The sequence below is a fragment of the Macaca fascicularis genome, chromosome 3 (genome assembly GCF_037993035.2).
Source record: "Macaca fascicularis isolate 582-1 chromosome 3, T2T-MFA8v1.1".
Lineage (NCBI taxonomy): Eukaryota > Metazoa > Chordata > Mammalia > Primates > Cercopithecidae > Macaca > Macaca fascicularis.
In genome coordinates this window covers 161577936-162601286 of record NC_088377.1, presented here as the reverse complement: position 1 = coordinate 162601286, position 1023351 = coordinate 161577936, and the positions used below count along the sequence as shown (strand labels likewise).

At 35.9% G+C, this 1023351-nt stretch overlaps 3 protein-coding genes, 1 long non-coding RNA gene and 2 other non-coding genes across 16 annotated transcripts; 3 read left to right on the top strand and 3 right to left on the bottom strand.

The window, feature by feature from the left end:
- Positions 1-6428: 6428 nt before the first annotated feature.
- ING3 (inhibitor of growth family member 3) lies at positions 6429-36437 on the bottom strand. 4 transcript variants are annotated; one of them, XM_005550612.5, is made up of 12 exons: positions 36292-36437; positions 35981-36052; positions 33810-33910; positions 31536-31601; positions 18970-19066; positions 17115-17186; positions 15710-15829; positions 15267-15424; positions 14163-14356; positions 12795-12987; positions 10415-10453; positions 6429-8932 (listed from the first exon to the last, which is right to left on the bottom strand). In XM_005550612.5, exons 1-12 carry the CDS (start codon positions 36317-36319, stop codon positions 8816-8818), a joined length of 1257 nt encoding a protein of 418 aa, XP_005550669.1. In that variant the 5' UTR covers positions 36320-36437; the 3' UTR covers positions 6429-8815. The 4 variants fall into 4 exon arrangements, 3 of the variants coding, with proteins under 3 accessions (XP_005550669.1, XP_005550670.1, XP_005550671.1); XR_012432818.1 differs by lacking the exon at positions 18970-19066; XM_005550613.4 differs by lacking the exons at positions 6429-8932; positions 10415-10453; positions 12795-12987; ... (3 more) ...; positions 17115-17186; positions 18970-19066 and adding an exon at positions 30183-30991.
- Positions 36438-128495: 92058 nt separating this feature from the next.
- On the top strand, positions 128496-234551 carry TSPAN12 (tetraspanin 12). Of its 8 annotated transcripts, none has more exons than XR_010585819.2 (10): positions 128496-128766; positions 129738-129873; positions 146742-146824; positions 147951-148086; positions 171258-171332; positions 176489-176596; positions 180370-180513; positions 202860-202980; positions 220537-220637; positions 232081-232431. XR_010585819.2 is itself a non-coding variant. In XM_065542504.2 (10 exons), the coding sequence occupies exons 2-9, from the start codon at positions 129808-129810 to the stop codon at positions 220627-220629; spliced, it is 846 nt and encodes a 281-aa protein (XP_065398576.1). In that variant the 5' UTR covers positions 128496-128766; positions 129738-129807; the 3' UTR covers positions 220630-220637; positions 232081-234379. The 8 variants fall into 8 exon arrangements, 7 of the variants coding, with proteins under 7 accessions (XP_065398576.1, XP_065398578.1, XP_065398577.1 ...); XM_065542504.2 differs by having other exon boundaries at positions 220517-220637; positions 232081-234379; XM_065542506.2 differs by lacking the exon at positions 220537-220637 and having other exon boundaries at positions 232081-234551.
- KCND2 (potassium voltage-gated channel subfamily D member 2) lies at positions 233756-717550 on the bottom strand. The gene is made up of 6 exons (XM_005550606.5): positions 715789-717550; positions 251268-251430; positions 242600-242695; positions 241604-241696; positions 238069-238316; positions 233756-236411 (listed from the first exon to the last, which is right to left on the bottom strand). Exons 1-6 carry the CDS (start codon positions 716901-716903, stop codon positions 236234-236236), a joined length of 1893 nt encoding a protein of 630 aa, XP_005550663.1. The 5' UTR covers positions 716904-717550; the 3' UTR covers positions 233756-236233.
- Positions 310592-310698, bottom strand: LOC123572599 (U6 spliceosomal RNA). Its single transcript, XR_006697164.1, has one exon. It is a non-coding gene; the product is annotated as a U6 spliceosomal RNA (small nuclear RNA).
- Positions 717551-728644: 11094 nt separating the features above from the next.
- Positions 728645-730382, top strand: LOC141409921 (uncharacterized). Its single transcript, XR_012432817.1, has 3 exons — positions 728645-728771; positions 729505-729594; positions 730281-730382. It is a non-coding gene; the product is annotated as an uncharacterized lncRNA (long non-coding RNA).
- Positions 730383-984620: 254238 nt separating this feature from the next.
- Positions 984621-984784, top strand: LOC123572705 (U1 spliceosomal RNA). The gene has a single exon (XR_006697246.2). It is a non-coding gene; the product is annotated as a U1 spliceosomal RNA (small nuclear RNA).
- Positions 984785-1023351: the final 38567 nt, after the last annotated feature.

Sequence of the window (1023351 nt, the reverse complement as noted above, 5' to 3'; positions counted from 1 at the left end):
AAGATTTCCCTCTTCGTTTTCAGTGGTCCTAAAACCACCCTAGGCTGTGAAGGGTGATAGCAGGCTATGGCAAAGGTCCAGGAATTGTGTCAAAGGGTGATAGGAAGAATGTGCAGGACTCCCCTCGTGCACAGCATTTGTCCAATTTACACATGAAAGTAAAATGCCACAGTGAAAATTCTTCATTTTGCTACTATTCCTTCCTTAGTTTTTGTTTGTCAATCTCTTTGTAAGTTTCTAGATGAGCAAAGAGTCCAGATAGACCAAATCCTCCAAACTAAATGCTTTGGATGTTAGATGGTACATCAGACCTGTGCTTCTGAGCATATAAACCACCCAGAGCTCCCCTAGGCTAACGCTCGGTGCTGCCTGTTCTAAATGGGACAGACACACTTTCAGTTCTCCACAGTTTTCAACTGCTCACTTTATTTTTCACAACTGACTCTTTTTCATAGAAATTTTGAATTTGCTTGCGCCAGTACCAGAATGATTTTCATTACATTTGTGCTGTATTTTAGTTACTACTGTACTTATAATCCTTTGCCATATAAACTGCTTATGATGGAAGATTTTACTCACCTCCATCCTCTGGGAGCATCCAGCACCCTTGGCAAGTGATTGTTTAAAAAATTTATATTTATAGAATTCTACACATCATAAATTCAAATATTTTCCATTATTATTTCAATTTTTCCACAAGGTTTCACATGATGGTAACACTTAACTAAGTAGAGGCAATTGTGTCCCCCCAAACAGGAGACATTTGGGGGGGTAATTCTAGAGATGTTTTTGGTTGTCACAACTGGCAGGGGGTGGTAAGGCAGAGGCAGAGTTGCTACCGACTCCTAGTGTACAGAGGCCAGGAGTGCTGCGAAATGCACCCTCCAATGTACAGTACAGCCCCCACAACAAAGAATCATTCGGCACAAAATGTTGAAAGTGCTGACGCTGGGCAGCAAAAGAAATAGTCAACAAACAGACAACCTGGAAGTGGGAGAAAGTATTTGCAAACTATGATCCAACAAAGAGCTAAGATCCAGAATCTACAAGGAACTCAAACAACTCAACGAGAAAACACAAATAACCCCATTAAAACGTGGGGAAAGAGCATGAACGCTTTTCAAAAGAAGACATACAAGTGGCCAAAAAAAACATATGAAAACATCGACATCACTAACCAGAGAAATGCAAATTAAAACCACAGTGAGATACCATCTTACAGCAGTCAGAATGGCAAAAAGTCAAAAAACAAAAGATGGCCGAACATGGTGATTCATGCCTGTAATCCCAGCACTTTGGGAGGCCGAGGCAGTTAAGCCCAGGAGTTTCAGATCAGCCTGGCCAACATGGCGAAACTGCATCTCTATTAAAAATACAGAAATTAGCTGGGAATGGTGGTGCATGCCTGTAATACCAGCTACTCAGGTGGCTGAGGCACGAGAATTGCTTAAACCCAGGAGGCGAAGGTTGTAGTGAGCTGAGATCCACTACAGCCTGAGCATCAGAGGGAGATTCTAAGACAAAACAACAACAAAACAAAAAATAGAAAAACAAAAGATGTTGGTGAAGATGCAGACAGAACAGGGAAAACTATACACTGCTGGTGGGAAAGTAAATTAATACAACCTCCATGAAAAACCCTATGGATATTTCTCAAGGAACTAAAAACAGAACTACCATTGGATCCAGCAATCCCATACTGGGTATCCCAAAGGAAAAGGCATCATTATATCAATCTAACAGTCATACCACCCTGAACACACCTGATCTCATCTGATCTCAGAAAGTTAAACAGGGTCAGGCCATCAGGCCTGATTGATTGGACAGGAGACACAATTAGTCAAAAAGATACCTGTACTCATATGTTTATTGCAACACTAGTCACAATAGCAAAGATATGGAATCAATCTAAATGTCCATCAACTGTGGATCGGATTTAAAAAATGTAATACACACACACACACACACACACACACACACACACACACCCACACCATAGGAGTACTATTCAGCCATAAAAAAAGAATGAAATAAATGTCTTTTGTACATTTATTTCATTCTGAAATATGAATGGAACTGGAGGGCATTTTCCTAAGTGAAATAAGACATCAAATACCACATGTTCTCTACTTGTAAGTAGGAGCTAAACAATGGCTACACCATGGACAGACAGACAGAGTGGAATAACAGATATTGGAGAGTCCAAAAGGAGGGTGGCGTGGAGGAGTACTGAGGGTTGAAAAATTACCTTTTGGGTACAATGTTCACTATTTGTGCAACAGATACACTAAAAGCCCAGACTTCACCACTATGAAATAGAGTCATGTAACAAAACTGCATGTGTACCACCAAAACCTATAAAAATAAGAATTTATTTAAAGTGCTAAGGTGAAGAAACTCAAAATTAACTGAACAAATAGTTGTTGCACATTTTTTTACATATGGCTGCCTGAAATTTGTCTGTTACTTAAGTTACAATAGTAACTTATGGCAATGACATGATTAACTTCCTTAGAATTTTAGCCATTTCCCGAATGTGTAATTATACTGCTTCCCCAAACAAATGTAACTTTGGGCATATAATTTCCTTTAAGCCTCTCAAATTTGTCTTTGAAGTTTGTATCCTCTAAAAGATTATATATACAGATATAGAAATATATCTGTATATATGTATACACACATTCTAAAAGAGAGACAGGTAGAATGACTTCAATTAGTGAGCACACATGTAAAATGAGGGCGGGTGGGAGGGGTGAGGTAAACATTTCATTGGGTAAATATTTAACGCAATGAATTATACTATTTTTTTTCATTACTTTCTTCAGGACATAAATTTATACCTTGGTATGGAACCAGAATTTCTGTTTGAATCAGTTCAATAATATATAAAACATTTAACTTTCATTTGTTGTATGACAGCTCAAACAACGTTCTCCATGAAGAATCTCATGTGTCTTCTCTGTAAACCTGCAAAACAAGATTCTTTGGAAACTGTATACATTTTTTTAAATGTCTCAAAATAACCACATAATTTAGCTTGTTTTCTTTTCCCTTTTCCTGCTTTCTTTTTTCAATGTAATCACAATTCAAACAGTCATTTCCATTTTCAGAAAATAAAAAGTATTTTAAAACTTTTATGTAAGTGTCATTTGATTATCTGAAAATTGATGTGTGTGATGTGGATGGGAGAGAGGAAGGTTTTGTCTCATCACTTCAATGAATGCTGGCATTCATGTAGCTAATCTGGCTGGGTAAGAAGGAAACATTCTTTAACTGAGTATAGCCCTTTGGTCACATTCCACCACATAAGTCAAAAGGTTACTTCTATATCTAATCTAAACCATATGATCTCTAACAATATATAACCTTTTTTTTTTCTTTTTTTCAACAGATCACTCTTTTAAAAACATTTATGCACCGTGACCACTGGTAAAGTGAAAATGTGTTTTGGCACATTTGGGAAACCCACAAAAATTATCTTTACAGCCAGTTCCTCAAAGCATTCAAGAAAAAAAATGAATGACCATATTAAGATAAATACACAAATACTTCAAGGATATAATCGTAAACTTTGATAAACTCTAATGGGATATATACCAGAGAGGTCATATCCCATTAGAATTAGATTTTACTAATACCTCATATTTACCTGAGCATAAATATAAGGCAATCCATTAGAATGATTTTACTAATATTATAATTAGTTTTATTAAGACCAAATAGTTTAAATATTAAAACTAGTTATAATATTAGTGAAATCATTCTAATGGATTGCCTCATATTTATGCTCGACTCAAATGTATGGGGCATTACATTTGACTTACACAGCTTTTTAAAGTAACCTGACACCTGTTACAATTGTTCTTATTTTAACGTATCAGAATGGAGGGTTCCCGTACTGGAGCAGATTTAACAATGCAACCAGTATTCTCAGCAAACTATCGCAAGGATGAAAAACCAAACACCGCATGTTCTCACTCATAGGTGGGAACTGAACGAGGACACTTGGACATAGGAAAGGGAACGACACACACCGGGGCCTGTTGTGGGGTGGGGATAGAGGGGAGGGATAGCATTAGGAGATATACCTGATGTAAATGACGAGTTAATGGGTGCAGCACACGATCATGGCACACGTATACCTATGCAACAAACCTGCACGTTGTACACATGTACCCTAGAACTTAAAGTATATATATAAAAAAGAATAAAGCAACAAAAACTCAAAAAAATAATTAACATATGACCACTAATTTTTCCTACAACTGATATGAAACCTGTAAATGTTTTCAATTAGTCCGTCCTCAAAGACTAGCAGCATACTAGTATATACCTTCCTCAGGAGAGCTATTCGTATTAATTAACGTAGGCAGGTAGAGGTGGAGAAAGTGAATAAACCACACATCAACAGACACACACAGCCACACTCTCACATCCCACACTGGCAATAAGTGCCATCAAATCTTCAACTTTTAATAAGCAGCAGAAAGATAAATGATTATAATGTTTTCCTCTGTAATTTCCTTTAACAGTGAAGAAAGTTAAAAGTGGTACCTGATTAACTAAAAACTGAATTATACGGCTCTGGAGAGTTTATTAAGAAATTATTAAATTGCTTTCAAATGAATATTTTAATAACGCATAGGCATCTAACAATCTATTAGTTAAAACACAGACTTAGAAGGTGTAAGTGACTTACTGCTTGAAACAGAAACAGCTGGCTAGGCACAGTGGCTCACACCTGTAACCCCAGCACTTTGAGAGGCCAAGGCGGGCAGATCACAAGGTCAGGAGTTCAAGACCAGCCTGGCCAGCATGGTGAAACCTTGTCTCTACTAAAAATACAAAAATTAGCTGGGCATGGTGGCACACGCCTGTAATCCCAGACACTCAGGAGACTGAGGCAGGAGAATTGTTTGACCCTGGGAGGCGGAGGTTGCAGTGAGCCAGGATCATGCCACTGCACTCCAGCCTGGGCAACAGAGCGAGACTCCACCTCAAAAACCAACCAACCAACAAACAACAACAATAAAAAGCCAAAAAACAGCTAGTTAAGGCCAGGAGTTCAAGACTAGCCTGGGCACACACACTTAAGGCCAGGAGTTCAAGACTAGCCTGGGCAACTGAGAACCCGTCTCTACAAAAAATATAAAAATTAGCCAGGCATTGGTGGTGCAAACCTGTCCTCGCAGCTACTTGGGAGGCTGAGGCAGGAGGATCGCTTGAGCCCAGGAGGCAGAGGCAGCAGTGAGCTATAATTGTGTCACTGTGCTCCAACCTTGGTGACAGAGTGAGACCCTCATTCAAAAAACCCAGAAATCTGAAGTTAGTTCATCTTTAAATCACTTTAAACTTTATTTCTCTGTAGCAGAATCAGATCATGAATATTAAGATCCTGGATCAGAAACTATAAACCGGTTGAGCAGTTTTGATTTTATTATCTAAATAATAAAAATAAGGAAATCTAAAAATCTTGACTAGCAATTTTAATTTGTCTTTCAAAAATCAAGGGAAAGATCCACCTAAATTTAACATTTTCCAAGTTACAGACTAATTAATTTTAAGTCATCCCTACTTTACAATCTTAATAAGGGAACATACTTAAATCAGTGATTTCATTGAACTGTTAAAATAATCATAACTATAGTTAAACAACAATACATAAATGTTACCCTAGACTCCTATGACAAACAACTCCGGCTCTTCATGAATAGACTCTTGCTGTCTTTTGGCTTCTTTCCCTGACACTGCCTACCTGCCTCATGGCCACTCTTTCCAGACTGCCTTAAGTTCCAGAATGCATGTGGCCTTGAAGAGTCTCTTCTGCCTTGAACGCCATCTCTACTACATCTGTCTTTAGGACTCAGTTCAAATGCTAGCTGCTTTGTTAAGTCTTCTTGATTACTTCAGTAATCAATTTCCCTGCCTCCCAGTGTTCTCCCAGTGCTTTGTATATCCATTATAGCATTTATCAAGATATCACATTTAACATGTCTGCCCCCACCAACTCCCCCCACACACATATAATACCTTCGTATGTATATTCTCAGCATCTAGGTGCTTAATATTTGTAAAGTTAAATAATATTGTTGAGGGTCTTTTTTTCTCTTAAAACCCATCTGCTAAAAACTAAATGTATTTTTATCTGTGCGAGCTGAGGGGGAAACCACTGCAATGTCTACTCATTAAAGAGTATCTTACCCCTTTATAACCCAAGTTTGTTAGACATTTATTTGCACAAGATTAAAATAATTAATTAGGTCAATAAGACCATTTCTAAAGTCTAAGGACAAAGGGCACTAACATTGCACAAACTTAAAATGGTTAAAAACCTAAAACGTGGAATTTGCTTTAAAGGAGAAGAGAGCAAAAAAATATAAACTGCCCTAGAAAAGAATGATTGTATGCTGATCAAACACTCAGCCTCATTTTGGCATTTAATTAAGCCATTTATTGCTTCAAATGTGTCACCACGAACATTTTGATATACACTCCACAGCAGTAAGGCCTCAGTTTTCACCACCTATGAACTCTGAACCCACATTTGGATATTTTGTCCCACCAACTGTTACATGAGTTTTGTACAACAGAGAATTTGAATGTTTACTTTATAATACCAGAAATACTTACTTTGCTGCTTGGTGTAAATGTCACAAAGAATATTAATAGTTGGCCACATTTTTGGGGGGGCGATGAGGTAGTTCCATGTTTGGGCCCATTATATATGATTCAGATATTAACAGGTTCTACCCATGACTAAATACCTGCACCAAATTTTGGTTTCTTTCTTTATGTATGCTTCATAAAATATTCAGTGTTTAAGTTTAAAACTTGTCAAAGTGTTTTCTAAGTGATTTGGTAAGGAGTGGAATTCACACACTGAAAGGGGATGTAGCAGCTGGAAAACAGGATGTTCCTGATTCAGACAAAGAACTTTCTTTTCAAATAAGGCTGTGCATAAGGCTTTTTCTTTTGACCAATTCTATAAAATGAATGAGGTTGGAACAGTCACAATATAGAGAGGATGTAAATGATACATGTGAGTATTTCCAGGCAATATACGTTGATAAACGAATTGAATACTACATTATTTATCACTTCTTAAAGGGTTATAAAATCTCAAAATATTGAGTATCATGAAATGGTGATAATCACGATATTATGAAATCATGAGTACCCACAAATGAACCTAACTTGTTTAGGGGGCTGGCAGAGTTGTATAATCAGACTGTGGCAGCTCAGAATCATGGGATCTCAAAGGTGGAAGAGACCTTTGAAATCCCCTATCTACCTCACACCCTTTGGGTAGCACTGCATAGATTTTACACTGTTATCTGAATAAGTTCTAAGAAGCTCGTAAGTGGTTTAATTAAAGCAGAAATCTGATGGACCCCGTACGTTTCAATATAAAAGATATATGATGTATTAAGTATCTTAAAAGTTAAGGATTTTTCTATAGACCAGACTCGATATTATACTTTAAATAAAACCTCCACTATGCAAATTTATAATTTAAATAGCACCTATAGAATAAGACCTATTCTGTAGCCAGCATCACCCTGGTGCAATAAGGCCCAGAGCAACACAAAATTTGAATTAACTGTTGTATCAGTAAGTGGCAGAATCGAAAATAGCTGAATTTGAAGCTCCCAACCAGGGGGGGTCTCTTCACTCTATTTGGATACATTGCCTCTAGTCAAAACACCCATAACCAGTATTTTCATTTTAACTGCTGTACTTACACTTCTTTCATGTCTTTTAGACTGAAGGAAAAGCCATAAGATGTGCTAAAAAAGAAATACATTGGCATTTCAAATTTACATTAAAAATATCTTTCCTGTATTCTCATATCACAAATTCTAAACATTATTAAAGACATCACAGATTACACAGTATTCTGTGTCCTGGGCCTCTGATTCTTTTTAGATTATGAAAGTTGAGAGTTAATTGGAATTCAGAAATTTTCATTATTAAGTATGTAAAGTATAAATACAAGTAATTTTTTAAAAACTTTATTTTAACACCTAATACAATTGCAATTTTAAGGATTACTTGCACAAAAAAATAAACACATTTGGTATAAAAATGTATCACTTTAACGCCCTTGCCCCTTCAGTCCCCCGCCCCCTCCCTCATGAACTGCACTCTATCTGGATGCAGAAACATAGAAAGACTAATGGCACAAATTACTTTTCACCTACAGGAGTTTCTGTTTATGTACCCAGGTACTCTAGAGGATACCAGCCCACTTTATCACATGAACCATTTCCTTCAGCCTGCTGAATTAGTTTCACAAAGAAACAAAGCTTATTATAAAGGCATTTTAAAAACCATTATCTTAAATTCTTTTTAGAAGCACTGACTTATTTTTTTGTTTTTTTTTGCAACCATTTATATACAGTGTTACATAACAGCTCTGGAGTACAGTACATGCAGCAGAATATACCTGTTGAATATAAAATATTTTCCTTAAAATCTTCATCATTGGAATTCCTTGAAGTCTAAATCATAGAATGCCCATTACTTTGAGAAAATGGTTGAGGAGTACAAATGTCTGCATATGTTGGCCACTGAAATAATCCAAGGCTAACTGGAATAATATTCATAGCACACCAGGAGTGCATAAATAATTTACTTACATTATTAAAATACAACCCATAAAATTCAAGTTCAAGATCTTATAGGATTGTCTATGTAAATCCTTTAAGTGGTTGCCTGGAAATGCATTGTTTCCTCTTTCTCTTCTCTTCTTTTTAAAGTCCTATATAAAATGTTCAGCTGAAGTTTATTTCTTCCTCAAACAAAAGAACCACCTTTATTTGTGTCTGCTGCCTCTTCTCTTCATTGCAGCAGTGCACTGTGGACAGTACCATTTGCCTTTTGGTGCCTCTGTCAATCCAACGCAGCCATAATGGAACCATTCTATAGGGCACTAGAGGCAAAATTGCAAAAAAACAAGTTATCAGTACTTCTGAAGGCAAGAGAGTATATTAAAATATGCTCAGGAGACTGAATAATCTATTTAATTTAACAATAATTGGATGTGTAACATCAGAATTTTTAGATCTAGATTATTTAGACATCATTTAGACTAAACGACAAGCTTCAGGAATAAGGAAATGAAGGCACAAAAAATTACGCATCTTCAAGAATCCTGAGGTCCATGTAATCTATTCCCATCATCCTAATGAATGAAAATTCACTAATTTTCAACTTTAAAGGGCAAAAAGAAGTGAGATGAGTCTTCTATGTAGAAGGTAAATATATCTTAAGATTTTATGTAATAGCCTTATTTGCTGTCTCATAAAGCAGAATAAGCTGATTGTAATTAAAGACATTAATTTATGTCTTACTCCCTGGATTTTCTACCTGGGTGTTTCTATTCCTAGAAATGTAGAGAAAAAGTATTCCTCTCTGAAACATATTAAGCAGAAAACTCTTTCAAGGAAAGTCTTAGCACTCTAAAGAGCACAACTGGGAATAAGAAGAATCAGAGAAGCATGATGCTGGTACTCACAGAAATCTCATTCATCATTTTCACTAACTGTGCCAGAAGAGTTTACAGTGATATTCTTGAAATGGTTGGGCAATACTGTTTTTGCAATAACCACAAACAGCCTACAAGGGATTCTACATAGGGAAATAGAAGGAGGGTCTGTCCCCATCTACGTGAGCATGTTGCTGTGACCCTATCAGGTCTAGGAAAAGTACACATTTTAATGCACCTAGCCAACCCCCTCAATCTTCAGATTGTTTTACAAATTTAAAACTCTTGTTAATCTTAGGATCCTGTCACTACTAAATAAGGAGGGAGTCAAAATTACTAGACAACAATATTCTCAGTATTGAATAAAAATACATATCTCTAACTAAAATTAAGTCTCCTAAAAACCAGGAATTCCTTCCTTTCAAATTTCCTTTACTTTTTAGATCAGAGGTGGCTCTTATCAGCTGACACCTGCACAGTACAGTAAAAAATATACTCATGAGAGGAAGATAATCTCACATTAGACCCTCAATTATCCCACCCTTCACTTTAGCATGGTGCAGCCTGAAAGAATGAATTGTTTTAAAATTCCATTTCTTCAATGTGATAAATGAACCGGATTCTAGTAAACACAGTATTTTTTAGCAAAGGGAAAGGAGGATATTTATAATTTTCATACAACATAACACTTCTGAGACAAACCATCTGCACAGAAAACCATAAAATTAGCTTTAAAAATTAAAATAGGGAACACATTAAGGGACATTACCCTATTTTGAAGAGGAATATTCTAGCATTAGCATAACATAATTAATATACCTGCAAACCTGTTTTCTTAGACCAAGCCATACAGCAAATAAGACAAATATTCAAGTAATGACAACCTGTGATTTTTTTCATTCCTAAATAGAAAAATTTAATACTTACATCTTGGTTATCACATCCCACCATCTCACCATAAGATACCTAGTTAAAAAAAAATTGAAATATCTTTATTATGACTATGTAACAAACACCTAAATCCCAATTAACTGTTTATGATACTGCTGGAAAATAGAGGGAAATACACTGAATATACAATCACACTGAGAATCAAGGTATAATTAGTTTTTTCCTGAAATACTCATGGGGCAATACTCATGGCAGCATGGGGCAAGGGTGGGAAGAAATGCACAAGAATTATCTGCCCTTCAGAAGTCTGGAAGAACTTGCCATATAAATCACCCGGATGAAGGAGTCATCTTTCTGGGTAGTTCTTATTGTAAAAATTTTCAGTTTCTTTCTTGATTATTTACTTACTGAAAGTTTTTACTTCTTGGGTCACATTAGGTTATCTGTATTTTTGCAATTAATAGCCCACTTCCTTGAAACTTCTAAACTTCTCTATTTTATGTCCTTTCTCATTTTGCTTTTGCTGTTCATCACCAGCACTTTAGGGTGTAACTTGCTAATTGTTGAGTTCACTGAAGTTCTCAGTGGACTGAATAATTTTTCAGACAGGATTAACTAGATGGCATACCTTCTGATTCTCTGCATGAGTGACAATATATTTACATGGTCCTATGCATAGAAATAACTTCTTTGAATATCAAGTTTTTTGGGGGCTCTTAATCTTTCCCTAAAAGCTCTACAGAAATATTTCATCACCTTCTAGTTTTTCAGTGTTACAGAGGAAAACTCTAGGTTCAGTCTGATTTTGTTCTTTTGCAAGTAATCTACTTTTGTTGTGAGAATACAGGATATGCTTTCCTTAACCATTTGTGCTGAAAAATGTTTATCAGGTGATAGTAGAACAGCTAACAAATTGTTAAAATTTTTAAAAATCGGAATGGTAACTCACACTGTTAGACAAAATAATCTGCTGATAGGCTAAGACTTAAATGTGAAGAAACTGAAGCATGCAAAGAACTAGACAAAATCACATAAAAACTAGGAGAAAATATTATACAAGACAAATTTTTATGGAAAGAAGAGCCAAAGAGAAAGCCCTTCTAAGTATATAATCCATGGCTTGCTTCATAAAAAAAAAGATTAACAGTCATAACTACAAAAAATCAAAATTTTAGAATTATTAAAAATAACTAAATCAAGCAAATATTTAAAGTACATAATAAAAACAATAGAAAAATCAGCCAATACTATTAGATGTCAATTCATAATGTGAAAAACAAAAATGGTCAAAAGATGTCCAACTTTAATATTAGTGTATTTAAAACAACTGTGACATAAAACTATCAAATTGGTGCTTAGGTTTTAAAAGAAAATAATATCCAGTTGTTGGACAGCATTTAGTAAACAGGTATGTTCATTAGTTTTTGGTAATAAATTTCTAGAAAATATATTTTGGTAGTCTGTCAAACATTTATGCCTAATTTTATTGCTAAAAGATTATCCAGAAAATCAGATGTACAAAATGGATTCCATTTAAAAAATGCCTATCGTAATATTATCCCTAATTTCAAACAAATTAAAACCACTAAAATAATCTATAGCTAGGAATTGGTTAAAAAAACTATAGTGGATGGTATAAGAGATAACTATGTGAAGATTACAAATATGATTTTAAAGAAAAATTTCTCTAAATACCTGATCTAGAGAAAAAAGCCAGCATCAAGAAGGTATACACTGTGGTTCCTACTGACAAACTTACATACACACACGTGTGTGCATTATCTGCATATATATGTGTTATGAAATGCATGCTTACGTCTCAAAATTCATATGTTGAAGCCCTAACCCCCAACGTGACTGCAATTGGACACAGGGCCTATGAGGAGGTGGTAAAGGTTAAACGAAGTCATAGAGTGGGGTCCTACTCTGAAAAGGCTGGTGCCCTTACAAGAAGAGACACCACAGTATTCTTTTTCTCCCTCATTATCATGTAAGGACCCAGTGAGAAGGCAGCAGTCTGCATCTAGGAAGAGAGCCCTCCTCCAGAACTGAGTCAGTGGACACCTTGATCTTGGACTTCCCAGCCTTCATACCTGTGAGAAAATAATTTTCTGTTGTTTAAGCTACCCAGTCTGTTCAATTTTATTAAGGCAGCCAATGTGCACGTGAGGTATATGGTAGTGGTACATCAAAAATGTTTAGTTACAGGTTGTATCTGAGGGTTAGGATTATGGGTAACATTTTTCTTTATACTCAGTATTTACAGCAAATGTCACTTTTGTAAGAAGGGAGAGAAAAGTATACAAACAAAGCAGGGGTATTTTAGTGAGTTTTTAAAAATGCTTAAAAATGAAATAGTTCTCTTTCTTCCAGTTTATTCAGATTATACTTTTATAGACATATACCAGACTTTTACCTGATTACAGATGCAGTATCGAGGTTCATTCGGGTCGTAAGTCCAATCAACCTGACTGTTTGAATCAGATTCTGGCACTACAGTTGTTTGTTGAGAGATTTCTTGTACAACAGTTGATGATGAAGAACACGATGATAAAGAAGAAGAGGAGGAGGAAGATGATGACTGTTGGCTTGAAGACTTGTTGTTGTTTCTGAAAAAAATAGTATAAGTTTTATTTGCTCACCATCCAGAAGTTACCAGAGAATAACTCCTTAATAAATAGTATAAAATGAAATGACATCAAATGTATAAATTAAAGTCTAAGCTAAAGTAATCTGGATTTACCAATGACTTAAATTATAGGTAGTACTGTGAAGAATTAACATAAATTTTGGCTACTTTACAGAGACATTATATGTATTTTTAAGTAAACTGAATACTCTTCATCAAAAGCTAAAGCACATATACACAAAACCATGTGATAAAAGTGGTTATAACCATCAATTGATGGGTGAATACCTACCACGAGTATGGCAGGGAACCAGGACTGAAAATTCACAAGTAATTTATTGCTAAGCCATATGCTATTTTAATTCTACAAGTATAGAACTTTATCATAAGAAATTATATTAAACTTGCACCATTAAGATGAATTAATTTTTAAGATGTTTGACATTTCTGTCGTGGTTATTTCATATTGATCATTCTTTTAGGGATTAATTCACAAAAAATATAACATATTTAAAAATACAGAAAATATAACTACTAGGTAACTAATTATTTTGGCCTAGCATTTGAACTTTCATTATGTGTAAACATCCAGGATATTCAGTTACCTGGGATTGACAGTGATAAATGCTATTAAGTTTTCATATTCAAAGCTTATAAAATGATCCCAAGTCTCATATACAAAATCTAGGGATATTTTCATACCATTCATTTTTGGGGCCCAAGACTAAGAATTAAGATGCTTTGCTTACTCTTCATCAAAATGAACAATCTTGTTTAAAAAAAAAAAAAAATCACCAGGATATAATTTGCTTTGCATTAATTTACCTTGACATACATGGCAAAATAAAGGGTAATAAATGAAAAGTAGTTCCATAAAATGATTTATCTTAATGAATAAAAGAAGATAAATGGAAGTCATCTATTAACAGACTCAATTTAAGACTCTAGAAAACTTAAAAACAACTCTAATACTTTTTAAAGACTTGACCCCTTCAAAGTATGGCACTATAAAATGAAAACTCCATGTCTCCCCACCTCTGCAAGGTTCATTTTAAGCCGTTATATTCTGCCTTTAACACGGAGAGGCTTGGCTGTGGTATCAAGCAGACCAAGCGCCCAGTAAAGGGGTAGGGCTACTGTACCAATAAAACTTACTTGCTCTTTCGACCACTCCGTGAGTCCGCTGCTGATGAACTGGCATTCTGTGTTAATGTTGTCATAAGTGCCGAAGATGATGAATAGCCAACTGTTTCCCTGGCCATTGAAAATTCTTTTCCCAGCTGAAAGTCATTATTCTTAAATGCTTCATAACTGGCTTTTAAACTTGATGTTCTTCGTCCCTCCTTCATCTTAAATAGACATTCATTGACAGCATCAATATATGTAAATATGTAGATTTTCTTTTTCAAGTGTTACAAATTATAGTTTTATTTTGGTTTATCAAATATTAATTTATATTGTTTAAACTATTATTTTCATCGCTGGCCTTTAAGTGTTTTTTTTTTTTTGAGGTGGAGTTTCAATCTGTCACTTAGGGTGGAGTCTAGTGGTATGATTTTGGCTCACTGCAACCTCCACCTCTCAGGTTCAAGCAATTCTCCTGCATAGCCTCCCAAGTAGCTGGGATTACAGGCACCCACTATCCACCCAGCTAATTTTTTTGTATTTTTAGTAGAGATGGGGTTTTACCATGTTGACCAGGCTAGTTTTGAACTCCTGACCTCAAGTGATCCACCTGCCTCGGCCTCCCAAAGAGCTGGGATTACAAGTGTGAGTCACTGAGCCCGGCCTAACCTTTTTTACGAAAAGATTTAAAATAAGATTTTACAGTTAGAATATAAACTATGTGATGGGCGACTTCTTAATTTGGAATACAGACAAACTATACAGAAGTGAACAAACTCAAGATGACCTAAGTCCAAGGCTACATAGGAAGCCGTGGAACTGGCAGAAGGAACAAAGAACTATGCTAGCACGTGCTGTGGACAGCAGTCAAGAACACGGGCAACATGAGCAGTTATTGTGAGAAGGGTCTGCATATAATCTGCATGATAAACCTATTTTTTAGTTTTCATTATCAATCAGGTAATTCCTCTGTATTATTTCATTAAATAAAATTTCAGATACCATGAACCCATGACTTAAAAATGAAACTATACAATGTTAGAAAACTATTTGTTCACATCCAGTTATTTCTATTAGGTTTCCAATGATTCCGACAAAATGTAACATTTTGTCTCTAAACCCTTTACTTTTTACCTGAGCTGTTGCCTGAACTGCTTGAGCAGCTGCCATGGTAATTGCCCCTGCACCAGTTCCTGTAGATAACGAGCCAATGTTATAGGATCCCAGAGGTTGGGAGGAATTCACATTGTAGGCATTGTTAGAAGAGGCTGTGGAATTATTATTTCGACAACCTGTGTAGATGTAAAAAAGAAATAAAAATAGTTGCAGAGAACATAATGTCAGTGAATCTAAATTACATTATTTCCCAACACAGACATAAAATTATTAAAATTTGTCATGTCACTTGTACATTAAGTCAACTGAATAATGTATCTGGTTTTCCTTTTTCTTCTTTCTCAATATGTATACTTTAACCAGGTAGAGAAACTGTACGATTCATTAATCCTGAAAGATTTTATTTCCCCTTATTCCAACACAAACAAACAAAGCAATCGTATTTAAGAAAATTAACTTACCTAGTGTATTTTCCTTAGAGGCATCTGACGTAAGGGTGGATAGAAGAGCTTCAGATTTAAACTTCTTTTCAGGAATATGATCTGTTGTCGTATGGTGAGAAGTTGGATTATATTTCCTTTCTAAATATAAATAAAGAATTCACGTGTTTTTAAATTTTAGAGAACTATGGACAAGGCATAATACTTATATCCAGCTATAATGTGAAACAGTATGATCTGGGTTCCTCATAAAATACAGAACATGATGCTTCCTCAGAAGCCAGGACAAGTAGAACTCTGTGTCACATGTTTATTAAGAGTAGACTTCTCCACCATTTAAAAAACTTCAGTAGCGAAGTACTAAAAATAACTCAAGATACACCATGGGCTCACATACAATGTGAGGGAAACTTTGTTTTCAAAACATCATCTACCACTTAGAATAGTGTTCAGTCAACTATCTTTTCCCACCAAATTGATGTGTCAAAAGAAGCACTGATACAGTCATTTTTTGACTGTATCAACTAGCCAGCAGTCATCTGACTAACAATTCATCCACTCACTGACTTACCAACCATTCAGACTTAATTATATGCCAAACATTAGGTTAAGCACTGGAGAAGCAAGGATAAAAAAGACAAAGGGCCTATTACAAAATAGTTTATTGTTTGGCTCAGTTGAAAAGTTCCCTAAGGAGAATTCTCAGTTGAAAAGTTCCCTAAGGAGAATCAGGTATGTGTATGAAGGGAATATATGTTATTACAATATACGCTTAGCTCCCTAAGGAGAATCAGGTATGTGTATGAAGGGAATATATGTTATTAGAATATATGCTTAGCTCCCTAAGGAGAATCAGGTATGAGTATGAAGGGAATACATGTTATTAGAATATATGCTTAGCTCCCTAAGGAGAATCAGGTATGTGTATGAAGGGAATATATGTTATTAGAATATATGCTTAGCTCCCTAAGGAGAATTAGATATGTGTATGAAGGGAATATATGCTATTAGAATATATGCTTAGCTCCCTAAGGAGAATCAGGTATGAGTATGAAGGGAATACATATTATTAAAATATATGCTTAGCTCCCTAAGAAGAATCAGGTATGCGTATGAAGGGAATATATGTTATTAGAATATATGCTTAGCTCCCTAAGGAGAATCAGGTATGTATATGAAGGGAATATATGCTATTAGTACTATACATTCTCCCTCTACACATTTAAGAGAAAACAGAATACTCATTTCCGAATCACCTATGCTCTCCTCAAGGAAAAAGATAAGTCTGCCAGTACTTGCAATAAAAAAAAAAAAAGAAGGGATTTACTTCTCAATTGGTTGTATAGAGTTAAAAAAAGAGAACATACAGATGATATAATAAGGTTTTCATTGTTTTTAAAACTTAGCTGCACTACACCAAACTTACTTTCCACTGGAGTATGTGAATGAGCATGGTGATTGTTCACCGGCTGTGAAGGAGTGTCTAATTCCAAAGATCCTAAAAGAAGAGAGGCACAGAGATACACCACCATTAAATGTCACCGCAGAACTTCACATGTCACTCAACTACAGGCAATGAGTTCCCTTACCCAGCAGAGGACTAGCAAGTTCTGATGCATATGCCTGTATTATTTTAGCCAGACATGTTAGAGGATCACCACTGTCCATCCCACACTGAGTATATCCTCTCTCTAAACAATAAGTTATCCCTTTCCCAATATTTACCTTAAGTACAATATGGCTCAAGGAATACTCGTGTCTAATTAGGGAATTCACCACAGTGGGTGGCATATAAATGAATGAATGGACATTGTAATCTCATTACTGGTAAGAGTCAATCTAGTTTTACTGACTTGAAGATGTTTTAATGGGAGATTCTAAAGTTCTATGTGATGGGGGACATTACTATATGAAAAAAATTATTTGATCATTAAAATGACATTATAGTAATAAAGACTTCCTAAAAGAAGTTAGGGATTTGTTTGCAAAAAGTGAGGAATAGAATTTGTAACACCAAGCTTTAAAACACCTCTAAATAAATTTTTCTGGGTTTATTTTTGATCCCTTGAGATGAAATTATGGCAGGGCACAGGGTGGAGCAGTTTTTATAACTTGATCCAATTTTGTTTCATATGTCTGTGTCCTTAGAGAGGATGCTTTAGTAACCTTCCTGCAGTACTGAATAGGCATGAATTATCATTACTCACAGCTATCATCAGCATTTTTTAAAAATCAAAGCAGCTACAGAATTTTTAATTTTGTCTCAAAATACTTATTATCTTTATATAGGGTTCCTCCAGAAGAAAAGTATCACAAATAAATAGATGATTATCTAAAGTGATGCATCTACTTTTGAACACAAAAATGCAACTATAGACACCAAGACAGATCTGTGATTGGCTTCCCTAGCTGACTTCTAGTGACTATATAGAGAGATACATAGATTGGCACTGTAAAGAAACCTTTCATCTGTGTGTAGAAACAGGTATATATTCTTGCTGTTGAAATGCATCAAGAAAAAATATGTTTGAAAGTTTTAATTAAATTCTAGTAGAAATTAGCCATAATACTAACTTGGTTCAATTAACATCCAGTGAGTGCCTACTCTATACCAAGTACCACACTAACTGCTTTTATGTATATTACCTATTTAGGTTGGAGGAAATGCTAAATTAGTCAAGGAAACAGTGCTCACGCTTCCATTTTTGGGAAGACACACCAAAGAAGTGACAGGGGTAAGTTATAGCAGGAGATCAAATAGAGCCTTGCAAAGAAATATTAAAATGGTTTCTTGCTGATAAGGGAAAGAGGGAAACACTTCTTTAAGAAAAAGAGGTAGTGTTATGAAACCAATGGAATCTTTCTCAGTATATGCAGTTAAGGAAAAGCCATAAAACAATTCTTAAGAAACTAACAACCTTCCTCAAAGCTTAAGTGTATAAAGAGGCAGAGTAAAGTCAACATACTTAATGCAAGATGGTTAATTTGTGTCCCGATGGTTACGTTTCTTTAAATTTGTTCTTACCACTCAACTTACTAATATATGTGAATATAAAATTATTTAATATGTTATTTCATAAAGAGTGAGTGGATGATATCCTGTATTATCTCTCTCAGTATCCATGACCCAAACATTTCCAACTGCTAGGGTCCAAGCTATCTGACCTGGATGCCACCATCCACTGAAGGGCAGGTTTCAAAAGCCTCTGTGAGACAAGGTCTTCTCAGTGATTTGCACATGTACTGTCCAATATTGATGGAAAACTGTAAATTTTACTTACGCCTCTCTAATATTTCTGTAATTCCAGCATTATCAGCTTCCAGCTCCATTTTAAACTTAGCCAGTTCCTGATCCAGCTTTCTCAAGTGTCGATCTACCTGTTTCAAAGAAGATCAAAGATAACCACCAAAATTTGGGACACTGTTAAAGTGTCAGTTTAATGAGGAAACCTAAATCTTTGTTTCTTTTAGTCAATCTGCTTAGTATCCTTGAGCAAGTCAATTAACCTATGCCTCAGAGGTTTTTAATCTATAAAATGAGGGTGCTAGGCTAAATAATCTCCGAAGTCTCCTTTAATAAATTTTAAGTTCTAAGACCCAGACTCTCAACTTGTTAGGAAATGTTCTATACTCCATTTTCAGAAGTAAGGACGTGAAAATTAAAGCAAAACTGATTAGGGATTAGAGAATGGGAGGAGGGGATGGTGGAGGCTGGTCACTTTTCATAATACGCCCTGTGATTACTTAGAGCCTAATCTCCTCCTACTTATAAGGCCATCATCCACACTGTCACTGTCACACGATAAAAGCTATTATTTAGAATGATGAAAGATCCTCAGTCTACAAAGAAGTTCCTATATTCTATACATTTATTTCTCTAAGGCATGAGAGTGAATCATAATGCTTGTAAACACTTATGTGAAGAGGTGAAACAAAAGGGGTTGTTAGTCAGAAAACTCCATTCCTCAAAGGGCCTGGTTAAAATTATTTTATTTAAAATACAATTTCCCTAGTTAATGTGGCAAAATTTTATTTTGTCACTGAGAGATCTTTTGACTAGCTTCAGAAAATTGTATGACGCCTCAAGCTAACAAAAAAGTCTTAATGTATTTTTTAAGCTTAATATTAAAGTTTTTAATACTTTTTCAAACTACTTTGAAGTGAAACAAAAAAACACACAAATTCTTTGAAAAATATTCATGTCACATTATTGACAACATCCTTTTCCAAGTCTAGTTTCCCATTGGATTACTGCTAGAATTAGAAATAACTTTCTTACAGATATCAAAATGTGCTATGATACTGCATCAGGGCAACATTGTAAGTAAGGTTTAGAATTAAACCATGTATAACTAACATGAGGAAGAAGGAGAGAAAGGTAGCAAAACACAATGTGCATGGGTTAGATGCCTACGAAGAGCAGGTAATGTGCTTGGCGCATCAGATGACCTATCTTTTCTAACCCTCAAGCTGATCTTTTGAGGTTATTACTGTCTCTACTTTATAGGTGAAGAAATTAAGGCTCAGAGGGGTTACTTAAGTAATATGGCCAAAGTCATACAGCTAATGCATTACAGAAACCAAATTTAACTTTATTTGTAATGAACTGTGCTTTGCCATTTACCTGACATTGACCTCTGAACTTTCTGCATGCAGAAAACAACTGTTTTTATTTTTTGAAAAACATTCTTCAGAATAATATAACTTAAGTATAAAAACTAGTAATACTGTCCTATTATTTGTATTTTATATATTAACAACAATCATTAGGGTGTTGGTTTGTGATTTTTCAATAATTGAAAGCCAGTTTTCCTTCTACCTTTACACACACATTACTTTTCAGAGTTCTAGAATATTTAAAAACCTGTATCATCACATATTATGGATCCTTGCTCCTATTCAAAGAATCTGCAGGTAATTGAGCATCCTTTAATGGAACCTCCCTTCCAATAATAGTGCGAACACAGACGTCTGTTATTTGAGCATACCTCTTTCATTGTCAAAATTTAATCTCAAGGGAAATCAGAAAAAATATTCATATTTAGGTTCCAAGACCGCTAATGCAATGAAAACACTCCACTGCTTTTTGTACCTACAATTATACTAATAATAAATATTGAGCTATTATGTGCTTGGTGCTGGATTAAATGAAGGATATATGAAGAATGGAAGAGAATTGTTGCCTTTATAGGAATTAGAATTTAGCTGACAAATCAAGATTTACATATGATTTTTAATATAATAAGGGATAAAAATATAGTCTAGATGTCACAAATAAGCAACAGTTCAAAAAGAGTCAAAAGTTGTACATAAAAAAATAACACTGGTAGACACAAAGGAGGTATGAATTAGTTAGACAGTAAAGATGGATTGTACTCAAATAGAGGGAAAAAAGGAATCACAATAAAAAATGTATCGAGACAGAAAGACAGACAATATGCTTAGAGAAAAACAAAGTATGATGTAGCGTGTAATATGTATATAAAGCACAGTGAGCAAGAATGTTAGGTTGAGGGGGTAGGGTTAGGGTGACATAAAGACTTTTCTTTTTCATACCATATACATTACTCTAACTCACTTCACCTCTGCATTTAAGGATTGTTTCATTTTATTAAATATATTGATAAAGTTCATTACATATGAAAATGTGAAAAATAATGACGAGACTTTCAATACTAGATAGCTCAGAAAAGGCACTAGAACTTAAAGGGTTAATAACTCTAAAAACCAACTTCATAGTTAAAATAAACAAAGACAGAAAAGCCTTAACCACTGGTGGTAGGCAGCTTTAAAAGACGGCTTCCAGTCATTCTCACTTCCTCATATGTAAAAGAGATTATGAACTGATTTTTATTATAAACAATTATTAGGCAATGAGAATTATTTTTCTATTTATCACTGCTGTACTAAATCAAATTAGAAGTTGGAAAGTACCACTGACCACAAGAATTAACTTAAGCTATAAAGCACTAGGATATTTAAACAATATTAAACAGCAATAATAAGAGCTGCGAACTTGCCTCAAATCCATCATGTGCATTCCCTCAACCTACATGATTCTGAACGGTTAAAGCACCTCTTACAGCTGATCACCATGTTGTCCCCATAGGCATCAAGCAAAGCAAGGACCTAAGTTACCTCACCCTTCCACAAACATCTGCTTTCATAACACTGATTTACTATAGTAAAGAGGGTACTGATCCAGTTGAGAGATTTTTCCATTAGCCACAGATTCCTAAGACAGGGCTAACCACAGAGTCTAATTATTCATTTTTTTCCCAGTTAATGTCAACAAGTGCTATAAACAAAGTTTCCCTGCCCTATAACCCCAAATCATATCTACAACCCCAAATCATAACAGCTTTAAGTTTAAACTCCTATAATTTTTCTAGCCTCTTTAAAGACAAAGGATATTCTAGCAACATTACTTGTTAACATACTCATGATCACAGCAAATTTAAGTCATACTTGGCCCCTCTGCACAAAAAAAAACAACAAATCCTTCATCCTATATTTGCATAGAGCTGTAATCTGTGACTCTTTCTTTTTTGATTCTCTGGTTTTCCAATATTCAAATTTTAAAGTGTATCACGAATGGACCCAAACACAACTAAATACAGCTTTTTTAAAGTCTCTACATGATCTACTGCTTCCAATACAATCAATTTATAAAATTTAGATTTCTAGCTTGCCCTTTCGAAATAGGCAATCAAGTCTGTTCCATTCTAAGTTGAAATTGACAGCAGTAAGTTAAATTTCTATCCATGAAAGGGTCTGGTAATAGCGAGTAAGAGGGTAAATTGGGGAAGAAAAAGAAACCATGATGGCAAAGTATTTCTCAGATGATAGGTCATGAAAATGATTCTTTATATCTCTAAATTACATTTAAACTAGATGAAAATGTGACCTATCGTTATGCTGAAACAAATACTTGAGAGGCTTTAGCATACAACTTTGTCTAATCATCTTCCTGAAAGACAATAAAGACAGGACAGAAATCAAAAGGTCAAACTCACATATTTCCTTAATTAGAGTATCAGATGAAAACTCTCAAATTTATAGGTAAAATGTGCATCTGAAATATAATCATCTCAGGAACAGGCCAGGATATAAAAAAAGAAGCAAGTTCAAGGGTATTGAGCACTGCAAGAGACTGCTAAAATCATTCAAGCATCAACTAAAAGCTCAAATTTTATCAGGGTGTGTATAAATCAACTTTATTAGGTATTGCAATCTAATACATCCTTATGACAGTGACATCTGGCTGAGAAACACAAATAAGTGTTTAACGACTATTTATGAGTATCAGGTTTCTGGAAGAAAATTATTTTAACAGGATAGATTTTGTGTGTGTTAGTCAAATTTCACTAAAATGGCTACTAAAATAAACTGTCAGTTTTACCGGACCCCTAAAACAAATTTCTTCATTTGTTGATAATACGTAGTTTGGTTTATTCCTTAATAAATGAGGTGACCAGTGCAGTGATGGTCATAGAAAAAAAAAAAAGTTTACTACTGGTTTAAAAGTAAATAAAATATTTCAATGAAAAAGATACAATGCAATGCAGTGCCATATAAAACACTGAGGGACAAAATCAAACACAATTACATACTATGGTGACGTACCATAAATTCTGTAAAAGTAATACATGCTTGTCTAAAATTCCTATAATATAATGTTTAAGCAAAGGCATACATACACAAAATCTCCTTTAAGGTCTATACTCCATGCCTCTGTTTAAAGTCCTTCACTGGCTTCCCACTGCTTTAGACTAAGAATCACTCTCCTCCTAGATTGGCTCGCAAGGCCCCCATACCTTAGTTCCTGCCTGCTTCCTTTCACGCTGCTCCTTTCCCATTACAGACTACAGACCAACCACCCCGGCCTCTCTCTTGGTTCAACATGCCAAGTCTTTTCCACTCCAGACTTTGCACTTGGTATATCACGTGCCTGAAACATTATTCCCTTAGCTTTTCCAACAGGTGGTTCTTTCTCATTTTCCAAGTACCACCTCAAATGTCATTTCCTTAGACTACATTCTTAACAGCCTTCACCAGTTATTCACTTTTCTCTCCCTTTCTCCCCCTTCCTCTCTCCTTTCCACAATGTTTATTTCCTCCTGTGTACTTATCAAAATCTAAAATAGTCTTTATTTAATAGTTTGCCAGGCCGGGCGCAGTGGCTCACACCTGTAATCCCAGCACTTTGGGAAGCTGAGGTGGGCAGATCGCCTGAGGTCAGGAGTTCGAGACAGCCTGGCCAACATGGTGAAATGTCATCTCTACTAAAAACACAAAAATTAGCTGGGTGTGGTGGTGCATGCCTGTAATCCCAGCTACTGGCTGTGGCATGAGAATCACTTGAACCCGGGGGGTGGAGGTTGCGGTGAGCTGAGATCGCGCCATTGCACTCCAGCCTGGGCAAAAAGAGTGAAACTCTGTCTCAAAAAACAAACAAACAAACAAAAAACATTTTGCCTCAGCATTGTCTGTGTCATTATTGCCCACCTGCTACCTGTGACTGCTCATAGCTGGAGCTCTATAAACACTTGCTGAATGAATGAAAGTCATACTCTTCCACGTCATACTCTCCCACTATATAAAGTTGTACAAATACAAGTATATCACTGTTTTTTGGGTAAAATATCTCAGAACAGAATTTACTGTAGTTTTACATTTACATTATGTCCCATCCACTCCCCTCTAAAGCAGACTAGTAGTCTCAGTTCTCAGATGTTATATTTTATAGGAATGCCATTTCTATTATTTATCAACTTACATTTGGATGTTTACTATTGTTATTTCAGGGAGAATAACTAATTTGACAGGGTAACTCCATTTAGTGACCTCCCAATTGAACAAGTCAGTAATTCCCTTATATCTGACTCTAATTACATGTAAGGGTAATAATGTAAATTTCTTTCCCTCAGGCATAAAGTGCCCAAATATTACAAGACGCTGTGTTGATATGTGCTACACAAAGCACAAGTTTTCCAGGAAGGTACATAATTGTTTTTGACATTTTGGTAATTACGTATTCATAAGTGATGTTAGTATTTTACTTATATTTGTAGTATCAAATTAGTAAGTTCTCCTCTTAAACATATTTCATCTAAAAATTTACTTAGTATGCAGGTATTGTAAAAATCGTGAAGGCATGAAAGAGATGACTAAGGTTTGGAAGACACTGGATTAGATTACCTTGGAAACCTTTGTCTTTCTCTTCATTGTTCACTTAATCTACTATGTCAGGCTCTCAGGGTACAGAATGACCAAAAACCTCACCTACCCTCAGACCCCTTGGTCAGGAGAGCTAATATTTTTTATTTTATTAAAAAAAAAAAAAATGGCCGGGTGCAGTGGCTCACGCCTGTAATCTCAGCGCTTTGGGAGGCCGAGGTGGGTGAATCACCTGAGGTCAGGAGTTTGAGACCAGCCTGACCAACATGGTGAAACCCTGTCTCTACTAAATATACAAAAATTAGCTAGGGGTGGTGGTGTACGCCTGTAATCCTAGCTCCTCAGGAGAATGAGGGAAGAGAATTGCTTGAACCCGAGAGGCGGAGGTTATAGTGAGCTGAGATTGCGCCGTTGGACTCCAGCCTGGGCGCAAGCCAAAACTCCATCTCAAAAAAAAAAAAAATGATTTTTTTAGGGAATATGTTAACTGGAGGCCCAATATTTTCATTACTTTGAATAGTAAAATTTACTTCACTGTTTAATAAATCTGTTTTTTCATTAAAGGGGGGCTCTTTTAAAACAAACAAATTAAAACTAGGAAGGAAAAAGTATTATAAAGTTGAAGATATTTTTAGTTAAAATGCTCAAAACATAAATATTACTTATTACTATAAGTTTTTATTGCAAAAAATATTCCCTTTACTGAATGCTCATCTGCAAATCCTGTTTTACAAGAACTTTCAAAATGAACTCATGGATCAGAAAAGGAAATCGATCCAAATTGAAGACAGTAACAAAATTATGAGAGCAATTTAGTAAGAGGGAAACCAAAAAGATTGGAGCAAAGAAAAGGATCATAAGATTGGGTGTTTTGTCTCTCAAAGTGATGCTATAAAGGAAACTAATTTCACCTGAATTATATATTACTTCTTGAAGTCATGCCTTGAAAAGAAGTAGCTATTGTATACTGCAGTCTGTCCTCGTCTGTCCATCAAAACCGAACCAATCTCAGCATACTCTAGTACCCTGGAGAAACTGCTTCCCAACGAAAATACATCTCCACCAACAATAGCAGCATTAAACTCTCTCACCAAGACTCCTAACTTGGGGGTCATGTTAGTGCTTTTTCTTCTCTATTAACATATTCAGGTGATTTTTGCTCAACAAATATTTACTGAAGAACAGCTATGTTAGGTTCTGAAGACACTAAAATAAAAATACACAGTTCCTGACATTTATACTAGGGAAGACAAACACAAAAGCAAAGGTAAATGTATAATTACAATGTTATTTGATCAATAATAACATCACTTCAGTAAGACTGATTTGGAGGCTGATATGTCTGAGGACAGGGTAGAGCACAAACTGCTAATTAGCTGCATAGTTTCTATTCTCCCCTTCTTTCTGATAGAACTTCACCTATCTGGGGTAATCATGTAGCTAGAGGGAGCCAATAAGATGGCAGTAAGTAAGATTTTCAGGAAGACTCCTTCAAAGAGCTGACTAAACTACAGAATGTACCCTTCTGAGTAATCCCCTACTGTAAGTCTTCTTCCTGTCCAGAATGGATGGTGGAACAGATTAGAAGCAGCCTGGGACAGTGATTGCGTTGGGGTGGCCATACAAACCCTGGTGTGCCTCCTCCAACAGGTATTTTATATGAGGGAAAAATAAATGCATTTGTAAATACCACTCTTACATGCCTTTCCTGTCATAAGCTGTCAAATATCTTCTCCTAGATATAAATGATATGAATATCAAGGTTATCAAGACTATGTTAATAAAGAGGCATGTGTAGGATTATGAAGGATAGGGAAAAGGTTACCAAGCAAACAGGAAAAAGAAACTCATCCCAGTCAGGAAGAGTCATGCAGACACAGTATATTCACCACGGTCGGGCACATGGATGGTGGTGAGGGACAGAGGACAACAAAGAGATGCAGTTAGAGATCTGGCAGAAACCAAATCAAGAACTTTCTACATGGCATGATCAAACAAGTCAGTAGCAAAATGCTTAAGAATTTCAGGCTGGGTGCAGTGGCCCACACCTGTGATCCCAGCACTGTGGGAGGCCAAAGCCTCCCACTTGAGCCCAGGAGTTCAAGACCAACCCTGAGGGCAACATAGGAAGCCCTCATCTCTACAAAAAATACAAAAATTAGCCAGGCATAGCGGCAAGTGTCTGTAGTACGAGCACCTGGGAGGCTTGAGCCTGGGAGGCGGAGGTTGCAGTGACCTGAGATTGTGCCACTGCACTCCAGCCTGGCTAACAGAGCAAGGCTCTGCCTTGAAAAAAAAAACAAAAAAAGAAAAAAAAATTAACAAGGAGACAGCACGCTTAAATGTGTATTTTAGGAAAACAGTGATAAATCAAAGGCAGAAAAACCATTTAGAAAAGCTATTATAGTTGGGTGAGAGACGAAGAGTACTTGAGGGGACAGACACTAGAAAATGACATAAGATAATTTTCTAGGGTGAAAGACAATGTTCCATATCTTGATTGGGGTACTGGTCTGTCAAAATGTCAATTGTACACTTAGGACATGTACATATATTATCTATAATTACATTTCTTTTTTAAGTACTTGAACTACAGCAATGGTGAAGAAAGGACAATTAGAGGTATTTATAAAGTAAAATGAACAACACATGGTGATTAACTAAATGTGAGGAAGTTAGTGACAAGGAGTATAGGGTGACTTTCAGTGCCCTAATCTGAATGACTACAAGGTCAGTGCCCCATCTGAGATTTAGAAACAAAAAGTTGGTGGTGGGACAGGAAAGGGTAGTTAGAGAAGAAAAAGGAGATGCTTTGAGTTTTAAATTTCAAAACACTGAGTTCTAGGGTCTGGGAATATTCAGATAAGATTAAAAGACTCAAAAGAAACAGCTTGGGCTTGGATTAATTAAGGAATAATTAATGTATAATTGTTAACACTAACAGAACACATGGAATGGTAATAGAGGAGTGTTTCTCAACTTGGGTGGTGTGCAAAGGTTGGGGATAAAACTGGCATTTGAAAGAACAGGTCTTTAGTGTGTGGAATTTGGTCTTCCTGGCCCTCTTGGCAGGTAGAAGAGGGGAAGAGAATCACCTTCATGTAAGAACCACTTGAAGAGTAAGAAACCACGTAGGTCAAGGATAGAACCCTGAGGAACACCATCATTATAGGCTGAATCCAAGAAGGAGACTAAGGAAGGACACAAAGGTGGGAGCATCCAGAGCAGGCAGTCACATGGTAATACATGATCAAGAATGGCAAGACAAAGTGAATAGCAATAAGCATTAAATTTACCAATACTGTCAGCTAAAAAGAATTGAAGCTGTCTGATGAATTTAGCAATAAAGAATTTACGAAATGAAATTAGAGGGTTGGTAAATAGAACCCCAATTGCCATAAATTTTGGAATAAATCAAAGGTAAGGGAGTGTCCAAGAGTCTGAATGCGAAACTACAGACTACACTGGCTAAAGCAGAGTCATGGTCACGACAGGATTTATATTAGATTGTCTGGGTTCTTTTTAAATATGAGGAAGACCTGAGCATGTTAAAATGCTGTGGTATAGAAGCCAATAGAAAGAAAAGAGGCTAAAGATTAAAAAGAGAAGGCATAAGTGATGAAGCAAAAATGCTGCAAGTAAAAACATGCCCTAAGGCAGCAGCAATGTGGAAGGTACCTATAAGAAAAGAGATCAAGAGTTCAACCAGTCTCTTGACTGAACAGGAAAGGGCTGATAAAATAGGAAGAAATGAAATGTAGATGCAAGAAGTATCAGAGGTAGGGCAGTTCCAAGTGATGATCAGGTTCAGTCTGTGGCAACTGAAGTGGATTAGTATTTACAAAAGCCAAAGAAGTAGATGGCTAGGTAGTATAAGATGATTTCAACAGAGAACTGTGAACCAGATGCCAGTTTTTCAATCTGAGACTCACCTAGAAGCCATTAAATTATAGTGATAAAAGGTAGAGGGCAACTGAGATGATTATCCCTAAGTCTGAAAGAGAAGGGATTTTTTATATTTAGGATATAATGCTCACCTGAAATAGGATTAAAGTATTTAAAAAGAAAGGCAGGGAGGGAGAAAGGGAAAAAGAAAAAATAAATAAAAAGGAAGAGGGTCGAGCAAAGGTGGGTGCAGAAAAGAGGGGTGGGGGAAGAAGAAGAAGACAAAAAGAAGCCTCAGAGATACTAGGGGACTGAGAGGCAGCAGCTTCAGCTTGGCAGAGTTGAAAGGGAAGCAGTGGCTTCAGGAAACTAGAAAATTCCAGTTCAGGAAATGAGTTGGACTGAGTTCTCAAAGAAGGAGCAAATCCTACTATCTGCCAAACTAATAGCATTATATGTATTTTAATGCAAAGCCTCCAGTAAGGTATAAATTAATATTGCTTTTTTACAGCAGGAAACTAAGGTTCAAGATTAAGTAACTTTTCCAAAGTCATGGTGTCAGTCAAATGGCTGAGCTAGGGTTTGATCTCACGTCTGCATGGATCCATTATGGACACGTGCTTTCGGTTACATTTCTTATGTTTTATTAAATTTACTACCTCGCCTTTGTAATTTCACTCTCTAGCCTTGGTAATCTATCCCTTCTCAATTAATTTCTGAGTTTGTACTTTCCTTCTGTTTATGTCATTATCTCTGAGTGAAATGCTTTCCCCTCAATACCTAATTCAGCACCCCGACTTTCTAAACAAACTCTGTTCAAAACTCTTCCTATATCCTCTAAGAAATCAATAAGTAACTCTGCATGACTTACTTCAATGTTTTTTAGCAGACACCCCTTAATATTCAACTGTGTTAATGTTTATTACATGTTTCTGTATAGGTTCTCCATTTTAGTTTGCAGGTATGTCTGCCCCACTACAGTAGTTTACAGACACCTTGAGGACAAAAGCCATTTCTAGTATTTACTTTTTTTTTGAGATGGAGTCTTGCTCTGTCGCCCAGGCTGGAGTGCAGTGGCACAATCTCGGCTCACTGCAAGCTCCGCCTCCTGGGTTCACGCCATTCTCCTGCCTCAGCCTCCCGAGTAGCTGGGACTACAGGCGCCCGCCACCACGCCCAGCTAATTTTTTTGTATTTTTAGTAGAGACAGGGTTTCACCATGTTTGCCAGGATGGTCACCATCTCCTGACCTCGTGATCCGCCCACCTAGGCCTCCCAAAGTGCTGGGATTACAGGTGTGAGCCACCGCACCCAGCCTAGTATTATTTGCTTCTTATTCCTCCATTATACCCAGGTACAACTCCCTTTTTTCAGGCACAGAGTGGATGAACAGTGTGGTTTATAAGTAAGAGATGAATACACACACACACATATTTAAAAAGCATATATTTATATTTTTTCTAAATACACAAAATATCTTTAGTAAAGGTCTAACAAGCAGTAAAACAACAAAAGAATAAACAAAACAAAGAATAGAACCAAAGAGCTATATGAATTAAAAGGCAGGCAGTCTCTAAATAAGGACTGATACATACAGTCATTAAATATGAGGAAGAATGTTACTAAACAAATCAGTCTAGATTCAAATGTTAATGACTTTTTCTAAGTTTATAGACATAATTAAAGACTGAAACAATTAAGAACTTTTTTTGTTTTTATTCTACAGTAAATCAAGCTACAGCCTATTCTACCTATCTTTAAGCAGTGTCTTTTATGAAATTTTTTTCAGAATAACTGTATGAACAAAAGAGCCCAGGTTATTAGTGCCATTAAAATGTGTGTACTGCATAAAAACAAATAAACATTTTCCATGGCTCTACATGACACATGTTTTCAAGGTTGGTACAAGCATTTACAATTCACACCATATGTGGTGTTCACCTTTTATCTTGTGTCTTGCTCACCAGTGACATTTTATTTACCCGTACTTGTTCAGTAATAAATCTGTACCCAGGAAAGACAACATACGTATGAAATCTATACACTGAAGTTAGCCAAAAGTGAGCTTGTTTTCTGCTTTAATTTACTTTAATGCAAAAACAGAAATGACTATTTCTTAAAGTATGTATTTTAGGAGAAGATGTTTCAAATGAAAAAGAACACCATAATTGCATCAATATGAGAAATAGTGAATATTCTATCTATCTTCTTGGTGTTTTCAATCTTTTAGAAGTGCTGCTGCAAAAAAAGAATCTTGTTTAAAGTTTGTCATCTTGTATTGCGTAAACAACTGACACAGCTGTTACATACTATCTATTAACATCACTCACATAAACACTGATTCAAATGATTCTTCTTCATTTCAACCAGACTACCAACAACTCTCGTCAAGGCAGTCTTCTCAGGTGTATTTTACCACAGAAACAATCTCAAAATGATGTGTGAGGTAAGTAAACACACTACCTTAAGAAGACAAGGATTAGGAAAATAAAGTTAAACATTAATTCTTGTTTAAAAAATATCTAACATCAGAAACCACCTTACCGCAGTGTAGACTTGCTAAAATGTACAGTTCTTACCACATTCACTAACACTGTGGACTCTGACTTTTCCACAAAGAAACCATAAAATAATGGACACTGAAATGTCAAATTGGATGTGATCAAGAAAGCAATACTTGAGTTTTAGTTGCTTCTTCCTACTACACTTAAGCCAATACAATTTAAGACATAATCTATTATCCAAGTACTTATGACACAGTATGCACATTACTTTTACTTACCAAGTCATATATCTGGTTTGCCAACTGAACCTTCTCATCTGCATCTTCCAAAGCTTTATAGTAGTCCTGAATGAAAACATTTTCATTTCAAAAATAAATTAATTCTTTAAAAATATTCATATGCAGGACATACAACTGCATTTTCATTATCATACCTTGTTATCACAGTCATCCTACCTTAGTAATAAAAAACCTGTTAGAGGCCAGGAATGGTGGCTCACGCCTGTAATCCCAACACTTTGGGAGGCCAAGGAGGACGGATGACTTGAGGTCAGGAGTTCAAGACCAGCCTGGCCAACATGGCAAAACCCCATCACTACTAAAAATACAAAAATTAGCCGGGCATGGTGGTGGGCGCCTGTAATCCCAGCTACTCGGGAGGCTGAGGCACAAGAATTGCTTGAACCCAGGAGCCAGAGGTTGCAGTGAGCTAAGATTGGGCCACTGCACTCTGGCCTGGACAACAGAGCGAGACTCTGTCTCAAAAAAACGAAAAACAAAACAAAACAAAAACCTGTTAGAAATAGGGTGGGATGGAAAAGGGTTAGAAATTATGCACAATGGCCAAGAGTAAAAGGGAGATGTTCAGAATTTCTAGAAAGGATATAATTAAAAGCAAATGCCATCGTAAGTCTAGAAAAAGTTATATGAGTTAACGAACAGTATTTAAAATAAAAAGTTAACTAAAATTTATCTAACTTGTAGAGTACATTTGCATTCCATTAAAAAAAATTTGTTAAAGTTCAGCTATTGAAAGGATTCTGATCTGCATTTCCCTATTTTCCAGTTGTTCTATAACTCCCACTTTAAAATAGGTATATATTCATACAACTCAATCTATATTTTAGATTTTGCCTCAACTTATTAAATTATTTTTTTTAAAAAAGAGGGGGAAAGAAGATGATACTATGAATTTCCATGGGGTACTAGACTTCTCAGGGTATACTCAAGGTGCACTCCACCAAAAATTTATTAGGTTAAAGAGATGATTAGTGACTTTGGGATGTGGCTATATCATGTCTATACTCACAAATACATGTCCCTCCAGGTTTCTTCCAAGCTAGGACCACTTCTGTTATAGAGTATCATTTTTTTTTCCCCTAACAGAAATAATCTTCCCTCCATGTGGTAGAATAAATAACAACATTACTACTCAATTTGTAGTTTCCAAATTTCTTTCTTAATTGATCCCCTTTTTTGGGGTTTTTTTTTTTTTTTGAGACAGAGTCTTACTCTGTCACACTGTTGCCCAGGCTGTAGCGCAGTGGCACGATCTAGGCTCACTGCAACCTCCACCTCCCGGGTTCAAGTGATTCTCCTGCCTCCATTTCTCAAGTAGCTGGGATCACAGGCGCCCACTACCACGTCTGGCTAAGTTTTGTATTTTTAGTAGAGACAGGGTTTCACCAGGTTGGCTAAGCTGGTCTCGAACTCCTGACCTCAGGTTATCCACCCGCCTCAGCTTCCCAAAGTGCTAGGATTATGGGTGTGAGGCACCAGGTCCGGCCTCTTAGTTGATCCTTGAACAATTCTATGAACACTGGGTTTCGGAAGGCATTATTAGTCAGAAATATCAAGATTTAATGTCACACAGCTAAATAGCAGAGTCATGACCAAACTCAAGTCTTTTCAGTTGTTCTTCAAATGTATCCATCCCGGAATGAACTGGATCATATTTGTAAAGCAAACTTTGAGATGTGAGTGTATACTCACTCAGTTCTGGAAGAGAGCTATAACCACTATAAAACTAACAAAACCTCAAAGAATTCTATGTTTCCAGACCAATTCACGTGCAAATTTGGAGTTTTTAACTAAAAGGCTTTCTTAAGTTCCTTCTAACTTTTAAGATTTTGTTCTTCTGTGGGTCCACTAATTCAAGTACCTAGCAATATATAAAATATTCTTCAAGGTCTGCTGATGTTTATTTACGCTAGTTTGTGGACAAAACTGGAATACAGTACTCCATCTCTGGAAATGACTCAACATTAATCATACACAACTAGAATAAAACAAATAGAAAAAAAATGTAACTTTTAAATGGTCTGTCACTTTCTAATAGTCACTAATTATTGAAACAATATTTTTAATTACCAAAATGCTTTAATGACTAAAAATCGCTATCTGAAGCTCTAAACCACACTAAATTATTTACATTCTAAAGAGTCATTGATAATATTCCCTTATTTTGATATCCAGATCACTATTTAATTTTGAAATATCTTTTTCAGAGGGTCCCAATATTTCTTGATAAATTATCCAAAGTGTCGCACATACTTTTTTGATGGATGCCATTTGTTCTTCTCTCCATTCAGGTTTATTTTTCTTTGCGTTCATAAAGAATTCACTGACTCTTTGTTCTAGTTGATCCATTGCATCTATGACATAATAAAAAAATCATATTAAATGACCAAATTCATATACTAAATATACATGGTTTGATTTAGGGAGGGAAAAAAATCTGACAATATATACTCTTTCACTTTGCCAGTAACTTAAATATGTTATGCTTTGATTATGTAAATATATAAAGCCTCAATTACCTTCCTTTAAAAAGTTACAATTTTCCTTATTGACAGATTATTTTTGTTTTTGTTATTTCAAAATTTTTTCCAATAGCCAAAGTAGAGTCAACAAAGTAGATCGGCTCTATCCTATAATTTTTGAGCAATACAGCCTTGGGGTCAAAAGCTATAGGTGTTAATCAGACAAATGTACCAAAACACAATGAAAACACCATTAGATAATCCTCACATTTCTTTCAACAAGAAAAAGTGATAAAAAGATTTGGTATAAGGCATTAAACATCTCATCATGTCATATCCCAACTGAAAGTAGTAGGTGCAATCATTTAAACATTAATTCTAGATAAATTTTCCCCAAATTAAGTGCTAAGACTAATCATCTCATTGGATGTCTGCTTAAAAAAAAGGAAAAATTAATAAAAAGGATTCTGTTGTTACGTAAGTTGAGAAAAATCTTTTCATAGCATACTTCTTTTGGAGATTTTCAGTCCACAATAGCCTTTTAAAGACTCTGTGAAGTACTATGGTTAATTTTCAGTATCTTCCTTTGTTTAAATAAGCATTTCTGAATTTATTTGGCACACTGTTCTGTTAATCCATAATATCTATTAACTTCAGAAAATTCGTTACTGTAAAGAAATGCACGTTTAAAAACCCTGTAATATGTATACTGTAAGCCCAAATTATGAGAATTTAAAATTTTAAACAAAATATAAAAATAAATTTAAAATAAGTTACCCTTTATTTAATGCCTACTTTGTATCAGATACTATAAATTCTAATCCATCTGTAATATTTTAAATCCTTAGATGATTCTCTTTTTACAGACAATGAAAGCCCCACACAAGTGGTAATACAGTCAGAGTCAATGAGTAAATTAGTAAAGCCCTAAAACAAACTCAGATCTATCTGACATCCATGTCTATGCTCAGTCCTGCAGAAAATACTTCAGCAAATCTTTAGCATTTCGACTACACTAAAATTAAAATGAATTTGTGAGATAGCTGGAGAACCACACACACAATTCATACTTCATACCACAATCCACTGAACAGAAGGTGGCTTCCATGCCACCACTTTTTATTATGTGCCACCTGAAACTTACTGGAAACATATACGCATAAACAAAGGGTATAGAAGTGGGTGTGTGGTCACGGGCAGAGAAGACAGGGGCAGTGAAAAGGACAGGTTCTTAGCTGCAGCAAGTGGTCCCTAAGCCACCTATTTATAGTCCTTGCTCTACGAAAGAGTAAAGTTAATTTGGGGAAAAAGTCACAGAGACTACCAAGCTATCACTGAAAGAAAAATAAATGTTCACTAACTGCTAAAATTTTTAGTACAGCACATATGAAACTTTACAGTGAAATCTAATTTCTGTCACTCATTTTAACCAAGAAAATGACGATTCTGTTACAATTTAAAATGTATCTTATAATGTGTAACTAAGTTTTCAAAATTTGACATTCGCCAGGGTCTCTAAAGAGCTATATATAACCTGTGCTTCTATGCTCTCCACTCTTGAAAAACTGAATAGGATGAACTTTAAAATAAGTATAAATGCTGAAATCTAAGTTCGATACGAAAAGGCTCAAGACAACATCTCAACATTTATTATGCTGACGTGCATTGAAACATAGATAACTATCTCAATGACGGTAGAGAAATATTTTTTGCACAATCCTACATTCTAGAAAGGAATACACCTGTCCCAATGCCGCCTCCTCTTGCAAAAGCCAGAAAAAAGTAGCATGGGAGGGAAAGAAAAGGCGAGATTCAGGGCTGCCAGTTCTTTTTGACAACTCCTTATGCACTAGCGGAGTGAGCCAGAGGACAGTGAAAGAGCATTAGGCGCTAGCAGTGATGAAAAGCAAGTCTGGCACTGAACGCGCGCAGCCAACATGAAGAGCAGACGCGCCGACTTACTCTGCACCTGCAGGTCCATCTCGCGCATTTCCGTGAAGCGGTCCCGCAGATCCATAGGAAGCTGCTCAATCACTGTCAAAGGGAGAGTCCGTCAGAGGGGCGGGGCCAACGGCGAAATACGCGCTTACGTCACTGCGCGCGTGCGTCAGGGGGGTCGAGGGGGCCGGCAGCCCACAACGAGGCTGCCAGTTACCGTGAGAGAGAAACATCCCCCGCCGCCCCCTCCCTCCCGCCATCTCGCTGCCCGTCCACTCGCGCTCTTGCCCTCCCGCAGGTCCCACCGGCGGCCGCCGCCAGCGCCGCGCACTCACTTTCCAGATAGTCTTCTAGGTACAACATCGCGGCCCTTAGAGCTGAGGGAACAAGGGGGTCCAGGGGTTTATTTGTGTCACTCGCTGTCGCCGGAGTTTTGTCCCTTCCAATATGGCGCCTCCGCTAGCAGCACCCGCTCGACTCCGGCAAAAAAAAAAAAAAGAGAAAAAAAAAAAAACCACTTTGGCGCCTGACGGCGCTTGCCTCACTGCCGCCCGGAACTGCTATTGGTTGGTTAAAGGAATGACGTAAGCCGGCCGGTGTTCGCCCCCGTGCCTTTGTGGGAAATGTAGTTTTCTTCCTGCTGAGCAAGGGTTGGCGCGCTGGCGGCTCCCCTCGTAGAAACTACCAATACCAGGCGCCATTGCAAACAGTGCGTAACAGAATCCGAAATGCGGTGCCTCTGTTTATTTGTTGATTTTTGCACAGAGAATGGCGGGAGTTGTGTGCGCCTGCATAACACAACTAGGAACAACTTTTCACCTGTTCTTTGCTGTGATTCCATGCCCCGGCGTTTGTGAGTCATGGGTTTCAAGAAGTGCCAGGCAAATAGCAAAGGTTCTAAACGCTAGGATAATCAGCAAAGTTCGGGGAATTTGGGTTACTTAAACCAGAACTCTCTGCTGGAATTTATCCTCATTATTCACTCCTAAAATATAAGAGAGACACCTGGTTGGCTTACGTGTAATTTTGAAATGGTTTATACTGAGACTGTGGAGTGAATATGCATTTCCCAGATTAAAAGATGCACAAATAGTGTCAATAGCCACTTACATATTGTAGTTTGCAGTCCGTCTAATCGTCATTCTAATGTAATTGATCTATACATACAATGTGCACCCACAAATAATAGTAATAATCATCATCATCATAGTGAGCAGCCATGAATTACGGATGGAGCCTTCATCTCGAATAGGCTGTAATAGCAGTAACTTTATGTTGAGTAAATAGTCCATATTCGAGGTTGGTTGTCTTGGGCGTTCTTTTTCTACTTTTCGACGTCTCCCAGCGAAGGTTTTCCTGTGATATAGTTAGTACGTCCCTACTCAGTTTCTTTTTACATTGTTTTTATTAAAAACTCTTGCATTCAATAAATACTAGGTGTTGTTTTCCTCTCTTCTTAGCTCTTCGATTTTCTGGGGAAATTGTCATTAGTTGATAATTTATTTTTCATTTTCTGTTTTTCAGATTGCAGTTGAAACTGTGTGTGTGTGTTCCCTGCTTTCCTTCTCCATTACATACTCTTACTCAAGGTTTTCACTCATCTTAAGCAGGAAACTTCCCTGTCGTGAATGATGAATCATGATGAATCTCAGCGGAACCTTACTTCGATCTGAATAAGAATTAGAATTTTTTAGTTTCTAGTTAATTTTTTCATTACTTGCATCTAAAATCAAGTACTTTCAATCTTTTTCTCCCTTCTTTTCCTCCTTTCTTCCTTTCCTCTTTCCCATCCTTCCTCCTTCTGGTTGCTTTTAAGATCTCTTTGACGTCTTTTTGCAGTTTTGCAGTGATCTAAGTCTAAATTCCTTCCTTATTCCCTTTTCTTTCCTTAAATTTTTAAAATTATGCTTAGGATTTGAGGGGATTCCCGAATTTCAGGATTGGTGTCTTGCAACAATTCTAGAAAATTTTCAACGATTGTCTTTTCAGTATTGCTTATTTCTCATTTTTTCCGTTAAGACTTACTCTCTTTATTCTCTTATTTATCTTAATCTTTCTTTTATATGTTTTATTTTAGAATTTTCAGAATTTTTCAGGTTTAGAAGTTCTATTTGGTTCTCTTTTCAAGCCATTTTCTAATTTATACAAATTATTTAGTCTGTATCTTGTTTCCGTTAAACCTAATATTGAAAAATGTGTGGGCCTTTTTGCGCTATTGCTTCAGAAATGGGCACTTTTGCTTATGGTGCCTATTTCCTGTTGGATTGTGATTTTGGACTCTGAATTCCTGTTTCTGGGATTACAAGCATAAGGATTCTTTGAGGCTGGAGTTGAAATTGAGTTTTCCTGGAGAGCGTTAGAATTTGCTTGTCAATTTGTTTGGAGACATCATAAACCCTAGGACCAGATTAAATTGTCCACTTGAGGTTTATTGTATTGCACAGATAGATTGAATTTGGGCCTCTATCCCAAATGAATTGTTACAGATTCTCAGAGGAGAATTTTTTCTTTCTTTCTTTGCTGGGCTCCAAGGCCAAGACACGTTTCATTACTGGCCTATTTTGTGCATGAGGCTTATAAGTCATTTACCCTTACATGGAGCGTATAGTCCATTGGGGTCCCAGATTTTTGTCTGCTATAAGACTCTTCCTTTTGAACTGATACTTGGGTTTATCTTCTGACCCTGGCATGCTGCACAGCTATTAAAGCAAGAGCTCTAGGTGTCCAGAACTTGACAGATAGTATCTGAACAAAAGCCTACTTTGGCTTGCATTTATTTCTCAGGATATTTTCATTTTCCTTCTTTTTCCCCTTTTATATTACCTCTGAAAATTCCTTAATTTCCTACTAGTTCATCAGTGTATTTTTTAAAATCTAGCACTTTTAGTTGTTTTCGCCAGGTGGCTCTTTCAGAGTAGCTAAAATGGTATGCTATCATAAATAGAAGTCCATCATTTCAGTGTAAACTGAGCTTCCTCAGGGAGTGTTCCATATTAAGGGAAATGAGATAATAAATGGTTCCCAATTCAGTCAGTATAAATATACACTCCACAGAAACCAAAAATAAAACTTACATATTGTATATTTTAGTTAATAAATGTAACTCTTATTGTTGGAACATGTATCAGCTGAGCTGCAGAAATTATGTTTGCAAAGGCTTGTGATAACTTCTTACATCATTAGGTCATACAGTAGATACCATTTTCCAGTGGCTGCCTACTTAAAACCAATACTGCTTTTCTAGGGAGTGCTCCTCATATGGATTGACCATATCTGTATCAAAACTCATTAATTTATCAGGGATTGACCAAAGCTGGACCTATCAGATGCATGTTCTTGTGATTTGAAATTGGGAATGAAAAGACACAGAGACTGGCAAACTTACAAGTACAAGACAGTAAATACATGGCCCACAAACTCCTGCTGGTGAGAGCCCCCAGAGAAGATCTAGTTTTTTCCTTGCCTTTCCCCCCTTTCTTTTTCAGTTTCTCTAACACTAGTTGTATAACCTTGAGAAAGTAATTTTAACACTCTGTCCCTTTGTTTCCTGATCTGTTAATGGGAAAATAGAAACAGTAGCAGAATCATAGGAGTGTGGATTGAAGTATTATCTATGCAAAACACTTATATTAATGCCATGTAAATGTTATGTATGATTCAATAAACATCAACTATTACCATCATTAATATCATATGTGTCCTCCTAAGTTACTCATATTCCTTTTCGCTGCTCTTAGCTCTACCTTGTGCCCCTGCTTCTCTTGAGGCTAGACACCACCAGAACTTAGGATTATCTCACCTACCAGTGTGATTCTGCCACTGTCATACTAAATATAAGGGAGAAATGAAGCAAGGAAGGCTGTGCAAGACTACGGCAGTTGGCCAGGTGCGGTGGCTCACGCCTGTAATCTCGGCACTTTGGGAGGCCAAGGAGGTGTGGATCACAAGGTCAGATCGAGACCATCCTGCTAACATGGTGAAACCCCGTCTCTACTAAAAGTACAAAAAATTAGCCAGGCGTGGTGACGGGTGCCTATAGTCCCAGCTACTCAGGAGGCAGAGGCAGGAGAATGGCGTGAACCAGGGAGGCGTAGCTTGCAGTGAGCAGAGATCGCGCCACTGCACTGTAGCCTGGGCAACAGAGCCAGACTGTCTAAAACAAAACAAAACAAAATAAAAAACACTGCAGTTAAGGCTACTAGGTAAATAAAAATAGATGGAATTAAAATTTAGGGAAAGGATTCAAAAGTAGATATAGAATATGACTGTTTTGAGTCTAAGACAAGGGGAAATTTAAGTCCCTAACATAGCATGTTTCTCGAGGAACCCTTGCTTGAAGTCTTAAGGTTCTAACACTTTCCTATCTTACAAAGAAAACTACCATCTTGAAACCTATTAAAACTTTGAAGTGAAAATTTTTAAACTTTACACCAAGCAGTGCATCATCCCTGTGATGTGGGAAGAAAGCAGAGTAAAATGCTATCATGACATAAGCCTACTTTTACATCTTCGAAACTCATCGAGTCACTCACTGGGTTGGTTATAAGCAGCATCAATAGGATGGTATTCTTCCCTTTAAACACCTGTGGAAGTTTTCAGCCTTTCCCCACTCCCCTAATACCTACTAAAGAAACCTCTTTATGCACGTTCTAATTTCCTGGACTGGTTGCTGGGCGTTGGTAATGGAGAATCTGGAGTAAACGAGGAGAGAGAGGAAGAAGGCAAGTGTCTAATGGGAGGATAGTTAAGGAGATTTTGCCAAGGGGACTGCTCTCTATGCATTCAGTGGATGGTAGAGGGATAATACTGAGATAGATGGTGGGTTACTGGATACAAAGCCATCAAAAAACCATTCCCTCAAAACAAATAGAAATTCTGGAAAAAAATGTAAGGATAACACTTAGAGAATGAAATCTCCAGGTACCAGAAATAAGAGTAAACTCAAAGTTGGTGTAGAGAATAAGAGTTTAAGCTGAAAGAACTTGAGAGTTTTTGGGCTTTACTTGTTGGTTTCTGACTGTGTAAAGATATCACAAGCCTCAGGTACTGTGCTTGCAGGGAGCTAACGCTAACCATCTTGTAATAAACCAGTAATCAGGAAGGGTTACTCCTATGAAGTTGCCTGGGGAAACAATAATAAAGCTTTCTATCCATCCACCTGAGATCATGGGTGAAAAGGCAATCCAGAGGAATTTAGACCTCAAACTTGTACCATGCATGGGTGTGGAACCCAAATTCAGACTGCACGCAAGCTACAGAGACCCTTTAAACAAAACAGTAAAAATTGGTCTGGCCTGGCAAAAGATGAGGGACCCCCCAGAGAGGCAAATACAATAATATATAATAATATCCTTTAAGGATGTTCCTCATCTTAGGACACAGAGAGGAGCAATTGTGGATGGTGAGCTCGCATTGAAACATTGCAAAACCCTGAAAGAAAAGAAGATGTGAAGAAATTATTGCAGATAGAATAAAAAGGAATTCTACAAATGTGAGTACTGGGAGTCACGACTGATGAAATTAAACCAGGAAGTAGAACAAACAAGAAATAAAAAAACAAAAAACAAACATGTAACCATTGGAGAATCAATTTGAAATTTCTAATACCTGATTCGTAGGAGTTCCAGAAGGAGAGGATAGGAAAAAAAAGTGGAGGCACACATGAGTACATATGCTAGGATGACATTTAGATGAAGTTTCTGAGTAGATAAAAGTAATCTATGATGATAGAAATAGGAGAGTGACCACCTCTAGGAAAAGTAGATGATTAACTCATCCTTGATCCTTGGCTGACAGGGATTGTTTCTTATGCACTGCTCTGTTACAAGCTTGCAGAAGACACTAAGTTCATATTTGTTGCATGAATAAGAAAAGTAGTATTGGGTGGTTGTGGGCTTTTTAATCATATCTGAGTTTGACTCCTGTCTCTGTTATTTACTCATATCACCTGAGCCAAGTTACTCAGAGTCCCTACATTGTTTTTTCATTCATGAAATGAGAGTAAGAAAGAACACTTGCATTGTAGGATTGTGACAAGTCTCAAAGGAGACAGTGTTTAAGAGTACCTAGCACAGTGTCCAGCACATAAATGTAATCAGGAAAAACATTATTTGTAGAATTGACAGTACAGAGATAAATGATCTAGTAAGTGCCATGCCAAGGGCACTACAGTGGAAGCAGTCACCCCAGAGAAGGCAAATAAAGGGATGTATTGTCGTTAGAGGATTTAAAAACAATAATAAAACTGACTTTTACAGCCTGCTTTTTATTACCACCATGAGCCAGCAATTCTAAACAATGTCAGTGATGAAATATTTCTCCTGGAAAAAATATTCTGATAGTCTAAGGTCTAAACATTAGCTTCAGTTTTGGTGAAATTTTAATAACTGAGACATTATGTAAATAGTTGATTGGACATAAAAGACAAGATACAACTTGAGTTCTTTCAGTTATATATGATCACTCGGAGTTTTTATTTGTATTTTTAAATTTAAAACAGTGAAACTGAACTGCTAGGTGTAGTAACTTTGTGTTTGTTTACTAAATGCAAATTTTAGTTTAAATGTGAAACACATTACTGAATTGAATATTTTGAAAATGGAAATGTATTGTTTTAAGATTGTTATTCTTCTTGTTTTTTATTTAATGGCTATAACATTTTAATGTAGTGACTCATTAGTGTAACAGGCCATTGTTTCTTTCCAAAAAAAGGCTTAAATCTAATTTTAAAGATAATCATTACTTTTTTCTTCAATGCTATTAATTATTAATTGTTCACCACAAGCGTGATTATATGATAAAGTCTGAGAAAAAGAAAATTTGCCTTTTCTGAATTTATTTTGTTCATTATCATTATTCATGTAATTTCATGATTATTTCTGAAAAATAATATTCTTGTATAGAGAAGGAGCATGTTAAAATTAACTGCTTCAGGTGCCAGATATGCTAGGTAAGTATATTTAAATACTTCTCACAGGAAACAGGTGTAAATGTATTTATACACAATGCCATAATTGTCTTTAACTGTTTCCCTGGGTTTGATTTTGAAAGACTTAGACTCTCTAGCATTCATTTTTGTGAGACTGGTAATGTAAATATAAATTACCAACCATCTTCTCTTTGTAACACAATATGAGAATATTTCAGTGACTATAAGGACTTTTTACACTGCTGGAAATGCTCCAAAGATTTTCCTTGTCTGCTCTCTAGTATCACACAGGTACTCTATGATACTGACAAGAAGTGGTGTTTCGAAAATTTTAGCTTTTTTCATATTTTTTATTTTTTACCTTGTCTTCAATGAATCCAAATCAGTAGAGTCTTAGGAATATTTATTTTGCTAGTAGGGTAAAAAGTATTTTTGTAAAGTAGGTTAGGGTATTCTTGCCATTGAGGAAATAAAGTGTAGAAGTATGATAATACAGTGCTTTTTTACACTCTGTCCATGAATATCTTATGAGACTTACCACATCGTGGTCTAGAGCCTGCCTTTCCGACTCATTTGGAATTTTTCAAGGGCAGAAACCATGTTTTATTCATCTGTTGATCCACAGATCTGGCAGGTAATATGAGTTCAATAAAGATGTGATAAATTATTGAATGAACGAATGCATGAGTATTAAGCAGAAGTTCATAAGATTCCAAGTTCAGAATAGAGAGGGCAACATAAAGTTGTCATGATTGTTAACCATTAAGCTCTTTGAAGAAAATGGGATTCCAATTGTCATTCAAGTAGCTGGACTGGAATGCTGAGAAGAATATTCTAAATAGAATTCTTTGAAGAATTCTCAAATACAGAAGTAGGTCAACCCCCTTCATAGCGATTTTTAATTAGGCTAACCTAAAAGGAGAGGCAGAGGGAAATTGAAAGTAATATGGTAATTCTTGAAGCTCTATATTTTTAAAAACTCTTTGAAGTTGTAAATATTAATATAGCATAATAAATAAGACATCTAGGGAATTTGAGAAATAGTATTACTACAGTTTATTTCAGTAAATATTTACTGAACAACACATACTAATAATGCACAACATGACCAAGACACAGTCCCTGTTCTTGCAAAACATATAACTTTTTAAGAGAAATAGATGATTCAGGAAATGATTTAAACATAATGTACTAGATGCTATGATGTGGTGAAATTTTGAGGAAGGGACTAGATTCATCAAGAGGAAGTTACATAAATTTTATTGAGTTATGGTAGAGTTTTTTTAATGGATAATCATATTGATTCAGCAAAAGGAAAAAGTGATAGCAATATAAAGATTCAATACATAAAATATCTACAGGTCAGACTTTGTAGTCATTAAATACCATGTTTTTGATTACTAACTATATATTAATGTGCAGTATGCACAGGGATGCTAATCAGAATATTTACACTGGTACAACCCTAACCAGTTGTTAAAATGTGGAAATGCTTCTAAATAGCAGCTCCTCTGAGCCACTGCAGTGTCTCATATCACCCTGTCTGCCCTGACCCTTCCTATGAGACTTTTTGGGCCTCTTATTACGTAGCTCCCATAGAGTTAAAACATGCACCACAGAACTTTGCATCAATGAGGCCAGCCTCTGCTATGTGATTTGGTAATTATTTTGGATATCATTCCTGGATACGTTATGAAGCAAAACATGGGTCACAACACTGTGTGGAATATGATAGTACTTTTGAAAAAAAAAGTATGTGGATACATGGATACATACAGACATATTTATACTTTAGACTTCAGTTTACATTTTGAAAGTTAACAATAGATATTTCTGAATGATGGAATTTCAGGTGATTGTATTTTAGCTACTTCTATATTTTTCAAACTTTAAAATTATTTTATAATCAGAAATATATTGTGCGCACACACGCACGAAATGAAAGCAATGAGATTGACAACCTATGTGGTGTTTTGTGTCTCGAAATTTTTTTAAGTTCTAAAAACGTTGGTCCAATATTTTTGCAACTATTCTCAAAACTATTTTATTCTCAAAAGACTTTCATGCTGGGTTAATATTGCTGTCAGGGTCCAGATGGTGTCCAAGTGTCAAAATACGAAGCCAGGTCATTAAGCAAATGAAGCATTTAGGATTCTGAGTCCCATTACCGACCTTGGGTCAGATGCATAAAGGTCAGGGATCTGGGGGAAGCAGATACACAAATAGGAAATGAGGTTAAAAACATGTGGAGGAAAGAATTACTTGCCAAGACAAATCCTGGAACATGGGACAACATTCAGAATGCTAGGTTAAGGTCATCTGAGGTAGCAGAAACAGCATAATTCAGGTTTTGGAATTAAGTAAATGTAGAGAGAGGAGTCTGTTTTGGATGCCAAGTGAAGTCCTGTTTCTTGCACATACTCACTCACCCTGGGATGATTGTGTGCTGATGGCAGGAGAAGATGATACTAAGAGGGATAGCATCATCAGTGTTTTGGTATCCATTGAGTAGCTTAGTCATCTAGTTCAACGTGTGAGGGTGTGTTTTTAGAACTAAATTGACGGAGTAAACAAGTAATTCTGTATGCCATCCAGATATATAGCTTATAAGTGGATCCATGGGAACAGGTAGCATTGTTCGAAGCTTAGGGCTTTGATTTGTAAATAAACCGAATTACAGATAGAACTGCTAACCTGTAGCTCAATGGTTCTCAACCAGGAGTGATTTTGCCCTTCAGTGGATATTTGGCAATTTCTGAAGATATTTTAGTTGTCATGACTTGGGGAAGTACTACTGGCATCTTGTAAGTAGAGGCCAGAGACGCTGCCAAAATGTCTTACAATACACAGTGCAGCCATCTGCAACAAATAATTATCGGGACCCAGAATGTCAGTAATGATGAGATTAAGAAACTCTGCTGCAGATAGATACTATAGCTGAAGAATACTCAACATTCTTGGGTTAGTGTTCCGTGCCTTTCAGTCACATTGTCATTTCCTTAATCAATGTTGGTTTGAGAAAATTGTACAGTAGAGGGCAGTGATAAACAAATTTTTGTGTTACATTATCATTTGTCCTCCATAGATTTTTTCTTTTTCTACTTCTCTAATTCCTAAAACAAAAATAATAGTAGATGCAAAACAATAAAGCAAAAGAAAATAATTTTGTATGTTTTAGGAAAAAACACATTTTATGCAAAGATGTATTGAAGATTTTAAAATACAAGTTCCACAGATATAGGAACCATGACATTTTTACCTTCTTAATGTATATCCTGAGTACTGATATCTCCAATGTTTTACCTTTTTTTGGGGGGGAAAAAACGAATTGTATATAAATATTGAGAAAATAAAATATATCACCTAATACTAATGTATAGTTGATCACAGTTTTATTGGTAGCCTGTTCTAGTATTTTATAATCTTTATTTTTGTACTGCTTGACCCAATACTCTTTACTATAAGCATATGTTCTTTTGTAGTTGATTTCATGAAATTCAGAGGCATTTAGTCTCCTTATGTTAGTACTCTATGTGCTTAAAGAACTTTTAAAGTGCATACTTAGTCTGTTTTCCAACTTAAAAACTCATCAGAAAAAACAAAAAGTTAGAGGTAGTTTGATAGACCATTTTAAAAAATGCAGTACTATTACCCTGACTCTGTTTTTAAAAAATATTATATTTATAGTAACAAATATCGTGGTAAAATGAAAGACCAGTAATCTGAAATACTTATATTCTAAGTGGTCATTTAGTTGTCCCCCCAATTTTATTATAAAATTAAGAATTGACACATGATAGATATTTTTTCAGAGTAGTACATGAATGTAGTAACAAAGTAATAGCGTAAAAGAGGTTGTGGTAAAAGGCAACAGACTCCTGCCCTATTCGTCCTCATCTCCCTTCCGTTCCCTGGAGGTAATTACTATTTCTGTTTTACATTCTTCTGACGGTGGCCTGCAGAAGTCAAAATTATGTGTTTATAAAGGTCTTAATTTGTTAATTTTAGATGAGATACATTGCTTCTTCTATACAAAATATGACAATATACAACACACTTCCTCCTTGCTTGCATGGTCTGAAATATAACTTTAATGATTTGATATTTTATTGGTTACAATTTTAATGTTAATTATGTGTGTATAATCCTACTCCTAACTCTAACACAACCCTAACTGCATCATTTTGAGACAGGCTCTCTTGACTCTTCCTCAGAAGATAAAGTTATTAGAACGCCTAACTTTTTTCCTATCTTTATCTCCTCCCCTTCAATTTTCTACCTCCTTTTGCTATCCTTTTACATTGTCATGTTTGTTAATATGTTCTGCTCTGTAATAAGATTACCCCGGAGTCTTTATTGGGATGTCTGTAGGATAACTCTAAAACGTTAGAAATAAGTAACATTTATATCGCTATGATGGTATAATTTTTTTAATACTAAGGCAAAGAACCTTTTCTTCTGGGGGTTTAATATTACAACTGTGGGGCAATTGAAGAAAAATGTTTTGAGCACCATTTTATGACACTCCATCACATGCTCAAAATCATGCCACTTTTTACCTTGTTTTATATTGGGACCATTAATTATTACTCATTTTCCCTGTTTTTGTAGTGTATAATTTCTCTGTTTTTCTTATATTACATCCTCAGTTACCTTGTAATTCTCAATCATGCCATCTACTCCGTTGTCTCAAAGAAAAAAAAAGTAAATAAATAATTGGTGTTGAATTTTGTCAAATGCTTTATCTAAATTTCATGATATTGCATATGATTTTTCTCCTTTATTCTGATTAGGTGGTACATTTTACTGATTGATTTTTGATGACTAAGCCAACTTTGTGTTTCTGGGGGTAAACCCCACTTGGTTATACTATAGTAATACTTTTTATATATTAATGGATTTGAGTTGCCAATATTTTGAGGATTTTTTGTGTCTATGCTCATGAGGATTATTGATTATTGGCTTGTAGTTTTCTAGTCTTTGCCTTGTCTGATTTAGGTATCAGTTATGTTGTCCTCAAGTGTGAAGGCTGTGAAGAATTCCAGATCAGGTGTTTGCTTTTAACATTGTGCTGAATAAATTAAAAAATAACAGTGGAAAACTAAACTGTTTTCTCAATGCATTCCCAAAATTTTTGTCTGACTGTGACAAAAAAATAATAATGTGTTGCAACCAGTAAACTTCAAACTAGATCCTATGGGTTGTAGGATTGTAGCATCAGAAAAATTCACAGCCCTACCATATCTCTTATGTGAACACAATGCTTTTTTTTTTTTTTCCATGAAAGTTCAGGGCATGAAGAACAGAAATGTGGTCCTATGAGAGGTTTCAGAAGACTCAGAGACCCCAAATCTTCAAATATTTCTGAGCTTACACTGCCATAAATAAAAACACCTGTTGGGTTTTTTTTGTTTTTTTGTTTTTTGTTTTTTTTTATAGAGAAGGCCAAATACAAAGTCAAACTTAAGACGAAAAGGTTAATGCAACCACATATACAAGATTTGCTAACTTGTATCAGCAAAAAAAAAACAAAAAAAACGGGAGAATGAAATTGTAAATGCATTGTGAAGATGCTCAACTAAGACAGGAGAAACAATTTCAGGTTAGGCTGAATTTTTCCATGTTGGGGCATATGCCAGTGAATCTGATTCTCGTAGGCTTAAGCAGTTGGAAGCAGTTCTGTTTGACTAGTTGACTAAATAAGTATTTAACGGTGGCCTACATTTAATGGATTGAGGTGCCAAAAATTTCTTGAAGAGATGAATGCAAGACTTAGGGAGATAGGAAGCTTGGAATGAATTTATAAAATGCTCTTCTTTCACCCTCCTCCTAATCATATCTGCTGAGTATGTCTGAAGACTTTCCCTTTATCAAGACACTGGGAAATGTATTTTGAGCACAACATCAGTAACTTTAAAAAATGTTCTGGGGGAACATTCTTTGTAGGCTAAGGAAGCTGGTAGAAGATGCTGCAGTTCATATGAACTCTTTGATTGCAGCAGGCATGCTAGGATCCAAGATAGCATGGACGAAATAGCCACATTTAACTACCGGGGCAAGTGGGCTTAGTCCTCTTAATATCTCTGTGGCCTGAGTGTTAATCTGAATGATCTGACCTTCAATAAAGCTCAGTGATGCATGGCTGAATGTTAATCAGGTTCATATAAATTAGTAGATGGACAACACACGAAGGTTGTCTTTATTCTCTCTAACCAAAAACTCGAGGTCTGGAGAACAAGATCTTAATTGGAACCACCATATTAGATTCTGAGACCTGAATTAGTTTACACATCTAGATTCCCTTTAATGATGGGGAGATTGATGCACTTGAAAAGGGACCTTGCATCATTGTAAGGCCATCCATTATTTTTTTTTCTAGCCTTCTCCAAAGATACAATTTGCGCTTAGGTGAAATATACCTACCTTTTCTGAGACTATTGGATACTGCCCTTAACTAATTGTTGCTTCCTGAGTACAGAGAATTCTACAGTTCACAGATGAATGTAGGTACTTTTGGGATTCGTGTGAGTGATGTAGTTTTCAAGGAACTCTGCCTCATAGTACACCTACTACCCCTCTGAACTCAGTCTTTGATAATTCATCGGTTCCTTAATGTAATGTTAAAATAGATATTAACGTACTGCACAATTGGGAGAATCTCTGCTTTGGAACAATACTAGGAAAGGGCCAGTGGAAATCACTTTATCCTTCTAGCACTATCCAATTCTCAAGTGATAACACATTTCAGGAATACCGGAGAGAACAATGCTACCATTAAACCTTGAAGATTATCTGCCTAGTCCACACTGGACAAATTTACCATAATCTCTCTGTATGATTGTAGCAGTGTGCTAAACTGGTCTCCCTGCCTCCCTCTTCCCCTTCCTCTTTACTGTCCATTCTCTACATGACTAGCACATAGTTATCCTCCTAAAAGGTACGTCAAATGACCTTTCACCTCTCCTCACAACCCTCCAGTGGTTTACCGTTTAAGTCACAACAAAAGCCACAGTCCTTACAATGGCCCACAAGGCCCCAAATGACCTGACTTCCTGTGATCTCTCTGTTGTCATTTTCTTCTACTCCACCTCATTCACTGCACTATAGCCATGACAACCTCCTTACTTTTCCTTGAACACACCAGGCAGGTGTCTACCTAAGGACCTTTCTGTCAGCTGTTTCCTCCAGATATGTCTCACAACTTGCTTTCTCCCCTATGACTCTATGGATATCAGTCAAATTACGTCCTTCTAAGTAAGATTTTCTCTAGCGACCCTATTTAAAACTTCAACACCCCCCGCCCCAACCCTTCGCTCAACCGAGTACTCCTCCTCTCTTTTCTTTATTACATCACTTAATGATGAGGATACATTCTGAGAAATGAATTGTTAGGCAGTTTTGTCATTGTGCGAACATCAGAATGTACTTACGCAAACATAGTTGATATAGCCTACTACACACTCAGGCTATTCAGCCGATTGCTTCTGCAGCGTGTTACTGTACTGCATACTATAGGAAACTGTAGCACAAATCACTAAGCAATAGGAATTTTTAGCTCCATTGTAACTGTGGGACTACCGTCGCATATGTGGTCTGTCATTGACCAAAATGCCATTATGTGGTCCAAGATTGTGTATATATATATGTGTGTGTGTATATATATAATTTATTTGTAAGATAATAAGATTATATATTGTAAATATATGCATATATTTTATATATCGATAAATATACATAAGATCGATCTTATTTATATATAACTATCTCATACAACATATAAGATATATACATATATATCTTATTGATTTGTATTTTTGTCTTTTGTGCACTAGAATGTGAACTCCATCAGGGCAGAGATTTTTATTTTATTAACTGTTGTACATAATTACTGAGAAGTGTATCTGGCATATATTAATAGCTCCATAATTACTTATTATGGAATAATGAGAAGCTTAGTGGTTCTTAGTTGTTCTGATATTTGTTACGTTGCCATTGAGCCTAAGGCATCTTTGCAAGAATGAAAGCAGACTTTCAAAGTTAAATTGTATGGTGATGCAAATTACTACTGTTGTTTCGGATGTGGTCTATCGGAGCAAGTCAGCCCATATTCTGGGACCTGGTATGCAACTATTTATCTGTGAAATGTTATTTTTTTCTATATCCCAATAAGCCAGAACATTGAAAGAAGGTGTCTTTCATCTAGAAGGGACAGCAGTGCACCTTTACTGTCTTGCTTCCACTCCATGCCATAGTTTAATCCCTCAGGACCTTGATCATTTCAGCATTTTACTGGACATTATGCTGGCTCATTATATGGTAAAATAATGCTTCCAGGACTGGATATCAAGAACTTACAGATGTGAGTCTTTGTATATCAGGCAACTTCGATGACTTCTATCAGAGCTTCTGGCATCTGTTTATTTTTCCAAACTGCCTGAGATTTAACTGACATCATTTAGCCACAATCAGAGGGATGCCTTGCACTCTTATCACACAATTGGTTTCTTCCCGTTTGTCTATATCATGCAGTTCTGACCTCCAGCCTGTGCTTTATGCTACCTACCTCCTGCTTCTGCTCCATGATCACATCTATGCATGCACACCCTGCTGAAAAATTACACACTGTAAGGAAAATTTTTGACCACTGGAGAGTGGCAACCAATGAATTTCTCTACCTCCCAACCCACCCAGTGATTATCCAGAAATGTGCTCTAGATATACACTTCTTGAGGACAAGCAGTAGTACTAAACAGTGGCCAGGTCAAAACGTCATCCTCTTATATTATCTGTGCCTTCTTCCCTCACACGCTTTTATTCTTTCACCTATACTCTCCTGGATTTTATTCCCAAATAGTATAATTTCAAATAAGCCATAGGCTCTGCCATGGACTACCCCATCATGATTCCCGATACTTTCTTCTGCGGTAAACTCAGATAAAAGGTGCATCATTGGACTAGCCATGAGAACTGAACAGAATGGAAGCAATGCTAATTGTAAGAATTGCAGAGTGGGGCTGCTCTGCCTATGGGGTAGCCATTCTTTTGTTTCTTTACTTCTCTAGTAAATTTGCTTTCACTTAAAAAAAAAAAAAAGAATAGTAGAGTGGGATGACAAGATAAGGAACTAAGCATACCAATTCATGGTTATGCTTTAATGATTTGACTAAATGATCTGGGACTTGGGAAAAGCAACATTGGAAGGTTGGTAATGAGGACTTTGGGGGAAATGACATGTATTAGACCCAATGTATGAGAATATTTGTGTCTCCTATGAATGTTTACAAAAATACCTCCACAGAAAAATAGGCTTTCTTTAACCAGGTGAGCAAGATGCCCAACTCTGTGGATGTTGTCAGTTACTTTTCCTATTCAACCCTGAGGCTTGCTCAGTGGACACGTGGCAAGGGCAGAGGTTTTGCTTGAGCTCAACAAGAACTTTTCCTCATCCAGATTGACTTGGTAGCGTGACTACTATGTACCAGAATTAATAGCAACAGCAACCAGTTATGCCCAGCTTGTGAATATGTTGGACATCTTCCACGTTAGAAGGAGCAATTATATTTTCTTTAGTGGGATAAACCCAGTTTTGATTCACTTTCCCTTCTACCATCTATGGATTGACTAAATATCTAATGGCAGTCATTGTATCTGACTCAATAATTCATTTCACAGTGAAATAAATAAAGCAATGAGGTAATATTTATAGGATTCACAAGTCTTACCTTATAATAATCTCAAAGGAGTCTACTCTATGAATTGGTAGAATTTTCAAACTTAGATTTAGTGCCACTTGAGAGACACCTTATATAGTTGGTGTATTATCTTATAGAATGCACTATATATTTATATCTATATATTTGGAACTAGGAACAACTATATAGAACTGCTTCTCTAGTACCCAGAATATATTGAGTCCTAGAATGTAAGAATTCAAATGGGAGTTATCTGCTCCCCAAATATTTGATTTCCAATGCTGTGATTTTGCTGGTTTAGATGTAGCAATTTATAAGACCCGAATTGCCTCCTTTTTTGTTACAGAGTGAACTTGCTTTCATTATATGAGGAATAGCGGCATTATGTTGCATTATGTTAAGTTGTTTTTGTTGATGCAGTTTTCAGAAGTTTCAGTTTGGTAAAGGTATGTGTTAGTGCTGGGAAGCTAATCCAGTCGGCTGTGGTATTTGTCGTATTTTTGAGCTGTTATGAAATACAGTCTCTAGGTTTGGGGAGTTCTTTATCTTACATGAACAAAAGCCAGGTAGATTATTGCTCTCCCAGATTTCTTTAAAGCATGCCTTAACTCTTTCAGGTTACAATAACAAAACACCACAGAGGAGTAATTTATAAACAACAGACATTTGTTTCTTACAGTTCTGGAGACTAGAAATTCCAAGACCAAAGCACCAGCAAATCCTCATAGGGTACAAAGGACAAACCAGATCCTTTAGTCCTCTTTTTAAAGGCAATAATCCCATCATAAGGACTTCACCCTCATGACCTAATCACCTCTTAAAGACCCCACCTCTTAATGCTATTGCACTGGGGATTTGATTTTAGTATATGAGTTTGTGAGTGGCGTGGGGCACAAACATTGAGACTGTGGCACACAGCATGTGACCTCAGCTTGGCCAATCAGATGGACTCACAGGAGACTGAATCAGAAAGTGATGGGGAAGCTGGCATCATGAGAAATTCATTTTAAGAAGGGCAGCATTCACATCCAGTGCGGAGCTGATGGTACAAGTTGCAATTTCCATATTTAGCAGTGATGACTGTTCAGTGCTGTGTTTTTTTAATGTTGTTTTTGGCTGTGGAGCTTGTAAGCCTAGTTTATGAGTCCTGCTGGAGGGTTAATGAGCTTCCTGATGTCTTCTGATAAAATGTATAACCTGCCTGAATTGATTAAACATAGAATCTATTGGTTTTAACCAAAAAACTTTATTGAAAACAATTTCTTTTTCATGTTATTTGATGATTATTTCTTCAAATTCTTGAGTTCAATAAATATTTCATTTATTTTTATTCATTCTTATGTAATTATGTACGTTTCATTGTCATTAGTATATATTCCAAGTATTCTAAAATTTTGGTTTTGACATTCTTTCACTCTATAATTGCTTAACTAAAATTTTGAATTTCTAGATAGTTGTGAAGATTTTTCTGTATACTTTTTGAATTCTAATTTTATTGCCTGTGATCAGGTAATGTGTTCTGTGTTGTTTCTATAATTTAAGTTTATTCAATTTTGTGGCTTAACATATGGTCAGTTTTCCTAAAAGCTTAAAGTAATTTTTGGAAAGTTATTTTATATATTTTTTGAGGATACTGTGTTCATTGTCTACCTTAAAGTCCTTGTTGTTACTTGGAGCCTTTACATCCTAACTTATTTTTATCTCTATTTAACCTATCAAGCTCTGAGCTAGGTATTATTGTTTTTCTGTATCTATTTTTACTTTCTGCAGCTTAGCCATTTTGAATTTTGAAGCTGTTATTGGATGCATAAAGATCTGTGAGAGAGATCTTTGTGGCTTGCATTGTTTATCATTTTAAAGGATTCACTTTTTTCTTTATAATGCCTTTTGCTTTGATTTCATAACTGCCTGATACTAATTTTACAAACTCAACATTTTTCGTGATTAGTATTCTTTTGCTCTTTACCCTTGAGTCCTTTTATTTTAAATATGTCTCTTGTATATGATTGTATATTGTATATTGTATCTGTATATTATATATTGTAACTTATTTTTCAAGGTCAGTATTTTTTGCCCTTTACCTTCAATCTCCCTAGAGATCATTTTATTTTAAATATGTCTCTTGTATCTGATCGTATATTGTATATTATATCTGTATATTGTAACTGATTTTATAGCCAATCTAATAGATTAATGTATTAGATTTCACTCATGATATGACAATTACATTGAGATTTAGTTCTAACTTCGTGCCGTTTTCTGTTTTTGATGTTTCATTTATTTTCTATAATTTGCCAAGAAATAAATATTTAGAGAACAATTTAAAGAAGCATAAATTATTTAAGGATTTTTTTCTCCCTTGTCGTCAGTTGCGGCAATTACTGTTTAACATAAACTATGTCTTTCCCTTCTAAATTAAGGACAGCACTTGCCATGAAACTTTCTTAGTGTCAGATCCCCACAGTCATGTACAGTCTCCGTAGATCCTAACTCCAACTTTTGTTTCAGCATTTTGGACACTTTTTGTTAATCATTATATATATCAAATATAATACATCATTTTCTCTTGTGAGGTTCCCAACTCATTTCTCTGCATAGGAGAAACTGATTTCTTTCTCATTCCCATTTACAGTGCTTTCTACTTTAAAGCCAAGTAGTATAATCTGGTAGAAAAAGAGTTAATGGCAACCTATATGTCTTCACAACTTTTAGAGCTATCTTCCCCGCCCCACTTTTGTTTAAGTCCTTTGTTCAAATGGAAAGTTCTTGGTTCATCTCCCTCTCATTCCTTTAAAACTTAGAGCTTTAAAGTCAATGTTTATTGAATTATTTAAGAAAATCTTTCAACCCCCATTAAAAACTGACCACTTACATAAACTTACGTCTAATAAAACTTACCTCCTAGTTTCCCTTTCTATTCTACATTGCAAACATTCACTCATGTTCAATTTGGCTTTTAGGGTGGTGATTAGTATCATTCATATTAGTAGCTATTACATTCCTTTTTCAAAAGTAACCAGTGTTACTCATTTTTACTGTAAACTTTTAGAGATAGCTATGTCAATAAATGAAATTTGATGATAAATATTGAATACTATGGCCCTTTACCACAAACATGTGGTATTTTACTTTGAACTATGTGTGCATTCTCAACTGAAGAAGTATTATGGATGGCAACACATATTTCAAGATCAGAATCTTTAATTTATTTGATTCATCAACAGGAAAATGGAATTTCCGTATGTCTTCAAACTTGACTGTTAGCCCAAATGTAAACAAATACACACCTTCTTCTCTTTCAGCTAATTTTTTCTGCAGCTGAATTAGTCATAATTTCCTTGTTTTTTTTGTTTTTTTTTTTGCAGTCTGCAAATACATCATCAGCAATTAACCATTTACTTTCTATTTTTTCAAAATTTGTTTAAATGAGTTTACACATTATTTACTGTTAGCACAAAATAAAGCTTTAAAACTGATTAACCTTTAAGTTAAAAATATCAATTTTTAACAGAACATTTTATTAGTGTATATAGTAAAAAAATACAAGTTTTAAAGGCCCATCTTTGCATTGTCTTTTATAAATTAAAATATAATGTAATTTTGAAAGGGTGCTTTTGGATCATTCAAATATTAAAATATCTCTGAAGACTGATTCCTATCAAAAGTTTTTAGTTAAATATAGTTTATTGCTTTTAATGCTGTGAAAATATTAGAGATACATTTTGACTTTATCTTAAAACTTTATATATTACCATGTCTTCAAAATATACTCTGCTTTGTTTTTAACACTTCTGTTGGAGCAGTTGTTAACAGCACATGCTTAGGAGTTGGAAAACATGAGAGTAAATGCTTTATCCATAACTCACTGGCTGTATTTAACTGCTCCTTGCCTCAGTTTCCTCACTTCGAAGTGGGGATAGTAACAGTTCCTACTTCATAGGGTTGTCGTAAAGATTAAAAGAGTAGATATATGTAAAGTTCGTAGAAGAGGGCCTGACTTTTGGAAGCATTGTAATGAAGAGTGGTTAAAGTCATGGGCACTGGGGTTGGGTCTGGGTGCCAGTGCCAGTTCTACCACATATATTCATTTGGGAACTGAAGAGTAATTTATTGGGTCTCTTCTGTAGGCTCCTGTCTTCTGCATCTGGTGAGGATGATAACACATATTATGTGTGGTAGAGTACATAAGATGAAAGACTTACTATCTGCCACATGGTAAGCACTCAATTAATGGTTCCCAGATATTTACAATGTATTTTAGAGAGCCTTTTAAACAGTTTTTATGGCAACTAAAGAGTAAGGTTTAATGCTAAGGTGAGGAGAGGCAAGAAGATAACAAAAAGCAAAGTAGTTTACAGTCAATGGCACTTGTAGGGCAATAAAGGAATATAGCTTCCTTAAATATCAGTCTGTGGGGTAGACAGCAATAAAAATCACTTTGATTTGAATTAACACAGCACTGTTCACTTTTTTCTTACTTTAAAGCCTGTTTGGTCTTAATGTCCTCATTTATCCACAGAATAATTCCATCATGATTTTGATACCCAGGGCTGGGTTCTTGCAGGGTTGGCAAGTGTTTGTGTGGGAAGGCCCTCCTTCCAAAAGTAGCTTCACCAAAACAAGCCACCATTCAGTGCGTCGTTCCTGATAAAAATGCCTGTTTTTTGGGAGTTGTCAGAAATCGGTATATTTTGTGAATTGTTTTATTATCTCTTAACACTTAAATGAGGAGTAGGGCATAAAAGTTTTAACTAGGAACAGAATGAAGAGTATCTCAAAAACTCAGTTGATTTTCTGGGCCCTGAGAAACTCAGATAGTAACAATGATTGAAAAGTGTTAGATGTACTTTTCTTTATATTTAAAACCCAAAATTAATTACTGTTTTTGTAAATACTTATATTTTGAAAACACAGTAGGAATAAAAATAATTGATCACAGTTTGAAAATTATTGTACAATTTTGCAATTTATGGGTCAAGAAATCATAACTTTAAAAGAATTCCTGTTTCATGATGGCTAAAAATAAACTTTTGGGAAAAAAAGACACCCAAATTCAGGACTAGAGGTCAGTACAAAGAGGAACATGACTCACATAAATTACATTAAAGTTCTTTTCAAAAAAATGAGAGGAATGGCTTCTATTCAAATTTATAATATGTATATTAGGAAGGATCTTTCAGTTACGACTAATTCAGAACCTTAGATTTCTTCTCTACAAACTGGAGCACTTGTCTTTTAAGTGTATTCTCAGTCTTCTTCTAGTACCTTGGTCAAAGCACAGCAGTTTCCATAGCATGTATTTAGGCATTTCTTTCTTAAGTTCTTTCTGCTAATTTAACACTGACCCTGTGCCACAGATGTGAGTTGCCATCATAGTAATACTTATGCTCTGAACATTGAATGTTTCTGACCTACTGTTATTGCTCTGGCCTCCTCTACTATTTTAATAATGATTTTAATGTGCTGTATGTATCTATTATTGTACAATATGTTAAACCTCAATAATTAATTTCAAGCTTAATAGCACTGTGCTAGTCAGTGTAATCTTTTTCATAGTCAATTAGAGTTTTATATAATCCCCTTCTATTGGATAAAATATGTGTAGGAATAAGAAAAAAATATTAACTTTATTGAAATGTATATTGTCTGGTTAACCACAATAATGGAACTTTTAATTTTTAGGTCCTGTGCTTCTACACAAATTTTCTTCAAAATTATCATTTATTGGGGTTGTAGATTGTGGCTCTTTAATCCAGATTTACTCTATAGAACAAGCCTTATGTGGAGGGTATTATTATTTGCTTTTGTAGAAAGTTAAGTTTTTTGATACTCTTATTGATTCAAGAATGAGTTTTCCTTGATAAGAAGCAATTTACCTAACAATGAAATGATTAATAACATATAGCTTTATGAGCCAAGGTATTTATACAAGAATGTGGAAAAGTGTTAATTTTATAACTGATTTGATCAAAGGGTGTCATGATTGACAGAATTCTTTAAGGACAGGTATTTATACAAAGAATATGGTACTATCTTTAGAACAAAACATAATTTTTTTGTTTTTTAAATTCTCTAAAACAAAAACAATGATAGATTATGTAAATGAACTATGTTGGTTTTGGATTTGCAATATCAATAAGTAGATATTAAATTTTAAAACCTTACTAAACAGTAATGAATTACCAAAATTAGTTCTAAATGTATATTTTAGTATAACTGTACAATAGCTAGTATAAATTAATTGATTCTTATAATTAATTTTATTTGCTAAAATTCCTATTAAAATCTTTGAATACACAATAAAGTACAGCAAAAAATTCTTTTTAAGGAATAGCTTCCTGCTTTAAAGTTGGAATCCTTAGAAGATATTATTAAACTATGTATCAGTGACTCAGTTAAATTCACAGGAGATAGCATTTCCCATTAAAAATTCCTGAAACAGCTCATTGGGCAATCTATATAAGTTTATTTCTGGCAATTGCTAGTAAACTTTTCTGGAAGTTCATAGAATTAAATATTGAAAATGCAATCCCTGATTGTATTTTGGATATAAATCACACACCTACCAAGTTTGACTAAGAAACTAAGGTGTAGTGAGGAGTCACGTTGAGCTTGTGTATATCTCTCTTGTTCTTGCATTCTTGTAATTGACAAAATCCAGCTGTAAAATGTGAGTCTGTCATTTTATTTTCCATGATGACTCAGTGAAGACTTGCGAGGATCATCAGATCCTCAGAACAGCAGAGGGGACATTAGGCTGTAGACCAGGTATGAAAGGTAAAATCCCCTACTGTCTTAGTTTAATTTCTTTCTCCTAACTTCCTCATTGCTGTCCAGGGTTGTGGAAGCTGTTTTCATCCTAGATCTGTGTTTTATTCAAAGATTTGCTTTAGGAAAAGGTTATAAACTGATTCTGTGTGTCTAGTCTTTGGGAGACTGGCTTATCCCTACTTTGAAGTTTTTCTAACATGAAACGATTCTTCCATTTTCTGTGGACACCAACCGAGTGTCTTTTACAATTCAGTCCTATTCTGATGCTACGTAGAGTTAGTGTCAGCCTCCACAGGTTTAAAGGCTCAGTCCCACAAAATTGCCCTTACTTCAGATGCCAGTTGCAAGTCCTGGGTCCCCAGACTACCTGCACTTTTGCTCAACTTGGTGACAACTTGAAGGGTTCCCACATCCCTCCCCAAGATTTGATAATTCACTAGAACTCCTCAGAGAATTCAGAAAAACACTACCTATGTTTACCATCTTATTACAGTGAAGGCAACTCAGGAGCAGCCAAATGGAAGAGATGCATAGGGCAAGAAATGAGGGTTAAGTGGGGTATGGAGTTTCCATGCCCTCCTGACACCTTGATATGTTCACCAACCTGGAAACTCTCCACACCCAATTATTTAAGTTCTTTTGTTTGTTTGTTTTGTTTTTTTTGTTTGTTTTCAATGCAGGTTTCATTTTGTAGGCATTACTGATTAAAGCTTTAGCCACTGATGACTGAACTCAATCTCCAACCTCTCTTCCCTCCCAGAGGGTTGGAGGAGAGTTCAGAAAGTTCTAACTCTAACCACCTTGTTGGTTTTTCTGGTGATCAGCCCCCATCATGAAGCAGTCTAGGGACTGCTAAGTCACCTAATTAACATAACTCAGATGGAGTTAAAAGGTGCTTGTCATAAATAACAAAAGGTCTTCCTCCCACTCAAGAAATTCCAAGAGTTTTAGGAGCTCTGTGCCCGCAATCAGAGACAAACCAAATATATTTTTTATTATACCATACCTACCCCTCTCAGATCTTATTAGATTCCATAAAAAGTTTATGATGTCCTTATGAACCAGTTTAAATAAGCTCCCATTGGCCAAATTTTTGAGAGATAAATGACAAGCAAAAACTTTTAAGTATAATGTCAACTATTAATAAATGTTGAAGGAATGATGGTGTTTGAAAAAAATCACTTGGGAGCAATCATATTAATAATCAGTTCAGACAGGAATCATTAGCTGATTCTAGAACAAGTGGGTAAAAATGTGATGAGGAACAGGATATTTATGTAGTATCAAAGTATCTCCTCCAAAATATTTATTAAATACAAGGGAAACATAGCAGTTTTACAAGTACTTGTCTGGTACTGAAACCCAAGTGATTAACATCAACAGAAATAAGGCAAACCAATATCATGTGCCCCTAATATGACCCAACATTACTACTGTAGCATTCTACAGAAATGTAGTATTCTGTAACAATCTATAGAAAAATGTATAACCTGAATCTAATCATAGGGGAATATCAGACAAACCCAAATTAGGGGATATTCTACAAAATAATTGACCTATAGTCTTCAATATTGTAAGCCAAAAAAACAAACAAACAAAAAAGGAATAATTTCAAACTAAAGGAGACCAAAGGACATGACATATGATCTTTGATTACAATATTGACCAGATTTTTCTTTAAAGACATTATTGGAAAAATTGGGAAAAGATATAAATTGTCTTTAAATTAGATAATATTACTGAATCATTGTCAATTTCTTGATTTTTGTATCATCCTGTAGACATGTAAGAGAATGACTTTTTTCTTAGGAATTATGTGCAGAAGTATTTGGAGCAGAGAGAATCATGGCTATTAACTACATTTTTTTTTTTGAACAATTACAAAAATTTGTTTTTATGAACAATTTTTTTTCTGAACAGTTTTTTATTCTCTAATATATATCAAAATGTTATCAAATATCAATAATTGGGGTATCTGTGTGAAAAATAAATGTGAAATTATTTCAAATATAACATTAGAGAAGAAAAGTTTGGCTGTCGTTTTGTTCAAGGCAGAGGAAATCTACTGTAGAGCTAAGGAAGCTTCAGTGTCAGAGCCCCACACTGACTTGAATCTCTTATAAGGCTCTGGAAAGGACTCTAATGTTCATATGGTGTGTTAGTCCTAGGGTTGCTATAATAAATTACCAGAAACTTGATGACTTAAAACAACAGAAATTTCTTCCCAGTTCAGGGGACCAGAGGTCTGAGATCAAGAAGTCACAGAGCTGCACTCTCCCTGGAGGCTCCAGGGGAGAACACTGCCTTGCCTCTTCTGGCTTCTGGTGGCTGTAGGCATTCCTTGTGTCTGTGTCACTTTGTCTTCACATGGCCTTCTCTGAGCCCTATGTCCTCTCTCATAAGGATGTTTATCTTCTCTCATAAAGATGGCTGCCTTCTCTTTTCTTATAAGGATGCTTGTCATTGGACTCAGGGTCCACCTCGGTAATTCAGAATGGTTTCCTCTCAAGATCCTTAACTAAATTGCATCTGCAAAGACTCTAACCAAATAAGGTCACATTCACAGGACTGGGGGCCAGCACATAGGCATATGTTTTGCGGGGCCACCTTTCAACCCACCACTACATATGGTTTTATGTTTGTAAAATTTGCAATAAAAGATTTGCACTTGGTTAAAACCTCTTTCTTTCCACTTCAGCATTCTCTCTGTCACATTATCCTTTGGTTGGGTGGCTTTGGAGTTCTGAGCAAGTTGAGGATCTGATGGGAATTTGAGTAAGACATACCTTTTATGTGAATCTAAGAAGATGTATTGATGTAGTTTGTAGGGCTGGCTTCTAGGAATACTTTTGTGCCTGCTATACTGACTCACACTGTTCTGACACAAAGATGCAGGGTCATACCCATACCATCCTATAGATGTGTGCTATAGGAACGAGCACTGGAAGTAGATGGATCAGACAGCGGGGTCAGGGGCAGGGGAGGTATGAGGGACACATTTTAAATAGATGAAACAAGAAGTCTGTCGAAACTTCTTATAATTATGTGATGTATAAAATTGTAAGCAGGCTGGCTCACAAATTGCGGTGGCTCACACCTGTAATCCCAGCAATTTGGGAGGTGGAGGAAGGCAGATCATTTGAGACCAGGAGTTCAGGACCAGCTTGGGCAATATGGCGAAACCCCGTTTCTACTACTTGGACACCATTTTAATTCAAAAAACTATGTGGTCCCGGCTACTCGGGAGGCTGAGGTGGAAGGATCACCTGAGCCCAGGAAGTCGAGGCTGCAGCGATCTGTGGATCATGCCACTGCACGCCAACCTGGGTGACAAGAGTGAGACCCTGCCTCAAAAAAAAGAAAAAAAAGATTCAGTTTTCATCAATGCCTTGTCAAAAGTGGTCTCCCTTATTAGCAATAAATTTGCTCTTGAAATATGTAGAATTATAAATGCAGAATGTATACTTTTTTCAATATTTCAAAATTATATTTATCAGAATTCTTATTTGTGAGTCACCAAAGTTTTGTAGTACTATAAGCAATTAATGTGTGAAGTCACACATCTTAAATTTTCAAATATATTAGATTGTATCTTAGCCTGTTTGCTATAAAATGAACTGAAGAAGTCTGGCTGTTACAACCAAATATGTAAATTGCTACTGACTCAGTTAACTGACCTGAAGAAATACTAGTTCAGTAAAAAAAAACTCTTATCAATGTCCATCAATAAGCCAATGTGTGTAGTATTCATTTACACAATTATATACCTCAGTACAGTGTACTGTCAGTTTAAAAATGGCTTTTTCTTTAATTTCACATTAGTTTTCTTCTTTCCTTTTTTTTTTTTTTTTTTTCCTGAGGCAGTGGGACAGGGTCTCACCATCACCCAAGCTGGAGTACAGTGGTGTGATCATGGCTCACTGCAGCCACAACCTCCTGGGCTCAGGTGATCCTCTGGCCTCAGCCTCCCTAGTTGCTGGGACTACAGGCATATGCCACCATACCCAGCTAGTTTTTTTATTCTTAGTAGAGACAGGGCTTCACCATGTTGCCCACGTTGGTCTCAAACTCCTGGCCTCAAGCAGTCCCCCTACCTTGGCCTCACGAAGTGCTAATATTACAGGCGTGAGCCTCCGCAACTGGCTTCTTTTATTGAAAACTGTTTATCTCATCAAAAGTCAAATATGATTTTCAGGAAGCATCCCAATTGAAGCAAAACAAAAAAACAAGTAAACTTAAAGAAGAATAGAAGACACTTGAAAATGTCAGAAATCCTTATTATCTCACAGTAAAAATTCTGATTGCCTAAATTATGAACACAAGAAAAAGGGTTCAGGTGGCATGGTTCATACCTATAATCCCAACACTTTGGGAGGCTGAGGCAGAAGGATTGCTTGAAGCCGAGAGCTCAAGACCAGCCTGAGCAACATAGTGAGACCCCATCACTACATTTTTTTTTTTTTTAGAAGTTAGCTGGGCATGGTGATGTGCACCTACTCGGGAGACTGAGGCAGGAAGATGGCTTGAGCTTGAGCCCAGGAGCTTGAGGCTGCAGTGAGCTATCATGGCACCACTGAACTCCAGCCTGGGTAATAGAATGAGATTTTGTCTATTTTTTTTTTTTTTTTTTTAAGAATCAGAACATCCAAGAAACTTTTTTTTTTTTTCATAATTTAAGTTCTAGGGTACATGTGCACATCGTGCAGGTTTGTTACATATGTATACATGTGCCATGTTGGTGTGCTGCACCCATTAACTCATCATTTATATTAGGTAGATCTCCTAATGCTATCCCTCCCCCCTCCCCGCTCCCCACAATAGGCCCCAGTATGTGATGTTCCCCTTCCTGTGTCCAAGTGATCTCATTGTTCAATTCCCACCTGTGAGTGAGAACATGCGGTATTTGGTTTTCTGTTCTTGCGATAATTTGCTGAGAATGATGGTTTCCAGCTGCATCCATGTCCTTACAAAGGACACAAACTCATCCTTTTTTATGGCTGCATAGTATTCCATGGTGTATATGTGCCACATTTTCTTAACCCAGTCTGTCACTGATGGACATTTGGGTTGATTCCAAGTCTTTGCTATTGTGAATAGTGCTGCAATAAACATAAGTGTGCATGTGTCTTTATAGCAGCATGATTTATAATCCTTTGGGTATATACCCAGTAATGGGATGGCTGGGTCAAATGGTATTTCTAGTTCTAGATCCTTGAGGAATCGCCACACTGTTTTCCACAATGGTTGAACTAGTTTACAGTCCCACCAACAGTGTAAAAGTGTTCCTATTTCTCCACATCCTCTCCAGCACCTGTTGTTTCCTGTTTTAATGATTGCCATTCTAACTGGTATGAGATGATATCTCATTGTGGTTTTGATTTGCATTTCTCTGATGGCAAGTGATGATGAGCATTTTTTCATGTGTCTGTTGGCTGTATGCATGTCTTCTTTTGAGAAGGGTCTGTTCATATCCTTTGCCCACTTTTTTTTTTTTTTTTTTTTTTTTTTTTTTTTGAGACGGAGTCTTGCTCTGCCGCCCAGGCTGGGGTGCAGTGGCCGGATCTCAGCTCACTGCAAGCTCCGCCTCCCAGGTTTACGCCATTCTCCTGCCTCAGCCTCCCGAGTAGCTGGGACTACAGGCGCCCGCCACCTCACCCGGCTAGTTTTTTGTATTTTTTAGTAGAGACGGGGTTTCACCGTGTTAGCCAGGATGGTCTCGATCTCCTGACCTCGTGATCTGCCCGTCTCGGCCTCCCAAAGTGCTGGGATTACAGGCTTGAGCCACCGCGCCCGGCCCCTTTGCCCACTTTTTGATGGGGCTTTTTTTTTTCTTGTAAATTTGTTTGAGTTCTTTGTAGGTTCTGGATATTAGGCCTTTGTCAGATGAGTAGATTGCAAAAATTTTCTCCCATTCTGTAGGTTGCCTGTTCACTCTGATGGTAGTTTCTTTTGTGGTGCAGAAGCTCTTTAGTTTAATTAGATCCCATTTGTCAATTTTGACTTTTGTTGCCGTTGCTTTTGGTGTTTTAGACATGAAGTCCTTGCCCATGCTTATGTCCTGAATGGTATTATCTAGGTTTTCTTCTAGGATTTTTATGGTTTTAGGTCTAACATTTAATCTCTAATCCATCTTGAATTAATTTCATATAAGGAAAGGATCCAGTTTCAGCTTTCTACTTATGGCTAGCCAATTTTCCCAGCACCATTTATTAAATAGGGAATCCTTTCCCCATTTCTTGTTTCTCTCAGGTTTGTCAAAGATCAGATGGCTGTAGATGTGTGGTATTATTTCTGAGGACTCTGTTCTGTTCCATTGGTCTATATCTCTGTTTTGGTACCAGTACCATGCTGTTTTGGTTACTGTAGCCTTGTAGTATAGTTTGAAGTCAGGTAGCATGATGCCTTCAGCTTTGTTCTTTTGACTTAGAATTGTCTTGACAATGTGGAGTCCTTTTTGGTTCCATATGAACTTTAAAGTAGTTTTTTCTAATTCTGTGAAGAAAGTCATTGGTAGCTTAATGGGGATGGCATTGAATCTATAAATTACCTTGGGCAGTATGGCCATTTTCACAATATTGATTCTTCCTATGCATGAGCATGTTATGTTCTTCCATTTGTTTATGTCCTCTTTTATTTCACTGAGCAGTCGTTTGTAGTTCTCCTTGAAGAGGTCCTTTACATCCCTTGTAAGTTGGATTCCTAGGTATTTTATTCTCTTTGAAGCTATTGTGAATGGGAGTTCAGTCATGATTTGGCTCTCTGTTTGTTACTGGTGTTTAAGAATGCTTGTTATTTTTGCACATTGATTTTGTATCCTGAGACTTTGCTGAAGTTGCTTATCAGCTTAAGGAGATTTTGGGCTGAGACGATGGGGTTTTCTAAAAATACAATCATGTCATCTGCAAACAGGGACAATTTGACTTCTTTTCCTAACTGAATACCCCTTATTCCTTTCCCTTGCCTGATTGCCCTAGCCAGAACTTCCAACACCATGTTGAATAGGAGTGGTGAGAGAGGACATCCCTGTCTTGTGCCAGTTTTCAAAGGGAATGCTTCCAGTTTTTGCCCATTCAGTATGATATTCATCCAAGAAACTTTGAAAAATAAAAATGTAACAACATAGGAAATTATGAATATCATAAATTTTTAAATAGGAAATGAAAAAATATTGATTTGAGGAACAGTGAAGAAAGATACATTTATATGTACATCAGTGACAGACTGGTTAATGAGTATTGTCAATGTACAAAAACATTTAAGATTGGAACTACACAAGAAAATGTCACCTGTCTTGAAATCACACAGCTCATAGATGAAATCAGAAACATGGTAGAGGTTTACTCAAGGTTTTAAAAAATCCTAAACATTTATGTGATGTTAAGTAAAGAATTGTGAAGCTGCAAGATGCTTACCTATACTATTAATACAAAAATCCCCGACAATATTGTCCATTTGAGAAAAGAGTGAGTTATCTTCCTAACCTCTCAATAGAAAACAATATTACAAAATCATCCTTATATGAAAAGTACATCAAAAGCACATAGCCAAAAGCATAGCGAAAAAAGTAATAATTCAGAGATGGGTCTGACTAATCAATACAAATATTAGCCCATATTTCTAGGTGTTTAAATATTTGTGGTGTTTGCCACTTTAAAAAAGTAAACTTGTGGTTTCTTTTTCATTTGGAATAAATAGTGACTTTTGCATTTGTGTATTTGCATTATTTTTCTTAGAGGGGACCTCAGAACTATGTGTGCTTTATTCAGTGTCCACCATTACTAGTCTGAGGTATTGAACAGACACTGAAATTTGAATATGAGTAAATGTTAGTAACTATGTTTTAACATATGCAGTTATCTTTATTTTACAGATGCAGGATTTAGTCTCTGAAAAGAGCCCCTAGCACTGTGATTTAAAAGAGCCTAGTTTTTTGAATTAAAGTGGTGTTCAAGTATCTCAGATTCTCCTATTGTGGTTGATTATTCAAAAGATGTTCTTCTATCAAATAATTAAAAATACTTGTTTTTTAAAAATGAAACACCGGCCGGGCGTGGTGGCTCAAGCCTGTAATCCCAGCACTTTGGGAGGCCGAGACGGGCGGATCACGAGGTCAGGAGATCGAGACCATCCTGGCTAACACGGTGAAACCCCGTCTCTACTAAAAAAATACAAAAATCTAGCCGGGCGAGGTGGCGAGCGCCTGTAGTCCCAGCTACTCAGGAGGCTGAGGCAGGAGAATGGCGTGAACCCAGGAGGCGGAGGTTGCAGTGAGCTGAGATCCGGCCACTGCAGTCCAGCCTGGGTAACAGAGCGAGACTCCGTCTCAAAAAAAAAAAAAAAAAAAAAAAAAAAATGAAACACCAAATGGTAAAAATATTTTAAAAACCTTGAGTCTAAACTTTTTTTCTGAATGTGTAGGTGTGTCTATAACCAGAAAGAGAATGACTATATGTATGTATTTATAGGTTGTTAAAGTATGTATGAATTAAGCTGTTTTGAACAAGAACTGTATTTTCCAGTATAGCCTTAGGTTCACAGAAAGTAAATTTAACTTCTGGTTTGATAAGAATAGGCCACAGGCCAAGTAATAAATAAGTGACTTAATTACCACAAGTATTTTTTTTTAAGGTAGCAGTTTTAAATCATGCCTAATAGCAAAAGTCCTGGTTGTAATACAATAAAAATTATGGTGAGGAGGTTTTCAAACCAACCTTGCCCTCCTCTGCCCTGACACGCTTTAATTTTCACAACATTCTGAATATACTCAATGCCATTAAATTGTACACTTAAAAGTGGTTAAAATGATAAACTTTAGGTTATGTACATTTTACCAGAAAAAATGCAAATGATATGTAAATATTTCATTTTCAGAAGCTTGCTAGGAAATTTTTTCTATTTCTTTCTTTGTTATTTGTAAAAAACAACCGCTTTTCATAAGTCAACACCACAGATCTTGAATGATAAATGTGCTTTGTAACATAAAATCTATATTTTCCATGAATTTAAACTGTAATCCTAGGAAGGTCAGTCAAGGAACCTTAGTCTGTGGCCACCTCCTTATTCCTTCCTGCTTGTAGCCAAGTCTTTATCCAAACTTTGACTCTGTGGTCCTATTCTTCTCAAAGTTTTGTCTCCTTCACTTTTACAGCACCAGAGTTTGCTTCTGTGTTTTATTTGTTTGTTTGTTTGTTTTTTAAAAATGAACTGCAGCCTCTTTGTTGCATTCATAGTCTGAAAAGGAGAGTCACATGATCACGGTTACTCTCTACCCAAATGACAGCTTCTCTAATCAGCAGTCATTAGAAGTTGTTGGGCTAGGTCTTCTGTGGTCAGGCATTGGTCTTTGCATGATCCAGTATGGTTTGGTCGGGTTTCCGGGGGCTTGTGACACAAAGCATGGCAACATGCATGCAAAAACTGGTTCTGGCTATTCCATTTAGCATTAAACAACTGCTTGGAAGAGTTAATGTAGCATTTTTGAACATTTTGCTATGGACATACCACATGCATTGAATATTTATATCAGCCAAACTAGAATTAAAGCTATCACTGCACACACACTTAGGCAGCACACATTGTGAAATAGTGCACTAAATGCAACAATAAATCAAAATTGGCTAGGTTGGAAGGCAGAGTAGTCTATGATACTGGCTTCAGATTTCTAACCAAACTAAAGGTTTAAAGAACAGTGGCAGATTATGGCCTATTGCATATTTGTGAGATCTCATCTGTTATAATTACTGTATCTTATTCATAATATATTTCATCACCATCAATTGAAGGCATACTTTATCTAAAATGACCAGATAATATCACCACCACCAAGATCCTGGACCACAGCCAGTCTTCTGGTATTTCAGTGATCCTTGATGCAACCCAACACCACTGTGAACAGGATGTTGAAGCAGCTGTTGCAGTAAAGTAAAAGGGGACATTTGCAATCACTGGGCAGAAGAAACACATAGCAGATTGTACCACCCAATTTTAAGTAATGCAATAATGCCTTCAACAAAACATAATCTTCCAGTTAAAAAGTTTATTTGTATCAGCTAAGGCAGTCTTGGAAATATAGTAATCTTTTCCCAAGAAAAAAGTTCTCCTTTGGCAAAACTTGATAATTTGTTAATTTATTTATGTATATATCTGTGTTAATTGTTCAATTTGGGATTCTAGTATATGTGACTTTTCAAATCACTCTTGTTGATTGCTAAAGAAGAAAGAACTAGGATTAGGAATAGAACAGGGAAGTAAATAAAATAGTAAGAAAAAATATTTTAATTTGCAATTAAGATTTGGAAAAGATAAGGCATGTGTAAAGGAAGAAAACAGTCCCTAGAAGTGACATGAACGAGCTGAGTCATGTACCAAAGAAGTTGATGAACACAAACTAGGGATATAAGGACGTGGGTGCAGGAAGGAAGGAATTGGCATGTAGATGTCAACATGTCTACATCATCAAATCACAAACACATTAAGCATTTGCATAAAGAAACAAAAAAGTGGAAGTGAGATGGCAAATTTATTAAACGATAAATGATACTGACCTATTTTCTCTTCCTATCTACTAAACTAAATTCTGGCTTTATCTAGTGAATTTTTCCACCCATACTGGTTTCCAAATAATGTTCTGTCTTGCTTGATTGGTCTTTGAGGCTTTCATGGTGCCTATTAGGAGAAGGAATGTGGGCAGAAAGAGAACAATTTGCACGGTAACAGGGTTTAAGGACTAAAACTTTCATGGAAGTTCATCGGATACAGTTTGAAGAGAGAGGCACAGAAGTTACCATAGGAGAAAGAAGCTAATGAGAGAGAAAAGGAGGATTTGAAGTATTGCAGTAGATGTACGTCTTCTTCATGGACTTTTAAAAGTCCGTATGAGCTAAAATTATTTAAAAATAGCTTTATTGGTGGTTTTGTCTGGCTGCATGGCTAAGCTGACCCTGGACCTCATGGACTCAGGCTCTATAAACAGTGCATTGACTTGTGCCTAGTCCTCAACTTGATGCAACAGCTGTGCATGCATCTTGTTGAGACTGCAGTGAAGAGACGGAGCCTAATACTTTCTTTTCTGCTTTGTGTAGTGAACATAAAAATATAAAAGCTTTAATTGGTTAATTTCTGATTTCGGTTACTCCATTTTATTTTTCTCCACTATACCTTTTCTCACACAGGAATTTTTAAACATATGACCTCTACTGTTAGGAAACTACTAGTATAGTTTCAAAAATTTTATTTTTCATAAATTTATACTGTCCACCTCAACTACAGCTACTTCTCTCCTCCCACATCTGCATAGGTTTCAGATGCACAGACACATCAAAATACAAATAGCCAGACAATATGCATACACAGCTACAGCCCTTCTCTATCCCAGTCACCCCCACTCCCCATCTCCATTTCTCTCTATCATTTACACAGGCGCACACACACACACTCACATACAGACTTTATTTGTTGTCACAGCTAAAAAGGTGACAATAAGAAAGATACATAATGCATTTTCCTTGGTCAAAGCCAAACAGTTGATGGCAATTCTTTAAACCTCATATTTTTAGCCATTTTGAGAAGGATCCTGCCATTTTAAAAATAGTTAATAAAGGCCTAGATGTTCTGCAAAATGCAACTTCAATATTTCCCCAGCCTGAGCTGAGTAAATTTGATAACAGACCTAGCTAAAGTTATAAAGCCTAGCTTCTTATGTCTATATTTATGTCTAATTGAACCTCAAATATAAGACTTTCCATACCATAAAATGGTATGGAAATGACAGCATTGAATTAACATTATTAGAACCCTGCTGGAGAAGGAACTATTTGTGGGGGTACCTGATTATGTCCAGCACAGGGTTATATGCAGGTTGGTTCTCCAACAGCAACATTTTATACAGAGCAGCTTTCCCATTTGCTCGGTGGTCTTGCCAGAGGTAGCATAACATGCACAAGGTACCTGGATCTGCACCCATGTTCTATGACTGGAGTGTGTGTTTCAAAAGGATAAATATAAAGGACAGCTCTAGAGTTTGTCCTTTCATTATTCCTAAACCTAAAGTGAGCCTCTCTCAAGTTTCCTTGGGGCTTTAGATAATGGATGGTAAAGTTTCTCCAAATTTGGTCTCTAAGGTACTATGTGAACACACAATTTTCTGTCGGAAATTTCTTGTCCCTTCAATTCTTGTATGCAACTGAACCTTTCTGAAGATAAGGAGACCAACCAAGAAATACTGAAGAATCCTGTTCATTCCACTCTTTGCTTTTCTACAAATGTGAACTAGTCAACCAAGGTGAACTTTTCACTTCCTCTGACAAGAGCCCTTCTTTGCACTCCAATCCCTAATTCTCCATGGAAAGTCTCATAGAAGTTCCTATCAACAAGTTTCCCTGAGATGTGTTCCACAAGTTCAGTTCAATTTACTTATCAGCCCACCTTTTCAAAAATATAATCTTTTATCTCAACCCTAATTGTAATTTAAAAATCTCCTGTAGGAAGATGGTTGTCTATTTTCAGGATTAAGAATGCATGAAGGGCCAGGTGCAGTGGCTCACACCTGTAATCCCAGCACTTTGGGAGGCCGAGGTGGGCAGATCACCTGAGGTCAGGAGTTTGAGACCAGCCTGGCTAACCTGGTGAAACCCCATTTCTACTAAAAATACAAAAAATTAGCTTGGTGTGATGGTGCGCGCCTGTTATCCCAACTACTCGGGAGGCTGAAGCAGGAGAATCACTTGAACCCAGGAGGCGGAGATTGCAGTGAGCCGAGATTGTACCATTGTACTCCAGCTTGGGCAACAACAGCAAAACTCCCTCTTAAAAAAAAAAAAGAAAAGAAAAGAAAAGAAAAAGATTGCATGACATAGCTTTAGATAGAGTTCTGTTTCTTGGTTTTCATCCTTGGACAGAGGCAGGGAACTGACTCCTGTGTTGGCTTAAGGTATCATTCAGGCAGCATTACAGCTTTGGAACCTTTGGTGAGGGAGAGATAGTGGCACAAATGATTGTCTTCCACCTTCTTGAAAGTATGTGGTTCAAACCTCAAACAGAACACTGGTAAGGTGGGAGACATCTCCATCCAGCTGAACTGGATGCATCATCTCTCATTCTTCGGTCACTCTTCCAGTGACAGTGTGTCTGAATGGCTTTGGCTTTGCTTCCCAAGGCACCTCCACCTCTGCATCACCCTTCCCATTTCCCTTCATTTCCAATTTCCTGTGGTATATGATATTTCCAAGAAGAAAAATAAATGCCACCAGGACATTTAATTATGGCTTCCATACCTCCATCCAGCAGAGAGCCATGCCACTCAGAAGAACATAGTGTTTTGTTACATTTAATTTTGCTAGCTTATTTCACCATTTTCCACCACTTGCAAGGATCTGAGACCATAACATTCTGCTTGAGTGGGGTTTGAATGTGAGGGCTAAATCTAAAGGATTGTATTTACAATATGAGCATCTTCCCTTCACAACCTGTGTTGAGGGGAATACCTCCAAGCTTCACTACTGTATTAGGATTTATGTAGCATTGAGAGACTGAGATGTTCCACAGACTCCATATACTTAAATGAGCCACGTGTTACTCAGATCTAATTTTCAGATGCTGCTGAATAAGAGACGCTTCTCTGTAACAAGGTGTAAGTCACTCATTCATTCACTTACATCTATGCTATTTACACTATGTGGTTGTTGAACATAAAACAGTTACACAGTACAGAATATCTATATCAGATAACGTTCCCAGCTGTCTCTTGAAGATTTACTTCCTAATATTGTATATATCATGTTATCTTTTCTCAATTAAAAGATTGTTGCTAAATAAAAATAGGTAAATATAGGCTTAAAAAGTCATAAAATAAGAATTAACATTTCAAAAAAATTTATTTTTAGAGAAATTGAAAATTTGATTAATTAGCTCAATTTCTGTAAGAAATTGCGTCTTATCACATATCCTAGATTTTGGTGTAGTTCCCTTTGAATCAATTTACTAATGTAAAGACAGATTCATGATAATTAATTAGATATATATTTATTTGTAATAAATGATGAAATTTTCTAGCATCATGACTGGAAATAAATAATGGATACATCTGTATGCTAAGGATATTTTCTTTTATTTAACCAAGTTAATTCATTGATACATTTCTTAAGAACATTATCAGAAAAGAAACAGATTAATGTATTTCTATGTATTGTTTTAAATAACATCACTGTGAGAGGTCATTAATGTATTTTAAAGCATGCTTTGGTAGAAAAATGTTATGTAGGACAGGATTTGATATTATGTGTTCTGTATTTTTATGGATTGAGGCCCAGGCTGGCAATGGGCCTCACATAGTCAGTTTAGGAAGGAGAGAAGGGGAGTCAAACATTTCAGAAATCTAATGAATGTCTGTTCTTAACGGCTTCATTTCATGCTGACTTCTCTTTTCAAGTAATGCCACTATTTTTCCAAATAGGTTTATAAAACAAGTCCTTTTTTGTGCACATCTTACATTTTTTATAGCAATGATTTGTATTTTATATAGTTTATCCTGAAATATTAAAATTTTATGTCATTGAAATTGTTATTATGCTTGAAGTACAATTTTAAATTCCCGTATATTAAAAACCATGAGAAAATTCTGCTTGCTCTTTCCAGTTAAAAAAAATTATGTAAACGAATTAGCAAAACTTGAACCTTTTTGCTACTTCTGACAAAAGAAAAGATTTATTTCCCGTGTACATCAGATAATGAAAACTGAACAAATGCTAACAGCTGCCAAGCTATCCATTCAACTTTCTGCTTATGCCACACAAAGCATACATTTTTAAGAGGCAGACATATGGGCCTTATATCATGTTTATGTAGACATTTGTGGATGAAATGCCAAAAAATACCCCAAACTATAGTTACATCTTGTACCTTAGGGAAATCCATAAAAGTTAATGCATCAGGTTTTGATAGAGTTAATACATTTGATTCAACTGCAATATGTTTTGTAGTTACTAGAAAACATTTTCCTTTTTCTTGGTAATGTTTACCTTTTATTGAGTTATAACTCACATACAATGCAAATCATTTCTTTTGTGTTTCAAAAAATACACCACAATCAACATTTAGAACGGCCCCATCATTTCTCAAAACTTGCTTATGCCCCTTTTGTCATCATCTGCCCTCTCCGTATGCAGCCCCAGCATACCCAACCCATGACTGATTTGTTTTCTCTTCAGTTTTATGACATTTTCAGGATGTCATAAAAATGGAATGAGACATGATATAACTTTTTGAGTCAAATTATTTTTACTTAGCAAAATGAATTTGAGATTCATTAGTGTTTTTGTGTATATCAGGAGTGTATTTATTTTAATAGCTGAGAAATATTCTACTGATGGATGTACCACAGTTTATTAACCCATTCATCAGCTGAAGGTCATATAGGTTATTTCCAACTTTTGGCAATTATACATAAAACTTCTAGAAATATATTTCCTTTTGTGGGGGCAGGATTGCTGGGACTGGAACCGTTTGATTGTCTGTTAACTGTATGATTAAGTACATAAAAATCTGTCAACATGTTTTCCAAAGTGGTTGTATCATTTTATGTTCTCTCCAGCAATACATGAGAGTTCCAGTTGCTCCCATTCTGGCCAACACTTGATATTGTTATTTTAAATTTTTAGCCATGCTAAGAAGTGGACAGTTATTGTGAATTTAATTGGCATTTTCCTAATGACAATGATGTTGGCAGTCATTCCATGAGCTTATTTGTCATCTCCATATGTTTTTCAATGAAGTGTATGTCAAATCTTTGGTATTGAAAAAATAGATTATTTTTTATTATTGAGCTTTGTAAGTTTTTAATATGTTTTTGATAGAAGTTATTTGTTAGATTCATGTTTTGCAAATATTTTCTCCCACTTTGCAGCTTTGTTCATTCCTTGCATTGTCTTTCATAGAGCAGTTTTAAATTTCATAAATTTAAATTCAACATTTTTTTCTTTATGTATAGTGCTTTGATGTCATATCTAAGAAATCTTTACCTTATCCAAGATCACAAAGGTTTTCTTCTATGTTTTCTTGTAGGTTTTACCTTTCAAGTTTCTCGATTGGCTGTCATAACTTTTTTATAAGACATGAGGAATGAGCCAAGTTTCATTTTCTTACATATTGATGTCAAATTGTTCCAGCTGTGTTTGTTGAACGACCTTCACTTCTATTGAAAATGTATTGACCATATTTGTGTAGATCTATTTCTGGGCTCTCAATTTTATTCCATTAACATACGTGTCTATCCATTCACCAATATCTCACTGTTTTGATTACTTAAATTCAAGCAATTAGTGTCTTCCAGCTATTTGTTTTTCCAAAACTCTTTGGTGATTCTAGTTCCTTCGTCTTTCCATGTAAGTCGTAGAATCAGCTTAGCAGTTTCTACAAATATAAATCTGCTGGGTTATTAATTGGAACTGCATTGAAGCTATAAAGCAGTACAAGAGAAAATTGGCATATTGACAATACTGAGTCTTCTAAACCATGAACATGGTATATCTCTCCATTTGTTAGGGTCTTTGATTTCTCTTATCATTTTACTATTTTTGTCTGATGGATCTTGAACACCTTTTGTTAGAAAGTGCATTATGTTCTGTGACACTATTGTAAAGGTACTTTTAATTTTTTAAAAAAATTCAATTTCCAATTGTTTGTTGATTGTATATAGACATACAATTTACTTTATATCCTATATTCTTGCTAAACTCACTTATTATAGGAGAATTATTTTTTCTTACGGTAGATTTTTTGGAGATTTTCTACATAGTCCTATAAATCAGGCAAATAAAGACAGTTTTATTTCCTCCTTTTCAAATTATCTTACTCTTTTTTTCTCATTGAAATGGATAGGACCTCCAATACAATATTGAATAGGAGTAAGATTATTCTTGCCTTGCTCCTAATATTAGAGGAGAACATTTAATTTTTCACCATTAATAATGATATTAACTGAAGCTTTTTTGTAGATGCCTTTGGTAAGCTTAATGAGGTTTTGTGTATTTTTAGTTTTTTGAGAATTCTTATTATTAATAAATGTGGAATTTTTATCAAATATTTTTTCTACATTGAATATGATTAACATATAGTTTTTCTTCTTCAGTCTATTTATTGGTAATATATATTATATTGTTTGATTTTCAAATTTTGAGCCAGCCTTGCTTCTTAGGTAAACCCAACTTGGTTATAAGTATTATCACTTATTTCTATTGTTGAATACAAATTAGGAATTTTGATTATATATTCATGAGGAATATTGATTTGATGTTTTCTTTGTCATGATGTCTTTAGCTAGATATAGTGTAATAATGTTAACCTCATAAAATAAGTTGGAAAATTGTTCTCCTATTTTCTGAGAGAGCTTGTGTAGATTTGGTGTGTGTGTGTGTGTTTTTTTTTTTCCCTTAAATGTTTTGTAGAATTCACCGGTGATGCCATCTGAGCTTATAGTTTTCTTTACTGGAAGATTTTAAACTAAAAATTCAATTTCTTTCATATATGTGGGACTAGTCAGGTTATCTGTTTCTTTTGAGTGAATTTTGAAAGTTGTTTTTAAGAATACATCTACTTCACCTAAGTTATTGCATTTATGAGCATTGCATTGTTCATAATGCTTCTTTATAATACATTTTGTGTCTGTAAAATCTGTAATGATTCTTTTATTGTTCTTGATATTGATAAATTGTGTGTGTGTGGGGGGGGGGGTCAGTTCTACCAGAGGTTGTAAATCATATTGATCTTCACAAAAACTTTTTTGGTTACATTGACTTTTCTCAATTATTTTTCTGTTTATGTATTTCCACTCTATTTTTGTATTCTTTTTCCATGCACTTTGGTTTAAACTTGTTCTATTTTTAAGAGTTTTCTTAGGTTTTTGCTTAGATCCTAGATTTGAGACTTTTTTTCTTTCATAATGTATGCATTAATGCTGTAAAGTTCCCTTTAAGCACAGCTGTAACTGCATTCCACAAATTTTGATATGTTATATTTTTATGTTCAATCAATTTACAGTGTATTTTAATTTTCCTTGTGACTTCTTCTTTGATATATTGGTTATTTAAAAGTGTGTTGTTTAATTTCCACATACGGCTGGGCGCGGTGGCTCACGCCTGTAATCTCAGCACTTTGGGAGGCCAAGGCTGGCGGATCACGAGGTCAGGAGATCGAGACCATCCTGGTTAACACGGTGAAACCCCATCTCTACTAAAAATACAAAAAAATTAGCTGGGCGAGGTGGCCGGCGCCTGTAGTCCCAGCTATTCCCGAGGCTGAGGCAGGAGAATGGCGTGAACCCGGGAGGCGGAGCTTGCAGTGAGCCGAGATTGCGCCACTGCACTCCAGCCTGGGCGACAGAGCGAGACTCTGTCTCAAAATAAATAAATAAATAAATAAATAAAATAATAATTTCCACATACTTGTTTTCCAGTTTAATTATTTCTGTTACTAGATTTCTAGTTTAATTGTTACAGTAAGAATTGTATGATTTTGCTTTTTTAAATCTGTTTTTTTCACCCAGAAAATTCAATCTTTTGGTGAATGTTTTATCTGTAAAATATGAGTTTCATGTGACCCAAAACTCTGATGTTAAGTGCATACACATTTGTGTACTTAACATACACATCAGTGTATATGTATGACCCCATTATCAGGAGGTAATGTTGCTATTTATCCCTGGTAAAATTATTTGTCAAAAGTCTACTTTGTGTAAAAGTAATATAATCATTGATCCTACTTATATTTTTATACTTAAGGAGGGTTTTATAATAGCATATCGATGTATGTTGTTTTTGTTTAACCCACAGTCTCTGATTTTTTATATATATACCATTATATTTAATGCATTGAGTGAAATAGTTGAAATCTACCACTTTATTATTTGTTTTGCTTGTCCCCTCCATTTTAGAGCCTCTCTCTTTTTTCTTGCCTTCTGCTGGATTATTTTACTATTGTTTGGTATTTCATTTTAATTTATACATTAGATTTTTAGGTATTTTATTTGCATTATTTTTTACTGGTTCCTTTAGGTATTATACTGTGTATACTTCCATTTTACAATATAATTGGAGTCAACATTGCACTACTTTAAATAAAATGTAAAAACTTTGCTACTGTATCAATCTTCTTATTTCGCTCTAAGACCTTTATGCTGTAACAGTCATATATATTACGCCTACATACACAGAAAACTCCGTCAAACAATGTTATAATTTTTGCTTTCAATATTTACATATATTTTAAAGAAGTTAAGTGAAAAAAATGCTGTCTTTTCTATTTAACCACATATTTACCATTTTTCTTACTCTTCCTTCATTCCTCAATATCCAAGTTTCTTCTGGTATCATTTCTCTTCAGCTGGAAGAATTTCATCTGGTATTGCTTTAGAATAAGTCTGCTAAAGAAAATTATCCATTTTTCATATGAAAATTTCTATATTTTTCCTCCTGATGGATATTTTCCTTGAATAAAGAATTTTTTGCTGACAATTTTTTTCTTTCAACATCTTAAAGACCTTCTACTACTGTTTCCCAGCTTCCACGGTTTCTGATGACAAATTAATTAATTACTGTTTCTCTATGAAGAGAAAAGAAACAAAGGTGAAGGATTCACCACCCACCCAGTTTGGATTGCTTTAGCAATTTCTGGCTCACCTCCACAATGTGTCTTGCTTTGCAGAGTCCTCAGGTAGTATTTTGTACGAAGTTTTAAGTTGTCATCAGGAGGAGTTGTCTATACTGGGTTTTTGCAGCCACAGCAGAAGGGAAATATAGTTTCATTTATTCTCATTGTATTCTGAAACTTCAGAGCATTTAGAATGAGGACGAATTCATCGGAATGGGAATGCTGTAACAATTCACTCCAGTGGAAGCATTATAGCAAAGGTCTTTTGGAGATACGCTTCTAACAAAGTAATATATAGTGAAGGAATAGGTGGCCATTTCCTGTCTTATATCTTTGTCACCTAGAAATTATTTACCTCTGTGGCTTAGGCCAAAATTATTATTTATATCCACTTGAAACACAGTCGTCCTCATATTACATAATATATCCTGTGTATATAAAGTATTAAAATAAGTCCATGCTTGCTCCTTAAAAGACAAACTCTATGATAGAAATCAGAAGACCTTTAGGTAGCAAAAAACAGAATGTTATTGGCAAAGTGATGAGAGAACCATAAAATAGAAGATGTATAATGTGTTCTTTTTTGAAGAGCAGCTGACCGACACTAAAATAAATCATCACCATGGAAGGCAATGGAAGAGAGGTTTACCTATTTGTGTATAACACAAATATAGGGTTGGGACTATGTCTTCTAAGTTATATGGTACTCAGTGTTATCTAGCATAATGCCTTGTGCATGATGGTTTCAATAATTTTTTTTCTAAACGATATGCCAATATGTATATATGTGTGTACAAACAGCAAGAACCCAAGAATTAAACAACATATTCTGTTATATTTTACTGCACTTTATTTCCAACATTAATAAGTCACAGTTTTTTGAATTTACTTGTTATTTTTGTATCTTCTTTCCATTTTAATTCTCTATCTCCTAATTCTGCAGACATACATTATGTCTGGGAACAATTGATTTATTTTATTAACTTAAATACCTTTAAAACACCTCCTGATGAGTTGATAATTAGGGGACTATTCTTTCACAGTGAAAGGAAAATAAAATTAAAAGAATGATGTACAAAATAATTTATAAATGAAAGAGAGTTACAAAAAACCAAGATGCCTTGTGATATTTAGGACATGTAATAAGTGTTTTGAACATAAAGTTGGTATTTAGTTATCATTAGTAGAAAATAATTTTTCCACGACATTACTATTAAACAAATATTTAAAGAGGAGGAATCAAATAATGAACTTACATGGTATACCAAATGCCTAATCTGACCTTGGTTTAGACAAATTGATCATTAAGGGAAATACTGATAGGCCAACTAGCTATAGGTGAATTGACTTAGAGCTGTGGGTTCCAAGGAGCTGAGATGATTATTGGGAGTTTTTATTATACAAGATAGTTATTAGGCTGATATCATGTCAAAGGATTTATTGCATAGAAAGAAGTAAACAAAATAGTTCATAAGAATATTTATTGAAACTTTCTAATGGTCAAAAACTATTAAAAATTTGAATGCCATTAATAGAGGAATGGGTAAACACATTTTAATTAATCCACATAACACAGTTAGTCAAAAGTGTGAATTCTGTTTATATCTATTGACCCAGAAGGATGCATATGATGTATTATTAAAGAAAAAACCAAATGGCATATTTATATTACTTTTGTAAAATAGTAAACAAAAGCTGGGTGTTGGGGAGGAGTAGGGGAAAAACAAGGAAAGAGAATATGTGTGTATGCATTTGCTGGTATAACTACGTGGAAATGCAGGTTATTTCTGTTGGGTTGGGGGAAGGGTATTTAAAATGAGAGCTGGTGTATCTTTTTTAAAACTCCTTATATAAGTTTTTGCCTTGTTCAGTTGTTAAAACTAGCAGGTGATAGTGTGATAATTTATAAAACTTGAATGAAGTTAAGTTTTAAAATTTTTGTCTGAGGAAAACTCAGTTTACTTATCACTCCATATCTAGCTGTTCTCCCTGCAGCAAATTTTTGGTCAATCAAGCAAAACTCCTTAGGTAACTGTCTGCCTTTGATAATTTCAAGACTGCCCAACCTAGAGGCATGCTATGAAGTAGATGTCTACTCAAATTCTTTTTGACTCTGTGCGTATATTTATACTTATATGAACATTTATTTATTCATGTTATATGAAACTATGTGGCCCAATTTAGCCTCAAATATTTCCCCCATGTAATACTGCTTGTCTCTGTAGAACTGAGAGTATTTTAGAAGGGAGACTTCAGTAGATAACAAATGATCAAGAAATTCCGATCTAGTAAATTTCCTGTAACCTTTTAATATTTACAAATTGAATAGCCCTTATTCTTCATACATATATATGTAGAAATACCAGAAACATATATGTGCAAATGGTGGTAGAAATAAAGAGGATGGGGGAAAATGATGAAGCTATTTGGCATTTTAAAATATTTTTTTCCTAATATAGAAAACTCTATTTATAACTATTCATTTGCTTTTTGATTCTATGCTGCTCTCTCAGTTCATTTTACATAATATTTCCTTTCTGTCTCATAATTTCTGAAGTACTCTAAGCAGCCTTCCTACACCAAAAAAAATAGGGTTAAGGAAATCTATAGCTAAAGTAATGAATATCTTCTCTTTCCTTTTCTCTTATGAGAGGAATGAGAACATAAGGCACTAGAGATAATTTTTCATAACACTTTTAATTAACATGAATGTTGAATGAAACTGAAGCATTCTACCAGGAAAACTGAAGCAGCATTATTCCCTTTCCCATCACATCAGGTGACCATAGTTCCACAACAACAATAAAGTCTGGCATACATTTCAACCATTTGTCTTCTGAAGCTGAGTTTGGTGAGGTAGGGATCAGATCTTTGTGTTTCATAGATATTCCTGGTATGGTGTCTGTCTTCTATACAGCCATATTCAATACTTCAATAAATATGTTTCAGAAATATCTCCTTGTAAATATTTTCTGTAAATAACCCAAGAAGATAATAAACAAATAATTGCTACTTGAGTCCCTGATGACAAAGAGAAAATAAAGGTGTTCTCTTTTATTTCTTTTGATTTTCAGGTAATCCTGCTGCTTTCCTGTAAACTTACAGGTACAAATATTCTTTTTCCTGTACATAAATGTGGGCTTTCCATTTATAGGGAGAAATGTGGTCACCTTAATCAGTGGGAATTGAAGAATGCAGCTTAGTATATAAGAAATCAGTTTAGAATGATCTGCTTATATAAATTGGCAACCCATATAACTTGATAACTTATAGGATGGTTTGATGAGAGACTGTAATCCTGTGGTACAGGTACTGGGAATTGGTTAAGAGTATGGGCATTGCAGCTGAACTCCTTGGACACTCGTCTCTGCTTACTTCATTATGAGCTAAGGATGTTGATGTGTTAGTTTCTCAAACTCAGCTTCATCATTCTTAGTTACAGTGCCAATTTCATCGAATTGTGAAGAGTACATAAATGGTGCTTGGAAAGTGCTTAGCACAGTGTCTGGCACACAGTCAGTGATCTATACATGTTAGCTCTTAAAAATACTATGTGTGTTCAGGACCATTTCTTGTATTCACTGAACTGGAAAATTTGTTTTGTACTATTTCTATATGCTTTCATTTTCTTTTTTTTGCCTTTAAAATTTATTGCTAAAATATGCTCAGGTTTTGCACTGCACATGGGTAGCTCTGCATGGTGTGAATGTAGTATGCTACATCAGAAGTCACACAACTGAAATTCTAGTTGTAGTTCTGCTGCCAACACTGGGATCTTGCACAATTCTTTTTTCTTTCCCGAGTCTTAATTTTTCATCTTCTTTTTTTAATTATTATACATTAAGTTCTAGGGTACATGTGCACAACATGCAGCTTTGTTACATAGGTATAGATGTGCCATGTTGGTTTGCTGCACCCATCAACTCGTCACTTACATTAGGTATTTCTCCTAATGCCATCCCTCCCCCAGCCACCCATCCCACATTGAACTAGTTTACACTTCTACCAATAGTATAAAAGCATTCCTATTTCTCCACCTCCTCTCCAGCATCTGTTGTTTCCTGACTTTTTAGTGATCACCATTCTAACTGGTGTAAGATAGTATCTCATTGTGGTTTTGATTTGCATTTCTCTCATGACCAGTGCTGATGAGCATTTTCTCATGTGTCTGTTGGCTGCATAAATGTCTTCTTTTGAGAAGTGTCTGTTCATATCCTTTGCCCACTTTTTGATGGAGTTGTTTTTTTCTTGTAAATTTGTTAAAGTTGTTTGTAGATTCTGGATATTAGCCCTTTGTCAGATGGGTAGATTGCAAAAATTTTCTCCCATTCTGTAGGTTGCCTGTTCACTCTGATGGTAGTTTCTTTTGCTGTGCAGAAGAAAGTTAGTTTAATTAGGTCCCATTTGTCTTTTGGCTTTTGTTACCATTGCTTTTGGTATTTTAGTCATGAAGCCCTTGCCCATGCCTATGTCCTGAATGGTATTGGCCTAGGTTTTCTTCTAGGGTTTTAGATCTAACATTTAAGTATTTAATTCATCTTGAATTAATTTTTGTATGAGATATGAGGGAGGGATCCAGTTTCAGCTTTCTACATATGGCTAGCCAGTTTTCCCAGCACCGTTTATTAGATAGGGAATCCTTTCCCCATTTCTTGTTTTTATCAGGTTTGTCAAAGATCAGATGGTTGTAGATGTAGAGTGTTATTTCTGAGACCTCTGTTCTGTTCCATTGGTCTATATCTCTGTTTTTGTACCAGTACCATGCTGTTTTGGTTACTGTAGCCTTTTAATATAGTTTGAAGTCAGATAGCATGATACCTCCAGCTTTGTTCTTTTTGCTTAGGATTGTCTTGGCAATGCGGGCTCTTTTTTGGTTCCATATGAACTTTAAAATAGTTTTTTCCAATTCTGTGAAGAAATTCATTGGTAGCTTGATGGGGATGGCATTGAATCTATAAATTACCTTGGGCAGTATGGCCATTTTCACAATATTGATTCTTCCTATCCATGAGCATGGAATATTCTTCCATTTGTTTGTGTCCTCCTTTATACCATTGAGCAATGCTTTGTAGTTCACCTTGAAGAGGTCCTTCACATCCCTTGTAAGTTGAATTCCTAGGTATTTTATTCTCTTTGTAGCAATTGTGAATGGGAGTTCACTCATGATTTGGCTGTTTGCCTGTTATTGATGTACAGGAATGCTTGTGATTTTTGCACATTGATTTTGTATCCTCAGACTCTGCTGAAGTTGCTTATCAGCTTAAGGAGATTTTGGGCTGAGATGATGGGGTTTTCTAAATATACAGTCATGTCATCTGCAAACAGGAACAATTTGACCTCCTCGTTTCCTAGTTGAATACACCTTATTTCTTTCTCTTGCCTGATTGCCCAGGCCAGAACTTCCAACACTATGTTGAATAGGAGTGGTGAGAGAGGGTATCCTTGTCTTGTGCCAGTTTTCAAAGGGAATGCTTCCAAGTTTTGCCCATTCAGTATGATACTGGCTGTGGGTTTGTCATAAATAGCTCTTATTATTTTGAGATACGTTCCATCAATACCTAGTTTATTGAGAGTTTTTAGTATGAAGGGCTGTTGAATTTTGTCTAAGGCCTTTTCTGCATCTATTGAGATAATTATGTGGTTTTTGTTGTTGGTTCTCTTTATGTGATGGATTATGTTTGTTTATTTGCATATGTCGAACCAGCCTTGCATCCTAGGGATGAAACTGACTTGATCATGTTGGATAAGCTTTGTGATGTGCTGCTGGATTCAGTTTGCCAGTATTTCATTGAGGATTTTTCCATCGATGTTCATCAGGGATATTGGTCTAAAATTTTCTTTTTTTGTTGTGTCTTTGCCAGGCTTTGGTATCAGGATGATGCAGGCCTCATAAAATGAGTTAGGGAGGATCCTCTCTTTTTCTATTGATTGGAATAGTTTCAGAAGGAATGGTACCAACTCCTCCTTGTACCTCTGGTAGAATTTGGCTGTGAATCTGCCTGGTCCTCGACGTTTTTTGGTTGGTAGGCTATCGATTATTGCCTCAATATTGGAGTCTGTTATTGATCTATTCAGAGATTCAACTTCTTCCTGGTTTAGTCTTGGGAGGGTGTATGTGTCCAGGAATGTATCCATTTCTTCTAGGTTTTGTAGTTTATTTGCGTAAAGGTGTTTATAGTATTCTCTGATGATAGTTTGTATCCCTGTGGGATTGATGGTGATATCCCCTTTATCATTTTTATTGCATCTATTTGAGTCTTCTCTCTTTTCTTCTTTATTAGTCTTGCTAGTGGTCTATCAGTTTTGTTGATCTTTTCAAAAACCCAGCTCCTGGATTCATTGATTTTTTGGAGGGTTTTTTGTGTTTCTATCTCCTTCAGTTCTGCTCTGATCTTAGTTATTTCTTGCCTTCTTCTAGCTTTTGAATTGTTTGCTCTCGCTTCTTTAGTTCTTTTAATTATGATATTAGGGTGTTGATTTTAGATATTTCCTGCTTTCTGTAGTGGGCATTTAGTGCTATAAATTTCCCTCTACACACTGCTTTAAGTGTGTTCCAGAGATTCTGGTATGTTGTGTCTTTGTTCTCATTGGTTTCAAAGAACAACTTTATTTCTGCCTTCATTTTGTTATGTACTCAGTAGTCATTCAGGAGCACATTGTTCAGTTTCCATGTAGTTGTGCAGTGTTGAGTGAGTTTCTTAATCCTGAATTCTAATTTGATTGCCCTGTGGTCTGAGAGACAGTTTGTTGTGATTTCTGTTCTTTTAACATTTGCTGAGGAGTGCTTTACTTCCAACTATGTGGTCAATTTTGGAATAAGTGTGATGTGGTGCTGAGAAGAATGTATATTCTGTTGATTTGGGGTGGAGAGCCTTATAGATGTCTATTAGGTCTGCTTGGTGCAGACCTGAATTCAAGTACTGGATATCCTTGTTAACCTGTCTCATTGATCTAATATTGACAGTGGGGTATTAAAGTCTCCCATTATTATTGTGTGGGAGTCTAAGTCTCTTTGTAGGTCTCTAAGGATTTGCTTTATGAATCTGGGTACTCCTGTATTGAGTGCATATATATTTAGGATAGTTAACTCTTCTTATTGAATTGATCCCTTTAACATTATGTAATGGCCTTCTTTGTCTCTTTTGATCTTTGTTGGTTTAAAGTCTGTTTTATCAGAGACTAGGTTTGCAACCCCTGCTTTTTTTTGTTTCCAATTTGCTTGGTAGATCTTCCTTCCCCCTTTATTTTGAGCCTATGTGTGTCTCTGCATGTGAGACAGGTCTCCTGAATACAGCACACGGATGGGTCTTGACTCTTTATCCAATTTGCCAGTCTTTATCTTTTAATTGGGGCATTTAGCCCATTTACATTTAAAGTTAACATTGTTATATGTGAATTTGATCCTGACATTATGATATTAGCTGGTTATTTTGCCCATTAGTTGATGAAATTTCTTCCTAGCATCAGTGGTCTTTATAATTTGGCATGTTTTTGCAGTGGCTGGTACTGGTTGTTCCTTTTCGTGTTTAGTGCTCCCTTCAGGAGCTCTTGTAAAGCAGGTTTGGTGGTGAGAAAATCTCTCAGCATTTACTTGTCTGTAAAGGATTTCATTTCTCCTTCACTTATGTAGCTTAGTTTGGTTGGATATGAATTTCTTGGTTGAAAATTCTTTCCTTTAACAATGTTGAATATTGGTCCCTACTCTCTTCTGGCTTGTAGAGTTTCTGCCAAGAGATCTGCTGTCAGTCTGATGGGCTTCCCTTTGTGGGTAACCCGACCTTTCTCTCTGGCTGCCCTTAACATTTTTCCTTCATTTCAATCTTGGTGAATCTGACAATTATGTGTCTTGGCATTGCTCTTCTTGAGGAGTATCTTTGTGGTGTTCTCTGTATTTCCTGAATTTGAATGTTGGCCTGCCTTGCTAGGTTGGGGAAGTTCTCCTAGATAATATCCTGAAGAGCGTTTTCCAACGTGGTTCCATTCTCTCCATCACTTTCAGGTACACCAATCAAACATAGATTTGGTCTTTTCACATAGTCCCATATTTCTTGGAGGCTTTGTTTGTTTCTTTTTACTCTTTTTTTTCTCTAAACTTTTCTTCTCACTTTATTTCATTAATTTGATCTTCAATCACTGATACCCTTTCTTCCACTTGATCAAATTGGCTACTGAAGTTTGTGCATGCATCACGTAGTTCTCATGCCATGGTTTTCAGTTCCATCAGATCATTTAAGGTCTTCTCTACACTGTTTATTCTAGTTAACCATTCAACTAACCTTTTTTCAAGGTTTTTAGCTTCCTTGCAATGGGTTCAAACATATTCCTTTAGCTCAGAGAAGTTTGTTACTCCCAACCTTCTGAAGCCTACTTCTATCAACTCGTCAAAGTCATTCTCCATCCAGCTTTGTTCTATTGCTGGAAAAGAGCTGCAATCCTTTGGAGGATAAGAGGTGTTCTGGTTTTTAGAATTTTCAGCTTTTCTGCTCTGGTTTTTCCTCATCTTTGTGGTTTTATCTACCTTTGGTCTTTGATGTTGGTGACCTACAGATGGGGTTTTGGTGTGGATGTCCTTTTGGTTGATGTTGATGCTATTCCTTTCTGTTTGTTAGTTTTCCTTCTAACAGTCAGGTCCCTCAGCTGCAGAGTTGGAGTTTGCTGGAGGTACACTCCAGACCGTTTGCCTGGGTATCACCAGTGGAGGCTGCAGAACAGCAAATATTGCAGAACAGCAAATATTACTGCTTGATCCTTCTTCTGGAAGCTTTGTCCCACAAGGGTACCCGCCTGTATGAGGTGTCAGTTGGCCCCTACTGGGAAGTGTCTCCTAGTTAGGCTACACAGGGGTCAGGGACCCACTTGAGGAGGCAGTCTGTCTGTTCTTAGAGCTCAAACCCTATGCTGGGAGAACCACTGCTCTCTTCAGAGCTGTCAGACAGGGACGTTTAAGTCTGCAGAAGTTTCTGCTGCCTTTGGTTCAGCTATGCCCTGCCCTTAGAGGTGGAGTCAACAGAGGTTGCAGGCCTTGCTGAGCTGCGGTGGGCTCTGCCCAGTTTGAGTTTCCTGGGCCACTTTGTTTACCTACTCAAGCCTCAGCAGTGGCAGACTCCCTTCCCCTGCCAGACTGCTGCCTCCCAGGTTGATCTCAGACTGCTGCACTAGCGTGAGCAAGGTTCTGTGGGCGTGGGACCTTCTGAGCCAGGTGCAGGATAAAATCTCCTGGTGTGCTGTTTGCTAAGACCATTGGAAAAGTTCAGTATTTAGGCAGGAATATCCCATTTTTCCAGGTACAGCATGTCATGGCTTCCCTTGGCTAGGAAAGGGAAATCCACCAACCCTTTGTCTTCCCAGTTGAGGTGATGTCCCCCCCCACAGCTTTGGCTTGCCCTCCATGGGCTGCACCCACTGTCCAACTGGTCCTAATGAGATGAGCCCGGTACCTCAGTTAGAAATGCAGAAATTACCTGTCTTCTGTGTTGATCGCGCTAGGAGCTGCATACCGGAGCTGTTCCTATTCGGCCATCTTGGAACAGACCACCTATGCTTTCATTTCCTACATCCTGCAAGTAAATTTAAGAAAATTTACTTAAGACCAAAATAAGTTTAATAGATATATAGCTAATTCTCAGACTAATTAGACCAAGGGAAATTGTGACCCTGAAGTAAACATAATGGAAAACACTCTTCAGAACTACTATGGTTCTTGGGAAGTGGCCTGTTTCTATGAAATAGGCACTGCATCTAAGAATGATGAAGCTGAGTTTTGAGAAACTAACTCATCAACATCCCTAACTCATAACAAAGTAAGCAGATGAGTGTCCAAGGAGTTCAACTGCAGTGTCCATACTCTTAACCAATTCCCAGTGCCTGTACCACAGGATTACAGTCCCTTAACAAGTCATGGCATTGAAGGAAGATAATCCAGAGAGGACTACCCTTGCAGCTTTGGGGGCCAAAAATGCAATTCCAGGTGATTTTAACCATCTTTAAGTTCTTGAGACTGCCACTAAGAGGAATGAGGAAATGGTTGTAAAGTTTTATCTTATTTTATTTTATTTTATTTTTACCTCTGGCTATAATGGCTGGTTGTTGTGAGCCAGGGAAAACACAGGAGAGGTACCAAGGTCATAGGAAAGAATGGAGTGAGTGAGGGGAAAACCTTATGAACTTTATATTGTTGTAAGCTTATAACAGCAGATTCACTTTTTTCTTTTAATGCACAAGATCTTAAAGAAAAAGAGAAGAAAAAGAACCAACATCTATTAATCAGCATTACCAAGCAGTCAGCTGTGTGCTTTATGTACATTATTTCACTTAAAACTTGCATTAATCCTACAGCAATGTTCAGTCAGGATAAGGTAGGTTATCCTGTAGAAGCCAATCTCAGTAGCTTAAAATAGCAAGATTTACAGATCTAGGTGATTCTCATAGGCACTTGTCTTTCACTGGGGGCACAGCCTTGCAAGTCTATGTCATATCAACACATGCTTCCAAAATTGTTCCAGAAAAGAGACATTTCTGTAAAGTTTCACAATGCCAATTAATGCCTCTTTCCAGAAATGACATATTACTTCCACTTATACCTCATTGCCCAAAACAAGTTATGGCATCATGCATAAACTCAATGGGGAAGAGAATAACATTCCTTCATTTTGGCTTAAGGCATGAGAGCCATAAATACTGGTGAGCAGCATGATGTCTATCACAAAATGTGGCTTCCTACTTTGAAGATGAGGAATATCAGATTGAGAGAAACATTTAACAACTTAGGCAAAATCACACTGCTCATTAATGCTATATTGGAATGCAAAGACCTCAAATTTATGTTCTTTCCATTGCATCATGTCACTTCACATATATTTTCTTTCGTATTTGTATTAATGCAACACACAAAGCAAGTATATTCCCTACTTCAATCAATTCAGAAGTGAGCATAATAGCTTATTTCATAGCCAGATAAACAGAGAAGTGTACCAGTTACTGTAAGAACCATTAATATCATAATTATGTACTTTGAAATGAGTCATTCTTATTCACTATTGATAGTGAGATAAGATACTTTCAGTTTTGTTGTATTGGTTGTATTTTTTATTTTTTTAGTTTTGTTTTCTAAAGGACTATGCAGCCATGCCTCCTGAACCAACTGCTGTTGAGCACTTACAGCATAGTGAAACTCACAACAGGCAGTTCAAAGGAAGTACACCAATTAGGATAAGAACATTTTCCTGAGTCAAGGAAGCCTTCTCCACATTTAGAGCATGGTCTATGGATCAGTGAAGACAGTAGTTCAAAGGGACTAGTCAGTTTAGTAAAATAAGTACCCTGGTTATGCGTTAAATTTGCCTCTGTAAGTAAAGTACAGTGAGTTTCCCTTTGATCTTATGAAGATAGTTCAGTATGCTATACATAGCACAGAGATGAAAGTAGATGAGGCTGCTTAGAATGAAATACGCCACCAAGTGATATAAAGCTTTCAGATGCTTCTGAGCAGAAGCAGAAATAATCTTACAAGTAATGTCCTTGCTTTGCAATATTTTCATTGGGCATTTGGCATTAATTTCAGGTTATTTTTTATTATGAGTAAACAATGTTTGCTGCAGGAAAAATGTTATAAAAATGAGGTGTAAATATGATCAATGATTTATGATAGGCTGCCTGTATCTGTTTTCATTTCTTTAAAATTATATTTAGCTTTCATATTGTTTCATCAAGAATCCCTTGTCAATCTCCTCTCTGGCCAGGACATTAATTTTTTTAAATTTAATAAAAATACCTATATATCCATACATTTTCTCTTTCACTAGCCAGCTGGCATGCATGACTTGTCTTACTGTTGGCAGAGCGTGGTGCATTAAAAAATGGAAAATAAGGGAAAATATAATTATTGTATTTTCTATTTCAGTGGTCCACTGCTAGCTTCTGGTAGCTTTCTTCTGATGCATATCCTTCCTCAAATGTCAAGTGTTATCCTAGTTTTGAATAAATCCAGGCCAAGGTTTTTGCTAATAGCTTTTATTCTGGGAACTAGCATTTTAATAGAGGATTTGAATCCAAAGGAATGAATTCCTGTTGGAGGAACTTTCAACACAGATAATACATGGAGTGTCAGAAGTGGGCGGGATAGTGTGCACCAACTGCCTCCCACTGCCATTCATTTCACCTGTTTGGAAAGCTGACCCTGGTTTAGGGATATGAATAGTATGTAAAATAATTCTTACTCCTCCTTTGTAGCAGTCTAATTTTATAGTCTGTTAAAAGTTTATTGAAAAAAAAAACCCTATTTTTTGAAAACCCTACATTATTTACTTTTAGTATTTACATGATTGCATTTTTCTTTGACAAATCTTGAAAAGTACCTATTTTTAAAATTGGATCATTATCATAACAATGTTTTCCATTTTTTGTTTAGAATTTATTTTTAATAAATTATGTTCATATTTGATGAAGGGGTGGCCTGCCTCTCCACACCTGTGGGCGTTTCTCGTTAGGTGGAACAAGAGACTTGAGAAAAGAAATGAGACACAGAGACAAAGTATAGAGAAAGAAAGTGGGCCCAGGGGACCAGCGCTCAGCATACGGAGGACCCACACCGGCACCGGTCTCTGAGTTCCCTCAGTATTTATTGATCATTATCTTTACCATCTTAGAAAGAGGAAAGTGACAGGATAATAGGATCATCGTAGGGAGAAGGTCAGCCGTAAGACCTTCTGCCTACGATGAATAGAGATCTCTGTGACATGAATAAGTTTAAGGAAAAGTGCTGTGCCTTGATATGCACAGGCAAACATCTCCATAAACCTTTTTAGTGCATAAAGAGCAGCATTGCACTAGCAAGTCCCGCCTTTTGCCCTAAGGCGGTTTTCTTCTTTCTCAGTAAACAGAACATACAATCGGGTTTTACACCGAGATATTCCATTGCCCAGGGATGGGCAGGAGACAGATGCTTTCTCTATCTCAACTGCCAAGAGGCCTTCTTTCCTCTTGTACTGGTCCTCCTCAGCACAGACCCTTCACGGGTGTCAGCCTGGGGGACGATCGGGTCTTTCCCTTCCCACGAGGCCATATTTCAGACTATCACATGGGGAGAAACCTTGGACAATACCTAGCTTTCCTAAGCAAAGGTCCCTGCGACCTTCCGACCTTCAGCAGTGTATGCGTCCCTGGGTACTTGAGATTAAGAGAATGGTGATGACTTTTCACAAGCATACTGCCTTCAGGCACTTGTTTAACAAAGCACACCCTGCACAGCCCAAAATCCCTTAAACCTTGAGTCACCACAGCACAGGTTTCTTGCAAGGAGAAGGTTGGGGGTAGGGTCACAGATTAACAGCATCTCAAATACAGAACAAAATGGAGTCTCTTATGTCTGCTTCTTTCTATATAGACACAGTAACAGTCTGCTCTTTCTTTCTTTTCCCCATACTTGACAATATGTTTCCTGAGATTTAAAATACATTTCTATGTTTTTAAAATCAGGAGAAAATTATACATGGATAAATGCAGAACTATATATCTGTGTCTGCAAGCCAGATATGGTAGGAAAAATGATGGCCACCCAAGTGTCCCTGTTCTAATTCCTGGCATCTGTTACCATACATGAATAAAAGGACTTTGAAGATGCGAGTTAATCTTGAGGACCTTGAGATCCAGAGATTATCCTGGATGATCCAGGTAGGCCCAATCTAATGTCATGAATCCTTAAAATGACCTTTCTGGATAAAGAGAGAATCAAGGGAAGAATGGTCAGAGAGATGGAAGAAGGTGCCACAATACGACACATAGAGACTGCCTCTACCAACTGAAAAAGACAAAACAATGGATCATCCCTAGAGTAGTCCTGCTGACATCTTGATTTTAAACCGGTGAGACCTGTTAGCTTTCTGACCTCCAGAATTGTAAGATGATGCATTTGTATTGTTTTAAGCCACTGAATTTGTGGTAGTTTGTTACAGCCGCAACATAAACACAATGCATGGGTCTGCCACCCCAAATGTACCTGATCTTGAAAGCTAAGCCGGGTCAGGACTGGTTAGTATTTGGATAGAAGTACAAGAAAGGCTCTTGATACTCAGAAAAATCATACAGATTTTGATTATGAATGGAGTTTGAACTCATGCAGCACACAATATATGGGGTATTAACTTTAGAGAAATATAAATGTGTAGGAATGCAATTTAATAACAATTTGGAAAAATAAAGCTACCTACATAATTTCATTTAATGACTTTTTGTGTATAGGAGTTTTTTTATTCAAAATGAAAAGAGCTTTATTGATTTTTCTAATTATATGCATATCATATGAACACTGATATACACAGAAAGAAAAAAACAGAGTTTGTTTTTGACTTTCTGTGTCAAAATCTGATTAAACCATTTGAAACATTACTATCTCAAGAGATCTGCCATTAACATTTTGACGATTTGATGGAAACTGAAAACATTCTGTTCTCATACCCAGTTGATATTTCAGTGAGTTTAGACCACTAGATTGGTAATAATTTTCCATCAGGATTTTGATATTATTGTTTCATTTTTCTTTTTGTTATACTGTCTCCCTTCCATGTTATAGTCTTTCCTTGGATAACCTCTGTGTAATGTTTCCAGATAAAATGGATACATTTTATATGGAAATAAAATGCCCAGTTGAATTTAAGTTTCAGATAAATATATACTTTTTTTTAGAGTAAATAGGTCTCAAATAAGTATGACATCTACTTATACAAAAAAAAAAATTGTTTATTCAAAATTCAAATTTGATCATCCTGTATTTTTATTTGCTAAATCTGGCAATGTTATCAGTATGATTTGGTTACCTTAAGACTGGGAGACTAAAAATATAGTTGGAAACTCTGAGCACATATAGGTTTGCTGATGTTGACCTCTGCAGTAGAGTGTGCTGCACAAATTTTTCAGAAATCCCTCACAATATAATCTTCACAACAGAATCTTTAGTTTTCTCTCTTAAGCCAGACAGATTATTCAGAGAAGAATCTCCTAGTGGCCTGGGTGGGATTCTAGAGTCAGCATTCTGAGAGCCCAGTGAGGAAAGGATGCTGGAAGACTGGGGTGGGAGCCTCTATATTTGACACTTAGTTCCATTATGGCCTTTTAAAATCTTCCTGTTTTTGGTAGAGGACTTGCTTTGTCAACTGTGCCTCTCCAAAGCAACTCTTCAGCTAGGATGTCAGAGCAGCAGCATCCCAGTGCTCAGGGATTGAGAGGGGAGTGTGGATTGAACTAAGGACTAAGTCAGCTCTAATAGCTACTGTCCATTTATTCTTATTTTAGACATTTGAGCTTATTTTACTCCCGGTTCCAGAGGTATTTAGTGTTGGAAGATCCTATATTTTTAAGTACCCTGAAATGTAAATTGGGATTTCTTAGCTTTTCTCGTTGTTTGAGATTTGTAATTTCTCCAGTTTACTAAATCAGTCTCTACTAATCAATTTGCTTTTCTGATTGTTATTTTATTTCCAGGTGTGTATTTTTCTGTTCTTTCCCTTCTTGTGGATTTAATTTTTTAAAAATTTCTTTCCTTTAATTTTAGCGAAGTGTAAGGAGGATAACAAAATTAAATACCTGTGTTATCTCATTTTAAATTGGAACCCAACAGTCTTAAATATTGACATTGAAAGATTTTAAAAATAGGCTACAGATTATCATTAACTCCCTTCCGTAAACCTTCAGGTATGTATTAGAGATTCCAAACCATTTTTCTATTTAAAAAACTAAGAACCAATTTTTAACACTTATTTGATATATTTAAGCTATGTCCAGACACACTTTGGTTGGGGGCAGGGGGTGGGTAGCAGAAAAGACTGAAGAGAAATACACCAAATCTTAATAGGAATTGTTTCTAGGTTTAGACTGTGGGTGATTTTTCTTTCTACTTTTTTCTGTACTTTCTGAATTTTTTATCATTGTTCTATTTATAGATGAAAGTACATTAGAGAAAGGCTTTTGTAAACTCTAAAACTCTCTACTAATATTTCTTGTAGTGTCTTCTATGAAACATAGTAACTCCATGCAAAAGTATTCAATGGTTAAATATACTTGGGAGCTGCTTTAAATTCTATGAGGGCAAGGACTTTGGCTTGCTCATTTTTGTGCTCCCCTGTCATGCAGGACAATACCTGGTAAAGAGTAGGTACTTAGTACACATCATATTTTATCAATTCTAGGACACATATTTTTTCATTTTTAGTGCCGTTAAATTTCAATCAGTGGCATCTTCTGATGTTGGCTGAGTGGCAGTCGGGTCTTACTTTTCATTACCTACACGTACTTGAACCTGCTTGTCATTCCTGCTGGCGTTAGTTACAACTCAAACCCATGAGTGTGTCAGTCAATGAACCACTCAAAGACTAGTTGGGAGAAGGAATATGACTCCTGATTGCTGTATGAAAGCATGTCTTTGACATATTTGGCAAAATTAAAATTAGGCTGTATTAGTCTGTTTTCATGCTGCCAATAAATATAATACCTGAGATGGGACAAGTTACAAAAGAAAGAGATTTAGTAGACTTACAGTTCACAGAACTGGGGATGCCTCACAATCATGGCGGAAGGTGAAAGTCACATCTCATGTGGCAGCAGACAAGAGAGGAGAGCTTGTGCAGGGAAACTCCCCTTTTTAAACCATCAGACTTCATGAGACATTCACTATCACAAGAAGATCATGGGAAAGAACTCCTCCTATGATTCAATTACCTCCTACCAGGTCCCTCCCACAACATGTGGGAATTCAACATAAGAACACAGCCAAACCATATCATTTGTCCCTGGTGCCTCCCAAGTCTCATATCATCACATTTCAAAACCAATCCTGCCTTCCAAACTGTCCCCCAAAGTCTTAATTCATTTGGCATTAACTCAGAAGTCCACAGTTCAAAGTCTTATCTGAGACAAGGCAAGTCCCTCTGCGTATGAGCCTGTAAAATTAAAAGCAAGTTAATTACTTCCTAGATACAATGGGGGTTTAGGCATTGGGTAAATACAACCATTCAAAATGGGAGAAATTGGCCAAAATGAAGGGGCTACAGGCCCCATACAAATCTGAAATTCAGTGAAGCAGTCAAATCTTAAAGCTCCAAAGTGATCTCCTTTGACCTCATGTCTCACACCCAGGCCATGCTGATGCAAGAGGTGGGTTCCCATGGTCTTGAGCAGCTACCCCCTTGTGGCTTTGCAGGGTACAGCCTCCTTCCCATCTGCTTTCATAGCGTGGTGTTGAGTGTCTGTAGCTTTTCCAGGCACATGGTGCAAGCTGTCAGTTGGTCTACCATTCTGGGGTCTGGAGGACAGTGGCCCTCTTCTCACAGCTCCACTAAGCACTGCCCCAATAGGGACTCTGTGTGGGGGCTCTGACCATACATTTCCTTTTTGCACTGCCCTAGCAGAGGTTCTCCATGAAGGCCCTGCCTCTGCAGCAAACTTCTGCCTGGGAATCTAGGCATTTCCATACATCTTCTGAAATCTAGGCAGAGGTTCCCAAACCCCAGTTCTTGACCTCTGGCAGGTACAACACCATATGGAAGCTTCCAAGGCCTGGGGCTTGCACCCTCTGAAGCCACAGCCTGAACTCTATGTTGGCCTCTTTCAACTATGGCTGGAGCTGCTGGGACACAGGGCACCAAGTCACTAGGCTGCACACAGCATAGGAACCCTGGGCCCAGCCCACAAAACCATTTTGTCCTCCTAGGCCTTCAGACCAGTGATTGGAGGGTCGGCTGTGAAGACCTCTGACATGCCCTGGAGACATTTTCCCCATTGTCTTGGGGATTAACATTTGGCTCCTTGTTACTTATGCAAATTTCTGCAGCTGGTCTGAATTTCTCCTAAGCAAATAGAATTTTATTTTCTATTACATTTTTAGGCTGCAAATTTTCCAAACTTTTGTACTGTTTCCCTTATAAAACTGAATGCCTTTAATAGCACCCAAGTCACCTCTAGAATGCTTTGCTGCTTAGAAATTTTTTTCCACCAGATACCTGAAATCATCTCTCTCAAGTTCAAAGTTCCACAAATCTCTAGGGTAGGGACAAAATGCCAGCAGTCTCTTTGCAAAACACAACAAGAGTCACCTTTGTTCTAATTCCCAACAAGTTCCCCATTTCCATCCAAGACCACCTCAGCCTGGACTTTATTGTCCATATCTTATCAGCATTTTGGGCAAAGCCATTCAACAAGTCCCTAGGAAGTTCCAAAATTTCCCACATTTTCCCCTCTTATTTTGAGCCCTCCAAACTGTTCCAGCCTCTGCTTGTTACTTAGTTCCAAAGTTGCTTCCACATTTTTGGGTATCTTTTCAGCAGCACCCCACTCTCATTACCAAGTTACTGTATTAGTTCATTTTCATGCTGCCAATAAAGATATATCCAAGACTGGGCAATTTACAAAAGAAAGAAAGAGGTTTAATGGACTTAAAGTTCCACATGGCTGGAAAGGCCTCACAATCATGGCAGAAGATGAAAGGCATGTCTCAAATGGTGGCAGACAAGAGAAGAGAGCTTGTGCAAGGAAACTCTCCTTTTTAAAACCATCAGGTCATGTGAGACATCCACTATCATGAGAACAGCACAGGAAAGACATGCCACCATGATTCATTTACCTCCCATCAGATACCTCCCACAACATGTGAGATTTCAAGATGAGATTTTGGTGGGGACACAGCGAAACCATATCATATGACGTCATCAGAACTAAAAGAGAAATGTCATTGACTTGGAAGAAAATCTTAGATCCTTCCTTAGAAATGTTTCAGCCTTGATGCTGTTGATGGAACAGAGGACATTATATGTGGAACAACATGAGTATCAATGACACTGGGCCAAAAAGTGACCTAGTGTAGTTAAACTTTGAGTGTAAAACACTATAGTTGACCCTTGAACAACATGAATTTGAACTACATGGGTCTACTTATTTGTGCATTTTTTAATAAACATGTTGGAAAATTTTTGGAGATTTGTAACAATTTCTAAAAAAACATGCAAACTGTTTAGCCTAGCAATCTAGAAAAAAATTCAGAAAAAGTTAGGTATGTCATAAATGCATCAAATACATGTATATGCAAGTATATATTTTATTATTTACCACCATAAAATATGCACAGCTCTACTAAAAATAGTTAAAATTTATCAAAACTTACACACATCCCTTACAGATCATACATACATTGTACCATTCGCAGTCAAGAGAAATGGAAAAAAAAAGGTAAAGATGCAGTATTAAATCAAAACTGCATAAAATTAACTGTAGGCATACTGTAATGTTGTAATAATTTCATAGCCATCTCCTGTTGCTATGGCAGTGAGCTCCAGTTTTGGTAGTATCTGCTTAAAATGCCATGCGATGCTAATCATCTCCATATGAGCCATTCATCTCTCCAGCAAACTGCACATCACATTAAAAAATTGTCCCTGACAGTTCTTGTGTATTTTTCATCATGTTTTGTGCAATACTGTAAATCTTGAATGACATCGTGGAACCCATGTTAAGTGCTGCTAGTGATGCTGGAAGTGCTCCCCAGAAAAAGAGAAAATGATGACATTACAAAAAACATTGAATTGCTTGATAGGTACTTTAGATTGAGGTCTGCAGATGCCGTTTCTTGCTATTTCAAGATAAACAAATCCACTGTAAGGAACACTGTAAAAAAAAGAAACAGAAATTCACAAAGTGGTCACTGCAGCTATGTCAGCAGGCACAAAAATCATGCATTTTTTTGCAAAATACCTTTTTATCTTGCATTGAAAATGCAGCTTTATGTGGGTGCAGGATTTCTATAGGAAAGGCATACCTATAGACTAATATGATTTGAGAAAAAACAGTCATTATATGACAACTTGAAGCAAAAAGAAGGTGAAAGATCTAAAGCTGGAGAATTTAGTGCCAGCAAAGGATGGTTTGACACTTTTAGTAAAAGGTTTAGGTTTGGCCTTAAAATGTCAAGATAACAGAAGCAGCTTCTCCTGACCAAGAGGCAACAGATGAGTTTCCAGACACTATTAAGAAAATGATTGAGGGGAAAATATATTTGCCTGAAGAGTTTTTAATGAAGATGAAAGTGCCCTATTCTAGAAAAAAAAAAATGTGTCACTAAGGATATTTATTGGTAAGAAAGTGAAATGAGCACCAAGATTTAAGGCAGGAACAGGCCAACTCTACTGTTTTGCACAAAGGCAGTCAAGTTTATAATCCAGACTACTTTTATATATAAAGCTGCTAACCCCTGAGCCTTGAAGAGAAAAGATAAACACCAGTTGCCAGTCCTTTGGTTGTACAACAAGAAGGCCTGGACAACGAGAATCTTTTTTTTCTGGATTGGTTCCACCAATGCTTTGCCCCTGAAATCAGGAAGTACCTTGCCAGTGAGGGAGTGCCTTTAAAAGTTCTTATGATATTGGACAATAACCCTGGTGACCAAGAAATCCATGAGTTAAACACTGAAGGCATCAACATGATGTACTTGTCCCCAAACACATATAATTTAGCCTTAGTCCAGATTAGAGAGTCATACAGACCTTTAAGGCCCATTACAAGGGCTATTCTATGGAAAGGATTGTCAGTGCTATGAAGAGACTCCAATAAAGAGAACATCTTGAACATCTGGAAGGATTACACCACTGAGGATGCCATCATCATTACAGAGAAAGCTGTGAAAGCCATCAAGCCCCAAACCATAAGTTCCTGCTAGAGGAAACTGTGTCTAGATGTTGTGCATGACTTCATAAGATTTATGACAGATCAAATTAAAGAAATCATGAAAGAGATTGTGGATATGGAAAAAAAAAAAAAAAGATGAGAGGTACAAGGTTTCAAGATACAGATCTTGGAAAAATTCAAGAGCTAATAGACACCACACCAGAGGAGTTAACAGAAGATGACTTGGTAGAGATAAGTGTTTCTAAACCAGTGCCAGATGACAAGGAAGAAATTGTAGAAGAAACCATGCTAGAAAACAAATGGACAGTAGACAATCTGGGTGAAGTTTCAGTGATTCAAGATAGCCTTGACTTCTTTTTATGACATGGGCCCTTCTATGATGTGGGCACTGAAACTAAAGCAAATGGTGGAAGAAGGACTGGTACCATATAGAAATATTGTTAAGGAAATGAAAAAGCAAAAAAGTCAGCAAGAATGAAAATGTGTTTCCATAAAATTATACTAAGTGTGCCTGCCTTTCCTGTCTCTCTTCCACCTCCTCCATCTCTTCTGCCTCTGCCACTCCTGTGCAAGACCAAGCCTTCCTCTTCCTTCTCACCCAACTCAATTTGAAAATGATAACGATGAAGATCTCTTGATGATCCACTTCCACTCAATGAATAGAAATATATGTTTTCTTCCTTATGATTTTCTTAACATTTTTCTCTAGCTTACTGTATTGTAAGTATACGTTATATAATACATATAACATACAAAATATGTGTTAATTTACTGTTCATGCTGTCAGTAAGGCCTCCAGTCAACAGTAGGCTGTTAGTACTTAAGTTTTTGAGAAGTCAAAAGTTATACACAGATTTTTTGACTTTGAGAGATGTTGTTCAAAGGTCAATTGTGTTGGGAATGTCTTATATGGTTTATTTTCCTTTTAATGTAAATACAAGAAAGATATGTAATTGAAATATTTGTCTAAATAAGTCTAACGAGGCGCTTTTAGTAAGCATAAAATAAAAATACTGAGACTTAAGAAACCCTCATCTTTAAGAAGGTCATTGCATAACTGTCAGTTATATTTTAAGAGATGGCACCTTGCTATGTTGCCCAGGTTGGCCTCAAACTGCTGGACTCACATGATCCTCCTGCCTTTTCTTCCCAAGTTGTTGGGGCTACAGGTGCATCCCAAGGTACCTGGCTCCAGTGCCATATTTTAGTTAGCAATATTTTTCATGTATTAATGGAACATAAATTAACTCTTCATCATACAATTAAAAGGAAGTCAGGGTAGATGAAATACAGTATTTTTAATGGAACATTAAAGTTGCTGTTAAGTCTTGTAAAAAAATAGTTTGTCTAATTGTCATTTCCCCAAACTTATTTGATCATGAAGTTGTTTTTATGAAACATACTTTAATCCTTAGAACTAGTGTTCAGTGGAACTTCATTTGGGAGACACGATGTTATATAAAACATTCATTTTTGTTATTATAACATTAGAATCATAGTGGGTTCAAATGTCATAAGTAAATTGTTGTTGAATGGAAATGAGAACACAGATCTCATCTCTTGCTATTATCCAATTTTTAAAGCTATTTTCCTTGTTTCCTTTTCAAAGAATTGCTAGTAAAGCAAGGGATAGAAACCATTCAGGAATTAAACCCATGCTATGGAATTCTATGTATCAACAGGAGTTCAATAAATACAACACTTGGGGTTTCTGTTATTAGGAGCAGAAATAATATAGATAAATTATGTGAAAGACACCTTTTAAAAGTCATTCTAGTAAGAAACATGTAAAATACTTCATGAATTCTCCTTCATGGTAGAAACACAGTCTAAAAATAACTGATTAACATGTGCACAGAAGGAGGTAGGAAAGAACTAAGATGGATGCTTAGAGTACAAACGAGATAATTAGCTCTTGGGTGATCAGTAGTTGATCATATTTTCACTCTCTCCAGACATATTATTCTCTATATTACAACTTTTAGTACTTATAATAGAAGTACTAAGTATGAGTTTTTTGGCGGAATTGTGGGGAGCATCCTTCGTGAATTTGGAATTGAAGGAATTTAGATTGATATATAGATAATGGATCCAAGCAGAGTCATGCAAAGACTGTTTAGAGAGGCCAGATAGCTTACAAGCTCACAAAACTTGACATCAATCTGGATTAATATATTAATAGAACTCTAAAAAACTGCAAACGAGAAAAGGGATTGGACTGTAATAGAAGCATGGAAAGTTGAGAATCACAGAGGCGTAAAACGGCAGTCCCATCCTGACTCCATTGTAGGCAGAAGCACTTCTGATCCAGATGCACAACTCTTTTCTGACCCTTTGGCATATATATCCTTTATGTAAAGATGAATGTCGCTGGGACTTAGGAGGCATTTATTCTTCATTCCTTATGTGAAAGGATACCCTAAGAGAAACAGTCCAAACTCTTAATCCTTCCCACAGGAGAATAAATGTCTTATCTAACAAGTGAAATTTGTGAAAGAAAAATGACATTCTTTTCTCTCTCTGTCTCATATTATCTGTTTCTTCTCTCTCTCTTCTCTCTTCTCTCTTCTCTCTCTCTCTCTCTCTCTCTCTCTCTCTCTCTCTCTCTCTCTCTCTCTCTCTCTCTCTCTCTCTCGCCATCCCCCTCCAGAAAGCAGCCTCTTAGCACAGGTGGGATGCTACAGCATTTTGGTCCTCTACCGCCCTGTGGTCAGGGGCATGGCTAGGGACGTAACCGGGATTGAACAGTTGTATCATAACAAGGTTAGTAATCTAATCTATTAAAGAAATATTTTCAAGTTCATTTAGTTGCATTGTTAAAGCTGTGTCTCTAACCTCGCCTTAATCAGTAATAAAGCTGACACTTTGAGCTCCATCTGTTTAACGCTATATTTGCCATTTAGTTGGTACCAAACTTGGCAGGGAAGGAAGGGCTGCTGTCTATTAGGGTCCTCCAAACTCTGGCAGATATATCAGATTATTTCATGCTGAGATCCTTAATTATCCAAATAATATACATAACTTCTCTTATTCTGATTCCATACTCACCAGGCAGCCTTCAGATAATAACTTGCCACTTTTTGAGGCTTGTTTATAGGAAAATCTTGTGTACATCAAAATATTTTTAAGTGCCTGACCTCCTTAGCAGTTATAGTTCTCCTGATAAATGAATACATTGGCATTTTGTTTGGATACTTTCCTTTTGTGAGTCTGGTTAATATGCATCTGCCCTTTAGAGATCCATCACTTGAATGATCTTGAAATTTATGATCAAAATAGACAAAGCTCCAAGAGAGTTCAGATTACAATCCAATATGCCTTTAATATTAGGAAGAGTTGTGTGATTTGATTAAAGTGAGAAAATGTAGGATTGCCTTACACTCAAATGTCTTTACCCCTAGGTGTGAAGACATTTACTTATCTTAAGAACTAAGGAAAACAAAATCCAATTAAGAGATATGGCCACCTAGGTGGAAGTTATAGATTCTAACCTGACTTGAAAATTAGATAAGAATGTAACTCATTTCTAACGAACATGAGCCACACGAAATGTTTGTCTTTCATTTTTGAAGTCCTTATTAACAGTGTGTTATAATTTATAGAAGTCGATATGTTCCATCCATATCAGAGACAGGATTAAGTCTTGTTCCTCAACTATTCTCTGATCATTGAAAAACTGAGAAGGCAGTTTCAAAAATTATGTAGGGATATAACCCCCAAAATGTGAGATGATGTGTTTCCTTTGTGGAAAAGCATTTTTTATATCTGGGGAGATTTAGAATTAATAGTAGATATGTTTAAGGCAACCACAATGTAATATTACTATTTTTACATTAATTAACATGCATGTATTTGCTGTAATAAGCATTCATAATGTATTAAAGACTCTAATCTGTTAGAATAACAGATCAAGCTTGTAACACCATTTTAAAATGTCTAATTGAGAGTTGATTTAGAAATGTGTGTGTAGGCCGGGCGCGGTGGCTCAAGCCTGTAATCCCAGCACTTTGGGAGGCCGAGACGGGTGGATCACGAGGTCAGGAGATCGAGACCATCCTGGCTAACACGGTGAAACCCCGTCTCTACTAAAAATACAAAAAACTAGCCGGGCGAGGTGGCGGGCGCCTGTAGTCCCAGCTACTCGGGAGGCTGAGGCAGGAGAATGGCGTGAACCTGGGGGGCGGAGCTTGTAGTGAGCTGAGATCCGGCCACGGCACTCCAGCCTGGGCGGCAGAGCAAGACTCCGTCTCAAAAAAAAAAAAAAAAAAAAAAAAAAAGAAATGTGTGTGTAGACTGAATACAATTAAGTGTAGATGTGATATTTGATTATTTAAGGAAAGCTAAAATAAACCATTTAAAAGTTTTGTTTATTAATTTTGTAAGTGTTACTTAATACTTGAGAAAGTTTATTAGATAAAAGTATGTATGTGTAGAAATAAATTGAGTATTACTTAATACTTGAGAAAGTTTATTAGATAAATGTACATATGTGTAGGAAGAAATTGAGTATATAAAGGTATTAATGTAGTTTAAAATGTTAAAAGGAGTTTAATTAAGGTTTATAACTGGTTCTAGATAGTTACTAAAGGCTTCCTTTAAAGTGATTGAAAATTTGCTAGCTTTGTAAATGGAGTAATAAGGCTTATAAAATGAACTGAAAACCATAAAAAGAAGTAATCATTTTTAATTATGACATGAATAAATTGAGTATTTAAAGAAACTAACATAGTCTGTTAATAATTTTTTAGGAATAAAAATTAGTCTGGTAGAAACAAAACTCTCATTTAATAGCAATCACTTTTAGCATATAGACAAATCAAGTTTCTGATGTTAAAAAATTGAGGTAGGTTTCTAGATCAGACCATGGGAATTCATCAAGATAATGCTAACCCAGGATGACTAGGGAGACAGACAACTGACCTTTAACATACCACATTCTGACAGCATTATTAGCAATTCCTTCCATTTTAGAATTAATATAACTTGTGGCCAGGTGCGATGGCTCACACCTATAACCCCAGCACTTTGGGAGGCCAAGGTGGGCGGACCATCTGAAGTTGGGAGTTCAAGACAAACCTGACCAACATGGAGAAACCCTGTCTCTACTAAAAATGCAAAATTAGACGGGCATGGTGGCACATGCCTATAATCCCAGCTACTTGGGATTAGACCGAGACAGGAGAATCACTTGAACCCCGGAGGCGGAGGTTGCGGTGAGCTGAGATCACACCCCCGCACTCTAGCCTGGGCAACAAGAGCAAAACTCTGTCTCAAAAAAAATTAATATAACTTGTTTATTGCTTCATTAAAATACATTATCTTTTAAATAACTGAATATTTAAAAATACAACACATCATCAAGATTAAAGCACACACTTTAAGTGATAATCATAGGTTCTTATGATAAGCAAGTCAGTTCTAGTAATCATGAAGACAGAATTGTAACTTCAATAATGTAATTTACTTAATGATTTTTCATGGGTTTGCACTTCAAAATGGCTTTTGTCCCTTCTCCAGGATTTATTGCGATGACTGAATAGATCACTAGTTATCAGTGACAAGGGGATTGGGGAAACAGGCAGACTTTGGTTTGAATCCCAGCTCAGCTTTGGACTAGATTTGAGAACTTGGGCAAACCTCTTACTTTTCTAATTGGGGATGATAATACTTACCCTATAGGGTTGTGGTGAAGCTTAGAAGTATTATATGAAAAGAATTGTTACATAACGACCTATAAATAATAGATGTGATTCTTAATGGTAGTGTGAAAATAAGGTTGTTTGTGTTGTTAGGTGAGAAAGGGTAAGTTTCTGCGGAAGGGTCAGCATGCGTGTGTGTGGATGAAAGACTAGCTGTCTTGACAGCATGCTGCTGCAGTGAATCATGGCTGGCAACCAGATGGAGGCTCCAAAGACCCTTCTGCGAAGTTAGCCAATGGTCTACATAATGTAAAGAATACCCTGCCAGAACTCTAAGTCATAGAGTTGAAGTTCTGGCCTCATGTATTCTCCCAGAGATTGTACACCTTACACCCCTAAGCGACACAATTGTCTATATAGATTTTGGGCTGTCTGTTTAATTCCTTAGGATCTCCTTCTTTCACCAGCCATGTTTTTGAGTGTTTCTTTTATTCATATAGCCAGTGGATGCTTGTGCCCCCCGGGTCCTTATGACTATTTGAGGCAAAGCATCAGACTTTGAATCTCCTCTCTGGAAACTCTAAAAACATTATCTTCTACTTACTGTTGTGGTTGATGAAATTCTGAAAGTGACATTTTATTTCAGACCCCAACTCTAAACAACATTCAAAGAATCTAATAGGATGACCTGGAAGAGAGAGAGAGAGAGGAGAAAGAGAAAGAAAGAGAGAGAAAGAGATCAAAGATGCTGACAAGATCTGGTTGCAAAAAGTGTGAGGTTTTTGTTTTTGTTTTTTTAAGAGCTACATAAAGGCAGAAAGATATCTCCTGCACTTATAGCCTTACTGAAATTCACTATTTTTCAATGAAGTCTTTGTACATCTAAACACACCTTTTCAATGGAACAACAGAGATAGAATCTAATGAATAACAGAAGAAAACTGACACAAATTCCATGCAGTAAAAGAACACTGAGATCAGATACTTGACCATCATCCCAAATACACTTTGTGGATATCTTCTGTTTGGTGTACCGAAAGTCAAAAATTTCCAGCTGATCAACTGTTCCGTTGAACTTTTCCCAATCTGGTCTACAGTTAACTGAATCTTTTAGGGATAAAACGTATATTGATTGACTAACTTTATACTTCTTATGATGCAGATGTTGATTGAGGAAAGACTACTAGTTTTTATTATATTATTTTAAAGAAGTCATTTTTTTACATCCAACTATAGACATTGCTAGATACTAAGGAGATGAACAACAGGACTGCCTTTAAGAAGGTTATCAGCTAGTGAGGACTATACAAACAAGTAACTGTGATATACAATTTGCATGCTGAAAGAAGTTTGCATAGGGTGTTATGGGAGCATCACTGGGGGCACTTGATTTAGCTTGGGGCTGTAAAGAGTTTTCTTTCAGGCCTATTGTTGTAGAAATGCCAGTGAGTTGTCAGTAAGAAGCTGGATTTACAGTGCAGCAATTTTAGACTGAGTATAGGTTATAAATGGAACTCTAGAGAATAGTCACAACTACAGAAAAAATCAAATATCTCTGAGAAGCATTTGTCACTTGTGTAAATAATGTACCATTCCTTATAATTAATTTCAGGTATAATGAATATACAATTTGAATATAAATATTACTTAGGGTGGCTTTAGAATTAATAAAAAAATGTCGATGATGGATTGGCTCAGGAAAATATACAGAGGAAGCAAAGTCTTAGAAGATTATAGTTTCTAATCTCAGTTGTATAGAGCCCTTTGACTAATTCTCATAACACAATCTATAAAATTAGTTGAAAAATCCAATAAATTAATAAAAATTATGAAAGCAATGAAGAACTAGTCATAAAATTAACATAAAAGGATCAGATGTTTCAATTTAACTTACTTTATTTAATTATTTAATTATGACCTATTTAACATTTTATTGTGGTTTTCTAATTATGACAGGGTATGTTTTTAGTAGTAAATTTTGAAAAGTGCAGAAAATTGTGGACGAGACAATAAAGTTACTTATATTACCTCTCTCCTGCTCTTCCCCTCCCATAATCTCTTATCATTTTGATAGTGTCTACAATATATGGAAAACGTGTGTGTGTGTGTGTAGGGGGGTTTCTGGTCTATTTTAAGTTGGAGGACATGAAAAGTATTTTAGCCACTATTCCTTTAGAATTAGGGCAGCAGCATAGTTCAGTAAAAAGAACTCAAAACTCTAAACTAGAACTAGCCAGATCCATTTTCTAGTTATCTGAAATGAGGTAGATTTTTTAACTTCTGAGCTAGTTCAACTGTTTTAAATTTCCAGCTCTATTGTTTATTGGAATGCAACGTTGGGCAAATTTTTCACCATCAGGAACCTCAGTTTTCTTACCTGTCAAATGAGGTCAATAATATCTATTGCACATGTTACTTAGGAGGATTAAATGAGATAGTACATGTAAAATAAGTAAAAGTTGTTTACTGGAAAAAAAAATAAGAGATGAAGTAAACAATAGCTGTGGAATGGGACCTGCTTTAGGTAAGGTCAGTGTGCATGATATCTTGAAGGAAACTTTGAAAATTAGAAGGAAATAGTCATGAGAAGGTCAGGAGCTCGAGTATTTCAGGCAAAAAGCACAGCATATCAAAAACCCAGGGCAGAAAAGAGATTGATACAGTTGAGAAATCAAGCATAAACCAGTGAGGTTCTAGTACAGTGATTGATGGGAAGATGCTAGAGGTACATATAGGGACAATTTCATGCAGGGTGAACCATGGTGAGCAGTTGCAATTTATTCTAAATACAGTGAAAAGATGCTTCACTGTTTAAGTACATACCTTATTTGATTTTATTTGTATTTTATAAATATTGCTGTATATTTTTCTGGAGAATGAACTAATCAGAGCAGATATGGATGCAGCAAAGGCTGTGGAAGTAGTCCAGTGATGGGAGGCAGTTTTCTTGACTAGGCTGGTGGCAGTGGAGACAGAGAATGAGATGGATTTGCGGCATGTTTTGTAGCAGAATTGATAGAATTTTCCATTAGTGTGAACACAGTATAGAAATAAATAAAGAGGAATCAGGGATAAAATCTAGGTTTCTGGTTGAAAGAATGGTTTGAATGAAAGGTGATGCTATTCCTGACTTACTGAAAAGTTGTGTGATATTCCAGCCAGGAAAGCTTCTTCTTGTACACATTCAGCTTGAGATGTCCTATAGTTGGTTGGATATAGAGTCTCAAGTTCCCAGTAGAGGGATTCCAGGCTAGAGACGTGTGTTCAGGAATCACCAGGACATATAGTAAAATGTATTTTAAAGCTTGGGAACTAATTGAGATTGTACAAGGGAAGGGAGAGACTGTGGAAAGAAAAGCAAGGGAAATAGCTGGAAGGGATAAAATGGCTCAGAACATGCAGCTGCTCCCCATTCCATCATCTCCCAGTGCCTTACAGGGAGAAAGAGCTCTTGAAATTAATCCTGGGTTAATTTGGGGGAGCAGGGAGGGAACAGCAAAGACGTATATGAAAGCCTTAAATAGAAGCAGCTGCTGACTCTTTTGGGTAGTAATTCGATGACTATTTATTTAGCTTCAATTGCATAATTTTGCTGAGTACATGAAACAGTTTATAATATTCTTATGCTGAACTGTGTATACTTTTACGTCTTACCAATTTTTTTTTTAACTGCATGGGTGGATTTACAGAAGGGTATTTTCAGGTAGAATTGAAATGTTTTTAGAGCATAAAAAACGTGGATTTGCCATACGCTTCAGTTGGAGTTAGCATAATGAGCAAATATTACCATTAAAATTTAAAAGCACTATATATCTGTTAATGATGAATGATCATTTCTATTTGTTCTTTACACATTGTTGTTAAAAAAAAGTGAAATTATATTGGCAGTTTACATATATTATGTCTGTGATAGTGATTTTTGGTTGGTATTTATTGGAAAGCAATAATTCAATAAGCCGATGATAGTTTTAAATGATCATTTTGTGCACTAACAATCTTTTCTTCATTCTCCTTATTTAGCCTGTAAGCTTGGGAACTTTTCTTTCTTTCTTTTTTCCTAGGCATGAAAGAGATGAAAATCTAAAACATCCCTGTTATGGTTCACACTGAAGTTACTAAGTTAAAAAACAAGTTCAGCAAGTTTTAAAGAAAAGACCTGTTAAGTAGAAGGCAAATATTTTCCTTAGTGCTGAGTGGAAAAGGGAAAGTTTCATATGACACATCAGTGTTCCATCACTTCTCACCTGAAGCCCTTTTAACTCAGAGAAGAGAGAGACAACAAAGTAACTAATTTGATCAGCAAAATATTTTTTCTTTTCACAAGATGCAGAAAGAAGAGATAGTGCTGTTTTATTTAGCACTTCTGTACTTCTTAATGTAAAATATAAACTCTTGCAATTATTTTGAATATGTTTTTGACTAGGATGAAACAATTATGGATAATAACTAAACTGAAGATGCTCAATTCAACAAGAAAGATCAGGACAAGCAGGTACATGCTTGTAGCCAGCCCCACTGTGTGTCTGTGGTGGAGATGAAGTTGGTTTTTCATCTCTTGGGCATCATCTCAGGCCTAGGTGGTGGGTGGTGCACTTGAAGGCTTTCTTTACTCCCTAGAAGATGTATGATGTCTGAGCACATTAAACTGAAATGAAGCTTTGGGATGAGGCTCTAGAGCAGAGTGGTTTTTCTCAACAGTGGTCTTAGTTTCAGGGGATTCGACATGAAAAGGGGAGAGTAAAGCTATTGAATGTTAGAGCTGTGAAAGGAATTATTAGTGAGCAGGGTTGATCTCTGCTAGTTGTGGTACCTTCAACCCAGATCCAAAGGAAGTTTGCCCCGGGAAACCAAATGAATAACTTACATCCAAAATTTGTACAGGAAAATCCTGGGATCCTCAGCCTCTCTGCTCCTTAATCTATTTAAAGAACTGCTGTGCTGATTAGAGGAGGACCAGCTTACACATTATACATCCTTCTTTTACTGAGGGAGGTGGAAAAGACCATGGGAAGAAAGAAGACAAATGCCCTGATTTGCCTACATCACCAAAGAAAAGGAGGCCAATGGAGGCAATGGAAGTTGAGTCACTATTTTGGCACCTGTGTCTGTAGAACAAACTTTAATGATGCCTAGAGACTGAATGAGATAGGCTGGGCCTTGCCAAAGAAAAGAAAGGTATAAAAAACTTGCAGTTTAAAAACAACCCACCAACAAATAATCAAAACCTATGGTTATTCGATGACCCCATTCATCCCTGAAAACATATTCTCTCATGTTGGTGAAACTGAAATACATATTCTATTCAAGGGTTATATTAAAACATATTTGATACCATTATGGTCCAGGTACCAACAATTTAGGATGGATGTTCCAAGTTATTGGAACAGATACTGGAAGACACAGCGTGTCCCAACATTAATGCTTTATTTTCTAGATAGCACAAAGATTTTGAAAGAGTGGACAGAGTAACCAGGAAGTCAGGGGACCCAGAGCAGCAGCTATTTACCAAGAATTCAGAATTCAACGTTTCAAAGACTGTTATAGCCAGATCAATGCTTCCCAGATAAATATAAGCTCTAGTAAAATTAGATAGCAGTTCCCAAATGTTTTCTTCTTCTTGAAAACTTGGATCAATGGTGTGCATCATACTTTTTATGTTTTAGTTCAACCAATGTATCTCAGCATGCATCCTGGATCATTTATCAGGTATTTATTTTACTAAACATTAATTTTGATAGTAGAAGAGATTTTAGAGCCACTATTTTCTTTACACCTCAGATCTATAATCAAAATTGAATTACTGTTGAATGGATTTTAGAGGTACAAATCAAAATTCCATTTATGTATTGAAACAACATTTTAATGTAGATATGCATTTGAAATATCTCAGGATCATTATACATAAATATTTGGGAGGAACTCATTTAGCATAGCCTTTCCAAGCAGTTTTTAAAAAGACAATCAAAACAGCATATAAACTTAGCTGATAATAAATTATTTAAAATTGTTAATGAGAAAGATTGACCTTTTTTTTCCATGTTGCAAACAAGTTGGAAGGAAATCCAGTTGGATACTGATATGGTTTGACTCTGTGTCCTCACCCTAATCTCATATCCTATTGTAATTCTCAATGTTCGTGGAGGGACTTGGTGGGAGGTACTTGTATAATGGAGGCGGATTTCCCCCTTGTTGTTCTCATGATAGTGAGTTCTTCCAAGATCTGGTGGTTTAAAAGTGTGTGGCACCTCCCCCTTTGATCTTTCTCTCTCCTGCCACCATGTGAAAAAGGTGCTTGCTTCCCCTTTGCCCCTCCGCCGTGATTGTAAGTTTCCTGAGGACTCCTAGTCATACTTCCTGTTAAGCCTGTGGAACTATGAGTCAATTAAACCTCTTTTCTTCATAAATTACCCAATCTTAGGTAGTTCGTTATGGAGGTGTGAGAACAGACTAATACAGATGCATTGTTTCCTGAATTGATCTCATTTTTCATTCTCTCCAGCATGTCCAGATGGAGTAGATGTCCCGACCATCCCAAATCAAGCATACACGTTATGTTGCTTTTCAGCACCAAAATGAAGTTTGCTTCTTCCCTTGTGCAACCCCCTTGGGGATCAAAGGCCACATTTTCCAGGAGGCAGCAAGAACTTCTGATGTGATATAAGACTGAATCAGTCCAGTTGGATAGTCCAAAGCTTTCTTTGTTACAGAAGGAAGAGAACAAATTGTTAGGGAACATGAAGAATTTTCTCTTTTGGAGAATTATAGGCAGAATTTGGTCCTCTCTCATGTGTTTTTTTTTTCCCCAGAGATAGAAAGATGATTTAACAAAACAGCTTCCACTGCCAGATAGGTAGGTAGGTAAGTAGGTAGCTAGGTAGGTAAGTAGGTAGCTAGCTAGTTAGCTAGCAAGATAGCTAGATAGATCATTTTTAAGAATCAGGCTTGGACACCAATGAGTGATATGAATGCAAAGCAATCTTTGTGTTCCTGATTCTCTCCCTTCCAGTCATCTCATTAACCCTTTTTTTTCTGATGCCTCCTTTCTTTATTTAAATCCTCTCTCCTTTCCTTCCTTCTCTTCCCCTACCTTCGCCTTTCCTCCACTCTCCTTTTCTTTTCTTTCTTTCCTTCTCAGTATCTGTTCTTCTCCCCACTCCTCTCTTCCTTTCTCCTTTTCTTCTTCCTTTCTTCCCCCCTTCATTTATTCTCTAAATCCAGTCATACAATGCTTCCTTAATCCCCTCTCTCCTTTGTAATGCTTCAATACATATAACCACGCACAATGTTTGAATTTGTTTGGGATAGGAGGTAAGGTTGTGTAGGAAAGATTTTATGATGTGAGTATTGTGAAAGACTTAAATCATTAAAATATTCAGCTTTTCTATAGTTAAGATTTTTAGAAAAAAAGTACATAAAAGAGTGCAGATTAAACTAAATTTGTCTTAGTGTTGCTAACTAATTAAACTAAGTGAATGCCCATGATTTGTTTTATCATTTTTACATGAGGAAAATTTATCAAATGGAGGATAATTACAGCAGAAACCTAATTAGATGCTAACAGACCGTACTTTTCTGTTCTGATGCATTAATGATCTCTTTTGTGTTATAATTGTTATATTCATCAGGGCGTGTTAAATGTTTCTTTTGCAGTATTCATGTGGAGAATGCAAAGTGCAAAGTGAGGAATGTGACTCTTAAGAATGAGCCAGCTATTTGAAATGAGTTTGGTATTTCTAGTTGAATTCATCGCAGTTTCATTATCTGCATTACAAAAATTTCTAAAACATTTGACACTACTGTTAGTTTTAGCAGAAAACATGTCTTTTGGAAATCACACCTTTCACTCAGTCTATTCAATTGAGAATTGCAATACTTGTACCGAGTTATTATTGATTTACTGACACAGTAATTGTTTTGTGATGACTATCAAGTCATGTAAGTCATAAAATATTGTTATTTTTATTCTGTGAATGAAAGAATATAGGTTAAATGCATCGAGATTTATGGGCTTCAATCCAAGTTAACAAAGGAAATTAGTAGCTACCAATTAGCGCCTGCAATGAAGGTTCAATGTACAAAATAATTATATGACTAAGTATGAATGTGGATTCATAATACAATTGTATGTTTTAATCACAACCATCTTCAAACTTGAAAAACCAAAAAAATAAAAATAAAGAAAGCAAATCTAATGCTTATCAATCTAGATACACCTAGAGGAAACTTGAGTATTTGATTTTTATAACACATGGACTATTTCCAAAGCTCTCTTAGAAACAGGCGGTTGATTTTATTATTTTTTTGACCAAAGAACCTATATAAACTAATATTATAAACCTAACTTTGATCCCTAAAAATTGACATGTACTTTGTCATTTTCAAAACACTGAACTACTGTTATCAATAGGATTAAAGGACATTCCCCATATTAGCACTTAGTGTTTAGATTTAAGAAAAGGCTGTTAGGTTGTGGGTATTTTACCTCTGAAAAAGTTACTATGATACTGTAAAATTCCACAAAAAATTATCTTTCCCTCCCAGAAGAGATAGAATTTTAAATATGTGATCTAATTTCTCAAAACTGAAACTATAATAATAAAATTAAACAAGTTAATAGAATGTTAGAAATGAAAAGCTCTTTATCTCTCTGAATGGAGAGAGTTTTCTTCCCAGTTTACTGGTCATTTCACTGACTATAGACTTGAAGTAGCTCAGATACAAAATTAGACTTGGAAATAAAATGATCTGCTAAAAGTAAAACTTCTTTGAAATATTTTCTCATAGTCTTTTTTCAAAAGGTTAGCTCAATAATTATTTAATGATCAGAAGCCACTTATCTCAGAACCTTAAGTACACAAAACATAGATGACTAAACACACACCCACACAATATTTTTACTTTAAACCCTTATGCAAAAACAGACATCAAAAAAATCCTCACACTAAAGCTCATTAATTTTTCAAGACTCTCATTAAAGTGTATTTCTTCTGACTTTGAGTTCGATTCTGTCATCTTGGTTCTCCTGAATTTCTGTCTAAGGTAGACTATAAGATCTGTTCCTTTGCTTTTGGCAGGAAATAGAGCAGGGGATAGGGAAGGGGAGAGCTCTGTAGCTTGCAGCAAGCACACCTATGACCAGCAAAAATAATAAATCACCAAAATCTTGAGAGCGAGGATACAGAAAATTATATTATAAATTTACTTACTAGAGAAGCTGATAAGCTGCTCACTTTCATAAGCTCTGAGATTAATACTGAGAAAACGGTTTAATGTATTCACTGTTAAAAGTCAGGCATATTTAGGCAAAACAAAAACAAAGTCACAAAACCATGCTCATCTCCACAGGTTCATATAGGCAGGGGCTGGGAAAATACTGCAGCTCTAGGGCTTGAGGGACATGTCAGAAAGGTCAAAGCAGACCCTGACTTGCTTCTTGCAGGTTTTAGTATCTAAGGAGATTCAACACTGAGTGTGTGTGTGTGTGTGTGTGTGTGTTGCGGGGTGGGGTCATAGTTGTGGGGGCAGATGGTAGACAACATTCAAAAATTGTCACTAAGCAAGTGGTAACACTATAGTGGTTTAATGGTCCCTTCTCAACAGGTCCCTGCAAAGGAAGAAGGCAACTAAATTATAGGGAGCAAGGTCTAGCCTCTAGAGGGAAATATTAAGAATAGTAGTGAGGCTTAGCCAAGCAGTTGGAATTTGGGAAGGGTTTCTGATTCCAAACAGGATTCTAAACTGCAGTGTTAGGCAGGGAAAGTAGAGGCAGGAGCCCATAATTAGTGTTTGGCCAATAGTGTAGGGCAAATAGGGCAAGCCATAACTGGGAGACAAAGAGATTCTAGGAAGGTCTGGCAGCAAGTGGGCTTATCCTTCCTGTTTTACTGTCCACAGCAGCAGGGTTGTTTCAGGGGTTCAGCATGCAGAAGAGGGGCATCAGGAACTTAGCAAGTTGAAAAATAAGCGCTGGCATTATTAACTTCAATGAAGCAGGCATGGGCAATTTTTTTCCTTTTTTTCTTTCCTTCCCTTCCTTTCCCTTCCCTTCTCTTCCATTTCCCTTCCCTTCCCTTCTCTTCCATTTCCTTTCCCTTCCTTTGCCTTCCCTTCCCTTCCTCTTCCTTCTTTTCTTTCTCTCTCTTTTTCTTTCTAGTTATTACTTTATTATCTGTAGTCATTTCTTAGCCCGTTACAACTTTCCTCCCCTTCACTTCTTTTGGGCTGTTATTGGCAAATATATTTTACTTGTGTTATATTTTTATACGTTATAAGCTTAACAATTTTCTCTCTTGCTCTTAGTATATAGATATAATTTTATGCAATTGCTTTTAAATCAATTGAGAGAAGAAAAGAGAAAAATATGTATTGAATTGTCATTTATAATCACACAATATTACCTTTATTGGTGCTCTTTGTGTGAATTTGAATTACTATCTGTTATCATCTTCAGCCTGAAGAATTTCCTTTTGTATTTCTTATAAGGAGGGTCTGCTAGTAAGAAATTTTCCAATTTTTTGTTTGTTTGGGAAACTCTACTTCACCTTTGGTTTTGAAAGATTGCTTTACTGGATACGTAATTTTTGATTGACTGTATTTTACTTTGAGCTCTTTTAATACATTATCCCACTGTCTACTGGCCTCTCTTGTTTCTTTGGAGAAGTCAGTTGTTAAGCCTATTGGGGTTTCCTTGTAAATAATATGCCATTTTCCTCTTTTGGCTTTCAAGATTTCCTTCATGTTTAGACTTTTAGGATTTTTCTATGCTGTGTCTGTTTGTGAGTATCTTTGCACTTATCCTTTGTGCTTTCTGGAAATGCACTAGAACTTTCTGGACATGTATTTTATTGTTTTCTAATAAATATGGGAAGTTTGCAGTCATCATTATTTCAAATATTTTTTCATCTTCCTTTTCTCTCTCCTATCCTTCTGGCACTTTCGTTACGTGTATGATAGTGCACTTAATGGTGTTCCAATATTTTTCTGAGGTGCTGTTAGTCTTCATTCTTTTCTCCCCTCTGTTCTTCAGCTATATAATCTCAACTGATCTACCTTCAAGTTTGCTAATTCTTTAGCCAATTCAAATCTACTGTTGAGCCTGTCCAGTGAATTTTTAAATTTAACTTCTTGTACTTTTTTACTCCAGAATTTTGTTCTGTTTTGTAATGTTTAAATCTCTCTATAGAGATTTTCTGTTTGATATGACATTGCCATCACACGTTCCTTGGCTTCTTTACTCACGCTTTCTTTTGACCTGTGAACATATTGATGAGGGCTGCTTTGAAATGTGTTTCTGTTCCATCCAACAGCGGGTCACTGTCACAGGCAGTTTCTGTTGTCTGTTTTAGGTCTTTTATGAGTCATACTTTATTATTTTTTGTCAGGCCTCAAAACTTTTTATTGGAAACTGCACATTTTAGATAATATATTTTAGCAACTCTAGATATTGGTCCTCTTTTCCCCTTTGGGGCTTATTATTATTTGTTTACTTATTTTTTTAGTAACTGGCCACATTATTTTTGTGAAATATATTTTCTCCTATACTGTGAAGCCTCTGAGGTTGCTCTGTAGGGAAGCACAGCATTTTTTTTTCCACAGTCACCCTGGGATGACAATGGTCCTAATAGGGGGCTCTTCTATTCTTTTCCTGACTACAGTCAGCTGTTAAACTCTACTAACTTGGTGCTGTGGCATGCACCTGTAGTTTCAGCTACTGAGGAGGCCAGGATTTCAGGGTCTATGAAGTGCACTATGATCGTGCCTGTGAATACATAAAAAATAAATGAAAGTTGCCTGCTGATTGTTGTGTCATTTTCAACAATGTCTTCGGCATGTATTCCTCTACAAATTAATCCAATCAAAATGTAGCTTCTTCAAAGGAATAGTTTCTGAGGTCAGTGTTTGATATTTGTTCTGACTGCAGAATGACTCTGCCCAGCTGTCTAAAACCCAGATTCTCTCTTCATTCATGGATCTAATGAAGATATAGGCTAGACCATATGGTTTAGGCTGTACCTTCATTAGATTTATGAGTGCCTTTTATCACAACCATCACTGTTTTTGAGAGCAGCCTCAGGCTCTAACTGCCTGTTTCCTGGTAAGCAGGTATATGCAAACCTACCCAGAAAGGCCAAGGGAGTTGGAAAGCTGAAGAAAGGCTGACAAATCCGGTTCTCAGCAAGAAATATTTATTAGGGACTTATGAATCAAAGAAATGTCTCAGGCAGCTTCAAGAAGATGGATCCTGTGTCCAGCCCTCTAGAAAGTTTTTTTGTTTTTTGTTTTTTGTTTTTTTTTTAATTCGACATGGAGTTTCGGTCTGTTGCACAGGCTGGATTACAGTGGCATGATCTCGGCTCGCTGTAACCTTCACCTCCTGGGTTCAAGCGATTCTCCTGCCTCAGCCTCCTGAGTAGCTAGGATTACAGGTACCTGCCATCATGCCCGGCTAATTTTTATATTTTTAGTAGAGACGGAGTTTCACCATGTTGGCTGGTCTCAAACTCCCACCCTCAAAATGATCCGCTGCCCTCAGCCTCCTAAAGTGCTGGGATTATAGGCATCAGCCACCATGCCCTGCCTAGAAAGTATCCTTTATATAGCAAGCTTTTAGGGAAAGGGATGTGCAGGGGTCACACTTCAGGCTTTCTTGCTGAAACTTCTGACCACTGGGGAAGTTAGAAAGCATCTCTATGAGGGGTTAGCTATGCTACAAGCATCGTTTAAACATTTTGCTGTAGAATAAGTTGGTATACAGGAGTCAAACATCTGTCATCATGGTGATTTAATTCAAGATGGTGTCACTCGTACCATGCAACTGGCTCTTTTCCTACACTTGTCCATGCTTTTTTGCACATAAAATCAGTTCCTCTGGAAAGAGATTAGAAGCTATCTGTTTTATGTCTTACTTCTACCCCCAGGCAAAATCTCTGAGACAGAGCTCTGGAGATGAGGATGAGGACAATGGTAAACTTCTCTTAATGATATTCATATCCTAGGAGCTGAGATGAGTCAGAGAGACAATAGCCTGAGGTCCTCTCGGCTTGCTTCTCTTAGCATGAATCCATTGGTCAATCTCATGCACTGGGTAAGGGTGACTGGGGCAAAGGTGACTGGGTAAGGGTGACTGGGATCCAGTATTCACACTGCACCACACTCAGGGACTGGATGAGTCAAAGAGGAAGAGAAAGGTGGTAAGATGTCATTGGCATGACATAAGAGATTATGGTCTTGAGAAGAAAGAAAAAATGTGCTTTGTTTTGTTTTTTAATTACTTCTAGTTTGGGTTAGGTATCCAAGCCACTGGATACGTACCAAAGGAGTTTGCTTTTTAAAGAGGGAATATGTTGGGGAAATGCAGCAATTTAAGCACAGTCTCAGAAATTCTCCTGCCCTCCCTTATCTTGTCTTTACAGCTTCTGACATTCGTGAAACTACTTTTAAGTCCAGTGAAGACAAGGCTTCTTATGAGCTTCTTATGAGATCTTTAGCCTTGCCAAAGTGGATGTAATGTTTGCTATGTCTATTTCTCTCTCAGTTAAATCTCTTTCTATAACCTATTATACTCTTGAAAATATAGTATAATTTCCTTGGTATGCAGTTTTGCTCTATGTCTGTGTCACATGAGCTCCTAGGGTAAGCCTGGAAGGACACCACTGAGGACTAGTGCTGGGAATTGCTGGGTTTGGAGGGTTCAGTTCTGGGGCTGGCCCAGACTGGGAAAGATGGTCACTTATGATGGCTTGGGGGAGTCAACAAACACTGTGACTAAAGACAGGAATAAAGCTTGTTGTTAAGAAAGTGGCCTAGTGTCAAATCCAAAGATCAAATGAAGATGAAAAAGAAACAAATAACAATGATAGAGGCAGGGAAACAAGGATTTGAAAAATATTCAAGCATGGAGAACTGGTTGCAAAAGTGCTTCAGTGTTGGGGAGTATCTGTTTTCTTCAAGTTTGTAATGGAGTGTGGAAGTGAGGACAGTGGCTTAAAATAGATGTATATTATACAGGCTTTGATAGTGATCATTGGATCCTCCAAGTGAATGAACTGGACCTTGGGGTAAGGCACGATAGACATGAGGAGGTACTTTAATGCTTGTGGTCAAATTTAAGTTCCTTTTTGTATTAGGCCGTTCTTGCCTTGCTATAAATATCTGCGACTGCGTAATTTATAAGAAAAGAGGTTTAATTTACTCTCAGTTCTGTAGGCTATACCGGAAGCAAAATACCAGCATCTCCTTCTGGAGAGGCCTCAGGAAGCTTACAATCATGACAGAAGCTGAAGAAGTAGTAGGCATCTCACATGGTGAAAGCAGGAGCAAGGGCATGGGGCAGTACTACATACTTTAAAATGACCAAATCTTGTGTGAACTCAGAGCAAGAGCTCCCTTATCACCAAGGGAATGGCCCAAGTCATTCTTGAGGGATTCGTCCCCATGATCCAAACACCTCCCACCAGACCCCACGTCCAACACTGGGGATTACAGTTCAACATGAGACTTGACAGAAACATACATTCAAACTATATATCACTTATATTTCCCCTGTATTTCTGTATCTTTGTGCCTGACATCTATTTAGCTGCTAAGTCCTTTGAAATAGCTCTGTATTTCTTTGTAGAAATTGATATTTCTCAAAATATGTGCAATTAAGTATTAGGTTTATTCACTATTAATAAGAACTCCTCTCTCTGTCTTTTTTTCTCTCTGTCTCTCACACACAGGCACAAAAACACACAGAAATACACAGAGATTACTTGATCAAATGTATTTTGGAAGTGCTGGGTTATACAAAGTGAAGGAAATTCCTTTCTTATAGGAGTTCTCAGAATCTCTACTGTGCTAGAGTTTGCAAAGGTTCTAGGAGGCCAACATACTAGTCAGCATTTCCTAAATGCATTTGCCTATAGAATGCTTGAAAGTTTAGTGATCCACAGAATCTTCTTTGCTAAATACTGCCAAATAATTGTCTCACTACTGGTATCCCTGTCTCCAGTTTATCGTACATATGGTTATCAGAATAATCTTCCTAATAATCGTACAACCATTTACTTCTAGGCACTTTGTTTGGTGCTATCAGCTATCACAAGACTCTGGAGCCACAACACCCCACACTGAATTTTGGCTTCACCTTTACTAACTGCATGATCTGTTTTGTTTTTCTCATGTATAATATAGGCGTTTTTAAGGATGACATTTTTTATACAAATATATATATCTTAGAATACTTTCTGGCATATAGTAAGCACTATAACAGTGACTCCCTCCCTCCCTCCCTCCCTCTCTCTCTCTCTTTCTTTCTTTCTTTCTTTCTCTCTCTTTCTTTCCTTCTTTCTTTCTTTCTTTCCTTCTTTTGTTGTTGTTGTTGTTGTTTTAAGTAAAAAGCACCAGAATTTCTTGCAGGGAGAGAATTATGTGAAAGATGAGCTCTCTGAGGCCTAGACTGAAAGAAGACAGTAAAACAAAAAAGAGAGCTATGTTGTCTGCCTGAGAAATTACCAGGAATTTAGAATTGGGGTGTAAACAGTGAGTGAGATCAGAGAAGAGGCAGCCAATCAACATGGGAACTGCAGGGAAAGACCATGAGGAAGAAATAAGTAGAACTAGAGAATTTCTGATATTTGGTTTTGAGTTGTATAAGGTGCTGCTACAGAAATACTTTCAGATTCTTTGTGACTTCGCTCAAAGGCAGCTATGAACATAGGCTTGTCCTATGTTGTGAGAGGGAAGAAATCTTTTCTTGAAGGCTGTTCACCCTTTAGAGAAAAGAACAGCATATATGAGTTGGAAAGATGATCCATAAATGGATTCAGAACTGGAGAAAAAGTGTTTCCTCCTTCTTTCCCCATCTCTAGAATCCCCAGAGGGATTGCAAGGGGAAAACATTTTCACCCACTGCTTGTGGGAAAGAGGCTGGCCTATTCTATTTAAACCTTAAAGGACAGTGTGACCCCAGCTAAATTTAGGCTTATAATTACATATTACTCATGACCACTTTAGGTGGTAGGTATACAGATAAGGAAATTGAGGCTTGTTACCATTACCAACATTTGGTAAAGCCAGCATTTAAATCCAGGTCTGACTTTGAACTCCTTCTGTCGTTTGTTTATGTCATTCTTCTGCTCATACCAACATGTTTCAGGATTGTTATTGTCTCTGAGTAAACTGTAAACTCTTCAGGCCAGCCTTTAAGATCTTCCTTAATCTGGAAACCTCTAACTTTTAAAAACTTAACATTACCACTCTTAAAAGTAGGGTCTAGAGAAGTTTATCTGGGACAGTGTTTTTTTTTTTTTTTTTGGCTTTTGAATCTTGCTTTTCTAGGAACCTAAGTTCATCTCCCTGGATCAACTTCACCAACTGAGTGCTGGCAGAGACTGGCTAATTCATCTTGACATGGACTGGAGTCTTTCCTTACTTGTGTGACACTTTGCATGTTTTTGCTGCCTGATTCCTGTGCCACTGGGTTCTGTTACCATTTGCTGGGATTCTGTGACATTGCCATCTGTCTTCCTGCCATAATTTCCACCTAGTGCTTGCCAACACATTCCCTTCATACTTGGTTCTGCTTGACTGCCTGAATTTACATTGCCTTTTGATGGGTCTTCACTCAAATTCCAGTCACACCCTAATTGATTGGTCTAGTTTTTAGGTTCTGGCCATCCATGCCTGTTCCCATAACTGAATAAGGCACGTTTGTAAGAACCTGGATGTCTAACAAATGTGATAAATTCATGGGATAGTTGGGAACACTGGTCTGAATAGAAGGAAAGTTGTGGAAAAAAGGAAAAAGGGGAAATGATTTATGATGTCATTTGCACATGCACAAGCTGGTGACAATAAAAGGAAGAAAAGATCAAGAAAGAGAGCTGACTTGAGTAACATGATGTTGGTAGCTATATTCTCAGTTTTTATGTCTCACCTGAGGAAGAGCTGTTGAGACCTAGTTAATTCAGTCAACATATGGTCAGCCTTGCAGCCCAAGCTGGCTACTGCCATTTTTTAAGCCAAAGTGAGAACCAGCTCATCTCCATTTCGGCAGAATTGGAAAGATTCTTCTCTCTGAACCAGTGACTCATAAAACACCACCAATATAAAACTCACAACAAAATGTATAATTTAATTTCTAGCAGTCATTTTGGAAAAATATGTATGTTTCTTAAATCAAACATACTATATCTCAAGCATTTTCTCTAGTCAGTTATAGGGAATAATATTGCTGATAAAGCCAAGAAATAGATTAAAATAATAGAAATGCATATAGTCAATAAAACTAGCTATGAGTTATTTATGGGTGTCTTATGTTGCTGACATGATATATCTTCCTTTATCGCTGTGAGTAATAATCAATCAGTTAACACTGCTTTCTACAAAAGAAAATTGACCATACAAAGATAATAGAACATAATGGCAATTGCTAGAAATAATAATTCTTTGCAGTGAAAACAAATGCATTGAGAAGAAATGCATTCTTCTAGAAGAAACCAAGGACACTAACTTTTTTTTCTTTTTCATCAGTCAATCATTTCTACGTTCAAACCATGAAATTTGAAATGAGAATTTACAACATCTCCAGTTTTCCATACATGGTTATTGCTAGTACACATACACACAAATAATAATAAAATGGTTGTTTTACACATGGTAGGATGAGGACACTTGTGAGTTCGGATTAGCCAGCTGGAAATAATTTTAAAAACAGAAGATTTTATCTAGTGTCATAAATAAATGTTTTATTTAGTACAGCACTGGAGTAAGCTGGAAGTTTTAAAACACACCAAGAAAATGAAAAGAGCAGCAGGCAAAGACAAATATCTAATATTCTTGGTAACTATTTGATTATCTTTCCCTAGTTGTATTGTGGGCATGACAAAAAGATGATGTAGTGGAATAACAGTATAATTCCTGAGGGATCTTTCTGAGAAAAGCAGGAACTGGCAGCTGTTTGTAAATAGACGTGTATTCCTGCCTTTTCTTTACATTTTGTTTCTAATAACCGAAAATTAAGAGAAAGAGTTCTTTGTTATTGTTTTTGTTGTTACTGTTTGAGAGAGAGAGAGAGTCTTGTTCTGTTGCTAAGGCTGGAGTGCAGCGGTGCAATCACGGCTCACTGAAGCCTCAACTTGCTGGGCTGAAGAGATCCTCCCATATCAGACTCTTCAGTAGCTGGGACTACAGGTGAGCACACAGCATCTGGATAATAGTTTTTATGTTTTGTAGAAACAGGGGACTTGCTGTGTTTCCCAGGCTGGTCTCCAACTCCTGGCCCAGCCTCCCAAAGAGCTTCAGACATGAGCTACCAAGTGTGGCCAAAAGATCTCTTATAGTCTATAAATTTTTCTTTCTGAAGAAGAAGCATGCTAATGAAGTTATAAATTTTTGAGAGTCAAGATTATGGTAGAACTCTTGGTATCTCCTAGCACAGTTCTGAGTTTGTAGTAACAATTCAATAAATATTTATTAAATCTGTGGGTAAAGTGAGTCCAAATTTCTAAACTTTGCATGAAGGTTAGGTTTCGATAATGTTTAAGAGAAAAGTGTTATAGAGTTTCATAGGAGGGTACTGATTTGGGCGCTTCTTTAATGAATTACCTGGTGTGTAAACGCAAATCACGATGTTGAAAGTAAGCTTATGGCATGGGATAGAAATGATGTGATCTGAGTTTTCTCAGGGTCCTTTGTTATTGCCTTGAGGTTCCTGCTTCAGTGGTTCTTTCAATAACTAAGAAACTTTGCTAAGTAGTGCCCCAAAATGGTTGGCTGAGAGCTGGGATGTCCTAGCAGTGAATAAGAGAGAGGATGGTACTATGCCTTCCTCTATCCCTCAGTTCAGATAAAAATCTGACTGTGTTCAGTTATCTACCCTCCTCTGTTTGGCCGTGTGCTTTAGAGAAGGGCTGTCCCAGGCACAGGTAATACATCCTGATTGGTTTAAAACCTGGCCAGGCATAGTGGCTCACACCTGTAATCCCAGCACTTTGGAAGGCCAAGGTGGGTGGATCACCTTAGGTCAGGAGTTTGAGACCAGCCTGGGCAACATGGTGAAATCCCGTCTCTACAAAGACAAAATTAGCAGGACATGGTGGTGCATACCTGTAGTTCCAGCTTCTCAGGAGGCTAAGGCATGAGAATCACTTGAACTCAGGACGTGGAGGTTGAGTGAGCCGAGATCGAGCCACTGCATTCAAGTCTGGGTGACAGAGCAAGACTCTTTCTCAAACAAAACAAAACAAACCAGTTATGGTAGAACCATAGTTCTTGTCAGTAATTGGTAGATATATGAGGACGTGACCAGCTTCCAGCCAATCAATCAAAGGGATAATCTGCTGCAGAACTCCTGGGAGAGGTTTGGTTGATCTTAAGAGAATCTCATAGGAGGAAATACTTTCTTCTTCCTTTGGAAGTAATGGTAACTGAAAATGATGCCTGAATTTGCACAGCCATCTTGTGACCATGAGAGGAGGTAGTTAAGGACAGTATGATGACTCACTGTGTGTGTCAGGAGAGTAAGGAGGAAAAATAACTGATTCCTTGATATCATTACTGGGCAGATGAATCACTATTTCTGGACTCATTCTTATGTGAAACGTATTTGTTTTTGTGGCTCTTTGAGTGCATTTGCTAGTTTGCATAGGGAGGCCAGATTCAACTAATAAAAATGTAGGATTTGCAATTAAATTTGAATTTCAGGTAGACATTGAATAATTTTTTAGTATATGTAGGTCCAATGTAATATTTGTCCCAGGCAACATTTGGGACATGCCTATACCAAAAAAAAAAAAAAAATTGTTGTTTATCTGAAATTTAAATCTAATGAGGTGTCTTGTAGTTTATCTGGCAACCCTAACCTCACAGTAGAGAGCAGTCTACTTAATTCAGTAATGAAACGATTTTCTCAGGTCTTATTAGGTCTGTATACTCTTTTAGAAGTGAGGTGAAAGTAGGTTTATCAGTCACAGTTTAAGTACATATATTTGAAATTCAGCCTCATAGTCTCGAAAACTAATTTTAAAAAGCTCGAAAATTTTCCTCTTAAGTCTTGTCCAACCAGATTTGAAATGTTATTGTAATGCAGATTAACAGTGGAAAGAATCAGACAGATCTTAGAATCTCAGCTTCTTTGTTTACTACCTGTGTGGGTCTGGTAAAAATCAGCTATCTGAATTGATTTCAAGTATCTCAACATATGGTTATGAGGAATTAATAAGATCAATTGTGAGAAGCATCTATTATGTCAGACATATATAATTTGTTCAAAACACATTAGGTGTCTATCCCATATTAATTGTAAAGAACTGGCTTAGGAGTACTTGTGAGGGTCTTGTACTAAGAAAGAATAGCAACTGATACATCCAGACTCCTGTGTTATCCTTTTTCTCTCCACAACTTGAGCAGAATGAACAGAATAAGATATGGACAAACAGGGTGCCTTATGGAGTGAGGAACTTGTATTCTCTTAATGAATAACTGAGTTTTACTCCTGACACTGGGACTGACATATATGTGATTCCTTGTAAATGCTTATTTTATTATTTTTGATGTTATTATTATTATATAATAGGAAAGGACAGTTTTGCCTTTTCTTGGAGGGTAAGAACTTGTCTTAGTATCTTCAGCATGAGGCACAGTAGGTAACACCACTGAAACAATACTTAATGGAGCACACCTGGCCACAGAATTGGGTTCCTGACTAATGGGCACTAAATAGACCACACAATTTTCCTAATATGTTATTACACATTCAAATTTTTATGTCCATATTATGATACTTCTATCCTCCTTTTGTTCACACACAAAAAAACCAGATCTCCCAGAGAAAAATATAGAACCCTCAGAATGACAGCTGCGATGCCAGGTCTTACCGTGCTTCCATAATTCCGGGGAAGAGAAGAATTGGAGAGGGAGAGAACAGCTGCCTTCAAGTAGTTGAAGGGCTGTCACATGGGAAGAAGGCTTACTCATGCTATGGACTCCAAGGGTGGAACTAAGGTTGAAGGGTAGAAGTTAAAAGGTGGTATGGTCAAGTTTAAGCAATCAAAACTGCCCATTACTGCAATGTCTCAAATGTGGTGAGGTCTCCTCTACTGAAATGTTGATTCACTGTCTCTGATGACCATTTATCAGGAATATTAGAGCAGTAACTACAGCTCTGCTTTCTTCTTAACTTGTAAAATGGGGATAATAAACCCAATTTATCGACTCACAGGAGAGGGATTTGATCCAACAAAATCTAAAGAGACCCTTTTGCTAGTTTTTAGACAGCTGTAAAGTCCTAGTTGCAGTGGTTTTCAAACTTTGCTGCAGACTAGAATTACCTTGGGAGCTTTGAAAAACCTGTATGTCTAGGCCTCATCTGCAGAGATTCTGATTTAAGTGGTATCGGGTATGCCAGAGAATTAGGGTTGTTTCAAAGCTCTCCAAGTGATTCTCGTGTACAACAATTTTGAGAACCACTAAACTAGTGTGCTAGTTAGAGAGCCATTATTCTGGATTTTACTTTGGAATCTGGGTTGGACTATAGATGTGACATTGAGCAACTACTTTAATTTCTCTTGGATCTATATTCCTTGTTTGCTAGGAAGAAGAGGACATACATACTTCTAAGGTAACTTCCTCTAGTATTTTATTGCTTTAAGGCAGTTGACCCTTAAAGGTTTATGGATGAAGGAAAGGGCACTTAACTACTTTCTAGAAGTAGAAGAGGCTTTGACACATGGGAATTGTTGGCACTCTTTTTCTTAGTTTTAATAGCAGTCATGGACTCCTCTCAATGCGGGGATGTTTATACATCTCTGGGGAATGTGTGGCACCAACAGCATTTGGATGGCTGGTTGTTTCAGCAGGCCATTCCTTAAAATAGGCATGCACCCCAATTTGAGAAGAAGTTGGCACAGGATAAAAGTGGGTTTCTTTACTCTTCCCCAAGATTCTAGAAGCTGCTTCATTATCAGAGTTGGAGTCATCTGGTGGATAACTGGACACTTTTCTTGGTGTTTTTTTTGTGTGTGTGTGTGCATGGCTATACTTCTTTATACTCTTTTGGGCTGCTGTCTTACGTACTACTTAGTGACTTGCTTACCAATAATTTTCCTAGCCTAACCCAGGACAACCATGTTGTCTTTTGGTCTTGACTTTGCTTCTTTCCATATGAGACTGCGTGTCTTATCGTCACTCCAGTCATGCAGCAACTGACTCTAGACAGGTAGTCATGGACATAGGATTCCAATTTTCTTTTCTTTTTTTTTTTTTCTGCAAGGAAATTTAAGGACTCTAGTTATTAGGTTTTCTCAAAGCTGTTGCTCGTATTCCAGGTAATTCATATTTGTTGGTGAAGTTTTATTTGCCACGCAGTGTCCACAAAAGTAATCCTAGAAATGAGCAGTATTGTGAGGCATAACACATCCACATTTTATGTGGAGGATATGATCCAGTGGCATTTTATTTAGTGTGAAACTTCTAACTTCTAAAAGGGAAGATTCTTTTGGAAGGATGGTCTCTTGTTGTGCAATACTTCGTGAATTTCTAGTTTAAAAAAATTAGATTTTCCAAAGATCCACTACTATGTACACATTTCAAAATAAATCACCCAGTTAAAATTCAATACAATCTTATCGTGAGAAATTTTGGAAAGCTTGAGTTACTTCTAAGAGTTAAAAATGTTCTTTCCTCCTCTTCTGCATTTCAGACTGGACATGATTACTCTGATGTTTCCGTAAATGCTATTAGTGCAGTGTGAAAGTGGGAAAGAACTTTTTTTTTTTTTTTTTTTTTTTTTTTAAATCAGGGAGGGCAACAGAGCAATAAGAAGGATCACAGGGCACCATGTTAATAACAAATCACAGGAGGTGGCTCCATAAAGGTTGTGAAAACTGGTTTCTCATTGCAGGAATAGGGTTGGGCCACCCCTTCACCCCCCTTCTCAAACACAAATATTTTCATATAATAAAAGCCTGTTTCTCTGTGCTTACAACCCAGCCTCCATTCCTTCGACACCACCATTTTAAAGGGATTTACTGCACGGACTTCTCCCAAGTTCCTAGGCATTATCTTCTGGACCCTATCCTGCAGAGGTGAAGCGTCCCTTTGGGGACTCTCGCTGGGTGAGAGGGACAAGAAACACCCACTAGGACCCAACCCCGGCAAACAGCGGCTCGAGCATGCGCTGAGAGTTTGTGCAGCTGGCCCTGACTGCCGCCGCTGCCTCGTCCGGACTCGGAGAGGACTTGGGAGGGACAGCGGCGCTGGGAGGTGGCTTAGCAGAGACTTTCCAGCAACTGCTGCCCAGGACTTTTTTTTTTTTTTTTCTTTTTCCCAGGAGGCGGCGACGGCGGCGGCGGGGGGGAGAGGAAGAGAAAGAAGCGTCTCCAGCTGAAGCCAATGAAGCCCTCCAGTTCTCCGCGAAGAAGGTCCCTGCTCCGATGAGCCCCCGCCGTGAGCCCCCGACTATACCCCGGCGGGTGTGGGGCACGGGGCCCAGCGCCTACGGTAAGTGGCCGCGCGTCTGTCGCCTTTCCTGCCCGCTGTCCCGCCAGCCCGCCGGCGGCTGCCCTCCGCGCTGTGTGCTAAACTACTTAAAGGCTGGCTCTGGGGCTCCCTGCCGCCGGCGCTTCCCCTGGCGCCCTGCCGGGGGCGCGCGTTGGCTGGGTCGGTGGCCGCGCTCGCTTTGTGCTCGGCGGGCGACTTTGAGCAAGGGGTCGCCGGAGCGGCCGGGGCGGGGGAAGGGGGTTTGAATGACTAACCCGGCGTCTGCACAGCTGCACGGGCCCTAATTCCCCCGCGCCCCCTCCCCGCCCCCCGCCCCCTGTCCCAGGCTAATCCATCACTCTGGGGCCGAAAACATCATTTCTCACGTTCTCCCAGAGAAACCCTAGTCGCCGGGCGGAATCCCAGCTCCGCGCTGCGCCCCCCGAACCCTCCCCCCACCCCCCAGTCCCTTGCATTCACACCCGAGCTGCGGGGCAGGGTAGAGGGGTGCTGAGTTGGAGTGCCCAGGAACTGTCCTAACTGGAAGGGTGCTCATGCTCTCGGGCTTGCCGGTGGCGCCTGTGACGTGTCCGGGGTAGGGGGCAGTGTGTTTTCTAACCTTCAGGACAGTTTCGAGCAGCGCGGTCCCCGAGGAGGGGCGTGGTGAGGGAGATTTTCAAGAGCGTCTCATCAGAATACACAGGGCCCCGTCGCGTGTTCCCTGAGAACGCGAGTTTACTGTGCGACTTCATTCATCCGGATAGTTGCTCTTTTCTTTTCCCAGCAGGTGTTATCTGAAGCCAGTTTGGAACTTTTGGGAGTTTAGTTACTATTATGACTTTAACAAATGAGTTTTGATGAGGCGATGTCTCGAATGCACTGGGCTTCGGGACCCTCTGGACCCTGCTGAGGGCTGGCGGAGGAGGGACGGGCAGGCAGTGGGGAGCGTGATGGTGAGATGTCCCCTGTTCTCTCTCCCCCGCCCCCTGCAGATCGCTGTCGTTCTGCCCTTGGGAGTAGGATGTGGTGAAAGGATGGGGCTTCTCCCTTACGGGGCTCACAATGGCCAGAGAAGATTCGGTGAAGTGTCTGCGCTGCCTGCTCTACGCCCTCAATCTGCTCTTTTGGGTAAGTAAGTTTCACTGCACCAACAGGTGGGGACGGCTGGCTCTGGTTTTCTGCAGCCACCGGATAATGCGCCAAAGGGCATGGCTAAGCATTAATTAATTACATGGGATAACACCCTCTATTTTTCAGAGAAGTAAAATTTGACCTTCTTAAAATGCCTTTGATCTAGCTCAAGTTCCATTTGTAATTAGAACAAAGAAATCCACCCCTGGACACTACTGGCAGTAAAATTAGACTTGAAGTTAATCTAGGGATATAAATAAATGCACGTGCTTGTACTCGTAGATAAGAAAATTATGACATACTACTTACGGAGCCGCTTGTTTGCGGGAATTTTAGATAACTGTGCAAGCCAGAAATTGTTTCTTTACATCTCTGTCGCCTGTAAAATCTAGTTGGGCCAAGTCTTAATATTTTTTTTTGGGGGGGGGGGGGTGTGGGCAAGGAATTCACACCCAGATAACCTATCATAAAAAGGCTGAGTAGATTTGTCTAGGGGATTCCATACGGTCTGAAGGGTGATTTTTATGTAACTAATTCTAAGTTGGCAAAGTTTAAGGAATTGTGTGTATGCTTTTGGAAAATCCCATAACCATTTAAGGAAATAAAAATACATAAAATGTAACAAGCTCATGGAAATCTTTATGCCCTATGAGTTAATGACTTTTTATGCTTTAAATTTTCATAGAGTATGATTAATAATCATATTATTACTTATAAAACTTAGGAAAATATAACAATTTAAACTGTGAATGTTGCTTCAGGAGGCTGCCATTCTTAAGCAAATTGTTATTTCCATTTTTTGTGTTCTATTAACAATTTTATTCAAAATTTTCTGTTACAAATTTTATTGTGCAATATTATGTGGCTGACTGGCTGGCATGCTGACTGGCTGGCATTGCCCAGCCTTTTTGTCATAGGGCTATTACATGTAGTCTCTAGAAGATGACATTTTGGTTGAGCTGCACCTTATAGATGGCCCCATTTTAAAGGACAAATTAAGTCTTACTTAAGTGAGTAATCTGAAAATATCTAAAATAGCATTCCTTTTCTCAACATTAAAGCATTAATTTCTCAAAATTAAAGCATTGGGTAGTTAAATTCACCATTTGGAAATGTAAAATCACAAGTTGATCTTATTGTAGTTTATACTTCTTAAAAGTTCAATTTTTAAGTGAATCATTAAATTACCTGGATCATTACAAGTTCTTAAGATTTTAAACTCCATTTCTTTAAAATGTTTGATACTTATCACTCCTATTTACTAGTTTTTCACTTTTCTACATTGTGCTTTTTAATTATAGAATCATCACATTCCACTTCTAAAAGGAGCTTTAAAGATGGCCTGGTTGAACTTCCTTCCTTTGTAAGTGAGGAAATTAAGTGCAGATTAAGTGACTTGCCAAAGATCAAATTGTCCAATGGTGGCAGTGCCAGGAACAGAACTCAGCTTTCTTGCCCCTAGACAGTGTCTTTAACTTGACCCTTACTGAGTTTTGAACCTTAGAATTACTAAGATTGTTGTTGTTGTTATTGTTCGATAAAGAATCAAGCTTTGAAAAATTTCTTAATACTTTATATTGTGTGGGAAAAAAAAGAACCAAATCATTCAACAAAAGTATCACTCCTCTTGGAAATGAACTTTGCAAAGAAGCACCTATTCCTGAAACTCTTCCAGGGCTCTTTGTGTCCCCAGAGAATGTAAACATTATTTCTTTGTTATTACCCTGTACTTAAACCTTCTAACTTTCTATCTTTGTGTGCAGTGTGTGTGTGAGTGTGTTCCGATTTATTGACTTAATTGGATTGCTTCCCTCTTTCTCCAGCCCTCCTCTTCTCCTAGTATCACCTACGCTTCAACAAAATAGTCCAGGTTAAGCATCTTGTGTACATTTTTCTGTATTTTGTTTCATACAAAGATAGATTTACTCATACCTGTCCATGACAGATACACACTACTATACATGTAAATCCTTGATTTTTTTGTTGTTAAATTAGTTTCTCATTTGAGTTAGAGTCATAGGAGTGGAATTGCTATGTAAAAATATATGTGATGATAACAAAAACAAAAGTAGCCAACCTATCTAACTAACATACAAAATAGCTACTGCTTCTCACTATGTTTGCCAGGCACATTTACTGTCTGTTTCCTAGCCTGTAAAATAGGAATCATAGTTACCTATTTTTTAGAGTTGTTGTGAGGAGGATTAGAGTATATAAAGCACTGAGAACAGTGGCACATAATAAGTGCTATCTATGCAATAGCAGTATTGCAGTTATTACTATAACTACTACAATAATGATGATGTTCTAGCAGATTACCAGGAGGTGGACTGCTACTATCATTGTGGTACTAATCATAGTAATTGTTATTGTTATGATTAATACTGCTACTATTGCTACCACTACTGCAATTCCTTTGATCCAGCAATCTTGTTCTGGGAATCTGTTCCCTAAAAATAAAAGCAGTAATTACCCCATTATATGTACAAAAATATTTGTTGCTATCTTGTTGGTAACATCGCACTTCTAAATTTTTGCCAATCTGAAACATTTAAAGTATTATCTCATTGTTACTTTATTTTGTACCTACCCCACTACCAGTGAGCATGAGCATCATTTTATGTATGTTTTTCACATATATCATTTCATTTCATATTCATTAACTATTTCATATTTATCACTTAGGTTTGCCCTATATTTTAAGTGTTAATTTCATTTATGTTATCTGTTTCTATACAATAGTTAAACTTTTCTATATTCTTTGTAATATAATATTCTTTTATTTATTTATTTTTTTTGAGACGGAGTCTCACTCTGTCACCAGGCTGGAGTCCAGTGGCGCAATCTCAGCTCACTGCAACCTCCGCCTCCCGGGTTCAAGCGATTCTCCTGCCTCGGCCTCCTGGAATAGCTGGGACTACAGGTGCATACCACCATGCCTGGCTAATTTTTGTATTTTTTAGTAGAGATGGGGTTTCACCATATTGGCCAGGCTAATCTCGAACTCCTGACCTCATGATCCACCTGCCTCGGCCTCCCAAAGTGCTGGGATTACAGGTGTGAGCCACTGTGCCCGGCCTGTAATATAATTTTCTACAGGATTTTATATGTATAAATATAAATATATTATGTATAAAAATGAATATAAATATATGTATAAATATAAATATATGTGTATATATATGCCTTCATTTCTTGACTTGGTTAAGATTTCTTTTTAAAAATGTTCTTTAAGATTATTTTATCCAATTAAAAATATCTGTTGGGGCTGGGCACGGTGGCTCACACCTGTAATCTCAGCACTTTGGGAGGCCAAGGTGGGCGGTTCACAAGGTCAAGAGACTGAGACCATTCTGGCCAACATGGTGAAACCCTGTCTCTACTAAAAATACAAAAATTAGCTGGGCATGGTGGCACCTGTAATCCCAGCTACTCGGGAGACTGAAGTAGGAGAATCACTTGAAGCCGGGAGGCGGATGTTGCAGTGAGCTAAGATTGCCCCACTGCGCTACAGGCTGACGACAGTGACACTGTCTCCAAAAAAAAAAAAAAAAAAAAAAAATCTGTTGGGATTTTTGTTAGAATAGTATGAAATGTATAATAGGCTAATTTTAGGGATACTCATTTTACTTTTTCAGTGTTAAGGCAATGTTTGCAGATCCTACCATTACCAAGTCAGAAGCCATTTTCAGCCTGTGCTGGAGACATTCCTGGCCATTCTTAACATTACTCTCATCTAGTTCTCATAATAGACCCATAAAATAGTTTTCTTAGTCTGTCTCTCTCTCTCTCTTTTTTTGGGTAAAGCAACTGGTACTCAGAGTAATTCAATAACTTGCTAGTAAGTAGCAGAACAGGAATTGAAAGTCCAGTTTTGTTTTTTATCCAAGTGTAGTAGAAGTTAAATTGCTGGAAACAGTGGTGGATTTATTTGCATGAAAGAAGTCAAGTAAACATCCTCAGAAGGAAGGGATTAGCTGTCCACCTGCTCATTCCAAATTCTCTGGAACAGTGCTTCTAAAACCTCAGAGTGCATGCACATCACCTGGAGATCTTGTTAAAATGCAGATTTGGATTTAGTGTGTCCTGAGTTCTACCTGAGAGTGCATTTGTAACAAACTCCTCTGTGATGCCAATGCTGCTGGTCTGAGCGTCGCACCCTGAGGAGCAAGGCTTTAATACTAGCTTTTAGTTCTCATTGGAATTACAAGTAGAACACATCAGTGTGGCATATGAACCCCACTTCTTAAACCAGACTTCACATTCTGACTATGAAGAGGGAGATTGTTCCTCCCTCTGGGTTTGCAAGATTGATAACCTTGTCCCCATTACCCATGAGGTCAAAAGCTATAGGCTTTTACTCTGCACTGGCATTTTAAGTAGTCTTAGTTTTTTAAATCTATTTTTACTATATTGGTACCTTCTTATCTTTTCTACCCCACTAGGATTTTAGGGAAAAGAAAAATAAATCTTAATCACAAAGACATTGGGAACCCATTCAATTTTGTTTTCCTGTTCTGAGAGTCAAAAATCAAACTGAGAGTTTTTTTGTGTTTTTTTTTTTAAGTTAAAAAGTATATATTGAGTATTTTTTTAAAAATGTAAGGCATAGATGTGTTTTTAAGTGTAAGCCATAAATGTGTCTTAGAAGAAACAATCCACAGCACATTCGAGATCACACATGCTCTACAGTCTGTTTATTATATGGATCCAGTCACCTTGATTTGTCATCTGTTCAGTGTCTTTTCCACATGATGAAGAAGCCAGATTCTAGTACTGTTGTACTGGAGTCGGCACAAAAGTATTGGGCCTTCTAGGTTTGTCACGAGTTTTGTGAATTCAGGATGGGAAGGAGCTCATAGGAGATGGTGTGGGTAGGTGAACTGCCCGAGGGTTCTTTTGAGACCATGATTCGCCTTCTCTCCATGGTGGAGTAAGGACGTGGGTTACCTTTACTTCAAATTTATACGCTTTTGCTACTAGTAAAATTTAAATGGCGTATTATTTAAAGAAATGAGAGCTTTCCACCATTTTAAAGACGGCTTCTTAGCTTTTTAGTCATTTGTCTTTCTTAGATGGTAATTTTCTATTATTACAAATATGGATAAATATGGTTCTCCTTGAAAATTTCTGACATTGGCGAAAACTTAAAATTCATCAAATATGTATTTGTTTCTAATTTTCTAAATGTGTAATATAAACTCCCATATCTCACCATTATATAAGCCATTGTTTTTTACTTACCATTACTAAAGATAATAGCAATAGAGAAGAACTACCCTGATTAAATATGAAAAGTAACTTATAAAAGAAAGTGTAAAAAAGTAGACAGGAAATTAGTTTATGCTTTTGGGATATATGCGCGGCAGATGAAAAGACAGGAGGCTCAGTGCTCTGTTTCTTTTTCTCTGGCCATCCGTAGTGAACCTTAGGTGTTTGATCCATACAGAATCTGAAGAGTTAGATTCTTGGCAAGTAGAAGTTTGAATTCACAGGGAGGACATTTATGAATCATATTGAAATACTACATCTTAAATTGGTGTCCTCAGCTTTATGCTATGAACGCTATTCAAGTATTTTTGAACTCTTCCTAAGGAATAGTGGAAAGCCCTCCAGCAAGTATTTGTGGTCTTTTAAAATAAATTTTAACCATAAAAAATCCTTTAGTCAGCCGGACATGGTGGCTCATGCCTGTAATCCCAGCACTTTGGGAGGCCCAGGCTGGTGGATCACCTGAGGTCAGGAGTTCCAGACCAGCCTGGCCAAAATGGCGAAACCCCGTCTCTACTAAAAATACAAAAATTAGCTGGGCATGGTGGCGTGCAGCTGCCATCCTAGCTACTAGGGGAACTGAGGCAGAAGAAATGCTTGAACCTGGGAGGTGGAGGTTGCAGTGAGCCAAGATCCCATCACTTCACTCTAGTCTGGGCAGCAAAGTGAGACTTCGTCTCAAAAAAAAAAAAAAAAAAGAAAAAAAGTCTTTTAGTCTCAGAGTAAAGCTGATCTACTTTTTTATATATACATTGTGGCTCAGCTGAGCAAAGACTTGAGCCGCTGCATGCGTCTTAAGGAATGTTTTTTGAGAAGTACATGGAAGATTCTTCACAGCACATTCTGCTGCGTACTGAGCAATAGGCTCCTCCCTCATTGATTCCACTCAGGGAATAATCCTGAGCTGGGGTGTGAGGGAAGTGGAGTTTACTGCAGTTAGACTGCACAGAAACTAGCCTGTAGAATGAGGCATTTTACTCTTCTTTTCCCTGTAGTGACTATAGGGTAATCATATACTTTATCATGGAAACCAGGACAATGTAGAGACTGAAGAAAAGGGAATATTTCTGTTAACAGTTATGACCAAACAACAGAGGCTTATAGTGGATCTCTTCTGGTCAGATCAGGATGCATGGTCACCCTATCTATAGGAAAACATGATGGTCTAGAAAAACTATCGGTCAGAACAGCTCCAGGGTGCTATTGATTTATTCAGCTCTAATTCATTGATGTTCGTTCTGAAGTGATACCCACCAGTAATCTCCAGATGGTATTTCAGCCATCATTTACGTGGCCTATTCTTTCACAGCTTTAGCAAATAGTGTTACCTGTTTGCTCTCTTTCCTTCTGCCCATCCCCTGGTAGAGGGAAGCTGAGAAGGCACAGACTCACAAAAAGGCAGAAGGGAGCAGGCCTGGCAACATGAAACACACGTGTGACTCACCTTGTGCGACCAGCCTCCAAATAATCAAGGCTTGATCTTACTTTTACGTTTTAACAAATAGCAATTTAAAGGCTAAGTGTGGTGGCTCATGCCTGTAACCTCAGCGCTTGGGAGACCAAGGCAGGAGGATCAATTGAGCCCAGGAGTTCCAGGTGCAATGAGCTATGATCATGCCTGGGAGACAGAAAAAAAACACCCCCAAAATTTAAATCCTTTTTTTTAAAGAAGGAAAGCTTCTGGTCTACTTTTTCCATTTTCAAGGTCAGCCAATAAAAATTATGAAAATTTGAATTATTTGTCAAAGTCCTTTTCTATATACACAAAGCTGTAACTGAGATTCAGGTCTCTCTTTTACGTTCTTCTCTTTGCTAACAGGTTTGACATGAAAAGTTTAGGTAGGTGGTTTTAGACAGCCGTCATCCTTGAACAGAAATTATTTGTGTCACTGTCATCTTATGTGGGACTATATGTAACAGATGGCAGACAGTCGAAAGATAGAAAAGACTGTTTCTCGACTGTGACCTTACTATTTTATGGAAATTATAGGTACACATTCCATAATACACTGAGGAAATGCGCATACACATACAATTCTGATTCAGAAAACAACTTGATTCAAGAGTTTTTTTTATATAATTATATTCAAACAAAAGCAGACCATATCCTCAGCACTGCAAATTTTATGTTTCTAAATATTTGTTGAAAGCTAGCATTTTCTAAGTATTTTGCAAGAGAGATTGTGACAAATGTCCTGCCAAATAATATATTAAATATGTTTCTATCAAGTAACACTTCATTTAGTTTTAAAATATCTCCTTGAGCTTCAAGTGACATGTTGCAATACTGGAGAAAACGTAACGAGCTATAAAGCCTAGCTACATATGATAACTATAATGTTCCTAATAATTTAGCCAATGTGAGTGGCATTTGAAGGATTATTTTCATAGTTAATTTGGAAAATTAGCAGAAAATAACGTGATTAGCAAGGAGTCCTGAATCCCCCTCATAAGTTGCGCTTCTAGGTTTAATATCAGGTTTAGTTTTGAGTTGACCTAGTCTCGTTTTATTTCAGTTTCTTGCTATAGGCATGCACTATATTTGTTTTTATTGTTATTTTCTCGAACCCAGTGAGTAAAGCCTCACTCGTTGAGGATGAAACTGCTCTCAGACATTTAATGTTTCTGGAATCAATTCCTTGAGAAAAAGCCGCTTTATTCCCAGGGTTGCTTGTTTACTATAGAATAAGGCTTGGTGTTATTATTTATTTTGACTAATGTTCTGTGCACAGCTGAAATGTTCGGGTATACTCCTGTGAGGAAAACATTGGAACAGAGTATAATGCAAAGTTTTAGTTTAAAGAACTTTTGAGAACACTTTAGCCAGCTTCTAATCTGATATATAAATCTTTGACTTTGTTTTTTAGAAACCATCTTTCTCCTGGAAAACTTCCAGTGATAGAAAGCTCAGTTCTTATTACAGCATCTTCTAATTTGTTTAAAAATCTCTAACAGCTTATCTAGCAGGATGAAACCATCTCCCTTTAATTTAATTATTTTCTCATTCGCTCACCTAACATATATTAGGCATCACTACTGAGCCTGGTACTTTTCTACGTGATGGGGAGATAAGCAATGTTCTGTGCCCTCTGCTGGGATGAGATGGATGGACAGAAACAAGAACAGTAGGATAACTGCTTTATAAGGTCTGTCCAAAGAGCATTAAGAGGGAAAAGATCTGTAGGTAAGGCAGCAGTTGGGACAAAATCTTTACACTCTAGTTGATGTTCAAGCTGGCCTTGAAGGAGAAGTAGATGTTGCTCAGCACATGAGAACAGGAAAGCTGGGGCAGGATGGTATTCCAGGCAGAATGCACTGCAGGAGTGAAGATGGATAGGCAATGGGAGGTGCATATGGCGCATTTTGGAGATGTGCAAGCAGTTTCGTTGTTTTCCATATATAGAATGTGTGTAGGAAAGAGCTGGCAGGAAGCATGGTTTAAGAAAAAGGTTAAGGGGTAGCTGAAAAGGGCCTGGTGTGCCCTGCTCAAGAGTTTAAACTTTGTTCTCTCCGGGGGAGTTGAGGGAAGATTAAATAAATGGTAGTTGAAGAAGAACCATAAAGGGTAGCTATAAGCAGAAGAATTTGATCTATGTTCTATAAAAGTAACCGAAGGGTGAATTGGAGGTGGAATCTGTGAGCTGAAGAGTTTTATTATAAAGTAATTATAATTGGATAGCAAGAGAGGATGAAGGCCTGAACCAGCCAGCTGTGGCAGGAAAGGGGGAGGAATTCACGCGACGCCTTGCCAGTACAATTTGAAGGACTTGAGACTAATTAGATATAGAGCTGAGGAAAAGGGAGAGGTTCAGCCTTCCTGCCAAGTCTCCAGTTTACATGATTGAAGGATTGATTATACCATTTACAGGAAAAACAGTGGGAGGAACTTGCAGGTTTAGGAGGAATGGAGATAAGTTTAGTGTTAGAGATGTTGAAATTGACCATGATAGTCTGATAGGTAGTTATATCAAAGAGCTTCCTCTCTTGTCCATCTGGTAGACCTTCAAACAGCTGAAGATTCCATTTCAGAATTGATTTAGGAGTAATCTAATCTTTCAGACTGACTGAGAAAGATTAAGTCTAAAGTGACTTGCAGTAATTATAGGTAATGTATGTAAGAATCTCACTCTGGTTTTTTGTTTTTTTTTTTTTTGGTCATATGGATCTTCTATGAAGTAGGCCTTATTTTTTTTTTTTTTTTTTTTGAGACAGAGTCTCGCTTAGTCGCCCAGGCTGGAGTGCAATGACACGATCTCGGCTCACTGCAAGCTCCGCCTCCCGGGTTCACACCATTCTCCTGCGTCAGCCTCCCGAGTAGCTGGGACTACAGGCGCCCGCCGCCACGCCCGGCTAATTTTTTGCATTTTTAGTAGAGATGGGGTTTCACCATGTTAGCCAGGATGGTCTCGATCTCCTGACCTCGTGATCCGCCCGCCTCGGCCTCCCAAAGTGCTGGGATTACAGGCGTGAGCCACTGCGCCCGGCCGGCCTTATTTTTATATCATTTTACAGGTGAGAAAACTGAGGCATAGGAAAGATCAAGCTGAATGTCATATAGCTAAAAGGCAGTAGAGCTAGAATTCCTAGCTGAAATTCAAAATTCAGTGGCTTCTCATTGTCGTGATGGTGAAGCCCATATACCTTGAAATGGCTTTCAAGACTCCATGCAGTCTCACCCCTGCCTGCTTTTTCCTTCTCACCATGTGCAAATTTTCCTTACCATGTCATGTTGCCTTCCCTCATGGGGCCGTTGTTCTTTCTGACCGGAAGGTTATTTTCAACCCTCCTCTTCCTGAGTAACTTGATAATTATCCTTTAGATCTTAGCTCTCTTAGAGAAGTTCCTTTGACCCCATGGAATGGGTCAGGCCCTCCAAAAGGAATTCATACAGAAACTTGTACTGTTTCTTCTCAGCACTTGATACAGTTCTCAATTACATATTTATATCTCTGATGAGTTGATTAACCTGTGTCCTCTTCACTTAGTTAATTGCACCACAGAGATAGTGTCTGCTGCTGTTCGTCAGTGTATCCCTAACACATAGCACAGTGCCTGGCAAAGAGCGGGTGACCAATATATGATTTTTGAATGGAAGAATGACTTCAAAGCCCAGGCTTTTAATCATCCTGCCATATAAGAAATGTCTTGGAATACACCATTTAAACGATATACACTTTTTTTTTGTTTGTTAAAAATGGAAGAACTATGTGTAGTAACTACACTGATAATGAATTGTACACTATGAAGAAAGAAATAATGTGTTGACATGACTAAGAACTATGTTGTTGAAAACTGGCTAAACATCCTATAAAGCCAGTATAGAATAGAGAAACCAACAGAAGTCATTACTTTGAAGAGTGATAAAGAAAGGAGATTTTATAACTGTAAAATAATTTTAGATAATGAAATAAAATACCACATGATATGGTTTGGATTTGTGTCCCTGCCCAAATCTCATGTCAAATGTTGGGTGAGGGGCCTGGTGCAAGGTGATTGGATCATGGGGACGGATTTCCCCCTTGCTGTTCTCATGGTAGAGAGTGAGTTCTCAAGAGATCTGGTTGTTTAAAAGTGTGTAGCACCTCCCCCATCTCTCTCTTATTCCTCCTCTGGCCATGTAAGATGTGCCTGCTTCCCCTTCCACAATGTTCGAAAGTTTCCTGAGGCCTCCCTAGCCATGCTTCCTGTACATCCTGTGGAACTGTAAACCAATTAAACCTCTGCACTTTATAAATTACCCAGTTTCAGGTATTACTTTATGGCAGTACTAGAATGGGCTAATACAGAAAATTGGTATCAGGAGTGGGGCATTGCTATAAACACCTGAATATGTGAAAGAGACTTTGTAATTCAGTAACAGGCAGAAATTTGAACAGTTTGGAGGGCTCAGAAGAAGACAGAAAGACAAGGGAAAGTTTGGAACTTCCTGGAGACTCGTTAAATCATTGTGATAAAAATGCTGATAGTAATATTGACAAATGAAGTCCAGGCTGATGTGGTCTCAGATGGAGATGAGGAACTTACTGGGAACTGGAATAAAGGTCACTCTTGCTATGCTTTAGCAAAGAGATTGTGGCATTGTGCCCCTGCTCTAGGTATCTGTGAAATTTTGAACTTGAGAGTGATGATTTAGGGTAATCTGGCAGAACAAATTTCTAAGCAGCAAAGTGTTTAAGATTTGGCCTGGTTATTTCTAAAAGTGTATGGTCATATACGTAAGTAAAGAGATGTTCTAAAACTGGAACTTATATTTAGAAGGAAAGCAGATCATAGAAGTTTAGAAAATTTGCAGCTTGACCATGTGGTAGAAAAGAAAAACTAATTTTCTGGAGAGGAATTCAAGCTGGCTACAGAAATTTGCATAAGCAAAGAGGAGCTGAATATTAATATTCAAGACAATGAGGAAAATGCCTCAAAGGCATTTCAGAGACCTTCACAGCAGAGCCTCCCATTACAGGCCTGAAGGCCTAGGAGGAAAGAATGGTTTCATGGACTGGGCCCAGGGCTCCGCTGCCCTGCAGAACCTTGGGACACTGCTCCCTATTATCCAGCTGCTTCAGCTCCAGCTGTGGCTTAAAGGGGCCCAGGTACATCTCAGGCCACTGCTCCAGAGGGTGCAAGCCGTTAGCCTACGCAGCTTCCATGTGGTGTTAAGCATGTGGGTGCACAGAGGGCAACAGTTGAGGCTTGGGAGCCTCTGACTTGATTTCAGAGGATGTATGCAAATGCCTGGATATCCAGGCAAAAGTCTGCTGCAGGGACAGAGCCCTCATGGAGAATCTCTACTAGAGCAGTGCAGAAGGGATATGTGGGGTTTGAGCCCCCATACAGAGTCCCCACTAGGTCTCTGCCTAGTGGAGCAGTGAGAAGAGGGCCACTCTCCTCCAGACCACAGAATGATAGACCCACTCACAACTTGCACTTTGTGCCTGGAGAAGCTGCAGGCACTCAATGGCAGCCTGTGAAACAAAGCAACCACAGGGATTGTACCCTGCTGAACCACAGGAGTAGAGCTACCCAAGGCCCTGTGGGCCTACCCCTTGCACCCCTTGCATCATTGTTGCCTGGATGTGAGACATGGAGTTAAAGGAGATTATTTTGGAGCTTTTAGATTTAATGACTGCCCTGCTGGATTTGGGACTTGCGTGGGGCCTGTAGCCCTTTTGTTTTGGCCAGTTTCTTCCTTTTGGAATGGGAATATTTAGTGAATGCCTCTACCCCCATTGTATCTTGGAAGTAACTAACTGGTTTTGATTTTACAGTCTCATAGGCAGAAGGGACTTGACTTGCCTCAAGTGAGACTTTGGACTGTGAACTTTTGAGTTAATGCTGGAATCAAGTCAGACTTTGGGAGACTGTTGGGAAGGTATGATTGTATTTTGGAATGTGAAAGGACGTGAGATTTGGGAGGGCCCAGGGGTTGAATAATATGGTTTGGATTTGTGTCCCCACCGAAATCTCATGTCAAATTGTGATCCCCAGTGTTGTGGAAGGGACCTGGTGGGAGGTGATCGGATCATGGGGACGGATTTTTCTCCTTGCTGTTCTTGTGGTAGTGAGTTCTCATGAGGTCTGGTTGTTTGAAAATGTGTAGCACCTTCCTCTGCTTTCTCTTTCTCCTGCTCTGGCCATGTAAGATGTGCCTGCTTCCTCTTTCACCATGATTGAAAGTTTCCTGTGGCCTCCCCAGGCATGTTTCCTGTACAGCCTGAGGAACCATGAGCCAACTAAACCTCTTTTCTTCATAAATTACCCAGTTTCTGGTATTTATAACAGTGTGAGAATGGACTAATGCACCACATAAGACCCACATATAGCCAAGTAGAGGGAGAACACGTGCCCACAGGTTTCATCAAAGAGGCAACAGTCTTCTGCTAGCTCTGTGTGTTTTAATATGCTCTGCTGTCAATTAGGTATGCTAAGGCCAAAAAACCAGGAGATGGCTGCCATTGAGAAGACAGTTTATTATATTCATAAATCCCAAGACATGGAGTACACATCTCATTATGGAGGGTGGGGGGCAAGAGGGGAAACACTAGGGTCAATCACAAGGCAGAAAGAGAGATGGGAACTGTGGGCAAGTGCTTATACCATGGTTTCTATGGGAAGGTATAGGTGAGGCAGGTAAGTGGGTTTAGGATTGGCCAGTTTGAACAATTGGCCTTGGGGTGATTAGGGCAGATGTATAGTGGCCCCTAAGTGGGAGAGCCCCATAAGGGAAGTACTTAGGAGTGTGGATTCTGGATTGCATTGTTTGTATTTGAAAAGTGCACCCCTGGGAGAACATCTCCTCTTGAGGATGGAACCAGCAATGAGGGAGGCAGCAGGCCAAGGCAAGGTGACTTAGGCACATTTTTAGGTTCTCCTGAGCAGGATGTGTCTGGCATATGCATGCAGAACAGATGTTAATGCATCAAAAGAAGCTAGAAACATGACTAGTTTACTGCGGCTGACCCACTTGTAACTTATATGAGGTTTATAATCTGTTCATTTCTAACAGACATGAGAATAATAATAACTGGCCTAATTCTACTCTTGACTGTGGTCCCCGGGTTCTTAACCTATATTATAGGCCATTGACTCCTTTGGCAGTCTTATAAACCTGTGGGCCTATTGTCAGAATATTAAACTGCATTCTACTTTGTGGATTAAAATACAGATTAATAGTAGTGTGATATTAATATAATATTACTATTAATCTGTATTTTATTTCAGATCCATTATTTCAGAAAGGGTTGTTAAATGGTAATGCTCTAGAATGCTTCCTACAAATATTAGCAGAAATTCTTCCATAAAAGATTAATATAATTAATATAATATTGCTATTAATCTGTATTTTAATCCACAAAACAAAATGTATTGGCTTACAAAGGAAATTAATTATGTTGAAATATATTTGTATTTACAGGTTAAGAACCACTGAGCTCCCATTCACCAAAGAAAGTAGTTCAGACATTTAGACTGAACCTGACTTCTACAGGAGACCCACTGCCCCTCTTTCTAAAAAGGAATTCTACATGCCGTGTAGGGTAGTGTTTTCACCCTCTGTGAAACATACCATGCCTATTTCTAAACTTGGGAGACAGTGACTAACCCTGATGCTTCAAAGCCCAACAGCTTGAATTTGAATCCCAGCTCTACCACTCAGGATCTGAGAGATCTTCAACAGGGTATTTCCCTTTTCTGTGCTTCATGGCACTTTTTTTTAAAACAGTTTGTAATTGTTTTCTTTGTATAATTGTTGCCTGTGTTCCCCAAGAGGTTCCAAGAAGGCCTAGATCTCTTATTTATTGTCAGTCTCTGAATCTTGCCCAGTCCAAGGCACATAGTAATTGTTCGGTAAATATTTGTAATAAATGATGGAAGTTTGAATTCACTAGCAGATTTTCCAAGCAGATAGTCATAATTTACTGTTCAAAGCTTTAGAGCTCTACACAGTCTGTTTACCTTGGAGCCTTCATGCAGAAAGCACGTTTTATGGCCACCACTTGAGTTAGCGCAGACTTATTTCTACCTTCTATGTATTCATTATATCAGCATTTAAAGCTAAAGCTGTAGCACGTAATGGTAATTGATGTTCATTAAGATACCAGAAATTATTAAAAATCAGGGTAAGTTGAATTTCACTGCATTGTACTTAAGAAGATAAATACACATTTCAAAAAAATTTCCATCAAAGAAGGAATGACATTTCAAACTTAAGAATTAATAATATGCAGCTTTTAGGAAAGCTTCCCAGGGAGACTTCTTAATTTGTTTTATTTATTTTTTTTTTAATTTTTTAAATAATGAAAATATTTAAAACATATACAAAAGTGGAAAAGCACAGTATAATTAATCCCCAATTATTCATTACCCAGTTTCAACAATTATCAACACGCCCTTCTCTACTTCCCACCTAACTTCTACCGGTCATGATTAATTATTAAACCATATCCCAACCATCATTATGTTTCATTTATTTTTTTTCTTACAAGTATAGATATCAATATATTTCATTTAAAATTGCTTCAGTATATAAGTCTAGAAAATAAAGACCCTTAAAAAAAAATTTAATTTATTCTCATACCTAAAATAATCAAAGTAGTTTCTTAAAATTTCCAAACATTCGTTCAGGGTTAAACTTTCCTCAGTTGTATCATAAATGTTTCTATGTACCTGATTTGTTTGAATCGGGATCCAAACCAGGTCAGTGTATTGCACTGGGTAATCTCTATTTTAATCTATAAGAGTTTCTCCTTCTCTCCTTTTTGTTTTAAGTTGCCAGTTTTTTTGTTTTTGTTTTTGTTTTTCAATTCAAGAAAGCAGATCATTTGTCCTGTAAAATTTCTCACATGCTTGATTTTGCTAATTGCTTCCCGTGGTGGCATTTAACATGTTTAAATCTATTTCATATATTTTTTTATTGACTGATAGTGCGGGAGGATTGATTTGACTCAAGTTTGACCTTCTGGTGAAAATACTTCATAGGAATTTCTGTGTGCTTCTGATCGTACCATGTTGGGAGACACATTATGTCTAGTTGTCTCTTTTTGTGACACTAAGAGTGACCAGTGGGTCCTGGATCACCCACCTACTCTCTCCATTCTGACTCCCCACCAGCCTTTCATTTAATGCAGTGGTTCTCAGCCCTTCCTACCTGTTAGAATATCTGTGAAGCTGCTATATATTTCTGATGCCCAAGCCCTACTCCCTAAAATTAGTCCAGGGTAAACCTGTGCTCAGTAATTTTTTTCAGTCTTAAATGATTCAAACGTACAGACAGGATTGAGAACCAATGACCTGATAGAATTGCAGCCATTGAGGATCTTTTTTTTTGAGATCCATTATTTGAGAAAGGGTTGTTAAATGGTGATGCTCTAGAATGCTTCCTGCAAATATTACAGAAATTCTTCCATAAAAAGTTTAATCAAGTCCTTGGTTTTTCCTTTAGTTGGTTTGGGAAAAGTAGGATAAATAGAAATCATAGATTCTTGTCAGTTTTCTGAATGAGTTGAGTATTCAACTTTCTACAAAGATGACCAGAGAATTTTGTTCATTATGAGTTTATATACTTTAGCACATATATGTGTTAGTATGAGTGTATATACTTCAGCGCTTTATGAATCAAAGGATTACATTTAATGTTATTACTATTACTATCATTTTAATGCTTAAATTGTTTGAATTTTAGCCAGTAGAAGTCATTTTAAATTAACTCCTGTGACTTTTTTGGACAATATTTAATTGTTCAGTAATAGTATTTAATTGCTTCCTTGCCTTTAAGAATGACAGTGTGTTTTAGACACATCTTATATGTTTGATAATTTATTTGTTCTGTGGCCTCCTCATCTTGTGCAGTTTCTGTCCTGAACCTGGGATCAGCCACTTAATAGTTTTGTTTTCTGTATCCCATTTGGGTGGTATGCTATTTGGTGCCTATGACATGATTACAAAATGGGAATGGCAGATATTTATAGTAATAAATTTCAAGATGTAGCAAATGGTAATTGGGAAAGACATTATGTAACAAAATCCTTAATTTTCCTATTATTAATCCTGCAGTGAATGTTATGTAACTCTTTGGTAACCAGTTTGTACTTTTTTCTCCCCAGTTAATGTCCATCAGTGTGTTGGCAGTTTCTGCTTGGATGAGGGACTACCTAAATAATGTTCTCACTTTAACTGCAGAAACGAGGTATACTTTATAATTATTGATTGAATTCTTTCATACTTTCTTTTAAGTAACTTTGCCCTCAGCTCTTTATATGGTAGTGCTCTCCCTTGGTCTTTTGGAAAAGTTTTTCCTGCCCATAGCAACTTTCGTCACAGACACTTGCATCCTCCAGAGTTCTCCTTAAGGTGAGCCTCTGGTCCTAGCGGGGATCAGGTGACAGCATGTTTAGATAGACATTTCTGAGTATGGTAATAGCAGTTGCCTGTCCTTCTGGTTGTGTGTCAGCCATGTCATAGGTGCGTGTAAAGAACCAGCATAGTTACTTTTCCCTAAGAAAATTACCATCAGCTTCCTCTTACCTTCATATTCTTGGGTTAATGAAAACCATACACCACAATGATTTTTTTTGTTCTCAAATTTCAAGGGTTAATCTACTAATAACACAGGGGACAAATTACTTTTTACTCCATCATCTCTGAATGGAGACTGTATTATAATATATGACATCTGAATTGTGGTAAGGATTAAATGAAAAACATTTTTTTTCAAGACCTTAACACAGGGGAAGTTAGCTTAATAACGGTTAATTTTTATCATTAATACTGGTTTCGGTTAATGAATTTTTCATTGTGTTCTAGCAAAAATTATTTCTACCTATTCCTTTCTTCAAATGTAGATTGACTTTCCTTTGCATAGCAAAGGAAAATCAATTGTCAGGGGGAGGATCAATTGTCAGGGAAAAGAAACGTAGTGCACATGGGGTCAAAGATTAGAGAAGAGGAAGGAGATTCCTCCCAGCTGGGAAATAGCAAAGGCTCCCATGTGATTTACTTAGGCTAAGGCTTCGGAGATAATTATAGATGGACCTTTTATCAGGGTCCCGTATATTATATATTAAATGAGTTGGGGTAGGAAAGCAACCACTTCTATTAAAAAAAACCAAACACTGCCAAACCAAAAATAAAGCAAGTGAGCAAATAAACATAAAAACAATAGCACCGTGATTTTGAAAATAACAATACAGTCACTAGTTGGAGGCATCGTGATTTAAAGAATTATTAACACAAATCACAGTTGTGCCTTCTACTATGTCTTGGGTGCATTTTGATTATATTTTATTTCTAATACATTATTTTTCTTCTTTCAGGGTAGAGGAAGCCGTCATTTTGACTTACTTTCCTGTGGTTCATCCGGTCATGATTGCTGTTTGCTGTTTTCTTATCATTGTGGGGATGTTAGGATATTGTGGAACGGTGAAAAGAAATCTGTTGCTTCTTGCATGGGTATGATGTTATATTTTCTCTTTATTATAGTTAAAAAGATTAACCAGTAATGTATTATTTTTTAATCCGTTCACAAGATTAGGGAGCAGTGATAGCAGTAACAATGTCCTGTAAGGAGGGAAGCTTTCGTTTCACAAGAAATTATTTGAATACACGTATTTGCTGTAGTCGGATGATGAGGTATGGAAATATATATAAGCAATTTAATTATTTCACTCCAGCTACGTGTTGACATTTTCATTTGAAAGTATGAGTTTTTTTCTAGTGTCCTTGTCGTTATTAGCACTCAAAAAGTTCCCTTGGGACTGGAACTGAGAAGCCATAAAGGAACTGTTTCTTTCTCTTCTATTTTTAAACAAATTCACCCTGTAAGCTCATGTGGAAATTCAGATTGTGAGGTAGCAGACATAGGTAATAGCCCTGTCACCGCCTTTATATAGCTTAGAGAACATAAACGAGTCTCAGTTTCTATAATCTTAGTTTATTTTTTTAACTCTGAGAGTTGCACTAGGTACTTGTTAAATTAGTTTCACCATTTAAATTCTGTGACTGGTCTTTTAATTCAAAAATAGGCGAACATTTTTAACATTAAAAAATTGAGTTGATTAAAATGCTGTTTATATAGATATTTTTAGAAGAGCACTTAATGTGTAAAATATATACTAGTGGCACCAGGTGGTGAGATTACTAACGTACAGTTGCAGACATATAAGGCTGAAAAACTAATTCATTGAGTATATGCTTTCTTTGTAGTAGGTCTCAGCCCTGGCTGTGCGTTAATTTCATGTAAAGAACTTAAACAATTTGAGTGGTGTGCTGGTAAGCTGGATCACTGGGCAGAAAAAAAGCTCAGATTTGTAGCATTTGAGGATTTCCGTGGGGTAAATTCTCCAGCATGGTCAATTTTAAGTTACCAACATGAAATCATAACTGAATGTGGAGCTGGGGACAGATGAGAACAAACTGGCTCCAGGAGTCAGCTCCCACACACTCGTGCTTGACTGGCTCCCATGCCAAGCCAATTAAAACAGAATCTTAGTGTGAAGTTGGACTAAAGTTTTGCATTTCACAGTATAACCTGTGCTAATGTATTACTTAGCTTCTTGGAGGATAACTGTTCAGGTTGAATACTGGAAAACACAAAAATTAGCCGGGTGTGTTGGTGGGCGCCTGTAGTCCCAGCTGCTCGGGAGGCTGAGGCAGGAGAATGGCGTGAACCTGGGAGGCCGAGCTTTCAGTGAGCCGAGATCGCACCACTGCACTCCAGCCTGGGTGACAGAGCGAGACTCTGTCTCAAAAATAAAAAAAATAAAAAATAAAAAAAATAAAGAAAACAAACCACACTCAGAGATGGGGAAACATGCCTACTGCTTTGTTTCTCTTCATATAGGTATACAGTGAAAGGAGAATGGTGGAAAAGTTTGGGGTCTTATTTTGCAATTTTAGATATTTGGGCAATAATTTAAACATAAACAAAAGGACTTACTTTACATGAACCTTCTATAATTTGAGTAGAGTATAACATATTTCAAGCTTTAAGTAAAAAGTCTCAGAATTCTTTTTGAAAACACAGTCTTACAATGATGTCTGTCTTGTATAACCAACTAAGGTCTGACTGCCATTTCCTCCCTCCTCCCAGCTTTTACTCTGCACAGCCCCTATGCAGTGGGATGCTGGAGGGAGGCAGGGCAAGTAGGGTCAGGGATTTCATGGAACTACAAAGGCTTTGGAAACACATTTTGAAAACTCTTTATGCATTCCCTTAGGCTGCTTAAATGCTAGTAATGCAAATTGACAAACAACAAAGTAATGTGGCCTGCTACTTGAAATAGGGCAAATCTTAGACTTGTGAATGACAGTCCAGTTTGTAATACTGGAAAGAGCATTATAATGCAAAAGTGGCATGGAGGACTGAGGTTCTAAAGGCTACTAATTTACTCATTCATTCTTTCTCTAAACACTTACTGATCATATATACCACCAATTTTTGCTGTCAGACCTGTCTTTATGAGATAAGAACTCTGAGTTTGCACTGGGTGCTATGAGGCCAGAGAAGAAGAGCTCTAAGCTCAGTCCAAAGGGTTCAGTGCCACCCTCTGGGAGGATGATGAGCATAGATTGATTTTGCCTTTTTCCATCCCCACTTTGCTTCTTGGATGTACTCTTTTTTACAAAGCATCTTTTTATGCATTGCTGTTCCAGATGTCCCTAGGTGACATCTACATCTTGGTTCCTCCTTCCTGTTGATTGCCTTTGGCAGTTCGTTCTCCATTCCCTTGGGGCTGCCTCTCCTCTCATGGCAGGTTTCCAGTCCTTACTCTGTCTAGACCCAACATAGCTTTCCCCTTGCTAAAGAATGATCTGTGGTCTCAACTCCCATGTATCTATCACTCACAACCAATTTGCATCTGGTCTGTTTCTCAGGCAATTTCCTCTCTGACTTCCTCCCTACATCCCTCTCCTCTAAACAGCTGCCAACTCCTCTCAGTTCAGATTCTACAGTCTTGGGAAGTTGTCCTCTCTTTTCTGTCCTCCTCTGGGATGCCCAAGTTCAGGCTTTCCTAACTTCCTGCTCAGACAAGTGTAGAGACTCCCTATTGGATAATGAAGTATGTACCAACACCTCAAACGTGCACCAAGCCCTTCTACAATCGAGCTTTTATCTGCCATTTTTTACTTTCCTATCTACTTCATTATTCTCTGGTTCTGTATTTTCTGATCCCTGAACAAACTTTCTTGCTTTGTTCTTCTCTACATTTATTCTTGCTGTCTGCTTAACCAGAAATTTCTTCTCAGTACTTTCATTTAAATATTACTAGCCCATGAAGACTTATCTGAAATACTACCTCTTTAAATAATAATTATGACACTGATGATAATTGAAGTAGTTAACATTTCTTGAGTACTTACAGTGCCAGACACTGTAGAGTTTTACCTGAATTTTTTTTTTAAATGAAGAGTTCTTGTACATGAGTTAATCAATTTTATCCTCTCTGCTGAGTATGAAATTGGACTAAAACTTTGAATTACCCTTATTATTCACTTAATATAGTTGAGGAAATGAGGCATAGAGAGATTAAGTGACTTGCCTAAGTCTACACAGCTAGTAAAGAGAGGATCTAATATTCAGACCATGGCAGTCAAGTTCCAATATTTGTAACAATTTTGCCATTTTACTCTATAATAGCTGATTTTTTGCCTAAGTGTTTACAAATGTGTCCTGTAATGTATAAAGCATTTTCATTTTAAACCTGACGACAGTTATCTGAGATAGGTAATTATTAAATGAAGTTCAGAGAGGTCAGTAATATGCCACAAGTCATTCAACAGTAAGGATGGGAGCTTGGATTCAGACCTCGGCGTTCCTGATTGCGAAGCCCATTCTCACTGGGCCTTTACTGATGTCTCTAATAGACTTTTCTCAACTTTTGAAGCCTAGTGTATTTCCCTTATTATAAACTTCCTTTTCTTTTTAATAATCAGCCCAGACTACTAGACTACAAACAACTTAGTAATATGAACCATTCACCTTGCTCAGTGCTTTAATAAGTGTTTATTAAATCATTGAACAACAGACAATAAATTAGAATAGTGAACGTAGGAATGACCAGCACATCAGATTAAAGATGTTGCCTGGAAGGCAATGATGAGCATGAGATTTTAGCAGAGGAATTTGGCTGTTAGAAAAGGTTAGATTACAAGGGGAATGGCTCATGGGGGTCTGGCGGTAAAATAGTGCAGAGTGTGACATGATGTAAGATCTTTGGCAAATATTTGCAAAGTAACTTACAGTATTTTTTGTGTGCCCTTTAGCCTTTTATCCTAATTAAAAACAAAATTTTAAGGAAGTTTCTTACTTTTATTTTGGATGTAAATATTTAAACAAGCAGAATGCATTCATCCAACTTATCCATTTCCCTGTATTCAAAGCCTTGTTTTACTTTGAAGACCTGTAAAACAGATTAGTGTAAGAAAGCTATTTTTCAAAAGACAATTGGTATCTCAGAGAGCTGCCATATCTCTTGAATGATTATATATATTAAAAAAAAAAAACCTGGCAGTTTGGCTGTTGTGCTGTTCAAGCAAAAGTAAAAATGCCAATATTCAACAGACTGATCAAGAAAAAGTAAACGAGCCTCCCTCAAAACAGGTCTTTGTAACCAACCTCCCCGCAGCCCTCACCAAAAAGCAACAGAAAACCTCTACAAGCTAAGACGCCACCTATTGGAAAACATTTCCGAGAAGCCTTGGTCATGAATTTCATCCTTCTTTTGAATAATAGATTTATAGGTATAAGTTGTTAAAACACCCTAATTTAAGGTTCTCAAATAAAATACAAGATACCCAATTAAATCTGATTTCAGATAAACAATGAATAATGTTTTAATATGAGTTTGTCACATGCAATATTTAGAATATACATATACTAAAACATTATTGATTGAAATTGAAATTTAAATGGACATGTTTATTTTTATTTGCTTTATCTGGCAAACATTAGATTTGTTCTTAGTGTGAAACTGTCGTAGAACAGAAATTTTTATGTATTTGTATGAGGAGATTAAGAATAATTAAATTCTAATTATAATGGGAAAACAAGCCAAAAACGACTAAGAAAAGAAACTGGAATATGCCATGCCTTTCACAGTAATTTCAGTAGTAGAAATTCCTTCTCCTTTTAAAAGAGAAATTGAAGCTAAATTGAAATTGGTTTTAAGCCTTAGATGGGTACTTCCCAAGGCTTTAGCTGTAGACTAAATGAAATTCATGTGTTATTGCAGTTTTACCTTGCTATTAACATAGGCATTAGGAAAGCAGTGCCAGCTCAGGGGGAATGTCAGCAGATTGAACAGACATGTTTATGATGTTGACAACAGCTGAATGTCACCATCAGGAGATCATCATTTGTCAGAATGTGATGCAAATATATGCTCAATTGCTAGCAAACCACAAGGTAGTCAAGCGCTTGTCAGAAATTCAGTTGGACGTACCTTACGTATTTAATACAAATGAATCATTTTTAAAGGAGATATGCTTTTTTTTTTCAATTTTATTTTTCCAGAGACTTTGAATATAACTATTGATTGTGTGCTTGCACTTTTCAAACTTTCTTTAAATATAGAGTGATTGAACCAGATCTGAATGCTTTCCTTAGTGGAAATCAAGTGAAATTTTAATGGCCTTGGAGAAATTTCCCCTCTTTTTTCTTTTGTTTATTTGTTTAAAATCATAATGCAAATCAGCATATATTTAAGTAGTAATTGATTTTCTAAAGAGTCTCTGTTTAAGGCCTTCTCTTACATAGTCATGAATTTTATAATTATATAGCTAGTCATAAGTCCTTAAGTAAACATTAATCTATTAAGTTGTATGTCTTTATTATTTCGTTTATATTTTTGGTTGATAGCCTAAACTTTATTTCTAAATGAAAATTCATCATACCATTTACCGTATGTTCAGTATCTGCCCAATATTTTACCTTTGTTTTCTCAAAATATACTCATAGCAACTCTATTAGACTAATTTTACAAATGAGGAAAAGTAGAATCCCCAAAGATACACAGCTGGTAATTGTTGTTAGCATTCAAATGCGGCCTGTGCTCAAAGACCACACATGTTTCACTGCACCACAGTACTGTTATAAGGCATTTAACTAATTACTGGCATTGTTTCTAGAAGACTTAACTATACTTCATTTATTACTCCAAGGCATTCGGTAGTCATTTAATTTCTAAAAATATGGTTTTTTCGTATGCTTATTATAAAATGAACTTTAAAATTTCTACTGTGGTTATCATTTTTGCTTATCTTCTCAAAGAATTAAGCAGTTTCTCCTTCCCTTTTTACCTTCCTCACCTCTCATTCTCCTTTCCTTTCCTTTTGCCCTCCTTAATTGTGTATTGGGTACCCATCTGTAATAGATACTTGAGAGAACCAAGATGAAAGGGGTGAATAGAAAGAAAATTACAAAGCGAAATGTAATATTATATGTATAAATAATTGCTGTGGGAATCCAGAATCAGGAGCAAATGGAGCTTTCCAGAATGTTTCACAGTAGAGTCTTTATTTGAACTGGATGTTGAAAATACATAAGGGTTTCCTGGTGGAGATGAGGAAGGAAGGAGATTTACAGCAACATGAAGAGTGTGTATTAACACTGAGGAGTGAAGGGACAGGGAAAACTTAGGCAAAACTTAGAAAGTCAGTGCGGCTGTGGTGTTGGTGCACAGTGAGAAGAAGATGAAGTTAAGTCCAATTGTGAAGGTCTTTATCAAAAAGTTAGATGTTATTCTTTGGGCTGTAAAGAACCAATGGGTATTTCCAGCTTGTGATGAAATGGTAATTCCCATTTAAGCGGGAGACAATAGAAAGCCCTGTTAGTGATTACATTATCATCCCCAGAAGCCATGGATAAGGGTGTGAACTAAGTAAGACTTTGGGGCTGGAGGAAGGTGGCTGAAATCAGTAAACCTTGGTGAGGTAGAATTATGGATAAAGCATTACATGATAGTAATGCTTTTATTGCTTGACATCAGGAAATGAAAAATTATTCAGCATTTATACTTTTTTTATATAATAGAAACATATCTACTCAATACATGTACTTTATTTGACTTGTTAGCTAGAATTCTTTAAAAACTATAATTAAAAAATTTTTATTTGTAATTGTCAATTAATAATTGTATGTATTCATAGGGTGCAATTTGATGTTTCAATGATGTATGTATACTTTTTGGGATTCTTAGATGAAGCTAATTAACATATCCAATGCACCCACTTATTTTTTGTGGTGAGAACATTTAAAGTTTACTCTTTTAGCAATTTTGAAATATACAGCTTATCCTTATTAAATATACAATTATACATCATTCTGTAGTCACCATGCTATGCAATAGGTCACTAAAAGTAATTCCTACTGTTTAACTGAAACTTTGTACCCACTAATCATCCTTTAACCATCCTCCTCTTCACCTACCAGCCTCTAGTAACCGCCATTCTACTCTCTATTCCTCTGAGATCAACACTTTTTTAGGTTCCACATATAACTGAGATCATGTGGTATCTGTCTTTCTGTGCTGGCTTATTTCACTTAACATAATGTCCTCCAGGTTCATCCATGTTACCACAAGTAACAGAATTTCCTTGTTTTTTTTAGGGCTGTATAGTATTCTGTTGTATATAGGGACTACATTTTCTTTATCCATTCATCTGTTGATTGACACTTAGGTTGCTTTTATGTCTTGACTATTGTGAATAATGCTGGAATGAACATGAGAATACAGATATCTCTTTGGCATTCCTATTCATTTCATTTGGATGTATACTCAGAAGTGAGATTGCTGGATCATATGGTAATTCAATTCACAATTTTTTGAAAACCTCCATACTGCTCTCCATAATGACTGTACTAATTTATATTTACAAAAACAGTATACCAGGATTTTTTTCCCCCAAAGCCTTGCCAATATTTGCTATCTTTTGTCTTTTTGATAGTAAACATTCTAAGAGCTATGAGTTGATGTTTCATGGTGGTCTGAATTTGTATTTTCCTAACAGTGATGTTGAGCATTTTTTTTATCTCTTTGTCTTCTGTTGGGTATTTGCATGTCATCTTTTAAGAAATATCTGTTCAGGTCCTTTGCCTATTTTTTAATTGGGTTGTTTACTTTCTTGCTATGGAGGTGTTTGGGTCCCTTATATGTTTTGGATATTAGTCCCTTAACAGATACATGGTTTGCAAATATTTTCTCCCAATCCATGAGTTTCACTCTTCTAATTGTTTCTTTTGTTATGCAGAATCTTGGTAGTTTAATATTTTCTCATATGTCTATTTCTGCTTTTTTTCTGTCTGTGACTTTGGGGTCATATTAAAAAAATCATTGCTCAGATCAGTGTCCTGGAGCTCTTCTCATACATTGTCTTCTACTAGTTTTACAGTTTCAGGTCTTACATTTAAATCTTTAATACATTTTTTTTTTTTTTTTTTTTGCTTATGCTGTGAAATAATAGTAATTTTATTCTTCTGCATATGGATATCCAGTTGTTCCCCTTTATTGAAGATACTTTCCATTTCCCATTGTGTGTTATTGGCATCTTCATCAAAATATCAATTGGCTGTAAATGTGTCAGTTTACTTCTTTTGTCCTTTTTAATTGCTTGATATGTCTGTTTTTAGGCTAATACCATGCTGTTTTGGTTACTGTAACTTTATAATATATTTTGAAATCAGGTAGCTTGATGCCTGCAGCTTTGTTGTTTTTGTTCAAGGTTACTTTGGCTATTTGGGGAATTTGTAGTACCATAGGAGTTTTAGGATTTTTTTCCTGTTTCTGTAAAAAATGACATTGGAGTTTTGATTGGGATTGCATTGAATTTATAGGTCACTTTGGATAGTATGGACATTTTAACAACATTAATTCTTCTAATCCATGAACATGGGATATCTTTCTATTTATTTGTGTCATCTTTCATCAGTATTTTATAATTTTCAGCATATTGATCTTTTAACCCCTCAGTTAAATTTACTTTGTAAGTATTTTATGGTTTTTGATGCCCCAGGAAAATATGTCAGCAGATGTCTTCAAAAGTAAATGTTGTGTCAGAGATGGGCCCAGGACAACTGTCTGATATTCATGGCCTTAGTGTTGGGTCTTTATGACAGGATTTTGGCTGGTCATTGGACCTTTGTCTTACTTCAGGGTTTGAAATATGAATGATTCAAGTTTTTGTATGGTGTGCTATGTCACTGCAAGCATTTTAAACCTTATTATAGATTGTTTTTAGATATATACATTTGAGATAATGTTAGTTAAATGTAAGTGAAATATTTCAATATCCATTGATTTGGTGACTGTCCTGAGTTTGTGGAAAATTCAAAGTCAGGTATTTTTCTGGCAGCACATGCTATTGAAATGTTCATTCCACCTATGAATACTGGTCACCAATTCAGCAAATGCTTCCTTGAGGTGAATTCAGCAATTGTGCAGTGTTTTCACTTTCTCATTTACTTCCACGTATCTCTCTACTAACTTCCTTTGGCAAACATAAACCAGAAAATATTCATTTAAAAGGAGATGACTCAGGAAACAGTATCCTAAATGTAGAGAGAGTTTAAACAAGGGGCAGATAACGTTTGTAAAAGATGAGAGAATTAAGTCGTTTAAACCAGTGAGGAAAGCAGCTTTTAGATGGAATATTTAGAAAAAAAAACATGGTTAGTATTTGCTTTATGTGCAATGTCTAATGAAGTTGTTGGCTAAATAAGATTATGAGTTAAGGTAAGCTTTTTCTTGAAACTACATAAATTTTAAAAACTAACATTTTTAGAATTGTAATATGTATATCTTTTCCCTTTTTCAGAGAAAAGGTGATATAGGCTCAGGTGACATGCTCAGGCTAAGATAAATCTTCTCAGCTTAGATGACAGAAACAATAGTTTAAATTGTATTTAAAATGTATTAACACTGTAGTTGTATCACTTTGTATTTCTGTCAAGCAATGCATTTGAATTATTCCAAAATAAGTGGTTATTCCTGAATTTTCTTTATATTGACATTATTTTAGTTTAAAAATTTTAAACTTTAGAAACAACAAATTTCCTTAAAATAATGACACTTTAGAAACATGATTTTTAAGAAGAATATTAATACAATTCTAAAGAGTTAATAAAATAACAGAATTTTATTAGATGATCGCAACTTAAAATAATTTCTAATTAAGTAAAATATGAATCATTGCAGTGTCTTTTCCAGTAAACAAGCATTTAAAATATTTTACAGTTTCACATTCTGTGTAGGGCTTGCATAGCTGGGTTGAAGCACAGACTGAGAACTTTTAAGGAGACAATTAGGGTTTTTTACCTTTTATTATGAAAATATTTTCACTCCAAACGTTCTCTCTTTGTGTTTTTAAAGGTACTGTAAAAAAACAAAAACAAACAAAAAAACTCTAAGGAACAATAGTTGTCTTCTGTTAAGAACATTTAACAAAAGGACCTGAGGAAGTATTTGAGCTGAGATGTGATGGAGACGGGCAAGTGGCAGTGAGTGGTTGTTGGAGTGGGCCAGGGGAAAAAAGGCGCTTTGGAAGACCCAAAGGCTGGTGGAAGGAACCATTGTGATAAGACTGGAAAGCTCACAGTGGGTTTGGAGAAAGGCGCATGTATGTCTTAGGGTAGATATCTACCAGATATGGCTGAGACTTGGCTGTGTGAACTGGGGCCAAATTGAATGTCAAGCATACTCTGTGATCTGAAGTTTTGTGAGCAGAAGCGCGATCTGATCTATCGTTTGCTATGTATCCCTGATGGGAGTGTCTATTCCCTAATCCTGGACCTTCTGCTCATTTACCTGGGAGAAATGGATACCTGGTCTTGTTACTCTTGGCTAAGTAAGGGAGTATCACGTTTTGATAACCTTTTGTAATGATAGAAGAGAGAATGGAGGAGATGCTTGAATTCTGACAATATGCCTTTATTGATGAACGAATAAAGGTACTCATGTGGGGAAGGCCATCTAATGTTTTAGATTTTTTCCAGATGCTCTTTATAAATAAAATTCTATTAATCTAGATGTCTTTAGTTCACATTTGATACTAAAAATATAGTGACTAAGCTAAATTAGGCACCTAGACACTAGGTGCTGGGCTGAGGTGAGTTTAGGGAAGCAAGCCAGCACCAAGAGGACCTTGCTGAGGTTACAACATTAGTTCTTTGGAACGCTGCAGCGATTTTTCAGCTTCAGGGAAAAGACTTTTCATAAACAATTAACTAGTGTCAGACGACTGTGGTAGAACTGCTTAAACAAACTTGGAGAACAAATTTTTACGAATAAACTTTTCAAGGATGTTAAAAACATTTACTTAGAGATAATGGATATGCTTTCCTCATGTCATCATTGGTTTATTTATAAAAGCAGTTCTTTACTTTTCAACATTGTTATATTCAAATATTTGTTGTAACAAAAGTGCATTTCTTTACAATTATTCTGTAATTTGTAGTTAATTCAAACTTCCTTCTATCATTTAGACTGAATTACTAATGTTTTGGCAAGTTTGGTGATTTAATTTTATCATTGTTTATACATAATTTTTCTTCTCTGAACATTGAGCATGACTGTGAATCAGAGTGTTACATTCACAAATAATAGTGTTCTTACACTTTTTTTCTGTGGGAATAAAAATATTTATGATTTAGGAAGAAAGTATATTTGCATGAATATATTTATCAATGAAAAGAGCAAGCTGTTTACTTGTAATAAATATTTATATATATGGATTTGTAAAATTTAAAGGAAACTATTTCCTTTAATACCCTTTTTTAACAAATAGGGTTTGTGGTCATTCTGGAGAATATAAAAAAATAAAGTATATATCTTGTTTGAAAATAAAAAACGTGATTTAGAAGGAGATACTTTCACGGACATAGAGTTATAGATAAGCTAAAAAGTTGTTGAGAGCTATTATAGCACGAGTTTTCTTTCTGCCTAATCAAACGTCTTTTAAAACTTCTCATTTCCTAACTTGTTGACTTATGAAAGTGTTTTCATAAAGATGCTAACTATTGGCGGGGCTTAATGGCTCACTCCTGTAATCCCGGCATTTTGGGAGGCCGAGGCAGGTGGATTACTTGAAGTAAAGAGTTCAAGAGCAGCCTGGCCAATGTGGTGAAACCTCATCTCTACTAAAAATACAAAAATTAGCCAGGCATGGTGGTGCATGTCTGTAATCCCAGCTACTTGGGAGGCTGAGACAGGAGAATCACTTGAACCTGGGATGGGGAGGTTGCAGTGAGCCAAGGTCTTGCCACAGCACTCCAACCTGGGTGAAAGAATGAGACTCTGTCTCCAAAAAAAATTTAATAAAATAAAGATGCTGACTATAGTGAACTCATTCCCCTCTTTTGTTTGGGAAGGATCTGGACATGTTTGGTTAGGTCGGAGTGAGAGGCGCAATAAGGGTCAGAATTTTGTGTGGTATTATTTTGGCTGTGTTGCTTGAGATATTGCTAAGGCTCCTTCCTGTTTGCATATTCATGTGTGGGTTTTGGTAATGGGGACCCCTGTCTCACATTCTTAGGAATGGCCCAATAATCTGTATAGATACCCTCTTCAGAAACCAGTAACAGCTTGTAAATCCTTTGAGATAGGGCTGAGCTTGCACACTTTAGCTGACTTAGCTTACCAGGCAATAGATGCCATATACATGGTGACCTCTCTAGTGTGTTTAGATGTTTTATTGACTGACCCTTAATGCCTTACCTCTCATGATGTACATCATTGACCCTGGGAACTTGTAGCCCTCAGCTACACCAGCACATCCTGGCATAACACATTTCTCTGTCTAGTAGTTTGAACATCACGTGAAGCAAACCCTTACTAATTTGAATTTCACCAACATCTTTAATAAGAAATTAGCTCAGCAATTATTAATGCAAATGAAACTGAAAAGGGGAGTAAATTAAGATACAACTTTAGAAAGAATCTTCAATATTTATTCAAGTACAAGCATGCACAAAGGACCGTACATTTTTAATCTGAGCTTAAATTTCTGCATGTCCTGAGTAGTTATTGATACTGGTGGATTTGGGACGGTCTCTAAGACAAGACTCTTTCTTTAACCATTGGTCTATAGTTCTAGTTTATTTTTCCTAAATCAGGCTGACCTGATTCTATTGACTTTAAAAAAAATTGTAGAGAGATACTGGACATGGTGAATGATTGGCTTTCAGAAATTACCAAGTGTGTGCTGCTATAGCTAAAACAGAGGCTACGTGTATATATGTGTTTTCAGCAGCAAGTACTCTTGAGGTTGGTAGTATTTTATTCCCCATGGATTCCTAATAGAAGGACAGCTGTTCCATTATCTTGTACAAATATTTGGCAATGGAATTCCCTTATTTACTAACTATAAGTAACATAATATTTTTAAACCTCCAATCACTGGGAAAGGAAAAATAAACAACTGCCATAAAGATACTTAGCACTGAAAGTTTGCAGAGTTTAGTATTTGACAGGATAGAGACTGGAGTTTATCATTTATCATTTAGTGAACGTAGGCCTTTCATCAACCTTTTTGTTTATTAAAAGTGTTGGCTATGTAGCATGTAGATAGGAGTCAAAAGGCCTCATGTTTTAAAAATATTAAAATGTCCAGTAAAGGATGTTATATTTTGAAATAACTTTTAGTTGGGGGGAGATAAATCACAGGTTGTATCAATTTTACAAGATAAGCAAATCTGACTTTTGTGGTTTTAAATCATGTTGAATGTTACTTATGAAAAAAGTCTTTGAGTTTTTAGTTATAAATTCAGAGAACAGTAAGTTAAAATAACTTTATGTTGTTTATACTTTTTACTTTTCTTTCAGTGTAGTAGATTCTTATTGAGGGGGATTCTGTGATACTTGGTTAATTATCTGCTTGCTTGCACAAAAATAAACTTATGTAAAAGTGTTCAAGGAAAACATTACAATTCTTTTAATGTAAAATTCATTTGCAGTGGCATTTATATAGAAAATCAGTTTGGAAAACAGTTGCCTTTTGTATTTGTGGTAAGTTAGATACAGGGTTTTTGTTTTCTTTTCTTTTTTTTTTTTAAATATATATATATTTTTATTATTATTATACTTTAAGTTTTAGGGTACATGTGCATAACATGCAGGTTTGTTACATATGTATACTTGTGCCATATTGCTGTGCTGCACCCATCAACTCGTCAGCACCCATCAACTCGTCATTTACATCAAGTATAACTCCCAATGCAATCCCTCCCCCCTCCCCCCTCCTCCCTCCCCCCTCCCTATGATAGGCCCCAGTGTGTGATGTTCCCCTTCCCGAGTCCAAGTGATCTCATTGTTCAGTTCCCACCTATAAGTGAGAACATGCGGTGTTTGGTTTTCTGTTCTTGTGATAGTTTGCTAAGAATGATGGTTTCCAGCTTAGATAATATATATCATAGAGTCCTCCCTTTGTAAAGTTGAAAGGAATGAGGGTGTTAAGTTTTACATGTAGAGAGTATATTAAACACGCTCTTAGTGATTGAAAGTATCTTTTCCTATGTTCTTCAACTGCTTTTACCAAGTTTAATACTTTTCACAAGTTAATACTTTCCACAATACAGGCAGTCAATAAATTGATTGGCTTTGTTAGAGAAGATTGCTAATGAAGAAGATTGTCTTCATTACATGAATAAAAGTTAGACATGAAAATTTTAAAAAGTCAATTTTCCCCAAAGTGAAAGTTATTGGAAATACTTAATACAATAGCAAATATTGTATTTTTAGAAAGTTTGTTAATGCCCATTATTATCAGTAAAGAAGTAAAGACGTGAAAAGAAAAAAAATCAATTTTTCATTCATTCAGAGGCAATAGAATACAAATAAGCAAAATCCAGACTATCATTGAATGAAATTGACAGTAACAGAATTCTGGGTTCTATGATTTTATGACTGAAATGAACATGGAAAATAATTATATTCAAACTGATTTGGGCAAACTGTATGCATAGTTTGTTTTTGTTTTTGTTTTTGTTTTTGTTTTGAGATGGAATCTCGCTCTGGAGTGCAATGGAGCCATCTCGGCTCACTGCAACCTCCGCCTCCCGGATTTAAGCAATTCTTCTGCCTCAGCCTCTCAAGTAGCTGGGACTATAGGTGTGTGCCATCATGCCCAGCTATTTTTTTTTTTTTTTTTTTTTGCCTTTTTAGTAGAGATGGGGTTTCACCATGTTGGCCGGGATGGTCTTGATCTCTTGACCTGGTGATCCACCTGCTTTGACCTCCCAAATGTATAGTTTTAATAGGCAATATTGCAGAAGAGTTTCATATTTCAAAGCAGGGTCTAGCCTCAGTATACACTTTTTATATTTTTGTTACACCACTTCTATTTTGAATTACTGAGGACACATTTAGGGAAAGGAAGACTGTTCCTGAGCAGTTAGATTATTTCCATTCTCCATTCACCTCTTTTACTTCCCATAACCCTGAAGTATAATTGCGCCACTTACAATTTTCTATGTAAAGCATATTCAAAGTCCTTCAGCTACGAAGTCTTTTCTCTTTGGTGTCAAGGCCTGCGGAGGGCTATTGTTGGTTTTAATTTTGTTTTTACTTTTATCAGTGTGCTCCAAGCACATAATTTAGAGAGCTAATTTAGTTCCAAAAGGCTTATGATGAAACATTGCAGTCATTCATCCTGGCATTTTTCCACACCCAAGAGGCAATTGCTTTCAATTTTGTTTGAGCAGATTCCTTTGGAATTTACTTCCATATCTCCAAATCATATATTTATGTAATATCTTTTAGTTTATATAGTTTTTAGTTTTGGCCACTATCCATTGGCTTCCATTTATGGAAGATGAAGAACTGGCAACCTTTCTTGCTGTGCCTCCCACCATACTTCCTATCTCACCTCAACTCAGGTATTTCATAATTATGGTTAGATTGGTGTTTATGTGATTATGACCATGTAAATGCTGTTTACAGCTGGATCCGATAAAGCACTGGGTTTACATTTTCTTTCTGGAACGATCTGTTGTTTTTCTTGAAATTCATCAATTTCTTTGTTTTTTTGTTTTTATATATTTATGTTTAATTCAACTCTGAATTACTTCCTTCTGTCATAAGTTTTTTTCTTTATATAGTCAAATATATTGGGCATTTCATCTTTTATATATATATATATATATATCTTGAATATATATATATCTCTCTCAGAACATTCTAGACTTGCTCCAACCTAGGCCTCCTGAAGCTATTGCCATCATGGGATATCCTTTTACTACCATTCTGGAATTTCCTTTGCCTCCCTTTTGTGTTAGACCCTCTGTTTCCTGGATTCCAAGTCATTGTCCTTCTCTGTTTAGTCTCTCGTTTTAGGAAGCGTGTCTTCCAGTAATTTCCAGAAAAAAATATTCGTAGTAGGTTTTTTTAATGTCTCTGTCCCTGAAAATGGCTTTATAAACCCTCATGCTTTAATTCTGATGGCTCTACAATTCCAGATTGGAAATTACTTTTTCCTCAGAAATTTGAAGACACTTGTCTGCTGTCCTTAAGAAGTCCACTGCTATTTTGGTTTGATTTGAGTCTTGAACCTTTGTAGGAAACGTATGTACATTTGACCTTCAATTCTGTGTTTCTAGTACTGTACTTTGTCATCTACTATACCTGCTGTCCCCAGTCCTGACTCTCTGTTTTAGTGTCTCCACTTCCTTAAGCACCTCTATTGGTGAAGGTAGGGTAGTCACCCTGCTACATAGGATGGGAGAGGGGCCTGTGTTGGGGGGGAGGTCTAACTTCTTCCTAAATGGGGTTTTCAACAAGTCCTTCTCTCTTTATCCCCACCTCAGAGCTGCCAATACGTGAGTATTTTGGGGACTCTGTGATGTGAATCAAGTTTTCCCACTATTGCTTTATCATTCACCTTTTGGGGGACTGCTGACAAATTTGTCACTCTGCTCTCTGCTTTGCACTTTTCCAAAATATACTCGCTGTTGTCTCCTTTTCCTTTTTTTAGTTTTCTCTGGGATTATGCCTTTTAAAATATCCCTTTACTATTGTTTTAGTGAAGTTTCAAGGGGAAGAAGGGATAAGGGCAAGTGTTGAATCTGCTTTCTTTAGGGGGAAATCCTAGGGGGTGGTGGTATCAGGGAAGCAGATCATTTTTATAAATAAATGTTTCTTTAAGAGAAGGGTCTTCCTTGAGATTTTACTATTTTGACTGCATACATATAGTGATGTGAAATAACTTTAAAAGTGGGGGGTGGGGGGGTGGGAATGAATCCTCTTTGTTTCTACGAGGGGATGCATTTACCCACACATCCCCAAGGGCTTAAATAGGAAGGTGGGTGTCCTGCCCTTCCTTTCCTCCTCAGACACTTCCAGTGGACAAAGGGACTAGTAACATGTCATTCTGGTCATTCTGTGACCAACCTCAGTTTGTTTAAGATAACAGACAAATTGATTTCACTACTTTTAAAAAAGAAGTGGCATTCCCCACCCTCCACACCCATCCTGCTTTAGTTTTGTAATAAAAATGTTTTGGAAAATACCAAATACAGTCTCACTGGACAGGGATTTTACTAAAAGTTCATGTAATAGCCTTTGGGATTAGACACCCTTTTGTGGGAGTGACACTGATAGTCTCAGGAGGATGAGCAATTTTATACACCGTCATTCTCGTCCTCTACTCCTAATTACCTCTACTCAAGAAACATATATTCAGTGTCTGCTATGTGCCAGGTAGTGTGGTAAGTATTTAAACAGCAATGATACCTCTTGTTCATGTGGAGTTTGTGTTCTAGTAGAAATTATGATATGGTTAATAATGGCTACTTTTTAGGAAGTGCTTACAAGGAAGCAGCACTTTACCTTATGGAATCTTTTGCACAGCATTGCAAGGTAATTTTAACATTCTCACTTTACAAATGAGGAAACTGAGGTGTAGTGGTTTGCCCAAAACTAGCCAACGGATATGTCAAGTAACCAAAATCTGAAGCCAGGTCTATTTTATTTCAAAGCCTATGTTCTTCCATTTTTACAGCTTATTTTTTTTTAAGTCAACAAGACAATTTCACATACATTGTTTTATTTAATCTTCTATTACCTAAAACATGAAGGCACCCATCTTTGAACTGAAAGTTATTTATTCTCAGCTTCAGTGACTTGGTGAAAAAATATGATTGATTACATCATTTAGGGGGTGTATCCTATTATCAGAATGTTGTGTTAGATTCATTTTTTTTTCCTAAATGTAGGTTTAGGAATAAAACTTATTTGTGGAACACAAGTTTTAGTTGGTCTGTAGTAAGGGAGCTTAGATATTTTCAGGAACTCTGTATTGAACAATTTTTTCAAAGCAAGTAAAATAGTTTATAATGGAAATAATGACATTCTAATTTCCTGTATAGACACACATTTATTCATTCTTCATTTGTTTAAAATGTTTAGATGGTAGTAGCTTGAGATGGGGAGAGTTTGCATGTTACTCCCTTTCTTTCACTTGTAAATTGCATTAAATGTTTAAAGGCATATTGGATTATTACAGCATAATCTACAGAAAAGACACTGGTAAAAGAGAGGCAATATTTAAAATAGAAATGTATAGGCAGAAGTTCAGGGGAGTCAAATGTTAATAAGACACTCAAGGTTCAAATTAGAGAAACCCAAGGGAACACTGAAATTGGTCTTAGTTGGTAAACTGGTCATTATTTCCACTGACATTCCACCCAGTACCTGCTGTGTGACAGGTGCTGCTTGGACAATGGGGATAAAGTAATGTTTAAGAACAAGATCCTTGCCAGCCAGAACTGATGATCTGGCAGTGGAGGGAGCACTGTGACTTATGAGTAGGGCAGCCAAGTGGTTTACAAGCCAAAGTCTCTGAGACCTGAAATACAGCAGACAAGGAAACCCCGACACACAGAGGGAGGGAGAAAAGTAATAAAATAAAGAATCGGAGGTAAAATACTGGAAAACAATGATGAGGAAGACACTGTGGCACACTGCAGAGAATGAAGGCTACGTATGGAAAGAGAGGACAAGTCATTATGGATGTTGTTTCACAGACTAGTACAGAATAGCATTTTTTACAATGCTTTCCATTTTCCAAAGCATTTTCACATATATCAAATCAACCTTGATGGAAACTATAAAAGGGGGTTCTTTTTTATCTTTATCAGGCAGATAAGCAAACTGACACAAAGATAGTTAAATGGTTTGCTAAAGATCACACAATATGTTTCAGAGCTGGTTTTGAACTTAAATTTAACTCCAAATTCAGAGCACTTTTCATCGTTCTAGAAAGAAAACCCACTAGGAGAAGATAGGGTGAGTTGCTCTGCAAACTAGACTGGTACATACCATCTCGTTAAACCATATGCATTGGGAAAGCAAGAAACACGAGAAACACTTGCTGCCACCATCAGGGGAGAGACATACATGTTCCCAGTAATGTTGAAGATAACAGGTGTTTGTGTGGTGAAATTGATATGGATGTACACTTCATACCATAACACAACTCAGCAGGAGCTGTGTTTAATTCTGGGCTAATTTTGTTATTAAGGATTAGCATCATGCTTTATAGATGCTTCAAATCTAGCTCTTAAACTAAATAGCAGCTGAGTGATTCTCAGTGCAATAATCAGTATGAGAATGACTTTATCAAGGACTGAGATCTCGCCACAAAAGAAAATTTAGGGGTAGATGCAGATGGTCTATTTATCCTGTATTAAGGATGAATTTGACATTTAATGTTTTCCTTGGAATTGGAACACTGGATGTTTCAGGCTACAGCAATAACAACGAAGAAAAGACAGCTGACCGTGAAGCTGCAACATCATTTGTAAAAATATTTTATTTGAATCAAATTTTAAATTTAATTTATTCCAAGAAAGTGTTATAATGTTGATGAAACTTGTCTTTTCAACCTCAAAGTCAAACAAATCAGCGTTCCTGAGTGTTAGTGGAATAAAGAAAAAAAATTATTTTGTATGGGAGAACTGGCATCATATGAACCCACTGGAAATCTGAAAGATACAATCATTTTAGAGCTTTCCCGGAGTTAAGAGCGTCCAGCTCATAGGAAACTTAGCCCCTCCGTACCAATCATGGGCTACATTTGCGAACTGATTAATGACTCCAAGAGGCAGAAAATGAGAGAATATTCAAGTAGGATTTAAAAGGTTATAAAACCTGTCTAGAAATTTACGTGGTTATCCTCAAGGCAAAGTCTGGGAATTTCCTATTTTTTTTAATAATAATCATCATCCATGTCCGTGTTTTATTGGTAAACATATCTTGCCTTTTCAGGGATGCTTTGGTTTTCATTGTAGCCAGACGTCAAATATGAAACGAATTTAGGTTAAGAATCTGAGACGCAAAAAATGTCTCATAGTTTAATTTTTCTCTGGAGTCTCACTGTCTCTAAGGGTCTTTTCTTATCAAAGATTAGAAAAGTGATCTAGTATGTAGTTACTGAACATTTGGTCTCTTTGTAACATAAGATGCAAATATAATATTTTTTATGTCTAGAAATCTCTTAAGTAAAGCATTAAAGAAAGTTTGGAGAAAAATTGGCTTGAAGTACTATGCTCACAACATTTCTTCTAATCATACTTTTACGGCTGAAATCTTTAAAGTAAGGCCTAGAAATAACAATACTTTGAAATGATATCTGAGTATATTAAAGCTGACCATGAATACTATGTATGCCAAAAATAAAAGTAGCTTGCAAAATGAGATCCCCTTAACAAAGTACTACTTTATCCTTTGAACCAACAGTTATTTTGAAGCTGTGTTATTGTCTGAGAGATTATGCAGTTATGTATTCTTTATTTTTCATATGAAAGAAATAGGAAGGAACCATATTAAAACAATAGCAAAGATTTATATTTTTAAATCATAGGAGGTGTGTTACGGTAGTAGAAAATCAGCCCCATTTTCTGTATCTTATACTCCACTCCCCCTTTTATTAGCAAATATTATAAACAAAGAAACTTTAAGTTTGAATCCTGATGGCTCACAATCCTAATTCGGTCCACTTTTTCCATCTTCTTTTCTTCATTCTACTTCTGCAATCTTTTATTTGATTCATCACACCTTGCTTTTCTACAGGTCATTTTTTCACAAAATTGCTAGAATTATGTTTTTATAATGTACATTAGATCTTGCCACCTGCTAATGGGTTTGAATTACCCATAGAATAAAATCCAAAATCCTTTCCATGGCTCATAATGATCTGTTTCTTTGCACCTCACAATGTCTACTTGCATACCCTGTATCCCATCCCACTCTTTCTGTGTGCCAGTTACCATTGAGTTTTTAACCAGCTAGCCCACCATGCAAGGCCACATCACACTTGGTATTTCCTCTTCCTGGATTGCTTTTTTTCTGAAGTCTTAACAGCATTGCTTCTTTCTTGTCTGTACTGACTCATTTTAAAGATCACCTTTATAAAAAGACCTTCCCTGATCACCCAGTCCAAGGTAGCTCCCAGTCCTACTCACTATCATACCACTCTGCTTTGTTTGCATTTATTCTTTTACTTAACAAATACTTGTTGAACACCTATTATGTGATGAGGAATGCAAGAAAGTACCTGCCCTTAGTAGAGCTTTCAGTCCAGTGAAGGAGGATATTCACAAATCGTCACTACCTGGTACTCCCACCCTGACCTCCCACTGTAAATAGAATGGAATATTCATAATTGCAATGAAGTTTTATTCCTGCTGAAATTAGTGAGGATGATTTTCAGAGAGCTTGTTCTTTCTCATATATTTGCGGCTTGCCTCTGTAAAATTACCACCACAACTGGGCAAGGTGTGACACAGGAACACAGCTACAGTGATCCAGTGCTCCCAAATTCATTATGCCCATTCTTGTGGAAGTCCCATTATCTGCTGTTTAATTTTCTTGTTTGTAAAATGAGGTAGCCTTATCTATTTCACAGGATTCTTGAGTGAATTCATTGTGAAAGTGCTTGATAAACAGAGCACTATCCAAAAGTTGTTGTTTTTTTCTAATCATAATAATGGTTTTCAATTCCATCCTTGGCTATGTGGGCTTCATATCTACACTTTTTTTTTTTTCGAGGCAGGTTCTCTCTCTGTCACCCAGGCTGAAGTGCTGTGGCATGATCATAGCTCACTACAGCCTCAATCTCCTGGGCTCAAGTGATCCTCCCACCTCAGCTTCCCAAAGTGTTAGGATTACAAACACACACCACCCTGCCTGGATAATTTTCTTCGCTTCTTCTTTTTTTTCTTTTTGTAGATATGGGGTCTCATTATATTTTCCAGGCTGGTTTCAAATTCCTGGGCTCATGTGACTCTCCTGCCTCCCAAAACCCAAACGTTGAGATTACAGGCCTGAGCCGCCACACTCAGCCGAGTCTACATTTCTGATAGTTAGATAAACATTTTTATGTTAATCAAATAAAATTAGATTTTTTTATCTTCCCACAGAGCTATTTACCCCTCCCAATTTCTCTGCTTTGGTGAAATACATCATTCTCTTCCATTCTAAATTCAATTAGTCTAATGCCTTGTCAATTTTCTTTTCCTATACCTTTTAAAATGATTCTTTTCTGCCTATTTGCAAGGCTATCATCTAAGTTCAGCTGCTCACTTCATGCCTCCTCTTGTGCTACCTTCTAAGGGATCTTCACCCTCCCCCTTAGCAAACTTCCTTTTTCCAAATCATTGAGAACTTTGCCTTTATTTCATCAGTTTATAATGTCATTCCCCTATTCAGAACCTTTGAAAGATGCTACCTTAATGCCTGCATGATGGATTTAAAATTCACTAGTGTATTATTTAAAGTTCACCATAATCTGGCTTCAGTCCATCTTTCCCATTTGATCGCTTCTCATTCCTCTTTCTGACCACCCCACTCCAGCTAGATGGATCTGTTTCCTGTTCCCTGATTCTTTGCTTGACTTTGCAGCTGCCTCTGCACACTTGTTCATGGCTTTTATTTACCTGGTATTCTCTCTTCTCTTCTTTGTTCCAATCCTTTTCACCTTTTGGAACACTGCGTATTTCTCTATGTCATAGGAATCTTGAATTTTTATCTCCATTTCTGGTTTTGACATTGTATTAAACTTTGTGTTATTTTTTGCCTATGCATGCCTTATCAGAATTTTGATATTCTTTTGTATCCCAAGTGCCTTCCCCATAATAGAAACTTACTATATAAAGTGTCAAGACTGGTTGAGGTTTTGTTCTATGTTGTGCTTTTTCTAAGAATGCAAAGGAGACGCCCCACCCCCATTGCCTAGAAGAGTGAGTTAAATTCTGCTCATGGGCAGAGCATTGAACTTGTTGACTGTACCCCGTCCACTTTGAAAGGACTTAGGTCCCCTTTCTTGGAGAACTTGATTAAAGTTTTATCAGACTAGAACATGTAAATTCTTATTTATCCTAATGAAAGTAGTGGCATTTATAAAATATTTTTCTCATGAGATGGCTAATAAACTATGACTCACTGAGATGAATATTAAATGTTATCTGCCGATATTTCTAAATTTGCTGAAAATTTCCCCATCTGCTTCTGAGGGGCTTCATGAAAACTTACCTCTGTTTTCTTGTTCACTAGGTAAACATAATACCAAGTTTGTCTTTGAGGAGCCTACTTTATTTTACTGCTATAATAACAGCATACTTTTCTGTTTTTCTACAGTACTTTGGAAGTTTGCTTGTCATTTTCTGCGTAGAACTGGCTTGTGGCGTTTGGACATATGAACAGGAACTTATGGTGAGTTCAAAATAGATATAACCATAATCTAAAACAACAGTTCAACCTTTTAAATTAGATACTTGTATTAGTTCATTTTTATACTGCTATGAAAGAACTGCCCAAGACTGGGTAATTTATAAAGGAAAGAGCTTTAGTTAACTAACAGTTCAGCGTGGCTGAGGTAGCCTCAGGAAACTTACAGTCATGGCAAAAGGTAAAGAGGAAGCAAGGCACTTTCTTCACATGGTGGGAGGAAGGAGAAGTGTTTGGCAAAGGGGGAAGAGCCCCTCATGAAACCATCAGATCTCGTGGGAACTCACCCACTATCAAAAGAACAGCATGAGGGAAACTGCCCCCCATGATTCAATTACCTCCACCTAGTCTGTCTCTTGACATTGACGTGTGGGGATAGGGGGATTACGATTCAAGATGAGATTTGGGTGGGGACACAAAGCCTAACCATATCAATACTTTAGAGTAATTTAGGCACATGATTATTAATTTGAATGTTTATGCTACATGATAACAGTTAATAGTCCCAATACTTCTGAAAGCTAACACTTTCTTTTCTGTGTCTGAAGCACATTTCCAAGTCATAATTTGTAGAATTTTCTTTGGTATACTCTGTATATGTCTTTAATTCCACAGGCTGCTTAAACATGGGTATCATAGACTAAAAATAGTATATGTTCTAAAATAATTTTACCAATTTTGGAGTTAATAATAGAAAAGATTCATATTCGCAAATGATTAGTCTGAAAATTCTTGAACACCTACATAAAGCCTTTTAAAATGCTGACTGCAATAGTGAACAGATGACTAGGAAGCCTACATCTCCTGTTTGCAACAGGCAGAACCATTTTCCACCTTAAGTAAGAGGTGTATTTGAAGAGTTGCTGTGTGGTTAGCACAATCTCGAAGCACTCTCACAGTTCCACACTTGGCTACTTGAATATAGCTCTTCATTTTTTCTCTTTTATTTCAGCAGTTGAAATGGCTGGGACAACTTTTATAGCTAGCATAAATGAGCATGAAATTTCTCAGTCTTAAGATTTTTACTAGTCATGTTTGGCTTACCACTTGCACTTCATCCTTGCACTCACTGGGTATTATTACTTATTAACATTTGCTTACTTCATTGAGGGAAATTACTGCATTTATTGCTAGTGATGTCGAACGCTTTTGCATGTCTGTGAATGCTTTTTGTTTTCGTCGAGGGAGGCCAGACTTTTTCCCCATAAACTTTGTAGAGTAATTCTGTTTTAGTAAAATGGTGTTTCTCCATGTGTAGCTCTTGGGCCATCTGCAGTAGGAGCCACCCAGGATGATTCTTAAAAGTGTGCATTATTGGGCTCCAGCCCAGATGTGCTCAGTCAGAATGGAGGGGAAGGCAGGGAGGAAAGGGCAAGGACTGGGCATTTGCATCTGTGACAAGTTCCCTAGGACGTCTTCAACATTTTAAAATGTAGTGACTCTCTAGAAGGGACAGAGATTATATTTTATTTGTTTCAGAGTGAAGAGAGTCATTTGGCAATTGAACAGTAAAATAGAAGTCATTTCTGGTGCTGATATACTCTTCAAAGATTCTTTGGTGAATCTACCATTGTGCTTTGAGACTGTTTTGAATACTAAGTAGTAACCACAGACCAGTGGCTACTCTACACACTCCAATTTACATATCAGTGATGCTTTGGCACACTCACACATATGTTTCTCTGTGAAGACACTCATGCTTCCAGTGTTCAACAGCACTAAGCAAGTAGAGAGTTCCTGAAAAGGTGAAAAGTTAGCTCAGATTCTAACTAGTTTAATAAAAAGTTCAGAGCTCTTATTAACATGAACTCTCCCGTTTATATAGGAACTTGTTTGCTGTCTTTGAAAATCATGTTTTCTCCCCATCCCTGGAAATTTTATTAGGGGATTGAAAAAGTACTCGGCTCCAGAGAATCCGTTTCTGTGGTTTACTGGTCAAAAGATTGTCTCTCTTATTTTTTTCTGTTTTCAAGTGATAAATGTGTCTCCTTGACATTTAAACCATAGAGAGTATATCTTATCATTAGTTCTGGATCCTGTTACCTCAGCTTTTTATTGTGTTCTGTTTGGTAATTAAAAGGATTTTAGCAATTGGTTTACTTTCTTGCGGATTTTAAACATGGGCATTAGAGTGTATATGCCATACTAATATTTGGTAAATCTTCCAAGATACAGCAAGTTCAAAATGATTTCACTTAAGATGGTTGAAATGAAATGTTTTGATTTTAAAATAATTCTAAGAAATACGAAGAAATTGAAATGAATGTATACTTATTTAGATACTTTCTTCTTCTCCTTTTTTTTTTTTTGAGACGGAGTCTCGCTCTGTCGCCCAGGCTGGAGTGCAGTGGCCGGATCTCAGCTCACTGCAAGCTCCGCCTCCCAGGTTCACGCCATTCTCGTGCCTCAGCCTCCCGAGTAGCTGGGGCTACAGGCGCCCGCCACCTTGCCCGGCTAGTTTTTTGTATTTTTTAGTAGAGACGGGGTTTCACCGTGTTAGCCAGGATGGTCTCGATCTCCTGATCTTGTGATCCACCCGTCTCGGCCTCCCAAAGTGCTGGGATTACAGGCTTGAGCCACCGCGCCCGGCCTAGATACTTTCTTCTATTCTGTTAAGAGACCATCTACGATTAGCTCCTGAGTACTGCAGTACTAAATAGGTGCCCACTACCATTCCAGTTGAGGGCATGCATCACTGTTTTGCTTTTGCAAATCTTTCCCATTACATCACCAGAATGGAGCAAGGGCTGTTTAAAAGTGAAATGTAAAAGCAGTTCTTTAAAAAAAGTTTGTCAGGTTTTTTATTGCTTTTGCACTAATAGCAGTGTGAATGAAAAGTACCATTAAAGTTTATTATCTGCCAAATTTTGCAGAACCCAGCCTTTACATAGAATGGGCTTTGTGCTTTTAGCTGTTCCATGCAAGGAACCAATCAACCTGTGTGTTACTTTATGGCCAGACCTCAGTATTTGTGCCAGAACCTCAATGGTCTCCTCTGTTTTCTTCCACATTTGGTCTCAGATTGTTCGTGGTCACAATAAGGAAATAACCTGTATTTATTTTAGAAGGTAAAGTTTTAAAAAATTGATATATTAACTAAATCAAGTGACTTGACATCAGATAATCTGCTTTCTCATTTCTGTTTTTTTATACTATTCACCTTCTATTCATTATTTCTTCTCTAGGTAAAATCCATCAATGATATAGTTTCAGATTGTACATTTCTAGATAATTTACTTCACTTCCATTTATTTTATGCCCAAAGGGTTATGAGATAATACTAATTTATGGTGAGTAGTTTGAACTTTGACTAGTTCCCTGAACCTTGTTAAAGGCATATATGAACACAGAGTACACCCATTTTGCTCATTATTTGGGGAAAAAATGTGTGGCCAAGTGTTTGGATGTTTTATTGTATATTTCCAAGTAATCAAAAAAAAAAAAAAGTTAACAAAGGAAAAACATGAAGAATTTCTGTGGTCAGGAATTTTGAAACTGCTTCTATTGATATGATTATCTTAAAAAATAAGATTTTATAATAATCCTAATCTCTAGTTCTGTTGGAGCCTTATTTGCTCATGTCTGCCTTTTTTCCTTTTTGGTTCTTGATCTTTGTGTTATTTATTGAATGTCAAGCTTGCTTTACTAAGCCCAGTCTATATTACTTCATAGATCAGATGGGAATGTCCATCCAGTTTCCCAGAGTTGCTTTAATACTATGTATGTAATGAGATTAGCATTTGTATACCTCCATTTCTCATGGCCCTGAGGTAAAATCATAGCTTGATAGACTGATCAGATTTCTGGCCAGCAATGACTGTTGTATTGTATTGCATTACAACAATGACTGTGGTATTGTATACCTAAAGCTCTGTCATGATTAAATACTCTGCAATAGACATGGTGCTAGGTGATTGGAGAATAGAAGCACAGAAATACTTTAAGAACTGTTCTTTCTTTTTTATTATTTTTAATTTTTTTATTTCAATAGGTTCTTGGGTAACAGGTGGTATTTGCTTACATTAATAAGTTCTTTAGCAGTGATTTCTGAGATTTTCGTGCATCCATCACCTGAGCAGTGTACACTACACTCAATGTGTAGTCTTTTATCCCTCATCCCGCTCCCATCCTTCCTCCCAAGTCCCCAAAGTCCATTGTGTCATTCTTATGGCTTTGTGTCTTATAGCTTAGCTCCCACATATGAGTGAGAACATACGATGCTTAGTTTTCCATTCCTGAGTTACTTCACTTAGAATATTGGTCTCCAATTCCATCCAGGTTGCTGTGAATGCCATTATTTTTCTCCTTTTTATGGCTTAATAGTATTCCATGGTATATATATTTTCTTTATCCACTCATTGATTGATGGGCATTTGGGCTAGTTCCACATTTTTACAAATGCAAACTGTGCTGCTATAAACATGAGTTTGCAAGTATCTTTTTCGTATAATGACTTATTTTCCTCTGGGTAGATACCTAGGAATGGGATTGCTGGATCAAATGATAGGTCTACTTTTAATTCCTTAAGGAATCTCCACACTGTTTTCCATAGTGGCTGTGCTAGTTTACATTCCCACCAACAGTGTAAAAGTGGAGAACTGTTCTTTCTTAAATTCTAATATACCTCCTAATTACAACTTTTGAAAAAGTGTTGGCAAAATTATCCCAGAGTGAGGCTTAACTTGAGTCAAAGTCTTTCCCTTTTTAATTCTTTCCCCTTTGTTTTAGTACTATTATCTGCAGTTGCTTAAAAGAGCAAAAACTTCATAGCATTTTGAAGTCAAATTAAGGGCATTTCTCTGCAGAGGTTATTTGTTATGTGAAAATTTTCAGTATGTCTGTAGAATGTACAGTTAATTACTTGTTTGTGATTTCCTTGAGCATTAAAGTGATTTCTCATTTTTTTCTTTAGTACAAAATACCTAATCATTTATCACAAAAATCTACACACTGAGATTGTCCAAAAACTACATTGAATACTCTGAGCTAAATTTAGGCCACAAGCAAATATAAATTTAAAATAGTATTTGTCAATTATAAGACATTCCGAGTGTGTGTGTGTGTGTGTGTGTGTGTGTGTGTGTGAATCTGTGTCTGTGTGTGTATGTTATAGCTGTTGATATTTTGCTTTTTATTACCAGGTTCCAGTACAGTGGTCAGATATGGTCACTTTGAAAGCCAGGATGACAAATTATGGATTACCTAGATATCGGTGGCTTACTCATGCTTGGAATTTTTTTCAGAGAGAGGTAAGTGCTACAATTTCTGAGGTAGAGAGAGTGAAGTAAGTGGTGCACTTTCAAACCAGATGTTTAGAGCTTTGACTTTGGTAATTTCCTCTGTGCTGAAAAATTAAGCCTATGATTCAGTAACCTCCGGTGCAATTCTTTCTTGAAAAATATCTCAAGTAACTTCATGGCCTGATTTTCCTCCCATATATACCATTTCCCCTTTATTTCACATGGTTCACATATATTTAAGAACTTCTGAAAAGCCATTTTGCTAAATTATTGTGAAGTTTTCTTTTTATGAGGGTTAACTTGATAAATATCCAAGTTCCGGACAAATAGATTTTTCATGACTTTTAGAGCTCTCAATATTTTAAACATAATTTTAGTTTTAAAAAAAGGATTGTTCTCATTTGGGACTTTGAAGTCAGTATATCGTTAATGGCATGGTCTAGTCAGAAAGACCTTGGTTAAAATCATAGCTGTGCTGCTTACTATTAAGTGAGTTTCTATAATATACATAACCCCGTTAAGTCTTGGTTTTCTCACCTGTGAAATAGTGATAATAAAAATACCTATCTCTTCAGGTTGTTGAGAAGATTAAACGATGTCATAAGTTAGATTTCATTTAGCCTATGGTTATTAACAATAACATTACAAAGTATAGGTACTTTTAGCATTTCTTACCTAACTGCCATGTAGCACTGCACCCAACCATCTTCTCAAGTGGGGACTATATTCAGATGTTTAAAATTTGGTGACTTGAAGTTAACCATTGATCTTGCTTCAAACCAAGCTCTTCTTCTAAGCAGTTTCCTTGTGATTGAAGTGACATTCCCAGATGGATAAGTATTTAATTTCCTTTAATTTATCGTAGTGTTAGGCCGCAAAGCATTTGAGAATTAATATCTTACATGATAGATAGCAAGATCTCTGCTCACTTGCTTTGTCCTTGATATGGGCAGAGGTTCAAGTCCAGGACAATCTCCAAATCTGACTCTCTGTATACAACTGTTGAGATGGTAAAAATTATCATTGTAACACAGATTTCCTGTTTATTTAAGTGCTTCCTAACTTTGTTTATTTTTTGTATATTTGTGCTAAAAACAACACAAAGAGAAAATAAGCATTAGGAAATTTATAGTAAGTTATGTCAGCTACTGTCTTGAGTAGATGCTGCCCAGAGCTTGTTATTTTCTGGAATTTGTGATGTAGACAGTGATAATCCAGGTTAAAAAACAAAGTGAGTTTTTTTTTTTTCTGATGGGAGTTCCACCTAGATGGACAATGTACAAGTACTGCAAAAGATAGCACACTTATTTTTAGATTTGTTACATGGTAAGTTTCCTCCTCCATTATCATAAGACTGTTTTGTGTAAATGGAGAGGGTGAAGACCTCTGAGAACGTGAAAGAGTTTTTTAAATCCCTTGTATTAGTTTGCTATGACTGCTTGCAGATGGCCATCTTCTCCCCGTGTCTTCACATTGTCTTCCCTCTATATGTGACTATATTTAAATATCCTCTTCGAATAAGAACATCAGTCATATTGGATTAGGGCCCACCCTAATGACCTTATTTTAACTTAACAATCACTATTAAACACTCTATCACCAAATGCAGTCACATTCTAAGGTACTGGGGGTTAGAATTTCAACAAATGAATTTGGGTGGGGGACACAATTCTAGAATAACCTATATTGCAGAAAGCAACTTTATCAGGTGCCGGTTTCCTTTGCTCCTCATTCAGTGCAATTCTGTGCACGTACCTCAACTTAGCAGACTCTCACTTAAGCCCCATTGGCGTTTATTTAATACCTTTTTAGAATACTAACTTTAAAAAATGTGTTCATTTATTTATTTTAACATAGTAGTTGGAGCATAGGCTTTGGAATAGACTGTGCCACACTCTGGCCTGTAACTTTAGCAAGCTACTTGACCGTCAAAGGGCTCAGTTTACTCATATGTAAAATGGATGGTATTTTCTAGAGCTTGACACATTAGCAAGAGTGGTACTATCTCACAACACAATATTAAAGGAGACAGGAAAATGACAAGGAGATGTAGACTACAGTAATATCTTGGTATGATGTTGGGCTTACTTAAAGGAGTTCTCAGAAAAAGTTTCAGAATAAATTCAGTATCTTCTGTTGAAGACGGGCAATTCTATACAAATACTTACTAAAATAAAAATAAGTTCATCACTGAACATTATATACTTATAATAAGAAAAAACATATACTTATATTTGAGAAAGTCATTTATGTAGAATATCTCATTCCCTGACACAGCCATATAAATAGGCTGTTCCATGCTGGATGGAGTTAGAGAGTTCCAAGAACTGTTCTGTCATCAACACAGAAAGGACTCATGTCATTAGCAAAGGAGAGAAATGAATTTTCTCTGAGTGTAAGGATTTAAAAAGATGGACATGGAAAGTTAATGTTTCCTTGTTTATGATTTTTATGAAGTGAAGTCTTTATACTACATATATTATTTAAGGATATTTAATGTATTGTGTGAAATATGTAATGTCAAATTATTGACTAAATTTGTGATGTTGATAGTATACTCATGACTTTGAGAGCAAGTTTAAAGAAGAAAAATATATGGAAAGTATTTTTTAAGTTTCTCAAAATTTTCGTATTACCCATACTGTTCAGTAATTCATCATTTATAATCCTCTTAAGGTGATTTTGTTTCTGTTTAAAAATCAGACATTTAGACCAGTGTAACAACACAGAATACTTTGTAGTATTCTTGTTGTTTCCTTTTGCATGAAAAGTCCAGAATTCTTCAAAATTAATTTTAGTTAAATTTTGAAATGGTGGGGGATTGTGATATTTTATGATACAATGTGAAACCTGAACATAGATTGATCTGTTGGACTGCATGATTTGCATAGCCAGTCACTCGGCAAAGTTCTCGGTGACTGCCCATAGTCCTTGTTTCTGGCTAGAGGGGAAAGAGCAACCTCCCTCTCTACTCAAGGACAGAAAATTATTCATCATAGATAATTGTTCTGAATCTAATCTATAGAGGTCCTTAAGCAGTGCTTTCAAACCTTGATCAGAGAAAGCTTTTGCTAATCTTTGGGGAAATGAGATAAAAAAGAAAAAATGTCAATATAGTTTTTCTTAACTCCAATTTTATTCAAGCTAAAGGCACACCATTTCTTCTGAGATTGTGGTAATAGAATATGAACATTTATTTCAAGAACCTTAGTTGAATAAACACTAATTGGCCAGACCTATGTTTATTTCTTAAAGTTTTTGGATATTTTACTAGCTGAGGAATCGATGTCTGCTAACTTTTTGTGATGTGGGCTTTGGTCGACACATGTTTTTACAAAGATTACAGAAACTTTTAATATAATATTTGAATATGTTGAGCAATAGAAAAATTTGATCAACTGGCCCTTGGTGGTTAGAGGTTTAATGATAAAGATAAGGTGTCACCTACTTGGGTTTGTTAGTGTGTATGTTCAGTCTGTTGCTATGTATAGTCCCTTGTAGACAAGCTTACAGCTAGGGAGTGAGTCTCAGTCATGCCTGATTTGTTTTGATGTGTTACGGGCATTATTACTCAGAATTCTTCCATTATGCAATGGTTAGCCATGGTGTTCCTTTACTACATTTCTATCATCAACATAGACTGTACACATATCATTAGGTGATGACAGATGTAGCTCTGGGTACAAAAATTTAAAAAAACTGATGTTTAATCTCCTATAAGTTAAGAAAATAGTTTTGTGGTTTCTGAGGCTGACTAGTGATTTTTTTTTTTTTTTTTGCAGTTTAAGTGCTGTGGAGTGGTATATTTCACTGACTGGTTGGAAATGACAGAGATGGACTGGCCCCCAGATTCCTGCTGTGTTAGAGAATTCCCAGGATGTTCCAAACAAGCCCACCAGGAAGATCTCAGTGACCTTTATCAAGAGGTAAGGCCATATATGGTTAATTTATTATGGATAAATGTTTTCTTAAGAATAACTTTAAAGAATCAACAATATGCCAATGAAATTTTTCTTCTCTGTCTAAATATAAAAGGCCTTAAAATTTTCTCTGATATGGGGAGAAGAAGAAGAAAGCTAAAAAAAAGTATAAAAATCTAAACACTAATCATATTTTAACAAAGAGAAGTGGGAAAGACCAGGTTTTGTAATTAATTGGATTTTGAACTGTTTTGTTTTGAATCAAGTTCCGACCGCTTGGGAATCCTTTGAAACAGACACAGGCAGAGTATGTAGCTCACACTGGATATGCAAGAAATGCAGGGTTTGGAGTTCCTGGACAGAATATGTATTTTAAGAGCCTCCACATAGACCACCAACACATAGAAGGGGGGAAAAAGAACCTCTCCAAAGAAAACGCAACCGTGCTACTCTTCAGCTCCCCCTGCTGGCTAATGATTAGTGATGCCAGTTTTAGTTCACTGATTAAGTTTTATGCTCACTGGCAGTAAAGTCAATCCTCATGTGCCCAAGAAATGTACATACTTGTGTTTTCTGGGAGAACTGATCAGAATAATCAGTTAATCCATTTTAGGAGAAGTTTTCCTATTCATTCATTTTTACTGGTGATTTTCAAACTTTGTTAGCAGTAACATTCTATTTTCAAATTAAAATCTAAGACTGCACTGTCCTGTACGATAGCCAAATAGCTACATGTGACCATTTGAATTAAAATTAATGAAAATTAAATGTCTATTCCTCTGTTGCACGAGCTACATCTCAAGTGCTCAACTGCCGCTTGTGACTAGTGGCCCCTGTCCTGGACAATGCAGATATAAGACATTTCCTTCATCACAGAAAGTTTTGTTAGGCAGTATTTATCTGGAATGGAAATGCAAAATGTGAATCAGATAGAAGGGAAACTGCTTAGGCTAAGGGGTTGGGATCATTCCCCAGATACATCTTTAGTCAAGTACCTGGTATCACAAGGTGCTGCTCACACTATTCATAATATAAAGCATGTATATATAGTAGGGCTATAAAGAATGAACACAAACTACATCAGGATTTATAATACATGCATTTTGATATATTTCAAGGTAGTTATCTTAGGAGGCTATACTTTTTTTCCCTAGGAATACTACCATTCAAAGCATCTCTTAGACTGTCTGCCAAAGCAGTTGTTGAGATGGGCAGTCAATTTATATTGTAAATTAATTAATTTGGATGTTGTAATTAATTAAAAGAATGCTGTACTACCTACACAAGTGATCCATTATATTCAGTAACTCTGGGCTGTTACTCATATCTCAGAGGACAAGAATATGTCACCATTTAAGGATATCCAAAATAAAGTGCTTTGGACTCTGAAGGCATGCCCCAAAGGAGAGTGCCAAGTATTTTTTAGGAGTTTAAAAACTGTTATAATTTCCTAGAGCTGCCATAACAAAGTCCCACAAACTGAGTGGCTCCGACAATGTAAATTTATTGTCTCAGGTTTCAGGAGGCTAACTCCAAGATTAAGGTGTCTGCAGGGTTGATGCTTCTCTCCTAGCTTCTGGTGGTGTGCTGACAATTTTCCCGGTTCCTCGTCTTTTAGAAGCATCACCCTGATCTGTTTCATCTTCACATGGTGTTCTCCTTGTGTGTGTGTCTCCAAATTTTCCCTTTTTATAAGAACAACAGTCATATTGGACAAGGGGCCCACTTTCCTCCAGTCAGACCTCATCTTAGTTACATCTGCAACAATCCTACGTTCCAATAGGATCACATTCTGAGGTACTAAGCTCTTTAACATATGAATTTTGGGAGGACATAATGCAACCGATCACAAGGATTATGGAAACAATTGAATAATTCAGGCTTTTTATTTTAAAAGATGATCAGAATACTTTTTGTCATACTCACACTGCTGAGAAGCATTGTGTTTGGATGTTACTGTTTTATACATACTTTGTTTAGAAACATTTGGCTTTGAATGAAAACGAATACACAAGATATAGTTTATTGAACAGAAAGTTGTTGGGTTAGTGTCTGTAGGTTCTTCAGTGATTATGGCACTGAACCTAGTTCTTTTGTTTTGTGTGAAAGCTAAATATTGGCTAGTGTTTGTAGTAGCAATCATCAACTAATAAATGCAGCAAACTCCTGCTTATTCCATAAAACAGAAAACAGTACTAATATTTCTGAGGTAGTATTATATAGAAATATATTATGGATATTCAAATATACTATAACTCACTATTAGACATTAAAAGAACAGTACAGGTAGAAGTATAGATGTGTAAATTGAAACCTACTAAATTTCCTAGTGTGAATTGTCCATCTGCTAGTTTTTACCAGTAGTAAGTCAATATGGACAATTATTGGGCCACAACATTATGATATAATTTGTATCTGCTTTAGGGATTAATACTGATGCTATGATTATAACTACTATTGATCATGAGATCAACTTACCAGATCTTCCCATAAAGTCTGAATATGGACTAATTCTCTTCAGTTTTACTTTATTTAGCTGAAGACTGTCCTTCATTAAACATTTAATATAATTTTATTGTTGTAAAAATACAATTCATCTTTACTGGTTTGTCTTAGATTGTTTTTACTAATAATACTACTTTATAATGGGATGCTTTACTTTCAGGCTATCTATAATTGCTTGCTCCATGAATTTTGAAATTGAAACAAGCCATACTATTGTGCATGTGCAAGTTGATAGCCCAGATTATTTTGAAAATTTCTCATATTTTTATCTAAAGAATTTTAATAGTAAGCTGGCATTGTCAGCCATGAGATGTTCTTTAGACACAGACTTCCAGCTAAGATGGGGGCTTATTATATCAGAGTAACCTGCTTTTGCGTTTTACAACTAATAACATATACTGATATTGGTAATGATATAGTATGCAATTATATGCATAGTTGACTTACAAAAGAGGATCATATAGTAGTTTTATGGCATAAGTACAATTAAATCTATAATTAAAAATAAGACATAATTCCACTTTGCCCTGGAGAACATATGTTTCCTAATTACAGTGTGTCCAGAGATCGTTCAGTAGGAAGATGAGGGTTCTAAAGGGAGAAATAAGTGAGGAACAGCTGGAGGTATTTGGGATGTTTATTCAGAAGTTGAGAGCACTGAAGGGAGATAGTTGAGATGTCTTCAAATATTTCAAAGTTCATAATTCAGAACAGGAACTAGACTTACACATTGTTGCTCCAAGGGCCAGAAGTTACAGGAAGGAAATTTTGAATCAATAGAAGGAAGACCTTGCTCATCAAAATCCGTCCAATTGTGAGACAGGTTATCTTGTAAAATAACGAGTGTCTCATCACTAAAAATATTGGAGTCAAGGTCAGATAACCATGTCATTGGTAGTGTAGAATGGTTTTTTAAATTAAGAATGAATCCAGACTAGATGAACCACAAGGTCTCTCTTATCTTTCATATTCTGTAAGCTCAGAGATAAAAACTGGCTTTCTTCCTGCAATCATTCTTCAGTAGTCTGAAATCAAGGAAATAAATCATTCTCAACCATCTGGTGGCCTGCATGGTCCCTGACCCAATAATATTTTATGACGCATTTGGAAACCTGTGAAAAATGACAGCAGAAATATAGCGACAATTGCACATTTAGAAATATTCAGGAGCCTTGTTAGGTTTGGCACACAGCTCTTCAAATATCCATAATAAGCTACAAACTTATATTAAAGTATACGTTTAAAAATCTGTAATGAAAATACCTCTGACCCTCAGTTTGGAACTATCACATTCACTCATTCAAAATGATGATAGGATAACCAATATTCATTCAGAATATTTTGTGATTGCCTGCTGGGTTCCATTTGCTCTTCTAAATGCTAGGTATATAGTGGAGAGTGTTGCAGACAAAAATTTCTGCTCCTTTGTAAATTATATTCTGGTTATGGATACATACGTTTAACAAGAAGAAAAAACAGCAATAGAAAATAATTTCAGGTGATGGTAAGCACTTTGAAAACTGAACAGGGTAATGTGCTGCAGTTTTGTTGGTGAGGGAGTTACTTAAGATAGATTGTTAGGAATAGACCCTCTTCTGTGTGGGTGATATGTGAACTGAGACCAGTTGAAGCAGCCATGCTGGGGAACAGTGTTTTTGGCCGAGGAAACTGCAAGTATAAAGGCCCACCCTTGAGTGGTCTGGGCCCGTGATTGCTGACAGCCCACTCCCATGTTCTTTGGAATCACCTGTGTAACCACACTCTAAATGCGAGGTGTAAGACTTGGCCTTGGCAAAATATCAGACTCAGATTTAAGTTGGCAAAGCACAAGCCTATGGTATCTCTTGTCTTTTCTCACATGCTGAGTTTTTCATCATATCGGTTACTGTAGTGCAGTGTCTTGACTTGATTTGGAGAAGAGAAGCATAAATCAAAGACATAAAGACAGCAGTTAGAAAATCAGTCTTTATAGAGCAGGGACTCTCAACCTCTTGCCCAGGGACCGGGGCTCTTCTTGGATGGACTTCAAGGAAAAAGTGATACTGCAAAAATTGTTTCCAACATTTTATATCCATTTTTTTTTTCTAGGAAATAAGAGCCATAGCTTTCATCAGCTCTTCTTGGGGTTCCACATGTAAAAGAATGAAAAAACACAGTTGTAAAGAATAGTTGCAGCACTTACTGTCTCAGATAGGAAACTTAGCATAAACAGCCCCTCTAAAAGGCTGAAATGCCATTTTCCTCCTCTCTGTGCTACGTCAAGAAAAATAAATGGAAGTAAACAGGCTCACAACAGGCTCTGCTTCAAATGGACTGACTCAAAATGTAAAACAAAGAGGGACAGAGCGTCAACTAAAATATACCTCCAGAGACACGTTTCTTTGTTTAGTAGTTAGAAGCTTTCTTCTGTTCAAATATATTGGATGCTTCTTCAGAAAAGTAGTATTCCCGCAGATATATGTAAGGGCTGGACACAGACATGTCCTCCACACTTGTGTGCCTTTGGGACACCTTTCCTTTAGACCCTTAGACTTTCTGTGTTCTGTGTGTTGGTTGTGAGTTTTAAATAATCTTAATAATTTCTACTTTGGCAAACCCATGTGTGCCTCTTTATAAGTTTATTTATTTCTCTCCCAGTGCTAGAAAACATCGATGAATAAAGGAAATTGGGAAGTACAGGGGTGTGGTTGTGAAGGGACGTGACCTTCTTCTCTGAGTCTTGGCTTACAGGAAAAAGAACCGCATGATGACAAGTGGGTGTGGGTTACCAGTGCTCACAGGAGGCAAACAGACTTGTAGAGGTGCTACTCCAGGTCAGAAGTGAGGGTAGCTCACGTTGCTAAAGAAAAAACAAATCATTTAATGACACTCGTTAAAGATGATAAGGAGCCGGTTACGGTGGTTCACGCCTGTATTCCCAGCACTTTGGGAGGCTGAAGCAGGTGGATCACTTGTGGTCAGGAGTTCTAGATCAGCCCAACATGATGAAGTCCTAACTCTACTAAAAATACAGAAATTAGCTGGATTCTGTGGTGCCTGCCTATAGTCCCAGCTACTTGGGAGGCTGAGGCAGGAGAATCGCTTAAACCTGGGAGGTGAAGGAGAATCTCCTCAAACCTGGGATGTGAACCTAGGCGGGGAAGCTTGCAGTGAGCCTAGATTGTGCCACTGTGCTCCAGCCTGGGCGACAGAGTGAGACTTTGTCTCAAAAACAAAAAATGATGATGAGGAAAACTTTATTTCAGCGGCGATTATCGGGATAGGATTAAGGCCACTGCAGTGTGGTCTTGCAGTAGGGGAGACAGATTAGGCTCAATTCAGAATATAACATGGGAAAGTGGGAATTTATAGTCAAGGAACAGGTTGGGGGTCAGAGGATGGAAAATCATTAAGAGGAAACATGGTGAGGGATGAGATTCTGGCAAACCTTACCTAACAAGACTTGTACTGAAGGCAGGCCAGGGTGATGAGACATCTCTTGGACGATGGGTGGAGAAGGAAGAAGTCAGTTAGATATCAAGGATGATAAAGTATGAAGAATGAGGAGTCTCCGTAAACCAACTTACCAAGATTCTTGCCAAAATTGAACAATGCAGAGACAAACTCCAAAGTCCAAACGTCAAGGTTCGGTTGAAAAAGAACTCAGTGGAGCTTAAATAGAGTTTGGTCATGGAGAGAAACTTTATCAGTGGTGAACCATATGGGATGGGCTGTTTGAGGGTTTTATTCTCTCAGTTGAGTGTTGTACGATGTTTGAGTTGAGAGTCATGAATTCACACTCTGAGCCCTCATCCTGATTAGAAATACTGCCCTCACCTGTCTCCTCTATACTCTGCTGTCCTTGGCAAATGATATTTGTTTTGTAACCAATCTTTTTTTCTGGGCGATGTTTTAGTTCTCAACACTTTTTGTTAACACTCCTTTCCTGCTAACATCTTTGACCAATTAGAAAGATGAGCCAATAGTGTATGTCTATTTGTTTTGACTGACAGAAATAACTTTTGCTTTATAATTTTCATATACAACATTATATTATCATAAATGTTTCCTCATCACTCCTGAGCCATAAGTGGAGACCTGACAGAGTGGTGTGGGAATAAAAGGCCATGATTGGGGGTGGACTTGGCCTTCTGGCAAGCTCCACCTAGATATAAGGTCAATTGTTTTTTCCCAGACAACCCAGCTCTCTGGTTATTAGTAGGATTCTACTTCAGACCAAGTAAATTGCCACACTTGAAACAAAAAATTAGGGGCAAGTATTAAAAGAGAAGGCCAACACAGGGAGTGAGAGGTCATAGCTTAGACCTCTAGCTAGGTAGGTACTGGCTAGTTACACCAACATGGAAGTTGGTCAAGTCTGCCTAGAACAGATTCCCCACTTCAGTGACTAAAAGAAAAGGTAGGAATTAGAAAATCTTTAAGTCGGCACAAAAAAAGAGAGCATGAGACACAGCAGGCAACCCTTAATTGCCATTGTCTTTATGACTGAGATACACAATGGGAACACATAGCAGTGGAAGTAACTCTTTGGGCTTCTAATCTTAACGAATAAGTATCCGTAAGCCACATGCAGAAAATATTAGGGTGGCACAGGGCTGAAAAGGGCATTCCCAGCCAAGAAGCAATGGGGCAAAGTTAGAGCTGGAAGCAAGAGAGCACGGCTGGAGCACGGGTTGTGAGAAGGGCCACGTTTACAGGGATACAGAGGGCAGGGGCTGAATTCTGAAGAGTCCTGTACGTCCTGATAATACGTGGATATTTTATACTGAAGTCTGTGAATAGTTGCCAAATAAAAAGGGAAACATATTCACAAATTTGAGGCATTACTATAAAAAGACGGTTTAGGACAATGTAGTCATAGGATTCTGATTTTTTAATAATGAAAGTTTGTTCTCAGATAAACATCCATAAAGCCTCCTGCTCAGACAGTCAACGGTAGGTAGTTTGCAGTTTGCAGGCTCAGTGCTTATTTAGATGGAATACCTCAAGAATTTCCATTCTCAGGGTTCTTTTATATAAAGTCAAAGATGTTCCCTCCTGTCTCTCTGCTGATTTCATTATCTCCTCTGCAAGTAGCTGCTGATGGGATCTGGTTGACTCTGACTTGCGGTGGTATTTGTTTTATCATTCAAAGCCCTGCGGGATCAGTTTGGGTTTGGTAGGGGGAAAGATCCGTTTTTATCTTCAGGCTTTACTTGATCATATCAGGTCTTAAACCATTCTGCCAGTTTTGTTTCAGGTATGCAAATGCATTCTTCTTCTCTTTCACTCTCTTTCTCGACATCATTCAATTGTGAGTTTCCTGTTCTCTATTCTCTATTCAATCAAATGATATTTCCTTTTGGACTCTATTAGTAGAGACTTGAAAATTTTGCCCTTAAAATTTATGGATGTGAAAGCCATGATAGTATTTTGACCTGAAAAGCTACCTTACGAAATAACAGTTTTAGATTTAAGCTTAAACATCATGCTGTTGGCATTGTAGAGAATGAGTTGAGGTGGGGAATTTAAGCTGAAGACTGGGTCTTAAGGCAGAGAAATTGAGGTAGGAAACTGTAGCAGATAACTCATGCTATGGTAGGGGCTGGAATTCAGGTTGTGGCGTTTAGTATGGAGAGGAAGGAATGAATGTGAAAGATATGTCAGCGGTAGAATGAACAGGACTGGCTTATAAATTGGCTGTGGGAGTGAACGACAGGGAACTTGCAAGCATTCTTGACTTTGATTTGGACTCTCACAGATGAGGAAGCCATTTACTGAAGGGAGAGGTTAGAGTTGATTAATTTCCTTTTGGAAATACTGGATTTAAGGTTCTTGTCAGGTATTCCGTTTGCAGAAACCCAGGAGGCAATATGGGCTTCAGAGACAGAACTCAGATAGAGATACAGATTTTGTGTGTACTCATTAAGGAAAGTGCTAACTCAAAATACAATGACTTGGATAAGCTGGGAGTTTATTTCTCTTTCATAGACCAATGACCTGATCTACACCTCCAGGCAGCTCTGCTGCACAAGTTCATCCAGGGGCCAGAATGAGGAGACAACTTTGCCTTTTAAATACCTTGTCTTCCAAAGTTGGTCTCCAGTTCTAGTTATGGAGAGAGAGTGAGAAGGAGAACTCCCAATGCATGAAGGCCTACACTCATCACCACTATTCAGATTTTGTTGGCAGGAACTCACATGGCTTTGCTTAGCTGCAAGGGAGGCTGGAAAATGTGGTCTGGCTAGGAAGCTATGTTCCATTTCTTTCTTTGTTTTTTTTTTTCTTTTTTTCTTTTTAGATGGAGTCTCACTCGCTCTTTCACCCAGGCTTTAGTGCAGTGGTGCGATCTCGGCTCACTGCAAGCTCCACCGCCTGGGTTTATGCCATTCTCCTGCCTCATCCTCCTGAGTAGCTGGGACTACAGGCGCCCATCACCAAGCCGGGCTAATTTTTTTGTATTTTTAGTAGAGTCGGGGTTTCACCATGTTAGCCAGGATGGTCTTGATCTCCTGACCTCGTGGTCTGCCTGCCTCAGCCTCCCAAAGTGTTGGGATTACAGGCGTGAGCCACTGTGCCTGGCCGGAAGTTATGTTCTTATATAAACATTAATTACTGTGGATCAAATGGAGGACAGACTGGGTGGGTAGGTGGGTGGATGGACTAAGTTTACACAGGTGTCATCAGTGTACATGAGGCAATGAAGGTATGGAGGGAAATAAGACCACACCAGGAAATGATGCAATACATGCAGCCAAGGACAGAACTCTGTGACCTGCCAACACTTAAGGGCAGAGATACTGAAGTTTTGAGATGGTGACTACATGGTAAAGGGCAAGCTGAGTGTCGAAATTTTTTTCTTCTACATCCCAGTTCCCTTATCTCTACTAAGATATTAATAGTACCCACATCATTGTAATATACAAAGATAAATTGAGATATGATATGAGAAACTGTTAGTATACCACTTACCACAGTGGTAGCTGATGACAATAATAACAATAATTTATTAAGGTATTTATTGAAGTAAGTAGAAAATGTATTGATCTATGATTAGATTTTTAACTAGCTAAATTGCCCTTAGTTTTGCTTGAAATGACAGGGAAGTGTGTATTTTCTGGTTATGTGCGTTTGTGCTGGCTGAAGGTAGATTTTCAGGTCAAAGTTTTTGGGACTTGGTCCAGTTTCTCTCTTTGCTTGTTTTAACACCCTCCAACTTCTTATAGATGCAAATTTAAGGTACCCAAATGGGCCCCCATGAGAGAAAATGTGCGCAGGAGGGGTTTGTGAATAAACTCTGCTCCGTCAGCCTGCTGGAACTGACCTAACTAGTGAGCATGGAGCCTTCCGGGTTTTTTGACTTTAGCCTCTTTGTAACTACATTTTTTTTGGTAAAAATGAAAAATGATCAGTAACTGCAGTCTTTTACGTTTCTTTATTCTACCTATGTAATAGGGGTATTGTGAGGGTTAAATGAGATATGAAGATCTTTCATATATTAAGAAATAATAAGATGACTTTTTTCTACTGCATTTTCTATGCACAGATTTAGTTATCTTTCTGTTCTCCTAAGAGACAGCTAAAGAACAGAAAGTCTTGTAGTGAATTTTATTGCTTGCTGCTTTTTTTAAAGGAAGCATTATTTCCCTGCAGAGCTTAAGATTATCAGTGGAGAACTTTTGCTCTAACCTGTTTAAATCTTGTGAGCTCATTAACTGCTATCATTTACCTCAATTCCAGAAGAAAGAGGATTGAAGATTGTATATTTGCATCTGATAATCGATATAGGTATTTCAAACTTGAGAGTGATGTTTATTTACAAAAACATTAATATTGGCATGTATTGGCACCTAGATTTTATTTATACTTTATCTTGGTAAGCACATTAAAAGGCTGCCCGACTTTTTGATGTGGCCTGTGAATATTGAGTACTGAAAAGCCATGGGTGTTCTTCCAATTTTAGAAACTCATTTTGGAGATAGATCAGAGAATAATTTCAAGTGTATAATTTCCTCAAGTGAAATGAGGCATCCTGACATGCTTTCAAATAGATTCTAGGAAATGTAGGGGATTTGTGATTTTTCTTTTGATAAAGGTAGTGTTATTATTTATAGCTAATGGTTGACAAGAATTTTAATATCGTAGCAAGTAAAGTAGGTTGGCCAACGTGTCTTATTCATACCTTTGAATTATCTGAAGTTATTAACATAGGGCTAACCTACCTTTTTTTAGGAAGAAAACATTTTCAAGTAAAATTAATTCAGAGTATTTTATTTTGAGAAAAGCAACTAAGCAAACTTCGGTTCTTTCCTATTCTGAATAAAATACTCTTTGTGAAATGAAATGCAGTTTTGAATTGTATCATTTGTCTCTCTTTTTACTCTACAGAAATGTTTGTTTATGCAGCTAAATATCTATAAATAGTATAATCAATACATATGAACACATCTATGTTTTTTATCTAGACTTAATGTCTTACTTTTCAAGACAAGCTCACACTGAAAAATGTAAACCTTATGCATAATTATTTGACTGGCTCAAAATATGCTCAGGGTTATGTTCAGGTTGAATTACTTCAATAAGAATGATTCAGAACAGAAAGAAAACCCTGGAGCTATTTCAATGAAGAATTTACAGAGTGACTGAGGAGGTCAATCATCTTACACAGACACATCTGGAAACATACTGACTGTCCTCTCAAGAAGAGAACTATTCTTTGCAAAGTTGGTTCTTAACTTTAAGTACTTGTGAAAATGATTCACTGATATTCAGCATGACACCTATGTTAGGCAATTCTTGCACTGCTACAAATAAATACCTGAGACTGGGTAATTTATAAGAATAGGGGTTTAATTGGCTTATGGTTCTGCAGGCTGTACAGGAAGGGTAAGTGATAATGGCTTCTGCCCCTGGGAAGGCCTCAAGGAGCTTTGAGCATGGTAGAAAGCAAAGCGGCAGCAGGCACATCACATGGCCAAAGCGGGAATAGGAGACAGAGATGGAGGGCGGTGCTATGCAGTTTTTTTTTTTTTTTCTACTTTATGTTCTAGGGTACATGTGCACAACGTGCAGGTTTGTTACAGACGTATACATGTGCCATGTTGGTGTGCTGCACCCATTAGCTCGTCATTTACATTAGGTATATCTCCTAATGCTATCCCTCACCCCTCCCCGCTCCCCACAACAGGCCCCGGTGTGTGATGTTCCCCTTCCTGTGTCCAAGTGTTCTCATTGTTCAGTTCCCACCTATGAGTGAGAACATGCGGTGTTTGGTTTTCTGTTCTTGCGATAGTTTGCTGAGAATGATGGTTTCCAGCTGCATCCATGTCCCTACAAAGGACATGAACTCATCCTTTTTTATGGCTGCATAGTATTCCATGGTGTATATGTGCCACAATTTCTTAATCCAGTCTGTCACTGATGGACATTTGGGTTGGTTCCAAGTCTTTGCTATTGTGAATAGTGCTGCAATAAACACACACTTTAAAGAAACAGATCTTGTGAGAACTCCATTATCACCAAGAGGATGGCCATTCATGAGGGACCTACCCCCGTGATCTAAACACCTCCCACCAGGCCCTGCTTCCAACACTGTGGATTTTATTTCAACATGAGATGGGTGGGGACAAATGTACTAATTTTATCAACGCCTGTCTGCTGCAAGTTTCTACCTGCCTAATGAGTCAGCAAAGAAATATTTAATTGCATGACTATAGAGAAATTTGTGCTTTTCCTTATATAATTATACTCTATCTTTTAAAATTGAATTTATTAAAGGATATAGGGCAGTATACAACAAAAATACAGTAAATTAATAATAAAATAGAAACAGAATTGGAAAGTCAATGTTAAAGGAAAGAGTAAGTAGATGTGCTTAACATGAAGACAGACACAGTTGCTGTGGCTGAGTGTCCTGTTTGCCTCTCAGCTTTCTGACAGCCTGGGTGAAAAGGAGATACAATCATCACCATAATTCTAATGTTAGGAGAGCAAACATTCTAACCTCAAAGGGAGCAAAATTCTAAATATTTTATCCAGTGGGATTTTATATCTACTACTTTATCGAGAAAAAATATCTTCAATATCATTTTTCACAAATTTTATAGAGCAGTTTCTTATGGTGTTTTCCAATACATATCCTTAAAATATACCTTGGTAGAAAATAATATGCAAAAGCATAAGTTAATATATTGCAAGTTGGCACATTTTGGTGACCTGGTTTGACGGATGGACATAAAGTCCTATAATGTCAACTGATTTCATTTCTTTTAGATAATCTGTAGTTGACACCTCTTTTGGAGAGACTCTTGATAGAGAAGCATAAAATATAGTTTAATGAATTCTGATGACAAGTTTAAGGACTGAAATTCTGCCTTGTTTGAGGAGTTACCTGTATGCTTTTTAAACAAAATGAGGAAATGATCACCTGATATTTTGCCATAAAAATGGAGGAGTCTAACTAGGACTTTTGCTTGGAATAAAGCATACTTGCCTACCTGAGTGTGAAGATAATCTTCAGGGACCAGTGATCTGGAAGGACACCAAGTCCCAACTATGTGAAATGTCAATACAATTGCATGTCTACATTTCTGGGCAACCGAAAAAGCTTTTTTTGTCATTGGAATCCAAAGTCATTTTCAATAACCTTGATTGTCTTAATATTTCATTGCATTTTATATTTTTTAAAGTTACAAATCAATGTCATTTTCAAAGAAACATTGACAGAATCAACACAGTCTAGAAAAGGATCGACAGAATGATGAAGTGTACATCTTTTGGAAAACTTGAAGACTAGGACTATTTAGCCTGGAGAGGAGAATAGTTAAAGGGAAAGAGATAATTAATTCTTCAGCTGTGACTCTCTACCTTATGGAAAAGGGAAGGGTTGAGAGCAGAGTTAGAACCAGTGCATCCTTCCTTACGAAGAAGTCAGGTTCCAACAAGGAAGTGCTTGTTAAAAATTAGTGTTGTTCCAGTGTGGACAGGACTGTCTAGTGAGGCGGGGAGTCCCTCTCATTAGAACTGCAGTTTCATTCATTGTTTTTTTATTCCCCTGTGAGTCATACTTTCTTGTTTGTTTGCATGTCTTATAACTGTTTTTTTTTTTTTTTTAAGAGAACAGGATGTTTTAAATAATATAATGTGACAACTCAGAAAATCAGATTTTTCCACCTCTCCAACGTTTGCTGTTGTTTATTTGTTGGTTCGATAGCATTTTCTAAACGAATTCTCTAAAGGCTGTATTCTTTGTCACATGTGGTCACTGAAGTTTCTGCTCAGTTAGCTTAGTGGTCAGTTAATGAACGGACAGAGATTTCCTTAGATGCCTTAGATACCTAGAACCAGCGAGTCTCCTGGCCTTTACCAAGGGTGCACAGAGCTTCAAGGTCAGCCAGAGGAGAGATCTTAGGATCTTTGCAGATCTTTCCTGGGCCTATGCACAGCCCCTGAATCTAAGCACAGCCCTATTCATGTGTGTAATTTCCGAGATCCCCACGAATATGCCAGAGCTTTGTCAAGCCCCCTTGTGCACAACTGTTACCAACTGCCTCAGGCAGCCTCAGAGATCAATAGTTACCTCTAACTGTCGTCGGAAACCTCCTGGGGCGGGGGGGGGAGGGACCAGAGGCTTTCCCTAGTCGAGCTTCAAGTTCAGGTCAAATAAAGACATCCTTCTGAGTGGGGTCTTCCAGGGAACCGCCAGATCAGCCATACAACAACAATCGTCTGGGAATGGGGCCTTGAAGGAGCTGCAACCCCGTTCTGCGCCCTCTGGTGGCGGCTAGGCTGCCAGTTCTCACCAGGATTGCAGGCTCTTGGCTTTCCAGGCTACCAAGGGGAGCAGGGATGGGAATAGGGCAAATGAAAATTCCATAGCGCTTGCTGTTCCTAATGAGATTCGGCGGCTTTTCGTGAATAAACGCTCCTCAGATTGCTGCAAGACTTTGGTTAATTTCCAGAATTCTAGAAAAATTGAGGCTAACAGTTTTTTTGCCAGTGTTTTCATTGCTTACATGAGTAGAGATTCTTTGGAGGTCCTTTCCATGCCAGTTTTGCTATGTCACTGTACAAGTGCTTTTTTGCCATGTTTTTAAAAGATAAAAAGTTGAATTCATTGCTTCCAAGGACCCCTCCCATTCTAGAGTGTTCCGTATTAATAGGTCTCATTCCCCAACCATCCTAGGTGATAGAATTTACTGTACCATTTTAAAAATAAATATGATTGTTTAAGATACACTGAAATAGACTTTGAACAGTGCCAAGATATGAAACATAATAAACTTTACTTAATTATCAACTCTGCCTTGTTTTATTCCCAGATTTGAAAAGGAAATATTACTTTTCTGGCACAGTTTCTTAACTTAAAATGAATTAGTCTAAAGGGGTAGGAGATCTTAAGACAATAGAGATACAATGTAAACCCCAGACACTATTGAAAGCGTAAACATCAAGTAATTTACTGACAGCATTTCACAGAATTGAATCATCAGCATATATATTTATTGAATGGTTTACTTTTTTGAGTAACTAATACATTGTTATTAATTATAGTCACCACGTTGTATTGTAGACCTCTTGAACTTATTCCTCCCAACTGGAATTTTGTATCTTTGGTTTACCTCTAATTCTTTTGTTTGCTTTTTTTTGTTTTGCTTTGTTTTGTTTTGAGACAGGGTCTCACTGTGTTGCCCAGGCTGGAGTCCAGTGGGGCAATCTCAGCTCACTGCAACCTCTGCCTCCTGGGTTCAAGCAATTCTCATGTCTCAGCCTCCAGAGTAGCTGGGATTACAGGCATGCACCACCATGCCCAGCTAATTTTTGTATTTTTAGTAGAGACAGGGTTTCACCTGATGGCGAGACTAGTCTTGAACTCCAGACCTCAAGTGATCTGCCCGCCTTGGTCTCCCAAAGTGCTGGGATTACAGGTGTCAGCCACCACGCCCAGCCAGTTTACCTCTAATTCTGAAATCTGTTATAATTATTATTACTAAAATATTAATATATTCATGCTAATTCTTTATTCACTAAAGGTCCATTTTTGTACTAAGTACTGAGAACATAGGTAAGGAATCAGCTAAACATGATCCAAGGCTGTTTTATATCAATTTCTTCAAAGATAGATGTGAGAAAATAGTGCCACATTATTTGGTAATGATGTTAAATGAAGTTGCTATGCAAATTATTTTCCAGATGTCTGAAGCCAAACCTTTTTAACTTAACAAATTTTGAGGTGACTCTTCCCAAACTATGTAAAACATTTCTCTGCTTCATCAGGAAGCTAATGATCTAATGTCTCAGTAGCAAGTAATCATTTTGGACAGTTATCTCATTGTCCTGTAAAACAGTGGCAGCCACCTTGCTCTTGTAGGGTAGAGCTGAGCAGAAGTACTCACTGGTGACATAATGCTGTGCTGCTGGTATTTTCATACTCTTTCATGAAGTGTTGTGCCTCATATTTTTCCATTAATATCTGCTAATCATAGATTTTCCATCTATTTTTAATTTGATCTTTCTACTTTATAATCTGTGAACTGACATATGAGACAAGAGATTGTACCTGTTGGGTTCTTAACATTTATGAGGCACTATCCTAAGTGTTAAAATGTGTCTGTGCATTTAATCCTCCTAACATCTCAGACAGGTAAGCACTATTATCATCTATGTTTTTAGACAAGAAAACTGAAGCACAGAGAGATTAAGTAACTTGCCCCAAATCATGTAGCAGTTCATGATCTTAACCATTATACTATACTGTTGAAGTGGCATCGTCCATCCTGGGTAATACCCAAGGTTAGTTGTCTCAGGCCAAGGAAATCAAGGATGTGAACACACAGGGAGTGAGGTTAAGAGTGGAGGTTTAATAGACGCAAAAAGAGAAGAGCTCTCTCCTGCAGAGAGGGTTCCTGAGTGGGTTTTCTGGTCAGCAAAATGCAGCGGGTTTTATAGATGATCTTGAGGAGGCAGAGTCTGATTTACCAGGGCACGAAAGATTGGTCGGACCAGGTGTACCATTTGCATGGTGCATAAAAATCTGGCCACCCCCACCCTAATCTTTTATTATTCTGATGGGTTCTGTACTTGGCTGGCACCATGTTACCTGTTTCTTTACTGTATACACAAAGACAAGGGAAGATGGAGCCTCCATGTTGAACATACCTGGCCCCCAGGTAGCCTTTTTCTATTGGCACAGCTGCTGGCATTCACCTGTGCAAGCTTCCCGCTTGCTTGTCTATGTCTACAGCTCGATTTTTCAGGCAGTTCTTTTAATGATTTTGGAGCTGCTTTTTGTTAAAAGGAAAATTCCACCAAGGACTCTTACCCTCACTATCTGCCTAAATAATTTCTATCTGCTGTATCACTGTGTCATTTAAAAATGCTTATTAAAATGACACATAAACCTAAGAGTGAATGAGCTGTCATAGAGTATTTGAGTGGAACTGTTTGAAAAATACTTAAATTTTGGTGAGTTGTCTTTGTGATGTCTATGTTAGTTTCCCACAGAATGTATGTGTATGTCTGTGTTTGTGCAAATTTCTTGTGTTTGTATCAAATAGGTTAAGGTGGCCAGAGAAGCAACTTTACCAAATCAGTGTTAAGTATTATTAAATCATGAACATTGTGTGCCAGATCTGGCCTAATGCCTTTGTGTGTGTTTGAAGTTTCACTGGAACCCAGCTACATTCATTCATTCACTTACCGTCTATGGCTGCTTTCTTGTGACAGTGGCAGGGATGAGTAGTTGCCATAGAGACCATATGGCCCACAAAGCCCAAAATATTTACTATCTGGCCATCTGAAAAAAGAAAACAAGTAAGTCAACCCCTGCTTTAGATGTTGGGTTTTATACCAGTGGGTCTCAACTTCAGGTTTTGAGAAAGACAAAAGAAGGGGTTGGCTCATTGGAATCAGCTGGACAGGCTTTTCAAAAGCTACACACTTCCCTTTCTCCTTCTTCTCATCAGCTTTCCTTGTTGAGAACCACTGTCTTAAACTTTATGATCCAAATGATTTCATTAACTGATACAGATTGTTTGCTTTCATTAACTATTTTTGGCCTTCTCTAACATATCTAAAGTAATGTTGACCGTGTATTTCTTTTACAGGGTTGTGGGAAGAAAATGTATTCCTTTTTGAGAGGAACCAAACAACTGCAGGTGCTGAGATTTCTGGGAATCTCCATTGGAGTGACACAAATTCTGGCCATGATTCTCACCATTACTCTGCTCTGGGCTCTGTATTATGATAGAAGGGAGCCTGTGACAGACCAAATGATGTCCTTGAAGAATGAGAACTCTCAGCACCTGTCATGTCCCTCAGTAGAACTGTTGAAACCAAGCCTGTCAAGAATCTTTGAACACACATCCATGGCAAACAGCTTTAACACACACTTTGAGATGGAGGAGTTATAAAAAGAAAAGTCACAGAAGAAAAACACAAACTTGTTTTATTAGACTTGTGAATTTTTGAGTACATACTATGTGTTTCAGAAACAGGTAGAATAAAAATGTTGTCATAAAATAATACCTAAGCATATACTATTCTATGCTTTAAAATGAGGAGGGAAAAGTTTCATGTCATAAGTCACCACCTGGACAATAACTGATGCCCTTAAAATGCTGAAGACAGGCCGGGTGCAGTGGCTCAAGCCTGTAATCCCAGCACTTTGGGAGGCCGAGACGGGCGGATCACAAGGTCAGGAGATCGAGACCATCCTGGCTAACACGGTGAAACCCCGTCTCTACTAAAAAATACAAAAAAAAAACTAGCCGGGCGAGGTGGCGGGCGCCTGTAGTCCCAGCTACTCGGGAGGCTGAGGCAGGAGAATGGCGTGAACCCGGGAGGCGGAACTTGCAGTGAGCTGAGATCTGGCCACTGCACTCCAGCCCGGGCGACAGAGCAAGACTCTGTCTCCAAAAAAAAAAAAAAAAAAAAAAAATGCTGAAGACAAATGTCATACCCACTGTGTAGCCTGTGTATGACTGAACACAGTTATGTTTTGAGGCAGCGTGGTTTGATTAGCATTTCTGCATCCATACAAACGAGTCACATATGGTGGAACTGGAGCTACAGTAAAGGTTGATTTACTTCTACCAACTAGTATAGAAAGTACTAATTAAATGCTAACATAGGAAGTTAGAAGATACTAATAACTTTTATTACTCAGCGATCTATTCTTTTGATGCTAAATAAATTATACATCAGAAAACTTTCAATATTGGTGACTACCTAAATGTGATTTTTGCTGGTTACTAAAATATTCTTACCACTTAAAAGAGCAAGCTAACACATTGTCTTAAACTGATCAGGGATCTATTTGTATATAAGTCTGTGTTAAATCTGTATAATTCAGTAGATTTCAGTTCTGATAATGTTAAGAATAACCATTATGAAAAGGAAAATTTGTCCTGTATGGCATCATTATTTTTAGCCTTTCCTGTTAATAGAGCTTTAATATTCTGTCCTGGGCTTATATTACACATATAACTGTTAATTTAAATACTTAACCACTAATTTTGAAAATTACCAGTGTGATACATAGGAATCATTATTCAGAATGTAGTCTGGTCTTTAGGAAGTATTAAGAAGAAAATTTGCACATAATTTAGTTGATTCAGAAAGGACTTGTATGCTGTTTTTCTCCCAAATGAAGACTCTTTTTGACACTAAACACTTTTTTAAAAACTTATCTTTGCCTTCTCCAAACAAGAAGCAATAGTCTCCAAGTCAATATAATTCTACAGAAAATAATGTTCTTTTTCTCCAGAAAAATGCTTGTGAGAATGATTAAAACATGTGACAATTTAGAGATTCTTTCTTTTATTTCATTGATTAATATACTGTGGCAAATTACACAGATTATTAAATTTTTTACAAGAGTATAGTATATTTATTTGAAATGGGAAAAGTGCATTTTACTGTATTTTGTGTATTTTGTTTATTTCTCAGAATATGGAAAGAAAAATAAAATGTGTCAATAAATATTTTCTAGAGAGTAATGACTTGTCTGTGCCTATTTTTTAATACATTACAAGCACTTAAGCCACTTGAGAAGATTATCAAAGGGAGAAAAACATGAGAAAGAATGATTGCATAAAGTATTAATATTGATTTCCAAACTATAGAACAGACCTATAAGAGTATGTATTTTCACTGAGAAGAGTCAAAAAGATGCCCATTTATTTTTCACTTTTGCTTTTTAGCTAAATGTTAAATAATATACTTGTTTGAGATAATATAAAAATATGCCCATTTGTGTTAATTTATCTTTTCAATGTTTGCATAATCACAGTTTTATAACTATTATTAATTTTTAAGAGAATATGAGTCTCTTAGTTAATTTCAAATTCTCTTCAAATGAGTCAAGGAATACAATACTTGAAATTGACTGCCGTATTTAAAATCTTCCATAGATTTTAATGAAAACTGAGTACAGTACTTGTTCAATCAGAGACAAAAGCATCCCTTCTAATAACTTCCTCAATGCCCCAAATCCCTGTAATTTCACCTAAAATACCCACGTAACTGAGATAGATATCTATGAGTTTTGTTTGAATTATTTGTATAATGGTCAAATTTAGCGGCTTCTTTTTTTAATATGTCTTACAGTCACAGAAAGAGCAAGCATATAATATGTTGGACTCAGTAAAATGAAAAGTCCTCAAATTAGAAAAGTTGCTTTCTACATTTTTAGACCTCAGATATTTTGATGTATTACCTGATTTACTACCCTCTAGAATGGTCAACATAAATTTAGACAATCATTTTGTATATAATACACTTGCTTAATGGGAATGAATGACATTTATAGCAATAGCCCACAAAGCCTCTTATGGTAGCAGTGCACCTGGAATAATAAAACTGCAAGGGAGTTAAAAAAGTGTATTTAATACAGTAGAGCTGAGGGAGTTCACTGTTTGGGTACATTGCAAACAAAACTGTTAACTGTTTCTTTGGGAATTTTTAAAAGCTTTCTTTGGTTAAAAAAATCACCATTTTTTAAAAGTAGAAATTTAAGAAGATTATTTTTAGACTGGTTAACAGTCCATTCAAAGTGCCCTGGAGACTCAGAGATGGCAACAAGAGATGATGTCTGTCCTTAAACACTGTAGAATCTGGGTTAGAGACACTCGTGCTAACCACAGGAAAAATAAATAAGGGAATATACAGCAAGTAGGGCCCTTCTTAAGAATAAGAGATGGAGTAGAGTGGAATTAAGGCCGCTATGCCAAGGCGATGGCCTTCAAGCTGGATCAGAAGGAGCAGTGGAGTCTAGCTAGCTCGTGGAAAACGTTCCATGAGCCATGAGTTTGAGGTTAAAAAGTATACATGATTTTGGAGTTATGACTTATGGTTCAATGTGGTTAGATCATAGAATGCTTGAAGAGATGCCATGGGAGAGCAAATGAATGAAATTTGAATTTAGGTGCTTTGTTCTGTAGGCTAAAAGTAAAGTCACCGAAGTGATTTCAGAAAGAGAAATGAATATTTCATTAATTTAACTGGATTAGCCAAGTAAGAAAGAGGGGACCAGGAGACAGTTATACTCATTATGCAACTCCTGAGTGGGTGGGTCACCATTGACCACAGTCTAGGTAAGTGGAGCGCTTGAGAGTTGTACACACTGCAGGTCCTGGTGGGAGACTGGATAGTTTGCTGTTGCTGTGGTCCTGGAGAGGGATAAGGATCCTCACCAGAACAATGGACGTCAAAAATCAAGAGTGCATAAAACAGATCACACCAGGGTGAATCCACAAAAATTGGCAGTAGATAGACCTCAGGGAGTGTGGGACAAGAAGTAAAAGAACTGAAATTTCTGAATTTTGCGCCTGGCAAATTGGCATGGCATTAACCTAGATGGAAGACTGGAGGGGAACGAGTATGAGAGGGTAATTAATTTGGTCTGAGACACAGAGTTAGAGATGCCTGCAGGACATGCAGATGGAGATGTCTACAGGCAGCTGTAAATTTCAGTCTGGAGCTTTGGAGAATTCACTGTCAAGCCTGAGAATTTTTATGCTTTGCTTTCCCATCTCAGGAAGCCTGACAGAAAATGGGCTGGGAACCAAATCTTATATGAGGAGAATCTTAAATAGATTGCCACAGAAGCTTCCTTTTGTCTGAACTCCCACTCCTGTGGATGAGTCAAGGGAGGTAAAAACAAGAAATGATTATACTACTGAATCTTCTCTGGCAAAGGAGCTGCCCCCTTTTTAAAAACACTGCCAACTGCTATGCTGCTTCACCCAACCCTCTTCCTATTGTCATTCTGAGATTTACAAGTAGATTCGTCTCCCCTATGAACTGAGTTCTCATTTCCTCACATCCTAGAAACATACAGAATCTTTGGTATCATCTTGATCTTGAAAGCTTTTCTTTTTCTATTTTTATGTGTTAATTGCAGTCATTCTTTATCTCATACTTTCAGGGGTGCGTACTAGGTACCAGGCACATGTAGGAGGTTCTTTACACTTATTTTCTCTGTTCTTTGCAACTCATTTGCAATTTGCAGGCACCCCACTTTATTTTACAAATGAAGAAGAGGGACTCCAAGAGACTGAATAAATTTACTTAGCTAATATGTGGCAGAGCTGTACTTCCACTCTCCCCATTTTGTGGCATGGTATCTTCACCGACCTGTGGTGAAGCTCAGATGATTCTTTACGTAGAAAAGCCAAATTTTCCTACATGTAAATCAATATCACCAGGCCTAATTGATCTCCAGATTTTATTACTACTTCTTTCAAAATGATGCTCTTGTCTAACCTCATTCCTACTATTATTTCCCAAGAACAAGTATAAATTATCTAAAGTATCTTGTACACACACATACACACACAGGCAAATTAAGTTCTTTTTTTTTTTTTTAGATGAAGTCTCACACTGTCACCCAGGCTGAAGTCAGTGGCGTGATCTCGGCTCACTGCAACCCCTGCCTCCTGGGTTCAAGCGATTCTCCTGCCTCAGCCTCCCAAGTATCTGGGACTACAGGTGCGCATCTAATATTTTGTATTTTTAGTAGAGATGGGGTTTCACTATGTTGGCCAGGCTGGCCTTGAACTCCTGACCTCGTGATCTGCCCACCTCAGCCTCCTAAAGTGCTGGGATTATGAGCCACTGTGCCCAGCCCAAATTAAGTTCTTAAATCAACTTTATTGAGATTTTATGTACATATATATAAACACATATACACACACACACACACACACACATATATATGTATATACACACACACACACACGCACACCTAGTAAATATACCCCTTTCAAGTATACAGTTAATTAGTTTTGGCAACTATATATACTCATGTAACCACAACCACAATCAAGATCTAGAACATTTTCATCATGTCAAAAAGTTTCCTCTTGCCCATCTCTGATAAATCCTGCAGTCCCCACTCCTAGCCCCAGGCAACACTGATCTGCTAAATGTCACTCAGATTAATTCCTGTGAAACTTTATTCTTATATTGCTGCTTCCTTACTCAAACACTTCCAGAGATTCCTTGTTGTAAGAAAGGCGGAGCTTCCCAACTCATTCATGTATATATTATACGGCATGTTAGGATACGTGAAGCTCAGGGGCCACTGGCCACCCTAGGCCTTGTCTGGCTACCATAAGGGCTACGAGGAAGCAATAGCTCAATTCAAAATTTTGGCTGCTACATTACAGATCTCAAAATACAGTGGCTTAAACAAAATAGAAGTGAAATTTTAGCTCATAAAATGTGTATGTGAGTAGCCCAAACTATGGCTGCCCGAAGCTGTCTGGGACTCAGGATCCTTCTCTCTGGCTACTCTACAATGCTGAGGTGTTCGCTTTGCTCACATGGACCCAAGTAGCAGCCTACTTCCACATTTCACACAATAGGCCAGACAATAGGGAAAGTTAAAGGGAAGAAAGAATACCTCTTCCCTTTAAGGACCTACTCAGAAGCACACATCACTTCCATTGGCACCACACAGCTACAAGGAAGGGTTGTAAATGCTTTTTGTTCTGAATACCCACGCATCCCGTTAAACCAGGAATTTCAATGACCACACAGAAAGAATGGGTAATGAGGATTGGTGTCAACTAGCAAATCTCTGCCATACTCCTCAGTACCTGCAGAATAAAGTCTTCCACTACCTGAATTTATTTTTCCAAATCTATCTCCCATAATACTTTCTCAAGTATCACTAGAAACCAGCCAACAGGACCAGTCCTAGTCCACTCATTGCCTCTAACATCCCACATATCCCATGTCTCTTTGATTTTGCTCTCATCACGGTTCTTCGCTGGTACAACCTCATCTCCACAATGTCAGCTTGTACTCAACTTTGAAGTCCCAGCTCAGCAGCCACCTATTACATAAAGTTTCTCCTGACTACTCCAGTCCACAACAATTCATTCTTCTCGGAGCTCAGCATTAATTTGTTACCATGACATCTAGTTTGAAGTTTGTATTTTCAATTATATCATCTATATCTATATCTCTATCTATCTGTCTATTATTATTTTTTTCCTGAGACAGGGTCTCACTCTGTCAACCAGGCTGGAGTGCACTGGCATGATCTTGGCTCACTGCAGCCTCTACCCCCTGGGCTCAAGCAATCCTCCCACCTCAGCCTCCTGAGTAGCTGGCACCTTAGGCACGTGCCATTTTTTATATTTATACAGCTAATTTTTTATATTTTTGGTCAAGACAGGGTTTCACCGTGTTGCCCAGGCTGGTCTCAAACTCTTGAGCCCAAGCAATCATCCTGCCCCAGCCTTCCAAAGTGCTAGGATTACAGGCATGAGCCACTATGCCAGGCTACACAGGGGGTCACCATGTTGCCCAGGCTGGTCTCGAACTCCTGAGCTCCAGCAATCCACGCACTTCCTTCTCCCAAAGTACTTGAGTACAGGCATGAGCCACTGGGGTCCAGCTTTTTTTTTTTTTTTTTTTTCTCTCTTTGCTTGTCTATCTGGTCTTTCTTGGGAACAAACATCATGCTGTTTTTTCCCACTCAGCATTTTGCATAGGCCTAGGCAATACGTCTTATGTATCAGTTGCATATCTATTTGTTGTGCATCTAAATTAATGTATGCATGAATTACAAGACAGTTAAATGAATCAAAAGCCATTGCCTAAAATGATTCCAACAAGGAGAAACAGCTGTAAAGGAGGCTATCTGTTTTTCTTGACTGAGACAGAGGACACTGGGTTAGCATGGGCTAAGTACTGACTTAGCTGTAAACGGTTGTAGATTGCATCTGCAGAATGCATTTAAAGCTTAGTCAAATCTTATAAATGTCTGAGTGAACTATCAGATTTTACTTTTAGTCTAACAATATAATAGTGTCCTAGATTTATAAAATGCTTTCACACATAACCCTAAATCCTTTAGCTTTTAAATATACAAATTTCTTTGACTGGTAGTGTACAAAGTAAAAGCTGAGTGCACATCTCTGAAAAAAATCCACGGAGAGTGAGAAATTGGAGCAGATCACCCCTAACTTTGCAATTTCTACACAATTCTAGAAAGTAACTTAAAAAAATAAGTGGCATTCCAAAACTTCAGTGCGAGTGCCCCAAACAGTGCTTTATTTACTCTTCTTATAATCTTAATGAGGTCAGTTTTTTAGCCAAGATAAAGTGCCTATGAAAGGAGATAAGAAATATGCCCCAAATTACATAGCAAGTAAGTGATATTGTTGGGATTTGAACGAGTTTTGTTAAAATTCCAAGTCTGTACTCAAATATTTTATAAGAGAGTTACAATGTTAACTGATGTCCAAAATTATTCTTAATTTTATGGTTATAGCATATTGCTATTTTAATAGATTTCTGCCTTTTGCTAACTAGTATTTATGAATTTTTTGTGTATATTCAACAGTTATATTCATTTGTTTTGTGTCTGAACATATTTATTTTTGAAAATATCAAGGACAATCTAGAGTCCTGTCAATGTTTATTTATTTTATTTTATTCTAAGAATTTGGCAAGTATATATATATCATCTTTAATTCTCTATGATAAAAATATCTTAAATTTATTTATCTCCATTCACATTAAGAGAAACAAAAAAGGACTTCTACTTCCAACCAAGATAAAACAACAAGGAACAGATTTACCCTCCTGCTTGAAATAAACAAACCAACAAAGAACAAAGACTAACATACTTGAAACAATAATTTTTAACACATTGGCCATCAGGGAATAAAGGACAGTGACTTTTAATTTACTGGTAACAAATGAGGTGAGTCCTATTGCTTCCCCCACTTGTTGCTTTGAGAGAGTTTCCAGGATGTGGTGAAGGGAGGGAGAACCTGGGTACAGCCTAGGTGCATAAATAAAGAAGGCATAAATAAAGAACTGCATGCATAAATAAAGAGCCCTATGGATATGGAGTTTCCTCTTTGAGTATTCAGCAGGGTACAGATTAGCATATCCAAGAGGATTAGATAAAAAACTACTGGTACCACAGGGGGCTGGGAATAGTGCCTATTCTCACTAGCCAGACTGGAAAACATCATAATTCACAAGGCACTGGGTGGAATACTCAGAAAAGTCCCATCTCAGTAATGAGAAATAATTAACCTTAGAACAAATGTTACTGGCATCTAACAAATCATGAAAACAAGACCTTAGATTTTGTTTCCACGTAATTTAACTGTATTCAGAACAAACCTCAAGAATATTTATAGAAGTACATACCTATTCAGCACCCAACAAAGAAAAAATTCACGTTTGACATGTCCAATCAAAGATTATCAGGCCTTCCAAAAATTAGGAAAGTGTGATCCATAATGAGAAGAAAATAATCAATTGAAATAGACCCATAACTGGCACAAATGTTAAAACTTGTAGATACGAACATTAAAAAGAGGAGTTATAGAGGTTTTCTACGTGTTCAAAAAATTAGGTAGAAAGAGGAAAGATAATTTTTAAAACACTCAGACTTTCAAAAATGAAAGCTACAATGTGTGACATTAAAATATGCTGGATAGAATTAAAAGCAGATTAGCCATTGCAGAGGGAAAGATTAAGAAACTTCATGACATAGCAACATAAATTATACAAAAGAAAAGAGAGAGAGAAAGAAAAAAAAAGATAAACAGTGAAAAGAGAATCATTGAGCTATGACAACTTCAAGTGGTCTAATATACGAGTAATTGGAGTCTTCAAGGGAGATGAGCAAAGCAAAGATTAACGAAAGAATACTAGAAAACATTTCAAAATTGATATTAAAAGATCCAAGAATATCAAAAGACCCAAGTACACTGAGGCAAAATATAATCAATGTGCTCAAAACCAGTGATACACAGAAAGTCTTTAAAGCCTTCAGAGAAAAAAGTCATGTGATATGCAGAGAAACAAATGTGGGATGACAGTCAATTTCTTGACAAAAACAGTATGCAGGATAACATCTCACATTGAAAGGAAAAAAAGTTCAACCTAGAATTCTCTACTCAGTGAAAATAGATTTCAAATAAAATTAATTTAAAAAAACTTTTTCAGACACACAAAAACTAAAAAAAGTATCACCTGCAAATCATACTACAAGAAATGTTAATAGAAATCTGTGGAAAAGTATGGCAGATGGAAATACGGATTTACAAAATGGGATGAAGAGCACAGGAAATGGCAACTAGATCTGTAAATATATAGGACTATGTTCTTATTACATAAGGCAACAAAAGGAAATTAAGGCCATCCAAACTGCCTGCTTTTGCAGACAACATGATCATCTATGTAGAAAACCCAAAGGAATCTGCAAAAGCACTACTAGAACTAATAAGTGATTTTTGGCAAGGTACAAAATGCAAAGCCAATATGCCAAACTAAGTTGTTATACACTATCAATAAACAACCAGAAATTGAAATTACATAAAATGATACCATTTAGACTAACATAAAAAATATAAAATCACATGAGGTATTTCTGGGTTAAAAAAAAGATGTGTAGGATCCTGCACTTGGAAAGCTCTAAAACACTGTTGACAGAGATTAAGGAAGACCTCAGTAAATGGAGATACATAGTATATTCGTGAACCAGAACACTTAATATTGTTAAGATGATAATTTGCCCCAAATTGATCTTTAGGTTCAATGTAATCCTAATCAAAATCTCTGCATGTGTTTTTGTAGAAATTGACAAGCTACCTGCAAAATTCATTTGAAAATGTCAAAGATCTAAGATAGTAAAATAAATAAAGAAGTTGAAAAATTTTTAAAAGATAAAGAGATAATACTAATGAATTTCAAAACTTGTGATGCTATCAAGAACGTTATAATGGTACTGGTGTCAAGACAGAAAAATAGATAAATGAAACAGTATAGGGGGTACAAAAATAAGCTCTTATGTACATGGACAACTGATTTCTGACATGTATACAAACGCAATTCTTTGGTTAAATAATAATCTTTTCAACAAATAGTGCCAGAACTATTGGAAATCCACATATAAAAATATATTTTTAAAAGGACTGTAATCTATACATTACAACATGAACAAAAGTAATTGAAACAGATCACATACATAAATGTAGAACTAAAACAATAATTAGTTTAGAAGAAAATGTATTAGAAAATCTTTTTGACCTCAGCTTATGCAAAGGCTCCTTAAACATGATACTACAGCACAGTCCATAAAATAAGAAATTGGTAAAATGTAGTTTATCAAAATTTTAAAACCAGTGCTCATTAAAAGGTACCATGAAGAAAATTTAAAAAGTCATTGACTAGAAGAAAATATTTATAAGACACATATATGATAAATATCCGATTAAAGATCATATCCAGAATATATGAAGAACTCTCAAACTTCAATAACACTAAAGCAAATTCCAATTAAATAGGTAAAATATTTGAAGAGGCGCTTCATAATGAAGATACACAGATGGAAAATAGATGTATAAAAATGTTCAGTGTAATTATTTATTAGGTAAATTTAAGTTAAAACCACAATAACCACTATACACTTACTAGAATGGCTAAAATTTAAAAGTTTGACAATACCAAGTGTTAGTGAAGTTGTGAAGAAACTGAATTCTCACATACTATTGCTATGAACATAAAATGGCCAAGCCCCTTTGAAAATAGTTTGACAATTTCTTAAATTGTTTAACATATGCCTAAAATACTATTCAGCTAACTTATGCCTGAGAATTTACCCAAGAGAAAGCAAGGTGTATTTCCATACGTGGGCTTATACATAATGTTTATGACAGTTTTACTAGCAATCACCAAAAATTGGCAACAACCTAAATGCCATGAACAAATTAATAGATAAAGAAATTGTGTAATATTTATATAATAGACTATTACTCAATACTAAAAGGGAGTAGACTATTGATATATGCAACAACATGGATAAATTTCAAAGTAATTATGCTGACTGAAAGCAGTTGAGCAACAACAAGGAGTGACCCATTGTTATATACAATAATATGGGGAAAACAAAAAGAATTATACTGAGTAAAAGTAGCCAACCAATAAATAGTGCATACTGCATGATTCTATTGATGTAAAACTCTAGAAAATTCAAATTAATCTATAGTAACTAAAAACAGATCCCTGGTTGGCTCTAGGAGGATTTGGGGGGTGATGTTTATATTCACTATTTTGATTATAATAGTGGTTTCATGGATGTATACATATGTCACAACTTATCGAATTGTAGACATTAAATTTGTGCATTTTGTATGTCAACAAAGCTTTTAAAAAATGGGAGATCTTATTATTATTAAAATAAGATTTAACAAAATGGGCCAATAAATAACGATCTTTGATTGATCTACTAGGAAAGATAGAAAGCATTTATTACTGGCACAGGAGAAAGTTCTCTCTGTTTTATAATTCATTGTTCACAAGCTTGTCAAAGGGCAGGGTCCTTTAGGTAGAACAGTTAAAAGAAAAATAATAGTTGCATTTTTCAGAACTCAAAATTAAGCTTTGGGCTATTACCTTTTATAAATTATGGACTAAGCGTGTGAGAATTTAATTGCTCTGTGTTGTCAAGTTCTCCACACATGCATAACTTAAAAATCTCTTTCTTTCTGGAAAGTTATGTTCTGGCAAAATTTGAAGAAGGAAATTACTGTGGTGAAGACTGTGCTATTATTCTGCTTGAGGTTTAATATGAATCAATCTAACAATTTGACAATCAGATGTCTATTGATGATTCCTAATTCCATTCTATTTTCCCCTATTAATTCAATAAATTCATCATCTTATTTTCTCTTGCCAAATTTGAGACCAATTTAATACAATTTAGTAAGATCTGCTGTACATCTTGCTGGACAATATACAGATCATAAGAAACATGTAAAATATAATCCCAGCCTCAAGGAACTCATAGTCTAGGTGGAGAGACCAAGCAAATGAACATGGAGTATTTAAGTAGTGCCCAGTACAGTTTCTGGCACAGTGATGATAATCATTAGTGAGTGAATTAAATTAAACAACACTGAAAAATAGTATAAGGATAAATGCAGAAGTATATGTTAACAGATCCGGGATTTCAAAGAAAGCAAGGCATCAAAGCAGGCTGGAGTTCTGGCAGATCATGGGAAGATCACACTTGAGATGGGGCAGATTTTGATGATAAAAGATAATAAGAGCATTGCAGTTCATGGTAATTATAAATAAATCAAAGAGATGGACATTAGTACAGTGCGTTCACTGCAGGGAGAAGCCCATTATGACTGTCAGAGATGAAAACATATAGGTAAGTTGAAGCAGAACGGAGGGCCTCATGAGAATTTTGGACTTTATTCTGAGGACATGGAGAACTACACAAGGGTGTTTATCAGCAGAGCCATATTTTTGAATCTAGACTTGCATAGCATGCAGAAAGGCTGATAAATATACTGCAAAGGCATGGAGATCTGAATATAGAAATATAGGAAACGGGTAATTATAACTTAAAGTATTATGCTTGCAGCATGGTTGAGAAGAAAGAAATCAACTATGGAAAGTAGAAAACAATGAGATTCACAGATTATGAAAAAGAAGAAATAAAGTTTGACCTCCTGATTTAAAAGTCAAAGACTATGGAGGATACAATCCCGGGGTCAGAAGAGAAAACTGGAAGACAGACTATTGTAAAGAGTTTGTTTCAGATTCAAGTTTGAGATTATCTTGGCAAAATTAGAATGATACTTTTTTGTTTTTGTTTTTGTTTTTGTTTTGTTTTGTTTTGTTTTAAAGGCTCAGATTAGGGATGAGTGTTTCTAGGGTGGTGGGTTTACATCCTTGAAAACAACTGGGTTGTCTTTTGTCAACTCAGCAGTGCTCCTGTCTGTTCCCTCCTTCTCCTTTGTCTCATAGGAAAGAAGCCTGGAACGAATTCCTCAGAATTTCTTTCTTGCATAGTTTCAGAGTAGATTATTTCAAGGTGAGGCAGTTTCATGATGTTCAGAGGGTATAGTCCTCATATTCCTTGGCAACTGTTGTCTGACTTCTCATTGGTGGCCTTACCTCACCCCTGTGGGCTCTCATTGTTAGATTTCCAGCCACTTTCTGGAATCACTTGTGCTTCCTCCAGCTTTACAAATGTGTACCTTTTTTTTCTTTTCTTTTTTTTTTTTTTTGAGATGAAGCCTCACTCTGTTGCCCAGGCTGGAGTGCAGTGGTGCGATCTTGGCTCACTGCAACCTCCACCTCCCGAGTTCAAGCGATTCTCCTGCCTCGGCCTCCCAAGTAGCTGGGAATACAGGTGTGCACCACCATGCCCATATAATTTTTGTATTTTTGGTAGAGACAGGATTTCACTATGTTGGCCAGGCTGGTCTAGAACTCCTGACCTTGTGATCTGCCCACCTCAGTCTCCCAAAGTGCTGGCATTGCAGGTGTGAGCCACCGTGCCCAGCCTAATGTGTACGTTTCTAACTCCCTGTATTAAATCTCTTTCTCCTCAAAATTCCTAGACTGGAGTCCACTTTCCTCATAAATTCTAGACTAAAATATGTATCATGTAAAGACAACATGAGCAATGGGCTGACATTGGCGAGGTGTGTCGGGGGAAGGGCAATGGAGAAGAAATAGAACCAGTAAAAGTCACAGAAAAAAAAAGATTAGAAAATTAAGAAAGGAAAATGAGCACATCCTTTAATAGAAGCCAAATGAGGTCAAATTGTGAGGCAAGAGAGGGCTTTTTCAGGTAAAGGGACAAAACAGAGAAAGGAAAACTGCACACTGAGAGGAAGGTGTAATATTTGTTAAGGTGAGTGATGACTTGTACAAATTTAGTTTTAGTGTAATAGTATTTCTTTCTTTCTTTCTTTCTTTCTTTTTCTTTTTTTTTTTTGAGACAGAGTCTCACTCTGTCAGCCAGGCTGGAGTGCAGTGGCACGATCTTGGCTCACTGCAACCTCTGCCTCCCGGGCTCAGGCAATTCTCCTGCCTCAGCCTCCCAAGTCACTGGGATTACAGGTATGTGCCACCGCGCCTGGCTAATTTTTCTTTTCTGCATTTTTAGTAGAGATGGGGTTTTCACCATGTTGGCCAGCCTGGTCTCGAACTCCTGACCTCAGGTAACCCCGCCTGCCTCGGCCTCCCAAAGTGCTGGGATTACAGGTATACCACACCCGGCTGGTAGTTCTACACATTTAATTCCAGGTGCAATTAGAAGGATGTTACCAAAATCCTGGACCAACATAATGTTCAGTGGGATAAGGCGACCCAGATCTTTGGAACTTGGTTATGACAAAGAGCCAGAGAGTTGCCAAAGCCCCTGCGTTAATACAGGGAATCCACAGTACTGTTTCTGCCACATGCCAAATTGCTTCTGTGGTCTCAAGAAACAGTCTAGAGAAAAAGCATTTGCCAGATTTAATAATGGCGTACTAGGTTTCCAGTAAGAAATCACATTTGAGCAACCATGCAAGTAGCAACACTACCTGATTACATTTACGATATTCCACATAATTCTGTAAAAGCCATCTGTTTTTTTCCATAGGCCACATAGGTGAATTAAACAAGGAGGCAGCAGAAATCTTTACCCCTTAGTCTTTCAAATTTGATCATTGCAGTAATCTCTGTAATATTTTTTGTGACTTTCTATTTTCAAAAAAGGGGCTATTCCAGCCACTTTCATCTGATCTTCCTACCTTAGAGCCCTTACTTCATAAAACAAGGAGCTGAAGTAGGTATACTTCCTATTGTTGAATGTAGACTTTGCATTCAGAAACTGAATAGTTAGCTAAGCACGAGGGGATCCACAGAATCATGCATTCAACTGTGAGTTGGATTCTGATTGTTGTATTCCTTCTTCTGCATTGCAACAAAGACTTTCTGCTTTCTCAACTTTATTTAATGTAGGTCATTGGCATCGGTAAGCCCCCACCCATGACTACTGGACCACACTGACATATAGGATCCATGGGAATTTGTAAGCTCTGAACGAGTGCAATAATCTCTGAAGAATCTGAGTATTTGTCTTTCTCCAGTGTACAGCCACACTACTGTTACCAAACTGAACTGGGGTTCACTCACTCAGCACTTACATAAGGCCAAACATACACGTTGAGGTTTGCAGCAGGTGAAAGGAGGGTGTTTACTTGCAGGGCACCAAGCAAGGACAATCTGGCAACGCCTGCTTAATACCTGACTTCACTGATGGCTTGCAAGCACAGGTTTTTAAAGGCAGGGGTCAATTTCAGGAGAGCTCAAGTTACAGGCAAAATTCAAAATCAATACATGTAAGTTATACAGTGGTTGGGACTGAAAAAGTGGGATATCTTGAAGCAGGTGCTTCCAGGTCATAGATAGATTCAAAGGTTTTCTGATTTGCAACTAGTTAAGGAAGAAAAGCTTTGTTTAAAAATTTGGGATGAGCAGAATAGATACATTAGGTATGGCTCATGGGTGTGACTACCTCCAAACCCCTTAGGAAGAAACTTAGAAAGAACAGCAGTTGGAGTTCAGTCCACAATTCCTTCTTATCTGAGGTCTATGTACCAATGGATCCATTTAGTGTGGGCCCAGGTTTCTGAAACACAACTCAGGGACATATGTGAACATGTTATTCTTAGTTTTGCAGGGAACCAAACATCTTGTGACTCTAACTTCCTTGGCTATTGTTTACAGCTACTATTACTTTTTTATTTACCAAGTTGCTCATTTACTTCTCAGAGCTAGCTAAGTGCCTAAAATTTCTTTCAAAGCAACTCAAGATTTTCCTTTATTTCCATACTTGGGAGAGGCCTGGAAGGCACCTACGCGGGCTCCTTGCTCTGTGCCTTAGAAGGAACTCAAGAGAGAAATTTTATACAAACTTCTTGTGTTAGTGTAACAGTGGGAATTATTGATGGTATCTGGTCCTCCCTTTATCGAAGGGGCTCATATCTGTGAAAGGACTCAAGTCTGGGAACTTAGTGAGAAGTTGTGATTCTCCATTGTGTTGCTTGAAGTTAAGACTCTGTTCACAAAAATAAAAGTTCTAATTTTTTTCATATGTTATAGATGGTATAGATATCTATATCTGTTCTAGGAATACCATAATCAACTTGTTGCTCTCAATGATATCTGTGGTTAAAACTGTTTTGGCTGGTGCTTCTTGTTGCCTATTTTGGTAATTACCAACTGTCCCTTAAGATTGGGAATCAGGGAGGCCATGTCAAGGAGATCATTTTCAAACACCATCACTGATCTGAAGCCACTGAACTTTTCTGGGATGTTGGTTCTTTATTTACCAATATATTTCTCAATACATTGGTAGAGTAGTATTCCCTGGGGATTCCTTTGGAACAGAGTTAGTGGGTGGGTGAGTGGTTAACCATGATAAGAAATATATAAATTGGCTTCTGTCTTGGATCTTGAGACAGGGCTCCTTATAACCTTTGTAAATGGGGCACTAGGAGAATATTTTGTTGTAATATTTGGTCTTTGATCATTATTCCTGGCACACAGCTAGTAAAACCCTTGGGATTTTGGGATTTCCAAAGATTGGAGTGATAGCTGGGAGCTCCTGGATAGCTTTAGGGTGGGGCCTGGTTGCCAGGGGAACCAACTCTGTGATCAGAGGGTTGGAATTTTCAGTCTCATCTACTCCCAACCTCCAGGCAGGGGAGCAGGGATGAAGGTTGAGGTAATCACCAATGGCCAATGATTTAATCAATCCTGCCTACATAAAAGCCTCTTTTTGTTCATAAAAGTTCAAAGAGCTTCTAGATTGGTAACACGTGGAGGTTCCTGGAGGGTGGTGCCCCAGAGAGGGCATGGAAACTCCGTGTCCCTTCCCCATACCTTGCTTAATGTGTCTTCCATCCGCCTGTTTATCTGTATCCCTTGTAATATCCTTTATAATGAATAGATAAGTGTAAATAAAGTGTTTCACCCTGAGATCTGTATGCCATTCTAGCAAATTAATTGAACCCAGGGAGGCAGTTTTGGGAAGGCCCAATTTGTAGCCAACTATGGGTGGGCAGAAGCACAAATCATACCCTGTGGTTTCTGATTGGCATCTGAAGTGGGGACAGTCTTGTGGGATTCTAGTTCTCTTCTTCCTCTCTATACACAAACATTATCCTGAAATTTGTATGGGTACTAGAATCAGAGAATCTTCTCTTGTATTTGTTGTAATTCTTCATTTTTTTAAGAAAAATTGAAATATCAGAAACATGACAAAATATTACCATTTGTTGGATCTTAGTGGTGTGAACACATGTTTATTTATTCTTTTTACTTTTCAGTATTTTCAAAATATTTCATATTATAATATTTAAAAACTGAAACAATTGAGATGAAGCTAACAGTTGTAACTAAATATGTTTGATCACATTACAAAAAAATGCTGAATGTAGAAAAGGTGATTTTTACAATGAGGGCCCTTATATTAATAACCAGAATATTATAGAGCTCAAACTGTTCACTAGGAAAAAATAATCTAATTTAAAAATTGGCAAAAGATATAAATAGACATTTCTCGAAAACATAGAAATAACCAACAGATACGTGAAAAATGCTCAACATCACTAGTAATGAGAGAAATGCAAATCAAAACTACAATGAGATATAATCTCACCTCAGATAAAATGGCTTTTATCCCAGAGACAGGTAATAACAAATGCTGACGAGGATGTGGAGAAGAGGGAACCCTCATACACTGTTTGTGGGAACATAAATTAGTACAACTGCTATGGAGAACAGTTTGTCGTTCCTCACACAACTGAAAATAGAGCTACCATATGATCTGGCAATCCCACTCCTCAGTATATACCCCAAAGAAATGAAATCAGTACACTGAAGAAATAGCTGCTCTCTCATGTTAATTGAAGCACTATTCACAATAGCCAAATTATGGAAACAACCTGATTGTCCATTAACACATGAATGGATAAGGAAAATGTGGTATATACACAATGAAATATAATTCAGTCATAAAAAAGAATGAGATTCTGTCATTTGCAACAACATGTATGAAACTGGAGGATATTATGTTAAGTGAAATAAACTAGAAAGACAAATAATATTGCATATTCTCATTCACATACGGGAGTTAAAAAAATGGAGACGAGAATGATGGTTATCAGAGGCTAGGAAGGGTAGTCTGGGAGGCAGTGTGGAGATAAAGAGGGGATGGTTAATGGATACAAGAATACAGTTAGAATGAGTAAGATCTAGCGGTCAGTAACACAATAGGGTGACTATAGTTAACAACAATTTATTGTATAAGTTAAAATAACTAAAAGAGTAGAACTGGAATGTTACTAACACAAATAAATGATAAATATTTGAGGCGATGGTTACCCCAATTATGCTCATGTGATGATTATACTCTAACGCCTATATTGAAACATCATATGTCCCCCATAAATATGTACAGCTATTATGTATCCATAATAATTAAAAATTAAAACATTAAAAGTTAAATAAAAGCTGTTAAAAATGGATTACTAAAAACTCCTTCTAAGAAGGCAAAGACAAAAGGGAATTAATAATTGAAATTTGTTTCTAACTTAATTTTCTTATGAAGACATGCTAATTATGCACATTTCTTTGAGTAGTGAAGTGAACCAGACCAATCCTGCCATTACGATGGTTTTATTCATTTCTTCCTGGAGATCTGCAGCTTCCTTTAGGGATGTCATTGTTCTCTTTTATGTTGAAAGTCGGGAGAAGAAAGCAAAAGAAATGAAAAACTTATGTCTAATACCACAGATATCTCAATAACAAAGAGCACATACATTTTGCTTATGTGTGCATTTTATTTTCATTTGTAAGAGATTTTTCAAAGTGTGAGTGTATGAGAGAAATTTAAAAAAATTGATTATCTGATTATAATTAGATGGTATGATTGTGCTGTGGTCTGAATATTCTCCCAAATTTATGTGTTGAAGCTGAATTGCCAATGTGATAGTATTAAGAGGTGGGGTTTTGGCCAGGCGCGGTGGCTCACGCCTGTAATCCCAGCACTTTGGGAGGCCGAGACGGGCGGATCACAAGGTCAAGAGATCCAGACCATCCTGGCTAACACGGTGAAACCCTGTCTCTACTAAAAAAATACAAAAAAACTAGCCGGGCGCCGTGGCGGGTGCCTGTAGTCCCAGCTACACAGGAGGCTGAGGCAGGAGAATGGCGTGAACCCGGGTGGGGAGCTTGCAGTGAGTGGAAATCGTGCCACTGCACTCCAGCCTGGGCGACAGAGCGAGACTCCGTCTCAAAACAAACAAACAAACAAACAAACAAACAAAAAAACAAACAAACAAAAAAACCGAGGTGGCGTCTTTAGGAGGTTGTCAAGTCATGAGGGTGGAGCCTGCACAAATGAAATTATTGACCTCATAAAAGGGCTGGAGGGAGCTAGTGATAGTTCCTTTTGCTCTTCCAGTTTTTGCCATGTGAAGTCACAGCATTAAAGGCATCATCTTTATGATGATGAGCTGAGAGCTGCCCTCATGAGAAACTGAGCCTCCAGAAGCCTCGATCTTGAATTTGTCAGCTTCCCAGATTATGAGAAACAAATTGTTGTTTATAAAGTACCCAATCTCAGGTATCTTATTAGAGCAGCACAAATGGACTAAGACCAATTAGTATTGTCGTTTTCAGTGATTTCAATAGAGTAAAATAAGTGTCGAAAACGGATACTGTAGAAACTAGCTATCCTGATTCAGATTCCACAGCTACCCCCTGAGAGTTTCTGTGACTTTAAGATTAAAAAACAAAACTCACTGTGTGCAGCAGCTCACGCCTGTAATCCCAACAGTTTGGGAGGCCGAGGTGGGTGGATCACCTGAGTTCAGGAGTTCAAGACCAGTTTGTCCAACATGGTGAAACCCCGTCTCTACCGAAAATACAAACATTAGCTGGGCATGCTGGTGGGCACCTGTAATCCCAGCCACTTGGGAGGCTGAGGCAGGAGAATTGCTTGAACCCGGGAGGCAGAGGTTGCAGTGAGCCGAGGTCATGCCACTGCACTCCAGCCCAGTGACAGAGTGAGACTCCATTTCAAAACAAAACAAAACACCCCACAAAAAACAAACTCATGCCAACAATTATTAAAAAGGAGAAAGAATAGCTCTTAATATTCACTCAGAAAAGTAAAATACAAGGATAGCTGGGAAAGGAGGTAGAGCAAGACGGCCGAATAGAAACCTTCAGTGATTGTCCTCCCAACAAGAACAACAAATTGAACAACTATTCACACAACAAAACACCTTCATAGGAACCAAAAATCAGGTGAGCAATCACAGTGCCTGGTTTTAACATTATAATAAAGAAAGAGGCAGTGAAGAGCATAGGAAAAACAGTATTGAATCGCATACACCAGCCTTTCCCCATTCCCTGGCAGTGGCTGTGTGGCACACAGAAAGAATATGTGTATTTAGGGAAGGGATAACTCAGTGATTATCAGACTTTTTGTTGGAACCCAGAGCTGCCCTATGACAGCAGAAAGCACACACAGGGCTGAACTCAGCTGGCACCCATGGAGGGAACAGGGAGACCAGCTTTAGCCAGAGGACAATCATCCATCCCAGTGGTCTGAAGCTGAGTTCCAGCAAGGTTCCTCACCACAGGCTAAAATACTCTGGGGTTCTATGTAAATTTGAAAGGCAGTCTAGACCACAAGGATTGTAATTCCTGGGCAAGTCCTGGTGCTGTGCTGGGCTTGAAGCCAGTGGACTTAGTGTACACACAACCTACAGAACCATCAGCTGAGGTGTCCAAGAGTGCTTGCATCACTCTTCCCCCAATGCCAGGAAGTGCAACTTGCAGCTCCAGGACTGACGCCTTCTCTCTTCTTGAGGAGAGAAGGGAGAGTGAAGAGGACTTTGTCTTGCATCATGAATACCAACTCAGCCACAGTAGAACAGGGCACTAGACAGAGTCTTGAGGTCTCCATTCCGGGCCCTACCTTCTGGAAAATATTTCTGGACGCATAATGGGCCAGAAGGGAATCTGCAGTCTTAAAGTGAAGGACCTAGTCCTGGCAGGATTCGTCACTTGCTGACTAAAGAGTCCTTGGGCCCTGAATAGTGGGCAGTGGTCGCCAGGCAGTACTGACCTTAGGCCTTGGTTTTGAGTCAGAGCCATGCTGGCTTCAGGTGTGACCCAGCACATTCCCAGCTGTGGTGGCTATGGGAAGCGACTCCTTCTGCCTGAGGAAAGGTGAGGGAAGGGTAAAGGGGACTTTGCCTTGCAGCTTGGGTACTGGCTTGGCCACAGTGGGGTAGAGCACCAAGTGGGCTCTTGGGGTCCCCTATTCCAGGCCTTGACTCTGGAAGGCATTTCTGGACTTTCCCTGGGCCAGAAGGAAGCCCACTACCCTGAAGGGAGAGACTCAAGACTAGCAACATTCACCACAGCTGACTGAAGAGCCTTGGGCCTTGCGTGAACATTGGATGCTGACTTTTAGTCCAGGATCTTAGCTCCTCTCCACATGGGCCACCTCACAATGGAAGCCGCAGTCTTTTTATAATCTAATCCTGACATACCATCCCACCACCACTGCCAGATTCAATTAGTATTGAGTCAGTCAATGTAACCCGCACACAAGCAAAGGGAAATTAAACTCCATTTGTTAGAAGAAGGAATATCATATAATTTGTGAACATATCTTTAAAATTTTGCTTGCCCAAATTCTCACTTTTTGCAAGAGAAACCACACAAAATATTTTTTTTCAGTTGGTTCACATCCTAGTAAAACTAACGAAAATGGATAAATGCTTCGTTACTACTTCTCATCCTCTACTTACAATTCCTTCTGCTTTCTTTGCTGCCCCCTCCTCCTCTGTATACCTTACAATGTTGGAGGTTTCTAGCTGCTCAGGGACTCTTCTTTTTGGACACTTTCACCTTACAACTTCATCCAATACCATGCATTATATTCCATCTCTGTTCTCGTAATTCCTGTATTTCTATCTTCAGCCCTGACCTAGCCTTGCAATTCCAGTTTTATATATCCAGTCTCTCTTGAACATTGTCACATAGATCACATGAATTTAAAATGAGCCACAGCTAATACAGAACTCTGGATTCTCCCTTCTCTCCCAGGTTTCTCTTTCTAAGTAAATCTATCCTCTTATGTTTTGTTGTTTTGTTTTGTTTTTTGACACAGAGTCTCTCTCTGTTGCCCAGGTTGGAGTGCAGTGCCATGTGAGTCTTAGCTCACTGCAACCTTTGCCTCCCGGGTTCAAGCGATCCTCCAACCTCAGGCTTCCGAATACGTAGGACTACAGGTATGTGTCACCACATCCAGCTAATTTTTGTATTTTTAGTAGAGATGGGGTTTTGCCCTTTTGGCAAGGCTAGTCTCGAACTCCTGACCTCAGGAGACTCACCCACCTCAGCCTCCCAGAGTGCTGGAATTACAGGCATGAGTCACCCCACCTGGCCTACCCACTTGTTTAAACTCTTTCTTATCTTGTTCCTAATCTCTGGGCAAGTCCTGTCATCATGTCTTTCTTCCAAAGAATCTACCTGAATCTAGCAAACTTTCTTCTCCCTGGCTGCCAGTCCAGTTCATCCTTCCTCTATTTCCCACCTAGAACACTGTAATAGCCTCCTAATAGCTTTGCTTAGTAAGTCTTCTCTGTCCCCTGTAAGTATTCCCCATTACAGCCATGGGAGTATGTCCGGAATTGGTGGATTCTTGGTCTCAGTGACCTCAAGAATGAAGCCACGGACCCTCACGGTGTTACAGTTCTCAAAGATGGTGTGTTTGGAGTGTGTTCCTTCTGGCAGTTCAGACGTGTTCAGAGTTTCTTCCTTCTGGTGGGTTTGTGGTTTTGCTGGCTTCAGGAGTGAAGCTGCAGACCTTCGCAGTGAATGTTACAGTTCTTAAAGGCAGCGTGTCTGGAATTGTTTTTTTCTCCCAATGGGTTTGTGGTCTCCCTGGCTTCAGGAGTGAAACCGCAGACCTTTGTCGTAAGTGTTATAGCTCTTAAAGGCAGTAAGGACCCAAAGAGTGAAAGTACAACGCTTCCACACGGTCGTAGAATACTGGAGTGGCTTGCCCTTGCTGAGGCGGCAGGCTTCTTTTATTCCCTTATCTGGCCCCACCCACATCCTGCTGATTGGTTCATTTTACAGAGAGCTGATTGGCCCATTTTACATAAAGCTGATTGGTCCGCCTTGACAGAGTGCTGATTGGTGTATTTACAATCCTCTAGCTAGACATAAGAGTTCTCCAAGTCCCCACCAGATTAGCTAGATACAGAGTGCTGATTGGTGCATCCACAAACTCCCAGCTAGACAGAGAGTGCTGATTGGTGCATTTAAAATCTTCCAGCTAGACATAAAAGTTCTCCAAGTTCCCACCCCACTCAGGAGCCTAGCTGGCTTCACCTAGTGGATCCTGCGTGTGGGCTGCAGGTGGAGCTGCCCACCAGTCCTATGCGCCTGCCCGCACTCATCAGTCCTTGGGCAGTTGATGGGACCGCGTACAGAGGAGCAAGGGGTGGCTCCCGTCGGGGGGGCTTGGGCAGCGCAAGAGCCCACAGTGGGGAGGGGAGCTTGCTCATGGCAGGCTGCAGGTCCCGAGCCCTGCCCTGCAGGGAGGTGGCTGAGGCCGGGCGAGAATTTGAGCTTGGCGCAGGCTGGCAAGCAGTGCTTGGGGGAGGCAGCGCACCCTCCACATCTACTGGTCCAGGTGCTAAGCCCCTCACTGCCTGGGGCTGGTGGTGCTGGGCGGAGGCTCCCAGTGCAGGGCCTGCCAAGCCCACACCCACCCAGAACTCATGCTGGACCGTGAGAGCTGGGTGCAGCCCTGGTTCCCGCCCACGCCTCTCCCTCCATGCCTTCCAGCAAGCAGAGGGAGCCGGCTCCGGCCTCCGCCAGCCCCGAGAGGGGCTCCCACAGTGCGGTGGCAGGTTGAAGGGCTCCTCAAGCACGGCCAGCGTGGACCCTGAGCCTGTATTCCCCAAGGCACTTAGAGCCAGCGAGGGCTGCCAGCATGTTGTCACCTCTCAGGAGCATTTTGAAAATAAAATCAGTTCAGGTCACTCCTCCACTTAAAACTCCTTATGGCTTTTTATTTCATTTAGAATAATAAATCTAAACTATTTGCTCTGACTTAGAATTTTTTACATATTCTTATTCCTGCCCATTCGTCAGCCACACTGGTTTTCACCATACGTGGTGCTTAGTTAAAGTACCACAAACTTTGTGTGCATGTGTGTCTTCGTTTGTGTGTACATGTGTGTTTATGTGCATGCTGTGTGGATAGATGTGTTAGCATGTGTCTGGGAATGTGTCTGAGTGTGTGTCTTGAGTATACACATTTGTGTGCATGTGTGCCTGGATGTGTGTATCTGGTGTGTTCCCCTGTAGACAGGGCCATCCTGATTGATGGGCAGATCAGACAGAATGGGCAGAATAGACAGCTCCCTTGCAAGTACTCACAGACCACAGATTATCTTCTCTCTTTATATTTCTCTAGAGACTCATTAAGTTTAAGTGGTCTCTTGTCAATTGCAAATATCCTGGGAGTTGCATCGTCATCTTTATCTTCCTGTGAGTATTATAATTAAATTGTCTTCCTCCTAGTACTTACAACAAACCAGAGATAAGAATGAGTGAAAAGGTCTCAGAAAAGGAAATTGAGAGACACTTGGTTCTTGGAGCGTGGTTTACTGGCTGAGATGACATCTCCTGGATTATCTTCCCGGATCATAGGGATTTCCCCTTCGCTATGGTACTGGGCAATGGTGGGGAATGGAAAAGATAGTTGTTCCTAAATTTTGCTGAATGCCTGACATGCATGGTACAGTTCTGTGCTTCAGAGGTTTCCTGATGCTCTTTAGATTTGAGATCATTGATCCTTTTTTTCAGAACAGTGAAAAGGCAAACTTGTTCCCAGTAGACACAGTCACTCCTCGGTGAGCACAAGCAGAGGACAGCAAGGGAGCATATTCAGTGACTATTTCATGCACTGTCACACATAACCAGCCAGGGGACCCTGCAGAGAGGTGCCTGCATGCATGTTCCTTGGAAGAAGTGACCCACCTCCCGTCAGGGCCCTTCTCCACCCCTCTGACTCTCTGCCCTCTCCTTTTTCATATTTCGTTCCTTATATTTCTCTTCTCTTGCCAGCAACTTCAGCCGCTCCTTTTCTAGCTATTAGATCTTTCCTTCCAACATGTGAACATACCATTTTATATCTCATAAGTTGAGAAAATAAAAAAAAAATCTGCCTCCTTCACCCCAGATTTCCCTTTAGAAATCTCCCCATCTCTGAGTTGCATTTCAGAGCCTGGCAGCTCAAGAATGTTTTCTACACTTACTGTCTCTAATCTAGTTTAGGTTTTGTGCTCAACACATCACATCAGGTGTTTTGCTTGGTTGAATGATGACCAATTTGGTGCCAAACCTTCAAACACTATTAGTGCATATCTTATGTGTCATGTTCTCAAACACTTAGCTCAGATCTTATGAGACATTTCAGCAGCATTCAGTACATTGGCCCTTTCCTTCTTGAAATCCCTCAACATTCTCTTGGCTTCCTCCCATCTGTCTGGCCATTCTTTTTCAGACTTATTTGTGGCTCTTCCCAGATCATTTCAGGAATCCTTCTCCTATTCTACACTTTATTCCATTCCCTTGGATTTAAATTCCTCCTCTATGCTGCTGTTTCTTAAATGAATAGCTCTGGAATCCTCTTCTGTGCAGTGTTCTCTTATATCTAGTTGCTTGTTTAAAGATGAAAGGGAGAAATCTCTGGAGTGGTTAAGCTTTCAGGCTTTGGAGTCAGAGTCAGAAACATAGAGTTCAATACCAATTTTGTAACGTATTTGCTGTGTCACCCTACATAAGTTATGTGACCTTTCTGTACCTCTGTTTGTTCATTTCTAAATCAGCATATCCTTTATAGGGCTTTTCTGATAACAAATGAATTAATACATTTAAGGTGCTTAAAAACTATGCCTGCCATACAGTAAGCATTTAATAAGTATTTACTAATTCTTTTAAAAAAATTATTCTTATCATTTATACTCTCCTCTTAGATGATTCATGGACATCTATTCAAATCAGAACTTCTGATTATCTCAGCAAATGACACTTTCTTCTCAGCTGCTTAAATCAGAAATTGACAGCTTCCCTAGATACCTCTCACACTGATACCAATCATTATCAAGTCTTTATTACTTTAACTCCAATTCTCTCATAGACCACCCTAAATCAACCATACCTTGACTCTCCCTTAAGTTACTGTAATGGTTTCCAAATCAGTCTTCCTGCTCCCTCTTGTGCCCTTTTCTGAACTCATTCTTCAATACATAGCAACTAGAGTGACCTTTTTAAAGCATACATTGGATCATGTCACTCCTTTGCTCAAAATTCTTCATAGTTTTCCATTGGACAGAGAAGAAAGTCTCATATTGTTGAGTGGAAGAGTCTGTGAGTTCATACACGGCCTCATCCCTGCCCACCTTCCAACCTGTAGTCAGTCTTCCCCTCACTCAGTGGTTCAGGGCTTTCAAATGTTGCAAGACCTTTTCTACCTTGTGAATTATAATTTTGCCTCTAGAATATGCCTGGAATGTTTTCATTCCTTTTTTGAATTTTCACCCCTCCTTAGGGTTTTCAATAAATGACATTCCTCTAAGACAATTTTTCTGAACCTTAAATTTTAACTGAGGAACCCTCTGTTATCCCTTTTGTAATACCTCATTATTTATCATATGCACTTACCAAAATTTGCAATCTGTGTGTTTATTTGCTTAATTATAGTCTTCCTGACTAGAAACAAACACTGTAATGACGGGGACCGTATTTGTCTTGTTAATTGTTTCATCTCAAGTATCTGGCAGAGCTTCTGGTCCATAGAAGGTGCTTAATCAATATTTGTTGAATTAATAAAGTGAATAAATCGACTGTGGCCAATATAAATAGTTAATAGTCATTTCAATGATTAAATATAATTAGTCCTATAATTAAGACGTATATAAGTCACAAGACGTTTCTAAACTTTTTGTGTTTAAGTGATGAAATCTAGAATTGCGTGTTGTACACAACTTCAATACTATTAAATTGTATTGTTAACACAATGGAAGACGATGTTAGAGGGGAAAGTACACGGACTTGCAGTCAGATCTGAATTTGAATCCTTACCTACCAGTGGTATGGCCTGGGGCAAGTTGCTTAACTTTCCTGAGCTTCTGTCCCTTCCTTTGAAAATGGTCATCCTAGCACCAGTTTATATGGTTGTTGCAGCGAATTGAAATAAAGTAAATGGCTCATGTTGGTTGCTTAATGAATAAATGTTAGCTGTCATTTGCACTGAATAAAAGCTCTCTTTTGGCACTTAACTATGAAAAGGAAAGACATAGGAATCAAGAATAATTGATAAACTTTTGATCTATTTATCACATCCAATTTTTTTTTTTTTTTGAGATGGAGTTTCACTCTTGTTGCCCAGGCTGGAGTGCAATGGTGCGATCTTGGCTCACTGCAACCTCTGCCTCCTGAATTTAAGCAGTTCTCCTGCCTCAGCCTCCCGAGTAGGTGGGATTACAGGTGTGCACCAGCAGGCTTGGCCAATTGTTGTATTTTTAGTAGAGACGGGGTTTCACCATGTTGGCCAGGCTGGTCTCGAACTCCTGACTTCAGGTGATCCACCCAACTCGACTTCCCAAAGTGCTGGGATTACAGGCGTAAGCCACCGTGCCCAGCCCATATTCAAAAATTTTATGGCCCCCAAATCATATAAAGGCCTGAAATAATAGGCAATAGAATAGAAAAATTTAAAACCCATGAATTTTATTAAAATCAAACAGATTGGTTCTTTTTTATTTTTATATTTTAATTTCTGATATAATCCATAAGTTCACAATCAAATAGATTGGTTCTTAACATTACAAAAGCAAACGTACATGTGCTTCCCAGATCTGGACTGTTATTTACTTGGCTGACGTTTCCCTTTTCAGTTCTCACATCTTTACCTAGAGGCTTTTCCTTCACCAACATGTTAAGCATCCATATACCACCATTTTATTGCTGATCTGAGAACCCTGTATGTTTTTCCCTTGAATACATCTTGCTCTGAACTTAGGTTGTTTAATTATAATTTTACCTGTTTAGGGTCCAAGTCAACAAATAAACTACAAATACCACCATGGGCAGGATCTTGTTTATGTTCCATTCCCAGCACTGAGCACAGTACCTGCTCACAAAGAACATGAATAAGTAGAATAGCTACATTGCCTGAGTTTCATTAAGCCCCTTTGGCATACTGTTTTAGCCATAGCTGAAGCAAAACGCAAGGGTCGTTCTTTAAAAAAATATTGTTTTTCGAAAATGTCTTGAAATTTATGTAATTTTCAGCTGCAGGCATTATGCTGTCCATCAAGGGAACTTATAGTAACTTTCTTAAGTTCTAGCTCATACTTTTTAATATGTAGGATACACTTAGCATTCCCATTGTGTGAAGGGATTTTTGCCTCCTTCCTTTTGGTGTGTCCCCAGTTCTCTACATAGTATCATATACAATGATTAACATGAACCAGAGGATATGGGTATATGTATACATCTGTGATCTTTATAAATTATAAGATCCAAAGAAAAAGGCTTAGCCACTTGAAAAGTAGGGAGGATAATAGCGTAGAAGCTCACAGATACATTTTTGTAAACAAGAATTTGAATTTCTTGGTGTACCTTTTAATTTCATGAGGATACAATTGAATAATGGTTTGCTTTTAATAAATCCACTGCCAGCTATATTTACCTTAAAGTTTTAAACAAATTTACCTAAGAAATTGATTAAATGTTATGAAAACGTATTAAGGATCTGAAAGAGCACAGACGCTTAATAAATTCCAAATTAACAAACAAGGATTTTTTCTTTTTCATGTGTGCGTCAAAATCACTGCTATCTTATTTCTTTCTTGTACTAGCTAATGCAGGTTCAGGCATTCTAAAGCATTTAAGTTTAGAAAAAAGATAACGCCCTTAGTAATCGTAAGAATACTACTTATGATACCTCTGGAAAGATTCATTTAAAAGCCTAAACACTGCTACATTATTATTTTCTACAATCGACGAAGGAAAAAATCAGGAGGTATAATGATTATGGCAAGAAAAAGTCTTCTTTCAGATTTCACTAAAATTTTAGTTTCCTCAGGTGGCAAAACAAATAAAACTCCACATTCTGCCTGCCTTGATTTGTGTGCAGTGTGTATGTGTTCGTGTGTGTCCACGTGTTCACCCTTTCCTTCAATGTTTTCTTTCCTGATTTTTATCTGAAACATGAAAGAGATTTTATAATAAAACATCTATGTAAACTACTTGGCAATCTATGATTAAGAATATAAATGTATGCACAAGAAATTTGTTTTTATTATTTTATGTATTTCTACTATGAGGAATGCACTAGAAACCTAAGTTAGCTGATTTATTTGGCTTTCTTTTATATTGTTAAAAAGCCTTAGTTGAGGTTGTGCTTTTATGATAAACTTTGGATTTTGAATATATTTTTCTCTTAGTTATGAGAAGAAATGGAGAAGTGCAACTAATGATAAATAAGCCATAGTCATAGTCATAAATATATATAGTTCATTTGTATTTAAATGTAGACTTCAGTCAGCAATAATTACAGAAAAAATAGGTCATTAGAATCAGCAATACTCAGATACAGACATACAGGCACTTAGGCATTTATGTTCTCGTGTTTTTGACTTATGGAGCTAATCTTAGTCCTTTTTTTTGCAACAGAGTCTTGCCCTGTAACCCAGGCTGCAATGGCGTGATCTCGGCTCACTGCAATCTCTGCCTCCTGAGTTCAAATGATTCTCCTGCCCCAGCCTCCTGAGTAGCTGAGATTACAGGCGCCCGCCACCACACCCAGCTAATTTTTGTATTTTTAGTAGAGATGGGGTTTCACCATGTTGGCCAGGCTGGTCTCGAACTCCTGAGCTCAAATGATCCGCCCACCTCGGCCTCCCAAAGTGCTGGGATTACAGGCATAAGCCACTGAACCCGGCTCCTAATCTTAGTCTCTTAAGGTGAATTTATTATAATCACTTTATTACTCAGCCTAAGTTTAGGTTGAAATACTGGATGATGAGAGAAATGTCTTGAATTAATTTCAGATGATCCTACAAAATTCATTAAGTCTATATCTAATAGCAAATAATTGCAGTACAATTTAACTAAATTCTCAGAATCTTTGCTAATGAACTGAATTATAAATATGATAACCAAAGAAACTGGTATGACATTGAATTCTTCTGGTTTTCCAAACTCTGTTTCTTCCAAATGATACATGGTTTCAAGTTCTTCTAGTCACTCATAAATCCATTTCTCTCACTAGTCTCTCATTAGTCAGTTCCTGCACATTTGGATGAATAAATTCATTTCATTTTAAATATTAGTAGAGCTGTCTGATACACACACACACACACACACACACATACACACACACACACACACACCAGGGATGAGTTCTGAGAAACACGTCATTAGGCAATTTTGTCCTTGTGAAAACATCACAGAGTGTACATACACAAGCCTGGATGGTATAGCCTGCTACACACCTAGGCTTTATGGTAAAGCCTATTGCTCCTAGGATACAGACCTGTACAGCATGTTACTGTACTGAATACTGTAGGCAATTGTAACACAATGGTGAGTATTTGTGAATCTAAGCATAGAAAAAGTACAGTAAAACTACAGTATTATAATCTGTTGGGACCACCCTCATATATGCAGTCCATCATTGACTGAAACATTGCTATGTGGCCCATGACTGTATGTAGTCGTGTATGTATATATGTATGCCTCATTTTCATAGTGTGGTGTGATTTTTGTATTAGTGTCTATCTGCTGTGTATTAGCAGTTTGGAAAAAACAAAAATTAAGTGTTTTTATCCTTCTGTATGACAACTTGGGGAACTTTTATTATTTTATAATAAAATTTGTATAATTTTAGAAAATTATAATTTATAATATAAAATTTATTATATTAAATTTATATAATTTATCAGAATTTGACAATAATAAGCTATATGTGACATTAATTTCCCATACATGTCTTTTGGATCATGATTGTATCTTAATTTCTCATGTAAAGAAAGTTTTGGACACAATATTAATATTTACAATGAATAACAAATTTACCATTTGAAAAGTAGAAAGGGAAAGATTGAAGTGGAAAGTAAAGAGATATTATTAATAAGCCAGTGTTATTTTGGAACATAAAACAAGCAAACGATGAAGCCCAAATAAAAAGTTTTATGGGAAGTACTTATATCCCAAGTACCATTTTAAAAGGTACATTAAATTTTCTACAGTTCTGAATAAATCAAATGTCTATGTTTACACCTTTATTGGAACTTTTTATTTTATTAGGAACAAATAAAAATTTTCAATGACCTTCAGAAAAATTTTGGAAATGTTTGTGAGGATGGATTGGAACAACAGGATTGAAAAAAATCCAATTGTATTTTAAATTATATTATATTAACTTGGGATACTGAATTATGCACTTATTTTGCCTGTCTGAATCTCTCTGCACTTTATTTTGTATGTGGTATTAAATGCCAATAGGCACTTTGCTCCTATCTTCTGAAATTTTTTCAGGCAAGAATTTAGGAAGATGCAAAAGATAATGAAGGATGAGAATTGTGGTTATTGATGTTAATTCCAAAATATTTCCGTTTCATGATCAGCCTTCAGGACTTGGACTGTGCACCAATTAAATGCTGCAGGCTATAACTGTGGCCCTAATAAACAACCTTGAAAATTTTGGCAGACCTTATTAAAAAAGGGGAGCAAGTGAGAAATAATAGATGCTCTAACACAGTCCATCTCTGTGACTGGAAAATTAACTAAATGTGTATTCTGTACTGATATGGACTTGTTGGAAAAATATTTGTCAGTTAGGACAGTAATGTATTTCCTAGCCAGGTCCCATTTTATTTTAATTTGCCAGTAGTCAAATTAGGAAGCAGTTGTTATCAGAACACAACAAGATGATAAAATATGTTGGACCAAAGAAAATGGGGAGAGAAAATGATCATCCTTGATAATGACTGCAATCACCAGAGCACAGGTATGTCCAGGCCTCCCTCTGTGTCCCACCCCCATTTCTTTAAATTTCGCTATTAGCCTAAAAGAAGAAATAACATCAATAATTCTACACAATGGAACTCTGTCATAGAAATACATAATTTAAAATTTTATATTATCTAAATTAGGAAAACCCAGACTCACAATTTTTCAGTGTTAAAGTTTTCTCATCAGAAAACGTGGCTAATAATTACTGAATGGATTGATACATGTGAAGTCATTAGCACCGTGCTTGGCCTATATTTAATATCCAATAAAGTTAACAGCCATTATTATTATATTTCCATGGTGGTTGTAATCATCATTATTTAGCGTTCACCGTTAATCTATTGAAAAAAGAAAGTGTAAAATGAGAAGGGTGCATTAGGATTTTACTTCTGTGGGTTTACATTTTTTTTTTTTTTACCAGATTGATCGCCAATAAATTATGCATGTCTAGAATGATTGCTGTGTAAAATTATGATGCACATGACACTTTTACTTTCAAAATTGTTATATCCTCTGTAATGAAATCGTCTCCCTCTCCGAGAAGGTGTCTCTGACTGGAAATTTAGCAAACTTGTCTATCCAATTCAACGTCCACTCAGCCTTGGCTCTTTCAACTCCCTTCACATGTCTCAGAGAAATAGCTTATTCTGTTTTAGGGTTCTGTTCTTCATTTTGCAGGCAGTGTAGGAGATGTCTGAGCAGTATTGGTGTATGACTATTAAAAACTGGTAATCGGTTAAGAGAACTTTTGGTGCCGAAATATGTAGCTCTAACCAAGGAATTAAATTGAACTAAACTGAACTTTAAAATTCTGGTTTTTCCTTTTATTTTATTTTTTTTTAAGATGGAGTCTCCCTCTGTCACCCAGGCTGGAATGCAGTGGTGCAATCTCAGCTCATTGCAACCTCCACCTCCCGAGTTCAAGCAATTCTCTTGCCTCAGACTCCTGAGTAGCTGAGATTACAGGCATGCTCCAGGACACCCGGCTACCTTTTTTTTTTTTTTTTTAAGTAGAGATTGGGTTTCACCAGTTGGTGAGGCTGGTCTTGGACTCCTGACTTCAAGTGATCCACCCACCTCAGCCTCCCAAAGTGCTAGGATTACAGGCACGAGCCACTGAACCAGGCCAAAATTCTGTATTTTCAGTTAGAGTCAAAGCCCAAGGAGGCCTCTGCCATCTTGTAGCCCCTGCCAATATCCTACTCTTGTCTTCCAGGGTTCCTCCAAATCTCTCTCCAACTATTTGTTATCTACTCATTCAACACCCTTCTTCAACCATCCTCTTGCTTTGGAATTGATGTGAACCAACTAGGCCCACCTTATTAGTGAGTGCCCTTTATTTACAGACTTACCTTTCTGTTGTCCCAATTACACAGATGTTTCAATAGGATTCATCAGATAATACGATTTGAGGTGTGGTGTTCAGATTCACAGAAGCATTGTGTATTAGTCCTCCTGCAAAACTATTTTAATAGCGTTCTTCACATTCTCTGAAATTATAGTTGAAAAGGTAGAATGGATACTTGAGAAAGTTTTTTCTTTTAACTTTAACATGATGCGTAAACATGAAGCTCTTCTTCCTTTGGGTTTTGTTTTACCTTTATTGTTTCCTGTTCTTTCTCTGGGCAGGTAGGAATTCATTTGCCCTGCCTGCCAGCCCCCATAGAGACAGAACCATTACCTACTGAAAGAAGATTTTAATGACGTGATGAAAATATTTTAGAAAGCACCTTGAAGAATAGTATCTTTATGTAACCACTGTTGGAGAGATGTCTTCAGGAGACTGAAGTAGAAGAGTTACTGTCAACATGGAAAGGTGAAGATTTGAAGTGTAAGATTATGAACAGTAGTGTAAAGAAGAGAGTTGAAATATTTTCCGCTAGATAATTCCTTCAAAAGGATCTGATCTGGTTTCTTAATCTGTATGTCTCTATCACCACATCTGGCCCATCATCTGTATTCAATAAATTGGATTATATGTAGAATGAATATAGTTATGTGACCTAAAGAGTTTCCATAGAAAAGCTAGAGAAAAAAGTAATTAGGGAAAGGCAAAGAATAATCTGCTACAATAATAATTAATGCTTGAAGATAAAGGAGAAAAAAGGCAGGGCAGGCAGTAAATTGAAAGATTAAAGGTATGCTATGTATTTAATATTATTTTCAACCAAAAATTTTTTGTAATAATTATATTTTAAAATAATCTTAAGCAAACTCGCTGTTCAAAACTAGTAATTCCTTAGAAGTAAAAAATCAAACTCTGTAAAGAATATTTTACTCTCCTAATACAATCAGCTGAAGTAGATACGATTTAAACCTTCGTAGATAAAATTTAAACCTTCATTAAAAAAATACTGTGTGCCTACACAATTGTGTTGAAAATTCAGATGTTTACACAGTGGAGAGTAATAACCATTCTTGTACCAGTGAGTTAATAAAACAAACACCTTAATGACACTGTAGGGAAGAGAAGATGCCTTTCTTATGAAACTCTGAGGAGTCATCAATTTAATTTCAAGAATCCTTTTTTATTCTTTTGAGCAATGTTACTGGCAGACATATTATAGCTCCCCAGAGACTATTTCTAAGCCAACATTGTGACTAAGTTGAAGGAATAGGGAGGCGTGTTGAACTTTTTAATGCAAAATTGACACCTAATAAATCAAAGGCTATAAATGAAAATAATTAACAAGAAAAGATAGAGACTATCCACCAAGAGGATCATATATATCACCAGTTAAAATCAGTCTTTCTACTAAATAATTTCCTTTGTCTTTTTCCTTCTTCTCTAAACTCTTAACATTTGCTTGCTTTTTATCCTTTCCAGGATATTAAGGAGAAACCATTAGTGGTTGCATATTAAAAATGAATGAAAATCTATGTATATGTGTATCAATAAATTTATATCTACATATACACATACATACACACAAATAGCTAGACAAATAAATCACCCTGCTTTCCTAGATAGAATAAAGCCTTTGATTAAGAATTTAGTTAATTTCTGACCAAAACCATTACCCCGAGCTTCTCTGCTTAATGCAAGTAGTGGTGTTTAAGAAGTATATAAGGTTCAGGGACTGGCTTTCCTTAATTGATACTATCTTTTCTGTTACAGTCTCTGCCTTAATTCCCATTACTGGCAAAAGCTACTGTCTCCACCCATTCAGATGAGATTTAAGCATTACTTTCAATTGTTGTGTCCTTCCAGTTGTATGTCTCACAGGGTCCTCCCACATGTGTATTATGGATGTATTATGTGTATTAAGGAATGAAATCTAACAAAATAGGGCAACAGTCAACATTTTGTCCTGTTCAAGCATGCACATGTTTTATTTAAGTATTCTCCAAAGGTCTATTTTTTTCCAGCATAATGCAGATATTATGCTATCCTTTGAAATAAGATATGTGAATTTCAAACAAAATTGTCAAAAACAATGACCTTAGTTACTCCATATGGTACACAGAAATAATTACGTTTCACTTACAATACAGATGCACTTAACAGTCATCAATAATCATTCACCACCAACACAGTATATTTTTAAATCACCTAAAACATCAAAAAGGTTTTTTTCTTTTCCAAAAGCCTAATAAAATTAATAATTTTGGATAAGTGATAAATCAAAAGAGGAGGCAGAATTGTCAATTGAAATAACCTAACTGCATTTTCTTTTATGTAATATTAAGAACATGAAAATAGAACTTCTCATTGGGAATCAAAAGACATAGTAATTCTGATTATGGTTTCCTTAGTCTACTTTTTAGAAAGTTTTCAATAAATGCCATCAGATAAGTTTCACTAGACATTGCTCTAGAAGCACAAAGTGACACGAGGCAGGTGTTAATATAATTGTTAATATTTGTACTGCTGGAAGATTAGTAACTTTTTAAAAGATGTACTAGGAATAAAGCCAGTTCTTCCCAAGAGATAGTTGAGTTTATCTTACTTTCACTCAGCAAATGTTTATTAAGATCTAATATGTGCATAGCACTGTTCTAGAAGCTATTCTAGAAATGGGAAGCAAGGATTTCTGGCTTTACTTGAAAATGGTTGGATTAATCCATTTTTATGACAAAATATGATAAGCATTTAAAAATCTCATCTCTAATAGAGGAATAATTATTAACTCTTTCCATGTACAGAAGCTAAGCTTTATTCCTTACAGTGGTGGCTTGGAATGAATAAAAACTTTGCATTTGACTTTAAACTTTTTTACACTGTCACGTGCAGACATGTCTGCTGACATATTTTAAGGGTGAAAAGTTATAAAAACTTTTCACTTAAATGTACAGAGATCAACTTTGCATCATCAAACTCCTGTCCTCCTGATTTATTGGAGAAAATTGTACCTCGCAATACACAGGAACTTTTCTGAGATAAATTTGTGCTGCCTTCCTGAATGGTGTAGAAAGCATGCTTTCATCAAATATTGCTCAATAAAGCCCTCTAGTTTATCTCTACATTTCAATCCACATTAGTTATTCTCAAAATGTATTCAAGATCTGAGGCAAAATAAATAATACATCAAGTAAGATTCTGAGATGACCGATCCTGTGATATTAGTCCCAGTCAATTCTTTTCATAAAATACATAGTGATAGATCCAGTATCTGGGCTTTTCCATAAACAACAAAGACGTTAGTGATAATTCACATGGGTCAACTCCTTTTTTTTCTCATTTTTGACAAGGGGATTGAGGACAATCTACTTACAAGATAATTTTTTTTTTTTTGAAATACAAAAGTAGGAAAGTCACTTGAACTACAGTAAACATTAGTCTTGTTGATGATGATAAACCCAATAGAAAGGTGCTATAGAAATACAAGAACAGATAATGCACTGTCACAGGAATACAGTGGACCAAAGAATATTACTGAAAAACATTTATGGCACAATAGTTTTGGATTAAAAAGTTACCTAAAACCTGGCCACACCAGAAGTTTTTCTACGAACGTGGCTCCTACCGTATCTATAAAGATCTGGAAAGTACAACAACAGAAAAATCCTGATTCCTGATACAACAGTTGTACAATGAATTATTGCAGTTGTAACAGTATCTAGGTGCAAAGTTAAACGATAATTAATACTGAACTATCTGAACACTTTAGATTTACTAATGAGTATCCCCATGAGAAATACTGCAGTTCTAAAAGGAGTTTATTTGCACAGCCCACCATGGAACATGAACACTCAGCTTGTTGTAAGTGCACAGAAATTACCCCTTTCTACAATTATAGTTTATCATGCCTATTCTGAAGACAACATAAAGAAACTGAGATCACTGCTTCAAAGAATTCTAGCATGCATTATGATGGTTTCCTTCAGTCAATACAAATATGTTGTGTTTTTTTTTTCATATGTAATAATCTTCATCATAGCCAATGTTCATGGTTTTAACAGGAAAAAATTTTATCAAAATGTTTTCCATATTTTTTTTGTTTTGCATTCAACTGGAACATTATGTTCAAAGATTTATTTTATTTATTTTATTAAAAAAGAGTTCTGATCATAAGAAGCATCAATAGGCGGCATTTCATTGTGCTCATTCACAAAGTCAAAGGGCCACAGAATATTACTCTGTGTAACAGGTCAAACTGTCTAGAAATGCCATTTGGTGGTTTTATTCACATCCTTAAGATTGGAAGCTTTGTTTTTGTTTCATTTCCAACCTTCTTGCTTTGCTGTCTTAATCTGCAGAATATTTGTTTCTTCTTTCTTCTACGTTGAGATTCTTTTCACAGCCAGGACTCAAATTCTCTTAAACCCTATTCCGAGTGTCTTACAAAGCAGAAACTCTGACAATATTTCCTCCTGAGTACTCAGGAGATTCTGGCCTATCGTCTCCCTCTGGTGTGGTTACTGGAGGTGTTGGGATGCTTATTATTGCTGTAGTCACATAAGGTTGTTCACAGTTTAGTTTAACACACTCTTCCATTTTGGCATTTAAACTGGATCGGCTGATAGAAAAAAAAATTAAGAAAGTAAGTTGTTTAGTTAAATTTTTTTCATACAACTGAGGAATATGTGTTGTAATGCTTATAAAAACATTTTAATTGTCTAAGGAAAGTTATTATAATTAAAAATATCAAACCTCAAATCTTAATCTATGTTAAAGATGAATATAGTCAGTAATTAACATTAAATAAATTTCTAAAAGACAGTTTCACTTGGTTCCATCAAGTGTTTATCAAACTAAAAGTATTATTAAAAAATGTAGAAAGAAAGAGCATCAAGTAAGATTTGGACAGCCTGGGCTGAACAAAGTAGTTTTATTTAAGACAGGACCTCTAAGAGGTTTGAGAAACCACTATGAAAGAGCCATATCACATTGATTTCTTAATTCTTTTGACCACAGAATATTTTTATTTTCATGTCTTTTTGGGATGTATAATGCCCTCAAATCTCTCAACTTAATGATGACCACATATTATAAAAATCAAAAAATTTATCTATTACTATCTAATACTTTAAGGTTTTCCCAAATGGTATTCTTGGATGAATTGTATACTCTATATGGAGAAGCGGATAAAAGGGAAATGAGAGAGAAGGATATACACAGAAGCTTGAACCTAATTATTTTATTTTCATGGAAAACATAATTAAGATGTTTATGTCCTAAGATTTTCTTGCTCGATACTTTTCCATTGTTGACTTCCTTTTATAAAGGATATAAGGCTGCAAAGCTAAAATATCTTTAAGATAGAAGTCTTATGGCTCCTAAGTTTAATTTTCTAGTCCCAGAGACATCCAATTTATGTAAATCGACATCACCTGAATTCAGAATCTCATCCAGATTTCAACAAAGACTTTTGAATGCCAAGAAAGAAGGGGACTGAATTTACAGACTCTAACGCTAAAAACATATGCTATTCAATTTGAAAACAGAATAAAATTATTTTGGCAGAAACTTATATTTTAATGACATATATTGTTTAAGTGTACTACTTTTTCGTTTTACACATTTGTGGTAAAGACAGTGAATAAGGAAAAGCAAAGCAAAAATATCAATACGGAAGTTTTACTTAACTTGTTCATGAACTAACCAGAGGCAAACAATTTTAGTACTTCACTTATTTTTGTATTATGTTGATTTTGTGTTTGATATGGCCAAAAATATCTTTCTGATCAAAATTATATATTGATATAAATGATTTGTGTAGGCAAAGTTTTCATTTTTACTGCTACAGAGAGTGTGTTTGTATATTTTTACATGCTGTTAAATAACTTTTAGCCATGTTGATCTCAATTTCATTTGACTCTTTTAGTAGTGTCCACCATCATTTCAGGCTATTGAATATATAAGAGAATCCTGAGTATAAAAGTCCTTGCCCAAGAAAGAAAAGGTTGTGGAGCAGAAGAGAGAAAAACACATTTGTGTCCACCCAATCATGTTTCCTTCTTTTGACTCTTTGAATATTGATATAACTGCTACTTTTAACCCTTAATGGATATGCAAGTAGAACCACTTTCCTACTTGTTACACTACCAGTTTTGTCTCTTCCTGAACCATAGGAGCTAGGAATTTAGATGCCACATATGTGACAACATGAGTGCAGAAGACACACCCTGGGAACCAGCACAGGTGTGCAGACAACACAGATTAATCTCAGGTACCTGTTAGATAGAGGCGTTCTCTCCACACATCTGATCTGAATCGTGCTGAGTTCTTGTACACTACCTCGATGGCTTCCTGATACGTTGGCATTTGGGATGCGAAAAGTTTTTTTGTGTCGTCGTGAACAGCAGGTGCTGGTGACTCCTTGTTGTGAAGACAGTGAGGGACTGTGACTTGAAGGACGATTAACAGTTGCAACTTCCATGCAGCTTTCTTCAAAGACTTGTTCGTCCACAAACTCGTGATTCTGTTCCACAGTTGTAAGTAAATGAAGAAACAGAGAAGCACATTTTAAAAAACAAAATACGTAGCTTTATTTTTAAAGCTCAAATATGCCCAAGTATACTTAGACTTGACACAATGGTTAAATAAAACCATTTTCATAAAGATTGACATCAAAACCACTTCTTTTTGGCATTTATGTGGAACTATCTTTGTAGTTAAACCTAGAGATTGACATCTGTAGGCTGATCTAGTGTCCCTTTATAGACTAACTTCATCTTGAAATATCATTTATTTATTTAAACATAAAATCTGGAAGGTATAAGCTAAGAAAAAAAAAAACACCCAAAAAATGAATACAGATAAAACCCACAGGGAAGTTATAAATTTTCACTGACTTTATTTTTTAAAACAGGTTGAAGTTATGGAAAATAGATTATTTTAATAGGATGCCCCAAGTTAGATTGTCTGTTATATATTAGCAAATATTTTCACTTGGGATTGAAAACATTTCTAAATGAGAAAATGAGACCCCAAGACACTATCCATTTATTTATATGTTCCTCTAAAAATACCCAGTGCAGAAAAATATGACTTATTAGTTACATAAATAACTGCTGTGAATGTGTCACTTTGTGTTTGACACAGAAGGGATTAGCATTGAAATTTTGTGGCCTTTTTTGTAATCTTTGTGATACATCACTGGCATCACTGGCTGTACTCATGATCTCTGTTTGCATTTGGGGTTTTTCCATCACTATTTCTTAACTTTTAGCCCAGTAGGAAATAGTAATAGGCATCATTTCACATATCTCATTTTGTAGAAACATGATATCAATTTTGCTTTTAAAATGTTTAACAAAAACCTCCTGAAATGCCTATGCAAGAATTTCACCTCAGAAATATACAGGAAAATATTTTTGGTCTGAACTACTTGAGAATGACCTCAATTACTACTTTGTTTTTCTTTGCGTGTGTGGGGATAGTCTTATAATGGAAGGCTTTGCACATACTAAATTCCACTTAGCCATCTCTCATCCTAAAATATTAGTAAAACAATTGAAGCAAGACACTGGCTAATAAGAAATAGATTATGTTTTAGCTACTCATTTTGTCATTTCTTTGCTGAGACAAGCATTTTGAAATAAATGAAATTTAACATTCTATTCTTTGAAGTCTAGAGAATAATATAATCAGACAAGACAGAATTTCATGTCAAATATTAAATTTCAAAGAAAAAATGGTGCACAAAAGATTCACAATCTGTTTTCTTCTCTTACAATGCATGGTTTCACATACCTAAGTTGCAATGCATGAGATTCTAATTTATCTCATCAGTGATTGAAAGTGTGGGAGTCATTCTGTTATTAGTTACTACGTACTTTTGTAGGTAGCACGATTTATATTAGTTGGTGTTAAATGGTTTTTGATTTTTAAAAAAAGCCCTCAAAAAAGGAAAATACAGGGAACAAAAAAGATAAGAATAAAAATATTTTACATATTTATTTATTTATTTATTGAGACAGAGTCTGGCTCTTGTTGCCCAGGCTGGAGTGCAGTGATACTATCTCAGCTCACTGCAACCTCCGCCTCCCAGGTTCAAGCAATTCTCCTGCCTCAGCCTCCCGAGTAGCTGGGAATACAGGCTCCTGCCACCATGTCTGGCTAATTTTTTGTATTTTTAGTAGAGACATGGTTTCACTATGTTGGTCAGGCTGGCCTTGAATTCCTGACTTCAATTGACTCGCCCACTTTGGCCTCCCAAAGTGCTGGGATGACAGGCATGAGCCACTGCGCCCGGCCAACATTTTATTATTAATGTATCATTTAACTTTCAAATTTATCCTACTAGGTTACAGACCTGTCCATATCTTTATTTAAAAATGCAAGTATAATCATGTTACTACCTTGTTTAAAACACTTAAATAATTTCCATGAGCTGAAGATCAAAATTGTCCACATGCCTGTAAAGCCTAGCATTACCTGGACACTGCCTTTCCCTTCACCTCCTCTTTTGCCATGCTACACTCTCTCCTTCTGACCACCCTCAAATTCTTTCACTTCCTCCCAGGCTGAGTTCCTTCCTTCTTGAGGTACTTCTATCACCTGTTAGCCCCTTCATTGCTCTGCCTAGCTAACTCCTAGTCACCCTGCAGGTGACTCAAGTTCCTCCAGGAAGCCTTGCCTGACCTGTCCCCTCATGGCTCTGCCCTCTTTGCTCCCTTGACCAGTGGCATCATTGTTGCTTTCCATGTTCGCTGCTCTTTTCCAGTAACAGCCCTGTCTGGGGTTTTGTTTTATAATGGAGGCTAATGGCAGCAGAGGCCACACCTCATTTCATGGCGTTTCTTGGGTCTGGCTCACTCTTGGGCACATAGTAGGCATGAATGACTCTATTGGTAAATAAGTACATGGACAGGCAATACTTTAGAACTGAGATTACAAATCATGTGTCACTCGAGAGTGAGTGAGATGACATGATCCAAATATGGTGAAGATTTTGTTCTGCTCTGTAATCATCATAGACTGTGACTCCTATTTACAAACTGGCTAAGAAATTGGTAGATTTGCCAATGAGGAGGTCCAAATGAGAGCTTGTAAGTGGAGAAATACAGACTCACTCCTTAGCACCCAGGGGCATACCAGTGATTACATGAGTCATTTTTCTAATGAGAATAGTTTCTTTTTTTTTTTTTTTTTTGGAGACGGAGTCTCGCTCTGTCGCCCAGGCTGGAGTGCAATGGCCACATCTCAGCTCACTGCAAGCTCCGCCTCTTGGGTTCACGCCATTCTCCTGCCTCAGCCTCCCAAGTAGCTGGGAATTGAGAATAGTTTCTATTATCTATCTCTATTCATTATGGTTGTGAATGAAACAAATGCTTATATTCCATTGTTCTCTGTTTTTTGTTATTGCTATTGCTATTCTCTTGATCTAGATGTTAGGGAACCTCGAGCACCATTAATTTTTTTTCTGTCTAATCAGCATTTTAAGAATCACAAACAATGACATTGTTAGGATTTACTATTGGAAGACCACTCTTCATCTGCATTAACCGACTTCTTAGACTAGAGTTAAGATAGCGGCTAAGAATAAAACATTCTAAATAAGTTTCTAAAATACTTTCCAAGTTGAAATGTCATTACAGTCTTTCAAAGTAATTTCAAATATTGTGAGGTTTTGGTTTGTTTGTTTTTTAGCATGTTGTCCAGTAATGCAGACAGTGAAATCACACTCGGAAGCATGAAGTATGCAGAAAGGCAAATGGAATTAATGTCGGAGAGCAGAGGAAGGCAGTCATACTGTCTCCTTACCGTGGTTTTTTCCAGGCAGTGAAGCAGGTGGTGGTGCTGGGTTTCAAAGCTGGAGCCGGATTTGCTAACAAAAGCCTGCTCATCCTCTGAGGACTGTTAACAAAAAGAAGACAGAAGAGCTTTCTATTTTATTTGCAAACAACTCGAACCTCAGCTACACATTTCCACAGAGAGATCTGCTCTATTAACTGGCAACATTTTATTTATTTTTTAACTAGAAAGGAACAAATGTGCAGTTCCTGTAAAGTTGGATGATCGGCATTTACAATTTCATCAAATGAATGGTCTGGTCTTTTAGACATGCCTCTTTGAATTGAAATTTTAAATCCCTTTTACTCATTCAACTACCAACTATGTTTGTAAGATGGGAAGCTGTTATGTTTTGATGATCAAATTTAACCTAGTGCTTAGAAAATTTGGAAACCGTGATCATGCGTACGTAAATAAAAACTATTTTGTAAGTCAAGATTGGAATCCTAAATATTAAAGGAAAATTCTGGGGTAAAAATAAATTTTCTCAAATTGTAGTTTATGCCATACGATCTTCCTAACATTGAATGTTGTTCCCTCTTCGTTATGAAGTAAAAGAAGACATCATGTTAGCCACCCACCCCAACCCTTGATCCAAATGAATGTTAAGGAAGATAAATTTGAAATAAAAAAAAGAATTAGGCATTTGAATTATTGAGCTTTTTTTTTTTTTTTTTTTTTTTTTACCTTTACCATGTTAATAAGAGACAGGGTAGAAATATTGCCTAATGATGAATAGTCATCATGATTCACTGGCAGTATTTCATAGTGCACTTTCTAACCTTCTACAGCCAATGAGGATGTATAGGGTGAAGTTATAAAAAAACAAAAACAAAAACAAAAAAACTTTTGTTGTTTGGATAGCCATCGTCATAATTAGTCATAATAAAATTCTATGGAAGTAGAACTAAATCAATCTCAAACCAATAAATTGAACATTAAAAAAAGAGGTGTGCTTGACCGTACCTGCAGCTGATTACTGAGTAAACCATTCCGTTTGCTCTGCATGTAAGCATTTGCGCTTCCACTTTTGGCTGCCCGGATCCTGGCCAGTCTAGCTTTCTATAGGAGAAGAGCAATAAATATGCCGTTAACATTTACGAACTGTTTCCTTAAAACAGTGAATGAACTTTTGTATAATCCTATTGTCAGTCTACATATTATTAAAAGTAAGCCAGCTTTTCAAATGCAACTATTGAAAATTACCTCTCTACCTTTTTAAGTGCTTTATTTCAGTTAATATTTATCAGTAAAATCAATGAACTACCTTGGAGCTGGCTTATGCCTTTGAAAATTATAATTAAGTCTTTACAGTAAGATCAAGTTATTTCATTATTGTTTCTTTCAATTGTGTCAAAAGAAAAATAGCAGTATTACCTTATGTATATTTTCATTTATCCCTCTCTGAGTAACTTAATGAAATGAAGACCGGTAGCTCAGGAAACCAGCTGCCAACTCCTTTTTGTTTAAACTAATGTCCTTAAAAATTAGTAATTAAATACCAAGAATTGATTGCCTTCCTTCCTTCCTTCCTTTCTTTTTTTTTTTTATAAGAACCACTGTTCATCTATATCTGCATCCTCCAATATAAAATTATATTTTTGCAATTACCCTTTAAGTTAGCCAAGGTAGATCCATGTCAAACAACATGGACTGTCTCTCTAAACCAACCAACCAACCAACCAACCAACAAACAAACAAAACCAACTCTGAATTTATCTACTTTGTCTACCAGCACGGGTCCACACAACTGTATGCGCATCTGATTTGTGTTTCACTCTTGGATTGGCTGAAATGAAGAACATAGTGAGCCTATCCAGAGAGATTTAAACATTGTTTTTCATTTTTAAAGCATTTTTGTGTGTGTGTCTGTTGATAACATCCTTCAATGTAGAGGGTTTAGGTGACCAGTCCAATTGTTCCTCTAAGTTACAGTGAGATCCCTGAAGTGAAAGTACTAGGCATCTGGCTGTGTAGCCAGATTTCTGATATTCCATTCTACTTTCCAACTGCTGTTATTGATGCGCATTTAGACTGTCATGGAAAAAGTCCTGTTTTCCCTTCCTGGCGAGCACTATTTTGGTGATCATTCTATTTGTATTACATGTAGCTAGCAAGTGTATGTGAAACAGAGACTGGGATGGCTTAGATAAGTTTCCTGTAAGCTTACCTCACAAAATTTCTTCTTTTTCCCTTCTAAACAATCCAGAAAAATAGTATCTTTAGTCTCAAGTCCTGGAATGCTCTTTTTAATAAAAATTTTAAAATTATCTAGATTTTTAAATGAAAAATATATACATATGAAAAAATTTTTAATACTACAGAAGTGCCTGCAAACAATTGTCTGTGACCCTGGAGCCATCCCACTACGAGGCTTCAGAATCAATCATTGGTAATATTTCTAGAAAATCCTGTGAGAAATTTTCTAAGCCTAAAAGAGCAAGTATATATATTCACATGTATATACACATACATTTTTACTCCAGAGAATACTCCTCACACTCTTCTGCATTTAGTTGTGTTTTTTAATTACATCTTGGAACTCCTTCCATATATACATGTAAAGATCCGCCTCATTTTCTATGAATGTATAATATACTACGGTATAAACAAAGAAGTATTTATTTACCAGGCCAACTACCAATTAATTTTTAAAGCATCTTTGGCAACTATAAGCAATGCTGCCTGCATTGAATATGATGATGAGCTTATCTACAAGACATATTTCTGAAAGCAAAATTATTCCTGGACCAAAGAGAGTGCATGTGTGTGTGTGTGTGTGTGTGTGTGTGTGTGTGTTTCTTTTGTAAAGTCTTACCAAATTTCCCTCCAAAGTTATTGTACCAAGATGCCTTTCACACGTATCATTTGAGAGTAGCACTGAGATGTTTGAAGTTCTCAAAATCGCATTAAGATATCATCTGTCTTTAACACCACCCTTCCTCCCTTCCTTCCTAAATTTATTCTTCCTGTGTGCTGACTCCAGGTTAAAATAATATACTTTGTACAAAGATCATGCTTATAAATGATGAGAAAATTAGACAAATTTCACTCTTTGTTGGAAACATAATGTTTAGATCACTCAAAATACTAACACAATAGTAGAGAATGAAGTTGGAAGGTAGAAAATTTTTAACTTCAAAAGTTGGGCAGCAATTTCAGGATTTCAGACCAAACGCAGTAAAACAATAGCAAGTGACAAGGACACTTGGAAATGACTCAGAATTAGCCTAATAATTCAGAAATAAGCAATTCATATATTTGTTTCCAAAAAGGGATTATTGTTGAAATTTCAGTCTTAAAGTCTTTTTAGTCTCCTGGAACATTCATTGCCTTTCTACTCCAGACTCCCGACTCCTTCCTTCCTCCCTCCCTTCATTCTCTAAGCATTCAGCAGCAGCATTGGGTGATACTGTTTTCTTTTATTAAGGAAACATATACATTAACCAAAAATACTGTCCAGCAAAATAAAATGACATATATTTCTCATCATGTAATGGTAAGCCTACATATGGTGGAAAACACTACTGTAGAAGTAGTTCTGCGCTTAGGGACAAAAAAGAAGTTGCTTTAGAGACAGACTATCCATTTATGCTAAGTCATGCACTGTGTCAGAAAAATAACTTCCCATCTCAATTTCAATCATGGCTTTTCTTTGACCCGACTACAATTCCATAGGAGTTAATTGGTTTAATTGGTCTTGTGGAGCACCACAACAAATGCCTGTTGAATACTAGCCTTTATGACTTGTGATTATCTCTTTGGTTCCAGCCGGTAATTGAGGGAAATTATTTTACAAAGATATTTTAGAAAATCATTTTACTTCTGACCCTCTCAGTATGACAATCTTGGCAGCGCCGATTAAGTAATTGGGAGGTTAAAAGAAAGCCATCTGCTGGTAAAAACAAATGTATTCCTTTCAGTCTCTTACCCCTGACCCTTTTAGAACATACAACTTCTGGCACGGCAAAGTATCAGCAAATAATATGCAAGTTAGAGAAAAGTTTCAGTAAGTACTTTATCTTAGCTGTATGAAAAGTAGGAGACTTCTTAAATTTTAATTAAAGCAAGGTTTACATTTTCAGTATAAAAAAAGCATTATAGTTATTTTCAAATAATTTATTTGCCTTAAATGGTGATAGTGTTTGGAGAAAAGTTGTCTGTCTCATAAACATATTCTTCCTATGCATCCTGATTCTTCATAGCTGCAGTTTTTGTCTAATCATCTAATCTTAGCAGGATTTCTCAAAGTTGGTTCCAAGGAATTCATAAGTGTCAAAAGTAAAATCTAAATCAAACAGATGAAGCAAAGGACTGATTCTGTGGTCAAGAAAAGGCTGGGAAATGCTGAGGTGTTAAAAAGGTTTCTTTGCTCTTGGGTTCCTCACAACATATGACATTGTGGATGATTACTGTGAGGAGAACAGGGATACATAGTCTGCAAGTTTCCTCAAACTAATTTGACATAGAAATCTTGTATTGTGAAGTACAGGTTAGAATGCCGTGGAACACAATGGGTTTTATCAAGTAGATTGTTTTTTAATTACACCAAGTGACATAAACTTTACAGTGTATGTGTGGAACAGATGGTGGAAGTCAATCTGAGAAGGATCTATAAGCCAAACACGGCCGAGACACTGATTTCCTTACATCGTCAGTCATTTCTAGATGAGGTATGAGGTAGATTAAAGGAAGTTATTGGGCCATCTTGTTACCAAATCACAAAATATTTTGAAAAATAAAGGTATCCTAGGCAGCCTTAAAAGTGAGGTAAAGAAGGTGTTTCTCTTTGGTAATTCCTTACTCCTCAAATGCTTGCCCCCACACTCTCTGTAACATGCATTCTGGAAATTTTGCTTACAGTTGTTTCTTTCATTTAAAGGTTAGTAAAATGCCTCAGGTGGAGGTAGCATATTAAACTTTATCATCTCTTAGAAGTTTAAGACATTTATTGGAATCTTTTTACTTGCTAAGAAAAAATAACTGTGCTAGAAATGAGACAAGTTAGCACCAAACAACAATAAAAAGAGAGGAAAGAAGTCAGTGGCAGACAGTGCAATATTCCTAGGTCCAGAACTTGGTTATTCCTGGAGATGGCAGGGCTAAGCAGAAAAAGGCTGGGATTTGGGTCAGTGGAAGAGGCTAAGCAAAGAGAGGTCTGCAAGAGGATTCCATGTTGGAAGGGGTGAGAACTGAAAGAGAATATAGGAGGGCATCCGTGACCAAATTCTTGGGTGGAATTAGGAGCTGCGTAATTTTTGTTTTTAATAGTAGATAGCCTAAGAGATTACTCTCAGGTTCTAGCAAGTAGTTATTTCTTGCTTTTTCATTATTCTACTTAAAAAAAAATCTTTCATTTGGACATTGCTGAATGTACTAGGCAGTGGTTCTCAAAATGTGGTCTCCCAAATGGCAATATCAGCATCACCTGGGAATTTATTAGCAAATGTTCAGGTTCTAACCCAAAACTACAGAGTCTGATGTTTTGGGAGTAGGGCTCAACAATCTTTTTTTTTTTTTTTTTCTTTTTCAGATGATTCTAAACTTTGAAAACCACCCTAGCAGGGTATGATAAATGGCAGATTACATATGGTTAGTACCTTTCTAAGTCAATGTGAGAATTTTAATGTGAAAATTAAAAATATTACACCATACATTGGCTCATTGATTCTAAACTTCTCACTGCATTTAGAATTATCTATAGGAATATCCTAAAACATTAATAGTTCAAATAATACTAGACTTTTTTTGCCTTGGACTTTAATCACTAGGTTTGTGAGCATGAGAAAGTTATCTGTAAAATGGAAATAGTATACTTCCTTTGCAAGTTGATTGTGAATGTTACAAAAAACAGATATAAAACACCTGGGACATTCTAGAAACTAGTGAGGGGTTTTGTTGTTGCAATTTGTATTATTAAATTATAACTATAATTACTACTATGATTATTATGTGATAATTACTCACAGGTTAGCCTGTGAGTATGCAGATGATTAGGTGATGTGATCCATATTTTAAATGAGCTGCTTCAAAATATCAACCTTCCCCTTGTCATTGCATTAATCTAGCTTTATTTTGGCTAATACATTCTACTCAGTAAATATTTATAGACTAACTAAGAGAATCAATAAATCTATTAAAATACAATTACCAAGGGTGGGAGTGGAGGAGAGGTGTCACAGTTTAGGCCTATATCCACCAGCATGTCAGTATGTGCTAGAAATGAGACAAGTTAGTACCAAACAACAATAAAAAGAGAGGAAAGAAGTCAGTAGCAGACAGTGCAATATTCCTAGGTCCAGAACTTGGTTAATCCTGGAGATGGCAGGGCTAAGCAGAAAAAGGGCTGGGATTTAGTTAAGACTTTATCAATGATTGATAGAAATGGGGTAAACGATGTATTCCCTGTAAACAGCAGGAGCGGGTAGCAAAAGCAGGAAGAGTATTGCAAATGGAAGAACCTAGAAGAAGGAAAGTATTTCTGATGGTGATGATGGGAGTGTTCTCAAATTAATACTGTGTCTATTTCGTGCTTTTGCTTGGTCTTGACGTGGCAATTGAATTAAACAACAAAAATATGGTCTAAAAAAACCATTTTGTAACATTACTTTTATTTGTTGGACTGATATTTTTACTGAATTGAATGTTTACTTGACTGAATTAGTTGGTTATTTTTGCATAACTTTAATATTTGGCACATAGCCCAGTCCCAGATAAATTTAAACTGTCTTAGCCTAATGGGCATTTGTTCTGTTTTTTTTTTTTCCCCCCCTAATCTCTTGGGAAGGAAAATAGGAAACATCCTTTGGTAACTTATTTAGTTCATATCCAAACTGTTCTTTCTTAGAAGATTATGTTCAGTTTATTGGTCACAGTCTACATACTGGACATATTATACTTGGTTATTATATTTGACTTTATTAATCTAATTTTTGTAATAGTAAAACTTTGTAAAATTCATTGCATTATGGCAGAAACTAAAAATATAGCAAATATTTTAAAGATTCCTAAAAGCATTCACAAAATATACTTTTCAATTAGTGTACTTTTAGAATGTCACATTACTTACTTTTGATTTCTAAAGGTATTTTAGTATTTAATATTTAGTAGACCAAAAGGCTTCTAAAATACTCTAAGGTTTTCTTTATTGATTTTTTTGTTGCAGATGACAAACTCTGAAGAAATACAGGTATTTGGGAAATTGGTTTATCAGAAATTTAGATTTGTGCTTCCTATAGTTTTCATATAGTTGGCTCTTATACCAAAGGAGAAATGTCTAGAATGGAGATTGATGGGTGGTTGAAAGTTAAACTTTTGGTAGGATCCTGTTTCTTTAGACAATGAGCAATTGTACCCAGTGGAGGGACTGGACTGTATGGGCAGTGTCACGACTGTGGTGCTTGAAGGTCCTTGGTGGTGGGGTCAGTTGTGGCTGAAACCCCTTTACCTCTGCTTGCCAAGGGTATGTATTCCCTACATAAGACTACAACTGTCCAGAGGGTGCCTTTTTCTACTCCTCCCTATTCATTAGATGATCAGTTCTCTATATCCATGTTGACTGGACTATTTCTAACTCTTCTCTGTAATAATTAAAGACTAGGCATTCGTCCAAAAATGAAGAGTTCCATAAAGCAAGTAACTACAGGACTTGGAAAAGTGATTCTTTGCTAAAGGAAGATCTTTGACAAAGGGCATAAATTAGTTCTCTGGACAAATATGCTGTGTGGCCACACTGATTAACTAGAACTTTCCAAAGACTTACTTCATGAGATTGTATACTTTACTTAAGAGGCTGACATTGTTCATATGCGTGTTTAAGATCCTGTTCTGGAATTACCTACAAAGCCAGTGAATAACTACACCAAAGCCTCTCATGGTATTTTGTAGTTATGACACATCACCCAGGTTGTGCATCCACTTTAGTCGCGATTATGAATGGTTTTGGATGTTTTTTAAAAAATGAATCTATCCTTAAAGGACAAAGATATAATGACCATGAAGAATACTGGAAATACAGTGCCATAAGCCCAAAGGAAACTACAGAAGAGATTTCCAAGATTGTTTCTAAGCAACAAGGGCCCTGCCTCTCAAGGTGACTATTTTGACAAGGATTGGGGAAGGGAAGTATGATAACATTTACATAGCTTTTCTGAGAGGCACCTTATCATAGTGTTTGTGTGTATGAGCCTGGGAGCCAGACTAGCTTGGATGGAGTGGTGGATCTCCAACTGAACAGGTATGTGACCTTACAATTGCTTAATTTGGGAATACTGGAGAATTCCCATCTATAAAATGAGGATAATAATGGTAACTAACTGCTAGAGTTTTCGTGAAGGTTGTATGTGTTGACTCAAGTTTAGCCTAAAGTTGCCTCCTTACATATTTTAAATTTAGCCTAAAGGTTTCTCTATGCATAGTGAACTGTACCTTAAATGGAGGAGTAAACAGACTGTAACCCACTCTGTGCCAACCACTGAGTTTTGGCCAATCAAAGGGGGCCAACTGCTCCAATGGTGTTCAAATAAGGCAAACGCTGAGCTATAATCATTACAACTGTTTCTGTACCTCACTTTTGTTTTCTGATTGTCACTTTCCTTTTACTGCCTGTAAATCTTTTTCTATCATGTGGCTGTGCTGGAATTTCTGTGCTTACTCTGGCTTGAAAGGCTGCCCAATTCATGAATTGTTCTTTGCTCAATTAAAGTTTTCAATTTAATTTGGCTAAGGTTTGTCTTTTAACATATGAATTCTTTTGTGAAAAACGTTAGGCTAATGTCTGGCACATATAAACCACAAGTAAACATTAAATATTTATAATATGATGTGGTTATATAAATTTACATATACTTGTATATAATCTTAATCTTACTGTTTATTATTTTCTCCATTTTATAGTTGAGTGTACACTATGCTTATTCTTGAGGGATTAATTACCTGGCATGAAGTTCAAACAAACGGTAAGCTGCTAGGACGAGAATAAAACTCAGCTACAGATGATCAGATTACTTCCTGTGTCAACTATGTAAAATATCTGAGACACATTTTGGTGCCCTTTAATAACCCTCATCTACTAGAACCAGCTTGACCCTTAATAGATACAGACTCAGTGAATCAGACCTAGAAATCTGATTTTAATAAAATTTGCCAAGAATCTGTTTCTGATTTTGCTACTGTCATTAGTGCTGCTCATCAAATATTTCTTATTTTCTGCTTCTGGCCCCATAGTAGAATTGTATTTTCCTGCCCACTTCGAAATTAGACACTGCTGTGTGATTTGCTTTAGTTAATGCAATAGACGAGAAAGTGACTCAAACCACTTCCAGGAGGGGCATTAGGAAGCAGTGTGTGATTCATCATGCCCTTTACTCCTCCTGGAGACTGCAGAAGCACACTGTCAAGATGGACTCTCTATTCTCTGGACAAGTAATGGACTTGTAGCATGATTCAGAAATACTGCTTATTGTTTTAAGCCCCTGAGATGTTAGGCTTCTTTTTAGTGTAGAATAACCTACTCGGTCCTGATTGATGCACATACTGACCAATCCAGAGCACTGAATAACCGTTAAGAAATACTAAAGCTCATTATAAAAAGTGGGAAGTGCTAAACTATGGTTGCATAGAGCTGAATACGCACCTTCTGTGCCCTTCGTTTGTCTGCTCGTTGATTCTGGTGGTAGATACGACTGAAGTTCGATACAATCACCGGAACTGGTAGAGCAATGACCAAGACCCCACTCAGCGAACAGATAGAACCAAAAATCTTCCCTGCTATGGTTTTTGGCACCATGTCACCATACCTGAGTTAATGAAAAAAAAATACATATATTGTTTTAAGTCACAGAAAGACATTTCTACCTGAAACTAATAATTTTTTGCTTTAAGTCAAATGATTTTTTAGACACGTCTATTTCTACTTTGTGACTACAATATACATGGCTTCAGATGTTAATGTCAGAAATTATAAATATCTGAATATAAAAATTACCTTTCAACCTTGTAGAAAATGATTCTAACATTAAGGAATCTTTTTGATTGGAAAATATGTTAAGTCAGATGATGTAATGATAGCTCTTCAATTTTTCCTTTATACGCCGTGACATAGTTCTTTACATTTATTTAATACTCAATAATTCTATGCTGAAATTTATAGTCTGGATAACACAATTTTCCACTTAGTTTTTTTTCAACATTTAGTTGGTTATGAAATTTAAGTAGAAAAAGTAGCACATCACATTCCTTTCACCAGATGTCATCATTTAAAAAATAAACTTTTCAAGGCCCCCATTAACCTTCACTTGTGAAATCTAATGGCCATTTCTCCATAAAAATCTAACTCAATCTCTCATTTGTAGCTTATTAGTTGACTATTCTCTCCTTGAAAGATTCCTTTTATTCTTGGCTTTAGTATTAGCAAATATTCTTATTCTCCCTTCTACCTCATTGGCTACCACTTCTCCATCTTTTTTTCTGCCTCCTTTCCCCTTATCTGATTTCTAAACCTTAGAGTACTTTAGGTCTCCGTCTTCAGTCCTCTTATCTTCTCCATATAAACCCACTTCCTATGTGACTTTGTCCAATCTCATATCTTAAAACTAGCTCTACGCAGCTGACGCTCTGACTTATATTGACAGCCATGATGTCTCTCCTGAAAACCAGATTCACATCTCGAGTGTTCTGGTCTGATTGTTTCTACCCCTGGATGCCTAAGAACCCACTAAAATTTAAATCAGACAAAATGGAACTCTTATTTCCCTAGCTTCCTCTGCCTCTCTCAAATCTTTTCCTCCCACAAGTCTGCCACCTATAATTAAACAGAACCACCACCATGCAGTTGTTCATACCAAAACTGGAAGAGCCATCAACGTAATTGCCAGTATCAACATTTCATCTCTTAGCTGGTCTTGTTGTCTCTGGGCACACCAAATTGTATCCCATTCAAGCCTCTTTATGACAGTAAACCAAACCATGGTCATTTCTTGCCAGAGCCATAGATATAGCTTCTTACCTGACTCTCTTTTCTACATTTACCACTTTACAATTCATACCAACATAGCAGCCAGAATTTTGGTTTTAGAAATGGAGATTAGACAACTGCTATGTTGTTTAAACCCTGAAATGGACTTGAAACTGAAATAAATCCAAGCTCCTCAGTTTTGCCTCCAAGGGCCTACCTCATTTAGTTCCTGCCTATATTTTACACCACCTTTCACCAAGCTCACTGGCCTCTGGCCACACTGGCCATCTGGCCTTCTGTTTTGTGTGCAGCCCCCAGATGGTGATTATTCAGGGTGTCATTTAAATGTCTCCATCCAAGTGATTTTCTGGCCACCTAATTCACAGTAGTCTTACTGTCTTCCCTAATCATTCTCTATAACATTTCCTCATTTGATTATCTTCAGAGTACTTATTAACAAGTAACATTTTCTTATTTATTGATCTATTTTTTCACTCCTCATCCACCCTACTGACATTAGAATGTAAACCTGCTAAAGCAGGAGCTGTTCTACTTTGTGTTTTGTGAGCATAAGGCCAGCTCCTACTTGAATGAATACATTTTCTCTTCTTTACTGATGGAGACTGTCTAAGAGTGCACTCCTGGGGCAGGGGACAAGGAGGAGTTCTTTCCATCTTATTGTTGCAGAAGTTACCCAGCTGTGTCTGAGCTCCAACTATTCCACGCTCATTCTGGGGCTTTGGAGAGCTCAATGCTCAGAGAGTGTAATCCTGAGAGACAGGGCTCGAAGGAACTCACATACTAGAATCCATACTCAAGGGAGTTTAGGAGGACTTGGGGTTATATTGTATCTTGAGAGGTAGCCTAGGCAATAGTCACTCTAACATTGTTTTGTGGGAAAACATATGTGTGTCAATATGGAGATGGAGAGGAATCGGCTGAAGAAAAACTTGAGAGAGACAGAAGGTGATACTATCTAGTGCCACATTTAGTGACCCTATTCTGAGCTCTGGTCCTTTGCATTGAAGACTCAGATACTCATTCCTGTTGGTGTTTGTGGGTGATCAACAGTTGAGCTAATTTAACATAGCTAAAGTTCCCACAAGGCTTTGGCACCAGAATGACAGTATTAATTTATAGTACAAAAATAATAACCTAAGAACCAGAATGCTGTGTTCATATAAAACATGATCTCCTTCTATCTGGGAAGCTAAATTATAATCTAAAGGTTATGTTAGTGAAGAAACAGTGAAAACTAAAGGAATTTAGAAGATGATTTTTAAAAGTCTTCTTACTATAGAGATATGTCAGTGGGATTGGAAGGTCAACTCCTTTTTATACAATGCTGTGTACATATGAGACAAATTATGTATCTGTCACAGTTCCCACTGAATGTCCAGCCATATTTGATACACAGTGTTTTTCCCCTTTGCATTGATTATGCAGTAGGCCCCAGAGAAGGCACACACACAGACACACACACACACGCATGTACACGCGCGCATACACACACACACACGGCTTTTAAAAAAGAGATTTGATGTTTAATAAAAACTTAATTATTTATTATGGCTAAAGAAGACAAGTACTGAGTCCATGTAATTGAAGTAAGCCTTTTAAAATATCAATATATAAAATAGCTAAGGGAATCCATCATATACTTTCTCCTGCCCTTGAAAGACTTTTAAAAGTCATTATTTATTATTTAATTTTTGTATTCTTGGTTCACTATGTCATAGGATAGGCAAGCTCAGAATAGTTGCAATTATTAGAGAAAATTACGAAAAGTAAGGAGATACACCAGTTTGTTGAAAGGCAGCAAATTCACAGTCTAGTAGGATCCATAAGGGAAAAGAGGTTTCAGATACATAAGAGAAGCTTCGTGTCATAAAGCTGTGGTAATCGACATAAAATAAAATACTTATTTTTTAGCTCTACCATCTTTGTTTTATAATCCAACATTCCTTCACAACTGAGAAAGCACAGGTGAGTATTTGCAAGGACTAAGCAGGACTGCAATGATTATGGTGAGAAGAGGAAGGGGGCACGAAGTGTTCATCAATGGGTACATCTTCTCTCACGTTTACACTCTTGGGTAGAGACACAGAGTTTCCTCACATTATAGCCAGTTAGGATGGTCTCCAAGGCTCTGCTGGTGTGAGTTAAAGCAGAGGAGATAGTAAGAGAGTACAAGGAAGTAGAACAGGCAGGGGTGCTAAGACAGTCTAGGCTGTCCTGCAAATTCTCATGTAAGGACAGCCTGAGCCCTTGGCTGGTTCCCATGGAACACCAGCTGCCTGCTTCCTCATACTCCTTGGTACAATTTACATTACTCCTTCTATCCTTCTCCCTGCTCCATTTTACCAGTTTAAAGTTGACTGCTGTTGATATTTGTAATATTTTAAGCGTATCTCACTATTTGAATATGTTGGAGAAGAGCAAAAAATATAGTATGATTCATGTCTGTTTTTACATTACTCATTTTGTCTCTCTTCTCATTTAGGAGTGACCTGGAGAAATGAAAATGGGTAATGTTTATCTGCAAACTTGTATTTGAGCATAGAATCTGCTAGGGATGGGATATATCTCATTGGCAAAACCAGCTGCTTTTCTTTGTTTAACAAAATATCTTCTAACTAGTATTCAAACTCATAGCAAGAAGCAAAAACGCATTATACACCTCAGGAATCACATCTCTCTGAAATTCTGTGGAGGAAAGGCTTAGAATAGAAAGCTTATATTGCGAAGCGACACTTACCGTGGTGAAATGCTCATTGAAAGCTTAAGTGTTTCTAAAATACTGCCACTTTTTAATGATTATTTATATCCTAGGCAACTTGGTTTCCTGTTGGTACTTTATTACTTACATTCAATATAAAAAAATACATCTCATTTTTCCTGACTCCTTATTTGTAAATTTATGCTAAGCCCAGTAGGATTATTTATTTCGTTCTTTCTGTTTTTCTTCAAAATTTTATATTATGTATTCAGTCTTTGAAAAATCATTTCCCAAAAAAAGTTACACCGAAACATGACATATATGTGGGGTTTATATTCATATATATATTTTTTCTGTATTTAATAAGATTGATTAAAAGACTATGAGGAGCCCCTAAAGTCTAATAAGATAAAGAATGAATTCACAGAAAAGTAAGAAGGAGGCCGGGTGCGATGGCTCACAGCTATAATTCCAGCACTTTGGGAGGCAGAGACTGGTGGATCATCTGAGGTCAGGAGTTCAAGACCAGCCTGACCAACATGGAGAACCCCCGTCTCTACTACAAATACAGAGTTAGCCAGGCGTGGTGGCACATGCCTGTAATCCTAGCTATTTGGGAGGTTGAGGCAGGAGAATTGCTTCAACCCAGGAGGCAGAGGTTGCAATGAGCCCAGATTGCACCATTGCACACCAGCCTGGGTAACAAGAGCGAGACTCCACCTCAAAATTAAAAAAAAAAAAAAAAAAAAAAGAAGGAAACAAGAGAATATGTCATGAGAGAATAACTATCAAATATTTTAGATAATACAGCAACTTGAACTTTGTTAATTGAAAGGAAACTTTTCTCCATACTACTCTTTCTTTTCTATTTTTTTTTTTGAGACGGAGTCTCACTCTGTTGCCACGCTGGAGTGCAGTGGTGCCATCTCGGCTCACTGCAACCTCTGCCTCCTGGGTTCAAGCAATTCTCGTGCCTCAGCCTCCCGAGTAGCTGGGATTATAGGCACATGCCACCACACCCAGCTAATTCTTGCATTTTTAGTAGAGACAGGGTTTCACCGTGTTGGTCAGGATGGTCTCGATCTCCTGACTTTGTGATCTGTGATCCAAAGATCAGCCTCCCAAAGTGCTGGGATTACAAGTGTGAGCCACCGTGCCTGGCCCCCCATACTCTTTCTACTCTCCCCCGCTTCTAAGTTTTCCTTCTTTCTCCTATATTTACTATGTCAGTAGAGCCACCAGTTTCCTTCTGCTCTTTTTTCACCCTGGACATATCTGCCAGACCTCATGTTTACCGCTCCCTTTCCTCCTTATATCAGTTAAAAAGGTACAATGTGGAAGTGCCCTTTGCATAAAAATGTTAATTCTAAATTTGCATACTTCCCAAAAATACTGGCTAAAATTTTATATTTTGCCAAATATTGAAGATTATTTTGGATGGAAGACCAATTCCTCAGAAAAGATTTAATTTTTGGCTATTAAATATTTCAGTCTCAAATATTATCGAAAAGTTTCATGCAAAGTTCTTGAATTCTGGCATGCACTCTACTTAATGCTAAATCTGGTGAAATCTGATTAATTCAGGCAGACAATGCATCCATTCATCCATCTATCCATCTTCCTATTTATCAGGTAATATTGATAGATTGAAAATGTACATAATTTTAAAACATAATTCATTATAAACCAAATTTCACTGATATCTTACTACATTTTTCCCTGTTTAGTATTTCTTCAGAAGTTGCCTGACTAAAATGTGGCTGTCTTTATATCTCAAATGGAGAAATATTCCCCTGAATTTTCTTACACCATCTTCAAACAGTACTGTTAGCTTCCTAGTCCTATTCACATAGTTTCTATTTTTTTCTCTTTTTATTTGATGGGTATAAATATATGTTCATTTGATGGAGTACAAATGTTATATAAGGCAAATCTCCACAGCTAATGCATGACTTTCCACCTCTGAAAGTATGTCCCACACATACTGAAAGAGAAAACAAAGTCATGTAATTGATAAATAATCATGAAGACAGAAGATATCCTTGTACAACATGAAGAAAATGCTGATTTTAAAATAAACCTTGATGCTTACTGTAACTCAATCTCTCACATTCTCTTTTTCATTTTTTACAAGGAAAAATTGTAAATTACTAGGTATAAGGAATAGAATGAATGAACAGATCCTGTGCAGGTGCCCAGAAGTTCAGGAGCATTCTGTACATTGTGTAGGGCAGTTGCTGGTTCAAAAAATGCTGCATTTCAACTACTACAATAATTAAAATAAACTCATATGGGACATGAATCAATATTTGGGGTGTAAGTATTTGAAAAGCAGGTATCCTTTAAAAAGTTAGATGAAAGTAAGTCATGTATATAATGTCCCGGTGAAAGCCGTTAGTTGATTATGTGTGTACATCTATGCGCATTTAAATTATTGATGTATCCCTTGAATTTTTCTCTTTGACCAGAGTGTTAGTCTGAGAGGTCTAAGAAAGAATTTATTCCGACCTGGAAGCTGGATCACTTTGTAACTAGTAATTCTACCCCTTAGGGTGAGTATCTATGTTATTCATGGATTTTCTGCCATCAGCTTGATATTCTAGAAGGATCACAGTTTGATGGATGATTTTTATAGTAGCTATAATGTTTGCAAATAGCAAATGACCTTTTTTTGAGTGTTGTTACATAACACCTGCTTGTGGTATTGAACTTGTTTGCCAGAGGGACTCTGGTATTACTTCACAATAGGCAGATTTCTCTTTGACATTTTAAAATCGATATTTGCCTAAAAAGTTGCCTTGATTTTGTCTCTACCTCTCTTGCCTGGAGAATCAATTCCTATACGATCTCACCTCTGCAGGAAAGCCCAAGAACATTTTTTTTTGGATCACCTAATGTAATATAGTTGTTTAAAGTACTCTGTATTATTTCCTGTTTCAGCCAAATTATGAGCTACTGTTCTTTTAACACTGCATTTAAAACAATCTCTTTCCACTATTCAGAGCGTTAATAATCTTAATTAGCGCCCACTAAATGAAAGCGGAAACTAGAGGATTCCACACCCTAATTAGAGATTTTTACCTCGGAGTCTATGCACTGTCAAGGAATGCGTGGATAAATTCAAGGGAGTCAGGGAACTCCATGATACTGTATGTTTTCATATGCGTTTTCATGAAAAGTGTTTTCACAGCTATTATTAAATTATCCAAAGTGTTACAGCCCAAATAATGTTTAAAACTCTTAATTTGAATACTTAAGATACTTACGGGAATAGCAATGTTAAATATTGTCAACATGAAGAGTCTGAACCCACAATGCACGAAGGAATTGCTGAAAAATATCAGCATTATTTTATAATTGCAGAAATACAGAATACCCACTAGGGGGCATAAAAACCTAAATGAAAGTTTGGAAACAAACCAGGTCTTTGCTGGTTTTCACAAGCTGAGAGCGAGAGAAGTATTTCCAGTAAATTGCCTGTACCGATTCCTTATCTTTGCCTGCACACATGCCATATTTAGGATATATTTTGGGCATCTTATTCCTCTGGAAATAGTTGACCCATACCCCACAAATTTCATACATTATCTGTTTTCAAGTTATTTCCAAAAAGATGCAAAAATAATTCTGACAGCATTTTGTGTTTCTTTTACAAAGATAAGTAATTTTCTGTAATGCTAGATATCACTAAGGCACAATTTTAAATAAGAAATCCTTAACTAGGACCCTTAGTGTGAAAATTACGTGAAATTAAAGGATTAAGTTTTGTGTATAGAAAAGAAAAAATCAAGGAAAGAACTAAGATGATTTTAGCACATCTACTCAACATTCTCAACATTTATACATTAAGCCCTTAACGTGAGATTTCAGCAGGGCTTACTGACTGCGTTCTTTAGCTGTGCTTTTTTTAAAAAAACAAATTCTTTCCTGTTCCTATTTTTTTCCTCTTGCTTTTAGCCTATTATATAATTATGGGAAGGCTTTAAAGGTTATAAATGGAACATGTGATTTTGACCTAACATCCTAATGAAGTGTTTTTTTACCTAAATGAATGCCACGAGTAAAAGACTATATAGTCTCCTTTACAGAATATTTTATTTTCAAAGTATGCTTTTCAGAGCCATGCTTTTAACACTTTATTCTTCATTTTCTAAAATTATGATTTTTAAAGAAGTTATGAAAATAGATGTACAACTGATTACTGAGAAGTACACATTAAAAACAAACAAAAAACCCACTAGGGACTGGCTTTCCCAGCTGTGGAGTCCCCGGAAATATTTTCCTCTGCTTTGAGTTCCTACTCTTTGTTGCCTGGAGCTATCCTTTCACTCTCACATATCTGTGAGTCTGGTCATGTCATTCTCCTGCATAAAAGTCTTCAGTGTCTCTCTATCACCTGCAGGAAAAAGCCAAGCTCCTTAGCATAACCACAGCTCTTTATGACTTGGCCACCTCATCCTCCACTGCTCACCCACATACACCCCATATTCTCACTGGAACAAATAACTTTCTATTACTGGAATGTACTATGTCTTTCCATTTCTGTATGTCTTGTAATACTGTTCTTTCCAGAATATTCCTCTTGGCACTCCTACTGCATAAATCCTTCGGGTAATTTCCAATTTACATTGATGAAGCTCAAATGTCAATTCTTATTTAAAAACTTCCTGACAATTTTATCTCTATCCAATAAGATTATCCACTCTCCCTTTGCTATGCCTTCAATGCTACTTGCAACTGAGAGAGTAGAATTAGATTTTTACAGGCTGATCTTCTCTTGCTAGATCATGAATTCGCTGAAGTCAAGGATCATGTCATTGTTTTAAACCCAGGTCTAGCACAGACCTTGTCCAGTGCTGAGCAAATAATTGGAAGTCAATAAATATTTATTGCTTAAATAAATCCTTCAGGGAAAGGTCTGATGGTAAATAATATATATGGCAGGGAGTGAGGGGAGATACAGGTCTCCTCCTCTTTTTTTCTGAACCAGATTTCTTATTTGTCCCCAGGTCCAACATCATGTCACCACCTCAATTTTTCTAAATTTCTCTCCAATACTTAGACAAAACGCCCAGCATAATCTGGTTCTACACTGTTTATGCTTCCTGCTTTTTATACTCAGAGAAATCCATTTTTTTAAAAATATACTTTAAGTTCTAGGGTACACGTGCATAACGTGCAGGTTTGTTACATATGTATACTTGTGCCATGTTGGTGTGCTGCACCCATCAACTCGTCGGCACCCATCAACTCGTCGTTTACATCGAGAAATCCATTTTTAACCTAGATGATTTAAAATGAAAATAGAAGTGGTGAGACCTGCCACTTTTCCAGTTTCTACCTGTTTTCCATGGTCACATACTTAACAAACATGAATCTATAAATCTGGCAAGAATTTGTTGATTTTAATTTTAATTTTTTTAAAGAGATGAGGTCTCACTATGTTGCCCAGACTGGAGTGCAGTGGCTGTTGACAGGTATAGTCATAGTGTACTACAGCCTAGAACTGCCGGACTCAAGGGAACCTTCAGCCTCAGCCTCCAGAGTAGCTGGGATGATAGGCATGCACCACCGCCATGCTCAGCTTGGCCATAATTTTAAAATACAAATAACTCCAACTTGGCAGACTTTGTCCTCTCAAATATCCGGAAATTTGAACAAATATAGACTCTGTTCTCTGAATCTCACCATCATCCTGTGAAATGGCTGAATTGTTCCATAACCATCTATTCTTCTCTTGGCTGCTACTAATCTTAGATAGTGAGCATTGGCAATTATCTGAAAATTCCATCATGTGGTAGTTATTTTTCTTAACAAGATCCTCTTGGCTAAACCTTGTGAGTATATTGAGGGAGACATGTTTGTCTTCCAGTAGAAAAAAAAAAAATTAGTCCATCAAGTAAATCAAAGTCCCAGTGAATGCCTGATCATTTTGGCTTTGGGCTGATGTCACCAGCTTCCCTAAGATGCATGTTTTGGTTCTCCATCCCAAGAGGTTTCATCTTCAACACTCTCAGGGCTGCTTTCACTCTGGGGACTTTCTTCAGTTACCTGCGGCTGTTGCTTCCATCTCTTCGTGGCCTTTGAAAGGTAACTCTGTTGGATGAAACTCCCCATGGTGCATGGTTCCAGTCACTGCTGCTGCCCTGCAGGCTGTCACCCAAGGAGCCAAATCCCTTGCACAGAGATAAATCCCCACTTTGACAGGGCTGTTGATAAGCCTGTTTTTTAATAACCAGCCACCACTCTCACTTGCTGACACCCCTGAAACTGTTCATTGCTTACAATCTATTCAAAGACTCCTAAGTGCCTTTGCCAGGGGAAGAGAGAGAAGCTGGTCCCCAGGTGTATGCCTGCAGTACCAGTCTTAGGGGAGAATGTCAGTTAGGCAGCCTTAAAGCAAGAAGTGCAGCTATTTAATTTGATTTTTTTCCCCATCTGAGTCTACACAGCCTAAAATCCATTAGATATTAGAGGTCTCATGGCATTTTTAAGTTGTATTTACCTATTTTATTTTTGACTGTGCTTTTAAAATTACCTATGGATTATCCAGTAATGACCTAATACATACCTTATTTCTAATTCTGCCCAAGAAGGCCTGATAATTTTGCCACCTGTTATCTACTCCTTAAGTGTTACAGAAAAGAATGCACAAAATTCTAAATACCTGGGAGATAAGACTTGACCTCTTTATTGGGGCAGAGAATTAGGCTCCTTTTTGGCAGCAGCAGTGTCCAACTGAGATGATGGTACTGTGAGTACAAGTTGTGTCCCTCCTGGTGGGTCTGGCCATACCCATATTATTCCTGTTCCCAAATACTTGTCATGATCTAATGGCTGTTCTATGAAAGGCCTGGTGTTCTCACTCAACTGACCACTCCAGGTAGGGCCTGGGCTCCTCCTGTCCTGTGTTGGAAACACAGGACCAGTTTGGAGTTTACCACCATAGGGCCATTTCTTACCACTCATACAGCCAGGTCATGGGCTTGCCTTGTGTATTAGTCTGTTTTCATGCTGCTAATAAAGACATACCTAAGACTGGACAATTTATAAAGGAAGGAGGCTTAATTGACTCACAGTTCCACCTGGCTAGAGAGGTCTCACAATCACGGAGGAAGATGAAGCAAGAGCAAAGGGACGTCTTACATGGCAGCTGGCAAAGGCAGAGTGAGGGCCAAGTGAAAGGGGAAACCCCTTATAAAATCGTCAGTTGTCTAGAGACTTATTCACTATCATGAGAACAGTATAGAGGAAACTGACCCCATGATTCAATTATCTCCTACCGGGTCCCTCCCACAGCATGTGGGAATTATGGGAGCTACAATTCAAGATGAGACTTGGGTGGGGACATAGCCAAACCATATCATCTTGTTTCTTCTTTATGTGTGCACCTCTCTGCTTAGTCACTAACCAGGGACTTCTTCCTGCTAAGATTCCAAAGTTCTTTAAGTATAAATAATTTAATATGATGATGCTTCCTGTAAATAGTCACAGCTGTTTAAATATAAAAGGAAATGAGATAAGAGAAAATGTGATTTAACCTCCCAAAGACAGCCAGGCACTTCCACTAAAATTCTAGTGTTCAATTTAAGCTAGAAAGTTTCTATATCCTTAAACAAACTTTGCTTTTGATGAGAATCCGGGAACTTAGGCTTACATTAGATATGTTTTAGAAGAAGGATTCTATTCAAATCAATGTGAGACAAACTTATCTCCTAAAATTAAATGAGTAAAATTTATGGATTTGTGTTTGGATTATTTTGCCTCTTCTAAGGAGATTAAAGCACCGATTGAATAGTCATTCTTCTTATTAACTATACAAACTAAGGCATATCCAGAAAAAATATATACATGAAAAGGATCTTAAAAAATCCATGACTCTACCTCTATAGTTCTACTTCGTCAGAATTCTGTATGAATATGCTCTGTGGTTATATTCTTACTCTATCTAGTTAAGAAAAATCAACAACACAAAACAAAAAGATGACCCAAAAAGTACACCTGCTTAAACATAAACCAACAGAAAAGAACTTTCCATAAAAATTATTTCCATCAGGTTTCATTTTAAGGAGAAAGAGGAAACAAATTTTGTGAAAATATGTTGATACTAGAAAACATTTTTTAAAATGCAGCATATATCCCACATTCTAAGTACATTAAATGCATACTTTCTTACATCTCTTTGTATGCTCCTCTCTACACTTAATTTTCTGGAAATGAGGTTGGATTGTGAAACAGAGTACCTTACTTTTAAAATAGTATTGCTCATATTCAGGGTCTAAGCAGACAAATAAAAATCACATCAAGTGTTTACAATAGAATGGACTAAGTGAAGAAAACTCTCATCACATAAGATAACCCAGGAATTAGCAACAGCAGGAAGCTGCCATTAGCAAGAGGCTGCAGGGCAAAGGGAGGAGGAAGTTTTTCAGTTTTAGGGCAGAGTGTCATGGAGGCTGGAACTTTCTTTCAAAGACTGCATTGAAACAGTCTTTCAATGCAGAAAATACTAGATCCACAAAGTAGTGTGAGCAACTGCCTTAGAAGATGCAAAGAAAGAGGAGAAATACACTGGCTCCTTCCCCAGCCCCTCTCCAATCTCCTGCCAGTGCTTTCCACTGGCACAACTGGCAGGAAACCAGATGACCAGCCAGCTTGGAAGATGCAGCCTGCTGGCATCTGGATCGCTAGTAAGAGGCGTAACCAAACAGGAACCCAGGGCTTTTTCACCTAAAGCTGTGCTCTGCTCACCTTACCACAGCTCACTACAAAGATCCACCCTGGTTCCAAAACATTATGGACCAGATGCAGAGCTGTTATATTGTTATTTGTCTCCAGCCCCGCCCCCTCCCAAAAGCAGAAAATTGCATTTTATCCAGATTGGAAACACAGTAGTGAGACTGATGGGAAGCAGTTTCCTGTGTCATGTCACTCTGTGTTTTGAATGATCACGAGCAAATCAGACTTACTATGTTAAAAACTAAGGGTAAGATGGACCTTCTTCTAGGGTAGGCTTGAAGCTTTTTAGTTTCTGTCAAAGCTGTGCATTTCAATCCACTGAAAATGGAGAACAAACTAAAGAACCAAAGTATCTGTTTTGACAGAGTGAGAAAAAAAAGTGTTAAACGAGGGAACATTATAAAGATGTAAATTAGATCTGATTATTGTAAAATGTTCTACTTGTATGAAATGGGCACAATGTGTAATAAAAGCTGGTCCCTGGGGCTTCCAAGCCTCATGGTGACTAAGTGTTGGCAAGAAGCTCTTAATTAGAATAAACCATTTCAGAGTTAAATCCTTCAACAGATCTCTGAAAATGCCATCAGTAATAAATTAAAGCCATATTTTAAGGGCAGGTGAATAAATGTAAAACCAAGTTGCCTTTAAAAATGAATACAATTCCAAGTTCAATTGCTCATGAGTCTTTTTTGTTGCAGGAGTATTTGTTTTGCTTGTTGTTTTATTTTGGTGTTTTTTTTTTTTATCATGCTAATGAAAGTCTATAGCTAAACATGTCACAGCCTGGCTGTTAGTTATAAATTTAAATAAAGAAAAATATTCTTGTGTTTAAAGGAGATTGTAAGATTACAGATGAGAGTTTTGGCAATAAAATGGAAATGTACAATGTGTGCTTTAAATTAAATACAAGAAAGAACATAGTGATTCCATTATAGGTGTCATTACGTGAATAGCTAGACTACTCTTATAGAATTTGTTTGACAACTTGATGTTTCTACCACTAATAAGGGGTTATGATAATAATTTATTTGTAGTTGTAAAAGCCTGTTAGGGTTTTCACTACTTCACTAACCTCTGAGAGCAGTCACTACATGATCAATGGTGGTTGATTTTCATTATGAGAAAACAAAGCTAAAACTTGAAACAGCAGAAGCACATTCCCTGAAACATTTGGTAGTGGTTTTATAAATACAAATACAATTGTCTGGTTAGATAAGAACACTTAAATTCGTGAACTTCCACATATAAAAGTGAAAAATAAGTTAAAGCAAATGGTAAAAGCTAAAGGCAAATAATCCTCTCAAATATATTTTTCTTTCTTCTTTCTCCCTCCCTTCTTTCCTCCCTCAAAACTGTATCTAGTTTCTATAGTGAGTTGGAAACTTTGATGCTGATCACAAATTGAACACTTGGTTCAATTTATTGAACCACCCCAAAAGGCTCTTCCAGTGAAGGAAAGAAGTTAGAGTAATAAACAAATAACTGAACTCTTATTATCTCAGCTTTCTAAATATTTTGATGTATTTTGTTCCACTTTCCAGACAACCAAGGCTATTGTTTACATTCCCTGCTCTATGGGATCTAACTCCTCCTGAAAACAATTGTTAATTATCTCATTTATGTCTCTGCTATTCACCCTAAAGAGGAATGCCCCAATGGCTTACTCTCTTCAAGCCTAAGTGAATCTTTCTCCTCTCGATTGTTTCTAAATTATTTTATAAGTGTTGTAAATAATGTGATTAGAGTGCCTGCGCTGTTCCTAATATGCCCATTTAGAGCACTCTTTCTGTAAAAGGCAAGCAAGCTGGCAAACATTTTAGGCTTTGCAGAACGGCACTGCCTCTGTCACAACTACTTGACTTTACTTTTGTAATGCAAAAACAAGCCTAGATAATCCATAAATGAACAAGAGTCACTGTAATCCAATCAAACCTTATGGAGGGACACTGAAATTTGATTTTTATACTAATTTTGCATGTCAAAAATATGATATTTCCTAACCATTTAAATATGCAAACACTCTTCTATGCCCGTAAGCAGTACCAAAACAGGAGATGGGCCACATTTGACCTGTGGGCCGTATGTAGTTGGCCAAACTCTGACTTTGAAGGAACAATCATTGTGCAATTAACTCACTTTGGAAAGGTTAAGTGTTGTACTGTTTCTTCTAGAAGAGTTTGAAACCACTCAACAAAACATTGATATTGTAAAATGTATTTGTTCAAACATTTCATGCTTCTCGACTTTAGGAAATACATCTTTGGGGGAAGTGAAAAGAGGCACCTCTGACTCTTAGCGCATCTGCCTCTTTCCTATCACTGCCCCTCTCCACCATTACTGGATGCCTTCCATTAACAGGTGGACAGAAGATGAAAGGGAGAATGAGCTGACTGCCCTGGTTGCTGTCTACCACTTATGTAATATTGGTGCAGTGGGGAGAAGGGAGAAGGTATTATGCTCCAAACACTGTGCTAAGTGTGGAAAGGCACAAATTAACAGCAGCAGTCATTGCTGTTAGTGACCTCTAGGAGAGAGAGAGACAAACAGAAAATAACATTTGAGAGTAATAACCGCAATAATAGAAATGATGGTAGGATTCCTTGGGAATTGAGTGTACTTGTGAAATACTTCCATAAGGAGGCAAGATTTGAACTGAATCTAGAGGAACAACAAGAAGTTAGCCAAGCAGTAAATAGAAGAGATGTGGTTTTTTAAGAGGTGTCCAGGCAACTCTTAGCTGCAGGATAATCTTACAAGTAGGTGGAGTAAGTTGCTGTCTATGACGATACTGAGATGGTTTGCTTTCAACTCCATGTCTCAAATGCCTACCTGTATTACATATATTCCATAGAGACTAATTCTGCCTAAGAATTCTTGTCTTTGTTAAAGTCACAGTAGTCCTCTCTTATCTACTGTTTTGTTTTCCATAATTCCAGCTACTCAGTGTCAACTGTGGTTTAAAAACATTGAATGGAAAATTCCAGAAATAAACAATTCATAAGTTTTAAAGGATGTGCACTTTTAAATAGAATGATGAAATGTCACTCTGCCCTACTTGTTCTGCCTGAATAATGAATTAACCTTCTATTCTGTGTATCCACACTATATGCTCTACCTGCCCAGTAGTCATCGACATTGTCTGCTCCTGACATCAAACCATTGACATCGTCATGGTTCCATGATCCAGGATCACTCGAAGCATTTGATCCTCCTTCTGATGATTGCTAGAAGGTCAATAGTAGCCTAATGCTAAGTCACAATGCCTGTGTTAGTCACCTCATTTCCTCTCATGATGTAGGCATTTTATCATCTCACATCATCGCTTGAGGAAGAAGAGTAGAGTATAATGAGATATTACGAGGGAAAAAAACCATGTTTGCTAAAACATATAGTTATAATTTTTCTATTTCATTATTAATTAGTGTTATTAATCTTTTACTGTGCCAAACTTATAAATTAAACTTTATCATAGATATATATGTATAGAAAGAAACAGAATATATTGAGTTCAGTACCATCCTTGGATTGAGGCATCCACTGGAGATCTTGGAGCATATCTCCCTCAGATAATGGGGGACTGCTGTATTCCTGAGAATTGTAGCACATTAAGACTTTGAATTCATACAGGCATCTCTTTGGGATTAAATATGTATATCAAATTATTTCTTGAAGACAGGTTTTCATTGGGAGAGACTGAAGAGCAGTCACATTTAGAGAAAGGAAAAGGGCCTAGAAATGAAGACTGTGGCACTGAAATCCAAACTTAGGCTATTGAAAAGTTTTAGCCAGGGCTGGTTATGCCTAGAAAAACCTTTTATTTTTCTTTTTCGTGAACTGATTTTTTAAAAGGGGCATTTGTTTGTCTAGCAAGAGTGCAAGGAGCCAGCCATTATGCCTTAGAGACCCTGTATTGATCTTAGCAGACAAACCACTAAATAGGACTTGACTGCTACACAATGGAGGATTAATTCTCCTTTCCGCACAAGCCTACAGTGGGCATGTCAATATGCATTTATGAAACCTCCCTCTGTGTGGAGAAGAGAGCAAAGAACCTAATAAACAGATTAATGTAGGAAAGTCATAAGTGGCCAATTTTTTCCTTAAACTCTATGAAATAAAATCAGAAAAAGCAATTTTTATATAACTTTCTAATTTTTTTCATTTTTTGGATTTACTGCTTATACATAGTATATTGCTAATTACTTTATAGTTTAGAAGGAATAAAATGTGGAAAAAAGGTTTTTCCTTTACCTTAGTGAGGCTTTCTTATTGAAACATGCCAAAAGAATATGGAAGATTTGACACAAGAGTGAAGCTAGGTAATTATGAACTCTTGCTCGCCTAGAAATATGATAATCTTAAGTGGAATTTGGCTTAGCCTTACTGAGTGGAAAAGTAAAAATGTTCTCTTAGCTAATTATTTTGTCTGAGTGAACTTGAACAAAACTTTCACATTAAAAAAAGAAGTAATTGTCTTTTTAACTTGATTGTTTAGGTAGTGATACAAGTTAAACTCCCTTGTTTGTAATTAATGAAACAAGTCAAAGAAGTCTACAGGTGGTTCTCAGGAAAGAGTAGAGAACTCACATGGGAAGCTGCATGTTGCCTTTAATATCAAGCCAGAAAATATTTTGAGTCCTATAAAGTGTTTTCACTCTATACCTACTAAAACATAATGCCATTAATTAAAAAGGATGTAGAACTGTGGTGATGTGTTAACTTTAAGATCTTTATCTTTCTCCTGATATGTGTGATGTACTATTCAGTAGTGGGATGGCTAGGTTGAATAACTTCTCAATTTTTTTGCTCAAAAGCCAACATAACTTTGCAATAACAGTAATTCTAGGGTCCTAACATAATGACTTTGAAAATAAATGTAATGCTTTTGTTTTAGCTGTGTTTGTGCCTTTACATACGGAACATCCACCCTTCACATATAATATCTTCTGAGAGCAAGAGCATCTCATTATCATGGAGTAATGGATGCAGATAAGAAGAACACCCAGAAGTTGTTATTAACATGAAGTAAATAGATTAGTGTAGCAATATTTCCTATTCTTTGGTAGATTGAATATTTAAAGCCTAAGTAGTATTAGAAGGGCAGTACTACCCTTGATCAATGACTTACCTTACGTGGTTACACAACTATAATATATTTTTTCCAGAATTAATCTTAACATTTCTAAAAAGAAAAACAAAAATCTTGGGGATGACAGAAACAGTCTTACTGTAAAAACCGTGCCAAATCCTTGCCATGTGCAAGCAGAAAGATGTGAGTCATCCAAAGTAACTGCCTTTACCAGCCAAGAGTCTCTTTAATCAATTTTGATTAGCAAAGGCTGTACTCTTTCTCTAATGCTCCAGAAGGTGAATGCCAAGGGAAGTCAGAGAAATGAGTGAGAGGTATACTTGGGGTATTTGGTCTACGCTATCTTTAGAATATAAGTGCTTGATTCTCAATCATTGATTTCTGATATCCCACTATATTTAATATTTCAACAAGTTATTCTGTGATTTAAATTTTACTTAATTAACTTGAAAAGTGTGTGTGTGTAATATATATACCTGATGCGACTAAATTTCAGTTTAGCTAAAGATAACAGGATCATTTGAATGGCGGTTTTATGTGGAGGCACTTATATATATGAAGTGTTCTGTTCTCTAATTAGGAATGGGTGCATGTTATAAAACGAAAACAAGAAAAGAAGGATGTCTTGACTCCCAAAGGATAGGAATAGCTACTGTAAAGAGATTTTCTAATTTTATGTTCTTTTTCATTATGCCATTGTCACCCCAGGGGAAGGTAAATGACAAAAATATTAAATGTGAGAAAAGAATATGACACAGAAAGAGCAGATATCTGAATATTGCGGATTTTTTATTATTCTAAATTAATATACGATGCTGAAAAAAGTGCAAAGATTTGTTGTTTCTGTGGAGAGATATTTGCAAACACAATATTGGCTCATTCTTTAATGCTCATTCATACAAAGTAATCTACAAATTATAGCTGACTGCTTTTTATATGTTAGTTTCATTGTGTTCTGTACAACCAACTTATTTTTACTTGCACAATCAGATAGAAGCAGTAATTTTTCTTGGCAAAACTGATCATCTAAAGAAAGGTTTATCTCACCAACATTAGCTGGTAAATTAAAATTTCCAATGATTGAACATCTTAGTAGCATTCTCAATGGAAGCATATAAAATGACTTTTTGTTAGGAAGAAAATAAGCGAGCTTCTTAAGGGAGACTGAGGCATTGTAGAACTGAATTATATAGCAAATGTTTGATTTTCTTATATTAATTGTATATCGATTATCATTAGAGATTAAATAATAATTGAGGCGATCAACTTAGCACTGTAAAAGATATGGTATCCTCCAGCGAGGAAAATATTTCTTTACTCATTAGTCCTTCTTGAATAAATTATTGCAAAGAGAAAAATGTTTATCATAAAGTCAATATTATTACTGAGCTTGTTTGTATCTGCTATATCTGAATTTGCTTCTGATATTCTAGAAAAATTAAGCCAAACCAAAACAAGACTAGTATGTCAAAACAATCCAGAATTTCCAAAGTCCATACCCTCACATTTAAGACTAACTCACATAACTAATATGACAGCAAATCCTCTCAATGACAATAAGATCTACAAGCCCCAGTTGTTACTTCAGTTTGTTTCAGGAAAAACCTGATACAACTAAATTTCAGATTAGCAAAAGATAACAGGATCATTTGAATGGCGGTTTTATGTGGAGGCACTTGTCACTATTCATGTCCACCTCTGATGTCATATTTGCCCAGATTTATGCCCTGCTTGAATTTTGCTAAGAAAAGGAGCCTACTGCTACTGATTGGCAAACACTAGAGTAGCTCCTTCTTACTGTTTCACAGTTGATGACATTTTATTTGAAGGAACATGACTGAGTTTTTCTCATTTGGCAAGACATGAAATCAGAAGACCTGTGGGCAAGTTCAGCTCTGTCTCCTGTTAGCCATGTGACATTGTACTCAATAATCTAACTTCTTTAAGATGGTTTCCTATGTGTAAAATGTGGAGAGATGAATATTCACTTCCTACTTCCTAGTTCGTGATGGAGATTATTACACCAAAGTGTCCTATTCAGATCCAGGTGGACTCTGCTCTTGGAGGCTCAGTTGGTGCATGAAGGTTCATAGACTTCCTAGGAGCTTCTCTTATAAAGGGCTGAACTTTAGTCCTCCTTGGCTAAACAATAAATAACATTTATTGGACACTATTCTAAGAACCTTATATGGAAAAATACATTTATAATAAGTTTGTAACCCCACAATGGGGTGGGTATTAATATTACACTTTTATTACAGGTAAGGGAAAGGACGCTTAGCAAGGCCAAATTCTTGCAGGGATAATCACGGGAGAGGTGACAAGGGCTATGTGGGCGTGACCTCACATTTTTAAAAGAGCTGACATGCAGTCTTATGATCCTATTTATAAATAAGACCACATCTACATGTGTTGTGCATGCTTATTAATGTCAGAGCTTAAATCGTACCCAGGCATTCAGGACCTTGCAGATGAAAATAAAAGTCTTTCAAGAAGGAAATTGGAATAGATTACACATTTGTTCAGATAATTTAGGCTGAGGCATCACTTCAGAAACCTGTAGCTGATTTTTGAACTTCTAATTTAAGATTACTATTTCTTTTCGTTTCCGTCTATTTTAAAACCAAATAAAATTTACTCTCTTAGGTGGAAATGTTTTGCACTTTTCACTATGGACTTTTGTTCGTTCTCCTTATCTATTCGTCTTTTTTTCATTTGTATTCCTCTTACACTACAAAACTAAATCAAAAAGTACATTTCAGGCCAGGCGCAGTGGCTCACACCTATAATCCCAGCACTTTGGGAGGCCAAGGCAGGTGGATCACCTGAGGTCAGCAGTTCGAGATCAGCCTAGCCAACATGGTGAAACCCTGCCTCTACCAAAAAAAAAAAAAAAAAAAAGAAAAAAAATGCTGGGTGTGGTAGTGGGTGCCTGTAATCCCAGCTACTTGGGAAGCTGAGGCAGGAAAATCACTTGAACTGGAAAGGCAGAGGTTGCAATGAGCCAAGATCACGCCACTGCGCTCCAGCCTGGGTAACAGAGCGAGACCCCATCTCAAAAAAAACCAAAAACCAAAAAACAAACAAACAAAAAAACCATTTCAGACATCCAAAATTCAAAGAAAACCCACCAAATAGAAGTTTTAAGGAATTAAATAGGCTTCTCAGACACAAGTAAGAATTAGACCTACCATGACCAAAAAAAAAAAAAAAAAAAGCTTTCTTATTTCAGTGCTTTTGTGGTTCATGTTGACAGAAGGTGCGACAAGGAACATCAGTCAGGACCGATCACGTCAGCTTCTCTTCATCTTTTAAATTGGGAGGAAGCACCTGAGACATCAAGCATTGAATGAAGCTTACTACTCACCTTAATTTTCCTTTAAATTATTTAGTCTTTGTTACACAATAAGCTCTTTTACTATTCACTCTAGCCGGTGTATTTTGATTTGTTCATTTATTGGTTTGCCTGATTATCACCTGGTATTTAAATAAATTATGATTCTAACTATGAATACAGACTTTAGTGAACCCTTACATTAAAATGAACAAAAATAAAAAATAAACTCACTCTTAACAAATCATTTATGAACTGCTGTTGCTCAGAAACTGGAGTCTCAAGGAATAGAACCAGAATATTCTATCAACTAAACCTGAAAAGAACCTCTATAAATTACAAAAACTAAAGTATTTTACTTCTTTGTAAAGAAATACAAATAGTTAATGTCAAGTCTTCAGTTACAAGAAAAGGTATTTCCTCATGTGATTTAGTGTAGGGAGCCCTCTGGGTCCCCTTTCTAGCTTGACATTCTCCATCGCCTATTTGGTTCTACTTGTTTTCATAACGGAATATGATATCTTTTAACGTGGGCCTCTAGAATTTCTTAAGTTTGAAAAAGGTCATCTTCATAGCAATCAGATGTTAAACTGTTTTAAGCATCTTTGTAAAGGGAATGCAAGTCATCACAAATACAATGTTGAACTCATTGCTTTGCACATACTAATCTTTGGTTTTACTGAATAAATAATAAATATTATATAGAATGCAGAATATAAACTCAGAAATCTAAATGTGTATAAGGACTGTACTGATGAAATCTGTATCTTTGAATTTTTGATCGAATGCTAAATTCAGTGTCTTTATGTGAGATCTGACATCTCTCAGATAATTCATAAATCTACTTTGTAATATTTTATTTATGTTTATATTATGTAATATAAATGTATATAAAATATATATCATCTACATTTCATATTTTTGTATCATATATATAGTTCTAATTGTAATGTAGTTTAAGAAAATACTCTTGTATATTTTATATCACCAAATAAATTGTGGAAGAAAAGTAGAAAATATATAAGAAACAATGTATACAGAATAAAAATGTGTAACCAAGGGCAAAAGAATATACTGGAGCTAAATGACTAATGAAAATTATAAAAAAGATATAATAGTTCTAGTTTGGTCAAAGCATACAGATATTATCTTTGGCTTTAGTGAGTTTATTGAAAATGAATTGGTATGAATGCATGCTTTGCCAGTCCTGGGTGCAAATTATAACGCTGCTATTGATTAGCTATGTGAGTTCCTTAACGTTTATAAGACTAGGTTTTCTCATCTGTCAAACAGACCTAAAAACTTGTTTAATTTTTTAAATACAATCTAAGTACCAACTTTAGATTGGCTCCTCAGGCCAAGACAATTCTAAACTGTGATGGTAAATAAGATAAACTTTGGTATAATTGCTAGAACATATGCCTTCTGAAATGGGATTATGTCAGGAGAAACTGGGGAAAAAATGGAAAATGAACCCAGACTCAAAGAACAGTGAAGATATTGACCTTGTTTATGATTGTCTCATTCTTCAAAAGAGGCTGAAGAGTACAAGGTTCTTATCCTGGCTAAAATATTTGCAGCTATATGATTGTATAATTCAACTTTTGTTCAATTTCAATAATGAAGTGGGGGAGAAAATATAGCTGCACTAAATTACCTGCTCCCTGCACAGATTTGAATATTTAATAGCTCAATCAATGGCAAAGCAATTATAAATGTCTGCAAATAAAAATAATTCCTTGTTCCTGGTGTGCAAACATATGTATCTGCCTCCTTTGCCAGTTACAATAAAAGTTTGAAAAGCGACTTGGGAACAACTTGTCATCCTTCATTGTCCTCATAGTGTACTGAAATCAAGTATCTTTATCTTCCTAAAATATGACTCATTACTGCGGGAGTTTGGATATAGTGTCACTAGGCACAAAGCAGTAAGATGCATTAGATTGTGAATGTATACAGGGCCAGCTTCGTGGGTGTGTAAGCTCATAAAGGCCTCATGCTTGGTTTAATGGTCTGCTATTGCTGTCTGGAAAATTCTTACTTTTATTTTTGAGCTTGTGTTTTGCAAGTGAAATGCAATGGGACAATGGAGTATGGGCCCAAATTCAGGAGAAATGCATACCATGCATGGAAACCATTCCTTGCTGCCCCATTTGCACTTATAATGTCAAATGAGCACAGAATTCTGGTGAACCCATGGTATGTAAGAGTTCAGTAAGATTCCAAGCCAGTGCTAGGTAAGTGTGTCACATCTGCCTGGAGTAAGTGGGAGAGATGACAGACCTGAAAAGCCACACTTTATTCTCAAACTAGAATTAGCTTCAAACATCTAAAGAAGGTCTGGCATTCAAAGAAACATGAACAACCAGGTACCCTTACCACATGTTTTCTTACTCCTGTTACTTTCCTTTATAAACCAAATACTTAGGCTGAAATGATGACATAAGAGGAGAGGAGAAAGACAAAAAAATCCTCAACCTCTTTTTCTTTCAACCCTTCCTTGCTCACCAGCAAGTTGAAGGTAGAAAATATTCGTCTAATGTGTGCATAATTAAGAAGTGACATAAAAACAATTGAGTTAGTTCTATGCAGTGTTTCTACTGTTCTGGTAAGAACAAAATACATATGCATATCCAAGTTATGAAATAAGAATTGTGTAATTTTGGTGATTCTGCATACAAATTAAATACTCATATTTGCATTTAAAACTGGTATTACACAACATAAAGATAAACGGTAAAATTCATGGTAATAATTTGAAGTTTTAAGTTTTCTTTACTTGGAACCACATTAAACAGCAAAAATATCACAAGTCAAGAGAAAACTGTGGAAGAAAGGAAAAAAGATTTATATTTTAATAACTTTAATGACACATATTCCTTGCTTTTTGAACAGGAGCTCACGGTTTTATTGTGTGGTGGACCCTGCAAATTATACAGCCTTGCTAGCACGGACAGGGTAACACGGTGGTTAATTTCAAGGGCTTTGAATACACAGAGAATGTGAATGATGTTTTGCCACTTACTTATGGCCTTAATTAACTTTTCTAAGATTCCGTTTTCTCATTATTTATTTATTTAACCAATCTGTATATATAGAGCCTACTGGGTAAACAAAACAGGACTCTCTACCCTTATGGAGTTTACATGGTAGAGAGGAAGACAGAAATTAAACCTATAAACAAAAAAATAAGTGCATAGTTGCACATTACGATATGTACAATGAAAAAAGACCAGCACGTTTTGAGAAGGTTGGGAGGGTATTAAATTTATTTATTTGGGGTGGTGAAATATCTTAATTCAGCTATAAAACATTGGTAGGAAAGATAACTGGGAAAAGGGTTGGGAACGGGAAGAAATACAAATGCCTGTCTCACAAGACATCTATGAAAAGTGTATAATTATATGTGTACAAGAAACATTAATGTGGTCCTGGAAATAGCAAAAACTGAATACATAATACATTTTATAATTACTCAAAGGCTTATGTAATAACATTTTTGTCAGTCTGTAAGATGATGTTTAGTTTTACCTTCGCCATCCATCCATATTAGACATGTGTGTAAATATTTTTCTAGAAAGATCATTATTGACAAAACCACTCATTTAATGGTATTTAGCTGACCTATTTGTACATAATACAATTACATTCTGTTAATTCTCTACTTGTTTAGCTCTTCTCATGCACACATATCTGTTTCTAATGAACTTACCTAGAAGGTTTGTAATTTATGGTCTGAGTATACTTGTCACCTGATTTAGTTATGTTTCATTGCATTGTATACAACAGCATTTCAAAGAAAGCTATTGAAGGTATTTCTTTTCTGTCTTCCATTTTCTTTTACTTGTCACTGATTTTAACAACTGTTATGAAAATTCTGAGAGTGTCTTTCTGCTCTTTGAGTTGTCACTTTTGTTTTTCCCTTTCTGACAATCACGTTATTGGTGTCTCTTGTATGCCTTTTTTACCTGAAAAAACCTCTTGTATCATTTTGCTTAATGAAGCTCCAGCTCTGAGTGCAGCCTGGCTAGTTTCTTGCTGAAGCAGAGGAGGGACCCAGGAAAGGCTGGCAAATGCAGAATTATCTGTGGGCACACTCTTTTAACAGGTGAAGTTGGTCATTGCTGTCACTTCGCCTAGCTTATCAGTAGTTCTCCTATAGTCTTCATTCCTTGATCACCCTGAGCCCTCAAGCTGAACTCTCAGAGACAATGTCCCTCTACTTCAGCCTTGTTATCATCCCTCAACAGCATCTTAAGTGATTGGCCTATCATAATCTGTCATGCACCCCAACCAGAGGCAGATGTACAATGAAGTTGATAAATCGTAAGCTTAAGTGCCCTGAGAAGGAGTCTAGCAATGTGCTCACCATGCATATACATATTTGCTTAATTCTCTATAGTAAGTAAGATATTACAACTACTGTAGGTTAGTATTGCTATTGCTTTTCACTTCAGCTTTTGCTCCTTATTTCCCCCATGGACAGAGAGTGTTGGAGTGCTTTGGGATCTGACTAAGGGGGCAAGTTGGGTATACATTTAGCTTGAGTTTTGTGGGCTACATTTAAGTGTGACTCACAGCCACTTCCATGAATACTTATTATTGTTATAGTTGTCTCAGTGTAGGAATTTTTCCAGACTGACACTTACCACCCTCCCTGCACCTGACACAAAGGTACAAATGCTAAAACCTGTATTGTTATGTAAGTGTGTTATAAATCACCTGGCATTGGCAGTATATAGATTTCTCAGACTAGCCAGCAGCTGATGTGTGGAAAATTCTTCCAAACATCATATTTGTAAACTTGTAACCAAAAGGTTCAGTTCTAATTGATGTCAAACCAAAAAAGAAGTTCTCTCCTGATAGTCATAGAATTGATAGAGCAGGGTTTGCTGCATTAGGCAAGTTTTATGAAATCATAAAATAGAATTGGTCAGAGTTCCTACCTTTTTAGAAAACAAACCTGTACTATTCCTACACCTGATGAAAATGCCTGTGTTTTATATCTCAACTATCAACTAGACAAAAGACATTTTGACAATAAATTAGACAAAAATAAATTTTGATCAACTCTGCTAGAGAAAAGATAGTTATTTTTCTATTCTCTCTATAGAAAACATTATTAATATTATTGTTACACAAAGTGGTGAGCACTAAGTATACAGCCTAAAAGTGTAGGAAAAAAGGATTATAGATGTGTGTTAATTAATTCACAGAAAGTATTTTCTGGGTTCTGTGACATTTGTGTTACGTTCAACCTTTTTATAATGTACAATTTGTTGTACTTTCTTTCCTAATTTCAAGCAAATATCCACTCTTCTATGTAATTCTGTATTCATACCTGCTATCCTTTGAACGTGTTGCCTTCAACATTCAGGCCAATGTGATAGCATTAAAAGAGGAGGCCTTTAAGAGGTGATAAAGCCATGAGACCCGCTCCATTGTGAATGGGACTAAGATCCTTATAAAAGAGGCTCCATGCAGTATTGGGCTAGCTTGCCCTTCTGCCTTCTGCCATGTGAGGACACAGTGTTGCTACCCTCCAGAGGATGTAGCCTTCACTAGAAAATTAACTTGCAGGCACCTTGATATTGGGCTTCCCAGCATCCAGAACTGAGGGAAATAAATTTCTGTTCTTTACTCATTACCCAGTCTGTGATATTCTGTTGCAGCAGCAGAAAATGGGTTAAAACAAGCACCCTATTTATTTATTTTTTGGTCTAAAAGAGGGTTCTCAAAATTATATAATCTTCAGTACTCACAAAAACTGTATCCATCCCTGACTCCAACTCTATGTACCTCATTGTCAGAAAATTGGTATTACGGGGGTAACAAGCATTTTGTGTGACCCTTTGTACTGGTTTTATGTTGGGGTACTATCCTCTCTTATGTACTCATCCCAGGGTCTTCCTACAGCCCAACCCTATGAAATAGACAGTGAACTACATGGCCCTGCGCTCTGGTTGTACTGGTATCCCACAGCTGGGAGTGAAACAGAAGTTAGTCAATAAGGGACCCTCTGTGGGCAGAAGAGAGACAGAAAGGAGTCCAGGGAGTCCAGGGGACATTAGGGGTGAAATGAGAAAAGACAGAGAAGGGATCAAAGGCACTGATAGAAGGGGACACATGGGCAGAGAGAGAGTGAGAGGGAGAGGCTTTACGTCCTTTTCAATTTCCGGTTCCATAGACTCTCAGTCTTGAGATTCATGAAACTCTGTGTAACCTTATTAACACTAATACTTTATATTTCTCATTTACTTAATTGAGTTTTGAGTGGCTCTCAATTCCTGGCAACCAGGAAAATCCCCCAAAATAATCCTTCTTGATGAATTTGCATTTTATTGGAGGACTCTGGAAAATAATAACTATGATTAATTGAATGTCCACTCAATTATTGAATACCTACACCATCTCTAATCTTCATAACATTCTCAGCAGGTAGTCATTATTATCGGCATTTTGCAAGTGAGAAAACAGACTCGGAGAAGGTGAGCAACTTGCTAAAAGTCATATAACTGGAAAGTGAAGCTGGATTGGAACTCAGCTAAGTCTGACTTCAAACCGTGTGTTCTTTCCTTTTACCATGTTGCCTGTCAATGTCTACAGTCAAAGAAATGACTTTCTGCTGGTGGAATTTTATACATCATATTGAGCGCATGATTGTCGAATGCAAGGACAGGAAAAAGCCATCCAGATCATCTAATTCAACCACTTGTGTTTACATTAAGATCATTGAGGTCTTAGAAAATGTAGCCCAAAATTCCAGAATAAGTGTCGCAGCAGAGTTAAGAACTTGGGTCTCCTGGCTTCCTTTCATTACATTTTACCTCTCCTGATAGCTTGAGAGAATATCAGATATAGCCTAATACTATTCTGCTTGAATTAAAAACTATTTGCTTCTGGTAAACTCATATCTAATAACTCATTTTTTTTATTCCAAAAGAGAACATTAATAGGAAATATTAAAGGACTAAAATATGAATTCCTTTTAAAAATGGTTTACATTTTATTCTACACATTCATTTAAGATTTACTCTTTGTATCATTTAGTTCATTTTAAAACTAGAAAGATAGTAATACTTGCTATCATTTATCAAATACCTGCTATGCTTTACATGCATTATTTCTAAACCACCCACAATGTAGTAATGATATTTAGAGGGACAATAAAACTTAGATAAATGGAGTAATTTACACAGGGCTGCTCCAGTGATAAAAGGTAAAACAGGATTTTTAACCCAGGTTAGACTGACTACAAATAACAAGTATTTTATCAATTTTGTTGAAGTTTAACATGTATAAGATACAAAATGCGGTCATTTAGACATAGCTCATATTATTCCCTTGTTATTAGGTGTTTCTTTTCTTACTATATGTAAAATGATTATAGCTTGCCATTGAAATCAGTGATCTGGTCAATAGCTTTTAAATATTCCTTGAACAGAAACCTTGGTACATAAATACTTAGGAGCTGTGACTTTTCCCACTGAGCAGGAATTGCCTTTGAAGAAAGGATTATTAAAAGAGAAACAACTCAGATGACCAGAGGTTTAAGATTTAAGCATCATTTCTGTACTTTAAGCTGAAGCCCAGGGATGTAGAAGATTTACTTAAGCCTGTAAGAAAAAAAAAAAAAAAAACCTGAAAATTTTACCATCCTGAATAATGTATCATCCAAAAATAAACCAGAATATTATGAAATTCTGATATTTTAGAAGTGTCTCTTTCTAAAATTGCTCCTTGGCTACGCTATGGTTGATTACCCTGATACTGATTTTTGTTCCTCTTAAATAAACAGATAGAGGTTATAAAGGTAATATTCTTTATCTGGACTTTCCACTCAAGATTCTATTGGAAGGAAAGTAGACAGGACTGGATAGTGTTTGGCCAATAGCCATTATTATGTGAGATAAAATGAATATAAATTTAGCATAGTGCTTGGCATATAGTAAAAGCTCAATATGAGTTACCCATTGCTATTTTTATTATTGGCCATAGAAAGATGCCAGGGAAACCATCAGAAATGTGGATGACTTCCTAAAATGAACAGAACATTTTGTCAAATGTGTCATGAGATGTCCAAGTGAGTGAGGCTCATAGTGAAATAAAGTGGTTTTATGTTGCTACAAGATGGGATTTGGTTCTCATCTGGCTTTGTGCCAGCCATGTCACAGCCCTTGTCGATTACTGTGGAAGTCCCGTCTGACCTACTGATGTGACACCACTGACACCACAGTGTGGACAGTGTCACCTGCAATGTATCAGCATTTCTCCTCCTGCAGGTGCCACATACCTCTAATAAGTAGCTACTTTCTCACTCTGGGGATGCTCTCTGGTTTCTCCTCTTCTTGAACGTAGGGCCCCAATTCAGGTTCTAGTGCTGTGTAATAACCATTCTTCTGAATGTTACAGCAGATGAGTGGGCTCACATCGTTTTTCCACTTGTAGTTATTTAAAAAGGGAAACAGGCAAGCCAAATGCTCTGCCAACGTAGCCACATCGCTCCCAATTACTTTAACCATAAAGAGTGAAAAATATCGTTCAATATCTAGATAATTATTCTCAATAGGGCTCACAACCTTTGAAAGGCAGTTTGCCAAGGTCCTGAATATCACCATCTGGAGGGTGATGGCTAAATGCTGACTCCTGTCATGCAGTAGTAAGATGGAAGAGCACTGACCTTGGATAATTCCTGAAGGAAATTGCTGATGAAGGGTAGGTGCAGCTATGATTTTGTTGTTAATTTAATAGGGAGTTGGTTGCAGGGTATCCAGCTGACGTGCCAGTGAAAATTGGCGTGCGTGAAAATTTGACTCCTGTTTAGATGCTGTCTTTGACAGCAGCCATTCAGGAGTTTCTAAACATTGCTATTCAACCCTTCAAGCACTGGACCATGGAGGACATCAAGATTACACCTTCCACATTTAAGGCTATTTTCTATTGTTTCCAGTAGTATACTGAAATTCTGTAAACAGAGCAAAGATAATAAATAACCACAATAATTAATTAATACTACTTCCCAGGCAACTGATTTTTTTTAACTTTTATTTTAAATTCAGGGGTATGTGTGCAGGTTTGTTTATAGGTAAACGTGCAACAGGGGGGTTTATTGTACTGATTATTTTGTCACTCAGGTATTATGCCGAGTACCTTTTAGTTATTTTTTCTGATCTTCTCCCTCCTCCCACCCTCCACTTTTCAGTGATCCCCTGTATGTGTTGTTCCCCTCTGTGTGTCCATGTGTTCTTGTCATTTAGCTCCTGCTTATAAGTGAGAACATGTGGTATTTGGAATTCCTTAGTTTTCTAAGGATAATGACCTCCCGCTCCATCAATGTTCCTGCAAAGAACATGATCTCATTCTTTTTTATGGCTGCATAGTATTCCATGGTGTATATGTACCACATTTTCTTTATTCAGTCTACCATTGATGGACATTTAGGTTGATTCTATGTCTTTGCTATTGTGAATAGTGCTGCAATAAACATTCACGTACATGTGTCTTTATGAGAGAATGATTTATATTCCTTTGGGAATATACCCAGTAATGGGATTGCTGGGTTGACTAGTAGTTCTGTTTTTAGTTCTTTGAGAAATCGCCACACTGCTTTCCACAATGGTTGGACTAATTTACACTCCTAGCAACTGCATATTAGCATTCCTTTTTTCTGTAACCTCACAAACATCTGCTATTTTTTTGACTTTTTAGTAATAAGCATACTGAATGGTGTGAGATGGTATCTAACTGTGGTTTTGATTTGCATTTCTCTAATGATCACTGATGTTGAGTTTTTCTCATATGCTTGTTGGTCACAAGTATGTCTTTTTTTAAAGTGTTCATGTCCTTTGCCCACTTTTTAACTTTCTTTTTTGTTTGTTTGTTTTAAATTTGTTTAAGTTCCTCTCAGATGCTGGATATTAGACATTTGTCAGGTACATAGTTTTTGAAAATGTTCTTTCATTCTGTGGAGTGTTTGTTTACTCTGTTAATAGTTTCTTTCACTTTACAGAAGCTCTTTAGTTCAATTAAATACCATTTGTCAATTTTTGCTTTTGCTGCAATTGCTTTCAGCATCTTCATCGTGAAATCACTGCTTGTTCCAATGTCCAGAATGGCATTGCCTACATTGTCTTCCAGGGTTTTGAGAGTTTTGAGTTTTACATTTAAGTCTTTAATCTTTCCTGAGTTGATTTTTATATACAGTGTAAGGAGGGGGTCCAGTTTCAATCTTCTGCACATGGCCAGCCACTTATCCCAACAGAATTTATTAAATAAGGAGTGCTTTCCTCCTGCTTGTTTTGTCAGCTTTGTCGAAGATCAGATGGTTGTAGGTGTGCGGCTTTATTTCTGGGCTCTCCATTCTGTTTCATTGGTCTGTGTGTCTGTTTTTGTACCGGTACCAAGCTGTTTTGGTTACTGTAGCCTTGTAGTACAGTTAGAATATGGGTAGCGTGATGCCTCCAGCTTTGTTCTTTTTGCTTAGGATTTCCCAAGCAACTAATTTAGAAAAGATGAGCCTCCTTTTGAATATGGCCATTTGGTTATCCTAATTTCCATTCTAAATTCACCTAGCGCCTACTTTGCCTCTTGTTCCAGTCTCCCTATCAGGCAGGAAGAGCTTTGAAAACTTTAAATATGATGGAAATTTAACTCCTAATAAAGCTAACATATATTTTCCTTAGTAACAGAACTAGAACTCTAATTTTCTTTTTTTTTAGCTAGGCATTACAGCCATTCAACTTGGTTATTAGTCCAGCTAACTATGACCATGGGTCTAAGCTCTGGCCAGTGAAATATATGCAGAAATGCTGACAAGAACTTTTGTGAACTTCCCTTAAAAGGGACAGGGAACATCTTTATTTTTCCCCTTTCTATCGTCTGCTACTTTGAACACAAATGTAAAAGCTGGAGCTCCTGCATCCTACTTCACCCATGAGTACCAGTGCCACACCCTGAGGGTAGGGGAATAATGACGTGGAAAGAGCCTGGGGCCCTGAAGATTTTATGGAGTCATCACATCAGCTGTCTACTTCTTCCCTTTATGTAAGAGTCAAATATACTTCTATCTTTTTTATGTTACACACCCTAAACTAATCTCAACACAGAGCGTAATGGATCCTACAGACATTTTTTAGCATTACATTTATTAGCTATTGTCTTCCCTTTCATGACTCTTTAGAAATAGATGTACTTTATGCATTCAATAAATACTGAACAAATAGATCTTAACCATCAAAAAACAGCTTGTACTACACCTACAGAACTGAAAAAATTGATTTCAACATTTGTTTACTTCATGAAGGACCTTGCCCAGCTAATTAAAATTGTCTTAACTTTAATACATTTTTCTATTTTTTAAAATTCTCCAAAGTTTGATGTTGAAAGGGGCCATAATGTATTGATTATTATTTATGTCATGGGTTGTAAGAGCATATCTAAATGGGCTATTGGCTTCAAACAAAGAAAAAACTAAGAGATAGCCTGTTTATGATGTTAAGTCTTATGTGATGCCACAGATAGAAATGTGGCTTTGTAAATTGAGCAGGCTGTCTCTCAGTTAGGATAATGTGTCACACTAGCTTCAATAAGGTCTGGGGCAACTTTAGGGGAATTAGTTGAACAAAGATAACATTACAAGTGTTTAAACTTATATGAATTAGCCATATGAATGTTCTCCCTTTATACTGGCTTATTATTTTCAGTACATTCATTTGATCTAAACATTGCCATTAAACAATAACCCTCTTTTCACCATTCAATGCCCATCTACTCTACTGTTCTATTTATATCCTTTTCTTTAGAGATAAACTTGGTAAAGGATTACTGTAAACCACTCATAGCTTTTCTGATTTATTTTTTTCTTGACTAATCTATGGCATTTCCCACCATTTTCAGTATCACCCCTGAAACTCTCTTAATTCTCAGATTCCATGGGAGCTCTTGTCCTGATTCTCCCAACCTAGCGGACACACCCTATTCTTATCTACTTGTATCTTTTCTTTCTCCATGCCTGAAATATTGTTTTTACTGGGGTTTTTCCGTGAGTTTCTTTATATCGTTTACATAAATATGTATATCAAGGGTTCACATAACATATATTTTTTGATGACTCATAATTGTATATTCTATTAGTGAGAATTGACAGCTGTATTTCTATACTCATTAACAAAAATCTATCAATCTAAGATTGAATTTACCCATGTCAAATGTCAAAACGTTGCCTTCTCTTCCTTCAAGAGTATTCTCTCTTTGACATCACCATTTGACATTTCTTTGACATCATCGTTTTCCTTCTCTATCTGTCTTTGCAATGGAAAATTCATTCATCCTTGAAGATTAATAACAAATTCCACCTCTTCTTGGAAACGTTCCTGACCTTCTTAGGGGATTTTTCTCTCCTGTCCTCCTACTCTTTGTCTCCATAACAATAACATAATACTTGTGTTTCATATTTTCATCTTGTGTTGTCACTAATTTATTTGCAAAACATTCCCACTCCATTGTTAGTTACTGTTGAGCAAGGCTTCTGGTTGTTTGTCTCTGTATATTTGGGTCCTACCACAGTGACTCGTACAAATAAGAAGCTCAAGAAATGCTTTGGAATAAAGGAATGAATGTTTCCTTAACCTTTGCAAATTGATCCATAATTTGGACATATTATTCATTGATTTAATACCATTTTCATGTGCTAGACTTTAATCATCTCCCATCTCAACAAGTCTCCTGTTTTAATAAGTCAAATTCCTATTAAATTTAAAGACTTTTGAAATATAACAGAAATACCTACATGAATTTTAGAAGAGTCAGGGTAGTATTTTCTTATTTTCCCATCTTTTGAACCCAAAGAACACAGCTGATTTCTTGGTGGTAAGGATGAAATACATAGCAGAATCTATTGCCAAATTCCTTTTGTAGGGTAACTGTGATTGGAAAGCTGGTCTACCTTTTGCGTCTGACATTAGAATTTGCTCTAATCTACTCAATTGATGACACAGCCTAGTACCAGTAGGTACTCACCAAATATTTGTTGAATGATTTTGTGCACGAATAATTTCCTTCATTATTTCAAGCTGAAATAGTATGTAGACTAGCTTATAGCTCACAGTAATCACGAATAGTTGACACTGACTGACAGTATAATGCATGCCAGGCACTGTTTCTTACTGTTTTATATGTATCATCTCATTTAATCCTCATAACAGGCTTGTAAAGTGGACACTATTATTATTACTTACATGTAACAAATTCGGAAACTGAGCTACAAAGAGTTTTAGAACATTGTCCAGAATTTCATTATTAGCAAGCAATTGAGCTTAAACTTAAGCCCACCATCTGGCTCCAGCATGCATGCTCTTAAGTGATTTGCTATAGATGCTCTGTGAGAGACAAAGGGTCTCCAAATGTATTAAAAGGATAAAAGACTGAGTTCGAGACCAGCCTGGCCAACATAGCAAAACCCCATTTATACTAAAAATACAACAGTTATCTGGGCAGGGTAGTGCATGCCTATAATCCCAGCTACCCAAAAGGCAGAGGCAGGAGATCCAACCACCTGAACCTGGGAAGCAGAAGTTGCAGTGAGCTGAGATTGCACCACTGCACTCCAGCCTGGGCAAAAGAGCCAGACTCCATATCAAAAGAAAAAAAAAAAAAAAAGGACAAATCTATATACCCAAATATGCTTCCCTAAAATATGAGGGTTACAGTTAATATAAATAAATTTTCCTTAACATTTTAAAAATAAATAAATATAGTGATGTGATGTTTAAAAATCTATGACCACAATTGGGTGACCAGTAAATGAAGTCTCTTTACTATTTTCTAAACTGTCCAGTAATTTTATTTGAGACCACTTGATACATAATGTTAAAAACTTAGGTCCTACCGACTATATTTGATTGTTCAGTGGCGTGGTACTTCTACTTTAACTCTACGTCATAGCTTTGCTAATTGTTCTTAGCATTATCTTATCATTATTCCCACAGCTTCTACTTTTTATTCTCTTGCAGTTGGTCCACTGGGGTAAACTTACTGCTTCCCTACATTTTTACATTTTATATCTTCTTGTGTTTTTATGAAATCTCTCTAAAGGATAATCTGTATGTCATCACATGCATGAATTTCATATTAAAGTATACAGCAAAAATTTATGCTCTGTAAAAGCTGTTAAATCCTGTTTAGCATATCAGACTAGGGACTCTTTATTATGAGGTATTCTGGTATTCTTTAAAAATATCCTCAAGCTCTACTTTAGTTTCTAAAACAAATGATTATAATAAAAAAATCTTCACAAACTTAGATAAATCTAAAAGGGAATTCTTTTACCCATCTAGGAAGAAAAAAATATTAACTTTTAAGTGGTTGGCATTCAAGACATCAAAACTGGAAATATACTTAGTTAAGTAATGCAAAAATTATTGGTTGCAGTATAAAAAGTTATCCTCTGATTTCTTTACCTTATAGCAATCACATTTGAAAGGAGAAAACACATAAACCATATCTGTAATTAGAATGCAAACTCACTCATTTATCAGTGCTTAGGGAAGATTGATCCCCTCAACATGTTCTCTTCCTGTGTGGAAAAAATGATAACCATTTTACTGACTCAGAGCTTCAAAAGCTGTGTAAAATAGAACGTTCTCAAGTTAAAAAGAAGATAATGTCATTATATGCAGATGTATGGAATTCTAAGTTTTAAAATATTTACTTAGATTTACTTGATGATCTATCAGCATTTTACTTACTGACTGTTTTAATCTATTTTGTGTTGCTGTAACAGAACAGCTGAGACTGAGAATTTATAAACTATAGAAGTTTATTTGGCTCCTGATGCTGAAGGCTGGGAAGTCCAAGAGCGTGGTGCTGGCATCTGGTGAGGGGCTTTGTGCTTTGTCATTCAAAGGCAGAAGACAGAAGGGCAAGAAAACGCAAGAGCAAGAGAGCAAGGGGTGGTTGAAGAACTCACTTTTATAACAAGAACCTCTGGCAACAACTAATGCACTCCGGTGGTAAGGGCATTAATCCATGTGTGATAGCAGAAACCTCATGACCTAATCACTTCTTTTTAGGCCCCACCTCCCAACACTGTTGTATTGGGTATTAAGTTTCCAACACATGAACTTTAGTGAACATGTTCAAACCATAGCATTGATCAAACAATACAATATATGATTTACGTTTAGTTCACACAGTTTTGTAACATGGCCAAATTTAGTATGGCAGTATAACCTAAGAAGTCACAGAATACTTCCATAAAAAGAATATATGCTGGGTAGGGTCTTTGTAGGACACTCTTTATTGGCCATGGGAATGACTAAATTAAACTTGGCTCTAGCACTCTTAGCAAAATGTTCATTTAGCCTTCAGCACAGACTGTGTTTTCCTCTTGAGGAAAAAAATGTATTTTAATACAGTGAAATGATTTCCTTTTACCTATTCATTACCGACCAAATATGTTTGTCTGCAATCTATACGGAAAATAATATAATATTGGGTTATCCAGGAAAAGTAAAACCAGCTTTTTCTGAAAATAAATTGTAGTTTGAGTTAAGTAGCTTTATGCAATAGAAATGTTGCTTGGGATAATGACATTTCTGGCTGGCTGCCTTGTTTGATGCTCCCAGGAGTGGTTTCCACCGAAGCTATTAAATAAAAGGATTGATGTAATATGAAACTCAAGTCAGTGGTGCCCCTTATATGAGGATTAGTGGACTCTTTGATTTATTTTGTCATTTCATTTTACACCTCTTTTTGAAATCAACTCATAGCAGTGTGGTCAATCAACTTCCGTCTATAAACTACTCAGTGTCCTTCTACTTTGAGATACTTTGCATGCTGATTAATCTTATATCATCACAAACTTTAGTAAAAAATAAATAAATCAATAGCTTTAAGTGCAGAGTGGAGGGATTGGAAGGCTTTCTGTAGAAGAAGAAAATGAAATTTCCGTTTCCACTGTCATCATCATCACCATCATCATCATCAACAAATGTATTTATTAAGTGCACATATGCATTTGCTATTTCTTCCTATTCTTCATTATAGTTTCACTTGAAGGCATATACATTTGAGAATTACTAAAAACACACTAATTTAAATCTAACCCAATTACTCTCCTTCTTAAAAAGCATCAGATAGTATAGTAGACAACCAGCTTATGTGACAATCCACTGGCACTCCTTCACAAAATATGTCTGACATAAAGTGTGAAATTTCATAGTCTCATTGGCAGAGAAAATATAAAATATTAAAGTTAGCATGTTTTCTGTTGCCAAATATTTCTTATAATTGAGGACAAACATACTTTTTCTGCATTTTGTTGTTGTTTCTTAAAATTAAAGTGGGCAAGTGAGGCAGAAAACTTATGGGATACATATATAAAGCAAGCTATTAAAATATCAAGCTCAGTTCAAACTATTATATATAATATATATTTTATAAAACTATTATATATATACAATAGTTTGAACTGAGCTTTTATTTCGGTTTTGATTTTTATAAAACAAAATCATGCTATATCATGCATTTAGCATCATGGAGTACTCAGTAATGAGATAAGAACTATTCGCCTAAGGAACTTGCAAACTTTGCTGGGAATCAAGGATCTAGTCATCAATCCAGTTTACAGTATTTGCTAAAATGTGTGTGGTAGGCAGAGGAGGTTGGCCAAGGAGAAGACCAAAAGTGCTACAGTAATTCAGAAGAGAGGTCAGATTTAAACTGGAACTTGAGGTTGAGGTAGGGTTAGGGAGAAATCACAGGAATATTAAACAGTATTCCAACTGGAGCAAAGGTAGAGAAACAGAACAGAACATGAGTGGATTGGTGTCACTGCACAGAGAGGTAATGGGTTTGGGGAGTAGCAGTAGTCCAGGTCATACTTCCGAGTATGCCCGATGCTAAGCGTCAACTTCAGAGTAGCCAATTTACCAGCACAGCACAATGGCAAACACCTCAGAGTGTCGTAGGCATCACTGGGGGTAATAATATCAACATGAAATAGAATTATGGTGGTCCTTCTAACCCCTTTTAGATGTAGTCTTTTCATAATTGGAGGCAGTACATTATTATGAAAAAAATATCTATAGTTCCACTGGAACAGAGGCATCTTCATTTGGACTTGTCATTATACGTGGCCAGGCTCATACAGGAAGAGATACCTGTTCTCCAACTTGGTTCTGTATTTAGCCCTTTTCAATAGAAGAAAGGATTTACAAGTCATCATTATTTATTTATGGATCGTGCCTGTCTTAATTAGACCCAGCTGCCAGGCTATACAGTCTACATGCACACGACAACACTTTGTAAAGATCACCTATATCTAGATATAGGTGTCCAACATGAAAAGGGTTATATCCCAAAATATCAAGCTGAGGTGGCTCCGCCCCACCAAACTATGTTGATAAGAAACAGAGCCAAACTTTCTCAGAATTCTTGGAAATGTAGACAATTACTGCAGGAAGCCGGAGACCCTACGCACAAATAGGCTTAAGAAAGGAGGCATCACCATGGCTTGTCAAGCTTCGGTTCTGAGTCTAATTCCTTCAAAGCAGACAGGAAAGATCCTTTTTGTCTATTTTCTTTTAGTGGTACGATCACAGCTGACTGCAGCCTCAACCTCTTGGGCTCAAGCAATCCTCTTGCCTCAGTCTCCCCAGTAGCTGGGACTATAGGCATCCACCACCCATCTCGGCCTCCCAAAGAGCTGGCATTACAGGCATGAACCACTGCACCCATCCTTCTATTTACAGATGGTTATATTTTTCATCTCCTTTGTGGCCTTTCTCTGCCATGTTGCTATTTCTGTTGCTCCAATATAGCAGAAAAGGAGAGAAGCAGATCCACTGCAAATTCAGACAGGACTAGGGTCTAGCTGCTACATGCCAGGGCTGTGACTGCAACCTTTTTGAGTCTCAGTTCTTAATTCTGTAAAATAGGCATGATAATACTTTTTTGCGAGGATTAATTGGGGTGGTGCATATAAAATAGCAAATACAGAACTAGATCTGCAATAATCACACATTGGAAGCCAGTTAACTTCCCTGCTTCTTTCCTTTTTCCCTCTTCCTCCACCTCATCTCTCCTTCTCTCTACCCTTCCTTTCTTTGGTTCCTTCCTCTCAATTTTTTTTCATTATCTATTTAAAAATATTTTTAACCACTTCCTATTTGCTAAGTAACTACATTTGGCACTAAAAATAAATCAGTGCCTTGAAGAAGGAGAATGATCACTGTCTTCATCAGCTCACCATCTAATAAGAGAGACAAACATTAGTCAAAGCAGTGCATGAATAAAAGTAATGAATTATACCTGTTAAGTATGAAGTACATGGTGCTCTGAGGGTGAATAGTAAGATTATTAATATCTTTACCTTTTTCCCTTTTAATGTATACCAACAGAAAAATAAACTATGCTAGAGTAGAGCTCAGAAAATGAATAGAAAATGCAAATGTTTATGTTTTGGTATATTAAGCTTGAAAATACATGAATGTTGGTACTCCTGTACTTTGAGATTCCTAGAATCAGGAAGTTGAATAAGGGACATCCCAACCTAAATACTACTACTTCATGTTTCTATTTTATGCTTCATTTGCTCACCTTTTTTGTGAGTAGTTGTTTTAGTAGGATTTGGTAGGTTTACTCTTCCTTTGATTAAATGAATAATAATCCTTTTGTTCCTTTGTGGGGGAAATGTACCTTGGAGTTCAAAACAGTGGGTTGTTCAGAAACTCTAAGGACAGTCACATTACAACCAATCAATATAAAATAAAGTGCCTTCCTTCATAGGAGTTTCATCTTAATGAGCAGAGCTGAGGCAGCTGCACAGTGTGGAATGCCCCACAGGGGCTGAATCCTCTCCCTGGCCCTGTGGCTTGGAGAGAATCGAGAACTCAAAGTTCTCATCTATGTGAGCGCCCTTGCTGCAAAGTAACAGGAGTCAGCAGTCCCAAACAGCAGGACACTTTCTTATTGAATAATAATTCTTTTCTTGTTAATCCTAGAAAAGATGGGTTTTTGCAGGGGACCTTGGAATCTAGGATGAGATTAACTTTGTATTAAAGGACTGTGCCTGGGAAACCTCTTTTTCCTATTCACTCAGTCTGCCAAGGTTGGGAAATTTGGGTCTTGTTGGTGTGTTTATCTCACATCAACATAATGTAGTATAACATTTTCTGTCATTATAGTAAGTGACTATATTATGGACATACTTGGAGGAGAAAAATAAAAGATAACCAAAAAAGGTTTGTATTAAGTAATTTAAAGTTAACTGATCCCCAAGCACCATGGTCAAGGACCATCATTTTGGAAGTTGCCCTTGGTACAGATTATTCAGCCATAATGATCTTTGTTGCACTAGGAGATGGCCTTCATGTAATATTGGCATGAACATGTTATATCTCTTCTCACTGCCCATCACCAAACAAAAGAAAAAACTTCCTTTGACTTCACTTCGTTTCCCAGCTACCTCCTCATTTGTCTCCCTCCCTTTACAGCACATTCCTTGAAAGAATTGCCATTGCTGATGCATCTCCTTTCATTCTGTCTCTGTTGCATTCCAATGAGACTTTCTACCCCACAATTTCACCAAACCTGTTCCTTTAATGGTTCTCTAAATTGCTAAATCTGAAGGTCAGTTCACAGTGTTCCTCTCCCTTGACCCAGAATTTGACAAAGTTGACTGCAAGATCCTCCTTGAAACATTTTCTTGCTGCATTTGATTTTAGGACTGCATTCTCCTTATTTTCCTCCTACCAAACTGGTCTCTGCTTCTTAGTCTCCTTGTTGCCTCAACTTCTTCACACTTGAGTGATTCAGCTCCCAGTATCAGCACCACTTCTCTGTGATATTCACACTCCTTCCCATGTTGATCACATCTAGTCACTGGCTTTATAATATTTATTCTTGGATGATGCCCAAATGGGTACCTCCAGGTTAGACCTGTTCTTCGGGTTCTAGACTCACATAGCTAACTGCCTGTGTGTCATCTCCACTTGATGTGGAGTAGGTATCTCAACAGTAACATATCCACAGCTCCACTCCTAATCCTCCCCTTCATTCTGTTCCTCCCTGTCTCCCCCAGTTTACTTGAAGGTAGCACCATCTGTAAGTTGCTCAGTCCAAAAACCTCAGTCATCCTATACTTCTGTCTCTTATATTCACTGTCCAATCTGTCAGAAAACTACGTCAGCTTAATATTTGAAATATATTTACTGTCCAATCTCTTCCCTACATTTCCTCTGCCAACAACCTGCTTCAAACCACCATCTTCTCCCACCATAGTGATTGTTTAATAGCCTCCTGAGTGCTCTGCCTACTTCTGCCTTGTCCCTCCCAGTCTAGTTTAGCCCAGTAGCCAAATAGATCCTGTTAAAGCAGATGTTAGAAATTTTGTATAGCTGTTACTTCTTTGCTTCAAACCTTCCATTGGCTTCCAATCTGACTGTAGGTAAAAGCAGTCACTGGAATGGTCCACGAGGCCATACATTCATTACCTGATCTGGTTAACTCCCTGTCCCACTCTGTGTTAGCACAACTCCTTGGCTGTTCCTCATAGACCCCATACATGCTACTGCCTCAGAACCTTTGCACTTGCGTGGACTTCTCTTTTCCTACACATCCAAGGCTCATTCCTCACTGCTTTTAAGTATTTACTTAAATGTCATCTTCTTAGTGTAGATTTTTCTGACCACACTACTTAAAATTTCAACATCCACAGCTCTCCCTGCCACTCTTTATCTTCATTCTTGTTTTCTTTTTCTTTATAGCCTGTATTACCTTCTAACATACTATGCATTTTACTTTTTTTTATTTTGTATTCATCTGTCCTCCCTCCCACTTCCCACTAAAATGTAAGATCCATAAGGGCAAAGGTTTTTGTCTCTTTTATGCACTGCTGTATTCTCTTGGCTTAGAATAGTGCTTAGCACATGGAAGTGGTCAATAAATATTTATCAATATGATCAATGCCATTATTAGAAATATAACTTCTTATTTGTGACTCTAAAATGCATTCTAACTCTTCTCGATGTGTTTCTACTTCACTTCTTACTCCCATCTGTTCCAGTGTCCTGCCATTCACCAGGTGAATGGGAAGGCAAATAAAAAGGTGTCAGTGATGCAAACAGGGTAATGTCACTGGATGGTGTTATAGCTCTGGTGCCACTGCCTGCTGACCTCAGCATGTCTGTGCAAGCACGTGGTTCTCCTCTCTGCCCTGATGCCACTCATTTGGTGATATCTGGAAATAATTAAATACTCAAGGTCAGGACCTCTTTGAGAGTTATTGGTGGGTTTTCTTTCTTTATAAGAAGTATTACATAAAAAGTAATAGAACTGTATTTGTGTGTGTGTATGTATGTCTTTATTTTAGAAATAAAAAAGCAAATTTAAAAGCCATTCTAAAGAAGTTTTTTTTTTTTTCTTGTATGCTTTACATTTGTGTCATATATTAGCCCTTCATAGACAAGTACTAGGGCACATAATTGTTTATTCAATGCTCATCATTTAACAAATAAATAATATTTTCATTTTTTAAATAAAAAGCGATCATTGAAAAAAAAAAGAGACATTTGCTAACACCAGAATCACAAAGAAAGGTTTGTGCTGTGATTTACAAGGTACAGAAGAAAAAATCAGAAAGGGTCCAGGAGACTTGCTGATTTGACTAGAACTTCTACACACTTCTCTCCAGCTGGTAAAATGGGTGTGAGAGACAGGCACTAGCAAATACCCTCTAAATGTTTCAACTCCCCAATACTGATACAGAGAAATAAGAAGCCTGTGGCCTTCGCTGAAGGATGCTCTGGGGAATTCGTTAATGGAGAATATTCCCTAAATTAAAAGTTGTTTAGGCTCTTACCCTCATTTCATTTGCCTCTTCAGTAGGCAGTATGACCTCTCTTTAGAAGGAGAAAAAAATGGGACTGCAAAAGGAATTGGGCTTATGCATATTCCATGCTACAAAGAAGCACATTGTTGCAATGTTCAAGCATGCTATCTAAGTAGTTTTAGAGAGAGAGATAGTGAAGATTTATGTCTAAACTATCATATAAATCATAATTACTAAACCAGATTATTGATCCAAAAATAAAATAAAGGATAACCTACATTTTATACTTTATGACTAGTGGTTTGTCATGTATATTTCAAGTAAATATTAAGTTTAAATTATGTAAATGGTGACTTTATAAACAAAAGGAAAGAAATCTATGGAATCAGATTATTGAGATGGAACCGTTTTATTTTAAAGATAAAATTAAACATCTATTTCAGTCTATGTATTTAAGGCACCAACATTTAAAAAAATCAAATTTGTATTGCAGCATAATTCACTGGGATTCAAAACTGATGATGCAAAAAGAAAACAATGCCACTATTTCCTCTTATTCTGTATTGGGCTTGTGGAATATTTTTATTTTATGTCTTATGTTACATTTTTCTTGCCCAGAAAGTAAAAATGCAATGTGATATTGGAAGCGAGTATCTGAATTCGGCCCACTACTGTGTATTTTTCTGCTCATACTCCTGTTTCTCATAAGATAAGACCCTGTACTACAGTGACACTCTGTGTGTATTATAACCATGATAAGGCTCTCTAAAGAACTGAAGAACAGTGAAGCAGAGGGAGCACCAATTGGAAGAGAGAATTGAGTATGTGGAGTCTGCTTTTGAATCCATCAGAGTTATCTCATCTGCAAAAATCTTATTTTCATTTTCAGGGTCGGTTATTGGCATCCATAAGGTAAGGCTTCCCTTCCTCTTGCTCAGTTTTATAAAAGGAGATCATTTTTGATACTCTTAACACTGGGAAATATAGACAAAAGTACATCTTTAGAGTGGTACAGTTACTTCTATTTTTGTAATCATAACCAGGCTTAAGTCTTGTTCTTTTAACATTTTTTTTTCTTAGAGGATTATGCTATGAGATCAAGATGGAAGAATCTTGAAACAAAAACTGTGGATGATAGACATGGTAAGCGCTTTCCGTCTGCTCCATCAGACAAGACTGTGCTGAACAAGTGATCAACACTAACAAATCCATGGCAGCTGAATTTGCTGTTCAGAAGCTTCAAGGAGATCAGGACAAGAAATTCTTCTTTGTGCGATGTCGGGTCTCCAGGGCCTAGGAAGGTCCCCTCTATAGAGCAGAGTGGCAAATGTCAGACCGTGGGTGAAGTTAGCCCGCCTCGTTTTTTTGTAACACTTGAAAACTAAGAATGATCCTTACATTTTTAAATGGCTGATATGGGAAAATGGCATGAAATCCAAATTTCAGTGTTGATAAATAAAATTTTATTGAAACTCAGACATGTTTGTTTGCATCTTTTCTGATTGCTTGCTTGTTACAACAGCAGAGCTGAGTGATTTTGAGAGACATCGTGGCTTACAAAAGTGAAAATATTTACTATACAGTAATTAACAGAAGAAGTCTGTAGACCCCTAGTATAGAGCATAATTTACATAACCCTTAATTAAAGTGGACTCTTAAGTCATTTACATTTTTTTACATTACATTTTTTACATTACTAGGAATGAGTATATCTGTACATAGTGTGGCTTTAGTTTTGCAGCTTTAGCTTTTAAGAAAGCCATATGCACCCATGTGTGTGACGGAATCTGAGACTCAATAATGTGTCCACCAGATTGCAGTGGGGATTTAGTCTCACAGTCCAAACTAGACACTGAATACTTTCCATACTGCATATTTACCTGTCTACCTTTATTACGCAATCAAGAGTATAATTAAACAGCTGAACTTCAGTAACAAAAGAGATACTTTTGAAAGAAGGGTCTGTTTTACAATGTAAATCTCAATCCCTATTTCATTAACTATAAAGATTATATATTTATGTAACCTTATTGTTACGTAAACACTTTGATTAGAATTTGCTTATGATAGTTTATCATTTTAAAATATGTATTTTTTAATTGACAAATAAAAATTGCATATATTTATTATGTACAACATGATGGGTTTTTTTTTTATGTTGTTCTTTTTAGATATGGGGTCTCACTATGTTCCCCAGGCTGGTCTCAGACTCCTGGGCTCATGCAACCCACCCAACTCAGCCTCCCGAAGTGTTGGGATTACAGGCATGAGCCACCATGCTTGCCCCCAACGTGATGTTTTGAAATATGTAAGCCCTGTAGAGTGGTTAAATCAAGCTAATTAGCATATGCATTACATCAGATACTTATTTAATTTTTAAAATTGTGTCAATAACATTTAACATGAGATTTATCCTTTTAACAAAATTTTTAGTGTACAATACAGTACTGTTGACTATGTTATACAGCAGATTTCTAGAATTTATTAATCTACCATAGCTGAAAGTTTATACCTGCTGAAGATGAGCTTCCTATTTTTTCTTCCCCTGAACCCCCAGCAACCACTGGACACTAATACAGTCAAACTCATAGAAGCAGAGGATAGCACAGTGGTTGTCAAGGGTAAAGGGGAGAGGAGGAACATGGAATCATGCAGTATTTGTCCTTCTGTGTCTGGCTTATTTCACCTAACATAATGTTTTCAAGGTTCATCCATGTTGTTGCATATGGTAGTGTTATAGTAGGTAGTCAAGCAGACATGACCAGGGTAGGAGAGAACCCCTCCACACACAAACACACACATACTAGAAATGTCAAGTGACCATCAGGTGATTCTCTCTAAAATAATAATTGGTCACAACCGGTGTCAAGCAAAGGCAGTCTTCCAGTAGATAGAAACAAATGAAACCAGTGATCTGCAGTTTCCTGATGAGATCTCAGGATCTGGGTAATGGACTCAAGCACGTGTACTGAGAGGCAAAATGGCAGAGTTTAACTGGTATGTGACCTTTTTCTAGGAACACTCAACTGGTAATGGAAGAATGCCTCAGGTGAGCACGGATACAACTCCCGTAAACACCCTGTGCTTGTAGCCCTTCCCAGGTGCTGGCAGGCCACTGCACATGCAGAATGCCTACATCTGAGACCCCAAGTCAAAGGTCAAACCATGCACTCGAATCTCTCAAGTCCCCCACCTTGCTCTCTTCCACGTGTACTTTATTTCCTGTTGTTCCTGCTCTAATACTTCTTAATAAATCTTAACTCCTGCTCTAAAACTTGCCTCCATCTCTCTGCCTTATGCCTCTCAATTGAATTCTTTCTTCTGAGGAGGCAAGAACTGAGGTTGCTGCAGAACTATGTGGATTTGCTGCTGCTAACAGTAGGATTTCCATCTTTTTAAAGGTTAAATAATATTCCATTGTATGTTTGTGGGAATGGAAAATGGTGCAGCAACTAGGGAAAACATTACGGAGGTTTCTCAAAAATTTGAAACTAGAATTCCATTATGATACAGCAATACCACTTCTAGGCATATGTATCTAAGAGTATTAAAATCAGGATCTCTAAGAGATATCTACACTCCCAAGTTCATTTCAGCATTATTCACAATAGCCAAGATATGGGAAAAAAATCTAAATATCCATTTACCATTTAATCTAAATTTAGAATCTGGATTCTTATGTGGGGTGCCAGAAACACAAACATATTCCATTTAAATATCCTTAGGTATATCCCTTAAGTATTAATGCCTTTCTTTGCCAGAAAGAAAGTTCTATGACTGCATTCTGTTTAGTGTAGGCATGTGTTTGGGGAGTGAGGAGGAGGGTAATATCTTCAGTCACTTGAATATGCTCTGTGAGATCTAGGAATTGTGCTTCTCTTCCCTCTAAGGAACATAGATAAAGGCAGAAACAGATTTCACAGGACAACTTCTGCCCACCGGGGTTCAGGAAGAAAGAGGTTCTCTTGGCATCAGAATAGCATTGCTTTTTACTTATTCATATTAGGAGAAAGTTCTCAAACAATTTGTCCTTGTCAGAATATTCCTCATTTTTAGAGAACTTTTCTTTCTTCATTGTTAGAGAGCTTTCTCCCTTATGTAGAACAAAATATATTTTATCAGAATTCAAGTAAAGCTGTGAAGTAGAAATTTAACTACTTTTGTGATAGCAAATATGTAGTTAACACTGCCACTCTGAAGAAAACCAGATTCCACAGTGACAAATAGCTCATAGAGCAGGTGCTGACTACACCTAATGTTGAATTTTCCCATCTTTAGCTGTGAAATCATTTATCTCAGAGAAACAAATTTTACCACTGACACTGCAGCATCTGATATCAACATGTCAACCTCCTAGTTAGTGCTATAGTGCTCTGCTTCCATTGTTGGATGGATATCTCTATACATGTAATCTGATAAGAGGGAAGCGTTTGTGAGAACCTGGACAGACTCATGCACTGGTGTATGTTAGCCCTCAAAAATTCTAATGACTCTGAAGGATTTTCAGAGCCTATATGATCTTAATGCTTAGGTTAGTCCAGTTAATAGCAACCAAATCTGGAAGGGTGATAGTTCTTGCAGGAGAAAGATGGATTCTTATCGCTCTCCTAGTCTTGTTTTAGACACATACAGAGTTTCTAACTTTATCAGCACTCATTTGTGTTGCTACTTCTGAGCCTTGCTGTAAACCAGCAGTCCCCAAACTTTTTGGCACCAAGGACCAGTTTCGTGGAAGACGGTTTTTCCACAGACCAAGAATGGGATGATGGTTTGGTGATGGTTCAAATGCATTATATTTATTGTGCATTTTATTTCTATTGGTATTACATTGTAACATACAAAGAAATAATTACACAACTCACCATAATGTAGAACGAGTGGTAGCCCTGAGCTTGTTTTTCTGAAACTAGGTGGTCCTATATGGGGGCAATGGGAGACAGTGACATATGATCAGGCATTAGATTCTCATAAGGAATGTGCAATCTGCATCCCTCACATGCGCAGTTCACAATAGGGTTTGTGTTCCTATGAGAACCTAAAGGCACTGCTGATCTGACGAAGGTGAAGCTCAGGTGGTATTGCGAGTGATGGGGAGTGGCTGTAAATACCGATGAAGATTCTCTGCCTTGCCCTCTGCTCACCTCCTGCTGTGCACCTTGGTTCCTAACAGGCCCTGGATCCACAGGCAATTGAAGAGCCCTGCTGTAAACTGTTTCTAAGTAGTAAGCTCCACCTCAAGGTCTACCAGAGACTACTCAAAGTAACTACATAGAGACACTTAAGGTCTACCCAGAGTATGTGTTGCCAAAAGCTGCTTGTATTGCAAAATCCTCTAACTTCTTAAAATGAAACTGGTAGCAATAGATTGAAAAATATAAAGCAATTTGCTATACTTATCACCAAGAAGGAAATTTACATATCTTGTTATAATATTCCAGAAGTCCATGTTGTACTTTTTTCTTCTGATTAATCTTGTCTACATTGAAAATAACTTCTAATTACAGACAGAGGCTTTCCTTGTACTCAGCAGTATCCCTTTTGCTTTCAGGTGATGATGAAGTACTCCACTTTCTTATTACAACTATTTTACTAAATAAAGGCTCTATTTGTAGATGGTCCCTATTATCCCAATGGTTCAAGTAAGAAGCCAGAGAATCATTAAAAGGTAAAGAAAAGAGAAAGAAGAAGGCTGTTTCCTGCAAGCAGCAATGGAACCATCTCTGTTTACTGTGCCTTTCCTACCATTACTTCCCATGAATTTACGCTCTTAAGACTTCAAGTTCATGGATCTCTGAAATGTTATTTCCACTTCTCATTTCTCTTAAAGAAAAAACATGAAAGAGTTTGCATTTTTGATCATGTAGACTTTACAGGTGATTCTCATCCTTTATTTTTCTATTTTTTTTGGATTATAACTTACTTTTGTTGTAACTATGCTATTCTGATCTGGTCATTGATTATACTGCTCTCCTCAAATTTTCAGGCCTCTTAGTCATATTTTCTCTCTAGGCATAGAATGTCCCAATCATGTTTAGATAGTAGAATTGTACATGCATGAAATGCCAGTTATGGTATTACTTAAATACATTAAATATTCCTTTTGCTAAGAAAATTAGAAAGCAGAACTTTTCACATTGGTTTTGGATGTCTATTTCTTGCACAGACTATAGAAATGCTACCAGCATCTTTCCAATTAGTGCTCCTATTGTGGTCTCTTTCTGCAGAAGATAAAGCTCTTCTGAGTTCTACTGACATCTTTCAACACTACACGATAGGGTCTCTAGGATACTCATCATTACTACTCTATCCTCCTGCAGACTTGTTTAAGAAATGCCAACTAGTAAGATCATAGTAGACTGGAGTGCCTCCTCTATCTCCATTTGTATGACACCATTAGAAAAAGCATATAAAAAAAACCCATAGGATTTCTTTGTTTATTCATCAAAAATGCACGGGATGATAGGCATGATGCTTGGTGCTTGATACAAAACTTTGCTCAGAAAAAAGTAGTATTCAACCAGTGTTTCATGAGATAAATTGATATATTGTCTAAGTCAGTCATGCCAATCCCATCTGTCTTTGGCAATGATTTGTTTAGAAATGGACAAGTAAAGATGTTTTAGCCAACAGGATAGTTGGGGAGTCTTCTAGAAGTCCCCGACACTTGGGAAGGCTGACCTTTCTTTATTCTTTGCGAGTCGTTCTATGACCATGTGATGCTTATGGCTGCTGTAGTCATTTTAACACCCTGAGTAGGAATATCACCAACAAACCAAATAATGGCAGAGCAGAAATGTTGAACAAGCATTCTTAACCTGTTGAATCAACCATTAAACTGCCTAACTTCAGAGTTCTTGTTAAGAGAGACAACAAACAACTGTTTCTTAAAATACTTTTAACTGGCTATTGTGTTGCATACAGCTAAAGCATTTTAACGAATGTATTATAGAAACATGTTTCCCATTCAGATACTCTTGTCATGGCTTCATTTCTGAAGTCTTTTTTCCAGCTTTTGCTCTATAATGTTGCAGTACAGAAAGAGTACAGTGTGTTTCAATAATCATTAAATGGCTGATTAGTAGGACTAGTTTATATACTATTCGTGGAGAACGCTGGTAATTTTTGGCTGATTCAATGGAGTCTTTACGCTTTTTGAATATGTATTGGTGTCTCATAGAAAGAATAGTATAGTTTAGGAATCTTAACACATTTTACATTCTTTTTTAATTACTAGTCCTGGCTTTTAATTTACACCGTGTTCTATCAATTAGGAAATGTGACCATTACTGAAAATGTACCTGAAAGACTACTTATTTTTATTTTAAATATCCTGATAATATAATTTATTGTGTATTAATATTCCTATGTTTTTAAATAATATTTTTAATTCTTCCATACATCCCTGAGAGAAATAACTTATGTAATGAAAAGCTGCACTTAGAGAAAACATATAAAAATCTTGAAAAATTATTTTTATGTTCCTTAACTTGTAAAAAAGAAAATGAGGAAAGTTTACTATTGCATTGATCAAATGAATAAGTTCAAGTTATGATAACTTATGTTCTCTCAGAATTTGAGAGCATGTTTTTGAAAATGAAACAATCAACTACAATTAAAGCAAATTCATGTTAATTACATTTTATAGTACTGTATCAATCGCTTTTAAACAGTATCTTTCCCACTGCACTATTATCTATTTAGACTTTAACTATGCCTTTTTGGGAGTTTCATTTAATTATCTTTAAGTTAGTATTAGCTGCTTAGTTAGCCTAATTATGTTATTAGGAAATGAAAAAAGGCCATTTCATATGGACATTCAGTAAAGGACATTTCCTTGTACGGTATTAAAAATAATCCTCAATTTCTGATATAAAACCAGCATTCACATATTTCAACTGTTTTTTTCATAGTATAAGCAGGCTTCTTGACATTCAACAAAGAAAATGTGAATAGTTATAATTAAAAGATGAAGAGAAATTAGAAAGCCTAAAACTCATTTATATACATAAAAATTTAGTAGGAGGAAGTTAATTAACTTTCTATTGAAACTGCAGTATATAATTCTTCATTTTGTGGTTGGTGAATATATATATATATCATATATATAGAGAGAATATGTATATATCATATATATAGAATATATATATATATATAGAGAGAGAGAGAGAGAGACAGAGAGAGAACTTATTTGTTATTGATGCACTTTAAGTATTTCTGTTGGAAATGTCACCAAATGTAGGCACAGGTAAAAAGTCGTGGTTACAGAGCACATGTGTTTAGTTGGAATGTGATTATCCTGCTGTTTCCCATCACATTCCCCATTCCTCCATCAGAATCATCCTTACTATCAATAATATAATCTGTAAGCATTGGAACTGGAAGGCATTTTAGAATCCATCTATGCCACCCCTATATCCCCCATACCTCTAGCCAGTGAAAAGGAAGTTGAAACACTGGAACATCTGTTATTTAGTAGCAGCAGAGGTCCTGGAATCCTGACCTCAGTGCAGCACTCAGAAATGAATATTCCTGGGCAATGTCAGCTCTTTAGGGACCACGCATCCCAGCCAAATGCTAGTTTGAAATAAGTATCCTTTGGGGAGTTGCTTGTTTATACGGCTTCAGATACACTACATGTGAATAACTTGTTCAAATGATGAAACAGTTCTTGGATGTGAATTACAGGAATTCACCTTAAAGCATGATATTATTGATAGTTTAACACCTAAACCAACATGTAAGTATTATGTTAGCACATCACTCAGGATTTTTAAGAAGATAAGGGACCTGCTCCTTCTCATTTTGTATTTGGGTATTCACTAAATATATCTGGATGGCTTAAAATCAACTTATCTAAAACAAAAATTATCAGTATTCCCTATACTATTATTTCTTCATTTCTTTGATCAACAAATACGGGAGTGCAACTTTGTGTCAGGCAGTGCTCTAAATTGAAGGGATTTTTATGGCAGTGGATAAAACAAATTCCCGTCTCCCAAAGAGCTTATATACAACTGTATTATGCTAAAAATAAGTTAACATTTACTATATGAAAGGTAGCAATAAGAATTTTGCAAATGAAGCAGAGTGAGTGGTTAAAGAGCTGCTAGACCAGAGGAACAATACGCATCAGGTGGCTGGAGAAGGCCTTGCTAACGTGATATCTGATCAAAGATCCCATTTATGTGGCATTAGCATATGTTATCCTGCTTTATAGTTTGATTTATTCATTCACTAATATTTGTTATGTGTTCTCTGTTGTAAGGAATGCTGCCTGGTTTTATTTATATGGCGATGAAACAGTTGTTGCCCTCATGGGGTTCATAGTCTGGTATCACAAGTATCACATGTGCATGTAGGAATAACTAAAACAAGGCAGATAGTGATGAGTGCAGAGGAGAAACATTGACAAAGGGCCAGGGAGTGAGAAGGTGGAGATAAAATGAAGATAATGCTTTCTGGAATTAATCTTGTCTTCCCAGCCAGATAGTAAAGAGGCGGGGATCATATATTTTCTATTCCAACTTCTAGCACAATGTCCTCCCTGTTTTGTACCTTGTTTGGGCTATAAAAATTTGTGGTAGGTGATGACTATTGTTTCTTATATCAGTTAATGACTGCTCTCCTTTAAATTGTCTTGTAGGTGACAACTATTCTCATGCAAATTAATCATCTCTAAAATTAAATGCAGCTTTCCCTTTTAATTCTCTTATCTATGTCTACTGAAGTCTAAACCGTCTCCGACTTTTTCCTTTACCTTATTCTATCACTAACCGCGCTATGAAAAGGTGACCCTTTGTGCCTGCCATCAATCTATGCAGGTATTAGGGGCACAGAGAAATGCGTGTTCAAATGAGCAAATGAATACATTAAAGAACCCCTTTTTGGGCACTAAATTTAGCATTATTTAATTCAGTTATGAAATGGACTTTTCATGACTAAAGGGAACAGAGGAATGGAGAAAATTTTAGGTTGAAAAAGAAGCTTTTAAAAAGAATGTGCGACTTGGACTCCGTGGTTATGTTTATTGAAGCAACAGAACCTCAACTTCCAGGGCTTGGTTAGGCAGCCATTTTTTTAAAAGCAGGTAAGAAATAATAATTAAAAGAGCTAAAATAATTATGTGCATAAAATATACTGTCTATGCATTTAAATACATGCAGGATTGTCTTCTTTTGTGATCCATTTCAAATCCCAGTGTCTCATTTTAAAAAGAATCATGTCAGCTCCTCTTTCAGTCAAAATATTAAACCATTTTAATTTTCTGAGGGAAGAAGCCCCCAAAGCCACATAGAATTTTTTAATTCTGCCCTAATATAAGCTGAATTCTCCAAAATGCCTGCCTCTGAGGTAAAGAGAATCCATTAAAAAGTAGTTATTAAGCCCTGTGAACAGAAAACAATATTAGAAGCCTAAAAATGATAGCTTTGGGGCAACAAAACTCATTGGAAATAGCATATAGAAGCAGAAACAAAAAAGGAGAGAGATCCTTTAGTATAAAAAAAAGATTATGATGAAAAATATAACTAATTAGCATTTTCATTGTTTCTTACAATAAAAATCTCAAGAATCTTTATGGGACAAGTAGGGTGATAAAATAAACCCTCAGGGTAGGCTACCAGATGGAATAATATATACACAATGAAAATACATCCAAATATGGAAACTTCACTGTTTATGTAAGCAATGTAACTGCCTCATCATGTTGTCTGTATATATTCTGTACCACATTTAGTATCTTTGAAGAGTTTAATGTTTAAGGGCAATATCAATACTTTAGAAAGTACTGTTACCTTACAAGTATAACAGTAAAGTCAAGCACAATTGGGTCAAGCTTCAGAACTTTTTATGTTGTGAATGTAAACATATATACAACTCAAGCTGAAATTGGATTTTTGTATTCACAGTAGGCCCCAATTGAGAGAGAATATATATATAGACACACACACTATATATAGTGTAAGTGCTATAGATACATGAACTGTAAATGTACACACATGTATGTGTATTTGTGTATGTGTATATGTATGTGTGTATATATGTATATAAAGTCATCTCTATGGTAGAAGAGCTCCAAGGATTAAAAAACATACTTTTACAGTACTGACTCTTATATAATTGAATGCATACAGGAAATTAGGAATGCACCATGCTTATTTAGATGCTAGTATAAATGTAAGTGATGTTCTTGCTAAGGTCAGATCCCCCTAACCATCTCAGAGTTTATGTTCAAGAATCATTATGATGTTTAAATGTAACACAGTGAATGTATTCTGTTCTGATAAGGCTTATTATTTTCAGTAAATTGCGTGAAGGATCAGCTTTGGTCTCAATTCATAAAGGCCATCTATCCCACTGACAGTTCCACAAAAATGGCCCACAAATTAATGATTATGTTTTCAATAAAGGATATAGATGCAACATAGATTAAAGTATATGGACTACTGAGTAGTTTCATGAACCCTAAAATAACAGTTGCTATACATGTTTTTACTGACCTAGAAATAAGCTTGAATCTTCTTTTAAAACATAAGCCTATATTAGGCACCTTAGGAATTAAATATCTCATTTATATTGCAATCTTCTCCTTCAGCAGCTAGTCTTTGAAGTAACAGCATTTCAAAAGCAAAAATGAAACTATTAACACCACGTGTAATTATCAGAGGTGATGTCTCAAAGACTAACGGATTTCATCTGATTTATATTCTTGATGTCTCCAGAAGGAGGGGATCCTGTGTTCTATATTCTGGATATTCAGATTTCTATAATTTAAAGTAACAGTTAAATTAGCCTTGAGTATTTTATATATATTTGAATTCTTACCACCAATGGTCACAGAAACTCAACAGCAGACCCACTTCTATCCTCAACTATTTCACAAAGACTAGCTGGATATGGAACCTTTGGGACTCACAAATGGTCTGTTCTTCACCTTATTTTATGACTCTTCTCTAGTTCTCATCATCAATTTCTTGGTTTATTGGTTTACTCTTCCCTGGTACTGATTCATTCCAAGGTGACTGGCTACGCAAAGACCCCCTGATGTGAGTCATGTAAATACTTTGCATTTCCATTTATTCACAGATACCTTTTTGGTAGCACTGTCCCTATTGCACTGTCTCTAAATTCTAGCAGGTCCTTTACTTGTGATTCCTGCCTTTATGCCTTTCCAAAGACCTTGTGATAGTTACCTTCTGCTCTTAAGTCCTGACAGGCTGATCACTGATAGAGTCCCCGAGATTAAGAATAGCAGTTTTCAAGTTACTGTGATTACACACTTGCTTGATTTTCCGTGGGTATTACTCATTGGATTTAATGAATGTTTATTTAATCAGGATTCAAACTCACTAGTTATGATTTTATGATCTCAGGTTTCTGTCCTTCAACAACACAGTCAATTAGATCACTTCAGATAAGTCCTTTAAAAGAAAGTGCATGCTTAGTTCTCATGTAGATTGTGGCTACATAATCTTTTTTCTTTTTCCTATCCGGCATCATCAAATGGTTGTATTAGTTAGCATTTTGGTCGCTATGTTTTCAAACAGGCCAGAGATGCAAGGGAAAGAAATGGTGTAAGAAAACAAGCCTGGTTACCATGGCAAATAGATGTATAGTATTTCCCAGGATAAATGTAAATCATTGATAAGCATTTTTGTTCACTTCATAACTCATCTTTCGTATCTTGAAATATATCTATCTTAATATGAATCACAGTGTAATAATCAATAGAAATATGAAGTTGTGGCCAATATACAATACCTACATTCTAAAATGAATAAATAGAGTTTTGAGCCTGAGAAAGAAAATACTAGACAGGTTTCCAAACTATATGGATAACCAAGAAAGACTAACAGTCCATATAGTTTAAAGACAGCTAGGAACTGAATTTGGTGCAATAAATTCAGTGATGCAGAGCAGAGTATGGTGGGACTGAGTGATGTCTAAACTGCAACTAAACATGGTAAAATACATCCAAAATGGGTTTACAGTTAATGATTAAACATTCATTTGACTGAAAAAATTAAAAAGAAGCATTTAAAAAAAAGATTCTACCCTACCAAAAAGTTAAGGAAAATTATTTCAACATTGACAAGAGATAAGAAGCTGGCTAAAGCAATTTAAAACAACAACCATTTGTTGAACATCTATAAATGCTAGGTTGTTCCTGGTGCTAAGAATACAGAGAGAGGTTGGGCTTATGCCTGTAATCCCAACACTTTGGGAGGCTGAGGCGGGCAGATCGCTTGAGGTCAGGAGTTCAAGACCAGCCTGGTCAACATGGCCACACCCTATCTCTATTAAAAATGCAAAAATTAGGTGGGCGTAGTGGCATGAGGGAGGCTGAGGCATGAGAATCGCTTTAATTCAAGAGGCAGAGGTTGCAGTGAGCTGACATCACACCACCGTACTCCAGCCCGGGGAGACAGGAAGAGACTCTGTCTCAAAAAATAAAAAATAATAAAGACAGATAAGTAGGAAGACACTATGCTCACTTATAAACTAGTCAAGGGGACAACAGCTTTATCACTCATTATAATACTATGATAAATGAGATAATTGAGGAATAACAAAGTTTTATGCAAGCATAATACCTGAGAGGTCATCCTATTCCTGACATCTACAGTTCTAGCTGCAGGCACACAGGCCTGAGATAGAAATAGGTATGTATTATAGCAGGTAGGAAGTCTCTCTATAACTCATTCTTATACATATTCCAGAGACTTGGGCATATGCTTCATGTAAACATGCATTCACCATTAAGAAACAGTAGAAACTTGGCAGTGTGTGGTGGCTCACGCCAGTAACCCCAGCACTTTAGGAGGCCCAGGCAGGCAGATTTGAGGCCAGGAGTTCGAGACCAGTCTGGCCAACATGGCAAAAAAAAAAAAAAAAGAAAAGAAAAAAAAAACCAGCTGGGCATGGCGGTGCATTCCTGTAATCCCAGCTACTCTGGAGGCTGAGTCAGAAGAATCACTTGAATCCAGGAGGCAGAGATTACAGTGAGCCGAGATCGCGCCACTGCACTCCAGCTTGGGCGACAGAGCAAGACCTTGTCTCTAAAAACAAACAAACAAATAAACAAAAAGCAGTAGAAACTCAGTAAAGAATGATACAGTTAAAAACCCAAGAAGTTAGCAAGCCGCAGTAGTAAGAACAATTTGTAGTGACTCTAAATTACTAGATAAGAATTAGTAGATAAGAAAGTTGAGTAATTTGAGAGACTTGTAAGAAAAGCAGGAAAAGAAACTCATATTTTCAACAAAAGCTGCAGGTAGGTAGATTTTTTTTTTTTAAACTTCTGTTGGAGGCTGGAATAAGATGAAATTTTAATGAATAGTAATTATAAAACTTTAGTAAAAATCAAAATAATTGCTTTCCAAAGTGATGCACACTTAGGGCCTACTTATTTTGAATCAATTGTATTACAAAGGTATACTTTACTATTTCACTTTTTTGAGAAAAGAAGAACTTCCCCTCCAACACACTCACCTGGTAGAATATAAGTAATATAAAGCAATACAAAGTTTGAGGACCTTGGCCTTAAGGGCACATGTGTTTGACCATGACATTAGATGTTTATGAAACTGTGGAACTAAGTAGATATGCCAATAAATTGCCTGTAGGAAGTGGCTGTATTTTTTAAATAAGAGTTGGGAAAATTTAATACCTTGAGGGACTAGGGTGTTTATCTGAAAACATTTATCTAAGAAAATTCTCAGACTCAGAATATATCTGTGTCTACTAATGGCTTATCCCTCAGGAAATTCTATGAGGAATTTGACATGCCTAAAACTGCATTCATATGTTCATTCATTCATTCATTTATTCTTCCACCAATTTACATTTATTGAATTCATACCGGACCCTCAGGATACAAAGACATGGTTTTTCAAAGACTTTAAATCCAGTGCCTTAGACTCACACGTAAAGAGTCTATTGCAATGCTAGTGTGATAGGGAACTAATATACACAAAGCTCTCACGGCTGTTACTGGAGCAGCGCCTAGATCAGGCTAGCCTGTGGCAGGTCATTTAAGTAAGACTTTCCACAAATGTCGTCTGTGTTTACTTTTGTAGGAGAAGAATGATAGTTAGGCAGGTGGCTGGGCGTAGTGGCTCATGCCTGTAATCCCAGCACTTAGGGAGGCTGAGGTGGAAGGATCACCTAAGGTGAGGAGTTCAAGACCAGCACGGACAACATGGTGAAACCCCATCTCTCCTAAAAATACAAAAATTAGCCCAGGGTGGTGATGCATGTCTGCAGTCCCAGTTACTTGGGAGGCTGAGGTAGGAGAATCGCTTGAACCTGGGAGGCAGAAGAGTTGAGATCACATCACTGCACTCTAGCCTGGGCGAGAGAGGGAGGCTCCTGTAATAATACTACTACTACTACTAATAATAAAAAAGGCAGGTAATGAAGGGAAGGCTGGAAAAAGGCAAGGAGGAAAGATTATTCAACCTTCAAAAACTTCACGTGATTCAGGATGCCTGGACTATAGACTGGGAAAGGCAGATGATAGTGGATGCCGTCACTAGGCTGTGGAGGGCATTTTATGCCATAATGAAGACTTAGGATTTATTTTGTTGGCTATGAAAAACCAGTGAAAAATTTATAGCAAAGGAATGACATAATGAGATCTGCATTTTGCTAAGTTTATTCTGGCTGTAGTAAGATGGGAAACCAACAAGGAGGTTGATCAAACATTTAAGTGGGAAATAATGATATGGAGAAGGAGGATGGATTTTAGATTTGCAGTATGAACATGACTTGGTAAACGAGTAAAATTGGTGGATGAAAAAACTGAATGTACCAGTGATAACTCCCAGGTTTCTGGTTTGGGAGACTGGTTAGCTGTATTCCTACTATCAGTATAGGAATAAAAGAAGAGAATCAGATTTTGAGGGTAGAAAAATGAATATAATTGCGAACAAGGATTTGGGAAGTTACAAAACATTCAGTTTTTGTTTACTAGAATGCTTCTGTATTGAGGAATCTGGAGCTCAAGAGAAGGATCTCAGGTTAGTTTACTAGTGCTGCCATAACAAAATACCACGGACTGGATGGTTTAAACAATAGTAATTGATTTCTTACAACTCTGGAGATGAGAAGTCCAAGATCAAGGTGTTGGCAAGTATGGTTTCTCCAGAGGCTGTTTCCTTGGCTTGCAGATGGCTGCCTTCTCACTGTGTTCTCACGTGGTCCTTCCTCTGTGCACACACACACACATCCCTGTTGTCTCTCTGTGTGTTCAGATTTCAAGTAGTTTCAAACTTCTCTCTTTCTTTCTCTGTCTTTTAATATGAGACACTTCACAGATATGCATGTCAACCGTGCACAGGGGTTGTGCTAATCTTTTATGTATCCTTCCTATATTAGTATATATACTGCCAAAGAGAGCACAAATTTCCTCTTTGTTTAAGGACACTCATCAAATGAGATGAGGCTCCTCCCTCTTGGTCTCATTTTAACTTATTAATCACCTCTTTAAAGTCCCTATCTCCAAATACAGTCATATTTTAAAATACTGGGGGCTAGAGTTTCAACATATGAATTTTTAGGGAGACACAAGTCTGATCTGCTGATAGATCTGGCTCATTGACTATAGTTGGTAATTTAAAAGCATAGCAACAATGGATGGTATACCCAGGGAGAATGTGAAAACTAGGGGAACTTTTGGCTGAGAAGGAACCAAAGAAATGTTATTGTGGACACAGGGAGAGGAATTAACACAGCTATCTACTTCAGAGGGGTCAGAACAGTAGATTACTTAGGAGAAAACTGTGCTATAAAAGCCAACAAAGGCATTTCAACAGGTAGGAGGGGTCAGTAGCTTTCATTACTCTGAAAATGTCACCAACATGTCTGAAATGTATCCATTGTATACAACATCAAGGAGTATATCGATAATTGTAGTGAGAGTGGTTTTTGGAGTAGAATTTTAGAGTTTGAGTGAATGAATTGTAGGAAGTGAACATTTTCCCTTTGGATTGGAGTGAACTTTTGTTTTATGCTTTATTTTTCTATGTCAGGAAGAAAAGGAAGGAGTAACAGGACTCAAAGACAGATTTTCTAAATAAGCAGATGTCTACATTATAGTGAAAGAATCACTGAACAGAAGTAGGTTGAACATACTATAGAACTAGGAGATAATCCATTAAGGAAGGTCCCTGAGGAAGCAGAAGGAGATGAAAATAAAAGGGCAGGTGAGGATAGGCTTTGAAAGAAATAAAGACCGCTCTTTGAAGATAGGAAGACCATGAGAGGCTTAGATGCAGATAAATTTACAAAAAAAGGGGTGGGGATAAGCTGAGAAAGTTTTAGGAAGCATGTTTTGAGGAATGAGAAAGAATCAGCTAAATCATGAGATCATTCCTGTGTGATATTTCTTCTACCCACTTTCAGTGAAACTGAGTGAAGAGGGAATATGTAGAATGATGCAGGTTTGACGGTTCTAATTGGGGAAATAGATCAAGGGGCAGAAAAAACTGGCAAGACGGTGTCTGAAAGGATGTAACATTGGATATAAGCTGTGTTTAGTTTTAAGTGGTAAATAGGTCACAGACGTGGACGTTAAAATGCTGTGGAATGATAAGATCTGGTATAGAGAGGAGTCTCCTATGTATGAGAGTGGTGAGGAGAGGCGACAAGATGATTGAATGGCCTGGTTTTCTAGGAAGTGAGTTGGTTGCTGTTGTACAGTGAGTTGGCATGCTTATTTAATGCAATAAATATTTATTGAGTGCCTCCTCTATCCAGATCTCAGGTAGATCACCTATGGCAGGGACCCCCAACTCCCGGGCGGTAGACCGGCATCCAACGCCTGTCAAATCAGATTATCCAATCAGCAGCAGCATTAGATTCTCACAGGATCGCAAACCCTATTGTGAACTGTACATGAGAGGGATCTAGGTTGCACGCTCCCAATGAAAATCTAACTAGTGGAAAAACTGTCTTCCATGAAACTGGACCCTGGTGACAAAAAGGTTGGGGACCCCTGATCTATGGCATTTGTGGAGGATTTTATGGTTAGCACACTTGGTAAACAAATTAAAAAGAAAACTAATCTTATCTCATTAGAAATGAACATATTTACATGCACAAACATAAAAGTTGGAATGGGGAAATTTATGTAGTTGGAAGATAGCTATTAAATGTAAACAAACATAATTATAGTCTAGACCAAGGACTAGCAATCTTTTCAGAGGTAATAATAACATCAATGTTCTATATTCATCCATTTTCTTTTTTATCTTTTTCTTTTTCTTTTTTTTTTTTTTTGAGATGGAACCTTGCTCTGTCGCTCACGCTGGAGTTCAGTGGCCCGATCTCCTCAGCTCACTGCAAGCTCCGCCTCCTGGGTTCACGCCATTCTCCTGCCTCAGCCTCCCGAGTTGCTGGGACTACAGGCCACCACGCCTGGCAAATTTTTTGTATTTTTCGTAGAGACGGGGTTTCACCATGTTAGCCAGGAAGGTCTCTATCTCCTGACCTCGTGATCCGCCCACCTTGGCCTCCTAAAGTGCTGGGATTACAGGCATGAGCCACCATGCCCGGCCCTATTCATCCCTTTTCAAAAGCCAGACCCCAGGAAGCTGGAGGCAGGTGGGGCACGGTTTTACAGTGAATTTCTGATTTCACTCAGGGTGATAAATCAGACTCTTGGGGAGGTTGGCGGTGGCTCTGGACAGCAGCAGGAATGGGGATCTAGTCAGGAACAAACCCATGGGCCTGTGACACGCTGAAAGCCCACCCCTTCTCCATCTTTGGGAGGTTGCCAATGTCTGATTTAACACTATCCAAGGAATGCTCATTAAAAATAAAAAAATAACTATCAACTAGCAGAAAATATAAATGGTAAGCATTAGCACATATTTCACATGTTTATATTTGGTTCTCAGATTGACCTAGAAAATGAAGTCTGGAAAATTCTATATGATCCTGAAAAAAATGATACACTGGTCTGGATGGTAGAAGAAGTTGGAGAAATGTTTAAGTCAAAATGCAGTACTAGCAATGACTTTTTATTTTATTTTATTAATTTTCAGGATTTTTGGTGTACAGGTGGTTTTTGGTTACATGGAAAAGTTCTTAATTGGTGATTCCTGAGATTTTAGTGCACCCCTTATACTGAGCAGTATACACTGTTCCCAAAATGTAGCCTTTTATCCCTCAACCCCTTTAAGTTCAAGAAGACTATGGTCCTGCAGAAAGCTTTATATGTAATTAACACATCTTTATCTTTATAGGCAGTAGACTCAGATTCCGTTAAGAGTTAATGTGTACCCTCCCTCTAGCCTTTATTATTACTGTTGTTGCTATTACATGTGTTAGTGTATGTGAATTTAATGCTTAAAAATTATCCGATTGGCTACTATGGAAAAAGCTTGACTCATAAGAGTTTTAGCACGGGTTAAGATCTGAAAGTTTTCTCCCAGCCTCTTATCACTGGCGCAGACTTCACAATTCATGGAAGCCACCAGTGAGATGACATTGCCTCAGGCAGTTACTATTTTTATTTTCTATAACTCGAGGAGTTCAGGGTTTGGGAAATCATTAAACTTTTTTTGTCCTTTTAAAGCTGGAGACAGCAATTGTAGACAGCCTACCGGTGAGTTATCTTTTTGTGTCTCCTTACCTGTGGAGAAGCCTACTAGCTGGGACATGTAGTTAAATAGTTTTTGTGTTTTTATATCCAGGGCACCAAGTCAAAAAATGGTGGCGACAGTATTTCACCATTCATTATTTCTTCTTCTGATTCTACCAATTTATCTAAATTCCATTGTTTATAATAGTCTAGTCAGTTAAAAAAAATCACAGGGTTACTTCAAAAGCCAAATAAGTGTAAGCTCTATATTCCTGTTTGCATGATAATTTGGGGGAACTTGGAGAAGGACATGGCAAAAAATCAAGATATTTGAGATATTTGTTTGTACTCTATACACAATTTCACTCTTGAACAATTCATTACAGCTTGGACTTCAGTTTTAAACATGTGAGATAATGAGGCTAGACTATCATTTTTCTTTTCCTCTTGGAAAAAAGTAAGCTGAGCAACTCTGTTTATTAAGTCCTATTTATTTGGTTCTACTAAGATCCATTTTCAATGTCTTAATATTTTACAATTATTATGCCTTCCCTAAAAGGAAAGAACATTACCAATCCATTTATACACTGAAAGTATAAAGAATAGACTGTTAAAGTTCTTCCTTAGAAGAGCTGTTTAGAAACAGGATCATCTGTAAAACATGTTTTAAAGGCATGGATCAAATTTTGCAACTGGTCCTAGATAACAAAGAAAAATGCCAATGTAGTGAAAGATAAAAATGAAATGATTTGGTAGCTCTAGCATCATAAATATCAACGAGCACTGTAATTTTAATATTGCTGAAATTGGCACTAGGGCATTATTGATTTTCTGTATCATCTAATGGTTTCCTGCAAATATCTTTTATAAAAGTGCCTTATATTTCTTCTTAATAATCTTTTCTCGAGTCATATACTATCAAATCCTGCAGAGTACTATTCATTCAGCAGTAAGTTAAAGTCATTAAACATATTTCTATTAAAATTTTATTAGACCTGAACTAATATCCTGAAACTGATGCAATGTAATTTTACTATTCAACCAACCACTTTGATGTTTTATGTTAAGAAACATTTTGAAAAATCAAAAAAAACAATTAAAGGACAATTCGGATGTATTAGAATTTTGTTTGCTGGTATTTTTAATGCAGGGATAATTATTTTAAAGGCCTGTTGTTATAAAGACTTTCCTTTCTTTTACTCTTTTTTTCTTCGATGCTTTCAACTTGGGCAAAAGAGGTAATCTCAGCTCACGACTTATGTGAAATGTGTTTTAATTTTGTTCAATTCCCAGCTGCTTTACATCTTGACACAGAAGAACTACTGCATCACACAGTGTTGGAAAGATAGGAGATAGAATATAATTACTGAACTTTATGTTACCATTGATGTGTGAAATTTTTCAAGGAAGAAAATCCACTCATTTTGATAATATAAGCACACTGGTTAAATGCGCAACCTTGTCCCAGTTTTTAATTTTTTTTTCTCTAGTAAACCATTATTTGAGAGTGCTTCATTGAATTTTGATTTTATTTTGGAGTTATGAGATGCACACATTTGAATGTGTGCGTGATTCCTCTGAGTTACTCAGGTATAATAAACTTCTTAATGAGATATTTAAATGTACTCTTTTTTTTCTGGCTTCTGGTGAGGGCTGTCAGAATACAATGAGTTTACTTTGGTATTACATGTTGTCTTTACCTTCTCACACCTGAGAAGCATATTTGTTTCTTGTGAGGGAAAAAAAGCTGAGATCAGGGTAGAGTGACAAGTCTGTCACAGCCATCTCTTTGTTCTCTTTTTATTTTTACTCTCCTTCTGAAGTTCAATAAAGAGACAAGTTTGGGCATATTTTTGTCTACTGAGTAGGGACAGAAATTAGATTATTATGAGAAAGATATATTTGGTTGAAGAACTCTAATGCCTCTTAGCTGAAAAGAAAACCATTAGGGTATGTCCCTTGCTTGCCAGTATTTCTTAATACCACTCTTAGGAATGGAATATGGGGCTGCAGGCTCATTAATCTCACTCAACTTGGTGCTTCCTAGATTCTTATGACATACGTGCATCGATCTGATCCAGTCAGATGCCACTCCTTAGATTTTTGTATACAGCCAGTATGGGGTTCATATTTTTCTTCTTTCCTTTATTACCGTAATTATTGGAGATGAAGATGAGATAAAGACAACATGATACCCCAAACCTTGATCCCTGGATGGCTGCAAGGATTTTGAGAACACTTTGAAGCTGTATGCACAAGACTTTATAAGTACATGCATCTACAGTTTTCTGGGGAGGTATACGGTTTTTATTGGAATCTTAAATGTCTCCCAAAGTTAAGAATCTTTGTAAATGGACCACATCACTCTAACTAGCAGTCATACTATGTTTTCCTTATCACATTTAAAATAAGAAATCAAACCCTTTGCTACAGTAAGAGTCTTATTCCACCAAGGGAAAAAGAGGCTAGACTTCAAATAAATCTGCTACTCTACACCCAAGAAGTGATTGCTGATTGAAGTTCAGCTTGCGATGTACTTCCTCCTTATGAAGTCTTTTGCATGACTTAGAGTCTTTTTTTCTGTTCATTTCCTTCTGTCTCTCTCTCTCCCTCTCCTCTTACCCTTTCTGCAATTGTTCTTTGATTTGGTGTAGATAAAAAAAATAAATATGAGAACTGAGATACATTGAATATATGTGTACCTAAAATTTCTTTACTCTTTATTTCCTAACTACAGAGGTTTGTATTTTATATTTTATTTTTCATTTTTGTTTGTCTGTCTTCCCTTGCATTACTTAGAGAACATATATGAGTGGCAAGTAAAAAGAGGCAAATCCTAGCATTATGCTTTGATGGAGTTTGTTGTTCAGTGGAGGAGGCTAGTGGTTAAAAGTCAGGCTAACTGTGCTAACTTAGCCTAGCAAATTTAGGGTTGGGTCCAGAGGGCAGGCCTGAGGGATGCTCTTGCAAGAGTTTATGCATGTCTCACAATGTGAACAAGGAACAAAGAAATAGCAACATTCTTATTTGTATCTATGCTGAGTTCTCACTGAGTAAATACAGGGTAAAAAAATCCTAATCTGAAGTTCTCAAGGGTGGCCTAAAGTATCATTTACATTCTGTGACTCTATTTTATTAAAATTGTATTATTTTCATACTAGATTATTGATTCTTGAAGTAAAACAATGGCATCTTTTACTTTATTATCTTTAGAAAGAAACTGGGTCCCTGACACATAGGTATTCAAAACTGGCCAATTACATTTATCTTTCTTCTGTGGAAGGAATTTGGTATTTCTCTTTGCTGATTGTGTTCTTTCTCTTTATTCCTGCTTTTCAAAACCATAGATCATGATGTTCTTTAGATCTTAAATGTCCCCTCTTCCTCTCCCTACCCAAAAGGGCATACTTATAGTCATGGCTAATAGTTTACCAGATTGATCCATGATGTAAAATATTTCATGATATAATGCTGGACAGGCATGATGCACTCACATGTAAATACTTGTCAAACCTACTTGATCTTTCAAAATGAAGTCCTTTAAATTTTTTGAAATACTTACATACAATAATAGTTTTCTTAATAATTATGCCCTCCCCTCCAGTACTATTTTCCGATTGATTTGAAATTTTATTTGTCTAATCAAAAACTTAATATTTAATACATTGTTATTTGCAAAAAATATGGACCGTATTTGAAATATTATCTTTAATTACTAATGGAGCATCTGCAGATTTATACCTGATTGGGTGTGCATGTTTATGAATTACTTCCCTATCTGTTACTTGAATAATTGTGCTTGTAATAAACAGATAGAGCCACAGAAAGATCCAATCTACTTTGATCATTGCAAAATTATTTGAGGAAAAAAAGATGGGTTGTGTGAGTCAATTATCGTAAAGAGAATGTAAAGTAAATGACTTTAACAATTTCTTTTAGATTAGTAAAAGCAGCACACAAAATCTCCCAATTCTCCTTCTTCCTCTTTAACTAATTTTATGTTGTTTTTATTGCTACCAGTCCACAGGCATACACAACACCCTGCCTTCATACCCTGAAGGAATGAAAGCTGTTGACATTACTTGGAAGAAAATAAAGAACTGGAATCTGTTTTTGTGCTATACAGGTATTCAACTCAGTAAAATAAAACAGTTAATGAGGAATTAATTTAAGATACTGAAAAGTGCATTGGTGTATCAAGTAAATTTGTACATGTACAATAAATTAAGCTTAGCAGTTGCCTAGGAGAGAATGTCACATTCAACTTAAATATCTGGTGTATTTTAAAATTTAGACCTATAGAAAGACATAAATAACTGTCAACTCATCAATCACCCAACTCTTAAACAAAATCAGATTATTTCAGCAATTATTCAATGGTTTTATGATGATGATACACAACAGTTATTTACTTCAATGTCCCTTATATATCTACTTGTTTGCACTAAAACATGAGCAGCAAGAAGTCACTATGTTTATAAACTAGAGTGCCACTGCACTCTTCTGAAACAGTTATCAGCATTTTATGGCCCTGGGTTTTAAAATCTGGTTAAGTAAACCACATCATTGTGGATTTTGTAAAATGAAAAGCAATAAGCCAGAACAAATTATAATTAAATACAGTATACTATATCTCTGAAGATAGTTGTATGTTTTACTTTTCTCTGGAATAGATCTGGGACTCTAAGATGTTAACTTGGTAAATATTTTTCTACTATATGTGGTTTGAGCATTACAGTAAAGTTTACCTAACTCCACACATCTCATCTACAGATTTCTCTGCTTAGAATAATTACTGAATGACTAACGTCACAGCCAAGGCATCTGGAAAGCCGTAGATGCAACATGGAATCAAAGCTTTAGGGACTGGAAGAAAATCAAGGGTTCATAAATTCTGTTTTCTCACCAACATAATTGTCCTTGACACATGTCCTTATAATTTCACTTGTGCTTGAAAACCTGTAACATAAAACTATCTCGAAATATTGGGAGCTCTATCTGTGGCCTCTGCTAGTTAGATAATTATTATCTTTTATTTTTTATTTTTATTTTATTTTATTTTATTTTATTTTATTTTTTTTTTTTTGAGACGGAGTCTTGCTCTGTCACCCAGGCTGGAGTGCAGTGGCCGCATCTCAGCTCACTGCAAGCTCCGCCTCCCGGGTTTACGCCATTCTCCTGCCTCAGCCTCCCGAGTAGCTGGGACTACAGGCGCCCGCCACCGCGCCCGGCTAGTTTTTTGTATTTTTAGTAGAGACGGGGTTTCACCGTGTTAGCCAGGATGGTCTCGATCTCCTGACCTCGTGATCCGCCCGCCTCGGCCTCCCAAAGTGCTGGGATTACAGGCTTGAGCCACCGCGCCCGGCCAATTATTATCTTTTAAACGTTGATGCTAAATATGTATTTTTTGTTGTTTATATCTTTCTGTCTCCCGTTCTCTTTTCCTTGATTTCTTCTCTTCCTCCCTTCCTCCCTTCATTTCTTCTCTCCTATTAAATAAGTTATTATATGAATTATACCCTGAGTATAGCAGTGTATTACATTCAAAATACCAAGATACAAATTTGGATCAGTCTGGTGAAGATTTAAAGCATATGTATAATTTTACATGTACTAATGACTATATTCAAAGTTGCTGATGATTGGTTTATAAAGTAGTTTGGCCAAGGCAGAAAAATAAGTAAGTAGTGTGCCAAATAAGCAAAAGCAGTTGTTTCTAAAGCCAAAGACATTTATGATGATAAGAAGGCCGAAAAACCAACCAACCAACAAAACTAAAACACAGAAACAGTAGAAACTGCCTAAGATTAACCACCCAGGATTCAGTGTATGTGTGTGTGTGTGTGTGTGTGTGTGTGTGTGCTCGCATAAACACGCATGTGTATGCCTTCACAAAAGTGTCAGTTTGGAAAAAGGGATTTGGTATTGAAAGGAAGGCCACCACTCTCGGTCATTAAAGGTCATGGAGAAATTACCTGACATGCTTAGACCTCTTTTCTCCTATGCAAATATCCTGGAACAATAATTGAATCACTGAGCACAAGTACTCTAATGTCCCTAGAATATTAATTGTGGTATATAACAGTGGTGATGAAACTAATTGGTGTTTCTTGAAAGATAGGAAAGAAACTGCAGCTGAATGTTGGGAAATATTGTGGTGCATGTTTTCACTACAACCTCTCCTGTAGACACATTATTTTGGAATTGTATCCATGACAAAGTATCAAGTAGAAACACATGCCATATTACAGAAAAGTAATCATGTAATCATCTGTATGTAAGCACATTTTTGTGAGCATAGAGAAAAGTAGGAACTATAAATATAGATAGGTTAGCATTGGTTATCTCAGGGAGATGAAGCCAGAGTAGAATGGTGGAGGTAAATGATTTTTTCCTTATACCTTGTATTTCTATTGTTATATCAATCCTATAATTAAATAATTTAGTAAACTTAAAAAGTGAAAGTTAAAAAATTGAAGTTTTTAAGGTTTCGTTTATCATGTTTAGCAAAATCATCATAAAATTGGAAGATTGTCATGAGTTGTCATCTTTTTAATTATCCAATTATTTCAAAAAACTAAAGCAGGTGGAAGGCATAACATAATTTTGTGAAAAAAATCCCTGCATTTTTGTTATTTTGGTCTTTTTATTGCTGATTGCTCACTGGATCATAAACTAATCTCATCTGTAACCTCTTTTTTGTTGTTGTTGTTAATCTAACCAGTTGAGTGAATTCTGGTAGTAAGATATGTAGTAATATGAGTACTAAGAAAATGCTTCAAGAAGGTATATGAGGAAGAAATTAAATTACGTTCAACCTACCATGTACTGCTACAAGGTGCAAATCTACCCTTCCAAATGATACTATATATCAGATATTTGTCTAGAGGGACTTGTTGTGTTGCAACTGAGGTCAGGCTCAGAGGATGTGGAGAGCTGCATAGGACAGCTGAGGATCAATAAACAGTTCTAGTTATATTCCTGCGTAGGACCCTTACATACAAGGGTAAGGCTTCTGTTGAAACGTTTTCTTAGCCTGAAAGCATTCAGATGAATCAACCAATGTGCTGGCAGTCATTTAGTGATTTAAAAAGCATTGGGATCTATTGAAGAAAATGAGTAGGTGACAGATATCAGGATCAGGTACAGATCTTCATTCCATCCTCACCTTCCAACTTTAAATCTTTCTCTTTGGTGCTTTTGTTTTGGTAGTTGATTGGGTGCCTAAGCCACATTTTATCTGAAGTAAGAAAGGCAAAGAGAATTTGAAGAATAATTTCATCTTTATTTAAGAACCAAAAAAAAAAAAAGAATAAATATTCTATTCGATATGTTACTTCAGTGTGCTTCCCCTCACACATCACAAATAGCACACACATTTTATGTTCTTTGTAGAGTATGGCTATTGCAGAGACATGCAATAGAGAGATCCATTGTGTAGAACTGTGTCACAAAGAATGGAATGTAATCTTATCATTGAAGCCTTGTTCATTTGAGAGATATGTTGGGATATAGATATGATTCAGTTATGTAGTACTTTCTGATAATAAAATGATAATTGTTTTAATGAGATTTTTTTACCGGATTAAAAACAATACTACTCTAAATTCTTGGAGGCATTTAGGAGAAGATTATAATGCTCATTCAATTAAATGTTAGTAAAAATGTATGCCATATTTTGCCAACCCTCTCTTTGGCAAACACTGTGTAGCCAAGGATGAAAACCATAGGGGAGGCAAAATTTTACCTCTATTCTCTTGGGGTTTTTCAGCTGGATCTAAAAATTAAACAGATCTAAGACAGACTAACAGGTGAAAAGCACACAGATTTACTTAATATAAGTTTTGCCTGACATGGGTGCCCTCATTAGGTAATGTAGAGCCAAAGAATTGGCAAAACCTAAATACTTTTATAATAGGTTGAAAAAGGAAAGGCGATTGCATAGGGAGGACACCCTCTAGTTTCATGTCCTGCTTTCAGGAAGAAAAAAGGCAGGCTCATGGAGCCCTTTGTGTACTTGCTGCTTTTGTTTAAAAATACCTGTAACTCAACGTTATCCTAATGTCAAAATGGTATATTTTGGCTGTAGCATATTTTGCCACCTTTAACACTCCAGGCATTATCCCAGCAATGGGCAAAAGCTTAAAGTCCACTCACAGAGTAGGTTGTCCTTAAAAGAGTCTTCATCATATTATTTAATTTTCTAAGAAATGTGTACAGTGCCATTCACCGAAAACCTGAGTATTTCTCACAGACCTCCTGCTCTCTTCTTCTTCTTCTTCTTCTTCTCCTTCTCCTTCTCCTTCTTCTTCTTCTCTTTTGATACACAGTCTACCTCTATCATCCAGGCTGGAGTAGAGTGGCATGATCTTGGCTCACTGCAGCCTCCGCCTCTCAGGTTCAAGCGATTCTTGTGCCTCAGCCTCCGGAGTAGCTGGGACTACAGGCGACCACCACCATGCCTGGCTAATTTTTTGTATTTTTAGTAGAGATGAGGTTTCACCATGTTGACCAGGCTTGTCTTGAACTCCTGACCTCAGGTGTTCCACCTGCTTCGGCCTCTCAAAGTGCTGGGATTACAGGTGTGAGCCATAGTGCTTGGCCTCCTTTCTTCTTTTACTGAGGTGAGTTCATCCTCTAAGCTTCAGGAACCTATGGCCATGACTAATAATCATGACTAATGATATCTTAGAATATTTTATTATTTAAAAAAATAACAGTTCAACTGCTTCTTGACTGTAAAGTGTTACAGAAATAGAGGTTTTGGTCTCAGCTTCCAGGAGCAATACAGATGATTCATTCGGGTGATGAGGAGAGTCAACTCTCTATTCCACTCCCTGACTCCACATCATTATTTAGCTTGAGATATCAACTTTATTGGGTATGATGTTCACTATTCTGGTGATGGGTACTCTAAAAGCTTAGACTTCACCATGACACAATACATGCATGTATGAAATCTGCACTTGTTCTTCTTAAATATATAAAAATTAAAAAACCAAAAATAAAATAAATAAACGTCTTACCTACACATCATTTGAAAAATTTCCTCATTTAAGAGAGGACCTAAAGAAAGTAATATTTAACACTCTTTCTCTTACCCATCTCAATTTCTAGAAAAAGACCTATTGGATGGTTTCTTTTTAAATGCTGGAGCTAGAGGGAAGTTATGCAATAGGAATATATTTCTTACAAATACACCATTAACTGAGGCCAAGAGCACTGTATTCCTTGATTGAAACTACAGAGCATGTTATAATACAACATATTCTTCCTAAAAATCTTTAATGACTTTATACTAATCCCATTGCTACTTTCATACATAAGCAAGCCTTAATTCATATAATGATATGAATTTGCACATTTGAATATAATGATTTTTCAAGACCATCCTGGGTGCCCGACCCTCATCAATAATAATGGCATGGTTTGTGTTTTTATAGCAAACTAAGGCTAAACAAACTTAACATAAAAGTTATTTCTATTGAAATCCAACCAAATGGAAAGAAATAGGAGGTAATAATATATAGGGAAAATAAATGATCCGTTCTTAATTGAAGATTCCTTTCCACATTCACTTTTGCTTTAGTTAGAGAAAAGACATTTTTCTTGATGAGGAAGCTTTCTTTATATAATCACTGTTTCTCTTTTGAAAATTAAAAAGAAAGAATGCATGCGTTTTAGTCATAAGACTGGATGTTCACTGGTAACTGCTTTTAATTGGAAGAAAGACTTTGGAACTGATGATAGGAGTCAGAAGTTGCTTTCTTCTTGGCCATGAGTTACCAAGTTTAAAATAATAGTAGAATCTGGATAATATACTTGAAAGTAGCAGTAAGTCATGCCCATATGTTGCAGAAAGGGGAAAATTATAACAACTTATTACATTTCTTGTAACAAATATATTAACCATGCCCACCCATAACATCACACCCACACTGAACCTACAGAATCTGTGTGTCATTGGAGGTGATGAGTATTCTTACTGGTCTCTGCAGCAACTAGAAAATCTAAAAGTAATCTTTCTTGCTATATTTTCCTTAATTATATTTGACTCTTGAACAACACAGGTTTGAACTACATGGGTCTGCTTCTATGTCTATTTTCTTTCCAACTAAACGCACTAACTACAAAAATGTATTTGTGGGATACAAAACCCTAGTTTTCCTACAGGCAGGTTCTGCGGGGTTCTGCAGGGCTGACTACAGGACTTCAGTATGTGAAGATTTTATTACACGTGGGGTTCTTGGAACCAATCTCCCATGTATACTGAGGGATGGCTACAGTTTTATATTTAAATATAAATGTCTCATTGGATTGTCATAAGAGGACAGTTGCAAATTTACTTACTATTCTCTACTCCTGGTATGCAATGAATACTACAACATCTAAATCAAAGAAAACTTACACAATTGCAATGTAAATGTATGAGGCAACCATGCATTTGCCAGTAATTTTCTACTATTGTAGATACAGAATTTAAATATGACACGAAATTACACACACAAATATTTCCTTCCACATGGTGCCTTTGATATTGCCGTGCTTGTTAGATCAAGGACTCTAGTCAAGGAGACTGCATGGTTGTGTTATCTGTAGCAGAATTTTGACTCAGTAAAGGTTAATAAAGAGTTTGGAAGAGGGAGCTCTCCCCTCTCAGCCCTACTGTGGGATGATAGCTGGGATCCATTCATCTTAGAGCTAGAATCCGAAGATGTGCCATCTATATAACATTGCACAAATGAAGGCATGGCAGGACCAGAGGGAAACTGTGAAGTCTCTTGCGTTTGGATGCTCTTCTCTCTTTCTCCTTTTCCCTCCATTGGTGGTATATTTGCTGCTTCTCCTTTTGCACTCTTGACCCCTGAATTTTAGGCGCCCAGGACTTTCTTGTTTTCTAACTCACTAATCCTAACAAAAATGTATTATTCATTTAGTTACATACCAAGGACTGTTATGTATAAAGTTAGGAATATTCAAATTTGTTTATATACTTTATCTCTCCTAGGTGTTTAAGTTTGAAAGAAGTTAAGTTCATCTTTTTATTTTCTTAGTACTCAACTAAGTTCTGCTGGTGTAGCCCAATCCCACAATGCCTACCATATGCTTCATAATTGTTGAATTAATGTGGGTGTGTGGAAGAAGTACATCTTCAATTAATGCATTGTATTGACTTGTAACATAGTATTTTGATGTAAGGCAGTAAGATGATTATAATAATGATTAAGAGAATGAATACCAGTCCTTGGATGTTGGGGCTAGGTGCCTGACAAGTGGTAACTAGCTGTTTGGAAGTAAATAACTGGGACCGTTTTCTTTCAAGGTTTGAATATCGGTGTGTATGATGGTGCTGCTGATGTGATAATGATTTCATTTTCACATTGTATTATGGAAAACAGTAATGGTGGAAAATAAAGCTCAGAAAACTGGTACAATGAAGGGAGAAGAATATTAAAAACAAACAAGTTTGGTTCCTTAAAATCATGCTCATTTCAATTGCATATGTGAACTGCTTACCACTTATGCTTAAACCCCATGCCACTTAGTAGACATTACGTATATCACATTTGCCAAATTAAATTTACTTGATTAAAACAATGAAATAACGAATCTGTCTTAATGTTTTGGGGCTTATTCTGCATGGTGGTCTGCATCTAATCCATGAAAGAGTACCAATGCAGAGATTTTTCTAGATGTTGAAGATATAGCAGGAACAGGGGAGACTCAATTTCTCGCTCACTTGGAGCTTAAAACTATCACTATTGATAAACCTTCCTTTCTGGAAAAGAAAAAAATCACCTCTTGTGTGAAACATCAAGAACCCATGTGCAATTTTCTTCATGCGAGGTTGATTAGATGTATTAATCAAATTTTGGTGGAAATGTGGATGAAATTTTAGGTTAACTAGCATGCAGGCCAGTTAGTTTCTCTTAATAAATTTACATATATATACTAGAAAAATCATTTAGAATGAGTTTTATTGGTCAAGAATAAATCTAGGTAATATGAATTTTCATAAATCTATTCACTATTGAAACTAGCCACAAGGCAAAGCACATGCATAAATGACATAAATTAAGAGTAAAATCTTCTCCCTTTTTTTTTTTGTTTTTGAGATTGAGTCTCACTCTGTTGTCCAGGCTGGAGTGCAGTGATGTGATGATAGCTCACTGTAGCCTCAACCTCCTGGGTGCAAGTGATTCTCACTCCTCAGCCTGCGGAGTATCTAGGACTACAGGGGTATGTCACCATGCCCCGCAAATTTTTAACTTTCTTTTTGTAGAGGTGGGGTCTTGGTATGTTGCCCAGGCTGGTCTTGAACTCCTGGAGTCAAGTGATCCTCTTGCCTTGGCTGAAATTACAGCCTTGCTGGGATTACAGGCATTAGTCACCTTGCCTGGCCTCAACTTGCTGTTTTTGAAGGTCCTAGGGATAAGGCTACTTTACAATAGCATGGACACAAATAGTTCAATCTTTTGTGCAGAACTAGACCCTGTTATAGCAGATACCTAAGGGTAAACTCTTCTACCTACCAAGAGCCAGCCACAGACCCAAATGAGGGCCAATATAATAATGGCTGATATATATAGACACACACATATATATGTGTACATATATGTGTGTATATGTACATATATATGTACATATGTATACATATATGTACACATATATGTATATAAACACATATATATCAATGCCTGTTTTCACATCTGTTATGAGAAAGTCATCTGTTTATTTATAATAACATGTGTTCAAACTATTATTTACTGTTTTTGACCAAATTTTTAAAAATGGTGTTTGTTTATTGGAAATAAACAATCATCCCAGAATTAGCAGTATGAATGCAAGGAACTTAATTCCATTTCTATGCATATCTAGTTTAGCAACAATGTCTCTTCTTGACACATGGCTATAGCTGTTTATTTCTTCTACATGAATAACTTCCCCAAAACAGAATTGTTTTTTTACCCCCTTTAAGCAAGTTCTGTTACAAAGCTATTTTCCCCTGTCTTTTTGCTGTAAAAGTTTTCTTGGGATGTGAGTTTGCTGTATTTGCGTGTGTGGCCCAGAGGCCTCGTACAGTCTCAGCTGGATTGGTCTCTTGGAAAGAGAAATAGCTAACATATCACATTTTATGATGAGGCTGCCAGATTGCTGTTCCCCTTTATACACCTCCTAGTCGCTCTGCACGAGGGACTCCCTAGGGTGAATGTGAGAGATAAATGAGATGTTGAGGGGAATAATAATTTTGCACAAGGTGAAAGAATAAAGGAAAAGTGAAAAACATTCCTGCTTAGCCACAGGATAAGTCATATTAATTAGTCTGCACATGACACAACTCCACAAGTGGAAATGAAATTTATGAAAAGGGAACCGTAAAATGGATACACCTCATAGATAACTATCACTTGAGTGCTACACTTCACAGGTTTTCCACATTGTATAAAATTACTTCATTATTCATGACCTTATTAAAACACATTATAGATACACTTGGATATGAATCTTAAATACTTAATCTCAGTATGCTCTGTGTATTTAAAAATATAATGAAAGATCCGTTTCTACCATTTCCAATTTAGACATTTGCTTTACAGTGATGAATTATAAAAGGAAATAGTCTTCCATGGTTCATTTGGTAAGATACCTATGAGTCAAGTCCAGTCCACAGTAATATAAGGAAGCAGTGCTATGCATAATCTAAAAAGCACAACACACATTTGCCTTTAGAGCATATCCTTAAGTATTTTCGGTATGTTCCACCTTCTGAATTTTGCTTGGCTTAGGATGTTAAAGAAACTGTATTTATAAGTATATTACAACTAACGGTCAGGAATGCCAGGCCAGCCATGAAAAGGGATACATGCCAGTATAAAACTTATTTCAGTATTAAATACATGATACAGATAATGCATAAGTCGATAAAGAGTTGATACAATACTAAAAGTTCCCCCACTTTGTTAAAATACTAGTATAAAAGAATGAACTAAATATAATTTGAAAGAAGTGAAAACACAAGAAAGCTTGTAGATTGAGTGTATGCAATCAAGGCATGGCTTTTCTTCTTTAATTTCGACCTATTTGATTAGATTGACTAGAAATATAGATGTACATAATCACAATTATTATTGTAGGAAAATGATAGTGCTTGTTTTAGGATTTTTAAAATTAGAATGTAGATAAATTATTCATACTAAAGGAGGCAAATTTTTCTTCCTCTTTAAAATCATTTTTGAGTGAGTGTACAGCTCAGTAGTTTTACTTTATTGTTTTTTAAAGGTGCTTTCATAAATGTGTGAGGAAATGAGTATGTCATGAACAATCTAGAATCAAGTTTAAAATTGACTTGGTTTATGTACATTTTTATAGAAATACTTGAGCACGAGAGTTTGCTGGAAAACTCAATGCTCTTTAAGAAATATGTTTTTGCTATTAATATATTCCCTTTCAACTACTGCATATAAACAATTTTATCAACAAACTAGAGTTCTATTTCTTTAAGATTTGCCTATATCAGCATTGTTTCTCTTCTGTGATGAAAGGAGTAATCACTACAGTACAGTAATTATTTTTTTACCAAGGAGTAATTAGGAATGCAACCCTGAATAAGTAATGGTGTGTAAATTACTGCTGGTGTCCCAAGGATCCTGTAGCTCAAACATTCTTCTTTTCAGAAGTTTTTTCTTTGATTATTATGGCTCATTTATGCTATCAAATACAGGATTAAGCCCTTTTTTATAGCTGATGCTGCCTCTTTTGGTGTATAGTAATTGAAGTTTATTTACTTCCTGGGGGAAAAAGTAAATTAAAGAATTTTTAAAATATTCTCCCTTTAGAAAAAATTTAAACTTTTCCCAACATAAATATAAAAATGAATTAACATGTATAACCCTTGTGTATTTAAAAAATCCTTTCCACCAAGACAGTTATAAATATGGTTGTGGATGATATTCTGTGTTTTAAGTATTTATTTTCTAGATTCACTCAGTGCATTTTTTAGTAGGTAATACATACACATAATATCATGTTCAAAAAGCACGGATGTATGTGTGTAATAAGTGAATATTGTATTTCATCTCCTTATCTGGTACCATTGTGATTATTTCTTGCATATCCTTTTAAGGATAGCTTATTTATATAAAAAAATCCATATGAATGTATTTGTGTATATCCATATCCATAGCTGTGTTTATATTTATATCTAAATATCTATATCTCTGTCCACTAATGATTATGTACCACATACACAATTGTGCGCTTTACTGATTTGCTTGGCATTGTGTCAGTACATATTGTGTTGTCTTATTCTTTTTAACCATTGCATATCGCTCCATTGTAATTATTTGAACATGCATTACATGTACAATGCATAAAATTTATCTAATAGTTTGATAACCCAGTTTCCCCATCTTGTTGAATATTTATGTGGTTTTTAACCTTTTACTATTATAATCACTTCAGTAAATATTCTCATACATATGTTACTTCACAAATGGCCAATATGTCTGCAGAATACATTCTTAGAATTAGTAATGCTGAGTCAAAGATTCTGTAAACAATTAATCGTGATTGATATTTCCAAATTACTTTCCATATAAATTGCAACAATTAGCACATCAGCCAGCAATGGATACAAGTGTCTATTACTCCTCATATCCACAGACTGTTTTATGTTGAAAGTTTTATGTCTCTCCAGTTGAATACTCTCCAGTCATGTTTAATTAAATGTGACTATGAATGTGTTATTTGATGTTTTGTAGCAAGTATATTTTCTCATTGACAGTATCAAATATCCTGCATTCTTGGAGTCATTCTAGGAAGAAACAATCAGGAACAATTTGCTATTAAAACTGGCTGAAGAACCACGTGAAATTTCAGCCACCCCTGCCTTCCCAGTAATCAAACAATAGAAAAGGGCATTATCATCATTGCAAATAATAAACATTTATACAAGAAACACTATACAGAGAACACAGAATTGGACATGTTCTGAATGCATTTAAGCCACAATTTAAAGCTGGGTAGAGAGAAAACACTCAAAAACATGCCTTCAACCTTCCCTGTGGGGAAACAAGCTTGCTGCTTGTTAACTTTCTCCAAGCAAAGTTAATGGCTGCCTCTTCCATATTCTCATAATGCTCTGTCTACATTGTATTTCTTCTCACTGTGTTTTGTGTTCATCAACTGGCCTCTCAGCAATCCCTCTGGACTGAGACCTTGAGATCAGGAACTCAAATTTTGTGTATCCTCAGTATTTAGCATAACACTTGCCACATAGTAGGTGTGTTACCGTTGCTTGTTTTATGAATAAATGGATGCTGAATAACATCTCCTTTTCATCCCTACAATAAACCTATGACGTAAATAATATTATTGTTCCTCCTTCATAGATGAGCCAGTTGGCATATTCCAGGTCACGTAGCTAGTTAGTTGCAGGGGCAGGGTCCTGAGACTTTCAGATACCAAACACATGCTTTGGAACAAAGGCAAGACATTGCCTCTTACGGAACAGATGAACTAATGAAGCCATCTCTCAGGTCCAATCTAGATCACTGAGTGGTCCTTTATCTAAGTCCCAGAGTCGCTAAGATTTGATTTCAAATCTTTTCTTTATTCCACTGTCTTTGGGGGTTCTTTTCAATGAGGCAGAATTGTAAAGAGGGTCCTGATGCGGTGGCCCGCACCTATAATTCCGGCACTTGGGAGGCCAAGAAGAGTGGATCACTTGAGCTCAGAAGTTTGAGACGAGCCTGGGTAACATAGAGAGACCCCATCTCTACCAAAAATACACACACACACACACAAAAAAAATTAGCTGGGTGTAGTGGTGTGTGCCTGTGGTCCCAGCTACTCGGGAGGCTGAGGTGACAGGATTGCTTGAGCCTGGCAGGCAGAGGTTGCAGTGAGCCATGATCATGCCACTGCCCTCCAGTCTGAGTCTGAGTGAGACCAGATCTCTCTCTCTCTCTCTCTCTCTCTCTCACACACACACACACACACACACACCCCACTGTTTAGTGGGTCAGCTCTTCCACCCATCTCAGGTCTTGCTGTCACCAAAAATCCATCCTCAACATTCTAAAAGATTTTCTACTAATCACTAAAAGAAATAACATGAGTACAAATTATAATAAAGAATGAGGAAATTACAAAATTTCTGGAACACTTAAAAGTTGTTTTTAAATGTCATCTTGATATCGCAGTTTCTTCCTCTCTTCAGATCTAATCTATGCCTAATTTCCCCTCTCCAGCAGAAAGAACTAAAATTAGTGTTGGGATGAACAAGTTTTGAAGTGGTGAGCCATCCAAGCACCAATCCTAGAGAGTAGCTCAAGGTTCTCCATAAAGACAGTTTGCCTCCCTTTATCCCAAATGTAATCCAATTAAGATCATTCTCAGAAATGTTTTTACAATTCTCAAAGTCCGTTCTTTGACATCACACAAGGAGAGTTGGACTTCTAATGAGTTATATATGCTACCACAGTCTCTGCATTATGAGGTAACAATGTGTCATTTCATTGTTTATTCCTTTTTTATTGCTGGGGAACATGGACAGCTGAGACCAAGGTGCATGGGGCATCCAGAGGAGAATCACTGTGTCTCTCCACCCTTCAGTTCTTCTTGTTCCTACTCCATGTCCCCTAAGATAGACTGCACTGGCCGGGCAAGGTGGCTCACACCTGTAATCCAAGCACTTTGGGAGGCCAAGGCAGGCAGATCATGAGTTCGGGAGATGGAGACCATCCTGGCCAACGTGGTGAAACCCTGTCTGTACTAAAATACAAAAATTAGCTGGGCCTGGTGGTGCACGCCTGTAGTCCCAGCTACTCGGGAGGCTGAGGCAGGGGAATCACTTGAACCAGGGAGGCAGAGGTTGGAGTAAGCCGAGATCGTGCCACTGCACTCCAGCCTGGTGACTGAGCAAGACTCCATCTCAAAAAAAACCCATAAAACCATATATATATATATATACACACACACACGTATATATATATATGTGTGTGTGTGTATATATATATATAGAGAGAGAGAGAGACTGCACTACCTGGTATAGGAGAACTTTGGTTCATTTGGAATGTAGAGAAGTAGCTTGACTTACAATAAAATTAAAGGATTTCCGATAGCTTCAGTTAACTGGATTGAGCCATATTGTTCACCAAAAACAGGCAAAATCATGTGTACTGGCAAAGTCAGAAAAGTAGAGGGGGTTCATGGATACAAGATGTTTTCCTTTGGAGCCAACTTAAATAAATAAAGATAATTAATTTAAGGTGGAGGAAAATGTGACTTGAATAATGTTCTTAAAATGATTTATACACTCAAATTTAAAATTTAGAAAAAGGAAATGTAGTATTAATGAGAAGCAGAATTGTGTAGATTTGTTCATTTATTAATTCAATATGAACTTTTTGAACACCTACAACGTACCCAGTAGTTTGGGAGAAATATAGTAGAAACAAACTAGAAAAAAGTTCCTGCCTTCATGGGGTTTATTGTCTCCTGGATTAAGAAGATGTAAGCTGGAAATTAAGTGGACTGTATTCCATTTCTAACCTCAAAAGTGACTCACTATTTGAATGTAAGCAAAAACACAGCCTATGTGTTTAATCTCATTTTCAAATGTGGGATTTCTCCTGTTTACCTCACACAGTATTATAAGAAGAAAAAGTGAGTGAGAAGGCAATATACAATATCTATCAAGCAATACCAAAGTAATAGAATGATATTTATTTGTATTTATTATAGGCTTGTAAGTCAGCTCTCTGAGCTACCTAAATTAACTACTGATTCTGAATTCTTACGCATATTTGTTATTCATGTTAACACGATTAGAACAAAATGTCTAGTTGAGTGACTATCAAAATAACTACTAAGCCACATTCACTGTGCAATGCAGTGCCATGGTGCCTCCCGTTAAAGACTGACATGGCCGTAGTGAACTAGACCAGAAGATCACAGTCAGAAAAAGACATTGAATAAGTTCTTTAGATAAAGAAAGTTTAAAATTTTTAAATGATTCACAGAAATCAGTTGGTTTGTATCACTATTTTTAAAAACTCACACTCTGTATCTGAAACCTTAGTAGAGTTCTACTGATCTGTTTTCCTTTATTTGATTTTTATGAACTCAAAGACATGAGACTTATTCTATCTAAGCCCAATGTTGATTAATGTAAATGATAGTCTACCAGGTCTCCCTGTCTCTTATTTCTCTCTCTCTCCCTTTCTCCCGCCCGCTTTCTCTCCTTGTCCCTCTCTTTTTTTTCTTTCTTTCTACAGCTATGCACTTAAAGTTGGCATTCTTGAACTCTTCTGTTGTTTATCTTTTGAGCAGTATAGTCTTACTTATTTTAGAAGATTTTTTTTCTCCACTGCAATGAATTTCAATTTTAACTCTAGCCATAGTACAAAAAACAATGGCATAGGATTAAAAATATCCCATCAGTGCTAATGTGTGAGTAATGATGCATTTCTTAGATAATAACATAGACTGAAATGAAAAAAAAAATAGAAGACAAAATATCTTGATTTTAATTGAGAAAGGAAGTCTTATTTTGATGTCTAGCCTAAAATTCTACCAGTAATTAGTTATCTCAATAATTCTAGGCTTATTTTTCTCAAAAATTAAATGAGAGGTTAGGATTAGTGTATCTTTAAGATCTTTTCTTCCTGTGTCAACGATATTATGAATCTACTTGTTTTTACAATAGTGAATTTCAATTTGCTATGCAAATACTTTACTAGTGTGATTCAACAACTTATTAATTTTTATTTAGATTAATATCAAGTCTTCTAATAAAAATGAACTTTTGAGAAATTAGAAGACAATTTACGACGACTTTGTAGTATTGCCAGGAGACATAGTTGGGTTATAAGGAGCACAGTAGCCATTTAGATGAAATGTGATTCCAGTTGAAATACAAAGGTGAGTTATGTTATTGGATTGCTGCAGTTGACTAGATTCATAGTGTGCATGGAAGTCTAACTCTACATGGATTTTTGCAATTTTAATAGGCTTAAGGAAAATATCAAATCTGAAATTTAAAATCAACCTAAAGTCATTAATATATATGGGCAATGCAAAGCTAACACAGTGACCCCAATTCCTTCACTCTTGCAGAGAGGTGTCCGTTTCACTTCTGTGCCTGCTCACCTCTCGCTTTGCCTCATCTACTCCTTTCAAGATCCTTCTTCCATCTTTCTCCATCTTGTTGACTGTGCTCTTGCTTTCTAACCTTCTTTCTTGCCTTTTTACACTCCTTTTCTTTCTTTTGATGTCTTTCTATTAGAATATTTTCCTTCATTTTATTCTCCTTCTCTTGCACCTACTACTCCGCATTTAACTTTCCCTCCATTTCCACAGCACCCCATAGTTTAGCCTCAATTTCTCTATTATATTTTTTTCATTCATTTTCTGTCTCCTTTTTTGACCTGCACTATCCAAACTCATTCATTCCCATCTGTGATTATCATTACCTTCCCTTAATCATCTTTTTAATTATAAATATTTATTTTGTCTCTACTATGTGCCATTAGAGGTTTCCATCTCTCTTCATGGGGACAAAATATTAAAGAATAAAACAGATAGTTTAGGAGGACAGGAAAGCCTATTTTTAAGAGGGCAGGAAAACCTATTTTTATCATGTCTTTTTAGAAGTAGAAATTTTTCATCTACTTATTCATTCTATTAAGAAAAAAAACCAACTAATTGTAATTGTTAATATTACTGTACTTAGACATGCTTGCAAAGAAAGGCAAGACTATTGTACATGTCTATGTGTAACAAGATAAATATCTATGTCTATGTGCATACATATTTCTATGCATATACTGTATATGTGGGAATACAATCTGTGTATTCTGTCTAACGTTACTGCTAAATGTATTAAAATTTTGGAGTAGCTTTCCATGTTCAGTAAGCATAATACTACACAGTATGCATGCATACCTATATTCAGAGTTGAATGTTAAAACTAATGAAAACTTACAGCAAAGTTAATTTGGCAAATATTTAATGGAGAACATTAGCAGTATTGTACTAAAACAGTAATTAGGCAAAAACAGTAAGCCATTCATGCAAATGAAAATAATGAGCTGTTCTTTTCCACAGCCACATCTGTCAATAAACTGTTGCCATTTCAACCTGAGTAGAAACAAAAAGAGCCTTATTTTCAATATGGCAACATACTAACTTAATTAGGTTATGATATGAATGTGTTTTTAAAGCAAGGGGGATGGTGAGAGGGGTCTTGGAGAGTAAGACACACAAAAGAAACAGTTTTATCAGCCATAAAATAAAGATAATGACATGAGGTTAATGGGTCTATCCCCACCTTATCTGAAAGGCACAGCAGTTGTGGTGTAGTTGTTTGAAAGTTTCATCCTGGTAACTCCAGTCAGCCACAGAGAACTGAGTTCAAGGGCAGTCAGGGTTGCCAGGCAGCCTGTTGCTAGTACACCGAAAGCAAACTCTGTGTGCTGAAGGTTAATACGATGTTTAATTTAAGGCATGTTATGATCATAGACCTTTGAATTCAAATATGTTCAATCAATGAAGAGAGTACTATGCACAAAGATTGGGCTGAAAAGAAAAAAAAACAGAAATAAAGAAACTTAAACTATACCGCAAAAACAGTTTAAGACCTGGTATTACTGAAGTTATTACTTCATGATATTTCAGGTAAAATAAATACTTTCACCCTAAAGTTTTTTTCAGTGAACTCTTTATTGCTTAGGCTAAATTGCTCACTACTCTGCACATCTGAAAAATGGATCTGAAAGTTTAACAAAAAGTGGCTCTTTGAGTTGTCTTTCCATAAGTTTAAACATATCTCAGTAAACAAAACCAAGGAAGAAGATTTAAAAACCAAAGTGAGGCTTGTATTTTCACTAGCAGAAAATGTACTTTCTAAATTGTTATCTTTCTAAAGGAATATGGTCTGTACTAATTCGAATCTCTGCTGAGATGAAAGACACAACTATTTCATTATTTTCCCCACTAGTGGGGTACCTGTAAATTACTTTATTTGTTTTCTAATAACTTATTTATTTAGAAACTAATCTTTATACTCATTTTTCTTCTTTCCCCTTCAGCAAAATTTAAGTCATTTGTCCATTCAACTAACCTTACAATGGAAAAACCTTTTCACTGAATGTTGCCATAGGCAAAAACCATGAAGAAGGGCGATCACAGATTTGAAAGCATACAAAACAAATATAAGAGCTGACAGAAAAAAATCACCATAAAGAAAATTGAAAGACAAATATCTCATTTTAAAGAAATCTTCGTCAATAAAATCACTAACACAAAAATTCCTTTTTAAAAAGATGTCTTAGGGCATGATTACATCAAGGAGTTGAAACAAATCTAAGCTATTGGGAAAAGAGAAAAGAAGGAGCTATCCGTGAGGATGGAAAGGAAGGAGGCAGGCCATGGAGAAGAATGATGTTGATGCCACAGCAATGTTGTTGCAGGGATGAATGTTTTTCAAATTCCTCTTCATTGCTCATTCAGAAACAGAGAATCACTTATTGGGCTGCGTTAAATGGGTCACATATGGTCGTGGGAAGAAAATCTTGGGACAGATTGTCATAATGTAGTGTCAGGATTGCAAAATAATTCCAGCAGACTTTAGTTTATTTCCTAGGGCCACACTTTTATCTTTCTGAAGAGAAGTGATTTTTGGTCCACATCTGCACAAAAAATAACAAAGTCACATCTTGGTGGTGGATGCTTAGATAGTGGTATCTATTTTCTCACCTTGCTAAATATGAGGACTTCCAGTACTTATTAAAGCAGAGGGATGGAGGGGTGGCCTGCCCCTCCACACCTGTAGGTGTTTCTCCTTAGGTGGAATGAGAGACTTGAGAAAAGAAATGAGACACAGAGACAAAGTATAGAGAAAGAAAAAGTGGGCCCAGAGGACTGACGCTCAGCATACAGAGGACCCGTGCCAGTCTCTGAGTTCCCTCAGTATTTATTGATCATTATCTTTACCATCTTGGAAAAGGGAAGTGGCAGGATAATAGGATCATCGTAGGGAGAAGGTCAGCAGTAAGACATATGAATAAAGATCTCCGTGACATGAATAAGTTTAAGGAAAAGTGCTGTGCCTTGATATGCATATGCAAACATCTCCATAAACCTTTTTAGTGCATAAAGAGTAGCATTGCCACTAGCAAATCCCACCTTCAGTCCTAAGGCGGTTTTCTCCTCTCTCAGTAAATAGAACATACAATAGGGTTTTACACCGAGATGTTCCATTGCCCAGGGACGGGCAGGAGACAGATGCTTTTCTCTATCTCAACTGCCAAGAGGCCTTCTTTCCTCTTATACTAGTTCTCCTCCTCACAGACCCTTCATGGATGTCAGGCTGGGGGACGATCAGGTCTTTCCCTTCCCACGAGGCCATATTTCAGACTATCACATGGGGAGAAACCTTGGACAATACCTAGCTTTCCTAGGCAGAGGTCCCTGCGACCTTCCGACCTGCTGCAGTGTATGTGTCCCTGGGTACTTGAGATTAAGAGAATGGTGATGACTTTTAACCAGCAAGCTGCCTTCAGGCACTTGTTTAACAAAGCACACCCTACACAGCCCCAAATCCATTAAACCTTGAGTCACCACAGCACACGTCTCTTGCAAGGACAGGGTTGGGGGTAGGGTCACAGATTAACAGCATCTCAAATACAGAACAAAATGGAGTCTCTTATGTGTGCTTCTTTCTATATAGACACAGTAACAGTCTGATCTCTCTTTCTTCCCCACAGAGGGAGACAAAACTTGCTAAGTGTCCACTGAGTTCATGTCTTTATCCATATGAATGTGAAGCTATTTTGTCACTGAACACAAAACCCTATATTAGGATGCCATTTGTCACATGGTCAGCTATTGGACATAGAACACCATATTAGCATGCCACTTCTCAGTGGCCAGCCATTGGGCACAGAATCCTATATTAGTATGCCACTTGTCACGTGGCCAGGCATGGGACACAGAACCATATATTAGCATGCCAATTGTCAGTGGCCAGCCATTGGAGGCAGAATCCTAAATTAGCATGTCAGTTGTCATGTGGCCAGCCATGAAACACAGGACTCTCTATTAGCATGTCACATGTTATGTGGTCAGCCATGGGACACAGCGTGCTCTGTTAGCATGCCTCTTGTCAGGTGTCCAGCCATGAAACACAGAACTCTGTATTAGTATGGCACATGTCATGTAGTCAGCCACTGGACACAGAGCCCTATGTTAGCATGCAATCTGTCATGCGGCTAGCCATGGGCCACAGAACCCTATATTAATTAGCATGCCTCTAGTCATGGGCCACAGAATCTTATATTAGCATGCCACTAGTCATGGGCCACAGAACCCTATATTAGCATGCCTCTAGTCATGGGCCACAGAACCCTATATTAGCATGCCTCTAGTCATGGGCCAAAGAATCTTATATTAGCATGCCACTAGTCATGGGCCACAGAACCCTATATTAGCATGCCTCTAGTCATGGGCCACAGAACCCTATATTAGCATGCCTCTAGTCATGGGCCACAGAATCCTATATTAGCATGCCACTAGTCATGGGCCACAGAATCCTATATTAGCATGCCTCTAGTCATGGGCCACAGAACCCTATATTAGCATGCCACATGACGACGTGGTCAGCCACTAGACACAGAATCATATGTTAGCATGCCATTTATCGAGTGGCCGGCTCATACGCAGGCTTTTATAGGAATGAGGCTCAGGGCTACAGTTTGATTCCATCACTTTATTTAGTTGTGAGAACTCAAACTACTTCTGAACTTGTATCTGTTTTACTAAACCAATTTCCTGAGTCATTTAACAACCTATAACACATGCTGTCTGAATACACATCATTGCAGTAGCACAGAGAGACATTAAAGGAGATATAGGACATATAAAAAGTATACAGAGACGCAGCACAGAAAAACTTCATAGGAAAAAAAAAAACTCCAGCAACACATAAAATAGAATAACTGTGAATTAATTCAATAAATATTCATTATCTATCATGCAAGTATGAAGGTTTAGAAAGATTATCAATAAAAGTTATACCTAGTTCAGGATATATTAGGATAAGAGATAAATACTAGACACACAAATAATTTCTGTAGGAGGGCTTGATCTTAAGTAAGTATATTTCCAATTAATATCAAAAGATAAAACCTGACTTCTGACAATAGTGAGTATTTATCAGTAAATATAATTTATTTTTTAATAAATAAATTATATAAATTTTTTAATAAATAAAACTGATGTTTTTGGAAACATCATGAAATTCTTAATTGATGTTTTGTGATGTGCATATCCCTATCTTTGTTGGAATAACATCAATTTTTGCCCAGAGGGAATATTTAAACTAGTTGGATGCTATAATTTTGATGAGAAACAAAATCTTTGCTAATCATTTCTTTGCTATATTTTATAATGGAATAGTTTTATATTAGAGAAATTAAATATGGGCATTTCCTGGTACTTTGTTCTTTTCTAGTGATTTGGAAATTGATTTTTGAGTCATTTATCCCACAGTTTCCTTGGTAAAGTGAACAGGTCTATCATTTATAGCATCTACCTTTCCAGATTTGTTAAATCTTATTTTGTAGTACAGTCTGGCTGATATTTCTGGGCCTCAGAAATGGAGCTGAGTTCTAGTATGAGACCAGAACATTTTCCAGGAGAGTTGAAAACAGGAATGCCCCTGAAATGGAGGATCTTCCATACATAATGGTCATCTGACACTCTGACCATATTCTTTTCCTCTGCATATAATATTCTGAAATTCTTGTCCTAGACTTTAAATATTACCCTAAACTCTCAATCCAGGTAAGTTGTGTCTCTGTAGAGAGTTCATTCATTTTCTTAAGAACGAGAATGGGATATAATTTAGCTAAGCTTTAAATATATCATACACACACACTTTCACCAAAGTGTATTTTGAGATGGTTTGTGATGAGGTAACATGAGGAAATAAACCTAGATTACTGATGTTATCCTAATAATATGCCTTGAAAATAGCTAAAATAACATATAAAACTATTATCATATTAATATAATATGATAAGGATAATTATTGTAAATATTATTTGAATTTATATATATAATGAATATGTCATGTAAACATCCTATTTTTGAGAGTAGAGAGCAATTTTTTTTTCTATTTCACTCATGGTTAAAATAGTTTAGATTATTTTGTAGTGTGCTGTGTGTTTATATTTTTTGACATTTTATTGCACTGTGTGTATGTAATATAGACTAGGAAGAGTATTTAAACTAAATTTTTTGAAATAAGTTGTTGTGAACCTTATTTGTCAGTCTTCCAAGCAATGATGGATCTTTAAAAGGACTTTGGCTTCTAATATGCTGAAATGATTTACGCAAAGTCATTCATTTGGGTAAATAAATGGCATGCCATTCACTTTCTTAAAATCCCTCACAGACATTCAAAATGAAACACTAAATGGTTTAAGATATAAAAATCTATTACTTTGATCAAATCACATACCTGTGGCAACGGCACTTGCTTTTGCATTTGAGTACTATATATATTTTTATGTTAATTGTTTTTAGAAACATATGGAAGTTTTCAATACTGTATGATAAATTTAACTTCACAAATTAGAATATTTCTCACTCTATGTTGACATTCAGAAATTACAGCCTATGATATACAGCTATTATTACATTTTCTTCTCATTATGTTAATGTCATTCATGAGATTAAAACTGCACTCCCCATGGCTAATATTCTTAGTTCCTTACTTAGGCACAAATAAATACTTATATGTGGAAAACTAAATGGCATTAGAAAAATAGCACCTTATTCTGTAAAAGATATCAGTATGTACTGATCTGAACTTGTAATTCATTTAATTAGCAAACTTTCTTTTCACATGAAGGGGTGGTCTGCCCCTCCACACCTGTGGGCTTTTCTCATTAGGTGGAACGAGAGACTTGAAAAAAGAAATGAGACACAAAGACAAAGTATAGGGAAAGAAAAAGTGGGCCCAGGGGACTGGCGCTCAGCATACAGAGGACCCGCCCCGGCACCGGTCTCTGAGTTCCCCTTTATTGATCATTATCTTTACCATCTTGGAAAAGGGAAGTGGCAGGATAATAGGAACATGGTAGGGAGAGGGTCAGTAGTAAGACATATGAATAAAGATCTCCGTGACATGAATAAGTTTAAGGAAAAGTGCTGTGCCTTGATATGCATATGCAAACATCTCCATAAACCTTTTTAGTGCATAAAGAATAGCATTGCCCCTAGCATGTTCCACCTTCAGTCCTAAGGCGGTTTTCTCCTTTCTCAGTAAATAGAACATACAATAGGGTTTTACAGGGAGATGTTCCATTGCCCAGGGATGGGCAGGAGACAGATGCTTTTCTCTATCTCAACTGCCAAGAGGCCTTCTTTCCTCTTATACTGGTCCTCCTCAGCACAGACCCTTTACGGGTGTCAGGCTGGGGGACGATCAGGTCTTTCCCTTCCCACGAGGCCATATTTCAGACTATCACATGGGGAGAAACCTTAGACAATACCTAGCTTTCCTAGGCAGAGGTCCCTGAGACCTTCTGACCTGCCGCAGTGTGTGTGTCCCTGGGTACTTGAGATTAAGAGAATGGTGATGACTTTTAACCAGCAAGCTGCCTTCAGGCACTTGTTTAACAAAGCACACCCTGCACAGCCCCAAATCCCTTAAACCTTGAGTCACCACAGCACATGTCTCTTGCAAGGACAGGGTTGGGGGTAGGGTCACAGATTAACAGCATCTCAAATACAGAACAAAATGGAGTCTCTTATGTCTACTTCTTTCTACATAGACACAGTAACAGTCTGATCTTTCTTTTCCCCACATCACACTTGTGTAAAGCTCAGTACCATTGCTTCTGGAAGGATGTTTGTGACAAATCCAGTGGAATAATACACTGTGGGAGCTACAGCATGCCATACAATGGAAGTTCTTTCCATAGAGTTGAAATGTTTATTGCAGAATTTCTGATGCATGTTGTGGAAAAAAGCATGCAATTTTGGTATCACTAAACATGGTTAAAGCCTTAGTTGTTTTGCTTTCTAGTTGTGAAATCTTGGCAAATCACTTAACCTGTTTGAGACCCAGCTTTTTAGTCTGCAATGTCTACTTTATAAATAAATAGTTTATTTAAATGAGATAGTTGTGAAAATGTTTTGTAAACCCTGAAGTAGTTTATAAATATTCATTATTATTTTAAAATATTCTTCCTGCCTTAAGGCGGTGGAACACCTAACAAAGGAGGAAAAAAAAAAACCCTGTAAACTATCTGAAACATCCTTTCTAAAAGTTTAATTATTATCTACATATAATTTTTTTTTTTTTTGAGACGAAGTTTCGATCTGTCACCCAGGCTGGAGTACATTCTCGGCTCACTGCAATCCCCACCTCCTGGGTTCAAGCAATTCTTGTGCTTCAACCTCCCATGTAGATGGGATTACAGGCATGCACTAGCACGCCCTGTTAATTTTTTTTTTTTTTTTTTTTAGTAGAGGCAGGGTTTCATCATGTTGGCCAGGCTGGTCTCGAACTCCTGACCTCAGGTAACCCACCCACCTTGGCCTCCCAAAGTGCTGGTATTACAGGCATGAGCCACTGTGCCCAGCCATAAAACTTTATGTAATAAAAATTAGTTTACATGTTGAGCGTAATGAAAAAGATCTGGATGTAGATTCCTCTTTGAGGTTAAGATCAATATATTTGATTTTGGGATGTATTTGTGATATACATAGAAAAGAGTCAAAAGAACTGGTAATAGCTCTCATAAGAGAAAATGAAACCCTATTAAAGGAGGCTTTCAACAGCAAATATCCAGAAATGTTTTAATTAGACTTTTATTCAGTAATATTTTTGTTATGTGAACTTAAAATAGGCATCAAAATCCTAACAACCGTAAGAACAGAGAAGTTCTAAGAGCTCTAATCTTGTTAAAGAATGACAATGGCTAGTTTTTCAGGCTATGTGTTAGTAGGTGGATTTGAAAGCGCTGTGCTTTTCTTCTTCTTCTTCTTCTTCTTCTTTTTTTTTTTTTTTTTATCTTTTTATGCTTCATAACACAGAACACTGGTTTTTCTTTCTAGGAAATTTTTATAATTGGATTTTTAAGTATCAAATGTGCAAAAAAAAAGAATATGCTCAGAAAAGTTTTAATAAGTTTCTTACTTTAAAAGGAATATCTAGTGTTTAAAAGCTCAATTCAGTGATGTAATAATGCCGCTAATAGTTCCTCTACTTCATTTCATGTCATTGCATGGATATTAAGCAGTGACACTTTGAAGTTTTATCCTTCTGCCCACTGCATCCGGGGGGCATTTCTCCTGGGGTGCTTCTCCAAGTCCACGTGGAAGTCCAATTAAAGTCAGTGGGAGCTAGGTACCCAGAGGGCAAGAGAGGCAGGAACTTGGAGAAAATGTCCATTATCAATGTGATTTACACAAGGGCACAGAATAGTTTGGTTTCTAAAAGCATGCCAGGGAGGGGAAGGCTTGGCTGGAAATCTTCTTGCCTGCCTGTCTCCAGGGACACTAGAGGGTACAGGGCCTTTTAAAATAGCCATTCCAGAAAATCATCTCTTTGCATTTTCCCCATGTGTTCTCCTCTAGTTCAACATTACAGGATTAGCTGGGGGCTGCCAAAATGACAGTCCCTGAATGAGCTGATGCCAGATCTACACAGAGTCTAGGTAGTTGGATCTGCTGGGTTAACTAAGTAGCTGGCTTAAACAAAACCTTGAGGACTAATATCAGATTTTATTTTAATTGTCTGGATAATTTGAAAGTCTATGTTAACTGCAGAAATAGCATTCCTCAGCTGTCTCTCGTCTTCATTCTATAGTCCTCCTAAGAGAAATGTATAGCAAAAAATGCAAATAATATCATCAACAAAGTCCTCAATGAAATCTTTCCAATGGCTGGACAGTATCTTACAGAGCAAGAAGCCAAAGGAAAGACTTACACCAAAACTTACACCAAAGGAAAGACTTACACCCAAGTCTGGGTACTTAGCTCCCACTGACTTTAACTGGACTTCCACGTGGGCTTGGAGAAGCACCCCAGGAGAAAGGCCCCCCAGATGCAGTGGGCAGATGAATAAAACTTCAAAGTGTCACTGCTTAATATCCATGCAATGAAATGAAATGAAGTAGAGGAACTATTAGCGATATTAATACATCACTGAATTGAGCTTTTAAACACTGGATATTCCTTTTAAAGTAAGAAACTTACTAAAATTTTTCCGAACATTTCTCTTTTTTAGGTCATTTGATACTTAAAAATCCAATTATTAGTAGTAACCACATTCACACAATGACTAACATAAAATTATTCCTCCTCTAAGACATTTTTGACGAATTTGTGTTAGAACTTTAGCCTGCTCTTTACGGAAATGCACATTGATGTAAATATAAATCCTTTAAATATATGGTACTTTGTAACGTTGATAAACAAGATTTATAATGCCTCTTATGCTTATGATGTATTTTCCTGCAACACAACTATTTAATGAAAGAGTTCAAGAAGCCTATTGACATTTACTTTTCTTCTTAACATATATTTATTAAGCCCAAATATAACATTCACATTAACATCAAACACAGGTAAAATATGAAATTGCTGGAGAGAAATGATGACATATTTTAGTACTTTGATGGTGGTGCCAACATTTCATTTAGGATATTTATATATGTCATCTAAAAAGGACAATAAATTTCAGTGAAGGCTCAATCTATTACAAGACTTTTCATCAGCACACACCACAGGATGGGCTAAAACCACAGAGGGAAGACAGAAATACTGCTGAATAATCAATCATTGAAAGCATTCAATGTTATTAAAAAAGCTACATATAAAATATCTATAAGTCTACAGAATGAATGTGTCAGAAGTGGTGTGACGCATATGTGTAAATATGAGAGTTACAGAAACATTTGTTCTTTCCTTCTATTTTTCAGTAGTAAGTATATTAGGTAAACAAAAATAGAAAATATACAATGGGATGTTAGTGACACTAAGGCTTTGGTACAAATTCTACCCCTGGAAGATAGAAAAATCCTTTCATGTGAAGTTTTTGTTCATTTCCAGGCACTACACTTGCTGGCACAGAATAATTACCCACATGGCTCAAACACATAACACGACAATGCAGACAAACTTTTCAGCTTTAAGAATGGGTAAGTAAGATTAAACAAATTCCTTACTCTCATATGCTACTGAATATTAGCATAAAGGTTGCTTGCATTTCTCCTAAGATTGAACTGACTTTATCTACTATTTCAGCATGAGGGACAAGTATTGACCTTAATCTATTGAAAAACCACTGTGCCCATGCTGTGTTAAGTGAGCAACAGAAATGGGAAGAAACGGAACGTGCAGCCTTTTTCCCAGGGGGTGGAGTTGCACTGCTCTCTGCTAAAACTGGGAGTACCATATTTTAAAATGAAGAGACAGAGGCCCATGGTTGTGAACCTCATGTCTTTTGGAAGAAATCATTTTATTCACTATAAAAGACCAGCTGTACTATTTCTTAAGCTTTGTTCTTTGGCACATAAAAATGTATCATATTGAAAGAAGTTTCCTAAGTTCCCGTAGTAAAAGAAGACCTCCTGATTCTGTGCTCTTCCAGAGGTATTCTTTTTCACTTTCATTTACTGTGTGAATAAAGTCGGAAAAAATGATAGAATTTTCTATCTTCTCCTGCCAAAAAGGAGACCTCTTCCCCAAATCAATGCCATCAAAGATGTTGCAGTATTTCATTCTACAGGCTTTATTCAGTAATGCCAAGGTATGTGTGCACACTAGTATTTGAAGCTCTTTCCAGTATATATGAGACACCAAAGAAAATCATTCTATAAATTTGTTTTGGAAAAATGGACTTTAAAATACTCTCAGGAGAATATCACTGAAGAGGAATTTGGCAAAGTGACAACCTGCATACTTTGGTTTTCATTTTTGTAAGTTTCTCTCTCTCTCCACACAAACACACACGCACACATATCCCACAAGCTCCCTCTATCAATGATAGGTGTAACTTTAAGAATCTATACATCTTTACTACTTTTAATAGTCTTTTTCATTTCCATACAACCCCAAGGCAGGTCTCAATAGCTTCTGCATGAAAGTACTCTTTTGATTTCCAGAGAGGACTTTCCATCTTGAACTAGAGAGGGAGACGTGTAGGCCCGCTCAGTATGTAAGCACTATCTACAAATGGGACTTCTTATTCCCAAAATCTTAGGGAGGCAATCATTTGTCATCAAATTAAAAATCACACATATCCTTAGGGCTAATATTACATTTTTTCCAAGACACTATTTTAGGATCCACATAAAATTAAACCCTTGAGAGAATAAGCTTGAAAGTTAGTAAAGCAACTATCTGGTTACTAGGTAGAGCATCCAAATCCCTCCCCAGATGGTAGGGGAAATTTTGCTTTTTCCAAATTAGTCTTCTAGTACATCTACTGTGGAATTTGCCACATCCTTAGACGTGCATTTGCAGTTCGTTTTAAGCTTCTGACACCAAACTTGTCCATCCCTCAGTTGGCTTCTGGTTCAGGGTGCCTTACAGATACTAAATCAGTAGGAGCTCAGATGGAGTACTAGTCATGGAGAGTCCAGGCTGCAGATATTTTACAACTCTATTATTTTGTTTTGGATATTGCAAAGGCAGTAAATGCAAAATATAAAAACATCTCATGAGCATGTAGCAAAGATCCTTTTTACCAGCACATGTCTAAGAAATTCTGCGGAAGATGCTAATTCCAAATTTACTTGTGAAACTTTTTTGCTCCAACCTTTATTTTACTGCAGTCACTTTCTCTTATTCCATTTAAGCCAATATAATCTAAGACCTCAATTTTAATGTATTTTTTTTTTCTGATTTTTCTTTACTGTTTCCTCTATCAGTTAGGTTTGTACTTTTGCAAAATGGTTATCTTCCAGTGTTGATTTCTTTGTACTTTATTTTAGCTTTGAGATAAGGATTCCACTGGATCTTCATTTTCAGATTCTCAGCAAAAGTCACACATGAGCTAAGCTGTTCAAACTAGGTCCTAGAACTCTATGATGTTTATCATACTTGCCAGACTATTGATAGGGATTTAAGACACTTCAAGCTGCTAAATCACCTTGAGAAATGTGAAGAACATATTTTCCAACTCTGACTTAATAAAAATTCACCATAGATGGATTTCTTTTTCACCTAAAAAGTGATTAAATCAAGTTAGTCTACTCATCCACATACAGAATAGACACTGGAATGGCCAGAGAAATTATGGCCTTAGGTTAATGCTTATATCAGAAAGGGATAGAAATGAAATCTTTTCAGTTTGTATAGTATTGTTGGTGTCAATGAAAGAATTACACTAGGAGTTATTTCTTGCTCTTTAAGTGAACAATTGCCTTGCAATAGCTTAAAAATAAAACTTCTTTAAAGAAAAATTTGAATAATATTTTAAAATCCATTACCTATTTTAAGTCTGGTTAAATTCCTACACCTTGGCAAGACAGGAATTATCCACATATTTTGAATTCAAAAAAAATTTTGGATTTATCTAGCAAGTAAGAAGCAAAGGAGGAACTTAATCCTTAGACTTAATGCCTGGACTTTTTATCCTCACCGGTTTCTTATTTAATTTTACTCTCCTTCAGAAATCTTGAAAACATATTCCTAAATTCCAGGTTATGAAGACTCAATTTGAAAACTCCGAAGACTTGTCAAAATTTAGCAAACATTTTTTTTTGGCATTACTATGTGTTTTGAAATGTGATTTAACTAGGAATCAAATCTAGTTAGCCACTTCATCTAGACTGTACGTTCCTCAAGGGCAGACATCACTTCTTACTCATCTTTGGCTCAGAGTATAGGACAAAGTGCTGGCACAGAGCAGGTACACGATGAATGTCTGTTGAATAACATTACACATGGACCTTGAGCTTGGATGAATTACCTTTTCTTTCCAGTTTGTCTACATAATGGAGTCACAAAGTCAGAATTTATAAGGGTCAGTTTCCCCATTCATAGTTATGCAAGTTCCTAACCTTAAAGTATCTGACTGTCTATTTGTCAGAGGGTATATAGGCATACTGTAAAACAATTGAAGAGCTATAAGATCACTGGTAGACCGTAGAGGAGAAAGCTGCCAATTTAGGCAATCTGCAAAATGCTTATTCGTTGATATTTTTTGTTTGGACTAATTAATGTTTTTTCTTAGTCGTTTATTTCACGGATCTTTACAGACAGCTCTTCAGTGCATACTTTCACATGGAGACATTTTTGCTAAGATTCATCGACTTACATAGGCAAAGCTTAAAATATGTGGGAACCCAATCTCTTCATAGTGAGAAAAATACAGCTTCACTTGGTAATAAGGAGAATATTGGCAAGCACAGCAAAAAATTCTAGTTAATCACAAATTTTAACCACTATCTAGTTGACATGTGCCTACTGTGCTAATTGCTTCATTACTTAATTATGCAAAAAATAATAGCATCCACAGCAAACATACCCCATGAAGCATTATTAAAATACAAGGAAACATGCTCTAGACGCTTTAGTGCAAACATAAATATTTCATAATGAGGAAGAGCACTTATTATAATAGTAATGGGAATTCTGCAGCTAACTCAAGTTCTTCCTTTAAGTAAACCTCCATAACACCCTCACACACCATCACCTCGGCTGACTGTGCTCATAATCAAGAATTTTGCCCTGATACCCACTCAACAAACTCAGTTTTTTTAGGTCACCATTATATGTTTTGATCACAATATATATGTTAAGTATAATAAATGAATAAGCAAGTAAATAAATGAGCAAATAAACCCATCAACCTACAGAATAGCTGTGGAATCAGAGGGAGGTGCAAGAACCACATTACTTGGACAGAAGATAGTAGTTTCTGGAGCAGGAAGGCCACAGCCTAAGTTCCTAAAGCACTTAGTTTTAGGGTCCGTAGTTCAGATTTTTATATAAACATCCCTAACCCTAGGCAAACAAATGAATATTCATCATTTGAAGTCTTCCTATTCCATTGTTTTAAATGTTTTGAAATTATTTAAGAATTGTTCTTGGAGACTTTAAGACTCACCCTCCAAATTCAATTTCATTACTTTTCTACTTTTATTTTCAAAGTCAAAGATAACATTTTATCCCTGCAATTATCCTCATCATGTAGTTCTTAAATTGGAATGGTTTAAAAATTCAAAGATGTTCTCGAAGATCAAATATTTGTAATCATTGGAGACATTCCAAAGAAAGTTTGTATTGCCTTTCATAAAGTTTAAAAAGAAAAATTCTCAAGTATCATAAAAGATGGAAACATTCCTTAGGATACATACATGTTTCATAGTATCTACTCTGAAGGAAGTAATAAACACTCACCTGATTACATGATTTTTGTTGTATTTCCAATCTTTTACATTTTAACAATCTTACTTATTCTCTCATAACTACCAAATTTGTGTAGTTCTTACAATATTCTTACTGAATCTAAAGATAGAAGGAAATGTGGTACTGTCACTGTGCTCAATATTTACATGAAACTCCAACATAATTGACAAGTTGGAGTGGCACCCAGTCAATGCTGCAGTCCTCTCAATAAGTCTCAAGATGAAATACATTGATTCCTATCCCAGACAACTGAATGCTTAGTATTGTTATTTCATTCTTCATTTATCTGCTATATCAGTTAGTTTTTGAAATATCAGTATATTTATGGATGACTTGCTACATATCAGGCACCACAGTGGGCACCAGGGCTAGAGCTGTGAACAAGACAGACAAACTCATAAAATAAGAAATATAAGTGTCATGACTATTTTCAGAAGGAAAGTAAAATTAAAAGTTATTTACTATCAGAATAATCTACCATAGTTCAATGGACTGGAGAAGGACTTGCTAAGAAAATGATGTCAACAAGTAGATTTTGAAGATCAATAGGAATCAACCAAGGGAAGGCAGAATATCCCCAGATAGTGGAACAGCATAATGTAACTGAGATGTGAGGAAGAGGTGGTGTGAGGCAGAACCTTGGGGATTGCTGACATCTAGACAGCAATGACATTTAGCAGCCATAGGTGAGAATGGCCTGTGAGGTGAGGGGAAGAGTCCTAGCCTGCGAGGTGAGGAAGAGTCTTGGGAGTCTCACAGGACTTTGCACTTTACCCTAAGACCAGTGGGAAACTACTAGAGGGTTTTAGATAGGGGGATAACATGGTTACTTTTGTAATTTTAAAATTTCACTTTGGCTGTGCAGTGGAGGATAGAAAGGAGATGGTCAAGAAAAAACATGAAAGGTTGCTTACACGTTTTTACAAGCATTGGGTGAGAAATGAAGCTGATAGTAGGTATGTCACTAAGTAGGGCACATGCAACAGGCTTGAGGTGAACAGGGCATGGCAAGTGAGTTGAGGGAGTTCACAAGTATAACACCCAGTGTTCTCAATTGATATCGAGTGTATGGTGGTACCAGTTCCTGTGCTAGGAAACAGGTTGAATGGAATAGTTCAGTGGTGGTTGTATTTAGTATAAAATGTGTTTGAGACATTCAAGTAGGGATTACAAGGAAGCAGTTGGTAAGGCTCCCTGGTATTGTGAAATAAAACTACTCAATCATTATGTAAAACTTTTATTAATATTTTCTCACATAAAAGTATAAATAAAATGTTGGTGTAGGAAGGCATTATAATAAGTATTATTCTTCAATAAATATTTTTTGCTTGTTGAACATCCTCAAGCAACTAAGGCTCAAAGAGTTGAAGCATGTTTCTTTCCTACGGTTGAAATGCGAGCCTAGAATATATGGCTCCAAATTTTATACTTTATTGATCTGATCAATACCACACTGTCTAAAATGAAAAAAGATTCTATAAATGCCTGTTAGATCATGGTGACATTAGCTAGTGATTAGAACTTTTGACTCTATCTTTATGACCACATCTTTCATATGTTTGACAAAATTTGTTTTCCGTTATACTCAAAGAGCTTTAAAATATTTGCCAAATGCTGCAATTTAAAATCCTTGCTATCCTACCCAATTTAAAATTGTATATATTCTCTAAACAACATAAGATCCTGGTTCTCTATCCGGCTTATAAATTTACTTAACCGTAGTGCAAAAGTTGCCATATTGTAAGAAGTCATGAGTTACTAGTAAGCTTTATCATTTATATACCATGTGATAAATTCAGAGTAGCGAAATGCTTGAGAAGATGGGCTATGGATTTGAATTCTCTGTGTTCTAATCTTGGGTCCATAGTTTGCAAATAGTTTTGATAAAGTCACCAAACTTTTTTAACCCCAGTTTCCTCATCTGTAAAATGGGGATATTAACAATCACAGGTTTTTGGGGGAGAATTATATAAGATAATCTTGATAAATATGTGCTTAAATTTGTCTTTCATTACAATTTGGATGGGTCAGTATGGGTTGTATTTTATTGTCATAGGAATATGTCATGTCTTTTTCTTTCAAATGTTTATTTCTTTTTCTTGACCATCCACTAAATGCTGGCCTTATACTTGGTTTCCATATTTAAAAATACTTTGGATTCAGGTTGTGTCTCAATACTGCAGTCCGTGCTTGAAATGTGATTTTTCTCTCCATTGGTAAATAGTTTCTTAAAATGAACTAATCTCTTTGGACCTACCTGCCAACTTTGCTTAAACAAAAATTTTACAACAAGTAGAACTGTTCTCCTTTAAACAGTCCTAATAAAAGAGCAATTGGTTACTGCTTTTAGCAGTAGGGGACAAACTGGCTTAGTCTCAAATAAAAGAATGATATCTTCTGCCCTATCTCCTCTTGATTCTTACTTCCTCCAAGAAGTAAATGAGCCTTTTCTCTCAATACTTGAAATGACGATAATTCAGGGCTTTACGTCTGTGATTAATAATGGTTAATCAAGCCTGTAAATGTTTAACTGTGGAATTATTTCTGAGAATTGTTGCAGGTTTTAAAGCCTCTCCTTATGCCAAGATTGGAGATTCACCTTAACTTAATGAGAGAGAATTCTGGCCAGTATTGGGAGACTCTTCATGTTTCTTTGCAAACAGACTCTAGACAGCCAATGAGGTAGATGTTGGCTTGTCTAGCATGGAATCCTTCTAAGCTCAGAAGTTACCTCTGAAGGTAACAGAGCAAGATTTTAACTCCAGCTTTTCACTATGCATTCTGGGGCAAGTATCTAACCTCCCTATGCCCATTTCCTCATCTGTTAAACGGTAACTAACAACTCATGGTGTTGTGAGGATTTAGTGGGCTAATTTATGTATAGTGTCCATTATATAGACAACAACAAATAAATCATGCTTATTATTTTTTAGTGAAATTAAATAAACAGACATGGTGTAGGAGATTTTGGCCAAGTATAAGTTTTTAAAGATCTTGTTATAAAATGGAAAGACTACCATATATCAGTAGTAAAAGATACCTTCAGTATGTACTTTTCTTTCTCCAAATAACTCCAGAGAGAGCCATTTTCTTACACTCTACATTGTGTACTTCACCTCTCTAAAAGAAGTAGTAACTGTAATTTACAGATTGTTGTCTCTGGCTTTAAAAATTCATTTCCTTAAAGTACTTTCAATTTCTTAGATGCAAGGTGTATATAAGTGCAAGACAGAATTATTTATTTTCTGAAATTATGCGCTTGTTTCTTGCTGTTCAGCATGTGTGCATATATACTGCTGAAATTACATCCTAATGACAGCAAATTGTGAAATTATGAGCTATTCTGTACCATCTTTTTTTTTTGAAATAGAAAATTAGGAGACTTTAATAGCAGATGCTGCATTATGAATATAATTTACTGGCATTGCTCTTCTCTAATCATATAGAAACCATGTTATGTCCCAGAGAGGTTATAAAAAATATAGAAATCCATTTATCCTCCAAGGAAATTGGGGTCTTAGAGTAATGACAAGAACCTAAAATCGTGTTGGGAGTCCTGACATCATGAATTGAGACACTAGCCTAATGATTTCACTGTGAAGCCACAACATACTGAATACATTAATAAAACGAGGACAATGCTTACCACATAGGGTATCTATCATTTTAATCTTTCTCTGTTATTCCTTAGTAAGACATTTTCAAAATGGAGTCTGTACATTTGTATAATGAAGAATCTGCAATCCCCATTTCTACGTTAAATTGAAAACAACGAGCTATTTGTACTTGATGCTCTTATCATAAGCTGATAAAATAAATTATGCATAAATAAAATTACTTCTCCACATTTTCTATTTACAGATATAAAAGCCAATCTATGTGATGAAATATGCAGTTCAAATGATAGTCATTCCTTTTTGTATAGCATCCAGAACCCCAACTTTATAAAATAGTTAAATATGCTGTTTTAGCAAGCATTCCATCATGTAGAATATGCAATTTTATATCTTGCCGGAGGAAAATCCCAATGTTGATTTCTCTGTTTATCCTCCTAAGAAGTGAAAAATGCTCATACAAAAGCTTGGATTTTTAATGTGGTCTTCCACATTTGCATTATCTTAAGCCTTCACAAAGTAATGAGTCTCTACAACTTTATTTTTTAAACTTACTATTATTTTTAATAACATTAGACACTAGTTTTGATTGTTAAAATCACTGAGCCTCAAATTGAGATTGTGTGACTATCTGAATACTGGCCTACTTCATACACTATATTTATATTTTATGTCTGGACAAGCACAATGGCACATCAGAAAAATATTTGGATTGATAATGACTCAGTAGATAAAGATAATAAGAATATTATTTATACTTGCAACAGTATTATTTAATAATACCTTACATTCAATTTAATGCCACATGAATGCAAGAAAATAAAAAGATTACCTTGATAAAATTTTCAGACATTTCTTTAGATAGTAGGTGTTCATTTCCTTTGCTATGAACAGTTTTGGAAGCAGTTGTTAGAAATACATTTAATCTCTTTTAAACTGCAGCTCCTTAAGGCTGATGTAATCACTAAACCAAAGATTTTCTAATTTACAGACTTATTGAGCAGATGCAGTTAGTGCGATTCTCATAACATTAACAGGCACATATACCTAATTTCAATTTCTTCTTTAAAAGACTGTTGTAGTCTGCTTCTGGCAAGAATAATTTTCATATTAACATAAAAACAAATGAATATGCAAAACTTCAATTTAGATGTTTTAAAAATCATGTGACTTACCTTAGAAAGCCAAATTGTGAAAAGCATATGACTCAATACCTTTTAAGTGAGATATCACAATTCTATCATTCTTTTAATGGTTTGGGAATTCCCTAATGATATAGGCAATAAGAAGAAGCTTTACTAGTATTTCATTATATTTGGATTAACTGTTTTCCCCATAATTCCTTTATTTAAAATTAATAATAAGCTGTTACGAAATATAAACAATCTGAACATTTTGGTGTAGCAGTTTCTCTACCATATATCCCTGAAGGAATGGACCTAGTTGAACCATAGTTGGATATTTTATAACCAAAGCAATGGAAATTGACATCTAAAATTTTACATAGTTTGGGGAAAAAAAGGAGGCTTTTTTTCACATTGAAGAAATGCAACAGCAACTTTAACTTTTCAATTCACTGTCTATGGATTCTGTCTCACATTTCTTTCTTTAGGATACCACAGGGCCTCGGTCAATTCCAAAATGTTAATGAATTTTTACTGGCCAAAGAGTGATTACCTCAGTATTCTGAGGTCACTACTGTTTGTGTCTGGTGCATCAATATGAAACTGACTTGCTAATTACTTTTCTACACTATATTTTGAGACCTTATTCCTTAGTGAGAGAATTGCCGAGGTTGTTTGGCCATCTTATTTATCTTCCTTAAATGTCAGCCCTGGGATTCTTTCCTTTTGTGTGCTCACTGCTAGGTCTTTAATTATGATATCTACACCATTGACTCCCCAATTAATAACTCCACCCTCAGTTTCTTCCCTGAACTCCAGACTCGTATAGCCAATAGCTTACTTATCATTTTCATTTAGATGCTAAAACCACACCTCAAACTCTATATATTCAAAACCAGACCCTTAATTTCCACTTATTTGTTCCAATATAGTTCCATGTTTCTAGTTGTTCTGACTAAAAACTTTAGAATCATCCCTTATTCCTCACCCTCTCAGACACACCACAGCCCATCCAGTAGCCTCCAAATATATCCAGAATTTGATCAAGTCTAAGCACTCCAACTGCATTCCCAATGTCAGCCAATACTGCTCTCACTTGAACTACTGCAACAGCCTACTATCTAACTTGCGGCGTCCACCTTGACCCCATCATTCAATAGGAAGAGAAATTCATTTCTAATATGTCTGATTAGTTAATTTCCACCTCACTCAAAATAAAATCAACAGTTCCTCGCATGGTTTACAATGTCTGTGTCATTTGTTTTGCATCCTCTCCCCTATCCTCAATTCATCCCATTCCCCTTGCTTACCCTTACCTTTCCACCTGAGCCTTCTTTCTAATACTCATATATGCTGAGCAGTTTGTCTCTTCAAGTCCCTTCAACTTGTTTCTCCTGTGTTGAAAAAATTCATCGCATAGTTTTGTGCATGGTTCTTTCTTTGAGTTTCCTTAAGCCAGTCATGAAATGACATCTATCTTATCAGAGAGTTCTTCTGTGAATCCCTTACCTCGTTCATTTTTCTTAATAGCATTGTTCATATTATTCATCATTTATGTATTGTCTTTATTCCCTGACTAGAATGTAAGTCCGAGTTCTCTAACCTTGGCTTTTCATTGTGGTTTCATCGGCACATAAAACTGCCTGGCACAAAGTAAGAACACAGTAAAAATTTATTGAATTAATTCAGAAAAGCTGCATGAAGGGATGGTGTGGGGAATGGGGTAAATATGGATTTAATTATAGAAGTTTCCTGGGGTGCTATCCATTTATGTGGTGGCTGGAACTGGGCACTGGGGCTTAAGGAACAGGATCCTTCAATAGCCTCTAGAATTCCTAGGCACATAAGGGAAAGTACTTTCTACCCTAGGGACAGTTAGCTCTGAATTCATTAGTGTATTCTTATTTATGACAGATACGTGCCAAGAGAAACAGCATTCTTAGTTCATTCGATTACATATTGAACCTCCTCTCAAATCTTGACTTATTCACATGGAGAAGCAATAATTGAAAAATTAGGATTACCTCAGAGGAGATTTCCTGTGAGGACAGTTATATTTGGTTGGCAGTGTTGCAGCTAACTTTATCTCAGTGCCTGGCAATGTTGTGACATGTTTACACTGATTTGCCCACTTTGTGTTTTCATACTAAGAGTACTGAGGTTTCACCCTAAAAGTGACCTCGCTGCTCAGAAAATAGCATGAATTTGGTTTGTAGTTTTGATTTTTGCACCTTTAGCTTTCTGCTAACTGTCCCCAACTCACGAGAGGAGACTGAATCAGAATTTGCCTAACTTATTTGAGGGTTTGCTTATTTTTTATAAGGCATTGGCATCTTAAAATCTGGTTCTCTTCTACTCTGTATCTTTGAACATTCATTGCTATCAGTGCTTCTTAGATTAAAAACAAAAAAAGCTACTATGTTTCCTTAGAGCTAAAGATTCTTGGTACCAGCATGTGCATTTTTTAAATGTCAAACTTTCTGGTCTAATAAACTATTTAAACATTTGAAAAATTACTAATTATTGTAGATTAATTGATGCCTTAATATTAGACTCCTTAAGGCCTGCCCAGCCAAGGTGATGGCGACAGCAATTACTATGTGTATGCTAATAAAAGGATTTTTTCTCCTCTTTATAATAAATAGCTAGTCTTAATATTATATGTAATACATCTATGTGTTCTGTGTATTATAAATTCACCTAAAATTATATATTTATATTATTTATTTAGTTTAGATACTTTATTATAACTGCTATACAATTCTATAAGCATGGAATATTGATTAGACTATCGGGCAACTCCCTTGCTCTCCCTGCCTTATGCTGTAGTATAGACCAAGACATGTCATTTTAATTCAATAGAAAAGGCTAGCTCATCAGGAAGCTTAGATATGTGACTGCTAGAAGGACATGGACAAATAAAGAGTAAGTTTTAAAGGACTGAAATAAACTATAGTAGGTGACATTTAATAGGAACTTTACATTCCAAAATAGGGAATTATTTGAAAATTTGACACAAATCAACACTTTGAATGGAATCATATTATTAATTGAAACTTCTTTTCATGAATTGGATGATAATAAATCACCTAGCTTTGATTATCAAAGAATAACATTTCTCATGTGTTTATTCTCATATTCACTTCAAAAACAATAATATTGAAAGTCAAATATTATTGTATGTTTATTTGCCTTTCTCTTCTTCTACATAAAAAAGCTTCCACAAGGCAGAGCTGTCCTCCTCTGTATTCTCACAATGAGCACAATGCTGGACACGTGACAGATGCTTAATAAGGGTTTGTGGAAATGGTGAACTTAGTTTCCAGTTGCATCCAGGTTCCTGCTGTACTAAGTACTTCTTTGAAGTAACATTGAAATACAATAGCCTCTTGGTGTATGATGGACATCATACTGTGCACAAATGGGACTAGATCTTAACCAACTGTAGATAAAAATCACAGAGAATTTCAAAGAGACCAAGACAGTATATTGCACATCACAGCAAAGGAAAGGAACTTATGGATCATGAGAAAACAGGCCCGAGGATTTCTTTAGGGACTTTTTTGGAGTGAGACATTTCTTTAGCATATTATGCTTTTCAAAGTATATTTGCCGTGAGCTTCATTTGGTCTTTCAAAGAACATTATGAATGGTATAGGGCAGAAACTATAATCTAATTTTTAAAAATCTTACAAAGAGAAAGGCAATGCTTTGCCCAAGGTCATGCAGTGAATCAGATTTGAATCTTGAATGTATACATCTTAATGTGCAATGCAGACTACTGTAACATTTTTTGAAATTAATTCCAATATTCCAGAAGAGATTGGTGCCATCAAGTATAGACTGATCTAGAGATGTGTTATTTTTCTTTGCTATTGTTGGACTTTAATAGTGTTGATTGACTATGACACTTATACTACAGCCACACATCCATGACCTTGTTACCAAACTCATTAATCTCAGGAATCATTCTGGTGAGTACCATCTAATTATTTTATCCCACTTTTCATTAGAAATACATACACAAAAATATAAAATGATAATGGACATACTTTTATGAATCATTGCTACATCTAGAGTGAGTATATGATATTTAAAAGAAGAGGCCATGCTACTCTTGTGTATCTTCCCCACTAGAATGCTTAAAGATGATGTAGGTTTGAATAACTATTTTAATTTGATATCTAGAACATTAACTTACTCTCCTTATAATCTGGTTTTCTATGTAGAAACAAAAATGGGCCAGGCAAATTTACAAACTATGTATTTCTGAAGCAATAAAAAAGAAAATTCAAGAATAGTAAATGATCAAATACTAATGCAGACCACACATTCTTAATAGTAATCTTAAATTTAAAACAAAAACTGCAATAAGTATAAATGTTCTTAGAATAATTGAAAATGGGTTCTTGTTTGGATTGTAAAATGTTCCAAAATTTAAAGTGCACTATTGTCCTTGCTTACATATTTAAAATTACGTTCTTCCCAAGCGATTTTATGAAGGTACTTTAAATTTTCATTTTTTCAATTTTCAAAGTTAGGACAAAGTTTTTTTTATCAAGGATTTATTTTAATCAATGATAGTAAACTATAAAACCTATATCACCACTGAATTAAAAGGTTTTAGAGTTTTTTATTATTGTTCTTTTCGTCTGACATATCCAGTATTTCCTCAACCTTCTCATAAGGAAGTTATTCCATAAATTTTTCAGTCAGATTTCACAATTCAAAAAGCTTAGATACATTTATGAATGTGCCTTATTTTAATATTCTTTTGAATTTCTCCATGATTTCTACTGAGTTTTCCACGAGTAAAATAACATTTTATCCCACATATAGAGTATGAGTTAATGGACCTTAGGACTTTTCTGTTTTAACTAAATGAATTACTCTATCTCAGATTTTAAAAGTAGGGGCAAGAAATCAATTGAAATGATTGACATTGTACATTAAACACTGCAACATATGTATGAAACCAATAATAAAGTTCTAAAATACATTATTTTGCACTTGAATTAAAGTTAAAATTATATGATATTAGATAATATTTTTGCAAAGCTTAGAGAAAAATCCAGAGTTGTGAAAATTGGAATGCAGACTGTATGCAATGTCTTTAATGAGATCATTATATTTTTCTGTTAATGGCAGTTGCCTTGCTTTGCTATTTTACTATGTTTTTAGTTTTTTTTCTCTGCCAATTACTTACTCTGCTTCATCGGATCTAAGTGATGCAATACACTAAATCACTTGATCTTAGACATCACTTATGAGGGCTACTCCTCGGTTAATTTTATGGCAGCTATATACTATAGTTAGATGTTAATACTACAGAGTATGGGCCAAGTCTCTTTCTAGTATCCCTTCGGCAGTGAATCACATAATGGGCAAAATTGCAATTAGATACTTTGAGATATACATTAGTGAGTGATTTTTCTCAGCTGTGAACTTCATAAATTTATAATCAAAATTTATGTCAATTATTTTACAATATAATCAAAACTGCTTTGCAATGACGGCTTGCTTGCTCTACCATTGAATATATTATGAGAAAATGTCATTCCTGTTTTTCACATTTTTATCTACTATGGAAGATACTTAATTGACTTATTTTTTATCCCTCCCACCACCACATTTTTTTTTTTGAGACAGGGTCTCACTTTATCACTCAGGTTGGAGTGCAGTGGTGCCGTCACAGCTTACTGCAACCTTGACCTCCTTGGGTCAAGTGATCCTCCTACCTCAGTCGCCAAATTAGCTGGGACCACAGGCATGGGACAGCATGTTAGGCTAATTTTTGAATTTTTTTTTTGAGACAAGGTCTTACTATGTTGTCCAGGCTGGTCTTGAACTCCTGGGTTCAAAGGATCCACCTGCCTTGGCCCCTCAAAGTGCTGACATTATAAGTTTGAGCCACCACACCCAGCCCACTATGGGTTTTTAATAATTTCATGTGCTTCTGTCTAATTGCAATATTATTGGATACAAAAATAATGACAATATGTGCTAAATATGCGTCTTCCAATATAATGCAATAAATTAATTTTCTGGAGATCTGAAATGTCTGGAGATGGCTAAATCCAGGAAAGCTGCAACATATTAATGTGCACTTTTAGTAGAAAAATCCATGAGCAAATTTATCTTGAGAGGGAAATACACTGATACTCCTGGTTACTTGTTTTCAGGCTTCCTTAGAATGCGATTTAACATAACAAAGGTAGGGATGTGTAAGGGTGCTTTACAGTGGTGTTAAATTTAAATCCCGGAAACTTAATTGAATATACAGTTAGAAGTTACAGTTAAGACCTTATTGAACCATCTATCTTTCATTTTTCTCTTTGCCATCAACCATTTTATACAGAATAACTTTCCTAAAACAAAATGGTTACTTCACAGACTCTGCTTAAAAACGTTCTGTCTTTGTGCATTGCTTGTCAGACAATATTTGCATCAACCAACATTTTCTAATTATTTTTAATCTAACCTAAATCTTATGATTTAGTCACACTGTCTGTATTAATCCCTAAACATTCCTTTTACTTTGCTCCATCCACAGTTTGGCTCAAATTCTTCCACACATTTAGAATTGTTTTCCCTCCACTTCAACCATTCACACTTTTGTAATTCTTCAGGACCTGGTTAAATTCTCATACCACAAAGCTTTCTATAGCTCCTCCCTCTGAATATATTTAAACAATTCTTGTTTCTATCATCCATTTTACAATTTAAATAGTGTGTTTAATGTTATATTTTTAATCAAATAAATATTATTGACTATCTCCCAAATGTAAGGCATTGTGCTAAGTGCTATATAACCTTAATACTCAAAGTTTGGTTAGAGGAACCAGGAGCATTGTTGCAAATGCACAATCTCAGAACCTCACCTATACCTATTAAGCCAGAATCAAATCTTATGGTAGCAAGATCCCTAGGTATGAAATTGGAAAAGCTTTGCTTTGGAGGATACAAACACAAGCAAGTCATAATACTTGCCTTCATACAGCTCACCAATGCACAGTGTTTAATAATCATGGCAGATTGAATGTAAGGGTCATAAGAGAAGTATAAACAAAGTTGTAGGGGATAGGGGTTGGTGCAGGGAGGGCAGGCCACAACCAAACATGATTGAACTATTAATGCCATGAAATACCATGAATAATAATACACACCTATTTTCTGATTCAAATGCCTATATTTGGTTCAATATTAGGCATTTAACATGACTTGTTTCCAGTCTTGGCAATGACCATGGTATATATAGTAACTAGTATCCTCATTTTGCATACCAGAAAAATAGAATACAAAAAGTTAAACGCTAGCCAATCAGTATCTTCTGGGTCAGGTTTTAAACCCAATTCTATTACCTTTTTGACATATTAAACTTTTTGACATTCTTTGGTCTCAAATTGTCTATTATATTACTACTCATATATTACATTTCCATTGAATATGTAAAATGTCTCCCAAATTTGAGTGCAAAGCCTTTTAAATTTTTAAGTCTAGTTTATGTTTCTTTGATTCTCCTACAAAACGGATTGAAGGCACTAAATAAATATTTCATTGGTATTTGAAAATTAACAATTCCCCAGAGGATAATTTTTTTTCAAATTTGATGGTAAAGGGCATATAGTGGTTTGGTTTAGCCACAGATGTCTACAGGAAAAGGAAGGGGGTCTATAATGTGTGTGTGTGTGTGTGTGTGTGTGTGTGTGTGTGTGTGAAAGAGAGAGACAGAGAGTAAGGAAAAGGAAGCGTTATTTCAAAGTCTGAGAGAAGATGGTAATGACATTAGCTTGACGATTCTATGATTCTGTTATAACTTCTTGAATATTATGTGGAATTAGGGTAGATTTTATATATTTATTTGTTTGTTTACTTATGAGAAACTATGAGACTGCATAGATATAACTATGAGACTGTATAGATATAACAATACTCATGAGAAACTATGAGACTGTATATATATATAACAATTTCACATGGTTAATTAATTAATTTAATTACCTAATAATCCTAGGCAAATAATCTTTGGGTAAAAACTCCCATTCACTGGTCTGATGGAAAACCTGTCATATCTATTCTGAAGCAGCATTAGGCTCCCTCTCATAAAAGTGAATCCTATGAATCCAAATATATTAGTCTTCATGCATCTCTGAACTTTGAAGTTGATGCCTTAATAATTAAACCCTTCTTGTAGAGTGGTTTAACATATGTTGAGTTCTTTTAAAACAAACTCAGACACATCAGTTCTAACTTGATTAAAATACCGTATAACATCGTAATAAACCGTTTGCCTAAGTAGAAGACTATTTATTTTGGAATAGGTGACATTCTCCTTTTCCATATAATCACATACAATATACAGAGTATATCGTAATACTTTCCAACATAACTTGGTCAGATTTTAGTGAATTAAAGAAAAAAGAAAAGATCCTTTGAAAAACAAGGCTAGTTTCATTAAAATAAATAAATAAATAAAACTTCTTTTTTATATAGTTGAATGCCATTCTTCACAGACATATCAGAGATAGCTGGGTTCTTTCAAGAAGGTGAATAAAAGAGGAACAAAGCCCATTCATAGCATTCCTAGGCTTTCTGTCTTCATCAGTCAATGACAGTTGTAAATGGAGACACGGAAATTTGCTCCTTTAATCTTGTTTTCTTCTCACACATGCAATGTTTCCTCTTTTCTTCTTGTTACTGAGTCTCAGAATGTGTTTTTCTATTACCAACTGTATACATGTTTTGAATTATTTGTACTTGGTGACAGCAAAGTTTACCTACTTCGTTTTTTATTTAAAAAATCAGATATTTAATATCATGACTATTTTATTTAAAAACATTTTGTAATAATGAGTAGATCTTAAAGTTTTTTTTTTTTGAGACGGAGTCTCGCTCTGTCGCCCAGGCTGGAGTGCAGTGGCGCTATCTCGGCTCACTGCAAGCTCCGCCTCCCGGGTTTACGCCATTCTCCTGCCTCAGCCTCCCGAGTAGCTGGGACTACAGGCGCCCGCCACCGCGCCCGGCTAATTTTTTTGTATTTTTAGTAGAGACGGGGTTTCATTGTGTTAGCCAGGATGGTCTCGATCTCCTGACCTCGTGATCCGCCCGTCTCGGCCTCCCAAAGTGCTGGGATTACAGGCTTGAGCCACTGCGCCCGGCCATGATCTTAAAGTTTTTTAAAAAATGAAAAACTTACTTCACTGTCAATATTGTTTACTTTTGCTCCCATGATAACTCAAATATTTATCACAGGCTTCAGAATGTATCAACCTGTATTTGGGAGCTCTTGGGTTAAATGCTATAGGTAGATGCATCACCATGAGCACAGTGCAAAAATTGGCAACTCATCCTTCATTGTGTATAAAGAAGCACAGATAAAAGGGTATGAAGTGGACTGGGAGAATAAGAATAGGAGAGAGCCCAGGTGACAGGACACCATATGGTTCTTTTTTTTTTTGAGACGGAGTCTTGCTGTGTTGCCCAGGCTGGATGCAGTGGTGTGATCTCGGCTCACTGCAACCTCCACCTCCCGGGTTCAAGCGATTGTCCTGCCTCAGCCTCCTGAGTAATGGGACCACAGGCACACACTACCATGCCTGGTTAATTTTTGTATTTTTAGTAGAGACGGGGTTTCACCATGTTGGTCAGGCTGGCCTCGAACTTCTAACCTCGTGATCCAGTTGCCTCAGCCTCCCAAAGTGCTGGGATTACAGGTGTGAGCCACTGTGCCCGGCCCATATGGTTCTTCTTTAAGGAACCATATCATGTGACTATATTCTGGTTGTTTAGTTTCCATTGGCATTGTTAGGAATTTTATTTTATGCCTTTAAATTATATTTTCTAAGTTTGGGTGCACATAACACTATTTATTACACCAGTGGCTGGTTTTCCAGTGTCTTAAGTTCCTGCATGAACAGTGAGCTATTTCATTTTACCTATTCAAGTAGCATATATAAAGTTGAAATTTTGAAATGAGTCGGGGTTTGCCCAGGATCCAGACCTCTGTATACCACGATTTTCACTTGCCTATTATCATCACACTTATTTGGATCAAGACATTTTGACTTAGAGTGTCAATTCTGCCTCTTCTTATCAGTGGAGAGAATTAGCTTAACTCTTTTTTGTTTTTGTTTTTGTTTTTTTTTTTTTGAGACGGAGTCTTGCTCTGTCGCCCAGGCTGGAGTGCAGTGGCCAGATCTCAGCTCACTGCAAGCCCCGCCTCCCGGGTTCACGCCATTCTCCTGCCTCAGCCTCCCGAGTAGCTGGGACTACAGGCGCCCGCCACCTCGCCCGGCTAGTTTTTTGTAGTTTTTAGTAGAGACGGGGCTTCACCGGGTTAGCCAGGATGGTCTCGATCTCCTGACCTCGTGATCCGCCCGTCTCGGCCTCCCAAAGTGCTGGGATTACAGGCTTGAGCCACCGCGCCCGGCCCAGCTTAACTCTTAAGGCCATGAGTTTTTCCAAATTCCTGGACAATAAGTTGATTACGAATTTACTTAGTTTCCCCAAGAAATTTAGCCTTTTGTATTAGGATATTTTGGTGGGAAAATGCCTGGTAGGAAGTTTTGTTCTTCTGTATGAAAACCACAAACACTTTTACCATATTTATTTATTTTTTTGATTGAGTTTTGTTTCTTCAGTTCCTCATAATATATTAACTGAACTCCTACTAAAGATATAGCAGTGAACAAGATGAACCTCGTCCCCAACTTCAACATTTACTCTGAACTCCAAATTAGATTCTTGAACTGGATGTTATGGATTGTAAATGAATGAAAGTGTCTGAGTGCTCTTAAAAGTAAGAGGTTTTTTTTTTTTTTTTTTTTTGCAGATGGAATTCTCTCAGTTTTTCATATGAGAGAATGAATGGTAGCATTTAAATAAGAAACTCATTATAGCAAGTTTTAAATATTACTTGAGGTTATTTACTTTTCATAATTAATGGACTTATTTTTGAACTTAGAAAATTATTCTTAAGAATCTCATCATTTGAGGTATTATAAATAATTATGTCATGTAATTGGACAGAAAACATTAATTTTAAATACAGCCTAAATATTAGTTTGGCGAATAAAGCAACCACTTGAGTATCTTATTTGCAAAACATTCTATTCAGCCTGTTCTTTTCCACATACCATCGTGAATAGGGATGATACAAATCTTGCTTTTGTATTTTTTGTTTTAGAAGTTTATAATTAGATGTTCAATTTTCAAAAGATCATAAGCCAAGAATAGTTATGACAATAAGAAAAATAAAATTAAGGCTTCCTTGCTGTTGGGCTAATGCTCTTTAAGGAACCACATCATGTAACTATATTCTGGTTGTTGCATTTCCATTGCCATTGTTACAAATTTTGTTTTATGCCTGTAAATAATATTTTCTAAGTTTGCATGCACAAAACACTATTCATTACCTCAGTGGTTGGTTTTCTAGTGTCTTAAGTGTTTGCATGAACAGTGACCTGTTTCCTTTTACCTGCTGAAGTAGAATAAATAAAATTTAAAATGTTGAACATTCGTGTTTCAAAGCTTATTAAAGAAGTTGACTCTCATGGAAGATCTATTCATCTTAGTTGATAGGCCAGTTACTGTTAGAGTAAAAGTTTAGTCATGTTTTTGTTTACTAACATGTTAATAATTTCTTTTTTCTTTTTTTCAACAGGGTCTGGCTCTGTTGCCCAGGCTGGAGTGCAGTGGTACAATCTCGGCTCACTGTAGCCTCTGCCTCTCTGGCTCAGTTTCCTGAGTAGCTAGGACTACAGGTGCATGCCACCATGTCCAGCTAATTTTTGTATTTTTTGTAGAGATGGAGTTTTGCCATGTTTCCCAGGCTGGTCTCTAACTTAAGCACAAGTGATCCGCCTGCCTTGGCCTCCCAACATCCTAGGATTACAGGTATGAGCCACCGTGCCCAGCCGTGTTAATAATTTTCATTCTTCATTCAGTCATTCAACAAACATTTAAGATAGGTCTACTTCTGTAGTATAGAGTTGCAAATATTTCCAAACATTCCTTGGAAGAGAAAGTAAATAAATAATGATTTTGAACTTCTAGAATTACTTAGGTAATTTTTCTAAAATGTCTAATATGAATAGCTGGACCTGGTGATGCATGTCTGTGTTCCCAGCTACTCAAGAGGCTGGGGTGGATTGCTTGAGCCCAGGAGGTCAAATGTAGCCTGTGCAACACAGTAAGACCTCATTTCTAAAAAAAAAAAAAATTAAATTAAAATTGAAAAAAAAATTAAAAATTTCTTAGTACACTGAATATCACAATGAAATACTTTGTTTATATGTTTTTTAAACTGATTTGCTTAGCCTGAAATATTGCAAAGTGTTGCTGAATAAAATTGGTTTACCCTAAATTAAACAATAACTGAAAAATCCTTTCATAGTTCAGTGTGAATTAATCACTAATGTGATTATTAGAGAAAATATACACGAGCAGGAAGACAATACAAAGCCTGCACTTTTCTAAAATAAGTTTATGTATTTTCTTTGTGAAACAATGGCTGTCTTTAAAAGAACAATGAGTGTTAATTATATTAATAATTGGAAAACATCTGTAAGACCTAAGACATTTATAAAGAAGGACCATAAAGTTAGTGCAACTGTAACTCAGTTTAGAGACCCAGTGTGAAACTCTCCTTTTTGAAGAGATATTATTTTAGGATGAAGACAATTACATTAATTATCATTGGAATAGAGAATTTACTATCCACATTATCCACAGGCATTTTAGGCTCTTGGGAACACGGTCTTTGTTACCTAAAATACAAATAGAAAATATTTTTGTATACAGGTATGTAATTATGTTTTATAGGAAAGGCACTTGACTCATATTTTACTCATTTGGATTCTGGTTTCATGTTAATAAACTACATTGGCTTATTTATTTTATTTTATTTCAACTTTTATTTTCAGTTCAGGGGGTACATGTGCAGTTTTGTTACATTAGTAAATTGTGTGTCACTGGGGTTTGGTGTACAAATAATTTCATAGCCCAGGTATTGAGCATAGTACTCAATAGGTAGTCCTTCGACCCTCACTCTCTTCCTACTCTCACTATTTGAGTAGGCCCTGGTGTTTGTTGTTTCCATCTTTGTATTCACGGGTACTCAATGTTTAGCTGCCACTTGTAAGTGAGAATATGTGGTAGTTTTCTCTTCTTGCATTAATTTGCTTAGGATAATGAACGGCCTCCAGCTGCAATCCATGTTGCTGCAAAGGGCATGATTTTTTGAATAGCTGCATAGTATGATTTTTTAAATAGCTGCATAGTATTCCATGGTGTACATGTACCATATTTTCTTTATCCAGTCCACTGTTGATGAGCATCTGGGTTGATTCCATGTGTTTGCTGTTGTGAATAGCACTGCAATGAACATATGGGTACATGTGTCATGTTGGTAGGATGATTTATATTCCTTTGGGTATACACCCAGTAACTGGATTGCTGGATCGAATGGTAGTTCTGTTTCAAGCTCCTTGAGAAATCTCCAAAGATAACTGCTTTCCACAGTGACTGAACTAATTTACATTCCTACCAGCAGTGTATAAGCATTCCTGTTACTCTGCAACCTCTCCAACGTCTGTTATTTTTTGACTTTAGTAATAGCCCTTCTGACTGGTGTGAAATAGAATGTCACTGTGGTTTTGAGTTGCATTTCTCTAATGATTAGTGATGGTGAGCATTTTTTTCACACGCCTGCTGGCTATGTGTATGTCTTCTTTTGAGAAGTGTCTGTTCATGGAGCAGATTGGTTTAAACCAGTTTCATTACAAAAATCTGGGAAATGTATTCACTGTAATTTCACTCTAAGACATCACACTATCACACAAAGCTTGGCATACAACTGGTATTTTGGATGTCATCTGGAGGAATGTGATGACTAGAAGCACCTTGCTATCTCTGTTTTACATACAAAATGTTCCCAGGTCATAGCCTAAGAAACTCTGGAATATAAATTATCCATGTGGCACACCTAGAATGTGGATGCATACATCTTGTCTTCTGAATGTGACATTTATGCTACTGGTGGGGTTAATACACAATGATTAATGTGGCCACTTGGGTTAATTAATCCATTTTGTAAATGACTGTGACCCCAGTGATCAGTTGTTTGTGCTAATGTGTCTGTTGTGCTCAAATGTCTCGGAAATCAAGGAAACAGGGTGGAACTGAGAACACAAAGGGCAGAGAAGGAAGAAAACTGAAAGTAACTAAGAACAGGAAGGGCTAAGATGATTAGGTCTCAAGGTCCGAAGGATGCTCATCTGTGACCCATTTTGATAAATGCAAACTACATTATAACCTAACACACACACAAGGCATACTCACAAAGGCACACACACACATCTGGAAGAAATTTTCACAAAATATTTACCTTCATTTACTCAATTTGAGATGCAAAGTATATTCTATATTATATACTCTTTAATTGAAAATATTATTGGTCCCTACAAAGTAAGAAGCTTTCACTTCACAAATTTGTCATGATCTATATTTGGGAAAGAATGTGACTAGTCTTAATGAGTGGTTCTTAATATGAAGTACATGAATAAGTTTGAAGAGTTCGTTGAAGCCATGAAATAATTTGAGGAGGTGATCAGTTTCTATAAGATTCTCAAATGGTTTCACGACATTCCTTCAAGATAATAAAAGCTAAATAATACATAGATCTATCTATGGTTAGCCCTATATAGAATAGTACATAGCACATGCTAAAACATTTATATGTGTTACCTCATTTAATCCTCATAACAGCCTTTTTAAGTTGTTACAAATATATCTCAATTTTCTAGTTGAGAAAATTAATGCTCAATGGGATAAAATAATTTTTCCTTAGATTACATAGTTAGTAAATGGCAAATGGAATTTTAATACAGGTAGTTTGACTTCAGAAATGTTTTGATTTTAAGCCTGTGAAATCCAGTAAGCTAATTTGCTTCTTCCCTCTTTCCCTTCCTCCCTTCCTCTCTTGCTTTTTTCTTCCCTTCCTCCCAACAAAATATGCATTCATCCTGCACTGTGTCATACACTAAAAACATAAAAGTAACTAACACTGCCCTGATACCCTTCATGGTCTAGTGAAGGATAAACAGAAGTAAAGGTTGAGGGACATTTCAAAACCAACGTTAAAAGTCAGAAAAGCAGAACCAGACACAAGGTGACCATGAAACTCCCTGAAAACAGTTCTTTTAGAAGAGTCCATGTGGTTTGACCCAGTTTCAGATCAACCATTAAGCTTAATATTAGAAAACCCAAGTCCTAGAGAAGCAATTTTTGTTACATTTCAGTTTCTCCTGTTTTTTCATACAATAGCAGAGCAGTAAAGAAGGTGATTTATGGAGAATTGAATTCTGGTAAACACAGGCAGAATTTACTGGATAAATGCTGAAGAAAATGGTGATAAAGAACATGGAGGCAATCCTGGCAATTGGGAAGAAACAGCAATGCTCTAGGTCATTCTGACACTTGTCACTCTGAGATGGGGTCACCCCTTATCAAATAAGGATGCACCCTAGGAAAGCCAGAACAAGAGTCAGCCTCCAGGATGACAAAGGACATATTGCCCTGGAATGAAGAACGTTTATTGCCATTTATTTATCCTTTAAAAGAGTAATAAAATTGACCTCATCACTAACATTATCTTCCTAGGCTATATAGTGAAATCTTTATACATAAAATTATCTTATAATTAGACAATTTGGCCTTCAGAAACTGAGGCACTCTCAGTAGAATTTACAAAGTATTTGTCAGTTCAAATTCCATTCATAAAGGATCTTGAAGCCAGGTTCTGGTGGAGGACTATCAATGGTGATGCCGTAACTGATCATTCTGGTAACTTCTCCTTCTGTGTGAGATTTCTGAACATAAAACTAAGAACAACAAGCATTTCCCTGAAGCATTCTGGTGTAGTTGGAAGAATAGGAATTTGACTCAAGGTTCCAAGCCCTCATATTGTCACTGATGGTACGTAGTTGTGTGATCTTGGTTAAAAAATATCACTCAGGTTGTCAGGGTCTCCATTTCTTCCTCTGTAGATAAAGGCTAGTTCGGACTACCTTACCTGTCTTTTCTTACCCTGAATTCTTTGAGTCTATGATGAATGGATTTAAATTGTTAGTGTATGTTGTTTGAAAAGAAAAGCTCGTGGGATAACACAGAAAGCCTAGTCCTAATCAAACTTTTCCACTAAGTTTTCTCCTAGGCCAAGAATGGTAAATATCTCCTTCAAGAAATTTCTTTGAAGTCTCTTGCTTTATCTTAAAAATTATGCAAATGTTGCATTTTACTCCATAAGGTATCCTTGTTCATTTTAATACAAAGTAATGTTTTATAATTACTTAACATTAGAAAAATATCAATATAAAACATTTGTACCATACTTATCCTGTGATGCTTAATATGTCTTGGTAGACATTAGGTTAGTAAATGAAGTTTCATTCCGATGCTTATTGCATTTTAATTGGGCTTAGCTGGGGAACATATAAATATAAGCGAAAAAGGAATATGTGTGTAAGAGGAGGGGGTGTTGTGAGGTGAAATTCAGATTGTTGGCAAAGGAATTGAATGAAGCAGCAGAGTGCTACAATTGCAAATAAAACTAGATGAGGTGGATTTTCAGTTCTATAGACTTTATTATAGCTGAAGGGGAGCTGAGGTCAAATCTAGCAAACCTCAAAATAACTCTTCATTGGAGCTCTTTGTGCCAGCTATTTAAGGCATTGAGCTTTAAGTTTAATATTTTAAAAATATTCCAACAAAGGCCAGGCTCTGTGGCTCCCACCTGTAATCCCAGCACTTTGTGAGGCCGAGGTGGGCGGATCACCTGAGGTCAGGAGTTCAAGACCAGCCTCGCCAACATGGCGAAACCCTGTCTCTACTGAAAATACAAAAATTAGCTGGGTGTGGTAGTGGGTGCCTGTAATCCCAGATTCTCAGGAAGCTGAGACAGGAGAATTGCTTGAACCCAGGAGGTGGAGGTTGCAGTGAGCCGAGATCGTGCCACTGCACTCTAGCCTGGAAGACACAGCAAGACTCCATCTCAAAAAAAAGAAAAAAAAATTCCAACAAAGATTAAAATTCTTTGTTAAAGAGTTGTTTATCTAAAAATCATTTTATACACAAATAATTTGTAGACTTCAACAACAGTAATAGCAAAAATTGCATAATTTCATCAAAGCAATTTCTAGAGCTTGGCAAAAAATAGTTAATATGTATATGTACTGGAATTTGAAATGTAGAATTCAACTTTGGTTAGTATATTTGTGAGGAAGTGGGAGATGCCAGTTAGGCATTTTAATAATCAAGAAAATACAAAAAAGACTGTATTCTACTCCTGAAAATGACAAAGGACCTAAGAAGAAGGACCTCCCCAGCCAGAATGTCCACACTACATCAGGGATGAGTTACATAATGGTATAATGCAAGGAACAATTCAAGGAGTAGGAATCTGTTCATTCTACAGAGAACAAAAATGCTAAATTATAACTGTTTTTAATTGTACAAATGGTTGCAACCCTCTTTCCTTTTTTCCCCCCAAGATGGAGTCTCGCTCTGTCTCCCAGGCTGGAGAGCAGTGGTGCAATCTCAGCTCACTGCAACCTCCGTTTCCTGGGTTTAAGTGATTCTCCTACCTCAGCCTCCCAAGTAACTGTGATTACAGGCGTGCACCACTACACCCAGCTAATGTTTGTATTTTCAGTAGAGACCGGAGGATTTTGCCATGCTGGCCAGGCTGTCTCGAACTCCTGACCTCATGTGATCTGCCTGCCTTGGCCTCTCAAAGTGCTGGGATTACAGGCATGAACCACTATGCCTGGCCACAACCCTCTTTCTTGAGGCTTTAATTACTCAACTATCTGCAAGCAGAGAGTTAGGAAAACCGACCTTTTGAGTTTCTATAGTATGCTGTTTGTCTGAATCACTGCATAATAGCTGGTGGACATCCCCTAATCCCAGATCATACCAGAAAAGAAATTAAAAATTAGGCTAAACATCCAGTTTTCTACTATATAAAATACTGAATACCTCTCCCAAATTCTATGGTTATCTTGTGCTTTTCCTGAATTCATACACATACTGTTCTATAATGAGCAGTTCACTTGGAATTTCTTTTATTTTACAATCTAAATTTATAGCATGATTAATGAAACGAGGCCTGGGAATCACGTTCAACCCTTTTCCAATTAATCAATAGAAATTTAATTATTTTACCATCTTCCTTACAGTGCCTACAACAGTAACTCTATGAGACTCATGTAATTATAGTACTCATTAATTTATCAATTTTCTTAGTACAATAAAACATTATAAGAGTAACAAAAATTCATTAAGTACACAATAAGAAGTGCTCTATTGTTTTAGAACTAAACTCCATGACTAAAAGGCATGTTCTTTAAGACTTGTAGTTTGCCTGTGTATTATGGGTATTTGGATCTTAGTGTGTGCCTGTGGAAAATAGTCTGAATATTTGAGACGAACTTACAAAAGGAAAAAAGCTGTGTTTGAAAAATAATACAACAAAGTTTGTAAAACAGATATCTGTGTCTCATGTGAAATGCGGTAAAACAGACATGGCTGTTTCATCTTTCGACATATTCCTTCATCATTTATTTAGTACCTAAGCAACACAACTTATGTGCTATTTCCTTCACTGCTGAATGATTCTTAATTGCTTTATTTAATGGGAAACACTACTTCACATAAAATGAAAGTGTTGTGAGGAGACACAGCTATGGAACCAAAATACAACATTAGGTCTTTGTTTCATGAACTGGAAGTTTAAGTGTGTGAGCATAGGGGATTGGAAAGATGAGTTATGGTATTTTTTCAAGTATCGTTACTTGTTCAAATTCAGCCTGAGTTGTTCACCAACCCTTGATATACAAATTCAGGGCCAAATTAGCAATGATGCAATAGCTCTCTATCTGCTCATTAGTAGTAAGCAATTCACAAAGGTCATATCTTGCGTAGAGAGTGTTACTGGTTAAATGTTCTATGAGGTGGATTAGGAGAGTTGTAAGAAGTAATTTTCTGCATTCATTTTGGATTAAGTGGATTTCAGAGTTTGGAGAACCCAGAATGATTGTGCTTAAACACACTTTTTCTGGTAACAGAAAATTCAGCAGAGCTGTTACTGCAGAGTACTACCCGTGGAGTCTAAACACCATGAGCCAAAGATTTCTTCCTATGAAACTTCCATTTCTCTTCTAACATCTGTTAGTGGTTTTCGTAGAGAAGCCGAGGCAAGAGCCCTGTGATGATTCCGGGGTTTTGTAACCTTTGATGATATTTTAAATATCAGTCAAAGGGAGTCTTAAAAGGTCACTTTATCAGGAGATTCACCTTGGAATGAAGTCCATTTTTCACTTCGTTGTGGAGAGCAGAAAATGAAATCTTTTTATATCGGTATCTCTTAGGTTTTAGACTCTGAATCCTGATTCATGTGTTCCTTTCTAATCTCACCAATTCAATCAGGGTTTTCTGGACACAGACTAGAGTTTTAAGAACAATTTTCTCCACTCCCACTTTGACACCCTTCACCCCAATTCTAAGCAAATAAAAATCGCAAAACCCACTCACATTCTGACAGCAAAAGTTCATTTCTATGCTAACCTACACCCCCTGCAAATGTAGGGCACCAAATCACATATCTCCCGTGGCCGGATCAGATTAAGACTGTAGACTGCAGCAAATTACCTTTGAAAGGTCATGTCCCATCACCTGAGCTTTCTTTATAATTCAGTTTCTTAGCACAAAATTTTGAATTTATAACAAAAGTGTTTGTGGATTCACATTTTTAAAAAGCACAAAAAGACACTGACAAATGAAATGTGTAATAATTAAGCAATATCTGCAAACTGTTTTGAGTTAATTAAATAAAGCATAGAGGAACCCAAATACTCTTCATCGGGGTAGTCTTGTCTATTTACCCAGCTTTCATTTAATGGTGCAGCACAGGACTTCAAGAGGGCTGCTGGAGGCTGTGAGCATTGCATTCAGTAAGCAATTATCCTCCCTTAACAATCAAGGTAAAACTTAAATAACATGTAATTTCTTTGGGATAGCAAGATGGGCGTTTTCAGAACTGATGTGAGAAATGGCTTTTGGTAGATATGAGGCTGGAGTTGTTCTGAGAATAGCCTAGTGGGTGAAGAGAACAAAAGGACAGGTTGCATTTAGAATCCTGAAAATAAACATTTATCTGCATTACCCAGCAAGAAAAACAAGGTGAGCAGATGAGGAGTACCCTGTTCATGTTCTCCATCAGTGTGAAGGCATGCACTTTTTTAAAAGAGAGAATGCAGCTTCTTTAAAAACGATATTAACTGTGAATGGCAACACAAAACTCTGCAGGTAATTAGTTTCCGCTTGAATAATGATTGCACAGTATATCTATTTGTGTTTATTTGGGGGCAGGGAATTTCTTTGTTTCCTCTGGGATCTTGTACAAGTCTGCAGACCTGCAGTACAGGCATCTCAGGAAAGCTTACTGGAAAATCAGAATCTCAGGTCCTACCCCACACTGGAATCAGAATCTGCATTTTATTGAGAACCTCAAATAACTCATATGCGTATTAGAGTCAGACAAACACTAGTCCCCTAGTCCAGGAGAGTCTCTATTTTCCCTTCATTTTGGTATGGGGGTAAACTCAGTCACTCCCAGAAAACATGGTTCTAGCACTGTGAGCTTTTCAGTTATTGAGAAGAAATATCCGGTTTCTTAAATGTTTCAATGATAGTTTCATATAGTTAAAGTGTTTCTTAAATTCTTATTTTAAATGTTTCAGTCACAGTTCTGTAATCCTCAGGGAGCCTAAGAAGTATGGCTGGGTCAGTTAAGAGGTATTATGGAGCCTGCCTCACCTGCTTTCATCGTCTTTCTTGTAGCTTCGAGTTAAGGGCAATAAAATCAGACATCTTCTATAGTTTAGTCACGCATGCCATTGAGTATTTGAGGTTTTGTAAAGAGTAAATATAATAACATATGTGATAACACTCAGCCAGTAGCAGGCACTCAAATAGATATGTATTACTTGTGGAATAATTACCATACTCTTTCCAAATTATCGAAAAATAGCACTGTACGTCCAAACACTCAGTATTTCTGCTTACACGAGCAGCATGTGAACTCCTTAAGTCCTAGGTGGATAATTTAATACTGTTCTTCACTTACGGTTAAAGGGTGAGTGAGAAAAGGGCTGGATTTATGAAGGCCCTGTACTTAGAAGAGTCCCACACTTGGTTGAAAGCTCAGCTGTAGCTGTATTGAAATTTTTAAATAATTTTTTATACAAGGGGCCCTGTATTTTCATTTTGAAAATTACATAGCTGGGAATCGAAGTGGAAGAGATCTGGTGGTTAGGCACAGCCAGTTTCTTAAACAAAAAACAGACAGGCTGTTCTTAAGTTCTATCACTGCAAATACTATAGATGGGAGCATTTTTCAGATATGGCTTTTGTGCTACAAAATCAGCAGTGTCAAATTTCAAAAGTTCACAAAACTCAAACACAAAAGGTTTTGCAGCACAGCGATTACGGGAGAATAGTGGGTGATGTCAAGACATCCACACTGTATGTATTAGCCTTCCCCAAAGATGGTTAGACCACATCAGTGGATCAGTTTCTGGCAAAGCCTCAGTGACTCTGACAGCCAAGAAATATTTAGTGTGTTCCCAAGGCTACTCCAAAATAGTATGAATAGTTATGTAAGGGTTGACAGAGTGCTATGCATCCCCATCCCTCTCATCAGTGTAGTGAAAAACGTTGGCTAATGATTTCAGTTAATCTATGCTCAAAGATATCATAGGGGAATGGAAGCTTTTTTAAATGATATGACCTTAGTCTGCCTCAGCTTAGTAGGCTACGGACATCAGCAAAGTCCTCAAGGCAGTGATTAGGTAGCAACTGTATTACTTTATTCTTAACTATGCAGAAAAAAAAATCAGAACATTATGAACAGTTTTGCACTACCAGTTAACTATGTTACGAAAGATGATTAACCTGTTGAAAACCAAGGTTACATCCCAGCCTGAGTAGGGAAAAATCACACAAAGAGCTATATTTCCTTGTTTTACAGATAACTGAGCCACATAAACATGATTCCATAGGGGGGAAACCATTTAACTGGTCAGTTACTTGGTGTGTTTTATTTTGTTTTGTTTTTGTTTTTTTGTTTCTAAGCAGGTAATTTGATCATAAAAGCCAACCTAGTGTTTGGAAGGCTAGCAGATCTATCATGCAACATCAGCCTCTCGTCTAAACTTTGAATGAATTTTTCAACTTCAGGTGTTTTGAAGTGTTTGAGGTGTTTTGGTGCTATATTTAACTCTATATTTAACTGCCAATGATTACTATGCCATGGTTGGGTGAATAAAACCATGTCACTTCATAGGGTTGGGTGTAAAGAATAAATGATTGTGCGAAGTCCAAACAGCTAACGTGGGACATCAGAGGAAAACAAGACAAATATACTTTGAATATTATACTGAAGCTCAGCATTGTACTTCTGGAAACAAAAGGTGAGAGACAAAATAATCTATTTTTCTGGGACCACAGATACTATAAATTAGGCTGAAGAAACTGGAAGAAGGTGCCATAACCAAGGACAGTGTAAGTAGAAAATGCGGCAACACCATTACATTTTTTTTCTATTTACTTGAAAATAAGGATACTGGAGTAATTTCTTCTTTGTCTATATTCCTGTTTCCTAGAACTTTCAGTTGTCCTTATACATTTGCTATAAAATTATTGGTTCAACAACGTCTGAAAAACAAGTAAATCTAAAACAAATAAGTCTTAAAATCATCAGGAGGCTAGTGCTTTCATTTTTTCATCCTGCCATCGCTAGTCTGGATTTTAGTTTATAATTTTCCCATCTTTTTATAATACTGTCTTTTATCCTGTTGTTGGATTACACTTGATGATAGTATGAGCTTGATTTAAATCTCTTGGATATTTATACACATGTAAAGATAAACTTTTCTGGCACGTAGGTCTCTGTAATCTTTTATGGCTCTATACCACCTACGGAAAACAACAACAACAACAACAACAACAACAACGACAAAACCAGTCACATACCTTGGGCTGGCATTGAAAGTACTTCTTTGCTAAGGCTTAATCTTTAAATCTTATTTCTCATATCTCTTAGATACCTTAAGCTACAGTCTAGTAGATCTACTTCACTTTTCCTGGTTAGGACTAGTGTTTTCTTGATGTCCATGTTATTTTTCTTTCTGTTTCCTTTGTCTGAGAAATGTTCTTCCCCCATCCTTCATATTCTAATACCACTCATGCTATATCTAGAATTTACACTGCAGCCCTTGTGTATCTTCCCCTACTTATTCTTTCAAGCAATCTTTCCTCACCCTTTTTTGAAATCTCATGATCTATATCCCATTTCTGATGTTTACCAAGTTTAATTTGTGTATTAGCTACAATCATCTTATTTATCACGTTGGGAATAATCTATATTTATTAATTTTGTATCTACCTAAAATGGTATCACAGTGTCTTAAGCACAGAAGTCGCTGAATATACATTTGATGGTGTGTGTATGATGAATGCATATTTAGCTGAGATAAAGAAATAGAGATGAAAATTATTATGGTTTATGAGACAGTGGGTCATACCAGAAAATAAAATTGAGAGCCTGCAGATTTCTTACCCTACAGATCTTTTAAATAGAATGTCCATGAATATTTAATATCTTCATTAAAACTGCATTAATGGAAGACATCAGCAGGGATAGCAGAGTAGGCCCTCTGAAAACCTCTCCTTCATAAAAGCAATGAGAACTCTGACCAAAATTGGCAAAATTCAATTTTTCGGAAGTCTGGAAATCAACCAAAGGCTTGCAACAATATGGGCAACATTTAGTCAAGAAACAAACAAACAAACAAACAAAAAAAACAAACAAAAAAAACCCACCTTAGTCTCCGTAAGAAAAATTAGCTTCCTGGTGTTTTAACTTTACCTGTTCTCATTCTCTTCTCCCCGGTTCCCTAGAAGACTTAAAAACCAATAGTCTTATAACCATGATGAAAGCCAACATCCTGCCAAGACTGCAGGGTTAGTTTAACATATGAAAATCAGTCATTGTAATACAAAATATCAATTAATCCAAGATACAATGACCTACAGATTCAACGCAATCCATAGCAAAGCCCAAGCTAGCTTTTACTGTTGTTGCAGAAATAGACAAGCTGATCTCAAAATTCATGTAGAAATTCCAGAAACCCAGAATAGCCTAACAATTTTGAAAATCAAGAACAAAGTTGGAGGTCTGAACATCTTTCCATTTTTAAGATTATTTCAAATCTACAGTAACCAAGACAGTGTGGTACTGGCATAAAAATTATATATTTATCTTGTATATATATTATATTATACACACATATATCAATGAAATAGGATTATAAGTTCAGAAATAAGCCCTCATATTTATAGTCAATTGATTTTTGACAGCTGCCAAGACAAATCATTAGGAAAGAATAATCTTTTCAATGACTAGTGGGACAGTTGGATCCTCAAGAAAAAGAATGACCCCTTCTGCACACTATATATAAAAATTAACTCAATATAGATCAAATATCTAAATGTGACAGTTAAAATAATAAAATTCATAGAAGAAAATATAGGTGTAACTCTGTGATATTGTATTAAACAATGATTCGTTAGATACAGCACCAAAAGCACCAGCAACAGAAGAAAAAGAAAGATAAATAGGACTTCATCAAAATTAAAAGTATTGTCCTTCAAAGGACAAAGAAATGAAAAGATGGCTCAGAAAATATGCTTAAATTATATATCTGGGCCGGGCGCGGTGGCTCAAGCCTGTAATCCCAGCACTTTGGGAGGCCGAGACGGGCGGATCACGAGGTCAGGAGATCGAGGCCATCCTGGCTAACACGGTGAAACCCCGTCTCTACTAAAAAATACAAAAAACTAGCCGGGCGAGGTGGCGGCGCCTGTAGTCCCAGCTACTCGGGAGGCTGACGCAGGAGAATGGCGTAAACCCGGGAGGCGGAGCTTGCAGTGAGCTGAGATCCGGCCACTGCACTCCAGCCTGGGCGACAGAGCCAGACTCCGTCTCAAAAAAAAAAAAAAAAAAAAAAAAAAAATTATATATCTGATAAGAAATTTATATCTAGAATATACACACAATACTTATAATACAACAATACAAAAGTAATTTAAAATTGGCAAATGATTTGAATTTATACATGTATTTGTCCATTTTCATACTGCTACTTGAGACTGAGTAATTAGAAAAAGATGTCGAATGGACCCATAGTTCCACATGGCTGGGGAGGCCTCACAATCATGGTGGAAGGCAAAAGAGGAACAAAGGTATGTCTTACATGGTGGCAGGCAAGAGAGTGTGTGCAGGGGAACTGCCTTTTACAAAACCATCAGATCTCGTGAGACTTATTCACTGTCACGAGAACAGCATGGAAAAAACCCATCCACATGATTCAATTACCTCCCACCAGGTCCCTCCTATGACAAGAGGATGTTATGGGAGCAACAATTCAAGAAGAGATTTGGGTGGGGACATAGCCACACTATATCAGTACAAATGGCCAATTAGCATGAAAAGATGACCAATATCATTAGTCATAAGGACAATGAATATCAAAACCACAATTATAGATTACTTAACACCCACTAGGATGACCATAATAAAAAAGATAGATAATAACAAGTCCTGGGGAAGATTTGTGGAAATGGAACACTCACATATTGCTGGTAGAATTTTAGAATGTTGCAGTCAGTTTGGAAAACAATTTGGAAGTACCTCAAAAAGTTAAACCTTGAGTTGCCATATGACCCATCAGTTCCACTCCTAGATAATATACTGAAGAGAACTGAAAACATATATTCACATACAATCTTATACATGAATGTCAAAAGTAGAATTTATCATAACAGCCCCCAATGGAAACAAATTTCTATACATTGATGAATGAATAGACAAAATGTGGTATATTCACACAATGGAACATTATTAATCTGTATCACTGAATACAATGTACTCATATATGTTATAACATGGATAAATCTTGAAAACATGCTAGGTGAAAGATTCTAGATACAAAAGAGTACACATATGGAATGACTGCATTTACATAAAGTGTCTAGAATAGGCAAATTCATAGAGACATAAAGTAAAGTGGTGATTGACAGGGGCTTGGGGGAGATAGGATTGGAGAGTGATTGCTAACAAGTATGTGGTTTCTTTTGGGGGTGGTGAAGATGTTCTGGAATTAGACAGTGGTCATGGTTGTGCAACTGTCTCCAGACATTGCCAAATGTAGCATGGGGGTCAAAGTAACCCCTTTGAAAACCACTGCTGCAGACTTACATGTACTGATGTGAAAACATCTTGAAGCGAATTATTAATTAATAGCAATCATCTTAAAAGATACAGAACAATAAAAATGCACTGTTTACTTCAAAGATTGCTTTCACTTCAGGAGAGGAGAAAATTACAATTGGATAGAGTAGGAATAATCTGCAACATAATTTTCTTATATGAATAATAAGTTGTAATATTCTACTCACATGAAAGGAATGATTAAGAGGTTACATTTATGAACGTTTTTCTTTTTATAGTTCTTAGATGAAAGATGATGCACCATAAAAAAGATATTTTTCTTGTTACATTCTGTACTTAACACAGCATTGAAAAATATTCAGTCTGTTTCCACAATGATTAAAGCATAATTATATAAATAAAAATAAATCAAACTTTTGCATATTCAAGACAAGGGAGTGCAAGAAGCACCTGTTTCCAGTTTAATTGCCAGAGAGAACACTGAATCTAAATTGGATTCTCTAAAGAAAAGACACTGCCTTAGTTTAAAACTATTATTATATTATTATTATTATTTAGATGGAGTCTTGCTCTGTCACCCAGGCTGGAGTGCAGTGGCACAATCTTGGCTCACTGCAACCTCCACCGCCCGCCACGGGTTGAAGTGATTTTCCTGCCTCAGCCTCCTGAGTAGCTGAGACTACAGGCATGCACCGCCTTGCCCAGCTACTCTTTTTTTTTTTTTTTAATTTTTTTTTAGTAGAGACAGGGTTTTGCCATGTTGGCCAGGCTGGTCTCAAACTCCTGACCTCAGGTGATCCACCCGCCTCGGCCTCCCAAAGTGCTGGGAGTACAGGTGTGAGCCACCGGGCCCAGCCTTAGTTTAAAATTATGAAAGCAAAAGGCCCAAAAGGTAGGACTTCCTCGCAAGGCTCACTTATAGAGTAACAGTAATTGCTAACATTTTAGAATTTATTAAATGTGTCAAAACCCTCTATTAAATGTTTTAAATTACATTTAATTTCTACATGATCCTACTAGCTATGGTTCAAGGAGTCATTCCCATTTTATAGCTAAGGAAACTGAGGCTTAAAAAGATTGAGGACAGACAGGCAACAAGTAGTGAGATTCAGTACTGAATCCAGGCTCGTTTAATGACATAACCCATGTGTCATACCAACTTTTCTCTATTTAAAACAATAGTCAGATTGTAAGAAGAACCAGTGTGGGATAAAGTGTATGATTTGGATTGCATTTATTATTACATAGTGCTAAAGTTTCAATGACATTTTTGCCAGTAGAGATAAAAATCACTAAGCTGAGTATCTTGCAAAAATATGTTTTCACATGACAGGGGCCGTAGAAACTTTTAATATTGGAATTTGTGAGGCGTCTGATGAAGCCTGGGATATGGTGTTTGGCTGTCTCCAAGGAGTCAGGGGAGGAGGTCAAAGCCAGATATGCTTAATAAGTGTAGGGCTAGGATTTGATCCAATGCCTATCTCATTGCTGACCTTTGACTCTTTCTACTGCCCTATGCTGCTTCTCCCTGGATTACAAAACAGTCACACACACACTGGTGCTCAGTGTTGGGCACCAGTCCCAGACTATACCAGCATATACACAGCATGAGTATAGATAGAACTCAAGGCCATCTCTGTTTACTGCTCAGAAAAGCTAAAAGCCCAACTTACAGAGATGATCTAGTCTGGGACTCCAGCACATATAGGTGCAGCCCATTTGCGGGATTTGAAAAAACACAACTCAGAAGGGGCATGTCTCACAGATTCTATCCAGGTTGAGAAGCTAGGAAGAACCTATGGGGTTGAGGAGCTAGAAAGAACTTAGAGTTGCTTCCACATTTATTACTATATTTGAGCTTCACAGAAATCCATGGAATAGCAAACTATGTTCTATTATGATTTAATTTTATAAATGAAAAGATGAAGAATCAGAGATTTAAGTAACTTTTAATAGGTCACATGTCAATGAGTATGGTAAGGTAGATCTTTTCATTCAATTTATTCGTTTATTTGTGTTATTTTGTAGTGTTATTTCTATTGTATCAGGTTCCATACTTTGGCTACATAATATTTTTCCAGGAAATATTGTGCTGTATTAAAGCATTTCCATCTAGTTTAATAATTGAATTCCTCACACAATTTGTGTTGAGTTCCTTCTCATCTTTGTCCCAGGAGTAGAAGGGAACATTTCAATAGATTTCTAAGAATAAACATTTACTCTCACAAACTGCTTCTGTATGTCTCTATTGCTATCTTCTCTACTTTATTTCAAGAATTTGTTTAAAATGTATCCATAGAAACAACTGGAGAAGAAAGTGAAAACTATGTAACATTCTCAGCCAATGGCTTTCTGAATTTTGGACATTCAATCCTCAAGGTATTTGAAGTAGTTATTTCTTGAGACTGAATACATTTCTAAAGGAGATTCTCTTCACATTTCTTCTGAATGTTTTAGGTTATAAATTTTTACTCTATAATTTTAATGAATAACTCCAAATAGTATAAAACATTCTAGTTTTATCGCTGTAGCTGAAAGGGGGTGTCCTAATCTGGGTTACCTGCGTGAATCCCTCTTTCTGCTCAGCATCTCCATAACTGGCTTCCCAATGCTGAGGTTAGGTCATAGAAAACTGGACATCACATACCTCTGTCCAGGCATATTGAATAGAGGATTGCAGGAAGCCTGTGTGACTGGAATGGAATGACAAAGAGGAAAACAAACAAGAAAAATTTACACTAAAGCTTAGTGGTGCACTTGTGGAAAAAAAGAGATAACAGGTATTAATCTCAACACCATGAATTTTGCCACACTTTGATGATCACTGAGAATGAACATGTTTCATGATAACCTATTTAATACTCATGAATTCTCTAAAATGAGGAAATGTGATAAATGTAGAGAACGTTGAAATTTTCCCTTACTGCTATTTACATGACTTTACTATTTACATCTGTACCACAGAGGCTTGGCATGGAAGCAATCATTCCGTCAGTTGGTGTGGAAGTCTGCAGCTTTTTTTCAGTTCGTAGGGAACAGCAGTAACTAATGATGGCTGCTGCTGCAGATCCTACATTATACGCTTTTATCTTCACTAGACAGTTTTAGTTTTGAAGATCTCCTTTATTCACCTCTTCGAGCTGATCAAATTGCAAAAATCATTGAATGGAATTCTATATTGGCCTCATACGTGAAGAGGTGAACCTATAAATTAGCTAAGTGAGAAAGGCTTATATATTTTAAGGGACACTGTAGTTCAGTGTGGGTAGAGAGTTTTAATGCTTTTAGTTGATTATTTCAAGGAAATAGTGAAAGAAATTTCATGGGCAGAGGTAGAAAGAATTGGTCAGGGTGGTTTTGCAGTGCTAAAGGTCTGTCACAATAGTTCAAGGTCAACTCTCAAATCATTTGTGGCTAGTTTAACATGTTGTAAATTATGCAACATAATATAGAGTTAGACTTCTTTAGCTGCCACCTGCACTTCCTGTAGAGAAGGCTAAATCTCTATTTGCTGTCCAGAGATTAACTGTAATAAACAATGGCCAGTTTCTACAACCATTGTCCTACATGATAGAGTTAGCTGTGTCTTCAAAACTGCTTTCCTTAGCACACACACACAAAAAACGCCTTACTTATGCTATTCTACTTTGAGTGTCCTTTCATTCTTTCTTCCACGTGTGGGACTCAGTTAAAATGTTGTTTCCTCTGAACAGACTAGTTATTAATATAAAGAATTGTTCATTGGCTCCCTTGTGTTCCCGTCACATTTTTTAAAGAGTTCTATTACTGCAGCGTCAAGCATGTTAGTGCATGCTGGGGTAAGCATTGGTTTAGCTCAATGGTCACAAATATGAGTGAATAAAATATAGTACCAACTTCTAAGGTGTTTACAGTATTGTGACTCTTATTTATGTATCTAATTTCCCCTATAGAATAGCATATTAACTCCATGAAGGTATACACTGTGTTTCATTTATCTTTTTCTTCTCAGCCCCTAGCACAAGGGTTTGCACAGAAAAACATTTAAGAAATGTGTATAGTGATTATTCACTAAGTGTTGTTAAAACATATTATCTGACTCATCAGATAAAGAGTGAATCCTAATAAAAATATACAAATAAAAAACGTAAATAGTGTTGCACTAAAATTAGGAAATTATACATAATGGAGTATTTATATTTTTATCATTAAAAAATATGTGACCATTGATTTACTGACTCATTCAATTGTTCAGTTAAAAAACATTCATTAAAATAATACAAAACAAATTAACATATTTCCTATATCTGCATATTATATCAAATTTCGAAAATCATGTATGAAGTTATCTAGAATTAAAAACCAAGGAAATTTATAATCAATTTCCCCAAATTTCTCATAAATAAAAGGCAAATGATGTCTAACTATGAGCAATGATGCTCATCCGGTAATTAGACAGATAATTGTTTGTCCTTTTTCTTTTGAAAAATCAATTTTCAACTTACTTTCACAGTCTGTTGGCCTTGTTTTGAATAGACCCTTAGCAAATTAATTGAAATTAAAAGTTAATGAAGTTTAAGGTCCATTTGGAAATGTGGCATTCTGAAATATCTACTAATCTGCCCACAGAAGTTGGGTTTTAGTAGAACTTATTCCAGTGAGACACATTTTAAGATTCTACACATCTAGTAACTCTAAGATTTGATGGCGCTATGTTTAATTTTAGTATTCTAAATTTTGACATTGAAAGAGCAGAACTAAAGTATTAATAAACTAATATTGGGATGAATTTCTTTAAGATTTACAGAGACTAAAAAAGCATTTTGGTGTCTGTCTCCTCAGTATATACAAGGGATGGATTGTGGAGTGTCATTGAAAGGTTGAAGTCTGATTTCATTCCATAAATATATAGTGTATAAACCTCTGGAAACAGGTTCCACCTTCTCCCATGAAGCATTCATCTTGTGATTATCCGATATGGATTTTTACTAAGTTATTTAAATGAAAAAATCCAATTTCAATAGACTAAATTAAAAAAAGAAAATATGATAATCTTACTAGATGCAGGGAAAAATGTCAGAATTCACATCCTTTCATGATAAAAACTCTCAGCAATATAGAAATAGAAGGCAATTTTCTCAACCTAGAAAAAGAGTATCTACAAAAAACTTAGAGTCAACATCATAATTAACTGTGAAAGAAAAACATGTTCCTCCTGTAATCAGAAATAAGGCAAAAATGTCTGCACTCACTACTCCTATTCATCATTTTACTGGAGGTCAGTAGAATGGGGCAAAGAAATAAAAAGGTACACAGATCAAAAACAAAGAAATAAAATAGCCTGTATTCACAGATATATGATTTTCTACATAGAAAAATGTCGAAAATCTACATAAATGCTATTAGAACTAGTGAGTTTAACACGGTAGCAAAATGAAAATTACTAATTTTATTTTTATATACTAGCAAGGAACACTTCGAATTTCTTTTTAAAAAATATTCAAACAGCACCAAAATTATGAAATGCATAAATTTAAATGTAGCAAAATGTGCAAGATTTTTATGTTGACAAACACAAAATTCATTAATTAAAGAAACAAAGAAATACCTAAATAAATGGAGAAATATACTGAATTCATGCACTGGAAGACTCAGTACCATTAAAATACCAACTCCCCAAGCATGTCAAATAATTTAATACAATACTAGAAAAGATTTCAGCAGATTTTTTGAGATAAATAATTTTATTCCAAAAATTTATTTAGATAGGCAAATAATCCATTTGAAGCAGAAGAGGAATGTTAGAGAATTAATTTTGAACAAGAAGAGGAATGTTGAAGAATTCATCTTATTTCAAGACCTATTATGAAGCTACAGTATCAAGACAGTGGTGTTGGCAAAACAGTAGACAAATATATCAATGGAACCAATCACAATTTAAAAATAGATCCATATATATCTATCTGTGTAACTGATTTTCTACAAAGGTGCAGGCAATTTAATGAAAAATGAAAATATTTCAAACAAATAGTGCTGGAACAATTGGACATTCACATTTCAAAAAGTGATCCTCAGTCTATACATCATATCATATACAAAATTTAACTCAAAATGGATTGGTTACCTAAATGTAAAACATAAAACTATAAAACTTGTAAAATAAAACATAGAAAAAAGTAACCTTGATTAGTAAAAGAGTTATTAAATATGACAGTAAACTCATGATCAGTTAACATAATAAAAACTGATGGATTATTTGCCTATCTAAACGTTCATTAAGAATTAAAACATTTATCTTTAAAAGACTGTTAAGAAAGCAACAATGCAAGCAACAGATTGGGAGAAAACATTTGCAAGAGAATATGCAATAAAGAAATGTATACAGACAATACAAATAACTTTATTCACCATAAAAACAGAACAATCCAATTATTTAAAATGAGTGAAAAATGTGAAAAACTACTTGTCTAAAGTGAAAATCAAAATGAAATAAACCAATACCCCGCCTCGCCAACCACTTGCCAAGACCTGATAATACTAAGTGGTGACAAGAGAGTGAAGCAACTGGAAAACTCATCCATGGCTTGTGAATATGCAGAATATGGAACCCCGTGGGAAAATAGTTTGGCAGTTTATTAAATTGAATATACCATTATCAAATGATCTAGCAATCCTATATAAAAAAGAGCTACATAAACCATGTTTCTTTCCTATATAAAATGATAATCTAACAATACAAATATAGAGCTGCCACTTAAGTGCATTAAACATTGAGCAGTAATATATTTCCATTATTCAATAGTAAAAGGAACTACCTTATAGGATTAGAGCTAATACTCCCACTAATGCTCCTGATTTTTTACACAAAAATAAATGATATTAAACTGTAAGTCATAAAGAATGAATTGACTTTTTCTCAATGAAACCACTTAATTGTTTTTTAATGGAACAATTAGTTGTTCTTCGTTCTTAATTTTCATTCTTTTTAGTTTTTCTCCAGATAGTTACTGAAGAAAAATACATATAAATTAGGCTTTTTATCTGCAGAACTGGACATGCCAAGGTAGTGGTTTGGGGTTAATGCTCTCTCTGAAGGAAAACTCACATTTTTCAGGAGAGGCTAAATGCTCTTGTGGAGGTGGTTTTTAGATCTTCAAACAAATCTCCCACTCCAGGCCCAGATAGTCCTTTTGACTTAAAGAAGAGTCCCCTAGGGACAGAAGGCTGATGCTGTGATACCTAAATCACAGCTGTGGCAATTTGGCACAGGCTGTTTTCTAAGATAGCATGTCAACTCAGGGAACAAGACTGACTAGGGTCTTAATTTCCTAAATATGTATATTTCCCAAATAGCCTTCTTTAGCATACGATTTAAAACAAAAAGAACGGTGGATTTGGGCACACTCTCCCAAGATCTTTAGGATGGGAAACACTTAGGTGGTTTCACTTTCCGAAAAGATGTTTCCCACATCTTTGTTGGTCATGATGTAATTAGAATTGTAGAACGCTTCAAGGTTCAGAAAGTTCTGCATGCCTAAGAGTGTAGGACCCTTGTAAGGGATGAACTTTAATTGGCAATTCAGAATTTCATTAAGGAAAATGAAATCATATATGTGTTCTTCCACAGCTGATAGCATTTACATCAGCTGACATTCCAGTCATACATGTTTTCAGTTATTTTTATTCCTGTGTCTTAACTGATTAGAAAGATTAATTTATTGAATTCATGAAATCTTTTATTTAAATGAAACATATCAAAAATTCAAACCATTTCTCCTCCCTATAAATTTCTCCTTGTAATATATTTTTTAAAATACAGACCACTCTTTGTTTGGGCTAGAAAGCTTGATCTTTGACTCCTCCCAGTCTTTTATCAATACCCCTCTTTGCTTCCTCTACATCCAGTCAGACATCAATGCTCTCATTTCTCTCTGTCAAGCGTCTTTTGTCTAATTCAATTTCAATTCCACCAGGGCTGCCGTTCCTAGCTCAGGTCCTTACCATCTTTCATGCTGATTATTGTAGTAACCTAACTGATTTCCCTTTTTCCAGTCTGTACTCCACTTTGTAACCCAGGAAGAAATATAAAATAGTAATTAAGTTTAAGTGTGCCAGAAATAGATGTCCTGATTTTGAGCTTCAGTCATAGATTAGTCACTTAGTGTCTTCAAGTCTAAGTTTTCTGAGTTTCCTGTGAAGTTGATATATATTCTTCAGCACAGTGCCTCACACATAGAATTGCTAAAAATATGTTAACAAGGATTATTTATCTCTCTGTCAGATCTCAGCACAATGTAGTATAATCACATGTGCACTTGTTTTATTTTTCCATGTAGACCATGAACTTCACTGGAGTGGACACTGAATCTTACTGATTTTTTAGTGTACAATTACACAGGAACTAATTTAGTGTACAACAATTACACAGGTAACCATAGCAGGATGTGATAAATATTTATCAGGTACAATTACATAGATTTTATTTACCAGCCATCTGTGGATATTCTTGTCAATGCTGATCCACATTCCTAATAAGATTTATCTAGAAAGAGTGTATGCCTTGAGATCAAACACGCTGAGTTTAAAATCTGTCTTTGGCATATACAATCGGTGCGACTTTATGGAGATTAAGAACCTTTCTATGCCTCCTTCCTTTAACAAAAACTGGCATAACAAGCTCTACAACACATACAATTGTTAAATAACTTTAACATAAAATGTTAGTTTCACCCTTAACATACAACTCATACACAATTACACAAATTCTTAACATTTAACTCATATACAGTTACACAAACTGATCCCTCATATTTCTGGAGCAAATGCATTCTGCTTTATTGCTTTTTAAGCATACATTGGTTGGTATCATAATTATCTACATAAGTAACAATTTGGCAGTGATGTAGCTAATATTTAGTTCATTTTTAAAAGCCCAAAAGTTAATATAATTATAAAAGAGTTCTTAAACAAATTGGATATATCCTCACTTACATTTTTGAGAAAGTTAGTGAAACTAAGTAAACAAAATAAGAGCAAAGTTGCCCTATCAAAACAAAGATCACCTGGAAAAATTCATTTGACATCACAATAATAAAGAGGCTGAAAACACGGGGGTCTGGTTTCATCAAGACTAACAAAATGGCAAACATAAGGTCAACATTAACGAAGTCATTCATTCATTCACTCAGAGATTTCTCCCTCATCCCTTCCCTCCCTCCCTCCCTCCCTCCCTGCCTGCCTTCCTTCCTTCCTTCCTTCCTTCCTTCCTTCCTTCCTTCCTCCCTCCCTCCCTTCTTTCCTCCCTCCCTCCCTTCTTTCCTCCCTTCCTCCCTTCTTTCCTCCCTCCCTCCCTCCCTTCCTTTTTCCTTCCTTCTTTCTAGCTCATATTATTTGAGTGTCTTTTATGTGCTGGGTGCTATTTATAGAAAGCTCCACCTTTTGAGGAACTCACAGTGTAGCTTAAAGAAAAACTCAGTCCATCATTTTAAAGTTCAATTATTTTTACACAATGGGCCCTCAAAAATGGGATTAAAAATGTCATTGAGATTGTTTGGACTTAGCTATCTGTAAGCCCAACGCAGTATTTGAGATATTAGCAATGACACGGTAATTTCTTTAAAAGTTCTGGTTTACATTTTTTTTTTTTTTCGTGGCAGAGTCTCACTCTGTTGCCCAGGTTAGAGAGCAGTGGTGCAATCTCAGCTCACTGCAACATCCACCTCCTGGGTTCAAGTGATTCTCATACCTCAGCCTCCTGAGTAGCTGGGAGTATAGGTGTTTGCCACCATGCCTGGCTAACTTTTGTATCTTTGGTAGAGACGGGGTTTCACCATATTGACCAGGCTGGTCTCGAACTCCTGACCTCAAATGATTTGCCCATCTCGGCCTCCAAAAATGCTGTGATTACAGGCATGGGCCTACATATGGATTTTAGTAGAACTGAAGTGGATGTATGCGATGCCTGGGATGGAAGAGACTTAGGCAACATCTCTCCATAGAGCTAATGCTAGGTACTTATGACACACCAATTTCCATTCTGTCTCTCTCTCTCTCTCTTTTTTTTTTTTGAGATGGAGTCTCAATTTTGTCACCCAGGCTGGAGTGCAGTGGCGCGATCTCAGCTCACTGCAACCTCCACCTCCAGGGTTAAGCTATTCTCCTGCCTCAGCCTCCTGAGTAGCTGGGATTAGAGGCACACACTACCACATCCAGCTAATTTTTGTATTTTTAGTAGAGACGGGGTTTCACCATGTTGGTCATGCCGGTCTCGAACTCCTGACTTCGTGATCCACCCGCCTTGGCCTCCCCAAGTGCTGAGATTACAGAAGTGAACCACCGTGCCTGGCTTCCATTCTCTTAATGAATGCTTAAGAACTTCTTTAGCTGTCTCAGTAAGTTTGGGGCAAGGAAGTAGTTGTTGTTCTACCATAGGCAAAAAAGAGCTGTGGCATTTGCAATTTCCCAATGCCAATCTGTATGCTGGGTGCTATGGACTGAAGTTTGTGTTTCTCCAAAATTCACACGTTGAAATAGATGAGGCTTTGGGGCAGTAATTTAGGTCAAGAGAGTGGAGCCTCCAGAGAGTTCTCTAGTCCGTTCTCTACCATGTGAGGATACAGTAAGTTAAGAGTATGCAACATGAAACAGGGTCCTTACCAGAATTTGACTATGCTGGCATCCTGATCCTGAACTTACAGCCACCAGAACTGTGAGAAATAAATGCTTGTTACTTAAGCCACCCAGTCTATGGTAATTTGTGAAAGCAACCTGAAATGTCACAGACAAGGGCGTTCCAGTATCTACCTAGGAATTTACTTGATAACTACTTGTTGTGCTTTTAGTGTGTACCTTTACTATGAGAAACTTGTTCAAAGTACAGATTTCATGAAATCTACTCTTAGAACTTTATATTTGGTCAGTTGGAGATGAGATCTCTAAGTCTATTTTGAAAACAGTTTATCAGATGATCCTGATGTTCAATGAGGTTTGGAAAACCCTGGGATCATACCTTTACGTATCAGAGTTCCAGAAGTTCTGCCCTCTGACTCATCTGGTTATGAGAGGTAGAAGTCCCTGGTGAGTCACAGAGATGAGCGCAAAGCCTCTGGCAGTTTGGCAGAGGCTGTACTGGTCTGGGAAGCCCAACAGAGGCAGGAGGACATGGTGGTCAATAGATCATCTGAGCAGAGGTACAGCACTGTTCTGGTAATATGTGACAAACCGTTCTCTCTCTCTCCTTGAGGGATAATTGGAGTGAAGGGTCAGATTTCCAGCAAAAGGACTGATTTCCTTCTAATGAAGTGGGTAAGGGATTAGAGAACTCCCCTTTGCTCTCTGTGGGGCCATATTTGTACTCTAGGTGTGGACAATGATCTGCTTACACTTTTTGCTTATTGTTGTATAGTCATTTATATATTCTAGCATCATTCCCTTTTGGAATCCAATAAAGTTATTGCCATTATTAACAATCATTAATAATCATCACGGTGGGGAGCTCTCTTGCTGTCAAAATTGTTTGGATGAATTTTTCTTACCTATTAGCTAGGTTTGTAGCTAGGAGGTGGCATTCCAATCATAGTCAACTGCTTGGCTTGGTCTTACAGTAGGAAGGAACAGGAAGTTTATATTTGATACGATTCTGTAATATTCTTCTTTTGCAATATATGCAGGGACAATGTCTGTGGACCAATCTCATCTGGTAGGGAAATTTACTTAGTTCCTTGAATGTGCATTTTGAAATCAATTCTGTTTGGTGAATCAATCAGGAGGTTGTTCTACCCCAAATCAAGTACTTCTTAGAAACAATGAAGAGATAAATTAGTATGTGATTGGATCAGCTGTCACATACTGCATCTTATTTGGGTTCCAATGTCTGCTCAGAGAAGGAATATTTGATAGGTACGAAATTTTCTTTCATTTTGTGTTAGTGCTGAGCTAAACAAAATAGGGTTTTTGTAGAATCCTTTTGAACATATTTCATATTTGTTCTTATAGAATAAAATATTTTGCTTGTATTCCAGTTGGCCATTATTTGTGATCATTTTAACAAAAACTGTTTGCTTATAATGTTTGATATTTCTCAGTGAGTTTTGACAACAGATATCTCTCTATTCTCCTAGAAAATATGAGCATGAAGAGTGTTTATTAGGATTATGTTGTCATCCCACCAGATATTAAAATTCTTAAATATTTTCATAAAATAAATGTATTAAAAAAGAATACTAGTGGCAATTTTGAGTAGTTCTGTGATCACTCTAAGTGTATATCTTAATTTTCTTTAGATCAAAATGAACCTAATTTCATTAAGCCAAGAAACACTGATATTTACTAGTCTTTACAATCTGTGTAACTTGTTTCCAACCAGGTCACACGTGCAGCAAAGAGCTCTGTGAACAAACGCTGAGGCATGCATACTGATACATGATGAAGAAAGACGAATGTGCTCTTTTGACTTTATAAGAAACCTTGTCAAAGAAAACTTTTTAAAATATTGTATAATTAATTGATAGACTGATAAAGCATTCTGGTCTATTTGCTGTGCTTCTTTTTTGAAACAGAGTCTCCCTTTGTGATCCAGGCTGGAGTGCAGTGGCATGATCTTGGCTCCCTGAAACCTCCCGGGTTCAAGCTATTCTCCTGCCTCAGCCTCCTGAGTAGCTGGTATCACTGCCATGCCGCTGATTTTTGTATCTTTAGAGACGGGGTTTAACCATGTTGGACAGGCTGGTCTCGAACTCCTGGCCTCAAGTGATCTGCCGCACGCTTCTGCCTCCCAAAGTGCTGGGATTACAGGCGTGAGCCACTGCACATGGCCTTATTTGCTACTTTATGTTAGAGAGAGAGAAAAAAAACAAAAAACAAAACAAGACAAAAAAAACATGTCTCTACTGTTGCAGGATGGTGTTTTGTCAGAATTGTCGCATGCGGCCGCATCCTGCACTTGGTGACTAAACATACTTGACAGCACAATCACTTAGTGGCTGCCTCATTAAGGACCCTCAGCCACTGCCGTTAAACTAAAATTGGGTGACTAGGATACCTAGCATGGCAATATTTACATTAAAGCTTTTTTTATTACATTTTAATCAGTGCCTAGAATCTCATTAAATACTGTTTATAAAATCTTGTCAGCCACCAGTTGCTATTCTATAAAAACATTTGCACATAGTGTACATATCTTTTACTTAATGAAATAGGTTTTTGCTTTGTAACATCTATTACCTCGAAGGAATTAATGTCAATAATAATAGCCAAGATTTACTGTACTTCACACATAGTGGCAAGTACCACATTTTTACTTGCATTATCTTATTTATCCCTCTTCACAAGCTTGTGAGAAGACTGAGGAATGGGGAGGCTCAGAGACTAGCCCAAGATTATATACCTAATAGGTAGTAAAAGGAGACTGAATATACTGAATCAATTTATATTGCTTGAGAGCTCTTTAACCATATGTTAAAAGTATAAGGTTGAGCATGGTTATGATTCTGTATTAAGTAAGGTAGTTGAGTACATGTACTTAAAATTATGGGTATAAACACATTGTATTTCTGTAGTGCCTTTCACAGGACTTTCCACTGCTTTACTTTATTTATCCTAAGACAGTATTGTGAGGTGAATTGTCTTCTAGTGGTGTTATTGTCTTCTAGCCATGGAGAGGATAAACTTCTTTCTGAGTCTGCAGAGCTTGGACTAGACTAAGTCTAATTTAATGAGCAGGGCACTTTCTATGAAATCATATTGCCTCTCCCTGTAGGCCAATCCACTTTTTCACTAACGATGATACTCAGTGAACACTGATTCAGAATAGAGCAAACTATGAAAGTACCAACATGTTATTTTAACCCCAAATCCCCAATTATCGCATAAGCATTCACCAAATTTGTAAAAACGCGTTTCATTTCTAATTCTAATTATGTAGGTTGAAAGTTGAAGCATTACTCTACTGAAAGACATTGAACATGTTGGGTGACATATATTGGGGAAAAAAACTACTAATTTTTTACTTTTCCAAAGAAAATGTGTGGGAAATTGAGATGAAGCATTATCATAGTAGGAAAATAATTAATCCAGAATAAGGTTAACATAGAAAACCTGCAGTATAGATTTTCCAGCAGCCCAAGAAAAAAAATACTCAACCATCTAAAATATAAACACAAGACAGTTTTTGATAACTTTTTCTGATACTGAAACATAAATAAAATTTCTTTGATGAAGTTCTCATAACAAGTTATCCTAGACAGGGATCTACATAATGAATACAACTGAAACTAGATAAGAAATCCATAGCACTAAAGTGTGATTCAGTAAGAAATTCTAGAAAAGAACAAGCCAGTAGAGCTATATATATAATTTTCTGAGGGCCTGAATTGATGCTAGGGTAAAATTAGAATACTCAGAATGTCTCACAAAAGATGTGGCTTTGGGACTGCATATTCTTTTGAGAATCAGATGAAAGCTCTGATTGGAACTTCTCTCTCCAAAAATACAGACACAAAATTACATTTGCGATATATTTAATGAAAGAAAATGTAAATCTGAAAAATCCAGCGACATTTTCACTCCTGGAAGTGTGTTCCTTACATCCAGAATTCCCCTAATAGATGAATGAATAGTTTCAATTTCTTATTAATATTATTTGCCACAATCAGACTTTGGTAAGGATTAACAGCAGGGATTTGGGGGATGCAATTTCTGGCAAGCAGCTGTATCTTTTTTAATGACTGATCAAAGGGAGATGCAAACCACTGTGAAGTAGGTGAAATTAAGAGCCCTAGCTGAGCGCGGTAGCTCACACCTGTATCCCAGCACTTTGGAAGGCTGAGGCCAGCAGATATCTTGAGATCAGGTGTTTGAGACCAGCAGGGCCAATATGGTGAAACCCCATCTGTACTAAAAATACAAAAATTAGACAGCCATGGTGGCATGCTCCTGTAATCCCAGCTACTTGAGAGGCTGAGGCACAATTGCTTGAACCTGGGAAATGGAGGTTGCAGTGAGCCGAGATCGAGATCGCCGCCACTGCACTTCAGCCTGGGTGACAGGGCGAGATTCTGTCTCAAAAACAAAAACAAAACAAAACAAAACAAAAAAGGAAATTACAAGCCTTTGTGAAAATTAAGGAACACAAGCAAGACTTGAACTTTAGAGCTTTGTTTCTGACTGAAAGTGCATAAAGTGGCAATAATAATAATAATAATAATAATAATTTATTGAGCATTTACATGTTCCAACTCAGGTTCCCTGTCAACATTATGATGTTAGCACTACCATTCACCCCATTTTCCATAGGAATAAACTGAGACATAGTGAGGTTAAGTGACTTGCCCAAAGTCTGAGTCCAGATATGATAACTACATTCAGAGAATTCATTTAGAAAGAAGATTTCTGTTCTTCACTTAAAAAAATATGGCATTTATTTTTCTTAGAGAATAAATTATTTAAAAATAAATTGAACTCATAAAAGAAAAATTTGGTATATTAAAATAGACATCAAAATAGCAAAGTTAATGATCATTAAATTTATTTTACTGCCTGCTGCCTTGTTCCAGCATTTAAGGGTTTTAGGCTCAGTGAGCTGGAAAGGACTTCAATAGTGACTCTGTCTGTCTCCTTGACAAGCCTTACACTTATTGTAAATGGATGTCGAGTGTTCTTGATCCTAAAGTTTAAAAAACATCTACACCTTACCAAATTATTTAATATATTTGTGTATACTTCATTGTCTATTAAATGTGTATTTTTGTAAGAGTGGTAAAAATTAAAAATTAAATCTTAGGCCTAAATTTTTATTTATTATTGTATTTTGCATACTTACCATTCACTTCTGCTATTTATTTCACATGGTGAATCTGTCATATCCTAGTATGCATTTATTTATTCTAGTACACACTTATAATTCTATTATTCCTATTTATATTCACTTACTTTCTAACCTTAGAAAGATGGAGTCTATAGCTATTGCATGACTGAGTTCAGCTTTGTAAAATAATAAACATTAACTGAGCATGTGTGTTAGTTCCAAATTTAGGGTTACATAATACTTGTCTGGTTTGACCTGTGTCCTTAGAAAAATCTTTCGGGTCTGGCTTTTTTGGTTAATGTTTTATTGCTTTCATTTATGAAAACACACATTTCCATGGTAAGGAATAATTTTGGTTTATTCAACTTAGCACAAGAGATAATGTTCTGAAACCTCAAGACATGGCTATATGAGGCATTTATTGAGTAAAATTCTGTCAGATGGACAGGTGGACAATCATGTCCCAAACCTAAAGAAATCAGATAAGGAAAATTTTAAAATATACATTAGGCGATGGCATAAAATTAATTCAGTCCTCTTCCTGTTGCTGTCCTGTTCCTGTTCCTATTTTGCCATTCCTTCCTCCACCCTCTTTTAGAGTTTTCATTTTAATTGGTGACTGAATACAGTTTTCTTCACAAGCTTGTGTTCCCTTATCCCACAGATGTCAGGAGGAGGTGGGAGTAAATGCAGCTGGGAAACAGAATCGAGTTTCATCCTCCCCAATAAACAGCAGGGTGAATAGTGCTCTGCTTATCTTTCTACAAGCAGCTTTCTATTAGATTCTATTTCAAGATTATGGGTTCAAAGTAGGTGATCTCTAAGATTCCGAGCCTAGATTCTTGTCTGAGCAACCCACTCAAGGAAACACACACACACACACACACACTGCACAGTTGCCTCCCTCTATTATTATTCCTAGCTGCAATAAAAATCAATGATCATTGTATATGCCCCATGAAAGGGTAAAAAAAAAAAATCATTCATAGTATTTTAATTCTGGAATTTAGGATTACAAAATATCAGTTAAAATGAGATAGGAACTTTTAAACCTTACACACACCTGTTAGAATATAAAGCCAAGGAATGCCACTATTTCCTCGTTATTTGGGTAAAGATTTAATTAAATATAATGTAAATTTGTATTATGTAAATACCACAGAAACATATCCTATGAATTATAGCTTCAAAAATGTTCAACTGATGAGAGAAGAGCATGCGCTAAGATAAAAACAAGTAGTTTTGTCATTTACTGGGTGAAGAGAGTTCCTTTCACGGACTGACATTTTAGGCTTTACAAATGAACATGAATATAAACATATTTATAACATGCTGTATAATCTAAAGACCCCTGGACTCTCAACATTGGTTCCAGACTTTAGGTGATCTTAGAGTCTACCACAAAACCTGTAGGGAGTGCCTGTTGAATTTATGAATGCTACTAAATTATTTTTTTCTATCATTTGAAACACTAAAAAATTAAAGCAAAAAGAATAAATGCGTCAGCACGCAGTGGGGGCTGTAACATGCACCACATGCATTTATCCTAAAGGCAGTGTAATGCTTTATGAAAATGGCTCATTGTGAAGACAGAAGCTTTTATAAAACTGAAAGTGGGGGTTTTTCTTCATCATATGAAGAGAGCAGAGTGACTGATGTTACAAAAGAAATGTTGAAAGAGAAAGGTCATCTTATCTCTGATACATTTGATTTTTTTCCCTAAAAGATGTATCGGTTAGGAAATCTATTCGTCTGGGAAAAAAAAAAATCCTGTAAGTCATTAGGAGATGCATTCCCCGGTCACTTATAACCACATGAATAAACCATTCTTACTGATCATGAAACAGATCAAGAAGAATACTATATAGCTGCCTTCTGGCTAAAATTTTGAAAAGTTATGACACCTTTCAAGAGATTAGTATTCTTGGTGTCTACTTGGCAAGGTTGTAAATGGAATTTGTGAAGGATTTCTATCTCCACTTTTCCCTTCTGGAAACTCCAGCTCAATATATTTCTCTGCTGGATTTGGTATATTTTGCAGTAATATTTGTGGCCTGAATTGGAAGTCTTGGATTAGGGAAAAACATACTTGTCACAAGTCTATTAGAATACGTTTGACTAAAATTACTAAAGAAGACACGAGCATTTTGTTTGTCTTTGTGAAAAATGTTTACAGCATGCAGTCATCAAGAGTGATTTATAGAGCTAAAATAGTAAATACATTAAAATATACTTAATATACATGTCCCTTTCTCTACTTAAAAAAATAATTTAAAATCCCTATTTGGATTTCAAACAGATGTTTAAAATTAATTTAATAATAAGGTTTAATATTGAATCTACTCCCAAAATTAAAGAAATCTTCTGTATTTAGTTACTTTGAGGGCTTTTTATAAAGTTGTGCTTTATCCTTTAATGAAAACAAAGTGTTATTTCACTATGATAAAGATCTTGAAGGGACTTGAAAAGTAAGGGTAGTCCTAGTCTAAATGAAACCATTCAAGCAGGGCTATGAATGTGCCTTTGCCAGAGATTTATAACACCTACTTAAAATGCTACATTGGTAGGAAATGAGAAGAAGAAGAAGAAAAAAAATCCTCTGCAAGTCAGAAAACCTTTGAGAAAGCAGTGAAAATCTTAACAATAAAATGCTGCAAATCGCTAATAAAGTACCTTTGCTTATTTGACAGTCTACAAAATGTACCACAGTATGGACTCATACAGTAAAGAAAAGGGAGAATTACTTGCTTAAAGTGACAAACATTCTTCATTTGTGCCTGTCAATTTCTGATGCAAGATCAATTACAGAATACAGAATTCCTTTATAATAATTTTGGTAATAATGTTAACCTTATCTTACAAGTCTGATAATGAACAAAGATTTTGATGAATTTTATGTGTGACTAAAGTTTTTTTGTCATTTGACAAAAACAAGAGGAATTCATTATTTAAATGGAGGAAACGAGAATCAAAAAACCTCAGTAAAAAATACACGAGGGTCAAACATCACTAGATATCACTAATTTAACTTTAGGATATATGGTTGCACTTTTCATAGGAAGGTGTAATGTCATCATTCTGTAGCCATCTGTACTTTATGCCTGTATTTGTGTGTTTGCGTGTGTGTGTATGTCTGTGTGTGAGTATATAGTTACTGTGTGTTTTATATTGTATGATACCTAAAATTAAAAAAAATCTGACCACATAGTTCCTATATAGAAAAAATAGTCTATAGAAATCAAGTCAAGTAGCCCGTAGCATTTTTCTTGAGAAAGGATTATGAGAATGAGCTCAGCATTTACCAATTGAGCTGGACTGAGCCAGATGACTGTTGAAGGATGAATCTTCACAAGCTGGCAATTTTCCACGGTGAAACCTGGAGAATTTTCTCATTAATGTGGACTAAATGAATAGAAAATGGTGGCTCATAGACACCGGGAAAGATTATCTAATTTCCTAGAGATGAGCATTTACGGGATTAAGATTCATTATCATTGCTTTCAAATATTACTTTTGGTACAGGTCCCTGGTTCAAACAGCTGAGCACTGAGATGTGTCAGTGATCCTGTTACCTCTTTAGTGCCCTGGCCCGGATTCTTGATTCCCTGGCCTGCTTCCTGGAATTCATTCTTTACCTATTTATATGGATGACACCTGCCCTCTACTTATTTCCTACTCTCTTTTCTCCCCTTGATACCTAATGTGTGATCTCTGACCTACTTAATGTCTGGTGCAAACTGATGCTCTTTTTTACTACCTGAATTCAGATCCATGCTTTCTCTACTATGTCCTAGTACCATATGTTTCTCTTCATTCTTTTCTCTATTCATTCTGTCTGCCCAAGACAAACCTAGTAAGTATGTAAGTTTGTACACCTCCCTTTTCTCATCTGCTTAAAGAATTTCCAATCAGACCACACCAAACTCCTTTGTCAACCACGATGACTTTATTTACCTTCACTATCTCCTATCCCGCACTCCACCTCCCATCCCCTGCTCCTTCTCTGCCTCTGTTCTTCCATCCATATTTCCTTGAGAATCATCCAAGCAAAGACATTTCTTCACAGACGTAAGTTTTGGGATATTATAATATTTCCCAGGAGATTTTCTTTTTTTAAAAAAAAAATGTTTCTACACTCCCCTTAGGCACAAAAAGCAAGTGTTAGTAATGGCTTTATTACACTTGGTGACTCTCAAGAAGAGAGGCACACCTAAGTGTGTGTCAGGAACTCTGAGATGCCTTCAGAGTTTGAAAGAGCCCGGTCTAAACTCAATCTTCTTATATGCAACCACCCCAAAGAGAGTATGATCATCAACTTGGAAAAAGTCACTTCTCTAATTAAGGCAAATATACTGAAAAAATCATGTTTCCCTATTTTTTTCTTTTTCTACTGTTGAATTTTTTTGGTCATTTCAGTGCCAATCATGATAATTAATAAGGTATTCTTTTACAAACCCAATACAATTGCATGTTTTATAATTTTTTTTTTTTTTGCTTTAACTAATATTGCATCTTTCACCCAAAGTGTGTGCGTGTGTGTGTGCACATGTGAGTGTGCACAGTCTGCAGAATGTCACCTATAGTGATATGGGAGAAAGTGGGTCCATGTGTTTAGGATTGCTACTAAGGATTAGTATTACTGTGAGTCCCATTATGCTTCTGTGAAAGTTCAGGGAGAGTTCGAGGAATCTTTCTGACATGAAGATGTTCTGTAGGTAGCTAATTCCTAAATGAGCCCCTTTACAATGCTCCCCATGTACCTGTTTCAAAGGCTAACCTGTTCAACTTTTTATCACTGATAGTTTAGAATGACATTGAACATAAAATCCATTTTAGCTGTGTGAATGCTTTTCCTCTCACTGTGAAGAAAGTCAGTTTGGAAAATTACAACATGAGTCACCTAAGAAATAACAGCAGGGATAGCAGCAAGGAAACTTTAAAATGTGCTGAAAGAGCCACCTGAATGTGAGACTAGAAACGATCAGTAAAAACCACGACCGAACACAATCAATAAATGACCCAGGTCTAGGGACAGTTTTAGATTTGCATGGAATGCTAAACTGCCGATACACAAGGGCAGCATATGTGTGATGAGGTAATTCAAAATGTAACTTATGCCCCCAAAGAGGACAGAAAGCATATTTATATTATTAAAGCATGAGCTCCATATGTCTGTGTCAATTGTGCATTCCAGATGTTTACCTCAGTCTCAAGAGAATTTCTCAAGGGAACAAAAACTGATATGATTAACACCCTTTGGAATTTCACTGGATGCATTAGCTACTTCCTTTTCTTCACTGAAATGGCAGTGTTGAGTCCCATGACCTCCCTGGTGTCCTGTGGTTAACACCTTCCCCGCTAAATTCTTCAGACATTAGGGTAGATGACTGATTACATTATTTTGTGATTCATTTTTTTCTTCCTCAAAGTTTAATGTCTTCTCTTCTCTTTCTATGTTGCTTTTTTTCACACAATTACTTTTCTACTTAAGTTTTATGTGCTGAATTGTGTCCGCCACCCCTCACAATTCATATGCTGAATTCCTAACCCCTGTATCTCAGAAGGTAATTATTTGGAGATATCAAAGGACCTTGAAGGAGCTAATTAAGTGAAAAATGAAGTCATTAAGGTGACCATAATTTAATATTATCGGTGTCTTTGTAAGAAGAGAACATTTAGACACAGAGAGGCACAGAAGGAAGGCCATGGGAAGACACTGGGAGAAGACCGCCATCTATAAGCCAGAGAGAGACCTCACAGGCCCCAGCTCTGCTGACACCTTGATCTCAATTTCTCTGCATTTTCTCCAGAACTGTGAGGAAATAGATTTTCATAGTACCCAGTATATGGTACTTTCTCACGTCAGCTCTAACAAACTAATACAATATATAACACAAACACGCACATATACATGCTCCAAATCAACAATTTGTTATTCAGTTTCAAAAACTGACTAACATTTTATCCATATTATAAAGTTCATTAGGAAAAAAATCAATATTTGAATAGAAATTTGGGATAGAAATGAAAATAGTCATCAAGAAGAATTAGCAAAACTGGCGATGAACGTGTCGGTGGGTCCTGCTCTGTTGGGTGTGTTGGTCTGAGTGGAGATCTGAAGCAATGGATAAAGAGCTATGCTGTATTCCTTATCCATGCTCCTGACAGTGACTGAGTACTTAATCCACTACCCTCACAATTACAAGTATCTATACCATCTTAACTGAGTAAGAGACTCTGCCAGGACTACTGGTTACACTGCAAATGTACAATATACTTTCTGTCCTCCAGGAGCTGACAGGGAAGTTGAGGAAACAAGATATGTGCACATAAAACACACATACACACACATACACACATACACACACAGAGCGATGCAAACCAGACAGGATGAGAAACTAATGTCATAAGCTAAAGAAACTACAGGAAGTCCTTCTGAAAGTTCTATAGATATGTAGTAGCTAAAAATGAGACTGGAAAGGAAGAAAAATATATGAATGATATAAAGAATAAAATACCTGATGGGCCATAATTGGGCCCAAGGATAAAACAAAAATTGACCAAGAGATGAGGAGATGGCATCAGGGAGAATTATTTAATTATATATCTTAGAATATATATATTTTTATAATTGTTTAAAGATTTGCTTGGGTCTATATCTTGAGGGAAAAGCCCACTTTATGGAATGGGAGGATGGAGAAAGAGGCAGACGAGGGGTAGTCAGAGTACTTTAAAGAGACCTAAGGCCTTGCAGTAGACAAATTCTACACCAGTCTAAGGTGTGGTAGGAGCAGAAAGTGGCCAATAGTAGAAAACACAGCAGGAGGTTGAAGGAAAACAACCACTAATTTAATCAACAAATGATCATTGTGTCCTTAAAACAGTTATCAGTACAGAAGGAGGGCACAGCTTGACTACAGAATATTAAGAATGAGGAGATTATACATAATGGTCAAAATAAAGGAGAGAAAAACTTAATTGGGAACGTTTAGATTTGCTAGAAAGGAGGAAAATGGAAGAGGTGCTAGTAGGAGAAGGGTCACTTAATTTTTTTAAAAAATCACAATGGAGGGGTCTTGGGATCTTTTAGGGACAGCGAGGAGGAAGTGATTAACACTTCTGTAGAACTGGGGCTCAGAGTGACCACAGCCCAAGGTTCTGAAAAAATCTAATGGGAAAAGACTGGAAGCAATTACATTGAATGTTCTAGATGAAGAGTGACATAGATTACCCTTAAATACTAAGAGGACTGAAGGCTTTCTTATATTTTTCATTTGCACCTTGTTAAATTGTTAAGATTGGCCCGGTACGGTGGCTCACAGCTGTAATCCCAGCACTTCAGGAGGCTGAGGTGGGTGGATGACTTGAGGTCAGGAGTTCGAGACCAGCCTGACCAACATGGTGAAGCCCCGTCTCTATTAAAAATACAAAAAAATTAGCTGGGTGTGGTGGTGCATGTCTGTAATCCCAGCTACTTGGGAGGCTGAAGCAGGAGAATTGCATGAACCCAGGAGGTGCGGGATGCAGTGAGCTGAGATCGCACCATTGCACTCCAGCCTGGGCAACAGAGCAAGACTCCATCAAAAAACAAATTGTAAAGATCTACCAATTTTAGATTCCAGGCAAATAGCTTGCTGCCTGTTCATGTTCCCTAATCTTTATTTGCACATAACGCTAAAGCTACAAACTACATTTTTCATCTGTAAGGAAAATAATGTAGGTAGAAGATTGCTTCTCTCTAAACAGACAGGCACTAGATTGTTGCTATTTGTGCTCATTATTGTTTTATTTTATCCCTCTTTTATCATCTAATTAGGACTTCATCAGGATTTATATCTATTCTTCAGAATGAGATAAGACATTTGAAGACAGAATTGGATAAGGACTGTCTGTTCTAGGATATTCAATTCAATGCATACACTTAAACGTACTACCTACTGGGTGCAAGATACTGTCTGCTAAGAATGTCCTATGATATAAAACTATCAAACTCAGACACTAAATATTTCAATAAGGTTTTTACAGGAAAGCAAGAAACAAACTAAACTTGCTTTTAGAGAGAGGAACATTCAATTGGCTCTAAAAACTGCAGTCTGTTGACACTAGTCATATTTGGCAAATTTGTTCAGAATGTAGGAATAAGCTTAGAAAACTCTGCCTAGCTGGGTATGCTTCATTATTATATCTTCTAATAAGACTTTATATTAGAAATAATTATAATCTTGAGTTCTCAGAAGTTGTAGTTTCAATTTCCACTTTAATCAACCAACCACATATATTTTATTGAAAGTCATCTCAAATAATTTTGAAAATAGGTGGCTTAAATGAATTATTGGAGTTGAAATAAAATGTAAAAACAATTTAGTCCAGTTTTCTACTGAATTTAAGAATCCAAGTTCAACTGTCCTTACACTAAGGTGATCTGGCCTTTTTTTTGACTCCTTTTGGGGATGGGAAACTCACTAGCTTTAGAAGTTGATCATTGTGTCATTAATAAATGCAAGTTCATAATAAAAACAAGTTATGAAAGTTTTGGGGGCTTTTTTTAAGATTCCAACTTCATATTACAAGGTAGAAAGTGTAAGATAGTAAAGTAGCTTGTCAAGCATAAAAAATAGTTTCTTACAATATAAAATAAAACCGTATCTTTCTTATTAACAGAGCACAAGTTCTAAGAAAAAGTGAATTGTAAATGTGTCCAAGAATCAAAAGAGAACATTAGACATTTGGTACAGGGGCAGGTGTTTGTAAACAATGCAGGACTGTCTGAATAATTATCACTTGAGTATGCAGTACCCTGATTCTGATTGGTGGGTTCTGCCAGTTTTCCAGTTTCCGGCCGGTTTTGCTGTCTGCTAGCTTGTGGAGCAGAAGGAGGAAGGGAAGATGGGGTGGAGGAGACAGGAAAGTGAAGAAAGGAGGAGGGATCGTTCGCCTGTTTCCAGCACCATGTCACCCTCTCCTTTTTTTTTCTTCTTTTAGGCAAACCTAAACCTAAAGGGTTATGCTTTAAGAGGGCTATGCCAAATAGGTTTAATAGCTTAGTTGGATAACGAGTTGTTCTCCCAAACACTAAAATTCCGTTCAGTGTCTTTCTTACTCTATGAAAACATTTTTCCCCCATTGGGAATTCGTAATGCCTGATGACAAATCTTAAAGTGTAAGAGGGTTATGCTGTGCTGATACATAAATCCTGATTGAAGTAGTGCAACTGATTAATATCTGTGAGCGATGGGACCGAGACCGGGATTTTCATGTGAAATGTTATGCATAGGCATCGGTATAATCAAGAGGAGTCTGAGGGATCTGAGACTAATCCTCAACCACAGACTTCTCAGTATCAGAAATGGAGCCAGGATGGCCAGCTTAGACCACTAAAGGCATTACCAGCTCTCCAACATATGCTCTATGTAGTGAATCCCCTCCACAATCCTATCAAAAACCTCACTTTTCTTTGGCTCTACCACACTTAACAGAGAAAAATTGAATCCACAGATAATTACTGTCTGGTAAAGACTGATGTGCTTATTGGATAATGTTTTACTATTTTGAAAAATGGATCTTGATTCCAAGGTCCTTATGAAGATATATAAAAATGTAATAATGATTTTTTTTAAAAAAGAAATAGTGGGAGATTTTAATGGTCAATTTAATTTTTATTTATTTTATTTTATTTATTTAATTATTATTATTATTATTATTTTTTAAGACAGAGTCTCGCTCTGTCTCCAGGGTGGAGTGCAGTGGCGCGATCTCGGCTCACTGCAACCTTCAACTCCCTGGTTCAAGCAATTCTCCCGCCTCAGCCTCTTGAGTAGCTGAGATTACAGGCAAGCACCACCATGCCCAGCTAATTTTTGTATTTTTAGTAGAGACGGGGTTTCACCATGTTGGCCTGGATGGTCTTGCTCTCCTGACCTCATGATCTGCCCACCTCAGCCTCCCAAAGTGCTGGGATAACAGGCGTGAGCCACTGTGCCCGGCCCAATGTAATATTTTAAGAAAAAACTAAAAGATAAATCTGAGAAGAAAGAAAAGAATAATAATAGTATAGTCCAAAAGTCATTTTTATTTTTTATTGCTTAAAAGGCAAAAAAAAAGGAGAGGTAAAGCAGAGGAAAATTCCTCAATTTTATCATTATTCTCTTTTTATAGTTTATTTATGGTTTATTATGGTTAAAATATATGCTCTTTATTTAACTTAAATAAAGTTAGAAACATATGGACTCTGTACATCTTTGGAAAAGCTTCTTTATTAAAGTATTTGATTTGGAGTGAATGTCTAGGAAAAAATTTTATTTTTATAAGACAGAAATCTGTATCTTTACAAATTTTATTTCTTTTTTCTTTGTGTGTGTGTGTGTGTGTGTGTGTGTGTGTGTGTGTGACAGGGTCTCGCTCTGTCACCCAGGGTGGAGTGCAGTGGCGCAATCTTGGCTCACTCTTGCCCTGTCACCCAGGCTGGAGTGCAATGGCGCGATCTTCGCTCACTGCAACCTCTGCCTCTTGGATTCAAGTGATTCTCCTGCCTCAGCCTCCTGAGTAGCTGGGATTACAGGTGTGCACCACCACGCCAGGTTAATTTTTTTGTATCTTTATTAGAGATGGGGTTTCACCGTGTTGGCCAGGCCGGTCTTGAACTCCTGACCTCATGATCTGCCCGTTTCGGCCCCCAAAGTGCTGGGATTACAGGCAGGAACCACCGCGCCTGGCCAATTTTTGTATTTTTAGTAGAGAAAGGATTTCACCATGTTCGCTAGGCTGGACACGCTGTATTTCCTAAGTGGCATGTCTTACTACTTTGTCAAGGACAGAATGTGATTAATTGGCTAATGGTAGACTTATGAACTCATGGGGCAACCAGAAATGATACGTTTTAATGTGCTAGATTAGCACTTTTAAGGCAATATAAAATGAGTTAAATTTTAATTGGGGTTTCTTTCCTTTGGAAAATGATTTTTTTAAATGAATACAATCTTAACTAAAATTTATTATTATTATTTTTTTCTTGAAACAGGGTCTTGCTCCACTACCCAGGATGGAGCACAGTGGCTTGATCATGGCTCACAGCAGCCTTGACCTCCCAGGCTCAATTGATCCTCCTACCTTCGCCTCCTAAGTAGCTGTGACTACAGGTACATGCTACTGCATCAGGCTAATTTTTTTCTTCTTCTTCTTTTGTAGAGACAGGGTTTTGCCATGTTGCTCAGGCTTGTCTTGAACTTCTGGGCTCAAGTGATCCTCCTGCCTCAGCTTCCCAAAACAGGTGTGAACTGCCATGCCTGGCCCAAAATGTATTTTTTCTTAAAAATATCAAGGTTTTGGCCGGTGCAGTGGCTCACGCCTGTAATCCCAGCACTTTGGAAGGCCAATGCGGGCAGATCACAAGGTCAGGAGATCGAGACCATCATGTCTAACACAGTGAAACCCCATCTCTACTAAAAATACAAAAAATTAGCCGGGCGTGGTGGCGGGCGCCTGTAGTCCCAGATACTCGGAAGGCTGAGGCACAAGAATGGCGTGAACCCGGGAGGCAGAGCTTGCAGTGAGACAAGATCGTGCCACTGCACTCTAGCCTGGGCAACAGAGCGAGACTCTGTCTCAAAACAAAAACAAAAACAAACAAATAAACAAAAAACAAGGTTTTGTTGTTTGTTTGCGGTTGTTGCTGTTGTTTGAGTCCAGGGAGGCAGAGTTAACTTAGTTTCTCTTACACAGGCTGATATGGTAAGCAGGCAGATCTTCATTCTTATCTTTGAAGGCATGAGAAAGTCAGTTATAGAATTGTAGAAAATGATGTGTGTTCCAGGAAAGATATCTTCCACAATCAGTACATTCATAGCAAGTTATGAATAAAACTTACATAAATTTTAAAAAATGAAAATCACGTGCTGCAATAATTGATCACCTCTATTTCCATGAGTTCAAAGTACGAAAACTTTTGAAGCTTTTAATTCATATTGCCAATAATATTATTATTCTTTCTTTCTTCTCAGATTTTTCATTTAGTTTTTTCTTAAAATATTAAATTGATCTTTAAATGTCATTATTATTATTATTATTATTATTATTTGGAGTCCAGGCTGGAGTGCAGTGGCACAATGTTGGCTCACTGCAACCTCAAACCCCCGGGTTCAAGCAATTCTCCTGCCTCAGTCTCCTGAGTAGCTGAGACTACAGGCACACGCGGTGACATCTGGTAAATTTTTTGTATTTTAGTAGAGACGGAGTTTCACAGTGTTGCTCAGGCTGATCTTGAACTCCTGAGCTCAGGCAATCAGCCCGCCTTGGCCTCCCAAAGTGCTGGGATTACAGGTATGAGCCACCGCGCCCAGCCTCCCCATTATTATTTTTTAAAGAAATCATTATTACATCTTTATATATCTTCACTTTACTTAAAAGATTAAAACAGTAAGCAATAAGCACATCAGTCTTTATCAGACTGTAATCATCTGTGGATTCTTCTCACCTTCAGATATAAGTCTATGGATAGAGGATACAGTTTCTTGGAATAATGAAGAAAACAGATTTAGAAGTAAATCCTTCATTCACTCATACAACTGAAAAAAAATAGTACTCAATTTTGGTTAGTGTGAGATTTTTAACATTCTGTTAGAAGAAGTTTAAATTTGTACTTGTTTGGTAATATGAATAAAAATACTTTAAAACTTTTCATGCTCTGTGAACTCATGGAAATAATTAGAAGTAATCAAAGGCAAATATATTGTCATTCTATACAACATTATTTACAAAATTTAAACAACGGAATCAACCTAAATGTTTAGCAGTAGGGCAAGAGCTAACCATTTGTAAAATGGAAAATTTTGTAGCATTTCAAATATGGTTTATAATTGTATGGCACTGTTAAAATATTTTTGTTATAACATTAAAGAAGAAAGAAATTCTACTAAATATTTAATTGCTGCTGTTAGTACTATTTGTAATATTTATTAATTCATTCAAAATGTTTTCATCTTTGCTGCTGCAAAATTATTTTTCAAATATTGTGTGGGTATGTATGTGTGTGTGCATGCATAAAATCTAAGTAACTCTGAAAAATTGCTGAAGAATAATATATCAAAATGGTTGTGGTGCGATAGCATGATTATTAACTTTTTGGGGGTAATTTTTTCTATATCCACAATATGCATAACACTTTCACAACCAGCAATGACAGAGTTGTGGGAGAACCTAGATATACAACTTTGTCTACATCATGAGGTTAGTTTTGTAACAGAGCAATGTATACCTTTATATGCATATGTAAAAGAAAAAAATTTCTAATGTGAAAAAAACAAAGTGTACAACCTGAGAATTTTTAAGAGCCTTAGACATGACTTTGTGAAACTCATTTATTTTAGATATGAGAAAGCTGAGTGGCAGAGTTGGAAAATATTCTTGCAGGGGCCTGTGAAGTGTTCTTTTCCACATAATGATACCAGAGTCACCAGCTTACTTCTGGTCAAACCAAACATAGCCAGACATTCAGGGCTAAATAAGAGTGTATTCTTTTGATTTAAGTACCCAAAACTTTAGTAAGCTACTTAAGTAAGCTGTTTCTGAGCATCATATAGCCAGGTGTACAAATTTGGGGTGGCTGGAATTATTTTGTAAGGAGACTTTATGCTATAGCTAATATTTAATGTCAACTTGATTGGATTGAAGGATACAAAGTTTGTTCCTGGGTATGTCCGGGTGGGTGTTCTCAAAGGAAATTAACATTTGAGTCAGTGGACTTGGAGAGGCAGACCCACCCTTAATCTTGGTGGGCACCAGCTAATCAGCTGCCAGCGTGGCTTGGATAAAAGCAGGCAGAGGAACGTGGAAGGATTAGACTGGCTGAGTCTTCTGGTCTCCATCTTTCTCCTGTGCTGAATGCTTCCTGTCCTTGAACATTGGACAAGTTATTCAGTTTTTGGACTCTAGGACATACACCAGTGGTTTGCCAGGGGCTCTTAGGCTTTTGGCCACAGACTGAAGGTTGCACTGTTGGCTTCCCTACTTTTGAGGTTTTGGGACTTGGACTGGCTTCCTTGCTCCTCAGCTTCCAGACAGCCTATTGTGGAACCTCACTTTGTGATCATGTGAGTCAATACTCCTTAATAAACATCCTTTCATATATACTCTTATATACTAATATCTATCTATTAGATACTATTAGATACTAATATCTATCTTATTAGTTTTGTCCCTCTAGAGAACTCTAATACACACTGTAAGAGTAGTTGTTTATTTTTTTAATTATATGTCTTGTAAGTGTAAAGAATGGAATTGCCCTCACATTAAGGATTGTATTTATTTATAAGTAAGACATTTTAAAATAATTCAAAACATAGCTGTATGTTTTACATTGTTTACATAGAAAAAAAAAGCTGTAAAAATAGCTGAAAACCATCATACATAGATTGCCCAAAGATCAAACAACAGCTATTTGTTTTGTTGATGTTGCAAAAGTGATTTGAAGAAAGATAGAGAAAGGGGAGTGGGCATAGAGAGAGAGAAAAAAATCTAGAATGGTGAGTTTTAACCTTGGTGCACATTAGAATTACCTGGAAGTTATAAAAATTTCAATGCGCAGGCTGCACCTCAGTCTAACAAAAACAATCCCTGAGAGTAAGATTCGGACACTGGTATTTTTTTTTTTTTTTTTAATGCTCCAGATGATTTCGAAGTGAAGCTAAGTTTGAGAACCACCAGTCTAGAAGTTTTTGATTAATTTGTTTGAGTTTTTTGATATTGTGTAGAATAGCCTCTTATTAAATGTTAAGATTCTCTCCTTTTAAATCCATGTGTGCTTTATCAGTGGCATTATTGGACACATTTACCTTTATTTTTGCTTTCATTTGTGCCTTGTCAACTATTGCCATTGGAATTTTAAATCATCTTTCACGTATGATATCCAAGGCTGGCTGTTGACAAATATTTCTGTTCATTGCATGGTCAAAGACACTTTACAGTGGTTGAGTTCAAGCTACCATGGTCAATATACACCCAAAATGCATTTAACTGGATTATAAACAACTGTCATAATGTCATTTTGCCACATTTTAGATAAGATTCTACTGTAGAAAAATAAAATTGTATGCTTTACCTATTTAGTGAAAGAACAAGAAAAAGTCAAGGATCTTAAACCTTAACGTTTTCTAGGATTCATTCAAATTAGTTCTATTTTTTCCTCATTCTAAAAGGATCATTAACTTAGTCTTCTTTTAAGTGTCTAATACTAGAACAGGGACAAAAGTATAGAGACTTACTTGTTAAAATGATGTACATGTATTTTTAATACCTAATTTTAAGTTATTTAATGAATGGTATACAGAAAAGTGAAGACAGGATCTGTCACAGGATTCTAAATTTTCTTTTCTTGTTTTAATTTGAGAATAACTTCTCAACTGTAATTTATTAAAGTGGGCTATTACAGAATCGGTGCTTTGATCAATGTCTGGTATCTTGCTTGACTACTTATTAAAGTTAGTACTTGGTGACTGTATCTGGTATGCAAATGTCTCTTTTTCTAATAAAGACATTCACACTTTTAGGCTTCTTGCATTTACCAAACTGTCAAATTGATAGCACTAAACAACTTCTTAATGAATGAAATGTCCTTCCAATTGTCACCTGAAGATCTCTTTCCCAAACGCTTTTCCTTCACTTGTTATGAAAAAATGTTTTTAAATGTTTTGGACTGCTAGGAGGAGCAGCCCACTTTAGTGCATAGAGCTTAGGAGTTTTCAAGTAAGCTTAATGGGGGAAAGTGCAAGTCAGGAAACATTTGTTTCAGGGCTAGGCCTCATTTCAGTCTGCAGTGCTATAGAAACTTCAGATGGGCTAAACTTGGAAATTTGTTTCTTTCCATATTTCTGATAGAGACTTTCAACATTTTAGTCAAACCTGAGCATTGGGAACAATACTTGCTGCTATTTTGAATATGTATTTTACAATTGCATCTGAAATCTGATTGGTAATGTCTGTGGTAATGTATAATATAAAACACAAAAAAGAAAAAAGTATTCTGAAATTACTGACATACAGTACTTATTTTGCTCCTATGTGCAACTTTAACTGCTATGGAAGATGAAAATACTCAGATCTTGCTGTTTTAGCAGAATTTTTAAAGATAGAATTTTGAGAATTGTAATTGGGAAAATACCATAAAATTCCAGATTGAACACTATATTTTGATGGTCACATAATCTAAAAAGGATTCTTATGGTCTAACAAATCATATTTTATCAAAATCAAATAGTGTTTTATGTTAAACATGTAAATAGTTTACAAGTCAAGAGAATAATAGTATTTTTAAAAAGAAAAATATCTCGTGTGTTTGTGGGTGTGCATATGTGTGTGTGGAATTGTTAATCTCCCCCCTTAGATTCCATTTTAAACTATTTTGTTAAACTGGTTATATAGATTATGTTCACACATAGCTGGGCACCATGGCTCACACCTATAATTCTAGCACTTTGGGATGCCAAGGCAGGTGGATCACTGGAGGTCAGGAGTTAAAGACCAGCCTGGCAAACATGGTGAAACGCTGTCTCTACTAAATATACAAAAATTAGCTGGGTATGGTGGTGCACACCTGTAATCCCAGCTACTCGGGAGGCTGAGGTGGGAGAATCACTTGAACTTGGGAGGTGGAGGTTGCAGTGAGTGGAGGTCATGCCACTGAACTCCAGTCTAGGCGACAGACTGAGACTCTGTCTCTCTCTCTCTATATATATTTATATATATTATGTTCACACTTTCTCAAACTATTAAATGGTGATAAATCATCAAATGTCACAATAAGTAAGGCAATGTATTGCCTGACATATGCATAAGGCATTTTATAAGTAATAAACCATAAAAAATCATCTGTGTAGAAACCATACACCTTTGCATTGTTTTTGTAAATAGTGAAAATATAGAATGAATTGCCTTTGAACTCACTCTGCAGTCCAATACTACAACCTACATACCTACACATTCACTTCTTTTACATTAATGTAGCAAAATATTTTTTGAACAGATGGCCTTTGCACAATTTTTAAACAATCAATGGACTGTATTTTAATTTACTTAAAAATAATAAAAGCATTCATAGTTAGGATGGGAAAAAGCAAGCACTAGCTTCATCCTAGGCTTCTGACTGAACTTACATGACAAGGATCGAGGAAATCATTCTTTTCATTTAACCAGCTGATATGCACATGAGAGCAAATCAGATACACAACACTAATAAAGGAATTAGCCAGGAAAATAAAGCTGGAAAAATCCCGGGTAGCAAGCTAGGCATGTCTGCTTACTGTTGTTACACTTTTTGTCACTATTCCTAGTTTTACCATTCTAATCAGGTTTTGAAAGCAGAGATTAAATGATATTATAGAAAAGAAAGAAGAAAAAGTATTCTAGTTGAAAAATCCAATCAGGAATCCACACAATTGTGTTTAGAGTACAAATATCTGACTTTGAGGAAGACTACACTACTGGATCATATTGTTGGCAAATCGTGGTTTATTTTTAATAGTATAATTGGTTTTACTGAGCCAGATGTTTAGGTAATGTATATCGTGGAAGATGCTTCATTGAGAAAGAGTTATGTGGTTTTTAAAGAGAAGACAGATGTTAAACATGCAGAGGGGCCCTAAGGAGTAATTTCTTGCTATGATGCTTTATGTAAAATAAAAATCTAAACTGAAATTGTTTCCTCCTTATGTTTTTCTTGAATAGTGTGTGAGAAGCATGGAAAGGTAAGATATCCTTAATGCAATAACTGATTCTAGGAAAAGCGAGGTTTCTGCCTTGTCTTTCTCTCCCTCTGTTCCTTTCACAAACCCCTAATGAATCACTGCTATGTGGAAGGCACAGAGCCTAAAACTTGAGGGCATCAAATTGGAGCCAAGATTCCCTACATATCAATTTTTGGATTTCAGTTTTAATTCATTTATTAGACTTCATAATATTTTTCTCTCTATCTCTTTCTCTCTTTAATTCATTTTGGCTTCTCTCTACAATTCAAAACTTTAAAATTAGATCAATGGATAAGTCACAAATACAGGCTAAGTATAGTAAAGGCTGAACTAGGAAAAGATGTTTGGGGACATGTAGTCTGTACACCAACCATATAGATATCAGAATGTGTGCAACTGTGAAGAAGTACTTACACGATCTGTTTCAGTGAAGCTCATGGGGGTATAGTTGTGGGAAGCTGAGGGCTACCAGGAGCCATTATAGTCACAGAAATGATAAGACAGTAGAGATCTGAGCAGCGTGCAGACACTCCTCATATGGATGAAGTTGCGGGACTGTTAGTATCACAGTGGTACTTTTATTTTTCAAGCATTTATAACATTATTAACACAAGACATATTTAAGAAATACCAACTGTTTATACCACTTTGGATATTGGACAGAAAAAGAAAGGTCACTCTTAGCTTTAAGAATAGGCCTGGTGGTGTTACGTTTGTGAGAAAAAATACTGCCTGATGACTGGAATTTTAAGAAATCTGAAGATGAAGGTGACACTGAGAAAATCATTATAGAAACAAAACTATATTAAATAATGGAGTAGTTGAGTCCTTCACTGAGAAGCATCTTTAATAAGAAAGATAATATGCTATTTATACATGGGTATAGAAGAGGATATGATGAGATTTTGGAAAAATTTCTCTCTCTCATTGAGAGAGAAAGAGAAAAATGCAAAAATTACACAAAGATTATCTGAAACGGACATTTTTGTTATTAAAACATTTCTTTTTTCATTGGTTCATATTACACAGGTTTAATACATGTGCAGCTATCAAGGCAAGTGTAAGCATGCTTTCCTACAGAGGATCACAAGCTGGGTTTTTTTTTTTACTTTTTATAGATATAGGGAGTAACATGCAGTTGTATTACATGGATATAATGCACAGTGGTGAAGTCTGGGTTGTAGCTTACCCAATCACCTAAACAGTGAACTTTGTCTCCAATAGGTAATATTTCATCCTTTACCCGCCTCCCATTATCCCACTTTTCAGGAGTCTCCAATGTCTATTATTTCACTCTGTGAAATACAAATATTTTTTTAAAAAGGGAGAACCCCAAATATCACCAGGGCTCAACTGTCTATTTGCAAACATCTAATTTCTTTCTATTGTGCAGATATTCTGAAATTACGTTCAAACAGAAGTTATTTACACAATGTTAAGAATAGGAAAATCAATAAAAATAAATATTTACACAAAGAGGGACACAGACACTTCTCTACATATCCTTAAAGTACTACCTAACAGATACACTGCTTGGAGTGCTTCAATGTTTTTTTTTGTTTTTTGAGCATCATTAGAATTTGTCAAATAAAAATCAATCACCGTCTGAAAGATTCCCTGTCCCTATTACAGCTCCATCAACCTGTCACTGTTGTGGTCTTGTGCAAGCTGCCAGCCAATTACAAATCAACCTTAACTATCTTCTATCTTAGAATCTCAGTTTATAAACAGACTTTACAAAAGCATCTTAGAAAAATATTATACTGTGTTTTACTGGAAAGGAGGAAATTTAAGCTAAAAATATTGTTTACTTTCTTTACTATTCTCCAACTCAGGTTTTTTTTTTTTCTTTTTTTTTTAAGTAATACTAGGTTAGAAAACATAAAGAAATTTTTCTTTATGACAGTATTTTGTATTTATTGATCCAAAGTCAGTTTTGTTTTTAAAACAATTGATGGTTTCTCTTTGGTGATTCAGGAACATTTTGCATGTTTTCTGGGAATTTTGGTGGACCAGGCACAGGCAGGCTTGTAAATAGGCAGAAGGCTAAAACTTCTTTTCTTCTGAGTTCTTAATGTTGACTTGTACCAATATAAAATCCTCCAAAATAAGACAAATAATTTGGGATATTAAGTTTTATTTTATGTAAGGAAGGAGATGCAATCAGGAAATAATTAGATAATTTTCAGAGGCAATGATTAACCATTAGAAATTGTATTGTTAGTAACACTCCAGTGGAAGGCATTTTGGTTCTCTTGTCATTAATTAAGGAAGTCTGAAACCAGAGCATTCTGTTATTTGTAGTCTTTGGTAACACTGTGCCAAGGAAGATGACAACTGGAACATACGATGTGGTCACCTTAGAAATATCTTTATGTAGAAGGAAGAGGCATAGCATGGGTACATTTAAAGATAAATGTACTTATTATTGCAAACTTCCTCCTAGATCAGTTTGAAACCAGAACTATGTCCTAACATTAACATTTTATTTTTCACTCTACTCCTGTTTATTTACCCTTTCCAAGTGCTGGGGGTGCTAGTAAATGATACGGCGACCAGAGGTTAAAGATTGATCATTCTTTCAGCCAGTTATTGAACATTTATTCTAAGAATTGAGAGGGGGAACAAAATTTTAAAAAAAGATATGCCTCTGCCCTCATGAAATCCTCTGTCCTCATGAAATAAATAATCAATTCCAAAATACCAAATTAATAATGATCATCATCTTCACCATAGCAAACACTTATACAGCACTTTCTAAATTAACTTATTTTATCCTCAAAGCAATCCTATGAAGTACCACCTTCATTTTATTGGTAAGGGGATAGAAGACAGAGAGAGGTTTAGCAATTTACTAAAGGGAACAAATCAAGGGAAGTTAGAAACCAGGCAGTCTGGCTCAGAATCCATGCAGTAATCCATTTCCCAACACAAAGGCAAGGTGTTCTAATCCTGATTATTAATTGTACTTTAAAGCAATATTTCCATGATTGGAACATTTGCCACATATTTTAAGTAACTCTTTTGGAAGTCCTGGGGTTTGATTTTAATAAAACTTTGCCCTAAAGTAAAATACAAATGTATTTTGGAAGAAAATAGAATCCCTTAATTTCTCCTTCCTGTATATCAATCAGATTATTTGAAGTTCAAGAAGATTTTTTTTTCTTGATTGGTCTTTTATCCTAATAATGAAATTGCACATTTTGCTGAGTATAAATAGGAATCTGGTTAGTTTCATTAGAAACTCAGCAGTTCCAGAGTCCAATAATTTTTAATTAATCACAAAATACTTATGGAGCTTTAGGCCTGATAATTTTTTAGCTTAATATACAGCAGTCTTCATGCAACTCCACGGAATTTACTACAATATTAATCTTCAGAATTACAAGAGAGTTTATTTGCTGTCTGTCTCACAGTTATTAAATGTAGTTCCTCTATTTATGTTGAGAAAAGGCTTATTTAAGTGTTCTTGATTTTTTTTTTTTTTTTGATGCTTTAAATTGGAAATTGGTTTGTGACAAACATTTTTCTTCTAAGGCTATTACCAAAAACACACATAAGGAAGTGCTAAATTAATCTTCTGTGCAAAAATTGGTTAAATTCAAGAATATTACATGCATCATTGATGCAAAGTATATCTAAATAGAGAGAAAGATAAAAGATTTGTGTGCCTACCTGATGTGAGGTTATGGACTGTGATCTTATCTACAGATATCTAATTTTATTCCCTAAAGATTGGTTTTCATTTCTGGCATAATGACACCCATGATGTGTGTAAAATTAACAATTTGTAGCTAGCTTTGCAGGCAGAAATATAAACCTTAATGAAAATAATATACTGCATAATTATCATGGCAGGAAGCAATTATAAGCAATGCTTTATTCTGGGAGAATAAAAGCATTTGTTCATTTTAGATATTTGTGTTTCTCTGAAAGCATTTACATGTAAAAATAGTTGATTGCAGAAGTTTATGAGATGTCCTCACCTTGGTAGCTGAAATTCTGCAAGTGCTTTACCACATTGCTCTTTGAAATAGGGATATGCAACCTCTAGTTTCTAAATGTTGACAAATTTATGTTCACCTCCATCCTGGGCTATTTTTTCTGATGACAGACACATGGATTTCAAAACAATAAAGACACACAAGGTAGTCATTTGTATTAAGTGGAGGGAGATATTGCAACAAATATAGACAGAATACCATTTCTACTGAGATTTGGAATTACTAGGAAATTATATTAAGCATATATAATTACATATGACTTTCCACAGACTGGAAATCTAAAAACATATTTATAGATTTTTAACAAAGAAAAACATTTCTATTCCCATGCAAAAACACAGCAATCATTTCAATTGTTGAAGGGAAAATAATAGTGTTGGTTTCAATGATCCTTGAACATTGATAAGCACCACAGGAGCAGGTACATGGGGATTCTTTCATAAGATTTTTCTTTCCTTCAAATAAATAAATCTGATAATAGATGTTCTGATGAAAAATGATTTTCCATTTCTAAAAATGCAACACGGGTTTATACACAAACAAAATATTTGCTGTTTTTTAAAAGCATTCATTTGTAAAGCATAATCATCAACTTTACAAATGAGCCGGCAACTTAGCGCATTGTGAGAGTTTTAGGTATAAAGGTAAATACATTTAAATTTATATATTTAAAGCTCTATGAAAATCATGTGAAGAAAAATACATAATTAAAAAGTTATTAAAAAGTAACAGTATCTTAACAAAAATAATAAATATATGGGGGATAAGAGTTGGAAACCACAATAATAATAATATATACAATATATATATTACATATCTGCATTTCTGTCATGCCAATTTATTTAACTGTTCTGAACCTCAGTGACCCTTACAAAAATAGCAATGGGAATTCTTGCTAAAGAGGTGACACAAGACTGGGCTCATGCCTATAATCTCAGCGCTTTGAGAGGCCAAGGAGGCAGGATTGCTTGAACCTAGGGGTTGGAGATCAGCCTGGGCAACATAGCCTGTTCTGTCCATAAAAATAAAATCATTAGAACTGTGGTGGCATGTGCCTATAGCCCCAGGTACCTGGGAGGCTTAGGTGGGAGGATCACTTGAACCTGGGAGGTAGAGGCTGCAGCAGTGAGCCATGATTGTGCCACCATACTACAGCCTGGGCAACAGTGCAAGACCTCATCTTAAAATGGAAAAAAAAGAAAAAAAAAAAAGCAAAATACCCATGTATATACACACAAAAAGTGGTGACACAAATGTTTTAAAAGATGTGTGAATATCCAGACTGTTTTACCTAAAGCAATTTAGAATAATGCGATCGAGCTCTCTTTTCCTTATTAATTATTTCCCTTTTCCCCAATCCATGCACAACTCTGCTATTTCAGGGTAAAATATTATTAATGCCAATGTGGCAGAGTTGACATACATATGTCAGTAATAGGTAGAAAAAAATGTACAAGTCCCTGAGCAAGTGCACCATTTTTGGTACCAGAAGCTCCCGGGGTCATTTCTATTTATGATAACCATCAGCTATCCCTGAAGATAGGTGTTGTGGTCTGGGAGAACTCATTATTTAGTCTCTTAAGTTTTGCTTGATAAGTAGGATGACTTCTAGATTCAGGAATTAGAAAACAATTATGTAATCCTTGTGTTAGATCACTGAAAAACTGAGTAACCACTCTCACTTTGTGGGACTTTTGAAAGTTAAAATATTTGTCAACGATTCATACTTGTATTTCCCAAGTCTAGAACAGCAGCAGAATCTTGTAAATTGCTTCTCAGGTATATCCTCTGCAAGGATATTCAATTATATCTTCTATCCTTCAAAGAAGGAACACCGTAGAAAGAAGTCCCATGACCCTTCTTCATTGACTTAATAGACATGCACTTTATTTTAAAAACCATGGAATCTCTGTGTCCAGAGAATGGATTATGACTTCACACCTATGCAGAATTATTCTTACATACAGAATTCCCCAAATCAACTTTGTTAGCACTTAATGGATCCTAACTCAGCTTTTCATAGAAACCTTGTTGCATAACTAGATTATGAACTAATACTTTTATCTACTGGATGAGTATCTGATAAGGCCTTGCCATCATTCCCTTTACTAAAGATGTTGACTGAGAAGTTGGTACCATCCTAGAATGATTATTTTCCTTAAGTTTCATTTCCTCTCTTTTCTGTTATGAATAGACTATACCTATTACATAAAATATGCAATACAATTATACTTTTTAAACGACTCCAATCTATTTTCACAGATATGGCTCTTGGGGTCCACAGCCATTAGATGCCTTGTCCAACGTCACAGAAATACTTTGCCTAAGGTCACAGCAAAGTATGGCAGAACAGCTCTTCTCATGTGCATTTCAGGGCTTTTCACTCCATCTTCTAATTTAATACCAGTATTTGACAAACAGTCATGTGAAAACATCATTATCATTGTCTGTTGTGTAGCCACTTATTCCTAATACATAGAGTTCTAGTTAAAATGTAAGAAAAATATATTAATATTATTGGAACTCAAATTGAATACGGAAAATGAGAACCCCTTCCCCGCATTACAAGTATCTACAAATGTTACTCTACATGAGCAGCTATATTCAACAATATATTAACTAAAATAAGAAACAAAGATGTACACATTTTGTGGAGAGGATACTAAAGTGTGAATTGATTGAAACATATACCAGAATCATTTGAGGTGCTCATTAAAATGTAAATTCCTCTGCCTTGAACCAGAGTACTGACTCAGAATTTCTAGGAGTGGGAACATAAATTGTATAGTTTATTATAAACTCTATATAATTATTAGGCACAGAAATTAGATATAAGATGTTTAAGGCTTATACAATGTCATAAGAATTGTTAAACACAATTCTTAATATTTATCATGTTTTATACAGTGCAAATTTGTTCCCTTAAATTTATATATATTTTTTGGTAAAATGAATATACCCACAAGCAATTCTATGCAGAAATCTCCAAAGAGTTGAGTTAATTTTTAAGGTTGTCTTATATACCCTATATATTAAGAATTCTATTGCAGAACAATATGTATTTATATCTTTGCTGGGTAACATCTTTGTTATTCAAACAGCTCTAATCTATTGAAGTAAACTCTTAGTAACTAGTCATTAATTCTTGGAATACTATTGTAGTTTTCTTCAGGGAATCCTTTGACTGATGGACTGTCAAAATGTGGATGGGAAAGCTCAAATCTGGAATATGGAGTGCTGCACAAGAAGAATATCATGTTGCTGTTTCAAGCTGCTTATAAAAGCAGCTTTATCTGTAATATTGCTTTCACAAAGAATCATTACTACAAAAAATTTCAACAATATAGCATACATTAAAATTTGCCTTATTATTATTGATGGGTTCTAGTTTTATTATATCTTTTTCTCTTTTCTGTAAGTCTATACTTTGACAGATGTGTAAACAGAGGCTTGTGGAGAGAAAGTTATTTGTCTAAATTTACTGGCATATTATATATAGAAATGAGTTGTTCTTATTCATTTAGTCTTCTGCTGGTATATGCCTAAAAGTAAAGAAGACAAACTCTTTGTTTTTAAGTTGCCTCAAGTAGAAAGATTATATGTAAAGAGGCAATTTCAGCATTTCAGCATAGTTTTATAAATGTTCTGATGGGATAAGTACAGGTTGCAAGGGGAACTTTGGGAGAGATGCCTAATTCAATCTGGTGGCTTCGAGGGAGGATTTGTATAGAAGATATCTATGTGGGCAAATGAAAGAAGAGTAGGCATTAGCCTGGTAAAGAAGTTGGCAAGATGGGGATAGGGTATTACATGGAGAGGGGCCAGTTTCTGCAAAGGCTGGAATAGGATTGTGCCTGGAGTATCTGAAATACTGTGAGGGTTCAGTTTGGCCTGAATGTAGAGATGGAAGAAAACATGAGTCAGATCATTAAACTCTTTAAAAACATGTTGAGAATCTTGGTCTTCCATCTGCTGATGATCAAAAGACATTGAAGATACCGATTTCCATTTCAGAATGATCACTAGGTCTGTGGAATGGATTGAGATTGAGATGGAGCAGAATTGAAAGCAGTTTGATTTGTTCTAAGACTAAAGAAAATGATAACTCAAATCTAGATGATAGCTAGGCTTCATGTATACATAAGTAGTAGAACTGAATGGGAGTAGTGATTTATGTGGGCAGTGGGGAAATGAAGAGTATAGCACGGTTTCTCACATCTTCAACAATTAATTGAACAATGTTGCAATCTGAGATAGAAAATACAAGAGGAAGGGTTTTCTGGGCCTTTTACTACTTCAGTATTTTTTTTTCTAAACTATTCTTGAACGTACAATGTGCATATTCTTTATAATAATGGAAAGGGGGAATGTTTACTTATTTGTCTAATGATGATCGAGCTTTTCTCTTACAGATGTGTCAGAATTCTATTTTAGAAGAAACATTAATAACATTAGAACCTCTAACTATGATAAGATATGGCTTAATCAGGGTCTAAAATAAACCAAGAATATACAAATTCCATATTGCATGACATTTCTAATCCAAATTTAATTGTATAGTGGATAGATTGAAGCATTTCTTTTTCTAAATATTATTGCAACTGCCAAATATCTTTTCACAAAATACTTTACCTTATATAATTTTTTAATGGAATATACTCTCTTTCATTATCTTGTAGTAATTTGGCATATTATCTTTGTTTACCAAAAATTTATTTCTGAACTGTGTCTGCATTATTGACCTTTAGAGCCAAGTGCAGTTTCTGGTGCTATGTACATTTACTAAAATACATCTGAGTTTTATTTTATGGCATTACTCTTAGGGTTTGCAACATACTTTTTTACACGTCTCAAATGTTGGCAAATAATTTCTCCTTAAGAGACTTTTTTGATTGTGAATACAATTAGTTTATCATTTAAAAGTGAGATATCAACTTGATGCAGTCTCTTTTTATACAAACATCAGGATGTGATTATCCAGAAAAACAAAGTCCTTTTCTGCTTCCCCTCACTCTATTTTTTTTCACTTGGTAATCAAGTTTCTTCAAAGGAGGTCATCTTGTCACTAACTCTTGACCACCTCAAAATCATGCTTCTACATACCACAGAATAGTTTTTTACTCTTTCACTGGAATAACTTCCTTGTTATCAACTCCAGTGACCAATGTTTAGTTCTTGTATTTCTTTAATTCTCTTCGAAGTCAATACTGTGAAACATGCCCTTGTTCTTGAATTCTTCATATAATTTTCTCACGTTTTATTATTTTTTCCTTTTGACATTTTTATCTCAGTTAATTTTATTGGCTTATTTTCTGCTATATTTCCTTAAACGTTGGTGTTTGTACTTCAGGGAACCCCATTTCTCACTCATTATGCTCTCTGAGGAAACTTGGCCATATTCATATTTTTAACTGCTACCTCTTGTGCTCGTAACTTTCAAAGAGATGTCTGCAGCCTTGATGAATAGTTACAAATGCTGACTCCTTAAGAGATACGTCAAATCTGTCCAAATAAAGAAACTGACCATCTTTTTCCTTTCCTTATTACCTTTTTCTACTCCTTCATACCCAATTTATTTCAGAAATACTGTTATCTGCTTAGACTCTCAAGCCATCATAAGTATTCTATCAAAATCAGATAGCGATTGGGCGCGGTGGCGCACGCCTGTAATCCCAGCAGTTTGGGAGGCTGAGGAGGGTGGATCACCTGAGGTCAGGAGTTTGTGGTCAGCCTGACTAACATAGTGAAACCCCGTCTCTACTAAATAGAAAAAAATTAGTAGGGTGTGGTGGCACATGCCTGTAATCCAAGCTACTTGGGAGGCTGAGACAGGAGTATCGCTTGTACCCGGGAGATGGAGGTTGCTGTGAGCTGAGATTGTGCGATGGCACTCCAGCCTGGCAACAAGAGCAAAACTCCGGTCTCAAAAAAAAAAAAAAAAAAAAAAAAAAAAATTCAGGTAGCTTAATGTTTAAGAATGTGGACTCTATAGTTGATCTTCCTGGGTTTATATCCCAGTCTTGTAACTTTGGGCAAATTTTTCAACCTTTCTGAGTCTCTGTTTCCTCATCTGTAAAATACAGATGATAACAGTTATACCACATAGGATTGGTTTGAGGATTAGTTTTTGATAAAGATTTAGAACAGTGCCTAATATAGTATATGTAAATTATTATTAATAACCTTCTCCTTCTGTCACTTGCACAGCTTATATCTAATCTATCTTCCAATTTTATTTATTTACTATATTTCCTACTCATCTCTCCTTTCATTTGTCTTTACTTTTCCTGCTGTCCATAAGAAGAAGGACATACCATCTTTTACTTCTTTATTTGCAGTGCCCAATGCATAGTACGCTCTCAATTGCTGTTCAGTCCTAAATAAATTAATGGATTAGTGTCATAAAATCTGGTTCTGAAAAGGTGACGCCAAAACATTTTGCCAATTACTAGAATGTTTCTATATCCTCTTGAGGAAATTGTTTCAAAAGATTGATCGTTTGGTCACAAACATATTGGTATATTTGTTAATTAGTTTTACTGTTTGCAATGCTGCGGTAATGTGACAGTACTAATGGCGAGCTTGCAGACTAATCAACATTCAGTATAACAACTTAATATTTTGGTACCTTGGGCAAGTTTTTGTAGCATTGAGCTACTCACATACAACTTCTCTGAATTCGATTTTCTTCTCTAAAATGAGTAAACTGGATTACGCTGGTCTCGATAATCCTTTAACATTTATGATTCCAATCAATTTGAGCAATTACTCAATGCTTAAAATGTGAGACACTGAGAGGAACACATCGTGTAGAAAATTTCAAGCAGGAGAATACTAGACTGATAACCTTGGTTTCCCTGCCTGTTGCTTCGTTCGATGAGACGGCTAGTAGACAGAATTTTAAGGAAGGCAGCTCTTTAAATTGAATTCTGCAAGATTTCTCCTGTCTTAGCATTCATTTGCATCTGTTTCAAGCACCAAACCTTTCTGTCCAAAACTGCAAAAAATTTTAGCTTAAGCTGATTATCACATTAAAGTGTTGAACTTGAGCCCAAGAAGGGCTTCACAGAAACCGAATCCCTACCATTTAGGATGATATTGGCTCTTAAAAATGACAAGTTCTACATTTTACTGTCGCTTTTCCCTCTGATTATTTCATTGGAGGATTTTTAAAGGCAAAATATTTTACATCAAATTTGATTCATCATTCCACTTCAAGTAGCAAGTCTTAAATGCAACCTTTTAAAACTACTGAATAGTTAAAATTTCTTCTGCTGATTAATATGGCAAGTTTTTGTGTAATAAAAATGAACTGCAAAAATGATTTCTGGGACTTGGGAAAATATTTTTCTGTGGAAACTAAGCAGTGCTTATATCAATGTTGAATTATTTATGAGTTAGCCATATTAATGCTAAATTTTAACTGAGAACGACCCAACAATTTTGGCCAACACGCTGTTTGCTTAAAATTATTATTTTATGAAAGACATTCACATTATGATTTCAGTAGAGAAACAGGAAAGTCATTCCAGTTCTATCACAGTCTATGGAAACTTGTTTTGAATACAGCATGAAATCATCTATTTTATGTTAGCATTGTCCTTCATCTGAGAACTTTCTGCTCCAAAGGACGGTGGATTTTTCACAATATGTCCTTAGGAAATAAAAGTTACCATTCATTAAGGCCTTGCTTAATTTTCTCTTGGTTACCAAGAGCAAATCAATTCATGAACTCACATTCTGATGCAGAAGACTTACGTATCATGTTTCAAAGGTCACATTTAACTAAAGCTGAACTCTAGTGTATGGCAGCTCACTGTTTCATAGACTGGAATCTGCCGTGTGCTCAAAAGCGTAAACTATTGTATTGTCGTAATTATCCAATAGAATTAGAATTTCAAACATGCTGTTATTTCAAACATGCTGTTCTTTCCTCCTGAGTATAAATTGCTGTTCCTATCAGGCTATTTTCCTAATTTTTAAATTCAGAAAATACTGTTAAAACCAGATACCAAATGATCATAGAATAGCCTCTAGCATAAATCCTATCCTTAAGTTGGTGGCTAATATTCAGCCCTGAGTCTCTGCTTTTCCATTTTCTACCTGGATGATCTTCAGAAGCTTCGCTCATCTGCCTAAGACTTTGTGTTCTCATCTGCAGAATGAGAAGAACTGACTACTCTGCAAGCATAGTTGCTGACCACTTGGAATTGTCTGGTAGATGAAAAGTGAGATATTGTGTGCACAATGCCTGGCAAATACAACACACTCAGCTAATTCTATCTATTATCACTGGTCGTAGTTGAATGGTTATCACCATGAAAGTCATTTGAAAATTTATTAGAAATTACAAGTTTTGCTTATGGTAGTGGTATGATTATCATTTCATCAAAGAACACAATTATGCAGTTAGAGCTAATCATATTCTCATAAAAAGTGCTTCAACTTCTGAGGGATGTATTAACATTTCCAATTTTTTTCAACCACTGCTTAAGTCTACTTGGCAGTAATGCATGTACATGCACATACACACACACACACACACACAGACACACACACACAGTACTTACTCTATGAACTTTGGCTATCTCACTTATCAATATTTTATATACTCAAATAATTTGTAGACCAAAGGGTCTTATCATAATGCTATGGACTATTCATCTCCTTTTATATTATCATTCCCTGTTGGATATAATCATTTCCTAGATACTTTAATTTGCTTCTCATCAGACTAGGTTGAGTATACACAGACAAGGAGGGTAGATATTTTAAGGAAATGGGCAACTGTTAAAAAGGAAAAAACACAGGAATTTAAGGCCCAAAGTATCCCACCTATAAAGGACAAATTCATCAGCTCACCACTTGAAAAGCTCAGAGAGGGAACAGTTGACTCAATCTGTTTCACCATAGGATGCAGACCATTATTTTCAATGAAAGAATCATTCAAGTGAAGATATTATAAGAAACTTTGTGGCTAATTAGCTGTTCACATATATCCTACAGATCCCATTTAGTTCTTCCTGATATCCAGTTATGCACAGATATATAAAATTAATTCTGAGCTGAAAATAAGATATTAATGTTCCCCTCCATTACTGTGGGTGAACAGTTAGGTTGAGGATGTGTTTGTGTGTAGGAGGAATAGGTTTCTGGAGCTTCTGATATCACCAAGAATGCTATAATTTAAGGGTGTGATGGTTGTGCCTCTCTGACTGTCGTATCCCAGTACCTATGACTGTAACACCTCTCCTTTTGTGAATCATCAGGGCCATTTATATTCTTGTCCTTGCAGAGTTTTCTAGTTACTTTTATTTATGCCTGAAATAAAATTTTACCTTATGAGAATCAGATCATAATTAGTTGGAGGTATATCCTGTTGTCGATTTTCAAGTTATATGAAAACATAACCAAACATGCCACAAAAATTTGTATGACAATTTTGTAAGGTCTCTGAAAAAGTTGGAGATCTGTGAAAAAATCATTAATAATAAAGATATCAGGGGAAACATTAATAAAAATTTTTATTGTAAATTTTCTCTGCCAGGTTGCAGAAAGTTAGCCAATTAAGACTTTTGTAAATTTCAAATCATGTATTTCTTCAGGCGTTTGGAATTTGGTATTTAGGAACCACTATAGAAGAATTATTCTTCTTTAGTTGCTCATTACTTCTCAGAGGCCTCTACATCTGCCAGCCGAACTAGGATGACACTGGATGTTGACATTAAATTTAATTCACATAATTTTTACTGAGCACTTATTAAGTGTTACCATTCCATGAGCTGGAATTCAGGAACAATAGAAAACAAAGTTCTGAACCTTCTAAGAAGCCTACACTACAGATGGAGAAACCTGCAAATATATAACAATATAGATCTAATGTAGTAAAAAAGTTGGTGGCACAAATAGTGAGTATGTTAGCAGTCATAAAAAGAAGAAAATTATAGGTGTTGACAGGTTAGGGAGAACTCCTTGGAAAAGGCGAATTTTGACTTTTTACATGAGGAGGGAAATAAATGGATACTTCAAGTGGTACCAACAGCATGATTAAAGGCAGGGAAGTGAAACTGAAATATCGATTATATGAATTGTTTTATACCATCATTTTGTATATGATGTTAAAGATATCTATAACACTAAGTCTTATTTCTTCTACGTAATTACACATTTGGAGACCTACTGTTCAATAAATCATAGAGAGACTGTATTTAAAAATAATCTCATAAATTTCAAAATAGCAAGAAAAGATGAATTATAATGCTTGTAGCACAAAGAAAAGATAAATACTTAAGGTGAGAGATCTCCCAATTACCCTGATTTTATCTTTATGCATTATATGAATGTATTACACTATTACATGTACCCCCAATATATGTACATCTGTTATGTATCAATTAAGATATCTGTCTGTATAGCTTTTTCTAAGTAACACACACAATGTTTTGAAAAGCATTTCTCATTGATTGGAGTAAGCGACATAGAGGAAAAATGAAAGAATAGCAGCCATCCTACAAAGTTCGGAGATAAAATCCTGGATTGTAAACTTCAAGAGCTGGATAGTTAGAGATTCACATTGTTGGTTTATCAATATGCACAATAACATTTGCAAAACATTAATTAATAACATTGCAAAATCTCCAACTGAAATGAAGATACTAGAGAGACAAATCTCTACCCAAGTAACCCTGCTTTATGCAATGTTAATACATTACAAATTCCTTAGAGTGATTTATATTTCATGTCTCTGAAACAGGTAAATCTGTTATTAATATTGTAAGTCTAGGTCATTTGCAGGTACATATTTTTTTCCAGGTAATACTCTTTCTATGTGCAAAAGTGTAATAAATCCTGTCTCTTCACAATTTGTTCTTTAGTAGCAAGTCCTCATTCTGCATCCCAATAAAGTAAAATGTCATAGTGAGTAAAGCACTATACCCACATAACTGATGAGATCTTAAAAGAACCTGCCAGAAAAAGACTTTGAAATAGAGATAAAAGGGAAGCAAATTTCTGGCTAGTGATCTATCTACCTAAAGAGAGATCCTTAAATGTTGAAATAGTGTACACACAGTAAGACCTCTCTGTTTTCCCTGAGCGGATTTCTCCTGTGCTTCTTGAGAGAAGGCTCTTTATTGAGTTCTCTTCTCTCTAATTATGCATGCAGAATGGCTGGGTCACCTTAATCTGGTAGGAAATCAGAGTTTCTGTGTGTTTTTACTGTGAGGTGATCAGGCCAACACTTAATACAAAGATTGTTCATTGTGAAGACTGTTTATCCTCTTTGGCTCTCTGGGGGAATTTATTCATTTTAGTATTCTCTATGCCCCTCACTTTGGATGCATTGAGAGATGGGAGGGCAACAAATAGTGTTGGAGGGACTTTTGGCACTATTCTTCACCTAACATCAATCTCTTTGAAGTAATACACAAGATGATGGTATAGAAACATTTGTATAAATAATCAGTACTCTACAATAACTTACATGTGTCAAGAATTCAAGATTATGTTTGATTCAAGAATTATCGAAGTAGCAGTCATTTCTAATACTGTTCTTCTCAGTTTTAAACTCCTTTGTGTTTTAAACACTGAAAATTACAATTTTTATGTATAAGCAATATGGCATATTTAATGCATTTTTTAAAAATTTGAATCATTTTTGTCCATCAGGGAAAATATCTCTCTGGATTTTGTTTATAAGTATACTGATTTAACAACTATGTGCTGTAGTAAAGCCAGCAAATTTTCTGGCAGATCTGTTCATATTCAGGGATATTGAGCAGCTCAATTGGAAACTTAATCTGACTTAAATGTTCTCTGAAATAACTGTCATTATCTTCACATTTGATTTACACTGTATACCTATTTAAATATGCCATTAAATTACATCTTTGGAAGCACACAAAGTCTGCTTTTACACAGAGATTTTAATCTCCACAGTTATATAAAATAAATCTTGAGCAAACAGTTGGATTTTGTAGAGAACTCACTGTGCTGAATTTGCAAGAAGCTGACTGACAGATTTTATTTTCAAGAAGTAGAAAGCTTTGTCAATCAATTGTTACTTTATATTAAGAATATTCAAAGCAAGAGCCAAATGCAGGAGCATACGCTTGTGATCCCGTGATCCCACCTACTCCTGAGGCTGAGATGGGAGGATTGCTTGAGTCCAGGAGTTGAAGACTAGCCTAAGGAACATAGCCAGACCCTGTCTCAAAAATCATATTCAAAGCAGGAAAAAATATGAATATGTTTATGTCCCCTCAGATTGAATATGATGGTCAATACTGTGAATTATTCACTATTACAATCACCCCAAACCCAAATCCTCTATGAGTTTAGTTTTTAAAAATTAATCTAGGTGTAGCAGGAGGCATAACAAACCACTAGGGGTCAGCAGACACTGGGAATATGAGGCACTCTTGCCCCTGTGTGGAAATCAGAAGATACAAGACCTGCAGATCCCTGGTGGATGTATTAATAGAACAGAATTGTTCTTTACCATACACTTAAATTTGCATTCAGATTATAGTGAAAGCAGAGTACCATACAGCTAACGTGGGACCAATCAGGACTTCATAGATTTTCAGTGTTTCATTCTTAGATCCACTTCCTTTGAGTATGGGAGTGAAGAAAGGGGATTAGGAGAAATTGAGAAATCCCAAGTAACTGTAAAGAAGGAAAGGTGGACCCATCTATGGAGGAATCAGCAGCTAACGATGTATAATTCTATGGCTAACTCCATAGATTTATGAGACTTTTCTCTAATCCAGAGCTTCTTAATGTATGGTCTCCAGACTAGAAAATATCAGCATCTCCTGGTAATTTGTCAGAAATGTAAATTCTTGGCCGGCGCGGTGGCTCACCCCTGTAATCCTAGCACTTTGGGAGACCGAGGCGGGAGGATCACTAGGTCAGGAGATCGAGACCACCCTGGCTAACACAGTGAAACCCTGTCTCTACTAAAAATACAAAAAAATTAGCCGGGCGTGGTGATGGGTGCCTGTAGTCCCAGATACTCCGGGGCTGAGGCAGGAGAGTGGCGTGAACCCGGGAGGCGGAGCTTGCAGTGACCCGAGATGGCGCCACTGCACTCCAGCCTGGGCGACAGAGCGAGACAAACCAGAAACTCTGGGGCTGGATGCCAGCAACCTGTGGTCAGTAAGACCTCCAGGTGATTCTAATGCAAGTTAATATTTGAGAACCACGGCTCCAACCTATACTCGAAATGGTGTGAAACTGGCCAGGAATAGCAGGAAGAACATCATCATATTTACACTAAAATATATGATTGAGTTAGTTTTCTTAACTACTATGTAGTTACTGCCTTTTGAATCCTAAACTCCTATTTAATATTTGGTGTGCATTTGTGGCCAAGATTGAGCTTTGAATCATCTCCAGTTCAGCAGGAAAATAGGCTAACCCTAGTGGGAGTAATGACAAAACACTTTTAATTCTCATGTGATGCACATTAAATATATAGGCCTTTGAGGATGTGAATTGTTTACCAAGGTCAAGAAGTCAAAGGAAGAGATGATCTCAGAACACCTCCAAGCTTTTGTCTAACTGATCTCATAATAACCTTTTTCTTGAGGGAAAGAAGGGAAATTAGTAATGCCTTGTATGGAAGCCCAAATCACAACAGTTTCTGAGCCATATGATGTGGGTGTAAAAACCTGCTAGAAATCTCCTTTTCTCCTGTATATAACTCCAGTCCATATCTTTAAAATCTCACTTCAGCCAATAAGTATTATGAAAATCATCTTCATTTCCTGAGTGATCTAATCTCTGTACTCACAGGATGACCTACAGTCATCCCAACAGATGCAAGCTGTTTCTCCATTTAGAAATAGATGGAGATGATAATTTATCAACCTCATCAGCAGCTGTAGCAGCAGAAACAGTATATGAAATACACAGTATACGGAAGGTATTGCAAAATACCTTCTAGGTACAAAGTCAAGGGACCTAACAAGTTAGTTGTAAAAACAAAGTGGTGCTTAAAAAAAAGTACATTATTCACAATCACCAAGATTTTGGAAACAACTAAGTATGCATCAGTGGATGAATGGATAAGAAAAATGTGATTATTTGTCTCTTTATCTATCTTAGATACAGTTACAGATATGGAATGGCATTTAGCCTTAACAAAAGAAACAAATCTTGCTATTTGAAACAACATGGATGAACCTAAGAAACATTATGCTAGATGAAATAAGCCAGACACAGAAAGACAAATACTGTGTGATATCACTTAGATGTGGAATCTACAGAAGTCAAACTCATAGAAAGAGCTTAAATTAGTGGTTGCCAAGATCTGAATGGGAGAAGGAAATGAGGGTATTTTGGTCAAAGGATATACAGGCTTTTGATTGTAGGAGGAACATATTAATGATAATGTATTATATACTTGAAATTTGCTTAAGCTTTTAAGTGTCTTCACCAATGAAAAAAGTAACTATGTGAGGTGATGGATATGTTAATTAGCTTGATTGTGATAATTACATTGTATACGCATAGCAAAATATCACATTGTACATGTTAAATACACACAGTTTTCTTTGACGCTTATACCTCAATAAAGCTAGGAAAAATTACAAATGTTTTCAAAACTATCGACAAAAGAGTGAAACATTCGAAGGAGCAGTGATGGGCTTTAGAAGATGCCACCCAAAAATATGGTGTCCTGGCATAGTGACTATTTCAAGCTGAAGCAATTTAAGAAATTGCAGGTGTATGCAGGACTCCCTGACCTTCTCCTGGAGCAGTCATAAGACCCTCCTGTGAGAGGTGACCTCCCTACCCTCAGAGGGGAGGGGCACCCTTATCTCTGAAGATGCAAGGACACCAAGAGGAATCCCAATGAACAAGCCTTGCTACATTTCTCTCAGTTTACTGCTCTTAGCTCACACTCCTTTGTTCTATCACATTTTTCCGTGAGTTTTCATTTTTCATCAAACTTAGCACAAAAACACTCAGACAAGAAACCAGAAAGGTAGAAACTATATTCTCCCTCTCCTACAGGGGTAAGTGGCAGGAAAACACAGTATTAATTTGTAAAAAGTGTGAAATTTAGAAATCTTTTCTCACTATTAGTTACTCTTTCACATCCAATAAATAAACACAATGATTATTCTCTTAATCCAATAGAAAGTAACTTTTGTAAATTCTTGTGGTACAATATGATTGAAATTTTAACATATTTCGGTCTCACTATTAATCACATATATGGGATTATAAGGAGAACTTCATACTATAATTTGCATATTCTTATAAAATACTTATATTTCTCTTGGGGGAAGCGATTTATTACAATCTATTTTCTCAGATATATTCATCTGATTTCCCATTAGGCTTCCTGTATTCTTTGTCAAACTGGGATGCCTTGATGCCTGAGGGTAGAAGAGAAAAGCACTGCAAAACAAGCACTAGCATTCTGTCTCCTGGTTTTCTGATGACCTCCAGAAAGTGCTATAACTCCAGAGGCTACTAGAGGCCAAGGCTTTTGTCTCATTCATCTTCATTTCTTGAGTTCCTGAGCACAGCAAGTGGCTGGCACAGAATGAACATCCCATGAATATTAGATGGATGAATGACTAGATACACAGGTTACAGACTGTGGCTATCATACATTGCTATACTTTTAAAAATAGGCACAGGCTGATAGTAGGAAAATTAAGAATGCTATAAATCCAAACCTCTCATGGTTTACCTATTAAGGAATCGTTTGACTTTTACAACAGTATTTCGTGATAGTTTTTTTAAGTATGAAAGCTAAGTTGCAATAAAACAAATGCAATAGTATATCTTTCTCTGCACTGAGAAAATGTGATGATTTCCATCTCATGAAAAACCCTGACTCAGAGGTACAATGTCACTACCAGGTGGAAATGCAATCTCAAATTTTCTCTACTCACTGTGAATGATTCAAAATTATACCTTCAATACCTAGGATAGTGTCTGGCACAAGGAAGGTACACAATAACTATTTACCAATGACTGAACAAATATGAACAAATAAAGAAAACTTGTGAATTATACATCCATATGTTGAGCTGCTCACTATGAGGGGTTTTTAGGAAACTACCTGTAATAGAAAGAAATGGCTTATAATTGCATAGCACTTTATTTAAGTAGAAAATTTTTATATGCTTAAAATAAAATAAAATGGTGGAAATCATTTTTTTCCTCAAATTGTTCAAATATTTTCAAATAACTATTCTATTCCCTTTACTCCCCAGAGAATCTCTCTTGAAAATGGTATAAAAAGAAAGAGTTCTGCACGTTTATTTAAACTTCTAAATGAATAGAAAAGAAAGTTATGAGGCTATATTGAATTGAATGCCAATTGGTTGGTTCTTTACAATAAGTAATTGCAAATTCTCTTTATTCTTTACTTGTCTTTCATTGTGGACTTTCAACATAACACGATCTTCTCTTTAGAGAACGTCCACTGCTTATCCTAACACCCCAATTTGATCATTTAAAATGAGGTATTTCCATGCGAGAAGTGCTATTTCAGGGTTGCTTTTCCAACTCCATCCATGTGCTTATTTGGGAAAGTCCGTACGAAAATGACATATTACTTTGCCTCTTCCCTCAGAATTTGTTCTCTCTCAAACTGATAGGATCCACAAACATAAAGGCAAACTGTTCTTGCTCTAGAGGCAGGGAGCTATGAAGGCATGTTTTATCCTGAAATGACTCCCTGGAGACCTACAAGAGCATGTGTGAATACAAACAGCCTGAGCCTTCTGTGGTTGACTACAAAGTGCTGGCTTGTAAAACCATTTCCTGTTTCTTCACATAAAATGGAATCAAATAGCATCAAGCACTATTTAGAAAAATTTGCGGGTATATCAGCCTGCAATGATATTTGACCAATTGAACATGATTAATTGTGTACCTTTCCTTTGATCACTTCTTGTGGGTCTCCTTATTTAAAGCAAAATATGAAATGGGGTGATGGGAAATTCCAATCATTTTATTCTGATCACTGGGCTAAGAGATGACAATCTCTGGTCAATTTCTGACTTACCATTGAATGTCGTGCTACCTCATTTTTTTCTGCCATTGGTAAAATAGAAATAATTATATTCACTGCATGCCTCACTAAGCTATCTTGATAATACATTGTCCTTTTAGGGATATGAAAACTTTAAAAAATAAGAGAAAATTAACTCCAGTTTTAAAACCAAAAAAAGGCCCTAGAGCAAGCGGAACCTGTAATTATTGGTTATGGTGTGGGGGTGAGGGGAGGGGTGGCAGGGTGGTGAGGTGATGATTGCTGAACGAACCTAAAATCCCTCTATAGACGCAGCTTCTACCTCCAGCTACGTGTGAGACTGGCTCTGCATTTGGAAAAGATTGTTAAATAATCTATGCTTTGATCTATTCTTCCCAACTCTCCTTTATCTTTATGCTCTTATGACTATTTCTATTTCATTTTGTTAATACTATTAAAAAATCTGACAGTACAACAAATGATGTGGCACCTACAATAGCTGAGGTTAAGAAAAGAATTTTCTCTGAAATAAAGCATTACACAAAAAAGCATCCTAAGAAGATGATATTTTCATTACTTCACGGAGCACTTGTTCAGGCAACTCCCATTAATGCTAATGGGATCTAATCGGTGAGAGAATAAACACCTTATAACACATTACATTTAAAACTCAGCATGAACTGAAAAACAGCTATTTTACTCAGTTAGCAGGATGGATGCTTTTAGAGTAAAGGGAAAACCTGCTGTTGAGTTCACAATTCCTCTAGGTATAAAGGAAAGAAATTGTTTTAAATGTTATTTGTATCTTTAACCCACTACTGTGCTCTAGCTATAATTTGCAGCGACATGTCAGTTAAGTAATAACAGATGAAACTACAATAGTGTTAATCAACACACAAACATTGAGTGTGCAAAGACTGAAGTCTGGGCAAGAATGTATTATGCTTAGAGAAAATGACTCTCTTCACCTTTCTGTTTTCTCTTGCTTCACCTTTCTGTTTTCTCTTGCTTCCGCCTCCTGTTAATTTTTCTACATATTTCATCTATGTCCTCAATAGAAAATAGCTAATTTCTATAAAACATTGTGACTGATCTGTACAGCAGAAAGTAATGTTTTATTAAATCTAATAACAGGATAGAGGTCCCCCTTAAAATGACATGCTTGCTAATTTCCAACATCGCTCAATTATAGTACAGTTTGAATGTGTCTTCCTTTCAAAATTTCCACATCTAAATCTGATGTGCAACTTCTGCTTTCTCTTCAAAGGGGTCAGCCCTTGTTTCTCTAGCTTCTGACATCTTAATGGATGTGGGGTCAGTTTCACTCAGATACCAATCTTGTTAAGATTCAATTCCTACATCAGAGTACTTTTTTTGAATCCAAAGTCCAATAAAAAGATTACATCTAAATGCAAGAGCCAAACAGAAACAGGCATTGAAACAAGAATGGTGCCACAGAGTCAATGAGCTATGCACCTCTCATTGGTCAATCCCAAAGTGTATCCCTCACTTTTGTATGACACTCGGCATCTGCCTTGTCGGTCTCTCTGGTTCATCCCGTTTTATAGTCTTCATCAGCCACGGATACACCACCAATAACAGTTCCATTTTCCTCCCTGCAACTCACTAAAATGCTATGTGTGTATCACTTCCCTTCATCAGGCTGTGGTAAAGTGACTGACTCTGATAACATACTTCCTGAGGGAAAGCTACAAGAGCCACTCTTCTTTCATTTCTGTTGAATTCATTCATTTGACAAATATGAAATGTGCACATTGTACTGCTGGGTACTGTCATGGAATCCTCTTTTCACACTGAGAGCTTTCGGGAGGCAAGACCTTCCTTGTTTGATTGAGAAGAAATCAATCTCTTTGGGGATTCTAGGTTAGCCAGGAGGTTACCCTGGCAGGCTAGAGAGAAGGACATTTTTGAGGAGGCAGGACTTTTAGATTTTTCTAACTCATCCTGCATAGAATTGGCAATGCCATTTAAACTAAAGAAGAACTCTATTTGCTTCCCTAGTAGTAGATGAAGGAAAAGAAGGCAATGGTTTCTGCAGTGGTTTTGATTGGTTCACCAGTCAGAAATAAGACTATCTTCCTCTGTTTCTTCTCTTTCATCCAACACTGTGATTTAGGCCAGTTTCCACAAAAGTGAGACAGCATGGCTGTTTTGAACACATCTCTAGGTTTTTCTTATGGCTCCTGAAATGGGTCTATGATTACCCACATAAACACATGTTCTGTTGGAAATCCTACTAGCCACTTCCTTCAGGCAATTCTCTGGAGCATTTAGTTACTGGCTACAGAAACATTTTTTTCTTTGAAGAAATGAGAAAAATATTTAAAGATCATATAGCCAGAACAACTGCTTCATCATAGAAATGTGCAAATGAGTCCCCAGGAGTTAAGGGCTCTTGGTCTCTGATATACAACATGTTCGTGCCAGACTCTGAGGTCAGAGTCTGTCTCAGAAATACTGCCGTTTCCCTCTGTCCTGAGAAAGGCTGTATCTAGAAATCTCTAAGACATATAAAGGTGAATAAAGCTCACTGCCTCACATTCTTAATATATTACTTAAGTCTCAAGTCAATATTAATAGACATCAATCACGTGATGACATTCTATACCACAGACAATACAAAGAACATGTAGGAAGCACCTGTTAGTCTTTTTGGCACTTAAAATTAAACTTAGTAGAACAGCATCATTCTTAGTTGCCTAGAGTTATTTTAAGTAGATAACTTTTTTTAAAGATTGGTAAATAATTTATTCACATCTTCAGGCTGACTGTGAAACCTATATCACCCTTAGATGTACTGGACGCTTTAATAGCAACAACAGAGAGAAATTGGAGGGAACAGAGAGTTTTAATTGCTTCTATTAGGACCACAACAAACATATCTATGAGTTTCTGCTTGTCATTTTGCCAGGGCAATAGAAGTGATGATTCTTTTGCAGTGAGGGCCAAAAAGGAAATGGAGGCTCAGGGACAATACGACCTACAGAAACCAACTTTTACAGAAAGTTAAATCAGAGGCAGAACCTCTTCAGTTAACATTAGAGTAGAATGGAGAATGATTTCAGTCATTTAGCTCTTATTGAAGTTCATGATGCAAGCCCAAGGGATTTTGCTCAAGTACCTCCAAGACTGGCTAAATTTGATTCATTCACAATTTACTTCTCTATCTTTGACTTTTTAAGATTTATTTTTATTTAACAGAAGGAAAATTTAAGTATGAGTAATTACACAGCAATCAGGTAGATTTCTTATAATTCCACATATATTTTATACTTTATTTTTAGTTAATTGTTTTGATTCTAGTGCCAGTGTTTATAGTTTGCAGTTACTTAAGAATATCAGTTGTGAGACAGCTGTTATCATTTCTGATTTTGATAACATAATCTACATCTCATGGGCATAGTGAGACAGAGGAGAAAAATTAAAACAAAATATAAATATCATCTTATATTCACTGAGAACCCAAATGATGAGAGCACAGTTTTTAAAGACAAGTATTTGTATTTGATATTACATTGCAGATAGCATGAAATACATGTTATAGCAGGTACAAATGTATAGAGTGAATAATTTCTCTCATATGCTAAATATAACTTAAAATCTATATTGTGTTTTGCATTCCTAGCCATGTAGATAATTATCATGTGGGTACTTGATGAATGATTTCTTGTCCAAGAATTTGTCAACCCAACTCTCCAAATCATAATTTAGACATTTCCAAGGTCTTAGATCTTGTGGGAGGAGATGTTTCCTAGGAGACAGAATAATTTTAAAAAATACAAATAAAGGACATGAATGTATATGGAAGGGTATGGCAGAAGAACATGATGGTTTCTAGTGTTGCATCAAAGATTTACTAGTCTTGATTTTGGAAAAATCACTTAAATGTTTTGAGTCTTAGATTTCTAATTTCAAAAATAGAAATAAGTGAGCCTTCTTTCTCTTAATTCACAGGGTTATTGATAGGGCCATGAAATAATAAATGTGAGTCACTTTAAAAACTGAATATAAAATTCTTTCTCTCTTATTAGAAAGTAGATCCCTTTGCTGAAATTCAAGGAAAGAACAGCATTACGCTGATGTTCCTATTTCAGTCATCTCCATGTGGCCACTCCATATACACTACAGTATCAGGGCTAGAACTGTGTTCAATCAACGTATATTGACACCCACTAATACATTTGATTTTCAAAAGTAAAGAAGATCATTACTTTCCTGAATTTTGTGTCTCATGGAGGGGTAGACAGAAGCCAGATGATCACCAGTTGATATTTATCTTTTCAATATAACAGGGAAAATAAGCATTTACATGTATTGTGAATGTTATTTTATATTTTAGTTTTGCAGGTTTTAATTTAAGTTTCTTGAGCAATCTCTCCTTATAGACAATCACTTTATTTCTTGTTTAAGCATACTTTTTTGCTATATGATCAGCTCAGAGTTAGGAAGCTACCCATGAATTCAGAAATTAATGACCGGAAGATTTAATTCAAATCGGGTTTCCTCTTCTTTTTTTTTGAACAACAGTCACTGAATGAGAAGTTATGCCATATTTTTCATTTATTTTCAGAATGGCATTTTCTCTATAACTCCCTCCAAATATTTTTTTAAAATTGCTTCAACACCCATAAACTCGCCGGGCGCGGTGGCTCAAGCCTGTAATCCCAGCACTTTGGGAGGCCGAGGCGGGCGGATCACGAGGTCAGGAGATCGAGACCATCCTGGCTGACACGGTGAAACCCCGTCTCTACTAAAAAATACAAAAAAAACTAGCCGGGCGAGGTGGCGGGCGCCTGTAGTCCCAGCTACTGGGGAGGCTGAGGCAGGAGAATTGCGTGAACCCGGGAGGCGGAGCCTGCAGTGAGCTGAGATCCGGCCACTGCACTCCAGCCTGGGCCGCAGAGCGAGACTCCGTCTCAAAAAAAAAAAAAACAAAAAAAAAAAAAACAAAAAAACAAAAAAAAAAACCACCCATAAACTCTATCTTATTTTTTAAAGTCATGCTTGTTAGACCCTACATCACATTTCGTGGTCTACCAACTCTCTGCTGGCTGACCTGCTATCTGCAACAAGAGATACACAGAGTATGCCTAGAATTGAAATCAGATCAATGAGAAAAATTAAAAATGAAGAAAAGTTTTATTTATATATGACTAATTTATCACAGAGATTGTTCCAATTCTTTTCCCTGAACAACTTTCATTGCTGACCTGGGATCTATTTCATCTGTAAGAATAAAGTTTTACAGAATGAGAAAATATGATTTTACTCATATAATTTACATAATGGAAACCTTTCTCCAGATATTTAATCCTCATTTTGTTATTTCTGAATAAGGCATACTTTAATACTCAAATAACTCCATATAATTTGAGGCTCTTCAATCTTTTCTATGGGACCTGGCTTAGCATCAATGATATTAGACTGAGAAGACAGATATCTGCCTTGTTTGATCTTGTACTATCTCATTCTCAGAACGTATCTACTGCAGTGGTAGGCACAAAGAATGGCTGAGATTGATGGGTGGGAAACAGAAGTAATTTCTGCACATGATAACAGCACAAATAAAGTTCCTTTGCAAGACATTTTTCCTTTGAAATACATGTTTTAGGATTAGAATCTACATATTTACACCTATGGCAATGTTTGTTCGAATATATAAGAGAAGAAGAGAGTGAAGGAGTTTATAGAAATGTGAAAAGATCTCTAAAGTCGTTTTCAGGAGCATGAAGGAACTATTAGTCCTGAATATTCTCAGAGGTTTTCTCTAAGTAGAAGTTAACTCCATTTTTTAATATTCAGACTTGCACTTATTTCCAAGGTAAAATAAGGGAATTCTCAGCAGTCTTAGACTCAGTAACTCTTATCATCTCTTATCACTTGATTTCCCAAGAAAACCAGGTGATTTTGAACTCCCACATTAATGAATTAGCTTTTTCAGTCACTGAAGAATTAAGAAATGAGCAAAAGTCATTGAGAATGAATTTGTGGGAAAACGTGTAATGATTACCAAGGTCAGAAATTATGCCCAAGATCAAAGAGCAAAATATGCCATGAGAATTTGATTGTGGTTGAACTATTGTTGCAGTTGTAGCCATAATTCATACATTTTTAAGAATCAACCAATTGCAAGGCCAAGGTCAAGAGTTCACTGCAAATTTTAGGTTAATTATAATCCCTAATGAAAACAGTTCCAGAATCCTGTGATTGCATAATGATTATTAATTTATGAATGGTTGTACTTTTAAAACTCTTTGATAATTTTCAATTTGGGATAAAATAAGTAAGATATTTTAGTGATGATAGTATTTCTCATAACTCCATTTTAGGGAATAAAATCTTACAGTACAGATGTAAATTAAATGACAGCTTTGCTGAAAACTATGCACAAGATGAGATTCTATGTCTCACATAGTGTAATCCGAGCATGAGCCATTTATAACTTCTATTAATCCTCTCTTCTCAGCTGTAGTTACCTTTCTGTCTTGCTTCCTGCTGCTCCTACCTATTATAACTTGCCTTAACATATAACCTTATCTCTTTTAAGAAATTTGTTTTCTATAGTATGCTCCTGTCTCAATAAAAACATCTTCATTTTTTCTTGGTAGCCTCTTCAGAGAGGAATAAACATTTTCCCATTAATTCTAATGTTTTGTCTTGTCAGAACTCATAATTCAAGTTGGTCATGGAAGCAGACAGTAATCATCAATATTTGCTTTCTCAGGAGTCATGTAGTCATCTCCATGTCTATTCTCTCACAATTTTCTGGACTAGTTGGTTAGGGCCATGGTCTATCCCAATCACACACATAATCAAAAAATTCATAGAAGATAATGATTGCTGAAAATTCAGGTTGTTATCAGAAATGGATGACAGTCAGTTGTGTCCAATAATAGCTACTATTCAGAAGACAGATTGGCTGAAAACAAATATCCAAACTTTTTGCAGAGTAGCTGCTTATATGGGCAATGCACTCCTTGCTTAAAAAGGAAAGATAAAAGGAACAGACTAGTTTTGAAAATCAATAGGGGTTTCAAATAAAGCACACATCGTACATATAGTACAATAGTCTCTGTTTTTTAAAGCTCATAGGGTTAGACATAATTTGTACCACAAAAAGACAATGTTACATATCAGGAGAAAACAAAATTTTAGAATCTAATCACCCATTCAAACTCATATTAAAATAGTATTTTAAGTATTTAACCAGCTGAACAAGCTACTTGACTTCTCAGAAACTCATTTGGACTACATTTTTCTTTTCTTTTTTTATATATTATTTTTTATTTTTTATTATTATTATACTTTAAGTTCTAGGGTACATGTGCATAACGTGCAGGTTTGTTACATATGTATACTTGTGCCATGTTGGTGTGCTGCACCCATCAACTCGTCAGCACCCATCAACTCGTCATTTACATCAGGTATAACTCCCAATGCAATCCCTCCCTCCTCCCCCCTCCCCATGATAGGCCCCGGTGTGTGATGTTCCCCTTCCTGTGGACTACATTTTTCTTATCTGTAAAGCACAAATGTTACAGAGAAAATCATTCAAAATATTTTAATTTCTTCTCTTTTTTTTGTGTATCTCTTAAGGCAGAAAGTTGTTAGTCCTAATTGGAAAAATGACACGCAGTAAGAGAATAACTAAAGAAGATAAAAACAGGTATGCTCTGCTGGAGAAAAATGAGGAAACCCTGGAGGTCATAAAACCGGAGTGAGGGAGAGAAGTAGCCAGAGAGGAAGTGAAAAAAAAAGGAAAACTGTAGGGACTGATGTTGGCAGATCAAAGAAAGAAGCTGGAAGATAACATCATATATATATATATATATATATAGAGAGAGAGAGAGAGAGAGAGAGAGAGAGAGAGAGGTTACGTTGCTTGGATTTTTTAATTTTTTATTTTATTTTATTTTTTTGAGGCGGGGTCTCGCTCTGCCACCCAGGCCAGACTGCAGTGGCGCGATCTCGGCTCACTGCAAATTCCGCCTCCCGGGTTCACGCCATTCTCCTGCCTCATTCTCCCCAGTAGCTGGGGCTACAGGCGCCCACCACCACGCCCGGCTAATTTTTTGTATTTTTAGTAGAGACGGGGTTTCACTGTGTTAGCCAGGATGGTCTCGACCTCCTGACCTCGTGATCTGCCCGCCTTGGCCTCCCAAAGTGCTGGGATTACAGGCGTGAGCCACTGCGCCCGTTCTGTTGCTTGGATTTTTTAAAAAATTCCATGAAACATGCAATGGAAACCACTTACCCTCCTTAATAAAACCTTAAAGAATGTCTATAATACATGTCAATGCTGTATGAGTGCTGTGTGTAGACGGGCATGTGTAGAAGTGTGTGTTATCTTTTTCTGGATGCGAAATTACCAAAACTGACTTTCCTTAATAGTAAGTTGGGTCAAATGGTCCAGTTAATAAGAATAATCCTTATTGGATTCTATCACAGAATTATTGGACTTCTATCACAGAATTATTTATTACATAGCCTGACTCATAGCAAGTGAGCACTAAATAGCAGCTGTTTGCTACATTGTAATGCAAGGAATTGTTAAAACAGACATCATTTTGGTATTCATCATCCCTTCCAAGTCATGTGCTCAGGTTTCCAAGTTGCATCAGAGGCTATCAATAGACCATTGGAAAACGTAAGGTTGTCTCCTCAATTATTTAGAAATACAAGTATTCAGTTGGTTCCCTGAGGGATCAAGCACTGAGAGGACAAATCTCAGAATAAAAGGGAATCAGGTTGACATGAACTGTATAGAACATGGATGAATGGTTAGGGCATTTCAATTACAGCTACTTTAGCATTAGGTCACATTCCTTATGCTGGAGATGTGAGAGAAGTTGGGAGACTTATAAGGGTAATTTTATTATTTTACATGCAATTATGTAGGATCAATACAGTTGAAAACTTATACATTTGGAGAAGAATAAAATAAATCAATTTATTTTATAACTGATTCACCCTAATAAGATGACATAAAAATGAGCCACATGAATAGTGTCAAGTGTGACTGTTTCTCCTAAACCCTCTTAAAAAACTTATTCTAAATTACTTAAAAGTTGTTGACCACTTGGATACGCAATCAAATTATTCAATATTTGGTAAGCACACATTGCAGTACATTTGAATCCAATCCAATATATTGATATTATCATCTGAAAATGGACACTGATATTGTCTTTAATTTTATTGCCTTTTAAACTGGAGGACAAAGTCCTGATGATCCAAAGTTTCAGGTTATATTTATAGCACCATTAATTTACCCACTTGTGTTAAGCAAATACTTGACCCATGTTACTGATATCAAAGTATTTAAAAATATTAAATAAAATAGGTCATAGAAACATTAAATCAATAAACGACTGTAAAATGGTTTATGTGTTTAATGTAAACATTCAGAACATTATAGTGATTTATCCTTCATCATAAAGAAGGATGCTGAATAGAAGATTCAATATGACATAGGTTATAAAATACTTTCAAATGAATTGCCCTGGGTGCCTATAAATTTATTATTAAACATACACATGTACATACAAGTTGATGATTAATGACATAATATGGTCCATTTCTCTTTGCTCCTGAGCCAAATAATTATCACACCATGCTTATGCAATCCATTGAGACCAAGAGTCTCCTCCTGCTCTCAGATTATCTGGTGCTTCCAGACATGCAGCTAAAGGCAGCTGGAAAATGAGTTGACCATGGTCTGTCTTAGCGGCAGCCAATGAAGGACCTTTTGTGCTTGGAACATGCTAGCCTCATGCATGAGCGCAGAAAATCCTTCTCCAGACTTAGGATTTTGGAATTTGAACTTGTAGACTCTCTGATCTTTCTTTCACAAGGTCCTATGGCAGCTACTTTTAGTGTGGATCTTTGCATAGGTAGAGAAAGACCCACATTAAAGATGCAATCCATGCCCTGGTCTCTATGGAAAAAAAATTCCATCTCTTTCATTATCTTCATAAATATAGTCAATTAGAATACCTCTCTCTCTCTCTCTTTTTTTTTTAAATAAAGCTTTCCCAGTATTGTTTCTGATTATCAGTGATGTTTGGGAACAATTGATCTATTATGTAGTAGTAGTAACTCAAAGGAGCTGGAGTTCTCTCTCTTCCATCTATATAAGTTAAAATAAGGACAGAAATTGGGTGTCTAGGTTTAAAAACTTAATGGCAACCTGATGGGAACTTTCATGACTTTTGCATTTAATAATAGGGACCATTTTATGACTTTGTGCATTTTTCTATTTTTTCACTATATTTACAAAAGTGCTGGAGGGAAATCTGAAATAGAGCATGAGCTGGGGTGGGGAGAAGGATAAAGGAGAGATATTGTTCTATGTTTTAATATCTTGAATTATTTTTAATAATATAATAAAATAATGTTCAATAAATTGAAAAGACATTTAAAAAGGAATACTTGGGTCAATTTGAAACTATCAAGTCAGTAAGTTAACATTACACTCTTACAAAATATTTTTTAGTTATATAACAGGAACTAACAAATTTGGACATTGAAAGTACTTAAAATTGTTAACTTTTTTTTAGAGAGTGAATCCTATTCAAGGAAACCAGTCAAACATGCGAACACTTATTTTGATAAATTTGACCCATCATTTTGATTGACTTATCCATTACAGTGGTTGGAAGTTGCCTTTGTAGACACAGCAATCCTTCTAGAAGGCAGCTTCCTTGGGTACAACTTCTCTTACAGCTGACCTGCTTAAGAAGTTTGGGAAATCTGAGCATCACTGCATATACAAATATTTATCTAAGATTTTGGCATCATTCAAATGTCTGAGGCTCTAATCAAGAAAAACTGTAATGTCACTCCTAAATTTTGACATGTTTTAAAAACATAGTCAAAGCTAGTGTATCAACAAGGTATGATGAAAAGCTGCTCTCTATGGGTCTTCTGAAACCAGCTGGATAATATTTAAGTAACTATATTGGGATATGAAACTTAAAGACATAAAATATACTGTAAATTTATACATATATCAAGTTCTATATGCCCAAATCTAAAACAAGGAAATTCATGGAGATAGTCTGAAAGAGTTTTTAACAATTTTGTATCATAAGATAAGCTTAAATAACATTTTACTTTTTGCATCACACTTGTTGCTGAACTGTGTTACAAGTACGTTTTATTGAATTTGATCCTCTAGCTATTTCATTTTCTAACTCCCATCCCAACAAGATTGGGAGGTCAAGGCGGGTGGATCACTTGAGAGCCCAGGAGCTCAAGACCAGCGTAGGTAACATGTTAAGACCCCGTCACCACAAAAGTATACAAAAATTAACCAGGCACGGTGGCTAATTTTGTTGAAGAAAATTTTCTTCAAGAGTAAGCTAGCCCTTACCTTTCCTTATTTTAAGCCCTCTTCGTCTGTGGCATGCCATGCATCATTGATTTGTCATATTAAGATTTCAGAGTTAACTGGGATACCTAGTTATTCTAAATGCTATTTGAAATTAACAAAGGATACAAAGTAGCAGATATGTTGGATGAGTAAGTCTAGAGGACTAATGAATCACAAGAGAATAATATTGTATTGGGATTGGGATTTTTTGCTAAAAAAAAGTACATTTTAGGTGCTTTTGCCACAAAAAAAAATTGGTAAGTAAGAGATTATAGATATATTCATTTGCTAGACTATATTAATAATTTCACTACCTATATGTATATCAAAACATCGTGTTGTAATGTACATATACAATAAATTTCTTTTTTAAAATACTTAATAGCTAAAGGTTGTTCCTGTGTCTCCATTAATGGGTTCCAGTTTGTGAAATGCTTGAATCATATCCTTGTCAATTCCAGGAGGGACACCAGCAAGTGCCACGGAGAGCCTTATTTTTCAATGTTCCTTCCATGGCTCTGATGCCTTGTGAGCACTGTTTCTTGGCAGGCTCAGAGTGAGCTTCCTGTTTTTCTATCATGTGCATTGAAGACATTGATATCCTTGCAAGAAATCAGCAAACTGATCATAAGCCCTAAAGCTCTCTTCAGAGGTGACTTCGATTCCATGCGTTTGAAAGCTTTTGGCAATCAAATCCAGCTGGCTGCCAGAGATGTCTCTGAACTCCCAAGGCAGTATGCAAATCAACTGAAACAAACAGTAATACTAGGACTGAACTGTTCATGAGAAAGTATAAAGATGTATGCATATGCTATGTAATATCTATCTATCAATTGTCTATCTAGTTGACTTTTTGGTTATAATCAACCCTTCTTATTGTTGCTTTATTAGCAACAATATGGTTATATAGTCTACATGTGTTTATCTATAATAACATATAATGGATATATATTACTTATAATTAATATATAGCTCAATTTATTGTGATTTACTTTATTGCATTTTGCAGATATTTTACAAATTACAGATTTGTGGCAGTCTTGCATTGAGCAGGACTAATGAGCACCATTTTCCTTTTGGTTAGTGTTTCCTTTATTATAAAGCACTGAAATAAGTTAAACAAACAGGTGAGAGCCTGGGCAGTCCTCCAGCCTGTATATCCACAGCCCCTGGGAGCAATGGAGGTGAATATAGGGCCCTTCTCACTGAGCTCATGAAGTGTATCAGTCAGGGTAAAGCCCCCTGGTCCATATGGGCCCCCTGCCCCTGGGGTTTGGCTGGTCTTTACATTGCCTAGGTTAGTCTGTGTAGAGCCCCTGGCTAGCAGGGGAAGAAGAAGGTGGCTTCTGGTCCATCTGTATAAAACATGGGGAAGAAGAACCTAGTTCAGGGTGAGTCTACATCAAGAGCCCAGCTGCCAGCATTGCCTAGTGCTGGTGGCCCCAAGAGCTCAAAACAGCGAGTGGGCTATGAGCTGGGGGCCATCCCTCAGAGGCAGAGAGACCAGGTCCTCCTGCCCCACCGTGGCCATGCAGCTTTTGGTGGCACTCGTAGTTGTCCCAGTGGCCTGTGGTATAGGAGCAGGTGGCACCACTTTTCCAACAGCATGTGCTGACTTCGTGACTTTGTGTGACATTGTAAATTTTACAATATTTCAAAGTTTTTCATTTTTTCATATGTTACTGTAATCTGTGATCAGTGATCTTTGATGTTACTATTGTAACTGTTTTCAGGTGTCAGGAACTGTGTCCCTATAAGATGGCAAACTTAATAAATGTGTATATTCTGACTGCTCTACCTATCAGCTATTTCCCTAACTTTCTCCCTCTCCTTTGGCCTCTCTGGTCCCTAAGATGCAATGATATTGAAATTATTATTCAATGTCCTCAAGTGTTCTAATAAGGTGAAGAGTCACACATCTTTCACTTTAAACCAAGAGCTAGAAACGATTTCGCTTAGTGAGAGTAGCATGTGAAAAGCTGAAATAGGCCAAAAGCTAGGCCTCTTGCCCAAAACAGTCAAGTTATGGATACAAAGGAAAAGTTCCTGAAGAAAATTAAGAGTGCTATTCTGGTGAACTCATGAATGACAATAAAGTGAAACAGCCTTACTGCTGATATGGAGAAAGTTTTAGTGGTCTGGATAAGAGATCAAACCAGCCACAACATTTCTTTAAGACAAAGCCTAATCCAGAGCAAGGCCCTAACTCTCTTTAATTCTTTGAAGCCTGAGAGAGGTGAGGAAGCTGCAGAAGACAAATTTGAAGCTGGCAGAGGTTGGTTCATGAGGTTTATGGAAAGAAGCCATCTCCATGACATAAAAGTACAAGGTGAGGCAGTAAGTGCTAACATAGATGGAAGCTGCAACACGTTTACCAGATCTTGTTAAGCTAATTGATGAAGATAGCTACACTAAGCAACAGATTTTCTATGTAAATGAAACAACCTTCTATTAAAAAAAAGATGCCATCTAGGACTTTCATAGTTAGAGAGGAGAAGTCAATGTCTGGCAGCAAGTCCTCAAAGGACAGGCTGACTTTCTTGTTAGGGGATAATGCAGCTGGTGACTTCGTTTGAAGCCAATGCTCATTAACCATTCTGAAAATCCTAGGGCCTTTAACAATTGTGCTAAATCTAGTCTGCCTGTGCTCTAGAAATGAAACAGCAAAGTTTTGATGACAACATATGGGTTTACAGCATGGTTTACTGAATATTTTAAGCCCAATATTGAGACACATTGCTCAGAAAAAAAAAGTTTCTTTTCTAAGTATTACTGCTTATTGACAATGGTCCTGGTCACCCAAGAGCTCTGAGGGAATAGTACAAGAAGATCACTGCTGTTTTCATGCCTACTAACATAACATGTATCCTGCATCCCATAGACGAAGGAGTAATTGTGACTTTCAAGACTATTTAAGAAAAACATTTTGTAAAGTTACAGCTGATATAGAGTGTGATTCTTCTGATGAATCTGGCAAAATCAATTGAAAACCTTCTGGAAGTATTCACCATTCTAAATGCCATTAAGCACATTCATGATTTGTAGGAGGTCAAATACTGATGTTATCAGGAATTTAAAAGAAGTTGATCTGGAAAAAATAAAAATTAAAAAATTAAAAAAAATATCGTGAATCATCATCAGATCTGAAAAAAATAATTAATTAGAAAGAAGTTTATTACATCCCTCATAGATGACTTTGAGGAGTTCAAGACTTCAGTGGAGAGAGTAACTATAGATGTACTACGAATAGCAAGATAACTAGAATTAGAAGTGGAGCCTAATGATATGACTGAATTGCTACCATCCTATGATTGAAGGATGGCATCCTTCAGTGGAGGAGGACTTGGTTTTTATTGATGAGCAGAAGAATAGTTTCTTGAGATGGAGTCTATTCCTGGTGAAGATACTGTGAATATGATTGCAATGACAACAAAGGCTTTACAATATTACGTCAACTTTGTTGATAAAGCAATGCAGGGTATAAGAAGATTGACTCCAATTTTGAAAGAAGTTCTACTCTTGGTAAAATACTATCAAACGTCATCACATGCTATTAGGGAAATCATTAGTGAAAAGAAGTGTCAATCAACATGAAAAATGTTATTGTTGTGTTATTTTAATAAATTGCCACAGCCACTGAACCTTCAGGAACACCACCGTGATCAGTCAGCAACCATCAACATCAAGGCAAGACTCCACCAGCAAAAAGATTAAGATTCACTGACAGTCCAGATGATTGTTAACATTTTTTAGCAATATGTGTACTTTTAAAATTTAGGTATATACATTGTTTTTGTAGACATAGTCCTACTGCACACTGAATAGACTACAATATAGTATAAACATAGCTTTTATATTATAGCACTGGGAAACCAAACAATTTGCATGACTTGCTTTATTCAGATATTCACTTTATTGTGATTGTCTGGAACTGAACCACACAGTATCTCTGAGGTATGCCTATTATTATCTGCTTCAAAAATGCTTTAAATGGATGACTAGCTTAACTAGTGGCCACATTACCTGGTGATTTCTAGCAGGAGACTGAATAAAAGACCAAAATTAGTGGCTTACATTTCTTTTACTTATCTTGCAGCTGCCTACCCCCACAGCACACATACACATGCACATGAAAACAATATAGCATTATGGACTACGCAAGGGTCTTCTGAGCATCGTGGCCTATCTCCAGCTGGATGCCTTCATCCTGCTATGGATAGCACATTCATTTATATCCTATTCTCAGCCACAAATGACACAGGGTACAATTTTAGAATGTGGTTCCATTTGTCAAAATATCAACGTATTGCTGTTTGAAATGATAAGAACTAGAAATTTAAATAGTCTTCTTAAAATCCCAAACATTGGGAACACAACTGTTGTGAATAGCACTTTGTGAGCAATGCATGACAGCACGGCAGTGGGAGGCAGGCTTCTGGGATCTTCTTTCCATCAGGTATGTACTCTAAAGTATGTGACCTCCCCCTCTCTGTTCCAATTTTTTCCTTTATAAAAATAAAAATTTTGTAGTAAGTGATGTTACCTTCCAGCTCCAAACTAAACTTTCCAAGAAGCCAATGACACGTCCTCATCTAAATGTTGCCACAAAACACCTATTAAATAAGGGTCTGTAAGATAGTCTACTTATAGTTACTTTTTTTCAAAGAAACCAGAAACTGTAATGAAATGGTAGACAGCAAAATAATAATAAATGATTTATGACTAAAAGTGTCCAAATAAGCAGAATAAACTTACGTTCTGAAGCTATGTATGTCAGATGAGAAAAGCACACAGAATGTGTATATATTGTTATTTGTGAGAAGGAATAATGATAGAAGTAAGTCATGCTTTAACCATAGCAGAATGAAGACATCTATAGGATACAGAACAGCCCATAATTCTCCAGAAGATTACTATAATAGTAAGGCTTTATTGAGATTCATCCACTTTCCCTCTTATTTATTGAGACATGTATTTCAACTATATTTGTATCAGTTACAACTCTTTAAAATCAAAGACTATACACAAAAAACAATTTTGCTGGAGTGATAGGATGACTTTCTAGAATACATTCTTCTTTAACCAGCACACTTTTCATTTAAAAATATTACTTACAAAATGTCAAAATTATTTCTTTTATCATTCCACTCGATGTGGTATGTGGAGTATTTTCTATAAACATTGAACAGTATTTTATAACAGACAGTACACGAGACATCCTTAAATTTAAATAACCTTTTTTTATTTGAGAGTAGATTCAGATTTATGGCAAAGTTGCAAAGATAACACAGAGAGCTCCTATGTACCTCTCACTCTGTTTTGCCTATTGCCAGCATCTTACATTATTACAGTATACAAGTTGTCACAATTAAGAAATTGACATTGATACATTGCTATCAACTGAAAGAACACACTTGGTGGGACTTAGTTAATTTTCCTTAATGCAATCATTTCTGTTCCAGGATCCCACTCAGGATACCACCTTTCATTTAGTTGTCATGCATCCTTAGGTTCCTCTACACCGGGGCAATTTCTCAGATTTTGTTTGTTTGTTGAGATGGCCTTAAGAGCCTTGAGGAGGGAGGCAGAGGCGGGAGGATAGCTTGAGCCCAGGAGTTCGAGACCTGCCTGGGTAATATAGCGAGACCCCGTTCTCCACAAAAAGGAAAAAAAAAAAAAAAAAAAAAAAGAGCCTTGAGGAATACTGATTTGGTGGGTTTAGAATGTCCCTGAATTTGAGTTTGTCTTGTGGTTAGACTGACACCGGGTTAGGTTAGGAGGATGAACCGGGTTAGGTAAGGAGGATTAGGTAGGTAAGGAGGTAAGTGTTATTCGTATTACATCATGCAATGGTATGAGCTATCAACATGACTTATCACTGAGGATATTAACCTTGATCACATGGATAAGATAATGTTTTCCAAGCTTCCCCACTGTAAAAATCAGCCCCTCCTCCTTTTCAGACTCTACTCTTGGGATTCACCAAGCACAGCCTACATTCAAGGGGCAGAAGTGAAACTTCACCTCTTCGAGGTGGGAGTACCTACACAAATTATTTAAACAAATTATTTAAACTTGCTCTGTGTAGGAGATTTGTACAAAAAAAAATTCCTAATATCCATTTTCTAAACTTTCATGAATGTTGTTAAACCCCTTTTTCAAAATCGTTCAGTTGTGGATGACATAGTGTATCAGACACATCAGGGCGTTAGCAAAGTTTCTTGGCCTCACCACTCTTTGATGGATGGGATAACTATCAATTCTTCTTTAAACTGGTCACTTTCAAAAAGAGACAACTATTTATTCCGTGCCAGTCATTATTTAACCCAAATAATATCATGTAATTGATATTCAAGCTATCAGCTTCCATTATTATGGCTGAAAGACCATAAGGAAAAAACTGTGGAATCATTTATGTGTCAAGATGGAGGGCATCATGTACAGATCTGGGCATGAAGAGGCAAGGTTGATCCAATTATTCAACTAATATGATCAATAGTACTTTGTCATAAAATCCATACATTACAGAGTTATGTATCCATTACATTAGTAATAATTTTATGTTAGTCCACATACATGTTATCATTATTAAGAGCAGTACCATCATTAACAAGAGCATGTAGAGCTCTGAGGCAGATGCAGCATATTTGCTCTATTTTCTTAATCATATCCATTATAAATAGGGCACATATGAAATTTTTTTAAATGTTAGAAATCCTTAGCCTAGTGCTAGATCAATACTATTAAAAATGTTATCAGAAACTACGGCGATGACATCTCCAAAGGTTAAGATAATCTCAAAGGCCTCATGGACAAAATAAAATTTGAGCTGGCTTTTGAGGGTATTACAAGTTTGGCAAAAGGTGAGAATGTACACCATGTCTAAAGATCATAATGTAGACATTTTTGGTTAGAAAAGTTTTCACATAACAGAGAGGTCAAAAAAATAATTGGAAAGTTGAGATGGGGGGTAGATTCTTGAAGTCCTTGAATTTAAGCCGAAATAATTTGTAAATGAGTTGAGACTGAAGGTTTTGAAAGTGGGCAGTGATTTATTTAAATGGTGTATTGAAATTAACCTTTGCTGATGTTAAAGAATGCTATTGACCAAAAATAAATAAATAAATAAATAAACAAACTACAGAGAAGTAAAAGGAAGAGAGTAAAATCATTTGTCAAATTTCTATCAGAGAACTACTGTAAAATTTACTTTATATTCTTTCAGGGTAGTATGTGTGTTTACATATGCATTTATTCTTTTTAATATAATAAGATAATATGACTATATAGTAGCTTATCTTACATCTTCATTTTATATTTCTCTGTGAGCATTTGCCTCCTTCATGACTATTCATAGTTATTGTAGCGCTATTTTATTTTAGATATAACTCAGATAACATGCATATCATTTTTTAATTGGGTATTTTATTCCATTTGTTTATTTTCATAACTGATTTATTTCTTCTTGCTTTTTAATATATTTGTATTTTAATGGTTTTTTGGTATCATTTCCCAACTAACTTTTAGTAATCTGGCTTATCTTTTGTTTCTGTAGTGATTTGAAGGAATACATGATCTTTTAATTTCAGCTTGGCATTTTCATTTTGTTTTTGTTGTACTAACTTGATCCTAGTTTCCTCAAATTGTGTATGTCAAAACTGATTTGGTGGCATATAGATTTTTATTACAAAATACAAAATTTTAGACCCAGGGTATTATAACAAATTCATGTTACCAGCAATTTTATTAGGATAGATAAAATAACTATTTATAACTATAGGCTTAACTGTTTTAAAATATGCAGTAAAAATAAACTATAGATTTAACTGATTTTAAAGTTAATTTTCTATTCTTTAAATTAAAACTTGTTTATATGTGTATTTATTTGTTTGATTTATTTCTCTGTAGCTATATCACATGTTCACATGTATAAATATTCAATATATTTAAAGAATGAAAACATGGATTTTATTTTTTAATTTAAAAGAAATGATGCATTTAAATTATAGAGAAAACTTTATGATATGATTACATTAGAATAATTATTGCATAAATTTAGCTAGAATCATCATTTTTGCTTTTGATTTTTAATAATAAAATTTAAAAATAAGATTTAGTCCTCCTCATCTCATACATCAGAGCTCTGTTCGACCTGCCCAATGATCAGCTCAGTGAAACTCAGAGGAGAATTTGAATCTGGAGGACTGAGAGATTATACAATAATCTTTAAAGCCACAAGACTAGATAAAATCACCTAGAGAATACATTTAGATTAAAGAGAGAAGAGGTCCAAGGTCACATAATTGTAGAACCACAGCATTTCTTGGAAAGAAAAAGAGAAACAAGAAATTAAACTTAAAAGCATGCAAACAAATCAAACAAAATCCAGGAAAGTGTGGTGGCATAGAAGACAAGTATATAGTCTTTTGTAAAGCAGTAATTAACTGTGTTGAATAAAAGTGAAATATGAAATAAGATGAAGCCTGAGAACTGACCGCTGGTATGAGCAGCATTGACATTACTGGTGACCCAGAAAAGAGAACCTTCAAGAGGAGAGTGGGCTTCAAAGCCTGATCGTAAAAATATTGAGAAAGAAGGTAATAGGAACAGTAATATAAATAGAAACAGTTTTTCTATAAAGGGTGGCAGCTGGAGAGGAATATTTGAGGAGGTCTTTTCTAAGGAAGGTCTTTTCGAAGATGGGGAGTGTTACAGAAAGCTTTTATGCTGGTAAGAGCAGGAGAAATGTGGAATTAATGGCATGCACAAGGACTTTAAGTTCATGGAACAGATGGGATGTACTTTAAGTTGCTGGATTTCAATAGCTTTGGAGGCAGTTCATCTATTGAAAAAGTAATAGGGAAGTGCATGGGTAAAGGCAAGTTAGTAGATTTGGTGGTGGAAGAATGATAAACTTATAATTGGATTGCCTTTTTTAAAGGGATATAAAAATCAAGGTAATGAGCTGAGTGAATTAGGAGTGGGGAGGAGACACGATGTTGGAGGTGAGAAGGTATGAAGTAGTTGCTTCATAGTTTAGAAGCGTGAATTGACTAGAGAAATGCAGTAGGATTTCTGAGCAGTGTTGAACCGTAAATCTGTGGTCATAAATTTAACATCCATTGGTAAAGCTGCTGGTTTTCTCCAACAGTGTTCAGCTGCTCACATATAGGCTGGCAGTAAGAGGAGAAATGGATTTAACCAAAGCTGAAACTTGACAGGTGAGTTGTATATGGAAAAAACAGGCATAGAACATGAGGGAGGACACCAGGAAATATTATAATGATGAATCGTGTAACCTGAGCAATGTAAAAGGGCGGTAAGTGAGGTTAAATGGCGTGAGAGTCAGTAAAAATAATAACAGTAATAATAATAATATGGTAGTGTCAATGAATTGCAGGTACTTGTGGGATTGAATAATGGTTGATATTATTCTATTATTACTTGAATAATGGTCAAATAAAGTGAGGTAGAAATATAATAAGAGATAGACAGTAAAATATAAAAAATAAAGTTTTGGACATGTTGCGTTTGATGATTAGTGTCAACATAGTGTAGGGAAAACCTGAGTGAATGTATGCAGTAGGATAAAAGACAAGCTCCTTAGAAGAAATGGTCAAGAATCTAATAATAGTTGGAAGATATTCATGAGCTACCCAAGAATTATGAAAGAGCATTGTGTTGTTTTTAATAAATGATGTATTTGGAAGCAATGACGACGTTAGATATCTACTTCAAAGAAGGATGGTGGTTAATAATGAGAAATCACATACTCTGAATAATCTGTTTCAGGAGTGGAAGAAATGGGTTTCTATAGAAGCTGAAGTAATTGAGCCTGTATTGCATGGTGGATTTAGTCCTCATCTTCCTTTTTATTCTACATTTTTGTGTGTACATAATAGGTACATATATTTATGAGTTACATGAGATATTTTGATATAAGCATGCAATACATCATGAAGAATGGGGTATCCATCCCCTCAAGCATTTATACTTTGTGTTATAAGAATCCAGTATACTCTTAGTTATTTAAAAATGTACAATTAAGCTATTATTGACAATAGTCACTCTGTTGTGCTACAAATAGTACATCTTATTAATTCTTTCTCTCTTTTATTTTTTTTGAGACAAAGTCTTGCTCTGTTGCTTAGGCTGATGGAATGCAGTGGCATGATCATGGCTCACTGCACCCTTGACCCCCTGGGGTCAAGCAATTCTCTCACCTCATACTCCTGAGTCACTGGGACAACAGGAGTGTGCCTGATTAAGTTTTCAATTTTTTTAGAGACAAAGTTTCATCCTGTTGCCCAGTGTGGTCTCAAGGTCCTGGGCTCAAGCGATCCTCCCACCTCAGCCTCCCATAATACAGGAATTACATTCACGAGACACCATGCCTGACCTGATCATTTCTAGGGGGAACATGGATAGCCTCCTTTTTGAGGCTAGTCTCTGGAATGTTAGGGTGGTGAATATGGTTGTGAGTCATACTAGAGCATAGGAGTATACTCCACATGTGCTGCTGTGGACTTTGTTTAGTTCAAGGAGACAGATGGTTAAAGTGAGTTTCAACTTCAGTTAACAACTGAGCGCCTATGCACAAGAAAATGACTGTATTCATTAAAACTGACTATGAAATAATCCCGATGGCAGAGTGTGTCTTCTCATACTCAGGGGTCAACAGTCTGTTTATTTAGGAAAGGCACTTTTGCTGCTAGCTTGATTTGCTCTTTGGGATTTTTACTGATATAGTTGAAATTTAGCCAAGGTAATATGACATTTCAAACTCAACTGGAAGAAACGCAGCTGGAATGCTGCCATGAAAACCTTTCTAGAAGAAGAGAATAGGGTGAAGGTGAAATGGCCCAAGCACATCTGAAATCCTGGCATCTTTTACATTCCAATATTTCAGAATGCTCAGTTTTATTGCTGAATAAGCTCCTAGAAGAACACCTTTCTCATTTAAGCACAAACTTAGATTCTATCTAATCTCAAACCTTAATACAACTGAGATTGTGGAAACCTCAAGAGGGGTAGGCAAGAAAGGAGACAAAAAGCATGCCCTCGGCTTATTTTCCAAATAGGTCAGGATGCTCCCAGAGAACAATTCACTCTTCCATTTGCTCTATTCTACCTTCACCAGAGTTCCTGGTTGTAGTGAAAGCTACCAAGAGCCAAGGGAGAAGAACACTAAGCAGGGAATTTGTCCAAATATTTTTTAAGAGACATCAATTCATAAGATATACTTTTCCAGCTTTTAATCATGTATTAGTTGCTAGTAGAAAAAATAATTGTAGGAAACAATTAGCTATATAGGTTTATAAACATGATTGTCAATTTGGAGGTCTAAAAAATCCTATAGCTTTATTTTCTTATAGAAAGCATAGGTCGGCACATTGAAGTTAAGAGACAGAGAAATTGAGAAAGTGGTAAATGGAACAGGTGTTATCATTATGCATTACTAAGAAAGAGCTAATTCCAAAATGGGAAAGAAAAATTTTGTTATACTGTAGCCACGGTTACATAGATGGATGTAATCATTGCAGCAAAATGTGTATCATCTTTGTGTTTCATTTATTTGCTTTGTGTTATCTCTATTGGGTTAGCTAATTTCTGCCCCATGTTCTAAAAGTTGCTGGCTACTCTGAGTATATTAAGAATAGAGTCCTGAAAAAACCATACTGACTCCTATCTCAATTTAGTTTACTTCTAAATGACACATAATACCTTACATGACCATAAATTAATATTTTATGCAAATTGTACCTTTAAGTGGATTGATTTAATAACTTCAAACTAGAAGAATCTATTGCTAAGCAATCTTATAAAATGTGTCATCAATTTGTTTTTTTTAATAATGAATGACTTTAAAAAACTCTTCTATATACATAACAAGTTCTTTTCCTTTCCATTCTAACTGCTCAATCATTCTCCACAGCTAAGAAAATTTTAAAATTTAATTTTATATTACAATTGAGAGTCTCAATTCTATAACTGCTGTCGTTTTTAAAGAAGCTTTCCTGATCCAATTTAAAGAGTAGTGTTTGTATAAACTACTGTGAAAATCATTCTTTCTTCCCTGTGGGCCTGTGAGTCTTGGAACAATGTTTGTCTTTGTAGCAGAGAAGTAATAAAATCACAGAAAAAGGTAACTATATATGAATTGTTGTAATCGCTTATCGTATAGTACAATAACAAAAATCATGACTACATTTTAAAATGTATTTATTTTTTCAGTTTCCACAATTAGGTCACAGCAAGTCTTTGTGATCAAAACAGATGGATAAATAGCCCTGCTCTACAAATCTGTTTTTCCTAGGGATATATGACTTAGCCTATTTTGCAAAGATATGTATACATTCATCCATTTATTCATTTCATACACATGTCCTTATACTTCCCTATATGTAGGGAAATAGAACTGAAAAGGAATTTGGGAAGAGTGAGGAGGCAGTGAAGAAAGACATTATACTTGCATTTTTGCTTTCTTTAAAATGTACATGAATTTATTTATTTGTTTTGTAATGGCAATTAAAAAGGTATAGTTATTTTAGAAAAGCTGAAAAAATACACAAATATACAAAGAGGTAATAGAAACTATCCACAGTCTCATAATCATGAACAAGCAGCAGGATCTGATCACTTGGGCATTTAGGAAAAACAAAGTCTTTCCTGAGTTCTTTCCGCCTGCATTACCTACCAATGATGTGTTAAATTCACATTTCACTTGCTGGGAAGCTTTCTCATGCCCAGGTTCATACAAAGGGCTAATGTACACTTAGCATCCTCACTAGAGATGTAGTGTACCTAAAGTCAGGAGTCCTCAGGTATCCGGCAGTTTTAAGGATGCCCTTGAGCTGAGTCCAACCAACATGCAAGAAGTTATAAACATATAACCCTGGAAATGTTTTATTGATTTCCAGGAATGAGGCCCCTAATGACCACTATACTTAGCTTGCAACATGTTTTATAGATGTTTTTATTGAAGTTGATTTAATTTCCCCCAGTTCACGTGTTCTTGCTAATTGAATCATTTCCCTCAGTTCCCAGAACATCATAAAATAGAAAATTTATTATATATTGTGTAACGATATATGTTAGGGTAAATATATTGATGTGACTCCTCAGCCAGTACATTGTGCAGATCTGATAAAATGCCATCATAATTACTCAATGAATCTGATGCACTTCAATATATTAACATGAGCTCTATTGGTTATGAAAGTTAAAATGATCCATTGTTGTGATTATTGAATTAATGTCAAATATTTTACGTCCTCTCAGTTATAAGAAAGCTGTATTACCTTCTTATCAAAATTGATTCCACATAGTTATTTAGTTCAGCTTATTTTCCTTCTGTCAATTAATGACATGTCAATAGAAATAGAAAGATTGAAAAAAATCACAGTTCTCTATATTGAAAAATAAAACTGTGTCCAGTGTGAATATCATAGCATTTAAAAATTATGTAAAACAATTATATATGTAGATAAACATTTTTCCACATTGAATAATTATCAAAACTTGGTATTTAATAATGGAATTAAATCATTCCTCCCTGCAAGTCTTCATTTCTTAGTTGTTTTTATTGTTTATTGGCAACATAATATGTTAAAAAATAAATCAACAGAATATCAGTTTCTTTTTCTCAAAATAATTCCATCTGTTTCTTTTGGGGTGCATGGGATACTGATCATTATATTTGGAGTCTTTTGTTGGGTATAATCAGAACAAAAGAAGATCATAAGAAATTTCCTTAAGTAAGTCATTATAAGGTAAAGCTTATATCCTTACTTTTTCCTTACTTTTTTAACCTCATGTGTAATTTTTCTTCTGTATATTAGGAGTCAAATTTAGGAGAGTTTAATGGAATTATTTTTCTCCAAAGCCACATGAATTTCCTAGTTGAGGTTCATCTGAAACCCTTTGATTTAAGATCCATTTCTCCTTCTACACTTTTCTGTTTTTCTAAAATGCAAAATCAATATAGATAGTTGAATTCTGAATCAAATCAGACTCAGAAAGTGATGTCTGGTGAAATGTACATGAAAATTCATAAAAGAGAATATATAGTTCACAGTCACATATCAGCATGCTGAAGAACTTGACCTGGGGAGAATGCATTGGGTCAAGACAAAAGGCAGTGACTTGTGTTAGCCTGTAGGAAAAGCTTTGGCGATTGTGGAAAATCCCATGCTTGTAGAGGGTGATTATCACTTGTTAAGAGGGAAGGAAAGATAGAGAGCAGCAACCAAGCATGCTTGGCCAGAATCCACAGTACTGGAACAACACAATAAACACCATTAGGTTACAATGAAGTTACTAACATAAGGAAATCGAAAATATTTCTAAAGGAGAATTTGGACAGGGTTGTGTACCTAAAAACAAACATAAGGAGTCTCAATTTGACTTCACTGAGGTGGTGTGGGTACCAACTGGGCATTTATTATAGGTTTACATCTTCCATTCATTCATTTAGTAAATGATTACTGAATGGATAAATGGCTTTACACTAGGCACATTGTGTTCACTTGCCTTAGTGAGCAAAAGCTCACATAAAGTTATTGTTGGAGAATTACATGAAGGATAGAGAGATTTGTGAGTCACTTCAAATCTTGCAAAGGCATGAATTCACCAAGTCTGTGGCCACCTGGGGAAAAGGCTGGGATTTCCTGCCAGCTACTTAATTGTGCCCTCAGAATTGTAAGCAGGAATTTTGAATATATTTCATTTACACTAGCTTCTATTATGCTGATTTAAAACTTTACAGTCATAGCATTCTGAATTCAAGTAGGTTTTCTGAAATAAATTAAGAACATTCCCAGAAAATAAGGTAAGAATTCAGAACTATTTATAACTAGGGATGCTCAAAGCGGGTAAGTCGCATGCCCTGGTATACTTCATGACTTAGGCTCAGAATCTAAACATCTCAATTTCCATTGTCAGCTCCAAACATTAAAGCCTCTTCCCCAAATAATAGTTTATAATTATAATATCTAAGAATGTTCAAGTGATTGGCAACTTGAATTTGAACACAATAGCAAACAAACATTTGGGGAAAGAGTTAGTAGGCATCACAGAGTCTGGGAATTTATTTTATTTTATCTAAAACAATGATAGGAACACTGGCAAGAACCAACATGAGGTAGAAGTTATAGGCTAAAATATAGTTCAAGATAAATCATAATAATAACTCTCTAATTCAGAATGACTAAAGATGCAAAGTCTGAATTGGGAATAAATAGAGATCTATAAGTATTAAAAGGAAATATAAGTTACAAATAAAACAAGAGTGTGATGTCCTCAGAGACAGACGTGCTGTAAAATATCTATCTTTCCTATTCCGACGTTGAACACATTCCCAAGAAAGTGGATTTTATTAATTTTCCTTTGAGATGTTTGGTATCCTAAGTTAGCTAACCCAAACAATTTGTTGGCAAGAAAGTAATTCTTGTGAGTATTTTAAGCTTCACAGAATGTGCATTAGGATATTGACTAATCCAAGTGTTAGAATAATTAAAAGCTAACTTAAAATTGCCAAAATGAGTGAATAAAGTATATCCTGAGATAAAATATCAATGACTTTTACTATATTTGTTCATATACTTAGTACTTTTCAACATTCAGCAATTATCTTTCTGTCATTATTGTGAATTAACAAGACTCTAAGGTAAAAGCACAATAGTTACAATGGTAATTATGGAAAATGAAATTACATTTTAAACAAATGATGGCTATAGTTATATTAATACTGTGTAAAGACTAAAGGTCAAATAAAAGCCTTCAAAAATATATTTTAAAAGTTAGCATGGAATTGAAACAAAAACTTTTAAAAGCAAAGTAATAGCTATACATTTTAATTTGCTATCAGACTCTACTCCTATATTTTATTTTGCAATCAGACTCTACTCCTATCTTTAGCTCCTTACCTTATTATTCTTAGTATATTTCTTTAGTTGTTCTTTTCAATTTTGGCTTTTTTTTTTTTTGACGGAGTCTTGTTTTGTTGCCCAGTCTGGAGTGCAGTGGTATGATCTCCGCTCAGTGCAGCCTCCGCCTCCCGGGTTCCAGCGATTCTCCTGCCTCAGCCTGCTGAGTAGCTGAGATTACAGGCACATACCACCACGCCTGGCTAATTTTTGTATATTAGTAGAGATGGGGTTTCACCATGTTGCCCAGTCTGGTCTACGGCTCCTGACCTCAGGTAATCTGCCCACCTTAGCCTCCCAAAATGCTGGGATTACAGGCCTGAGCCACCGCGCCTAGCCTAATTTTGGCCTTTTTAGACATTGTTGAATCTCTAATTTTTATATTTGAAAAAATACTGATTTTTAACAATTTTTTTCTTGAACTTTCTATACTTTTTTACATTTTACTCCATATATATTTTGCTGAATATATAAATAAATTTTAAAATATATATACACACATATATAACAAATTGTTAAGGCGGGCGTGGTGATCCCAGCCTGTAATCCCAGCACTTCGGGAGGCTGAGGTGGGTGGATCACTTGAGGTCAGGAGTTCAAGACCAGCCTGACAAATATGGTGAAACACTATCTCTACTAAAAATATAAAAATTAGCCAGGCGTGGTGGTGCAGGCCTGTAATCCCAACTACTTGGGAGACTGAGGCAGGAGAATTGCATGAACCCAGGAGATGGAGGTTGCAGTGAGCCAAGATCATGCCACTGCACTCCAACCTGGTTGACAAAGCAAGACTCCATCTCAAACAAACAAACAAACAAACAAAAAACAAATTGTTATTCTTGATAGGCCAAACACATACACACACAAATACACACATATATGTGTGTGTATATATACATATATAAACACACACATAAATATACAAATCTGTGTATAAATATATGTGGGATGGGCTCAGTTTAAAAACAGGTGGTAACCTTCTACAAACATTTAATTGCTTACCTTTAATAAATTATGAAACATCATTGGTGAGTCAGTGTATAAAGATCATGTACTGGTAACTTCCGAGATATAAAATTTGAAGCCAGGTTGATGCCATTTAATTTTATGGTCTAGTTCCATTGTTCAGACAGAGCATAATATTTGGATTCCAGTTTGAATTACCATAATTTTTTAAAAAAATTATTTCACTGAATACCACAATTAATTGTATGCACACAATAAGTCAAAAAATCTGTAACAGAAAAAGAAACGGTGTAGAACTTTCACAGAATGCTGTAGGGCTGATGGTGAGGTCAACAGACATTTATAGAACAGATTATAACAATATATTTAAAACCATGATTGATAGAGTAATTTCACTTTGCTTTCTCTGAGAGTCAAAGAAGAAATTATGGAGAACTACTATTTTGGCTGAATCTTATTCAGAGGTTTAGACATGAGAGAGATCATCATTCCTGTGGACTCTTCAAATAATTTAGCATGACTGTAACTCAGTGTGTGTATGGGGAGTGTGATGAGAATGAGCCTGGGAACCAGGCAGTGCTCAAATCATGGAGAATCCAGTGTAAGTACAGTGACTGTATAGCCCAGTTTGCCCAGGACAGTTAGGCAGTTTAGAAGTTGATGCTATTGTCACACAAGTAATTAGTAACAGTGCCTCCTTTCACTCAGAAAGATGAGATAAATGCTATGTCTTTTTTACTTACAAGTCATAATAAAGATTTGTTTGTCAATCTACAGGGAGTAGGAAGTCAAGTTTTGGTTTATTTAAAGAGACAAGGATGAATAAATCATGGCTTTGAACTTTTAGAACGTTATAGACCAGTGGAATACGAGATTAGACATGCACACAGTAACTGCATGTTATTTTCCCCCTCCCAGATGAATCACAAAAGCCTTTATGCAAGATCTGGCCTTTGGGGTGACCTTGCCTGAGACCTAGGGTTTGGATCTACAGTCTCTTTGCACTCAGTAGTCCAAGAGGCTCAAATTTACATATAGGGATAACTTACTAAACCTCTTGGTTACTTATAAATGTTTAAAAATCAGTATATTTATTAGAAAGCACAAAATTAATTGGTAGCTTAGCAATCAAGAATACCATCGCATTCTTGATTAGACAGTTGGATTTTTGAAATCCACATATGTTCAAACCCCAATTTTTGTCAAGACTTAGAAGAATATGCCTGTTCAGGCAGGGGAAATAGTTAGCATAAATGATTAGGTTTGTGATCCTACCAACTTAATTGTTGAAAAAAGGAGAACTACAGTAGCAAACCTTCTGAACTGTGTCTCTGTTATAAGATTAACAAGTGTTCCTACCATCCTACAGGCAATCAGGGTTCATTCTCACTCTGAATTGTCCCTATCAATAAACTATTTTTTCGTAGTCCAGTCTCATATAATAGTTTGTGAAAACATTCCAGGTTTATCTGATGGTTAAAGCACAATGACTCTAAGCCTTGCCAGGTTAGAATAGGGACTATTTGGCCTCCCTCAGTTTTGCATGTGATTTTATGTTCAAAGTCCATTATGCACACAGACTGCATTTCCTAAAACTGCAAAATTTGATTAACTGGCAACACTTGCCCACCTCATCTGTATGGTTCACCTACATGGGCTCTGTGTCTTCTATCTCTGGTTGTTTCGGTTGCCCAGTCTAGTAAAAAATACTACAAAGTGAGAATAAGAATCAAAAGATAGGTATGTCTAAGTAACGAAGGCAAAGGGCATTACTGGAAATTGGCAGAATGCAAGGAATCCCTTTATTATTTAGTATTTCCATAAAGTGAGCACTTTACAGAGATTCACTTTAGTATTCATGAAACCGGCACTGAATGTATCACATTCCAGAGACACAGAACCTGGAACTTGGCAGTGATATGATTTGTCTAATGTCATAAAGTAGCTCTATCAAATTGGAGATTTAGAATATAAAGAATCTGAATATTCATGACTTTTATTTACCCTTTCTGGGCTATCAGGAATGATTCTCAGGATTGTTATTATAACTTTTGCTGAACAACTACTTTTTTGAGGATTTGTAGCAGTGTTTGAAAGTGAACAACTTACATGGTAATCATAACAAAGCACAAGAGAGCGCTCATTTGCAAAAGTAAAGAGCATGTGAGAAGTCTTGTTTACCCCTCTGCTTTCTTCCAAAGACCACTTTACATATATTATCCCATTGATCTTTAAATATCTCTATCTTGGAAGGAGTAACTAAAGTAATTCCCTTAGCAAAAGCCTGCGGAGATTAAATGATTCACTCAGGGTCACGCCGTTAAGTCCTTGGTTGAGAAGTCAGTCTTTGTGCATTCTGTTCTAATACTGTACTTTGTGTCCAACTGGGTGGATTACCTTGGATTTTTGAATCATGCTTACACAAGACCTTTTCTAAAAGGCTCAAACGAAAGCTAACATAGAGGACTGCAGCAGAAAATAATTTCACTTCCTGCCAACAGGATGAGGACAAGAGGGACAAATGGAGTAACAGGAAAGGGTGATTAGAAAGAGTGGTAAGGAAAACCATAAAGGGAAGTCCAGAGCTGAAGTCACAAAAAGTAAAATTGGAAGCTGAGACTAGAAAGGGTGAGTTGTTGCAACTTAGTGTGAGAAATGCAATTCCATATCATTATGATTTAACTTGTTCAGAGAGTAATAGAGTTGGACAGCAACCTGAGAGATCACTGGGTGTAGAGTTTGCCTTCAGGCAACTAAATAGCTGATGATACAGGATCGAGAAATGTCACGAATCTCAGTACAAAAAAACAGACTTTTCTCCCAGCCTACCCAATAGATCATTTTTCTGTGTTTTGCTACAACACTACAAGTACACTTTAGGTATACATGTGCTTATACATGTGTATGCGTGTATACAAACTATATACACACTCACATATATATTATAGATGGAACATATTGAAAGAGAAAAAGAGTTGCATTTATAAAGTAGTTTTTATGTTCTAATAACTTTCCTATATTTTCTTCATTTGAATATCGCAACAGCACTATGAGGTAAGGGGACATATATTATTATGCTCAATTTAGAGATTGAGAAATGAATGCCTCAAAATGACAGTTGACTGTATTTAAAAATTTCAAGTTTATCGACACCTTTGCTGAATATGACTTAATATGTAGACTTAAATATACTGAATATTTAATCAAAAATAATGCATTAATATTTGAAGGCCCAAGGAAGAATAAAATATCCCATAAAATTTTATTAGGCTCACAAAATAAAGCTGACACAGGTAAAAGATGCATTTTTGGTTGATTTTGTATTTCCTTAATTTTGCAATGAGACGTATAATTGAAAAATAAGAAAAACATTTGTAATATAACCCTAAAATAATTTTTTTTAATTGGACATCTTACATTGCAGTCTGAGAGCAAAGTGGTTAGGGTTAGGTTTTATGATTTCTTGAAACTGGATATTATACATTTTAAGGTTAAGTTATTTTAAATTAGTATATATTTACTTTCCTCTCACTACATTTATAGTATTTTTATGCTGTGGTGCTATAGGTTTTGCTTTCATGTACAGCAATATGATTTTTAACAGGGCTTAATTTGCATAAATCTACTGTCCTTTAATGACTCTCTTTCTAAAGTGTAGTCTATAGACAACAATTACTACTCTGTCTTGCATCCAGGGTTTGTCCTGCTACTATTTTCCACCAAGGGAATATGTATAGATTGCTTACTAAGTGAGTATACTTTCTCCATTCTCTTTTGTCTCATTAGAGACAATGCAGAGTATGGTAGAACCACAAGATGGATGGGATCTGGGTTCTTGAATCACTACATGGAAGAAAGCCACTCACCTTGACACATCGGGTCTAAAGAAACTTCTATTGTATTCATCCATTAAAAATGTGGAAATTATTTGTAATAACAGCTAGGACTACCTTAGCTAATGCACGCATGCAGACTCTTTCTGTGTCTCTCATCTGTCTGTCTCTATCTCTCCCTCTCTGTACCTCTGCTTTTGTGTTTTAAAAACAGGCTCTGAATTCTACATTTTCATCTCTTCTTTCATTTACTAGCAGCTTATTGTCAACTTTTGCCTCATGTCTCATAATCTGCTTACTATCACACTTCTTCACTCAGATGTATCCATCTGCCTCTATTATATGTTCTCTGTTCTTCAGGAGTATCCCTGAGCTCATATACTCTTTTTATTTCTTTCCATTGCTGTTTCTTTTCCTTTTATTCACCATTTCTCATGTGTACTTCCTCTAACCTGCTCAGTCAAGGACTCTCTTTATCCCTCTATCCCATTCAGGAAACATTTGTAAAATGAAGACTTCTATTCTCATACATATAGATATAGTGAGTTATTTTTCTCTCACTCTGCAGAACTCAATGAATATCGACATATCAAAGTAAGAGGTATTCTTATGTGTAATCTTTTTTATATTTAGGAGTATTTCATAAAAATAGATGATCACAATTAGGATTACTGAAATTCCAATATTCTTTAAATACCTTATCCTGTGCTACTTATACATAAATATTATACATAAATGGTAGACAATATCATTTAAACAAGTGCTTTCCTTTCATGATGTAAATATTTTTATCTCAGTGTTATATGGCTAGTATTACTTATTCATTTTAAAGAACTATTGTTAATATATTCATTGTGAAAGTATACTAACCAAATTAATGACCGCAATCATTACTTTCAAAAAAAATATTTTCCTTGTGCAAATATTATGATCTTTAATAATTATAATTTGTAATTTATATTCATGGCTTATCTAACAAAATCATTATATGTCTTAACATTAACTTTGATTGCATAAATATTACATTAGCTTCAATCACGTAAGAATTTTAGGAACTATGTTAAATAAATATGAAGGAAATGGATCAGGCTCAAGTGTAAAAACCCCAAGTACATACAAATAGATTTTATTTTGTTTTAAAAGTTTTGTCTATTGGAAAATATCCATTAAATTATGATGGCTATATTAATGAAATAACAGTTTCATATGAAAGAGAATTGGGGAAATATAATTAGTTTTCTACTGCTGACATAACAAATTATCACAAAGTCAGTGGCTTAAAACACAATGTATTATCTCACTGTTTTCTAGGTCAGAAGCACAGGTGGGATCAGATAGTTCCTCTGCTCCTGTTCTCATAAAGCTGAAACCAAGGTGTTAGCCTGGACTCTGTGGAATTATGAGGTGTGATGCTAGAGAAGAATCTGCTCCGAATCTCAGATAGGCTGTGGGCAGAATTTAGTTCACTGTGCTAGAGATGAGGTCCCTGTTTCCTTGCTGGCCGTCAGCTACCGGCAGCTGCTCTTCAGCTACTTAAGGCCAGCATATATATATATATATATATATATATATATATATATGTTTTGTTTTGTTTTGTTTTTTGAGACAAAGTATCACTCAGTCACCCAGGCTGGAGTGCAGTGCTGTGATCTCAGCTCACTGCGACCTCAGCCTCGTGTATTCAAGCGATTCTCCTACCTCACCCTCCTGAGTAGCTGGGATTACAGGCACCCATCACCACGCTGGTTAATCTTTGTTGTTGTTGTTTTGTATTTTTAGTAGAGAAGGGTTTTCACTATGTTGGCCAGTCTGATCTCGAACTCCTGATCCCAAGTGATCTTCCTGCCTCGGCCCCCAAAGTGCTGAAATTACAGACGTGAGCCACCATGTACTGCCAAGGCCACCATATTCTGTATCACACTGCCCCTCCATTTGCAAACCAGCAACAACATGTCTAGCCGTCCTTATGCTTCAAATCTGACATACTTTCTCTTCTGTTTTCTCTCTTCTTCCTCTGCTTTTGAAAGCTCATGTGATTATATTGGGCCTACCTGTATAAATCATGATAACATCCCTAATTTAAGCTCCCTAATGCTTTTTACATCTGCAAAGTCCCTTTTGTCATGTAAAGGACATGTCCAACATATCCACAAGTTCCAGGTATTAAGAGTGTGGACATTTTGGCAAACCTATGGCAAAAAGCTATCATGTTGAAATAAACTATTGTTTCAGTTTTTCAATTGCTATTTCTTTAGCTTATATTCCACATTTCTTGCCTATAGAGCAGCTATAATGAAATTTAGATTCATTCTAACATTGCTTTTTAACTTCATATCAATGTGTTTATAAAATAAATGAATATAATCTATAAACATAACTTAATTTTTGAATTTCATTCTAGCTGATGATTTAGTGTACTGATAATTTTAGGAAAAATCTACCAAATGAAGCAAAGAATCATCATAATTTTCCAGATAATTCATGGAGGAAATTGCAAGAACTTGTTGATTTAACATCTTCTGTTTGATACCTAAGCTATTTACTTCATTTTTTAGGTAACTTTATTTTTAAGTTGTGAACATTTACCACAATGTCTCAAATTTTTAAAAAGATTTCCATTATAAAAATTATTGTGACTTAACACTTATAGTCAAATTTCCTTTACTTGGAAAACATCTCTGGATGGAAATAATAGAATAGGTTTGCCTTAGAAAAATGTATAGCAGAATAATACATTCCGATCATAAGACAGTATGTGTAAAGGGTCTAGTACAATGCCACAAGTATGCTTTCCTGTTCATTTTTTAATTCCCCAGACTCGCTGTTCACTTTGTGTAGACATGGCCACAGATTCCTATTTAACAACTCCTACTTCAGGTATGAATAATTGTATGCTCTTGGGCCACAAGGAGCCCAAAGAACACATTATTAACAAATAGCTGAAAGTATTATGGCCCAGAAAGGATAACTGTAGGAAATGCAGAGAACAAAATGAATGCTTATGTGTTCTAAGAAGACATGTAGTACATACCAGTGTAAACTTCAAACGATATATTACGTGACCAGCACATCATGCTTTCAGGTAAGAAGAATAGTAGAAGGTTGAAAACTGGCATGAAATTTAGGAGGTTTTATATCTAAGTGCACTCATAAAATGAAACCTAATAAGTTATTCGTGTATACCTATGTAATGAAGATAGATGAAAACAAATGGTTAAATTTGGCAGTAGTGGTAAAATTCAAAATAGCTCCTGTTTATTGAAGTTATGTGCCAACCAGTTGGTCTGGTTGGTCTACTAATATTTTTAATCTGCACAACAAATTTAAGAGATGGATATTAGTTTCCTTATTTTGTACACTGAGAGGGTCAGATCAATTAATTTGTCTAAGGTCACATGGCTTGTAAGTGAAAGAGATTGCATTTTAACCTAAATCCTGTACTTTTTTTTTGTTTTTTTACCATTATGTTGTACTGCTTATTGTAGCAATCAAATACTAATCACTTTTTGACATCTCACAGCTTACTGATATTAATTATTACTTGAACTTTAGCTACGGATAGTTTTTGTGAACAACAGTTACAGAAATAGTCATAGAATATGAGATTCTGACTCAACAATATACTAAGAATAAAATACCACTTATTTTATCTAAAAAGGATACTGAATATATCATTAACAAAGTCTGACTCTCATCAGTTTTAACTATGATTGTCCCTCAACACAGAAAAATTCACAGAAAAAATCACTAACTATAAAATTGTGTGCAAATCCAACTTTGGTAAATGGAATTGCTTTTTAAATGTACAATAAGGTTACTTTAATAAAAGTAATCGCATAGTCAATAATTTGTAAAATGAATAATCAATTCCTAGTTTACCATTATTTTGTAAAGTAGAACTTGACATGCTGAACATAAAATTATTTTACTGGATCAAATAGTTTCCTTTGGAGAAAATAAAATTTTGACAATATATTTTAATGGTGAATTCTTTTCAGAACAACCTCAGGATGTCCAGAATTTTATGTAGTTTTACACAACACTTCTCTACAGCCTGTTCAAATTAGTTGTTACAGAAAGATTTCATCGTAAAACATTTCTATGCATTAAAACATGTTCCTTCTATTAAAAAGCTCAGAAGTATAATACAAGAGCCCACATGAGTTTATGTATTTGTATTTTCATATATGTAGATTCAATCCTATTCAACAGTAGATTTCCCGTTTTCTATCAAATTAAATTCAGGCAATTTATATTAATGGAGTTTGGCCAATCAAACCCCATATGATCCACTTACAGCACTTGGAGAGTCAGGCAGTATATACACAGATTTTTGCCAGTAAGTCATTTCTGGATGTGAGTAACATAAAGGTCTTCATTTTGAACCCCAGATTTTTCATGCCCTAGCCTATGAAGCCTCTTTCTTCAGTTCATTCAGATTTAGAAAGCCTTCAGGGTCTCCTTCTGATTCTGCTGTCACTTTCTCTTATTGGAAAAGGGAGAAAAAAGTAAGACTGGACTTAGAAACAACAATCTTTCAAGAAATTGAAGCAATATCTGTATAATTATATGGACTACTAAAAGATACACTTTAAAAAGGACACTCTCTTGGGGTGTATTTGTTTGGATACGTGTATTATAATAAACAGAATAAAATCCTAGGAAAATTATTTGCAGTGCCAAATAAAAGAATAAAACTAATTTTCTCATGCTCTTCTTTTATAATGAGACGTTCAGTACTTGTAATTGAAAAGGAAAAGCCTTTAATTTGGTGGAATTCATACATTCCCTTATTAAACAGCATTACTTGAAATTTGGAAGATCAAAATATGAATCCCATCCAGATATTATTTTCAAGGATCTTAGAGACTGATGGGAGATAATATAATACAGAAGACTACATCAGAAGAAAGAAAGTGTTGAGAAGAGATATAATTAAAATGCTAAGGTGCTGGTTGTGTATTATCTTGCGTGTCAAATCTACCCTCCTATACTTTGTTTTTGTGCTGTCAGACCTCCTCCTCCTCCTCCTCCTCCTCCTCCTCCTCCTCCTCCTCCTCGTCCTCCTCCTCCTTCTCCTTTGCCTGACTCTTGATTAGTTTTATCTCATGAAAGAGGACTTGGCTGAAGGAAGGAGAAAGGATCTGCCATTTCAATGTTTGGCCTCCTGCTCCTATCAACCTCACCTTGGCATCACCTCATGCTTGTCACCTTCGCAGCATCTGTTAGCTCCATAGTTCATTTTTCTCTCAATCCCAGAGGTGGAAACAAGCCCCAGCCAGCTGGGGTGCCTCCTTTTTGGGGTGGTGAGTCCCAACTCTGTGGGAGTCTCTGAGTTCCTGAGGCATCAGCAGGGGAACATATCTCTCCAAAGGTGTGGGGCTCAGCTCCACGGGAACCTTCTTCAGAGGTTGTAGGTTCTAATACTGCCAGTCTCTTCTTTCTGTTCTTCCAGTCCTAGATGTGATATATTCTTGCAACTACTATTTCTTCATAACCTTAGGGTTCTCCTCTTTTAACCTTCCCACATCTGTTTAAACAATTTCTAATATAAATTATCTCTTGTAATACTGGCGTGGATTCTGTTTTTCTGCCCGATACAGCAATAAAAACTTCCAGATGGAGAGATCAGGGAGGGCTTCACGAAATATATGTGTTTCCACTGAGCCATGAAGGAATACTTTGATGTGAGGTGACAGTGAAGGTGAGAAAAACAGAAGAGGAAGTGGCAGAGGCAGGAAAGCAGGAGCAAGTACAGGGAAGATGAGCAGGTCAACTGGGCTGGAAAGTGGTTAACCGAATGGGAAGAGTGAGAGCAATTTATATCTGTCATTTTGGGTGTGAAAAAAATGCAAAGTATAAGTTGGAGGACTTTCATCTTATTATATAATATTACAAAGAAAGAAAATGTTTTAAAAATGCAACAAAATAAGAATGCATTTTAAGTAGGAATGAAATTCCTAACTTAATAACTCATTTACAGCACTATACAATCACTGTGTAATTTGTTGCTATAAAACAGGGCTCCCCAATCCTTGGGTCACAGACCAGTACCGGTATAGATATCGAACTATTGCCTGATGATCTGAGGTGGAACAATTTCATCCTGAAACCATTTCCCACCAGCTCCTGTCCATGGAAAACCTGTCTTCCATAAAACCAGTCCTCAGTGCCAAAAAGGTTGGGGACCACTGCTATAAAAGTATACTACTTTAAAAATCAGTAAAAAACAAACAAACGAAAAAACCCAAAAAACTTTACATGATTGTGTACTGAAATGTCCTATTTAAACACATTTTATAAATACTTATATTAGATAGGGATATAAATTAGAATTGACTACTATAATATTTGGTTTAAACCATAAGGATCTGGATATGAATTCCCTGGGCTTCGTGTGACATGTATTTGTGGGGTGTTTGTATTTGGACATTTGCAATTTATATACTGTTTTTGAGAAACCTGAACGATGACTTCTGCCTCACAACTGATTTCCTGTGATTTCCTGTAGTTTTGACAGGTTTTTTAGAAAAATATTTTTGATAGTTACGAAGCATTGCACATCTTTTGGGTTTTTGGTGTGGACAGGTAAGAATATGAGCAGGTCACTGGTCATGAGCAAAACTTTCAATCACCTCATTTTTTGAATGTGAAAATCGGATTTAACTTACATAATTCAAATTTGCCACATCTTTTCCAGAAACTTATACATCGTAAGTATTAGTAGGTGACAGATAAAAAAAGAAATCAGTGTATCAATTGCTTAGTCCTTCTAGTATATATACCATTGGCCTCAATGGAAGCCACAGGTGAGCCTCTAAGGGCAAAGTCTGGGACATTATCATTAATGAATTCACACTTAAGTGTTCATTAGTAGGTTTAAACTGTTAGTAATAACACATTAAATGTTAGCCCGTGTGTTTTGCTAGAGTAGAGGAATGGTTTAAATCAAGTTGCCTTCAAAACAATTCCTGAACTATAGAGTAGTTTTAATTTGTAGGACCTTTGGATGGATATTTTAAGTGACTTTGTTGGTTTCTTAAAATAAATTTTTCCACATTAAATGTGAATTTTACCAGAATGACACATTCTGTTATACCTACATGTGCAAAAAACAAAAATGTGACAATTAGAAAAGTAAAAAATACTAAAAAACAAACAAAAAACAAAACCAACAAACCAAACTCTCAACTATTATAACTATTTAAAATAGAACAAGGTTTCTTCATATCTTTATACTGTGCTCACCTACTTAAATGTATCCTTCTAAACCAAAACAACTAGTCAGTTCCAAGTAATGTTACTGGAGGATCACTTTAGTGAAATAAATCAGTCCAATAATTTTTTTTTTTCCAAAATAGAGTATCCAAATGTGTAAAAATCTTAATTTTCACATAGATACAACCTAAATCTGTATCATAAGTGGGATAGAGAATTAAAAAGTTAAATGAATTTAGGTAATTCAAAAGCACATACTATTTCCTTGTGAGAAGAAAAATAGTAATAAAATGTCAACATTGATTGCGTGTATTAGTTGACTTCAAAATCTTTTAAGGTTAAAAACTTCCAAATGTACATGTCTCAAAACATGCTTCAGTTACATATGTCAAAACCTACTTCAGCATGTTTGTGCATAGTTATTAGAATTTTATGAGCTGATCAGGTTAATAGATTAAGATATAAAAATTGTGTTTCATCAAAAAATTGCTCCATTCATTATTCACCTCACCTGTGAAGAAACCTCGAAGAAGGACGAGTGCGGTGGCTCACTCCTATAATCCCAGCATTTTGGTAGACTGAGGCAGTGGGTGAATCACTTGAGGCCAGGAGTTCAAGACCAGTCTGGCCAACATAGCAAAAACCTGTCTCTACTGAAAATACAAAAGATTAGCTCAGCATGGTGGTGCATGCCTCTAATATTCACTACTAAGGAGGCTGAGGCACAAGAATGTCTTGATCCCAGGAGGTGGGAGGTTGCAGTGAGCTGAGATTGCACCACTGCAGACTGGGAGACAGACTGTCTCAAAAATAAAATAAAATAAAATAATAATTAAAAAAGAAAGAGAAACCTCAAAGGCACCCTAAAACTGTAATTCTTAGTTGGTTTAGACAGACTCTATCCTCCCTGCCTTTATAAAAAAAGAGAAAAAATCCCTCACTAATTTGTTATAATTGATCCTAACATGCAAGTATCATCTACAAATAACCTCATCAACATTCAGAAAGGATTACCTAAATGAACCTGTCTACATATTTCTCTTCATAATGAGCCTCCACAAGACTAATGACTTATTAGTGCCATGGGCAATGAATGATTAATTATTTGATTCTAAAGTGAATTGTTAAGATTATAATTGCTACCTTTTTCTAATTCCTGAAGGTTAGAAGTTGATGTGATGCTAATGTAGCCCAATAGCTTCAATGACTTGTGTTTTGTTTACTAACAAATAAAAAAATTTTAAAATCTGACCATAATAGCTACTAAAAATGTTTTTATTTATATTTAATAAATGTTTACATGTAATAAACAAAAGAAACAACTGTACAAATACTTACCACTATTATTACTTATAATTCTACCAGATCTTAATTTTTAATCCATATTTTTCATTAATATGATTACTAATTTTTAATGTAGCTAAAAATTGGGCACTTACATTGTGTTTTTTGAAATACATTAATTCCTTTGAAGGTTGGTGAGTGCTCTGCTCTCAAAAGTGAACTGAACCTTGGGATTGTTGATCTTCCTAAATACAATCAACTCTCAATTACTCAGTGTCAATGAAGGGAAGTATTGGTATGAATAAATAATGCTAGTTAGTAATTCACACATTCAGGTTAGGACAAAGGCAATTTGTCTCACATTGCTCCAAGAACTGAATGAAAAGCAAGCATAACTGGAGAATTTCCATTTGTGCCAGTTTTTGGAAGTGGTGTGGAGTTCGTGCTATTTTGATATAATATAAGTGGGCTGAAATTCAGTTTTGTTAGGAGCATAAATGCTGTCAATGATGCACAGCTGTATATTAGCCTAATATTTCTATATAACTCTAAATTAATATCTTCTAAGTGTTTTCTCTTCATTAAAATCTGTGAGATAGGCATAGGTGCTATTATCCTCAAATTACAGTCAAGAAAACAATATCAAAAAGATGAAAAAGATAAGTATTGTCCCACTGATAAAATGTGGCACAGTTAGAATCTAAAACAACATTCTTTCCCCTGCAGAAAATGACAAAGTAACAATTTACTGTATTCAAATTATGTAAAAATCATTCTGGGGATGTATACATCACCAAAGAATAAAAACAATTATTGCATGTATCTCAATACACAATTCATAAATTGTATAGTTCTTTTTGGATTTATTCATTGATTATTCATTCAACAAATATCTACTGAATGCCTACTGTGAGTCAGGTGCTAGAGATATCCGTAAACAAAACCAGTCTCTGTGTCTCTGTCCTCAAGAAGATCACATTCTTGGGTACAGGACAGATAAAAAACAAATGAGCAATTAAATGTAGAGTCATATGTTAGAAAGTGTTAAGTCCTTTGGGGAAAAACAAAGCATGGTAATAAGAATTCATGTGGGTAGGGTGAGGGAAGACTTGGGAAGGTCTCCTTGATAAGACGATGTTTTGAGAGGAGTTGTGAAGGAAGTGAGAGTGAACCACAGAGTTCTCCAGATTTAAAAAAAATACTCCAAGAAATGGAACAGTAAAGCCTTGACGTGTAGTGTTCATGACATGTTGAAAAAATAGCAAGAGGCTAGGGTGGCTGGTAAGGAGTCAGTAGTTAGAAAGAAGCTCTAAGAAGTGTGTGTGTGTGTGTGTGTGTGTGTGTGTGTGTGTATGTGTATGTGTGTGTGTGAATGAGAGAGACAGAGAGAGAGAGAGAGAGAGAGAGAGAGAGAGAGAGAGAGAGATGGGGAAAGGTGTCAAGTCATGTGAGACCATGCGGGGTATTTTAGGATTTGGGTTTTTCTACGAAATGGAAGCCGTAGGAAGATATGGGTATGGGATTGGCCTTGGATTTCAAAGACTCATGGGGCAGGGGTGGTGACCAGGTGTTGAGGATAGAAGGAGGAGGGAAGTGGCTGCTGCATGGAGAATTGATAGAGGAGAAAAGCTGAAGTAGAAAAAACTGGTTAGGAAGGCTAAATTTGTAATTTGTGAATGGTATGCCTGACATCTTAAACCCTTCTAAAAATCAGTATATCCACAGTTACAGCAGGCGAATAGTTTTGAATGTGGGAAATAATTTAGTGCTCCTTAGGTAGAGAATTTGTGTAATTCATAGAGAGTTGTTAAAAGTGATATCAAATAGCCCTCCTCCTAAGAAAACTTTAGGAGATTGGCATCTAATTAAATTGTATATATTAATGAATAAATGTATATAAAGTGTTTTAAAGACTTTTTAGCTAAGGTTGGGTTAGAATTTAGGTTTTAAGTTCATTAAATAATGTTTTCCTCCACATCTTCATTGGATTGACAAGATGCTGGGAGGCAAAGTGAGATGTGAATTTGAACTCAGACTACAGGGGTTCAAAACCCTCCACTACTTCATAATTGGTAATCTTAAGCAAGTGAATTCAACGTTCTGGAGTCAGTTTCTTCTTCTCTACAATTTAGCTAAAAGTAGTGTCAATGTCAAGACGTTTGTTAAACACGAACATTAATGTATGCAGAGTGCTTAGAACAGCATCTAGTGTCTCTGACAGCTAGAATATGTTGTACTTAATATGCTATAATCAACCTATTTCACTGACAGGAGAGTCTTTAGGGTTAGGAATGACATAAGGCCTCTTAGCAAGAATATTAGTGCTAGTGAAAGATGTACTAGGGGATTTGTGTCACATAGGAAAGTACGAATATTAAACTTCAAATACTGAAGCACAAGAAATGATAGGGGAAAAAGGGATAGCTTCCTGTAGGGTCTTGTAGCTAGATGTCCAGTGATGTAGAGATAGTATTTGCACAACAGCTATTCCACAGCTCCATTGTTTGGCAAGTGTTTGGCTAGAAGAATGAACCAAAGTGATCCTATAATAGATGGTATCAAAACATTGATTCCTAGGTGTTGTATTACTTATTGAAGGAATCGTGGAAATCATTTTCACATCAAAAGGCAAAATCCACTTCGAGTACATGGATGGAAGTGAATTGGCAAATAATTTTGCAACTGAAAACTGTGTTTCAGTTGCATTGAAGTAAAAAACATAAAACTATTGCAGCAGCTTAGTAATATCTCATGGCACAACTCTTATTCCATCTACAAATACAATAAAAGTCAAAATCAACAACAAAGTTAAGACAGTATTTGACTGCTAAAAAGCCACAGAACCCCTGTGGTGTGTTGCCAAAAGAAGTAAGAAGTTTGATCTCTGTGAAGCTAGTAAACTTAAATGGCAATTCAACCCTGGATAAGAGACTACTTTTGAATATCTATCTCTGGATAATGTAATAAAATATTTGTTAAAATGCACTTTTCATTTTAGAATTGTGTTACATTTACTGAAGGTTTACAAAGAATCTAGAGAGTATATACATATACCCCAAACTCAGTTTTCCCCATTATTAACATCCTATATTCTTATGGTACACTTGTATAATTAATGAATCAATAGTGATACACTATTATTAACTGAAGTCCATACTTTACTCAAATTTTAAACTTTTTTACCTAGAATTATTTTTTTGTTACAGGATCCCATCCAGAACACCACATCACATTTAGCAGTCATCACTCCTTCAGTTCCCATTGGTTGTGACAGTTACCTAACACTCTTACATTATAAATATAATTACAAGTAAAATCAGTTTTAAATTAATATAGTCTATATGCTGTTTGGAAAATTGTTGGTAGTAATACCTCCTTCCCATTTTGGTAGTTTATATTACTCGCATATTCACAAATATGTTTTGTTTCTAATAAATCAGCACCAGTCTCTGGAAATGGTGCAGCGGAAGGTAAAGCAGTCTGTTCAACACTCCTTTCTTTAAAAAGGATGTCCAAAGAAAAAAATACATCATAAAAGGCAACTTCCAATCTAAAAGTGTGCATCTGGAGGATAAAAGTGGATTCATCTATTTTGCCACAATGTTTGGTAGATGCCACAATGTTGGCACAAAAAACTATGTCATTCTTGTGGCAAAATAGGCTTTCTATAATCCATAAGGATTATTTTATATATTATTTGGTCCAATTTTAAAATAAATTAACATTATGCAGTGAACGATTAAAACAGGCCTTTTGAAACTGGAGGCATTTGCATTTTTTTTCACATTGATTTTGATTTTGGCTTCCCTTTAGAACATTAGTGAAAGGTACTAGAGCAATCATTTTGGAAGATATAATTTAATATTTAAAACACACTTTATTTCTTTTCATCATAATGTGAATAAGTAGTGTGTTATAGCCAGAGGGCAGAATAAATGGGAGAATTATATCTGCAGCTACCTTCCTTGAAAAGATCTTTCTGGCAATCTCCTTTGAGTATGAAACCAAAATCTATCATCTCATCTGGGATGCTACAAAAAATAACAAAGATTCAGAAAATGTTATATACCCATTTGTGATTGGAAATCTCAACTCCCAGATAACAGAAATATATAACAATGATTTTTAGAAGGCAGCTTTCTAATGGAATATTACAATCTAGACATCAGCAAAGAACATGATATTCACAATAAAAAGTGTGATTCTATTTAATTCTAAGAAATAATTTTTGCTCTAAAGTAACAAACTTAAAAAGAAGAAAAACATATCCAATTCTTCCTGCTGATTAGTTTGTTTCACAATAATACACTAATTAAAATATTGTAAATGTGCCTTAGTTTGCACGGCAACTAATAAAGAAAAAAAAAGCCTCTGAAATTCATTAAAATGGTCAAAATATGAATATAGACTCTTAACACCTCTTAACAACTCTAAGGAAGATAAGCTTATCATTGAATTAATGAAAACAAGCTTCAGAATAAGCTTTCAAATATCTGGCATTTACTCTCCCAGTGAGCTTATTTTTATGAAATTCCATAAAAATCAACTTAAACATAGGAAATATAACAGTCACATTATGTAGAAATGTTTTTAATGTGTTGTTTAATTATCAGGTTTTAGTGTAAGCAAAAGAAAATCTAAAATAACAGTGTTTTATGTAAGATAAGAATTGACTTCTTTTCACCCAAAGGCAGAAAATTCAGGAGGTGTAGGGCAAGTAGGAGGTGTAGGGCAAGTAGGAGTCTGAGGGTATAGGAAATCCAGACATATTCTATCTTGATACTGCGTAACATGTAGTCTTCTTAAGGTCGCCTCATATTCTAAGATAGTTGTTGAGGTGTTAGTCATCATGTTTGCATTCCAACCAAGACGAAGGAGGAAGGGCAATGGGCATGTTCACATTCCATAAGGAAAATTTATAAATTGCACATTCAAGACTTCTGCTTACATCCCATTGTCCAGAAATCTATCCCTTGGTGACACCAATTGCAAGGAAGGCTGAAAGATGTAGTCTTTACCCAGGTAGCCATAAGACCAGCTGAAAACCAAGGCAGTATTAGTAATGAAGAAGAGAACAGGTATTGAGGGTAACTAGAAGTCGCTGCCACATAGGTTAACACAGAAAAGTCAACAGATGTCTCCATTCTCCATAAAATGTATAAAGTACTATAAATCCTATTCATAAAAGGATATGTTATATATCTAGCTTCTCCATCCTGCTATCCTTTTGAAGTCTGTGTTAGAAGAACCAGACTAAGAGAAATTATATTTCCTTACAACGTTTAATATATTGATTAAAAGAGGAAGAATGTGGTCTATGATCATTTGTGTTCTATCTAAGTAAGACTGAATAAACATTTTGAATAAATGTTCAACTGAACTGACTAAATTAACTGATTAATTTATCATAGTGTCCATGTAATAAATAATATACATGTAAATGCACAGGTGCACCCCATAAAATTTCATCAGAAATACAATCCTTGGCTCCTTCGTGGGCTTTCTTCAGAAAATAAATAAACAGATGACTACTAAAGACTTCAGTAAACAACGTGGATAGTAATTAAATAAAAAAAATTAGAGAGGACTTAACTAGAAACTCTATTGTGAAAAAAAAAACTATCTACAGATAGTTTAGCTACAACTAAGAAATCTCAGTTCTGCAAAGTGTTATCTTTGTATTGTATCATCTTCGTATTGTATCTGTAAGTATACCAAAACTAGATTTTATGTTTACCACTCGCTTCCTAACAAATGAATTAGGGAATTGTTCACTTTCTTTACTACAACCATTGGACAGTTTTAAATATTTTCCAGATTACTAAGTTCATCAATACATTTGTTTCCATGACTTCCATAGATTGAAATGAAAACAAATGTTTTTTAAGTTTGGTCTTTGTAAGAGGGTCCCCAAAGCTTTTTCTATTACCTTACAGAGTTTTAGAGTTTTCTGTCTTTGCTGTGTGCTCTTTCAAATTCTTTTTGGCAGGAGATAGAGTAAAAATGCACAAAACCATGGAAGTATCTCATCTGTATGCAATCTATGGCCATAGAACAAAGAGGAGCTAATTGGTCCATAAGTGGAATCTGTGATCTCAGCATCATTTCCTATGGTGCTCTAATCTAATTAACCAGCCACTGTCTTTGGCTATATGCTGCTTAAGGATATGAATCATATTTATCTTTGTGTACCACCATCTAGCATATTTTTGGCACTTGGATCGAACTCAATATTTATTACATGAAGTTAGAGTTCCATACTACTTACTTTTTAATGTACTTACTCTCTATGTATTTCCTCTTATTTAAAATACTAGAAAAAAATTTCAAAAATCATAGCTTGCACTTCCCTCTGGCTTTGAAAAGGAAGGTAAGATTGTGTTTTTTCCTTAAATGGTTTAAAATTAACAATCAGTTTAAAGTATTGGAAGCAAAGACAAAAAATAATATACTTTTAAAATTGTTTTAATAATACTAAATAATAAAAACATTAAATTAAATAATAAATGTATTTAATTTTCTTGAAAATAAAATATATTTGAATGTCAAATGTGCTGTTTTCAAAAATGTTAGACAGGGGATTATATGTTATAAGAGCAACTTGTACCCAGCCACATAATGGTACATAGACAGAAGTAAGCAAGTCAGGCCTTATGACCCTACTCTTCTCTAATAGTACTTTTTTCTTATTTACTTGTTGCACTGACTCTGAGTCCAGAATTCTTACCACTGTACAGCTTTTCATAGCTTATTCTAATATCTCTCTGGGTTTAGCAAGGCCCATAGGGTAACCATCAAAGCTGTAGAGTGTGTCAGCTAAAACAGGTCCATGGGCAAGAGATCCTACCAAATGACCCCTGAAACTTAGCATTTTTAAGTCTGATTTTAGGAAACACAAATACACAGAGTTTGTTGTTATGTTACTACAAACATGCAGTTTCTCTATATTTCCTTATATTTTACTGTAAAAGAATATAGCTTGGGCATAACTAAAATAAAAATCCTTAAATTTTGCAGTGTTTCATTTGCAACTGAATGCTTTACTACAGGAAATACAAATTTGGTTTCTGAATCTTGTTTTTTTTCCCTCACACTCTGCCCTGAGATTTGCTTTTGAAGATTCCTAAGATAGATGTTAAGGGGAAGAGGGAGGGAGGACTCATCTTTTATTTAAAAGGTTACAGAACGTTGTTATCTTTGGCCACCTCACTCCAGTCTTCACCTGACATGCTTTTACTGAGTTTTGAAAATAAAATAATAAAAATAAAATAGTGTTTAATTATGTTATTCAATGGTAGCTAGCAGAGCAGTTCTTTTATATTTCATGAGAATACATTTATGACTTTAAATACTGTCTGAGCATTTTTACTATTTTTTAAATTGGAAAAATAATGCTACCTGTAACTAAAGAAAATATTAATCAGAGTTTGGGCCCTTTATTTTTAAAAGCAAAAGTGCTTTATATTTTGTAGTGGAACAATATTTCTAAGTGTCTTATCCAATATCCAGACACTAACATTATTTACCCACCTACTCACGTGCTAAAAAAGAGTATATCAATATTCATGGGTTATCTGGAATTCTACAAGCAGAAGCAGCATTCACCAAAAACTTACCACAAGTACAAAAAAAAAAATGCATCTGTATATTGCAAAGATATTTGGAAATTAGGCTTTGGCTGAACTCAAACCTTATTAATACTTTGCAGAGCTTTCCATAATTTATGGAGCCACCCTCTAATCCTTAATTCAAACATGTATACCAATATTTTTCTAATTTTAATGACAATTGTACCACATGGTCTTTAGTATGGCAGGCTGCCTAGAAACTGTTTCAGTAAATTACACACCAAGATGATCTACTCTTTGGATTGTCTCCAGAACAAAGACTATGATGTATAATTAAAACCAACTAACAATTAACTGCCATCGAATATAACATGAGGGACAAGCATTGTAAATTTAGTTATTTACAATAAGAAGCAGTATAAAGGCTTTTTTTCAATGAATGATAAAAATAGATCCACATACTTGAGTTTATAATTTTAAGGTTTATGTAAAATAATAATGAAACAAAAGAAAGCTAGCATGTTCCACACTTCACTGTGTTGAAGTAATTTTGTTAGCCTAATAAGGGACTCTCTGATAACTCAAAAATCATTCTATTTATTGCATGTTTTCAACTAAAGAATTATTTTAAGAGACATAGTAATATCACTTTGGCACCATTATTAGTTATATAAGTGTGAGGGTGTTGAATGAGCCAAAATTATGTTTTTGTACACTGTAACATATTTGTGCATACCAAAAAGAGTTACTTAATTACTGTGATGTAGCTTTTATATTTAACACCCACTTTAGAATCAGATCTTGAAGATCTGAACCAACAAATCTCTTTCATTATTTATTCTTATATAACCTAAGGGAAAGCATAGCAAAGCAGCTATCTAATTACGACTGTTTTAGAAAGATATAAGAAAGGGGCAAGAGATTTTTCAAGGCTTTTTATATATGGAGGCGGATTTGCGGTGAAGCTAATGAAACTTCAGGACCCCTTTCTTGAAAGGGTCCCTTCCAAAGGCCTTGAACTTTATTTTATATACATTATTTTGTATTCTACTGCTTAAAGTGACTCCCCCCAAATTGAATAAGCCACAGGCTTCATATAAAGTAGACCTACTGACGTGTATGTATGAACATCTAGAATCTTTTTAGTTTTAAAGAGCTGGGGCTCTGGGATTGAGAAGGAACTAAATATAGAGGATACTGAGGAATTATAAGCAGAATCGTGGGCAAGCTTTCATCATCTTCATAAATAAATAATGAAGGCAAAGGACACAATGCAGAAGGGTCAAGGAAAGAGAAGTGGTGGAAAAGTGAAAAATAATATGAAGGAGGATGCTGCAAAGGGAGACAAAGTTTGGAACACTTATATTTAAAAGAATTTGAGACTTAGAAAGTGACTGAAAAAGGTACATACAAGTTTCTGCATTTACCTCCTTGTTTCTTGGCCATGGCTTTCAACTCACTCTCTCTCTCTCTCTCTCTCTCTCTCTCTCTCTCTCTCTCTCTCTCTCTCTCACTCTAGAGACTAATTTGTAATCTCGAATTTTGAAATGTAAACTCTGAAATATTAGCATGGATTACTTTTACTCTTATCCTAACCATAGCATTTAATGCCACATTTTAAATGTCATTTGTTCTTTCATAAATAAAATGGAAAACTGTAGCAAAATCACACAATATGCTTCCAATGTATGAACTTCCTCTTCCTCCTCCCTTGCTTTTTTCTTATTTCATCAATTTTAGGATGCTTGCAGAAGAACTACTAAAAGTTGAAGTTCAGTATATTATATTTACTTTAACAAGATTCTTAAATGGATGTTTCAGTCTTAGACCCTAAGGCAACAGATAACAGATTAGTGGGCATTCCTTGCGAGTACTTCAAACTAGGTGAATAAAAACTGAAAAACCAGTTTTCCTTTATCTACTTCAAACATATAAAATGGTTGGGAAAGTAAATCTGAGGTACAAGATATGCAGAGATTATTTCCTGGACAGAATTGTGCTGTGAGTCTAACTGTTCCCACCAAGGAAGAAGGAAGAGCGATTCCCACTTCACCTCACATCAAGAGAGACAAGATTCAATGGTACTACTGGGAAAGCCTGTATGTGTGTCCTCTGCAGTCGGCAGAAAGAAATAAGATTAGAGTCCAGCACCTACTCACGAATTTAGTAGCAAAGAAGCACCTTAACTACCTTGGTGCTGGAGTTCAGCAGAGCAGCTGATGTGTGGCAATTAGCTTGCATGCCTATAGTTTTGTTCAAGAAAAGAACATGTAGTCTTCTTCCACAGGGCTACCTGAAGGGGCAAGACACTCTGCAGACCAAAGCTGGAAATGTATTGCTGAGTTCCTGGATGTTGCTGAAGGAGTAAGCAACCAACTGGACTAGAGAAACTTTCATCTAGACCAAGAGAACTATAGGTGACAGTCCCCAGTCTCTCATAAGAGAGTTTAAATACCTGTTAGGCCTAGGGAAGATGGAGCCATCTTGCCAGTCTAGTAAAAACTGTCCCACCCCTCCCCTCTGCTCTCCTCTCAATCCTTCTGGAACCCTGGTGAGGCCAGAAATCTTAGTTAACAAAATGGCCAAAGAAAGGGTGAAAGCTTAGCATAGGGGAAGGAGAGGAGAAAGGCAATACCCTACTTTCTCTAAGTTAACAGCCAGCCTTTAGCAGAACCCCGCTTGGGAAGGAAAAAATAAATAAATAAATCAGTGTTTTGAGATACAGAATTGGATATTATATGGGACCGAGTTTGCTACTTAAACACAGTAACAGCCATAGGCTTTCCACATTTCCAACCACTGGCTAGAGAACTCTCCACTGAATAAATTTTAAAGAGGCATTAGGGACTAAAAGATGCTTTCTGATTACGTCTCATTGTCCAGATGACTCAAAGAACTCATTAAAAACACTGTATTCTTTCTACAGATTGTGTTTCTGTGCCTATGCCATGTTTATGATTGGAGGAAACAATATCAAAGTATATGCTTCAAAAAACTTTAACTTAGTCAAAACATTTTTCTTCTAGTCACCCCAAATGAATATTTAATGAAAAATTAAATTTTAAAAATGAATATTTTTAAAAATTTGAAACACCCAGGGGAATACAGTAGGAAATATATGATCCCCTAGAGCAAGGAATGAAATTCTATAAACAAAGTAGAATTGTCAGGATTGGCTTATCGAGTTTCTCATGTTTGTGTGTCTAAACATATCTGCAGTTCCCAGACAAGGAACCTCTATCGAAGGACATGTTAAGTCTATAAGCTAAATAATTCAAGCAGATTTTTATTTTAAATATATTCTTCACTTTTATAAATAATTTCAGTTTATGTTTTTCAAAACTATAAGTATTTTCTTGTGAAGGTGATGCTCTGAAAGGGCAGAGGACATTTATTTAAATGCTGCTTGTTGCCATTGCATTGGCAAATGTTCAGCTTTTAGACTGGGCATGGAAGAAATATGATAAAAAAGTGCATTGCTCAGGAACCTGAATCACAACTCATATCTTTTCTGCGTGCAGTTATTCTCTTCTACAATGTACAAAATCTTAAGTGACCTGTCATATAAATATTTCTAAAGATCAGTCAATACCTGCAGCATTGCCATCCATCATTGCTGAACAAGTTCTATTTTACACAGTAATCACATAAATTGAGTTACAAGAAATTACAATTCTTTAAGAAACACCTCTTGGTCCTTGGCAAGGTCATTACTGTGCTGTGAGTCTGTTCCCCAAGATGATGTAGGTCAAAGCATAAAGACTGGTGTAGCCAAGAAACAAAGAACATGGAGTAACAGATTGTAGAGTAAGTAATCTTACTTAAACAAAACCCTCAAAATATAGCTTTAGAGTATAAGCGAACATTTGATGAGTTCTTATGAAGCCTATTACATTAGGCATTGCATTGTTTTTCACACAAAAAGGACAAATTCTAGCCAGAAGTCAAATATAGGATTTAATCATTATTTGTAGTACAATGGAATGGAAAGTGAATCAAAAGTAACTTATAGACATTGCCATTATAGGTAGAATATTCTCAATAATATTTAAACCACATATTTAAATATAATTTAAATGTATATAATATAAATAAATATAATTTAAATATATGATTTTAATGTAATTTAAATCATAACTCCCAGACAGACACACATTTAGAAAAGCAAAGTTGATCAACCAAATGAAGCAAAAATAGCAAGTTATCTAACTGGCGAAATTCTGCATTTTTTATAATGTTGTATAACTCAAACATAATTTTAGTATAATTTTGCTGTTGTTATTGTTGCTTGTTGGATTTGTTGGTTTGTTCATTTCTTTTTTGCATTGACTCACTCTAGATATTTAAAGTGTTTCAATATCTTGTCCAACTTGTGCTCTATGAAAGAATTTCAAAAAAGTACAAATACCTGGGAACTTCTAACATTGAAAATTGTGACTACATTCAAGAATTTTGCGATAATGCCCCAAGAGTGAGGGCATAGCATCAAGTTAGATTATCCCCCAAAACACACTGTACTTTATTACGTGATAAGAAAAGAAAAGAATAGGTACTATTAAAATATTTATGGCAATGCAAAGTACTTAAGGGACATGAACATTTACTTATGTAAAAGATGATTGGTGAGGATTATATGCAAAGCACAGTGTGTACCTATCTCTGCCTTTCCTTTCTGCAATTTTGTAAACTACAGAATAAGTCATCACTTCCCACTTCTGGACTGTGCTCTTAGTCCAAATAAAATTTTGATTCAGACCAAAAATTCATATTAGAGAGAATTTCTGACCTCCTACAGTAGTTTCTAATTGGGAAAATTACTGTAAGGGAACACTCAGAGGAAATAAAACATTTGGGACTAAGAAAGCCCACATATATAATTTTATGAAGAAGATGCAAATTAAAGATAGTATTGATTTAAGTTCTTTTTTTTCTTTTGCATCTATGGCTATTGCATTTCATTTTTTGAGCATTCACTATGTGAATGGGCACTCCATGCTAGGTGGGGACAATGGTGGTACCAAAGTTAATCACGTAGAGACTGGTGCTGAAGAAATGAGTCATCTAATAGGATAGATAAGATGAAGAGAAAAGTACTATAACAAAAAAACATTTTTGTGCTATATGATAGATTAAGTAGATTATTTATCATATAGTGTATGCGGAGGGCAAAGAGGCAGGCATGGCTTCTAGGTGGGGACAGCATAAAACATTGTGGCAATGACATGTATGCTGGATCTTGAAAGTTAAGTGGGATTTGCTTTAAGAAAAGGGTATATGTTGGAGGCACAACAGGGGCAAAGGGAATTGCAGTAGACTGGGAAAAAGTATTCTAAATAAAGAAAATATGAGTAAAAGCTCCATGCTACCTGTAAGAATGTCCATAATGAAAATTATTACTTGAAAATGACTTTAAGCTCTTGGGAAATACAGCTCAATACTTCTTTTAATGTACTATGCAGAAATCCCAAACACAGCACAAAAAATAGAAATAAAATGTCTTCTTGTTACTGATGATGAAAATAAGAAAAATATACATGGTTTTCTCTCTTATTTTGGAAATACATAAAATGAAATGGATAGGCTAACACAAATGATTTATTATTTGTTTTATAATTGAGCTATAATTTATTTACAATAAAAAACCACAAATACATTTTTGAATACTCATTAATTTCCATGAGTTCATGGAAGCTGGCTTTGTAAAGTTTCCCTTATCAGAGAATTCATTTAAATACAGTTCTGTATATAATGAGGTTTTCTTCCCTTTGCTTCCCCTGAATATTTAGCAGTATAGAAACTTGACAGGCTAGGCAATTAGAATATAATTTATAATACAAGAATCATGCAGATGAACTACTTCCTGCCCATAATTTAAAATGCAAGTCAAATCAAAGATTTCTTATGCTAGACCAGAAGAAAAATTTCCGATGAACTGAATATTATAATATATTAATAGTTTTACTTATATCTTCAAGTGATCATGCTGAAAATAGCATCTAGTGCAATTCATTTTCCCTAAACAAAATACAAAATTGTATATATCAGTCAGCTTAATCCTCATGGACAACATTTAATTCCTGTAGATAGATGCTAACATGTTCAGGTTTCCACAGTGCCTTTTATTTTGTATTTTTATTTAGTTTTTTGAGATGGAGTCTTGCTCTCTCACCCAGACTGGAATGCAGTGGCACGATCTTAGCTTACTGCAACCTCTGCCTCCTGGGTTCAAGCAATTCTCATGCCTCAGCCTCCTGAGTAGCTGGAATTACAGGTGCCTGCCACCATGCCTGGCTAATTTTTGAATTTTTAATACAGATGGGGTTTCGCCATGTTGCCCAGGCTGGTCTCAAGCTCCTGAACTCAGGTGATCAGTCTGCCTTGCCCTCCCAAAGTGTTGGGATTGCAAGCGTTAGCCATCACGTCCAGTCGAGTGCCTCTTTTTCTTTTTTTTTTTTTAAATGGAGTCTTGTTGTTTCGCCAGGCTAGAGTCTGGAGCCCAGTGAGCAATCTTGGCTCATTGCAACCACTGCCTCCTGGGTTCAGGGGATTCTCCTGCCTCAGCCTCCTGAGTAGGTGGGACTACAGGCACATGCCACCACAACCAGCTAATTTCTGTATTTTTAGTAGAGAAGGGGTTTCACCATGTTAGCTAGGATGGTCCCAATCTCTTGACCTCATGTTCCACCTGCCTCGGCCTCCCAAAGTGCTGGGATTACAGGTGTGAGCCACCGCACCTGGCCTTAATATACTGCTATCATTTCACTTATTAAATGATTTTCCAATAGGCCCTGGGATCTGCTGTCCGTTATAAGGTATAATATCCCTGTTTCAATAGAAGTGTTACTCGATAGTATTTAAAATGTTGGTAAATGGATATCTCTTTTAAGTGATAGTAAATAAATCTGGTATTACAAATGGCAAAAATCATTAAGACCTTGTTGCTTCCTCTATTGTCATTCAGTTAATTTATTTTTTAGGTATTTTATTTTCATGTGTACTGTGTATTGCAGAGGCCGCTAGGTGTCCTCCGATAACCATACTCCTTCCATGAAAGTAAAACACCTGAGTTTTGCCTGAGTACATATATCCATCTGAAGTGAAACTATTTTGTCAGACTATTTTGTGTTGTATGTGATTAGGTAAATAAAAAAAAAAAAAAAAAGCAATTAGGAATGTCCTGTGTGTCAGATTCTGGGACCATTCCTTAAACCATACTCCAACCCCTGTAGCTGTTTAAATTGTCTTTGCCTCTATCCTGCAGAATGGACACTGAGTGCAATGGCTGAAGTTACATTTACTAAGTTGGAATATAAGAACAAGGGTTAGACCTAGGACGGCCAAGTGGATGGCTGGAAGGTACATGGAGCCCTCAGCACTTTATGGAGCAGAGCTACACTTGCCTCCTAACATTAGAGAAGTATAAATCTCTATCATTTGAAAGTTCTAACTTAAATAAACATGTAAAACTAATCTTACAAAATATAACTTGTTAAAACGTATCTTGTTAAATGTTCCAAGGACTCACCTCTTCCAGAAAGTCTTCCAAAACTAAGAAATACTATGTATGCATCCCTATGAACATTTTATTTCCCAACTGTGGCCGTATTGATTCTCCAAGGGATTTTGAAGGGCAAGATAAATACTTAAAACATATGTCAAATGAAAGGGACATTGCAAGCTTGTCCACAGCCAATAATAATGCAATTAAAGAGCTCATGATAGAATTGGGTGTTCTTATGTGCTTATTATTTTTATCTCTAGATGTTACCAATATCCTTTATTTTTAATTTCAGTCTAGTTAAAACAGGAAATGATTAATTACTATTTTTATATGCTACACATAACGCTTATCAGAGAAAGGATGTTATTATAGTCTCAGACATATGACAGTTCTTGTAAATTATCTTTATCTTAAAAAGAACCTAGACAAACTCAAATGTCATTATCATAATTATTAAGCCAGATTAATATCTTTTCATAGTATTGAATAATGAATTGTATTCAGCTCAGCAGGCCATTGTACTAGGTAGTACAGCATGAGTATACAAATTATCTGCAATTCCAACTCTTGGGAAGGCTAGAATCTTTAGTAAAGGTAAAACAAAACTAATTACAACACAAACCAGAGTATAATACTTAGTACAAAGTACAACAGAGATTTGGAAAAGAGAAAGGCCACAATCAATGAGTGGAATTAAGAAACGCTTCAAGAAGTAGGTGGCAGTACCACACTGGTGCAATCTGGAGTCAGTTTAGAGTATGTGGCCTTCTCATCTGACTCCAACTGTGGCCCTACCAGAACCAAGGGAGACACAAAAAGAGTATATAGAGAGATTACAATCTACCTAGTAAGCCTGAGGCTTAGAGATCCAATTGCTCCAAACCCATCAGGGTAACTTCTTCAGGGAGAGTGTTGCAGGTTTACATGACAGGTTTTGCTGAGAAAGATTTCTGATTCCGAGTGGATCCTTCTACCTCCTCTTACTAAACCATGGCTTCAAATAGCCAATAGTTTTGCTCTCTTAATTTCAACAACCTTTGATAATAACTCATCTTACCTGTATTAATTCTGAATCTGCTTGTCTATAGTAATCTGTTTTTTAATGGGATTTTTGCCCAGTTTTCACATTAGTTCAACCTCCTCTCAGCATTTGCTTAACTCACATGCTTGCTACTGGACCCCGGAATGTAGCCTGTTAAACAACCATATGATAGATACACATTTTACTTTTTCAAAGCCCAGAAAATTCTTAACCATTTTTGCTGCCTTAAAGACAGAATTATTACTTGTGAGACCTCATTTTTGCTTACTAAGCTTTAGGTATGTGGGGCAGGGTATGGGTGAGATATTTTGAACTGTTGTCTTCACCTTTTTTTTCAGTAATTTACCTCTCAATTTGGACCTTAGCCAGAATAAGTGAATGCAGCTTCCTTCACTCAGTTTTAGTCTATGAAATTTAGGAATAAGATAATCTACCAATGGCAAATCTAAAATTGTAACTTTTTATATTTTATTCTCTTTCCAGGGGATGGGGAAAAGTTAATGGCATTAAAATGCATTAGGTTGATCAGCCATTATGCTAATGCACAACCTGCATAGTTCTGGGTCAGTAACACTACAGCCCCAACTTTCTTGATTGAAAGGGACACAGTGACCTTAGCAAATTGGTTTGACAGGCTTGCTTCTTATCTCACAATGATAAAGTAAGTCTCATCAAAGAGCTAGATCATATTGAATTGGGGTATAAAAAAGTTGTCATTCTATCCTGCTTTAAAATATCCAACAATGTGCTTCTAATACCTTTTAAAAAAGGAAATGTTTGATCTCATTAACTTTTTAAAACAGTGCAGTGCCTAAAAACAACCAGTATTACCTACTCTTATAGAATAGGCTTAAATGTTAGCTTTCATAAAATGTAAACACAGAATGTTTACAGGTTAGCACGGCTCAGGAAAAAATATATTTAAAAAAACCCCTACATCTTTTAAAGATTTGATTATATTTCCAAAACATCTACTTATTTCAGCAGGTTTATTATTACTAATGCACATGATTTCAGGGGAGTAGAAAGAAGCTGAATTTAAATAACTACTTGTGGCAACACAGCACCAATTATACACTCCATGGCTATTTATGTCCTCTGGTGATCAACTAGCAGTGGGAAGTAAAATTGACAACATACTGGTACAATCACAATTATGGGTCAAACTTCAATAAGCCTGTTTAAATGGTTCCATTAGGTCCTACTTGATATACTGATTTACATATATTTTGACTACTTTCAGACATGTTATCTACTTTAAAATGCTGTGATATAATCATTTCCCATAAAGATGCATTAGTCCAGAACACTGAAAAATAAAATAGCATGCCATGCACACAAATTTCTGTAGAATTTGAATTGCATTAGAATATATCTCCAGCCATACTTTAGCAGATTACAAAATCATCTGGATTCCACAGCAGGGCTATTTAATAGAGAATTTGAATATTTTTAGAATTGTTTAAAGGAGCTTTTTCTAGAAACATAAACATATTTTTAAAGTAAACAAAAACTGTGTTCATAAGACATGATATGACTTCCTATATTGATCCATGCCTAACATGTTACTATCTTTAATGTCAGTTTGACCTATATATAGCTTTTCTGGGTGATTTTTCTCTCCAGTAGAACTGCAACCCTTCTGTAATGCTATCTAAAGATTGCTATTTTTGAGACATTTTCATGTGACAAAACGACTTTGTTTAAATTATTTCCTTTCAAACTTGGTGTCACAATATATAGAAATAAGCATATGCAGTGCATACTAAAGTATAAGGCACCATGATAAAGTGTACATCAGAAAACTCATCAAAATAACTTAACTCCTAGACCTTACTGGTCTTGGAAGCCACCTGATGCTGCCTCTGTACTCCATCTTCCACCTTCCCCACCAGAAGAAACAGTTATGCTAAGCTTTGCTTTGCTTATTATTTTATTGCTTTAAAATATAGTTTTTACTCCATATGCATATTTTCCTAAATAATATATTGTTCAGTTCGTCCTATCTTTAAACTTCCTAAAAACATTAATCTATTTGTCACCAAATGACACTTTCATTTATTTACAGTTTTACTATTTTATAAGATTTATTCAGTTCAATATAATTAGCTGTAGTTCAGCAATTTTTACTGCTTATTTAAAATTCTATTATGTAAATATTTTGTGATTTATTTACCAATTACATACTTAAAATACATGCAGTTTAACACTACTGTGGATTATGCTCCTATGAACACTTTCAATGTCTCCTAATAGAAATGTGCAAGAGTTTCAAAAGTGGTGGTACCAGTTACCACTTCCATGAGCAATATATGAGTGTGCATCATTTCACATCTTCAGCAACACTTGGCCTTGTTAAAATTCTTAATTTTTGCAAATCGAGCAGGTGTCATGGAATCCTGTTATGACCTTAATTTGCATCCTCTTATTACTGATAATATCGAGCATCATTTTATAGGTTTCTGGTGTCTGTGTTTTTCTGTGAAAAGAAAACGCCTGTTTATGTCCTTTGTCACTTTTCTATTTGGTTATTTGTTTTTTTCTTATGTATTTTCAAGAATTCTTTAAGAAATTGCATATTATTTCTTCACATATCTGTTTACCCCCATTAAACTTCAAGTTCCTTGAGGGTAAAGACATTACTTTCTTTGTTGTCATATCCCCCATGATCAGTATCATAATTCAATTATACAGCTCTCTATTTTGCAGATATTAGCATGTTCCTTTTGCCAAAAAATCTTCTTAAATCATTAAGAAAAGAAGGAAAATATTTATCATTGCTTTACAGGATACTTAAGGGATAATAGAGTAGGGAAGTGTGTGGGAAGAGAACAGAAACTTTAGGGGAGATATATATATATGGTATAGATCTATCTATATATCTCATATATATATATATGAATTCTGTATACATATATTACTATGGTCTGAATGTTTGTGTCCACTCAAAATTCATATGTTGAAATTCTAAACCCCCAAGGCATTAGTGTCATCTAAGGTGATGGTATTCAGAGGTGGAGGCTTTGGAGGTGGACCCCTTATGAATGAGATTACAGATGACCCTGACTTAAGATGACTCTACTTACAATTTTTTTGCATTTACAATGGTGTAAAAGCAATACATATTCAGTAGGAACCATACCTCAAGTATTCATACAACCATTCTGTTTTTCACTTTCAGAACAGTATTCAATAAATTAAATATGATCATCAACACTTGATTATAAAATAAGGTTTGTGTTAGATAACTTTGACCAACCGTAGGCTAATGGAAGTGTTCCGAGCATATTTATGGCACGCTAGGCCAAGGTAGGTTGTTGGGTAGGTTAGATGTATTAAATGCTTTTTAAGGTTATGATATTTTCAACTTATGATGGATTTATAGGAATGTAACCCCATGGTAAGTCGAGGAGCATCTGTAGGGTCCTTATAAAAGAAAGCCCAGATTGCTGCTTTGTGTTTGAGGACACAGCCAGAAGGTACCATCTGTGAACTACAAAATGGGCCCTTGCCAGACAATGAATATGCTGGTGTCTTATCTTGGGCTTCCTAGCCTCCAGAACTGTGAGCGACAAATCTTTGTTGTTTATAAGCTGCCCAGTTTATGGTATTTAAAAGATAAGAGCCCAGATAGACTAAGGCATATATACATATATGTACATGTGAGTATGCATGTACATACATGTATGTACTACACACACGCAATATGGAAGACAGTGGTTCAGTAGAAAGATTATATGAAGTTTTGGTGTGGTACTCAAAAGTTTGTCTAAAAGTGACTTCAAGAAATTCACCGACCTTAAGACTTTCTTTCTAAATAACATATTAAGTTATGGTTTTATGGTACCACAGAGAACATATACTTGTATGTGTATGTTTCACTTCTTACTAGTTTCTCATTTACTAGTTACTCATTCTCAAGAATGAGTAGTGATGGGAATTGAAGTGTTCCAAGATCCAGAGAAATAAATTACTTTCTTTTGATTGATGGCCATGAAATAGCATGGTCAGACAAATACTGATGTCTAGAATCAGCTTATATAAGACACAAAGAAAACGTTTTTTCATTTCAAAACAAGGAACTATAACCATCAGTTTGCATGGTACATTCAATGAAAAGTTTGATTAGATATAAATTAAATGGTTAAAGATTTAAATTAAAAATGTCATTGTTGCATAAAATCTCTTAACATTCTAGATATCTTATTAAAACATAACAAACCGTAATTGCTAGATTGTAATTATTTACATTAATTACCAAATTGCACTAATCACATAAATAGGTAGTAGCACTTTAAAACTTCCCATAATTGCTTCTAAAATTTTGAATACAGGAAATGTGAATTAAGATTGAAATAAAAATGAAGAAATTTTGGAGAGTTTTCAAAATTCATTTTTAAAAATTAGCATTTATACCACTAACACCAACACATATTTTGCTAAGATTTAATACTATCCCTGTGCCTTTAAAACTTAGATATGACTGTTTCCTGTGATTCTCTGTACAGAACTTGCTCTGTTATGTACCATGAATGTAGGCTAGTATCTTCATCAGCCTAGGTAAACCTTTTAATCCATAGAGTTCTACTAAAGAAAATTACCTTTGGATTATGCATGATGACTACCAACTACAATATGTTATCACTACAAGAAGAAGAAAAACTTTTCTATAATGCTAGAAAACCTTTCTATATGATATTATAATTCCTATAATTGTACATATGCACTATTTTTGTAGGAACAACACATTAGTTCCTTGTGCATAGTAGGCAACCAATAATGACCTGTCACAAAATTAATTAATACAGTTAAATTTTAGGGAATATGGACTTACCCAGTAGGACAGTTTTCTTGCTCCTCAAGGTATCTTCAACTTAGTGAACCCCAACGCTTGGTACCTAATACGTGTTCATGTTTCTTGAATGTGACTCAGAATCTAATTGTGGTAAATCTATCTGGTCAAAATTTTCTGCTTAATTTTGAGGATTTGGGTGCAATTGAATGCTCTTATATTAGAAGAATGGGTGGCAGGTTTTCTCACCTATGTCTCAGCAGTGTGAAAGCATGGTAGTAGTTCTTCAGTCACTGGATCTTCAGCAGTCACTAATCATTCACTAAAACCCACTTTTTGGCTTGAAAGTATGACCTCTGGGGGAAGTACTTTCTGCGGTGATTCCCTAAACCTCGTTATAACTTCAGCAATGAGATGACGGGTTTACTTACTTTAGCAGGAATTTTGTACCAGGTGCTGACGACTAATGCTGACAAGGGAGAGACATATTATTTCTTGAGCTATCCATACGTGTTTTATGTAAATAATTCTTTCATCCAATCACTCCCAATCCTTTTGTGGACATTAGCACTTTTGTAATCTCCTAGGGAGTGCTTAAGGTACTCACTAGAGCCACACAGGTATGCCATAAATATCACTCTGCACCTTAGACTTTATGTGATATGATGCTGCTGCTTAACTCGCAGTCTGCATTTTGAGTGCCTTGACTATGAGCCATGTACACCTTTGGTATTTTGGTGACAGTCTATGCATTCCTTCTCTTAATAGGGTTCTAAAGTCCATATAGTAAAATACGTAAGATTACAAAACCAAAACAAAACAAAAACAAAAACAGTAATACTGAAGTTCAGTTATAAATTTATCAAGAACTAAAATTGTGATATGTTTCTTTATCAACAAATTATACAATAAGTTCTCAGATTTGGTCTAATAACTACTTGGATCATAAAACAGTGATGAGTTTAAATGAAATTTCAAGATATTTGCCACTACTACAATACAATATGATACGACAGTATAGTTGTTTAGTGATTACCAATGTGTTTGTTGCCTAGATTCATAACTGAAAGAAATGCTAAATATCAAGGAAATTTTGGGGAAAATTGTTGTAATTTCATTTCCATCCAAATTACCGATACTGATTTTTGTTGGTAATATGGTTGGCCAGATTGCTGTTCAGCCCAGGGTTGCTGTGAAACAGAGTCATTCTGGCCTGCCCTCCAGGGATCAGACTTCCAGGCCACTCTGCGAAAGCCTAGGCTTTGAGCCTCATTTAATGAGGACTCTTCTTTTTTTGGAGTGGGGCAATGGTGACTTGCCCCATTCTCCATTTTCTTTTTGCTGCATCTGGCTGGCCCACCTATCAGGGTAGGTGTTAGATTAAAATTTCCAAAATGTTTTCAGAAATTTTCTCTATTTATGCTAGAATTATCATAGCGGGCCCACAATAGAAATGTAAGTATTTTTCACTAATTCCTTCAAGTTTTCAGGAAACACATATTTCTAACTTTAAAACTCAGATACTGTTTCTATGTACCTTTGGGATGGGGCATGAAGCCCAGTGTTTTCTTTAACTGAACGAAATACCACTAATTCAAGGGTAACACTGCTTTTGATAGGATGTGAGTGAGTGAATGAATAATAGTAACTTAAATGAAAGCATTTTAATCTCTATGGAAATCACTGTAAATGCAATATGAGAAAATCACTTTATAATACACATCTGTGTCAGCAAGTCAGAGGATCCATCAGGAACAGAGGGAGATCTTTGTAATGAACATAGGATTTCTGTGAAAGTTAATCATTTAGAGCATATTATGATGACTATTTTATTTTAGTTGGAAGTTGTGGCTTAATATTTATAACTCCAACAACTGCGTGAATGTGTACGTTTCAAAAGAAATTCATTAATCAAAAAATATATTTCCTATTAAATTTATTAATTTTACATTTGTATATTGTTATATATTGCATATGTCATTTTAATACATTGTATATAATTTATGCATATATCTAGTTCATACATATATCAAATTAAGAGTATTCACTTATAGTTATAATAACAGACTGATCTACAGATATACAAGCCATTCGTTTTATGTATGAATTATTTCCTATATATGCTACATGTTTTAGATGATAAGATGTGATGTATTAGTTACACAAATATAAACTAGTCTGAATGGGAACATAGTATTATTTTGGCCCATGTTTAACATACAGAATCTTAATACATACACAAAAAAGACTAAATTTATTTCTGGCAGAGTGGTAATTCTAATTGTGATGCTTGTTAACATTTACCGGTAATTGTCTATTTATCCTAAAGATTTAACATTCTATACTCTGAAATGATCGGAGAAAATTGGACAGGTTCCTTGGAGAAACTCATTGAATACGAGCTTATTTTCTCAAAAGTCTAGACAATATAATGTAGTTTAACTAGTATGCTAGAAGCCCAAACTAAGTCATAATTGATGTGTTGATTTTTCCATGTATATTAATTTCATTTAAATAAATAAGATTAAAAAAATTTTTTTCAAATAAAAATAAATGAACCAAAAAGACAATTCAGGAAAGGATGTATTTTAAAACCCTAGAAAAGTGTAACAAAATGGGACACAGAATTAGTAAATAAACATGAAAGAAGTTAAGTAGCCTGTGAGGGGCCACAAAAGAGCTTTTGTATAGTGTTAATGCTTTGGTTACTGTTGTGGTTACAAGAATATATTCACTTTGCAAAATGCATAGAGTTGTACACTTACACATTTTGCATTTTTCTTTCTATGTATCGCACATCAATTAAAATTTTACTTAAAGAAAAAAAATTAAACAAAAAGAATGGAGGTAACTTTTTTCCAAATCAAGAGCACATTCGTCCTGAAGCAGAGGGATGGAAAACAAAACAAAACAAATCTGGAGCACATTTTATCTTATATCACCAAATGTTGTTTTAATATTTAAATAATATAATCTTTTACAAACATATTTTAAATGATAAAATATACTTTTAATGCTGCTATAAAAATAAAGCCATTGTTACTACTTTCTTGGCCTTTTTACTTCACGTCTTTTATGTGGGTTTTCTCATAATGAATAACTTTTTTTTTGAGACAGGGTCTCACACTGTTGCCCAGGCTGGAGTACAGTGGTGCAATCTCAGCTCACTGCAGCCTAGACCTCCCTGCCTCAGCCCTCCAAGTAGCTGGGACTACAGGAACCTGCCACCATGCCCAACTAATTTTTTTTTTTTTTTTTTTGTATAGATGGGGTTTCACTATGTTACCTAGGCAGGTTTCAAACTCCTGGGCTCAAGCAATCTGCCTGCCTGGACCTCCCAAAGTGCTAGGGTTACAGGCATGAGTCACCATACCAGGCTGTACATAACTAATTTTGAATTTGGTTTTTACTTGTTATGTAGAATCTTTGGATATCTTCCATGTTATTTGAAAAAAGCCTGAGCTGAAGTGAAGTCTAGGCAGTGGGATGAGATGTAATTTCAGTATTTCCTTACCTTGCCCTTTTAAGAGTATCAGGGATAGTGATGATGATGTGTCCAAATACTAACTAGTCTTCCCACATGAAGCATTATCTGCTCTGGAAGGAGAGGGATTGGGGAGACCACACATGTTCACTGCATTTGGACCTCCCGTCTAGGTAGGGAGACAGATGGAGACGAACAGGACAAAACCTCAGAGATCTCACCCAACGTCAGGACACAATTGATCCTGATATAAAGAGGGCACATAAAGCCTGAGGTTCTATGAGCCTCAGCTTTCCTGCAAAGAGTTGATGGCGTTTTATTTCATTCTATTTCCTAGAGTTTCCCTCCATCTCTCTGTGTCTGTCTCTATGTCTGTCTGTCTTTCTCCCCCCCTCTCAACTTCTTTTTTATTCTATCCCATCTCACTTTCTTCATTTTTCTTGTTATTCAGTTTTTTAAATTCTTGTTCATTTTCTTCTATCCTGAGCTTTGATTATTAGCTCAGTTTCTGATATTGAGAGCTAAATTGTTTCTTGTTCTAATAGTAAGGATATATTGCTTTTTTAAAAAAAATCTTTACTTAGAGAATATTATTTTTTTTCTAGTAAGAGCAGCAGATCTATTTGGCAAGAAAGCCAAACCTGTTGAAATTTAATATACAGAATGCAGATGCCAGGCATTGGGGGGAGCCAGGCAGGATGGCGAGAGTGCCCCTGCACTGTGTTTTTCACATTGGTTTCCAGTAGCTTAGCATATTGATTTTACAATTTATTGCTTTCAAAGCCACTTGCAGCCTTGATCCTTCTTATAGTTCCAATTTGCTTATGTCAGTCAAGAACACTGAAATTGTTCCGTGGCAGCATGTTTCCTTTGTAGCTCTGATTTTTTAATAGTTCAATTCATTTAAATTGCGATTGAAAGCTCACATTGATTTTCCTTTTTAATGTCTAGTATTCCTCAAGTTCTAGTCCCATATATTTTGGGCTTATCATACATTGTTTAAAAGGACAGCTTTGGTAGGTAGTAGTATTTTACAAATTCCCCTTGCATTGCCTCAATTACTGTAACTCACTCAGATTAAGTCCAACGCTATTCAAACTAGGAAGAAAAAAAAAGACAATAAACAAGTCAACCAGACAGAAAAAAAGGCCTATAATTTCTCATTTTTCAGCATGCAAATTTTAATGCATCTCCTTTGTTTTCATCTTGATGATCTACCTGGGTCTGGAGTCCATGAATTTGCATATTGGTTTTGTGATTAAAACTTTCAGGAAAGTAAATCTCTGGTCCGCTTCCCCTGTGCCCTTGGTGGCTGGCTAACTAACCCCTATCTTAATTTTCTTTTTTTTTTTTTAATTATACTTTAAGTTCTAGGGTACATGTGCATAACGTGCAGGTTTGTTACATATGTATACTTGTGCCATGTTGGTGTGCTGCACCCATCAACTCGTCAGCACCCATCAACTCGTCATTTATATCAGGTATAACTCCCAATGCAATCCCTCCCCACTCCCCACTCCCCGTGACAGGCCCCAGTGTGTGATGTTCCGCTTTCCGAGTCCAAGTGATCTCATTGTTCAGTTCCCACCTATGAGTGAGAACATGCGGTGTTTGGTTTTCTGTTCTTGTGATAGTTTGCTGAGAATGATGGTTTCCAGCTGCATCCATGTCCCTACAAAGGACACAAACTCATCCTTTTTTATGGCTGCATAGTATTCCATGGTGTATATGTGCCACATTTTCTTAATCCAGTCTGTCATTAAACTAGTTCAACCATTATGGAAAACAGTATGGCGATTCCTCAAGGATCTAGAACTAGAAGTACCATATGACCCAGCCATCCCATTACTGGGTATATACCCAAAGGATTATAAATCATGCTGCTATAAAGACACATGCACACGTATGTTTATTGCAGCACCGTTCACAATAGCAAAGACTTGGAATCAATCTATCTTAATTTTCAATCAATCTTCCTTACCTTACCTTTTCACCCTCACAGGAATTTGGTAGCTCCAAGTCCTGAGTTTTTCTAAGGTTCGGCAGCATGAATCACCTTATATCCTCTTGGCTCCCATCCCCTGAAGGTTCAGGTTTCATTGTTTTTAGTTCTGCAAAGTCAGCTACCATTCCTAGGCTGCCTCTTCAGTTTTCAAAATTTCTATATTTCTCGTACATAATTTTCCATCCCATTCTCTTGACCTCCCTAGTTTTATGTTTTCATTTATTTTATCACAACTCTCTGGGCCTTCAAGATAAAACAGAGCTAAACATATATCTTCAATATCTTCACTTACACCAAAAATCTCTAGCATTATTTTGCATAAGGGTTGTTCCCACCAAAGATTATATATATAGCAATCAAATATATTAGTTACAGTTTTCACCATCAAATAACGTATATTTAAAAGTCAGCTTGTCACAGATGTTAAGGTTATATATACATCAAAAACACAATAACTCTTGGGTGAGTGAATTCTAAACAGTTCAGCCCTATTCATCCATTTATTTATGCATTTAAAATATTTATCAAACACTTGCTGTATTCCAGGTGTTAGTAATACTGCAGTAAACACCACCACAAGGTGCCTTCTCCCATGAGCTTACTTTCTTGAGAAGATAGACGGAAAAGACAGAAACAAAAAAGATGTTATATGTGCAGTTTATCTAGGAAGAATAATAAATAAGACCCATTAGGAAGGGTCTGAAAGTTAACATTTTAGAAAGAATAGCTAGAGTAGGCTTTTATGATGAGGTGGCAATTGTTCTGAATTTTAAAAATATTTTTAGCCAGTATGACTTAAAAAGCATCCTCTATTGTCATCTACATATATAGTACATGGTTTTGTCCACAGGGAGTTCAGTAGAGTCAAGTCATCTGTGAAGCACCTTGAGGTCACCTTTTGGTCTGAGCAAATCAGGGACTAAACTTTTATCTTCTTTGTGAAAAACCGGGCATATGTCATTACCAGGTACCTGTAGAGTAGGAATTGTATTTCCATTCCAAACTTTGATATGTTACCATGGAAACAACTCCTTCTTGGCACTATATGAGGGGACAACTGAGACATTCTTACTCCAGGATAATTAACTCTGGGCATTTTAAGATTTGTCATCTAGGTGAGAGTTTTACAGGTTGTCAAAATAATGTCCAGAATGCAAACTCAGTAATTACACCATTAATAACATACTAAACTCACTCGTTATTGTAACAACATATTAATAGCTGCAAATATTACATTAAATGAGGCTGGGTGCAGTCATTCATACCTATAATCTCAGCACATTGGGAGGCTAAGGCTGGAGGATCACTTGAGTCCAGGAGTTGGAGACTAGCCTGGACAAAATAGTAAGATACCGTCTCTACTAAAAATAAAAATAAAAAAAATTAGCTGGAAGTGATGGCGCCTGCCCATAGTCTCAGCTACTCAGGAGGCTGAGGGAGGAGGATCACTTGAGCCCAGGAGTTCAAGGTTGTAGTGAGTAGTTAGCTGTGGTGGTTCCACTGCACTCATGCCTGGGCAACAAAGTAAGACCCTGTCTCTTAAAAAAAATTACATTAAATTAAAGATTATTTCCTACTTCAGTTAAAACTAAAAATATTAACAAAAAAGTTTTTTTTTAGTGTTGAATAAAATGCAAACATTTTACTTTTAATTGTTTGATGAATAATCTCTCAATTTAGGTTTTTCTTCATTACAAAGGTAATTCTTTGTGTGTATGTGTGTGTGTGTGTGTAATGTATATAAGCCTGAATCTTAAAATAGGAGTGTATGTGTGTTTGTATATTTTATTAGAAAGAAAAAAGCCTCTAAAGTATAAAACTATCATTTTGGTAGCTTTTCGCTTAGTATTAAAACCTTGACACGTTTCTGTAGTAAAATGAGGGGCCACAGATGTAGCAGATTTCATCTCTTAGTTGGAGGTTCTATATTATATTGTATTATATAAAAATATTTGTATTATATAAAAATAAATCAGAGGCCAGGAACAGGGGCTCATGTCTGTGAACCCCAGTACTTTGGGAGGTCAAGGTAAGGCGATCCCTTGAGCCAGGATTTCAGGACCATCCTGAGTAGCACAGTGGCACCCCATCTCCACAAAAAATAAAAAATTAGCTGGGAATGGTGTCCTATCTATAAATCCTTCCTAAATCTAAAAGTAAAAACTTATGATTAGTTGATCATAACTACTGGAAAGGAAAGAGATTCATGACTCCCATTAATGTGTCCTGTATCCTCATGTGTCTTGACCTCATTTCCTATCTCCAAGGCAGCACTACCTTCTCACATTTAAAGCTCACCTCTCCTGCTTTTTGTTGAGAGTTTCTCACTCTGCATCTTCCAGGATCTTGCTCCTCACGAATCTCTGTCTTTTATTTATCTCCGGGTTTGTTCATTCTTTCTTTCTTTGACAAGCTTTTTTTTCTCTTCAGCAGTCACATACTCAAATTTCTACAGGCTAATACTAATTTTAAAAAGCAAAACAATCTTCTCCAGATTCTTCTTCCCACTCAGAAATTTGCTCATACCCATGCTTCTCTTTCTGGTCAAACTTCTAGAAACAATTTTCTACACTTGATATGTCTAATTCTTCATCTTAATTTACCAGTCTAACACAATCAGTCTTTCATTTTACTAGTTGACTGTAATGGCTTTCTTTAAGCTTAGCAGTATCTTTCTAATTTTCAACAACTGACTCCTTTACCCTACTAAACATCTCCAAAACATTTTCTCCTACTGTTTCTTTGTTCTACTGTTTCTACTCTTGGTTACTTTGATGCTTCTTGTTTCTGATTTTCCTCCTCTCACTTCCATGAATCATCCCAGTCACCATTGCCGTGCTCTTTATTTTCATCTTTCTCCAAATGCAGATAGTTTCAAGAATCCTTCACCAGCCTTGTTTTTCAGCTTCCGATTTCTCTAGCAGACTATCTCAGATATTTCTACTGTTTTACCTATCACTTCCATGCAAATAATTCACAGATCTATATGTCTAATTCTGACCTTTTAAATTGATGAGGGACCCAGATTCCCATTCCCGTTGCCTATTGAGCTTTTCCTCCTGGATGTCATTCTGGCATCTCAAACTTGATATGTACAAACTCTAAAACACCATTTTTCCACTTTTTGTGTGTTTACTTTTTCAATATTCCCTTTGTTGAAAGCCACATACCTTTCATGATCTGGTACAAATAACATATTATTTTTAAAGACTCTGATAGTGTCAGGAAAAAAGGCTAATTGAGGGTTTTTGAATTTCAATCTATAATTGATAAAGTATAAAGCCTTTATCTGGAAAAGCCCTATAGGACATTGATTAAGAACCTATGCTTTCATGTCAGGCTTCCCTGGGTTTGAATATCAACAATATCTTTTAGAAATTTTGTGAAGTTTCTCAAGTCCCCTCAACTTGCCAAGCCTTGGTTTTCTCACCTGCACTATGCAAATAACAATAAGGGTCATGAGTAGTCAGGGTGAATGGTAGAGTCATGAGTAATAAGTGACACAATTAATCATAAGCAACTTATCATTGTTTTCAGAACGTAGTACTAGCAACAATAATTATTATTAGAAATAAAAATTCTTAAGAGTGTTGTTTTAGCCTCTTTTTTTGCTGCTGTAACAGAATGCTACAGACTAGGTAATTTACAAAGTACAAACACTTATTAGGCTCACAGTTACGGAAGCTGAGAGGTCCAAGAGCATGGTGCCAGCATCTGTCAAGGGTCATCTTGTGGTGGAAGGTGAGAGGAAGAAGCAAGCACATGAGAGCTCTCGTTTGCTCAGGAGCCCACTCCCAAGATAACTAACCCACTCCCATGATAACAGCGTTAATTTTTTCATGGATTAATTACCTCCTAAAGTTTCCACTTTTCAACACTGTTTCATGAGAGAATAAGTTTCCAACACATGAAATTTGGAGGACGTATTCAAACCATATCATTTCTTCTCTGGCCCCCAACATTGATGTCCTTCTCACAATGCAAAATACATTCATTCCATCCCAATAGACCTAAAATGTTAACTGGTTCCAGCACCAGTTCAAAAGTCCAAAATCCAGAGTGTCATCTAAATATATATGGGTGAGAAACAAGGAATGATTCATTCTTAGGCACATTGCCTTCAGCTTTTGATCTGTGAAGCCAAAACAAGTTATCTACTTCCAAAATAAAATGGTATGACAAGCAGGGATAAGGGCAAAAAGAAAGAGCTAAGTGGTCCCAAGTATGTCTAAAATCCAACAGGAAAAACAACATTAAAGTTTACAGTTGGAAAATAATCTCCTTTGGCTTCATGTCCTACTTCCTGGATACAGTGGGGCTGGAGATGGGCCCCAAAGGCCTCACGCAACTCTGCCCCTATAGCTTTGCTGGGCTCAGTCTATCCAGCAGCTCTCAGGGGTTGGAGTCACATGTTGGTGACCCCATAGCTCTGTGTTCTTGCCAGTAGCCCTGTTCCTGTAGCTCCATAGAGTATTACCCTAATGAGAATTTCCTGTGATGGCTCTGCCACTGTAGCAGGTTTCTTCCTAAACGCCCATACTATCTGTGACATCCTTTGAAATCTAGGTGGAAGTAGCTATGTCCCCACAGCTCTTGAAATCTGCACGCCTGCAGAATTAGTACCACATGGACACCACCAAAATTTACAGCTTGTACCTTCTGAAGTAGTGGGTTGAACTGCATGTTGGCCCCTCTGAGTCAAAGATGAGGAAGCTAAAAAGCACTGCTCCAGAATGCAGGGAGCAGAGTTCTAAAAAGGCCCTTGACAACGAGCTCATGGACGGCACCCAGGGCTCACCCCTGAAAACCATTCCAACCTCTTAGAACTCTGGACCTGTGATAGGAGGAGTGGCCTAGAAGATCTCCAAAATGCCTTCAGTGTCTTTCTCTCATTGTCTTGATGAATAGCACCTTGATCCCTTCTATCCCTGGTAATGTCTTTAGTAAATTGTCAATAATACCTAGTATTTCCTTCTAAACCACCTTTTCACTCTTTACATGGCCAGGCCACAAATTTTCCAAACATTTCCACTTAAATTTTCTTTTAATTATAAAAATCTGCCTTTAAGTCATTATTTTCTTCTTCATCTCATTTTACGCCGTTAAAAGTAGCCATGCAACAGTCTACATGGTTTGCTGCTTAGAAATTTCTTCCACCAGGTATCCTGGTTCATCATTCTTAAGTTCCACATTCCATAAAGCCCTCAGGCAGGAACACAGTTCGCCCAAGCTCTTTGCTCCTGTACAACAAGGATAGCTTTTACTTTAGTTTGCAATACCTTATCCCCCACTTCCATCTGAGACCTTCTCAGACTGGCCTTTACCAGCATTGGTATGGCATTCTACCAGCATTGTGTTCACAACCACTTAAGTAATCTCTAAGAAGATTTAGACTTTCCTTAGTCTTCTTTTCTTTTCAATACTCAACAGAATCACACTTGATGTTCCACCAATGGCAATCTAGGCTTTTTTAAACCCATTCCTCAAAATTCTTCTAGTCTTCACTTGTAACCCAGTTCCAAAGTCTCATCCACATTTTCAAGTATTCATTATAGCAATAGCCCCACTTCTTGGTACCAATGTTCTTTCTTAGTTTATTTTCTGCTGCTATAACAGAGTACCACAGACTGGGTAATTTCTAAAGAACAGAAGTTTATTATGCTCACAGTTCTGGAGGCTGAGAAGTCCAAGACTGTGGTGCTGGCATCTGGCAAGAGTCATCCCATGGTGGAAAGCAGGAGGTGGAAGTGCATGCATGAGACAGAGAAAATAAAACCTGAACTGATCCTTTTATCAGGAATCCACTCTCCAGAGAACCCTCTCCTGCAATAACAACATTAATCCATTCTGCATAGATTAATCCATTCAGTCTTCAGTGTGGTAAAAGAACAAGTTAGTACAGATGCAGAACTCATTATACATAGTCAATATTCAATTTGCTCATTTATTTGCCATGTGAAAACTGATCTCTATTGTCAAAGAATCATGGTAATCTCATCAGTTTAAACCTTAAAGTCTTTTCATGAATAAAATTCTTGATTATTGAATACAGGAGTTTCTGTTGGGGGCCAGTATCAGTATTCTTCACCCTCCTATTGCCCCCAAGAAATAATGGCTTACATATTTCCTCTATATTTGAGTATTCTGACTATCTCTCCTTTAAGAGGGGGTATTTATGCAAACCAGACAGAAAATTCATATTGAGAATTATCAGAATAAACATTTTAGAAATCTCCAGCCTATATTTTAAAAATATTTTTTCAAAACAGAGTTTTTAAATATTTTCACCATATTTTTTATATCTCCACCTTAAAAAAACTGTTGAAAATAATAATATATATTTTGATGTTATAAGTTCATTATAAGGAATAAACATTTCTTTTTAGTTAAATACATTTCTAGATTTCTAGTTTCTTTGTAAATCTATAAGTTCATAATTCTTTCCTTTTTTTTTTAAGACATAGTCTCACTCTGTCACCCAGGCTGGAGTGCAGTGGCGTGATCTCGGCTCACTGCAGTCTCTGCCTCCTGGCTTCAAGTGATTCTTGTGCTTTAGCCACCGACAGCTGGGATTACAGGCATGCACAACCACACCAGGCTAATTGTGTGTGTGTGTGTGTGTCTCTCTCTCTCTCTATATATATATTTATATTTAGAGATGGCGTTTTTGCCACGTTGGCCAGGCTGGTCTTGAACTCATGACCTCAAGTGATCAGCCCATCTCGGCCTGCAAAAGTGCTGGGATTACAAGCATGAGCCACCACACCAAGCCACTTCTTTCTTATCAGTTCACAAACTCACTAAAATTAAAAAGCATTTCAAAATCAAGGTGAAGAAAATACCATTTTATTTCCATGGGTAGATAGTAAACCAGAGATTTGAATGTTTGATAATATATCTATTTTTAAAATATCAGGCCAATTTTATTATACAAGAAAGCTGAAATTTTATAAATATTTGGTGTAATTTTCACCTTAAACATAATGTCATATATATATATATGACATATATGACTATATATGACTATATATATATATAGTCAATATTTTAATCAAACATGTATACTGGTAAAATTTGTGTAAGATGAAAATGATCTTCTAAATGTTTAATTGAAATAAAAATATTACCTTTTTTTAACTCTAAGAGTATGTTCCATATTTGAAATGTAAAAAACCCAGAAATTTGTAACATATATTTATATTTGTTTCTTAAAAACAAATCCCAAGGTAGTGGAGGACACATTGTAAGCTTCTTAGTTATAAAGTTAGGAGATTTTGCTTTTCCTTTGTTTCAAGTTGATGAAACTGTAAGCATAATGCCTCACAACACATCTGCAACATTACAACTATGTATTTTAAGTTGATATTGCCTGTAGTCAAGTGTGAGCCATGAATTTCAATACATTTATTTCAATTGTTCCCTACAGCAAAGGTGCAGAAAATACTTATTTCCCTGGCTCTTATAAAATTCGAATGAATTTTATCATTTGAACCAAGGAGAACACTCTAAGATCCTAGCCTTTCTGTAAAAACACATAACCAGGGGAAAATGTTAATGGTTTACCACATTATTAAAGTAGAGAGAATCAAGCTTTCTTTCTATTTTACTTGGATATACTTACAAAATCTTCAGGATGGTTATTTTCCCAGCTTGTCTAAAAAAAGAGATAAAAGACCCCGTCTCTCTAGTCTGATAGAAAACATTATAGCTACAGGCCAGTACAAGAAATTGCTATAGAGTCAGGCAAATGAATTGCTAGTAGGGCTTTTTATTTCAACTCAGTTTTTTTCTTATAGCTATAATTACATTATTCAAAAATATTTATGCAAATCTCCACCCATTAGAGGTTTAAATTTTCTAAAAAGTTCTTCATTTTTCATACTACCTGGAAAAATCAATCTTTTTTCATGATTCATTATTTACACTGAAGGTAAGTTAATTTCCACTCTTTCCATGGGCCTTTGGAATAAAGAAAACATGATGATACTAGCAGTGCTTGGTTCCAAGGAAAATACTACTTCATTTACAAGGTTTTTTGCCTAAAAATTATCAGAACTTATTGATATCAATGGTGTAGGTAGTATAACTAAGTGATAATTTATGGGTGATATAAAGACAATTTAAATGTGTGACATAAGTGAAAATTTATGGGTGATAAAGGACAATTTTAAAGTGTCACAAACCATATGACATTACCGTATCTATTATCCTTCTAGAATACTTTAGTGCAAATGTTTTAGAACATATTTTTTATTTGGGCTACATTTAGGGGTGATCCTAAAACCTAATAGAGTAATTACAAACCAAATAGACATTATAAAGTGTATTTCTTGTGTATGTTTGCTCCAAATTACTGTTGAATTAATATGTAATGCATGATGAATGATTAGAATAACATTATTATTATTATTATTATTTCATTGCTAGCATTCATATATAATGGGTAGAATCCATTCAAAGAATTTTGAAGAGAAAAACACTGGTGATGAGAAATAAATTGAGAGGGTTGTGACAATAATTTTTTTCATTTGTTTGTGACGATAATTTTTAAAAAGAAAGCAACTCTTACCAGTTTTGAGTTCAGTTTGTGTGCCTTGTAATAATTATAGATACTCATGCTGATCTCGCCTTGCAAGCATGGAATACAAAGTCCAACAAGTGTTGCTGAACTATTCAGCTGGCTCTGTTACTTCAGTCAACTCAACTTCAGATAAATACTGTCCCAGTTTGTATAGCATGCTCGACTGCAGACCCTTCTCCCAACCAACTGCCTTAGAGTGTAAGCAGTTTTATATAGTTCTCTTTCTCCCTCTTCTTTTTTGTTAGCCAATTAATCTTTACTGTATAAATTTACTGAATCTCAAGAAAACAAAGGAGACAATTAAAAGCAAGCACCAAAAAGACAATTAAAACTATAGCCACAATGAAGGTAGTATGATGAGTGCCCCCTTTGTAATTTTTCACAATAGATTTTGTAAATTATTCAGAATCTTTTTCTTTAGATTAATAAACATTCATTTTTAGAGCCGTTTTAGGTTTACAGCAAAGCTGAGCAGTACAAAGAGTTTCCATAAACCTCTTGTCTCCTCCCCCTTATAAACTTCCCCACAATAGACATCCAGCGCCACAGTAGTATGTTTGTTATGACTGAGGCAGCTACATTTGACACATTCTTATCATGCAAAGTCCATAGTTTACATTAGGGTTCACTTGGTGTTTTTCTCTGTCCCTTAAAATTAAACGGCAGTGCTTCATTGTTCAGAATGCCACTCTAAGCTATTCAGTGCATAGTAAGCATACACTAAGCTAGTCAACATACTATAAAATAATAGTGCACGGTAAGAGCCTTTCTAAACAAATCCAAGCTATTCCGTCACTGCTCTCTTACATATCTGTAGCTTACCATTATGCACCGATGCTAGGCCAAAGTGAGAAACACGCTGGTGTTGGGGAACAATCCAACTACTTCTAAAAAATGGTCTGTGGTGATGACTACCTAATTTACCACTCTAGTCAAGAGATGAGGCAGCCCTTCTCACTGGCATCTGGAAAGTTTAAGGGTGGTGCAAAAGCTTAGAGTCAATTGTGATGCTCAAACCCAGCAGCTCCTCTTATAGTTTAGATATTTCTTTCTTTTCCTTTTTTTTTGGCTGTAATTTCCTATTACCATTTTATTAGGTTGTGTTGCCCTCTAATATGAGTCAATACAAATCTCTTTTGGAAAGAGATAGAGTATAATGGATATTTTGAAAGTAGGAGTAAGGATGAAATTCATGAGGTTATGGATAAATCAATATTTGCCACCTTCCTCCCCTCTCCCTTCCCACACACAAAGGCATATACATCATATGGTGGGAAAACAACAATTTAATACGAATAAAGGGAGGTCAAGTTTAATGTATTAATTGACTTACAGGGCTCATAATATGAAATGAATAGGGTGGCTAGTTAGTTCCACATTGTCTATTTGCTTACTGGGTTAAACACTAGGTACCTAATTAATTGACATGTATTTGAAACTGCCTTTCTAGGACAATCACTGTTATTGACTCTGGAGTTATGATACTGAACAAAGACAAGAATTTCTGTTTTCTATAGTTTATACTGTAGCAATGGCTAAGAATTGCTTACCCTGTGCCAGGCACATTGTAAGTTGGTTTATGTGTTTTAAGCCTCACAATCAGCCCATCAAATAGAGATAATAACACAGAAGAGAAAAATGAGATATTGAAAAGTTAAGTGACTTGCCTGTAGTCACACAACTAGGAAATTGTGGTAGCAGAAATTGAGCCAGGTTCATTTTTCCCTCTGCGGATGCAACCACTTACATAGCTGGGGCCTCATAGAAACTTAAAAGGGAAAACACTTATAAAGTAACTACATGCTACAACCTGATGCATTATTTTCTAATAGAAGTAGGAAGCATTTTAAAGGATCGATTATGATGATAGGTATTTGCCTTTGAAACTTCATCTTACCATAACCATTTTCTGGCAATTGTCAGTATGTGATTTGAAGAACAGGGAAGCGATTTAGTGGTAATGTTACAATATTCTATTTCTTCTGGCTTATTTTTTAAACAAATTTAACCAAATTGGTGATCTGTGTTAAGAGTAATATTCAGAATTATATTGCCATAGCATTACACACTTTGTATATGAGCACAATTAATTCTCTATTGCTTACTATAATGCTACATGACCATATGATAAGATAATTGTTAACATGAGGCAGCTTGGAAGTGAAGAGCAAAAAGGCATTCCTTCCATACATTCTATTCATAGCTCCACCATGTTGTCTGACACTGGCATCAGTTTTCACCTCTAAAACAGAGACCTACTAGCAATCTTGCTTTATACCAACAGGACTGATGTGAACATCAGATACAGAAAATGGAAATAAAAAATGCCTTGACATTTAAAAATTTACTTAAATTTTAAGTTACAAATAAAAAAAGGGATAGGGCATTTAGCCTACTACAAGGTAAGCATTTTGCAAGATTGCTATGTAGACCCTTACTTAAGGGAAGAAGAAATGAAGTGATGGAAAGTACAGTGTGCACGGTGATCACTCAACAAATGTTAGTTAACTTTATCATTCTCTTAGTATATATATACTAGAATATATCCCTATTGTTTATGTTCAATGTTCAGAACTAAATTAAACAGTGAGAAATATAATTACCTCTTGGTTCTTAAGGGCATAATGTTTGAAAATGATCAATCTTCCTTTTTTTTTCCTTTGCCTTTGTGAATACAAGACTTTTTTGAACAAAAAGGTCTGAAGGCAATTAGGATTTCTTACAGCAACATTTCACAGATAGTGAAATATAAATTGCTCAGTTTCAATATCTAAAAACAGACCCTTAATGGTTAAAAGTGAAGGCCTTAGCCAGGCGTGGTGGTGTGCACTTTATAGTTCTACCTACTTGGGAGGCTGAAGTGGGAGGACTGCTTGAGCCCAGAAGTTTGGAGGCAACATAGCAAGACTCCATCTCTTAAAAAAAAAAAAAAAAAAAAAAATTCAAAGCCTTGAGGTAAGAAGATGGTGAAGATGACCATGCTTCTGCTTAGCAAAGACTAGAGTGACAATATGTAGAGAAACAAATAAGCTTTATGTCTCCTGGCATCTTTCTCTGGAGAAGCTAGGTGAGGGCACTCGTGCTGAGGTAATGGGATAGTATTAGATAGAGGGTGTTAGATAAATCAGGGAAACAGGAAGGGCAGAGAGTGCTCCTGCTTCTACACCTCATTAATAATTCAGGCCTGCAATCCCAGCACTTTGGGAGGCTGAGGCAGGTGGATCACCTGAGGTCAGGAGTTTGAGACCAGGCTGGCCAACATGGTGAAACACCGTCTCTACCAGAAATGCCAAAAAAAAAAAAAAAGAAAAAGAAAAAGAAAATTAGCTGGGCATGGTGGCGCGTGCCTGTAATCCCAGCTACATGGGAGGCTGAGGCAGAAGAATCGCTTGAAACCAGGAGGCAGAGGTTGTAGTGAGTCCAGATCGCACCACTGTACTCCAGCCTGGGCCATAAGAGCAAAACTCCGTCTCAAAAAAACAAACAAAAAAAAGAATAATTCTGAAAAGAGCCACCACTCAGATGACCCTAAACGCACCTTCACACAAGCTTGGCGAGCAGAATGGCCAGGCAGTGGGATGCCTGAGCTGCCATGTGGTGTCCACAGTGCCTACTGACTTCAGAGCTGTGCTGGGGAATCACCAAGGAGGGCCCCACCAAAGAGAATGGGGGGCAGGTGGCTTTCTAGAGAGGACAGTACTCCACATAAGCTGGGGCTGACGAAGAAGCCCAGCAAGACCACAGAGTGCCACAGGGAAGTGACAGCTGAGGTGAGTGGAGCTCCTGCAAGACGCACCATTAGATCACATCACAAATTATACTACTGCAGGTTTCAGTCAAGAATGACAACAGGACAAGCAGCAACTACCTGGATAAAGAACACTACCTGAAGTCCTAAATTGCTGATTCTGCCCATGACTCCTGAATCTCCCTTCTCACTACCTGGCCATAGAAACCTCCTTTCTTTCCCAGTATATACGGTGATTTGCTTAGGGAGGGAAGCTAGGTTAGGGAAGAATATCTAACATAGTGAATATTTTTATCCATGAAAGTTCAATAATCCTGTACACTGTCACAATTATTTAATTTTTAAAAAAATCTTGGATTGGATTAAAAGTTTATTTTATTTGTTTTTTTCTCATTATCCAGTGCATAGAGTACACCAGACGGGGCTGGTTAATTACAGACATGACACACACACACACACACACACACACACACACACATATTACATTGCTGCTAAGCAGGAGCTGGTGTTTGCGTGAAATTTGCTATCCTGACACGAGAATAACTGGGGGTGGAGGAAGAGGTAGTATTAGGTGGGATGATCAGAGAAGGCCTTTTTGAGGAGATGTCATTTGAGCAGTGTCCTGAATGACTAGGAAGACTCAGTCGAATGATCATGGAGGAAAGCCTTTCAGTCAGAGAGCGTGGAGTCTGAGGCACAAAACCGGACCTGAATCCTCTACTATAATGATGCTTTTTGTTGCTGTCACCAGACACATTATTTCCTGTGACAGTGACGATGAGCACTGTGGTTAAAGCCAGTGCTGCTCTGGATCACATTCTGGGTTAGAGAAGAATATCTAACATAGTGAATATTTTTATCCATGAAAGTTATCCATTGCTACACCAGCACAATCACAAGCTCCACCCTCGTCTCTCACATGCCCCTCAGAACCACGGTTTTCTCCCTCTGTGGGTGTTGCAGCTGAGCTGGACACTCCTTCCACCCTGAAAGCTGAGCTGATCTGCTGGTCCTTACAGTCCAAGCTCTCAGGGCCGGTTGTGACCAGAAAGCTCTACATTCTAGGGTCAGCCTCCAGCCGTCCTAGCTATTGGTGAACTCCTAACCACTACTGTTTATATTTTGACAGGTTAATTTTATTTTAGTTTTTGTTCCAGAGTCTTTATTAACTGCTCACAATTCATGGTCCTTTATTTTCTCCTGCTGTGGATTTCAGCCCCATGCTTATTTCGAGGTCCATGGCTGGAGCTGTTCCTATATGCCTTCCCTAGTTCCACCACTTTGTCTTCACAAACTTACAATTATTGCCACTCCTGGATCTCGCATTGTTCATACCATTCTGTGTCCTGGTGATTCCTAAGTGTCAAGAGCCTAGTTCACTGAGTTTAGTCTGTTGCAAAGCTTGAGTGTTTCATAAGACTCAAGGTCTGCTCCATAAAGTTAAAAAAACAAAACAGCCAATCAACCAACCAACCAAATGTAAGCAAACAAAAAAAACCTGTGTGTGTGTGTGTGTGTTTATTTAAAGTCTCACAACAATCAGGTGAAAAATATTAACACTACTTTACAAAAACTTAGGGTTTGATAAAGTAAATTGCCCATGATCACAAGCTGATGACAGAGATTCACTATCAAAACAATGTTATTGGAAAGCCCATGCAGTTTCCACTATGGCACAATGAGCTCTAATTCCAGGTATTCTCTAATCTGCCATGTTTCCTGTTCCGCTATTCACCCATCCCTGAGTTCATATTATTCTAGCATTTTCTTTTTAGCAAGAATCCTGCCCTGCCCCACTGCTACATATATGTCATTTACCTGAGGTTATATTCCAACTATACTATGTATTATTACTGTTACTATCTCCATTTTAGAAATAAAAAGAAAAAACAAGATTCAGGAAGATGACGTCATTTACCTGAGGCTATATAGTTGGAATATAACCTCAGGTAACTATATAAACTTAGGTAATATTCCAACTATATAACCTCAGGTAACCTCCAACTATATAGTTGGAATATAACCTCAGGTAAATGACATCATCTTCCTGGATCTTGTTTTTTCTTGTTATTTCTAAAATGGAGATAATAAACAGTGAGAGTTAAAGTGACAGTTAACTGAGATAATCCTTGACATATAATAAATATTCTTATAGTCTAGTTGTTCTTTGAGGTTTTTCCCATTCATGATACCATCACCCCTCTAAAAATTTGTCACTGCTTTTCTTACATTTTGTTTTACTGAGTATTATCATAGGGTTACAGTTTGCTCCAATACTCTATAATACTCAATATTAAAAAGTAATAGAAAGCATGTTTGATGTTGACTCTAGTACTCTGTAATTGAGGGTAGAATTCAGAATCATGTCCGACAGGATTAGTTTTCAAAGCAATAATGTAATCTTGTAATCATCAGTCTCCTCATGACATAGACCCTGTGGACAGTGATTGTGAGGTGATAGTAAATTAAAGTTGTAAAGAGATTAAATAGGCTACAAGTGAAATAGGCGGTGACAGTAAAGAGCTCAAATTTCTGTCCACTCATTATTAGAATGCTACCCAAGTCAAAAAAGGTATATACCTTGTCTGCAGTATCAAATGTAGGTGATTCCAGACCCATGGCATCAATATTTCCTGCATGTACTATTTTAGAGATCATTTGGAGATGTCTTTAAGAAAATCTTTTTCTCCAATTAAACATTTACAGGAATGTATAATTCATATTCCAGTCAAGTAGATCATCACTTGCTGCTGTTTGCACATCTGCCACAATGAGTTACCTTTATTTTGAAGATTAGTATCATATATGAAAAAATTAATGCTATCTGCAATTCAAGGAAAGACGACGACAAAGATAATAATTTAATTTTCCAGTTGATCCCCAAGAAGTAACAATTGAAAAGAAGTGTAATCTTCCCTAAGATATTAAAACATAGTGGCTCACTCAATTTCCTTACTTACATGTTATATAATAGTTAACTATAGTGTGCCTATAGACAGCCCAGTAACACAACATTTCTATCAGCATATTAACCAATCAAGGTGTATTCCATGTTTATTCATTGTTTACTTATAATATCTAATGATTTTAATATTACCCACACCCAGAGCACACATTTTTTTCTTGAGTTAAAGGGATGTGCACAGGAAGTAAGCTCTATGACAACTTACCAACTGGCTTCATTCATTCATAATTTGAATTCATTCATAATTCAATTAATAAGTGAAAATTGGGATGCAATTTACTTATATATTTTAAATATAATGTCATATATGACATGCATAATATTAGCATGTCATAAAATATGACATACATAATAGCAAGTTGATTGAGTTACCATGAGATCTATCCCTCTCTTTCCCTTCTTATATATAATAATTCCTGTTCTATGCCTTTTCTAGAATAGTTACTAATTCTTATAGAATCATCAACTCTCTAAATCTTTGGAAGTTAAAGTTCACCTAGTTCTTTCCTCATTTCAACTTACTATTTTCTCTGAAAACAAATACAAACAACAACAAAGGAGATAGTTAAAAAGTTTATGAAAATTGAATAAGGAACTGTGAAAGGAGGAGAACATCCTTTGTATGGTTAGGTTTGGAAAAATGATGTAATTGCACTAGATCTAGAACATAAAACATTAATCTGCATAAAGAAGGTGTTGATAATAGCTCACCTAGGTGAGAAAGCAGGGCACACTATGTTAAAGTGCTTGATAGCAGAGTAGAAAATGAAAGGTAGAGCCTACAAGAATAAATACTCCAGACTTATGGATATTGCTAGCTGTCAAACATTCATTGGTGTACAACTCATTTATTTAACATTTAGAAATAACTTTTATCTCTTTATTTTGATTAGTTATAGCGTCTAGTGATAGGGGTGAAAGGTGCTATTCAAGCCTTGAACTTTATTAATTTGTTACTACATGAGTGTGTCTTGGAACATGAGACACTGTGTACCAATTTTCATATGCAAGTGTAGAATAAATATTAATCTTGTGGCAACTAAAAGGACGGCAATTTTAGATATCATGTGTGTGCTAAATACCAAGCAAGTGAAAAAAAGAAGTGAAATTCTACTGTACTCCACCCCATCAGAGATAAATTATTAGCCATAATCTCAACCCTCAAGAGTAATGCTCAGCCAATATTCTTAATCTATAAAATGAAACAACATGCTAAGTGTGACATTTTTATGCTACTAATAGGATATAAAATTTCAGTCTTCTTTTTGAACCAGAAGATAGGTTTTTAGTCTTGCATTTCAGTAATACTGACACTAGTATCATGCAGTTAGTCTGGTAGTTTTTTATTTAGCCTACTCGTTTCAGATTTATAATGATTTCAAACGAAAAACACTCAGAATTGGTCTAACAGGGAAGATGGGAGAAATCTGTGCTGATCTATTTCACCCCAGTTCACAGTCACAGTCCAGGGCTGCTAATTTGGTTTTCGACTCTGTCATATCCCACTAAACCTTTCTGGGGACATATCCTATGCATCTGGCAGACAAAAACAGACAGAAATGTAACTGGTTCCTGAGCTTCCAATCCTCTGCAGCTGAAACAGAGTATTGACTAATGCCGATTTCTCTAACAACATTAGTGCTGTTAGACTCTCCCATATCCTTTTGCTGATGTTTTCTGGCACTGGGGAGCTGAGAATGAACACACAGGACATATTTAATGCTAAAAATCTATGCATCTACTAAAGATGTTTAAAATTCCAAAATGAAAATTATATGTAACACTTTGCTGTGAGCAGAATTTAAATATGCCATTCGTGGATGAAATAATGAATTCCATTTTACTTTCAAATACACATCTTTATAAAATTATATTCAGCTAATAACTAAACCTATTCCATTACAGAGGTACGACAAAGATGAAGTGCTGAGCTTCACAAATGAGAGGATCCAATTCATCTGTTTTGTGAATTACTCATGCTTGACATTTGAAGAATTTATACCGATAAAATGCATAATGGATCAAAAGTTAGTAAGTTTTCAATTTAATTTTCAAATATAGGAACTTGAAGGCAGAGAGTGGCACTCTGAGGATGACAGGTACTGTGTTGTTTGTGTGTGTGTGTGTGTGTATGCACACCATATCCACAAAGATCTTTCCAGAATCTGCTGTTATCTCCCAGCAAGTGTCATGTTTCCTAAATAAGTTCTAATATGGAAACAAGGGGGATTTCATGGTCAGCAGTATCTTTGCTTGCAGTCAGGGAATCAATGAAGAATAAGCCTGGAGCTGGGCCTATATCCTGTGCAATCGCATTATGACAGGTTTCCAGGAAATCAATCTGTCTGCTGTTTATTGCACATTTCTCAGATCACATTAAAATTCAGCCCTTAAGTTCTTCAACTCTCATTCCATAGAAAACGGCAACAGTGGAACCAATTCAGTGTTAAAAAATACATAAATATGTAAATAAAATCATGGCATATACATAGGCTTGTTGTTGCTGTGGCCTTTTAAATATCCATAAAAGAATACAATTTTCTAAAAATAGCCTACAGAAAATAAGTTTGTAAATAGATGTCACTTGCATTGTTTCCAAAAGGAATATCACAAGTATAAATTTGGGAGTTTTGTGCAAATTATCTGTAGAGAGAATAATCACTACCACACTGTCTGGGGAATGCCATGGGTCTATATCATGGTTAACATAATGATGTTAAAAAGGACACCTTTTATAATGATGTTCAGGCAAAGTCATTCTCATTTTCCAACCCGCTGTCGAGAAAATCATATTACAGCAGAAGGACTTAATTTGTTATTTACTTTAAAGCTGAAAATAAATTACTAATTCTTTTTCTTATTCACCTGGCTGTGCAATGAGTATGTAAAATAAAATTAAATACTTAGTTAATATTTGGAGGGATTTAAATGGGAAAATAAAGAGGAAAGTCTTTATACACAAACATTGTTTTCTATACTATATGGAATTAAAATTTTTCACATCCCAATTACTAAACCAGCTGCAAGCATTCTCCTAGAGACCAATTAGTTTATGATACACTCTTCCTTTAACAGAGGTCTAAAGCTTCCAGAGCCTACCTTGATGAATGTAACTTTGTATATATATACATATAATTGTCATTTATCAACACTAATGTTAACAGTGAACTTCGTAAGTGGCTATTAAAAATTCTCAGTAAGGCCTGATTTTTTATTGCAAAAATACTACAGAAGTACCTTTATGGATTTATGTTCCAGATGGTACCACCATCTGGGAACTAACTTTCATTGTCTAATGGTTTCTTGCTACATTTACATGTATTAGGCATCCACACCCACTTCTGGTTACAATCGTTTTCTTTAATGCGTCAGTGCTTAGTATAACGCATGTTGTGTATAGCTTATTGTGAAACTGAACACAGATGACAAAAAGGAGTAAACAGACTGCAAATTTTACATGGCTAATAATAGAATGTGCAGCAATAAAGTTACCTCCATTGACCATTTTCAAACAAGAGATTAGTAGCGTTTGTGCCTAATCTGATGCCATATTGCATGAAATATGTATCCCAAACAGGTTGGGTCTGTCACTCTGTTCCTTTGTAAATGTAGACTTGCCAGATGGTTTTGATGAAACTTTATTTTCTTGAGAGGCTGCATTTAAAGAACACCTGATGGCCTCCAAATGTACCAGAAATTAAGCAGCTAGATTTTCTAGTAGATTGATAAAAATGAGAACACAATGGAGTAAATACCAACCACCCCAGCATGACTCTCTTAAGGACACTGATTCTGTTCTAGTTTAGTCTTGAGAATCAAGAAACTGATGGAAAGGACAGTCTCTTTTATTCCATACATCATAACCAAGGTTTGGCTTATTTTCAGTCGAAATGTCATCCAAGTCTAACTCTTCTTCTTCTAACCTATGTCTCTGACCTATATTATTCTCATCACATTGTCACAGTTTCCTTTTTAATATACAGTGTTAGGCTTAGTAAAGGCTCCCCAAAGATGTTCACATCCTAATCCTGGAACCTACATTACCTTAAATGGCAAAAGGGACTTTGAAGATGTGATAAAGTTAAGGATTTTGAAGTGGAAAGAATCTTTTGAATTATTCTGGTGGGCCCAATAGAATCACAAATGTCTTTCTAAGATGGAGGCAAGAAAGACAAAGCTATATTGAGATGGAAAGATGGACATAGAGGTTGAAATAATGTGTTCTGGAGATGGATACGGGACCAAAAGCCAAGAAATGTAGGTGATAGGTACAAGTTAGAAAAGACAAGAGAGTGGATTCTCTCCTGGAACCTCCAGAAGGAATGCAGGACTCCTGTGTACCTTGGTTTTAGACACATAAGACTCATTTCAGACTTTTGGATATCAGAATTGTAAGAGAGGAAATTTGTGTTTTAAGCACTGAGTTTGGGAAACTTTGATATAGCAGCAATAGGAAATGAATGCATATCTCTTTAATGTTGGTAGGCACAGTGTTTCTCAAAATCTTGAATTATTTTGGTATAGAAATAAGCTGTAGACAGGGGTAATTTTTAATGAGAGAGAGAGAGAGAGAGAGTAAAGGAAGCATTGCTAAAGGAATGATCTTGAGAAGGCAAGAAAGGCTTGCAAGAAAGGCTGCGATCCAGGACATGCCTGGAAGTATTGTGCTGATTGTCCTCAGGTAGGAAAAAAGACACTTGCTTCATTTCTTCATCTCTAATGATAAAAGTATCATTGGCTATGCTATCATTGGCTGCCAACCTATTTTAGTTTTTATTCAAAGCCTGTGAACAGTATTACTCTCTATCTTTTCCTAGGTTTATTTTACTCCTTCATTGAATGTTTCTATTTTCAACAGATGCTTTTGTTTCCCCATTGGATCACTCACAATATTTAGTCTTATCCTCATCTAACTGTGGTATTATTGATTGCCTAATTAACACGAATATCTTACAGAGCAGTGGTTCTCAACCAGGAGTGGTTTTTCTCCAAGAACACATTTGGGCAATGTTCGGAGACACTTTGGTTGTCTCAACTTGGGGGTTGCAGGGGATGCTACTGGCATCTAGAGGACAGGGCTCAGAGATAGCTGCTAAACATCTTATAATGCATTAGACAGCCCCACGTAGCAAATAATTATCTCCAAATGTCCATAGTGTTCCCACTGGCTTTGAGAAATCTTTCTCTAGTGGATCTACCTTTTAAAACTAATATTGTATTAATCATTTCCCTGTAAGTCAAGCTTACTGAAACAGTAGTCTCCACCCGTATTTTCTATTCTCTTTACTTCCCATTACTCTTTTACTATAGCAAGTTGATTCTCACGCCTATGTTCTTATGCTTTCCTTTGGGGTAATTCTTTCATACTTATGACTTTAAATACTACCAATACAAGGTGATGCTCACATCATTTAGTTTAACTTAATTTTTAAATAGATTTAGCCAGCTCTACCTCTGAAGGTTTTCTGACAGACAGACAGACAGACAGACAGACAGGTCTAACTGACTGCTAGGCAGCTCCACTTCTTTGTTTCAAACAGCTCACACTGAACACATGTAAACTAATCTCATCAGACATCAGGTTTTCACTGAAACTCTTCTTGCATTTGCCACTTTCTTCCTCTCTAAATCCTACATGTCTTTGATCTATGTTTCTTTTTTTTTCATGGTCCATGTATTGTTCTACATCTACTTACTTGGCAAATATTCCTATTCTTTAATAGGAATTCAGTTCAGGTTTCTTCATGGAAACCTTTTCTAATACCTCCAACCATTGCTGAGGGCTGAATCAGATGCCCTTTTTCTCTGTGCTTATTCTTTATGATCCTATAGCAGCCTTTGGTACATCAATTACACATTTTGCCTTATGTTATTAGCTCTTTGCTACATATAAATGAAAATCTATGAAACTGTATAAGAACCCAAGATGAGTATCACTTGATTGTCTTGAGACAAGCACACTGGACTTTCCCAACTTCCTTCAAATTATGACATAAATTTCCATGCCCCATTGTCTCTGCCTTTTCCTCCAAATTACTGGGGTTCAATCTTACCTACCTCTGAAAAAAGACTTCTCCAAGTGTGGTGTGCAGAATTTTGGAATATTCTCCATGACTTTTGCCCCTGGTGTTACTCTGATGATTATATTATCTTACATGGCAAAAGGGGTTTTACTGTTGTAATTACAGCTGCCAGCCAGTTAATCTTAAAATAAGGAGATTATCTAGATGGACCCAGTTTAATCATATGAGTCCTTTAAAAGTTGAGAGTTTTCTCTGGCTGGTGGCAGAAGGAGAAGTCAGGAATATTGGAAACATGGGGGCTCCAAGTGCTGTTGCTGGCTTTGAAGATGGACGGGAATACATAAGAAGGAAGGTGGCTTCCAGGAGCAGAAAGTGTCCCCTTGGCCCCAAGGCAGCAAGGAAACAAGGATCTCAGACCTACAGCCACAAATAACAGCTACAAATAACTGGATTATGCCACTAGCTTGAATGAGCATGTAAGTGCATTTTTCCCCAGAGCCTCTAGATAGGAGCTGAACTTAGCCAAAATTTTGTGTTAGCTTTCTGAGACCCAGAACAGAAAATCCAGTCAAATCCACTCAGACTTCTGATGTAGAGGATTGTGAGATACTAACTAATTATTGAGTTTAAGCTGCTAATTTTATGTTAATTTGTCGGGCAGCAATAAAGAAATGAATACACTAAGCTTGCTCTAACTATCTCCTTCACCTCAGCAAATAAAGTGCTCCTGAAGTTCATAGAGCTATTATGACTTCTGCATATGTCTGCTTCTTCAACCATTAGCTTTTAAGCCCCCAAAGACAGATACTGTGTATTATTCACATAACATTTAAGGAACAAATAAACAAATGGGAATTTTAAAATCACATGACCACAAATCAGTCATCCTATTGGCTTGGCTCTCTGGAAATGTAAGGTTTTTTTTTTTTTTTTCTTTTTTTTACCTTGACCAGTCAAATCAAAATACCCAACTAGCTTGCAAGAACAGACTCACCGAGAGGCAAAAACCCTGACAATACAATTTGATATACCAGTAGAGTTTAATTGACAGCTAGGGGGAAACCAGGCAATCCTTTGATGTGCTTTGGGGTGCTTTGGTATACGCTCTTCTGGAAAGCAAAAGTCTCAACTGCAAGAAAAACAAAACAAAACAAAACTGAAAAACATTTTGTTTATCCAATGTAGCCAGTCAGGATATTCTACTATTCATCTATCTATCTGTTGATCTATCTATCTATCTATCTGTCTATCTATCAATCAATCAATCATCTATCCATCCATCAATCATCTATCTATCTTTCAATTCTTACACTTCAATAATAAATGTGTGTAGTTTTCTATATTCAAAGATTTCCCTTCTACGGTAGAAAGCGAAACCCCTGGCTTTTCCAACCTGCAGTCCTTTTCTAGGAATAATAAAATCTGCAATGTCACCTTCAATTTCGATAAACCAAGACATAAATGGTAAAAGATGTGCCAATCAAAGATGCCTCCTTTGTTTCTTTCTGCAAATCAAATACTATGGCTGCTAGTAAATTTCAACCTATAATTTACAACCCAAGAGTAAAGAGAAAAGACTGACAGCTGAATAAGTTTGTTTTTACTATACAAATTAGACACTTTAATTAAAAAAATGCCACTTATGTTAGACTAAGTGACATGAAAACGTGAAAGAATCAGTGACCCAAATGTATAGAAAAATTATGCTTAACACAATGTATTACTGGCAATACTTTTCAATACAAAGTAGTTTGCGAAAGTTAATGAATAAAATTTAATGCTTGCTTATATACCTATGCATCTAACTTTAGAGATTATATATGTGAAAAATTAAAATTCTTAAAATAACTTTAAAGAAGGAGGGTATCAGTTGCACTTACTTTGCGAGATTTAATTATTGCATTCTTCCATACTACGTCACCAAAGGACACAATTTCTGTCTTGAAAGATGCAATATACTTGCCAAGGTTAAAAATTAAGTCATGGTTTAATCATCTTAGTCTGTATGTGAGGGGGAAGAATACGTTTAAAAAGCAGATACTCAAACAAACTAGAAAGTTACATGCTACCTTCACCAATCTCTATAGGACTTCAAAAGAAAATGAATAAGCTCATGTTGTACTACAGTTTGAGATGCTGTGATTTGTTACTGCACCAGGCCTATCTTTGCTTAAAATACAGATGGTAGAAGAGTAAGTCTGGATGAACAGGTTATATGGAAAACAGGATTAAAGCAGAGTATAACCATGATTAGTATTCTGTTATTTGCTTTTTATATTAAATATTTGCACACTTCACTGAAAATATAAAAATCAACTGTAGTGGTATGATTTTGCCTTAGTTCTTATTTGTAAAGTTTATTTTTTCATCTCTTATACCTCTATAGTAGTTACAGTCTTGTTTTATTTCTTTTCATGGAAAGGAGTTGTAAGGTGTATGAAAAATAGGAATTATTATCACAATATAGGATAAGGTAACAAAGTAAATGATTATTTCAGCCAAGGGAAAGGGCTCAGGGCAGAGATTATATACTATTCTATTTACTTTAATATTACATTTTAAGGCCGGGCGTGGTGGCTCACACCTGTAATCCCAGCACTTTGGGAGGCCGAGGCGGGCGGATCATGAGGTCAGGAGATTGAGACCATCCTGTCTAACATGGTGAAACCCCGTCTCTACTAAAAATACAAAAAAAATTAGCCGGGCGTGGTGGCAGGCACCTGTAGTCCCAGCTACTCGGGAGGCTGAGGCAGGAGAATGGCGTGAACCCAGGAGGCAGAGCTTGCCGTGCGCTGAGATGCGCCACTGCACTCCAGCCTGGGCAACAAAGTGAGACTCCATCTCAAAAAAAAAAAAATTACATTTAAAAAATCGTTTTAAAGGTTTAGGCACTCATAAATATTATTCTGTCAAAAGGGAATTATTAGAAATAGTAATGTTCCTCTTGACCAGAAACCCATCATAGTTAGAGTTTTCAATGTCTGTGCTCTTTAATATGCTTACTGTTACCTGTAAATTTATTTTCAAGGCAAAGTTGAATGAATCTTATAATCTAGAATCTGTACAACAGATTCGAGTGGCAGGCATTTTTGTTGAACATGTTTCTTTTTAGAAAGGATGATACTCCATTTGTATTAATTTTCTCAAGTTTAACAACCTTGCTTATAAGATTCAACTTCAGATATCAAATTTTAAATAAATGTTGAAGGCCTTAACTCTTTAGACCATTGCATACCAAAAAAAAAAAAAAAAAAATCCAATGTTTGGGGAAGGATTTTATGGAACAATACATATTGAAGTGTGCTAAGGAAATAACACTAATGAAATCACTTGTAGAGAGATAAAATATGAGATATTAATACAATACTAAAGAGAGATATAATACTAAAAACCTGTTAGCACTTCTTACACATCCCACAGCATTGTAAGAGGAATTTAATTTTATAATTTTATGTTTGACATTTCTTATATCTAAGTGCCTCCATTTCCATTTATATTGATGAAAATAATTTGTTGGTTATTTTTAAAGAGGAATGAATGTAAGAATCCAACTTTCTTGAGTATATTTTAAAATTTCTTGCATTTACTAAGCATACCCACTGATTTGTTAGCTCTGCAATGGAAAACTACAAGTACAGGAGTGGGAAGATTATGATTTTAGAAAGGTGACAAAAGCAGAATTAAATGGGAACAGAAATCTGTTTTTTTTTTTTAAATGAAAATAGCATTCTACATTGCAAAAATAACACAATTTCCATTAATCTACATACATATTTTTAGTCTTCTTTGAAAAAGCAGCCTAAATCTCTTGGAAAACCCTGACAGTTAGTAGAAGTCTCTGTCAATTATATCTTTTCAAACAGCACCTCAGATATTTAGCAGCATCCCTAAATATCTAAAATCATACACATGGTGAAAAAAATAACATGAATGAAAAGGAAGCTCATAAACAGAGCCATGTAGTCCTGAATAGGGCATTGGTGTAAGAATCTGTGGGTCTTCTAAATGAAAAGTGGCTAGGGGATAGAGGGCAAAATACCTGAAATACCATTTGTTTTTGGCTGCTTGAAGACACAGCAGTGATGGAAGAAATGTTTTCTTTTAGCTGAAAAAAGAAGTAATTATAATTTGCTCTAGAAGCCATAGTAAAAAGTGCCTGCTCTTGTGGATATTTTCCACAGAGAATCAGAGTGATCTCAGTGGCAGCTGACAAGCCACCAATGTTAATTATCTGCGATCCTGTCTATAGGTACAAATCATTGTAGGAGCTGGAGCTGCAACAGAAACCTCTTTAAGCTAGGGTGCTCGGGGCAAAGGTACTAATGACAACACAGCCGCAACCAATGAGGCAGGCATATGTTTAACAATAGGCAGCACATTGTCTCATGTGAATTTTGGCATCTAGGAACATCCACGGTACAGGGCAACAATGGAACAAAAAGCAGACAGGTTTAACAATAAAGCATGAAGTAGAAACAAGGGGCACATTTTTCCTTTTTTCCAAGTAATATATCAATGCAACAAAGTCTCCCTTAACTATCTGGGAAGGTATTAATTTATTCTAATGGCCTATAAGAAAAATAATTACATTTCCTGGTTGAATTTGTAAAGAAGAGTGCCAAGCCTCTTAGATCTTTTTGTCTTCCATGCGTTTCTTTTTGTTTAGATAGAAAGAAAGTGGTCAGGGGCAGGCTGAACCTCAAATTAGTGTGACTGCCTCTAGTTTCTCTTTAGCTAGTAGAATAAAATGAGCATCAGTATGCAAGTGCCTCTGATACTTTCACAAGCTGTTTTTATCTCTTTTTGTAACTTACCTCCCTACACGGGTTCAAAATAAATGGGTAATTATTTATGTAGCTTATATTCTAGATTCCAATTTTAAAATGTAAAAAAAAAGGTCTTGATGGGGAAATAAATTCTCTAAGTTTTTAGTAATCTAAGGATGCCTCAGGGGGCTGAGAATAACACTGAAATGATGAAAAAGAAGACCTGATGCTTGAAGAGATACTTGCAATCAGGATGCAAGAAAGTGAAAAAAGAGCCATTTTTGGAGTAATGATGACATAAGTTTGGATATAAACTCCATCTCTATTACGACCTTAGGCACATTTCCTATTTTTGTCCAACTTCAGTTTCTAAACTGTAATATGGAGATAATAATTTAGAACTGTAATATTGTTGTTTGAATTGAAAACTCCTAAAGAGTGTCTGGTCTATAGTACACATTGAATTACACGGTCTAAGGGGAGCTCAACTAAGTCTATCCCAAGATAACAATAACATGCTTAGTTATGGAGGAAGTTGGTACCCTAGAATATAGCTAGGAAAAGGATTTCTCTCTTTTCAAGTTGGAGCAAGGGAAGCATTTCCTTCTCCTAGAGCTTTTATGTTTTTGCCTATATTAAATTTGAAGATAGGAATCATTAGTAGAAAACAATGTAAAAGGAAGAAAGCACTGAAAAAGAAATAAGTACAAGATGCACTCTCAGTTTTCTCCTTCTATTTTCTCTGATATTTGGCAGACAAAAAGTGTCTTTATACTGACATTTACTTTGGAAAAAAGAAGGATTCCTGGACTGTGAGTTCACAGGGATGAGGATAGAAATATAATATCCAAATATCAGATACTGAAATTACTATGAAAATAAATTCTGAGGCACAAAAAGAAAAAGTAAAGCTGAAAGGAGAATTTCTCTGTGTTTTTATCCTTCATTTGGGCTTGGTTCACATAACTGGTAGACATCTATTATTCAATCATTTATTTGACAATAGTTGTGAGTATTCACTATATGCTAGCAACTTAACGATTTCAGGCAATGTGGACACAGCACTAACAAAAATCCTTGCTTTCACTGATCTTACATGTTAAAGGAGGAGGTATACAAAGGGCACGCAAAATAAATAAATGATATTAAAGACTAGAAAGTGATAATGCTATGGAAAAATGTAAAGCAAAGAAATGGGATGGCAAATGTCGTGCTGTGGGTGGAGGCAGCCATTCAAATTTGAAACAGGTTGTCCAGGGAAGGGCTCACTAAAAAAAGTGTAATTCAGTAAAGACTAAAGGAGGTGAGGGAACATGCTATGCAGATAATTGGGGAAAGAGCATTCCAGGCAGAAGGAACAGATAAGAACACAGTAAGAGCTAAGAATAAGCACCGTAAGGCAGGAGCACATATCCTATGTTGGAAGAACGGCAAGGGAGTAACTGTGGCTGGAGTTCAGGGAATGAGGGGGGAAGTAGTAATGGTGGAGGCAACTGAGGCCAGATTTTGTAGGGCCTGATAGGCCATATTAAGTATTTGGGTTTGTTTTCTGGGAGAGTTTGCAGGCCATTGGAAGGTTCTGAGGTATATGCTTTTCAACTTTAAATGCTTCATTTGGAGTAAACTCTTATGGAAAGACAGTAGGAGACCAGGTAGGAAGTAATAAAAATAATAATAATATATTAGCTACTGATATTACTAGGAAATAATGTTTCCTAGAAATTATATATTATTTAACAATATAATAATTATTCTGTTCTACTGTCTTTCCATAATAATAATTATGCTAATAATATAATAATAATTATTATTTTCTGGATATAATCTGAAGGAAGAGTCAACAGGATTTCCTGGGGGATTAGCTATGATATATGAGAGAAAGAAGAGATTAAAGAACGACATTAAGGATTTTCTGTGGAGGATGACTGCTCCATTCAGTTTATTGATTTAAAGTTAATAACTGAATGATTCTCAAATAATTCTGGCATATATTTTCATCCTCTTAGCCTTGGATTCTCTTTTTATATTTTCATAGCTCCTATCACATAACATTCAAGTTTTGTATTTGAGCATCACTCTATCTAGACAGTTACTCGTGAAGCCAAGGAATATGAACTACTCATTTCCATTTTCTGTGGGTAGGTACAAAACTTGACACACTGTGTGTGGTTATGGTGGGCATGAGTTGGTAAACATTTTTATCTATTCTGACCATTTAGAATCTGAATTTCTTTCTAGTTATGACAACTCTCTCATCTATTGAGTCTTGGTTGGTATCAAAAACTGTCTTTGTAAAGGTAAAAATGTTAAATACTTGCTTCCTTAGCCTTCCTTGGTCTTAAACCCAAACTGTGATCTGGAAGCCTACCTGCAAGGACCTACACAAAAAACACAGTATAAAGAGTTAGTATATAAGATGCAGGGACACTTAGTATTTCCTTCTGTCTCTTGAGGTAGATACACATTCTTTATGATATTAGTTTTGCTGCATATTTGGGGGTATATTTCTTGGCAGCTTAGGGATGTGCTTGGTTTACCAAACATCTCAATTGTTTTATGTTCTTGTGATAGTGAGTTGGTTTTCATGAGATCTGATGGTTTTATAAGGGGGTTCTCCTCCTTTGCTCTGAACTTCTCCTTGCTGCCACCATATCAATAAGGAAGTGTTTGCTTCCCCTTCTGCCATGATTCTAAGTTTACTGAGGCCTCCCCAACCCTTTGAAACTGTGAGTTAATTAAACCTCTTTCCATTATAAATTACCCAGTCTTGGGCATGTCTTTGTTAGCAGTGTGAGAACCAACTAATATAGTAAATTGATACCACAGAGATTGGGGCACTACTGTAAAGATACCTGAAAATGTGGGAGCAACTTTGGACTTGGATAATAGGCAGAGGTTGGAACAGTTGGGACGGCTCAGAAAAAAGTAAGAATGTAGGAAAGTTTGGAACTTCCTAGAGACTTAGAGGGCTCAGAAGACAGTAAGATGTAGGAAAGTTTGGAACTTCCAAGAGACTTGTTGAATAGCTTTGACTAAAATGCTGATTGTGACATGGACAATAAAGTCCAGGCTGAGGTAATCTCAGATGAAGATGAAAAAATTATTAAGAACTGGAGTAAATGTCACTCTTGTTGTGCTTTAGCAAACAGACTGGCAGCATTTTTCCCCTGCCCTAGAGATCTGTGGAACTTTGAACTTGATAGAGATGATTGAGGGTATGTGGCAGAAGGAATTTCTAAGTGACAAAGAATTCAAGAGGAAGCAGAGCATGAAAGTTTGAAAAAATGTGCAGCCTGATGATGTAGTGGAAAAGAAAAATCCATTTTCTGGGAAGAAATTCAAGCTTGCTGCAGAAATTTGCATAGGAAATGAGGAGCTGAGTGTTAATCACCAAGACAATGGAGAAAATGTCTTTAGGGAATGTAAGAGATATTCACAGCAGTCCTTCCCTTCACAGACCCAGAGACCTAGGAAGAAAAAAGGTTTCCTGGGCCAGGCCCAGGGATCACCTACTGTGTGCAGCCTTAGGACTTAATGCCCTGTGTCTCAGCTGCTCCAGCTGTGGCTAAAAGGGGCCAATGTATACCTTAGGCCATTGCTTCAGAGGGTGTGAGCCCCAAGCTTTGGAAGTTTCCACACAGTATTGGCCCTGCAGGTGCACCTGGGTCAAGAATTGAGGTTGGGGAACCTCCACCTAGATTTCAGAGGATGTATGGAATATGGAAATACCTGGATGTCCAGGCAGAAGTTAGCTGCAGGAGTGGAGCCCTCATGGAGACCCTCTGCTAAGGCAGTGTAGAAGGGAAATGTGAGGCTGGAGCCCCCCACACAGAGTCCTCACTGGGGCACTGCCTAGTGGAGCTGTGAGAAGAGGGCCACCGTCCTCCAGACCCCAGAAGGGTAGATCCAGTGACAGCTTGTACCCTGTGCCTGGAAAAGCCACAGACACTCAATGCCAGCTGTAAAAGCAACACATTCTAAAAGGTGAAATAGCAGATTAAATATATTTTTACTGTGCTGCTTTATACATGTTATCACGCATATGATTTCAAATTTGTAGCTAGTATAATAATCAGTATAGTAATAAAATTGAATTACTTATTGTGATGTTATTGGGTAGAAAATTAGCCAGGAAAACAAAAATAAATGGTTGAATTTCTCTAGGTGCTATGTCGATATAAAGATATTAATGTTGTAAAACTCAAAGATAAGTACAAATGAGTTGAAGTTTAAAGTGCCAAATCAATGCCAAATAATATCAACTAAAGAACAGACTTTGACAGCCATACAGATTATTCAGTACTATCCAAACTGATGCCATTACTTCGCAGAAAAGGGTTCATGGTAGAGAAGTTAGGTAAATTGCCCAATGTCACCCACCTAGTCATTACTTCTAGAGGAACAGTCTTTCATTAGATCAATCAACTTAAACTATAATGTATCATATTATTCTTGATTCAAATGAAATTTTATAGTTAAAACCATGCATGTGTTAGATAAAAGCTAAGTTGAAAAGGAAAACATTGAGGAGCCTGCTGACCTTCTTTATAAGGTGCATGGTTTGAAGGCTTTGCACCCTGTAACTTCTGTTTTTTTGTAGTAATCAACAATAATAGATAATAATAATTGCCCATAAGTGTACAGACCCCATGCTAAGTGTTTTTATTTTTTTAACTTTTGTTTAGGTTTAAGGGTACATGTGTAGATTTGTAAACTGCATGTTACAGGAGTTTTGTTTACAGATTATTTCATCAACCAGGTAATAAGCATAGTCCTCAACAGGTAGTTTTTACATCCTCTCCTTCCTCCCACCCTTAACCCTGAAGTACATATGTGTCCATATGTATTCAGTCTTTAGCTCCTACTATTAAGTGAGAACATGAAGTATTTGGTCTTCTGTTCCTGTATTAGTTTGCTAAGGAAAATGACCTCCAACTCCATCCATGTTGCTGCAAAAAACATGATCTCATTCTTTTTTATGGCTGTGTAGTATTTCATGATGTATATGTACTACGTTTTCTTCATCCAGTACATCATTGATGAGAATTTAGGGTGATTCCATGTCTTTGCTATTATGAATAGTGTTGTAATGAAGATACATATGCAGGTGTCTTTATGGTAGAACAGTTTAAATTCCTCTGGGTATATAGCCAATAATGGGATTGTTGGGTTGAATGATTATTCTAAGTTCCCTGAGAAACTGCCACACTGCCTTCCACGATAGCTGAACTAATTTACATTCTTACCAGTAGTGTGTAAACTCTCTATTCTCTTTCACTAATGTATGTGTCTATTTTTGTACCAGTGTCATGCTGTTTTGGTTACTGTCACTTTGTAGTATAGTTTGAAGTATATGCTTTATTCTGCAACCTTGTCAGCATCTGTTATTTTTTGACTTTTTCATAATAGGCATTCTGACTGGTGTGAGATGATATGTCACTGTGGTTTTGATTTGCATTTCTCTAACGACTAGTGAGCATTTTTTTCATTTGCTTGTTGGCTGTGTGTATGTCGTCTTTTGAAAGGTATCTGTTCATGTCCTATGCCTACTTTTTAATGGGTTTTTTTTTTGCTTGTTAATTTGTTTAAGTTCCTTATAGATTCTGGATATTCAGACCTTTGTCAGATGCAAAGTTTGCAAATATTTCCCCCATTCTGTAGGTTGTCTATATATTGACAGTTTATTTTGCTGTGCAGAAACTCATTAGCTTAATTAGGTCCCACTTTTCAATTTTTGTTTTCGTTGCAATTACTTTTGGCTTCTTCATCATAAAATCTTTGCCAGGACCTATGTCCAGCAGGTATTTCCTAGGTAATATTTCAGGGTTTTTATAAGGTAAGGTTTTAAATTTCAGTTGTAATCTATATTGAGGTGATTTTTGTATATGGTGTAAGGAAGGGCTCAAGTTTCAATCTTTTAAATACAGCTAGCCAGTTATCCAAGCAACATTTATTGAATGGAGAGCTCTTTCCTCCTTGTTTGCTTTTGTCAACTTTGTTGGAGATCAGACAATAGTAGGTGTGAAGCACTATTTCTTGGCTCTCTTTTCTGTTCCATTAATCTATGTGTCTGTTTTTGTACGAGTGTCATGTTTTCTGGTTACTATAGCCTTGTGGTATAGTTTGAAGTCATATAATTTGATGCCTCCAACTTTGTTCTTTTCTCTTAGGATTAACTTGGGTATTCAGGTTCTTTTTTGGTCCCATATTAATTTTAAAATAGTTTTTTCTACATTCTGTGAAGAATGTCACTGACTGTTTGATAAAGTATTGAATCTATAAATTTCTTAGGGCAGTATGGCCATTTTAGCAATACTGATTCTTCCTAGCCATGAGCATCGAATATTTTCTCGTTTGTTTTTGATGGCTCTGATTGCTTTCAGCAGTGTTTCATTATTCTTGCTTTAGAGACCTTTTACCTCCTTGGTTAACTGTATTCCTACGAACTTTATTCGTTTTGTGGCTACTGCAAATGGAATTGCATTCTTGATTTGGCTTTCAACTTGGATATTGTTGCTGTATAGAAATGCTACTGATTTTTGTACACTAATTTTTTTATCCTGAAACTCTGCTGAAGCAGCTTATAAGATCTGGGAGGTTTTTGGACAGAGACTATGAGGTTTTCTTGGTATAGAAACATATCATCTGATAATAGAGATAGGTTGACTTTCTCTCTTACTATTTGGATGCCTTTTATTCCTAGAATGAGTTAAGGAGGAGTCCCTTTCCTCAATTTTTGAAACAGTTTCAGTAGGAATGGTATAAGCCCTTCTTTATATATCTGATAGAATTTGGCAGTGAATCCATCTGGTCCAGAAATTTTTCCAGTTGGTAGGCTTTTTATTACTGATTCAGTTTTGGAACTTGTTATTTGTTTGTCCAGGGATTCAATTTGTTCCGGGTTGAATCTTGAGAGGTTGCATATTTCTAGGAGTTTATCCGTTTCCTCTAGGTTTTCTAGTTTATGCTCACAGAAGTGTTTGTAGCAGTTGCTGAGGGATTTTTGTATTTCTGTGGGGTCAGTGGTAATCTCTCCTTTGTCATTTCTGATTGTGTTTATTTGGATCTTCTCTCTTTTTTCTTTGGCTAGCTAGTGGTCTATCAATCATTATTATTTTAAATAAAAAACTCTTGGGCTCATGGTCTGTTGTATGGAATTTTATGTCTCAATTTCCTTAATTTAGCTCTGATTTTTGTTACTTCTTGTCTTCTGCTAGCTTTGGGGTTATTTTGTTCGTTTCTCCAGTTCTTCTTGGTGTGATGTTAGGTTGTTAATTTGAGATCTTTTTAATCTTTTTTTTTTTTTTTTTTTTTTTTTTTGAGACAGAGTCTCGCTCTGTCACCTAGGCTGGAGTGCAGTGGCATGATCTTGGCTCACTGCAACCTCTGTCTCCTGGGTTCATGCCATTCTCCTGCCTCAGCCTCCTGAGTAGCTGGAACTACAGGCACCCAACACCATGCCTAGCTAATTTTTTGTATTTCTAGTAGAGACACGTTTTACCATGTTAGCCAGGATGGTCTCGATCTCCTGACCTTGTGATCTACCCACCTCGACCTCCCAAAGTGCTGGGATTACAGGTGTGAGCCACTGTGTCCGGCCTCTTTTTAACTTTTTGATATGAGTGTTTAATGGTATAAACTTCCCTCTTTACACTGCTTTAGCTGTGTCCAAGAAATTCTAGTATGTAACATATTTATTCTCAGTAGTTTCTTGAGTTCTGCCTTTATTTCATTGTTTACTACAAAGTCATTAGAAGCAGGTTAATTTCAATGTAATTGTATGGTTTTGAGTGATTTTCTTAGTATTGATTTCTATTTTTGTTGCACTGTACTTTGAGTGCGTGTTTGGTATGAATTTGGTTTTTTGAATTTGCTAAGGATCGTTTTATGGTGGATTGTATGTACATTCACAATGGTGGCAGTGGCAGTGCAGGACTGGGTGGGGTCACCAGCATTCCTGCACATGTTCTCACTTACCAGGTTGGCGGTACAGGGTGAATGGGCCCACCAGTGTCATGAGCTAGTTCACTGTGGTGGCAGAAACACTGGGGTGGGGAGAGGGGACAGGGTCTCTGGAGTCCATGTATATGCTCATGCCAGCAATGGTATTATGGCTGAGTGCTCACACATCAGTTGGGGGAGGGCAGTGGGTTGTACTCATTCTGGCAGTGGTGGCATGACATGCTACATGAGCACACTGGTGGGGGAGAAGAGGTGAGGTCTGCCCACACACATGCACCAGCAAAGAAGTGGGGGAGTGGCTTTGGGTGAGTGTGTGTTGGCAAAGTGGCACGGTGCAGGCTGAAATGGACAGATGATCAGGTGGACTGGTGCAAGATGGCAAGGGCTGGTCTGCTAGAGCGCTCCAATGGTCAGGCACAGTCACTGGCAAAGGAGCTATGATGAGGACTCTTGAGGAGCACCCTGGTTGGGCATCTGAGGCCATGCTGCCTAGCAGGTGTGGCCAGGTTGGGGCCCCAGGAGAGGCCAGCAGAGGGTGCTCAGATGGTACTGGCTCTATCTCAGGGGCATGACCACCCTGCTCTACCTAGTTCCAACAGTTACCGCATGGCTAAAGTCTCCTAGAGAACATGGTGAGCCTTGGACAATGGGTATCACTGGCCATGCTCCACTGCTAACACTGACACACCAAACCCTCTGTGCTCTTCAGTGGCTAGAGCCTGCTCTCAGCACTGCTCTAAGCATCTCTCCTCACCAACTCAAGAGTCCATGGGGGCATCGGGGCACCCTGCTGCCCAGATTCCAGAGGTTCGTTGTGAGAGCAAGCCACTCCTCATCTATTAAACTCACTTCTTCCCCAGGAGTCTCTGGAGGTCAGGAACAGGTCCTAGTGCTCAGTAGACCTGTGCAGGGTTCCCAGCTTCCTCTCCCTTTGGCCCACTGTCTGTATCCTCCCTCTGTCCACTCCCAGTGCCTTCCCTCTGAAGATCTGCTTGCAATCTGCCAGTCTACCTGACGTTCCAGTCCCTCAGCATCACATGTTCCAAATGGCTGTGTCTAGTTGGTCATCTTGGCTCTGAGTATAAGTGCCTTTTAAATACCGTATTTCACTCAATCTTCCCACCAAGTGTATGCAATGGCTATCATTGATTATTTTACTGATGAAGATATTAAGGAATACAGAGATTAAGCAACTTGCACAAGGATGCAGAGAGGAAGAACCAGAACCTGAATCCAGAGCTACTTGATACCAAAGCCTGTGCTCTAAGTCACTATGCTCGATAGCTCTTCAATTTTAAAACTTTATGTAGTTTAATTATGTTTCCCTTATATTCTTGTATGTTCTATATACTCGTATTTCTTGTCTCTCATAGTCTGTAGCATAACACTATTAAATAGGAAGAAAGTGATCAAATTTTAAAATATTTTTTCATTAAAAATGTGTTATTGATTTCTGTTGCAGTTTGAATAGTCAGCCATATAGACTACCTAAATAGTTCACAAAACAGGAAGAGTGCTAAAATTGACTCTTGATTAATCGGTACATATTGGCTTAGCTTGTGACCTGCTGCTTGAAAATTCTTCTAAGCTGGTGAGATTTCTAGAATTTTCAGTGACATCAGAGCATAGCACATCAAGAGTTGAGACCACAAGAGTTACAACAGCACCAGGATGGTGAATAAATTTCATCTCTCTTGGTCAGTGCAGATTGATTGGTAGTGATTGTGCTGCAATTGATGAAGAAAGCCTGAAATAAACATGGAGGGGAGGTAAGATCATGTGAGCCATGAGTTTCTTATTTATAAACCTTATGTCACTCATTCGCCTTTAAGTCTGTGCAAAACCACAGTCATTACTTAGGAATTGGAGTTTGTCAACCTATAGCTTCAAGGTGTTTGGAAAAATTGATGTAATAAATGTATAGGGCCTAGTACAGTACCTGTCCTGTAGTAAATATTCAATCAATAGTATTTATTATTATTTGTATTGTTTTAACTGTTTATAAGAAACACCTAAATAAGCTACAGGGCCTTATTGATTTCTCACTTCTTCCGCACAGAATTATATAACAAAAATGCCTGTCATTCAAAAGCCCTACCCTGTCAACAGAGTTATTCTTAATATATATTTATTTCTTAATAACTTGTGCTTCCTAGGATTTGGTGATTTACTGGACATTAGGGTAAGCCAAGCTGTTGATCTTTTTCCTCCTACAGATTCTAACCAAATTGCAGGCAGACTCAGGGGTCATATAACAATCTTGATAGCATATGGCTTTGTAATTGTTACATGCAGCAGTGGAAAACTCAGGGATCCTACTTCAAATCCCAAAAGGATCACTGCAGGTGAGAGGGTAGGTGATACTTTGCTTGAGGAAGAATCAAGAGACAGAAGGAAAAACAGAGGGATTGGAGAAGAGAAGGAAGGAGAGTGAGAATGAGGCCAGGAATTAGAGGACTGTTTTCAAATTTTGGCCCAAAGAAATTCCACTGATTCTTGTGGCATGGCCATTGGATGTCAGGTTCCTTAATATCATCAATATGTAATCGCTCCACCTCCATTTAAGGGAAGGCTGAGTAGGAGAGGTGTCAGCAACAATATTAAGTTCACTTTAATATTGTTCTCTCTTGGGCAGTAGATCAGTAGGTCATTTCTTTATGGAAATATGAGACAAAGGAAATTAGCTCTATCCCAAACAAGATCTGAAGTCTACTCCTTTAAATGTTTTCATAGTTATGCTGAGCCAAATTATATTTCCTTTGTCTTCTTTTATTGATTCTAAGTCAGATCATGTGGCATTGACTTTAGAATGCATGCTGCAACTGAATACAGGGTTTCAGTTGGTGTACATACAGAGTTGTTTAGTATCTTTCCCACGTAAATTCATTAAGGACTTTCTGCATGGTCTGTGAGATCTTAGTTCTCTTTCTCTGCTAGTTTTCCTGAGGCTACACCTTTCCCAATCCATCCCCTCTCCTTTTCCACTCCATCACCCCATGTAATTCAAACCAGTAAGTTTTTTCTTTTTTTCTTTCTTTTTTTTTTTTTCAGACGGAGTTTCACTCTGTCACCAGGCTGGAGTACAGCGACATGATCTCATTGCAACCTCTGCCTCCTGGGTAAATCGATTCCCCTGCCTCAGCCTTCTGAGTAGCTGGGACTACAGGCATGTGTCACCATGCCCAGCTAATTTTTGTATTTTTAGTAAAGATGGGGTTTCACCATGTTGGCCAGGATGGTCTCGATCTCTTAATTTCATGATCCGTCCACCTTGGCCTCCCAAAGTGCTGGGATTACAGGTGTGAGCCACTGCTCCCAGTGCAAACAAGTAAATTTTTATTGAACCCCTATTATGTACTTAGAGAATGGGTGCTACTTCCAGTCCCAAATGGGATCTTCACTAGAGTCAAATGCTTTCTTCACTGGAGTCAAACACACGTATTTAAATGTGTCTTTAATAGAATCTTCAGAAGACATTATATGATGTGTTGTCTTTGTCATTCTTATCAATTTGTTGTCTTCAATATTTCATATTGTAAAGAGTGATCACAGTGATACATCTAAACCTCTGAGTTTTGCTCAGTGCTTTTATTTACAGAAGGCTGAAACTGTCACTTTGTCATTAAAGACTCATTTGAAATGGGCTGTAGCATTATGTACTTTGACGTCATAGGTAGTTAGGCACTATAAGTAAATTATAGAGTAAGTGGCAGCCTTAACTAAGGACTTCCTGATCTTCAATTGAAATTCTCTGGAAGGAATGGTTATCTTATCTTAATGGCTTAGAAATTAAGCATTTGCTTCTATTAATGTTAATAAATCTAAGTCTTCACATCCCAGCTTACCACAATGAAATTAAACTCTTAGCTTTAAATGAAGATGGCATTTTCAAATATTTAAAATGTTTATCTCCTAATAAACCAATGTTTTATGAAAGCAAACACAAATTCAGACAAACTGGGAAAAGATTACTGTGTCTTACATAGATCTGAAATCTCCTTAAATGATTTTAATTCTTATCTTCAATCTGGTCAGAGAAAGGCCAGTAGGGCAATGTGGACAAGTATGGGGTTATCTGAAGATGAAGTCTTTAAGGAGGAGAAAAGATTTCTATTTTGTTGTGTGTGACTGTTTGTTTAGGTGAAAGGGAGCTGGTAGAGTTCATGTGACAGATACTGATTAATACAAGTTTAATTTAGGTTCAATTTAAATATAGGGTAGGGGAATGTCACTACGTTTAAGCTGAAATATACTTTCATATTTCTAACAGTGATTCTTATATGAAATAAAAAGTCAAATAGATCCACATTCTAAAAATCAAGGTTTTTTTGGTCTAGTTTTTCAATATAATTTAAAACATTTTTGCAAACTAATCATTCATGAATCAAGGTGGTTATCTAATCTCAAAAATATTTAATAAAAACTGAACTTCAAAAACTAAAATTGTTGTATTTCATCAGATTGTTGTGAAGCTGAAATAAATTAATTTAAAGCACTTTTAAGACTGCTTAGCACATACTGAATGGAAAATAAATGTTCATTATCTATATTATCTTATTTTAAACATGATAGGGATTTTATTGGAAGAAACTAAAGAAAAACCAGTGTATCAATGTGTGTGTGTGTGTGTGTGTGTGTGTGTATTCCATGTCTGGTCAAGAGAATAAAGTATATATAGAAAAACAAAAAATAAAAAATAAAAAAAAAAAGTCTTAAAAATATAATCATATCCATTTGAAAACCCAAAAGAATTTAAGCTGCTTAGAAATCCTCATTTGGGAATACTAATTTTTTATAAGAATAAATAAAATGTCATTTTTATAGAATCTGAGAATTTAAAATATCTTAGAAATTAGAAATTCATATTTTCATCTGTTAGGAGAAGCGCAGGTAAGAATATAAAAAATAGCAATAAACAATAAAGATTACTATTCTCACAGACAAGACTTTCATAAGAAAAGAGGTACAGGGTTGGTTCAGATGCTTAAAAATGTATGGCCTCTGAGTCATTTCTTCTATAATTTTCTTGACCTTCTTTTCAGTTACAGTACGGCTACAGAAGCTCCAAGTATTGCATCTTCACACATCAATGTCTAAAATTAGGGGAAAACTGACCTTCTTTCAACGACTCTTTCTTTTTTATTTTCCCACAGGGTACAAAATGAAAGACCTGGAAGGCATTTCTTCCAATTCCATCGGCCAAAACTAGGTTATATATCCATTCTTGCCTTTAGAGAGACTAAGAACATGAATGTCACACAGATGGGATCTCAGAAAGGAAGTGGGTGGCATGGATTCTTGTTTAGGTAACTAGTGATATCTGTCAGTAGTGTCAGCAGTATAATGTAAGTGTGGGCTTTGGGGCCAACTTCCTAAGTTCAATTCCTGGCTTATCCATTTCTTGAGTAATTATTTAACTTCTTGGGCTTTTAATTTCCTCATATATAAAATGCGGATAAAACAGTTTCTCCTTCAGTTCATGTCAGCTATCTTTATTATAAAATATTTGGTTATAATATATATAGTAAAGCACTGCATTGTTTCATTAACTCTGAACAAAAGTTTGAATCTCTAAGTAATTCTTTAGAAACTCCGGTCCAGCTAAGTCAAGTTTTTAGAAATGCAAAATGCCATGTTAGAATGGAAAGTGAAATTACATCAATTCCATCTTAATGATTTCTACAACTAATTTTTAGCTACGTCAGACCCATAGCGAACTCCAAAATATTTGCTCTACCATCCCCCTTCCCCTATAACAAGAGAAACTGAGTACAGGGAAAACTGAATTAATCTCCAGTTCATCTATGAGTATAGGGGAAATATTCACTAATTTAGTGTTTCTGAGTTAGTAGTCAGAATCCTGCCATAATTTCCCATGAAAATATATATGTGTATGTATATGTTTGTAAGTATGAGTGACACAATGTGTGTATGTGTGTGTGTGTGTTTATAATATGGTATAATATGGCAAATCTTCCTTTCTTTTATGCTGGAACAATTACACTCCAACACTGAAACAAAAAGAGAATAATTCAAGTAGATTCAAATGGAGAGATTAACATGGCAGGTAAGAATAAGCACTCATTTGGTTGTTGATTATTATCAATTAATACTTATTAGTTAACAACAACTGCAAGATGTCACATAAGAAGCATCAAATTCATCTGTGCCCTTAAGATGCATATGATTTATTTAAAGATCAAATTCAACATACATCTAAGTCACTGTAGTGGTAAACTCTATCGCTCTGAACTGCGTTGAGAGAAGTTTGAGTCGGCAGAGATTAGGGTGGACTAGCAGTACTGCAAAGAATTCAGGAGGTAGGGAAGCTCAAATTGCTCCTCAAAGACAAAAGAGAAAAGACTCCAGGACATGGCGAAGGATGCTTGGGTGCACTGGCTAGATGGAGTGATATATGAATAAATTGGAATATTTGTTTTGATAAAGGTTAATGGGTTAAACAAATATTTACTGAGTGCCTACTAGTGCTAAGCCAGTAGTATTAGGTGATAAGCATGCAAAATTTCACAATAAATGTTCCTCAAGCAGCTTGATTGAATAGATGTCTTGGGTTAAGAGAGGGGTAAGTAGATAAAACATTTCATACAGATTAAGTAATAGGTTCCATTCTTGGTTATTTACTGAGATTTACAAATCAAGTCCTCAAAAATAATTATATAACATACATGTTATATTGATTTCTTTTTCCTTCATATAATACAAATAATAATCATGTCACATACATTTTGAAAGAGCATAATAGTGAAACTGGTGTTATAACTGTTGGTTTATCTTTAGTTTTTTCCAACAAAATCTCTATCATGTTTAAAATAAGATAATATAGATAATGAACATTTATTTTCCATTCACTGTGTGCTAAGCAGTCTTAAAAGTGCTTTAAATGCATTTATTTCACCTTCACAACAATCTTATGAAGGAGTAATTCCAGTATTTACAATTACTCAATAAGGAAACAGGTCCAGCAACATGATGTAACTCGCTTAAGATGACAGAGGTGGTAACTGGTAGAGCCAATCTGTGAACAGTCTAGATTCAGAGACTGTCCTCTTAACCATTATTCTATATTTGACTTATGAAAATTAATAGAAACACAGAATCCATGTATTCATTATTTTTGAATTTCTATATAGTGCATCCTGAAATTTTAGAGGAACACAAAAATATTACTGTTTTTCAATAATGGCTTTTTGAAATTTATTTACTTTTTATTATAATTTACTTATTACTTTTCTTAAAATTTACTTTTAAAATTTCACATTCCTACTAAGATGTTTTATGAATATGACTGTCATTTGTGCTTAAATTCCTACTTTAAAAGGTGAGTTTACATGAAACAATATTGCATTTCTTGCCTTTAGTGATATCAAGGATAACAAAATCAATTTTACTGTAAGTACAATGTGTGAAGAAAGATGTTCAACATCAATGCTCTAGTCTTTCAGTCTGACATTTCTTTGTGAAATGGGCAGAAAATTAAATTGCCTGAAATTAAAGGAGAAAAGCACACACCATGAAAAGTAACATGCCCAATGACAGCTGAGGTCATGCTTCCACTGAGGTAAGTGTTAATTTTACCATATGAATTTCACTGATGTTAATGGGAGTTGTGCAATCATCCTTCTTTATGTTTTCTGAATCATTACACCTTAACATCCTCAAAGTGTTAGACTTTTCCTGGCATCTTACGTTAGTTTTAGTGTATAGCATTATTTATATATTTGCTTAAAACATTGAAATTAATGCCATTAAATACTTTAGTTTTAAGGTTTTAAGCTGCTCTCATCCAACCTTTGCCCCAATAGTCAAGATTTTGAAATTCGACATCTTTACTCTTTTAAATAAGCACTTAAAATTGGAATACATTGGTCATTATTTGAGTATCCAGGGTTTTACAGCAAGTATTTTTGAGGCCTATTTGAGAGCCCAGTGCACTCTGCTGGGGTTCTTAGGAAATAAGAAGAGAGATCAGATACAGATGTTGACGTAAGGGCACACTGATCTGGTATAGAAGATGAGGAAAGAAAATGACAAGTCTAGGCAGTAGCTAAGTCCATATACTGACTTTATGAAAGTTAGTAAAGGGTGATTTGTACCTCAGAAACAGCTGGAAGCTAAGTACTAATATTACTAAAGATCTTATATTTCACCTCTAACTTTCCCTCTGGTGGGAGGAAGATGGTAGAGGGAGGGAGGTGTTGTCCTTCCAAAGTGGGCAAATTTCAGCACAACTGACTATGAGCAAGGAAGCACAATTTTAAGTGGAAATTATGCAATAGAAAGCACCTGACAAGAATGCCTGATATGTGGTAAGCACTCAGTGAATCGCCTTTGAAGTTCAAGAAGAAGAAGAAATCTCTTTGAACTAAGGATCAAGGTTAACTTCATTAATGCATCATGGATAAGGGTATGAAGATGTGAGGGAGTGATATTTCATGCTAAGGAAACAGCAGGAACAGGGAATGAAGGCAGGAAGGCAAATAAAGTTCAAGAGCAGATCTTGAAGGGGAGTAAAGCATACCACCTTGGGGTTTCAGAAGTTGATGGGAGCAGTTTTGGTTGTCACAATGACTGAGAAGTGTTGTTGACATTAACTGCACTGAAGCCAAGAAGGCTAATAATTCTGTAATTAGTGACACAGAACAAAATGTTGTTGCCCCTAGAAAAGCCTAAAGCACTCCAGTTGAGAAAATCTGAGAGTACAGCTCACTAAAGAAAGAAGAGAGAAGTGAGTTTAGATATTGGACATTAAATGCCATGCAGAAAAAAATGAGTCTTAATTGTAGGAAATGAGAAGTCTTTGAAAGTATTGGAATTGAGGAATGGCATGAACGGACTTTGGAAGTGTTGTAAATAAGGAGTCACATGATTCAAGAAGATGAATTTGGCATTCACTCATAAGATGACTGAGTTTGGGGAAAACTGGCAATGAGATTACTGAGGAGAGATTTATAAACCACGAGAATATATAGTAAGAAAATTATGATAATGCCAAAGTCTCCATGGTAAGAGGCTAAGACTCCAATGTCTTACCCATATTTTTATTCCTCGTAAAGCAATTACTTCATTATTATTATTATTATTATATTATTATGTATTGGAGATTGATATCCAGTGAAATCTTCAAATTTTTCTGAGGGTTTGAAACATGAAAAGGGGAGGAAACCATATCTAATATTTCAAAGCCAGAATTTATTCTTCTATCCCACTCTTTATTCTGTCACAGTAACTTTGCCTTAAGGGACAGAGTGGGAAAGCAAGTGCCAGAAATGCAATTTTAGTAGCACAGCACACCCTGATTAGTGGAGAACACACCTCAGGTTCTCTGTCAAAGCCAACACCACTCCACTTCTTAAGTTCTTCATGACTGGAAGCCACCATCCCAGAAACACTTGGAAGTGATGGAATGAGTAGGACAAACACTGACATATTCAAGCACACACCTGCACGCAAACTCTTCCACTCTATCTCCTAGAAGGAAGTAAAGTGAAGTAGCCATTAGTGATTATAAGAACATATGTAGATCTTAAATTTCTTCTTTAAATTTCATTTACTTTTATTAATAGTTAAAAATCCAAATAGCTTGAAACTAATTGTTCCTTCCTGTTTGCTTTAAAGCAAGGGCTGAAAATGATGGCCACACCATGCCAACCACACGGACCACATTTGTACAAAGGGCTTTGACGGCTTACGTTTCACATGCTATTGGACCTAATCACAAAACCATTTTATGGCCGGGTGCGGTGGCTCACACTTGTAATCCCAGCGCTTTGGGAGGCCGAGGCGGGTGGATCACCTGAGTTCGGGAGTTCAAGACCAGCCTCACCAACATGGAGAAACCCTGTCTCCACTAAAAATACAAAATTTACCAGATGTGGTGGCACATGCCTGTAATCCCAGTTACTTGGGAGGCTGAGGCAGGAGAATCACTTTAACCTGGGAGGCGGAGGTTGCGGTGAGCCGAGATTGCACCATTGCACTCCTGCCTGGGCAACAAGAGTAAAACTCCATCTCAAAAAAAAAAAAAAAAAAAAAAAAAAAGAAAGAAAGAAAGAAAAGAAAAGAAACATGCTTTGAGGGATTCAATTCTAATTCTTCCTCCCTACCTATCTGACCTCTCCAAAAATATTTGAGAGAATTATAATGAAAGATTGGCTTAAGACAGCAGGAAAAAATTGTGAAATTATAGACTCTGGGAATGGAGAGGTATATTAGAAGTTATCTGGCCGGGTGTGGTGGCTCACGCCTGTAATCCTAGCACTTTGGGAGGCCGAGGCAGGTGGATCACAAGGTCAGGAGATCGAGACCATCCTGGCTAACACAGTGAAACCCCGTCTCTTATGTTCTTGAAAATGTTTTTGTGTGACTTCTTAGATGAGTGTCTATAAACACTACTTTATGTGTTATGTTAATGCACCCAGCAAATAATTTCTATCTAACTACATAAATCATGATGTTCAATACTTTAATTATATATTGTTTCAAAGATAATTTGTCATTCTCTGTTTTTTTCACTCTGTTGACTTTTAGGTCACCACTTACTTTTGCATGCCATTTTGTATTTTATAGAATTCTGTAAAGTCTCTACTTGTTGTTTTCTTTCTCAATTAAAGAAAAGTTATTTTATATCAGGAGTTGCAATCTCAAATTCACAAACTTAAGATAATCTGTTTCAGTGAAGACTGTGGTAAAACTAGGCAGAGCATGCCTCATTTAAAGGCATTCACCTCCAATGTTCTTATCAATTATCATGCTGGACACACAAAGCATATGTTCTGGCTGGATTAGACTTATGGACAGCTACCTTGAGATTCCAGACTATAAAGCTTTTCTTCAGTTCTTTAATTGTTAATAGATAACTCCAGGTAGGGCAATTCGTGGGGAATGCTACTTGTGAGTTGAAAATTTGGTAGAGTCAGTCCCCTGATGCAGGAACTTCTGAACTTCCTCTGTAGACTCTGGAAGAGTTGTAATAATATAGTTTCTGTTTCAGTAGGAAGCAAGTATATGCCTGTGTCTGGTACTTTTTACTAAAAACTGTTCCTTGTTCTCAGGTCAAGTGAGCCTCCCTGGATGTCAGTTAACCAAAAAGAAAAGATAATGGGTGGAGATCAGAGAAAACATTCTTGGATATTAGCTGGCTTCCAACTTGGTGGTAGCTCACACAGACCCACAACAATAGCCAAGGTGCTAGAAAGAAATTTACAGCCATGGGCAGAATGTGGCGTAACCATAAATCCTAAGCACATACTTTATTTCTGATAAGCATATTCCCTAAAGCACAGTCATATTTCCCTATTAATGTTAATTTCATATCTGACCAATTGTTTAACTGGCTCAGCAATTAGTTAGTTGTCTAACTAGATACAGGAAAATCTTCTACAGGTTAATTACATGTTACATAAAAGAGAATTTTCTATGTTCCATTTTCTCTGAGTTGTCTGTTACACACACATTTATTTTTACAAGGCATTTATTATTTTATACACTATTATAAATCTTACATTAAACTTTACATGATAAAAATGCAAACAAAGCCCACTCTGCCATTCATTCTCAGCATTAAAAATAATTGCTGACTTTGAGAAATGAGCCTCAAAATCAAAGAGCTATTTCCAGAATAATTAAATGAATAAGATGGTATCTGTTCACTGCTGCCACAAATAAAAGGAATATACATATAGATGCCCTACTATGTGCCATATACATGTCTCTCAAAAATTTCATACTAATTCAATTTTCACAATAACCTGTAGGCTTGTTTTACTAGCATAGATGAGCAAACTGTGTAACAGAAAAGTTAAATAACTTGAACAATTTAATACATCTAGAAAGAAAAAAAATCAGGATTCAAATGCAGGTCTCTCTGATTCTACAGAACACTGCTCAATTAAAAAATTTACATACAATTATCCACTACCTCATTAACTAGTTCGTCCTTTCCAAAGCTAAGGAAGTGGTTTATTTTTTTTTCCATGAAATTGTCAGTTGCGATGCAATGTGAGGTGTTCTTGCATTGTTCTATTTTCATGTACCTACACCTGTGTGGGTATTAGAAGATGAATCAACAGCAAGAAGGTTCCTAACTACTGTTCAACCAACTGAAGAATTACTATAGACAGAGATAATTTATAGTCTCAAATTTTGAGCATTTCTGGAAACTGGCTTATTGAAAAATAGATTGTGATATTACAGAGATTGCAAGAAGAGAGTAATAGGAGATATCTTCAGAGAGGAGACATTATGGAAAGATGTAAACTAGGAATATATGAAAGTGGGGAAGAGACACTCTCTTCAATATCCAGTGCTTGGAAAACTGGATATCCACATGCAGATAAATGAAACTAGAACCTGTCTTTCACCATACACAAAAACCAACGCAAAATGGATTAAAGACTTGAAAGTAAGGTCCTAAACTATGAAACTAACAGAAGAAAATACAGAGAAAATGCTTCATGACTTGTCCTTGAAAAATATTCTTTAGATAAAACTTCAAAAGCACAAACTACAAAAGCCAACATAGACAAAAGGGATTACACCAAACTAAAAGGATTCTGCACAGCAAATAAAACAATCAATAGAGTAGAGACAACCTCCAGTATAGAAGAAAATATTTGCAACCTATGTATCAAAGGATTAATTTCCAGAATACATAAGGAACTCAAAAAATTCAATAGCAAACCCCTAAATAATCTGATTTTTAAAAAGCAAAATATATGAACAAACTTTTATCCAAAGAAGATATACAAATGGCCAACAGATATATTTTAAAAATCCTAATATTCAGAGAAATGTAAGTCAAGATCACAATGAAATATCTCACTCCAGTTAGAATGGTTATTATCACAAAGAGAAAACAAATAATAAATGCTGGTGAGAATGTGGAGAAATAGGAACTCATACACTGTTGGTAGGAATGTAAATTAGTAAGGCATTAAGGACAACAATATGGAGGTTTCTCAAAAAATTAAAAATAGAACTGACATATGATCCAGCAATCTTGCTCCTGGGTATTTATCCAAAAGAAATGAAATCAGTATAATTTCTGATATCTGCACTGTCATGGTCATTGCAGCATTATTCACAATAGCCAAAATATGGAACCAACCAACATGTCCATCAACAGACGAATGGATAAAGTGCAGATATACAAAATGGAACACTATTTAGACATAAAAAGAATGAAATTGTGTCATTTGCAGCAACAGGGATGAGCCTGCAGGACAGTATATTATGCAGAAGTCATGCGCATGACTATTAGACCCTGAAGGATGGGGAAAGGGAGGATATGGAGAGTTTGGCTAGCAGGTATAAAATTACAGCGAGATGTAAGAAATAAGTTCCAGTGTTCTACAGCACTATAGGGTAAGTACAGTCCACAGTAATTTATTGTATATTTTCAAATAACTGGTAGAGAAGATTTTGAATGTGCCCAACACAAAGAAATAATAAGTTTGAGGTGATGGATACGCTAATTACCCATATTTGATCATTACACATCATATATATGTGTTGAAATATCACTCTGCATTCTATAAATATGTATAATTATTACATTTCCAATAAAAATAAAAGAAAGAGTGCTTCTGTGTTTGGATCTCAATTATTTCTCCTAACAACACTATTTTGATTAAATATTTCAGAACAAAGAGAATAATACTACGTGAAGATATTCTGAGTCAAAACCAATTTAAATCCTAGTTTAATTGGTAGGTTCTAGAGCCTAAAAATATTCTAATTTAATGAATTTCTTACAGGGAACATATAATAACACATAAAATTTAAAGCACCATAATTTCCTCTGAAAGGCAATGCAAAGCTCAGTCTCTTTCAAAATATGACTACTTTCTTAATAAAGCACAGGCTTGGTTTTCTCATCCAAATATTTCATATAAAAAGCAAAGAAGCATCAGGCATAGCTATTCCACTATTGACCTTCTTAAACTAAGATTCAGTCATGCTGAACAAGATTTAAGTTCCTAGACCATGATTCTTACATGAATAAGAAAGTTAATAAATATTTGTGAATTAAGTAATTCATGAATGTTATGGAAAAATCTGTTTAAAATAATATAGCATGATTTATAATTTCAATAACTATATACATGAATTGAAAATGAAAAGCTGGGTCAAGTTGAATGAGCACAATAAAATCTGATTATTAATGCCACAGAAATCAAAGCAGAGATATCCTGGCAGATCACTATTTTCCCCTTCCCATAATATATTTTCTCATGTATGACATTATGATGTCAAGTCATTTTAGGTTTAATTAGTGTACAGGAATTCTTGTAATGCACATCATATGGTTTTATTACTATGACCATGAAGCAGCCACAAAAAAACCCACTAGTATTAGCGTCTATCAAATTCTTTTCTGAAGGTGATATTTACACCCACATATCCATCTATCTAACCATCCCATACATCCATCAATCTATTTACTATTAGTTATTTCTCTAGTGTAACCATTCTACACATAATTATTGCCTTTATCTTTGGAAAATATTATTCAACTTGGCCTATATAAAATGATTCCACTTCAGACTGAGTGCAGTGAACACATTATTATCAGGAGGCTATACCAAGAGTCATACCAGCAAGTACAGGATGTTACAAGAGAGGACTGTGAGAATTGTTCCATCCCCATGGTCAATTGCTGATAATATCTGTATTGAGTTTTTCTCGATTACTACTACTATCTATGTTGTGAGATTCTGGGTACTAAATTAAGCACTTGATCATGTGCTGCCAAACATCTAAAATTGTTTCTTGGAGGAAAATGACAAGGCTGCCTATGAACACCTTTGTTGGGATATGGGCTGGTCCTCTCTAAAGTCTCTTCAGTTTCATAATCATTTGCCAATAATGACAGCCACTGATCTGGTTTCCAAAGCATGTGCCTTAACTTCAATGACCAAAATAAAAGTCAGACTTTCCAGACCTTCATCACGTACTGCAGCCCAGAATCTCTGCTCTCCAACATCTAATTCTTCAGGTGAGAGAAATGGTTTTAAGGGAGCATCATCCAAGGGCATTAAATCTCAGAGGCACTTCAAAATTTATTATTAGATAAAGGCAGATCACATTTCTTTAGCCTTTCAGAATTTGATTACGTAGAGCTTCATTCTGATGTGGTGCTGATGTTTTCAGTTTTTTCCAATGGTTACTACAAGAAAAAGTTTCAAATCTAGAAACATATATTCTATATCAGTCAGTATCCAATATGGAAATAAGTGAAACATCACCATACTGTTCAGTATCAGATGTATAAATACATTAATATAAGTTTAATTGATTTTATCTGACTACCTAAACATTTATCTCTAGGGGATTGGTTTATCATTATATTATCAATGTGACTTCTGCACTTAGTATCCTTTTTTAGCGTATAGCCCTCCCCCTAATTCAGACAGCAGTTAGGATGTTCTGTATTGGGGCTGGGAGTAGTGGCTCATGCCTGTAATCCCAGCTACTCAGGAGGCTGAGGCAGGTGAATCACTTAAATCTGGGAGGCAGAGGTTGCAGTGAGCCGAGGTCATGTCACTGCACTCCAGTCTGGGCAGCAGAGCAAGATTCTGACTCAAAAATATATATATACATACATAATAAAAAAATAAAAAGTTGTATATTGATTGTCTCCAGTAGTGGCTGATACATTAAAATTCAACAGAAATAAAATTACCTATTAGATTTTGAGTTCAAACATCCAAAATTACTTGGAAGAATGCATAGTCAGTAAAGAAGTTGTTTTTCCTGTATTTGCTTTCTCTTCAGGGCAAAGTTCCATAGGCTGAGAAGAGGAAGAGAATGAGGAGCAAAAATGAAAAGTCTAGACATTTGTGACATCACTGAGAAAGAGAGTGCTTTACTGACATCCATAGATCAAGTCTCCATACTGGAAGAAAATGACTAAAACCTTTGATGAATTGGGGCTCCCAAAGAGCAAAGTGTGCCTGGGCCTGTGGGCTGAGACAGCTGACAGTTTCCTTTAGCCTGAAGCAGTACAGCAGAAGCAAAATTTCTCCAATGAAAAATACTCATAGAGCCAGAAGGCCTAACGTGTCCTTGGAATGAGGACAAGGAGGCTGCAGTGGCAACGTACAAGGACCAGTGACTACAGAGCAGACTGGAAGAAGGAAGTCTCAGTGGGTGCCAGCAGGGATAGCTGATGACACTGAGGGCCAGATGGCCCCCCACCTGGCATTTTGTAGACACAGTCCTGGAGGACAGTCAGTTAGCGCTGACTGAGACTGAGCTTCTGCCACTTGATGAAACCAGGGCCCAGAATACAAATTAAGTTCAGCAAGAGCAAAATACAGAAAACTGTTTCTTGCATACCTGAACGCCTGAGCTTATGCAGAGGTTTCTCTCTGCTACAAGCTTATGCATGACATATAAGAGAACTCCTATTAATCAAATATTGTATACTAAGGATTATATTTGCGTAACACAGATAATTATTTTATTTACTACTTCCTAAATCTTAACTCTCTAAACTATTATATCATTTTTTAATTTATGGATTATCCTTAATTTCTTAATCATGAGTACATATTAAGGTGTATTATGAAAATATTTGTTTACTCCATGTTGTACTTCACTTTTTGAATATTCTTCTTATTGTTGGAAACAAGAATGATGGCCAATATTTTTATTGGAAAGAATATATTTTTAAAATATACAGTAGCAACAATAGCTTATAGACCTCGAATGCAAAAATAAAGCTTTAAAATATTCCCTTTTGTTACTGTTTGCATCTTTAGTTGCAAGCACTATAATTCTCAAATTTTTATTTACATTGAAATCGAGAATATTCAGCATTTCAGCCCTCCTACTCTACTCTTAGACCAATTTCTTGACATTTTCATCTGATTAGAAAAGGTACCACGTGGCTGCAAATTCTAAATTCTGGGATCTAATTCTCCCTAACATGCTGCACAGTGGCTTAACAATGCAATAAACTCTACTAGGGGAACTGGAAAAACACATCAATTGCCCAAACACTCAAACAAACAAACATACTCCATTGGAATGGGAGAGTGAGAAAAGGCAGAGAAGATATATACATATATATACACACATATATATATGTATATATATATATATCTGGTTAGACATGCCAGAAGAACTTATGGTTCTGTTTGGTGGCTTACATCTCTTTTGAATTATTTTTTTCCTAGTATTAATGTAAAATCTAAGTCTTGATTGATTCTGAATTGTATAAATGCACAATTAAGTTTGTAATAGGGTTATTCATTTGTTTTAATCATCATTACAGTTTGCTTTATACTGTTTCCCATAGAAAATGAGATTTTCTTATTCTGTACATGGCTACTTTTAAATGTAAAAAAAAAAAAAAAAAAAAAAAGGCTTTCTAAAACATAATGTAAACTGGAGAGAATTGAGGTAGCTTGTCTAAAATTTATTGCTTATGGCTAGGCTTCGTTGCTCACATCTGTAATCCTAACATTTTAGGAGGCCAAGGTGAGGGGATCACTTGAGGTCAGGAGTTCAAGACCAGCCGGGCCAAAACCCAGGAAGTGGAGGTTGCAGTTAGTAGAGATGAAGCCACTGCACTCCACTCAAGCCTGGGTGGCAGAACGAGACTCTGTCTCAACAAATAAATAAATAAATAAAATGCATTGTTTGTTATTCTATATGCTAGTTTTAAAATGTGCAAGATACATTTTTATGTTTTCCTCCTACAGATTACATAGGAATAATTTTCTACCATAAAAATATACCATTATTCTTTTTTTTTTTTTTTCAAGTCTTCCAATCCTGTGAGTCTTGGATAGAAGACAATGTGTCCTCTGACATCTACTAATGGACAATGATCACAGACTAGTGCAGGTGGGAAATGCTATTTTAGGGTAATAGCTCACACCTGGAAAGGTCTATTTTTTTTCTCTAGGATCTTTTTACACAGCAGTGAAAATAAACTAATTAGGTCAAAGCACCACATTGGGACCTATGAGCTATGACGTTCTCTCTCAGTGGTGTCCCCACAAGAGGCCACTGTCCAAAGACAAGGAAGTAATAAACTCCAACCAGAATAGGAGCTCTTGATTTAACCATTTCCTCTTTCACTGCAGTTGCCATTATGTTTCACTGCAATTTATTTCATGCGAGCTTCACAGTGGAGAAAATTAGTATAGAGGGAGGAAGAAGACATGAGAAAGGAAATAGTAACAAAGAAGAAGTTGGCTTTTCTAGAAACATAGTCTCTGTTCATTTTGGAGTGGAGACAGAATGCTGACAAGCAGGGATCAAGAGTGGATTCTTAAGCTGCTCCAGGTATCTAAGAAAACTGTACATTGCCAGCACTCAAAGAAATGGAAGTACTAGGCATAGGCACCTCTGCTTTTATCCTTTTGATAATTTTACCCATAGCACAAACGGGACAAAAAAGTCAAAAAGTAAAATCAACAAGAACTTGAAATTTTTCCTCCTATAGATGCCTCTTGTTTTAGACAAACTGTCTTAGGAAGTTTGGCCTCATAACCACCCTTAGTATACAGTTTGTGGGGTCTATGGGAGTAAGACAGCGAATGGTATAGGACCCATTTTTACTTCTTTCACCAGTGCTTCTTAATTCAATAAAGCAAGTTCGGATTTGCCACATTGAGGTCCTTTAACAAAATATTTTCTGACTATGATTTCCCTTACATTACATTAGGGCACTTAAAAGTTTCATTCAACAGATCATTATTGATCATCTGTAACACACATGTGTTGTGCTAACTGCAAGGAAGTACAAAGATTTAAGACATTCTGTGCCCTCTGTGGTGACTGAATAGCACATACTTGCTATGTATAATAAGTTAAAAATACTTGTAAATGAGAAAAATAATCATAATCCCATCACTCACCCTAAAATTTCTTTTTTTTTTTTTTTTTTGAGACGGAGTCTCGCTCTGTCACCCAGGCTGGAGTGCAGTGGCCGGATCTCAGCTCACTGCAAGCTCCGCCTCCCGGGTTCACGCCATTCTCCTGCCTCAGCCTCCCGAGTAGCTGGGACTACAGGCGCCTGCCACCTCGCCCGGCTAAGTTTTTGTATTTTTAGTAGAAACGGGGTTTCACTGTGTTAGCCAGGATGGTCTCGATCTCCAGACCTCGTGATCCGCCCGTCTCGGCCTCCCAAAGTGCTGGGATTACAGGCTTGAGCCACCGCGCCCGGCACCTAAAATTTCTTATATTTCATGTTTTGTCTTTTTGCATAAACATTCTCATATATTTTAAACTTGTTGTTAGACTGTAAGTATTACTGCAAGTTGTTCATATTTTAACGCTCAACTTGTACTTTTCATGGCTACAAACTGTCATTATTCTACTATTATTGGATATTGGGTTTAATTTTTTTAATAGAAAATACCATTTTATTCAATACTTACAGAGCATGCACTACATGCACGCAATAGTGCTGGTTGTCAGGGATACAATGTACACCAAGGGGTAACAGTCTAAGTTCAAGACAGGCTTATAAACAAAGGATTAAAATGCAGTGAGATGTGTGTGTGTGGATCTACCAGTAGATTGAAGCATGTTACAGTGAGTTTCTTATGGGCCAAAATGGCCAAATCATAGTCATCTGAAATAGTTTAACCAAACACAATGTGCTACATAACCCCTGACAATAGAAGACAGAGAGGGCTTCAGAGAAGGCTTAATATTTGAGTAGAATTCTAAAGGAAGATTTGGATTTTATACAGCAAACAGGTAAAGCAGTACTGTTCCATCTTTCATCTATTTTCATACAGCTAGGGGACGCGGCACCTTCTCAGTATTAACAGTGCCTAGGGGCTGCAGTCATGCTCAACAGGGTTCTTCATCCCTGCCGGGAAATATGAAATCTTTGAGAAGAGTGAGAAGGACATGTACAGTTGGAAAAAGCCTCCAGATGATATGGATTATTGTATCTTTTTCAACCTTTCCAAATCTCCTTCCTGTGTGTCTGAAAAGTCACAGCAAGAGGTAGGAGAGCCACACATCCTGTGTGATTGAAGCAAGGAGGGAGACAGCAGCAGGAGCCAGAGTGTAAAAGGCCATGGAAATCAGATGAGGAGTTGAGATTTGGCCTTGCAATTGATGGGCAACCGTGAAGGGTTTTGAAGTGGTGTAGTGAAGTGAGTCGATTTGGACCTAGAATGCTAGGTCTGAAAGTAAGGCAGGAGACAGACTGAAAAGGAAGGGACTACAGATGAGAGGAATAATTCTCTAGTGGACAGAGAGGAGTGTCCAAGCAAGGCAACCCCAGGGAAGTTTCCCTTTGATAAAAATTATATCCATAGAGGTGGAGGTTGCAGTGAGCCGAGATTGCGCCAGTGCAGTCCAGTCCGGGGACAGAGCGAAACTCCATCTCAAAACAAACAAACAAAAAAAAACCCAAAACAAATTATAAGCATAATTATCAGGAGTAGTGCCACTTGACAGAAAGTTATGTTTTCATTTCTCTTAAAAGCTATTTTTAAGTTACATTCAGCAAATGAGGAGTGTGTGTGTGTGTGTGTGCGCGCATATTCACATACATGCAAACACATAAAAGGTATGAATAAATATCCTGTTTTACCACATGCCTCTCCAAAACTAAGCATTATCCACACAATGCTAGACAAATACATGTACACTGATACGATGTTTTCTTAGGTTATTAATCGCAATGAAGGGTCTGTGTCAAGAAGCACAAGAATCCCAATGTACACATACTACTTTAAACACACCGGAAAACACAATGCGCTATTCTGGGGCAATCTTTACGGAGATATTAGTACACTAGAATATGTACTGAGGGGAGTTACCAGGATGGACGTAGTAATGATAATCTTGTTATTTGAGAACTGCTTGACAAAAATGGTGATATTTACATTGGGGGACCAAATACTCAAGGAACAAGTAATGACAATCTTCAAATATTTGAAGGTTTGTCACAGTGAAAATATTAATGTTTTGATTGATTCAGAAGACATATCTAGGCTACATGAGCATATATTTAATGGAATTAAATGAAGATTCATCCAGAAGCCACTAGTTTTAGGAACTAGAACTCAAGACTGATTTATGCTGTTGCATGAAGCAATAACCCTCTTACCACTACACATATCCAAGCTTTCAGAAACAGTACAGTATGGAAGATTATGTGCGTGGATGTGTGTGTGCAAATGTGACCATGTGTGAGAGATAGAGAAAAGAGAGGAAGAGGAAGAGAAAGCGGGGAGAGGTACATAAGGGACAGTTAAGTGGGATATTTTTGATGTCTGTCAACAGACATAATTCAAATGCAGGGTTAGATAATGTAAACGTACAAGTCCTGCTAATTCATGGTTAATATGCACCTTAGGAGTATGGGAAACAAAAAAATAATACTGAGGCTAAGTAATCAAGAAGCATTCCTTTCTCCAATGGCTCTGAACGACTTTTCTTTCTCATCTAACACAAGAATTGCAAGATGATCCATTCCTGAATGCTGAAAAGGCAGGTGTGGAGAATTCATGTGCATTCTTAACTCACTGCTTTCAGCAAGCCCACCTTCACCAAACTCCCCGATGTCACAGAGACTTCGTTTCTATCCTATCTAATTGAATTACCTGCAATAATGGATACTCACTACTTCCTCCTTGAAATTGTTTTTTTCTCGTCTTCCATGAAAAGATGTTTTCCCTCTTTTTTTCCACTGGACCACAGGCTAAGTTAAGGCATGGGCTGTATTTGTTTTGCTCATTTCTGTGTACCTAGAGCAAAGCATAGTACTTAAAAAAGGTAGGTCTTACTAATATTACTTGCCAGCTCATTCTCCTCTTTCTAGCTTTAAATACAGGCATTCCTCAGGCTTCTTTACCAGTTTACTAATTTCTTCTTACTTGTGCTTTGACATTGATGAATCATCTTCAGGAAGATCACAAATTCTAAACACAGATAGCCAAAATCCAAGCTGACGTTTTAAAGCTGCAGATGTTAAACATATTAGTCTCAGTAACTCTTTGGACTGTTAAAAATTATTGAGAACCCGAAGAGCCTATGGTTATGTATGATATATTTATTGATATTTACCACATTAGATATTCATACAGAAATTTATTAACTCATTCATTTAAAATAATAAAAGTTCCATTACCAATGAAAAGAAACATAACACTTTTCTGATAAATAACAATATATCTGAAGAAAAAGAATAGTGGGATAATAATGTGGTTGTAAAGTTTTGCAAATTTAATGTGTAGCTTACAGAAGATTAATGTATATTCATATCTGCACTGAATTTTTCTATGGTATGCTGTTTTGGTTAACGTATGTGAATAAAACATCTCTTCATGAAAATATGTAGTTGGGAAAGGAAGCTGAATTTCAATAATTTTATCAGGTAATTATAAGTATTCTTTGATATTACACTAAAATTCAACAAGCGCTAGGTTCTTAACAGTTGATTTCAATGTGAAATCTAAAATCAGGATTTTGTTTTGTTTTGTTTTTAAGACAGGGTCTTGCTCTGTCGGTTCAAGTGATTCTCCTGCCTCAGCCTCCTGAGTAGCTAGGTTACACGTGCATACCACCTCACCCAGCTAATTTTCGTATTTTTAGTAGAGATGGAGTTTCACCATGTTGGCCAGGCTGGTCTCAAACTCGAGACCTCAAGCACTTGACCCCTGTCGACCTCCCAAGTGGTGGGATTATAGGCAGAAGCCACTGTGCCTGGCCTAAAAATCAGATTGTTATAGATTGAATTGTGTTCCCCAAAATTCATATAGTGAGGTCTTATCCTTAAATGTGACTATGTTTGAACACAGGGCTTCTAACAAGGGAATTATGGTTAAAGGAGGTCATAATAGTTGCGCTCTAGAGTAGAACTGGTGTTCTCATAAGAAGAGGGAGAGACATGAGGGAGGTGCACAGAGAGAAAAGGCCATGTTAGGACACAGGGAGAAGGCAGTCATCTGCAAGCCAAGGAGAGGGGCCTAAGAAGAAACCAAGCATGCTATCACCTTAATCTCAAACCTCTAGCCTTCAGAACTGTGAAAAAACAAATTTCTGTTGTTCAACCCACCCAGGCTGTTGTATTTTTATAGAGACTCTAACAAACTAACACAAAGAACTCTTAAGTCAGTAACACAGAACACAGAACTGTGTAATATTAAAATCTGCTGGTATAGCATTCTCTTTGAAAGGATTTTTTATCCATGCATGATCATGCATAGATCATTTTGAACATATTAGTTTACTATGTTATATGCATCTTCCAAATATTGACTTATTTTATTACAGTAAATGAAAATAACATATGTTTTTAAAAAATCATTCCAATCTCAGCAAGAAAGTATCTGTTAGATGTCAAGCTTATGGTGTCAGACACTAATATTCCAACTTTCTGATTTTACTTGAACATTTAAATTTTATCATTGGCAACAAATACTGTCAGTGGTTTTCTGTGAAGTGAGAGGTTCATCTTATACAATATTGGCATGTCTGTCAAATGTCCAAATCTAAATCACCATAGTTTGTCTCTCACTAGTTCTTTCACACAATAATGGCAATCCATGAAAAAACTGACAAGTTCAACTCACAACTGAGACAATAACACAGGTATTCTTCTTCTTCCTCTTCCCCTTCCTCCCTCTCCAACCCCCTCTCCCTGCCCAACTCCTCCTCCATCTCTTCCTCCTTCCTGGAGACAGTCTGCATGCAGCACAAGCTATTTTTGTGTAACTTCCATTTGGTCATAAGATTAAAAAGACAGGTACTCAAGGGTTGACATTTAATAAAAATTTAATAAAAGTAGTAATTTACTTCTTTATTAAGAGCATTGTTAAGTGAAATGTTTTTTGTTTATTTATTTATTGCAAGTGATGATTACAATGACTACAACAATTGTGCTGCTTAACTGCTTAACTGCCAATAGCTTCACCCACCACTGATTTTGCACCATCAGTAAAAACGTCAACATCTTGGAAAAAAATAACACCTTAGTAATATTATGAAAGTAGATTTGATATTGTGGATTTCCTGATTTGATATTGTGGACCCCTAGAGGTCTGTGTACCACATCTTGAGTTCAGCTCTTCAATACAAACCTAACATTCAAAAGATACAACACCGAACTAGTTTTCTTCTCTCTAGGACTGAGCCTCTCCCGTCTTCCCACTTGTTGACAGTTATCCCCATGCACTTATTTCCTTAGGACTGAAAACTGGCAACATCTCAGTTCCTTATTTTAGGGTTTCATGATGGAAAATCGGGAGTAGCAAAGAGCAACAATTGGAGAGGTAAAAATAAAGAACCTTTAAGGCATATTTAAGGAGTATTTATGTATTTTGTCGTAGTCCAGAATTAAAAGAAACTAAGCTTTAAATTGATTTCAATTATCTTTTGATTGAAAATCTATAACTACTGCAGCTAATTTGTTCAGAAAACATCTCTGAACTAAATTACTTCAATAATATCTAAATGTCACGCACTATGCTGGTCTTGCCTTCCTCCTAGAGTCAAAGTTCACTGATTCACTTACTCTTTAGTATTGACTTTAGTCCAAAGTGCCTTATCATAGGTTAAGACTTTGTAATCTGACCCTATTTAATTCCTCAGTCTTTTGCCATCTGCCACTGCCACACCTACATCAACTTTATTAGAAAAGCAAATAAATATTCAGTTTCTTAAATATGATCTTTCTTTCAGATTGCTAGTCATGATGTCTCTTTGAGTGAAACATTCTTCACTTGTTTCTCCTGATGCTTATTTCCTACTCTGGTCCCCAATGCTATCGTTTCACCTTAGTTAACACTTAGTCATCTTCTAATTCTGTTTCCATAGCATTTGCACCTGTTTTATTATAGCATGTATTATACCATATTGGAATTGATTGTTCCATTGCATTTGGCTCGTGTTAGATCTTAAGGAATAGAAGAGTAAGTATTGTTAGTAGTCATTAAATGATCGACTAAAGTAGTTATGTGTTGACTTGGTTTTTTGGAATCACAATTATAGCGTCGATTTTTAAAGAATGAGTTGGCAGATGTCTTATAAAACATCAAATGGAATACGGTAAATGTACTTTGTTTTATGTTCAAGTGATTATAATATTCAAAGTAAAATTATAGTTCTGACAGTTTCACAGGATTTTTTTACATGTATACATTTTCCTATTCCCCGAACTTTCATATAAGATGTAAACCAATTGGTTCCGCTAGTTTGCCAGATTTACTCTATATATGTGCCCTATTGTTATACAAAATAGAAACAGTCACAATTTTATGATCATACAGAAGGATACTATTGCTACAAAAATGTATAGTCTTGAAAGACTTTTCATAAATGTCAAAGATGAAAAGGACAGAGGGATATAAGCATCTTTGTCAATTTAGATAACAGTCATAGCAGCAATGGAATGAAAAATTATTCTAGTAGAAAACAAAACAAGAATCCTGATTTTTGATTTAAAAATATTGATTCCTTTTTTACTAGAATTAAATAATTCCTTTATACAAAGTATTTTACAAATATGGATAAACATTTTCTCACATGTTTTCATATTCTTAGGTTTTTATATTTGTTTCAAATGTTCATTTACTGTCAGTTTTTAATAGTTGATTCACAATTCATTGTACTTCATAGCAGAGCTTTGGCACTGTTAATATCAGTGGTTGAAATGTTGATATGCCCAGCTTATATGGCCATTCTTCCCCTCTGTAGATGTTAATAATCTGAAGAATGTTCTCATGTAAAGACTAAAATCTCTTATTCCAAGGCTCATGCTAAAATTCATCAAGTTGGTTGAATGGTATTTGAATGGTACAGTGCAGTCCACGGGGGCAAACTGTCAAGGGTCTGCTTACAAAGGGTGTAACTGAACAATGGCAGGGGATGTGAGGAAAGGATGAAAGATATAAACTACGTGCTATATCCTAGGAATCTGGTGTCCTTTTGTGATACAGGTTTGTATGAAATATTACAGATGCTGGCGTATGATCAAAACAGTAAAATAGCACTGGCTTAGGGAAAGCAAACAAGAAACAAACTGTAAGGAAGACAACGAGAAACACTGGAGGATTTACTCTGAAACCACTGTCTACATCAAAGAAAGCTTGAGAAAACATGACCAACTGAAAATGCCAGTCTAGGATTTTTCTGTATTCATCAGGTGCATTTGACAATGAAGACATTTCCTTTAGAGATATTCCACTCACCAGGAGTAATATTAGAACTGCAAAGGAAACTTGCAAATAAAAAGTACATTGGGCCGGGCGCAGTGGTTCACGCCCGTAATCTCAACACTTTGGGAGGCCGAAGCGGGCCGATCACGAGGTCAGGAGATGGAGACCATCCTGGCTAACATGGTGAAACCCTGTCTCTACTAAAAATTCAAAAAATTAGCCGGGTGTGGTGGCGGGCGAGTGTAGTTCCAGCTACTTGGGAGGCTGAGGCAGGAGAATGGCGTAATCCCGGGAGGCGGAGCTTGCAGTGGGCCGAGATCACGCCACTGCACTCCAGCCTGGGCGATAGAGCGAGACTCGTCTCAAAAAAAAAAAAAAAAAAAAAAAAAAAAAAAAATACATTGGCTTTTACAATAGTCTCCAAAGAGAGTAGTGCATTCTAAGGTGGCAGGAAGAAAATGTGGTTAAAACATTTTAATTTAGCTTTGTCAGTTAAACTTTAAGAGTCAAACCCAAATTAAATTGATCATCAAAATCTTGGAAACACAAAAATGTAAATCTCTTTCCAAAGTTATATAAATCTGTTTGAACATGAAGAAATCCTATTTTTTTCTTCATTTGATCTCTAGTAGATGGGAATCCCTATCTTTGAGACATAAGAGAATGTTACGCAAATTAAGTTTGGATAGATAGATTTTTATATCTTTGGGAGGTCAAAGTTTGTAAAATATATTTTAAATTTAAGGATATATTATATGTTTAAGGAATTCAGCTTAATTTTTATTTTGTTTCTTCTTTCTGTTTAGTGAAGCATTATAACTATATACAAATTTAATCATGTGATCTTCCAATTTCAGACCCAGAAGATATTTTCTTATTCATTTTTAAAAATATGATTAATTATGGATACACCTAGGATAACTGTTATATAAAGAGGGAACTTAACAGGTGTTATGTTTATAATATTCCCTTACTTCTAAAATAAAATTAACTAGTTCTAAAAAAAAAAGAGTCAAGATAGAAATGGGAAAATAATATAGTGGAGAGAGGAAAGTAGAAGAATCCGGAAATGTAAGAGGAAATTAAAACAACAACAACAACAACAACAACAACAACAAAAGAAAGGTGTAGCGGTTGAAATAGATGGAGAAGGTCAATTTGCTTATTCCCCACAAGCCAGGGGTAAATGTGATCTAGCATGGCAACTGGGCCAGGACTAGCACATTCATGAAGAGAATAAAGCCACTTCAATGAATGGTGCAGTCTATAACCAGAGAACAGGTCTTCGTAGCATGCTTACAGTACAGTGTTGCTGTGCTAAAAAGCAATGGGAGAATTCCAGTAGAACTGAGTTACAGAGAAAACCCTGTGAGAGACCTTCAGCTTAGAAAATGTCTAAAGTAAAATAGCAGCTGAAGTACTCAGCAATAGTTGCTGGAAATTAAATGGGTGATATTGGCACTGGAGTCACCACAAAGGCAGAATTCCTGTGTTTATTACAGCTGTGTCATCACCGTATGTCACATTTCTGAACATATTAATTCCTCAAAGATAGTTATTGATGAAATGACTGTTCAGAAATATTGTTGCAGGCAAGCATCACATATCTGTGGCCTTGTGTATGTAAGTGTTTGCATGTGCATGTGCATGTTATATTCTGTATATTCATTCCAATATATCTTTTCTAGGTGGCAAAATATTCTGTACATTGGAAGTGAGTTGGCAAGCTGCATTTCTAGTAACCTAGATGGAAGAAGTGAGCCAAATTACTGATTTTTTCACTCCATTATAAGGTCAGTTTGCACCTGTTATATAAATATAAACACAGCAGTGAAGAGCATAAGGAAGAGGAAAAAGAATATAAAAATATGCGATACAAAGTAAACTAATTATGCATGTACCCCTTTGAAAAAGAACAGGAAAAGAGAAATGATTCTGAAGTTTCACTATAAAATGAAATCAATTTGTTACCCTTTTTAGTAAACTTTTCCTTGAAATATTGTTTCAGGCCAAATCTACGATAGAGGCAGATATTAATGTGGAAATAAACTAGCAAAATCTGCATTGCATGAAAGCACAAACATAGCTCAATGTCAAAGCTGTGCAGACAAAAATGTCTCTTACTAATTTTCCTTAGATTAAGAGGTAGATTAAACTTGACTTCACATTTATTGTCAAGTAAGCTGTTAATTTATTTGTAACTTCATTAGTTTTTACACTTCTTATTATGTTTTCTAGTAGCTAGGTTCAAATGTCTTACAGGGGATTTGTGGACTCTGTGTATGAAGTGGAAGATGAAATCAAATCCATGTGTAGGAAGGCACTGTTTATTAATCAGGGAATACATTTCAAGAGACACTTCAAGAAACTCTACAGCTCCATATCAAATATGTCTTTCTTCCTATGAAATCTGCTCTTGGCTTCTAGAACTAGGTTTATGACCATTAACAGAAGTGAATGTGACCAAAATATTCTACCACTTTAATTTGTGGTGATTGGTTTATATGGTGATGCTGATATTACCTTCTTAATTAGTTGTTGCAAATTGTATCTGACAAACCATTAAATAACATATTCACTCTTTCCATGGAGATCTTATGCTGAACCAGATTCTATACATACTTTATCTCATGTAGTTTTAGTTCAATTCTATCAAGTGGTAAGCATTATCTACATTTTGTAGATGGTAATCTACTACAGACATTATTAGTGTGCCCAGGATCACAGACCCAACAGTGGCAGTGTTGAGACTTGAATGCCAACGATCTGATTTCAAAGCCCTCTTTTTAACCACTAACCTATCACCCCCTTATAGTCAAGTTTATATTAAAACAAGCATCAAATTTGTCATCAATCTCAACAAAAGTGAGAATAATTTGTCAATGTCACTGTGATAGCCAGGATTTAGAGAACAAAGTAATTAGCCATTTTCTAAGTGGCCTATAGGATAATCTACCAATTTTATGTTTTTTATCCCTTTAGAAGAACTAGAGAACCTTGCAGCTAAACCTAATGAGAAACAAAGCACGTTTGTCTTATAAAGGTTGTGAGGATTTCGCTATTCAAAAGTTTTATATCTGGTTTTGTTCGAGTTGGGTTAAAATGCTCTAATAGAAAATAAAGAAAACCACTAAAAGCAGCTTTGGCTTTGATAGAAGGCCAAATTTTAAAATGCTAGCAGTGCGTACCAGGACAAGAAGGGTTAGTAAACAAGGCAATAAAATGTATCATTCTGCTATAAGAGCCAGTAATGCAGTATGACTGTAATGGTTTTTTTCCAGAGAGAGAAATACTTCCTGCCTATCAAGGAAGGTAAAAGAAGACCAGTTAGTCTAGTTTCAACTGTGTCCCATTTTAAATGGGATGGATTCTTGCATTCAGACCATTCAGAGACACGGCACACAGCTTTATGGGAGAAAACAACAATGTCTAGGCATCCATTTATTTAGCTACAAACTATGAGTCTTGACTTTAAGAGGGCAGCATGCTCTTACTCTGGGAGATAGCTGAAGATGTGGAGTGACAATTAATTTCTGACATCTCCAAAGAACTGCCTCTCCCAAATTCTTGCATGAAATCTAATGTAAAAGGAAAATCTTTTAGATAGCATTGAACTGATGAATAAATTGTATTCACCTTCAACCCTTCCAGTGTTATGGTCCCAATTTAAAAGAAGGGTGAAAGATACATTTGGAGAAGGCAATGAGACTAATCAGGGAAATTTCATAATACAGGAAGGTGAAGTATATTAATGCCCTTCTGGTTTAGGAATGGTGGCTGGAACGGAGAAGAAATGAAGCCAGAGGTCAGACATCAAGCCCTCCATTTGGGATCAAAACAATAAGGTAGTGAAAACTGAACAAATAAGTCTGGGAAAGCCCTGTTGCAGGCAATTTACTTCTTTCTTATCAAGGTGCAATACATGTTGATCATGAGCTGCTGAGAGAAGTCCCATATTCAGCAGGCAGTGACACTATAGAGCAGCAGTTCAGAAATGTCTGAAGGGGGTTTCAATGCAGAATGAGATCTGGGACAGACTGCCTTTAAGTGTGCTCCCTGTAAACAAGCAGCATCCTAGGCAGATGAAAAATGACAGTAAGGTGACTTTACTCTGATATTTTATCTTGACTCCTGGAGTAGAAGAAATTTTCCGATCTTACAGTGTTTCAGTGGGTACAAGAAAAACAGCTGTGTTGAGGGCCAGATGGCTGCCCTTGGAGCTACCTTCACAGACAGTGGGATAACCACACTGCCTGGGCTGTGGGTGAGAAAGCCCAGAGAAAGCAGAGCGAGGTGGAGGGCAGATGGAAGAAGGTTCTGAGCCTGTTTTACAGAAGCTGTGATAAAAAAAAGAGGTAGAGTCCAGAAAACAGGATGGAAAGGATGGGGATATTATGGTTCTCCCGGTGGATAGTTTCAGCAACTGGAGTTGCTAATACAGAATATATACAAACAAGTGGGATAAAGAAGCCTCAGTAGCCACCAATGTCAGATGCTCATAGAAAAGATGAGAACCACCATTCAACTTAAGGGTGGAACCAGCACAAACCCAGATGACAGGCCAGGAAGAGGGGACCTTCGCCAGTCTCATGAGGATAACTGTGTGGATGAAGGAAGAAGAAAAGAAAAAAACAGCTCAGAGTTGGATTTGGAATTTTAATTCATCACAGAGTTTCTTGAGATTCTTTGGAAATGTTTTGAAGAAAAACAACAAAAAGTTTTACATTTTAAAAGAAGCTTGAGAACTTTATGCTTTTTTCTACCAGCCAGAATGGTAAGACTCATGAGGATATTTAGACAACTTTTAGAAAGAGGGTACAAATTCTGGCATATCTGCATTAGAAATTAACAATTTCAACCCTGCTACATATGTCAGGCCCAGATGAGAGGATCCACCCCTTCACTCCTTTTTTCATATTTAGCATTTCATAAACTTAATGATTCTCCTAAAGATTTTGTAAGGAAGATGTACTGAACAACCTTCTGCCCTTCCTCCATCCTGCTGGGTCTATGATGAATTTCCCAGATGCCATCCTTCTGGTATGGGATCTCCAACTGCCTAGCTCCCTGAAAAGTGGCAACTAGTCCACCAGCTCTGAGCACTTTTCTTGCAGGGAACAGGTGGGCCAACACTGCTAATCCATGCCAGGATTGTGGATGGAGGGGCCTTATTTTGCTGTGTAGGCTGTAATTAGCCTAGCGATTCAAAGTTTGAGAGAACAGCCTGAAATGATGACTAGTATTTGTATTGCCATAACTAAAAATGAGAATACTATATAAATCAAACTCTGGGAATATGTGAGACTGAGTGGTTCATGCCAGATTCTCTTCAAAAGGCATTTCCAAATGGTGGCTGAAAATTAACAATCACCTATGAATCTTTGGGAAATGCAGATGCTTAGGTGTCATCACAGAGAGTGTGATCCAACAGCATGGAAATGTTTAAAAACACTTTCACACTGCCTTTCTCATTCAGTCTTCAAAATAGCACAGCAATGAATGTGTTCATGTTTCCATTATGCAAAACAGAAACCTGAGTTTCAGAGAGTGTTGTGTGTGTGCAGGTCACTTCAGCGAAAATGCAGAAGCGTACTGGCCACAGACACAGATTTTTCCTGCATCATTATCTCTAGGTAAATTGCCTGACCTTTCAGAGCCACAGTTTCATCATCTCTAGAGAAGAGGTAGTTATCCACATTTAGAATTGCCATGACATTAGCGGTAACAATGCTCAATACACATAGAAAGGACAGCTGACATAGTTGCTGTTATTGATAGTTGACCATCACCCCTCAGTCATATCTGACATTAACAGAAGTGGCAGGCACTTGACTTGCATATGCTATGATTAGGAAATATAACAATGTCAAGATAATTTCATAATTTTAACTGGATTTCAGTGACATAATCATTACTGTTATTGATGCATTCTATTTTTGATAGGATCAAATACAAATGCTTGCCACATTATTAATAATCATAATTATACTTCTTACTGTAACTGTTACATATATTATTATTATAGCAATATCACTGCACAGTTCAATTTGTTCTCTTGCAAATCTCTGCCGATGTCACATAGAGCTCATGATTTTATGTATGTCAAATGATTACTAATGCGTGATTCTGATGTTAATCCTTTTCAGAGGTATGACTTCGCCAGCAATCATCTTGAAAATGATATTCTCTTCCCTTCGTCTTTATAATTTCTTACAAAGTTTGAATTCATTTTTTTCCCTCTTACCTACACTCCAATAATGAAAATTTATCCAGCCTCCGTAGTCATCAGGAAACAAATGACGGATTTTACTCTCTACTTGCAGGTTGCGCAGATTCCTTTCATAGACACCCCTTCCCCCTACTCCTCACCCCTGATGCATATGCACCCTTCTGAAACTTTTCTTGACAAGTAAGCTCCCAGTACCTCTCTGCTGTACTGAGGTATGATTGTCTCCAGCAAGCTAAACTTCTACAGTACCCAGAAAACTGCTCTTTCAACATGCACCATCACCAAGCTCTTTCTTTTTCCTTTTCCTCTCTATCAAGACCTATTATCATTAATTCTGCAAATAATTGTTGAGCACCTCCACCCTACCAGGCACTGCTCTCTTGAGTCTGTTCTACTGAACCACTGGTAGTGAGTCTTTTCTTTATAAATTTTTGGCTTCTCTCAGTTTTCTGTAATTTTTTATCTCTGAGTAGATGTAAAAATGAGTACCATGTCTGCATATGAAAGTATGCTTCTTACAGTGCAATATTAATCATTAATAATTATAGAGTAAATATTCTATGCTAAGCACTAAAGGCCTTGTGCAGATTAATCACACGTAGTACTCATAACAACACTAATGTACCTCACTTTTGCCATCATTTAAAAAAAAAGAAACAGGTTTAGGAACTAGGAAATTCAGAGCCATCATGGACAAACTGAACAGCTCTTCGGTTTTTTTCTTTTTCTTTTTTTTTCTTCCTTTTTTGGTAGAATAAACCTGATTCTCTAGTCTAGTTAGTAGGATGAAGGGAGGGAAAAAAAAAGAAAAAAATATTATCTTCCTACTATTTTTTGTCAGGCAGTGAGGGGCAGTGGGAGTGAAGTTTATTTAGGCCAGCCATTTTTAGTTTTCTTAATCTGGTTCCAAAAGCCTGATTGTTAGTGGAATTTTTAGATTCTTACTATAGGTTGTGACCATTAGCTTTTTATGGTGTTTTTGGTTTTTATCTTTTTCTGTGTCCTCACAGGAGAGGATCCACTGGGTTACTAGCCTGCCAGATTTTCTATATATATCATGTGTAATATGTATACATGCACATATACACACATACACACATGTACATGTAAAATATATACACATGTGTACACATATGTGTGTTTTACATATATAACATCTTTCCCACATTGTGAATCAAAATGCTCTAGTGGTTTTGCAACCATTTGGAGGAGCACCAAGGGTGGTCTCACATTGGATCCTGCTGCTTGGTCAAATGGATGACAAAGAGATTCCTTGGTATACAAAAAGACTTGTAACACATTGCCAGTACAAATGAGACTGGACTATATTCTAAATATACTTAGATTTCATATAATTCATAGACAAAGGATTTTATTTTCTTTGAACAATTCTTTTAGTTTTATTTTTTAAAAAATGCAAAAGCAATGGGAAATGCATCACCAGGCCCTTTAGCGATGCATAGCAGATGGGAATTTGAAGCTTTGAGGAATGGAGGAGGATAAAGCCGCCCCTTCCTAGTAGTAGACCTTTTATTTCAGGATAGACAGTGATCCAGGTTTAAAAATGACTTGTGGGTGATATATATAGGAAGTACAATATGTTCCAATTTGACAACAGGAACAGTACTTTTTTGGAAGAAAATATAAATGCAGAGATTTGCTCATGTTCAATCATACATATGTTTTAAAAGACAGATTCAGTGGTATAGTGATATATTATTTCATCAACGGATGATTTGGGTAAGGGCTTCCTGACTCAATATGCAGCAGAAACCAACTGTCAGTTTAGCCAAGCAAGTGATTTAATGCATGATTTTTTTCCACTGAATTTCCCGTCTGCTTGAATAACTTAATGCTTTGTTTCAGCAATAGTTAAAATATCAAAACAATGGATCTGTTTAGTGGAACAATTGAGTAAATAAAAAAGTACAGCCACTCATGGAGTGGGGTACAGATGAAGGCTACATGGCATTCTCAGAGTTGAGCCTCTGATACTCTAAGCTGTTTATTTAACCTGAATGTTGCTCCTTGCTTAATTGATAGATTGGTGAATTGGGGTCAAGCATGCCAGTGATTCTCAAGCCTGGCTGAATATAAACACCACCTGGGAACCAATAAAAAATACCCCTTCCAGGGTCCACACCCAGAAAATTTCACCAGTATCTCTGTGTTGGGGTCATCTGAGTAAAGAATATTTCTAAAAGACACCCCCCTGCCCAAGGTGATCCTAACAAAACCAGCTGGTTTGAGATCCATTGGAATAGCAGATACCTCAGGTCCAGTTCAAGGCAGAGTTTGGTTGCTGAAAGTAGCCTATACTTAAGCCACATTTTCTTTTCTTTCTTTTCTTTCTTTTTTTTTTTTTTGTATTTCAAAATAATTTATGTTTTCTTGCTTATCAGGTTAGAAAAATGTGAAAGGGGGCTTCCCAAACACTCTGTCTTGTGGAATCATGGTAGTTAACATATAAGCCCCTTTCTTCATTATCACAATGAGGATATAACCTTCTGAAAGGCAAATATCCTTGTTTATATCTAGATAAATGCTTGCCCAGATCTTGGCATTAATATGATAAAGTTAAGCTTCTACTCTCTTAATAGGATTTAGAATGAAATGCAGAGATTAGTATCACAACTGAGGTAGAAAGCAGAATTGACCTTTTATATTAAATGAAGGACAATCTAAAGAAGTTGTTCTATCTTAAAACAAGTAAAATACTTGATTATCCAACAAAAAACTTTTCTTGAATCAGACTTTTGCCAAGTGGATATTTTTACATGAATATGTTATCCTATTTCTAAAATAAAGGGTCATTAAAAGAAGTCTAGAATGCCCATTGTTAAATCTACACAGCAGGGCCTAAACTCCTGGTTCAAAGAAATTAAGTTTATATCCACCATAAGCCAGATCTTTTTCTCTCTTTGAACTCTGGATTTTGTGTTGTGCTGTTCCCACTGACACTATAAATTAAAGGATAAAATGGTGCGTTTCCACTCTGCTTCCCATAATGATGTACTCTTAGCTGAGCTTAGGTGAGAAATTTGAATGCTTCAGAAAACCAGATTGCTTTCTTTCCTGCCTCGGGGACCAAACTGCCACAACACAAGATCGTATATCATTCCAAAAAATTTATACTTGCTTACAGTATTCAATTTTGTTTTAGCCTTTTATTTCTTCTCAACAGATTTTTCACAGCCACAATACTGGAGGCTGTTTCTGAAAACTGCTAATTTTTAAAAATAGACCAGTCAACCAAATTAGCAGGATGACTGAGGGAGAACTTTATTAGGCAGTGAGCAGCCGTAAGGTCTCAATAAATCTTTGTAGTCATCTGAAAAAATGAAAAGCTAGGAGAAATGAGGGGGATGGGGCATGATTAGTTCAGATTTATTCTAACAACCAAGAAAAAGCACATGTATGATTTTTGTATAAGTCCCTTTGAAATTTGATTTCCACAGACTAAACTTTTTCTTGCCTGAGGGACACAATATTTTCTGTGATAACATAGATTTAGGAATGAGATGTCCTATCTATTTAAGAGGTATTTATTTTAAAATATTTATCAGGACTGGCCTGAGCTTTTCTGATCTGTAAGTTTTCTAGGCCGGGTGCAGTGGCTCACACCTGTAATCCCAGCACTTTGGGAGACTGAGGCAGGTGGATTATTTGAGGTCAAGAGTTCAAGATCAGCCTGGCCAACATGGTGAAGTCCCATCTCTACTAAAAATACAAAAATAAGCTGGGCATGGTGGTGCATGCCTGTAGTCCCAGCTACCTGGGAGGCCGAGGCAGAACTGCTTGAACCTGGGAGGCAGAGGTTGCAGTGAGCTGAGATCGTACCACTGCACTCCTGGGTAACAGGGCAAGACTGTGCCTTAAACGAAAAACAAGGCTTTCTAAATACCTGCATCATATATAACTCATTATAATTATTTTTATTGTACCTGCTTCTTTTTTTTTTTTTTTGCTAGTCTATGAGTCCCTCCAGGGAGGGTTTATTTCTTTCCCTTGTATCTTGCATATGATAAGTACTTGATAAACATTCAGTCAGTTGAAATGAGGGTTGTATTTTTCTTTGAAAGCATAATTTTCCTTATTTTAAAAGATGTGGCTGTCTTTTCTGATTGTGAGAGCAATACACTGGGTCAGGCATATAGTAGGCACTCAGTAAATGTTTACTGAATTGAACTGATTGTTTGCCAAGGAACTTTATCATTGGATCAATACACATTTACTTGTTAAACCAGCTTTTACAAAAAACATATATGTAATACTATGAAAGTCAATTGTGGGAGACTAATCTTATCTGGAGTGTCAAGGGAGATTGCTATGAAGAAGTGATTTTTGAGCTATGTAAAAATGAGTAGGTAAGGGTGGTGGCAATGGAGCTATGTGTATGTGAGTAGGGGTGCCCTTGAGGTAGAGGCAAAAATACATGCAAAGGCTCTGAGGTAGATACACGGTTGGCACATTAAACAGCTGACTAAAGGCCAATGTAGCTGGAGAATGAAGTGGGGCAGAATGGTTTTAAGAAATAAACAGGTTAGTAATAATATTAGCTTTTCAAAATTCTCTCTGGCTGTTATATACGTATTAAAAAAGAGATCTAAGAGAAGATATAGGCAGGTTAGAGAGAACATTATTGATACTATTGAAGCAATGTTGGCAAGAGAAGATAGATGGCAGCTTGTACTTGGGTGTCATAGTGGTAGAAATGTGGAGAAACAGTTACTCAAATACCTCTGGAGGTAAAATATATCAACATGGCTTGCTAGTGGATTGGATAAAGGGTGAAAGAAACAAAGATGTCCAAAATGACTTCTAGGTTTCTGATTTTGTAAACGGATGGATGGCTGTCCCTTTAAGAATGGAACACGCAAGGAAGGTAGGGGTGTAGTATTGTGTAGCTTTGGACTTAACTGAATTTGATGTCCTTCTGAACATCTGTGACAATATCTAGAAAACAAAGAATATATTCCTCTGAAGGTCAGGAGAGAACTGGACTGGAGATATAATCATGGGTCACTGGTATGAATGACAGGTTTTGACCTAATGCCGTTCACCAAATTAGTTGGTCTGGACAAGACTACAGAATGAAAAGGAAGGGAGAGCCCAGACTGAGCCTAGAAGATCCCAACATTCAACAGAAAAGTAGAGAAAAATGGGCAAGCAAAGGCCTTGTTAAAATGGGTGCAGAGAGTTAGGAGCAGAACAAAAATTTACCTTGGTATAGAAAAAAAGAAAAAACAGTGTTGCAAGAAGGAAGTTGTGGTAAAGTAGGCAGAAGACCCAGAAAACTTTTATTGGATTTAATAATAAGGAGTGGATAGTGCAGATGCAGGTGGGGGTATGACAGCAAGACTTTAAGAAAGTTGCTTTGAAGAGCTCCCTGTAACTTTATTTCTTTGTCTCCCATATAAAATTGAAAGCTTTTACAAGAACTTCTCTTTTTTTGGTGTTGTTTTTGTTTTTGTTCAGGCCAGATCATCTTCAGAATGAAGGGAATAATAGGGACTTGGAATTTTGTAGAGAATAGAGCAAGCTTGAAATAATCTTCTCAGAGGGTAGGAGAGACAAAACATTGTATGATTACATGGCAATGTTGATAGTCCAGTCAAAGCTAACAAATATAAAGTAGTTATCGCGGTAGTAGTTTAATGTACATTATTATTGCTACTAGCTAAGCTGCACTGACACAGGTCAGAAAACACAGATAGTTGACTTCATTGGGGGTTAATGATTTTTTTGATTGGAATACCAGAACTAATGGGGCAAAGGAAATTGGGATATTGACATATTCTTATTGACATAATGTCATCTAAGCTGGTTAAGAAGGGAAAAGAAGGCAGAAGGGAAGGGTGAGAGAAGCTAATGAATCAGGAGAGGACTATGATGGTAGTATGAAGGCGCCAGATGACATGATGAAATGGAAGAATAATTAAATGTGGACACTTCAACAATCAAACTAAGGGATGAAGAGACGCCGATGACAATGGAATCAAGGAAAAAGTGGTGACAACAAAATGAAAGAATGATCATATGGGGGAGGGTACTTCAAGAATCAAAGTTGTGCTACAAAGTAAAATGCAAAATTAGTGATTTGGGGAGACGACATGATTTTTGATAAGTACAGAGCATGGTTGTGAGACTTCCTGAAATGCAGCAGAGAAGCTTATGAGAGAGAAGATCAAAATGTGATACAAGGTTCTAGTAATTACGGTATCATAAGACCATTCAGTTAAACATGCACCAACAATTATGGAAGGAATTGCATTGCAGAGGAAAACTGAAATATGTAGAATCAATAAATGTTAATTAAATGATCCATAATAACAAAATAGTTAAATTGAAGTAATGGTAAATGGACAATTGGTAATTATATTTTGCCTGTTGACTGAAAATTTTCTGGAACAATCTCAAATGGCTTTTGATCCAGGTGAAAAGTAGGATAATCAATTTAAACTCTTTTCAAATATAGAGTACCATAAATTTTCTGCCTCTGGAACCACACTCTCTATATAAATTAACTATTATAATGTGTCTTTTCTGTTACTGCTAGTTTTAAAGCATGGCACAATTATACCATTCTCAAAATGAAATAAAAAGCATCAATAACGATAGTGAGAAGAAATTATCCATAAGTAGAAGGTTTCATTTGTATTTTCTGTTTTCTTTTTCTAACACTAGAGACTTATAACCTCATCATCAGACTTAATATAAGAGGAAAAAAATTAACTTCAGTTTAATAGATTAACTTACTGTACATTCTCTGAAAAAAAAAAAAAAGAAAATTGCCTTAGGAAATATCTGAAACATAATCAATTGGTTTAAGGACTAAAACACTGTCATACATGCTAAGGCCATAAAAGCATCTCAGAAACATTGATTCATCTAAGCCTTCCATAAAAAAAAAAAATCCCTAGTTAGCCAATGTTAATCAGCTAACAAGAAACATTTATTTAAAATATGCAGATAGGAAGTGTGTATTAACAAGCAGTAACAAAAACTTCTCTTTTCCATTCAACTACAAAATCTTTTTTTGGTGTTTTTTTATGAACTATAGTACAATGCTGCTTTAGAATTTAAGGACAATTTACATGAAAAGGGATTAATTTGTTACTAAGCTATAATAAAAAATATATAATCTGGTTGTTTACATGTGTTATACTGAAAAGTTTGAGATTATTATTTCTCTAGATTTATGTATGTGTATACATAAGTATGTATGCATATGTACATATATTTTGAACACAAATATTGATATTATATATCAAAAATTAGAAAAATTAACCACACATTTTTTTCCCCAATAATATACAAAGGTAGACATAGGTAGACAAATTAACCCAGAAGAAATTATAGTTTAGTTAGTATTTGATGACTCAGTCGAAAAATAATTTTAGTTGAAAAATAATTTATCTAAATGAAATATTAATGTTTGGTGCTGTAGATAATCTAACCATAGTCTACAGCAATTCTTGAACATTTTATTATGCTAAAATAGTACCTTATAATTTCAATGGATTGCTTAATGGATTTCTATTAATTAGCCACTATCGATTACATCAATGTTATGAATACTGAATATTCTTTTAAATATCTTACTTCTTAAATAAACATTCTTCATAATTACAGTATTGGGAAGGTGGTGCTAGTAGTCACAATATCTACTCAAAATATATAATATCAAACTTCTACTGCAGGCAATTGCCACATTTTCATTAGTTAAGATTTCAAGAAAAGTAACTAAACGCTGAGAATTTGTGTTTAAAATGTGAACACAAGAACAAGTGATCTGGAGTAAAGTGATCTGCCAGTAAGGGAGTGCTGGCAAAGCTTCCTGGAAGCTGTAGACTTTAAAGGGCTGCTGCTTTAGCGTGGCCTAAAAAATCTTAAAATGGAAGCACTAGGAGTTTGGGCTGGTGTTCCAGAATAACATTCTACCAGAAAGCAAAACTGATGAAATTTCCTGAGAAAATTAACAGCTCCCAAACTGTGTGGAGAAAGCATTCTGGAATATATTTCAAACACTACAGCTTCAGTGAATGTGTAGCCTTACTAAAAGACAGCAATACAAAAAGGCTTGATGACCACACAGGGTGGGAAGCTCAGGGTTAGAGGAAAGTCAGCCAGACAAATATTTTCAGGCTTAAAGGAAAAAAGCAGAAACAGAAAAGGAAAATATATGGAGGAACAGGAGGACTGATGCAATACAAATACTACATGTACATTTTTTTTAAAGGAGTAAGAAAGGTGGAAATAATGAATTTGAATCCAAATACAAAAGTAAAGTCTTGGAAACAGATTAATTGCCAGTTTCATAAAGTGTAGTGATATTCTTAAGCTCTATGCAATACATGTGAAAAGGAAATGGCACAAGACCTTTACAATGCACGAACAGAACTGAGACTAACTCAAGAGTAAGACTGAGAATAACCCAACCATAAGACAACCATTCTGAATTTTCAAGAGAGGAACCTGTGTGAAGCTTATATTAATGTAATGACTCTGAATTTATTTTTTATTTGTTTTATTTAAATGTGTAACTTCTCAGCGACTCAATTATAAAGTTAGCTATACTCCAATTAAACTACTATAAATCAGTCTCTTTTTTATTTATGAGAGAATTGAACAATCCTAGTGAAGCCTTCTTTTTAAGATACTTTTGGACCAGATGGAACATAAGTAAAAAGTAAAATGTAGTACAATATTGTTTGAAGTGAATATATATTAATGAAAGCTTACCTATCTGAGCATTTGGTTGCTAGATGGTGCTTAGCCAGGGATAAATACATTCGTATATACATTTTGAAAGATGCAATTAGGTACATGAGTTACAAAAGTCCTATCTAGCTAAAGTGAGGGGAAACCCATGTAGTGAAAAGAGTTAAGACTCACAAGGCCTATGCACTGATTAGTCTTTCCACAATATTAAAAAATGTACTATATTTCCAATGCTCAATTTCTTCATCTGTAAAATAATAAGTAACACAGCTTACACATTACACGATGCTCAGGAATATACTGTGAAAGTTGTGGAGTAAAAAACAAATATTACTTGTTATGTTCTTCCTAGCATATTTTCATATACTTTCTGTGTATTGGTACTCATCCTTCCTCTTCTTACAAAGTTTTAAAATTATGTATTTCCTTATATTTCCCCCACATATACGCATAGTCACTCAAAGCGTAGATCTGAGTCCCCTGAAATCAGGCTCTCATTATCTATTTTCCAATTAATTTTCCTAACTTGATAGAAAACTATAATTATAAAGGAAATATTTCTTCTTTTAGACTTTTGTATCATTGTTAAATGTGAACTGAAATGTATTGAGGCCACCAAAATCTGGATCTGAAGTAAAGTTCTAGGAAAAAGTCATGGCAAAAGAATAGGTTGAACTAGTGACCAGGTATTAAACAAAGTAAAAAAAAAAAAAAAAATGACATTTCCTCATAGAGTTTGTATAAATGATCTTTAAGGACAATGGACAACTGAAAATTTTAATTAAAAAACACCACTTATGTTAGCATCTAAAAACATGAAATGTATAGAGATAAATTATTAAAATGCTCAAGATTTTTACACTGAAAAAGACAGAACATTGCTGTAAGAATGTAAAGAAGACTTTTGCACATTGATTTTGTCTCCTGAGACTTTGCTGAAATTGCTTATCAGCTTAAGGAGATTTTGGGCTTAAGGAGATTTTGGGTTTTCTAAATATACAATCATGTCTTCTGCAAACAGGGACAATTTGACTTCCTCTTTTCCTAACTTGGAACCAACCCAAATGTCCATCAGTGATAATCTGGATTAAGAAAATGTGGCACATATATACCATGGAATACAATGCAGCCATAAAAAGGGATGAGTTCATGTCCTTTGTAGGGACATGGATGAAGCTGGAAACCATCATTCTGAGCAAACTATCGCAAGGACAGAAAATCAAACACCGCATGTTCTCACTCGTAGGTGGGAACTGAACAATGAGAACACTTGGACTCAGGAAGGGGAACATCACACACTGGGGCCTGTGGTGAGGTGGGGGTTAGGGGGAAGGGATAGCATTAGGAGACATACCTAATGTAAATGACGAGTTAATGGGTGCAGCACACCAACATGGCACATGTATACATATGTAACAAACATGCACATTGTGCACACGTATCCTAGAACTTAAAGTATAATTTTAAAAAAAGAATGTAAAGAAGACATAAATAAATGTAGAGACATATCATCTTCATGGATTAGAAGACACACTATTGTGAAGATACTACTATTGATGATCTATATATTTAATAAAATCTCAATTAAAATTTTAGCATATTTTTATAGAAATTGGCAAACTGATTCTAAAATTTACATGGACCCAAAGAACCTACAATAGTCAAAAAAGAATTTTAAACAATGAGAACATAATTAGAGAAATTACACTATTTCATTTAAAGACATAACATAATGCTACATTGTAAAAATAGTGTGATGTTGTCATAAAGACAGGCATATAGACTGATGGAAGGCAATACAGAGTTTGAAAATTGACCAATACACATTTGGTCAGTTGATTTTCAACAAATGGCAAATGTATACTCAATAAGAAAAGATGATGATCTTTTCAACAACTGTCATTACAATAGTTGGATGTAATACCAATGTGCAAAAAGTAATAATAATAAACCTTGACTTTTTATCTCATATCACATAAAAATAACTATAAATGAAGTATAAACTTAAACATAAGAGTCAAGACCAAAAAATTATGAAAAACATAGATTTATGTGACTTTAGGTCAGGCAAACACTTTCAAAATAAGATTAAAAAGCAAAAACTTTGAAACAAAAAATGATAAACCATAGTTGATCAAAATTTTTAAATTTTGTCTTAGGAAGACTTTGTTAAGAAGATGAAAAGTAAGCCACAGAAGGAGAAAATATTTGCAGAACATGTATTAGATAAAAAACCTGTATCTAGAGTACATGAAGAACCCCTACAACAGAATACTTATAACGCAAACAACCCAATCAAATAAATGGTCAAAAGATTAAACATCATTTTGACCAAAAAAAAAAAAAGGCCAGAAAACATGAAAAGATGCTTACAGTTTTTAATAATTAGATAAATGCACATTAAAACCACAATCAAAGATCACTACACATCCTTTAGACTCAAATTACAAAAGCTGACAACAGCAAATTTAGGCAAGGATAAGGATGTTACAGCAACTAGACTCTCACACATTGTTGGCAGAAATGCAAAATGTGGCAAAAAATTGGGCAAAGTGGTTTGGCACCTTCTTATAGAGTTAAACATTTGTATATTATCTAGCAATCCCAAGCAGATATTTCATGAAGCAAAATATGAATATGTCTACAAAAATGTGTTTACCAATGTTAATAGAACCATAGTATATAACATAATAGCCAAATGATCATCAGCTACTGAACTGATGAACAATTTGAGGTGAATATTATTCTGTAACTTTTTTTCATATGAAGGAATAGGGGCACATAGTGGTTAAATATCTTTTCCAAAGTTCTTTACCAAGAAAGGGACGATGCTATAAAACCAACTAAGATCTCTCTGACACCAACGCCTTGTTCCACTATGCCATATCATTTCCCAGCAGCATTCTGTTTTCCAAATTGGAATAAATCACATAGATTTCCTTGGTCTTTATTAAAATATGTAGCAATGACCCTGAGACTTACACAGAAAGAGCAGCATGTGCATTTGCTCTTAGCGTGACCTCCCAGCCTTCCTCCCTCTTAAGAAACATGTACGGAGTACTACTTGACATATCGTTGTCTCTTTTTTTCTAATACTTTTTTCTCTTTAAGGTATTTTTGTGCTCATATCATGTAATTTAAATAATTCACATATTGCATATTCAAGTCACTGTGTTTGGTAGATAGTGGTCTTCAAATATGTACTACGAAATTATTTGAAGAAACTAATCTATATAATAATGTCAAGAAGCGGGGAAAAACAGTACTCTGTATCTGTCCCTCAATAAGTAAGAACATTGGATTCTGTGTGTATGTGTGTGTGTGTGCACATGTGTGTGTGTCTGTTGGGGGGCAGGGGAGTGTTGGTCACAATGACTCCTGAGGGAACAATGGAAGTCCCACTTTGAATTGAACATTGATAAAGCACACAACAACTTATAAAACACCATTTGCATAATTTGAGTCTTAAACTTTTTGTTGTATATTTCTTTTTCTCAGATCATACCCTTGGTGACCCTTCTGTCTTCAGTATATAGTCTGTGTCGGCATTCTCATTATTTCCCCAGTCTCTACAGGTTATATGTTGTGGTATAGCAGTGACTTACCAATCTTTACCTCTAGCTATAATAAGATCTTGCTCCTTGGCCGGGAGCGGTGGCTCACTCCTGTAATCCCAGCACTTTGGGAGGCCGAGGCAGGTGGATCACGAGGTCAGAAGATCGAGACCATCCTGGCTAACACGGTGAAACCCCGTCTCTATCAAAAACTACAAATAATCAGCTGGGCGTGGTGCTGGCGCCTGTAGTCCCAGCTACTCGGGAGGCTGAGGCAGGAGAATGGCGTGAATCCGGTAGGCGGAGCTTGCAGTGAGCAGAGATCGCGCCACTGCACTCCAGCCTTGGGCGACAGAGCGAGACTCCATCTCAAAAAAAAAAAAAAAAAAAAAAAGATCTTTCTCCACAGCTCCAGATATATGTCTGTATTATCTTTTAGGTAGATCCCCCTGTATATACCATTAAGACCTCAAACTCCAAAAGACAACAATTTAATCTTACTGTTTGTCTTCCTGCACTGTTCCTAACCCACATTCCATTCTGCTCCTCTTTTGTTCTCCAAAATTGATTAGTGATGATATTTTTCATTTAGTATTTCGAGTTACAAACTCAACATGTATTCTCAATTCTTCGTTCTCCTTCATATTCCTTCAATCGTCATGGGTTTAAAATTACGTTCTCTAAATATTTTTGGACTAGACATTTTCTCTCCATTGTACCTGACTCAGCCTTGGTACAGGCCCCCATTTCTCAAACATGTGTTGCAAGAGCAAGAGCCTCTTGGCTTGTCGCCAGAATAACTTTTCGAAATTATACATCTGATCATGCTTTTCTTCCTGGAATCATTCCTTGACTCCTCTTCATCTACACAATGAAGTGCAAACGTTTCAGTAAAACATCTACATCTCTCCAGCCTCATCTTTCATCTCTTAACTCTTCATATAGTATGCTTGAGAAATATAGAATTATTTCATATTTCTGGAAGACATGAAGGCATTTATGTTTTTATATGTTATGTTTTTATAGTATCATTATAATTTTATGAGGTTTTTATATTATATTACTATGTTTTTGTATTATAAGGTTTTTATAATACATAATAACTGAATATTTACATAGAAGTTATTACATACCAGACACTGTTAACCTGCTTTATATGCATTATAAACTCTGTAGTAACCATCTGGAGTTGGTCTTAGTTTGTCCATTTTACAGGTTAAAAAACTGAGGCACAGGAAAGGGAGGACATTATCTGATAGCACATAGCTGGTTAGTGATGGAATCAAAATTCAAGCATCAGTGGTCTGGATCCAAAGTCCATGTGCCTAAACACTACAGTACGCCTGCCTCTCCCTTTGGAGTCTTATTATTGCATGCATCAAGTGCTGTCACACTTTTGGTGGGGTTTTCTTTTATAACTACACTACGACCTCTTTCAAGATAATGTCTACTTCTTATGTATCTCTACATTCTTACTCTCTAATAAAGTGTTGGCACACAATAGAGCTAATAAAACTTCTTCAGCTTCCTGCTCAACAGTGACAAAGAAAATGTATTTCCTAAGTTTTGTTCTATGTACACACCTATGCTGTGGGATGATTCCTGGGAAAAATATTTCACATTCAAATCACTTTGGGGGTTCACCTGGTCTCTGCCTTTCTCTTGGAGTTTTACAATGCACATTAATACAACCATAGCCCCATGAAGGTGTATTACAGGAAATTTTGTTGTTTTCTTTTCTTTGAGAATTTCCAAAATATATTTGAACTTCAAAATCTCACTCATGCCCTTACTGCATCTCCGAGGAATAGCTATCACATCTTATGAAACTACTGTTTTGAAGACTGTGCTCTGTGAAATTCTGATTTAAAAGATAAAGACAAAATCACATAGCCAGGCATTCAAAAGTCATCATATCCTGACTCTAAGCTAATTTTCTAGTTTTTCTGCTCTAGACAGATACCCTTCATATAGCCATGCTCATTCTTATCTTAAAAAAAAAAATCATTTTACTTTCTTATCCCTCTGCCTTAGCTGTGGGCATTTCTCGCACTTCTTAATCCTAGAATGACTCTCTGGCCCTGTCTCCATTCTTCATTTCTCAGCTCAATTCCTAACTTTGCATTAATGTGTGTCTCACCTCTCCAGTGAAGCAATCTTTTCTTATGAACTCCTTTAGCAATTATTGCTTACACCATTAATTTTGCTATTAATCAGCTACTGCTGTGTCACATATTTCTATTGTTGACAAGAAAGGCTATTTAAATTATTAGTGTGCATGTGTTTTGCTTTTGAAAAAAAGTCATTGAATTGTATGACCTGAATTCTTCCCATGTCTATCCAGGGCAGTAACTATTGGAAACACACCATAAAAGACTGATATTTTGTTGCTCCTTCTAAACCAGCAGAAGAGATTCGCTAAAATCACAAGCTTCACTGAATATTAATGCAGTGAAAGAAAATTCCATATGATTGAGAGTTTACATCTTTTATGTTGTACAAACTAGGTTGATTTTGAGATTACTAGAAGAAAAAAGTGCATATTTTAAATATATCACTTTGAATTTTATTCGAAATAATGATCCTTTTGATGGGGAAAATTTTTTTCAAGAAGTAAAAGTAAATTGTGTCCATTATATTTAACTATTGGTGGGCCATAGTTATTCACCAGATACCATATGCCTCTCTAGTTTCCCTGGGGAAAAATATATATTACATTAAAATATTTGTTTGTGATGACAACTAAATTTGAAAGTAGTTCCTTTATACCACCTTCATAAGACAAATGTACCTTTCTGAAAATACATAACTGAGAAATGAAAGCTACAAACAAATGAATTTTCCTTTTTTAAAAAATCACTAACCAATACCTGCTATACCATGACAGAAACCAATAAACACTCAATGCAATTTACAGTTTCACTAGCATATGGAATTTTCCCAGGAACTTTCCTGATGTCTAAACCAATACCACAAAATGTATTGAATACTCCTACCTTCATTCTACACTTAATATCTGTCATGATTCTGCCTTTAGAAAGACAAATTAGTCATATGATGACAAGTAGTTCAGTAATCACCTGACAAACAAGAAGATTTTTAAAAATATCTGTTCTCTTAATTTTGATTTTGATGTGACATCTATAGTTATAAATTTTGCAGATATAACCTTATAACTGTGTGCATGTGAATGATATCTTTTAGTGCTTATTTACCCATTTTTACTTGAAACATTTATGGAAATATACATGGAAATGTGTTATTTCTCTAACATCATGTAAAAATTATGTTGTATTTTAAACAAGTCATCAGAATAAGACATGATCTTTCACTAAGATGTGTTTTCCATAACTCTTTCTTGTTTCTAAACCTCAGTTGTATCAGTATCAATTCCCACTATTCAGTCCACCTGGGCCTGTGGCACTATCAGTCACTCTTGAAGAAATGTCAGGAGAAGACATTAGAAACTCAAGTGGGATTCACCACATTAGGTATCAGCAGTGACAGGCTTTGTAAAGTTGGCTTGAACTAGCACATGGCAAATGTTAGCTTTAAAATTGAAAATGACGAATGATGGACTGGACTTAATTTAACACAACCTTTATTACTTGCATTGGCTTTTAAAAGACTAAACCTATACTGGACATTTTAAATTCTGGCCCCTTTGAAAAAATATAGATCTTTTGCTTCCTTAAGATAATTCATAAAATATAAATGGAAGTACTTAAATCACAAATCTGACAATTTTTCTTCATTATGTTGTTAACTGCAAATAAACAACAGCATCCAGATTTTGTTAAATTCATTCCCAAAGGGATTTTCTATAGAGTCAAATGTGACTTTGGAGTGACCGAATCTACTTGTGTATAGTAATTATATCATCTATCTTTACATATATAAAATGAAGTACCTGATTTTATCTGCAATGCCTATTATGATACGGGGTATTTGTTATTTGCTCCATCAATATTTGTGAAAGAGAAGAAAGGGAAGGAAGGAGGAGGAGCTACCAAGGAGAAGAAAATTCACAAAGGTCCCTGAAAAAAAAATCAATACTAATAATAGAGAATCTTAGAATTTTCATCCTCTATCACACACATCAAAAATCAATCTAAGAAAGGTTAGGAGTAACACAGGTTATTACTGTCCAAGCTGGGTTTAGAACCCTAGCCCAAATCACAGGTTCATGCCTTGATAGAAGTTTGCCTTCCATGGGTATCAGGACTAACAGGAAACAAACATTTCCCTGGCTTAATGTATCTGTGTAGTTTTTCTTTCTTTTTTCCCCACAGTCTATGAATTTTTCCATTTTCCTTGCTTTACAGTATTTCCTCATCTTTTAAACATGTTTAGATCATCCAACAAGCTATAAACAGCTTTTGTAAAAATAAAGAAATGTGACATTAAGAGATGTCACAAGTGTAGAGATGTTCAGAATATGCTGTATTCAACCAGTAATGCTGCAAATGTTGGAAAAAATGACATGTACTAATGAAACCTATGGCACTAATGAGAGGGTCTGGTGTCACACAGTATCATAAAATCCTCCCGAAGGTTCACTACTAAACCATGTTGATAACGTCATTTTTAGTAAATTCAGGAGTGACTCATTCCTGGATGACAGGTAAGTACAGATACTGCTAAGTTACCTCTAAAGCTCTGTCAGTAAACTTTTCAGAAAATAAAACAGAATGTCATTATTAGGAAAATAAAAAAGCTCAAACTCTCTAGTTTTTTTGTCTTAATACATTGAAATTTTATGTATGGTTTCTGCTGAAATGTTAATTTCCTAGTGTAGTTTTAATGAATATGCTTTACAGAAAAAAAAATCATGTCTGTATTTTCACAACAAAAATCCTGAAAATGGTTTATTTTCTTCCCGTTAGTCTCAGTGATATGCAAAAATACCTTGAGATTCTTTTAAAAGATCTTGATATTTTATTTATTTATATGCAGAAGAAAAATTAAATATCTATTTTGCTAAACAGAAAAAACATTTTAAAACGTCACTCTGATCAATAAAATTAGAAATTGTGTTGTTATATAATTATATAAATGTATTTTCTCCCCATTATTATTTATTTGCATTTCATCTTGTTTTAATAAAATTAAAATTTTGAATGTGAAATTGTTTTCAATTATAAGTCTTATATTAAAAAAAAATTCACTGGGCGTGGTGGCTTATGCCTGTAATCCCAGCACTTTGGGAGGCCCAGGCAGGTGGCTCATTTGAGGTCAGAAGTTTGAGACCAGCCTGACCACATGATGAAACCCCGTCTCTCTTAAAAATACTAAATAAATAAATAAATAAGCCGGGCTTGGTGGCCATCGCCTGTAATTCAAGCTACCAGGAGGCTGAGGCAGAAGAATTGCTTGAACACGGGAGGCAGAGGTTGCAGTGAGCCAAGATCGCATCACTTTACCCCAGACTGGGTGACAGAGGGAGACTCCGTCTCTCAAAAAAAAAAAAAAAAAAAAAAAAAATCATGAATAATAAGGTGATTTGACTAAATTTCTGGGCCAATCTGTAGCTACAATCTCTTCGGACATCTTCCTAGCTGACAGAGGGAGAAGAGTAGCCTCCACGGTCACAAATTCTCTCTTCTAGGAACTTGGAATTGGGATTAAGATATTATAATTTACTTCGGGTTAATCCCTGGAAGGGAGAATTTATCAATTTTTGGGAGCTTCAGAGCTTTGGCTAAGTTATCTTTACATATGGACAATGCATGAGAGAAAGCCAGACCGTGGAAAGTGACGTTTAAAGTTCAAAACATATTGTTATGTAAGTTCAGTATCTTCTGTATTTCCGGTTATGCTTCCCAAATTTACTTATTACACATTGGTCCCATTATACATCCTTGGCTTAAAGGATTGAATATCTATTCTGTCACTCAACAGTAATAATATAAGGAGATTTTAAAAGAAGATGTTTAATCTTCATTAAGATTATAACTTTATCTACTGCAAGCTCCTTTGGTCTAATCATCTATTCAAAATATGTAGATTATGTAAGCAAACTATGTCAAAAAGATAATATAAAATTAAAAAAAATATTTGCAGGTTTATTTTAAGTCCCTGGGAACATTTTAAAAAGTACACTGGAATTTATTATCAAAGTTCCTCCTGTAAGAAACAAAATGAATCATCTTTAGAGGGAAATGAAAAATTTCACTCTCAGGTACAGAAGCATGTGACTAATAATCTTAAAATAGCAACTAGCTTGGCAATAACCAAAGAAAGAAACTACTGCAACATTAATCCACACAGTGTAACTCACTTGATACTGTCTCCTTCAATATCTCTCACATCTTAATATCCACTATCGCCAGCTCCAATCGAGAAAAAAAAGTTAAAAAAATTAAAAACAACAACTCTTAGGTCAGAAAATAAATGTTTATCGTTTTCAAAAGCTGGAATGCATTGGGTTACTACAATCACTCCGTTTTACTCCCTGTTCCTTGTTTTCTTAGCATCCTTTTTTGTGGGGGAAGGGATGCACACGGGAAGCTTCCTTAATTTAGTTCCTTTCATCTGAAGATTTCAAAAGCTTTGCTGATGGCTATTATTTACAGTAGCTGAGTAAATGGGAGCACGGAGCCAATGGGAAGCTATAACTATTCTATAAATGAATTATAAAGCAGTAGAATCTTGTTAAAACAAGTCAAGATGTAAAATGTCTTAGGTACTCTGCTTCATTCTGACCTCATTTTCCATTTGTTAAAGCAATTCACCATTTTGTCACCCTTTTCTTACATTCTTATAACAATAACAATTTTGGTTACTTATTCGGAAACATTGAGCCGTCGGGCCCTAATTTTGTTTTTAGAAATTAAGCCCAGCTGATGTACTACCAATGCGGGTATACTTAAAAAGAGTGGTGGGGTATGTGTAACAGTACGACATGCAATTTCAATGTGCTTTAGGATATGCATTATATCCTAAATAGGATATATGATATGTATCCTATTTATAATAGGAATAGGATATGCAATTTCAATGTGCTTTAGGATATGCATTATATCCTAAATAGATATATGATATGTATCCTATTTATAATAGGAATAGGATATGCAATTTCAATGTGCTTTAGGATATGCAGAGAGAAAGAAAGGAGAGAAAAGTAAGTCTTAGACTCAAAACTGATGGAAAACTGAATAAAGTTCTATTACAGGAAAGGATAGAATACCTAACAAAGCAAGTCTACAGCAAGATAATTTTGGACAGAAGGCTACTAAGACAACAGATGAGGAGACGAGTTGTGTCAAAGAGGCAGAGATGTGTGGCTAAAGATGGGGGGAAGAGGACTGAATCCCTATAAATACAATAACATTTCTAATAATGAAATATCTATCAAAGCTTTTGAAATCCATGGCTCCCACACCTGGTCAATCATCAGAATCGCCTAAATAGCTCATATATATGGACTCCCACTGTGTACTCCCTAGAAATACTGGTTTAGTGGAACTGGCTCAGAGTCCAAAAATTGTACAGTATTTTTAAAAGGTTTTGTGGTGAATTAGAAAGTATACATGTTTTAGATCTACCTTTCCACAATGGCCAGTACCTCAAAAGCATATCTAACTCTGGAAACAGCACATAATTCCCCAGTTCCCATTTACTAACGTGAAAAAGGCAGCTTAAAATAGGAACTGAAAAAAGACAGGTTTGCCTTGAGATCAGATGTCATACTCAGGCCATTTTTTTTTATTTCAGTACAGCTGCATGGTCTGTATCTTGAGATGCTACCCTGCTATCTGTCCTAGATTTTTCGCTCCCTGCTTTTCTCTTGGTGTGAACCATGGGATAGTGACACCAAATGCAGTCCAATTGGAACACTGGATTTTATCAGGATCCATAGGCTGTCCTGTATTTACCAAACTTATATTTTACCTTCTACTCATGCTGACCTCACAAATCTAAGAGGCACAGAATCAGACAAGTTAGAGCCACGAGTTTTACCAGAGTGCCCCATGGTCACTTTGGGTCTTTTTTTTTTTTTTTTTTTTATAGTACATGCAGTGCTCATTTAATTTGACCCTCTTTATTCACAATCAATTAACACTTAATTGCCCAAAGATTTGCTTAAGGTTATCTCAATCAAGAAGGTTTCTTGATCACGTTAGTGTTATCTATATCAATATTTTTAAAGAGTGATCTTTGCTCCAAATCAGAAACACTGGTGTCCCTGTTAGATGCACAGTCACAGTCTGCATAGCCTACTGAATTAGAATCTATGTGTGCAGGAATTAGATATCTGCATTTTAAAATTAATTCTGCATGTAACTTTTATGCACATTAAAGTTTGAGGATTGTTGGTAAACACAGTGGTAGTTTAATTGATTAAATAATTACTTGCTTTATTAATTGATTTCACAAACAATTTGTTGCTTTCTAGGTGCCAGTCATTTAATAGGCTATGGGAGTATAAAGACAGTTTGAAAAAAGTGTATTACATTCCAGTGGGAAACACAGACAAGTCAGTAGATACACAGGGAAAGGTGTTACTTTCAGTTCTCATGATTCTGAAAAGTTGTTTGATAGCTCAGTACTTTAGTGACATGACTTTGCTTTATTGATATATGGTTGTTTGCTGTTTAGTTTGCAGTGAAAAAAGTCATAAAATACAATTTTTAAATTTTCTCCAAGGAGACTAAAGTACTCCTCCTTATTGTAGAACCCTTTTGTATTCAGATTTTTAAATATGGCATATTTGTTAATATACAAATTATTGTGTTCAGGTGTAACCTAAAAAGTCAAAACAAAAGAGCCATGTTAATAGTCAAAATGCTTTGACCTCTACTTTTGCTGCTGTTCCATAAGACATTATAACATGTTTCAAAATAATATAATTGAGTTTTGGTGTTTCATGGACACAATGTCACTGTAATTTTAATTTATAAAATTAGCTAGAGGCCGGGTGCGGTGGCTCATGCCTGTAATCCCAGCACTTTGGGAGGCTAAGGTGAGAAAATCACATGAGGTCAAGAGTTTGAGACCAGTCTGGCCAACATGGTCAAACTCCGTCTCTACTAAAAATACGAAAATTAGTCAGGCGTGGTGGCAGGCGCCTGTACTTCCAACTACTCAGGAGGCTGAGGCAGAAGAATTGCTTGAACCTGGGGGGGCCAAGGTTATAGTGAGCCGAGATGACACCACTGCATTCCAGCCAGGGTGACACAAGGAGATTCTGTTTCAGATGAATAAATAAATAAATAAATAAGGTAAAAATAAAATTAGCTAGGGATAAATTATTGGACAAATATATATGAAAGTTATTATGTGAAGAATAACATTATAAAAAACAAATATTTGAGGCATCTATACATTATTTATTGTTAACGTTTTCCAAATGTTTAAGTGGAGTTTTTGGAAATATGGGAAATTTTAATACAATGATCACAGTACTATATAGAGAGGTTTAAGGTTTTATATCAGATTACATAAATGACAGGATAGATAATATCTATTTTTAAATAGTAAAAGTAAACCCATATTTTATCAAATGCAAGATGCCCTCTGTTTTTTTTTTCTTTAATTTTTTTTTCTATGCTTTTTTCTCTAATTTTTTTTCTTATGTAGTGTAAGCACCATGAATACGCCATAGACTCTGAACACAGAGTTCACCATGTAGTCAGGGTGACGATATAATGTGATGAATGCTATAATAGTTATCACTGAGCCAAATATGCTGTTACAACCAGTAATCATTAAGTATCATATTAAACATAAAATATTTAAAAATATTATGATTCTACTATATAGTATACACAATAGCCAAGACTAAAGGGAATACAAGATGCATAAGGGCCTTATGTCCAGTAAGCTGATGAGACAAAGACATATGCATTATAATTTAAGATAATGTAAAGTAGGTATTAAGAGGAAGTGCAAGTAAAGAGCTCAAAAGGTGAGACTGGCTTCAGATGGAGTGATAAAAAAAGACTGTATGGAGGGGAGAGAACTGGGCAGCATATCAAGCTTGTTGGTTTATTAGTTTCTCTTCATTTTCACCACGTCTAAGACATGGCCTCTATCCTATGACCTATTCTAACTATTATTGTTTTCTTGCCACCAGTTTCTCCTCTACTTTGGTCCATTTTCTACACTGCTTTAAGAGGACATTCCTTGTACAAACATTTTGTCACTTCTTTATTTAAAAACTTCTCACTTTTTACACAAATTACTGAATTTCCTAGCAAGGTGTGGGTGATTCCACATTCAAGGTCGACACAAAAATACTTCTGATTACAATCTCATTTCATTAAAAACAAAACAAATCAAACAAAAACACCTTTTACTGCTTGCACTGCATATCTTTGCATTTTGACAAACTCCTACTTACACTACTAGAGCTCAATCAAATACTATTTTTTTCTGTAAAGCCTCCACAAACTTCCCCACCCACTCCCTCTCTTAGAGATACTTCATTCAGGCATCTCTTGCAGCCATTTTACAGAAGTGAATCTGTTTTATGTAAACATATTCTGTACAGACACAAAGTTGAGGTCATGGCCTATTGGTTTTTGTATCCTAGTCATCTAGCACAGTGCCTGGAAAAGAGTAGGTCCTCGGTAAATAATTTTTTGAAAAGGTGAATGAATTAATGATCATAGAAGAGAAGCTTCATATGATTTCCAAGATAATTCTCAATATATATTTTTGCTATTTTTCATTTATGAAATGTATTAGTTCTTATTTTCAATTATCACTTCTATAAGGTCACTGTCATCTTTATTGTTAAATATACATATATATGTATGTCTATGTGTGTGTATATATGTGTATATACATATAAAATCTCCTAGTATTTCCATGCTATGCATTCAGAAAATAGCCAACTTTACAACCAGCTAGCTGAAATATAATTACCTAAAACGTATTTGGCTGGAAAAAAAGCAAAAACAAAAAAATATATACACACACACACACACACACACACATTTATATACACACACATATACACATATATGTATATTTTTTTTTCAAAATTGTGCAAGTCCTTGGAAAGAGTAATTCAATTTTTAGGAATTTAGGAATTTGTTAACAGTAAATAATTTTAATTGTTTAACTCTATATTTACTACACTAATATTTTTAAATAGGTAGAAAGGTAAAACATCTGAAATATCTTACCAATATGACAATATAGAAAAACATTTAATCATATAGGGAACAATGTTAATTATAACTAAATTATAAGTAAACTGTGGGTTACAGAACAGTATAGACACTAGGAACAGCAGACACTTGACTAATATATAATAGTCAACCCTAGAAAGACATTTTTTAAGAAGACAACAACGAAAAACTCTGAGAAAACAAGGAAAAGGAAAGAGAAATATTAAAAAGTAAAATATTATATCAAATAATTAAAAATTATGTGTTAGATACTATTTATGTGTTTGATAATAAAATCAATTTAAAATCACTTTAAGTAGATGTTATGTTGTGAGGATCCATAGAAATATAAACACCAAAATCTACAACATTTAAAAAAGCTGAAGAATCTGGTCAAACTTTACATGTTTTATGTGATCTCTGCCAAATAACTTAATACATGAAAAAAAAAAATAGGAGAGCAAAAGAACCACTTTATTTTCTCCTATAAAACATACATGGAGGCTAAAACATACCCAATAGTTTATAAATGGAAGCAGACATTTGGATGAACATTTAGAAATCCTGGTAAAAAGCATCAGAATAAACAGTAGCCCTCATGCTTGCTACAATATGTTTCTTTATATTGCAAAGCAAATAGTATCTTATAATGGAAAATATTAGTTATTTCCCTAACCAATCTCTGGGTATAAAATTATGTGTATGTATAACTTTAATAAAAATATGACCCCACATGATATAAGATGATTATAGATGTATGATACATGTTGATTATATGAAAGCCCCCAGCTAACTTTAAATTATTAATATATAATTATTATTTGCATATTAATTGTTAATATAACAACTAACAATTTTATTCATTCATTCTTTTTTCATTTATTCATTCAGGAATCTATGATTAAGGACCTAATATGTGTCAATACTGTGCAAAACTTACTAGAGACCAAGATGTTTTTATTACCTTCATGGATCTCAAATTCAAGCTGGTAAACAGCCAAAGAAAATACCTATCAGTATTTATGAGGTGTTATGGACATTTATGGAGGTAGGAGGTGAAAGGGTTAGAGAATTTAGATGACTTGAACTTTAAAGGTTGAATTAGGCTGAGTTGATGGAAAAGAAACCCAGCATCCCAAAAGAGACAGCAAGAGCAGAGTTATAGGAAGAACAAAGTAGGGCTTGGATGATAGAGTGAAGAGCTCTCTGCATCTGGTTTTGGGTAGACTATAAGAACTACAGGAGATAATGCTAGAAAATAAAAATGGGCAAAAGAGAACTGGATAGACCCAATAAATTTTCATTCCATCCTGTATAATAAAAAGTCATAAAATGTTTTATTTGTCTGTTTGTTTATATGTATGGTAGATAGGTAGACTACTGTGACAGTCACTGTGAACAACAATAAATATTTAGCTAATAATGGAGTTTTTTCTTTGCTTAAAATAAAGTGTGGATTTTAGGCATATCAATTCCCAAGATTCTTTGAAAAGGCTATTAAGATATTCTCTACTTGATGCCTTTTTTCTCTGCCCACAAATTTCTCCTTTGTAAACAAAGGGTTTTTTAACTTGGTTTAGTAAGAATACAACTATATCTAATATTGAAATTGGGCCAGGTATGATGGTTCACACCTATAATCCCAGCACTTTGGGAGGCCAGAAGACAGCTTTAGCCCAGGGGTTCATGACTAGCCAGGGCAACATAGTTAGTTAGACCTTGTCTCTACAAAATAAAAAGATTAAAAAAAAAATTGCCCGGGTGTGGTGGCACACACCTGTGGTCTCAGCTCCTCAGGAGGCTGAGGTGAAAGGATCACTTGAGCCTGGGAGGTCAAGGCTGAAGTAAGCCGTGATTGCACCACTGCACCTCACCCTGGATAACAGAGAAAGACCCTGTTTCAACAAAAAATAAAATTTAAAATTATGAAATCAGTGCTTATTTCATCCTTACTGATGTTTCCCCAAATTATAAGCATTTAAAATGGCCTAATCTATATGTCTTTTCTATTTCTATTTCAATATTTGTATATGCCACCTTAGTTTATTCAAATTTATTTATACTAAGTTAAAAAAACAAAATAAGGAATCAACAGCTAGAGAGCATTTTATGCCTATGTTAAATCCTTAAAACACAAATTCTTAGGCCATTATTAAGTTAAATTCATCTAACAGAAATGCTAAATCCACAACCTGAATATACACTTCCTGTCGCTTTTTACTGGACTTTGGCCTTGATCATCAAGTAAACAGAGCCACAAAAATTATGATTCAGCTGTTATCAATACATTTTAAAGAAATTGAAGAATATTATTAAACTTAGCAAAATGTAGAATTGACTTATAACACTGCAATTGAGAACCTGAAAGTCAATAACTTTGGGAGGCTCATCAAACATGCAGAATAAAGAAACACAATCTTCATGATTTCTAACATTTTAGTCTGTACTTTGTAGCTGTGGCCAGAAGACCTTAACTATATCAGTGGCGTAAGTGAAAGTAGCATCAACTACTGACCAGATAAGTGGAGAATTTGTTGATATTTGTAATCATACCTACCAGGGACTGTAGAAATATTCTTCGGTATATTTTGCTTCTTACTGAAATGACATTTGCTATTTCGATGAATGAGTTTAATGGAAGACACCAAACTGAACTTGATTTGTGCTAATATTAGTTGTTTAAATGGACAATCATATTGACTGTCCAAAGTCTCTTTCATCCTCCTGCAGGGTCAAGGTAATACTTTAGTATTTATTCTACAGGGTAGGCATGTGTTCACAGATAAAGGGCCTTCTTTCCTAGGATCGTATAGATAAACTAAGAAAGAAAATCAGATAAGCAATGCAGGAACAACTTGGGAAGATTAACTTAAAGCAAATTGAAAATAATTAAAAATAGATAGCTTGACTTCCCAAAGCCTAGGGGGACATTTTATCAGCCTAAATACTGATAAAATAAGACAGTAAAGTCATTTAGCAAGCTTCAAGTCATTCAATAAAATAACAACAACAAAAATTCACTGATGTCTGGTCTGTGGAAATATATGGTCATAATGTCTGTGGTACGTAAGGCATGAACTTGGAGAGTTCTTGCTTTTACCATTGTCTTTCCCTAGGACCAATGGCTCACATTTGTTAAACACACAGAAATCATTTAGTTTATAACATTAGGACTCACGTGTGCACACGCACACACATTTAAACCCAGGAGTACTGAAATCTTATCCTCTCTAACTGAAATGGCTGTAAGTCCCTCTGCTTTCTGATGTTAGCAGAAATGCACAAATAATAATTAATGTATCCAATTAAAATATAAACCCAGTGAAAAATTCAAATTCAAGTCAGCTGACTAATCTCCTACTAAAAAAGAAACCAAAGAATAAAGTCTTAATATTAATGCTAAAATATAACAATTCCAACTAACCTAAAAGAGTAGATCATTTGGAGTTGGTCAAGGCTAAGTTAGGAGTGTGGCATGGACATTTAACCTAAAATATGCCTTTTGACCCTGAGGATGTAAATCAGGAAACTCTAAGCTGAGACATGCCAATAGATTCTGTGAAGTTCTACAGAGTCTCACATATTGTCCTCAACAATTAAGAGGCAAACCAACTGGTCTTAAAATTAATTCAGCCAACACAGGATACACGTTTAGGTCAACGGGTGAATATTGAGTTTGACATTGACCGACTTGGCTTTCTCCATGAATCAAATTAAACAAACAATTGCCAGCAAGTGGCCATATCAGGCCCTGGACTTGTACCTATTAATCTGACTTTATTTGAAAGTTCAGCTATTAAATTTGTGTAATCTATTTACACAAAATATGGCTGAACTGCTAGGATTTGCTCTGTTGGATGTCTAAGAGAACATAAAATGTAGTCCCAAGTAAAACAGACAGTTTACTTGCATGAGGGTGAGGTAGGCGGCCTGCAGGAGATTTTTTCTGGTCAACCCCACCCTGATGAAAACAGGATCTGGTCAAAAGAGCATGCAGTGAAGAGGCCACCAACCCCAGGAGACTGTGAGGAAAGCAACCTCCAGCTGTCCTCACAACTCATTAGCATAATGATTCTCCCACCAGCATCATGACAGTTTACTAATGCATGGCAATGCGCCATGGCAACAGCCTGGAAGTTACCTTATATGATTCTGGAAACTCCCCATCATTTTCCAGAAAGTTCAGAATAACCTGCCTCTTAATTAGCATTTAATTAGAAGGGAGTATGAATACACGTGCCAACAGCCCCGGCACACTGCCTATGGGTTAGTCCTGCTCCGCAAGGAGTAGTACCAGTTCAATAACAATTGCTTCTCTGATCACCAGTTCACCCTTGAAGTGAAGAACCCTCCCAGGCTAGGCCTCAATTTTGTATAAAATTTGAGTGACCGTAGTAAGAGAAGAAAAACTGCAATTTCCATGTCATTGGAAAAATTACTTCTTCAATACTCCAAGCCAATGTTAATTTTCCTACCTTGAAAATGAAATAGGAAGTAATAAAACCAGAACCATCTATATAGCTAACATTTGTTTATACTGAGTTATACTGAGTTTGAAATTAAATAATAGCTACTGAAAGCTGCCCGAAATGTGTACTACATACAATGTAAAATTGTAACTAAAGAACAGGAAGTACTCTTTTAGAGTTTACTATACATTGACGATTTTGAAAAGACACAAAACCGTCATATTACAGAAGAAACAATGTTATCTCCAATGATATACAAAACAGGGAATTTCCCAGAATAAACTTCTTCATGACTAAACATCCAGCATATAAATGTTGGAGGACTTATCATAGGAGAGTTTCAAAGACAGGGAATCTAAACTTGGTATCCTTAATTTGCACGGTATAGTTATAGAGTGGTATAGAGTAGCATGTTTCTGACAACCAAATAGCCAGAGAGGTATGTTTTATTCCCAAAAAATTAAAAGACACTTATTTTTTTCTCACTCATCCAATGTACATGAACAGTCATTTGATTTAGGTGGTTTAACTGATTACTTGACTGCAGGAAGGTCTAATAGTCACTACTCAAACAGCCTTTGCAAACATTATGACACTGAGAGAAATCCAACATGACTGATTCCATCTTGCTTCTAGTCTCACAGGCTGACTACTGTCCCTTGCTTATTCCTGAGTGTAGGGCTAGCTAACTATGGGAGAAATTTTGTTTAATGTTTAGCTCTGAAGAAAGAACAGTAATAGTCTGTCCTTAAAACTGATTTCCTCCTTGTTCTGGAGCTGAAATTGCTTTGTAAAACTAATGAACAGCCACAAGATGAGGATTATGGGAGGGTCCTGAAGGTCTGCTAAAATGTAGGCCTAGTTTCTATAATCCCTTTTTACTCAGTAATGTGGCCAGAGGTCACAAGATTCGTGACTACCCCAATTGCTCCTATAGATAACATCACTATTATAGAACCTAAAAGAGGTCTTATGAGATATTTTTCAGGCTGACCCCGCCAGGACTCTAGGCTCAACTAGTCTTGTGGCCCCCCCAATAAGAGGTAGACTTAGTGCAAACGGACCCTTTTCCACACCCCTATGATTGCAACCCCAGCCAATCTGCAATACCCATTTCCTAGTTTTCTACCCACCAAACTATCCTTGAAAAACCCGAACTTCGGAGACTTCAGGAAGACTGATTTGAGTAATAACTCCATCTGCTATGTGGCCAGCCTTGTATCAATTAAACTCTTACTTCAGTGATGCAGTCTCAGTGAATTGATTTTGTCTATGCAGCAGGCAGGAAGAACCCATCGGATGATTACACTACAAGCCCCTCCCATCTCTGATTATTTTTAACATAAATTCATTATGGTACATACTTACTTAAAACTATAATTTATGCTCTGAAAAAGACAGTAAGTTATCTTCCTGATATAATTTATCACATTTTTCTCTCGCTTATGATATGTTTTGTGAAATAGTTTAAAAATTATTTCCGAAAATTTCATCATTTTTAAGCCTAGGGTCGTTAAAGAATTTTGTCATTCGATTACTACACACAATAGAATTTCAAATATTTTTCTCAGAATATGTTTTAGAATCTAAAAAAAAAGTAATAGGTTTTATTCGCCATGTTGCTTGATGGCATTATCTGCAGATGGTTCTGGGAGAAATTAAGAAAATCATCACATGAACCAATTTGTAACCTAAACACCAAGACAAAGTGATCAGCCTGAAATTTCTAAATTTTAAATCTTCACGTATTTCCATAATTAGATAGCACAGGATGAATGGTGCTTAAGTAAATCATAGTTTATCAAGGATACATGGGTATACAATAAAGAGGGAAGAAAGCACCTACAACTTTGTAGACGTCACGTAAAACTTTAAAACAGTTCACACAAATGTTACCCGCTAAAGAACAATGAGAAGTGAACACATTACCAGGTGATACTTACCAAAAAGTTATCTTTCAAAAGTATCTAAGTTTTAGAGATAAAAGTAAAGAGTTTAGAATGATTTTCCATGGATTATTCGATAGAAGGAACTAACATTAATGGTGCTCTCGACAAGTTTGATACTGTGCTAGGCAATATATATATTGGTATGATTTACTTCTCCCAACAAGTCTGACAGTTATCTACAATTATTCCTATTTTTAAAAATACATGTAGACTAAGATTCAAAGAAATTAATATTTTCCCAAGGTCACACAGTTAGTAAGCACCATTATATAAAAAACAAACTCAAGGTCATTCATTCAAAAGGTCTAAATATTTTGGACAGTTTAGAAAACATAAGAAGTGACATTGAGGCTATCAAATTTTATTAACTTTTATTTTTCACATTGGATCAAACATCCTCATTACAATGTTTGGAGAAAAAGAGGGGAAACAACATAATTTAATAATAAGCACATGCTATTTTATCTGATAAATGTAGTTTTAAATATATATTCTCAATGTTAGACTCTATAGTGTGCACATAGTGATTGGTGGACAGTTTAGGAATAATAGCGTTCCTAAATTCTATGATATTGGTATTTGTCACTTTCACCATCTTAAATATATTAATGTTAGATGAAAATAATCAGCCCTGTGCCTGAGAACTAACTGCTTATAACACAAACATGGCAGCAGTAAGAGGTGGCTTATGACAGTTTTTGGGGGAGCAGTTCTGGATTAGCAAAATAATCTCTCCAGTAAAGAAACATGTTTGAAGTCATTAACACAGGCTTTGGTGTGAAAAACATGTTTTTACATAAAATGGCCTAGAGAAAAAGTAAATATAAGGCTAAAATTATTCATAACATTCAAATAACAAATCTCAAAACTATTAATAGGTCTAGATTTGAAGAAAAGTTAGGTTTTTATTCTTAGAAGATAATAAATGCTTAAAGAATGCTTCTAAAATCAACTTTCTTCACAGAACTAAAAAGAAAAAACTACTTTAAATTTCATATGGAACCAAAAAAGAGCCCAGATAGCCAAGACAATCCTAAGCAAAAAGAACAAAGTGTGAGGCATCACGTTACCTGACTTCAAACTATACTACAAGGCTACAGTAACCAAAACGGCATGATACTGGTACCAAAACAGATATATAGACCAATGGGACAGAACAGAGGCCTCAGAAATAACACCACACATCTACAACCATCTGATATTCAACAAACCTGACAAATACAAGCAATGGGGAAAAGATCTCCTATTCAGTAAAGGGTGCTGGGAAAACAGGCTAACCATATGCAGAAAACTGAAACTGGACCCCTTCCTTATACCTTATACAAAAATTAACTCAAGATGGATTAAAGACTTAAATGTAAAACCTAAAACTATAAAAATCCTAGAAGAAAACCTAGGCAATATCATCCAGGACATAGGCATGGGCAAAGACTTCATGAATAAAACATCAAAAGCAATTGCAACAAAAGCCAAAATTGACAAATGGGATCTAACTAAACTAAAGAACTTCTTCTCAGCAAAAGAAACTATCATCAGAGTGTACAGGCAACCTACAGAATGGGAGAAAATTTTCACAATCTATCCATCTGACAAAGGGTTAATATCCAGAATCTGCAAGAAACTTAAACAAATTTACAAGAAAAAAACAACCAACCACATCAAAAAGTAGGCAAAGGATATGAACAGACACTTCTCAAAAGAAGACATTTATGCGGCCAACAAACATGAAAAAAAAGCTCATCATCACTGGTCATTAGAGAAATGCAAATCAAAACCACAATGAGAAACCCATCTCACGCCAGTTAGAATGGTGATCATTCAAAAGTCTGGAAACAACAGATGCTGGCGAGAATGCGTAGAAATAGGGACACTTTTACACTGTTGGTGGCAGTGTAAATTAGTTCAACCATTGTGGAAGACAGTGTGGCGATTTCTCAAGGATCTAGAACTAGAAATATCATTTGACCCAGCAATCCCATTACTGGGTATATACCCAAAGGATTATAAATCATTCTGCTATAAAGACACATGCACACATATGTTTACTGCAGCACTGTTTACAACAGCAAAGACCTGGAACCAGCCCAAATTCCCATTAATAACAGACTGGATAAAGATAATGTGGCACATATACACCATGGAATACTGTGCAGCCACTTCAAGTCCTTTGCAGGGACATGAAAGAAGCTGGAAATTATCATCCTCAGCAAACTAACACAGGAACACAAAATCAAACACTGCATGTTCTCATTCATTAGTGGGAGTTGAACAATGAGAGCACATGGACACAGGGAGGTGAACATCGCATACCGGGGCCTATTGAGGGGTCGGGGCAAAGGGGAAGGAGAGTATTAGGACAAATACCTAATGCATGCGGGGCTTAAAACCTAGATGATGGGTTCGTAGGTGCAGCAAACCACCATGGCACATGTATACCTATGTAATTAACCTGCCCCATTCAGCACATGTATCCCAGAACTTAAAGTAAAATAAAAAATAAAAAATTAAATTAAAAACTGCAATAAAAAACCTTCTGTTTGCCATAACTAAGTTTTTGACTGAGTATGACTTTAAACATTTGGATTCATAGGGAAGAAACATATCTTATTTATAACTCATACAAATTTTAAATTTAAATTAACCAGGGAATGACAAATTATATATCTATTATTGAACAAGTAAGGAATCATGAACAAAGATAAACTTATTTTTTGATAAACAAAATGAAGAAAACAAAAAAATCACAATTATTTCTTTGTTACTTAGTAATGAATCTTAAACATTGAAATATTTTAACGTAACTTTTGATGGGAGAAGTATATAGCATATGAATTGAACTGAATCCCTTTTCATTCCACTTTGCAAGAATTGTATGATTTGGCTCAATCCCCTCAGTTCTCCAAGACTTGGTTTACTTATCTGTAATATAGGGAAAATAATTAAGCGATCCATAAGGGTACTGTGAGGATTAAACGTAGCTAACATATGTAAGTGCTGACCACAAGTACTGGCATGTGGTAAATTCTCCGTAAATGATGGAAGTCATCATCATCACCATCATCATCATCATCATCATCACCATCATCATCATCATCAAACATTGTATCCCTATGAACAAAGAATATATTATTTTTGAAATTTTGATTGTGTCTTATTTTTATATTTCCATTAGTAGCTAGTACATACTATATTTATGGGAACAGATAGTAAAATATAGAGTATTTAATTCAAGGAATTACTAACGTGCTGATTTCCCCCTCATTAATTAATGTAAACTTAAAACATTCTAAGAGGAAATAATCATTTCTATCCATTTATCCAATAAAGACCATGAACATAAGTTTATGGTGAGATAAAATGTCCAAACCAGCTCTCTCTCATTAATAGGTGATCAAGGGAGTTTCTTATGACTCCATTTATTGAACAGAAATTTGAGACTGTCTGGGGATCCATATAAAGGTTTAAAAAATTATTCAACAATCCAGGATACGCTTTAGTTGTTTGAATATTCATAACTACCCTTAAACATCAATCCATGTTAAAAGCTTTTTTTGCTTAAAATTATCACAAACCTAAAATAACTAAAATAGTAGTTTTTAAATAAAACAATATTGTAATATCAATAAAAACTAGGTTAACATGATGAGTAAAACTAATAAGTTAATGTAAAGAATGATTATATGCAGAATCTAAAACAAACAAACCAAAACCCTTAAATATATGGAAAAAGAATAGAAAGGTGGGTAGTTACCAGGAGCAGGGAGAGGATGGAAGGATTGAAATGGGGAGATGGAGGTCAAAGGGAATAAAGTTGCAGACGTATAAGATAAATAAACCTAAAAATCTAATGTACGGTATGAGGACCATGGTTAATAATATTGTACTATATACTAGAAATGTCCTAAGAGACTGGATTTTAGAGACTTTTGCCACACACACATATACACACAGAAGATTACTATGTAAGATGATGAATAGGTTAACTTGCTTGAGTGTATTAATCATTTCACTATGTGTATCAAAACATCATGTATATGTTAAACATATATATAATAAAAAAGAAATGTTTTAGCAACTTGAAATGTCAATAACTGCTAAATTATGGACCTTTTGACTTCAGCAAACCTATCCTACCAAAAGCTCTATATAAACATCATTTTCTCATCATTTTTTTTTCCCATACTTGGCAATGTACTAGCTTCTTTGTGGGTGAAAGTCAGTTGGCCTGTATTTAGTGAAAGTGAATTATGTATGTGTTGTCTACTTCTTTTCTCTATAGTCTTAGACAATTAAAGTAGACCAACATGGCAACGAAATATATATGCATCAAAATATTTATACATGCAAATGCTAAATTCGGAAGTAAAATCTGGCAGTTTACTATATGTGTGTATGTATGTGTGTGTGTGTATATATGTACATGTATATATAAATGATATTATATTATAATGTAAAGAATATAACATATTATAAAATTTTGAGTTATTATATGTAACATATAACCATTTAAGTAATCCACAGCAAGATTATATTATTTGAGATTATCAACAAAAATGTATCACTCAGTCCAAAACAGAAGTTTTGTAGAGAATACACATAGCCCTGTGAATATGCCCATGGATGCCCACATGGGGAACATGGTTCTAGCTCATCTGGATTGGTTTCTGTTGCAGAACCCTCATTGAGGTGTGAGTCTGGCTCTCAATTTGCCCCCATGGATTTAAAGTTTTCCAACTGTATTTGAGATTCTGGTTCCCTTTTGTTCTTTCCCTGAAACCACAAACGAGTTCCACCTCCATCCTTTTATTTATTCCTCTCTCACTCCAGTCTGAGTCAGAGCCCTAGGTTTCTGGTTTCCTAAAAAGAAACTAATTCACACATATATTCATTTAGCATATATTTGTTGGCATCTACTTTGTACAACACCTCATGTTATTACCGAAGAGAGAGCTATGAATTATGCAGATACTGTTGGACCCAAATATCTCCTACTAAACTTCCATTTACATAAGCAGGTACAACTCAACGAATATAGACAACACTACATAGTTGAACTTAAAACTTGGATTTTATTCAATTATATTTAAAAAGGTTCCTGGGGGGGGAGGGGTTAATTTCTATTCTATCATAAAATTTTCTACATCATGAGAAATCTAAAATAGATGCTAGATGCTCTAAACTTCCATTTATTTTTTACAGAAAGAATTAGTAAACATTCAAACAAGAATTGACTCAATAAAACAATTTACTCTATCAGAACTTTAAAAGTATAAACACATTTACAAAAATCTATTTTTATGGAAAAGAGACAGCAGCCAGTTAACAAAATTATATCAGAGTTTTACCCTAAGAATCTCATATACTTTCTTGGATTATATAAATATATGTTGATTAGTTGGGTTTGTTTGTAATGATGACCTAGAGACACTGTAAAATCCTCATTAGTGGTAGAAATAATATATTTTTAAAAATACTAATGTATTATCACCAGCATCCTACTAAGAAGGGACAGGGCATTGATTCAGTTGAGATTTATTTTTCTATCATGAAACGGAAACAAAATTTCGCTGCTTACTTCTCAATTGTTGAAGAAAAGAAAGTTAAGAGAGGATAGCCATTTAGTCCAAAATTCTGCAAATCATGTTTTCTCCACCTATGTCATTCACAAAAGAACATTTTAAATAATTATTTTCCTAATCAATTTATAAAATACAGTTTGGATTTCATGCTGCTTTCTTAATAGCTTCCATAATGAGAAGACATGGGGTAGAGCTATGCAGAATACTATGTGCTTAGAAATTTATGGAAAAGTCCCTATTTGGCTTATGAGATGACTTATAGGCAATAAATATAGTCACTCAAATGTAAAAAATGATTTAAAATACTCTTTATTAAGTTATTTATTTTTTAAACAGCAATTTTAATCTTCACATTTTTGACTATGTTTTCAAGCTATCATCTTTACCTCCTTTAACAGGCAAAACAGAGTTACATAAATTTTTATTTATACCAAAATATTTTGATTGTAATTTGGAAAACCTCATAAATAATGTGTCATTTTAAATATATATCACATGCATATTCATTCACTGTGTCACTCAGTTATTCAAACAAATATTTATTGAGAGTCTACTATGTAGCTGACACTGTTCCAGCTGCTGGAATTTAGTGGTAATCCCAACAAATTAGAAGTGTTTGTTTTCAAGGAGCTTATACTTTAGTGGGGGAAGACAGATAAACAAAATAACAAATAAACTATATAGTATGCTAGACAGTGATACATATCCTGAAGAAAAATTAAGCAAGTGATGATTCTCTTGGTGATTAGTTAATTTTGTTAGAATGGTCTCATCACTGGAGTAATTACACTGAATAAAGAACTGAAGTTGATGAGGACGGAAACATTCTTTAACTATTGTCATACTTTGAAAGTTGATACTTGTTAAAATAATGTTGCACAGAATATAATTCCTTGATATTTTTCCCCTCCATTTCTTTCAAGGAACTTCTGGAAAGTAGATTTAATATGAAGAAAGTTAAGACAATAAAGAGGGGCTAAGAGTGATGAAATGCTTCAAATAACAGTGAAATTTGTGGAACTGTCAGCATTCGTCAGTAGAATACACATGTAATGAATGGTGTTTATTAGGTTAAAAAAACTAAGAAAGGAAGACTGGATCTCACAAATATTTCTGATTATCTAAATATAAAATAAAGGGATGTCTTAATTCTAATTCTTGTGGCTTTTTAAGAAGCATTGCTAATTGAGTACCACAGAATATTTGTAACTGTATTCACTCTTTGTTGTTGGGTCCTTTTGGGGGGCTTGTTCATGGATACCTGTAGTTGTCAGCTGGACAAAAAAAAAAAATGTCTGTGGAGTTCCAAGGTAACCCTGTGCTCTGTAGCACCATTGAGGGGGAAGAGGCAAGAAGGGAAGAGAGGAGAAATGCATTGGCAAGACAAATGATTAACCTGGGATGCATCACTCCTATATAATCATATAAAACCGACCACTTAAGAGTGTACCTCATAAAATGGTGTTGAAGAAACATAAAAATAAATATGATTTTTATTATAGAGAAATATTTCCATATCCTGAAATATTCTAGTGTCTTCTTTCAAGCTGAAATCCAAGTGCAATGACTCCTGAGGTAAACAATGCACTATACAAATGCTTCTGACTTTTGTCTGCCCTACCATCAAACCTACATTTTAATGGCTGTGTCATCCCGACAGACTCCTGAAGCTAGACAGAAAAAGTGAGCCTTGCACAGAATTCTTAGGATCAATACAAAAAAGTGTCAAGCCAAAAATAATGTGTGCTCAGTCTCAGAATACAAAGAAGTCTAGATGGAATTAGTATCATCAAGTGATCACTGCACTCATTTCCAGTTGAGCCTGAAAACAACTATGGGCTGGAATGAAAACAGCTCAATGAAGAATGGCTGGAAACCAAAGCATAAGCCAACTGAGCTACAATTGTACAGTGAAGGAGGATCCTGTGAAAATACTGGTATATGGCAGAGAAACCTGTGTATATGAAGAACATTTTTCTTTCCTCAGAACCTTTAATGTTGTGTTGAACTAGATATCATTCATAGTTTGGCTATTTATAAAGCATTAATGAGTCTGCAAATGAAAACATCATGCCCTTTGAAACTGCATATGGTTTTGTTTTTGTTTCTGTTTATCTACTTAAGTTATTGGCTTTGATGGCCAAGAGTTTAGAATAACTGAGTGACCTTTCTCTTATGGCAGAGTATAAGTTAAAAGTACCCCATTTTCATCATTTATCTATTTATTAACTATTTTTTTCTTACGTTGGGGGTAAACATGGATTGGTGACGACCTGGATGATTCTAAACTCGGAAAAGTCACTTATTTGACCAACACTTACTAAGTGCCTACTTTTCAATTTTTTGCATAGGGTACTCAGAGACATATAAGGAATTTCTGCATTCAAGATATTCATCTTTACAAAATGATGGAATTTATGCTTTCAAAGTTGTGTACAAATGGGCCGGGCATGGTGGCTCATGCCTGTAATCCCAGCACTTTGAGAGGCTGAGGCAGGCAGATCACCCTGAACTCAGGAGTTCTTGAACATAGTAAAACCCTGTCTCTACCAAAACAACAACAACAACAACAACAACAACAAATAGCCGAGCGTGGTGGCATGCACCTGTAGTCCCAGCTAATTGGCAGGCTGAGGTGGGATGATTGTTTGCGTCTGACAGGCGGAGGTTGTAGTGAAGGGAGATCATGCCACTGCACTCCAGCCTGGGAACAGAGTGAGACCCTCAGAAAAAAGCCATTATACACAAATGGCTTTGTTCACACAAAACAGAGTAACCAAGAGTAACCAAACAGTCTGTGGAGGTAGAAAAGACTACTAGTTTTCCCGAAACTCAATCTTTTTTCCATAAGAACAGAGTTTTGGCTAGGCACAAGTTCTCCTTGTGTATGGCTGTTTCCAGCCTTCTCAGCAGTCAGGCATAGTCATGTTAAGTTCTGACAAGCTGAATGTAAATGGCAGTTATATGAGCTAGTTCTGGATTTTTTTCCTTCAAAATAGTTGAGGGTTTTATTTTCAAATAAGGGTTCACTTAAGCTATATTTGTTTGGTACCTTCTGGGCATGAAAATCAAAGTTCTAGAAAAAATTGTGTGTATTCTGTGTAAAAGATATTTAGATCCAGTAATAAAGTGGACATAGTTATAAATGTATGATATTTCATGTATATGCAATGTGCTGTATTATAGTGACATAATTACAGAAACTCATGTTAACACTACAGAACATATTATTCAGGGATAGGAACTTATGATCCATGCTAAGAGCATATGTGTGTCACTGGTGGAGAGCAAGGAGAAGTTTTTGCTGATGGAGCTAGTGGTAACTCATACATTTAAATATTACCCACTTTGACAGTCTTTTGCTTCCTGTTTATATTTAATAAGAAAAAGTTACAATGGATGTATAACTAATAAGTTATGTGTATAATTTCTTAGATATAAGTTGCAGTCAGCCCTCTGTGCAGGTTCTGCATCCATGGATCCAACCAATTATGGATGGAAGATATTTGGGAAAAAACAAACAAACAAACAAAAAACAAAAAAAATGAAAATATCGCTATAGCAATAAAAATACAAATAAGAAAACAATACAACATAAGAACTATTTACATTGTATTTACCTTGTATCATACGTAATCTAAAGATGATTTAAAGTATACAGGAGGATGGCACAGTTGTATGCAGATACCCCACTATATTATATCAGGGACCTGAGCACTCTCAGATTTTGGTATCTGCAGGGGTCCTAGAAGAAATCTCTCCTGGATAACAAGGTTCGACTTGGGATATACACAATTCTTGTACATTTGCCAGATGTAATTTAACTAGATTGATAACACAGATAGGTCTTGTCTCACTAATACAGTCTTTCTCACATATAAACAAGCATGTCACTAAAATAATTAAAAGATGAACTGTAAAGTATATTTCGCCTTTTTAATAGTTATACCTTATTTGACACTGCAAGAGACTGTTCCTGTAGTTAAGCTTTACACTGAATTTTTTTCTTCCGAGCTGAGATATAAAGGGATAACCCAGTTCACACACGTGTGTGGGGAGGTATATACACACACGTTTACATATTACATGTAAGTATACATCGAACGTGGGATCAAATGTTGCTTATTTTGGTATATTCAACGATGTTTTACTAAAGCCAAGACCTATTCCTCATTCTGTAATCAGATGTCAACAAGTTGGTGACTTTTGACTAAACTTTAGAACATACTAGTATTAAAATTCCATATAGTGATGCACTATGAGGCTTCACATGCATTTAAAATTCTCCAGTAGTTTAATTGCTATTTTCTAACTAAAAAGAAGAAAAACTTCATTTGAATATTATTCACATATATAGTTTCTTCTCTTAATTAAGTAATTTGTTCAAATAAATTAATGACTTTATGGTGCCAAAGGGAAAATAAGACAATTCAGAATAAATGCAAGTAGAAAGGCAAGCTTTGCAGCCTGGATGCCATTGGTTGATATTGAAGTGGATCAGACAGACAGAAAATCTGGCCAATGAAAAAGAGCAAAAAGAAAGAGGAAAGGTAGCAACTTAAATAATGCATTCTGTATCCAAAGGGGAAATTAGTTATTGATTGAGGAGTGGTAAGATATCATTCAGAATTAATTTCAGAACAATTTGTACCATCTAAACTTTTGGATTCACTTTTAAATAATCTTCACGAGAAACATAAAACAACAAATTTGCCTTAAAATCATGTGGGTCATAGGTGAGAACTGCAAACTTAGGTGTAGCTAACTAGTGACAGGAAAGGTAATGCCATTTAAAATTATGGGAACATTTGATCTTGACATTGGACTCTAGTAAACACCTCCACTGAAAAATATTGACTGCTGATTTTCGATCTCTGAATGGAAGAAAAGTAGACAGATTGTGAGTAACATAATACATATCAATACCGAAATATACTCTTAAGAACAAGGAAAGGTGATCTAAAACATAATCAAGAGTAATCCTTGGAACTGCTCCAAGGGATTTATTTTGAGCAAGTACCCCTAAAGTATTCACAATACTATGGTATGATTCTACTGTGACTATTACTTAGTGGAAGATATTTTTAAATTAATCCTTAACTTTTGTTAGGGTAAGAAAATGTACTCAAGAAAAGATACTTAAGTTGTTTATAAACATTTTGCTAATGTTGATCATTAATTTAGCATTACAAAAAGGTAAGAAATTAATAAGAGTAATACAGCAGACATCCTGTTCTGCTCTAAAGTAAAATTTTAGCAACACGTGCCAGAAAGATTTTTTTAAAATCACCATCATTTCATTTATATTTGAATTTTAATAATGATAAAAACTATTAGTTCATTTATTATAAAAATGTATTAGAATTATCTATAATGAACAGAATGTTTTTCTATGCTTGTACTCTTCTAGTAGCTTAGCATAATTTACCAGATTCTTGTTCAGAACATAGAAATCTACGCTCTATAAAATTTTCATCCTTGTGCTCTTACGTGTCCTATTCAGTATCTGAATAATTAGGATCATGGCTTCATATTCAAACTTTAGGCAATGTGAAGATTAAGTGGGGAGAGCTGAAGAAAATTGGATACCCTTACTAATAGATCCTAAAAACTTTTCCTTATGTTCTTGAATTTAAAAAGAAAAGAAAATAACACTTTCTCCTGGTTGGAATATGCTTCCCAATCAGCTATATGTTTTTCAAACTCCTCAAGAAAAAGTTAAAATGTCTTCAGCATAACAAACGGGATTGGATTCTGGATAGAACTATAAGCTAAATAAACGACACAAAACTACCGACTATGCTCTTATCGCTGTAAAACCGACAGATTTGACTTTTGAATTGTATCATTTTTTGAATAGTTTACTGTTAAACCTCATAAGAAATTACTTGCTTTCTTCTTTTCATTTCTTAAAATTGAGTGGGAAAATTCATTTAAATAAAAAATGTTTTTACATACTTAAAAAGACTTTTTACCAGAAATATTCAATCAAACCAAACCTTATAGTTATATATCATAGAACCCGTTTGCTCAAAATTTTGACATGTTTTGTTTCTTTATCATTTTAACCTCTGTTTTTGGCTAACTTTTTGGAGATCTTACTTCTTTCTGAGGATAATCAAATCTTCCCCAGGTATAACCAAAATTACAAATGACAGTTCTATGTATTACTCTACCCCATTATTTTTATTTGTCCCTGTAATGCCAAAAAGACTTTCTTTTGTTCCTCACATTATATCAAATTAAAAAGAAAATAAAGCATTTGGCAGAATGTAGCCAGAAATAAATTCACCATGTCTTATTTTTATTGTCTATCATATTATTATCAATAAAGCCTGAAGTTGCTTCCCTTGGGCAAAAAATAATTACAGAATATAATTACCTTTTGGAAAATAAGAATTGTATTATGTGTAATATTTTGTTACCTCTTTCTTTAGCAATGCATGCTGAGACTTTTTCAAAACTTTAACTCTGTTGTAAGAATTATCTTTGTTTATTTAATTTTTTTGAGACAGAGTCTCACTCCATCATCCAGGCTGGAGTACAGTGGTGATCTCAGCTCACTGCAACCTCCACCTCCTGGGTTCAAGTGATGCTCCTGCCTCAGCCTCCCAAATAGCTGGGATTACAAGTGCCCACTATGTCTGGCTAATTTTTGTATTTTTAGTAGAGATGGGGTTTTACCATGTTGGCGAGGTTGAGCTTGAACTCCTGACCTCAGGTAACCCTCCCACCTCAGCCTGCCAAAGTGCTGGGATTACAGGTGTGAGCCAATAACCCTAGCCTGTAAAAAATTTATCTAAATCTTTGCTGGTTTCAAAAACTTTTTAAGAAACCATTTTGTGAATTTAAAATAATTTATTTAACTAATTCAGTATTGTTAAAAAGTTATCAATGCTCTTGAGGTAAATACATCTAAAACAATTTTTAGTAACACATAAATATGAACACTTAAATTCTGCATTCCTGATTATGTATATAGGGTAGAATGCAGGCTCAGTTTGGGTTTTGGGAAACAACTTACACCTTTTTTTTTTTTTACGATATGGTCAATGATTTTTCTCTGAAGTGGTGAACGTCTATATAACAACTGGATATTTTTCTCAGAAAAATATGTCATGTCATAACATTAGTAAGTGTGTAGCAAAAGCTAAACTATATACAAAAAAAGCAAAGCTACACACAAAAAGAAATTAGGTTTATTAAATATTATCTATCTAATGATGAGTTAGGTTTAAAAAGCTAATATGTGACTCTTTCAATTGTCTTGTATTGTCTTTTATTTTTCTTATTTCCCAAAGTTATACTACTTTGGAATTTGTGCTGTATCAGAAGCCACTTCAGTTCCCCAGTTGCCAGGTTCCAATTCATCATCTACACACTCCCTGACCTAGGAGCCTACTTGCTTCAGAACAAATACAGTGCTTTATAAATGGAAACAGGAAAGGCATAAATAAATGGACAAAGACAATGACATTCTACAGCACATAGAGAGTCACATAAATGCAGTCAACCTTGGTTCTATTTCTAGTATTATTAATGATTATGTTAGTAAAGTAATTCTGGCATGGTTTTATAATATTCCTATATAAAATATGTATGGGCATCAGTGTGCTTTTCTTTGTGCAGTAGCTGTTTCTGAAAGTTATCTCATATTTGAACTCGATTTATGATACTTGCTATAACTTTATTTCCTTATAAATTCATATTTTCATGTATTGGTATATTTATTGATTGCAATTTATTTGATATATCATATGAAAATATGTAAAAGTCAGGATAGAGTAGGTTATACTGTAGTAACAGACAAACTTCAAGGCCTAGTGTCATATCATAGGAGTATGATAATAAGTATCAATAAAATATCTATATTTTGTTGATATAAAGTAAATTCTGTATCTACAAAACTCCAGGGCAGCTATTTTAAATAGTGTGTCTCGGTAAACTGAGGTGCCTTGACTTTGTGGCTCCACTATCTAGACAGGAGTCCTTCATTTGGCCACAGCAGGCAGAGAGAGGCTGAAAAACAGGGCAGAAGTGTTTCCCTGCCCTTGCCCAGACATCAGACATATTTGTCCCAGTCACATTAGGCAGAACATTATGTAGTCTAACTCAAGATCTCTGTGAACTCTAGTTTCATTATACTCAACAAGGAGGAATAAGAATCAAATCTCTTAAAAAGAGTAATGGGCCACAGACATAAATAAGTTGAGGACGACAGGTTTTAAGAATGACTTAAAGAAAGGCAAATTTGAAGTTTCTCTGTCACTCACCCAGAGATGTTTGAGTATATTTAATTTTATTGAAATAAACTATATTTAATATGTTTTTCAAATAAGTATAGTCAGCTAATAAAGAAGCTAGGGTTATGGAATTTAAACTGAAATTGGCCAGTTGTGACCTTAAACATGACACATTATCTAATGTATCTATACCACAATTCCCTCAACCAAATACTGGCAATCATTATTCACTAATCATTACTATTTCCCTGACATATGTTATTACATACGGATGAAAGACTTCTTCTATGCTGGTATGCCAATAACCAAAACATTATCAGTGGGATTTTCAAACTCATCTTAACTACAATATCAAGTTTGGAAATTCCATAGAAAATACACTGTTTTACTTTACTGGGCTATGACAATTGTTAGAATCATTTTATTCCATTCATAAGAAAGAGTTAACTTTGAAGAAAAATTATATTAAGCATTTCATATGTAAAAATTTTGCACGAGTAGAGATCTGTCTGCCTTTAAATAACTATTAAAATTTTCTGGCCACTTATTTCAGTTTTATTGTATTTTCAGTTACAAATGAGTTCTCCTCTGAAACATGCATATAAATTTCCAGCATAGATTAAAGTAGAAGACATGAGCCATTTGCCACTTAGAAAGGTAATATTACAACTAAGATTTTATCACCCTCTCAGTCCTTAGAATAGTTCCAGTACATGAGATTCTATATTTTTTTAAAAGGTAAGAGTCCTAACAAGAAGGTAAATTATTCTTGCCAGATTTTTGAGATGTTGGCATTTTTGAATTATTACTTAATGAATTTTAAAGTTATGTTGAAAGCAGAAATCATCCCTAAAGATTTATATGACAAGGCAATCCAGTAAAGAGTCACATTTTTGTGAACCTGCTTTACACGTAGTTTTTTCATAGTAATAATACCGATTATCTCAAATATCTTATGCATTTAACAAAAGGCTTTTCACTGTATTTAATTACTGATTCGCTTAAAATCCCATGCAGTAGGTGTCACTGGGGAAAATACAGTGGCCACTAAAGAAATTCGGCCTTTCTCTCGCGCTCCCTCCGCAGATGAGGCCGGAGCGTGGACCTGGGTTTGGGGCTTCAACCCGACCCCACCTCTGGCCTGGCCTGCGCCTCTTCAGCCCCAGGGGCCGGACCTGCCCTCCGCCCCCACAAACTGGTTTCGCTGCTTTGCTGGGCTCTGTTGGAACTAGTCCCTTTGACTCCCTGTTTCTATTTTATTTTCTTCTGGGGCTTTATTTTGCGGGGAGGTATTTACATAGACGAGACTGAAAGGAGTCTAAATTTCCAAGTATATCTTGATTAGAAGTGGCATGGATAGAAGTCCTTGGTGAATAACTTCTTAATATGCCACTAAAGGAATTCTTATTCCTAACTCCCACCAAATATGTCATGGAAAAAAACTTCCACCTTAGTTTGGGTGAGTTTAATCATGGAAAATCTATAAATTTTGTGATTCCTGGTGTAAAATTTACATTTCAAATATTCTTATCAAAATCTGCACTTCCTAAAAGAAAGCAATATCATACTTGGTTTTTCATGATTCTGCCGCTAGTATAAGTCATCTTTTCAGCCCTCAAAATATTAATCATGGCATGTGACAATCAGATGAATTTTATTTATTTTTTATTTTTTTTGAGACGGAGTCTTGCTCTGTGGCCCAGGCTGGAGTGCAGTGGCCAGATCTCAGCTCACTGCAAGCTCCGCCTCCCGGGTTCACGCCATTCTCCTGCCTCAGCCTCCCGAGTAGCTGGGACTACAGGCGCCCGCCACCTCGCCCGGCTAGTTTTTTGTATTTTTTAGTAGAGACGGGGTTTCACCGTGTCAGCCAGGATGGTCTCGATCTCCTGACCTCGTGATCCGCCTGTCTCGGCCTCCCAAAGTGCTGGGATTACAGGCTTCAGCCACCGCGCCTGGCCAATCAGATGAATTTTAAAACATTGCATATATAATTACTTTTAAAATATAAATTTTAATATTTAAAATTACACACACACAAATACACACATATATACATACAGAAAAGAGAGAAAAATTTGTTTACCTTAAATGTTACAGGCTTAAGTGTTTCCTGTGTTCATTCATCCATTATCCATATACTACCTCCTATGTGTCCTCTCTCCTCTAAAAATACACAGTCTAATTGGACAAGAACAATCAAATAAAAAGATGTGAACCAATAATTTAATTGCTTTAGTGGGGGGTCACATTACATATGCAACATGAGCATACAAAAAGAGACATATAAGCTGGCTGATGTATCACAGAAGGCATTGCTGAGGACAACATGGCTTCTGAGATGAAGCTGAAGGGACACACAGAGGCTTTCTGGGTGGACAGATTGGGAAAGAGCATTCCAGGAAGGGACAGCATGTGCCATCCTATGGAAACACGAAAGAATGCAGCAAGTTCCTAGAATATTTGCCATTTAAAATGATAATATAAAATAATACACTGACTCCCATTCTTACAAATAAAAATAAGCTTAGAGAGTTCAAGAATCTAAATGTCAGGCTTGAATATGAATTTATGTCTGTCTGACTTCTTAAACTGTTACCTTAACACTATATACTCTTTTTTTTTTTTTCCTTGGGGTGAGGGAAATGAGAAAGAACAATTATTTACAAAATCAGTAAACTTAAAAATTATGTTCTATCTAGGAAAGCATCTAACAACATACTACTCAATGATTAAATAGAATATTTTAGCAATCTGTTCAAGGAGTGAGGGAATCAAATTTTAACAATCTCACCACAAACTCTTTCTGGCTGTCAAAACTTAAGCCCACTAAACTTCTAGTAGTTTGCCTTCTCTGGATGTATTTTTCACACAGTAAATGAAGGAACAAACTATAATATTCTAAGATAAATACTTCAGCTCTATATCAAAACTTGCATTTAAAAATACTCTATATCCCATATTTCTCTGATCCTTCTAAAAAATCCTCAGAAGGAGTTAAGTCAGCATTATTACTTTCAGCTTTAGAAGGACAAAATTAACTTTTATAGAAGATATGTGATCTATCTAAAATCACACAGCTGATACATAGCTGAGTCAGAATTTGAACCCAATTTTTCAGATTTCAATTTCAGCACTTTCTTCAATACTGTATCTAATGCTAAAAAAAAAAAAAAAAAAAAAAAAAAAAAAAAAAAAAAAACCATCAAATTGCAATTTAAAAACATTCTAACTTCAACTTCAGGTGAAACATTAAGGGAAATTGTGTGAACTGAAGACATACACTAAAAAGCTCTTCTAGGTCAGAGAAAAAACCTGGGCTACAGATTCTTCCAATACAATACCAGAAAAGCTGGGCAAATATAAAATATTTAGTGAGTTATGTCAATGCTTTAAAGAACACAATTAACATACAGAAATTTGAAAAACTCAGGATAGGTCATGTTTTAATGTTGTCATTTTAGCATTCAGTTGAGATAAAATGGATTGAGCTTAAAGTTTTTCATGATTCTTGAAAGGTAGAATTAGCTATTGAATTGAATCAAATGGATCAATGAGCTTTGACTAAACCTAAATATCACCATTCAGTTCAATATTTCAAAGAGAATACGTTTAGGACTAGGGATACTAATAGAATGCAAATGTATTTTTATATTTTATAATGATATATAAATACATATATATTTATTTTCACTTTATAGATTATTTTATAATTCTATTTTGTGCTTATGTATTTATATTTTATTTTTATATAAAATGTAAGTAAAAATATTTTAAAATCTGTAACAATAGGCAGATAGTAAGTACCAATAAGTGAACATATTTGAGGTTTTTAAATAATTTATTCACCTAAGAAGTCAAAGAAAATCCGAAATTGGTTCTTTAAAAGTTGGCAGAAGATGCTTGCAAGGATTGACAATTTGTAACTGAGTTCTTAGCTCACAGTATAACCATGCCTTTCCTCCTTCCAACAGAGCCCTTCTTATGATAACCAGAATTCATCTGAAATTCAATGGAATTAAAAAAAAAAAAAAGATAGAATACAGATAAAAAGTCACTGGGAATTATTTTTGACACTGTTCTTTAATAGTTTCTTGACTGAGAGATAAGCAAAGGATATTGAACATGAATTTATTTATCCTAGAACTTTATCAAGGGTGTGGCTCTGTCTGTGCTTGGTCAGCACTGAATGACAGCAAATTCTGTTTTAAGTCCAATATACAACTCAGATTTCAATAAGAAATGTTTGCTATGACAACTAATTTTCCTTATAGGATTATTTTCCCACTAAAGCCCTACATATCTTATTTTGATTAAATGAATATGACTTGTTTCCTTTTGTAGGTCATGCTGGCCTTAATTGGGGACAGAAAGCAGTTATTTTATAACGTTGAGGAATAATATCATAATCATTACAACACCCACACAAATAGATTTAATTCATTTATAAACTTGAGCTTCGTCAGGAAAACACTATGTTAACTGGCTTTTCAAATGCCAGAGAATGGTTCATTAGCTTTAACGGTAATATTATGATGACAATTCATGTAATAGAATGAAAGCCATATCTTTTTATCTACATAAAAATAATGCCTTCTCAGATGAATTTAGAATTTCTGACAGTTCAGTTATCAAGCCGTGATATAAATTCATGCAGCATATTGAAAAGGCATATCTCCACTGTTATGGTACATTTAAACTGGCAAGAAATAGGACTGAACAATGATTCGTTGATCTAAAAAGATTCCGTATGGTATGTAATAAGCATTATGCCACCTGGTATTTACATAGAGGAGACTGAAAGGAGTCTAAATTTCCAAGTATATCTTGATTAGAAGTGGCATGGATAGAAGTCCTTGGTGAATAACTTCTTAATATGCTGATATTTTTAATAGCATTTTGTGGGGGAAAAGGTAGCTATTTCACTTATTCCTGCAAAAATGTTTGTTCTGCTAGAAACAAGCAATATCTACACAAATCATAAATTCCACAGTCTAAGATACTTCAGGGATTTTAATTTACTGGTTGTGGAATATTTATCAAATGACAACAACAAAATAAATCAATAAATAGCAAAACTAAAACCATGTATTGTGTACCTAATAGGTTCCTGCCATTATTCCAAGAGCTGGGCATGAGGCAAGAGACAGCTCTCTTAAAGAAGCCCAAGTTCTCGTGGAGAGAAGACGGTAAAGCAGAGATTTGACTAGCTCCTTTTCCAGGAAGGGCCAGCGACAGTGTAAACACTGAAAAGAGCTAGTGGTCTGGCCTAAATACATGATAATTGGCGAAGTTCATCAGAAAAAATATCACATATACACCTTAAAAGATTACTAAAATCTAGCGGCATGGGTGAAGGGAAAGATGCACACTCAGGCAGAAGAAACACAATGATCCAGCAATGCCAAAGGGCAAAGTGTGTTTGGGACAGGAAAAGTGCTCTAGTAATTTAGAACACGCCCTACAGGCTATGAGGCTGAAAGGAAAGGCAAAGCCACATGAAGAAGGACTTGAGTTGCCCATTAAAGAGTCTAAATTTTATCTGCAAACCAATGGGAAATCGTTAAAGCAAGTCTCTTAATTAAGATCAAAGTATATATTAAGAAGCTTACCGGTTGGCAACTTCAAAGATGAAACCCATGTACAGCAAGGCAGAGAGAGATACCTATATGGAGGTACTTGAAGTAATTCAACTAAGAAATATCTTAAAATTATCATAGAAAACATAATTAACCGTAGTTCAAATCCACTTTTGCGGGGGGTGGCGGGGAGTGGGAGACACCAAACTGGATTGTATAAAAAAAGTAAGCCAACTAAGAACTGTAGAATGTTTCTTTAAAATACAAAATCTTTTACTGACTGGTTACAAATCCATAACTTTCAGACTTCAATATCCACTATGAGGTAAAAATTGTCATAGACAGCATGATTTATAATCCTTTGGGTATATACCCAGTAATGGGATGGCTGGGTCATATGGTACATCTAGTTCTAGATTCTTGAGGAATCGCCATACTGTTTTCCATAATGGTTGAACTAGTTTACAATCCCACCAACAGTGTAAAAGTGTTCCTATTTCTCCACATCCTCTCCAGCACCTGTTGTTTCCTGACTTTTTTAATGATCGCCATTCTAACTGGTGTGAGATGGTATCTCATTGTGGTTTTGATTTGCATTTCTCTGATGGCCAGTGATGATGAGCATTTTTTCATGTGTCTGTTGGCTGTATGAATGTCTTCTTTTGAAAAATGTCTGTTCATATCCTCTGCCCACTTTTTGATGGGGTTGTTTGTTTTTTTCTTGTAAATTTGTTGGAGTTCTTTGTAGGTTCTGGATATTAGCCCTTTGTCAGATGAGTAGATTGCAAAAATTTTCTCCCATTCTGTAGATTGCCTGTTCACTCTGATGGTAGTTTCTTTTGCTGTGCAGAAGCTCTTTAGTTTAATTAGATCCCATTTGTCAATTTTGGCTTTTGCTGCCATTGCTTTTGGTGTTTTAGACATGAAGTCTTTGCCCATGCCTATGTCCTGAATGGTACTACCTAGGTTTTCCTCTAGGGTTTTTATGGTATTAGGTCTAACATTTACACGTATGTTTATTGCGGCACTACTCACAATAGCAAAGACTTGGAATCAACCCAAGTGTCCATCAGTGACAGAATGGATTAAGAAAATGTGGCACATATACACCATGGAATACTATGCAGCCATAAAAAAGGATGAGTTTGTGTCCTTTGTAGGGACATGGATGCAGCTGGAAACCATCATTCTTAGCAAACTATCACAAGAACAGAAAATCAAACACCGCATGTTCTCACTCATAGGTGGGAACTGAACAATGAGATCACTTGGACTCAGGAAGGGGAACATCACACACCGGGGCCTATCATGGGGAGGGGGGAGGGGGGAGAGATTGCATTGGGAGTTATACCTGATGTAAATGACGAGTTGATGGGTGCTGACAAGTTGATGGGTGCAGCACACCAACATGGCACAAGTATACATATGTAACAAACCTGCACGTTATGCACATGTACCCTAGAACTTAAAGAATAATAATAAAAAATAAATAAATAAATAAGAAAGAAAAAAAATAAAAATAAAAAGTAAAAAAAAAATTGTCATAGGCATTAGAATTTTTTAAGAGTTAAAAATAGTATGAAAATCATGTGAATAAGTACCAAAAATTATATTTAATCAAAATATAATAATGTAATTCCAAGTTAAAAATAGATAGGTTTCTTTTTAATACAGACAAAATAAGATAAAATCCTACTGGAAAAGGGACATGTAGGCCACCTTTTGAATTACTTTCAATCTGCACTTTCAGAAAATATGATAATTATGAAAACAACCTTTTAAAATATAAATAAGCTGGCAGTAGGATCAACTATTTTAATTGCTTATATTTCTCAGTTTATTAAATAGCCCAAAAATGTGATAGAATATATAATTACTATCTATATTTGATTTTCACATAATTTCAAATCTTTTTACAAAATTCATAATGGAAACAGATAAACTTCAAAGTTGTGTAATTTGAATGGTACTGCCTTAATTCTTAAATAGTGAGTAGAAAAAAATTTGTCAGCAAATTTTCTCAAATTTAATACTCTCCTCCATACACAAAATAAATGTTTAAAGAAAAAGCCAAACAATTTTCATTAACATATGAACATTTTAATTTTGTCTATGTCTACTAGCAGGTCTATCCATGGGTCTGTACATTCAAATTATAAAGGTATTAGATATCTCAGGATTTAAGTGTTTATACTGATGATCGCTTTCTTCCCAGTGTGGAGATAGCCCTTGGACGTGTCCTAAAAGTATGGCAGGTTCCTCCTTACAACAGCACAGATATTCCAGAAGAATAACTAAGTTCATTATTATCCTCATAAAGGAGGAACAATTTAAAGCTAAGTCATTTCTAAGGAGTAGGTAAAGAGCTTTTCAGATTTGCATATGAATCACTTCTTCTAACATAGTTTCCTGCTTTCCAATGTGATATGAAGAATGTACACTGGCTATTCTGGATTGCATTGTGCCAGTTTATACCAGTAAGAAATAGGAGCAGGGCCTAGGGGTAGGCTCTGTTCTCTAACTACCAAAGAGAGCAAGCTATTGTATTCTACTACCTTCTTTATGGAAGAAAAATGAAGTAAATTAATACTATATTCAAAAATCTAGCCTTAGATCAGAGGAAAGCAACAACAAGATGAGGAAATGCCAGGATACAAATAATCTCTATAAAAATTAAATAAGTTATATCCTGAATTTAATAATGAATTACACTAGGAAGTCTTGGAGCATTGGCAATGAATAGGAACATTTTGAGAGGACTCAGGCACAAGTCACTGACAGGTATATTCTTCTTCACAGAGAATATTCTCGTGAAGTTAAAGGATCCCTGAGGGGAAATGAAGCTAAGGGCACAAATCCGAAGGAAAACTTTATAAAAGAAATTCAATTCACAGACTAACTTCAGTCCAAAAAGTCCAGATGCATAAAGACTTGTAGTTGAAAGGTTGGCGGCAGCTATTCCATTTTGGGGACTTAGCAGAGAGCTTTGATCCTGGAGTATTTGACAGTACTAAATTTAGCAGTCCTGTTCCTCTTTGGAAAAAGAAACCTATCAGGTAAGAAAGAAGTTCATAGTTAAACAAAAAGACAAATTTCTATTCACAGTTTTGATTATTTGTGTGAAAGTTCTAGAGTTATCATTTCAAATAAAGAAAAGAAAGGAGATTTGTTACATAAAGGGTCTACAATTTAATAAAACAGGTAGTTCTTTGTAAAAAACTGAAAATCATTACAAATTTTGTGGGGTTTTTTTTTTCTTGGTCTGAAAACTACGAGAATGTTTTTATCTTTAAAATAAAAAACAAAATAAAATTTTAGTTTTTAAATGTATTGAAGTAAATTATTTGCAAAGAGTAAATAAAATGAATTCAGATTTTAAAAAGCCAACTTTGCTCATTGCCCAATGAACTACCAGCTATAATATCAAATTTTGAAACCAACTGTTTATGAGAGAATTCTGCATTTTTTTCCATTTTCAATTCAATTTGATTTATACCACTTCTAGATCTACAAGAGAAGTGGAGCAGTGTCGAGGAATGGACTTTAAAGAGAAATTAGAGTGAATGGCTTGCACACTGGAGAATCTCTAGCAAAACAGTACTTGAAGAAAGAGAGTAAATTACACTTATAAGAATGTCATCAAATTATCCTAAACCTCAAGAAAAGTTCTGTCACAGATCTTATACCTTATATTTAAAACAATGCCAAAGATTCAGCAATTCCACTACTGGGTAGATATCCAAAAGGAATAAAATCAGTATGTCCAAGAGAAATCTGCATTTCTATGTTTGTTGCAGCATTATTGAAAATGGCAAGGATATAGAATCAACCTAAGTGTCCTCATCACATGAAGATATAAAGAAAAGGTGGTATATAGTTATATGTTGCTTAACACCAGGGATACGTTCTGAGAAATGTGTTGTTATGTGATTTTGTCATTGTGTGAACATTACTGGAGGGTACTGTACATACACAAATGTAGAGGTTGTAGCCTACTAGATACCTAGGCTGTATGGTAGAACCTATTGCTCCTAGGCTACAAACCTATATAGCATGTTACTCTACTGAATACTGTAGGAGTTGTAGTAGAATAGTAAGTATTTATGTCTCTAAATATTAAAAATGCAGTAAAAATAAAGTATAAAAGACAAAGTACACCTGTATAAAATATCTACCACGAATGGAACCTGCTGGACCAGAAGTTGCTCTGGGTGAATCAGTGAGTGAGTGAGCGCTGAGTGAATGTGAAGAAAGGGTCTTATGGAATCTTAAAATCAACTTGTTGAGAAAAATCCACAGAAGCCTCCCTCCCACTCAACTCCATAGCCTCAGTCAGGAAACGTTATCAGTCAAATTTCTTCGCGAGGGTTCCCTGCCTAGGCACCGGTTTAGATAGTCTAAGAATTCTTCCAGTCCAAGAAATACATTGACTACGTTTTATCTTTTCTTTATTTATAGTCCTTGCCACCTTTGGTAAACGTCAGCAGATTAGCAGCTGCAAAGTATGTAAGCATGATTAAAAATAAGGCAGTGTCCCTGTGGTAGATCAGAATCTACTCAGAAATTGCTTCATTTCCCTCTCTGTGGGGCCTGTGGGACATGCATATAGCAAAGCTCTGCTGAACTCAGGGATGGTCACATGACTTGCTTTGGCCAATGAAAGGCGGGCAGAGGCACATTCTGTCTACCAGATAGAAGATTAAAGAGGAAGTGTATGGTGTGGCATGTTCTCTCTCCCATCAATTATGATACAGACATGTCCCAAGACAAGGACTGCTTCAGTGGCCTGAGGTCCAAAATGAAGGCAGTAGGAAGCAGAGCTGCAACTAGGGAGAAATAAACCTCTGTTGACAGACTGGTTGTTCCCAACGCATAAGATAACCTATCTGGAGTAATAAAATCACTCACCTTCAGCACCATCAACACTTACCAGCTCTGTTATTTTTTTCCTTGTAAAGAAGCGAAAGAAAATTCATTCTAAATAAGAGGTATTTGTTACCTTTCCCTGTTTGGGGCTCTGGTATAATGTTTCAATATATGAATAGTACAGATTATGAGCACATACTCTCTAATGCCAAGATTTAAAACCAACTCTGTCCCTTTTCCGCTGCTATCTTGGACAAGGAACTGATTTTTCTGTGCTTTGCATGCCTCTTTTGTAAAATGGGAATAATAATAATCCTTTATAGGATGTTTTGAGTGTTTACTCTCTCATGTAAAATAGAGAGTATCTGGCAATGGCAATAATATGTATGTCATTATTTACCATTAATATCACTTTTATTTGCTATGAATGTTATTTGCCAAGGTGTCCGTGGCTTCTACAGGTAACACATGTACTTTTGTGTCTGTCTGAATTCAATTCTAATCCATTAGAAAATTCTGTTGACTCTGCATTCAAAATGCATGCTGACTGCAAATACGTCAGATGACATCACTTATGCCCAAAACTTTGCAGGAGCTTCCCATTTATCTCAGTGTAAGAACATCAGCCAATTGTGCCCTCCAGGATCTGCATCTGGCCACGCCTCCCCTGCCCCTTTCTCATCTCCTCTCTTGCTATTCCTCCTCTGCTTATTTTACTCTAGAGAGCTGTTCTCTTTGCTCAGTTTGTCCTTAAACTCCAGGAAAAGGTTTTACTTTAGGGCCACTGCTCTAGCTCGGTCCTCTGCCTGGAATGATCTTCCTTCAGGAATCTCCACTGCCAAGTTCCTCACCTTCTTCACATCTTTGTCCACAGATAATCTTCATAAGAAGGCAAACAGAGACCATCCTTTTAGGTTGTTTTGTTTTAATTGCAAGTCTCTTCCCCATCCACCATACATATTCTGGCCCCTATGACTCACATCTACGTTTGCTTTTTCATTTTTGTCACAGCACTTACTTTTTAACATAGTATGTAATGTGATATATGTATGATACATGTTCATGATTATCTTTTATCTGCCACAAAAATGTAAGGTTTATGAGGAAAGGGTTTTCCTTTTGTTCATTGACTCCAAGTAACTAGGTACTGCCTGGTACATAACAGGTGGTAAATACATATCGTTGTCTGAGTGAATGAACAAACTGAGCGTACTGTGAAAGTTTCTTTTGTATAAACAAAACTGGTTAGCAATTAACGATGCCATTATGGAAAGTTAACGTCTAAGGAACAGTGCCCTATTAAAAGAAATAAAGTGCCAAAAGGTAAATAAAGCCCAAATGATGAAGTACACAGATAAAATGAGGGATTTCATATTCATGCAGACTCTACATCTGGATTGAGGAGGGTCAGCTATTTGAAGCTAATAAGGAAATCATGCCCTCAGAAGCCCTGAGACTGCAGCTTTGTTTAGATCTGTACTTTAATATTTAATTTCATAGATTTCCTGAAGGAAACTGATTAATAATTGCAACCAGCGAAGCATGTACTTTAAAAGATTGACCCCGCAAGCTATTGTTTTTTGAAGATTAAAATAGTATCTTTTTTCTTTAAAAACCAGTCGCTGATGGGACATCTTTTTAACTTAGAGTTGAAAATAAACTGAAGCAAAATATAAAAGATACCTAATTAAACACACGCTTTGCAGATTTCTTTTTTTAGGACAACAAAGCTGATTGTTGCACATTTTGACACTTTGAGATGATCCTAAAAAAATATTAATTCGAAACTTTTATGCTTGTCAAAGCTTTCTATTTAAAAAAAATTATCTCAATCCACCAAAATTGTTAACTCTCAAACTCTAACTCACGTACATTTATCAAAGAAGGATCACAGATAACAAAACCAACATCAAATACCATCTCTACTACAACAACCATTAACAAACTCAGGTGTGAACAAACAGTAGCTCCAGCTTAGTTTGGCAAATGAGCAGCAGCAGGTTATCCACAGAAAATCTAATCTTGAAGGACAATGAATAACTGAAATCCAATTAAGTAAAAACATTTGAAGTAAAACACAGTGGTTTAACTTCTCCTCAACACCATATTTAATTTAATTCTGTCCTTTATCCTCCATGAAAGCCTTCTATGTCTTTATTGCAGTCTTCTTCACATTTCAACCTTTTAATTCTTTATCAATGACAATAATTATTTCCAAGATATTTGGCTTATAGTCAAATTTCCTACAAACATCTTCATATTATCAACCTAACTGAAAATGATAAAGGAGAATTAGTAAAAAGGAATACTCCTGCAAATTTAAATGGAATGTAGAGAGAGACCTTATGCACTTAGTATAGGCTAAATTTGCAAATTGTATTCTAAATAAAAATGCTGTCAAATGTTTTTTAACTTACAATCAGACTTCCATCGGTAGAGAAAAGTCACTTTTAGAATGAAAAAGATGACCGGTCATTCCCATGTTTACTAAGCACTTTAATGGATTTTTAAAATGTATACAAAGGATACATGGATTAGGTTTTTTATTTATTTTTATTTTTTTCAGTGTAGTAGTTGGGCATCCATACCAAAAAAAAAGTAGTTAAACTGTCAAGAAATTCCTTAAAACCCAAGAAACTTACATTAAAAATAAAAACTCTCCATCTTATCCTCACCTAGCAATTAGCAGTTTCACCACTAAGAAGAAAAATTATCGCTGGATCCACCAGAAGAATCGGAAGAGTAATATATGTAAAATTATTAATGGCTAAGAAATCCTCAACCTTTACATCACAGAAATTTCTTTCATTGAAGCCAGGGAGAAGTAAAAGCTGATGCTGAAATGCTTTGGATCAAATGAACCTTGACACAGTACTATAATCTGAGACCAATCACAGAGAAAAGATGAGCAGTGTGTCCAGGCATTTAGATGTGACACTCCTGGTTATGGCTTGCCGGGCTGAATTAGTATCAAATAAAACAACTATCCCAGGCCTTTTACACTCTTGCAACAAATATCCCAAAGGAACTTAAACCTGTAAAGCAGATATTTGTCCGGAAGAATGCAGTCCTTCCCTAGTCACCTTGATAGGACAATGAAACCGAAATATTTAGCTATTATCAGCCGTGTCCTCATTGCTATTTGTTCCTTTTGAAAATGATTATAAAAGTAATTGGTCACTGTTTTCTGAAACTGACACTACAAGTTGAATCTCCTGACTTGCTTCTGAGAAGCAAACCCATAGCCATTTAGTAATGAGAATAACATTTCTAAAATTTTGCAATAAATCCCTCCTGCATTAAAAAAAAAAAAAAAAAGAAAAGAAAAAGAAAAGATGCTAACCATAAAAGTTATTATTTGGAGGAAGGCCTGTTTAAATTATCTCTGTGTGTGTGTGTGTGTGTGTGTGTTTAACTATGGATTTTCTGAAATTTCCCATAGAGGCACTCCCTCCTCAACACCTACTTTACGATCCTTATTAAAACTTCAGGTTCCAGTGATGAGATATTCTAATAATACAGATATAATAAGGGAAAAGGAATACTGTTCTCAAAATTATCTCCTAGTTCTTAGAGACAGCTAAGTCAGACCCTTTTTGTCTTTTTTTAAAGGAAATGGAAGAGTCATCATTACTTTTTCTCAGAACACAACAGGAAAACAACCGCATACATAGATCCTTTTGCTTCGTTTCATAACTGCTTCTCTTAAAATCACAGAAAATAATTAGGCAGACCTGGGTTCAAATCCAAAATTCTTCTATTTGTGTTTTGACCTTAAACAAGTCCCTTTATTCCCATGGATTACAGGTTTCTTGTCTGTAGCAGGTGTATGACAACCACCTTATGTAAATCTGGGAAGGATAATGCATTATAAAGACATAGGACTATGCTCGGCACATAATATGGGTGCAATAGCAGCAAACCTACATTCCCTTAGATACTGTAACTACGCCTGTGGTTACATACCAAATTTTTAAGTTTTAAAGTGCTCTCATGTATATTATCTAATTTGATTCTAGGAAGGAAAGAAGGGAGGAAGGAAGGGAGGAAGAAAGGAATGGATAGATAAAGTTAACAACTATTATCCCACTTAACAACTTAACAGATGAGGAAAAGTGACATAAAAGTTGGTATTACAACCAAGGTCACATAATAATGGCAGAGATTCAGATTTTAGAAATAATTTGGTCCAATTTGTTATTTTAACAAATGAATAGACAATGTTCAGGTAGCTGTGAGAAAGTTAGAACCAAACTGTGTGCTGCTTTTTAGGACAGTTGTTTTCTGACCACAGAGCACTGTTCTGTCACATGTTGGGTTCCGGCAGGAAGGGAGGGGAGCAGCACCATATAGAGAATCTATTCCACTGAGAGTTTGGGAGAAAAAAGTTTCTTTTTCTTTTCTTTCTTTTTTTTCTCTCTTTCTCCTTCCTTCCTTCTTGCCTTCCTTCCTTCCTTCCTCGGTTCCTTCCTTCCTCCCTCCCTTCCTTCCTCCCTCCCTTCCTTCCTCCCTCCCTCCCTCCCTCCCTTCTTCTTCTTCTTCTTCTTTTTTTTTTTTTTAATGGAGTCTTGCTCTGTCTCCCAGGTTGGAGTGCAGTGGCATGATCTCAGCTCACTGCAACCTCTGCCTCCTGGGTTCAAGCAATTCCCCCACCTCAGCCTCCCAAGTAGTAGCTGAGATTACAGGCATGTGCCACCATGTCCACCTATTTTTTTTTTTTTGTATTTTTAATAGAGACAGGGTTTCACCATGTTGGCCAAGCTGGTCTCGAACTCCTGACCTCAAGTGATATGTCTGCCTTGGCTTCCCAAAGTGCTGATATTATAGGCATGAGCCACTGCGCCCGGCCAAAATTTCTTTAACTCTTAGCTTAATGTTTCCTATACACATTACCCTGCTTGTATTTAGTTATCATAACTCAATGACTCTCTTCTATCAAGATAAAGCTTACTTTTCATGGGACTCTGTTATTCACCACAATGCTGTTTACTAACTGGAATCATCTCTACTATAATTAACAATTGTCTAAAATGACTGATAAAGGGCACAGTTATCTACCCCCTCAAAGCTTTTTCTCAATCTGAACATTTTAACTAAAGTTTCTAATAATATTTTTAAACTTCTATTAAATATTTTATTTTATTCTTATGTAAATTAGTACAAAGTTTCAACATTTTTCAGTTATATTTATGTTGTTTTAATTACTTACCTGAACATCCATTTCACTTACTTATAGAACTTTACATTAACACTATCCACAGAGCTTCTATTTAGAACATGTGCATCTTGCTCGAAAATCTCGTTTATCTTTTCCTGTAGGTGCATCTTTCAATTTCCTTCTTTCCTATAACCTTAACCATACACGTCAAAAAATATTCAGTAATTGTACAATTGACATCTCAGTATTTTCTCATTTCTGCATTCATTCCCCATAGGCCCAGAACCTCTGCCCTTACCTTAATCAGGGGCACGCAGGATTGTTCAGGACATTGACTAAACCATTAGCTGTAATAAATGTAAACACATTGCTGCCTCTTCTGTCTTCCCCGAATAGGGACTGAAAAGAGGAAACGGAGCTCTTGCTGATACACTGACCTATGTATACATGGCCTTACAGCCTTCTTAGTTCCTCAGGTCCTGACCCAGTAAAAAACCTGCTAGACTGCTACCATCTGACATGATCCTTGGTCTTGACTTTCTGCCTAACCTTGCATTCTTGCTGTCCATACCTACAAATGACACTTTGGCTCAGGAGACATCTCAAAAGCAGGCTTCATCAATTAGTATCCCTGAATTAGCTCGCTCCTCCCTCCCTCCCTCCCTTCCTTCCTTCCTCTCTTTCTTCCTTCCCACCCTCCATTTTCCCTTCCTTACTTTCATCTCAAAGCAAAATACAAAGAAATAAATAACAATTATGAGCTTTATCTTGGCTTTCTCACATACTCACCATCTTGTTATTAATGTCTTTAAATGCATTTTTATACCTGTCTACAATACCAATTTTGTACTTTAACATTTTTCTTTTTATAATTGATAACTTTTCTATTTCGTTTCTTATAATCTTTTTGCTCTTTACAAAATCTTTTGCTGGGCCAAACTTTAGTTAGGCTTCTGAATTTTCTCCTAGGCCCATCTGTGCACTTCCTTGTCAAATACACTTTTAGCAAATAATCCTGCTAAGTCAGACTGGCAAGAACTCCCCATCCTCAATCTCTAATCATCTTTGATGTCTGACTAGGTTCCTCATCCTCTACCACCCCCCAGGTGATGTTTGATCACACTGGCCTTCTAAAGCAAAAATACTGTTGGGTCAGTTTAGCCAGAATCCCCCTTACCGTTGATGTTTCCTCTTAGATAATGTTTGTCCACTGACCTCTACCCCACTCCTTTCCTATAAATTCCCAGTTGCCTATGCTGTATTGGGAACTGAGTCCAATTTCTTTCCCCCATTGCAAAACCTCTCATTCCCTATACCTCTTGCATTAATCCCAAGTAAAGTATTCCCTACTGTGTTTTACCAAGTATCACTGGATATTTTATCTTCAATACTCCTCCTGTCATTGTCCCAGCTTATTATGTCCATAAATTATGCCTCCTAGTCTGTGAACGGTTTTGCTTTGAAAGTTAATCTAGTATCCTTCCCACTGCTTTTCTCTGGAGTTAATAGTACCAAAAACACTTCCATTTACTAAACCAGCCTTCTTTCTGGAGAGCACTTAGTATATTATGGTCTATGACACAGAGGGCAATGGTGGGGTTCCCCCCAGAGAAATCGGCCCTAAAACAAAGTACAAAGTTGATGTCAATGTTAAATTTATAAACCAGATACACTAAGATGGGATTAGAAATTGTGAAAGTAAGTCAACTCAAAGAGGTAGAAATATAGAATCTAAGAACAATGTATTCAACAAATATTTACTGAGTATCTCTTATGAGCCAGGCACTGTTTTAGGTGCTTGGGATGCATCAGTAGACAAAATAGATAAAGGTGGAGGATTAAACGGAGTGGCAAACCAGACATTTAAAGGATGAGATGAAGCCAAGTGAATATCTGGGCAAAAGTGTTCTAGGCAAAACCATATGAGTGCAAAGGCCTCTCCTGTGTTCCAGGAATAAGAAAAGCAGTAAGAATGCCAGTGAGAAGGGCAGAGTGAGCAAGAGAAACAGCTGGAGGAGACCTATCAGAGGAAGAGAAAGATAAGGTGATGTCATATAAGAGTGTAAGGGTAGGAGAAGATCAGGGAGGGCTATGTTGACTATTGTAAAGAGTTTGGCTTTTATTCTGTGTAAAACTGGAAGCTATCACAAGGTCCTTAGTAGAGAGGTAACACACATGATCAAAATGAAGTATGACAGAATCACTTTGGCAGTTCAAGTGGAGCAAGGGTTGAGCAGAGACACAAGTTAGGCAGCTAGTGTAATAGCAGGTGAGAGATCAAAATAGCTTTGACCAGTGCCAGTGTGGTAGCCAGGAGAAGTGGTTGCTCTCTGGGTACATCATTTGAAACATAACGCCATGAACTACATGAGGTGCTGGAGAAAGAGCTTGGAATCAAGGATAACTGCAAGGTGTTTCTCCTGGAAATTGGAAGGATGGGGTTTCTATTACCTAATATTGCTAAAATGTGGTTAGAGGAGATTTTATGAGGAATATCAGAAATTCAGTTTGGGGCATATGTGGTTTGAGAGATTTCTTAGACATCCAAGGATGTATGTATGTATGTATGTATTTATTTATTTATTTATTTTGAGATGGGATCTTGCTCTGTCACCCAGACTCAAGGGCCAAAGTGCAGTGGCGCAATTAAAGCTCATTACAACCTCTATTTCCCAGGCTGAAGTCATCCTCTTTCCTCAGCCACCCAAGTAGCTATGACTACAGGCATGCACCACCACACCTGACTAACATTTTTTTGTAGAGACAGCGTCTCACAATATTTCCCAGGCTGGTCTTAAACTCCTGAGCTCAAGTGATCCTCCCACGTCGGCCTCCCAAAATGCTGAAATTACAGATATAAGCCATGACAGCCTGACATCCAAGGGTTTATACAAGAGTCACTCTAAAAGACATTATCACTCTCTTCTCTCATTCCCCTTTCTCCAACTATACTCCTCCCTATCTCCCAATGAATACTTTCCTAGGGAAAATACTCTGTTTGGACCTTCCTGGTTCTTTTCACCCTGCACCCAACCTATAGAGGTGGTCAATGGAAAAACAGAAAACATATTGAAAAATTGCCAAAGATAAAATATATTTCACTGTTGAACTGATGCTAGAAGGAAGCCATAAAGTATAGCCTATGTTACAGAATTACAGACTTTTAAGAATCTTAGGCAGAATCTACAGCAACCTCTTATTTTATACTTGAGAATGCTGACGCCCAGGGAGGATAAATGACTTTCAAAAGGTCAGTCATCTAGTTATTACAGAGCTCGGGCTAGAACCCAGAGCTCCTGCAAGCTATTAGAGCATGCTGCCTCTCAGCTGATTTCCTGCCTTTGCTATAATTCATACACTGCAGCATTCACATTCTATTTACATATTTTTACTTGGAAATACAATTAAATGCCAGGCTTTTAGCATAGGGTCACCACTGTCCTGGCCTTGAAAACAAAACTTTGTCTTTTCCTTCCTTTCCTAATTAGATGTCTTTGGAGACCTTCACTTAACCTCAAGATGAATACGACGGCTTATAAAATGTCAAGCAGATAAATGATTTATACCAGTAAGATAGTCTGAGATTTAAACCAGAGAAACTTTTTACTTCAAAAGCCATTTACATGAGTAGAGTTGGGCTATATAAAAATGATGACATTACAATAGTTCCAAAAATTATTTATGGAGAGGGTAACAGACAATAAAAATTTAGAAAAAAAATCCTTAAGATTTTGCAGCAGTTCTTTCTTCTGCTACAGGCTTAACTGTAATTTCATACTGAAAGGCTTGCAATCAAATGAGAGATGCAATCTCACCCAGGTAGGTAAGGCAAAATAGCTTTAATTATAACTTCCTAGTTACAGAAAATGAAAAATTATGGATTTGGTTATAATTTTTTAGCTTGCTTTCTGTATCTTCTTCAGAAAATTCTCCCAAGTCCATTGTTTTTTATCGGATCCACAGGAAAGACACGAGATTCATGGGGAGCTGTAAATCCTTCCATTCAGTTCTGACAGTACAGAAATAGCCTAGACTTCTTTATGGTATTAAATATTTAGCTGCACAATAATCTTTAAATAGAATTAGAACTTACGTTGGAACCTACTTTCAACCAGGTTCTCTCATTACATTAATGAGCCAAATAGGGATTAATGGTGATTATATTTAATAGCAAATCAATATGTAAAATTTTTGAAGCTGTACATTTAAACATTCTGCCTTCACCTTTCTGCTTTTCAAAGTTCTATCATGGCCTTCTTTTCACACAACATGCTTAACATGCAACTCACTCACCATATGATGCTGTTGCTCATTCTTCTCACCTGCCCTGAATGCTTCAAATCCCAACTCTCCATTCTCAAATCAATGGTTTTTACAAATTGCCCTTCTAAGCACAGGAAGGTGATTTATTGAAAATTTAATGTAGGCAGATAATCTACTGAGGAATTGACTTATGTTTTATTTCTAAGCTTTATCTCATTAGGAAAAAAAAGAGAGAGAACTTGTCCCATTTCCAAGAATGAAACAAGAAACTGTTCCTAAGGACTGAGCTCTGCTTATAAAAATGAGTGGGAAACAGATCATTTTTGCTTCAGAACTAGAAAGGAGAATTTTTAGGTTAGAACAAGCTAAAGGGAACTTACTAACCAGCCCCTTTATTCAAGGTTAAGGTTAGGCATTTCACAATTGGCTTACACGGTAATCTGTTTCCTGCCAAACTAAAGACTTCTGTGACAGTCAAAACAGAGGTTCTACTTTGGGGATTTTGTAAAAATTACCACCCTTGTGTAGAGCTACACTGAGAAGCCACGAGGAATGACCAATATTGAAAGTTTTATCATATGTGTGTGTACAGAGAGACAATGAGTATTTGAGCTGAAATTAATTTGATTTAAAGAAATATATATTATATTGCCTGCATAAGTATTTTAAAAGAATTTAACCTGTTGCTTACAGATTATGCTCATAAATAGCACAAAGTAGAAAAAGAAAAAGAAAAACAAAAATGACATCAAGTCTCTGATGAAATAAGTAAGTAAAAATCTATTTCCATTTTTGGAAGCTGTGAGTTTTCATCCATTGTTTTCTTATATCTAAAGTTTTAGTTTTGGTGCGTTTAAATTGAAAAGTATGTAACACTGGCATCAAGATTAGGAAGAGTCAAATCACATATTTTTAGTGAAAATATGTTTAAAAGTATCAACGACAGGGAAGAAAAATACCCAAAATACAACTTCACTCTGTCCCAAATTATCTAAATCAGATGCTTAATTAAAAATTTATTTAGAATACTCAGTCTACTTTCAAAGTAAATATTATAGAGCCACAGAGCACTGGCACAAAGGCATAATCTTTTTACAGACTCTAAGTATATCCTGTTAAATTTTGCAGTTTTCAAAATGGATAGTTTTTCCAAAGCCTCCAGATCAAACATTGAAGCAAAATATGATGTGACAAGAGCATGGCATATGCACCAAGATGAAGAAAGGGCAGATAGAGATCAAAGATAGGCTTTGATAAATCCAATCAATATTAGGATATCACTGGAAATTTTGGTCAGGAAAGTTATAAAATCAAAGGATAATCTTTTAAAGCTCATTGATATCAAGACATGAACCTTTGTGCCCTTTCCCTGCAAAACCTATAAGAGTATTGGATCATAATAAAGTTCAGTAAATTATATGTATTGAATTAATTTTTAGTGAAAATGAGCTGGTGATAGTAATAATCAGCATTGTTCTTAGCAGCCTAACCAGAATTTTGCATGGAGAGTTATACTGCCTCCAAAAGAAAAAGCTATATTAAATAATTTTCACACTTAGATCTTGTATTAGTCCATTCTCACACTGCTATAAAGACAAACCTGAAACTGAGTAATGTATAAAGAAAAGAGGTTTAATTGACTTACAGTTCTATGGCTGATGGGGTCTCAGGAAACTTACAATCATGGCAGAAAGGGAAGCAGGCACAGCTTACATGGTGGCAGATGAGAGAGAGCAAGCAAGAGCAGGGAAAACTGCCTTATAAAACCCACAGATCTCGTTAGAACTCACTCACTATCACGAGAACAGCATCAGGGAACCAACCCCATGATCCAATAGCCTCCCTTCTGGTCCCTCCTTCAACATGTGGGGATATTGGAGATTAAAATTCAAAATGAGATTTTCTTGGGGACACAGAGCTCAACTGTATCAGATCCTCTGCTTAAAAGTTTTTGATGCAGAAACTTTTCCCATATTAAGTATTTTTTTATTATCAAAAGAACTTCTTACACTCTACCTCCTTAATTTATAGTTGGTAATTCCTCTTTTGGAAAAGATAAGGGAATAACAGGGAACTACATTTACCTTACCATTTATACAAAATAGATGTAACATGGGATTTCTTTTCAAATTGTATGTGTATTAAACATTGCAAGGACACATAAGATCTTACCATATTATGAAGTTGTACCTAAAATGTTTGGAGATGTCACTCATTTTCCAACCCATATTGGTGGTGGTCCAAGTCAAACTATAATGAAAAGGTCAAAGGCCACCAGAGAGGCAAATTTATAACAATTTCCTTCCTCACATGTATTATCTTTATTACGTACACAGAATATGTTTTATTATGAAGAGAGGAAGGGTTCCTTCTTTGGCAAGAAAATGAAGAAAAAAAATTGTGCACGGAGCATAAAATCTTTCCAAAAATGGCCATTTAAAAAGTAGGCTTCATACAGAGCTCGATCTTTTTCCTGATATGAAGCAGTGAACACGTTAACCTGACTTATTCCAGTTCGTAAAATACCATTAATACTAATCCAGAATAAAGCACAATAGGAAGGGTCAAACTATAAAGATCAATAAATGCCACCTGTGGCTTGTAAGAGTTTCTCTTTCTCTCTATTTTAAAGTATCCGACCTATGCCACAGAATAGCTTCTGCTGTTATAGTCAATATTAAGTTTTCAATGCATACATTATGTGCACAATGCAATGCTAAGCAATGGAGGTAGTAAGAAAAGAAAATGTTTGCATGTAGCTGTGAAAACGTAACTTACCTGTATGAAATACCCAGAGATTTGTGCAAGGTAGCATATTGTCAAATACAGAAGAGTACAGTCTGCACATAGTTCGAAATTCACTGGTTACAAACCTTAGGCAAGGCTGACTTCTACAGTAGTTAGGTTTGAAGGTAGCCTTAACAAAGCAACTGGATTCACAAAGAGAAGTTAGGTAGAGTTTTTCGGGCAAGAGAAATTCATGAGCAAATGCATCAGGGTAGACTTGGTAGTTTCTGTACATTTGCAGTATCAGCAATATTGCTGATATTAAGCTGCTTAAAAACACAAGATTCATGTCAAGAGAAAGGAAGAAAAATGATTAGACAAAAAAAAAAAAAAAAAGAAAACCTTAAACTGAAGTCATTAAAGCACCAAAATGAAAAATTTGAATTCAGTGCAAGAGACAATGATGATTGCTTATCCCATGAATCACCAGCAGATCATTTTAGTTTCACATCAATCCAATGGAGATTTATGCACTGAGAATAAAAACAAACCCCCTAAATCTCTGTTAGACTTAGCTATGAGTAAAAAAGGAGAGAGAAGAATAATTCTAACTACAAGGAGCATCCTAAGGACAACTTTGAGAAGATTTTTCAAGGTCATCACCATCTGTACTGACACATCTTATTCACCTGTTATACACACCTTGCTAATTCCTACACAAGTATTTTTGCTCTTGTAGTTAATTTCTATCAGAATATTCTGTCCCCTGTGTCAGTTTTTCCAAACCATACCCAACCATCAAATTCTAGTTTATATCTCTTTTTGTTCCAGCATGTTATCAGAATTACCTCACCTCCACTATACTCCAATTTTCTGAACACCAATAATACTTTTAAACTCACTGAAGACAATGATTATACTAGCTGTCAATTACAGACTGATCTGTGTCCCTCCAAAATTCATATAATGAAGCTCCAATCCCCAATGTGGCTGTATGGAGAGATGGGTCCTTTACAGAGATAATTAAAGTCAAATGAAGTTGTAAGGGTGGGTCCATAATCCAACAGAACTCATATCCTTTTAAGAGGAGAAAGAGGCACCAGCAGTATACTTAGGACTGTCTGTAAGCAGAGAGGCCTCAGGAGAAACCAAACTGGCTGGTGCTTTGATCTTGGACTTCCAGCCTCCAGAACAGTGAGAAATAAATTGTTTTAAGTCATCTGGTTTGTTATGACAGGCCTAGCAAAATAATATACTGCCTGTATTTACTAAATAATGATCTTTTCTTCCTTCTTTGGCTCTGATCCTCTGGAGTACAGGAATCAAAATTATCTAATTTCTAAAAACCTCTTAAAATTCTAGGAATATTTTGTTTATTGCAATAACATAAGATAATTGCATGTAGGCATACATGAATAAACAAATAAATTCAAATTCTTATAGATGAAATATTCTTTAGGCAGATTTAAACTACTGATGGGAAAGGAGGGTAAGAATCACTTAAAATACCAGTATAAAACAGGAAAAGCACATCGTAATGAAAAAAATTTTGACTTGGGAGTCATAAAATGCTGAATTTGAATCCTGGCTACTTCAATTAGTAACTGTGTATATTGGTCTTCAGTTTCATCATTTAAAAATTTGGATAATAACATTTACCTTTCAATATTATTAGAGGTAAAAAAGGCTTAAGCACTGATTTTAATTTTTGGTGGCACTTGCTTAATAAATGTTAGTTATTTTGATGATTCTGAGTATTCACTGAGAAAAAGAATAAATTAGTGAAATAAAAACAACCTGAATAAAAGGGTGAATGCATTACAAGAGGTCTGAAGAAGCGCATGAAATATGGAGGATGGGAAAATAAAGAGCTTACTATGGGAAAACAAAAGGATTGCAAACCAGTACTGAAAAGCACAGCTCAGCCTGGAAGTCTAACTTTTTAATAATACCTATGCACATGGTCACGTAGTTTGTTCCTCCCACAACCCCAGTAACGTTAACCAGCCTGGAAATAATAAGACAAGAAAGAGAAAGACTGTATTCACATGGAGCTTGAGCTTAGTCTGGAGAGTATGGTAAAAGAAAAATAATACTGATATAGACAGAATGAGAGTGCTAGTAAGAATGTCTGTGAAATAGATCCTTAGTTCATCCTGGCTAAGAAAATCCAAGAAGTTGCCATTAGCAAGAAATGATTAGGAAATGGAAATTGTGGTTATTTTCATGCTCCCATTTTCCCATGTTATTTCTTGACTTAACCAATATTATGGGTTCCCCAAATTCCACATGTGATTATACCCCAACAGTGGGCCAGACTGGGCCCCTTTACCCTGATTAATTATGTTTCAATTAAATCATGGTTACAGGATTTCAGTTTTATGATCACATCATTTCTCACCTGTCATAATATACTACCGCAGGACATGGATCATTCACAGTATTTATTTATGATTTGGCATTCCCGTTACAATGTCTCCAGATTTTATGTATATAAAGAACCTAATATTTGTTATTATCCTTATAGTAGCTACACTCTCAGCAGTGTAACTATAGTTTACATGAACTTAAAGGCATACCTAGGGGAGGCACACAGTATTTCACGACTTTGTAAAAAAAGTTATAATTATATAATCACCAGGGATAGCATTCCTTATGCTCAGGGAGTATATTACATCTCAGTAGTTTTCTATTAGAGCATTAGTCATATGGGGTTGGCATAAAATATTAGGTGCCCTCCCTCAATTCAAGGTTAACACATAGGAATCACAGAATTCATACTCCCACTGAGACTGGTTTGTCCTTTCTAATAACTTTTTCTCATCTAAATGTGTTATTTGATATTCCAGGAGCTCTTTCTTCTAAAGTATACCACTTTAAATGCTCCTTGCTATACAAATTTAGAGAAAACAAAAATGGATTCGATGTTCTCTATTTAGGTATAAATTAATTATGTAAATTCACTCAGGAGATAGAGGTATTATAATTTACAAAGAAGTTACATGGAGGATTTAGAAGTTGTATCAAGTGAAAGTTACTCAGAAATAGTAAATAACAATAAACTTTGATGAAGATGTGGTTTCTATTGCATGAATTTCCTCATAGAAGATACAGACAGTCCCCTACTTATGATGGTTTGACTTATGCTTTTTCTGCTTTATGATGATGCAAATCAATACATATTCAGATATTCAGGGGAAAGTGTACTTCAAATTCTGAATTTTGATCTTTTCCCAGGCTAGTAGTATACAGTACAATACTCTCTCATGATGCTGGGTCAAATCATCTAACACAAAACCTGTCTGTCTTATAATAAAGTGCTGAATATCTCATGTAATTTTTTTTTTCTGAGACAGTCTCACTGTCACACAGGCTGAAGTGCAGTGGCATGATCCCAGCTCATTGCAACCCCCACCTCCCAGCTTCAAGTGATTCTCCTGCCTCAGCCTCCAAAGTAGCTGAGACTACAGGCACACACCAGCATGCCCAGCTAATTTTTGTATTGTTAGTAGAGATGGGGTTTCACCATATTAGCCAGGCTAGTCTTGAACTCCTGACCTCAGGTGATCCACCCACATCTGCCTCTCAAAGAACTGGGATTACAGGCATGAGCCACTGTACCTGGCCTTATGTAATTATTGAATACTCTACTGAAAGTGTTCTGGCACATTTAACACAGGCTGGGTAATTATGATGTCAGTAGGTTAGGTGTAGTAGAGGGATTTTTGACTTACCAATATTTTCAACTTAAAATGGGGTTATGGAGATGTAGCCCCATTGTAACTCAAGGTATATCTGTATATGTATGTTAGAGAGCTTCAATAAAAAAGCAAGTGCAGGAGAAGAGGGTCATTTCTTCACAGTCTGGACAGATATAGTTCAAGAAGAATGATTGTTTACTAGCATATTGACTTGATTTCTTCATTCTTTCCCCTAAAAAGTGTTTTAATGTTACTCACCTGAACATACACCTAGATACTTATCAAAGCTAAAGAATATTATGGTTTATATAATGTATCTCATATATACAATGTTATGAGTTTTCTTTCCAGAATTTCTAATTAAAGTTACTAAGCAAAAACGTTTCTTTCTTTTTTTTTTTTTCTTTCTGTTTCTTTTGGAGGCAGTCTCTCCCTCTGTTACCCAGGCGGGAGTTGAAGTGCCGCAGTGGCGCCATCATAGCTCACCGAATCCTTGAACTTCTGGCCTCAAGTGATCCTCCCACCTCACCACCCCCTCAAGTAGTTCAGATCACAGGCCCATGCCACCATGCATGGCTTTTATAGCTTTCTCAGATAAGTGTGGATAGTCTTCTTTGACAGCATACCAAATTTTGACAAGTGTCAGTTGCCAAATGTGTAGTTACAACATGGATTCTGAAACCATAGCAATGAGCTTTCCATACTCTTACATTTTTAAACCACTCCTCTAGCTTGCCCTTTGAATATATGTTTTACTTATGCAGAATTTTGTAACATCCTATATTGGACATTTGTAAAAGATTGGTCCTCCCAGTTGTACTAATTTTTGAAATGTTGACAAGTTTCATTATATAACGCCTATATAGAAAATACATCTTCAACATCACCACCAATATTATCAGAAAAGTCTTTAAATATTGGAAAGTTGCAAAACTCATAGTAGTGGTTGTGATAGGCTCATTTCATTTTTGAGAAAAATGTCTGCCAAATGCCCATGTCTGAATAACCATAGTTGACATGTCAGTTGTTCTTTCAAGAACAAATGGTATCGCATTAAAAAAATGGCTGGTTCAGTTTACCACGTGAACAAGGGCACAAGTATTTTACTCTTGAGACAATAAGTGTACGTTCATATGAAGCAGAAGTACTCTATGTTTCCCATTTTGTCACACAAAATATTAAGATATTAAAATCTCAAAGGTTGAGATTTTATAAAATTAGTAACTTTTGCTGCATCCACATTCTTAAGTGAAATTACCTTTTTATTTTTAAGCAACGAGTATGTGGAGATGAAGAATAGAACAGTTTTGTATCACTGCTTTCAATTGTCTAAGGCTATTGCTTTGTAGCATCACTGCAAATATCAATAGAATGAAAAAGGCAAATAATGTATTAGACTATTATTTAAATAGTTTGACATTATGGATCCTCTAAAAGTATCTCAGAGCCACTCATAGGTCTATGACCCATAATTTGAGCATTCCTGCACTCTTTCTTGAGCTATAGACCCATATGTTTAATGGTCTATCAGACGTCCTGAGGTAGTCTTATTTCAATAATCTTAACTGATTCTTGGTCACATTTCCTCCTTTTCCCCAAACTCTTCTTTGATTTCCTATCTCAGACACCATCACTCTCCATGTCATTTAAGTCAGGAACCCAGGAGTCACTATTGTTTTTTCCTTTCTCTATAATCCCTTGAATCTAATTAGTCACTCAGTACAACCTCTTACATATTTTCATTTCTGTCTAACATAAAGATTTGGTTATTAAAAGCCTGCGGCATAAACAAACAAACTTCCCTATAACTCATTTCCTTCCTTAGTCTCCTCCTCCCATTCATTCCCCATTGTCCTACTATATAGGTAGCTTTTGAAGAAGCAAATCTAGATGATGCGATATTCAGAGACGAAGGCTATGTTTCACACAGCCAGGGTCTCAGTTCCTACTTTCGCGCTTTCCCAGATGAGTAACCCTAGCAAATTAATCAGGCTCTGTGTTAGTTTGCCTTTAAAAAAAAAAGTAAAAGTAAAAGTATTTATCTCACATTGTTATAAAAATAGAATGAGAAATTCATATACAGTATCATCTAGATGAATTTGTAATTAATACAATCCTGAAATCTAGCACACAATTAATAAATATTAATGATTATTTTATCAATTCACTTCTTAAAATTCTCCCATTTCTACTGTATATTTGACATGTCTTTCTCACTCCTAGAATATGATCTCCTTAACTTTAACTCATATTCACTTATTTCAATATCTGAAATATAGTTGATGTTTAATAATGATTATCAGTAACTAATGAGAATTTTTCTCTAAATTATTTACAAATGTAGACTGACTTAGTTTTAGCACTATTTGAATTTTTCAGTCATATTTCTCAATTTTAAAAAATCCTACCTAATTACCAGATTAAAATACATTATAATATTTTAACACATGTAAACTAAATTGTATAACAAGGTTACCCTGCTAACATTTTGTCCCTAGGTTGGCAAAATTCTAAGCCCACTTTTTAAAACACATTCTTCTAAAGACTCGTATAACAGTAAAAGTCTTAACCTTCCCATAAGTAGGCTTTATGTCCCTAGGTTGGCAAAATTCTAAGCCCACTTTTTAAAACACATTCTTCTAAAGACTCGTATAACAGTAAAAGTCTTAACCTTCCCATAAGTAGGCTTTATGAAGGATAGGGATGCTCTATAAAACTCATGAAAATATATGCAATGCTTCATGAATGTTGTGGGGTGTATGTGTGTGTGTATATATATGTGTGTGTGTGTATATATGTGTATATATGTATGTATATATGTATGTGTGTATATTTCTCCCAAATACGTGTATTTGGGAAAAATATATATGTATGTATGTATGTATGTGGGAAAAATATCTATTGCTTTCTTTGGATTCTCATAAGAAATCTTCGATCAAGACAGGGTCAATGACCACTGTTACAGAAAATAGCAGAGAGGACCCAGTCCAGTGGCTCATGCCTGTAATCCCAGCACTTTGGGAGGCTGAGGTGGGTTGATCATGAGGTCAAATGACCGAGACCATCCTGGCCAACATGGTGAAACCCTAACTCTACTAAAAATATAAAAATTAGCTGGGTGTGGTGGTGCATGCCTATAATCCCAACTACTTGGGAGGCTAAGGATCACGAGGTCAAGAGATCGAGACCATCCTGGACAACATGGTGAAACCCTGTCTCTACTGAAAATACAAAAATTAGTTGGGCGTGGTGGTGCATGCCTGCAGTCCCAGCTGCTCGGGAGGCTGAGGCAGGAGAATAGCTTGAACCCAGGAGGCGGAGGTTTGCAGTGAGCTGAGATCATGTCAGTGCATTCCAGTCTGTGACAGAATGAGACTCTGTCTCAAAAAAAAAAAAAAAAAGAAAGAAAGAAAAAAAAAAGACAAGAAAAGAGAATATAGTATACAGTGCTAGGAGTTGGCAGGGTCCATGACAGACTGAAGGAGATATATTTTTCAGCATGGACATTTTTTGAACATGTCAAATCACACAATGAAGGCAACTGCCTACCAGGTCTACATTTGTATAAACGTTGAAAATAAATTATATGAAGTTCCCAACTCTGAACCTGAGTATCTGACCCCTGAACAAGAGCCAATAAATAACATCATTAAATCACACTGTCAATTTTACTGCATGCTCCTTCCTGGTGCACACTGTGTTTGTTGTCAACATTACTGGGGACTTAGAGCCTGTGATGATTATAACCTTGCAGTGTGAGTGTGTATGTGTGTGTGTGTGTGTATGTGTATGCTCTTGGATTTTTTTGAGATGATCCCATTTAAACCAATGATTAATTTTTTAAAAATTTTGTACGATACATAATATGTAACCTGAAATAATATACCAGTTATACATATATTAATATATAATATGGTATATATTGTCATACAATATAAAATATGAAATATAATTTGCAATATAAAATGAAGTTTAATATATAATGCATAATATAAAACATATAATAAGTTTTCTGAAAATTTGTGACTCTTCTATGGTAATAAAATAATCTACATATTTAATGTAGATGATAATTCTATACGATTTTAACCAAAAAAACCCACTTGATTAAGTAATTCTGTAAATAATAAAAGGCATTTATATTTCAATAACTACACTTAAAACTTTTTATAACAAACATTCAATAGAGATATGTCAGTTTGATAGGTTTTTCTTTAGACTTATTTTTATGTTTCAGTTTATAAGTAATTTCATGTTTAAATATATCTAGTGGACCTGGTTGTCAAAATAGAGGTATGATTGGAAACATAATTTAGAAGTTGGCAATTGATTTCACTTGCTGTGGATGTTAACAAGTGTTCAGTTATAGGCTATCATGGGAACAGAAATCTGTCCTTAGGTTGAAATTGATTAAGGAGCTATGTTAGAAATAACATAGATGTTCTATAAGCAAAATATTCTGAAATCAAATGCACTGATAAAAAATTTGCAGTGTTATCTTTAAATTCACTACTGAAAATAGTCATTGTACTGAAATAATACTTATCAACTTTTCCATCTTTATTATCTGTTCTTGTCTGCTTCATAAAAACCAGAAAATTAAATGCAATGTATTTCCATTAGTGCACTGTTAAAGCTGTAAATTTAAAAACAAATCAGAGGATATGAAAGTTAAGATCCTCTTAGTAACATTAACTTGTCCAACACTGATTATATATAATTCCTGGATTGCTGGTTAGTGTGCTAAATGTACACTTTATCATAAGGCATAAGAAATGTAGAAAAGTAATACTGTTAGGAAAACCTTAACTTTTCACTTTCTTGAGTTATGAAGGTTAAAATTTGCAATCTTAACACTGTATTAGCAAAGGATTCTGCAATTTAATAAAATAAACTTGTTGAGAAAATGAACTATATTCACTCAATAAAAATGATGCCTGCTTTCCTGAATGAAACAATTATAGAATCTGAATTTCAAGTCAGCAGATAAAAACTTTAATGATTTAGTAGTTTTTATAAACCCTGATAAATTTACCTCACAAAGTGTTATTATTATATGTCTGAAAAATCTGTAAAACATTATTTATGTTATACAAAGTTATAAAAAAAGTAAAACATTATTTATGTTATACAAAGTTATAAAAGTCTTATCCAATAAATAACATAGACACATTCATTTACTTACTATACAGTATATATACATATCAAAAATAATTCGATTACTACGTTGCATCCACAAAGGAACTTAAAAGATATTAAAGAGAAGAAATAGTAAAGATCATTAAGATTTCATTGTTCTTATGATATCTGCAGTGGATTAGAGTAAAAGGGTTAACAGATAGCAAAGCAATAATATAAATAAATAAGAAAATTAACAAAATTAAAGACCCAAGAGGGTTAGAGTCCTTTTACATTTTGTTCAGTGACACATAAAAGATATCTGGGCTATAACAGGTGCTCAAAAAACATTTGTGTAATGAATTAACTTGCATGGTATCTTTGATAACACAAAAATTCAAAAGCTCCCTTAATTGATAGTGAGGTTCTCTGAGAAAGATTTAACAGCAGGTCAAATCTGAATAATCAGCATGAATGCTATTTACTCCAGGGGAAAAAAAAAAAAATTCCAAAATCGAATGTGGTCTGCAGTGAAAATCCATGCAAAGATATTATCAGAAACTCTAGTAATAGTAGTTCAGGACATTTTACTGATAATTTCTCACTGGGTTAAACAACAAAGATAGGTGCATTAATTCCAGAAAGACATTGTTAAAATGCTAACCATTCCCTAGGAAAGCATCCTTGTGTGTGTGTGTGTGTGTGTGTGTGTGTGTGTGTGTGTGTGTGTAGCAGCTTAGATGTGGTGGCAATGGTGGTAGTCTTATGTTCCTCTCACTACTTCAGATATCCATCTAATCAGCCACATAAAGGCACTAGAAAAGCATGGTGAGTCTTCCATAGTGGATGTACAAGGGCAAAAGTTTATTTCATTGTAGAATTAAGAAAGTGGCAATTGCAAGTAGTATAAGTTCCCCATATTTATGAGGGGTGGTGAGATATTAATGGAGTCTAATGGTATTAGTTCTGTAGTGGGCTAACTAAAATTATTCTTGGGAAGCTATACCACAGATAGATATGTAAACACATTCATTCATATATTCAGAAAATATTATTTGGTATATTATTATGAGCCCCCTAGCCTACTTATGTGCAAATCCTACTCTACTGCTAGTGAAATGATGAGTAAGACATGACACCTACCTAGCAAGGACATTATAATAAACTACAGAAATTAAGTAGCAACAGTAAAACAAATACATATAAATTTAGAAATATATAATATTCTATTTCTAAAAGCAAAGATATCAATAATCCCTAAAAATATATTCAATAATGGCTAAAGTAGCCTATCTTACAGTGCAGCAGGAAAGGATCATGAGGTCATAGCTTTCCTTTTGGTCACTCATGTAATTTGTTACATAGAATAGATTTAGGACAATGTGTTTGCTCACAAAGAAGTTGCAATGTATGTTTCAATTAGGTCTCACAGAGCATAGATTAATTTGGCTATTTGAATCCCTGTTTGTATCAGAGAAACAATTTCTTAACTACCTTGCATGTAGAAAGGTAGTTAGTGTTTCTGTCTTAGATAAGAAGATGTGGCCTTTGTCAAGATATATAATATCTTTGTCAAGGTACATGTGCCCACCTTGGTTCTAAATTGACAGTATTGTCAATATTTTAATATCATTTGAACAACAAAATAATCATGATAGGCTTTAATAAAAACAATCAGAAATGACTGCTTAAAGTTCTATCATAAAAGGACTTCAAGGCAACTCAGCCTCTCCAGAAACCATGCCTCTATCAGCTTGTTTAGGGAGGAAAACCAGTAAGACTCATCTATAACAACAACAATTCTGTTAAACGATGGGTTGTACAGCATCTAAGAGATTTATGTATGATATTTGGAATCAAATAGATAGCACTATAGCATATCTGATGGTTCCCTGTTTATATTTGCAATGGACTGAATGTTTGTTTCTCACCGTAATTCATATGTTGAAATCCTAATCCCCAATGTGATGGTATTAGGTGCTGCAGTCTCTGGGAGGAAATTAGGTTACGTGAGTGGAGCCTTATAAAGGAGTTTAGTGCCTTCATGAAAGAGATCCCAGAGAGCTCCTGCTCTCTTTCCACCAGTGATGATGCACTAGGATTTCAGCAGTCTGAAACTCAGAAGAGGTCCCTCACCATGCTGGCACCCTCATCTCAGACTTCTAGCCTCCAGAACTCAGAGAAATAAATTTCTTTATAAACCACTTTGTCTATGGTTCTTTGTTATAGTAGCCTGAACAGACTAAGATAATCTTTATCTGAAAAAATGCAGCTTTTTTTTTTTTTTTTTTTTTTTTTTGAGACAGAGTTTCACATTTTTTGCCCAGACTGGAGTGTGATAGTGCAATCTCTGCTTACTGCAACCTCTACCTCCCGGGTTCAACCAATTCTCCTGCCTCAGCCTCCCAAGTAGCTGGGATTACGGGCGGACAACACCATGCCTGGCTAATTTCGTGTTTTTAGTAGAGATGGGGTTTCACCATGTTGGGAAGGCTGGTCTCGAACTCCTAACCTCAGGTGATCTACCCACCTCAGCCTCCCAAAGTGCTGGGATACAGGCTTGAGCCACCGCACCCAGCCTGAAAAATGTACCTCTTACTGTCAAATATGAGCATTTCCTTCTTGAGGTTACTTAGCTCCTTAATACAGTTCCTATCTAGTTTTCATTTACACATAAGTAGAGTGCCCAGATGCAGAAGTTTCAGAGCTGGGTTAGAACAGGGCCTGTTTATTATCATAACTATATATACCACAGTCTGAAACCTGTTCTGAATATTTAAGTAGTTAAAGGCTAAAGACCTTGATTATAGGTATGACAACTATTTACTGGAAGACAAAAACAGAACAGATATAAAAAGAAAGGCATCAAAGTGACAGTCCATACAGATCACAAAAGCAAGATAACATTTTTTGAACTTAAACCCTTTTAGAAGTAACTTATTCAAAACAGTGTGAAGATTTGGCTTAACTGTTAGGGTGAATGTTGCTCACATTACAGCTTCAAACAAAAAGAGCCATGAGACATTGAAGGCCAGCAAACATATTTTACCCAATTTTATTGTCCTCCTATTAGACTATAATCCCTTAGAGGGAAGGAACTATGTGGGAAGTAACCTCTCACATCCTCCTCCTTTCCAGAGCAGAGAACAAAATAGCACTTAGTATGTGCTATGAAAATGACAGCTGTTATTAATAATTCTTTTCATGTCAATCAGTGGAATGTCTAAAAGAAGCTTCTGTCACATTTTTCATCAAGGCACTGTGCTACATTACCTAACAAGAAGGTCAAGATACCAGTAAAGCAAGAGCAATATAAAGGGATTTAGAGAAAGAGACAGAGAGAAGGGGAAAGAGAGAAAGAGAGATGGGGGGGAGGGGAGAGAGAGAAAGGAGAGAAGAGAAAATTGAAAAAGAGAAAAAGCAAAACAAATTGAAGAGACTAATTTAGACATACACATACAGTTTTCTCATTTTCAGAAACGTTAATCGTTTATTTAAAATGTTTTTGTTTTTATTAAATATGTCAAGCAGCACCAAAATCTGTCCTGGGCTTAAGGACTTAAAGCTCTTAACCTTATCCTTGTCAAAATGAGCATTAATAGCTAATATTTTAAAATAGAAATGAATATAAATAATTAGTAACTCACACTTCCATTTTCTTTCCCAGGACAATGACTTCTCTTCCCTATTCCATGAATCTCAAACACTGTAATGGATTTTCTATGAACTCATTCAAGGCAAAACATTTTGAGAGGCACATTCAACAAAGTGAAAAGGCAATCTATAAAATGGAAGAAAATATTTGCTAATCTTTATATCTGATAAGGGGTTAATATCCAGGCTATATAAAAGACCCCTGAAGCTCAACAACAAAATAACATAATTAAAAAATGACCAAAGAATTTCAACAGATATTTCAACAAAGATATACAAAAGGTCAACAAGCATATGAAAATATGTTTAATATCACTAATTATTAGGAAAATGCATATCAAAACCACAATGAGATATCACCGTACCTATCAGGATGGCCATTGTCAGAAAAACATAAAATAATACGTGTTAGTGAATATGTACAAAAACTGGAACTCTCTCTGTTGGTGGGAATGTGAAATGGTGCAATCATTATGGAAAACAGTATGATGCTTCCTCAAAAAAATTAAAAATAAAATTACCATATGATGTAGCAATTCAACTTCTGGGTATATATATTCAAAAGGATTAAAAACAAGATCTCAAAGAGATGTTTGTGGAGTTATGTTCATAGCAGCATTATTCACCATCACCAAAATGTGAAAGCAACCCTGTGTCCATCTATGGATAAATGTATAAACAAAATGTATAAAATACTATTCAACATTTCAAAAAAAGGAAATTTTGACACACGCTACAACATGAATAATCCTTGAGGATATTATACTACGTGGAATAAGCTAGTTCACTTGTATGAGAGACCTAGTCAAATTCACAGAAACAGAAAAAGTAGAATGATGGTTACCAGGGAGTGGGGGGAGGGGGAAATGGGATGTTGTTGCTTAATAGGTACAGTGTTTCAATTTTGAAAGATGACAGATTTCTGGAGGTTGGTTGCACATCAATGTGAACATATGTAACTTTAAACTGGTTAAGATAGTAAATTGTATGCTACATAGATGTTACCACAATTTTTTTAAATCTAGACTTTCACTTTAAAAAATTACTTTTTGACAAATGTCTTAATCATACTAGTTATGTGATGAATAGACATACCACCAGAAGAACACTATATAACCAATTATGTTCAAACAGAGCTGAAGGGACCAATTAACCACTCATTTCTCAAATTGCAGTATTTTTAATCAAACAAGTTATCCTACATTTTAGGCACCTGGGCTATATTGTTTTGGCTCTCTGAAGGAATTCTCTATGAATGTCTGCATGCAATTATACTTTGTGGGTTTTCTGTTTTGTTTTAAGATCACAGTAAGTTCTTCTCATTTCTTTTTTAATCCTTGATCTACACTCATACTTTAAGATCAGTTCAACTTTCTTCCCCTATGAAGGCTTTTCTCTTTGACCTTGCTGACCACTTTTTCCTTTGGGCCACCAGTTTGTCTTGCAAGCAACTTATTTATTGCATTTATTGCCCAATTAAGTTTATCCTAGCTGTGAGCTCCTTAAGGGTAAGGATGCTTCTTCTTCATCTATGTGTCCCAAGAACTCAGTAGAGAGCTAGGCAGGAAATAGAAGTTCAGTATTTATTTATGGGATGATGTTGAAGTCATGTCTTGTAAAAGTGCCTTATTAAAGAATTGCAAAACAAGTTCCTCTCAGAGATCAGAACTGTGAAGAAGAAAGAAAGAAAAAGCCTACACACTCCTTCTTTTTACCAAATAATGAGTATAATTTTATTTTTCTTTGTTGACTTGAGTGCCAAGAAGCTAAATGTCAAAAGTTTGTCCTAAATAAAAGTTTAACTCTAGTGTTAGTAATCTAGTATGATTAATGTGGTATTATTGCACCACTACCCCATCCTATCCTATCCTTGATTTGGTGCTATTGCAACATTATCTTCTTATAAATGGCCTCGAGCCTATTTTGGAAGGAAGTGGGCTATGATTAAAATATGTAAACTATGCAATATGAGGCTAAATATGAAGGTGCTGGTTTAAAGCTGTTCTCTTTAGTTGTTTTTCTTTGTTCCACGAATAATATTCCCCACATTTCAGTAGAATCCTAAGCAGCTGTGCTCTCATTACTACAATATCTGTTCTTTTATGTGTTATCTTGTCTGGTTCAGTTCTGAGTAGGTAGTACAGTCTATTCTCCACAATTTGTTTTCTAATGTATATCCATTTGTGTGTCATATTATTATTTTTATCTTAAACTGTGGCTAAAATAAGCTATTTTTCAAAGTAATAAGAATCTAGTCCAGATCCTTTCTATGTACAATATACACACTTCAGTTGCTATAACTATGACAATAGGAAATAGGATTCCTTTCTTAACAATTTTGAACCTCATAATTTAGGAGAACTGTATATAGATTTAGATTTAAGATCATCTATGATTCCTTGGAAAAATTATCTGACTGCTTTGAACTGCATTAGCTTGAAAGTTCTTTGCAGCTGTAAAGACCTTATGGATCCATCAGTGATGTCTAGAATGATAGTTGTGGTGCCAAACCTTTTCATGGCAATAAGCATAAATGCTCATTTGCAAGTGCACATGCATATGATTATATAGTGCTTTCCATAAAAAGAAGCAACCCTGAATATCATGTGAAAATAGTGTTCCATTCTGGGTAATACAAAATAAAAAAATTCCAACCGTAGAACTCAGTATTATAAATGCATTTGCTATAAACCTCTTAATTAAATGTATCACCAACATTATTTTACTGATGACTTAAAATAACATAACTGAAAAGATAGTTTCCAAATAATAACATAACTTCTCATCCTGACATCAAAGATAGACCCTGGTCTGGTCCCACTTACCTTTCCTATCTGTATATGAGCATTTCCTATGCTTCACTAATAAAAGCCTATCTCCTCTTCAGACTAATTATATTGTTGGAATATACTACAGGTTAATTCCTGCTCCCTAAAAAAAATGTATTCCAGCCTTTTGTGACAAACCACATTGATGTGTCGTTTAAGGTCTACTCTGATAGTCCACCAAAGTGAATCATTACCTGGCTACCTGGTAATCAGGTAGCTTAAAATGTTCTACCAATTTTCTACAATTTTTGTGCCACAGAGGCCATATATAACTTCTGATTTAACACCTAGTAATGCACTAACTCTGGAAGAGACTAGCTAGTTCGCCCATAAGCAGGCATTCTTCTCCTTGGCACACACTGGCACATATGTAGACTGCATTTCCCAGCCTCTTTGTATCTGGATGGGCCACAGAGTTGACTAGTCCTAGCCATCAACATGTGGCCAAAAACAGTGTGCATCCTTTTGAGGCATAACTCTGAAACCTTTTAAAATCTTTTATACATTCTCCTTTTTGGTACTTTTCAAATGGCCACATCCAGAGGATTCAACAAGGATGAGAAGATTCTAGGGGATGGCAGAGATCCTAGGTGCCTCAATAACTATATGGAATAGAGCTACTTTCTCCACCCCAATAGACCACTTTCTAAGATATTCTTATAATTCTGTGATCATTTTTCACTTATCTCATTGATCATGCAAGACTGGAAATATATCCCAGTGCTTTTTCAAATTCTCTATATAAGCAACTACAATTACTTAATAACATTCATTCACTATGAGTATATGTTTAACAGAAAATTTGCATTGTCTTTAAATTTCCCATATTATTATATTATATGAATTCTATTATTCATAAAATACTCTAAATAATCATTTTATGCATTTAGATTCTACTCAATGATAATGCTATTATATATCCACATATTTTAAAAAGTAATACAAGAAATTAATACCTTAGTATTTACTACAAAAGAAAATAATGTTCTGATTTTCTTATGACTGTTGCACCTTATACATGTTGTAATATACAATATAAAGCCAGAAATGGAAAAAGAAAATCTTTGAGAGTCCAAAAACACATTCTCAAGTCACTGAAATAACACACAGTTGGTGTATGAATGAGCTCATGAATCATTTATCAGTGGTGATAGAAATAGAAATTGTTTACCTCAGAAGTCTATCTTTGTTACAGTACCCTGGAAATGCATTCAATATTTGAATCTCTACTTTGTGAAAGAGAACTAGCATTCACCAAATGCTTATTCTATGCCAGGTGTTTTACATACATCATTGTACTTATCGCTCACAACTCTGAGAGTTAGTTATTTTTATACCATTCCAGAGACGAAGCACTTTAATGAAGAACTCAATTCATAAATGGTAGACCCATGATTGGAACCCACAACTGACTTACTCTTTCATGCAAATTCTCTCTAACACAAAATTTTCTCCAAAGATTCTCATCCATGTACTCTTTCATTACACCTTGTGTTTGCTTTTACTTCCCTATTCTAAATGTCAACACATGACTCAAATAGATAATGATTCATACAGTATGATAAATATAATATAGTTTCAAAAATCACATGAGATAGGGTCACATTGACACATGGCCACTTCTATTGTTACTATCGTTTCCATACTATTTTCCTTCCCTCCCTGTAAATCCCAGCTTTCAATTTCCGGTCATCAGATTATATTAATCATTATCTTCACCGTTGCAGCCGTTTAATGATATTGCAATTAACCCCTCCTTGTTTCTCAACTATTTTAGGTCCTGCCTAACTGCCACTCTCTTCAACATGACTCCTAATTTAGTTACTGGCAATTTCAATAAACACATATATGATCCTTCCTAAAATTTGGCTTAATTCCTTAATCTTCTTTCCTCTAAGATCTTGTCCTTCACTCAATCCCAGCCAAATAAGTCCAGGTCATTTATAGACATATCAATTATCAGTAGCGTCCATACTTCTATAATCCCTGTTTCATGAATCAATGTCTCTGACATCATCTTCTATCTTTCTAGTTCATTTGCTCTAATATTCCAACTCTAACAATCATTTGATGCCAACATGACCTTCAATCAATTGATCCTGCATATTTTTCAAGGCCTCTTAACATCTTTTATTAGGCAAAATTACAGCCCTACATAAATCTAACTCATTGTTTCTTCAACACCTGCACCTGTGCAATTAAAGATGCACAGAGAAACACACGGGTCTTAATGATCTCACTTTAAATTCAATTTGACAAATTGTTAGAGGACTACTACAGCTGCCCAGAACACAATATATTTAACCAGTCCATGTACTCTCCACTATCTTGGAGAACTATTTCATAGTTTTTCCTTTCTTCTGAACACCTCCACCCTAATGCTCTCAGTCCATGAATTTGCTTCTTTTTCCACTGATAAAATTGAAGTAGCAAGGGAGAAGCTTCAGAAAGTCTCACAGCCTCATATATCTATCCACAACTGAACTCATATATTCTGTTCTCTATCAAGTTTCTTGAGATAAAAATATTTACTCCTCAGTAAAACCTTCCCTTACGCACAAATACAATTTATTTCACCTATTCAAAACTGCACATTGGAATTATTTCTTTTTCTTTGCATACTATTTTTCCTTATGTAGTCACAGTAATCACCACCAGCAAAACAAAAATGTCATTCTTCTACATCTTAAATATAATCCTGCTTAAACCATATTTTGCCCACTAGTTTTAATTCCAATTGTCTTCTCCCTTTTACAACAAAATAGCTATTGTTGACCATCGTTAGTGGCACTAGTTCGATCCTTTTATAATTTGCAATCCTTTCCAATCAGGTGTTTCCTCTGATAATTATCCTTGTCAAGATCACCAATGAACTCCAGATTGCCAAATGGACATCTTTTCGATTCTTACCAGACTTGGCTTATCAACATCAAGTCCATTGTCCTTGATAAACTTTCTTTATTGGCTTCCATGACACCACACTATTTTTTCTCTTCTAACCACTTTATTATTCCTGCCTGCCTGACATTTCATTGAGATGTCAAATAGATATTTCAAAACTGGCATGCCCAAAACCGAAGTTTTCATGTCCTTTGCCCCCTACAAACTTACTCCACTAAGACTCTTTCTCATTTCTCATATAGGTGGATGACAATAGCATCCTCTCAGTTGATGAAACAAAAATGTGGCTTCATTTCAGATCTTTCCCTTCTCTCATACCTGCATCCAATTTGTTGGAAATCCTATTGTAATATCTTTACATATATGCAGAATCCCCAGTTATTTCTCAAAATTTCTATTGCTACCACCCTGATACCAAGTCACAGTTATCACTCACCTGGGTTACTATATTCCTTTCTTAACTGGTTTTCCTTCTTCTACCTATGTGCAAACTATTTTTAAAACCAGTAGGTACAGTGATCCCTGTGTAATGTTAGCCTCTCTTCTGCTCTAAATCCCCTAATGGCTCTTCATCTCAGTGTAAAAGTCAAGTGATTACAAGCACCTGCGAAACACTACAGTGACTATGATTAGGCTCCACTCCCTTTCTGACCTAATGGCTCCCTCATTCACTTACCTTCAGCCACCTGTCCTCTTTATTATACAGAGAACATACCAGACATGCACATGCTTTGAGAGCTTGCACTGCTACTAGTCCTTAGTGTGTTGTCCTCCAGATATCTGCTTAGATATTCTTTGCTCAGATGCCACCTTCTCACTGAGGCCAATTTTGACCACCAAATTAAAAAATGCAACCTGATCCCCTTCCCTTCCCTTTGCTCTGTTTTCAACAGCACTGACCACTCTCTACTATCTCAATAATCTGTGTGTGTGTGCACATGTCTATGTGTGCACATGTGTGGGTTTCCCTAACGTAACCCAAGTGCCTAGAATAGTCCCAGACAGTTGGTAGATGTTCCGAAAATATTTTCTATATAAAATAGTGAAGCATAAGCTTGCTCATACTTATATCCTACTCACCTGGACACACACACACACACACACACACACACACACACACACACACACACACAGCCTTCTAAAGAGAACTGGAAATCCGTCCTCACTAACTGAAATACGACAGCCTACATCCAGAGGGTAATTAATAATTATGTATATAGGATAATAATCTCTCAAATTTGTGAGGAAACTTAAAGGTGGTATAATCCAACAATGTATGTAATATTTATATTTCTTCTACGTGCTTTTTTCATACTGCTTTTCTAGTCTGTGCTTGAATACTGCAGTAATGGGGAACATTTTACATGGTTTGCAAAGAGAAAATTGAAATTGAAAGTCAATGTTATATACTGTTGCCTAGGATTACATAGCTGTTAAAGATAGTAGCAAGGGGTCAGGCGCAGTGGCTCACACCTGTAATCCCTGCACTTTGGGAGGCCGAGGTGGGCGGATCACGAGGTCAGGAGATCGAGACCATCCTGGCTAACATAGTGAAACCCCGTCTCTACTAAAGATATAAAAAAAATTAGCCAGGCAAGGTGGCGGGCACCTGTAGTCCCAGTTGCTCAGGAGGCTGAGCCAGCAGAATGGCAAGAACCCGGAAGGTGGAGCTTGCAGTGAGCTGAGATCGTGCCACTGCACTCCAGCCTGGGCGACAGAGCGACACTGTCTCAAAAAATAAAATAAAATAAAAAAAGATAGTAGCAAGGTTAGAATGTGACACCAGGTCTCTTTTCTAGTAGACTAGTGTTCTTCACTACACCCAACTCTCTATAGAAAATTATAAGTGCATATAAATATATGTGCATATAAAAGTTTTATATAAGTGCATATAAATATAAGTGCATATAAAATAAAATTATTTTAACTGACAATTTTAAAACAATTATACAACTAAAATCAATTTAAAAACATATCAAATGTCTATAGATGTAGACAACCTTCAAAAAATTTAAAAGATAGTTTTACATTTAAAATTATTTTGTAAGTTTTCTCATTATAAGAAAAATTTTGGTTGATAAAATCATATACCCAAGAAATACTAGGCCTATAGAGAACAAAAAATAATAAAAAGAACATGGTAAAAGAAGATTCTATAGTAACTTCAAAATACCATTTCACTATGCTTTAAAAAATCTATCTTCACATTAAATAGTTGAAGAATGGAAGCAAAAACATACAATATTTAGATAAAAAACAAAGCCCTTAAAAAAGGATGAAAGCAAAAATGTACAAAATTTAGATAAAAAACAAAGCCCAAAATAAGTCAGGCAAAGACTGGCTACATAACTTAGAAAAGTCACTGTACTTTCTACTACCTAGTGAGAAGTAAGAGATACTGGATACAAACAAAACCCAAATACTATGTCTGAATTGTGAAGGTTTTTCATATTTTAATTGTTTTGGACTTATGATTAGTGTACCACACTAAGACACAAATAAATTTAAAAAATGATAAAATGACATGAGACAATGAAATTCTCATAATTATGATGCCTAACAACAGCACAGCAATCAGGAATAACAGACATCTAAGTACCCATTAAACTCTTGAGATTTCTAAAGATCTTCGTATCAGAGCTCTCCTGTGTAAAGATGTTATATTTAATGGATAAAAGGACAATTTTTATTACTGTGAAACTCTGAAATGTAAAACAGCATGCACCATGTGAGCATATTATGTTCAAATAGACTTTTTTCTGGGCAGCTCAATAAAAACTTTTAAAACTTCAAAAGAATGCATTGTCTTAGGATCATTTCTCAGAAGAAAGTTCTTGATACAATGTCAGAAAATATATAAAGTTTGTTTTCAAAACAACAATCACACCTAATTAAAACTTTTATAAATGAATAATCAGTTACTACCTTTCTTCATTTTGCTCTTTCTAGACTTGTGCTTATTTTTCATTATATACACATATTATTTGCATGTGTTTGCTTACCTGCATCTTTATACGTATACACCTATTAGTTTCTTGATCTAGAAAGTTAAAGTTACAGATACATGACTTTAGAGTGGGAAGAGAATTTACTGTAGTCTATTACAATCTCCTGGTTTTGATAATGGAGAAATAGAAGTGAAAGTCTTAAAAATACCTACTCATTAACAGAACCTAGGTCTCCTGCCCCTAGTGGCAATGTTTTGATATTCCACACTGCTCCACTGTATACACTGAGCTGATAGAGCCTCACCAAACAGAATCTTTGCTAGGCCCTGATGTTTTTATATACATGTTAGGTTTGATAATCTTTGCTTGAATAGCAGATTTAAAAATGACTTCAACTTCAATTGCCAAAATTACTACCTGCATGGCAATTCTTTCACAATATCCTGAATGTGTTAAATTACCTATTTGCAAAGAGTAAATAAATAAAAAGACCTGTATTTGGTTTTCCAGGCGGTGAAAAATAATACTATTGAGTTCCTCTTGTTTCAAAATTAAATAGTATAATTTTTTAAAGGTATAGCTTCCAACTTGTAGCATGATAAGCTCTCGAAATTGTGAGAAACCTTAAAGGTATACACATGGAGAGGCATCTATTATTTTTCTGTTTTACTTGTCATATGAATTTTCCAAGAAAAAAAAAAAGCCAAACAAAAGTTAACTAAATTTTTTGTATAGTCAGTCTTCCCTTTCAGGTGGCGATAGAGAGTTTAAGTTGTAAACAAAGCCTTGCTGGAGAGAAACTAATTTATTAGAACAGTTTTTTAAAATTTAATTTTAGTGTTTTAGGGTTCAAGAGAGTGGCCTCCTAGAGATCCTTCTAAAAACACTGATTTGGGCTTCTCCATTAATCTTCCACTTATTTGAGGATTTTAACACAAATCCTAGCTGATATGTATGCACCCTTATGTCTGTATATGTAAGGGTGATTTTTTTTTCTCATCTCTTTTGGGCTTCCACCACTACCACAACTGATTTTATTTTCAGAAAGGTATTCAATCAGGGAAGAACTAGAATAACGCTACCTCTACATGGAGAAGGACTTCACTGGCTTCATTAAAACTTAAAATCCAAATGGTTTATGTAATTATTTATCCATTTATAAAATAAATACTATAGCTACTATCTACATCCCTATACTAACAAAGCAATAAATGCTAATAAAATTCAACTCTACAATATATGGAACCTGGCTTCAAAGAACAATGTCTTCATAAGGAAGAAGTTACACAGGCAATCACAAGATGGACCATGTCAAGAGACTTGGAAAAAGCCCACTCTAAACCATATATGGCCCTAAAATGAAAAATAAAAAGAGGAGTTGGCATTTTCAAATTGGATGGCAATATGAACAATCTTCGGAAAATCCCAAATTTAAGAGATTGGGATTGAGAAAGCAGAGTAATTATTAACAGAACCAAGGATGCTCAGATTTGAAAATGTCTATAGACATTATCTGATTTAGCTATCAACACTGCCCTTAAATAAATTCTACAATATTCTTGAGCAGTGCATTCGGTTACTTCTAATTCCTGTGATGAAAGTTTTTTTAAAAGAAAAAATATATAACTATATGTTTATCCCACCTTAAAAAATAATAGCCAAAAAACATTAGGAATTATGGTTTTGAGTTTTTGCATTAGAATATTTTTACTCCTTACACAATATTATTTGTAATATTGCTTATTTGTTCTTCCCTAAGTTTGATTAAGTACTTGAGCAAACTAGAAAAAAAAAATTAAAAGAACATTAATTAATCTGTGCTTCTAATGTAAAAACTTTCGTGGAGTTTTACTTGTAAATGGCAATCGCCATACTATTGCTGCCAGGAAAGAAAAGGAAGAAATATTTGTTTTAAAAAAAGCTGGCCTGGTGTGGTAGCTCACGCCTATAATCCCAGCACTGTGGGAGGCCGAGGCGGGCGGATCACGAGGACAGGAGATCGAGATCATCCTGGCTAACATGGTGAAACCCCGTCTCTACTAAAAATACAAAAAATTAGCCGGCCATGGTGGCGGGTGCCTGCAGTCCCAGCTGCTCAGGAGGCTGAGGCAGGAGAATGGTGTGAACCCGGGAGGTGGAGCTTGCAGTGAGCCGAGATTGCACCACTACACTCCAGCCTGGGTGACAGAGCAAGACTCTGTCTTAAAAGTAAATAAATAAATAAATACATAAATAAAATTAAAAAGCCATGGACAAACCAAGGCCTGCTATCAGGTTCATTTATATGGTTCCTATCTGGATTACTTATTATTAGTATTATTATTTTTGACAGTCTTGCTCTGTCACGCAGGTTAGAGTGCAGTGGCATGATCTCACTGCAAAACCTGCCTCTTGGGTTCAAGTGATTCTCCTGCCTTAGCTTCCAGAGTAGCTAGGACTATAGGCATGCACCACCATACCCAGCTGATTTTTGTATTTTTAGTAGAGATGGGGTTTCACCATGTTGGCCAGGCTGGTCTCAAACTCCTGACCTCAGGTAATTCACACATCTTGGCCCCCCAAAGTGCTGGGATTACAAGTGTGAGCCATCGTGCCCAGTCAGGATTACTTCTTAAACTCAATTTTATTCTCCTAGCCTTTTCCTCTTTCTTCAATGGGGATAAGAGTATGACTTGACAGACTTAACACAGTCAAGCTGTACTCTTCATGGAGTCATCTCCACACCTGGTGCTTGTCCTATCCATCTTGGAGAATGGATTACGGTACTATGACATTATCCTATTCTAGAAGAAAGAACTGGCAAAAGGAAAAAATGCTAACTTTTCTGTTTACTGTAATACAATTTAAATCCTATGCCTGAATTGCTTACATATTAAGAAGACTTATTATATTTTACCACAGTGGGTCCTGAGGGTGATGCAAATAAATTGTTTCTACTGCTGAACCCAGTACCCTACTAGAATTTTAAGATGAGGTGAAATATATATTACTTTGGCACTACTGAAAACCATGTGACCTCTGTGGAGCCTTGACATACTGTGATGCCTAGACTGTTAGGACAAACACCCGTATATGGAAAATGTGGTTTAACTGAGTATTACTACGTGGTTTGTCTGCAGGTTCTGAGAAAGTAATTTTTATTTCTGACTGTGACTGAAATAGGTATCTTTCAATTCAGGGACAGTTAGTTATCAACTTTAGTAAGGACATACACATTACTGCAGGAACATAGAGGATCTATTCCAAATAAATGAGAATTATTAGAAAAATAAAGCAATGAATTCTAAGTTATAAGACTGAAATTTTTACAAAATCTATTATTTTGTTAAAGAGATGTGAATGTCCCTGTAACCACCATTGAGTTGTGTTAGTTCTAGCCTTTCTAATATGTACATAAGTAAAGTCATCTTCAAAATGGCAACCCAAATGGCAGTAGCTGAATACTCTATTTAGGCTAAACAGCCATAACTATTTTACTCCTCTTAATGTTCATGTGACATGGATTCAAGACCCCCTTTTACCTTTTTTAAGCACACTCAGGTTTTCTTATGTTCCTCTTATAGAGCTGTCCATTGAAACAGAAAACAAAAATAAAACTGGCATAAAAACCATAAACAAAGGTATTACCTCAATAACCCAATTTCTGTTTCTACCTTTATACTACAGCATACAAAATTCTGATTATAATTTATTCACATAAAATCAAAATGATTATATATACACAGCATTTTAAAATATATTTTTTAAAAACTGTAGTCACATATTGTTAAGATCTAAAGTGCCAAAAGATGTTTGAAAAATATTTTGGAAACCAGCCCTCAAAGATTGTCTACAAACTCATGTCACAATGTAATACTGGGCAACCATAATTTATTTTGATGAATGCTAATAGATAACTCTATTGAATCTAGAATCAAAGTGTTGTTATGAATGGAAGTGGCTAGCTAAAATATCTGTTTTGATCAAAATAAAAGTATAATAATAATATAATCAATAAATTTTAGAATGCCAAATTTTATGCAATCAGCACATTGTATTCTGGATATAATTATATTAAAATCATTTTCACAAATTTTTATTGAATGTTTCTTACTCTTTGAACTGTGCCATTATGGCAAGAATCCAAAAATGCTTTATCATAAACAGGGTTTGTTGGTTTGAGTAAGGTTTGTGCTGCTTTTGAACAAATGGAGTTGAATTTCTTAGAATCTGTCCATGTTATATCTTCTATTTCTTCTGGTAATTGATAGTAATCATCTGCAAGATGGCTAACCTGAGTGTAAAGAGAAACTAACGCTGGGTGAGATGAGGCCAAGTAGCAAAAACTCATTTGAACATAATTACATCAATTAATCTCTAGTATGATAACTCATGTATTATAAGCCCTTTGATAGTTGAAAACAATATTTCATTTGTTCCTTACAATAAATCTATGAAGAAGATATGGAATAGCTTTAACCCCCTTTATAAATAATTCATTCCTGCCTAGCCTCAATTTTCTTAACACACCAAATAACATGATAACTAAGGGACTGAAAGAGAATGAGATCCAGATCTCTGTTCTCCAGACTCACATTCTTCCAATCATCAGACAATGCTGTATGGAATGTCATGAAGACAAATTCTAGAAGATACCATAGAGTCTTAAGACTACTCACAACAGCTCTGGATGGTAGATGGATCTAAATAATTTTAAACTGTAAGTAAGGTGAAATGATTTTGAAGGTGTTAAATAAGTCTATCAACTTGGATAAGAGTTTGCTTAATTTAAAAGGCTTGTCTAGGTCTCTTTTCACTTGTTATAAAGTAAATATAAACCTTTATATAAATTGTTGACTCTCTGGGCTGTATAAGCAAAAGTAGGTCACTGATTAATCTAATTTTTGTTTTTATAAAAAGAGAAAAATGTTAAACAATCAAATAACAGTGAGCTTTTATACTTTGTTTCTCTTTTGTACAACAGCCCATATGGTCCACTAGAGCAGGTTTCTGTCCAAACTTTTATGAAAGGCTCCTTTAAACGAAGCTCCAAATTGGAATGCCAGAGTGCTAAACATTCAGTGAGGCATTTAAGAAAGCATGCAGGCTATAAAGGCTTCAACAGCCATTCATTTATACTAAAAATACTGCTTGATTAAATGAAAAGCTAACTGCATTTGGGTTTCTTACATTTAATAAAGAACATTCTAAAAGATGTCAACCACATCTACCTACTTTTTGTTACTTGACATAATTATTCCTTCCAAACTTGGTTTGTAAATGTATCATTGATTTTAAAATATGAATAAAATATACATGGTGTATTGCCTTGGTACTTACATTTGGAAATACTGCAATGGGAATTGATAATAGACTGAAAGTTATGAACATTTTAAAATGATTGCACAAGTGTATATTTGCCTTTCTCTAGTCTTTTAAGGTGTAATAATTGTTATCATTATTTTAATTGGTAAGAAGAATTCAAGAGCTGCTTCAGAAGCTAACTTGCTTAACTTACATTCTACTAATGCCATTGCGATAGGTATTGGAGATAATTAATGATATCAATTTCAATTGAATGAGGCTGCAGAGGAGGACAGACACTGATATTTTTAAAGCCAACTGAAAGTCTAGGGAAGAGGAAGATGTAGAAGGCTTTTACAATATCTCCTTCTCCAAAGAGGTGGTGATAGTGGAGTGAATAAATTGAAAGTCGAACAGGAGAATAAAATACAAATAAATTTTTTAAAAGAGAAACAAAAAAGGAGAGTGGGGAGCCTATGACTAGAAATAATGGGATAAAATAAAGGTATTTAAAAGTCTTAAGATATAACACAATATGCATCCAAGACATCAGGGTGATTTTTGAGAGTTCTTTGGAGATTTTCACTTATTTCAAGTTAGCCACAAGGTAATTCATTATGATGACGTTTTTCCTTTAATATGTCAGCTTTTCATATATTGTTCTAGAAGATAAATTATAAGTATAGATATTAGTTTATAATCACTGTTAATTTCTTCAATTACTTGTGGGGTTATGAAAACTAACACAAAATCAATCATCTCATCATTTCTGCTAATATAGTATATGCCAACAAAATTTACTTTTCTCATACCTCACTCACATACGATGCATGCACAAATTATTTTTTCTCTCTCATTTTTTTTCTTTTCTCCTTTTTTTTTTTTTTTGTAATTAAAATGCATCCCTGGGATCCCAGGATAAGGATAAAATAATTTTAAAAACTATCGAGGTAAAAGTGTACAAACATTAAAATTAAAAAGAATTTGTTTTTCAAAAAAAGAGACAAGGAAGAAAGGAAAAGAAAAGGGTCTTTACCTTGATCCTTTTCTGTTACAAATTAAAATCACAAAAATGATTAATTTTTAACCAAAAGGTATTAATTTGCTTCAAAATGACTATCTTTATTTTTCTCTTTTAATTTAAGTTCTGGGCAAAATAACTATCTTTCTAATTATGAGAGTGAAAAAGGAATGGAACATATGGTTAAAATATTAAGTTTGGAAAAACATTATGTCCCCAAATGTTTTATACTATTATGACTGGTTAAGAATGTAATATGTCAAAACCTAAGAAAATAATACTGTTTTGAAATCTTACACAATGATTAAGAAAGAACAAAGAATCACACAAAAACTATTTTCCTTAAAACATTTTCCACTTCATTTTCTTTTTATTTCAATCTTCAGTAGGAAATTTTTCTTCCTCATTTCAATTTCATTTCAATGTTTTTGTGGATCTTACAGAGCTAACAACATTGATAGTTTGTAAGATATTTTTAAAATCCTTACTGAGGTCTTGAAAGCATCATGCATTTTTAGGAACTGTGGCATTAAAAATAATAAAATAACCAAACATCTACATATATTAATTGCTCTGCACCTGCAAGATTATTCTATAATTTTTCATTCTAAAATGGTACCCATCCATTGCCTTTGATAGAAAAATGAATATGAGCACCACAGTTTCTGGTGCTTTTTTCTTATTTCTGAAGCTTTTGTTTTGAGTTTGATGAAAAGGACTATATTGAGAAGAGTAATGTTAGCTAATGCTTTTTTCTTTTCTTTCTTTTTTTTTTTTTTTTGAAATGGAGTTTCGTTCTTGTCACCCATGCTGGAGTGCAGTGGTGCAATCTCGGCTTAGTGACATCTCCACCTCCCAGGTTCAAGCGATTCTCCTACCTCAGCCTCCCAAGTAGCAGGATTACAGGTGCCCACCACCATGTCCATCTAATTTTTTGTATTTTTAGTAGAGACAGGGTTTTGCCATGTTGGGCAGGCTGGTCTTGAACTCCTGACCTCAGGTGAACCACCTGCTTCAGCCTCCCAAAGTGCTGGGATTACAGGCATGAGCCACCACACCCAGTCTATTTTTTTTATTATATGCTTGTCACTTGAGTATTTAAGATAGATTAGTTCATTTTTTTTTCCTCACAACATTCACTTATAGTAGGTATTTTATTACCTTCATTTTAGAGAGGAAGAAACTGACAGATAAAAAGTTTAAGAAGCTTACCTAAGGTTCACATATCTAGTGAATGGGGAGCTGAGTTTTCAACCCAGGTAGTGTCAATCTAGACAGTGGATTGATTACTCTATACATCCTCTATAGGTCTTTTTTTATTTATAGCAAAACAAAGCAAACTAACAAATGACAAACACTTCTCAGTGGTGAACATCCCATTAAAAGAGCATTCTATTAATAATCTACAGATGCAAAATTGTAATGTATGCTACTTTTAAAGTCATGAATAATTAAACAACATGAGTCCTGGACAAATTTGCAGCACAATCAGCAAGCATTCTCCACATTTGTCTAAATTCAGAAATTCACTGCACTCTTTAAAACTCTTAATCATATGGATAACAGCAGAAAGTACTTCCTTCACTGCCTAGAGTAACTCAACTATTTGGTACCTAAAATATCCAGTTTAAGTGTAGTTTGAAAGAATTTTATCAAATCACTGTAAATTCTGGAGCTAAGAATAGTTCCCTCGTTGTCAAAAAATCTTGAGAAAGCAAGTATCAGTTCAGAAAAGACAAAATGACCAGAAAAAGATGTATTAGCCCTCATTTTATAGAACAAAATTCCTCAATTTTCAACTAGGAAAAGCAACAGTTCTTTTCCTTCAAAATTTATTAAATACATCGTTTTAATAAAAATAGCATCAGAATAAACACTTGGGAGATTTAACTTAATTTTCAGGTGGCAAGGAAAATTCGTATTAAGGTCCTGATTCAGAAGGTATAAGTGGGTATAAAAAAATACTAAGCTACACATTGGGAGGCCAAGGCGGGTGGATCACTTGAGGTCAGGAGTTTGAGACCAGCCTGGCCAACATGGTAAAACCCTGTCTCTACTAAAAATACAAAAAATTAGATGGGCATGGTAGTGGGTGCCTGTCATTCCAGCTACTCAGGAGGCTGAGGTAGGAGAATCACTTGAACCCAGGAGGCAGAGGTTGCAGTGAGCCAAGATTATGCCATTGCACTCCAGCCTGGGCAACAAGAGTGAAATTCCATCTCAAAATAAAATAAAATAAATAAAAAATACTAAGATAGTTATATTTTAATTATCTTTCAGTTGTATCTTTCCACAAAGTGTTATTTTATTTCCATGATAGTAGATTGCAGTAGCTGCCCATTATCTAGATTAAGGGGATTTAAAACCAAATTAAGATCGGGCAAATAAGTAAGCAATTGAACAATTTACAGCAAGGTATTTTTATGGTATTTCCCAAATGACTTTAGAGAGATAAAAACATGATTTGTTAAATAATACTGAAAGCTGAGTTTCACCATTATTAAATAAATGTTTATTGAAATATCATCTGCTAACTTGCATAATTTACACAATCAAGAACACATAACTAAGACAATTTCTAATGCATATTTAAAATCTATGTTTCTCATACATAAGCTCAGAAAATGATTTCCCTATTTTGAAGAAGGAAATGTAAAAATGAAAGATAAGCTACCTGTAGATGAGAAATTATCACATTTTGATAATTTTTTCCTCTGTTTCTTTGGTGTTAAGATACATTTTATGTACTAATTCACTCACTTATTCATTATTTAAGATAAAATGTTTTCTCTTGAGTTTGTAACACATCACCATCATCTATTCATAGTATAGACCTTAAGCATGCCTATATGGGAAACAGACTATCCTGGTTAAACTGTCAACTTTGATATTTACTAGCTGAATGGCTGTTGGAAAGTTACTTTAACTCTGTAACTGCCAGGATCCTCATCTATAAAATAAGGATAATAAAATATAATCTCTAAAGACCTTTTATGCTAACTCCAATTGTGTTTTTCTAAAAACTAGATGAGATAATTCACAGAGCCTAGCACAAAGTTAATATTCAATAAATACTATCAAGTATCAAGTAAAAAATTACTAATGAATTTGCCTACCTAAACACTGTGGAACTCTTTCAATAACAACACCTCATAAGAGCTCTGTAAGGAACTAAGCAATGGAAACTCTATCAATAAAGACTGAGCTATTGAACAAGACCACCACCAGGTCCAGATGGGAACACCATGACATTGTATGATGAAATACAAGGGCTGTAGCAGGCAGAATAATGACAGGAAGTAACTGAGAGAAATTAAGATCAAATTCTCCATAGGTGATTATGTGCTGTAGAGCTTGGTAGGTGCTCACTGCTATCTGAGACAATATTGAATCTGTAGATTTAGGGACATAGTTGCTATGGCGTGTTCTCAAACTCAACCAAAAAAGAAAAGTCTCAGGAGGACATGGAACATCTTATAGAATAAATATTTTCAAAAAGTTTTACATGTAATTCAGTTAAAAAATAAATCCCAAGAACTTTTAAGTGACCACGAACAGTTTGCTTTTTAAAAGAAGGTTATATTTAAAACTTTCTAAAAGAAGGCAACTTCTGCAGTGAGAGTGATTAGACAATATGCACTGTAATGTACTTCCTTTCAAAGATCTGAGTTTGCATATTTTCCATCCCTTCCTGATGAAACAGAGTTGAATAAATACAAGGAAGGCTATAAATGTGTCAAATAGCATATTATGTACCTCATATTAGAATTGATTATTTCCTATAGTGTTATTAATTCATAAATTTCTTTAGTTGCTGCAATTCAGGATTAGTTCTAGCAAGGTTTTGTCTATAGTATTGAAATAATGAATCCTATTTACAGTTTTGGGAGAATCACTCTTCATATAGGTAGGAAGGAGGTGGAATTCTAAATGTTAACTGGTCTCTATTAAGTAACGTTTTAGATAAATGTGGAGACAAAAACATTTACAAACACATTCTGAATTTAGTAATAATTAAGTTTCCTCTTAAGTTTGTGTGTGAAAACTTATGTTGGCACACCTACATCCGAAGGTTTAATGTACATCCTGTGTTATACCATCTAAGGTCTCTAAAGACCTTTTATGCTAATAGGTCACCATGGGTAACCATACTCAAACTCACACTTTTATTTCTAGAATGTAAATTGCCAGAAAAGTAATAGATTCCATGTTTAAAATCTTTTCTCTTTTTGATCCTAAAGTTAAGTAATGTAGTAAGCTTTGTAGATTGCATAGTTTATTATGCATAAGAGAGATTTATTGTCAACAGAAAGTAACATTCAAATCTAAAAAAAGAATGGCATTTTTCCTCACATCACTTAACAATTGTAAATAAATATTTATTGATGTAAGTATTTGATTTTTAAAATCCTAGCCCTACCACATCTATTAGACACGAAGGAAACAGATCACATTTGTTTTGTTCTGCACTTATTAGATAGTTCAGTACATCATTCATTCACCTATCAGTGCTTACTAAATGCCCACCAAGGTCTAGGCAATGTTAGAAGTAAAGGTTATGCTGCTGTAAACAAGGCAGATCATATTGCTGCTTTCCTGCAGTTTACTTTTATGTGGGCAAGACAGAAGATAAAGACAAAAAAATACAAATATTTGTATTTCCATACATATTTGCAGAACATGTGTAAGAAAAATTAATATTTATTTTAATAAATTATTTTATATCCATATTCTCATATAATCTGAATATAATTATCTACACGACTTTCTCGAAGGGTTCTTCTAATTCTCTATTTTGAAGACAAGATAGAATATATTTTCCCTTCAACAATGAGCTACCAATTAGTCTTGATTTCACTTTATAAATATGCATGCATGTTTATGCACATCTACGCATATTGTTGTAACTGAAAAAGTCACTTAAAAACAGATTATTATGAAAATTATTGCAATCGCTTTTCTTTTCTTTTGGAATTAAGCCAGAAATTTCTGCCTCTTTGTTTATCAGCTGTCAATGAACAAAGTTAAAATGAGTGTCATTTCTCTACTCCACTCTGTCATAAAGTAATTAAACATTTATTAATAAACCGGATTAAAAAGGTTACATTGAATTTATCAGAGTGCTCTTTCTAGGCAGCCCAGAAGAAGAGTAGGCAGCATCTGCATAGGTACATTCTTCATTAGTCCTCCCCAATCAAGTGCATATTTAATATATAAACGGCTCTATATTTACTCAATATAAGTATTTACATTTCCATACAATGATATTTTAATAATACATTAACTTAAGAAAACAAAATGGTCCCAAAGATACTTTCATTTATAAGTGTTTATGTGAGCCCAACCACGTCATTTATCAAGCTCATGTCTTTAAAAAATCAATTTGTACAATTAAGAAAAACTTTGAAAACCAGTGTATCTAATTTCACTGGTAATTGAACTATTATTCTCCTGCTTTCCCTTTGATGTTAGCTTTCTTTTCCTGCTGTGAATACAGGGTTCTTTTAGGACCAAAGTTTGACTCCACATAGCAGTACACATCAATGCCACCTCAGTGATCACAAACTCCAGAAATCTCACCTGAAACCAACACCACTTTTTTCAAATGGCTGGCTCTGTTTTTAAAATACTATCAGTTTTACTTCCAAGTTATTATTTTCACCCATTAATTAAAACCCTTGTGCTGATCCAAACTAACACAGGAACAGAAAACCAAACACCGCATGTTCTCACTCATAAGTGGGAATTGAATAATGAGAACACAGGGCACAGGGAGGAGAACATCACACACCAGGGTCTGTTAGGGGTGGGAGGTAAGGGGAGGGAGAGTATTAGGACAAATACCTAATGCATACAGGGCTTGAAGCCTAGATGATGGGTTGATGGGTGCAGCAAACCACCATAGCACATGTATACCTATGTAAAAAACCTGCCCGTTTTGCACATGTATCCCTGAACTTAAAATAAAGAACAAAACAAAACACCACTGTGTTCATCAATGGCTTTGTTTTAAAACTATTTATTTTATATGACAAATCAGAAAATTACAATTAAAGTAAAGCATTCATTTTAGTAATATCTAGAATCTAATTTAAAATTTTCAATTTAATGGCACTAGATAAAAAACCAAGAATTGATCTAACCCTTAAACACCATTTATTCAAACAGATTTTCTGTTATCAAAAGATAAAGCTACTGAGTTTTACTCAAGACATAGAAAATGCTAACAACTAGCTAACACAGAGGAGTGCCATCTTTCATTCTTAAACGGAGTTAACACCCAGAGAACAGGATATGGAGATGTTTTAAATGTTAGACGATGCCAGTGACAAAATTAAAATAAATATTTCCTTTGTAAATGAAAAAAAATCTGAAATATGCATAACATCTCATTATGCAACCTATGCAAAATTGTAGACTCACAACCATAAGTTACATTAGAAATGACTAGAAATAATTGTGTTTGCTTTATGAGCTGTATTCCTTAAAATACTATAAACTTTAACGTATGCTATACCTGTCAATGATGTGTAGCAGAAAGAGCAGTAGACAAAGAAAGGGAAATGGGTTTTGTTTTTATCCTGTCACTGAGGATGTGCTACTTATGTGAAGGAATTTATATTCGTGAGTCTCAGTTTCGCCATCTGCAAAGTAATATAGAACAAGTGGCTGTTGATTTACTTTATATTTCTAAATGTTATATGCCTATTAAATCTAAGTAGCTTATATTTGACATAGAAAAGTGCTACAAACTAGAACATCTCTTTTCCTCCATCGATTTTAATTATGCTTTTTTTAAAAAATGTTTTTTCACTGCAATATAAATATTTAATTTACTTGATGTTAAGTGTTCTTTATTTTCTAAATTTAAAGTTATTTGTGATTTTTTACTTTGTTTTTAATACACATAATTTAATGCCTATGAATCACTAACTTGTTCTCTCTGCTTGCAATACCCTTATCACTTTTTGTAGTTATTTCTGTGGGAATTTCCTACTCATATTTTCTCATTAATATTAACATCGTCTTCTCTGAGGTTCCACACTACACTTGGAACATATTTTGTGTATTTTAGCATCTTCTGAATGTTATAATCTGAGTATTCAACAAATACTTATTGACAAATGATTAACTGTGATTAGGTTGGTGAGGACAGAAAGATACCCAAAATTTGGTTTCTTTTATAAAAGGCTTAATCATGAAATATGGAAGAGTAAGTATGTTGGACATAAAAAGAACATTAGGCAGTATATGTAAAGAAAAGGACTCCAGAGCAAAGTTAATAAATGGAAGAAAAAAGTGTTGCTTGTGTGTATATTCCATGTTAGGCACAATGCAAAGTACTTTCACCTTTGTAATCTCTAATATGAGATATTTTAAAAGTATAAACACATTTTTGTAGCTTCAATAACAAGAAAAACAAGTAATATTCAAATATAAGAAATGGACAACAAATTTTTAAATAAACAAAGCATATTGATATCCAAACATATTAAGCCCTTAGATAACTTATGTTAGAAATCAGTAACTTTCTAACAAATAAATAATCCTAGGCCAGGAGCAGTGGCTCATGCCTGTAATACTGAAGTTTTGGGAGGCTGAGGCAGAAGGATTGCTTAAGGTCAGGAGTTCAAGACCTGCCTGAGCAACATAACAACACAAAAACAAAACAAAATCCAAAAATGAATACAGAAAAAAATATATATAGATGTAACTACATATGAGAATGTAGTAAATCTGAACTCATCACACATTATTATGATTATTAGTTTACTTCTTGGTATTTCCTACAAAATTAAAATAGTAGACGGCTGAGGTTGTGTTCTTTACTGACAGATATACAGTGCCTACGTAGCAAAAATCTACAAAATTATCTTGAATGGATTAATTTACAAATGCACACATACATAAAAAAAGGTTAGTATTTAATGCTGGGAAGGTATTATGAATTGAGCACTGTCAAACACTCACTTCTGACCTAGATTCTAAGCTTGGAAACAAAAGCCCACTGAAAAATTCTTCCCTCATTCATAAGATATTTCCTTACAGGAAGCTTACATTTCCACAGACACTTTAACCTTACTATACCCCCAATGAACTTCCCTTCTCCAATAAACTTGCTCTTCCTGCATTTTTATATTTTGATTAAGGGTTCTACCCCTGACTCTATCAGCCAGGTTAGCAACAGAGCAATCACCTCCCTTCCTCTAACTCCTATTTCCACTTAGACTCTTAGCTCTTTGCTTTTACTTTCTAAAAGTGTCTCTCTTCTTTACTACATCTTCTCTCTCATTTTCTTCCTTTGAAACCACTACAATAAACTTTTAATTGGCTTTTTGGCTTTCAATGTCAACCCTGCTTCAATCAATTTTCCAAAGTGCAGCTACATTGTTACTCCTTGTCTTGAAATTTCTTAGTGATCCCCTGTCTTTGACAAGATAAAGCGAAAGTCCTTTTGTAGAGTGGAAAGGCCTTTTCCCTAATTTGCCGCCTACATCTCTTCACCCTGGTTGCACTGTAAGCTTCACACACACTGAATCACTTACCATTCCTTAGACATACCAAATTCTCACACTTACAGGTTTCACATCTGCTAGTCCCTGGGTGCCCATTCCAATCTTAGACAATGGTAGAGTCACATCCATTGTACTAGGCTGGACTAAAGTAACACTTCTTCTGGAAGTTAATCTTTCCTTAACTCTCCTTTGCAGATATAATAACTTGCTTTGTAACACCTCTGTACTTCTATATAATCCATTATTATACTTATATTACTATATTATGTGCCTGTCTTCCCTACTCAATTTCTGTGTATCTCCAGTGTCTGGCACATACTCCCAATTCAAGTTTTTTTCAATGTTTGTTCTTGTACAAGTGGTACTGACTGACAAGCACAAGGTGAAACAGGATCACTCAGGTAGACTGAATGACTCAATACATTTTAATTTCAGTATTTATTTAAATCAAATTAATAACAGTCTTGCACTTTTGCATTTTCACAGGCCTAAACTAATATATGTACTCTAACATTCAATGCTAACCAACTGAACTCTGCATGTTAAAGATAAACAAAAAACAAAAAGTTACATTGCTTTCAAAGTAGCATGATACTAATTAGAATATATAGAATTAAAACATAAAATATAATATTGATTATATGGCTTCTACTATGTTAATTGGAGGGCAAAATGTTTATATTAAGTAAGACTTAATGGAAAAAATACTATAATTACATTGAATTATATCTTTAGTCTCTTGACACAACTTATTTTCTTGGCTATCTAATTACCTTGATAATATTTTTGAAATGCTTCTGAAATGTTTGAAATTACTGTGTTGTTTCAATGACTTAAATCAAGAAGAGATAAAAACATGGTATGTTTTAGATATATGAGCAAGAGCGTTATTTATTTTGACCTGCCTTTAGAAGCAGAAAACGAATTTGCTTCCATGTTACTGTATCCAATTCTCCTTCCTTTTCATAACCAATATTTCTAAAAGATTATCTACAGTATGAAGAAATTTGAATGCCCAGAGCCTATGTCTAATGTTAATAAGAATGTCTATTCTAATATAGAAGGTATATGTGATGGAAGAGTGAATGCAAGGTATGTGTCCCATTTTGGGCTTTTTTGTTTGTTTGTTTAAAAATGTGTAATTCTTTTCTACAACTTGTATATTAAAAATAAAAAAGTACCTCTATAGCTATGCCCTTGTTACTCCATAATGATTTTGGAGGGATGCCTGAGATTATTTTAGGGCCTTAGAGGAAATAAGAAAAAAAGCAAATAGCAAACTTATAGTTCATTCAGGAAGAAAGATAATAGAGTCATCTCTATTAACTAGCTTAATGGGAAGGAAACATAGCTCAGAAAATATAAAATTAAATGCTCTGATGCTTCCATGTAGTAAAACTATGATAGGGAAGGAGAGGAGTGAGAAGTAACATGTGAAAGGAAAACTGAGCGAATCTATTGAATTGTAGTGATGATAATAGTAAAAAATTATAGGTGAATATTTTAAACTACAAATAATCTTTACAATATTTGAAGTTTACCATAAGGTTAGTTTGTTTAATCTTCCTATTGCTATGTTTCATCTTCCTATTCACCCAACATGTGAATGATGTTCTATTTGTTTCTAAATGTTTAATGCATTGTTCCAAAGATCAGTACAAACATGTGGAAAGTCATCTTCAGAATCTGATATGCTAGTATTCAATATGAACTTTATTTGTTTATATTAGTAAAAAGTATTTCCTTCCCAGTATTTCTTCATAATATGAGACCAGGAAGGTAATCCTGAAGCACTAAAATGAAGAAAAACTTTCTCATCAGCTTTTATTTTGTTCTCAATCTCTGGATTTAGAACACCATCGAGTTATTTCAAGGAATTTTCCAGGCCATATGAACAAGTAACAAAGCTATCAAAGCAAACAAATATGTTACAAAACACATAAGTGTTGTGAATGATGTTATAATTTATTAAATTTAAAGTATTATAAAAGTATTAATTGATTCAGCACAGTTTTGGTCATTATGAGTGCCCCAATTCACAGAGAATGCTATTCATCCTTCATATAGAATCAATGAGTGTATTCGACATTATTTCTGAAAGAGCCTAGGATTATGATCTAGACTTAGTGATAAAAATCAAATTTTATATGTAGTTATTCTTTGACTTTGCTTCCTATGGCATCACTATGTAATTTGTACAGCTTACACTTTACTATCTCTAGTCAACCCAACACCCACTCTGACTCTTAGGTCCACTCAATATAATTTTGTTTTCTCTTGTGCATTCTAATTCTAGTGTTGATACTAATTTTAGATGTGAGAACTGAAGCCATTTGCATTTTCCAGGTCTCAGCAATAAAGAAGAAAAATTCGTCAAGATTTTCTCTAAAATTCTTTTCAAATTTAACATTTCATAACCCTCTGACATCTCTGACATCAACCCTCACACCTTAGAGAACATGGTGGCAAATGCACAGCAGGTGCTTAGTGAATGCTGTTAAATTAATATGGCAGAGCCTTTACTACTTTATCCATTTAGGTTGACTACAGGAAGATTGTGTATCTTAAAGTTTTTCACAAAACGAATTCTTGGAACATCTCAGAATTCTCTCCAACTGATTGATTTGAAATCATTGGCTTTATATTCTTCCCATAAAACTGTGGGGTTTTACGGCTTTATAGACAGTAATGAGTACACTTAATTACACATGCACAGTAGCAATAATCTCTAAAGACAATTTAATTTCTGAAGCCATATACTGTAATCTCAGCCATATCATAGAGTCACACAAATCAAATGGGGATGAAGTATAAGGATGAAAACCAATTTGTTGCACTTTGCGGTATTCTAAACCTATCCTTAAATTTTGGGTAACTTATAACTAATAAGGTATATTAGAACTAAATAATGTAAATAGGTACTTTTAATTAGAATGAGATGTTGTAAATGATACATAATTCACACTATGCATAGCTGAATACATAAAAAGTATAATGCATTCCTTTTTTGGAGAAAAATGTAATAATTAAAGACACAATTGCCATGAGTTAGGTATGATACATAAACATAGTGGTTGAAATACTGTAAAGGTTAATGAAATATTAATACAAAATTACCTAATTTACAATTAATGCATATGTTAGAGAATTTGATGCCATCATTTTGATGTTTTTTCCAGAACATTTACAATTCATAATAAAGCAAATCAAAACATTTCTAACAGTTTATTGAAAAAGTTTGAGAGATATATATATAATACTTCTGTTCAATAAAGCATTGAATATATAAATGATTCATAAAAATTATCTGCAATTAGGGCCCAGAGTGGTAGCTCATGCCTGTAATCCCAGCACAAGGGAAGGGCAGGGGAGGGGAGGGGAGGGGAGGGGAGTGAAGGGGAGGGGAGGGGAGGGGAGGGGAGGGAAGGGGAGGGGAGGGGAGGGGAGGGGAGGGGAGGGGAGGGGAGGGGAGGGAAGGGGAGGGGAGAGGAGGGGAGGGGAGGGGAGGGGAGGGAAGGGAAGGGAAGGGGAGGGGAGGGAAGGGAAGGGAAGGGAAGGGGGAAAGAAAAGAAAAAAAATTATTTGCAATTAGGATGTCACAATCTGTTCAATCCTGAACATAAATTACTATAATTCAGTACAACAAAAAAAGATGCCATTCTTGGTCCAATGAAAAAATTTACACATGGACACCTCTAGTACACCTGTTTCGAAGGCTTAGTTTAGTCTTTTTTCATCGTAATCAGAATAAGTGGCCAATATGTCAACACAAATTGAAAATAAACTAATAAAAATGCAAACCTAAAATTTACATGAGTGGCTTTGGCTAACCCTTAATAAATCCATTGGAATAAAAAGGAAACATTTAAACCAAACTTTTACACATAGAAATAGTAACTTCATCCACGTGTGATGCTGAAAGCTTCAAAAGTCTAGGAGAAATGAGTTATTTCAAAAATGAGTTTTGATTTAAATGTAAGTTCAAGGTAGTTATGAAAAACATTAGGGGAAATTGGAAAGACCTTGTTAAAATAATTGAGCTTACAGAAGCAGTGATAAGAATATAAATCTGAAAATTGCCTCTGCATCCCATAGCTAGCTAAATATTCTGAGAAGTAGAATCATTCTTCTTTCTCTCAAAGCAAAATTGGAATTTTAATAGGTGCAAAGAAAAGTGGTACAGAAAGCAGAAGCACCTGGATTTCCAAATCTTCAGAGAGATGTTGAGGCAAATGTAAAAGAGTACGGTTTTTTATTTTAGGTTTCTAAAATGGAAGATAAATGCCAAATTTTAGTTTGTTATGAACTATTATGAACCATGAATGTATTTAGTTTTTTGGAATAAACAATTATTTCTACCTTTTCCTCCTTTGAGCACCATCAATCAATTTTTAATGTATGTATGAATTCGTTTTTGTATAGTTTCCTTCTTTGTGTTTCAATGTGTGCCTCCTCCCTCCAGAAATCTGGAATTCTGATACATCCACAAACACATTTGGAAATGTTACCTAAAGATTCAATCATCTTCAATTTTCATCAGTTTTCAATGGATCAAATTTTTAGTCCATTTCGCTGTGTCTTAAAAATCTCAAATATTACACACACACACACACACACACACACACACACACACACACACAGCTCATGGAAAAACCACTTTTCATGTCTCACTGCTTGACTTTCCCTGCATTGACAACAATGATTTATGACTATGAAATTTACAATATGCTGATAGAAGGGGACTATCTAAAGTGACTGACTTCCTGGGGGCTTTCAGAACTATCCCATAACGGTGACACCAGAATTTGCCGAAAATTTCATAGGCACTACGTGTGTTATTTTCTGTATCTGGCAAAATAATCGATACAGAGATTCACTGGAGAAGTATACAATGTAGCTGTCATTCTGCTCCTCAGCCCTTTGTTTTCCTGTGCAAAATTCAAGGTTTACATTGTTTCTGGTTCCACTGTGTTACTCTAAAAATACCCTTAGGGCTTAACCACCTAGAGATACTGAGAAGCATCCATGCTATGTAGAAAAAGGATTTTTCAGATTCAGGTTTAGTAAATATGAAGTCAAGTACTGTTTCTCACAGATACACAAATTCCCACAGAAAACTCCTGGGTCTGTTCAAACTCCCGCTTTGTGGTTGAGAGTTAAGCCAGTCAATGAATGGTGATGGGGAAGGTGGAAGACAGCAGAAACCCTAATGAAATGCTCAGAGAGATTTGATTCTTTCAAGCTTACATGGATCTGAAATAAATCATATTAATAGATGCTTTTTTCCCTTTACAAAGCAATTTAAGTTGAACTAAGCTGTAATCAATTGGTAAATTGATAATTTACTTCCATATATCTTTCAACAATTGTACTTTTTATATCTTCCATAGATCGTGTATGTGTGTGTATGTGTGCATGTGTATGCTGTGCATACTTTCTTTTAAGAAAAATTTCAGTGGTGATAACATGCATTATTTCAATAAAGAGCTTTATGACTTAAGCTTGCAAAGTATAGCAGCTAATGAAGAGATGACATTTAACATACTAAATTTTTTTAAATAACATTTTGTATACTTTCATATTCAATGTGGATTTATCCACATCTATGTAGAGATTACTATAGATTTCAAGTTACATAACCTTTACCTTGACAATGCACTACCATTATGCACTCCTTTGTACTGTAATACTATACTATACACACAACAAATTTGTAATTATTCAGGCATCCTTTATGCTGTACACAGATCCATTGCTTATACGGGCCCTGACATATATTAGCTGTATGAATGACCAGTCAAGCCTCTAAAGTCTGTTTCTCTGTACATAAAATAGGATTTATAATTTCTTCTTTATCGTAGTGTGGTATAAACAGAATAAAATGTATGAAATGACAAATAATTACTAAGCACTAATTTGATTATGCATTTATTCTACCACACTGTCCATACATTATCAATTTTACTAATTAGTCTTTTAACCTAGAGTTAGGGAAAAAAAGAGAACCATATTATCTTTTCTCTTTGCCTTAATCGAATCAAAAAATGCATTTTGAAAATAAAAATATTACCTATATATTTTGTATAAAAGTTATTTCAAAAAGAAATAAATTCACTGAATCTAAATACTTCTCTTTACGCGTGTATTTGTTGATTTTTCAAACCCTAGTATAGGACTCTTTTTGAAGCGAGTAGAAGCTCAGATGATGCTGGCTTTTTCTGAAGAAATAAAAGTGTCCTTACAAAGGTTTAAAATAGAGGTTTAAATCCCCAGGATTACTTATTATTCAACTTCCTGGATAGGGATGTATAAACTGTTGGCTTATGTCTTACAGTAGAATATCACAGGATTCTAAAAATATTGCATGTTTCCAAAGAAGGATACTGTTCTTTAAATCTACAAAAAAAAAAAAAAAAAATCCCAGGAGACATCTTGAGCAGAGTTTTCTAAAGAAGAGCAATGCTTCAGTATTCTACCAGCAGAGACAGACCTAGAAGTAATTTGGAAACTACCAAGGCAGCCTATGGCACTCAACACAGCCCCAGCTGCTACTACTTCAAGGCGTCATTCTATCCTTGCCATTCAGATCTTGCTGCTACTAACTGAACAGAAAGAGGGAGACACAGAAAATTCTGGTTTAAATCAACTATAACTATGCTTTCTATGTTTAAAATTATCACAATGTACTTTTACAATTTTAATAATATTATTTTCACAAAAAAATTGAACAAAGGCTTTCCTTTCCAAAATGTCTTTACCTTTATAATGTAACAAGCTGCCTATTATCTATTTGTCATACATACATTTATATACATATACAATAGAAATATTTTATCTATTATGATAATAAGATGAACAACTATCTTTATCAATCAATTTAAGATAAGTTTCCCAGTCAGTATTAGCAACCTAAATTTCTATACCACAAGCATCTCTTATCTAGATATGTTTCGATTCAACTTTTGTGGCAAGCCAGATAAAGAAAATTTCATGAGATCACAAAGAAAAATGAAAGTGTGAAATAGGGCAGACAGGGTTTGGCCCCATGGGCACCATGGGGTTAATTAAGTTCCAAGTGGAACAGACTCCCTACGTAAATCCACACCATCGGATTCCTGCAATGCAAAAGCCCTCATAGTGGTTAAACTGTCACAGTAGAGATGCTTCTAGCATGGGTAATGCTGTCAGAGCTGGGAGTCAGATCTGCAACAAATGTTGGGAAGGATGTCATCAGTCTTTTTTTTAAAAAATGCCAAAAGTTTTCCTTTTTGATCTTAAAATAGTTGGTGAACAGTAGGCCAACTACACATTAATCCATCCATATCTCCAAATGCAACTTATTTTGTGGCTATTATTCCGAGGACTACCGATATCTATATATCTGAGTGTTATCTTCTGTAATTTCACGGATGATAATGCCTCTTTATGCTCACTCACTCAAGGCTAAGCTAGAACTATTACTGAAGGAGTTAGGCAGTGAACAACACCTGGGAAAAATAGTGAAGAATTTAAGTAATTCTTTGAGGCTGAATCTATGAATTTTTGTCGCCATAGCCATGAATGTCAATTTAGAAATATAAAAATCTGAATCAAATATCCTTTCCAGATATCTTCTACAAATCACTTGCTAGCTGCATGAAGTTAGTACATACTTTGCAATTTTGTGTCAGTTTGCTTTGCCTATAAAATGTGGCTAAAAAAATACCTGTTGTATATCGATTGACCCAGCAATCCCATTACTGGGTATATACTCAAAGGAATATAAATATTTCTATTATAAAAACACATGTATGTGCATGTTCATTGCAGCACTACTCACAATAATAAGAACATAAAATCAACCTAAATGCCTATCAATAATGATACACTGGATAAAGAGAATGTGGTACACATACACCATGGAATATTATGCAGTCATTAAAAAGAAAACAAATAAACAAACAAACAAACAAACAAACAAAAAAAAAAACTAAGGGCCGGGCGCAATGGCTCAGGCCTGTAATCCCAGCATTTTGGGAGGCCGAGGTGGGCAGATCATCTGAGGTCAGGAGTTCGAGACCAGGCTGACCAACACGTAGAAACATCCCATCTCTACTAAAAATACAAAGTTAGCCAGGTGTGGTGGCACATGCCTGTTATTCCAGCTACTTGTAAGGCTGAGGCAGGAGAATTGTTTGAACCCGGGAGGTGGAGGTTGTGGTGAGCCGAGATCATGCCATTGCACTCCAGTCTAGGGAACAAGAGCTAAACTCCAGTCTAGGGAACTTCTTTCTCAAAAGAAAAAAAAAAAAATCTGAGAACATATCCTCTGCAGGGACATGGATAGAGCTAGAGGCCATTATCCTTAGCAAACTAACACAGGAAGAGAAAACAAATACAGCATGTTCTCACTTATAAGTGGAAGCTAAATGATGAGAACACATGGACACATAGAGGGAAACACCACACACTGGGGATTTTTGGAGGGTAGAGGGTCGGGGAGGAAGATGGGGAAAAATAACTAATGAGTACAAGGCTTAATACCTGGATGATGAAACAATCTGTGCAAAAAAACCCCATGACATAAGTATACCCTATGTAACAAACCTGCACATGTACCCTGAACTTAAAATAAAAGTTAAAAAAAAAAAGGAGATAATCCATTCAGAATAGCTACGGTAATGTTGGGGTTAATAAATATTAACCACATTGCTTTTACTAAAAACAGTTGCTTCCATTGCTTTTATTAAAAGGAGGCATTTTGGAAACTCTGGGCTCACTCCCAGTCTTCCTCAGATTAATGCTATTTCCTCACTGTCCTATTCTATCCCAATTGCCTCTATAATTAATTAAAGTCTTACTATCATTGTAATGAAAAGTGTTGGCAAATGTTTAAACTATTTCCGTTCTTCTTTTCTCTGATTTTTATAACAAAGGCAGTTTGGATAATTGTTTACAAAACTGTGCAAAATACCACCTTTAAAATATGTATTTTTATTAAGACGCCACAAAAATTCTGCTCATGTCAGCAAAAATTCTTAAAGAGCACAGCTAATAGGAAGATGCAGCATATGTCTACGCTCTGTTAATCAGGAACCTAAATGAGAAAAGGAAACAAACTGGGTATGTCATGAAAATGAGAAGACAATCTATTTGCCAACTTAACAAAATATAAACTGTAATATATACTTTACTATTATATATACACACATATACATACATATACATACATACACGTATGTATACATGCAAATACAAGCAATATATGTAAGATACAGTTTTCTTTTCTTTTCTTTTTTTTTTTTTTTTTTGGACAAAGTCTCCCTCTGTTGCCCAGGCTGGAGTGCAGTGGCGCAATCTCAGCTCACTGCAACCTCCACCTCCCAGGTTCAAGTGATTCCTGTGCCCCAGCCTCCCGAGTGGTTGGGATTACAGGAATGCACCACCATGCCGAGTTAATTTTGTATTTTTAGTACAGAAGGGGTTTCACTATGTTGGCCAGGCTGGTCTCCAACTCCTGGCCTCAAGTGATCTGCCCGCTCCAGCCTCCCAAAATGCTGGGATTACAGGCGTGAGCCACCATGACCAGCCTATATAGCTTTCTACAATTCACATTAGTTTTTCTTCAATCACATTAAACACAATTATATTTACTATTAATTCTACAGTATGAAATAAAGGCACAGAAACAGACTCAATCTTCTGAATATATTATTCTGCATGTTGTAAGCCAGACATTTATATGAGTATTTTGCAAATCGTAGGTGACAGATGTTAATTATCTTAATATAATAAAAAATTATTTTAAAGAAAAATATAATGGAGGATAAATCAAGTTAAATTGTTCATCATTGTCCTTAGAATCTGTAAATAACATATGTTGTGCTACTAACTGAAATACAATTACCAGTTGCATGACTGTATTTGTTGATACTATTCTATAATTTTTGCAATTTTAGACTAACACAAGTAACTTAGTTTTTAATAGAACATTTATTCTTTATTTACTTATTTATTTTTTTTTTTTTTTGAGACGGAGTCTTGCTCTGTCGCCCAGGCTGGAGTGCAGTGGCCAGATCTCAGCTCACTGCAAGCTCCGCCTCCCAGGTTTTTGCCATTCTCCTGCCTCAGCCTCCCGTATAGCTGGGACTACAGGTGCCCGCCACCTCGCCCGGCTAGCTTTTTGTATTTTTTAGTAGAGGTGGGGTTTCACCGTGTCAGCCTTTATTTACATATTTTAATGCATTTCACTATAAAATTAACATTGTGTGTTACTAATGTGATTCTATCTTTTCCTCCATCCCATCCCCTCTCAGGAGTACAGTGAAAGTGCCATCAGCGCTATCATAGGAACACGTCCGAAGCGTTCTGCTAGCATGGAAGTAAAGTATTCAGTGTTCCCTCTTGAGGGAGTCAGGAAAGGAATGAAAGAAGAAGTGAAAATTGAGATTTGGAGACACAGTAAAAACTTGTGAAGTACACAAGATTTCAAAGAGTAAAAGCTAGAAGCAACAGTGTGTGTAAAGGCAAGTCATTATGAGAGACTTTGGCCTATGGAAAGAAATTCCCTGTGACTGGTTTGTAGACAATGAAGGATCATGTATGCCAAAATTTAAAGTTTCAGTTTTATTGTATACAGAGAGTTGTTAGGGACTAGTTTTAAACTAGAGAGTGACAAGATCAGAGATTGGATTAGAAGGGTTAAGTGAATCTGAAGACAGAAGTCCAGTCAATAACACCACCTTATAAGGTGATAATGGGGATTATATGAGTTAATACTTGTGAGGTACTTAGACCAGAGCTGGCACATAATGATCTGTGTCAGAATTATACATATATGTGGGGGGGGGGGTGTTTTCAACTAAATTAAATATATATATATTTAATGTTTTCTATTAATAATAGAAAATATGTTTTCTATTTAAACTATTTACCAGAGAAACTCATTCTCATGCACATTGTTTTCTTTTATTCTAGAGCTACAACCCAGTCACATATAAAATATTAAGTATGCCTTCTGTAAATACTCTTATTTTCAGTATGGTGCCTCACCTCTGTTCTCTTCCCTCAAAGGTTTTCTTGGATTTCCCCAAAGAATAAACATCTTATCTTTTGCCAGAATCTGAGAAGAGCGATTGCATGGATGCACAGGTGAGACAGTGGGATCACAAGGTCTAGCTCTTCCCATAATGACCTTTAAGTCATTACCCACTCATGTCTTCCAAAATACCAAATATTTCCACTTATTGAGCCTTTGGTGTCTTGTTTTGTGTTCCTTGTAAAAAGCACTTAGGTCTTCTTGGCTTTTCTAATCCACTGAGTCATTTGCCATTGCCCATATATTTCCCAGCCCATTTTTAAAAATCTTATAATAAACATTCATTTGTTGTTATCTTCTATCTCTAAGTCTCTTTTTCCTTGTAGGTTTGTATAGTCCAAAATTCATTTGCTTTTAGTTTAATGAGAAACTCAGAAAGGGGGTAGAGATGTGTTCAAGTTAATTTGTTAAACAAGAATCCTTTATTTGTTTTACTCAGGTGAGGAAACTAAGTCTTAAAGAAGTTAAACAACTTATCATTTACACAATTGATAATTGGCCATGGACAAAATTTATTCTAGATATACCTGCCTGCAAGGCAATTTTCTCCTGTCCCACACGTCTTTGAACAAGACTAATATGACTTTTTAATGAGAAAACCAAAATGATTATATCTACGGCATGTATCTCTAATTAGTAACAACTGAAAACAACATTTGAGTCAACAAATTGTATGGACCAATATAATTCAAGGCAATTGTTTGTAATAATAAAAAAAAAAGTACAATGCCTAGGCCACTTGAAACCTTAACTCTGTGATTTTATCTCTATTTGAGTTTTTCTTCACTTACTGTTAAAAATAATTGTAAAATCCGGCTAAGTTCTCAAAAGACAAACTGAAAGAGCTCTCATGCTGATAGCAGTAAGAATGGTAATGTATCATCTCGGCATGGCACTGCTTGGAACTATTTCAGTAAACAGGATAAAGCTATGTTAGACTAGAAAAACCAGGGCCCTCCTATGACCTTTATAGGAGCCATACAGTGATTATGAGAAGCATGGCCATGAAACTACCTTTATAATCATAAAACGTTTTGCGTCATTTGAAGCTGCACTATGGATACAGCTAAGAGATATTTTTTTTCCTCTCTCTCTTTAGTAAAGCCCTTCAGTAAGGGGTATTTCAGTAAAAAGTACAGGAAGGAGTTCTGTGGTTGAGATAGTCTCATTTCAGCAGCTGCAATGTCAAATTTATAATTGTCCACATAAACAATTCAAATATATCTGTTTACTCTACATGTACTCATGGAACAAAAAAAGGCGTGTATCATAAAATTCTAAAACCCACAAGCTTTAGTTCTTCTTTCACATCTCAGTGCATTTAATATCCTTCTGCCATATTATTTATGACTTCACAAAAAAGTAGTTATTTCCTATTATCTGTTCAATAAATATGTAGAGAAATGCAGGCTGCAGAGATACAATTTGTTAATGAAATAGCCCAGAGAATCTTCACGGTGTCTAGTCTCAGAAGCTTGCGCAGCATCTATTAAAGCTTGCTTCAGTTCTAAAGAGTAACTCCAATTTTACACATTGATATGTTCCACTCAGATGACTGAGGCATGCTTTCTGAACAGATTATGCAACATGAGTAATGCATGCTGTGACACAACATACATCTGACCACACAGGCACATCTAAACACTTTACTTGTTGAACATTTTTCTATTATTGAGAAGACTATTTCATTTCAGAAATGAGATGGATATGGAACTTCCAGTTCTTGGAATTATTTTCAAGAAGAGAAAGGCACCTTGCTTGTTGTAGTTCTTAACCAATTTTCACAACATTGTGAATACACTGTGTTCAAAATATTTTGGTACAACTTTCAGGAAACCTGCAAGGTAGTCACAGGTAGGTACATTACTGTCCCCAAATTTGTATACTTTTATCACCTTGTAAAACAGCATCAAAAAAGCTCTCATTTGCTATTTTCTAAAAAATTTCACTTTATGCTGAAAATTCCCCTCGCTGAAAAAATAAATACTAGAAAAATACTAGTTATTATTCCCCTATTTGATGTGAAGGTTTTTTTTTTTTTTTTCCTATACAAAAATGAAGTTAAACAAAGGGGTTTGTGTCTATTAGGTAGAAAAAAATGACATCAGAGTTTGGGAAAAAAAATGTAGATGGGGAAAATATTATATTAGACATGAAATCTACTTCTAATCTAACACAGCATAAATTGTAAAAGCAAATGTATGAATAAACTTTTACATTAATCAAAACCTTAGAGTAACCTAATGCTATTTAGGCCTGAATATTCTTTCTTTTTTACAATTTAAAATGCAGTTTAATTTCCTCAAAGAATAAATATCTTATCTCTTGCCAGAGTCAGGGTAGAATAGCTGCTTGGGTTCACAATTTGTATGACAGACCATAGTCCAATACTCTGCAGACAGTCACTATATCCGTGTTTCACTAATTTTGATACTGAATATTATTTATGAACTAATAATATTCTCTTGGATTTTAAAAAATTATTCAGTTGTATTAAATGCAGTTAGATAATGCTCAAGAGAAATATGATAACGGTATAGAAGTCAATATTCAAAAAAGCTCTATATACACACATAAACATGGAGTTTCAGAGAGAAAGTTTTTGAGCAATGTAACAATTACTAGTCGATTGTGAATATGGCTTTATAAAATTGGAGATATTTTTGCAAACACATCTATTTTTTATAATGGTAAAGAAGAAATATCACTAATTATTTCTAATAAATTATTTGCATAATCAGTGTGACCAGAATCATTTTTGGGATATTCCAACTTGTTTTGTCTCACTGCCATCTAAACTTTGCTGTTTTGTCTATTTTTAAAAAAATTAAAACTTCATTTAATTCATTATTGAAGGGTTTTAAACAAAGTACCATTATGAGCTCAAAACAAGGACGAAACCATTGTTCAAAAATATCAGTTTTAAAGAAAAAAATCAAGGTCGAGTTTGAGAAAGAAATACAGTTGATTACTAATAAATAAAGAGAAATATGGTCATAAAAGATCTAAAAATTTTGTAAGGCAATGTCTAACTAAGTGCTGTTTTATAGAGGAGGTGAGATTGAGATATACCACAACATTAAGGCAATATAGGTTTTCTGACGATACGGGAAGGGACATAAAATTCTTGGTGAAGGAGCCAGCTAGAGAAAGTCTTCAATGCAGAAAACAGTCATACTTACCACTAACTGTATGTTCACTCTATGCTAGCCATTTTACCTATGTTATCTGAACAAATTTTCAAACAATTCTACCGTAAAGCCATTTATCCCCACTTGAAGATTAGTACCATTCTCACAGATATTAGGAAACTTGCCAAAGGTGGAAGCCAGATAAGTCTGAGCAGTCTCACACACTGCACTGACACAAGGGTTTGGACCCTTAAAATGCATTCAAAATCAGCATGCTGAGAACTTGCTCACCAAATCAAAGTTCAGTCAGCAATAATGAAGTCTGTTGCTAATTTATAAGTACTGTAATTCTACATAACACCTCTGGGAAAACCTGGTCTATGCTTGGGACAGACACATTTGGATTCAATTAGCAGAGAAGTACCACTTAAAGCTTGAAATCCAGGAAGAAATACTTGGGAGGGTTTGGGAAAGAATGAGGAATCTGTAGACCCTTGCAAAGCCACTGAGGATTTTGAATAGGAAAATGTAAAATGCAAACAGAAATGTGCTTTGAAAGACACATTTAAAAGATTTGTTTGAGAATAAGGGAAACTGAAATGTGAAGCAAAAATAAACAGACAAAACCTGATAACAGGTAAGGCTTTATCATTGCTTCATTAAGACTTAGGGGGAAAAAAATCCCTTATTGTCTCTCGGTTGAAGATATGTCAGCTACTTAATTTCTTTGGTTTCAGGTTGTCTACTTTTTTACTTTACCTTATATCCAGCCATCTCTTCATGGAGACTTCAGGTGAGATAAAATGTCATAGCAACATAGCTAGGCCCGCAAGAAAAAAGTAAAACATGAATTTATGTCTGGTTTAACTTGGGCACATTTTCAACAGAATAGTTTGAACCTACAGCCTCATAATTTTCATGCTCTTGAAAAAGATACTTGTAAAATTATTTTCTTGCTACTTTGCAAAGCTCTGGCTCAGAAAATTACTACCCTTTTGATGTGAAGGCTGATATAACTAATTATAGCTAGGAAGACACAATTCTTCCTTTAATAATAAAGAAATAGCAATCTTTCACCTAGAATAGAACAGTGTCTGGATTTGAAGCATGAAAGATTAAATCAGTAAGCTCTGAAATTCTATTATATTCAGAGAGACAATGTCTCCAAGGACAATAATATTGACAATAGAAGAAGGTTTCTTCAAGAGCATTTCAACCTATTAGCAGACTCGGTGCAGTGAAAACAATGCCGGGCTGGAGATGAAGAGACAAGTACTCCCATCACCTGCTCAGGCTCTCTTAGGAATCATCAGAATACTTAGGTCAAATTAGGCGACTTCTCTAATTTAACAACAGTGCAATGACTAGTTTCAACCACCAATTTGCAAGGGAAGAAAGGAGGAACAGAAAGGGAGGAATAGAGAGAGAAATAAAGACGTGGAAAGAGATTTCAAAAAAGAGGAAAGAAGAGAAATATGGAAGGAGAAAGAGAGAGTTGCTAATTTGTATTTCAATGCTTTTTAACCTTAACTGGCATCAGAATAAGCTGGAGTACATGTTAAAACAAAGATTGATGGGCCCCACCTACCATTTTTGATGCAGTATATCTGGTGTGGGGCATATTAGTAAGCATTTCTAACAAGTTCCCAGATGATTGATGCCAATGCTGCCGGCATGGAGTCCACACATTGATTGAGGATTGTGTTATAGGTCTCCATCAATATGCAGTCTCACCAAGAAAAATTTTATGTAATTCAGTTTGGTCTTTACATTGTTAAGAAAATTGTCTCAGGAACCATCTTTCTAAAGGTCATTACTCATTCTGTGTGCTGTATATTCTTTAGTTTCAAAATACCAAACATCCCTTTCCTATATATTTGTTAGAATCATTATTAGGTATGTGTTTGCAATGACTAAACAGATGTGCTTTCTATTTCTTCACATATAAGACATGCTAAAAAAGAACAAAATCCAAAAGCCCCAGGGAGCAGTGACATTTATGCTGATGTGGTAGTGACAGATTGGCCCTGAAGATCTTACCCTACCATACCAACAGGCATTCTCATTCATTGCTGGTACAAGTATAATTTGGTCTAGCTGTTTCAGAATAATTTTTGACACTCTCTGTCAAAAGCTTTATTAATGCAACTAAAGGTGTCATTGCAAGCACAATTAATAACAATAGTAATTGAGCACAAACGCTATGCTGGTCGCGTGGCTAAATGTTGTACATGTGTTACGATATTTAACACTCCCCGCAGCCAGAATAGAAGGGAAAAGATCCCACTGTGCTATTCGTTGGTCAGTTCACTATTTTCCTGTTATTCACTTGTGCTGTCATTATTTTAAAGGATACATTGACAAACAGAAGAAAGATATGTATACGCATTCAGAATGAGAGTAGAGAGATACATTCTCTCTTTCACCCACATAAGGATGATCAGGAGAGCAGAGACTTAATTTGTCTTCTGCTGCTCTGGATGAACATTCTTAAGAATAGTTTTAAATGTTGGAATATCCAAAGAGAGTATGAAGTTGTAAAATGCATTTTCCTGAATCCTGCTGAAGTAAAAATTTTGTCTTTGGCAGAATATTGAGGAGAAACTAATTTATTTTCTAAGTATTACTTTGGAGGATAAACATGATTTAAGATGATACATTAGAAGAAAGCACCTATGCTATACGGGTTCTCAAAGACAGGTATTTAATGATTTTATCTTTAACTCTTAGATCTCTTCTTTCAAAAAAGGGAAATAATAGCTCTGTCTGAAAACGCATTTCTGAACTTCTATGGCCAAAGATAGCCAATTTGTTCTTTCATGATATGTAGACACAGACTACTTTCACAATTATAGGTAACTTTGGTTGTGTATCTCTAGAAACAAAACTCACAATCTACTCTTTCTCAGATTCTGCAGTATCTCTCTTCATAAAGTAATTATTTCACCTTTCCCTTCTGTAATCTATGGAAATGTTACTGACAAAAGACATTGTCATTTTGACTTGTAATATCCATCTCTCACTTTTTTTGGTAACAACTGTCTGCCAAACAAAGTAAAATTTATTAGCAATAGATCTTTGACTTGTATAACGTGTAGTGCAGGTAACAAAGTGAAGTGTAAAGGATGGGGATGAAACTGAGGTTCTAATATTTTGCTTTTAATTCCATCTCTGCCTCTAAATGTTGAGTGACCTTGTAGAGATCATTTCACATTTATATATTCCATTTTATCCATATATAAAATGGAGCATTAGACTAGGTAACCTCTAAAATCTACTCAAGTTCTCTGAATTATTGATTCATTCTGAAAATCTGGCTTTGGTCCTAAGATAGGTACAGATTGAAAGGTAGTCCAGATAAGACCACTGAAAAATTCTTCCTTCAGAAATATGTTTTTAAATACAGTTTGTACACAACTCCTAACAAGAAGAATTTTATATTGTGATACAAATGAAATAAATAAGTTGTTTTTATATCACTCTTTTAGATTCCAACATTTCAACCATATATAAAACATCTTTCAGACACCCTTTTAATAGTGTGTTTAATGTATTATTTAATAATACTGGCCAGGCACTGTGGTTTATGCCTATAATCCCAGCACTTTGGGAGGCCAAGGCAGGAGAATGGCTTTAGCTCTGGAGTTTGAGGCCAGTGTGGGCAACATGGCAAACCACCACCTCCCCATCCCCGTCAAAAAATACAAAGAAGTTAGCCAGGCCTGGTGGTGCACACCTCTAGTCTCCACTATTTGGAGGGCTGAGGTGCAAGGATCGCTTGAGCCTCGGAGGCGTAGGTTGCAGTGAGCCGAGATCACACCACTGCACTCCAGTCTGGGCAAAAGAGTGAGACTGTCTCAAACAACAACAAACAAAAAATCTTAAAGTTCACAGTTTATGCAAATAATTCATTTATTCTATAAAAGTAATAATGTAACTAGAGAAGTAATTACATAACTGGTTTGAACTTTTAGGGAGTCTTCACTACTGATATTGATTATTGTGGATGAATTAACTAGGTAATGTTCTTTATATCATATGTTGTACATATAAATATATAATGTAGATGACAGGATCTCACAGTAACATGTCAAAATATTAATGTGTCTATAGCTTGGTGTTCCATTTTCTAACAAGTAAACTAAAAATATAGAAATAAAACACATAATGCAAGGATACTGAAATCATACATATGATTCCAGAAAACACACATTTTGGGAAAAAGTAATCATCTTGTTACCTCTTTCAGTTCTCTATGTTCTCTTAGGAAGGTATTATAGGGGTGATGCACAAAGCGATGCCAGAAAAAATATTTTTTCATTCTTGTTAATTATTTTAAGGAAAATTTAACTTATATTTTGTTTGAATCTCAGCTTACACAAATGCCTCCTTTAAGCTCACAACTCAAGCACAATTCTTAAGTTAAAAAAATTCAAGTATCATTGAACTAATAAAATTTTCATATATTTTGTGGAAGTTACAATATATTATTCCTCAAAAGAAACTAGGCTGATATAAAACCAGGTGCAACAATGTGGCAATATTCACAGTATTTATTTATAAAAATAGTATGCAATTCCAGAATTAAATAAATTCACAGAAATCTAGCATTTTATTAAGACTGAAAAAAAAAAAAATAACCCTGCAAACCTTTAAGGCCTGTTAAGTATTTTAGATGGTGACTTATCAAAAACATAACTTTGAGAAACACGGCAGGAGAAACTGGACATTTACCTGATGACAAATTCTACTTCATGCGTTTACTGAAGGGAAAATGCCAGTGGTTACAGAATATGTATGTTTACTGCTCAAAAGCAGATGCTAATATCTGCTAAGCAGATTTCCCATGATCTTGCCTAGAAGTGAAAGACTGGCATAGACTATGTAAAATGAAGATAACTATAATAATATTACCTACCTCAGAATCTTGTTGTAGCAATTGAATTAGGCACTTTTTTGTAGAACACTTAAAACAACATTTGGTCCACAGGTAATATTATAGACAGTTTAGTTATTACTCATTATTTGTTATTGTTTTATTGCTGTATATAATTCATCGTGAAAAATGGAGATATTTCTACAGATTCTTATTTGGCTGTCCGGGTGTGTATTACAACTTTGCATCGTAACTTTTGAAGCCCTGGGAACTTTTACCTTTGTGGGCCCCTTCCCCCCTTAAGCAATTAAAAATCACACTTGACAACTGTATTGGTGTAAAAAATGAGCATATTAATACTAAATAATAATTTCTTGACCTAAGAGTTCAGCTTTTCCTTCTTGTTTTAAATGTAAGAACACTATTTTCATGAACCCTTTAAAAGCAATACGGGCCACAGACACTGTGCCCAGTGTGTCTAAGGGCAAAGTTGGCCTATAAAAATCAGAATCTTAGTGAAGATGGAGAGTATGGAAAAGAAGAGATGTTAAGTGTCTAGATGATCATAAAAATGTTCACTCTAATTACAGTTACTTTACATTTTGTTAGATTAATGAGAATATTGTATAATGTGTCAATCGCTTTAAATAACTTAATCAAGTATATAATCTTAGATCTGTTCACTACTCAGTGTTTTTTCCTCTGAATAATAACCATGTTCACTATATATTTTAAACACAAACAATATGCTTCAGATAATTTTGAAATGAAAACAATATACACCAGTATTCTTAAAATAGGAATCCAAATGCTCTTTATTTTCTAAGGTTTTCTGCCAAGACAGCAATCAGAATGCAAATCCAGAGCTTAAAGATATTAATATAAATGTACGATCCATTCCTATGGACATACTAGTTAATTCCTTCATGTATTTGCTGCAAAGAGCTCATCTAGGGTTTTGACTTCCCCTGAACACCTGCATTTTCTGGACACAATACAGTGGAAGCATAAAATTATACTATCCCACTAACGTGAATTGGTCAGTTCCAAATTAAGTCAATCTAGTGGAGTGAATCTCTTTCAAACTGTTCTGAAAAAATTGTGTCCCTTACCAGGTATTTTATAGATCTCGGTGTCATTGTCCCACTCAGTGTCACCAACCTCTTTTGCAATGGTTCTTCCTTAAAGTTAACTTTGCTAAAACCTAGGGCATATCCTTAAAAATTTCTGCATGTTTATTGGCAGAGCTCTGGCTATATATACTATAAATAGTAGTGATATATGCCAAAATAATCATCTATTTCTACAACAAGGCAGAAAAGTCATTCTATTTCAACATTACTCTTCAAAGAAAACCTATTAGGAACTTAATACTTCATATTTTCTGTCAAAAACCTCTGGATCAGCCACCTTGCAAGTAGGCCTGGCTATATTCATGCTTGGAAAAAAATAATTTTATGTGGAAACTACCAAGAAATCTCTTCAATGACAAGTAGCATAGGACTTTGCCTCTTTTCCTTTCTTTTCTTCTTCCTACTCTGTGGAATGCAGATGTGATATAATTAGCCACCTTGATCATAAGGTGAAAACCGTATGTTTTATTTGGCAGAGAACTTGAGGAAAGAAGCCTCTGTCTCTGATGAAGAAATAACCAAAGCAGCTCTAGAATATCAACTTTATATGAGAAATAAAGAAATGTCTCTTGTTTAAATAATTTTTAGTTTTAGGTTTTCTATTACTCACAGCTGAATCTAACTCTAAACCATACAGATGTTATGCTTGGAAATGAGTGACTATTATTAAAAGAACAAGGTGGTGAAAACTTTAGACATCCAGGAGAACTTTCACACACAAGTCATACCACACACACACACACACACACACACACACACACAACACACACAAGAATGGTGAATATCTGGTAACAATAAATCTCACTTCCTATTAAGCTCTCAACTCACTGATCCTGACTCATTTATTTATGTTAGTGAATGGCATCTGTCTACTTCTTTCTTTTGCCAGACAGTAGAAAGTGATAGTAAGAAAATAATAACAAGCAAGACTAAATGATATACTTTACTATTAAGCAGTGAATCCATTCTCAATTTCTTTCTTTATTTTTTTAGACGGAGTTTCACTCTTATTGCCCAGGCTGGAGTGCTGTGGCACGATCTCAGCTCACTGCCACCTCTGCCTCCCAGGTTCAAGTGATTCTCCTGCCTCAGTTTCTTGAGTAGCTAAGATTACAGGCATCTGCCACTGCCCCTGGCTAATTTTTTGTATTTTTAGTAGAGACAGGGTTTCACCCATGTTGGCCAGGCTGGTCTCGAACTCCTGACCTCAGGTGATCCACCCACCTCGGCCTTCCAAAGTGCTGGGATTAAAGGCATGAGCCACCATGCCAGGCCTCCATTCTCAATTTCTTTACTTACACTTGCGATTCAGCAAGAACCAACAGCAATAACAGGTAAAGTGTAAGACTTCCCTACACTTTCTAATAGTAGTGCTCAAGTATTACTAATTTGCATGAGCAAAAGAAAAATTGATTTTAATTCTCTGTGTAGTTTTTAAAAGATTAGGCTTTGACGGAAACATTTCTTACTTTGGTCTAACATGCATTGTTTTAAACTCAGTTAAGATGACATTAAAATAAATGTTTAAATCAATGTTCTTATCACAGAAAACTTTTTGTGACTGGTTCTCAACACTTATTTTTAGAGATTATTAGCAGGAACACCAGAAATGTATAACTGCATAACGAAACACTTCCAATCGTCCATCATCCAAATAATACTGATACTCAATTTAAAATCATGAAATCATCAATCACTAAACACCTGGACTGAAAAGTACAGGTGGCCAAAAATTTTAGTCACTAGACTGGTATATTTCACATTTCTGGTTCTTCTCAATGTGAAAATCTACTACACTTTTCAATATCACCATAACACAGTACCATGACTGGGATGTTCCAGTTAAATGAGTTCCCCTTTTGGTGACTGTTTACCATAAAATTAGCTAGGGAGAGGATGTCCCCTAGAGAAGTCTGTGATACCCGTGTGTAGAGAGACTCTTTTTTGATATGTATGTCTCTCTAAGTTAATATGTCAATTACGCATCTTTAGAAATACAAAACTTTACTAGTCATGCTGTTAAGATGTAGTAACAGGAGTTGATCTATCCAACGTAGCGGATACTAGCCACATAGAACCATTTAAATTAAGATAAGTAATATTAAGCAATATTACAAATTCAATTCCCCAGTCAGCCTAGCCACATTCCAGATATTGAATAGCCACATGTGTTTAGTGGCTACTGTACTGAACTGAACAAATGTAGACCATTTCCATCATCACAGAACATTCTACTGGACAATGCTAAACTAAATTTTCAGGCATTAACACAGTTTGAAAGAGTACTCATTTAAAAATGCAAAGTTAATATTATTTACAATGGCTTTTACTCAACAGAACAAACATAAAATCCAAAAAAGTTCTCCAAAATATTTCAATTAGAGCACAAGAGGCTTGAAAATTCATGACAAATCATAGCCATTTGTGAACAGAAGTGCATTTAACAGAAGTTAAATATAACAGAAGTTTACATGAGTAGAAATGTTTAAAACTGAAGTTTCTGAAAAATAATAATGATGCAGAGAAATTATTTTTAAATAATCTAAAACTAAAACTGCCATTCCATTTAGCAATCCCACTACTGGGTGTCTCCTCAAAGGAAAAACAGGTCATTGTATCAACAAGGTATCTGCACTCTTGTGTTAATTGTTGCACTATTCACCATAACAAAGATATGAAATCAACCTAAGTGTTCATCTATGGATCACAAACAGAAAATGTGGTCTAGGTACACAATGAAATACTATTCAGCCATAAAAAGAATGAAATGATGTCTTCTGCAACAACACAGATGTAAGTGGAGGTCATTATTTTAAATAAAACAACTCAAACACAGAAAGACAAATACCAATGTTCTCACTTATAAGTAGGAACTAAGTCATGTGTATATGTGGACATAGAGAGTGGCATGATAGACATTAGAGATGTCTATCTCATTGGATAGACATTTGGACAGATAGACATTTGGAAGAGCTGGGGGGAGTGAATGATAATAAATTATTTAATAGATACAATGTACATGATACAGGTAATGGATGCATATAAATGCCCGGATTTCATCACTACCCAATATATCCATGTAACAAAATCACACTTGTACCTATTAAATTACACAAATAAACAATAAAATAAAAAAAACTGATTTAAAGCAATATCATAAAATATGTTAAATTAAAGCTTCCAACCAATAAAAAGAGCTGTGTTATCATGCCTCCTTTTCATGTGAAAACTACAATTCTTAAAAAAACTGCCTAAAAATTCTTAGAAAATAATTACTAAATGGATAAGAAGCATAGTGTTTTCAGCATTCTAATTGTTTATTCCTCGATTTTTAAATTGATACCTTAATTACAGGTATGGCTGTGGTTATTCTACCCTAGCCAACAGATCCAATGACTATGTCAAATGTTTGATGCTTCCTTTCTCTAAATATTGGAAAACTGCTTCTCTTAGCCACTATGTATAATACAGTATTGCATTTAAAGTGATCTGCCCAATTGCTGTAATGAGTACCACTCAGAGAATGAGAACGACTATAAAGAATTCATTTTTAGACCATTTTATTAAGAACTAAAAAGGCTTTCTTAAGTAAACAGTTACCATTTCCATATGATCATACTATTGGCACATACTGAATTCTGGTTTATAAAAATGTAATATAATGTGGAACTAATTATTAGAGCTAAGTCTTTCTCAGGAGAATTAATTGAAATAGAAAATTCATTTTTAAGAGATTAAATTGAAACAGGTATTTCCTCTCTCTATGGTCCTAGGAATTAAACTTAATGAGATCCAGTACTTAGAAACTTTGTGAAAATTTGTAGGACAAAAGTCACAATTAGAAGTATAACCTCAAACACTCCAGTTGGAAAAGCATGATATGTAAAACACAGCTTTCCAAAGTTGGAAGAAATGTCAACCCGAAATACAACACTTAAAATTTTTACATATCATACATAACTGAAATCCTGACCCTGCCAAAAGGAGACTGAATGACTATATATAAGTTTTCCAGCAGTAGAAAGAGATATGCCAAACTTTTTAATGTGTGAAAAACACATTTAAATATGTAATACTATACATTAGAAAGTGTTCAAATTTTTGTAGATTATACTTGAGTATTCAGTGTTTACCTCAAATATTCCCATGAACCTTTGTTGTGGGACTCCAGTCCAATTGTTTGTGAATTCTTCCTTGGGAAAGAATTAATAGTCACTCTGAATTTTTGGAATGTCCTAACCCAAGATGGTAAGACTGTAGATAGAGGGGTGTTTAACAGCAGGGATTCTGGGGTCAGACTGACTGCATTTGAATCTCAGCTTCCCCTACACTTGCACCTCGAGTTTGCATTATCTCATCTGCAAAATAGTGAGAAAAATTTCACTTAATTCATAAAGTTTCTGCAAGGCATAAATTAGAGGATCCAGGTAAAAATCTTAGTATGAGTACTAGTAAATTAACACATAATAACTTGTATTTGTATATTATGGCTAAAAATATTCTCCTTATCCCTTTGATTTGCCATTCCCTCCATCTGGAATATCCTTCCCACTCTTTATTCCCATTCCTCTTGATAGCTCATATTCATCCTCAAATGCTTCATTCAGAACCTACCATTAGCAAGTCTTTTGTGAAACTCCTCACGCGATTAGGTGTCCCTCCCCAAGCACCATAATTTCCTGACATAAGTTTTATTACCTTACTCTTTGCACTGTAATGTAGAATGTGTGTGTGTGTGTGTGTGTGTGTGTGTGTGTCTACTCCATGACATGTTTTTTTCACGGCAGAAAATATGCCTCATTAATCTTTGTATCATTAACACTTAGAAAGAACATGGCCCAGTGTAGGCACTCAAATATTTGCTGAATAAATGAAAGAAGAGATCTTGATATTTTCTAATAACTACTGAAACAGAACATTACAATAATCTTGCAGTCAAAGCTGAACTAAACTGATGTTTTATTGAATTTGCTTCCCTGGCATCAATATGAATTCTTACTGCTACATATTGAAAAATCATTATCTACAAGTCAAGATAATTCCCCTTTATAAATAAAATACTGTGTATTTTCATCAAAACCAACATAAAACTCAGCAAAAGAATGTATTCAATGCCCAGAGTATCAGAACAAATTAAGTTAGATACACGTCCTGACCTTCGAGTTTCTAACATAGGCGAGAGTACAAGATAAAGATACATTGCAATCATATTTTATTGGCATACACACATATGTATGTCTCTATATGTGTGCATGTACATAGATGTGTATATACATATATGTGTGTATGTACATATCTTTATATAGATAGATGAAAGAAACATAAATAAGGTAAACATACAATAAGAGGCAAAAGTGTTTGGCTAATAAGAATATTTTTTTTCAAATCTATGTCACATTAATGATTTTTTAAAATTCTTTCATTATAGGAATGGTTTTTAATCAAGTCCTAATTAATGTTCAGTACACTCTGAAACCATTCTAAGGTGCTTGCTATAACCTATACGTATGTTCTCTCTAAACTTTCAGTTAGATAAAAATGTCTTTATAAATATGTAAATATATTTCATAATCATAACTTTTTATATTATATGGCACTAATAATCAGATCTAGTGATTTTATAAATGAGAGATAATATAATAAATATAATTAATTATAGGAGAAAAATGATTACAGTCACTAAAAATAGTGTTTATCCATTTAACAAGAGTAAGCTGACATGAATTTCATACTCGATAAATATATTCATTATTGCTGACATGACCAATAAGCAAGCCAGATAAGAGTCTACAACTGTTTGTATTCAATATAATCTCAATTTCTAAAGTAGTAACATAATCAGCCCTTTCTGCTATAATGAATGTATATTTTAACCAGTCACGTATTATTTCAATGATGCTTGGATAACTTCAAACATCCAAAACATCTTAGAGGATTATTTCCTTCTGTACTAAGATGAAATAAACAAGTCTCCATGATCTACCCACCTTTTCACTAAATTATTTTAGAATGGTTGTATTGAGAATTGCTTTTTTATGTTGAGGGACTTCAATTAGAAATCTTAAACTTTGCAAATCACAAACGAATGCATTAGTAGAGTATTATGGTAGTCTCTAAATACATACTTCCAGAGCAGAGAATTTAGTTTTGTCATTGCTGGTTGTAACATACTTTGAACCAAGACTTTTTAAACAGCATTTCTATATCTAGACTCACAGTTGACATTACAACTACTAATAATTTGACAAATATAAATAATTGCTGACCCTATGTGCTTCTACAGATAATGCACATGTTTGGGAGACAGAACAAACATCAATCACTTCTGAGTCACATTTTTTAACTGTAAAACAAAGGTAACACTTATGTTGTAGATTAACACATAATCAAACATACACTGTGTATGTTAAGCAGAGCTGAGTATGGTGCAGACTCAGGGTAATTACTCATTGAGAGCTTCTGTGATAACGATGATAATAATGATGTTTGCATTTCATCCCTTCAAATGACTTTGGTCAAACGAAAAGAAACAGGAAAGCCGTATGTGTCTGACCCTTTTCCTCTATCCATCCCAGTTGCCTTAATAGGCTCATTATTGATGAGCCTCATGGAAAGTGAAGGGAAAAATCATCAGAAAGCTGAATTATCCTCAGCCTCTGGTCAAGCAGAACAGAACAGCACATGGGTGCCAGAACAATTCAATTAGAATTTGTTATGGAGTCTTCCTTCTCTTCTCCTTCCCTTCTGGATTTTAAATGTCTGGTTGCACTGGGCAAATGCTTTCAGGTACAATGATCTGGACAAACACTTCCACTAATGAAGAGTCTCCTTTATAGCTTTTCCAGAAGAATATTGTCTATTGTGTATTCCGTTTAATTTTTGTAATCCAATTAAACAGACTAATGGAGACATTCGAGCCATGTAGCTGGGTAACACACAAACAATACATTTTTATTAGTTCATGGAATGAAATTTAACAATAATTTCTTAAAAATAGGGTAGAGTTTATTCTCAACTATGAATCAACAGTGTAAAGAAAGGAAAGGTTTTAGAGCATTTCAAATAAAAGTAAAAGACCTGATATTTTACCACGTGACCCATACAAGTCAATGCACTTAGAATCCACTCAGAGATATAGTGTTGGTGTCATGATAGGTCATGATTCCAATGTACTCTCTTCCAGTCAGATCAGCTTCAGAGGACTTGAAATTAAGGCATTAAGAAGGTCAAGAAATTACATTATACAGCAAAAGTTTGAATGACTTAGGGAGGGTAATCCCAGCAAAAAAAGCCTAAGGAGGAACATAATAGTTTTCTCCAAGTATCACCCTGGAAAGGATGTGAAAATGAAAACATTTTCAGTTTAACCTCTTAATACCTAATTTGAATAAATGGGTAATGTAGAAGGTGTACATTTCAGCTCATTTTTTTAAAACTTGATAAAAAATTGAGCTGTGTTGTAAAGCAATGGGTTACCTTAAAATTCCAATTACACAGAGTATTTGAAAAGTTCATAGAAGGCCATATAAATGTAGAAAATACCATGGAAAGAGAAACTTTAAATGGGTAGAAGATTGAACAGGGAAAAGTTTTCTCCAAGGAAACTTTTAATTTCAAGATCCTGTGATTCTCTGCATAAAAAGAACTACCCACTTGAAGAATCTCACTTAAAAGTCTTTATCTGTGAAACATGCCACTAAATCTAGGTAAGTGTGATAGAATATGATGGCTTACCACTAAGGTGAAACAAAAGGTATTTGGATAATATTGCAGATGAATTAATATCAATTAGGACAAAGACAGCATGGACACTTAAAAAAATAAAAAGTAGCCAGGCGCGGTGGCTCAAGCCTGTAATCCCAGCACTTTGGGAGGCCGAGACGGGTGGATCACGAGGTCAGGAGATCGAGACCATCCTGGCTAACACAGTGAAACCCCCTCTCTACTAAAAAATACAAAAAAAAACTAGCCGGGCGAGGTGGTGGGCGCCTGTAGTCCCAGCTACTCTGGAGGCTGAGGCAGGAGAATGGCGTGAACCCGGGAGGCGGAGCTTGCAGTGAGCTGAGATCCGGCCACTGCACTCCAGCCTGGGCGACAGAGCGAGACTCTATCTCAAAAAAATAAAATAAAAAATAAATAAAAAATAAAAAAATAAAAAGTAATATTCAAATCATTGCTTTCTTATCAGAGAAGTGTGCCAAAACACAAATAGAACATTTACAGGGGTTAAATATTCATTTACTATACTTCGATATAATTATCTACAAAATGACAGATTTATATTACAAAAAATATATAATATTATCACTGGTAATATTGCATTATTTATCATTTTATGTTGCACATTATTTAAACTACAACAGAGATGGGGCATCTTAAACTATCTGGGAAAAATACTGATTATGTTTTAGCAAAGAAATAAGAGACAGAAAAACAACATGTATAGAAATAAGCTGAAAATTTAGTTTACATGTATCCTGGACATTTTCTAGGACAGGTTTAAAAGAAGGAAAGGAGGATTTGGCAGAAGGAAAATCAGGTTCAAATGTCATTGCAATTTCTATGTTCCATGAGCTCTAATTTGCTACAACAATTGATGGTTGACTTTTATTCTATTCAACTCAAGGAAACAACTGGTCATTTCAGAGCCTTAAACAGGACCTCACAAATTTTCTATCATAAAAACATAAATATATTTTTTAACTGCATCCAGGCTCTGTAGAATCAGCCAATGTAAAGAGTTAGGATTTAAAGTCACAGGACTTTGGTTCAAAATCCCAGATCCGCACATAACTTAATCCCTTATACTTATATATTTCTTCATAGTGTCATGTATATTGTAAAGCATATAGAAACAGTCAGCACACTGCATTAACTGAAATCTGGATTCTGTGTTTACCTGCTATGCTTTGTATATGACTGTGCATTTGTTGTTCTGTGTTTCTGGACATCATATTTGTTTGTTTCTGCTAAACAATTGTGTTCAAGTTGTTAAATTCTATTCAACACCCAATATACACCAATTTTTCAGATTATTAATAAATAATAAGCTTAATGATGGCAAAAGACAGTTACAGAGTACAGTACTACAGATGTAAAGTAATGCCATGTCAAATATCACAGATTACTTGGGGGCTCAAGTGTTAAGAGCATAAAACGAAGTTCAAATACCATCTAATGCCGTCTGTTCCATCTTCCTGCTAAAATTATATTTTTACCTTCATAAATGAATCAAATTTCTACGCATACAGAAAGATTTTTTTCGCTTTTATTTCATTTATTTCACCAGTATTTATGGAGCACTTATGATGGGAAAATCATATAGATAAAAATACAAATACTAGAGCAAATATAATTTATAAATGGATTATTTGTGCTACAATGATTAATTTCAAATCCATTCATAGCAGAATTTATTAAGATTCAAAAAGCGACAACTGATTTCACATTTTTGTTCAGTCAATATTCAAAAGATATTTGAGTGCCAAAAAAATCTATTTACTGTGCCAAGAATACACTCTTCATTTTCTGCCCCTGAGATTTTGCTTATGTCAGGTAAGAAAATTTTCTTCTATCCCTAACCTATGGATAACAGCAGTAATTGGTCATGGCAGCCATTACTGGTGACCCGGTGTATGCCTGAGAATTCTTCTCGTTAGCCACATCAGGAAGCATCCAAATTTTAATATAGTTGGCAGACAAGAAAAAAAGCATATATATATAAAATATATATATGCATATATATACAAAGCATATATATTATATATATTTTTTCCCATATATGTGTAGCTTTTAATGTACAGGATATTGAGTAATATGCCTACTAGACAATATTCTGTGTTTAATAATTTTCCATTAGATTTGGAAATATTCTCCATATAGCTATTGCTTCTGCTGATTGTCCAGAAAAGTCAAGGGTATAATATTTCCTGATAGCATAAAGCTGGGAATTATTGTTTGAAATTCATAAGAGTGGTCTAGGACAGATATGTATAGCTATGAGCCAACAGCATAGAGATGAGAAAAATAGCACAGAAATTTAGGGGATTTCTTTCAACGGTAAAAGAGCATAAAGAAGTATTTGGAAAAGAGTTTTGCAGAGGAATGAATCAGCATATCAAAAAGGTCTCAAAATTCTAAGTTCATTTCAAGCATAATTATTTTAACGTATATTGACCTGAAGACTTTGCTTCTATGGGAATTTTATTTCTGTATGTAGGTAGTTGTATGTCAGAGGATATGTGGTTGAAGAAGTGGCTAGAAAGGGTTATGAGTGATACAAATTTCTAAAATTGAATGGACCTTCAAAGTAAAGGTCCACAGTAAAGATTTAAAAAAATCTTTATTCAGCATCTATGATTGGCAAAGCAATGTTCTAGGCATTGTTAAAAAATCTGTGGGGGAGATTTTAACTAAAGTGTGAAGTTCTTTGAAGAGAGAACTTTGTCAGCACGTATATTGAGGCACCTTAAAACATGACAAGGCCCCAGATAGAGCATTATAAAATTATGAACTATTAATTTTCTTATTTGGTGCCTAGGGATACTACAAATAAGCAAAAGTACAATGTGAGCTTCAAAATTAAATTGTATGTGTATTGCTTCAGTGAAACAGTTTCCTCTAAACCAACTAAAATAAAGGTGAACAAGAATCAGAGATCCAATCAAAATAGATGTTGGATGAAAAGCTGGAAGCCAGTTTGTTTTTAATATTCCAAATTAAAAATGCAGGACGATGCTTCCAAGCATGGTGTGTGTGGTACTGGGCTGACGTTTATGTCTGGCCTAAGGTGAAGACGCTAAAGAATAGCTGCTGTTCTTGGCAAGCCCACTGATCATTTCTGCAGGACAGTAGGAGGACATGTTTATTTTGTGACTCAAGGCTCAAATCTTTGGTAGAAGTGTAAGGTAACTCTTACTGGGATCCTGATAAGGGACATGAGATTAAGTACATAGATTTTTCTTTAATTTTCTCTGATATCCTCCCAGAAATACTTCGTATTTCAAAACTCAGACTTGCTTCTCAGGCCATTTTCTATTGTTGTTTGTTCTTGGTTCCTTTTTATTTTAACTAAAGGTGTTCACTTGATTTTTTTGGTTAGCCCTGGCTGTTTAAACAAATTTTTAGTGGAGTGGCCTTAATTTTATGATAGTTCCATTGAGTATTTTGCTTATTTTTATTTAGCTCTCTTGCCAATGAGGATTGAAATGTGGCAAACAAGGGGGGCAGTCAGCGGACAGCATGAAAACATAACACAGCTTACATACAAGGGATGGTGCCTGCTACAGAATAGGATTCTTTGTCCCATTGTAAGAATCAAATCATCTCCTTACCCCCACTTACTTTCTCTCTCTTTACCCTTCTTTCTCCTAGTGTCTCTCTCTCTCTCTCTTTCTCTCTCTCTCTCTGCCCTCCCACCCCTGCCTTCCTCTCTTCCTTCATATATACTCTTTTAAGGAAGAGAGGCCTTACAAGCGGTTTATAAGACTCTTCTCTATTTATCTGACTTGGGATAAACCTGTATCATCTAACTAACCTCATTTCAAGTGAAGATTTCAAACCTGTCACATCAGGCCTCCTGATCTTAACTAAGTGACATTTAGGTTTGCATGAAGTTATGTTTATCAGGGCTTCTATGATCATATCGTAACGTTTGACTATAGGTTTCATCTTTTTACCAAACCTGATGTTCAAAAATCCTGTAACCACAACTAATTAGACAGCATCCTCCAATACAGGAAGTGAATTTCAATTTCTGGCCATATTAATCTTCAGTCAGCCTTTTGTAAGACAGTTCTCATTATACCTGGACCTCATGAGAAAAAGTTTATTGTATATTTCATATATCTATCAAGAAAGAACATGAAATCATTTTGGACAAGCTAACATCCATGAAAAGCCAATTAAACATCTCAACATCAAATCAGCCATTCAGTGGATTTTTACATAAAATGTCCCTTAAGCTCAATTATAATCTAAGAATCCACCAGTAATTTGTTTTCTATCTTTAGGTCCTGCACATTTGAAATCCCTTACATGTGATTAAAAATTATCTTCTTTGGAAAGTAAATCCTTTCAAATCAACTTCTGTGTATATAAAAGAAAGTAAAAGGAGAAAAAACATACCCAAAGAATATTCTAGTTTCATGAGATTTAGAGTGTCTTCATACTTTGTGTTGCCTTATTTTTCATAAGCTCCTCCTATGTTCAGAGGCTTTTATCTCATTTCATTTTCTTTACTTTTATTATGAGCAATTGGTCCATTATCTTGTGCCTCCACTAAGGAAAGCTCAGCCTATCTATCCTTGACAATGTTAGAAAATCAGTAGCTTTAAAAGTTCACAATCCTAAATTCCCAAAAGGAAGCAACCGTATTTTCCTGAGTCCAGTTGGTCTCCTAAACACCAACTAATGGTTGTTATCTCTGAAACCTTATACCTTAGCACATGATAAGATAAGGCTTTTGCAGTAAAGCATTGGTTTTTTATCTTTAGTCAAGACTTCTGATTTTCTATCTATAATATCTAATAAACAAAACTGAAAACAAGCACTTTAGCTACTATAGTTTTAAATGCTTTGTTGTTGTTGGGACAGAGTTTCACTCTGTCACCCAGGTTGGAGTGCAAGGGTGCAATCTCGGCTCAGTGCAACCTCTGCCTCCCAGGTTCAAGTGATTCTCCTACTTCAGTCTCCCAAGTATCTGGGATTACAGGTGCACTCCACCATGCTTGTGTATTTTCAGTAGAGACAGGATTTCACTATGCTGGCGAGGCTGGTCTTGAATGCCCAATCTCAAGTGATCCACCCACCTCTTAAAGTGGTGGGATTTTAGGTGTGAGCCACCATATCCAGCCTTAAATGGTTTGTTTTTACTGACACTCAAACTTCCAGCTCAAGTCAAAACAGGATGATGTTAGAAATAGGCTGAGAGGGCATTCTTCAGTGGTTCTTATATTTGATGTGAGAATTGAAAATGCTGACATCATGGTTCCCACCTCCAAAGACTATTTAAATTGTTTTAGGTGAACTCCCAGAATATTCATTTTTAATAAGTATTCCAGGTAATCCTAATCCTGGTGATCCTCAGTACATATTAAGAAACATTACTGGCCGGGCGCGGTGGCTCACGCCTGTAATCCCAGCACTTTGGGAGGCCGAGGCGGGCGGATCACAAGGTCAGGAGATCGAGACCACGGTGAAACCCCGTCTCTACTAAAAATACAAAAAAATTAGCCCGGCGCGGTTGTGGGCGCCTGTAGTCCCAGCTACTCGGGAGGCTGAGGCAGGAGAATGGCGTGAACCCGGGAGGCGGAGCTTGCAGTGAGCTGAGATCCGGCCACTGCACTCCAGCCTGGGCGACAGAGCGAGACTCCGTCTCAAAAAAAAAAAAAAAAAAAAAAACATTACTCTAGATTTACTAAACTCTATATATGAATCTCACAATCATCTGAGAGTTATGTATTTTGATAATTATGTATATTTCTTATGAAAACACCTTTATATGTATACAATATTATCACTTTGCTTTATAAAAATTTGTATATGGTATAGGCAAATCAAAAATATTTCTAAATATTTTGTGAAACTACTGGTGCAGACACATTTCATTATGTTATTAAATAACCTGCTTATAATGATTTTGCCCCAAATTTCTATTAGGTAGTATTCTCTAAAAAACTCTTCATGAAGTAAGATACTTTCTTTTCTTAAATAGCTATGAAACATGTAATACTACACTTCCTGCTTTTCTTTGTCTGCCAGGAATTTCAAAGCTGATTTTATGCTCAGCAATGTTTTATTTAATGTAATTTTTATTCTCTATCATTTTCCGTCACCTTTAATACTTGATGCTTGCTTAATCATCTCTGTTTATTTGACAGTAAACTGTTCCAACTCCTCCTTGAAAATGCACAGAGTAAAAAAGTAATGCAGGAATGACTAAGTATATAATTTCAAAACAAGTCTGTCAGGATCATAAGATTTTTACAATTTGGTAACCCAAAGTCATTAAATGTTGAATTTCTAACCTAAAAATATGTTTTGTACGGTGACTCAAAATTCCAGTTTCTAAATAGGAAATTCCTTTTGATTAATGGTGTGTCATCAATCAACAACTCTTCAGTAATTATTTCCTGCCTAATTGTCTACTGGTGTGATACACTAGAGACTTATCCTAATGCAAGGCAAATATGTAGTATATTTAATACTGTTATATAGTCAATAGTAATAATATAATAGCAATCCCTCATATAGCACCTATTTGTAATGTTCTTGTGCAAATTGAAATTTAAAATGGCTTTTCCTATCTCCCACATCCCCAGATCTTCTCAAAAATATTATCATCAATAGGTTATGTCTTTCCAGAAAAATAAGACTGGGCATATAGCTATATATCAACATATGCATCAGTATATAATATTTACACATCTGTACATTTTTGTATTGATGTATATGTGTGTGCTTCCCAAAATGCATATTTGAGCACACATTATAGATTCACACATATTTTAGTAATATTAAAACAATATGTTCAGATCCAAAAATTGTTAATTAGTGTGGAAAATAAAAAGGAAACAAAACTAAAAGGAATGTGAGCAGTCTATAAAGTGATTTCTTATTCATAGTTTTTGCTTAATATAGTGTATTTCAGAATATATTGCCAACATTTGCTACTTGATTGAAAAAAATCCTCCCTTTAATATTTTTAAAATAAAAAAACTTACCTTTCACTCAGATAACTATGACTGTATTTGGACTCTTTCCATAAAAATAATAAAGTTCTCTGCAAAATTGATAGGCACTTTACTTATCACTACTCTAGGACCATGCCAACCCTGAATAAAGTGAATAAAGTGTCCTATTTCCATAAGGAAGAGTCACGAGCCATTTTCTAAACTACATTCTTTTTTCTTTGTAATAAGATATTTATTGTGCTATCCTCTGAGATTTTACACCTAATTAATACAATTTTAAATCCAAAAGCAGAAATTCTATATTAAAAAAGTAATAGCAGAAAACAGCTCAACATGTATACTTCTAAGTTAATTATGTTTTTCAAAACAACTTCCCTTTATTGCAAACATTAAAAAAATGCAAGGCAATCTATAAAAGATTAGAAAAATATTCATTTGAATTTCCATAATTAAGAATTTACTGAAATGGAAGTAATTTCTTTTTGACATCTATTCTTATATCCTATTTCACAGTGATGTATCCTCTTGTGAATGTCTATGAGATGTTTTGAAATTAGTGCATTTTTTCTAACTATAGTAATGTTCTAATAAAATAGACAATATGAACAAAAAGACTGTTAATTGTATATTTAGATACAATAAAGTATCTGAAAACCAATTGTCTATCAACATCAATTCTCATACCTAATTTCACAAGAATAAGTAAACTAGTCTTGTGAGATATTTTCAGGTTTGATGTTTTCCGTATTATTGACTACGATATGTTCAGCCTTGAATTTAAACAAACAACTGAAGATAATAAAATATTCTGCATTGTGAAAATATAAATAACAGTGTTACTACCAGAGTAAATATTTTCAGGTTGAAAAAATAAAAGGAATCTAATGACAAATCATTGAGTTGAATAAAATGCAAGTTACAACTGCTACACTTTATTTCTCAGCTCAAAAATGTCACAGTAAAAGTAATACCAGTGGAACAATATTCTTAATTTCCTGTTATGTATTACATGAATTTGTTTATCTTTGTTACTAATTCAGTCTCTCATTAGATTAAAAATTACAAATAAAATACAAAGTCATCATCAGATTTTTAATGATAACATGGGGAAACTTTTAGACCTGCACATACACTGCTTGGTGATGCTGCTCTGTTATGTTTTTAATATATTGTTTAATGGTGGGGACAGGCATAAAGTAGAGAAAGAAATATAATGGGGGAACCCTCCAGTGTATTGTGCTGTAAAGAACACTGGACTTCAAATGATCTTCCAGAAATCTAACTTAGATTCTTCAACTAACTAGACCCTATAATTTTATATAAATTTCATGACTACTCTCTACCTTAGTTTCTTCAAGTATAAAATGAGAAGTTTCTACAAAATGATTTCTAACAAGCCTAGCAAGTCAAAATTCCATGACTCTAATAGTTTGAGACTAAAGCAAAAAATCAAACATTAGGAAGAGTCTGCAGGGCACATTCCTTTCTGATTCAATATTGTGCCTAATGTGCATTAGTAGGTTGATATAATTTAAGAAGAATACAAAAACAGCTAATTTGGTACAATCTAGACATATTCTCATAAGTTTGAATGTGGTATCTAAAACAATATGGAGAAGAATTTCATTTTTCCAAAGTACACTAAGATGGTATAGGGTTAGACAGCCTTAATTTCTACAGCATGATGAAAGGAAACCAGCAAATGGTTGGGGGTTTTGTGTGTGTGTGTGTGTGTGTGTGTGTGTGTGTGTGTGTGTGTGTGTGCGCGCGTACATGTGTGAGAGCCCCCATGAATCCTAGCTTCCTTATCAGGAAATAGGCCTCTGGAAAGAACTGGGTAAGATGCAGAATTACCTAGAGGGCAAATGTCTTCATGGAAACAGCATGCCAAAGTGAGATGCCACACTGAATTCCTCTAAATTCAAAAACTACTTTCACAATTTATCTGGAAAGCATAGCCTTTTTTTTGCATTTTTATGATGTTAATCTAATTTTTGTTTCTCCAAACCCAAGTATTTCCAATTATCCATTCATGGTTATAGTTTATTCTTCAGCACAGTGATTGTTATCAAAGCTTTGCTTCTGCAAGTTTTCATTACATATCTGCTATAAACATGGTCTCAATTTAATTCATGTTGAAAAATACATACCCTATGGCAATTTTCACAGATTTTAAGACATGTAAGCCATTTTATCTTTCAGGCTTATAAAACTAACAAAACACCCAGAGAAGATATATATGTATCTACTGCAAAGTGACAAAAAAGGAATAAAACTCCTTTAAATAGAATTCAAAATGTATGTAATATTCTTGAACACTAATATTAGAATTGACAATTGTAAGTATGCAAATCTATATTCAAAAGAAATAATTATCTGTATCAGTTCCCAAATAATTCCATATCCATTGAGCACTAGCCTTGTCTTTTCAGCTAAAATATGGAATTCAGTTTTCATTTGAACTAGATTTGTGTTGTTAGTAACAATTAAATTATGTATTAGAAAATACTCATTCTTTAGAAAATCTCTCGAATAATTAGATATAAATTTTAAGCTAAGTTAAACATGACAAACTAATGAAGGACGAAAATTTATTCATGGTTAATAAGTTAACTTTAATTTGACAATTTAAAAATGTTTTTAATTGTTTTAGAGCATGTGCTCCTTTTAATACAGAAATCATATCCTATCCCTACCATGCTCACAACTCTCTAATGGCTCCCCTTTTCATCTTAAATGAAATCAGAAGTCTTGATTATGGTCTATCACATTCTACACAGTCTAGTCCTAACTACTTTACAGATTCCATTTGCTACTAAGCCCCTTACTCCCTTTGCTTCTATTACAGGGACATTAGATGGAACTGATGAAACTTCATCCCACCTTGAAGTCTTTGTACTCCTTTTCTGTCTTCCTCTAACTCTCTTCATCCAGATAGTCAGAAAGTCATTTTTATCGCTTCAAACAGCCATTGGCTTAAATTCCAACCCCTTGCAAAAGTCTTGTTTGTCCCCTATGCAAAATAGCAGGCTTGTTACCCAGATGTATTTTGTTCATAGCACTCATCTCTACGTGGCATTATATAATACATTTACTTTTTTATTTATCACTCTTCCATTATTTTAGTTTTAAATCATTCTTAAGTTGAGAAAGTTGACCTTTTGGTTACTGCTGTGGTCAATGACAGGTAGCAAGTGATCAACAAAGGTCTGTTATGTTGAATTGAACTCTGTGAGCCACAGTTTGATTCCCTGAGAGTGTATGTTACTGGTATTATTTTGGGTTTCCGAGAGCACTATTACTGATATTGTTAAAAGTAAAGAAAATGAAGAAGATGGAAGAATTATGTCCACATAAAAGCAAAAAAGACAAGACCTTTTACTTTTAGAACAAAATCTTCCCATTCTATTTGACATTATCTCAACTGTCATCCTACTCTTTCAATGTTATTTTTTCTCATTATTAACCTCTAGTAACTCATTCCCTACTCCCCCCACACTTTTTATGATTTAGATCATTACATAACAGACTTGTCAAAATTCCCAAGGCAAAGTGGATTGCATTATGCTAGAATATATACCTACATTTATCTTTACATTTTGTAATCTGATTTTTAATTCCTTAGAATGTTAACTTCTTCCTGATGGTGATTACATTGAACTTTTCCAGACAGAAATTGCATCCATCTCCTATGCCATTTACAGCCAATATGTCCCTATTTTAAACAATTCTATTTTATGCATAAATGATGAAAAATAAGTTCCAGCTTGTGTTACTGGGTAAGAGAGAACACCTTTCTAGTGATGAAGTGTCATCGAAGTATCTGTTGACCCATGGGCTTTTTAAGCTACTCATATTTAAATAAGGAAATAGGCTTTCAAGGGAAGGCGGTATTTCTATGTTCATTCACTTATATCATGAAGCATCTCCATACGCCTCCCAGAGGCATCTGCAATTTACCTGGACTTTATCAGAAATCAAACTGATAGAGAAAATGGCAGTTGGCAGCCATTAATTCTAACCTTTGCAGAGTAGTTAGTTATGGATGAAAAAGTTGAGGTCTCACAGCCATTCCCAGTCAAAAAGAGAAAAATTAAAAGGGTAGATTTAGTAGATGAGAGGATAAAATGTTCAAATAACAAATGTAAATACTTTTAATATTGAACAAAGCAAAATAATTTGGCTTAGAGTAGCAGATTATTGCTAATGTTGAGATGGCACTGCTCCATGGCTAACGGGCTCTCCATGGCGTACAGGTGCCATCTCACACCATGATCAGCAACACACTAACATAGATATTTTCCTACATTTGAGCACCGAACTAGGTAATACCTCCCCAGAAGGTATACGCTCAAACCTCAAAAGCCTTTCAATTTAGTTAGAAAGTCAAGAGGTAAAACCATAAATTATATATAAAGATGGGACTTACTAATATCAAGCACAATTCCAACTATAGATGACGTAGGCTTGCTTAGGGGCTGAAAAGCCTTCATGGAGAAGGTCAATGTAAAGGCTGCCTCTCAAAGGAGAAAACTAAAGGGCAAAACATTCAAAGAGCAGTGCAAATATGCACAGAAATGGTGTTTCACCCTGGGTTTTGTTTGTTTGTTTGTTTGTTTGTTTGTTTGTTTCAATATCAGATGCTATCCCACATCATCAAATCTAGCTGCAGAAGCTAGTGGGAGAGCAATGCTTATACATACATATGTACATAAATACATACATACATGTATGTGTGTATCCCTGCTCAGAAAACAATATAAAACATATGGAGAGTAGAAGGGAGGAAACGGAATGAATTCATTATCACAACTTTAAAGGAAAAAATATACTTCCTTTTCAGTGAATGTACTTTTTACCATTTGTGTTCTTTCAATGAAAGAGAAGTTAAATTGTACATTTTTAATGACTCATAGGCCAACTCTTTTAGGAAATTAGGGCAAAATAACTGAATTCCTTTGTTTTCCATCAGGCCAGGCAAAAGATTCACCGTTGAGTAGTTTGCCCCCAAACGGCCTGAAAGTTCACTGGATGAGAATACAAGTTTGTATTATATCAGATGGGAACCATCATGATAAACCCCAGTGCTGTATGAATAAATGCAGAGCCAGCAGTGATATTGAGGAATGTGGAGTGAGTCACATCAATAGAACTAAGAGAGAAATGTACCACACTAATGGAATAAATAATAAATGTATTCCTTCTCTTATCCCTGTATAATCAGCAGCAGTCCCCAGATAATTATTGTAACACATTTCTAGATAATGTTTTAGGGTCTTCAGAAGAAAATGAGTATAAAAGTGAAATTTCAAAATATATTGCTGCTATCTAATTATGTAACTATGGACAAGCCACACAATTCTTAAATGTACAAAATTATAAATTTTAAATAAATTACAGGTCACTTTTCTTCTACCAGGGATGTAGAGATCAGGTAATAAGAAATTTGAACTTTAGTGGCTCACTTTCAAATACGAGTATAATTGAGAGGAATGTTCAGAAGTAAGTGATGTAAATATAAAAATAAAATAAGATGGTTTTTCAGTAGTCTAAAGGAAAATTAAAAATAAAAAAGAATAGCATAACAGACCCACTGAAAATTAGACAATAGCATTTTCTCTAGGGGACTATGTTGAAACAACACATATTAGCCCTTTTGTGAAATACCTCTGTCTGGCAACCGAGTAAATGCTAAAGTACTAGAGGCTGGATTAACATACATATTTTAAAATTCCGCATCAAATATTGTCTCTAATTCAAGTGATGGCTAAAACAAAATGAAGACATGTAAGATTTGGTTACTTGTAATGCTAAAAGAGGAATACATAACACATTTCTCTACATTTCTTTAAAAGTTCATTTTCAACTTCCATCAACTAACATATTCTATAAAGAACTTTACACAAATATGTCATAGTATGTCAAAATAAAAATAGATGTTACTCATACTATGGCTCTTCACCAGAAAAACAAATTTTGGTACTTCCAACCTTTTAAAGAGTTTTATATTAATGCATTAGCAATATTTATGTATAGATGTTGGCACAAGGGAAGATAATTTCACCCATTTCAGTAAAAACTTTAAGTCTCTACATAAATGATTCTGCAAGATATACTCCCAACATTACCCAAAGCTATATAATCAGAATAGTGACAGGCATCAGGAGAGTAGTATTTAAAAGTTTATCCTTCTCTTTAATAATATATAATTATAATGTTATCGTATATCATAGATATGATCATATATATGCATATGATAAAGTATTTCAAAGTATGCCATTCTAAAAAAGGAACTTCCCTGACACATTGCTATGAAAATTTAAGTGAAAACTTTTCTACTTTTTTGTTGTTCCTTAAAATAGTAATTCACCAAACACACAAAAATTGAAATATGGCAATTACGCTAAGTTTTCTGGCAGCAAAGATGTAACACCACCGTATTTGTTTTAGATAAATATATGATATATATTAAATTTTTACTTTCCCAATTTGTTCTGAAATCAGAATATAATTTATATCGTTAAAATAATAAAATTTCTCTCTAAACACAAACTTTACAGAAATGCCATGTAGCAACTTTCCCATATTGAAAACTTTGATGAAAACAATTTTGTTTTAAAATTAAAGTAATAAGGATCACAAAATGACACTTCTGAAATTCTTAAGTTTTATGAGTAATATGATCCCTTCTTTTAAAGAAATTGTCTAAATGGGTAATAATCAAGACCAAGAATGCAAACATTTATATTACTTAACATAATAATAACCCTTCAATTATTTAATGTGCCACCTGGTACCACCTCTAATTTCCAGATCATGTGTATGAGGTGCAATGGTAAACTGAGGCTTGACACTGTTTAGTACATTTTTACAAAATATTTTTGATTATTGGTGAACACTTAGAAATTTCCTAAGTTTAGTAGGATTTGAGTACTACCATCTAAATGAAAAATAACAACTGGATGTTATTTTCCAAACGACTTTAGGACAAAAGAGGAATTCTAGATTCTTTTTCTACTAAGGCAGTTAATGGCAGTAACTAGAGTTTACATTATGGAAAGGGGAGGTGGGTGGATAAAAGGGTGATTCAGGGACCTGTGAAATATGCTCAGAAAGAACGTATGAAATGGAGGAACAGATCCACCTGATTACTCAATCTAAAACTTAAAAAAAATTCTGACATTATTTTTTCATTTTTTTTTTAACTGTGCTTTCTATGTTTCCTATTCTAGTAGGAAATGAAGTAGCCTGAAAACTATTTTTAAAGCGTTCATTTTTCTGATAGATTAACTAATGACTTATATAGTAAGCATAGTCAACTTACAGTCTAACGATATACTTGATATTTCAAGGAGCAAAAAAAATGGTTATACAAATACACCTTGGTTCTAAGACAGATACACTCAGTTCTTCAGATCATAAAACCAACTGAATATTGTCTAAAATAGTCTAGAAGCCACAGATGATTCTGCCAGTCCTGAATGACAAAGCTCTTGATTATTTATTCTCATGTAGATAATGTTCATATGAGCTGGAACTTTCGATAACCTCTGTTTATAATCATATTTTCACTTTTATTATCATTAATTGATGAACATTTAGCTCCATTAAAATTAATAGCCACAATGGAAAGCTCTTGATAATCATTCAGACATAGTTGGATATTGGCTCCAACTATGATTTCCCAGAAAGTTTACACCTTACACTTCATCCTCTAAGTATAGAACTACAGCCTAAACAATAAAGTTAGGCAATGGCTTTTATTGAATATTTTGAATTATTAAATAACTGTTGAGTCACAAAGTTGGCACCAAAATGGCAGTGCTTATAAGAATCTATTTCTTCAGGGTACAATACATAATAAATATATTTTGATGAGAAATTAAAAACATTTTCCTATGAAATTCTGTTATAAAGCATATGATTTGTCAAGTGTCCATATATGTTCTCATTTTGATTACATCGACGTCTCCACATCTTAAAAGTATGACTGCTCTATTCAACCAGGATCATTAATTAGCTTAATTTCCTGAAAATTAAAATGTTCAACTTCAGTGAAGCTAAGTCTTTAAAGTAACTTCCACTTAGCTTCCAAGTTCTAAGAAAGTGTGTGTATTCAATGCTTCTAATCCACTTACTTACCTATGGAACATGTGAACTAAATCCACTGCATAGATTTTACTCTGCCATTATAATTCAATTTCTTAAATATTTTCAAAAATAGGTGCTTTTAAGTATTTTATTTACATAATAAAAAATTGTCACTAATGTTTAATGTTGCCTCATTTTTTTTTCCTAAAAACAAAAATAAGCTTCAAAATAAAATAAAAATTGGAAAGTCATTCCCAGAAACAAGTTTTAAAACAATGCTAACTTCTCAAGTCTATTACAGAACTATTAGCTACACGAAATTACAATTCTCATCAACATTCTTTTTATACCTATATTCAATCATATAGACACTATATAGCATTAAAATGACTCTCTGATACCTCAAGACACACAGCCCTATATAAGAAATGTTTAAAGTGTATTTCATTTTAATAGTTTTCCCTTCCTATTAAAACCAAATCTTCTTTTTTATTCAGTTGTGCTTCTAATTTGATGTCATGATAGTGATTTGTACTACCCATTTGTGCCTAATAAGGATATCCTGCTAGAAAATGACAAGACAACAAAAACAAACCTCTTTGATAAAGAATAAGCACCTACACTGTGAAGGCATTCTGCATCATCCTTATCCTTATAAACTGTCACAAATTTACAAACAAGAATAAAAGGCAATACAAGAAGTAGAACATGGATTTTCACTAATTCATTTTTTTAAATGTACCAGTAGGTCTTTAAAAAAAATACGAGACTAAATAAAAATCATAAATTATTGTATTTTTCTTTACCACAATTTATTGTTTAACCTAGCCTAAAATTCTTCATATATAAAATATTCCATTAGTTGGCCATATAACATGAGAAATTCTGTACAACACAATATGTCTAATAAAATTAAGTCGACTTTAACCACAATGTCATTTAAAGAAGCCAATTAAATTATCCAGAAACACAAAGCTTAAAGAGTAGCCTTGGGAATAACTTTTTTTCTTACAGCCATTACCAAATCCTCACTGAACTGATTACCTATGCAAGAATAGTAGCATAAAGCTGAAGAAAAGGCACTAACATCACTCCCTAGCTTATCTAAGAACTCATAAAAGTAAAAGGATCTAACCATTTTATTTTATTAGATTCTCTAATACTTAAAATGTTGCCACTTTTCTGCAGTTTGACTAACATTCTTAATCATTTGCCTCCTTTCCTTTTTTCTACTACCTAAAAAAACTTAATTCTAGCCCTAAAAGTCTATTAAAAACGTGAATTCAGAAATGTGTCCCTTTGGTTACAGAACTTCATTATACCCCCCAAAAAGAATGCACAAAAAAATTCTAAAAGGAAATTAGGACCCCAAATTTTATAATACAGCCAGCCTTGGTGACCATCCATCTTACCAGATACTGCTCTATCTTCTATGTGTATTTAATGGGTGTGGGCCCATTGCCTGATGGGATCTGTAGATTCTAAAAAAAAAAATGTGTGGATGACAGTCTTTTGCTTCTTTTTTTGAAACTATGAACCTAGAGTTTGAAATATGTTGCAAATTTAATTCCACTGCATATTGTAGAGTTGATCAGTTTCAGCTCTGATATTCTAAAACACTGAATAACCTATCAACCATAATTAAAGTGCATACATATGAATATGTGCATATATATTATAAAATACTTTGATAATTACATCTACAATCTATGTTTTACGATGTAAAATAAGAATTATGGTTCTTAGAGGAAAAATGCACACCATAAGTATCTATTCATATGAAAATAATAGTTCAAGTATACCTGGAAACTTTTCATTTAAATGCATTGAACCATTTTCTAGAAATTTCAATATACATTGTATATATTTGTGTCTTTATTAGTGCATAGATTTTGTTTTTCATTGTCATATTTTTATATATTAATATAAATATTGTTACTATTTCATATATTCAGGAATTCTAAAATTTCTTTGTATCTTTACCACTTTCAGGCATCAATGCTCAACATTTGCCAGCAATGCCTTAACACTTCAACCTGTGTATTATACCCATTTCACAGATCAAAAGAGTTTTGCCAAACCATTTAGATAATGCTTTCCTAAACTCAGGAAAGAAACCAAATGATTTCCCCGGAATTATCATGTAATCTTAATGGGTCCACAATCGCCTCACCCATACCCAACCTCCATCCCATTTCTCATTATGGCACCTACCCTAGTGTTGTCATGGTGACGATGGTATACCAGAATGCTGCAGGGATGCTGGTAAACTTGCTGGCCGAAGACCCCTTCTCTGCATAGAACATAACTGTAGCGAAGATGATGATAGCCATGGTGAGCGAGAAAAGCAAGAAGCCCAATTCTGAGGCACAACTCTTCAGTGTGTACCCCAGGATGCGCAGGCCTTGAGAGTGGCGGGAAAACTTAAAGATCCTGAACACCCGGAAGACTCGGAGCGTGACAAAGGCTCCGCTCACGTCCTCATTGTCTGTCATCACCAGCCCAATGTAATAAGGCAGGATGGCCACCACGTCGATGATACTCATGACACTACGCACAAAACGGTAACGACTAGGCGCTGCAGCCAGGCGAAGCAAATACTCAACTGTGAAGATCATGACGCAGGCCGTGTCCAAGCAGAAGAAGGCCACCGCATACCGCTCTCCACAGGGCAGTTCTTTAATGTGACCTGGGCTTGATCCGCAGGGCACTGTTTCCACCACATTCGCGATGACAGAGACGGCAATGAAAAACCCCGTGACATAGTAGAACACCAGGGCCATCGTGCTGGTGTGGGGGTTCTCGAAGGCCCGCCAGACCCTCTGCCTTGCAGTCATGGTGGGCAAGGCGCTCTCTCCAGTGGTGTCGGTATCCGCGTCGTCCTGTAGGCGCTCGGCGTTCTCCCGCCTGCGATCCTTGTACTCCTCGTAACAGCAGTCGCCGATGATTTCCGGGATGAGGCCAAAGAAGGCCAGTTCTTCATCGTAAGCAGAGATGCACTCGTGGCGAGGATAGTGGAGCTTCCCAGTGCGATAGAAATTCAGGATGTGGCGGAAGATGTCTGGGTCACGGTCAAAGAAATACTGCTGAGTCTCTGGGTGGTAGAAAAAGTCCCTCTCAGAACTGCCCAGTAGAGTGTCTGGGTAACGTTCCAGGGTGTCCTGCCACGTCTGGAAGCGGGTTCCACTCACATTCAGCACAATGAGAGCATCTTGGGTCCTTTTCCTCTCCTGCCTCGGGGGAGCCGGCATAGGCCCCGAGGCCACAGGCATCCACCCGATGGCCGCTGCCCTTGCAAAAGGCAGCCACGCTGCTACCCCCGCCGCCATGGCTCCTTGAAGTGGAAGGAAGAAGGGTGACGAGGCGTCTACAATGGGTCAACCGAAGCAGCCACAACTCACCCACTTCCTCCAGTCAAGCAAAGTACTAGTGAGAAACGTGGTCCAGAGGTGTCACTCTTATTCCGAGATAGGGCTTCTGGTAAAGTCACAGTTCTCAGAAGGGCAAGTTTCCCTCCAAGACAGGTGTTTGGAGTAATGACAACAAAATACAACGTCTTAACAATCGCCCCCAACAGAACCTAGCCAAACCGCTTCCAGCAGGTGGGCCAGGCCACCCTCTGGCACAAATAAGCACACAGGTGCAGTCGTTTCTTCAAACAGGTGTCTTTGATTTCTCCCCTGGCACAGTCTGGATAATATGGGGTCAGTATGTGGAGTGTAGGATAGAGAAGACGAACGAGAGTCACCCAATAGAATTATTTCGACGAATTAGGGAATCCTTCCACCTACCCTTCTCACTCTTTCAAACCTTCCTTTCCAAGTAGCCCTTCCCGCCAAAGGAGTCTCAACAAGGCGACCTGTTGTTGTAGCTCAGGAGATACGGTCACAGCCGCTGCCCCACGTCTCTCTTTGGGGGTCCAGCTGCTGCTGCCTCTACTCCTCGGGCTGTATTTGCAGAGATGGAGGTGATGTGCAGTGGGTACGGTGGGGGGCGTTAATACAGATCCTCCTCCCCCACGTCTACAAACACCCTCTGTGTCTGCCAAAAGCGTTCGCCCAGTCGCCCCTTCACTCTCTTTTCAAGTTCAGCTCAGGTGCAGTGTGACAGTTACAGAGCCCAGGAGCTGGCAGCCGCCGCCGCCGTGGCGGCAGCAGCATCTGCTTCCGCGCAGAACGCGCCGCGCCCGCAGTACATACCTGGCCAAGCGCGCGCCGGGGCTGAGTTGCATAGAGACTTTCTCCTCGCCGTGCACCCGGAAAGGGAAGAGGAGAGAAAGCAGCTCGCGAGCAGCCGAATCCGATGCGCCGAGGGAGCATAAATAAAGCTCAAGCGAGCTCTTCTCCCCCTTCCCCCATCCCTCCGTTCCTCCCTCCTCCTTTTCACCTTCCAAAAGCCAGGCGCAGGCGAGCAGAGCAGCAGCAACAAGTTCAAAAGGTGCGGGGGAGGCGAGAACGGAGGGGACTCGCTCCTGCCAACTTACTGCGGGGCCACTGTCGCGGGGACCTGGCCAGCGCGGTGCGGGGCGGCGGGGCGGCGGGGCTGCGGGGCGGCCGGGCGGGCGGCGGCGGCGGAGCGGCGGGGCCGGGGCCGGGGCCGGCACGGGCTCTGGTCCGAGCGCGGAGGCAGAAGGCGCTCGGCAGCGCGGGGGCGCGGGAGGGCTGCTAGCTGCTTCCCCGCCAGTGGGTGGTCCTGCATCTCCCCGGGCTCCCCGCGCTGCTCTGCTAGTGCAATCAATAAATAAGGAGAAAATAAATAAATAACCGCGCGCACGCCCCGCCACGCAGGTTAGGAAAGGCGTCTCCTGCCTTTCCCTCGGCTTGACCTTTCTCCGCCCCCGCCCCCTCGGACTCCTCTCGCTCCACCCCAGCCACCCACCAGCCCCGGCGCAAAATGTCACCGAGGGAGAGCATCCAGGTGGATCTGCCGGGGAGGAAAGCGAGCCTCGGATGAACAAAGGGAAGCTTCACGCGCTGGGCTGCGGTGGTTTGGTGGAGGAGAGGAGAAAGGGGACCTGTGCCTTGCTTCTGCCTCCCGAGTCCCGGTTCAAGGCGAGCGTGGGAAAATGGGGGGAAAGAGAGCGAGAGAAGCTGGGAAGGAGAGTGAGCGGAGCGGAATGCGCAGGAATTGGTTGTCTTCTGGGGGCGACTGGAAGGCAAGACCTGCAAAGCCCCGACGCGGAATTTTTAAGTGCATTTCCTCTTTCTCTTTTTATTTATTTTCCAAACCAGATTGTTAAACGTTGCAGGGATTAATATGCCATCTGTCCAACTTGCCAAAAAATCAGAGAGTCTCCTCGGTGGAGGTCTTGACACAACTCCTTTTCCCGTCCTTTAGAATAACAGAGGGATGTGGAGCCCTTTTCTAAATGTCATCGTCAAGGGGCGTGCGTCTCTGAAAGTTTGCGTCCCCTTCATCCTCTCTGCGCATCACTGCGCATATTTAAAATAGTTAAAGTAGTTAAAGATGTTCGCATGAGGGGTAACTGAGGTGGAGAGACACAGGAAAATTGTCGCGACCAACCGTTTTGTTTTTCGCGTACCCCGCCCCCGAGTCATTACGAATCATCCTTAAAACCAAACATAACATATACAGCCACTAGATGGCGTGGATGGCGAGAAGTTAAATCTGCTCCTAAGGGTTGGATGCTTTAGGAAGGTGAAGTATCAAAATTAACTGATCCAACAGAGACTCACATCACATAAACAGCCTCAAACCCCTTCGCTGCCACCCACCTTTTTATTGTTTATATGAGATTTAATACTTAGGCTTGAGTCTGCATTTGGATAGTTGTGGGATGAGAAGTGGAGAGTTTCCTTTTGAAATTCCTTTGAAAATTAAATCTAGATTACTGAATCATCATCATCATAGTAATTAAGATCTTTGGCAATAGTGAGGCTTCATCTATATTGATTAAGAATAGTAGCCTAATTTCTACCTAAAAATTGTTTTTCATGGCTTGGTTTGACTGCCCTTGGTTTGTAAAATAAGTGGACTGTGTGTTGTACTGTACAGAAATTGACTTTTAAGCCCTAGAGATCATAGGCATGAGTGTCAACCTTGAAAATTTGAAATGGGATATGTCAAAGAAAATACATAAACTAAAAAATGAGTATAGAAAATAACCAGAGAATTTAAAATATCCTTATCATGTACAGGACTTTCTGTAGCTATACAAAGGTAATTTTTTGTTTGTTTACAAAATAGAGATTTAAGGAATACTGTGTTTAGTAATGAAGTCAGAGCTAATGCACCGTGTAAGTTTGAGGACATGGAACTGAAGACACCTGCTCTTTATCTATTTGTTTAAGTGAAAGATGCTTGTTAACCAATCTATGTAGCCTGCATACCTGAAAACAAACACACAAGCATGTTACCTGGAAAATGGAAATGAGGAGCTTACTACCAATTAATATAAGAAAACCAACTCCTCCTTAGTCCAGACAGTAAGGTGGCACTATGACAGGTGCTGGGTATGGAATCCAGAGGGTGGAGAGCCATGAATATTTAATCAATGCCAATAATGGCATGCTTTCCTGTAAAGATGAGGCGAGGAACCTAAATAGAGCCTTTAAAACTGTGTAGGAAACTGAATACTTACAAATGGAAAAGTAGGAGTTTAACTTCACAAAAGCCCCAAAGAAGCAAGAACATAATATGTACAGTTTTTAAGAAGGTATTGGGATCTGCCCTCCCCCATCTTCAACAAGCTTCTTGATATAGTGGAAAGAATGTGGGCTGAGAACTTAAACACATCTAAATTCAAAATCTTGCTTAAGAAATTACTTACTGGCTTTGTTTCATTTGGCAAATTACTTACCTTCTATGATTAGAAATTGTAGATAATGAAATTTAACTTTTCAGGCCTGTTGTGAAGATGAAACAGGATCATACTTCTGAACACCAGTGAAATAGCACATGGAGTGAACTCAATATTGGTTCTTTCTTATTGTAATGCATAATGCTAATGCAATTCATTTTATCCAGCCCGTATTTGGAATTCCCTTAGATACTTTTGCATAGTTATGTGTTGCTTAATGACAGGGATATGTTCTGAGAAATTTGTCTTTAGGAGATTTCATCACTGTCTGAATATCATAGAGTGTACTTACACAAACTTAGGTGGTATAGCCTACTACACACCTATGCTATATGGTACAGCCTCTTGCTCTTAGACTACAAACCTGTACATCATGTTACTGTACTGAATAAGAAAGCAATTTTTAACACAGTAGCAAGTATTTGAATCTCTAAACATATCTATACACAGAAAAGTTGCAGTAAAAATATAGTATAAAAGATTTTTAAGAACGGTACACCTTTATTTGGCACTTACTATGAATGGAGCTTACGGAACTGGAAGTTTCTCTGGGTGAGTCAGTGAGTAAGTGGTGAATGAATGTGAAGGTATAGGACATTACTGTACACTTCCGTAGACTTTATAAACACTATATTTAGACTATGCTAAATTTATTTTTAAAATCGTATTGTTCCTTCAATATTAAATTAACCTTAACTTACTATAACTTTTTTTACTTTAAAAACTTCAATTTGTAACTTTTTGACTCTTTTGTAATAACACTTAGCTTAAAACACAACACGTTATACAGCTGTACAAAAATATTTTCTTTATATTCTTATTCTGCAAGGTTTTTTTTCTATTTTTGTACCTTTTTTTTTTTTTTTTTTTTTTGAGACAGATTGTCACCCAGGCTGGAATGCAGTGGCTTGATCTCAGATCGCTGCAAGCTCCACCTCCCAGGTTCAGGCCATTCTCCTGCCTCAGCCTCCCAAGTAGCTGGGACTCAGGCACCCGCCACCACACCCAGCTTAATTTTTTGTATTTTCAGTAGAGATGGGGTTTCACCGTGTTAGCCAGAACAATCTCCATCTTGACCTCGTGATCCGCCTGCCTCGGCCTCCCAAAGTACTGAGTATTTTTGTACTTTTTAAAAACTTTTTAAATGTTTTGTTAAAAACTAGGACACAATTACATTAGCACAGACCTACACAGGGGCAGGATTATCAGTATTACTATTTTCCGTATCCACATCTTTTCCTACTGAATGTTCTTCATTCTGTCTGCAGAGACAGTAACACCCGTGGAACTTTCATCTCCTATCATACCAATGCCGCCTTCTTGAATACCTCTTGAAAGAGCCTGCTTCAGGCTGTTTAACAGTTAGCTTTCTTTTGTAAGTAGAAAGAGTACACTCAAAAATAATGATTAAAAGTATAGTAAATATATAAACCAGTAACATCGTTGTTTATTATCATGATCAAGTGTTATGTACTGTACATAATTGTATGTGCTATATTTTTGCAGGACTGGCAGCACACCAGCATCCTCACAAACACCTGAGTAATGCATTAGGCAAGGACATTACAATGGCTTTGCATTACTAGGTGACAGGAATTTTTCAACTCCCTTATAATCTTTTTGTTTTTTCCTTTCCAACTTTTATTTTAGGTTCAAGGGGTCCATGTGCAGGTTTGTTACATGGGTAAGTTGTGTGCTTTAGGGGTCTGGTGTACAGATAATTTTGTCATGCAGGTAATCAGCATAATACTCAATAGTCCCCTCCTTCTACCCTCCACCCTCAAGCAAGCCCCGGTGTCCACTGTTTCCTTCTTCGTGTTTGTATGTGCTCAATGTTTAGCTCCCACTTTGCAGGGAGAACATGTGGTATTTGTTTTTCTGTTTCTATGTTAATTCACTTAGGATAATGGTCTCCAGCTGCATCCATGTGGCTGCAAAGGACATGATTTGTTTTTTTTTTGTTTCTTTTATTGGCTGCACAATATTCCATACTACATATGTGCTACATTTTCTTTATCTAGTCCACTGTTGATGGGCATCTAGGTTGGTTTCATGTCTTTGATGTTATGAATAGTGCTGTGATGAACATACATGTGCAAGTGTCTCTATGGTAGAACAGTTTCTATTCCTTTGGGTATGTAACCAGTAATGAGATTGCTGGGTTGAATGGTAGTTCTGTTTGAAGTTCTTTGAGAAGTCTCCAGACTGCTTTCCACAGTGACCACGGCAATCAGACAAGAGAAAGAAATAAAAGGGATCTAAATAGAAAGAGAGGAAATTAAACTACTTCTCTTTGAAGACTATATGATTCCATACCTAGAAAACCCCATAGTCTCTGCCCAAATGCTCCTGTCTCTGTGAACAACTTCAGCAAAGTTTCGGGATACAAAATCAATGTACAAAAGTTAGTAGCATTTCTCCGCATCAGTAACATCCAAGCTGAGAGTGAAATCAAGAACACAATTCCATTCACAACAGTCCATTATAATCTTCTGGAACCACTGTGTGTATGTGATCCATCATTGACTGAAATGTCATTATTTGCTATATGTCTGTCTGTGTTTACTCTTCCCTCTGAATTCAAAAATCCCCTTGTTCTGATATTCAGATGATACTGATATTTTAGTCTTCTTTCATGCATTGAAATGCTCTATGAAAAGTAGGCATACAAATTCTAGAAGAGCACTGTATATATCTCCCTTGCTTAGGGATTCTTATCTTTACTCTTCTCATTTTATGTACTCTGTTTGGTTGATTACAAGGAAAACAAACTCAGCAAGATCAAACTTGAATGCATCATCTCTCTCTTCCAATCATCTACTCCCTCTTTTCTCTTTTGATTAGTGAAGTCCCACAAAGAAACCTGGTGGTCATCCTGTTCTTTACAACTTCCCCCCCAGCAAACACCCAGACATAGCCAGTGACCCAGTAGGTCTTATATATTCCACCCTCGTTACCATCTATCTATCCTTACACTGCACCTAGAGTGAATTAAACAAAAATCCTATTTTGAGATAATTATAAATTCACATGCAGTTGTGAGAAATAATAGAGATTCCTTATGTCTATCACCTAGTTTTCCCCAAAGGTAACAGCTTGCGTATTATAGTATAGAATCACATACTGGAAATTGACATTGATACTCTGTTAGTCTATTCAAACTACTATAAAATTACCATAAACTCGGTGTCTTATAAACAACAGAAATTTATTTCTCACAGTTCTGAAGGGTGGAGAATCCAAAGTAAAGAAGCCAGTAAATTCAGTGCTTGCTGAGGGCCTGCTTTATGATTCAGTCTCTGTGGGAGGGTAGGAGCCTGCTTTCTAGAAGCACCAGTAACAAACTCAAATGGGTTTAACATGGAGCAACCCCCCTTCCAATTTTTGTAATTTTTCCAGTTCCCTGACTTTACTGAGTCTCTGCTCACCAGCCCTGCATTCCTTCATTCTTCCTTTAAAATGCCTGGTGACCTCTGTACAAATTGATCTCCACTTTTACCTAGTGTGCTTCCAGCTTTGACAGGTTTTTCTTTGACAGTAGTGATATTTCATTGTGGTTTTAATTTGCATTCCTCTAATGGCTAATTTTGTTGAACATATTTTTATGCTCGTATTTGCCATCTGCATATACTCTTCAGTAAAATGTGTTACCCTTTTGCCCATTTTATTTTGATTGTTTTGTTTTATACTGTTGACTTTTGAGAGCTCCTTATATATTCTAAATAATTGCGCTGTGTCACATATGTTGTTTGCAGATACTTTCTCCTAGTCTGGAACCTGTCTTTTCATCCTTTTTACAGGGACTTTTGCAAAACAAAATTTTTTCATCCTTATATGCTCCAATTTAGAAATTTTTTATTTTACAAATCATGCTATTGGTGTGAAGTCTAAGAACTCTTCCTAGTCCCAAGACTCGAAGATTTTCTCTGCTTTTTTCTAAATATTTTATAGTTTTACATTTTAAAATTAAGTTTATGATCTATTTTGAGTTAATTTTTTTATAAACAAAATTCTTTCCTGGAGTTTTAGTAGGTATTATATTATACCTATAAATCAATTTGGAAATTGACCTTGATAATCTTTCTGTTGAGTCTTTTAATCTGTGAACATGGTATGTTTCTTCATTTATTTGGTTTTTTAAAATTATTTTATCAGCATTTTGTAACTTTCAGGATGCTATATATGTTTTTATTAGGCTTATGCCTAAATGTTGTATTACCTTTGGAGCAGTTATAAATAGTATTGTGTTTTTTCAAATTTCAAATTCCGTCTGTTCATTGTTAGCATATAGAAATGCAATTTGTTTTTGTGTATCGATCTTGTATCCTGCAATTTTGTTGTACTTATTAATTCATGAGTTTTCTATGTACACAATTGTATCACCTGCAAATAGGGTCAGTTTTCTTTCTTTGCAATGTGTATACCATTTATTTAGACTGTTATGTTTTAATGAACTCATAATCATATCATCACCCCTTTTAATAGCCTTCCTTTTTTTCCCTAAATTAATCCTTAGAAGGGAATATAGACTGTTCAGGATCTTTGTTTCCTCTACTCTGTAAATCTCATCTCATATTTTAACATTAACTTACTTCACAGTCTGGCTCAGCTGTTTTTAGTTTGCAAAATTTAATGTGTTTTACCTTGATCTTGGGTCTTGGTATATGCATCCTTTCCCCCATAGTTATTAGCTACTCAGCTCAAGATTCACATCCTCCAGGAACCATTGCCTCACCTCTTCAAAATGATGTCCAACTTAACTGCTTCGTCAGAGTCTGTAACAGCTAAAATGAGACCTGTTTGTGTCATTCTGTTTCTTAGCCACTGCACTGTAACTTCCTTGAGAGAAGGCACTGGCCTTTTAGCTCTTGGTCCTAAGTATCTGTTATCATGCTTGGCACATAGTAGAAATACAGTGAAGGTTTGCTGAATGAGTGAATAAATAATTAGATGTTAATATATACCTTTTTTCCATTAGAGATTATTAATCTAACTCTCTAAAATGTTCATAAAGAATCAACCTGATTTACTACCAAGATGTTCAGTGGATAAAAAAAATTTACCGGAGGCCGGGCGCGGTGGCTCAAGCCTGTAATCCCAGCACTTTGGGAGGCCGAGACGGGCGGATCACGAGGTCAGGAGATTGAGACCATCCTGGCTAACACGGTGAAACCCCGTCTCTACTAAAAAATACAAAAAAACCTAGCCGGGCGAGGTGGCGGGCGTCTGTAGTCCCAGCTACTCGGGAGGCTGAGGCAGGAGAATGGCGTGAACCCGAGAGGCGGAGCTTGCAGTGAGCTGAGATCCGGCCACTGCACTCCAGTCTGGGCGACAAAGCGAGACTCTGTCTCAACAAAAAAAAAAAAAAAAAAAAAAATTTACCTTAGCAATAAGCCACACTTGTACAACTCTGTAAAAAGTACTTTCTCAATGTATTTACTATAGTTAATTCTCAAAAAGACTTTGTGAGATGTGTATTATTCCAATGTTTATTTTTCCCAAAGGGAAACAAAGCTCAAGGAGGTTAAATGATTTTCCAGGATTGTATTAGACAACTAAGTGGCTGAAGCTGACTCACTGCCAGGACTTCCGACCCTAAAGTATATATTATTTTAGCTCCATAAATACATCAACAGACATCTACAATAGTAAAGTCTGCATACCAATTTGTTTTTCCCAATACTAGTGATAAATTTGCACAGATAGCTGTATACTCTCTTACTTGTCCCCCGGGTATCTCTCTGAGGTCTTTGACAGGGCAGGAAATATGTCTGTGGTCATAGGGAAGGAGAGCACCACATCTACTCCTCCCATATTTTAACCAGTTATACCAACTTCCCAGAAGGATGGATTTAAAGATCTAGATGATCTATTTTAAATAAGATAACTTTAGTATATCTGACTAGAATATACTAGTATATGTATATAGTATATAGAATAAACTAGAATATGACTAGTATATCTGACTTAAAATCTCTTTCCAGATAACTCATTTTTTTAGTCTCTAATAGATAATTTTTAACATAGTATCATCTTAGTAGTTCCGAATTAAAAAAGAAATTCAATCAACATGTAAAATGAGCAAAACCTTTGACCAATCATTGAGTTATGTACATTAACTTTTGACTGAAGTCTAGCAGCTTCAAATTTTTATGTATTAATTTTTTTCATAAAACACTATATTTGTTTATATTGTGAACTACCAAAGAAAAAACTACTAAGGAAAAATACCAAAATATTTGATCATGGATTGTAAACATTTTATAAAAACTATGACTATGTAGAAAAAATATGTAGTATATTTTTAATTTCCTTTCTGGGTTCCATACTATTTTGAGTTTGGCAGAGGGGCTTTATCCTGTGGTAATTTTTTTTTTTTGTACTCTTTATTCATTGGAAAATATACACAGCTGTCTGTTTTGTTTGTTTGTTTTTAACCTTTGTTCCCTGGGGAAACAAAATCTGATATACTAGCAAGATAACGGGTACATATAAAAGTCACAGCATAGCTAAGGCTAAATACTTAAAACATATTTGAGTTTTCAAAAACTTCACAGTATCCCTAGGATATGGTCTTCAGGGAAAGGGCAGTGACCCTGTGTCTTTCTTTAGACTATTATTAAAAAGACAAGCTGGCAACCTGAGCTCAACTTCTTTTTTCCCATTTATTAATACCGTCAAAGTCTTTTGCAAAGTCCTCTTCAAAAGATCTTCCCCTTTTCAAGTTTTAGACCTTGAAGAGTTCCTATTAAAAATAACCCATTTACAGGGACTTTATTCTTCATATACAGAGAGTCTTAAATATATTTTATATAATGAAATGGACTAAATTCTCAAAGTTCCCATAATGCTATTCTGAGAATCTGTCACAATCTATGTGATTGGAACTCTGTTAAGACTAGCAAATTTGCAAATAGGTATCCAAAATCTAACCATCATATTACAGTCTCGATTCTGCCTCATGAGATGGCTGTTGTTATGAAGGAACTCAGTGGTTCTTTTAATATAAAGAATATTTGTGTTGAGAAGGTAGACCTCATGTTAACTGTTCTTGCCACCCAAAACAGAGGGCACAGTGAAACTTTGGAAGGTGTTGGATATGTCTGTTACCTTGATTGTGGTAATGGGCCAAACTCATCAAATTGTGCATATTACATATGTGCAGGTTTTGTACATCAACCATACCTTAATAAATCTGGTAAAAATAATAATTTTGTTATTAAAATATTCTTGGTATCATGAATGCTGACACACTTGTGCCTATGACTTAAAAATTCAGGGGGCAAATTAGAAGGAACACATCAGTTTCTAACTGATTATTATTGATCACTCACAGTGTGCAAGGCACCCAGTTGAATAGTGGAATGACCCGAGTTTTCAAGATCAACCTGCCCTGATGGAGCTTGACATCTGTGGGAAAACAAATGAGAGAAAGAGAGAACATGGAAATCTCTTTTAATACAAAAGTAATCTTGCTTATGAGTTTCATTTCAGAATCTGTTCCCTAAGTGTTTCATTCTCCAAGAGACTGTTTATTTGTCAGAAATGGGAAAAAGGAAAAATAAGTAGGAACATATAAATTTGCTTCTTGGACTCATCATATTTATAACTTTGGGATTAATTGCTATGGAAAAATTCCAGTGCCATAAACTGAGAATTGTGACTGCAAATGAGAATGAAGCAGCAAGGGTTCTGAAGAAACAAAAGTCTTATTTTTCTAAAACTGGAGAAGAGCAAATTCTTGCATATGGTACTAACAATGGCGAAAAAGATAAATTACTTCCAAATCATTTATGGCCATTGAAAACCTGAAAGAAGTCTTACAAGGTTTTCATCATTTAAGAAGCCACAGTCTGCGAGAAAACTGGCGATTAATTTGCCTGTTTACTTTCTTTAAAACCACTTGATATGCTCTAGCAAGCCACTTTGATACACAAAGTATATTCATTATTTTTATACACCATTATGTGGTCGGTTTTAATAAACCATTCAAAGTAGTAGAGTTTAAGGAAAAGCAAAACAATAGAATTCTTAAAATTATTTAGTTACAAGAAGATCCCTTAATTACCCCACTTTTAGAAAATGATAATATGTAATTTTTTTGTTTATGGCTTAGCCTGCATTTGGATTTTAATTTAAACAAATAAAATTATTTAATAGAGGGTTATTAAGCAGGTTTTACATTGCAGCTGTTCCAGTCCCTCAGGTAAATACTCATTGAGAGAGCTTATTAAAGTTTGTTCTACTTATTTATGTTTAAATTCTTATTCTTTTTCCCTTATGTGAAACCTTTGTGGGGGCAGAACTCCAACTGATTTTAAACAGAGTTCCATGCAGAAGGATCTGTGGAGACCAACAAACCTGGAATGCTTATTAAGTAATTGCCTTTGATGTTCTTGATCTATATGTGTCTCATTTTCAATAGCATTTTTTTGAAATATAAGTTTTTCTCTGAATAAAGACATTTGGAAAGTATAGCTTTTTTATCCTAGCAAAGGATTGCATAGTCAAAAGGGGATAGAAAAAATAACAAATATTTTAAACATTTAAAAAATATTTTACAATAAACATATTTAAAACATGTAAAATATGAAAAAAGACGGTGGGGCGTGGTGGCTCACGCCTGTAATCCCAGCACTTTGGGAGGCCGAGGCAGGCGGGTCACAAGGTCAAGGGAGCGAGACCATCCTGGCCAACAAAGTGAAACCCCAACTCTATGAAAAATACAAAAATTAGTCGGGCACGATGGCATGTGCCTGTAATCTCAGCTACTCAGGAGGCTAAGGCAGGAGAATCACTTGAACCTGGGAGGCGGAGGTTGCAGTGAGACGAGATTGTGCCACTGCATTCCAGCCTGGCAACAAAGTGAAACTGTGTCTCAAAAAAAAAAAAAAAAAAAGAAAAAGAAAAAAGACATGGACACTGTATGATGTGAGGTGAAAATACTGTAGACAAAGCAAGTATTGCTTGCATAGTAAAAGAAATGGCAAAGTTAGAGGAGAAAGGAATTAAAAGATATATTCCAACCCTGATCCAACTTCCTCTTTGACTGTTTATTTCTCTAAGCAATTTATAGAGAAAATTTTAAAAAATTCTTAATTTTATTACAGCTACATGCAGGAGAAATCTAAATAAGAAGAAACTAAGAGAAAAAAAAAGACTTCTCCGACTGAAGGATTCAATGGAAAAGTAAATGAAATGTGCGTGAGATGACTTGTGAGAGAAAATGTTGCTATGCATGATGATCTGAATGTTGGGTATGGAAGGCTAAGATGAAAAAGATAAGTGACAGGTGTTGAGCCCAGTGACTGGAAGAGTAATTATAACAAACAGCAAGTAGAAGGAAAATGTATTTAGGGAAAAAGATGGCTATCTTTCATACTGGTGTGTTAAGATAGCTGTTGTAGTAGGCTCTAAATGCAGGAAGGAGGTAGAAGGGTTTAATGAAAGACTTGAGCTTACAGTCCTAGATCTTATGGAAATTTGCTCTTTGATATTAAACCTTTAGAAATTAGTATCTTGTTCTACATCCTCAATTTCACTTCCAGTTCTCTTAGATGCAGTAAGCTTATCTTGGCAGGGTAGGGGTTGGGGAGTGCTTTGAACTTATGTTTGATATCAACAGCAATAATACATTTGTGACTTCTCTCTCCCTAACTGAGAAACACATTCTCATCAAAATAACCAGTGGAATATTTCTTTAAAGAATGTAACAATAATTTAAAATTTTTGTTGTTATATATTAGGACCACGGAGACTAGAAACAAATATGCTATATATAGTCTTTTAAATCCTACATATATAAGTAAATATATACATGTAAATATATATCTACATCTATATTAACTTTCCAAATATACACCCACTACTGCCTCTCTTCATTTAGCCTCCAGTACTCTGCCAGCCACCGCTACCACTGTTTCATCCCTGTGTAGACACCCTCCTCTCACTGCCCCAAGATCCACAATTCTACCTTGGTTCTCCCTCTGTTTGGATGCCCTCCCACCTACTGGGCTCTGACACAACATGCTGGGGTGCCTCCCGATAGTGATGCCTGCCTCATCATCATCCTACTTGGATTCCAGCGTCCTGTGCTGGTCTGCTCCTACTCTGGATTTTCTGCTTACCAGACTCGGCTCTAACACCCTGCTTCAGGCCATGACAGCTCAACCTACCTCCTTTCTACTTGACACCTTGACACATATTTGCATATGGTACTAACAATGACAAAGAAGACAATTACTTACTTAATGATATTCAGAGTGAATTATTTAGGAAGAGAATAGGATGGAAAGGGGGATAAGATATAAATACTAAATTAAGTAGAAGTAGGACTTTATGATCCTTTCAAGAGACTTTTCCCAAGTGAGTTCTATTTTTCAAGTTCTATGTGAAAGATATGCAGGAGTAATATGGGAGAGAAGGCTAAATATATTGGCTATTGTACTCCAAAGCAGAAAATACTATGAAATATTTAAGTCTGGGAGCACTGAACACCAGCAGCTGACTTTCCAGGAATCAGAAACGGATTCTTTATAGAGGATTACTTCCTGTGCAAAAAAAAGCAAAAACAAAAACCAAAAACTAATATAGTAGGCCTCAGCCTGCTATCTTTAGAAAGGTGACTTGAGGCCGGGCTTGGTGGCTCACGATTGTAATTTCAGCACTTTGGAGGACCAAGGTGGGTGGATCACTTGAGGCCAGGAGTTTGAGACCAGCCTGGGCAACATGGTAAAACCCCCGTCTCTACTAACAACACAAAAAGTAACTGGGCATGGTGGCACATACCTGTAATCCCAGCTACTTAAGAGACTGAGGTACAAGAATCCCTTGAACCTGGAGGCAGATGTTACAGTGAGCTGAGATCGCGCCACTGCATTCCAGCCTGTGCGACAGACCAAGACTCTGTCTGCTCCCCCAAAAATAAAATTAAATAAAATATAAAATAGGAAGACTGTTTAAAAGGTTGGCCCTTGGTTGACATCTAGAAACTTGGTTCCCAGTCAACAGTTAACTGATAAAGGTGGTTCATTGTGCTTTGTCTGTGCAAACAATATGGCTTATACTTAACATCTACTTTTCTTTTGGGAGTCAGGAATGTTAGTAAATTCTAGGCAGAGGGTACCTGCATGACCAGTCCCCAGCTAGGTCTCTAATGGACTTCACTGGGCAGACATCACAGATATTGCTGCATTTTGTTACTGGAAGAGGATACTGTGTGTGACACCTCATGGGAAGAAGAAAACTTAAGAAAATCACATGGATTCCTCCCAACACTGCACCTTTTCCCAGTATGATCCAACTGTGTATCCTTACTACATTGCTATAATAAATCTTTGTGGTAAGTACACCCAAATGCTGAATCCTGTGAGTCTTTCTAGGAAATCTATGAATATGGGGGTGGTCTTGGAGCTAGCCAACACAGTCCTCAACTGAGTTTTTAAAACTCCAGTTTTACCAAGTTAAGATGAAATTTAAGAGAGAAAGCTGCCCAGAAATGACAGAAGACAGTGTAGGATAAAGCATAGAAGTAAGAACTCAATGTTGAGGAACATGGTGGGATCCACACATAATTTCTTATTTCTGAAGCATTACATTAAAGGAAGGCAGTGTCATAAAATATAAGCAGAAGGCAATGCTCAGAGGTCCTTAAGAAATATTACTTCTTAACACTTTAGGAAGTATTCTTGCTGATGAATAAGTAAGGTTGAGATATTATCAATGGATATTTGGTAAAATAAAAAAATAGGCTTTTATCATTAGTCATTTGAGCAAACTTGTTGGTGCTATTGTTGTAAGTAATTAATACACTGGATATTCATTTACCGTGGAGCTCTCTGGTATTCCACATTTTTAGATGCTGAATCATATCAAAGTGCTTTTCAACTTAATAGTTGCAATAGACTATGACATATTTTATCCTATTTATAAATTTTGATAATATGAGAAGAGGTAAATTCATAGGTGATGAATTAATATTTTTTTATGTCAAGAATTTCCCATAGGAGATAATTTCAAAGTGATATATTACTAAGCACAATTTAACATCAACCATAGAGTGTTTCTAATGTTTAAACTGTAAATGTTACCACTTGACAAATTTTAAGGAACTTATATCTAATGATTTGAATACAATAAAATAAAAAATATCTTAATAGAATGTTATATCATTTCATAAATATTTCTTTTTGTCCAAGATATCATTTTCCTAAATGAGATGATGTTTTACATGTCTTAATAATTTTTTTTAGAAAATGTAATCCACATAATTTTATCTGAATTTATTGAGCCCAGTGATTATAAATAACACTAATTAATAGTTTTGTTAATGTTTAGGATATACATGAATCCTTTGTGGGAAGTTTCCATGATTTATCACAGATAAATTTATATTATGGAAATATAAAATGGCTAATAATATCATACTCAGTGACTTTTCACTCAATAATTTTTCTCATGCTGATTTTTATTTCCTCTGACTATTGAGTTAATTTGTCTTCTTGTCAGTCATACTTTGAATGAGCTATGCCTCACAATGCAGAGTAAATAGTCAACATTTTTTATAGTTATGGAATTTTCCCCTAATGCCTTACGTGTTGCTTGGAAAAGATGTGCTTCACTGCAGGTCAGTAAAATGGAAAAATACATGACTGAATCTGAATCTTTGGATTGATAATGTCTGCAAGGACCTTTTCATTTAGGAGAAAACATTAAGAAAGACACGACCTACCTTGCAACCAATATTATGGATAAAATCACGAAGGTAGTTGCTTTAGAGAAAGTAATATAGCACTTTTTGAATCAAAATTGCAAATATTATATGATATTTAAAAAACAGATGAAAATACATTTTGGGGATGTTAAATCAATTCCTGTATTTCAGGTACTAGTAAAATGTGACACAAATAAGACAACTAAATAAAAAACTTCTACACACTTAACAATGATGTTGAAGGTTAACGTAAGATAGCATATATTTGAAATTAAACATTAATTGAATGTGAAAGTAATGTATGTTAGATTTTAAGATTCTTGTAGTTTTAAATATACATTTTTTCTAATTTTTATGTATATTAACGTTTTCATAAATTTAGATAACATTCTGACAAATTTCACTTTGCAAAAATTTCGATTGTGTATACTTTTGAAAGCCTTAATTATCCTTTTTTAGTCTTGATTTCTATCTCTCTGTATTAGTTCATTCTAATATTGCTATAAAGAACTACCTGAGACTGAGTATTTGTGAAGAAAAGAGATTTAATTGCCTCACAGTTCTGTAGGCTTAACAGGAAGCATGACTGGGTGGAGGGTGCTCAGGAAACTTACAATCATGACAGAAGCCAATTGGAAGCAAGCACAACTTACCATAGCAGAGCAGGAGAGAGAGAGTGAAGACGGAAGTGCCACACACATTTAAACCATTGGATCTCATGAGAACACACTCACTATCAAGAGAACAGCAAGGGGGACATCCACTTTTATGATTCAATCACCTGCTACCATGCCCCTCTTCATATTTGACACATGAGATTTGAGCAGGAACACAAATCCAAACCATATCATTGTGCCCCTGGCCCCTCCCAAATCTCATGTCCCTCTCCCATTGCCAAATACAGTTGTCCCTTCTCAAGAGTCCCCCAGTATTAACTCATTTCAGCATTAACTCAAAAGTCTACACTCCAAAGTCTCAGCTAAGACTTTGGTGCCAGGTAAGTCCCTTTCACCTATGAACCTGTAAGGTCAAAAACAAGTTATTGTAATTATTTCCAAGATACACTGGGTTTACAGGCATTGGATAAATGCCATTTTAAATGGGAGAAATTGACCAAAATGAAGGGGCTAACAGACCCCATGCAAGTCTGAAACCCAGCTGGGCAGTCATTATATCTTAAAGTTCCAAAATGATGTCTTGACTCCATGGCTCAGATCTAGGGCATGATGATGCAAGGGATGGGCTACCAAGGCCTTGGGCAGCTCGTCCTCTCTGACTCTGCAGGGTACACCCCCACATGGCTACTTTCAAGAGGTAGCATTGAGGTTCTGCAGCTTTTCCAGGTACACAATGCAAGCTATTGGTGAATCTACCATTCTGGGGTTTGGAAGACAATGGTCCTCTTCTCACAGCTCCACAAGGCAGTGCCCCAGTAGGGGATCTGTGTGGGACTCCAACTCCACATTTCCCATCTGCACTGCCCTAATAGAGGCACTCCATGAGGGCTGAACCCCTGCAGCAGACTTTTACGTGGACATCCAGGGATTTCTATACATCCTCTGAAATCTAGGAGGAGGTTACCAAACCTCGATTCTTGCCTTCTGTGTACCTACAGGCCCGTCACCATGTGGAAGCTGCCAAGACTTGGGGCTTGCACCCTCTGAAGCCATGACCTGAGATATACCTTGGCCCTTTTAGCTATGGCTGGAGCTGGGGTGACTGGGGTGCAGGGCACCATGTCTCAAGGCTACAAAGAATAGCAGGTCCCTGGGTCTGGCCCAAGGAACAATTTTTCTCTCCTAAGTCTTCAGACCTGTGATGGGTGGAGCTACTGCAAAGATCTCTGAAATGCCCTACAGACATTTTCCCCATTGTCTTGGTCATTAGCATTCAGCTCCTCTTTACTTATGTAAATTTCTGCAGCTGGCTGCTTGAATATCTCCCCAGGAAAAAATTTCTTTTTCTACCACATGGTCGGGCTGCAAATTTTTCAAACTTTCATCTGCCTCCCTTTTAAATGTAAGTTCTAGTTTTAGGTTATTCCTTTGTTTATGCAAAGGAGCATAGGCTCTTAGAAGCAACTAGGTCTCATCTTGAACACTTTGCTGCTTAGAATTTTTTTTTTGCCAGATACCCTAAATCATCTCTCTCAAGTTTAAAGTTCCACATATCCCCAAAGCAGGAGCACAATGCTGCCAGTCTCTTTGCTAATGCATAGCAGGAATGACCTTTGCTCCAGTTCCAAATGTGTTCCTCATCTCCATATGAGAAGGCCTTAGCCTGAATTTCATTGTCCACATCACTATCAACCTTTTTGTCACAACCATTCAACAAGTCTCTAGGAAGTTTCAAACTTTTCCACAACTTCCTGTCTTCTTCTGAGCCCTCCAAAGTGTTCCAACCGCTGCCCATTATGCAGTTCCAAAGTAACTTCCACATTTTCAGGTATCTTTTTAGCAGTACCCCACCTCTGGTACCAGATTTCGAGTTTAGTCTGTTCTCACACTGCTAAAAAGAACTACCTAAGATTGGGTAATTTATGAAGAAAAGAGGTTTGATTGACACAGTTCCACACGCTTAACAGTAAGCATGACTGGGAGGCTTGAGAAAACTTATAAGCGGCCAAACGCAGTGGCTCACGCCTGTAATCCCAGCACTTGGGAGATCAAGGCAGGTGGATCACCAGATGTCAGGAGTTCAAGACCAGCCTGACCAACGTGGAGCAGCCATGTCTCTGCTAAATATACAAAAATTAGCCTGATGTGGTGGTGCATGCCTGTAATCCCAGCTACTTGGCAGGCTGAGGCAGGAGAATCACTTGAACCTGGAAGTGGAGGTTGCGGTGAGCCGAGATAATGCCATTGCACTCCAGCCTGGACAACAAGTGTGAAAGTCTGTCTCAAAAAAAAAAAAGAAAAGAAAAAAGAAAACTTACAAGCATGATGCAAGGCGAAGGGGAAGCAAGCACATCTTACCATGGCAGAGCAGGAGAGAGAAAGAGAGACAGAGAGAGAGAGAGAGAGAGAGAGAGACAAAGGGGGAAGTACCACACACTTTTAAACCATCAGATCTCATAAGAACTCACTATCACAAGAACAGCAAGGGTGAAATCTGCCCCCATGATCCAGTCATCTCCCATCAGGCCCTTCATTCAATTTGACATGAGATTTGGACAGGGACACAAATCCAAACCATATCAATCTCTCCTTATAAATTCATTGTTTTATGTACTGAGTCCATACTTTGGGCCGAGGTCTGTTCTAAGCACTCATAATAAAAAGCCAACTAAACAGAGTAAGCTTGGCTGTCCTGGAGGTCACATTCACATTACAAGGAAATGTTCTATTAATACAGGATGTGTACCTCTTATGAATAATTTCATTTACTTTGTTCAGAATACTATTGCCTTTTAACTACTTCAATACTATATGCCCCAAAATTACAAGTCATTTTCTTTGTTCCATAATGTGGGTGGGAAGTCACAATATACACACATTGGTGAGGAAGTCATGTGATAAGTGCACCTAATTAACAATTGGTAGCAGTTTTCAGGTGGGAGCTTGGGGAGGACTTAGGGCCTAAAGCCTCACCTCCTTTCCATGCAGATCTCTCCATGTGGTTTGGGCTTCCTCACAGTGTGGTGGCTGAGTTCCAAGGGCATGTATCCAGAGCAAGAGCTAGACAGAAACTATGTTGCTTAGATGACTAATCTTGGCTGTCACATAGTGTCACTATCAGTTTATTATTGCTTCAACAAACCCATTCAAGGTCAAAGTGAGGGGGGTTCAACACTACCCTATAATGGCAAAGTGGCAAGATTCTAGAAGATGATGTGAAACTGGAAATTGCAGTCATTTCTGAAAAGTACAATCTATTACAGCTGTAATGTATGGGAAAATATTACCATATTTCTGAGGTATAAGTTTTTGTAATGTTTATAAAATAATGAATGAACAGATACTAAAGATTTGAATTTTTTCAAAATACCCTAGGTCTTATAGCACAAAAATGATCTTTATAGAAGAGGTACAGTTACAGTAACACATCAGGACTCATTACTCAAATACTTATTAATAAACCATGGTATTGTATTAGTCTGTTTTCACACTAGTATAAAGAACTTCCCTGAGACTGGGTAATTTATAAAGGAAAGAGGCTTAATTGAATTACAGTTCCACATGACCAGGGAGGCCTCAGGAAATTTACAATCATGGCAGAAGGGGCAGCAGGCATCTTCTTCACAAGGCGGCAGGGGAGAGAAGAGAGGAGAAATCACCACTTATAAAACCATCAGATCTGGTGAGAACTCACTCACTATCATGAGAACAGCATGGAGAAAACTGCGCCCATGTTCTAATCACCTTCCACCAGGTCCATCCCTCAACACATGGGGATTGTGGGGATTACAATTTGAAATGAGATTTGGGTGGAGACCCAAAGCCAAACCATATCAGGTACAATCAAGTATAAACCTCCATTCCTGTGTTCCATTTCAGTCATTAAAAGGATGTGGTTGCTTAAATGTAATGAAACTCTATATGAGTAATGGTTTACTATTAGTAGAAATGGTAACTTGAATAAACTAGCCTTATAGACATTATAATAAGAGTTCACAGTCAACGTTAGAATAAATATGAAAGGGCATATATTAATACATTTGACTGTAAGAGTCAACACTAACATTTGTGGGTGGGATTTTAAACTAGGTTTATCTTTTGCACATAGACATGAGTAAAGATGCCTATATCCATAAAAATCAAATACTGATCCTGTGTTATACCATAAATATCGTTTGTCAGTGTCTTTTTTTTTTTTTTTTTTTTTTTTTTTTTTTTTGAGACAGAGCCTCACTCTGTCGCCCAGGCTGGAGTGCAGTGGCGCGATCTCAGCTCACTGCAAGCTCTGCCTCCCGGGTTCACGCCATTCTCCTGCCTCCGCCTCCCGAGCAGCTGGGACTACAGGCACCCGCCACCTCGCCCGGCTAATTTTTTGTATTTTTAGTAGAGACGGGGTTTCACTGTGGTCTCGATCTCCTGACCTTGTGATCCACCCGCCTCAGCCTCCCAAAGTGCTGGGATTACAGGCGTGAGCCACTGCGCCCGGCTGTCAGTGTCTTATAACTTGAAGATAACATTATCTAGATTGCAGTTGAGTTAGAATCAATTATTTTTCCTTTCACCATACATTTATTGAGTGTTTATGATCAAGGGAATATGTGTCACAGATTGTCAGACATGGTAGGGACCCTACCGCTAAGGCTCCTATAATGTGGTAAAAGTAGCAAAAAATAAGAATGGAACATACGAGCAATATATCATGGGAGCAAGGAGAAGAAATAAATAAATTCTGACCTAGGAGAGAAGATGAAGAAAAATACTTTCATCCGTTAAGACTGAGCGTTAGGATAATAATGAGAGGAACCATTTTTAGATAATGAAGTGGGAAATTTAGAGTGAGGGAAAAAGGGCATTCCTTTCAAAAATAACAGTGTGGCCATTGCATCTTTGATAAAAGGGTAAAAGAAGAATTTGAATTTGGATTTCTTCTGTGTTAAGGCATTAAAATTTAGTAGTTACCCTTGTAAGTAAAAATAAACTATTTGTAACAAGGTATAAAGTTACTCTCAAATCTATTAATTTTTCTTCATTCCTATTCTACTATGAACCCTCTTAGGTTTCTAAAATTGGCCTTCCTGCAACAGTTTCTTTTTCCTCCCAGATAAAGTCTACAGTGCACAATGATATTTTGGAAATTAAAGATATAAAAAAAAAGTTTTACTTCACTCCACTAAATCTTTGTTTAAGAGCTCACCATCGCCTGGAGCATAAAGTTACAATATTATCTGCTATGCTCCCACTTTCTTTTTTGCAACTGTGGACCTCCCTCCTCTTCCCCATAACCCCAAAACCACCATTAACATACACATACTGTAATATAGTCATATCACAACACTGCAGATTTTAGTCTTATTTTTGGTTGTTGTCGTCATTTGTTTCTTATTTCTTTGCACACATTGTGGCTGATTCCCTCTGATTTTAATGCCATTCCTCTCCTTTCTCTATCTGGCAACTTCTTATTCATATATATCCTACTCTTTAATTGTTTTCTTCAAAACCTTACATTGTGTGCTTTCTCCCATAGAACCTTATATTTGTATGATCATGTTTATCATATTTTACAGTATGCAAGAATGAAATAGTATTTATCTTTGCACCTCACATGACAGACAGAATAGGTGTTTTCTTCTGACCCTAAGTACAGTACTTTTTACTGCTTCATGCCACATTACCTTTTAAAAACAGGAAAACAGGAGAAGCATTTATCAAGTGACTAAACATAATTTAAAACAAGCCAAATTCTGAAAAGGTAATAAAATGTCATCTTAAAAAAACTTTGACTCTATCCATCGTTTTAAAGCCACATTTATAGGCATAGGTATTAATGAGAGAATGTGGAATTAACTGAATGACCTAAATGGCACTCTAAAAATAATTTACTAGTATAAGTTTAACACAAACATTCATTGCTTATATGTGGATTTCTGCTACACAATTAGCTAAGTTACTTAGAATTGGAATTCAGGATGATGAATGGTAATGCTATCTTTTCCAAATTTCTTAGACTTGTATGAAACTCTCTGTCTTCAACACTTTGTTGGCATTACTCTTACCCATGAATAGAATACTGCTAGTGAATTTCCACTTATAGTAAAAAAATGTATTTGAGGAAAGAAAAATATCATTTGACTTCAAGTCACAAACTTCAGAGTGTCTAGACTCTACATAGATATATTCTCTCATCAATTTCTGTTTATAAAATATACTTGTCATTGAATTTTTATGTTTAGGCAGACTCTTACAATCTTTAGGCAGATTACATTAAGCTATTGAGCCCATTCATATGTATGTCAATAGGAATATATTCAGCTATATACGATTTTACACTCATTTGAGCAAAATAAAAAATCTGCAGAAAGCATGCAACACATAAAACTATAATTTTGGAGCTTGAAAAATTGAACAAGTGGATAATATAAGCAGTCATTAATGCACATTTAAAACATCTTTAATAAAAACTACTATGATTAATCCTCAACTTACCAAAGGTTTTTGAATGAGATGTATAAAAAATACAGCAGATCATAAACCACCAGTCCAACAAAATCATTTTAATATATGTATTATTCAACTGGGAACCACAGATAGTCTAGATAACACATTAAAGGGTGAAAGTAGTCAGCACCTCACAACGTATTGTTTTCATTTTTGGTGGTGAAAACATGGATGCACTGTGCTTCAGTCCTTAAATCATTTTCTGATGGGATATCAGTAAAACTGGCCTGAATTTTTCACTTATATAACAATGTGCAAACCCTTCAAATAAGAGCAAATGTAATCATTAAAGAACTATTATGATGAGCTTAATTTGATGGAAACAAAGTAAAAGTTAATGTTTTATATGCAAATAATAATTATATGGCTTTTGTAGTCTAACCTATATTGCCATAGTCACTGACTCATAATCAGTTCAATGCTTATGGACCCAGCAAAGGTGGTCATTTCTGGAAATAGGAAGTAGAAAGGACAAATATTTGGAAGCAACTGAAATTCAAACATATTTTTCATAAAATACATCCATACATCTCTATAAATTCCCATGAAAATATATTTCAGGTTGGATAGAGTCTAACTGTGGGACATTTATAGAGTTCTAATAACTTCTGTGTTTCTTTTAATATTAAAACAGGTTAATTTCATTTGATATACAGTAGAATGCAAGCATACCATGAACAGAGTATCGCTTCTAAATATAAACTTTAATAGCAGAAAATTTACTTCTGAAGGAACCATGACAGCAGGAATGTCACGAAGACATGGATTTTCTCCTCTGCTAAGTCTAATACTTCCGTTTTGAGGTATCTTGGAATGTTGTTAGAGAGATGGGTAGTTTGAAAATGGGGCTAGGAAGACCAGCTCATCTTCAGCGCTGGCCTAAGTAGACGTCACACCACAGAACATGAAAGGAAGTGATTGTAAAAGATATTGGTCTACAGAATTATTTCCTTGTAATAGCTTTATCTGGTTTTGCTATCAAAGTAATGCTGCCCATATAAAATAAGGTTGGAACTGGTTCCTCTTCCTCTATTTTCAGGAAGACATCTAGTAGCGTATTATTATTTCTTCCTTAAATGTTTGATAAAATTCACCAAAGAAGCCGTCTTGGTATGGAGTTTTCTCTGTGGGAGGAAGTATTTAATTACAAATTCATTACAAATTATGTATAAAGCTATTACTTTCTATTTCATGTATATAAAATTACATGGACCAGGCATGGTGGCTCATGCCTATAATCCCAGCACTTTGGGAGGCCGAGGTGAGCAGATCACTTGAGGTCAGGAGTTGGAGACCAGACTGGCCAACATGGTGAAACCTTGTCTCTACTAAAAATATAAAAATTAGCCGGGTGTGGTGGTGGGCTGTAATCCCTGCTCCTTGGGAGGCTGAGGCAGGAGAATCACTTGAATCTGGGAAGCGGAGATTGCAGTGAGCAGATATCGTGCCACTGCACTCCAGCCTGGGAGACAAAGTGAGACTCCATCTCAAAAAAAAAAAAACCAGGAAAGCAATTATATGATATTTCACTTATATGAAATATAAAGTGTTAGTATCTATTGGTCATGAAATAATATTTGTCCATCAAGTAATTTGTCTGTAATCTCCAAGGTTTCAAACAGTTGTTGGGGATAAATTTGCTTATATTTATTTTACCCAGTATGAACAGAATCTGCAGTGATCTTCTGTCTATAATTCTTAATATTAAAAATGTGTCATCTCTTTTTGTCTTGACAATTATAGCTACAGGTTTATAAATGGTATGGATTTTTCAATTTTGAGGGCTTTTTATTACCCTTCTCTACTGTGTACTCATTTGCATCTTCATTGATTTCTGCTGTTTACTATTTTTTTTTCCTTTGCTTAGGTTAGGTTTAATTTTCTTTTTAAAGAATCTTATTAAGGCAAATGATGAGATTTCTTATTTTATGCTTTTCTTATTTTTTAATGTAAGTATATGTAACATAAATTTTCTTATATTGAATGCATTAGTTGCATCCCAGCTTCAGCTGCAAAATTTAATTTTGTTAAATTTTCAGTTTAATTGAGTTGAGTTCTTCCTGAATTTCTCTTTACCCCACATGATAGGTAGCAGTGTGTTTGTTAATTTCCAAAAATTTGGCAATTCTCCAAGTAACTTTATTGTTGATTTATTGATTAATTCCATTTTGGTTAGAGAATATACATTGCATGGCTAGAGTTCTTTAAAATTCATTATGATTTATGTTATTAAATAGAATATGGATTATTTTGGTGAGTGTTCCATGTGTGATTCAAAGAATTTGTATTCTGCTATGCTTTGGTGGAATGTACTATAGATACCAATTAAGACAATTTGAGTGATAGTTTTTTACTTTTTTCAGATCAGCTATATTCTTACTGATTTATCTGCACATACTCTATCCATGACTGAAATCTCAAAGTATAATTTTAATTTGTTTATTTGTCCTTAGTTATATCACTTTTTGCTTATGTATTTTGGAACTCACTTATTTGGTACATACACAACTGGAATTATATTGTCATCTTGATTGATTGATCTGTTGGTCATTATGAAATATCACTATTTCTGTTAACACTTTTGTTCTAAATTATATTTTGCCTGATATTAATATAGTGTTTCCAACATTTTATATTAGCATTTGCATACTTTATATTTTTATTTTTCATTTAACTTATTAGTGTATTTCTATTTAAAATGCATTTTCTTCAGAGGCATTAGTTGAGATTGCTTTTAAATGCAGTCTGAAAATCTCTGCCCTTTAATTGGAATTTTCAAATCATTGACATTTAATGTAACTTTGAATGTGGGTAGGCGTAAATCTACTATCTTGCTCTTTGTTTTCATTTTTTTCTAACTAGAATTTGTCTACTTTATCTCTTTTCCTATATTATTTTTTCATGACTTTAATATTTTTCAAATATAATTTTATATCTACTATTGTTTGTATAGGTCAATCTGTTTTATTTTTAAGTTATTTTTAATATTCAACTTTATTTTCACTATCAGCTTATTATCTATAACTTTTTTGTTAATACTGTTTAAGAGTGTAAGACATACATCTTTACCTAATTATAGTACACCCTGAAATATTGTATCACTTCTCATATATGATACTTAAGCACCATACTTCCATTCTTACGCTCCTGTTTTCATGCAATTTTGTCACAATGTTTATTTATATTTAAGTAACATGATCTTCAGTGTATACTTTTGGGCCTTTTAAAGGAATTAGAAATAATGAAAACTATTTTTGTTTAGTCACATATTTGTTATTTTAACAGTCTTTATTCCTTTCAGGAAATACAAATTTTCATCTGGTATCATTTTCTTCCCACTCGAGGAACTTCCTTTAACATTTCTTGTGATGTTTGTCTGTCAATGACACATCCATTTAGCTTTTATCAAATTTTTTTTTTACCTCACATTTATTTTTGAAGTAATTTTTGATTATATACAGTATTCAATGTACACACTCCTGTCTGCCTATAAAGATGACTTTAATTCTTTTTCAATTTGTAAGACTTTTATTTTGCCAAGTTTTTACTTATAGTACTCTAAAGCCATTCCATTGTCTTTTGGCTTGCATAGTTTGCTTAAGGTGTCTGTGGTTATTTTTGGTTTTTATCTAGGGTTCACTATACATCATGATTTAGTATTTTTTTCTGGCCTCTTGTAAGAATTTCTGTTTATCTTTGGTTTTAGCAATTTAATTTTGTTGTGGTGTGTATGTGTGTGTGCCTTGCCTAGGCTTCATTGATTTTTGGAACTGTGAGTTTATTAATTATTTTAGTAGAGTTAGAAGAATTTTTACTATTGTATCTTTACATACTTTCCTGCCAACTCTTCTTCCTAAGAATATATGTGTATATATGATAGACCACTTAATATTTTCCTATGGGCCACTAAAACTATGTTCCTTTTTCATTCTTTTTTACTCTGTTTCATTTTGGATAGTTTCTATTGCTATCTTTAAGATGATTGATTTTTTGTAATATGTAATTTGCTGTTAAATACTATCTCATTATTGTATATTTCACATCTAAAAATTGCATTAGGCATTTCTTATATTTTCCATTTATTTTTCTCAATAAGTTCGTGTTTTTCTTTAAATATTTTAACACATTTGTAATAAATTTTTTAACATCTTTGTCTTTTAGTACCACCATCTTTGATACTTCTGGACCTTTTTCTATTGGCTGATTTTTTTTCTTTTGGGCATGGGTCACATTTTCTTGCTTCTTTGCTTTTATAATACATTTTGTGATTGTGTACATTGTGCGTGTTGTATAGTTGTGTTTCTAGATTTTGCTGTTTCTTTAAAGAATGTCAGTTTTAACTTTTTATGTATTTAAATTATTTGCATACTCTTTGATCCCTTTCAGGTCTGTATTTACTCATTGCTCATGCGTGGCTAGCATAGCTTTTGTTCCAGGGAGAGCTTAGCACTACTACTAAGGCACTGATCCTCTGGCTACTTTGCTGAATGCCCTGCCTAGTCTTAACCAAAATGTTTGTGAAACGGTGGTGGTAAAGTGGAAGCAATTAGGCACTGTATTAGTTTTTTATTCCTGAATAACAAATTGCCACTAACTTAGCATTTAACATAATATCTATTTATTATACCATGGTCTGCTGGTCAGAAGGTCAGCACAGTGTGATCAGGTTTTCTGCTCAGGGTATCACAAAGCTGAAATCAAGTCATTGGCTACATTCTTGCTTGGAGGCTCTGGGAAAAATCTACTTCTAGCCTCATTCCTGTTGGTAGAATGCGGTTCCTTGACAGATATAAGGCTGATAAACCCATATTACCTACTGTGAGCCAGTGCTGTCTTGATTCTTATAAGCCAATTATTTTCCTTACCATACAGTCCTCTCCATCGTGAAACCAGCAGTAGTGCATGAAGTCTCTCTCATGTTTTTCATGCTTTTTGTGAATTATATTTCTGTGACCAGTTAGATAAAACTCTCTGCTTTAAAGAGCTTTCTTGAGTAAGTTAGGCCCACCTGGGTAAACTAACGTTCTTAAAGTCCACTGTACCACATAACACAATGATGGGCTCTAATCCATCATGTACATGGTTCCGTGGATTATTATGGTGTGTTCACCCCAGAATGGAGAAATTTCAAGGCCATCTTAGAATTCTACCTACCACAGCACTAAAGTGTGAAGTTTTTGTTTTTGTTTTTTTAAATGGAAAAGATTAAAAGCTCTATCATGAGAATGTATATAGTGTATCTCTTTTGGAGCAGTAGGAGATGATGGAAACATTGAGGGTGCTGATCTGACTAGAGTGTGATTTATCTTTCTTGAAAATACAAGAAAAATGAGATTGAATTTATGAAATACCTTGAAAGTCAGGCAAGGATCTCTGGCCTTGATGTAATTGTTAATAAAAAGTTCAAAAGGCTGGGCACGGTGGCTCACACCTGTAATACCAGCACTTTAGGAGGCTGATGGGGGGAGGATTCCTTGAGCTCAGTAGTTTGAGGCCAGCCTGGGCAACATAGTGAGACACCATCTCATTCTGTTTTAAATTAAAAAATAAAAAGTTCAAAAGCGGGGACAAGGTATGATAAAAGATTTGTTTTGTGAACATTTGAAAGAAATCAGGCACATTCCTCAGCCCCGGGCTCAACACAAACAGGCCCAGTACAAACACATCCCACCATATATCTCTCAACACAAACAGGCCCAGTACAAACACATATATCTCTCTATTTCCTGAGCCCAGTACAAACACCACCTGGAAAATCTCCTATAAGAACACAGCCGTTTGTAGTTTTACTGAAAGCGTGGGAACCAATAGAAAAACTACTAAATGTATAACTTAAAATGTAAACCAATTGTAATGCTGTAACCAAAAGAATTCCTTTGTTTCTCTGTAACTTTACTATCCTATCTACCTCAGGCTATAAAAGGCAAGCACTCGCATTGTTCAGGGCCCTCTTGTATGCTGTGGAATGGAGGGACCAAGTTCGAACTTGCAGTAAAGATCCTTGCCGCTTGGCTTTGACTCTGGACTCTGGTGGTCTTCTTTGGGGAACAAACGGTCTGGGCATAACACATTAGTCTGAAGATAGGATAAATTGGAGAAGAAAAATCTGGGGCTAAAGCCCCAGAGATCACTTATCAGTTTTTAGTGAATTCACTGACATTTACAGAACAAAGGTGATATTAAGTCATTTCCATAACATGTAAAGTATCTCAGCCTTAGTATTATATGAACATATGATTTAGATTTTTTCCCACTATTTATTAGAGTGTTTTCTTCTTGTTCTGTGGTTTAATGTTCTACTAAAATGTTTCCATTGAAGAACAGTAGGAGCATCTTTGAGCAAGTTATCTAGTCCCTGACATTTCCACATTTCCTTGCCTGTTAAGTGGGCTAAAGAGGGTGGCTTCCAGAAAGGTCTAACCCAGAGCCTGACACTTAAATGTCCTCAAGAGTATATTGCTTCAGACTTTTGATTTACTCTCTCAAATATTATTGAGCATCAGCTACATGACAGACAGTGAAGGTGCAGCAGTGAACAAAATAAAGTCGCTGACTTCATGGAATACATAGTCTTCTGTGATGACAAAATAAACAGGTAAATAAACAAATACATAAATATAAATACAAAAAGTATGGATAAATTCTATGAAGACAATGAAGAAAGAATGGAAAGAGCAAGAGGAGACAGACAGACACACACACACACACACACACACAAGAGAGAGTGATTTTTAGCTAGGGAGGTCAGGGTGGACCCCTCCAGAAATATGCCAGTCAAGCCGAGAACTTAAAGAAGTAAGAGAAAAGTAAACGTGAATATTTGGAAACAGAGCATTCCAGGAAGATAAGAGAAAACGCTAAAGCCAAGAGAAAAGGGCCTCATTGGCATTTTAAAGCAAGAACAGGGAAATCAGCATTCTTGGAAGTGAGTAAGAAAGGAATAGAATGATACAGGATGAAGACAAATTGGTAAGAGAGACAGGTTCAGATCAATAGGGTGTTGTGACCATACAAGTACTTAGACTTTTACCCTGAGTATGCTGGGGAAACACTGGTCAGTAAAGAGGAGGAGTTACATGATAAACTCACATGCTGGATATCAGGTTCAATTTTATATGTATATACATAATATATATATATAATATTAATGGATAATTATATATATAGTTTTTCCCCTTGAAGTTACCATTGAGAAACACAGGTGCCTGACAACATTGAAGTATTAGTTTTTGAGATGTGGTGGGATTTTTCTGCATTATAGATTTTGCATTTTTTTGCACTATCATTAAATGCTTATGTTACATGCCCCTTCCCCATCTCCCTCATGCTTCTAGATTACAGTTAGCTTTATGGGAATGTGACCTGTGCAAATTGTATCATTCTGGTTTAATGCTCTGCAGTAACTGTCTTTAAATCCTTAATTATTACATTGTGATCTGATGTTTTGTTAAGTGAAATATGATGGGTAAATGGTTCACGGGAATGACCAGAAGATATGCACAGGAGAAATAAAAATGTTTTATATTTAGTGCCTTTTTCTGTTTTTCTGAACGAGAGCCCCATTTTTTTCATTTTGCCCTACGGCCTATCAATTATGTAGCTGGTCTTGCTTATTTAACCTTAGTTCCCAGCTTTTCTTCCTTATATGGATGAAGGATCAGATGAGGGCATTTTACTAAATACTATAATGGACACAAAGGAATACTTACTCCATTCAGGTCTTTTTTGGGAATAAAGTTTTACACTCTCCCATCAGATTTCTAAGTAGAATAAACACTTGCGTTACAGAGAAAGAGAAGGTAAGACTTCACTTCTGGGCAATTTACACCTACAAAAGGGCTCAGCTCTCTATTGATCTTATATCCTACTCATTCTTTTTGCAAGGTATGGGACTGGGTGCTTAAGATGTAAACATCTTAAGTAATCATGACTTATTAATTATCTTTCAAATATGTATTCTTTGCTGAGTCCTCTTCTAAACACTTTGAGAGTGAGCATTAACCCATTACAGCAATAACTTTATGAAGTAGGTATTGGTAGAATTCCCATTAAATAGATGAAGAAATAAATAAACAGATAGATTAAAATACATTTCCAAGATTATACAACTAGAAATTAAGTTTCAAAACCATAAAATAAAATGATGCTGGGCCAGAACCTATACCCTAAATCTTATTCTGCACTAAACAATAGCACAGCTAGCAATACAGTTCCATGGGAGTTTAGGAGAGAAAGTTGGCTTCTGTGCTGACCTTAGAAGCAAAAGTCAGTCCTCGCCAGACACAATTATGAAAGAATAGAGGCAAAGAAGCATTGTTATTCCTCATTTTAATGACATACATGTATAGCTTAGAAGCTGAAAAGAAACTTAGTTGTTACTTAGTGCAAGTCACTCTTTTAAATTAAGAACATGGGAAGCAAACAATAATTGATTCTAAAAAGTTAACACAGCTAATTAGAGAGAAGTTTGGGAATAAATCTAAGTTTCCTGATTTCTGCTTCACAGCACTTACTCGAAACCTCCTACTTTGCATACATACTGGGCAGATTGTTCTATTATGTGCTATTTGCACAAGACTCAGTCTTCTCCAACAGGGTCGTTCATCATTCTGAGGGCAGGAACTACAGAATATTGACTGCAGTTCCCAGAACAAAGGTAAATGATACCTACCAGATGACCAAGGATGTTACCTCATAGTGTTTGCTCTTTTGTTTTGTTATATTTAAGAAATCAACAAGCATGGTACATTCATTTCAATTAATGAAATGTAATAAATTCCATTTCATAAAATTTTGAGTATATAGCATGAGCTGTGATCTATTCCAGGTGACAGAAATACAAGGATGAATTGTATATGATAATTCAAAACAGAGTTACTGGAACACATCATCCTGTCTTGCTATTTGATGGCTTTGCTTAGAATGCCCTCTCCAATAATATCTGTAATAATTTCAACTGCTTTTACCTCTAAGAAGCCTTTCTTTACCCCAGAGCTGAGGTGGACGGAGCTTAAAATTATGTTCTTTCTACATCCCATCTGCCTTGTTCCCACCACCATTGTAGCACTTAGCATACCATATTGTGTCCTGTTTATAAAAGCTTACCACTTCTGCTAGGCTTGGAACATTGGGAGGTCACTCTCAAATTTTCATATTTAAATTTGCATCCTCATCCAAGCACAACTGAACCCAAGCAAAATAACTGACACATAATAGTTACAGAATATGCATGCATTGAATGAATTAAGCAATGTTAAATAAATATTAATATGTTTTGATCTCAACAGATAAATGGACTTAAACATTGGGAAAAGTGCTTTTCAAAAACCATTGAATTAAATTGATAATGTAATAAAAAAGCACTGACTGTTTACTTGGTTCTTGTTTCTTCTCCTTCCTTTTTAAGATTATCAATAAATTGTGAGACTTGTGTAGGTTAAATTAATAGAAGCAGATTTTACCTTAATTTGAGGTTGAAACAGTTCCAATACTCATTTCTGAATGGATCATTGAGTGCATGAAATGTATCATTTGGATAATCTAACACACATTTATTGAATTGGCTTCATGTCTACTGAGCTGGAATCTAAAATGGCATGAGGATGAACCAGAATACAGGTACCAAGTAAGCAGAGAAAGTGGAAATCCTGAGAGATGATTTAAAGGAAGAAATGGTAAAATTGATCGGCAGGTTGGATAAGGCAAAATGATGAAGGAGACAAGAAGTGGACTACTGTCTAACCTCAGCAATCAGAAGTGTGATAGAATATTAAGAAACAGGGAAAAGACACATATCCTGGGAAGAAAGAGGAGTTTATATATGGACATTCTTATTTTGATATAGCAGCTGATCATTCATATACATACATACACATTTGATTTCTCCAGAAAACCCACTGAAACATAAAAGGATACATTTACTAAGATATAGATTCACAAGATCAGAAGAAAAGGAAAGGAAACGTTGCCAACACAATTTTCGAAACCGAATTGCAGAAATACAAGTGGTAAGTTAACTAGCATTCCTGTTAAAAGTAAAATTTAAATCAGCAGTAGGGAATACCAAGAAACAATCAAGTTTATATCACATGATCCCCAAAACTCTTGTCACTTAAAGGTTTTTCTGAAAATGAGAGAGGTTTGAAATCAGGAGAATTATTTTAAGACTGTTTCACAAGCAGTCAGATTCCTCGATCACTCTCAACTTATTGCAGCTGGGTGACTTCCCCTGCCAGACATCAAGAGCAGAGCAGAAGAGTGGGTAAAACAGAAGATGCTCTGTTTTATTATCTGTGTTTCACATACAAGCTAGATTTTTCCTTCTATATCTGGCTTATTGCATGTAGAATGTCCTCCAGGTCCATCCATGTTGTGGCAAATGGTAGGATCATCTTTTTAAGGCTGAATATTTGTGTGTGTGTGTGTGTGTGTGTGTGTGTGTGTGTATGTGTGTGTGTGTGTGTGTATTCAGTTGTTCCTCAGTATCCATGGAGAATTGGATCCAGGGTCCCTGCAGATGCCAAAATCCAAGGATGCTCAAGTCCCTTATATAAAATGGCATAGTATTTGCATATAACTTTCACATATCCTTGGTCTTCAGTGTAGCTACATCACTTGGATAGAAAACTTAAAGGTTTAAACTACAGTGGTTTTCTAAATAATAAGTTGCCCAATTTAAATATTTATTTCCTGTTGTTATCATATTGAAGCTTTAATTCCTTGTTAAATGAGAAGCACGGTGACCATATTCATCTCCTTCAGTAGCCCCCCCCCCCAAAATTTTAAACGGTACCTCCTTTAAAGTGGTAATTGTTGAAAATTATTGAAATATATTAGAAAGTTAAAATTTTTAATGATACTTTCAAAATTAGATGTTATCATGGTGCTACGTTAGTTTTTTTGGATATATGATTTTACTTTACTATTGTTATAGTAGATATATTATTAAAGTGTAATTGTTTTTATGTGTTCAAAATAAAAGAATTCAAATTTAACTTTCAACCTTTATGGGAAAAAAATAGAAAAAGAAAGAGTTATGGTTGGGGCAAAGCCTCCAGTCTCCCTCTCCAGTCTATAAGTGTTCATCAATTAGACCATGCAAAACATTTTATGCTCATTCTGATTTTTTTTTTTTTTTTTTTGAGATGGAATCTTGCTCTGTCGCCCAGGCTGGAGTGCAGTGTCCGGATCTCAGCTCACTGCAAGCTCTGCCTCCCAGGTTCATGCCATTCTCCTGCCTCAGCCTCCCGAGTAGCTGGGACTACAGGCGCCCGCCACCTCGCCTGGCTAGTTTATTTTGTGTTTTTTAGTAGAGACGGGGTTTCACCGGGTTAGCCAGGATGGTCTCAATCTCCTGACCTCATGATCCACCCATCTCGGCCTCCCAAAGTGCTGGGATTACAGGCTTGAGCCACCGCGCCCGGCCTCATTCTGATTTTTAACATAATGTTATATAATGAGAATTATTCCATGTTATGATGTATTTAGAAAAACAAGATGAACAATTTATTAGTTTTTAATAATAGAAGAGATAAAACTTATCTGTGAATTGTATCCAGGTGTAGTGACTACTAATCAGAATTGATTACATTTTTCTGCATAGAATATTAATGCATAAAAAAAATGAAATACTTAACTTGGAATTAATTCAGCTTTGCATATGCATGTAAAGCATAGGAGATGGAAGAGTGACCTGTTTTGTGTCTTAGGCTCCACTACTTGCTAACTGTACCTAAGTCAATCAACAAAAAATCAGATTTTAAATGGTTGCGTGCTTATTGATCATGTGTAGGTGCCATATTTTATATAGCCAATTCCATATTGATGAATATTTAGATTGATTCTAACTTGTCAATATTAAAACAAATGTGAAAATCATTGTATATAAACAAGGCACTAAACTGAAATTTTGTTCATTTATTCCTGAGACACTATTTCTGCTGCTCTTCCTGTTTATACAGTTTTTTGCACAGGGGCAAATGTGGAAAGACAGTGATTCATAGTGAAAAGAAAATGGCAATTCAAAAAGATCAAGGTTGAAATTCTCACTCTAGGTGTTTCAATATGGTAAATGTAGATCATATTTCTTAAAATAATAATGTAAACAACTGATAACTTTATACATAATTCTGTCACTCCTCCCGCCAGAGGTTCCTGTATATACACATGTGAGGACACAACATGTCAAAAGCTTCTGGGAAGTGTGATATCTGATAAAACCAGGTGATTCAACGGTGATGTGCCTCCTATTGTACCCTATTTGGCCTAAAGTGGTTCCTTAAAGACAATGATTATATTCAGTCTATGTCAGTGGATCAAATGTTATCTAAGCTCAAAAGACAAACTCATATCTAAGATATATATCATTTCCATTCAAAATTAACTGTTGCCTTTTTCAGGGTAAAAGGAGTCTAATGTAATCAATGTGCCACCAAGTGGCTGTTTTTATTTTATTTTATTATTTATTTATTTATTTTTTCAGTGGATACCATATCCAGATTTAGTGTTGGTCTCTGTGGCAAGCAACTAATATATTTAGCAACAGGAGTAATGGAATCAGCTTTATGGAGTGGGCACTAATACAGCTGTTCCCATGAGTATCTTTCATCCTTACCACCATGGTTCTTTGTTAATTTATTATGTCTAGGGTAGACAACGACAGAGACTGGCTGATCAAGTCAGATTACTAGTCAGGTACTTCTGCCTTCCTAGTTGTTTAGTGCCCCTTCTGTAGCAGATACCCTGGTGAGAGTAAATAAGCAAAACAACTTCACCCTTTGTGCCGACTTCAATAATATCTCTAACGTGCCTCTTCCCTGGACCTCCTTATCATTTATTTTCAAATTTTTCTCTTTCCAGGCCCCAGACCAATTAGCCAAGCCAGATGTCACTATATTTGTTTTTATATGTTTCTCTTTGGGCCATTTATCCTTCCATACAAAGTGCTGACTAAGCATACCACCTGACGCTTTGCCTCTTCAGAGACTCCTCCTTACTTCTGTCTTTCAATGGGGCTAGAATATAACAGCGGACTATTTTTAGCGTGTTTTCTTGTACTGAGATAACCCACCTATGAACAAGGCATGTTCTTTTTCCTCTTTTGTCATCTGGTGATTTGAGACTTCACTCCACCTCGTGTGGCCATAGGTGAGATGTGAAAGAGAGACATCAGTGCAACAGTGATAAAAGCCATGGGGATCTAGGCAACATGCTTATGTCATTATCTTGTCCCTGGTGTTTCCCAGTCCTAGATGAACCACATTCATCTTACAAAGAATGGCTGCTGGCCTCGCAATCATGATTTGGTGGATCTGGCTAACCCAGTTCATGATGGGTGGGTAATTCTGGGCATCATGGTCATTTACTGTCCTATAACCAACAGCTTTATCTCTGCCAGACTCCAGCAGAATGCTAGGACCTGTTCTGAGAATGGTTTATACTTTTCTATGGCAGATGGACTCACTTTGCTCCAGAACTGTAAGGATCTATGTTGTGATTTTCCTATTGAGGTTTGACAAAGAGTCCACACTGCATGACTCTCTTAACATCTGAGAATCTGCTGAGATATATGACACAAGGTACAGGGCCACTTGTACCAGAGCCTGAATTTGCCTGGGATTCTATACAAAGCGGGCAGTTTTCATGTCTATTATTGAACAAATTGGAGCAGTATTCCCAAGCATAGAAGATACTGTCTCTAGAAACTCAGAGGCCAACCAGGAAAACACTTCCCTCTTAATGAAGGAAGGGATAAAATTTCAACAAGTTTATTTAATGTGGAAGGCACGTTCTGGACTACTAGTTCCCCCAAACTTCACTTACATGCTGAGGACCCCAAATCTTCACTGGGTTTAAGTTCTACCCTATAAAATCATGTGTAGTTTTTTCAACCAAGGCCTGTAATATACTTGCACCTCCTTGCTCAGTCTTACTAAAATTGTACGATTGATATGTTGAAACAATAGAATGACCAAGAAACCTATGTCTCTTTGGACTTCGTTATGACAAAAGACAAGATCAGAAGTAGTACAATTGTCTTATCCCACTGAATTTCAACTGCTTCTGGACATATTTTATAACAGGCCTGGAAAAATGATTCTGTAAATTATAATTTTTAAACCATAAAGACTACTTTGTAATTGAGTCTGTGTTAATCTGTTTAAGCTAAGGCGTCACAGCTGGCAGGGAAGCTACAGTGGAGGTACCACTTAGTGAAGTTTGCAGTATCCATTGTCATCTCCAGCATCCATCTGGAGGGTGGATTTTTTTTTTTTTTTACGTTTACAGGGAAGTCTAGTGAATTTTATGGGGATATCAAATGTACTACCACCCCATACAGTCTTTAGGATTGGCTCTAATCTCTTCAATTTCCCTGAGATGCAGTTTTTAATTTACTCTCTTAGATTGGAGGAGCAGAGCAGTTTCAGTGACTTTCATTTGGCTTTCCTAATTATAATGAATCTTAATGCATAGGCAAGGAACAAATGTAGGGGTTCTGACAGCTACTAAGTATGTCTATTCCAAATAAATATCTAGGAAAGAAAGTCATAACTACATTCCCCTTATCCTAACTGAAAGACCAGATGATGCTTCAGGCTTCCAATTAGCGATGCTAAGGCCCTGTATCCAGTAATTCTTCATATGTTTAGGTAGTATGCTTTTTTTCAGTGTATGGTTACCTGAATAAATGTATGTAGGGAGAGTCATTTCTGTATTTGATGGGGTGTTGCAGGGTTGTTCCTTTTTAAGGACCTGACATCTACTTCTGTCCACAGCGTAAGGGTATGGAAATAGGCTCAGGTCTATACACTCAACAACGGATCATGACTTTTATTGAGACAATGGGCTTTGGTTTCATGGTTATCCTCTTCCTCTCTCTCTCTCTCTCTCTCTCTGTCTCTCTCCGCACCCCCCAACTTTTATTTTTCCCCTGAGACAGGGTCTCGCTCTTTTGCCCAGGCTGGAGTGCAGTGGTGGGATCATGGCTTACTGCAGCCTCCACCTCCCAGGCTCAGATGATCCTCCCATCTCAGCCTCCCAAGCAGCTGGGACTACAGGTGTGCCCCACCACAACTGGCTGTTTTTTGTTTGTTTGTTTGTTTTTTATCTTTTTGTATAGACAGGTCCCAGGCTGGTCCTCAACTTCTGTGCTCAAGCAATCCACCTGCCTTAGGCCCTCCAAAGTGCTGGAATTACAGGCATGAGCCACTGCACTCAGGCTCTATGTCTTTTGATTATATAAATCAAACAATAACTTCATTGGCTATCCAACTTTCTTGACCCGAGGGACACTATGCTCTATTAACTACGTATATGCTTCTTTGTAATAAGGGCTTCTTGTCTTCTACTTCAACCTTGTCTCTCATTAGGATAATTACAACTCTACTTGCTTCTAATAGTCAAATCCTTCCACCTGGCTTCTTTTACTGGGGGCAAGGGAGTGTGCAATCCCCATTGTTTCTATGAATATAAAAGTATCTACTACCCTATCAACAGGGTTGATAGTAGCCATTAAAGTATACAGTGATGACAGTGTTCTCTTCACTAGTACCTTCTGTACCATATTGCTCAATGAGATGTCCTTCAAGTTTTTCCGCAAAACAAAGGTAACTAATGGGTTTTTCAGTCTTATGTAGTATATCCACTCTAGCACGGCTACTTCTTCAAGTACTTTGCTCCTTTCTTTTGGCGTCTGCCATAGGCATTTCGACTTAATTTAATGGGAGCCATGACTTTCTCCATGCTTCCAAAAATAGTGTGTTAGTATTGTTCCCTGAGATCCTTGCCAGAGTGTTATATTCTGTATTATAAGACAATGCTTGCAGATAATAACCTCTTCCTTACTCAGCCTCATGTTTCAGCACCCTTGATCCAACACTTTTAGAAAACAGACTCATATACTATCTGGAACATAATGGCTATGGGTCCAGCAGCTTTTTTGAAATGTAGTCCCTGCCCTACCATAGCATGCCCGGAACTTCCCTGGCCATGTTGTGATTTGGTTCTAGTAATTGGTGAACGGTCATGTGGGTTGATCCTAAAGGGTACGCATATTAAAAGGCAGTGGCTTCTGCCATAGCTTTCATCAAGAATATACATCTATCCTCCAACAGCAAGAACTTGGCCACTCTTGCAGGCCCAGAAAGAGTTCAGTGAATTCTGGAGCTTCAAGATTTTGAGTGCAGAAAAACAGGTGTCCCCATGCCAATTCCCAGTAACCCACTGATTACCAACCAGTGTTTGGCATAGGGGCAGTGAAAGCAGGCTAAGAATAAGCCTTCCTTGAACTTCACTACTCATATAATTAGGTCCTGGTCTTATTCATTAAAGTTATCTACCCTATATTCCCCGGAACTCTGCTACTCTTTATAATTAAGTCGTGGGCTTCTTTCTTAGAATTTTTCTGCCCTCTGGCTGCAGAAGATAAGTCTTTTTTTTATGCTACCAAGGAAACTTCTTCTTCCACACTTACTTAGGTGATTAATCACCTACTTTTATTGTGTTCTTCCAGTCCATAAATGGCATCCAGCAAGAGTTAACAGGATACCATTGTTCTTATAACATGTACTTCCAAGAAACCTTTAAAAACCCAAATATTAAACCTCCTACTGCATATCTGTCTTATTTCTGCTCACTACTTGTACAATTTAACACGTGCATCACAGCAGTCTGTAACCAATGGAGTCTTATTTTGCCCTTGAGTGTGAGGTAGTCCAGTTCCAAAATACTATTTTAGAGCCTGATTCCTTGGTCCATTCCTCGTACCAATGGTTTTATGGTGGTTAGCCTGGGAAACAAATTTTGAGGCAGAGATTTGCATGCTGAAAATTTATTCAAGCTGCCCTCAGGGTCAACATCGTGGAGAATTAAAGGAAGCGGGCTTGGACAGAGGAAAGAATTGAATGTGATGTAGCTGCACCAAAAGTCTCAGTTGCTCCTATGGGAGCTCTAGAGATGGAACAATGTTTCAGAATTGCTCCAATTTGAGGCAAGGGCATCAGGTGTTTATGTTTCCACATCAATTAGTCATTGGATGCATGCTGACTTCCAGGAGGGAGATGTGACCTTGGATAAAGATATTCTTTTTAGCTGAGAATTATTTCCTGAGAAGAGCCATCAGCAGCCAATAATCCCAGCAGCCAGAAGGAGTGCTGTCTAGTAGGGAAATCTAGGTAGCATTTTCTATTACTCCAGTAAATATTACATACACTTTAAGTGGGATTAACACAATATAAATAAGATCTGTATTATGTATCTTGTCAAATATTTCTAGTATGTATTGCTAGTCTTAGTATATAATTCACAGGCAACATGTGAAGTGCTATTATATATGAATTTGTATATGTACATATATATCCATCAAATATTAGATGGACCTTATGTGTTTATATTTTCCAAATAGCCTGGAAATATTACATATATATCATATATATAATATGTAATTATATAGGTGATGACAAGTTGTATCTATAAATCATTAGAATAATTTTATAGAAAGCTAATTATGGTTCTCATTGTTATAATAAAAACTGATATTGAAAATGCAAAAACTGAACTTAACAAAGGCATGCTACATTATTTGTAGGTCTCAGTACAAGAAAAAAGGCAGAAATAATTCATGGTAGCCAAAGGGTTTGAAGAGAATAGAATTTTACAAATACTTTGGAGAAAAGGGAGCACAAGATGTAAGAAATGATATTAATAAATAAAAAGACGGGTAAGTTAATGATTATTCTGAAGGGTCTGAGCTATTGAACTCATTTTTAAAAATTTATACTGGAAAGAAATAAGGAAATTGAAAGTTTTGGGTTATTTAGCAATAATTATTGCAGACACTGGAAAATTGCTGATAAAATAAAGAGAAAGTATGAGGAACATCTTACAGAAAAAATGGGAGTTAACCTAAATGCAAATATTAATAACCAGTCTTTTATTTCTCTCTCTCTCTTTCAGTTTGAAACATTTATAAATTGATAGTCTCTACTTCTCATCTCCTCATTATTTTCATTTCGATTTTGATTCTTAGGGTGTTTCTTTTTAACGGTGATTTCTATTCTTCGGCGTTGAAGGCTACAGGTGTTCTCATCAAACAAATGACTTCTTTCCCTGGTAGACAACCTAGTAGCTGACTCTCCCACTACAAAATTGTCAGAGATCCTCTCTTTCTCAGATGTCCTGTGTCTGCCCAACTCTAAAGCTGCCTTCAGGCAAAAGTTACAGGCAAATATAACTCTAAGCTCTCTACAATCAAGACATAATATGTATGTAACAAAATAATCTTGATCTAGTCATTTTCTATCCGGTAATCTTCTGTTTTTAAGACAACTACATTTTATAGAGTAAACACCATCTCTGTAATAGTTCAGTCTATTTTTCCACTCTGGATTTATAATTAAAATTAAACAAAACTTCGCCTGAGAAAAAGATGAAACCGTCACACTCTTCTCAACTAATATTCTCAGGCTCCAAAAATAACTTATTTCATTGCGCCCATCTCCTCCATAAGATGGTAACTACCGATGTTGAGTCTCAATGAGATGTGTTTCCACAAGATCTATTTTTAAATTATTTTTAATCTATTTTTGTTATAAAACATAACAGAAAAATTTTTAATTCATGACCATTCATATTTGTTCCCTCTCACCTGCCCAATAAATACCCATGAGCATTTTCCTTTGCCAGACTAACTCCTGGGTCATTTTTATGCATATCACAATAAAGAGTAACAAGCAGACATTGTGAAGTCAGAAAGGCCAACACAATTTACACAGGAATAAACAGAGAGTGTCTGGCAAGTGTTAGCTACAGGAAAAGCAAAGGTGTAATGATCTGAATTGTGTTCCCCCCAAAATTCATATGTTGAAGTTCCAAGTCCCAGTACCTTAAAATATGACCATATTTGGAGATATGGCCTCAAAGGAGGTGATGAAGTTAAAGTGAGGTCATCGAGGGGGCACCCTAATTCACAATGACTGGTGTCCTTTTAGGAGGAGGAGATTAGGACACAAACACACACAGAGGGAAGACCATGTGAAGACACAAAGGGAAGATGGCCATGGAAAAACCAAAGAGAGAGAGAGCTCAGAAGAAGTAACTCTGCCAACACCTTGATCTCAGATTTCTAGCCTCCAAAGGTGAGAAAAAATAAGTTTCTATTATTTACACCACCTACTCATTGGTACTTTCTTATGGCAGCCTTAGTAAACAAATACAGAAGGAAAAATTCAAGATGGCCTATTGTACGTTGTGATCTGTGGGGTAGCTTAGGGGAGCCTAGAGGAGGAAGGACTGAAATGTTAGAAGTAAGCTGCCTTGTGGTGTACAGTTCAAGACCGAAAAAGAATGAAGACTGTAAAGCAGTTTGATGAGTATTAGGTATGTAATACTGGTTGGATTTTGTTATTCTTGAGAAGAGGCTCAGTAAAAATTTACTTTTAAATTATTTTTGTGTATCAAATAACAAATGTTATTTTAGCTAGTGCTGAGATTTTAAAAACCACCAAGCTGCTTAATTTTATGTATCATTAACATGTGCCATTCAGTGCCTATTTACGTGGCAAAATCTTTAAATATATTATCTTTAATCATTACAAAGAAAGGAATGTATATGTATTATTATTCCTAGGCCAATAGATGTGAAATGACTTGTCCAAGTTCACCCAAAAATTAAGCACCAGTGCTGAAATTTAACCTGGATCAATCTTATTGTAATAATTGAGTTCTTTCTAGGTTATACCCTGCAGTTTCCTAAAGCTATTTCAAGGACATGTTGGAAGGAATTGGAGGTTGCATTTGACTCTGTTGTAGCCTTGCAAGATACGTTTTCTGGACTGAAAGCACCTATCTTTCACTTTCTGTGAGTGTTGGTGGGAACAGTTGCAGTTACATTCTTTTTAGAATTGACCTAAATAAAAGGGAGACATTTTACTTCAGTGTAGGATGATTCTAAACATTCCTGAGCTAGAACTCCCTATGGGATGAGACGGAGGCTAGATTTTATCTGCATGTACATCTTTATAAGCTTCTTCCCTTCTATTTTTCTCCCTCGCTTTTATGTTTCACCCAAGCACGGTACCATAATAAGTGGCTAGCACGAGAATCCCCATTCAGGGCAAAGCTTCTAGGACACCTGATCTACAACTGGATTATAGTAACTAGCTAAATAACAATATGATTAAAGCTTGTTATGGGTAAATATTTAATGATAAACAACAACAAGAAAAAAAGCCTCTGTCATTTGATGAGTAGTTAAATATGCATTAAATCACAAAGAAATGATAGTTGAAGGTAGATAACCTAGAAAAAAAATTGTTTATTGGGATCTATAGTGTTATGAAGGTAAGTAAATGCATTTTAGCACAGATCTGTGCAGTTTTTGCCAGTGTACATTGCATGGTACACAAATGTCACAGGCTTTTTTTGTGTCAGGACAATTTTTGATTGCAAGTGACCTAACCTCAATTCAAATAAACTTATTCCAAAAGAGAATTCATTGGTCTTTTTGTCTGTGAATTTGAGGGCAAGGTTTATTGTAAATGCAGTTGGACCTAGGATATCTCAGCTACTTATTCTATCTCTTGACTTTGTTTGTCTTTATTCTACACACATTTGATATAAAGATGCCTGTGTAAAGGTAACTTTTCTAATGCTCAGGAAAGATTCTAATTGGTTTTGGCTATATCATTTGTTAGTTTTTTAATATGTACTGTGTCCATGGTATGCGGTATTTTCATTGAACAACCTGAGTAATGTGTCTATCATTGTGATAGGAGGGGGTGGATATATAACTGAGAGTATCACTGTGGCTGCATAGAGTAGGGAGAAGTTCCCAGTAAAGCCGCAAAGACAAAATATTTATTAGGCAGATGAAAATAATTCTATAATAGTCTACTAGTGGTAATATTAGTGAGACATGAAAAAGGTAGGGAGGTCCAATTTGTTTGGAAAATGAAAAATTAAGCAAATTAGGATACATTTATAATTGTAAGTCTCTTAAGTTATTTAAAATGATAATGGAAAATTTAAATTTCCATGATGGATATATATCATAATTTATGTTACTAAAGTTATTTGACCTTGGAATCTATTTTTCATGAACTATTTCATGGAATCCCAACAGACTTGGGTTCAAAGTCAGATGCTTCTACTATGCAACTTAGGAAAATTCGTTAAATTTTCTGGGCCTCAGATTCTTCAGCTATAAAACAGGAAAAACTAAATGCTCTCAACAAATTTATTATGAGGATTAGAATAAAATATATTAAAGGTGCCTGGTTCTATGAAAGTAGTTTGTGTTGGACCAAATGATATCAATTCAGAGACCACTGCATGCCTCTCCAAAGTATTAAATTGTTTTCTGAAAATGGGATTAAAGTACTTTTACAGTTTTGTTTGTTTGTTTTTTAGCAAGCCGATGAAAGGTAAATTTGGTGTTGATGAGGAATAATTTATGGGTTGGGTATACATAGAATTGGATTTGAGACGGCAAGGAAAAAAGGAGCCAAAGATATGAAGGACAGTTGGGAGGTTATTGTTTAATAAATTGTGAATTGATGGACACCTGAACCAAGGGCACATAAGGCAATAATGTATAACTATTAAGAAAAAAACCATAAAAATGATTAGAAGACGTTCAGAATGACCCAATTCAACAGTTTACCGTGAGAATTTTATTTACCAAATAGTCTATTTAATTGAATAATGATGGGGGCTAAACGTTGTGCAAGGTGTCCTCCTTTCCTCTAGGTTAATAAAATAATATACTGTGAAATACAATAAAATTTTAAAAACTTAATCACCATCAGTAAAATCCTCCTTTATATACACTCACTCATTTTACACTTTTCATACTTCTGTTAATAGAGTGTGACGTAAAATAGGGCTTTTACTTTATATGTTGAACAGTTCAGAATAGTCCTGTTTTAGTATATGGACTTAGGTAAATTGTCACATGCAGTAATGATCACATTTGAGACAATATTACAAAATTAATTAACCTGCTTTAAAATATTTCAGCAGAATGATAACCATACAAAAAGTGAAGATTCCTCAAATATGAAAATACATGTCTAGGATTAGAGGTAGAAATTGAGAAAAAAGAAATTAGATTTAATATCTGAAGAACATTCCCATTGATTTATTAGACTTAATAGAGATAAAAATTTACCTATATTTGGAAAATTCATATGTTATAAAAATATACTAGAAATAAATTAAGAAAATTATTTATTGATAGATTTATAACATTATAAAGTATAATAGGAATTAAGTAATTTTCTTCAATTCATTAATAAGAAAGAATAGAAATAAAGGGAAACACCTCTGAATTCCAGAACACAACTGCTTCCAATTAGTTTTTTAAATTGCTGCTTTCTTAGGCAACATATTTTTGATTGCAAAAAAAAAAAAAAAAAGGAAAACAAAACCGTGAGCTAACAAGCAATGTCAAGGAATCAGAGGAAGAAGCATCAAAAATCAAAGGCTTCAGAATGAGCAGAAACCTGGACAATGCTGTAGTTTGTGAAATTACACTATAAGGTGTTTCAGCTTCCAGCTTTAACCTGCTATACCAATCTATTATTTTTTTATGTGGGGAGGTAATAAAATTGGCCCAACTTGGGTTAGATCTCAACCTTACTTCAATCATCTATGACCAAGAACTCAGGTCTTGTCACAAAGGGATCTATCTATCTTCTCATAGAAGAGGCACTGTGTAGATCCCCCATAGGCATTAACAACTAGGACATTTGTTAAACCCAGTACGTTAAACCAATGACATGACAATTTCATCTTTAAACAAAATTAGCACAGAAAAAATATACCTGAAAATACTATCCATAAAAAAATCCTGATCTTTGCTTGAGCCCAGGGGTTCGAGGTTGCAGTGAGCTATGATTGCACTCCGCCTGGGTGACAGAGTGAGACCCTGTCTCTTAAAAACAAACAAACAAACAAATAAGCAAAAACTTGATTTTAACCCTTGCTGTGTTTTCCTAGGTAAACTTGATAGACTAAATTTATTTACTGAGGAATCACTTTGAGCAGTCTCTATTTGGAAAAAGAAGATGTAGTACAATATTTTGTACTAAAATCCTGTTGTTTTTGTTGACTTGTTACTGGCACTATGTTTTTTTAATGTTTAAATGTAATCTTACATAAAATCCCAATTTAAACAACCAATAAAAACAGAGTTGCTTTGATGGATATAGGGAGGGATGGCGTTGAATTCATATTTGCTTTGAGTCTCTGCTCGCTTCTTAGAGTGGCCCCTGAAGTTTCTTTTCAGAGACCCATATCACTGCAGAATACAATCTGAAAATCACTAGCGTATTAGAAAAAAAATAAAAGCATAAGATTTTGAATCAGGGGATCAGAGTTTTATAAAATGATGATTCTGGCACATACTAACTTCAAAACAGGTTAAATTACTTAAATTCTGCAAATCTTCATTTCTTCAGCTGAAAACTATAGATAATACTGATGGCATCTAACTCACAAGGTTGATGTATTAAATAAGTCACCTGAAGTAAACCATGCAATGCTGTACACTGTTAATTGATGATGTAATTAGGATCTATTTCCCCACCCTGTGAGGAAACAGTTCCTTTAAGGGCCCCTCTGTTCCCCCAGAGACCACATGCTCAATGATTTCAACAGTCCCCTCTTAAATAATTATGTTCACCTTCAAGGATATATCAATCAGTGACAACCTATATATTAACAAAACACCCGCGATTCAATTATTTTTACATCATATAGCTTATTCCAAATATGTTGGTGGTTATTTATCTGGTTCCGTGGTCTTAGAAGAGTGTGAAGAATGAACACAAGCAGAGAGAATGTACATTAAGTCACTGATTTGACAACATCTAGGAGCCAGCGCAAGCCAATGTGAGTAGCAGACTCAGTCTCCCTTTAGTGCCAAGCAGAGGATTACTCATGGAGATAGAGTGGAGCACCCAGGAGAAATGGATTCTGAGGAAACAAAAGCATTGCCTTGATATTATTCACTTGAGTCTGATTATAAAGCATGAAATGAGTGACAGACAAAAACTGCTTAAGTTGAGGCATATATTTTCACTCTATTTTGGATGTTGCTACTCTGACAATGTATTTTAAGCCCAGTATTCTTTCTTCTTTTTCTGTTTTTTTTTTTTTTTTTTTTTTTTAAATTCTCATTCACTTGTGTGAAAGCTGCTCTTCTTAAGACTGAAACTTTTCTATAGTAATGTTGTCTGTTTAGATTTGAATCTACTAGGGCCTTGGCACATATGGCTAGAATGCTCTATTTTTAAAGAGATATTGTGTCTGTTAATACAAAGGTCATGATGTAGATTTTTGCACTTAGAATCAGCATGAGAATGTGGAACTGTTCCTTGCAGATCTTGGCTCCATCAGCAAATAAATTAAAATAAACTGGAGGCTTGAAATAGAAATAATCCTCCTTCCAAGTGTTTCATTTAGAGAATGACATCCTGTTTTCTCCAGAATATCATGGGTAATTCTGCATATGAATGAATTTGGGAATAGAAAAAGCCCAGCAAATGAAACACACAAAATGACTTTTAGAATTTTAGGCTTCAGTAATAAAAATAAGTGATGATGGGTTTCTCTTTAAAGTGTGAAGGGTAAAAGGAAACCCGAAACTTAGTTACATAAAGTTTTAGAGTTTTATAACAATTTGTGAAAGCAAACAATAAGTTAAATTCTACCTGTAAGAGAATATACTATATCTTTAAGACAATTTTGACACAATTCGACTGTCACAGAAGTCAGACCAGCTTTCTGATTACAGTCACAGGTGGCTGGACCTAAACATCACTCACCTGGAAAACTTTGATTAGCCTCTCAATGGAGCCTGAAAGGGTTTTAACTCATGTTCAAAGTAACTGTTGTCAACGTCACAAAAATGTCTTAGTTTGTTAATGAAACCCTATTAGTAAAAGAGAAATACAAAAAGTACAGTAATATATACTAAATTGAAAAATAAATTTTCAGTCATCATAAATATAGATCCCTTCCATTATGTCACTGCTAAAATTGACCCAGTAGCTGCAGCAATCTTGGCCCATGTGTATCCTTGGTGCCCTTATGTTGAATTTTACTACTATTCTCTATTTAAAATGAAGTAAGAACTTAGTTAAAGTGCTATCTTTGGTAAAGAAAAAAACAGGAAGAATCTCTTATATCTTTATGTTGCCTGGCATAAAATAATTTTTTCAGACTTAGCATCCTTTGAGGAAATTGTGTGAGAGTTCATACTGCAAATATCATGGCATTTTTTGTATCAGGATGATGAGGATGATGATGGTAAATGAACAAATCTATAATACCCACACATTTATGTGAAATCAATGTCAAATACTGGCCAGATGATCCTTAAACTTTTTCCTTTTCTTGGGCACTGTGAAAATAGGTTTTGTAACCCTTTTGATTACAGGCGGGGTCAGTGATACATCGCCTCTGATGTGAGGCAGTTAGGAGCTTTGCTTCAATTTATTTCCCTGTTTTGTTGACTGGGTGTCACCATTTTAAATTTGAAGCCATGTATTACAGATGGCCAAGCTTCAGTAATCCTGTGTCTCTGAATGACTGCACAAATTTTAACCTTTTCTTCCTACTTTTGGCGACTATTTATTCTTTGACATCAATGAGTAATAAATATTTATATTGCTACTCCTCTACGGTTTGAGGGTTATTACATGGCCAACATTACCCACTATGACTTGCACATCCTCATACTAGATAATAAAAAAATATAAGTAACTGTGATACAAAAATAGGGTATAAGAAAGATAGTGTAAAGGCAGGAACCAGCAAATGCTGGCAACTGACTATAACATTGGTTGTTTTAGAAGCTATCATAGAACTATCATAGAACTATGCCAGGGAAAGGAAGAACCTGATAAGTTCTGGTAATATCAATTACATGTGACAGACTGTACTGGGTCCAACAGTTAATAAGCCTTGGTTGTCACAAACAGTGACCACATAGAAAAAAATAAATGTTTGCATAATATGATCAATATGTTTCTTTAGCCAATGTCTTAAAAAAGGAGAACTGATAGTGAAGATACAAGTCCTCATTGCCTAGGAGATGAATTTTCTAAATGATATTATTAATTGTCATAACATACTAATGAGGGAAGCATACATTTTTAATGACACTGGCAGAACAGGTCAACATATCATGATTTTGGGGCATTGGAGGTTGTAATGCTTGTAAAACAAGATTTTGAATCAATGCTATACATTTGGGGACTCAAAGTAAGTTTCCAAAATTTAAAAATATGAATGTTCTAAAAAACTCTAATTAACAAATTAATAAACAAATATTTGTTTATTTATTGAGCACTTATTGTCAGACCCTGTTTTCTATGTTTGGAATCTGAAAGTGGTACCTACATTACATTTTAGTAAGTTTCACTATTAAAATGAATCTCAGCCTGCTGGCAAGTGTTTTACATCTTCAGAGGAAAGTAATCCTAATGCTAAATCCTGATCAAGAATCAATGGATGGCGCCAGGTGCGGTAGCTCACGCCTGTAATCCCAACACTTTGGGAGGCCGAGGCAGGTGGATCACTTGAGGTAGGGAGTTCGAGACCAGCCTGACCAACATGGAGAAACCCTGTCTCTACTAAAAGTACAAAATTAGCCGGGCGTGGTGGCACATGGCTGTAATCTTAGCTACTCGGGAGGCTGAGGCAGGAGAATCACTTGAACCCGGGAGTGGAGGTTGCAGTGAGCCAAGATCACACCATTGCACTCCAGCCTAGGCAACAAGAGTGAAACTCCATTTCAATAAAAAAAAAAAAAAATCGATGAATGATCTTGGCTAGTTTGATTTGTTACCCTTTCAGCTTCACTTCTAGTAATATATTGCAGACCTCCTATAAAGTATTCTTCAATTAAAGTTTCTAATACATAACATTTATAGATAATTCTTAAATATTTAAAAAAATTTGGACATCAATATTTTGTTCATTTGACCTGAACTCTTATGCCAAATCCACAGAGATCTGGCAACATGACTCCATATTTTTCTTGCAATTCTGCCTTCTAACAAGTACTAAATTAAAATAAACATAGCATTCTTTGTTCATGCTCTATCAAGCAGATTGTACTCAGGTACCAAAATTATTCGTGATTAAACCTCTGATTGGTAGGTTGTAGCTATACTCAATTGGCATATCCTCCAGCAGTGATTACTTGAAATAGTATAAGATTTAAGTGCAAAATTATAGAGGCTGCTTTCCTAAATTTGAGTTATCTACATTAGTTTGTTTTAATTTCAGCTCTTACAGTAGAGTACTTCTCCTGAGGCAGGGGGCCAAGAAGCTACATCTGAGATGTTGCAAAGACTCCTGATGCAATTACTGTGTGGATAAATATTACATTACTTCATTTGTGTACTTTAAGTAAACTGGGTCTATTCGGTGTTCTATGAATCTTCTTTCTAATTTCCAACCCAGGACAAATTGAAATTCAGTCAGTCCTTGTGTAGGCACAGGATTTATATTTAATGTATCAAACAAAGTAAAAAAAATACATATATATATATTTATTTATTTCTGGAAAACAATCATGGGCATTAACAAACCCATGTATAACTGTATGCTACTTTCCCAATTAAAATATTCCCAAAGGTTCTTCCTTTCTTGATGGTGATTAGCCATGAAATAAAAGGATAACTTGTCCTCACTAACCCCTAGGCCATAAATGACTGTGGATAATGTGGTCTATGATGTTTGCACTAGTAATTAAACTTAATCCACCTTCTTTCTTCCCTTACAGCCTCTCCCTCTTTTTCTATCTTACCTTCTCTTCCACATTTGTCTCTCTCAACCAGTCTTTATTTAGTTTTTTCTATCCTTCTCTCTATGCAAGCCACCAGCAATAGGGGATTTAGATTTATTTTTATCACAGGCAAAATTATATTAGAGATTGATTCTTGCTCTTTATATAAATTACTGATAAATACTTATTAGTAGTATTATTTTAGACAGAGTCTCGCTCTGTCACCAGGCTGGAGTGCAGTGGCGGGATCTCAGCTCACTGCAACCTCCGCCTCCCGGGTTCAAGCGATTCTCCTGCCTCAGCCTCTGCAGTAGCTGGGACTACAGGCACGCACCACCATGCCCAGCTAAATTTTGTATTTTTAGTAGAGATGGGGTTTCACCATGTTGGCCAGGGTGGTCTCAATCTCTTGACCTCGTGATCCACTGGCCTCGACTTCCAAAAGTGCTGGGATTACAGGCGTAAGCCACCACGCCCAGCGGTAAATGCTAATTATTGATTGGATTTCACTTTGCAGAGAAATTATAGTTCTATAAGACGGGAGAGTCTGTTTCAATCACAGTTTACACATAATCTTCTGAGTTAATTTTATAACTTAAATTATTCCTGGATCAACACAGGATTTGAGTTAATTTCAGCTTCAATATTTGCAATAATAAAATGTAAGATATTTAAAGGGGAGAGAATATTATATAAAAATTCCAGTGTAATATGGCTTCAATATCAATATAGCATGTTTCCCAGATGTAAAACTAAGAAGAAAAAAAATTCATTCAATGATGAAAGCAAGTATATATCTTTTTGTTAGCAGAGGAAAAAGAATTTTGCTGCTATTCAATTGTGGAAGTATGATACTTTATGTAAAGAACATTCCTCTTCAATCTCTTTATTACCTATTATACTCAGCTGCATGAGTATTGAAATATAATCCAGAAAAACATCAGGATGTTAAAATAATATGGTTCAGGTATGAAGGTGAAAGTAGGCTGTAATCCCAGCACTTTGGGAGGCCGAGACGGGCGGATCACGAGGTCAGGAGATCGAGACCATCCTGGCTAACACAGTGAAACCCTGTCTCTACTAAAAATACAAAACCTTAGCCGGGCGAGGTGGCGGGCGCCTGTAGTCCCAGCTACTCGGGAGGCTGAGGCAGGAGAATGGCGTGAACCCGGGAGGCGGAGCTTGCAGTGAGCTGAGATCCGGCCACTGCACTCCAGCCTGGGTGACAGAGCAAGACTCCGTCTCAAAAAAAAAAAAAAAAAAAAAAAAAAAAGAAAGTAGGAGTATCATTTAGGAAAAGGTAGGACAATTGATGCTTATTACTTTTTAAAAGTTTTCTGAAATATTGATTGCTTTAGTTTTTGGTCAATAGCTGTGTATAGTAATAATCTCTCAAAATCAATATCTTAGTTAATACTGATATTCTGAGCGATTTTTGTATTTTATTTGGTTTTCTTTTTAATAATAACCCTGTCAAGCAAAACAGCTATTAGCCCCTTTATAAAAATGAAGAAGCTGAGGCATAGTCACATAACTTGCCCAGTCACCCAGCCAAGAAGGGGCAAAGCTATAGTTTAATACCAGTCTGGGTCCAGTCTTATTGCCCCAGATTCTTGTGTTACAATGAGTCATTAGGATCTAGGCAAGTACATTTCCTAGTTATTGTTTGATGAGTGATCCCTGTGATTTTACAGAGGCAAAGAAAATGAAGTCATAAAATCGGGAACCTGCATTTGCTTCCAGGAATTGTCAACACCCTTCAACCTAAAGAACTGTTTCAAAGGGACCTGTGGAGTTGGCCAGAACTATCCTTAAGCAGTATCTTTATATTTATCCAGATAATTGGCTGAAGCCTTCAATTTTCATGTCATAGATTTAACAGATAATTTAGTCTTTAAAATTCTAAAGCTAAGTGTTAGACATTAGCTAGTTTGAGATAGAAATTAATTAAGCTGACCAACTTAGGGCTGCCATAAAATGTTAGCTATAAAGAGTTCTGCCCCCACTCCCAGGTTATTGAATAAATTATCTTACATAGTCCTTTCTAAGACTGTAGTCAAAATTATTATGTGAAGTTTTATAAGCGATAATACTAGGCTATTTTTCCGTTATTCATTTTCTTGTCAAGCAATTACTTTTAACTGATTTTTAAACAATTTGTAATCAGTGGACTCCAGAAAAGAAGTGGTTTTAGTTTTCTCCAATCATAGCCTTTTACCATGTTGGTGAATTTCCTTTTTTTTTTTTCTTTATTCCTAAATGACCGCTTTGGAAAATCCATAGATTTTAATTTCTTTCAATTTTTATAAATTTCAATTGGGTCTAGTCTATTGAAAAATTCCAACTGCATATTCAGTTGAAAGCTTTGTGACCTCTTCCTTTTCCATCCAAAGCTCTCTAAACGTGTGCTCATATGACCTGGAATACAGATAAGTCATCCCCTGGGATAATTAAATGTCTTCACTACTTTCCTCTTGTAGGAATGGGAGAGGACTTTTCACTAACACGGGTCATCGGACAACGTACTTTGTGGCAGGACTCCAAATGCTGAGCCTCGTGTGTGCTTGTTGTGGAGAACTTTCGGGGCCTACAACTGCACAGTTCACTTTCTCTGGAGGTTTTCTGTGCAGGACTTCTTCACTGTGCACATCACCATTCCCACTACCACAGTGCCCTATACTTTACCCACAGGAATCTTACCAATGGGAATATATTAGTCAGGGTTCTCTAGAGGGACAGAACTAATAAGATATGTATATATGAAGGGGAGTTTATTAAGGACTGTCGACTCACAACGTCACAAGATGAAGTCCCATAATAGGCTGTCTTCAAGCTGAGGAGCTGGGAAGCCAGTCCAAGTGCCTAAACCTCAAAAGTAGGGAGGCCAACAGTGTAATCTTCAGTCTGTGGTCTGAGAGTTCCTGGCTAACCACTGGTGCAAGTCTAAGAGTCCAAAAGCTGAAGAACTTGGAGTCTGATGTTTGATGGCAGGAAGCCTCCAGCACGGGGGAAAGATGAAGGCTGGAAGACTCAGCAAGTCAAATCCTTCCATGTTCTTCTGCCTGCTTTATTCTAGCTGCGATGGCGGCTGATCATTTGGTACCTACACAGATTGAGGGTGGGTCTGTCTCCCCCAGTCCACTGACTCAGATGTTAATCTTTGGCAACACCTTCACAGACACACCCAGGAACAGTATTTTGCATCCTTCAATCCAATCGCGTTGGCACTCAATATTAACCATCACAGGGGATATTGCAGCCAATTCCATGGATGCTTCTCTAATCTACTGTTTTTCTCTGAGTCCCTCTAGCCTTTGCTTAAATGAGTGTAGGAGGCAAAGTGCAATTTACTATATAAAAAAGTGTGAAACAAGACGCTAGTCTCCCTTTCCTATAAGACTATGCCCTGCCCCCAATCCCTATGAGTAGTTCCCCTGGATTCATTTTACTTGCCTTGAAGGAAGCCCCTTCATTTGACTCAAGTTTGGAAAGGTAAAGAGCTTTATTCCTCCCTCCCTTGGTTAACATCTTAGCACAGTTGTGCCCATGCATGGCTTGTTGAGGGAGATGAGAGGAGGGAGGACAAGATTTGGATAGTAGTTTGAGTTTAGTCATGTCCTAGTAAATTCCACAGGACATGTTAGCCTCCCCTCTCTGCATTTGCTTTAGCCAATTGATTGAAATTTGATACATTTTCTCTAACCATATATTAGCTCCAGGCCCACTTACCAGGTAAGGTCCAATCTGACATCTTATTATAGTTTTATATACATGTAACTAAATTATAATCCTTTAAATATTATTGGGAAGATGTTGGTCAAGGATACAAAATTTATTTGACAGGGGAAGTAAATTGAAAGAGGTCTATGGTACATTATGGTGACTATAGTTAACAACAATGTAGTATATCTTCAAAATTGCCAAAAGAGTACATTTTAAGAGTTCTCACCACGAAAAAATAAGTTTATGAGGTAATACATATGTTAATTAGCTTGGTTTAGTGATTCCGCAATGTGTACATATACCAAAACATTATGATGTACCCCATAAATGTATATAATTTTTTATTTGTCATTTTTAAAAATGAGCATTATTGGGTCATATGTTCATACATTCTTTTCTTTTTTTGTTTGTTTGTTTTTTTTTTTTTGAGATAGAGTTTTACTCTTGTTGCCCAGGCTGAAGTGCAATGGCCCGATCTCGGCTCACCACAACCTCCACCCAGGCTCAAGCAATTCTCCTGCCTCAGCTCTCCGAGTAGCTGGGATTACAGGCATGCACCACCACACCCAGCTAATTTTGTATTTTTAGTAGAGACAGGGTTTCTCCCTGTTGAGTCTGGTCTCGAACTCCTGACCTCAGGTGATCTGCCCACCTCTGCCTCGCAAACTGCTGGGATTACAGGTGTGTGCCACCATGCCCGGCCATATAGTTATACATTCTATTTTTAATTTAACATAAGTGTTTTCTGCATAACTAAACATTAAACTGATATCATATATATATGATTTTATGATGTGGATACATCAAAAGATAATTAATCTATCACGTATTTGTTGCACTCGAACATATTTTCAGTTTTCTTGCCAAAATAAAGGTGGTAAGAATGAAAATTATGTACTTAAATTTTTGTGCACATATTTAACTACTTTCTTATAAACAGTTTTTGTGGTGGAATTACTGGCTGAAATAATTTTTATCTTTGAAATTTTCATTATGTATATCATGGAATTGCCCTTCAGAAATGTGCCGTTTTATATTCTTACCAGCATGTGTGAAGCTGCCCATTTTACTGCTCGGGAATATGTAACATTATATTTCTGAAAAGTATTTTTCAAGTAGAAAAGCAAAATAATGTACAATTGTAATTTTAATTTACTTGATTAAAAGTAATATTAAATACTAACAATAGATCAATTACTCTTTATAGTTTGTATCTTGTGAATTATGTCTTCTTCCATTGATCATTTTCCTAATTTATGGTAAACTTTTGTGTTTTACCTGATTTTGGTGTGCTCCCTTAATATCATGAGTATGAGAATTTTTCAGTTTTTTCTATGTGCTGACATACATTACAGATTATAGAAACTCTTTTGAAATTCTAAAAGAAGTCACTTATAATTGATTCAGATTTGCACCATTTTTAGATTTATTTTTTGAAACAGTTTTTCCTAGGTGCTCCATATTTATTGATCAATTAAGGCTTTTCTTCTTTTGTTATACATGCTACTCATAATCTCTTAAAGGGTTCACGTGTGTTATATACTTAAATTATATTAATATAGAATTATAAGAAGCGTTCTAAAATGATTTTACAGCTTCTTCATATTTCTTTTATTTGTTAAAAACATTACTGAAACTGGATATTTGTGTCTTTTTTTCAAATGACAATTGTTGAACAGTTGTTAATATGGCTGTTTCGGAGTTTTTGTATTTTTTTCTTCTTTCAACTTTTATTTTAGGTTCCAGGATTACATGTGCATGTTTGTTACATAGGTAAATTGCACGTCACTAGGTTTTGGTGTACAAATAATTTCATCACCCATGTAGTGGGCCTAGTACCCTGTAGGTAGTTTTTCCACCCTCACCCTCCTTCTACCCTCTCCCCTTAAATAGGCCCCAACATCTAACGTTCCTATCTTTATGTCCATGTGTACTCAGTGTTTAACTCCCACTTATAAGTGAGAACATGTGGTATTTGGTATTTTGTTCCTACATTAATTCACTTAGCGTAATAGCTTACAGCTCTGTCCATGTTGCTGCAAAGAACACAATGTCGTTGTTTTTTATGGCTGTGTAGTATTCTGTGACGTATACGTACCACATTTTCTTTATCTGTTCTACCATTGATAGGCATTTAGGTTGATTTTTTGTCTTTTCTATTGTGAATAGCATTGTGATGAAGATACATATGCAGGTGTCTTTGTGATAGAATGATTGACATTCCTTTGGGCATATGCTTGATATTGGAAATGCTGGGTTGAATGATAGTTCTAAGTTTCTTTGAGAAATCTCCAGACTGTTTTCCACAGTAGCTAAACTACTTTACATTCCCACCAGAAGTGTATAAGTGTTCCCCTTTCTCTGCCACCTCACCAACATCTGTTATTTTTTATGTTTTTATAGTAGCCACTCTTACTGGTGTGAGATGTTATCTCATTGTGGCTATAATTTGCATTTCAATAATAACTAGTGATTTGAGCAATTTACATATGCTTGTTGGCCATGTGTATCTCTTATTTTGAGAAGTGTCTGTTCATATCCTTGGCCCACTTTTTAATGGGGTTCTTTGTTGCTTGCTTATTAATTTAAATTCCTTATAGATTCTGGATATTAGACCTTTTGCGGCTGCATAGTTTGTGAATATTTTCTCCCATTCTGCATGTTACCTGTTTACTCTTTTGATGGTTTCCTTTGCTGTACAGAAGCTCTTTAGTTTAATTTGGCACCACTTGTTTATTTTTGTATTTGTTGCAATTGGTTTTGGAGATTTCATCATGAAATCTTTGCCAAAGCCTATGTCCAGAATGGTCAGATGGTTGTAGGTGTGTGACTTTATTTCTGGGTTTTCTAACCTGTTCCACTAGTCTATGTGTCTATTTTTGTTACAGTACCATGCTCTTTAGGTTACTGAAGCCCTGTGGTGTAGTTTGAAATTGGTAGTGTGATGCCTCAGGCCTTCTTTGTTTGGTTAGAATCACTTTGACTATTCAGGCTATTTGTTCCACATGAATTTTAGAATTTTTTTCTAATTCCATGAGAAATGTCATTGATAGTTTGGTAGGATTAGCACTGAATCTGTAAGTTGCTTTGGGTAGTATGCCCATTTTTTTTTCCTTTATTTCAAAAAAAAAAAAAGAAAAAGAAGGATACATGTACAGAACGTGCATGTTTGTTACATAGGTATAAGTGTGCCATGGTGGTTTGCTGCACCTATTATTTACCCATCCTCTAAATTCCCTCCCCTCACACACCACATGTCAACAGACCTTGGCGTGTGTTGTTCCCTTCACCATGTCCATGTGTTCTCAGTGTTCAATGCCCACTAGTGAGTGAGAACACATGGTGTTTGGTTTTCTGTTCCTGTGTTAGTTTGCTGAGGATAATGGCTTCCAGCTTCATCCATGTCCCTACAAAGGACATGATCTCATTCCTTTTTATGGCTGCATAGTATTCCATAGTGTATATGTACCAAATTTTCTTTATCCAGTCTACCATTCATGGGCATTTGCATTTGAGTTGGTTCCATGTCTTTGCTACTGTAAATAGTGCTGCAGTAAACATATGTGTGCATGTGTCTTTATAGTAGAATGATTTATATTCTTTTGGGTCTATACCCAGTAACGGGATTGCTGGGTCAAATGGTATTTCTGCTTCTAGATCCTTGAGGAGTCGCCATACTGTCTTCCACAATGGTTGAACTAATAACATTCCCACCAACAATGTAAAAGTGTTCCTATTTCTCCACAGGTTTGCCAGCATCTATTGTTTCCTGACTTTTTTTTTTTTTTTTTTTGAGATGGAGTCTCGCTCTGTCACCCAGGCTGGAATGCAATGGCACAATCTGGGCTCGCTGCAAGCTCTGCCTCATAGGTTCAGGCCATTCTCCTTCCTCAGCCTCCCACGTAGCTGGGACTACAGGTGCCCACCACCATGCCTGGCTAATTTTTTGTATTTTTAGTAGAGAAGGGTTTCACCGTGTTAGCGAGGACGGTCTCAATCTCCTGACCTTGTGATCAGCCCACCTCGGCCTCCCAAAGTGCTGGGATTACAGGTGTGAGCCAAGGCGCCCGGCCTGTTTCCTGACTTTTTAATAATGGCTGTTCTGACTGGCATGAGATGGTATCTCATTGTGGTTTTGGTTTGCATTTCTCTGATGATCAGCGATGTTGAGTTTTTCTTCATATGTTTCTTGATCATGTAAATATCTTCTGTTGAGAAGTGTCTGTTCACTTTTGATGGGGTTGTTTGCTTTTATTCTTGCAAATATGTTTAAGTCCCTTGTAAATTTTGCATATTAGACCTTTGTCAGATGGGTAGATTGCAAAAATTTTATCCCATTCTGTAGGTTGCCAGTTCACTCTGATGATAGTTTCTTTTGCCGTGCTGAACCTCTTTAGTTTAATTATATCCTATTTGTCAATTTTGGCTTTTGTTGCAATTGCTTTTGGAGTTTTTATCATGAGGTCTTTGTCCATTCCTATGTCCTGAAAGGTATTGCCTAGGTTTTCTTCTAGGGTTTCTACGGTTTGGGGTTTTACATTTAAGTCTTTAATCCATCTTGAGTTAATTTTTGTATAAGGTGTAAGGAAGGGGTCCAGTTTCAATTTTCTGCATATGGTTATCCAGTTTTCCCAGCACCCTTTACTGAACAGGAGATCTTTTCCCCATTGCTTGTTTTTGCCAGGTTTGTCAAAGCTCAGATGGTTGTAGATGTGTGGTGTATTTCTGAGGTCTCTGTTCTGCTCCATTGGTCTATATGGCTGTTTTGGTACCAGTATCATGTTGTTTGGTTACTGTAGCCTTGTGGTATAGTTTGAAGTCAAGTAGTGTGATGCCTCCAGCTTTTTTTTTTTGCTTAGGATTGTCTTGTCTATATGGGGTCTTCTTTGAATCCAAATGAATTTTAAAATAGTTTTCCAATTATGTGGAGAATATCAATGGTACTTTGATGGTAATAGCATTGAATCTATAAATTACTTTGAGCAGTACAGCCATTTTACAATATTGATTCTTCCTATCCATGAGGATAGAATGATTTTCCATTTGTTTGTGTCCTCTCTTATTTCCTTGAGCAGTGGTTTGTAATTTTCCTTGAAGAATTTCTTCACATCCCTTGTTAGCTATATTCCTAGGTATTTTGTTCTCTTTGTAGTGATTGTGAATGGGAGTTCATTCATGATTTTGCTCCCTGCTTGCCTATTGGTGTAAAGGAATGCTTGTGATTTTTGCACATTGATTCTGCATACTGAGACTTTGCTGAAGTTGCTTATCATTTCAAGAAGTTTTTTTGGCTCAGATGATGGGGTTTTCTAAATTTAAAATCATGTCTTCTGCAAACAGTGACAGCTTGACTTCCTCTCTTCCTATTTGAATACACTTTATTTCTTTCCTTGCCTGATTGCCCTGGCCAGAACTTCCAATGCCATGTTGAATAGGAGTGGCAAGAGAGGTCATTCTTGTCTTGTACCAATTTTCAAAGGGAATGCTTCCAGCTGTTGCCCATTCAATATGATATTGGCTGTGGGTTTGTCATAAATAGCTGCTATTATTTTGAGATATGTTCCATCAATACCTAGTTTATTGAGAGTTTTTAACATGAAGAGATGTTGGTTTTTTTAAAGGCCTTTTCTGCATCTATTGAGATAATCATGTGGTTTTGTCTTTGGTTCTGTTTATGTGATAGATTATGTTTATTGATTTGCATATGTTGAACCAGCCTTGCATCCCAGGGATGAAGCTGACTCGATCATGGTGGATAAGTTTTTTGATGTGCTGCTGGATTTGTTTTGCCAGTATTTTATTGAGGGTTTTCGCATTGATGTTCATCAGAGATACTGACCTGAAATTTTCTTTCTTTTGTTGTGTGTCTTTTGGGTTTTGGTATCAGGATGATGCTGGCTTCATAAAATGAGTTAGGGAGAAGTCCCTCCTATTCAGTTGTTTGGAATAGTTTCAGAAGGAATGGTACCAGCTCTTCTTTGTATTTCTGATAGAATTCAGCTGTGAATCCATCTGGTCCTGGACTTTTTTTGGTTGATAGGCTATTAATTACTGCCTCATTTTCAGAGCTTGTTATTGGTCTACTCAGGATTCAACTTCTTCCTGGTTTAATCTTGGTAGGGTGTATGCATCCAGGAATCTATCCATTTCTTCTAGATTTTCTACTTTATTTGTGTAGAGGTTATTGCATAGATAATTCTCTGATGGTAGCTTGTATTTCTGTGGGGTCATTGGTGATGTCCCCTTTATCATTTTTTATTGTGTCTATTTGATTTTTCTTTCTCTTCTTTATTAGTTTGGCTAGCAGTCTATCTATTTTGTTAATTTTTTCAAAAAACAACCTCCTGGATTCGTTGACTATTTGGAGAGGTTTTTTGTGTCTCTGTCTCCTTCAATTCTTCTCTGCTCTTAGTTATTTCTTGTCTTCTGCTAACTTTTGGATTATTTTGCTCTTGCCTCTCTACCTCTTTTAATTGTGATGTCAGAGTGTCAATTTGATATCTTTCTAGCTTTCTGATGTAGGCATTTAGTCTTATAAATTTCCTTCTTAACACTGCTTTAGCTGTGTCCCAGAGATTCTGGTAAGTAGTCTCTTTGTTCTCCCTGGTTTTAAAGAACTTTTTGATTTCTGCCTTAATTTCATTATTTACCCAGGAGTCATTCAGGAGCAGGCTGTTCAATTTCTATGAAATTGTATGGTTTTGAGTGAGTTTCTTAGTCCTGAGTTCTAACTTGATTGCACTGTGGTCTGAGAGACTCTTTGTTATGGTTTCAGTTCTTTTGCATTTGCTGAGGAGTGTGTTACTTTCAATTATGTGGTCGGTTTTATAATAAGTTCCATGTGGCACCGAGAGGAATATATATTCTGTTGATTTGGGGTAGAGAGTTCTGTAGATGTCTACTAGGTCCACTTGATCCAGAGCTGAGTTCAAGTCCTGAATGTCTTTGCTAATTTTCTGTCTCGTTGATCTGTCTAATATTGACAGTGTGGTGTTAACGTCTCCCACTGCTATTGTGTGGTAGTCTAAGTCTCTTTGTAGGTTTCTAATAACTTGTTTTATGCATCTGGGTGCTACTGTATTGGGTGCATATATATTCAGAATACTTAGCACTTCTCGTTGAGTTGTTCTCTTTACCATTATGTAATGCCCTTCTTTGTCTTTTTTGATCTTTGTTGGTTTAAAGTCTGTTTTGTCAGAGACTAGGATTGCACCCCCTGCTTTTTTTTGGCTTTCCATTTGTTTGGTAAATTTTCCTCCATCTCTTTATTTTGAGCCAGTGTGTGTCTTTGTATGTATGATGGGTCTCCTGGATATAGCACACCAATGGGTCTTGACTCCTTATCCAATTTGCTAGTCTGTGTCTTTTAATTGGGACATTTAGCCCATTTATATTTAAGATTAGTATTGTTATGTGTGAATTTGATCCTGTCATCATGATGCTATTAGGTTATTTTGCACTCTAGTTGATGCAGTTTCTTCTTAGTGTCGTTGGTCTTTATATTCTGGTGTGTTTTTGCAGTGGCTGGTCCTGGCTTTTCCTTTCCATATTTAGTGCTTCCTTCATGAGCTCTTGCAGGGCAGACCTGGTGGTAACAAAATCCCTCAGCATTTGCTTGTCTGTAAAGGATTTTATTTCTCCTTCACTTATGAAGTTTAGTTTGGCTAGATATGAAATTCCAGGCTGAAAATTCTTTCCTTTAGGAATGTTTAATATTAGCCTCCCATCTCTTCTGGCTTGTAGAGTTTCTGCTGAGATGTCCACTATTAGTCTGACGGGCTTCCCTTTATAGGTGACCCAGCCTTTCTCTCTGGCTGCCCTTAACAATTTTTCCTTCATTTCGACCTTGGAGAATCTGATAATTATGTGTCTTGGGCGTGATGTTCTCATGGAATATCTTAATGGTATTCTCTGTATTTCCTGGCTGGGGAAGTTCTTCTGGATAATTTCCTGAAGCATGTTTTCCAGCTTGTTTTCATTCTCCCTGTCTCTAATCCCCAGGAAGGCTGGGACCAAGCTTTGTTCTCTTGCCCCATGCTATGCTGGAGGGGTCAAGGTATTCTCCTCTGCTGGCAACAACACTCTGAAAGGGAGGTAAGGGGATCATGAAGGAATCCTTGCTGCAGGGGGCCACGGACAAGTGTGTACCACCAAGGTGGTAGGGTGTCCACAGGCAAGTGTGCACTGGTACAGTGGTGGGGGAGGGTGGCAAGCAAGTGTGCAACAGTTTGTTTTGTTTTTAGAAAATTTGTTAAGAGGCTGGGTGTGGTGGCTCACACCTGTAATCCCAGCACTTTGGGATGCCAAGGTAGGAGGATTACCCGAGGTCTGGAGTTCAAGATCAGCCTGGCCAACATGATGAAACCCTGTCTCTACTAAAAAATACAAAAAATTAGCCAGGCATGGTGGAACATACTTGTAATCCCAGCTACTAGGGAGGGTGGGGCAGGAGAATCCCTTGAACCCAGGAGGCAGAGGTTGCAGTGAGCCAAGATCATGCCACTGCACTCCAGCCTGGGCGACAGAGCGAGACTCCATCTCAAAAAAAAAAAAGAAAGAAAGAAAGAAAGAAAATTCATTAAGAAATTAATTTGGCTAATCTGTGACGTATAAAATATTAGGTTTTAGGGCTTGGGATATAATTTATGCTTACGACATATAGAAATAAGTTCTTGTTTTTAGAGTAATACATATATTTGAAATTGCTTATTTTATTTATATGTTATTTGTGTGTATGTATGTATGTCTTTGTGTTTTTATCTGTCAAATGCTGAGTTGTTTCTTTGGTTTCATATAACCATAATTCATGCATTCAAAAGAGCTCATCTTCAAAGTTGCCTAAAAATTTTCTTTAACTGCAAATTTAAGTATTACTGTATATATTTTCTATTTGCATTTGCTTAAGCATATCTTCCCATCCATTTATTATAAATTTCTGTTACATATATATAAATGGCATCCTTTGTATATATTTTCTAACCAAGTCAATATGTTTAATGTTAAATTTTACATATAATTAAATTGTTATTCAATAATATTAAATGCTCAATTTAATATTAAATTTTATATGATGTGATTAAAATTAGTGTTTTATATCTGCAATACTATGTTATGTTTACTTTCTTATAGACATCAGATGTGATCATGAATGTTTCCCTTTGTAAATAACATGATTATTTTCCTTGCCAATGAGTCCTGAGCATTTAAAAAAAAAAATGTTTGTAGTTCAAAACGTTTGCTGGTATCTATTCATATTAATTTTCTTCCATCATATTCATCTTCTTCTTCCTAAGCACAGTAAGTTTCTTCAAACTGGTTTCACAGGTTTTATTTTCCCTTTATATTTTCCTCTCAATATTTTCAGAAAAATTTATTGATTATAATTTGCTTTTGTTTATGTTTTAATCATCAAGCTCCTTTCTAAGAAATACCTATAATCATTTACTTAAAAGGTTTTTGTCATATCTATCCTCTCTTGCATCATTTTATTTTATTTAATCTTGTTTATCTTCTTTATGATGGAGAGATACAGAAATTTTTCTTCATGTCATTGATTAAAATGTCTACAGATTCAAGTAGAACTTCTGTTTTTTACTATCTCCAATGTGGATTTCAGATGTCATGCAAATAAAATAGGATATTATGTGTGGACATGTATGTGTATACATTTTCAAAGGAAAGGATGTTTTTATCTAGTTGCCAATATGTAACTGTATATTCCAATACTAGCCCAGATAAAATATCATTACTCAATTTTATATTGATATAAACTTGAATCTTGGTGTTTGTGGCAGTCAATAAGGAAAGAGAACTATATTTCCCTTTTAATAGCTAGTTGACCATAGTAAGGTTTTGCTTCTAAAACATTATTTTCTCTCTAAGGTTTTTATGAATATTTAGTAAAAGTCAAAACACTCAGAATTAAAGATAAAATTTGAAACTATTGCCAAATTTTCAGCAGGATTGACATCTCATACAATTAACATAAGAACTGCAATCTGGAACTAATGAAGACTTCTGTCAGTACCAAAAACCTGATTGCTGGCCAGACGTCATACTGATTGCTAGCCAGACGTCATATAAAACTGGAGCCTGCCTGGCCTTCTGTTACTCTAATGTTGTACAGTAGCAGTATGCGTATATCCTGTACAACATCTTTTTTCTTACACTGTTTCAGATGCACCAGGGGGACAATAGGCAAGAATATTAGAACCCAAACAGGAAACCAAATTGTTCATACAGAGGTTCCTAGAAAAGCACTGTACTGCTCCCTCCACCAGAAGTGTCCAAAATGTGGTGAGGGTACATTAAAGGGCAGAATGGAAGAAGGACAATAGAGATGTGATAGATGGGTAAGATCTTTCCTGAGGCTTTTAACAATTAAGATGATAAAACCATGTAGGCAGCATTGAGGATGTTATTTTATGTGGGACAAAAGGGCAGACATCAAACACATTTAAAATATGTATCTTACTTTAATTGCTTAGTAAAATAAGGGAAAGTGATAATTTAGCTCTGAACTATACAATTTAAATTGGAATTTCATTTACCAAGAACAATTTGCTCTTTACCCTCATTCTTCAAACAACATCAAAACACTGCATATAAAGATAAATCGATAATTGATCTGTGAGTCATCTAACTTAACTGATAGATGTTCCTGACCATTTAATCCAAAGCTGTGACCCTTGGACCAATAAATCATGATGTTTTACATTGTTCACAGCTATTTTCTCATACAAGTAAAGCAAAATAATATGAAATATGATGTAATAATTGAACCTATGTATTTTAACTCTCATTTAATATAAGAGATGACCTTTGCAGAATATCCTTAAGGGGGAAAAAAGTAAGACATTTGGAGAAATACCAAACAATCTAATGCATCTATAGTTTAAAGAAAAAAAAGGGTTGCTTCTTTTCATATCCTTTTAAACAACCAATGCATATTGATTCTGGAGGTACTGCACCTGCATATTTAAGAGTCAAACAATTTTGAGTCATCTTTAAATAAAATATGATTTTATACTTGTATTTTATTGCTTAGGTTACAAAATTATAATTAGATACTTTGAGAGTAATATTTTAGGAAAATAATTTTAGGTCTTTAAACCTAGACATAAAACGTAGGTAGTTACCAATGGAAAGTTTTGCTCTTCAAATTCTTTCCTCTAAATACATTGTATTAATGATATATACTACTGTATTAGTTGTATTTCAATTATTGGATTCAATTGCATTCCAAAGTCTTATGTTATATTAATTCTATTGTATTAGTACAAATGTACTGCATATAAATATATTCTATACATTATATATTAATTGTAAAATTAATATAGATTTAATATTCTAGCCAGCATCTCTTTTTTGAAATGCAGTTTATACTTTCTAAACCACACATAATATATTTAACATTAATAAGGCACCTTTTGACTTTGAGTCCATCTGCTGACATTTCCTAGGTTTGATAAATGGCCCATTAATGTTTGAAGAAGAAATGTGAGGTATGATCAGTTACCTTCTAGGGAAGGAGAATAGACTTTCAGATACTTAGCAGTGGGGTAAGAAAAGCTGCGTTCAGCCTGTCTTAATCCTACTTCTGTGGCTGGTGAGGAAGCCTTTCTCACAAGGACCCTTACAGTAAAGCGGTTGTTAAACTGGGGGCATGTATGCTTACACTCTGCCTTCTTAATTTAATAACTTTTCTACACAGTTATATATATTTAAATTCAATAAAATAAATATTGATAATTAATAAAGGTGAGGTTACCAGTTTTAATAAAATTAAAGTAACTTTTTCATTATGATGATATAAAATGGCTGTTTTAAATAATCAATTGCACTGATCTCATTACTAATAATTTTAAATTTAGGAATCCAATAATTTTAAAAATCTCATGATATTACTATATTGATGTGATAGTATTTAATACTTAAGAAGACAAATAAAGAACAAAGAAGATTTGGAGCGAATTCTAGGAATCTTTATAATGATGCTTGCAAAGGCTTTCCTTCTAAAGGCATAAAGATTAATGAAGTTGAGATGAGAGCATGTGAGTATAGTTGGACATATTTTTCACCAAATTTACATAAAATGTTTTCTCTGATGTGTATTTTTGAGCAAAATCTCAGTCTTCATTATGGTTAACCTTTCTTTTCACTGTCTCTACTTAGTAACACATATATCAGAGAACTGAAAATGCTCATATCTACAAAGAGGAGAATAGCATATTAAACCAATATAAGAGGTCTGTGAAGATTATATTTTGTGATAAGAATTCTAGATATTATCTGTTTCTTCAGTGTCATTAGAAGAGAACATTTCCCCTCTCCGCAAGTACAAAAAATTAAAAGTATTTATTGTACAAAAATAATTTTACAATCATATATTCTATGATACTTTTTGTAGTTTTCCAACTGCACTTTATATTATTTCACTTTTATTGAAGATAATTTTAAAAAATCATCAATAATGCAAACTTTTAAACTTATATAAAATTAAAAGTAATTAAAACTATAGTGCATGAAAAACTTCTAGATTATAGGGTGACATAGAAAACATGAATTATTTTGAACTGCCTGTTCTAAAGATGTGGGATGGATGTGTCATCCCTTTTCTTCCTCCTAAAGTATCCCAGAGACCAGAGTACTGGGTCCAAAGTAAATCTAACAGGAATGGTTTTATAGATTGTGAAATTGAGGTCTAACAGTGTCAAGACAGAAGGCCATAGAACAAATCAATGGATCAGAAAGGACAGGAACTTGGAAATTGCTCTTACTCTCACTATTACTCAGTAAAAAGATGTGGAAAAATGAAGTTAAATGGTGACAATTACCTTGTGAGTTAAGATTGTGCAGATGGCCAACATATATAATATTTTGGATGTGTATTTCTGTCTTTTTTTTTTTAAATTTGGCAGTTTCTTCTTCTTATATGTTTATGCTTAGTTTCTATTTGACAAGTTTCCCCTTTCCTCAGTTACTCAGTCTTAGGTTCATAGATAAAGCTTTCAGGCAAATATATGAAAAAAAAAAAATAGGCAGAACCAATTACATAGAAACAGGAAAATAGGCTAATAAGCAGAAATTGATACCATATTTATTGCCATTTAAATGGAATTTTTTATATTTTTTGTATTAAAGATAAATAATACATTGATATGTGCTAAGTAATTACATATTTTTACTTAATTTATAATATATTATGGATCCTTTACTTAGGAGATTTTATCATAAGCATCTTTATTTTTGTGTGTTTGGTTTATAAATTTTATTTCCTAATATGCTTATAAAATTTTAAACTTTGAGACTGCAAAAATGTGGGAAGTAATTGAGACTCCAGATCTTCTTGCAAATATATTCCTGTTTCTGAATAGCATATTGCACCCCTTTGCCCTGAAGCTTCTGGATACACTCAGATGAAGTTTAGTTTACTATCTGCTTACTCTGTGATGAAGACTACGATAACAATGAGAAAACATTCTAACAGGGCGTCAGAATGCTCTCAGACTTAACAATACCGGATCTTAGAAGACAGTAGAGTAACGACTTCAAATCCCTGAAGGCATTTAATTTTCAACCTTGAAAAGTAAACTGATGATAAGTAAAATTGACAATAAAATATACTAAACAAATTCAACTTAAAATAGCATTTTAGAAGTACAGTATGAATATGAAGAAAAATAAACATAGTTTGCACAAAAAAATGGAACCCAAAGAACAGAGTAGAAAAAGAACAGATGGATTCCATTTAATGCCTACCATTGACTAAAAGGCATTATGGAAGGGATCTTCTGTTTATGTAAAGATTGTAAAGAGATATATAATGTAATGAGAAATGACTATTGAGGCAGGAAAACTATAGCCTAAAATCCAGCTAACTAAGCATATTTAATGACATTTATATAGTGAGCAGGCTGATTTGGAGGGAGAAGTAAACAGATCTTGTGGAATGCCCCAAGTGAGACATTGGATGGAAGATTAGGTGAGGTCAAAGCTGAAACATAAAGCATATTTGTATATGTAAATTTCCGCCTGTGCGATTGGACACTTTTGAGAAGTGTAAACCTCTTCTTCCCTTCACTGGCATGGAGGTTGGTGTGCTTATGTTTCCCAGAGTTAGCAGCGTCACATTGCTCTTTCTGCGCTATTTATCTGTATCCCTGCAAGGATAGGTTTTATGCTGAATGGCTTTGAGGTTCATGCCTTTGCATGTATTCATCAGTTGAGTTAGGACTGTGTTGCTCTGTAGTCCACTTTTCTTGATGACCTCTGAGGAGGAAGACTATCCACTGAAGGTGAATAGAGAGATATCTATACTTGGCCAAATTCACTCAAGTGAGAAAATGTAATATGACATTTTTAAACATGCAATGAATCACAAAACAGTATGTCTCTTGTAACCCCTTTTTTGGGGGAGGCTGTGCTGAGGAAGAAACTTAAAAAAAGAAATGGCATCCATGAAACAAGAGATTCCCAATGGTGAGTCGTGAAGTTAATTCGCAATATTAACAGCTGGTCAGTCAAAGTTAGAATAGAAAGATCAGGGACTATGAAAGAGTGGCATCCAATGGGGAAAAAGTTACCCGATATGCCTGGGCGTTTGGAACAACGATTGTGCCTTGACAGATATGCTGGAGCATATTAAAAAAATACCCAGGAAGACATAGATAACCCAAATGAGTAATAATTTCAGAGAAACTTTTACAATGGAAACCTAATCCTAATACATTACATAAATGATAACGTAATCATCCAACAATTTCAATATTGGTAAGATGAGTAGGTTAACAGGTTTGGGGTATGGGGAAGAGTAGAAGATTCAAAAGTGCTAAATCACTGTAACAGAATATCAACAAATGCTCTGAAAATTGTATCAAGAAGTGTTTACTCCAGGAAGTAAGACTGGTAGTAGGGAATTTGGGGAAAGGACATTACCATTTTTGACATTTGTCTTTTAACATTAGGTAATGATTTAAAATATGTACTTTATTTTTTAAAAATAAAAATAGACTGGGCACGGTGGCTCACGCCTGTAATCCCAGCACTTTGGGAGGCCTTAGTGGGTGGATCACGAGGTCAAGAGATTGAGACCATGCTGGCCAACGTAATGAAACACCATCTCTACTAAAAAAAAAAAAATACAAAAATTAGCTGGGCATGGTGGCGCACACCTATAGTCCTAGCTACTTGGCAGGCTGAGACTGAAGAATCACTTGAACCTGGGAAGCGGAGGTTGCAGTGAGCCGAGATCACACCACTGCACTCCAGCCCGGCGACAGAGTGAGACTCCATCTCAAAAAAATAATAATAAAATAAATATAAATAATTTTTGAAATAATCTACATACTTTGAGGATCTGGTTAGTTTACATTGCTTTCTTATACATTTTATTCTTCTAATAACACAATTATTAGTCCATAGAGTTTCATAAGACATATCTTCTTATCTACATTTTTTCAGATAGGAGTTTGTATCTAGGAGATGTTAAATAACTTGCCTAGTCACATTTTTTAAGTGGTGTAAGGAGTAGAATCTGAGCTTTTTCTGGTTCAGTGTTCTATTTATATACATTGCTGTTAATTATGATTTTGGTTGTGAGTTTAATATACTTTCTATACAAGGATTTATTTTACTGGGAATGTCTAAATGCAATGTTTTATCTTCATTGAGGAAATACTTGTATAATGTGATATGCCAAAACAGATGAAAAAATTCTCACTCAGTAATTCCTATTTAAATTGTCAAAAACACTGGGGCTCTTGAGTGGATCTTATCAAGCTGGATGAATTTATAAGTAGGTTTATATTAATATTCAACTGCTGACAACAAAATATTGTTTTTTTAAACATTGAATTGTAGGAAAAATGTGTTTTGTGGCAAGTTAGAAAACAGTAGAAAATGAGCTGTCCCTGTGGAGATCTGCACTGTGTACAGGAATAGTTCTCCCTTGTCCTGTAGTATTAACATCAAGGATACTTTAGGCACCTGTGAGACATGATCTCAACCATGCTCATAGCTCCTAGGACTCAGCTTATAGGATTCAAAGAAGCTATGGGAACAAGTGGCCTTAACAAAAGATAATTTAGGCTCTCAGATCATACATCCAACTGTGTCACAATCCTTTTTTTCAAGCTTGATTAAAGTGATAAATTATAGGTGCAAAGCTGATGGACACTGCATAAACACAATATGTGACTTGAATGATGAATTACATATATATACACACATATATATGTGTGTGTGTATATATATGTATGTGTGTATATATATGTGTGTGTGTGTACATATATATATATAACAGAAGAACAGGACCAAGGAAATAGCATAACATGTAGCTAATCTCTTTTTTTCTGTGTTGGAGTTGTGAGTTTTATTTCCTCTGGCCTAATGAAAAGAAACAGTTTTACTGACTATAGAAAGAATGTGTTGTGAAAGACATTTCAACAGACAACTTCAACATAAATATAAAAAACAAAAAGTGCATGTATGTGTATATAGTGTGGTTGTGGGATTAATTACCAATCCCTGTTCACTACAGATACTGGGGATCTTTTCTACCTTGGTCCTGTCTAGAACTCTTTTTTCTTTATTTTGAAAATTTGTTAATTTTCTCCTACTAAGACAGTTATAAATCAGTTCACATTTTTTTGAGGTAGATCTTTGGATAAAAGTAAATATCATCTTTGCAAAGAATTCTGGTTTTATATAATTATTTTAATTTCAGTTATTAATATGCAAAAATGCCTTTGACTTCTTTTAAATAGCTTTGATTTTCCAATTTTTATTGTCATGGAGATTTTGGAGTTGATGGAGACATGACTCCTATTGTGTCCAAATATTTTTGCTAATAGCTTCTCTTTTACTGAGATGGGACACTCTCACAGTTATTTTTATCAAATTGTAAATTCTGTTCTTATTTTGCTGCTTTGGTCAGAGTTCTGTCAAGGGGCAGCAGCTGCAAGTAAAAATTATGAAGTTTAGTTGTTTGGACATCTCATCATATTTATAAGTTTTGTGTACACATAAGAGGAAAAGACGGTAACATAGTTCCTACATTTGCTTTGAATATTTTGTCAAAAATTTTACTAAGACTTTATGCTAGTCAACTTTTCTATATGTCTCCTTTAAAAAATATTTTGTTTTACACATATTTGAGCACTGAGAATATGCTGAATTGAATACTTTGAGTCGTCTGCATAGGAGGCCCCAAGGAAGTGAGGCAATAGACAATAAACACATAAACCAACAGAAAAGAACATTGTGACCGGAAGTCATGATTTTAACAACAATTTTGAGGAAATGCAATATTTTAAAGATACCTCTAAGTTATTAAAGCACGTTTATTTCCAGTAGCAGTGTGGCAAGCAAATAATTCCTTCCTTGTTTTTTGATCTTTGCATTAGTTTCTTGGGGATACATCGGAAGAAAGTTTTCTACGAAGCACCACAAACTTGGTGGCTTAAATCAAGAGAAATGTATTCTCTCATTACCCTGGGTGCTATAATTCATTCTGAGGAAGAATCCTTCCTTTCCTCTTTCTAGCTTCTCGTGGTTGCTGGCAGTCCCTGGCATTCCTTGACTTATAGCTGTATCACTCCAATTTCAGCCTTTGTTTTCACATATCCTCCTTCCCTCAGTGTGTGTCTGTCCTCACAGGTCTTTGTTTTATTCTGGTTTTTGTTTGTTTGTTTTTGAGACAGGGTCTCATTTTGTCACCCAGGCTACAGAGCAGTGGCACAGTCATGGGCCACTGCAGCCTCCACCTCCACCTTCTGAGTAGCTGGGACTACAGGTGCACGCCACCATGTCTGGTTAGTTTTTTAAATTTTTGTAGAGATGGGGTCTCACTATGCTGCCCAAGCTGGTCTCAAACTCCTGGTCTCAAGTGATCCTCCTATCTTGACCTCCCAAAGTGCTGGGATTATTTGCGTAAGCCACTGCACCTGACTGTCACAGGCCTTCTTATAAGGACAGCAACCATAACATAGGGCAAACCATGAGCCAATATGGCCTGGTCTTAACTAAGGATATCTTCAACCACTCCATTTCCAAATAATATCACATTTATACAGCTTTATTTGAGGCTTAAGCATTCATAATTTTGATATGTTTTTATTTAAAAGCGAGTACTAAATAATTTCTTTAGTAGAAATTAGTGTTTGTTAGAATATATAAAGAGCTTTGTAATCAGATAGATGTGTTCAAATTCCTTCCTTCTCTTTTGACCTTGAGCCAGTTAGTGATCCACTGATTTTTTGTAAAATCCAGTTACTAATAATTTCAGGTAAATTCAGATGACCTGACTGATTCGAACCCAAGAAATTGCTGGTAGACGTCATCTCCTCCCTCTTTATATCTGTATTGTTAAAGGAAGAGAGACTCTAAGAAATGTACCCAGAGACAAGTGATTATTTTGTCAAGCTAGGGAAGATAATGCAACATTATAAAGTCATTTGGACTGATTTTCTTTTCTATTCATATTTTCTACTAGGGAAATAATTTGTAAATAAATTCTTTGTCTTCAGAGTAGGATAATAAATGCCATGCATAAAAGGCTTGTTCTCCTAAGCATTGGCCTAAGAAGAAGTTGTCAGGATTTGGATAAATCTCGCCATTACTGAGACATTGACCTCATCCTTCAGGGATGACTCAAATATCAATAATGTAGTTAATATTCATTTTTTATTTGTCTGGACTGAAGAATTGTTATGATCTGAAAGGGGATTTTTAAGGAAACTGCGAGTGATTTACTGATGGATGACTTACTGTTGCTTACTGGTATCCTTAATGTCCCACTGGGCTACATTTTCTCTGACTTGGGGCAGTTGCTGCTCCATCCTCTCTCTCTTTCTTTCTTTCTTTCTTTCTTTCTTTCTTTCTTTCTTTCTTTCTTTCTTTCTTTCTTTCTTTCTTTCTTTCTCTCTCTCTCTTTCTCTCCTTCTTTCCTTTCTCTCTCTTTCTTTCTTTCTTTTTTCTTTCTTTCTTTTTTCTTCTTTCTTTCTTTCTTTCTTTCTTTCTTTCTTTCTTTCTTTCTTTCTTTCTTTCTTTCTTTCTTTCTTTCTTTCTCATGACCAGACCAAAATACCTCTGTTGATTTATTCAGCCCCCATCATGCCTGCACTGATGAGGATTATCTACTTAGATCCCCATTCTCACAGTTAAACCAGACCCAACTTGGCTTTTTATAAAGATGCTATGTAGTTTAATTTAACACCTGGAGTTTGACCATACTCTTTTCTCTTAGTTCCTGGTAATGTAGAATAATACTTAGCAAGAAAATTTTGGTCCCTTTATTATATTTTCAGAAATCCCAAGAACAGAAAATGCTAAATTATCCAATAGATCTGTACTTTTAAAAATATCTCTATATTACTTTTTAAATGATTTGAGAGTAGAAAACTTTCTTCAATATTACTATGTTTAAAAAATTCCTTTAAAATTGATTTTATTCCTTAAACTCTGTCAAATGTCTGCTAAGATATTAGCATCTATATATTTTATATTAGCATCTATATATTAGATGTTTTCATTGCCACCTGGGGCAATATAAAGGGAGTATAGAGAGGCAAGGGGTATAAATATATCCTTTAAAGTCCTCTACTGTGGTGATGGTGGGCTATGATACATGACGATTTAGAAAATATTAAATTCATTTTATTAAACTCTGATCATTTTTGCAAATGTTTGTATACATATTGGTATAGTTTGAATATTTGTCCCTGCCCAAACCTTATGTTGAATTGTAATCCCAAATGCTGGAGGAAGTAGGGCCTGGTGGGATTTTTTATTAGTCCATTCTTACATTGCTATAAAGAACTACCAGAGACTGGGTAATTTGTAAAGAAAGAGGTTTAATTGGCTTATGGTTCTGCAGGCAGCACAGGAAGCATGGCTGGGGAGGCCTCAGGAAACTAACAATCATGATGGAAGTCAAAGAGGGAGGAGGCACATATTACATGCCCAAAGCAGTAGGAAAAGAGTAAAGAGGGAGGTGCTACGAACTTTTGAACAAACAGACCTCATGAAAACTCACTCACTATCATGAGAACAGCAAGGACAAATCTACCCCCATGATCCAATCACCTCCCACCAGGCCCCTCATTCAACATTGCAATTCAACATGAGATTTGGGTGTGAACACAAATCCAAACCATATCATTCTAACCCTGGCCCCTCCCAAATCTCTTGTTCTTCTCACATTGCAAAATATAATAATCCCTTGTCAACAGTCGCCCATTCGTAACTCATTTCAGCACTAACTCAGAAGTCGACAGTCCAAAATCTCATCTGAGAAAAGTCCTTTCCACCTATGAGTCTGTAAAATCAAAAACAAGTTAGTTACTTCCAAGGTACAATCGGGGTACCAGCATTGGGTAAATACAGTCATTCCAAAAGGAATAAGTCAGACCACACAAAGTGGCTTCAGGTCTCATGCAAATATGAAACCCAGCATAGCAGTCATTAAGTCTAAAAGCTCCAAAATAATCTCTTTTGACTCCATGTCTCACATCCAGGCCACATGACTCCAAGGCCTTGGGCATCTCTTTGCTCACACATATGAACATATGCCATTAGCAGCAGCCAGAGCCATATCTTGAATGCTTTGCTCTTTAGAAATGTATTCCACTAGATGCCATAAATCATCTCTCTCTCAAGTTCAAAGTTCCACAGATCTCTAGGGCAGAGGCACAATGCCTCCAACCTTTTTGCTAATGAATAACAAAGTGACCTTTGCTCCAGTTTCCAATAAGTTCCTCATCTCCATCTGAGGCCTCCTCATCCTGTACTTTATTGTCCATATCACTATCAGCATTTTGGTTGCAACCATTCAACAAGTCTCTAGGAAGTTCCAAACTTTCCCTCATCTTCCTGTCTTCTTCTGAGTCTTCCAAATTGTTCCAGTCTCTGCCCATTACCCAGTTCCAAGGTTGCTTCCACATTTTCACTTATCTTTATAGGAATGCCTTACTTCCCAGTACTAGTTTTCTGTGTTAGTCTACTCTCACACTGCTATAAAGAAATACCTGAAACTGGGTAATTTGTAAAGAAAGGAGTTTTAATTGACTCACAGTTCCACAGGCTGTACAGGAATCATGGCTGGGGAGACCTCAGAAAACTTACAATCATGACAGAAGGTGAAGAGGAAGGAGGCGAGTCTTAAATGGCCAGAGCAGGAGGAAAAGAGTGAGGGAGGAGGTGTTACACATTTCTAAACAACCAGACCTTGTGAGAACTCACTCACTATCATGAAAAGAACAAGGGGGAAATCCACCCCCATGATCCTATCACCTCCGGCCAGGCCCCTCATCCAACATTGGGAATTACAATTCAGCATGAAATTTGGGCTGGGACACAAATCCAAACCATATCAGAGATGTTTGTATCATAGGAGCAGATCCCTCATGGCTTGGTGTTGTCTTCACAATAGTGAGTGAGTTCTTGTGAGATCTGGTAATTTAAAAGTGTGTGGCAACCCCCACCACCACATTCTCTCTCTTGCTTGTTCCTGCTTTTGCCATGTAACCTGTTTGTCACCTCTTCATCCTCTTCCATGATTGTAAACTTTCTGAGGCATCCCTAGAGGCTGAGCAAATGCCAATACCATGTTTCCTATAAACTCTGCAGAACGATGAGCCAATTAAACCTCTTTTCTATATACATTACCCCGTCTCAGATATTTCTTTTTAGTACTGAAAGAAGGGCCTAATATACATGTAAAATAAAGAAACTGTCAGTTAGGATATTATATTTACCAAAATATACAGTCAAATAACTGGATACAACTTTCATTGTTTACATGAAATAAGGGTGTTATGGTTTAAATATTCCGTCTATTTTTTTTTTAAAGGGAGACCCTCAATTTTTTTTTGTATTTTGCTACTTATGCTTAGCAGACTTCATTTACAATTTTGGGTATTAATGAGCAGATTAAATATAATCCTTTAGAAAACATCATGCCCTAGTCATGTCATAGGTACGGCATTTTCATATGATACTTTCAGTAATAAAATCCCTGAAAATCATCAAAAAACAACTCCCTTTGCATACTATGCTGAAATTGTTTGGCTATGGGGATGTTCCAATGTATGTATAAAATATAATAATATTACTACTTCAGTAGCATCTTAGGTTTGTTCAGTAAAAAAGAAGAAAGAAAAACACTTCTGTATGCTTGGAAAGAAATTTCAGCAGCAAAAAGACTCTTTAGAATATTTAAAATAAAACATATGAACCCATCACTCAAAATCATAAAGTGATAGGATGTTCTTCTTTAGGCAATCAGCTCTTCATGGGAAGAACAATTTGTCATTGCAGCTTTATGGTTTTGTTTTACAATTAAAGGAGTAAACTGTAACCATTGATTGGTAAACTATAGGCTCCTGTGTAATTTTCCAAATATAAAATATGTTATTTTCTGTAAATATTAGAGATGCGTTCTAGTAAAGAGAATTTAATGTGAATTGATCAAGTGAGAGGAGTTGCATACATAAAAAAATCATGTAGTCTCATTTTTATTGTAAATCTTATTTTTGTAGCCCATGTGTTATTTTCTTAATGACTTTTCTTTACCTATTCATTGAAGATAAATAATTGGAAAACAGCAGCAGAACATCTATTATGGCTTGGTATCAGTTTATTATTGGACTTTGTCTATGAACTACTGCTAATATTTTTGTCACTCTACACATTGAAAACCTAACCATTAATTTGATGGTATTAACAGGCTGGTACTGTAAGGGGTGAATAGATGATGAAGGTGAAGGTTTCATGAATGAAATTCATGCCATTATAAATGATGACCCAAAGAGTTGCCTTGCTGCTTCCACCATGTGAGGACCCAGGGAGAAGGTACCATCTATGAGAAGGTAGGCCCTCCCTGGACACCAAATCTGCTGGCATTTAGACCTTATGTTTCTCAGCCTCCAGAACTGTGGGAAATAAACTTCTGTTATTTAGAAGCTACCGAGTCTGTGGTATTTTGTTTTAGTAGACTGAATGGAGGCAGATGACTACAACTGTCCTTGATAAAGATATTTAATTAAAAAGGTAAAGTTTATATAATTATCATTATGAATATACTTTCGTGTAATATATTTTAGAAAATTAACAAAGATATGGCATCTTTATTCTTTAATCAGATTATACCACTTGAATGCACTATATATGACTGGTTCTCTGACTTTTCAAATAATAATGTCTATCATTCTTAACTACTTGATATAAGAAAGTGTTTACAGAGAAGGTTGCTTTGGCAATTAGTTTAACTTCTAATAAGATAATACAGTGAATATTAATTCTGTCACTTATGTAAAAGTTTGTTAAAAAATACGAAAGCAAAGTGTTTAATGTTGGGAGCAGCTTAGTAGAAATAAAGCATTTATCTTAGCTGGTTTGTTTTTTTTCATTAGACGATTAACATTTTGTAGTCTTTTATATTATTCATTTTCCTTTGCCTGCCATGAAGATAAGGGACATGTGATGGAATGATTAATTGCAGGAATTATTTTATCTTGGCTTTTGACTCTATTTTATCTATTTTATCTTGTCTCTAGTATGATTGCTATATTTGTTTTCCAAAATGTAAATTATCTTTTAATTATCCAAGCATTTACATGTACAAAATCTCCTTTGCATTTTTTAAAAATTACAGATAGTCCAGGCACAGTGGGTCATGCCTCTAACCCCAGCACTTTGGGAGGCAGAGGTGGGCAGATCACGAGGTCAAGAGATCGAGACCATCCTGACCAACCTGGTGAAACCCTGTGTCTACTAAAAAAAAAAAAAAAAATTAGCCAGGCATGGTGGCGCACACCTGTAGTCCCAGCTACTTGGGAGGCTAAGGCAGGAGAATCGCTTGAACCCGGGAGGCAGAGGTTGCAGTGAGCTGAGATTGTGCCACTGCACTCCAGCCTGGGCGTCAGAGTGAGACTCATCTCAAAAGAAAGAAAGAAAGAAAGAAAGAAAGAAAGAAAGAAAGAAAGAAAGAAAGAAAGAAAGAAAGAAAGAAAGAAAGAAAGAAAGAAAGAAAGAAAGAAAGAAAGAAAGAAAGAAAGAAAGAAAGAAAGAAAGAAAGAAAGAAAGAAAGAAAGAAAGAAAGAAAGAAAGAAAGAAAGAAAGAAAGAAAGAAAGAAAGAAAGAAAGAAAGAAAGAAAGAAAGAGAGAGCGCGAAAGAAAGAGAGAGAAAGGAAGGAGGGAAGGAAGGAAGGAAGGAAGGAAGGAAGGAAGGAAGGAAGGAGGGAAGGAAGGAAGGAGGGAAGGAAGGAGGGAAGGAAGGAAGGAAGGAAGGAAGGAAGGAAGGAAGGAAGGAAGGAAGGAAGGAAGGAAGGAAGGAAAGAAGGGAGGGAGAGATTTCCCATTAAAGCTTACCCTAATCCCAAGTAGTAACCAAAGTTATCCCTTTAGTTATCTTTCTAGAAGGTATCTTCTGGTGCCTTTATGATAGTGTTTCTTTATTGTGAATTCTGAGACATGAATTCAAATACTTTAAATGCCAGTATATGCTTCCAAATTGCCTTCAGAGTGACTGTAACATTATATATAAAGCATTCATTTATGCATTAATTTATTCAACCATATATGTGGTGTAACACTCAAGAAGATACATATTCTTGAATATATATATTATATATATATAGAGACAGAGAGAGAGAATATATAAGAATATATATCTCAGGAATATTTAACATCAAGACTGTAGTAATAGTGTAGGTATAAACAAATAGATCAAAGCCAAGAAAAGAATGACTAGGAATAGACCTACACATACATGGTCAGTTGATTTTATTCTCAAGAATGTGTATCTTCTTGAGTGCTACAGTAACATCTTTTTGCCTTCCCAGACACATGCTTCTGTATCCTGTTCTCTGTCCTAGGAGGATCACCTACTTAACCACAGGAATGGGCACCTTTAATCTCTGGCTTCCAATTGAGTTCAACCTCAGAGCCCTGACAAAAGAGCAGAGGGAGAAAGGAAACTAAAATTAAGGCTCCTCTTCTGTTTAGTTTCCTTGAGCTAGATGTATCCCAAGAAATACACAGCTCCTCTTTTCTTCCAGGTTCCAGTAATCACCCTACTCCTCTTAATTGTTTGGCTAAGAGCCTCAGTGTTTCTAGTCCCGGGGTACAAAAAGGCCCCTTGTGATCTCCGTCTCCTGATCCTATCTAGTATGTTTGTCCTTCACTGAGCATTCCTTGCATTATCTTACATTAAGTGTGCCATCGCTTTCCTGCTTGGCCCTAACTGACCTAAGAGCATTTTAATTGCTAAACTCAACTTTAGCTGCTGGGAATACAGGAGGGAAAAACACAATAAAACAGTAACTGCTCCCACAAAGGAAAGCTCAAAGCCAGATGGCTTCCCTGGTGAATTCTAGCAAATATTTTAAAAAGAAAAACAGAAACTATGAATATACTTTTAACAAAAAAGAGCTTTATAAAAAGAGATATTTTAAAACAACAATGATATATTTAGCTTACAAATCTATGAGGAGACAAGTTGTGCTCACTCTGATGGGTGATTGTTTTGGTCTTGGCTAAGCTCATGCAGGCATTTGCAGTCAGGTGCTTGTTGGCCAAAGCTAGGCTGGTACAGGATGCACTCAGCTGGGTAAGACTGTCTTTTCTCCATGTGATCTTTCAATCCCAAGCAGGGTGCCTGGGCTTGTTTGCATGACAACCAGGTAGAAGGAAGAAGCATGCAAGGTTGCCTAGTATGTCAGCTTGGAAATGCATATCATTAATTATGCCATATTCCATTGGTCAAAGAAAGTTGTACCTGCCAGAGGCTCTCAATGAGAGGAATTATAAAGTCATATTGCGAAGGTGAGGTACGGTTATGTATGAAATCCATTATAATTATCTAAATTCAATCTATACTTAGTTGTAAATCAACAAAGAAATCTTTACTCGTGAAAATGGCCCAACACTTTTACTTTTTTCTTAATCTTAATCTTTCAGGAGTCTTTAAATATGTTTTGCATACAAGTTATTTGTCAGACATATGCCTTGGGGCTATTTTCTCTTAATCTGCAGTTTGCTCATTTATTTTCTTAATGGCTTATTTTGATAAGCACACAGTTTTAATTTTGATGAAGTTGTATTTATGATTTTTATATGGTTAGTGCTTTTTTGTAATATCTGAGATATCTTTGCATACTTCAAGATTGCAAAAATGATCTTTACACATTCTGCTAAAGCATTATTTTATATTTTTTTCATTTAGGTCTATGATGATCTTCAAATTAATTTTTGTTATAGTATGAGGTAGTAGTTGGGGTTCATTTATTTCCCATATAGTTATCTATTTCAGAACCATCTGCTGAAAACTTTCCCATCAAATTGCTTTGAATCTTGTCAAAAATTAATTGACCGTGTATGTGTGGATCGTTTTCTAGTCATTCTTTTTTTGGCATTGATTTATTTGTTTATACCTACACTATTACCACAGTCTTGGTTTTATAGTAATTCTTGAGATCAGATAATATAAATCCCCCAAGTATGTTCCTCTTTTTCAAGACTGTTTCAGCTATTCTGTCTCCGTGGATTTTTCATATACATTTTATAAATTCCTGGTCCATTTATACAAAAAATGATTGCTGAGTTCTGATTAAGGGGGTATTGAATCTAAATAACTACATTAAACAGGCAAACAACTGACTTTAAAAATGAGCAGAATGCTTGAAAAAATACTTCACAAAATTTATACATGAATGGATTTAAGTTTGTGAAATGCGGCTCAATATTATTAGGCATCTGGGGAATTTAGGTTAAAACTATGATGAAGTACTACTTTACACCAAAAAGAACTGCTGTGATCAAAACAAATGACAACAGGAAATAGGGGCAAGCGTGGAACAGCTGGGATTCTCTTTTTGGCAGTTTCCTAAAAACTAAACTTTCATCCTTCCTGTGGTACAGCATTGCCACTCTTCAGTAATCCCTCAGGAGAAATGAAGGCATCGTCCTCCAAAAAGAGCTGTATTCGAATGTTTCTGGTAACTTTATTCACAGTTACCTAAAACTAGAAATAACCCAAATGATCTTAACAGGAGAATGAATGTACAATTTGCAATCTACACATATGATTGAATACTACTCAACAAAATGAAAAGGATTAATAAATTATTGATCCATATGACAACATGAGTAAATCTCAAAAAATGTTGAGTGAAAGAAGTCAGACAGAAAAGAGTTTATGTATACCCTATGATTTTTATGTATGTGAAGTTCAACAGCAGGAAAAACTAACCAATGGTGATAGATATATGACCAGTGATTGCAGTTAGAGAGGGAAAGTTTGGTGGAAATGTGTATGAAGAAATTCTCTGGAGTGAAGGAAATATGATATATCTTAATTTGGGTGGTAGTCACACAAGTGTATACATTTGTCGAAACTCTTTGAACTGTGTACAGACAATCTATAATTTCACTAATATAAGTTATAATTCAATAATAATAATGATAAAATATGACAAAACAAAACCAAATTATTCTTGAAGAATGTAAAGACTGCAGTTGTGCCTATATGTATGGCTTTAGTCCTCCTTTAACTTTACTGCAGGACAAGGCAGATTACTAGGAGCCTAGAGGACTCCCTCCTTTGCCAGTGTTTGGAAAAATTTCTTCCTTTTGCTAAAGCATAATGACAAATAATTTGACTTCAACAATCAGGATTAAACATCAAGCCATGTTATCCGAACCACCTCCCAACACTTCTGCTTATTTTTACAATGTCTTTCAGTTCTGACAATAGCCTGTGGTATTTCTAACCTTTCATTCCTTGAAAACTCTTTGTTCAATGGTGCAAATAGTGCTCCCGTATACAGTAATAACTCTAAACCAACATGACTCAGAATCATGAGAACGTAAGGCAACAATCAGTGTGAAATCACTACCGTTAAACAGGAGAGATGTAACTCCTACTTCCACACTTGGTTAAACTGATCCATGAATTTGGATTTGTTTAAGAGAAGCAGCACCATGTATTTATCGGTACTCCTAATATGTAGTGTATATTGTAGGACAGTGCTCTAATTTCACAAGGTGTTATTTCCTGTAAAGCAATATTTATACATTCCATAATGTTAGTTACTTCTGGATGATGATATACATGGCAAAAGACCAATAAATCTTTAGCCAATTGCCTTATTTTTTTTTTTTAAACAGGGAGTGTTTTGGCCAGAGTAATGTTCTATGGAGCCCTATACTAGAATGTAAGATAGTAAGAATCCCATAGATAATTCAGTTGACAAGAAGAGTAAACAGAGGAGGAGAATCTAAATTCAGAGTAAAAACTTACTCTGTTGATAAGAAATTGTTGCCTCTGAAGATGAGAGGCATCTGTATAATCTTCGTATCACCAGTTGGCTTGCTGCTTGCTCTGGGTATGGTACTACATTTGAACTGCAGAGGTGGTTGCTAATGTGAAAGTACTGGATGCTTGGTAGTAGAGGTTCCCAATTAAATCTTGTTGAGGATTCTATGTTAAAGTAAAAGTACAAATGATTAACTCTGTTACCATGGCTATTTGTTCAAAAACTTATTAACACTAGTGTGTCTGAAAAAAAAATGCAAATTGACATAAATTGGGCTATTTTGTCCATGTGATTACTGACTGACTCATTCAGAAAACAATTTGGTGATTTTATATGAGGCATACATTTCTTGCAATGTGGGTCTATTAATAGATAATATACCCCACAGCCCTGAATCTCCTAGAAAATCCACTGAAATGACAGAAACCTATCATTTTGTTATGGAGCAAAAGGGGCTTGCTGCCTGATGTGCTAGAAGCCAATACAATGACACCAGGTTTTTGAAAAAAAAAAAAAAAAAAAAAAAGCTTTATATTGAAAGTCGACTCTCAAGGAGATGTAAATCAAGCTCAAGTCTGTCTTCCCATGCTGGCTTCAATGCTGTCTTTTTATTAGAAATGGTTCAGGGGATGGATTCTCAGATTAGTAGGTGATTGGTAGAAGGAAAGGGGAGGTCTGGAAAGTCCTTGGACATGGCAGTTCACGGTAACTCTTGGGTTGCATGTGCAAATTCAGGGGGTGTTAGTATGAAACACGTGGTGGAAATTCAGACCGTGACGTCAGTAAGCTCCTTCTGTGCAAACTCCAGTCAACCATGTTAGTTCCTACCAATTTCAGCCAGTTGTTTTTCATCTCACAAGCAGAGGCCATTTCAGCGTTGCAGCAAGTTGTTTCTTTTCTTATGTGCTATCCTGCAAACTCAAGAACTTTTGTTAGTTACCAGGTTTTTACTCTTTGAGATACAGTTTCAGTTTTAGCTTTTCGGCAACTTGCTTCTTTTTTTATATGCTATCTTACAAATCCAAGAATGTAGTCATTGGTTTCTTTAACTCTTTAGGCCACAGTTTCAATTTCATAAGATTTATCTCCCATAACTGACATCCATGTGCCATACTAAGGCATTTGAATATCTTCTGTGTCTTACTTATGGGAACATATTAGCATTACATCATCAATATAGTGTGTAATTTTGATGTTCAGAGGCTATGCCAATATGATTAAGATCTCTTTGGATTTTGGATTACTACATGGTAAAGAGCAGAAGCATTTATATAAATTCTAGATAAGTCGGAGATGGCTTCTTGTTGTCACTGCTTGGTAAAAGCCAACAGTTTCTAGTATTTTCTTCTTATTGGAATACAAATAATTTGCTAGATCAGTGGATTCGTAACAGGGTCCAGCAGTCATATAATTTACTCAAGTTAGAAGACCACGTTTACATCAGCAGCTCTCTTTAGTATGAGCCAAACAGTCAATCTAAAGGGGAATGTGATAGCATCACCCTAGAATTTTCCACTAGGATGAAATGTTCTTTTAGATTTACTATTTTGAGCAGTGGTGGGAGAGCCAAGACTTCTACTTGCCTCCTCATACAAACCTAGCTCCAGATATTCAGAGTTGTTGAGTGAATTTATTCCAAATACACACTGAAGAATTGGAGAACTAATCAAAATACTAAGGGCCAGCTGAATCATGTATGAGCAGCAATCTAGCCAAAATTCAGTTGATCAATGATGTTCCCTCCCACCTTGGTTAGGAGATGGATAAGAAGTTCGCACATGATGGATCAACTCCGAATGTCTTTGTCCTTTATGTATTTGGGTTCCTTTAGCTAAATTTGTACTCAGGTAGGGTCCAACCCAGGAAACAAAAGGTAGACTTATTACAGTATTTAAAACATATATAATATACATGGGATTTGTTAAATAGGTGGTGGAGTATCTGAGAATCCACATACTGTAATGAATGATGAGAGAAAGACAGATTCTTGCTAATGCTGTTACCATCCATCAGCCTGTACGGACAAAGCAAGGAGGCAGATTTGCTAGAATCCAAGCATCACAGAGTCAACTAGAAGAAGCTGAAACCACAGCAGATCTGTCTTGTGAAAGCTGGGGATGTGGACAAGATGACAGTCATCGAAGTACTCTGTGTGAAAAACAGAGAATGTGTAAGCTAAATATTCTGGCTTGTCCCTCCCACCTTCCAAACTGCCTCTAGTTCCTCTTGTTAACTGAGCTAAATGGTAAGCCAACTTGTAGAGCCTGGAAATACAGCTTGTAGGACTCATACCAGCTGAAATGCAGTACAGAGCAGGAAATAAGTGAGAAATAGATCTAAGCTCAAATAGGCCAAAGAATGGCACATTATACCAAAGGTTCTGATGATCTGCTGCTAAGAAATAAGCCATACCAAAACTAAGTATCTTAAAGCAATGACAATTTATATTTTGTTCCTGAATAGGCAAAAATATACAGGGTTCTGCTACACTCAGTGTCAGCTACAGTGATCTGGAATCATCCGACATTTTGTTTACTCACTTGTCTGGTGCTCAATGCTGGTCATCTCCTGGGACCTCAGATGAGGCTGTGCCTGGAACAGCTCTATCTGGCCTTTCCATGTGGCTGCTTGGCATACTCGCAGTATGGTGGCTTGATTCCAAGGGTGAATATCCTGTGAGGAATAGATTGTGAATTGTTACTTTTGACATAGTCACAGGCCTGTCTGAATTTCAAGGAGAGAGACCATAGACCTACACCTCTTGGTGGAAGAGTGTCAATATCATATTTTAAGAGGACATGTGAAATGGAATATATTGATTTGGACATCCTCAGAAAGTATATCTGACATACCAAGAAATTTGGAGAATTCCACTTCTTTTAGTTCAGGCAACTGATTGAGCATATTATTGGCCAACTAACAAGCTCCAAAATTATATTATATCACACAGCTTTTTGAATTCTGAATCCCTGATATGTGTGTCCAAATTGTTGAACTTAGCCTTCTACTCTATCATCTTAGAATCTATCCCCACATATTCCTCAGGTTGTTCCCAGTATAAATTCTCAAAATTTTTGAGATTTGAGTTTGTACTTTTATGAGTTTAAATCTATGTTATTTATTTATTTATTTGTTTATTTATGAGACAGAGCCTTACTCTGTCTCCCAGGCTGAAGTGCAATGGCACAATCATGGCTTACTGCAGCCTCTACTTCCCAGGCCCAAGCAATTCTCCCAACTCAGCCTCCTGAGTAGCTTGGGACCACAGTCATGCACTACCATGCCTAGCTAATTTATTTTTATTTTTTTATTCTATTTATTTTGTGGAAATGGGGTCTCCCTATATTACCCAGGCCAGTCTCAAACTCCTGGGCTCAAGTGATCCTCCTGACTTGAACTCTCAAAGTGTTGGGATTACAGGCATAAGCCACCATGCCCAGACTGGGTTTAAATTTATTTTGTTCCTTTGAGGCATCCTAGACTTTACAAGACTTGAGGGTGTTTTGAAGTAAGAAATGAAAAAATTTGATTTCCTTTGCCAATAAAGTGCCTTAGTAACATCATCACAAGAACTTCAAGGAAGCTATCAAGAGTCTCAAAAAATAGGAGATATTTTTATCTTTCCAAGGATGGTCTTGATTCCTCTATTATATCTTCCATTAAATGAACAGGCCCCCCTTGTTTCAAACATGAGTCTAGTCAAGGCTGTGAATTCAGCTATTGTTATAGTTTTGTAATTGTAGATTAAATATTATGGCTGTAATTGATAACTTTACTGTAGTAAGATAAATTTCTCATATCCTGGTTAGATTTTGTGCTGGGAATTTTTGAATTGAAGTTTATAGTTCATTCTCTAAAATTTTTGACCTGTTTAGACACATCCACCAAGACTTTCTCATATTACTCATTATCATATATTTGATTATGATGTCTTACTGGTCCTTCAAAGTATTGCCTTCAATAAACTGTTCAACCTAGGTGATCAAAGATTATTACTGCCTATAATCTAAAGATGTAATAGAGATCAGATTGTAGAAAGCACTGAAAATCATTATTGTTATTATTAATTTTATTATTATTTATCCCTTTCTATAAGACAGGCAGGGATACCTTAGCGAGTTTTAAACAAAAGAATGAATAATCTGAATTAATTGTTAATAGTCTTATTCTAGATGCACTGCCAAGAGTACATTGTAGGAACAAACACAAAAGCAGGGAGGCCAGTATGTAGTCTATTGAAATGACACATTTGTACCAAACTACAGTGGAAATGGACATATTTTGAAGGTGAAGCCAATAGGATTAGCTGAGTAATTGCAGATGAGATATGACAGAAAGGAGCCAAGAAGGAAAAGAATGTTACTATTTACCAATATTGGGAAGACAAGATGCTTAGCAGGTCAATAAATGGTGGGGATGGGGCTGGGTATCAAGAGTTCCACTTTAGATATAAATCTGGGGTGTTTATCAGACATTAAAATTTAGATGTCAAGGAAGTTGTTAGATATTTGAACTAGAGTTCAGCGAGAGGCTAGATGTAAAGTTTAGGAATTGACAGCATATAAGTGCTATCATCAATTCATTTCATGTATCGAAGAAATTACATGTGATCACCAAAGAAGTCAGTACAGACAGAGAAATCTGGAAAATAAATGTAGGACCACTACAACATTTATAGCTGCTAGCATGAGAATGATTAATTGAAATATTAAAAGGGTGCAAGCCATGGTATCAAAGGAAAATTGGGATATATTTTATAAAGTCCTAAACAAGGAAAGTAGGTCTTGCCAGGAGAAGGGAATAATCAAAATGACAAATGGGATAGATAGAGGAAATATGCAGATGTAGGCTGAGAAATGACCATTGGCTGTGACAACATAGCATTCATTGGTCATATTAAAAAGAGCAGTTTCCATGGACTAGAAGCAGTGAAGAACTGATTGTATCAAGTTCAAGAGCGAAATACAGAAAGTGAGCACAGACAACACAGTCAGAGTTTCAGTAGGTATTGGAAATGTTAAAGTCATTTGTTTATTTGAAATTCAATTTCTATCTTATAGTAACTAATATATTATTATTAAATTGGTGCAAAAGTAATTGTGGTTTTTGCCATTAAACCACAATTACTTTTGCACCGACCTTAATGTTTCTATTTTATATCAATTCCATTCTGTGTCTATTTTATAATAATTAATTTATTATTAATTAACTACCATCTATGAAAGATAAAGTTGTTGGCACTATAAACCTCAATCCAATTTGTTCCTCCCTAAATATTTAGAAAATATTTTTATCTGGTTACCTTGTAACACTTACATTTCTGCAACTACATTTACTGTAGTCTGCAACTACAATTCTCCTGCTTTCAAAATCTTAATGTCATATTTATATGACTTCAGTAAATACCACCAGCCCTTCTAAATGGCTTCTCCATTTCTCAATTATATGTTTTAACTCTCTTTTGGTTAGCAAAATTTAAATAAGTGGTTTTTTATTAAGAAAAAAAAAGGATCATGAAGGTGTCTTTGAGCTTTTTCATATTTGAAAACATCTTTCTTTTTTTATATTTGAGTGAAAATTAGGTTGAATATCATTTTCTTGGTAACAATATTGCCTCAATACTTTTAACATTTTACTGTACTGTTTCTGATTTTGTGAATGTCTTAGTCCAGCCCGATTTTCTCTTTTCAGGTGACTTTTCTTTTTCTACCTAGATGAAGTATACTTTAAAAATATCTGACCTTTTTAACAGTCAGCATGTAACTCAAAGTTGATTTTATCTTTTAACTCATTTTGTTATAATTGGGATATTTTAATCTACTGATGCAAGTTTTCATTACAGGAAATTTTGCTGTGTCATTTCTCTGAATACATTTTTCAGGTTCAGTTGATGCATTCTCCATTTTAGGAAGCTTCTGTTGGATCATCAGTCTCTTTGTACCTATTATCTCATTCTTATCACTTTAATCTCTTTGTCCTTTACCTCAGTGTTTAAAGTAACAGTACAGATTTCAGCAATGACTAATCTTCCTGGCTATTTATAATTTATTTTATTAGATAAGCTGTAGTATTGTTTCAGTCTGTAATATACTTTCTTTCCTCTGCAATCTTTTTCTCCATCATTATTAAACCAGCACCATATGCATGTGTATGCGTGTTCATGAAATTTTTAATACTGAAGTAGTTTTCTGAGTGTTTGTATTAGAGGAGATTTTTTTCACTTTTCTACCAATTTGATTTCCTAGTGTTTTCTTCATTAAGATTTTCATTTCTTTCTTTGATAAAAAGAAAAATCTCAGCAAAAACAGTTTAAGTGTTTTTGTCTAAGAAAATCAGTACATAGATGAATATTAGATCCCAAGTCTTTTCTTTTTTCCTAGTCTAGGTAGGTATTATTCTATTTTATTATGTTCTTATCTGAGCTTGGGTCATTCAAAGTGTAGAAACTTCCTCAAGTTGCGAGGTGTGGTGGCTCATGCCTGTAATCCCAGCAGTTTGGGAGGCTGAGGTGGGCGGATCACCTGAGGTCAGGAGTTTGAAACCAGCCTGGTCAACGTGGCGAAACCCCGTCTCTACTAAAAATGCAAAAATTAGCTGGCCATGGTGGTACTAGCCTGTAGTCCCAGCTACTCTGGAGGCTGAGGCAGGAGAATCGCTTGAACCCAGGAGGTGGAGGTTGCAGTGAGCCGAGATCATGCCACTGCACTTCAGCCTGGGTCACAGAGTGGGACTCCGCTTCAAAAAAAAAAATAAAAGAAAGAAAAAAAGAAAGAAGGAAAGAAAGAAAGAAAGAAAGAAAGGAAGAAAGAAAGAAGGAAGGAAGGAAGGAAGGAAGGAAAGAAAGAAAGAAAGAAAGAAAGAAAGAAAGAAAGAAAGAAAGAAAGAAAGAAAGAAAGAAAGAAAGAAAGAAAGAAAAAACTTCCTCACGTTCTGCCATTGTAGACTGTGAAAAATAACTACATGGGGGCTACTAGGCCTTATATTCAGTAGGTGGCCATACCTATTTGAGATGCATTTGTGATGCATCTCTATTTGAGTTAGTTTCTTCCTTCTTTCTGGCCTGGTCTTGCTATTTTGTTTCAGAAGTCAAAGTAGTTATAAGTCATAGACAATAAATTAAAACAGGCATCATCTACACTATGGTCATTTCTTACATATTTTGACAAATGAATAGTTAATGTGCCTGGTATCCTTTCAGTGCCATTGCTACGCTGCTTCTCTTAGGGCTACTTCAAGGGTATATGGATGGAAGGTAGATGTGGAGAGTAGGAATGAGGACAGGGCATGGAGCGAGAGAAACTTACTCTTTAGAGCCCCTAGCTTGGCTGGGCCTCTGCAGAGAAAAAAAAAAAATATATATATATATATTCTGTAAACAACAGTTCCAGCAATTTTTTTTTTTTTTTGAGACAGAGTCTCGTTGTGTCACCCAGCCTGGAGTGCAGTGCCATGATCTCAGCTCACTGCAACCTCTGTTTCCCAGGTTTCAGCAATTCTCCTGTCTCAACCTCCAGTACAGCTGGGACCACAGGTGTGCACCACCACGTCCAGCTAATTTTTGTATTTTCAGTAGAGACAGAGATTCACCATGTTGGCCTGGCTGGTCTTGAACTCTTGACCTCAAGTGATCTGCCTGCCTCAGCCTCCCAAAGTGCTGGGATTACAGGAGTGAGCCACCATGCCCGGCCCATAGTTTTAGTTTTGAGTTTAGATGAGATGACTTTATTTATGTTTGCTTTTGCCAGGAGCCAAAGTTACTACTTATCTGGAACCACTGTAGCCTCTTTAAAATTTCCACTCTCATATGCTCACACCTTGGTGTGGACTAAAGTCTTAGTTTCCAGAACTTAAGACCCCTGTTGACTTTTGCCCCAGGTAAAACAATTAATGGCATTTATTAAGCAGATCTTGTTTTAGTTGATGTTTGTTTGTTTTCTTCTTTTTGGTGATTTTCTTCTATGAGCCAAATAATGCTTTTAAATGTATGTTCATGGTGGTAATTCAAGACTATTTGTGCTGTAGTAGGGGAGACCTTTTCCTGTCTGCTGATAGCCTTCAGGAATCAGAAGTCTCTTAGCATTCAATATTGATTGCTCATACTTAAACTCATTTTCCAAATGTGTGTAAAATTAATCAGCATCTATATATCTGAGAAAAACAAACATCTAATGATACTTCTGATTCCTTTAGCTATCTTCTGTCAAATTGGTCAAAAGGAGAGTCTGTCACTTTCTTACCACCAGTCTTTACTTCCCCCATTGATTTTGTCTGGCAACTCATTTCTAGATTTGTTACATTTTCCCATTTATACGTACCTACACTTAACATTTAGCTTTACAGATTTATTTGTTCATTTTTGTTCCTGCAACCTTATTCTCTCTCTTGAATTAAATTTTCTTCTCACAGAAGTGTATACTCTAGGAATTTTTTCATTAAACTTTTAGATGGTATATTCTGAAAATTTTCATGTTTGAATTAGTTGTGCTTCAGCCTCGTACTTGCTTAGCTACAGAATCTGTTGTTTTTCCTTTGAAAATGTTTATTGTTTCCTGTATTCTATTGTTGATGAGAAATCTGAAATAAGTTTCATTGTGGTTCATTCTAAATCTATTTTTTTTTTGTCTGAAAGTTTTGTTATTTTTGTTTGTTGATCCTCTAATTTTACTACACATGTTTATTTTTAAATAATTGTTTTATCTTTTCCTGCTTACCACTTAGAGACTCTTTCAATTTGTATATGCACATCTTTTCTTGGCTTTGGAGTATTCTCTTTTCTTTCTTCTTCTTCTTCTTCTTCTTCTTTTTTTTTTTTAGACGGAGCTTTGCTCTTGTTGTCCAAGCTGGAGTGCAATGGCTCAATCCCGGCTCATCGCAGCCTCCGCCTCCCAGGTTCAAGCGGTTCTCCTGCCTCAGCCTCCTGAGTTGCTGTGATTACAGGTGCCTGCCACCATGCCTGGCTAATTTTTTTGTGTTTTTAGTAGAGACGAGGGTTTGCCATGTTGGCCATGCTGGTCTCGAACTCCTGACCTCAGGTGATCCACCCACCTTGGCCTCCCAAAGTGCTGGGATTACAGGCATGAGCCACCGTGTCCAGCCTCTCTTGTCTTTCTTTAAAGACAACCTTTCTCCCATTTTCTTTTCTCCTTCCTTTTCCATTAGAAGGACTTGGAAAATCTGCCTTCATTTTCTATTTCCCTTATCTTTCTTAGCCACATTTTCCACAATTAATCCCTTTGTGATGCATTCTGGAAAGATTTCATGGCTACATTTTCCAGAAAAGTAATATGCTATTTAACTCTATTCTTTTAAGAAAATAAATCCAACATAACTACCATTTTATACAATATTTCAACAACCATTACAAAAAATTTACCTATGTCTATTTATTTTTTTCTTTTATGGATTTTTTATGAACTATAATCTTGATGATTATATTGTTTATACTTAATTTAAAATTGAATTCCACAGGTTACTTTTGTATCAGATTTTAAAATTCGGAGCACTTATTCATTAAAAACAAAACTTATGTAAGTCCCTGGAGAGGCGAAGTAAATGCATGCAAACTTTCTGCCTTTGTTCAGGAAGACAGAAGCGACCATGTAATAAAGAAAATAATGAAAAGCAGTGCAGGGAAGTTATGACACAGAGTTAGCATAAAAACTCCAAATTGAAACTTTGGGATTATAATATGGAGGAGTGGATTTAGGTCTTCGTTCATGTTAGACCTTTATATTTCATGCAATTATAATTACTTTGGTTTGTTACTATAAGTTTTTTATGTTACTGGCTTTCCTTGTATCCTTGTTGAATTTTGGACGTGCCTTCTGTTTTGTATTTGACATTTTCTGGTAGACATTCTTCTGTGTCTGTTTGCATAGTTTGTTTAGAAGGTGGTGCAGGTTACTAATGGTTATACTCATCCTATCATTTGTGGAGGAAGGAGGTGGCCAGAGGGCTGGAGGGGAAAGACTTGCAGGTAACTTCTGGCTGGGGTCTTCCTAATCCTCTTGGAAATAACTAGCCACTTGAGACACTGCTTTGATAAGTTATTTGTAGGTGCATCTGTGCAGAAGAAAAACGATCCCAAATGGAAGGTTGATGATGCAGAAAGGAATGAAGAGCGGCATAATGAAAAATACCTGAGGAGAGTTAAAAAACAAACAAACAAACACTTTTTATATTTGAAAGTAAAAAATAATTAACTATGATGTGTGTTTGAAAACAAGTGAAGTAATAACATTTATACTAACAATAGCGTGAAGTTGAGAAGGGAGGTAAGTGGAAATAAACTTTGGCAAGGTCCCCATGTTGTTTAAGAAGTGGTAAAATTACTTATTTAAGGCTCTAAGGCTATAAGCAGTTAGAGCTGCATATTTTCATGTCTGCATTAAAAACTAAGCACTAAAAGAATAATATAGAAAGGTATAAATAATGCATGAACAAAGGAGGTCAAACAAAATAGTAAATGATATTTCATTATTCAAGGGAATAGTAGAAAAGAAGATTACAGAAATCAATAATACATGGAACAATTTGAAAATAAATAGATAAATGGTAGATTTAAATCTATATATAGGTGATTAAATTAAACATAAAAGAAATAAACGGTTAAATGACAAAAGTCATCAGAAAGGATAAGATAATGAAAGGCCAGTCATTTTCTCTCTACAAAAGTCATACTTTAGATGAGAACATAGAGAGATTGAAAGAAGGCAACTTAAAAAAATCTTATGCTATGAAAATATAAAAATACTAACCAAAAGAAATTTGATGTAACTATGGTAATATTAAAACTCCAAGCTTTAATGTAAGAAATATTATTAGAGGCAAGAAAAGACATTTTGTTTGTTTGTTTGTTTGCTTGCTTGTTTTTTGGTTTTTTTTTTTTTTTTTTTTGAGATGGAGTCTTGCTGTGTTACCCAGGTTGGAGTGCAGTGGTGTGATCTCGGCTCACTGCAACCTTCGCCTCCTGGGTTCAAGCGATTCTCCTGCCTTAATCTCCGGAGCAGCTGGGACTACAGGCACATACCACCATGCCCAGCTAATTTTTTTATTTTTAGTAGAGACGGGGTTTCACCATATTGGCCAGGCTGGTCTCAAACTCCTGACCTCGTGATCCACCCACCTCGGCCTCCCAGAAAAATTTTTAAGTAGATAAAACTGTCCTTATAAACCCTCAGCCTCTGACTTGACCGGTATGAAATCTATGCATGTAACATAATTGCACTTTACCCCATAAATTTATACATATAAAAATAAATAAAATAAGTAAAAAAAATGGAGGCATACACATATTAAATTTATATGTAGCTACTAACATTGCTTCAAAATGCAAAAAGTCAAAATTTAAAGGCATAAGATGGAAAATAGAAAAATTTTAAATCATATTTGAAATTTGAACAGAAATCTTAGCAACAGTTAAACAAAGCTAACACAAAACCATAAAGGATATATAATATTTAAATAACACAATTAACCAACTTTTCCTTTTTGACATTTATAGAATGCTATGCCAAGAATGGCAGAATGCATATCATTCGTGAGTAAAAAAGGGACACTACTCAAAATTAACTATATGCTAACCACTTAAGCAAGTGTAAACGAATTTTAAAGTATTGAAATAATAATTAAGATTTTTCTGATCAAAGTGGAATTAAACTGTAAAGCAACACTAAAATATATTTTTTAATCCACAAATGCTTGGAAATTAAGCACACACTTCAAAACAACCCATGGGTGGAACAAAACTCACAATAAAATTATAATATACTTTGAATTGAGTAAAAATAATACAACTTATCAAAACTTATCAGATGCAGCAAAAACAGAGGATATAGAGACATTTATAGTATTAAATGCCTGTATTGGAAAAGGGGAAGGATGAAGCATGTCAAGAAGCTACAGGTTGAAGTATTATTAAATATCTTATGTTTGAGAGTCTCATTCTGCATACAGGAAGGTAATTCTCTCAGCAAGAATCATAATTTCATTGACAATTTATAAAATATCCATTGTCACAGTGGTTTTAAAATTCTTAAAATGAAAACATACACAAACAGAAATTAGTCACTTTAATAATAAGCACATAATAAGTACTGCATATAAGTATATAAAAGGATTAATTTTCTCAGTGAAGATTATTTAACTATTACTTTTCAGCACCAAATTAAACTTTTTATACTCTGCTCTGATTCTGTTGTTCGGATTCTGCAAATTGCATTGACTACACTTCGCTGTGGGCTGACTTCACAGTATGTCAGACAGTAGGCATTAGAGAAAGCATGGAAAGTAGGAGATGTGGAGCAGTGATTCATTAAAGCTGGTGTAATACAGTCGTGTGTTTTATTCAATAGGAGTAATGCATTAATTATAATTAAATATTTTTAAAAGATTATTTCTTTTTGATATGATATAACTTCTTACAGAAAACTAGAAATTAAATATAATAAATATAATAAAGTCAATGACCTTCAGATTAGAAACTTATGAAATGATGCCCAGCAGAGGAACGTACGTATTCTGTTATAATATTACGAAAAAGAGTAAAGGTAATACTGTGTATCCAAAGTAAGGGGAAATGTACTACAATGATTAATAGGCATCAGATCACACACACACACACACACACACACACACACACACACACACACCCCGAAACAAGGATTTAGGAAAAAGCAAAACTGTAGGCTGGGTTTTTGTTGTAGCTTTGGCATCCTTGAATATGTAAAAATGACTTCATTGCTCCATGGCTATCTTTCCATCCTATTACCAACTGTACCAACTGGTTTATTCTCTGCTCTAATATCTTTTCAGTTTTGTAGCAGTATATATATTTTCTGATTTTTTTTTCAAAACTTAATTGAAAGATAGTACATTATGCCTCTCTAGCCTTTATCAATATGACTTTTTGGCTTTTGAATATATTGGTAAGTACTCTTTATGTTTTCTCTATTCAAATTATTAAGAGAATAATATTAATATTTCCTTTTACCCATATTTTATTATTTCAATCCATAAAAGAAGCAACAATCAGTTTGGGACCAGATATTAACATTGTATTAACATTGTTTAAGTTCATGGTGGCTGGGGTATTGGTTATTTTTGGCATAGCTATTGGGGAATACAATTTTAGACTCCAAGATGCATAACATTTAACAAGTACTTGATTGGGATATTGTTATTTTGCTTCCATACTGATAATAGTGTCTCTTAAAGAAGATACATGAATATCTGGATCAAAATATTTTGTTGTTCTTGTAAAAGACACACATTACTGGATTCCACCCTGGATCTGTTTGATTTGGGTTGCTGTGATTAGAATTGGGAAACATGCATTTCGAATATTTTTCCAGGAATATCTAAATACCATAATAATTGAGAAACTCACCAAAATGCAAGTCTAGACCTTCTTGAGTGTCATATATTTCATCTATTCTTCTACGTATTCCAACATTTATCCCAATAAGAGACTGTTTGTGAGTTGGGGGTAAAACTCTATCCTTGCTACTACAGACTCTCTCAGGCTTGAAATATAGACACAAATTCTCGATTGATTTCAAAATACTAGTTTTTCTTTCTCAGAAAGCTAGATTTTAAAATATTGTATTTGCAGCAAAAATAAACATTTCTGCTACTTTTTAGAAAATCCACATCTGAGATTGATGCACAGAGATTTGGTCTGCAGTTTGGACATTTTCTCAAGCAGCCCAAGAAAAAGCACTGTTTTATATTCATCTTGTCCTCAAAGTGCTGATAAAGTAGACTTTAATTCAAATGTGCTCCTAAAAGGCAGACCCTGGCCTGGACACAGATGTGTTTATTTTATGGTACCTAGAATCAGTGAAGACTGATATGTTTCTGTAAGCTTAGCCTTAAAGTGAAAAAGAGAAAACTATACTGAAACAATCACCTTCAGCACCTCCAAATTTAATAACGGAGGAAAGAGTATCAGTAGCTGTGAGATCCTTGTCATTCCACTGATCAGAAAAATCACTCCTTGCAATAGTGAAAGGAGAGCCAGAAATAGTTTTCCCAGTAATCCCCAGCGGGAAGAAGTTTCCATTATAGTAACTCAAATAATTTGAGAAGAAAGTTATCCAGAGCCCAACTCTCCAAGATGTCTACTTGGATGACATACTTCCTTTAAACTTCCTTTCACTTAACCATAGTTAAATAGTATTTTTTGACCATGTAAAATAATGTACAAGAAAGTACCCTTATTTACTATAAAGATGTTATTGAATATATTGTTCACTGTGTTTCATTGTCTTCTATTAACACACAGAGAGGAAAGTTCATGCTGATCTTAATTCCAGAAATAGCTATGTTTCTCCTAAGCAGCTTCTAACTCAATTATTTGTTTAAAGTGTAACTCAATTATTTATTTAAAGTGTAACTCACTTCCTTGAAACACATTTTTTTTTTTTTTTTTTTTTTGAGACGGAGTCTCACTCTGTCACCCAGGCTGTGGTGCAGTGGTGCAATCTCGGCTCACTGCAACCTCCACCTCCTGGGTTCAGGTGATTCTCCTCCCTCAACCTCCCAAGTAGCTAGGATTACAGGTTCCCACCACCACACCCGTCTGATTTTTGTGTTTTTAGTAGAGAGGGTGTTTCACCATGGTGGCCAGGCTGATCTTGAACTCCTGACCTCAGATGATGCACCCGCCTGGGCCTCCCAAAGTGCTGAGATTATAGGTATAAACCACCGTGGCCGGGCCCTCTTCCTGTTTCTTAATCTTGGAGAATGGTGTAAGCAACAAAAAATGTGGTATTATTTTTCTTTGCTTCCTTTTCATCTGCCATGTTCCATGTACAATCTATCACTATACTTTATAAATTCCACTTCTTTAATATCTTTCTATACCCACTATAACTACCTTAGTTGTCTGGATTACTACAACAGCATCCCAATGTAGGTCATTGCATCCTATTTTGTTCTACTCCAGGCTGCATGTTTTGAATAATTTATCATAATATTTGGATAGTAGATTGAAATTGGGTATGTATGTATTTGTCTCACAGATTGGACTACAAACTCTGAGAAAGTAGGTTCTGTCTCAAGAACAATATGATTAACATAATTATTTTTCTGTCTGCATGTTAGACATTTGCAAACTCATTGTAATTTTTATGTCAATTCTGATAGTGGTAGAAAACCTCAATGATTATTTCAAGTCATAGCATCTCCATGGATGTATTCCATTTTGCATATTTTGAATCTTAGCTCTAATTTTCTCATGTACTCAATTTTTCCTCTTGTAGGTATTTTAAGTACAAATCACTTTTGGAATTAGGCAAGATAGAAACATATTAAATAATATAAAGTAATTCAATAGAGAAACCTGGGCTGACAGACAACTTGCGATGTCCTTGGGGACAATCAGTTTCCTGTAAATTACATTTGAAGAAATATTAATTTTGCTCAGTGCATGTCTGTGAGGTTTTGTGTCTTTTTATACCTGTAACCTCAGACATAGCATGCTTCAGTCCACCTCCACTATGAATACTAAAGTATTAATACGTCTACCTATAGAATGCTATTTTATCTCATGCTTCACATACTCTATGAATGTGGCCTTTTAAATAGTATTAGTAAATGTCATAACTGTCTTTGACCTCATCCTCTTTAAGAGACATTTATTAAAGTACTGCTGAGAGGCATAATATTAAAAACAATATTAGAAAAAACTACTGCAGATCAGCTTACAGAATCTTAAAAATATGTGAAGTTTTTCAATTCTCTTACCCACCGAATTATCTGGAGATATTTCTGAGGCTACTGTGAGGGGGAAGGAGCAGACGATTGGTTGGATGGATATTCCCCGCCATTCTTGGGTTTCTGCTTCAGCCATAGCACCCTGCTCTGGGGATTTGTGGATGGCAGACCTATGTAATCGTTAGCAGAATTTTCATCTAATCAAGTATTTCTCCCACTCTGCATCCCAACAGAAATGTCATTGACTATAGCGTTTATTATTTTCATCTGTTTCCCCAAGCCCTTATTCAAAGTATGCTAGTGTTTTAGTTATCATGATTAGGCCTCAGTTTTTATCTAGATTTTAGCAGGATTAATCACTCTATTCAAAGATAGGTTAGTCATCTACCTGCAGAAGAGCCCCGAACCTCAATATATAGTAATTATTTTTGAAAGTTACAGATTATTCCTGTTTCACCAGTTTATACATGCTGATTGTAATTGGATTAGATTAAAACAAAGTTACAGAGAGGGAACATTACATACGTAAGTATTTGAAAAAGAAAACATGAAAATGAAAATTTTTAATAGTCAACTCTAATTTAATCTGTGTAGCAGATCAATCTGGAACTGAGAGAAGTATAAATTGCACCCTAAGAACTTCTGATTCACTTAATCAGGAAACTTTAAGAAGCAAATATCTCAGTATAAACTGCACTAGAGGACAGTCGTTACCAAACAGCTGGCAAAATATCTGAAAAGAGTTATTAATAAGATTTTTAATATCTACATTTTAAAACAAATGCACTTAATCTTACTCTGCATGTTCACTACTACACCATTAACTAATTTAGAAGATAAAATGTAAGAACCAGTGTTTCCTAGATGAGGCAGAACACTTCCAGAATGATGGAAAATATTCCAGTCCACTGAGTATAAAATTAGATTGCTGAATGACTGTGGCTGGATCAGATTCTGAGGTCATGATGACTCTTCCTTATGCTAAGCAGATGAAATGTCAGAATAAAATCATAGCCTGGCTTTAGTTATGAATCTTAAATTAGGTGAGATAAAAAAACCTTTTGAAGTGTCATGTAATATGATTTAAGTTTGTAGCTCCTTATTCTTATCCAGGGTACTGGAAATCTTATTATATACCATGAAGGCAAGTTGCTAGCTAAGCTGACTTTAAATGAGCTTGTATTCAACCTTTGGGACCAGTGAAGTATCTTCTGAATACAGTTAGTTTACAATCATAAACTTGCCACTGGATTCATACCTTGTTTTACTTTCATTGTTAATATTGTCATTGGTAGGCAGGAAACCACACAAAGCCTAGTACATCATTTTGCACATAATTAAACAATTTATTTCCTCTCCTCTATTTCACTCAATGGTAAAACACATTTAATTTTTGAGAAGGAATTCAAGGATTGATGAGGACTGAATTCAAATTTGCTAAGTAGTAAATTTAAAATAAAAATTTTAAACTGTGTTATCTTTGTATTTTTGATACTTGATTGTATCGTATTCTAACTCCCTAATTTCAGAAATGCTGGCTTGGAAGGGGTTCAATGTGTCAACATTAAGGCCAGAGTCCATAAATTTTTACTCAAGGTTACCACCATTACATCCTTAGCATATTTGTATTATTAGTATTATTATTATCATAGATTCTTTGGTATGCTATTTCCTAGATTATAGCCCAGTAACATCAAGTGTTGTTCAGTAAAACTTGGAATACTGGTACTTTTAGTAATATGGAACTTGGATCTATTTTCCCTTTTCCATGTCAAAATTTTGAGATGGATATTTCCTGCAGGACTAATAACTTCAGAACTCAAATTATGTACAGCACCCTTTGCATTTTTCTCTTCTATAAACTGCTAGAATATAAAAACCAGGAGTCTTCACTCACATAGCTTTATATGTTATGTTCATCTTTATCTCATTTCCCTGTCTCTATCTCCCTCTCATAATATTCTATCCCTTTAAGCTGATGGAAACGTATATATTTCAACATATAAATACACATACACAGATATGTACATGTGCACACACATAAGCATTTTGTTTATAATCATTAACAAAACATGCACCAAAATCATGAAGCTCTGCTACTGCCCAGTTCTGAGTAATGAATTTGTTTCATCACTCTTGGGTTCTATTTATACTGTTAACTTTGCATTATATATAGAGAGGTCAAGTCTGTTCTGGTCTTTGAATTAATTTTCAAGGTAATAGAATATTAAGCATGATCTCCAACTTCACTTTTACATATCCAGTTTTCCAACCCCCTCATATCTGACTAATTAATTTTAACCATTTTCTCCTATAGAAATTTAAATGTGTCTTTAGGTATTCCCTTCATGCCAATACTTTAAATTGATTGCTTCTATCATTTTTTAAGGAACCTGATTAATGCTTCCATGTGACATCTTTCGAAGGTCTTTCCAGAATTTTAATGGATACCTTGATTCCAGTCAAATGTGATCCAACATTCTATCTTAGGCTTAAGAAAGATTGATGATATTTGATTATAATATTCTGTGGGACCAAATTCTTGAAGGAATGTAAAACTAGAATACTTAAGATCATAGTAACTGCTTTAAAATAACTTCGGTTTATGTTAGATATGAAAAGAAGTAGAAAATAAAAATCAATAGCTGTTATTAATGTTAATGTTTGTGTCTTTTCAAAAGTCATACATTAAAATTCAGTGACTAATGTGATGGCATTATGGGGACAGATTAGTGCCCTTATAGAAGAGGCCCCAGAGAGCTGCCTTGCCAGTTCTTCCATGTGTGTACACAGTGAGAGGGTGCCATCTAGGAACCAAGAAGAAGGCCCTCAGCAGACTCCAAAGTTGCCAGTGCCTTGATTGTGAACTTCTCAACCTCCAGAACTGTGAGAAATAAATTTCTGTTGCTTATAATCCACCCAGATTATGGTATTTAGCTATAGCAACCTTACTGAACAGAGACAATAACTCTAAGAAAATTACCTTTATTTTCTAGGCCATTAGTATCTACAACCTGATTGTACAAAAAAAAAAAAAAAAAATTACCAAGGTTAGTTCTTAATAATAACGGTGTCTGGATCACAACACTTCTGAAACAGAATCTCTAGGGGTCTATTTTCTAAGAAGATTCCTAGATGATACTTACCTAACTATTTTTTTTAAGGTGACGAGGTATCACTGGTTAAGAATTTTATACTTAAAAGCATTTAGTTACACTTCAGGATTTATTTATTACATGTAAAGAACTTGGAAATCATTACACCATCCTTACAACAGTAAAAGCTGGAAAAGCTGAAAACCAATAATTTCTGGGTCCTGTCAGAGAACTGAAGTTACAGAACCCCAAATCTGTAGAGAGAGTGCATACATAGAGATAGCAATGAAGAGTGGCTTACTTGGAATAGGTGGCCCTGGGGCTATAACTTATTATTTAAAGGGTAATTTTGATGAATTGTTGAGTCTGGACTTTTGATGAACTGTCGAGTGTGAGAGTGAGAAAGACCTCAGAACCACAGCATGGGCACTGCAAGATTTTTGTGGATATTACCTCCAAGAATACCACCAGTTTCTCACAGTGAAGATCCAACGATGACCTCATGGCTCTGTTAGGGAGAGAAGAGTAATCATTATGCAATATTCCCAGAACCTTGATCATAATAAAGGCAAGGTCCCCAGGGGAAAGGACTTCGACAGAACACAGTTCTAAATCTAATACTAGTTTTATTTCAACTAAGAAGGAAGAAAGATAAAACAGCATTCTGGAACTCTGTGGCTGGAAAAAGAAGTAGACAGCAGAACAAAATAAAAAGTTAAACCATTGGAGAAACACTTGTGAAAGTCACAACTCTGGAAAGCAGGCCACTAAAACCATCAAATTTAATTAGAAGATTAGAGAATGTTCACCCTCCACAAACATTACTAACATACAGGAATGAAAAACAAAGAGAAAAAATAATAAAAATAAAGTAGAAAAGAATATGCAAGACCTTTGAGATTATTTCAAAAGTGTAAAAGTGTGTAATTAGAATAAGAGAAGATAAATAGAAAGGAACTGAGGAAATATTTGAAATTATAACAACTGAGGCAGGGACCAAAACACAGATTCAAGAAACTAGACAAATCCAAACAGAAGAACTAAGAAAAAAACGAGCTACAGCTACACATTTTATATTTAAGCTGCAGAAAACCAAAGACAAAGAGAAATCTTAAAACAAGCCAGAAGGAAAGGATGTCACCTTACCTACTGATGAACAAATAAGAGAATTATAGTAGATGACTCATCAGAAACCATGGAAGAAAGAATAGAGTGGTGAAAAATATTTAAATATACTGTAAGTATATTTAGAGTATTTTAAAAAAATTTACATCCATTAAAATTATCCTTCAAATGTAAAAAAAGACGTAATTTTTTATGTATTGAGGGTTCATTTTCAACCAGATCTTCCCTGCAAAAAAATTTAGTAGATATTCTATAGGCAGAAAGAAAGGAATGTAAGCCACAAACTTGGATCAAGCTGAGAGAAAGAATAACAAGAAAAAATAAAAGATCAATTATGTTTATTGATCTTAAAAGTAACTGCTTTCTTAAAGTAATAATATTAACAACATTTTGGGAATTATATGGATAAGTAAAATGAATAAAATTGATATAGTTTGGATCTTTGTCCCCTGCAACTCTCATGTTGAAATGTTATTTCCACTGTTGGAAGTGAGGCCTGGTGGAAGGTGTTTGGGTCATGGGGGCAGGTCTCTTATGAATGACTTGGTACCCTCTTCATGGTGATGAGTGAATTGTTACTCTGTGAGTTCATGCAGGATTTGGTTGTTTAAAAGTTTGTGGCACCTCCTCCCCTCTCTCTTGATCTCTTTCTTACCATGTGAAGCAGCTGCTCACTCTTTACTTTCTACCATGAGTGGAAGCTTCCTGAAGTCCTCTCAAAGGCAGATGCTGTTGCCATGCTTCTTGTATAGCCCATAAAACTATGAACCAATTAAACTTCTTTTCTTTTGTAAATTACCCAGTCTCAGGTATTCCTTTATGGCAATGGAACAGACTAATAGAAACAGCAATGTTAGAAGGAACAAGAGGAAACAATTGAGAATTACCTATTACAGTGTATCTGTGCTGCATTTAAAATGATATGTGATTTGAAGATAGATTTCGAATGTGTGTCAAAACTCTACAGCAACAAATAATTTTTGAAAGGCAAAATAACTGATGTGCTTAGAGAGATCTTGTAAAATGTTAAATTAAAAAAATAAAACAAACATAAAAGGCAGACAAGGAGAAGGAAAGGGAAAAAACAAATGTGACTAATAGATAATAAACACTGTATATATTAATCCAACTATAATAATCACTCTAAATGTTAGTCATCTAAATACACCAATTAAAAGATAGATTACTAGAGTTGATTAAAAAAATCAAGATCCAATATATATTTCCTGAAACTAACTCCCTTTAGATTCAAGCACACAGATATGTGGGTAACAAAGGGATAGAGAAAGATACACCATGTTAATACTAGCCAAAATAAAGCTGGTTCAGCTATATTTTACTCAGTCAAAGCAGACTTATGAACAAGAAAGATTACTGAGCATTTCATAATGATAAATGGTTTAATCACTTAAGAAGATGAACATTTTAAATGTATATGAACCAAATAAAAGAGTATCAAGGCACATGAGGAAGAACTGATAGAATTACAAGGAAAATACATAAATTTACTATTTCAGTTGGAGGCACTGATAACACTTATTCAGTAATTGATGGATCAAGCAGAAAGAAAATCAGTAGGATATAGTTGACTTTAATGGCACTCTAAGTACAGTTGATATAATTGACATTTATAGACTGCTCCATCCAACAAACCTACCAGTGCCCTGATTCTGCAGGAGTTCCCAATCTGCAAAACTGTGAAAAATAATTTTTTCTATTGTTTATAAACTACGTACTCTGTGATACTTCGTTATAGCAGCCCAAATAGACCAAGACAGGAATTGGTACCAGATGTGGGGTGTTGCTAAAACAAATACCTAAAAAATGTGGAAGTGACTTCGGAACTGGGTAATATATAGAGGCTGGAAGACTTTGGGAATGCATGCTCAAAACAACTGCATTCTGATAAGGGCTCAGAAGAAAATGAGAGCCATAGACAGAGTCTTAATCTTCTTAGAGATGACTTAAGTGGTCATGATCAGATGGATGTTGGTAGAAATAACAGTAAAAGCCATTCTTAGGAGGTTTAGGATGGAAATGAGGCATATCTTATTGCAAACCAGAAGAAAGGCCATCTTTGTTATAAAGTAGCAAAGAACTTGGCTGAATTGGGTCTATGACCCACTTCCTGCCTTGTGGAAGGCAGAACTTGTGAGTGACAAACAAAGATATTTTTCAGAAGTATCTAAGAAAAGTATTGAGGATGATACATGGCTTCTCTCCTTGAAATAAAACCTTTCTTCTACTTGAAATAAAATCAAGAAATAAACAAATTAAAGACAAAATTTATAATCAAGAGGAAAGCAGAACTAAAAGATTTGGAAAATTCTCAGCCTGGCCATGTAAATAACAAAAATCCTAATTCTGGTAAAAAGAAAAAAAAAAAATGCCAAGGGTGTGCATAAGTGAACATTTGATAGGGAGATTATTATGGATAGAAGAAAGCTAGATATTATTCATCAGAACAATGGAAGAATGACCCTGAAGGCATTTTAGAAATATTTGATGCTGCCACTACCATCATGGGCCCAGAATGCCAGGGCCTTGATAGGAGAGATTTCAGGGGACGGGCCTAGGGCACCCTTTGGATGTTGAGGCTTGCAGCCTAGTTGGGCTTCAAGTTTCTGTCCTTCACATTTCAGCACAGTGCTCCTTGGCCGCCTCAGCTGTAGCTCAAATGCATCCAGGTGCAGGTCAGACCACCACACCAGGGGTACAATCTCTAATCCTTGCAGCATCCACATAGTGCTAACTCTGAAGGTGTACAGAGCATCCAAGCTGTGGAAGCATGGTTGCCTCCACCTCGATTTTAAAGGATGCATAGGAGAGCCCACAGGGGTTGGGCCACTGTAGAGAGAACCTTCACTACGACCATGCTCAATAGAACCATGGGGTTGAGGCAACCCCCAAAACCCCAGGACTGCAGAGCCACCAGTGTGCAATGCCAGACTGGGAGAGCCGTAGGCACTGGACTCCAACTTGTTAGCTGCTATGTGAGTTGCATGCAGCAAAGCCATGGACACGGGGCTTCCCAGGGCTTTGAGACCCCAACTCTGACCCCAGTATGTTCAGAAAGCAGGACATAAGTCAAAGGAGATTTTTAATCCTCAAGATTTAATGTTTACTTTGTCGGATTTTGAACTTACTTGTGGCCTGTTACCCATTTCTTTTTGCTTATTTTGGAATATAAATGCCTATCCTATGCCTGGGCCACCATTGTATTTTGGAAACAAGAGCTTGTTTGATGTTACACATTCGTAGCTTGAGAGAAATTTGCTTAGTATAAATTGTACCTTTAGTCTCATCCATACCTGATTTAGATGAGATGCTGGACTTTTGAGTTCATGCTGGAGCAAATGAAGACCTTGGGGGTTATTGGGAGGGAATAAATACATTTTGTATGTGAGAAGGATACAAATTTTGGGGACCCAAAGGAGAAATGCTATGGTTTTATTGTTTGTGTCCCCTTTGAAACTGAAATCCCAATGCAGCATTAGAAGTGAGGCCTTGCAGGCAATTGAGCCATGAATGTTCTGCCCACATGAATGGAATTGGCAGCCTTACAAAAAGGCTGAATGGAAGCTAGCTAGGCCCTTCTTGCCCTTCTGCTTTTCACCACGTGAGGACACAGCCTTTAAGGCACCATCTTAAAGGGGAGTGCAGCTCTCACCAGGCGCTGAACCTGCTGTGCCTTGATCTTGGACTTCTCAGCTTCCAGAACTGCAAGATCGAAATTTCTGTTATTTATCATGTAGGGCAGTTTAGTGTTTTCCCTGAATATTTGATCATTTGAGTTTATAAAAGAAACAGAATAGATTAACAGGTAAAAAGCATACACAGTTTTTAATGTGCATACATGTGCATAGAAGCCATACAAAATATGAAAACTCAGAGAAAGGGCCAGATGATTGATGTTTTTATACTGTCTTGAGGTTACAGAAGGAATAGGGGCTTGGAGCAAGGCAAGACAAGTTATGAAAGGGAGCAAGAAAGAAAGGCAAAGAGCAAAGACGTCTTGTTATGCAGATAAAACCTCACAGGTGGAAACTCTCAGAAAGAATAGAGGTTAGCCTGCGGGGTAAGTTTCTCTGTTAGACCTTCAAAGGTGTCAGACTCTCAGTTAATCTTTCCTAGATCCAAGAAGGATCCTCAGAGAAAGCCAGTTTGCATCTGCTGTTTATCTCACTTTATTTCCTCTACAGATGCAAATCTCCCTTACGAAAGAGTAGCTTTTTAGGGCTGTTTTTGTGTTTGCAGTCCCTCTAAATAGCCATCTCAAAATATGTCAAAAAAATATATTTTAGGGTGAAACATTTTTGGTTTCCTTCAATAAATTACCCAGTTTGAGATATTTTACTATAGCAGCACAAAGGGACCAAGGCAATAGGTTTATTCTCCCAAAATATATACAACGGGGTCTTTATGTGGAAATATACATATCTTTGATTAAATGAATCAAAGATATAAATAAATGAAGAGATATTTTATGTTCATAGATTGGAGGCCTGGTGTCAGTTATTCCCAAGTTGATCTGTAGACTCAATGCAATACCCGCCAAAATACCTGCAAAATATATTATAGATATTGACAAATCAATTCTAAAATTTACATTGAAAAGCAAGCATTCTAAAAAGCACTAGAAAAAGAGGAACAGTTCTTCCTAGAAGAACTTAGTTGCACAACTCTCAGTAATTGATTTTAAGACTGACCCTTAAGCGGCAGTATTCAACATAGCATGGTATTGACAAAAGAATGCTACTATCAAAATAACTCAGTGCTTTTCTTTTTAACAAAGAGTGCTGAAACAATTGGATATTCATTATGAACAACCAACCAAGCAAACAAACAAAAAATCTAGACACAGACCTCACATCTCTCCTACTTAAATGTAAAATGCTGTATTTAATACTGTAAATATTCTAAAAGAAAATATAGGAGAAAATACAGGTGACCTTGGGTGATGAATTTTTTAAAAGAACCATAAGGACAATCCATTAAAGAAGGAATAGATAAGTTGGATTTTATTAAAATTCAAAACTTTCACTCTTTGAAGGACACTTTCACAAGATACAAAATACAAGTCACAGACTGGGAGATGTATTTGAGAATCATATATCTCATAAAGGAACTGTATCCAAAATATACAGAGCATCTTAATCTCAAAGTAAGAAAATGAACAACCCAATTTAAAAATGAGCAAAAGATCTGAAAACGTTCTTCACAAGGAAGATATACAAGTGGAAAATAAGCATATGAAAAGTTCAAACCCTGTGACATTGTAAAATACATATATTTAGTTTTCAGCCCCATTTCCTTGCATATGATGCCTAAAATACTGAGAATATCAAGTATAAGTTTACTGGTGACTGGCAGCTTCTAAGTAGCTTCAGGATAAGGGCTGGTCCCCAGTTTCTCCTCCCAATCTCCAGAGAGGGAAAAGGAGCTGAAGGTTAAGTTATCACCAATGCCTGATGTTTTCATCAATCATAGCTACATAATGATGCCTCCATAAAACCCCCAGAGTTTGGAGATCTTTGCAATAGCTGAATACGTGGAGGTTTCTGTAGGATGGCATACCTGGGGAGGACATGTAAGCATTGTTAACCTCTCCCATACTTTATCCTAAGTATTTCTTCAGCTATTTCATCTGTAAAATTCATTGTAATAATCCAGTAAGCATAAGTAAGTGCTTCCCTAAGTTCTGTGAGCCACTCTAGTAAACTAACCAAACCCAAGGAGGGGTTTGTAGGATCCCCATTTTATAGCTAGTTTGTCAGAAGCACAGGTAAAACAACCTAGGACTTGTGGTTAGCTCTGTAAATGGGGGCAGGCTTGAGGACTGAACTCACACCTGGTGACATTTGACACTATCTCAAGGTGGATAGCATCAGAATTGAAATGAATTAGAAGAGACTCAGATGGTGTTCACTGCAGAATTGATTGTTTGCTTGTTGATGAGGAGAATTCCCCACACATGTGGTCACAGAAGTCTTCTGTGTTGATCGCTGTACTGTGAAAGCACAGGAAAAACAATTTGTGTTTTTTCTACAAACAATCCCATTTGTCACTAGGGAGCTGCAAAACAAAACAGCAAGGAAATGCCATTCCATACCTATTAAAATGGCTAAAATAATAAAAGCCTCTTGCTACCAATAGTGAGCAAGAATGTTGAACAACAAGAGTGCTCCTTGCTGATGGACATGCAAAAAAGCACAGACATATTGAAGGTGGTTTGACAGTTGTTTATAAAGCTAGGCATTGGGTTACCACGTGATCTTAGCAATTGAATGCCTATGTATTTACCAGACTGAATTAGAAATATAGGTCCCGACAAAAACCTTCACGTGGATGTTAATAGCATCCTTGTTCACAATCACCAAACCTGGAAGCAACCAAGATATACTTCAGTAGGTGAATAGGTAACCAAACTGTAGAACAATCACACGATGAAATACTATTTACCAGTAAAAGAAAATAAGCTAGCTAGATATGCAGAAACATGGAAGAAACTTCAATGAATTTTGCTTAAAGAAATGTCAGTCTGAAAAAGCTACAAAGTGCAGGCTTTTGTTTATATGATGTCTTAGATCATTCAGTTTCCTATAATAAAATACTGTAAACTGGGTGGTTTATAAACAACTGAAATTTATTTTTCACGTTTGAGAGGCTGGCATGTTCAAGACCAAGTGCCAGCAGATTCAGTGTCTGCTGATGACCCACTTCCTGATTCATTGACAGCTGTCTCTTTTTACATTGTCCTTATATGGTGGAAGAGGAATGGACTCTCTCTGTGGTCTCTTGATAAGGCCACTAATCTCATTTATGAGGGTGGATGACCTAATCAGCTTCCAAAGGTCCCATCTTTTAATACCACCAACTTGGGGGCTAGTGTTTCAACAATAGAATTTTAAGAAACATAAATATTCAGACCAAATCATATGACATAGTGAAAAAGCAAAAATAAACATGGCAAAAAAGATCACTGCTAGCCAGGGTTTGCAGGGAGAGAGAGTTAAATATGTAAACCACATGAGATTGTTTAGGGCTATAAAATTGCTGTATATGATACTGTAATTGAGGATACATGGCACTATAATTTGTTGTAACCCATGCATTATATAGCATAGAGTGGACTTTAATGTATGAAAATGACAAATGAATATTTATGTAGTTGGGAGATCCCAGGATAGAATGCAGACAATGAAAAAGGTCTGTTATTGCATATGTATAGAATAATCTTACCTAATGGAGTCAGGGGAAAATGGTGCTGACCTAAGTCACTTTGGAAATGAGTGGAGATAGTCAGATTAAAAGGTACAATATATAAGCATTATAGTCTAGTTAACAAAGTTGTTTCCAGTAAGACTTTTGGCTAACGAGTCTGAAATCCCTAGATCTGTATACTAGAATTGAAAAACGGACGGTGAATGAGAACAGTTTTCTCAATGTTGGAGTGGAAGGTTACAATGAACAGTAAGCCTGGGATGATCCATGTGGTAAGTGATTTGACTTAGGGACGTCATTATGAACTCATATCTAACTTAATGCAGGCACAGATTCATAAATAGAGTACTATTATTATTATTATTGTTATTATTATCTTGAGGCAGAGTCTCACTCTGTCGCCCAGGCTGGAGTGCAGGGGCGCTATCTCGGCTCACTGAAACCTCCGCCTTTTGGGTTCAAGCGATTTTCCTGCCTCAGCCTCCCTAGTAGCTGGGACTTCAGGCACGTGCCATCACGCCTGGTTAATTTGTTGTATTTTTAGTAGAGATGGGGCTTCACCATGTTAGCCAGGATGGTCTAGATCTCCTGACCTCGTGATCCACCCGCCTCGGCCTCCCAAAGGGCTGGGATTACAGGCGTGAGCCACCGCGCCCGTCCCAAATAGAGTACTATGTATAGATACATGCATGTACACAGGTTAGTGTATATATGTACATATATCCTCTTGTCTGTAAGCTAAGAGCGTATACAAGTAATGGCATCTCAGCACTAATGCAATATGGTGACACTAATTAGAAACGAAGATTCAAGATCTTCGTTTCTAGTGGCATCTGCAATTAAAAAATATTAAACAGGTCTCTTCGGAGAAACATTACTTTTAATAGCAAAAACCGCAATTACTTTTACAGCAACGTAATAGCTGGTTCTAGGACTAGGGCGGGAAGTATGCAAGATAGTCTTGGTATATCTTATAGTGACTGGATGTAATAAGGTACAAAAAAATGTACAGTTCTGGAATTATGTTGAAGAGATGCCATAGTCAAATGTTAAGAGATTTTATTGGCCAAAACTGAAAAATTCAATCAACAAAATAAAGTTGTATGGATCAAAACTTAGAGTATAAGATAAATTTCCATGAGTCCATACTGCTGTTAATAAATAAATAAATGAATAAATAAATAAATAAATAAATAAATAAAGGGAGACAAAAAATAAATCTCCCTTGCAGAAGAACTTAATGTAGACAGTGTCCTAAAGGAGGTGAGTCTTCCCTCTCCTGAAACGTGGTCTGTACATTGTGACTTTCTTCAGAAGAGCACAGGTATGAAAAGAGAAAAATAGTACCTTGGAGAAGCCTGAATTCTGCAAAATACCTGACCAGTATACCTAAAATTGCCAGGATCATCAAAAACTAGGCAAGTCTGAGAAAGTGTCACTGCCAAGAAGAGCCATAGGGGACATGCCAACAAAACAAATGTGATATTCTGGATGGAAACCAGGAATAGAAAAACAACATAGGTAAAAACTAAAAACATCTTAACAAAGAATGAACTTTAGTTCGTAAGACAGGATCAATACTGTTTCATTAATTGTGATAAATGTATGATACCAGTTTAGGATGTTAGTAATATAGGAAACGGAATAGAGCATATGAAAACTATCTTCACTACACAACTTTTCTGTAAATCTAAATATTTTGAATTATTTTAAATAAAAAACTAACAAAAGTAGTTTGGAATTATGTAATTGTTCTACTTCTCAATTCAATGTTAATCTGATTTTTGATTAACAAATTTATTATTTTTAATTATCTTGAAATATATAATTATTTTGATGTTTTCTCTCTACCATTTAGCTAAGTGTCCTTCTTTGAGACTTTACTGGTAGATTTAGAAATGTAAAGCACCCCCATATTTATTTTATTAAAAATTACATCTAAATTTGAAATTCAATTTTCTTTAAAAAGTGGGCATTCGTAACTGAGAACTTGATTTATCTCAGAGATTGTCCTTAGAAATTACACTTTAATATCTTTCTTCTAGAGAAAACCAGACTGAAGATAGAATAAGTAAGATACCTTGCCTGGATAACACAGCTAGTTAGTAGCAGAGCTTAGATTACAATAAAGATCTCTGAATTTACAGTTTTGTGTTTCTTTCACTTCATAACATTGCTAATTTTCTTTCTTTATCTTTGGTCCTGTTCTTCCAGGTATAGGTATAAATTAAAATAATTCTTCCAATCCTATTCCAGCATAACTGGAAATAAATTAGAATGAAATCTGAATAATCTAAATACATGTCATTCTAAAACATTTAAAGATACAGAATATTTCTTGAACTGTAATGCCTCTTAAAATGTTTAGAAATCAAGTTTTTCAGGCATCTCACACCTTTTTGAAAGGAAAATATGTATGCATTTCATTTTTATGGCATCTTCTTTTTATAGTAAATCATTGCGGTACAGGCTTGATATTTTTATCTGTGAAATATTATAGGCAATTTTAACCAAAAGATGGCCCATATGTAGCACCTGTAGTGACCTAATCGACAGTTATGGCTCATTTGTAAGTTTTATAACCTAAGGGTTTAATATTTCACTGCAAGGACTCTAATATGCTTTGGCATAAAAAAAAATCTATGGAGGAGTCAGATGACTTTTTATAGATTATTAAGTAAATAACACTCATTTAAAATAATACACATTTCAGTACCAGGAGATTATGTAAATGTTAGAGATCCCTTTTTTTAAAACAATGCTTAAATTGCTGTCATGTTTATCATTTTTGGTAAGAGTTCTGTTTTGTAAGAAGTTAAAAATTGCATACTGTAAATGGTTGTTGAGCACATTTGCTTAAGAGAAAGAATATTGAGACCATTTAACCTCTATTGCCTCATCAGGGTCTCCATTTCTTTTAAATTACATTCATTATTATAATAAGCATTTCATACAAAATATTCAATGGGTGACAAATTATTGCTTTTATAATTAGCATAATATAACAAAGCATTTAATTTTGTATGTTGTTTTTCTAGTTACTTTTACTGCCTCCGGCAATTTCATCAACACATTCTACCTTTTATTATTTATATCATGTACATAATGCTATTTATTAGAAATAGAACTTTTTTCAAGTATATTCACTTTAGGGCATGATTTAGAATACTCCTATTAGGGTAATGTCAAGCAACTCTCATGTTATTAAGTGGCCCTTCCTGACAAAAATTTTTAAAATATTTCTCTGCCTAACCACAGCACGTTGACCTACTTGGCACTGTGGGTCACAAATTATTTTGTTGAAGCAATTGCTCCAAATTGATGCAGATTTGTTTTTCAGACAATCTTTATATTTTCTTTGAAACAGTATCTACATCAGTGCATAGTCTGGGAATAATTCCATTTGATTTTTTAAAAATCCAAGGACATGCAAAAGATATGATGTTTTTGTGATGTATGCAAAAGATACGATGTTTTCTGAGAAATTAGAAGACAAATTTTGGAAAGAATTCTTTCTCAGTGAGGCAGGAAGACAGGGATGGTGAAAGAGACTACAGGATAAGCGGTCTTACAGTTGCTGGTCTCGGTTGTCTAGAAGAAAGCAAAGAATACGGAAACTCACTTGTAAAGAAAGTTGCTGTTACTTGAAACATGGCATTTATGGAAAGTTCCAACCTACAGTAGCAGACCACTCATTATTCTCAAGTTCACATGAAACATTCACCATGACTGACCATATTCCAGGCCATAAAACGCAGCTTAATAAATTTTAAATAATATGAATTATACAAGGGATGTTCTCATAACACAATGAAATTAAATTAGAAGTCAATAACAGAAAAGTAGCTGGGAAATTCCCACATATTTCATGATTAAACAATCCGAATTAAAGGAGGTGATCTTGTCATTTTCATGAAACTGGAGGACATTATGAAATAAGCCTGACATAGAGATAAGCTAGACACAGAAAAATATTACATTATCTGGCTTATATGTGGAATCTAAAAGTCAAATGTATAGAGATGGAGAATAAAACATATAAATACAGATTGTTACATGTAGAAATACATATACATATTTGTATACACCTGGGTAATCATAGGCAGGTACATTTTTTGCCCTATGAGTCTAGAGAGCCTAGAAGCAGTGACCCTTGACATCAACAAGCATACGTAGCAGATTTCGGGTTTTGATACCATTCTGCAGTAAAGGGACCCAGATTTCTTTGGAGAAATGGTTAATTCTAGGATTGTGACAGGGAATACACAAAATGAACCTGGAATATCTTGTAGTGCCAGAAAATAAGAAAGTGCAATTTATTTTATTATTATTTTTATTATTTTAGTTTACTTCTAAAAAAGAAAGTGAGATACATGTACAGAACATGCAGGTTTGTTACACAGGTATACGTGTGCCATGGTGGTTTGCTGCACCTATTGACCCATCCTGTAAGTTCCCTCCCCTCACCCTCCCACTTTCCAACAGGCCCTGGTGTGTGTTGTTCCCCTGTCTGTGTCCATGCATTCTCAATGTTCAGCTCCCACTTATGAGTGAGAACATACAGTGTTTTTCTGCTCCTGTGTTAGTTTGCTGAGGATGAGGCTTCAAACTTCATCCATGTCCCCTGCAAAGGACATGATCTCATTCTTTTTTATGACTGCATAGTATTCCATGGTATGTATCTGCCACATTTTGTTTATCTAGTCTATCGTTGATGGGCATTTGGGCTTGTTCCATGTCTTTGCTATTGTAAATAGTGCTGCAGTAAACATATAAGTGTATGTGCCTTTATAGTAGAATGATTTATATTCCTTTGGGTATATACCCAGTAATGGGATTGCTAAGGCAAATGATATTTCTGGTTCTAGATCCTTGAGGATTCACCATACTCTCTTCCACAATGGTTGAATTTCACTTACATCTCACCAACTGTATAAAAGCATTCCTATTTCTCCACAGTCTTGCCAGCATCTGTTGTTTTCTGACATTTTAATAATTGCCATTCTGACTGGCATGAGATGATATCTCATTTTGGTTTTGATTTGCATTTCTTTAATTCCAGTGATGTTAGACCTAGAAGACGACCTAGGCAAAACCATTCAGGACATAGGCATGGATAAAGACTTCATGACAAAAATGCCAAAAGCAATTGCAACAAAAGCTAAAATTGACAAATAGGATCTAATTAAACTAAAGAGCTTCCGCACAGCAAAAGAAACTATCATCAGAGTGAACAGGTCACCTATAGAATGGGAGAAAATTTTTGCAATCTACCCATCTGACAAAGGTCTAATATCCAGAATCTACAAGGAACTTAAACATATTTACAAGAAAAAAACAACCCCTTCAAAAAGTGGGCAAAGGAACAGACACTTCTCAAAAAAAGACATTTACACGGCCAGCAAACATATGAAAAAAAGCTAAACATTGTTATTGCTGGTGGTCAAAGGGAAATAGGAGGCACCTGAAAGCCCCTCCAATGGCTGAAAGGCTCTCCCAATCTGAAACCATGTGAACCACAAAATAAATGTATTAGTATTGGATTATAAACTCAAGCTTTAAAGTAAATATCTATGAGTCTATACTGATATAGATATCAGTGATTTTGATATAAATAAATCACTGCTATCTGTAGCTAAAGGTAAATAATACTATAATATTTCAATGTAAATTTTTATAGCAATATAACATTACTTACATTTAGGTATAGATACCACTGATTTATAATATTGTATTATAAGTATAATATAGATATATCAGTGATTTATCTAAATCAGTATGGACTCATGAATATTTATACATTGATATACTATGTATACTTGATATAGTTATCAGTGATTTAGATATAGACATCATTTATATAGATAAATCATGGATATTTACTTTATACCTTGAGTAAATGAAACAAGGAGAGTAAATGAATGAATCATTTATCTATATCAATGAGATGGAAGAGATACCCCTCCTTTGCAGAACAATTTCAAATAATTTATATAAATGATCCATCTTCAAGTGGGATACGAGGGCATAAATCTCTACTCTTTAGGTGTAGTCTGCACACAATGGCTTCCATACAGAAAGTATACTATGGAAAGTAGATTAAAAAAACTTTATAAAAGATAAACTTGACAAATACTACCTCAGCTAGATGATCATGGTCAATGTCAGCAGTAGATAAATCATGTTGTCAGTATGTACTCTTGATATGATGAGATGATAATGAACTTTGTTTCTGTAATCTTCCTCCTCCAAACCCATAACCCTATGCCAACCATGAGAAAACATGAGATAAATTTCAACAGAGGGACTTACCTAGTAATCCTTCAAACATTTAAGGTAGCAAAAATAAGGAGAGTAAAAAGCTATCACAGCAAGGAGAAGGAGTCATGACAACTAAATGTAGTGTGTTATCCTATATGGGATCCTGAAGCAGAAAAGTAAATTAGATAAAAAAAAAAAATAATATTGACTAAAGCACAGACCTTAGTTAATAATAATGTATCAGCATTGGTTCATTAACCATAAACAATCACCATACTAATGTAAGAGGTCAATAATAGGGAAAACTTGGTGAGAAGGTCTATGGAAATTTTATGGATAACTTTTTAAATTTTTCATTAAATCTAAAATAATTTAAAACTCAAGCCTGTTTAAAAAATATAATCTGAAGATATTCAGGTAGAAATACAGAAATAAATAAGTGAAAAAGTGCCTTCCTTATACTCAAATTAGAAGTTAATAGACAAGGTCTAGGATTAGAAAGTTATGTGTATTATGAATATTAAATTAAAGATATGAAAGGAATGAAAGAATAAAAAACGCAAACCTCCCAAAATTTCAGATAAAATACATACACAAAATTATTACAGAAAAGAAGACTAGATTTTAATATTTATAAATAGAACAAAAACAAAAGCAGAGCATAAAAATGATAGTAAGACCAAATATATCTGTTATATCAATAAATACAACTGTAATTTCATAATTGCATTTTTAATGAGTAAAAGCTGCTTATTTCAATTTTATGGTTTTTAAAAAGTGATATAACTATAAATGGTCTGAATAATTTGAAAATAAAATTAATGACAAAAATACCAAAAAGATGAAGAACCTTGGTCAAAATGTCAGAGTCAGACAGTTCTGAATTAAATTTAAATGGCATTAAATACCCAAAAGACAGATAGTTTATAATGATAAAATTTCAATCTACAATAAAATAGGCAACAATTTAGGCTATTCAGCACACCAAATAATAGCTTCAGTATTTATAAGACAAGAATTTTATAAATTTTGGAGTATTAAAAAATCTTATTAATTGAATATTTCAATAACATCATAACTAATATCTTATTTTTAGATAAACATCTTAATTATACTTTATCATATTTTGGTTACTTGTATTTAACTTTTGGATTGCAAATTCAACATATAGAATTATGAATTATATATATCCTGAAAACACATATTTTCTTTTAGGTGCTAGGAATGCATACTCTCCAAAGGAAAAAACAAAAATAACAACAACAAAGAAAAACTCTTACGTTGCATCTCTTTGAAAAAACTTACTGTATTCCAAATATTTGTAGACAAATGTTGCATATGAAAAAGAATGATAAATACTTTGAAATCTCTTTTAAATTATATGTTAAATACAAAAACAAAGTATAAAACTGCATGTTAAATTTGAGTGGAATAGATAAACTTTGAAGAAAATAAAAATTCCCAAACCGACCCCAGAGGAGATAGAAAAGTTTAAAGATATTTGTTTCACAGAAGAAATAAATTTTACAAAGATAGACTACTCACAAATGACTGGGTCTGAACATTTTAATTGATATTTTATGAATATAAAAGTATATAAATGTAAAGAAAATATACAAGAAATGTCGTGCAATCATAAAGCAACTTAAGAAATAAAATATCAGTGGTAAAGGCTCATAGAAAATGTGGGAAAATGAGAGTAAAAGATTTCAGACTCTAATTTGGTAAAATAACAATACTCTCTGGGATTTCTATGACCACGTATAAAGAAATCATAGATATATTTAGTTTTTGAGACCCAACTGGTGGAATATCCAGCTTGGGAACATGTGTGATGGTGGCCTTACCTTGGTAATTTAAATGTATGAATGGCTTCCAGGGAAGAATGTGTTGTTGACTTGGTCTTGAAGTACAGGTGAAGTACCATAGGATGGAGGGCCTCATGAGAGTGAGTTTAAAGTCAGTGAGATAGGAGATAATCAGTGGGAAGGTCATAGAGGGCAGAATGGCAAGCCCAACAATTAACTTGTAAATGTCAAGGAATTTGTTCACATCTTCTAAGTTGTCAAATGTACGAGTATAATGCATTTATAGCAGTTCCTTACTCTCTTTCTAATGGCTGCAGGATTTACAGTAATATCTCCTTTTTCATTCCTGATATTAGTGATATGTCTTATTTTTTTCTTAGTCTTTCTAGAGTTTGTCAATTTTAGCAATATTTTGAAGAACAAGAATCTGTTTAGCTGATTTTCTATATTGTTTTTTCTTTTTAATTACACTAATTTTCTTTTTTCATGTTTATTATTTCCTTTCTTCTGCTTGCTTCCTTTTTCTAGTATTTTGAGGTAGAAATTTAGGTTATTGATTTGAAACTTTTTCTTATTTAGTTTTTGTAAAATAAATTTTAATTTGGATATTTAAGGTAAACACCATAATGTTATGATTATATATAATAAATGGTTACAATAGTAAAACAAATTAACACATTCATCACCTGAAATAGTTACCCATTTTTCCCCTATGGAAAGAACACCCATAATCTACTAATTTAGCAAAAGTCCTGAATACAATACACTATTAGTAACTATAATTCTTGTGTTGTACATTAAGTCTTTAGACATACTCATCATAAATATGTTCTACTTTGAATTCTTTGAACTGCATCTCCACATCTGCTTCCTCCTAAACCACCCCTGGTAACCACTGTTTTATTCTCTATCACTGTATATTCAATTTAAAAAAAAAAATATTTCACATGTAGGTGAGATCATGCAATACTTTTCTTTCTGTTTCTGGCTTATTTCATTTACTGTAATGTCCTCCAGTTTTATCCATGCAGTGGCAAATGATAGTATTTGCTTCTTTTTAAAGGCTAAATAATATTCCATTGTGTGTATACATGTATATGTATATATATGTTTGTATATATAATATTTCATTATATATGTATATATATGAATATTATTTAGCCTTTAAAATGAAGGCATATATATCACAGTCTCATTCATTATCTGTTGATGGACACTTAGGTTGTTTTCATACTTTGGCTATTGTGAATAATGCTGCAGTGAACATGGGAATATAGACGTCTTTACAAGGTGATGATTTCATTTCCCTTGTATATATACCTAGAAGAGGAATTGCTGGCTCATTTCTAAAGTAATCATCTAGTGCTATAAATTTTCCTCTCAGAACTACCTAAGCAGTGTCTCACAGGTTTGGATGTGTTTCAGTTGAATTTTTATTCATTTAATTGTTTAATAAAACTTTCTAGAGATTTCCTTTTTTAAAAGTGTGTTGTTTAATTTCACTGTGTTTAGAAATTTTCTTCTTGACTTTTGATTATTGAGTCCTAGTTAAATTCCATTTTGATAAGGGAACATACTGTATATGATTTCAATTACTTTTAATATAGTATTTTTTGTATAGGTATGAATACACAGAAACCAAAATAAAAAACACAATATCAGTTATAATTGTTCCACAAAAGTAAATATTTAAGTAGATACAACAAAATCTGTGCAGGGTCTATGTGACTAAAATTACAAAATGCTGATGAAAGAAATCAAAGACATGAATAAATGGAGTAGTGTAATCTTTGTGGATTCAAAGATTCGACATGATAAAGACATCCCTTTTCCCCAAATTGGTCTTTAAGTTTAATGCAATTTCTATGTAAACCCCTGCAGTCTTTTTTTAATATACAGAGCTGCTTCTTCTAACACATATATAAAAAGAGCATAGACCCTAGAATAGACCAAACAATCATGACAAGGAAGAATAAAATGGAAGAAATTATTCTATCTTAAATTAACTTTTACTATATAGCTACAGTCATCAAGGTTATTGCCAGGAGAAGACACATAGATCAATGGAACAGAAAATGGAACCAGAGTCCAGCGCGGTGGCTCACGCCTGTAAGCCCTGCACTTTGGGAGACCCAAGCAGTCGGATCATGAGGTCAAGAGATCAAGACCATCCTGGCCAACATAGTGCAACCCAATCTCTACTAAAAATACAAAAATTAGCTGGGCGTGATGGTGCATACCTGTAGTCCCAGCTACTTGGGAGGCTAAGGCAGGAGAATTGCTTGAACCTGGGAAGTGGAGGTTTCAGTGAACCGAGATCACACCATTGCACTCCAGCCTGGGCAACAGAGCGCGACTCCATCTCAAAAAAAAAAAAAGAAAAAGAAAATAGAACCAGAAATATGCCCAATTGATTATTGACAGAGGAGCAAAAGTATTTCAATGGAGGAAGAATGTTCTTTCTAAAAATGGTGCTCAAGGGATTGGACATCAATAGGGAAAATGACAATAAAATAAAATGACCTGAATTTAAATTTCACACTTTATGCAAAAGTTAACTCAAATGGGATTACAGAGTAAATGTAAAACGTAAAGCTGTCAAATTAAAAGGAATAAAATCTTTGTGATTTTATTCCCAAATAAAGATTTAGAGAAAATGTTATTTCTGAATAAAGATTTAGAGAAAATCTTCAGGATTGAGGTCTAGAAAAAAAGTCCTTGGACTTGAAACTGAAAGGGTAATTCACAAAAATTAAATTTATTAAATTAGGCATATTCCAAATTAAAATGGCTTGCTTTGTGAAAGGCCATGTGAAGAGGACTAAAAGAAAAGATGCAGACTAAGAGAAAATATTTTCAAGCCTCATACCTGACAAAGTATTGGCATCTAGGCTAGATAAAGAATTTTCAGAATACAACAAACCACAATTTAATTCAAAAATGAACAAAAATATTAGCAGAGGTTTCACCAAAGAAGATATGCAGATCCAAATAAATACATGAAAAGATGTTCGATATCATTATTCGTTAGGAAAATTCAAATTAAAATCAAAATAAGACCTCACATACACCTTTTGGAATGACTAAAATATAAAATAGTGGCAATGCCAAATGCTGGTGAGAATACAGAGAAATTGGCTCACTCAAACATTTGTAGTGGGCATGAAGAGTAATGTAGCTACTCTGGAAAACTGTTTCATGGTTTCTATTAATAAACTAAACTAAACATAGCACTACTACATAACCCAGTAATTTCAGTTTTGGGCATTTATCCCGGATAAATGAAAACTTATGTTCACATAACAATCTGTACCTGAATGTTCATAAGAGGTTTGCTTGCAACAATCAAAAGTTTAACCACCTCAGATTTCCTACAATGGATAAATGTGGCATATGTGTATCATGGAACACTACTCAGCAATAAAAAGGAACGAATTATTGATACACAAAACAACATGGGTGAATTTCCAGGAAATGATGATAAGTAAAAATTAAGAAAAAACATCCCCAAATGTATTACAGGCATACTTTGTTTAATTTCACCTTAGTTGTGTTTCATAGATACTGCATTTTTTACAATTTGACGGTTTGTGGCAACCCTGCATTGAATAAGTCTATCAGTACCCTTTTTTCCGATTGCATGTGCTCACTTCCTGTCTGTGTGTTACAGTTTGGTAATTCTCCCAATATTTCAGACTTTTTCATTATTATATCTGTTACAGTGATCTATGATTAGTGACCTTTGATGTTACTATTGTAATTGTTTGGTGGTGCCATAAACTACACCAATATAAGATGTCAAACTTAACTGATAAATGTAGTGTGCATTCTGACTCCTCTGCCTATCAGCTGTTTTCCCATCTCTTTCCCTTTTCTCAGGCCTTCCTATCCTCTGAGACACAATAATAACATAATTAGACCAACTAATAACACCACAATGGCCTCTATGTGTTCAAATGAAAGGAAGAGTTGAACATCTCTCACTTGAAAACAAAAGCTAGAAATGATTAAACTTAATGAGGAAAGCTTGTTGGCAGCCAAGACAGGCCAAAAGCCCTACTTTTTGTACCAAACAGTTAATGTAAATACAAAGGAAATGTTCTTGAATGAGATTAGAAGTGCTATTCAAAAGTGAACAAATGTATGATCAGAAAGTGAAACAGCCTTATTGCTGATATGAAAGATTAGGTAGTCTACATATATCAAACCTGCTACAATATCCCCTTAAGCCAAAACAATGCAAGTGCAAGGCTATAACACTCTTTCATTCTGCAAAGACTGTGAGAGGAGAAAAGCTGCAGAAGAATAGGAAGTTACGAGAGGTTGGTTCATGAGGTTTAAGGAAAGAATTATCTCTGTAACATAAAAGTGCAAAGTGAAACAGCAAGTGTTGATGCAGTAGCTGAAGCAACTTATTTAGAAGATATAGCCAAGATCATTAATGATGGTAGCTACACTAAACAACAGATTTCCCATGTAAATGAAACAGACTACTGTTGGAAGAAGATACCATCCAGGACTTTCATAGCTGGAGAGGAGAAGTCAATGCCTGGCTTTAAAGCTTCAAAGCACAGCTGAATCTCTCATTAAGGGCTAACATAGTTGGTGACTTTAAGCTAAAGCCAATGCTCGTACATGATTCTGAAAATCCCAAGGCCTTTAAGAATTATGCTAAATCTACTCTGCCTGCACTCTATAAATGTAACAAAAAAGCTTAGAAGACAGCACATCTGTTTACAGCATGGGTTTACTGAATATGATAAGCTCACTGTTGAGACCTACTGCTCAGAAAAAAGATTCTTTCTAAAATATTACTGCCCATTGACAATCCACTTGGTCACCCAAGAACTTTGATGATGATGTACAAGAATAATAATATTGTTTTCATGCCTGCCAGCGTATCTATTTTTCAGACCATGAATCAAGGAATAATTTCAACTTTCAAGTGTTATTATTTAAGAAATACATTTTGTATGACTATAGCTGCCATAAATAATGACTCCTCTGATGGAACTTGGCAAAATTTTTTGGACAATTTTTACCACATTAGGTGTCATCAAGACCATTCATGATCCATGAAAGAAGGTTAACAAATCAAATTTAACAGGAATTTGGAAGAAGTTGATTTTAACTTTCATGGGTGACTTTTTGTGGTTCATTATTTCAGTGGAGGAAGCAACTACGGCTATCATGGAAATAGCAAGAGAGGTAGAATTGGAAGTGGAGATTGAAGATGTGACTGAATTGCTGCAATCTCACAATAAAACGTGAATAGATGAGGAGTTGTTTTTTATAGATGAGCAAAGTGAGTGGTTCCTTGAGATGGAATCTACTCCCGGTGAAGGTGCTGTGAAGATTTTTGAAATGACAACAAACAGTTTAGAACATTACAATGGTTTATAATGATATATACATTGTTGATAAAACAGTGGCAAGGTTTGAGAATATTGACTCCAATTCTGAAAGAAATTCTACTGTGAGTAAAAGGCTGGCAGGCAGAATCACATGCTACAGAGAAATTTTCTTGAAAGGAAGGGTCAATTGATAAAGCAAACTTCATTGCTGTCTTAAGAAATTGTTACTGCCACACAAACCTTCGGTAAGCACCAACCTGGTCAGTCAGCAGCCATCAATATAAAGACAAAACTCTCCACTACTGAAGAGACTACAACTTCCTCAAGGCTCAGATAATGGTTAGCATTATATAGCAATAAAATATTTTTAATTAAGGTGTGTACATTGTTTTTTAGACATAATGCTATTACACATATAATAGAGGACAGTGTTATATAAATATAACTTTTATAGGCATTAGGAAATCAAGAATTTCATGTGACTTGGTTGATAATGATATCTGCTTTATTGTAGTAGTCTGAAACCAAACCCCACAATGTCTCTGAGATATGCCTGTACAACATGACTGTATTTTTATAACATTTTTGATATGACAGAATTTTAAAAATGGAGGACAGATTAGTGGTTACTGTGACTTAGAGCCGGAAAATGTAGCAGGAGGAAGGTAGGTAACAGATAAAAGCAGAAGGAATGTTAATGTTAAAACTGTTCATTATTTTGAGTGTAGCAGCGGACTCAGGTGAAAAGCTTGCATAGAACTTAATATATGTACACATACTCCAGTTGAAACTGGAGAAATCTGAATAAGTGGATTTTATCAATATCAATATCCTGGTTGTCATATCATACTATAGTTTTCCAATTTACCATCAGGGAAAAGGAGGAATGGTGCAAGATATTCTGTATATTATTACCTGCAATTGGCATGTAAAGGTACAATGACTCAACTAAAAAAAAATGAAAAAGGTAGAAAAATGATATCCTGGTAAGAGAGGAGACCACCCCTCATATCGTCTTATGCCCAATTTCTGCCTCCAAAGAAAGAAGAAGTAAAAACTGAAACGCAGAAATGAAATCCACAGGCAGACAGCCCAGCGCCGCACCCTGGGCCTGGTAGTTAAAGATCGACCCCTGACCTCATTGGTTCTGTTATCTATAGATTACAGACATTGTATAGAAATGCACTGTGAAAATCCCTATCTTGTTTTGTTCCGATCTAATTACCGGTGCACATAGCCCCAGTCACGTACCCCCTGCTTGCTCAATCAATCACGACCCTCTCACATGCACCCCCTGAGAATTGTGAGCCCTTAAAAGGGACAGGAATTACTCACTCGGGGAGCTTGGCTCTTGAGATAGAAGTCTTACCGATGCCCCCGGCCGAATAAACCCCTTCCTTCTGTAACTCGGTGTCTGAGGAGTTTTGTCTGCAGCTCGTCCTGCTACACTGGGACAAAATTATGTAAAAAATATAACATGTCATATTTTGGATAAGACAGCTCAATATTGTATAATTTAATTTTTCCTAAATTTCCATGTAAATTTCCTATGATCCAATAAAGTACTAAAAATTATTTTTGGTTTCAGAAACATAGAAACAAAAATTTAAGTCAGTAAATAAACTTCAATGAAGGAAGAGAACTCACTAGGGCCCACTAAAGTTTAATATAAAGTAGATTCTGAAATTACAATATGTTAAAAATGTTTTATTGGTGAATTGATTGATAGAATAGAAAGTCTAGAGAGAAATATACTCTTGAACTTAATGGATTTTATCAGCTGGAAAAAATTTATTCAATGAATGATGTTGGGAGAACAGGATTATCAGTGCAAAAAAGCAAAGTTGAGACCTCTTCTACTATTTTATCTACCTCAAATTTCTGAATTGATCTAAAATTAAGAATGATAAATTAAATTATAAAAGTTCCACAAATATGGGATGATTTTCTAATAATGTTGGAATGAACAAACATGACACAATAGGTATCATAAAAGTAAAAATCAGGTTAAATAACTTTAAAATATTTGCATGAATACAAAAATATGTAAACATAAACGACAGAGAAGTGGGAAAATATTTCCAATTCATATCACATAAATAGGGCTAGACTCTCTACTTGTTAGATAAATATGAAAAATGTGCCTGGGCCTGGTGGCTCACGCCTGTAATCCCAGCACTTTGGGAGGCCGAGACGGGTAGATCACAAGGTCAGGAAATCGAGACCATCCTGGCTAAAATGGGGAAACCCTGTCTCTACTAAAAATCACAAAAAAAAAAAAAAAAAAAAAAAAAAATTAGCCGGGCGTAGTGGCGGGCGCCTGCAGTCCCAGGTACTGGGCAGGTTGAGGCAGGAGAATGGTGTGAACCCGGGAGGCGGAGCTTGCAATGAGCCGAGATCGCGCCACTGCTCTCCAACCTGGGAGACAGAGTGAGACTCCTTCTAAAAAAAAAAAAAAGAAAAATGCATATCATATATACATTAGCTCAATACAAATGCACAAAGAATATGAACAATTTAATTAAAAGTCAATTTTAATAGTTTCAAACATACAAAACTGATCTCACTCATAATTCTAAAAATTATATTAAAATTATGTGATGCCATTTTTCATAGCTTGGTTAGGCACTAACCAAATTTAGATGTGAAAATCTTAGAGGAAGTGGAAAGACAGGCAATGTCTAACCTGATGTTTGGAGTTCAACTATAATGCAGTTAGAAATATTTACCAAAATTAGTATTTCACTGACCCTTTGATATAGCAATTGTGTTACTGGAAATAATATATGAGATTTGACAATATCTAAATATGACACAGTCATACATAGTTGTGTATATGTATGTCTACAACTGTAGCTGTTAAAAAGAATAAACTGCACATATGTTTATACATAAATGTCAAAATATAGTGCTAATTAAATAAATCAATGTACAGAATATTGTATATAGTGAACTCTTTTTGGCTATATTAACGTACATATGTGCATAAATGTAATACATGTTATATGCTTATATGTGTCTCCAGTATCTTGAAGAGTATCTTCAAAAGCACTGCTAAGAACTGCCAATAATAGTTGTCCCTGGGAGAAAAAGGAGAAGATGGGGCAGGGGTTAGGTAGGGTTTGTTTTTCCATATTGCATGTAGTGCCAATGGAAAAATAAATAAAGTGTAATTCAAATATAAAAAACAATTATAAATATTAATTGCTACCATTTGTACTTATATATTATTTACTTTCAGATAAAGTATTAGTGCTTTACTTTGCTTGTCTCTTAGTAAATGCAAAATATATTTCTTTTCTTTTCTTTTTTTTTTTTTTGAGACGGAGTCTCGCTCTGTCGCCCAGGCTGGAGTGCAGTGGCCGGATCTCAGCTCACTGCAAGCTCCGCCTCCCGGGTTCAGGCCATTCTCCTGCCTCAGCCTCCCGAGTTGCTGGGACTACAGGCGCCCGCCACCATGCCCGGCTAATTTTTTGTATTTTTAGTAGAGACGGGGTTTCACCGTGTTAGCCAGGATGGTCTCGATCTCCTGACCTCGTGATCCGCCCGTTTTGGCTTCCCAAAGTGCTGGGATTACAGGCTTGAGCCACCGTGCCCGGCCCAAAATATATTTCTTAAATGTTCCTTAATTTATATTCTAAGAGAAATAATATCTTTGAACTACCTTTGACCTGCTTGTTCTTTTCCTATTTTCATATTAGCAGATTTAAATAAATGTCACATGATTATGTAACTCTGAGTTTAGACGGTCTCTTTTTGTTCTTTTTAAAGTTCTCTATAAACATTTAGAAAATATAGCTAGAATTATTTCCAAAAGTAGCATTGTAATTTCCTGGACTCATTTGCCTTTTGAACTTGCTTTCCAGAGAACATTCCTATTCATTATCATTAGTAAAAATCAATTTATTGAACTCATTTCTTTAACAAAATAATTTCCCTTTTTACCCTGTTTATATTTAGAAAATCTTTTCTCAAACGTGCCTCTCTCTCCACCCTTAAATAATGCCTTGGGTATCTTTAATTACTTTTTTGTCGTATATATATATAACTTAGACTGCAAAGGTATTTTTTTAATCCTATTTTGATCCTTACTGGATTCAGAGGGAATGGTATCACATGCCATTTCTAAATAACTTCTATGTAACTTGTAAGTCATCTAAAAGTTCAAGACTGTATGAAGATATTGGTTCAAAAGTAAGAAAACAATTGTCTTTGTTCTATTTGAAGGTTTTCTGTTTGCCTTTATACCTGAAGGAAGATTTAGTTGTGTAGGGCATAATTATCACCAATTCACATTTTTTTTAAATGCAAGGAAATGCCAAAGGCATAGCCCATGGAAAAAAATACTTGATAAAATAGATTTTACTGAAATTATGATAAAGTAGACCTTACTGAAATTAAAAATTTCTGTTCTGCAAAAGACAATGTCAAGAGAATGAGAAGACAAGCCTCAGAATAAGAAAAAATATTTGTAAAAGATATATATAATAAAGCAGTTTTATCCAAAATATATAATACAAAGAGCTCTTGAAACTCAACATTAGGGAAGCAAACAACCAGAATAAAAAATGAGCTCTAGATACTAACAGCCACCTCATCGAAGACAATGGAAATACAAACCATGGTAGGATCAATGTGTTCTCTGATACCTGGCCAGATTATTGGTATAAAGTGCGGTAAAAATAAGTATTTTTCACATAAGTTTTTAAAATTACTTCGATGGAACTTTGTTCTACAGATGGAATTTCAGATAAGACATATTTAAAGCTGAGCCAAGCCATGGATTTGTACCATCAAATACCTGTAAGTTGGGTGAATTCTTCTCCTCTTGAGGTCCCAAGATAACTTGGTGCTCCTGGGGCCTTCCAGAAAGTGATAGTCTTTACTTTCCACAGGTCAGGAACGTTGTACAGGGACTGTGTAGACAACGTATGAACCAGTTTTCCCAAAGGGTTTTTATTGGATCTATAAGTCAAGTTTGATTCCTTAAAAGAAAGCACACCATTCGGGTCAAAGCACTGGTAAAATAACAAGTTTTAACTAATTGTGTCCTGTTACAAATTAAAACAGATTTTTATTGCACCTATGCAAATAACAATACTGTCCTAAGTTAGGAATACTTACAGTTTCCAAATTCTGGAGAAATGAGGTAGAGAGAAACAGATATGCTCTAGGAGTATACTTAATTGTTAAAAGCTGTCAATAGCTCAAAAGAAAAATTTTCTTGACTCTGAACAACAAAACAAAGGATCAGCAATGTTTTAACCAAAAAGTTAAAAAGATTAATTCAGTTTTCTATGGTTGAATCCATACAGTTAACTCCTGTCCTGTTTGATATTCATGAACATTTCAGCTTTCCATGCGTCCTGAAAGTTTTTCTTCTATTCTGATTTTACACTCTGAAAAGTTATCAGAAACCTGCATTCAAGAGCCAATATTAGAGTTTTATAGCTGATTATAAAACCCCATTCTAAAGAGGACCTAAACAAGACAACAAATGTCTGTGGATAACAAAAAGTTTTAGGGCAGTCATAGTTAAAGACACAATTGACAAGGAAATTTGTTACCTCTGTGCACACAAAAAATAACAATTATAATTATTACTGATAATGTACATTAAGTCATATCAGAATTATAGTTTTCCATAAATTTGGAACACATACCAATAACATATGTATACAAATGCAGCCCAAAGAAAATCAAACACCATTTTATATTTGACAATGCTTCCTGTATAATTTGTATACAAAATAAGCCAAATATATCATTTTTGGGCTTTAGGAAAACTAATATCTTAAAAGATTAATTAGGTCAGAAAAAGACATAATTTATAATTTGATTTTGGAAAGTTTATCAAATATCAAAGGTTTAAAACACTTGATATCACAAAATAGGATCACAGATCATTGTAAAATAAGTCATTCATTAAACCAAAGTGATAACTCAAGGATTTCAAAAAAAGGGGAAAACTATCATTTTTTGTGAGAGGAGACTTAATTTTTTAAATAAGCCCTAATAAAAACAGCATGACACCAATTAAATTTTTTCCCAAAGTTTTATAAATGATCTATAAAATTTTAATCTTGACCATAATATGTAACTTCCATAAGCCTTTTATAATCTTTAGAACCTTTGTTCAGGAGTCAGTTAATGCTTCAAGGAAACTTTATTAATCTGACACAGGGGCCCTTATGTTGGTCTCCAATCAGTTTGCCTTTGACATTAATGATTAATTTATAGAGAAGCCAAACTTGTTTTATCGCTAAAAATCAGCACTTACAATCTCCCATGCCCCCCTCTTCCACAGTAGTCCCTGGGCCATGAGTAGTTGAATAGCCTTAATTTCTTGCCCTCTGTCTCAGAAATGCAGTTTATTTTGATTGGCATCTTCTACCTGGCCTGAAGATGAGGTTTTAATCACTGTCAGTGTTTAAGATTTAGCAGGACTTGGTGTCCTTTTTAGACCCAGAAGTCAATGCCCTGTAGCTCAATGTCATAAGTACCTTAAAAGCACATAAAGATACATGAATGTAATAATACTACCTAAATTATTTTTAATCTCAGTTTTTTTCTAAGTAAATCAAAAATTAATAATAATGACAGGAATTATTTCAATAAATGTAAAATCTGTCAGGCCAGCTACCAAAAGGCAAAATAAAAGATCTTCTGCAGTGCACAAAATTTTAGGTTTGATGAAAACATTTCCTTTAGATCTTTAAGAAAACATTGTTAGTATCAGGCCACAACAAACAGAACTCTAGGCAAAAACAAACAAACAAACAAAAATGAACTTATATGAGCTGAAAATTACTTGAAGGAAAGCATTACTCTTTTGTGCCTTTTAAAACAAAAGAGAAAACCAAAAATGGTGAGATGCAATAAAAGTTGAACTTTGAGTTAAAAAAAACAAATTTAAATCTCTTAAATCTCCTAAACTTAAATCCCTTGCAAGTTATTAACAGTAAATCAATCCCTTAAGAAAATTTTATTGTTCTAACCAATTCTTCAGTGTATAACTGTTTTTTTTTTTTTTTCTACATCAAACCCAATCTCTTGAAAGACCATGATAATTTCCCTGTATTTATAGACAGCTTGATCATGTAATGACATGCTTGGACTTTCTGGATTACAACACCTGTCTTTCTTAAACAACCAGTCATTTTGTCATTGGACTAAATTTACCATACAAAACCAGTCATTTTATTATTGGAGTAAATTTATTATACAAGATTCTTTCTCATATAAAATTATTTCTTTTAAAATTTTTTTTTTTTTTTTTTTTTTTTTTGAGATGGAGTCTCGCTGTCACCCAGGCTGGAGTGCAGTGGCACGATCTCAGCTCACTGTAAGCTCCGCCTCCCGGGTTCAGGCCATTCTCCTGCCTCAGCCTCCTGAGTAGCTGGGACTACAGGCGCCCGCCACCGCGCCCGGCTAATTTTTTGTATTTTTAGTAGAGACGGGTTTTCACCGTGGTCTCGATCTCCTGACCTTGTGATCCGCCTGCCTCGGCCTCCCAAAGTGCTGGGATTACAGGCGTGAGCCACTGCGCCCAGCCTTTTTAAACTTTTTTACCAAAAAATACATTTTATTTCTATAATTTTCTTTACATTTCTTTTATTTCCTGGTTCCTTTTACCTTGTTTTATACATAACATTTACATAATCTTTGAATTGGACAAAAATTGTTTCTTTTTTAAACACAACAGATTTTTAGAAAAAAATGTTTTCCTACAAAACATTTTTATTAGAAAATACTCAAATAATGAAATATCTATTATTTAATTTAATACAATTTAGATTCTAAATTATGACAAGTTTACCCACAAGTATTTATCCCATACATTTACCTAATTATTTTAACTATTTACCTAGATTATTTACGAAGACTGTGATAGTCATCAAAGTTATGAAACTCACCATTGCAAAATTATAACTGAGACAATGAAAAATATATGGCCTAAATGACTCCATCTTGCTTCTAACCTCCAAGCTGTTCTTGTGCGTTCCTGGGCATAGGCCAAAATAACTTTGGGAAGATCTTAGTTTATAGTTTAACTTTAAATCAAAGATGATAACAGTCCTTTCCCAAAACAAACCTCCTTACCCCTTGTAGACTAGACTGTCTAAAGCCACGAGATAGTAAGTTATAGTAATTTTACTAAATACTTCAAGATGTGGCTTTTTTTATTAAACCAAAATCAATGTCTTATCTATTAAAATTTACACAAGCAAAGATAATTCCATTTTGGACTGGGTTTATAGTTTTGTATCTCCTATGACAAATTTTGACACCTTATAATATTTGGCAGAATGGAATTGCTTGATCACTAAATGCAAACAAAAATGTACTAGCAATTCTTAAGACATTTTTAATATTACTTTACCAATAATGTTTTAAAATTTTATTTTGCATTCTGGGATACATGTGCAGAACATGCAAGTTTGTCACATAGGTATACATGTGCCATGGTGGTTTGCTGCACCTATCAACCCATCATCTAGATTTTAAGTCCCACATGAATTAGGAATTTTACTTTACCAATAATTTTAAAGTTAGCTTATTTATTAAAGATTTTACTTCAGTCATGTAAACTTGAAAAAGCATTTGACTAGTCTTTCTTTTCTCTGATCAAGTAAAAGCATTTGACTTAAATTCTTTTATTTTTTCTTTTAGCCAATTAATTAGAGGTCTTGTATATATTTTCAGTAGTGGAATGTCACGTACACATAATACGCAGTAAATACACAGATGTATTAGGCATACCAATAGAAGTATGTCTTATGGATTCCTAAGGCCTCCTTTTTTTTTTCCCCTATCTTAGACTTGCAAACTGTTGATAACCTGTTTCATTACCATTGCAGTTGTCAGTTAAATAGATGTAAGTCTGCATATTGAAGGAAACAACTCTTAGATAAAAAATCTGATAGTAAAATTTATAACTCAAAACACAGAGAGAAAAAGTCTGGTGGTGCTACAGGGAGATTAAAGATGAATGTCAAATCAAACTTAAAATTAGAGAAATGTATGTGGAGTATGTGGAGACTAATTTTATTTACATAGGGACTATCTATCTTTTAGTTGGATCTTTGAGGTTAATTCTGTGTCTCCTAAAAAGGAGAATTATTATGAGACTAGACCATGTGATGTTTTTACAATGCCCTTAAAATTTTTTTTAAACAGAGAAACTTCTAAGTGTCTAAACTATACTCTTCCTTAAAAACCCAAGAGTACCCTCTGCTGCAATAACTATTTTAGCCAAAAAATCAGGTAACACAATTCAAAAGTAAGCAGTTCAAGAGCTGACATGAACTTGTCTGTTTACATTCTTGGAGTTCCATGAGGAAAAACAGATTTCTCCCTGAAAGGGAGTCTGGTGCCTTCTCCATTTTCTTTTAGGAAGCCCAGGTTATTATAAACTATTATAGGTCCCTCATGCAGCAGAGGGTGCAAGAGAAAGAAGACATAGCGTAAGTAAATGAAGAAAACAGAATTCAATCAACCGAGAAGAAAAAAATACTTTTGTCCCCCTCCCCACCCCCCGCCAAAAAACAAACAAACAAAAAAGTCCTAGGGGAAAAAAACCTGAAAACATGAAGGCCTTTAAATACACACACACACACACACACACACACACACACACACACACATCTTGGATGTTAGCTTTTAATTAACCTAACTTTTAACCATTGAACTCTTTTAAAAAAAAACTCTTTAAATCTCATTATGAAATTTCAGCTAAGACAAATTGCTGCTATTTCAGAAGTACCAAGTATCAAACCAGAAAGAACTTGATTTAGGAATGAAACCCAGGCTGCCGTAGTGGAAAAAAAGAAGGTAGAACCTTTAGCTTTGGAAGTGCTCTTTCAGATGGGTTTGGATAGCAAAAAAGATGGCTTTGTTACGTAAATAAAGCCCCTAAGTAGTCAAAATGAGAAATGTTTCCTCTTCCTTTTTACCAAGGGAATTTAGCTACTTTAGAGGGCTTGTTCTTGGTAAGTTGGAACTTTCTTTCAGATTTGATCAAGTAGGAGATGGTTGATCAAACCCAATGGGAAGAAGACCAAAACAACAATAAAAACAGAAACAAACCAACAACAACAACAAAAAGTTAAGCTAAACAAACGATGGCACAATTTATACAATTACTGAGCGCTCCAATGGTAAGGAGAAATTAAAACCAGTTGGTTGTTAATCTTAACTTTAGCCAAGACAAACCCCAAACATTAGTATAATGAATACTTACCTGTGATATATGATAGAGTGGATCCCTATCTATTACTTACTTAGGGATGAGTCTCAGGGTGAAGACTGCTTTACCATCCTAGAAGCAGGAAAAGACTCAAATTCATCTTTCTTGTTGGAAGCGAGCTCAAAATGCATGAAAGAGTTACCTGCCCTTCCATCATCATGGAAGCAGGAAAATTTGCCTTCCTTGTGTTGGAAGCAAGTACAATTCCAAAATAAGGAGTTGTACAGCAAAATAAACTTTAGATCTTGACCAAATGCTGGGAGATAAGGGATTCTCTGGAGAGGGTACTTCCAGGCCTCAGCAAATTGTCCTATTGGTTTGAGTCATAAAGATAGCTCCAGCTGGTACTAAGCACAGATAGATTTGTCAAAGGTCAGTGGCACCTCCACTCAAAATCCTTTTGTGGTTAGTGAGATGTGAACCTTAAATCTCTGAGACAGGTCTCAGTTAATTTAGAAAGTTTGTTTTGCCAAGGCTGAGGACAGGTGCCTGTGACACAGCCTCAGGAGGTTCTGACCACACGTGCCCAAGGTGATCAGGGCGCAGCTTAGTTTTATACCTTTTAGGGAGACATCAATCAACATATGTAAGACGTGCATTGGTTCCATCGGGAAAGGCAGGACAACTCAAAGCAGGGAGGGGGCTTCTGGGTCCCAGGTAGGTGAGAGACAAGTTTGCATTCTTTTGAGTTTCTGATTAGCCTTTCCAAAGGAGGCAATTAGATATGCATTTATCTCAGTGAGCAGAGGGATGACTTTGAATAAAATGGGAGGCAGATTTGCCCTAAGCAGTTGCAAGCTTGACTTTGCCTTTTAGAATAGTGATTTTGGGGCTCCAAGATTTATTTTTCTTTCACAAAGCCGAGGTATAGTAATTTTTATATTACATTCCTAAACAGAACATGCATAGAGATTAGAACAGAATCCTGTCGTGCAATCTGGAATCTCTCTTTATTCGCTTTTTCATCACATGGGTTAGTCAGTAATACCTTGTTGATGGTGGGAGGGATAGATCTCATCTTACATTATTTTGCACAACTCATGCCTCCCTTCCCCTACCCCAGGTACCAACATGAAAAAGACCACTGCTAAGTTATACATATGTGAAAACATAAGTCAGTTTTGAAATACTTCATTTAAAGATAAAATGCATTATTCCAATCTTCATCTTCATTTTTACTTTATCTTTTTATGAGGAGGTCCTTCAAAAATAAAATGTAGTTGAAAACATACTGGAAAACAAATGATGTTTAACATATTTGAGAGTTTTATACACAAAGCTTGAAAATTCATTTTGCTAGAAATCATAAAAGATTAAAGATTTCACTTTTCTATGTCTGAAATGTTTATCTTGAGACGTAATAAGATACTGTATCATTTTTCAAAACTATAGTGACTATTTAAGCTACAGAGAAGACATTATCAAATATGAAATAATCTATGTAATATATTATACATATAGTGAATTCTATTTTCCAATTTAAGCCCTGAAGGACAACTATGAGTAGCAGAGTCATAGGCATTTACATAAAAGCATAAGAATAAATACATATTCCTGTACAAAATGAATTTGAAATTTATTTTCACTTTCATTTAAATATAGATCAAATAAAGTCATTTTAGTGTATAATTTTGCTGACTCCAATTTTTGTTTTCTCATTCAGGCATATAACAATATAAAAGCAAAGTTAATTCTTAATCAAATGCTCATTAACTTCAACTTGATGTAATAATAAGCATTCCCCAGAGGAACTATCATCACTGATGACTTATTGTTATGCCCAGACCGTTTATTCCCCGAAGAAGACCACCAGAGTCCAGAGTCAAAGCTAAGCAGCAAGGATCTTTATTATAGGTTCGAACCTGGAACTCTCACTCGCTCGCGAAACGAGACAGGCAGGAGGGCTCCCCCACTGAGCTCCGAGCAGTGTTATATAGTCTAAGAAAAGTGGGCATAGAGTTATTATACAAATCAGATATATGATTGGCTAGTGTTTGAACAAGGCGATTTGGCTAACTATGATTGGTTCCCGCCATTTCTGATATTTCGGTTCAACCTTTGAGGCGGGAGAGCAGGTTTATGGCAGCAAGAGTTTATCTTACTTAAACACGTCTTGTGACCTTGCCTCAGAACTTACAAAATCTCTGGTACGTGCAGAAAAACAGATACTCACAGAACTTACGAAATCTCTGGTATGTGCAAAACAAAATCTCTGGTACGTGCAGAAAAACAGGTACTCACAGAACTTATGAAATCTCTGGTATGTGCAAAGATTAGAGAGCAGAACAAAGGGTGTAGCGGGGGGGGGGGGGGCGGGTACACATCTGTCTTTGTGTCCTTTCATTTCCCCCTCCCATAAGTAACTGGATGTCCAATCTTGGATTTCCAGAGTCTTATAATGTAGCCTCACTTTCTGGGTGCAGGAGAGGCTGGTGATGGCTACGGAGGACCATTAGTTGGATGGTATCAAATCTTTCTCTGACAAATTGTAAAATTTTATTTACCACACAGGGGCCTATAGTGAATAGAAGTAGTAAAGACATTAGGGGGCCTAAAAGGGGTGCCAGAAGGGAAAACATTGAAGAGCTCCACCAATTGTTAGCGGCTGTAGTGAATCGTTGCTTTTTCATTTCTAAGGTTAGTTTGTGTAGGCGTTGGACTCTTTCCTCAACTAACCCTGACTCATTTATATAGAAACAGCATTCTTCTTTGAGGAACATACAGGTACCTCCTTTCTCAGCCGTGAGTAAGTCTAAGGCTCTGCGGTTTTGAAGGGTGACCTGTGCTAGGGAGGTGAGCTGCTGCTGAAGGGAGGATAGGGAATAGGCGGAGTCTTCCATAGCAACAGAGAATTGTTGTAACAGCTTGTCATTTTCTATCATGGAGTGTTGTGGGGCCCCTCCTGCTAACCCCGCTGCGATGACAGAGGTGGTTAAGGATATTCCGGCAATTAGTGGTAGAAAAACTGCTCGTCTATGTCGCGCAGTTTTAGTTGGGGCGGTCCCTGCCCAGCCTATGAACTCTGCGGTGGTTAGCAGTGTCAGTCGGGGAACTAGCAGTTTACCCACCTGGGGGGTTTCCCCAGGATGAGTTTTGTCTTCATAGAGCCAGAACCTCCAGACATAGGGATTAGACGGCGCAGCAGTGAGGAGAGTCAGATGCATAAGGCATAAAAGCATAGGTGAGCTAAACATGGTTACGGCCATGGGGATGACGGCGCAGGGTTAGCTTTAAGGGATTGTTCTTAGCTTTGTCCACAGTCCACGTAACCGGTGCTCCAGATGGCTCGAGAAGGTCGGATGATGGGTCCACCGGTTTGACGTGTGTGTAGTGGATCCACGAAGCGATGCCTTCTACTTTGAGAGCGGTGGGAGTAGTCAGGAATACTTGCAGTGGTCCTTTCCACCTAGGTTGGAGAGTTTCTTGCCGGTGGCGCTTGACCAGGACCCAGTCTCCCGGCTGGAATGGATGAGGCATCGGCGGAGGTCCTGCCTCGTACAGTTCTCGTAGTCTGGGCCAAATTTCCTGGTGAATTTTCTGTAAGGCTTGTAAGGAGAACAAGAGCTCAGAGACATTTTCAGTTTCAGGTTTGAGTAAGTCATCTTTTAGACTGGGGACCAGGGGTGGGGGTCTGCCATACATGATTTCATATGGTGTGAGGCCCAGTCTGTAAGGGGTATTTCGGGCCCAGAACAGAGCGTAGGGGAGAAGTACTACCCAATTAGCGCCAGTCTCCATGGTCAATTTAGTTAAGGTCTCCTTTAGAGTCTGATTCATCCTTTCTACCTGTCCTGAGCTTTGGGGCCTATAAGCACAATGTAATTTCCAATTTGCCCCAAAAATGGAAGCCAAATCCTGACTTACCTTAGCAACGAAGGCTGGTCCATTGTCTGACCCTATCTGGACGGGAAAGCCATACCTGGGGAGGATTTCTTCCAAAATTTTCTTTGCTACAACCTGAGCAGTTTCTCTCTTAGTTGGGAACGCTTCTGTCCATCCTGAAAAAGTATCTCAGTCTCTGACGTTACAGCCACTCCTGCATACCGCTGGCCTTGGTGGAGGTAGCTGCTGCCATCAGTGAACCAGATGAGTTCTGTGTCGGGGAGCAAGACGATCTTGCAGGTCCTCCCGCACCCCATGCACCTGAGCCAGTATCTCAGAACGGGGCGTCCAAGTCTGGATTTGGCAGCAGTGAAGCAGGGTTTAAAGAGGTTGGGGGCAGAAAAGTTATTCTGAGGGGGTTTAACAGCAGTCCTTGATAGTGGGTGAGCCAGGCGTTACTCATCCATTGGTCCGGCGGCTGCCGGAGGACCCCTTCAATGGCATGCGGGGTTATAACGCGCAACTCTTGCCCCATGATAAGTTTATCAGCGTCTCAGACCATTAGGGCGGTCACCGCGATTATCTGCAGGCAGGGTGGCCAGCCAGCAGCCACTGAATCTAATTTTTTTGACAAATAGGCAACTGGCCTCTGCCAGGGGCCTAGGTACTCTGTTAACACGGCTTTTGCAACACCCTTACTTTCATCCACGTATAAATGGAAAGGCTTGGAGACATCAGGGAGCCCCAGCGCGGGGGCTGATAACAAGGCAGTTTTGATTTGTTGAAAGGCCAGCTCAGCCTCTTCCGTCCAATTGAAGGGCTGCCGTTCCTTTGTTGCCTGGTATAGGGGCTTGGCTAACTCAGCAAATCCGGTTATCCATAACCTACAGAACCCTGCTGACCCCAGGAATTCTCTCACTTGCCGTGTCGACTGGGGTCTAGGGATGCATAGGACTGTTTCCTTTCGGGCTTTGGTTAGCCAGCATTGCCCCCCTTTTAATAGGTACCCCAGATAAGTTACCTCCGACCTGCAGATCTGAGCCTTTGTTGCTGAGGCTCGGTAGCCTAGCTCCCCCAGAGTCTTCAAAAGGGCCTCAGTCCCTTGAACACAAGTTTCTGGGGATCTGGCTGCTATTAAGAGATCATCAACATATTGCAAAAGAGTTATTTCAGGGTGTTGCCGCCGGTACTCACCCAGATCTTCATGAAGGGCTTCATCGAACAGGGTTGGCGAGTTCTTGAACCCTTGTGGCAGCCTGGTCCATGTTAGCTGACCGTTGATGCCCCTCTCAGGATCCGTCCATTGAAATGCAAAGAGTTCTTGACTTTTGGGAGCCAGAGGAAGGCTGAAGAAAGCATCTTTTAGGTCAAGAATGGTATACCACTGGTTTTCGGGATGTAAGGCAATCAGAAGGGTATGGATTGGGCACAGTGGGATGTATGTCCATGACCCTTTTATTAACTTCTCTTAAATCCTGTACTGGCCTGTAGTCCGTACTGTTGGGTTTACGAACAGGTAACAGTGGAGTATTCCAGGATGAGTGGCAAGCCCGTAGGACTCCTTGGTCTAGGAGTCGGCGGATATGGGGCGTGATTCCTTCTCTTGCCTCCAGGGGCATAGGATATTGCTGAACCCAAACCGGGTCCGTCCCTGGCTTAACTTCCACAAATATGGCAGGTCGATGTTTAGCTAGCCCTAAGCCACCAGTTTCTGCCCACGCTTTAGGGAAACGCTGGAGCCAAGAGTCAATTTCCTGATCGGGGGGCTTTTGCTCTTGATGGAGTCTGTACTCATCTTCTAAGGTGACAGTCAGGATAGATATTGGCCTGTTTTGGGAATCAGTTATCTTGGGCCCTTCTGGCTCAAAGTGGATTTGGGCCCCCATTTTTGTCAGCAAGTCCCTCCCTAGTAGAGAGCAGGGGCTCTCTGGGATGACTAGGAAGGAATGGGAGACTTTTCCCGTTCCTAAGTCTACAGTCCTCTGGGTTGTCCAGGGGTATTTTTTGATGCCTGTGGCCCCGTGCACCCAGGATGTTTTCTTAGACATTTTTCCAATTGGCTTGGTTAGGACTGAGCGTTCCGCCCCGGTATCGACCAAGAAGCGAACTGAGGACCCCTCCACTTGCAAAGTTACCCTGGGTTCGGGGAGGGGGTCCGAAACCCGTCCTCCCTAGTCAGAGTCCTGGGTGACGAGTACAGAGGTAGGGTTAGCTGGTCTCCGTTTCTTTGGGCAGTCTTTAATCCAGTGGCCACGTTCCTTGCAATAAGCACACTGATCTTTTTCTAATCCTTGCCTAGGGCCTTGCTTTTTCTGCTTTCTGTTTTGGCCATTTCCTGCCTGAGGGAAAGCTGCTACTAAGACTTTGGTCATTTCTTTGGTTGCCTTGAACTGTTTTTCTTCTGGAGTATCTCTATTATTATAAACTCGCTGTGCCATCTGAAGGAGGTCCTGTATCTGCTTTCCTTCTAAACCCTCTAATTTCTGGAGTTTTCTCTTTATATCTGGTGCTGCCTGGTTTATAAAGGACATTACTACCACTGCCTGATTTTCCGGTGCTTCCGGGTCCATAGGGGTAAACTGTCTGAAGGCTTCCATTAATCTCTCTAAATACATAGCGGGGCTTTCTGTCTTACCTTGTAACACAGAATATACTTTAGCCAAATTGGTGGGCTTGCAAGCTGCAGCCCGGAGACCCGCCATTAGAGTGTGGCGATAAATGAGCAGTCGTCCCCTACCTTCTGCCGTGTTGTAGTCCCATCTGGGCCGGGTCAAAGGGAAAACCGCATTAATGAGGTCAGGATTTGCAGTTGGCTGGCCGTCATCTCCTGGAACCAGTTTTCTGGCCTCAACTTGGATTCTTTCCCGCTCCTCCGTTGTGAACAGGATTCGGAGGAGCTGTTGACAGTCATCCCAGGTCGGCTGGTGAGTAAACATGACACTGTCTAACAACGAGGTTAGATCTTTGGGATTATCTGAGAACCGAGCATTTTGGGATTTCCAATTGTATAAATCACTAGTGGAAAAAGGCCAATACATGAGACGGGAGAGCCCGGTATCATCAAACGATCCTATTTCTCTGAGAGGCAGGGCTATAGTGGAGTCAGGGAGTCGGGAAGCTTGGTCCCGCTGTACTCGGCCTCGCGTTCGGCTGGCCGGCCCCCCCAGGTTGCTTTCACTCTCCGCTGCTTCCGCTTCTCGGTTCCCTTCTACGGAAGCACCACCCTGGGGGACTGGGTCCTGCGGATATGGTGAGGGAAGAGTGGGTTCTAACGTTAGGGGGTCCTGGCTGTCTGGCAGCACAGGGGCCAAGGGAGCAGAGGGAGTCCTTTGTCTTGTAGGTCGCGTTACTAGGACTTTGCAGGGCTCAGGGATGAATGGAGTTATCCAGGGTTGTGGGTTTTCCACAAGATCCTGCCACACTAGAATATAAGGAATTTGATCAGGATGTCCTGACTGCCCTGGCAGGAAAATCTTAGTTTTTACCTTAGTAATAATAGAGAGACAGAAAGTTCCTTCGGAGGGCCACCCTACGCTGAAAGAGGGCCACTCCAAATGGCAGAAAGTAACTAGCTTTCCCTTCTTTAGTTCTACGCTTAAGTTACGCCCCCGAGCCTTCACATCCTTAAAATTGGTAACAAGGAGTGAGAGCGGCGTGCTCTGGTTGTTGCCCATCTTTGGACTGCTCCTACAAAGAGAAGGAGGGACGAAAATGAGTGTGAAGCAGAGGGGAGTATCCAACAGGTCCGGTCCTGGAAGGGGAAGAAAAGGTTTTATGTTTCGTTTTGGACTTACACTTAACACTTAACAATAACGGACAGACAGTGAGAAACGATGAGCCTTCGCGAGCGCATGTCGGACCTCTGACCTGAGTCAGACAGGGCAACCAAGGATGGAGGCCCCCAGATGGGCACTGGGGGACGTCTCCCACCAGTCCCGAGTGGCTGTCTTTTAGCGCGTCTGCCAAGACCGTGCCACTTACAAAACAGACCAATACAGATTACAGATTACGGATTTCGCGAAATTTCAGGGAGACAGACAGAGACAAAGACAGAGACAGTGACAAAGCCGGCTTACCTACAGATTAAGATCCATTGACTTGGGGGTCTGGTGGGCTTGGGGGAAATCCCGGACGAGCCCCCATTTGTTATGCCCAGACCGTTTATTCCCCGAAGAAGACCACCAGAGTCCAGAGTCAAAGCTAAGCAGCAAGGATTTTTATTACGGGTTTGAACCTGGAACTCTCACTCGCTCGCGAAACGAGACGGGCAGGAGAGCTCCCCCACTGAGCTCCGAGCAGTGTTATATAGTCTAAGAAAAGTGGGCATAGAGTTATTATACAAATCAGATATATGATTGGCTAGTGTTTGAACAAGGCGATTTGGCTAACTATGATTGGTTCCCGCCATTTCTGATATTTCGGTTCAACCTTTGAGGCGGGAGAGTAGGTTTATGGCAGCAAGAGTTTATCTTACTTAAACACGTCTTGTGACCTTGCCTCAGAACTTACAAAATCTCTGGTACGTGCAGAAAAACAGATACTCACAGAACTTACGAAATCTCTGGTATGTGCAAAACAAAATCTCTGGTACGTGCAGAAAAACAGGTACTCACAGAACTTATGAAATCTCTGGTATGTGCAAAGATTAGAGAGCAGAACAAAGGGTGTAGCGGGGGGGAGGCGGGTACACATCTATCTTTGTGTCCTTTCATTATGTGTCCACCGTTTGGCTTCCCCCAAGTGTTGTCCTGAGAAGCACAAGTAAGGAAGTGGGAAAAGTGCGACAAAGAGAAGCTGATAAATAATGTATGAATGAACCGGTTGCTCCTGAAGTCAACTGAAGCTAAATCCTGCTGGGATCTTGCTGACCTCTGGAAATATCATGGAACAGACCCCAGGATAGTTTTATCAGAGGGCAAGTTTTTCTACTAACTCTCTTAGTGCATAGTTAAGGGTCACTCCCAGTGGTTGGCAATGCCATGACGCTACAGCCATTGCATCTGGCAATAGGGAGTAAGCTCACTTGGCAATGGGCAAACATCTTATCCAGAAAAGGGACCGGGTGCAGTGGCTCATGCCTGTAATCCCAGCACTTTGGGAGGCTGAGGCAGGCAGATTACCAGAGGTCAGTAGTTCAAGACCACCCTGTGCAACATGGTAAAACCCCATGTCTGCTAAAAATACAAAAAAAAAAAAAAAATTAACTGTACATGGTGGCAGGCACCTGTAATCCCAGCTACTCTGGAGGCTGAGGCAGGACAATCACTTGAACCCAGGAGGTGGAGGTTGCAGTGAGCCGAGATCACGCCATTGCACTCCAGCCTGGGTGATAAAGAGAACCTCTGTCTCATATATATATATATATAATTTTATAAAATATATAGAATATATAATACAATGAATATATATAATATATAATACATGTAATATATATTATATATGTAATCTATATAATATGTTATATATGTAATATATATTTTATATATATAAGGCAGAAATAATATATATAACATATATATCTTAGGCAGAAAAGGGAGACAGATGCAGACCTTTGAGTTAAGAATGTTGCAAACTGTTTGTTGGTACCCATAAACTCAGGTGGCCCAAGCAAATGTTCTGGTTCATCAATAGCATCTGACACACTCTAGTATATATCTATTATATTTTAATTGTTCATTCAGTCACCCCATATTTCTGAAACACTTTTTATTAGGAAAGATAAGTTCTAAATGCTTTGAAAATAGCTGTCACCAAAATTTCCACTCTTGTGGAAATTTTAGTCCAGTGGGACAGAGATTAAAATAAATCAAGGAATTATATAAATAATAGAGATAATAAAATTATCTACATCTTACCACCCCCATCCCAAGCACTGAAGAATGACAAGCAGCAGGTTTTGGTTCATGATAAGTCAGTTCTTATAGATACCTGTAAGAAGTGAAATGGACTGCCTCTTGAATTAATAATTGGACTCTTATGCATCAACTTTGTGTTCAAGTCTGTTTGAGTGAAGCTTTTAATACAGTGATATTCAATCTCTTTGGTAATTAGTGGTTGGTAGTGGTAAGTATGTCCAAAATATATGGTTTCTAAATATATGAAATTTATTTATTGTATACTAATACCAGGTAATTTATGGGAAGATGTATGTGCGATGTTTAAAAAGTTGCTTTCTTCTTTTGATTAGTTTTCTTTGAACTAGAAAAAAAATTTAAAAGTCAGAAGCTACTAAACAAATAGTGAAGTAGAAGATTGCCTTCCAAGAATGTGAAGAATTCTTTTATAGAACCAAAGTGTTATGTAAATACAGTCTCTCTTGGCTTGTTTCTTTTTCTTTGCAATATATGATGCATATTGCTTTAGATAATATTTTGAATGACTGATAGGATGTAATGAGGTGGTACTAATAAAGCTGTAGCCACCCCACAGAAATTTTGAAAATTACCACACATGTAAATATATATGGGTACACACGCACACACACACACACACACACACACACACACACACACACACAGAGGAAATTGATTCCAGGACACCTCCCACCTATACCAAAATCTATGCATGCTCACGTCCCACAGTGGGCCCTGCAGAACCAACATATATGAAAAGTCAGCCTTCCATATAAGCAGGTTTCACATCCTGCCAATACTGTATTTTCTATCAGCCTTGGATTCTAGATATGTACTCTACACATACAGAGAGTTGACTGTATTTATTGAAAAAATTGCCATATAACTGGGCCCATGTACATCAAGTCTGTGTTGTTTAACTGTGAATTGTGTGTGTGTGTATATATATATACACATACATATATATTATTTGAGATAATATAATATATAATGAGATTATATTGTTTCATGCAATCTCATATATAATATTGTATGAGAATATATAACATAAAACTATATTATCTCATGTTATATATTCTCATATGAGAATAATATAATAATAATATATGTGAATATGTAATATGTATGAGTATTCTCATATAATGAGATTGTATTATCTCATATGTTAATATAATGAGATTATATTATCTCATAATTATGAATCTCATATATGAGATTATGTTATTTAATAGCATTTTATAATACATATGATCATAATTATCTCACATTATATGAAGTAATATATTATGTATACATAACATATAACATATAGTATAATATATTTATATATCATATTATCTCATATAATAGATAATCAATATATAGTACATAATCTCATATATAATGAGATATTTTATATTTATATTATTTATAAACTATCATATATACACATACATAAAAGTAGAGGTTCAAATTAAATTCTACAGTAATTAATAAACTTTGTATAAGTGAATAAAACTTGACACTTTCAAATAAGATTTAAAATGTTTATATTAAAATTATAATTGATTCCAGAAACTGACTTAAAACAGGCACAAAATCCGGTTCATGAGAACTTGATCACTACTTTCCATGAATAATTTATATTAGTAATTTTTTAAAAAAATAATCTTGATCAAGCTGCATTTTTGGATTCATGAAATTTTGATATATATGTTCTTAAAATTTTTCTACACGTATCTACATTATACAATATATTTTAAAAGAGAAATAGTATATAATTAAAAAAATTTGTTACTTGTTAATCTACACTCACACTTAGGTTTTCTTCATAGTGTGCAATTGAGGATACTTTTGGCATATGCAGATTTGGTTTTAAGGACTTGAGATGGTGAAAATAGCCTTTTCAATGATGGCATTCTCACTCTAGATTCCTAAAATACAGATGTGAAAGTACATCACAATTGATGCTACACAAATGAGTAGTGTCATGCTGAAGGACAATGGTGTGTGGCTTGTTTTATATACACATAGTGATGTGTATGAGAAGCTGTACACTGTGGCAAAATGACTAATTCTAAATATATGTGATAACCATTGGGTCTATATTAATACTTACCTTCCTGCCTTAGATATATCCTCAAGAAAGTTTGCAATTACTTCTCAAGATAGTTGAAAGGACCTATTTGCCTTTCCCAAATATCTAATTATTTCAATATTCATATGTTTACTTAGATTATATCTACAAAGGTGACTTAAAACTGTTCGTGTAACAGTAAAGTCCATATGTGTGATCAATTCATTGTATCCTAACCTGGTCAAATATTTAGACTGGATTATATTTTCATTCACTTAATCTCGGTTTAATAAGTGCACACTTCCCAGCATTGAGTTAAGTACTGAAAAGCCATTAAAAAAACCCACCCCACTCTAACATACTTTCTTTTTAGTAGTTAATGACAGCCTTTTTTTTTCTTAACAGAAGTTTCTTTCCTCCACCTCTTTGTTTCTCATTTTCTTTGCTTTTTTCCTTTCTATTTTATTTCTTCTTTCTTCTTTGGTCTTTTTTCCTGCCTCCCTTCCACCCTCCCTCCTTCTTTTGTGTAATTTTATGTTATTACAGTGAAGTATAAACAAATAAGAATACCATACTATTTTTCTTCCCTCATCATGACCTACCCCTTTCAAATTCACTGTTTTGATTTGCCTTCTTTCCCCTTGAATGACTTCTGCTGAGGATAAATTAGGTTTTGGGTTAGTTCTCGGTTTCTCATTCATTGTGCCAATTATGTTTCTCACTTATAGGTCTAAAGTAACACTTGATTAACTCACTGATGAATATATGGGTGCTTATGCTTTATTATTTCTTAGAGAAAAGTTATTTTCTTCAACTCACGTTTGTCTTCAACTCTTGCCATATACCACTTTAACATACTCTGGGAGCTCAGGCTAGCTGCCTCAAATACATTATTTAACATATATGATATGATATAAAGATCAATTATAAATGATTGGTAGATAAATAAATAAAGACAGATACTTGCAAAAATAGGGAATAAATGGTGACTATATTAAAGTGTGAATGATTCCCTGCCACGTATGGCATTGCAATAAGTACTATTGAGGTGAATGCACAAACAGAAAGTAAACTGAGGAATATTAGATAGTCCATAAATTGTTATTAAGCACTGAAAATATATTATTTCATTGTGAGTTTGAGTATATTCATATTCCTCCAGAATGTAGGCTGGCTCAAGACTGCTTCAGTCAATAAAAACAACACTCTGCCTAAACTCTAAGAAATCTAGCAACTTCTATCTTAGCTTCTTGAAACCTTCAGTTGCCATGTAAGTTATCCAACTACCCTGCCAGAAAGACCATTTGGACAGGCCCTGAAACTAGAGGAATGCTACAGTTGAGTTCAACCTTTAGTCTTTACCACCTAAGGTGCCAGCCATAATGAGCAAAGCCATCTTGGACCATCCAGATAAGTCCACTGGACACCTAAATACTACTACTGGAGAACTGATGGTTCATGAAATAGAAGAATCACCCAATAGAGACCTGCCCAAATGTATAATTTACAAAACAATGAGACATATTAAAATGGATGTTGTGTAATGCTCTAGGTACTCAGTATTTTGTTGCTTATCAATAGATTAAAAAAATCATGCTATGGGCATGAGAAAATTTACTTTGTCTTCTAATTATTTCTATAATGCACATGTTCCATATTATTAATAAAATTTTCATATTTATATATAAAATTTCAACTGTGGTATTAGCTTTAACTGTGTATGAGCTGAGGTAAGAGAAATGGATAGTACTGAATAGTTTCTATCACCAAAACCTCTGATATACTCTGTTTTTCCTCTTTTTTTTCTTTTTTCTTTTTTGAGACAGAGTCTCACTTTGTTGCCCAAGCTGGGCATGGTCTCGGCTCACTGCAACCTCCACCTCCTGGGTTCAAGCACTTTTCCCTCCTCAACCTCCCAAGTAGCTGGGACTAAAGGCGTGCACCACCACACCCAGCTAATTTTTGTATTTTTTAGTAGAGACCAGGTTTCACCATATTGGACAGGCTGGTCTTGAACTCCTGACCTCATGATCCACCCACTTTGACCTCCCAAAGTGCTGGGATTACAGGTGTGAGCCACTAACGCCCGGCCTCTCCTCTTTTTCTTTTGATTTCAGAGACAGGAAGAATGCTAAGACAAGAGTTCAACTATATAAAAAGAAGGTCTTAAAGAAGGGGGTCAAAGGCTAACCAAATTGATGCCAAATACCTTCAGCTCTGTACTAAACAAGAGACACTTTTTAAAATCTGGGATGGAAGCTGTGATTAGTGAATGAATGCACTGCTGCTTACAACTCCTAAGGCAGTCCCTGGAGAAGCCATGCTCCATTCCATGTTGCTATCTAGAAGTCCTAGCACACGTTCTATTTTTCAGCAGCTTCCAACTCTGCGAAGCAGTTTGAAGTTGTGCTTCAGTTTCCCTTTGAGGCTTTTTCCCCCCAGTCTGCTTCTTTTAAAGGCCTTCCTTGAGGTTTTAAAAAGATGAAAGGATGCATGAAAGTCAATTATTTTCAGAAGAATAAGAGAAAAACAACAACAAGCACTGAGAAGTTGAGTGGCTAGTATCTTTGTGAATTGCTTAAAATGGGTCAAAATATTTGAGACTTCTTGACGCCAGTTGTTCAAAATGGGTTTAATAACATGTAGATTTCTAGTCTGCATACGTACAGAATTCTACTGATGTGTTTGCATTGCACTGGAAAAAATTACCAAAGAAAGACACAGTCTGTAGATATTCACATTGTGAGCTGTCCAGATATAGTGGTATTACCACTGTATTACTATAAATGACTTCTCCCGGCAAAAGTATGACTACATATACTAGTATTTTAAAAATGTCTTCTCTCTGTGACCAAGTAATCAAAAATGTATGGAAATATTAGTTGGCACACCTGATGATCGTAAAAAATAAAAATGTGAAAATCAGAATTTAAGATGTCATCAGATTATTGCCCAGTTGTCCCAAAATAATTCAAATACTTGTGGAAAATACAAACAGTACTGAAAATTTCAGCTTCAAATGGCCAACAGTCTATCTACTGCCAAAATCTTAGATATTTTTTGGTACCAATTGGTTTGATGAACTAGATAACAAATAAAGAAATTTGACTACAACTTGAAACCGTAACTGCTAGTTACAGCTACTCACTTCCATTTGAAATAACCCTGAAAACACAGCAACACAAGGTTATAAAACAACAGAAAACTGGGAACACTGGTTGAGGATTTGTGAGGAGTCTGAAAAACTGTCACCAGCCACAGCAGAGATAGAACCTCAAAGCATAAAATGAAAGGTGTTAATGAGATGATGGTAGATATCTATGCATTCCCAGAGAAAACACATCTTCTTAGACTAGAAAATGGAAATATCTATTCTTTTCTCCACCCAAAGAATACATGCACACATCATACAGGGCCAATTTTCTTTCTTTTCTTTTCTTTTCTTTTCTTTTTTCTCTCTCTTTCTTGCTTCTTTCTTTCTTTCTCTCTCCTTCCTTCCTTCCTTCCTTCCTTCCTTCCTTCCTTCCTTCCTTCCTTCCTTCCTTCCTTCCTTCCTCCCTCCCTCCCTCTCTCTCTCTCTCTCTCTCTCTTTCTTTCTCTTTCTCTCTGTCTTTCGTTCCTTCCTTTCTTTCTTTCTCCTCTCTTTCTCAGGAATATGACAACATTGGTGCTCTAGCTCCTACTCATTTCTGTTTCAGGCCTTATGTGGGCATCCAGTGACCTGTTGCATATTAGGATGTCAAGCTCATTATAGGGAAAAGAAGGGACAGAAAAAGTTGGAGGGCTGGTATGCTAGGGGTTACAGGGGCTCATGCAGTGTTTCTGCAAAGGAGAGAACTGCAACCTGCTTCAAATATTCCAGCAATAAATTTCTATCTTGAAAAAAAAGAAAGTCCTTTAATTTCGGTAAAATTAAGTTTCATAAATGAACCTTAAACAACAGAGACCTGGGAACACATATTTTATGATCCAGGTTCATTTTTGCCTCAAAGAATTACAAAAGCAGAAATAACTAACCCATACTGTTTATGTCAAAACCTAAGCAAACCCATACCGCTCAGCATTGTAGGATTAGCAAACAAAGAGCAACTGAATTTTATCATAAAATCAACAAAAAATAATCAACATAAAAATGAAATAGCCATGAATGTAAATAAGAAAAATATAATTACGCTTTCTCAAAAATTCAAGAAAATACTGACCTTAAAAATAGAGGAAAAATGATATTATAATACGATACATTTAAATAGAAAGATATTTGATAAATAATAAAAAGAAAAGCACAGAGAGAAAGAGAGAGAGGAAAACAAAGTCAAAGAGAAAAAAAAATATCTTCAGGAGATGATAATACTATAAGGGCAATTTTAAAAGTTCCTAAAATTTTATGCCTATTTTTGAATGAAAACTACATAAAATAGAATCAGTGATATAGATGACAACTGTAAAAATCTAATAATTTAGAGAATAAACACAAATAATTAGAATGATATAACATCAGTATAATAAATAAATATGGAGCTGGGCACGGTGGCTCATGCCTGCAATCCCAGCACATTGGGAGGCTGAGACAGGCAGAGCACTGGAGCTTAGGAGTTCAAGACCAGCCTGGCCAACATGGTGAAACCCCATCTCTACTAAAAATGGAAAAATTAGCTTGGCACACGCTTGTAATCCCAGCTACTAGGGAGACTGAGGCAGAAGAATCGCTTGTATCCAGGAAGCAGAGGTTGCAGTGAGCCGAGATCGCACCATTGCATTCCAGTCTGGGTGACAGAGCAAGACTCCGTCTAAAAATAAATAAATAAATAAATAAAATATGAGATATTGAGAGTGTGACAATATACAACAAATATTCAGGACAGAGAATGAGATGCAACCACGGATAATATTTATCCTTGAAAATAAAGTTAAAGCATATGGAATAATTGAAATAATCTATAGTATTACAAATATGTATTGAATAAGAGAAACAGCTAAAATAATTCTTGGAAGAGCACAAACATAGAAATATTTAATAATAAATCTAGTTGCAGGAACTATGTTTTCTCATTAACGGAATTTGAAAGGACAATCAAATGTTTACATTTTAAGTTATTTCCAACAAAATTTCCAGTTTTGACAGGGTGAGAAGGAGAAATGAATGAGTATAACCAAAAACACATTGAAAAGAATATGAGAGTGCCTTTTATAGCAGACATTAATATGTACAATAAAATTGTAATAAATAAGTTCTGATTTGGGTGAATGAGATAATAGAGGGATTAGCCTAATAATAACGTGGTTTATTTATCCCTTAGTACCTGCTTGGTACTATTCACAGTGTTTGAAATAAATGAACTCGGTTAATGTGCAAAACCATGCTCTTGTCTTAGTTTTATGTTGCTACCCCAACAAATTACCTTAACGGTATTGGCTTAGAAGAAAACAAATTTATTATTTTGCAGCTTCTGTAGGTGATATGTCCCACAAAGGTATTTGTTGTTGTTGTTTGCCTAAAATCTAGGTGTCCCAGGGCCATGGTCCTTACTGGAGACTCTGGGGAAGAATTGACTTCCAAGTTCAATCACGTCATCGGTTGAATTCACTTTCTCATTGTTGTAAGTCTGAAGTCACCATTTCCTTGCTAGCTGTCAGCCAGGCATCCTTCTCAGCTTCTTGAGGCTGTCTACAGTCCTTGATATGTGTCCTCTTTCTCCATCTTCAAAGCCAAAATGAGTATACAAGGCACTAAGTGATTACCTATTCACCAAGGACACATAGCCAAAGGTAGAGAAGTTGCATTTTGAAACTGAGGATTCTGGCACAAGAGTCCATGATAATCATTACTATATTATAAAAAATAGTGCTGAGAAGCACATCCTAGCACAACACTGAATGTTATAGACATTTCAAATAACAACAAAAATCAGGAAAATTGCTAGATTCCTATGACACAGCATTCACCAACATTAATTCCAGAGGTATGAAATGAAATACGTAAATGTAAAAATAACACTTTAAAAGTACTAGCTTTGGCCTGTTGCAGTGGCTCCCGTCTGTATAACCAACATTTTGGGAGGCCAAGGGAGGAGGATCACTTGAGGCCAAGAGTTTGAGACCAGCCTGGGCAACATAAGGACATACTGTCTCTACAAAAAATAATAAAAAATAATAGCCTGGTGTGGTTATGTGTGCATGTGGTCCCAGCTACTTAGGAGGCTGAGATGGAAGAACTTCTTGGGTCCAGGAGTGCGAAGCTGTGGTGAGCTGTGATTGCACCACTAAACTCCAGTCTGGAAAACAGAACAAGCTCTGTCTCCAACAAAACAAAAGAAACAAACAACAACAACAACAAAACTGATTTCTATCTCATCTTGGAATAATAAATGCATAAATAGCTAAGAAAAAAATTACAGAACAAAACAGTGTTAACTTTGTGTACATTAAAGTCATAAGGATTATATTTCCAAACCCATTATAAAGGGGGAAATCAAATCCTTAGGTAAAATTTCTCAGTAAAATAAGACTATCAACGTATTATCTTTTTCTGACAAACAGAATCCTCCCAAAAACTTACATTAGATCTCATTCTCAAAGGTGAATGATTCCCTTTGAAGACAGAATGCACAAAAGAATACTTTCCATCACTGCTTGGATTAAACAACATAAAAGAGGTCCCAGTGAACCAGGAAAGTAAAAAATGAAGAAAAAAAGAAGTCAGAAAGAAACAGAACTATTGTAATTTACTGGCAAGATCATTGCTTGCAAACAACACCTAAGACAACATATGATAAATTAATATAATGTAAGAGTTTCACAGATTTTCTGGTGTAACACAAAAGTCAATATTTACAAATCAATTGCATTCCTAATACCAGCATAAATCATTAGGAAAACTTACAGATGAAAAAGGGGATTTCCTGTTTTCTATTTTTTGGTTAAGATACAAAACAGTAAGAAAGGGACCATCACAGGCCAAGAGGACCTAAATATTTCCCTCCATTTGACTAATCGTGAGACAGACTTTTCTTGATTCTTGGCCCCTCATTTCTCTTTACTTAGAGCATTTAGTTTATAAATCTTGTAATTGTACATTTTGTTCCTATTCTTTAATATGTAGAATTTATTAAAAGCCTCTTGCCAGTTTTACAACCCAAAAATGCCCTTTTTCAGAGACCCAGGGGCCATCCCTTTGAAATGTAATCCCCATCTCCCAGCTTCTGTGGGAGAGAAGAAACCCATGGTCAGTGGGAGCTTTACTCTGCATTGTAAAACTACTTCCTATCATGAAGATAAGAGAAAATTTACTTTTACTTTAGGTAAAGCTAATTAGCAAGCACAGGTGACCTAAGATTCCCCTACTCCAACTCTAAAAAATGTTTGTTCTAGTCCTTTATTTCAGCAGTGGTGAGCTCAGACTGAATTCTAACCTCTTTCCTCTGTATCTCGAATAGTCTTCCTTGCCTATTTAGCTTTGTCTGGTTCCATATTTGCTTTGACATCATCCACACGTTGGAGAAGAAAGAAAAACCCAGAAGTTGCAGAGACTTTAGGAAAGTAATGAATGAGGAAGTAACAGTGAAAGAATATTCTCTTGGTACAGGTCTCCAAGGCATAAGTCAGTCTTGAGCTAAGGAAAGACAAAATCCATGAACTAAAAGTGAGATTTAAATTTTAAATTGAACTATACTGTACTCATATTTTAATATCTGAAAGCAAGACATAATTCCCGATATAAAATTTGTTTCTGCAGTCAAAAGTGATGGCTTCTGTATTAGGAGTCATTCAGGGAAGAAGAAAAAAGGAAATTAAACAGTTTAAGGGCAGTGTTTGGATAAAAATAAGGATATTTCTTAATTGTACTCTTTCTAGGTTGGTACATTTAATAAGATATTTAAATACTTTTTAAATAATGTATACCCTTTACAGTATTAACAATACAGTAAGTACTTAAAATAACTCTAACAAAATATGTACAGGACTTTATTTAAAAAGTAAATCATAATAAATAGTATTAAATGATATTAAACTTAAAAAACAAATGGAAAGATATACTTAAATTTATTTTTATGGTATAAATTATTAGTATGTTAATTATCCCCAATTAGTTTTTAAATTTTTGAAATTGAAATTAAAACATTGTGTTCCCCCTACCTTTTAAAATTTTTACTCAAAAAATATAATCCAGGTAGATTAAAGGACTAAATGTAGAAAGCAAAACTTATAGAATAAAATAGTACAGGGACACTTTTTAGTCATAACAAGTAAGGGATGATTTTTTAATGAAAGATATAAAAACTACAAAGCCTATAAAAATAAGATTGGTGAAGTTGATATTAAAATTTAAAATATTTAGTCAAGAAAACATATGAGCAAGATGAAATGAAAACAAGATACTGTGAGAACACAATTTTCATATACTAGTATTAAGGGAGGAGACCACCCCTCATATCGTCTTGTGCCCAATTTCTGCCTCCAAAGAAAGAATAAATAAAAACTAAAAGGCAGAAATGAAATCCACAGGCAGACAGCCCGGCGCGCACCCTGGGCCTGGTAAAGATCGACCCCTGACTTAATTGGTTCTGTTATCTATAGATTACAGACATTGTATAGAAATGCACTGTGAAAATCCCTACCTTGTTTTGTTCCAATCTAATTACCGGTGCATGCAGCCCCCAGTCACGTGCCCCCTGCTTGCTCAATCAATCACGACCCTCTCACACGCACCCCCTTAGAGTTGTAAGCCCTTAAAAGGGACAGGAATTGTCCACTTAGGGAGCTCGGCTCTTGAGACAGAAGTCTTGCCGATGCCCCCAGCTGAATAAACCCCTTCCTTCTGTAACTTGGTGTCTGAGGAGTTTTGTCTGCTGCTCGTCCTGCTACAGTATCACCATTTGTACACACCTACAGCATCTTCACCTGATTTTATGCCTTAAAGATCAATTTTTTCTTATTCCTATGTAAAACCAAACGTCCCATTTGTGCACTAAATGTCACCCCTCCCTTCCACTAAAGAACTTGTTCTAGTAATTCTTCTCTGTGATTAAAGAAAAACTTCAGCCAAATCAAATTTAAAAGAGTTTAATGGAGTAATAAAGGATTCATGAATTGGGCAGCCCCCAGAAGCACAGCAGATTCACAGAGACTCCAGGGGTGCCTCATGGTCAGAAAAAAATTATAGACAAAAAAGGTAAAGTGACGTACAGGAATTGGAAGTGAGGTGTAGAAACAATGAGATTGGCTACAGCTCGGCGTTTGCCTTATTTGAATGCAGTTTGAACACTCAGCAATCTATGAGTGGTTGAACTATGGCCGCTGGGATTGGCTAACACTCAGTTGCTGTTACAGTGCATAGTATTAAGTTAGGTTTTCAATTTTGTCTGACTATTAAGCTAGCTTACGGCTCATCCACACGACGCAAATACAAAAGTACGAAGTCCTTCTCAGACCATATATAGTTTACTTTAACAATTCCCCCCTTTTGGTCATTTTCTCAAATTTGAGAGATTGACCAAAACCTTAGTCATTAATGTTCTTATCACTATCATAAATGTACTTCTATGTTTGTGAAACCCACTGGGAAACAGTAGAGCAGCAGGTTTTGCAAGGAGGGAGTAAGGGCTGAGTAGAGGGTAGTACCTCCTTATGCAGGAACATTCTGTTTACAGGAGAAAAACAAAACCTTGTCTGTTCTAGGATCTATGTTTCTTCTTAAAGCCTTAGTTTGATTATGTCACATTTAGCACGAGTGACTCCATTATAGTTTGGTTTGATTTGTTGGGGCCTAGTGCATGAGCTTAGTCCAAAATAATGGCCTCCCATAATTCTGTTTTTTAAAAAAATTCCCCCCTTATGGCCAGCTTCCCACCTAGGTGAGAGTATGAGCAAAACTTAGGTCCTTAGTGCCACTCTCAGTTACCATCATTTTGGGTTTCTGGTCTCAGTGTGTCATTCATAGGTTACAGTGTCCTCTTGCTTGCACATTTCTTTCAGCTTTTGTCATTCGAATTGAAGAGAGACCATTTGATGTTCCAGATATGGGTGCATGAAACATGTAAAACTTTGAGAGTATATAGTGCGCCAGGGAGACTATTATGGCTATGCTTCTTACCCAGGGTCCAGATAAACCAAACCATCTAAAATTAAATAGATTAAAGAATGACTAGATGAAGAGTCTGCTCATATGACTAAGTGGTTTTTTTTCATTAATCCCCTACAATTGAATTTTTATAATCTACATTTGATGTATTTATCCATAGGCCACAAGTGCCAGCAGCTGCACAGGCATTTTTCTGTTTAGCCAATTCTACTATTTAATATAACTTTCACAAGAGAATTTAAAGTGTTGTGTAATGATAGCCTTTAAAGTACAATTTGTTGTAGAGCCTATTATGAGGGAGACATTTCTAATTAATGCCTCTTTTATTCTAAACCATGGAAAAAAGACCTAACAAATGATGTCCTTCTGCAAGAATGAAGGCCTCCTGGCATATTCTCTTTAATCTATGATGTGGGTTAAGAGGAGTTTTGACGGATTATGAGGCAATGTATTTACCACTAAAGTTTCTCACCTTCATTGGGCCCTTATCTTTTATCTATTAAAGTCTAAGTTCATTCATGTATAAAGCTGGCTGCAAAATTCTGCAGAAATAAAAGTATACCATATAAGTGCACATAATGGACTCCCTTTTCATGTCTATTGTTCGTAGAGGCATAAAGAAGGAAAAACATATTCAAAGATATGAGTCTTGTGATAGTAGAAGTATTGATCTCTGATTTTGGGGAAAGCTGTTTACATCAAGGATGCCATCTTCTTCTGGGGAGAAATTTTTCTGGTTAGTTTTACCTTACGGGTTCCAATGGATGTCCAGTTCCAGGAGTGCGGAGGGACCCATCTCAGTTGTGAGATTATGAACCCAAGGTTCAAGGCTCCGAAGTTTTCCTACAGTGTGGATGGCCAGGATAGTCTTTCTCTGATGTCCTCAGAAGATCCAATCTTCAGGTTCTAGATTGTGAAGGGGTTGTCCTCAGTGAACCATAAGAAGCTTTTTATTTACCTGGTGAATATACACTGTAGCATAATAATTTACTGTTATAACGCCAGCCCTCTTGCATGGCAAAGCTTTTATACAACCAGAAAACATGCAATAAAAGTGACAATTGAATGAAATCCTTTTATAAATGTTTAAATGGACCATCAGGTAGCCAAATGCACCTGAAGATTTGATTGTCTTTCCAGTAATATGTAACCAAACATTGGTTTTAAACTATTTCTGCAATTTATAAATCATCACATCAATATATTCAATTTGGATTATTTTATCTTTTCCATGACGAGTCATGGAATGCAGAACGTTTAATAACAAAAGCTTGAAGGACTCATGAAAGATAAGGCAGCTGTCCTGGTTTCTCGTGAGTCCATGCTTAACATAGGACTTAGGTCCTCTTGAATACCAGTTGTTTCTCCAATTTAGGTTCATAGCACTGATGACTAATGAGTTATCACATGTCATTTGACTTAGCCCATGAAGTTCATTCAAATTGTACCCAAATTGTATATTTGTGTACAGATTGTATATTTAAACAATTTTAGTATTGGCTGATTTAGCATGATAATCCGGTTTTGGCCCGTTTTAGTCAAAATGATAACTCAAACATTTTAAAAGAAAAAACATTATTCTGATAGAGAGAAGACTCAGCTTTCCAAAGAAGACCCAGTGAAGACAGCATGAGGCCAACTGACTCTGTCTCCTTTCTTTCCCTTCCCGCACTTTTTCTTTTGTAGTTTATTTAAAAGGTAAACAAAAACCTTTCATTATCTTTTAATATTACATAAAAATCATTTTAAAAAGAGAAAACTAAATTTTATGTTTCCATTGGTGTATTTTTAATGTTAAAGATTGTTTTTAATAGCATTTTATAATTCCATGTAGTTTTAATTAGTTTGACCTTAAGGTAAATTTTTTATTAACCTTTTATAACCCTTCACGATTTTTTTTCTCAGAGAAGAACAATGGTCTAAGAAAACTCTGTTGTGCTTTTATTTCAATGTGCAATTTATGGAAAAAACTGAACAACGCTATTTTAACTTTAGTCAGTATGTTCACACATAGAATCTCTTACAATTAATTATAAATTTTCCACAACTTGTTCAAATCTTTAGCTTTATTTAATTTAAAACAATTATTTAACCCCCTAACCTGGTGAAGATTTACATTCCCATACTTTCTTATAATCTCTTACAAAAATCACATTTCATTCTACTTACACACCTTGCATGTAAACTTATTTCTTCAGTAGTCTCAATTACAAGTTACAATGTTAACTCTTAACGACTTTTATTTTTGGTGAAAACCTTGTTAAGTAAGGGATTTTAATTATGTACTAGGTGTGGAGCCTAAGACCCAGATAGAAATGCAGATAAGGCCTGACTCTTTCCAGTGTCTAACTCCACATGTCCCTGGCCTTACCTAGCTGGAAAGTAGGCAGGCTGTAGAGTTAAGAGCCATAATGGCATTTTATGAAGCATTTAGGAGGCCTAAGCACCTTTAAATTGTATGACATTTCTGGCATAAATTCCTTTTCATAATTCTTTCATAACTTACACATACCATGTAAGACTTACACATACATGTTTAGACATTATGACTTGACCTAAACATCCCTCTTTTAAAATAACCAGTCATTTTACTTTAGGACAAGACTTTACCATACAACATCCTTTCTTATATAAAATCTCTTTACTTTATCACCTTTTTTCCATAGCTAAGGGGCATAGCTAATTCCTTATATTCCCAGGCCTTATTTAGAATTTAATCTTTCATTTTTAAAAAATTATTATACTTTAAGTTCTAGGGTACATGTGCACAATGTGCAGGTTTGATACATAGGTATACATGTGCCATGTTGGTTTGCTGCACCCATCAGCTCATCATTTACATTAGGTATTTCTCCTAATGCTATCCCTCCCCCAACTCCCCACCCCCTGACAGGCCCCAGTGTGTGATGTTCCCCACCCTGTGTCCAAATGTTTTCATTTGCACTGCACATGGGTAGGTCTGCATGGTGCAAATGTAGTATGCTACATCAGAAGTCAGACAACTGAAATTCTAGTTGTAATTCTGCTGCCAGCACTGGGATCTTGCACAATTCTCTTTCCTTTCCTGAGTCTTAATTTTTCAGCTTCTTTTTTTTTTATTATTATACATTAAGTTCCAGGGTACATGTGCACAACACGCAGGTTTGTTACATAGGTATAGATGTGCCATGTTGGTTTGCTGCACCCATCAACTCGTCACTTACATTAGGTATTTCTCCTAATGCTATCCCTCCCCCAGCCACCCACCCCATGTTGAACTAGTTTACACTCCCACCAACAGTATAAAAGCATTCCTATTTCTCCATCTCCTCTCCAGCATCTACTGTTTCCTGACTTTTTAATGATCACCATTTTAACTGGTGTGACATGGTATCTCATTGTGGTTTTGATTTGCATTTCTCTGATGACCAGTGCTGATGAGCATTTTTTCATGTGTCTGTTGGCTGCATAAATGTCTTCTTTTGAGAAGTGTCTGTTCATATCCTTTGCCCACTTTTTGATGGGGTTGTTTGTTTTTTTCTTGTAAATTTGTTAAAGTTCTTTGTAGATTCTGGATATTAGCCCTTTGTCAGATAGGTAGATTGCAAAATTTTTCTCCCATTCTATAGGTTGCCTGTTCACGCTGATGATAGTTTCTTTTGCCATGCAGAAGCTCTTTAGTTTAATTAGATCCCATTTGTGTATTTTGGCTTTTGTTGCCATTGCTTTTGGTGTTTTAGTCATGAAGTTCTTGCCTGTGCCTAAGTCCTGAGTGGTATTATCTAGGTTTTCTTCTAGGGATTTTATGGTTTTAGGTCTAACATTTAAGTCTTTAATACATCTTGAATTAATTTTTGTACAAGGTGTAAGGAAGGGATCCAGTTTCAGCTTTCTACACCAAAATAAATTGAACAGTTTTCAAAAGTCAAAGTAGTTTATGACTTAAAGCATTTAGCAAACCTAATATCTGATCTGCACAATTTTAACAAATGTCTTTATTTCATCAATCATCTATAAAGCTGTTTTGATTTTCCAAAGATTACTAGCCCTACATGAACTAAAAGGCTGTTTATTTTGATTTCAAAATATTTGATTTAAGCACTAATTTTTGTTTAAGCCAATTAATTAGAGCTCTTTTATAGAAACATTACACACAACACATATATAATTACACAATCATTACTACAATAGTTTTAAGATTTTTCATTTGTCAGTTTTAAAGTTGCTTAATTAGTTATTTGTTTTATGTTGGAATTCTTGAAAGAACAGGACCAGGAAAGGGGTTTCTGGTGCCTCCTCTTTTTCCCAGGGAGTCCAGCCTGTGAGAGCTCAAATATCTACTTTTAATTAAACTGACTTATAACCATAGCACTTTTTAATAAAGTCTTTTTGAAACATTTTTTAACCCAATTTGGCCAGGTCAAATGGCTGATATTTCTAGCTTCTGAACTTTTACCAAAGGTAACTTTCAGGTGTTCAGAGAAAGAAAAATTTAAGACAGCCTGTGGAGGAAAAGAGACTAGACAAGGACATGCAGATATTAAACCAGAAAGGACTTACTTCCTAAGCAGGGAATTGAACCAGACTCCCAGTGTGAAAGGGCAAAAACCTTAGCTATTGAGTTATAGCATGGGGCAAGCTCACCCTTCTCAGAGGGAGCCTAGAGTAGTTAATTTTGAGGTTAAAAAGGATTTTAACTACTCAAGATAATTTTTAGAGCTAACTATTACATAAATTCTAAAATTCCTGTTTCCTGAAAGGTGGAGACTGAAAGAACAGCCACGTGGTTACAAGGTCAAGCACCTAAGGACATAAACCAAGATGAAGACCCCATCTAGTTTTTTGTGTTTGTTTGTTTCAGGGACCTGAAGCAAAGTTTGTTATTGACCAGCTTGTTGGGCCGTCTTGAGCAGCAAGCTTATGGGGTCCTAAGTCCATGTTTTATCCTAAAGTACCCCTCAGCACAGAAAAATGAATTCATAGTACAAATATATCACTTCATACTGGCCTCAGAATTCTTTTTTGCATTAATCAGAACTTTACAGAAGAAATAAACAGTGATTTTTACCATTCATTCAACCATTTGCACAGAGAGAGTGAAGCCAGTAATCTGACTGGTAAGAAATTCTTACCCTTTTGCCAGCATGCCAGACTTCTGGGTTCCCTTTCCCTAAGTGACCTCAGCGACTTAGCTTGCCACACCATCGTGCTGGGGGCCAAGCTGCATTATAAAGGAACATTACCTTTTTACATGCTGGCCAGAGCAAAATGCATGTGATAAAGCCTAGACATTAGCTACTCTGCTTAGCACCCAATACCAAGCTGGCAACGCTTAAATTTGCCCTCACATGGGCCCCATCATCTTTAATCCAACCTTCCACTAGAAGTTTCAGCATATGGTCTTTGGTCAAGGTGGTTGCCTGGAGTAACAGAAAAGATAAAAAAGGGAAAGGAGAGAGAAAAGCATGGGAGGCCAGAGAAAGACCTATCCATTGCAGTGACACTGAAAAGTTCAGGTGGCTGTGGCTGCTGTCATGAAGGAATCTTTTCCCAACAGTCCCATTAGCTCTCAAGTTTCCCTTTTTTGAGGGGGAAGGAAAACACTCCCCATGTCCCACGAACCTGTATATGCCTAATTTTGTCGCCCACAGCCATCAGCAAAGGGTGCAAGGCATATTATTCCAAAGAGAATAGCAGTTGACATCCCATAGTGCCAAATCCATTCTTAGCCAAAAGGGGGTTTACCAACAGCCTTCATTTTTAAATGTATTTCAGTGTATTGTTGTTCATTGGGAATGTTCCACTGTAAGTTATCTTTAGTAAGATGTCACCATTTCTGCAAGACTTAGCTGCCTCCCAGGCCTAATGTATAAGCCAGAAGTAAATCAGTTTTCCAGCAATTAAAGATGCAATTTTTACCTAAAATATTGGCTTTACTCTCAGGTTATCTTGATGAACTTAGCCAATGATGTTTCCTACCTAAGCGCACAAGGAAAATGAAACAAAGGGGTAGAACACAAAATCTCTGTGAATTTTAAAAGCCAAATTTTATAACCTCTGCAATATTACTGCTTACTACCAGTTCCTTTCTGACCCAGTCAGATGTAAGAGGCCTCTAACTGGATCCAAACCAGTTAATACCCAGATCAAATCCATTCCTAGATCCAGTCCAGCTTCTGTCATGACTCCAAACCCAGTTTGGGTCAGAAATTTGCTCAGAGAGACTCAAAGAGCTCAAAACACAAATCCCTGGAGCTCCAAAATCTGAGAGGGAGCTTACCCATAATCCCCAGCCACCCTGAGAGATCAGTGGACACGAGTGGGTCCTGCAGGTACCTTGCATGTTCACTGAGCACTCCTGGGGGTTGCTAGAAGCTCCACTTTGGATCTTACTTCTGAAACCATCCGATAAAAGAAAAATTCTAGCCAATTAAATTTAAAAGAATTTAATTTAGCAATGAAGGATTTGTGAATCAGGCAGCCCTCAGAATCACAGCAGATTCACAGAGACTACAGGGGTGCCTTGTAGTCAGAACAAATTTATAGACAAAGAAGGTAAAGTGACATACAGGAATCAGAAGTGAGGTATAGAAACAGCAAGATTGATTATAGCTCGGTGTTTGCCTTATTTGAACACAGTTCGAACAGTCAGCAGTCTATAAGTAGTCAAAGTATGGACACTGTGATCGGCCAATGCTCAGCTATTGTTACAGTGCATAATATTAAATTAGGTTTTCAATTTTGTCTGACTATTAAGCTAAATTACAGTTCACCCACAAGTACTCAAATACAGAAGTATGGAGTCATTCTCAGGTCATATTTAGTTTGCTTTAACACCTGTTTCTTCTATACAACCTATTTTCTCTACTAGATCATTTTCATTAGCTTTCATGTGTGCTGTATTTTTCGTATTCTACATATAAAATAAAACATAAAACCTGTTTCCTGCATTGTCTTGCTCCCATGTTGTAGCAAAAACCTTTGAATGGCTTTTCTATCCTCACCCGCTCTCCTCTCATCCTATCTTAAGCCCAATCCAATTAGACTTTTGCCCCACAGACACAATGTCCATGACTTCAGTGTTGTTAAATCATCATCATATTTGACCCAATAATACAATTTATCACTGTTGGTTGTGCTCTTTGCCTTCAATCATGTTCTTCAACTTTTCTTGATTTTGGTGAGTCCTCTCTAAAGCCTCTAAAACTCCCCATTTTACTCTTAGTTCATATGAATAATCTTACTTTGCCTCAAAAAGTCCATAATGTTGTCAATGCCCCATCACAGACGTCAATTCTTAACACCATCTTCTTCATGTATTAACACACAAGTCATCACTGTTTTGTCTCTCCAACACACCAGGCATGTTTCTGCCTAAAAGCCTTTGTTCCATATGGGAACACGTATAGCAGACAAAATAATTGATGTTGTTGTTACATGAAAAACTTCTACTATATATTTTCATGTAATTGATTATGAACCAAATGAAAACCATCCAGGACAATACTAGAAAATCGGTAAAAATATGGACACATATGTCACAATAGACCCGGAACTATGAAAATATTAAAAGAAAATCTAGGGAAAACGCTTCTGGACATTGGTCTAGGCAAATAATTCATGACTAAGATCTCAAAGCCAAGAAACAAAAACAAAAATAGACAAATAGGACTTACTTAAACTAAAAGACTTCTTCACACCAAAAGAAATAATCAACAGAGTAAAGAGAAGACCTGCAGAATAGGAGAAAATATTTGTAAACTATGAATCTTACAGGGGACAAATATCCAAAATATAATATACAAGGATCTCAAACAATAACATAAAAAACACAAATAATCCCATTAAAAAGTGGGCAAAAAACATGAATAGGCATTTTTCAAAAGACATGCAATTAACCAACAAACATATGAAAAATGCTCTAGATCATTAATTATTAGATAAATACAAATAAGAAATACACATAAGATAATGAGATATCATTTTATCCCAGTCAGAATTACTGTTATTGACAAGTCAAAAAATAACAGATATTGACAAGGATGTGGAGAAAAAGAAATTCTTATACACTATTAGTGGAAATGTAAATTAGTAAAACCTCTATGGACACAGTAGGGAAATTTCTCAAAGAACTAACAATAGAACCACCATTCATTCCAGCAATCCCACTTCTGGGCATCTATCCAAAGAAAAGAGAAATCATTATATCAGAAAGATATCTGCACACATATATTTATTACAGCATTATTCCTAACAGCAAAGATACAGAATTAGCCTAAGTGTCTATCAACAGGTGACAGGATAAAGAAAATTTCTCATATATGTGCATGTATATATATCTCTTAAATTAATATGAATTCTTTCTCAGCACATACTTTGACTACCATGTCACTACTAATCAATTAGCAGTATTACATAGGTACTTTTATGTACTTCGTGCATTACTGCTAGTCCCCATGTATATATATGTATCTGCACACAATGGAATACCATTTAGCCTTTAAAAAGAATGAAATCGTGTCTTCTGCAGCAACATAGGTGAACCAGAGGCCCTTAAGTGAGACAACTCAGAAACAGAAAGTCTAATACCTTATGGTCTCATTTACAAATGAGAGCTAAATAATGTGTATATATGGGCATAGAATGTGGAATAATAAACACTGAATTCTCAGAATGGTGGGAGAATGGAAATGAGGGGAGGAATGAGACATTACTAAATGGGCACAATGTACATTATTTGGATGATGGTCACACTAAAATTCCAGACTTGACAATTATGCAATGTATCCATGCAACGAAACTATACCTGTATCCTTTAAATTTATGTAAATAAAACATGTTTTGAATAAATGATTTTCCATGTATTTGTATACTTTCCAAAATTTCTCATTATTAATTTCTAGTTTTATTCCATGCATTAAAAATATGTTTAGTTTTACCCCATAAATATATGTGCCTACTACATACTATTGGGGGAACCAGCCCCCAATATTTTAACATAGGTCCTTTTTATTTTCCCTAAGTGTTGGCCAGTCTGAGAAATAAAGAGAAAGAGTACAAAGAGAGAAATATTACAGCTGGGCCTCTGGGGGTGACATCACATATTGGTAGGACCGTGGTGACAACCCTGAGCCGCAAAATCACCAAGTTTTTACTAGGGATTTTAAAAGGGGAGGGTGTGTACGAACCGGGAGTAGGTCACGAAGATCACATGCTTCAAAGGGCAAGAAAGATCACAAGGCAAACGCAAAATTAAAATTACTGATGAGGGTCTATGTCTCGCTGTGCACATATTGTCTTGATAAACATCTTAAGAGGAAACGGTTTGAGAGCAGAGAACCGGTCTGACTAGAATTTAACAGGATGGAATTTCCCAATCCTAGTAAGCCTGAGGGTACTGCAGGAGACCAGGGTGTATTTCAGTCCTTATCTCAACCACATAAGACAGACACTCCCAGAGCGGCCATTTATAGACCTCCCCCCAGGAATGCATTCCTTCCCCAGGGTATTAATTATTAATATTCCTTGCTGGGAAAAGAATTCAGTGACATCTCTCCTACTCACACGTCTGTTTATAGACTCTCTGCAAGAAGAAAAATATGACTATTCTGCCCAAACCCATAGACAGTCAGACCTTATGGTTATCTTCTGTTGTTCCTTGAAAATCGCTGTTATTCTGTTCTTTTTTAAGGTGTACTGATTTCATATTGTTCAAACACACATGTTTTGCAATCAATTTGTACAACAGTGATCCTGAGATGATGTACATTCTCAGCTTATGAAGATAATGGGATTAAGAGATTAAAGTAAAGACAGAGGTAAGAAATTATAAGAGTATTATTAGGGAAGTGGTAAATGTCCATGAAATCTTCCCAATTTATGTTCAGAGACTACAGTAAAGATAGGCATAAGAAATTATAAAAGTATTAATTTTGGGAACTGATAAATGTCCACAAAATTTTCATAGTTTATGTTCTTCTGCCACAGCTCCAGCCCATCCCTCCATTTGGGATCCCTGACTTCCTGCAACACATACCCAAAAGATAAAAAAGAAAAAGAAAAAAAAATCATAAATAAGCAGTAAGCATATGTACAAGTGGACTGCCAGTGGCAGTGTAATTCTTAGAATCTTTAGTCTTATTTAATATTTTAAATCAAGAGCCTCACATTTTTATTAATATTCTTTAAATAATAATTCCTCATTAAGTGATATATGTTAAGGAAATAAAAATCTATGCAAATTTTTCAACGTGCATTTCATCACGTTGTTATTGTTTAATCAAATATTGGACAGTTTAATTCAGTTAATTGTTGATTTTTAAATTAGTAGTAATAAAAGTCTATTTAGCAGCTCTCCAAATAGTGTTTTGAAGAATATTTGATGTTTCACAATATGAAGTAAAGCAAAGCATACATGTATGAATGACTATGTGTATGTGCATGTATTTGTGTATGTTTGTATACCACAATAAATAAATATATTTAAAATGTCAATTATTATTATCTTCAAGTAGTGGTATTGGTTAGAGTTTATCTTAAAATGTGTTTCTTTGAAGACACTAAACTGTGTCTTTAAAGTAAGCATTTTCTTGTAAATGTAATCTGAAACTTTATATTTTTCCTTATAGGTTTTCATTTGTCCTTGTATAAAGCAATTGATCCACTTAGCAAAAATAGCTTAGAATTTATATTCTTTGTAAATAATTCAATTAAAACCTAAATTGTGTGAATGAAATATTTCTCTTATAGGTATCAGTTTGCTGGTGGCCACCTGCTTAGACTGTACCTAGAAAGCTGCCAAATAAGTATATTCTGTCTACATGGTAATAGAAAACACTTTTCAGGCCATCACCTCCCACACTGTGTTTCATCTAGGCATTAATTTTAATGAAATAATAATGTACTTGGCACCAGAATATCATCTACCATCCAAGGATCTCCAAGTATATAACAAACATCAATTAAGTAGCACAATAGTTCTGTAAGAGAGAACACCATTACCACAACACTGGAATTGAATAGAATGTAGAACAGGGGAAATAATGATGGAAATCCATTTTGAATTAATCAGAAGGGTGTAGATTGCCAAGTTGAATAGGTTCAGTTCAATACCTTAGTCAAAGAAGTAGTAAATGTTTTGTGGAATGGACAGGGACTGTTTTGAAAAGAAGAAAACTCAAATCCTGAAACTGAGATGTAACATTTCACCTCCTCACTTAATTTAGTATATAAATACCCTATGACTATTGGTTAAAAATTAGGCTTGGTTGGCAATTGAAGAAAACTGAAATGCCTGTGTTTAAAGTAACAAGAAACCCTCTAATGCAAAAGTAGATTTGCTTATTTTAAATCTTTTGGAGATCTTATATAAAAAGGTTTTAGGGTAACAGTATATTTTATTAATATTTGTGACATATAGCATATTAATATTAGCATTATTACATGGTTTACTCAAGGTCATGAACTCATTTATTTATTTAACGGTACTTATTGAGCCATTAGTTCATGCTCAATATTGTTTTATATGCCAAGAATACAACAGTGAAAGATGTCTATACTAAACATAAAGGTTACTAGTTGAAAGACATACACAAATCAATTATAAAAAAAATTATGGCTATTGAAAATGACTCAATATTTATAATAGCCTGAGGTAAATTATGAGATATTTGCTTACAAAACATGACACATTTTAAAATCTGATATATTGAGCAAAGTATACATTGTCATCAAAGAAGGTTACTTACCAATAAATGAAAAAATAAAATTGGGATACTCTAATTCAATAACAATTTTCTGTGTTAAATTAGGTTCTAATTACTGGATTAAAAAATCACTTAATCATTTTCAACTTGACATGATAACATTCGATTCTTTGGTATCCACGTAAATTATACTCCTTATCTCAAATAGAGAGGGTCAAATAAAGAACTTCAGTACATTATCTGCATCCAGTGAATGTGTTTATAAGAAAAGATGTCTCATTTTGTTTATCATGAAGCTTTGCTGTACTTAACTAATTTTAATAGTTGCTGCATTTTGTATACTTCCACTATTTAAAAGATTTCGAACATTTAACTGATTTGCAGTTGGTAATACTTTTCAAAAGTAAAGCTGTGAAGAGACATGAGAGGTAAGGGGCTTATGTTTTGCTCAGGTAATACATTGCATTTATATTCTGACAGCTCTCATAATTTGGAGAAATATATTGTGTTTGCATGAAAGCTGGTTTTAGAATTACTTCAATCCTTTTAAGCACAAGTAGATGAAAAATGCTGAATGAAGATGAGATTGGTCATTAAGCCATGGAATATGCAGAGGATGTTCTAATGCATTTCTGCATTTGGATTATGTCATCCATAAAAAATAGTTTCACAGTTATTTTGATTTCCTTTTCAAAAATACTTGACAGCTGCATGCTCTGTTGATATATGAGTTCTTGGGGAATGTGCATGTTTGCTCAGTTATAATGTAATAAAGTTAAGATCTTCCTATTAAAAATTAATTTAAATAACTGGGACTTCTAAACTGTTTAATATGTCAACCTAATCTTCCAAAAAGAGAACTGTTAATGTTTTAAAGTGTTGCTCATAAAGCTGGAAAAGCAAGTTGTTTTTTACTTAAAAGTTAAATTTCTTAACATTCATACAATTACTATCTTTTTGAAATCTTTCTCCTAAAACTTTATCTCACCTATATTCATTCTTATTTAATTATTTTTAATTTACCTGAAACATTTCATACAGAGATTTATTATTTTATGTGATATATGTGAACTCTTCCATGTTCTTTCACCATTCTTCTTGCCTTGAATAGCGAGAGCCAGCATGATCTTGGAAGCCCAGTGTTGAAAATGAAGAATTGCTGTTAGTGCGAGACTCCACATAACTATTTGAATCCAGAACCCCTCTCTTCACCCTCAACCCCCAAGCATACATAAATGCATCTTTTCTCACTGATCTATTGTTTTTTGTTAGTTTGTTTGTTTTTGCTTGTTTTTTTTTTTTTTTTTTTTTTTTTTTTGAGATGGAGTTTTGCTCATCGCCCAGGCTGGAGTGCAGTGGCGCAATCTCGGCTCACTGCAAGTTCCCCCTCCCGGGTTCACGCCATTCTCCTGTCTCAGCCTCTTGAGTAGCTGGGACTACAGGCGCCCGCCACCACGCCCGGCTAAGTTTTTGTATTTTTAGCAGAGACCTCACTGATCTATTATATCTTCCCTGGATAGAGGGATTCTCTCTTAACTAAGAAATATATGTGTGTGTGTGTGTGTGTGTGTGTGTGTGTGTGTGTGTATAGCTCAAGTCTTGATATTTTGTTAAAAATATAAAAACACATGCATGTATTTTTTTCATCTTAACATCTTGCTAAATGTATGTTATATCTGTATTTTTGTTTCGGCAACTTAGCTCGCCTTAACTCATAAAGAATCTTGCAATCTTCATTTGACACTTATGAAACATTCTTTTACAGGTAAACACAGTTTTGTAGACCATTAATATGATTTACTTACTTATGGATTAAACTGCTTTGCTAAGATCAAAAATCAATTATATGTCGATTTCTGCTTCACAGCTAGAAATATTTTGAATTCGTGCAAGAAAAACTGTAAGTACTAGTGATAGCGTTCATAACTATAAAATCTTTTATTTTAATGAGTTCCTTTAAAGCACCCCTTGTTGGTTGAAGTGCCTTACTACACTCAATATTTTAAATATGAAATCAACTTCTCTATAAACCTTAAAATACTGATTCCAAGTGAAATAATTTGGAGCTGAAATTTTCTCTTTTGTACTTCAAAATGTTTTACGTAATTATGCTAGACTTTACTGCTTTCTTCTGAAGCAAGTTTTCAAAAGTTTTTCTCATAAAATTTTAAACATTTTAAAAAATGTAAAACCCATTAATAAGACACACCATCGTATGTTGTTAAAATTTCTTTGTACCTAATTGGAAAATTGTTAACACAGGTCACAATTCTAATATTACACAAATTTCCCAAGATATCTGGAGGAGCTCTGATTTACCAAGCAGTATACATTATGCCGTGGACATTCAAGGCCAAGGTCTCTGGCAGCCTTTAGTCTAGAGCTTTGCATATGAAGGAGTCCTAAGTGTTTTTACTATGTAAGCTGAGGCAAATTACTTCCTATTTCACTCTCTTACTTTTTGTATGGATGAACCAAAAGAAAAAAGTTCACAAAAAATCTTGCTAGGGATCTTCTGTCAAAAAGTTACTTTATAATGGTCCAGTTTCCTGCAAAAAGAGTTTTAACATCATTTAGCCTGATATAAAATGTAAACATTGAAAATAAGCCTTTCTATGAAGTAAATTCTATTATTTTTCTCTTAATTCAATTATTAGTTTGTTTAGTGTAATGTCTTATAACTCATTTAAGCCTAACTTTCATGGTAATTCAAGTAAGTCAGCAATTTCTTATCTTTGCTTGAGCTGGAATGAGGATCAAAGTGTCTTGGTGCCTATCGATATGTCCCAAGGTCTGGAAGCTATTTTTTTATTCAGGAAGGATAGCTACAAACATCTCAGAAGAGGAGTGAAGTCAATGTGTGTTCTCATAATCAGTTCATGGAATCAACCATCCATTATCAAATACATGTCAAAAACCCTGATGCTATCTCAACTTGAAACTGCCCCTGAACTCTAAAACATACATCTTCATATAACATTCATGCATATACACATACAAATGACTACAAATACTCAGACGCAAAGTTTAAAACACTAGCAGATATTTTAAATATAATAATGTTGAGAATTTTCTTTAAACTCTTGCCTCTTTTGTGTGTATTAAAAGTAAAGAATTAAAAAAAAACATAGTGTAATGATTTACTATTAGCTTCAGAAATAGAATAAAAATGTAAGGAGATATTGCTTACATGTTATGGGTTGCCACAGTCATTGAAACTATATGAACTAAGTTGTATTTTTCAGAAGCAGGTTCGGATTCTACTTCCAAGTGGCAGACTGAGCATACACATTTGTCTCTTCTTCCCATCTAATTTCAACTTAATGTCATTGAATTAGCAGAAAATATATTATTTTAAAGTAAATAATAGCAATAAAATAAGAAATTATAAAGTTAACAAATACTGATACAAATGTGTATTTTCTAGAAGATAAAAAACAGAGGAGATCATATTTGCGAAAAAAGAAATTGAAACAACAAGCAAAAAAAAGGCATAAAATAAAATTGTTGCATAGCTGAGAACAGACTTCGCCATATAAGCTGCTGAGAAGCTCCAAATTTAGAATCCACAAAGACTGAGCTGTAGCAAGGCCATATCAGTACTTAATTGAAAAACTGCTTGAGAAATAAATCAACCACTCATGGCTATAGGAGTGGGTGGGTAGCTACGATTTCCTCTAGATAAACTCCTAAAATCAAAGCAGAGGGAACTTGGGAACTTCTTTCATAGTTACTGGGATCCAAGAGAGAAACAGAGCAGCAAGGGTTAATATAAAACTAGATTTTCACAACAAATACAGAGGAGTAATAAGAAGAAAGAATTCAGCTCCACTTAAGATTGCAGCATACTACAATGTTCATACCCCAAGTCGGGCTCTTCTGAGTTTGGTCATCACGGAGCTTTACATCTGGCTCCCTCTCCTCATAACGTGAAGGAAAATTGTCCAGTCAGCCAAAGTGATACCTTTAAAAGTATTATTAGAGGAATAACTGTACAAGTGTTTGTGTGACCATTTGTACTTCGGGGTATCTACTCTGAAGAAGCACCTGGACATGTGCACAGGTATAAATGCATATTGATACTGATTTTAATTTTTAGAATGGACAAAATGGAAACAGTACAATTGTTTATCAATAAGACACTGAGAAATTGAGAAGTAAAAACAAAATCCTAGCTCCCCAACAAACTGAATAGATGCTGTCTTGGCCAAGGGGACCCCAGAGAAACTTTAAACCCTGAGTTCTCAGCCATGATGGGATGGGAGGTTGGACATGCCTTGTTATAACCCCTCCAGTTTGTGACTTAGACAAAACTGATCAGCATTAATGTTAAAATAGGGAACATAAGACTGGCAGAACAGACTCATTGTGGCAATAAGGTACCAAAGTATAAAGATCTAAGGTCATATTGGCCGAAGTTTTAGTTATGCACCCCTACACTTAAAGAATAAACTATTGTTCTAACTGCCACAAGATCTTTTTTCTCTAGAAGCTAAATAAACACTAGCCTCCAGATAAGCAATATTAAGGCAACTGCAGCTCACTGACCACCAAACACTGACTAACTAAATCCCCTGTTCCACAAGCCATAACTACAGCTTTGACTGGACAAAAGACTGATTTAAGCAACTTTTGGCTGATAAGGGACCACCAACCAGGGACTGGTTTTGGCCAGTTTACAGAGACTGTGCACTGAGTGACCTCTGCTTCATCTTTAGATGTATAAGGCCTAATTGTAATGCATTGCAATCTTATATCTCCACCCCAAAGAAAACCTGGGTCATATGTAACATACATGTGTATTCAGCATGCATACATTAAGACTACCTCATAAATGAATAGGTATGTGTAGCTAATCTCACTGGGCATAGATCTCAGGTTCTCCTTTTTTCTCTGAAGTGCCTGCTTTTAGTTTTAGCTAGAGGCTGCAGGTTGTAACACTTCATAAGAAATAAAGCTTGTGATTTTTCAGTTAACACCAATAAAAAAATAACATATTCATACAAATAAATATTGTGTTGTCATTAAAAGTCATGTTGGTATGAACATGCAAATCAGAACACTGCAAGTATTCTCTATTTTGATTGGAGGGTAGGTTACCTGAGTGTTATTTATTTAGTTATTGTAGCTACAATAATGTCACCAAACTGTGATCTGCACATTTTACTGTAACTATACCGTAATAAAAATAAAATACTGTATAAAGAAATAATAATTCCTAATATGAAAAGGTCTTCACTACCATTAGAAAGTAGCAAGTTTCAGAACACCAATGCCTATAAAACAATCCAATTTAAAACAGAAACTGATTTTGTGAAATAAACATTTGGCCATAGTCCTTATTCCCTGGCATACAGCTCCTAAAACTCTTGGAATCTCCAGAAAGATAAGAGCATTTTCTTATGCTAATAAAATCCCTGGTGGCTGGGGGCTGCTAGACAGCTTCAGGATGGAGACTGGGGGCCAGAAAAACCAAGGTAGGATTAAAAGGTCAGAACTTTCACCTCCACCACACCACCTAACTTCCAGCGAGAAGAAAGATGGTTGAAGGTTAAGTTGATCACTGGTGGCCAAATATTTAATTAGTTAAGCTTCCAAAATTTTGTTTTAAACTGTGTTCTAGGAGCTTCTAGATAGTTGAATAAGTGGAGGTTCCTGGAGGGTGGTAAGCCCTGAGAGGCCATGGAAATGTCACACTCCTTGCCATATACCCAACACTATGCATATTTTTCATCTGACCATTTACCTGTATCCTTTGTAATATCCCTTATAATAAGCCAGCAAACATAGTTCCCTGAGTTCTGCAAGCTGCTCTAGTAAATTAATGAAATCCAAGGAAAGGGTCATGGGAATCTTGATTCACAACTGGTCAGTCAGAAGGACAAATCACAACCCATGCTTTTGACTAGCATCTGAAGTGGGGGCCAGTTTTGCAAGACTGAACCCTCGACCTTTGGGATCTGACACTATCTCCAGGTAGACAGTGTTGGGATAGAATTGAATTAGAGGACAGCCAGCTGGTGTCCACTGCAGAACTCCTTACTTGTTGTGTGGGGAAAAATCTTCACACATTGTGTGTCAGAAGCATTCTCTGCTATATAGAGTGACTGTGAAAACAGAGAAAGAAAAATAAAACACACATTTTTTTTCTCATATCTCTATAAGCAAATATATTTTCATGCAATTCTACACATAAAGAAGTATGCTTGTATATGCATCTAGTTGTGTGCATTTATAAAGTGGCCATATTTTTAACTCACACTGAATTGAGATTGCTGTTGTCAGGGGTTATATCTCAGAAGGGATTAAAACTGAAGGAGTTTTGAAAGAGAGGCCTTTTCTTCTTGGCAAATGCACTTCATTACAGTTTGGACTTCTCATAATATTTATTAGGAATTTCTAAAATCAATAATGGCAACAATAACAAGCATTTATTTATTAGGAATTTCTAAAATCAATAATGGCAACAATAACAAGCAACCACAAGGTGAAAGAAATATTGAAGCAGGAACTTTCTTCAGTATTTCCTATGTGATAACTGATATTCACATCTCAGAGACATGTATCTAAATTAACCCTCCAATTTTATCCTGCTGGATACTTCCATTCATGAAATATGTGCTCAGAAACGAACAAAAGCCGGAAGTAACATGTACGAAGATGCTCTAAAAACCTAAACATTGAGACTTGAATATCATACAGCAGATTCCAGAAAATGTCTCTGGAGCTGCTTTCACTGTATCATATTATTTAATGTTTTACTCTCTGATCCACCCCAGTTACAAGGCATGTGCACATTTCCATTATTGTAATTTGGACGCCATTTTCAGGCCCAGGAGTTTTACTAGGCAGCAAACAGAATAAATTGCCTCCAACACGCAAAGCTTACAGAAGAACCAGCGTGAATTTTGTTGGGATGTCTAAAGCCATAGAAATAGGATACTTGAGGCAAAAATATTTCATTTATTTTTAGAGTTTAACAGAAATGGGAATGCTTACAATGGCTAAGTCAGAGCAAATCAGTACCAAGGGTGCATATCTAGATCTATATCTAGATTCAACTATCTATCTATATGCTAAAGTGCTAAAGATGAGCAAAAAAATTTGAAATTTTGGCTATCCCAGTAAGCCAGAGGAGATGACTATTCTGATATGAGTACTTAGAGTGATTAGTTAATCACTGATTCTCACACATGGCTACTCATTAGAATCCTCTGTGTGCTTTCAAAGAACCATCGATGCCTGGGACCCATTCCCAAAGAACATGGTTTAATTGGCATTGTGTGTGACCTGAGAAGCAGGAATATTAAAAGCCTCTTAACTCATACTAATATGCAGTACATTTTAGTAACCAATAATTAACAAATCATTCCCAAGTTGAAATATACTCAATTAGCAAGCAATCTTTTTTCAGCAGAAACCAATGAAATAAAAGTCACTTACATATAGTTGACAAAATATTGCTTTAGAAGTGTTTTATGTATTCCATATTACGGACAAGATGTTTGTTACATAGATATATAATTTAATAGATGAATTGTTAAAAGGTGAGGGCAGGAAACCATGTTTTCATGCTGTTTAACTAAATGATTTGCTAAAGAAGCTATAGTCCTTAAGAAGAATGAAGATCACCACTCTCAATCAGTGGGTTTTTCTCCTTCTACCAGTTTTTTGGTATTAGCTACTCTGGCACAAAGATACACGATGGGTACATGAGCTGAAACAGAGAATGTGGATTTTTAGGCTCTGCTTCCAGATAGACCAGCTTGGATCCTATGTTGTGACTGAGTCATGCAAATGAGAAAGGAGAATGTCTGTGGAATGTCTATGTAACCTCACATTCACATTAACCTGCAGATACGAGAGATTTTTTCATTATCTTTGCAGAGTTCTAGATGATGTTTGGCCCTTCTTCCGAGAAGTGCTGTTAAAAAACAGTCCTCCATCTCCAGAAACCAGTCAACAATGAGGGGACATGCAGACAAGCGTGTCTGATGACCAAGCTCTCTAAATATTTTCTACCAGAGAGAGGGGCTGATTCCCATTTTGGAGGCAGAATGAAGCCTAGTCTTCCCTATTCTCCAGTCAGCATCACTGTGTGTCCAACCATAAAGATTTATATCCATGATGGAAGAACTAAACTCACAGGGGTAAAGATAGTCTCATCCTGTCAAAGCCAAATGCAGATAAGCTGATTATCGTGGAGTGTTTGAAACAAGAGAAACTGGAAAACAGAACACTAAACATCTCTTATTATCAGCAAGTGTGCACGGCAGCTGCTGGTAATCACCAATCACAACAAGCCGATCAACAGAAAAAAGAAAAATATTGTGGATGCACCCAAATTCTAAATCTTGGCATCTAACTGAATTTAGCACAGAGGATCAGTGTGAATTCAAATATATGTGAATCACAGTAATCATGCGAAGTGCTAAATCACACATTGCATGATTTATCCAAGATACTGAAAACACTGTGTTCAGGGTACCCCAAGTTCTACCAGGCTTTTTAGGGTCAAACTTCTAAAGAGTCACATTACACATACCTCCTCACACACACTTATAATCTGTCCCAACAATCTACTATGTTTCAGCAGCATATAGCAATGATTATATTAAATAAAAACCAAACATTTGGCTGTGTGAATCAAAGTTATTGCCAAAAACTTTTATAAAAATTGATTAAACACAACGTCAATTCAAAAAACTAAATTTGTGTATGTGTGAGTGTATACATGCACACACACACAAATATCCAATTAGAAAATTTAATATTTCATATTTGTTAAACCTATCAATAGGCCCAATCTCATGGAGATTATTAAATAATTAAGATACATTAGGCCAGGTGCGGTGCCTCACACCTGTAATCTCAGCACTTTGGGAGGTTGAGACAGGCAGATCATGAGGTCAGGAGTTCGAGACCAGCCTGGCCAACATGGTGAAACCCCATTTCTATTAAACATACAAAAATTAGCCAGGCATGGTGGTAGGCACCTATAATCCCAGTTACTCAGGTAGCTGAAGCAGGAGAATCGTTTTAACCTGGGAAGTGGAGGCTGCAGTGAGCCGAGACTGCGCCATTGCACTCCAGTCTGGGCAGCAAAGTGAGCTTCTGTCTCAAAAAAAAAAAAAAAAAATTAGCCAAATATCGTGGTGTGCACTTGTGGACCCAGCTACTTGGGAGGCTGAGGCTGAGGCAGGAGGATCACTGGAGCCCAGGAGGTCAAGGCTATGGTGAGCTGTGGTCATACTCCTGCACTCCAGCCTGGCTGACAGAGTGAAACCATTTAAAAAAAAAAAAATCAAACAAGAAACCAAAACACACAAACAAACAAAAAATTAAGATAAGTTAAACACAGAAAAAAGTAAGCACAATAAAAATAGCATATGATGTGTAAAATATTACATGTTACAGGATGTCAGAAGGGACATTTGCATTTGAATTGGAAATCTTCAGAGAAGGTATCTTGAAGTAGGCAGTCATAAAATGCATGATGAAAGCTGACAGATTTGGAGAGATGGAAAAGAAATGTGAGATGCTTGAAATTTGAACTATCCAGGGAGAAGCAATAGCATATGCAAAGAATGGAGAAAATAGTATATTTGATGTGGAAAAAAGAGTTAGAAGGGCAAGATAGAGTAATTCATCACTCAACTTGACAGAATTATTGGCAGTGTAACAAAACTTTTGTTGGAAGGCTTTCTTGAGGGGTTGAAGCTCATCTTGGGCGATGACAATTTAGCAGCAAGTGCTAGATCTTGGAGTCCCCACATGAGGACAACTGGAAGGAGATCGTGGTAACATCGTTGAATTATATTCAAGGCAAAGTGTTGGAGTATACCAGCTTGCTTCCTTATTTTCCAGGGGAAGTGAACTCTGCTTGCATTGCCCTTTCAAAGTTTCCTGCTAGCCCCAGGAGCAAGGTTTTTGTCTTCTCCCCTAAAGTGCCTGTTTTTTTTGTGTGTGTGTTAAAATGCTGCCAACTAATAATGTTGACTTGCCCTGGGGAGACAAGAGCCTGTGACAGCACTAAGTCCATGGAAACTACCCAGGCCATTGTTGATGAGAGGAAAACCCAACTTTCTGATTGAGTGATACTTTGTTCCCAAGGATTTTTTAAGTTTGGGAATTACTGTGAATAATGATGATGATGATTATAATGATAATAATGAACGATGCCTGTATGCTGCCAAAGAGTGAAAACGTTGATTTGCAGTTTGGAAACAAAAGCCGGTTAAGAATGTTAGATATTAGCAAGCAATATATAGGCATCTGTTTTACAAAGATAAATGAGGTATGTTGCTTACTATCATTACTTATTATCAAACCCTCACAATCCTTTCCCAGACACACTGGCTCAAGTCTGCAATGCCAGCATTTTGGAAGGCCAAGGCAGGAGTTTGACATCAGTCCAGGAAATTTAGTGAGACTCTATCTCTAACAAACAAACAAAAAAAGTCCTTACAACCCATTAAAATTAATTTAGATGCTTATGGTATCAAGTCTAAGAACTCTTTTCCTAGACCTAGATTCCTCAAATTTTCCGGCATGTTTTATCTAAAATTTCATTGTTTTGTATTTGACTTTAAGTTAATATTCATTTTGACTTAATTTTTTATGTGTGCAATTTAGAATGCTTTGTTTTTCTGTCATAGGATGTTTAGTTGCTGCAGCATCATTTGTTGAATTGCTTTTGACCCTTATCAAAAATCAATTGTACATATTTACACATTTATTCTGGTTCTTTATTCTGTTCCACTGGTCTATGTGTCTATCCCTCTGCCAATATCACACTGTCTCGATAACATAGCTATATAGCAAACCTTTGTATTATGTCGAGTGATTCTTCCCACTGTATTTTTTCTAAGGAAAAACATTGCTATTCCAGGGCCCATAACTTTTAACATAAATTTTAGAATAAGCCTGTCTACGTCTACAAAAATCTTCCTGGGATTATGCCACAAATTCAATTCATTCTACATATCTATTTAAGAATAATTCTCTTTTTTTCTATATTAAGTTTTCTAATTCATGAATAGGGTATGTCTCTGCATCCATTTAGGCTTTCTTTGATTTATTTCATTGCTAAGTGTAAAAAGCCAGTCCCAAAAGGTTATATACTAAATAATTCTATTGATATTCTTGAAATGAAAAAAAAAAAGAAATGGAGAACAGATTAGTGGTTACCAGTTGTTAAATACAGAGCAGGATTGGAGGCTGAGGAAATCAGCTCTTGGATGTGGTTATAAGTGGCAATCTGAGGAAAGCTTGTGGTAATGGAGCAGTTCTCCATTTTGACTGTAGTGGTGGACATACAACCTACACATGCTGAAATTGCCCGGAACTAAACACACACACACACACACACACACACACACACACACACACACAAAAAGAGTGAAAGTAAATCTGGGTAGATGTGGCTAAGATTGGTAGGTTTTATCCATGTCAACATCATGGCTTTGATATTATGCTACAGTTTTTTCAAGATGTTACCATAGGCAGAAATTGATAAGAGGCACATGGATCTCTGCCTTATTTATCACCTATGTGGATGAATCTACAAAGATTTCAAACTAAAAGGTTTACTTAAAAGGAAGTAAACCACAATGTGATAAGTGCTAAGGTAAAAGGAAAAACAAGTTGTGATGGAAGCACATAGTGGAATTACAAAATCTAGACTAGTAAGCCAAGAGATTGAGTAGAAATTAGCCAATTAGCAAAAAGGTAAAAAAAAAAAAAAAAAAGAAAGAAAAAAATATCCCAGCCAAAAAGATCAACTTTTGCAAACAAAGTATCCTAGAACATGCTACTTCTATTTTAAGCAATTTAGGATGTTTTTCAAGCAAGAAAAAAAGAAATCTTACTAGAGTGAAAGTTAGTAGCCAATTTCTTAAGGAATATGTAATGACATTAATGTTTGTGAATATAAACCATAAAGCTACATGAGCTCTTCAAAATATGTATCTATAGACATTAAAATCATATAATGTCAGTGTAGAGAATGTCACTAATAAAGCTAAAAGTGAAGGCACAGACAACATAAATAGCTACAAAAATCCCAGTGAAATTGAAGACAGAGTGTTTGTCACAAAATAGTAACTGGACAAATTTTTGTTTGTTTGTTTGTTTGTTTTGAGACGGAGTCTCACTCTGTCCCCCAGGTTTGGAGTGCAGTGACCGGATCTCACCTCACTGCAAGCTCCATCTCCCAGGTTCACACCATTCTCCGGCCTCAGCCTCTCGAGCAGCTAGGACTACAGGTGCCCGCCACCTCGCCTGGCTAGTTTTTTGTATTTTTTTTAGTAGAGACGCAGTTTCACCATGTTAGCCAGGATGGTCTCGATCTCCTGACCTCGTGATCCGCCCGTCTCGGCCTCCCAAAGTGCTGGGATTACAGGCTTGAGCCACCGCACCCGGCCTGGACAAATATTTGTTGAATGTAAAAGACAGTGGCAGTAGAGAGGGTAAGGAGCCTTCAATAACCATTAGATAGAGATGATGGTAAACAAAGTAATCAAGATGATTCCCAGATTTCTTCTTGGGAAAACTCAGGAACAGATAACTCCAGGGTTACAGGTTAATTGTACCATCAATTTCCATATAAACACAAACAGATGTTAGCTTGTAGCTGTCTTCCTTCTTTCTCTTTCTCTTTTCTCCAACGAGATATTGTAATCCACCTTCTGTTATAAAAAATATTGAGTGGACAGTGAAGATTACTGAGGTACAAGACAAGCAATTTTAATTCTTTTCCTTTATTTTTGTCTCAAACCACGCTACATCCTTCAACCACAGTATGGTCATATTATGCCTTTTGATTTCACTTTGGAGAGAAGTGCACACTACATGCTTTGTCCCAAATGTTCAAAAATGGTCACACTAGAAATAAAAATTATAATGTTTGTCTAAACCATATAAGGAGTGATCCTCAAAGATTTGCAGTATCATTGAAGCTGCCTATAGGTGGCAAAAACACTAATTTCAACCTCAAGATAACACATTGTATTTCTTTTATGATACCCCCGCAGTGGTGAAAATGGAAATTATTGACTCAGCAGACCTGACCTACCGTGCATTTAATCACTGGATTGCTATTAATTGATTTCCTTCGGCATGAGCCAGGAGATCTCAGGACAGCACTTATAAGACATCTCTCACGTTCCTAATTTAATGATTTTGATGCATCTTAGAGAGAGAGTTTTGAGACTGAAATGGTTGGTTTTTATAACAGATACATTTGTATGGAACAAATAAAAGTCAGTCTGTTTAAACCATGAAGTAATAGGGTGACTTTTGGAATGATAAAGACTTAGATTATTCTTTCCTCATTGTCTGCATTATCATTAATAAATAATTTAAAATTATGCATTCAAATATTAATTCTAGCTACCTTGCAAGTCTGTGCAGAAACTTTTTATTACTCTGAAAAGTCATCTGGGTTTGATTTCTCAAAGTACCTTGTTACCTTGTCCAACATCTAGAGGAAATATTCTTTTTTGTCAAACACACACACACACTCCCCCCCCTCCGAATGTCTAGAATCTAGAAGCTAAACATCATGAATTTCTTTCTTTGTTTCTGTTTATGAAATTTGTAGCTGGCAATGAAATGCATGAGATTAGATATTACATAAAATTATAATTCAGAAGAAAAATATATATACCATATTAAAAATAATAGAAGCCTGATGCTGACAGGAACATACTTATGGATGTATTTAAACAGTGAAACTATGTCTACTTTAACTCGACAAAACTGGGGAACTGTTATCTAACACATTAGAAATTTTGATTGGTTTTGTCCTTTTTCTTAATAGACTTTTACAGTAGTAGACAAAAGAAGAAATAAAGTACCCAGATAATCGATCTGTATCAGACTGGAAAGGTCAAAATAGAATGGTACATTACTACTGTCAGAAATATATAAAACATTAACATTCCTGTACCATAGTCTTATCACATAAATTGTATTGGGGACTGATGAAGACACAGTATCTGTCCATTCTCATGACCAAAATAGCTATTAAACTGGAAATAGAACGGCATAAATCTAATCCTAGGAGAGATGCTGACTAAAGAAAATACACTGAATTCATTCTTTGTTTTTATGGGATCTTGTGTTCTCACTCAAGCCATCGTATAAGTACTCAGATGATTTCCTACAAGAAACACTCAAATCAACATATATGTACTCATGACTTACAAAATAACATATTTGTTACAAACAAAGGCATGAAGAAAAACCAAATAATAATAAATTTAATAGATTATATATATCACATAAGAATAAATAAGAGCAACTAAGAATTACATTTTGCATATGGTTAAATTGATGCTGTACAGGAAATTGAAGTAAATTTGTACATATATATAAATATTCTATGAAGAGCATCATATTTAATTTATTAAGGTATTTTTGAACATTCCTTATATCTCTGATAGCTATGTGATTGTGTTATTTATAAATAGTTGTGAAAAGTGTTTCTTATTTAATTGTGTATTAACAAAAAGTAAAGTTTGTATTTTATTTTGTGGGATTCAAAAAATTGCAGTGTGTGCACAAGTTGTGTATACATTTGAATGCATACCAAATCATGAATTGTGTTCATTATTTAATATGCTAATGAGACAAAACTAGTTGCTTAACAGAGCATCTTTAACAGAGAGATGAATTCTAAGAAGTGTTACAAATTTGAGTCACTTCTTAGCTTTGAAGAGAACTTGTGTTCTTTTTCTGCCTCCTAGCAGTTTAGCTTAAGTTGAAATTTGTGTAGCAAACCTCTTAACACAACTCCTACATCTGAGGAAAGTCAGTAATGATACTTGCACCAGAGCCTTCATTGTTATTTTAAAATACCCTTACTTTGGGGGAAAAATCCACATTATATATTACACACAGTATAATTGCCAAAACCAAAATATTTATGGGAATGAAAACTTTCAGGTAAGTTTTTATATTGGAAAAAACTATTATATTGTAAACCTCACATTAAAAATCAAATGTAAATCAATAAATATTTGCAGGTACATTACGACAACACAGTTTGTTTTAAAATACATAGCTAATAAGTAATAGCAAACACTCCCAAGGAGTTTATAATCCAGCATAAACTGATTATAAAATAAAATAAAATAAATATAATGCAGATAATAAAAGGTAGAATTCCATAAATACTACAAAAGACATTTAAAATGCAGTGAGGAAGATTAGAGAAAAAATAGATTAATATGGATAAAATACCAGGATGGGCTTCATGGAGGGAGTGATAGAGTTTAACAAGCAGAAATTTCGGAGGAAAAATCTTGAGGTGGATACTTAAAATAAGGAAATAAAAGAAGAAGCATGCAAAAAGGGGAGGTGTAGCATGTATGAGAAAATTTTGAGCAATAGAAGTTTATTAGAAAGAAAATAGTTTAGGTACCTAAAGAAGTACCGGGATATGCAGGCTGAAAATATGATGGGCACACTGCAAATGACTTGAATGTCAAGTTGAACAGGTTAGATTTCACTTAAAAGGAAATAGAGCAACAGAAAGTTTTTGAAGAATTATATGAGCAAGAAAGATTAATTGTGTGTATTAGGGTTCTCCAGAGAAACAGAACAAATAGGATCTATTTAGACGTAGATCTAGATGTATAGATTTATTATGGAAATTGGCTCATGCATTTATGGAAGTCGAGAAGTCCCATTGTCTGCAGTCTGCAACCTGGAGAACCAGGAAACCTGGCAGCATAATTCTGGCTGAGTTGAAAGGCTGAGAACCTAGGGCAATGCGTGGCAGTGGTGTAAGTCCTGAGTCCGAAGGTCTAAGAACCAGGAGCACTGATGTGTTAGGGCAGAAGAAGATGGATGTCGCAGATGAAATAGAGTGAATTTGTCCTTTGTCTGTATTTTTATTCTATTCTGGCCTTCATTGGATTGGATGACGTCGATTCATTTTGATGAGGATGATCTTCTATACTTAGTCTACTGATTCAAATCCTAATGTCTTTCAGAAACACCTTCACAGACACGCCCAGAAAGACTATCTGGGCATTTCTTAGCCCAGTCAAGATGACATACAAAATCAATCATCACATTTTGAAAAGTATACAGAATGAATCATGTGAGTCACATTTCCAACTCATTTATTTTTCAAAGGTCTTTATGTGGATTAAAAAATAATACTACCATTCAATGACACTGACTCCTAAATTTGAGACCATCAGTTGACTTTATATATACAATTTACATAAATTTATTTTTAGAGTTTGGTATATTGTTTGACACTCATATAGGAGAAAAAAATGTTTTCTAAATGGTCAAAACAATAAAGTATATAGACATTACTAAATTAATTTGAAGAGTGTTATAATTCTCTAATCGAGTAAAAATTAAGTATGAAATAGCACAGGGTAGTGGTAATGAATACAAAGAATTGAATTTAAGGAAAAAAAGAGAAATGATCAAAGTTAATCCTAATGTTTTGATCTGGAGGGCATAAAAGAATAGAGAATAAGCAAATTACATACAAATGTTAAAAGAAAGCAGCTTGAGGTGAGTGGGGGCACTGGTGTTGAGAAACGTGTTAAATTTCACCTGTGAAAGACTGAGTTGAAGTTAGGAAGAATAAAGTCACAATCTTGGGAGAGGCTCTCTGGGAAGAGGTAATAGCTAAAGGTAAGGTTTGGCAATCATCAACAACATAAGACATGATTAAAACAATGGAACAAAATATCAATAAAGGAATAAAGGTTATAAAGATAAGACAAACAGAAGGATAATTTGGGAAGACCCTGTTTTAGTGAAAGGAGGAAGGCAAAATAAACAAAGTAGTTAGAATAAAGAATAAAGATATTTGGAATGATGATGGTAATTCAGATGATATTGCTGCTCACGAAGATGGAAATTATAGTAGGCCATTTAACTTCTACTATGTGCTAATCACTGCGCTAGTTGCTTTTAATGCTTTTCAGATTTAATCTTCAGAACATAACTGTGATGTCTATATTATTTTTATCCATTATTTTTAAATATAAAAAAGTGATGCTCAGAGAGTTTTTTTTTTTTTTTTAAAAAACGGGGGGCAGCCCTAGAATTTTTTAAACTTGAGATTTCTAGATTTTAACCTTAATAAATATTTCCTGCGATATTAAAAAATCAAGAAAAGAGATAAATTCAAGAAGGGTAAAATCTACTTTGACTATTAAACAATCTGTCAACTGTAGGTAAAGGATATAGGCGTACTGATTTTATGAGTTAGATAGGCAATGAAAGAAATAAAAGCGGGACAAAGACTTTTGCTTCTAACTGAGATGCAGTAACAGAAACAAAATTATCCACTTGATTGGGAAAAAATAAAAATCAGAAAAAAAATACATGAAATAATGGTTTTCACTATGTCAGACACCAGGCAATGAAGGATAGTGATACTTGAGATGTAGAAAATAAATAAGGTAAGTCCCGTCACTGCCCAGGCTATTTCCTGGAGATAATTTACAGGCCACAGTTCAGGGAGAAGAAACTTAGGAAGAGTCCTGTGCACTGCAATGGAGCTGAGATTCCAGGGCGAGGGGGAAAGGAGGCTGGAGTTCACGGGGCGGAGAACTGGATGGGAGAGGACTTCACAGAATGCAAGGACCACAGAACTGCAAGGTGTCAGCCTTGAGTCTTCAGCTAAATGCCTAGTGCATGAATGAAAAAATGACTTGAGGCCAGGACAGAACTTCCCAAAAGGACTGGTAGAAAATAAATTCTAAGACTCAGAGAGGGGCAGGGATATTTCTCGTTCCTGTAATAAACAGGGTAGAATTTCTTCTATATGTTAATTACTATGGTAGTTCACATATATCCACATCTTTTTTGTTTTTGTTTTTCTTTTTTTGCTTTTTTGAGACGGAATTTCACTCTTGTTGCCCGGGCTGGAGTGCAATGGTGCGATCTCGGCTCACTGCAACCTCCGTCTCCCAGGTTCAAGCGATTCTCCTGCCTCAGCCTCCCTAGTAGCTGGGATTACAGGCACATGCCACCATGCCCGGCTAATTTTGGATTTTCAGTAGAGATGGGGTTTCTCCATGTTGGTCAGGCTGGTCTCAAACTTCCGACCTCAGGTGATCTGCCCGCTTCGGCCTCCCAAAGTGCTGGAATTACAGGCATGAGCCACTGCATCTGGCCATATATATCCACATATTTCTTGATGTCCTTCTTTCCAGGAAGGAGACCTTAATTCACGTCCCCTTGAGCATGTGACTAGACTTAATGAGTCACTTCTAACAAATAAAGTATAGAAAAGGAAAGATGCTTAACTTCACAGTAGATAAAATAGGCAGATGCCATTTTAACCCAGGTGGTCGGGGTTAATACCACTAGCAATGTCATTTTGATCAAACCTGTACAATTTGATGTGATGTGATGTGATGAGAAAGACACTTTACCTTTATGATATTTTTCTCCAAAATGCATAGAGTCAATCTATTCATGAAAAAACATCAGGTAAACTCATACTGTGGAGTTTCTACACAATGCCTGAACAGTACTGTTCAGATGTGTCAAGGTCCTGTGAAACAAGACTAAGAAACTGGCAGAGATTGGAGGAGATTATGCAGACGTGGCAACTAACACTCTGGATTGCTAGCGGAACAGAACAAAAGAAATTGATGGTTACATGAATTCCAAATAAGGATTTTAGTTTGGCTAACAAAAAGAGGAGAAGGAGAATAAAGGAAGAAAAAAATAGGTAACCTGAATAGTTGTATATATAATAACAAATTATATTAAATGTAAGATATCCCACAATAAATAAAACTTAAGGACCAGATGGCCTCGCTGGTGAATTCTAGCAAACACTTAAGGAAGAGATAACATCTGTTCCACACAATCCCTTCTAGAAAATTGAAAAGGAGAAACTACTTCCCAAAAAATTCTACAAGGTTTATGTTACCCCAATATCAAAATCAGTACAACAATAAAACAAACAGAAGTCCTACAAGATATTACAAAGTAATGTAATTACTGACCAACATTTATATAACAAAATTTTAGCAAAGCAAATAGAAATATATATAAAAAGGATAACCCATATTACTAAATGGAATACCTTCCAGCAATTCCATTATTCAAACATTGAAACACCAGTCAATATCTTTTCCTATATTAGACTACAGAGAAATAACCATAGAATCATCTCAAAAATGAATAAAATTATTTGACAATGTTTAAAATTCATTTCTAATTTTATAAAAAAACCTGTCAGCAACATAAAAAATAACTTCCTTAACCTGATAAAATTATCTACAATTTATCTAGAATTAAATTTGCCTACAGAAAAAAAAAATCACTAGAAAGAAACAGAGAGAAGAAACCAAAGGTGTAGCTCAGTCTTTTTATAAATGATGCTGGAAGTAACATGCCATCACTTCTACCACATTTTATTATTTTGAAGCTATCTCAGCTTACATTGAGGAGAATGAATTTAAGATTCTCCTCTTGTAGGGAGACTCGTCTAAGTATTTATCCATGTATTTTGAAAACCACAACTGCTAGCCCTCTGGGCACAAATTATTTAATTCCACATTAACACGCACATACACACACACACACATGCACACAGACACATGCACACATTAAATTGTACACTTAAATACATTTGTTTTGTTATTTATCAAATCTAACAAAAATGTTTTTTAAAGAGGCAAAAGGAAGAGGGATAAGAAACGAATTAAGACACGGAAACAATACTAATAAAGACACTTTTTACAAAGTGGAAACATGAGCAGTGTCATATGATGATGAAAGTTTACAGAATTTGAAGACAGAAAAATTCCTTTTGGATTTATTGAAAACTGGATCAGTATAAGTCATAAGGAATTTCTTTCAGAAGAGAAAAAGTTGAAAATATCCTCAGGTTAAAGCCAGCAATCAGTAATATATACCTTCCCTGACTATTTGTTCAAATGGTTTTTTTTTTTTTTTTTCAGATCTTACTGTTTCCTTAATATTTAATTTCAATACCACCACTTAAAATGTTTGATTTTAAAACAGCAAGTAGAAATAATATAACTTAACTTCTTAAATGACATAAAAACTAATTGACTTTGAAAAGGTATTTCCCATAATTCAACTTAGAAGAGTTAAAATGGTGTAAAGATCATATTAGAGAATCTATACTCTTCAATAAATGTGATTTTCAGTTCTAGAAAATGCAAATCAGATAAAATGTACCTTACAACAATTACCAGTCTATATAAATAAATATATTGCACTATTAACTTCTCATGCTTGTCAGTGATGTCTTTCAGCCAAAATACTTAACTGGATATCATAATTAAACAGTAAGATAATTAATAATATGGCCAAATATGTTCATTTGTTGTTTAGTTTACATTTAATGATTAAAGGCAAACTTTACAAAATTTTCAGAGGATTTTGTAGGTTAGTTCATCACAAACTACTAATGAGAACTATTTTCTGATGGGATTTGGAGATTTCTGAAGAAGCTTTTTTCTTATATTGCCAAAAACTGAATCACCTTACTAAATTTCAATTCAGTTAAAAATTGCTTTTAGCCAGATCATCCCCATTCAATTATGTATGCTATAAAAATGATTTTTACTAAATTGTGCTATAACAATAATGTAAATAATTTCATCTATTTTCTCAAGATTTTACCCACTCATTGTCATTTCTTTTCTGTCTATGCTTTCACCATCAATCTTTTGTCACATTCAGTGACTTTTTCATTCATCTTTTTATTTGATCTTTTGCAGCAACCCACACAGTAGACTATTTTCTTCAGCAGTCTGCTTACCTACTGAATATATGTCAATTCTTTTTTAAAAAACAAACAAAAATATTTGCAGTCGTTTTTCTCTTCCCTCTATACAGAAGCTACTTTAGAATTATGTCTTGAGCTCACTTCAGTTTTCGATCTGTGTTCTCCTTAGGTTACCTTATCCATTTATCCTCATGAATACTAAATATATACCTCCACCTTTTTTTTTGGTATATTGGGTTTCATATCTTCCTCCGCCGTCCCCCTCCCCCGGGCCCCGGTCTTGCTCCGTCTCCAACCTCGAAGGCAGTGGCGCCATCTCAGCTCACTGCAACCTCCGCCTCCTGGGTTCAAGTGATTCTTCTGCCTCAGCCTCCCGAGTAGCTGGGATTACAGGTGACCGCCACCACGCCCGGCTAATTTTTGTATTTTAGTGGAGAAGGGGTTTCACCACATCGACCAGGCTGGTCTTGACCTCCTGACTTCATGATCTGCCTGTCTAAACCTCCCAAAGTGCTGGGATTACAGGAGTGAGCCTGGCCAAGTTTCCTATCTTTATTACAACTCCCTCTTAATTTGAATCACTTTGTGCAAGTCAAATGAATTATTGCTCAAGCTAAAATTCTAGACTCCCCCTCCAAACCTGTTTTCTATCCTGTTTGTCTTATTTCAGTTAATGGCAGCTCCATTTGATTAATTTTCTAATACTGTCATCCTTACCGCTGGTATTTCATTTCACTTTTGCATTATCTATTGCTAAACTATTGAGAATTTGCTCTCCTCACATGATAATTCTATGGTGGTTAACGTTTCTTTAATATATAAAAACTGAAAGATTATTAAGGTAATCACCAAGGTTCTCCATTCCCTTGATTAGTTATTTTTAGATTTCAAGACATAAAAATGCGTTAATAAAAAAGATTTACACATGGGTCATATTTTCACATGAAGCTTAACTAAAGTGTTCTTTATCAGTTCCATTCCCATTCTATTTCTCTGGGGCAGAAGTTGTTTTGAGTTTGCTATACACTTTTTCTTTTTACGTAGTTTTTAATACAAATAAAAGTATTGCTTGGCACTTCCTGATTTTTCACTCAACGGTATGTGTTTGAGATATACATTTGTTTACCTAAGGAAGGTTTTAATTGCTCAACAGCGTTTCAACTTACTGTTCATTTTCCTTCTCTGTTTCCCAATAAATGGCATATTTTGATTGTTTCTAATATCTATCTACTACAAATAACATTGCAAGGGATGTTTTTGAATGTCTCGTTGCGAACATAAGTCAAATATAGTCTAGGGTATATATTTAGAAGAGAAACTAATGTGTCAGGAGGTATATACATTCCCCACTTAATTAGATATTCCCACAACTGTCCAAATTGACTGTTACTAGCAGTGTTTGAGAACCACTTTTGCTTTGCATCTTTCTTAATTATTGATACTCTCCTGTGGTTTTTTCTTTCACTTTTGCTCATCTCATGGGTTAACTAGATTATTCTGCAATGATTTTTAAATTATTAAAAGGTAAATCTAATTATATTACTCTCTTATTTATTACAATTTGATAATATTGCATTACTTCCAAGTTTTGTTTAATAGAACAAAACAAAACAAGCAAATAAAATACTTTTACTATCTGGACCCAAGTGGTTCCTCCTGAATTCAAAACACAAATTTTTTTTTTTTTTTTTTTTTTTTTTTAACACTTTAAGTTCTGGGATACATGTACAGAATGTGCAGGTTTGTTACACAGCTATACAAGTGCCATGTTGGTTTGCTGCACCCATCAACCCATCATCTACATTAGGTATTTCTCCTAATGCTATCCCTCCCCTAACCCCCTAGCCTCTGACAGGCCCCGGTGTGTAATGTTCATTTTATAAACACAAAACAACTCATCCCTTTCTCAAACATGTTGTGTCCTTTTTATTTCCATGTTTTTATAAAATTTTTCTCCTTTCGGCCGGGCGCGGTGGCTCAAGCCTGTAATCTCAGCACTTTGGGAGGCCGAGATGGGCGGATCACGAGGTCAGGAGATCGAGACCATCCTGGCTAACACAATGAAACCCCTTCTCCACTAAAAATACAAAAAAATTAGCCGGGCGTGGCGGCGCCTGTAGTTCCAGCTACTCGGGAGGCTGAGGCAGGAGAATGGTGGGAACCCGGGAGGCGGAGCTTGCAGTGAGCCGAGATCGCGCCACTGCACTCCAGCCTGGGCGACAGAGCGAGACTCCGCCTCAAAAAAAAAAAAAAAAAATTTTTTTCTCCTTTCACAAGAGCAATCTTGAAGACTTTCAGGAAAGCTTAAATAAGGCAAATATCAGTAAAGTCTTTAATCATTAAAGTCATAATTTGTCATACAGCATTATCAATACATTAATGTAATGATTATCCTCTATTTGGGGTTTATATGTAAAGTTCTCTCTCACTACTTAACTTCTATGGGCATTTAGCCTTTGCTACCACAACATTTTAAACATAATTCTATTAATGGAATAATCACAGTTTTTGCCATATGTATCTACATGTCTGTCTTCACCCATAATCCCTGAGTACCTATCCTTCCTATTCTTTTTAGTAATATTGATGCTGGGTTCTTTGTAGGGGCTACACTTCTAGCCAATTTTCAATTAATTAGTTTGAATAAGCTATAATAATACCCACTTTGATTTTTTCTGCCTAAAATTATCAGTAATGTGGCTTATAAGAGCAAGGACTTACTTAAATGCTCTTTTATGTGAAGTGAGGAGGATTGAAGACAGAATGTTCTGTCTCTTTAAAAAAAAGTCTTTTTCATTCTCATTTCCTTCTCAGCTCTTCAAAAGGGTGATTTCAGCTCTCCAGCAAAATATGCCTTGAAAATCATAAGCCTGGAACATGTGCAAATCAAGTCTGTGAACTATAAGTGCTCCAGTTTTCCACTTGCAGTCAAGCTGACAGTCACTGACTTCAATGGTCAATAGGAGTTGCAGCAGAAGTGGTCTTACTTGACTACAGCAGAGTTTTCTTTGCCCATCAAAAGCAATCCAGAGCCTTCTTGAGTCATCATATCAGGACTATTATAGACTAGAGTCCTGACTCAAGAATGCTAAATCAAATCATGAAGTACAAGAAGCACTTAGCTGGGGAATGGATTAAGTATCCTGGATTTTGCTATGTGTAAATAGTACCTGGAAACCAAGTCAGCAACAAGAAAGCAGTCATGAACACAGAGAGGAGTATCAGGTTTTTGACAGAGTAACTAAACTCATTCTAATTGTGTTCTTTCATACTTTTTTCAAGTTTTAGAAAGTACCTATTTGGCACCTAAATACTTCTGAAATATAATGTATAATGCAATGTAGTTCTTTGTTGAATTAATATTCTGTTGCTTACATAAAAAATACCCTGGAAGTTGAGCCTAGAGATTTCTCTTGAGAGTAAGGTGATGGGAATCTCTTGCTTAAAACCAGTGATGAAGAAGGGAGTATAAATGCTATGAATTTAATTGAAGTGAGACAAACCACAGGCTTCAGACGTACCGGTTAAAACAAGTTAGAACCAAAAGGGAGGTAACAAATTAGAACAAAAGATTTAAAAAAAAAAGATCTTAGCAACAAAATCAACATCTTGCACCTATTGCTGTATTTTACAACCTCCTATCTTACCTGAGAGTTTATCCTTTGATTTACTTAAATGTGTCTTTTTAAAGCTCTGAAAACATATAGCATAAGAAGAAAGAAGTAGCAATTTTAGGCTAGGCGCGGTGGCTCACGCCTGTAATCCCAGCACTTTGGGAGGCTGAGGCAGGCGGATCATGAGGTCAGGAGATCGAGACCATCCTGGCTAATGCGATGAAACCCCATCTCTACTAAAAATACAAAAATAAAATATAAAATAAAATTAACTGGGCGTGGTGGCGGGCACCTGTAGTCCCAGCTACTTGGGAGGCTGAGGCAGGAGAATGGCATGAACCCAGGAGGTGTAGCTTGCAGTGAGCCAAGATTGCACCACTGTACTGCAGCCTGGCCGACAGAGGGAGACTCTGTCTCAAAAAAAAAAAAAAAAAAAAAAAAGAAGTAACAATTTTATTTATTACTGTTTCCTCCCATGTTATACTTATACAAGTAGAATAATTTTGGCTTATATATATATTATTTGCAGAGTTTTAAGACCTCAAATGTCTTGATTAGCTAACTCCTTTTAAAATCTTATTTAGGTTATGTATTTCTGACTTAAAAAACAAATAAAAATACAACATAAAATAACAATAAAATATAGAAAACTAAATTTGTGAAACTTTGCTGAAATAAATAGTGTCTGGATGTTATATTAGAAATAAATAATAAACAACAGTCTGGATCAGATAAGCTTGAAAAAACATGATGAGAAAGAGTGTTAATTTAGGGCATGGATCAGCACTACTTGCAATATGTGAATAAGCATTTCAAATATCATAAAATTCGGCCGGGCGCGGTGGCTCAAGCCTGTAATCCCAGCACTTTGGGAGGCCGAGACGGGCGGATCACGAGGTCAGGAGATCGAGACCATCCTGGCTAACCCGGTGAAACCCCGTCTCCACTAAAAAATACAAAACACTAGCCGGGTGAGGTGGCGGGCGCCTGTGGTCACAGCTACTCGGGAGGCTGAGGCAGGAGAATGGCGGGAACCCGGGAGGCGGAGCTTGCAGTGAGCTGAGATCCGGCCACTGCACTCCAGCCCGGGCGACAGAGTGACACTCCGTCTCAAAAAAAAAAAAAAAAAAAAAAAAAAAAACAAATATCATAAAATTCATTTGGAGTCAAAGTTTTAAAAATACTGACCTCAGAAACATTTACTCTAAGTGTATCTGCCATGTTAGCATTCTGCAGAATACATACTGGGAAATGTTACCTCATAATGTATTAAGGATTAAAGTATAGTCTACATTCTTGGAATAAGTTATATTAATGTGAAAGAGTTAGATGTGAAAGATGACAAGTATTGGAATGCTGTTAAAATTTTGATGAGTTCTAAGTCAAAGCTTCTCATGTTTTTTCATTGTATGGGTAGATAATCATGATCGACTGTCTTATTTCCCTTAAAAATTGTGGATCCTGATGTTTATAAAAGGAAAGAGAGAAATGAAGATAATAACTTTAAATTTCAATTGCTTTTTTGCACCACTGATGAAAACTTTTGCAACATACATTTAAATTCCATTTTAAAGCATAAATCTGGTCAGACATGCTCTGATTCCTTATATGAAGTTAACTTCTAGTAGTACACTATTTAGTTAAATCTCTTTGGTGTTTTAGTCACTCAAATGTCTTGCAAAGGTCTAGAATTTTAAAAATAATTTCCTTACTTCGGCTCTGAAGAAATACAGTAATTTTGAGATATTAGTCTTACTTTATCCTCAAATATGTTTCCAACTAATTTTAAAAAGGCCCTAAATCCTACACGATCTTTGATACTTCTTTAAAAATTAAAGTTGTCTATATTAATTTTTAACAACATATCTTTATTTTGAGGTAATTTTTGAATTCCCACCTCACAATGATTTGACAAGAAAGAATGTCAAAATGAGAAGAGATGCTTCATAAAAAATAGAAAAATAAATTTTAATTCCTGTCTAAGCTTCTGGTTTCAATGTCCTGGAAAAGAGATATTGCTTCCCACCTCTTCTGTGAAAAAAACCAAAAACAAACAAAAAAACAAACAAAATAAACTCACCAAATTAACAAGGATGTCACGGAATACAACCGCAAAATTCATCTTCAATGAAAGTAGGATAAATTTGCAAAAGTGACCCACAGTATTAGAATACATAAGTCAGAAGAATAAATGAGAAATAACTTAGCAAAGAAAAAGAAGGCATACCTAATTGCCTTTGAGTTGGGATGCAGCTGAAGAAGTAGGGGTGTAGTGACAGACCCAGAGAGCCTTTGGAAAGACATGGAAACAGACACATCAGATATTGTCACAGTGTGAGTATTGGCACAAAAAATGGGGGCTTGATGGAAAGTTAGTTAAAAAAAAAAAAGGGAGGGAGAGTCTATATTAGTCCCTCAGACCTTCTACCTAATGTAGTTATACAACAAGGAAGTGTATTTTGTGTATTAGGGACCTTAGGAAAAGTGGAAGTTAAGGAGTAGGTGCCATTCTGAGTATAGAGTTGATAATTCCCAGTTTGCATTATACAAAAATGAGACTACTCAGCCCTTTTGCCTATGCAGATCCTAAACAACAGCAGACAGATTCATATTTACCACCCAAATAGGAGACTTGATTACCTTCCAGTAAATCCAATCCACATAGAATTTTCAATCAATTTTTAGGGCCTTGTTTGTAAATACAAATGGGCTGCCAATATTTAAAAATGAATGACATAAATAAAGCAAGCAAATAGAAAAAAATGGAGACAATAACAGAAGAAATATACTAGTAATATATTCAGAGAAAATGGAGAAGATATGACAACTATTAAACATTACTTAAAAATGATTCAGAGAAAAAGTCAAAAAATTTAAAAATAATAATTATGGAAACAGTAAAATCATTTGTAGAAATGTCAAATCTTATCTTTCAAGAAAAAGAAATGGAAGACAAGATGATGCTCAATAGGAGAAAATAAAAAAGAAAATTAAAGTAATTGAAGAAGTCAAAAAACTGGCTAACAGAACTTCAGAAAAAAAAAAAAGAAAAGTGAAAATAGAAGAAAGAAAATTCTTAAAATGATAATTTTTTAAAAAGTCTCAGAACTGAAGGCATGAATTTCCAGGGTTCAAAGACCTACATGCCTGATTTCTCAGGAAATGAGAAATCAACTTATGAAAATATATTATCATGGAATTTTACAGCATAGAAAGTAAAGAGATGTTTCTGAAATAAGTCCTAAAACTAATACTATTCTCTGCCTTGACAGCTGGTAAATTGGGAGTGCCTCTAATGGCCTCACTGCAAGTATTCCCCAACCACCACTCTTCTCCTACAGATAAGGTCCAGCTTCTTGATACTACAAATCCTGCCCCCCACAGCTTCTAGCTGTTCACCCTGTTCCTGAGTGCAAACCTCATGTGGACCTACAGTGTCCACCTCCCTGAACTGTAGGTACATGTAACTAACAAAATGCTGTTGATCTTATCTCTCCAGTGTAGGATATTATGTTTTAGACATCTCCCATAACCCAGAGTGACAGTACATCCCTCATTAATGGGGTGATTAGGAGACAATTAAAACATTATAGTTTTTCAAATAACAAACAAGTTTTCTAAATACAAAGGATGGTAGATCAGAATAATATCAGTTTCTTAAATGCAATAGAAACAAGAAGAATATTAGAAAATATTTTCAAAATTTAGAAGAAAAATGTATTTACAATCTAAAATTATTTATTCATTCAAACTAATACATATCAGAGTAAATAAAGTATTTTTAGTTTCAAAGTATGGAAAGTATAGAAAATTTGACACTCCTGTACTCTTTTTATGGAAGCCCTTTCAAAATTGTTTCTATGAAAACAAGAGAAGTCAAGACAGAAGCAGAACTGCGATCCAGGGAACAGGGCACACGACACAGTAGAGATGCAAAAGAAAGAGAAAGAGAGACAAAAAGAAAGACAGAAGGAAAGAAAGACAGAAAGGAAGGAAGGAAGGGAAGGGAAGGGAAGAAGGAAGGAAGGGAAGGGAAGGGAAGGGAATGGAAGGAGAAAGGAAGGGAAGGGGAGGAGAAAAGAAGGGAAGGGAAGGGGGGAAGGGGAGGAAGGGAGGAAAGGGAGGAAAGGGAGGAAGGAAGGAAGGGAGGAAGGAAGGAAGGAAGGGAGGGAGGGAGGAAGGAAGGAAGGAAGGAAGGAAGGAAGGAAGGAAGGAAGGAAGGAAGGAAGGAAGGAAGGAAGGAAGGAAAAAAGAGTCCCAAGATCACAGCAAAAGAGAGTATCTGTGTGATGGTTGTATGGTAGGTCTGAAGTGCACAAAGATCCTATTTTAGTAGAAAGTCTGATGTCACAAGTAGTCTTGAGAGTGGAAACATGAAGCATGCTTGAAAATGAAAGGAAAGCTTTGGCAATATGGGAAATTTTAAAATGAGTCATTTTACAGAATTTCTGGAGTTTGGTTATTTATTTGTAAGTTCAAAGAAAATCAAATCAAATGGGGAGGGACAGGGATTTTTAAACTTTTTTTAAGTTTTAAAAAACTTTAAGTTTTAAAGGAAGGAAATGTACTCAGAGTAGACTTCTTGGCTCAGCAGTGAGGAATATTTGAAAAATCATCATGGAAATACTGTATGATTTTAAGTAAAAATTGAGGCATAATTATACTGAGTGGAAAATGAAAGGTGTAAATTAGCCAAAGAATAATATTATCTTATAGTAAGAAGTTTAAATTGATTATATGATACATTATAGTATATTCATATTATTTGGATCTAGGGAGAAAATCACCAAATGAAATAGTTAAGTATTAAATGTGTTTGCCTTTGAGGTCATAAAGAGACAAGAAACACTTTGGAAAACATATGCATTTTGGAAATAGTTGACTTTTAAACTGGTCTTATCTAATATATTTATTAAAATAAATATAAATTTTAAAAGCAATCAGGATTATATTTCTGATAATTGAAAATATGTTCCATGGTCACATTCACTAATAACTTGATGTTTTCCACTATTTTTTCTGATAAAATTATTTGTAATTGCTTACACCATGACAATTTTCACAATCTTAATTCTACATTTTTGGATGTTTTTTCTTTTGCTTCATTTCAGTGCTTCAATTTATTCCCCTCCAGCTCACATGGTAAGTTAATTAGAATCTTCTTAAGAATCATTATGTTTTTCTCATTAAGAGTACTCTTTTGAGATTAAATAATGTTGAAAATAAAATGATTCTTGAGTTCTAATTTATCTCTACTTTATGGCAGTTGGGAAGTTAATTTATCTAATGATATTCAGCCTAAACCTCTAAGATATGGGTGGTGATGGCTGCCTAATAATTTTTTTGAATGTTGTGTTTCTAAAAATTCTAGTTTTAACTAGAGATATATAAACCATGTTTGATGATTCATTGATGTTCGGTAGCAGATTTAAAGTTAAAAAGATATTGTTATCAAAAGCCTTTTAAATGTCTAATATTTCCTTTGAGTCTAAATAAAATGATATAATAAATGATCATTATTAGAATTGAGTTTGTGATTTTAAATTTGGAACCTAGTTTGCATCCAGATTGATATTCACACATTTTCTCTTTTGCTTAGTCAAAAATAATCTGGATATCAAATAAGCTTTTACTTATCCAAAAAAAGTATTTACATATCGAAGGACATGTATACTGTTGTTCAATTTTAAAGTTATAGTCACATGCAGATACATATTTAGGTATGTTTGGGATTGTGGCTAAATGTAATGCCTGCAGTTTTGCACTGTAATTAAGAAATGAGGTCTCTATATAGCAGCCCCTATAGAGAAAACTGTTGGTGAGGATACAAATTATGGCACACTCCAGAGAGCTGAACCCCAGGAGGATAATGTGGGTAGCTAAGCAGTTGTACTAAGGGTTATGTAACAGAAGCGCATGTCTGTGGCCTCTCCAGCGTAAGAATATCTCAAAACAAATCCCTGAATTAACATCTCATTTTATGCACAAATTTCTTTTTCAGATTATTTTTAGCATAGATAAATCTAAAACATTTTATGAATTACAACTAACAATTTAGTAGTAAACATTGGATTTGAATGATAGTACAATTCTCATTGATTTGAGTTTAACATTGGCTAAGCTAAATGGACTGAATTTATCTTTAATACTGATAGAATAGACTCTAGACAAATATTTAGATCCAAGAAGGACCTCTAGTCAGATAACTAGAAAAAGTAAATAAATATCAGAGTAAATAATTAAGAATATTTGTTTCAGACTTATTTTACCTTTGAAACAAGATGAATGTTTTTAAAAATTCTGAGGAGCACAGCAGCTGGAAGACAAAAACAACTTATGGAGAAATTTGAAAAAAGTCATATGGATATACCAATAGCCCACCTATAACTTAAGGCATAAAATATTTGTCTGACATACTTGAGATATAATTTGGTTTTAATATTTTAAAGTAAATATTATAAGATTTATAGCAAGTGTCAATAGAATTTAAATGTACATCAAACCTTTCCAAACAGCAAACTAAAAACAAACACAGGCCGGGCGCGGTGGCTCATGCCTGTAATCCCAGCACTTTGGGAGGCCGAGGCGGGCAAATCACCTGAGGTCAGGAGTTCAAGAGCAGCCTGGCCAACATGGTGAAACCCATCTCTACTAAAAATGCAAAAATTAGCCGGGTGTGGTGATATATGCTTGTAATCCCAGTTACTCAGGAGGCTGAGACAGGAGAATTGCTTGAACCCTCGCGTCAGAGTGAGCCGAGATTGCACCACTGCACTCCAGCGTGGGTGATAGAGTGAGACTCCATCTCAAAAACAAACAAACAAACAAAACCAAACAACAACAAAAAACAACATGCAACTGAACAGTATAGGTATAGCAAGTACCACTAACATGATGCATACATTTTCTTGGTATTTCAGACTATCCCATTTTAAACGTTTATTTTAAGTTCAAGGTTACACGTGGAGGTTTGTTACATAGGTAAATTTGTGTCGTGGGGGTTTGTTGTACATATTGTTTCATTGCCCAGGTATTAAGCCTAGTACCCATTAGTTATTTTTTCTGATCCTCTCCAGTGTATCCAAAGATCCATAGGACCTAATGAACTAATTTTAGGAGATTCTGTAATATGTATGTCAATATTCATCATTTCAAATAAGGTATCTAGGCACACATATTTGGTTTTACAAATGTCTATGTATATATTTCTTCAAACCTGGAAGTAATATGAACTCTAATTTCTGATTTCTCCTTGTTTTGTTTCATCAACTTAAGATTATTAAATTGTAACAAGCTACAGTACAAAATAATTGACACGTTGCCGTAACAGATGAAAATAATGTGTACAGGAAAGTGACAGCTGAAAGCTGAAGTTTACACAATCATCTTAAATCTGGCAATAATAAACTTTTTAAAAAGTGGTGATACCCCCTTTATGATATTGCATATATGTTTCTGTATTTATGAACTAATTTAATAACAAAACTTTTATACTTTTCTCTTAGGACATGATGGTGTCCGAGTGTAGTGAATATTTAGAAGTAAGTTTTTGACTAAATGAAATTAAACAAAATATTTATTTATTTAAAAAGGCATACAATTTGATACTTAATCAGAAAATAAAGATGAAAAATTGAGGGCATAATTCAGGTAATTTACTGATACTTCTTTTTAAAATGTTTACACATATTTATTTTGCTTTTAAAATAATTTTAATTGACACATAATAGTTGCATGTACTTATAGGGTACAGTGTATTTCAATCCATGTATGTAGTGTGCAATGAGCAAATCAGAATAATTAGAATATCCATTACTTCAAATACTTATTGCTTCATCATGTTGCAAACATTCAACAAAATCCTCTCTTCTTGCTATTTTAAAATATACAATACATTGTCGTTATTTATAATCACCCTATAATACAATAGAATATTAGAATGGATTTCTCCTATCTCGCTGTACTTTTGTATCTGTTAACCAGCTTTGACTATCCTCTTTCCCTGCCACCTATCTCCACTTTTAATAGCTATTATTCTACACTCTACCTCTATGATGTTAATTTTTTTAGCTTCCACATTTGAATGGGACATGACGTATTTACCTTTCTGCACCTTGCTTATTTCACTTAGCATATAATGTCTTCCAAGCTTATCCGTGTTGCCACACATGACAGAATTTTGTTCTTTTGTTTTGGCCAAATAATATTCTATTGTATATATATACCACATTTAAAAGATAAATCTGTTAATGGAGACTTAGGTTGATTCTACATCTTGGCTATTGTGAACAGTGCTACAGTAAACATGAGAGTGCAGATATGTCTTTGACATGCAGATTTTTTTATATGAATCCATTAGTGGGATTCCTGGATCATATGGTAGTTCTATGTTTAGCCTTTTGAAAAACCTCAACACTTTTGTGTAAAGGCTGGACTCATTCATATTCTTACCAACAGTGTATAAGAGTTCCCCTTTCTCTGCATCCTCACCAGCATTTATTGTTTCTTGATAATAGCCATAGCATAAGATAATATCACATTGTGATTTTGATTTGCAATTCCATGATGATTAGTGATGTCGAACATTTTTTCACATATTTTTTCACATATTTTTCACATACGTCATCTTTAGAGTGATATCTTTTCGGCTTATTTGTCCATTTTAATTGGATTATATATTTGTTTGCTGTTACATTGTTTGAGTTCCTTGCACATTGAATTTTGTATATGATGAAAGATAGGAATCTGTTTTTTTTTATTATATATATGTATATCCAGTTTTTCCAGCACAATTTCTTGAAGAGAATGTCCTTTCCCCAATGAATGTTCTTGGATTTTTGTCAAATATGAGTTAGTTGTATGTATGTAGATTTGTTTATTTATTTACTATTGTTTCTTTGGTGTATGTGTCTGATTTATGCCACCAAGATGCTGTTTTGATTGCTATAACTTTGTAGTGTATTTTGAAGTCTGATAGTGTAATGACTCTAGCTTTATTCATTTTGCTCAGGGTTGTTTTGCCTAGTCAGGGTCTTCTATGGCTCCATACAAATTTAATAATTTTATTTTATATTTCTTTGAAGAATGTCATTGGTATTTTTCTGGGGATTCAATTGAGCCTATATATTACTTTTGGTAGTATGGTCATTTTCATAATATTAGTTCTTCCCATCCATGAACATAGGATTCTTTTAATTTGTTTGTATCCTTTTAAATTTCTTTCATCTGTATTTTATAGTTTTCATAGTAGAGCTCTTGTACCTCTTTAGTTGAATTTATTCCTGAGCATGTTATTTTATTGTTGAAGTTATTATAAGTGAGACTACTTTCTTGATTTCTTTTTTATAGATTATTGTTGGTGTAAGGAAGCACTACTAGTTTCTGTGTGTTGATTATGCATCCAGCAACTTTAAAACCTTCAGTTGTCAGTTCTAAGAGTTTTTGGAGGAGTCTTTCAGTTTTTGTAAATATAAGCTTATGTTGTCTGCAAAGAGGGACAATTCTACTTTCCAATTTGGATAGCCATTGCTTATTTCTCTCATCTAATTGTGCTAGCTAGGACTTTCAGTACTATTTTGATTAAAAGTGGGCACCCTAGTCTTATTCCATATCTTAGAGGAGAAGCTTTCATGTTTTTTCCATTTAGTATGATGTTGGTTATGAGTTTGTTATATATGGGCTTCGTGTTGAGGTCCATTCCTTCTATATCTAACTTGTTGACAGCTTTTACTATGAAAGAGTATTGAATTTGAATTTTATCAAATGCTTTTTCTGCATTTTCTACTGAGATGATCATACTGTTTCCTTCATTCTGTTGATGTAACGTGTTTTATTTATTGATTTTCATATGTTGAATCATCCTTGCATCCCTGGGATAAATCCCACTGTCCATGGTAAATGACCTTTTAAATGTGCTATTAGATTCACTTTGCTAGTGTTTTCTTGAAAATATTTGCATCCATATTCATCAGAGACAAATTTTCTTATTTTTGTTGTGCCCTTTTCTGGTTTTGTTATCAGGGTAATACTGGTCTTGTGCAATTAAGTCATAAGAATTTTCTACTTTTAAATTTTCTGGAAAATTTTGAGAGGAATTGGTATTAATTCTTTAAATGTTTGGTTAAATTTAGCACTGAAGCAAATAGGTCCTAGGCTTTTCTTTGATGGAAGAATTTTTGTTAAAAACTCAACCTCATTACTTGTAATTGGTCCAGTCCCATTTTCTATTTCTTCTTGGTTCAATTTTGTTAGGTTTTATGTGTTGAAAAATATATCCACTTCCACTGGATTTTCTGATTTGTAGGTGTATAGTTGTAATAGTCATGATAGTTTCTAATGGCCATTTGTATTTCTGTGGTATCATGCATAATGTCTGCTTTTCTATTTCTGATTTTATTTATTTTGGTCTTTTTTTAATTAATGTAGCTAAGTGTTCATTGATTTTGTTTCACTTTTCAAAAAAATTACTTTCTGCCTTCCTTCTTTTTTTAAAAATTTAATTTGTTCTTACTTTTCTAATTCCTTGAGATGCATTGTTGTTTATTTGAAATCTTTATACATTTTTGATGTTGGCATTTATTGCTATTAACTTTCCTCTTAATTGTCCCTTTGTTGTATCCCTAGGTTTTGGTATATTGCATTTCTATTTCATGTTTTAAGAAATTATTTGATTTCTTCTTAATTTTTTTATTGATTTATTCATCATTCAGTAGCATGTTATTTAATTTGCACATATTTGTTCAATTTCAAAAGTTCCTCTTGTATTAATATCTAGTTTTATTACATTGTGGTCAGAAAAAATACTTTATACCATTTTAATTCTTTTACATTTGTTGAGGCTGGTGTTGTGGCTTAACATGTGGTCTATCCTGGTAAATGTGCTGACGAGAAGCTTATATATTTTGCAGTTGTTGGGTGAAATGTTCTGTAATGTCTATTAGGTCCATTTAGTCTAAAGTGTAGTTTAAATCTGATGTTTCTTTGTTGATTGTCTGTCTGAATGATCTGCCAGTGCTGAAAGTGAAATGTTGAAGCCCCAAACTATTATTATATTGGCATCTACCTCTCCCTTTAGAGGTAATAATATTTGCTTTATATATCTGTGTGTTGTGTTATTGGATGCATATATATTTAGACTCATTATATACTCTTACTGAATTGATACCTTTATCATTATACAAGGACCCTATTTGTCTCTTTTTACAGATTTTGACTTAAAGATTGTCTTATCTGATATAAATACAGCCACTCTTGTTGGCTTTTGGTTTCCATTTGCATGGAGTATCATTTTCTATTTCTTCATTTTCAGTCTATATGACTTCACAGGAAAAGTGAGTTTCTCGTAGGCAGCATATAGTTGGGTCTTTTTCTTTTTTTCATTCTTCAAGTCTATGTATTATAAGTGCTGAATTTAATACATTTAATTCAAGGTTATTATTGACAGGTAAGGACTTAGTCCTGTAATTTTGTTCTGTGTACTCTGGTCTTTTTTTGTATGTTCTATGTTTCTTTCTTCCTCTTACCATTTATCACTGCAATTTGGTGGTTTTCTGTAGGGATAAGTTAGAATTATTTTCTCTTTCTTCTTTTTGAATCTACTATATTAGTGAATTTCATAACTTTGTGTGTTTTCATGATAATGATTATCATATTTTCACTTCTAGATATAGGAGTCCGTTGAACATTATTTTGTAAGATCGGCATTGTAATGATGAATTCCCTCAGGTTTTGCTTGTATAGGAAAAACTTTATTTCCCTCTCATTTCTGAAGAATAGCTTTGCTGGGACTCTTGGCTGGAAAGTTTTTTTTTTCCCCCAGTGCTTTGAATATATAATTCCATTCTCTTCCTTTGCAATGTTTCTGCAGAAAACCTGTTGTTAGTCTAATAGAGATACCCTTTTATGTGACTTGATACTGTTGTTATTTTTATAATCTTTTTTGTCTTTTACTTTTGACATTTGACTATAACATGTTTCAGAGAGAAACTTTATGGAGTCTTATAAATTTTCTGTACCTGGATACACATATCTCACTCTGAACTTGGGAAATTTTCAGCTATTATTTTACTAAGCAGATTTGCAATGCCTCACTCACTCCTTTTTGTCTAGCTCTCATCAAATGAACATTTGCTCTCTTAATTGTTTCCTATAAGACCTGTAGGTTTTCCTCACTCTTTTTAAAAAATTCTTACATTTTTTTCTTTGAGTAATTTCAAATTACTTATCAAGTTCAGAGAGCCTTTCTTCTACTTGATCAAGTCTGCTATTGTAGTCGCCTACTGTATTTTTCTATTTCATTCATTGAATTCTTCAGCTACAAGATTTCCATTTATTTTTAAAAATAATTTATAGGTTTTTTTTTGAATTTTTATTCATATCATAGTTTTTCTTTCCCAAATATCATTGACTTGTCTATCTGTATTGTTACTGAATCTCGTGAAGTTGCATTAAGACCATTACTTTAATTTATTTTCTGAAAGTTCATTGATTTTATTTTCATTGGGATCTGTTACTAAGGAGTTATTTTATTCCTTTGATGGCACCACATTTCCTTTATTTTTTATTTTTCTCATGTTTCTTTGTCAATGTCTCTGCATCTGGTGGAGCAATTATGTCTTCAAAACTTTCTAGAGTGTTCTTTGTAGAGAAGGACTTTCACTTGCATTTGGGTTTTAGTATGCTGCTTGTGAAGGATGTGATAAGCGTTTCTGGATAGGTGCAGTGGTATGTCTCTATGCAACTTCTGCAGCTGCATTCAATCTCACCAATGACTTCAGGTGCCTCAGTGGCCTATGCTGTGGAAGTTTGTGGCAGCATCAGTGGTGGTATATGTTGTTAATGGTATATGTTGTTAATGTCCTCAGTGTCAAGGGTTTTTGGTGTTCTTCTATTTCCACTTTTCAAATTGAGGGTATCCTTCTCAAGTCTGACATAGCCTGTAAGCAGCTGCAGTAGCACTGGGTTCCAGGTACAGGTGCTTGAAGTGGCTGTGGGGCCAGGGCCATAGGCTCCGGGGCTTGCAAAGCTATTGTGGCACCTTGATCTTGGGCTGAAGATTCACTCTCTGTGGCATGGTAGGATGTAGATTGACCACAGAGCCATAATCTATGACTCTGAGGCACCAATTACCAGCTCCAGGGTCAGGTTCTAGCTGTGATTCTAACCCAGGGGTTCAACCTGACTCAACAGGGCTCAGAAAATCCATTTTAATAGGGTACAGTGGCAAGTTGGATCTCAGAGAATGAGGCACTATATAATATTGACTGTATACTCTGGGATGGTAGAATTCAATGGTATCCCAGACTCTGTGAGGCCAGTTGCAGCAGCAGCTAGAAACACAGAATGGCAGAGTGCAGCCATCATTTGGATCCTGTAGTGAAGTAGAGAATAGCTCAGTGATAACTCCATTCCGCAGGGAGAGAGGTATCTTAGCAGCTCATACTTTAGGGGGTTAGTCCAGCTCTAGGCAAGCAGGGTACTAGAGATGTTTCACCTGTAGGATGAAATGTGGCTGCTGAGCCACTGCTCTATTTTTATGAGACACGGGGTACTACATCAGCTTAGCTCTGGGATGTTAAGCTTCTCAGCTTAGCCAGAGTTCCTCTTCTTCAGAAGGAAATGTGCTGCTTCAGCTCATGCCTGTGAGCTGGGTAGCTCATATTTATGTTCATATTTATGAATATAAATACCATTTTACTGAGATCCAGGTGTCTCTTCAGCTTAGGTTCTGGGGCATGTGATTGCTCTTGGCAGCCAAAGGACCATTTTCTGGCATATAGGGCTCTGCTTCAACATAGGCACCTTGGAGACATAACTGCTCTGACAGCCAAGGTAATATTTCTTGGGAGAGATGGTACCACTTCAGCTCTAGGCACAGGGAACAAGGGGATAGGTGGTTGGAGTGGTTCTTCTTCAATTTGCTTCCATGAGGAAGGGTATAACATATGCTTGCTGCTTGGCTTTGGGATGTTAGCCCACCAGACGGGTGTGGCCCATTGGCAGCTTAGCCTCATCAATGAAGGGCAGCAATGACTGCTTGCCCCCATTGTAAGACACACTCTGGTAGTTCTAATTCCAAGATGATATAGGACAGCAGTCGTGTGACCACTGGGTTGGGGAACAGTGTAAGCTCCTTCTCTGGAAGAGCACAGCAACCTTAATTCTAGGTAGCTCCCTTAGCTGGGCTTAGTGACTGTAAGCACTATATGGGACCCCAGTGGTGAGGTGAGATCTGTACATGTCTGTATTGGTTCTTTTTCATGGACCAATATGCCAATAAAGACATATCTGAAACTAGGCAATTTACAAATGAAAGAGATTTATTGAACTTACAAATCCACATGGCTGGGGAGGCCTCAAAATCATGGCAGAAGGCAAGGAGGAGCAGGTCACATCTTACATGGATGGCAGCAGGCAAAGAGCTTGTGCAGGGCAGCTCCCATTTTTAAAACCGTCAGATCTTGTGAGACCCATTCACTATCATGAGAACAGCACTGGAAAGACCCACCCCCATAATTCAGTCATCTCCCACCGTGACCCTCCCACAACAGGTGGGAATTATGGGAGCTACAAGATGAGATTAGGGTGGGAACACAGAGCCAAAACATATCATTCCACCCTGGCCCCTCCCAAATCTCCTATCTTCACATTTCAAAACCAATCATGTCTTCCCAACAGTCCTCCAAAGTCTCAACTCATTTCAGCATTAACTCAAAAGTCTACAGTACAATGTCTCATCTTAGACAAGGCCAGTTCCTTCTGCCTATGAGCCTGTAAACTAAAGCAATTTAGTTACTTCCTAGATATAATTAGGGTACAGGTTTTGGGTAAATACAGTCATTCCAAATTGGAGAAACTGGCCAAAAGAAACGGGCTACAGGCCCCATGCAGGTACAAAATCCAATGGGGCAGTCAAATCTTAAAGCTCCAAAATTATCTCTTTTCACTCCATGTCTCACATCCAGGTCATGTCGATGGAAGTAGTGGGTTCCCATGGTCTTGGACAGCTCTGCTTCTGTGGCTTTGCAGGGTACATCTGAATTCCTGGCTGCTTTCATGGGCTGGTATTACATGTCTGCAGCTTTTCTAGGTGCACAGTACAAGCTGTCAATGAAATTACCACTCTGGGATCTAGAGGATGATGGCCTTCTTCTCACAGCTCCACTAGGTGGTGCCCCAGCAGGGACTCTGTGTGGGAGCTCTGACCCCACATTTCCCTTCTGCACTGTTCTAGTAGATGTTTTTCATGACAGCCCCACCCCTGCAGTAAACTTCTGCCTGGACATCCAGGCATTTCCATACATTCTATGAAATCTAGATGGAGGTTCCCAAACCCCAGTTCTGGACTTTTGTGCACCTAAAGGCTCAACACCACATGAAAGCTGCCAAAGTTTGGGGCTTGCACCCTCTGAAGCCATGGCCCGAGCACTACATTGGCCCATTTTAGCCATGGTTGGAACAGCTGGGGCACAGAACACCCAAGTCCCTAGGCTGGACATAGCATGGGGACTCTGGGCCCAGCCCACAAAACCACTTTTTCCTCCTAGGCCTCCAGGCTTGTGATGGGAGGGCCTGATGTGAAGACCTCTGATATGCCCTCTGATATGCCTCCTCATTACTTATGAAAATTTCTGCTGCCAGCTTGAATTTCTCCTCAGAATATGAGATTTTATTTTCTATCACATTGTCAGGCTTTGAATTTTCTGAACTTTTATGCTCTGTTTCCCTTAAAAAACTGAATACCTTTAACAGCACCCAGTCACCTCTTGAATACTTTGCTGCTTAGAAATTTCTTCTGCCAGGTATCCTAAGTAATCTCTCTCAAGTTCAAAGTTCCACAAATCTCTAGAGCAGGGGCAAAATGCTGCCAGTCTCTTTGCTAAAACATAACAACAATCACCTTTGCTCCAGTTTCCAACAAGTTCCTCATCTCCATCTGAGGCCACCTCAGCCTGGATTTCATTGTCCACATCATTATTAGCATTTTGGTCAAAGTGATTCAACACGTCTCTAGGGAGTTCCAAACTTTCCCACATTTTCCTGTCTTCTTCTGAACCCTCTAAACTGTTACAACCTCTGCTTGTTACCCAGTTCCAAAGTCACTTCCATATTTTCAGGTATCTTTTCAGCAGCACCTCACTCCACTGGTACCAGTTTACTGTATTTGTCTGTTTTCATGCTGCTGATAAAGACATACCCAAGACTGGGCAATTTACAAAAGAAAGATGTTTATTGGACTGACAGTTCCACATGGCTGGGAGGCCTCACAATCATGCCAGAAGGCAAGGAGGAGCAAGTCACATCTTACATGGATGGCAGCAGGCAAAGAGATCTCGTGCAGCACAACACCCATTTTATAAACCATCAGATCTTGCGAGACCCATTCACTATCATGAGAACAGCATGGGAAAGACACATCCTCATAATTTAGTCATTTCTCACTGGGTCCCTCCCACAACATGTGGGAATTATGGGAGTCACAAGATGAGATTTGGGTGGGGACACAGAGCCAAACTATATCAATTTCTAAGGTGTCGAAGAGAGTTGTTGAAATCTTCTTGCTTACCTCCTTGCTGTGGGGAAAATTTCCTCCTGGTTCCCAGCTAATCTCAATTGGGGGATGGGATGGTGGAAGCCTGGATTTTTTTTCTATTCTTTATGTAGCTATCCTGGATTTCTGTGCTCAACAGGGTTTCTGTTACTCCTCTTACACACTCTGGCTCTCTCTCTCTGTTATTTTTATTAATATGTATTTGTTTAGTCATTGTTCTGGTTGACTTTGTGAGGGGGACAAGGTCAAGGGACTGTTGGTCAGCCATTTTGCTGATGTTACTCTTCCAGTTGATGCTTATTTTTGGAAACTGATAAAAAATACCTAAAATTTATGGCTGTTTATATTGATATTCTATTTTTTACTGGGGTATAGTGAGGATTTAGAAAGTGAATCTTGACCTGCACATGTATATGACTATGACTAACAGATGCCTTGGCCCTACCTTAAACAAACTGAGCTCACATCTTGTTTCTAAAATTATATAACTAAATTAGTTCTCTCCTTTGGCTCATGCCCTCTTTGGCTTTCATTTCAATGCAGGAAGATGCTACTTTTGCTTCCTGAAGAGACGAACACAATACATTGATTTGTCCTTTTGCAGCATCAATTACTATCACTCAGAAAACAGGAGAGATGAAAATGACAGAACACACTAAAGTAGCAAATTGACACATACTGGCATCATTACATTCTATCTTACTCTAAACATTTTACCATGAATTTAGGTATTAAATTTCTGTAGAAGGGAAATTGTCTGTAAAATAAAAATGCCATGTATTATCTTTCTATAAATAGCTATGGGGTTTATTCATGGCTTCAAGTGATATAGTCTGTAGAGTTTCTGCAAACTGAATAATAAAGGGAAATAGTAAGTAACAGAACATCTAAACACATTGTATTTCACAGAGTTACCTTGTTCATTTCAGACAAAGAGCTTGTAGAAGTGGATTTGTGGAACTAGAGATGGCAGGTCCCTGATGGAAAGTCTGACTGTCTCCAGACAGGCAAGATTTTGAGCCCAGTGATTTTCTCCTGCTCATGAGATTAGTTGGTTTTATAATCTGCTGCTTCCAAGCAAACTTTGACACTGCTTATAGAAAGAAACTGGCGAGATGCTGAAAGGAAGGAGAGAGAAAAACTTGTATCATGAATTAATGCAAGTGGAAGATAATAAAAACACCCCAAACTTAACATATATCTTAAAGAAAATCTTACCAGACTTATTTATGTTCTTGAAATGTGTACAAACACTTTTATTTTCTTAAACTAGAATAAAAATTCCAATTGTACAACTACTAAAATTTACTAAAAGCTAAATTACTTTGTATTGTGCATCACTAATTTAATATGCACTCAGTTAAAAGTCTGTGTTGGTAATAGAATGCATAGAACAAGTAGAGTGAAAGATCAAACCTGTCCTATTTCTCAGTGATTCATATTACAATTTTGTTGGAGAACTAAACCTGGAAGATTTTTATTGCTAAAAAATACTAAAGTTTCAGACCCCAAAGTGAACTTAAGTATGTTTGAATAAAACTTTTAATTTCTCAAGTTAGATAATCATAGCCCATATGGATGATGGACATGTTCAATGGCATAAAATGAAACATTAATATCAACTGTTCTATTCTTACCTTCCACTCTGTTTGATTATATCACATGTTTTCCATGTTTGTGTGAAACTGAAGGATTGTCCAATTAGATGTCAAGCAGGTAATACTGGCAATAGGTATTTTGAAATATTGTGGAAATTTTTATATTTAATTTTATTTGAATATATGATACAAGATTCACATTAAGTTTTTCCAAAGCACACAGAAATCAGTTCTTTTTTTTAAATGGATATTCCTATTATCACCCTAATGATCTTGCTTACATAAAATGTTTGGGTGAGGAAGATAAAAAAGCCACCCATTTCAAATAGTACAGTAGGGAATTGTGGTGATAAATAGCTTTTCAAAGACACGATAACAGATGCCATTAAAAGGCACAAGCTGTTAAATCTAGAGTCTCATATGTGCTTTGTTCTTGATTTCTAAATTTATCCCAGGTTGTTTTCAGAACTTAAAACACAGTCATGGGAGGCTGGTGATTAGAGAAACTATTTGAAGTTTCACAATCAGAGCAGCTGGTCAGAGATGACAGAAGATGATGCTGAATTGTATGAAGCAAATGCAAAAGAGTGATTGGGAAATGTTTTGGCAAGTAACAAAAGAAAACATCAGAGATTTTTAGTCACTGTCAAATAGCATTTAAGTTATATATGTTTTTCAGACCCAATGTATCAATTAGTACTCTTTTTTTCTAAGTGATAAGTTCATATGCTTATTTGAGAATTATAAAAAGCAATTGTATTAGTCTGTTCTCATACCACTATAAAGAATTACCTGAGACTGGGTAATTCATGAAGAAAAGAGGTTTAATTGACTCACAGTTCCACAGGCTGCACAGGAATTATGGCTGGGAGGCCTCAGGAAATGTACAATCATGGTGGAAGGTGAAGGGGAAGCAATCATGTCTTAACACAGTAGAGCAGGAGAGAGAAAGGGAAGGGGGAAGTGCTATACACTTTAAAACAACCAGATCTCGTGAGAACCCACTCACTATCATCAGAAGAGCAGGGGGAAAATTTGCCCCCATGATCCAATCACCTCCCGCTAGGTCCCTCCCCCAACATTGGGAATTACAATTCAACAAGAGATTTGGGTGGGGACACAAAGCCACACCCTGTCAGGAATAAAATTTTGATTTAGAAAACAAGCATACAAGCAATACACAGAATGATTATTGAAATGATCGGTCACAAATTCTAAGGGCATAAGATCATCATCTCTCACCTACGCTACTATAGTCAGACTCTACCTGGTCTCTCTGAAAAAATCTCCCTCCCTTAGCATTTATTATTTAAAAAAATGTTTTATTCCATTTATTTTGTATCATGGTAAGGACACAACATGAGATCTACCCACTTAACACAATTTTAAATGTACAATCTATTACTGTAATTATAGGTACAATGTTTTACAGAAAATCTCCAGAACTTAATAATCTTGAATAACTGACACTTTATACCCACCAAATAGCAACTCCGCAGTTCTTCTTTCCCCAATCCCTGATAACCACCATTCTACTCTCTTCTGAGTGTTTGGCTATTTTATACACTTCACATAAGTAATATCATGCATGGTTTGTCTTGTGAATGGCTATTTCATGTAATATAATGCTCTCCGGGTTCATCCATGTTACACATGGCAAGATTTCCTTTTTTAAAGACTGATTAATATTCTATTGTATGAATGTGCCATATTGTTTGTACCTATTCATCTGTTGATGGACAATTAGACCTTGACTATTGTGAACAGTGCTATAATGAACGCCAGAATGCCGGTACCTCACTGAGATACTGGTTTTAATCCTTTTAGATATGTGCCACTGGATCATGTGGTGTTGCTAGGAAGATCCTTAGTGTCTCCATAAGTGTTGCACAGCAGTGGCATCATTTTATATTCCCACCCACAGTTTGTAAGCATTCCAATTTCACCACATCGTCACCAGCAGTTGTCATCTTGTATACTCATACAGCCAGGTGCACACACACACACACACACACACACACATATATAATATACATAGATTTTATAACATACATAGCTTATTAAATATATAGCTTGTATTTTATACATTTATATAAAAAATATATATATAATAGTCATCTTAACAGGTGTAAGGTGATATCTCATTCTGGTTTTGGTTTGCATTTTCCTAGTGATTAGGGATGTTGAGTATATTTTTACATGCTCGTTGGCGATTTGTATATTACCTTTGTAAAAAATGTCTATTCAAGTCCTCTGCCATTTTCAAATTAGGTTATTTGTTTCATTGACTGTTTCTATTTTCTTCTTTATTTATTATTTTTGTTATTTGAGTTGTAGGAGTTTCTTCTTTATTTTGGAGATTGATTTCTTATCAAATATATGGTTTGCAAACATTTTCTCCAATTTTGTAGGTTGTCTTTTCATTCCATAATTGTTTATTTTCTATGCAGAGGTTTAGTTTGATTAGGACGGAAATAAACAAAATGAAGAATAAAAAATAGAAAGGATCAAAGAAACAAAATATAAAATTGAAGTATAAAAAAAGGGTAAGTAATGAGTTAGATTAAGTAAAAAGGAGAAAACTGAAATAAATAAAATAAGAAGTGAAAGAGAAAACATTGCCACTCATCCACAGAAATGAAAAGGTATCCTACAAGACTACTATGAACAATTATATAGCAAAAAATTAGATAACCAAAAGAAATAAATTCTTAAAAACACACAACCTACCAAGATGAAATTAAAAAGAAATCGAAAATCCAACTGTACCTATAACTAGCAAGAATACTAAATGAGTAATTGAAAACCTCCCAGCAAAGTCAAGTCCAGGGCCAGTTGGCGTCGATAGCTATGAACATTTAAAGAAGTGATGCCAATCCTTGTTAATTTCTTCCCCCAAAAATGAAGTGAATAGGACACTTTCACATTCATTTTATGAGATTAGCATGCTGCAGTTTATTCTTTACAGAGAATTTATATTGACCATTTTTTAACTCAGGTCATCACATCCCCCTACCCCAAATCCCCCAAGGCTTTTAATGACATTTAGAATAATGTTCCAACGCTTCACCTTAGCTTGGACGAGTCTATATGATTTGATTCCTGATTACTTCTCTGAAATCAGCCCCTGCTTCTGTGCCAAGCTTAGAATACAATGGACTTCTTACTCTTTATCAAATATGACAATTATTAATTCATTTCAATAACTTTGATCTTAATGTTTCCTTCACCTGTGTGTTCTTCATTCAGACATTTCTATGGTTTGTTCTCAAAATTTGTTCATATTTTTGTTTAAATGTCACCTACTAGCTCCTCTATCTTAAAGGGTAGTTATGGGGGCACAAATGTCACCTTCTAGCTCCTCTGTCTTAAACGGTAGTTATAGTGGCTCTCTCTCCTTATCCTACTCAATTTTTGTTTATAGCATATATCATTAGTTGCCATTTTGTTTGCATTTATTTGTTTTATTTACTCATTATCTCTTTTGTGCAATTGAACGTAAACTCCATTAGATCAGAATCTTGTCTATTTTGTTCATTTTGTACATCCAATGCCTAAAGCACACAATAACACTCAATAAATATCCCATTAACTAATATTGAATAAATATATCTTTGTATAGTACAATATTATTGTCATATTATTTTAAATGGTTTAAAGTGCAGTAATTAGGGCTTAGTTTATCCAAATACACCAGGCTTTTTAAGGAGGGGGAAATTTTCATTTTATTTCCCATAATATCATGACAATATACTTATGATTCAGTCTATATCTCTTGCATTGAATGTGGCTTTGATCTATTAATAGTAACATCTGCTTTCAATGTCTTCTCTTAGACTATTACTTAACTAATCTTGGTATTCTATTTTCAATGACAATACATAAATTTCCCAGACTTTGTTGTGGAAAGTAATACACTTCCAGTTGGTTGTCAAGCCTCATTTCAAAACCCAAATGCACACCACACCAGTCCTACTTTACCTGACTTGGATGAAATCGCCAACCCTTGTCCAAAATGTACTCCACACTAGTCCTGTGCCCTGATTTAGATAAATCTCCAACTCTGCCCAATTGAGCTAAACAATTCTCAGTTGGATCACATCTCTTATTACATGCAGAAACAGGGTTTCATTCTTATTGGCATATGACCATACAAGATACACTTCAAGAAGCAGGACATTAAATTGTTATTAGCATAATGCTTTAATTTATTTAAAGTGACAAAATTTATTAACATTCAGCAATTACAATCTTTATTACTCTTATGTCAATTGTACACACCTGTCTCAAGTTCATTGCATATTCTAAGCAATGTCATACAGAAATCTAAACTGAGGAAGTCTATATGATACTTCCTTAAAAAGGAAACGTGCTGCAACCACTCAGGCAGATACAGTGGTTCCCAGAGCTATAGAGAAAGAGGTTAACATGAGACATGTGAAATAGATAATTGACTTTCCCTAGGCATATGTGCAGTGAGATCTTGGTTGGAGGTCATATTTCTGTTTTCATTGTTTCCTTTTTTTTTTTTTTTTGAGACAGAGTCTTGCTCTGTTGCCCAGGCTGGAGTGCAGTGGTGCAATCTTGGCTCACTGCAAGCTCCACCTCCCAGGTTCACGCCATTCTCCTGCCTCAGCCTCCCGTGTAGCTGGGACTACAGGCGCCCGCCACCGCACCCGGCTAATTTTTTTGTATTTTTAGTGGAGACGGGGTTTCACCGTGTTAGCTAGGATGGTCTCGATCTCCTAACCTCGTGATCCGCCTGTCTCGGCCTCCCAAAGTGCTAGGATTACAGGCGTGAGCCTCCCAAAGTGCTGGGATTACAGGTGTGAGCCACCGTGCCCGGCCCTTCATTGTTTCTTGAAAGTTTCTTCTTGGGTAAATAGAAAGGCATGCTTAAATTGCGTGACATGCTTGTGAATGTATTTTGTTAAGGGATTAGGATATTTCTCAGGATTGTATGCCAGAAACCGAGTACAATGCAAGGCTTTGATATTTTACCTCTTGTTCAGTGTCATTAATGTCTTTATCAACCTCTCTTCCTGCTGAGACATTGTTACACTATCTCAGAGGTGAAAAGTCAGTCATTAGATAAAAATACTGGTGGTTATTAGTCTTAACATTGATGCCAAACCCATTCCCATGTTGTCTATCTCTCTTTTAGGTACATTTTGATTATCCCTCCAAATACACTTTCACTCTTCTACACCTTCTCTATGTTCTGGTGGGCTGACTTCTATGGCTTTCAAAATGAGACACATTTGTGTTCCCGTTATAACTAAATGATAAAGAGCGGTGGTAGAAAAATTACTGTCTTTGTGGGGTCTTCTCTGGCTCAGTATGGCCAATGGTTGCTCTTTCTCTCTCTCTGGATTATGCAAATCTCTCTGCTCACCACTTGGGCCTCTATGTTTTATCCCTGAACCACTGCTAACACGAGGATACTCTATTACCCATAGCTTTCTTATTTGGTTTCTTGCTCCATCTTTGTAAAACAATATATTAGTTAAATTCTGCTCCAGTTACTCAATTTGAGGGTCATGTTGGAGACCTGACTGATATATTGTTCAAGGTTAGGAAAGTTCCGGAGAGAAGTAAAAGACAAATCCAATACCTGCTGTAAAACTTCAACGCTTCATTTGCAATCATAACTTTTGCTAGGATTCCACACTTGACTCTCAAGCAAGAACATTTTCATACACATATCAAACATAAGCTAGTTGTACAAAGAGACTAGAAAACTGTTTTTGTGAATTAGATTCTTGAACAAATTTAACCACTTTATTTTTAACCATATATTGCACTATGAATTTCATGCAACTTTGGGGAGGTAATTTTAAAAGAAGTAACTTTAAAATATGCTCTTACTTATCCCTTGAATTTAAGATAAATTGTTATGTAAATTATGTGAATTGTCTGAATAGAATGTTTATTCAACACACTTGAGATATGGATTAGTCTGGAAATGACAAAGTTTTATGTTTTTAAAACATTTTTATTCACTGATTCAAATATTCTATATTTTGTTCATCTATGACAATCACATGCATTTAAATTTGAAAAATAACTGTCTTTTTTATTTAGGAAATTTATTTTGTTATTGTTTCAAATTTTGGTTGGTAGTTTCAGTGTTATGCTTTCGTTAATTTCCAGATTTATTTTATGTTTTTCAGAGAGTCAATTGGGTGTCTTATGAGAGTTATATGAGGCTAACATTGCTTCTTTAAAATAGGATTAATTATGGCTGATTTTCCACAGAGACAAAACATGAATGCTTATACTGTATGAAAATGTGAAATATTTGAAGGGAGTTTGCTACACAATACTTCTCTACCACTCCTTAGTTTTAAACTATTGAAAACTAAGAGAAAACACTCAGAAGATAGAGAAAAATGTACTAACTTTTTAGTAATGACATCTATATTAGTATACATAAATTACTATAAAATCAATAATTTACTCATCTTTTCCTGCAGTGTAGACAATAGAATAACATAGGACTGTAAGTTTGAGTTTGGAGAGCCAATAAACTCATCCATGTTTCTGTCTTCCAAAAGCCCAAGTGAAGAGTGAAGGTACCTAAATAGACATTGGGAAAACAACAGCAACAACAAAAACCATAGTATATTTTGTTCAGCTTCTCAAAGCATTGAAAGTTTTTTGGAACTCAAATCTAGAATTTTAAAAAATCAGATAACATCTTCAAGTCAGTAGATTATCTTTTTTTCTATTGTATATCTATTTAGCTATCATAAACTTATCTATTGTTTTTATTCACTTTTGAAAATAATATATGAACTAATAAAACTTTATTATTAAAAACTTATGAAAACATTTAAATTAATATTTTCCCATGTCAAATATAAAAATTCACTCTTTCACCTAAAGAAGTACACTGTTAATATGATATTGAAATTTCCTGACGTTTTTGTGTGTATCTATGTATTCTTATTTATTTGCATGTATTCACATTCATGTGCATATATTCACTTTCACACCCATGCATAGAAATATGCAGTTTTGCAGGATCAATTGTATATATTGCTTTGCAAATTGCTTTTTTTTTTTTTTTTTTTTGAGATGAAGTCTTGCTCTGTCGCCCAGCCTGGAGTACAGTGGTGCAATCTCACTGAAGCTCTGCTTCCTGGGTTCACGCCATTCTCCTGCCTCAGCCTCCCAAGTAGCAGGTACTACAGGCACCTACCACCACTCCTGGCTAATTTTTTGTATTTTTAGTAAAGACAGGGTTTCACCGTATTAGCCAGGATGGTCTCAATCGCCTGACCTCATGATCTGCCCACCTTGGCCTCCCAAAGTGCTGGGATACAGGCGTGAGCTGCCACAACTGACCTGCAAACAGCCTTTTAAACAATATGTTGATTGAGAGATTTAATGGTTATTGGGAAGACATGACACAATTTTCTTTATGATGCTTTTCCACAATATAGATTTCTTAGGTTATTTTTTAAAAAAGAAAACAAACAAACAAAATAAAAGAAAACAAAATCAAATGATTTGTATAAATCTGTCAGTAACTCCTTTCAACCTGGTCCAAAGTAGAAAAGTGATAAAAATTAGAAATTATAACCATAAATTCAATACTCTAATTTCTGGTTCCCCCGCTGAGATCAGCATTAATATCCATTGCCATAGGTATTTATCGTTCTCGGGAGTTGCTGTTAATGGTAATAATAGCTACCTTTATATAATTATTTCCTTTTTCTCTAAGTTTACTATTTTCTTAATCTCTTTCCCTAGTACTAAGTATAATTGCTTTCTTACATTTCTACTATTTTCTTTTATGGTTCTAGTTACTGCTCTTTCTCAGTATGGTCCTTTGAGATTTTAGCAAATAAAACCATGAAGGAAGAATCAAGAAGTTTGAAAATTTGTTTGCTTTTCCATTGTGTAGCATTTTAATTTTGTTCTCACTATTTTCTTTGACCTCCATAGGACAGATTTGAAGAAAAACACCTAGCCCTTTTTTTCTCCATCAGAAATGAGAGGAACACTGTCATGTATGCAGGGGGATATGAAATTCTCAATATAAGGAATGAAACACAACAAATTTTTAAATAAACTTAAGATTTTATGAAAAAATATACTTGCATGATGCATTTTTAAAAAGAGTTATTAAACTCATGTAAAAAATAAATCTCATCATTTCTTGATCTCATCTTTCATTTCAAGTTTCTATGGGTAGCTTCCTTTTAAGTTTTTTTATATACTCTCAGAAATATTTTGAACATAAACAAGTGTATGTAAGTGTGTATTTACACATTTACATTGAAGCAGAAGTTATAAGACAAAAACAAGTTTTTCGGTACTTGGCTGACTCACTCCAAGGCTAGCAATAGGCAGGGCCCTGGCCAAGATGTGATAACACTATCCAGGAAGCCAGAATCTACAGGAATGAGTCCCAGAGACTCTCCCAACACCCACTCAGAGCAAGGAAAAGAAAAACAAATTCCATTACTATCTCCTCATCCCCCTACTGTTTCTCAATTTCCCAAGTTTTGTAAGTTTCTGTTTTCCCTTTGATGAAACTGCAAGGTCACAAGCTACGCTTGGGTTACCAAGCCTGTCACAGTTTGATTAACTGCCTGCATTCTGTTTCTGTAAGCTTGCTTGCCTGCCCACAAGTTTTGTGCCATTATATTTCCACCACGTCATTCAAATCAGCCAACCCTGTTTCAGAAGTGTATATAAAAGTCAAGCCCTGTCTTTGTTCAGGGCTCAGCCTTTGGATGTTAATCTGCTGGGCCAGTGGCCACCTAATTAAATCCTCCTGTTTCACCCATTGGTCTCTATGGTCCTCTGATTCTTGTAACATTTTATGGGGGCTCGTCCAAGATTGGAGACAAAAGATTTACTGTCTCCTTTGCCTTTGGTACTGGAGCCCCAGGCCTGGGAAGAACCCTGACCCCAGGTGCCATCGGGAGAACTTCAACCTGTAGGGGGGATCAGGTCTCATGCAACCTGGCTCCCTTCCCTGACAGCACAATGGAACCTAAGGGGTTACAGGATGTTTCCAAGGACAGCGCACTACAGGGCTGTGGTAAGGTTTGGGCCCAAGGCAGGACCTGTCCCATAAGGATGGAAGGGGAGCCTGATCACCTCCTGGGGTGTACCTGGTAATCCAACCCAGAACGCGAGAGTGACTCACTAATTCGGATGAAACCTATACCCCAGCCTAGAAAGGGAAACTAGGAATGGGGAAGTGTGTGAATGCATGTGAAAGAGGTGGTTCCAGAAGGAACCAAAGCAGGGAGTGAAGTGTGGTGGCCACAGGACTCTTAGCATAGACCATACACTCCAAGCGACGTTGGTACCGACTTGGACTAATGGCAAATGTCCTCCAGGGCTACTGCATATGGCTTAGTGAGGCACCCCACAATTTAGTGATTGTGGTGGCCCAGGTTTGGGACTCATACAAACCCTCCATTAAAGCTAAGTGGCATCGGAAAACTCCCACAAAGGAGGTGGACTAATTGGTCTGAAGCAAAAGTGGGAGTGAATGTGTTGTACCATAACTGGGAGGACATGGGAGGGAAGTCATCAAAACCCACCGCATTAGAATGTATGTTAAAGAACTTTATGAAAGGTTGAAGGGGAGATTATGGGATCAAGTTGACCCCCTAGAAGTTGAGAACTCTCTGTGAAAGAGAATGGCCCTCTTTTAGTGTTGAATGGCTGATCAAAGGAACCATAGATAGGGAAACTATTGACCATGTATTTAAGGTGGTGACTGGGGTTAGAGGACAGCCAGGGCACCCAGACCAATTTCTTTATATTAACTCATGGCTAAATATAGTCCAAACTCAGCCTGTGTGGCTTCAGCCCTGCTTAGCAGCTTACTGCAAAACACTCGTGTCCTGAGCTGAGCCTAAAGTGAAAGAAAAATCAGCTTTGCTGTCAGCCACCAAAACAAAGGGAAAGCCACAGGAAAAAACAGTTTTGCAGGGACTGCCAGAAGAGATAGAAATTCTTCCTCCATATATCCCAATCTACCCCCCTTTACTGAGGCCAACAGCCCCCAAGGAGTCAGATTCAGATGGTGACATGTCCTGGGTCCCACTCCAAAAGGAAAGATTGGAACCCTAAGGGAGAAAGTCAAGATGATCAAGTGGGCTGCCTCTGATCTGGTCATGCCCAGGCTATGCAAATGCCTCTCAGGGAGATGCAGGGACCCATATATTATGATGAACAGGGTCAAGTCCAATTGGGCCAATGGACCTTCTTCTACCCGCCTTTTTTGTCCACTGATCTCCTAAACTGGAAACATTATATTCCCTCCTACATAGAGAAGCCCCAGGCCCTCATAGATCTAATGCAGTCCATCTTCCTGACACACAATCCAACCTGGCCAGATTGCAAGCAGTTCCTCCTAATGCTGTTAAATACTGAGGAGCACCAAAAGGTAACCCAGGCAGCCCTCCGCTGGCTAGAAGCCAAAGCGCCAGAAGGCACACTTAATGTCCAGACATATGCTCAAGGTCAGTTCCCAGAAACAGATCCTCCCTGGGACCTGAATGATGCGACCCAGTTTCAGCACCTGCAGAGGTACTGAAAAGCACCGCTGCCAGGGCTGAGGGAAGGTTGGAAAAAGGCAATCAATATAGGAAAGATCTCACAAGTGCTTCAGGGAATCAATAAGAGCCCTAGCCAGTTTTATGAGAGACTCTGTGAGGTGTTTCAACTTTACACCCTGTTTGAGCCTTAGGCTGCTGAAAATCAGTGCATGGTGAGTAAGGCATTTGTAGGACAAGCCCAGGGGAACATCAGGTGGAAGCTGCAAAAGCTAGAGGGTTTTGCAGGCGTGAATGCCACCCAGCTTTTAGAAGTGGCCACCAAGGTGTATGTTAACTGTGACCAGGAGGCTAAAAGGGAGACTGAGTGGAGGCTCAGGAAAAAGGCTGATCTGCTAGTGGTGCCCTCACAGAAAGGGAAACTAGCATCACAAGGGGATGCAGATGCAGATGCAGGTGCAGAAAAGGCCAGGTTGGACAGAGACCCAAAAGTCACTCAGGGCTAGATAGGGATCAATGTGCACAACGCAAAAAGGAGAGACACCGGAAGAACTAGTGTCCAGTAAGCAGTGAAGAAAATGGCAGGGGCTGTGAAACGAAAAGGCCACCAGTCAAAGACTGCTGCATGCTGAGGGAGTCAGACACCAACTTTATTGGGCTGGTGGAGACTGAAGAATATGAAGACTAGGCCAGACCGGGATCCATCTCCTTAGGCCCCCAGGAGCCCATAGTCACAGTGGAAATAGGGGACCAACTAATGGACTTCATGGTAGACACTGGGGTTGAAACACTTGGTAGTAACCTGGCCCATAGAGCCATTATCCAAAAACCATATGACTGTTGTTGAGGCCACTGGGGTCCCAGAGAAGAGGCCATTTTGTCAGCCAAGTAGGTGTGTCATAGGAGGACAAGAAATCCAGCATGAGTTTCTATACCTCCGAAATTGCCCGGTCCCCTGGCTGAGAAGAGACCTACTCCAAAAACTGCAAGGGCTAATTGCTTTTGGGCCACAAGGGGATATGACTTTAAATGTGACTTACCCGAAGTCCATGGTATTAACCTTTACTGTCCCACAGACTGAGGAATGGAGACTATACACAAAAGAGTCACCAGAACTGGGAATAAATGAACTGTATGAGCTACTTTATAGGATTCCTGGAGTATGGGCTGAAGATAACCCACCTGGGCTGGCCAAAAATCAAGCGTTAGTGGTAGTAGAGTTAAAACCAGGGGCAACTCCAGTTCTGGTTCACCAATACCCTCTTTTCCAAGAAGCCATACGGGGCATTTACAAACACTTAGAATGGCTCTTCAAACATGGAATCTCAGTCAAATGCCAGTCTCCCTGGAACACTCCACTCTTGCTGGTACAGAAACCATCTGGTGAATATAGGTCAGTGCAGGACTTACATGCTGTAACCAGGCTACTGTAACCATCCAGCCAGTGGTACCAAACCCGTATACTTTAATGGTACTTATTCCAGCAAGTGCTACCCGGTTTACTTGCTTAGACCTGAAAGATGAATGTTTCTGTCTTCACCTGGCACCAGTTAGCCCATCTTTGCATTTCATTGTGGTGAATCACATTTCACCTAGACAAGACTCCCACAAAGGTTCAACAACTCTCTCACAATCTTTGAAGAAGCACTGGCTTCAGACCTCAAGGCCTACACCATGCCCAATGATAACTGTACCTTGCTGCAATATATAGATGACTTTCTTCTGGCAGCCCCAACCCAAGAGGACTGCTTCCAAGGAACCCAAGACCTACTCTACCTCCTGTGGAAAGCGGGATATAAGGTGTCCAGGAAAAAGGCTTAAATCTGCTCAAGAAAAGTCCAGTATTTAGACTTCATAGTAAGTCAAAGAGAATGCTGGCTCACCCTTGAACAAAAAAGCAGGCTGTTTGTGTGCTTCCAACTCCAACCACCTAGTGTCAAATAAGAGAATTCTTGGGGGCAGAAGGGTTCTGCTGTATCTGGATCCCAAATTTCTCACTAACGGCCAAGCCCTTATATGAAGCCACAAAGTGGAGGTAAAGGGAGTCCCTCCTCTGGGAGGCTGACCAGGAGAGGGCATTCAAGCAAATCAAGGAAGCCTTAACTCAGTCCCCAGCCTTAGGACTGCCAGATATAACTAAGCCTTTCTTTGTATATGTCCATGAACCAAAAGGAATGGCTATACGTGTCCTGACTCAAGTCGTGGGATCATGGCATCGTCCAATGGCATACTTATCCAAGCAGCTAGACACCATAGCACTAGGGTGGCCTCCTTGCCTCAGAGCACTAGCCGACACTGCCCTATTGGCACAAGAAGCTGACATACTGACTCTAGGGCAACAACTGACCATCTGGGTACCACACTCAGTTATAACATTAATCGACCAGAGAGGGCATCATTGGTTATCAGATCCGAGGATGACCCGGTACCAGGGTCTCCTATGTGAAAATCCTCATATAACTCTGGAAACAGTAAATGCCCTTAACCCAGCCACCTTGCTCCCAATAGAACTGGGGGCACCGCTTCATGACTGTGTGGAAATGGTAGATGAAGTGTTCTCAAGCCAGGGAGACCTTACAGACCAACCCCTCAGAGACCTAGGTGTTGAATACTTCACAGATGGGAGCAGTTTTATACTGGATGGTGTCTGCTGAGCTGGGTATATGCTGGTAACATTGGACTCAGTAGTGGAGGTTCAGCCTCTGCCTTCAGAGGCTGAGCTAATAGCCCTGACGAGAGCTCTTTTGCTGGCAGAAGACAAAAAGGTCAATGTTTATACAGACTCCAAATATGTTTTTGCCATGTTGCATGTTCTTGGGGCTATATATAAAGAAAAAAGATTCTTAACTGCTAGGGGCAAAGAAATAAAATACAAAGAAGAAATTCTACAGCTCTTAGACGCAGTATGGGCCCCAGAGAAAGTGGCCTTTATGCACTGCAAGAGGCAACAAAAGGCAGGAACACTAGAGGCCATGGGAAACAGAAAGGCAGACAGGGAGGCAAAATGCACAGCAATGACTACACTGCATTTTAAGAATGAATCCCTAGATATGCCTCGCCTCCCAGAACCCTCCCTCCTGGAGGTCCCAAGTAATTCTCCAAATGAGAAGGCCTGGTTTGCCTGAGAATCTGGAAAGTACACTGAAGGAGAATGGTGGGAGTTCTCCAATGGGAGCCTACCCATCCCTGAAATGGGAGTTTCAAGTTTGTAAGACAATTCCATTAAGGAACTCATATGGGGAAAATGGCACTAGAAATGCTATTAGGATGCCATTTCTATGTGCCATGGCTCACTGCCATCACCCGAGCCATTTGTAAACAATGTTTAACTTGTGCCCAGAACAACCCAAGTCAAGGGCCCACTTGGCCCCCGGGAATTCAGGAAATGGGGACCACACCCTGTTAAAACCTACTTGCAGATTTCATGAGATGCCCCAAGTCAGGGGCTACCGGTATGCTGGTGCTCATCTGCATCTTCTCGCGATGGGTCGAAGTTTTCCCCACTAGAACAGAGAAAGCACGAGAATTGACTGAAGTATTATTAAGATACATTGTCACCATATTTGGACTTCCCCTAACTCTAGGGTCAGACAATGGTCTGGCATTTGTAGCTGAGATAGTTCGAGAACTAAAACTGCTGTTAAAAATAAAATGAAAATTACACACAGCCTACTGGCCGCAGAGCTCAGGAAAGGTGGAGCGCATGAACTGGACACTCAAAGAGCTACTGAAAAAATATTGCCAAGAAACTCATCTAAGATGGGATCAGGTCCTGCCCATGGTCCTCCTGAGTCTGATGCACCTCCACAAAACAAACTGGGTATTCACCCGATGAGATCTTGTTCGGCCGGCCACCCGCATCATAGGTCAAATTAAGGGTGATCTCTGTGAACTAGGGAAATTGGCCTTAAGGAGGCAAATGCAGGCTTTAGGGATAGTCATGCAAGAAATCCATGGCTGAGTACAGGAAAGAATGCCCATAAGCCTTACAGACCCATTTAAACCTGGAGACTCTGTTTGGGTTAAGAAATTGAATCCAACCACTACTTTGGGACCCACAGGGGATGGGCCTCATACTATAATCTTGTCCACTCCCACTGCTGTTAAAATTGCAGGAATTGTGCCTTGTATGTACCACAGTTGGCTGAAACTGGAAGCTCAAGACAAGTGGACCAGCCATCAGGACCCAAACCATCCCACCAGGTTGATCCTGCGACGAGACCGAGTTGCCAGTGGAGACAACAACAGTCCTGCTCTAGTCACCCTGGAAGCTGACTAGTCTATGCACGGCTGAAGCTTGAGTCATCATTAGGGAAGTAAATGTGGCTAGAAATCTTGAGCCTAGTAATTTTCCTTATAATACTAGTTGTTTTACTATTGTCCTGTCACTTTTCTCAACCCCCTCCTCTGGGTAAACATCTCTTTTTTACCTGCTGAGTATGAGTACGCTACTCTTTACCTTAATATTGCTGGTCCCCTTAGCTACGTTAAAAGGAGAACTCTAAGAGGGACGCACTCATACTACATGGTCAGGAAGCACTATAAATCAGAACTCTATTATATCATACTTATTATGAGTGTACCGGAACCCATCTAGGAACTTGTACTCACAACCAGACCACCTACTCAACCTGTGACCCAGGAAATAACCAGCCTTATGTGTGTTATGACCCTAGATTCTTACCTGGGACCTGGTTCAAAATCCATGACGGGTCAGAAGAGGGAGCCCTTTTAAATGAAAACAGGGTCCCCCCCTTCCACAAAGGAACCATATCCTTGTACTTTAATGTTTGCCAGGCAACGTTCAGAGACCAACCTTTCCTGTAGGAACTTGTTGTAAAAGTGTAAGAACTCCCCCTGCTTGCTCCACCTGGGACTGCACAACATGGGCTACTAAACAGGCAGCCCATGTTTTACCCAAATACCAGCAGAGCCAGATTGTACAGCAAACTTTGCAGTCTTGTAAATTTCACCATCTTAAAGCCAAATATACAGATATGGACTACAGGAATAGAAGAGCCAATAGGATACTCCTATTTAACCAAGAATCAAGGGGGAAAAGCTGTCCTAAAAAATGTTTTCTTTTTTATATACCATGAAGAAAATTCAGACCTGTTCAAACCAACAATTCTGAGTTTTCAAGTCATTCTATGAGCATATCAACCAGAAGTTTTCTGAGCCCCCTCCTTTGGCCAGAAATATGTTTGCCCAACCAGCTGAAAACATAGCTAGCAGTTTACATGTCTCCTCATGCTATGTTTGCAAAGGAACCAACATGGGGGATCAATGGCCGTGGGAATTAAGAGAGCTAATGTGCCAAAATAGCTTCACTCTGTCTCCTCTCCCAAACCAATGCTCACAAGCTTGAGCGTCTGGCTCTTAAAAACCTCTATTATCAGAAGATTCTGCATTGCTCGCTGGGGAAAACCCTTTAATTACCTGGTATGTGTAAGAACTGAATAACTATAGAAGTGTTAGGTATTCTTGTTCAGTCTGTTCAGAAACCTAGAAACAGAAAGGGTGACTATTTATTGAGGACTTTTAGAGATCAGCATCTGGTTCATAAAAGCACAGCTTACGACTTCAGTATAGGTGCTTTCTTTCAGCTTGAATATGAATGAACATACGAAGGCTTAAACTAAAGTCCTTTGACAATGTTAACTCCAGAATTCCAATAGTAAGTGAGACAATTATAAAACAAAAACAAAATAAAAAGAAAGATATGTTATTTAAATATAGTATCAGCTGAAAACAGAGAATAAACATCAGCAGAAATAGGCTACATGAATGAAAAAGTAAGTAAGGCACTGTGTCTGCAAGGTAGTGAAGCTCAATCAAAAGTCAAATGAAGTTTTATGTGTTTTTTCAATGTCATCAATACTCTACCATCTTAAATGTTATAACCCACAGCAGCAGAAACAAGAGTTCCAAGTGGAACCCACTGAGTAGTTATTGCTGGAAATAAATTTAATCTGATAGGAATGTGATAATCAGAAATGTCCTCATAGCTTTTCTGATATTGACTAAGTGATCACCATAGGGCTCCAGTTAACTATCACTGACTGGAATTAATGGTAAGCCCCAATACATCTTTGACTATTTCCAGCAGTATAATCAAGATAATTTTTTAAATTTACATATTTATAGCATGAAAATTGTAAGGACATTACATAATTTTACAAAGAAATGGCACATGTAATACCTGTAATTAAATACTTTTAGCATTTTCCCATCATCAAAATTTTTAAAATATAACTTCTGGAAATTTGTCATTCCAGGTAAAATTCTTGTTCTAAAATAATTAAATTTTGGGATAGCTTTGATGTTAGCTATTTTATATTTTACCATTTTAAAACTAAAACAATTTAAGCAAACTAACAGCACATCAATATATTTTCATTGTAAAAAAGCAAATAGTCAGGCCATGCACGGTGGCTCACGCCTGTAATCTCAGCACTTTGGGAGGCCGAGGTGGGTGGATCATGAGGTCAGGAGATCAAGACCATCCTGGCTAACACAGTGAAACCCTGTCTCTATTAAAAATACAAAAAAAAAAAAAAAAATTAGCCGGGTGTGGTGGCCGGCGCCTGCAGTCCCAGCTACTATGGAGTCTGAGGCAGGAGCATGGCATGAACCCAGGAGGTGGAGCTTGAGTGAGCTGGGACTGCACCGCTGCACTCCAGCCTGGGCGACAGAGTGACACTCCATCTCAAAAAAAAAAAAGGAAAGCAAATAGTCAGAAACTAAACCAGTATACATAATGCAAGGAAAAGCCCTACTTTAATTCTCTAATCTTATACAAATTGGTAGCAACAATAAAAAATCTGATATGAGTATGTCTATACATTTATATGTGTACATACATAGACAAAAACAATTTTTTGTAACATATGGGATGAAATATATTAATACTTATGCATAATTTCACAAATCGCTTTTTGTTTTTGCTTTTTTAAAATCTCTCTTTCTAGAACATTATTTTAGAACTCTTAGCTTTTGGAAAGATTTAATGATTTTGTAATTTTTTCAAATGAATACCTCATACATAGTTTAACCATTCCCTAATCAGTGGATATTTATGTTATGAGTAAAATGTAGCCATTATAAACAATGTTTCAGTGAACATTCACATATTCACATAAATAGGTTAAATATTTCTGTAAAAATCAACTTAGATAAAACATCACTCTAATATCAATGTTAACTGAATATTAAGAATAATTTTAAAAAATAATCTAATAGGTGTATAGTTTTAATTTTTTTGGTTTGAATTGATTGTCACAAAAATTTGCTGGTTTTCTTGAACATCTTTTTCTGTTTGTTGGCAAACTGTAGTTTGTTTTATAGTTTTTTAAATCAAGTGTTTGTACCTTTCCTTTGTCTATTATTCTAATGATTTACTATATTTATTTTAAGAGGTTATTATATATTAAACTGTTGCCCTCTATATATGTTGTACATTTTTTCCCTAAAATATTGCTTGTCTATTAACTGTATTTATGACCTTTTTAATATAAAATATCTTTATTATTATGTAGGCTAATCTGTTGACTTTTTTTGTGGATAGCTTCTGAAATACTATTTCACTGGCTTTTCTAGCTAAAATCAAGATATGTGTCAGGAGCTCTGGATGAAATCATTCAACTCAGAGAGTGTTTTTATAAAGCGACTGCAAATTAGTGAGTGGAATTATAATTTTTGTAACACTGATATTATATCAAAGGTATATCACACAACTAGGAAAAATATGTAGACTGGAAGGTGTGTTGTTGTCACTGATCAGATATTGCCATTTGATGATATGTCTATGCAAATCTCACAACAACTTGGCACTGCTTAACTGTATTAGAATAATAATATGTTTTCTTTCATTTAAATGAATTAATGTTTGATGTGTTAATTGCCAGAACTACAAGAAAACCACATTAAAAGAATATCTCAGTGTATTCTTTTTAGAGGTAGCAACTTATAAAATATTGAATGGTAATAACCGGACAGAATTTATTCAGATTTCTGTCTAATCTTTCATATGCAGTACAAATTCTAAATCTATACATTATATAGAAAACAAAAATAAGTTCAGTGATGATAAATAAACATAAGGTGCTATCAATATACGTGTACCTGTTCTTTAATTTAATATGCTGTTAATGTTTACTTGGTGATAACAGGGAAGATATGAACTATTCTTTAATGATTTGAAAATAGAGAAAACTGAGCTCAAATCCAGGTTATCTTATTCAAGATCTATATTTTTATTTGTTTTCTTTTGTTTTTCCATTGTGCAACAAAGTAAGGCAAGTTAGCCAAGTTAAAGGTCTTTTCCTAAATTACTAAAATGTTTGATCATTGATTCAATCAAAGCAAAAATCACATCAAAGTTGAATAGTCAAGGAATTTTTCCTTCAAGGCTATTTCAATAGGGGAGGGAGATGATAACTAAGTCTGATCTCAACTCTGCTGAAGTAGAAGGCTGTAGGGTTTTCAAAGGCTGGAAGGAGCTGGAAGAAATTTATTAGAGGATATTACACAACACTGGCTATCTATGTGTACTAATTGGCTTCATCCAAAGCAAAGTAAACTTCTCATAACTTTATGACAGAAGGTAGTTTTACAACTTTGAGTAAGACATCTCCAGAATTTATGCTCTTCTCCCATAAAAATTGGGAAATGCATACTATCTTCTTTCATGAGTACATTTCAAAGAGTGGTTCTCAGGTCTGTGAGAAAGATATTTCTGGGTTGTAAAACTGGCAAGAGGCTTTTAAAGAAAGATTTACATCTCAAAGAGGAAGAGAAAAAACTTACACTTGCAAGTTTCCTGAAGTAAATGCTATAAATAAAGGAAGGTCAGGAGCCAATAATCAAGAAAAAGACAAGTTTACTCAAGCTGAGGAGGAAATTTAAGGCCATCTTGATCAATTCCAATTGAACATCTCGTAGTCAAAGTAGATCTCCCAAATGGAGCTCCTGTAATCTCACATGAGATTTTCCAACCCCTTGTGAGAGTTACAGTATCAGCTACATTCAGAGATATTAAATGCACTTTGAATTTCAGTAATTGAAAGAGTATAGGGTTTTTGTTTGTTTGTTTGTTTGTTTGTTTGTTTGTTTTTTAATTGAGCATATGTATTTGCTAGAATGTATCTTTCACAGAGTATGGAACTGAAAAGTTTTTTTAAAAAGGTAATGTATCCTAAATGAAGGTTCTTCAATTTTAAAACGGTGAAAGCTCTGCCATTTGTATATACTTAAAAAAAAGGTGGCTGTGGTATTGTATTTTTAATAATCTTATTCACTCAAGCCTATCTTTTCCCCTTACAATTGCTTTTCAGCCAAGTAAAATTCTTTGATTTTATTTTAAGCTTTTTTACTGCCACAGATGCTAAAATCTAACATCCTGTACTTTTTCACTAGATTGAAATTTATATTGGTGGTGTTGGAATGGTAATTTTTCATTGATTATGGATAATTTAATAAATAATAAATTATTGAAATATATCCTCAATAGTAAATTGGGTATTCACTAGCAAATGTCTAAGAGATGCCATATCAAAAATAATGTGTTGGAAATAACACCTCTCCAGGGCATTGCTTAACAATATACTGAAAAGTTCACAGCATTCATTGCAGCAATTACCATAATGATTGTGCCTTTAAATGTGTCTTTACTTGTAAATCTTTGGGCAATTAGCTTTAACAATGCCAACATATTTTCAACTATCAAGCACCACCACATTTTTCTAAGCTATTACAAAATTCAAGTACCTTACAGTGAAAAATACATTAATACATTAAATTAGAAAGAAAGAACAATAAGTGGATATATTCATATCCTGCAATACAAAAGATAGAAATTGTCAAGGGGGTGAAACAACTATTTTAATTTTACTTAATGTTTGTTTATAGCTGTTTTAACCTCATGATGTTATATGATGTCTATGGGAAAGTTTTAATGAGAGGTGCTTCCAATATTAATGACAGGCAAAGAGCAAAATTGCTGTCTTATTTTATTGAGATGTCACTGTGTCACATTCTCTGTAACTGGAATATATTTTTCAAAGTTCTAGTCCTTACATAACAAAGTAAAACTTGTCACCTTACTTCTGGCTTAGAGTTTACCTGCATGTAACTTGAATATATTTTTCGAAGTTCCAGTCCTTACATAACAATGTAAAACTTGCTGCCTTACTTCTGAATTAGAGTTTACCCGCCTGAGTGAAATATTGGTTAGGGTGAGCTGAGGCTGTGGTAGTTAAAAGAGCATGGTCTGATTATCAATTGAATGCATAATTTTGACTTTCTTTGTGTGTTACTGAGCTAACTCAAACAACAAGAAAATATATTTTCTCACTTCATAACTGGAGTATTGCAATTTAACTTAATTGCAAATAAATCAGCAATGAGATAAACATACAATAAACAGTGAGAATATCTGTCAGACCTCTGAGTCCAAGCCAAGCCACGGCATCCCCTGTGACTTGCAGGTATACACCCAGATGGCCTGAAGAATCACAAAAGAAGTGAAAATGCCCTGCCCCTGCCTTAACTGATGACATTCCACCACAAAAGAAGTGAAAATGGCCGGTCCTTGCCTTAAGTGATGACATTACCTTGTGAAATTCCCTTTCCTGCCTCATCCTGGCTCAAAAAGCTCCCCCACTGAGCACCTTGTGGCTCCCACTCCTGTCCGCCAGAGAACAACCCCCTTTGACTGTAATTTTCCTTTACCTACCCAAATCCTATAAAACAGCCCCACCCTTATCTCCCTTCGCTGACTCTTTTCGGACTCAGCCCGCCTGCACCCAGGTGATTAAAAAGCTTTATTGCTCACTCAAAGCCTGTTTGGTGATCTCTTCACACGGACGCGCATGACAATATCCTGCATGTTAAGCGACGTAAAAATAGGTATATGTGGAATATAAACAGAATATTGTTTTCTTATTTCAATGGGGGAACTGGCTCTTCATTCATTCTTTTTTTTTTTTTTTGTCGCCCAGGCTGGAGTGCAGTGGCCAGATCTCAGCTCACTGCAAGCTCCGCCTCCCGGGTTCACGCCATTCTCCTGCCTCAGCCTCCCAAGTAGCTGGGACTACAGACGCCCGCCACCTCACCCGGCTAGTTTTTTGTATTTTTTTAGTAGAGACGGGGTTTCACCGTGTTAGCCAGGATGGTCTCGATCTCCTGACCTCGTGATCCGCCCGTCTCAGCCTCCCAAAGTGCTGGGATTACAGGCTTGAGCCACCGCGCCCGGCCTCATTCATTCTTTAAAACAAATATTTTCTATTTAATTCTAAGACTCGTCTTTATCTCCTTTTGTTAGTATCTTGAAGATATTAACACCCTATTTCACATAGGAAGAAGGACATAGCTGTCAATTGATATGTATATACTTACTGTCAGGCTTCCGAACCCAAGCCAAGCCATCACATCCCCTGTGACTTGCATGTATATGCCCAGATGGCCTGAAGTAAGTGAAGAATCACAAAAGAAGTGCAAATGCCTTGTCCCACCTTAACTGATGACATTCCACCACAAAAGAAGTGAAAATGGCCGGTCCTTGCCTTAAGCGATGACATTACCTTGTGAAATTCCTTTTCCTGGCTCATCCTGGCTCAAAAACTCCCCCACTGAGCACCTTGTGACTCTCACTCCTGCCTGCCAGAGAACAACCTCCCTTTGCCGTAATTTTCCTTTACCTACCCAAATCCTATAAAATGGCCCCACCCTTATCTCCCTTCGCTGACTCTCTTTTCGGACTCAGCCCGCCTGAACCCAGTTGATTAAAAAGCTTTATTGCTCACACAATGCCAGTTTGGTGGTCTCTTCACACGGACGTGCGTGACACTTACAATACAAGCAAGAACACAAAACTCTTATACCTTGTTGGCAATACTCTGGAGAAGTAAACATATTTTTTAATAAAGGTTCAAAAAGAGAAATAAAATCAAATAAAAGAAAAAATCACAATTCACAATGGCATCTGATATAGAGTAGATGGTAAGGAGGAAGTGAAGAGGGAGAAAGACGAAGCACACAAAATTAGGTGATTCAATTTTATATACATACACTTTGTTTAAGTTATATGTGAGGAGTTTTGAAGGGTCCACTTAAGTTTTGTTGCTACTTTAGAATTAACTTTAGTATACATAATGCAAATATGTGTTACGTTCCTGTAATTAACAGTGTGTTGCAAAGTGATAGAAAACTTTGTCCATTAGCACAAAGCTGAATAATATAAAATAGCATCTGGCCAGTAGTTGTTAATGCAGTATCCCACAACTATACATAAATGAATGTTTTAAGCATAAAAAGGAATGGAAATTCAAAATGCCCTCAAAATTGAGGACTTACAGTAAATCAAATATAAAACTTTGAATGAATTTCCAGTAGTTATAAATTTGATAGACAGTGCTTTTATAATTTTGAATTGCCAGTTATAAATACAATGAAAGAATAAACGGACAAATCAATGGAATGTACAGTGGACCCAACTTGATGATATATTGAAGTTCTTCATGCCCCTTTAAGTCATCCCCATCCCTTCTCTGGTGTTATTCTCCCTATGGAAATATTCTCTCCTTATTCAATATTACCATTTGTGAAGCACGTCAGTGTGAAGAGACCACCAAACAGGCTTTGTGTGAGCAATAAAGCTTTTTAATCACCTGGGTGCAGGCGGGCTTAGTCCGAAAAAAGAGACAGCTAAGGGAGATAGGGATGGGGCCGTTTTATACGATTTGGGTAGGTAAAGGAAAATTACAGTTCTCTGGTGGGCAGGAGTGGGGGTCACAAGGTGCTCAGTGGGGGAGCTTCTTGAGCCAGGATGAGCCAGGAGAAGGAATTTCACAGGTAATGTCATCAGTTAAGGCAAGGACCGGCCATTTTCACTTCTTTTGTGGTGGAATGTCATCAGTTAAGGCAGGAACAGGCCATTTAAATTACACTTATTTTGTGATTCTTCAGTTACTTCAGGCCATCTGGGTGTATACATGCAGGTCACAGGGGATGCGATGGCTTAGCTTGGGCTCAGAGGCCTGACACTACTGATTAGATTTTCCCATTGTAAAATTCAAGATGAATCAATTCTTTTCTGTTTTTGTGATAAGCATGTTTTTGAGAGTTTTTTCACATTGATTCATAATTGGTATATTTGTCTGTTTTTATGCTGCTGATAAAGACATTCCTGAGATTGGGAAGAAAAAGAGGTTTAATTGGACTTAAAGTTCCACATCACTGGGGAGGCCTCAGAATCATGGTGGGAAGCAAAAGACACTTCTCACATAGTGGGAGCAAGAAAGAAAAAGGAAGAAGCAAAAGTGGAAACTCCTGATATACCCATCAGATCTTGTGAGACTCATTCACTATCATGAGAACACTACAGGAAAGACCAGCCCCCATGATTCAATTACCTCCTCCTGGGTCCCTCCCACAACACGTGGGAATTCTTGGAGATACAACTCAAGCTGAGAATGGGGTGGGGAAATAGCCAAACCATACCAATCCACAGCTGACCCCTCCAAATCACATGTCCTCACATATCAAAACCAATCCTGCTGTCCCAACAGTCCCCCAAACTCTTAACTCATTTCAGCAATAACTCAAAAGTTTATAGTCCAAGGTCTCATCTGAGACAAGGCAAGTCCCTTCTGCCTATGAGCCTGTAAAATCAAAAGCAAGCTAGTTACTTCCTAGATACAATAAGAGTACAAGTATTGGGTAAATACAGCCATTCCAAATGGGAAAAATTCACCAAAACAAAGGGGCTACAGGGCCCATGCAAGTCTGAAATCCAATGGGGTGGTCAAATTTTAAAGCTCCAAAATGATCTCCTTTGACTCCAGGTCTCAAATCCAGGTCACACTGAAGTGGGTTCCCACAGTCTTGGGCAGCTCTGCCCTTGTGGCTTTGCAGGGTATAGCCTCCCTTTGGCCTTGAGTGTCTGTGGTTTTTCCGAGTGCACGGTGCACGCTGTTGGTGGATCTACCATTCTGGGGTCTGGAGGATGGTGACCCTCTTCTCACAGCTCCACTAGGCAGGGTCCCAGTAGGGGTTCTGTGTAGGGGTCCCAATCCCCCATTTCCCTTCCACACTGCACTAGCAGAAGTTGTCCATGAGGGCTTCACCCCAGCAGCAAACTTTTTCTTGTGCGTCCAGATGTCTGTATACATCTTCTAAAATCTAGGCCAAGGTTACCAAACCTAAATTCTTGACTTCTGTGTACCTGAGGCTCAGCACCACATGAAAGCTGCAAAGGCTTGGGGCTTCCACCCTCTGAAGCCACACACTGAACTGTACATTGGCCCTTTTCGACTATGGCTGGAGCAGCTGGGATGCAGTGCATCAAGTCCCCAGGCTGCACACAGCACGGGGACCCTGAGCCTGGCCCATGAAACCACTTTTTCCTCCTGGGCCCTTAGGCCTGTGATGGGAAGGGCTGCCGTGAAGGTTTCTGACATGACCTGGAGGCACTTTCCCCATGGTCTTTGGGATTAACAGTAGGGTCCTTACTGCTTATGCAGATTTCTGAAACAGGCTTGAATTTCTCCTCATAAAATGTGTTTTTCTTTTCTATTGAATAGTCAGACTACACATTTTCCAAACTTTCATGCTCTGCTTTTCTTATAAAACTGAATTCCTTTAACAGCACCAAGGTCACCTCTTGAATGCATTGCTGCTTAGAAATTTCTTCCACCAAATATCCTAAATTATCTTTCTCCAGTTCAACATTCTGCAAATCATGAGGGCAGGTGCAAAATGTCACCAGTGTCTTTGCTAAAACATAACAAGAGTCACCTTTACTCCAGTTCCCAACAAATTCCTCATCTTAATCTGAGACCACCTCAGCCTGTACGTTATTGTCCATATTTCTGTCAGCAACTTGGGCAAAGCCATTGGACAAGTCTTTAGGAGGTTCCAAACTTTCCCACATTTTCCTATCTTCTTCTGAGCTCTCCAAACTCTTCCAACCTTGGCCTGTTGCCCAGTTTCAAATCTACTTCCACATTTTCTGGTATCTTCTCAGCAATGCCCCACTCTACTGGTACCAATTTACTGTATTAGCCTGTTTTCATGCTGCTGATAAAGACATACCTGAGACTGGGAAGAAAAACAGGTTTAATTGGACTTACAGTTCCACATGTCTGAGGAGGCCTCAGAATCATGGCAGGAAGTAAAAGGCACTTCTTATGTAACAGCAGCAAGAGAAAACGAGGAAGAAGCAGAAGTGGAAACCCCTGATAAACCTGTCAGATCTCGTGAGACTCATTCACTATCACAAGAACGGCACAGGAAAGACTGGCCCCCTTGATTCAACTACCTTCCCCTGGTTCCCTCCCATAGCACATGGGAATTCTGGGAGATAAAATTCAAGTTCAGGTTTTGGCGCAGACACAGTCAAACCGTATCAATTGGGTAGTATTTTTCTGTTATTGCTTATTAGTATTCTATTACTTGATTTGATTTTTTTTTTCACACATTGCTGGACATTTGAACTGCTTTTAGTTGTCAGATCCCATAAAAATGGTACTATACATTCATATGAGTTTTCAGGTGGACAAGCTTTTATAAATACCTAGACTTGAAATCACTATATCTTTTAATAAGGGTATGGTTTAGTTTATTTTAAAAATCTGCTAAACTAGTTTTTAGAATCATTTTATCATTGTGTGTTTTCACAAACATTGTGTGAATTTTCTAGTTTTTTCACATATCTGGTAATCCTTTAAATTTTTGATCTTTTAATTTCAGCAATTCTCACTAATGTAAAGTAGTATCCATTGTTCCATCATGTGTGTTAATCTGACTTTCCCTGATTATTAGTGATGGTGAGTGTCTTTTCATGTATTTACAGAATATTTGCCTATCTTCTTTTGTGAAATGACTTTTTAAATCTTTTCTCACTTTTAAGACTTGCTCGTTTATCTTATTATTGAGTTATAGATGCTCTCTATATATTTTAAACATGTCTCCTTGAAAGATGTGTTTCCATTATCTTTTTACTTCTATAGAGTCTAGTTAAAAGTTAGTGTTTTTGTATGGTTGTTCCACTTTATGTAATACATTTTTAATACTAAAAAGTATTGATTACTGATGCAGGGATTTGTGGTGCTTCATCTATTTACTAGTTGATAGATATCCGGGTTGTTTTTGATTTATGCCAATTATGATTAATGTTTTCATGCCTTGCAACACAACATCCATTCTGTAGTGGATTGACCAAGGAGTAATTTTGACTTTCAAGCCTTATTATTTAAGAAATACATTTCACAAGACTGCAGCTGCCATAGATAGTGGTTCCTTTGAAGGATTTGGGTAAAAGAAATTGAAAATCTTCTAGCAAAAAGTTACCATTCTACATACTATTAAAAACATTTGCAAATCATGGGAGGTGAAAATATCAACATTAACAGGTGTTTTGAGGAAGCTGATTTTGACCCTCATGGATGATTTTGAAGTGTTCAGGACTTCAGTGGAGTAAGCAACTGCAACTGTAAAAGAGCAAGCAAACTTCTCTTAGAAGTTATACAGATTTGGTCTTTACAATGAAGTCTGTGATAGATTTTATCAAATGCTTGTTGTATGTAGGTTGTATGGTAAGATTGAGGCTTTTTTTTGTTTTGTTTTCAAATGTACCTGTTGTGGAAATAGCAAGAGAATCAGAATTAGACAAGAAGCCTGAAGATGTGACTGAATTGCTGCAATAAATAAAACTCAAATGGATGAGGTGTTTCTTATGGAAGAATAAAAAGAGTTGTTTCTTGAGATAGAATCTATTTCTGGTGCAGATGCTATGAACATTGTGGACATGACAAAAGAAGATTTAGAATGTTAGATACATTTAGTTGATGAAGCAGCAGTAGGGGTTGAGAGGATTAATTTTAATATTGTAATAAGTTATACTGTGGGTACAATGCTATCAAATAGCTTTGCAAACTACAGAGAATACTTTTGTGAAAGGAAGGGTCAACCAATACACAAACCTTAACATTGTCTTATTTTAACAAATTTCCATATCCACCCCAGCTTTTAGCAACCATCACTCTGATCAGTCAGCAGCCATCAACACTGAGACAAGACCTTCCACAAGCAAAAATATTATAACTGATTGAAGCTCAGATGATGGCTATAGCACATTTATCAATAAAGTATTTTAAAATTAAGGAATATACATATTTTAGACATAATGCTATTGCACACCTAATAGACTACTGTCTAGGGCAAACATAACTTTTATATGCACTGGAAAACCACAAAATTTGAATGACTCCATTTGTTGTAATACTCATTTTGTTGAAGTTGTGGGAAACCAAACCCACAATATCTCTGAGGCAGTGTCTTTCTAGGATTAGGATATTTTAATACAGACGTAGTCCTCTAATTTATCCTTTTTTAATGAGTCATGCTTTTACTTAACTGTCTGAGAAATCTTGACAAATCTCATTGTTGTAAAGATTTTCTTTTAGAAGTTACACAGAGTTAGTCTTTCCAATAAAATCTGTCATATTTTATCAAACTTCTGTTGTATGTAGGTTACATGGTAAGCACAGAAGCTTTTTCAAATCTGATATCTAGGACCTAGCGTAGTAAAAAAAAAAAAAAAAGGATGAACATAGATGAGAAACTAACATTTTCTATATTCTGTAAAATGAGATTGTGGCAAATATACTTACTCTTATTTATAATGGATATCAATGGATATAGCATCTGAGTTGGACAGTTTTCTTTATTTTACCAATTCAGAGATGTTTTTCCATTGTCTTTTTATTTCTATAGATTCTAGTTAAAAGTTAGTGCTTCTGTATGGTTATTCCACTTTATGTACTAACTTTTTAATACTAAAAAGTATTGATTACTAATGCAGAGATTTGTAGTGCTTCATCTATTTACTAGTTGATAGACATCTGGGTTGTTTTTGATTTATGCCAATTATAAATAAAGCTGCTACAAATACTCATGGAGAAATTTCTATGTGAACATAACATATTTCCAAATTTTTCTTGGAGTTGTGTTCTGGTTCTATGTAGCATCATGTTGGACTTACGAGAAAAGTACTACATTGGCAGTAATATTTTACATTCCCACCAGCAATGAAAGAGATTTTCAATTATTTCAAATTATTGCCAATACTTGATGATATGGTTTGGCTGTGTCTATACCCAAATCTCATCTTGAATTGTAGCTCCCACAATTTCCATGTAATGTGGTTTGGCTCTGTACCCAAATCTCATCTTGTAGCTCCCGTAATTCCCACCTGTTGTGGGAGGGACTTGGTGGGAGATGATTAAATAATGGCAGGGAGTCTTTCCCATGCTGCTCTCATGATAGTGAATGGGTCTCACCAGATCTGATCCTTTTAAAAATGGTAGTTTCCCTGCACAAGCCCTCTCTGCCTGTTGCCATCCACATAAGACGTGACTTGCTCCTCCTTGCCTTCTGCCATGATTGTCAGGCCTCCCCAGCCATGTGGAACTGTAAGTCCATTAAACCTCTTTCTTTTGTAAATTGCCCAGTCTTGAGTATGTCTTTATCAGCAGTGTTAAAATGGACTAATGTAGTAAATTGGTACTACTAGAGTGGGGCGCTGCTGAAAATATACCCAAAACGTCAAAGCAATTTTGGAACTGGGTAAAAGGCAGAGGTTGGAACAGTTTGGAGGGCTCAGAAGAAGACAAGAAAATGTGGAAAAGTTTGGAACTTCTTAGAAACTTGCTGAATGACTTTGACTAAAATGCTGACAGTGATATGGACAATAAAATCCAGGCTGACGTGCTCTCAGATAGAAATGAGGCACTTGTTGGAAACTGCAGCAGAGGCGACTCTTGTTATGTTTTAGGAAAGAGAATGGTGGCATTTTGCCCATGGCCCAGAGATTTGTGGAACTTTGAACTTGAGAAAGATGATTTAGGATTTAGGGTATCTGGTGGAAGAAATTTCTAAGCAGAAAAGCATTCAAGAGGTAAATTGAGTGCTATTAAAGACATCAGTTTGGTAAGTAAAGCAGAGCATAAAAGTTTGAAAAATTTGCAGCCTGACAATGTGATAGAAAATAAAAACCCATTTTCTAAGGAGAAATTAAACCTGGGTGCATAAATTTGCGTAAGTAAGGAGGTGTTGAATGTTAATTCATAAGACAATAGGGTAAATTTCTCCAGGGCATTTCAGAGGTCTTCACGGCAACCCCTTCCATCACAGGCGTGGAGATTCAGGAATAAAAAAATGGTTTTGTGAGCCAGGCCCAGAGTCCATCTGCTGTATGCCGTCTAGGGACTTGGTCTCCTGCATCCCAGCCACTCCAGCTGTGAGTAAAAGGGGCCAAGATATAGCATGGGCTGTTGCTTCAGAGGGTGCAAGGATCAAGCCTTGGCAGCTTCCACATGGTGTTGAGCCTGCTGGAGCACAGAAGTCAAGAACTTAGGTTTGGGAACCTCAGCCTATATTTCAGAAGATGTATGGATACGCCTGCATGCCTAGTCAAGAGTTTGCTACAGGGGTGGGGCTCTCATGGAGAACGTCTGCTAGGGAGGTGTGGAAAGGAAATGTAGGGTTGGAGCCCCCATAAAGAGTTCCCACTAGGGCACTGCCTAGTGAAGCTGTGAGAAAAGGGCCACTGTCCTCCAGACCACAGAATGGTAGGTCCACCAACAGCTTGCATTATGCACCCGGAAAAGCTCCCGACACTCAAGGCAAGCCTATGAAAACAGCCGGGAGGGAGGTTGTACTGTGCAAAGCCATAGAGGCAGAGCTGCCCAAGACTAGGGGAACCTACCTGTTGCATCACTGTGACATGGATGTTAGACACAGAGTCAAAGGAGATCATTTTGGAGCTTTAAGATTTGACTGCCCAGCTTGATTTCAGACTTGCATGGGGCCTGTATCTCCTTTGTTTTGGCCAATTTCTCTCATTTGGAATGGCTGTCTGCCCAATGCCTATACCCCCATTGTATCTAGAAAGTAACTAATTTGCTTTTGATTTTACAGGCTCATAGGCAGAAGGGATTTGCCTTGTCTTAGATGAGCCTTTGGACTGTGGACTTTTGAGTTAATACTGAAATGAGTTGAGAATTTGGAGGACTGTTGGGAAGGCATGACTGCTCTTGAAATGTGAAGATATGAGATTTGGGAGGGGCCAGGAGTGGAATGATATGGTTTGGCTCTTTGTTTCCATTCAAATCTCATCTTGTAGCTCCCATAATTCCCACCTGTTGGGGGAAGGCCCTGGTGGGAAATGATTGAATCATGGGGGTGGGTCTTTCTGGTGCTATTCTGGTGATAGTGAATGGTTATTACAAGTTACAACGATTTTAAAACAGGAGTTTCTCTGCCCAAGCCATCTCTTTGCCTTCTGCCATCCATGTAAGGTATGACTTGTTCCTCCTTGCCTTCTGCCATGATTATGAGGTCTCCCCAGCCATGTGAAACTGCAAATCAATTAAACCTCATTCTTTTGTAAATTGCCCAGTCCTGGGTATGTCTTTATCAGCAGCATGAAAACGGACTGATATACCACATGTCATGGGAGGGACATAGTGTGAGGTAACCGAATCATGGGGGTGGGCCTTCCCACTCCCATGCTGTTCTCATGATGGTGAATAAGTCTTCCAAAATCTGGGAGTTTTATAAAGAGGAGTTCCCCTGCACAAGCTCTCTCTCAGCTGCCACCATTCATGTAAGATTTGACTTTACTCCTCCTTGCATTCCTCCATGATTGTAAGGCATCCCTAGCCATGTGAAACTGTGAATCCATCTTTTCCTTGATGAGTTACCTGGTCTTGGGGATGTCTTTATTAGCAGTGTGAGAACAGATGAATATAGTAAATTGAAACCTGTAGAGTGGGTGATGCTCGAAAAATATCTGAAAATGTGGAAGCAGCTTTGGAACTGGGTAACAGGCTCAGATTGGGACAGTTAGGAGTGCTCAGAAGAAGACATAAAAACGTGGTAAAGTTTGGAACTGCCTAGAGACTTGTGAATTGCTTTGACCAAAATGCTGATAATGATATGGACAACAAAATCCAAACTGTGGTGGTCTCAGATGGAGATGAGGCACTTGTTGGGAACTGGAGTAAAGATTACTCTTGCTATGTTTTAGCAAAGATACTGATGACATTTTACTCCTGCACTAAAAATTTTTGGAACTTTGAACTTGAAATGTATGATCTAGGATGTCTGGCAGAAGAAATGTCTAAGCAGCAAAGCATTCAAAAGGTGATTTGGGTGCCGTCAAAGACATTTCATTTTAAAAGGGAAAAAGCATAAAATTTCAGGAAATTTGCAGCCTGACAATGTGATAGAAAAGAAAAAAAAAACAAAACACATTTTTCTGAGGAGAAATTCAAGCCAGCTGAGGATATTTGAATAAGTAACAAGGAGCCAAACAGTTGCCAAGATAATGGGAAAAATGTCTCCAGAGTATGTCAAAGACTTTTGTGGCAGCCCATCCCATCACAGGTACAGAGGCCTAGAAGGAAAAAATGGTTTTGTGGACCAGACACAGGACACCCTGCTTTATGCAGCCTTGGGACTTGGTGACCTGCTTCCCAGCCTCTCTCACTATGACTATAAAGGCCAATGTACATCTCAGCCTGTGGCTTCTGAGGGTGCAAATCCCAAGCCTTGGAAGCTTCCACATGGCATTGAGCTTGCAGGTACCCAGAAATTAAGAATTGAGGTTTTGGAATCTCCACGTAGATTTCAGAGGATACATGAATATAACTTGAAACTAGATACTGTGAGTTCTTTAGATGTGCTATTCTTTTTGAAAATTGTTTTGGTTATTCTAGGTTTTGGTATGTCCTTCTATATTTAAAAATCAATCTTTCAATTTGTTAGAAATTGCCTGATGAGATTTAAAAACAGTATGTGTTACATCTTTAATTGGAATGCTATTTTAAGTAGTGTTGTCTCTTCTGCTTTCTTTCTTCCTTTCCTTATCTCGCTCTTTCTTTATTTTACTCTTTTGTTTTCTTTACTTAATTAATCTGTTTGAATTTGGGTTATTTATCTCTATGTCTTAGAACCTAGCAACACACGTATTTATTTTGTTGCTCAAAATAAATCTCTATGGCTTATAATCTAATAATACAAGTATTTATTTTGTTTCTCAAATTTCTGAGCTTTAGTTGTTAGGAACTTTTTCAAATTGTCTTCATTGTTCTTTCTACAAGACCTCATTCTTTCTACAAGATCTTTTTTTTTAAATAAATTGTCTTTGTTGTTCTTTCTACAAGACCTCATTATTTTCTGAGTATTTTCTTATTTTCTGGCATCATAAGTTTTTTTGTATGTAAATCATATTTTCCTGCTTTATTCCTATTATCATCCAAAGAATCCTACTTTTTTTTTTTTTTTTTTTTTTTTTTTGCTGGAGAATGATGTGAAGAAAGCACAATCTAGTCACTAGGTATATTCATTGCTACGAGGGGTCATTGCTTCTGTTTCCTGTGAATGGACCAAGCTAAGATTCTTATCTGTCTCTCTCACCCAAAGTGTCACCTTGAGAATTCTTTAATCTATTTTCTTTACCTGCACATCCTTTTGTTCTGTTTTCTAAAAGATAAAAGAATGTATGTATTTTTCCTATCAAAAGAGGAGCTTGTCATGTTTTGGAATCTAGTATACTTGGTTTATTTGTGATTTCAGTTCTCTGAGATATATTTGTAGATTATGTGTTTTTCTCATTACTGGGGAGGAGAACAATGTTCTATTTTGCTATACATTTCCCAAGTTAGTAGCCAAAATTTGGAAAATTTATCACTTTTATTTAAAAAAAACTTTGTTTTACTCATCCCTCTTCATCTGGAAATCTTATAATTGTTAAGTTTTTCTGTCTGATGTTGTCCCATAGATGGAGTCGCTGTTTTTTTTCTTCATAATTTTTCTCTCTTTGTTTCTGTTAGAATATTTTATATTATGCCATTAAGTTCACTAATCATTTAGAAATGGTCTTTACAATATCTAACTTACTGTTAAGGTCATACAGCTAATTTTTCATTTGAGATATAATATTTTTCACCTTAAATTATCTCTTGATTTCTTTAAAATTTTTTTTATTTGATCGCTTATCATGTTTATGTTTTACCTTAAATCCTTGAACTTATTTATGCTAGTTATTTTGATGTCCTCATCTCATAATTCTAGTACGTCTGCCATTTCTGAGTCTGTTTATATTGATTATGTTTATCCAAGTGTCATCATTTTCTGTGTCTTTGTCTATTTTTTCCTTTTTGGACACCAGAAATAATAATGTTGGTGAGTGTTTGAATTTTATCATCAATTTGTAAAAAGTGTTGGCATTTTTTTTCATAGGTTGTTACTTTCATCTGTAAGTAACAACAGATGAGCTTAGTGATTTTGAGTCATTTTTTTAGGTTCATCAAGGTGATACTCAACCACAGACACTGGGACACGTCAAAGATTTATTGAGATCTTTGTTTGTCTATATCCCATTTCTTCCATGTTTTGATCCACAAATTCTATCTGCTTCAGCTCCCCCAACTTCTTTATTGGTTTTATTACTTCAATGAGAACACTATGCTCTGCTTAAATTCCTCCTCCTTTGTGATGCAGTCCAGCAACTGCCTTAAAGTACAAAGTCTGGACAATTGATGTGCCTTTACATTTCCCTTTCCTCTCTTTCATGGCTCATAGTCCAGTCCTGTTTTTCATTGAATATCTGATAATTGTTGTTCAGGTTTATAGTTCTTCATTTCCCATGTCAGTTATTCCATTATGGGTAAAGTTGAGGTCCTTATAGCTTTTTTGAAAACCAGTCCCTTTTGCTATTAGTGATTACACAGTCTAAATTGAAAAGAGAAATACATTTTCTCTATGCTTCTTTTCCATCTGTATATTAAGGAAGACTTGTACAGTTCCTTGTCAGGTGGAATATCTTTCTTATGAAATTATGTTATAATGTATATTTATGTTTTATATAGACATATATTCAATACCTGAAACAAAGTGATCCTCTTATGTTCTACTAGTTTAAGAGTGAATTAGGTACTCTTTGTGGATGGATAAATAAGAATCCTTGTTTTTCAAAACTAATTGGATATGGCAAAAGATTACCATATTTTGCTTAAACAGATATTTTAAAAGTACATGGTAAAAACTACATTCAACTTTTTTCTTCACATGCAGGGTAATGCCAAATTTAAAGCAAAGGTTGAGGAAATACGAATATTTAAATATGAGTAAAGTACTTTTACTTACTATTTTAAATATAATTGTAAACAATTTCTTTCCTGCTGCATACTCTTCATAGGTTTTAATCTTTTATTATAGCTTATCTCAGACTACGAATCAGATAATTAAATAAAAGTTTCTAATAAGAACTCTACATCTCTATTACCCTGTGAGTGCTAGCTACTCCCTCTCATAATTCTCAGCATAATGCCAGGTTTATTGTCTGGAGTGCCAAGTCCAGGGTATAAATTCTACCCCAAGGTTCGAACCCACCTTTCCCAAAATAAGGTCTTGTCAAGCCAAACACTTCCACTTAGTTAAAAAAAAAAAAAAAACTTCCACAAAAATTTCCTAGTTTTTAAAGGACTCGAGATTAAACAAATAATAATAAAAGATAATATTTTAAGAAGTAACATCGATTTCTTAATATTGAATAAACTGTGATATAGAAATACTTATTATTTATGCAAATCAATTATTTTGAATCATGAAAGGAAGCAGCTTTATCATGACAGAAAAGTATTACCGGTGCAGAGTGCCCAGGTTTTTGGTGCTTTGAATAAAGAATTGGACAAAATACACAAACAAAGCTAGAAAAGAACAAAGCAACAAAAGCAGAGATTTACTGAAAATGAAAGCACATTCCACAGGGTGGGAACAGGCCAGGGCAGACAGCTCAAGGACCTAGTTACAGAATTTTCTGGGGTTTGAATACCCTCTAGAGGTTTCCCTTTATTTACTTGGTGTATACCCTACGTAAATGAAGTACTGTCTTGTGATCAGTCTGATCGGTTGCATATAGTGACCAATCAGAGGCTAAAGTAAAGTTACAAAGTTATACTCTTATGCAAATAAAGACTTGACCCATGAAAAGCCCTGATTGGTTGCAGGAAGGAATCAATCAGAGGCACTTTCAGTTTTTCATCTGCTGCACAGAAAAGGAGGAGAGGTTGCAAACGGAGTAGCCTCTGGTACTTTTGTTACTTGGGCATGGAAATGTGGGGTTTTCCTTTTGATTTAGTTCTAGGAAGTCAGTCTGAATTGGTCTTAGGTTCCCTGACTCCAGACCCTATTCTCTTGCCTTAAAAGTGTTTCTGTTTCTTTCTTGGTTTAACGGGTAGGGTTTTTTGTCTGTTTGTTTGTTTTGTTTGTTTTCTCTTTAGACCTTTGATAAAGAAATGCCCTAGTGCTAAAAGCAAGAAGTTACAGAATTACTAATGTTATTGGGATGTATGTCTCTGGGAGTAATTTTTATTCAGTAAGCAAGTGTGAGGCATTAGTGCTGCTGGAGGCAAATGGGCCTCAGTCTACATCCAGAGTGCTGTCTAGTGCAGAAATGCAAAAGCATTAGAAAGACTGAAAAGTGGTGATTAACTGAAATTACATTTTCCTTATCTTTGCCTAAATATCCCAGGGCCTGAATATTAGAGAGACCAAGAGCGTGGGATAGACTGTGAGGAAAGAAGCACTCTCAACGGTTACCTTTGAAAAGATGAGCTGCTACAACTTTTCTGGAAAGTTTTCTGGCCTATCACTTAGCTCAGAAAGAGTAACTTTTTTGGAAAATAATTTATGATAAACAGTATGTAATTATATGTGTGTGTATATATACATATATATACACACACACAATGATATTGATCATAAGATTTATTGTAGTGACAAAGCCACAGTTAAAAAACTTGGTTTTGAAATATTATATAACACTTAAAATAACTATCTATCTCTCTAGAGTTCTCTTTCATCTCTCTGTATCTCTATTCACGTGTCTATCTGTATATCAATTCACCGTCTATTTATCCATCTGTCTATTAAAATAGGAGAGAAATATTCATACCATGGAGTTAATTTAAAAATAAGTTTCAGGCCGGTGGCGGTAGCTCACACCTGTAATCCTGACACTTTGGGAGGCCGAGAAAGGCGGATCACCTGAGGTTGGGAGTTCGAGACCAGCCTGCCCACTGAGAAATCCCATCTCTTCTAAAAATACAAAATTAGCTGGGTGTGATGGCACATGCCTGTAATCCTAGTTACTCGGGAGGCTGAGGTAGGAGAATTGCTTGAACTGGGTAGGCGGAGGTTGCAGTGAGCCAAGACTGTGCCATTGCACTCCAGCCTGGGCAACAAAAGTGAAACTCCATCTCAAAAACCAAACAAACAAACAAACAAGCAAAAAACAAAAAAAGTTTCAAAATTATACACTTAATATTAATTTTGTGTTATGATTTATGCTCCTTTCCTTCCAAAAGAAACCTCATAATAATGACAATACTCCAAGGATATATAATTATTCTTTTATATGTGCATAAATTATATTGTAGAAAGACACAAAGCAATATGTTAATATTACTTATTTAAAAGTGGAGGAAAAGAGGAGACTTAGGTGACATCATTGAACCTTTTCTATATATTAATTTGAATTGTTTTCTACTTACACTGACATTCTTTTATTTTATATGTATAGAAAAATGATAAAAATAAAATAATATTAGTGTAGAGATATGATATAGTTTCAAATTGCATCATGTGGAGATTCATAAAAAATGTTTTAGAATATTAAAACTTGGAGAAATGTTTACTTATAGGTTTAATTGATTTTCAGCCATGGTTTTTCAATTTTGAATGCTATAACACTGCTGATTAAGAATTATGAAAGTTACCTATAAGTACTTGCCTTAATGAATACTTGCCAAAATATGTTATTTGCTATCCTGAACTTAGGTGTTATAGATTGGTTTCATAATTAAAAATAAAGAAATTTTTTTCTCAGTTCTGTAAAAGTTATTTATTAATGTGAGTGCATTTCAAGTTCATGTAATTAAGTAAATTATGTTTTATGTAAAATAAATATAGGCGTATGTGTACCTGTAACATGAAACTACATACAGTGAGTTGAATTGGGATTAAGAATAAAATCTAATAGAAAATTACTTAATTCAGTAGAACTGGGATTATAAGCATAAGCCACCATGCCTAGCTAAAATATTAATTAAATAAATAACATTATTACTCCTTTGATATGAATAATGTTAGTAGGTAATAAAGATAATATTAATGGAATTTTAAGACTGTACTAACCATCTAGAAGGAGCCATATATTAAGTACATAAAAGTATACATTGAATAAAATTGTCTTGCATAGAAGGTTGTAATATTTGGAAATGATAGTATAAAAGAATATCAGAGTACATATTATTGCTTTAAAGATCTTGGGCAAAATTTCTGCCTGAACAGATTATGTAAAAATGGCAGAATTGAACTGCATCAAATCATCATTTTCTTTCAGTATTCAAATAAATGAACATTAAAAATAAAATCCTTGAAAAACTGTTGCAAAACTAATGATTCTAGAAAGTGGAAAAGCTGCCAAGAGTATTGGCATTCAGTACTCTTATTGAAGCCTGTAAGCCGAAGAGGTCACAGGATGGGCAAATAGAAGCCAGAAATTCTTAATATGAGCCTCAAAAATGAAGAAAAAAATTCTGAAGCAGTATCTTTACCTACACATATTATAATTGGTGTGTTCTGGAAAGTTCTGCCCACATGAAAGGGGTGGAGCAGTTTAAGGTGCACTGAATTTTTTTTCCTGATTATTTCTTCCCTTCACCGTAAGAGAAGCATACAAGTCTTCCATTTGGCATTTGCAGCACTTCCTCACGTGTAGCATGTGAATGTCTTCTCCAATATTAAGCCCAAAGGTGTGACTTGCTTGGGTTACTAAAATAGGAGTAAAGGCACCAGCGTCCAAATTCTAAGCAGCTTTATGCAGCATTGCATGCATCTACTAATTTGCTCTAATAGAAATGTGAATTTCAAATTACATAATAAATTGGGAACCTAATCTGTAGCAGAAAAGTAATAACAGGTACTCACATCTAATATATTTATTCATACTTTCATTCAAAAATCATTAATTAAGAACTTATAATGCACTAGTTTCTATAGCAGCTATTGAGGACACAGTGTGAGGGCATTTAACATCATTGCAGAAACCAAAGCAGAGCTCAGGTATTCTAACAAAGGCTACACACTGCCTCACCCAAGTATCTCCTTTCCTGTCATGTTTTCAGGCTACCAAAATGTGGCTGGCAGAGAAAATCACTAGTTTTAAATAGTAATGAAGCAGGGAAAATAAGCAGTACAGACATGATAAGAACATGGTCAAGACTGTCAAAGACAGAAGGAAAGATCTTGACAAAGCTATCCAACAAAAAAAATGTAAAAAGAAATGGAAAGGTAGCTCTGCAAACTAATTTATGAAAACAAAAGCAAGAATTATCCTATGAACAATGTAGATTAATATGAAGCTGATACAGAACAAATGACTTAAAGATTGAAAATATTGTAATATTATTTTTAATTTAAGAAAATACTATCTATAAGACACAATGTAAAAGAAAAAAAGAATGAAAATGTAGCTTGGAGACCTAAGTAATTAGATCAAGGACCAAAAGAACCTCTGAGAAAATAAGAAAATTAGTTCAACATAGCAAGAAACAGTAAACAAGGCAGAAATAATGCAATCACATAGGCTCTTTATGATCATTTATAATATAGAGAAACATTATAGAAATTCAAGTTGGAGGGAATAATTATTTTTGTCATCAAATAGTGGAAAAAACCTTGCAGGCAGGGAAGACAGTCGGCATAGCCTCAGACTTCTTTCTACCATCACTTAAATGCTTGCAAACACATCAATGATGATTGGAAAGCTCTAAATATGGAAAGTATAACCTAAGAATATTACACTCAACTTACATGTTTTCCAAGCATAAAATAAACTAACAGTCTGTGTGAAATATAAAAGAACTCAGGTATGACAACACAGAAGCCATCCATGATATATCTACCTAAAGACAAAAATCTAATCAATTAGAAAATAAGTAAAGAATTCAAGAAGAGAAAAGCATCCATCCATATCTGAATCAATTCAAAACAAAACTAGTATAAATATTTACCTAACACATTAAAAATGTCATGTTAAAATGTTATAGTAATAAATTTACTAACAAAAATTTTATAAAGGAAAGGAAAATTTAGAAGACATTTAAGAATGCTAATGACTTAGTCAAATGACGATTTGTAATGTAAAGCAAAGTTAAAAATTATGTAAGGATTCCAGCCTTAATGTGTTCCATAGTTACTTTTCTTATCCTTAGTCTGATCTTTTGAGATAATGTTTGAGTGTGAAAACTTTTAAATGAAACACGTCTACAATTTTTCATGTTAACTTCACTTTATTTTTTGATGTTAGATTAAAGACTAACAAATTTCCTTAATATAACTTAGGAATTTTGAACTATTCTAATAAAAATGTATATAGATAAATACATTTGTATCATTTGATTAATATATATGCATAGGATACCAGGGATGATATTATTAATATTTAACCATAGAATATTAGCAGGTTAATACAACAGTGTATGAAAAGAATTGCATGTCATCAACAAGAGGGATTTATTTAAGGTATGTAACAGTGGATCAACATTTGAAAATCAAATAATGTAATTGATCATATGAACAAGATTAGAAAGAAATCCATATTATCATAAAACATTTCACAAAATAAATATCTAGGAGTACATACTGATGTAAGTAAATGAATCAAGTTGGGTTCATTTCCAGGATGCAAGGTTGGTTCAACATAAGCAAATAATTAAATGTGATTCATCACTTAACCGGAACTAAGGGCAAAAGCCACATGATTATTTCAATACATGTAGAAAAGGTCTTTGATAAAATTCAACACTCATTCATGTTAAAACCTTTTAATAAACTAGGTATTGAAGGAACATGCCTCAAAATAATAAGAGCCGTATATGACAAACCCACAACTAATATCATACTGAATGGGCAAAAGCTGAAACCATTCCCCTTGAAAACCCACACAAGACAAGGATGTTCTCTCTCTTCACTCCTATTCAACATAGTGTTGGAAGCTCTGGCCAGGGCAATCAGGCAAGAGAAAGAAATAAAAGATATTCAAATAGGAAAAGAAGAAGTCAGATTATCTTTATTTGTAGATGACATGATCCTATATCTAGAAAACCCCATTGTCTCAACCCCAAAGCTTCTTAAACTGATAAGCAACTTCAGCAAAGTCTCAGGATATAAAATCCATGTGCAAAAATTGCTAGCATTCCTATACAACAACAACAGGAAAGCAAAGAGCCAAATCATGAATGAACTCCCATTCATAATTGCTGCAAAGAAAATAAAATACCTAGGAATACAGCTAATAAGGGAAGTAAATGACCCCTTCAAGGAGAACTACAGACTACTGCTCAAAGAAATCAGAGAGGACACAAATGGAGAAAGATTTCACGCTCATGGATAGGAAGAATCAATATCATGAAAATGGCCATATTGCACAAAGTAATTTATAGATTCAATGTTATCCCCATTAAACTACCATTGACATTCTTCACAGAATTAGAAAAAACATTTTAAAGTTCATATAGAACCATAAAAGGGCCTGACTAGCCAAGTCAATCCTTAACAAAAAGAACAAAGGAGGTATCACATTACCCATCTTCAAACTATACAAGGCTACAGTAACCAAAACATCATGGTACCTGTACAAAAACAGACACATCAGTCAATGGAACAGAATAGAGAACTCAGAAAGAAGACTGCCCACCTAAACCAACTGATTTTCAACAAACCTGACAAAAACAAGCAATGGGGAAAAGGATTCCCTATTTAATAAATGGTACTGGGAAGGCTGGCTAGCTATATGCAGAAAATTGAAATTGGCTGGACCCCTTCCTTAAGTCATATACAAAAATTAACTCAAGATGGATTAAACAACTCAAAGTAAAACCCCAAACTATAAAGACACTAGAGGAAGATCTAAGCAATATCATTCAAGACATAGGCACAGGCAAAGATTTCATAACAAACATGCCAAAAGCAATTGCAGCAAAAGCCAAAATTGACAAATGGGATCTAATTAAACTAAAGAGCTTCTGCACAGCCAAAGAAACTATCATCAGAGTGAACTGAAAACCTGCAGAATGGAAGACAATTTTTGCAATCTATCTGTCTGACAGAGGTCTAATATCTAGAGTCTACAAGGAACTTAAACAAATTTGCAAGAAAAAAAACAAAACAAAACATTAAAAAGTGGGCAAAGGACATGAACAGACACCTCTCAAAAGAAGACATACATGAGGCCAAAAAAATATGAAAAAAACTCAACACTGATCATTACAGAAATGCAAATCAAAACCATAATGAGATACCATTTCACACCAGTCAAAATGGCTGTCATTAAGAAGTCAAAAAACAACAGATGCTGGTGAGGTTGTGGAGAAAAAAAGAATGCTTTTACACTGTTGGTGGGAGGGTAAATTAGTTCAACCATTGTGGAAAACAGTGTGGTGGTTTCTCAAAGATCTAGAGGTGGAAATACCATTTAACCCAGCAATACTCTACTGGGTATATACCCAAAGGAATATATGTTATTCAATTATAAAGATACCTGCATGTGTCTGTCCATTGCAGCACTGTTCACAATAGCAAAAACATGGAAGTAACCTAAATGTCCATCAATGATAGACTGGATAAATAAAATGTTCTACATATACACCATGTAATACTAAGCAGCCATAAAAAGGAGCCAGATCATGTCCTTTGCAGAGACACGGATAAAGCTGGAAACCAGTATACTTAGCAAACTAATGCAGGAAAAGAAAACCAAACAACACATGGTCTCACTTATAAATGGGAGCTGTATGATGAGAACACACTGGACACATGGGGATGGGGAAAACACACATTGGGCACCAGTGGGAAGGGTGGGGGAAGGGAGAGCATCAGGAAAAATAGCTAATGGATACTGGGCTTAATACATAGTTGATGGGATGATCTGTGTAGCAAACCACCATGGCACACGTTTACCTATGTAAGTACCCTGCACATGTACCTCTGAACTAAAATTAAAAGTTGAAGGAAAAAAATATATAAAGAATAGAAAAATCTTTGCAGGAAAATTTCAAATAAATTATGTCCATACTATGCCCTTTAGTAGTTGGAGCAGAGCTCCCTATTCCTTAAGTGTAGGCTATCCATAGTGACTTTCTTCCAAGGATTATAGTACAAAAAGGGGTAAATCAGTAACTTCGTGGAGAAACCCAGCAAACACTACCTCAGCAAAGTTATCAACATCAACATTAATAGTGATAATTAATGTTGATAGTGTATGTTCTTAATATGATGCATGAAAATGGCACTTTTTCTCTGTGACTTTCTTGCAAAAACATAACCCTAGCATAATCATGAGAAACACATTGCACAATTCCCAATAAAAAATATATATGAAATATTTGACTAGCATTTTTCAAAGCTGTCAAGGTTATTAAAAGCAAAGAAAACCTGAGAAATTGTTATAGCCAAGAGGAGCCTAAGGGGCCATGGCACTTCAATGTAATGTGGTAACCGAGATGGGACCCTGGAACAGAAGAACATTAGCTAAAAGCTAAAGACATCTGAATAAAGTACAGGGTTGAGTTAATAATACTGTATTAATATTCATTTATTAAACATAACAAATGTATTATAGTAATGTAGGATATTAATAGTAGGGGACACTGAATGTGAGGTATATGGGAAATCTCTGCACTATTTTCACAATATTTCTGTAAATCTAAAATTGCTCTAAGCAATAAAATCTATTTAAAGGAAATTAATGATGAGTAGAGCTAGGTGGTGGATTTGGGGAAATGCATCTCCGTTACTGCTTTGATAAGACAATTTAAACTTAATATAAAAATAATGGTGTTTAAAAAGTGAAAACATTTCAAAAATTGTAGATAATTTAATGACATTGGGTGCATCTGTTCTCCTGAGTCTGTTTTACATTACTATAATTTATTTTTTGTTGTAGTATATAAAACATTTAAGTGTTTTATATTGCTGTATTTTATCAATAAAATGAGAAATCATTTTTGGAAAAAGGCATGATGTACTGACACAAGTGCATTATTTCTTTCTCTCATTTGTGCAATATTGACTGAACATTTTCTTTTATATCTTTAGCTCTAGATGTTGAGAATTTAAATTACGAGAAAACAAAAAAAGTCCAAAAGATAATGAAAAGAAAATTATTGCCCTTTCGTGACAAACCTACCAGACTTCTTCTCATTATACATCCATCTAACCCTTTTTAAACTTAGTCATAATCTTACTTATAATTTTATTATCTAAAATTATAAAAATTAGATTTAGCAAGAGTTTTTTAATAATACAACAGAGTGTACCTAATATATGCATACATATTCACATACACAGACATACATACTAGGATTTCTGAAGGTTCAGATATCCCAGCCTTTGTATGTAACTATATTGACATATTGTCTTCAAATTGTCTATTCTTCCAAAGCAATCTATCTGCTTAAACTCTAAATCGACTTTAGTATTACTAGTAATAACTTTAAGTCTTCATGTTATCAGGTATTTTCAAATATTAGCATTATTTTTGTCTAATCATTAGGCTGACGTGTAGAAGTGCTGGGCCTTTTGTAAGTGAGAATATTTCTAATGGCATATAATTCATACTTAAAGCAATGCTGTTTTAAGTAAAAGAGTGTATTATATAATGTAAGTTGATTAAAAAGATCAGGTTTCTGTAAAAGGTTATCTTGTCTTAGGTATTTTTCAGCTCATAAATCAGCCTGTTTGTGATCAAAGTTGTTTCTACTTATAGAAAAAAATGGGCTCAAGTTTCATAAATCTTGCACTGGGGTGTGGTGCATAAAAATAGAGAAAATAGGCCGGGCGCGGTGGCTCAAGCCTGTAATCCCAGCACTTTGGGAGGCCGAGACGGGCGGATCACGAGGTCGGGAGATGGAGACCATCCTGGTTAACACGGTGAAACCCCGTCTCTACTAAAAAAATACAAAAAACTAGCCGGGCGAGGTGGCAGGCGCCTGTAGTCCCAGCTACTCGGGAGGCTGAGGCAGGAGAATGGCGTGAACCCGGGAGGCGGAGCTCGCAGTGAGCTGAGATCCGGCCACTGCACTCCAGCCTGGGTGACAGCGCGAGACTCCGTCTCAAAAAAAAAAAAAAAAAAAAAAAGAGAAAATAAATATGTGCATCAGCAGGGGAAGTCCTATACACAGACATCTAGCCAAGAAATAAGAAATTTTGTTAAAAATTTTCTTTTTGTCATGCTTCACTTCGACATAATTGCACAGAACTTATAATTTTCTCTCTCACACACATAAGCACACACATACACAAGCTGTTATGGACTGAATGTTTATGATCTTGCTCCCCTGAATTCTTATGTTAAAGTCCTCACACCCATATGTGATGATATTTGCAGGTAGAACCTTTGGGAGATAAGTAGGTTTAAATGAGGTCATGAGAATGGGGCCCTTATGATGGGATTAGTGCCCTCATAAGAAGAGGAAGAGAGATGAGAGCACTCTCTCTCTTTCTGCCAAGTATGTACACAGTGAGAAGGGTTGCCTTCAACCCTAAGGAGTACTCAGAATGAAAACCACCTTCCTGGGACCTTGATTTTGGACTTCCCAGCCCCCTTAACTGTAAGAAATAATTCTCTATGTTTTAAGCTACCCAGTTTACGGTACTTTGTTATAATAGCCTGAGTTGACACACCCCTCATCAAAGTTTAACATTTTCTTGTAGTACAGAAACATACAGTATTAATTAATCTTGTGGACTAAAATAGTATCTCACCATTCAACTAAGATACCTATACATAAATGCAAAATGATACAATTCCACCATTGTAAAAATCAGGAAAGTATAACGTCGCAATCTTGTAGTATGCTCCCATGCCCAAGGCCTTAGCAATGTTATTGTGAAGAACTTACCAAGCTTCCCTTCATTACGCAGTATATTGTCCTTTAACTTCCCTCAATTTCTTCCTTTCCTACTTCCTCTCTTTCTCCCTCTCTTTCTCTGTCTCTTTCAGTCTGGTTATACAGAGTTACCTGGGAAATAGTAGGAAGGTGCTTTCAATTTTTCTCATAGCCTATCCAACGAGTCAAAGAATCAGTCTTTGATGACATGAAAGCTAAGCAGCCAAACATATTTTGGCTGTTCGCTGATTTTTTTTCTTCTAGGCAAGCTATTGACCTTTCAGTGCTTACAATTTTTCACATGCATTCAAAGGTGGTGATTCTCAGGAGAAAAAAAGAAAAGTTACAGAGTGCAAGAGAAATGTGTGAGTGTGTGAGTGTGTTGTGGGGACTGCTGACAACGGCATTTATAATACTACAATGTACAGTTCCCAGAAATAAAGCACTAGAGAGAAGTAGCAGAGAGTGGAGGAAAAGGAGTTTCTGCTTGTTTTGAAAAATCTTTCCTCATGTCAGAGCTACAGGTAATCTAATAGCAGGTTCACGAGGAATGTTGCCACATTAGAAGAAAGATGTTCAAAGTAAAAATTTGAAGGAATTTATGGATTGCACTTGGAGCTCTAGTTGATAAATGGTCCTTTAAATGTAAATCGAAAAGGAAATGTGCAAAAGGACAGACAGCAAAGTAATGATAGTAAAATAGTTGTTTATTATTATTATCATTATCATTATTACAACAGCAGCAGCAGCAACCACTAAAATTAACTACATATTGCTCAATTCCAGTTACTGTTTTCAGGACTTTGCACATATTATATTATTGAATTCTCAAAAAAACTATGAAGCATTTGCTATTACTAACCTAATTTTATAGATTAGGAAACAGAGATGTAGGATGTTAAATTAATTTTTCAAGGTCACACAGCTTGTAAACAGTAGCATTTGAAATGTTCACACACTATATAAGGCTCAAAATTTGTTGCAGAGACTTTGAACTGCAGCCTCTTCCCAGATTATTAATAGTATGATTTTCACTGAAAAAAACACAGTAAAATTTAAGTAACATTTTTATTAGGAGTTATACAACATTGCTGTGTTTGATTTAAATATAGGCTATATTCTAAACTTCAGTATTACAGTAATCCTTTATTATTTTCTAAAGATAAGCTCCTCTATTCCCTCTTACAATCTTTTATTTTAAAAGGTTCTAAAAACCACCTAAATCTTTACAATCCTAGATCTTGATTTATTTTATTTTTAAGTATGGAACTGTTAATGAGCTTTCTATCCTCTGAGATTTATCTCACTTGAAATCTAAGAATGCCATAACCTTTCTGGGAGTGTTTCTAATAGATTAGCAATTACAACTAATTTAATTAAATGAACTCGTTTTTATTTTTAATGAAGTTGTTACTGTAGTAGTAATTTTCTGAGTATTGTACTTCAAGTATCTAAATATAGTTCTTCCATTTGCCTAAATAATACCTTGTGTAAATTAAAACAATGCCTCTTTATTTCAATGCTTAATCTCTCATTCACAAAGATGCCAATAAATAGTTCTTTGGGTTTCCAACATTCAGAAACTGCCACAGTGTTTTCAGAGAAAAACAATCATTACATAGTTGTATTATTTTAAGTAAAAATAGAATAGTTAAAGAGGGATGTGGTAGATCACCATGATTGCTACTTTATTTTCCAATATTGAAATATTGGCTGCAGTGATAACTCTAGCAACATAAAGAAGCGTTGGAAAGCAGTCAGGATATTAATTCACACGTTCTCTATATAAATGTTATAAAAAACTGAAGGAAAGGAGAAAAGCATGCCTTAAATTAAAAAATAATTGGAAATAGAAAGGGGGAAGGGAAAACGTAGGGGTGTAAAGTAAAAAGTGAAAGAAAATGTATTTGTAACTTGAAAATGTTAAGCTAATACTAATTCAACTTACATGCTTTATCTGGGAAGAAGTGATTTCTCTTAAGGAGAAGAAATTAAACAAATCTGAGCTAAAATGGAGGGTGAGAATTTTAGGATATATATATATATGAAATTTTGTGTGTGTGTGTGTGTGTGTATACATATAGCCATATCACTAAAACATATAATCATATGGAACACTAATAAACTTAGTAATGCATGCTAATACATAGGAAAAGACTCAGTATGAACAGAATCCAGAAGACAGAGTTTGAAATAAAAAAAGCAGGTTAAAGAACAGAGTAACATGCTCATCCTAGACCAAAGAAAAGTTTTATAATGGGTCTAGGCATTTTCAAGGGATACAAGATGAACTGGTGATTCAAATGAAAATGATGGAAACGGGGTCAATTTCCTCTGTTAAATGAAGTGACAATGGACAGTGATTAAAATATTAACTTTTGCAGAGACACTGGAAGCTGAGAAATGGTGTTGAAAGTGGGACTGGGGCTGGAGAACTGATTTAATTTAGTTTCCTCAGCTTCATATTTTTTAGGGGACGAAGAGAGAGGGGTTATCTTTCAAGAAAAGGCACTGATACCTAAAAAAAGTTTCATGGTCCTTTAAATCTTTTAAAGGAAATATATTTTCTAGCACTTTTTGCACAAAGGAAAACAGTTTAGTGAACTGTACATTGTTTGGAAAATTCATATGTTGTATTCAGTGTTTTTGATGATATAAGATTGGTTCATAGCAAAAATATGCAATTTTACATTCTCTGAATATTTTCCTAGACTACAAATACCAAAATACTATATTGAAATATTACCAAGATTTCATTTAACTTCAAATATGAAGACAGCACTTGTAAAAAAAGAAAATATTTGTAATTAAATCTTTAAACAAAAAATGAAAACCTTCACGAAATAGAAAAGTAAAGCTCTCCAAACAAAAATACTCAAAAACTAAGAGAGAGAGAAAAAAGAAAGAAAATACAGATAACCTTCAAGGATTAGAATATCTAATAGATACATGGGAATCATAGTCTACCACTCGTTAGGAAAATAAACATATTTTGATTTGCCTGAAAGTACACAAATTCTGAGTAGATGAATATCTAAGGCTATATTTCAGAAAGAAAATTTTAAAAACCCACAGAAGACAGTACAGTAGACCATCTGGATTCATGGATTCCAAGTACTCAGATTCAACCAAGGTGGACTGAAAATATTTTTAAAAACCCACACAATAAAAATTTTAAAAATATTAAAAAAAACACACAATAAAAAATATTTGTTTGTTCATAAATAACTTTATGAACAATGCGAAATAAACAAATATGAAACAAACTTTCAAGTAACAAATTATACTTGTTACTTTCAAGTAATTATATAACAATAAAAATATAGTACAACAGCTATTTAGAAACTATTTACATTGTAGTAGGTTTTATAAGTAATCTAGAGATTATTGAAAATATGTGGAAATTGTGCATAGGTTATATGTAAATAATGAACTATTTTAAATAAATGATTTCCCAATTCACTGATTTGGGAATCACTGGGGGTCCTCGAGCCTATTTTGCATGAATTCCTAGAGGCAACTGTAATCAGTTACAAGGAGAACAGGTACACAAGTAAATAAGTAAGGTATTTTGATAAGTCATATAACAATATGGATATTATGGTTATGTTTGAAAGCTAATTAGCATATTTCAATTTGATATTTAAAAGTAACTTTAAAATGTTAGATGTTGATAATATAGAAATTAGCAAAGAGAAAGCTGACACTTTTAAAGAAATATTCTAGTTTACTAAAAACATATATATGTGGTTCTTTTTTATTGAAATTAATGGAAAAAATCCTAAAAGTATATATAGAACCATAAAAGTATATGAACTCTCTCTTTCAAACTCGTAAAGTAAGAAAAACGAAAATGAAAGAAATTCAATCAGTGTAAGAGAAGTCAAAGAAGGAAAATGAAGGAAGCATTAATGTAAAACATCAAGCACAGAATGTCACATTTAAAGTAAATTCATGTAAATCAATAATTTAAATAAATAGAAATAGATTAAATACTCCTTTGAAAAGCAGAGATTCCTTTGAAACCTAATAAGTAATTCCAAATAAATCAGCAATCATGAAAAATATAAACATATGTGTACTCTTTAATATGCAAAGCCTCATTTGAATTGAAACAAACCAACATGACACACGTATAATATGTAAAAAACCCGTACGTTGTGTCCATGTACCCTAGAACTTAAAGTATAATAATAATAAAAGAAAGAGCAGATATATATTTAAGTAAATACAGAAAAATTAAATGGGAAGTCAGAATTTAGAAACACTACATATAACCAACTTTTTCAAAGGAGTTTTTCTATAACATAGAGGAAAGACAGTAACTGGTTGAAAAAAAGTAGGAATATTAACAGGCTTTTTTTTTTTTTTCTTTTTAAGGAGAAACAGCAGCATTCTGTGCACATGGATATGATCCAGTGAAAAGTGGATCATGAAAATACAGGCGCTTGGAGAACAAAACATGGAGATCCACTACAGCAATATTTAACGTAGACAACAAGACCTGCCTATAGTTTCTGAATCAAAATATGGTGTTTTGATATAATAATTAAATCAATAAAACAACCCTTAGAAGAGCTATGGGAATAAGGAGGCATGGGTTAACACATACATGTTCTAATTCATGATGGTGAATCAACAATACTCTAAAAAGTTAATTAATTAGTAAATAGACTCAAAACACTTAAAGATAGATGTAATAGTAAATATCAGAAAAGCGAAAACAAATGTTTACCACTAATTACCTTTGCGAGTGAGAAGACGAAGACTTTTATTTTAAATTTATTTTCTTCTGGGCTATTTGAAAATTATTACAATGTGGATGTATTTTTTGAAAGAACACTTCCATGTAACAAATATGAAATAAGCTTTATGAACAAACAATGTGAAGTAAGCAAATATGAAACAAACTTTCAAGTAACAAATTATGCTACATCTTCCAATGGAACATAAAGATGCAATTACATAGAACAAAAATAATCTACACAGTTAACAATGAAAGATGTTCCAATATATTATTATGTGAAAAAATACAGTTATGAAAAATATTATTAAATTCTGAATGTATACATTTGGGTATACTTGGGGAGGAGAAAAGAAAATCTCCTTGTTAGCTGAATATTTTAAAAACCACGAACATGCATTACTCATATAATTATCATATTCTTACCTGATAAATTGTAATAACTAATAAGAATTCTAGATGTCACAGGTTTCTGAGAAGTGTTAGATCATAGTATAGCGATATATACCAATTGGGACGATAAAAAGCTTTCTGTTTTAATGCTGGAAGAAAGTCATGGAGCGTCCATTAACATATCAATTTGATCACTTTTATCGCCATTAATTACTGACCATTGATGCACTACCTATCTTTTATTTAGAATTTCTAAAGAGATGAGGACAACAGGTCAGATCTTACCTTCCCACATTGACTCCCTTGTGCAGTATTTACTACAACCTTGAATCTCCACACACAAATTGTGAGAATAGCTTCAATCATTTAATCAGACCATTATATATACGTAAATTCTATTTGTTGTCAAAATAAGGAAACTGTCCTACATTCTTATTTATCCTAGAATAAAAGATATTGACAATGGAGTACTATGTCCATTTTTGTATGCTTTTAGAAACATTAATTTATTTGGGTATATAAAATAAATAATTAAGATCTATTTGTTTAGTTGTATTAACATACCTGCAGAGTCGGGAAGAAGGGAAGATTTAGGTGTTATAGTTCAAATCAGATCTTTTTTGTACCTTAAATTCAAATGTCCCTGGGAAATACCTAATTGCTTGTCTAATCATAAAGAAGAAAAGCTATATGTTTGAGAGTAATCGAAGGCTTCCAATTTAAAATGACAGAATTGCCTCCTACAGGAATGAGAACCAACACAGAGGAAAAAACTTGATGTATCAGTCAACACATGGTGAACAAATATCGTATTTCATTAAATCTTTCTCTTGTTTGTTATGATACTTTTAAGTCTTTTCCTTTTTGATTCTTTTGGACTTGTTTTTATGTTTCATATATTGTCAGATGGTCTTCTTGTTTAACACGTACTGATTCTAACAAATAGAATTAGCTAATGTTATAAAATCTGTTGTTAATAATGATGTAAACATAAATTACAGTATTTCACAGCACAAATAATTGGCATTTATCTGTTTTTTTCTGAGTGTAAGTTTTGTATAACAAGCAATTCAGCATTATATTGGGGGCCTACTGTGTGCCAGGAACTATCCTAGAGAATTGGAATATGTGAGTGAACAAAATAGAAAAAGATTCTTTCCCCCACAAAACAAATTCTGAAAATATTATGCACTGTGTTAGAAACTGAATTGAAAGGAGAAACATGTACTTGCTCTCTTTCACTCCAATGTTTTTAATATTCTTAGAAAACTTATGGATATTATGAATTCATAGATAAAAATGCAAATCCAGATTGAAACTGTGACCTGCATACTGGGATTGCAGAGTACCAGGCTGTATTGGGAATTAGAAGCCTGGCAGATGATGGATGGTGACAGCATTGTTTCACTTAATGAAGTGGCTATTGAAGCTTAAAACGGGAAAGATGACAAAAGGGAACTGAGCACTTTTGTCTGTGGAAGAAGAAAAAGCTTTATATTATACCAAGGAGAACTGAACTCACTACTTCTTTTTGAACTTCATTAGTCTTTTCTGTGAAAATCTATCTCATTGTCAAGCAGCTTGATGGCCACTTTGGGAAAATGCTTTACTTCTTCATAATGGAACCAATGCCTTCATTATCCTGAAGCTCCAATGATATTCCACCTTCACAGAACTAATAAGACCAGCAATGCTCTGGAGAAGTCACTGTGAAGATGCCAAATGGTACCGTTGAGACAAAATTTTGCCTCCTGCGGCGATTTTTCTTTTAATTTGTTACTGAGAACAGCAACACATAGAAGAGCCAAATGATGTTGCTGAGAATTTTTATGCAGATACATTTATATTTGAGTACAAGAAAGAGAAGCTTTTGAAGTTCTAGTGAATCTTTTCTGTAGCCTGATCTTAAAGTTTAATAGTGCAAACTTTCACTGAAGTCAAAAGGCAAAACAAAATGTCACAACAAAAATATATATCTATGAAAATCCACACTTCTAAAAGCAGTCATTTTCCAGTGCCAATCCCCAAAGCTTTCCACAGTCCTTATTTATATCTATTTTTATACAAAGAAAGCAGAAGAAAAACACATGCAAATTACCTAAGATTCCTTCCTTTGGAAAATATTCAAAATCCAGCACTATTTCATTCTTTGAATATTACAATATAGACTTTTATTAGCAGAAAAATCATTTTTCATATAAGAATATCTAAGTAATTAGAAAATATTTTTAAATTGAATAACTCATTATTAATCATTGTTTTTATTTTAAAAACCATTGGGCAGACAGCTTTTGTTTTTAATGTGTAGTCAATTAAATCATTTTGGTGCTGTAACATAGCTCAGCTGTATCACACTTTGCTTTCACAATGCCTCGATGTTTTGTCTTTGATATGACTGTTTTTTCTTCTAAATCACAGGTACTTATTTTCAGTCTTGTTTTCCTCCATCGGTTCCTGCATCTGTGCAGTGGGTGGAACTGGCTGTATATCAGCTCCAACCCTTTAATGATGGGGATCACAGACTAAAAAAATAGCCTAGAATGCCAATGGCCGTGTGGAGGAGGCAGAAAATGAGGACAATGTCTGCTGCTGGCCTAATACTTTGCCTTAAAAATGTAGTGTGGTGTTCTTGGGGGTTATTCTTCTTCTATGGTTCAGAAGAGAATTTAGAAAATTGGAGTTAGCGGTTTTCTTTTATTATCTTTAATTAAGCTTGCACATAGAATAGGCCAAAATGGAAACACTGCACACATCTGACTGTGAATGTGAACATTCAGAATAAACAAATAGAATATTACAAATGAGAAAATAAAAGGGGCTTTTTAAAAGTGTTAGCCATATTTTTCTTTTCAAATGTTCTTTGAGATATAACTGGCAGCCAGACTAATCCAGGATCCAGTTTTTTGGCTAATCACACAAGGAGAACATAAATTATTAATTGCAGAATTTCAATTACAAATTTATTTGAATCCAGTGTTTCTTCTGCTTTTATGGTTTATTAAATCAGCATAAACTACAACTTAACCACACTATTAAACACATAGATTCAGGTACTTGAAATTAAATAGATCCAAGGTGAGAATTAGACAGAAGTAACTTATAAAGTTTTCCTCTTCCATATCATTTTTTACTTAAAATGTTATTATTAACAATTTTTCTAAATAGAGGTTTCCACTTTCAGCACTGACATGTAAAAATCCTGGAAGTTGTTACTCGTGTCCTTACAACAAGAAAATACTGAACAAATGCAAAATCAATGACTCCTGTTAGATGTGCCAGAGAAAGGAGTTTCCATAGGCTAATGTTGAATGTTACAGCTGAGACCTATTTACTGAGAACAAAAGCCGCTGGAACCATAGAGTAGTAAGCACACTTAGATGATAATTTTGATAAATTGTTTGAAGCTGAATTGCTGGCCTGAGATTGAGAATTTCTTAAGAGGGCATGTAGACATAGGAGTGCCCTAATAATTTCCTGGGTCTTGCCTCCAAGAATCCAACCACATTCTTGTGGTAAAAATCCAAGAAATATCACTTTGTGGCTTGGGCAGGGGCAGGAGTAATCATTGTGGAAATGTCTTGGTCATTCTCCATAACAAAGGACTATTTTCCAGGGGGAAAGACTTTAACAAAGCTTTGTTCCAAAGCAGTGGGGGACTGGCATTCCTCTCACTCTTGCCCATTCCAGTTTTCCTGTTCTTTCTGAGGAAGTAGGGAACTATATAAGAATTAACACATGTAAATGTCATAGTAGAGAAACGAGTCAATAAAAAACTGAGAAATCTTCAACATCAATATCAACTGACAGAGCTGCACCAAGACTACTTAGCTACTCCCTCCTAAGTGTCATAACTGCTTCACCCCACCCAGCAAGTGCCTTCACATTTCCTGTATTATTCAGGGTTCTGCAGAGGTAGAGAGCCAATAAGATATATGTGTATATAAAACAGAGTTGATTAGGGAGAATGGCTGACATGATAAAAGGCAAAGTTCCATAATGGGCTGTCTGAAAGCTTGGGAAAGAAAGAAGCCAGTGGCATGGCTCAGTCCAAGTCTGAAAGCTTCAAAACCAGGGAAGCTGACAGCATAACCCACAGTCTGAGGCCAAGTGCCCAAGAGCCTTTGGGAGGCTACTGGTGCAAGTCACAGAGTTCAAAGGCCAAAGAACCTGAAGTCTGATGTTCAAGGACAGGAGGAGAAGAGTCAAGCATCTGGCACAGGAAGAGAAACAAAGTGAGAGAATCAGTAAGCTGCTTATTCCTACTTCTGCCTGCTTCGTTCTAGCTGTGTAGGCAACCGATTGTATGGTGTACACTCATACTGATGATAGGACTTTCTCTCACACTTTATTGACTTATATGTCCATCTCCTCTGGCAACCCACCCATACAGACACACACAGAAAAATACTTTAGCAGCCATCTAGGCATCTCCCAGTTCAGTCAAATTGACACCTAATATTAACCATCACATTCTGCTCCCAGCCTCTCTTCTCACTTAGGGGGAGATCTTTCCACACTGAAACTAGCCTGTGAAGTCTGCAAGTGGTGACTACTCCACCAAATGCACATACATCAATATAAGACAACAAGAAATACGAAAAACCAAGAAGACATAATACCACCACAAGAATGTAGAGGCTGACCCCAAACAAATGAAAGCCTACAAACTTCCTGACAAAGAATACAAAGTAATTATTTTAAGGAAGATCAGTAAACTCCAGGAAAATACCGAGAAACGACTTATTGAAATCAGAAAAGCGATAAGTGATTTGAAATGAAAAATTTAGCAGTTAAAATTATTTATTTAAATTATATAATTATAATAAATAATTATTAAATGATTAACATTTTAAATTAATTATTTGAGTCTATGAATATCTTTATCATTAAATAATTTTTGCATTATTAAAAAAATCAAGTAGAAAATTCTAGAGCCTAAAAATATAATGAATGGAAAAAAAAAGTTAATACAGAAAGTTAACAGCAAATCAAGTAGAAGAATCTGTGAACTTGAAGTAATGTAAATATGCTGAGAAAGCAGAAAAAAGAAAACAAAATAAATAAGAAGAAAGCTTATGAGATTTATGGAATAGCATCAAAAAAGGAAAACCCAAATCATAGAAACTTTATGACGAGAAATGGGGGAAAAAGTGGCAGAAATTTTATTCAAATAAATAATAGCAGAAAACTTCGCAAATCTGGAGAAAGATATAAATATCCAGATACAAAAGGTTAAATGTCCCAATCAGATTCAATCCAAACAGTCTACATCAAGACATTGTAATCAAACTGTCAAAAATCAAAGACAGGATACTGAGAGCAGCAAAGGACGCAAATCACATATCAGGGAGTTTCAGTAGTTTTAGCAGGGGACTTTTTAGCAGATTTAGACCAGGAGAAAGTGGAATTATTATTCTACTTTCAAAATGGATATTTTGAAATATTCAAATATTGAAGCATATTCAAAATGCTGAAGGAAAACAATTGTGAACCAAGAATACCATACCTGGCAAAGCTCTTCTTTGGAAATAAAGAGGAGATAGATTTCCCAAGCAAACAAAAGCTGAGGGAGTTCATCATCACCAGATCTGTCTTACAAAAAATGTTAAAGGTGGTACTTCAAGATGAGATTAAAAGATGCTAATTAGTAACAAAAAAAATGAAAGTATAAAACTCACAGGTAAAAATAATTTCACAACCATATTAAGAATACTCTGATACTATCATGATGGTGTATAAATTACTTCTGTCTTTAGTATGAAGGTTAAAAGACAAAACTACTAAATAATAGCTGCAATAATTTGTTAGGGGATAAACAATACAAAAATATTTAAATTTTGATATTAAAACTATGAAAATGTATGTGGGTGGAGTAAATATGTAGAGTTATCTTATGCAATCAAAATTAAGTTTGTTATCAGCTTAAAATAGCTTCTATATAATATATAAAATGTTTTACATTGAGCCTCATGGTAACCACAAATAAAAAAGCTATAGTAGATATACAAAAGGTAAAAAGTAGAAAATCTAAGGCATACGACTAAAGAATATGATCTAATCACAAAGGAAAACAACAAGAAAAAAAAGGAAAAAGGATCTACAAAATAACCAGAATACAATGAGCAAAATGGCATTAGTGAGCCCTTACCTATCAATATATTACCTAGAAGATAAACAGATTAAATTCTGCAACCAAGAAACACAGAGTAGCTAAATAGAGTTTTAAAGAAATCAATTATGTGAATCATTTCACTTTTTAAGGACACAAATACAGTAAAGTGAAAGAATGAAAAAATATATTCCATTCAAATGAAAGCCAAAAGACAGCAAGGGTAGCTATACTGTTATTTAAGTAAAAACCTGTATAACAAGACAAAAAGGATCATTATATAATGATAAAGGGTTCAATTTATCAAGGAGATGTAGGAATTATAAACATGTATGCACCACCAATCAAAACATCTAAACATATAAAGCAAATATTAATAAATCTGAAGAAAGGGATAGACTGCAATATAACAATAGTAGGGGACATCAATATCCCACTTTTAACAATGAACAGATAATCCAGACAGAAAACCAACAGCAAAACATTGAACTTGAACTATACTTAGACCAAATGGACAAAAGAAACATATACAAAGCAGTCCATCCAACAGGGACAGAATACACATGTTGGTTTAGAATCATATCACATGTTAGGCACAGAACAAGTCTTAACAACTTTAAGAGAATTGAAATAACATCAAGAATTTTTTTCTGACCACAATGGTATGAATAAAACGGTATAAATGGAGAAATTCTGGAAAATTCACAATATGTGAAAATTAAACAACATGCTTCTGAACAACAAATGGGTCAAATAAAATTGAAAGAGAAATTATAAACATCTTGAGACAAGCAAAAATAGAAAAACAACATATGAAAACTTAGGGGATGCAGCAAAAGTGGTTCTAAGAGTGAAGTTAGACCTACATGAAACATATAAACACCTGCATGAAAACAGAAGCAATATATCAAAGAAATAACCGAACACATACTTACCTGGCAGGGGAGATACCATAATCATGAAGGTGGTTTTCCCAGGGCAAAGCTTATCCATTGCAGTCCGGATATGCTGACCCCTGTGATTTCCCCAAATGTAGGAAACTGAAATATATAATTTGCGGTAGTGGGGGACTGCATTCACGCTTTCCCCTAAAAAAAAAAAAAAAAAAAAAAAAAAAAAAAAAAAAAAAAAAAAAAGAAAGAAAGAAAAGAAATAACCAAACATTACACCCCAAAGACCTAGAAAAAGAAGAATAAACTATGTATAAAGTTAGTAGAATGAAGGAAATAAGATCAGCATATAGATACATGAAATAGGGACTAGAAAAATCATAGGAAACATCAACACAAATAAGAGTTGGTTTTTTAAAAAGATAAACAGACTATGCCTGTAATCCCAGCACTTTGGGAATCCTAGGCAGGCGGATCACGAGGTCAGGAGATCGAGACCATCCTGGCTAACACGATGAAACCCTGTCTCCACTAAAAATACAAAAACAAAATTAGCCGGGCGTGGTGGCGGGCGCGTGTAGTAGAATGGCGTGAACCCGGGAGGCGGAGCTTGCAGTGAGCCGTGGAGATTGTGCCACCGCACTCCAGCCTGGGCAACAGAGCAAGACTGCATCTCAAAAATAAATAAATAAATAAAAATAAACAAAATTGGTCAACCCTTAGCAAGACTAGCTTAAAAAAATGAGAGAAGACTCAAATACATAAAATTATAAATGAAAAAGGAGACATTACAACTGATACCACAGAAATATAAATAATCATAAGCGGGTGCACTTGTACACTAACAAACTGAACAAATACCTAGACACATACAACCTATCAACACTGAATAATGAAGAAAGGGAAAATCAGAATAGATAAATAATAAGTAGGGAGATTTAATAAATAATTAGCTGTCTTCCATCAAAGAAAAACTTAAGACCCTTATTCACCATGATCAAGTGGAATTTATCCCTGGGATGCAAAAATGATTCAACATAAGCAAATACATAAATGTGATATACCATACTAACAGAATGTAAAACAAACAAAAAAGAACCCATATCTTTTGTCATATACAAAAATCAACTCAAAATGGATTAAAGACTTAAATGAAAGGCCTCAAACTGTGTAATTACTAGAAAAGAACAAAGGGGAAAAGCTCTATGACACTGGTCTAAGCATGATTTTTAGATATTACTCTAAATGTACAGGCATCCAAAGCAAAAATAGACAAATAGTGTTACATCAAAAACGTCTGCACAGTAAAGGAAACAATCAACAGAGTGAAGGGACAACCTACAAAATGAGATAATTTATTTGCAAACCATAGTCTGACAAGTGGTTAATATTCAAAATATATAAGTAACTTAATCAACTTACTAGTAAGAAAACAAATAATCCAATTTTTAAAAAGGACAAAGGACCTAAATAGACGTGTCTTAAAAGAAGTTATACAAATGGCCACCAGGTATATGAAAATTGTTTGACATCACTAAGTATTTGAGAAATGCAACTTAAAATCACAATGAGATATTACCTCACACCTGTTAGGGTGGCTATTATCAAAAAGACCAAAGGTAAGTATTAAAAAGGATATAGAGAAAAGAGAACCCATGTACACTGTTCTTGGGACTGTAAATTAGCGCAATCATTATGGAAAATGGTATGGAGATGCCCCCCAAATTAAAAAAAATGGAACTACCATATAATCTAGGAACCCTACTCCTGGGTTTATATCCAGAGTATAATATGTCAAATAGATATTTGCACTCCAATGTTCACTGCAACAACAGCCAAGATATAAAATGAACTTCAGTGCCTCTCAACAAATGATGAGATAAAGAAAATGTGGTATGTATTCACGAAGGAATGCTACTAGTGAGTAGTATTTTAAAAGAAAACACTAGCATTTGTGATGACATGGATGAACTTGGTGGAAATTATTTTAAGTGAAACAAGCCAGGAACAGAAAGAGAAATACCACAATTTCTCACTTACATGTAGAATGTATAAAAGTCAAACTCATAGAAACAAAGAGTGTAATGGTGGGTACAAGAAACTGGGAGGTGTGGTGAATGGGGAGATATTCAAAAGTCACAAAATTCCAGCTAAATAGAACTAATAACAGCACATCTATTGTATATCATGGTGGCTAAAGTTAGAAACAATACATTACATACTTAAAAATGAGTGAGAAGTAGATTTTTAATTATTCTTACCACAAAAAAGGTACAAGTATGTGAGATAATATATATATTAAATATCTTTATATACAACACAAACATATACAATTTTGTTAAGAACATTTTAAAAATAAAAAAGACAGTTATAACACAGATGTAAAAATTGTCATGAAGGGAATTGAAAATAACTATTTATAATGTTAAGGGACAATGAAAAAGTGGACAACATTCATAAACATATGGGTAATGTTTAAGAATCAATAGAAAATGCTAAAAATAAAAAAACACTATTCCCACAAATGAAGATTGTCAGAGTGGATAATAAAAACAATGTGCAACTATAGGTTGTTTATAAGAACCTCACTTTAAAATAAAAGTGAAGTTACTTTAGGTTAGAAGTAAAAGTATAGGGCTGGGCGCGGTTGCTCATACCTGTAATCCCAGCATTTTGGGAGACTGAGGCAAGCGGATCACTTGAGGCCAGGAGGTCAACACCAGTCTGGCCAACACGGGGAAACCTACCTCTAATACAAATACAAAAATTAGCCAGCCATGGTGTTGCGCGGCTGTAATCCCAGCTACTCAGGAGACTGAGGCATGAGAATCACTTGAACCCAGGAGCCAGAGGTTGCCATGAGCCAAGATTGTGCCACTGCACTCCAGCGTAGGCAATAGAGTGAAACTGTGTCTCAAAAAAAGGAGAAGGAGTAAAGATATGGAAAAATATATACCATACTAGCCATACTAACTATATTAGTCCATTCTCATGTTGCTAAAAAAGACATATGGAAGATGGGGTAATTTATAAAGGAAACACATTACAAGAAAAAACAAAAACAAAAACAAATACTGCAGACCAGTATCTCTCATAGACACAAAAATTATTTGGCAAAGTATTAGCAAATTGAAACTAACAGTGAGTGAATGAAATTTATTTCAGGTATGGCTCAACAATTAAAAAATTAATCAGTGCACCCTACAACATGAACAAACTAGAAAAGAAAAATCATAAAATCTCATCAATTGATTCAGAAAGAACATATAAAAAAATCCAACACTCATTCATGACAAAACTCTCAGCAAACTAAGAACAAATGAAAACATCCTGCACTTGATAGGTAATATCTGTGGAAAATCTATAACTAACATTGTCCATAATGTTGAAAAAGTGGATACTTACTCCTAAAATAGAGAACAAGGCAAGAATGTCTTTTTTCACCACCCTTATTCAACATTGCATTGGAAGTCCTAGCTAGTGCAAGAAGTCAAGTAAAATAAATTAATCAAAAGGTATAAGAGAAAAGGAAGAAATAAAGCTGTCTTTGTTCACAGATGACAATCAGAGATGATATGATTGTCTGTGTAGAAAATCCCAAAGAATCAATGGAAAAAGACCACCTGAAAATAACAAGTAATTATTGCAACAGTACAGGATACAAAGTTAATTTGAAAAATCAAATGTTTTCCTATATATCAGCAATAAACATTTAGAATTTGAAATTAACAACATAATACCATTAGGATCTATATGTGGAAAATTACAAAATGCCAATATAAAAAGCAATGAAACTCCAAATAAATGAGGAGATATTCTGTGTTTCTATATTGGTAGATTCATTACTGTTAAGATGTCAATTCTTCCCAGCTTGATGTATAGATTCAGTGCAATCTCAGTCAATATATCCCAAACTATTTGGTAGATATTAAGAAACTGACTCTAAAGTCTATATGAAAAACCAAAAGACCTAGAATAGCCAACACAATATTGAAGATGAAAAATAAAGGTGGAGAACAGATGCTACTCAATTTTAAGAAATATTATGTCTGCAATAATTAAGAGAGTATGGTATGTGTGAAAGTACAGAGAAAAGGCATGAGGAGAAGGCTGGAGTTATCAATAGACCATATTGGAGAACTCAGAAATAGATTCACATATATAATCAAATAATATTTGACAACAAGGCAATAAAAATTAAATGGAGAAAGGCTAATCATTTCAAGAAATGGTGCTGAAATAATGGAACATCAATATGCCAAATAGTGAAGATAGAGACCTTACCCCTTATAAGAATATTAACCGAAATGGATCTTAGGCCAAAATGTAAAATACAAAACTATAAAACTCTTTGAAAAAGGCATAGGAGAAAATCTTCATGAACTTGGCTGTGGTGATGAATTTTTAAGTATAACACTAATAGTACAACCCCTAAAAAGGGAAAAAAGAAATAATGTTTGACATTATTAAACATACAATTTCTGCTCTGGGAAACACATTAAGAGAATGAAAAGATAAGGCACAGGTTGGTAGACCTCAAAACACACATCTGAGGAAGTACTTGTATCAAAAATAGACAAAATACCCTTAATACTCAACAATAAATAAACAGCCCAATTGAAAATTGTCACAAAAAATGAAAAGACGCCTTATCATAGAAAATATACAGATAGCAAATAAGCATATGAAAAGATTTTCAACATGGTTTGTCATTAGGAAATTGTAAATTAATACAACAATAAGATATCTCTACACACCTTTTAGAATGGTTAAACTCCAGAATAAATTGACAATATCAACTGCTGGTGAGAATGCAGAGCAACAGAAATTCTCATTCACTGCTGGTGGGAATGCAAAATGGCATGGCTTCTTTGAAAGACAGTTTGGCAGTCTTAAAAAATTTAACATAGTCTTTTCATACATTCCAGTCATCATGCTCATAGGTATTTACCGAACTGATTAAAAAAAATTACCCATAATGTACATGAATGTCCATAGCAGCTCTATTCATAATTGCTAAATATTTGAAGCAACCAAGATTTCCTTCAATGTATTTGATAATGGATAATGTATAAATCAACTGTGACACATATAGAATGAAATACTATTCATCAATAAAAATTATTCTTGATGAAGTAGAAAAACAATGAGTTATCAAGCCAAGACAAAATGATGATTAATCTTAAATGCATAATGCTATGTGAAAAAGGCCTGAAAAAGTCTGACAAAGCTACATACTTTACAAGTCCAATTATATGACGTTTTGGAAAAGGCAAATTCTAAAGGTGGCCAACAAATCAGTGGTTAACAAGGCTTACGTTGGGGCACACTGCATAGGCTAAGCACAAGGATTTTTAGTGTAGTGAAATTATTCTCTATAATACTGTAATGGTGGGTACAAGGCAATAAGCGTTGTCAAAACCTGTAAGACTGTACAACAAAAAGAATATGTCTTAATTTATGCAATTAAAAATATTTATAGGCTGGGCACAGTGGCTCACACCTGTAATCCCAGCATTTTAGGAGGTCGAGATGGGCGGATCACTTGAGGTCAGGAGTTTAAGACCTGCCTGGCCAACATGATGAAACACCATCTCTACTAAAAAAGGCAAAAATTAGCTGAGCATAGTAGCATATGCCTGTAACTCCAGATACTCGGGAGGCTGAGGAGGGAGGATTGGTTGAACCTGGTAGGTGGAGGTTGCAGTGAGCCAAGATCGTGCCACTGCACTCCAGCTTTGGTGACAGAGCAAGACTTTGTCTCAAAAAAAAAAAAAAAAAGGAATTTCAGGATGGAAGACAAAATGTGACAAATGAATCTAAATTTATTACAAATGTATGAAACAAATCTGTCGGTTTTTTGAGGCTATCATTTGTTTTTTCTTCTGTCCTGAAGATAGTTTTGGTCATTCCACAATTTTAGATGAATTGGAATTTCTCAGCACCATCTTCTAATTTTCAATATCATACTAAGCATTATATTAACAAGCTAATTATCTCTATTTGATAGGTGATCTTTGATTATTGAATGTCAAAAATATCTTATTTGGCTTCTGAATTTTTAGCCATTTTACATTGTTAATATTACTGATAATTTATGGAATCATCAATTTATGTTTTTGATTAATACTGAAAATTTTTCATATGATTTCAATTGTTGCCTCCTTTTCACAGTGTCTGTTTTCTCTTTCTGGACTCTAATAATTTTCATACTGATTTTTTTTCTTCTATCTTTGTAGTCATTTGGTCGCTTAACTTTTATTTCATATTTTAAGTCCCTGTCTCTATCTCCTGTATTCTGAATAGATACTGCAGCTGTGTTTAACTTACTGTTTAAAATATAAGTTTTTAAATTTGGAATTATAAACACACAGAAACACATACATACATGTATGCACATGATTTATTTAACATTATTTATTATTTCTGGTCATGCCATATCTGAAATCTATGAATGTTTTCATCTCTTTTTGTGGTTTCTGGTCACTCATTCATAGAATATTGATTTTCGTGTTTTCTAATTTTTGTTTTTTTTTTTATTTTTTATTTTTTTTTTATTTTTTATTTTTTTGAGGCGGAGTCTTCACTCTGTCGCCCAGGCTGGAGTGCAGTGGCACCATCTCGGCTCACTGCAAGCTCCGCCTCCCAGGTTCGCGCCATTCTCCTGCCTCAGCCTCCCGAGTAGCTGGGACTACAGGCGCCCGCCACCGTGCCCGGCTAATTTTTTGTATTTTAGTAGAGACAGGGTTTCACCGTGTTAGCCAGGATGGTCTCGATCTCCTGACCTCGTGATCCGCCCGCCTCGGCCTCCCAAAGTGCAGGGATTACAGGCGTGAGCCACCGCGCCCGGCCAGTGTTTTCTAATTTTTGTATGAACTCATTTTATTGAGTTTGATATTTGAGTTGAAAATTCTGAGGGCTTGAATTAAGAATGCTTTCATAAAGACAGGACTTTCATCTGCTCTGTTAAGAGCCATTTTAGCTTCTTTGAATCATCCCTTCCCTACATTCCTTTGAACAAAGGCTTAGTCTCTTTAATATTGCAGTGAGGTAGGCTTTCCCCATCAGGTTAACCTTGCCTTTTATTTCTGATCTTGCTTTCTTTGCACTGCTTCATGCTACTTGCACTGATGCCACCTCCTGAATTCAGTGTCTTCTTTCCTTTCCTGTCTTTTGTTTGTTTGTTTTAATTTCATTGCTTTCTATTAAGTACAGGCATGTACTAAAATATATGTTTTGTGTAGTACAAAAGTACGCCTCCCAAGATATCTAGCCCACCAATGAAATGGTAAAATTTCTTAACCAAGTTTTATGAAGATTTTTAGAACTTAATAATATGATTATACATGCACATGATTTTGTGTTCTGCATGCAACCAATTTAACAGTACCAGAAAGACTAGAGGAAGATTCAGGGAAAGATATATGGAACAAAAAAAACTATACTCTGTTACTCCCTTTCTACTCCAAACCCTTAATGATAGGGAATGAAATATAATAGAAAAAGTTATTTTTATAACTATTAGCTTATGTTAGGAATTATAAATATTCACATATTTCCAACATATATTTCTCAGAAGTATGTTTTATTTAATTTTCATTATATCTTTGTAAGGTAGGTATTATTATTATTATTATTATTATTATTATTATTATTATTTTGAGACAGAATCTCGCTCTTTGGCCAGGTTGGAGTGCAGTGGTGCGATCTTGTCTCATTGCAGCCTCCACTTCCTGGGTTCAAGTGATTCTCCTGCCTTGGCCTCCTGAGTAGCTGGGACTATAGGCACATGCCACTCGCCCAGCTCATTTTTGTATTTTAGACCATGTTGGCCAGGATGGTCTCCATCTCTTGACCCTGTGAACCACCTGCCTCAGCCTTCCAAAGTGCTGGGATTACAGGCGTGAGCCACCGTGCCCGGCCTAAGGTAGGTATTATTAATATTTATTGTTACTCTAATTATTATAGTTTAAGATACTGAGGTCAAGAGTAGTTAACAAATTTAGATAGCCTGTGTCTAGATGTCATGCTTTTGCACCTCACTGTATTTGAAAACATAAAGCATTTTGGTGGTGTGGTGGCAGAAAGGAAAGAGCAAATTGGATCACAGTTTAAAAGCAAAAAATGGTAATCAAGATTTTGAATTCTGAAGGGTATTGGAGGCTTCAAGTAATTCACGTAAGATGGTGGACTAAAGTCAAGGCTGCTGCTTGAAGTCTAGAACTGGAGTGCACCCCTGTTCCTTTATGAAGGTAAAAAATATATATATAGTTTGTTCGAAAAGGAGGCATGACCACAATACTGGAGACATATTTTTCAGTATGAAATAGCGTCTATCGAATAAAACTTGAAAGTGGAGGCAGCTCATTGTGCACAAGATAAAGGAGGAACTAATTTATCACACAGAGGTGCATAATAAGTCTGGGCATAGATTGTATGCCGTATAAATCATGCTTCGTGGAAAAGGAATCCTTTACCTATAATTCTTAACAAACTTCAGGGAAGGTAGATAGAGCTTCCTTGTTACAATAATGACCTTGTTAGGAAAGGAGCTTTACAGAGCAGATAATTCATCAATCTGATTTAAAATGAGATTACTCAAACATGCCCCCCCACCCCGCCTTTTTAAGCTACTAAGAAGGAAGAAATGAGTCAACGATAATCAGATTCATCTTTAAAAAAAATCATGGTCTAATGCTTATAGCAAGCAATAGGTCAAGGAAGCCAGAAGGCAGCAGCTCTACACACTCAACTAGAATATAAACTAAATAAATCATTTGTTTTTATAGGGGATGAAAAGTATTATCTTTCTCTCACCTCTTGAAAGGTTCATGGCTGACATCCATGTAACAGAAGACATCAATAAGGGAAAAGCATAATGAGTTTATTTATTTAAAGTTTTATGTTACATAGGAGCTTCTAGAAACGAAGGTCCAAATGACCCAGGGAAATCTATGTGTTCTTGTGCTAAATCTGATAAAAGAAGTGGATAGTTGTGGAGAAAGATGATTGGACAAAAAGGAGTATAATCTAATGGTAACAAACTGGGGCATGGGGGAAGAACTCAGCAAGACCTGTTGGTTCAGATTCTTCTGTGTATCTGTATGACATTTCTTCTCCCCAGGTATGGGGCAGGATGCCTGTTACATGGTGGTCTTATGACCTACTGTCAGGAGAAGTAGACCAGAGAATCCTTTTATGGACAGCTCTCACACAGAAAGATGGGAGAAGGTGAGACAATGACTTTCAAGGTGCCTTATTTGGGGGTAGCATGTCCTAAAACTGTCATTTTATAACTAACTTTCTCAATGTCATCCTAGGTAAAATGCTTTAAAATTAGATGTTAGGAACTTCACATGTAGATAGGATGTAGAAGAATGAAGAAAATCTTTATGTCTATGCTAACCACAAGAATATCCCAGGTGAAAATATAAATCAAAATGTTGTATTACCTCAAAAGGAAGACTGGATACAAAAAAGCTTTGGTTAAATGAATTTCAGAGAGAAATAAGCAATTTATATCTGCTGGCAGCTTCCATTTCTGAAGGAGTGTGTCTGGCTTGTCATATATCAAATAGAAGAGCATCCTTACTAAAATAGTGAAGATGCTCAGGTACAGGGAGAAACCAACGAAGACTTTAATGGATTATGATTTGTCAGGAAATGAAAGAGTGCCAAATGTAAAAACAATCCATTCATACAAGGGAGAGTAAAGCAGAGAGAAACTGCAAGACAATATAAGATCTTGCTAGAGTTGAATCCATGTATCCACCAAAAATATTAGAATATTGCAGCTCACAAATTTCTCAGCTTAAATACTGACAAAGTCATAAAGCTATTGAGGGCACAGGATTTTGGAAGTTGGTCTGATCACATGGAAACTCAATGTATTTATAGCTCTAGAGCACCTGCTCTTTTTTCTTCTTTTAAATTTTACTTTTTTATTTTAAGTTTCAGGATACATGTACAGGATGTGCAGGTTTGTTATATAGGTAAACGTGTGCCATGTTGATTTGCTGCACCTATCAATCCATCACTTAGGTATTAAGCCCCACACACATTAGCTACTTATCCTGATGCTCTTTCTCTTTCTTCCCCAGCCAACAGGCCCCCATGTGTGTTGTTCCCCTCCCTGTGTCCATGTGTTCTCATTGTTCAGCTCCTACTTACAAGTGAGGGCATGCGGTATTTGGTTTTCTGTTGCTGTGTTAGTTTTCTGAGGATAATGGCTTCCAGTTCCATCTATGTTCCTGCAAAGGACATGACCTCATTCTTTTTTAGGGCTGCATAGTATTCCATGGTGTATTTGTACAACATTTTCTTTATCAAGTGGGCATTTGTGTCTTTGTTATTGTAAATAGTGCTGCAATGAACATACATGTGCATCTATCTTTACAGTGGAATATATTTCTTTGGATATATACTCAGTAATGAGATTGCTGAGTCAAATTGAAAGACCTGGTTCTAGGTCTTCAAGGAATCACCACACTGTCTTCCACAATTAAACTAATGAGCTGCTACACAGCAAAATAAACTATCATCAGAGTGAACAGACTACCTACAGAATGGGATAAAACTTTTGGAATCTATTTATATGACAAAGGTATAATATCCAGAATCTACAAGGAACTTAAACAAATTTAGGAGGGAAAAAAAACATTAAAAATTGGGCAAAGGACATGAACAGACAGTTCTCAAAAGAAGACATACATGAGGCCAAGAAACATGTGAAAAACAGCTCAATGTCAGAGAAATGCAAATCAAAACCACAGTGAGATACCATCTCATGCAAGTCAGAAAGGCGATTATTAAAAAGTCAAAAAACAACAGATGCTGGGGAGGCTATGGAGAAATAGAAATGCTTTTACACTGTTGATAGGAATCTAAATTAGTTCACCTGTTGAATACAATAAAAGGTTGAATTTGTCCTTCTGTCTAATCACTGACAAAAGGTTTTTCAATCTTGGAGAAATAATAGAACAAACCAAAAATAAGTGTAATTCCTTATATTTTATAACTAAAATCCGAAATAAAAATTATTGAAATATGCAAAGAAGCATGAAAATTAAAACTTTTATTAACAGAAAGCACTGACAATAGAAACAGACTCATAGATGAACCCTACTTATTATGAAGTTATCGGGATTTACAGACAAGGATTATATAATGCATCTATTATAAATACATAAAATGATTTAGAGGAAAGGGAGAATAATTGATGAAGACAAGGGAGTTTCAGGAGAAGAATAGAAATTTTAAACAAGACATAATTCCACATAAGTGGAAATTTAGAAATTAAAAATTGTCTTTAACAGCATATTTAATACAAAAAAGTTAGTACCAGTTAACAAAATGTAATTGAGCTCCAAGAGGAAAGAATAGAGAGGATGGGGTCAAAAAACTGTTGGATAATGACAACTGTATATGTTTTAAATTTGAGGAAAAACATTAATCACAATATCTAAGAAGCTCAATATATCTACTGTATGATAAAATGCAAAATAAAAAACACCCAGGCACATCATACTCACCTAGCTGAAAATTAAAGATAAATGCATTTGGAGAAATTTTAAACAATAACATAAAGGGGAACAATAATGATGATAATGAGTATTTTCTCAGTAGAAAAAAATAGAAGCCACTATAAAATGCAATATGTTTTAAAAGGCTAAAAGGAGAAGGCCAAATAGAATTAACTGAAAACTGTGTATATTCAGTGAAAATATCCTTCAAAAATACATTTTATTTATCAAGAGACCCATTAAATAAGCAAATAAGGAAATGGGAAGTCACAGAATTGGAAGAAAATATTTTATTCATGTTGATAATATTAATAATTATCCATTTTTACAATGAATGAAAAGATCATATGCCTATGAAAAATTATTTTCTGCAATGTAAATAATTCCACCGTATGATCCAACAAATGCATTCCTAGGTACTTATGAAAGGAAAATGAAAACATATGTTGTTATAAAGATGTGTATAGGAACTTTATAACCTACTTGATTGTGATGGTTAAGTGTTTTGATGTACTACTGGATTTGGTTTGCCAGTGTTTTGTTGAGTATTTTAACATCAATGTTCATCAAGGATATTGACTTGAAGTTTTTTATTGTTGTGTTTCTGCCAGGTTTTGGAATCTGGAGGATGCTGGCCTCATAGAATGAGTTAGGGAGTAGGCCTTCCTCTTCAATTTTTTGGAATAGTTTCTGCAGGAATGGTACCAGCTCTTCTTTTAACATCTGGTAGAATTCAGCCATGAATCCATCTGTTCCTGGGCTTTTTTTGGTTGGTAGGCTATTTATTACTGACTCAATTTCAGAGCTTGTTATTTCAGGGAATCAATTTCTTCCTAGTTCAGTCTTGGGAGGGTACATGTGTCCAGGAGTTTATCCATTTCTTCTAAATTTTCTAGTTCATGTGCATAGAAGTGTTCATATTCTCTGATGGTTGTTTGCATTTGTGAGGTCAGTGATAATATCCCCCTTGCCGTTCCTGATTGTGTTTATTTGGATTTTCTCTCTTTTCTTCTTTATTTGTCTAGCTAGTGGTCTATTTTATTAATTTAAAACAAAAACAAAACAAAAACAAAACACCCAGCTCCTGGATTTGTTGATCTTTTGAAAGGTTTTTCATGTCTCAATCTCCTTTAGCTCAGTTCTAATTTTGGTTACTTCTTATCCTTTGCTAGCTTTGGGATTTGCTCGCTCTTGCTTCTCTAATTATTTAGCTGTGATTTTAAGTTGTTAACATGAGGTACTTTTATTTTTTGATTTGGGCAGTTAGTGCTATATATTTCCCTCTTAACACTGCCTTAGCTGTGTCCCAGAGATTCTGGTATGTTATATATTTGTTCTCATTAGTTTCAAATAATTTCTTGATTTCTGCCTTAACTTCATTATTTACCAAAAAGTCATTGAGGGCAAATTATTCAATTTCCATGTAATTGTATGGTTTTGAGTGAATTTCTTAATCTTGATTTCTAATTTGATTGCACTGTGATCTAAGAGAGTGTTTGTTAAGATGTCAGTTTTTGCATTTGCTGTGGAGTGTTTTACTTTCGATTATGTGATCAATTTTAGAGTTTGTACCACACGGCAAAGAGAACAATGTATATTCTGTTGTTTTGAGGTGGAGAATTCTGTAGATATCTATCAGGGCCATTTCATCCTGAATTTATTCAGGTCCTGAATATCTTTGTGAATTTTCTATCCAGATTATCTCTCTAATATTGTCATTCAAGTGTTAAAGTCTCCCGGTATAATTGTGTGGGTATTTAGGCATCTTTGAACATCTCTAAGAACTTGATTTATGAATCTGAGTTATGAGCTCATGTGTTGGGTACATATATATTTAGGATAGTTAGATCCTGTTGAATTGAACCCTTTACCATTATGCAGTTCCCTTCTTTGTCTTTATTGATCTTTGTTGGTTTAAAGTCTGTTTTTGTCAGAAGCTTGGATTGCAACCCCTGATTTTTTCTGTTTTCTATTTGCTTGGTAAATTTTCCTCCATTCCTTTATTTTGAGACTATGTGTGTCATTACATGTGAGATGGATATCTTGAAGACAGTATACCAATGGGTCTTGGCTCTTTATCCAGCTTACCAGTCTGTGTTTTTAAATTAGGGTATTTAACCCATTTGTATTCAAGGTTAGTATTGATATGTATGGATTTGATCCTGTCATCATGATATTAGTTGGTTCTTTTGCAGACTTGTTTATGTGGTTACTTTATAGTGATACTGGTCTGTGTACTTCAGTGTGTTTTTGCGGAGGTTCATAACAGTCTTTCCTTTTCATACTTAATGCCTCCTTCAGGAGCTCTCATAAGGCAGGTCTGGTGGTAACAAATTCTTCAGCATTTGCTTATCTGAGAAAAATCATATTTCTCCTTTGCTTATGAAGCTTAGGTGGCCAGATATGAAATTCTGGTGTGGAGTTTATTTTCTTTAAGAATGTTGAATATTGGTCCCCAACCTCTTCTCACTTGTAGGGTTTCTGTTGAGATGTCCACTGTTAGTCTTATGGGCCCCCTTTTGTAGCTGTCATGACCTTTCTTCCTGGCTGCCCTTAACATTTTTAAAAAAATTTTGACCTTGGAGAATCTGATTATTCTTAATAACCCTGAACTAGAAACTGAAAAGTTCAACTACAAGACTGGATAAATAAGCTCAGTTTATGCATAAAATGGAACACTAATTGATAAACAATTGTTCTAAGAAATAACATGGATAAATATCAATAATGTTTTACTAACTGATTCCACTTATATGAAATTCCAAAATATGTCATTAATCTATCAGGAAAGAATCAGAACCGTAGTGCCTCTCAGAAGAAGGCATTGACTGAAAAATGAAACAAGGTAACTTTCTGAGGTAATGGAAAGGTTCTATACCTTGTTTGTGGTATTGGCTACATGTTTACTTAAAATTTTCTGAACATATTGAGATGTAACTATTAAAATCTACGCATTTCAACATACATAAATACTCTTTCAATAAAAAAAGGATTAGTTTAAACAAGATAACAGTAAGTAATTATGCCTATAGAAACACATGCAGAATAACTACATCATTAGGAAATCAAGCACATAAGTGTTTAAAAATAACAAATCATAACCAAAAAGTATTATAATGGGAATACCAGATAGTTTAATATTTGAAAATTGATTAATAAAATTCACATGAGATAAAAGCCATACTGTTATCTCAAGAAATGCAGATAATTTATATATGCCAGCATTTTTACATGCATTATTATAATTCATAATCTTTTTATCCTACTAGGAATATAATTCAATGTTATTAATCTAAGGAAGGAAGCCTACCAAAATCCTCCAGCAAACATCATAATTAACTTGTAAACTTCATTTTACTATCAACATATCACAGTATTTATTAATGTTTTTCTAGAAGACCCTGCCAGTGTAACAGAGAAATATGTGCAATAACAGTTGAAAAGTAAGAAGAACACACTGTTTTATTTCTTTTCTGATTCTTTGACTAGAAAAAGATCAGATATTTTAGAGAGTGTTTTTATTCTTGTGGGTAAAAAAAAAATGTTAAAACTTTCTGTGATAATTTTTGATTTGCTCCAGCAGGAAGATCTGAAATATATGAGGCTAAAAAAATCTCGAGGAATTCACTACCATATAGTTCCTCAGATTCTGAGCTCCCTTAACTGATCCGCCTTCTTTCCACCTTTCAGAGTGTTATGTTTGTATTATACATAATTTCCTGGGTTTTTAGTTGCATTTTGGGTGAAAATTGTGTAGAGAAAATTATGTTTATTTTCCCAGTAGTAGAACTCTGTGATCTTATATTTTAATGTGCATAAAGTTATATTTTTATAATATATTCAAATTTATTTTGATTTTCCACCTTCTTCAAGTACACCAATAGTTTAGCCAATTTAATTTCTCTCTTAAATCGTTTCCTGTTACACTTGTTACAATTACATAGCATTTTTTAAAACTTTTATTTTAGGTTCAGGAGTACATGTGTGAAGTTGTAAAGTAGCTTTAAAATTTTAAACCTACATGTGTAAGTTTGTTATATAGGTAAATTTTGTGTAGTGAGCATTGGTATACAGATTATTTGATCACCCAGGTAGTGAGCATAGTATCCAATAGGTAGTTTTTTTATCCTTACCTTCCTCCTACCCTCCAACCTCAAGTAGATCCCTGGTCTGTTGTTCCCTCTTTGTGTTCAGATGTACTCAACATTTAGCTCCCATTTGTGAGAGTATATGGATTTGGTTTTCTGTTCCTCTGTTGGTTTTCTTAGGATAATGACTTCCAGCTCCATATCTGTTGCTGCAAAGAATATGATCTCATTTATCTTTATGGCTTGCATAGTATTATGCTGTATATATGTGCCACATTTTATGTATCCAGTCTAGCATTGATGGACATTGAGGTTGATTCCATGTGTTTGCTATTGTAAATGGTGCTAAGATGAACATATGCATGTATGTGGCTTTAGGGTAGAATGATTTATATTTTGGGGGGTATAAACCAATAATGAGATTTCTGGGTCGAATGGTAGTTCAAAGTTCTTTGAGAGTTCTCCAAACTGCTTTCTACAGTGGCTGAACTAATTTACATTTTCATCAGGAGTGTGCAAGCATTCCCTTTTCACCACAACCTCATCAACATCTGCTATTTTTTTGACATTTTAGTAACAGCCAGTTTGATTGGTGTGAGATGGTATGCTATTGTGTTTTTGATTTGCATTTAACTGATGATTAGTGAGGTTGAGCATTTTTTCATATGCTTATTGGCCACATGTATGTCTTCGTTTGAAAAGTGTCTGTTCATCTCCTTTGTCCACTTTTTAATGGGAGCGTTTGCTTTCTGCTTGCTAGTTTGTTTTAAAGATTCTGAATATTAGCTTCTTATCGGATAAATAGTTTGCAGACATTTTCTCCAGTCTTGTAGGTTGTCTGTTTACTCTGTTGACAGTTTGTTTTGCCGTGCAGAATTAGTTTAATTAGATTCCACTTGTCTTCTTTTGGTTTTGTTGCAATTGTTTTTGGAGACTTCATCACAAAATCTTTGCCAGGTCCTATCTTCAGAATGTTATTTCATTAGTTATCTTTCAGGGTTTTTATATGTTTAGGTTTTACATTTAAGTTTTTAATCCATCTTGAGTTGATTTTTGTATATGGCATAAGAAAGGGATCCAGTTTCAATACTGTGGATCTGGATAGATAGTTATCCCAGCATCATTTATTGAATAAAGTGTCCTTTCCTCATTGCTTTTTATTGTTGATTGTGTCAAAGATGAGATGGTTTTAGGAGTGCACCATTATTTCTGAGCTCTGTTTTCTGTTCCATTAGTCTGTTTGTCTCTTTTTGTACCAATATCATGCTGTTTTGGTTACTGCAGCCATGTAGTATAGTTTGAAGTAGGTTAATGTGATGTCTCCAAGTTTGTTCTTTTTTGCTTACAATTGCCTTGGTCATTTGAGCTCTTTTTTTACATTCTATGAATTTTAAAGTAGCTTTTTTCTAACTCTTTGAAGAGTTTCATTGGTAGTTTGATAGTAACATTGAATCTATAAATTGCTTTGAGTGGCCATTTTAACATTAGTAATTCTTCCTATTCATGGACATGGAATGTTTTGAGTTATCTCTGATTTCTTTGAGCAGCATTTTGTAATTCTGATTTAAAGGTCTTTCTCCTCTTTGGTTAGCTGTATTCCTAAGTATGCTCTTTTTTTGTGGCTATTGTGAATGAGATTATGTTCTTGTTTTGGCTTACAGTTTGGATGTTGTCTTTGTATAGGGATGCTACTGATTTTTGTACATTGACTTTGTATCCTGATCTTTGCTAATGTTGTTTATCAGGTCAAGGAGCTTTTGGTTCAAGACTATGGTGTTGTGTAGGTATAGGATGATGTGGAAATAGGGATAGCTGGACTTCCTCTCTTTCCATCTGGATGCCTTTTATTTCTTTCTCTTGCCTGATTACTCTAGCTAACTCTTCCAATATTATGTTGAATATAAGTGGTGAGGTAGAAACATCCTTTTCTTGCTCCAGTTTTCAGGGAGAATGTTTCCAGATTTTACCCAGTTAGTATGATGTTGGCAATGAGTTTTTTTATAGATAGCTCTTATGATTTTGAGGTATGTTTCTTTGATGCCTGGTTTGTTGAGGGTTTTTAACATGAAGGGATGTTGAATTTTACCAAAGCCTTTTCTGCATCTATTGAAGATTGTGTCATGTTTGGTTTTAGTTCTGTTTATGTGTGAATCACATTTATTGATTTGTGAAAGTTTAATGAACCTTGAACCCCAGGGATAAAGCCTATTTGATCACATTGGATAAGCTTTTTGATGTGCTGCTGGATTCAGTTTGCTGGCATTTTGTTGAGGATTTTTGGATGCATGTTCCTCAAGGGTATTGGCCTGAAGTATTTTTTTGTTGTTGTTATGTCTCTGGAAGGTTCAGTATCAAGGTAGTGCTAGCTTCATAAAATGAGTTTGGGAGTCCCTCCTCCTGAAGTTGTTAGAATAGTTTCAGTAAGAATGGTACCAGTTCTTTGTTATACACTTGGTAGAATTTGTATGTGAATCTGTCTGTTCTTGGCCTTTTTCTGGTTTCTAGGCTTTTTATTACTGATATACTTTTGGAACTTCTTATTGGTCTGTTCAGGGATTCAATTTTTTCCTTGTGCAATCTTGGGAGGTTGCATTTTTCCAATAATTTATTCATTTCTTCTAGGTTTTCTAACCAGTGTGCCTAGAGGTATTCATAGTACTCTCTGAAGGGTTTTTTTTTTTTGTTTTTTTGGTTTTTTTTTGTGGGATCAATGGTAACATCCCCTTTGCCATTTCTGGTTGTGTTTATTTTGGGTCTTCTGTCATTTATTCTTTTAGTCTACATAGTGGTCTATCTTATTAATTTTTTCAAAGAACCTGCTTTTGGATTCATTGATCTCTTGTATGGGTTTTCACATCTCAATTTCCTTCAGTTCTGCTCTAAATTTGGTTACTTCTTGTCTTCTGCTAGCTTTGGAGTTGGTTTCCTCTTGTTTCTCTAGTTGCAGTGTTAGGTTGCTAATTTGAGATCTTTCTTTTGGTTGTGGGTGTTTAGTGTCATAAACTTCCCTCTTAACACTGCTTTGGCTGTGTCTCAGAAATTCTGGTATGTTGTATCTTTTTCTTATTAGTTTCAAATAACTTTTTGATTTCTGACTTAATTTCAGTATTTTCATAGAAGTCATTCAAGAGCAGGTTGTTTAATGTCTGTGTAATTGTATGACTATGAGTGATTTTCTTAGAATTGATTTCTATTTTTATTGCACTGTGGTACATGAGTGTGGTTGGTATGATTTCATTTTTTTAATTTGCTGAACATTTTTTATGCCTGAATATGTGGTCAATTTTAGAGTATGTGCCATGTGCAGTTTAGAAGAATATATATTCTATTTTGGGGTGGAGTTTTCTCTAGATGTCTGTTAGTATCATTAGGTCAAGTATCGAGTTAAAGTCCCAAATATCTTTGTTAGTTTTCTGCCTCAGTGATATAATACTCTCAGTGTGGTGTTGAATTCTCCTATTATTGTGTGGTTATCTAAGTCTTTTTGTAGGTCTCTAAGAACTTGTTTTATAAATCTGAGTTTTCCAGTGTTGGGTGCAGATATATTTAGAATAGTTAGGTCTTCTTGTTGAATTGAGCCTTTTACTCTTATGTAATGCCCTTCTTTGTCTTTTTTCACTTTGTTGATTTAAAGTCTCTTTTGTCTGAAAACAGAATAGCAACTTCTGCTTTTTTTCTGTTTTCTCTTTGCTTGGTAGATTTTTCTCTGTCCGTTTACTTAGAGCCTATGGGTGTCATTGCATGTAAGTTGGATCTCTTGAAGACAGCATGCTGTTGGGTTTTGCTTCTTTATTCAACCTGCCACACTGTGCCTTTTAATTGGGGGAATTTAGCCTATTTGCATTCAAGGTTAGTGTTGATATGTATGGATTTGATCCTGTCATCATATTGTTAGCTAGTTATTATGCAGACTTGTTTGTGTGATTGCTTTACAGTGTCACTGCTCTATGTATGTAAGTGGGCTTTTGTAGTTGCCAGTAACAGTCTTTCCTTTCCATATTTTGTATCCCCTTCAGGGCCTCTTGTAAGACAGGTCTCATGGCAAATAAATGCCCTTGGCATTAGCTTGTCTGAAAAGTATCTTATTTCTCCTTTGCTTATGAAGCTTAGTTTGGTTGGATGTAAAACTTTTTTTGCTGAAAGTTAAGAATGCTGAATATATGCCCCCAATCTCTTCTGGCTTGTAGGGTTTCTGCTGGTGGGTCTCCTGTTAGCCTGATGGGGTTCTCTTTGTAGGCAACTTGCTCCTTCTCTTGAGCTGCCTTTAATTGGAAGAATCTGATGACTATGTGTCTTGGGAATTATCTTCTCATGTAGTATTTCAGAGGTTGTCTGCACTTCCTGAATTTGAATGTTGCGCTCTCTAATCAGTGAGGAGAAATTTTCATGGATAATATCCTGAAATATGTTTTCCAATATGCTTGGTTTCTCTCCCTCTCTTTCAAGGAAGCCAATGTGTCATAGAATGGGTCTCTTTACATGATCCCATATTTCTCAGGTTTCTTTTCTTTCTTTCTTTTTTCCTTCCTTCCTTCCTTCCTTCCTTCCTTCCTTCCTTCCTTCCTTCCTTCCTTCCTTCCTTCCTTCCTTCCTTCCTTTCCTTCCTTCCTTCCTTTCTTTCCTTCCTTCCTTCCTCCCTCCCTTTTCTGGCTTTCTATCTATCTATCTATCTATCTATCTATCTATCTATCTATCTACCTATCTATCTATCTGTTTGACTTACTTCAGAGAGCCAGTTTTGACCTCTGAGATTCTTTCCTCTGCTTGGTCAATTCTGCTATTCATACTAGTTATTGCATTGTGAAATTCTTGCAGTGTGTTTTTTTTAGTTCTACCAGATCAGGTTGGTTCTTTCTTATAATTGCAATTTCATGTATGAGCTCTTGCATCATTTTATTGTAATCCTTAGGTTCCTTTGATTGGGTTTTGACTTTCTCCTCAATGTTGATCATCTTTATTCCTATCTTTATTCTGAATTCTATTTCTGTCATTTCAGCCTGGTTAATAACTATCACTAGGGAACTAGTGGGGTTGTTTGAAGGTAAGAAGACACTCCAGGTTTTTGAGTTGCCAGAGTCCTTCTTGTGCTGGTGCTTTCTCGCCTTTGTGGGTTGATGTTCCTTCAATCCAAAGTTGCTGTCCTTTGGGTTCGTTTTCTTTCTTTCTTTTTAATTTTTTCCCTCTTTGATGTCCTTAGGGGTTTGATTAGAGTGTATGGTGAGTTCAGTCAACCAGCTTTATTTCTGGAAGATTTTAGGGGGCCAAGGATCAACTCAGGACTCCTGGGCTGTGTTTTCTAACTATGGGGTCCTGATATTGGGTTCCCAGATTTGTTCTCTGCCACCTCAAGCTTAGGAACCTGCTGCATCGGAAATGTTCCTGGACTGCTGGTCACAACACTCTGATGGGTGGTGCCAAGGAAGGTGCTTTGTTGTGTGGTGGCAGCAGGGTCCATGCCTGTTTGCTTGTGCCATCAGTAATGGCAGCATGGCAGGGTACACTATCCTCAGTTATGGCAGGGCACTGGCAGGGACAGGGGTGCCAGCCTCTTTGTGGGTGTTCACAGCAGTCATGGTGGCAGCATGGTATGGGGACACGGCAGAGCCTACAAGCAACTTTATGTGTACATTCGCACCAATGGTGTTGTCTGCAAGGAAGCAAGGTCCTGGTGGGCACGGGGCTAGCACCTTCTGTACTCACATTCACAGGAATAGCAGTGGCCATGCAAGGTGAGGAGTGTGGCCACTGGTTTCTGTGCATATATTCATGCCAGTGGTAGTGTCAGTGCCGAAGGGGTGGTGGAGGTATACTGGCAAGTGTGGAGGATAGAAGGCTTCATGCGTGAGAACATGTCATGGATGCTGGGTGCCAGGTAGGGATGCTTGTCTCCTTGTGGACCTTTTCTTTGTCAATGGTGGTGTGGTGGGGGCGGGTGGGGTACACTCACACTGGTAGCAGTGGCATGATGGGGTGCAGGTGCACATATACACTGGTGGGGAAAGGGAGGTGAAGTCAGCCCCTGCACAGACACACTGGTAAGGTAATGTGGGGGTTTGCTTTGGTAAGTGCATGCTGGCAAAGCGGCATGGGGGATGTTGTAGTGGGTGCGAAAAGCCTGGCGCATGTTGGTGTGGACTGCTCTGCTGGAGCTCTCCAATGGTCAGGCACATTCCATCACACAGGAGTTACAGTGGTGGCCCCCAGGAGGCAGCACAGCTGGGCATCCCAGCCTGCATTGCCAACAGGTGCAGACCGACTGGGGCCCTCAGAAAGGCCAGAAGACATAGGTGCTCTTAGGTTGGACCAGCCCCATCTCATGGGTGAAATTACCCTACACTGTTCAGGTCTGATAGTTCTAGTAACACTAAAATCTTTTAGGGGATCAAAATGAGCCTTGTAGGATGGGCGTCCCTGTCCATGCTCCTCTACAGATGCTCATGCACCAAACCTGCTGCTCCACAGTGGCTGAATTCTGACACTACCCCCTCTCTAAACAGCTCTCCCTGACAATTCAAGTATCCTTGGGAGTCATGGTGCCAAGATTCCACAGTCCAAGGTGACAGTGGGTTGCTCTTTGCCTGCTCAACTCACCCCTTCTCCAGGACTTGTTGGGGTCTAGGAATGAGTCCTTGCGCTCAGTAGCCCATGCAGGGTTCCCTGCTTCCTACCTATCCCTAGGCCAGCATGTGTGTCTTCTTTCCATCCACTGTCAATGCCTTCCTTCCAAAGATCTTTTTGGTGTGTGCCAGTCTTCCCAACATCCACATTTTTCATTTTATAAATTTCTTACCAAAGTATTACATTCATACAGAGAAGTACATAAATTAGATGCCTAAATAAATCTTAGTAAGATGAATACATCTAAGATTCATCTAAGATGATTAAGAGATAGAACATTATCAGTTCCCAAATGTCCCTCATGCATCTTTTCAGTAACAACTTCTGTTCCTAAACACTGTCCTGAATTTGAACATAGTATATAAATTTTGCATTTTGTGAAATATTATGTGAGTATAATCACATAGCAGGTAGTCGTCAATGCCTGACTTCTTTCATTCTAACTTACATTCCTGAGATTTACTCACGGTGTGGGTGTAGTTTTAAGTCATTCATTTTCATTGTTGCTTAGTGTTCCACTACATAAATACCTCACAATATTTTAATAATTCAACTAGTGTTGGACATTTGAATTGTTTCCATCTGGAGCTATTAAAATAGTTCTGTTATCAATCATTTTGTACATTTTTTGGGTGCATTTTTTGTGTTTTATATTTAGGAGTATAATTATTGGGATATATGTTAAACAAACATTTCACCTTTGTAGATACTACCTAACAATTTTCCAAAGTAGTTGTACCAATTTACATTTTTACCACTGTTGTATGAGAGTTCAAGTTGCTCCATATTCTAGCAAAATTTTAAATTGCCTTTCATTTTTACTGTAACTATTCTGGTGAATGTATAATGATATCACACTTCTGTTTTAATGCAGTGTTGCTTTTTCTTAATGACTAATAAAGTGCAATTTTAAACTACGTTATTTAAAACTAATGCATTACTTAGAGCTACTTATTATAATTTATTAGTATGTTCCAGTGATTTTTCTGGGGAATCATACCTTCTTGCTTTCCATTTCTTTTACTTTGTTTTTTCCTTCACCACGAACTTCATTATTTAATAAGTCTTTTAGAGATTTTTTTATGTAATCATTTCTAGTTTTTGTACCTGAAAATATATTATTTACATTTGATTTATGTTTTAACTACTTTAGAGTTTTATATTTCCAGTACAATAACAATAGTATTCCAGAGCTTTGTGGCATTTGTGGATGGTACTTAAGATGATAACGATGATGATAATGATGAAGATCACAAAGCAGAGGTATTTGTTTAGTTTAGTGTCCACTACCCTACTTAATCACTTGTGTCATGCCCCACCAATGACTGATTCTGAGAAATTTCGCATGATTGTCTCTACTTTGTCTATCACATTTGTCTTATTTATCCTTTTCTTTCCTTCTGGAAATCATACTCAATTTATACGGAGACTCTAATTCTACACTCCTTGTTTTTAATGCATTTATGTCTTTTATCCATTGAATGTTTTTATTCTTTTTTTCATGAGAACTTCTCCAGTATTCCAGACTATTTGGTGGACTCATTGATATCTCTATTACAGTATCTAATGTATTTAAATCTAGACTTCTTACTCTCTTCCCCCAGTTCTCATGTAAAATCACTAAATGGCAAATATAATACTATATAGTTTCAAGTCAAAACCTTGGAATCATTTTGAGTCTTTTCATTTTCTCAGGTTCAACACATTAGGAAAAACTATCAAGTATATATTCAGTATCTAATTACTTCTTGGTCCTATCACCACTTCCGGAATTTTTTGTCTGCATAATTACATTAAATTTCTAACAAGTATCCTTGATGTCATATGAAATATTCCCCTTTCCCTCTGCTAATATTCCTTACTTTGAAATGTACTGTGCACGATTTTAATATAGCCACTCTAGCTTTTTTTGGATTCATGTTTGCATGGTATTCCCTTTTCCATCCTTTTACTTCTTACCTACCTGTGTCTTCAAAGTGTGCTTCTTGTAGATGGAATAATGCTGGATGTTCTTTTTTTTTTTTTTTTTTTTTTTTCTGGGACGGAGTCTCGCTCTGTCACCCAGGCTGGAGTGCACTGGTGTGATCTCAGCTCACTGCAACTTCTGCCTCCTGGGTTAAAGTGATTCTCCTGCCTCAGCCTCCTGAGCAGCTGGCACTACAGGCACACACCACCACACCTAGCTAATTTTTTTGTATTTTTAGTAGTGACAGTGTTTCGTCATATTGGCCAAGATAGTCTCAATCTCCTGACCTCATGATCCGCCTGCCTTAACCTCTCAAAGTGCTGGGATTACAGGCGTGAGCCACCACGCCCAGCCTAATTTCTACCTTCTAATTGGAGTGTTTTGGCCCTCTAAATTAAATTAGATTATTGATATAGTAGAGTTTAAGTCTACTGTCTGGCTACTTTTCCTCTGGTTCTCTTAAAGGCTATTTCTTTTTACTTTTTATTTTCTCTTTTGGATTTGAATGTTTTTCCTTTTCACTTCCAGAATTGGTTTACTAGATCAGGCTTTTATTTTTGTTCTTGTTGTTTGCTTACTTTTTTCTAGAAGATGCTCTAGAGTTTATATTGTGAATCATTAGTCATTTGAATAATATGATATGATTTTACATATAATATTAAAAACCTTACAATGTTAGAAAATTATTTTCCCTTCTCATCCATTGTGCTATTGTTGTTATGGTTTTACTTCTGCCTAAATATCTTAAAATAGATTTTTTTATTATTGCTTTAAATAGAAAAGAAGTATTTTATATGTATTCATCTATATTTACCACTTCTTGTGCTCTTTATTAATGTGTATTAATCCAAATTATGAATGGGTATATTCCTTCTTCATTTAAATTCCTATGGTATTGCTATGAAACATTTTAAAGTTAACTATTCTATGTATTTTTCCAAGGTAACAATTATCCTTTCCTTTATTTTGTGACAGCTTTCTCAGAGTAGACTTTAAATAATTAATCTGTTATACAGTTTCATATTTCTTATTTATATAATTCAATTGTTTATATTTTGGATATTTGTCTATCTTGTATATAACTAAGCTTTTTCCCTGTTATGTTTTCTCATCTCTGTTTTGCATCTAACTTTATTTTGATTTCTTTTGCTGTTATTATATTTTTCTTCTCAGTGTTCCTAATTATTTGAGTTGAATTGAATCTCCTTTGCCTATCTTGAAATTTAATCTTGACTACCGAGGTGATTCCTTACTTTTTAAAAAATTTTTCTTTACTTGGTTAATTGAACCCTTTTTTCTTGTCTTCCTGTTTACTATTCACTTATGCAATGAGTAAAATTTTCATTTTGTGATGTGTCTTAATGTCATTCAGTGCTTATTTAAGGATATTTAATTATGTCAATGGTTTGTATTTTTCTCTACTCTATTGAGGGTTCGAGGGAAACTTTTTTTTATCACCTGCAATGTTTTGATTATCAACTATTTTCTTCTTTAGCATTTTATAGTATTGCCTATTCTTACTGTTTTTATTATTTTGAAATGTCTAATATTTTTCCAAAAAACAGTTATAAGTATTTATATGGAAGCAATATTAAGAAATTTGGGTAGCTTTTTAGGTTTCTTAAATCAATTTTATGGTTTTCTTTTGGTACAAGTAGCCCTGTTTCTTTAATGAATTGCACATTTTTATGAGAAAGGGAATATTGTGTTTTCTAATTTTGAGATATTTTTTCACTTATGTAGAACTTTTAAATGACCTCCCTTTAGTTTGTTTTCCTCTTCATCACTGAGACACTGAGTGCTGTCTCTCCCTTCAAACAAGTGTCTCTCACTCCTAGAGGCATAGTCTTCTTTTGACTTCACTTCTTCCTTTAAAAAATATATATATCTCTTTAGGTGGTCATTATGAAAAAAAACTGTGTTAAGTATAGTGGTTTAAACTATAATGGATAATACTCAATGACCTTTTCAAAGGCTTTCTTAAAAGGCTAAGTAAATTTTATGCTTAATTTTATCTGATAGGTATTCTGTAAAACAAAAAACAATCAGTATGACATGGTTCCTTAATGTTTCTAATACTTGTTAGATATACCAGTTTTATTCAAAAAGATAAATGTTATTAATATTTTGAGTTTCTTTTGAGTTTCTTGAATCATTTGTAAGACCCAGAAACACACTTTTAACCAATCTGCTCACTGTCCTTGTAGTTAATTCTGTTCATATTCTGTTCTCACAGATTGTATTAGTTTCTATTGCTGCCATAATAAATTTTCACAAGCTTAGCCATTTAAAATAACACAAATGTAATATCTCACTGTTTGGTAGGCACCAGGTTGGATCAACTTGTTTCTCTATTCTCAGTTTCACAAGGCCAAAATCATACTGTTGTTCAGCTTGGCTGTTGTCAGGAGGATCTGAGAAGAATCAGTTGGTAGAGGCTACTTCTTTGAGCTTGTAGTACCGAGTTTTTCCTTCCTTTGCTGGCTATCATCTGAGGACTGTGTTAGTTTCTTGAGGCCTATTTTTGGTCATTCAGCCTGGGTCCCCGTATCTCAGAGCAGCAATCATGCATCAAATCCTTCTCATGTTTGTTTGGAACTTTGTGATATCTGCTGCTATGTCTCCTGCTTTCAGCTGGAGAAAGTTCTCTGCTTTTAACGGCTCATGTCATTAGCTCATGTGGTTCACTTGGATAAACCAGAGTACTCTCCCCATAAGTACACCTGTGTCTGCAAATCCCTTTTGCCATGCAGCATAACATTCACAGGTTCCAAAAGATATGTTTGGTTAACCTCATAAATAATTCAATTTCAGGTTGCCCATTTAGAGAAACCTCTCCCCAATTTCATTGCTGAATTTCTTGAAATACTTTTTTCATAGTTTAAAAAATTAATTTAGCTTGTCTCTCTTTTTTCATTTATGAGCAGTATATTTGAAAATTTAGCTTCAGTAATTGTTGAACTCCTTCTTTGTATATGAAAAATGTGTTTGTTCAATGATTTTACTATCTCATGTAATTATCTCATCAAATTCTTTTTTTTACCTACCATGTTTTATTTTACACCTAATCACCTCTAATCACACTCTATATTTGTATATTGTGTTATAGTCCACAGTTGCTTAAAATATACAACCTAATTTAATCCTTGTGATGTAAATAGCTATGCCCTTTCCTGCTAAACAATATTGGAAATTCAGAGAACTTCAGTCTTACCTTAAATCACATGATTTAAAAAAAATATAGCTGAAGCTTAAACCCATGTTTCCTTATGTGACATTCTTTCCTCTTTACATTAATTTGTACTGACCATGAATGTTTCAAGTCTTTGTTCACTTAAGCTGTATTTCTATTTTTTTAAAAAACCTTTTCTGTGCATGTCATATTTTATGAAAACTCTGATATCCTGTATATATTAATATTTTACTAAAATTTCAAATGGTTTATGTAATTTATGTTATTTAATGAATGTGCCCATATTTTATCAGCACTCTCTTTTCTAAAATTAAGTATGTGGGATGCAGATGCAGTTATTTGCATTCCTAATATGATGCACATTAGTCAAAATGAAATATTATAATTTCCACACATTGAACAATGGAGTTTTGTATCAAGTTGGTTTATTAGCTATTTATTGACTACCTATTTTTGTTAGGTCTTATGCTAAAAGCTAGGAGTATCAAAGATGAGAAAAACATGATCACTGCCTTCAAATATTATCTTTCAAGAAACAGGTCATCAGAATTCTACCCACATTTTTCCAATAGTAGAAAAAAAAAGAACAACTAGCATTTTATCCTGCTAGAGGGTCTCAATAGGAAACGAAATTCAATCAAGATGTTATAACAAAAATACTGACATCAATTTTCCTTGTAAAATCTTGATGCAAAAACCATAAGCAAAATACAGCATAATAAAATTAAACCAAGTTTGATATATCATGATGCTGTAAAGATAATAATAAGAATACAAGGTTGCTTTACAACAAATACAATCTATAGAAACAAAAATATATTTTACACATGATTTTCTCTCCTTCCACTTCCCGGTAACAATTTTCTCATTTCCTTTGAACTCTATCAGCAGCATCCTCAAGTCCAGATTTCTACAATCTGTTCAAGCCAGTTTAGACATACTCAATCATGCCCCAGGACTTTATATCTGCCACCACCTTCTGCATGGTTCCAAAGCCACACCTGTATTTTAAGTATTAAGGTAGCAATCTCACTTTTTGGTATCAAAATAGTTTTCTGTTGCTGCCTAATAAATTACTGAAACTGTAATACTTGAAAACACTACACAGTTATTATTTCACTGATTGAGAGAGTCTACTGTCAATACCAAGCACAGCTGAATACTCTGCTCACAGGTCTTCAACTGAAGGCCACGCTTTCCCATTATGGTCACATTTTTCTCTAACCAGCAATGAATTTCTAGTGAGTCAGCCAGTGAAACAAAGACTGTCACAAGGTCACAGATTCATGGGAGTGATCTTTTCCCATCACTACTATATTCTTTTGGTTAAAAGCATGTCACAGTTTTTACCATACTAAAGAGGAGAGAGTTTCACAATTACTAGGATACAGGAATCATTTGGGATCATTTTATGGCATGACTGCCACACCTTCAAAATCCAATTTTCTGAGATTTTCAAACTTGAATGGGTGTGTTGAATTTTGTCAAAGGCTTAGTGTATACATTAACTGTATCTATCTTATAATTTTTCTTATCATTAAGGTGGTAAAAAATATAACTTCCTGACATGCAACAAACTTATCATCTTAAGATAAACCTGACTTGATCAAGATGTGTTACATATTTATAGAATTTAGGATTTTATCTGAAATTTTCATTGAGGCTTTTTGAACTACATCCTTCAGAATTATTTTTCTTATAATATCTTTCAGGACATTAATAACACATTTATACTTGCATTGTAAAATTAAGTCGGGATATATTCCTTTTTTCTGTATTTTAAAAATTGTGTAGGGTTGACATTGATTCTGCTTTTAATTATTATTACAATTGACTACTGAAGTTAATAATTAAAATATTTTCAACTTATGATAGGTTTATTCAGACATAACTTAATCTATCCAGGAGCATCTGTAATTTGTTTAAATTTGTTTTACATTTTCTACATAGTTACTAATTTTTGCATCTGTTGATCGATTAGTTATTGAGGAAAGACTGGTAAAATCTTCAATATTATTATACATTTTTATTCAGTTCTGTCAATTTGTGTTTTCTGAACTTTGATGTTGTTTTAATAGATGTCACATCTTCCTATTACACTGATCTTCCTATTATTATATAATGTTCATCTTTATCTCTTATGATACAATTTGCTCTGAAATTTACTGTTTCTGATAGGCTTTGGCTCTGTGTTCCCCACGAAATCTCATTTGCAATTGTAATCCCCATAATCCCTATATGTGGAGGGCGGGACCTGGTAGGTGATTGGATCATGGGGGCAGTTCCGCTATGCTGTTCTCCTGATAGTTAATGAGTTCTCACGAGATCTGATGGTTCGATATTTTTGACAGCTGCTCTTTCATACGCTCTCGCTTACCTGCCACTATGTAAGACGTGGCTGATTTCCCTTCCACCGTGACTGTAAGTTTCCAGAGGCCTCCCAGCCGTGCAGAACTGTGAGTCAATTAAACCTTTCTTTAAAAATTAGTCAGTTTCAGGCAGTTTTTTTATAGCAGTGTGAGAGCAGACTAATATAGTCTCTAATATTAAAATAGGAACACCAGATTTTTTTATGCTTGCAAGTTGCTAGGCACTTCTTTTTCTACTCAATTATTTTCAACGTGTGTGTGTTTTTATTTAACCTTCATATTGTAAATGCAACATATAATTTATGTTGTGTTTGCTAAATAAATATTTATTCCATTTTAGAGTTAAGTTTTAGATTTTGCTAGATTTAACTCTACCATCTTGCTAATAGTTTTCAATTTTCCATTCTGTTTTGTTTCTTTGTTCTTTCTTTTCTGCCTTTTTGGGGGCTTATCAAAAGTTCTAGAGTCCCATTTTGTTTCCTGTATAACCTCCTTAGCTGCCACCTCGTTTTATATCATTTTTAGTTGCTTTAGGGCTCATAATATGTCTGCTTATCTTCTCAGAGACTGTTTTGACCAGTTTGTCAAACTTCACACCTCACACCTGACATTTCACTCTTCTCTCTCCTCAAATTAATATTTCTCACTTCGAGTTTCCATTTCCTGCTTCTCACTTTCAAGGTTACCAATATATTAGTATATTATATTCTCTCATTCTATTTTCAGGCTCCACATCTTTTGTGTGACTGTCATATATTTTTAAGTTTCATATATATCTTGAATACCATTCTTACTGAATAATTATTTTTGCTTTAAGTAGTTGATTTTGTTTCAAGAAAATTATAAGTCTAAAGAAGTGTATTTTGTTGTAATTACTTATTTATTATTTTTGATGTTCTTCATTCTTTCCTGTAGAAGTGATTTTCCATCTGGTATCATTTGTCTTCAACCTCAAGGGGACCAATTCAGATTAATTTTAGTGTACTACTTGAGCTTGCAATGAATAATCTGTTTATGTTATTTGAATATTTATTTAGAGTGTCACTTTTAAAAGGTGTTTACCCTGATACATAATATTGAGATTATAGATTTTCTTTTTTATTTCAGCTGTTCAAGATTTTATTACATTGTCTTATCGTGGAAAGTCAACTCTTGTTTCCTTTATCTATGACTGCTTAAATATTTTTTATTCATATTTGGTGTCCAGTTGTATGACTCCAATGTGCCTAAGTTTGATTATTTCTATGTATTTATCCTGCTTGGACAAGCAAATCAGTAATATTCACCAAATTTTGGAGGTGTTGGGCCACTACATCTTGAAAGAATTTTCTAACTTTATTTTAATATGGCACTCCAATAACATTTAGGACAATTTGATATTGTCTCATAAGTTACTGAAGCACTGTTAATTTGCATTTTCCTCCTTTCTTTTCTTCAATTTTGATAATTGATATGTCTCCTAGTTGTTTGATTTTCTTTTGCCATTTCCATCTGTTAATAAGCCTGTTCCATGAATTTTATTACTAATATACTACCTTTCAGTTCCCTAATTTTCTATTATTTTTGAATAATTTTCATTAGTTGCAGAAATTCTCTATCTTTTCACTCATGAACAATTTAGTTTTGTTTATTTTACCATGTTTTATATAATTATTGAAATATGCATACAGTATACACTTAAGTCAGTCTTCTCTCATCTGGTTCATCTTAGGATCAAGGTCTATTTCCTGTTTTAAATTTTCTCAATTACAAATCATAGTTTTATGCTTCTTCATAAGTCTAATTTTTGATGGAATGTTTGATATTTTGGATAATATATTGTAGAGACACCGTGTTTTCTTAATTTTCTTGTAAATCATTTTAATTCTGAGTATAGCAGGCAGTTCAGATACTGGATTATCAGTTTGAACTTGTGTAATTTTGTTTCTTTACTTGTTTTCCAAGGTCCTTTACCTTTATTGGACTCAACTCCTTCTGAATTTTGTCAGAGTTTAGTTTTAGTCCTTGGTAAAGCAAGTGTGGCATATATGATTTCTGCATTCTCAGCTCAGTTAGGTAATTGTGCTCTGCTTGGATTCCATTTCTCTGTGTCACAATCTGCAAATTGTCTCCAGTCATGGAATTTTGATTGTAGGGATAACCTCATTTTCATTAGTGTCTATTCTTTCAGGAATCACAGTTTCACACTGCCTATTGTCCATTTTTGGAAAACTCTAATTTTATTACACATTTTGTGCAATATTATGATTGTTTATGTTGGATATACTAGTTTTTTCTTCCTAGCTAAAGCAGAATCAGTTCATCTTTTATAACTAATATTTATGACTCAATAAATCAATTCTTACTGTTTTCAGCAATTATGATTTATTGTCAACATTATCATTGATACAAATACATTTGTAAAATTAGGCAAAAATTATTATATTAATAATCACTATTATTATCACTTTTATGCCACAGCATATCAGGAATCACAGTAAAATAGAAAATATTTTTCAGAATCCTAGTAAAGTCTGTGTTTATTCTAAGGACTGATATCTACTCCTTTGACCTACTTCTTAAAGTGATCCCAAACCTTAGAGCAGACAGAGTAAGTTAGGTTAAATGGCATTTAATTCGTGGTGTCTTCTAGAGTGCTGTGTTGAGGGGCTCACTGAGGAAATATCCAGTATTATGAGAAGAGTTCATAACTCATGAGCAATGTGGGCCCAAAGGAGAATGTTGGTACACTGCATGTTTTTGTAATTATTGCATTGTTCATTTACATAAATTATGAAAAGAAAAATTCTCAATCATGCAAAAAATATTTTAGATATATTTTTAGCAGGATACTATATACCACTTTATTACTGGATATTTCAAACCAATTGTAGGGTAGATAATTCTGCTCAGAATTATAAAGATCAACAATAAAAGACTGAAAGAATGATCACTCTTAGGAATAAAACAGCATATCAAGCAACATTAAATGCAAGGTTATACCAGGGCTTTTTGGTTCTGACTAACGACTTGTCACTGTGCAACAAAGCCTATGCACATTGCCAGAATCTCTTTGTACATCTTTTGAGTGAATCCTGGTAAGGTGAATTTATGTTGCCACTTACCAACTGGTTGATATATAGACTATTGGGAATATGTTCAACTCCCAGGAGCTTGATGAAATGACTCAGGGAGTAGAAAATACTAAATAGTTTCACAAGCTGCTTATCATACTTGTTTGACCATTGGAGCCAGTTTACCAATAAATCTAGCAATGTACAATAAGAATATCCTGCATTTGTACAGCTCTATGTCATTTAAAATGCATTATTACATACTAACATATTTTACTTTATATTGACCCTTAAAGTAAATTGGCCAAGAATTATTATTCTCCATTTAGAACTCAGAAGTTAAGTGATTTATACCAGGTCTCATAGCTGGTATAGTTCATAGCTGAGATTTCAGAGTCAAAATGCAATGGTCTTTCCTTTCTATGTGACTACTTCTTTAATGTAGCAAATATTTCCTGGGATTGACACAGGAAAGAATTTCTCTGCTGCTGTGGTTTATTTACTATTGACCTTTAATTTAGCAGATAAGTGCTTCCAGTTCTTTCTGTGTATTCAGATGTCTACTTGAATGACACACTCATGGTCCTACTTTGGTATATTACAAGGAATGTTGACTGCCTTGTGTTTATTGAAGCAATCTCTGAAAAGTGCTCTGGCTAACAAGTTCAACATAAATACAAAATATTATTAGTATTATTATTGTGTAAATATTAAATATTTAATATCCCTTTTAAACATTCTTTCTCCCTCATGAAGCAACTATTACTTATAGCCTGTGTGATATTTAAATAGCAGCTATTTTCCTTGGCTTTGTATTGCAGGGAACAATCCTGTCCATTGAAATAATTGTGGTATGTTAGAAAATATAATTCTGGTTTTAGGATTAGAAAAAAAGGTATTCCACAATTTCTTGTACAATAGTTGGAACTCTGTGATGATGTGATCTGAAGGTAGGTTTAATACATACTGTTTTCATTACTTAAATAAAAAAACCTAAAGTTGTAAATAGATTAATGACACATGTTTATCTCACTTAAAAAGACAAGCTTCCCTTACATGCACATACTTCAGAGTACTTAGAAGCTAAAATATAAAACTTTTCTTTATTAACTAAATTAAATTACCAAGATTGCAATTAGAAGCATTTTGTTATTGCAATTATTTTGTAAATTGTAATTGATAAATGTTGCAGGAAGTCAGGGACCCCGAACAGAGGGACCGACTGAAGCCATGGCAGAAGAACATAAATTGTGAAGATTTCATGGACATTTATTAATTCCCCAAATTAATACTGTTATAATTTCTCATGCCTGTCTTTACTGCAGTCTCTGCACATAAATTGTGAATATTTCATGGACACTTATCACTTCCCCAGTCAATTCTCTTATGATTTCCTATGCCTGTCTTTACTTTAATCTCTTAATCCGGTTATCTTCGTAAGCTGAGGATGAATGTCACGTCAGGACCCTGTGATGATTGCGTTAACTCCACAAATTGTTTGTGGAACATGTGTATTTGAACAACATGAAATCTGGGCACCTTAAGAACAGGGTAACAGCAATGTTCAGAGAACAAGGGAGATAACCTTAAAGTCTGGCTGCTGTGGGCCGGGTGGAACAGAGCCATATTTCTCTTCTTTCAAAAGCAAATAGGAGAATTATCACTGAGTTCTTTTTCTCAGCAAGGAATAGCCCTGAGAAAGAGAATGTGTTCCTAAGGGGAGGCCTCTGAAATTGCCACTTTGGGAATGTCTGTCTTTTACGGTTGCAGATAAGGGATGAAATAAGCCCCGGTCTCCTGTAGTGCTTCCAGGCCTATTAGGGTGAGGAAATTCTCACCTAATAAGTTTTGGTCAGACCAGTTGTCTGCTCTCAAACTCTGTCTCCTGAGAAGATGTTATCAATGACAATGTGTGCCCAAAACTTCATTAGCAATTTTAATTTTACCCCAGTCCTGTGATCTCACCCTGCCTCCATTTGCCTTATGATATTTTATTACCTTGTGAAGCATGTGAACTCTGTGACCCACACCCTATTCATACACTCCATCCCCATTGAAAATCACTAATAAAAACTTGCTAGTTTTGCGGCTTGGGGGCATCATGGAACCTGTCAACATGTGATGTCTCCCCCAGACACCCAGCTTTAAAATTTCTGTCTTTTGTACTCTACTCTGTCCCTTTATTTCTCAGACCAGCCAACACTTAGGGAAAATAGAAAAGGACCCACGTGAAATATTGGGGGCTGAATTTCCCCTGATAGATAAAATTGAACTTTCTTTTAAAATATTATAGAGCAGATCTACTAATTTGTTTTCTTTTGTTATTAAATATCTATAATATCTCCCTTAGAATTCATAGCATAGTTTAACTATCAACACTAATATAGTCAATTATTTGAGTGGAGGGAAGTAGAAAGTTTTGGGGGCATTCATATTTTTGTTAAAATCTCAGCTTTGCCACTGTCTACCATCTTAACCTGAAGCAAGTGATTTAATATCTCTGAACCTGTTTCATGATTTCCATTAAATAAAAAATAATATTTGCATTTAAGAGTTTCAATTGTGTATGAAAATATACAATGTATGTAAAGTGCCTCTCATAAAATAAGCAGAACTATAGATATTATAATGTCTGGTACTGCTGACTAGTTGTATGACCTTTGAGAAACCAGAAATAAGATTATGTTTTCTGTTTTGACTTCCTAACTATTCAATAAAACTTGAAATGCCACCTGCCTCTTTTCTGCCTTGAAAGAATGAAAAAATGCAGACAATAGTTGCTGGTTTGATGCCCAAACCATTTTCTTAATTTGTCAGGGAGTTTACAATCACAATATGAAAAAATGAAAAATTATTTTTAACTCTTTGAAAGTACGGTGCTCTAATACAATGAATATATCACTATACCCCATTCTCCTTACCTTTTAACTGCAAGTAGATTTTAATCATGCAAACCATGCTCTGGAGGATGTATATAATGCATATTTATAGCACATATCCATACACACGGACACATTCTGTATGTTATTTTCCTTGAATTTTCAAAGCAGATAATATTCATGGGAAATTTGGTGAATGCAAGCATTATCATAATTATTTATAATAATAATAATAATTTTTTGAGATGGAGTCTCGCTCTGTCACTCAGGCTGGAGTGTAGTGGCGCAATCTCAGTTCACTGCAACCTTGACCTCCTGGGTTCAAGCATTTCTCCTGCCACAGCCTCCCGAGTAACTGGGACTACAGTTGCAAGCCCCCATGTCAGGCTAAGTTTTGTATTTGTAGCAGAGAAGGGTTTCACTGTCTGGGCCAGGGAGGTCTTGAACTCCTGACCTCGAGTGACCCACTCACTTCAGCCTGCCAAAGTGTGATTATAGGTGTGAGCCACTGTGTCCAGCCTGCAAACATTATTTTTATATCTGCTATTAAAAAAAATTCTGCTAGCTAAAAATTAACAAAGAGTAAGGAAAATGCCTAGAATCTCTGATATAATACATATTTCATGTAAGTGTATGTTGTCTCATATTTCCAAGCAGTATTGTGTTATCCAGGAGATAGAAAGAAAAAAAAAGTTCCAGTGCAGCCTTGAGGCATGAATACCTTTTTTATCACATAAATGGGAAATTCATGTGTTTAACATAACCTATTCTTACTCTAGGTGAGGAGCAATTTGAACTCAGTTTTTCTTTAGATGTTTAAACTTTTTTCATATATGACAGATTATTTTAAGAGAGATTAATGAGATGCAGTGATTGTAGTTATTTTCCTTTTAAAATCACTTCTTTAGGAAACATTTGCAGCTACTTGTCCATATTTTAAACATTTCAATATTATAATTTCGGACATGAGTTGAAAAGAAAGTATTGATGTACTATCTTTAATTCAATTATAATTCCTTATATGAATACATTTTTTATAGCTCTCAGTCTTGGCAACCAAATAATTCTCATTTTTATCCTATATGTGACCATTAATTGTATGCTTATATTCAATGTTTATTTAATTTTTATTATTTGAAAAATGCATGTAAATATGTATTTCTACAATATACTTCATATTTGTGCTCTAAGACTTTGAAAGCTATTCAATGTAAGTAATTTTTTATTCATTTATCACTTAATATTTATTTTGATTTATTTAACTCTTATGAAATATTTGTGATTATAAAATGATAACAGATTATTGTATATATCCTGATAATATATACATGTTGTGGGAAGTCAGGGACCCTGAACAGAGGGACCGGCTGGAGCCACAGGAGAGGAACATAAATTGTGAAGATTTCATGGACATTTATCCGTTCCTAAATAATACTTTCATAATTTCTTATGCCTGTCTTTAATCTCGTAATATTGTTATCTTCATAAGCTGAGGATGTACGTCACCTCAGGACCACTGTGATAATTGTGTTAACTGTACAAATTGATTGTAAAACATGTGTGTTTGAACAATATGAAATCAGTGCACCTTGAAAAAGAACAGACTAACAGCGATTTTTAGGAAACAAGGGAAGACAACCATAACGTCTGACCACCTGCAGGGTCAGGCAAAAAAAGCCATATTTTTCTTCTTGCAGAGAGCCTATAAATGGATGTGCAAGTAGGAGAGATATTGCTAAATCCTTTTTCTAGCAAGGAATATTAGTATTAATACCCTGGGAAAGGAATGCATTCCTGGGGAGAGGTCTATAAACGGCCCCTCTGGGAATGTCCGTCTTATGCAGTTGAGATAAGGACTGAGATGTGCCCTGGTCTCCTGTAGTACCCTCAGGCTTACTAGGGTGGGGAAAAACTCTGCCCTGGTAAATGTGTGGTCAGATGGGTTCTCTGCTCCTGAACTCTGTTTTCTATTATTTAAGATGTTTATCAAGACAATACGTGCACCACTGAACATAGACCCTTATCAGTAGTTCCGCTTTTGCCCTTTCCCTTGTGATCTTTGTTGGACCCTTATCAGTAGTTCTGTTTTTGCCCTTTGTCCTGTTCCCTCAGAAGCATGTGATCTTTTTTAGACCCTTACCAGTAGTTGTGCTTTTTGCCCTTTGAAGCATGTGATGTTTGTACCTATTCCCTGTTCTTACACCGCCTCCCCTTTTGAAACCCTTAAAAAAAACTTGCTGGTCTGAGAGTCAGGTAGGCATTACTGTCCTACCGATATGTGATATCACCCCCAGTGGCCCAGCTTTAAAATTCCTCTGTTTGTACTGTCTCTCTTTATTTCTCAGCCGGCCAATGCTTATGGAAAATAGAAAGAACCTACGTTGAAATATTGGGAGTGGGTTCCCCCAACATATACATTTACAAGAAAGATATAAAAACATTTATGAAACTTGACATTCTATACATGTAAAAGTCACTTTAGTATTTTTCTTCAAAATATTGTAATTATTGAAATAATATGTGTATTAGTCCATTCTCACACTGCTGTAAAGACAAAACCTGAGACTTGGTAATTTATTAAGAAAACAGGTTTAATTGGCTCATGGATGTGTGGGCTCTACAGGCTTGTTTCCAGGGAGACCTCAGGAAACTTACAATCATGGCAGAAGGCCAAGGGAAGCAGGCATGATCTTCACATGGCCGGGAGAAGAGAGAGAGAGAGCAAAGTGAGGAGTACTACACACTTTCAACCAACCAGATCTCATAAGAACTTTAACATAAGACAGCACTAGGGGGATGATGCTAAACCATTAAAAACCAGTTCCACGATTTAATCACCTTCTACCAGGCCCCTTCTTCAATACTGGAAATTTCAATTCAATATGAGATTTGGGTGGGAACACAGAGCCAAACTGTATCAATATGCCATTTATTTAAAGAGAAAAATAGGCCAGGCATGGTGACTCACACTTGTAATCCCAGCACTTTTGGAGGCCAAGGTGGGCAGATCATGAGGTCAGGAGATCGAGATCATCCTGGCTAACATGGTGAAACCCCATTTCTACTAAAAATACAAAAAA

Excerpts from the sequence above, each read along its gene's own strand:
- ING3 (XM_005550612.5), bottom strand. The coding sequence starts at position 36,319 with ATGTTGTACCTAGAAGACTATCTGGAAA. Across the intron at positions 33,911-35,980 it reads GATGGACCTGCAGGTGCAGA|ATGCAATGGATCAACTAGAA; the intron begins GTAAGTCGGCGC and ends ATTATGTCATAG. Across the intron at positions 10,454-12,794 it reads GATACTGCATCTGTAATCAG|GTATCTTATGGTGAGATGGT; the intron begins GTAAAAGTCTGG and ends TTTTTTAACTAG.
- TSPAN12 (XM_005550609.5), top strand. The coding sequence starts at position 129,808 with ATGGCCAGAGAAGATTCGGTGAAGTGTCTGCGCTGCCTGCTCTACGCC. Across the intron at positions 146,825-147,950 it reads ACTTTAACTGCAGAAACGAG|GGTAGAGGAAGCCGTCATTT; the intron begins GTATACTTTATA and ends TTCTTCTTTCAG. Across the intron at positions 176,597-180,369 it reads GGAATTTTTTTCAGAGAGAG|TTTAAGTGCTGTGGAGTGGT; the intron begins GTAAGTGCTACA and ends TTTTTTTTGCAG.
- KCND2 (XM_005550606.5), bottom strand. The coding sequence starts at position 716,903 with ATGGCGGCGGGGGTAGCAGCGTGGCTGCCTTTTGCAAGGGCAGCGGCC. Across the intron at positions 251,431-715,788 it reads GTCACCATGACAACACTAGG|GTATGGTGACATGGTGCCAA; the intron begins GTAGGTGCCATA and ends TCATTAACTCAG. Across the intron at positions 242,696-251,267 it reads ACAAACGAAGGGCACAGAAG|AAAGCTAGACTGGCCAGGAT; the intron begins GTGCGTATTCAG and ends CTTCTCCTATAG.